Source organism: Thermobia domestica, chromosome 8 (assembly GCF_964235325.1).
Source record: "Thermobia domestica chromosome 8, izTheDome1.hap1.1, whole genome shotgun sequence".
Taxonomy (NCBI): Eukaryota; Metazoa; Arthropoda; class Insecta; order Zygentoma; family Lepismatidae; genus Thermobia; species Thermobia domestica.
In genome coordinates this window covers 283,359,607-284,451,119 of record NC_137461.1, presented here as the reverse complement: position 1 = coordinate 284,451,119, position 1,091,513 = coordinate 283,359,607, and the positions used below count along the sequence as shown (strand labels likewise).

The 1,091,513-nt window shown below is 35.9% G+C and overlaps 6 protein-coding genes, 7 non-coding genes and 1 pseudogene across 24 annotated transcripts; 9 read left to right on the top strand and 5 right to left on the bottom strand.

The window, feature by feature from the left end:
• Nucleotides 1-17,964: 17,964 nt before the first annotated feature.
• LOC145692029 (amine oxidase [flavin-containing] B-like) lies at nt 17,965-32,655 on the bottom strand. Its single transcript, XM_081767323.1, has 2 exons — nt 32,434-32,655; nt 17,965-18,254 (listed from the first exon to the last, which is right to left on the bottom strand). The coding sequence occupies exons 1-2, from the start codon at nt 32,440-32,442 to the stop codon at nt 17,994-17,996; spliced, it is 270 nt and encodes an 89-aa protein (XP_081623449.1). The 5' UTR covers nt 32,443-32,655; the 3' UTR covers nt 17,965-17,993.
• Nucleotides 32,656-66,071: 33,416 nt separating this feature from the next.
• LOC145693652 (protein O-mannosyl-transferase TMTC4-like) lies at nt 66,072-132,814 on the bottom strand. Of its 2 annotated transcripts, none has more exons than XM_081769866.1 (14): nt 132,659-132,814; nt 119,757-119,944; nt 117,977-118,208; nt 113,545-113,728; nt 109,440-109,616; nt 105,793-106,095; nt 102,615-102,817; nt 100,230-100,404; nt 97,539-97,747; nt 96,663-96,770; nt 92,784-92,925; nt 83,073-83,187; nt 79,057-79,239; nt 66,072-68,372 (listed from the first exon to the last, which is right to left on the bottom strand). In XM_081769866.1, the coding sequence occupies exons 2-14, from the start codon at nt 119,884-119,886 to the stop codon at nt 68,236-68,238; spliced, it is 2,298 nt and encodes a 765-aa protein (XP_081625992.1). In that variant the 5' UTR covers nt 119,887-119,944; nt 132,659-132,814; the 3' UTR covers nt 66,072-68,235. The 2 variants fall into 2 exon arrangements, with proteins under 2 accessions (XP_081625992.1, XP_081625993.1); XM_081769867.1 differs by lacking the exon at nt 132,659-132,814 and adding an exon at nt 132,363-132,642.
• On the bottom strand, nt 69,843-76,025 carry LOC145693653 (uncharacterized). Its single transcript, XM_081769868.1, has 2 exons — nt 75,166-76,025; nt 69,843-72,232 (listed from the first exon to the last, which is right to left on the bottom strand). Exons 1-2 carry the CDS (start codon nt 75,796-75,798, stop codon nt 70,682-70,684), a joined length of 2,184 nt encoding a protein of 727 aa, XP_081625994.1. The 5' UTR covers nt 75,799-76,025; the 3' UTR covers nt 69,843-70,681.
• A 33,342-nt stretch (nt 132,815-166,156) lies between the features above and the next one.
• On the top strand, nt 166,157-392,632 carry LOC145693651 (uncharacterized). Of its 2 annotated transcripts, none has more exons than XM_081769865.1 (4): nt 166,157-166,263; nt 181,885-182,038; nt 192,176-192,426; nt 392,461-392,632. In XM_081769865.1, exons 2-4 carry the CDS (start codon nt 181,927-181,929, stop codon nt 392,482-392,484), a joined length of 387 nt encoding a protein of 128 aa, XP_081625991.1. In that variant the 5' UTR covers nt 166,157-166,263; nt 181,885-181,926; the 3' UTR covers nt 392,485-392,632. The 2 variants fall into 2 exon arrangements, with proteins under 2 accessions (XP_081625991.1, XP_081625989.1); XM_081769863.1 differs by lacking the exon at nt 392,461-392,632 and adding an exon at nt 219,488-219,859.
• On the top strand, nt 282,303-282,384 carry TRNAL-AAG (transfer RNA leucine (anticodon AAG)). Its single transcript has one exon. It is a non-coding gene; the product is annotated as a tRNA-Leu (tRNA).
• LOC145693650 (uncharacterized) lies at nt 295,448-659,170 on the top strand. 8 transcript variants are annotated; one of them, XR_014132812.1, is made up of 14 exons: nt 295,455-295,835; nt 427,754-430,920; nt 568,706-568,803; nt 593,017-593,146; nt 603,860-603,963; nt 605,805-605,982; nt 609,485-609,728; nt 614,430-614,604; nt 618,868-618,994; nt 622,051-622,224; nt 628,002-628,084; nt 636,069-636,097; nt 636,570-636,603; nt 642,611-642,771. XR_014132812.1 is itself a non-coding variant. In XM_081769862.1 (13 exons), exons 2-12 carry the CDS (start codon nt 428,281-428,283, stop codon nt 636,070-636,072), a joined length of 3,957 nt encoding a protein of 1,318 aa, XP_081625988.1. In that variant the 5' UTR covers nt 295,455-295,835; nt 427,754-428,280; the 3' UTR covers nt 636,073-636,097; nt 651,746-651,884. The 8 variants fall into 8 exon arrangements, 7 of the variants coding, with proteins under 7 accessions (XP_081625983.1, XP_081625988.1, XP_081625987.1 ...); XM_081769862.1 differs by lacking the exons at nt 636,570-636,603; nt 642,611-642,771 and adding an exon at nt 651,746-651,884; XM_081769861.1 differs by lacking the exon at nt 636,069-636,097.
• On the top strand, nt 308,499-308,580 carry TRNAL-AAG (transfer RNA leucine (anticodon AAG)). The gene has a single exon. It is a non-coding gene; the product is annotated as a tRNA-Leu (tRNA).
• On the bottom strand, nt 312,202-312,273 carry TRNAD-GUC (transfer RNA aspartic acid (anticodon GUC)). Its single transcript has one exon. It is a non-coding gene; the product is annotated as a tRNA-Asp (tRNA).
• On the top strand, nt 403,010-403,091 carry TRNAL-AAG (transfer RNA leucine (anticodon AAG)). Its single transcript has one exon. It is a non-coding gene; the product is annotated as a tRNA-Leu (tRNA).
• Nucleotides 509,703-509,792, top strand: TRNAY-GUA (transfer RNA tyrosine (anticodon GUA)). The gene is given in 2 exon segments: nt 509,703-509,739; nt 509,757-509,792. It is a non-coding gene; the product is annotated as a tRNA-Tyr (tRNA).
• Nucleotides 517,102-517,191, top strand: TRNAY-GUA (transfer RNA tyrosine (anticodon GUA)). The gene is given in 2 exon segments: nt 517,102-517,138; nt 517,156-517,191. It is a non-coding gene; the product is annotated as a tRNA-Tyr (tRNA).
• On the top strand, nt 520,439-520,528 carry TRNAY-GUA (transfer RNA tyrosine (anticodon GUA)). The gene is given in 2 exon segments: nt 520,439-520,475; nt 520,493-520,528. It is a non-coding gene; the product is annotated as a tRNA-Tyr (tRNA).
• A 99,307-nt stretch (nt 659,171-758,477) lies between the features above and the next one.
• Cad96Cb (protocadherin Fat 4-like Cad96Ca) lies at nt 758,478-1,074,545 on the top strand. 2 transcript variants are annotated; one of them, XM_081769855.1, is made up of 19 exons: nt 758,478-758,772; nt 878,064-878,241; nt 962,806-962,892; nt 985,875-986,005; nt 989,483-989,548; nt 994,724-994,816; nt 1,005,560-1,005,667; nt 1,007,672-1,007,773; nt 1,012,785-1,012,910; nt 1,016,978-1,017,068; nt 1,023,007-1,023,113; nt 1,025,879-1,026,055; nt 1,031,241-1,031,378; nt 1,033,555-1,033,745; nt 1,035,217-1,035,331; nt 1,038,034-1,038,194; nt 1,044,323-1,044,531; nt 1,060,445-1,060,755; nt 1,065,699-1,074,545. In XM_081769855.1, exons 2-19 carry the CDS (start codon nt 878,118-878,120, stop codon nt 1,065,783-1,065,785), a joined length of 2,424 nt encoding a protein of 807 aa, XP_081625981.1. In that variant the 5' UTR covers nt 758,478-758,772; nt 878,064-878,117; the 3' UTR covers nt 1,065,786-1,074,545. The 2 variants fall into 2 exon arrangements, with proteins under 2 accessions (XP_081625981.1, XP_081625979.1); XM_081769853.1 differs by having other exon boundaries at nt 1,023,004-1,023,113.
• A 1,262-nt stretch (nt 1,074,546-1,075,807) lies between these two features.
• LOC145692028 (glucose dehydrogenase [FAD, quinone] pseudogene) lies at nt 1,075,808-1,090,867 on the bottom strand (annotated as a pseudogene). Its single transcript, XR_014132611.1, has 2 exons — nt 1,090,744-1,090,867; nt 1,075,808-1,078,627 (listed from the first exon to the last, which is right to left on the bottom strand). The product of XR_014132611.1 is annotated as a glucose dehydrogenase [FAD, quinone] pseudogene (transcript).
• Between the last annotated feature and the right edge of the window lie 646 nt (nt 1,090,868-1,091,513).

Sequence of the window (1,091,513 nt, the reverse complement as noted above, 5' to 3'; positions counted from 1 at the left end):
GTTGATTCGGTATGTTCGACAGGAATGGACAAAATTTGATTCCGCCATTTGTTGTAAATACATCAATTCAATGCAAAACGTCTTCAAGTAGTCGTCGCAGCTAAAGGGTATCAGAAAAAGTACTGAGAGGTCCTCTTGTTTTCATTTCATAGCTTTTTTACGTTCATTTTTCGTTTGTCCAAATACTTTTTTTGTTCTACTGTCAACTGTTCTTATCTTTCGTTCGATATTATAGTGTATAATTTTTAGATTTGTTAATAAGTATACATGCAAATAAAAGATTGTATTTGCCCCTTGTTTCCAACATACAATCCAATCTATTATCTTGTTATGTACGCTGTGAAGTAGCGGCTCTTTTGTTTTTGTGCGAGGTGTCCAAATACTATTTTTACCCACTGTATCTAAAATACTTGTAATGAAAGAACATTACAAATGACCATTAATATATTTCAAGCTAGGAAAATAGGTCTTATTAACACTTTATGTTTATATACAGTAAGTGTATTACTTATTTTGCCATTTTTTCTTTCACTATTCTACTAAATTTATTTGTAGTTTGCAATAAGAAACTGTAATATGAAAAGATTCCCCGAAACTTCCAATGCAACTCACAGAGCGATATGGACTTGTGACGTCACGCCAAAATGAATGTGTTGCCGTGACTAAGCAGCTCATTTTTCCATTGAAGGTTGTATCTTCGTAACGAAGAAATATTTTTCTGAGATTTTTGGTATGTGGTATATTGAAGACTAGTTCTATACAATGGTGTCATTAAATTACAGCCTTTGGTCAAAACGGAAATGTCCATTTCACCATGACATTTCACCATGCAAATTTTAAGTACAATTTTACGATTGCTACGATTTTAAGTATGCTACCTTATCATGAACAACGAAGGGGATGGAAACAGCACTCGCACTCAGAAAGCCCTGAACACTACAAATACAATCTAATTGTGTCTGATTTTTTTTTAAATAATAAACTATTATGCTAGCGAAAGATAAAACAAACACACATGCAGAGGAAAGACGGTCGTTCTTTTCATAGAATCCAATATCAAGCTTCAATCTAAATATATCAGTTAGCAATTCCATCGAAGCTAGCTCTTTTGTCTTTATTACTTGATTTTCCTTCTACGTCTGTTATTTTAAAAAAAAAATGTTTCCACCTTCAATCATAGGGAACTTATTTGTGACAAAGACAAGACTAGTTTCATATCAAAACTATGAAAACTAACTAAATGGAACAGGTGTTCATGCTGGGATTTTTTTGACCATTTGCTTTAAGACTGTCCATGTGACCTTAAACTAACACGACCTAAACATGATTTATGGATGTAGTATTCAAATAAGCCTGCTTAGTAAATTTAACTACTATCAACATGAAGTCTGTTTCGTACATATTTAATTGAGTTGAGTTGATTTTGAGTTTAACGTCCCGTTCAGCAGCGAGGCTATATGAGACGAGACGTGGACCTACTGATTAACGTGGAATCCGAACCACATGAGCTCCCGCCGGGAATCGAACCCGTGCCTCCCACGCCAAAGGCGCGTACATATTTAAGAAAATAATAACATTTTAAAATTGATTAACACTTTGTGGGGTTCCCTCTAGCAGCTATGATTGCCTGAAGCCTTTTCGAAATGGAATGAACCAAGTTCGCTGTACTTGCAGCTGAAATGTTACAAATTCTTCCAATAACGCATTTTTGAGAATTGCTTTTTAGAAATAATCATCCATTTTATTTTTTGGTCAAGCACTCCTTAAAAATGCTCTTTAGATTTGATATCTGGTGATTGTGGGCGTGTGAATTTGTTTGGATACACTCATTAGCGCTTGAATCATTATTGTGCATAAATATTAAATCTTTATTAAGACTCATTCTTAGAGCACTTTATAGCAGATTGTTCTTCAAAATTTGGTTCATTGTTCCATTTATGAAGCACAAACTCCCGATTCAAGCAGCACTTAATTCCCTAAACAAGCACACTGATGCTCTATCATGTTATTCTGGGTGTAGGATTCTTGAGGTCCATCTATGTATTATTCTTTCTCTACGTAGTTCTTCTCCCATCTGAAGGAAATAAGTTGTACTTACTCTCATCGCTGTAAAGCATATGTATGCTAATCACACTCGACCCTAGCGAATAGGAGCTAAATACACGATTCTGATTGGTTTGAGTTATCCGTTTCAAGCTACGTAACATGCGTATAGCACAAATCAAACGCCAGATGCTGTCACCCTCGTAGCGAGCGGGATAGTAATGAAAATCGCTTTTGGCGTGGGTTCAAACCCCGCCCAAGGAAATTTTTATTTTTTTAAATTTTCATAACACTTTTATCATTAAAACAAGATAAAAATAATACTCATTTCCGCTTGTACGTAATATATAATGCATAAATCATGCTTTTCCCACCATTTACCTAGAGATTCCTGATATCCCATATAAACAACGACGTTATAAACCTACAGAAGAGTAAGAAGTGGGGCCCCAGTTACAGAAGTAAACTATAGTGAGACAGGACCCAGGTATAATCGAAAAATAGCAGAAATTTAAAAGTTTAGATCAGAACCTAGTCAAAAATCAGATCAACAAAACCTAACAAAAAAAATGTTTTGGAAACCCTGGGTACCTGCTAAAATGTAGATACGAACTGAAAAATCTTAATAGAAACATCGTGGAAGCGTGGTAGTTTGGAGGCCATTTTGATAGACAACCGACTGAAACTTAAAAAGACTACTTACAATAATTAACAAATATTAACTTTGAAACAATGCTAGGCTTACGGAAAAGTATCAGTAGAAAATTTAGTTTTGTTATGTGTAGTTAAATTTCTTGTCGTCTTGTCACACACCTTCGGGTAAGGCTACGGAAGGGGTTTGGCATTAGCATGTATAAATCCGTGTTGATATCATTGAGCCTGTTTTAAATTGATTGGGTTGCTGGATAATCTGGTTACTGTAGAATGCTACCAATAATTAATAACAAAATTTCCTACAGTAAACCTTCTACTTGATGTTAACTCTGAACGGTTACTAGTATTTAATGGATCTGCATTAGTTACTGGATGGTAACGAGAATACTCAAATATCTTACCCTCAGGAATAGTGTTGCCATATTTTACAATTAGAAAAGAGGGAAATTCTAAACCGTAAGTACTGATAACTTGTATATTACGAATACTGACATGGGATTCTTCGGACCATTTTTTAAAGTGATTTCTTTGTTAGTGGACGCATCTAATGTACTTTTCTAACGAAACTAAAGTAAAGCAAATTTAGTTTTCCCTTTAATGTTTTATTAATTTCAACAAATGTGAGTCTCGAATTGTAAAGTAAGTAAGTATTACAGTGCAGTAAGATATCCGTAAGAAAAGTCCCCCCCCCCAAAAAAGCCATATATGACAGATATTGTTCATATGGTTTTCTCTCTAAGAAAGACAATAATTTCTAAATTTTTATCATAAGAAAGGTAAAATATATGAATTTAAGGGTCTTGGTCCATCTCTTACAAAATTTGTAATCATTTTTAAAGATTGCTACTTGAAATCGTACTAACATACAAAATTACCACGGTTTCACAATATATGAAACAGCATAAACATTTTAAAAGAAAAAAAATATTAATAATGAATCTAATCTAAACAAAATGCTAAGAATGCCGTAATTCATTTCTGAATATATAAAGGCTAAGCGAACACATCTAGGTTAGGTTAATTAATCTAGGTTAGGTTAGGTAGGTTAGATAGGCTGTTTTGTTACTTATTAATATGTGCCATGCAGTGGCGTATTTAAGGGGAGCTTCCGGGCTTAACCCCCCCGAAATTTTATTTTAAAGTAAAGTAAATTAAATATCTTGCACAATTTTCACATTTCCAGGAATAAAATCAGTAAAGCCCCTCCGAAACAAAATTGTAAATACGCCTGGTCATGTAATAACGGATTGAAACGAATGTTTTATGAATAATATCTATATAGAATGACCCAGTTCTTGTTTAAAGGAAAAGATTGGGAATATGTTGTTTCTTCTTTCGTGCATCTTGTATTTAATTTAAAATAAGCTTGAAGTAATGTTCTAAAGAAGTATGGCAACACGTTTCATGATGTAGTTGAGGACGTTGTTATGATATGGATTTTTTTTAATGAATGATTATAGTTCACATGCTGGATGGACTATTAAATGATCGAACATCATTGATGACTGCATACAATGATCATGATCATGCAATACCATAAGGATGAAAAATAAACATATGTTAGGCGTATGTACGAAGATAAATCAATAAATAAAATATATCCAGATTGAATCCTTATCTTCTATTGACTTCAAAACAAATAATTAAGCATCTTCTCATTAACTGATAATGAGTATTTTATTGTGCTCATCGATGTACAATGAAATAATTTCTGATATCATTACTGTTTGAAAGAATTACAATAGCTGTGATCTGTATATATTTGGTTATAAAACAAATAACAGCTTTCTTGTTGAAAATTACAGCTTTTCTTTTTAAGAATTTCTTCTTCGTTCGATATATATATATATTGCAATTTGAAACTTCTTGATTAGATTGACTTCACCGCAAGTTTCTGGATCATTTGTCATACATCTAAATTAAGAACCGTTGCCTTAGGAAAAATTCTACTTTAAAATTTACTCCATACGGATGTTTTTTTTTTTTCTTTCAAGTTAAGACAGTCGACTCTGAGCTATCTAAATTTACTCTCGTTTATTAATTTATTTAAGTATTTATGATAAATATTGTGTGTTTTTTTTTTAAAAGTAGTTTGACGATTTAGGATTTGTTTCCAGGAAAACAAATTTAAATTGCCCCTCACACGCTTCCTTGTCATGAACCTAAAGCAGTTGGCTAGAGTGTAGCGCGAAAAAAGATATGCCTCTGACCCGTTTCCTTGTCATGAACCTAAAGCAGTTGGCTAGAGTATAGCGTGAAAAAATGCCGCTGAAATTCAGTTGGTTCAAAAAGTCACTAGACTTATTTACGTGCTTAAGGGTGAATTGCAGGTGCTTCTTTCGATTCCTGTTGTGCACTGATTTTTTTTTCTTTCTTGAGATACGTTCGTCATTGCTGCTGTTTTCAACAAATCCACTAAATCCTTTACTCTTCGTCACTGCAGCTCATTTGTAATCTGAGGGGGACTTGTTTTAGAATATTTTTTGATAGTACGCATTATAATGTTCTTTTCTCTATTTGATAGTATATACCCTTGGGGGACCACTCCTAAATTCGTTTTTAACTGATTGGATAACACAGTATCTAATGTATCTTGTATCACTGAACTGTTGGACGAAATCATCATGTTATTTTTTTTAATATTTCAGACAATGATTTATCTTATTCTGAAGCTTTTTCCCTATCTTTTCTTTTTTTCTTTTTCTGTCCTCTGTCATTTGTTTTCCTTTGTACTCTATGCCATCTTTTGCAATACTTTTTTTTAAAAAACAAATGAAGTTCAAGAAATTAATTGATATCTCTTGTTTATGTATTGTACCACTGCAAGAGTAATAATACTAACAATCCTTATCATTTTTTAAAAAATATATACGGTGTACGAATACATTTACGACGCGAGGAAGGCATGATTAAATTCAGGAAATATTGTATACATGGAGCAACTAGTAAACTCTGGATGCAACATAGTGCAGATGTAATCCAAGGTTGTTATATATATAACTACTTTGCTCATAGAATGATCATACGTAAATATGACTTCATTCTTAAAAAATAATAACTGTGCGAATACTTTGTTAATTTACTGTATTCAAAAAACACAAGTGTCCTGAAAGGACATGAGATTAAGTATTTCAACACTCACTTGACGAAATTCTGCCACTGCTCAAAAGATTATAATTATCTTTACTATTAGGTTTATTTAGAAAATAGAAGCTGTAATAAACTAATTTAGGGGGCCAACAGGGAACATAATTACAACCTCATTTGATATATAGGATGTTTCAAACCAACACCGACAACGTTTGGAAGGTGATTTCTGAGACCAAGATAAGACAAAAAGTATAGACCAACCTTGGTGCGCAAATGCTTCCTTTCTGAGTTATAGGCTACCGAAAATATGAAAGAACTTTAAAGAGACATAGCTCCAAAACTATGGGACGTACCGTAGTTGGGTTGAGACTTCACTTAGGAACTAATATGTGCACTATCCAAAAATACATATTTCATAATCCTAAGGTACTCACGAAACAATTTTTATACAGGGAGTTTGGCTACGGGCATATAATTTGAAGTACTCACTAACTACCTCGATAAAAATTATTACGGAAGTACCGCAGGAGTCTGAAACTTGGATATTTGGATTGGGCACATATTACTTCCTAAGTGAAGTCTTGACCCGACCACGATAGTTCCCATAGTTTTGGAGCCATGGAGCTTTGAAGTTCATTTTTTAATGTTTTCGGCAGCCTATAACTCCGAAAGGAGGTATTTGTGCACCCAGGTTGGTCTATATTTTTTGTCTTATGTTGACACTGACATACTAAAAAAATACAAAATAAACCATTTTTTTTTTTTTTTTTTTTTGCTTGTTTTTCATAAGTGAAAGGAGATAATGAAATGCAACTTACCACAAAACGCATATCATAATGTTATTCTACAATAGAAAATATGAACCTGAAGAATTTTCAGTGTTGTCATCCATAGAAATTACAGTGTTGCCAGAATAGCATTTAACCCAAAATCTAAGTTAAGGCAGCAACTAGGAAAACGATCTCAACTGCATTTTATTATGTATCATGTTGTCTTAGAATCCTGTGAACTATTTTTTAAATAATAGTTGTATTTAGTTTGTAATAAACAAGATAGTTTTAGCATACAGTAATTAAAATTAAATAATAATGTTATTTAAAAAGTAGTTCACAGGATACCAAAACAACATGATACGTAATCAAATGCAATTGAGTTCGTTCTTCTAGCCTCTGCCTTAACTTAAATTTTGTGGGAAATGTTATTCTGGCAAGGCTGTAATTTCTGTGGATGGCAAAACTGAGAATTTTTCAGGTTCCCACATTATCTATGATTGTTATAAGTTGCATTTCATTATCCCCTTTCACTTATGAAAAAAAAGCAAAAGAAAAATGGTAGATTTTGTATTATTTTTAGTGTGTCAATCTCTTGAATTAGAAATTTCAATTCATTTTTCTAATGATACCGGTCAAGACTTTTTCCTCCTCTATTCCAACCAAAACCTGAAGTGACGCTAAAAATTTGAAATGACGTTGCTAAGGATCTTCGCTACACAGTGATGACACCAGAGGAGGGTCAACCTCCGGTGGAGAAAGGCCAAGTAATAAAAAAAAAAAAAACCTACCCTTTTCGATATACAAGGAAATAAGTGCCCGCTCCCAAAATATCTCTGCCCTTCTCTTTGCCCCGAAGAAACTAAATCTGTGTAAAGAAAATGAGACGAGAAGTACATTTTAAATTCGAGACGAGACAATACATTTCACGAGTCTCGTCGGCGACACTATTTCGTCTCGCTAAACACTTTTTAGTGTTACATGATTTATAGTATGAAAACTATAAGTTGATAAAGTGATACAAGCACAATGAAGAGTATTTATCAACGTTTAAAGGTATGCAAGTCATTATACAATATACTCCAATAATTAACATAGTTTGAATGTTGTTATATCACACATTTCGCTGACCTCTCGTGATGTCGAAGGATTCTGTAAACTTCTAGGCGAAATTAGGAAAATAAATCAGAGCATAAATTTTCCAGATGAATTTACGAAACGAGATAAAAGTTGAGAATCGAGACAAAACGGGAAAAAATATTCGACAATAGAAACGACACGAGACGAGACCTTTACAAAATTTATGAGACAAGACGAGACGAGAAAACCTTATTTCTCGTCTCGTAGGCAGTCTTCATCCTGGCGAAATTAAAATACCGCTAATTTTACAGTAATTATGTGATATCTTCAAACAGATAAAATATATTATCGAAATGTGGAACAAGAGCGCTCTAGACAATATTATTTTACATGAGATACCGTTATCACGACTCACTTATCTGCTTTCGATTTCGAGCCATTTTGATAATCGGCATTTATTTTCACATATCTAAACAGCTGAAAACGGAAAGCCATTAGGTGACTTGTGATAACGGTACCTCACGCAAAATAATGTTGTCCAGGGCGCTCTTGTTCCATAATTCAATTATCTTTTATCTATTTGAAGTTATCACATAATTACTGTAAAATTAGCGGTATTTTAATTTCGCCGGGATGAAGACTCTTAAGAAATGAAAGTGAGAAAGTTGAATGTTGTGGCCCTTGTCTTTTAGTTTATATTCTTCGTTGTCTTTATATGTTTCGATAAAAATCCAAATAATTACGGTCAGCTTCGTGAAGATCCTTTAACATGAGCTAAAATGGTTGTAATACGTGTACATGTGGAATATTCTCCGATCTGTAGCTTCAAGATGGGTCATACAGCTTTGAATTGAAACAACTTTTAGGTGGGCAGATAACGATCATTTTGAAGACAAATCATCCTTGATCCCTTAGTATTGGATGAAAACGTTTACTTAGGATAAACGTTACCTAATCATTCCAACTTTAACGCTTCGAAGATGATGTCAGGTGTGTAGAATGGACACGAAGAGTGCAAAATTGTCGAAGATTTTCAGAACTTGGACGCCGACTAAAAGTGGCAAGAGCACGCTGACGAATCAGGATAGTCTCACGAATTTCCGTGGACCACTAACGAACCTAGCGTCATGGCCCATCACCTCCGCATTCTAGTATGAAATCATGGGCAGCGCCCATCACAGTCTCCTCGAATAGGTCTACAGTAGCACATATAGACACTCTTTACGCGGATGTATAACGAGATTTTCGTTATATTTTATATTACCCACTTCTAAGATTAAAATAAATTAATACACCACCATTAGCACATTTAGTTTTTATATTTATTTTGCAAGAACCATCTATTATCACACATTAAAATTATATACAGCACAACTTACTTTTATTCTCAAATCTCCATGAAAAACTTTCTGTTGTCACAGCAACACGAAAACTGTAACTATCATTATATAAAAATCTATCTATCTTAACCAAGGACCTTATAATATAGAGGATCTTGAAGCCATACGTCACAGTTTCGCCACCCCTACTCTGCCCACTCCGCCCAATAGGATCGCAATGTTTTAAGCCAACAATTTTGGCGAAAACGAAAGTAGCCAATCGGATCGGACTATGGTGAAAACGAGAGTAGCCAATCGGTCGTGCCGATGCTCGGTTGTTTTTTGGCTTCATCGATTTAATACATATAGGCAGATCCTCTATTTATAACATCCTTGATCTCAACATATATTCTACATTTTTCTTCTTCTTCACAACAGATTGTGCACTTTTAAGCACCGCTGCCCAAAATAGCTACAATTAAAAATCGAAGTATTTCACAGATATCAGATATACAATATCGTTGTAGATGAAGCTCTCTAATCTTCCGAAAAACACCTACACGTTTCTTGGAGCCCGTGTGCTGATAGGGACACGATATTCTAATCCATCCATCTAACAATTGAGAATTTATTACACTGTAGTATTGCACGACAGTCTCTTAGTTTGATCCTGTTTTTTTTCTTTCCTTTTCTTTTTTGCCAGTTATACCCGTATAAACGCAAACTCAAACAAATGGGTCTTTATAAGTACCGTAATTTTTGTTTCGTTAGAAATAGTTTATTGGAGTTTATTGATACCAGAAATGCCCGTAGATTGTTCTTCAAGGGGGAAGGAAAAGATTGAAATTCAATAGAGGCACAAAAACGAGGCCTAATGTAGACCGAAGTGTGGCTGCTTTTGTGAAAATGCCAGGTTATCTTGAATAGGGTTAAAAAAGAATAAGTACAAGTGTTTCTTCAAAAAATACAGTACTGTACTTGTTTCTATTGGTTGCTTGAGAATACAATAGAGAATAAACTGCCCAATTATCTTTAAACAAAAGAAAAGTACGTACTTTATGAAGGCATAGAACCTTTACTATACATGAAAATGAAAATTCATGAATACTCACTGTACAGCAATTTACCTGATAAGAGAGACATCAGAAAAATACTTGAACGGGTCTACGTGTTTTTTTTTTTTTTTTTTTTTTTTCGCCCTGCCAGGGTGTGCCCAAGTTAACCAGACTGCCGGGTTATGGAATATCGGGTTTTTGGGAACACTAATGTAATACTGAAATCGCACATTTTGATGCATATAATGTCATTTCATATAAAACAATTATTATTGACGTTCATGGCATTACTTTATTAACTACAGTAAATATATTGCTTTCAATAGTATGTGAGTAAGCTTTTTTTTTTTTTTTTTTTTTTACACACACATTGAAGAACTGCACAGGTTTTGAAAATCTTCCTTGTCCTCGCTACGGGCACCCATGATTGGTACAGTGTCTACCTACAACTTTTCATTCTAATTTCACGTAGATATAACAAGGGGTTATGTCAATCTTGCAAGTAAGTAAGAAAGATTTTAAATGGCTGGTAGAGGGATTTGGAAAGTTCGGCTTTGATGCACTATGCGATATATATTATTTGAGGGCTTCCGAATCATTCCCTCTGGATTGTTATAAAATCAGTGGCGTGTATTAACATCCCGATATTTTAAAAGATTCCATGATAATTTTGTGAAAAAAAAAAACAACTTATTTTTGATAGAACATTATGTATATATTCTTTGGGGCTTTCCCACAGTCCTCAGTGCTTGGAATTAAAACCAATCAAAAATAAATGGCGAATTTACAGTAGCTCCCCAATATAGGATGAATTTTCAATAGCACGATTTAAAAAAATATTTCACAATAAATTTCGTTTTTTTTTTTAAAAATGCAATAAATCGTACATATTTTTGAGGCTTTATGATTCTCCCCACTCATTGGATTAAAATTAAAACTTTTTTTAAAGTGAAACATAAGGTATATTTTGTTCGAGATTAGAGACTTACTTGTGTAGTTTGGGTTGTAATTAGTGAGACAGAAATGGGAGGGTCACTCGCTTCTACAATGCACAATATCACTATTACATCACTAGTACAAGTATGCATTTTAAAGGTCAATATGTGATTTCAATGCTTAAATGAATACTGAAAATAATTTCTGTAAATATCTGTTGAGTTTAAATGTGTATTGTACGTATACATAGTGACAAAGGAGTTTGTTAATCCTAAAGGTGGAAACTGAAAGTAAATAGATACGAGCTAACTATTTATGACAACAAGCTTCGTCCTTGACTTTTTAATCATGCTTGTGTCTATATACAGGCAATAGCCCTACTAGTCCCAAACCTAGGGAAATTGAAAAGGAAAGTATATTTTAGTATCGACATATTTGTCATACATTATTTGCAGTCCTATATTGAATATGTTCATACAGTATATTGGTAGTGATATATGTTTACGTAGTTTACATGTGTGTTTATAGTAGTGATAGAAAGTCTTATTTCAGGTACTTCATATTCATCTTCAGTGGCGTAAGGAAGGGGGATTCAGGATTTACATCCCTCCTTGAGCAATGCATTATGGAAAATAAAAATGTGCTACGGTACATCCCCTAGCCTACGTACGCGTAGATCTAGGTGATATTCCAGTTTGTCAGGCACAATTCGATGCACTGTTTTCCGAGACACTTCTGCAAATTCTTTAGCGAGTTCAGTAATTGTGAACCGGCGATTGGATCGCTTTTTGTCGTGCATTCCACCAAATCGTCCGTCTGAAGATTAGTGTCAGAGCCGTACTGGCTAGGTGGGAAACCGGGAAATTTCTCGGTGGGCCCTGAACAGTGAATTTTTAGTGGGACCTCCGCCTTACGTCACCACTCCTCATATACGGGAGTAACGGAACGGAGGACGATGACATGTCGAGTACCGGCAATACAGTCAGCTAATTCCAGACCAGCATTACTAGTCCATGATCTTGCGAAAACAACCTTTCACATTTTTCGTAATTCAAACCTTGCAAGGTCCCTGATTTCCCACTCTGCTTTATGATTTTGCTAATATTGAAGTATTAAGCTAAATTGAAATCTCAACTGCAGCTCTATCCATCACTATTCTGGAACTCACTAAAGAAATAATAAACACTTCTGACCAGAGTATATACACTTGTTTATTAAAAACTAAATTCCAGTGTAACAGTTTCGACAACGTAATGTCGTCTTCATCAGACACTAACTGCAGTTAGCGTCTGATGAAGACGACGTTACGTTGTCGAAACTGTTACACTGGAATTTAGTTTTTAATAAACAAGTGTATATACTCTGGTCAGAAGTGTTTATTATTTCTGAAATCTCAAATGTTGCCATAACTTGAAACTAAATAATAACCTACATTTTACAGCACCGTTGTTTTCTATATGGAAAATATAGAGGGCCAGATTAAGACCATTGGGGCCCTGAAGTAGAAAAAATACAACGGGCTCATCAAAAACATTTATGATGGGCCCTCTCTCAAGATGTTCAAAAGCGTCCATGAATTATATAGGAGAGACTCATGTCATGTTTTTTAAAATTTTATGCTGAAAATGCTTTCAGTAATTTATTAAATTTTTGGGCCCTCTTGGTCACGGAGTACTGGAGCAAAAAATGAAAACAACTCAATTTTTTCTTCTTCTAAAAAAGAGGAAAATATTTATATCTTTAGAGAAAAATCACAGAAGCAATCAGTATGTTGCAGGTAAGTAGCTTTTTAAATGAATATTTTTAAATGCGTGTTAAGGACCATCATAAGGGGCCTTGTGCAAATGCAACTTTAAGTCAGTTTTCTTTCTGTTCCGTCAAAAATGCTTGAAGGAAATAAATAAAATTCATTCATTTGTACCTTACTTTAAAAGGATTTACCTACGTACGGTTTTCTTAAGAACTATGACTAAGTACTAGCGAGTATAATCTCACCTCTTGAATGAGATTGATCTACAAGTGAGTTCTTACTCGTAATTCGTATGCATAAAAAGAACGAATAGCGAATGAGATTGTTCTCACTATGACACGCAGTTCCGTCTCATGTGAACTTAGTTTTGATGACGTTTCATACAGAAATGACTTAATGAAAGCGATGTTTATTTCCTTGTTTTTTCTAAATCAGGAATTCAGAGATGTGCAGCAAGTAAGAACATGTCAGTAAAATTAAAATCAGTATCGTTATTTATCCAGCACAAAAGCACGACTTTTTCTTCTGTTGGATTGATTGAAGTACGGCTAGTTTCCAGCAATATAAAAGAGAATAGTTTGAATATTCCAGCAATATAAAACAGAATAGTTTGAATATTCCAGCAATATAAAACAGTGAAAACCAAGTTCTCAGCACTATACAGCCGCAACTGTGCTTCAAGTTTGAGGAGACAATATTGGACCAGCGTCAATTAGCCACTTCGCTGGGTTAAAATAAGAAAAAAATATGTTCCGTTAGTCAGTCGCTTTTTACTATTATTGAAGCACTGTCTGATATTGGTCATTTCCGATTATTTATACATACTGTATACAGGGTGAACGGTAACTACATGGACAAACTTGGACGGGTATATCTAAAAAGAAGCAAAAAAGTCCTAGTGAACATGGGAGAAATTCCACCCCATTTAGGAGTAACAGAGTGTCGAAAGCGTGGGAACATGAACTTCAAAGGCCAACAGCTTAAAAACAATACATCGTAGAGAGTGCGGTTGAAAACGTCACTTAGAAAGTCATACCTACTCTATTAACAAACGCATCTTTGAAAACGCAGCTATGCGTGCGCACGGGATTCCCCAAAGGAACGGAGTGATGCCCGGACATGCTGTAAAGGAAAGAAGTGTCACACGTAGTGCTCTCAACGGGTCGGGTTGAAGACCGACCCGATCCGATCCGATTGACCTGACCCGACAACCCGACCCAACCCGATCCGTAACCCGACCCGAGTCAGGTCGGGTCGGGTCGGGTCAATCTGACCCGTTTGAGAGCACTATGGTCACGACACTGGGTGAACGCCAAAATGCACTCCCATTGGAAATTAAACCCGGACCACGTGTACCGAAGTCTTACACGTTAATCACTAGCTAGATCAAGCGAGGGATTTGTATATGCATCTTAATGAATATTTAGCACTTTTGAGGTTTGGTTATTTCTTTTTATAACTGATACCAGTGTCCGAAGTGGAAGAAATTTATTTTTTTCTTGCTTTAGTTCTATGTGACGAAATTTTTATTCAAGGTCAGTGTTCTCACCTGCTCGGACGGCAGGGGGTCTTCTCGGAAGGCAGTAGCAAGAGTCTCTTGGCGGAGACAAAAGGAAATCGTTTAACTACAATGATAAGGGTTGAGGAAACGGGAGGACACCTATGATTTTTTCCAACCCTTCAACTTTCATTCCAAAATAGGTTCTTATGATTCCGGGACCCGCGCCACTTTGATTTTTCTTTCTCGGTAATTAAAACGTATTTTACAGTATATATAGTTGCAAGTAAGAAGATACATAATATGAATTTTGTAATTTAAAATTTAAAAATACAGTATGATAATTAATTATAAAGTATTAATTTTATTTCATCACTTCAGCCCAACAAATGAAATTCAAACAACTCGCACCCTGGGTCTTGGTCATCAATACTGCGTCTTATTCTTTGTCTTGTTCAGTCAAGTCTTTGTCCCGCATTTTGTAGTCTTGGTGGTCTTTCATGCTATACAAGAGCCAAGAATGCTCGCCTCATCGGTACAAATGAAGACAAAGTGTGATTTTGATTATGGTCTTTCATACTATACAGAGAGCAAGAAACTATGCTCATCGCTACTTGGTGATCACCAAAACAAGGCCAAGAGCAAGATTACTATGCACTTCGTCTTGCATATCCAATCTTTATCTTATTCTTGTATCGATGTTCTTGGGCTTGGTGAAATAAAATGAAATATTCAGTTTAAGATCCCTCGATTCTGCACCGAGGCTAAGGGATATGGTGACCATGAGAAATGAATGCAATGGTGGAATGAAGAAAGTGGGAGGAAACAGGAGAACCTCGAGAAAACCCACTACACGGCGTTTCTCCACCACAAAGCCCACTTAGCACAAGCTGGGATCGAACCATGGGCACCATGCACCAGAGATGAATTCTTTACCACTGAGCTACCGCGGCCCTGCTTGGGCTTGGTCGTCCATATCCAATCTTTCTTTTGGCCTTGCTTAAACAACTTCTAGTTTTGTTCTAAATCCAGACTCCATATTGGCGTAGATATTAATATTGCAGTCGATTGGTAAAATCAATCTTCCACATTTAAAAATTAAAGTACACACAAATACAAAAATAAGCATTTACCATTAAAACACTAGCTGCAAGTGTTAAAAATAGTTTTATGGTTTCTATAAAAATCAATTGAAAATTGCTATTTTTAATTAGGCAGCTAGTGAAAAACAGCAGCTTTCGACTCCAGCCGAGTTTAAGCTCAACCTAAACTCAGTTGACCAAAGTGAACTGACCCGACCCGACAACCCGACCCGATTGACCCAACCCGACCCAAATAACCCGATCCGACAACCCGACCCGAGCTGACCCGACTGAACCGACCCGTCAACCCGACCCAAGTTGACCCGACCCGACCCGTAACCCGACTCGAGCTGACCCGACCCGACAACCCGACCCGTTTGAGAGCACTAGTCACACGTTGTTAATCCCATGCGCACACGTAGCTGCATTTTCAAACATGCATTTTAGAATAGAGTAGGTATGACTTTCTAAGTGAAGTTTTTAACAGCACTCTCTAGGATGTTTTGTTTTTAAGTTGTTGGCCTCTGAACTTCATGTTCCCACGTTTTCGACACTCTGTCACTCCTAAACGGGACGGAATTTCCCCCGGCTTCTGTTTAGATGTACTATCACCCGTCCAAATTTGTTCATGTAGTTACCGTTCACCATATATATATATATATATATATATATATATATATATATATATATATATATATATATATACCCTCCCCCTTCCCCCAAGTTACAGGGCTGAATTTGGATTTAAACGGCATCGGAAGTGTCGCTGTTCATCTCAGTGACCCAGAATACTATGGATTCGGCACTAATATCAGTCATTTTTGATGATTTTATATCTCCCCTCCTCCTCTCCTATGTTATGAGGCATTGCATCGGAAGTGTCACTGTTCGTCCGAGCGACCCCAAAAACAATGGATTCGATATCAATATTAGTCATTTTCCATTATTTTTATACATCTCCTCCCTCTCCCTCCCCCAACCTGCGAGGCCACTGCTCATCTCAGTGACTCCGAAAACTATGGAATTTACACTAATATTGGTTATTTTTTAATCATTTTCATAGATCTACCTCTCCCCCAAGTTGCGGGGCTGAATTTGAATGTAAACGGAATCGGAAGTATCACTGTTGAACTCAGCAACGCCGAAAACTATAGAGTCGATACTAATATCGGTCATTTTTGATCATTTTTAAATATCTTCCCCTCCCGTCTCATAATGAAAATGATATAATAAAAACCATCCAAGGTCTGAAACTCATCTTTGTTGAAAATTTGATCGAAATCGGTCGGGGGTTCAAGAGATTAAGAGTACAAACAAAATGATTTTTAATTGTATATATTATAAACATAGAAAGGGAACTTTTTTTGCATTTGTGATGGGGAAACAAAACAGAAGTGCTAACTGATTCAACGAAAACATCTACAAAAGGTTAAAGAACAGGAGTCAACGTTTAAAATAAGCAGAAAAAATTTTGGGGTAGCCCCAATCTAAAATGTTGAAATGTTGAAATCGAAAGTGGACGGGGATCGGTGACTCTAAGATGGTGTCCAGTATGAATAGCTGAAGAAGAAGAGGTAGTTCCTCTCTTCATCATCATGTCTTCATTTATTATATTTATTTTTAATGTTTTTTATTTATTGTATTTATTTATAGTTAAGAGTGCAACGTGACAGATTTTGTCATTCTAGGCAGTGCGCTATTTCTCCAGCTATTCCAGCTTCAATTACACTGCAATAAACGTTGTACAGTACTGACAAGGAAACTCATGAAGATAACAAATCTCATACATAGATAAAATGAAAAAAGTAACAAGAACAGTAAGACAAGTTACTCTTCTGTTAATATATTCATCCCGATGTTCAGCTGGTTTCTTGTTAAGAATGTGTGTGAAGCACATTACCCCTATCGTATTACCCTATGTCGGGAAACATACTTTTTACGGCATACAGTTCTTGCTTGCATCCTGAAGCCTTCCAGCGGTTTAGGAGAATTTTAGCCATTGTTCAGCTTTTCATTTAATGTTTGCCACAACTTCCCATTTAGTTCTTGATACTGTGAACAGATGAACGCTAACATCTTCTGAAACACCAGTTTAAAAGCCAGGGTCCCCAACATAACGCAAGAAAATTCTTCTCATTATTCAGAGCCCTACCTCTGGTTTCCAGTAAATCCTCAAGCAAATACTGTGTCATCCATTGTATATACATTTTGGTTTTGAAATCTATGTAGATGTTTATAGTCATACAATCAGAGTCTCTCCGAACTTTGTACACTTTTCTTCTTGGCTCCACATCCATAAATTCAGCCATTTTGAGCCACTCTCTGAGACAATTGAAACAGGTACTGAGGTGGTTGAAAAAATTGTAGATTAATCTCAGCAAGTTGAAATTATACTCAACTTTATGCATACGAAAAGTAAGAAATCACAGTTTGATTCATCAGTTCCGAGCATTTACTCAGGTGTCTGAGATTAAACTCAAATGACGTCACGTTGTCTCTCTTTTTATGCATACAAACCTTTAGATTAATCTCAAAATCTTGACCAAAGAGTAAGATCTCACTTTTATGCGTATCACCCATTGTTTCTAGAGTACAACACAGGAATATGAAAATAATTGAATAAAAATGGAGCAATTTTTATTTCAAATGTAGTTTCACATTTTAACACAATAACATTAAAAGAATTCAAACGTGAGATCATTTTCTTAACAATTCGTCACCAATGCCACCACATATCGCTCATTACACTGTGAAATCCAAAAGCATATTTCACTGTATTCACCACAAATCGTAAGCTGTCATTATTGCTGTAAATCGAAAAGACTCCAATGACACCGCATATGATGAACACTGTCTGAAGAGATGGCTGATGTCGTTCAAGAATGGTCGGAGTCAATGGTTTGGCAGGAACCTCCACGAAATCAGGTTCATAAACATTGATATCTTTCTCCTTGATTAAGCCCAAGGCGTGCAGTACCTAAGTACAAAAGATATGTGAATATTTAGTCAGTTATATACAATATGCTATACATAGATCTAAAAAATTCCCGCTATAAAGGGAGGCAATGTTAGATCAAGTTTTTACTGAAACATTTAAGTTATCCTGTATCCTGAAAAAAAAAAGCTATAAAATTAAATAATATGTAAAGCAAGTTAAAATTTTCTCCAGCTCAAAAATACCCATTTTGGGGGGAGAGAGTAAAGCTCTAATAAAAATATAACAATAAAGAAAACAATAAAATTAGAGAAACTCCTCCAAAGATGTAACTCAAAACGTGGATTGAAATGTTAACATTAATGTGATTATAGTTGCATTATTCAATCGTATTTCTCAGTACACACCTAATTTCAGAATTTGCTTTGAATACGTATTTATCAATTGAGAACAGAATACCAAATTTTTCCCCAATTATTTCTAATGTCCCTTTCTGGTTATCATTTCAATTAGCTAAAAACTTTTGATTGAAATTTTTGATTTAAAATTTTTTCACTGATTTTTTTCTATTGTTCACCTCTTCTCTTTCAAAACTTTGAGTCCCAAAATTTAGAGGTTGGCTAAGGTACCCATGTCAAAATCAAGAAGAGGAGGAAATCAAAGAGGTGGAGAACAGAGTACAACGATAATCTGTAATTACGTTTATTTCTTTTAATATTTAGGGTAAAAATGCTTTAAACTATTTACTAGCTGTACAATAGAAGAAGAAGAAGAAAAAATGCTATAATGTCATGAATAATATTTTGAGGTGGAGTTGGTAGATATAAATGTTTGTTGATTCGTCGTTTCAACAGCAGTTCGGTTACTAAAGTAACAGTTATGTTGGCATGGACTTGTTTATATATGATTAATAAGGGGACGCGGCTAGTGTTGTAAATAGAAAAAAAAACGTTCGTATTTTTTCAGAAATTACGTTTTTTTAGAAAGAAAAACATTGCTTCTCGTTTTTTTTTTCAAATAGTCATTTGTAATGCATCCTACGTCTATTTAAGTATAAAATATTTTTATGTAGGTCTAATTACAGTAAAATGCAACATAAATTAAACGCTAGATATTGATACGCTACAAATATTTTACAATTTATATGAATATCAATTCAGTTTTCATCAATATCAACTTAGAAATAAAAGTAGAAATGAATTTTTTTTTTATGAAAACAGGTCTTTAATAAGTATACAAATAATGTCACGAACAACATAAAATTCAAATAACTTGTCTAAAGGCAAAAGCTAATTAATACTAATTTGCCTACTAGTATTTTTCTAAATATAATATATAAATAATTTGTCGACTAGATATATGATATGCAGAGCCGGCTCTACCATTATGTGCAACACGTACATTTGGATGGAGCGGCAAGTTTGGAGGGTCTGGCAAAAACTGTCATAAGTATATTTAAATGAAATATTTCTTGTTGGAAACAGACTTCATTATGATGGTAGTTACATTTACTAAGCTGACCTAATATTTGAATACTACATTCATAAATTATGTTTAGGTCGCATTAGTTTAAGGTCACATGGACAATGCTAAAGCAAATGGTCAAATAAATCCCAGCACAAATTGCTTGATTGTTGTCAAATGCAAGAATTCAATTCTCGAATAGTAGCGAATATCTGTTCCATTTAGTTAGTTATCACAGTTTTGATATGACACTAGTCTTGTTTTTGTCACAAACAATTTCCTTATCATTGACGATAGAAACAAGTTTTTTTTAAAAAAAAAAAAAAGTTAACAGATGTAGAAGAAAAATCAAGAAATAAAGATAAAAGAGCTAGTTGCACTGGAATTGCAAACTGATATTGAGATTGAAACTCGATATTGAATTCTGTAAAAAGGATTACCATCTTTCCTCTCCAGCTGTGTTTCCTTTATCTCTCACTAACATTACAGATTAATATTTAAAGAAAACAACAGACACAAGGAGATTGTACTTTTAGTAAGTATTTATGCCTTTCTGAGTGCGACAACACTTACCCTCCCCTTCGTTGTTCATGCTGAAGTAGCATACTTAAAATCGTGACTTTTAAGATTTGTTCTTTCTGGAGAAAGGGGGAGGCGGCAAATTATGCCATTGCATGGGGCGACAAATTGCCTAGGGTTGGCCCTGATGATATGTATATAAAAGACATGAATATAGGATGACACAATTTGAAGTAATGCAGGGTGTTTCAAAATTAATATTAGGGTTTTGAAACTTTGTAGTATCTATTGCAATTAACTTACAATTATAAATATTACCAAATAAAAGAAAACTCAGTTTTGTACGCACGCATGCACATGCATTGTTTCCTCTGTCTGCCGTTAGAAAGAGCTAGTAGCAAAGGTGGAGACTAGAGAGCAGAAAGCTGTTTGTGTTTTAATAAACACTGAATTTGTAGTTACAGTGCAACCGTCTGTGTGAAGAATATTAAGGAGACGCTTGCAACTACGTCCCTATCGTTTGCAGTTGCTAAAGGTCTAAAGCCTACAGACTACGGTTTACGTGCCAATTTCGCAAATGAAATATTGCTGCATAACAACGAAGATTTTCTAGATCGTGTCGTTTTCAGTGATAAATTGACATTTCACCTAAGAGCTAATGTGAACACTCATAATGTTCGCATCTGGCGGTCAGCAAATCCTCAGGAGATGGTACAGTTGAAACGAGACTCCCCAAAATTGAATGTGTTTTTTGCCATAGGGCGGAAAGTTTATGGGCCTTTTTCGCCTATCGACTAGATGTGTGCCGTGTGACGAATGAATCTCACATCGAACACTTGCACCAAATACTGTTTGAGGTGCTCTTTTACTTGATGCATTGCTTATAATTGTACGTAAAATGTAATAAGTACTACGAAGACTTAAAACCCCGATATTCATTTTGAAAAACCCTGCATTTCTCACCAACAGTGTTGGAACTAAGATGTAAAAAGGAGAGAAAATTTTCCTTATAAAGTTATTGTTTACAACAACGATATTAATATTAGTCAAGACTATAACTACAACAACACGGGTTAGTAGTCAAAAAAATGTAATCAAATGCACACTCGAAACCCTTTCGGACCCAGGTGGCCAAAGTGGTACACACGGGTGTGTCTTTTTTAATCCGCTCCTGTGTGGACACTAATTAAGATATCGAGATATTATTTTTGCCAAATATAGCTGAACCATAGTTTATCATATTAATTTCTTTTTCTTATCGGGGTCGAATTTCCTTCTCAAATTTCAGCCCAGTTAAAAATTCGAGAATTTTCGAATTTCCTTTACTTCATTTTTCCCTGTAGCTTCCTTCATTGTAGAGAGACCTCCTTAAAACTTACCAGGTAGATACCTAATTGTTCACATCAATTGGACGGGCCTGCGCGCAGTGTTGCCAATCAGGTAAATTAAAATTTCCCTAAATTTGGTCAAAAAATCGAAATTTTTATTTATAAATACGTAGGCTACACGTCCGAGTGCAAGTCAACTTACGCCAGTCGAACATTTGTCCTTACTGAACAAACTTGGGAACAGATCGTTACAATGGGGTAATTAGGGGCGCACGGAAAATTCGTATTTAAGTTCTAACCCTTGATTTTTCTAGTTTTTCCCTATTTTTCTGTTTACCGTAATATATTTTTGGTAATTAGAAGCTTTGTTCCTTAAATATCGGCATGATACTTGTAGGATATATTAGTAGTGTACCAATGTTTAATTTAAGATAGTTTGCGTCTGCCTGGTAGCAGTGTTCCCAGCTACAAAAAAAATGTAATTCCAGATTTTAGGGGGAAATTTTGGGAAAATTATTTGTTTTGTCTCTATTATTTTCCTCTTGTTCGCTACATCGGAACAAACGTATCAGTATATGAAGGTCTCGTCTTTGCCCTACACAACGCACTATAGAAAGTTTTAATAGGATAATTAGGGAAGTACAGGAAACCTTGTTCTCTAAGTTGAAAGATAACTGTGATTTTTTTTTTAGTTAGAATGAGATATTTTTTATTGACATGCTTACTTTATTAGATATCGTCCCAATACTTGCTACGGGATATACAGAAGGCTGTTTCATCCTTATGGTAGCAATTTGCAATATGCGCTAGTTTCGCGTCAGCAACGTGACGAACGCAGTACGGAGTAGTAAGACATTTGTGTACAAGCCATGCAGAGGAGAGACGTGTGTGAGCAGAATGCCGCTGGAAATCGGCCCTTTTTGGGAGGGCTACATCGTAGCACTTTCTGATATAGGCTACAGCTATAGCCGAATAAGAACAACGTGCGAGAAGAAAGGTTTCACAATGTCGGATAAGGGAATTAATCAGGGGCGTCGTTAAGGGGGGGTAAAGGGGGGGAGCCTCCCCCCCCCCCAAAAGTTACCAATCGCTTGACAAGTTGGCAAATTAAAATACATAGTTGGCAATTTGAAGAATGCCGTTTTGTTCAATTGACTTATTCGGTTTAACATTTTCTTAGGTAGCCAGTTGCTGTAAAACATTATCAGTTCTTTTATAGACTTGGCATAAATTTTGTGTAGTTACCTATCTTGAAATAAATTGATTTATTCGTTTATAGCTTCTTTACTTGTTGCAAATGATTACACTTCACTTTTCTTCATTTGATATTCGTAAACATTTTGAAGAATCTTTAATGAAAATCGGAAATTGTACCACTGACTAAAGCAGAATAGAGTTGGCATGCAAAGACAGACAGAAGAGGCGTTTCGGTGGCAAGTAGAGAATTGACGCAAAAGCATTTGATAAAAGAGCGTATACAAGGCAACAGGTAGTGACTGGAAGAATTGATATTAATAAAACAAGAACTAGGCAGTGACTGGTTAGTACTAAGCCTACCATTTGTCCCGTAAAAAACGGGACAGTCCCGAATTTGGTCCCGAGAATACCGCTTCTCAATAAATTTATTCGGGACAGACAAATGTCCCATATTTTAATTCAATCCCATTTCTCCTATCAATATAAGCTTATTCGAAAAGTAATGAAGTGGTTGGGATAATGTGAATGAACGATAAAGTGTAGCATGTAACAGTTTTGATCAAGTTATCACAATACCCTGTCCGACTTGATAGCGAGAGAAATTCGCAACAATGCTTTTTCCATTGTACCTGGTGGAAACTCGGACACTCTCCAACATAAAAAAAAAGGTAAGATGGCTTTGAGTGTTTCTACATGTACAAGCACAGGAAAGATGAGTGACTTTTTCTTCAGAGAGACATTAAATAAAGTAACAAGAATTATAATATCTTTGAGATGCTATGGGCACAGAATTATGCTTGGTCCAGGGCTTAGAAATATGTAAATCTGGTCCTGACAATTATACACACCACAAGGAGAAAAATCAGCTTTTCATCAGATTAAACTGACAAACGTAATTTTGGCAAATACTACCATGTAAATAAATATTGCTAAACGCGCGAAGAATATTGAATGTAGATTGTATCACTGATTTGAATCGTTTGCATATTGTTTTTCTGTAAAGCATTTTTATAAGACATTATCTTAAGTTTTTAAGGCATTTTTTTTATAGTAGTTGGATTGTAAACATCTTCAGTCCGTAAAGTTAATTGCAGGGAACGACGAGAGAAAAGTGGCTGCAGCTTAGGGAACTTCCGCCTATTATATTGTTGAAAAAAATAAATATCGGCTAGGCTAAAGGAGATGGTGATGATGAGAAATTAATGAAATGAAGACAGTGGGAGGAAACGGGAGGACCCCGAGACGCACACGGTGTTTTTCCACCAGGGGCGTCGTTAAGGGGGGGTAAAGGGGGGAGCCTCCCCCCCCCAAAGTTACCAATCGCTTGACAAGTTGGCAAATTAAAATACATAGTTGGCAATTTGAAGAATGCCGTTTTGTTCAATTGACTTATTCGGTTTAACATTTTCTTAGGTAGCCAGTTGCTGTAAAACATTATCAGTTCTTTTATAGACTTGGCATAAATTTTGTGTAGTTACCTATCTTGAAATAAATTGATTTATTCGTTTATAGCTTCTTTACTTGTTGCAAATGATTACACTTCACTTTTCTTCATTTGATATTCGTAAACATTTTGAAGAATCTTTAATGAAAATCGGAAATTGTACCACTGACTAAAGCAGAATAGAGTTGGCATGCAAAGACAGACAGAAGAGGCGTTTCGGTGGCAAGTAGAGAATTGACGCAAAAGCATTTGATAAAAGAGCGTATACAAGGCAACAGGTAGTGACTGGAAGAATTGATATTAATAAAACAAGAACTAGGCAGTGACTGGTTAGTACTAAGCCTACCATTTGTCCCGTAAAAAACGGGACAGTCCCGAATTTGGTCCCGAGAATACCGCTTCTCAATAAATTTATTCGGGACAGACAAATGTCCCATATTTTAATTCAATCCCATTTCTCCTATCAATATAAGCTTATTCGAAAAGTAATGAAGTGGTTGGGATAATGTGAATGAACGATAAAGTGTAGCATGTAACAGTTTTGATCAAGTTATCACAATACCCTGTCCGACTTGATAGCGAGAGAAATTCGCAACAATGCTTTTTCCATTGTACCTGGTGGAAACTCGGACACTCTCCAACATAAAAAAAAAAAAAAGGTAAGATGGCTTTGAGTGTTTCTACATGTACAAGCACAGGAAAGATGAGTGACTTTTTCTTCAGAGAGACATTAAATAAAGTAACAAGAATTATAATATCTTTGAGATGCTATGGGCACAGAATTATGCTTGGTCCAGGGCTTAGAAATATGTAAATCTGGTCCTGACAATTATACACACCACAAGGAGAAAAATCAGCTTTTCATCAGATTAAACTGACAAACGTAATTTTGGCAAATACTACCATGTAAATAAATATTGCTAAACGCGCGAAGAATATTGAATGTAGATTGTATCACTGATTTGAATCGTTTGCATATTGTTTTTCTGTAAAGCATTTTTATAAGACATTATCTTAAGTTTTTAAGGCATTTTTTTTATAGTAGTTGGATTGTAAACATCTTCAGTCCGTAAAGTTAATTGCAGGGAACGACGAGAGAAAAGTGGCTGCAGCTTAGGGAACTTCCGCCTATTATATTGTTGAAAAAAATAAATATCGGCTAGGCTAAAGGAGATGGTGATGATGAGAAATTAATGAAATGAAGACAGTGGGAGGAAACGGGAGGACCCCGAGACGCACACGGTGTTTTTCCACTACAAAGGTCACTGGAAGTGAGCTGGGATCGAACCAAGGACCCCATGCACCAGAAATGAACGCCATTCCACTGAGCCACCGCGGCCTATTATACTGTTATTCATAACCAGAGGTACAGTTTATTGGATTTTGTTGGAAAGTTTTTTGGGGGAAGGGGATCTAAGATGTCCCTTATTCCCATGAAGAAAACATGGCAGGTTTATTAGTATAAACCTTTTACTATGTATAGTATGTGAATTTGACAAATTTAAGAGTTTCTTTCTAATTGTAAAGTGTCAAAGGGAAGTATATTTTGATACGAGAGTGAATATATTTTGTATTGTGTAACCGTGTATGCTTTGTGTGTGAATAAACCTTTCGCTTTGAAACAAAAGGTGATCATAATAATATAGAGGACAAGAATAGCTTATTTCAGTTCTGTTTTGCAGTAAGACTTTCTATTTACAGGGCTTTTCGAGTAGGGAGAACTGAACAAAAGTGTGTTTTGGAAATGCTATCATCAGTGCCTTGCATAACGGGGGGCGATAGCTCCGGGCTCCGAAGAAAGGGGGCGCAAAATTGGGGAGTAAAATGAAAAAAGAGAATGAAAGAAAAAGAGAGACAGGAAAAATTATTTGGAATACAACTAGTATGTACTTAAATCCTCTTTCTGCTTTAGGAAATGGTCCTATAATGTTACTCATGTTAGGAAAATATATGTGCACATATATAAAATGGAAAAGGTGTTCAAAATCAAGGAAAAGCAGGGTTTATTTTGGAAAATTTTATTACGCTTCGCGCCAACCATGGTGGCGCTTTGCGGATGATCTGTCGCCCTAACTCATATGTACGAGGACGCCGTCGTATACTCTCGCCCCGGCTGCTGATTTTCCATCCCACGGCACAGGGGGGCATAGTAGGTTTCTGGAAATGTTCGATGGACGAAAGCTACAATGGATGAGTCAAGTCGTTCTGTCTCTTCCGCTATGAACCTAAGTGCATGATTCCAAAAGTCACATTTTGGGGGGCCAAACAATACGTCTGCTGGGTGAAAGCATAGACCGGTGTGTGTTTCACTTCATTTTCATATAAATGTGTTGGCTTTCCTACTTTATTTTTAATCACGTAGTTGGTTCTTTCGGAAAGTAAAACAAAAATTGCAATTCTTCCTTTCTTTGTAGTATTTATAAGTCAAAGCATTACGTAATCATTGTATGTTACTTATGTAGCTCATGGGGGAGCAAGCGAGGCACGTGCCCCAGGCTTGTGGTTGGAGGGGCGCCTAAAAGGGAGGTTATATATTAGTATTTTTCTTGCCGGTATTTAATAATTTTCATCAGAGTGCGAAATTATGAAATCGAAGTGGGAGGAGACTGGAGGACAGAAGAGAAAAAAACTCTCCGCATTTCTGGTGAGGACTGACTGGTGCAGACTATCAAAACTAGCCATAAGTTGTCAAACTAACAGTTGTGCATCGTGGGAGATGATAGTGATTCTGAGTTGAGGTGTGAAATTTTACTCGGAACAGGGGGCTGTTCGTATTCGTATCTCAGATGGGGCACGGAATGGGGCGAATATGAAAATAAGGTTGCTGTGAAGTTTTCCGCAGGGTTGGTAAAAGTGAGACTAAGATTTTCGAAACACTTGATATATATATATATATATATATATATATATATATATATATATATATATCAAAACTTGGCATTTTTAAAATCAAGACTTGGCAATTCAAGTTTCATCCCCCCCCAATCTTGTAATGCTCGCTACGCCGCTGGAATTAATGCAGCCATCCATCGCAATGCAAACCCAGAGCAAACCATTGCCATGCATAGTCAAAAGGGGCAAAAGAAGCAACCGGCTCCACAACGCAGCCAAGACGTCATTGCCAAGGTCCGCCGGTTTGTGACCCAGGAGAATCCACTCACCCAGCGTGATATAGCAAAGCGTGTTGGACGGTCAACTGCAACTGTACATCGAATCATACGCGACAAGTTGGGACTCAGAAATGCACACAAGCGGCGGGTCCATGTTCTGAAGCCAACACACATCGCAGAACGGCGAGTGGCATGCAAAAGGTTGTATGAAGGCTACCTGGCAGGTGACAAATGGCGTTATGTGATCACCATAGATGAAGCATGGGTCTATTTGACAGGATCCCAGCAGGTCCGTGTAATTTACTACCGCCACAATGATGGAACCGATCATGCAAAGTGGGTTCGCACCTGCAAGGAGAGTTTTCCAAAGGGATTTATGGTAGTGACGGGTTTCTGTGCAAAAGGAAAGCTTCCGATACACCGGGTGTCATCAAATGTCAAGGTGAATGCAGCGTATTATATCGTGAATGCAGCGAATGCGTGAATGTACTGGAACCCATCTATTGCCAACATGCCCCGGCTTGGTATGGCAATGACACTGACAGAGTGTTCATCCACCAGGACAAGGCCAGCAGCCATACTGCCAAACGAACGGTGGTCTACATGGCACGTATGGAACAGGAGACAGGTGTAAAGGCTATCCTATTTCGAGGCATCCCCGTCAAGTCATCAGATGCATCCCCTATGGACTTCTGTGCTTTCGGCCTCCTCAAACGGAACATCAATAAGCGTCGTCCGACCACACTTGGTGACCTTTGGAAAGTGTGCAAGGAGGAGTGGGCGAAATTGGATCAGGCAGTGCTCAATATAGGTTCCTTCAGTGGAAACTACGATGTCGTGCAATCGTTCACCAATGGGGCTCTCACATCCAACATGATCGCTGGTGGAAACGGGGTTTTACGCCCTAGGGCACGGGTCTGTACTTCACTACTATAAGGCTGAAACACCCTTTAGAAGAATACCGAAGCTTATTTTAAGATAGTTTGTGTCTGATAGCAGTGTTGCGAGCTACAGAAAATTTTAATTCCAGATTTTAGGTGGAAATTTTCAAAAAAAATCCTTTTTGTCTCCATTATTTCCCTCTTGTTGACTACATTCGAACAAACGTACCAGTGTCTAAAAGCCTCGTCCTTAGCCTACACAACGCACCATAAAAAGTTTCACTCGCGTAATTTGAAAAAAAGTACAGTTGAGGTTTACAATAAACCATGTTCTGTAAATGGCAAGATAATGGTGAATTTCTGAGGTAGAATGAGAGATTTTTTTTTAATTTCATGCTTACTTTGTTAGATATCGCCATGATACGTGTAGGATATATTTTTGGGGTACCAAGGTTTACCTACAGATAGTTTTCGTCTGTCTGATGGCAGTGTTTCCAGCTAAAACAATTAATTACCAATTTTAGATGAAAATTTCCCTTTCCCCTTTATTATTTCCCTCTTTCTGGCTACATTGAAACAAACGTACCACCACCTGAAAGCTTCCTCTTTGGCCTACAGAACGCAGCATAAAAAGTTTCAATAGGATAATTAGAGAAGCTGTAGCCCCGGCTTATCTGTTGATTTTTGCTTTTGAGGCGTAAAAAGTGTCAAAATTTTATGTGTATGATGAAAGAGAATTTTTTGTTTCCCTCTTTGAATGGAAGCCAGCGACTTCAGGATTTCACTGTACCTTGTCAACACACCAAAGATTTTTTTAGGTGACTTGAACCCTATGGCAGCAGTGGTGCTAGATACAAAAAATTTTGAAATTCGGTTAGGGAATTTTTTGTAAATTTTCAACCCTACATTTCCCTCAATAATTTCCCACCTGTTGGCAAGACTGCAATGTAACTTACACCAAAAAAATAGCCACATCCATTTTCTAAAAAAACAAGGCCTTAACCATACCAATCGAATAAATGTTTTTTGAGCAATAAGTCACTAACTGAAAATATAGGAAAACGCCAAAAATGACCTGGGTCCGAAAGGAATAATCACACAATTTTGCTCGTATAGGTACAAAGAAACAAATGATTTGTAAGTTACGAGGGCTCCGACACAAGTTCTGTTGATTATTTCAATAAACTGCACCATAAATCAATAAATAATAGTTGCCAGAAAAAAAACAGGCATTTGAAAAAAACATGAAAAAGAATGTTTTTTTATTGAAAAAAAACTTCACAGAAAAAAAAACAGTTTTTTTACAACACTAGACGCGGCACAAGTCCTAAACGGCACAACACCTAAAAATCATTTCCAGCACAAGTTCTAAGCGGCACAAGATCTAAAAACCCATTTCGTGGCACAAGACCTAAAAATCATTTCGCGGCGCAAGTCCTAAACGGCACTAGACCTAAAAATTTCTTGTGGCACTACCATCGCGTCCGTGCCTAGAATACTATCAATCTACTAATCAAAGTTTTAGATATACTGTTTTATATTACAGAACCAGATTCTAGCTTAGTTCATACGAGTAATTTGTATAAGTACATATTCTATCGTTCTGAAATAAATAAATAAATAAAGCCTATTGTCCTTTCTTGCTCTTTGCATGGTATGGTCACAAAATTTTAACTGCCTATCAAATATGATTCCCAGATCTTTTATAATGTCTGTTTTTTTTTTCTATTTCAACACCACTGATCTCGTATTTACAAACATAATCTAGTGTTTGAGTTATACGGTATACGTCATAAATTTTGCGTTCTATGTGCTGATTTGAAATAAATTATTCTTACACATATATTTATTGTATTGAACTATTTCTGTAGCAAATAGTTGTCTTACTCGTAATTAACTACTCTTTACTCGTTACCATTATTAATAATAGTTTCAGTATTACTAACATAGCTGTTACCGTTGGAATTAACTATTATTAGTGTTTGTAATAATAATAATAATAATAATAATAATAATAATAATAATAATAATAATAATAATAATAATAATAATAATATATTTCAGATATGCTACATTTTTGAGAATTGAGGCAAATGATGGCTTAACACCCAAAATAAACTCAAACGAACTCAAACCGAAAGGGAAGTTGTCTGTTTTATGTTTATTAAACGTGTTTAATAATTACAGAAAATTAAGAATGTTTATAATAGAATGTGAAAGAAGACATTTAAAAATAATTAAACTACGTCAACATGTTAAAACAATTAAAAGAACCTAATTAATCATCCACTTTGGACTGTCATTTGCTTAACCGGACGAACCAAGACCTAAAATATAAGTGTTTTCTGCCCAAATCTCATAAGCAGTGGGAAATTTTAATATTATAGAAATTTACTCTCCTTCCTTCTTAGAAGTGTAATTTTCAAAACGCTGAAACATATATTTTATTACTTTTAGTTAAAAGTTCAAATACTGAGTTTCACGCATCCAGCTGAAGCAAATCCTTCCTCACTCTATAAATATTTTCTGAATAAGTAATCGGGAACTCAAACATTAAAGAAAGTTTCCCCTTTGTTCTTTCCCTTTTATGTGTTGAATTTTCAGTTTTTTTTTTTTTTTTTTTTTTTTTTTTTTTTTTTTTTAGTGGAAAGTTTATATGCCAAGATTCATTTTACTAGCTTCAGAGATTTGCGAGATACACTGTTCTCTTTAAAAATCTTACCCCACCCTTTTTACGATACGTATTTCTAAAAATTCTTTCTTAGATCCTGCTTTCGTAAGAAAATGTTTTTTTTTTTTTTAATTAAAATTTAATGACTAGTTGTAGTAGTATGGCCAGAAACTCACTCATCGTTAACTCTTTTATATAAGACTACAGAAGATAAACAGTCAAACAGATGGACTTCCATGAACAGTTTTCGATTTCTTATGACTAACTTATTCGTATATTTCCCACAAGTTGTGGTTTTAAATTCACGCACTGTCAAGACTATGGTTTCAAAAAAGATAATAAACTGGAAATATAATAATAATACATGTATTTATGTACGCGTGTAATATGTATATATTTATTGTCTTATTGAAGCTTTCGTAATTTGGAAATATACTTTTGGTTTGCTTTTAATATGAAAAAAGCATGTTCTACGCATTGTGTTGCATATTACCTTAGTAATTTAGCGTTATTTGTTGACTTTTTTTGCTTATACATATCAACCCTATCAAAACACACCGTGAAATATAGTAACTGTATTGCATAATAAATGCTCTTTGTTCAGTTTTAAATTTACTATGTTTCTAATGTATGCAGTCGGTATTTAATGTTCACTTGTGAAACAGGTGTGAATTAAGTAAACTTTGATGGGTTTTTGTCCTACCTTTGGAAAGTTAGAGTGGACTTTTTGTCCTGCTCTTAATAAAATACGCTCCACAGGATATATTTTGCAATTCTGAATACTTGCTTGGTTTCAGAAAAGTCTGATAAAATATGGTTTCTAAACATTTTTATTTAATTCTCTTTTAGGAATTTGTCATGGGATTCTCGTATCTCCATTTGAAAGAAACGAATTTTTTAACCAATTATATAATTAATTCTTAGAATGAAATAGGTTATACGTATTATTATGTAATTCATATATAACTTTAGAACAGATAATGATAATAATTTTAGTAGTACAAATATAGCCGTTACCGTTGGAATTAGCTAAGTTCGTAACATAATTGCCAACTATGTCAACTAGTTATTGCATCGTCACTGTTTCGTGTGGTGGTGGCGAATTCAGTTAGTAGGAAACTGTTTTCTGCGGAAATCCCAGATACAGAAAATGTAGACAAAATAGGAAGAAACCTATTAAAAATTAAATTCAGATCTGGAGAAGAAGCTACCAATTTTCTCGATCACCCCATCCTTTCACAAATAAATGTGAGGCATTCACTCCTCATCACGTAATCTATACTACCGGTTTTGTACATGGAATGGAAACAGAAGTAGAAATTACTGACCTTTTAAATGACATAAAATGTGATTTTCCTGTCACCTCTGCTCGAAGAATACACCGAAAAAATGGGTAAAATGAAATCCAACCAACTTCTACAGTAACATTAACCTTCGATCCCCAACAACTCCCAATAGATGTTAAATTGTACTACATTAAACCTACCGTACATATGTAAATACTTGCCATACGACAATGCATCATGGGATGCAACGAATCTGAATCCGTACAAAATAATACTAAAAATCAAATCAGAGAAAACTTCAATTCAAAAAGAAAGACCTACTTGTCTCATCCAACTTCGCAAAACAGAAGTGAATCTTCAAATTCAAATATGAAGGGATCATCTAGTACGATGCCTTCAACTTCTGTAAATAACTCAGATTGGAAACATACAATGCAAAGTCAAGAATAAGATTTAAGGATGACAACCGATTCTTCTTCTAATTCGAACCTCAATACGAACAATCAACAAAAATCCTGTGAAGCAATCAGAAAAATTTTTCTTCATTTGTTACTACATATGAGGGAGGCTGTTCACAAACACAATTTGAAACAGTGTTAAATAACATGTACTCAGCAGAAAAATTATAAAGTATCTTTTATATGGCCAGTTGTACGAAGAAAAGACTTACCATCATACAATGGAATTCACAAAGCATATATGGAAAATTACAATATTTAAAAACATTAGTCTCTATTTTCTCGCCACATGTTATATTAATACAAGAAACTTGGTGCATTCTAAAAATTCCTTTGAAGCTTAAAGGGTATCAATGTGTAAATCAGATTCATCATGATACTCATGGATGAATCGTCATTTGTGTTAAAAATAATTTGAATTTTAAAACAATAAATATCAATTTACAATATCTACATCCACATATTAAACTACTCGGCATTATCAACTGGAATTTAAAAATATTTAATATTTATATCCCCCCTAAAATACGTGTGGACCATATTTTCTGGCGATATTTTTTCTCTAACAATGATTTTGATTATATAGGCGGAGATTTTAATATTCATTCAGGATTATGGAGATCAAATAGAACTGATTCTGCAGGGCGAAGTTTTCTTAAGGAACTATTAGATTCACCCTATCTCTATCATAATGATGGATCTCCTACACGCATGCAAAACAATACATTAAGTGCTCCAGATCTCACCCTAACGAAGAGCGCACACTACGTAGAAACAGAATGGCAAACATATTTTCATACTTGCTCAAGCGATCATTTCCCCATTGTTTTTAAAACACACTTCATACAACCTGGAATTAAATATAACTATCAAAAATACCACTTGAATCAAAATTATAACATGTATCATCAAAACTTTCATGGACAAAATATCGAAATACAATACAAAATCGAATTACTCAGTACAATAAACCTTCTGAAATTTTTAAACTGATTAAAACCAGTTTCAACTCTCAATAAAGAAATTTAAAATATGAAATCATATTTTAATCATTCATCTGTTCGACAATACCACAGACCTATATGGTGGAATGCACTTTGTCAAAAAAAAAAAAAAAAAAAATGTAAATAATACGATTCAAGCCTTAAAAATTTTTATATTGATGCGGACTCCAAAAGCTTTCTATAATTACCGACAACAACGAGCTCAAACAAAAAGAATTATTAATAACACTAAACGAATAAGATGGCAGGAGTTCTGCAATACTTTATCAGATCCCACTCCGACTTATAAAATCTGGAACTTTTGGAAAAAAAACTTCAACAATACCATACCATACAAGACACACAAATTCACTTCTATAATTTAGAATGGATACCTAACTTCCACCAAAAATTAACGCCTTGCACTGTCAATAATAATCGCCGATTACTATCACAATTCTTACTAAACAATCTGAATACAGAACTTGATAAGAATTTTACAATGCCCGAATTAGGAACAGTACTTAAAATATACATAAAAACGCTACACCTGGCATGGATGGAATCAGTTATATATATTACAAAAATCTACCAACCAAAGGTCTCCAGATGTTGCTGAACTATTATAATCATATTTGGAATACAGGCCAAATACCATTAAACTGGAAAAAGGTACTAATATTACCTATTCCAAAACATAATAAAGGATCAACTACGTCAAACAATTTTCGACCAATAGCATTATACATACGACCAGGATTATACATACGGGACCATAGCATTATACAATACATGACCAATTACATATGTCTTGTTCATAAAAAAAAATTCCGAAAATTTATTATTAAACAGATTAAATTGGTTTCTAGAAAATTCACAAATTTTCCATTTCATATCACTGGTTTTAGAGAAAAAACTCAACTTACGATGCATTAACGTTACTATTACTAGATATTTACAAAGCATTCATCACAAAAGAAGCCCTTATGGTCACTTCATTTGATATAAAAGTAGCCCATGATCATGTGATATTAGACATCCTAGTGGAAAAAAATGTTTAAACTTCAAATTCCTGGAAAGATGATTAGAATTATACACAACATTTTAATAAACAGACAGGTGAATATAGTGAAAAATACATATTTACACCACGAGTAACATCTTTAGGTTTATTGCAAGGAAGCAAATTAAGATTAAGCCCGATTCTTTTTAACATTTATATAGTTGATTTAATAACTACATCGTGAGAAAATAATACTATTACTTCCTTTGCTGATGACCTACTAGTAAGCCCTTATACAACTCACACTGAACGTATAATATCATGTATGGAAAATAACTTAAATATCATCAATACATGGATGAATAATAATGGATTAGAACTCAACTGGGATAAAACAAAATTTATTGTCTTTACTCGGAAAAGATGTTACAGAATTACCAATTGCAATATCACAACTATAAATTAAAATCTAAAAAATTCATAAAATATCTTGAATTAATATTAGATCAAAAATTAAATTGGAAAGCACAAATACAATTTCTTACTCAAGAAAATATAAAATATATTAATTTATTAAAATGTCTCTCTTCCAAAAGATGGAGCATTAATCCGTTTGCCCTACTACCAAGGATATATATCGAAAATATCATATGGCAGTATATTCTATAACAAATCTGGTCAATACTATAACTGTTTAGAACAAACAATTTATAGTTTATCTAAAATGTTTTTTTCTCAACCGTCTTTCTGTCCAAAAAAGGCTCTATTAAAGGAATCAGAATATATACCTTTATCAAGGGCGCCGATTTCTCTGTAAATTTGTTGGGCCCATTCAGATGCAGAAGGCATATATATGAAGATTATAAGACAAATTGCATTCAAATTATGCCAAATATTGTGTATTCATAAATACAATGCGGGGGCCCACATGAGCTTTGGGGTGTCCGGGCCCACTTGACCTTTATCAATACTATTCTCCAAATTGGCCTGCAAATTTGTAATTAAAACGTTCGGCAAATCTAATTCTCCAATTCTCCTGAAACTTCTCAAGGAAAAAATGATCCTTATACCTGCAACTATCCATGGTTAGCTGAGGCATACCTCAACTTTAAATCATTAAATTCTACGATTCATAAAGTTCCATCGCTTCCCTGTTTTGTTTGGAACTATAAGGTTAATTTGACACAAATAGAAATGAAGAAACCTTTATATATATACCAATTGCAAATGAAGACCTAAAACAAATAAATAAATAAATAAATAAATAAACATCTCTGGAAGGACTTTAAACAACAATTTGACGAAGATGCCACATTTATTTATACATATGCTTCAAAATTTAACAATATCACTGTAGAAGCAGCAGTATATATTCCATCCAGAACAACAACACTTAATTTTCAGTTTAGCGTAACAACACTTAAATACAAACTACTAAACACCACAATATTTGAAGGAGAAGCATTTGCCATCCGACAGGCGCTAATTTATATTAAAAAATTAAAATCTCTAAATTTGTTATATGCTCAGACTCATTAAGTGTGTTAACAGCTTTAAATTTTATCCATTGGAATGATTCTACAACCTGGGTTCTTCTAAATATTAAATACCTTTATCGAATATTAATGGAAAATAATTACAAAATATATTTCACTTTTATTAAAGCCCACGTCAATATTGAAACGAAGAGCAATATTATAGACGAAGCAGCAAAAACTTCATATCGTGAAGGAATACCAACGAATATCAAATTATCACCAAGGAGTTACTATAATCACATCAAAAAGCTTCATGAGGAACAGTAAACTATCTGGTATAATAAACAACAATCACTACCTCGAAAATTTTATTGGTCAATCTCTACTTCATTGCAAGACCATATGAAAAAAATCATTAAAATCTGGACTCGTCGAGAAATCAATTTATTACCGACTTATTTTTGGAACTGCGCTGCCTCTTATAAAATTATTCCAAATACGGAAAAAAAACCTACATATCACTGCTGATGCGATAAAGGAATAGGAACAGTTAATCATACATATTATTTTTAAATGTGAATTGTTTCAATCTCTACGCTCACAGTTATTAACACAATTATATAAATACCTTGGTTATGCACCATTTTCATATAAATATATATTGGCAACCAACAACTGGCCATCAATTAAAGCATTAATACATTTTCTCATAACTTCTGGAAAAAATATATATATATATATATATAAATCACCTATTGAACAATCGCTTTCACCTGGACATATGGAATACAGCAAAGTAATATGGATAATCAAGAATATTAAAACTGGTTTCTTTTTATTCATCTTTTAATAAAGTTGGAAACATGCAATAATGATAAAAGTTGTACACATAGTGAAGACCGGTTACCAGAAACATTACCAAAGAACGGAAACCATATTACTTTATTGGAACTTTATACAATCTGTGACTAACTATTTTCACTATCTGAAAGTAATTATTCTCCCTTTTTTTGCAATTCTAGCACATACTGGTGGTTACCTGATGAGCTATTGAACACTATTAATAGTGCAGAAGACAAAAACAAGACAAGAATTTGAGCTGAAATGGATATTACAATTTAAATAGAGAATAACTTGATGTTTGTATGCTATTAGTTGTATTTATGACTCGATAAAGTTATTTTCAAGAAACCAGTAATTAGTGGCCATTCAAAGGTAATATCAACTTTAATTTATGTGTTATTTGAAATTATGTTCTTGTGTGTTATGAAGATGTGTAACATATTGAGCTAAACGAGTTTGTGGGAAGCTCTGCTTTCCCTTTTCCTATGCTGTTGCACAACCATGCCACTAATTACATCTAAAATGAATAACTACTAAATTGAAATCTTTCTCAATAATCAAAATTACCAGTACTTATCTATAAAGGAATTCTTTAAAAAAATTTTAAAAAAAAGTATTATTCGTATTCTGATCACTTAATGTTGAAACAAATTCATGTTATTCTGTACATCATGGTAAAGCACGAGTCAGCGAAGATAGTAAGACTAACTGTAAATACTTTAATCGGTTATTGTAGCAGAAGAGCCTTTACAATTCCGTTGTATTAAATAAAATCATGTTCCACATAATCCTTTCTCGATCCTTCACTTCAAACATCTTTCTTACAGTAATAATAGCTTCTGTCCGTAACTGCAGGAAAAGAGTATGCGTGATTACTAAATAAAAGTAGAAACTGTATTGATAACTATACAGTTAATATGTTATGTATATTGAATACATATTTTGAATTAATGCGTATGGCAAATTGTTCAAATAATTAATTTATTATTATTTAAATGATTTTTATTTTAATTACGTACTCACCTGTTACGAAGATGTCAGAACTAATTGTATGGAGAGGGATATGTTATGTTTGGCTTCTCAAAGACATAATATGTGATTTATGTAATTATTTATAGATATTCTGGTTCTCCATTAAACTATGATAACTATAGCAAACTAACAGCTTTATCTTCGCACGCTATTTGCCCACAGTAGTCTTTTCAACATTGAACCTTACTTCATTACCAAAGAATATGAATACTAACTGTTCTAAAATTAAGCTAAATTATAAAATGTATACATAAACCAAATAATAATAAATTGCACTCTGCACTATCAAAATGAACTGAACCTAATTACAACTGCTTGAACAGAAAGAAAAAAAAAAATGAAATGAAATCTTTCAGTTTTACGTCCCACGGTTATGCCGGTTAGGCTAAAGGAGACGGTGATTATGAGAAATGAATGAAGTGGTGGAATGAAGAAAGTGGGAGGAAACGGGAGAACCCCGAGAAAATCCACGAGCACGGTGTTTGTCCACCACAAAGTCCACACGGCGCGAGCTGGGATCGAACCAGTGACCCCAAGCACCGGAGGCGAACGCTCTACCACCGAGCCTGTAGAAACAACGGGATTAGTACCTCCTAACCAGAAAATATTTTCATACAAATGGAATACTTTGATCACGCTATTCAAACTTAAAAAAAACTAAAGCATTACTTCCCCCGAAAGTGCCTTTGTGGCTAAATTATTTCATAATATAATTACTATATACCTTTATTATGTTTTTATTATTAACTAATTCTATGGTCTATGGAACCCGGACTTTCAATGCCGCCTCCACTGACTTCTATCCTTAGACAACTACATCCATCTTCTACTTTTTACTCCTAATTCTGCAAAATACATCTTAATATTATTCCCCATCTACGCCTAGGTTTTCTTAATGGATGTTTCCCAATTGGATTTCCAGTAAGAAAACTTTGAAAGCGTTTCTACTTTCTCCTATTCTGGCTACATGAGCTGTCCACCTAAGCCTCCTAGACTTGATGTCCCTAACAATTTTTATAAACGGTATGAATTTATGTAGTTCTTCGTTATGAAGTTTCCGTCATTCCCCATTCCCATTCTTCTTGGATCCAAATATTCGTCTCAGGAATTTGTGCTCAAATACTTTCAATCTGAGTTCTTCCCTCAAAGTAAGTGATCATGTTTCGCAACCATACAGCACAACGGGCATGATTATTGTTTTATATATTTTAAGTTTCAAATTCGTCGACAAAATTCGCGAAGACAAGAGATTTTGAACTGAATAATAACACGAATTCCCTGTTTTCAGTCGGCATTTAATTTTTTCATGGATACGGTTTTGGTCAGTTAATATCGATCCTAGTTATTTGAAAGTATCCACTTTGTTAAAAGTATTATTTGATATTTTGACGCATCGATAATTTGCAGTATTCCGATCCCGGCGAATTATCATATATTTAGTAATTATCATATATTTCCAAACCTATATTCCTCCAAGCGTTTAATAAGGTCTCTATTGTTCTCCTATCATCCCCTATTAAATTTACATCATCAGCATACGCCACAACCTAGTGAATAACATTCACCTCTTGGCCCTGATTGCCTTCTATGATTTTTCTTATAGCATACTCCAGAACAAAGTTGAATAATAATGACGACAACCAGTGGCGTATTTACGATTTTGTTCCGGGGAGCTTTCCTAGCTTTATTCCTGGAAATGTGAAAATTCTGCAAGATATTTCATTTTGTTTAAATAAAATTTCGGAGGTGACTTAAGCCCGGAAGGCCCCCTAAATACGCCACTGGCAACAACACATCTCCTTGTTTTAGGTCATTCTCGACATGAAAGCTCGTGGACAAGGATTTTCCTCCTGGGACTTGACTTTGTTTCGGGGAATTCATTTAAGCACACCTTAATCAATCTAACCAGCTCTTTCGGTATTCCAAATTCTGTAAGGATGTTGTATAATTTTCCCTTCTAACCGAGTCGTAGACCTTTCTAAAATCAATAATTAATTGATGTACAGGGTATTGTATTTCCATTTCTTTTCGAGTATTTATCGAATGGTAAATATCTGGTCGATAGTTGATCAATTTCGCCTCAATTTGATATTCTCCAATAATTTCATCTGCGAATGGGATTAATCTTGCTAATAGAATGTTTGAGAGGATTTTATAGGATGTAGGTAGAAGAGAAATCCTTCAATGATTATTACAATCAGTTTTGTCGCATTTCTTCTGAATTAGAACAATGATTGATTCTTTCTACTCTTGTGGTAATTCCTCCTTGTTCCAGATTAATTTTTATTATATACGTTGCAAAGAAATTGTTGCTTTTATGTTTTCACTCTTTATCTTTGAAGTGTAGTAAGCATAGTGTTTAATTGCTTAGTTCTAACAATGAGATGGTTTTTCTAGGGTATTTGCGGCAGACTGGTCGATCTTAAATAACAGTGGCTTGTTGAGTACACATTTATTATATAGATCGTGTTTTAGTCCCAGACTAATTAAATCACCACAACAGGATGTTTCAGGATACTGCTTTTATCTATTTGATGGAGGAAACAAAACTACCTTCGAAACGATTAATTGAATAATCATTTCTTTGCGATTTGGGATGCATGTGCCAGGAAATAAGCAATTAGTTAGGCATCTATATCTGTTTGGCTGTTAAAATGTCCATGTTTTAATGCTGTTTGCTTTTGCTTTTTGAATTCAGAACTCGTCGATTTCTTTTGAGCACTGAGGACATATAGTAATCTGAAAACCACTTCTCAAATATTGCAAAATTAAATATATTAATCCAAATTTTACAACACTTATATCAATATTGTCTGTTTTGAATTCCCTACTATACATTCCTCCATATCAGTATCCTATTCTCGTTTTCCCTATACTTGAACTGAAGAAAAAGATAATAACCCTGCTCTACTAGTTTGACCTCCGTAACTATGTTAGGTAAGTAGGCTGAAACTTTCCTTCCGGAAGAGCACTTAGACAAATGCAGTAGAATAAGAAGACTCAAAGTAAAAGTTCCATTACTAAGACCGGTTGTTAGGCAAAAAGCTTATTTCTTGACGTAAGAGATAGGATGAAAATGAAAGTACTGAAGTTCATTTAAGGAGTCTTTGCTTGAATTTTAGCAAAATTTATATTATCTATTTCGCTCTATATTGCCTATATAGCATTATTGTTTAAGTCAAATATTGTCTATTCTCTGGGATAACCACATAGATTTACTTTTTCACCAATGGTCTCTTTGTTTCCTAGAAATGTCAAATTAACGGAAACAAATTTTCTCGAAGTCAAGTATGTAATCCATCCCTATACATGAACAGGACATCCACAAGGAATGCCACTTACATAATATGGTTAATAAAAATCTGGAAAAATTGGAGAGATTTGGACGAGTGCTCAAACCAGAAAATGCACCAATGCACATGTTATTGCGTGATTTTCAATTATGCCTATGTACACTTATGTCCAAAATTATTGTCGCATGTCTATAAATATGTTGTTGTAGGAATATAATTTGATAACGAATTCGCCCGGTATTTCTTTTAATGTTAGTATGTGTATAATCAGCAGAGACATGTATGTGGAAAATTTCATGTCAAAAGAGCAGTAAATAAGAACAATACAACGAAAATAAAATGTTCTTGTTCACTTAACAATATTTTGTTTTACTCATTCTAATTTTCGTATTTATAATTCTTTTCCTATGAAATTTACCACAAATATACACTTCCCGATTGTATACATAGTAACAGTATTAAAAGTACCCTGCAGAATCATAATCAAATTATATTCTTACAAGAAGACAGTTATAGATATGCGACAATCATTTTGGACATGAGTGTACATCCGTGAATATAGATCGATTTATTTTATTTATTTATTTTTTTTTTAAAGTCCGACCAGACATAATTATACAGGGTTCACGCTGAAATTCTGGCATTGATTTGCTTGATTTTCAATGACTAAATAAGAAAAATTTTCCTGACTTGCGACACTACAAACGCCACCATTTATGGTTTGGTTTAAAATAAAAAAAAAAAATAAATAAACCTCCACACCATCCCCATAGCCGTCCAACGCTTTCCTTTTTATTTTTAAACACAGTGTACACATACATTCTTACCATAAATACATATTGTAATTCAAACTTCCTTTATTTGGAATACAACACACTAATATCAAACAATCATTATATACCAACAGTACAGTATATCTTTAAAATCTCGGTATTCTGAAGTATACTCATAAATATATCATAATTTGTCCTCTCTCTTTGCTTATCTACAATCACAAAACCTAACTTATTCTTTTCTTCTGTAGCATATTTGAATTCTTAATTTAATTACTACCCCCCCCCCCCCCACACACACAACTTGAAGTTTTCATATTTTTCGTACTCCTGAAACTTCTTTATTTCTAAACATAATTTTGTATTTTCACCCTTTCTTCTTATCGTCATATTTTTTAATTACTTATAGTGTTATAATTACATGGGCGCATGGGGGGATATTCAAAATTAACAAAAAATTGGCTACTTACCAATGAATCTTTCCTTGAAAAATTTAAAGATTTTGACGTTTCGGAACTCTCAGCTGGTTCCTTCCTCAGTGGTAAGGTAAAAAGGATTAAAACGGAAAGGAGATAAAATGAGTAAAACCAGGAATACATACCACTATATAAAAGTAACGTACAAAAAAGATCCTGAGATGAACAGAACAGAGTGAAAAAAAGAATGAACTGAATAAAAAAGAATGCGGTGTCTATGTTAGGTCACTATTGCCAGATCCAAAGTATGCATCAAAGGTAGGTACCCAAGTTCGATCAATGTTGCCAGTATCAAGGTTCAATGCAGGTTTGTATTTATGAATAAAGAACGATTCTTTAATTTCCTGTTTTTTTTATTATTTATTTATTTATTTATTTTATTTTATTTTATTTTATTTTATTTTTTTTTATTTTGCTGAACCTATTACCTTAACCTGTTTTATATTATGTGAATGTTGTTTTAAATGAAGCACTAAACCCGATATGCCTTCTTCTTTTGACTTTTTTGATTGTCTAACATGTTCCTTCACACGCGTGTTAATATTACGTTTATTTTGCCCAATGTATGAGGAATCACATTCGCAATGGACGCGGTAAATACCTGCCGTATTTAATGGATCGACAAAATAGCTTTTAAATCCGGTGAGATGTTTTTGTAAACTTTTGGGGGGAATACTTGAAGCAGATATGTTATGTTTTGCAAGAATACGTTGAATTTTTGTTGATAGTTGTGGAAAATAAGGAATTCCAATCCAAGTTTTTGCTCCTTTGGAAGTTACCGTTTTGGGGACTTGCAGCGATCTACGTGTTTGACTAAACCATTTTTGTAAAATACACAGCTTATAACCGTTTTCTTGTACTATTTTATATAAAAACTGTATTTCTTCATTGGGGTCTTTTTGACAGTCACAAATTAATAATGCTGTACGAAAGAAGTTCTTCCAAATATTGGCCTTGTACATTGGCGGATGAGCTGACTGTTGATGTATGTAAGTAGTGCCTGCATTGGATTTTCGGTATACTTTTGTAATAAATTTATTATGTGATCGGGTAATCAATAGGTCTAGAAATGGAAGGCCGTTATCAGATCCACGTTCAAGGGTGAACTTCAGCCTAGAATGCTGATTGTTGAATTGTTCAAATATTTGTGTAAGTGTATTTTCGTCACGAACAAGTAGTAAAATATCATCAGCATAACGGTAATACCTAACGTATTGAAATGTGTCCTGCCGTAAAATAGACGTTTCAATCTGATTTAAAACGATATTTGACAATATTGAGAATGTGATTCCTCATACATTGGCCAAACTAAACGTGATATTAACACGCGTGTGAAAGATCATGTTAGACAATCAAAAAAGTTACAAGAAGGCATGTCGGGTTTAGCGCTTCATCTAAAACAACATTCACATAATATAAAACAGGTTAAGGTAATAGGTTCAGCAAAATCAAAAAAACAACGGGAAATTAAAGAATCGTTCTTTATTCATAAATACAAACCTGCATTGAACCTTGATACTGGCAACATTGATCGAACTTGGGTACCTACCTTTGATGCATACTTTGGATCTGGCAATAGTGGCCTAACACAGACACCGCGTTCTTTTTTATTCAGTTCATTCTTTTTTTCACTCTGTTCTGTTCATCTCAGGATCTTTTTTGTACGTTACTTTTATATAGTGGTATGTATTCTGATTTTACTCCTTTTATCTCCTTTCCGTTTTAATCTTTTTTACCTTGCCACTGAGGAAGGAACCAGCTGAGAGTTCCGAAACGTCAAAATCCTTAAATTTTTCAAGGGAGGATTCATTGGTAAGTAGCCAATTTTTTGTTAATACTTAAGGTGTTATTCATATCTTCTGTGGGCAGCTAAAAAATATTCCTTCACTCCTCTCAGAAATATTGTCTATTTCCCTGATTTTCAAGGTCAGAGTGAACCTAATTATACATTGACAACTTGAAAACATACTTAGCTACTAAGGGAATAATACCTTGTAACGAACTATCAAAATGTACTAAATTAAAATATACAGCCACGTAGCCAAGGGGGTGGGGGTCCGGATCCCCTCCCCCTTCGAGACCAGAAATGAAAAAAATTAAGGAAGGATGAAACAAAATGAAATGAGAAAGAGGAAAATCAGCGTTAAAAATAAAAAATACACGAAGCTTTTGGTTACTCTTTCTTATCAGGAGATTTGTATTATTTGAAATACATGGTGGCGAGGTGAGCGATATATCCTGGAAGAGTCAGGGAATTTGAAATTTTATGAAAAGTTACGGAATTTTCAGAATTTTTGTTGCTAGTCAGGGAGATTTCAAGCGTCCGAAAGCATAGTGTCGTTGTGTAACAGCATGGACATTTTTTATCATAATTTTTCGTAATCGCACCCTTGCAGTATCAAACATTATTTCAAAAACAATTTTGTACTGCTCCTTTATTAACCTGTCATTTTGAACAGACAGTAGTTGACGGAATAATTAAAAAAAAAAAAAAATGTGGAAAGAAAGTTCTGTTAACATTTGATTCAACACAGAAAGGAACGCAGATATTGTAAAATATTTTAAAAGACATTATTGAGTATGTACTTTTCATAATAGTTGAGGTCATAATGAAAGGAAAATTGTTATATTTGAATGAACAGAGGAACAACTTAAATATTGTAAAATCTTTTTCAATACTTTTTTTTTTTTATTTCTTCATAGTTTATTAAAATATTTAGCAACATATCCTCATTTTATTGTCCGTACAAATCAATATATGTTGATAGTACAGTAGTTTAGATTGATCGAGCTCCTTGGCCTTCAGAATTGTATGTCACGCACCACCACCACCCCCCTTCCCCCGTTACGAAATCCTGGCTAAAAGAACTAATATATGTTCCAGTAAAATAGTTTAGAATGGTCGAGCCCCTCGTGTAGTGACCACAGTATTTCATGTTACAGACCCCTCTCCCTCACAAAATCCTGGCTACGTGCCTGAAATATACTTAATTTATCTACAAGAAAGTCTTTAGTAAGACTATTCATGGCTTTGGATTAATTGTTTTAACAAAACTTTTATTAGTTTTGTTACAATTATAGAAGTTTATTAGTTATAGAAGTTACAAATTATAATTTAAAATAAAGTAAAGTTTTAAGCTTTGGTCAGTGTCTCTTTTGTTAAAAGAAAGTCTTTTTTTTTTTCTTCGGATTTGCATTTCAAGTTCTGTAAAATTTTGGACTGGTGTATGACGTAATAAAATGCTGTAAATTATTTACTAAGATACACACGGAGAGGGTTCGACTCGTAGAAAGCATTCTCTACAAACAACTATCAAGTAGGAATATTGTAGATGGTATGTTTATAGATTATTTTCACACCACGCATGACTCTATTTCAATTTTTGTACATTGAATGTTTATTATTTCCAGTTAGATTACAGTGCTATCTGTATTCCATGCTTTCAATGCCAAAACGTCCGGTCTCTACTAATTGCTTACTTGTATATCTTTGTTTGTGTATTCTCACTGGGCTTAGAGAAATTATTATTTTCCCATATTCGTGCACGCAATCTCGTACAAGTCTTATGATGGTTGCTGCATTGATCCTTCGTTTCAGAACTTCCAAATTACGAACTCTTGTTTACTACACAACATCCGAAGAAAAAGCCTAGATGGATTACACCAGATGCAAGTGAGATTAGTAATTCTTGTACTGACTTTACTGACCGTTTGTATCACTGTAATTATTGAAAATCGGGTTTAAATGTGTTGATAGTTAAAAATATGAATTCGTTGATAAAGTTCTACGGATTAGTTCATATTACGAATATTTTACATTAGATTTTCCTTTGTTGTTTGTGACAGCTCTTGACAGCGAAGCTTAGACAACTGTATATATCCTTTTTTAGTGTTTTGCTTAGCTCTGTTTGAAAATGAGGTTTTTTTTCGTTCTTTGCTAGTAGAATTCAGGTAAGCAGTTGATTTAAATTTGAATTTTGTATTTGCCACAATTAGTTTTTAATTATTTGCATCAGCTGTGATGCAGGACATATGTTTAACAGATAGTATGACAGTTTTATTTTCACATATATTGAACATGCAAAGCACTTTTCTGCCGTGTCGTGACAAAACGCTGTAACTTTGGCGGAGCAGTTTTGCGAAAAAGAGCCGTAAAGTTTTCATCCGAAAATGTGATCTGTATCGTGTAGAACCAATGTAACTAGGCAATAATGGTCAACCAATCAATTTTCACCAAATTTAATCACATAACATGCATTTACGTAACATTACATGTAAAAACGTGTTTCCAAAGTCAAGATACACTGGTTCTACACGATACAGATCACATTTTCGAATGAAAACTTTACGGCTCTTTTTCGCAAAACTGCTCCGCCAAAGTTACAGCGTTTTGTCACGACACGGCAGTTTTAGTCTCACATAATCCATTGACTATATATAGATGGTACTTTATTTAAAAACATGAACATGCAAACCATTACTTTTTATATACAGTTAGCTTTGGTACTGTACTGAGAAGTGTATTTTATTTCAAGTATCAAAAGATAGTCGTTACATACACTATTTCCGGTTCCAATACTGATTTCCGTAGAGCAAAAACAGAGATATTGAAATGTTTTTTGCAGTCGATTCAGCTTCCAAATAGTAGGTTCTATTTCCTCCTGTAACCCTTTAGTCAATCCGGAAGTGTTTCAAGTTAACGATTTTCAGTTTCAGCATTTATCGCCAGAAGATAAAAACAGTAATGCATAGCGGGTAATGGCTTTTTGGTATAGATTCAGATCCGAGGAATAGTTTTTTTTTTTTTCTTTGATCTTATTAATCTATTGCAACAAGTGGCGCAGTGGTTCAGTGTAGAGCGTTCACTTCTGGGGCGTGGGGGCCTTGGTTCGATCCCAGTTCACACTAAGTGAGCTTTGTGATCGGCAAACAGTGTGCGTAGGTTTTCTCGGGGTTCTCCCCTTTCTTCATTCCACCATTTCATTCATTTCTCATCATTACCTTCTTCTTTAACCTTGCTGGCATGACAATGGGACGTAAAACTTTCACAAAGACTTTATTTAACTTCTATTGCGACTAGTAGTCAGGAGCGGATCCAGGACCGACTTCTGAAAGGGGGGGGGGCGGTGGGTTGTCATACTGCTACTTTTAAGTGCTCCAAACTTTGGGATGGGTTTTTATTTATATATATAAAATAAGAAAGTTTCCTCTTCTGGGGGGGGGGGCAATCGCCCCGATCCCTCCCTGGATCCGCCCCTGCTAGTAGCTATCGATATACTACTTGAAGTTTGAGTAATGAAATGTCATAGTATGGAAGTCTACTGTAGTTTAACACTGTGAAACTAAACTCACCTTTCTTAATTAGTCCTGGATTGATCTATTCTGTCATTTTCCGCATACGATTCAAGAAAACAGTTGAAAAACTTGGGGTGATTCCTTCCAAGAATGAAATCACGGAACTACGAAGGAGTAAGCATCCTATTGGCACTCCACTTCACCAAGTATCATAAATAAGCAATATAAATTTCACAACACATAGACATTAGACAAACAACATATACGATACATCAGAACATTTATTATTTCACATTTCGTACTACTTACACACACATTTTATTTCCATAAAACAAAAGGAAAAGCTACAAGTAAAACTGAAAGATGTTCGACAATAGCTTTGCTATATGGTAAGAAAATTTTAACAAAGTAATTAATATCACAGAATCTTTCAGATGTGTTACATAACTGATGAATACTTCAGCGTTAAGCAAATAATGCAATTAGGAGTATCATTGGTTTGTAATGGATCGATCTTCTACAGCCTCGGGTCACGTATCCACCACAATAAAATGACAGTAAGTTTAAGAAAGAATACATCATTTAAAAATTAGAAATAAAGTAATAGTAGCCAGAACTTAAATCTGAATTAACTTGCTTAAAATTTGAGATGGCTCTGGTTCCGTATGTACAAGCAACAAGTATTTATCTAATCTCTAGAAGGAAGGAAACTATTAGCCCAACAGTACAGAAAACCTTGACATATCGACAGTTTTTCTCTTACAATGTAACACACGATTACTTTCACATTTTCAAAACCAATTTCTAGATTAATATTCCGATTTTGATATTTTCTAAAGTATTAATTTAGTTTGTAATATTTAGATCGTAGCCTTTTTCACCCCTCCTCATTATTCCTGCCACTATACCTTCTATCATACCCCTAGGATATATATATTTCCTTCTTATTCTATGTCCCAACTAGTTTGTCTTCTTTTTAATTACATCTAAAATTGTTATTTCATCCTACTACTTCTTACAGTTCATCATTGTTTTCCGTTCAACTGAGTTATTCTCTCCATTCCACCATTTCATTAATTTCTCATCATTACCGTCTCCTTTAGCCTATCCGGCATAACAGTGGGACGTAAAATTAAAAAAAAAAATTTCTTCTCCACACCCGCGTTTCGAAAGCCTCCTGTCTTTTTCCATAAGCTTTTGCGTCGTGTCCATGTTTTACCTCCTCATAGAATACAATACCACACACAAAATTTTTTATCAACCTTATTCTTAACTCTTTACTCAAGAATCCAGAAAATATTTTTCTACTTCCTAATCCACATTTCGAAATTCTTATCCCTGCTTTTATTTCACGTTCATACTTCATTTGCTAATCGTAAACCTAATTTAACTGAAAAATAATCTGAAAGATTGAAAAATAATATTCCATCTTTTAACACCCTGTGGGAGAAAGTGAACTCGCCCGCACTACCTTAAATATAAAATAATATCTGAGAAGTTAATGGAAATCTAAAAAGTTACTTCTAGTATATGGCAAATAAACTTCCATCTTGCGTTTAATTCATATTTAAACTCTGGCTTCAGAAGATCCACGACCAACAATCAGTGTATCGATATAATAGCTGCCATATACCTGAGATCCATTGGTGCACAATATACCTTTGGCAGTGAAGAAATACATGGACATAGAATCTACAAACTACATACATATAAAAAACAAAAGAAAGAAGCCAAACCTAAGTGTCTTCCTACAGATGAAAAAGAACGAAATTAATGTTCAAAAATAATTTCACAACAGTTAACATATCCAATACACCACATTTTTACAAACATACATAGAGAAAAAAAAAAAAAACATTACAATAAAGTCTATGTTATAAAATATGCAACTTATATAATACAAATAAATGCAACATTATATATATATGTTTATAAAACATTACACAAACATTACGGTATCTAAATACATAGTAATGGGGCATGCTATTACTTTTTTCATTATTAACAATAAACACTAAGTAGAAGTAACGTGAAAACCATACAAAACTAAAAAGCATTTCGCTACAATGGTTACGTATACTAGCAATTTTCAACAACTATTATACGAGGGTGCTTCGGAAAGTAATGCCTCCAAGCCCACTACTACTTGGCCAATAGTACTGCAAACATTTCTGAAATGTTTATCATTAATGCACTGATGTTTAAGTTATAGAATGTCATTTGTTTCATCTTCCTATCTCTTCTCGTTTCAGAGTAATGGAATAATCCATGGAATGCAGTGATGACGTCCGGTTGAAACAGCGAGCTGTCATTTTATTTCTGACAGCGGAAGGCTGTGCGCCCAGGAATGTTCATCGCCGGCGACGAGTCGTGGATACACCATTACGACCTGGATACGAAGCGTCAGTCGATGCAGTACCAGTACTGCCACGCATCCTCTCCTCCGTCCCCCCCAAAAAATCAAAGTTGTCCATCTGCTGGCAAAATGTTGTTCACATTCTGCCGCATCCTGCCTATAGTCCGGATCTTGCGCCCTGCGGCGTTTGCCTCTTCCCCAAACTTAAGGATCACCTTAAGTGCCAACGTTACCGGAGGTGAAAGCAGTTCGGCAACGGTGTCGCCAGTAGCCACCACAATTCTTCGCCGACGGCATGAAAAACCTTGTTTCCCGTTGGCATAAATGTTGAAAAATAATGCCACCATTTGTAGCTGACATTGCAAGCTTTCCACTGATACGTGTATCGCTGCTATCTGTCAAACACAAATAAAGGTATCACCTTGGAGGGATTACTTTCTGAATCACCCTCGTATGATTAGCAGTAGCTGGCGACAAATGATTAACAATATAGGAGCGCTTCAACGTCTCTTTCTTCCAAAATTAATTTTGCATGTTGAAAAAAACAATTTTTTAAAAAATCCGTTACTCTCAACTGTGACAACCACAGTTTTTATGAATACATTCTAATAAATTAATTACATAGAACAAATAATAGGACCGTATTCTATTTCAAAAAGAAAATTTAGGTTTCTGATTTGACCTACAAAGTGGCTGGTTCATTTTACACGTTGGGAAGTCCTTAGTTTAGTAGTTAATTAATGTCATATTTTTAGATTTAAAATGTTTATGAATTTTGAGAAATGGTGCGTCAGGACATAATTTGACAAGAAACTGAGATTGATGTGATTATAAGGGGATAAAAAGACAAGGAGAAAATATTAGAATTGGTGGATAACATTTCAAGAGAATAATGGAGAGCTTCTGTATGTAGAAAGAAACCTATTACTGACTTCAAAAGCTTTATGACGATAACTTTTTTTTTTTTTTTTTTAATAGGGCTGTTTGATATTTTCAACTATCGAAATATCTTGAAATGAAATGAAATCTTTCAGTTTAACGTCCTACGATTATGCTCTTTAGGTTAAGGGAAGCAGATGATTAAGACAAATGAATGATGATGGAAAAAATACTGGAATGTGAATGTGGGAGCAAACAGGAGTATCCCGAGAAACCTATGGACAGGATGTTTGTTCACCACAAACGTACTTGGCCGGGGATCGAACCAGGGACGGATCCCACGCACCAGAGGTAAGCGCTCTACCACTGTGCCCCCTCATCGAAATATGGATATCCAAAAATTTTACTGATTGATATATAGGTTACTATAGCTTTCAGTATTTCGATATTTTCCATTTTCTTATAAAACTTTAGTTATGTTTGATAATGTCCTGTACAAGAACCAATATTGAGTCAACAATAGAACAGCACTTTGCTAGCTTGCTGGATCTTTTCCATTTTTGAACAGCGATAAGAGAGAAGCAAGTTACGTGATCGTAAAAAAATCTAATAATTCGAGATTTCAATGGATTCGCACTTTTAGCCCCTAACCCCCTCGCCTACGCGCAGACACATGCTGGAAAGGTTATTTTTGTTTGTCCGTCTGTTCGTTTCGAATGAGGGGGAAGGGGGGCACGATGGCTCACTGGTAGAGCGTTTACTTATGGTGCATGAAATCTTTAGTTCGATTCTCGGCCAAATAAGTTTGTTGTTGACAAGATCCAGACCCGTATCCACGGGGGTCTAGCGGGACCGGCCCCCCTAAAATTTTCACGCTAGTCTTGCAAATGAACTATATGGTTGAATCGGGCCCCCCTAACTTCTACCGCCCCCCCTACATTTTTTTGGCTGGCTACCGGTCTGACAACATCGCGTTCGAAGGTTTTCTCGGGGTATTCGTCTCCTCCCATATCCTCATTCCCTTGCCTTAAACATCCGTCTCCCTTAGCCTAAAGGGCGTAAACGTGGGACGTTAAGCTGAAAGATTTCATTCCAATTTTTGGTGGTTTCGATGCATGTACAGTCTTGTTAAAAAAATCGTCGCCAGCCACTTTAATTTAGAAGGCAATATTCTGGCAACTGTACATATCAAATTCGATTACATTGGTTTTAAAAAATACAGGTAAAATTGGCCAAAGCAAATTCATATTTGTATGATTTCATTCAAACTGTTGGTAATACTTCAGATACAAAAAAAGCTACACTAATACAGTTCGATATTTCAATATACCGAAAATTTTATTGATCAATATATCGATCAAGTTTCGATATTTTGTCGATACTGGTTCAAAATCGAATATCGAGCAGCCCTACTTCCTCTCGCGTGAATGAATCTGTTCTACTATATTTATATTTTTATTTATGTATTTAAATGAAGGAGAGTCTTATTTTTTGATAAATGGAAAGAATCAACACATTCTACCTTGGCCCTTAGCCCTTATAGATGCGAATTCAACGAAAATTCAAAAGGTACAAAATATGGGACTGAACCATAAATCGAACCGGGTCTTCGAAGGCTAACTGTCAGAAAGTAAAGGAGTATGTGTATTTAGAAATCACTGGGTGGCATAGTGACTAGCGCACCGACACGCTAACCTGAAGACCGAATGCTCCCTGCATTTAATTTATGACAAAAAAACCGATTTACACAATTTGAACAATTCATTCAAACGGTCAACTTCCTATAGGAAATACATATACATGATGCTAACAGAATATGCAAGCACTGATAAAACACATTAATATCAAATATCTAATAACCAGAAACGCTAATTATATTATTCGTACGGAAAATCTGAACGACATACAGTATTCTTATCAAAATAATGAAAAAAACTGTATGGCAGTGCAATAGATATGTATACGTTTACAGTAATTTGAATCACATATAACAAGTATGTTACAATCTGTTGAAGTATATAGAATAAAAATAGTATAATTTACACTACAGTAGAAAATCATGCGAAAAATTTGTAGATGCAATCCTAATGACAAAATTTAAAAAAAAAAAAAATAATTTTAATAATTTTCTTTCCTCTATTTCATTAACACAGTCACTTAAATTCACAATAAGCTCACTTAAATTACAATGCAATGACACATCGATTTAGTCAAGGTGCGAAATCATAACAATCGAAATGTGTCTATGGGGGAAAGTTAAAAAAAAAAAAAAAAAAAAAAAAACTTTGCACTGGAATGTTTCGACATAGAGAGTTCACATAATTGAACATTCATTACTATTAAACTAATAAGATTAGAGATACTGTTAACCACTAATCCAAACATTAATCACATATAAAATGCATTTTAATTACATATGAATTAATGTAATTAATTTGCAAATTAAGGGTACAATTATACTGAAATTTACCTATTTCATCCTCCTCTTTTCCTCCTTTCACGGGACGGAAAGAAGTAAACAAACATATTACTTTAAATGGAACCTGGTGATATCACTTGCTAAATCAAGTTTCATATCTCCTTTCCTTGTTTTTTCTTTTTCTTTTTCTTTTTTTTAAGAAAAAATAGCGTGTTGGCCTTTTGCAGTGGGTGATCAAGTGGATAGCGCGCTGATTGGCTACTCTCTCTCTCTCTCTCTCTCTCATACACACACACAGTAGTCATGTTTGCCCAATGACTTTTAAAACAGGTTGCAGGTGTTCTCTTTAATGCAAATATGCTCCAGAGAACGCTTTGAACATTTTTGCTGCTAACCATGATTTGCCTCTGAGTGAGGAAAATTGATCACTAAACTCTGCATAAATATGCTGTTTTATGAAGGATGAAATAGGAACATTTCGCTATAATCGTACCCTTATCACAGTAGAATCACTTGATTAACTCTTCAGTAAGTTACCAGTGGTTCTTCCAAAATTAAATTCCGAAATTTCCCATAACCCATCGGGGATTTTGCAACCTGATTACAGTACTTATACATGAATATCTGGAATTTTTAGTTACATTTAAGTACAGGTAGAAGGCAATGATGCTACATATTCATTGCTGCAATCTATGTGAAGTGAAACCAAAATCGTGTTTACAATTCTAACACGCAATAAAAAAAAAATATTAACCCTATATGTTGGATTGTCAGTAAATGTAAGTACTTAATATCCGCGAGTTTTCCAGAAAGACGATGCAAGTCTCGATTTACTATAGAGTTTATTAAATGCTAGTGTTGCATCAATTCCACTATGGAAATCGGAAAATACAGTATATTTTGTTTAGTGGGACCACGAGTTAATATGACCAAAATCCACAGTCTCAATATGGTCCTGTACAGCTGAATGCACTGTAGCTCTAATTAAAAATTACCAATGTGCTAAATACACATCACCGAACGAAACATATGCATGGTAGATCCTGGTGTTTCACAAGCCATTCAACAATAGTAGTTTAAGATATCAGCAGAGGTAAGAAGAAAAAAAAAAGTGTTACTCACGTCATAGATCTCTAGGACAAGAATTATTATGACTTTACACTATCATCTTATTGGCAGAATTACTCTACTTCTTTACTCTTAGAAATCATTCTAGAGTTGACTTCAGGAGTGCCTACAGGCGAGTTTTACAGCGAAGGTTGCGCCCATGAGATTATTTTGGGAGGGGGGAATTATTTTTCATTCTTAATGATATAATTGCACTTTAATTATACTACAATGATTTTTTAAGAACGCTAAAATGAATAAAATTCAGTCTAGAAATCAAATTATCGAGGTATTGTTACAATAAATTCCGGCTTCCTCTATTACATTTCTGGAAGAAAGGGGGGATTATACTTTGGGAAGATTGTGCCTAATCACTTGGGGACATGAGGAAAACTCCATTTGACTTGATTTATTTGTTACAGCTGTTGTCCATAGCTGTGAAGAAGCAGACTGCAGCGCCATTGCACTTCACACATTAGAGCTGCTGCTTTTAAAAGCACCTGCAGAATGAAACAAACAGCGCATAAGTATGTTGCAATCACGCACAGTAACACGATGTACAAACAGCAACAACCTTACAGTATTTTCCTCACACTAGGTTTGCTCAAACGAAGAATCAGACAAACATTCTTTGCTCAAGGGTTGACTGTATAACTTAAATGTAAATCTTTACGCTGCGATTATAACAAAAAAGGTTCAAAACATAGGGTACACGACAGAATATATGTTAATTAGTTATGAATCATACGTAAAACAATCTAAAAATGTGTTGGTGAAACAGGTGGACAGTAGTCTGAAATCTTACTTAGATCAGTAAACCACTTCTCAGTAATTGTATCGGCAGCAACATTTTTCGACTGCTTATTTTCATGTTGAATGGAACATTCTCCCACTGCATATTAGTAGAAATGAGGGAGTAAGGCAAGCATGTCCTGTCATTTTTTTGACCCTGAATTTTAGTAGTTTTGCAGCAATAGTTCATATAGAAGCATGCATTTTGGGTAGAGAAGTTCATTTAACACGTTCGCTGCTGAGAACGCCCATCGGCGTCCAGTACTGAATTTGGCATATGCGCCGGACGCCTCTCGGCGCTTGTCCCTGCAGCTGATTCACTTTCCCGCCAGCGCTAGTGCAGGTATTGGTGCAAGGTGCAGGTGCAAGTGAATCAGCTGCAGGGACAAGCGCTGAGAGGCGTCCGGCGCATATGCCAAATTCAGTACTGGACGCCGATGGGCGTTCTCAGCAGCGAACGTGTTAAGATTAAGGTCATCATATAAGTGCAGTGTGTGTGTCCAGAAGGGATTTGGTGATAAATATATCACCTCAGTTTACCCTGTTTAGTAGTGTTACGCTTATATAGTCTTCGACGAAACAACATAGTATGCATCACGTAAATTTTACATACAATATAATACTTTCTTTTTTCAAAGATTGTATACAGAAGAGCACGTTCTCACGTACGTATTACGATCTTATGCACGCTTCAACTGTTGAGGAAATTGTCTAAGCTCATCTTTACCCCACTTTTTTGAATTTATCTGAAAATACGCTGTGGGTTGAAACTTACTCTTAGTCAATGATCTCACTGTCGTATCCTATGTGCCCTGGCTTTCTGTATGCTCTCCTCAACGCACTGCATTGATACAATAGACTGAATTTGAAGCAAATTACTCTATACAAAATGCATGACTTAATGGATACTGAAGTATCTATATCCATACTCCATATCAGTACTTCTTACCTGAAGCACCTATCATGAGCGCAATTTTTGTAGATAGTTTCGAACTTCTGTTCACTCTTTCTTCAGTGCCGGTGGTGGAAGTTTCGCTGCTAAACAAGTTACATGATGAAAAAATCTTTAATCTGGCTAATCCTGACAACCACAATGAAAAAAAAAATATTTGAAGTTGATTTTATGTTCTTAATTCTCACAGGGCCGGATGCAATGATGTGAACAGATTTTGGGAATTCGGGCTAAAATTCAGCTCAACCATACAAGAGACCATGTAGATTCTATATTCAAAAAGCAAATTGTCCTAAAATGCATGGAGCATAGTTAAAAGGAAAAAAAAAAAAATAATGTCACTAGAAAATCAATGAAAAACAAATAATTCCTCCACTTATCTCAAAACCAAAAGAGTGAGATGACTGAAATTCAGCTCAAATGTCGAACAGACTATGTAGATTCTATATTTCAAGAGCAAATTGTCATAAAATGGATGGAAAATAGTCAAAAAATCACGAAACATGAACGTTAACGTCAATGGAAACTCAATGATAAAAATGAAGTCATCTGCATACCTCAAAAACTATAAGAAGATAGCTAATTGACAGCTTATTGCAAATATATAATGAAGAGAGAGAGAGAAAAAAAAGAGATGTATAGCACGCAAGGTAAATATGAATAGAACATTGTCAAAACTCAAGTTGTTTGAGTAAAATCAATAATAATGATGAAATATATGCATCTGCGAATTACTCAGGGAGCCCCACGCGGAGGTTACGTGCTTGATATATCTCACATCTGGATTTCGAATCTTCACACTCGATTTAGCACACAACATGACTTTTTGCCTGATCACGTGACAGTCTGGCCTTATGGCAAACCGAATAGGCCCTTTCGAGATAAAAGGCGTTCACATAAAGAGAACTGATCTTTTCAACTAGTCCATATGCATCTCGTCGTTTCTTTGTGTAATTATAACAGCAGAAACATTTTGCTTTTCCTCCCCTCCTACTGAGCAGTGGTGCCAATCGGAAGATGTCATAAATGTTCTATTATATTTTTTTGTATTTTCAACAACATATTCTCATACTGCACCACATCCTATGACCAAACGAAAATTCGAATACATATATACAAATATATATATATTTATACGTCAGTCTCATTTTGTTGAGCATCAGTTCGCAGAAACTTATTAACAAAGGAATCAAGAATTGAAAGGTAACCAACTGACAATATACAAGCATACACATAAGAAACACCAAGAATCAGATCAACATGTTCATTCAGTCTTATATAATGTTACTATAGGAAGTCCGAAATTAAGTTTCCACTCTCGTTTTCCCCAGGAAAGCGAACAGCAATGGGAGGGAATCAAAAAGACAGTGGTTACACGCGCAGCACACCCAGATACAAGTGGGATCGTTCGTCCGTGATTCTGCAGATGGCGCCATCGTAGCGCCTGTGTAAAGCTGAGACGAGTCTCTGAACCTGAGCCTCATACCTATGGAGAGAAGGCGAATTTCAACGTCGTGGTCAAAAGAAGAAATGTGAGCGGTTCTCCGCTATGAAAGAGGCGATTCGGAAAAAGGGTCTGGCCCTCTCACATCTGGTGTTCTGGTTTATGACAATGTGAGATCACACTCAGCGATGGCAACGCAAAACCATATTGCAACTCTTGGGTGGGAGCGTCTTCCCCATCCGTCATACAGTCCTGATCTCGCATCCAGTGACTTCCACCCGGTTTTGAAGTAGACTCCCAGCGGCAGCCTCTTTAGAAGCAACGCTGAAGTCACAGAGGCTGTTCGACGCTCCTTCCGTATGCAGAGCCATGAATTTTTCTTGGAAGGGTTTTTGAAGCTTATAGACCAGTATGACAAATGTCTGAATGTACGTAGCACTTATGTGGAAAAATAAAGGTACGTTTGATCTTTAATGTCACATGCTATTTTTAGTCTTGCATTCCCATCTCTGTCCATAGTCACTTGGGGAAACTTATTTTCAGACTTCCCTCGTAGTATTACTTTAGGTCAATATTTTTCTGTGTTGTTTTTAAAACATTAAAAAAAAAAGCAATAGAAAGCCCCATAGAATCGGTTAAGTAATACACTATTCGTATCTTTACTAGTCACTACTTACTACTTAAACTACTTGATAAAAAAAGAACAGATATTTTGTTTTACTTTCAATAGCTGATTCTTTTACCAATTTTCGGAGAAGGAATTAATCTTACTCTTAAAACAATTAATCTATTATAGCAACACCAAAACAAAATATCTAGTTCTCTACAAAAGTATCATTAACATTACATAGTTTGTTAGTAACAATTCATAGTCCAGCAGCGTGACATGAAACACTCCATAAATAGAAAAGTAGTAACTTGGTTCGTTTAATAAATAATTACCCAACAAAAACTTAATAGAACAAAGACGAAAATATAGTCACTCACCAAATATTTTGTTTTTACTAGCCTCATGGACGCCAGCAGACTTTTTTCCAGGAGGAAGGCAGTAACATTTTTACCCTTTCCAATCTAATTTCACTGCCAGCAGCTATTATTCATTTTTGAGTGAATAGATGTTACTTCTTTGTGAATTACTTGTAATTATCCTAGTTTTAAAATATAAAAGCATTGTTTTCGCACTTGATGAACTCGCTTCATAATTTTCTTGTCTATTTTTAGCTTACATAAAATAACACATCCTGTTCTGTGCACCGGAACCCCAGGATATAAATTCGATGTATTTTGTTACACAGAATCCAAATTTCGAAACCCCAGGATGATGGACCGTACCAATTTTTTATGGGCTAAAAACTTGAGTAATTTTAGATAGGAAGGATACAAGTAACAGCCATACAAAGAAAAAAAAAGCTCTGTGTAGGGGACCCCAGGATATGGATTCGATGTATTTTGTTACACAGAATCCAAATTTCGAAACCCCAGGATGATGGACCGTCCCAATTTTTTATGGGCTAAAAACTTGAGTAATTTTAGATAGGAAGGATACAAGTAACAGCCATACAAAGAAAAAAAGCTCTGTGTAGGGGACCCCAGGATATGGATTCGATGTATTTTGTTACACAGAATCCAAATTTCGAAACCCCAGGATGATGGACCGTCCCAATTTTTATGGGCTAAAAACTTGAGTAATTTTAGATAGGAAGGATACAAGTAACAGCCATACAAAGAAAAAAAAAGCTCTGTATAGGAGACCCCAGGATATGGATTCGATGTATTTTGTTACACAGAATCCAAATTTCGAAACCCCAGAATGATGAACCGTCCCAATTTTTATGGGCTAAAAAGTTGAGTAATTTTAGATAGGAAGGATACAAGTAACAGCCATACAAAGAAAAAAAAAGCTCTGTGTAGGGGACCCCAGGATATGGATTCGATGTATTTTGTTACACAGAATCCAAATTTCGAAACCCCAGGATGATGGACCGTACCAATTTTTTATGGGCTAAAAACTTGAGTAATTTTAGATAGGAAGGATACAAGTAACAGCCATACAAAGAAAAAAAAGCTCTGTGTAGGGGACCCCAGGATATGGATTCGATGTATTTTGTTACACAGAATCCAAATTTCGAAACCCCAGGATGATGGACCGTACCAATTTTTTATGGGCTAAAAACTTGAGTAATTTTAGATAGGAAGGATACAAGTAACAGCCATACAAAGAAAAAAAAGCTCTGTGTAGGGGACCCCAGGATATGGATTCGATGTATTTTGTTACACAGAATCCAAATTTCGAAACCCCAGGATAATGGACCGTCCCAATTTTTTATGGGCTAAAAACTTGAGTAATTTTAGATAGGAAGGATACATGTAACACAGCCATACAAAGAAAGAAAAAAAAGCTCTGTGTAGAGGACTCCAGGATATGGATTCGATGTACTTTGTTACTCAGAATCTAAATTTCGAAACCCCAGGATAATGGACCGTCCCAATTTTTTATGGGCTAAAAACGAGTAATTTTAGATAGGAAGGATACATGTAACACAGCCATACAAAGAAAGAAAAAAAAGCTCTGTGTAGAGGACTCCAGGATATGGATTCGATGTACTTTGTTACTCAGAATCTAAATTTCGAAACCCCAGGATGATGGACCGTCCCAATTTTTTATGGGCTAAAAACTTGAGTAATTTTAGATAGGAAGGATACAAGTAACAGCCATACAAAGAAAAAAAAAGCTCTGTGTAGGGGACCCCAGGATATGGATTCGATGTATTTTGTTACATAGAATCCAAATTTCGAAACCCCAGAATGATGGACCGTCCCAATTTTTTATGGGCTAAAAACTTGAGTAATTTTAGATAGGAAGGATACATGTAACACAGCCATACAAAGAAAGAAAAAAAAAGCTCTGTGTAGAGGACTCCAGGATATGGATTCGATGTACTTTGTTACTCAGAATCTAAATTTCGAAACCCCAGGATAATGGACCGTCCCAATTTTTTATGGGCTAAAAACTTGAGTAATTTTAGATAGGAAGGATACATGTAACACAGCCATACAAAGAAAGAAAAAAAAGCTCTGTGTAGAGGACTCCAGGATATGGATTCGATGTACTTTGTTACTCAGAATCTAAATTTCGAAACCCCAGGATAATGGACCGTCCCGATTTTTTATGGGCTAAAAACTTGAGTAATTTTAGATAGGAAGGATACATGTAACACAGCCATACAAAGAAAGAAAAAAAAAGCTCTGTGTAGAGGACTCCAGGATATGGATTCGATGTACTTTGTTACTCAGAATCTAAATTTCGAAACCCCAGGATAATGGACCGTCCCAATTTTTTATGGGCTAAAAACTTGAGTAATTTTAGATAGGAAGGATACATGTAACACAGCCATACAAAGAAAGAAAAAAAAAGCTCTGTGTAGAGGACTCCAGGATATGGATTCGATGTACTTTGTTACTCAGAATCTAAATTTCGAAACCCCAGGATAATGGACCGTCCCAATTTTTTATGGGCTAAAAACTTGAGTAATTTTAGATAGGAAGGATACATGTAACACAGCCATACAAAGAAAGAAAAAAAAAGCTCTGTGTAGAGGACTCCAGGATATGGATTCGATGTACTTTGTTACTCAGAATCTAAATTTCGAAACCCCAGGATAATGGACCGTCCCAATTTTTTATGGGCTAAAAACTTGAGTAATTTTAGATAGGAAGGATACATGTAACACAGCCATACAAAGAAAGAAAAAAAAAGCTCTGAGTAGAGGACTCCAGGATATGGATTCGATGTACTTTGTTACTCAGAATCTAAATTTCGAAACCCCAGGATAATGGACCGTCCCAATTTTTTATGGGCTAAAAACTTGAGTAATTTTAGATAGGAAGGATACATGTAACACAGCCATACAAAGAAAGAAAAAAAAGCTCTGTGTAGAGGACTCCAGGATATGGATTCGATGTACTTTGTTACTCAGAATCTAAATTTCGAAACCCCAGGATAATGGACCGTCCCAATTTTTTATGGGCTAAAAACTTGAATAATTTTAGATAGGAAGGATACATGTAACACAGCCATACAAAGAAAGAAAAAAAAGCTCTGTGTAGAGGACTCCAGGATATGGATTCGATGTACTTTGTTACTCAGAATCTAAATTTCGAAACCCCAGGATAATGAACCGTCCCAATTTTTTATGGGCTAAAAACTTGAGTAATTTTAGATAGGAAGGATACATGTAACACAGCCATACAAAGAAAGAAAAAAAAAGCTCTGTGTAGAGGACTCCAGGATATGGATTCGATGTACTTTGTTACTCAGAATCTAAATTTCGAAACCCCAGGATAATGGACCGTCCCAATTTTTTATGGGCTAAAAACTTGAGTAATTTTAGATAGGAAGGATACATGTAACACAGCCATACAAAGAAAGAAAAAAAAAGCTCTGTGTAGAGGACTCCAGGATATGGATTCGATGTACTTTGTTACTCAGAATCTAAATTTCGAAACCCCAGGATAATGGACCGTCCCAATTTTTTATGGGCTAAAAACTTGAGTAATTTTAGATAGGAAGGATACATGTAACACAGCCATACAAAGAAAGAAAAAAAAAGCTCTGTGTAGAGGACTCCAGGATATGGATTCGATGTACTTTGTTACTCAGAATCTAAATTTCGAAACCCCAGGATAATGGACCGTCCCAATTTTTTATGGGCTAAAAACTTGAGTAATTTTAGATAGGAAGGATACATGTAACACAGCCATACAAAGAAAGAAAAAAAAGCTCTGTGTAGAGGACTCCAGGATATGGATTCGATGTACTTTGTTACTCAGAATCTAAATTTCGAAACCCCAGGATAATGGACCGTCCCAATTTTTTATGGGCTAAAAACTTGAGTAATTTTAGATAGGAAGGATACATGTAACACAGCCATACAAAGAAAGAAAAAAAAAGCTCTGTGTAGAGGACTCCAGGATATGGATTCGATGTACTTTGTTACTCAGAATCTAAATTTCGAAACTCCAAGAAGGTCAATCGTGTCAATATTTTTGTTATGGCCGAAACACTTAAACGATTTGGGATAGGGGGGATACACATAACACAGTTATACCAAAAAAAAGTTTTGTATAGTGGACCACAGGGTATGGATTCGATGTATTTTGTTACACAGAATTGAAATTTAGAAACCGTAGTACGATTGACCGTGTCAAGTTTGTTTTGTGGGCGAAAAACGTGTATCCTCTCTATTCAAAATCGATCAAGTTTTTCGCCCATAACAGAATAAAAAAAAATTGACACGATTGATCTTGCTGGGATTTCGAAATTTGGATTCTGTGTAACAACATACATCGAATCCATACTCTGGGGATCGGTGCACAAAACTTCTATTTTTTGTGTGTGTGTGTGGCTGTGTAGTTAAATCACTTTCGTTTGGAAGTTAAGCAACTTCCATGATAAAATCTTGGCTTTCTCTTTATGTATCAGAATACAAACTACTTTCTCTTCTTCCACTCTTCAGATCAAAGCACTTGGCATGCCGAGGAACAGAAAGAATACATCCTATGCAGCCTGTTGTTTAGAATTTGGACTACGTAACGAATTTATCTGAATAGCTTCCGACAGCGAAATGGGAGAACAAACGTAATGATCAAACGTGTCGGACAAGGTCGACATAAGATCGGAAAGGGTTAACTTTCTGCCTCATACTTCGTGCTTAGTATACATTTCAAACATGACAATAATAAGTAAAGACACATAAATACATTTTAACGGAAAGTGAAGCTTACACTGACATACACATACACAAACACAAATACAAGAAAAATTTAATTAAAGATATATATTTACAGTATGAGACCATGAAAGGTGTCAGTAACTGTTTACAGTACACCAGAAACATAAAGCTTTACATAAAAACTTTTCGTTGTTATAAAATAATAACATTGGAGATTTGAGAAGACAGTGCGGCGTCCATGACTATACCTACAAATTTTCGTCATAAGAACACTTCGAAAATTATATCATGTTAAAATGTATTTATTACACACTAGTATTTATCACTGGAAAAAATAGAAGTAAATTCTCAGTGTATGTGTAGAATTCAACAGCAAATTATCTCACATCACGCCACTGTCATTTAACACAAATAATTCACTCTAATAATAAGTCAACAAATATCTAGGTGTTATGACTAGTAAAAATTTGACACGATTTAACTTGAATATTGCATTTTAAGAAAGAAACGAAAAGTGCGTTAGAAATAAAAAGCTCATGAAAATATATGAATTTCATGATTATAAAACTTTCTGGTGGTTAAAAGATAAAACACCTGAGTACAACAGCCTTACACATTCAAAGAGGTTCTGAAAACATTCAGTATGCTACACGTTAATGAAATTCCAAAGTATTTTTCCCCAATGGATTAGAAACGGAGAGAGGCCGCCAAAGAAATTAAAAGATGGGAAAGTCAGCTTCGAAGCTAATGGTGACTGTTTTTGAGACAGCGTAGATGTTTTGCTATTAATTATTTGCCACAAGAGACTACGTTGAATGAATAATATTACGAAAATTTATTGGCTCAGGTTTATGAGACAGTCTTATAGAAACAACGTGAGAAACTCAACAGCAGACTGTTGCTTTTAAAGAACAACGCATCGGTTTACACGGCCCAAGTTTCGAGGCAGACCTTAAGAGATACAAGTTTTACGAAGGTAAAACATCCACCCTACAGTCCAGATCTCGCCTCGAATGACTATTTTATTTTTCCCAATTTGAAAAAGGCGTTACAATGCTGTAGATTTGGAAATGTGATCAAAATGAAGGCGGCAATAGAAAGCTTTCTGAAGATAAAGAAAAAGCATATATTTTCTACAGTATTAAAGCACTGTGTGCCTGATGTGAGAGAGAAGACGATTCCACTTGAGGGAGATTACACTGGGAAATATATATTTTTAAAATTTTAATTTTTCATTTATTTAATGCCTTAGGCCGCTTCTAATATATATATGAGAAATATTATAACATATTTCTGGAGCAATTTCTTTATATAAATTCATAAAATTACATTTAGCAAGCACCATATGATTCTTAAAAAAAAAAGAAAAGAAAAAAGAAAGGAACTATAAATATTAAAAAGAGAACATGGAAGTTTTACTAACAGATTTCGAAAGGCCAAATTAAATTCATACTATGAATGCGAAGTAAAATAAATAAAATAATTCGATGACTTCGAAACAGAACCTACGTACATCAAAATAAAAGCAATAGTATTAAAAAAAAATGGAATAATCTGAGTACTAGGTGAAATCGGATCTTATTTCCTGCATTTCAAATGTTCCATTTGTTCATGGTCCCCAGTACGCAAGTCCTATGAGATTTGGATCTAATTGTGAGCTGAAGGGTTCTGATTTATATAACTACGCCTCTGAAAAGAAACACTGAATTCCAATCAATTATTTATAAGATCTGCACAATTTGCAATTAACAATGATTTCTTTATAAAAAAAAAAAGCCACAATTATGCCCTTTAGGCTAAGGATGACGATGATTATGACAAATAAATGATTATGAAAAAATTGGTGGAATGAAAACGTGAGAGGAAACGAGAATACCCCGACAAAACTCACGGACATGATGCTGTCCACCACAAACTTACTTGGTCGAAGGTCGAACCAGGAACCCCACGCATCAGAGGTAAGCGCCCTACCACTGAGCCACCAAAATAAAAAATGGATTAATTATGTAGTCATCTGCTCGATATGATTCTGTTGTAGGATTTTATAGAAAATGTCCTTTTTTCCATTATTAGTAACAAAAAAAAATAGTTCACTTTAATGGTAGAAAGTGATCTTATTCTCTTACTATTCTCTCCAAACTATATCCCCCTCCCACTTACAATAAATAAAACAGCTATACTTCTTCTTACACGGGTATAGTCTACGCCACCAGAAACGACAGCTGTCCAAGTTTGAGATACCCTATTGACAGCTCGCAGCTCTTTTCGCCCAATCCATTTTTACTCGAATATCCGAGTAGATCTGAATTGTGTTCTTACAAAATTATTGACATCCTGTACGATAGCCAGGTAACGACGACCACCATCTCCCGTGGAACCCCGGTTCGCCGAATTTGCAATAATTCGATTTGTTTCTCTGTGGTTTCGTTAAACACGCAGTTTACGTACTACTCTTACCCACGTCCTTAAACTGTTAACGCCCATTGAGGCAATTGCTGCGTCAAGGCTTTAAACCTCAATACCTTAGCCCCTAATTAAGCTAGAAAGATAATTTTGGTATCAATGTGTTGCTGAAGGATGAAGCTTTCCGCCGATATGCATTTTATATATGTGAGGTACCACGGCGGATGGAAGGAGGTTACAGTTCTTTTTTCTTTGCATCAGGTTTTTTTTAGGAGGACCATTCCCCCCTTGAAGGTACACTCATAAGAAATGGTACTTGAAGCAATATATAGAAAATAAGATATAAATACCTACCTATAAATACTCTTCTATGTAATATCCTGTATGTGTACTTGTTACTTATTTGCGGGGTGGAGAGGGAGGCAAAGTTGGCATTTTTTTTTTTTTTTTAGTCTCAGTTTCTTGACATAAATTATATTTATTTTCAGGACGATTCTATATAAGACAAGGTATCTATTCTCTGAATTGGTCTAGGAGCACAATTCTTGTTGCTCTACATGATGTATGCAGCAAAAATTATGCCATATAACGTCGTACTATGGTGGAAGTCGGCATATACAGGGTGTTTTAATAAGAATTTCGTTCTGAATTTTTATCTCGCTTTATATTGCAGCAATGGCTACCTTTTTTATATCATTGTCGCAAGTGTGTTGCTTATACATTAACATAATTTTGTCAGAGTAGGGTGACTGCAAGGGTTGCCACGCCCCCCCCCCTTAATTCTATTTTTTCCTTATGTTTAGGACTTTTCTTGTTTTTACGTCTTCTACGAATACGGCGGAAATAACACAAATGTTACCTCGTTGGATTCTGTATTCCGTAAGCTTTCCAACGATGTGTCAATCACGACTCTATGATAATTAGGGGCACCAGCCCCCCTCCCCACGTGAGAGTCTACGATTTCGTTCAAATCCCTGGCGGGTGTAGACAGGTTGAAGGATTGTCGTGGCCACTACAAACTTTAACATTTGGACACGTTTTGTAAGATACAGCAGGGATTTCAATAACTGTTTTAATGTTTGCCAGGTGACCAACGGTCACTTGACTAAACATGATTATTAACAGAACTCAAATTTTGACCGTTGCTCTCCTTAATGAGCAGGCTATTATTCTCTAAAGAACTGATTAACACAACTTAAATTTGGACCGCTATTTTCCTTAATAACGCAAGTTTCACTCTGAAGAACTACAGTTATCACATATCAAACTTTAATGGCACAGATTACATTCTGATGAACTGTATGTATATTATCACTGTATTGCGAACGGTGATAATATTTAGAAAAAATATAAGCAAAAGGCTAATAATGATTTTAAAAAAAAATCTCTTAAGAAGTACTTTCAGACAACGTTATCTCCACCTTCAGCCTAGATACAATTTGAAAAGGATTTAAAATATGCAAAGCATAAATCTTCTGGTCGGACATAAACAGACACAAAAGATGTTTTAAATACTTTTCGAAATGAAAACTTAAAATTTTACGTCCTATAGTTATGCCGACTAGGCTAAAGGAGACGGCGATGATGAGAAATGAATTGAATGGTGGAATGAATTCAGTGAGAGAAAAGGGGAGAACCCCGAGAAAACCCATGCACACGGTGTTTGTCCAAGACAAAGTCCACTTGGCGTGAGCTGGGATCGAACCAAGGACCCCACGCACCAGAGGTGAATGCTCTACCACAAGCCACTGCGGTCCCTGATTAACCCTGAAATACTGTGATTAATGGATTTCAAACTTGGACCGCTGATCTTTCTCATGGCGCAAATTACACTCGTATGAGATAGTAAACAGCTTCTTTACTTAATTACGAACCAACCCCATTTGTTAAAGAATATTATGAGAAGTTCTGTCATAATTCATCGTAAGCATAAAAAATACATAGAAAATCATATATAATTTACCAAAATAGACACATATTTACTGGCTCTCAAACTAAGAGAAAATAATTGTAACTAAGTACATACAGTTAAATAACACATATTAATCTAAATCTACATCTTTCCTTTCATCACATATAAAAAAATATACAATAAATATTACATTTTGAAACTAAATAAAAGCTACAAATGAGAATCAAAGAAAGAATAGAGTTATTCACCTAAATCTACGAAACCAATCAAAGCAATATTCAAGTTAAATGCATCCATACAAATGAGAGAGAGAGAAAGACAGATTCTTTTATATACACAAAATTAAAAAAGATCCCAACATAACATATACAGCTGTATCCATAGACAACAGTCTTACAAACATTGAGTTGAATGGAACCATCGCTTGAGTAGAATGGTTGGTCCCACCGAAAACTTCCGTTAACAACCATACAAAAGAATATACAAAAGGGGTTCATCCCACTCGTCCCAAAGTCTTATATAACAACTTCAAGTTGTCCTTGGCACTTTGAAGGTTAGGGTTTATTTCCAGCGACCGCTTGTACAGCTTTTCCGCCTTCTCGTACTTCTTCCAGCGATGATACAACACTCCTAGCAAAACAAAAGCAATTGTATAAGTCACAATTTTTAGGAAAACTTGCAATGTTGGCCACCATTATGCTATGGAATGTGATCAAAAACAATTACGAGGGGCATTCAAATTATAACACCTTCAACTTTTTTTCTCAGGACTTGTAACAGATAGAAATGTCCTGTTATTTTAAAATACGCGAGCACTCGTTGTCAATGCGTGACAGAGATGGCAACAACGTACGCCACATAAAATTCTACCGGCAGCCGTAGAGTGATGACTGTTTTTGATACTTACGATACTCATAAGATGGCGACGTTTTCATTACAAGAACAGCGTGTAATCATTCTTTTTCTCCATTTTCGTGGTATGACACCGCTTAAAATCCATTGCTAGGTGTATAAAACATGTGATGCTTGTGTTATGGGTCTATCTAATGTGTGTTCCTACGTGCAACAGTTCAAAGAAGGCAAAACGTCGTGCGACAACAAACCAAGGCAATCTTGGCCTCGCACAAGCCGGTATGACAACAGTATGCACAGATCCCACGGAAATGCCAACTTTGGAGGCGATGTGTTCCACACTCATTTGGAGTCCTTCCAAAATAACTTTCTCAACTCGTTCGATCATGTCGTCAGACCGGCTTGTGTGAGGCCGAGATTGTCTTGGTTAGTTGTAACACGACGTTCTGCCTTCTTTGAACTATCGCTAGGGCACGAGTTTTTCGCACTAAGAATTTGAAAATTTCGCGTTTCGTTTTTTCATATTTCGCGTTTTGTCTCATTTTCCAAATAAAGTTTCGCATTTTGTAGCTCTTGTGGAAAAGATATTTCCTGACATTTTTAAAATTGTTCCTATTATTCATAGATCATATTCATAGACAGAAATAAATCATTAATTACCTAAAAACAAAATACATATAGAAAATTATGACAAAACCAAACTGAACTTTTCCTTCCTAAAATCAAACTGAAGGAAAATCAGTAAGGAAACTTATTATGAGTAGAAAAGTTTTCCTGTCTTCTGGAAACACATAGGCGCAAGTTACATTTAAACATTAAACATAAGCATGTTACATGTTTCCACATTTTCCTCCTTCATTGTTATACGTTTGTCACTTATCACCAGTTCATGCCATTGGCTAGCTAATTTAAACGGCTCCTCCCCATCCAGCTGCGGTGGTCATAGCTAACGCGCAACATGTTCTTTATAGCCGTGTCCGAATCATCCAAAATGCACTGTTCATGCCACATTCTACCGTTCCGTCAGCGCAAAACTGGAGTTTTTAAGTTAATGAAAACGTTTTTTTTTAATCGCGTTATTTCGTGTATTGTTAGAAATTTCGCTCAAAACTGCCAATTTTGCGTTTTATCGCGCAATGGAAACCAATGAAAATACACATAGAATATCATAATACGTCAAGAAACTGAAAATTACTTAATTCTCAATCATTTCGTTTTATCGCGCATTGCGAAAAATTCGTGCCTCTAACTATCGCACCGAGGAACGTATATTAGACACATCCATGACACCATCATCGCATGTCTCACTCTACTGGCGATGAATTTCAAGCGGTGTCACACCACGCAAATGGAGAAAACGACTAATATCGTATCAAAAACAATCATCACTATCATCGCTCCCGCTAGAGTTCTGTGTGCTCTACGGTGTTGCCATCTCTGTCACGCATTAACAACGAGTTCTCGCGTATTTTAAAACAAACAACTCATTTCTATCTGCTACCAGTCCTGAGGAAAAAATTGAAGTATTATAAGTTGAATGCACCTCGTATTATACTTAATTACAATGTAACCTGTGTACGTTGGCCACTTTTCATTCCCAAGAAAATCAGCCAACTTACAGAAAATAATATATAAACATATATTGAAAAAGTATATAATTTATTTAATCGGAAAAATTCTAGGTACAGCCTGCGAGGCTAATTCCAGGGTTCCCACGCAACTGGCAAAAAAAAATTCAAGGATTTTCCAGGGGTTTTCCAGGATACTCAGGCAAATTTTCCAGGGATATCACATAAAAATTCCAAGGTATTTCTGACAAAATATACCTATTCTGAAGTTATAATATGCAGTTCAACAGAATATAATTACTTTACTGTTAATCTTTAGACCAATACATCGCTATGGCAGATCAACTGAGTTTCAACATCATCTCCTTTTCACTTAGCTCCTTCACCACACTTTTCACTTCCTCTTCTTTTTGTTTTGCAGATCTTCTCATGCTGTTTGATTTTGCAATGAAAGTCAAACCGCCGCACTGTTCCGCTTTTTCGGCGTATTTGTCAGCAGATTTCTGTAGTTCATCTATGTCATCTTGTAACCGTTTCTTTTTTTTTTTTCTTCAGCTCTTGAACAGCATCAGCAACTTCTTTTCTTTTTTGTGATGACTTTTTCTCTGTCTTCTTTTTCTTCTGTTCTTCTATGAATAACTGGTACTTACTACGAGCACTTGATGCAAACGCTAAGAGTTCCTTCGAAATATCTACTTTTGTTACACCACCAACATAACTGACGTGGTTACGTATTATTCTTTGCGCTTGGAATGACTTCAGCTGAAGATTTTCGATTTCAATTTCCTTATTAACAGAAAATCCTCTTTCAACTGTGGCTTGCCCATGTGATAACAGAAGAACTGGCTTCATCACCTGCAACCACAACTTATTGTATTTTCCTGACGAACCAACTTCTCTATACAGGAAAGCATCAACACTTTCTTTGCCTGAAATATGATCGAATTCCCTATATACACTGTTGTTTGGAAGGACAACAGCATCAAGAAAATCTCTGTACTCCTTCAGCACATCATCGCAAGAAGATATTCCACCCTCAATTCTATTTAAGTCTGTCAATGTCTTTAATAAGCTCGTCATCATTTTCTGACATCTCGCCTTATCTGTTCCCATTAATTTTGGATTCAGACATTGTATGGCACGTGCTAGTGGGTATTTGATAGGTGACTTTTCCAATATCTTTTTTGCAATGCAGACAAGAAAAGACCTACATTGAATCTTGAATTCTAGCACACGTTTTTCACTGATGGCCTTGCTAGTCAGTAACTGATCAAGCTCATGCTGAGCTGCAAATCCAACATCAATGTTTTTTGGATGAGCGTAATTTGCAGAATCTTGTATGTCTAATTTCAGTAGCTGTGGAATATTACCAATGCTTTCAACTTTATTACTCAGAATAAATCTTCTTATTATATTTCGCACTAAATTATAAAGATCATCACAGAGGAAAGGAATCATTGGCTTGTCCACCTGGTACACTGTCAAGAAATTGCCGATGTCCTTTGTGACTGATATGAAAAAATGGAGCTTTGCTGTTGTCAGTGGATCCTGAAAGTGGGACTTGATGGTTTTAAAAGAAACTGAGTTCGGGGTATTTGACGTTTTACTGCATTGATCAATAAATAGTTTTAACTCTTCCTGCATCTGTAGTACTCTCTCGGCAACGGGCAAATTTTCCACCCAACGATGCCCACAGTGTTTCAGTGGGAACACATGTGAACCAGTCATTTTCATGTAATCCTCCCTTCTAGCAAGGGAATCTTGAAAAAAACTGTGCAAACTACTGAAAAGTTCCAACAAATGCCACCCTGTTTTGTTCATTCCTTCGTTTACAGAATTATGTACAATGTGGAGTCCACAGCTTCCCACATTTAACAAATGCACTCCTGAAGTCTGTAGCAACTGTTCCTGCAACAAACGATGAAATTTCCAATTGACATTCGGCCCATCCATGGATACCTGAAGAACTTTGTTTAGGTTCAGTCTTTCAACACAGTTCTGGAAATCTTCCAGCATCACTTCAGCAGTAGAATGTCCCATGAATGCTGAACCATAATACCGGGTTACCACCTGTAAGTGAAAAAAGTAAGTTTAAGTGCATTTGTTGTACAGAAATTACACTATCTGACCAAAGCACTGTTTTTATTAAGTAAAAATAATACTACTACTGTATCACGTTCTAAAATTTTGACATTATTCGCGACTTTCTCATTTGCATCTTTCAAATCCCTATACTCCTTAATTTGTTGTTCCTTTACACAATCATAATTTACATTATACTTTTCTTAATTTTGTATTTCAAGCTTTAATTTGCCTAAGTCAATATTCACCTCATCAATTTTTGAATTAATTTCTTGGGATACTAATTCACGATTTTTCTCAACCTCTTTAGCTAATATTCCTAAGTCAGACGACTTTATTCACATCACTAACAGCAGAAGCTATTTCCCCCGAGAGTTCTAACTTAAACTGATTTAAGTTCTGCATTAATTGTGATTTTACAGAGTTAATTTCAGAACTTACGGTAGATTCAACGGAAGACATTTTTTTTTTTTTTTTTTTTTTTTTTTGTCTAATTTTGTTTCTAAGTTCCCAATTATTTCCTTCAAACTTTCCAGAAGCGGCCTCCCGCAATTTCAATCTGAGGGACCGATTTACATGGCACTAATGTGTGTTCCCGGCCAGTTTCACTAGAATTGCCACCAGTCTTGTTCAATGCTGAGCATTTTTGGCATACCCATTTACCTTCATTTTCTTTAATATTTATCACGTCAGTCTGGCTTAACTTAATACATGTTGTGTGGAATAATTGTCCACAACCATCACATCCTATAGATTCCACACAATCTAGAATTCGAGTTTTTTCATAACACGTATGAGTGTCTGGCTCACATCTCTCTTCATCAAAATTAATCAACATTATAATATCATATTTCACTTGTCACACAAACTTAAAGCAAAAAGGGGAAGAAAAGAAACTAACTTAACCTCATTTGCTTTCTGCTTACTTACCCTAAAAGTTTCGTGCCAGTAAATGTACACTCCCGCTTTTATTTTATTCTCATATATCCGTGGCTAAAGGGTCACCATTTTTGTAAACGCATTAATTTTATTATAAAAAATTTGATCTGACGTAAATGTTTTATTTATTTTATATATATATATATATATATATATATATATATATATATATATATATATATATATATATATATATATATATATATATATATATATATATATATATATATATATATAATAAAAAATTAAATAATTTTTGAAAGAAAAAAAATCCTGGTGTATTCATGATGTTTTCCTTTTAGGCCCTAACTCTTGGTTTATTTATACCCCAAGATCCAAGAGTAGTGTGACCCTCACCACCATTCGCGCGCCAACTCAATGCAGCATAAAAAACCATAATGGCTTAGAAGGACTAACTCAAATTGTGACCAGACGAAATTTATTTATGGATTATCGAACTTTTATTGCATTTGACTATTTGTAAAATGTTTAGGTTGTTAATTCCAAGATCTTGCTGAAGTGACACCCAGCATCGAAACCTTTGAGTTTTATTTAAGTGAAGAATATCATTAAGCTTATTTATGGCACATCAACATGACCGCAATATCAGTCTATCAACTGTACTGTTTTTCAATTTGACCAATAAAAATTTTAACTAAGTGCATATCTTTTATTTCAACTTCATATTCATTAAACAACAATACTCCTTCATCTCATAAGGAGTCATCTCCAAGAATAAAAAAAAAATCTTTTATGAAATTGTAAAGGAAAGAAAATTCTCATTGTTACTACTAACCATAGTATACCATGTACAGTTGAGGTTTAACTCCCTATTTCATTAAGCGTGCTCAAACTTACGTCTTTAATTCAATAAACAAACAACACCGAAAGGTTACTATTATTTTTCTATAATGCTCAATATATGGCTTCAGCATGCTTGAAGTACTGAACACATTCCCTTCACATGGACAGAAGCCTGATATCTCTACTTCGATTCACTCAGCAATGTTCATTCAGTTATCCGTAAAACGTACATGATATTAAAATCAAAACAATACGACACACAATAATATATATCTACCTAACTAATCTAGCCTAACCTAACCTATAACTAGTCTAATCCTACCTAACCTAATACAAATACTGAACTATAATAAATATTCTTATTTAATTTTCCGGCTCGTAAAATACAAAATCAGTTTTAACTAAAAAGAGAGAATTTATTTATTTTCACAGAACCCATTATACTTTTTTTTAAATACTACATATTTAATTAGGCTGTTCCAACCTTGGTACATACCAATATGGCGGAAGCCCGTCAAAACCACCATCCGCTTTATGATGTTGATTCATGTTAGGATTCATTTATATACAAATGTGTGTCAGTGATTATAAAACAGGCAAGGTAATCACCAACACATCGAGGTATTCACACGTTTATCAGAATAATAAATTTCATGAAAACAATTTAAATTTATAAATATAAACAATAAGTTCTCTTTTTTCTTCCATTTAAATATTAGGCCTAAAGTTACGTAGGCAGAAGTAATCTACAACATTTCTTCCTGAGTTACTGACAAATAAATTTTGAATTTAAAACAATTTTATTACTATTGACTGCAATCGCAATAATAAATAATTTATCTCGTTCGATCGTATTATAATTTCGTAGGCCTAACAATATAAGCATAGTAAGTGCAAAGCACATCGTCTGATTTGTCATGTTACTACATTATTTACGTTATGTAGCTTATCGGCACTGATTCACAATAGGTTGATCAAAAGTAATATGTATTATATTCAAAATAACCTCCGACAATATAATACTGATACAATGTACAAGGAATACTGTAATATAATTCAACGTTACCGGTAGTGGAAAAACATACCATCATTTTTTATCTAATGTTACCGGTAGTGAGAAACGTACCGTAACATCGTACTTAAAACTAACACTAAAATTTTCAGTAACATGCACTTACCCTGTTGTTAATATCCCAAATGCGAACGTGGATATCCATCTGTTTCATAGCTGTCGTTGAGTTCAAAGTTTCATCAAAAAGCAGAACGTAACTTGTCTGCGCAGACACGTAATCTTGAAGGAGATTTTTGAAATATGGCGCCAAACCAAACACACTTAAATACGAACACTTAGTTTCACCACATGAAAACTGTTTGGCCACATCACTGTCGGGGAACATAGAGGTAAAAAGACTCGAAATATTTTGACAAGAATTGTACGAGTAATGCGATGTAACAACTTTCATTGCCCAAAGTACTTCAGCTTGCAAACAATCGTTGCGTGTCACCTGAATGGTTGGTGATGCACTGGTGGATGGCAAATCGGCTTTACTAACTTCTTTCCGTTCATTACCTACAGTAGTTTTCGGCTGAAAAAAATTCTGCACTGTGCCGTTTCGGTTGTTCGTCAAAGCCAAATGTTTCTTTCCCGCTGCATGACTTCGAATGGCAGCCTCACCCATGTTGCAAACATCGAACACTTTTGAGCAAAGCACACATTTTGCACTGTACTTGTCCGGACCCACAGTCAGCCACTCTTTATATTCTTTTTTCTTCAGCCAAGTTTCACTGAACGTGGATTTACCTTTAGGCATATTTTTTTTTCTAATCGTTAAGTAAAATAACAAGAAAAGTATCGTTATTATTCAACCACATGAACAAAGCACAATCTATCAAACGAAGATCGCCAGTGAACTAACTGGACATTTCTCTTTCCTTCCTTCCTTCGTAATGGATATTGCTCTGAAGGTGGTAGCACGCGTTTGAGCAGTTTACACGAGCGGTTGAGGAACCGTAAACGCATAGTATACACAATGTTCAGTCTAATGTACTCTCGTTTTTATACAATGTCACTGCAGATTAAGATGTGACGTTGCTTAGTTGCTACTTCGACTACACAAAAAGGTCAAAAACATGATACGAGAAGCAAAACAGTAACGTTTTTAAATCAATACACTAAGCACAGGAATCTCTAATGAACACATCTCTCCACCGAGCGGAAATGTATTACACCGAACATGGTGTATACTGTGAGTTTCCGTTTACTTAGCCGCCTTAGAATGCGGCACTGAGAAGGAAATGTCCTAGGTCTCGCAATTTTTATTTCTCAGGACTGCTTTCGTTCGCATTCCATTGCATGTAATTGCAATTAGTTAGGAAATTGAAAAACTTCCACTTTTCCAGGATTTTTCGAGGACTGCAAAGAAATTCAAGGATATTCCAGGACATTCCAGGGTAATTTCAATTTCCAGGGTTTTCCAGGATTTTCCAGGGGCGTGGGAACCCTGTTAATTCACATTGGAATCATTAATAATAACAACAATAAAAAGGAGAAAAGAAAATAGAAAAAAAGATAACGTACCGAGTGGTCAACACATGGGTGAAACTGGAGTACGATAAGAAAACCCACGGGCACGATATTGGGGCCGCGGTGGCTAAGTGGTAGAGCGTTCGCCTCTGGTGCTTGGGGTCCTGGGTTCGATCCCAGCCCACGCCAAGTGAAGTTTGTGGTGAACAAACACCGTGTGCGTGGGTTTTCTCGGGGTTCTCCCATTTTCTTCATTCCACCATTTCATTCATTTCTCATAATCACCGTCTCCTTTAGCCTAACGGGCATAATCGTCGGACGTAAAACTTAAAGATTTCATTTTCCACGGGCACGATATTATCCACCACAAACTTACTCGTCCGGGGATCGAACTAGGTACCCCATGCACCAGAAATAAGCGCTCTATCACTAAGACACCGTTCATGTCTCCGAGTCCCTTACGGTTAGAGACATGAAATTTGGTGTTGGACCTTTGATTTAAAATAGTTAAATGCGTGTTTCAGCTTTCTTTTTCACATTTAGCCTAGAAGAAATGAGGTAGGAAGGAAAAGGGGGTAGGGTTGAAATTATTATAGTAAGATATTCAGATCTTGAATCCCTTAAGTTTATAGAAGAAAATTTGGTATTTAGATTTTTCATTTTAAATAACTGAACCGTCTTTAAGCTTTTTTTAAATTATTATTTGACCAACAAGGAAAGAAAATGGAGTGGGGTAGTTTATTAAGATACTCATATTTGAAATTCGTTGTGTTTCGAGAAATGAAATATGATACTAAGATTTTTCATTTAAAATAGCTGAACACGTGTTTCTGTGTTTCTTAATATTGATACTGTAATATCCAACACTTACCTATATTTGTAAACACCAATACCTGCTGTCTTACTACAACTACTACAAGTAGCAGACAACAGATATCCTCATCATCACGGCATGTGACAGAAGAAGAATACTAGCGCCACCGTTGTCCAGAATTGGGTATAAAACACAATGTAAGGTGCCCATCGACATCAGTTTCGGCTGATGAAACCCCTTCTCTTAGCTTTCTGGAGCTCTAAGAGATCTATCCTAATCCAAACCTCTTAGCTTGTCTGGAGCTCTGAGGTCTCCTGCCCACCTAGCTTGCTTGGAGTTCTGGGGGAACTCAACCTCTCTCTCTTTGTTTGGAGCTCTGAGAGATCTAACCTAATCCAAACCTCTTAGCTTGCCTGGAGCTCTAAGAGATCTAACCTAATCCAAACCTCTTAGCTTGTCTGGAGTTCTGTGGGAACTCAAGCTCTCTCTTGGCTTGCTTGGAGCTCTGTGATTTCCCTGCTCGCTTAGCTTGCCTGAAGCTCTGCGGGACACCAACCTCTGCTTGTCTGGAGCACTAAGAATTCCTAAACCACTTCCACTTAGCTTGCCTGGAGCTCTGTGAGTTCCTTCCATTGGCTGCCTGGGCCTTGGATCACCTATTTACCCAAACGACTTAATGGGCTTAGTATTGGTCTTAGAACCACTCTTATAATGACTTTGCTTATACTGTATATAAGAGGAATTTTATGATAAAAAGGTGAGAGAAAACCGAATCCCGTGTGTTATTGCTTTATCTACTACTGTATCAAAGTAATTTTACAATATAGATAGAAAAGGGTACTGGGCGAGCTGCCATCTTCAATCGCTCAGCCAGCAGAAGTTTGCTAGTACTGAAGTTAGTGTTCCATGAACAGTCATACACGTGAGTATTCATTAAACATTATACTATCCGTACGAAGAACGGGGAAACCTCTGCTAGTACAAGAATAAATGGACAAAGTAAAATTAATTAAATATCTAATAAATGGAAATACATGTATACGAATTGTACTTGTAACCCCGGATAGAGCTTATAAAGGATGAGATGAGACAGCCTTTGTACCTATGTCCGCTATGGTCCTGGAATGGTTAAAAGATAGAATTAGGTTAAACTCTGCGAAAAACATTGCATAAGGTGCATTTGAACTCCCTGCGTTCAGTAAAAAATCCTAGAGGAAGGTGTAGACTGTGTACTTGGAGATGATGCCTCTAGATAATAGTCGAAAAATATAAAGCTGAACAAGTGATGATCTGAATGGTTGTCCTTGTGTATTGATTGAGGGGGCCAAGTGGATTTACGAACATTTCTCTTGTAGCAATAGTAAGGTATAACGATACGTAGGTAGATCATGAATATATTCTGTGTATCAATATCCATGAACGTTTTCGGTAAGAACTTCATCAGGTTTTTTTTTTAATTTTTTATTTATTTTTGATATATATATAGTGATTTTTTATGGGCGTGAGAACTGAAAATGGTGAGACAAAAAGCACAGATGAAGTCAGCGTGTCGATATCCTTGCTAAATATGTCATCAAAGACCTGCCGTGTGTAGGAATTCCCGAACAAATTACTAAACATTGTTAAAACACATATTCGTATACTATTTGTTTGTAGTATTGTTAAGAAAAATTAACCAATTTTAAGTTAAGTAATATTTTGCATGTAAAAATACATAAATTAATTACTCACCTAAATTAGCATGATACATAGCGTTTCTTCGATCCAACCTCAGAGCTTCTAGGAAGTGCTTCTCAGCTTCTGCGAATCTTCCCCTTTTACCCAAAGTGTTAGCCAAATTGAAATGCAGTGAAGGTTCGTTGGGAAGTAAGGCAAGGGCTTCGTGAGCAACACTTTCAGCTTGAGCAAATTCACCTGTATCGAATTAATTACATACATGAAATAAAGAATAGAACAAATCAATTACACAACTTTTGTATATTACTATACTAAAACTGTGATAATAATAATAATAATAATAATAATAATAATAATAATAATAATAATAATAATAATAATAATAATAATAATAATAATAATAATAATAATGAAGAAGAAGAAGAAGAAGAAGCAGCAAGGGCGAGTCAAAAATTATCCGCACTTTCGCCATCTCTCTCTTTACATTATACTGTATTCTGTTCCCGTATGTTGTCAGGTTATACACTTAAGATAACACTATGAGAGTTTTAATACTAATTAGTCCATTAATCTCTCTTCTATTGCAAAAAGCACATGGCCGCTCCGCTGGTAGTATACACCAAAGATCAGTGAGGAAATGGGCCGATTTTTGTGATCTGAAAGTATCAGAGGCTGAAAATTATCGAAGACATTCAACACAACACAGGGTCAATGCTCTAAAGCGTAGAAGTGTAAAGGAACGGATAGAAAAGTTTAAAACTAGCCACACAAGCGTGACACACAAAGAACAAGCAGGATGTGCATTTACTTCCTCTACTTACTTGACCGCTACAACAACTGTGACAAATTTTTGAGCAGAATAGTCGCAAGAGACAAACGGTGTCAGTTATGAACCAGAACTTAAAGTAAGGAGTAGAAACACTCAGGTCATCAATGAAATAGAAATTCAAGGTTCAAACTTCTGCGAGAAAGATGACAACCGTATTTTGGGATTCAACAGTACCTATACTGGAAAAGGAGTGTACAGTTAACAGTGGAAGATTGGACGATTGATTGCAACTATCTGAAGCCAGCAATTCGCATCAAACGGCGAGGTCTATTATCAAAGAAAGAAATAAAAATCTTTAAGTTTTACGATGACGCCGGCTAGGCTAAAGGAAATGATGATGATGAGAAACGAAGGAAGTGGTGGAATGAAGAAAGTGGAAGGAAACGGGAGAACCCCAAGAAAACCCACGCACACAGTTTGTCCACTACAAAATTCACTTGGAGTGAGCTGGGATTGAACCAAGGCCCCATGCACCAGGCCCTACTGAGCCACCGCAGCGCCCGTCTATCAAAGACAGTATTATTGTTACATGATCATGCTCTCTCCTACCTTCATGCACACTACCAACGAAGCGGTATAAATTCTCTCTGCAATAAAAGAAAGAAACAAGAAGCAATAAGAACACACATTCATAGCGTTACTACAAGAGTACAATCTTATAAGATGCGAGGGAAGAAGAGAGCATATAATCTAGACTTAAGGCGAAAAGGGAAGACACTTTTTGACTTACCTAATTTTGAATATGACTTACTACATTCTTGGAAATCTAAATAATCAGCTATCTAGGCTGCACGTTTACCTGTACACATGAGCCTAGGTTACGGAAAATGTAATTTAGAAACCACGTTAAACTGAAGCTCCCGTCTCATTATCTTGGCAATAAAGACTCCTTTCTTTCTTTCTTTCTTTTCTGTAGCAGAGAAGGAAACAAATGATTTCACCCCTTAGTTTAGCTGATACATCCGTTCTTTACAAATGTTTGAATTCAATTTGTCTTCTTTTGCAAATAAAGTATGTGGTCTTGGGCATACCTGATGTCTAAGATAATATTACTTTTTTAACTTGACTGCGAGTTAGACATGAATTTGCCAAGAGCCTGACTATCAAACTGCTCGGAAATAAATGACTGAAATGCACAAATGGCTACATTTAACGCTGGTTCCCATTCTATTGGAGCAATGGAACTCTGAGTAATACCAATTGAAAGTCACTTCAGCAGGCAATTGTTATGCAGGAAGTGTAACTGTACGTGTCATAGGATTTGCTTCAGTGATCTGTAAAGCATATTGAGATAGAGTGTACTGCTGCGTAAGTTTAAACTGAGGCATAATAAGAAACATTGTAACATGATGAGGGGATCGGGCACAGACTCATCCTCATAATAGTCAATGCGTCACTGGTTCCAGGAACCAGTCTAGAAGAGAAAGACAGGACACACGTCAATAGTAGATAACGAGGCTTAAAGGCACGTGTGGAAACAAATTCACGCACCATCTTAACAGAGTTTACGCGACAGTCCAATGTCTCCATTTTAAGATTTCCAACCATGTAGAGCAAACAAATAAATAAACAAATAATAAAAAGTTCTGTAGACACTAACTGAGCATCACAAACACCAACGGATGCACATCTGTATAATCTATTGGATTGTTATAAAAATGAGCCCTACTTCATCCTAAGATAGTGTTTGATAAGAAGGGGATCTTGTAGATAACAAGGGAAATGGCAGTGATTAGATTTTATGAACCCCCCACTGCCGAAAATTTCCAAAACCAAAAAGTGAGATCATGAAAGTATTGTTTTAATGAGATGAACAACACTCAAGTACTCCAATGGTGGAACCATTAACGTTCGACACGTACTGTGCAGAAATTACGAAAATTCACCAACTGTTGTATAAAAAGAGCCGTCTTTGGTAAACAGAAAAGCAAGAAAAGGATTATTATTAAGTATTCTGTCTTTTGACAAGTCCTGAGACTAATGAGACTTTAAAATTTTATTTTATTTATTTATTTTTATTTTAGGTTTGGGCCTGTAAATGTTTCTTCTATGTTTCTCGATCTTCAGTTTCCTCTTTTAACTCCCAATATTTTCTTCTATGTTTCAAATCATCAATCACTTGTGTTCTTCTTCTTCCTATTCCTCGCTTTCCTTCCGTGACCGTTTGAAGAAGACAGTTTCTTTGCAAGATATCTCCAATCCAATTGACCTTCCTACGAAGGATGCTGGCTAAAAGTGTCCTCTTCTCTCCTATCCGTTTTAAAACATCTTTGTTTGTTACTGTCTCTGTCTATTTTATCTTCTCAATCTTCCTCCAACATCACATTTCGAAGCTCTCTAACTATTTCTTCTCTAACTTCCTTAATGTTCAAGTTTCTAAACCACGCAATAACCATTTGACTAGCTTCTTTCTTAGTTCAATAATAATCCTGTTTGTTAAAAGTGATCTTTTCTGACTGAATGCTTCTTTAGCTACAGAAATTCTTGACCCCATCTGTTTGGTACAGTAAGCGTCTCTTGTCAAAATACTTCCCAGGTACTTAAAGTCATCGACCTCTTCAAGTTGTTTTTGTTCTACTCTGACCCGTAAAGGCGCGTTTCCACGGGATATTCTTATGACTTTCGAATTTTCGATGTTGATTTGCATTCCATAAAGTTTCCCAGTGTCAACTATTTTGTCAATCATCTCCTGTAGTCCTTTTCGGTTCTAGCTATATACCATCCGCTAATCTGATCTTACAGAATTATGAATCTAAGTGTGAAGTATGATATACTCTCGCATTCCATATTCTCCTGACTAGGCACAATCAGACTACCACATGTTTATGCATTTAAGTCACTTCCAGAAAGACAGGATGTTGAAAAACAGGGATGGTGTGGGGGTACCTTTCGTGACTTCACTGATTCTCAAGAGCCACGTTTCTTCATGGATAAGACTGGGAACCTCGTCGGCAAACATGTGTTAATGCGGGTGAAGGCTATTGTAAATAAAGCTGATATGTTTTCTATATTGCGTACCTCTGCAGTAGTACACGTTACGAAAAGGGGCACCTACTTCCAAAGAGTCTGGTATCAGGAATTCAATATTCCCATATTACTCCTTTTTCTTAAAAGTCTTTTGAAAAATCTTGTTCTTCGATAGGTTGCTGAACAACAGAAATGAATTTTAGTTAAGAATTTCCTGTTACACATTACACAAGAAATCATGCACAGAGATTATGTAGCTCTATAGAATACTTACCAATGCTATCTAACATGATGATCATATTGCTCCACGCTACAGTATGTGTTGGTTTGAGTGCTGTAGCGTTTCTCCACGCCCTGTAGGCATCTTGGTATTGCTTTTGATCTAAATACTAAAAAGAAAAAATAATAACGTTAACAATATGTAGTACATTAGCATGTTCACAAATATTAATAATCATCTCACGTCTAATTCTGATTCTGAATAATCCTTGAAATTTCAGATTTTCGGGTCTACCCTGGAGCCTTGCTCGCCGAGAATGAAAATAGGAATTAATACTAGCTGCTCTTCTATTCCTGATTATTTTAATTCTTGAGGGAGCACAGTGGCTCAATTGTAGAGCGGGGTTCTTCGTTCACCAAATAAATTTGTGGTGAAAAACATTGTGTCCGATAGTTTTCGCAAGGAACACACGTTTCCTCCCACTTTTTTATTCCACCAATTCTTCCATCATCATTCATTTGCCTTAAACATCGTCTCCCTTAGCCTAAAGGACATAATCTCACGACGTTAAACTGAAAGTAGAAAGTATCTTTTAATTTATTATTATTATTATTATTATTATTATTGTTTGGGGACGGTTATTACTGTTTCCTTATTTTATCCTCTATGAACAAGGCTCCACGCAACGGTTGAAAATGCAACTATTGTTCGGGTATCACGATTTGAAGTGAGCTGAAGTCAATGGAAAGCTTTTGTGAATGCGGGAGTCAACTTTCGGGTTCCATAGACCACAAAAAAATGAAATGAAATGAAATCTTTCACTTTAACGTCCCACAATATGCTGTTAGTCTATGAGAGACGATGATTAAGGGAAGTGAATGCTGATAGAAGAAAATGAAATGAAATCTTTGAATTTTACGTCCCACGATTATGCCGGCAAGGCTAAAGGAGACGGGAATTATGAGAAATGAATGATATGGTGGAATGAAGAAAGTGGGAGAAAGTGGAAGAACCCTGCTGAGAAAATCCACGCACACAGTGTTTGTCCATCACAACGATGATGATAGAAGAATTTGTAGAATGAGCATTGGGAAGAAACGGGAATATTCTGAGAAAACCCACGAATACGATGATCTCTTACGCCTAATATTATGATCTCTTACGCCTAATATTGTCATACTCAATCCAGTTTTCATCACCTGTAACAGTCCGCTTTATAAATGGTTCGAACTCATTCCGTTTCAATAGAGAATCACAAGCTTAATTTCGGTCTATCAAATTTTTCTTCATTAAATCACGCGGTACCCATACATCAGCCTTGCTAACTATTCCAAGTTGACATAATCGCCTTGACTCTCCTGCCTGATTTGAAGAATTTCCCCAGTCTCTCGAGTTGTTTTATGCCGATCACTTTCAGTTACAGGCAATATTTTGTTACTATCAGCCTTGGCCGGTTGACACGAACGTGGTGTCACTAACATTAAAATTGCTTTCACGAAACTTTCTGAACCATTTACGGCACGCGGAATCGTCAATGGCACTCTAGCCTAAGGCCTTTTTCGGAAATAAAAAAGATATATGTCGGAAGTGCTCCTTATTTTCTGCCATTGATCACGTTGCACAAAATGTAAACAACATGTTTACTCATTTTGTTTTCCTGTGAACTCACGGAAGTTTCTTTTGTCATCGAATAGCAACATTTTACACATAATGTAGCAAACACTTTAGTTTTGCGTTTAAATGCTATCTAGCGCCAAAAAAGGGACAAACTTCTCCATCAAACCAATAATAAATAACAATGTAAGTTATATTCTTCACACATTTTTAACGACTCATGACCGAAAGCCCTTCTGGGATTTCTTTCCTTTTGTTCTTCCTATGCCACTCTGATGAGCATGAAAACTAGGTATTTGTATTTAATGACAACCATGTTAATTCTTTTTTTTTTTTTTTCTCATTATTTCTCACCCATTAAATAACAAACTCGTAGTCATCAAGTGACATGACGCCAACTTCATATTGAGATGCGAACTCTGAAGGAATATTTTGCCGAAAGTTATGTAAGAAAGAATCAGTGATATTATTCTAATTTTTTAACAACCGCTTCTGTATGTATATATATGTGAGTATGAGTATCGAGAGAGAGATAGTAGATAAATAGATATAACTCCCTTAGGAAACAAATCATACAAAGTAGACAAAAGCAAATTGTTTACTGGAAACTACAAGTGACAAATAGCGACATATACAGCATCTTAATACAATGTGGTGTGACGAAATTAGATAGCATTGTGAATATCTTGGAAACGAATTATCGAAGATAGATGGTTGTCAAAAAGTATTGGAAAGACAAATGTTGATAATGGTATTATGTGTTTCAAATATAAATAACCCTTACAATACACTCATGTGACTCAGTTCTCATTCTTGATATCTGAACATTTGAGATTACGAAATAAATGCTTATATCTTGTTGTGAGAGATCATGTGTTTAACTTTGTAACTGTAAGAATTACTAAAAATAAAGATAGTTAAATTAAAATGTACTGTTCCAAGGTATAAATGGGTAAAATTTACTGCTATGTCTGAGTATAAGAAACGATTCTGGTAACTCGAACTATTTTAACTGGAAAGAATGGTAAATAAGTTAATTAAAAATGATTTCATGACAAGAGCAGCCGTTGAGTAGACCTAAAGAGTGGAAGATTCAAGTTTATAAAAACGAAAATCAAAGCATTTAAAAGACAATATTAATAAAACATAAAACAAAATTAATGACGTGATCGTCTTACACAAATCGAATAATAACTTAGAAAGGTAAATTTTGAAAAATATACAGAATCAGAACGGGTAAATATATTTTATATATATTTGAATTCTGGTCACCAATTACATGAAAGATGGGATAATTTGATTGGTTACCTTAAGAGTTGGTTGAAGAAAAGGGAAGATGAAGACCTTCGAGACAGTTGACGGGAGCTCTCACATACCGTAATTGCGGGCTACTTGGACCCTTAAGGGGCTACTTGGACCCATACCAAAAACTCGTTTAAAATCCCATATGCAATGCAATAATGAGTGAGTTCAGAGTTAGATCCGTTAGATGGGATCAAAATACAGGTGTACACACATTGAAACTAGTTCTGTGGTGGGCTAGGATTGAGCAGCATTGGTGAGAAAGGTCATTGACGAAAACAGTGTATTTATTGACCGCCAAACTTTTATGTGTGGAAACTATTTGCAAGGAAGTGGAACCAATGCTAAATAAACACATAAGTAGTTACATATAGGTTAATGAAACTGACATGGTAAACTTTCTCATATACAATTAGATGTGTGCGTAATTAGATTATACAGTATATGAAGTGTGTACATATGACCTGGAAAACATGGATATTTTGTCCCACATCTTTTGTTATCTTTATCCCACCCCATCCTTTGTTATCTTTATCAATGAAAAATAAAGGTCTGTTGTCACGTGTCACACAAGTAAGGACTTTTCATTGTTTCCTTAAGGATACCGGTACAAAATGCTACATCAATATAAAAGATTGTCTGCAGGTCGAAAATATGCTGATTTTTCATAACAGCTTGAAGAATATTTAAAAGCAATTCAGTCGGGGAAAATGTCGCGAAAAGAAACAGAAGCTCACTTCAAGATAAGTCGTTCCACCATAGAAAGAAGATTAAAGAACAGGTCAAGGCAGAATCCGGGTCATCTGAAAGTGTTCACTGAAGAAGAAGAATTAGCCTTCGCTAGTCATCTTGATAAAGTTTGTGATTTCGGATTCCTCGTTAATTAACTTGATTTTAGATTTATTGTGAAGTCCTATTTTGCCATGCATGGGAGAACTGTCATTGCTTTCTAAGACAATCTTCCCAGTCGAGATTGAGTGAAGTTATTTTAGAAAATGCACCTCCAGTCAACGACTAGATTCGCTGCTAATATAAGTAGGGCTCGTGCAACTGCAGAAGAAAACGTAATCAGCTATTACAATCATTATATTTGATAGTACCTCTAAACATGTTCTCTTTGTGGTTTGCAGTAAATAAAAAGTGTTGTTCTTGGAACACCTACGTCCTACTTAGTCTCAGAGCAGATTTCAATGGTTTTCTGTAGGAAAATATGGGTGTGGGTTCAAGTAGCCCGAACGCGAGTCTTACTTGGACCCATTTTTTACAATACTCGCCTGTGCTTTGTTTTCAATATATGTAACTAAAACTGTCCTCGATATGTGCAATAAAGCCTGTAGTTCCACTTAATATGGGTTATGACAATAACTTTCGAGTTTTCGTGGATGAAAATAGGCCGAAAGAACGAATTTGTTGCAAAATTGGGTCCAAGTAGCCCGCATTTACGGTACTGTATTTCTCAACTCAAACGTGGTCGTCAAAGAAAGCTAAATATAAATAATTTTTAACACTTCCATGGCCGATCTGTGGTGCCTTTATTTATCTTAATTCTGTTTTCTCTCTCACTTTCTAATGTTTGTTGAAGGACTTCGCTAAAGATCGAAATATAAAAGGGGAAATAAAACTGGAGGAGGAAACACATTTACGAACCCACGTATGCATAATTCGATTCATACGAAGTTCACAACGCCGAAAGTGTCTGCACAGGGCATCTGATCTTAGTGTGATGGTCCCAGCACATCGCCCACTGTAGAGTTCATGCTGCAATGGTTTGAAGGATCTCGAATTTACTGCAACAAACAAAGTTACATGTAGATCATATTGTATGTCTCTAATGTCGGGACGATGCCAGCAAAAATCTATTGTGCAATTAACTGACATCGATGGTGGAACTGAGTGGTTGTGTCTCTAGCAGTACAGGTGATTTAGGATTTTAGGATTTAGGATTTAGATTTCTGGGCTTTCGGCATTTAAGGCCATTTAGCCCTTCACGATTTGAGGGATGGCGTCCCTCGGCGAGCACACAATCCGGGGAAAGGGAAGGAAGAAAGGATTGGGGAAGGAAGGAAGCGGCCTGGGACCTATAAGTTAGGTACCACCCGGTATTTGCCTGGTGTGAATGAGGAAAATCCAGGAAAACCTCATTCAGGGTGGCTGGCCTGAAAAAGCGTGTTGCACTTTTTTGATCGAGTGACCCCACCGGGAATCGAACCCGGGACCACTCAAAAGTACAGCTGAGTGGAAAAATCCAGTGTATACTAGGATTTTCCCTACAGGACTCACATCTAGCATTGTAGTATGAGGATACGCAACTGCTCACCTGCATCCTTCATTTCGAGTAGGATGACTGGAGATGTGTCAATTCTGTCATCCGATTTTATCTGGACATTTTGATGCACCGTACATTCCAAGTATAACGCGCGCCCTCATACTAGAAGGGCAACCCAGCGTGCTTTACTTGGTTAAGTCATCTACTCTGGGCTGTTAAGTCTCCGGATCTAAGACCTATCGAGGACGATGAGACACGGTAGGGTGGCGCCTGACTGCCAGCAGGAAACGACTATCGTATAGCTACGCCAGGATCTATAGCAAGCGTAGGAAACAATACCCAGACAGACAATCACCATCTGTACGAAAGTTTACCTCTCCTAACAGCTACTTTTGTGGGCATTCATGATGGTTACATATACAAAAGGCACTATTGTATGTTGTTAAATAGTCTGTATAACATGTTCTGGATATCTCATGGATGCCATGTTAAGAGTCTTCATCCCGGCGAAATTAAAATACCGCTAATTTTACAGTAATTATGTGATATCTTCAAATAGATAAAAGATAATCGAAATGTGAAACAAGAGCGCCCTAGACAATATTATTTTACAGGAGAAACCTTTATCACGACTCACTTATCTGCTTTCGATTTCGAGCCATTTTGAAAATCGGCATTTATTTTCGCGTTTCTAAACAGCTGAAAACGGAAAGCCGCTAGGTGACTTGTGATAACGGTACCTCATGCAAAATAATATTGTCTAGGGCACTCTTGCTCCATATTTCAATTATCTTTTATCTATTTGAAGATATCACATAATTACTGTAAAATTAGCGGTATTTCAATTTCGCCGGATGAAGACTCTTAAGATCATCAGTTTCTTCTTGTGAACCAGCTTTGGTCAGGGTCTGATTAATTCCTATTGAGTTCTTAAATGTGTTTCCACCAGCGCACATATTTTAAGACGGTACCCACACGGGTGCTTCCAAGCTACTTTTCAAATCCTTAATTTTGTTCTCCCTACTTCTTCCCCTTCCTATCTGAATAAGCGTTTAGGGAAATGACTTCTGCTTTTTAACACTGCGAACAACATGCATTCTTAAATGTCCACCCCAAGTGAAGGAGCTATACATCACTTTCGGTGGTTGCTGGAAAGTAATTTAAATGCACAGATATATCGCATGACCGAAGAAGATTGTAGCCTTTTCTTTACTTTTTTCTAGGTGGCGAGAGGTGTCAGTGGCAAAGACTGCTATACCAAGTGAAGAGTTTGGTTAGCATGGCTTGACAGTTTCCCAATTAATATTGAAATCGGAAGTGGTATTAGATTTCTACCACTTCCGGTGTTAGTAGAGAGATTAGAGGAGATGGAATATATTCTTGGAATACTTAATTAATCGAACAAAACTGATTCTCTCTATTACCGCTTTTACTCTATAGTTGTCAGTTAAAACCGGAAAAGGGTAATTTCTACCATTTCCGGTTTTAGCAGAGAGATTAGAGTGGAGATGGAACCTCTTTTTCGGATGCTTAATTGATTGCAGAAAACCGCTTCTCGCTATTTGTTACAGTTTTCGCTCTATAACAATCTACATTAAAACCGGAAGTGGTTGATTTCTGCCACTTTCGGTTTGAATATGGTGTTGATACCTATTCTTATAACGGTAAATAGATTCAAAAAACGCTACTCTATATTTCTCTTCGTTTTTTCTGTATGGAGATCAATACTGAAACCGAAAGTTATAGTAAATTTCTATCACTCCCGGAGTTATTAGAGAGTTAAGGATGGAGATGAAATATAGGGTGTTACAAAATTTTTGTCACAATATTTTGGGACACGATTTCTCATATCAAAATAAGGAAAAAAAAAAAGTTAATATGGACCTGTAGTCGGAAGTGCATAGTTTCTTAATGATAGGGTGCAGAAAACGTGAAGAAATGAACTTTAAAGATCCATAGTTCCACTACAACAGGACCGATCGTAGTCGGGTCAAGACATCACTGAGGAACTAGTATGTGAACTATCCAAATATCCAACTTTCAGAACCTCCGGTACTTGCACAATCGTTTTTAGAGAGGCTGTTTGGGAGTACCTGATCACTCCCCTAATAGCATGTTGTTTTGCAGCAAGTCTTTCACTATATTTGATTTTAACTTGCTAGACTTTCCGTGCACTGTACACCTGCTGCAGGCGTTTTGAAAGAGTTACCCGCAAATGTCGTAATTTGATTTTCACTTGCTAGATTTTACTTGCCTCGGAGGCTTGCTGCAACTTTGTAGCAAGTGTGTCAGTTCTAGTTTCTACCAACAGGTGGCACAAAAGCCTAATCTTAGAAATCTCCCCGCCAGGCCGCCATTTGTAGTAGATGCGAAGTGTGTGAAGCATTAAAATAAGTGGATATACAAGTGCAGTGTCATAATTACGTAAGTATCCAGTATGTAGAAATAATATATATTTTAAACTTGTATTCTTTGATAAAGTTCTTCAGAAAAATATACTGTGTGATTGTTCGTATACAGTAAATGTTCGTTTTGTAAAAGGCATGCAATACAATGCAAGTATATACCTGCAGAAGACTTACTACACTCACTTGCTGAAGACCTGCTGTAGACTTGCAATGCAAGTATATACTTGCAGAAGACTTACTACAAACTTGCTGTAGACTTGCAGTGCAAGTGGTATCCTTGCAGACTTGCGTCAAACCTGCACTAACCTTCTGCCGACTTGCTGTACACTATCAGTAGGCTTGTTGTGCAAGTAAACTCCTTGCAGAAACTTGCTTTGCAAACTTACCATACACTTGCACTGCAGGCGTGCTGCAAGTTCGAAGAGCGTCAACTAGGAAGTTTGCATTAAACTTGTATCAAACTTGCAGACTTGCATCACAAGTCTGCTGCAAGTTTGCCAGACTTGAATTGCAAATCTGCTGTAAGTTGTTGCAAGTCATTTTTGCTATCTGGGTCTCCACTCACCTCTCTCAAAATTGGTGTCAAAGTACTGGAGCATTCTTAAACATGGATATTTGGATAGTTTACATACTAGTTCCTCAGTGATATCTTGACCCGACTACGATAGGTCCCACAGTAGTGGACCTATGAACCTGTCTCACGTTTTCGGCACCCTATAACTCCGAAACTATCCACTTTTGAGCACAGGTACATACGAACTTTCTTTTTCTTATTTTGATGTGAGAAATTTCTTCTCAAAACATTGTGATACATTTTTGTAACACCCTGTATATTCTTTGCACTCTTAATCGATTACAGGAAAACGCTTCTCCTTATCTATTACCATTTTTACTCTACAGTGAACATAAAAACCAGAAATAATTTATCTTTACCATTTCCGGTTTGAACATACAGGGTGGCCCAAAAGTAGGTATACAGTCCCGTACTGTATTTTATATCATTTCTTATTGTTATTAAACAGATAGACCTAGTTTCTTTATTTGTTCTTAACGTCTTTTTACTTATAACTTAAGCCCGGAACAGTCGATGCAAATAAATCAATAAACTAGAATGTTATACTTGATCAATGCAGGGGTGTATAACTACTTTTGGGACACCCTGTAGTTTCCATCAACGAATGGGATTCTTAACTTTTGACCCTCTTCATTCTGGCCAAATTTGATGTTGATTCATGAAGTAGTTCTTGAAATTTTTTGTCTCCTGGACAGATGGACACGGACAGGATAAATATATAGAATAATAATAATAATTCATTAATAACTTAAAATGCAGCTTCATTTTTAGTGATAAGAGCTATACATCACTTTCCGTGGTCGGGTTTCCTGGCTACCGAAAATTCGCTAATTGCATTAATTAATTTTAAAAAACTGGCAAAAGTAACTTCGAAATTACTTATTGTTCATTTTCTATTATGCTGTGTAGTTTGTTTATATTTATATATATAACTATTTTCTGCTATTAAGTTGATTTTGAGTTTTAGTTCCTTTCAGCACCATTTTATGGAAAGTAATTTAAATACACAGATATAGCGCATGACCGAAAAAGATTGTACCCTTTTCTTTACTTTTTTCTAGGTGCCTAATATGTGTGGAGAGAGGTGTCACTGGCAAAGACTGCTATTAGATACTCCAAGTTTTGACAAAAGATCCCAAAACCACAAAAACACGATTTTTTTTTTCCAAGACGGCGCGCACACAACAACAGAAGACATTTTGTGTAGTGGAATGCGCAAAGACAACGTCCGTTATGGTAGTTCAACAGAATTTTCGGCGATCGCAGTTTGGGGTCAACCCACCTGACAAGAACTCTATTAAGTGTTGGCACATGCAACTCATGGAGACAGGTTGCCTATGCTAAGGAAAAGGCAAAAAGGATCATCATAGAAGCCTTTGCTGCTGCTACAAGAAACATGTTAATTCGACTAGATACCTGCCGCATCACGAGGGACGGACATACTGAATCCTTGTAAGGTATGGAAAAAAAAAAAACTTGATATATTACCTTGCTTTTGGTGTAATAAAGAATTCTAATATCACATCAGGGACATGAGAGTATTTTTTGAAAAGGGTACACTCTTTTTCGGACCTTATATACATATATGAAGTCATACATACAAGATTTCCGAGATTATAAAAGCAGTCTGGATATTTTTTCCTATGTTGTAAAGCAGTAAAGTAGCTTTTCTCTGCTTCTTGATGTTGCTTTTGGCCTGAAAGAACAATGCCTAAATTCATCCATGCAGCTGCGAAGTCTGGCCTGTAAAGAAGAATAATGAAAAATTAGGTCTCGCTTCTCATATAACTGAAAAAAAAAACTGTTCAGAAACAATATATATATATTAGACCGATATGGGTGCACGAATGAATTGTTTTGGAGCTACAGAACGCCGAAAATTGGCCAGAAAGGCAAAAACTTAAGTCATAAATCGATGAATAGCCTATTCTTCACTTATCATATGGCAACGTCCAAGTGAACAATGAAGTCGGCCACCCATCATTGAAACCAAATAAATGAAAAATGAAATCTTTGAGTTTTACGTCCAACGATTATGCCGGTTAGGCTAAAGGAGACGGTGATGATGATGATGAGTAATGAATGAAATGGTGGAATGAAGAAAGTGGGAGGAAACGGGAAAACCCCGAGAAAACCCACGCACACGGTGTTTGTCCACCACAAAGTTCAATCGGCGGGGGCTGGGATCGAACCCGGGACTCCAAGCACCAGTGGTGAACGCGCTACCACTGAGCCACTGCGGCCCATCATTGAAACCAGTTCGAGACCCAAATGACATGTGGCATGATCTTCTACAAATAAATTTAAGTTGAATCACCCAACGTAAATCCACAACTGACACCACAATCCGTGAGAGGAGTCGCCGTATAAAAATCTTTGCATCTGACAATATTTTTTCCAAGTTCAGTGAAAAAGCTGTTCTCGCCCTTGAATCAATAGTACAATAGGACCATGTCTCAATAAGCATTTACTAAACGCATTAAGATATTAAGACTTGGAATTTAAATATAAGAAACATTATAATTATAAGATAAGTAAGATTAAATAACAAAATAGACTACAGAAAACAACAGTAATAAGATTTTAAGATTTACATTCATTGCCTTTTTCTTCTTTTTCTTACAGGTACAGATACATTCCAAGATGTCTATAACGTTCTTAAGATGGTTCCCGTAAAATGCTTTAGCATATCACAAAGTATTCCCTTTCGTTCCAACGTAGCTTCACTTCAAACCATCACAACGGCCTCGCGTAGCGTAGTCGCTAATGCTCTCGTCAGTGATGAGAACAGTTTCGGATTCGATTCCCGGTAGGAACACTCGGTCGAAAAAGTGTAAAAGCTCTTTTAGACCAGTCACTTTGAGTGAGGCCTTTCTCATTCATAACAGGCAAATTCCGGGATAGTAACTACCATGCAGCTCCCAGGCCGCTTCCTTCCTTCCCCAGGGCCCAGAAGGAAGTCCATGATGTCTTTTAGCAACAAAAAATGAGATTAGCGACTGAAAACTAATAGAGATTCCACACCTATGGAACGGCGGTACAAAATAATCATTCTGTTTTTTTACCCGACATTTCGTTCTTGGATTATGACTAAAGCTCAAAAGACGTCCTGGTTTAACAAGGACAGTACAGAATTTATATTATCTGTTCCCTTCAAAGTTGATCAACGCTCAAAATGTTCCGGTTTTCCTCCAAAACGGAAGTTTATTATTTCTCGTGCCATATTAAAAAAAAAAAGTAACTGATACTCAATTAATAGAAATAATCTCTTCTGTGTCACTTTTGGTAACCGTTGAAGTATTATCTAATTAATTCTGATATTTCACGGAAAAGTAAATTCATAACTATAGATACGCAGTAAATTTTCACAAGGTGTCCCGGTTTTATAGTCTAAAAATCCGGAAGCACTGTTATGAAGCTTTTTATATACCTAGTCTTATCATCAATACCGTCCCAAGTTTTGAGGGTGGCTGCAGTTTCGCCTATACAAGCGAGCGACGTCAAGAGCAGTATCGCCAAGAGTGAGTTATTGCTGGATGAGCTGAAAATGTATAAATGTGTCAGTTGTAAGTATACAATACGGAATGGGGCAAGTATGAAAATCGTGTGGCCGTGACAGCGTTGCACAAGGTAGGTAAATCACCAAGGGAGATTTTTAAAACTCTCCAGAAGCTGCAAATTAGTTAAAAAAAAAAAAGTTTACCGTACTATACAGCGCTTTGTTGAGACTGTAACTGTGAAAAATCGCCCGCGGCAAGGAAGATCACGCACAGTATGAACACCGGAACTTGTGAAAGTAGTGGTGGCGCGTGTCCGACGAAATGCAGTTAGGAAACAATCAGTTATGGCTCGTGAGCCAAAGATATTGAAAATCTCTGTCTTGCACGTTAAGCAGTGACCTGGGACTCCATGTTTACAAACAACGCAAAGGACATCTTCTGACAGATGAAATGAAGCGCCCGAGGCTCTTAAAAGCAAAACGCTTACTTAAGCGTTACGCAGCAAATGGGCACAACCGAATCCTTTTCACTGATGAAAAGATTTCAGTATTGAGGAGACTTTCAATGCCCATAATGACAGGATATATGCCACACTTCTTTTCTGTAAAAAGGGGGTCAAAACGTCAGCCAAAGTGTATCAGAAGACAGTGATTGAGTGACTAGTCAAGAATCTCACCAACACTCTCTTCCATGAAAAGAAATGGAGCTTCCAGTAGGACTCAGCTTCAGCACACAGGGCACGGACAACCCAGCAATGGCTGGAGGCAAATGTTCTGGACTTCGTTTTCACTTCAAATTAGCCTTCTGCATGTCAAGACGTAACCTTTCAGACTGTAAATTCTGGTCTAAGCTTTAAGAGATGGCTTACAAGAAGAGACATCCCAATATTGAAAGTTTAAAGCTGTCTTTTCGGAAGGCAGCTCCAGGTTCTCCAGTTGATGTGTTGCGTAATGCAATTGACAAGTGGCGGCAAAGACCGTGGTGCAAGCTAATGAAGGTCATTTTGAATAATTATTTGTAATTTTCGTTTATAATTCATCCATGTAACTTATGTTATTAATATATTGAAATATATCTAACCATTTTGTATCAATGTGCTTAAAACTTTTTATATAGCGCCGACCAATTTTCCGGAACCTGTAACTCCGAAACGAGGCATTTGTGCTCCCATGGTTGGTCTATATAGTTTTCAAAGTTTTTTGATAATGTTTTAGAACATCCTGTATACCAAATGACATATTCAATTTAACATCCTTAGTTCTTTCCACTGTCCAGTGGCTAGCGTGTGTGCCATTGGTGCAAGTGGTCCCGGGTTCGATTCTCAGTGGATGGGCACTAACAACTTAACCCTTATCCGGGCAAGCGGGGCCTCCCAGGCCCAGTAGCTTCATATATTTTTTTCGAATTTCTCAATAACCATAAATATTTCGATGGCATAAAATTCTGAATTCTTCTATCTTTAGTCAAAGTTAAAGTCATGAACATATCGAGTTGGTCAGGTTAATAGAGTTGGTAAGGCCCCAGTTGCTCGTCTACGTTACAAAAATATCTTGCTCGGACAAGGGTTAATTTCACAGGCATTCACTTTCATTAAACATTCGTCTCCCTTACCCTAAGAGGCATAACTCTTGGAGTTAAACTTAACAAAAAAAAAAGTTCCAGATTACGCCCTTTACGCTAATGAAAATTAATGAAAGGAATGATCAAGAAAAAATGGTAGGATGAGGACGTGGGAGAAAACACATACACACACAAGATAAAACCCACCCATAAACTCACATGTCCTGGAATCGAACCAAGTACTGTTTATACCAGAGGTTAGTGCTATATCACTGAACCACTGTGCTCCCCTCATACAATTGGACTAACTTAATGTAACATAATAACTGAAATCCAGTGAAATTTTAATTATAACACATTTCTATATATCCACACTAAAAAATTTTTGAAACTTAGTTTCACTGAAAGATTAATCCTCACCTTAATGATACAGCCTTTCGTAGGAGTGCTTCGGCCTCTTTGAGATTTCCTTCGTCTTTTAATATATTTGCCAGATTATTCATAGCTTGATCATAATCTGGATTCAGTCTGCGGAAAGAAATATACACGAATATTACTTAAGAACACAATATTAACAAAACAGTTGAGATAGGATCATTTTCGACCGGGAATAACCACTATAATTATTTCTCTGGATTATAATATGATGAAAAGAATTCAAAGGTTGGTTGGTGATTGTAGTTTAGGTCTTTTCGAGAAGAAAAAAGCAAGTTAAAAAAAAAAGAAAGAAAGACAGAACTGACATCGACGTCTGCTGGATCTGTCACCTCCAATCCTCGTTTTTATTCCCACCCCGCAACTTGTTGTTGTTGTTGTTGTTGTTGTTGTTGTTGTTGTTGTTGTTGTGGTGGTGGTGGTGGTGGTTCCGCCTTGCAGAAGCGTTACAAAATTCACTTTTTTCACGTCAATATGGGAAGTTCAAGACTCTCTCGAGGTTGGTACACGTTTCCGAAAAACAATAATCAATTTATAAGTAAGAAAAGAATGCGAGTTCAAGCTCTGAGCACGTGATACGATTTGCCTCAATACGTTAAATGTTAAGTCTAGTTTCTTTACGTTTGCTATAGAGATACATTTGATAGGAGATACAACAAAATGAAATTTTCTTTTTTGTTCTACAGCTCATAATTCCAGCTTATTTTCCTAGATATATAGGGCTGACATACTTAAGCTTGCTCTAACTTTTCGCACAAACCGGAAAGAGGGCCAATATAATATTCTGTTTCATTCAATTTATTAAGATCCATCTTTACGTGATGCGATTAACAATCTGGAAAAATAAAGATGTATTCTTACCTTAAAGCCTCTCTATATTCTGCCACTGCTAAGGTACGATTCCCGCTGTCCCCTCCATTTTTGGCTATATTATAATGTACTTTTGCGTTCAGAGGGCAAACGTCTAGTCCCGTTTTAAACAACACTTTCTCTGTTCTCCATTCAGAACTTCTCAATATTGCTCGTACACTTAGTATCAACAGCAAATACATGTATCCCACTTGCAGCAGCTGAAAAACACATAAATGGCACATGTATTATGTACTATACATATTATTCGTATAATTTAAACAAACAAACAAAAAAGTAAAGGCTTTGTAAATTAATCATGGACAATACTTTTTCTTATGATGTTTGAGATTAGCATTATGCTACAAGTAACCACGAGTGCACATTTATCAGTAAACAATATTTTGCGTACAAAAACTACCAGCGTGATATACTGTAAGTTTTACGTTAGAAAGTACCATAAGGATATTTTATATACAATACCCAGGGGGGAAAGAGGAGTCAGTTTCCTCCCACTTTTTTTGAAGTGACCCTTTAATATATATATTTTCATTTGGAAATGTAAACATTTAGTACGTATTACTGGTTCACAGAAAAAATGGTGCCATATAATGTTTGCCATTGCGTGAGTACGTATTGGTTATTTGTCTTCTCGCAAAGTTAAGAAAGCTACAGAATTGCATTTTAATTGCAATTCAAAGCAATTAATATTGCAATTACGTATTTCTTTAAACGTCGTAGCATATGTTTGTAGTATTTACTGTCTTTCATTTTCTAAGAGTAATAACATACATTTAATGGGTGTGTGGATTTAAAAATTAAGTTGTTCATTAATCCCCAGTTTCAATATAACTTCTACAAAACAAATCTCATTATTCATTGGTATGATTAATATTATCCTTTCTATTTATTTGTTTTGCAAATTTATTATTACATAATTTCATCACACAATTTTCCAGACAGAATTTTAAGATGTTCATCAGCAAGGAATCAAATCTCTTCTTACACTTTCATTGTTTAAGAGTACAAAGGGTTAGAACCTACTTGCGTTGCTCTTGTTAATTTACTTAATAAAATATGAAATACGATATATGGTATTTTAACTGAAAAATATAGTAACCTATTAGTTATATAATCTTTTGTCAAACAAAGTGTTAGAAGCAACCAGGAAAACTAATACTGATATACAAATATTCCAATCATGTCTGGCCCATCTTTCCCCCCCTCCCCTCTTACTTTTCAACATCCAATCGCTGCCACTGATAATACCTTACGAAGAACCCTTTTCTAAAGCAACCTGCTGCGAAGAATTTATTACTAAATCTTAATAATCGATGTTTTATAGTATATTTAGTAATCAACATGTTAGTGTAATGCTTAGTCAAATGAAAACCAACAGACTTGTTGCTATACAAAGAGTGAAGAATGTACAACCTACCAGCGAATCAGCCCGAGTCTCCGACTTCTGCTGCGATGCAAAGCTGCTCTTTATGTATCCCACCTAATTTTCATGAAGATGTTTATAATTAATTAAATAAATTTTTTTATATTCCATCTGTGTTTTATTTTATTTGATCTGACGTTACAAAAGCGATTGCCTTTGTCATCAGAGTTCCACTAATTTAACAGTTTTAAAAGGACCCTTAATAAATAAATAAACATATATATATTGTAGATGGGGAACCTCCGAACTGGGAAAAATATAGTTGCTTTTTTACATTATACAGGTTGGAGCAGTCGAAATGCATGTTTCTTAAACCGCTAATACTCGATGACGAGTACGGGTATTGACTTTAAGCGACCGTTGACTGACAGTGCAGACAATGCAGTTTCAGTTGCTATGACGCGTTGAAGCGTAGAGCATCTTCGTTCGCGGTCGAGCAGTTCTTTAGAAACAATGATTCTGTGGTCACGGTTCATCGTCTTGTCAGTCGAAAGTTTAATGTCGGACGTCGAGGTACAGTCCCAGATCGATACACTATACTCCGATGGGTTGCAACGTTCAGAAGTATTGGATCTGTGATGAGAAAAAAACCACTTGGTCTTCCCCGTTCAATTGGAACTCCGGAAAACGTAGACACATTGAAAAGGGCAAGTTTTGCTAGTCCCGAACGATCCACTATGCTGGGTATGTCACGTCGTTCGCTTCATCGCATCTTACATGATGATCTCAAATTTCACCAGTACAAAATAATGATTGTCCAGCAACTACGTGAAACGGACTTTGTGTAGCGCAGATAATTTTGTGGCGTGATGGACGCTATTCTTAAGGAAGATGTAGATGTCCCAGAATTTATGAGTGATGAAGCCCATTTTCAACGGGATGGTTATGTTAATGTACAGAAATGCTCTACGCTAATAGCGATTGAAACTGCCTTGTCTGAGCTGTCTGCCAACGGTCGTTCAAAATCAATACCCCTACGCGTCGCCGAGTACTAACGATTTAAAAAAATAAGCGTTAAAGACCTGCTCCACCCTGTATAAAGACCTGAAAATTTGTAAATTGTGACCTGGGAAACCTGCAAATGTCAGGGAATTCGTGCTCGGGGAAATAAGTGGGAACCCTGTCATTGAACCGAAGTAATTAAATTAACGTACAAATTGGTGAGTAATTTTTACTCTTTATTTTAGGTGTATTTTACTTTATTGACAAAATTCAACACATTTCCCCCCCTCCCCCCCAAAAATACGAGGATAACTAACCAGTTTTGTTCTGGATAATGTTGCCAACTGCCTTACACCAAGTACTACGAGCATGCAGAATCCTGCAGACGGAAGATATAGAACTCTTTCTGCTATAACAAAACCAACTCGGAAGAAGATGTTCGTGGCTGGCAGAAATGGCACAAGAAGTAAAGCCAAAGCCATGGTAAGACTTCTGTAAAAAAAATAAACGGTGAACATAGATTAACAAAAGCATTAGACTGACAAATAAAAGTAAATTAATAAAATACTAGAACATGACGTATAGTATACAAAGAGTGAAAAAGTGGATGACTGAACCTGGACTCGAGACTGGGATCTTGTGCATGCCGTGCCGATGCGTTAACCACTATGCTATCCAGTCCGTTTCCCAGATAACCCATACTCCTTGTCACGCTTGAAGTCGGTGCTCTTTACTTACATCAGATGGCTTGTACCACAACCTACATATGGCTTGTGCTTGAGCAATTCAGTAACCAATTTCAGAACAACTTTGACGGTAATAATATGATTATATATTAATGAAGGAAGGAAACAACCGAATTTTTTCTACACACCAAATTCTCTGTAAGTGTGAATTCCACCACCTTTCTGTATTATCATTGCATTCACACCTACCGAGGATTTAGTGTTTAAAAAAAAATAATTCTTTCCTCCTTTCATTAATATACCATATAGTCTTCGAAGTTTCTGAAAATTCGATAAACTGTTTTCACAATGCTACAGCGACAATGTAACGGTAATTTCACGAGCGATTTTCCTGATTTCCCTAATTCTCTACATGAGCTACATTGAAAGTTCTCTTAATTCGAGTATTTTCTGCTGCTAAATACTTACATCGTTAGGGGTAGGATGATTATTCAAGACAAATGTGAAAGAAAGATGAATATCACAGGAATAACACGAAACCACGAATAAGAAGTCTAACACAAAAAATACAACTTCAGAAAATATATGTAGACCAATATTTATATTGTGGAATACAGTGTTGTTATAATTCATAACAGAGATTTCACATCTCGATAGCAAATACGAGGGAGGATCAGAAACTAAAGCTACAAGGCCGATATTTTTGGAGTTTCGTCTGTTATAGAGAAATGAGGAGTGTACGGTAATTTTAATACATGGAGTTGGCAACTATGTAAAGTTCCAGCCATCCGCCACCTGCGGCGCTATTTGTAGGTAAATAAAAATGGCAACCCATTTGGAAAACTGGTCTCGCGAAGTTCGCTCAGCTCAGTTATTCGATTTCTGTGGACCAAACATGTAACCGCGCCTGAAATTCAGCGGCGCTTGTACAAATTTACGGAGATACTGTAATGTCTCGTCAGCACGTCGCAAAATGGTATCGAGTTTGCAGCTGGTACAGAAAACGTTACTGCATGCAGCGCAGAAGACCACTGTTGAAACAGTTTCGCTGGAGCATCATTGGCCACCCTCCCTACAGCCCGGACCTCGCTCCAAGCGACTTTCACCTGTTTTCGCACTTGAAGGGAGCACCTAGAAGGTCGTCGCTTCGCTTCAGACGAGGAGGTGAAACACTTCATGACAACGTGGCCTAACGCAAGGACAGGATTTCTACCAGAAGGGAATCTTCAAACGCATTCCACGATGCTACAAGTGCGTCAACCGACATGGAGACTATGTCGAAAAATAACCTAATGCATATATGTACTATCTGTTGGCTGAATTGATTGTATGACATAATATATACGTGTTTCACTGGAGGCTATATATTGTATGTAGGCTCGTACTGAAGCAGAAAATACGGGAGGTCGGACCCAGGGCAGCAAATTTAAAAATCGAGATTGAAGTACGTATGCAGAGAAAAGGACGCTGTCAACGAAAGAAAGAAATTTAAGGGAAATCTATAATGAAAAGTGTTTAGTGTTTTCCTAGTGGTGGCAGAATTTTAAAATATAACAAGTGTTTTGAAAGAAGAGAGAAAATAATATGATTTTACCAAGCTGGTGAGAGAAATTCAGATAGACCAAAACAGTTCTGATGTTGATTTCCAGTACTAACAACTAACGAAAAATTGGAAATCTGGAAGTCCGATTTCCTTTCAAAGAACTTTCTTTTTTAGTGGGAAAGACAAGTATAAATAACATCAAGAAATAAATTCACACAGAGGAAATAACTATTTAAAGAAAAGAAAAAATAGATCCTGGTAATGCTTGTTTAAATTATTTACTAATTATTTCTTTTATCTTTTCAGCTTATACTTTTACAGGTTATGCAAGGTGTTTCTTGCTCATACGTATTTTTTTTTTCAGGTTAAACTTCTTCAAGCACTTTACCTCTACTTAAGCTCTTCCGGGTTTCGCACTAAGGAATGTAGTTTAATCTCTCTTCAAATAAAAGAGAAAAATAAATAAAACTCACCTTCTATTTCTATCGTTTTTCCACGTAAACCCTTTATACAGCAAGACTAGTACAGTGATCCAGAAAACTAGAACAGCAATTCCTCGGAGATCTGTTATTGAGTCGAGTAATGGCACACATCCCATGGACCAGTCAAAACACAGCCACACAGGACATACAAGGAGCCAGGCATTTATGGCATAGATGAAATTGTAACTCAGGACCTACGAAATATAATACAAATACGTGTCTTCAGCTAAAGTATTTTTTCCTTTCGAGTTTATTTATATATTTATATAGTGAATACAACATACTACGTAACTGCACTCATTCAGAGTGTAATACAACAATTATACATTAGCTAATCAACTCTATGTATCACGAAAATCGAAGGTTCACATTCACTCTCAATAGTTACACAAAGTATTTAAATGCCCAGGTCACTCTTTTAATAACTTATACAGGAGAGATAGGGACTTCAAGAAAATCGTAGACCTTTACTTTGGCGGCCCTAGTACCCCTTCTAATTGTCACATAGACATGAACTATACCTCGTTGTAAAGGTTATGGAACACAGATTTCAATGAGCTAACTTTGTGCCCTCCCCCCCCCCGTACCAAACCCGTACAAGAAGAAATTTTTTGTAAAAAAAAAAAATTGTGTTTGGAAATTTGTGAGCTGGCAACACTTTTACTCGTTTACGCGGGGAAAAAAATATTTTTACATGTACGCCAGACATTGGGTACAATCATATAAAAAAAGTGAAGGGTGAAAGTTCAATATCAAGTGAGAAAAAAATTCCGAACGTGTTACCTACGAGCATCAGCCTGTACATATTTTTCGAAATATTTTGGTCTACCCTAACGCCCCTAATTGGCACAGAGATATAAGCTATACCTAGTTGGAAAGTTTATGGAACACAGATTCCAACGAAGTAACCTCTGAGCGCAACCCGTGAAAGAAGAAAAAATTCAAAAAATTAAAGAAAAGAAAAAAAAATTTCGAAGCTTATGGGACTAAGACAACACTGTTACTTGTCGTACAATGAAAAAAAAAATATTTTCACGTGTATGCTACACATTGAGTACAATCACATAAAAAAATGAAGGGCGAAAGATCAATACAAAGTGAAAAAAAAGTCCAAACCTGTTTCCTGCGAGAATCACCCTGTACGTATTTCTCGAAATATTTTGTTCTACCCTGACCCCCCTAATCGTCACAGAGATATAAGCCATAATTCGTTGGAAAGCTTATGGGACGCAGATTCCAACGAGGCAACTTTTGTGCCCCTGTACCCAATCCGTAAATGAAGAAAAAAATGAAAAAATTGGAAAGCACACATTTTCTCGAAGTTGGCAACACTGTTATTTGTCGAGCACAAGAATGGCCATACACAGGGTATCATTAGTTAGGATATTTATTTATCTTTATTGATACTAGTTTTTATGCTTGTATCTCCTTTGGAGGGAGAGTTTCCTTCCTTCCTTCCTGCAAATGCAGAGGGAGAGGGGAACTAAAAGCATCCAACTTTCGCCCCCCTTCCCTTCCGCTGCTGGACACCCGATGTGGACGAAATGCATACCATTGGTAAGTTTCATCCTTCCTAAAGAGATAGACACCTAAATAATCTCGCTAAGTTAATTAGAAGCGGTGGATTAAACTGCCGGCTCAGCCCCTGAACAGTTTCTTTCTGTTTAAATTGCCTATGCCAGTCACTCGTAATTAAAACCTTCCTCAACTGAAATTAATTTTACTCCTACACTATAAATAAATAAATAAATAATAATAATAAATTACTTTCGGATGACGTCCAGTGTTTTACGATATAATACAATATTAACTTGGATGCGCTCTTTTGATGATCAATTTTCCTTCAATGCTCATCTATATTTCTGACAAAATTCTCAACTGTCTTTCATCAGGATGTTGTTAAGCTTAAATTGTGCAGATGTTTGGTTAAATCACATACTACTATATAGCACTTCAGTGGCAATGAATTTGATTATAATAATTTTTTTAAGTGCTATCCTTACGTGATCACATATATACTTCCATTATAGTATTGTGTTATATTTTGATATATGAGGTGTGTTCAAAAAATATCGAACCTTTGGTTGGCCAACATACATTTATTGATTTGGAAATCCGAAACACTAATCTCCTTCAAAGTAGTCTCCTTGGTAACACAAACACTTCTCCCAGCGCTCCCGCCTTTGTTGGAAACGCTTCTGGAACGCTTTTTTTTGGAATGGTGAACATCCATGCCGTCGCATTCCGCATGATGTCTTCTCTTGACTCAAATCGGGTTCCTTTTAGTGGCATTTTCAGTTTAGGAAATAACCAAGTCACACGGAGCCATGTCAGGTGAGTAGGGAGCCTAACAACACTCAGGAATGTTGTGTTTGGCGATGAAAGCTTGAATCAAATTTCACGAACACTCTCCTCATGCCCAAATTCTCGTTTAAAATTGAATGTACCGATCCGATTGAATGGTTTCCGCTTGGGTATCGCCAAACTTTTAATCTAGGCAAAATTTGAGAAAATATCGCTGCTCAAGTATTTCTATCATTTTACAAAAATCTGAAATCCGACGACCGTTCACTACATGTCTTCACTCGTTGGCCGACTGCGGGGGCTCAGTGGTAAAGCGTTCGCCTCCGGTGCTTGGGGTCCGTGGTTCGACCCCAGCTCGCGCCGTGTGGACTTTGTGGTGGACAAACACCGTGTGCGTGGGTTTTCTCGGGGTTCTCCCGTTTCTTCCCACTTTCTTCATTCCAACATTTCACTCATCTCTCATCATTACCGTCTCCTTTAGCCTAACCGGCATAATCGTGGGACGTAAAACTTAAAGATTTCATTTCGTTGGCCGACTGCCAGCGACTAACACTATCTGCGCGCGGAGAAAAAAAATCACGACTGCGCATGAGTGTCCCAGCTACACTGAAGAAAGTCTCCTGCGCTTCATTGGTTGCACGGTAAAAAAAAAAAAAAAAAAACATGGTTCGATTTTCTTGAATACACCTCGTATATTTTATCAGTTCAATCAGTGTTTCAAGCCCTGTGGAAATAAAGGAAGTGACAGGTAAGGCAAAAACATGGTTACATCCTCCGATGTTTAACAATTACTACACTTAAAATTCAGATAAATGATTTACATTCACAACAAAAATATTTTAATGTAAAAATATGCCAACCTTACCCTAGTAATAAAACTATCGGCAAAAGAGGCTGGGTTATCAACTTTCTGGAAAATAGGAGGTGAGGATCCCATGATTCTCCATCTAAGTAATAACAAACTAACACCAGTGGCAACCAAAAAAATATGTCGCACAACCAATGGCTGGAGCTCCTGTTTTACATCGTTGTCGTTCTCATCGGATTCTGATTGGAGAAGAAAAAATTTCCGGAAAAAGGCATCTGCTACTAACTTCTTTACCGTCTCATACAGTCGAAGTGGATGAACTTTGTTGCCGATGATTATATCATATGCACTACAAAGGCCCTGGAACGAAATTTAAATCCTATGAAACTATATATTAAATCTACACAGCAAAACATGAAGTGTTAAAATAACACAAAATGACTACCACTTTTAGCGTGTTACTTGTGTGTAAATTTAACATGAAGGGCATCACCTTCCGAGCATATCAAAAATAACTAGTAACTAGCATTGAGATTTGCATTGTATTTTATTGTTTGCTATGAGCAAAGCTTAACGCAGTATATTTGGCATTTATGCAAAGCAACGAATAACGTACTATGTTTTCTATAATCTGTCATGGAATAGTTTTGTACGCCTTTAAATTGTCTAACAAAAGTTACTGATTAGCAGTTCAGCTATCTGTTGTTCTTATGTCCTACCACATAAGAATAACAGATACGAACAGTAGATGGTAGCACAGCTATTTATGTAACTGTTGTTAAGACAATTCAAAGGCTTACGAAATTAACTTCGTGCCAGTTACAGAAAACATAGCACGTTATTCGTTGCTTTGCATAAATGCCAAATATGCTGCGTTAAGCTTCACTCATAGTAAACAATAAAATCCAATATAAATTCTCAATGCCAGTTACCAATTATTTCTTATATGTTCGGAAGGCGATGTCCTTTATGTTAAATTAACACGAAAGTGGTGGTCATTTTATTTTATTTTATTTTAACATTTCATTTTATGCTGTGTAAATAAATAAGAAGAGTAGGTTTTGCATTTAAAATTTAACGTTCGTTGAATGCACCAATGTATTTTCAGTGCTATGACATTTTGAAAAGACTGTGCGTATATGCAGGACTAGATTAACCCCGGGTTAGAAAAACTATGTGGCCTCTGCTGACTTCGCCTAATACGTATTTCTGTGAAAGTATAGTAGGAAAGTTAAGGGAATACACGAAGTTCTACGACATTAACCACGCGATCAATAACAGACAGTTGATGAAAGCAGCGAACAAAAGAAGGGGTGAGGATGAATGTATCTCACAGCGCACAAATGTGTTTGAAGTAAACCATCCATTATTGTAGTCAAAAATTCTACCCGATTCGACATATACAAAGTTTATAAAAAGACGGAACTCGCTGACAAAAAAGGAACATAACCTATTGTGCATCTTCGCAGTGACTTAATTTTTCTGCCGCATTGGGACTGGATATTCTATAATTACATGAGACTGCAGAAGACTTTTATTCGCCGAGAAAATATAAATCACGATTATGCACTATATTCGATCTTTTTATTTTTTTTTTTCAAAACTAATTTATGCAAATTTATTAATACGGTGGATGTAACAAACGAAGAAATTTGTTCCATATTTTTGGTCATATTATATCTTATGATGATGACTGATCAGAGTGGAGGCCCTCGTCCACTTGGAGGACTGGGTCTACAGTCCCCTAAGCCCCCTCCTTAATCCGGCCCCGCATATATGATATAATAAGCATGGGAGTTGTTGTACCTTGTAAAACGGATATCTTCGGCTACATCGAAAAGGTCATCATCTACAAAGATATAAATGTGGGTATGAAGAATATGAGGGAAAATCCCGGCAAAACGTGCTATACGTAAGGTTTAATTAGATTCTTCCAAACATCCTGCCGTAATTTTATAGATTCTAGAATTCACGGGTTTTCCAAATATAGACGTCAAGTTTCGAACAGCAAATACACATGAAAAATAACGTAGAAGGTTTGCACACATATGTAGTATTATCATGGAATAATGTACATCAGAATCAAAATCAGACAACTTATGTTTATCATAAATCTATTTCAATTGACCTACTTATGCGTACATACCTACTGGTTGATATAAAACACAAAACAAATTATTATCGCACTAAAGAAATAAAACTACACGACACAAACAAATTTACGAAACGAATTACAAACTTTAAGATAGTTATAGGACACGTAGATATATTCAGAAATTGAAAGAACACCTGATTTTCTCTTACAACATATTCTTCAGAGATACGAATTCCATGAAAATTCAGTGTGTTAAAGTGCGACTGAATATTGACCTCAAGAGTGAACGTGTGCAGCTGGTCTCGGAATAGACTAGATATTATTGACAAATTCGAGTCCTGGGTTAGATTTACAACCCAGTAACACCTTTTCATACTCTTAAGATGTTAATTGTTCACGTTAATTTGTTGTTGTTTGATTGGCATTTAACGTCCCACGTCAGCACCAAGGTTATATAAGAGAGAATGTACTGTTAAAATTGGGATGCGAACCACTAGTCGAGTTTATACTCGAACCACTAGTCGAGTTTGTACTTGAACCACTAGCCGGGTTTGAACTTGAACCAACAGTCGAGTTTGTACTTGAATCATTAATCGGGTTTGTACTTGAACCACTAGTTAGATTTGTACTCGAACCACTAGTTGGGTTTGTACTTGAATCTCTTGTCTGGTTTGTCTTTGAATCTCTAGTCAAGTTTGTAGTTGAACCACTGGTCGGGTTTGTACTTGAACCACTAGTTGGGTATGTACTTGAACTATTAGTCAGTTTTGAACTTGAACCAACAGTCGAGTCTGTACTTAAACCATTAGTCGGGTTTGTTCTTGAACCTAGTCAGGTTTGTACTCGAACCATTAGTCAGGTTTGTTCTTGAACCACTAGTCAGGTTTGTACTCGAACCATTAGTCAGATTTGCACTAGAACCATTAGATAGGTCTGTATCTGAACCACTGGTCGGGTTTGTACTTGAAACACTAGTAGAGTTTGTACTTAAATCATTAGTCGGGTTTGTACTTGAACCACTAGTGGGTTTGTACTTGAACTACTAGTCGAGTTTGTACTTCAGGCGAGTACTCGGTCCGGAATCAAATCTGAGACTACGTATACAAAAAGCATATGCGCCAGCCATACCGCCATAAAGAGGTCCTAATTTGTTGTTTGTTCAATGTGAGAATAATGCCTTTGAGCTCCTTTAAACCTTAATAAAATTATTATTCTATTAGCATGTAAATTTTATTATATGATAGAGGTAACTCCTTCGGATTTTCATCTATTTTCCAAAGAACACAAAGCCAAGTAACAAAAATTTTCTCCGTTCCACACGGCAGGGTACACACTGGTATAGGATGTGAAATTTCTAGTCGCCAGGTCGCCAGTGGCGACCAAATATTTTAGTTTGGGAATTTACATTTGGCTCTATTCATGCGAAACAGCTGAAAATTGGTGGTCAAACTCTGATCTGCAACTACCGTCGATTCAGACCCCCTGCACTAGTGTAAACGCAGTTTCCGAAAAGAAGAGAGAGAGAGAGAGAAAAAACAACTGTTAGATAGAAAGAAGATTACAGTTCAATACACGTGAAGGGTTATGATGATAGAAAAAGGATACTTACAATAACAGTAATTCCTTGTTCCTTGCAGAACATAGAGACAGCACACAGCAACATACTAAGAACAAGAAGGAAAATTCCACTAAGATCCTGTTGGTGAACAGCATGGCAGTAAACAAGGAACGATAAAAAGAAAAATAATGCACACAACAAGTCTGCTCGCCCTACAATTCCAGCAACCTGAAAATAAAATAATAATCACGTTAATATAGTGCGATGTAAAAGTACGTTTTGAATGACATAGTTCTTGGAATTACAAAGCAAAACAGATTAAAACACACAAACTTCGGAAAAAGTGGATATGAAGGCAGAAAAAATATCTGAATGTAACAGAAAAGAAACGACAAAAGAGGTACGAATATATAGGTAATTAAGATGGAAGAAGTAAATTAGTTACACGTTGTAATATTGTCAGAGGATACATTCTTCGTAAAATTAGCAAAACCTTACCTTTTCAACTGTCCTATTTATTTTGCAGAATTTACGATACGGGCTGCCACCTTTTTCCAAGTCTTTTCGCTAGAAATGAATTAGGGTTGTGTTAAGTTTATGAATGTGATGAGAAAGACAAATTCTAAACAAGCACCAAGACTTTGCAACAATCAATTTGATGTTAGAGAAGAAAAGGGAAAGGATGGAACAGCACAGTTGTTCAGTTAGGGATTTATTTATTATCATATTATTATAGGAAACGACTGAGACCAGGCAATGTACAATTTCATGATATTGAAGAGGAGAAAGAAGACAAAATGAACAGGAAAACTTTATTATTATTATTATTATTCTGCCTTTTGGCAGGTTCTGAAAATGAGTTTTTTTTTTCTTCTTTCTTTTCATTTAAGGCTTGGGCCTGGAAATGTGTCTGCCACGTTTCTCAATCTTCAACTTCCTCTTTTAACTCCCAATATCTTCTTCTATTTTTCAAACCATCGAGCGGTTGTGTTCTTTTTCCCATTCCTCGCTTTCCTTCTATGGCGGTATGAAGACCGTTTCTTTGCAAGATGTGTCCAATCCAATTGGCCTTCCTACGAAAAATGCTGGCTAAAAGCGTCATCTTCTCTCCTATACACCTTCGATTGTTACTCTCTCTGTCCATTTTATCTTCTCCATCTTCCTCCAACACCACATTTCGAAGCTCTCTAAATATTTTTTCTTTAACTTCCGTAACGCCCGTCTCTGAACTATATAATTCAATACTCCATATAGCACTTAACTAATTTCTTCTTTATTCAAATATTAAGCCTGCTAGTTAAGAGTGATATTTCTTTGTTGAATCTTCTTTGGCTATGGCAATTCTTGACCTGATCTCTTTAGTGCAGTAAGCGTCTCTTCTCAAAATACCTCCAAGATACTTGAAATTATCAATCTCTTCAAATTCTCTTTGTTCTACTGTGACCCATGAGGGCGCGTTTCCACGGGATACTCTCATGACTTTCGATTTTTCGATGTTGATTCCATATAGCTTCCCAATGTTAACTATTTTGTCAATCATCTTCTGTAGTCCTTCAGTTCTAGCTAGTTCATTTTTAATCTAATGGGTTAAAGATGGCAGCCTTAATCAGGAAAATTCAATGACTGCATGAATGAATAAATTAAAAAGAAAGCATATATATATATATATATGAAGACACTGGATAAATGGTTACACATTCTGAGGAACATTCTGAAGAATGATGGAAGAACAACGAAGGGTAAAAGAACAAAGAAGACTATAACTGATCGATAATACCAGGGTATCTCATAAAAAAATTATCCGATTTAAAATGCAAATAGTATTCATAGTACAGAACATAGACAGTTCAGATTAATATTATATTACACAACTAGTCATTAAGCCTCCTTACAAACCAAACTATAGGTGCTCAATGTGTTTCCCTTGGGATGCATGCATATGACCATACGGTAGTCAAATTCGTTACAAACTCTTGTAATCATTTCTGGATCTCATGCTCTGAGCGGTAAGAATTGCAACATTTGGGTATTGTCAATCAAATTGACCTTAAACAGTTGTTACGGACTCACAGTTCGCGAAACGCAGAACACAAAACGGTTTCTGCTGTCCAGCAACCATCCTGACAAACACTGAAGTGACCGGTGGAGGAAGAGTGCTACTGCAACCTACTGGCAACCGCGCGAAACTTGAGAATTCCTTCGTTTCGACGGTTTATTATTGGTTTAAACTGAACAAAAAGCTGTATATTTACGATTGTTTGAAATTGGATGATTCTTTTTGAAACACAGTGTATTAGAAATACCTATTCTTACGACAAAACCAATAGATTTGTAAGGAACCTTGGCGCATGGAGGAAACTCAACTTTAGCGAAAAGTTATCTGCAGCGATAGCAGAATATTTATGACGAAGATATTTTGCGTAATTAACAAAAAAATTGTTACTTGCCAATATATCCTTCCATGCGAAAACTAAATATTCTCTATAAACGTATCGAAACAATAAGCTAGTTCCGTGTTCAATGGTAAGGTAACATGGATAAAAATGGATTAGAGAAATATGGCATGGAAAAAGGAAAATATAATGTGAGAGATGGGTACTAAAAACCACAAACAGAGCAGTGAGCGAAAGGAAGAGCTAACTGGAAGAAAGCGCGGTGTCTACATTATGTCATTGTTGCCAGAGCCAAAATATACATCAAAGGTAAGTAACCAGATTTTATCAATGTTGCCAAAATCTAGATTTAAGGCTGGTTTATATTTATGAATAAAAATGATCCTTTAATCCCCCCTCTTTTTTTTTTTTTTTTTTTTAAATCTATCACATTAACCAGCTTTAATTGTGTGTATGTTGTTTTAGGTAAAGTGACAATCTCGAAATACCCTCTTGTTGTGACTTTTTTGATTGGCTAATGTGTTCTTTAATTCGCGTGTTAATACTGCGTTTGGTTTGACCTATATACGAAGACTCACGTTTAATTGAGCACGATAAATACCTGACCTATTTAGTGGATCGACAAAGTAACTTTTAAAGCCAGCAAGATGTTTTTCTAAACTTTTCGGGGAGATATTGCAAGCCGATATGTTATGCTTTGCAAGAATACGTTGAACTTTTGTCGATAATTGTGGAAAGTAAGGAATTCTTATTCAAGCTTTTGCTTCTTTGGGAATAACTCTTTTAGAGGCTTGCACCGATCTACGTGTCTCATCAAACCACTTTTGTAAGGCACGTAACTTATACCTTTTTTTTCCCTATTTGATATAAAAACTGTATTTCATTATTGAGATCATTTGTACGATCACAAATTAGTAATGCCCTACGTGAAAGAAATTCTTTCAAATATTGGCCTTGTATAGTGGTGGATGGGCTGACTGTTGATGTATGTAAGTAGTGCCTGCAGTGGGTTTTCGATATACCTTTATTCGATAGGGTAAAGTGCAATAGGGTAAATCTAAAAAAGGAAGACAGTTACCTGATTCACGCTCAAAGATAAAGTTCAGCCTACGATGCTGATTATTGAACTGTTCAAATATCTGTAAAAGCGAAGTTCCATCATAAATAGTAAAATGTCATCGGCATAACGGTAATATCTTCTATATTTAAATGCATCCTTTTGTAAAATAGACGTTTCTATCTGAATTAAAGCAGTGTTGGACAGTATTGGGAATAGTGTGTTGCCCATGGCGAGACCATCATTCTGGGAAAAGTAATGATTTTCCAATTGAAATACATTGGTTGTTAAACAGACCTTACGCAAATGTAATAAAAAATGAGTTTCATAGGCAGATGCACCATTTAGTAATATCCTAGGTTGTGTACTATTCGTGTAAGTTCCCACAGTATGGACGGGTACATATCAACAACGTCGATGGATACAAGTAAAACAGCAATAGCATTTACAGGCGGTATGGACAGTACTCTAACAATTATCATCACTTATCACACGTGTTGTTGTTGGTTGACACCACTTGGTATATTGACTTAGGAGAGGTTCTCACACAGTGCCCTATTATATATATATATATATATATCGATTTTATGATACTAAAATATGTAAAATCGCAACAGACGGAAATTCAAATAACGACTTACTGATGTACTTGATAACACAATCCTACTGTTTAAATGCTGAAAAAGAATTCTGAAGAATAACCTACCGCTTCTGAGTGGATCGGATGTATAGCAAACAAAAGCCCACTAAGAACGGCAGCCTGCGGACAGTTGCCACCGAATAAAAAATTGAACACAGGAACAGAGAGAACGGACACAAGCGCATGAAGGACAATATTCGTCAGATGAAATCCCCATGGCTTCAATCCACCACTTAACCAATAATTCCACCTGAAAAATAAATCATAAATAAATGAACACGAAATTTTCACTAGAAAATATGGAAAGATATTATTTTTTCAAATTAAAACGTGTTTATTTCACATGCACTTCTTAACCCACAGAAACAATATTAAGTATAGGTTGGACGTACAAAAAATTATAGCTCCAACCTATACTTAATATTGTTTTTGACTGTACAACTATATAGAATATGCACTAACACATTTAGGATAGTATTAAATTTTCGCATGTGTACTTAAAATGTTAAAGACTTCACATTATCATATCTCCTACTACCTCCAGGATTAAGATATTCATTACTGATTGTACGCATTTTAAGACAGTTTTTTAGTCTGTTTTATTTATTCTGTATAATATATTTGAGCCTCTAATGGTCCTGAGGTGTTCCTCTGGGCTGATTTTTTCTAGAAACAAAATTGGAACTGCTTTTGTGGATCATATATAGTAATGTTCTTTTTAGAGTGCGATTCTATACTGAATCTACAAAATGTAAGAGGTAGATTAAAGAGTAGAAGATTTCGTGGTTTGGTCTTGAATCTGTAGGATTTAAGAGGTGATTTCACGAACAAAAATAATATTTAAACTTAAAAGCACTATTTTCAGTTTTCAAGAAAGTCCCCCATTTTGATATCCCCAGACTGTCTTTGAAACAGGGTTTGAAAAAACCCGGGCTTTTTTGAAAAAGCCCAACCCACCTGGGCCCATATGGGTTTTTTCGGGTATTTTCGGGTTTAATCGGGTTTTTTCGAAATATTTCAATGTCTTTGGGGTAAAAATTATAAAATGTGATTTATATTTCAAGATTGTCATTGTCAAAACTTGCAACAATTTTCTACTTACTGCTGTTTTGAAATAAATGGCCGCCAATTTGAAATTTTACATTCGATCGCCGAGAAAATCTATACAGCAGATTTGGCAGATCTCGAGCTTTCACCGTCAAAACTTCAACTTAAAAAACTGAAAATTGCGCTTCGTAGCGTGGATACTCGCTGTTTTGAAAAAAAAAAAAAAAATCCGCCATTTTGAAATTTTCCGTTGGTATGCCGCCATAATCTCTACAGGAAATTTAGTGTCTCGTGCTTGTATTCTGAAAATTTTAACTTAAAGGCCAAAAGTTGTACTCAGTAGTGTATGTGGTAGAGGCAGACAAACGAGTTGAGTTGATTTTGTGTTTAACATCCCTTTCAGCAGCGAGGCTATATGAGACGGGATCTACTGATTAACGTGGAATCCAAACCATATGAGCTCCCTCCGGGAAGCAAACCCGGGTCCCACGCTGAAGACGCGTACACTAACCGCATAGCCATGAAGGAGCTCGGCAGACAACGAACAAATGTAGATCAAGTCATCCAGAAGCCTGACTGACGTTCGCCAAATATGAGTACCAAAAGGGGTCTATTAATTTAAAACAAAGATACAATTCATGTTGTATGAAATAAATACATGTTTTAAAATGTCTTATATAAAATTAACATCTTCCAGCGTAAATAAACCTGCCATATTTTCTCCATGAGAATACGGGACACCTCAGATCCCCCCCCCCCCCCGCTTCCTCAACTTTCCAACACAATGCAATGAACTGTAGTCTGGTTATGAACAAAAGTATAATAGGCCGCGGTGGCTCAGTGGTAGAGCGTTCACCTCTAGTGCATGGGGTTCCTAGTTCAATCCTAGCTCGCGCCAAGTGAGCTTTGTGGTGGACAAACACCTTTGCGTGGGTTTTCTCGAGATTCTCACGTTTCCTCCCACTTTCTTCATTCTGTCATTTCATTCACTTCTCATCATCACCATCACGTTGAGCATAGCAGGTATAACCGTGAGACTAAAAGTAAAAGATTTCATTTATTTAATTTTAATTTTTTTTTTTCAAGAATATAATTGGCGAAAGTTCACTAAGCAGCAGCTGCTTTTCTCATTTCGTATCCTGCAATGAATTGTATAGACTAAAGATGTGCTATAGAAATGCTTTACAGGAAAACAATATGCAAATTATTTAAATCAGTGGTACAATCTACTTTCAATATTTTTCGCGCGTTTAGCAATATTTATTTACATGGCTGTATCTGTCAAAATTACGTTCGTCAGTTTAATCTGATGAAAAGCTGATTTTTCTCCTTGTGTCGTGTGTAATTGTCAGGACCAGGTTTACATTTTTCTAGGACCTGGACCAAAGCACAATTCTGTGCCCCTAGCCTTACTTATCTAATGTGTTGCTGGAGAAAAGGTCAGTCATCTTCACTGTGTTTGTAAATGTAGAAACACTCAAAGCCATTTTTTTTTTTTTTTTTTTTAATTAATGTTCCGGAGAGTATCCGAGTTTCCATCAAGTGCAATGGAAAAAGTAGCATTGCAAATTTAGCCCGCTGTCAAGTCGAACAGGGTGGTGTTATAACTTCCTCGAAACCGTTACATGCAACAGCGTACTGTTCATACACTAATTAGAGGATTCCCAGCCAATGTCAGATTTTTTTGTTTTTCACTTTTCGAATAAGCTGATATTGATAGAACGGAGTTAAAATATGTGACATTTCCGTGTCCCGACTAAATTTACGGGGACACGGGACACGGGCCCAAAAACGGGACACACTCGTTTTTTACGGGACATATGGCAGGCTTAAGCGTAAAATAAATAGTTTTATTGTTGAAATACTCATTTCTGATCCTTCTGCGTTTAATTCGGGAATTTCCCGAGCACTTCTTTCACAGCGTGTACATCAAAACTTCCACTAGTACAGAAATTTGAACTCAGCACTTGAAATAGTAAGCGTTACGTAGTCTTCGAAGCCCCGAGCATTAAGCTTCTTAAATTTGACAAGAATTTTTACGCTATTGCTGGTGTTGATTCTACAGAATGCTTACTTGAGGAGTAGCAACAAATGACTGAACTAAACTGTTATTGTTGGAAAACCAAATTTTAGTTGAAGAACCTTGTGTTTTACATCAAAGGTAAGAAATAATACTAATAGTTTTACTAATGTATTTATATATGTACTATTAGTACCGGCACCTATGACCTTAAACCTGTCAAACGTATGAATGATAATGTCCCTCGGTGTCCCCAAGTCGACGAGCATACTATTCACGGAAAATATTTTCTAAAGTACAGAATTGCTTATTTTACTTCAAATAGGCTATAAGCATAATCCACACATTAATTTGTTCTATGACTATCTCAAGCTAAGGTAATTTTTTAAAAATTTATTTAGTGCATTCAGAACTTTATAAAGGTCTTATGTTGAATGTTGTTGTATACCTTAACGTGAAAGCCTCTAATTCGCCCAAGGAAAGTCTGAAATCTGATAAAAATCACTTACAATGTGATCACCTTAGTTGTATCAATAATATACTAACAAATAGGTCAAAAACCCAGGTGGGTTTTAAAGTGGGTTTTTTCAGATGGGTCCAACCCGAAAAAACCCATCGGGTTTTTTCGGGCTGGGCCCACTTCGGCAAACCCTACTTTGAAATGAAATCTTTCAGTTTTACGTCTTACGTTATGCTGGCTAGGCTACAGGACACGGTGATTATGAGAAATAAATGCAATTGTGAAATGATTTAAGTGGAAGGAAACGGGAGAAAACCAAGAAAACCCACGCACACGGTATTTGCCTACCACAAAGTCCACTTGGCGCAAGCTGGGATCGTACCAGGGACCCACACATCAGAGGTGAATGCTCTATCAGTGAGCCACCTCGAAGACTAGGTCTTTGTTGAAGACTGTAAATAGTGTTTTCACGTTTAAATATTTATCATTTTACTTATTAAACCAGTTCTTAAATCTGACAGATTCAAAACCAGACCAAGAAATCTTATGTTTCCTTAGTCTACATCTGATTGTCATTATGGAATTCTACAGATTTAAGACAGAACCGAATTCCAAGAACATCAAGGTATGTGGCCCACAACAGCAGTTCGAATTTTCGTCTGCTAGAGGAACATCTCAGGACCCTTAGAGCTAGAAATGTAGGATACAGAATAACTGAAACGAGTTAAAAAGTTAAATAAAAAATGTCCTAAATTCTTGTATTAATTTACTTTCACGTACTATGGAAAGGAATGGTAATTTTCAGTATACACTGAAGTGATGATCTTATTCCTCAGTTCACAGCTACACCAAATTAGCAACATCGTACGTGAAACCACAATTTTTACTTCTCATGAATATGAAAAGTATTCTCATATTTTTATTGAAAGCAAAATAACAGAATAATAATTCAGAATAGGAAACAATCTTACCTAAAAGAGAGCACTGTAAGAGGACGGTAGGATTTGTGACTGGCATTATGAACCAATCGGGTTCCCCAGAAATCATTTTGAAGTAAATTCCAGATGGGAGTCTCAGGTTTAAGATCATCGTTGTTCACAACTGCTTCCGAGTCATCAAACACAAAATCTCCATCGATTGAGTTGTAATAGCACAATGTTGCTGCACCACCAATCAGGAAAATTGATGCAAGCTCCGGAAATTCTGAAAATAACACACAATGTAATATATTACTTGTACGTATTTTTATACGTAATTCAGTAATATAAAAATTATAAATTGCTACTACCATAATGCGTAAATTGGACTGTCTTAGACGATCATCTCGGCTTCTAGTCCTGCGAGGCTCTTTAAAAACGTACGTTGACATTAAAACTCTTTGACATCCACATTAACTTCTATTCCTTGAACAGAGCAGAGAAACCTAAAAAGTACATGTTTATGTCATTGAAGAATAATTAAATTAGATTACTTAACACACTGACTGCCATATGAGTTGAATTTAACCCACACTAGTTTTAAGCTGGGGTCTCATGAGTCAAATATAACTCACATACATCTTTCCTTTATTCAGACTGCGATTCAATGTTATCCAACGACCTTCAAACTAATAGTAGTATCCTCTCTACAAACACTACGATCAATCTGCCCTCTATGCTGGCCAGTGTTTGGAAATTTAAATTACGATCAACACGCCCTCTACAGATGCGCATACTGTGAAGTGAATCTGGTTTTAATTGGACCATGTATAAAGGGTTTCATGTGTTACCACTTCTGTATTTGGTTACCTGATTTACCCGTTCTAATTTCATATATTTACTGCGTCTAATATTTAATGTGCACTAATAACTGTATTGTTTCGGTGTTCCCTGACACGTTACTCAGTAGAAATGGACAATTCCCGCAAACCCATCTCACTTGTTAGAATCTCTTCTTGCACTATTCTGTTAATATGATATTATAAATTCCTTCTACGACAATTTCTTTTTTTTTTTTTTTTTTTTTTTTTTTTCAGATAGATGTAAAATATGCTCTACGCAAAAAATAGGGCTATTACAAATGACGTCCCTGATTTCGTTTGCATCATGTGTTAAGTGTGTTACTGAAACATATAGCATGAAAAGAAAAACGCATCAAGTTTTAACTATAATTGTTACAAGTGCTAGATATGCCCTGCTTTAGTCACACGGTAGTCCGACATCCGCGCATCCATCCACACACACGTTTGAGCATATCTTGATCAACATTACATACAGATGTTTTGGTCCAGTTCTTCACATCGTCATGATTAGCTGCCAAGTGTGATATCCGCAGCACCTTCCATACTGTCCGATTTGCTGGGGCTTCGCACACGACCTCCTCTTTGGCGCTTAATGTTTACGAGCGCCTAGCGGTGAAACTAGTGTACTAACGCTTCTCACGATATCTGAAAGGAAACTTGGTGAATTTTTCCTTACATGTTGCATGTTTCAATACTCTATGGCTTACACTTTTAGTGTAAGACGAGGACGAAATCAGGGAGATCATTTGTAGTAGCCCTGTATCTTACATGACGTTGCATATACCTTTAATTTCCTATTTTAAACACAAAAAATCCATAAAACAGCCATAAAGAAAGCGATTAGATGCTCCGTTCATTTTATTTGTATTAACTGAAGCAACGAAAGTGTACTTTGATTTCAAAACGCATGCAATTGAATAGCCCCTAATCCTATTAGTAAAGTCTAATATCTTTATTAACAAGTGACTTACTTGGGAATGGAAGAACAGCATCCCATGGTTCCTTGCGTTTCTTCACTCTACAGGGATGACAACTATGGAGGTATGTACCATTAACACCATTTGTAGTACCGCTACTCGAATTCTTCAGCTTTATGTTCATATTTTACCAACATGAATCTGTAATCTTCCAGCACACGAAGTACCCATGATTCAACGTCCTATTCCAAAGAGAAGGCATCATCAATTTACTAACTGTCACTATTTTATTTTAATTATTTAACTCAATTATTAATTTTGGAAAACATACTCTTCTATTTACTCCGTCTAATTTAGAAATAGAGATAGCTATATTTGGTGGCCGAGTTCGACCAGGGGCAGCTCGGCTCTGCTCATATTGGTAGTCTAACTTTATTCCTCGGTAACTACTCACGGGATCTGAACGAAATTTGGCGAGCAAGTAGTCCATCGTCTAAGCAATTAAGATCACTAGATTTGGTGCCCGAGTTCGGCTAGTGACAGGCTCAGCTCGAGAACAGAGGCTGTGTTCCAAAGTTTTGCACGCCGGTAAGCTTTTGAGTTCGGTTCGCCCAGTGTGTTTCCCTTGTTATAATATATCAGCAAAAGAAGCATTATCAAGTTAAAAATAAAGAAAAAAATCCCAGAACCTCCATACTTCTTCTTACAAAAGATTTCAACGTATTACTCATATGCAGTTACAGTATTCTTCAGTTATTCAATCTTTTTGTGGCATATGTATTAAAATTCATTAGCTGCGGTTGCGAACAGAAAGCATTAAACAAGAAAATGGATGTTTTATATATTATTGAGCAGGGTTGGCTTGTTTAAACCAAGGTGATCTAAACCAAAAAACGAAAATTTGCGTAAAAGTGTAAGTGTTCGTAAAATCTTGATGAACACCACACATTTGTGGGTTATCACGTTTCACTCCTGTATAGTATTCGTATTATATTCAGATCTAAATTCCCCATTCATTACTCAGAGAGATTATACTACAAAAGCAACTTTTTTTTATTATAAAAGTTTATAAATGTTTCTTTTGTGATTTTTAATAGTTATTATTGTTATGCAATTCCAATCAAAGAAAAATTCTAAATATTGTTTCGTTTTCATAATGTTTACTATTGATAAAATACATCGAAATGCTGTACTTTTTTTTTTGGGGGGGGGTGTCTAAAAACCCCACGAGAGGCATTGAAATCAGGTAGATGAGATCTTTGGTATCTATTTATGTATAAATGGGTCAGAGCCAAAGTGGACTCAAATAATTTGTATCTTTATTCACTTTTCTTACTGATATGCAAATTAAGTTGTTGTATTTCTTTAACTTGGACTAATAAAAGTCGTAGTGAACTAACTTGGACTAAATTAGTTCTTCTGTACTCTGCAGTACTTTGAAATTGTTCATATATAATTCTGTGTAATGGTTTCAGTTGTGCAATTGTTTATCTTTTTGTCCTTCTGAAATGACTCTTGACAACTATATTAATAATTGAGTTGAGTTGATTTTGAGCTTAACGTCCCGTTCAGCAGCGAGGCTATCTGAGACGTGGACCTACTGATTAACGTGGAATCCGAACCACATGAGCTCCCGCCGGGAATCGAACCCGGGTCTCCCATGCCAAAGGCGCGTACGCTAACTGCTTAGCCACGAAGGAGCCCCTAACCATATTAATAAGTATGTAAAGATCAGTACAACCCATTTTTATCAGGAGTCCGTGAGTGAGTCAGCAGACGTATAGCATCTGTGGCCAACTAGCCCTGGCTTCAAATTCAAATGGAGGACAATTTCTCTTGGATGTAAGCCGAGAAGCGGTTTGGATTCAGCTTTAAGCTTATGTGACTCTTTCCAGTATAACCGGGTTGTTGCATAACAACACCAAGGCGAAACAACTTATTCTGTCCATATGTAATATGAATACATAGAGCAAATTATTTAAACAAAAAAAAAAGATTTAAATCACTTTTTTTTTTTTTTTTTTTTTTTTTTTTTTTTTTTTTTTTTTTAGCTCATGCTTACCCGAACTGTTAATGCGCACAACTTCGGCACGCAGAGTCTCTTACTACCGATGGGACCATTAAAGTTATTCGGTGTTTATTCAGCATGATGAGCCACCTGAATTACCATACCAAACTCTGAGCCAGAAAGTCAAACAAACTGGCGCCTGGGAGGTGATGGACTGACTACGTACCATCCAGTTAAACAAGTGCCATCTGATCGGCTATAGATCTGTATGGGCTGTAGCAACAGGGCATTTAATACATCTTTCTGTTAGCAAACTTCATCAATTTTTCAATACCGTGTAACTAAAGAAAACTGTTAAGAACATTACTCTGGCCAGATTTTTGATCTGATTTGAGTTTAACGTCCCTTTCAGCACTGAAACAACTGTATATGAGACATGGATCTACAGATTAACGTGGGATCCGAACTACTTGAGCTACCGCCGGGAATCGAATCTAGGTCTCCCAAGCCAAAGGTGTGTACGCTAACAGCTTAGGTACGAGGGATCTCTACTTCGGTTTGAATTAGCGCCTGCTCTCATATATTTGATTCTCTCATAGTTGACTGGCCTACATAGATATTACACAATAAATTGATTTATGTTGCTAGAAATTTCCTAAGTGAGCGTTTCTATATTAAATATTATAATACACTTTTATTTTTTCGAGAGACCCTGCCGTATAAACGTGCATTCAACAATGAGATTTTCTGTAATTGCGACTGAATACTGAACTTATTGTCGACAATTTGGTCATCGTAACTTAGAACCCATGAATTACATATTCTTTGAGGTGGGATAGTCATGAAACATGCCCTTGGGCTCCAGAATGTATTGCTTCAGTCCAGGGTTAGCCGGTTTAAACCAAAAAACGAAAAATGTTCGTAAAAGTGTAAGTGTTCGTCAACTCTTGATGAACACACATTTGTGGGTTATCACGTTTCACTCCCGTATTTTATTCGTATTATATTCAGACCTAAATTCCCCATTCATTCTTCAAAAAGATTATACTACAAAAGCAACTTTTGTTTTTTTATAAGTTTATGAATGTTTGTTTTGTAATTTTTTTATGGTTTGTTATTATTATTATGTAATTGCAATCAAAGAAAAATTCTAAATATTGTTTCGTTTTGTTTACTATTGATAAAACACATCGAAATACCGTACTTTGTGTGTGTGTGAGGGGGGGGTCATACAAACCCCACGAGAGGCATTTAGTGAAACGAGAAGTAACTTTGGTATCTATTTATGTAAATGAGTCTAAGCCAAAGTGGACTCAAATAATTCGTTATCTTTATTCACTTTTCTTACTGATATGCAAATTAAGTCGCTGTATTTCTTTAACTTGGACTAAATTAGTTCTTCTGTACTCTGTAGTACTTTGAAATTGTCCATATGTAATTCTGTATAATGGTTTCACTTGTGCAACTCTTTATCTTTTTGTCCTTCTGAAATGACTCTTGACAATTATATTAACAAGTATGTAAAGATCAGTACAATGTATTTTTAACAGAAGTCCTTCGTGAGTGAGTCGGCAAACGTATCGCATTTATGCCCAATTAGCCTCGTCGAGTTCAAATGGAGGACAATTCCTCTCGGACGTAAGTCGAGAAGCGGTTTGGATTCCGCTATAAACTTATGTGACACTTTCCAGTATAACGCGGTTGTTGCATAATAACAACAAGGCGAAACAAACTTATTTCTGTCCATATATGATATGAATACTTAGAGCAAATTATTAAAAAAAAAAAAGGTTTAAACCCAAAAAAACTGATTTTTTTTTCAATAAAAACCATGGTTTTTGCCAACCCTGCTTCAGTCCCATACGTGACCAGTCATTGGTATTGGATGCTATATTTCTGACCTTTCCTGGCTAGAATGACTTCCATATAATGTTCTGCTATATTATCATGGACAGAACATGAAATTTAAAGTCTGAATTCAGTAGCAGATCAAACAGTTTGGTCGTCATTATTTCTCACACAAATATGATTTATGCAAATGCTCGTCGTCAAACTAAAATAGCTAGTCACCAATGGTGACTTGGTGATCAAAATTTTTGATCTGGATACCAATTCGATGCATTGACGACAAGTTTTCGCCTTACATAAGCTAAGTGTCAGAGTATTATTTCCAGTCGTCATGGCGAACTGGTCCCCGGAATTTTCGAGCCTTATATACATATATGAGTTCCCGGCTACTCCACTACTTCAAGGAATTTATCTCTTATATAACACAATACTAACTTGGATGTATTCCTGAGGTGATCAAATTTATTATCTTCAAAAAATCTTTTGAAAAGTTTTATGTAAATCTGCTACAGATGTTACTTAGTTTTTCTTTTGTATGTTCAATTTGCATATTCAACTGTTGGAACAAAGTCCGTACGAAGTATTGTAGCTGAAAATTTGTAAATCTATTCTCTCATAATATGTATATTTACTTCCACAATATTGCTCTCATATGATGTTATTCGTCCGGATTCCATTTTGACGTACATTCTACGCCTGCATCTTAGTTCTATGTAATCCGGCTTTGCTCTAAGATTAGTCTCACAATTTCATATAATTCTATATTTGTAAACTTTACTAGGACTTTCAAGTTAACAGGCACCAAAATTACTAGAACGTTACTAATTCGATAAAATTTTAATCACCTGGTTCTAACTTCCACATTAATGAATAAAAACACTGTGAGACCTGCTTAAGTTTATCTATTAAATTTTAATCGAAATTTCTTTCTTCTAATCAGGAAATTTACAAAAACAAGCAAACTTTGTCTTTCACATTCCCTGAACAATAATACATTATTGATCTCTTTTAATCATAATTTCTTTCAAGATGTCTATTGCAAAATTCATAGCACTTTAACCCATTGCATTTTCCATACTTTTCGTTATTCGTTAAAAATTGTTATCCTTTCTATGAGTGAAACAGTAACAAATCCCCGATAAATCTAACAGGAAAGATAAAGGTTTAAAATTAGTGATAAATATTATTAAATGCATAACACACATTTCTTGACAAATGTTTCCATAGTATTTGAAGATAAGTTCTTTAATTATCTCTCATGAGAATAGGACAAGAAGAGAAGGATCTTAACAATGTGTCCAGCTTAGCAAGTTTTATCACTGAAGAAAACGTCGGACAACACTGAAATGATTTGAGTGTATCAAATATCCATAATCTAAATACATAAATAAAAATAAAAATAAAAGTGACTATGTTTGTGAATTTATATCTCTTGAACCACCCGACCAATCTCGACTAAATTTTCAACATAGATGAAACTTGGGTTTGGGATGTTTTGTTTATTTATTTATTTATTTTTTTTTTTTTAACATTTCACTTTGACGGTGCAACACAGGGGAGAGGGAGGGCGAATATATAAACGATCAAAAATGACCAATACTAGTGTCGAATCCATAGTTTTCAGCAGGGTGGATTGATTTAAATTACTTTTTAAATAAAAATCGTTGATTTAAATCAAATTCCGAAATAAATTAATTTAAAGTGAAAATAAGTAAAATCCAGCCTCTGTTGTGTTATTTCAATTATGGAAGATAATCATAATATAATAAGATGCAAATGTATGTACAGCACAGTATGAAAACGAGTGTTTCATGCAGAGGATGATTAGGGAAAATCCCGTTTTGAACGGGTAACGGACGAATTCTGCTTTCTTATCTTCGTAACATAAGGTTTTTAACTCGTTAACTATTCCAACGAGAAAATCACCATGGACATTTAAGACGAAAATTCTTTTGTGTGCGCGTCTGTTGGTTGGTTCCCAGATAATAGGAGCGTATTTATAAAGGAGGACTGATTCCCTCTCCGAAACTTAAATCTTTTTTTAAATTTTATAACTTTAGGCGAAATTTGCGTATTTTATATGTATTTCGTGCCGCAAGCTATTTTTTTTTTTTTTTTTAACGGTATGCCCCTGACAAATATGAGTAACTTTTGTGAAAAAAAATATCATGTTGATAAACGTCGCCGTACTTTTTTCTTAGTGCTTAAGAAACATTGTTTGGGATTAGAGATGCAAAATAGCCGGCTTTTTTGAATTGATGCTTTTTTCACATAAAAAGCCGGCTTTTTGGGTAAAAAACGGAAATTTTGGCTTTTTTCTTTTTCATGAATTTTCTATCTAAATAGCTTTCTTATAGTATACTCTATAGTTAAACAAGATTTCATGACCTAAATGCCATATTTCTCTCTAGAATTCACCATCATGATGGATGGAGCACATGTTTTATGAATTAAACATTAAGTACGTAGTATTTGAGAGCAATTTTAGAGGCTATATAACTTTATTTTAACTTCTGAGCTATCGACATTTTTTTCTTCTTTAGATCATTTCTTTTTTAGTTATTCGTGTTTCATTTCTTAGAGCTTAGCACTCTAGTTTCTAGCACATAGTTAAACTTATGGTTTTCAATATATCCGTCAGAGCATACTTCCACATCTCTGTTATACTGTAGCTGTGTAATCATGTAGCAATAATCTTCCGGATGCAACCTTGAATACCATTTCAGTACAGATTTAGAAAAGTATTTTGGGAGGGTTTTTTCTTATTTTTTTTTAATGCCTGATTTTCATTCGAGGGGACTTTGAAGTTTATGAATAAAGACATAATTAAATTTCGTTTGTTTAAGAAATTCCGTAACAGGCTTCAGTCCGAAAGACACCTCCACCCTTAACCCCTTTCGCAAATCCGTCTTTGCTGGTGATTAGTAATAACAACAATTTAAAACATAAGAAATGAAATCAGCCATGAATCACAGTACACGCACTATCTCTACATTCACAGATGGAATTAAGAGCTTTTGTCGGAATGGTCGAATGCGGGACTGAATTCCGGATTTCCCAATAGAAGCGGAAAAAGCCAACCACTCACTCATGTATTATTGTGCTTGACTTAAATGTATTTTGTAGGTTTTTTTTTTTTTTTAATATATATATATATATAAGGGAAAGTTTCGTAATGACATGTTGAATTCTTGTTCAAAATTCAGAAACCTTCAGGACCGGGTAAACCGTGATGGTGGTTATATATTCCAGGGCCTTGGAAACCAAACGCTCAGATGAACGGTATTATGCTTATGACCCATGAACAGAAAATTCAGTACTTTCCTGACTCTAAACAAGCTTAAGGAACAGCCAGTGCATTACAGAATTTGGGACTTTACCGACTTTGCAGGTCCGAAGCACCTGATAGGTGATAACAGATTATTTCGTATGTAATAAATTAATAGAAAATATATTTTCAACATTTCTGTTCAATTTCAAAGAAGTTTCGGTAGGGGTAGCGAAGGCGGAAGCAAGAGGTGCATTAACAAATAAGATGATTTTTGAGCGTCGCATACAAAGATTGCATTTTTTTCAGTCTTTTAAAGTAAGACGTTGAATTGTAATAAAACAATGATTATTTTTTATTGTTATTTTAATACGAATGTTTATGAAAGTCTCGGAAGTCAGACATAATAAACTTATAGGCTATAACAGATTGACAAGGGAATGATATTTATTTAACAATCACCAGATGCAGCTCAGAGGCTATTTTATACTAAATATCTAACAACATGGAAAGGGTTTGGGAAGGTATCGGCCAGGGCCTGTTTAAGTAGGGACTATCCCGGCATTTGCCTGGTAGGACTGAGGGAAACACTGGAAAACCCCAGTCAGGATGGTCGGCAGTGGAAATCGAACCCATGACCTCCCGAATGCGAAGCCAACGTTGTACCACTTGAGCCACCTGATATACGTAATGAACAAAGAGAAGAACATATTATTTTTGAGAAGGCTACGGCGTCGAAACTTAAATTTGTTTTGTGCGTTTGTTCAGTAAATATATTATTATCTTCGCGATGTGTTATTTGTTTGAACTCACACACACAGTACAATAAATTCTGTATGTCATGTAACAATTTTTCCTTGTTTTTGTATTTTTAATTCACAATAAGAAATATTCCTTATAATGCATATGAAAGTTAAAACTTAACTGCAACTTATTATATACATGGATTAATTTTTTGGGATTTATAATAAAAATGTGTTAAGAATTAAAATTGTTTGAAATATGTTTTCGAAATTCATGTTTATTTTCGAGGCTTTGTATTACTATCTGCATCTACTACTACTTAAATGAGCTTTTGAATTGTAGAGAAGCGAAACAAAACCTGCTTTATCAATTTAAAGCAGAATTTGGAAAAAAGCCCAAAATTTCCCAAGCAAAAAAGCAAAGCAGAAAAAACTGATCCCCCCCTCCAAAAAAAATTTTTTTTGAACCCTTGCATCTGTATTTGGGATTGAAATAATTTGACGACTGGCAATCAATTCAAAATTCAAGCCCAATACTTTCACTTAAATGGCAATAATTAACATTTAATATTAATTCCTAATGTTTTATCTTCAGTTTGTGACTTGTATTACGAGAGAAGAAAGGTTTGATTTAAATTTAAAAAATCGATTTAAATAAAAAAAATCAACAAAAATGATCTTTTTGTAAAAAAAAAAAACCATAATTTTTTTCCACCCTGGTTTTCAGGGTCGCTGAGACGAACAGTGACATTTCCGATGCCGTTTAAATCGTAATTCAGTCCCTAACTTGGGGGAAGGATATATATATATAAATGATCTAAAATGACCGATATCAAAGAGCGCTTCAGGAATAGTAAAAAGTGACTGACTAATGGAACATATTACTAATTTTGGCACATATAAAATCTCGAGTTATTATTGCACAAAATATAGCTGAGTGAGCGAAGGGGGTTAGAAGCGCTGCAGGGCCGTTTTTTTCTACCCTTATCACAATTTAGACAGAAACAAGGTACTCGGTTCTGAAGTCATGAAACGAGTTGGGGAAGATACTACATGTTATCCCTAACTTTTCTTATATTAACCCAGCGAATCGGGTTATTGATGCTAGTTAAAATACAAGGCAGTTTGTTCTTATAATTAACACACAAATAAAAGCAACTTTTGGCATGAAGGGGAAGACCTATATGGCGCTATTAAAGGGAAGAGAAAGTCAATTTACGCCTCCTCATACAATAGCAAGTGGCTAACCCTTTGTCACGATTGCAAGTTTTGGTCCATTGAGTCCGGACGTGACCTCATGCCCTTCTGATAATTTTACTTGGATTAGATTATAATTCTACTATATTAAGTTATTTATGATATAACATTTATACGCAAATACTTATCACCACAGAAGTTTCTGTTTATATGGATATAAAGACACATCCTTAAAAAAGCATTCTAAATTATTTAGAAATATTCTCTTTTAGTAGTACACTTCGCTACTCGTTTTCGTTTTTTTTTTTGGGGGGGGGGAGGGTGGATGTTTACCGGAAATGCGACAGTTTTCTCCTTGAAATAAAAACTACAGTAAACATTACGAATAAGAAGGGCAAGGTTCTAAACACTGGTGCACATCCATTGAGCTGTAATGAAGAAAGTAATCAACCTGGTTACTAACCTGCATTCACTCGCTATCGCTCGCTCGGCATTACTATGTGAATTAGTATTGACCTTTGATTTAAAAAAAAAAAATCAACCTGGCTCCTAACTAACCTTCCCAATAAGAAGTCAAATTGATACATTTAAGTTCACATTTCTTCATAAGAATGTTATTCTAATTCCTTCCACATTTTTTGCGTACGCCCACCCACTATAGTTATTTGACACATGTAAAGTTGAGAAGCGCGTAATCAGAAACAATTGTACAAGAATTCAATTTCCTTCACTAGTTGTATCCTAATGCATTTGACACACTCACTTCCTTACCGCCTACCCACTAACAAAGTACAGACTTATAATATGCCTAAAAACATATATACCACAAAAACGACAGAGAGAAACATGCACCAACCTGTGCTAAGTATCAACTATAAAATAGCTTTAAACCTATTCCGGTTCACGGCAGAGCAAAACTAGAGGTACTACGTGATAGCACGGGGATGCATGCATAGGAACAGGCGTCAGTATGCAGAAAGAAAAGTGTGAACAACACGCACCAACCGGCCCAGATGGTCAGTACGAGCTATCTTTGCATTACAATTTAAACGAAGTTTACTCAGCAACGGGCTTAACTGCTCTATCGAAGGACCAATTTTAGAAAATTTACCAGATGAATTGCAGAATTTGAAGAAGAAGAAAAAAACGAAACGAAATCTTTACGTTTTACGTCCTATGATTATGCCGGTTAGGCCAAAGGAGACGGTGATAATGAAAAATGAATGAAGTGATGGAATAATGAAACTGGGAGGAAACGGGAGAACCCGAGAAAACCAAGGAGCAGAGTGTTTGTCCACCACAAAGTGAACACGGCGCGAGGTGGGATCAAACCAGGGCACCGGAAGTGAACGCTCCACCACTGAGCCACCGCGTTCCTGAATTGGAGAATTTATTTTGGTTTGTGCGGAAGAGTGAGTGAAAGTCAGGTGAGGGGAATAGTTGAAGGTAAGAAAATACTTGTTGTTAGTTGTTTTTGATATTATAAGCGGCACTATATGTGGAGATGGAAGGGACTATTTGGCGGAAAGGTGCACTTATTATGATTTAAGGGAAATTCAGTGTGGAAACAGTGCGCACATGACAAAATGGTCACATATCGTGTTTAAGTTTTATCGAGTTATACAAAAATAAGGAGTGTCGGTTGTTGAAATTGTGCGAAAGGCAGGGATGCAATGGGGCATATAGGGAGTATACGGCGTATACCCACCTGAAATTTTTATAGTCCAGCGTATACTCACCTTAAATTTACGAAAGAATGAGCGTATATTGGGGTGCGTATACGCCAAGTAGTCTTGCGTATACGCTATACTTTTGAAAACGATCGAACGTATACCTACCAAAAATTCGAGCATTACACCACTGGTGAAAGGTATGGTCTACTTAACAGGCGAACAGTTTGTCGTAAGTGTAGAAACTAATTGAAACTACAGAAAAGAAAAGAAACATCGAACCAAAACTAATCTAATCTAACCTGCGTACATTTTGGATGGCATTTAGTACCTCCTCCAAAGCTGTGCAACATATAAGCCATGCATTTTATGACATATAGGTCTGAAAATTTTTTCCCACTATTCTCATTTATGGGTATACCCACTGCCGCTTACACATCTGGTCCCTACGGACGCACCCCCTCGCTGTTGTTCGGGCTCCCCGGCTGCGCCCTGCCATTATTCAGTTAGATAGCACTCGTACTTTATAGTGGCCACGTAGAACAACTTGGTTCGTGTTTTATGTCAAATGTACACACTGTATCAGTGCTTAAAGTGAGCCGGTTATGCATCCGAAAGTTTGAAAGTCGGCCGGTATGGCATACCGGTAAAAATAACTTATATAAATTGTAATTTGCGTGAAAAAAAAAAAAAAAACAGAAATAAGTACGACTTTAGCATAGACTCAACAAATATGTTTGTACTATGAAAGATTTCCTTGCTGCTGCTTTGAAAGTAAATAACAGTTCCCTATCACCCTATTCAATGACAGAATTTGTGCTCTTGATTATTTTCAACATTTGTGTGAGCAATTTTACCCCTCTCAAAAAAATTCTAACTGCCGTACCACCCGCCTACAATGTTTAACCTGGATCCGCCCACGGTGTTGACAGAACCATTTTAAATTCAAAATTATTCTTTTCACATTGTCTGCGCTTCTGTGTTTACAATGATAAGAAAATCAGTGTTGACCAGGAGACGAGACGAGACGAGACCAGAAGTTTTTGAAAATGGAAATTAGATTGGAAAGAATCATTAAATGTTAGTGGAATACAATACAATACAATGGAATACAACCAAAGACAATATTCACTGGATATTAAGCTGATAATAATGGGGAGTAAAATATTTACATATTAGTCCTCACTTACTCTTTCTCTCTTTCTATAGATTTTCACTTCAAAAATAGTGCAAACATGTCAGGAGTAGAGATAATCTTTAGGGTTCTATCAAAATTACTGCTCAAAGGGGTCATATTTGTTCCATATCGTCACCTCATCTAATCTCACTTTAAGCACTCCACTGTATCGCGAATAATAATTACTACCAAGTGAGCCAGGGTCACACCCTAGTATTTTGGGGGAGAAACCAAATAATATTCACTTGTTTTCGATTTTCTTGTGGTCCAGCGATACAGCAGTAATGCCCAGTAATGATTTTTTTTTTTTTTTTTTTTTTTTTTTTTTTGCTTACATACCTGAGTTCCTTAAACAGTAGTCTTCTATCGTTAAGTAACAAATTTTAATTGTAAATTAAAAAAAAAAAAAAAGAACTCGTATTCTCAATATGTAGGAAAACTATACGGTATATAACCTACACCACATGCTTCAACTTCCTACTGAAACAGTGTTAATTTAAATACATAAATATGACCAAAATTATATTTAAAAATTTATGGATGAAACCTAACTAGTTTCTCCAATGACCTAGGCAAATCAACCTTAAAATTTAACCGGTGTAAATAAACATCGGTATAAATTCACCTTAGCAGTTCTTTAGATGGCACAGTACTCTACCCCTAAACTTAAAAACAATCCACTCGACCAACTATCGATCACCAAATTACTGCAACAAAACTGCTTCCTTGTAAGCTATGCAATAACTTACCCAAAACAAAAACTTCCCACCCAATCTTGCACATTATTGCTTCAGCTCTACAGTCAGCACGCTCCTCAACTGTTAGATCCGCAGCACAGTATCTGTATCCGACAAGAAGACGCTAAAGAGGCACAATCTCTGCATTAACATATTTTGGCTGTTAGCGTGCAGAAAATATCCAGAATTATGTCGGCATGAAAGGTCATAGCCTTAGGCTTGAATAAATGCATGACTTATTATAATGGCAAAAGTTAACTACCTACACAAATCAACCATGCAAAAATGTTTCATTATTATCTACGAACCTTGTTTGGTTTAAATTACGTCTCTTTCTTAACATCTGAAATATTTTTAATTCATGATACACTATTCATAACTCAAAACACTTCTCATCTCCCACTCGGCATCCATCAAAACACAACAATAATCTCATCCCAACTTTCGACTAGCACTTGTTTCAGTCAGGATTGCCAACCACTGACAGAAAGGAAAAAATAATTTCCTCATCAGTGTCCAATATTGTTGATTGTCAAGGTTGCAATGTAAAATTTCTTAAATAACATGAGACAATATTTATTTATTTCTCTTCACTCACTGTAGTCATTTATCTTTACTATCATACCAGAATTTACAATTTTTTTGCGTAGGAATTTCTATTATGTCTGACAGAAACTGGGAAACTACAGAAGTGTACCATATCACATTATACTTTAACAATTGTGCTATATAGAGCAGTGGCGTACACAAAAAGGGTGGCAGAATTTTAACCTTCCCTAGAACAAGGTAGTATGCAAAAATAATCGTTTATCATATTAAGATATAAATATAAAAACCGGAAATTACATTAACTTGGGAGCTTAAATCTCTCCTTGACGAACTTCTGTATATGTCAGTGATGGCTCGAGTATTTAAAATTTCTCACATGATTTTGGAAATTTGCTGGCGGAGTGAGTTCTGCTCAGAAAAAATTTCCAAAAAACGAAGCCAAATATTAAATCTTTCATTAGCAACCATACCACTGGAAAGCTTCGTTTCTCTGGTATTATTTCAGATAGGTTTGTTTACTTGTAACATTCAACTCCTTTTAGACAATATTTTTTTGAAAAAAACGGCTACAATGATTTTATTTTATGTGTAAATCTATTTTTTTTATTATTATTATTTACAACCCTACATCAGCAGAAATATAGACCTAGAAAGGATATATCCTTCCTAGGGTATTGATTCGACTACTTTCTCGAAAATAGCTTCATTTGTTTTCCTTTTAATGCACAAATATTTCTTTAAGAATCCTGTATGTCATGAATAATTTCTCTTAAAAGAAATTTTAAAGGATAGTAACTAGGAATAAGTTCTGAACAAGATTTTGGTGAACGCCTACGACTTTCTTCCAAATTCATTAATATATCTAACTATATTTCATAATTAATGATACGGATTAAGTTATAGCTACCTTACATCAATATGTATTCCGAAATATATCATAATGCAAAATCAATTTTACTGAGACAGTAGTGGATAAGTTTTGTTCGGTCGGTTTCATCTTCAACGTCTTCAACATGATTTTATGAATATCCTACTTATAAAAGCCACACATCTCAACGTGTCACCCTATTTCCTGATAATAAACAGCCACCTCAATAGGTGTTACTATCTGCGCTATGACTTCCCTGCCTCACTGAGATAGATGTCGCTAGGTGCAGGTAATTTACGTGTACACAACTAAACTACTGTGACAATGATTGCAAATCAAAACTGTATTGTTTCAATTTAGTTACTTCAAAATAGGACAAGGGCTGTAACTGTATTTAGATTTGAGTTTTAATATTTGTATAGCCACATGTTGGTTGGTAAACAAGCTCAAATAATATCAATAAATTGGATAAATGTAAACAATTAATTAACTTACTCTATGGCCTATCGAACCCGGAGATTCAATACTGCGTTCACAATAGTTATTTATTGACTTTTATCCAGTTTCTACTTTGTATTCCTATTTCTGCTAGATCTACCCTAATACTCTTCTCTCATTTGTGTCTAGGTCTTCCTAATGGACAATTTCCGATTAGATTTCCAGTTAAAACTTTGAAAGCGTCCTACTTTCTTCCATTCTGGCTACATGATATGCCATCTGAGCCTCCTAGACTTGATGACCCTAACAATGTTTGGTAAACGGTATAAATTATGTACCTAGGTAGTTCCTCATTTCCGCCATTCCCTGTTCCCGTTCCTCTTGAGTCCGGATATTCGTCTCAGGATCTTGTTCTCAAATACTTTCAGTCTACGTTCTTCCCTCAAAGTAAGTGACCATGTTTTGCAACTATACAAACACAATTATCGTTTTATATATTTTAAGCTTCAAATTCCTCCACAGAGTTCGCGACGACAAAAGATTTTGAACTGCATAATAATACGAAGTCCCTGCTTTTAGTAGACATTTAATTTCTTCGTGAATATGGTTTCTCTGTGTTAATATTCCTCAGTAGCCACTTCGTCGAAAGTATTGTTTCATATTTTCACCACCCATAATTTGCAGTATTGCGATCCCAACAAACTTCGATGTATTTAGTTTTCTCTGCATTTATTTCTAAATCCAGGTTGCTACAGGCGTTTAATAAGTCCTCTATATTTCTTTCTATTATTCTATCACCCTCTATTATACTTACATAATCAACATACGCCATAATCTGGTGGCTAGGTCATGGTTGCTATCTTTGATTTTCCTTATATCATACTCCAGAACAAAGTTGAAAATTAATGGCGACAATACATCCCGTACTTCAAGACATTCTCGACGTAAAAGCTTGAGGACAAGAATTTTCCTCTACTAGGATTTTACTTTGGGATTCATTTAAATATATCTTATTAATCTAAATAGCTTTTTCGGTATCCTAAATTCTGTAAGAATGTTGTACAATGTTTCCCTCCTAACCGAATCGCAGGTCTTTCTATAAAATCAATAAATAATTGATTTGTCGAATGGTAAATTGTTGAACGGTAAATCGTAAAGCAAGAATTTACCGCCACTTATTCAACAGTTTCGACCTCCCCTCCCCAGCAATTTTACTTCTTTCTTAAGTATTACGTTGGCGTGAGATTTGATTGCCAAATGTATGCTGAAATGGAAATTGTAACGTCGGGCGCACGTTGATAGTTGGAAATTATAACATAGGGTTAACATTGGTAGTTGGAAATTATAACATAGGGTTAACATACGCAGTTCGAAATTGTAACAGGATTAAGTAGGGAATTGGAAATTATAACAAGGTCTAACGTTGGCAGTTGGAAATTATAACGTAGGGCTAACGTTGGCAGCTGGAAATTATAACGTAAGGCTAACGTTGGTAATTGGTAATTATAACGTCAGGCAAACGTTGGCAGTTGGAAAACGTAGGGCTAACATTGCAATTGGAAATATAACGTAGGGCTAATGTTAGTTAAAAATTATAACGTAGTGTTAACGTTGGCAGTTGGAGATTATAACGTATGGCTAATGTTGGCAGTTGTTTAGTTAACCGTTAGGTATTGTTGGGTCTGCTGGGGATAATAATTGTAAATAACTTCTTTGTAGTTTTGTGAATCTTATGATATATCAATCAGATCCAGCTTAAACATAATATCAATATTCGATTATAAGTTAATTACGTAAAATAAATTGCAATAAATTTATGCAAACAAAAGTTACGAAATTAATGGAAAATATAGCCTTTGTGCTTAATAAATATCCTCTCAAGTACAGATTTCTGGTGTTTGGAGACAAAGATATTATGAAAAAACGATTAAAATGTATATGCTAATCTGTTACAAGATTTTGGTGCTTAAGTGTGATTATTAGAAGAAAAAATCTTGAGACTGTAATCAATATAAACTATTAATATGTGTTCTTTTTAAAAATGACTTATCCTAAGAGACAAAGATGATATAACCTAATGAGACTTAATTACAAAAAATCATAGTTTAAGCACCTAATTTCAAATTAATGACTGATTATTTTGTAATATAATGAGAAACAGGGAACGGGAATCATCATTGGGGTCTTGGCAACTATCAACAGTGAACACGGAGGGAACAGAGGCATCGACAGAAAGCACATTAGCCATATGCAGCAGAACGAATTTTGGACTTGGGTTGAGAGGGTAGCCTATCATTTGCTCATGTATGTCTCAGTCGTTAACATATGTAAAATTTGGTTAAAAATACAGTCTAAGCTTTTAGTTTGGTCTCTAAGCGAAAATAGCTTGTGACATGTAACTCAGAGAATATGTACACTCATGTCCAAAATTATTGTCGCATGTCTATAAATATGTTGTTGTAGGAATATAATTTGATAACGAATTCGTCCGGTATTTCTTATAATGTTAGTATGTGTATAATCGGCAAAGACATGTATGTGGCAAATTTCATGTCAAAAGAACAGTAAATAAGAACAATAAAACGAAAAAAAAAATTCTTGTCCGTTTAGCAACATTTTGTTTTACTCATTCTAATTTTCGTATTTATAATTCTTTTCCTCTGAAATTTACTACAAATATATGTATCCCGATTATACACTTAGTATCAGTGTTAAAAGTACCCTGCACAATCATTATCAAATTATATTCTTACAAGGAGACAGTTATAGATATGCGACAATCATTTTGGACGTGAGTGTACATACTGTTATTAATATCCTCTTGTAAAAATTAGAATTTTCTTTATGATAATAAAATTGTAGTTAAGCATCAGAGGTGAAACGGTTCTTTTAATAGATTTCTACAGAGAAAAATATAAAACCTTCCTCGAATGCTCAATTCTGGCAGAACGGGATCCTGTTTCACAGTAAAATAATATTATTTGGATACAACTACCAAAATAACACACTAAACTTTCATTTTTAATAATAATTTTTACTAAACACTGGTAAGAAAATTGTGAAGTTCATTATACCGTATATATCAAATAACTTTAGAGCGAATCATCATATTTTAATCTCATTACCGGTAAGACATGAGAGTCTTGCTTTAGAAGGCAAAGCGAGAAATAGAGATGAAAGGTTCTGTAGAAACCATCTCATACCAACTCATATAAAATCACTTTTAAATACTAACTTATCTACTACAGAACTTTAATATATATATATATATATATATATATATATATATATATATATATATATATATACTCAAGCTAAACACAATTTTGTTCTATGGAATATTTGCCTCAAAATATCAGTCACATTTTAATAAAATATGGCGATAATTAATAATGTTTAGAACAATACTACTCACAAAAATTCTTGTTTTATTATGAATATTAAGGTGGGCAGGAAAAAAAATGCAAAATGTGTTCTTTTAAGTTGAACATCGCGGAAAAGTTCCGAATTGGAGAGTCTAAAAAGAGTAAAAAAGAAAAAGAAAGAAAATCGGCCTATATATTCGGAACGCGCATGTGCTCTAGGTGTGCTGAAATATTTGAGTCGATTTTAATTTAGCGTCCCTTTCAGCAGCGAGGCTATATGAGACGTGTACCTACTGATTAACGTGGAATCCGAATCACATGATATATATATATATATATATATATATATATATATATATATATATATATATATTAAAAATGCACATTTATACTGATATTTAACTAGCCTCTCCCCGAATGTAATAGCTCAAATTCTTATGTATTAGAACCATAGAAAATAACGTTTAAACATTATTTAAATTCATCAACATGTCCCAGTTGCAAATTGCCTTCAAAGTTAATGAAATTTTAATTTTAAAAATTACAAATAAAGGTAGATCACAGTTCAAGTAAAAAAAATACTAATACTTCACATGGTTAAGGTTAAATGTTTAAAAACAAATTATTTTAGACCATTAGTAATTTTTATAAACAGATTTTTTTTTATTGGCAGAACTTAATTTTGTTTCTTTTTTTTTAATTATTTATTTCTTTTGCTCCTTTTTAGCCTCCCATCGCAACTTTTGCGCGGTATTACAACTTTAAAAAAAAATGCATTTCTTCGGTCCACTCTAATGAATATCCACAATTTTACTTCCATTCACAAAGAAAATAGAAGTATATACACTTAAAGCTGTATTGGTCGTAGTATGACCGCATCCGGGCGGACCTCAAGTGCAAGGTTAAAAAGGGAGGGGGAAGACTATATTTGATGAACACTACATGGAAACTTATAGATGATATGTCAGGAATAAACGGTTAGGAAGGGTGGAATATAATCAAAGCTTCTCATTGTGCAGCAAATGATGTGTCAATAAAATCAGATTATTTTAATTATGACGCCGATCCTGAAATAAATTAATGGAATTAACAAAGAAATTTCTACAGGTCTCTCTATACTGAAAAATAATATACAATAAACTCTCGAAATGTTTGGCGACAGCCTTCCATCCGAAGAATAGCTGACCTTTATCTTTGACTTTTGTTTTCAAAATAAAGCTGATGTTGGTATTTATGATACGTAATAAAAGAGCAACAGCATAGTTTGCAAATTCATAAGCACTTGAGGAACAATTGAAACTGGTTGCGTGGCAATCAACATTAAGAAAGAAAATTACAAACTGAATGTTATTGAAGGTTAAATAAACATTCCAACATAGGCAGTGGGACAGACAGTGGCGTAAGCAAAGGGGGTTTTGAAGTTTAACTCTTCTTCAGCAAGCTTTATGGGAAAATAACAATTTATTACATTAATATATACATGTATATACAGAAATGCATGCCTGTCCTAAGAAAAAATGAAATTAAGTGCTTGAACCTCTCTTGACGAAATTCAGCGTATTGCCTCCCATCAGTGGCGTATTGAAAAACTAACAAAATCCGGTTTGGTCGATTTTTACACTATTTTCTTCGTTTTAGGTGAAAAGACTATAATAATAATAATAATAATAATAATAATAATAATAATAATAATAATAATAATAATAATAATAATAATAATAATAATAATAATAATAGTCACAACTTACAAGCTTTAATTATATCAATCTAACATAGTTTCATTCATTTCCATTAAGCTTATAGAGAAGAGAAAGGGAGCTGGATGAATTTGATTGTTCGAGAATATTCCATCTTATTACTTGATCTGACAATAGCTACTTCATAAAAGTTAGAGTTTGCATATATGTAGAAGCAAAATTTCGAGTGGGTATAGGCTGAGAAAATGATAACGTTCTTATTTTGCAATCTGAAGACTCCGTGTTTGAATCCAGGGTCAGATACACTGACTATAAAGTGCAGCCAGAACTTTTCTTCTGGTTTACAGAAAGAATGATAATATAGTCTCTTTAGAAACAGATCAGAATTGCCTACTATATAAAAGTAATGACTATTTCGTCCCTAAGGAGGTGCCCTGAAAGTGATGTCTTGTCTAATGTTGCATTGGATATATATATATATATATATATATATATATATATATATATATATATATATATATATATATATATATATATATATATATATATATATATAGGGGAAAGTGGGGGAATACCACGCACTTAAGGTACATTTTCCAATATCTCACTACAAATCAAACAAATTAACACGAGGAAAATGTATGTTGTAGCTTAATCATTCTAGTTTCATATTCGGTCATTGATGGTGCTCCTTGATTTTCATAGGTTCTGTAAAAATAAATTTTGTGGAAAACGAGAAACGCGTGGTATTCCCCACCACATCGGGTAATCACACGCATTTCATCGGGTATTGGCACGCATTAATTACTAGCGCAAATTCCTTAACGTGAAGCATCAGAATCACTTTCCAAAAACTTTAGTTTTTTGTTGACTGTACGTTTAGGTCTACTTCTAATTTGTTTCCTCAGGTTGTCTTCACGTTTTCCACCAACATCGAATTTTCGAGTTTTCTTCTTAACTTTGCTTTCTTCGCTTACTGCTCTTTCTGAATTCAGCATCTTCCAATATTCGTTTGATTGAAGTAGAAGTTAAGACTTCTGAACGCTTTTTGTTATTTCGAGGAGTTGACTTGGCAGGCCTGGGGATAGGAAAAAAATTATGAGACTTTCACAGCCTTATTTTGTAAAGAAGACGGTTGGACAAGCAATGGTAACTGATGTGATGATGTTCCGGGTAGTTGATGTTCTCGATTTAGCTCTATTTTCGTCGAAGATGTTTGTTCATTTTGGCGTAGACCTATATTAGTTTGAGCATTGGAAAGCAATTGGGAATTCACTTCTTCAGAGGTCTCTCTTTCATCTTCAAGTTCTACGGCCTGGAGTTCCTAAGTAGCTTCAAAATCTTCTTTTCTAAAAGTGTCCGGCTCCAAAGGGCAAATACCCGCTTGTTTAAAACCATTAACAACTTTCTCCATATTTGCTGCTTTCAGATAAGCTCTATTAAAGATCTCAGCTAAGTCATATGAAGAAATTTTTCATTAACGTAGCGCTTCGCAAACAGGGTGCATTCTTGGTTAAAATATGTTTTAAGGGGACCAAAACAAGGTGATATCTAGCGGTTGAAGTTTATGTGAAGTATACGGTGGTATTGTAACCATAACAATTCCTTTCTCCTTACAAAATTGTAAATTTCTAATGAAATATGATTCGTATGATCGTTCAAAATAAGTAGGACTGGATCACCTGTTATCGGTTTCGCAATAAGACCAAAATGTTGCAGCCACTAGATTCATTACTCCACCCACGAATATATAGATCCACTAGACTCTCCTTTCTGCAGCTGAGGTGACATGCGTTTTCTTGGGTAGATAAACATAGGGGGTATGTAGGACCTGGCAGCTTTGTAACGGTTTTACCCTTTTCCCATTAAATTAGTGTTCCGAGCTGTTTCACTCCCTTTGGATCCAAAATACGCTCTGTTGTCTATGCTGTGAATATACCTGTTTCGTCAATGTTAAAGACCGAATCTTCGTAAAAATATCTTTCGGTAACTTCTGTCAGGTTCTTAAATACCCGTTCACCTCTTCTTCATTGAATTCGTCGACCCTGTAAATACTAATTGCTTCAGGTTTCTTTAACCTTATCGTGGAATTTTTCTTTAAAAACAATTCCAACCAACTTTCCCAGCAAGTCGACTTTCTTTATTCAAATTGTGTTTGATATTATTAATTTCTGCGTATTCATAAGCTATTCTGCGTAGTTCAATTGGAGACATTCCGTAAAACAACTTGGCTAAATGTAAAGCGTGACCAGCAAGTTCCACTTTTTGTGTAGAGCTAAATACAGCTTTTATTCCCATTTTCTTAGAACAGACAGTCCCAACTTTCATTTCTGTTCTTAATGCACCCTCATGTATCCCAAATCATTTGCTGCCTCTCTAATTTTTCTTCCGTCATTTATTGCTCCTATGGCGTTTGGTAGCTGTTCCAATGTCCATTTGCATTTGTCTGTTTGCCTAATATAGTATCATGGCATCTGCAATATACATAAAAAAGGAAAAGAAACGCAATATAAACTTTTTTGATAACTGCTTCGTGAACGGGCAATCCCACGCACAATGGACGACATGCGTGCAATTACCCCATTTCAAGCCGAGAAAGAAAATTTGGACCTTCAGCCGTTTCACGTTGTTTCATATAAACAGATTTAGCACAAACTTATTACTAACACACAAAGATAAAACACTGTATACACAATATAAAAATCAACTAAGTGTTTCAATACATACTTCTAAATCTGCGAACGAAGTAAATTAGAAGAAATTACAGCAAAACAACATTTCGTCATGCCATGAACCACACCTAGCAGCAACTGGCGCCTCGCTGATGCAGTATGTTTTTCATAGTCTAAACTAGATAGTAGCACTAATCTGAATCAGTTTCGAAGCATTACAACTGAGAAAATAGGGTGCGTGATATTCCCTCGTAGCGTGGCATTCCCCCACTTTCCCCTATATATATATATATATATATATATATATATATATATATATATATATTATTGATTTGGAAAACTCTACGACCAAGGGCGCCGATTTCTATGTAAATTTGGGGGGGGGGCATTCAGAAGCAGAAAGCATGTATGAGTATTTTAAAACAAATTGCATTCCAATTATACCAAATATTGTAAATTTACAAATACAGTAAGGGGGCCCACATGAGCTTTGCGGGGGCCCGGGACCGGCGCCCTTGTCTACGACAGAATACCACATTGAAAAGAATGGTGAGATCTGAGAACGAAATGACTGCCAGAGAAATACGTAAGGATAATCCAACACACACACACACACACACACACACACATATATATATATATATATATATATATATATATATATATATATATATATATATATATATATACGAGGGTCATTCGGAAAGTAAAGAACGTTTTGCGCTAGAGCGTGCGCGTGTTCCCCCACCCCCGCTGCCGCTGGGTTATTGACTTGGGCATGCTTTAGCCTCAGTCTGGCACTAGCTGCGATCCGCTACGGTCCGTTATTGCTTCGCTGTGCGACTGTAAAATGTGCGATACAATTACTGATCCCGCCAAGTGTGAGGTTCGTAGTGTGATAAGATTTTTGAATGCAAGAAAAGTGCGTCCGATAGAAATTTATAGACAAATCACTGAGGTGTATGGAAATGTAATGAATGAAGCATCAGTTCGTAAGTGGTGCATTATGTTTAATGACGGACGGACGAATGTGCACGATGAGGAACGCTCGGGCCGGCCTTCTGTTGTGACTGACGAACTCAAAGGAAGAATTGAGCGGAAAATTCAAGAGGATAGGTGATTCACTATTGATGGGCTGCACGAATTGGGTGGAAGCCACTACGGCAGTGATGATGACTTTAAGGAAGCTGTTAGTGATTGGTTCAACAGTTTGGCGGCAACTGTGTATGCCAAAGGCATACAAAAACTTGTACATCGGTATGACAAGTGTTTAAATTTACACGGCGACTATGTCGAAAAGTAACTTAAGTATCACATAGTATGTAACACAAATTTCGCCTTTCTATATCAGTTATTAAAGTGTTTATACAAAAAAGTTCTTTACTTTCCGAATGACCCTCGTATATATATGAGCTACGACAGAAGTAGGAACTAGTCACACTAAAAATGATACAAAATTTATCATTTTTCTTTTGCTTGTTTTTCATAAGTGAAAGGACATAATTAAGTGCAACTTACCACAATCATAAATAATGTTATTCTACAACAGAAAATATAAAGTTAAAGAATTTTCAGTGTTACCATACATAGAAATTACAGTGTTGCTAGAATAACATTTCCCCCAAAATCTAAGTTAAGGCAGCGACTAAAAGAACGAACTCAACAGCATTTGATTACGTATCAAGTTGTTTTGGCACTCTGTGAACTACTTTTTAAATAACATTATTATTAAATTTTAATAACTGTATGTTAAAATTATTTTGTTTATTACAACCTAAATACAACTATTATTTAAGACTGAGAATGACCTTTCAGCTGAAGCCACAGCCACGGGTAAAGTCAGGAATAAAGCAAGAGTAGTGAAAACTTCAGGATAACTTGGGGCAATAGTATTAAACTTGACGTATAGTAATACAGTACAACCCCTCAAATCCGAACCCCGGAAATCCGAAAACCCAGCAAATCCGAACACGTTCTCAGGAGGAGAAAAAAAATAACTACAGCTGGAAAATAAAAAAAATAGATTTAATCACACAAATTTAGTTTTTATTTAAGGTTTTAACATTTTTAGACTTAATGCTTATTCTAAATCATTATCTAATTATATTCTTACAAGAAAACAGTTACAGATATGCGAGAATCATTTTGGACGTGAGTGTACACCCGCCAGTCAAGATCACTGCCCTTTCGACCATTGGGCCACCGTCTAACCTCAGTCGTTGTTTTACCGGCAATTCAGTGACGAAATAAGTACGTAATATTATTTCCCGGGTAATTCGAACCCCCCGAAATCGGAACAGGATTCAGCCCCAATTAGTTCGGATTTGAGGGGTTGTACTGTACTGCTAATTCAAGAAGAGTGTTGATCTTTGAAATATGGTTTTTAAGTCCAGTGCGAAGGTAAATTAATTCCAATGGTAGCGACGGACCAATGTCTTGCTGTTACTTCTTTTGTAGTTTTTCAGCCTTAACTAAAATTTCTTCGCCTGAAAGATTCACACTACTTTTCGGAAATATGATTGAAAATTCATCAAGAATTGTCTGTAACGATGTAAAATTGTTCTTTATTTTATTGTATGAGATATCTAGAAGTCTATTGTAAACATAAATCTTGAGGGGAGCCTCTGCATCTGAAATTCGTTCCATTTCGTAGCAACAGCGTTGTTTTATTTGATGGTATTCTCATTTTCTTCAATTCCCCTAACTTCAGCCGCCGCCCCCCCCCTACATTTTTGGGCTGGCTACGGGCCTGCTGTCGCTAGTTGTGATCAGTAGTCGCAACGCGCTCCTTGTGTCGGTTGACGCGCTATTTCAAAAGTTCGTTTTAAATGAAACTGCTCCAATTTCCAACTAAAATTATTCTACATTAGTAACCTTAGGGCTATGGATGTTTGTTACATGTCAATTCTGAATATCTCGCATCACCCTAGTTTTTCACCTCTAAATCGTAATCTCTGAAAAAATCTTGGCAACCTTGATGTAATTTACTTCCAACAGCTATGCACATTCTACTTCTAAATACGTATGCCCTGCACATAGTATGTCTGTTCGAGTCATATTGAAAGAAATTTGTTATTTCCAAACGTGCAGAAAAATTACGTGAACCTAATATATTCTGGACTGGCTATATATCTAGCAATAAGCATTTATTAATTGATTGCAAATACACTTCGTAATCGATTTTGAGCTTTCGCGAGATTTACTTTTATAAAGCAATTATCATGTCTGGGCTCTGGAAAATGCCTCTGGTTTTCTCCCTGTTTAGCGTGAAAGCTGCGTTTCGTCACCTGTTACAACGGTACTTACCTTGCTTAGTAATTTTATTTAACAACATCAGCGGATAAAACACGTTCTCCACAGTACGAAGTGGCCTTCCTGGTTCAATCACACAACAGAGTGACTAGAATTATAACGATTTAGCGGGAGAAAGAAAAGGAAGACTCGGTCAGCAACAGTGCAATGCAAAACTATGTAAGTGCAGTGGCGTACGTAGTATTTCGTCAAGACGCGGGTGATTCAAGTACTGAATTTCATTTCTATGTAGGACATACGCGACTTTTGTATAGTAATTGCTAATTTTGAAGGAACCTAGTTTACCAAAATCTCCTTTTAGACTTTCAAATTATGCTATATGCATAAGTGTCTGAAGTCTTATAGAACGACACTGCCCGTCCATCTGTCCATCTGTTGATAAATATCAGAGCAAAAACCGTAAAATACATCCATTTTCTTTTTGCAATCGATTCAGCGTCCCACGAATAGATTCCATCTCCTCTGTTAACTTTCTACTCAAACCCAAAGTGATTCAAGTTAGTTATTTTCAGTTTCAACATTTATCGCCATAGAACGAAGACAGTAACAGATAGCGAGAAGAGGTTTCTTGTAACGTATATACTCCAATCTAAGACACATTCCCATTTCTAAATTTCAAAAGTTGTGTCTGTTTCTTGTATTCAATTCTAAGATGCATCCCTCCCCCATTCTATATCTTTAATTTTGGCAGAAAGAGTGCGTCACACATTCTCGAGAAAACTGACACAAGTAGAAAAAAACCTAAAGGTCCAAGCTCGTATCCCTCGCGAGAAAAATGACAGAACTAGTAACTTGTTTTAAAGTTATTTTATGATCACAGTTTTTTTCTTACATGTGTAAAAGTGTTGTAAATGTAGTTTTAAAATTATCCCAAAATCAGAGTATATTAGAACAAAAATGGCAAATTTCGTGTTATGTCACTTTTCTCGCGAGGGATAAGATACGAACATGGACCCTAAGGTTTTTTTGACTTGTGTCACTTTTCTCGAGAAGGTGCGATATGGTGAATGATTCAATATCTCAAGGCAACTTACCTTGGCTGTCTCGAACACTTTACCAAAACCGGAAACGGTTCAAATTTAATCTTACTTCCGGTTTCAATATTAATTTTCACAAAGCAAAAACAGTAAAATGTATTGAGATTATTTTTTTTCAATCACTTATATAACCCCAAAGTAATTCTCTCTTCACCAACCCTCTATTCAAACTAGTGGTGGGCACCAAAACCGGTTTTCGGAAAACCGAACCGATTTTTGAGAATTTTCAAAAAACGGGTTTTCACCGAAACCGGTTTCGGTTTTCTCCAAAACCGATTCCGTATTTTTCAAAATTGGTTCTATTTCTGACCAGAATAGTGTTTAGTTGTTCACCAGAAACCGATTCCGTTTCCACAGAAATAGAGAAAGCCGAACCTGTTTTAAAGAAAACCGAAATGTCTGTTTTCCGGATTTCGGCTTTTCTAGAAACCGGTTTCTGATTTTTATAAAAAACATTTTTGCCCATCCCTAATTCAAACCAGAAGTGGTTCAAATTATCCATTTCCGGTTTCAACACTTATCGTCATAGAACAAAAGTGGTAATAAATAGCGGCAAGCAGTTTTCTGAAATCGAATCGGTGTCTCGAGAGCGTATACCAACCCAACAAGCAACATTCTACCAAAACTGGAAGTAGTTTAAATTTACTATTATCGATTTTAATAATGATTCTTAAAGAGCAAAAACAGTAGGAGATGCGCTGGGTCGAATTAAGGGGGACTTAGAGAGGCTATAGCTCCTGGCCTCTAGGTGAACAAGGGCCATAGAATAAAAACAATAAGGTGAGAGTGAATAATGGCTTTTTGACATGGATTCAGCGTCCGAGGAACAGGTTTCTCTAGGGATGGCCAAAAAGGTTCCGGTTCCGGCGGAACCGGTTCTTGGAGATCCGGTTTTAAGAACCGGTTCCAGACCTGGATCCGAAAAACTCGGTTGCAGAACCGGATGTTAGGAACCGGTTCCAGACTTGAATCAGAAAACCCTGTTCCGGAACCGGCTCTTAGGAACTGGTTTCAGACCTGGATCCGAAAATTAGGTTCCAGACCTGGATCCGAAAACCCGGTTCCGGAACCGGATCTTCTAGAACCGGACCCATTCAGAGCCGAAAACCGGTTCTGGCCATCCATAGTTTTCTCATTGATCTTATTAATCTATTGCTACCAGTAGTTATAGAAGTAATACTCCATATTTGAGAAGGCTATTGAATTTCAATAGTTTGCAAGTCTACTGTAATTTAACACCTATTTAGTTTGTCTGTCGGTGTGTTCGTCTAGGAGACAAAAAATCTCAAGCACCATTTGATGGATATACATGGATTTTGACAAGGGTCAAAAGATAAAGAGTCGAGTTCGTTAAGAAATAAACCATTTTAGGTTTTTAAGTTAATCATTATATACCAGAAATGACTAGAAATAACGAGAAATGGCTTTTTAAATCGATTTAGCGATCTATAAATAAGCGCCATCTTCTCTATTAGCCGTCAATTCAAACCGGAAATGCCAGAAATCAGCCAGCCACTTCCGATTTTAATGTTTATCACTATAAAATAAAAATGGTAATAGATAGCGAGCATCAATTTGCTGCAGTCAATCGTTCTTTTTAAACTCTCTACTAAAACCGGAAATAGTACAAATCTATTACTACTTCCGGTTTCAATATTAAGAAAATATCACGTCATACAAACCAACTTGTTTACATATGTATACCTCGGGTCTTTTTCTCAAAGCAACAAGTCTTGTAATATGTTTTTTACAAGTGGATAAAAAAGCATAAAGTAAAAGTTCTAGAATAATACTTGTAGTAAAAGTTAAGTCTAAATACAGATGCTGATATCTCTAACTTGGCATATTTTCATGAAATATGCAATTGTACAATATTTGATTTTGTAAAAATATTATACTAGTATCACAAGACTGGTAGGTTTCAGAAACAGGACGGTGATCGCAACTTGTTTTCTTTGAAGTAATGTTATTGCATCAAACGTTGTATGCAACCCTAAAAATACACAGAACTGTGCATCGAACACATTCAGACTTTAGTTGGATGAAAACTTTCATAAAAATGCATTATGAACATTGTGATCATATCGGCCTAAATCTCTCTTCTATATTGGGTAGTGATGAGCAAATGCAAGACCAAGACCAAGACCGGGGTGGTCTTGGTCTTGGTCTTGGTCTTGCACACCCAGTCTTGGTCTTGGTCTTGCACTGGAACCTTCGGTCTTGGTCTTGGTCTTGGTCTTGCATACCCAGTCTTGGTCTTGGTCTTGGTCTTGCACACCCAGTCTTGGTCTTGCTTGCAAGAGTCTTGCAAGTTTTGCTTTTAAGAAATCTTATGTTTTTCATAGGTAAATTTTACTCTGGATATAAGGGATAATAAATTCTACAATGCTCCAATAGTAACGGAAATACAATATATGTTTTTAAATGTAACATACTTTATCTTCGTGTAAGTATGATAATAGTGTACGAAATAAGTGATGACCTTTATTTTTTTATTGGGTGCCCACGCTTCGCTAATCTTTTTACATTTTTTAACAGATCCAACACTCCACAGGTTCCGAAACTGGGGAGGCTACCCCTGAGACGAATGAAAGAAAATCAAAACGGTACAGATAATTGAAATACCATGAAATGCAAAATTATTTTTACACTCTAAAGGCGTCAGATTTTTCTTTTCAACCACATTAACTAATTTTTGTGTTAAACAAACTTATAATTAAATATTGAGATTTTGTTTTACTGATTCCAATGGGGCAGAAACATGGACATTACGCAAAAGCGATGGAAAAAATTACAGACTTTCGAAACCTGGGCATGGAGAAAAATGGAGAGAATTAGCTGTGTTGAACGAAAAACGAATGAGAAGGTGTTAGAAATGTTAGCAGTAGGAGAAAAAAGAAGAATTTTAGATATTGATAAGAGGAGAAAGAGGAACTGGTTGGGATATTGGCTGTGGAGGACGTGCTAGAAGGTATGGTGAAAGGAAAGAGAGAGAGGGAGAAAAGGAAATTGTAGTTGAAGGAAGATATTAAGAAAATTGCTACATTAATACGAAGAGACTAGCTGAGGACCACCGTACATCGAGGTTTCTCAGGTGCAGCAAGCAACTAGCCGATAATGGCAGAATAGCTTTGATGATGGTTATGATGATATGTTTAGCATATCGACAAAAAAGAAAGAAAAAATAAAATAATTATTATAATCAAAACTTAATATTTTAGAATAATTTGAGTGAAAACTAAAAGCGACTCATCTGTCTGTCTGTCTATGTCTTTTCTATAAACTCAATTTGTATAAATACTTTTGACCTATACTAGAAATACAAAATAACGACATCAAACTACAAGTTATTTAAAATAACTGTATAAAATCAGTCTCACTTGTGAATATGGATTACTAGCATCAATTACAAACTTCGTTGGGTTAAATTTTAAATAATAATAATAATAATAATAATAATAATAATAATAATAATAATAATAATAATAATAATAATAATAATAATAATAATATGTTCGTTAATCAGTCACTTTTCATTATTACTAAGCGCTTTCTGATATCGGTCATTTTCGATTATTTTTATATTTCTCTCCCCCCTCCTCCCCAAGTTGCGGGGCTGAATTTGGGTTTAACGGCATCAGAAACATCACTCTTCATCTTAGAGACACCGAAAACTATGGATTCGGCACTAATGTCGGTCATTTTCAATAAATTTATATATCTCCTCCTCCCCCATGTTGCAAGGCACGGCATCGGAAGTGTCACTGTTCATCTCAATGACCTCGAAAACCATGAATTTGACATTGATAATAATGGTCATTTTCAATAATTTTTATATATCTCCTTTTCCCTTCCCCAAGTTGCGGTGCTGAATTTGCATTTAAACGGGATCGGAAGTATCACTGTTCACTTTCGTGACCCCAAAAACTATGAATTCGACACTAATATTAATTTTCGATCATTTTTAGATATCTCTCCTCCCACCGCCAAGCTAGGGGCTAAATTTGGATTTAAACAGCATCGGAAGTGTCATTGTTTATCTCAGCGACCCCGAAAACTATAGACTCCACTCTAATATCGGTCATTTTCGATCATTTTTAAATATCTCTCCTCTCCATCGTCAAAGTGATATGACAGAAACCATCTCAGGTCCGAACTTCATCTATGTTGAAAATGTGATCGAGATCGGTTGGGTGGTTCAAGAGTTATTAAGTTTTATTTATTTTTGTACACTTCTTCTCCCCTCCTCCTATCTTTAGTTCTACTATCAAAGTGATATGATACAAAACACCCCAAGTCCGAACTTCATCTATGTTGAAAATTTCATTAAGATCGATTGGCTGGTTCAAGAGTGATGAAGTCACAAAGACAGTCACTTATACTTTTATTTTTTACATATATCTCCCTCCTCCCCATCCCCTATGTTGCACCGTCAAAGTAAAATGATAAAAATCGTGAAAGGTCTGAGCTTCATCTATGTTGAAAATTTGATCGAGATCGGTCGGGTGTTTCAAGAGTTATTAAGTTTTGTTTATTTTTATATATACCTCCCCCTCCCCTCCTCCTCCTTTAGGTTCTACCATCAAAATGAAACTATAAAAAACTTTCCAGTTAGGCACCTCATACATGTTAAAAATTTGATTAAGGTCGGTCTGGTGGTTCAAGAATTATTAAGTCACAAACTTAGTCACTTTTATTTTTATTTATTTTGATTTTTGTATACCTCCCCCTCCTCCTCCTCCCATACGTTGCTCCTTCAAAGTGAACTGATAAATAACATTCCAGGCCTAAACCTGATCTATATTGAAAATTTGATCGATCTCGAGCTGGTGGTTCAAGAGTGTTCAAGAGATTGGGAGTCACAAGGATAGTCACTTTCAATTTTATAATATAGATTTACTGTTGTTGTGTAATGTTATATCGCTCAATCCCCGATGTGCCGTATACCTAAGGAGGCTAAAAATTATATGAATAAACAATTATTGAACGTATAAGCATCTGCCCATGAAATCAAACTTGCGGTCACATGCACTAAGTTTTTGTCAATGTCATGAAAATGTTATTTCGATATTAATTTTATGAGCACACATTAAAAATTTACAACGGATGCTTGAGTCTCATAGCCAAGGCCATACTCATGTAGTCAGCACCTATGGTGTACGGAATTACCGATGTTCAATACTACATTTCTCTTCAGTTTTGGAAGAAGAACACCACTAGTATGCTTTGAAATGAAATGAAGTATCTAGTTTAACGTCCCACAGTAATGCACCAACGCTAAGGGAGACGGTGGTGATGAAAAAAGACTGAAATGGTGGAATGAAGAAACTAGAAGGAAACGGAAAAAACCTAAGAAAACCCACGCAAACGATGTTTGTCCACCAAAATAGCTTACATGGCGCAAGATGACACCTGTGTGGCTTGAGAACGAGCAATATCTGCAGAAAACGCGAACAACCAATTCAGGAAACGATATACTGTAGCTATATGCTACAGGGGCAGATCGACTCACACGGATTGCATAACACTACTGGGAACACATTCACTCTAGTGTCACTTTTACTGAAGTCAAAATATTCAAGTAAAAGATGTAATGAATTTTCTCCTTTTTTATATTGTATAAAAAAAATTCAAGTAGTACCAGTACTTGTGCAAGACTCTTGCGCAAGAGTCTTGGTCTTGGTCTTGGTCTTGCAGGTATGGTCTTGGTCTTGGTCTTGTTCTTGCACACCTTGGTCTTGGTCTTGGTCTTGCACCGCTATTCGTGGTCTTGGTCTTGGTCTTGGTCTTGGTCTTGCATGCAAGACTCTTGCAAAAACTGCAAGACCAAGACTCTTGCGCTCATCACTAATATTGGGGAGGGCGACGGGTAAGACCATTCCCATGTATATATATATATATATATATATATATATATATATATTAAGCGATGTTCAAAATACTTATGAACTTGAAATGGAGGTTTAGGGAAGCAGAGTTGTCTTCAACATTGGGAAGTGGGTAGATTTGAGGCTTATTCTCTCCAATCGGGGGGGGGGGGGCACTAATTTCATCTCAGAGCTCCTCTGTGGCTAAGAGGTTAGAGTACGCGCCTTTGGCGTGGGAGACCCGGGTTCGATTCCCGGCGGGAGCTCATGTGGTTCGGATTCCACTTTAATCAGTAGGTCCACGTCTCATATAGCCTCGCTGCTGAACGTGACGTTAAACCCAAACTCAACTCAACTCAACTAATTTCATCTCACTTTCAATCGGACACAAATCACCACATTTCTCCCCAAAAACACATTTCAAATCGCATTATTGGGGGGACAGTCCCCCAGTTCCAAGATTGGAGGGGACATGTCCCCCTCATTCCCCCGGGATTTGCGCCAGTGATTTTATCTAAGATCCTACCACTATGTAAACATTATAAAGAATCTTTTTTCTTTACTGATAAGAAAGAAATATATTTTCAATGTTTTAGCATGATTTAAACTAAGTTACTTTTAAAAAGATAGTATTTACGATAATAGATGCAACTTCTTCCCTTGTCCTCAGTGACGTATCTACGTAAAAGTCAATAACAGAGTTACAGGAGCCAACATAGCGTTTCTCTTTCTTTCAATATTTCTAGCTTTGCAGTAACGATTCTGCAACAGCATGTTCTGCGAGGAACAGGAAGTTTCGGTTTCGGTGTAGTGGAAAGCAATTGCCACCCACAAAATACTCTCCAGCCAAGCCAAGCATAATCCACCCAGCGCTATTAAGTGCAGTTAGGTTGAATACAGCCAGCACTATGTAATTACCTACACAATGATGATTGCGTGGTGTAATATGATATTGCATGCATATTTTCCTTTCAGTTAGGTCAGCGTTATTCAGTGTGAGAGACAACTGTAATGCAAGGAATGCTATGATATATACACAGGGTGTTTCAGATAAAACGTCCAGTGCTTATAAATCCGAGACGGCTGAGAATAAAAAGATGAAGCAAAAACTGAGATAGAAAAATGTCATAGGGCACATCACATGGTGTTGTTGTGGTGACCCCCCCCCAGGGCCCTCCCTCAAGGGGGCTCAGGGGCCAACTCAAATTTTCAAATGGGAACATGTATTGAATCATACCTCCTTCGATAATACTTGAAAAACGAAACAACTTTTGTAGGAAACAATTTTCGATTTGGGTCACCGTTTTCAAAATGGCCGCAAAAGTGGGTCCGGTATCATATAAAACGTCCAGTGCTTATAGGTCTACATCAGAAACGGCTGAGAATAGAGAGATGAAACAAAAACTGAGATAAGGAACGATGATAAAGCATATAAAGTGGTGTTGTTGTGGTAACCCTCACGGAATTCCGTGAAGGGGGCCCAGGTGCCAACTTCAAACTGATACAGGACTTTTTGCGGCCATCTTGAAAACGGTGGCCCAAATCGAAAATTGTTTCCTACAAGAATTGTTTCGTTTTCCAAGGACTATTGAATGAGGTATGATTCAATACATGTTCCCTTTTGAAAATTTGAAGTTGGCCCCTGGGCCCCCTTGAAGGAGAGCCCTGGGGGTCACCACAACAACACCATGTGATGTGCCATATAACATTTTTCTATCTCAGTTTTTGTTTCATCTTTTTATTCTCAGCCGTTTCGGATTTATAAGCACTGGACATTTTATCTGAAACATCCTGTATATATATATTAAAGGTAGTATTTTTATTTACGTAATGACTGAAAACCATTGGAAAGCTTCTCTGTAGTTATGGGGAGGGGACATGGAGAAACTTTGAAAGCCCGCCAACAACTGTCTGAAAAAAGGTTTAAAAGATATCCCCGTATATTGTATTATAGAGACTTATACACGAAAATCCTCAAAAACTAAGTTTTTATATTAATAATTTCTTGCGGGCAATCTCCCCTCCCCACTCGACTGAGGAGTATTTCAAACTACCGAAAGATCCGCCCCCACAGCAGACAACCTCTAAATTCGCCCATGCTCAAAACACGGCATTTATATGCATTAAGACAAGAAGACATACACATACGTAAGAAAGAAACAATTCAATTTAGGACATCAAAATATAAACTAGATTAACTTCTTTGAAGACAACTCATTTTTAAAAAACGAAAGTTAGGAAAAAGATAACAAACATGTCGGTGTTGTCAACTTAGAAATCTTTTTACGTGCAAATCTATTCGCCAATTACTGTGCATATTAATGGGTTTATTAAAGGTATATTAGCATCTACTTTCCAGTAACGGTATGTCTTGATCACTGAAAAACCACAGGCGGTATGCCTTCATCACTGAAAAACCAGGGACAGTATGGCATACCACCGCATACCGCCTCACTTCGATCTATATATAGCATGAGATTCGTTTCAATATCGTGTTATCAGCCGGTTCTACCATGTGTGTAACACTGCAGCACGTGTATTTGTATAAGGGAGAATTTTTTGGGGGGGAGGGGGTAAGGGCCAAAAACATGCATAAAATATGTGAAAACTGTAGAGCTAGTAATTAAAATTCATATTTGTAGCTCGAAGTTAATTCCTGATGAATTTATTGTTATTTTGTGCGTTCTCACAGTAATGGCGGGTCCAGGGGGGGGGTGATCGGGGCGACGCCCCCTGGGAAGAGGAAAGTTTTATTTTTTAATTTTATATGTAAATAAAACCCATCCCAGAGTTTGGAGCTCTTAAAAGTAGCTCTAAGTAGCAGTATTACAACCCATCGCTCGCCCCAGAAGTCCGTCCTGGATCCGCCCCTGTCTCACAGATCTTTAGTATTTGCTGAATCTCGTGTTTCCATCAATACTACTATAAGTATGAAGGAATAATGTACTTAAAATCGTGGGTTTTAAAATGCATTCTTTTTGGGTATGAGGGCGGAAAATGTTACTGTTATAGAGTCCAACGTGTCCATGCATTTTTTCGTTGTTCCTTCTTTTCGTTCCATATTATTATTTCATTAATTATTTCGTATCCGTTGACAGACTTATTAACCCTAGGAATTCCAAGTTATTTTAGATAATATGTTATTCTAAGGAAGGAGGACTCCTCGAACATACTTTGTATTATATATATGCACATTCTTCTGAAATGCCCGTTCTTCGCACGGGGAGAATATGTTTATGAAAAATATTTCAATCCCTTTCCTTCTTATTCAATGAAAGTGTAATGATAAAAATACAGGAACTACCAAGGATGTTATAAAATAGAAGATCTGCCCTTACAACAAAATCGTGAAGCCATACGTCACAGTTTCGCTACCCCTACTCTGCCCACTCCACCTAATAAGATCGCAATGTTTTCAGCTAACAATCATGGCGGAAACGAAAGTAGCCAACCAGGAGATGGCAGAAACGAGAGTGGCCAATCAGACGTGCCGATGGTCGGTTGTTTTGTGGCTTCATTGATTTAATAAGATGAATATATATATATATATATATGGGCAGATCCTCTATTTTATAACATCCTTGGAAACTACTCCGTTGCTCCCAAAAATGTAACACAGAGTGTGGCTTCTTATTGTCCTTTATCATGAAATGGACGGTGCAGAGCTGATCCCTTGGATCATTAATGGTTTATATCCATAAGAATAGCAAATGCTCAAGAGATTTGGGTCCACCTTTAGAAGTAGGTAGGAAGGAAACACAAGTAACCAGTCTTCTGCACCTAGAGAGTACTATTATTAGTAGTAAAAATATGAAGTGAGGAAGTGAAATAAAAGAAAAGATTGAAATGGCAAAAGAAGCAGTTAGCAAGAAGGAAAGTATATTTTGTGGGTTCTTGAGTACAGAGAAAAATGATTCATAAAATATTTTTTGTGGAATATCGTTATCGTAACCTATGGGGATGAAATATGGACATTACCGAAAAGTGATTTTTAGAAAAGAAGACAGAAATGTGGATAACAAGAAGAATGAAGAGAATTAGCTGAGTCAAACGGAAAATGAAGGGGGAAATATTAGGAATAGTAGGAAGAAAAGAACAATATTAGATGTAATTGATCCTGAGGGTCGTGATAGAAGGTAAGTTGAGTTGGGTTGATTTTGAGTTTAACGTCCCTTTTGAGCAGCGAAGCTATATGAGACGGGATCTACTGATTAAAGTGGAATCCAAACCACATGAACTCCCACCGTGAATCGAACCCCGGGTCTCCCACACCAAAGGAACGTACGCTAACCGCTTAGCCACGAAGGAGCTCGTGATAGAACGTAAGATATAAGGAAACATGGAAGGGACAAAAGAGATTCAAGATTATGGACGCTATTAAAATAGAAAATTGATATGCCAAAACGAAGAAGTTAACTAAAAACAGTGGTGCATGAAAAATTTCTTCGTTAGCGACAAGTGACCTGCCATAGCAGAATATTTATGATGATGATGATAATGACGAGTTTGTAAAATGGATGAAAATCTAAACAGACATAGAAATCAAATTGAATGAAGTCAAGTAAAAATTCGCTAGTTACGAAAACATAGAAACGGTTAGCAACGCTGATCCCCACAAGTGTTAACTTACTCTTAAAGATTTTTTAAAGAGACTGAAGTAAGAACACACATGCTACCTTACAATGGAATGCAACTGTGGAATGTATTATTCCTTGCTATAGGCAATTCTGATCTCGTTCATTTTGCACGCAAACATAGGAGAGAATATTTTCTCAAGTACTTGAATGTATTTAGTTACTTTAGGTGCTTTAACAATTTAGACATTATATGTATTTATTTTGTTTTCAATATTATTATTATTATTATTATTATTATTATTATTATTATTATTATTATTATTATTATTATTATTATTATTATTATTATTATTATTATTAATAATAATAATAATAATAATTTAATATTTTTATTATTTATTTCTATAAGTTTCCTACCAGTGTCTAATTTATCTCTATCTTTCAATAAGCTAGAATTAAAACCTCATTTATCTACTCCCCAACTAAGCTGTGAAAGCCTATCTTATTTTAAGACATAAGTATAAGATAAATGTCTATTACATTACTTCTAATTTTTTAGAATAAACTTCGACTAAAGACTTCCATACTCTAATTCAAGTTCACAAGTTCATATAATTTCAGGTTTTTTGTGCATATATATTATAGGGTGTTAATGAACTCTACCGACAAGTGGTGAGATCACACACCAAAATAAGACAAAATGTTCACATAGATCTATAGGGAAAGGTGTCACGGCTGTCCAAATATGTGAAAAAGGTCAGTTTTAACATGCATTATTTCAAATTCGAGTTGCGGTCCATATCAGCTCTAAGGAAGTCATACATACGCAATCCAAAACTGTATATTTCAATAGTATGCAATGGGTGTTCGAGACATTCCCTACAGGGTATAATTGCTCTTTTATCAGAATTAGATTCTCTGAATTAGAGGAGGGTCCAAAGTAGGCAAAAGGTAAGCCTTGTTAATAGTGGATACAGAATGCTTCGGCGGGGAGTCGGAAACGTTAGGGACCGCCAGCTCCATAGTTCCTTGGGTTCGAAATAACACTTGGTGTCATAGTAGGGTAGAGTGGGGACAACTGGGACAATTTTCCGTTCAAGTTTTTTTTTGAACCTGCAATTTTGCTTCAATTGAGAAATCAAAGTTGGCATATGAAAGATTGATCCTTTAGGAACAGTCCACACTCTTTTGGAGGTCAATTGAAAAATATTTCATTAATAATTTGTTGAAGTTTCTTCGACAGTGCATTTTGTCCCATTTTTCCACATTGGCAACTCAAGTGGAACACCTATCAGCTGGGACAAAGTAATATATATGTAAATAATTGGGGGGGGGGTTACATTGAATGATCAAAATTACACGTCAAACCAGTATCATTTTGAAATATATGACTATATAAACAAGAAACAACACGCTTAGGACCTATTTTAATTGTTACTCTTAGTGATCAAAATTATACAAGTAACCTTTAGACCTGTCGGCAAAAATTATGAGAAAAATGTTGAGAATGCTTCTAACCTTTATTGTTATTAGTTCTAATTTGAAAACTTTGTGAACACGAAGCATCCAATAAGTAGTAGGAAATCTTTGAGTTTTACGTCCCACGGTTATGCCGGTTAGGCTAAAGGAGACGGTAAGGATAACAAATGAATGAAATGGTGGAATGAAGAAAGTGGGAGGAAACGGGAGAACCCCGAGAAAGCCCACGCACACGGTATTTGTCCACGACAAAGTTCACTTGGCGGGGGCTGGGATCGAACCCTTGACCCTAAGCACCAGAGGTGAACGCTCTATCATTGAGTCACCGCGGCCCCCATAACAAGTAGTAGGGAGGTTGATTAAGGGGATAAACATAAAGTATGCTAATGTGAAATGCATTAAATGGAAAATAATGCCTGTAATACAGTTCCCAAGATTAACTGTCATTAGGTTTACATAAACAGAATATGTTAATCTATTTACACTATTAGAAACACTACATACAAAAGCATATCCAGTGCGGACAACCGAAACACTGCCCCAGTTGTCTCCACGCGAAATCTCCCAGTTGACCACATGCCAGGGTTGGAAAAAAGATTTAAAAAACAAAAAAAAGAAAAAAAAGAAAAAGAAAAAAGTTTTTAAAACATAAATACTCAAAATGTTTTAAATATGTTTTAAAACACACACGAAAAAAACATGTTTTAAAAGACACACACACACACACACAAATATGTTTTAAACATTTTGAACAGTTTAAAACATATTTTAAACATATACATATTTCAAAATCGGTAATAAATTATTTAAGACTTTTGCTCTTTACTTGCAATCTACATCTTCATTTATTTTATCCTGGTTAAGACTACAAAGTGTTGGGTACAGAATGTTTCAGTATAGATTAGTAATTCTCAACTTATTTCATATCACGACCCCCTTTTATTACACTCTCTTGCCAGAGACTCTCATAAGTACTTTTTTTGGTTATAATAAGTTTTTTTTAGGTAGATTTTAAAATCTAGTACCTACTATGGAGATTTCACACAATCTATTAATACACATGGTGAAACAAAAGTCCTCCCCATCTTGTGTGTTAAGAAGGATTGAGGGGAAATTATGGAAGTGGTCTGACACATAAGATAGTCCTATTAAACATCCTGACGGCCATCTTTGATTGGTATTCGAAATTTCAAATTCAAAGGAGTCATGTTACATGTTTTAAGGCCACAATTTTACCAGAAATACGCTTGTGAGGTTATTTTAGCCCTAAAACAAGTCATTTCGGAGTTACTGCTTCTCAAAGTTTCCTAATTATGCTCTTAGGGGCTATACTCGCGTTTCGTGGAGGTAGGTGAGATTTTAGTTGCAAAATTTGATTACTATTTCAGAACACTGATGGTAATAAAAATTAGTTTAAAACAATACATTTTCGAAAAGTAATGTTTGAAGCACACTTCATATTGTGCTAACTTTAGAATACTTTCTGCAAACCGATGTAATTGGTTGTTTTTTGAGTCAATAATTTATTGAAGAAAAGTAATATTTGGGGCGTTCAGAGCACAATAGATCCAAGTCCATTTTCAATCAAGTTCAGTTTTGTTCAGCAAATGAATTCTGTTTCAAAACGTAATATCTTCGCATTCAAGAGTCTGAAATAAATGTGACTAAAACCACTTGAAAGGGCGTAGGATAGTTTCATATGACAGCTGCTAGACAGAGGCGTCAGTGGGGCAGGAGGGAGCCGTCCCCACCCCACCCTGAATTTCATATTTTTGGGGCAGTTTTAGAATATTTTGATAAGCAAAGTCCAACAGAACAAGCTTGAGGTTCTTACACCGAATAAATACGGAGGTAACACAGATGATCAAAACTGAAAAGTTGCTTAGACCCAAGTCACGTAGTTTTTCCTTCTCTCATTTCGGATTCGTGGTTGCTAAGATATGACGTTTTCCGTCGGTGTATTCTTTTCGACACACCCTGCATTTATTTAACCTAATTATGCGTCTTTCTGAGATTAATTTGTTAATCATTCCACGCTGCAGCGTACACAATATAATGTTAATATCTTAAGTTTATGAGCAAGGAGAGGGATGTTACCTCGTTCCACCAACGCCCTTGTCTAGCGGTTGTCCTATGAAACTCTGGCCCACACCTTTTCACGTGGTTTTTGTTTCATTTATTTCGGACTCTTGGCTACGAAGATACTATGTTTGCTGAGCAAAAGAGGACCTTTCTGAAAATGGACTTGGATCCTTTGTGCTCTGAACACCGCACCTCTAAAGATATATATATATATATATATTTAAAAAAAAAAACTAAGTTGGAGCCAAATTTGTCCTGCAACCTAAATTTGTTCGAAACGCATAAAATTTGTTTGTTTAGTTTGATTGATTACAATTTTGCATCAGTAGCAAGACTATGAGACAGGGTTTATTGTTTAAAGTGGTACCCGAACGACCAATTTTGAAATTTTAAGTCAGATCACAGTCAAAATCTATACAGCAAATTCCGGATGTCTAGTGCCTCTATCCTCAAAATTTAATGTTAAAAGACCGGAAATCGCGCCCTGTAGCATGGTACATACATACAGACGAACAAACGTAGATAAGTCGTCCCAGAGCCTCACTGACGTTCGGAAATGATGTGAATAAGCATCACGCTTTAATGGTTAGTTATGCGGGTGACTACCATACCTTTCGCTTTCTCGCCTTGTCCCTGCATACAAGCTATGCCAAGGTGTAAATTTTTTAAGAAACTTTAGAACGGGGGTGGGGGAGAAGGACGAAATAAAATTTTCATAATATAATGAAAAAGATATTGGTGATGCAAAATTAATTCTTACCTGAAGTTTCCAGTTGCATCTCAACCACTCACTGACGTTAGAATCATCAGAAGCAATTTTCAGATCACACTTCTACTATCTGTTCGGGTTTCCAGTTTTCTTCACAGCATTGCATGTTTCATAACGATTTTTAATTCTTTGAACTAAACCAACGATTTCTTTCTTACACGTTTTGCAACGAGCTCGTATGGTCGTTTTCTTATCTGATGGAGTTACTTTAAATTTGTTCCAAATGATGTCCTTTTTTCTTCCCGTAAAACTCATGTTAAACGATTCCAAGTTGTACGGAGACTGTGAACCAATATGTACTGTATGAACGAATGCCTGCGATATTTTAATTTCAAAACCACAATTTAGCAAAGTACCCTTGTTTGTTTTCTGAATACAACACAAAACTTGCTTCAATGATAATTCTTTATTTTTTTTATATATATATCAATTCTACAACTAATCCAACCTTTGACTACGCCACTTTCTCGCAAGTTAATTGATAAGCATTTAGTCAATATAATAAACGTTAAAAACAAGGGGGGAAAAGAGACAAAATAAATTGTAGATCACCACCTTGACCTACTGAAGACACGAGAAATCAAAACATTCACACAGGAAGAAAATAATCTTCTGAATGGGGAGCATTTTATGACAATTTTCTTACTCTAGCAGATTTTTTTACAAAAATAAAATAAAATAAAAATAAAAATATGTTTAAAACAAGCCTTAAAAATGTACATGTTTAAAACATATATAAAATATGTTTTAAACAAAATAAATTGTTTAAAATAAGTTTTAATCGTTTGTTTCAAACAAAACAACCCTGACACATAGGCCAGTTTTCACATTCCATCTCCTTACTTACTTAAACCCGCTTAACCTACCGCATGGAATCGACTTTTTGTGTTGGAGCCCTAAACGCACGTGTCGAATATAGATATTCGCCTTAAAAATACGTAAGTGTTTTAAGGGGAAAATTGCATTAATAATACCATACAAAGAATTTACTTTTAGCTGTCAAAAATGTTTGTCTTGCTTTCCTTTTCTTTGTGCTTGTTAGATTGTACGACTTACACGCCATATACAACAACCGTTTGACACTGCATCCACAGTACCAAGGTTCGTATATACACTACAAAAAGTTATCGTTACTCACACTAGATAGTACCAGCACTCAATGTCCCAGTTGATCTGCCGTCCCAGTCAAGCATCTTATAAAATAGAGGATATGCCCTTACAACAAAATCTTGAAGCCATACGTCACAGTTTCGCCACTCCTACTCTGCCCACTCCGCCCAATAGGATCGCAATATTTTGAGCCAACAATCATGGCGGAAACGAAAGTAGCCAATCAGACGATGGCGGAAACGAGAGTAGCCAACCAGACGTGCCGATGCTCGGTTGTTTTTTGGCTTCATTTATTTTATATTATGAAGATACATATGGGCAGATCCTCTATTTTATAAGATCCTTGGTCCCAGTTGTCCCCACTCTACCCTATATTTTAACTTCTTCTTTTTTTCACGCATAAGCGTGAACCCAAGGATGTTATAAAATAGAGGATCTGTCCATATAACAAAATCGTGAAGCCATACGTCACAGCTTCGCCACACCTACTCTGCCCACTCCGCGCCACTAAGATCGCAATGTTTCGAGCCAACAATCATGGCGGAAAAGAGAGTAGCCAATCAGACGTACCGGCTTAGACGATGCTCGGTTTTTTTTTTTTTTTTTTTTTGGTTTTATTGAGATGAAGATACGTATGGGCAGATCCTCTATTTTATTACATCCTTGCATGAACCAAAATAATGCAGTACGCTTGCCTCAATAGCCTATGCTTTCTTTTTCGCAATCCCATCACGCTTCCAGTTTTCTATGCACTGCACTTTCAAACCCTGATGCCCCTCCGAGCAGGCACGCAAACAGATTTTTTGTTGGGAGGCTTCCAAAGTTTTTAATGGAAGGTCCAATACATCTATGTAGTATTAAACATGTGTTATTCTGCACCAGAAAAAACGAAAAGTAATTGTTAATTACTGCCACCTATATTCAAGGTGCCGATCCTGAGAGTCTGGGCCAACAATGCTCATGCGAGTCCCCATGTATTTTTATAAATATGTATTTTTTTTATTGTTAAATGTATAGGCCATTGTCTACAACCAAACTCACATCTGAATGCCCCCTCCCCCCAAGATACAAGAAAATCGGCGCCCTTGCCTATATTCTCAGAAAATCTGATAGAAATACATTAATTTTATAAGGGAAGAAGGAGTACAGATAAGGTCTAAAATCAAATCTTCAGACTCAATCATTTCTTTGTTAAACTAATATAGTTATATTAAGAAAGTGTACAAATGAAGTCGAAATACGAAGTTTCGGGGAGTCCTGACCCGGTGGAGCCCCTGTGTTTGCGCTCCAGCCCCCTAGTCTGCAAATCCATTTGCACCAAATCAAGCGAATGAGGGAGAGAGAAAGAGAAAATTTATTATTTGAAAAAATTGGAACTCCTTGTTTAGGACTAGCTCAGGAGAGTAATGCTCCCGGAAGTAGGAACGAAAAACACAGTTCTGGTTGGTTGGCGTTATCCATTTCTTGCCACATTGCATTGAAATAGCAGAAATCAAACGATTGCTGCTGTCAGTCTTCCTGGCTGAGTGGGCTAGCGCTACATGCTAATAAGGAAAATTTCTTTCGGCGTGAGTTCAAACCCGGCTTGAGGAAAGTTTTCTTTTTTTTACATTTTTATAACACTTTTTAAATTAAAATATGAAAATAATACTCAAAAAATAATTTACTTACTTTTGTGAAGATAAGTAGTAGTAGTAGTAGTAGGAACGGGTTAGAAACCCCGCAGGTCTCGTTTTGTTCCCCTTGTACTCCATGATATAAATTTTGTAACCAACTTAAAACAACTGGCTAGGATAGCGCGTAAAACAGCTGGCTAGAGTAGCGTGCGTAGAAACGTACTTCCGGGAGCATTACTCTCCCGAGCGGGTCGTCCTTGTTTCTGGTGACCTAGGCACAGTCACCTTTATCCAGTGTTACCAACTTTCATGTAACTAAGGACACTCCGTTTCAAATATTGATACTATTAGAAACAAAACGTTAAAGAAAGGATTTATACAAAAGAAAAGTTCCTACGTTCCGGAATTTATCCCTCAACATAGTAACACTGAACTTAATGCAAATAATGGGGAACTAAAATATAAAACAAGCGAAGTGACGCGAAGTCATTAGTAGAACCAACCTCAAAACACAAGAAGACCCAACACACAAGAAGTCGTTTAAAGAAGCGACTGATTCTGTTCAGCACTTGCACAAGCTCATTTTGGAGATACACATGTAATACAATCATTTTAAAAAGCCGCTCAAAAGGATTTTCCAGAAAAAAAAACAGTACATTCATAAAAAATAACGACACTTCGTGCACAAAAAATAATTTCCATAAAACCATTACGCAGGAATTTATTTCAAGGGAGGGGGTACAAAGTTTTTAGGAGAGTTCAATACGAGAGTAAATTAAAATTTGTAAGATCACTCCTAAAATTAGACTGAATTTACAGAAAAGTCAGGATTTCGGGCCAGATCCCCAGGACTCACCGCCTGAACACGAACTGGCGTAAAGTAAGGCCAGCTATACACTAGAAGATAGATCCTAGGGTATCTCTTATAGAGATTTCTAAATGAAAATGTTATAAGAGATCTTATAGGAAATCTTATCTTTGCGTTCCATACACGTAGAGATTTTCCTTGTCATAACGATTAACATTGCCAGGTGTTAATCCATACCTAATGCATCGCGGTAAAATGACGACTCACGCCATTACTGCATTCAAAATAATATTATGCACTATATCGCGTTTTGGGCAAAATATACTTCCATGTAAAAATATTTCTGCATAATTTGACACAATTGCCTCAATAAAATATCTTTTGTTTTTAAATATGTTTTCATTTTCTCTCACCTAATGTCGCTTAAATCGAAACCTTACAAATGTTCTTTCCGAAATAGAGCGTGTTCTAAACCCGAGAGATCTCATAGGATCGTTCAGAATATAGGAAATGATATGCGAACTGATGCCATACACGTTGAGATTTTGACTCTAGGTTAACTCGTAAGAGATTTCCTAGGATCTATCCTACAGTGTATAGCTAGCCTAATGCGAGTTTGAGTAGTACTAGTCGTGCATGCCAAGTTCAGACACACCACTCTAAATAATTTTGAAAAATTATAATTCTTCCACTAATTTTCTTCTTACTGTCCTCCAAAACATTTGTGATGAGGAAGATGACAATACCCGACTTGGTATAGATAAAGTCAAGAGGCCACTGTAAATAATTGTTGAAAAATTACAATTCGTTTACGATTTGAATATAAATACAACGTTCAGACATGGGCCATAAAATTACAATACAAAGCAAAAAAAAACTGCGCTAGGTGGCCACTAAAAAGCACGAATGCTATCTAACCGAGTCAGATCAGGGTGAAGCTGGTGGGTCCGTGCGGAGTGTGCTGGTGCATTCTAAGGGATGGTGGGTATACGAGTAAGCGAGGATAGTGAAAGTACTTGGATTCTCACAATAATACAAGTTCCTATAGTATGTGTAATGGTTTCACACTAGTAACGCTACACTTGTAAACGTAAAATGCAAGTTTTGTGCACTGTGCTGAAATTTTCCGCCCGCGAAAAATAGTACAGTCATCTTAAATATGCGATAAATTATTTTAACCGTTGTATAGCACTTGTAATGATTTTACACTAATAACTCTACACTTGTAAACATAAAGCTATATTACTTACTATTTAACTCTTCCGACTGCAGAAATGTGTTCCTTAGATTCATTTCTTTCCATGCAGAGTATTATTAAATTTTACCTGTAAATTTCGCAAAATGTGCCTAAACTTGATGCATAAATAACGAAATCAATATCATATACACCATGTGCAATCTCTTATTTCAACCATAAATTTATTAGTTTGAAGAGATCTCGTGAAACTACAGTATACCGAAACTTTGTTTCTTTCGCTAGAGGCTGTAACGATAAGTAATTGATAGTATTTATTATTTTGATAATATTTGTTCATGTTCTGGTAGCATTGAGCAGAGTTACTGAGGTAAAATTTAGTGAAGTGTAGTTTGTTAAGTGTTGAGATGAGAAAATTATCGCGTATAACTTAAATAATAACTTTTTATACACGATTATTCTAAATGAATAGGTAAAATATTAGAACTTGATGTATATTGAGTCATAGCATGCATCAAGAAATAAACCCATCCTTGTTTCCACATCGTTGTTTTGTACCAGTAGTATTGTAGAAATAGTTTGTTATTTGTCTATTTACAAATAGAATTTTTCGTTCATATCTTCATGAAACTACTTTCGTTACCATGCATGAAATCAAACGATAATTTATAGCCTAAAGTAGATTTTAATGGGAAGTGAAATAGCATATTTGATGGACTATTTGACCAAATCATTGTTTACTAAAGAACTTAAAGTCATCATTCTGACATCTCTGCAAAATGTGGACTATTTTAATAATAGAGCAGTATATAAATTAGAAACTGAAATCGTAAACATTCAATAGGCAGCACTTGTTTTCCGTCTCCCTTATGGTAATAGAAATATTCTAAACTTGAAGAAACACTAGAGCACATAGACACAAAATGATACCAAACGTGGTCGCCTTGTTTCTAATGTAAGAAATGTGCGAAAGCTGGGGTGTTTGACGTTAATGCTTTTGATTAAAGTGTCTTTTCATCGTTATATATTTCTGATTATTAGCGAATGAATGTGCCGTGATAATTATGCCCCAAACAAGTTCCAAACTCGAGTTTCATGCGCACTCTCCACCAGGGTGCGAAATCATTTGAAAATGGTGGGGGGAAGAAGTTCAGTGATCCACACTAATGCTACGTGGACCCTCCAAAAAATTGAAATATTAATGGATTATTATTATTATTATTATTATTATTATTATTAATAATAATAATAATAATAAATGTTCAAATTAGTCGTAATTGTTATTTAAAAATGCTTTAATGTTATTTACTCATTTAACCAAAATTGGTAACTTATCTACTGCATTTAATATATACTTCGGTGCGTATGGTCCAGGGTTAAACTCTAGTGGGAGCACAGTACCTTGTGTTTACCATTATATTGAAGATTGCATTCGCGAAAATAGCAGTAGAGATATATAAGTCAGAAATAATAGTCCCTGAGAACCGATGTCCTAACCAAGCATTAGAACTACTAACTTGAAGCGCTCCACCTGGCAAGCCATACATCCTCATCAGCTGTAGAGTCAGAGTATAGTTTTTATTATTATTTATGAAATTCTCGTTCCTTCACTACGTACGTAGTGTTTTAGTTTGGTCGTTCAGGTATACGGTCACCTTTGTAAGTCTAAATAATACTATGTATCTATATTGTATTATTAGCAAAAATATATTATTATAAATAATGATTTCAATACAAATACTTGATAGACAACAAAAAGCCGTGTTGCCTCAGTGGTAGAGCGCTCACCTCAGGTGCGTGGAATCATCGGCTGGATCCTAGCTCGCGCCAACTTCTGCTTGTGGTATACAAACAATTGTGTGGGGGTTTTCTCGGGGTCCTCTCGCTTCCTTCCACTATCCTAATCAACCATTATAATTCATCTCATCATGACCGTCTTCCTTAGCCGTGGTAAATAATCATAGGACGTTAAACTTTAGAAAATAAAAGCACAAACACTATAATGCGATTGATTTGCTGATTTAAGTTTAATGACCCTTCTCAGCAGCGAGGCTATGAAATGTGGACTTACAGTTTAAGGTGAAATCCGAACCACTGTAATCGTTCAAATTTTTGTCCTGTGGATCTGTGACTGTCGCGATACTTTTAAGTGTTGCAGCTGTAGATGACTTACTGAACACCTGGTAAAGTTCGCCTAACAAGCATGCAAAGTTGTGAACAGCACTCACAACACCAAAAACTCTTTCAGAAACAAGATCAATTCGATGTGCCATGGAGTGTAGCTAATTTGGCACGGGTTGACATTTCTTCTAATTTGAGCAGCAACACCTTCGTTTCTCCCAGTAAGCACTGCATCCCCGTCCGAACTAAATCCAGCCAGTTTTTCCTTAAAATTAAAAATATCTATGCCATCTTCGGAAAATGCTTGAATAATTTTCTCTTTAAGGGATTTTGCATCGGCATTTTCTACAGGCACTAATTTATAAAAACGACAACAAGGTTTATTTTCTTCGTCCACATATGTTCATATAACAGCAAGTGCTTATCCGCAAACCTGTTTGTAGGTTCGTCCACTGAAATTGAAAAACAATCTGTTTGTTTGAGAAATTTTACCAATTTTGCATGCAACTGGTAAGCTAGAGAAGCTAAAGGTCCTCATCTCGTCAACAACCGAACAACCGAAAAAGTTAAACACTTGATCCTTTTACAAATAAACGTTTTTTAAAACCGCATGCATTTAAAATTATTGTTTGTCTGAAAATTTTCTTTATAGACCTAGTTATATTTTCCTATTAAGGTGTCCCCCCTTACAGATTTTGGTGAGGGGGAAAAGCAAGTGTAAAATTTTTGGTGGGGGGGAAATCCCTCCCGTCCCCCCCGGGATTTCGCACCCTGCTCTCCACTGGTCTAGTAACTTGCGCGTACGCCTTTGGTGAACGTAGCCCTGGGTCCAATCCTGATGGGAGAGCATTAACATTCGAAGACTATAATTTTTCGGATTTCACTTTTAACTGTAGGTTCGCGTTGCATATAGCATTGGTGTTCAAAAGTGATGCTAAGCGCCAACAATCAACCAAACGTGTTTCATGAGAATTCTTTTGAAAACCACATCAAACTTTCGATCTTAAATAGTAAATTGAATTGGACACAGTATCATATTTCAGCACGTTACTGAAAGTTTAATCACTTACTGCCAAATTTTATAACTAAAATAAAGGACTTTTCGTTTGCATGCATACAGTTAAAAACATCCTACGAGGTACGTTACATAGTAACGTGTTCGGAAGGTTTCGAGTAGGGATGGCCAATTTGAGAGGCCTCTGTATTTATATTTTAGTGTCTCTGTTTCCTAAACGACGAATTAGATTACAGTCATACGCAAGGGCGCCTTTTTCTCTGTAAACTTGGGGGTCCATTCAGTTGCAGAAGGTATCTATATGAGGATTTTGAAACAAATTGCATTCAAATTATGCCAAATATTGTATATTCATAAATACAATAGGGGGGCCCACATGAGCTTTGGGGGGGGGGGGGCCCCCACGATCGGCGGCCTTGGATATACGAATACAATGGGCATTATGCAGAGTCGTTCTGACTTGATTAGTGCCATATTAAAGAGTTCGACTAACATATATTTCCTGCAGCAGTCAGGAAAGTATGACGCTAATCATACGTCAAAACGACTCTGCATGAGGCGGAATGTAACGCTTAGAAACGCTTTGCAAACTCGTAAACTTTAAATTCTGTAATTAACTGATTGCTGAATCACAACAGTAGATAACAGCCGGCTCACTCTATACATGAAGCTGCAAACAAACATGTATATAGCCCAAACTATATAGTAAAACGTATTAACTTGGTCTCATTTCTGTCGAATCCGCATTTTCCCAAATTTATAGATAAGTGGAGAAAATAACCGATTTTATTTACCGCAATTCCTCTATTGATGCAAAATCAATTTTTACTCTATCTCGGCCACTCGTCTATCTTGGAAATTGGTCGTATTGGAGCCATACTATTCATTTGCTGTTAGTGATCAACCTACTTAACTATGTTTGATACCTACGTCATATTCATTTCCTAGAAATACTTTTAGAACATATTTTATTAGTGTGTTTTATCATTTATTATTAGTCTTCTTTGGGAACCGAATTTTTGAAAAGGTTAAAAAACGTTTACGATTAATTTCAATTAATAGTTAATTTATCACTTTCTACCTACAACTAAAATGAATACTCATGGAGATTTCCAGTATAAAGAATCGGAAACAATTATTATAGAAATTGTTCCCTTTCCCCATTAGAAGCGGAATTATCGAAACAAATATTCCCTTATTTTTAATTTGGAATTAAAATAACGAATTTCACACCTCTAACTTGAACGAATACTCACATTTGGCAGTTTCACAATAAAGAGTCGAAATTTGTAAGATAGAAATTGTCCCATTTTTCCCATTTAAGAGCAGAATTTAAGAAAAAATGCTTAAACATGTATATGTACAGTTATTTTTAATGGGAAGCTAATATGCCAAGATTTATCTTCTTAATATGAGACACATCATTCCTGGAAGAAAATGTTTGCATCTTCCTTTAACCTTCCTTAATATATATATATATATATATACAGGGACGGATCCAGGATATGATCAAGGGAGGGGCTAAACCATATTTTGCCGTTTTATCCAGTGTAAAACAGGATTGAAGCCCATTTTATCCAGTGTATATGTGAGCGTCAAGGGGGGGAGCTATATCCCCTATAGCTCCCCCTTGGATCCGCCACTATATATATATATATATATATATATATTAAATCCTTTCTTATTTTTTGTTTTCATGACAAAAGGAGTTTCTGTCCACATTTTATGTATCTACCATAGCAGGATTGTTGGAATTTTCCCCATTTCAAAGTCCGTAGTGCTTTTTGGAGCTAAAACCAACAATACCCCCCCCCCCAAAAAAAAAAAACACCTTCCAAAATATATTTCAAAATTTGTTTTGAAATAATAACCTTAATGTGATTATGATTACTTTTTTCGATCGTGTTTCTTAGTACATGCCTAGTTTCGGAATCGACTTAAAATATACAGTATATTTATGAAAAGGTCATTACCAGAACAGAACTATTGAAAAATGTTTGAGAATCATGCATAACGAATTTTCTTTACGCTCGATCAAATTCGTTGTAACAGTGTTCAACTGTAATCTAAATAAAAATCAAAAAGGATCTTGTTTGTGCTCGCATCACAGGGAAAATTCATTTGGCCATTTGAAATGAATTTTTCAATGTTATCAGATCACTTATCAAGTACCGTACTTCAAACTGAGTTTTTATCATGTTACTTGGATTAATGCATATTCTAAGGGAGGGGAGCGGAAGGTCAAAAATCTATACGAACAATTGAGTATCTCACAATTTCGTCAAGTTAGGAAGATGAAACTTCGTATATAAAATCCTCATTGAAAATAAGGGGACTCATGTTCCAGACATTTTGAGAATTCCCATTTTAAGTGGGAGGCTAGTCGAGCGAGCGTTACCCCCCAGAGCGAACGCGGTCTAGGTGGCTACACGGCAATTTTAGTTTCACCAGAGTTGTAAATCATACTATGAGCCAGTCAGGGTTTCCAGGTCTTTTCTTTTCACTTCCCGCGCCAGAAGTGTAGAATGAGAATGAACTGCTTCAGTTGGTTTCTTGTGACAAGATATGAAGGTTATCGAAGAAGTATTGGTGTTAGCTGCAGTTTCTTCTTATGTAAAGAAAATAGACGCAGAGGAAACTAAGTGCAGACAAAGTAAACGACCAAAACAGCTTACTTTATCTTAATCAAACTTGGAAAACAATTCAGTTGGTGTTAGATTCTTGCTTTTTCAATTTATTCCTACATCATATTAATCTGTGTATCTGTATAAAAAGGATGTGTATGTATGTTAGGAATGGTATAGAGACGAGATGAAACTCAATACACTCTCGGTCTCGTCTCAAGCCGAAAAACATCGTATTAATCTCGGTCTCGTTTCCATCAATATATGGAGCTCCTTCGTGACTAAGCGGTAAGCGTACGTGTCTTTGGCGTGGTAGACCTGGATTCGATTCTAGGCAGGAGGTTATGTGGTTAGGGTAGGGTGATCAAATCATCAACTAGAAAAAACGGGACAACTTTTTACTTTTAGATAGGTTGCTCCCCTAAATATATATTTTGGCTCTCCCTTCTCTATTTCTTTCTCTTTCTTTCTTTCTCTCTCTCTCTCTCTGTATCTCTCACAAAAAAGGCAAATTTACACTTTTTCGTTTTAAAACCTATTGAAAAGGTTGTGGAATTAATTAAATAACAAGTAACTATCAGCAACTAACAAAAAAACAAATTTTGAAAACATTCTCTCTTCCAAGCGAAAGAAAAGTTTTAAAATATCCATGTTGCCCACCAACCTATGGTTGAGGTGAACAAAAAGACTGAAAATATATGAAACACTCATCAATATGTCAACAACAAAATCTGTCACTGGCAGAATTTATAACGAACTACTTTCAACTTCCAACTAGCTTTATTTTCTTTTTCTTACTTTTAAACATTATTTCACTTAGAACTAGTTTTCTTTTTACTTTCAGTTTTATTGTTCTATACTTTGTTCCCCTTTCGTAAATGACAGTATATTACATCTTAGTTAAATCACGGAAAAACTGTACTGATCTGATGACAGCGCCTCAGTCTTCCACCCCCAAAACAGAGAGTAAAAACAGTTTGTTTTTCATAAGACTTTCAGCCCGTTGCACTGTCATCTGCGCAGTGGGAGTCTTGAGAGGGAGGCCTAGGAGGGAAAACAGTGCAACCACCACATCCAATATCGCAAACGTCGTAATGACGTTGCTCAGTAATTAGACATATTCCAATATAATTACATAGCTTAGAAAATAATAATATAAATTAGGAAATTTTAGACTGGAAAGTTTCTTGTACCCAGTGTACGTAAATACGGGACATTTTGGCGTCCCGGGAAAATTTTTCGGGACACCGGGAATGGTAGTGAACGGATGGTTACCCTAGGTTAGGGTCCCACGTTGAGCTGTAGTTCACGTCTGATGTAGCCTCGCTGATATAGTCGAAAGAGACGGAGCAAGAGGCATTTTTTTCTAAGATATTCTCTGTATCGAAAACAAATATTAGACCCCAATCAATAAATTCCAACATTTACACTACTTTATACTTTACTAGCTATGCACGTGCCTTTGGAGAATGGGGTTCCGGATTCGAATCCTGTGGGAGATCATTGAAAAGTTTCAGCGCATAAAGGTAGTTTAGATTCCACCTTAAACTGTAGGTTCACATCTTGTATAGCTTCGGTGCTGAAAGGACCGCTAAATTCCAAGCCACCAAGTATAAAATTTACATCATGACATTTTTAACCAATTCTCTGGTTTAATCTTTTAATTTTTTTCTTCTCATCATTTAGGCTAATTCTGAAATTCCTACTCTCTACCAATTTTAGCACCTTATTTTCAGTTTCAGAACAAAGTTGATAAAACACGAGCAGTTGCAGTTAAAATAAATAAATAAAATAAAATTACATATCTTTCCCAGGAATATTTCTAAGCTGCATGGAAAGAAATGTCTGGAAACTGAAACATTATGTGTTTGTTTTACAAAACTAAATTTCGAAATAATTTGGCAACGTAGTTTTTCGGTCATTTCAAAGACTGGAAAGAGAATAAGATGTATTGAATCCCAATTTAAAATTATGGTCTTTGCTGTTTAAAACATTTTCGATATACCTAAGTACCAAACTATTAGAGGTGGCATTTTCCGCCTTTCTCTTGTGAACACATCTATGGCTTAGACCATCTAAGGGCAATTGTTCCATCATCTAACATATCCACCCCATAAAATGCCGCATAGCCGGCCCTGACCCTTTCGGGCTGTTGCGCCTTAAGGTTTGGTATATATTAGGTATATTGGAAGTTGGCACAACTGTAACAAAGTATTTATTATTATTATTATTATTATTATTATTATTATTATTATTCATAGTGAACATACAATTTAGCTCGATGTAGCTCTACTTAACGTATTAAATGAAATCATAAAATAAGAATATTCTTCCTTCTTCATTCTGAGAATTCTGTTCCATTCCCTCCTAGTCTGGAACAAATATCGCAGCCACTTCTCTCCACATTTTTATTTTTAAGTCGCGATTCATGTAGTTCGGATCTCTTAAATTATATAGGCATGGCCTTTTTTTTATTATTTCGATTATAAACGCCTCTGTGTTAAATACACTAATCATGATTGGAGATGTACACAGGACACGTTTTCAAACACAACTGAAAATTTCTCTTTGTGATTACACTTGTGGTTATCTGTTTGGGGGTGGAGTTCGAGCTTCGGAGATAGGGGCTCAAATTCAAGTTATTTCGTTGTTTCATCTTTTGCCTAAAGCCAAATATTTTGCTTATAGATTACCATGGCACCAGCTAACTGTCAATCAAGTGTATCACAAGAAATCACCGTTTTACATAGATTTTTCTGTGATTAGCTAATTTTTCGGAATTTCCTTCTATTTTTGTGAATTTTCTTTTGTTATACACACACATACTTTATAATAGCAGAGTTCCATTCTCTGCACAAAGCGTCTTCCAAGCAGCTGTTTCTTGCTACAATCCCCCTTGCCTGGCAACACGTCTTTCCTTTCTGTCCTTCCTTTTGAAATCTTTTAAACAGCAGGCGGTCTATTGTTCCGACCTGCACCAAATACGCTGGAGCCGGCGTTTTCTTTGCGATTTTATTGCTTTCGCGTTCATGTTTAGCCGCTCAGATTTAAATACATGGTCAGCGTATTTCAAGCAAACGCATGAGCAATAAATGCGCTTTGCGATCGCTACAAATAGCCGGGGTGTAAAGAGAGGAAGGAGAGGGGGAATTATAATTTTTTTTTTTCTTTACATTGAAAGCGATTTTGCTTGTTGATTGTGGTCGCATCATGGGAAAACTGTTAAACAATTTGAAATGAATTTTTAAACATAGAACCTACCATGAGTTGTTTCTTTTATGTTACTTTCATTAAAGGGGGAGCATTCTAATGGAAGTAGAGGGGTTTCAAAATTTCAGCCAAATACAATAGATCATAAGCCTGTCAACTTAGGAAGATGAGACTTGGTATATACACTCCTCGTTAAAAATAATAGGACGTGTCTCTCCCTGTTTTTGAAAGTTTCAGTTTTAAGAGGAGAAGGAAGGCACTTTTAATAATTCCTTTCGTTACTCTTAAGCCGACGTTGTCTGTTGCTTGTGATAGCGTCACCGGGAAATGGTTGAACAGTTTGAAATGAGATTTTGAACATGGAATTTTTATTATTACACTTTCACTGATATGGGTATCCTAAGAATGAGAGGAGAGTCAAATATTTTCTATGAATCTTATTCTTCTCATGCAAATCTTCATGCTAATCTGGAAAAAGCAACTCGGTCTTCTCCCCATTCTTTTGTAAAACATAAATTACGCATAGTAGAAACAAATAATAAAATGTCTTTCTCCATGTGACAGTTAATTACAAATCGAAAACGCTTCACTTAAAAATAGGAAGTTACTTAAGATATACATCTGTCTTCTCAAGAATAACGGCTATCAAATCATAAAACCCGTTGATTGAATTCTTGTTGCGTATCTGGTGAAGTATGTGACGTCAGTACAATTATCGTACCGGTATGTTACAAAGGCCCTTTAATCATAAAATCTATTTAAGAAGTTCAATGGGCAACTGGAAATTAGAATTTAAAAAAATCAACTTCCAACATTTTAGTTCTTCCAAAAACTGACTTTTTATTTTTTAAAAAAAACATCCATTTGAGAAAACTTTTTTTCTCTGGCTCTTGACTAGAGGTGCTATCCCAGTATTTGCATGGCATATTTTGAGGGAAACTGAAAGTATCTTTAGTCAGAACGGTTCAAGAATTCGAATCCCGAGTCTAATAAGGAATTTTATTCCTATTCTGTACTATACGTTTTTGCTGCTCTACAAAATTGTCTACTTCGTTCTTTCTAGAAATCCAAATATAAACGAGTATCAGTTGTATAAACTGTGTCCTACGAAACACGGATGGAGCTTAACGGCTTTCCCTGTACGACCGTGTTCTTCATTTTTGTTATTTTTAAGATTAGTTCAATGTCTCATGCTTATGCATCGAGGCTAAGTGAGACGGTTATGATGATATGGAAGTGGGAGGAAACGGGAGAACCCCGAGAAAACTCATGCACACGGTGTTTATCCACCACAAAACCCACTTGGTCGGAGCTGGGATCGTACCCGAAACCCGCGTCAGAGGTGAGCCACCGCAATCTCACAAGGAAATTCCATAGTTTTATATGTACAATAGAACAGGAATGTTTAAGTGGTACTCAAACGTGTAAGTAGGAATATGGCCTTAAATATACGCGTAAAATTTAATAAATCCCATTTTGCCCAGTAAAACTCAATTTTACCCAACAAAACCCACTGGGCTGGGTTTTTAATAGAGACTCTCGGCTTTTTACAGCACTGAGCTGTACTAGCATGACTTTTTTGTTGATGAGTAAATTACTTTTTTTAATCATAGTACAAATCTGAAAGGAGAGAATTGTAAACCACATCAACACATAATAATTACGAAATTCCTTAATGCTAGTGCAGTACTGATCAGTGGCATAGCTAGACACATATCACGATGGGCACTAATAATTGTCATAACAAAGAAGTGTGCTTACACACATATATGCACCAAGCTTTATGGCAATTATTAGTGCCTATCGTGAAATGTGGGCCATATAGTCGGCCAGAATACTTCGTGGGCTCTTGCGACACAAAGTTTAGTATTTTCTTACAGTACAAAGAGGTTAGGCCCATTACAGAAGAAACATACGAAAGAAATTACATTTTTTTTTATTAGTTACACAGTGTTGAAATACTGATGAAATTTCCTAAGAAGTCCTAAATTAAACTTCCTACAGTAGGATGGCTCACATTTAGTTGAGTGATGAGTGGCCAGCGCATCGTTTTTAGATGCCATTATTTCTGGCTTTCTGAATTTGAGTTTATTATCTCTTAATTCAGGTAATTTTCCAATTGCTACTAGGTCAATATCAGAAAATTTTAATGTGCTCCGAGCGAGAATAGAACCAGGGACCATGAACACCAAGGTCATGCGTGCTAACAATGCCGCTAAACAGCAAAAGTGGGTTGGTATGGGTAATACTTTTTTTTCCAATATTTTCTAACTTGGTATTGAACATGTTTAAACTAATATTCTTCCAAAATTTCCCCGTATCAGGTATTTTCGGTGTGTCGACGATACCTTGATTCTGTACAAAGAATTTCAGGATTTAAAGAAATTATTTGAAGAACTTAATCAGATACATCCCAGAATCAAATTCACGATGAGGGGACGCGGAGGCTCAGTGGTAGAGCGTTCCCCCTCCGGTCCCAGGTTCGATCCCAGCTCGCGCCGTGTGGACTTTGTGGTGGACAAACACCGTGCTCATGGGTTTTCTCGGGGTTCTCCCGTTTCCTCCCACTTTCTTCATCTCACCATTTCATTCATTTCTCATAATCATCGTTTCCTTTAGCCTAACCGGCATAATCGTGGGACGTAAAACTTAAAGACTTCATTTTCAAATTCACGATGGAGCTTGAAGAAAATGAAGCTCTTAGCTTAGCAGAAGCTTATATTACCATCAAAAGATATACCAATAAGTTTGTTACTTCGGTATATATCGGAAAGCTTCTGCGGACACCCAGTACATTCATTTCAAATCATCACACTCATGGCTTCAGAAGTTAAATTTTTGGGAAAACTTCTTCAGTAGAGATCTTTTACTCTCAGACCTCTCGGGTAATCTCAATCAGGAAATTCAATATTTAATTAAAATTGGACAAGAAAACTTATTTCAAAAATCTTTATTACTGAAGTGGTACAGGTAGCTACAACAGAAGATCATCGGCAGCCACCATCAACCAACAATAAATGCCGAGACTGACAAATGGATTGGTGTCCCTCTGGTCCCGCGTATTTCGGCAAAAAATTAAGAAGATACAGCAAAAACATATATTTAAGATTTCAGATGTTCCTCCTAAATCCATAGAAAAATACATAACTTAACAAATTTGAAAGCGTTTTTGACTGATCCTCAACAAAATAGTGGCGTTTGTCGTGTTAAATGTCAAAGTGACAAAATATAAGGTCAAACAAAAAGGAGTATTGGTAACCGAATAGCTGAGCACATCCGATCATTTAAATCTCATAGTTTACAACCGTTATCTAGATTGGCAGCGCATCTTAAAGACAATAACAATAGCATTACGGATTCATGTTTGGTAGAAAAAGCAAAAACAACCGAACAAAAAAGTAGAAAAAAAAAATAAATAAATGCTATTTCATTCATAAAGAAAAACCTGCACTCAATTTAGACAAAGAAGACATAAATACGATTGAGAGGTCTTTTTTTTTTTTTTTTAACTTATTTCCAGCGTCTGCAAGATAATAAAAAAGAATGGAGAACAATGAACAATGTCAAGTGAGTGGCCATTAATATTAATTCATTTCCATCATTAATTCATATTTAAGAAATTGTGCTTCGCATATTTTTAAAATCCTTTAAACCACGTACTTATCTACATTTCCCCCTCATGTTTTAAAATCCTCCTTAAACTGTGTCTAGACTGAAAGTGAAATAGAGTTTTCCAAAAGCGCTTCCTAGAGCAATACTTTAGCTTTTGCGGTGAGTACTAGCCTTTTGCTTATATATTTCTTGTTAAATATTATCACCGCACGTAATAGACTGAAATAGTGTGACGTCACATCCGCCTCGTTGCTATGGTGATCGTAGTTTTATTTGCTAAACAACATGGCCTTAGAACCTAAGTACAAAGCGAAAACAGTGACGTCTTAACTTCCGGATTCCAAACATCAGAGTAAAAGAAACACTTATATATGTTTTAAAAAGATTTCTAGTGAATGAAACTACGAAAACATAGAAAAAGCAAGCAATTAGGTAAATAATATGTTAAAATATGTCAAGCGTTGAAAGTGCAATGTTTCCCCTGATTTATCAGATTTTGTGTTTTATACATTTAGAGATTACGTTAAGTGTCAAAACATACTTAGCTTATTTATTATCGGATATTAAATTTAAATAATTGTGGAAAATTTTTATTTAGTACCATCGGTATCACACATTACATTCCAATCGTGTAGGTCTACAAAAATAGTGTTTAAAACTTATGCTGAACCCCTCATAATTAGATGTTTCCTTGTTACTATATTTTTAAGGTAATTAGGAAATATAAGGAAAGATGCATGTTAACCGACCAGAAATTGGTCCAGATGGAAAATTCTCAGAACGCATATGGTTACAAGCTCCGTGTATTTTTTTTTTTTTTTTTTATCATTATTGATTGTTTCTTTATTTTGTAGCGACTGTAACTATGTACTCATAATTTAAAGGGTGGTCGTAAAATATCTGAATATGCCAATATAATTAACATCAAGGATTTCAACGTAGACAATTATTTTTTCTTGCAGATAAATCAAATATTTGTTCTATTTTCACTGTGCCGACAGCTCATCAGTCTGTACCTTACGAGTATTTGCATTGCGTGTAGTTGCTTTTGCTCATTATGCACTACCTGGTAATGGCGTTGGCATTACTTATGCAATTTCTATCTTATCAGATTATCTAGAGATTTGCCTCCTGTAGAAAAAGGTTTCTTATATGTTACTTCGTTAATTAATAGATTTCACTCGTAAATTTTCTAAATAGTAGACCCATATTCTTAATCTGTATCTTTTCATATCAACCTTACTTTGTCCTCAAAATATTCTAAAATTATTGTAAATGTGTGTTCTTATTAACACTTGATACTAGGAATACTTCATAGTATTCCTATCGTTTCATGCGTTTGTTTAGGAAACAACATGGCAATCACCATGGTAACGAAGAGGAAATGACGACATCACTATTTCAGTCTATACTGTGATATATGGTATCTCGTTTACTGGTGCTTGTGGTTGACCTTCGGAGAGAACTCTTATGTCGAATACTCGCAGCGGGTACATGATGTTCTCTTACATCGTTGTTCATAATGGAGACTAGAAAAGGATCCTTATGTAATTCGACAGTGCTCACAAGTCATGCGTAGTTCATCAGAATATTTGAGACTTCAAAGTACTAGAAATCTGAGCACCTGGCCTTTAACCCAAACATCACATCACTTGACTTTTACCAGCTTTATCAATAGCGCACTTCTTGAGGGATATACAATTCCAAAAGGCCTCTAAAACTATAAACTGACATTTTTTTCTTTTTGACTTTAAAGTTTGCCACGTGGTTCTCCATTGGATTATACGGTGAGTACACTTGGTCAAAAAGATGTAACAACTTTTTCAGGCCAATTATCCGGAGTGAGTTTTTTTCCTGGGTTCCCCTGATTCACACCAGACAAATGCCGGAATGATACCTAACATACAGGTCCCAGGTCGTTCTTTCCTTCCTCATTACTTTTTTCCTTCACCTTTCCCGGATAATATGCTCACTAAGGAACATGATACCCCATACGTGATTGGCTTAAGGCCATAAATGCCGGTAATGTCCAAAAATATAGCGTGGCGTTGAGGAAGTGTCATTTACTCCACAGGATTGTCTTGGATAAGTAGACATTTGCAGCATCGAAATACAACAATCTTCTAATTTACTCTGATATATTAATATGCTTGTGTTGAAATTATATAATATTAGCGTTAACGAAAAAAAAAAAAAAATGTCAAAAGACGAGCCATATACCAATCAATAGATATAATTAAACTGACCAAGTGAACGTAAAAACTCATGCGTAGTTTTCGAGAAAAGTCTTTCGTAAACTTAAAAATTGATGCTGTGCAACAGCCAAACCACCTATAAGGGTAAAACCGATGCTGTAGTATACCTTTATTAAAATCTTCATTATGATACTAGCAAGATTGCAGTACCAAGAATGGTTAATGAGAATTAATGAGATAAAGTCGAAAATTATAATTAACTCTTAACTTTAATTTCTGTTCAACTAAAGTATCGTCCAAAGATGATGTATAAACATATGCCAGTAGATAAATCTCAACGAGTTGAAAAAAATGGCATGCTTGACGAGAAATCCTTATCCATAGATTTCGAGAAAATAGAGGAAAACGAATTTTATAGCGCTAGAAAGTATGCCATTCGAGGAAAACGAACTGCTTGATGTTAGAAAGTATATCAATCAAGGAAAACAACCTTCATGGCGCTAGAAAATAAGTCATTCAAGGAAATCAAACTTTTATGACGCTAGAAAGTGTGTCATTCGAGGAAAACGAACTTTGTGGAACTAGAAAGTATGTCATTTGAGAAAAATAAACTTTATATCTCTAGAAAGTATGCCATTCGAAGAAAACGAACTTTGTGGAACTAGAAAATACGTAATTCGTAGCCAATCAAATGAAATTGAGAGTTTCTATTCTGTTTGAATAAATTATTTATTTATTCATCTGTTTACTGTGTGTGAAAAACGTACACTATTAACTAGTAGATTGTATCTGTTGTTATATGATTTCTCGCAATAGTAAGAAAAAGTTTAAAAAAATAAGAAAAAAGAAAGTGGCTTTCGTCTCATGTAATTTCAGTGTTGATAAAGAATATAAACCCATTTAACCAGTTACGTTCGCAGTTTTCGAATCATTGTAAAATATAGATTAATTTTTAATGCTCTAATTTGTTTAAACAGAAGGAAAAATATCTGTGGCTTGCGTCTAAAAGGGCAAATGTTATTTTTTGGCAAAAATGAGACACTCTTCAATTTTAGCGTCTGCAAATGGATGTTTTCTTGTGCAAGAAGAGCAAATGTCAACACGAAGTAGTTTGGAATATATACTATTCATATTAACATTTGCTTTTCTTGCACAACAAAATATCCATTTATAGGTGTTAAAATTTAACGAACATCTCGTTTTTTCCAAAAAGTGACATTGGCCCTTTTAGACCCAAGCCACAAATATTTATCTTCTGTACACAGTATTAATTAGTTAATGCAATACATTAATTTATATATTCTTATATATTGCAGTAAACTAGAAAGGGAAGGTATGACTTGAGTTTTAGATGCATCATGTCACTTATCCCAAATTTCAATGTCAAACTTGATGAATTATTCCTAACGTGGCTTAATAATAGTGAAGTGCAGAAAGTTCTCCGAGAGGATCTAGCTGCAATTACTAAAGGTAAGTACTTCTTATGTGGTTTTACAATTTTTTACTTTTACTTTTCTTCCCAAAAATCTATAAAGTAAGTATATATATTTATTCTTCCTGCATATGTAGATGATAGATGATACGGTTATTATAGCTAGAACCGAAGAAAGACTACAGGAGATGATTGACAAAATAGTTGACACTGGGAAACTATATGGAATGGAAATCAACATCGAAAAATCGAAAGTCATGAGAATATAGCGTGGAAATGCGCCTTTACGGGTAAAAGTAGAACGAAGAGTACTTGAAGAGGTCGATCATTTCTAATATGTGGGTAGTATTTTGACGAAAGACGCGTATTTCACCAAAGAAATCAGGTTGAGAATTGTCATAGCCAAAGAAGCATTCGACAAGAAAAGGTCACTCTTAACTAGCAGCCTTAGTATTGGACTAAGGAAGAGGTTGGTCAAGTGCTATATATGTAATATTGGACTGTATGGTTTAGAGACTTGGACATTACGAAAGTTAGAGAAGAAATATTTGGAGAGCTTCGAAACGTGGTGTTGGAGGAAGATGAATAAGATGAAATGGACAGAAAGAGTAACAAACGAAGATGTTTTAAAACGGATAGAAGAGAAGCGGACGCTTCTAGCCACCGTCCTCCGTAGAAAGAACAATTGGATTGGACACATTTTGCGAAGAAATTGTCTTCTTCACACCATAGAAGGAAAGATGGAAGGAAAGCGAGGAATAGGAAGAAGAAGAATACAAGTGATCGATGATTTGAAAAACAAATATATTGGGAGTTAAAAGAGGAAGCTGAAAATCGAGAAACATGAAAGAAACATTTCCAGGTTCAAACTGAAAATTGAAAATTAAGAGAAAAAAACGTTAGTCTCAAAAATTGAAAATTAAGAGAAAAAAACGTTAGTCTCAGGGCGGATAATGCCTGCCTGCTAATAATATGAACAGTCTAGAGAAAAACAGTTCTAGGGAACTGTCAGGGATAAACTGCAATGATCATAAAACTTATTACAAGCCGGAAATTATACTTAACGGGAGAATGTGATAAAACATGAAATAAGCTGAGAAAATCTGACTTAAGCTACTGTGTGCCTCTGAAGATGAGTGGCTGTGTGTCTCAGTCGAAATATTGGAGGAGACTTAAACAAGGAATATTGGAATATTACTAGGTAGTAATTTGAAGTATGACATAGCCTATTTGAATTCCTTTTATTCATAAAATAATTCTCGTCTCCTCAAACTCATTTTAATTAGTCCGCAACTATACTAATATTAATGGTAGATTACAATTTAATAAGGAAGCAGCATTTTTTAGTGTTTGGATCCCCAAATATTTTTCATGGAATAAACATGTGATAGAGCTAAAATGATAATTTTATTTCGTAAATTCAACCAAATACTATGAACTTTTACTTTCAGAATGTTTATTATGAAATTTCTCATTCGCTGTTACTATAGAATTATATTTCGATGAAATTGTACTGTAGTGAGAAATATTTTCATTCTGTACAAAAAAAGTGTCAACGACAATGTCATCTGTGTCTTACAAAGCCTAGTGGACCTTTATTTCAAAATCTAAACATATTACATCTTCTATACAGGTACAAATTGTAACGGTAATAATGGTCAATATAGAAAATAAAATAGACAGCTCCACACTCACCGCAGAAGTTCCAAATACTAAGTTGTACTTTGGAGGAACACGGTCCTCACCTTCAGCTTACTTAACGTCTGAAAAAGGTTATAAAGCTAAAAAAATGTTGGAAGGTGAGAAGGATAAAATGATTGGAAGTAGATATACACTTCACGTCAACAAATATACTATGGCACATGAACCATTGATAACCATAAATAATACATATATTTAAGATTAATCAATAATAATAGTCAACCATAATATACAAAATTAAGTAAGGATTAATATAATGGCCAAAACATATTAAACATTACGATAATAATAATAATTAAAATTGATTACAGCGGCATACTAGTCGCAGATCATTGAAAAATCCCTTATTGACCATAGGGCGTATTTGTCGCAGATCATTAAAAAATCTCTTATTGACCATAGAGCATATTTGTCCCAGATCATTAAAAAATCCCTTATTGACCATAGGGCGTATTTGTCCCAGATCATTAAAAAATCCCTTATTGACCATAGCTGCATATTTCTCCCAGATCATTAAAAAATCCCTTATTGACCATAGCTGCATATTTGACCCAGATCATTAAAAAATCCCTTATTGATCATAGCTGCATATTTGTCCCAGATAATTAAAAATCCCTTATTGACCATAGGGGCATATTTGTCCCAGATCATTAAAAATCCCTTATTGATATAATATTATTATCTTCCGTGGATAAAGCTCTAGGAAGATCCGAAAGCTTGAAAGTGTGAGATATTTTCAGGAATCAGAACTTCAAGTAAGTAAAATAATTGTTGAAATTCCTGAGATTGTTAGCATATAGTCTGAAATTAGACTCTTTTATTCGAAAAAGTACTATGAGTACTTTGGGGGAGAATATTTCTTTTTGTTTCCTGTAAGTATTCTTGCTTCTAGATTATCTAATTCAAATGTTCAAAATTTACACGAAGGGGGATTTGGTTTCTCCAGAAAGAAAATCTCTCCAGGGCTCCTAACTGAATTTATCCCTGGTTCAAGTTCCTAATTGTAAGACAGAAACTTTTTGTGTTCTATTTAGTTCTACAGGTCACAAAAATCACGAGTTGTTCCGAGCAGAACCGGATCCGAGTCTTTCAAGTTATTAAGCATAAGAATTGTGCATAGATAAACCTAAGTTTTAGTGCAGGAAGAACGTGACCCCGGCTCACACACTCAGAAAACACGTGCGATAATCACTGGACAAAAAGAAACACTGGTGACAAGTCTGATTTACTGCAGGAAGATACTGATTTTTCTTTTCTTGTATACTTTTGCAAATTTTCCGAAAGTGATTCAGATTCCTTTCTACAATAAACTGTTGATGTCTATTATTATTATTATTATTATTATTATTATTATTATTATTATTATTATTATTATTATTATTATTATTATTATTATTATTATTATTATTATTATTATTATTATTATTATTATTATTATTATTATTATTATTATTATTATTATTATTATTATTATTATTATTATTATTATTATTATTATTATTATTATTATTATTATTATTATTATTATTATTATTATTATTATTATTATTATTATTATTATTATTATTATTATTATTATTATTATTATTATTATTATTATTATTATTATTAAGTATTCTGCCGTTTGGCAGGTCCTGGTACGAATGATTTTTTTTTTTTTTTTCAATTTTAGATTTGGGCCTGGAAATGTTTCCTCCATGTTTCTCGACCTTCAGCTTTCTCTTTTAATTTCTAATATTTCCTTCTATTTTTCAAATCATTGATCAATTGTGTTCTTCTTCTTCCTATTCTTCGCTTTCTTTCCATCTTTCCTTCTATAGGGGTATGAAGAAGACAATTTCTTTGCAAGATGTGTCCAATCCAATTGGCCTTCCGGTGAAGGATGGTGTCTAGAAGCATTCTCTTGCCTATCCGTTTTAAAACATGTTCATTTGTTACTTTCTCTGTCCATTTTGTCTTCTCCATCTTCTCCCAATACCACATTTCGAAGCTTTCTAAATATTTCTTCTCTAACTTCCGTAACGTCCAAGTCTCTGAACCATACAGTTCAATACTCCATATATAGCAGTTGACCAGCTTCTTCCTTAGTCCAATAGTTAAGCCTGCTAGTTAAGAGTGATCTTTTCTTGTTAAATGTTTCTTTGGCTATGGCTGAGTCTATTATAAGATCTTAAATCATGTGTGGTAATGAAAATGCTGTATGAGTTCATTATATGCTATTATAGAAATACGTATCATTGTTATTGTGATCTGAGTGCTGATTATAATAAAGTTGTTGATATGGAAATTATCTTGTAATAAAACATGTATGATATCTGATAAGAGGAGGGAACAAGATGGCGACGGACATCTTTACATCTGGAGTATCATGTTCTTTCAATTGTGCAATTGTGAATTCGTACATAATTTTAAATTTTGACAATAATAATAATTTTCACATATTTTTTTTAGTTTCTTTACAATTTTTATGTATTATTGCATCTTTTTTATATGTCCTGAGCCTTTAACCCCCAAGTAATTTTACAAATTGTATGAAAACAAATCTACTTAGAACAGGCGAATTCGTCCATGTTGGAACGCGCCATTTTATACAAATCTACGTTTTCAAAAACAATTAAAACAAATTTAGTGAAGCAGTCCACTGGGGACTTTGTTTATAAATCTTCCGAAAGGGAGATAACTAGAACTAGAACTAGATATCTGATAAACAGTTATAATTTTAAACCCTTCTACAATGAGTTGTGCGTAAGTACTGAAATCATAAGTAATTTATATTATTATTTCATTCTAACAAAAAATATTGTAAAGTTTTAGACTTCTGTATTAGATGTTGATTCATTACAATTGTCAAGTGATAGTATGACATAAAATTCCAAACGTAACAACTGTTAAAATATTAGGATATAGGAAATGCGTTATTTGATGTTCGAATATGTCTGTGTATACGCAAAAAGGTGCTAGCTAACAAACAACTATTTTAATGGGATAGATAAAAAAAAATATTTTTCTCTTGCCATTTTGAAAATGACAATGTGTGGGTTGGTAGAAATTTTTGTTATCGCACAGTTATAACTTTGTGTGTTATGCGGAAAGAAATCATGGAAGGCAGATGAATTAATAATGTGTTTGAAAGAAAGGAAAAGCAAAAAGTAAGGAATCTAAATTTGTGTTAATTTGTATTTTTGGGTGAAAAGATCCAACATATTTCAATAAAAAATTTTCTTGTATGCCTTATATCTGGATAGCTACATATAGTGTAGCCAAACTCAAACTATGTGCTTAACTAAGTATGATGTGCTTATTCCGTAGAAAATACGAAAACTCGAATTAGGGGCCGTTCAAAACTTTTGTGGCCACTGATCCAAAACTAACTATTGGCTAAGATCGCAATCTTTGAATTCATTTCTTAAAATCGTTCCTAAAATTCTTGTTAAGGAGTGAACTATCAACTCAAGGACAAAGGAAGATGTTTAATTATCTTTCATTGTTTTAAAGTATGTTTTTCACTTGTTCTTGAGAACTGCTAGTAAATCGTTGATATCTGAAATACGAGACTTGAGCATTTTCAACCTACTGGCCGATAAAACGTGATAACTTAGAGTTATGCGACAAATGAGCAATCAGTTTTGATTTTATGCCATTTTAGCGATTTGGTTTACTTGTTTTATTAAAAGAATTGAATTGATTTCTTTTTTTTTTTTTAAAAAAAAAAAGGTTACTTTAATACAATAAATCTCAAATTTGTGTAAGGGAAGATGAACATAATGTACTTCGTGATTCGCTCATTAATTGATAAAATGACAATGCACGCAATTAAATCACTATATTATATGGATGTAGAATCTTATATAAGATACGGAATTGAGTAATATTATGGGATTTTCAAGTATCTTCAAAGTACAAAAGAAAATTATCAGAGCTATCACATGAAATGATCAAACAACAAGCCACTTATAACTTCATCCATCTTGATTCTGGAACTACTACTTAAATAAGTAGTACTTTTAAGGCGTAACAATTTCAATAACTTAATGTTATCTTCATCAGACGTTAACCGGAAGAGATATCTTCAGTAACATTAGATTCATTATTATTATTATTATTATGATATAATTTTAATTGTTACATTTTTAATTTTATATTTTAATAATGAAACAATCAGGTAGTTATAATTTTGATTCTAACAGTCAGTTAATTTTAAAGTTCCCTCTCAATTCAATTTTCTATCATATAATTTTATTTCTATTGCTTCTCTTATTAATTTCTCATATCCATGACTTTTATCCTTCAATTCGTTCTGTTATGTTTAATACAACTATAATATGATTTAGAATAATTATTTGTAATATTAATAAAAGATAATAACTAAAATATGTAAAGCTAAAAACAGACAGGAATATTAAAAGGTAACAACAGGTGACGTATAAAACTAAAAAGTAAAAGTGCGTAGCTTTGTTATATAAATACAAAGCTTAGAGCTAACATCTCTGATCTTGGCGGACTTCCTTTAAAACACACATCAACAATCACCACTACCATGGACTTTCCACCTGGAATAACGTAAGTTATCCTTAAAATATTCCTGGATGGATACTTTAGTTTAAACATGGCTAATTGTAATTAAAATGGTTTTCCCAATATTGAATAATTCATTTATACAATACAATCTATAAATTCAATACTCCACTATTACTACCCATTTGTATTAAGTTATTGTAAATTAGTTATAAATTAGTTAAATTTGTTTGAAAGCATTTTAAATTAAATTGCTTCAAAATCAATTAAATTGCTAAATTAAATTGTTACGGCTCCCATCAATAGTGTTATATTTATTATTTTAATAGTGTAATTGATTTTCTGCATAAGCTAATGGCACCAATCTTACCAATCTTACAATTTTACTAATGCCTTAAAATAGCTGTACGCAAAGTGTTAACTATGTTAATGTTTTACTGTAACGTAATAAATTTGTTAGCTAACGATCCATAATCCTTTCATTATAAATCCAAATATATTCTTAATATCCTAATATATATAAAAAACAGTATTCTTTATTTTTTAAATAGGAGACAGTTCTAACAATCTAACCCATAATTCATGTATTTCATTTGTCCAGTTCATTAATCTGCCACTTCTTTCTCTTTGAATCCTCTGCGCTTCTTTCCATTTCCTTATTATTGTTCTATTTTCTTTTTCTAGACTTTGTACCTCTTCTCAATCTGCATCATGTCCCGTTTCTTCAACATGTTTGTATATAGTGTTATTCTCTCTTTTAAGTCTCACATCGCCCCTATGTTGTTTACTCTTTGCTTAAGCTTTCCCCTTGTTTCTCCAATGCATAGTGTCCATAAAAATGCTATCATATTTTAAAGTGGTATTAATTAGCTTTGGATAACAGTATTTAAATGAAATTGGACACACTTGAAAGAAAACTCAAATATTTTTTACTATACCTCATAGACATTGAATGTAGACCCACGAGTGGCGATGAAGACATAAAGATATCCCCATACACGCCACATACGCTCCAACATATCTCATGAAACGGACTGGATGGCAGCACTGATACGAACTTGCAGTTCTTGCAGGTTGCAGATTTTGAGCCAATGGGGATACATAGACTCAATCCTTTACGTAATCTCATAGAAAGACACAATCCTTTACGTAATCTCATAGAAAGACACAATCCTTTAGGTAACCCCGTAACTTCAACAGCCACTTGTAGAAGACATTATCATCATTTCCGACACGTCCAATTCTATCTTCCTGAAAGCCGCTTATTCAGATGTTCCCGAACATGCAAATGCCAGTGAGGAGGTGTTCCATCTTGTTGCAAAATAAAGTCATTGCCTTCTTCTTCCAATTGTGGAAATAACCAATTAGTGAACATGTAAACAAGTGTGTGCTTACCAATTAGTGAGCACAAAGTAAACATGAGTGAATTTACTTTTTCTGTGTTTGTTTGATCCCATCCATTATTGACATTGTTGTCCACCATTGTTGCCCATTATTGATATGCCCAAAAACATTTGTTTCTTTTTCAAATGTGACCAATTTCATTTAAATACAATTATCAAAAACGACGTAATACCACTTTAAATATGATAGTATTTTTATGGACACACTGTATATCATATTACAATTCTTACACTTCACTTTATACACTGCTCCTTTATCTTTATTTATGTTTTACCTCCTATTTCTCATTATCTTAACCATTTTCAGAACTATCCGTCCTCCTTTTCTGTATGTATTCACACCTTCTTTTCTTAATAAGTTCTTCTCTGTCTGTCAGTGTCTCTGTCTTTTCTCCAATGCTCTCTAGCCCGTGCCAATTTCTCTCCTCATCCTTTTTCTCTTTTCTCCATCCTTTCCTTCTTTCCTCTTCTATTCTGTTTTTCTTTATCTTTTATTTTGTTGTACCCATTGTTCTATAGTAGATTATGAAACTTCTCTATGTCTTCTTTCTTTCTCTCTTCACTATCTATTTCTTCTATTCTCCTCTACATATTCCATATGAAGTTTCTTTTCGTACTATTATCCATATCACTTTTTTATGACAGTAGATCCCTGCCACTTCTTTGCTATACAATCTTGTAGTCAATCTTCTATCTTTTCTTTCTATTGTCATGTCTAGGTTATATTTCATATTGTTCTTTTCTATTTCTGTTTCAGGCTTATCCCTTTCTCTTCATCTTCCATGCTTCTTACGAACTTTTCTAGTTGTCTCCTTGTTCCTTTCCATACTCCTAATTAAACAGTCATCCATGTATCTACAATATATTATTTGGATGTTCCCATCTTCTGTTGCCATTGCCCAAGCCTTTATTTTTACCAGTTTGTTTCCTATTGAACACACACACACACACACACACACAAAAAAAAAAAGCTTTCACAATTTTCTTTCTTTCATTCTTTTATCTCTCACTTTTTACTTCTTCTTCTATGACTTTTACAACATATCCTCTCATAATACTACAAAACATTGCTTTAACATTCATACTAAACATAATTGTTTTCGGGGGCACGGTGGCTCAGTAGTAGAGCGTTCACCTCTGGTGCTTGGGGTTCCTGGTTCGATCCCAGCTCGCGCCATGTGGTCTTTATGGTGGACAAACATCGTGCTCGTGGATTTTCTCGGGGTTCTTCCGTTTCCTAACACTTTCTTCATTCCACCATTTCATTCATCTCTCATCACCACCGTCTCGTGGGACGTGAAACTTAAAAATTTCATTTAATTTTTCATAATTGTTTTCTTTCTCTTATTCCTTATTCGTTCTAACATGTTTCTTGTATTCTTCACTCTGTGGCTCCCTTGGTCCATCCGTATCTCTTCCTATAATCTCATGCTATAATAATTTAATGTTATGAAGATATCTCTTCCAGTTAGTGTCTGATGAAGATAACGTTAAGTTATTGAAACTGTTACTCCATATTTTAATTTTAACAAATAAGTATATACTCTAGTCAGAAAAGTATTAATTATTTATGCAAACCATTATTTGGAAATTTAGGAATTAGGTGTACTAACTCTACTATGGCTTTACATTCTAGACTGCTTAATGCATGTAAAAAAAAACATAAAAAATACAAAAATGTAAATGTAGATACGCATAATACAAGAGCTAAAGAATATATATATGTTTCTTCATGTAGACTGAAACCATATAAGAAAAGATTCTTCTGGGCTTTCAATAAATTATTCAGTCACTTACTATAAACCATTAAACTAGATAAATATGTCAATAAATACAGGGGCGGATCGAGGACTGACTTCTGGGGGGTTGTAATCAGCTCCTACTTAGAGGTACTTTTAATTGCTCCAAACTCTGAGGTGGGTTTTATTTATATATAAAATAAGAAAGTTTCCTCTTCGGGAGGGGGGCATCGACCCGATCTCCCCCCCTTCGGATCCGCCCCTGAATAAATATAAGTAATATATGTACTATTCATGTTAACGTTTTCTGATATGTTCTGTGTCCTTTTTCTCATTCACACTCCCATCTCGATCCATATTTGATTTGGCAATTGCTTTTACAACTAGTTTCAGCACTCCTATGGGAGGGAAGGGTAACATGTAAAGTAATCAAAAAGACCAATATTAGTATTGAATCAATAGTTTTCATAGGGTTGCTAACCCGATGCTATTAAAGTCAGAGTTCAATGTAAAAATAGTAAAAAAATGATCGATATTAGACTCGAATCCATAGTTTTCGTGGTCGTTGAGAAGAATAGTCACATTCATGGTACCGTTTAAATCCAAATTTAGCCCGCATCGGCATAAGAGTGAAACATAAAATGTCTTAAGATGACCAAGATTACTGTCGAATCGATCAGGGTAAGCCGACCCCAGCTAATTGAAAAAAAAAACACTTAGAAGACATGTTCTGTATCCAGATGCAATTTACACATGTATTTAGTACACCGAACGCAATAAATACACCACAATATACGATATTATCTATCTTTTTCAGGTGAGGAGTCCCAACAGTCTAAAGATTTGCGCAGTTTATCAGCGTTGGTGCCTTCTAAAACTGATAATACTACTTCTGTTCCTCCCCCTACTTCACCACGTACTCATGGATATCATATTATTAATCAAACGTGTGCTATTCCGACTATTACGTTAAAGCAGGCGGCGCTTAACAACATCGAGACATCTGCTGAAGCCTTGTTAGCTCTTAAAAATAGGAATACTACTCGCCGGCAGCGTAGCAGCGTACTGGTAAGTTATTTCTTTTACATGCATCCTTTCTGTTTTATTTACAATTGTTTTGTTTTCTTCTCGTTTTGCTATGTCAAAAATGTCACTTAAAAATAAATCAGAATGTGAAATCATATTTGACTTCAATATGGTAAATAGAAAAAAAAAATCAGAATGCGAGATCATATTTGACCTTCAATATAGTTAATAGAAAAAAAAAATCAGAATGTGAGATCATATTTGACCTTCAATATGGTTAATAGAAAAAAATCAGAATGTGAGATCATATTTGACCTTCAATATGGTTAATAGGGGGAAAAAATCAGAATGTGAGATCATATTTGACCTTCAATATGGTTAATAGGGGAAAAAATCAGAATGTGAGATCATATTTGAGCTTCAATATGGTTAATAGGAAAAAAATCAGAACGTGAGTTCATATTTGACCTTCAATATGGTTAATAGAAAAAAATCAGAATGTGAGTTCATATTTGACTTTTAATATGGTTAATAGAAAAAAATCAGAATGTGAGATAATATTTGGCCTTCAATATGGTTAATAGAACCCAAGGTGTTACGGACATGTAGTGAAAATAAACTTACAATTACAATTTAAATAATATATGGTTAATGATCTGGTGTTTTGTGTGACAGCTCTCCACTTGCCACACACTTGAGATGCTGTCACCTGCCGTTATTTGTTTTCCGTTACATATATTTGACAGTTGCTAATATTAACAAGTTTTCAGGATTGCTCTGCAAAGTTTCCGGAACGGCACATATAACTTGATTTTTCAGAAACAATAAAGGGTTATAAATTGAAATTTTAAAATAATAATAGTGTACCTACAGAAATTGCATATACTGTTTTTTTTTAATCGGGCTAATATAATTATAAAATGAAAACTGTTAGCACCAGAGATAGAGACAGTCTAGTGCAAGACTGGTTGTTCTCATTATACATACAAGGAACATTTTTAAAATACTTTTCGTTGTTTTTGTTACTTTCCTAGGTATTGATATAATATTCAAAATATGTAAGTCATTTAACTATTCTATCAGATCTTTTTCCACATTTTGAAACTAAACACAACATACTGAGCAAGGTTATGTGATAGAATTATATAAAAACGTAAACACGTAACAGTTTCAACACATTAACTGTGTCTTTATCAGAATGGAAGTCTATGAAGTCTGATAAAGACATTGAAACTGTTACGTGTTTGTGCTTTTATATATTTTTTATCACATAACCTTCCTCATTGAGTTGTTGTGTTTAGTATGTAAGTCGTTCTATACGGTCTTAACCTAATTTTCATACACTACACATTTAAAACCCACAAAAAAGTGTAACATTTTCTATTGTCTAGCGATCGTTGTTATCGAATTATAATAGATTTCTTTGATCTGCAAAAGGTTTCAATTTCTTGTTCTACCTTAATTTTTTAAGTTACATGTAAGTCTTCCATTGTTTGTCATGCCGATACTTTGTTAATGTGGTACATTTACTCCATCTATTATCAGACCTTCTATTTAATCTAGCTATAGTAAAGAATCAATATACATATTACACCCAAATTTTACACAGAAATATTAGTGCGTCTTGAAGTTTTTGCTTTTACTAAACATTAATCACAATTGAGAAGATACGAAGGCTCTTCGGTGGTGTTAAAGTTCAATGGTTCGAACCCAGATCATGTGAGTTTGTGATGGACAACATCGTGTCCGTGAATTTCCTCCAGCTTCTTTCGTTTACTCCCCCATTCTCATTCCACCAATCTCATATTCATTCATTTCCATTAACCATCCACCTCCTTTAACCTAAAAGACAAATCAATAGAACGCTAAATTAGTGATTTTTCCAAGTAGAGGTCATTAACTCAGTCCGAAGCTATTTTCTGGGTAGTTGCAGTAAGTCTTGTTTATTTCATTACGTGTGCCTGTGCATTTTTGTTTCTATTTAAGTGTCTTTAGATTCTGTTATAACTTCGGATGACAATTGGCTATTCTTCTTTATCTAGGTGTAAAGTGATGAAATCATGCTTTCTACTGATATTGGAGTATATATATCATTATCGTTACAGAGAACAGTTGAGTGAAATCGCAGGACCGCTCGTACGAATTACTACTCGTTTCTCCTGAACATTTATCTGAATCCCTTGCTGATATTTCAATGAATAACAGTTATAACTTTAATACAATGCTACTTAAACAGGATAAAGTAATTATATTCCAATGGTTAAAACTGAAATAATTGTTGATAACATTGAAATAGTACTTTGACAAAAGAGATCTTAAGATCCATTTGCTTGAGTACGCTTTTATAATTATGTATAAGGATGATTACCCAATGAAAAGAAAAAGAAAAAGAAATAATCTAGATTACGTCGAAATTGCAATGAGTCCTTTACCTGAAGTTATTAGGAAGGTAAACACATTAACAAAAGAATAAGGTTAACATTTGATATTCAAGGAAAATGTCTCCACATAGACGCATCTAGTTTATCAATTATGTATGGTTTGCCTAAATTGCACAAACTCAATATACCAATTAGACCACCACATCCCCTTGCAAAACTGTAATTTGGTTAATTAATTTTATTGCTACTAACACTACAAATTTCACATTTATGATCAATATTAGCTATGAACTAAAAAGAGACATTTGTCCTTTAGTAAATGCTAATAATTAAAATTAGCATCAATAGATGTTGTGGATATGTTTGATTTTATTTCAGTGAGCACATGCATTCAACATGGGATCAGTAAAAATAAATATAATTGTTTGAACATTCATAAAATTATAAAAATCTTAGAGCTATGTTTACAGACTAATTATTTCCAGTTCGAAAATAAATTTTACAAACAAGTAGAGGGCTTAGCGATAATTAGTTCTCTCTCGCTCTCTCTCTCTGTCCATTTATCACAAATATTATTACTTGTCATTACGAAACTAAAATACTAAATAGGGAATCATTTAAACACGTTAAATGTTATAGATTTACAGACGACACGTTTATCTACAGTGAAGAAAAATACTTAGATATCGTACTTGAGGAATTAAACAAGGTTCATTCTTATTAGATTTACTGTCAATAATAACCACATTAATTCCTTAGTTATCACAATTAACAGAATGGGAAATAAATTTCATAAAAATACCTACAAGAAACAATACTTCACGCGTTTAAAGTGAAGGTTAATATTTGGATCAACTTTATTCCTTAGAATGTAAGGAATTAATCCTTACATCCTTAGAGCGTAAGGATGTTAATTTCTCAAGAAGAAGAAATAGAGAAACAATTAGAGTGCGTTTATAATCTAGACTTCCTAAATGGATATTGAAAATCAACGTTGGATAAATGGAAATTACAAGATTTAAAAATTTATAAGAAAAACATTAAACACAGTAGATAACGCAAGTTCTGAAATATGAACATCTTTTCCATATAGCTGATATAATATAGACTTTAGAAAAGCACTGAAGGAATATAAATATTAGCAAGCTTTTGCAGGAATTTATCAAATAGCGTTTCAACTTCGGGATGGAGGAAAGAAATATAGCAACTAAAATTGAGGAACATACAAAAGATTCAGAAGACAATAATCCCGTGTTATCACCTTATCAAAATACTTATCTGTAATAAGCACATCATAAACGAGGTCCAAATACTTCATAAAACTACACTGCAAATGGAAAGATCTACCTACGAATCATACATTATACAAGTAAAAGTAAGGAGCCCTAATTAAATCAGGATAGTGGTGCATCTGCCAAGCAATCAGATTACATTATTAAGCTTAAAAATAAAAAAAATGAATATTTAATTTATTAATTCGGATTTTTACGCACTCTTGTATCAGTTTCCAAAACTACATAGGAATTACCCATATATATAGAGATTGATAACACTGAAACATAATGGTGAACAGATTAGAAGTTTAATAATAGTGTGCACTTGATTAAAAATTTACACAAAAATACTGCGAATTTTGGTATAGAGTAGAATTTTTTGTTATAAAGTAAAAATTAGGACATGTTAGTACTTTTTTCAGATGTTACGATTGTAGTCTACTTTAATAGAAGAAAGAAGGAATAGTAAATGCAAATCCACCTGGTGGCTCAGTGGTAGAGCGTTCGCCTCTGATGTGTGGGATCCCTGGTACGATCCCAGCTCGTGCCAAGTAAAATTTGTAGTGAACAAACACGGTTTGCGTGGGTTTTCTTGGTATCCTTCAATTTTCTACCATTATTGCTCTGATTTCTCATCATCATCGTCTCCTTTAGCCTAGCCAGCATAACTGTGGGACATAAAAATGAAAGATTTCATTTCATTGCGAATCCATTCGGTAACTTGGTAAGAAACTTCTAGATAAGTGTGTCCAGATTGAACCTGCCGAAATTATATTTATAAAAATGCTAATAATATGCATAAGCTAAGTTAAAATAAACTTTATTTAAATTATTTTATATTTCGGTAGAAAACTGTCAGTGTTTTAATTACAAACCTTTGGTTACAAATCTACGATGCTAATGGTTCATACTTCAACATGAAGTTCAAAGATTCGAAGTAGGTGACTGGGTTTTTTTTTTTTTTCCTTTATATACGAAAGAAAATAAAGAATTAAAAATATTAACTGAAACTTGGTATTTACCAATATATTCTCCCATGGGAAAACTAAATATTCTCCAGACGTACCGGAACGATAAGCTAGTTCCGTCTTCGCTGGTAAGGTAACAAGAATAAAAACGGATAAAATAAATATTCAGTGGGAACAGGAATATATACCACTAAATGAACGTAACGCAAAAAATGAATACTAAGAAGAACAAGCAGCACAGTGAAAGAAAGGAGTTGAGTTTGAAAGAAAAGTGGTGTCTATTCTAAGTCAGTGTTGCCAGAACCAAAGTATACATCAAGGGTAGGGAGCCAAATTTTATCATTGTTTCCAGAATCCAGATTTAAAACTGGTTTATATTTATGAATAATGAATAATTCTTTGATTTTTTTTTCTTTCTTCCTAAATCTGTTTTATATTATGTGTATGTTGCTTTAGATGAAGCGACAATTCCGACATACCCTCTTCTTGTGACTTTTTTTGATTATCTGATGTATTCTTTAACTCGGGTGTTAATATTATACTTGGTTTGACCTACATATGAAGAATCACATTCACACTGAGCCCAATAAATACCTGACTTATTTAGTGGATCAACAAAATAACTTTTAAAACCGGTGAAATGCTTTTCTACACTTTCTTTGTGGAAGGGGGGATACTGGAAGGAGATATATTATGCTTTGCAACAATACGCTGAAATTTTGTCGATAATTGTGGAAAATAAGGAATCACAAGAAGTTTTTTTTTTCTTTCTTAGGAATAGCTTTTCCTAGGAACTTGCACCGTTTATTAAATTATTTTTGTAAGGTACGCAACTTAAACCATTCTTCTATTGTACTTGATATAGAAACTGTATTTCATTATTGAGATTACTTGGACGATCACAAATTAGTAATGCCCTGCGGAGGAAGTTCTTCCAAATATTGGCTTTGTATAGGGGTGGATGGGGTGACTGTAATGTATGTAAGTAGTGCCTGCAATGGATTTTTGATATACTATTGTTATAAATTTATTGTGCTATCGGGTAACCAGTAAATCTAAGAAAGGAAGATAGTTATCAGATTCACGCTCGAGAGTGAACTTCAGTCTAGGATGCTGATTCGCATTCGGGAGGTCGTGGGTTCGAATCCCGCTGCCGACCATCTTGACAGGTTTTCCAGGGTTTCCCTCAGTCCTAGCAGGCAAATGCCGGGATGGTACCTACTAAACAGACCCTGGCCGATACCTTCCCAAATCCTTTCCATTGTTATTGTTGTTTTTGGATATCCAGTGTAAAATGGCCTCTGAGCTGTATATGGTGATGTTTAAATAAATAAATAAGTAAATAAATAAAATAAATAAATTATTATTACGGAATTATCTGATGTTCCGATACGTGTGGCGAATATTTACCTTTCCCACGGAAGGATATATTGGTAAGTAACCAATTTTTAGTTAATTTAAATCATCCTCTGATATGCCTAAATAACTATAATTAAGAATATTACTAATTATTTTCTTGCTTTCATACTTTCTATTGGAGCATGTTGATGTATCATTGAGTTCTATACTCCATCAATCTCAAATAGTGACTAGTTAAATTCGTAGGGGGAGGAGGAGGGGACTCTTAGGGATATATATATTAGTAGCTTAAGCGAAGCGGGATATTATCATATACCGCGTAACTGACAACTAAATTATCAAATAATAACAACCTACAATGCACCGTATGGCAAGATATAGTAAAATCATTGAGATGTTAATTATCAATATTCTAGTTTCTCTAGTCTCAGTATATCAAGGTTTCATGTATATCAATTGGTATATCAGTTTTTTGCATATCTATCTGTAACTTGTTTTTGAGAAATCCTTTTTTTAAACTATGGTCAGTGAAATAAGAAAATACTAATATGTATTCAAGAATGTTTCTTAAGAGCTTTCTTTAGGTCTCTATTGTGTTCTCTCTACATATGAATGATCTCTGGACTGATATTGATAATATCTACCTTATACTTTTGTATGCTAATAACTGTATAATTTCAAATCCACTCTCAATGGTAGAACTTTTATCTCTGGAGCGTGTGGATTCTCTCCCAGCTCGCGCCAAGTGGACTTTGTGATGGAAAAACAATGTGTATATAGTTTTCTCGGGGTTCTCCCGTTTTCTCCCCTTTCATTATTCTACCATTTCCTTCATTCTTATCATCACTATCTCCTTTAACGTACCCGACATAACTGTAATATGTAAAACTGAAAGATTTCATATGATTTCGGGTGATCAGTTGTTGCATGAGTAGATATATCTATCTACAGAGAACTTAACCATACTTTCCTTGAAGCTCTTGACTGACACATAAGATAGCAAATTCAGAGAACACTTTTGCATGTTTTGTTATCATATATAGGTAGTGCAGATTTTTCTGAACAAACTTTTCGATTGACTAATTAGTTTAGAAAATAATTGGAAACATAATATTGTATTGCATTTATTTCATCAACGCCGTTGAGTGGCATTGCTTTATTACATCATTAGGTAGAATTAAGATTTATCAAGTACATTCATTACATATCCACATGCAGAAAATAGAAATAATAAGATTTATTAAGTGCACTGATTATATATACAGATGCAGAAGATCACATCATATACTTCGTGATTAGATGCGTTTTACTATGCTATAAATATTAAAGATCCGAACGCTCTCAAAATATATTTTTCTGTATGTATTTTCTCAGTGGTTGAGTACTTCTCACCCATTTAGTTACCTTGGGACACTACTTCCAATTATTTGAACAAAATGACAAATTCCTTCTTTTATATTGTACATCATAGATGTCATTCATTTAGGAAGGGTCTTCTCACGTAAGAAATTCTTATTTATTAGACATTTGAACAACAATAACAGAAAAAAATTCTCAAGGCTTACAAAAAAAAAAAAAAAAAAAAAAAATGCAGGGCATGTTCATTATACAGTTCTCTGCCGAAATTAACTCTAATAAAACCCTCTCGTATATATATAATAATATATAATAATATAATATAATATAATATAATAATAATAATAATATATATATATATATATATATATATATATATATATATATATACAGGGTGACCGCGTGACTATGTTACAAAATTTAAGGGATGATTCCTGACACGGAAACAAGAAAAAAAGTTCAAATAAACTTTTCTCCAACGTACATAATTTCGGAGCTACAAGGTGCCGAAAGCGTTGGAAAATGACATTCAAAGCTCTATAGCTCGACTATGGTGAATGATAGAGCTAATGCGGCATGGTCACGTCAAAGACACCGAAGCTGCTGTATTCAAAAATGCTTAGGTCGAGATCGTGCAATTCGTGCACAAGGGATTCCCCAAAGGAGCGTAGGGATTCCCGGATAATCTCTCAAGAAAGATGGGTCGAAAAGGATACGGATGAATAGCTGTCCCTACTGCTAGCAATAATGCGTCTGTACTAAGTCGATATTTCGCACAAGCACAAAATGGCGAACAGTTTTATAAGTGCCATGTGTGGTTGCATAACGCGCACTAAATAAGAGTGGGAAATATGAAAGGAAAATGTGAATAAATTTGTGCAAATGATACATGATAGTACACTATCCTGTTTATTGTACGTATAGACGCGTTTAATAAAGGGAATAATCATGAAATGTACTAAAATGTTGTGCAAACATCACACTAAGATTGTTTTCTTCCATGTAGTTTCGTAATTAAAAGCAAGTAAAACTAAGGGGAAAAACTTGGGGATATGGGTGTTTTCTACCAGGCAGAAATCTTATATTATTTGATGATACGAGCCGAGGATACTTTTTACGCCATCCCATGTTAATTTGACCACTGCCAGAGAATAACAGTAAAATATCCGTTTTTTATCATTAGTCGTAATGTGCGTTAACGAACATTAAAAAAAAAAAAAAAAAGGAAAAACAATTTATCAGGACGTTTGTTTTAGTCGCTGCTTCCGATTTTTGCAGGACTGATTCCGAGATTTTGTCTAAAATACTTTACATGTCGTCATATTGTTATCGTTTAGAAGATATTTTAGAAGATATTTCGTAGCGTTTGCTTAGTGCAGTTTGTGCTTTGCTTGTTCGAATGTGAGATCAAATGGAGTATTCGATAGCAGAACTTGCGACATGACATTTGTATAGGTCAAGCAAATGGCAACAGTCGAGAAGTTAATAGGTTATATCGACTGAAATATAAACAAAGAAGACATCCAGCCCATACTATGTTTGCCAGACTTTTTCAACGCTTATGAAACACGAGGAATTTACAACCTCAGTACTACGACCAAGGAAGACGAAGAACCACAAGGATTCCAGACTTTGAAGAACAAGTGCTTGATCGTTTCGCCCAAGACCCAACAGTAAGTACCCGGAAAGTAGCACGTGAAAGCGGAGTAGCACACGATACTGTTTAGAAAGTAGTACACGAGCAACAGTTACACCATTATCACCCGCAGAGGGTTTAGGCCTTACGTCCAACTGACTTTCAACCTCGCGTTCGTTTTTGTGAGTGATTTCTCCAACGCTCTGTAATTGATCCGCAGTTTGCTTCCTGCGTGCTTTTCACCGACGAAGCTTGTTTTACGAAAGACGGGATATTTAATAGTCACAATAGTCATGTATGGGCAGACGAAAATCCTTATGCAATTGTGGAAAGGGGCCACCAATACCGATTCGCCATAAATATGTGGGCGGGTATTATCAGTGATCAGATAATAGGTCCATATTTACTACCACCACGATTAACTGCACCAGTGTATATGAAATTCCTGCGAGACATACTTCCATAGTTATTAGAGTATGTCCCTCTCGGTGTTCGTCAACGGATGTGGTTTCAACATGACGGTGTCCCAGCCCACTTTTCAGCTAGTGCTCGAGAGTATTTGAATCAAACGTTTCGTGACAGATGGATTGGAAGAGGCGGTACTGGTAATTGGCATGCACGTTCCCCAGATTTGTTCCACTTGATTTTTTCTTGTGGGGTCATGTCAAAACACTTGCCTATGAAACGCCTATAGACAACGCAGAAGAACTATTAGCACGAATACTCCTTGCCTGTGATACTATAAGAACACATCCTGAGTTGTTACAGCGGATGCGTCAGAACATACTGCGACGCTGTAACGCTTATGTTGAAGTAGAGGGACGCTATGTCCATCACCTATTGTAGGATAATTGGGAGATTTGTCTAGTTTACAGGTAATTGATGATGTTCTTGGCTGCATTCAATCCTGCTATAAAATGTTGATTGAAGACATTATTCCCATTCTTGTGACTTTTGTTTTTAGGAAACAACCTCTTTTGCATTATGGTTGTTTCGCTTAGGTTTGTTTATTTGTTTTCAATGACAACAATACATAGAAGAAAGACTTTAATCGTGTGATCCTTTTACAAGCGTTTAGTACGTTTCATGACTATTACCTTTTATTAACAGCGTCTGTTCAATGATAGGAAAGCGTAATATCATGTATTTATCATTTGTACCAAATTATTCACATTTCCCTTTCATGTTTTACCACTCTTATTTATGCAACCACACATGGCACGTATAAAACTGTTCGCCATTTTGTGCTTGTGCGAGATATCGACTTAGTACAGATGCATTATTGCTAGCAGTAGGGACAGCTATTCATTCGTATCCTTTTCGACCCATCTTTCTTGAGAGATTATCCGGGAATCCCTACGTTGCTTTGGGGAATCCCTTGTGCACGAAGTGCACGATCTCGACCTAAGCATTTTTGAATACAGCAGCTTCGGTGTCTTTGACGTGACCATGCCGCATTAGCTCTATCATTCACCATAGTCGAGCTATAGAGCTTTGAATGTCATTTTCCCACGCTTTCGGCACCTTATAGTTCCGAAATTATGTACGTTGGAGAAAAGTTTATTTGAACTTTTTTTCTTGTTTCCGTGTCAGGAATCATCCCTTAAATTTTGTAACATAGTCACGCGGTCACCCTGTATGTATACAGTATATATATATATATATATTTTTTTTTTTAAATTGTAAATTTTCTACTAACTATACTCGACCTTCCCCTCTCCAGAACAAAATTTGTGAAATACAGGGTGTCCGAGAAGTCCTTTCCTGATTACAGAAATTGATAACTCAGGCTAGAAATAAGATAGAAATATGAAACTGGTGTTGAATTGTTTACAAACTATAAAAGTTTTGGTCACATCAGTACACTTCCACATGAGCACCCTTGGTAGCACGTAGCACATCTAGGCGATATTCAATTTCCATCCACACATTAGCCAACATCACTGGAGGGATCGATGCAACGACTGGTTATTCGTTGCTGCAGGGTTTCAAGATCTGGTACACGTGTTCGGTAGACCTCATCCTTGACATAACCCCATTTTTGGAATCTGTAATTCACGTGAGGCCCTGCGCACCGATTTCTTAGGACTTCTCAGAAAAGACTGCCGCACAGCCTCCACCGTGTCTGCTGAGGTTCTTGGTCGACCAGACCTCGGAAGGTCAGCAACCAACCCTGTGTTCTTGAACTTCTCATACCAGGCTTTAATGCTCTTGACATCAGGTAGAGTCCTCCCAAATGTTGTCTGGAACTGTCTCTGCACCGTGGTTGGTGATCGTGTCTCATGGTACCACAGGACACACTGTGCCTTCTCCTGGTTGGTTGGCATGGCTTCTTGGGCTTCTTACTTACGTACTACAAACCTAAAACAAACAAAATTGAGACTTGGTAAAACAGAACAAACCTAACACAGACAAAAACTTTTATAGTTTGTAAACAATTCAATACCAGTTTCATATTTCTATCTTATTTCTAGCCTGAGTTATCAATTTCTGTAATCAGGGAAGGACTTCTCGGACACCCTGTACTGCATACACCAGCAACCAACTAATGAATACGTTTAATATAAAGTGTCTGATTACTACGTTGCAGATCTGTTTCATTGATAATTTATTCTATTAATTGTTTCAATTTATTCTTGTAATACATTGTAACCTTTGTTGAATTTCTTTTGCCTATATGGTGTTAAGGCTATATGGTGGTGAGAGTGATTAGGTGTATAAGGTTTGCAGATTTGATATGGCACTTGTTGCAGAATCTGAAGAGAAAATCAAAAAGATGTGAGAAAACTTGAAGAAGGGCTGTGAAGTGAAATGAAAATAAATGTTAGAAAGACAAAAGGTGTGGTATTGGAATGAAGGGTTCGTTGTCAAATATAGAAGTAGGAGAGGAGAAAATAGAACAGATGCCTATTTCCCCATACCTGGGTAGTATTATTACTGATGGTATGAAATGTGAACGTGAAATAAAAGCAATGTTAGCAATGGTAAAAGAAACCTTTAGGGGAAAGAAAAGACTATTTAGTGAGACCTTGAGTAAAGAGAAGAGAAAAAGATTTATAAAATGCTTCTTGTGGAATATTGTACTGTATGGGGCAGAAACATGGACATTACACAAAAAGGATGAAAAATGATCGGAAGCTTTCTAAATCTGGGTATGGAGAAAAAAATAGAAAGAATTAGCTGCGTCGAGCGGAAAACGAATAAGAGAGTATTAAAAATGGTGGGGAAGAAAAGAACAATTTTAGATATTATTAAGGGGAAAAGAAACTGGTTGGGACATTGGCTAAGAAGGAACTGTATCATGAGGGATGTGCTACAAAGTATGGTGGCAGGAAAGAGAGGGAGGGGGCGAAGGAGACTACAATTAATGTACGATAATAAAATAGAAATCGTACGTGAAGACGAAGAGGTTAGCGGAAGACCGCGGGGATGAAAGCTTCTCAGTTGCAGCAAATGACCTGCCAATTCTCGCAGAATGCCTATGATGATGATGACATGGTGTTAAAATGGTTTATGTTGTATACAGTCTTGTTATTAAATTAGAAGAGAATATTCTTCATAACTTGGTATATATTAATGATATAGTTGAAATAATTTCTGAATCCCTGTTGCTTCTTTCATCTACACTAGATTCTGTTTCCCATACAATTTTACAGCTATCTAGCTGCTTTCAGAAAAATCGAAATGTTCACCACAAACGCAGTTTATCACAAAAGTAAAGAGATTGAAGTACAAAGAGCTAAATTAGGTCCATGTGAGTATGTTGCACTTACACCCAATTCTTTTAATAGCCTGTAAAGTCTTCATCGAAGTGGGTGGATATGTACGTTAATATTATAGAACACTTACTAACAAACTAACTCTATGGCCTATGGAACCCGGACGTTCAATGCCGCGTTCACAAAAGCTCTCCATGAAATTCTGTCCTTAGCCAAGTGGATCCAGTTTCTACTTTGTATTCCTATTTTTGAGAGATTTATCTTAATATTGTCCTCCCATCTGCGCCTAGGTCTTCCTAATGGTCGTTTTCCGCTTGGTCTTTCAGTTAAGATTTTGAAAGCGTTTCTACTTTCTTCCATCCTGGCTACATGACCTGTCCACCTGAGCCTCCTAGACTTGATGACCTTAACAGTATTTGGTAAATGATATAAACCGTGCAGTTCCTAGTTATGAAGTTTCCGCCATTCCCCATTCCCGTTCCTCTTGGATCCGTATCTTAGTCTCAGAATCTTGTTCTCAAATACTTTCAGTCTACGTTCTTCCCTCAGGGTTAGCCTTCATGTTTCGCAACCGTAGAGAACAATAGGCATGATTATCGTTTTATATCTTTTAAGTTTCAAATTCTTCGACAGAATTTGTGACGACAAAACATTTTGGACTGAATAATAACATGAATTCCCTGCTTTCAGTCAACATTTAATTTCTTCGTGAATATAGTTTTGTTCTGTTAATATTGATCCTTAACATTTAAAAGTATTATTTGATAGCTTAACACATTCATTGAGGCGCCTAGGATCAAAATCTTCCATATCCATTTCGCTTAGTTTCGAGTAATCTCGCAAAACGTGTAATGAAGCTCCATATACACGCGTACGAAGTCCCATATTTGAAATAGTTTTTTAGTATGAAATATTAAGCTTTTAAATAAAATTCTGTTTCCACGGAATTCATTTAGATCAAACACATAACAAGCGATATATAATTCAATCTCGGTAAAAAAAAAAAAAAAAAAAAAAAAAAGGATTTGGCAGCTTTTGATACAAGGCGCCTCATTTGCAGTATTACAAATCCCGACGAACATAGAACACAATACCATTAAGTGAAAACGTTGGTCTTCTTTTTCGGATGGCTTCTTTGAATGTTTTACAAATTGTGGATGATCAAACGCAGTAGCGGCTCGATACCATAATCTGAGGTAGTTCTGCACAGTGTGTTTTTTGTATATTAAATTTCCCGTTTGCAGTAATTAATTATAAAATCTACACGAACCGCATATCTTTTAGCACTCTAATCGTTATACGTAAATGACAATTATAATTGAAATTAACCGCAACCAAAACACTATTGTTTTGCTTATTGGGTGTGAGTGGCGTATTTAGGATTTTGTTCCGGGAAGAGCTATGCACAGCATATGAATAAGCACTTAATTTTTCGTTTGGAATGCGTATAAGTTTAAATGAATTTCGGGGGATCTTGAGCCTTATAGCTCCTCTCTAAATACGCCACCGTTGCGTGTAACAAACTTTAAAAATACCATACCCATATCGTAAGAAACACTGTTTTCAGATACCATAACAATTTCGGATTCACGTAATGTCTACAGGTAGAAATTGTATTAATACTGCTGAATTATAAATATTTTATCGTTTGTAAATAGTCTATCCGACGTGTCTTCTGCTGTACAAAATGTCCTATTACTCTATCATTAAAGTTCGGCATGATGGATATGAAATCACGTTCGATTGATAAGGCAGCCAAAGCATTGATTCTTTCCTTACATATTGTGCTTCCCGAAAATGTTTTAACTGTTTTAAAATTAGAGAAGTAACGTTCTGCTTCAGCTATTGTCGTTGGGATAATTGAAGAATTTCCAAAAGGTTTACGGTTTCCTTAAAATTGTCACACAAATTGTGCTTGTTCAGAAAATTTGCACAAACTTGAACATGAACTTTCAAAACGCACAACAATTACACTGAACACCGTTATCAAAAACAAGAGAAGGGAGCTTCATGTACATCACGTCGTGTGTCTCCGGCTTCTTCGGAAGTATTCGTGAGTTCTGAGCTGCTGGGAGTGCAGCTCTAGTAAATCCTATCTAAGAGACAAGGAAAACGTAATACAGTGCGGCTGGTGAAGATTTTGGTTTCAATGCTAAAGCATAGGGCAATCCGTGCACAGCTCTTGCAATATTATTAAGCTTCAGAAGGTGTTTCCAGTAATACTACGATATGTAGCATATCCAGCAGTACAATTTCAGGACACCGTTATACCAAATATCATCATTACATGTTATTTACTTGATTAAATTAAACACAATTCAACTCAATTGAAAATACATTTGTGCACTAAAATAGCTGGTAGTTCTGCAGCTCTGCAGCACTTATAGGCAAGCCGCCCCTGATCAAACGCTATAATCATACTATATCTCTTGAACACTATTCAAATCAGTGCGATGAAGTAACACTAAGTCTGTCCCAAAAGCTGTTCATTATCTCTAGTAGTGAGGAGCATGATTTATTAAATATTTTTAGCCTACAATTAAGGAGTTTTTGTGATATCCTACTAACATACAGCAGTACGATAGTTTTCTTGGTCATAAAGCAAAATTTGTGTCTCATTTCCTGTCACCACCTTGAGTAGGAACATTCTTACTTTCTTCTCAAAAATTGCAACTTAAGGAACTAAATTGGCGTGTAATTACAAATATTCATATAAACTAATCTAGATGTACTTTTGTCATGTAGTAATTGCCCAAATTTTCAAGCCAACAAATTGTTTTGTGTGAAAAATGAAAGAATGGAGTATTACTTTGTGAATACTTATGAGAAGTTAGAAACAATAAAAGAAAAATCTATTGAATACATTACACTAGTCACCAATAGAAGATTAGCACTGGTTATGTAGTCTAAAAGTGAAAATTGTACAGTACATCTGCATAATGCAGGAAAGTTTCGAGTAAAATAAAGAAATGTTGACATGGTTCTGTGACAGTTCACGAAATTTTCAAAAGTACAACTTTTGTTACTGACATATCGAGATATTTCTGTATGTTATGAATGTCATGTGATGTGATGAGTTTGCAGTAGATGCTGTAAGAAAACACCACTGAGAAAGATGGCAGTTTCCATTGAAATTTTCGACATTTACCAAAGATAGACATATTCCAAGGCTCGTCCAACTGAATAACTTGTTCATATTGTTCAATCCACTTTGTACAGTTGTTTAAAATAGCCTGCATTTTTGATTATTGGTTCTATGTGATTATAACCATAATTAATTGAATCTTACAGCTTCTAGAAGATAAAAGTCATTCATCCATCTTCTAATTTTACTGATGTCGATAGTGACATTTCCATACATCGTTTGTAGTCTTCACTGTTTCTCTAGAGCCTGTCATCTTTCTTTATTGAGGAACTAAATTACTGCTTCCTCTATTTGTTTCAAATATTCATGTTGTAAATAACTATAAAGACTTTCGCTAAATCTTCATTAGATAGGATGGAAAGAAATATGAGGTATCCAAAAAAGTTTTTGCTGTTCGTGATCATCAGAAACAGATATACATACAGCGCATGGTACTCAGCGTGTGGTCTTGGAAATCCACGTTCAACTTTTTTGTATTTAGTGCATTTGAGTAAATGGCTATAAAGTGCCTAACTTCTACCAGTGTAATATTTAAAATAAAATTCCTGCAAATAGAGCGGCTGTCAGTTGCCCTCTTAGAATCAATCGTATGAATGCCCTTGTATGTTGGTCTCTCAGAACTAATAACAGTCTTCAATATAATATAAAGGCCACCTCAATTCAGCATGTGTAAGGTTTCAGAAGCAATACTAACTCTGATTTTTGAAAATTTACAATTGATGAGGAGCCCATAACGAAAACGTCTTCTTTAATTCTACTTTTTCATATATATAATTAAGTACACTAACTTGGATCAAATATTTAAGCTATCGCATAGGTACTTCATGGGTCCTTATTAATTATGGCTTCCATAGCAGCCGTGGCGTTGTTATCCATGTTTTCTTCACGGAGTTCATTTTCTAGAGACCATTCCGTTGAAATTTCTTCCATCATTCAAAAACTACGGTACCCGCGAAATGTGAAGGTAATCTTAACAGTTCCAGCTGACATAGAAATCGTAAAACCGAAGTGCTTCCTGTGACAACTTCATTCCCGCACCGAAAATGTCGTCATTTGGAAGACAAATGGCTGGCTGGTGCACAAATAATAGGATTGAAGCAGCAGCTCTTCTAGTGTTAAGTTTTATAGGACCCTTACCTGTAACAATAAAGAAAGAAAGAGAGAGACTTCATCTCATACATTTTACGTAGTTATGTAGTGACTTCCATACTTAAGACTCCGTAACAAAAAACTACGTTTTGTCGTGGAGTGAACTTCAACGCAGAAACTTCTGAATGTCTTACATCATCATATGTATCTTAAAAAGACGAAAGGACTCAGATTTGGAATGTCATATTTGAATTGGATTGAATTTTGTTGTACGTAATTACAGTATGCGGCAAAGCAAACAGTACTGAAATCATATCGTTGACATTTATTTCTTTATTTGTTGTACAACATAATGAAACATAACAAATGTTGTCAAATGGATGTCAACTAAATGTTACTCAACACATATTGTAAATTTAAAAGGAACCGCGCATGTACAGCATATGTTCACCATTTGATACATTCTTCCACCATTCGCCATTTTGTCGCACACATTCTTCATAGCGGTTCTGTAGATCCCTGATCATGTTGGTGAACACGGGTTTGCTGGAACGACAAAGCAAATGACAGAATCTTCTCTCTTATCTCCGGTATAGTGGTAGGGGGTTATCTGTTCGGAAAATTGCTTCCTCCCATATGTAGGCATCTGGAATAGTGAGGTCAGGAGAGTAAGAAGGATATGAAAAATCCGTTTCACAGGAAATGAAGCGAAGTCCAAACTTTCATGGGCAGAAGAAGTGGGTCACTTACAGTGTAAGCAGTAGCTTCGTCTTTCTACATACATGTTGATGTAACGACAGATTTTTGGTTCGGCAAAAATCGCGCAAATCATGCAACAATGGGTCAAAAAAAAAAAAAAAATCAATTATTGATTCATGTACTGATCAAGGTACACATGGCTTTCATCCCTGAATCATATTTTGCTGATGAAATCTTATCTTCATATGCCATATCTCCAGAGTAATACAGTAGACGTGCGCGTCATCTCCTGCAGTGAGATGCTGCCCACATCATCGGAAATAATGCTCGACAATAAACATCATCTTCTTAACTTTATCTTTGCGCCAACTACGCTAGGCCACACACGACTAAGTACGCATGTGCTATCCGCAGCTCATACTACATTGCACTATCCGTACGCGAATTTCAGTACTGTTTATTTTGCCGTATACTTTAATTACGCCACTATAATACTATTTTAGACCATGCGGTTTCAACGGGAGACCTCTGTCATCTTCAGTGATGGCGGAGGCATACTGTTGAAACTGTATGGCTTATTTAATCTTAATGGCGCTTAATTAGATAAGTACTTGATAAATTATGATACATACCTGAGAAAATGACGAAATATTATTGTCCTATCTGTTGAACCTTTTACAGCTCATGAATACTTTGATTTGACATGGAATTCTTATTGCATGTTTTCTAACTTCCTCTAATTTCAAACACCATACTCTCTCTCTGTCGCTCTTTCAACACATAAATCTTCCTTCTTCTATTGTACTATACGTATAGTTTGCCACTAAAATAGGATACTAGTCTATATGGCTCCTTTTCTCCTTAATTTCAAAATGAAGACTACTATTTGAATTCACGTATTTCTGTTCTTGGAAATAGTTTTCTTCAAGCTGTTGGAAACTGTATTGAAATCGACCCACTTCTTAAAGTTTTTGAGAAAATAAATTATGTAGGTGAGTATCCACTTTTAATAGTGACTTGTAAAAAAGATTTATACTACGAGAGAGAATACAGAAAGCGAAATACTAAGAACATTAAAGGAAGTTACAAATACACGAAAAATTTCATTGCTTAATGGAAGTATTTTTCTAGTATGAAAGCTTCCAAAGTAATGATGATAAAATATTTTGTTGTACTAGAATCGTATCGTTGGTAATAGCGTTTAGCCATCAAACAATAGAATAACCAATATATTGTTAATTGCTTGCATTCTTATTTGAATGTAAGCAATAATGAATGCAATAATGGAGTAGGAAACACAGTTAGATTTCTACTCATATAAGAGCTTATCCGGTTACAATGATATGAACAGACAAATGGCTGAAATTCACATGAGATATAGAACAGACCATGTAGATTCTACATTCCAAAAACAGATTGTCCCAAAATGGATGGAACGTAGTCAAAAATCACGAAACAAGAACATTAAAGTCAATGGAAAATAAATGAAAAAAAAAAAAAAAAAAAAAAAGAATTCGTCCACATATCTCAAAAATTATAATAGAGAGATTGCTAATTGAAAGCCTATTGCAAAGGCATAATGTGGAGTTTGGAAACGATGTATAGCACGTAAGATAAATATAGATGGAACATTGTCAAAAATCAATTTGTGTAAAATCAATAATAATGACAAAGTATATGCATCCTCTTTGAATTACCCAGGGGTGCCTCATTCGGAGGTTTGAGGCAAGTTTCCCATCCTTTGTGCCACTTAAGGGAAAGTACTGATACTTTATGTACAAATTATGCTTTATCGACAATATCAACAATAGGATGGATAAGTACAAATGACGTACTGATGAATATAGATGATTAATGGATCTTCAGTATCATCCTCCACTTGTTAAGATGAATCAAAATAATGAGCCATGAATTGTAATCGTGACTTGGTAAAAGGTTAATTGCGTTCATATCCTCGATACAATATTGCAGTTAAAACATGAGCACAGCAGTTAATGGTAGAAGATCCAGCAGGACATTGGCAGAAATCAGGGACGTACGCAGGAATTTGTTTCGGGAGGGATCTAAAGCGTTTCGGGGGAATCCAAATACAATTTGAGGCTAAATTATATGAAAATTTCTAAAATTGCCCTTAAAAGTAGACTACATTTACAAAAAAAAAAAAAAAAAAAAAAAAAGTCGGGATTTCGGGGGGATCCAGACCCCCAGGAGCCACTCCCTGCGTACGCCCCTGGCAGAAATGTTCGACTACTGTTTCATAGCCTTGGTTAGAAAGATCTGAATGTATATAAAAGAATCAATATTCATTGGATCTGGTTTAGAATCCCCAGACTTGATTTAGCACGCAACTTGACTTTTGTCATGATCACGTGACACAGTCTGGTCCTTATAGCAAACCAGATAGGTCCTTAGAATTGTTCTATTCGTTAATCACTGTAGGCCATATTCCATATATATTTGTAAAAAATGATACACTTCGATTGCTGCCGGTACCTCTGCACTGCTTTACCCGTGGATACATTTCTTTGTATTTCCTTGATATTTTTATTAGTTTTACTCCCGTGAACAAGGTTCTAGGGAACGGCCTAAAGCTTGAAAATGCAAGTAATTTTCAGGAATAAGAATTTTAAATGAGTTAAACGATTGTTAAAATTCCTGAGTGTGTTAGCGCATTGGCTGAGGTACAAAACTTGTCAGTGTTCAAAAGAAATGGTATTTAAAATAAATACAATACTTGCCTTTTAACAACTCATGAAAGATGCATAATTTGGAGAAAATTAAACAGTAAATAATTCTTTCAATTTGCATAGTAATAACAATAATAATATACATGAACTTTATCAGACACTATTTAATTGTAATATATCCTGACTAGCAGAATAACTTGGTTAGATATTCATCTACCGCATAGAACGTCTTATTTAATAGTAGTTTGCGCACGAAGCTGATGAAAGAGCTCTTTTTCTGATTATTCTTTGTATAGTCTAGTAGCAGTGGCATATTTAGGATTTTGTTTCGGGGGGTATGTGCAGGGGAAAATTGCTCACCTAAGTTTGAGAATTGAATATATTTTAATTTCTGCATAAATTGAAGTTTTAATGGTAAAAATTGCAGACTGGTGATTCTTCTGTGATATGATAGAAAAATTTAGCAGTGAATCTAAAGTTTATTCAAGGAACGTTCAGTACCTCATGTAAACAAATACACGTGGTGATTGTTTGATTTTATTGGTTAGAGAGCCTTAGAACACTCATGCGGCAGAAGAAAATAGTCCTTGCTTATAAGGCTCATTACCACAATTCCTTAGAATTAGACAACACTTTATCTAAGAACTAAATTGAATTAATGCAATAAAAGAGAATACGCATGCATTGAAAGTGGTTTTGACTCAACTTTAACGCGAATCACAGTTAACAATATGGCCACATGCGGGGAATAAGTAAAAATCGACAGGGTACAAGCACGTGCTTCTCGAAAGAAGCGCTGACCGATAGCCAATCATCCGATGACTGGCGGAGTAATACAATTCTGCAATGTTTACATCAGGATCAGAAGGTTCGTTGAATGAACTCTAGCCTTTTATTCTGTTCATAGAAGAAAAAGGAAGCATCCTCTTGGCTTACCTAATTTCCTCTGCTACTTATTCCTTCCTCTTGATTTTCTTTAATTCAAACATTTACCTTTCTTGATAACTAAATGATGTATTACATTATACACGTTTAATTATCTTTGTAAATTGCCGCTAAATTTTGTCCAAAACCGTGGCAACGTTTTCTGCGTCATTTTTGTGGCGCTCAACAGAAGAAGAAGTACCAGTAAAGAAGCAATCTATTTGTGGCAAATTTTATCTGTAAGTATTTTCTACTACTATTGCTATTTTATCTATCTAGTTATATATATATATATATATATATATATATATATATGTTACCGTCAGAACCCGAAATTAGATAAAACTAGAATTTCCTAGTTAAAACTAGTTTTCTCAAAGCCGCTTCGAAAGAAGTAGTATTAACTAGTCAATACTAGAATTTACGTTGTTAGTTAGGTAGTTGTAGTTTTTACTATTTTTCCTTCTAGTTAAAACGTGTTATTACTAGTCAAAACTAGTATTAACTGAAATGTGTTACCGTCAAAACCCGAAATCTGTTGAAACCAGAATACCCTAGTTAAAACTAGTTTTGTCAGCCTTTCGTATTAACTCAGTATTTACTAGTGAATTGTAAAATTGACAACGCTTATTAAGAATGCGCAGTTTACTATTTATTTTCATTAAAATACAATATTACTAGTGAAACCTGAAGAAATATATTTATTAAGACACTTAGAAATAACTTTTCTTTTGCACAAACATCATAAATGTATCTATATATTTCTAAAAAGTATTATGGCACTCACAATATCATAGAAATCCTTTGTTTTTGCAGTACCTTGCGAAATATAAGCCCTCTCGCATGCATAACATGTGAATCCTTGTCGTTCAAATACAATTCTATAGAAACATTTATTAAGAAATACACAGAAAAGACTTCCGTTTTGCAGAAATATCTGAAATGCTTTTGTATGTTAGCACAAGGTAAAATACACACTACTATTGCACTACTACTTATTCAATTCGGTGGTGCCAAAGCCAATCTACTGACGTAATATTGTATATTTATTATGAAATACAAAGAAAAACGTTTTTATTGCTAAAACATCTGAAATGTTTCTATTTGTTACCACAAGGTAAACTATCATGGCATTTTGAGTTGCAGAGAAAACCTTTCTTCTTGCACAAGCATCTTTTCGAAATACATGCTTTCTTGCACACACAACGTGTGAACCCTTGTGGGGTTAATGCTGCTTTCCTGGCTGCAGTTCTCAACGAAATTTCAGTATCTGGTACTTCGACTGGTGTCAGGAACTGCTCATGGCAAATGTCGAATTCAGACCTACAACAGACACATTTTGTTTAATCACGTGGTGTGGGAATCCTGAATCACTTATATAAAAAATAATAATGACTTTTCAAAACAAAATAATAATGTATTTTAACGCACAATTTCCACACTCGTCATAATTAGTATTTCAGAGAAACACCGGTAGTTAATCTGCGTATTTCCTACAAAAACGCCTATGCACTAAAGCACATTTCACGAGTACCGGTTTCACAAGCTAAACAACAGTCTTTTACCGGGATCAAGTTCGTGACATGTTATCAATCTACTGGTGAGTACACAGCAGACAACAACAGATGGATTACACATTATTAAATCGGTTCCGGAAAAACATAATGGACATTATAACAGAAAATTATTTTGACATAAAATGATGTGAAGAATCCATCATTATTTCGGTTAATAATAATAATATTACAGATACGTATAAAACACTAACATCTATGGTTAAGGGTGTTGACCAAGCTCCTCCCCATTAATTTTTCCGTTTTTTGAAGATTGTGAGAAGTTGTAGGTCACTATCACCATTTTGGAAAGCAAGCAAGACAGAATTTAAGTAATTCTATGATCTAAAAGGATCAGCGCTGTAAACAATTTACTTTCTGTATAGAAATTTGAATAGCTGTGAATAATGATGTCACACGCTGACTACTCAAAAATCTAAAAAAAAAAAAAAAAAAAAAAAAAAAAAAAAAGTTGTTTACAGGAATAATCCTTTCAGATCACAGACTTATTAAATTCTATCTTGCTTGCTATCCAAAATTGTGATAGTGACCTACAACTTCCCACAGTCTTAAGAAAAAGAAAGAAAGAAAGAAAAGAAAGTGGTGGGGAGCTTAGTCAACAGCGTTAACATATACAATATAGCTCTTAATTACTGAGCGGCCATAGATCAGTTGGTAAAGTGCTGGCTTCGCATTCGGAAGGTCGCAAGTTCGCGTCCAGCGGCCTACCATCCTGACTGAGGATTTCCGGCTTTTATCTCTCTCATACCAATCAAAGAATGTGATAGTACCTATAAAACTATACCTTAACCAACTTCCTTCCCATATGCTATCTCGTACCCCATCCCAGCGTGTACCAGAGATGCTTAAAGGCCTTAAGTGAAAATGCTTAAGGCCTTCTGCGGGCGTGGTCGCGGGTTCTAAATTCCGCTGGGAGCCCTTCGCCTTGGATACAAACCTGAGCAATGGTTCGGATCCCACTTTAACCTGTAGGTCCCGTCGTTAGAAGCTCCTTAGCTTGTTTAGGACGTTAATACAAATTCTATCAATAAGGAGCACATAAAAGACAGAAAACTTACCTGCAATACAATTTATCCAGCTTTCCATCCTTGGTTCCAATCTTCTGCAGATCTTCATTTTTTTCTAGAACAACTCCAATGACATTCCGAAAATCCGCCTTTGCTCTGTCCACATCCGGGATTGGTATTATGACATTATCTCCCACTTCAACAGGTGGATGGGTGGCATCAGAGATACGTTTCATTTTCTTGGCCTGCTTTGACAAATTTTCACGTGCTTCTTTCCTGGATGATGTGATATCAACCGCACTAGGACCAGCCTCATTTTCTCCTTCATCAAATGTTTCATGTTCACTAAGGCGCTCATTCATGTCCTCAATAATACTCATGAAGTAGTCCTCATCGTTTATGTTTTGTAGAACATCTGATGACAGTGCTGAAGTCGTAAGTCCTACTCTTGGCTCAATGCCGAACATCGCACGGTATGGAGACTGTTTTATTCCGGAATGATAAGCTCGATTTTTCATAAACTGAACAAAGCGGAAACCATTTGACCAGTTTGTTGTTTTATTATCATGCATCAACGAGGCAAGCATATTTTCTATATCTTGATTTGCCCGTTCTACTGACCCTTGGCTTTGGCTGTGCCTGGACTTTCCGTTGACTAACTTTAACTCAGGCCAGAGTGTCGTTAGTTCCTTGATGACAGAATTAACAAACTCTCTGCCATTATCAGAATGTAAAATGCAGGGGGCACCAAATGTCAAAAATTTGTCTGTCAGTTGGTAGGCTACTTTTTCAGCTCTTTTGGTTTGCAGCGCTCGCAGTAAGACAAACTTCGTCAGATGATCCTGGTATACCATGATAAACTTGAACTTACGACCAGGGTGTGCTTGCATGTCTATCAGGTCCACTTGACATCGGCTATTCATTTCTGTGCCCTTCTTTTTCATACTTTTCTTCCGTTGACATGTTTCACACATTGACAGAAAAATATTTATCATTTGAGTCGTAACATTGGCATATTTTCTAGAAGTTTCAGCTTTCATTCTATCTCGACCTCCGTGTCCCACAGCAACATGTGATGCTTCAATAACATCAAAGATCTCCTCGGCAGGTAAGTAGTACTTCACAGGCTCACTAGTCGACACCAGTTTTTTTTGTTTCACCAATTTCCAAAACATTAAACCGTTTCAAACGTCTGTACTGTAAAGGTGTTTTCTTTGCAGCAGATTTTGCCTCTTCAACTTCAGTTAAAAGTTTACTGTAAACGTCCTTGGTCATTGCATTATAGTGACTGTCTTTTTCATTTTCCAAACGAATAATTTCTTTGAAGAATCTTTCCTTCAAAATTGTTTCTTTATCGGACTGACTCATTACAACGAATAATCACCTCACACTTCCCGAAACACTAACACACACGTAGCCACGACAAGAAAGACGCACCTGCACACTTTACAAAGGCTCCGAACAGACTGAGAGAAAACAAAACAATACTTTCCCAGTAGGAGCAAGTCCGAACTTGCAGAAACACTGTTAACTGATCCATTTTGGTCAGAACTAGTTTTAACTAGTAAAAACTGTATATGATTCACATTATATAGTCTTTTTCGTTAATTCCAGAATTACCTAACTAACATAGTAAATTCTAGTATTGACTAGTTAATACTAGTTCTTTCGAAACGGCTTTGAGAAAACTAGTTTTAGCTAGGAAATTCTAGTTTTACCTAATTTCGGGTTCTGACGGTAACATATTATATATATATATATATATATATATATATATATATATATATATATATATATGAATGCCACTCATTCTAGCTTTGGAACTTCTTGTATAAAATAACAGACAAATTCTGACCAAAGCATATATTAACTAATAAATAATAGCGTTACAGTTTCGGCAAATTAACTTTGCCTTCATCAGACACATTATCAGATAATGTGTCTGATGAAGGCAAAGTTAATTTGCCGAAACTGTAACGCTATTATTTATTAGTTAATATATGCTTTGGTCAGAATTTGTCTGTTATTATATATATATATATATATATATATATATATATATATATATATATATATATATATATATATATATATATATATATATATATATATTCATAAACTGAACATAAAAGGTATTACAGAAATTTGTCACTATTTTGGGTATAGATTCCTCACATCTAAATAAGAAAAAGTTCATATGGACCTGTGGTCAAAGTGCATACTTTTGTAGTTATAGGGTGCCAAAAACATGAGAAAATGAACTTTCAAGGTCCTAGTTCCACTAGTATAGGACCGATCGTAGTCAGGTCAAGACATCACTGAGGAAGTAGTGTGTGAACTATCTAGATATCCATCTTTCAGAATCTCCGGTACTTGCACAATTATTTTTAGAGTGGCTGTTCAGGAGTACTTGATTACTCTCTACCTACCTCTCTAAAAATTGGTGTGCAAGTACTGGAGCATTCTTACGCAAAATAAGGAGTAATTTATTTCTAAATTTCAAAGATATTTGAATGCCCTTTCAAGCCTTCCAGTTATTGTTTATAACACAGTATATTGTCCTGTTAACTTAATCCAAAAAATATCACATACGAAAAAAAAAAAACTATAAACGGTTAAAACTTTGGCCGAAAACGTAAAAAAAAAAAAAAAATAGAAAAACAAATAGAAATGCTCTGATATTCAAACATAGGAGAAAGTAATAAGACTAACGCTAAATAACTATAAACTACTACAATAGAAAATGTGCTGGAACTTTGGATTGATAGACAAGTCCTAGTTACAGCATCAGAACTATTGGCATACGCAACGACCACTGGAGACCTAAGTTGAACAAAATAGCTTAACTCTCGCCTTCGGTGCGACGGTCCAGGGATGGATTCCCAGTACGCAGCAGTAAAAAATCTGGTTCAAAACATTAATAGATGAGCGATTTATTGTTACTCAAACTAAAACACACACACAAACCGGAAACTCGGTTTCAAATATGTCATTTCTCTTCTCAACCAAATCAGTTTTTGTGTGTTGTCATTATTACACCCTCTCAAAAAATCCATCTAAGTTTTTTTTCTGATCAGCATCTATCCACAGAAATTTTGTGTAATTAAATTACATAAAAATATACTGAAATGCAAAATACAAAATTTTTAAAAGTTTTCCTCCCAATTACCCCCAGCGCCCAATTTCCCCTTCTACCCTACTTGTATAGACTATCATCTACTTATACATACTTTTAACCAATAATTATAACATGTTTTGTTTATGTGAGTATTAGTGTATTTTCAGAAACAGATGCAATGTGATCAACATTTTTAGTGATCTTCGTACATACAGTTACTCTGAGTTTGATCAATATATATAATAAATTTACAAGTGAAGGGACTATAATAACAGCTAATAAGTTACATAATTGTGTGGTCTTCTACAACATAATGTGAACTCAAAAGTTTTAAGTGAATGTGTGCTGTCATGACAAGTGTTCGTTTGTTAATTTGATCTTGAAAACATAAAAAACGGGAGATGATTACGACAAGAAATAAAATGTTAAAAAACGATGAGTGGAAGAAACTTGTTTTCCTGCTCTGGTCACTTTCGCTAACGAATTGGAATAATATTATTGTGGTGTGCTTCTGGAAACGAAGATGTGTCAAGACATTTGGAAAAACAGAAGTATTCTGGATATTCTTCCACGAAATACTTCAACTCACCTACAACAAACAGGTAAGTGTGATGAATTCATTAATTTTTTCCAGTTGTTTCTTATATTTGTGCTTGTCTAGTTCTCGACAGAAATTCAATTCAAAAGATATTGTTGGCGAAAACATTATATCAAATTTAGGATTTATACATATGAAACATCTTAGCCCAAACAATTTAGTAATCTTCCTAATACTATGAATTAATACTTCGTAGACACTCATTTTGAATTTTATTATTATACCGAACAATTTACTTTACAAGACCATATTCGGGCCTTAGTTTTGGTTATCATAATCATAATCATAATTTATTGCATCCGTTCATCGTCATACAACGAAATTGGACATGTCATTTATATATATATATATATATATATATATATATATATATATATATATATATATATATATATATATACCAGTATACATAAACATACATACTATTATTACATATAGATTCTTATGGTTTCAGTAATTTATTTACTATACATTTAATTTCACGTATACGAATTATTTTCTACATATTCTTCAACCGAGTAAAAGCAATGTTCTATCAAGTACCTTTTCAGTTTGGATCTAAAGCTATTGACAGAGACCTGATTTTTTATACCTGATGGAAGTAGATTGTATAATAGAGTACCTTTGTGCGTAACTGATTTATTGTATATATTTGTCCTATGTGCATGCAAGTGAATGTCGTCTTTACTTCTTGTGTTATAACTGTGAATGTCTTTGTTAACAATAAATTCACTACTATGTTTTTTGAAATACATTAATATTTCGAACAAATACATTGAGGGAAGAGTCATTATTCCAAGTTCCTTAAAAATATTTCTGCAAGAAGAGTTCCATTTTACTCCTGCAAGTATTCTTACTACTTTCTTCTGTAACCTAAAGATAGCAATACTTTTAGGTGCATTTCCCCAGAACATCAAGCCATATTTTATTGTAGAATGAAAATTTGAGTAATATATACACTTAGCTGTTTTTACATCAATCTTATCTCTTACACATCTAATTGCATAGCATAGTTTGCTTAGCTTACTTCTTACATGTTCTATATGTGGTTCCCAGTTGAAATTATTAGATATTTTAACTCCGAGAAAGGTAGCAGTTTCTACATATTTAACTGTTTTATTATTTATTTTTATTATTGCATTTGCTTGATTACTTTTACCTTTGTTAAAATTTAAGGCACATGTTTTATTTACATTAATGATTAGGTCATTTTTATTCATCCAACTTGAAAGTTGGTTCATTGCCGTTTGGCAGTTTGAAGCTAATTCGCATTCATCTTTCCCACTAACTATTATGTTTGTATCATCTGCATATAAAGTCACACATGAACTATTAATACTTTCAGAAAGATCATTTATATAAAGAAGAAAGAGAAGTGGTCCTAGAATTGATCCTTGTGGTACTCCACGATTAATAATTTCTTCACTTGACACACATTTTTGAATTTTATTTTTAACTATTCCTGTGATTTCAGTTACTTGTTTCCGATCTTTGAGGTATGATTCAAACCATTTATTTGCTAAGCCTCTAATACCATAGCAACTAAGTTTTTCTAGCAATATATGATGATTTACTAAATCGAAGGCTTTTGTTAGATCTAAAAATATTCCTATAGATAATTTTTTCTCATCCAGTAACTTTCTGCAGTTTTCTAGAAAAAGAAAAATTGCTGTCTCTAGCAAGCAACTAGCATTATTATTAGGATTTTATGTATAGTACATTCCGTTTTATATGTCTGTGCTTGGACCTTGGTTTTGTTCCTAGTAAGTAACTAGTTTTACATCAGAATTTTATGCATAGTGCATTCCGCTTTATACGTCTTTGTTCATAGATCTTTGTTTGTGTTCATAGATGCCGGATCATAGATTTTGGTCCTAGTAAGCAACTAGTCTTATCATCAAAATTTTATGCATAGTGCATTGCGTTATATAGGTCTGTGTTAGGAGAACCATGGAATTTCATTCTAGTAAGCAACTAGTCTTATTACCAGGATTTTATGTATAGTACATTGCGCTTTATATGACTGTGTTCGAACCATGCATTTTGGTCCTAATAAGCAACTAATCTAACCATCAGAATTTTGTGTATAGTGCATTCCGCTTAGTCTAGGTTCATAGATTGTGTCTATGTTCATAGATATCGGATCATAGACTTTAGTCCTAGTAAGCAACTAGTCTTATCATTAAAATCTTATGCATAATGCATTCTGTTTTATATGTCTGTGTTCGGACCATGGATTTTGGTCTTATAAAGAAAAAGCGGTGGCATTCCTCTTCAATACTTGACAATTCTTGTCATTGAGGCATCTCCTGTGTTCACTATGAGTATTAGTCTTTACCGATGTTTTATTTTGAGTTCTATAGGCCATTATCACCTTATACACGGTTTCTCACAATTTGCCCTCCATGAAAGTTTGAGATATATTCCATTTTGTATCACTAAACGCTTTCTGAAGCACTACAGACGATAACCTAACACCTTACTTAGTAACGGCCATGCTCCGCATACATACTAATTTTTACTACACTTCTGCTGGTGATTATACATGAAATTATTTAAAAAAAACACTTATTTTCTTTCCTATTAGTATATAGAACTGTCTTAAATAAAGTATCTCTTCGAAGGATATCTTACAAGTGATGATACGTTTTAAAGTAAGCGTACATATAAGTTTGGGTCGTATTGTACTCGCGAAAGTTTTAATTAAGTTTGAATGGCTTACGAATATAGTTGTGGCATGAAACTTAAAATATCAGTTCGTTAAAACATATTTAAATTGAAATACAGTTTGCAATGTACATTTAAAGTTTAAATTTGAAGTTTATTGACTCATTTCCCATTTGTTTCCCTATTTCTAGTTGTTATAACGGCTTGATAGCACGGCTAACAAGAGATGGTCTCTGACGTTTCTTACCACAAACGGTGGGACATTGCAGCCCCTACTTTGATACCAGTCACGATCACTCTGTCTTATACCATTAATTAAATTGCCATTACAGTTGCACCGAAAAAAACCTTGACACGCGAGTAGTGGCAATGTCACTGCGAACTGTCAGAGAAGTTCTCTTACTGGACGCACTATATATATTTTTTATATAGAATATAAAGTGGTTTCATATGAACGATAAAAGATAGCTATGGGATTTATACCAATTTCAGACATCTGCAGAATCTGACGTAATTTCACTGGATTAGTCTTTTTTTTTTCGAGCTTGACACTAAAGAATTTAGTTAAATTGAATATTGGTGTTTTTTTTTTTAATTTTTCTATTATCAGTTTAAAATAAGGGAATAAAGACTAGTGGCTTTCTGCTTTTAACTTAGATTTTTAAAAAATATTTTAAAGAATAAAATAAAATGAATTATTTCAATTTAACGTCCCACGTTATACCATTCGAAAAGGGATGATTACGACAAACGAAAGATTATGGAAGAATTGGTGGAATGAGAAAGTGGAAGGAAAGAAAGTACGCTGAAAAAACACGGACACGATGTTGTCCACCAGAAACTTACTTAGCCCGGGATCTAACCAGGGACCTCACGCACCACAGGTAAGCGCTCTCTACCACTGAGCCACACCTTAAAAGTATAAATATAGTGTTTAAAGTGATTTAAAAAAAATAATAGGAAGTACGTTATGAAATTGTGGTTTTAAATGTAATGCTTTACTTGGCATCATTATTAAAGATAACTTTTGTTTATTCCTTCTTCACCCCCCTCCACCCTTCATTTTACTGGTTATGATTGAAATAAAATCTTTGTATCCTTCCTATGAGACATTGAGGTAGCTTCTACATGTAGAAGTAGAGAAATAACAGAAACAGGAGCAGATTTTGGTAGTGAAGCGTGGTTGCCAAAACGAGCCACATAAAAAAAGCAAATCCTTTGTTTCTATTCTCGGAAACAGAGTTTTATAACATTGACCAACGGTCAACAACATTTCCATGCTTGAGACGAAAAGGGAATGGAATGTATTGACCTTGTCCTTGGTAGTTTGGCTCTAAAATAAATTCCGCTCCTACAAGCCAATGTCTGATCGAAATTAAGTGTCAACCCTATCATGAACCGAGGTAGGCCCTATCTAAAATCTTGAATAATACGGATTTAAGTAAGTAATGAAATTGAATAATAATAATAATAATAATAATAATAATAATAATAATAATAATAATAATAATAATAATAATAATAATAATAATAATAAATACATATGAGGTTAATGTTCAGGATTGCCATTTTTAGAGATTAAGTTGGAATGGGGTGGGACACATAATAGTATGGGAGCACTGAGTGGTATTTTTTTAATTCAATCTAATCTACAACTTGATATGATGGTAGGAAAAAGAGGAAGGGGAGAAAGAGGCTAAAGTTGGTGGTAGGGTTGCCAACTCTGGAAAATAAAAAAATAGTATCTCCTGAAAATTCCCTATGATATAGATTTAAGTGTGAAGTATCTCTATTCCGGCCCATCCATGGGAAGGAAATGTACTATTGTGAACAAGAGAGCATTAGCACCTCTATTCTGCATATCCATAGTACATTCACTAATAAGCTTAATAGGTGCTGTACATTGTGCTATAAATGAGAAACTGAAATCGGCATTGATCATTTTATTATATTTACCAGTAACTGCTACTTCTTTAAAATTATCGAAACAGACGATCAAAAGTATATTAATCTTTACGTGACAACTTTGAATTTGCAAAATGACATACACCCTCCATTCCAAAAGAAACCGAACTTTTGAAAACAAATAGTACCACTAGTGCCATCTGTTGTAATATTTTACTGGTAGATGGCGTAGTCCCTCATTGACAACTGGTATAAATGTCATGACATTTGGATGCACGGCAACAAAGTTATTGCGTTTCAACTGTCAGTGTGTTGTGTACATCGGTCGGAAAATGAGTTTCAAACAACGAGCTGCAATTAAGTTTTGTGTTAAACTGTGTAAAAGTTTTAGTGAAACGCACCAAATGCTACAAAATGCATATGGTGATGAGTGTCTATCCCGTACGCAAGTTTACGAGTGGTTCAGGCGATTCAAATCGGGTAGAGAGACGCTGGATGATGACGAAAGATCAGGCCATCCCAGAACCGGATTATCGGAAGAAAACATCGAAAAAGTGCGTGAATTCATTAAACATAACAAAAAATCGTCGTTGAAAGTTATTGAAATGGAATTAGGCATTCCTCAAACAACCGCATACCGCATTTTGACCGAAGTTTTGGGCCTTAAGAAGGTTAATTCGCGGTTTGTACCACACAAACTCACTGAAGACCAAAAAGTTCATCGAATTTCGCATTGCAAAGACATCGTTAAAAGTGCTCGGCAGGATCGAAACTTCTTGAAATCGATTGTAACTGGTGACGAGACGTGGTGTTTTGAATATGAGCCCGAAACAAAGCGGCAAAGTACTGAATGGAGAGCGCCGGATGAAGGAACACCCAAAAAAAGTCGCTTGGTGAAGTCAAAAGTTAAGGTGATGCTGATTTGTTTTTACGATTCAAAAGGAATTATCCACAAAGAATTTGTTCAGCCCGGCCAGACAGTCACTGGAGAGTTTTACTTGGGCGTCATGAAGCGTTTGCTGGCAAGAATTCGTCGTATTCGGCCCGAATATCGCGAAATCGGCAGTTGGACTCTTTTGGACGATAATGCACCATCACATCGTTCGCGACTTGTAACTGAATTTTTGGTCAAAAATCACATTATTCGGTTGCATCATCCGCCCTATTCACCAGATCTCGCTCCGTGCGATTTCTATCTGTTCCCGAAACTGCATTTGGCGATGAAAGGAAAGTGGCACGCATCGATTGATGCCATTGAGAAGGCGACGACCGCCGTCCTAAAGACCATTCCAATAAAGAACATGGAGAAGTCGTTTGACAACTTGTTGGAGTGTGCAAATATGTGTATCGATGCAGAAGGGGAATACATTGATTAATAAAAATGATTTGTTCCAAAATGTACATTGCTTTTTTGTTTTTTTTTAAACGTTCGGTTTCTTTTGGAATGGAGGGTGTAAACTTACACTTCAACTACAGGAACTTGCTTTAAGAAGTCCTTTTTTTACTCTCAATATAGGTATAAAATTCCTTAAAGTAAATTTCAAATTTTCCCTAATACAGTCCCTATCATTTCTTTAAAAATTTTTAAACCGATGAACAAAATATATTAATCGTTGACAGATGGTGAAAGGTGACAGTTTTGGATTTTTTTCAGAATGAAAGTTACTTTTTAAATTTATACTTCGAATCAGATGAAATTGCTTCGAACTAGATACATTTTTTTTAATGGTCATAAAAGGGCTGGTAAGAAGTTTCTACCGGTCACCGGCTTTAATCAAATTAACAGCAATATTCCCGGCCAGACCGGTAAAAAACTGGCCAGTTGGCAAACCTAGTTAATGGTCGGTATTAAACGAAATATAAAGACTAAGAGCTGACTTTCAGTTTGCGGTAAGTGAGCTGCCAAGAATAGTAGAATATCTAAGATGATGATGATAATAAATTAATATACGTATAACAGAATATAAGAGATATGATAAAAGGAAACATCTCGGACCTCACTCTACCTATTTTATAGGCGCCTGTGACAATGGTAATTCTTCTCTTGGATATCCGGTCTATAAACTAGGAGATTTCGATTTTCATAATGGAGTAGGACAGTGTTTCCCAAACTCTGGTCCTTGAGGTGTGTGTGGTCCTCTTAGATTTAATATTAATTATAAATAAATAAATAATAAAAATTTGCGTGCCATATACTATAATCGAGAATCTCAAGCAGGTGTAGATTATAGAGTGTGATTCAAAACACCGACAACGTTTGGGAGGTGATTCCTGACAACAAGATAAGACAAAAAGTATAGATCAACCTGGGTGCAGAAATCTGTCATTTTGGAGTTATAGGATGCCCACCTAGCTACCTAATACTGTGTAACATCACCTTTCGCTCCGATAACGGCGGCTAACCGCCGCGGCATAGATTCCACAAATCGCCTGAAGTGTTGTTGTAGCATCTCAATCCATATCTGCTGCAAAGTCTCCCACAGAGCCTGCAGGTTTGTCGGAAGCGCGTTATCCTGCTGAAAGATGAGGTCACCATCCGGATGTTGCAGCCGAGCAAATAACAGAACATGGTCGTCCATAAGATCGTGGTAGAGTTCACCTGTGAGGGACCGTGCCACACGTGTTACGGGGCCCATTTCAGTCCACGTAAACATGTCCCAGATAGGAATACTACCACCATCGGCCTACACAGTCCCCAGTTGGCACGATGGATCCATTGCCTCGTGCGGTTGGCGACGCACTCGTACCCGTTGATCGGCATGTACCAATGTGAAACGTGACTCTTCTGTCCAGGCAAGCTTTTCCCACATTTCCACGGTCCAGTGGCGGTGTTCCTTTGCCCATGCTAGACATTGTTTCCTATGTTGCCCAGTTAGAAGGAGTATTCGCGCGGGCCAATGGCTTCTGTACCCCATGACAAGTAGGTGGTTGTGGATTGTATGGATGCTAACACGTTGTTATCGTGAATTGAACCCTTCCGCGATTTGACGCGCTGTGGCCCGTCTATCGACTGTTACGATGCGGGTCAGTCGGCGTCCACCTCTGTCTGCGGCAGTTGCCTGTGTGAGTGCGGTTTTATCGGAAGCAGGTTACTCCGGATATACCCTTGACCTTCGAAAATCTGAGTTCCACAGCCACTTCCGAAATCGAGCCACCCAGTAGATTGTTCCTTACGATTTGACCACGGTCAAATGCACTCAGGTTCTTCGTCTTGTCCATCACACACTGCACTGACACGGATACCGACAGAGGAAGCACACGGCAGCAGTACACGCGTGATGTGTTTCATTCAGATTCACTGGTGGAGCCTCTGCAGAGTGGGTGTGTTTCTGCAACTGTCCTGGTGTCTCTAATTCAACTGGTGATCAGTGCAGAAGTAAAGCCAGAGAGAGATACGATTATCAATTAATACTGTATGTAATTTCAGAAATTCCGTAAATGCGTGAATAAGTACGATACAATACGAATATTGTACGAGTAATGCTCATTACTGATGACGATTTGTTTCGTTAGTTATTTTTAGGGTTCTTTTCATACGAAGGGGGAGTACGGTAGCTGGGTGGTAAAGAGCTTACCTCTGGTGTGTGGGGTCCCTGGTTCGATCCCCGGCTAAGTAAGTGCGTGTGGCGGACAACATCGTGTCTAGATTTTCTTGGGCTTGCCTCCGACATTGTCATTCCACCAATTCTTCCATCTTCATTCATTTGCCTTAATCATCTCTCTCTCTCTTAGCCTAGCGGGCATAATCGTGGGACGCTAAAAAGAAAGATTTCATTTCACTTTTCATAAAGTTATATAAGACAGAATCTTGTTTAAAGTGGGATTCGAATTCCATTCGGAATATGCACCGTCACTAGAGACCTTCATGCGGGATAACAAATATACTCTAATCGAAAGACCGTGCTGATTACGGATCTTTTCACATGTAGAATCGTATTTGGAGCAAAACATCATTTCCATCGTAAATTACGCTCCGGCACCTATGTAAAATCATAGTCCAGCATCGCGGTCGAAACTCATCTTGTAGAAATTAACTCTTAAATATTAACACTATTATCTTATCATACTACCACTGTCACTTAGTATGGTCGATGGTGGCTTACTTTCCTCTGTTGCATGGGGTCCCTAGTTCGATCCCCGTTCCAAGTACGTTTGTGATGGATAACATTGTGACCATGGATTTCTTCGGGCTACTCCTGTTTTCTCCCACTTTTTCATTCTACCAATTCGTCCATCATCGTATATTTGCTTTAAGGATCGTCTCTTTTAGCCTAAAGGATGTAATCGCGGGACATTAAACTGTGAGGTTTACTTATCAAGGTTGAAAGTTTTCATCGCAACCGTTTCTCTTCTTCATTAACCTGTCTTTGCAACATTTTAATTCGTAAGCAATATGGTTACTTCACATTATTCTTCTCTCTTACTCTTATTTTACTCATTGGTATGGTCTGTTTTAATATCCTATCTTTCTTGTTACATTCTTCGTATTATATTCTCTTCAAACAGAATTCGGACTTAATCTATTTTAAATGTCGTATTAGATGAACTGTTATCGATTTTTTCTCTTTTGTATGGTTTCCAGAATCTACTTTCCTTCTCTTGTCTTTGGAAATTCCGTTGTTGGTCTCCTTTTCTGTTTACTTCCTGAATCAAGAGTCTGAATTCTCCACCAACATTACATTTAAAAACTTGTCTATTCATCATTCTCACTGTCCAGCAGGTTCTGATTGCATATGGTGTAGCATTAATAAAGTTCATACCTTACCATTTTTCTTTCCTTTCTCTTTTTATAGCTCATACCTTGCTATTTTTAAAATAAATTGTTCACCTTTTAATAACAACTACCAGCTGTAATATCCTTTCTGCATGAGGCAAAATTGTATCATGCCTCTTATAACGTTCTCAATAATACAATTTCTCAAACAGTGCACTAATGGTATTTTCGTTTTTTAAGGTGGATCACTAGGTGTTCTCCGTGCTATGCTAAACGCTCCTTGAATAGTGCGGCGTTGCCAGATAGTGTCGAGTGTTTACTGATGGCAGATAATAAAGAAAGTAATCATGGACTTCTTCTTGGATACTTACTGGAGAAATTAGTTTTCGACCTTATCTCAATTCACAGTTAAATTCCGAATTGCAACGCTAGAATCTAGGAATTTTCTTATTGTGACTACCACGGTAAACGTACAAGTTTGGCAACAACGCACTATGGCGTTCTGCGCAAGTTTCTTCTCAAAACCTATTTCCTTAAATGTAAATTATTATTTGAATAAAATGTGAAACACAACACGAAAAACGGTAAAACAATAAATCTAATTCGTAATAAGATTGTTACTTTAACGTACTTTAGATATACAAATAAACTTTTTATAAAAAATAAGCACTTCTAGGAAGATCTAACAGCAAGTGCCATCTTGTGTGCTCATTGTAAAACGAATCAAATATTTTCTTTTATTTGTTACCAAATGAATCGTGTCTTGTAACTGAAGCATAACTCTTTATAATATATAACATTTCATTACACAGTAGTTAAGGGAATGAACTAAAACATGTACTGATCTTTTCTGTTTGTCCCAACGCTTGTTCATTAATTTCCCTTTCTACACAGGTAATTTTTACCACGGAATTGAGTTCCAATACAACGTAGTGCAAAATTAACGTATATTGTTAAATTATCATAAACAGTTCTGTTCAGTTTTATATTTCAGATTCAGTTCTCTTCCTTTTAAAGGATTTTACTCTCATCCGTAAGTAAACCTGTGTTAGTATGTTCCCCTCTGGTCTAGTGACTAGTGCGCGCAACCGAAGGGAGAGCATTGAACGCATTAAGGGTCTTCACCACAGCGAAATTAAACTACCGCTAATTTTAAAATGTTTCTGTAATATCTTCAAAACAATTAAAAATATTCGAAAAGCAGAAATGTAGTGAACTAGACAAAACGATTTTGCATGTGTTACCGTTATCACAACTCGTCTATCTGCTTTCGATTTGCAACTGTAAATAGATTTAGCATTTAGCAGTAATGGCATACAAAAAACAGAGAGGTGAATTTTGGTAAAGGTGTCACATGCAAAATCGTATTGTCTAGTTCACTACGTTTCTGCTTTTCGAATATTTTTTATTTGTTTTGAAGATATTACAGAAAAACTTTAAAATTAACGGTAGTTTAATTTCGCTGTAGTGAAGACCCTTAAGCCTGATTCACACATAGGGTGACGTCCGTGTGACGGGCACGATCATTCACACATAACCATGCTGCGCCGTTACTGCTTTCACCACCGTTTCCCTTGGTTCTGGTCAACTTCGTGTCGCTTCGAGTACTCCGAGGAAAGCCGAAGCAAAAAGGCCGTCGAAGACAAAGGTGGTTTCTCTGCAGTGCGGCACTTAACGGGGCATGGCAAGGGAACGGCACAGCATGGGAAGGCACATTACATGTGAATTAACCTTTATATTAGTGCGGATTCTACCTTGAACTGTCTCACATAGCCTCGGTGTTGAAAACTGGACGCTAAACTTCAACAAATGAAATCATAAAAAGTTGTGAATCGGGGGAAGTTTCCTGTTGACTGATACGCACTTAGATTCCTTCCCAATTGTAAACTTCCTGGAAACCGTCGTTAGATAGCACAAATGGGAATAACCTGCTAATATTAAGACCCTCCAATTTGAATTAACTTGAATTAGTGGCAAACCTACTCCAATGAACCAATAGGTTGCAAAGTGCCTAACGTGCATAGTCCTTGCGTGTTTTGCATTGTCTCATGCATTCTGCTTTATCGAGAGGATATGACAATGTTTCAAATGTGACTCCACAAAAAAAATCTCTCTCTCTCTTTCTCTCTTCCGATTCTATGGCAAAAGCTTGCGGCAAAAGGTTGATATGTTAATGTAAGTCAATTAATATAGCCTAGAATATGTTTAATGGTTATATTTTGTTTTAATTACCTATGTGAGTTCAATAAGTAAGCTCATGACTGTTGAGCTCAATAAGTAAGCGCAAGCCTACGTGAGTGCAAATCCTAATAGTGGATAGCGAGCCAAATCATTGAGCGAATACAAGCCTTATGAGAATAGCGATTCCAAGTCTTTAATGAGTGCGATTCTCATTGAGCATAGTGAGTGTGAACTCCTTTGAGGATAGTGTACATGAACCCGCGCGAGTTCGAGTAATCCCAGGTTGCGAAATAGTCTTTGCTACAACATTCCACACGAAATATTTACTGAGTTGGTTCTCAAAATTGCTTTCATGTAAGAAATGGGCCAATATATTTACCCACGTGTGCGTTTTAAGTCATCTCAGAGTCTCCTTTATTTCCTCTGCAAATACAAGGACCAAACATTGAATACCAAAGTTAGCTCCAAGAGAAATCAGCGTGGTTTTTAGGAAACACATTCTTAACAAAGCCAAACACAGGAAAGTAATGTGTTTTTTGCTTGAGAAAAGGCACAACACACGCACAAAACACCGGCAATCTGCCAAATGGATCAGTTGAATCATCGGCATTAGCTAGGATTTATTTAGGGTGAGCGAGTTCGTTACGATACAGAAATAATCCTGTATCCATGTTCAATTAGCATTCTTTCCAGAGACTGAAAATTATCAATTATAGTAATGACTTAACATTGACTGATTATTTTCTACCTACAATTATCCTCAATACATTTGTTCCTGTCTATTTTAGATACCAAGAAGAAAGAAATTTTGTAGTCGGCGTTTCCTAGTGAATCCCATATAGTAATTAATTGTATACATAATGCGACAATAAAGTTGCTGGATTGATTTCATAAAATAAAAAAAATGTTGCTTACGTGGAGGTGATGTTCCTTCAGTTTTCCACGTAGGCCTAGTTAACTCGTTTCTCATTGCACAACTTTGCTCGTACAGCAACTGGAATTTGTTGGAGGAGTACGCTTGGGTGGTTTTCAGTACTCTTGACATGGACATTGTGATGACCTTCTGCCTTCACGTCTTCAAAATGTTGCCCTTGATGTGGCATTTGAGCTTCGGAAATAGGAAGTGGTTCGCTGGACCCAATTGACGAGTGTCGTGAATAATCCATGAGTGATCTGACCGTGTTACAATTATGTAACAGTTGATTGTCGACTTGAATTACCGGAGATTAATCGTGGCCTGACATAAGTCATTCGTTCGGAGAATCACTGCAGAGTATAAATTCTATATAAAGACAAAATTCAATGAGCGCACAGAGGCAACGCAAAAAGGTAAAAGTTGAACAGCTGAGACAGTAGTGTGTGATGTGTCTGCTGACAAACTAGTCATATTATGCGAAGTCTAATGGCGCTGAAAGTGAATAGATTCTGGAAAAGACACATTGTATTGCAGAGTTTCAGTTCCAGCATAGTTAAACAGTATTACGAACATGGATTTGCTATAGGACGCTCCACTGTGAATACTATAGTACGATGTGCAGCGCGACTTAGTCCGAACTGTGCATCACTAACAAGTACATCCGAAACGGTCTCCACTCTTCAGTGAAGCTGATACTAACGAGTTGCGCGGAATTGAGACATTGACGTCGTCGAAAAGTCACCGACACAGCATGCTAACGCCAGCCTGTTCCGTGTGTTTTGAACAACCATTCATCATGCCATTCACAAAAAGTTAAGTCTCGAGGTGGCCCATAAGGCTCCATTATTGTAGAACTTCAGTGATCTAGACTCTTACAATAATAGTCGCAAGTACGAAGGGTACTAGGAAAGTTTTGCAATACAGTTTTATTTATTTAATTTTTCAAAATAATTTCCGCCAAATTCAATACACCTCTCCATCCTCTGAAACCAATCGTCAAAGCAGATCTGCCAAGTTTCACTAGGAAGTAAGGCACATTCACTGTCCCAGGCCCTCAGAAGATCCTCATCACTGGAAAACCGCAACTCTTTCAGCTTTATTTTCACATTTTATTTATTTATTTATTTATTTATTTAGAAAACAACACAACAGGCTTAATGCCTAATTATAGTGTTGTATAATACATACATAGACATATATATATACATTTACCCGTACAATTAATCAATTCACTTCGAGTGTCAGATACTCGGTAATAATCCTGTTTCTCAATACATATTCTGACATACTGAATGTATCTAATACATCAGTTTTATGACTTAATTCATTGTAGGAGTCACACATTCTCCACAGCGGAGATTTACTGAGAATATTTGTTCGTGCCCTTTCACAGAAAAACATACCAGTATTCCCTGGTCTTGTTCTGCCTGTTGGAACGCTCAGATATATTTTCGTGAGTAGCTCTGGATAGTCAATTTTATTATTTAATACTTTATATAAAAATAGTGAATCAAACATCTTTCGTCGATTCGTCAACGTTAGGAAATTCAAACTCCTTACTAAGTCCACGTAGGGAACCTGTTTGGGATAGGTCGCAGGGGGCTTTTGCACGATGAGCTGAAGCATATTCATGATGGAGGAACCAAGTATCGGTTCTTGAATTTAGTCGTAGCTTCTTCATAGATTCGATGTCTTTAGGCAGGCACTGTTCAAGGTAACACTTAGCTGTGACTGCCTTTTGTGTGTCCAAAACGACACGCTCCACAATTCCACTCGATTTGAAAAATATACGTATTATTTTCTTCTTTACTGATTGGCATTTTCTGACAGCTATAGGTGTATCCTCATCATCATAGACCGAACTTTGTTCTGAGTCTTGGTCGATACATCATAATAGTAAAATCGTCTCGTCACCTGTCATGATATTGTTCAGATATCGAGATTATCTCTTATCAAGCATTTGCAACATCTCCCGGCACCATGTCACCAAGGGCGCCGATTTCTCTGTAAATTTGGGAGGGCCCATTCATACGAAGACGGCATATATATGAGGATTTTAAGACAAATTGCATTCAAATTATGCCAAATATTAAATATTCACAAATAGAATGAGGGGGCCATATGAGCTTTTGGGGGGCCCGGGCCCCCCAGGATCGGCGCCCTTGCATGGCACATGCCAGGTCATTTGCTCTTCAGTTAGACTATGCGGCACCCAGAGACAACAAAGTTTCATGTGCAAATGATCATACAGAATCGAATGAATTGCTAGTGCATTTAGGTCTAAGGTATCCTCAGTCTGCTGGTAGGTCACTTGCCTGTCTTCGTCAAGCATTTTGTAACAGCAGTAATGTTTTTCTCCGTAACTAACGTTCGTGGTCTTCCCGCCCTCGCAGCGTCCTCCAGAGTGAAATTTCTCCTTTGAAATTCTCTGTACTACCTGAATATAATCGTACGATGTGGACAGACATCACCCAGTGCAAAAGTCACTTCTTCTAAACACTGGTCTACATTTAAACCACGAGTGAATTTATACTGCAAAACTCCTCGTATCTCATTTCATGACCAAGATGTCATAGCAAGACCATTACTGCTAATTAATAGCTCAGCTGATCAACTTGGCGCAGTGGTTACTGTGCAAGCATGAATATGTATCAGCATGCAGACCAAGAAGCAGACTCCTACGACACATGGTTGCGTCGTATTACAAAATTTCCTAGTACCCTTTATATTGTATAATGATTTATCCCTTTAATTTTACCTGCTACCATTTCTCGTATCTGAGTTAATTCTTTGTAGAACATCAGGCTCTTTGGTTTATACTTACAGTGTATTTCTTGTGTGTATTCAACGTTTATGTGAAACCTTTTATTTTGTCATGGTGACACTTCGGTCTCTGAGCAAGTGGTAATTGAACACGCCAACTTTGTATTTGTGACACCTTGCATCATTTGATTCATTTTAACTTAATCTCTTTTACTTGCTGATGTTTTTGTGCCCTTGTCTCTTTGTTCACCTTTCCTTGCAATGCCTTCTCTCCATGCATATCTTTCCTCAACTTCTTAATATTACTGTATATGTTCTTTAAGGTCTGCCTGTTCTATATGGATGCGAAATATGGTCGCTTACACCGAGGGGAGAACAGACTGAAAGTATTTGAGAACAAAATCCTGAGACGAATATTCGGACCCAAGAGGAACGGGAGTGGGGAATGGCGGAAACTTCATAACAACGAACTACATAATTTATACGGTTTACCCAACATTGTTAGGATCGTTAAGTCTAGGAGACTAAGGTGGGCACGTCATGTAGCTGGAATGGAAGAAAGTAGAAACGCTTTCAAAGTCTTGAATGGAAAACCAATCGGAAAACGACCATTAGGAAGACCTAGGCGCAGATGGGAGGACAATATTAAGATGGATCTCGCAAAGATAGGAATACAAAGTAGAAACTGGATCCAGTTAGCTAAGGATAGAAGTCAGTGGAGAGTTTTTGTGAACGCGGCGTTGAACCTCCGGGTTCCATAGGCCATAGAGTTAGTTAGTTCTTTAAGGTCTTGAAATTACTGGTTTTTTTTCGTTAATCATTGTGATTTCCCATTGGAAATACATTATGATCTGAGTCAACATTCCTCCTGGATATATATACTGCTTACTTAAGTTATAATATAATTGGTTATCTACTATCGTCACCCTTCTTCCAGCAGCTATACTGTCATCTTTTACGTTACTGGGAATGATCATTAACACAAGGTATCGGGTTCTATGGAACTTAACTACTCACGCTTCCCTAAGTTTCGTTTCCAGTCCGAAATTTCCAATCATATTGCCCTTCTCTTCGTCGATGACTGGATTCTAATTTTCCACATGGTGTCCTGCTCAGATACTTTAAGAAAGTATTTTTTCTGTCTGTTTATGTAGATACAATTCTTCAATCTGGGTTAACTGCTGTATCGCCGGACCAATTTTAGAAAATTTACCAGATGAATTGGAGAATTTCTTTTGGTTTGTGAGGAAGAGAAAGTAAAATTAAGGTGAGGGGAATAGTTAAAGTTGAAGGCTTGTGCCTTCAAAATAACACTTTTGCCCGTAACTATGAACTACTCAGAAAGAATTTAAAGATAGACAATATCGTTGTATAATGGCTCCCGAACTATGGGACTCCTTTAAATTGATCACAATTAAAGAATCTTGGACCGTTAGACATTTCATATCAACGCGGTGGCTCAGTGATAGAGCGTTCACCTTTGGTGCTTGGGGCCTCGGGTTCAAACCCTGCTCCCGCCAAGTGAACTTTGTGGTGGACAAACCGTGTGCGTGGGTTTTCTCGGGGTTCTCCCGTTTCCTTCCACTTTCTTCATTCCACCATTTCATTCATCTCTCATCATCACCGTCTCCTTTAGCCTAACCGGCATAACCGTGGGACGCAAAACTCAGAAATTTCATTTCCATCTGGAGGCCCGGGAAAACGTATGTGGTCCCTGCTGATTTCGCCTAATATTTTTCTGTGAAAGCAGGTTTACAGGAAGAAGGTGAAAGGAATATGCTCATATTTTTGGTCATATTTTATTTTATGATGGTGATTGTATTTTATGATGCTTTTTAGATAACCAGTTGAGATTTTGACCAGAGTAGAGGCCCCTATCCAGCTGGAGACCCGAGCTACAGCTCCTTTAAGCCCGCCTTTAATCCGGCCCTCCCTAGTACTGATTGGAAAGAAAACATAAATATTTGATGCTAAAAATATGGAAATTCCTAAATGAGTTTTAAAATATTTGTGTATACTGAATAATTTTGATGAAAGTAAAGAGATTTTTTAAAAAATTGAATATTAGGAATAGTTTCAAAGTTTAATTTTGAGGATGACATTAAATTTTAAAATTGGCTAAATCTTCATCAGTAGGTACAGGTCATTAAAAATGTTTACTCCATATCATTATGCTTTTGGTGTGGGAGACCCGGTTCGATTCCGGGCGGGAGCTCATGTGGTTCGGATTCCACGTTAATCAGTAGGTCCACGTCTCATATAGTCTCGCTGCTGAACGGAAAGTTAAACTCAAAAATCAATCAATCAATCCATATCATCATGACTTTAATAGACAACTTCATTATGAATTGGTAGATCTGCTCTATGGTTCTCTATCTGCAATGTTGCCACATAGTGCAATTCTCATTCCCAGACGAGAACCCGAAAGACGTACAATTATACATATTTTTCGCTTTGACTTGTAGAATAGTGTTCTGTATTCGGTGGGCGACATTTTTTAGAACACCTGATATGTTTAAACATATGTTGTGACCAAATCAAAAACATGAAGCTTTCGTCCTGTTTTTTTAAGTAAAACTAGCGTAATTATAAAAAGTCAAATTTACTGATGAGAAGAGATATCTAAATTATAGTGCGAAATCATGAAATACTGCACAAATTTTTCAGCTTTTAAGCAACATGAGAAAAAAAAATAGGGTCATTTGTCGTTGCACGTAGCTTTTTTTTTTTTTTTTTTTTTTTTTTTTTTGCACGTAGCTGGACTGAGCGTCCCTTACCAAGTCTGATACAGCTTTGTTCATTGGCTTTTATTTTTTTTTAATTTTTACCCTCGCACTCCCTAGGTAATTTTGTAAAGCGGACTACCAAAGGGGAAGGGGTCATTTTGTGCCCACCTGTTTTAAGATTAAATATATCTCGCAAAGGAAAAAAAAATAGAAATTCTCAGATAAGACTAACAGTTGTTTATTATGCTGCCATCTAGGAGTGACACTTCTAAACGCCAGTCACATCTTCTACCAACGAGAGGGTACTTTGTGCCCACCAACTTAAGATAGCAAATTTTATGAGATACTAACATTCAGGTTGAACCACCGTAAGGTATTCACTTTAGCTAAACATGTTGAGCAATAAGATATTTTCTTACAATTTTAAAGAAACGATTAAAAGAGTTATTACAAAAAATATGCTGTGGTGGGCACAAAGTAACCCCCCCACCGTTGGTAGTCCGAGGGTTAATGTATACTGTTACTTATCATTCACCTATTAAATACGTGTATTTTTTTCAGAGATATTAGAGGTTATAGGTAAACTTCCTTTCTTTCTTGATGTAGTTGTTGTGCGTGCAGTGTCGTGACCGGTCACTGAGCTTCGTTGGAAATTCGCCCAGTCAGCAAGGGAAGAGCGTGTCTATAAATAGCAACGGGGATCCGACAAGGTGACGTTTGTGTCTCTCTACTGTCAGCAATGCATGCTACTCTGTCGCCCAACGACTACCATTTTTTCCCTCTCATTTCACCAGTTTTTGTGGGAGTTTTAAAATTGCCAAGAAAAAAAAGCCTCATCTTCCAATCCTTTGTGTTTTACCTACACCTAGTTAAGAGAATGAAGCGATGTTTGTTTGTCTTTCAGCATTCCTGTTTTGAATCTCTTTTTACACGGCTGTCTGCAACCATTTTCGTCGGAAGGAAGTCTTGGTGACAGTTCACTAGAAACAAAGCCTTTTATCCTTTTTTAAGCCTGAATGTGGCAATATTTACTAAAAAACAAAAGACTTACGAGGAGATGTGATTTCTTTGTTTAAGAGACCATTGTCTTGGAGTAGTTGGTAAAAGTCTCCTAGAATGGATCCATCTTTTGGTTCTTTTATTAACAAAAAAGGGTATTTAAACAGCAGTTGGAACTTCTTTTTTCCTTCCCACTTAAAGAAAATAAACAAGAGTAGTATGATTGGGATTGAAGTGTAATGAAATGTTAAGATACATAAACCATGACGCAATGAGAAGATGCCGTTACATAAGGTGACCAGACGTCCCGTTTTAGCCGGGACAGTCCCTTATTTTCAACCGTTGTCCCGTTTCTTTCTGATTCTCAAACGGGACGTCTAAATGTCCCGTTTCTAAGCAAACATGACCCAGGTGTCCCGTAATTATTATTCAAAATATAAATGGCTAATGTTAATTCTACACTCTTCCGTACTAACACTCATTGGGAAGGTTCAGCCGTGCCTAGAACTTCTGAACATTCAAATGAGAATTGAATGTTCTGTGGTTCAAGCGGGAATTGAGTGGGAATTCTGAGTGCTGAAGTAGTTAAAAGTATTGTTGGTTAGTACTTAAGTTAGAAACGCTGTGTTATCATTCTTACTTGTGTATTTTGTAAATTGAAAACAGTACTGAGTCCCATAATGCAATGTGGAAGTCACCCCCTTTCCCCGGCGCCGATTCGAATGCGTCCCGTTTTTAAAAGTAAAAGTTCTGGTCACCGTGCCGTTACATCGAATTAGTTTAGCTTCGTTTCCGGTTAACCACATTGTTAAACTTATTCAGTAGAATTACGAAGTATTTTTGGCCAGGATTCTGTCAAAATGTGATTAACTATTAAAATTATAAGAAATCACTGCAAATATTCCTCAAGCACTCAAGGTCCAAATCTTGGTTCATTCTTATTTCTGATAGCCATAAATGATCTACCGTCTTACATTTATTATTCTAACACACTTATATTTGCGGACGATCTTAAAATATTCTCCAAAATCAATTCGCTTGAGGACAAGGGCGCCGATTTCTCTCTAAATTTGGTGAGGGGGACCATTCAGATGCAGGTATATATATATATATATATATATATATATATATATATATATATATATATATATATGAAGATTTTAAGACAAATTGCACTCAAATAATGCAAAATATTCTATATTCATAAATACAATAGGGGCCCACATGAGCTTTTGAAGGGCCAGGCCCCCTCGGCCCCAGAATGGGCGCCCTTGCTTGAGGACTGTGTAAAACTGCAAATAGACTTGTACAGTACTAAAAACTGATGTGACAACAAGAATATTAATTTGAACGTGAATAAATACAAAATACGTTATCCGCAAAGAAAACAATATTAAACATGGCTACTTTATCGAAGAAACTATTTTAAAAACTTAATTAAAGATCTAGGAGTGCTATATGATTCTAAATTAACTTTTACTTATCATATTAAAAGAATTATTAATAATTCATATAGAAATCTTGGCTTCATTATGAGAATAGATAAAAGAGTTTCAAAACGATGTGACATTGACGAAACTCCATTTCTGTTTCGTGAGATTGCAATTAGAATATACAACTCTATCTTGGTCACCAAAAATACTGAAACACATTGATATGATTGAAAGGATACAATCAAAATTCTTGAAATTACTTAAAAGAAACAGTTGGCGTAACAGCCCATTTGAGGGCCTGAGCTGCTCAAACGCCATCTGTCAGCGACCGGATAACCTCTATTCAGCCTAGTGGTCACCCGTCACTAATCGGCGTATTGGGATCTTTCTACATCTAGATCTAGACCGTCACGTGACTCCCCAGTTTGCCCCACGACGCTGGGTGGATGCCGAAAATTGAAAAGCACAGGCCGGGAATCGAACCCGGAACCACGTGGACGTGAGTCTAACGCTCTAGCCACAAGACTACGGTGTTCCCCCTTGAGATTACTTATAGAAAAATTGGCATGTATCCGAAATACGAGTCATATTCAGAAATAGTACAAAACTTGAATACGCACAGGTAAAATTGACTTCCCCGGTCTTACTTCGAAGATTCAATTGCATGTCTCGACAGGTAAAACCCGGGTAGGAAATAACAGTACAATTTATTCCAAAAAGCCAAGATCAATTATCTACTCTAAGTCTCCTATATGGAGGATGAGTGCTTCCTACAATGCAATTGAAAGGATATCTGTATACATGTTTTTTGGAATATCGGAGACAGTATATAAAACACACTTAAAAACATATGTAATAAGGAAAATGTAGAACTTTGTTAAAAGATATAACTCTGGGTAAACATATTCATATTAGGTATAGCCCAGAATAAGGCTATAACTGGGCCTTGACCTTGTTGTGTTGAATAAATAATATAAATAAATATTCCACTGACATGGCCATTAGATTATAAGGAATCTCTGACAAACATAAGGAAATGCTGAGAACATTCTACCATGACGTAAAATTAACCATTTAAATTATGAGCAATTATTAGAAACATTCTATCATGATACAAAATAAATCATTAAAGATATATGGAAGTACTCAAAACATTCTATCATAACATAAAAGTAGATATTAAAAATTTTAAGAAATTACTGAGAACATTCTCTCATGATATAAAAGTAACCATTAATATTATAACAGATTGCTGATAATATTAAGCTATGACATAAAATTAACTAAGAAAAGTGTAAGAAATTACTGAGAACACTCTACCATGATATAAAATTAACTATTAAAATCATAAGGAATTACTGAGAACATTCTACCATGATATAAAATTAACCATTAAAATTAAAGGAATTGCTGAGAACATTCTACCATGATATAAAATTAACTATTAAAAGTGTAAGAAATTACTGAGAACATTCTGCCATTATCAGTGGCTTATTTAGGGATGGCTATCGGGCTCAAGCCTTCCCCTCAAAATATTTTTTTTAATGCACAACTTCATTAAAATTTGTCGGCATCCAAAAGAAAAAAATATAAGTGCTTATTCACGTGTTGTGCATAGTCCCCCAAAACAAATTCCTAAATACGCCACTGACCATGATATAAAATTAACCATTAAAATAAAGGAATTGCTGAGAACATTTTACCATGATTTAAAATTGACTATTAAAAGTTAAGAAATTATTGAGAACATTCTGCCATTATATAAAATTAACTATTAAAATTATAAAGAATTGCTGAAAATATTCTACCATGATATAAAATTAACTGCTAAAAGTGCAAGAAATTATTCACAACATTCTGTCATGATATAAAATTAACTATTAAAAGTTAAGAAATTATTGAAAACATTTTGCCGTGATATAAAATTAACCATTAAAATTATAAAGAATTGCTGAAAACATTCTGTCATGATATAAAATTAACTGTTAAAAGTGCAAGAAATTGTTGACAACATTCTGTCATGATATAAAAATAACTATTAAAAGTTAAGAACATTCTGCCATGATACAAAATTAACCATTAAAATTATAAAGAATTGCTGAAAACATTCTACCATGATATAAAATTAACTGTTAAAAGTGCAAGAAATTGTTGACAACATTCTGTCATGATATAAAAATAATTATTAAAAGTTAAGAACATTCTGCCATGATATAAAATTAAGCATTAAAATTATAAAGAATTACTGAAAACATTCTACCATGATATAAAATTAACTGTCAAAAGTGCAAGAAATCATTGACAACATTCTGTCATGATATAAAATTAACTATTAAAAGTTAAGAAATTATGGAAAACATTTTGCCGTGATATACAATTAACCATTAAAATTATAAAGAATTGCTGAAAACATTCTACCATGATATAAAATTAACTGTTAAAAGTGCAAGAAATTATTAACAATATTCTGTCATGATATAAAAATAACTATTAAAAGTAAAGAACATTCTGCCATGATATAAAATTAACCATTAAAATTATAAAGAATTGCTGAAAACATTCTACCATGATATAAAATTAACTGTTAAAAGTGCAAGAAATTGTTGACAACATTCTGTCATGATATAAAAATAACTATTAAAAATAAAGAACATTCTGCCATGATATAAAATTAACCACTAAAATTATAAAGAATTACTGAGAACATTGTGCCATGATATAAAATTAACTGTTAAAAGTGCAAGAAATTATTGACAACATTCTGTCATGATATAAAATTAACTATTAAAAGTTAAGAAATTATTGAGAACATTCTGCCATGATATAAAATTAACTGTTAAACGTGCAAGAAATTATTGACAACATTCTGTCATGATATAAAGTTAACTATTAAAATTTAAGAAATTATTGAGAACATTCTGCCATTATATAAAATTAACCATTAAAATTATAACGAATTCCTGAGAACATTCTGCCACGAAATAAAATTAAATATTAAAAGTGTAAGAAATTACTGAGAACATCCTGCCAAGATATAAAATTAACTATTAAAAGTGTAAGAAATTACTGAGAAAATTCTGCCATGATATAAAATTAACCATTAAAACTTTAAGGAATTGCTTCTATCATTCTGCCATGATATAAAATTAACTATTAATAGTTAAGAAATTATTGAGAACATTCTGCCATGATATAAAATTAACAGTTAAAATTATAAGGAATGTTGAGAACATTCTGCCATGATATAAAATTAACTATTAAAAGTTAAGAAATTACTGAGAACATTCTGCCATGATATAAAATTAACCACTAAAATTATAACGAATTGCTGAGAATATTCTTCCATGATATAAAATTAACCATTAAAATTATAAGGAATTGCTGAGAACATTTTTCCATAATATAAAATTAAGTGTTAAAAGTGCAAGAAATTGTTGACAACATTCTGTCATGATATAAAAATAACTACTAAAAGTTAAGAACATTCTGCCATGATATAAAATTAACCATTAAAATTATAAAGAATTGCTGAAAACATTCTACCATGATATAAAATTAACTGTTAAAAGTGCAAGAAATTATTGACAACATTCTGTCATGATATAAAATTAATTATTAAAAGTTAAGAAATTATTGAGAACATTTTGCCATAATATAAAATTAACTGTTAAACGTGCAAGAAATTATTGACAACATTCTGTCATGATGTAAAATTAACTATTAAAATTTAAGAAATTATTGAGAACATTCTGCCATTATATAAAACTAACCATTAAAATTATAACGAATTCCTGAGAACATTCTACCACGAAATAAAATTAAATATTAAAAGTGTAAGTAATTACTGAGAACATTATGCCAAGATATAAAATTAACTATTAAAAGTGTAAGAAATTACTGAGAAAATTCTGCCATGATATAAAATTAACCATTAAAAGTTAAGAAATTATTGAGAACATTCTGCCATGATATAAAATTAACCATTAAAAGTTAAGAAATTATTGAGAACATTCTGCCATGATATAAAATTAACTATTAAAATTATTAGGAATTGCTGATATTCTGCCATGATATAAAATTAACCATTAAAATTATAAGTAATTGATTATATCATTCTGCCATGATACCAAAATTAACTACTAAAAGTGTAAGAAATTACTGAGAACATTCTGCCATATGAAATTAATGAGAACGTTCTCCCATGATATAAAATTAACTACTGAAAATGTAAGAAATTACTGAGAACATTGTGCCATGATATAAAATTAACTATTAAAATTATAAGGAATTGCTGATATTCTGCCATGATATAAAATTAACTATTAAAAGTTAAGAAATTGCTGAGAACATTCTGCCATGATATAAAATTAACCACTAAAATTATAACGCCGTGTAACGTGGGTTCCTGTCACCACGGCATGGCGCGTCCTCAGGTTGCGGATCGAGGAGAAGGCCTCTAGATATAGAGGTTAGCTGCGAATATACTGAATAAGGTGTCGCGGACAGACGACTAGGAGTGGTCGTCCAGCTTTGGGGTTTGGGTAAGGCTAACACCCTCATCCTGTAAAAAAAGATACTTGTTCGGAAACATTCACAAAAGCCTCGGACAAGGACTGAGAACTTGGCACGACATCAGCAAAAGAAAATGGACATGAGATTTGGAACATGGAATATTAGAAGTCTTTATAGGGCAGGCGCGTTAAAATCTGTAACGAGTGAGTTAGAGAAATACAGGATGGACTTAGTAGGAGTTCAGGAAGTTAGGTGGGAAGGAAATTGATCTGAGAATTCCGGATATTTTACGTTCTTTTACGAGGAAGGAAATAAAAATCACCAGTTAGGAACAGGGTTTTTCGTTCATAAACGTATATTACCAGCAATTAAACGGGTTGAATTTGTTACTGACAGACTTTCTTTTATTACTCTTAAGGGACGGTGGTGTGATATTATTGTTTTAAATGTACATGCTTCAACTGCAGATAAGGGTGACGATATAAAAGATAGTTAAGTGGAACGGATATTTGACCAACTCCCGCGATACCATATGAAGATTCTATTAGGGGATTTCAATGCGAAGGTAGGACGAGAGGATATTTTCAAACCGATTATAGGGAACGAAAGTTTGCATAAGGAAAGTAATGACAACGGTGTTAGACTCGTGAACTTTGCAACATCCAAAAACCTAATCGTGAAGAGTACAAAATTCCCACATCGCGACGTTCATAAATACACTTGGACATAACCAGACGGAAAAACACATAATCAAATTGATCACGTTTTAGTAGATAGAAGAAGACAATCCAGCATAATTGACGTCCGGTCGTTTAGAGGGGCTGATTGTGACACTGATCACTACCTGGTAGCAGCGATAATACGGGAGAGATTATCGTTGAATAAAGGTAATATTCAATGTCCGAAAACGGAGAGATTTAATTTAAAGAAATTAGAAGAGAACCAGGTAAGAGAGGAATACCAGATTGAAGTTTCAATTAGATTCGCGGTTTTAGAAGACTCGGAGTGCACTAGTGTTGAGGATACTTGGATTGAAATTAGAGATAGCATTAAAAGTTCAGCAATAGAAAAATTGGGACACGCGGAAATACGTAGGAACAAACCATGGTTCGACCAAGAATGCATTGAACTAGCAGAGAAGAGAAAACAGGCAAAATTACGGTGGCTACAAAATCCGAATGAAACAACTACACAAAATTTCGCAGATATCAGGCGGGAAACTTCCAAAACTTTTAGAACAAAGAAACGGGATTTTTTGAAAGCTAAAATTAAGGAACTTGAAGATAATAGTAAAAATAAAAATATTCGGGACATGTATAAGGGGATCAGCGAATTTAAGAAAGGCTATCAACCTCGTGCTTATATATTAAAGAAATCTGACGGAACAGTTCTCACCGATACGGATAGCCTCTTAAATAGGTGGAAAGATTTCTTTGACGATTTGCTGAACACGCAGCCAAAAACTAATGTGCGTGGAGAAAAGGAGATACACACCGCAGAACCGTATATTCCAGAACCCAATCGAATAGAAGTGGAAGCCGCTATAAAAAAATTGAAGAAACACAAATCTCCGGGTGTAGATGAAATTCCGGCTGAGTTAATTTTAGCTGGAGGCGAAAAATTGTGGAACAAGATACACAAACTCATTCTCCTTATCTGGAACAAGGAAGAATTGCCACAAGAGTGGAAAGAATCAATCATTGTTCCAATTCACAAGAAAGGCGACAAAACTGATTGTAATAATTATCGAGGCATTTCTCTTCTGTCAACATCCTATAAAATCCTTTCAAATATTCTGTTAGCAAGATTGACCCCATACGCAGATGAAATTATTGGAGATTATCAGTGCGGATTTAGACAAATCGATCAACTATCGACCAAATATTTACCATTCGCCAAATACTCGAAAAGAAGTGGGAATACAATACCCCGGTACATAAACTATGTATTGATTTTAGAAAGGCTTACGACTCGGTTAGGAGAGAAACATTATACAACGTTCTTACAGAACTTGGAATACCGAGAAAGCTAATTAGATTAATTAAGATATGTTTAAGTGAATCCCAAAGTAAAGTCCGGGTAGGAAAATTTTTGTCCACGAGCTTCCACGTCGAAAATGGCCTGAAACAAGGAGATGCGTTGTCGCCATTATTATTTAACTTTGTGCTGGAATACGCCATAAGGAAAATCAAAGATAGCAACCAGGGCCTAGAGTTGAACGGCATTCACCAGGTTATGGCATATGCTGATGATGTAAATTTAATAGGGGATGATAGGAGAACAGTAGAAATAAATGCAGAGATCTTATTAAACGCTTGCAGGGACATGGGTTTAGAAGTAAATGCAGAGAAAACTAAATACATGGAAGTGCGTCGGGACCGTAATACGGCAAATTGTGGAGGCGTTAAAATATTAAATAATGCTTTTGATAAAGTGGATACTTTCAAATATTTAGGATCAATATTAACAGACGAAAATCATATTCACGAAGAAATTAAATGTCGACTAAAAGCAGGGAATTCGTGTTACTATTCGGTTCAAAATCTTTTGTCGCGAATTCTGTCGAGGAATTTGAAGCTTAAAATATATAAAACGATAACCATGCCTGTTGTTCTGTATAGTTGTGAAACATGGTCGCTTACTCTGAGGGAAGAACATAGACTGAAAGTATTTGAGAACAGGATCCTGAGAAGAATATTCGGACCCAAGAGGAACGAGAATGGGGAATGGCGGAAGCTTCATAACGAGGAACTACATAGTTTATACGGTTTACCCAACATTGTTAGGGTCGTCAAGTCTAGGAGGCTTAGGTGGGCGGGTCATGCAGCTAGAATGGAAGAAAGTAGAAGCGCTTTCAAAGTCTTGACTGGAAGACCAATTGGAAAACGACCATTAGGAAGACCTAGGCGCAGATGGGAGGACAATATTAAGATGGATCTCGCAGAGATAGGAATACAAAGTAGAAACTGGATGCAATTAGCTAAGGATAGAAGTCACTGGAGAGCTTTTGTGAACGCGGCACTGAACCTCCGGGTTCCATAGGCCATAGAGTAGTTAGTTAGTTAGTTAAAATTATAACGAATTGCTGAGAACTTTCTGCCATGATATAAAATTAACTATTAAAAGTGTAAGATATTACTGAGAGCGTTCTGCCATGGTATGAAATTAACTATTAAAATTATAAGGAATTGCTGATATCATTCTGCCATGATATAAAATTAACTATTAAAAGTTAAGAAATTGCTGAGAACATTCTGCCATGATATAAAATTAACCACTAAAATTATAACGAATTGCTGAGAACATTCTGCCATGATACAAAATTAACTATTAAAAGTATAACTAATTACTGAGAACATTCGGCCATGATATAAAATTAACCATTAAAATTATAAGGAATTGCTGAGATCATTCTGTCATGATATAAAGTTAACCATTAAAATTATAACGAATTGCTGAGAACATTCTGCCATGATATAAAATTAACCATTAAAATTATAACGAATTGCTGAGAACATTTTGCCATGATATAAAATTAACTACTAAAAGTGTAAGAAATTGCTGACAACGTTCTGCCATGATAAAATTAACTACTAGAAGTTTAAGAAATTGCTGATATCATTCTGCCATGATATAAAATTAACCATTAAAATTATAAGGAATTGATTATATCATTCTGCCATGATACCAAAATTAACTACTAAAAGTGTAAGAAATTACTGAGAACTTTCTCCCATCATATAAAATTAACTACTAAAAGTGTAAGAAATTACTGAGAACATTGTGCCATGATATAAAATTAACCGTTAAAATTATAACGAATTGCTGAGAACATTTTGCCATGATATAAAATTAACTACTAAAAGTGTAAGAAATTGCTGACAACGTTCTGCCATGATATAAAATTAACTATTAAAATTATAAGGAATTGCTGATATCATTCTGCCATGATATAAAATTAACCATTAAAATTATAAGGAATTGATTATATCATTCTGCCATGATACCAAAATTAACTGTTAAAAGTTAAGAAATTGCTGAGAACATTCTGCCATGATATAAAATTAACCACTAAAATTATAACGAATTGCTGAGAACATTCTGCCATGATACAAAATTAACTATTAAAAGTGTAAGAAATTACTGAGAACATTCCGCCATGATATAAAATTAACTATTAAAATTATAAGGAATTGCTGATATCATTCTGCCATGATATAAAATTAACTATTAAAAGTGTAAGAAATTACTGAGAACATTCCGCCATGATATAAAATTAACTATTAAAATTATAAGGAATTGCTGATATCATTCTGCCATGATATAAAATTAACTATTAAAAGTTAAGAAATTGCTGAGAACATTCTGCCATGATATAAAATTAACCACTAAAATTATAACGAATTGCTGAGAACATTCTTCCATGATATAAAATTAACTACTAAAAGTGTAAGGAATTGCTGAGAACATTCTACCATGACAAAATTAACTATTAAAATTATAACGAATTGCTGAGAACATTCTGCCATGATACAAAATTAACTATTAAAAGTGTAAGAAATTACTGAGAACATTCCGCCATGATATAAAATTAACTATTAAAATTATAAGGAATTGCTGATATCATTCTGCCATGATATAAAATTAACTATTAAAAGTTAAGAAATTGCTGAGAACATTCTGCCATGATATAAAATTAACCACTAAAATTATAACGAATTGCTGAGAACATTCTGCCATGATACAAAATTAACTATTAAAAGTGTAAGAAATTACTGAGAACATTCCGCCATGATATAAAATTAACTATTAAAATTATAAGGAATTGCTGATACATTCTGCCATGATATAAAATTAACTATTAAAAGTTAAGAAATTGCTGAGAACATTCTGCCATGATATAAAATTAACCACTAAAATTATAACGAATTGCTGAGAACATTCTTCCATGATATAAAATTAACTATTAAAAGTGTAAGAAATTGCTGAGAACATTCTACCATGACAAAATTAACTATTAAAATTATAACGAATTGCTGAGAACATGCTGTCATGACATAAAATTAATCATTAAAATTTAAGAAATCATTGGAAACATCTTGCTGTGACAGTATTAACCACCAAAATCACCAGAAATAATTGGAGAAAATCTAAAATTACAAATAATTGACCATTAAAATTATAAGTTATTGCTGGCAATCATTCTGCCATAACATACAATTAATTGAAATTAATAAATCACTGAAACATTCTGCTGGGATATACCGTAATTAACCACTAAAGTAATAATTATTGAATAACAATCTGACACGACCTAGTTTACAATTAATATTGTAAGGACTCTCTAAAACTTTTTTTTTTTTTTTTTTTTACAATTTTAATAAATGGAGAACGTTTTTAAGAAGTTGAAGTTCCTATGGCTAATAATTATAAATGCTTGGTGAATGAAAAAAATCAATTTTCCCTATCCCTCTTAGGACCAGGATTTTAATAAATGCTGATTTGCTATTGTCTATAGTGTAAGTGAATGAAGGACATCTATATCCCCTTGGTGGCCGCAATTCAAAAAATTACGTCTTGTCTACAACTTAGAGTATCAGAAGAACATTAACACTAAATTTCAAGATTCTATGCCTACCTATTAACATGGACACTACGGAAGTTAGAGAACTTTACTTTCAAATGTGGTTGGAAGAAGATGGAGAAGATAAAATGGACAGAGAGAGAAACAAAGATATCTTATAACGGATGGGAGAGAAGAGAACGCTTTTAGCCATCATCCTTCGTAGGCCAGTTGGATTGTACACATCTTGCCAAGAATTTGTCTTCTTCATACCACCGTAGAAGGAAAGATGGAAGGAAAACGAGGAATAGGAAGAATACAACTGATCGATGATTTGAAAAATAGAAGAAAATATTGGGAGCTAATAGAGGAAGTTGAAGCTCGAGAAACGTAGAAGAAATATTTCCAGGACTAAACCGAAAAAAACCCAGGCCCTGTCAAAAGGCAAAATACTTTAATGCCTAATAATTTCGAAGATCTGTTGATGAATTAATCAGTGAATTTACTCTTTTATATACTGGGTACTCAGAAAGTTACGTAATATTATGAGGAAACATTTATTATTATTATTTTGTACATTTTATACATTAAGTGCTGGAAGTGACTGCAGTTCTGTTTTTGACACAGGTGGACACGACGAATCATGTTGTTGAAAACCCTTTTCAGTATTATCCGTGAGATGTTACCAACACAACAAAGAATATTGTTTTTTTCAATTCCAGAATATGTCTACTGTCCGGATAGGTAATCTAGATGGAGAATTTAAGATAACCCCACAAGAAGAAGTCAGCAGGGAATACATCTAGAGATCGTGGTGGCCGTAGTGGTCTAACCGTTTTCAGAGTGGTCATCCTGGAAAACATTCTTCCAACTAACGCGTTGTGTTCGCAGCTGTGTGGGCTGTGGCATTGTAGTGCTGAAAGAATGTGCGTTAAAACTTCTCAGCTGACAACGATGTAATGAACTCTGTCAATTTTTACGTGCCGTTTAGAGATCACTCTGTATCTGTTCAAAAAATGTAATGAACACGCGACTACGTGATATCGCGTACCAGACACTAATTTTATGTGAATGTACCTCTTCTGTACTGTGAGTGGGTTGTCACTGGCCCATAGCCGAGCATTTTGGGCATTAATGTATCCATCCAAATAGAATCATGTCTCATTAGTCCAGTACCAAAGATAGAAATCCTTCCTTTCTAGTGTTACAGATTCCATGAACCACGATAGTCTTTCAAGGCATCAATGTTTTCAGGCAAAAGTTGCTGGACAACTCTAACTTTATAGAGGTACAGTTTAAAACATTTACACAAGGTCGTGTGTGCACTGCCAATGGAGAGCCCAAATTAGTTTGGAAGTCGTCCCACTTATCTTTATCTTTATTATTATTATTATTATTATTATTATTATTATTATTATTATTATTATTATTATTATTATTATTATTATTATTATTATTATTATTATTATTACATGCAGCTTGCAAATTGATCAACTGTTCTCTTTTTAACAATCTTAATCGACTGCTTTTCAGTGCGACCACTACACCACCTGTCCCCTGGAATATTGTCGTTCACCCTTTTGATTGAGGATTTGCTTGTATTATTTGTTCCGTACGTTTCTGTGTAAACCCTGTGAGTCAAAACACAATACTGGTGAGGATATACTCTGTCACGATGAATATACGCTGTTGCAACGTATAGACCATAGCTACTCAGTTATTCAGTACCTCCAACCAGTGGCAGCGATTGGACGTTAAAAGTGGGGGAGCAAGACATGATCTGAGTATTTGTATATCAATGTTAGTTTTCCTGGTTGTTTCTAACACTTCGTTTGACGAAAGGTTGTATAACTATTAGGATACTGTTTTTTCAGTTAAAATACCGTATATCTTGTTTCATATTTTATTAAGTAAATTGACAACAGCAATGCAAGTAGATACTAGCCCTTTGTACTCTTAAACAATGAAAGTGTAAGAAGAGATTTGATTCCTTGCTTATGAATATCTTAAAATTCTGTCTGGAAAATTGTGTGACCAGAATATTTATTTAAAAAATTGCAAAACAAATAAATAGAAAGGATAATATCAATCATAATAATGAAAAACGAGGCTTGTTTTGTTGCCATTAAATGTTTGTTATTATTCTTAAAAAATGAAAGACAGTAAATACTACAAGCATATGCTATGACATTTAAACAAATCCGCAATTGCAATATTAATTGCGATGAATTGCAATTAAAACGCAATTCCTGTAGCTTTTTTAACTCCACGGGAAGACAAATAACCAATACATACCGTTTTTTTCTATGAACCAGTAATACGTACAAAAACTTTACATTTCTAAATGTAACTATATACATTAAAGGGATCACTTCAAAAAGTAAGGAGAGCAACTGCCCCCTCTTACCCTCCTAATCGCCGCCTCTGCCTATAACGAAACAAAAACAACAATCCATGAGATTTTCCATAATTTTGCGTAACTTTTTGAGCACACTGTATTTTCAGATGAGATAAAGTCAGTTCCTGGCGCCTCATTCAGTTTAAGCTGAAGCAGTAGACCCTAGACGTCATTATGGTGCAAAAAAAAAAAAAAAAAAAAATGTATAAAAATTAGGCGATTTGATAATAAAGTTATCGCTAAACATGCTGTCTTAATCTCATCCTCACCACTGACGTGAGTACTGTTAGTCCCAAACAATAAAGGAACGCTTGCTATGTTTAGTAAAACAGAATAATTTTTTGCGAAATTTATCGCAGAATATACTATATTGTAAGATAGGATAAATTTATCCCATTTTTTAAAATCTAATTTCAATGTCTATTGATTATTAAGCCTCAAAGAAAATGTATCCCATATTGCCTCAAAACGAGTAACTTTTATAAAAGTGATCATAAAAAGTAATTTTGTTATCATATATGAATATCTATGTGAAAACTTCAAAGTTGAAGTTAAATTAACCCTGTTACCCTCTTGGGACATCAAGTATAGAAAACCCCTAAAGAAAATATAAACGATAATACACAAAAAATCAACTGATTTTGATGGAAGTTATAGTGGAAAACTGTTTTATTATATCGTACATGCTTAAAGTTTCAATATGGGGTGTGTTTTATGCCTCTCTTATACCTTACTCTTCCTGGATTTCAAACGCAAGCAATAGGTTTATTTCCTAATCCTTAGAGAAAGCATAGACCCCTACACCAAGTTTCATTGAAATGGATAAATGTTTGTAGAGTTATCATGTAACAGATAGAGAAACACCAAAACGCATGTAGGGTCCATTGATAGAAATTAGCTTATTTTCTCCTCAATAAAAATGTAGAAGCATTATAACTAACGAGATGAAATTTCGGCCTGTAGGAGTTCGTTGTGACCTTAATGAGAGCGAAGTGCCAAAGGGGAGGTGAAATGACATTAACACCCTTTGCTGGAATGTAATTTAGGTTGAGAAAGGAGTTTAAATGGCAGCTGTTAGCAACCTTTAGAGCTTATGAAGCGTTGAAAGTTAAGACTTCTCATTAACGAACACACAAGTTGTGAGACTAAATGAACGCTATAGGGTAAACAAAGACAAAGGTTGTGCAGCTCTTTGCTACAAATATAAAGGAAAAGAAACTATTTTTATAAAAAAGAACAGTCTGATTATCATTTATAGAAAAGTACACAATTACATGCGAAGTACTGAGAAAAAAATAGTGTAATTTCATGATAGTTATACTACAGCCACGTCCTACTGCAATGGAAAGCAAGGGAGTCAGTTGCTTCTCCTTGATTTTCAAAAGATGCTAAGTTCTTGAAAATACAGGCTGAGGCAAAAAGATGTTAACATTAAATAGGGGTTTACTCATGTGAAATTACAAGGCAGGCATTTGGTAACTGTTTCAATTTGGCACCCATCCCGCTCAATGATCGTAAAAGTCATTATAATATGGCTCGGACTTGTGTTTTCCTTAGGACTTCTATGGCCTTCTGATGATGACGTCATTTTGGAGCTGTAAGGCCTTGTATCCAGATGGCGTTGGCTCAATACACTTATGGAGTCTCTCTATTGTTGATTGTATGGCCATTTGGGCAGGGATAGCAGCGATGACCTGAGTGATCGGTACTTCAGGTCGTCCAAGTTGCTAGGTTTGCTCTCATACACACGATCCTTGACCATGCCCCACAACCAAAAATCATATGGCCAGATCGGGGGAACATGCTGGCCATGGGAAAGGACCATCCCCTAATCCAACGTTTACCGCACATGTCGTTCAGGTAATCCAGGACCATCTGACTGGAATGGGCAGGTGCGCCGTCTTGTTGAAAGTAGCCTCACTGGAGAATGACAAGTGGCGCATTCTTCTTCATGAAGGTGCTGACGATGGCAAGGTAATTCTCTCCCTTGACGGTCTCTTCTTTTTTGCAAATTTGTAAATGCTCACTGCACACCAAACGTTGATCTTGGGAAATCCCACATGTGCTCGAGAACTTTCTGAGGCTGCTCGGTCGTCCAGATAATGCAGTTGTGTTTGTTCGGGGCGAAGTAGAATTCGGCGCTCTCCAGACTCACGGCACCAAACTTTTCCTTCCTTTCTTGTTACTTATAAGAAAAGCAGTATGATTGTTATACTACACTGACATTTTATTAAGCTGTTTGGGCAGACAATTGCAACAGCCAAAAACGATCATTATATATTCTTTTACAAGAGCAGTTTTCAAGCGGCGTATTTTTCATTTTTTGTTAAACTTGACAAAATTACCTTTCGTTGTACACAAATCCACTTGCAGAACAGTTACGGAAATTTACAATACTATTATTTGTAACGCTTCATACTATCAATAAGAAATGGAATTTCAATACAATAGAAACTATGTTTTGGATGACAGCATTAATTTCTACTAATAATTGTAAACTTTAGTAATTTTATTCTGTATGTGACCACACAAATAGTATTTTAATTTCGATTCTTTTAATATCAGCAATTAAACGGGCTGAACTTGTTAATGATAGACTTCCTTTTATTACTCTTAGTGATACTGTTATTTTAAACGTATATGCTTCAACAGAAGATAAGGATGACGATGTAAAAGACACTTTTTAAGAAGTATCACGGGTATTCGACTAATTCTGCAATACCATATGAAAATTCTACTAGAGGATTTCAATGCGAAGGTAAGGTTTTTAAACCGGTTACAGGAAAAGAAAGTCTACATAAGGAAAGTAATGACAACGGGGTTAGTTTCATGAACTTTGGAACATCTAGAAACTTTATCGTGAAGAGTACAAAATTTCCACATCGCGACGTTCATAAATACACAGTAAAAAATGGTTGTGTTAATTCAACTCAATTTTAACACAGAGCAGTGGTTCCAGCGTTACTACCACTATGCGGTGTTAGTTCAACACAGAGCCCGCGGCGTTGGCGTTTAACACAGGGGGCGTTACGTCTTTAACACAAACCGGTGTTGAGCGGAGTTAAATTCGGATCTGCGTTAGTATTTTCAGTGTTGATTCGACACTATGTCAGGGTCGGTATTGTGAAGAAATGTGTTGAGTGTTACTTGTGGCGGTGTTACACCAACACGAAGAAAGTAACACACTGTGTAGTGTGTTAATTATTTGGTGTTAATATTACACCATGTCAAGTATCAATATAACACAGTTCCTATGTTACTTCAACATCATTTTCTTATTTCAACACACAATCTGTGCCATAATTCAAGGTCAAAACCGTGTAAGTAACACCGTTTTGGTGTTAATTCAACACTCCCTGTGTTAAAATTCAAGGTCAGACCACCACATTAACACAGTTCTTTGGTGTTAGTTCGCATCCACTTCTGTGTTACTACGACACCTATTTCGGTATCGAAATAACTCCGTGTGTAGTGTTGATGTAACCATTTTTCTGTGTTGGAAAACCACGTGCTTACGCTTACCGAAGATTCTAATTTTAAAAAAAGAATACTAAACTACAGAACACTTCATATAGAAAATCTTCATAAAAATTTTTCTCATCCTCCCCAACATTTGTCGTGAAGTATTTCTTGATGGTGCTTAGTTTGCGTGTTACTTGCCACGGTGTTACTTGCCACTATTGGAATTTCGTGTTACTTGCCACGGTTACCTTATCGCATATTTATCTGTCTATGACAGCGTGTCCGTTGCCACGCACCTACATCTAGATTTGACCTTGAGGGGTTGGGAGTAATTTCCCAAGCAATTTTCAAAGCAAAGCAATCATCCGAAACACAAGAAACAAAGCAAATTTCTGATTTAAGAAATAAGAACATTGTTACATTTATGCGTCTCACAAAACTCACAGAACTCGCACGAAATACAAGAAACAAAACAAGATTCTGATGAAAGGAGTATTCTTGCAAATCTACACAAACAATTGAAATTCTTCAGTAATTCGAGCGCTCATTTTGCCGTCTGAAAGCATGGAAGAAACGCAATGATTTATCTTTACATCACATTCGATCCATACTCCTAGGTGGTTCCAATAGGAACCTTGTCACTTGCGCGTCGCACGTCATAATGATTATGATTATAAACATTAATTATTTACAAAATCCAACAGCATGTCCCTTTTCTTCTTGATCAATTATTCCAACTTTTGTACGTGACTCAAACTTCTGATACATTTTTTTTTTTTTTAATCACAGCCTCTTCTCAGATTCTCGAGAATTCGTTGTATTCTGTCGTCAAGCTTTATAGAAGATACGTTCCTTCTCTTTTGCGGTATACCTTGCACTTGCTGTCTCATAAAGACATGGAAACTAAATTTAGCGTCTTCCTTCAGCACCTTTAACAAAAATAAACACAAACTTCAGGCCAGCTGTACCACCTGAAGAAAGGCTAATAGTGACATTAAGGTAAGCATGTACTATGTGTGCACTAGAATGATTTACCTGTAATATAAGCGTTAATAATAATTAGACGCCTAATGACATTAGTCCATTTAGTTGTCCTGTGATATCAGACTCAAAATCTAATAGGTTTCGGTGTAAAAGCGTTCACTTCTGGTGCATAGGATCCCTGGTTCGATCACAGCTCGCGCTAAGTGGATTTGTGGTGGACAAAAACCGTGTGGATGGGTTTTCCCATTTCCTCCCACTTTCTTCATCTTGCCATTTCATTCATTCTCATCATCGCCGTCTCCTTTAGCCTACCCGGTATAACCGTGGAACAAAACTCCAATGTTTCATTTCATTTTCATTTCAAAATGTAATAGACTCCTGTGTAAATACCTGTGTTATATTATTTTTTATTTATTTATTTTATTTTATTTTGTTTTGTTTTTGGCTGGGAAGTTCATTCCAGTTTCTTACAATAGTGAAACACACTTCCTCCTGCAATTTCTTCTTTCAATTTATATCTGAATATTCTTGCTAACTTTTTTTTAATATAACGCTGGGTGTTTCTCTATTTCATCAATTTTTCATTGTCTTTATCACTAATTAAAGACATACATGTATTAGCTTCCATTGCGAACATTTTTTTCATATTCTACACACGAAACGAACTGTTATGTGAAAAAAAAACTTGTAGAAAACATCTATTTTTTTATCTCTCTCTCTCTCTCTCTCTCTCTCTGCTTGGACGTACCTCGGCAACTTTTCTGTCGCCATCGCCGCAGTGAGCGGACTCCCATAAGACTCAATGCATTTTTAGATGTTGCCCAACTGTTCCGTCGCCAAGCTGTTGCCTTAGGTTTACCGCTCACTGGCAACATTTTGTCGGGCAACTATCTTGTTGCTCTGGCTAAATGCATTAAGTCTTTGGCGACGGAACAGTTGCGCAACATCTAAAAATGCATTGAATCTTATGGGAGTCCGCTCACTGAGGCGACGGCAACAGAAAAGTTGCCGAGATATCTCCAAGTAGAAAGGTAAAAAATAAATGTTTTCTACAAGTTTTTTCACGTAACAGTTCGTTCCGTGTGTAGCGCGTGAAAAGAAGTGTTCGCAATGGAAACTAATACATTCTTTGATTAGTGACTAGCATGTCTTTAATTAGTGATAAAAACTATGAAAAATTAATTCAGGAAATAGAGAAACGCTCAGCATTAAAGAAGATATATATATATAAAGAAGAATTTGTGGAAGGAAGTGTGTTTCGCTGTTATAAGAAACTAGAATGAGTTTTCCAGCCAAGAAAAAACAACGCAGGTAAATTATTTTCACCCCCTCAAGGTGAAATCTAGATACAGGTGCGTGGCAACGGACACGCTGTCATAGATAGATAAATATGCGATAAGGTAACCGTGGCAAGTAACACGAAATTCCAATAGTGGCAAGTAACACGCAACGTGCGAAACACCACCTTCACCAACATCTTGTTCAAGAATGATAGGAAACTCTTACCTGTATCATTATAATATGTTTGCCTCTTAATCGTAATTCTACTTGTTTTCCGCCATTTTTGAAACACAGACCCTGGTGTTGATTGGTGAGCTCTAGTGCAGTGTAGAAGTGACATAGTAATACGATGTTGTTTCTCGCTGTTGACATATTTCTTCAGAAACATCATGTAAAACAATTGAAAACACATCGCGCGGTTTGCATGTTGAAATTTTGCGTATACCTGGATTTGTTTAAGTATTTCTTTCTACTGTGTTTGTCTGTAGCTTCAATTCATAAGCCTCTATAAGTAGATGCCCAACATATTTGGCAAACACGCAAAAAACAACACCTAAAATTCTGCACTTGTGTTAATTTAACACACAGGCTGTGTGTCATTTCAACTACCGGCATTTGACACACAACTCCAAATGGAGAGTAAGTTGTTCTAACCACTTATTTGTGTTATATGTTAACACAATCGTGTTAACACATAGGCATGTCGTTGAAATAACACAATGATTTTTTACAGTGTGGACAAGGATGATATTCTCTTATGTTCGGACAGACCTCTTTCTACCACTGTTTCCCTTGCAATCGTGTTAGACGAACCCCGTCCTTAGAAACTTCTCGTAGATCCTACCAATTGTCAAGAGCAAAGGTGCATCCCGTCCGGTCCAGGATGGGAATTTTTCTTGTACAATGCCTGGGGACTGAAAAACTTCCATTCAGGCAGCTATTTTCCTTCGTTCCCTAATGAAATATCGGCACGCCATGATTTAATCTGCAAAACAAAAACAAAAAGAACACCCATTTAATATTAACATCTCTTTGCCTCAGCCTGTATATGTCAAGACATACTAATTGGCTTACTCAGATCTATAGCACTTAATATATTTATATTAAATATGTACGTAAATAGCTGTTGTTTATGATGTATTGTGTGTACGCATACATTAAAGTGTGTGTGTGTGTATTCGTGACTGCGCTTAGGTGTCGGTTTTAGCCCCCTCTGGAACCAGCTTCTCCTCCCTTGGAAAATACATGAGGAATGATTACAGTGATGTATAACACATGAAATCCTATTTTATAAAGGTAACCAAGAAAGTTCTGTCGCTTTTCCACCCACCACCTTCCAACATCGACATGTCACCTAAGACGCACCTAGAAGATCAAAAATAGTCCCCATAAGCATCAATGACTTTCTTCCAACGTTAAGAAATGCCACGGATTCCATCGTGGTAGAACTTGCTGGGCCGTGAAGCGAAGAAGGTATCAAGTGCATTTTGCACCTCTACTAGGGATTTGAACTGGCGTCCTCGAAGGTGATTGCCCGAGGAATGAAACAGGTGATAATTGGACGGTGCAATGTCCGGGAAGTATAGCAGATGCAATAGTGTTTTCCATGCAAGATGTAGAATGGTGTCTTGGGGCATCCAAGCCACGTGGAGCTTAGCTTTGTCGTGTAACAGGAGAACCACTTTGCGATTTCTTAAGTGCTAACTCCAAAGTGTTGAGTTTTTCTTGAACACGGCTCAACTGCTGACAGTACACAGTTGCATTGATGCTCTGACCAGCTGGTAGCAGTTCCCGATGTACGATGCCGCGAGCAGTCCACCAAACACACAGGAGGATCTTCTTCTGGTGCAGTGCTGGTTTCGGCTGTTTTGGAACCGGTTCCTGGGATCCTAACCAATGATGACGGCGCCGTGGAGCTCCGTACAGGACCCACTTCTTATCACGTGTCAACACCCTGTCCAGAAATGGCTCCTTCCTCAGACGAGACAGTAAAGAAACATAAGTGTCTGCTCGCGTTGCCTTCTGCCCCGGAGTCAAATCATGTGGGACCCATTGACCCAACTTGTAGTGCTTCCCAAGTTGATAGAGGTGCTGCCAAATGGTTTCTTCACTCACACTGAATTGTAGTCCCAGTACCTTACATGTCTGGCCACTGTTCGCCTCAATTTCTACCTAAAGATCTCCATTTTGCACATGTGTTGGTCTTCCTGCACGTGATGCGTCTTCGAGTGTTTCGTTACCGTCCTTAAACTTGTACAACCACCGTTGTACTGTCTGCGTAGTCACGACACCGTCACCAAAGGCCTGGCATATCTTCCGCCCCGCTACAGCGGGATTTGATCCCAGTTTGAACTGTGCAGCATACGTGCCCTTATGACGCTCAGTGGAGGTCCCATGTTCACACTGTCCTTACGCAAGTTCACAGTGTAACAAGTGCTACAACCAGGTGGTATGTTGGATATACCCACACCAAAACCTGACCGTCGCGTTATCTCCATTCGCATTCAACTTACGTGTGAGGGCCATTTAAACACAGACCTCCACAAAAAGCGATATAACTTTCTTGATTACCTTTATATAACCAATATTTTTCTTTATCTTTTTATTTTGTGCTCATACTTGTCACTTATCAAATTCTGTTGTGTTTTATTTATCTTTTTAACGGGCCCGTAGCCAGCTCGATATCTTAGAGGGGCAGAAATGAATACTGATCAGGAATTGACGAAATAATAATAATAATAATAATAATAATAATAATAATAATAATAATAATAATAATAATAATAATAATAATAATAATAATAATAAGGAAAACCTCAAAACTTTAGGTGTTTATTATTTATGGAATCGGTAACCAAGCTGTAGCTCCTTTGACGATTATCTATGAAATCTTTAACAAAGGTGTAGCTCGTTTGACTATTATTTATGAAATCTTTAACAAATCTGTAGACCTTTGACTACTATCTATGGAATCTAACAAAGTTGTACCTCATTTGACTATTTTCTATGGAATCTTTAATAAAGCTGTAGCTCCTTTGACAAAGGATATAATTATTATACTGACAAGTATTGCGGTAGAGGGGCACACCGACAGGGTTGGTCTACCAGTTCTATACCTACTCCAAACTTCGTTAGTCGACAGACATTTCTGCACATTCTTAAGCAAACTATGGTTGTTCTCGGAGAAAAGTGATTGCTGTACCTTAAAGATTCGATCTTACACTACATGTTTCCTCTTTCTTTTCTTACGTGTTTAAAAACAATTTAGTTTTATTAGATTTTCTGAGAATATAGATGACAGAGCTTTAAAAGTATTTATCGTTTTATCGGGTGTAGAATAATATTAATTCAATACTACATAGACGTAGTAACTACTAGTGGTGGACCCACATCAAACTTCGGACCCATTCAACGCAAATTTCTGGATGCGTGCCTGTTACGGTACACCAATTTAAGACTACAAAGGTGTGTAATTTACATATAAGTACTTTAAAAGTGGTTTAGCTATTACATTCACACTACATTTGTACTAAACAAAAGCTTCGTGACTTTTATTTTGTTCACTTTTGTCTTGCTTTACGTAAGATTCATTTCAAAAACGTAAAGAAATTATAGAAACAGGAATACCGAGCGCAAAGCATTTGTATAAGTACTAATGGAAAAAAATAGCATATAGATCTGTGTATAATCCAAATCGTAAATTTTTCCTTTGTTTCATTTTTCTTAAAATAATTAATAGAGGTTGTTTGCAATGTATTTGTTTCATATCAATCATTAAAATTGAAGTATTTTTCCCTATGAATTTGTACCTTATATCAATTCTATATCAACTTCAGGTGACAAGTACGAATACACACTAAAAGTTAACATTTTACACACTGCTTGCGTTCAACTTATCGCCTTCCAAAATAAATAAGACTGTACATGTTCACAGTTAACGAAGTGGAACTGGAATCAAGTATTCTTTGGAAGTACATCTGGTCCTTCGCTTTGAATGCTTGTCATAGTGCAACAATAGAGTACTTTGATTTGAAACCGTGAAATAGAAAAGACTAATATTAAATGTTTGGAACAAACATAGCTTTTTAAGTAAAAATGAATAAATTGAACTAAATTTAATTTAATTTCGTAAATAAAATTACAAGAATTTCAACTCTGGTTTTCAAAAAATAAATAAATAAATAAATAAATAAATAAATAAATAAATAAATAAATAAATAAATCTTCAACGTTCTATTTTAGAGGGACCAAAACAGATTTAAGGCGGGCACAGCCCGCTGTAGGCCCTACCTAGCTACAGACCTGCTTTCTGACTTGTGTTGTTCGTGTTATTGTCGGCAGTTCTTGAACAAGTGTTATTCCGGTCTCTGGTCTGATTATGACGGGAACAAATAGCCTCTGGTCTGGCCGTAATGGGCATAAATAGCCTCTGGTCTGATTATGACAGGGACAAGTAGCCCCTGGTCTGACCATGACAGGGACAAAGAGTCTCTGGCTTGACCGTGATGGGGACAAATAGCCCCTGGTCTAACCGTAATAGGGACAAATAGCTCCTAGTCTGACCTGACTGGAACAAATAGCCTCTGATCTAACTGTGAGTGGAACAAATGGTCTCTGGTCTGGTCGTAATGGGCACAAATAGCCTCTGGTCTGGTCGTAATGGGCACAAATAGACTCTGGTCTGATCATGACAGTGACAAATAGCCCCTGGTCTGACCATGACAGGGACAAAAAGTCTCTGATCTAACTGTGACTGGAACAAATAGCCTCTGATCTAACTGTGACTGGAACAAATAGCCTCCGATCTAACTGTGACGGGAACAAATAGCCTCTGGTCTGGCCGTAATGGGCACAAATAGCCTCTGGTCTGATCATGACAGGGACAAATAGCCCTGGTCTGACCATGACAGGGACAAAGAGTCTCTGGCTTGACCGTGATGGGGACAAATAGCCCCTGGTCTAACCGTAATAGGGACAAATAGCTAATAGTCTGACCTGACTGGAACAAATAGCCTCTGATCTAACTGTGACTGGAACAAATAGCCTCTGATCTAACTGTGACGGGAACAAATAGACTCTGGTCTGCCGTGACGGGGATAAATAGCCCTTGCTCTTACCGTAATGGGAACAAATAGATCCTAGTGCGACCGTGACAGGATCAAATAGCCCCTAGTCTGTCCCTGATGGGAACAAATAGCCCCTAGTCTGACCGTGATGGGGACATATAGTCTCGGCGCTTATGTCACCACTAAAGAGCGATTTTCTGGCAAGTGGTCCATTGTCAGTAAATTTTCAAAATAAATTTGAAACTATGATGTTTATGTTTTTCTATTAAGAAATAGTGTAACTATATACTGAGACATTTAATTTTTTTTTTTTTTTTTGTAAAATATATTTACTAGGTTTTGACCACATAAACTTTATCTGTTCTACACCATGCTCAATACTGTTCACATATCTCAATTTTCAAATAATTTTGAAACTAAATTTTAAATCTGTAATTATATGAACAATAGCAAAAAATATGACAATTTTATTTTAATTATTTTTTATTCTGGTAGGCAAAAATCGTAGTTTTTCTCATGTCATGTTTCGCTGTCCCGTGCGTAACGGAAAACGTGTATTTTTCGTCTTTCCTTTGTAATTGCAGATGATAAAGTATTGAAATTTTTGCTCCAAAGTAGAATTATTATTAGTCAGTTAGTGGTACTTATTAAATTTGTTTATTATCCTCTTTATGTATTTCATAAGGTATAAAATGTTGTTCCGTGCGTAACTACGCACGGGACATTTATAGATTTATCCAAGGAAGTGAATAAAATTAAGTTATTAAGATTTCAATACGTGTTTATTGTTATTGAGATTAAACAATGAAGAATAAACTTTTATATTAACTCAAAGAAACATGAATTTGCTGAGAGAAACTAAATCAAATATAACTAAACTTAACTACCAAAAACGTTTACGTTAAGTTACATAGAAACATTTACCACGAGGCTTAAAAACAAATTATCATGACAAATCACCCTTTTTTCTTTTCATTAGAAAGACAGGTATCTAAGTTGGTTTGATAGTCTTGTAGGGGGCAAATGGATTCGCAACTTGTTACTATATTCTTTCACCCTTTATCAGAAAATTAGATGCTTGAAGTATATTTAAAACTTGATCAAATGAGACATAAGATCTGTTCTCTTCATCAAAACAAAACTTTGTACAACTGTTGTCCATGCATTTCAGATTTATTACTCCAATGTCCCCATCTTCTTCTACATCACTTTCAGACTCACATACATACCGATATTTAATCCTATTTCTGGAAGAACCACAATCAAATTTCACTAGGAGAAATACACGTGCTCTAATATTGTCCATTCTGAGCCCGACAGTTGAAGGGTTGGAATATCATTATGAATATCGTCTTCAAAGTTGTATTCTGAATTAATGTCGCTCTCATCACTTGGTGAATATATCATTCTATACAGTGGCAGTCTTTTCGTTTTCCTTGAACCAATCCAACTTGAATTACCTTGTTCTTCTTCACATATTAGAGTGTTTTTCTCTTCTAAATGGCCAACAACGAAACAATGCGAAATGAGTTTCGCAAAAGGAACGTGAGAAGAAAAGAGTTAATCTTTTAACTTGCCTATAACACTGCATCCTCACTTCATCAGTTTCACCTTGTTCTTAAGTTTAACTCTATATTTTCTAGCCCTTTCAGCGCCACTCATTGCTTTTGTTGATCGATTCAGTTCATCACTGATAATATTACTTGGAACAGAATTACTTCCATGTGAATCCATATTACTTATTTAAAAAGCTCACACTAAAGCAAATCTTCACTGTGAAGTAATAAACAATCATACCAAATAACCAAAAAACAACTGTTCCCCTTCAATTCACTTTCCCGCATTCCACCTGACAATGGCAGCGTTCAAACGACTCAACGTTTGGTAGGTAGCACAGAGGATCGAGCAACTCAACAGTTGTACAACATTATGTGGTTTGAACGCCACCAATCAGCACTCAGACAAATACCCTAAAGACACGGTAATAACACTAAGCGAGTTGCCTAGCAAAGTTCGACTTTGATACTTTGGAATGCAATTTAATGCATTTAAATTAAATTATGGTTGCAAATTTTTTGTGCTTGTTAATGTCCAAATGTTAATCTTAAAATATCAATCTCTTCAGTAAGGATATTGCATAATAACAGTCTTAGAATAACCAAACAATTGCATGGTTACTTTTCTGTCCCGTGCGTAACTGTGAGTCAAAAAAGAAAACATAGTGTGAAGCTAATTAAATTCTATTTTCCAATTTAAAAATTATAATGCACAGTAAGGAGAACGAATGTAGAAAAGAAGTGATGGCATATACAATTAAAATGCTGCCATAAATCGCAGAGAATGTCCAATGAAATTGAGATTGTCAAATGAGCTTTTTGTCTGAGTCCCGTGCGTAACGTTTAATTTTGGCTTATAACTCAAATTTGCAATTGTTTTGTGTGTTTCATTTTATTTAACTATGCACTAATAATTTTCCCCCTAATTTTGACATACTTTTTATTTTATTTGAAAATACATTTTTGTTTTAAAAAAGCAGTTTTTATGTACGAATGTCCCGTGCGTAACGCTGAAAATCGCCCTAAATTCTCAATCAGTCTATCAAAGCCAGATTCTTCACAGATTTCGTCGTATAGACAAGCAAAATTTAGAGGATCAGACTATTTTCTTTAGCTTCTACTGGTTTTATGGTTGCTAACACTGGAAATTTAAAAGTAGTTGCAATTGTGTATCGGGTTGTCATCCATGCCAGCTCTACTTTCAGAGCTGTCCATTTTTTGGCTTACTCTAAAATATACATGTATACATGGTGTCAGAGAGGTATAATTTACATGAGAAGACACAAGGTCAAAATCACGAAACGTGAAGAAGGTGTGGCTTCAGAAAAAGAGAACTCTTGCCTTGTGACTCTCTTGGCAACCAGATTTGGTCACATTCAGTTACTAAGGTGCCAATTAAAGCCAAGACAAAACTTGAAATAATAGTAATTATTACTGTTGCTCTTGTTTCTGCATCATTGAACAGAAAGAAAAAAAAATGTCACTGCTTTCTGGTTTCATTCGCTCATTATTGGTGGACTATACACAGTTATGGAATGGTGCTCTTTAATTTTCACATTTATTTATGAGAAAGGATTGGTTAAGAATGTACTTCTGGCGAAAACAACTTGTTTTGTTTTGTGTGTTATTTCATAGGTTTGGTATTACTTTATGGTATATTATTGTTATTGTAAACAACTTCTACAGGTGCATGTTCGCTTGTACTCACTCAGTATTTCCTTTTCCTGCACAAAACCTTCTAATTGTTGAATAACTGGGTTTCTATTTTATAATTACTTTGTTTGATTTTACTATTACTATACAATTTTTATTGTGTTTATCGCCACATTACATTTATCAACTATAGTCTGTGCAAAATTCAATAATTATAGATTTTTTGTTTTTAGAACCGGGAAATTTTACATTTTTATTGGTGAATTTCTAAACAATTGCTAGTACTATTTTGGTGGAAGCATTTATCAGTTATCAAAATGGATTTGGTCACATCAGAAAAACTGAAAAATATTGAATAAGGATTGTCGGCCGTAGAATTCATGCAGGACCTCCTAGGTGCGAAGTGACAATGTTGTTGTTATTTAAAAATAATAATAATAATAAAAAAACTGGCTATTCCAAAAAAGAAGCAGATTTAAAATAAAGTAGCAAATCCGCACGTCCTGCTCAAGCGCAGGAATGAATTTTTATAGATTAATCTCCCCTTCGCCTCCCCCTCCCCTAGGTTCTACTGTAAAAGAGAAAATAAAAAGAAAACTTTCCAGGCTCAAACGTCATCTATCTTGAAAATTTGATCGAGATCGGTCAGGTGTTTCAGTAGTTATTAAGTTTTATTTATTTTTATATATCTCTCTCCCCTCCCCTCCTCCTGCCCTAAGTCTATCGTCAAACGGATATGATAAAAACCACCCCAGGTCCGAACCTCATCTATGTTGATAATTTGATTAAGATCATTCGGTGGTTTAAGCGTGATGAAGTCACAAGGACAAAAGACAGTCTTTTTTTTTTTTTTTTTTTTTTTTTACATATATGTTCCTTCTTCCCCTCCCATACATTGTGCCGTCAAAGTAAAATGATGAAAACATCCCAGGTCCGAACCATATCTGTGTTGAAAGTTTGATCAAGATCGGTCGGGTGATTCAAGAGTTATTAAGTTTTATTCATTTTCATATATTTACCCTCCTCCTCTTCCCTCCCCTAAGTTCTACCATCAAAATGAAATAATAAAAAACTTCCTAGGTTCGAACTTCATCTATGTTGAAAATTTGATTGAGATCGATCGATTGGTTCAAGAGTTATTAACTCACGAACATGGTCACTTTTGTTTTTATATTTATTGATTTTTGTATATCTCCCTCTCCTCTCCATTCCCTACGTTATTCCGTCAAAGTGAAATGGTAAAATCCATTTCAGGCACGAACGTCATCTATGTTGAAAATTTGATCGAGATTAGCCGTTTGGTTCAAGAATTGTTAAGTTTTATTTTTTTTTATAATTCCCCCTCCCCCCCCTCTCCTAAGTTCTACCGTCAAAGTGAATAGCTAAAAACACTACTAGACCAGAACTGCATCTAACGTCAAAAATATGATCGAGATCGGTAGAGTGGGTTTGGTTCAAGAGATTAAGAGTCACAAACATTGTCACTTTCAATTTGGATTTGAAGTTTTTTGTTCACAGACACCGCTATTAACCCTTTAACAGCCATGAGGCATCAACGTTATGCCTCACTGTTTTTATAAATTTGTGCCGCGTGACACTTATGGAGGCCTCACACTTTTTTTCTTTTCGAAGATTATACACGTGCAGTACGCAGAATCGGTCCAAATAAACTTAGAAAAATCAAAATTTCGTTTTTGCCCCAGGGATATAATTTTTGCTAATACATTGTGGCAGTTAAAGGGTTAATATATAGGTTTCTAATGAAAGTAACATATAGAAAACATATACGATACATTACTGGAAGTTTTAATCCCAGTGATGCCAACCTGAAACGTTATAAAAATCCCATTTCAGGAGGCAGAAATTCTCATTTTGCTCTTGACTTTCCCATGCTCTACAACATTTTCAACATTTATAAGTATGAAAAGTGAATCTACTATGTCACTAACTTTCTTCAATATATGAGTAAATTCAGAATCTTCTGTGTTAATCAAATAGTTTATGAATAGGTAATTAAAATAGAATTGAAACTATATATTTTGTTGTTCGAAATTATTATTTGCATTACACATTTCTTTTAACAAAAGAGACACTGACCAAAGCTTACAACTTTACTTTATTTTAAATTATAATTTGTAACTGTTTCGGATATCTAACATATCCTTCTTCAGACACGATCGAAATTAATGAAAATACAGACATATATATAAATGTTGTTATAACGGAGTTTAAATTCTTTAACCGTCATATATATATATTCATTGTTATAAAAAAATTTTAAATTCTTTTAACAGTCATATATAGAGTCATTGTTGTACTTTTTAATTTTTATTTATTTATTTATTTTTCTTTTTCTTATTTACCGAGGCCTTCAGCCCATCCTATAAGTCTTCGTGTTCACTTTCCAATTAATCACTTCCTTTATTTTTGGTTCTTATAAGGGCCTTTTATTTTTATTTTTTTTTAATTTTTATTTATTTATTTATTTTTTCTCTATGTTATTCAAACTTCCTTGCCATGATTCATTAATTGGTAAGCCCCCTGTCCAGTTCATCAGTTTATCTCTTCCTACCTTCTTTATCCAATCCGCTTCTTTCCACTTGCTTATTATCATTCTTTTCTCCATCTCCAATACTTCCGTCTTATCCCAATTAATTGCGTGATTCGTCTCCTTAACATGTTTGTATATGGCATTGGTATCTTTTTTCTTCCTAACATCATCTTCATGTTGTTTTATCCTTTCTTTCATTCTCTTTCCTGTCTCTCCTATATATGACATATCGCAGTCCTCACACCATACCCTGTAAATGACTCCTTCTTCCTCTCCATTAATCTTTTTAGTTCCTTTTCTATTCTTCTTCTTTATTGATCTTAATAAAGTTTCTCCACTCTTTCTATAAGTTCTGACCCCTCCTTTCTTCAATAAATTCTTCAGTTTCTCCGTTTCTTCTCCCATACTTTCTATGCCATGCCATTTTCCACTCTCATCCTCTTCATTCTTCTTTCTCCCTCTCTTCCTCTTCCTGTGTTCTTCTTCCTTCTCTAACTCTTTCTTACTGTAACCGTTCTTCTCTAACTGTCTGTCTGTATTTTCATTAATTTCGATCGTGTCTGAAGAAGGATATGTTAGATATCCGAAACAGTTACAAATTATAATTTAAAATAAAGTAAAGTTGTAAGCTTTGGTCAGTGTCTCTTTTGTTAAAACAATTAATCCAAAGCCATGAATAGTCTTACTACACATTTCTGTCGTAATTTTTGATGAATCATAACGAAACTAGATAAGAAAAGTTTCATTCTCCAGTAATTTTTGTGTGTAACGTTTTGTTTCTCGTTTGGTATTTTTTCTTTTAACTACAAGAGTTGTTAGTAAGTTCCATGGTGCATATTATTTTTAGATTCTCAAGTCACTATAAGTCACTACTATACTAGCATGCATTTTTCAGTAACAAAATTTGATAATTAGTACTGATTTTATGTCTGTTGAAGACCGATTAGTTTATTTCCTGTCAAAAGAGAAGTTTGTTGGTGTCGATGAAGTAAATGTATGAGAAATCTCATATATGCTCCAATTTCTACAAAAATTCCCTTTATCCCTGTTGGAGAAATTGTCAAAAAAAATCCTACAAAATGGGATTTTCCCCATGGGTTGGCATCACTGCTGAAATCCCTACCTATTAGTTCCATTCAATGCCTACAGCGGCGCTGTGGTTTGTTTACGAGAAAATGGCGATGCCTCAAGGAAGTCTTGTGTGCTACAGTATACAAAGAGAGAATCCATTGTTGTAGCGCATTTTTCATTGTGAATTCAACAAAGAGCCGCTCGTCATAAACAGACTTACAACTGGTACAATAAATTCATAGAAGATTGATTGCATATGCCAAAGGAAAACTACTGGACATCGTCGCACGTCAGATGAAAATGTTGAGCATATCCGAACTGCTTTCGAACGTAGACCTACGAAATCAACGAGCAGAGGAAGCAGAGAACTTGACATTCTGTAAGCAAGCAGTGATATAGGGTGTGCTTAAAAAAACGTCTATATCTGAAGTCGTGTAAGTTGTAGTTACTCCTGGCATTGCATTCTGCCGATCATGAAAAATAATTACAATTTTGCACTGTAATCTTCAAGATTCGGAAATGCATTTAATACTTGAGATTGCTTGGGGCACCATTTAATGTTATTCAATTGAGCTAATTTTTCTCATGTTTTATTTTGGTTTGATATAGAACTATTTTCGGGAATAAGACTAAAAAAAAAAAAACTCATCAGTGGAAAAATAAGGACCATCCTAATATACAGGGTGCATCATTTATAATGTCCAACCATGATAACGGAGAAACCAAAAGAGGAAGAAAGTTGAAACTAAGGAGGCAACTTCAGACCCGTATCCAGGGGGGTCTAAGCCCCCCTCCGTAAATTTTGGCTGCCTCCCCTAAAAGTTTCACGGTAGACTGGCAAATGAGCTATAATGTGGTGATGAACTATAATATGGTTGCAACGGGCCCCCCTAACTTCAGCCGGGCCCCCCTACATTTTTGGGCTGGCTACAGGCCTGGACATCTTTGCCCATATTAAACAGAAACACCCAACAAACAGTGTTGCGAACTCAATGTAAAGTTATGTTTTTTTCAAATGGCACTATGGCAAATTATTATGTATTTCAAATTAACATGTCAAACGAAAACTTAAAATACTAAATTTATTATTCAGTGTTGCAAACTAAGGATGTTATATAGTATCACAACATCCAAAATTTGGAAGCTTCTATCACACATAGCACAGCGGAAATGTACAGGATAATGCACATCGAAAGTACCTTAGTGTTGGATACCATGGTCGTGGTATGTTTTGTTTCGAATGAATAATAACAGTTGGCCTGAAAATTTTGATTTTTTTAAAGGCTCTATTTAAAAAAAAAAATGCTTAGGTAAGTATCAAATCTAGTTACTTGGATGGTTGTAATTACAGCTACTAAAAGCTATTGCTGTAATGCTATAAAAGAGAAGGAAAACAACAATCATTTTAAATATTTTCCACAAATACGCCATTTTCAGTAGTGTTACGAATTTAATAAATATATGTAATTTAATAAAATCATTGTAAAAGACGCGAAAACATCTTCGTTTTTCTTTTTCTTTAAAATAAAATAGTCTTCTCCGAGCTCTTGTATCTCTTTCTAAGAATAGGAGCCGGAATCCTGCTAGCAAAAACGCCTTTTCCTCTCGTAAGTTTCGTGTCACAAGAAAGTGAAATAAAGTATTTAGATGTTCCAAAAGTCCCATAGCTGTGCTCTATACGGATGATAAATGTCGGGAAATTATTATCATCAAAGAATTAATACAGGGTTATCAAAAAAAAAAAAAAAAAACTTTACAACTTTGACAACTCATATTGATTTAGCCATTTATTTTAGACGTGGATTTTGGTGTCATTTTGTAACAAAATGCATCAAGTTTTGATTCACGTAGTATACTAGTTGAGAAACAAGCCACAACAAGCGCTAGCGGCAGTTGGAGCAAAGATGGCTGCCGTTGCTGATTCCGAGCACGCTAGCTGTGTATTTTGGTTTGAAAAATCAAAGTCTGCGACAACTGTGCAACGTAATTTTCGTACAAAGTACGGTAAAGATCTACCTAGTAGGCCTACTATTTATAAATGTTATAAATGTTTATAGAAACTGGATGTTCGGTAAGACATCAAATCTTCAGATCGTCCTGTACGTCTGAAGATGTTGTAGAGCAAGGGAGACAAAGCTTTGTGAATAGTCTTTCAAAATCAACCCGGCGTGCTTCTCGATAGCTGGGCGTCCCATACATGACAGTTTAGCAAACGGTTGTATCTCAAATCATACAAAATTACAAATGGTGCAAGAATTAAAAGACACTTATAGAATTACTCGTAAGGAATTTTGTGTGGAAATGCTTCAGATGGAATTTGTACCGCATCACCAGTGGAAGCCACATTGAATCAATTATATATAAGATTAAAAAAAAAATGTATTATGCTACAAAATGACATCAAAACCATGTCTGTAAACTAAATAAATAAATCAATATGAGTTTTCAAACTTGAAATTTTTTTTTTTTTTTTTTTTGACAGCCTTTAGAGTAAAGACATTCGAAAAATTTCAAGAAAATCCAGAGGCACAATTAAACACGTGACCTAGAATCAAACCAGAGATTCTTCTCACCAGAGGTGATAATTGCACAACTGAGCAATCGCTAAGAAGAATTTAAACCCGTACTAGAGATACATGATTCAACGTTAGCACTGGACTGTAATTTAATTTATTGACATATAACACAACAGGCACAGGCCTAGTTACAGTGTTACATACTATATACATTATACAGATTACATGGCTTAATAGAACTATTGGTAATAATTACATTCCTCTTACAGAATTAATAGACCTCTTAAAAGTATTTATGTCCACTGCCAGTACGTCAAGGTTGAAATTTTCTTTAACTAACTTGTTGTGGGTTGCGCTAACTCTCCATATAGGAGATCTGCTTAAGAAGTTTGTTTTCGCTGTCGTACAAAAAAAAAAAAAAAAAAAAAAGTATTTTTCGAATCAGTGCGCAATTTAGTGGATGGTACTTGGATACATATTTTTCCGTTAAGATCAGGACAGTCTATTTTGCCATGAAAGAGGTTGTGTAAAAATAAATCAATATTTCTTCTTCTGAGTTCTAAAGTTTCAAATTTAAAATTTTCAACAAGATTAATGTAGCTTTCAAATTTAGCGTAGAATTTTGTTTTCTTAAGTGTAAGAAGTTTTAAAAACTTATTTTGAGTACGCTCAATCAAAGATGAGTATTTCTGTATACTACGGTTCATTAGGGTTCCATATGGTACTACAATATTCTAATTTTAGCCTGACGTATGCACAATACAGCACAATTAAAGTTTGGTCATTTTGGAAATCTTTACTGACTCAATAAATATATCCAAGATTTTTGTAGGCTTCTTTGCAAATACAGTGAAACCTCTCTAAAGCGGACAGCCGTGGGGAATCAAAAAATGTCCGCCATAGAGAGGTTTCAATATTTTCTTACGTAAATTAATAAACAAGGTAATATGCAATTAGATTTTTTTTTTGCATGAATCACGTATTTATGAATATTACCAAAATGTTACTGTACCTGCATTATCTTGTGCCATCCAATTCAAGGCACAACATGGGAATAAAATGTTATAGTTCTCTGCGCTTTACACTTATTGCTACTTACTACGTTTTCGGTGTGTTGCTCTAATTTCTGAGTTAATTGCAGTCCAGCAATTACTTAAAAAAAAAAAAAAAAAAAAGACAATATGCGTACCCGTGGTCAAAAATACCAAACTTGTCTTCTGTTTGGTTAGAGATTCCAGCGGGACAGTAGAATGATGTGTCATTCCGAACAGTGGACAACTGTCAATCACTTTTGTTTCTGAAGCAGGTTGGGTGGGGCTGGAATACAAGCAAAGGATGTAAGGGTGTTGTGAAACAGAGACCCTTCCTCTGGGTTGCTGAACAGACAGTTGAGGAGGCAAAATGTTGTCACACCCACACTTTCTTCCTTGGTGACATACGTATGGTTTACTAAAAGTGTATTTTTACTGCACGTTACAACTTGTTTCTAGAGAAAGTGTCCGTAATACGGAGGTAAATAATACCTATAAAAGACAAGAAAGACTGTCCGTGTCCGTACTAGAGAGTGTCCGCTTTAGAGAGGTTTGCCAATATGTTTTTTTTCCTATTACAGTGTTTGGGGATTACAAAATATGTCCGTTATGGGAGGTGTCCGCTTTATAGAGGTGTCTGTTAGTAGAGGTTTCACTGTAGTTTCATATTGAATAAAGGATAATTTTGAATCAAAAATAACTCCCAAATCCCTTATTGTAGACAATGCATTGTTAGTAAAAGCACGATAAATTGACCGAATGAACAAAGTCAGTTAATTATAATTTCTTTTGTTCTTCCATTGCTTGTGGGTACCCTCCCAGCGAAACGCCATATGATAGAAGATGGAATAAAGAAATGGTTAAAGGTGATGTCGTATAGAAACGCAAGACGTGACTCGCTGGTTCCTAATTCTTGACCTTGTTCGAATAGTGAAAAGATGGTCTCCAAAAAAATAAAAAAGAATGAAAGAGAAACGTGAAAGTTGTTTTTATGAATCTCACGAATATTTGCACCCGAGGGAAGATTCCTCACAAATCGTGTAATTCGTTTGCACTGAAGATGGAACAAATAACACGAATTCAAATGAAAATAAGAGTTTGCTTTCTTCTCCAACTACTCTTTACACATACAAAGAGAGAGTAGGTAGCAGCAATTAAAAACGTGAAAATCTGGATGAGAGAAAATTTAAATTAAGAAATTACGTTGTATCTTTAGTTTCATAGAAGACAAAGAGTAAATATTAAAGCTGACGAAGTTCAACAAAGCATCACGAGAAAAGGAATCTTACCCTTGATGTAATATTGTTACCCTTTAAACCCTGTTTGTTTCAGAACAAAGTTGTAAAGGTTCTGCTGTCATGTTCGTATGAGTTTTTTTTAACGTACTAGAGTCAATTCGCCGCTTCGCTGGGTTAAAATATTAAAAAAAATAGTAATATGTTCCATTAGTCAGCCACTTTTTACTAATACTAAAGAGCTCTTTGATATCGGGCATTTTCGATCATTTTTATATAACCCCCCTCCCCAAGTTGCGGGGATGAATTTGGATTTAAACGGTTTCGGAGGGGTCATTGTTCATCTCAGCGACCCCGAAAATTATGGATTTATGCGTTAACATCGGTCATTTTCGATCATTTACATTCCTATGGATTATGCGTAAATATCGATCATTTTAGACCATATATATTTATATAAACTATCCCAGGCCCGAACCTCATCTATGCTGTAAAGATCGAGATCGGTTGATGGTTCAAGAGTTATTAAGTCACGAACATAGTCACGTTAATTTTTATATACCTAGGTACAGTGGGGGATCCAAGGGGGCCTATAGGGGCTATAGCCTTCCCCCCTTGACGCTCAGATATACACTGGATAAAATGGGCTTCAATCCTGCTTTGCACTGGATAAAACGGCAAAATATGGTTTAGCCCCTCCCTTGATCATATCCTGGATCCGCCCCTGCCTAGGTATATAGATTATTTAATTGCCTACAAATCAAGTCTCATTCTTATTCCTATTTGGGAGGTGTTCATTCTCCAGGTTCATAACGCATTCTATATTCTGCTCTTGATATGTCTCTTCCTCCAGAAAAGCAGTATACTTTAAGCTTACCCAGAGCTATAACTTAGATTTTTTCTGGGGGAGGGTGGGCAAGCATTAATACACGTATTTGGGCCTCCTAGAAAAATTGTTTTTGTAATCCTTGGGCCCTTCTTTTTATCTGCCTCATACTCTTTATGAGCCCCCCCGGAGCCTGTGGACCCTCCCTCACGTCTAGGTCTGCGGGGCCATTAGTTACTCCCTTGAGCTCGTTCGATACATGTCAAATTAATTACGAGGACAATATTGATAAATCTCAAAGCCATACGAATAAATATTTTTTGAGGGCCCCTAATAATAGACATTTTTCACTGAAATGGGCTCACGACTCACTTTTGTTTTATTTACCTTTTGTGTGCTATTTTGTTTATGTAATGTAGTGAAGTTGTTTGATGCTGCATTTATAGCTTCATGTTCGTATCGTATATGGAGTAAGAAAATTTTGTCTTAAAGTAGACCCCCCCTCGAACTGTGGGGAGCTTCCCTGGGGGGCAATTGCCCCCTGTCCCCCCACAAGTTACAGCCCTGAGCTTACCTAATCACAGCCCTGTGCTTTTGATCACATCGTGTATGTCTCGTCGCCTTTGGAGATTTTTTCCGTTAAATGCTAAGAAATTTGTGAAATTATTATTATTATTATTATTATTATTATTATTATTATTATTATTATTATTATTATTATTATTATTATTATTATTATTATTATTACTGTGTCTATAATCCAATACCCGTACTAAATTCTTCGCTCTTAAAGAGAGACTCTTGATCTTGCCTGAATAGTATCTTCTCGGGCACCTTGACTTACAACAAACTTAGGACTATTTTCATCACTTGTCAGTGAACAATTATATAAATATATTTGAGCTCAAGAGAGAGCAGGGGCGGATCCAGGACCGACTTCTGGGGGGGCGGTGAGTTATGCTGCTGCTTAGAGCTACTTTTAAGAGCTTCAAGCTCTGGGATGGTTTTTATTTATATATATAAAAGAAAGTTTCCTCTTCTGGGGGAGGGCGATCGCCCCGATCGCCTCCCTGGAACCGCCACTGGGAGAGAGAAGCAGAAATTGACGTGGAATCGAGAAACTGGCAGAAAAGTAGCTGTCAATAGTATTAACCTACTTTCACTGTACTGTAATAAATACAGGTATGAAGTATACCAGAATATTGCAGGCCTTATGACTTGTCCTTGTATCATCGCTTTTAACCCTTTTATGATTTCCAGTTTTTGAGGTAAACTTTAGACTTTCACTCAAACAGCTACTGCTTCCTTACTATTTATGGTAGGATGGTAGGATCATGATTTATACCCCTGTTTTATATAGAATACAGCAACCTTTCTAACGGTATTTATCTGTATTATACAGCAGAAACGGGAAAATTGGGGAAAACCGGGAATGTTTTCGAAAAAAAATTCAATACTTTTGCGTCCTTCTGGCCCGGGCCTGGGTTCATGTAGGGATCTGAAAATCAGTTGAAAAATACATAATTATATACACAATGCGTGTGCAAAATATCAATCACATACCTTAAAACAAAGGGTGAGAAAATGTTTTGAAAATCTGAAGGTGATGCACTTCATATATATATTCTAAAAATTTCCTACAACATTGCTATTTACCATAGGATAATGGTTCATACCTCATTCTCTTCAGAATAAAGCAACCTTTCAAAGGATACCACTCGCATGCCCATATCATGCACCAAAAACGGGAACTTACTTAAAATCCGGGAAATTTTCCGAAAAATCCCCTTTTCGGAAAATTTGAGCCCCTCTAGCCCGGGTCAGGGTTGATGTAAACATCCGAATATCACCTGAGCAATACTTAGAGGTATTTTTACAATGCGTGTACAAAATTTTGATCTAATGTCTTGAAAAATAAGAACGGGAGAATTTTTCAAAATTTGGCCGAAGGTAAAAAATATATAGATACATAAATTTATATACATAGTGCATAATATAAAAATTTCCTCCAACATTATTATTTGGCCTAGAATCATAGTTCCAACAGTACCATTCACATGCCCGTATCATACACCTAAACCGGAAAATTTGGGAAAAACCGGAATTTTTTCTGAAAAAATCATACCCTCGAAACATTTGCACTACTCAGGCTCGGCCCGGATTCACGTACAAATAAAAAAAAAAAAAAAAAAATCCGTATGCAAGATTTCAATCTGACATCTTGAAACCTAAGGGTGTGAAAATTTTTGAAATTTGCCTTAAGAAAAAAATGTCACTCCCCTCCTCTCCCCCACTTGGCGCCGCCAAGTAGACCATCCGGTTCCAAAACGCATCTGGGGTGTTCTTTGGTCCATGCTTGGCTTGAGCAATAAAATAAAATAAAATAAAATAAAATGAAAACTTGTTCAATATGTGTTATATGAGTTTCATAAGCGTTTAGTACAACACTACGTTACGGTAACTTTTGTTACCATAAATCCTAAAAAAGTTAATTAAGTAATATGAAACTCTTAATATACTGTATATCTATATATCAATAATAGAAATGATACTTAGAACTTATCACATTATTTCGCTCTTTGACGAATTTAGTTTTTGCTGCGACTCTCCCCAACATATCTCTGGATTCTAAAAATGTTTTTCCCATCGTTCGATACATTGCAGCACCGGAGAGAGAGAGACTGGATGGACGAATTGGGAACACGTTGATTGTAAAACTTTTTGTGTGTACTCGAAATGAGAATGAGCCCACTGACAGCTACAATGAATTTGTTCTAAGCAGAGTTCAAAGACTGCCAATGTTTTCAATGTATGCATAACAGTTTATACAGGAAAGTATTTACATTTTCAACTGCATGGACACACCCTTCTTTATGTGCACATAAACACAATGTGCGAATGTTTGGTATTTAGGTCTGCCCAGCCATTTTACAATGGATGTGTTGTTTGCTGTAATATAAACTTACAACACTATTGTAGACATCCAGCAAGCAAACACAAATCTATGCAAGTGGCGGTGAAGTGGAACGTAACATTTCGTATAAATTTTGTTTTGGAAAACCTTACAAAATGATTTACGCTGAAATCCGTTTAAATGGTCACCTTTGGTTCCACGGAGAATGGTCATTTATACGAGTAGCCAAATATTTGCCAATACAAAATATCAAACAAATATATGCTAAAAGTTAGCCATTCTTGGTTCGCAATCGGAAGGTTTCGGCTTCAAATGTCCAATCGAATTTTTCCAGTGGTGTGGCCCCGCGTAGTGTAGTCGCTAACACCCTCGCCTTTGCTGTGAGTTGTCCCAGGGTCGATTCTAAATCGGAAATATATAAAAACTTGCTGAGGCCAGTTATTCTATGTGAGGTTTTCCTGAGGTTTACTTATTCACCAAGCAAATGCCGGGATAATACCTCGCATAATGGTCTCAGACTGCTTCCTCCCTCCCCAATTCCTCGAGCAGTGTAATCGCCGGGGGATTTCATTCCTCATACGTGATAGGCTAATATGACTATAACTGCCGTAAGCCCTGAACTCTTAACCCTTTAGCGCGCAGCTTTGCATATATATGCAAAGTTTACTTTGAAATTGTGTTGCACTATGTAGTTTCTAGTTCGGACATAGGAAAACAGCCTTGCGTATTAGCCAGTGGCGTATTTACGATTTTGTTTCGGAGGGGGCTTTGCTAACTTTCGGGGGGGGGGGCTTTGCCTGAAAATATGAACATTCTGCAAGATATTTCATATACTTTACTATAGTAAGTAAGATTTCGGGGGGGGATTAAGCCCGGAAGCCCCCCCTAAATACGCCACTGGTATTAGCTAAGATGTCCTTTCACTAATTGTTCTGAATTTCCCGCTAGATGTCATAGTAAGCCAGCGTTAGTCTCTTTGTATAACTTGCTGCACGCGGAGTTGTCATCTTGTCATCTTCGAGCTTTCTTTACTCGTTTAGGTAAACACGTTTTGAACTGTTGATTTTTTCTATGTTAGACAAAAGTGTAATGGATGCAGAAGTGCAAGTAAGCTGACATTCGTCGCGTTTTATTGGTTCTATCTAGTTTTAGTGGACTTTGCATATGTCAAACCTGATATACCGTGGTGGAGAACCTTATTCCCCAAAGCAAAACCTGAAATGATGGTGTCCTTAGTTCGATCCCTAGTCGTGTGAGTTTGTGTTAAACATCGTGTTCATGGGTTTTCTCCGAGTTAACCTATTTCCTCGCACATCCTTATTCTACCAATTAGTTCATAATCATCTGTCTGAGCTTACAGAGCTTAGCCGTAAACGTAAACTAGAATCGTTTATAATCAGGGCTGGGTTAACCCATCTGCAGACCCGAGGCTAGAAAGAAATATATATGGCTCCTGCTGACTTCAACTAACCCATTTCTGTGAAAGTACAGTAGGAAAGTCAAGAGTCTTCATCCCGGCGAAATTAAAATACCGCTAATTTTACAGTAATTATGTGGTATCTTCAAATAGATAAAAGATAATCGAAAAGTGGAACAAGAGCACCCTAGAGAATATTATTTTACATGAGAAACCGTTATCACGACTCACTTATCTGCTTTCGATTTCGAGCCATTTTGAAAATCGGCATTTATTTTCGCGTTTCTAAACGGCTGAAAATGGAAAGCCACTAGGTGACTTGTGATAACGGTACCTCACGCAAAATAATATTGTCTAGGGCGCTCGTGTTCCATATTTCAATTATCTTTTATCTATTTGAAGATATCACGTAATTACTGTTAAATTGACGGTATTTTAATTTCGCCGGGATGAAGACTCTTAAGGAATTATGTCTCATACTTTTGGTCATATTATATTTTATAATGATGATTATATCGTCATGATTATTTTTTAGATAGTCAGTTGAGATTTTGATCAGAGTAAAGGCCCCTGTCTACCGCCCTCCCAAGCCCTTCTTAAACCGGCCCTGTTTACAATTATCAATAGAAGCGTCATTTCGAATAAAATAAAATGAAATTTCTCGCTTTATTCCTTGTACTTTAAAGGAGACGGACAATTAACGAAAATGAACAATTATGAAAGGATAGGGGGAATGAGGATGCGGGAGAAAAGTGGTTGAACCTCGAGAGAATCCATGGACATGATGTTGTCAACCACTAACTCACATAGCCTGAGATCGAACCAGGGATTTTGACCACCAGAGGTGTGCACTCTACCACTGTGCCTTCCGATTGTAGTCTAAGCTTATTCCGAAAGCTGTATCTGAGAGTTCGTATAATATACATATGTCGTTCAATATAGTGGTTCTCAACGTGAGCCTTAACTCTTTTAAGAACTTGGGTTTTTGGGGTATGTTTTAGACTTTCAGTCAAGCAGCCAGTGCATCGTCACTATTTATCCTAGGATCATGGTTCATACCTCATTCTCTTCAGATAGAGCAGGCTTTCAAATGGTACTCCTTACATGCAAATACCATATACCAGGAGAGGGAAAAATTGAGGGGAAAGGGGAAATTTTTGGGAAATTTTGTTGTCACACTTTGGGCCCCTCTGGACCCCCTGTTTTAATGCAGAGGTCTGAAAAAAAAAATCTGATAAATACTACTCCGTGAACTGAATGTTTAGGCAAAATTTCTATCTTCTAGGTGCAAAAGTAAGCCCGCCAAAAAATAATGAAAATAATCCCAACAAAATAAAATATGGTTTAAAGTTATGACGTTATCACTTCCTATGTCTCGACGCATGAAGGCATGAAACCATACGTAACATGTACTACAATGCCTCTAGACTTGAAAAACGAACAAACAAGAAAAAAAAAAAAAAACGGACGAAAAAGCTCAAATAGGAGAGTTATAGCGCAAAGTACCATAGAACACCCGTATGGTACAAATTGTTCCAAAGATCTTAAAAAGGGCGATAGACTATTTAGGGAGCGTTAGATGGAAGGAATATAAGGGAAAAGATGGCTAATGTAAGACAAATCATAGAAACAAATTTTTCTTTTACTTCATATGTATAGTATATGTATATACTGTATATACAGTATATTCATTCTTCAAGGCTAATTTTAAGAATTTAAACCGTTTTCTGGTTCTCAGACTGGTGCTATACCCAAGTCTTATGACCAGCCTTGTTATAAATGAATTAGGTTAAGATGACGGAGGGCCTTCAAGACAATCGTATTCAATTTCCGAAAGTTCAATTTGCATCGCAGAAAATGCAAAAGTGTTTAGGGCTTTGTAGAACTTTTAATTTTACAAGAAGTAAAGGCTAATGGATACTAAACGTTGCAATCAGCATTAGAACAACGGAATGGCAAAGAGCCAGGAAAAAATACCTTGGCGTTTTTAGATTTAATTAGTGTCTCTCAGACTCTTACAGCTTTTCAGGGAGTGTGGGTACATGGTAGCGTGGCCGAGCGGTCTAAGGCGCTGGTTTAAGGCACCAGTCTCTTCGGGGACGTGGGTTCGAATCCCACCGCTGCCATAAACTTTTAAAGTAATTAATTTTTCCATGAAATAGTTTAACTATTACTTCTCTTACATTATAAATGGTTACTAATAAAAGATAGAGTGGATGGAAGAAGTTGGGGAATGAAAATTCTGGAAGAAAAAGTGAATGCCATATTGACCATTGCAGTATCATGTGGTCTAGCTCGAATTAGTGATGACTAGAGACCGGATTTTAAGGTACAAAAATATGGTAAGAAAAAGGTACGTAATAAAAAGGGGCTGAAAAATCATTAAAAGAAGGTGATAGTAGGATATTTTTTATTAAGCGCTATAGTATACAGTTAAATGAATATTCATTACACCAGCAAATATTTTTAAAATCTTGGCTCTAAAAATTTGACATAAATTGCAATATTGTTTTATTTAATCTCAAACTTGTACAACATTCAACATTCTCGTCTTAAAATTGTGGTTAAAACTAACTCGATTTTTTTTTCCTTTTTAAGGAATATTGTGGCTTGAAAAACCGTTAGATACTACTAGGTTTTCAGAAACTGGTCACATTTGATTATGCACAATATTTCTGTTTCCGAATGTTAGTTTCTGTCGCTTGGTGCTCAGGAAATACTTGTATGTGAATAAACTTCGCTCGACATGAATGGAAACCAGTGTGCATTTCTTGTAAGCACACGGACGGGAAATTTAGTTGGCGTTGCAAAGGTTTCTACGTCCGGATTGTTTCGCAAATTCAGTTCAAATTTGTCTGTAGAAAATCCGTCAAGATTACGTCTAAATTTAAAGAATATTATGTGTAAACCAGATTGAAAATAAAACATATTGTTCTGTCCATTGAAAAAAATAGGAAAAAGGAACAATAAAGGTGTTGAAGGTTGAAGGTTATTAATCTTGCAAAAAAGGTGCAACATTCACGAAAAAGGTGCAACAAAGTGCGTTCATTTCAGTTCGTTTTATGCCCAAAATACATATTTTGAACTTTAGTTATTATAACAACTACATTTTTAGAGGGGCCGCGGTGGTTCAGTGGTAAAGCGTTCACCTCTGGTGCTCGCGGTTCCGGGTTCGATCCCAGTCCCCTAAGTGAACTTTGTGGTGGACAAACACCGTGTGCGTGGGTCTTCTCGGGGTTCTCCCCTTTCCTCCCATTTTCTTCATTACACCATTTCATTCATCACTCATCATCATCGTCTCCTTTAGCCTAACCGGCATAACCGTGGGACGTGAAACTCAAAAATTTCATTTATACATTTTTAGAAAAGGTGCTGCACCTTAAAATCCGCTCTCTAGTGATCACAATAAAAACGAGCTTTCTACTACGGAGTTATCGCGATACTTTATTTATTTTAGACTTCCAAACTCTGCTATGTGTAGGTAACGGAAACCTTCTAGAACGGTTATCTGTCAACCTGTCAGCGGAACAGAGCAAAAAACGGTAAGAGATATAGGTGTTTTCTTTTAATTGATTCAATGTCACAAGAATAGATTACATTATCCCTCTATTCAAACCGGAAGTGGTAGAATTAACCATTTCCGGTTTCAGGTTTGATCACCATTGAACAGAAACGTTAAGAGTCTTCACTACAGGGAAATTAAACTACCGCTTATTTTAAAGTTTTTTTTTTCTGTAATATCTTCAAAACAAATAAAAATATTCGAAAAGCAGAAACGTAGTGAACTAGACAATTCGATTTTGCATGTGATACCGTTATCACAAGTCATCTATCTGCTTTCGATTTGTAACTCTAAATGGATTTAGCTTTTTTTTTTTTTTTTTTTTTTTTTTTTTTTTTTTTTTTTTTTTGCGGATTCTGTAAATAGCGGCATACGTGCCAAAAGCAGACAGGTGAGTTGTGGTAAAGGTATTACATGCAAAATCGTATTGTCTAGTTTACTACGATTTTGCTTTTCAAATATTTTTATTTGTTTTGAAGATATTACAGAAAAAACTCTAAAATTAGCGATAGTTTAATTTCGCTGTAGTGAAGACTCTTTAACAGATAGCGACAATCTGCTTTCTGGAATTGATTCAGTGTTCGATGAAAAGGTACCATCTTCACTCCCATATTTCTGCTAAAACCGGAAGCGGTGGGAATTAACCATTTCCGTTTTCAACACTGATCGCCATAGGGCAAAATCCTTAGGAGATAATGAGAAACACTTCACCGTTCTAGAGAATACGTTCTGTAAATGAAATGAAATCTTTGAGTTTTACGTCCCACAGTTATGCCGGTTAGGCTAAAGGAAACGGTGATAATGAGAAACGAATGAAATAGTGCAATGAAGAAAGTGGGAGGAACGGGAGAACCCCGTGAAAACCCACGTACACGGTGTTTGTCCACCTCAGAGTTCACTTGGCGGTAGCAGGGTTTGAACCCGGAACCCCAAGCATCAGAGGTGAACTCTCCACAACTGAGCCACCACGGCCCAGAATAAGTTCTGTGTTGTCCGTTGTGACGATGGTTCTTCAGAGACTTGGTATTTAGTCAATTAACGAACATATTTGTGTGGTTGTTGTTCACAGCTTCTAAATGTTGCGAATTGAAGTGAACCGAACTGTTTAAATATCGCTCGATATAATTTTTCTGTGGAATTTTCAGGAGGAATGTGAACATTTTCACAGACTGTTATGGACCTAGGCATCAGATGGTATTACTGCGCTAATGCTGTTCGAAGGCTCATGATTGTTGTTGAATACGAGTGCAAAAGTAATCATTATAATTTTTTACATTACATGTAAGTTTCCCGGGGTGAACCGAGGGTCGCAGAAAAATGACTTAAGAGTCCCTATCACTACGAAATTAAAATACCACTAATTTTACAGTAATTATGTGACATCTTCAAATAGATAAAAGATAATCGAAAAGTGGATCAAAACCTCCCTAGACGACGTTATTTTGCATGAGGTAGCGTTATCACGAGTCACCTAGTAGCTTTGCGTTTGCAGTTATTTAGAAACGCGAAAATAAATGCCGATTTTCTAAATGGCTGGAAATCGAAAACAGATAAGTGAGTCTTGATAACGGTATCTCACGAAAAATAATATTGTCTAGGGAGGTCTTTTTCCACTTTTCGATTATTTTTTTTCTATTTGAAGATATCGCATAATTACTGTAAAATTAGCGGTATTTTAATTTCGCAGTGATGAGGCCTCTTAATTGCCGCGAATTTGATATGACTGGACTAGAGACTTTCGAAATATGATTGTGCAGAAGAATGAAAAAATGGGTTGGGTCGAACTGCAAACGAATGAGGAAGCATAGGACAGGTCAAAGTGATTGACCTGGTTTCAGAAATCTATTCTGTGAAACCTAATAAACGTATGTTATTGTGAGAGATACGCTTCGAAAGATTAACTTTGAAAGTTTAATTTCCACGCAGTGTTTCCACTTTCTACCGAAAAGAACCAGCAACGAACATGACACGAATTGTTGATATTGAGCACAACATGCTACAGAAAGTTTGGCAGGAGATCAGTATTGCGAATTTAGGAATTTTGTCGCTAAATGTAACGATTTGATAATATATTCTAGAGACAAGATTTCTTTCGTTTACTATTGTTAAACTAAGGATTTAGCGATTTTTGAAATGTCGTACAGCGAATAAATTATCATTATTTCCATTACAAATAAGGTTTCTAGCGACTTTTCGCAGTACGTTTAGTGACATTATTGTTAACGTTGTTGGCAACCCTGCAGGAGATAAGACTATCGGCTTGATGTGTGCTGCATTATGAGAGATACTCACATAGAACACATTGTGGTGGACAAACACCGTGTGCGTGGGTTTTCTCGGGGTTCTCCCGTTTCCTCCCACTTTCTTCATTCCACCATTTCATTTATTACTCATCATCACCGTCTCCTTTAGTCTAACCTGCATAAACGTGGGACGTAAAACTCAAGGATTCCTTTTTTTTTCACATAGAACACATTTGTAAGTAAACTTTGACAGTTTGAAGTTTACCTTTCTTAGTGCATGTCTTACAATAATAACATATGATTATTAGATTTCACAATAAATTTGTCCATCATTTTGACATGAATTGTATTTGGAATAGTAAAGAAGGAAAGAACAATTTTATATGTGATTAAGGTGATCACTAGGTGTTCTCAGTGCTATGCTTGAATAGTGCGTCGTTGCCAGGTAGTGCCAATTAATAAAGGACGTAATCATGGAATTCTGCTTGAATACTTTCTGGAAAAATTAGTTTTCGACCCTTTCTGCAATTCACAGCTAAGTTCCGCTTCTCGAATTGCAACACTACAATCCAGGAATTAACCGTGCAAGTTGGCAACAACGCATTATGGCGTTCAGCGCAACTTTCTTCTCAAAATCTATTTCCTTAAATGTAAATTAATATTTAAATAAAATGTGAAACATAATACTAAAAACGGTCAAACAATATATCTATTTCGTAATAAGATCGTTATTTTTAATGTACTTCAAACATTCAAATAAACATTTCATAAAATTGAGCACTTCTAGTAAGATCTAACAGCAAGTGCCATCTTGTGAGCTCATTGTAAAACGAATCAAATATTTTCCTTTATTTATTACCTTTTTCAATATTAGAAGACACAACCAAATGAATTAGTGTCTTGTGTTGTAGCTGAAACATAACTTTATCTTATAGTACAATATTTATAATATGTAACTTTTCATTGCGCAGTAGTTAAGGGAATGAACTAAAATATGTACTGACTTCCGGGTGGTGATCCACTTTATAAAGAGGAAGAGAAACTAATTTGGACATTGGCTGAGAAGGAACTGCATAATGAGGGATGAGATGATGGTAGAAATGATGGACTCTCTTAAAACAGAAAATGGTTAGCCAAGGACCGTGGTGAATGAAAACTATTGATTTTATAGCAAGTGAAGTGCTATAACGGCAGAATACTATAATAGTCCTGATATTCATAATCAAACTTGGGACAACGCACATGAAAATCATGAGCAGTAGCCAATCCTTTGTATAAGAGCGCATACTTTCGTGAAAATATGTTGTACTCGTATCAACACATTCTAATGTTAGGGCGACCAGATTCTGACAAGCGAAAAGTAGGACACAAAGCTAATAATAGTATATAATAGCTGGCAATACACATGTCCATACTTCATTAATGTTAACCTTATATTAATCAATCATTTTTGTCAAAGAGAAAAATACTGAACAAAAGTATTGAACTAATTCAATACAACTCCAAATGCTTCGATGAATGACAACGTGGTCAAGGGCACCGATTTCTCTGTAAATTTGGGGGAGCCCATTCAGATGCAGAAGGTATATATGTGAGGATTTTAAGACAAATTGCATTCAAATTATGCCAATTATTGTATATTCATAAATACAATAGAGGGCCCACATGAGCTTTGGTAAGCCCGGGCCCCCGGCCCCCAGGATCGGCGCCCTTGAACGTGGTTTATTTTTGTGAACGTGCAGTAAAACTTCGTGTAGGGCTAAAGAGTTTTTTTTTTGGGGGGGGAGGTCGATTTTCTGAGCGTGGTATTATTTAGAGGAATGAGATAAAATTTAGATCGGCACGAGGGAACTTTAGCATCACTGTAATAACTAAGTTGAAAAAGAAACTTTTCCTACTTTATCGATATCTCAACAAACTCTTCTCAGTAAAAACAAGATATTGCGAAACAATGGTTTGTTGATTGTTCTCCTTCCCTAATCTTTCAACGAGTGAAGTGGTTCATCATTCAGGAAAAGAGTCTCTGTGATTCAAATGTTGTGAAGAAAGAATGAAACATTAAAATATTGCAAATAAGTTAACTCAGGACATTTCGCAGGATATTTTATAAAAGAAGGACATTTCTTGATTTTTTAGGCGTCTTTCTAAGACGCAGGACAGCTCTTTGAAAAGCAGCACTGTACTGCGACAGTCAGTACGTCTGGCACAGGTCTGCACGAGCTCGGGCCAAGCCCGCGGGCCGGACTCGAGCCTAGAAAGCAGATGTCACTTCGAAACCGTAAATTTTTAAATATACAACCATACTTCTCGGGCCCTTTCGGGCCTAACTTTGTAAATACACTGTACAAACGATGTTTATTAGACCGCTCTTTCTGGAAAACTTTTAAAGCACAACTACACAATTAAATCTCTAATTGTTGTAAATAGAAATACAATTTTGCGTTATTTATTAAGTTTCTGTAATTCAGGCTTATTTCAGGCTTATTTGATTATCAGGCGAGCTCGGGCCTAAATGCTAAGACATATTACGGACTCGGGACGAGCTTCACATTATAAATTCACGGGCCGGGCCGGGTCTGGACTACAAAATTCCGGCCCGTGCAGACCTCTAACGTCTGGCCACCCTGTGTAATGTACTCCCCCAAGTTTTCTACAATGTTTCTGCTGACTAAAAAAACTAATGCTCTTATTTCTGTCAACTGGCTAGTTACAAAAAATCTGTTGTTCCTCAAACAAAATTTAGATAAATTCTAATTAAATCTCTGAAGAAAAGTTAGAAAAAAATCCTAATGCTTTACACAAGTAAAAAATTACAAACATTGTAATGTTTTCCCTAAGATAAAGTTGCGAAAATTCTATTGTATCCCCAAGACAAATTTATGTATATATAAAAATATCTCCTCTAAATAAAAATAGTAAAAATTCTATAGTACATCCAAGTAAAAAGTCATAGCAATTATAATGCGTACTCAAAAGAAAAGTGATAATCTCTCTCAAGTGATACTAGATACTGTTCTTTCGAAATAATGAGAATTCTGATGCCTTCTGATAAACTTTGTTGTGTACAGAAGCTCTATGCTTTTAACTCTAATACTATTTTATTTATTTTTTTACTTTAGTGTCCCATAGTTATGCCTTTTAGGCTCAAGGGGGCGCATGATTAATGAAAATGAATTAAATGAGTCTGAAATTAAATTTTTGTGTTCTCCCGCCAGAAATCGAACCAGGGACCACATGCATCAAAGACACACGATCTAAACGATAGACCTACGGGAAGGGTGCTTTCAGCTGTGATTCCTAAAAGTTTATATAAAAAATGCTTCAAACTCCTACATTTCCAATTGTTATGAATCGTGTGATACGTTTTCAGTACATATTTTTCAAGGTTGTGTGCAATTGTTAAGAGTTTTTCGGTAAAACCAAGAATATGACTGCATATAGCCAGTGCTCTGCCTTTAGAACTGTTTGTACTAACATTTTTGGAATTTCGGGGGATTCGCAACGCTACTAGACTAGATTGGTTGGTTAGTTTGCAGTTTATCTAAGGATGAGGAGGTATAGTAACATAACGTAGTGTCCGAACCAAGGGCGCCGATCCTGGGGGGCCTGGGGCCCACAAAGCTCATGTGGGCCCCATGTATTTTTATGAATATATATTTTTGTATGTATTTTTTATTGTTATGGGCCCCCCCTCCAAAGTTACAGGGAAATCGGCACCCTCGGTCCGAACTATATGACTTTCTGTCGGGAATCAAATCCGCGTCTGTCGCACAAAACAGTAGCGTTGCTAAGAATCTTGAGCGGGCCAATGAGAAGATCGTTTGTGTTTAACATGCTTTGTTAAAAAAAAAAAAAAAAAAAAAAAACTTTATCGAAGTACCTTGGTCTCGTGTACTTCAGTTAGACAAAGTGACGATAATTTTCAGTACAAAGAAAGACTGATAATGTAATTTTATAAGGAACACTATCCTTTGTATGGTTGAGGTCCCCCCCCCCAGACCCCTGCGGTTGCTCGGCATACGGCCTTACAGTGACTTTTTTTTTGCTAACTACCATTTTTATTTTTTGTTACAACGCCTTTTCATTTTTCTCTACGATCAATAGTAAGAAAGTTACATACGTTTTCAATTTTGAAACGGCCGCCATTTTGAAAGAAGATTGGAATAATGGAGCAGACACACAAATGAAATGAAGTACTCTACCACCCAAATGCATATGTCATGTATTATCTTGGTACGGTCGAAAATTGCGAACGCTGTCACATCAACAATATCTGATACATATATAACTCTACCCTCTTTATATAAAACATTTCGGACTTTTCCTGTTGGTTACATCACAAACCCTAAAACATCACAAAATTTCAATATCCCGCAGCTCAGGGTTTGAAAAACACCCGGGCTTTTATGAAAAAGCCCAACCCACCTGGGCCCATATGGGTTTTTTCGGGTATTTTCGGGTTTAATTGGGTTTTTTCGGGTTTAATCGGGTTTTTTCGAAATATTTCAATGTCTTTGGGGTAAAAGTGTTAAAATGTGATTTATATTTCAAGATTGTCATTGTCACAACTTGCAACAATTTTCTACTCACTGCTGTTTTGAAAAAAATGGCCGCTATTTTGAAATTTTACATTCGATCGCCGAGAAAATCTATACAGCAAATTTACCATATCTCGTGCTTCCACCGTCAAAATTTCAACTTAAAAGACTGAAAATTGCGCTTCCTAGCGTGGATACTAGCTGTTTTGAAAAAATGGCCGCCATTTTGATATTTACGTTGGTATGCCGCCAAAATCTATACAGGTAATTTAGAGTGTCTCGTGCTTGTACTCTGAAAATTTTATAAGGAGAAATAAAATGTCCAAAGGTATTTCAGGCAAAGGCGGACGGACAGTAACTAGTGAATGGTGAACTTAAAAGACCGAAAGTTGTACCCTGTAGTGTGTGTGATAGAGGGAAACAAACGAGTTGAGTTGATTTTGTGTTTAACGTCCCTTTCAGTAGCGAGTCTATATGAGACGGGACCTACTGATTAACGTGGAATCCGAACCACATGAGCTCCCTCCGGGAAGCAAACCCGGGTCTCACGCCGAAGACGCGTACACTAACCGCATAGCCATGAAGGAGCTCGGCAGACAAACGAACAAATGTAGATCAAGTCATCCAGAAGCCTGACTGACGTTCGCCAAATATGAATACCAAAAGGGGTCTATTAATTTAAAACAAAGATACAATTCATGTTGTATGAAATAAACGTTACGTTTTAAAATGTCTTACATGAAATTAACATCTTCCAGCGTAAATAAACCTGCCATATTTTCTCCATGAGAATACGGGACACCTCAGATCCCCCCCCCCTTCCCTCAACTTTCCACACAATGCAATGAACTGTACAGTCTAGTTATGAACAAAAGCACAATAGGCCGCGGTGGCTCAGTGGTAGAGCGTTCACCTCTAGTGCATGGGGTTCCTAGTTCGATCCCAGATCGCGCCAAGTGAGCTTTGTGGTAGACAAACACCTTGTGCGTGGGTTTTCTCGGGATCCTCACGTTTCCTCCCACTTTCTTCATTCCGTCATTTCATTCATTTCTCATCATCACCATCACCTTGAGCATAGCAGGCATAACCGTGAGACTAAAACTAAACGATTTCATTTTATTTAATTTATTATTATTATTATTATTATTATTATTATTATTATTATTATTATTTTCAAGAATATAATAGGTGAAAGTTCACTAAGCAGCAGCTGCTTTTCTCTGTTCGTACCCTGCAATTAATTGTACAGTCTGAAGATGCCTAAAAACTTAAGATGTGCTATAAAAATGCTTTACAGGAAAACAATATGCAAATTATTTAAATCAGTGGTACAATATACCTTCAATATTCTTCGCGCGTGTAGCAATATTTATTTACATGGCTGTATTTGCCAAAATTACGTTCGTTCATCAGTTTAATCTGATGAAAAGCCGATTTTTCTCCCTCGTGTAATTGTCAGCACTTTACATTTTTCTAAGACCTGGACCTAAGCACAATTCTGTGCCCCTAGCCTCTGAAAAAGATTATAATTCTTGCTAACTTATCTAATGTGTTGCTGAAGAAAAGGTTAGTCATCTTCCCTGTGTTTGTAAATGTAGAAAAGTAGCTTTGCAAATTTCGCTCGCTATCAAGTCGAACAGGGTGATGTAATAACTTCCTCGAAACTGTTACTTGCAACAGCGTACTGTTCATTCACTAACTACAGGATTCCCAGCCAATGTCAGAATTTTTTGTTTTTCACTTTTCCAGGGCTCATAGTGGTCTGGTCTCTTGTAAATAGTTGAAAAGTGACCAAAAACACACGAAAAAGTGACCAAAATCTCATCATGCTCTTTTTTCATCTGTTAATTTCTCCATCACCTCTCTCTTTATTTGTTGTTTTGTTTCATCTTGTCTTCTTTACTTCTTCTTCTTCTTTACTTCCTTTCTTAGGTTTTCTAAGTATGCTTTGTAGTTACGGTAAGCAGACTTAGCAGATGTAAGAAGCTTCTGAGTAAGTGGAACCAGTTCTGGGCTACTTTGAATTTCTTCATCCTAGACATTATCTTTAACTTAGCAGAGTTCTCAAAGCCGTGAAATATTCAAATTCATACCTACTCTTAAGAACATACAAGAAGCATAATGACATTTCGTGACTTTTTCTTTACCAAATCATAAAATTTCGCAAAACTCTCAAGAGTGAATTTGGGTGCGAATTAGGTCGAATTTTCATCCATGCGATATAAGTGTGGTTTGCATGCAATTTGGTAGCGTCTAAAGCCGACCATAGACAATTTTGGTGGTAAATTTTGACGTTTCATAGAACAAAATTTTCCAATCTGTACTTACATTTGTACAGATAAAAAAAATCGTGACCCAAAAGCTAAATTTCGTGACTTTTTCGTGACTTCCGTGACCGATAGGCACCCTGATAACACAAGACGAACATGATGAACCACACAAATACACACACACACAACGTTGAGCGGAGCGTTAACTATTACGAGAAAAAAACGAAAGATTATTATGATAGAAGAAAGAATAGACACAGAAGGGTTCTCAACCCCACCTTGAGAGCTTAAGTATCCACCAACCATCCGCTGTGCTTTAGAAAGAATAAGCTGAAGTGAGAATAAAGCTGACTGTTTCACATGTGGCAGCAAGTACTGAAGCTTTCAAAAGAGTAATGAGTAACAAGTTTCTGTCTTTTTCCATTTATTTTTTAAATATTTTTCTTAGAAAACTGCCAATGCAAAACATAAATCACACGAAAAAGTCAATTTACCTCCCAAAAAAGTAACTTTTAGTTAAAAAAAAGTGACTCGCTATGAGCTCTGCTTTTCGAATAAGCTGATATTGATAGCAGAAATGGAACGGAGTTAAAATACGGGACATTTCCCTGTCCCAACTAAATTACGGAGACGTGGGACACTCAGGCCCAAAAGTACTAAAGTACTAAATTGCTTATTTTACTTCAAATAGGCTATAAGCTAATTCATACATTAATTTGTTCTATAACTATTTCAAGCTAAGGTAAGTTTAAAAAAAAAAAATCATTTAGTGCATTCAGAATTTTATAAAGGTATTATGTTGAATGTTGTTGTATACCTTAACGTGAAAGCCTCTAATTCGCCCAAGGAAAGTCTAAAATCTGATAAAAATCACTTACAATGTGATCACCTTAGTTGTACCAATAATATACTAACAAATAGGTCAAAAACCCAGGTGGGTTTTAAAGTGGGTTTTTTCAGGTGGGTCCAACCCGAAAAAACCCACCGGGTTTTTTCGGGCTGGGCCCATTTGGGCAAACCCTGCCGCAGCTGCTGGAAGTATCGGCACCTAAACAGTTTAGTAGGTGGAAGTAGTCCCATTTAAAATACAAGAGGTCTTTCCAGTTGCTCTGCCACTGTACTAAATGCGATATTGTTATTTGATTTGACTTGAGTTTAGAGGCTTTTTCAGGAGCAAAACTTTTGCTTAATGTGGGATCCGAAAAACATGAGGTCCCACTGAGAATCGAACCTTGGTACTTAGTGTTTCTTCCAGAAATGTTTTTATGGGGGGCACTACCTCCCCGGAGCTCTGAGAGTGCCACCTCCCGGAGAACACCAAAATAATACGTCTATAGTATAATAAATAGAATAGTACCAGGAGTCCCCCCCTGGAACATTTTTTTCTGAAAGAACGACTGTTCGTACTAAAGACGAAAATACTTACACTTAGCCAGAAGGGATCTGATCTCAATTACTGGATTTGTGGCCCCGCGTAGCTTAATCGCTAATGCTCTCGCGACTGGTCCTGGGTTCGCTTCACGAAGGGGACACTCGGTCCAAAAAGTGTAACAGCTTTTTTCATGCCATTTATCGTGAGTGAGGCTTTTCACATTCGCAGCATGCAAATGTCGGAATGATACGTAACATAATGGTCCCAAGTCGCTTCCTTCCTTTCCGAATTCTTTTTTCCTTCCCGATTCTCTGGATAGTGTGTTCGCTGAGGGACATCATCCCTCACACGTGACAAGCTTACATGGTCATAGCTGCCGAAAGATTAGAAATCGAATTCCTAATCCTAATCAACCATACTGAACTTGTCACGAAAGTTAAATATGATCTAAGTTTTACAGGGCCAGACTGGCTACTAGTTGGCCCCGGCGGCTGACTTATTGTGCTGGCTCCGAATTCTCAATCCCCCCAACCACGATTATTCCAAAGTTCACTGTTTTCCCGCAATAAGAGCACACTCTTATCTAAGATCATCCATGTGCAACAGCCGGCCCACGGGCCATATGCGGCCCGCCTAACCCTATCGTCCGACCCGTTGGTCAGTTATTGAAAACAATTTGAATTATAATTTTTCTTTTTCACAAAACCTATTAAGAGTGATCTGGAAATTGCCCATCGATTACACAGTGCGAAACGTGTTAATGCCCTTGAAGACAAGCACTTGGCAAACGCAGGTACTTGGGGGAAATTTCCCTCGGTATATGGATTGCTAGATGTATAACTTTGTTGGGCTTATACTGCAGTATATATTGCAAGTTTATCAGGATCACCTGCTTCAGAAATTGAACCCAGAACTTCAAGTCAAAGATCTATTATTTAATTTTTATATAATTTGAGAAAGAACATTAAACATTAATATATTGAAACTGTCCGATTTAGTGAGAATCTATCACACTTCTGGTTTGTTGTCTTCCCCCTCCCTCAGCCCAATTGTAAGAAAATACCTCGACGTTTCACGTTGTGTATTTTCCTTGTTATCGTATCCACTCGCTTAGTATGCATAACTCAGAGAGGATCTATAGCACACGCCGCGTCCCAGATCCTTCACACATTGCAGTATCGTTACGCCGAAGTTGGGCCGGGCTGTAACTCGTTGCTCCGGGCAACAAGACTCCAGCGGTTCCCGCGTTGTCCTCAAACAGACTTTGGAGCCGATACGAAACGAAACTCACGTGCTGTGTGGTGTGGTGTGGTGTCGGATCTCTCTCAATGACAGATCGGTGAGTTCAGTTCCTTTGCTGTGTGCAGCTGTTTCTGTTCATTGTGTATGTGTGTGTGGAATGAAATCGCATGGCAAAAAAGTCTTAGGATTTTGATTGTAGATCGTAGTGAAGAAATTTTCGTGTGTTTTTGGAGATGATGATGAAGATGAAGTGAAGCTTATTCTCACGTGATGACAACAGCACGGCCTCGAGTGTGTTTGACGCGAGATCACGTTTTCGAGATATAAACCACCCACTGCGTTACTCTGTGGTAAGTTGCATTCAAGTTCCATCCATCCGAGCACTAAAAAAACCCTGGAGATATGTAATTGAAGTTCGGGTGTTGTAAAATTTCTTTTGTATCAATTCTAATAGCTTAAATTAGCTATTGGGTTAGGTTAGTGAGCTTGAGCATGTGTTTTCTTAGCACACAGAATAGCATTGGCGAAAAGATTTTTGTTTTATCTGTGTGATAAGAATCTGCCTAATTTTATACGCATTCTTTTAAAAAACAATTACATATTTATTTTTGTATTTGGCTGATGTTAAATATTTGAATAATCTAAAGGAGAGAGGCTATTTTTGATGACCTTTAAAAGTTTTATGTGCCGCGCTTATGCCGGCTAAAGGAGACAGTGATGGTAAGAAGTGAATGAAATGGTAGAATGAAGAAAGTGGAAGGAAATGGGAGAAGCCCGAGAAAACCCACATGCACGGTGTTTGTTCACAACAAAGTTCACTTGGTGCGAGCTGGGATCAAACCAAGGACCTCGTGCACCATAGATGAACGTTCTACTACTGAGCCACCGCGACCCCTCGTTTGATGAACTTATGTAGTGGAATTGTGTGGGCTTTCTCAGGGTTCTCGTGCATCCTCCCACATTCTCATACTACCAATTATTTCAGAATCATTTACTTGGTTATTCGTCCAAGAGCATAAGAGTGAGACGTAAAACTCATTGGCAGGTCTAGAAAGTAAAAACGGGGGAACAGTCAGAACCCAAACTATGAAACGCGATGAGTTTACTAAAAATTTTTAAAAGTATATAAATAATAGCTTAAATTATTTTTGCCACTCAAAAAACTGGGGGGGGCTAGACTCCCCGGTCCCGGGCCAGATGCCCACTGGTACCGTAAAACTTGAAATTTTATTTCTTTTCATTTTGAGTGCAAGTGCGTAACAATCAAATTGTCTGAAACGATACACTTTGCTTTATCACAACAAAAATTCCTGTCAGAATTTCCCGGTACATTAGTTGTGAAAATTTAAAATAACACTTAATATTCTCTTTCGAAAGAATTGTGGACAACGCACCATTACGAACGTATTTTAAGGGAAATTCGTACCCTGTGAAGAGGTACCTCAGGGTACTAAGTGGTTAAATGGTGAACATTCGGACCTTGATTCCCAGCGGGAACTTAATGTGTTTCGGATGTTTCACAAAACAAACCATATTTGATTTCTGTGACATTATTGTGTGAATATTTAAGTCCTTCATTACATCATTTTCAATGAATACTTTCTGTAACGTTAATCCCTCTCTCCTTATTTTTTTTAAGACAAAAAAAAATCGACATGGTAGAGCGCTCATGCGGTGCAACAGGTCCCTGGTTTGATGTCAGGCCATGAGTTTGTGGTGGACAGTATTATTTCCATGGGTTTTCCCGTGGTTCTCCCCTTTCCCCACATTTTCATTCCACCAATCATCCGTATTCCTAAGCCTAAAGGAGACAATAGTGGGACGTTAAATGAAAGAATTCACTTCATTTTATACATTTCCCTCAGGAAGATTCCCAAACATCTAGGTAGCAAAAGGCTCACGCTTTTCATAGTATTCCTGGCAGTGGAGAATATTTGGTGATAAACCACTATCTAGACTTCCCAGATTTCTGAAGCTCCAAACCGGGACATTGTGAATGCCAATATTTTATCAAAAAATCTTGTGATAAATTTTCAACTCCATAGTGCATGTTCTTCAAAATTCTAATATAAGATGTACTCTTCACACCACTCAGAATTCAAACATTTACACTGCATACTATATTAGTATCTACAAATGTACTATTTTGATTTGTAGTAGGCCTATCAAATAATAATAATAATAATAATAATAATAATAATAATAATAATAATAATAATAATAATAATAATAATAATAATGCAGAAATCAGTATGAGGTAGGCCTAAAATTTTAGTCTTACTGTTCAATATTCAGATTTGGTGTTCTAATTTCTCAAGCAGTGAATATTTAGCTAGCCTACCCTGTTGTTTCTGCTTTAAATATATACATAAACACACACACACACACACACACACTCATATATATCCAGGATTCTCTGAGGGGGGTGCACCAATAACTACCAGTACATTCGAATTAAATTTGAGTTTTTTAAATGCCTTTAGGCATTTGTGATGTAAGTTTAAATGAGGAATTCCTTTGGAAATGCTAAGTGTCTGCTGCCGATGGATTCTTTTCCTTCAACCTTCAGAAAATTGACTTAAACTATTGATTTTGCAAAACTATTGATCACTATATATACTCTTCATTTTGGCACGGGAGACCTGGTTCGATTCCTGGCGGAAGCTCATGTGGTTCGGATTCCACGTTAATCAGTAGGTTCTGTCTCATATAGCTTCTCTGCTGAAAAGGCAATTATTTTTATCTAGGAATTCATTGCAAGTCATTGCAAAGTTCTTTTCGCAGAGTATTAATCCTCTCGCTATTGAATTTTCTATTAAACTTTTGTATGCGCTACGAAAAAGCGCTAGAAGTTGTTAAATGACTTCGCGACTAAAAATTAAAATTCACCGTCTGACCGGAACTAAACACAAAACCGCTCGGGACACTGGGACAACCCTTGAAAACAGAGACTGTCCCGATCAAACCGGGACGTCTGACAAGCCTAATTCTCTTGATATCAACGGAGGTACAGTGCCTCAGTCGTAAAGGGCTTACCACTAGTGCGTGAGGTCCCTGGTGCGATCCCGGCTAAGTAAATTTGTGGTGGACAACATCGTGTCCGTGGGTTTTTCTCGGGGTACTCCCGTTTTCTCCTATATTTTCATTTCACCATTTTTTCATTATGATTCTCTTGCCTTAAGAGTCTTCATCCCGGCGAAATTAAAATACCGCTAATTTTACAGTAATTATGTGATATCTTCAAATAGATCAAAGAGTATCGAAATGTGGAACAAGAGCGCCCTACTCACGACTCACTTATCTGCTTTCGATTTCGAGCCATTTTGAAAATCGGCATTTATTTTCGCGTTTTTAAACAGCTGAAAACGGAAAGCCACTAGGTGACTTGTGATAACGGTACCTCACGCAAAATAATGTCTAGGGCGCTCTTGTTCCATATTTCAATTATCTTTTATCTGTTTGAAGATATCACATAATTACTGTAAAATTAGCGGTATTTTAATTTTCGCCGGGATGAAAACTCTTAATCATCTCTCCCTTAGCCAAACCAACATAATCATGGGACGATAACCTAAAATATTTATTTATTTATTTATCATTATCATTATTATTATTATTATTATTATTATTATTATTATTATTATTATTATTATTATTATTTGTCATTACAATCAACGTATATTTTAACCTGACAGTCTCTTAAGAAAGAACAAGAAATAAATAGCTACGTTAAGAGGGGAGGTATAAAGCCTGCAACAGCCCAAATAAGCACTTACAATCGTTTTGCGATTTCTGGTTGTATTTGTGTTTTGCATTCAGTCCTCTTTGTTAAAGTTATGTAGGATTTCTTTTCGTTACTTCCTGTTGTGAATTCCGTGAGCGGAATACAAAATTCTTCGTGTGGTAGCCTATCTCTCGTGTTTGATAGCCCGTGCCTCGCCTCTCATATGCGTATGTGATATGTTTTCGTACCACAACAAAAGCAAAGGTCATTATCATAGCAAGCAAGAAAAAAAAGGAAACAGCCAAAAACTATGTTTTGAGGTCGCATAATTTTTCAAGGTTTCGCTTTTTCCATCTGCTACCGGTAATTTTTTTTTTTTTTTTTTTTTAATGTTGTTGCCCAATTCCTTTTTTGGACACCCATCTGCACTTTCTGATTTATTCCTGAGCAATTAAGAAGCTGTAGGTCCAGTGTTTCCCTTTTACTAAAGTCCGTCGTGTGTGCATAGATTTTCTTTAAATTTTCAATGTGGTGTTTTCGTCTTAAGGATCTTCACTACAGCGAAATTAAACTACCGCTAATTTTAGAGTTTTTCGGTAATATCTTGAAAACAAATAAAAATTTTTGAAAAGCAGAAATGTAGTGAACTAGACAATACGATTTTGCATGTGATACCGTTATCACAACTCATCTATCTGCTTTCGATTTGCAATTATAAATAATTTAGCAGTATTTTTTTTCTGCGGTTTCTGTAAATAGCGGCATACCAAAAACAGATATTTAAATTGTGATAAAGGTATCACATGCAAATTCGTATTGTATAGTTCACTACGTTTCTGCTTTTCGAATATTTTTATTTGTTTTGGAAATATTACCCAAAAATCTAAAATTAGCGGTAGTTCAATTTCCCTATAATGAATACCCTTAACTGTTATATCGGTTTGCGTCTTATAAGCTAAAGGTGACAATGGGAATCAAAAGTCTAATAAAATAATATACTGAAATGATGTGGGGCGTGGTGGGTCAGTGGTAGCCGGTGGGCGTAGCCGAGTGGTCTGAAACATTAGGCTGACAATCTTAATCGAATCCCTCTGAAATGCAAGGGTGGAAATTTTAACTGTCTTCGATGTTTCTGTATTCGTGTCTCTGTCGTGCCTGGATTACGTAGAATGTACGTGAAATGATCATGGAAACTAATATCCAGCTCCCGCCAAGTGGATTTTGTGGTGGACGAACACTGTGTGCGTAGGTTTTGTCGGGGTTCTCCCGTTTCCTTCCACTTTCTTCATTCCATCATTTTCATTCATTCCCCATCGCCACTGTCTCCTTTAGCCTAGCCAACATAAGCGTGAGACGTGATGTCGTATCAAAGCTTATCCACAAGGAAAAAGCGAGGAATGGGGTGTTAGGATGACCTAAAATGTTATTTTACCCAGTATAGATATGATAATTCCTTCGTGAAGAGTTCTTGAGTACTTCTGACATCAGAATTCGTCTTGTGGTTTACGAGAGCGTTTCCCAGTCTTTCTGATGTCGTTGATGTCTAGTAGCAACTGTTAATTGTCCGCGATCTTTCATGAAATGAAAGATTTAAAAAAAAAAAAAAAATACATTTTACATATCATTAAAATTAAATAATGAATTATATTTTTTCAACACTAAACGTATAATTTACTGCAATGCTGCTATAAATAGAAATATTCGAAAGAATAGACAATACCAGTTAGTACTAGTATTATGAATTCAACCTAATATGATGGGTGATGAATCTTGCACTTTAGGTTGGTAATTTTACGTCTTCTTTTATTTTTATAGCCTATTGTTTTCAATTGGTTGAAACTTAAGTAATGCACATTCCAAATGTACCAGATGTAAGCAAAATAAGATAAAGTTTAATCAAAATGCAGTGTTCCACGGACCCTCTTTCAATATTTCACGGGCCCCCGGACCACAGATTGGGAAACACTGGTTTATGATAATATGTAGTAGACGGTTGTTGATCTTGCAACGTACCACGACTAATATAATTACCAAGCTCACGCTGTATAGACTAGTCTGTTACGCCAATATGATTATTTTAATATCCCTACATCTACAGGGTGGCCCAAAAGTAGGTATACACCCCTGCATTGATCAAGTATAACATTCTAGTTTATGGGTTTGTTTGCTTCGGCTCTTGCGAGCTTAAGAAGTAAGTAAAAACACATTAAGAACAAATAATAAAGAAACTAAATCAACCTGACGGATAACAATAGGAAATGATACAAAATGCAATGCGGTACTGTATACCTACTTTTGGTCCACCCTGTATAACAATAATTGGAAGGCAGAGAAGCTAGTAACTGAAGAAATGTTAATTGTCATATGCAAAAAGACCCAATTAAGGAAATATTTATGTAATGAAGTAATAGATTGATCACTTCTTGTTTACGTGGTTCATTTAGTCTTAATGTTTGATCCTGCTGTGTGATTTCCAGTTTTACAAATTCCCTTTAGAACCACAGGTAGGGCCGGATTAAGGGAGGGACTTTAGGGGGGCTATAGCCCTGGGCCTCCGGGTGGAGAGGGGCCTACACTCTGATCAAAATCTCAACTGGCTATCTAAGAAGAATCATCAAAATACAATCATCATCATAAAATAGACCAAAAATATGAAACATAATTCCTTCACTTTCCTACTGTACTTTCACAAATATGTATTACGTGAAGTCAGCAGGGCCACATATTTTTTCTAGCCCCGGGACTCCAAATGGGTTAATCCAGCCCTGACCACAGGGCAAAAGAACTGGCCACCCTATCATGCTTTATAAACTTAATGGCACCAGTATCTACTTTGCATAAGTGACGGACTGGAATTGTCTTTCTGGAACAATGGTTCTGAACTACCTCTGAAACAATGGTTTTGTTTTGAAAACGTGTTTAATATTAAATTAAATCATTCTTTAATATTAAATTTTATCCATTATAAATTCCTTTGTAGAGATCAAGAGACGACGTGATAAATAGTGCAAAGTTCCAAACGTAAAAATTATGTTTATTTCCACATTATATATAGTGTTGAGTTCCTTCGTCACAGCACTTTGGATGTCTTGAATTCAGACAAAATTTTTGCCTTTCAACGTAGAAGAATGATTCACCACCAGTTATGATTTTCTTAAACCATTCTGGGTCATTTTCGGCCAGTTGGACTCACTCCTGACACGACGACAACCGGTCTTCTTTTTGCTCCGCTGTCAGACTGTGGAGCACAAATCTTCTTCTTTTGTAGATAATGTCCCACGATCTTCCTAACAGTATCCTTACTAATGTTCAAGTCTTCCGCAATCACCCTGAGAGACTGGCAAAGATTTTCAATAAGCTTTTCCCTCACTCTTTCAACATTTTCGTCACTTCAAACGGTCACCGTATGGCCAAGTCTAATACAGTGAAATCTCTGAATAACGGACACCAATGGGACATGAATTTTTGTCCGTTATGGAGAGGTGTCCGTTATAAAGATGTTATAGAAATTTAATCTCACAACGGTAATTGTGTGCTATAATATGCAGTAAATACATTGTGTATGAACGGCGCTGTGGAATGTACTGGTAGTTATTGGTTAGATTTTGATTCATCCGACCCTCCGCCCCCAGATTTAAAAACTAACGACTCCAGTGTAAGGAGATAAAGTGCCATAATCTCCTGGACAGGGAGGGAATTTTGAATCCGCGGATGCATAGGCGCCGACTTGAAGAAAATATTGGGGAGCCCAACCAATGAATAAATATACCGGTATAATCATATTCAGCCGTTTTCTATCAACCGATTGATGAAGCCACCCCCTCCCCCCCAGGATCTCGGTCCGCTGCATCCGCTCTGCTGCGAAATTCTCGACCTGAATCAAATTTGCCTAAAGGCATTAAAACAAATTGAAGTTCAAAATTTGGGAACTTCACTGCAAGTTTGCGCACCACATTGATCTTCCCTTGTCATATCATTGCTGCCATAGTGTTGGTTGAAGCCTCAGTGTCTATTAAACACAGCTTTGAAAGTGGCGTTTTCTATTGAATAAGAAGGCTGTTCCTAATATTGAATTAAAGGTACGACCAGGTTTACGACAGGAATTCTTACTCCTCTTTGTTAATTTTTCCTCAACTGGATTATATTGAGGGGCGAACACCCCACCTTTAAATATTAAGAGTCTTCATCCCGGCGAAATTAAAATACCGCTAATTTTACAGTAATTATGTGATATCTTCAAACAGATAAAAGATAATTAAAATATGGAACAAGAGCACCGTAGACAATATTATTTTGCATGAGGTACCGTTATCACATGTCACCTAGTGGCTTTCCGTTTTCAGCGGTTTAGAAACGCGAAAATAAATGCCGATTTTCAAAATGGCTCGAAATCGAAAGCAGATAAGTGAGTCGTGATAACAGTTTCTCATGTAAAATAATATTGTCTAGGGCGCTCTTGTTCCACATTTCGATTATCTTTTATCTATTTGAAGATATCACATAATTACTGTAGAATTAGCGGTATTTTAATTTCGCCGGGATGAAGACTCTTAAGGGGGGCAAAAGTGTCCTGCCTCCCCCCCCAAAGTCAGCGCCTATGCACGGATGGATTATTCCCACTGGGCCACACTCTTGAGTTCATAATGTCATGTCAGCCCGCCAGATTACTTAACATCACCTCGAAGATCTTGGCATTAACCCACATTTTTCCTACAGCCAAACAAAAGATAATTGAACGTTATCAATAAGCAAACTTGTCAGATATGTTATTATCAAAGTGTAAATTGACGAGAGTAACAGTATTTTAAAAATACAGAGGAGCATTCCCAGATAGTCTAGAGTCAACATTTTGGTCGTCTATTTTTGTTCATGGAAAATGTGCTAACTGGGAGGAGGGGGAGATAGGATTTTGGATCGCTCTGATTTGTTTCTTTGATCCTTAATTGTTTTTGCAGATGAAAGCACTCTCACACACGTTTTGTTTTTTTCTTCGATCCTAGGTCAAACATCTAAACACGCTGAAACACGCATTTAATTATTTTGAATGAAGGGTCCAAACAAGACGCGTACCTAGAATTTTTTGTTGAGAGGCGTCCAAAGTTTTTTTTTTTTTTTTTTCTGTGGGGGATCCAATACGTCTATGTAGTATCAAACGTGTTATTCTAAACCCGAAAATACGATAAGTAATTGTCAAGTACTGTCACCTATATTCTCAGAAAAATATATAAAACTAGATAATTTTTATAAGGAAAGAAAGAGTGCAAGTGAAGTGTAAGATCAAAAGACTACATCAATCATTCTTTGCTGAACAAATATAGTCTTATTAAGAGAGTGCACATACGTCGAATTACGAAATTTTGAGAGAAGGGCTCCGGACCCAGTGGGTTCACCTGTGAGTACATTGACAGTCCAGATAGTTTAATGGTTCATCCACTTCTACACTTCTCATTGCCTCACCATTTACAGACAGATGGTGATAATCCACTGCCCAAATTCCACCACTTCGTTTTATACCAAATGAAGGACAGAGATTCCTATGGACATTTTAATATAATAACTGCCACTCCTATTTTCCCCTTGTCGTGGCCCCGTGTAGCGTAGTCGCTAACGCTCTCGCCTTCGTCGCGAGCGGTCCCGGCTTCGATTCCCAGTGGGGGTCGAAAAAGTGTATTGTATTGTATTGTATTTATTTCTTTTGTATGAACTTACAAGTACGAGGAATGTCCTCAGGTAAGTGTAACATGCGTCATATTAGAAAAAAAAAATTACATGAGTAAAATAAAGTAATATTACCTTGTCATGACATTTACGTACTCCTCAATCGTATAACAAGAATTTTCTAATAGAAATAATTTTAACTTTTGTCTGAACCTTTTCATATTTGCTTCATACTTTATATCAATAGGCAACATGTTGTACAACTTAACACCACCATAACTTACACTTTTTTGATATATTGCTGACCGGTGATTACACAAATGAAAATCATTCTTATTTCGCGTATTATGATTATGTACATCCTTGTTTGTTACGAATGCCGATGAGTGTTCTTTCAAATACAAAAAGAGACGATACAAATATAAACTATCCAGAGGAAGTATATTGACCTCCTTAAACAAATGTCTACAAGAAAATTTCGGCTTCTTATCACAAATTATTCTTATGGCTTTCTTCTGAATTTTGAAAACATTAAATCTCTGACTTGAATTTCCCCAGAACATGATACCATATTGCAAGATAGAATTAAAACACGAATGGTACAAGGTTTTAGCTAATTTTAAATTTACCTTCTTTCTAATAATCCTTAGTGCATAACATATTCTATTTAATTTATTAATAACTGACTCTATATGAAATTCCCATGTCAGGTTATGATCTATAGTAAGACCTAAAAACGAACAGTGTGTTGTATAGTTAATTTTATTTTGGTTCAGATATAGGTTAGGGTATATTGGTTTACTGCACTTGTTATGAAAATTTATAGCAATGGATTTTTCAACATTAACAAAAAGATTATTGTTCTTCATCCAAAGAGATACTTCATTTAGTGTTTGCCTAGCATTCTGTTCCAATAATTTTTCATTTTTTCCACTCACTAGCAGAGTGGTATCGTCAGCGAAAAGGGTAACATCTGCCGAAGATATGCTTTTTTCAAAATCATTAATATATAAAAGGTAACTGTTTAATAATAGTGTAAAAACTCTTTTTCAGGCCAGCCACCCTGAATGAGGTTTTCCTGGGTTTTCCTCATTCCCACCAGGCGTGGTATTTATCTTATAGGTCCAGGTGGTTTTCTTCCTTCCCCAATCCTTTCTACATTCCATTTCCACGGATAGTGAGCTCGCCGAGGGATGTCATCTCTCATATGTGACGGGTTAAATGGCCATAAGATGCTGAGAGCCCAGATATATAAAGTCCTAAATCTTTTCCCTTCGTCGATTTTTTTTTCTTTCTTTTTATATAAGAATCCTTAGTGGTACCTTACGCACAGCGTTTTGGTCTGGACGTTGATCAGTCGATTCACTCAGGACCTATTCTTACACAGGTGTAACAAAAATGTGTCTCAATATTGTCACATCAAAATAAGAAAAAAGTGTGTTCAAAAGTGGATAGTTTTAAAGTTAAAGGGCGCCGAAAGCATGAAACAAGTGAATTTTAAAAGTTCATAGCTCCACTACTATGGGACCTATCGTAGTCGAGTCAAGACATCACTGAGGAACTGGTATGTAAACTATCCAAATATTCATGTTTTAAAATGCTCCAGTACTTGCACACCAATTTTGAGAGAAGTAGGTGGAGAGTGATCAAGTACTGCCAATCAGCCTCTAAAAATGATTGCGCATGTACCGGAGGTTCTAAAAGATGGATATTTGGATAATTCACATACTAGTTCCTCAGTGATGTCTTGACCCGACTACGATCGGTATTATAGTAGTGGAACTATGAACTTTTAAGTCCACTTGTTTCACCTTTTCGACACCCTATAACTCGGAAACTATCCACTTTTGAGCACAGGTTCATATGAACTTTTTTTCTTTATTTTCATGTGAGCTATCTATTCCCAAAAAATGTAACAAATTTTTGTAACACCCTGCAGGCTTGGGCTGGCCGGGGTAGGAGGGCAGGAATCCCTGCCGGGTCCCTTTCTTAATATTTATTTATTGAACAAATTTTCAGATACGGCATTACGTTGCCATTTTACACAGGTAATGTTAACAAGCAGGAAAAAAAGTGCAAAAGTAATATCTTTTCGCCAAAACTCACTATTTTGCTCTTTTACACACCGGGTAGCTAGAAAAAAATGTCCACATCACTTGTTAAATGATTATTTATAGCAGTTCGATATTCTGTATAAAAGAGATCTGTATTATAAAATCCTGTTTGGGGCCCTTTGTTTGTGGTCTAGTGAGAATATATTTCAACAATATGAAGAATCATATTCTCTAAATGTGTATTAGAATGCTGAAATGAGACTGACTTTTATAAAGTCCTGCTGGGGCCCTCTGTTAGTCATTTGACAAGTTATTGTAACACCATAAAGAAACAGAACAAGCCCCTAACTTTGGGTCTCATTACCACACGTAAATAAACCTGACAGCTTTATGAAGAAATGTCACCCCCCATCACAAAGGTTTTACAAGATTCTGTAACTTAGTATACTATGTGAGGCAGCTGCATGGAAAGAGAAGATGGGCCTTATATCCCCCAGTCCGAGACTGACACTCTGTATAAGGCATAGAGAGATCATGCACAATTAAGTATGAGCGCCTTGATCCATCAGTCGCAAGTGTTCGCTGATTCTTGTAAAAAGTCTTTTAATCATCAAATTTGTTGTAAAGCTGTTTAGTAGATTAATTGAAGTAGTATAGTGTTGCAATTTGGCCTTCCTTCTCCCCTTTTTCCCCCCTGGCTTTCTGAAGAAATACACTGCCGGATTAAACCGAACCAGGAGATGTGGTTTACATTGGAAATTGAGCACAATACGATATGGTTAGTAAGTGGAAGTGTGTGAAAGTACAAGGGAGTATCGAATGACGTACGACTGATGCATGCGTCTGTGAGGCTTTGGTCTTCTCTGCTCTTAGTCTTTTCAGCAGAAGAAGGGCGATGCAGATAAGTTGATGGCTTTGAAGGAGATTTGTTAAAATGTGGCAACATTGTTGGCTAGGGGAAGGAGAAGAAAGAGGAAAACGATATTACACATATATATACATGTGTGTGTGCGTGTGTGAACCACACATACGAATAGGCTCGAGCAGCTGTTTTTTTATTGAATGGAAACGGAATCCGTATCAAGGGAAAGTGGAGAAGACGTTATAGTCTGATGCAACAAATGGCAACCAGCGACTACCTACTTGCTTCGCTTGGATGAAAAGTGTCCGATATCTTTTTTTTTTCTTTTTCTTGGGCTCACTTTCTTCAAAAGATTTCCCACCTAGATGCAAAAATATGCTAATCAGCGGTGTTTTTGTGTAACTTTGTTCTCTCTGTATGCATATAGTGTTTAATAAGTGTAAATAAAAACATATTTGTGATAAAATTCATTTAACAAATTGGTAACTTCACACTTAACGTTTTAGCTCGAAAATGTTTATAAAACTCTCTTTGTAGAAACATATGGGAAAGTATTTACGCCATGTATATTTTCCTATATAGAAATCGTACTTTAAAAGTCCGGCGTTCAAGTGAAACAATGCTGTGGCAAAAAGCCAGGAGATAATTACGTGGTTTGTTGTTTATCGAAGGATGTGTTACGAATTCTACTTCTTTCCATAGTGCGTACATGTAAGGTAGCGTGGCCGAGCGGTCTAAGGCGCTGGTTTAAGGCACCAGTCTCTTCGGGGGCGTGGGTTCGAATCCCACCGCTGCCAAGTATTTTAAACTGATTTTTGATCTCATTAATGATTCCCTTCTTAACTTCCTTCACAAGAAAATTAACTGACTTTTAAGAAACCGATATATTATGAATAACTTTTAAAGCTACGTTTGATAAACATTTTCGAAATTGTGCTGGAGCACGTATACAGGCATTTTTAATTATGTGTTTATATACCGAAATATATTCGCTAACTTGAAGGTCTCTTGCGGTATTCCATTTTAGCATATGCATGTTAAAAATTGTAAGGTAGCGGCAAGGGTGCCGATCCTGGGGGGCCTGGGCCCCTATTGTATTTATGAATATACAATATTTGGCATAATTTGAATGCAATCTGTCTTAAAATCCTCATATATATACCTTCTGCATCTGAATTGGACCCTCCAAATTTACAGCGAAAACGGCACCCTTGGGTAGCAGTACGGTTTCTTTCCCACAGTTAATTAGAAATACGCCAAGGCAACAGTGTGGATTTGGAAAAGGTATCTCATAAAGAACGTAACGTTTCAAATGTCGGCCATTTCTATCTAATTTAGTAGCAGTGAACGTTACACGATTTTCATCTGTTGTCTTTTGGTTAGTAGTCACGGGGCGCGGTATAGCGCATAATCCTCCAAACCATCGGATCGTTTGAGTTGAGTTGAGTTGATTTTGAGTTTAACGTCCCGTTCAGCAGCGAGGCTATATGAGACGCGGATCTACTGATTAACGTGGAATCCGAACCACATGAGCTCCCGCCGGGAATCGGATCGTTTGAAGATTGCCTCAACGCTAATCTCTTGTCATCAGGTAGGAAGGAGCTCGGCTACCGACAACTGTTAGCCTCATTATGAATTATGGGAAATCAGCGTAAGCGACAGTCTCTTGTGTCTTGTATTTATAATAAGGAATTAAAATATTGAAATATTCTTTGCCTAGTTTTTATGCATCCCACAACTCTTAAATGAAGTTCACATATTAGCGTTACTCACAGACAGAGATGTTTTGCATTATTATAAATATAATTTTTAACACTATATAGTAATAAAGACCATTTTTGAGCTGTGTCACTTCTCTATTAAGAGTCTTCACTACAGCGAAATTAAACTACCGCTAATTTTAAAGTTTTTCTATATCGTCAAAACAAAAATATTTGAAAAGCAGAAACGTAGTGAACTAGATAATACGATTTTGCATGTGATACCTTTACCACAATTCACCTATCTGCTTTTGGTATGTCGCTATTTATAGAAACCGCAAAAAATGCTAAATCTATCTACAGTTGCAAATCGTAAGCAGATAGATGAGTTGTGATAATGGTATCACAAGCAAAATTGTATTGTCTAGTTCACTACGTTTCTGCTTTTCAAATATTTTTATTTGTTTTGAAGATATAGTTTAATTTCGCTGTAGTGAAGAGCCTTAAACAAATGTGACCCTTAAAGAATTGTGTTCACCATTGTCCTTTTCGATACGGAGACAAAAGACCGTTTTTATCCCAATTAAACCCCAATCAAGAATCAATGAGGATAGATCTAGTTTCATATATATTTCTTGATATGGTAAATTTTTGTTGAATTAGAGACTTTTGGGACAAATTAAAACCCGTAAACTTATCCCTTGCGTGTATCACTGGCCAGTGGCGTCGCTTTCTGTATAACGTAGGGAGGCGTTCAGGTATCTGTAAATATCGTCTCCTGCGACCTCCCTTCTCCAAGGTCGGCGTCCGTGCCACTGGCTACAGGTAATCGAAGTCGTACAGATAATAAAATCCACAGGCCTAAAATGGACGAAACATATCACTCGCATGGATAATACACACTCAAGGTTCACACAACAGTTGTTTACAATAACTGTTTTATAATAGTGTAAAAACGCTTTTCAGGCCAGCCACCCGGAATGAGGTTTTCCTGGGTTTTCCTCATTCACACCAGGCAAATGCCGGGGTTGTACCTGACTTATAGGTCCCAGGCCGCTTCCTTCCTTCCCCAATCCTTTCTTCCTTCCCTTTCCGCGGATTGTGTGCTCACCGAGGGACGTCATCCCTCAAAACGTGAAGGGCTAAATGGCCTTAGATGCCGAAAGCCCAGAAATCTAAATCCTAAACGCTAATCAAGGTTCATACAATCCTATCGGGATATTTAAAGGAAAATGGCATTTAAATCATCCAAGAAGGTGGAGGATAATACAAAATAGAATCGTAGGAAGCCGGGTATTAAGAATGATTTTCCTGCCTTTCTCAGCCGTACTTTCTCGGTACGAGTTTATTTCTCGTGCCTTGCACTTTGTATGTTTGTATGTATTTGTTTGAATGACAGTGAAAAACAGTAAATTACTTACTTTCAAGCAAATGATATATGGAAGTTATACTAAATATTTACTGTAGTCATCTTCATTTATGACATTCCGTATAATAGAACATATTATTTTTGTTGATATAGGTCATAACTCAGGGCATATCAAGTTCAAAGCGGCACGTTGTTTGGATGAAGGACAAGTTCTTTTATCAAACACTTGAGAGAGAGGAAGACATGGCAGCCTCAATTAAAAGGGAAAGAAAGAAAATAGATACGTCCGCTCTTTTATAGTCCACAGCAATGTATCATTCCCTACAAGAGAGAGAGACGTGAAGACAGTCTTTTTTTGCTTTCTATCGTTTAAGAGTTCATCCAGGTCGAAATTAAAATACCGCTAATTTTACAGTAATTATGTGATATCTTCAAATAGATAAAAGATAATCGAAATGTGGAACAAGAGCGCCCTAGACAATATTATTTTACATGAGAAACCGTTATCACGACTCACTTATCTGCTTTCGATTTCGAGCCATTTTGAGCTCGAGCATTTATTTTCGCGTTTCTGAACAGCTTAAAACGGAAAGCCACTAGGTGACTTGTGATGACGGTACCTCACGCAAAATAATATTGTCTAGGGCGCTCTTGTTCCATATTTCAATTATCTTTTATCTATTTGAAGATATCGCATAATTACTGTAAAATTAGCGGTATTTTAATTTCGCCGGGAAGAAGACTCTTAAGTACGTTGCGTCTGTTAAAAGATCTCTTGTGTATAAATATGTGATGCTAAAGAACTGAAATACACAAATGATGAAGGCCCCAAGTGCTTTTACGTTCTTTGTTGTACAGATAGGCGTAAGCTGCACGGAGGCGAAGTTTCTTTGGTCTTATAAACAACAAAATGTGGCGAATGAATGCAAAAAAAGATGCTTTATTATTCGTGTCTGCTTTTGGAGAAGCGTAGGTGTACTGCACATAGGCGGCAAAGTAAAGGGAAAACATGTTCTTGTAACAAGAAGAGTACTTCGTCGTAAAGTTTTGTATACCTTTTCAATTTTGATAAATTTCACTTTACTGAACTGTTGGAAGCATCCACATCCATATTTAGTGTATGGATGGATTGGATCAGGGACCAGAAAATTTTTGAACTTCCCTTAAATCGAGTTTTCGTATTTTCTACGGAATAAGCACATCATTTTGAGTTAACTGATAGTTTGGGTTCGGCTCACACCAACTATGCTTCTGTATGTAGTTCTCCAGATATAAGGCCTACAAGAAAATTTTGAAAATCGGAAGATGAGAGGAACTAATCTATACGCAATTAAAAAAAAAAGTAAATCCTCCCCGGCGGGGAATCGAACCCCGGTCTCCCGCGTGACAGGCGGGGATACTAACCACTATACTACCGAGGATTACTTAGTTAAATATTGTTTTTAGTTAGTAACTACGTGAACTGGGAGCTGTATTTGTAAGACAACGCCTGTGGGAGTTTCAACATTGATCTCAGCGACCGGGAAGACTGGATTTGATATAATATCGGTCATTCTGGATTATTTTTATATGTCTCGCCTCCCTAAGACCCCCTGGATAAAATTTAAAAAAAAAAAACGCTTCGTCTTGGTATGGAGCCTAGACCAAGGTACCCGTGACCCCATATTTGGTAACTCTCGGTCCACTCGTCTTGTCCCCAGGGCGCACACAGATAGACAGTCAAACACACAAACTCTTCATTTTGTTTATATTAGATTATGGAGCGCATGTGTTTCAAACACGCTCATAGCACACATTCATGTTTAGTACGTGGACTCGAACCGTCGGAAAATGTATTGTCCCACCGAGTATTTCGAACAATCTTATGGAATGTCCCGAATAGCCAGACCTCAGAATACATTTAGAAGTGTTTAATAATATTAGGTTTTTGAGGATAGTTCCTTTTTATAACTTTATTCTCGCATTTATTTACAGGGTAGAAATTATTAACGTTATCTGATGGATGGTTCCTTTTTAGCTTTTGCTTGTTTTCCTTTCCACCACTGACAACTGATGGATGGCATTAAAGCAGATGAAAACAAAGAGGTTAGCTGAAGACCGTGGAGGGTGGAAGATTGTCAATTGCTGCAAGTGACCTGCCAATAATGGCATAATACCTATGATGGCGATTATGATTTACTAGCAGAATACTTGCTCTTCGCACGGGAAGAATACGTTTCATTTTGGAGATAAACGGTTGAATTTGGATTTAAACGACATCGGAAGTGTCAGTGTTTATCTCAGCAAACCCGTGGACTGTGGATTCGACATTAATATCGGCCATTTTCGATCATTTTTATATATCTCTCCCTCCCCCAAGTTGCGGGACTGAATTTGGATTTAAACGACATGAGAAGTGTCACTGTTTATCTCCGCGACTTCGAAAACTTTGTATCTGAAACTAATATCGTCCATTTTCAATCATTTTTAAATGTCTCCTTCATCGTCCTCCCCTAAGTTGTAACATCAAAGGAAATGATATAAACCAGTCCAGGCCCGAACCTCATCTATGTTGAAAATTTGATCGAGATTGTCGGGTGGTTCAAGGGGTACGAAATCACAAACGTAGTGGCTTTCGTTTATATATATAGAAAGAGAGAGAGAGATTGATTAAAAACATGTCGATCATTCGCGACATGTCGTCCCCGTTAAATAATCCAATCAATCTAATAAAATTGAGCACACCAAGTTATTGACAGAAATAAAATGTGAAATTATGAATAAAGTATAATTTGTAATTACCATTCACAGGGTGTCTGTCGGTCACGAAAGTCACGAATGTCACGAAATCAGAGAACGGTCATAAAAGTCACGAAATTTAGCGTTCAGGTCACGATTTTTTTTAACTGTGCAAATGTAAGTACAGATTGAAAAATTTTGTTCTATAAAACGTCAAAATTCACTACCAAAAATGTCTATGGTCGGCTTGATAGACGCTACCAAATTGCAAGCAAAGTACGTTTCTATCGCATGGAGGAGAATTCGGCCTAATTCGCACCCGAATTCGCTATTGAAAATGTTAAAAAAAAATTATGATTTGGTAAAGAAAAGGTCACGAAAAAGTTACGAAATTTCATTTTGGAATTTTAATAGACACCCTGATCCACAATTTAAATTTAGGATAGGCTTCACAGACGGCACAATTCCGTGAAATATGCAGGATTTACAAAGGGAGCATCAGATGAACAAGGTTTGGAACCTCTGATATATATATATATATATATATATATATATATATATATATATATATATATATATATATACGAATTAACAAACAAAACAAAATAGAAACCCACTTCAACGAAAACTTGATAGTCGTTGAATATACGTATTAATCTGCTGTCTCTATAGAAATTGAACTGCACCTCCTCAACCCGTAGATGAGATGGTCAGGAAAATGGCGATACTTATAATTTATATGTAGACATCTATCAAATTTGGCCCGGCATCAACGGAGTCGCCACCCTCGCGCGTAACGGCTTGGGAACTTCAGAAGGTATCCAGATTCAATATGTATATACATATATATATATGATTTTTGATCAAAGATAGACATAGAAAAACAAATAAAACATAAGATACACATGCAGTTTTATCGTCTATTGCAAAAATATATTACATGAAATAATAACAATAACAGTCAACATGCAGAATTAAAATGACTATGTAGTCCATGCATTTGGTTTATCGATTGGATAACTTTCTTGATCGTATCTTGCTCCAATGTTACCATGACATCTCGATAGCTATACATTTCTGCTCATAAATACTGCTTATTATTATTATTATTATTTGCACAGAACAATTACTCATCTCCGCCATTTTATAAAAATATTCTTCCTCTCGTAGTAAAACATTCATCATCATCATAAATATTTATCGTATTTTTATTTTCTTACTCATATCTATCCATCTATCTATTATAATCATATTTCATTTATATTTTCTTATATATTTTTAATCATTTTTACATAATCAAATATCATAGATAACTTTTGGCGGATTTAAGTACTCTATTAAAATTAATAATAATAGTAGTTCTGTATTAAAATAAATATACTATCGTGATGTTATTTCAAGTGATAAACTCATTTGTTATCATATATGGAACATGGTAAGTATTACATTAGTGTGCACAATTAGATTATATTTTTCATCAATAGAATCCAACTAATGAAATTAGATACATGAAATTTAGAAAACTTATTTAACTTTGAATAATTTTGAATTTAATTAATCCAGTTATTGGCAGTGGTAGCACATTTATGGAGAATAGGGAGAGGGAAGTCTCTCCCGACCTGAACTTTAGATTAAAATTGCATTTTTATTTGCTTATACATTTGGAAACATTTAACTTTTCTTTATTTACTAAGATTACCTGGAATATTTTTTTTCTTTCCAGCACTTCTCAGCAGATTTTTCGATATGTATATCAACTTAATCACTCTTCACGTACAAATTCTTAATTCATTCCATAATGTTCTAGATTAGTACATTTAGTTTGTTTATTATTTTCGATTAGAAAAATTTAAATCAAGAATTATATCTTCTGATACGGACCGATGTCCACACTGTCACATAAAATTTAGAAAATCTGTAATGCGGTGCTGATGTACAATAGCGCTGTAATGCGGTGCTGATGCACAATAGCGGGGCATTACAAAATCTATAAGTATTATTTGTCTAAATAAAAATCGAAAGTCATGAGAATATCCCCTGGAAACGCACCCTTACGGACCAGAGTAGAACAGAGAGAACTTGAAAGAGGTCGATAGTTTAAAGTATCTGAGAAGTATTTTGACAAGAAACGCTTACTGCACCAAAAATAACCATAGTTAACACATTGATCGCCATGTGTATCACAGGTGATACACACGGTGTCTTCCGCCTACGCTTCGTGTATCGTTTCTGATACACGTCAACTTGGCGCTGGCAGTAAAATTTACAAAATATATACTGGCGATCAATGTGTTAAAGAAGCATTCAATAAGAAAAGATTACTCTTATCTAGCAGCCTTAATATTAGACTAAGGAAGAAATGAGTATTGGATTTTATGGTTCTGAGACTTCGATATTACGGAAATTAGAGAACTATTTAGAAACTTTTGAAATGTGATGTTGGAGGAAGGTGGAGAAAATAAAATGGAGAAAGTAACAAACGAAGATGTTCCAAAACGGATAGGAGAGAAGAGGACGCTTCTAGCAAGCATCCATCGTAGGAAAGAACAATTGGATTGGATACATCTTGCGAACAAATGGTCTTCATACTGCCATAGAAGGAACGATGGAAGGAAACCGAGGAAAGAAAAACAACTGATTTATGATTTTAAAAAAACGGAAGAAAATGTTGGAGGGTAAAAGAGAAAGTTGAAGATCGAAAAACGTGGAAGAATAGTTTCCAGGCCAAAACCTACAAAATAAATAAATAAAAATAATAACTTCATTATTTCCAGAACCTGCCAAAACGCGGATTACTTAAGAATAAGAAAAAATATTAACTATAAATTTGAATAACTACTGCGCCTATATTTTTCAGCAAAAAGTTTGACATTATAAATTTGGCGCTGTTCATGAATTCTCGCATTTAAAAGCATGTGATACTGTTTTCTCAAATGTTATCAGTTTGTCCTATTAACAAATCTCGTATATTAAAATTAGTATTATACATGTGTGTGTTGCAGACATTGGAATTTGTTATGATGATAGAGTAACACATGGTGAAGACTTGCTGAATAGAAATGACGTGGTCTATGATTTCTTCACTACAAGAGAACAATTTTGCACAACAGCATATGTTCTCTATCTGAAGCCAACACACACACGTGCATTAGAAAATTGTGGTGGTGTCCTTGTGGCATCAGATCGTGAATTAAAAGAAGTAAAGAGAATTTTTTTATTTGCTGCCTTTGAAGTGGAGTTATTTTTGACAAGAGACGTCGTGGTTGATACTTCCTGGCACCATGCCCCGTTCGTTTACGTTTCTCCACATTTGCTATTCCCATTTGGAGAACGTTAGTACATAGGACGAATGCTTTGTTGAAGGCTACGCATCGAAGACAGATTGAATTCGAGGAGAAGTAGGTTTTCCTGAACACAAAGAACCAAATGTGGGAGGTTAATGTTATTCTATGGACATACTTACAACTTAGAGAAGAAGTCGGGCGTATAGAACAGAGTAATTGAGACAGAAACGATAGTGGCATGAGCATGCTTTGTTTGTGAACATTATAACTACGCAATTTAATTGTATTTTATTGTGTTGTAGATGGCTTGCATTCAACGTACATAACGAAAGAGTAATTTGATCTCTTGGTTTTGGGAAGAATAGATTTATTTACAAACTAACAGATACAGCTTCAAAGATCATGATACACTGGAAATCATTAAAGCTTCAAGGATCATGGTACACTGGAAATCATTAAAGCTTCAAAGATCATGGTACACTGGAAATCATTAAAGCTTCAAAGATCATGGTACACTGGAAATCATTAAAGCTTCAAAGATCATGGTACACTGGAAATCATTAAAGCTTCAAAGATCATGATACACTGGAAATCATTAAAGCTTCAAAGATCATGGTATACTGGAAATCATTAAAGCTTCACAGATCATGGTACACTGGAAATCATTAAAGCTTCAAAGATCATGATACACTGGAAATCATTAAAGCTTCAAAGATCATGATACACTGGAAATCATGAAAGCTTCAAAGATCATGATACACTGGAAATCATGAAAGCTTCAAAGATCATGGTACACTGGAAATCATTAAAGCTTCAAAGATCATGATACACTGGAAATCATGAAAGCTTCAAAGATCATGATACACTGGAAATCATTAAAGCTTCAAAGATCATGGTACACTGGAAATCATTAAAGCTTCAAAGATCATGATACACTGGAAATCATTAAGCTTCAAAGATCATGGTACACTGGAAATCATTAACGCTGTTGATATCTCCTCATCTTTGTTTCTTAGCTCATTTATTTATACGGAGAAGTGTTTTTTTTTTAATTATAAATGAGAGGACTTAATTAATTTGAGATACTTCTTCAGATCTTAGTAAATATCACGTGCGTTCTAAAGCTTTCTAATTATATACAGAGTGTTTCAAAACAACACCGGCAACGTTTGGGAAGTGATTCCTGACACCAAGATAAGACAAAAAGTATAGACCAACCTGGGTGAACAAATGATTCCTTTCACAGTTATAGGCTGCCGAAAACATGGGGAAAAAATGATGTTTAAAAATCCGTAGCTCCTAAACTATAGGACCACCATAGTCGGGTTAAAACTTCACTTAGGAACTACTATGTGCCTCATCCAGACTCCTGCCGTACTTCCGCAACAATTTTTATAGAGCTAGTTGGTGAGCACTTCAAATTATATGCCCATAGCCAAACTCCCTCTAGAAAAAGTGTTGCGTGAAACATGAATTTTTGGATAGGGCACATATTATTTCCTACGTGAAGTCTTGACCCGACTATGATAGGTGCCTTAATTTGGAGCCATGGACTTTTAAAGTTAAGTTTTTCATGTTTTCGGCAGCCTATAACTCCGAAAGGAAACATTTTGTACACCCAGGTTGGTCTATACTTTTTGTCTTATCTTGGTGTCAGGATAGGAATTATGTCCCAAATGTTATCGGTGTTATTTTAAAACACCCTGTATATAAAGGAAAAAGTCTTGACCGACTGACTGATCAACACCCAGGCCAAACTGCTTAAGCTAGAAACTTGAAATGTAAACGATACATAGTATTTGCCACGTATGGCACTAGTAAGGAAGGATTTTTGGGAATTTGACGTGGATGAGGCGGAAATATGGGTTACAACTAGTGATGGACAGTGAGAATATTCCCGGTGGGAAGGAAAATAAAAATCAGAATATTCCCGGGTTTTTTCCCTAGCATATAAATTCCTTGGAAGGATTTATTTCCATTTCTGTATTTTATCTTCCAAATAATAAGAACCGTATGACTAATTACTTTATTTTTATTTATTATGATTTATTTCTGAGCTTTAAATAATTTGGAGATTAAGAAAATAAAATTCGTTGCCTGTCTTGATATAACTAATCATATAATTTATTAGTTCCATTTCCATTTGCACTAAAAAGTAGCAAAGTACTAATTTACAAATGATGTAAAGAACTAGTTTGTAAAGTAATGTAAAAATTATGTAGAAATAGAGGGGATGGACGTCGGTTTGTCTCCTGCCTCTGACTCAAATTTGTGAATAGGTACTCAGACTTCTCTTACATGTCAATTAACGCATGGAATTTCGACAAATACGTAGAAAGAAAGGTCGTACGTGGCAATGTTACGTGCTAAATTATAAAGATAAGTAAGTATCTTGCAAATATTGTGAAGAAAAATATGTATGCTCAAATGTTAATAAATTGCTGAGACATGTATTCTTCTGGCAGTTACCCAATCTAATTTGTTTATAAGATTTGGAAATTTAATGTGTTTATAATATCAGTAGTAGAGTGAAATTTAGAAAATCCACTTACTTACAAATTTAAAATGTTTAGCGGTATAAAAATATGTAGACTTACTATACCATTTTTTCCACATATTTACTTTCATAGAACATATTGTAAGTAAATATACATTTATGTGTACTCCCTAAATACGTATAATAAAGTAACATAGTACCGTTCAGAATATACATTTTAAAGAATTCTCTGGAGATAACTGTAATAATATAGGTACTGTGATTAAAAAAAAAATGAAATCATAATATAGTAATAGAATGCAATTTTCTTTGTGATTGTACAAAAATTCCCGGGAAAAATCCCATTTTGGGAATATTCCCGAAAAATATCTTCACGGGAATTTACCCATCACTAGTTACAAGCAAGAGCGCACCTACGGGGGACACTGGGTTCGGACCATCCCCAAATGCTTTCTAACTCAACATACTTTTGTACATTTTCTCAATAAATCTATATTTATTTAATAGGGAAATGATTCATCTAGGATGAAAATTTGATCTTCCACTTCATCTGTACTCTTTCTCTTATAAAAACAATATAGTTCTTTTTTTAAAATTTGAAATAGAGGTGGAAGTATTTTACAATTACTTGTTGTCTTTTTGGGTGCAGAAGAAGACCCGTTCAATACTACATAGACGTATGCCAAAGCTTGGATCTCTCCTAACAAACATTTCTGGGTTATACTATCCATAAGTCGGAGGACTTTTCAAACTCTTCAATATTATAAGCTGTTTAACGAAACAAGAAACGTCCAAAGATGAGTCATTTAAACATGACAATTCTTTGGACGTTTCCTTTGATTTATGCACGGTGGCTCAGTGGTAGAGCGTTTGATATCAATGTTATTTTATGCACTTTGTGTTTTGTATGTGAACTAATGGTCGTAGTACTAAATATATTCGTTTTTTTTTTTTCTACTGTCGAACATCAAATTGGATTAAGTTCTGAACTTCAGTATTAAAATTGGTTGAACGGCAGGTGTCTCTATGGTTGAAGAATCAACTTAAGCTTTGATTCTCAAAATTCGTTTTTGGTTACTTGTGTTCATCCATATTTAAATAAATAAAAATATAGATATTCCCTTCGTTTTTTTATAAATAAAAACAATGTGTATGCATTCTGCTATTATTTGGACTTTGCTTGTATTCATGTTTAAATAAAGTCTCATAAAGCAAACAAGAAGAAAAAAAGTTCCTGGAAACGGCTTCTCTTAACTCTTAACCTTTTACTGAACTTCAAAGTTATGACATCATAACCTCAATGTTGCCAATACGAGCCTCATGCCAGAGTCTCGTCGCAATATTTGGAGTCTTACATACAAAACTCATTTAAGCTCTCTAATGCTTACATAGTTACTGACCTCGTCTTAAGCCAAGGATACCCGGGTTCGATTTCTAGTAGTCGTACAAGTAGTTCTAATCGCCAATAAAATATACATAGTCGGGCAAAAAGACTTCCCGTATTTGAAGAGGGCGCTGTGTAAGTTGTGGTGGGGACACGGTGGCGGAGGGGAAATCGATTCATAGCGGTGTACGATGCCATTTTCAGTAGTCGCAATGGCGTGGCGCGGTGAGCTTGGTGCGTTTGCTGTGGAGTGTATTCGTAATATCGGTTCTGTGAATACTACTCAGCGAGCATATCGCACTCGATTCGTAGTTGGCCGATAAGACTCTGTTCCGGATAGAAAAACTATTCAAGTTTGGGTTCGAACTTTTGAGCAATAGATTCTGTAGGGAAAAAAAAAAAAAAAAAAAAACGCCTTCCAGGCAGCTGACTTACGACATCGGGGTAGAAAAGTTGATTCCATGATATGACCTTTGTCTGAATTCCAGTGGTGATTATGTTGAAAAGTAGTACCATCTGTGTTGTATCTATGGCAAAAATGTCTCAAGATCACTGTGCCTTTGTGTTTCCCACTTTAGAAAAACTTACATCCTAAACGCTCCTCGTAGCTTCGTAACTGTGTACAGGGTGGCCCATAATTATACAGTATATATGATGTTTCAAGACTGCGGTAAAGAAACTAGCAACATAACTTGAACATAAAATTGAACATTAACACATTACTCTCATATCTTTCCTTACAAGAATTTTAATCTCTGTTCTCCATGGCATGGTCTACCGATGCACCATCCGAATTGATACATACCTGGAGACGAAGAGGATGTTGTCACAAGCAGCTTGGTAGACCCGTACTGGAACCCTGTGGAACTCTTCTGTGATAGCTTCTCATAGTTTGGCCAAATTGCGTAGTGATGTTAATTCACTTTGTCCTTTAAAAGACCCCATAAGAAAAAGTTAGGTAGTTTTAAATCGGGAGATCAAGCTGGCCACTCCACAGACCCACGTCAACCAATAGAATGTTTCGTTCAGCCACTCTCGCACTGGTATGGCATAGTGTGAGGGTGCTTCATCTCCACCGTTATTCCCAGTTTCAGGCTACACAGTGTTGCCATATCGAAACTTTTTGTCCAGAATTACAAATTCTGCAGTCAGTCAAACATATGCATAATTATGAGCCACCCTATATAATTTAAATAAAAATAAAATCTGACCAAACCAAACATTTAAATAATGTTAATAAACTATGTTATAGTTTTAGCAATAATATCATTACCTTCATTAACATACATTATCTTAAGATATCTTAAGATGAAGGCAATGAAATTTTGCGAAACTGTAAAACAGTGTAATATTAAGTGTTTGATTTCGCCAGATTTTATATTTATTTAAAATATAACTAAATAAAATTTCTCATTGTGAACGTCACTGCCTTCTGTATTATAAAGTAGTACAGACAACTTTATTTGCTATTTTGCCCTTAAAGTAACAAAATAGAGTAAAAAGTAGATATCTCGAGATCTTTTCGTGAAATATCGCGTCATATCTAAAATAAGATGCTAATAACGTTGTTTCGAATTTCTTTTCGTTTTTTGTATTTTGTTTGGTAGCTGTGGCAGAGCCTTAACATTGTGTTCGTAGATGAAGGTTGTGAAAATGTCAAGCCCAGGACGTCCTCTTACTCAGCCATTGATTAGGGTAGGGACATTTAACTCCATTGACCTTTTCACTGAACAATGTTGTGTGGTACGCCCGGAATAAAAGGAGAGGCAGGGAATAAGTAGCATCCTCCACCATAGAACAATAGAGATGGTCTTTTTCTCCGTTATTTCTTATGATCCGTACAAATGTAATTTCCTCTTCAGTTATTATGGACTCAATGATGCTTGATGAAGCTTTCAGCTCACAGCTAAATGGCTTAGGAAGTTATATTTCTTTATGTGGTTCCTAATACGAGACTTACAGGTTCCTAATTCTGACAAAATAATTCATTCTATTTAAAAAAAATACTGATATACATAACAATAAATATCGTCTAATAAACAAATAATAATAATAATAGTAACCAATAGCAAGTAAATATCGCCAAGCTCTCCACTGACTTCTATCTTTAGCTAACTGCATCCAGTTTCTACTTTGTATTCCAATCTCGGCGAGATCCATCTTAATATTGTCCTCCCATCTGCGTCTAGATCTTCCTAATGGTCGTTTTCCGATTGGTCTTCCTGTCAAGACTTTGAAAGCGTTTCTACTTTCTTCCATCCTAGCTACATGACCTGCCCACCTATCCTTCCAGACTTGATGACCCTAACAATGTTGGGTAAACCATATAAATTATGTAGTTCCTCGTTATGAAGTTTCCGCCATTCCCCATTCCCGTTCCTCTTGGGTCCGAATATTCGTCTCAGGATCTTGTTCTCAAATACTTTCAGTCTGTTCTTCCCTCAGAGTAAGTGACCATGTTTTGCAGTCATACAAAACAACAGGCATGATTATCGTTTTGTATATTTTAAGCTTCAAATTCCTCGACAGAATTCGCGACGACAAGAGATTTTGAACCCGAATCCAAATTTTCGAAACCCTAGGACGATTGTCTGTCAAATTTGTTTTATGGCCAAAACACATGTGTATCCTCCCTAGCCAAAATCACTCGGTTTTCTCCCATTAAAAAAAAAAAAAATAAAATAAAATAAAATAAAATAAAAATAAAAAAAATGCCACGGTCAAGCACTCTGGGGTTTCGAAATTTGGATTCAGCGTAACACAATATATCGAATCAATACCTGGGGTCTGCTGCACAGAACTTTTTTTTTTTTTTTTTTTTTTAATATATGATTTGTTACGTGTATCTTTCCTGTCCAAAATCGCCCAAGTTTTTCGCCCACGGTTAATTGTCCTAGGGTTTCGAAATTTACATTCGGCCTAACAAAATACACCGAATCAGTACCCTGGGGTCTCCTGAACAGAACATTTTTTTTTTTTTGTATGGCTGTTTGTATCCCCTTATCCAAAATCGCTCAAGTTTTTCGTCCATTAAAAAAAACAAAAAAACATTCAATCGTCTTGGGACTTTCAATTTTGGATCTTGATTAACAAAATACATTGAACTCATACCTTGGGGTGCGCTGCACAGAACTTTTTTTTTTGTGTGTGTGTGTGTGTGTGTGTGTGTGTGTGGCGGTATTCCTTTCTTTTAGCCTAAACGGCATATCCGTAGGACGTTCAATTAAAATATTTAAATAAATAAATACAGTATGGCGCTAAATTCGTTGTACAAAAGGAGAGGAGTGATTCCTAAGAGTAAAACAAAGTTACAATAAACATAGGGCGAAAACCTCATCGTTTACGTGTTATAGGCTGCCGAAAACATGAAAAAAATGAATTCGAAAGGTCCATAGCTCCAAAACTATGGGATCTACCGTAGTCGGGTCATGACTTCACTTAGGATCTAGTATGTGCCCTATCCAAAAATGTGTGTTTCAGAATCCTGAGATGCTTCCACAACAATTTCTTTAGAGGGAGTTTGACTACGGGCCTATGATATAAAGTACTCTCCAACTACCTCCATAAAAATTGTTGCGTGAGTACCTTGGATTCTAAAACATGTAATTTTGGATAGAGCACATACTAGTTCCTAAGTGAAGTCTTGACCCGACTTTGGTAGGTCCCAGTTTTGGAGCTATGGACCTTTAGAATTAATTTTTTCACGTTTTCGGCAGCCTATAACACGTAAACGATGGGGTTTTGCCCTATGTTTATTGGAACTTTTTTGTTTGTTTTACTCTCAGGAATCACTCCTCTATTTTTGCACAACGAATTTAGCGCCATACTGTATACTGAGAAATATAGAATTTATATTTTTTTAAGTGTAAAACTGAAAAATGTAATGCGCACGCGTTACGTGACCTAGAAAGGGACACTTTACCACGGATCCACTGTATCTCCTACCTTAATAAATGTCATTGAGTAGTAATCATTGCAAGTTCTTTGTAGTCCGTGTAAGAACAGACGTGACATATTTTTTGCTTGTATTTGCGCTTTATTTGCCAAAGTCCGGTTATTCTGATGTCTCTACGCTATTATGTCATCGCAGAAGCATGAAGTTCTTAAGTAAACGCAATATCATCATCGTCAAAACACTTCATACAGTCAATAAGCTTGTCCAAGTTAATCAACCGTGTCATAAGCTAATAAAAATGACGATGGAATTATTCTTTGCTGTTGATACTCTTTGTCCATTTCTTATACATAAAGACGCCTTTGTGTTTGCAGTTGAAGGAATTCAGATAAAATTTGAAGAGGTAAAAACTTCAAATTCGATGCGTAGAAGCTATGAAAAGAAGAACGAAGGAAAAACCTATAAACAGCATATTACTTGATGCAAAACATGTTTCACATGGCCACCACTGTCAGTAGTTTTTTTTTTTTTTTTTTTTTCCTGTTCAAGATGCAAGGATCTAGAGCAGACGGTTATTGCAAGGTTATCCTTTCCTGTGGTAATCCATATGAATTTTCACGCCTGAAGACCTTAGATTTCAGAAGGTTGACCCGGTGGATACCCGGTGGGTGTGCCCCTGCCCAGGCCGGTAGCCAACCCCAAAATGTAGGCTGGACCGGATGAAGGTAGGGGGGCCCGATCCAACCATATTATAGTTCATTTGCAAGCCTATCATGAAAATTTTAGAAGGGGCCAGGAAAAATTTAGGGGGGCCCGGCCCCCTAGACCCCCCTGGATACGGGCCTACTCCTGCCTCCACCCGTAATCAAACGTGAAACCACTCGCCTCTAGAGTACGTGGAATAACCATTTGTCCAAATGAGAACATAAGTAGAGCATTATAATACTTGTATTTCATCTGTATAAGATCCAACGAAGCGAGAAATTACAGGAAGGTGAATAATCTTTTGTTTGGTTCATCCTGAGTTTGTTGGTGCGCAAAAAGTTTCTCTCTCATTATTCCGTGATTATTATATAGTAGGCATTTTCTCTGAGTAGCCTCTTATTATATTAATAAGAACTTTCACTTGTTTACTTGTCATCATTAGTGTCTTTGCACCCAAGTGTAGAAGACTAGCCTTAAGGGAAAATGATCCTTTTTATATGCTTTGCTTGCCCTCTTTAGTAGTGGAAAGCTTAATGCATGTTTCAAAATTTAATTATCATATAAAACAGTAAATATGTAGCTAACTCTTTTTATAGTTAATTTCAGTTTTAGAGCGTTTACGTGTAGTACGTGGAGTCCTTGGTTCGAAGCCCGGTCAAGTGAGTTTGTGGTGGACAGCATCCTGTCCGTGGGTTACTCCCGTTTACTTCTACATTCTCATTCCGCCCATTCTATTCATTATCAACTTTCTTTAATCATCCGTTTCCCTTAGCCTACATCAATGGTAGAGTGCTTACCTGTGATGTGTGGGGTCCCTTGGTTCAATCCCCGGCCAAGTAAGTTTGTGGTGAGCAACATCGTGTCTGTGAGTTTTCCCGGAGTACTCGTGTTTCCTCCCACATTCTCACCTTCCACTATTTCTTCCATTATTATCCACTTGCTCTAATTATCGTATCTCTTATTCTTAGTCTAAACGGTATGATTAGTGCGGTGTTGAACTGAAAAACTTCATTTCATTTGTTTCAATTAATCTAAATAATAAATAATTTATTATTAGTATTATTAAATTATTATTGTTATTAAATAATAATTTATTATTAATTTTAATTTATTTAATTGTAAATAATTAATTAAGATTTGAATCTTTACCGCGAAAAAGGAAATGAAATGTAATCTTTAGTTTTACGTCCCGTGATTATGGCAGTTAGGCTAAAGGAGACGGCGATTATGAGAAATGAATGAAATGGTGGAATGAAGAAAGTGGGAGGAAACAGGAAAACGCCGAGAAAACCCACGAGCACGGTGATTGTCCACTACAACGTCCACACGGCGCGAACTGGGATCGAACCAGGGACCCCAAGCACCGGAGATGAACGCTCTACCACTGAGTTACCGCGCCCCCTTTCACCGCGACAAAGGACTTAGAGGGCGTTTGATTCCTCACTTAGTTTCCGACTGAATAGGCCTATAGGCGTAATGCCACCTCCTATGTATGTTGTTGCAATTATATTAAAAAAAAAACATTGTCCTCTACCCCTGTGTGTATTTAAAAAAATATACAGTATTTGTACAGTAAAGCCACAATTATCCACGAAATTGGGTAGCAAGAACACCACAGATACCGAAAATCGCGATTAACCAAAAAAAAAAAAAAAACTAAAAATAAGGTGCAAACAAACAAACAAAAAATTTTTTTCGTAATTAAATTATTATGAAATATTCATAATTAACCCTCCAGTGATCGCATGCAAACTCTCACTGAACAATGAATGTAATTTACTATCACTCAATCACTCTCCCCAATTTCCGTTTTTTCATACCTCACAACAATCGGCTTCTGTTTATCAGAGTACGTGCTTCGAAACGTGCACTATTGTTGGAAATATTGACTTTAACCGTGCAATTTATTTTTGTGTTGTAGAACATAGAATACTTATTTGCCTAGAAAGTATCAGTCCACAGCGACAAGTTACTTTAAAAAATAATAGCACGACTGCAGCAGGGGTATTTTATTTTATTTTATTTTTTGGTGGCACTCACGGGTAATCCGGGCTTTACTGTACTTACATTTCTGTAGATTACAGATATGGTAAGCACATAATTTACTTATTATTTTAAAAAACGTTACAACCCTCTTTACTTTTAAATTTTGCTAGTGTAGGCTAATGCAGTAATACAGCGAATTTTCTCTAAGTACCCACGATAATATTGAGGAAAATACCTAATTGCTTTGCTTATGCTTCAACTCCTGTTAAGTTGAAATATTCCCGTGTCACTAGGTGTACACACTACCCACAAGACCAGCGAGGAGGCCAGTTAAAGGAGGAAGCTTCTTTTGGTAATTTAACAAAGGACAAAATACTCTTGAGTTCATTCGCGGCTAAGCGGTTAGTGTTCACGCCTTTGGCGTGGGAGACTCGGGTTCGAGGTTTGAGCTACTCTTTAGGCAGCTGCGTATTGTGCCTAGTCAGTAGTTCGGTGCTGAATGTTACCGATATCAGTCCAGCAAAATAACAAACGATTTTGCAGATAGTTTAGGATAAGGTATCAAAAAAAAAGTATTTATTCTAACCACTGTTGTCTACGAGTCCAGAAGTGCATTCCAAATTTGAGACGGGCCACGGTGGCTCAGTGGTAGAGTGTTCATCTCTGGTGCCTAGAGTCCTTGGCTCAGTTCCAGCTTGCATGAAGTGAGCTTTGTGGTGGACAAACACAGTGTGCATGTGTTTTCTCGGGGTTCCCCCGTTTCCTCCCACTTTCGTCATTCCACAATTCCATTCATTTCTCATCATCATCGTCTCCTTTAGCCTAGCCGGCATAACCATGGGACGTAAAACTTAAAGATTTTATTTATATTTTTTTTCAAATTTGAGACATCCTCGAGAAGTTTGTTAAGAGTCTTCATCCCGGCGAAATTAAAATACCGCTAATTTTACAGTAAGTATGTGATATCTTCAAATAGATAAAACATAATTGAAATACGGAACAAGAGCGCCTTAGACAATATTATTTTGTGTGAGGTACCGTTATCACAAGTCGTCTAGTGACTTTATGTTTTCAACTGTTTAGAAACGCGAAAATAAATGCCGATTTTCAAAATGGCTCGAAATCGAAAGCAGGTAAGTGAGTCGTGATAACGGTATCTTATATAAAATGATATTGTCTAGGGCGCTCTTATTCCACATTTCGATTATCGTTTATCTATTTGAAGATATCATATAATTACTTTAAAATTAGCGTTATTTTAATTTCGCCGGGATGAAGACTCTTAAGTCTGGTGAGCATAGAACACCCGAATATGAGATCTCAAACGCTATTTAGTGTTACATGATTCATTACATACAAAAGTTATAAATTTATAATGTTTACGAACACAATGAAAAGTATTTATCAGCGTTTAAAAATATGCAAGCTAGTACACAATACACTCCAATATGTGTAAATATTGTCATACCACTCCGTTCATGAAGTTTTCGTCATACAAAATGATTCTAATAACTTCTAAATAAAATTAAGAAAAAATCAAGGCATAAATTTTGTACATACACGTAAATTTACAAAACGACATGAAAAAGAATTGTTCGATAATTGAGACAAAATGAGACGTGTCATGAGTACCATTAATCAGGGGCGTCATTTAGGGGCAAGGGGGCAATTGCCCCCCTGAATTTGAAATTTATATAGATTTCATCAATAGAATAATATTAAATCAGTGAAAAACGCAAAATTTTACTTACAACAATTGTTCCCCCCTCCCAAGCAGAATTGAAATGACACTGTTGGCATTAATCGTAAACACGAGGCTTTGCATCTCCAAGATATCATCAAATATTAAAGCATATAGGAAAATAGGGTGTTTTCTTGTAGTCCATCCGACACGTTATTGTAAATCATGTGTTGGATCCACCCTGATTTTCTTGAATCCAATTTTGTGACGCTACATAGTTTGCTGCTTAGATTTACATAAATGACTACAAAAGCAGATGAAACGAAAAAAAGATTTGGAAGAATCGAAAAGACAAAGATTCCTTCAAGAATTGAAACGAGACAAGATTTGTACCAAATTTAACAATACGATACGAAAAAAAAGAAGAAAATAAACATTTCCTGTTTCGTAACACTATAAAATATTGTATTCGTTAAGGGAAGTTATACTTTATTACTCTTCGTTTTTTTTTTTCAGTATAAATGGTAATAAGTGAAATAACGATGGATGAACTAATGAATATCTTTGAACTAGATGAACATTTTGAGCTCGAACTCAGTCTTAGGTGGCCAAATACACTTTCTCTCTCTCTCTCTTTTTTTATTTGTCAGTTTAACGTCCCAGGATTATGCCCGTTAGGCCAAGAGAAACAATGATTAAGGCAAGTGAATGACGATGAAGAAATTGGTGGAATGAGACTGTGGGAGGAAACGGGAGTACCCAGAGAAACTCACTGACACAATGCTTTTCATCACAACTTACTTTGCCCGGGATCGAACTGAGGATATACCAAATATAACTAATAAACTAATTGGAAATCTTCCATTAGCATTTTAATAGTGATTTCTGTAAGGAAAGTGTAGTAATGCACACTCGCGCAAATCCCTGAAGTTTGAGGGGGTTATGTCCCCCAATCTTGGAACTGGAAGGGACTGTCCCCCCGAATAATCCGATTTGAAATTGTTTTCGGAGGAGAAATGTGATTATTTGTGTCCGACTGCCATTTCATCAACATCACCTGATATATAATACACAACAGGTTCACCTCAAAAATCAGATTCTTCTAGCGTAATATGAGTCTCATTTCCCCGCCAGAATAAGCCTCAGATCAGCCCGCCTTCCAATGTTGACAAAACTCTTCTCTCCCTGATCCTCCACAGTATTGGTTTTCAACTTCATAAATATTTTGAACTTCATAAATATTATATATATGGGAACGGTCTTACCCTTCCCCCCAATGTTTAATACAGGTCTGCCACGATGATAGTGTATAAAATACGACAGGTACCATATGTTTTCTTTTGTTTAAAATGGGTTGTTGACATTGCCCATAACAAACAAACAAACAAACAAAAAATACATTTGAATGTATGGTGAAGGAGGGATACACGCTTCGCCCTTTCTTTCATGAGAGAAATCCAAATCACGGCGAGGACTGGCCACTCCGAAGAACCGAAACAAATGACCGGATCGGCGCATCTCCTGGCGGAAACCATCTCAAGGCCACATAGCCTACAATTGCCTGTCAGATGAGCCTCGCCCTTCGATCATTACGTAACACCAAGATGGGCCTCTCCGTCTCTCCTACGTGGATGACGCAGCGATTGTTGATAAATGCTAGCATTAGATAATTTAAATCTTCTTCACAACATTTATGTCTTCATTACTTATTATTTAAAACGCCAGACTCGTTTAAATCTTCTTATCTAAAATGGTTTTAAATGTATGTATCTTAAAACGTCATAAGAAAAAGAAACAGCGTATTTATTGCGTAAGTTCTTTTTTTAAAATTTATTTTACTTTCGAATTAAGAAAAAAGCTTTTTCCCTATAAAACTATAACCAGTTATTTAGTCCTTCCCTCTGGTCTTGTTGTCAGTGCGCAGACATTTGGTGCACGGGTGTCGGGTTCGATTACCTTTAGAAGAGTATTGAAATTTGAACACACTACAGAGGTCTGGATTCTACCTTAAACTGTATGTCCAAACTGCGCTCGAAAGTCCGGTTCCGGAAACCAGGTGCGGATTTCACCTTTAAACTATAGGTCCACGCTGGGATTCAAAGTAACCTATTCGCCAGTTCTGGAAAGACTAGGATTCTCCTCTTAAACTGTAAGTCCTCTCGAAAGTAACATATTTGCCAGTTCTGGAAACTAGGCGCGGATTCCCCTTAAACTGTACGTCCACACTGGGCCCAAAAGTAGATATGGACACGAGCGAGTTTTCTTTGAAACTCGACTCGACTCGAGATATCTTTGAGCTCGACTCGAGAACTGGGCTAGAAAAATTTCCTCCAAATCGACTCGAGAACTTGGCTCGAAAAATTTCTTCCAACTCGACTCCAATTCGGGTCGAGTTTCGAGTCGAGTTGAGTCAAAACGAACCAAATCGATTTAAATTCTGGGTGTAGTTTCAAGTACTCTCTTTAAGTATCCTACATAGACAATATAATTATCAATGGTACTACTATTAGTAGTATATAAACAATAATTAATAATAATAATAATAATAATAATAATAATAATAATAATAATAATAATAATAATAATAAATAATAATAATAATAATAATAATAATAATAATAATAATAATAATAATAATAATAATAATAATTATTATTATTATTATTATTATTATTATTATTATTATTATTATTATTATTATTATTATTATTATTACAACCATTTGTGTATAACTTTCAAAGATAGGTGGTTGTATCTGAATGCTGAAAGCTAGTTGACTGCAGATCTCGGTCGTCGAAAAGTCTTCAGGAGCCAAGAACATCGTTCACGAGGTTCTGGGTTTGAATTCCGGAGGAGCACGTATTCGGACTCGAGCCAAAGGTTGTTAAAAGTTATAGGGCGTCGGGTAAACATGTTCGAAACTTCTCGAGCATGGTTTAGGGTTGTCAAAGGACCGAGCGGCTCGGCTCACTACTCATTCACTATCGAGCCGAACCGAGTCTAATCAGGCCATGATTTGAAACGAGTTAAAACAAGCTGAACGAGCGAGCCATTTATCAAATTCGACTCGACTCGAAACTCGACCTCAAAAACAGTGACTCAGTTCGGCACTCGACTCGAGAAAATTACCTTTGACTCTAATCGTGTCCATCCATACTCGAAATTAACCTATTCGCCAATTCTGAAAACTAGGCGTGGATCCCACTTCAAACTGTAGATCCACACTGGGCTCGAAAGTAACGTATTCGCCAGTTCTGGAAACCTAGCACAACGACGATAGAACTCCATCTTGATATGTGAACCTACACTATGTGATCAAAAGTATCCAGACACCCTCCAAAACATACGTTTTTCATAGTAGGTGCATTGTGCTGCCACCTACTGCCAGGTACTCATTATCAGCGACCTCAGTAGTCATTAGAGATCGTGAGAAAGCAAAATGGGACGCTCCGCGGAACTCACGAACTTCGAACGTGGTCAGGTAATTGGGTGTCACTTGTGTCAGAAGTTTGTATGCGAGATTTCCACACTCCTAAACATCCCTAGATCCACTGTGTCTGATGTGATAGTGAAGTAGAAACGTGAAGGGACATGTACAGCACAAAAGCGTACAGGCCGACCTCGTCTGTTGACTGACAGAGACCACCGATAGTTGAAGGGTCATAAAATGTAATAGGCAGACATCTATCCAGACCATCACACAGGAATTCCAAACTGTATCAGGATTCACTCCAACTACTGTGACAGTTAGGCGTGAGGTGAGAAAACTTGGATTTCATGGTCGAACGGCTGCTCATAAGCCACACATCACGCAGTAAATGCCAAATGACGCCTCGCTTGGTGTAAGGAGCGTAAACATTGGATGATTGAACAGTTGAAAAACGTTGTATGGAGTGACGAATCATGGTATACAATGTGGCGATCCGATGGCAGGGTATGGGTATGGCGAATGCCCGTTGAACGTCATCTGTCAGCGTATGTAGTGCCAACAGTAAAATTCGGAAGTAGTGGTGTTATGGTGTGGTCTGTTTTTCTTGGAGGGGGCTTACATCCTTTGTATTGCGTGGCACTCTCACAGCGTAGGCCTACACTGATGTTTTAAGCATCTGCGTGCTTCCCACTGTTGAAGAGCAATTCGGGAATGGCGATTGCATCTTTTAATACGATCGAGCACCTGTTCATACTGCACGGCCTGTGGCGGAGTGGTTACACGACTGTAACTTCCCTATAATGGACTGGCCTGCACAGAATCCTGACTTGAATCCTATAGAACACCTTTGGGATGTTTTAGAACGCCGGCTTCGTGCCAGGCCTCACCACCTACATCGATACCTCTCCTCAATTCAGCACTCCGTGAAGAATGGGTTGCCATTCCCTAAGAAACCTTCCAGCACCTGATTCAAAGTATGGCTGCGAGAGTGGAAGCTGTCATCAAGGCTAAGGGTGGGCTAACACCACATTTAATTCCATCAGTACCGATGGAGGGTGCCACGAACTTGTAAGTCATTTTCAGCAGGTGTACGGATACTTTTGACCACATAGTGTACATCTTTCGACCTTAAATTGTAGTTACTGGTACAAAAAGTACAAGCTTGTCTCGGTGTAGAGGCTAGCAATATAAATAAAGGTTTATAAAGTAGTAGTAGTGTATTTTATGTCCATGTACAGATCTTGTAGTATGAGCACTGAAATAGCAATTGCCCATTGTTTTGGATAAATCTAAATTCTCTAATGACGATCATTGTGTTAAGGTTCAAGGCAAATTGTAAACTTCTAACTTTATAACGAATTATTGTTTTCAACGTATCCAATTCATCAATACCAGAACAACTGGCAGGTAAAAAGTGGGAATGCTAACGTTAAAAAAAAAAAAAAGAGAGAAAAGAAAGAGTCCAAACTTGTATTTCCTGTCTGCATGGTGATATAGCGTCCGTGATATTTTTTTTTCTAGCCATGGGTTTACGTCTCATATACCCTCAGTACTAAACAGGGGCGCCGCAATGTAGACATCATTTCTATCTGACAAAGAAACAGTCTGTTACAGTAAGTGAAATGGCACTGAGAAACATGTAGAGCAAAGAGGGGAGAAGTTGAAACATGTAGAGCGAAACTAAATTATTTTCTACGAGATAGATCTTAAGACTTAAATATTTTCTGTTTTCAGATATTCATCTTAAAGTATATTTAATTTAATTTCAGGTAAAATGATATTTTAAAACCTAGACTTAGTAAAATTTCTTTTGTTACAGAGTTTAGTTTGCTACAAACAAAGCAAGGTAAAATTTTGCTTGTTAAGGAGTTACCCCAAAACAAGCTTCTTCACGTTGGATACACTATAACACTGGTGCTTTTTTTTTTTTTTTTTTTTTTTTTTTTTTTTTTTTTTTTTTAATAATCGATGGCGAATGATCTAACGTAGATTTTGCATGGCTGTTTAAACGTTTCGGAAAATGGACTACAACTCCTGTTTTATAATGTGAAACTCGAGTTGTATTTATCTCATGAAAACCCTATAAACGTACGTTTCACAAATTCTTTATGCATGCCTGAAGACAAACTTGCCTCCATTTGTCTCTGCAATGAAGTGTCCAGTGTGTAGCATCCATCCCCAGTCGATTGCAGAATAGGTACAGAGACTAGATTCAGCTGATAGACTTTCGTAAATAGCCTATTAGGTGTGGCTATTACCTTGAGAGCAACACTGTTATTCAAACAGGTCACTGATTCCAAAGGATAGTTTATGTACACGTTATGTAAATAGAGCCAAGGTCTTCATTCATTAGCACCCAATCTGTCAATGAAACAGGTTAGGGAGACTTTGTAATAGATACGTGAAGCAACACTGAGACTGAAAAATAAATATGGACCAGAGTGTTTAGATATTTTTTTTCTGCTAAACCACTAAAAAGAAAACATTCTGTTGGGGCAACAACAACAAAAAATAATAATTGTTTCTTCTTTTGATTGTATTGAGCATGTTAAAGTAAGTGTTAGTTCAAATTTTCACAATTCAGTTATTTATTCTCTTGATTGTATTCAGCGTGTCAAAGTAAGTGTTCGTGCAATTTTTTGCCATTGTTTTTTCTTTTGATTGTATTCAGCATATCAAAGTAAGTGTTCGTGCAAATTTTTACAACTCAACTGTTTCTTCTTTTGATTGTATTCAGCATGTGCAAATTTTCACAACTTGACCGCCATTGGTTTGGCACAAAAATGTATTTAAAACTTCCATCTTTTGTGTATTTAAAACTCTCCTGGCAAAAGCATAGTCTTTCTCTCTCTCTCTTTTCTTTAAAAAAAAAAACCTTCGAATTAAAGTAGAAAGTCTGCAATTTATACTTCATTTGCATTGGAACTAAGTGGTACTTCCTTTGGTGTAAATTTAGTTTGAAAATTCTCAAAATGGGGGAAATAACGGAGGAAAGTTTCGATAAAATTCCGACAAAAATGTCTCGTTTTCTAATTTTGTTCGCTGTAGTCGACAACATCATGTCCATGGGTTTTCTCGCGGTATTTCCGTTTCCTCCCACTTTGTCATTCCATCAATTCTTCCATCATCGTTCACTTGCCGTAATCGTCTCTCTCAGCCTGAAAAAGGGTACAGTGTGGGACATTAAATAAAATATTTCATTTCATTTTTAATTTTATTCGCTTGGTAACATGGCAGCACTGATTCAGAGATGTGTTGGGCATACCCCATCGCATTTTAAAGAGAGTGTGTGAACTTTGTTTCAATGCTCCAGTAGTACTTCAGAAAGAATACAATAGGCCTATGTAATGAAAGAGAAAATTGTGTTTAACAAAGTGTTAAAAATAATACACCAATACTATACTGCATCAAAAATTCTAGAAACAATTTTAATCAGAACATGTTTTTTTAAATTTGTGTTAAAAAAATAAACAGGTCAGGAACATTTCAAGTATCTACTGTTCCTTTCATCATAATGGGAGACAATCAAATGAGATTGCTGATCAATTATTAATTATGACGTCAGGAGTTTGTAATGCTGAAATAGGTAGTCTAATTGGAATGAAATGACTTTTTTTTTTTTTTTTTAGTTTAATGTCCCATGTTATGCCCATGAGACTAAGAGAGACGGAACAGTCTAATGACCCCAAAAAATTGTGCAGAACTGAGAACTCAAAGACATTCATATTTCGAAAGCTTTCCCTCAGATTTAGGGGAATATTGAAAGATTGATAATACTTAATCTCAAAACTCATCACCCTCATCAGTCAACGTTTGTAAATTCACTGTTGGGAGGGGGCCACGGTGGCTCTGTGGTAGAGCGTTTATCTCTGGTGCGTGGGGTGCCTAGTTCGATCCCAAACAAAGTAAGTTTGTGGCGGACGACATCGTGTCCATGGGTTTTTTCGGGGTACTCCAGCTTCCTCCCACTTTATCATTCCACCATTTATTTCATCATCACCCACTTGCCTTAATCATGGTCTCCCTTAGCGGTGACGTTAAACTGAAATTTCAGTTCAATGTACTGGTTGACAGTGGCGTATTTACGATTTTGTTTCGGGGAGGGCTTTGCTAATTTTCGGGGGGAGCTTTGCCTGAAAATGTGAAAATTCTGCGAGATATTTCATATACTTTACTATAGTAAGTAAGATTTCGGGGGGGTTAAGCCCGGAACCCCCCCTAAATACGCCACTGCTGGTTGATGAAGATCTCTTCTACTTGTTCTTCACAAGTACATATCTGGAACATTTGTCTTCCACGCTACTCCCCCAGTGGTTCTTGGTTCCGTGACATCACCGTGTATCACACACCTCCGTCGTAGGTTTCTTCTTCTTGTCTTTCTGTTCCTAGTTGATAAATGTTCTTGTGTAGCTGTCACTATTTTTACTTGCAATATACGCAACCCACCGCCACTTCAATGCATTTTACGTGGTGATTAAACACAATAACAAAATGTAGTTTACCTGATCTTTATCGTGTGTGATTTGTATTCGTCACAGAATCGAGACGTACAAGTACTACTTGTGAATTATTTGCAGAGGAATAGTTGACCATTTTCATGCAAGTGGCGTACGCAGAAATTCGTCAAGGGGGAGGGATTCAAGCTCGCAAGTTCATATAATTTCAGAACTTTGTGTATCTTAATGTGGTAAATGTTTATTTGTTCATAATATATTGCTCAAAGTGAGGTATTATCGCCCCGAACTACCCTCGCTTACGCCATTGCTTCTGCAGTACAGTACGCAGCTGCTCAAAAACTCGGCAGAGGTATTCAACGATGTTCATAGTTGACATTGAAATCATATCTTTCCAAACACAAAAACTAGAATTGTTCAATCATTAGCGATAAATTTTATTATTTGAACCAACAAAGAAATGACGTTGGAAGGCCCAAATGAAGGATAAATATAGATAAAAGAATTACTAATCCCTACATTCAACTTCGAAAATAAGAATAGTTTTTATTCTTTCCAGTCAGAATTTATTAAAGTTTAGGATTATGTGTTTGTTGTGAAGAAAAGTTCATGTTTGTAGCCAATCCTTTCGACAATGAGATCTCGGAAACCACAAGTGATACAAACGTGCTGTTTTCGCCGGTCGATTCCAAATTTTGTGTAGATTTGTCAGTTCTCATCGAAATTTTCAAAAAAAAAAGTCTTTTATTTTTCTATTCCACATTTTAGGCATCGTTTTGACCCTATTGTTTAATATTGCCACTAGGACGTTAAGGTTGATATCCTAGTGAAAGGCAACCAGTAGAGGAGCTTCGTATTACGGGTTGATAGACATTTCAGGTGCTTTGCTTTAATTTGAATGACAAAACCTAATTGCAAGCTGGCAACTTCCAAGGCTTGAGGACTCACAGTGAGGCCTACTGAGATATGGAATTATAAGGGGAAAAATCATATGTGGTATCATCTATTAGTTATCCAATTTTGCAGAAACTCACCCCAATTCTATATATTAATATTCTATGAATTTATATGTTTATCTATATCAATTCACTCCCTTTGAGAGTCTTCCTGGCCTTTACTTGTGTTCTTAAAGAGACTTGCACAGATATAGTGAGAAGTGAGAAGGAGATTCATGCTCATATTAGAACTATGCGCTGTGCAAATAGCACAGGATCAGCTAGTATCTTCGTAATTTTGACATTTTGTTGTGTGAGGCAGACGTGCACACATAAATTTTTGTTGGAAGGGATCCAATATTGCAAGCCTCTACGTCTGTGTAGTATTGAACGGGTATTATTCTAAACCTGAAAAGATGATAATAATTGTAAAATACTTCCACCTATATTTTCAGGGAAAAAAATGATAGGACTAGATTCTTTTTATAAGAGGAAAAGTACAGACCGAATGTATTTCCATTCTATATTAATAATTTCCTTGTTAAACAACTTAGTTTTATTGAGAAAGTATATAAATGTATGTTGAGTTAGAAAGTTTTATTTGAGGGGGGTTTGGACCCGGTGGTCCCCCTCCGTGAATGCACATTTGATATGTGGTAACAGTATATAAAAGTGAACTTAATACACATCTATAAGTAATTGTTTTCATTTAGTAGTTCATATGTCACTACAAATACATGAATGTTTATTCCAACTTGATTCTGAAGCAATTTTGAATTCTCATTTTTGTTTACATAGTAAAAGCGAAAGTTGTTGAGTCATGACATAGTGATTTATCAAGTATCATTACGCTGGCTTCAATGAAGTTCATTAACAAAGAGAACGACGTCTTCAGAACACTTGGTCCTCGGTTTCTCGCCTATTTATGGCTGCTTAAGTTACAGCTTTCTTTTTCTTTCTTTTGTTTCTTTCTTTCTTTTTTCTTTTTTTGTACACTTGCACGAAGAAATGTACACTCATGATATCGTTTAAAAAAAATTCATTTAGAACCTGCAAAGATGTAACGGAATGGTTGTAAAGTTAAACTCCTCTAAGTAACGAATACTAATGGAGCGTCCGTAAATGGAAGATGTTCATTACAAAGGTTTACATAAATTTAGAGTACTCATAGCTCATTGTACACAATATGCGTAAATACATTTGTTATAAATTTAGGCTAATATTGAGATACTATAACCAGCGTTTTGAATTACTGGAAGGATAAAGGAAATATCTACCTCTGTAAAGAAATAAAAGTATAGGGTTATTACAAATAATTGACCCGATTTCACAACTTCACTGTAGCTTTATTATTTCACATATTGTTACAAAACTTGACAGATATATTTTTTTTTTTTTTTTTTTTTGAGTGACGCTCACAAGAACTGTTGCTTCATTACTGAAGATGAGTTTCTCACAAAACCGATCTTCTTCCATTAGCTGTTGCAATTGTGCGAAAATTCAAAGCGTCTCACTCTGTTATCAAGCGGAAGGCTTCTGCTTCAATCCTTTCTGTAAGATCTTCCAAACGATAGGTTGTAGCAGAGGCGGATCTAGCCCGGAGTCGATGGGGCCTAGGCCCCCCAGTTTTTTTTTTCAGTGACAAAAATAATTAAAGCTATTATCTATATGTTTTTGAAACTTTATAGTGAATTCATAGTGTACCTATCGTAGCCTGGGTTCTGCCTGGCCCCGCCAGTTTTTACCTTCTAAGCCCGCCACTGGGTTGTAGAATGTTCAGCTCTCTACTTGTTCCTGTGGGCTTCGTCCAAAACTCGCTCGCACGCGCTCAAAATTTTCTCACCATAGGGAGGCCGACCAGTTCACTTCCCCTTTCAGAGGCATCCTGAAGCTGTATACTGTGCACAAGGGCGCCCATCAGGGGGGCAAGGTGGGGTGCTCGCCCCCGTAAGAGGAAATTGTACTTGGGAATATCGAAAACCCAATAGAATTTTACATTAGTTACAGCAAAATTTGAAATTGTATTTGAAACGTCGCTTATACTTACCCCCCCTTCCTTGGAAACCACAACATGGGCGCCCTTGACTATTCATACCATCGCCGAATGGACTTGGTAGTTGGTAAATTTTTGTCGAACATGGTTCGGAAGTCTACTTACGCTGTTCAGACAGAATGATGTGAATGAAACTCGAGCTACAACACACACACACAAAACTTCTTGAGCTTTTCAGTATGTCTCAAAATTTTGTGATAAAATGTCCAATAATAAATCTAAGTGAATTTATGAAATCAGTGTCGATCATTCGTAATAACTCTGTATGGTTGGGAGGGGCCGCGGTGGCTGAGTGGTAGAGCGTTCACCTCTGGTGCTTGAGGTCGCGGGTTCGACCCCAGCCCCCGCCAAGTGAACTTTGTGGTGGACAAACACCGCGTGCGTGGGTTTTCTCCCGTTTCCTCACACTTTCTTCATTCCACCATTTCATTCATTACTCATCATCACCGTCTCCTTTAGCCTAACCGGTATAACCGTATTTCATTTCTGTATGGTTGGGGGATGTCATGCTTCTGTAAAAATCCAATAATTCTCACGCTGGCTATACTAAAGGTAAAAATAATAACAATATGAACATTCAACATTATTATTAGGACTGAAGCCCACTTGTTACCCCCTAGGTATGGGTTTGAATAGAATGTCGTGTCAGAAATGACAGATAAACATTGGCACCTTACCAACACTGCTGGCAAATTTATTATTCAATCGGTAAAATATTGGTTTTGCCTTTAAATAGTTCTTGAAATTCATTCTTCGTTTTCTGACAACATAAATTACCTCACTGTTTGCTTGGCGGTGTTGTAGTATGTATTGATGAGTGTATTGGGTGAAGTGATAGGCTGGGCTTGTTTCATTCTGTCACGTCGTACAAGTTGACACTCCTTTTACAGAGGACGTGCTAGTTTGTTGATGTTTAGTCCGTTACATCTATTGTATGTTAGGTCATTCAGATGTAATTGCGACATCTAACTATTCACTGGAGGTCGACAAGTACAAGCAACGAAGATCCTCTATAGATACGCTTTCATACAACAATCTATAGAACGTTTCACATATGCAAAAGTAATGCTAAATACCATAAAGCCCTCGATTTCAGAGCGATAAACCTGCCGTACGTTGGCAATTTGTATGTTTTGATTAGGGATGGTCACAAAGTTCCGGTTCCGGCGGAACCGGTTCTTGCAGATCCGCTTTCCGGAACCGGTTCCAGACATGGATCCGAAAACCCGGTTCCAGACCTGAATCTGAAAAACCGGTTCCGCATCTGGATCCGAAAAACCGGTTCCGGATCCGTTCAGAGCCGAAAACCGGTTCCAGTAGGAACCGGTTCTGGCCATCCCTAGTTTTGATGTAGTATGATTTTGTACTGCATGCTGAGTGACAAGATCATTGAATTTGTTGGCGGCAACGGCATATTTTCCTTTCAGCAAACCTTTTTTACTCTACGGAGATCAATATTGAAACTGAAAGTTGTAGTAAATTTATACCATTTCCGGGTTGAGTAGAGAGGGACGAGCGTAAATATATGATATTCTTGGATCCAGGAATCCGTATCAGAAAATCATTTCTCCAACGGCATTTTAATAGGAGGTAGAATGATTTGATGAATACGGTTTGCAGATGATTTGGCGCTTGTTGCAGAATATGAAAAGAAAATCAATAAGATGTTAGAAAACCTGGGGAAGAGCTGTGAAGAATATGGGTTGAAAATAAATGTGAGAAAGACAAAAGCCATGGGGATTGGAACAAAGCGGTTCGTGTGAAATGTAAAAATAGGAAGGAAGAAAATAGAACGGGTTACTAGTTTCCAATACTTAGGTGATGATATGAAGTGTGAACAAGAAATAAGAGAAGGACAGGAATGGGGAAAGAAGCCTTTAAGAAGAAGAAAAGTCTGTCTTGTGGGACCTTGAATAAAGAGTTGAGAAAAAGACTCAGAAAATCCTTGCTTTGAAAATGTGGGTATGAAAAAGAATGGAGAGAAACAGTTGCGTTGATAGAAAACGAATAAAAGAGTGTTAGAAATGATGGAGGAGAGAAGAAGAATAGTTTTGGACGTTATTAAGAATAGCAAGAGAAATTGGTTGGGACATTGGCTAAGAAGGAATTGATGAAGGGTATGGTGGAAGGAAAGAGACGGAGAAGGCGAAGAAGACTACAGTTAATGAACAATATCCAAACAGAAAAATCATACATAAAGACAAAGAGATTAGCAAAAGATGGTGGAGCATGGAAACTTCTCAGTTGCAGCAAGTGACCTGCCAATAATGGCAGAATACCTATGATGATGATGTCTTACTTTTTTTTCTCTCTCTCTCTCTCTCATATCTGTCGGCAGACGAATGGGCATAACTATTCGATAACACTTCCCATAAAACCGCACTTGCACCAGCAACTATACTTTATGGATTTTTCCGAGAAAAACTAATTAGGCCTATGTGAGATTGCAGGATTCTTAATGAAATAATTATTTACAGGACATGCACAATTTCTTTATAGTTGTTCTCGAGAAATTCCTCCGAATAAACATCCACACACTAAATTCTATCCTTTGTAGATTTTTCGAATAAAAATATATTTGCCATATTTTACGGTTATTAAAATATTTATGAAGTACGAAGAAAATCATTCAAGAGTATGGCAGTTTTGAATTTTCAATCTCCAGCAAATTATATTTACTACAGAGCGCTTACTTCGGGCACATAGGGTCCGTGGTTCGATTTCCGGCCAAGTAAGTTTATGGGGGTTTTCTCTGGCTACACCCGGTTCCTCCCACATTTTCATTCCATCCATTTTTCCATCATCCTTCTCCCTTAGCCTCTGAAAGATTAATTTTCATTTCATTTCATTTCTTGATTGCTTGATTTTAAAGCTCGATATCAGCTTTTCGTTTGCAGCCGGGGGGCGCGGTGGCTCAGTGGTAGAGCGTTCACATCCGTTGCTTGGGGTCCCAGCTTCGATCCCAGCTCGCGGCGTGTGGACTTTGTGGTGGACAAAAACCGTGCTCGTGGGGTTTTTCGGGTTCTCCCGTTTCCTTCCACTTTTTCATTCCACCATTTCATCATCGCCGTCTTCTTTAGCCTAACCGGCATATCTGTGGGACGAAAAACAAAGATTTTTCATTTGCTGCCAGTTTCATTCCTTAGTAAAGCGGGATTATCTTGTACACAGGAGAACGTTCACAAGTTAGATCAAAATTTTATATTTCCACGATTTTTCGTAACACATTTGAAAAAAAAACAACTTAAAATCTATTTTAACAATATACTGTTTTAAAAAAAATAAAACAAATATTAAAAAGTAAAATATAAAATATATAAAAAATTCTAAATACATGCTTTTTTCTTTCAAAACAATACAAAACAAAACAAAAAGATCATACTAAAAAGTAATTATATACTCAAGAAAAATTACGTTTTTTTTACATGACTAAATTTTTTAAAACTTTAATTTGAGGGTAGGGTACGGAAGGGAGATGATTAAGAAAAGCTCTCTAAAATATTTCTTAAACCTTAAAATTTATTCTAATAGTTAAACGATATAAGATTGTACTTCTGTGCAGAAAAACGGACTTTCAAGTTCCACGTTTTCACCATGTGGAAAAGTCTTGCAACATACAGATTCGCTGAAATTCGCTGAAAGATCAAATTCGATAGTTTCCCGCTCTCTTCCTTCTCAATTAGCAGAGGTCGCTTGGGACTCAAAAGTAGAAATATGAGCAATAGTATATATTATTTGAAAAATATGTAACCTATTCAAGGTTGTTGTTTTGTTTAAAGTTTAATAGCCTAATTTATTATGACGAATTCACGAAACATGTGTCACTGACATGGATAACTTTCGATGTCAATACTTAAAAAACTATATATGTAGTTGTCAGTTGTCAGACATGTCTTCTGCACATGAAGTGAACATCAGAATGGCGCCAGACAGAGTGATTCAATCCTTCTAGGGGTGCGATTAATCTTGTCAGAATATTGTTCCTTATTTGGGTGCGAAATCATTATAGATGCAAATACTGTGTATTGATGTTGCGTTTGAACAGATGCAAGGGACTTGGTGTAGTGTGGGTCAGTACATCTACAGGTTGTAATTTTTTTTTTTCGCTCAATGCAAAAGTTATCTTATTTCATACACGTGCTAGAATGAATCATCTACATCATCATCATAGGTATTCTGCCATTATTTGCAGGTCACTTGCCGCAACTGAGAAGCTTCTATGCTCTATGGTCTTCCTCTAATCTCTTCGTCTTCACGTACGATTTTTCTGTTTTAATATCGTTCATCAATTGTAGCCTTCTTCGCCCCCCTCCTTCTAATTTCTACCATCATACTCTCTAGCATGTGCCTTATGATATAGTTCCTTCTTAGCCAATGTTCAACAGGTTGCGACAAGGGTAAGATGTTAATTGTTCAGCTCCGGATTTTCGGAAGTGGTTCAGTTCTTTGAAATATATATACAGAGTGAGGCAAAAAGATGTTAACATTTAATGGGGGTTCACTCACGTGAATTTACAAGGCAAGGATTTGGTTTCAATTTGGCACCCGTCCCGCTCAATGCACTTATAGAGTCTGTCCATTGTTGTTTGTATGGCCCTCTGGGTCATTTAGGCAGGGATAGCAGCGATGACCTAAGTGATGAGGTATTTCAGATCGTCCAAATTGCTAGGTTTGCTCTCATACACACGATCCTTAACCATGCCCCACAACCAAAAATCACATGATGCAGATAAGTGGAACATGCTGGCCATGGGAAAGGACTACCTCTACCAATCCAACGTTTACCGAACATGTCGTTCAGGTAATCCCGAACCATCTGACTGAAATGGGCAGGGCCGCCGTCTTGCTGAAAGTAGCCTCGCATGAGAATGGCAAGTGACGCATTCTCCTCCATAAACGTGGTATGCATGGCAAGGTCCCCTGACGGTCTCTTCTTCGAAAACAGAAGGGTCCAATCACTCCAAATATGATCACTCCACACCAAACGTTCACCTTGGCGGAATCCCGCATGTGCTTGCAAAGGTGCATTCTGTTCTGCTTGTACGATGCTTGAGGAATGAAAAACTTCCATCCAGGCAGCTATTTGTCTCCGTTCGTCAACGGAATATCGGCACGCCATGGTTTGATCTGCTATACAGAAACAAAAAGAACACCCATTTAATATCTTTCTGCCTCTCCCTGTATTTATATTAAATGCTATAATGTTATATGATGTCTCTTAAGTAAGATATGCAGTGTGCGTAAGTAAGTCGTTGTTGTACGTGGTGTAGGCATGCATAAAGATGTGTGTGTATTCGGGACTACGCTTATGTCAATCTGTTGCCTCCCTTGAAAAAAAAAAAATGTGTGTGGAGTATATAGTAGGAATGACCAGATCCGGATCGTGTTCCGAAGATCCAAGAAATGCGAATATGTGGTTTTACTTCATTCAATGGTTGGATTGTAGTTTAGCGTCCCTTTCAGTAGAGAGGCTATATGAGAGATGAACCTACAACTTAACAGCCTGACATACTAAAAATAATATAAAAGTTACCTTTTTTCTTTTGCTTGTTTTTCATTAGTGAAAGGAGATAATGAAATGAAACTTACCACAATCAGAGATTATGTTATTCTACAACAGAAAATATGAACCCAAAGAATGTCCAGTGTGGCCAGAATAATATTTCTTCCAAAATCTAAGTTAAGGCAGCGACTAAAGGAACGAACTCAACTGCATTTTATTACGTATCATGTTGTTTTGGTATCCTGTGAACTACTTTTTAAATAACATTATTATTTAATTTTAGTAACTGTATGTTAAAACTATTTTGCTTATTACAAACTAAATACAACTATTATTTAAAAAGTAGTTCTCAGGATATCAAAACAACGTGATATGTAATCAAATGCAGTTCAGTTCGTTCCTCAAGTTGCTGTCTTAGCTTAGATTTTGGGGAATTGTTATTCTGACAACACTGAAAATTCTTCATTTTCATATTTTCTGTTGTAGAATAACATTATCTATGATTGTGGTAAGTTGCATTTCATTATCTCTTTTCATTTATGAATAAACAAGCAAAAGAAAAATGGTAAATTTTGTATTATTTTTTTAGTATGTTAGGCTCTTAACATGGTATTCGAATCACCTAAGCTCCTACCGGAAATCGAACCTGGGTCTTCAACGCCAAAGTGTGTGTTTACTTCTTTGAGCATGCGGTCGTAATACCTGGCACCTTGCACTTTATTTGTTCAATTCCGTAACGTATTTATTGCGTGAATAAATTTCAATATGCATTTGCAAGGTAAAAGGAGTACTGTATGATACGTAACATACGAGCGTAGTAAAGACGATCATGGAACTATTTTTATTGAGTGGAATAAATTGAGTGATGTAATTGTATTTGTCGCAATCTGTTCTCTCATGTAATAACTGCAGCGAATTGAGCGTTTACAGTCCTCAGCAGAGACCGCGTTTGTTGATGTTGAAACAATACAAGGATATGGCAACTCATAAACCTCACTGGCTGTGATTATGACATAAACAGGTAATAACGAAGCAATTAAAAAATACGATAATGTCAATGATGAAAAGCCGTATAGTGTGTGTAAGAAAGGGTATATTTAACGGAGAATTTCAACTTGTCTTATCAAAGGAAATTTTCTCACACGATATGGATCATGATCAGAGGGGCCGACTAAATAGGTGCTCCGCGGCTCAAGTACCCATTGGAAATTTTTATTGGGTGCTCAGCACCTCTTGGATTTTTGGGGTGAAATTAATTCCGAAATGACACTTTCATGTCGTGAAGGAAAATTGAGTCATATGATATAATGAATACAATTTACAGTTTAATTACATGATAAAATGGTAAAACTGTGATAATCAATCGCAAGGCCCTCTCAGCTGTGTATGCTATTATTATTTTATTTTTGGATCAAAAGATCCAATATATTTCAGGCCAAAAAATTTCTTATAGGCCTTATATCTGGAAAACTACATATAGTGTAGCTAAACCCAAACTATCACTTAACTCAGTATGATGTGCTTATTCCGTAAAAAAAAAAAAAAAAAACAAAAAAAAAAAACAATTACTGAATTCAGGTGCCGTTCAGAAATTTCGAGTCCCCTGATCCAAAAAAATCCAACATATTGCATTCAATCAAAAAAAAAAAAAAATCTTGTACGCCTTATATCTGGAGAACTACATATAGTGTAGCCAAACCAAAACTATCAGTTAACTCAGTGTGACGTGCTTACTTCGAAAAAAAAAAAAAAAAAAAAAAAACGAATCAGAGGCAGTTCAAAAATTTTGTGGCCCCTGATGCAAAAACAAATTATTTTCCAAGATCGCAATCTTTTGATACATTTTGGGATCATTCCTAAAATTTTTACAAATATTTTACATGGAGATCATTAAATATGCGTTATTATTTTAATATTGTTTGTCATGACTGTGATAATTAAGAGGGTCACTAGGACCCTCAAAGTGACAGTCTACGATTTCGATCAAATCTCTGGCGGGCGTACAAAGATTAAACTGTGTCTATTATTGGAAATATTGTGTAATGACTTGCGTATCTTTAAGCCAGTGGCGGATCCAGGGGGGTGTTATTTTATATATATATAAATTAAACCCATCCCGAAGTTTGGATCTCTTGAAAGTAGCTCTAAGTAGCAGTATTACACCCCCACCCCCCCAGAAGTCCGTCCTGGATCCGCCGCTGCTTTAAACGTTGATAAATGCTGTTCATTGTGCTAGTAGAACGCTGTAAACTTGTACTTTTTATATATGAATCATGAAACAATAAAACAGTGATTGAGATCTGAGACTTGGCTGAAGTATTGTTACTCCTGAGACGCGTGCAGTTACTTTTCTAGTATCGAAAATAAAACAAAAAATGTAATTAAAAAAAAAAAAAAAAACTCCTCTTCTTGTGAGGAACGCTAGCTTCATGGCATTTGACTTGCCTGGAAAGTTTTATTAACGATTTCTCAACGCATGCAGTTGGGAAATGTGTGGTCTTATTTTTTTTGGCTGGATCAAAAAGATGAAAAAAGAGAAAAGAACACGTATTGAGTTGTTTGAACCCAGGTGTGTATTGATCCGGACAACCCCAAATAGTCATTAATCTCCGTCTAACTTCATTTAAACATCGTGTCCTCCGCACAAACACCTCCGCTGAAAGAAGCTTTTACCAAACCTTCTTTGCCGCACTAGAAGTACAAGCATTAACGAACGGAAAGTAATAATTCAAAATAAAAATTATTGAGCTGAGTTGATTTTCGTCCCCTCCCTTTCAGGAGATAATGATAATTGCAGACTTTCAGTCTTGATTCAGTGTAACTCATGACAGGTGTGTTGTGTTTATAAAATAGAGTATAAGGACTTTACAATTCTTCTTCAAACTGTAGGTTGACAATTAAATAACTGTTAGGGTACCGGTACTTGTTTTGTTGGCAATGAAAATTGTGTTTATTTTCGATAATTGCATTTTTTGTCAATTCCACTATTCTTTAATGCATTGACATAATATATAGGATAATATAGAGTGACCCAATAAACCGTTCAAATTTTAAAGTATTTCAAATTAATAAAACAAAAAGTATTGCAGTTAAATACTCGTTTATTCAAAAAATATAAAATAGTATAAAAACAATTTTAAGTACTTTATTGTAATTTGAGATGCACAATTGACAATGTAATTTGAAGATGATCTCTGAAGGTTACAGTTTGTAATTATTTTGTTTTGAGAATTACGTATGCTAAATGTTACCTATTGTTAACAGTACGAGCAGTTCTTGCTCGGATAGATGAATTGTTTTTTTTTTTTTTTTTTTTTTTTTTTTTTTTTTTTTTTTTTAACACTGAACCCATTGTTCGGAAATTCTCAATCCACTGCAAGAAAGTCTTCCGATCAGGAATATTTTCATTACGTGGAATAGCAAACTTCAAGCTAAAAACTCTTTGCAGTGTAATTACAGAACTCCTGCTTTTGTAAACAAATTTCGACTGCGTACGCGCGGGGAGCTCTTCAGCAAACCATAATGACGACCAGTGGTGTATTTAGGGGGCTTCAGGGCTTAAGCCCCCCTTGAAATTGTGTAAATGAAAAATCTTGCAGAATTTTCACATTCTCAGGAATAAAGTTAGCAAAGCCCCCTCCCGCGGTGGTTTAGTGGTAGAGCGTTTATCTCTGGTGCTTGGGGTTCCGGGTTTAAACCCTGCTCCCGCCAAGTGAACTTTGTGATGGACAAACACCGTGTGCGTGGGTTTTCTCGGGGTTCTCCCGTTTCCTCCCACTTTGTTCATTCCACCATTTCATTCATCTCTCATCATCACCCTCCTTTAGCCTAACCGGTATAACCGTGGGACGTAAAACTCAAAAATTTCATTTCATTTTTTCCTACTACTACTAGTTATCTGCACAAAAGTAAGTAAATAATTTTTTGAGTACTATTTTTATCTTATTTTAATGAAAAAAGTAGGATGAAAATTTGTAAAAAAATTTAAAAAACTCCTTGGGCCGGGTTTGAACCCACGCCAAAAGCGATTTCCGTTATTTGCACGTTGCGCTAGCACGTTCGGCCACAAGGGCGGACAGTAGGAAATGTTTGATTTCTGCTATATAAAGGCTACCTGGCAAGAAATGGATAACGCCAACCAATCAGCACCGTATATTTCGTTCCTACTTCCGGGAGCATTCTCTCCCAAGCTAGTCCTAGCTCGATTAAATCTATCAATGTCTTATCGTTGGTCTTTTTTTTTTTTTTTTTTTTTTTTTTTTTTTTTAGTTAACTGCTAGTAATATTCTAAAATATTATTCTTCGCCTTCTGCAACTTGAAACAATAGGAGTAATAATAAAAACTGAAGGGACGCACTAGGCACATGCACAGGAATTTATTAAGGGAGGGGTCCAATTTCAATACGAGGATAAATTATATTAAAATTTGTAAAATGTCATCTAAAATTAGACTACATTTACAGAAAAGTCTAAATTTCGTGTTGTCTAAACCCTCACAGCCCATCTCATGCGTACATCTGTGGGAAGCATGTTTAATTGTGAAAGTAGGAAGATATCCCAGAAAAACTTAAGTTGAACTTCGTTTCGTTACTCTATTATTCTGTGATAGCAACGTCATTCAAAGTATCCTTCAGATTTCTTTATAAAACTATATTACACAACTATAGAAACGTCAGGAGCACGGTTACTTCAAGTAATAGATGTTTCTTGAGCATTCACGTGTAAATGAAACATTTCGTCATTTCCGAGAAAATCGTAGATTTGAAACATTCTGCGTTTTACTGTTGAAACTATTTGCTTGGGAGAATTATCTTGTTTCATTTTATCTCAGCTGTGCATAGCAAACAGTTACAAAATGTATGAAAACGAAAGAAAGGCTCTTAGTGTTTATGTACGATTTATAGTTGCTATCTTTATATGTGTTTGTACAGATTACTTCAAGACATTACTGATATGACTTGTTGATTCAGTGAACTTAACTACAGACCTACAATATCAGCTGTTCGTCTTTGGGAAGTGAAATCTTAAGCGAAAAGCTTAGTCAAAATGCGCTGTAACGTCATTCATTTTTTAAAATTTTCTTCTTTTTTAAGTTTTATAGTTGTTGGAAGTTCTAAAGAAGGTTGAGTTGGAATGGAAAGTTCGAAGACTCATAAGAAACTTATATATGAACCAATAACAGGGTGTCTATCGGTTACGAAAGTCACGAATGTCACGAAAAAGTCACGAAATCAGAAAACGGTCATGAAAGTCACGAAATTTAGCTTTTCGGTCACGGATTTTTTTTTAACTGTACAAATGTAAGTACAGATTGGAAAATTTCGCTCTATAAAACATCAAAATTCACCACCAAAAATGTCTATGGTCGGCTTTAGACGCTACCAAATCGCAAGCAAAATACGTTTCTATCGCATAGATGAAAATTCGGCCTAATTCGCACCCAAATTTGCTTTTGAAAATGTTAGGAAATTTTATGATTTGGTGAAGAAAAGGTCACGAAAAAGTCACGAAATTTCATTTTGGAATTTTAGTAGACACCCTGAATAAGTAAGTGATAGAATAGGAGAGGAAATGACAGAAGGGAGTGCAGTTGGAAGGGGAGTTAGATAGAAATTCTGTATCTCGCCTATATTATTCAATATCTATCTAGAAGAGATAGTGAAAAAGAATTTACAAATGAACCACCGCAGCTGTCTGTATTTTGCCAGAGCCTTTAACAGTACTGCCTCCAAAACACCAAATATCTCATATAGCCTTGCTGCTGAAAGGGACGTTAAACTCAAAATCAACTCAACTCCAAAACACCATGTGTTCTCTCCAGCTGTCAAATCAACTTGTCAGGTCGAAAAGTAAATCTGCCGTAAAACGTCTGTAAAAATATATTTTTTCTTAAAACATCTGGAGAATATATACGTAATGATTGTATTTACATCAGCTTTCGGCTAATTCTTCAACACAGTAGGCTTATTTAATGAATAATATCGAAACAGAGCAAATGAAATGACTTCTTTCCCACCATTCAGAGGCATCACAAATCTCATTAAGACACGAAAAGGTCCATGTTTTTATCTATCTGAGAACATAAGTGTACATGACTGTTTGTTTATACAATAATACAAAACTAGAAAATACAGAAAAAAATCTTTCGATTGCATCAAGAAGTCTTGTTTTCCGTATTGTTTTGAAAAATCTGTAATCTACAGATAAATCTGTAGACCTGGCAACTCTTGTGTCAAGCATCAGCTTTTCTTAACCGCACAGTAGAAGTATTGAATACTCGAATTCGATGACAGCGGGAGTATCTGGGCTCTGCTTCCACGCATTATGTACCAATGCTGAAAAGGAACGGTAAACTTAAGTCAATTAGTTCAATAAACAGAAAGGTAGCTTTATAGATTTTGTGTAGAATTAAGTACCACTGCGTATGATGTCGTCCACGAGACGAGAAATAAAGGTTTCTTGTCTCATAGGTTTTGTGTCTTGTCTCGTCTCTCGATCTCAAAAAAAAAAAAAAAAAAAAAGTTTATGGTCTGTCTCAATTCTCGCAAAACATTTCTCATCTCGTCTCGTTTTCTAAATTTATGTACAACATTTATGCCGTATTTTTTCTGAGTTTCATCTAGATATTACCAAAATCCTTTCCCGTCAACGGAAGTTCACGAATGATGTAATATAACACCATTTAACCCTTTTGGGATTTTGGGATTATTAAGGTAAACTTTAGACACTTCATTCAAGCAGCTCTTGCATCATCACCATTTATTCTAGGATTTTGGTTTGTATTCCGTTCTCTTCAGAATAAAGCAATCTACCATTCGCATGTTCGTATCATGAAAAATAGGAAAGAAGCCTTAAGACATGTACTCTACCTGATAGTCATGTCACCGGCATGTACACTATGTGACCAAAAGTATCCGGACACCCCCCAAAACATACGTTTTTCATATTAGGTGCATTGTTCTGCCACCTACGGCCAGGTACTCATTATCAGCGACCTTAGTAGTCATTAGACATCGTGAGAAAGCAGAATGGGGCGCTCCGCGGAACTCACGGACTTCAAACGTGGTCAGGTGCTTGGGTGTCACTTGTGTCAGAAGTCTGTACGTGAGATTTCCACACTCCTAAACATCCCTAGGTCCACTGTGTCTGATGTGATAGTGAAGTGGAAACGTGAAGGAACACGTACAACACAAAAGCATACAGGCCGACCTCGTCTGTTGACTGACAGACCGCCGACAGTTGAAGAGGGTCGTAAAGTGTAATAGGCAGACATTTATCCAGACCATCACACAGGAATTCCAAACTGCATCAGGATCCACTCCAAGTACTATAATAGTTAGGCGTGAGGTGAGAAAAATTGGATTTCGTGATCGAGCGGCTGCTCATAAGCCACACATCACGCAGGTAAATGCCAAACGACGACTCGCTTGGTGTAAGGAGCATAAACATTGGATGATTGAACAGTGGAAAAACGTTGTATGAAGTGACGAATCACGGAACACAATGTAGCGATCCGATGGCAGGGTGTGGGTATGGCGAATGCCCGTTGAACGTCATCTATCAGCGTGTGTAGTGCCAACAGTAAAATTCGGAGATGGTGGTGTTATGCTGTGATCGTGTTTTTCTTGGAGGGGGCTTGCATCCTTTGTTGTTTTGCGTGGCACTCTCACAGCACAGAGCTACATTGATGTTTTCAGCACCTTCTTGCTTCCCACTGTTGAAGAGCAATTCGGGGATGGCGATTGCATCTTTCAACACGATCGAGCACCTGTTCGTACTGCACGGCATGTGGCGGAGTGGTTACACGGCCATAACATCCCTGTAATGAACTAGCCTGCACAGAGTCCTGACTTGAATCCTATAGAACACCTTTGTAATGTTTTGGAACGCCGACTTCGTGCCAGGCCTCACCGACCTACATCGATACCTCTCCTCAGTTCAGCACTTCGTGAAGAATGAGCTGCCATTCCCCAAAAAACCTTCCAGCACCTGATTGAAAGTATGCCTGCGAGAGTGGAAGCTGTCATCAAGGGTAAGGGTGTGCCAACACCATATTGAATTCCAGCAATACCGATGGAGGTCGCCACGAACTTGTAGGTCATTTTCAGCCAGGTGTCCGGATACTTTTGATCACATAGTGTATGTGTTCGTGGATCCCATAAAAACCTTTGGGACAGCATTTACGAGAGAACAAAATAAGCCTTATGTATTGTACTTTTGAAAACTAAACAGATGACGCCATGGCCCCCACCAACTTGACGAGCTCCTTCTCAAAACATACATGACCTGTTTCTCAATGCATGTACGAAGAACAGTTAAAAAAAGCCGTAATAGATGTTAAATGAGCATTTTAAAGCAGGACAAAGGATTAAATTATATTTATTACAAGAGTATATTCTATAATGACTTACGTATCTTTAAACGTTAGAAATACTCTTCATAATGTTCTACAACCACTTTATAGTTTTTATACTATAAATCATTTAACACTGAAATAGTGTTTGAAGTTTAAAACTTAACTTTGTTGACAAGACTTGAAAAATTTCTTGTCTCGTCTCGAAAAGAAGAGCGTTTATCGACTTGTCTTGAATTTAAAAAGACAATTCTCGTCGTGTCACGGACAACAGTGTGTAGAACCACAAGCTAGAATGTTATACTTGATCAATGCAGGAATGCATACTTACTTTTGGGCCACCCTATATATATATATATATATATATATATATATATATATATATATATATATATATGTGTGTGTGTGTGTGTGTGTGTGTGTGTGTGTAGGCGCGGATCTAAGGGGAGGGCTATAGGGGCTGTAACCCTCCTCCCCTTGACGCTCAGGTATACACTGGATAAAATGGGCTTCAACCCTACTTTCTATACGCTAGATAAAACAGGAAACTATGGTTTAGCCCCTTCCTTGATCATATCCTGGATCCGGGACTATAATATATATTCGTACATATAAACTAAATTACTTCCATACATTTGCTTCGCAACTCTTTTTGTCCAAAATGAAAACATTCTTGTTTTCCCTTTAACCTTACGCTGTTTCTTTTTCCTCTCATTTGCAACAATTAACCGCTGCGTGCTGATATACGTACCCTTGGAATACTAGAAACTGCCATACAATACTATTGATGCTATATTAGGCAATATGTATTCATTCATTCTAAAGTCATGGATAATTACAAAGGATACGAAACAGGAACTAGAAACATTTCTATTGTGCGCTATTTTGTTAACACTATGTGTTTATTCAATTAGAAATGGAAGTAAACAACAACCCAGATGAAATAAATATTTTAGGCAAGCGTATTCTCAATTTCTCATGACTGAGATTCTAGCTTGGTATTTCTTTATTGTAACACATTGCACCGAAGTCTTTTGCATTACAGCATCAGAGGGCTATGGGCGACCAGATTGCTTTTTAGTTGAATGTGGTCAGCTTAGAGAGCATCTGCTTTTATCACTGTTACATTCAGTTTTCTAAATCGCTGCTCGCTCTTTTCCTTTTAGTTCATAACTAGAGATCTGCGGGAATATGAAAATCTGTTATAGTATACATCAGTACCACATCCGCAACATGTTCATGTCTACAGATACTGAGTTAACATATACGAGGGTTGTTACAAAAGTTATAAGCCTGCTTATGAATAGAACAGCAGAGATTTTATGGATGCTGTTATTTTTCAACATAGTCTCCTCATAGGTCAACTCATTTTGCCCATTTATATTCAAGTGCGTTAATGCCGCTTATAAAAATTTGTCAAAGGCGTGTAAAATTTCATCTATGCATGCATGACGTCATCATCAATGTCAAAATGAGAACCTTCCAACCTCTTTTTGAGCTTTGGAAAGAGATGAAAATCAGAAGGTGTCAAATTAGGTGAATAAGGTGGGTGGGGAAATAATCAGTAGTCACAATCGTGAATTACTACCATTGCGATGATTAAAGCACACGTGCTGTCAGTTTCCCGCGACTCTTCTGCCGAATATTATCACACATCTGTCGTAGATCTGAATAGTACTCCCCGGTCACTGTTCTTCTTTTTGGAAGATAATCCACCATCACTATCCCTTTCGAATCCCAGAAAGCTGTAATTATCACTTTTCCAGCTGAGGGCACTGACGTGGCCTTCTTCGAAGGGTGTCTCCACTGTTTGGAACTTTGTTTGGACTCTGGTTGGTAATGGGGGACCCAGGTCTCATCTACCGTTATGATCCAAGTGCGAAATGTATCTGGATTTGTCCGAAAGAGATGAAGATTTTCCCCTGAAATGTTGCGTCTGGTGAGCTTTTCATCAAGTGTCAAAAGTTTTGGCACCCATCTCGCGGAAACCTTGCTCATTCCCAGATCTGGGTGATAATTCGGTCTACGCTTGCAGTAGATAAGTCCAGTGTCTCAGCAATCTGCCTAATGGTCATTCGCTGATCATTCATGATGATTTAATGCACTTTGCCAACGTTTTTCTGAGGTAGTGCGTTCACGGGCCTTCCTGATCGAGTGTGATTTTCAATGGAGATTCTCCCCCTCTTAAATTTGGCTGCTTTTTTTTTTTTTTTTTTCACTATAGCATATAAAGGGTGACTATCACCTAAAGTAGCAATCGTGTCGGTGTGGATCTTCTGCAGCTTTAAACTTTTCTTGTGGAAATATTCACTAGCATCTCTCGCCTTCAGTTTCTCCGTTTGGTCATACTTTGCTCATTCTTATGTCTTTCTGGATCTGTAACAACAGAATAAACTTGATGTTAATACCAAATTTGGTTTGACATCATAGGAAGATTCAGTAAATACGGTGTAGAAGTATTACATGTCGAGTTCTAATATGTATTGGTTAGGGCTACAGTTTGTGTAATAACTCTCGTAATTACTTATTTTCAAATATAATTATTGTAAATACCTCTGTGGTTTATTAATCTTATAGTAGATTGTCAATCAAATTCAACATAAACATTTAAAAAATAAATCCTTTCCGATTCCAAGCCAATTACGCTATTAAAATGCCATAAAATCATGCAGACTCAAATTATAAAAATAATGAAAACAAAGTAGGTTCTTACATAAAGTTCTCTCGGATGCAGATTTCTGGTAAGGGAAATTGCCAAGTTAATAATACTACTTCAGTCAAAATATTTTAGAGTATATAGTTATTTATTCATTTTAAAATCTCTTTTTTGTTAAAATATCAGTATCTTTGTTCAGAACGCAAAGGTAAATGAAGTTCCTTGAGACTAAAGAATATACACCATCTAACAAACTCGCATAAGTCACCTTAGCAATTCATGTTTATGGTAGAATTTTTAAAAACTAAGATAGAAAAGAGGACAAATCCGACGAAACACGTGTTGCTCTGGCTGTTATTTTAAAAAGAGAGATAAAAAAGAAGATAAATCCGACGAAATACACGTTGCTGTGGCGGTTATTTTAAAAACAGAGATAAAAAAGAAGACAAATCCGACGAAACACGTGTTGCTTTGGTGCATATTTTAGAAACAGGAATAGAAAAGAAGATAAATCGGACGAAACACACTTTGCTGTGGCGGTTATTTTAAAAACAGAGATAAGAAAAGAAGATAGATCCGACAAAACACATGTTGCTTTGGTGGGTATTTTAGAAACAGAGATAGAAAAGAAGATAAATCCGACGAAACACATGTTGCTTTGGTGGGTATTTTAGAAACAGGGATAGAAAAGAAGATAAATTCAACGAAACGGATGTTGCTTTAGCGAATATTTTAAAAAACAGAGATAAAAAAGATAAATCCGACGAAACATATGTTACTCTGGCGGGTATTTTAAAAATAGATAGAAAATAATATAAATCTAACGAAGCACATGTTGCTCTTGACAGGTATTTTAAAAATCGAGATAAATAGAAGATAAATCAGACGAAGCACATGTTGTTCTGGCGGTTATTTTGAAAACAGAGAGAAGAGAGAAGACAAATCCGATGAAACATATGTTACTCTGGCGGTTATTTTAAAATCAGAGATAAGAAAGAAGACAAACTCTGGCGGTTATATGTCCCAAAATGTAATCTAACTTTATTACAAGTGAATTTTCATTTTAAATTGTGGAACTACGGTAGACTTCCAAACTAGACAAATGCAATATTAAGACAGTAATTAATAATTGCCGGTTACAATAGAGAAGTTATTAATAGATCAGACACGGAACCAGTTTCCACGGTACTGAATTAGTGGTGTTTGATTCCTTAAGAAAGCACATGCTCCAGATCCCCACGCAAAGCTGTAAGTCCGCCTAGCATACAATTTCGATGCGGAAAAACAACGTTAAACATTATTTATTCAATTAATCAACCTAGAAACATATTTAGAATATTTCTTGAAACATTGTCATATTTATGAATTGTTCTAGCTTAATATTTGCATGTAACGCAACCCAGACATCGTCACTGCCAAAGAGGTTGCGAACCTTGAGAGTAAAAATTCTGTTCTATTCCAGGAACTTATAGAACACTAACTGTAAACCTCGTCGTTGCTAGGTTTTAATTCAGAATCTGGATAAAAAAGGAAGAAGAATGTACTTATTTCGTTCCCTGGATATTTATCCTGCACTGTTATACAATATTCATATCCAGTATGCAATGTTGGTTGCATATATGTTAAATGGTCTTAGAAAAGTCAATACGTCCGTATATTTTGACCCCTCCGCAAACCCTCCGTGGAGTCGAAAATCGAGAAAAACGGCTCTATTCGCAGTTAGATCTGGTAAAATTCTGTGTGTACAAAATTTGGTGAAACTAGGCGACTTCTTTCTATGAAAAGCTGTTGACACACACACACACAGTATTTTATTACTAAAAAAGAAAAGCTGTATGCACCGGTCGTTGCTGGATCTTAATTCAGAATTAGGATAAAAAGAGAGCAAGATGAATGTCCATAAAGAATTTCTCTGCATCAATTGCATTGCCCGGGCATTTATCCTTAATGTTATGCAACCCCATGCAAGGCAGAAGTAATGTGGGTTCTATATAAGCAAGGCGTTATTATAAATAACCAGAGGAGAAATGTGCAAAACATATTTCACCTTCCTCAATCCTCCCTAACAAGTAAACCTTACGTTTGGCTGAATCGAGTTGCTGACTGAGACACATATGAGAAAGTAGTACTAAATGTGGTCAGTATTTCAGTGAAGTTGTAGGTGCGAAGCTCCAGGGGTTTAGGAGATACAGCTACCAGAACATCACATGGAAGTACAGAATAGTCTTCATATAGTTGGAGGTAAAAGCTCTGTAAGACCTCTTGTAACGACAAAAGGTGAATAACAAATATATGGGTATATATTAGGACTAGGGGGAAGTCATATAGTAAGGGTATACCTGACGGCGGCTATCTTGAAATCCGCCATTTTGAATTAAGGTTAAGTTTTTAAAATAGGAATAGGGTCATGTGATACATGATTTAAGGCGCAAATTTAATCAGAAGAACAATGGTCACGTTAATTTTGAGTTACGCACAATTGGTAAAAAGTTACAGGGAAATTAAATATTGTTGAAGCATATGTATTAGTCCTATACCCCACCTTGTAAATTTTGTTTTAATGATAATAATTAAATAAAAAGCAGGTGGATAAATATTAGGTCTATGGTAAGAGTTGCCTTGATGGCGGCCATGTTCAAATCCGCCATTTTGAATCAGACAAAAGTTTTAAACAAAACGCATAACAGTGACACCTTATTAATAGCAAATTTTACCATAAATCCAACGGTATAACCATTTTTGCTTTATCATTAACCAGCATTTGTTATCACATAAACAAGTTGCTAATTCAGGGAAAAATGACCAAAGTGGAATTGAGTCATAATTAAACTTGGGTCTTTCTTCCAGAAAAGTCCTCAATTAGTACAATCAATATGTAGTTCAGAAAAGAGTGCATGACTTGCACAAATGCTCTGCTCACAGTGAACACACCTGACAAAGACAATCGAGTTACACTTGACACATTTGTCGTTAACAATTCCGTCATAGTAGTAGTCGTAAGGAGCAATCCATTTAATTTTGTGCTGGTTAATGATAAAGCAACAATTGTTATACCGTTGGAGTTATGGTAAAATTTGCTATTAATAAGGTGTCACTGTTATGCGTTTTGTTTAAAACTTTTGTCTGATTCAAAATGGCGGATTTTAACATGACCGCCATCAAGGCAACTCTTACCATAGAACCTAATATTTATCCATCTGCTTTTTATTTAATTTTTATCATTAACACAAAATTTACAAGGTGGGGTAAAGGACTAATACATATGTTGCAACAATATTTAATTTCCCTGTAACTTTTTACCAATTGTGCGTAACTCAAAATTAACGTGACCATTGTTCTTCTGATTAAATTTGCGCCTTAAATCATGTATCACATGACCCTATTCCTATTTTAAAAACTTAACCTTAATTCAAAATGGCGGATTTCAAGATGGCCGCCGTCAGGTATACCCTTACTATATGACTTCCCCCTAGTCCTAATGTGTGCCCATATATTTGTTATTCACCTTTTGTCGTTACAAGAGGTCTTACAGAGCTTTTACCTCCAACTATATGAAGACTATTCTGTACTTCCATGTGATGTTCTGGTAGCTGTATCTCCTAAACCCCTGGAGCTTCGCACCTACAACTTCACTGAAATACTGACCACATTTAGTACTACTTTCTCATATGTGTCTCAGTCAGCAACTCGATTCACCCAAACGTAAGGTTTACTTGTAAGCCGAACATCGAAACTGCGGGTTCGCACACGATAAGGTTCGGTGAAGATGTATCTGTCTACAAAATTAGTAGCTCTAGCTGAGCTTTCAATCGAATAGCTGATGACAGACACATAGACACGCACTCACGTTATTTTGTTTATTAATATATATGTATGATACAGAACAGCTTACTGGTAGAGATGCAGATGGGCGTGAGACTCAAAAATGATATGATAGTGATATCTAGTCTCAAAAAATGTCTTTCTATTGGGAGAGTTGTGTCTCGTCTCGAAATTAGTCATGAAAATATTGTCTGGTGTCGTTTCGTGCGCATTCCTACTTACTGCATAACCAAAAGCTACAAATAATATGCTTCGCTGCCTTGCAATCAAAGAAACTCGATTTAAATATTCTGTTCTTGGCTAGAGAAACTGGCAAGCCAATAAAATGAAGTCTTAATTTAAAGATTTGTAGGAGCAAAGAAATCACAGTTTTCTCCTTGCAGTCTAATTTTATGCATTGCCACCAGTCAGTGCACCTGTATTTATTTGGAAGATGGTGTTACTTAAACGTAAGAAATAGTGAGTAGTTAGGCTTGGAAGCACTAATGTACCATTGTTTGTGTACATCAGTGTGCCAATAGCTTATATTTGTTTCCGAGGATCCCAAACACTGTGACAATGGTAAACAGGAAGTGTTCTAAAGAGATGTTCACGAAATAGAAACAAGAGTCGTTAATAAGAGGGAGATCGAATGGTGGTGCACAAGAATCTTGGCACCAACTGTGTGAAGTGCACAGGAATGCAATGTTGACTCAATGTGTGCGTGTGTGCATTTTTTTTTACATAGTAGCTTAGTCAATAAAGGGTTTTTATCTATATTAGCAATTTTAACGTTAGATCAATTTACTATTAAAATGTCTTAAGAAGTGCTGTAAGAATGATGTTATGTGGTTGGTTTGTTAGGTATGATCGTTAGAATGAGTTACAGATATACAAATAAGTGTGAAATATAGGTCCGCAAATAAATGTGATATACTGGAGAGTAAAATTATAAAAAATGGGAATTAGTCGAAAATTGCTGTAATGACGTTTAGAATTCGTCATTCTCTAGCTCATATGCACCCTATACATCAGAGAAGCATTGTTGGTTGCCTGTCATAAAAGGATATTTAACTCCGTTAACATCTTCACAGGTAATGGTGACTTCAATCGTGCCATATCGTTTAAAATTCATGTCATTCTCTAGCTCCTATGCACCCTATACATCAGAGAAGCATTGTTGTTTGCCTGCCATAAAAGGATATTTAGCTCCGTTAACATCTTCACGGGTAATGGTGACTTTAATCGTGCCATATCGTTTAGAATCTGTCATTCTCTAGCTCCTATGCAACCTAAACATCAGAGAAGCATTGTTGTTTGCCTGCCATAAAAGGATATTTTGCTCCGTTAATATCTTCACGGGTAATGGTGACTTTAATCGTGCCATATCGTTTAGAATCCATGTCATTCTCTAGCTCCTATGCACCCTATACATCAGAGAAGCATTGTTGTTTGCCTGCCATATAAGGATATTTAGCTCCGTTAACATCTTCACGGGTAATGGTGACTTTAATCATGCCATATCGTTTAGAATCCATGTCATTTTCTAACTCCTATGCAACCTAAACATCAGAGAAGCATTGTTGTTTGCCTGTCAGAAAAGGATATTTAGCTCCGTTAATATCTTCACGGGTAATGGTGACTTTAATCGTGCCATATAGTTTAAAATTCGTCATTCTCTAGCTCCTATGCAATCTAAACATCAGAGAAGCATTGTTGGTTGCCTGTCATAAAAGGATATTTCTTCACGTAATATCTTCACGGGTAATGGTGATTTTAATCGTGCCATATCGTTTGGAATTCATGTCATTCTCTAGCTCCTATGCAACCTAAACATCAGAGAAGCATTGTTGGTTGCCTGCTATAAAGGATATTTAACTTTTTTCTTGCATAAAGTTAGTCTTTAGTTTTGAGTGATTATCTCTACTCTCTTTACCAGAATTTATTTTATGTCGAACTTTGCTGAAGTAGCCGCCTGGAAATACGACACCTACATGTAGGAAATAATCGGGTACTTTGAGAACGTCAGGAATGTTGCATTGAGCAGGATGTGTTACGCTAAAATATTTAATAGGGTATTGCGATTCTGGCTAAATGGTATCAAAAGCCCTAGAGATCCGAGTTCGATCCTCTCTAGAAGTATTCATACCCTGTTAGCTTGTAGTTCACGTCTCACATAACGCCCTGGACGATAAACTTCAAGTGAAGTGACAGACAAAGATGTGGAATTTTAAGTGCAGGGTCTATCCTAATTTCCATATTTTGCCTGTTTATAGTGAAGCGAAGGGGGAATTTAGACGAGGGAAGAAAACTCAGTAGAGTATGGATATGAATTGTCTCCCAGTGCGTTCTTGTGGCTATTTAAACTCGTGCTGTGACAGAAATAAATTACTGTGATAACACAGAAATAAAAGGGTGAACTTTTTCCCCTTCCTTATAGCATTTGGGTGGGTAACAAATCATATCTAGCTTGTGGTGAGACGATGTATGGGTTGCTTTCTTTAATGGGTGCGGGTGTGGAGCGCATCGTTTTGTACGGTGCCATTTGTTTTTGCTTTATTTCGGATCCGTCACCGCACACAACGGGAATTTCCATTTAAAACGAACTAAGCGACGATGGAAGAGCAACAGGTCGCAACGTACGGGATACAAGAGGGAATAATTTCTTGTACGTTTAGCTCTACATTTATTTTGGTAAGAAACTAACGAACTTCGTTTCTTTCTTTCTTTCTTTCTTTTCTTTTCTTTTTTTTTTTTTTAGTATATGCTAGTTCTTTATTGCATTCTTGACAGATTTCAACATACAGGGTGGTCCATAATTACGTATGTGATGTTTCAAACACTGCAGTAAAGAACTAGCAACATAACGTGAACATAAAATTGAACATAAACACATTACTCTCATACAATGTTTGTCCGGAAAGTAGTAGAACTGAATTGTTTAAAATATGTATTCACAATTTTGGCACATCGACTTAAAGGTTTTCAAAATATGCCCCCTTCTGCATCAGTACAGCGTTTCCAGCGATTCTGCCGATCATTGAAAGCTCTCTGGAACGCAGAAACTGGAATGCTCTTCAGATGCCTCGTTATGGCCTCTTAAATGGTCTGGACCGAGCCGTGGTGCCGTCCTTTCATGACCCTTTTCAGTCGGGGAAAGAGGAAGAAGTCTGCAGGAGCGAAATCTGGGTTGTAGATTGCATGGAGAAGGTGTGTGATGCCATGTTTGGTTAGGAAGTTCATGTCAGCAAAGGCAGTGTAGCTCGGCGAATTGTCGTGATGAAGCTTCCATGATCCAGATCCAGCGATTGCTGGACGGACGCAGACGATTCGTTTTCGGAGTCTTTTAACTACTTACTCTAAGAATGCAGCCGCGTTGACGCAAAACTTCACCACGTAATGCTGCTCTAACAAACGATTCATTATGGAGAAGACAAAACACCTTAAACTCACTCTACACCCCGTGAAGTCTTGGAGACGACTGTCGACTGGTGCGCTGGTAGCTAAGACCCACAACACCCAACCAGCTCAGTAACATCCCCTTCAACCACGTTTTGGCGGAAAATCAATCTACTTTCCGGACAAACTCTGTACCTTTCCTTACAAGAATTGTAATATCTGTGTTCTCCATGCCATGATCCACCAATGCACCATCTAAATCGAAACATGCATGGAGACGAAGAGCAACGTTGTCACAAGTAGCTTAACAGACCCGTACTGGCATCTTGTGGAACTCTTCTGTGATTGCTTCCCGTAGTTTGGCGAAATTTCGTATGTAATGTTGATATACTTTTCCTTTAAAATACTCCATAAGAAAAAGTCAGGTGGTGACGGGAGATCGAGCTGGCCATTCCACAAACCCACATCGACCAATTCAGCGGTTCTTGAACGTTTCGTTGAATCATTTTCGCACTGGTATATAGTATACCGGTGCTTCATCTTGCGTCTTCCCCACTTTCAGGTTACACAGTGTTGCCATATCGAAACTTTTTGTCCAGAATTACAAATACTACAGTCAGTCAAACACCATTTATATAATTATGGGCCACACTATAGAAAATTCCAACATTATTGTGCTTTTTTATTTGATAAATATCGAAGTTAAAAATATTTGAATAATTTATTTTCTTTCGTTCTTTTCTCAGTTTTCTTTATTATTCATTCTAATATTCATTATTCTTTATAATATTCATAATTCATTCTATTTCCTTAGTGTTATACCCCGCGTTTTGTACTGTTAAAGTCATGGTGGCAATGCCTCATTGCGAGTAGAATCGAAAATGGAAATGCACCAGTTACATTGAAACCTGAATAACGGACACTCATAGGACATAAATTATTTATTTATATTTAAATGAGAGGCGTCGTTGTGGAAAAAAATGAAATGAAATCTTTCACTATAACGTCCCACGATTATACAATGCTGGAAATTGGTATAAAGGCAGAGAAACATTTGAAAATAGAAGAAGACAAGAATGCCGAGGATGGATAAAGATGATATATTTACTAAGTAACATTGAATACTGTACAAAATTAAAGGCATATCGTTTACTAATACGTCACTGGCCCGCGTAGTTTACATAAAAAGAGAACTGAGACATTTTTGGGTGGAAATTAGTATAAAGACATCCAGTGTCTTTGACACAAAATAAATGTATAGTATACAGTACAGAATGGAAAATAAATGTTCAGTGATTGACTGACCCTCTTCTGAATGAGCTGGAATATACTCTTCGGCGTTGTGTTTATGGGATGTGTTAGTTGTAGTGGAATCGCTGACCACTCTTCTCGTATCGCGTTTTTCAACTCAGCAATCGTTCCAAATTGCCGTCCATTGCGTTAAATATTACGCCCAAGTATTCCCCATAGGTTTTCTATCGGGTTAAGATCCGGGCTTTTCGCTGGCCACTCCATAACCTTGATGCTTTTATCTTGAAACCACTGTCAGGTTGCTGCTCCTCTATGGATACCAGCATTATCCTGCTGGAAAATCAGGTTTTGATGTTCAACTCCTCATACATCCTCAGCAATTTTAGTTCTAACATCTCTGTGTACGTCGATGAATTCATTTTGGTGTTGAGCCATGTAATGTTGGATGTACTTTTAACACAAAACGCTGCCCAAATCACAACACTTCATCCACCAAAATTTCTGCTCATTTGCACTTGATCATCTTCTCTAAAGTCATGCCAATAATAGGCCCCCTATTAAAAACCATCCGGACCATCTAAATTGAACTTCTTCTCATCACTAAGCACCACGTAATTCCATTCGGATATCCACGGCATATGCGTTTCCGCAAACTGTATTTGTGCCTGCTTGTGCGTCGCGCTAAGGGGTGGTTTACACTTTCGTTTCTTGAATGTAAGATGTAGATCTTGATTCAAAAGTTGACACACTCTTTTGGATGTGACAGGTAACTTGCAACCAGCAACAATTTGGGAAGATGACATATTTCCGGCCTTTTCCTTGCGCCCAATTGATCGTTTCGCAGCCTCCGAGAATTTTCTCATTCTACCATACTTCCCGTTCTTTGCATATGGTGCACCCAACCGAACGTAATTATCAACTACACAACTTGAACGATTTATCAGTTTTACAATTTGCCGATTTGACAGGCTCATGCCTTTGTACGCACAGACATGTGCTTGTTCCTCACTCGACAGCAATTTTCGACGAGGTATGGCCCGTGCAACAGGTCACAGACCTTCACATCTGCGTTCCTCTTATCGCACTGTCAACTGATTCTCAGAGGCTCATCAGGAGTAGCGTTGAACCTGGAGAGGGCGCCAAACAGCAAGTAACAAGCGCCTTTATACCAATATCAAGCAAGTGCTTTTATACCAATTTCCACCCGACAATTGTCTCATTACTCTTTTTATGTAAGCTACCCGTTCCATTGATGTATTAGCAAACGATATGCCTTTGATTTTGTACGGTATACAAAGTTACTTTGTAAATAATCACCTTTATCCATTCTCGGCATTCTTGCCTTCTTCTATTTTTAAATATTCCTTTGCCTTTATACCAATTTCCAGCACTGTATTCTTTAGGCTAAAGGAGACGGAGGATTAAAGAAAGAGAATGATTATAGAATTAGTAGAATGATAATGTGGGAGGAAATGGGAGTAACCAAAGAAACACGCGGACACGATGTTGTCCACCACAAACTCACTTGGCCGGGGATCGAATTAGTGACCCCATTCACCAGAGGCAAAGCGCTCTACCATTTTTTAAAAAAAACTTCCTAACTTATTTTCTGTTTCTTCCACTTTTCAGGATTACGAGATATGACAGGGACATGAACACAGAAACATCGAGGACAGTTAAAATTCCACTCTTGTTACTACAGAGGGGCTTGAACCTTCCCAATAAGTTTCACGTCAGTCACTATCCTAACACCTCAGGCCGCTCGAGTACACACACTCGCGGCCACCATGCCCCTTGTGTTAGTTGTAGAGAGGTTACATAAATTTAGAGTACTCACAGCTCATGAGATAATTGTATGCACTATACAGTAATTAATTATAAATTTAATGGAGGCTAATATCGAAAAGATTGTACTCAGTATTCGAACCACTACAAGTGGTGAGGGCAATAAATACACAAAAAAACATCGCTTGGGAATGTGTTTATATGGATTCCAAAATAATCTGTAGTAATTTTCTTGTCAAGCGCATGCCTTCCTCTTGTTTTAGAAAAGAAAAAAATAATTTCCATACTGACTGTACTAAAAGTAAGAAAGTTAGAACATTCAACAATAAGTTAGTAACATTCAGGAAGATAGTTAGAAAGATTAAGGAACACAGATTCCAACGAGATTCTAGACCAATTGAGTGAAAAGACGTCATATGGAACCATTCTGCAAATAAATGTAATTTACGTAAAACACTGAGACTCAGAAAATTAGTCAAGTTTGCCCTCTCCCCTCCTCCCATGTAAACAACAAGTATACATACAAAAACACATTGATATCAACAATCCTAGCTTGATTAGAGGCTGAGCAGTTGCGTCAGTGGCCGTTTAAAGGTGAAACCATATTCGAGGGAGGACCCAAAAGAAACCGGACTTTCGTTCTAAAAAAAATAATTTATCACATTTTTTTACAAAATTCTTTCAGTCTCCTTCAAAGTACTCTCCATTAAATGCAATTCATTTCTGCTATCTTCTTTCCCATTGTTTGAAGCACCTCTGGAACTCTGGAACTTCTATATCGTCCAATGCGCTCTCCGAAGTTCTTTTTACAACCTCTACACCATCAAAATATTTTCCTTTTAGATTTTGTTTAATTCTCGGAAAATGTCGTCATTTTGGTCAAACAGTTTGGATCACTTTCAATCTGATTTTTCCAGTCCTGGCTCAAATTCAGACGAATGATCTGATCCTGTGTGAGCAGGCGAGAAACAAACTTAGCGGCAACATGCCTCGTTTGCAAAACCTCACGCTGGCACAAGCTCCAACTTACTCCTGCCTGTTCTGAAATATCATCGATCATGAAACGACGATCCTCGCTGATTTTGGGGTAGATTTGTTCGATGTTTTCGTCGTTTTGAAATGATGAAGAGCACCCAGAACGAGCATGATCTTCAACACCCATCTCACCACACTTAAAGCGCTCAAACCACTCAAAAAATTGTGTGCGGTTCATAGTATCCTTCTTGAAAGCCTGTTGAAGCATTTGTTAAGTTTTCGTTTCCGATTTTCCAAGTAGGAAGTAAACACACTCCTTGCTCCTTTGAATCTGCCATAACGATTTCGCAGGCGGCAAACGAGAACAGTTGAGAAAAACAATAATACGATCAAACGTTAACCTCCTATGTAGACGCCGCTTGGCCAACTGATCTGGGAAGGTCTCTACTAGACCCACCTAGCAGAACTCTCTACTACGCCTAGGAACGGCAGCGTTCTTTCGATCCGGTTTCTTCCCCCCCCCCTCGTATTTCATTTCTCTTGAATCCTAAGGATATGCTCTAACTCAACTTCCGTAAAATTGCAAATTTAAGCCCACACTTTAACTTTCCCAGTTGATATTTGTATAACAAGTGTAGCTGGTATCGGGTGAATATGCATTATATAAATGAAAATGAAATGAAATGAAATGTTTAAGTTTTACGTCCCACGGTTATGCCGGTTAGGCTAAAGGAGACGATGATGATGAGAAATGAGTGAAATGGTGGAATGATGAAAGTGGGAAGAAACGGGAGAACCCCGAGAAAACCCACGAACACGATGTTTATCCACCACAAAGTGCACCACAGATGACTAATTTGGAATCTGAGGACACTGGGACTCATGCCTACTCAGGCTTATCATCCTCAATGTGCACTACGTTATCTCAGACTCGTTGAAGTTCGGGTTCGCAATCCTAGATGAGGCTCTAATTCGCGCTCGTTCGGACTCGACCGCTCTACCATCATAGTTACCCTTCTCTTAAAAAGCCGTTGTATATGTGGTAGGATTATGTATGTAGTATGTATCGATAAACAAACTTTCTAATAGAAAAGTGCTCTTTCTTTCTGCATGGCATAGTGGTTCATGGTAGAGCGCTTACCTCTGGTGCGTGGGGTCTCTGGTTCGGTCCCCGGCCAATTAGAGTACTCGCATTTCCTCTCACATTTTCATTCCACTGGACCGATCATCATTCACTTTCCTTAGTCATCCGTTTCCCTTAGCCTAAAGAGCGTAGTCGCGGGACGTTAAACTGAAAGATTTCATTTCTTTTTCTTTCTGCACGCTTCATGTCATCGTCTCAAACTTTCCTCTGTGGACGTCATATTGTAAAGAAAAGTTAAAAGTTAGTGTCTCAGTATTTCCTTGCTATGATGTCATTTCGTCGGCTTTGTTTGAAGACAAGTAAGCAAACACAAGACTAGAATAAGACAATCAGACAGGTACTTGTGGCGCCACGATTGGTCAGCAAAGAATGCGGATAATTTCTGTATTATGTACTTTTTTCTTCGACCATGTGGCAATGTATTGTAGGTTTTGTCCAATACTCTTACGACCATATCCCGGATGGACAATAAATATTTCTTAATTAGTGTCATCCGGGTCGCAATCGTTAAATCACACACACATCCTGAGCATGACCGATGATGTTACAGTGAGAGTAAACCAAAATTTCCTTGCGGAAAAATATTGTGAAAGTTATTTATTTTTTTAAAATTTTTTATTTATTTTTCTCTTAACGGTCATTTCCCTTTTCTAACTGGCCATTCAAGACGACCTTTTAATTTTTTTGTATCATTTCTCTGAAGAACAACTAATTACAGGTTAAATTTACGTCACCAACTGAAAGAAAGTAGAACCGCATACTTGTTGTAAATATAATTGTAGTTGGCAGTCCGTTGTATTTCGATAGAGCTGTTTCAAAGTGGTTCAGTTTAGTTTCCGTACCATTATACCAGTGGTTCCCAGCCTGGGAGGAAGGGCGCAAACTATGACAAATAAAAGTGAAATAATGAATAAAACAACTTGTAATAAGTAATCAATTATTTATTTATTTATCTATTTATTTATTCACAGTTTCAGACAGCAGTAAGCCAATTGACTGAAACTGAACAATAACAAAAAATATTTGAAACGTAATCAACATACGAACGCCTCTAAATTTGCAATATTTTCTTTAGCTGCATTCTAAAGTTCCTTTCAGAAATGAAAAGAAAAAAAAAACTGTTAGCAGTATATTATAATCCTGCGCTAATCTGTAAAACATGGAGCGTTTTACAGTTGATAGCCTAGGTGCCTCGTAACTTACCAAATTAAGAGAGCGAGTTCACCGGGGAGGAACTCGAAAGTTAATCTGTGATTCAGAATCAATTTTACTATTGATAATCTTATATAGATAAAGTATAAATAGGTCTGCATCTCGGCGTCGTTTGTCTGGGGTGCTTAAGTTCATTAAAGATATTATTTCTTGTCTAGTGTGGTCACGTAACTCGGGGGAATTCTAAATCTAACTATGGCTATAAAGAAGTTTAAGACTGAGTCAATACGTGATAGATTACTAGGTACTGCCATATTCCATACAGGTGAACAATATTCAATGGTCGGGGAAATAAAAGCGTTATAAAACGTTGTAAGAGCAAGGAGACTTTGTATTTCAGGACATGTATAAAGTAAACCAAGTAATTTCATAGCTCTAGATGAGATCGAAGAGATGTAATACGTAAAGGAGAATTTTTCATCAAACGCAACACCTAGATCTTTTAAAGATAAGACCAGCGCCGGATTAGGGGAGGGGCTTAGGGGGAATAAAACCTCGGGCCTCCATGTGGACAGGGGCCTCCACTGTGATCAAAATCTCAACTGGCTATCTAGAAAGAATCATGAAGATACAATCATCATCATAAAGTAAAATATGAAACCCCTTTCCTACTGTACTTTCACAGAAATGTGTTAGGTTAAGTCAGCAGGGGCCATATACTTTTTTTTTTTTTTTTTTTTTTGCCCCGGGCCTCCAGATGAGATAATCCAGCCCTGAATAAAAGGCGTTTAATAGGTATATTGCTGACCTTCTCATTGTAAGGCTGAAGAACTATATTCTTTTTTAAAGAGATAGAAAGAGTAGAACGTTTGTTGGGTTTTAAAGCTAAACTCCAGTTCGTACAGCAGTTACTTTAGTTTAAGCAAACTTCAAAACGCTACATATTTGACACTTTGTCTTTCCAATTCCTCTTCAAGATTTCAACTTTATTAAAACCCTTTCTGACCTGAATTATGTTTTGGAAATAAATATTTTTTTTATTTGAATGGATTATATGTTTAAGTCTAAGGAAGTAAGAAAATCATTTTTTTAGTTATATATTGCCAGGGCGCTATAACTACAACGTATAAGACAACTTGGAATCATTCGGCACGATATATGCGCTATGAAAACGTATGAGACAACTTGAAATCATTCGGCACAATATATGCGTTATGAAAACGTATGAGAACTTGGAATCATTCGGCACGTTATATGCGATATAACTACAACGTATGAGACAACTTGGAATCATTCGGCACGATATATGCGCTATGAAAGCCAAGGAAGCTTGTGATTCCAAATGGAATCTCACGGTCATAAGGGTTAAAAATTATGTAGTTATGAAATTATTGTTATTATTATTATTATTGTTTACAAAATTATCAAAAATTAGTACAAAATACTATTTCAGTGTATAAGATGGAGTTCAAAAACTTATCAAGTAAGGCAAAGGAATATCTCAGGGTGATGGTTGACATTACTTTTCCTTCATATGTTTCTTAATATTTGGTGCTAAGTACGACAAAACACATCTGAGATCACTTTTCACTTGAATTTGGGTGAATTAATCTGAATATTGTCTTTCTCCAAAATATATACTAAAAAGAAAATAGGAGCACCTATTAGTGATTGATTTGGTTCGTATTTACATTCAAACCAAGTTTAAATACATAGGTACAATATTCATCGTGGGGCTGCAATAGCTCAGTGTAGATCATTCACCTCTAGTACATGGGGTCCTTGGTTCGATCGCAGCTCGTGCCAAGTGAGCTTTGTGGTGAATAAACAACTTGTGCGTGGGTTTTTTCTGGGTTCTCCCGTTTCCTCCCACTTTCTTCATTGCACCATCTCATTCATTTCTCATCATCACCATCTAGTTTAGCCTAGTCGGCATGCACGTGGGACGTAAAATTTAATTTTTTCATTTCATTTTGATTGTTTTATGTCGCTCCGAACATAAATGCTCGATGAACTTTTCGATGAAAAAGCTCGAAGTGTATGTAACCCGCTTTGTATATACTTTTTGTGGGTTCCAAAATTGCTTGGACAAACACTTACGAGTGTTTCTCATCAATTGTATCGTCGATGTCTTTGGCTAGCCTGTTAATGCGTACTGAAAAGTTATATATATATATATATATATATATATATATATATATATATATATATATATATATATATATATATATATATATATATATATATATAATCTCTGACACTAGAAAGAAATGTATGCCAGAAATGGGAGACCCAGCTTCTGTTCCCGACGGAAACTTATGCTAGGTCCACGTCTCATATAACATTGCTGTTGAACAACACGCTAAACTCCAATTCAATCAACCAACTAAAAGAAAATGATACTTTTTAATAATACATGAGTAGGGATATCGAAGTTTGTCCACATACTTTCGCAGCATGGTTTCTTTGTTCAATGAATAGCAACGAATTAAATGTATACCAGATGGTCTTATGTAGCTGTCAATTAAGGAAGTAAGAAAATTGTCAATTTAATGTGACATATGGATGTCTGAAAATACTTGAACCGTAGGAGGTGAGACAGACACGTCAAATAAATTTTAGAAACATGAGAAACATGAAAGAAAAGGATACAATTTGAAATTGAGAAGGTTCTTGTAAGTGTCACGTAATTCCATCATTCTGTCAATTAAGGAAGTAAGAAAGTACGAGTTGAAAGTGAGATATGGGTGTTTGAAAATAGTCTAGCCGTAGGAGGTGAGAGAGAGATCTGAAATGACTTTTAGAAAGTTTGGAAACATGAAAGAAAAGGATACAATTTGAACATTGTGTTATTAAAAGAAAGAATATATTGTCACTGAAACGTGACATATGGATGTCTGAAAATAGTGTAACAGCAGGACGTGAGAAAGTCATGTAACCTAAGAATGGCATGGGTAGGGAGAGAATTCTTTGATGTGTACTAAAGAAAGAAAGAAACATATACACAGGTGTACTGTAATTTTGGGTGGTCTAGTTTTTTTTTTTTTTTTTTTGGAGTTGGAGGGGGATGTACTGTGCTCTGGACATTGGTTAATTGAGGGACTGTGATTTCTAATGCATGGAAACTGAAAAAGAAAGAAATAGGAGACACCTGCTTGTATGTGTGTGTTCCAGGGTTTTTGGAGGTGGGGAGCGAACTGTACTGTGCTCTGGACATTGCTTAATTGACAGTGTAACATGCACCCTATGGAGAAAGAGCAATGAGTATACTGAAGGAAAGAGAATGTAAGAAATACCTTGAAAATGTTACATTGCCTCATAGTGAGAGACAGGGCATACAAGATTGCATAGGGAAAGTGTAGTGTCCTTTTGACCAAAGGACCAGTTTAAATTAACGTGGGAATAGTTAAAATTACTACAATAGAAAGCGAAACTTTTTTTTGTGTGTGGATGAGAAAATGTCATGTTGGTTGCGACACACGTGTATGTCTAACTCTTTTTAGAAAAGAAAGAAAGAAAAAAAGATCTTTTAAGTTGTTAGGATATAGAAAGTTATTTGAGAAAATGTATGTGACATTTATTGTTGACGGATGGGACCCCCAGTAATTTCGACTTGAACGTAGCTCTTTTTAGAAAAGAAAAAAAAGATTTTTCTGACTTAGACAGAAAAATGTTCCATTTAGCATGCCCTGTTAGAATGAAAAAAGAAAGAAAGAAAAAAGTCCTTTTTCTGGAAAAGATTCTTGTTAACTTTAAAGAATAGCTTTGTACTTGTTTTTGTGAAAAAACGGAAGTGTGTGTGTGTGTGTGTGTGTGTGTGTGTGAACGCTGGAACCACCCAGGTTAACGAATATATATAACGAAGTTTGAAATGAGAGCAGATTATATAGTGTGCTTTTGGCGTTGTGGAAACTTGCCTTGTGTATTTTTTCTGTGAGTGTGTTGTTTGGAGAATAATTTTGGAATTACCGGAAGGAAAAAAAAGTAAGTTAAAATTTACCATTTATATAAATAAATATTGAACTTTGATTTTAAATGTATTTACATGCATTAAAATGACTTGTGTTGGCTTTTATTTATTGAACAAATGTGAGATAGAACCGTTGTTATGAGACTTATTTGTGAAGATTGAAATACGGAAACCAGAAATGTTGTGTATTTTGTGGATATTTAAAACACCAAGAAGCCCAATAGTGAACGGATAGGTTACCTATCATAAGACAGCGAGAGAGAGAGAAATAATATGGGAAGCATGCATATACGCTGAATGCATGCTATGAAGCGAGGGCGGGAGGGGGTGTTTCTAGTTTGAAGGAAACAGCAATAGAGACGCGAAGGGTGTTTTACGGAAAGAGTGTATGCGATAAAGAGAGAGAGAAAGAGAATGTTTGCAAGGTTGGATAATTGAGTTTGGTGCGTAAGAGGAGAGGAGAGGGTGGGAGGATTTTGGTGCTTGTACTTTGACGAAAAGAGTGCGTGCGACAAAGAGAGAGAGAGAGAGAATGTTTGCAAGGATGCGTAAACACGTTGGGTGCGTAAGAGGAGAGGAGACGTGCGGGGGAACAGTTTCACGAAAAGAGCAAGAGAGGTAGAGCGAAGCATGCATACGTGCGCTGCTGAGCGGAAGACAGGGGGAAGACGCGGGGTTAACCTGCTTCAGGCCTTTTTTTTATTCCTAGTTGAATGCAATGGAATTTACGGTCTTTTAAAAGGAGGGGAAAAAGCGTGATCTTGAACACAGAAACTGCAAGTTTGTGTAAGCCAAGAGAAAACAAATACATGAACGAAAACGAATAATTTATCTGTTGATATCAGTGGCGTATATGCACGCGTTTATTGAAATTCTAAGTGACTATTTTTTTTAAAAAAATATGTATGGGAAACTGTATAGTGTATGGGAAACTACATGTAAAGTATAGAAATGTTAAAATGTTAATACTTACCTAGGATAAACTGTTTTGTTTGATGTTTGAAGCACATACGAAGCACTAATATATGCCGGGAAAAAAAAAGACGGGAAACGAGAAAAAGATTTTTTCGGTAAACGTATAAGGCATTCCCGGTTGTTTAAATAAGACGAGACCCATACGATGTGATGCTAACCGCACAAAAGCATGAATGGTACTGACACGTGCTGGTATATAGGTGGCGTTGATGTATAAAGACTAAGATTTTTTTCCGTATAATAACTTTAAATGGGCATAGCTCCTAAACGATTGATTGTACGATAAAATGGACTACAGAAATCGATTTGTCAGGTCGAAATTTATATAGCAAGACACCTTACATGATAAAATTGAACAATTTTTTGTGGGGGGCCAACAGTGGTGGCTGGGTATGTAGGGCTCTAACATTACATTTTTTGCTTTTGACGGCCAACTATTGGTTGTAGAAACAAAAGAAAGGTATTTTTTTGAATGTTAGGACCTAACGAACACTAGTATACAGATTAGAACAATGTAACTTGAAAATAATTTTAAATGTGCGTGGCTCCTAAACGGTTGATCGTATGACAAAATGGACACCAGAAATCGATTTATCAGGTCAAAATCTATATAGAAAGACACCCTACATGATACATTTGAACAATTTTATTTTTTTTCGATTTATATACAGGGTGTTTCAAAAGTACAGTTTTTATTTTTTCGCTTTTGACGGCCAACTATTGGTTGTAGAAACAAAAGAAAGGTATTTTTTTGAATGTTAGGACCTAACGAACACTAGTATACAGATTAGAACAATGTAACTTGAAAATAATTTTAAATGTGCGTGGCTCCTAAACGGTTGATCGTATGACAAAATGGACACCAGAAATCGATTTATCAGGTCAAAATCTATATAGAAAGACACCCTACATGATACATTTGAACAATTTTTATTTTTTTTGAAATTTATATACAGGGTGTTTCAAAAGTACAGTTTTTATTTTTTTGCTTTTGACGGCCAACTATTGGTTGTAGAAACAAAAGAAAAGTATTTTCTTAATTGTTAGGACCTAAGGAACAAGACTATACAGATTAGAACATTGTAAATTGAAAATAATTTTAAATGGTCATAAATCCTAAACGGTTCATCGTAGGTGAAAATGGACAACAGAAATCGATTTATCAGGTCAAAATCTATATAGAAAGACACCCTACATGATACATTTGAACAATTTTTATTTTTTTGAAATTTATATACAGTGTGTTCCAAAAGTATAGTTTTTATTTTTTTCGCTTTTTTGGCCAAACTATTGGTCGTAGAAAAAAAAGAAAGATATTTTCTTAATCGTTAGGACCTAAGGAACACGACTATACAGATTAGAACAATGTAACTTGAAAATAAAAATTTAATGAATTTGCATAAACAATATGGCGTCGATTTTTTTCAAACTTTGGAAATATGTTTATTAAAAGATATATTTTTATATGAATAGGTAAAATGAATAATATTACTAAAATAAATACCATTTTTGCGCGTTTTTTACCGCAACCGGTACGCGCCGCACGTTTTTTTACCGCGACCGGTACGCGCCGCGCGTTTTTTACCGCGACCGGTACGCGCCGCGCGGTATTTGCGCCCGGAAAAAGGTTTTTGCGACGCGGGACGCGTAAAATATTGCCGCCCGGAAACTGCGCTGGGTATTGCCGGTTATAAAAACAAACAACACTCGGTAACTTGGTATGGCACATGTACACACACGCACAGTCTTATACACACTAATGTGAATGTTATGTGTACAGGTGTCGTTCTTTCAAGAAAGAAACAAACATGGCGGATGGATTTTAATGTGCATTAATTTAGTATACATTATTTTTAAAAACAGTAATAATTAAAAAATTTAAACAAGTTAACACGAACTTAACCGAACTTTTCCGAACATTGACGAACATAAACCTAAGAGTTTATTTACAATTTCTGTACATATTGGTTAATGTACAACACGAATGGTTCCGAACTTAACCGAAGTTTCCCGAACATTCCCGAACATAAACCTAAGAGTTTATTTACAATTCCTGTACATGTTTATACATGTATTACACGAATGGTTCCAAACATAAACATAAAAATGTATTATCATTTACCGTACATGTGTAGTATACGTATACTATGCATGAAATATAATTTAATTACCGTTAAAAATAATTATAATATTAACACAGAATATAACACTATTATCTGTATAGGCTACAATACAGTTTGTAGTCTCGTACGCAAAGGCATTTCGTTTTGTAGTCTCGTACCCAAAAGCATTTGGTTTTGTAATCTCGTACGCAGGTGCTTTAACATATTTTAAATTAGTAATACAGATATTACACAATATGATGTAATTTGTACCTTATGTTACTGGGTCTAAAAAATTCCTTTGTTAGTAATGCTAGGAATTTCTTTTGTTTGCTTTGCTGCAGGTGTTTAAACAGGTTTAAACTGGTTTTATTGTTTTTTTGTTAGGCATTGTGTATATATACCCCCGTTGCAAAGGAAATATTATCATATGTATGCTGGTAACCGTACCTTCAACACAATATTTACTTACTGAATAAATTCATAGAAACATATAATAAAAGAAATATTAAAATATTATATTTACAAAAGAGTAGTAATATTAACTGTATTGTTACAGTTGTTGAAATTCAAAACAAGATAAGAAAAAACAAAAGAAGAAGAAAGGAAGTAAGGAAGAAATCCTGATTTTATCTCAAGTTTAGAATACATACCAGATTTACATAGAAGATCATCGTAAGTATATTTATATATTATGCAAATTTTATACTTTGATTAAATATTTGTATATAAAGTATTATTTTTAAAAATTGTAAACTGTTAAATATTTACAATAATATTTTATTTAAAACAAACGAAATTTGTTTTACCATTGTGCAAAACATGTTTTTAATACGATTACATTGTATTTTAAGAACAAAGTTCTTGCAGAATTTTAAAAATGTTTACACTGCATTTTAAGAACGAACTTTTTGCTGAATTTTAAAATGATCACACTCCATTTTAACATTGAAGTTCTTGCAGAATTTTAATGATGATCACACTCTATTTTAACAATGAAGTTCTTGCAGAATTTTATTGATGATCAACAGAAAAAATAAGTAGAGCTGCTTAGAAGAAAACTAAATAATATTGTTAACTGAATAACACTATATTTTTATATATTGTTGTATTTATTTTAATGTAAACTAATTTTTGTTTTAATATTTTACAGATGGAATTTCTCGGTGCATCATACGTAAACGAGTTTAACGAAATTGACGAAATTTACCTGGCTGGTGTCATAGAAGGTCTGAATACAAAGGAGCGCGTGTTGGAGACCTGGTGGCGTATTATGGATAAGCAACGTCAAGGATTTCGTGGCAGTGAAAGGTATGATACCTTGTTATCAGCTCTTTTTAATTTTTATCATGATAATCAAGCACTTATATTGCAATATGCAATGTCTAGTGCAGACATTGTTGAGTTATTTGCACACGGATTTTTCCGTGAGCAAATCATGTACCAGTGGGCATATGATAAATTCATTCATTTTAATTATTTTAATTGCTCACAAGGTGATAGGATGAATGCAGCAGAGGTAGCCGAATTTTGTAATTATGGATCGCGTTTTATTTCGCTTTATAATAATGTGTCGCCATCTGTTGAAAATTCCGTAACCTCGGTCCACCAAGAAAGTCAACCCTTGGAAAACATACTTCAAGAAGATTTTAATTTAATTGATGAAATTATTAATGAACAAATACAAAATGAAGCAGCAGATGGTACACAATCAAATCAAAATTCCGCAGTTTTAGTAAATTCCGATGAGTTTGGAACATCTGATTATGTGGAGGCTTTATTAAACGAGTTATGTGAAAACGGACAAAATCCTGTGGATGTTGTAAATAATGAAGTACAGGTATCAAGTGTACAATGTTCACGGGATACTCGTGGTTACGGAATGGGTTCTCCACAGCCAAGCACCTCCGGTTACGTTCCTCCAAGTGAACGTAGCGGACATACAGATGTTCAAAATACAGGGGAAGGTAATTTCGAAGTAGTACATGAAAGCAGAAAAAGTTTCACTAAGTTTAACTTGGTGGGACATGAAATTGCGGTAAGGCCAATGGGAAATGAAGAAATTAGAAATCCTGCGGCCTATATTGAAAACCTAATGAACTTCGCATTGGATAATGTACTAAACAATGCGAGACCTAACGATTTTGTTGGAATGTACATTGATTCGTCCAATAGTAAGGATAAAAAAGCAATGTATGTTCCATGGAGACGCCGCAAAGATATTTCTGCTAAGACCGTTTTAGCTTCCATTACTAGAGTGTTAAATAGTAATGAAGACTTCCTTTTAGGTAATCATGTCCTCTTTCGATTTCATATAGTAAATTCCATGTTTGGTGCTGGAAGAACACGTGATAATAATTCCACACTAAACAAATATTTACCGTTAAATGAATTTTTAGTACAACATTTGGTTGAGCTTCCGGGAACCGATAATGACAAACTTTGTTTACCTAAAAGTATTGCTTGGGGTATAGCAAAGCATACCGAAACACGTCAAAATTTGAGTAATTTAACAGATCCAACTAGAGATACATTAAAAGGTAGAGCAATTAAGCTTTGTACTGAGGCAGGTGTTAGCGTTAAAGATGGTTGCGATTTTAATGACGTAGAATTATTTCAGAAACATTTAAGTCCAAACTATGAAATTATTATTTATGAAAAAGTACCCGAAAGCAAACGTGAATTTAGAGTACGTTATCCGGAAACACAAGTACAAAGACCAGAGTTACAAAATGCAAAACCCATCTATATTTATTACGATGAAAGGGGAAGTATTGGGCATTTTCGCCCTATTCGTACAATAACGTCATTTCTAAGAAAAGAAAAGTATTGCTTGCATTGTTTAAAAGGTTTTAATGGTGGTAAACGATTTCATAAGTGTGAGTTAATGTGTTCATCTTGCGAACATATGCACAAAGTAGATGTTACGATGGATAAAATGAAATGCAATGCATGCAATAGATATTTTACTAGGGGTGAATGTTTCGACAATCACTTAAAAGGTAATAAAATTGGCAAGAATGTGTGTGAATATGTGAAAGTTTGCATCAACTGTAATGCACTCTATGATTTAAGAAGACGTAAATCTGATCATACATGTGGTGAATACTTTTGTAGTACGTGTCGTGAACATGTACAGGAAGGTCACTCATGTTATGTGAAGAAAGTAAAACCTACTCATATCAAGAGGTTTCTTTATATTGTCTTTGACGTAGAAACCATGCTCAAACCGGAAAATGAGCGTGGGGAGCGGGAACACGTTGTTTGCTTGGTATGCGTTAGACATGTATGTCATAAATGTATGAATAACGGCATTGATGAAGCCTGCAGTACATGTGGTGATGAAAACGGTAACCGTTCGTTTTCTTTTAAAACCATTGATGAATTTATTACACATATTTTATTAGATAGACCCCAATTTAGTAAAGTCTGTGTCATAAGTCATAATGGTAGTCGTTTTGATAGCATTTTCTGTTTGAGATCTCTCATTGAGTCCCAGCATATCATTCCAAAAACTTTAATTCAGGGTCAAAAGATTTTTAGTATTTCTATTCATAATAAAATCATTTTTAGAGATAGTTATTTGTTTGTTGGTGTAAAATTATCAAAATTACCTAAGACGTTAGGCCTTTCAGAAAATTTAAAGAAGGGAGATTTCCCATACTTGTTTAACACAGTAGAGAACCAAAATTATGTAGGACCATATCCGGGAATAGAGTACTATGATCCTGAATCGCGATCTGCTGAAGAAAGAAAGCGGTTGGAGGGATGGCACCAAGAACGGGTGCAATTGGGAGAGCAATTTAATTTGCAAAAGGAAATGCTGGAGTACTGTGAAAATGATGTGAGAATTCTCACAGAAGCTGTTATTAAATTTAGTAATATCATAGAAGAGAAAACGGGTGGATTACAATGTTTTCTAGTATCGTCTACGATTGCAAGTTTAGCCATGCAAACATATCGTACATCATATCTTCCAGAAGAAAGTATTTCTGTTATACCACCTTTGGGGTACCATTATAAAACAAAAACCAGCGAAAAAGCAATGAAATGGCTAAAGTATATGGAACACCAAATGGGTATAGAAATCCAGCATGCTGGACGAAACGGAGAACAATCTTTTGGAAGGTATAATGTTGACGGATACAATGCAGAGCTTAATGCCGTGTTCGAATTTATGGGGTGTTACTGGCATGCCTGTAAAACGTGTTTTCCAAATAACCGTAATGCCATAATAGATAATGCACATGGTCCGTACAGCACATTTGAAAAAAGGTATGAACATACGGAAATCCGGCGAAAATATTTCACAGAAATTCTAAAAATGAATTTGTATGAAATATGGGAGTGCTCTTGGGATAATAAAGTACGCACAGATGTAGATTTACAAAAGTTCCTTAAAGAACATTGTGATACTACTGCTGACTTTCTTATTCCTAAGAGTTGCTACAACGGAGGCCGTACTGAAGTATTTCGTTCTTATGTGAATTGTGCGGACGATGAATCCATTCTTTATTATGATATTACATCGTTATACCCCTACGTCATGGCAAGGAAACCTCTTCCGGTGGGGGCACCTAAGGTGCATAAGGGGCCGGTTTTCCCAGATGTGGGAAAAATTCATGGGATTGTAAAATGTACTGTATTGGCTCCTAAACAACTCTTTTTTCCCATATTACCGTATGTAGCACAAAGCCGATTAATATTTGGACTTTGTAGGCTATGTATGGAAGGAGAAACTATTGATAATTGCACACATAGTGATACTGAACGTGCATTAACTGGAACTTTTTGTACACCAGAGCTTCACCGTGCTCTTGAAAACGGATATAAAATCGTCAAAATTTATGAAATATGGGAATTCGAACTCATGGGTTCTGAAGATCGGAATTCACCTAGTTTATTCCGGGACTATGTGAATACGTTTCTTCAGATGAAGCAGGAAGCTTCTGGCTATCCTGCTTGGTGTAAAACTGAAGAAGACAAAGATAAGTATATTGACGATTACTATGCTCACGAAGGCATAAAATTAAATAAAGATAATATTAGGACGAACCCTGGACTTAGACAATGCGCGAAGTTGTACCTCAATTCCTTATACGGAAAATGGGGACAGCGCACAGATATGACACTGTGTAATTATTGATAGTGGGGCAGAGTTCCATAGGTACCTTGCTACACCGAGATATGAGGTTCATAGTGTTATTCCAGTTGGTGATGAACATCTTATTCTAACATATAAAGACTTGGAAACCGAAAATGTACCTCTGCAATTTTCCAATGTTGTCCTTGCCGGTTTTATTACTTCATGGGCCAGGCTACAATTATATGATTTACTTGTGACTGTAGGACCTGAAGACGTAATTTATTGTGACACAGACAGTATTATGTTTACGTGTAAAAAAGATAGGGAACCTCCGTTGAAGCTTGGCAGCTATTTGGGTGATCTTACTGATGAAATTGAAGAAGGGTGGGAGTTTGTAACATTTATAGGATTAGGGCCAAAAAATTATAGTATGCGGCTTAAAAATACCGCAGGGGAATTTCGAAATATTTTCAAAATTCGGGGAATTACACTAAATGATAGGACCTCTCAAAGAATAAACTTTGAGAGTTTCTATGGATTAGTGACAGGAAATATTAATTGTACAATTATAGAAAATCCAAATAGCATTGTGCGGAAACAGGGCTTCACTATCTTTTCACGTAAAGAGACAAAAACACACCAAGAGGTAAACAAAAAACGTAAACGTATTGACGATATACAAAGTGACGAACCAATACCAAAAACAAAAAGTTTACCTCATGGATATGTACAATAATAATTTTAGCTTGGCTTATAAGTGATTGTTTTTATTTATTTATTTATTTATTTATTATTTTTAAAAGATCATTAGTAGAGTATGACTATTTATTTATTTATTTATTCCATCGTTTGCTGTGCAAACTTATAAATTGTAAACCAAAGTATACATTTCATTCTAGTCATTCATTTATTCTAGTCATTCATTCATATTTTAGTCATTTCAAGCTTTAATATTTATTGTTTAACTTATTTTTAATTTATTTTTAATTTATGTTGTTAATTGTGTGAGTGAGTGTGTGAATGAGTGTATATAAAGTAAAGTATCTATTGTGTGCATTCAGTTTAATACAAGATGTTAAAGTTTCAACATCCATCAACCATTTTAATTGCTGGTCCTTCACGTGCAGGCAAAACATGTTTTGTAAATCGATTATTAAATGAACGTGATCAAATGTTTACTATGAAATTTAATGAAATTGTTTGGTGTTATGGTGCAGTCATACCAAATTTAGATGTAAGTTCAGAAATTCGATTTATAGAAGGAATTCCAGATATGAATAATTTTGAAATACAAGAAAATTCATTATTAATATTAGATGACTTAATGTCTGAAACCAATGGTGATGTTGCAAACTTATTTACAAAATATGCACATCATAAAAAATTAACAGTAATATTTATTGTTCAAAATTTATTTCCAAAAGGAAAACATGCTCGTGATATAAGTTTAAATGCACATTATATTATAGTATTTAAAAATCCTCGTGATAAATTACAAATACAATATTTAGCAAGACAAATTATGCCACGATATAGTAAACAAGTTGTGAATGTGTTCGAAGATGTAACACGTGAACCTCACACTTATTTGTTATTTGACTTAACTCAAAAAACAAATGATGCATTACGATTACGTACAAATATTTTTCCTAATGAAACACTGCATGTATATGCAAATGTAAAAGACAGTAATTCAGTCATTTACGTTTAGTTTAGTTCAAGATGTTGAAGGTGAAACAACACTTTGATACTCTCCGTGCTTTGTGCAAATGCAAAAGCGCAAAGCGAAAACAAATTATACGACATGCATCTGGTGATTTAATACGTACTATTTCACAAGTTGCTAAAAACACAATAAAAGGAAACATTCCGTTGAATTCGCGTCAGAAGCAACGTTTACGTAGACATAAAAAGATCTTGCGTGCTTTATCTGCACAACGTACAGCACTTAATAAGAAAAAGAAAATTTTATTGCAAAAAGGTGGGGCATTTTTACCATTAATTTTAGGACCATTACTTGGTGCAGTAGCAAGTAGTTTGTTTGGAAGATAAGTATGTCGGAATTTCGTAAAATGATATTAGTGCCTGAAAATGCAATGCAACAAATGCATGCAAATATAAAATCAATAGATTCACATCAATCGCGTTTAGATGAAGAAATGAATAGTATTTTACAACGTCGTAATCTTAGTATTGAAGAAAAATGGAAATTGTATCAGCAAGCATTACAACAATATTTAAATTATACTTCATCAGTTTCACAAAATCCAATTACATTACCTATTATTGAAAAAGATGTTCCTCAAACATCATCATTATTATCTCAAGAAGAAGAAAAAAATAATTCTATTTTACCCTTTGTATCAGACATTTTACAATCAGTACCAAAAACACAACGAAGGAAAACAGATCTATTATTAAAACAGTTAACAAGTTCTGATAAAATTCATTGGGATCAAACAGGAACAGTACGTATTCAAGGAAAAATAATACCAGGTTCTAATATTATTGATTTAATAAATGATGTTGTTCGTACACGAAAATATTCAAGAAATCCTATAGGCATTCACGAGTTTAAAAATTTATTGGATGATCTTAATGTACCACGTGAATTTATTTCTACTCCTATAGTGAAATCACATAGCAAAGTTAAAAAATCACAAAGTCCAACACTACTAACAAATATTTTTAAAAACTGGAAAGAATATAAAATGTAAATAAAAAATGGGAAAATTGTCAAAATTATATTATGATTATACGAATCCTGCTTCTTTATCGAGTATTAAAACATTACAAACAAAAACAAAATTATCAAAAAAGAAAATTAAAAATTGGTTAGCATCTCAAGATGCATATACATTACATGCAACAGCACGTAAAGTTTTTGAACGTAAACAATATTATGTTAGTGCACCAAATGAAACATTACAAATGGATTTAGCAGATATGCAAAATATTGCAAAGTATAACAAAAATTATAAATATATATTATGTTGTATTGATATTTTTTCACGGTATGCGTATTGTGTTCCCTTAAAAACAAAAACAGGTCCTGAAATGGCAAAAGCAATCAAAAAAATTTTAAAAAATTTTAAACTACCCGTGTTTAATGTACAAACGGATTTAGGTACAGAATTTTATAATCGGCATGTAAAACGTTTATTTAAAGAATACGAAATTAATCATTATAGTGTACATTCAGAAATTAAATGTGCATTAGCTGAACGGTTTATAAGAACATTAAAAGAAAAATTGTATCGTTATTTTACGGCTAAAAATACATACCGTTATATAGATGTCTTAGATCAATTTGTAAAAAATTATAATCATTCGTATCATAGTAGTATTAAAATGGCACCGGCCAATGTAAATTACTCTAATATTGATCAAGTTTTGAATACGTTGTACGGTGATAAAGTGAATAAAAAGAAATTAACATGTAAATTTCAACCTGGTGATTATGTGCGTGTTAGTAAATATAAACATAAATTAGAAAAGGGATATTTACCAAAATGGTCACAAGAAATTTTTATTGTTGATAAATGTATTCCGACAAATCCTATTACATATAAATTAAAAGATTGGAATGATGAGGAAATTAAAGGAATATTTTACACAGAAGAATTACAAAAAGTAAATGTAAATTCAAACAAAACATTTTTAATTGAAAAAGTACTAAAACGAAAAAAAGATATGATGTATGTAAAGTGGTTGGGATATCCATCAAGTATGAATTCATGGATTAAAACAAATTCTGTTCAGTCTTCAAAATGAGTTCAATGATAGAACATGATTTCTATGTTACTCTTCCTTCAAATGCTAGTAGTGAAATTTTTACTAATAATACAACTTCTTCATTTATAGTAAAGTTAGCACAACCTATTCACTTAAGTGAAGGAGAATGGTATGTTGCCTTAACACAACTTAATGTTCCTTTTAGTTTTTATAATGTAGGTAAAAATGAAAAAATTGTAATTGAAACCATCGTTAATGATGAACTTGAAATTGCTCATGTTGATATTACACCAGGATACTATACTTCTATTTCATCCATTTTAGAAATGATTCCTGAAGAATTACGAATGTTAAAATATTATAAAAATAAAAATCAAGTTGGAATTAGACATTCTTTAAAATTGAAAGATTTTTGTGTTATTGGAATGACACGCGGATTGCAACATTTACTTGGATTTATAAATGAAAATACAACAGAGTTTACAGATGCTGTTTTTGTAAAACCAGTTAATGAAGATGTTCCAACCGTAACACGTGCAAAATTTCCATGCAATTTAGAATATAATATACCAAACGTTTTTAATGTTTGTGTTGATATTGTAAAACAACAAGAAAATATTGGACCAGTACTTCGTAAAGTTAGTGCCTATAATATTGAGCACGGAGATGTAAAATGTTTTCTATTTCACACACCACAATATGTTAAAGTTGTAAAATCTTATTTTAATACGATTGAAGTAAACTTAAAAGATGAGCACGGTTTAAAATTGCCATTTGAATTTGGAACTTCAAACTTAACACTTCACTTTAAACGAAAATGATTTCTGAAAGTATTGATGATAGTTTTTACATTACACTTGTATCAAACGCAAGTACTGATGTATATCCTAGAAATAGTCCAACACATTTTATTAATCAACTAAAAAATAATATTCAATTATCAGAAACCGATTGGCATGTAGGATTAAGTGAATTACATGTTCCTTTAACATGTTATAATGTTAACGATGGAGAAAATGTTATGTGGTATAAAATAAAAAATGAAGAAGCACAAAAAGGTAAAATTGTAACTGGATATTATCACTCTGCACATCATATCATTGATGAATTAAATAAAATATCAAAAGATATAAAATTTTCTATATCAAATGTTGTACAAGTAGATTGTAGTGATCGTGTTGAATATGCCTTATTATCACCAACATTAGCAATGCAATTAGGACTTCGTCAACATAAAGATCTTGTTTTGTATAAACGTGGATTTAAACAACCATATGTTGATATTGGATATCCTCATCAAATTTTTATTTATACTGATATCATACAATATCAGTTTCTAGGTGATACAAAAGCACCTTTATTACGTATTGCAACAATATCAAATGTAAAATACGGTAAAGTAAAAACATTAACATTTCAAGATATTCATTATCTTCCACTTGCAAAGTTTTCATTTAACAGTATTGAAATACTATTAAAAGACCATGCAGGACGAAATTTGCCATTTCGTTCTGGGACACTAAGTGTTACACTTCATTTTAAGCGCTCTCCTAATAAAAAGTAATTAATCAATTAATTATATTTTAAAAATGAAATTTAGACGACAATACGGACATGGTATCCCATACTTTTCAGGACCTGTATATCAACGTGGACATGGTATAGGTAGTTTCTTCCAAGGATTATTTCGTTTTGCATTACCATTTCTTAAACAGGGTGCAAAAACTTTAGGTCGACAAGCATTACAAACGGGAATACAAGTAGCGGGTGATGTATTAGAAGATAAACCATTTAAAGAATCTGTTCGTGCACGTGTAAAACAAGCTGGTGAAACATTAAAGACAAAAGCTGTTAACAAAGTTGGTCAGTTATTAACTGGAAGTGGTAAGAGACGGCCACGCAAGCGTAAAGCTCCGGCAATTGTTCGTTTTGGACCTCCAACTAAACGTAAGCGTACAAACAAAAGCAAAAGAAAAGTAAAAAGAAAAATAAGTCGTGTTACAGATATATTTTCATAATGGCACTACTTAATTCAAACAGTGTTGAATGCTGTACCAATGATTTCGATTTATTTAGTACTCCAATGACACAAACTGCAATTGAATCTTGCTTTAATGCTGAATATCGTCCAATTTCAACATTAAGTTCTGATGGACCTATTGAATTTTTTATTCCCGGTGAAACAGGAGAATTTATTCATACTGCATATCTTTATCTTTACGTACGTTGTAAAATTACAAAACCTGATGACACACTATTAGCTGACACTGATGTTGTAGCACCAACAAATAATTTCCTACATTCATTATTTAGTCAAATTGACATTTCATTAAATGATAAATTAATTACTTCTTCATCAGGATTTTATCCTTATCGTGCGTACCTTGAAACATTATTAAATTATTCCCGTGATGCTTCTGATACACATTTAAAATTAGGTATGTGGTATAAAGATACTGCTAAACAATTTGATACCATAGGTAATGCTAATGTAGGTTTTCAACAACGTGCTAATTATATTAAAAATAGTAAATCATTTGAAATGTATGGTCGTCTGTATACAGATATTGCTGGATTACCAAGAGCACTTGTAAATAAAGTAGGTCTTCGTATAAAATTACATCGTAGTAAAGATGCTTTTTGTTTATTATCTCCTGTAAATACTTCTTATAAAGTAAAACTTGAAGATGTTACTCTACATATACGTCGCATTGATGTTGCACCTCATTTGGCAATGGAAATCAATACTAATATGAATCACGAAACAACAAAATATCCCCTTACAAGAGTACAAACAAGATCGTATACTATTCCTGCAAACGTTAATTCATACAATCTTGATAATATTTTTCTGGGTAACGTACCTAAAGGTGTTGTTATCGGGTTTGTTTCCAATTCGGCATTTAATGGAAAATCTGAACTAAATCCATTTCATTTTCAACACTTTAACGTTAACAAACTGCAGCTACAAGTTGGATCAAAATCTTTTCCTCCCAGTCCCCTCACCCCCGATTTTAAAAACAATTTGTATCTTCTAAGTTACCATTCTCTGTTTTCCGGTACTGGTTTATATTATAAAGATGATGCACATACTATTACTCCTGAAGAATATCCACACGGCTATACTCTTTATGCATTTATTCTATCACCTACAGCAACATTAGATGACTGCACTTGGGACCTTGTGCGTGATGCGCCTGTAAATATTAAAGTTTCCTTTTCTGAAAATTTAACTGAGCCTATAACATGTATTGTTTACGCTCAGTTTGATTCTTTAATTCAAATTGATAAAGATAGAAATATATATACTGATAATACTTTTTAAAAGTATCATTTTAATAAAAGAAGTATAACTGTTCACTTCTAAGCATATGAATTACATGTGTCCTACTGGTACAACGTGCGTTAAACATTGTATATTGTAATATTTGTGCTTGATTATTCAAAGAGTTGCAAGGTATCATACTATGAAGTTTCTCAAAAGTATTTTTTATGCGTTAGCACCATTCATCGTTATTGGAAAAGTTATAAAAAAATCTGTCATGAATATTTTAAACATGTTATTTCGTTTTATGAAAATATTCCATATACTCCACTAGGTCTTCCAACATATACGCGTATAAAGTGAAGTGAAGTGATGTGAATTTAAAAAACAAAAGTTATGTACACGGATGATTTAATAAAAGTGTTACTTCGTGATAAACTTACTGGTGCAAATGTGCATGGCATTTATCCTATTGATAGAATACCAAAAACTGTACAACCACCAGCTGGACTTATTATAAATTTAAGCAATTCATCTTCAAGTGGTACACATTGGGTGTGTGTATTCATTGATGAAAATCAAAGAGGATACTATTTCGATAGCCTAGCATTACCATTTCCAAAAGAAATAAAAACTTTTTTAAATAAAAATTGTAAAATATATTTTACAAATAGTTCCGCATATCAAGATGATAATTCAATCTTGTGTGGACAATTTGTGTTGTACTTTCTGCATCATATTGTACGAAAGAAAAGCTTTAACGAATGTTTAAATTTGTTCAAAACAAATAATCTTAAACAAAATGATAAAATTGTATTCAATCATGTAACCAATATATTGAAAAAGAAAAAACAAGTAGATTAGTTTAATAAAATTTTTTTTATTTACAATTTAAAATCTTGTATTTTTATTTACAAGAACATATCATATATCCTTTTTACAACTTTGCAAATGCATTAGTTAATGTTATAGTACGTTGAAACTTCCACCAATAACATAACTGTTGTGCATTACGAAATGCACATCCTGATTTTTTATCAAGTTTAATATTTTGTTCATGAAAAGTACAATAATCATTAAATACGTTTGCTTGCATTGTGTTTAATGGTGGACACTGTTTACTTTCCAAATCAATAACATTAGCTAGTGCAAAAATATTTTTAATCCAAAGTGTTTTTTCTGCACCTTTACAATAAAAGGTTGCATCTTGTTTACAAAGTTGATATATAAGGTTACGTATGTGTGATACAGTATAACCGCATTTATCATTCCAAGTTAATCCATGTAAGTTTAATGTTAACCATTCAATTTGTTTTTGACAACCTAATGGAAGTATATTGTATTCTACTGGTGATTTTATTAAACAATGCAAATTTACTGTATCATCACACGCAGTTAAACAAAATTCACGTATAATAAATTCATGATTTGAAATCTTAAAACCTTGTATGTCAATAATATATTCATTAACACCTGGTGAAATTTTATGTTTACGTTCTAAGAAAAATGGTATAATTTGTCCAATAAATTCAGTGTTCTTTAAACAATCACGCACTTTGCGTGTAAAGTTTATACTTGAAATTTCACTATGGTGTTCTTCAAACACTTCAAATAAATCAATAAGAGTTATATCGTTGGATAAATATCCTACAGCAAAAGTTCCAATATCATGATGAAATAAACATTAATGTTCAAGATGCAGCAAACATTGTTCACAAGAAATATTATTATTAAAGCGTAAGTATGCACTTATAGTTTTTAAAACACAAACTTCACTAATATGTTCTTCACTACATGATACACAAAAATTATTTTCGAAATACATTATGTACAGTACGTTTTCTTAACACACTTCACTATAGTCGTTCGATCTGTCTTTTTCAAGAAAAATACTTAAAAGTTCTTTTCGTACATTCACATCCACTGATAGTTCACCAAATGTAATATTAAAATAATCTCTTGTTAATGGGGTAATAACTGTATGTGTTTCTGCATAAATGTCAAATAATTCCTCTTGTACACGAGGATTCACTAACACAGACCAAACACGAATGTCTAAAACGTCGTCATTACAGTAAAAACATTCATGAGACCATTCACATGTATCATGCCAATAACATGCATAGCATATTAAATAATCATTTGGTTTCCATTTCAGTATACAATCTCTTACACAGTTCACATCCACATAATTAACACCACATTCACAGTTCCAACTTAATTCTGATAAATCAGGTGAACATGGCGGCGTATCCACATTTGATACCGCTTCGTCATTTAATTCCGCCTCAAAATCTGAGTTATCTTGCGAAAATTCATACACTTCATTATCTATTCCCGCCTCACTATCACTTGCATAAACTTTTATATTATCGTTTTCATATCTTTCTAATTCATGTTCATCAAATGTACAATCTGGAGAATCTGGATATTCATTCTCACCGTCTAACTTATGCTTCACATCAACGTCTTCTACAAACTGACGGTTCTCCATCGCTAACAAAACTATACATGCCTATTTTTTAAAACCAATATTTAAATAAAAATTTCAAATGACGTCACGCGCTCGCGCCCGCGCACGCGGGTATTTTCCGTTCGCGCCTTCCCGCCCCGCGTCCGCGTTTCCGCCGCCGCCGGGTTAAAAATTCTTTTTATAACAATCCACTATTGTTCGTCACCTAAATTATTATTCTTTAACGCATACAGCTGCAAGGTTTCTCTTTTATTATTTTTTACATACACCTGCAAGGTTTCTCTTTTATTATTCTTTATAACAATTTACCCTTGTTCAACAAGTTTCCAAGGTTTTTTAAAAATCATTTATCTTTTCAACTTTGACATCTTTTATTATTCTCTTTTATGTCACTACTATACATACAATAGTACAACAACCATTACCTGTCATCATATGTCATTTAAACAATACTGTATTTCTATACAACTATACTCTCTTCCCATTGTCTGCGGTGCCACCCACTGGTGCTTCATTATTACGAATACAATAGGTTCCTATTGTTATAACAAAGGACCCCTGGGTCGAAGGTATGTGGACATATCCCGATATCCCTACTTACATGCCATCTTGATAATATTAAGCCATAAAAAGAAACATGTGAAATAAAAATCATATACCGTATGTAGATTTATGTTTCTTGTAGCCTTCACACTGGAAAGCAGAGTTTGCAGATGAACCAACAAACAATAAACTAAAAATAATTTAGAAGCGTTTTGAACCTTGTATTCGGTCAATAACAATCCAAATATTCTATCAATAGCTTCACCGTATCCCTACAAATAGGTGCTGCTGTTAACTAGTGTAGGCATTCATGTAGTTTCATTTGTGTTCTCTCTGAAATTGGTAAATCACTTAAGAAAATCAACAGCTTTAGTCCAGTTAAAGTTACAGCTTCATCAAAGTTTTCGTTTCTTCGCAGGGAATGCAGGAAACTCCAGCTTGACTAAAACAGCCTAAAAATAATCCTTTCATCTTTGTTTACCTATAAAGCGTTAATAACCATGCATCCCATTGAATCTTGGATCTTCTATGGCGTGTATGAATCATCTTCCTGCTTTTTCTGCTAACGAAGTGAGATATCTAAGATAGACTGTTTACTAAATAGAGAAACTTAAATATCTTGATCAAATGTTACTCTTTGAGTTTTTTTGTTCAGCACTATTTTGCTGATTGCTATTTTTAGTAAAATAAATTCTTGTTTCATCTTTAATATCTAATAACTGTTAAGCTGTAAATTTTTCAAACGTAATAAATTAACATGAATTCTGCTTTCTGATCTTTTTCTTTTTTCTGGAAGATGGGCAGCCGTTATGACTTACTGGTAGATCGGTTACGTTCGATATGCTGGGCCGCTGTACACAACTTGTTCATTGTTCATGGTAAATTCATTTTGCACTATCATCATCTCCCGTAGCAGGTGGATGGGACAGAACCTTGAAACGTCAAGCTAAATACGTAATTTTACTTTTGAGATATCAGATTTGTTTATTTATTTAAGCGTTCGGAAACTGCTTAAGGCTTCTTCCTGTGCTAGACATCTAAATCTAAAACATGGCATTTGATTGTTTATTTAATATGTCTTTTGTACACCGAGGTTATATAAAGCGGAGCATACTGTTTAAGTCTTCAGGGCCCTTCCCAGTATTTTTTTTTTTCGCATAATGACTCACAATAATAAACAATTCGTAATTTTGAAAAGTGGGTGATTTAATACTTATAAAATGTTGCAAAAATTTGAAAGTCCGATAATTATGACATCATTAACTACGCGCCCAAATTTATGGCCAAAAATCAAACTCCTGAACACAATTATTAATCGATTTAATACGAGGGTGATTCAGAAAGTAATCCCTCCAAGATTATACCTTTATTTGTGTTTGACAGATAGCACCGATACAGATATCAGTGGAAAGCTTGCATTGTCAGCTATAAATTGTGGTGTCATTTTTCAATGTAGTCCCCATTAGGGTAACATACTTGCACCAACGCGAAACAAGATTTTTCATGCCGTCGGCGAAGAATTGCGGTGCCTGCTGGCGACACCAATGCCTAACTGCAGCTTCCATTTCCGTATCATAACTGTAGCGTTGGCCGTGAAGGTGATCCTTAAGTTTGAGGAGGAAGAGCTAAAAGTCTCATGGGGCAAGATGCGGAGTATAGGCAGGATGAGATAGAATGTCAACAAACACTTTGCTAGCAGATGGGACAACTTTGAATTATTTTGGCTGAGGAAAGGACATGTGGCGGTACTCCATCGACTGATGCTTTATTTGCGGGTCGTAATGATGTATCCACGATTCGTTGCCGGCGACGAATGTACCTGGGTGCACAATGTTCCTCAGTCAGAAATTCAATGACGGCCCCCTGCTTCAAGCTGGAACGAGAAGTGGTAGGAACGTGAAACAAATTACATTCTTTAGCTTAAACATCAGTCCATTAATAATAAACAGTTTAGAATGTTTGCAGTACTATTGGCCAAGTAGTGGGCTTGGAGGCATTACTTGCTGAAGCACCCTCATAACATGTTAGAAATACTATCTTGGTAACTCTCTTAAGATTTGATATCCTTAATTGTCGTTAACACTTTGACTCCTGGTCTTATACTATGGCAAATTCCAGCTTCTTATCTGTGTAGTGCATTTTTAAAAGTGCAGGTCTGTCAGATTGTAGAAAAAGATTCTTCTCGTCTCATTTATTAGACGAGACGAGACGATAAATTTCCCATATTGTAAGTTGGGGAAGTAAAACGAGTGCTAATAACTGTATTACCCTCATGAGTACTGAAGTCAACCAAGTGTGGAGAGTCTTTACTCTATCCCCACACTTAAATACTTTGTGCCTTCCTGGCCTGTCCCGGAAAGGAGACAACCTTTACTTTAATTACACAGTCACACACAAAAAATAAGAGTTCTGTGCACCGGACCTCGGGCGTGGATTCCATGTACTTTGTTACACAGAATCTAAATTTCGAAACCCTAGAACAATTAACTGTGTCAGTTTTGTTTCATGGATAAAAAACGTGCGTCCTCTCTATCCAAAATCACGGCGAGCTGACACGGCGAAAGAACTGACACGGCGAATCGTCACAGGATTTCGAAATTTTGATTCGGCGTAACAAAATACATCGAATTCATAATGTGGTATCCACTGCACAACTTTTGTTTTTGTCTGGTTGTGTTACGTGGTATCCTCCGTATTCAAAATCGCTCGAGTTTTTCGCCCATAAAAATTGACTCGGTCAATCTCGTAGGGTTTCAAAATATGGATTCTGGCTAACAAAATATATCGAATTCATACTCTGAGTTCCGCTGCACAGAACTTTATATATGTGTGTGTGGTTATCTTATATGTGTATCCTCCTTATTCAAAACCACTCAGGTTTTTCGCCCATAAAAAATGACCCGGTCAATCGTCCTGAGATTTTGAAATTTGGATTCTGTGTAGCAAGATACATCGAATCCATACAGTGGGGTACCCTCCACATAACTTTTATTTTTTGTGTATCGAATCCATAGAGTGGGGTACCCTCCACAGAACTTTTATTCTTATGTGTATCAAATCCATACCGTGGGGTACCCTCCACAGAACTTTTATTTTTGTGTATCGAATCCATACCGTGGAGTACCCTCTACAGAACTTTTATTTTTTTTTGTGTATCGAATCCATACAGTGGGGTACCCTCCACAGAACTTTTATTTTTTGTGTATCGAATCCATACCGTGGAGCACCCTCCACAGAAATTTTATTTTTTTGTGTATCGAATCCATACAGTGGAGTACCCTCCACATAACTTTTATTTTTTTGTGTATCGAATCCATACAGTGGGGTACCCTCTACAGAACTTTTATTTTTTTGTGTATCGAATCCATACAGTGGGGTACCCTCCACAGAACTTTTATTTTTTGTGTATCGAATCCATACCGTGGAGCACCCTCCACAGAAATTTTATTTTTTTGTGTATCGAATCCATACAGTGGAGTACCCTCCACATAACTTTTATTTTTTTGTGTATCGAATCCATACAGTGGAGTACCCTCCACATAACTTTTATTTTTTTGTGTATCGAATCCATACCGTGGGGTACCCTCCACATAACTTTTATTTTTTTGTGTATCGAATCCATACAGTGGAGTACTCTCCACATAACTTTTATTTTTTTGTGTATCGAATCCATACAGTGGGGTACCCTCCACATAACTTTTATTTTTTTTGTGTATCGAATCCATACAGTGGAGTACCCTCCACATAACTTTTATTTTTTTTTGTGTGTGTATCGAATCCATACAGTGGGGTACCCTCTACAAAATTTTTATTTTTTTTTGTGTATCGAATCCATACAGTGGGGTACCCTCCACAGAACTTTTATTTTTTGTGTATCGAATCCATACCGTGGAGCACCCTCCACAGAAATTTTATTTTTTTGTGTATCGAATCCATACCGTGGAGTACCCTCCACATAACTTTTATTTTTTTTGTGTATCGAATCCATACCGTGGAGTACCCTCCACATAACTTTTATTTTTTTGTGTATCGAATCCATACCGTGGGGTACCCACCACAGAACTTTTATTTTTTGTGTATCGAATCCATACAGTGGGGTACCCTCTACAGAACTTTTATTTTTTTGTGTATCAAATTCATACCATGTGGGTATCCTCCGAACTTTGTGTGTGTGTGTGTGTGGCTGTTATTTGAATCACTAATTTTAAGGTTCGTAAAGATGGTTATTTCGTGAAACTTTTTTTCTAGAAAGAATTAAACCTTACATTATGCAAACACTTTATAATATTCCTCGTATAACTTTTTAACGCAGTAGAAAGGACTCTGTAATATTCTTGATATGACCGATATGACCAGACCTATTATTGTGTTTGTTATGAACAGAGCATAGGCCTATTATATTCTTGAGGAATTGATGTGAAGGCACTTGAAATACGCAGCTTATGTAGTTTGAGGTTGAATGACTGATGAAAGCTGTTTGAACGTGATATTCACCGGAAGTTGGAGTACGTGTTGTTAATGGAATCCCGCAGACAGTTTCTTTGCAGCCTTAACGGTTTGAATAGGCACACAAAGTACCTGTTCTCTTTTTTTGCCATTCGAGAGCTTCCTGTGTGCATTTTGGGTCGACGCCAAGGTTGATCCAAAAAAAGGAAGAGGGAGCATCTCTAAATTACACAGCCAGCGTGTTCCACTAAGTACAGCAGAAAGGCAAATGTAATTTTATCAACAGCGTAATTGCACAAGTACTTCTGCCATGTGGATCGAAGTTCTATTTGAATTTAACTGCTCGCAGCTTGGATAATGATTTTGGCTGATGAACCATCTCAACAGCTGGATTGATCATAAAATGTCTACTTTTGGGTACAGAAAGATTATATTTAGGAAATTCGATCTATTTGCGTTAAGGTTTTTCTTCGTTCCTCATTTCTTTTTGCGCGAAAATAATAATGGGAGAATTATACTACAGGAGGCCTATATGGCACGTACGGTTCACAACTAGTGTCCCAACCGTTCCCCTTTTGTCCTAAAATGTCCATGTTCAGCGGTAGGTTATTTTTGTCCTGATTGTTGATGCGGTTAACCTAATATTGACACTAAATAATAATAATAATAATAATAATAATAATAATAATAATAATAATAATAATAATAATAAAGACGAAGTCTTTAATATAACATGTGAGTGCGATGGCTCAGTGGCAGAGGGTTTATCTCTGATGCGTAAGGTCCATGGTTTGATCCCAATAAGTTTATTATGGACAACATCGCCAAGAAGACCATAGTGAAATAGCATTGTTAATGTGTAGAATAGTTCGATAATTGTACTGGAGAATTTCCAGAAAACTTCATAGACGAAACATGAAGTTTGAGCGTGCTACTATTGAATTCAGTAGGGAGTTTATATTGTTTTTCTCTAGGGAAATACCCCATGCCGTAAGCGTCGGTGCACCACCGATAGCCAACTAGAGATATCTCGCCAAAAATTGGCGGCCCCGCAGCGACGATCCACGGTGGCCCCACTTCCGTTTTGAAAATTATACCACCAGCGGCCGAGACGAGACGAAACGCCAATGAGCAACAAAATTACTCCCCCAAGGGCCAAAATATGTTAAATCGCCTATATGCATAATTTGTTTACATTAAGGAGAGTCTGAAAAACACTTTTAAAAAGTTTTTAAAAAGGATGAAGAGAAAGTCGCTTGTAGAGGCATAAATCCTTGAGGTATTTTTAATTTGGCTAATCAGAGAGCTTCTGTAACCACGTATATTCGACGAAAACTGTTTGAGATGAGTTAAAGTCCGTTCGTCATGTAATTTTATAACAAACCGATGCGCGTCTATTTACTTTATTTCATGGTTCTCCCATATTCACTTTCAAATGATCGGCTATAGTTGTCATCTATATTCATACAATTATACGCACTCATTTCAAGATTTTTCACTTCATGATGTAGAGCCAGGGGTTACTCTTGACCCTCGTAGCTCACTTTAAAAACAATTCGTCTGAAAAAATAATATATAATAATAACCGTATGCACATGACTGGCGATAGTTCATGTTGGTCCCTTCGCGATTCTCCACGACAAATCGAAGAAGTGCGGACCAAAATGAAGTCCTCGTTGCTATGCGGTGGTAACTTCAATACCCCAACTCTAGATATCTCTTTCGACTCGACGAAACCCTGCCGCCAGTGGCACACTAGCGGCAGTCCTTCGACGCGTCGCTATAGCGACGATCGACATTTACCGGCAAGTGGCCCACAAGGTGTTGGCGACGTTTACGGCATGGGGTACTTTCTCCAGTGTAAATTTCCTCGGACTCTTCAGTGAATTCTTTATCGAATCCAGGACAAACTTGCATACCAGAAATTAGTTTAGTATTCTATCAAATCACCGTGTCTTTATCTCGTTGATTGTTTTTCTTAAATATGAATACAGTTAAGATTCGCTTTGTAAAATTGGTTGATGACCCAAACATGAAGACATTAATTAGTGTATTAGCTCAGGGTTCAAACAATGCCCATCTACGTAAAGGTACTAAATAAAATTACTATCACAACAGTCTTGATGTGCTTAGCCAATAAGAAGAAGTAATATTATTATTCAAAACTAAAAATAGACAAAAGTAACTAAACACAACTTATATATTTCTTGGGGAAAAGTTTACGGTAGTAGTCTGCTATGTTTGTCCTGTGGATACTAGTTTCTGATGAAATTTGCTTGCAACTCGTGATCAGTTGAACGGATCGATTGAAGATTTATTTTCAAACTGCAGAAAGTATTTTCAGTGCTGAGGATTAGGATTTAGGATTTAGATTTCTGGCCTTTCGGCATCTAAGACCATTTAGCCCTTCACGTTTTGAGGGATGACGTCCCTGGGCGAGCACACAATCCGGGAAAGGGAAGGAAGGAAGCGGCCTGGGACTTACAAGTTAGGTACCACTTCGATATTTGCCTGGTGCAAATGAGGAAAACCTCATTCAGGATGGCTGTCCTGAAACAGCATTTTTACACTTTTTTGACTGAGTGCCCCCACCGCGAATCGAACCCGGGACCTTTAGCACTGAAGGCGAGTGCGTTTTCAGTGCTGTATACGAATGAGCTGAGAATAATTCCTTTCCGTTATGAAAGGTTACTAATCGTCAGAGGTAAAGGAAGTGTGTCCGTGTTTGTATCTGAGAGTCTCCGTAAAAATTGTTGGAGGCACAGGAAATGTGTTCGTATTTGAGCGTGTCCGTAAAATCGTTGGAGATAATGAAAATGTGTCCGTGTCCGTATATGAGAGTCTATGTAAAAAATCGGAGGTAAAGGAAGTATATTCGTGTCCGTTCCGAGAGGGTCCATAAAAATCGTTGGAGGTAAAGGAAATGTATCCGTATCTGAGATTTTCTGTAAGATTATTGGAGATAAAGGAAGTGTGTCCGTGCCCGTATCTGAGAGTATCCGTAAAAGGAAGCATTTTCTCCATAATAATACTAATATTTTTGCCGGGACAAAAAAATGTGTTCCTAATATGGAAATGGCTGCGTTAAAAAGTGTTCAAAGTGTTTAAAAAGTAAGAAACATTTCACTATGAGTTCAGGACAGCGAGGCCGAGCTACATCGTGTGTGAGTCTTAGTTAACGTGAGCGTCATTCAGATTACTGGGCGGGAGCGTCAATGTGGACAATAAGCCCAGATTACAAAATGACAATCTCTTCCCACTGGGGAAGGGGGCCACAGTGATTCAGTGGTACAGATCCTACCTCTACTGCTTGGGTCTCTGGTTCGATCCACAGGCAAGCAAGCTTGTGGTGAACAACATCGTGTCCGATGCTTTTCTTGGGGTACTCCCTTTTCCTTCCACATTCTCATTCCACCAATTCTTTCATCATTCACTTGCCTTAAGAGTCTTCATTCTGGCGAAATTAAAATACCTCTAATTTTACAGTAATTATGTGATAACTTCAAATAGATAAAAGATAATTGAAATGTGGAACAAGAGCGCCCTAGACAATATTATTTTACATGAGAAACCGTTATCATGACTCACTTATCTGCTTTCAATTTCGAGCCATTTTGAAAATCGGCATTTATTTTCGCGTTTCTAAACAGCTGAAAACGGAAAGCCACTAGGTGACTTGTGATAACGGTACCTCACGCAAAATAAAATTGTCTATGGCGCTCTTGTTCCATATTTCCATTATCTTTCATCTATTTGAAGTTATCACATAATTACTGTAAAATTAGCGGTATTTTAATTTCGCCGGGATGAAGACTCTTAATCATCGTTTCTCTTAGTCTAAAGGGCATTAGGCTAAAGGGCTAGGCTTTAGGTCTAAAGGGCTAAACTGAAAGATTTCATATCATTTTTCTTCCACTAGAACACGAATCATGTGTAATACTGCCATTATGAGTATCGACTTCGGGTGCCCTGCACTAATAGTCAAGATACTAAAAGTGTTATAGAAGTGTATATACACATAATTTCTAAAATAAGGCCATTTAAAGCAGGCTTAACAGTTTAATTGCAAAATATTCAACTCAATGTAGTGTCCTACCGTGTATTTTATATGTTCTTGTACGCTTTTCTTTCTGAAAATCATCTACAGCTTAACCAAACGTCAAAATTATAGGAATGTATGAAACATTCCCTTTACATGAAAAAGTAATTTTCTTATGTAAATATGAACGTGTTGAAAACAAAAGCACTCTCACACTATGTAATTGTGTTCAGCTGTGTCCTAGTTACCGGACTTTTCAGCGTTATGTGATACTGTGTTGTGGAGGCGGTCGTTGGAAAGAATGCCATAAATAGCATTTCTTCACCAGAGAAAGGCCACTGACACATGTGTGATGCACAGTTAGCTACAAACGTTTGCTCCGTTGAATACCACTTGTATCTCTGATAATGTTTTCAAATATCATTCGCACACAGGACATCAGTTGCATCCTACACCTCCCAGGATACGCTGTGCTATGAAAAGTGCTGTAATTTATGCTTTTTTTAGTCATGGACGGCGATTAGGGGGGCAAAGGGGGTAATTGGCCCCCACTTTTTTGAAGTGATACATTAATATAGCTATATATAGATTAGATATATTAGATATATAGATAGATTAGATATATAAATTAGATTGGCATTTGAAACTTAACAGTAAGAAATGTGACGGTATTACAATTACTCTGAAAAAGTCTCCTGTTCCCTCCAAATACCATATTAACGATTCCCCTATAACACATTCTGCCAGTCATAATGATCTTGGTGTCATCTTTGATTCCAAACTCTCGTTCTCTGACCACATCTCCTCAATAGTTAAGAAGTCAATGCATATGCTGGGGCTTCTTTACCGATTCACTGAACTACATACTGTGGCATCATTAACAACATTCTATAAAACTCTTATAGCACCCAAGATCGAATACTGTTCTCCCATATGGGCCATGGCCGCACCTACACATCTCTCTAGACTTGAGTCTGTTCTCAATTTCTTTATTGCAATAGTACGTTTTCGTGTTCCCGCAGTTCGAATATTACCTAAGGAGGAAATTTTGCGATATCTTAATATCCAGACGCCGGAAATACGCAGAAATAACTCTGATTTGAAGTTTCTTCATAAGATTGTAAATGGGAACCTAAGATCAGAAACCCTAATTCAACAACTATCCTTACATGTCCCTTCCCGCAAAACCCGGAATACCCACCTATTCCATCTTGCACGCCCTAGGTTGACAATTATACAGAGGTCTCTTTTTCACCGAGTACCCAACTATTATAATAATCTAACCAGTGAGGTGGACATTTTTTCGAGTTACCCGGTGTTTGAAAGAGCAATAAAACGCGTGCTGGCTAAATAATATTACTTGTGCACTCTTTGTTAATACTATTGATGTTACTGTTGTTGTTTATTTTTAAATTGTTTTTCTTTTTTTCCTGCTTGTTGATATTTCCCTGTGTAAAATGGCACAATTATGCTGTATCTGGGAATTTGTTCAATAAATAAATATAGAAGTGGGAAAAAAGCAGAGGCGGTATGTTTTACTATGATTTTGATTCTACATACCGGCTTTTTAAATATTGTATTGATCACTGAAAAATCAGAGACGGTATGTCCTCACTGAAAAACCGGAGGCGGTATGGCATACCACCGCATACCGTATCACTTCGAGCACTGTCTTTAATTGTTCTGTATTAGTTTTCCTTGTAGGGCATTTAATCACGCTCCTAGCTTTCAAAGAGATAGTCATTCAGAAAAGTAAATGAAACACTAGGAGCTAATAACATTGAACACTAATTAAACATTTATTCCCTTAATGAGTTATAATACACTACTAATTCAAGTTTTGGTGCAGTAGTTACAAGGAAAGTACGTGCTCTGCGTGAGCATGAGCATAAGACCATGCAGATATCACTCCATTGTTTCTTCTTTTGTCGCAATTAGAGGCACACCCACGCGGGAGGTCTGCCGGGTCCGAACTTCCCCAAACTTCCTAACTTGACATATATTTCTACTTTTTTTAAATGAAACTAATTTTGTTTAGGAGAGATTTTATTTTACTCGTTATCTGTACTATTTCTTTACTGATAAAAACAATCTAGTTTCATCATTCCTGAGAATATATGTGGCAGTACTTAAAAATTATCTATCGTTCGTTTCGGCTGTAGAATTAACACTCGTTCGATACTACGTAAACATAATGTATTGTATTATTGAACCCCTCCCCCGAAAAAGACCTTAGACCCCTCTCAACAAAACTTGTTTGGTGCGCACCTGATCGCAATTCTATCAACTATACGCTAATAAATCGGATGCGTATCTTGGTCACGTGAAAACCAGAAAAGCATTTGAGCGAGATGCTCAACATTCCGTTTTATTTTCACTTTTGTTTTTGTATGAAACGCTTGCGCAAGTAACTACTATATTCAGTAGTTACATACTGTATGTTTACCACTTAATCAGCTTCAATAAGCGATTAAATATATGTGGTAGCGTGGCCGAGCGGTCTAAGGCGCTGGTTTAAGGCACCAGTCTCTTCGGAGGCGTGGGTTCGAATCCCACCGCTGCCAGCTGTTATTTTATTCAAATGTATTTACGCTTACGTATCATTAACAAGTGGAGAGATTTATCAATTTCAAGTTAGCTGCTCTTTTTGTTTTGTTTATGAGCAAACATAATATAAATGCAAAACTGTGGTAAGTGTGCGAGTTCTACGTTCTATGAAGAAATGCAAAGGTTGTTGCAAAATCTGATATAGTTTAGAGAAAACCCACTGTTACGATGCTGTATACCACAATTTCATATTATGTGGAATTAAACGGGAAACCTTTCATACTAAATATGAACACCCTATCACTGAGCCACTACAGCACTGACAACGAAAGTTTGAATTTAAAATAATTAAACTTATTTGATAACTTTTTTCTGTTATGAATTTAACTGGAATCACATTTTAATAGGTGAGCACCGTCTTGGCTATATGGTTAGCGGACGCGGCAGACCCGGGTTTGATTCCAGGTGGAGTTCATGTGCTCCGGAAATAAAATTAAATGAAATATTTCACTTTAACCTCCCGCAATTATGCCCTTTGAGCTAAGGGAACAATGATTAAGACAAGTGAATGATGATGGAAGAATTGGTGGAACGAGAATGTGGAAGGAAATTGGAGTACCCGAGAAAAGCCATGAACGCGATGCAATCCACCATAAAACTAACTTGGCTGGGAATCGAACCAAAAACCCCACACACCAAAGGAAAGAGCTCTACCACTCCTCAGAGCAGCTTAACACCGTACTTCCCTTCATATGGTTCGGACCCCATGGGAAATTGTAGGTCCACGTCCCATATAGTCTTGCTGCTAAAGGGAACCGTGAACTTTTTATCACCCTTACATATTAAAATAGTTCTATTATAATGTCAAGTTTCTGACATTAATATCCTTTACTAAACAGCGTGACAAACATCTTGGCATTTGAAGGCGGCGTTCCAAGTTCCCTTTAAACGCTGCTAGCAAATGTTAGGCCAGCGCACAGTGGTTCAGGACGAGCAAAAAGCTGGCCAAAACCCAATTTTTGAAAATTGCGTTAGAAGGATACTGGTTTAGTGTATGGATTACGAAATATCCATAGTTTATTATATACAAATAATGAACACGAGTAACATGTAAGGTGTGAGTTAGAAAGGGTGAAAGCTAACCATTGTGGACATATCTGTGAAATAGCTGCCAAATAGAGTATTTGTCATTCAAGTTCATGGCTTGGTATCTGAGAATATGTGGTTACAAGAAACATTTGTTGTATATGGTACCAACATACCTCTCAAGCACTGCAACTATCCAAAGTGGCTATGCAGTATATTCCATATCTACGTTTCCTCGAACAAAATATGTTAATGTGACAAAATCTAATTTGCTTTAGCAAAAAGTCCACAAAACTACAGATATTTAGTATAGTGCCCAGCGTTCTCCAGCAGAGTTATTGAAATGGCCTGAAAGAATAATCCATGATGAAATGTTTTTCAGAAAGTTTAGGTGCGAATATGTGCGAATTCGTGAAATACGTGTTCCTTTGTGATTGAGTGTGGTGACAGGACACTGAAATTAATTATTCCTACTTTTTACGTGCAGGACACCTATAGTTCATAATGATGCTGAGACGCATCCAGGTCAATGCGAAAATGAGAGAAATGTAAGGACGTTGTCAAAGGGAACAAACACAGCATGTCCAGACCTGGGTTTTGACTTAATTGGACCTTGGTGAAAACCCAGCCCACGTTAGTGAAGACATTCGAATAATTGTTTCCAGGTTTTGCAGCCAAGTGTACCAAAAACTGTATAAGAGTGGCAGAAATCATGACATTTCCTAAAGACACATGGAGAATGGCTTGATGAAGAACTGACATTTAAATTCTGGAGACAGATGGAACGTCGCTCAAATCCTGGCGGTTGTCCATCGAAAGATTTCAGAGAACCTATTGACATAACTAAACGGAGGAAAGTGGAAGATTTACGTACATCTGCAAGTACGTCGGAACTGGCTTTTGCTGCCAAAATGAGGCTTCGGGTATCAGAACAACAAGATGCAGAAAAAGTACTTCGTGAGGTGACAGAAACAACTTCGACTAGAGTTCGTAAGATGAGACAAGCGTTTATGAGCGCAAAGGGCACCAAAGAAGAGGCGCGTGCATTACTTCTCGGTCGTAAGTTATCCAAAAACCAATACAACTGTCTACGTCTTGGTGCCAAAACACGCAGGGCAGACATTTGTCCAAGTTATCACCAATTACTCGAGGCTAAGAAAGTTGTTACCCGTCAGATGAGAGTATTACTGTTTCAGATGTCAGTGCAGAAATTAAATCTCAAGCTTTATTGCAAAAAAAAAAAAAAAAAAAAAAAAAAAAAAAAAAAAAGTTGAACGAGTCCAGTGCATCGAACAGCAGATTCAAGATCACCTATCAACTGTGAATGTCATTGGTTTCCAATTTACTGTGCATCACGAGCTCATTCTCACTATGGTAGATGGAAAAGTTGTAATGCACTCCTGAACAACAAATCTCTTCGAAAGTGTTATATTTGCAAAGCATCTCCCAATGAAATGAAAGATTTAGAGAGGGTTTCTTTGAAAGACATAGACGCATCCTCATTTCTCTTTGGATTGTCAGTGTTACATGCGTACATACGGTTTTTTGAGTGCCTCCTTTATATTGCATATAGACTCGATTTCAAGATATGGCAAGTTCGAAAGAAGCACAAGGAACTATTGAAATCACGAAAACATGAGATTCGGAAGCAGTTTAGAGCAAAAATAGGCCTTAATGCGATAGGCCCAAAGTAGAAGACAGTGGAACAAACAAGGATGTGAACACTACTAGATGTTTGGCGGACTCACACCGATCTTTGCAAAGAATGGGGATTTCTGAACAACTGATTACACGTTTTTCGGTGATATTATACGTAATCAATTCTGGACTTGATATTGATCCCAACGTTTTTGACAGTTATGCACTGGAGACAGACTGACTCTTCGTTCATCTTTACAGTTGGTTCTATGTGTCTGCTAGTGTCTATAAAATTCTTGTTCATGGATCGGGTACAGAATGCCATTTTACCAATAGGTCAGCTTTCTGAAGAGGCACAAGAGGGACTTACGAACATTTCGGAAAGATCACTCATGCAAATTCTCTCGCACTATTACGAATCAAGATATGCTGCATATGCTCCTTATTACTTTTGATCCCTTTCTTTCGAGTATTAGGCACATGGCTACCGGGAAGAGAAGACGTTGCTTGTGACACGAAGGACGACTGCTGTTAAAGACGTCGGAGCGTGGAGCATAAGGAGCTAACGCGGCGTCCAGCAAACAAAAGAATGAAGGCATTCCATTTTTATTCAGCGATATTGATAGTGACAGTAATGATTGACTTACAAATGTGATTTACAAAATGAATTCTCGTTTGTCATTTATGTGTGTGAGTGTAATGAAGACTTGTATGCATGAATGTAGTGCAGATTTTTATGTGTGTGTGTACTGACGTAATGCATACCAATACGTAGTACTTAATCAGTATTTACAAACATTTCCTACAAACTCTCTCCAGCACACAGGCTAGCGCCACCGAACGATGAACGTGTTCGTTAATTCTTAGTACTATAAATATACAATTTTCACATATTTGAGGCATTAAAAGCATTTTGTACATTGTTATAAACGGTTATAGGTTTTGACCAGGTTTTTGCTCGTTCTGAACCACTGTGCAGCGGTATTGCCATGTTCATTTTGCACACATCCACGTCTATCCCCTGTCACCTGATCGCGCTGTAGTTTGTCTGCTTAGCCATAGCCACACCCCTTTACCACTTGGCAACGTCACGCCAGAGTTTGCGTTTTATTCGTTTAGCTGAAATGCCAAGATGTTTGTCACAGACTTTAATTATCGAGAAATATAAGTAGAAAAATGAGTTACTTTAAGAACTTAATATAGAAGTAGAAGGGAAGAAGTAGGACAGATGAATAGTTTTTAGAACCTAGCCATTAGTTTTAATGAAGATACGTGCGAACGTGAAATAAAACAAGAAAAGAAATGGTGAAAGAAGCATTTAGAAACAAGAAAAGCATATTTTGTGCCTCTTTAATAAAATTGTAAATATTTCATAAGAACTACTGTACTCTACAAGAAAGAAACATGGACGTACGCTGAAGCGACGGAAACAATCACAGATATCAAAATGTTGATGTCGAGAAGAATGGAGAATGTCGAGCGAAACCCAATGAGAAACTTGTGATGGAAGGTAAGAACAGAATTGAATATTATTAAGAAAACTGGTTCGGGGATTGATTGGGAAAGAACTGTATCGTGAGAACAATAATAGAAGGTTCGGTGAGCTCCCTAAGGGCTGTATACAGTAGTTAGGTTGCGTGCCTTTGGTATTAGAAACCTGGGTTCAATTCATGGTGTGATTCGAATCCCACGTCAAACTATAGATTCACGTCTCACATAGCCTCGCCGCTGAATAAGATGTCAAATCTCAATCCAGTTTAACAGAAGGCTCAGTAGAAGGATAAAGAGGGAGAGGCGAAAGAGGCTACAGTTGATGGAAGATATTAAAACTGAAAACTACGAAATCAAGAGGAAGATATTAACTGAAGATGGTTGTACATGAATATCTATTATTATTATTATTATTATTATTATTATTATTATTATTATTATTATTATTATTATTATTATTATTATTATTATTATTATTATTATTATTATTATTATTATTATTATTATTACTATTATTCAAGAAGAAATGGTAACTCTTTAACTAGCAGCCTTAATATTGGACTAAGGTAGAAGCTGGCCAAGTGCCATATATGGAGCATATATGGTTCAGAAACTTGGACATTACAAAGTTAGAGAAGAAATATTTAGAGAGCTTTGAAATGTGGTGTTTGAGGAAGATGGGGAAGATAAGATGGACAGAGAGAGAGAAACAAACGAAGATGTTTTAAAACAGATAGGAGAGAAGAGGACTGTTCTAGCCATCATTCTTCGTAGAAAGGCCAATTGGATTGGACACATCTTGCGAAGAAATTTTCTTCATACTGCAGTAGAGGGAAAGATGGAAGGAAAGCGAGGAATAGGAAGAAGAATAACACAAGTGATCAATTATTGGAAAAATTGAAGAAAATATTGGGATTTAAAAGAGGAAGCTGAAAATCGAGAAACACGAAAGAAACATTTCCAGGCCGAAAGTGAAAATTAAAAAGCAAGCAAACATAAACTACTTTTATTAGTTCAGGACTTGCCGAAAAGCAAAATAATTTATAATAATTAATTATTATCACAGAGAATAAAATTTATTTAAATTTTATTACATGAAGTATGTTGATTTTACTGTGGTAGGTTGTAGCTATTGGTTACGTCTATGCTCCCTCGAAGTTGAGAGCCACTGCACTAAAGCCTAGAGACTTTAAAGTAGATCCATAAATGTGGGCATGAAACTGCAAATGTCGATGCCGTAACTGTTGGGCATTTGCATTCTCTTGCCTTGTGATAGTTCACAGCTGGCTGCAGGTCTTTTCTTTCTTGGCTAAAAAGTGTTTGGTTGTGGATCGCTGTCACCTGACTGTTGGAGAGAAGACAAGACGGGCAAACGACTGTCTCATTGAAATGCTAATGCCAAGGGAACAAGTTCTATATAGCTTTTTGTTACGTGATTCTGGGTTTCGTTTCTTGTGACTCCTTCCCATCGGCAGATGGGAGAGAAGACAATACACTTTCCTAGACAAAAAAGGTTTTTCAGGTTATACACAAGTTTCAGTCTTTCAGATGGTTGAAATATTTGAAAAGTGTTCTCGGCATCTGCCTTCTCCTCGAGTTCTTGTTCCGTTAGGGATTGGGTTGTTGCTTCGCTACAACAACGTCAAGATGTATGAAATAATTTCTCACGGTGTTCTTTTTAAAGCGAGGTCCATTTCTTGGTAATGTACAGTAGTAAGCAAAACTGCCTTCTCACCTAGTCCTAGATTTTCTTTGCTAATTGTTTTGCATCGAATTGAGTTAGCTGCGGTATTTAGTGTAATGAACATACATGGAGTAAATAAACAATTATATTTATTATCAAACGAACTTAAAAAGTTCATTACTGAGTGTGTGTAGTGTCTGTTATTTGCGATTTTTTTTCAGTTTTGAGCCCTTCATTCGATAGAGCATCAAAAACTATCTAAATGAAATTATGGAATTTTTCGCATCACTAGCACCATTCCTGGGATATTGGCCAAAAAAAAAAAAAAAAAAAAAGTTCCGATTTCCGGATATTTAAGGAGCCATATCTCGGGAACTGTAAGTCATAGAGAGATTATATTGGTGTTAATCAGTACCTAAGAGGATGGTAAACATTTTGGCACCAAATAGTAATCGGAGGGCGCTGGAAAATTGGCCACCGTTCTCCAGATATTGGCCAAAAAATGTTCGGATTTCGGGAGGTTTAAGGAACCATATCTCGGAAACCATGTCATAGAGAGATGATATTTTGAGATTTTTTTCAATTTTGAGCCCTCCATTTTGAGCTTGTGTCTTCGTAAAATAACATATCATAGAACGTTTTAACAACTCTTAAAACAAAACATGTGGGGAAAAAATTAGTACTCAAGGAAATTATAAATTAATAGATATATTATAAGAATTGTTTAATGAATAAAGTACATAGGACAATTGGTATAATACTTGTAGAAGTTAATAAGAAAAATTAATTCTTTTTTAAAATTTCTCTCTGGCAATGCTCTTGGAGCATTCTCAGTTGGTTTTTGATCCTAAAATTTAGCTACAATTAACTTTATTTCTACAGGAAACAAAACTTAAACTAGCAAGTTTCTGATTTTCGAAGAAAATCGTTTTCCATTGATTTTTAAAATCAAATTTTTATTATGGGAATTACATAGTATTTACAACGTAGTCAATCAGCAGTCTCATAATTTACCTTCTTATGCTTCAGATAAACGCTTAATAGGTTTGTTCCTTACGAGTCTTCATCCCGGCGAAATTAAAATACCGCTAATTTTACAGTAATTATATGATATCTTCAAATAGATAAAATATAATCGAAATGTGGAAAAAGAGCGCCCTAGACAATATTATTTTACATGAGATACCGTTATCACGACTCACTTAACTGCTTTCGATTTCGAGCCATTTTGAAAATCGGCATTTATTTTCGCGTTTCTAAACAGCTGAAAACGGAAAGCCACTAGGTGACTTGTGATAACGGTACCTCACGCAAAATAATATTGTCTAGGGCGCTCTTGTTCCATATTTCAATTATCTTTTATGTATTTGAAGATATCACATAATTACTGTAAAATTAGCGGTATTTTAATTTCGCCGGGATAAAGACTCTTAAAGAGCGTATCATCTGACCAAAGCAAACATTCATTGCTCAGCCACACAAAAATAAAGAAATATCTAAGACAGGGATGCAAATAAGCAACAGAATTTTACTAGCCCAAGAAAAAAGCCACTAGCCCACATCCAACAATAAAAATCATGTGCTTACCTTCCTATGATATGAAATACTCGCCCGCACGGATAAACCACTCGCCCCGGGCGAGTGGTTATTTGCATCCCTGATTTAAGAGTTTTGTGCAGCGGACCCCACGGTATGAATTCGATGTATTTTGTTACCCAGAATTCAAATTTCGAAATCCCAGCACGACGGACCGTGCAATTTTTTTTTAATGGTCGAAAAACTTGAGCAATTTTGAATAGGAGGGTACACGGAACACAGCTCGTACAAAAAGAAAGAAAAAAAAGTTCTGTGCAGCGAATCTCAGAACGGATTCAATGTTTTTTTTTTTTTTTTTTTTTTGTTTTACACTGAATCTAAATTTCGAAACTCAAAGAAGATTGATCATGTCAATTTCTTTTGAGGGGGGGGGGAACCAGTGATTTTGGATAAGAAGGATGCACATTGTGTTTCACTTGGCCATTTGGCATCCAAGCGGTGTGTATGAATCTGAAATGAAATGCGTATGTCTGTAGTGAATTGATCTCGTTTTTGTTTATTTGTTTGTTTGTTTGATTATTGAAGTTCAACGTCTCTTTTCAGTACCGAGGCTCTATGAGACTTGGACCTACAGTTCCGAATGGACTCCAAATCACCGTAATACGCTCAAATTTCAGTGCTCTTCTACTGGGAATTGCACCTAGTCCCATGCTCACCAAAGTTCCGCACACTATGAAGTCTTTTAGTTCGCAATTATGGCAGGATGAGTAAGGTAAGTGAATGATGATGGAAGAATTGGTGGAGTGAGATTGTGGAAGGAAACGAGAGTACGTCGAGAAAACCCAAGGACACGATGTTGTCCACCACAGATTTATTTGCCCGGGAATTGTACGAGAGGTGACTGAGCCGCCGTGCCCCCGTTTCGCACGCTAGCTACGAGATCAGCGGGAAGTGCTCCCAGTTATTACTACTATTATTATGACTTTTACGCGACCCGAAATCATTAAAACCATTGGTTTCCATTGATGCCACGTAACTTTAAAAGAATATAAAAAAAAAAAAAAAAAAAAAAAAAAAGAGAGAGAGAGAGAGAGAGAGAGGGAAAAGGAATGAAAACAAAACGAAAACGCCTAAGGAACCAACAGTTATTCTTCACGGAGTGGAACTGTTCAGTTTGTAAAATGAACAAGAGAAAAGGGGAATAATGGTGATACAATATACATAATTTAACGTAAATAGTAACGAATACGTAACGATTGGGTGAACTTGGGAGCATCCCATGCGTGAAACAAGACGCAGAAGCTCCCCATGTGCTACATATTAATAGGTTGTGTATAAGCACAGTCAGTTAGGGAAGTAGGTTTTGGTTAGGCATGACGAAATGAGAACTCTTTTTAAAGATCTATAAACATTTAAGTAACTAACTGTATGGCTTATAGAACTCTGAGGTTCAATGCCGCGTTCGAAAAGGCTCTCCAGTGATTTCTCTTCTTAGCCAATTGGATCCAGTTTCTACTTTTTATTTTTATTTCTGGGAGATCCATCTTAATATTGTCCTCTCATTTGCACCTAGATCTTCCTAATGGACATTTTTCAATTGGACTTCTCGTTAATACTTTGAAAGCGTTAACTTTCTTCCATTCTGGCTGTATGACCTGCTCACCCAAGCCTCTTACACTTGATGATCCTAACAATATTTGATGAAGGGCATAAATTATACTGTCCCTCGTTATGAAGTTTCCGCCATTTCCCATTCCCGTTAATCTTGAGTCCGAATATTCGCCTCAGTATTTTATTCTCAAACACTTTCAATCTGCGGTCTTCCCGTAAAGTAAGCGACCATGTTTCGCAACCAAGCAGCACAACAGGTATAAACATTTACGTAATAAAAGTATATAGGAGAGTGTGTGCGTTTTTAAGTATGCTTGTTTGGGTATTGACATAAGTTGCTTCATTGCCATGTACCAAAATAATAATAATAATAATAATAATAATAATAATAATAATAATAATAATAATAATAATAATAATAATAATAATAATAATAATAATAATAATAATAATAAATTATCACCGGTTTCTCCTTTAGTCTATAAGGAAAAATGAAATCTTTTAGTTCAACGTCCCATGATTATACCATTTAGGCTAAGGGATATGATGATTAAAGCAAGTGAATGATGATGGAATGAAAAAATGGGAGCCACCACAACTCCGCGTACCCTAGGTTAACACTCTACCACAGAACTACCATGGCCCCTAGCCGATAAAGATACCTAGGTATGATATAAACATAAAAAGGACTAAATAATAGAACAATCTAGCATCCGAAAAGAACCCATGTGTGTTGTGTGTTACGCTAAACATATATTTATATCAAGTAACAGTGGCATAGGCGTACGTAAAGGAGTTTGGTTAAGCTAAATTTTGCGGAGCCTTAAACATAACATTTTGCCTCAAATTAAATGACATACTTTGAAATGAATGAATACTTTTTTTTTTATTTTATTTTATTTTTTTTTAATGTGCATTTTGCATTGTGACCATTATACTAACTCCGTAATCTCAACAGCACTGCGGGTAGTCATGCATGGGGAACTCATTTTTGATTATTCATATATATATATATATATATATATATATATATATATATATATATATATATATATATATATATATATATATATATATGTACATTGATTATTCATATATATAGGGTGGCCCAAAAGTAGATATACAGTCCCGTACTGATCAGCTCATTGTATTTTATATAATTTCTTATTGTTATCCATCAGGTAGACTTTGTTTCTTTATTATTTGTTCTTAAAGTATTTTTACTTATATCTTAAGCACGGTGCAGCCGAAGCAAATAAACCATAAGCTAGAATGTTATACTTGATCAATGCAGGAATGTATACTTACTTTGGGGCCACCCTGTATATATATATATATATATATATATATATATATATATATATATATATATATTGGGGTCAACTGAATGGATCATCACCTTGAACGAACTGGACTCCTAACTCTTTACCCTCTACGGGTTCGATTCCCAGTGGGGACACTCGGTCGAAAAAAAAAGTGCAAAAGCTTTTTCAGGTTAGCCATTCTGAGTGAGGCTTTCCTTATTCACACCAGGCAAATGTCGGGATGGTATCTAACATAATGGCCCCAGACCGCTTCCTCCCCCCAGAAATCCTTTCTTCCATCCCTTTCCCAAGATACTGTGCTCGCCGAAGGACGTCATTCCTCAAACGTGACGGGCTAACATGGTCATGGATGCCGATAGCTCAGAAATCTAAATCCTAAATCCTAAAATCGAGTTATCGAGGTTTTAAAATGTGATTATGAATAGATTTGCTTAATTTCTGAAGCTTCAAACCGCGACATTGTTAATGCCAGTATTTTATCAGAAATTCTCAACTTAACAAGACACATATAGCCTACATTGAACATTCATAGTGTACGTTTTTAAAAATTCTAATATAAGATTTATTCTTAACACACCACTTTGAATTCAAAGAAATTTACACTGCATAAATATTAACACGCACAAAGACAGTATTTTGATTTGTAATACAAATAATAATAATAATAATAATAATAATAATAATAATAATAATAATAATAATAATAATAATAATAATAATAATAATAATGCAGAAATCAGTATGAGGTATTTTAGACTCAAAATCTGCTGTTGAGTAGTCAAATTTGGTGTTCTAATTTCTCAAGTAGTTCAATTTATCTCAAGACTTGTCTCTGTTTTTTTTAGGGGGGGGGCAGACAAAATTTAGCAACTAATTTAACATCCACAAACATAGGGCTACTGCACATTATTCAGGTTTATACTTTTCACTTGAATTAAACTTCACAAAACGAAAATTTCATTATCAAAGAATTCACTGCAAGTCATATTTTGCAGAGTATTAGTTCTCTCATTGTTGACTTTTCCATTAAATTTCAGTATGAAAAAGCACTAGAAGTTGTTAAATAACTTTGCGACCAGAAACTAAATTTCTCCGTCTGACCGGTACTAAACACGAAACTGGTCGGGACAACCTCTCAAATTCGGGACTGTCCCGATCAAACTGGGACGTATGCAAGCCTAATTATGAAACCCTTATAATTCCACTTACCGAAGTTGTAGCTAATAGTTCAAGCTTGAAGAGAAGTGAAAAATCGAGTTATCAAAGAATTGGAGTTATCGATCTTCAACTGTATATAAAATCATTAACCACTTTTTCAACTGACTTCAGAAATGATGTTAGTAGTAAATCTTTTGAAAGAAAATATTTATTACCAAACTTTGTTTGCTAGCAAAGCGATTAGTTTGTTAAGAATACATACCACGTTCGTGTGCTTTAGAGCACAAATATTAGTACGAACTCATTAATATTTAATAGTTTTCCTCGAGCAAACTACGTAAAGTAGCGCCAGAGAAAAGTAAGCGATTCTACCTACAGAAGCACTGTTTTGTTCTGTCGCTGCGAGCAAAAAGAGAAAAGAAGTGCGTAAGTTTCAAGGTGAATACAACAAAATTCCTTCAAATTGAATAATTCGTGCAAAACCATAAAATGTGACAAGTTTTCGTAGTAATCGTCGCGACGCTGAATTGTCTCCTGTAGTAGAGGCGTGTGGCCTCGACGCCAGAAACGTCGGCATTGCCAAATATGGGCGGGTGCCTCTATATTCTTAGCACGGGGCGGACCGAGCAAATCTGTTCCACTGTTTACCAGGATCTAGGTTCATCCACTCTTCCCAAACCTTATGCAGCCGCGCTGTTCTGTCGCCGCTGGCTCCAAGAGAATGGGAATAGGTAATTTTTGCGAAACTGGTACTGACTCTCCGAGATTTGCTTGGCAACACCACTCAAGTGCTAATGAACTAATAAAGGCATCTTGCTTTACGAGGCCAGTTTTAAAAAGCTATTTTTCCTCCTACATCGCTAAATGAGTAGTTATTTTATTCATAATGTAGCTATACTTAGTTTTCGATCTTTGACAGTTATTATTATGATTTATTATTAACAACGTGATAGAAATAACCTAATCCACTTTATAGTAAGCTCAGTTACGTAACATCATAAACAATGGCATACGCAAGGGGAAATTGGAGCTTTAACCCCCTTTCTTCAAGATATTATGGAAATATAAACAATTACCATACTAAGGTCTATTACACAAACATTTGAAATTGTCAATTTGGGAGCTTGAACCTCCCTTGATTATAGGTATTCTGCCATTTCTGATACGTCACTTGATGCAAACTTAAAAAATACCGTGCACCTCGGTTCTCAATTAACCTCTTCGTCTTCGCGTTGGAATTTTCAGTTTTAACGACGTCCATAAGCTCTTTTCCTCTTTTCCCTCCTATCTTATTCTTCAGGATACAGTTCCAATATCCCAGCCAGTTTCTCTTTCTCCTCTTAATCAGATCTAATGTTATTCTTTTTCCCTCCTTCCGTTAGACAAATACGTCTTTTCATTCTTCTCCACACCCACATTTCGACAGTGTTTAATAAGATCAGATCTAATACAGGGTGTTCGGGATAAATTTGACAGTTGGTTTTATTGCATGTAGATATGAATTGTCAGAAGGTATTGCAAGCGTTCTCACATATTACTTCTCTTTGATGTCAGATATAGCTGTGAAGTCAAACAGAAGTGCAATGGACGAGTGGAAGCCACCAGAATATTGGAAAAGAGTTGCCTGCATCACTGTGATTCGTGCTGACCAACCAAATTCTGCAATCCAGATATCTGCTCAGTGCTCCTTGAACACTTTGAAAGCGTTACGAAGTGAAATGCAGAAGTGCAACGGTGACTCCGTTTCTTGCCATACTGCTGGAAAGACCCTGAAGTACTTGTGTGACAATTAGTACGACTTCACCAGTCCCGACATCTGCCCCCTAACTCCCCTGACTGCAATCCTATGGATTATTATGTGTGGGGTGTGGTGGAACAACATACCAACCGCACTGTCTGCAATACAAAGACCCAGCTCATCGACAGAATTCAGGCAGCATTTGGCGCTCTCTCTAGTGATACCGTGAAGGCTGCATGCTCCAAATTAAGGAGACACTTTGAGGCAGTTGCGGCCGCAAAGGCTTTTTTTTTTTTTTTTTTTTTAATAGTGATTTTGCTTTCTCTTGTTCTTCTACTGTACGATTTCCATGAGCTCAGTAAATTTGTTTTGAGGAAAATATTTCCTGTTGTTTCCTACCACCCAAAAGTGTCAAATTTATCCCGAACACTTGTATTATTATTCCCCTCTTTCCGTTAGACACACATTTCTTCCATTCTTCTTCACATCCACATTTCGAAAGTATTTAACCCTTTTCTTGTTCCTGCCCCGTAGGATACAGCAAATACTCTACACAAGGCATTTTGACCTCGCCACTCGTCTAGTGGCTAGTTAGTATACGCACCTTTGGTGCATGGGATCCCGTGTTTAATTTTTGGAGGGAGAACTTCAACAATTTGAATGCATTACGGTGGCTCGGATTTTCCCTAAGGTGTAGGTCCACGTCTTATTTTGCCGCGGTGCTGAAAGGGACGTAGAACTCCAAGTCAACAACAACGAAATATTTTATGAATCTTTTTCTTGACTGTATTCAAAAACTCACAAAATAGACTTTTCTTCTTTTTTTAATGAAAAGATCCAATGTATTTCAATCAATAATTTTCTTGTAGGCTTTATATCTCGAGAATTACATACAGTGTACCCAAACCCAAACCATCACTTAACTCAGAATGATGTGCTTGTTCCGTAGAAAATACGAAAACTAGATTTAGGCCCCTAATCCAAAAACTAATTATTAACCAAGATCGCAATCCTTTGATCCAGTTTTGGTTTTCGTAAGATGCTTGTTAAAAGGTTCTTTCCCCATTCTTATCATTGCTTTTATTTCATGTTTGTACTTCATGCTTTTTGTACTTCATGCCTTCACTAACAATGCAATTACCAGAAATTAATCACCTGTTCGACTTTCTCCCCTACTATTTGTGCTAAAGCGGTTCATGCAAATAACGCAAAATACTGTATTCTCTCTCTCTCTTTTTTTTTTTTTTGTTACAAAGTTAAGATAAGAAGTGGAAACATTTAAACAGTTATTAAAATTATATATACAGGGTGTATCAAAAGTCCCTCCATCCTTTTTAAAATCTACATGAATGTATTTTTCGCTGTATTTGGATTAGTAGGGTAGGGTAGTCCGTGGGCGCCATTTTTAGAATACCTGATACGCAAAACCCTATACATCACTATTAGCTAAGGGAAAATCTCATGTTCTATTTCGAGAATAGGTGAAACCCTTAAAACAGTTTGCGCCTAACAATTTGTATAAAATTTGTAATGTATACAAAACATGAATTATTATTATTATTATTATTATTATTATTATTATTATTATTATTATTATTATTATTATTATTATTATTATTATTATTATTATTATTATTATTATTATTATTTAGATTAGCATGTCACGAAAACTTACGCGGGGAGTCAAAAATCATGCGAGATGGGCACCTCTAATTAGAGAGAATCCAATCATAGCCTATGGTATTAAAAGTGTCACTGTAGCATTTATTTGGTGATGCCGAGAAAATGATTGGATGGTTGATTTGGAGCTAGCGCGTCAATCATAGACCTACATCGTCAAGTGGGATCCGAGCCACATGAGCTCCCACCGGAAATTGAAGCCAAGTCTGGGTGCCACGGTGGCTCAGTGGTAGAATACTTAGCTCTGATGCTTGAGGTCCCTGGTTCGATCCATGGCAAAGTAAGCTTATGGTGGAGAGTATCGTGTCCGTAGGTTTTCTCGGGTACTCCTGTTTCCTCCGTCATTTTACCAGTTCTTCCAACATCATTCGGTTGTCTTAATCATTGTTTCCATTGGCCTAATGGGCATAATCGTGGGACGTTAAACCGAAAGATTTCGAAGCCAGGTCTCCCGAGCTGCACTCTAACCATATGACCACGAGGTGATTGAGACCGAGAAGAAAACCTGGAAAAACCTAATATAGGATATCCAGTTGTAGGATTTGAAACCGGGACGTTATCATTATGAGCCAGGAGGCTTTTGTCTGCGTCTCCATTTGTTCATCTATACCGGAATCTCCGTACAAGATATAATATTGAATTTTGTGGATCTGAAAGTTTCAATTGCGTTAAGGTACGAAGGCGAGTAGAAATTATCTACGTTTTTACAATAACATATATTCAAGGTTGTCATACTGCCTTTGGCGCATGCGTTCTTAGGATTACTAGGACTGCGGTCACGTGTGTGAAATTTGATCCCATCGTCTCATGTGTCTTCCAGCTGTTACAGTGTAAACATGACAACTCCGAAGTTTGTGCGAGTGAAAAAAACGAGCGGTAATCCCATTCTCCGTGTCGGAAGGTGTGAAAGGGGATTAAATTCATTGCAGATATTTATCACTATATGGGGACAACACTTATATCATGTAAAAATGTTCAATAGTGAATCGAGAAGTTTGTGGTCGGACGAGTGCACTAGCGGATCCAGAGGAATCGTTTGGAAGGAGCAGAACGCCCCCTGGACGATTACTGTAGGCTTGAAATAGAGAGTTGTACATCAAATCATAATAAGGTATTGTAATATTTTCTATGTAGGCCTAGTCTTTGGGGAGGGGGAGTGACCTCTATCACCCTCCCCATGAAAAGCACGTAGAGGGACCAAGAAATCGATTTCTTTGAATTTCAAGGTTTGTTGGTGTAACATCGAGGATTTATGCAAGACACATTATTTACGATTGGCTTCGTGAACCAATTCTGCCAAACGCGTCATTTTCTTATTCTTTATCTAAGCACACCACGTACTGTGTGCCACATATTGCATATAAATTATGGATTAATACAATAGTATATTTTAAAATGCGTAAATCAAACTTTCTGTTTCTATTCGCGTATCATATTTGTTTCGTCGCTGGTTTTTAAATCAAAACGTGTTTTTGTCACACCTTCCATTGAATTATGTTTACGGAATTTATTTGGTTGTCCGCCTCAAGAAGCGACCTTGTGATGTGAAAGAAAGAAAAAAAAAAATACAGGCGTATCGCTTGTTTCTCCATCAGCCAATAGCTTTCCGTCAAGCACTGTGTTTACATGGACTATTAACTGCGTAAGATAGCGTCTTATTGTTACTGAGCTTCTCTATATGACCACAAAATAGTCACGGGAGGCATATGATTACATGTGATACTCTTTACGATAACACCTACACGCGTATTGACCCCTTCTTCTTCTTTTGTAATTCTTTACAGCTCCTCGACCAGAATTTTCAAGGTCAGCTGTGTGATTGGGTGGAGGAGTGACGTCAGCTATCATAAACGGGTCTCCTGACATATTTTATGGAAAGAGCTTCACAATGTCATCTTTCACAACTGGCATAAAGTTGAAAAAAGTTATGAAAGGGTATGGTATGACAAATAGTTTGCCATTACTTTCAACAATTCGTTATGGTCTATGTTCTACAACCTTCATTAGTGTATAAAGGAGAGGAACCTTTGGGGCCGGAAGCCAGGGGAGGGGGTGCGCATAGGTGGGTTTTAGAGCGTAGGTTGCGTGTATTGAGATTATTTGAGAGGACATTGAAATTGCTGGAGAATGATAAATTTCTGTGGAAGAAAGATATATTTGGGGAGGGGGGTTGCGCCCAAGTTTTGGGGGAATCGACACCCTTTCCCCAAAAATCTATATATTAAAATGCTATGTTTATATGTTTCTCAAAAAAAAAAAGTTGTATGTTGTCTCCAATTCTTTCGACAACGAGATCTCGAAAACACAGGTGCTAGAAACATGCAGTTTTCGCTGGTCGATTCGAAATTTTGTGTAGATTATCCACTTCTAATTGAATATTTAAAAAACGTGGCCGTAATTTGTTTATAATATTTTTAGGGATACACAGGACGTGTTGAAATTTAAAAAAAAAAAATCATATCCTACGCGTTATACATTCCAACACAACATAGTTGTATACAGGGGTTTTCTCTGTCAGGCGTTTGTTTCGTGGGCAAACGATAATGAAAAGCGAAGGATAACCATTTCTCCAAGCTAAGATGAATTTTTATTGTTTGGAGTGTTTTCTCCAATGAACATCATTTACCACTGACATTATAATTAATTGTGTATGTAATGTATTTGCTTATTACATACTGCATGCAAGAAGAAAGAAAACACTGATCATACATGAATTAGAAACTCCAACCGGAAGTAGGCTCAATCTTGAAAACAGTGCTAGATATTAAAAAAAATAATCGAAAAAATCCCCCCTTTCTGATATCCCTTGCAGATTTTTTTTTTTTAAATCAAGACGTCTTTTGCTTGTGTTTGTAAAGGGACATGTACAGATGTTGTGAGGAATTACAAGGAGATTCATGCTCATATGTGAATGATGCGCTGAGTAGAGAGCGCAGGTTCAGCTGGTAATTATAAATATTTTAACTTATGTTGATGAAATTAAAGTATAATTAAAATCAAAATTGCTTATTTATATGATACTTCTAAATATCTGTAAAAGTTATCCAAAATCGGAGCTAAATAAGAATGTATGTCGGGTTCGAACCTGCAGAGACGTTGCAGTACCTCTTTACAATATTGTAGCGAATGCTGAAAGCCTCCGAGTCCAGATCTCCAAAACTGAATGTCATGTCTGAGTGTTCTGCCCAAAGGCAGGTTCTAATCCAATTATCATAATATAACTATTGAGAGGCCACTAAGGCAGTAAGTAGGCAATGGGTAGAGTGGCCAGTTCCAATGATTCCGCTACGGTTACTTCGTCCACCATATCACCATTGTGCAGGATGTCTCAGAATTCTTTCCCTGATTACAAACATTCATAAAGTATAAAATATGACACATAGACAAATACTTGTTATCGTGAATTTCATGTAACAAATTCAAGTTTTTGTGTACATAGTTAATACATTTTTACGTGTGATCCTTTCGTTCCCCGAAAGATATCCAGGCAATACTTCAATTCCACCTATGTGTTGGTCAACATTACGTGAGAGATGGATGTTATGACTTCAGTAATTCTGCACTGTAATGTCATAATGTCGTTCACTGGTGTTCGGTAAACCTGGTCCTTGACGTAACCCCGAAGCAAGAAATCCAGTGGTGTTTTGTCTGATGACCGCAGAGGCCGGTTTATAGGACCATCACGCCCGGTCCATTTTCGCGGAAATGTTATATTCAAATAGGCACGGACGTCTAACCTTCTAAGAGGTGGCGCACCATCTTGTTGGAAAATAAGTGCGGAATGTACTGAATCTGTGGCACAACAAATAACTGCAACATATTAAGATAGGTATTAGCTGTGATCGTCTTTTCACTGAAGAAAGAAGGTCCTATGATTTTATTGTGCATGAAACCGCACCACACATTCAGTTTAGGACGGTCTCTGACGGTCTCAAACACAGCATGGGGATTCTCAGACCCCCAGACCCTAGCATAGTCGGTTGATAACACCCTTCAAATGAAACGTGGCCTCATTAGAGAAAAGGACACGTTCCAAATAGTCGCCATCTTCCTGAATCTCAGACAACATGGCAACAGTAAAGTCATAACGAGCACTGTAATCCGTTGATTGTAGGTACTACACAATGTGAACTTTGTATGCACGGAAAAGAAAATGTTTATATAAGATCTTAGGAATTTGCAACTCACGTGAGGCTCTGCGGACTGACTTGTTGGGACTTCTCATGAAGGCATCTCTCACTGTCTGAATTGTCCGCGCAATAGGTCCAGGCCTGCTTGTTCTAGAGAGATCACTGACGATGCCTGTTTCCTTAAACTTGGCATGCCTCATCTTGATGTTTTTAACATCTGGTGGCTGTCTATGGTATGCCGTCTGGAATTGTCTCTGGACTGTTTTGGGTGACTGTGTCTTGTGATACCAGAGGACACATTGGGCTTTCTCCGTGTTTGAGTACATGTTTCTGCTAATGGTGTCTGATTCCGCTGTTGTTACGTCACTGGGCCCTGTAACAAGTAAAATAACCCTAAGTATGTACACAAAAACTTGAATATCGACGGCGAAAATGCAAAACCTCGTATTTCACCTTTTTATGGAATTTTATATTTTGGTTGCATTCAATTCTCCACATCTGAATCTACATATGTGCAAAAGTTCGTAAACGAAATCCAATAAAAACGTGAAAAACTAACTTCTTAAAAACTTAAAACCTCGTATCTCATTTCTTGTGCTAAAAGCGGAACGTTTTTTCTGCTCCTGAAAAGTTTCGTTTTGATGAGTTACGTGATTTTGCACTTTCGCCGTCGATATGTTACATGCAATTTAAGATAAAAAGTCATATGTGTCGTATTTTATGCCTTATGAGTGTTTGTAACTAGAGAAAGAATTATGGGATACTTCCGCTCATTTATGAACTTTAAGAATAAGATCCTTACGCTCGTCCTCCTTTGGACCATCTTCTAGCAATATAATATTATGAGGAAGATAAAAACAGAAGAGAGAACTATAATCCTCGTCATCGTGTACGCTGTATGAGACAAGAGGTGCATCTTGACGTGTTGCCGTATTTGAGTTTCGGGCTCATTTGGAAGCTTTTGCCTCCAATATGAAATTAACAAAATGTAAAGTTTCGGAGCATTTAGTGAAGAGCGAAAACTGCAACTACGAGGTATCACAATTTCTGGTTAAATGTGGCTGATAAAGGCTATCTTCGGCGATGAGCGCTGTAGATGGTACGTCTCGTGGAGTTGGCGGTTGGTTGCTTGACTTATGTATACACACATGATGTTGACACAATAATAATAATAATAATAATAATAATAATAATAATAATAATAATAATAATAATAATAATAATAATAATAATAATAATAATAATAATAATAATAATAACACACTTCGAGTCAGATAAAATTCTGACTGAGTTTACATGTTATCCAGCCTTTTAATTTATTTAATATGAATTAAGCTGTTCTTAATTTACATTTACAAAAAGTTTCGGCGCGCAAATTAAAACGGTTGCTTAGTGATAGAACACATAACCTCTGGTTCAGTCCCAGACCATGTTACTTTGTGGTGTGGACACTATTGTGTCCGTGCGCGAGTTTTCTCGAGGTTCTTGCACATCATAAATTCCACTATTTTCCCCATAATTACTCATTTTTACTAATCATCCGTCACTGTTTTAAATATTTTTTTTTAAAAAAAATCGTCCGAATAATAATTGGACTCAGCGCTACCTAACGGTGATTTAGCTGCAGCGATATAGGTATATCAGCGCAGCTAGTGTGTTGCTATTATTGCTACTAACTGTAAATAATAATAATAATTCTTTTTTAAGTTTGATAATTTCTCCTATCTATACAATACCTATTTACCTTTCTGTTTTTAGAATGAGGGCTTTCCCTGCTGGTCTAGCTGGGGCACACTGGCTCAGTTGTAGAGCGCTTACCTCTGGTGTGTTGGGTCCCTAGTTGAATTCCCGGCCAAGTAAGTTTGTGGTGAATAACATCGTGTTTATGGGTTTTCTAGGAGTACTCCCGCTTCCTTCCACATTCTCATTTCACTAATTCTTCATTCACACGTTAATCATCCGTATCTCCTTTAGCCTAAAGAATATACTCATGGAGCGTTAAACTAAAAGATTAACAGATTTGTTGGTCTAGTGCATTTGGTGCACGGGGTCCCGGCTTTGATTCGAATCTAACTCGAATCTAACAAATCAAAAATCAAGCCAAATAAGAAAAATTAAAACGGAATATTTAACGTAATTTTCAACTGTTTAAAATATTCGTTACTGAATTCTCTGTGTTTGCGCGTGTGTGTGTATGTGGTGTTATTTGCGATTTTTTATGTTCAGCCGTCCATTCGATAGAGCATCAAAAACTATCTCAGGAATTTTTCGCTCCACTTGTACCTTTCCCGAGATATTGCCCCCCCCCCCCCAAAAAAAAATAGTTCCGATTTCAAGAGTTAAGGCGTCATATCTCGGGATCCGTTTGTCATAGAGAGATCATATTGGTGTTTATCAATACCTAAGAGGATAATGAACATTTTGATAACAAATAGTAACTGGTGGTCACTGGCCAACTAGCCACAGTTCCCCAGACATTGGCCAAAAAAGTTCGAATTTCGGGAGATTTAAGGAGCGATATCTCAGTAACCGTAAGTCATAGAGAGATGATATTTTGCGAATTTTTCAACTTTGAGCCCTTTATTTTGAGCATGTGTCTTGGTAAAACAACATATCGTAGAACGTTTTAACATAACTCTTACACAAAACACGTGGAAAAAATTTAATGCTCAAGGAAATTATAAATGGATAGATATATTACAAGAATTGATTAATGAGTATAATAATAAAGTACATAGAACAATTATTAATGGCCTGTAGAAATTAATAAGAAAAATTCTTTTTTAAGTTTGTTCTGGCAATGCTTTTGGAGCATTGTCAACTAATATTCATTATGGTTTACTACTGGTTACAGGACTTGTCTAATTATAATTGTGTTGTTTGAAAAATTTCCTAAATGCTTTCTAAAACTCAACAAAAACTCATAGGAAGTCACACAATGTCCAAAGTTTTTTCCAATAATAATTGTCTATTTTTAAAAAAAATAGCTGTATAGAGAGAAAAAAGTCAGATAGTCAGAAACGTCAATAGCGTCATTATAGTCAATTCTCTCTGTATAGTAAAGTAAGGGTGTTCGATAAGGCTGAGGACCTATCGAACTTCGGGAGTGAAAATTTATCGAGTTGTCATCGGTTACTCGAAACCGTTCGAGTATTTGAAATTATCGAAGTTTCGGATATTATAGAAATTTCGAGTATTATCGAAGTTTCGGGTATTATCGAACTTTCGAGTATTATCGAAGTTTCGGGTATTATCTAAAGTTCGAGTACTATCGAAGTTTCGGGTATTGTCGACATTTCGGGTATTATCGACATTTCGAGTATTATTGAAGTTTCGGTATTATCAAAAGTAGTGATGAACAGTTCGGTTCCTTCACCTCTCCAATGATTTCTTCTTGCAGCCAAACTAGTCCAACAATTTTTTTCATCTGATAAGTTATCGCAAAGTTTTATTTGTCGAAATCATATGTGGAATTATTTTTCTGCCTGCCCCGTTATTGGCGCAATCGGCAAAGTGACTATTAGTAGACTAATGTTGTCTTGGATACCAATTCCATTTGGGAGATGCATGTTTTCTCTTCCTCTTTCTCTCTTCTGACAGACTGCTTAAACCTTGTACAGATCTGTGGGGAAAAAACTTTTCCTTCACTACATTGCTAAGGAGAGGAGTTTTAAAATGAACGCTCTGCATATATGTAATACATATTATATACAACTATGATAACCTCGAATACATCTTTCTTTCGAATACTCCGATAATCCCGAACTTTTCTAAATATTCAAGCGACTCGACAAATGTGATCATATTGATATATTTCTATATTTACTGCTTTCAAACAATTCGAGACTCTCGAACAGATCGAGTGTCTCGAAGTTGTCTAATGTTTCTTACATTTCGAGTGCCTCGAACACTACGAGAGTCCCGAACATTTTGGGAGTCTCGAACATTTCGGAAGGCTCGAACATTTTGGGAGTCTCAAACATTTCGGGAGTCTCGAAAGTTCGATAATTCGATAAAATTAAAATTCTTTATCGATGAAACGGTTTTGAAATTTTATCGAATTGTTATCGATTACTCGATTATCGGAACATCCCTATAGTAAAGTTGACCACGAGACTTGAAATCTTTGTCAGAATGGACTGCAGCTTGTCAAACCTTCAACTATCCTGTAATTATGATAATTATCCGGTAACTGATTCAATTATGCTAAGAAGAGATAGTTGTTGGATGAATCAAATGAGTGAAGGATATTGCTTATTTATGTTTATATTATTATGTTAATATTTTGAGGTTAATTGTTTTTGTGTGAGTACAGTTGTTCTTGACAGGGAGAATATTTAATGATACGCATAGTTTTTCAGAATAACTGAATAATTAAAAAAATATTATAGAATTCTCGGTAGAAACAAAATATCACGTTAGATGCATCTTATTATTAATAATATAAGGTTACATTGAATTAATTAAGTATTGAAAGGTAGGTATAAAATTAATAAAATACTGAATTGATGAATTGAGACACATTAAAGTCTGTCTTGAAGGAAGACCTCCATGGACCGAACTTCTTGTATATTGCTCCTTAGCATAATTGAATTAAAGGTTTACTTACAGGATAGTTGAAGGTTTACTTACAGGAACAAGCTGAAGCCCATTCTGACAAAGATTTAAAACCTCGTGGTCAATCAACTTAACTATACTATTTAAAAAAAAAAAAAACTATAACAACGCTATTAATATTTCTAACAATCTTACTATTCTAACCCTTTATTTATTTATTTATTTATTTATATAACTTTTGTTTTGACGTTTCACCTTTGACCTGTTTTGACCTGTATAAATTCCTTGTTTGTGATTGTATTTTAAACATTGTCACTTTCATGTTTTTAATTTTGCTTCCTTTAAAATGAATTTATTTGTTTATAAAAACTTAGCCTGTTTCTTTTATTTTTAATTACAAAGTTTTTAATATACATAGATGTGTGTGTGTGTTTTTTTTTTTAAGAATTACATGACAGTAGTATGGTATTTAGTCCTAACCAATATTTTTTAACAGCCACCAACATATCTTTAAGTCAATTTATTTAATATTCTTATAAAATTCAATCAAAATTTAAAAATAGGATTTTTTAAAAATTAGTTTTGTGCATTTCTTAATCTAGAATTCTTTTAATTTCGAGGTTGTAGATTTTGCATGTTGACGACGAAACTATTTGGATTAAGGGGTATCGAGTTTAGATCTTGATAACTTTTTTTTTTTTTTACTTAGATTTTTCACAATTCTGATGTATCACAGTTTCAATTGTCAAATGGAAATTTAATGAAATGGTAATTGAATTGTGTTCAGTTTTGATCCAAGAACTCCGAAAATAGTATTGAATTATTTTAAAACTATATTCATGGTAATATTAGGACCTTGCTTTTTTTAAACAAAAAAAGAAAAGAAAAAAAGGTGATGGGTAAAATATTTTGAGGTTTAGATAGTATGGGAAATTGCTCTGAGTTCTCGGATGAAAACTGATATATTGATTTTAAATAAAGTGCAATTTGTGAAATTGTAAATATGTGTTTTTATAGAGTCAATACTAGATCCTTCGCCTTACAGGAATGATTGGAGTCAGCATGGTCACTGGCAGATATAGGAGCAGCTATGAATCCTAGGTGAAGCAAGGCCAAGGGACGAAACGAGGTCAGGATAGGGTTGTGATTCTTTCATAAAGAAAATGACAAGATGACGCAGTAGTTGGAGAGACACGACGGCGAATGTATAACTTCTTTACCCAGCTGAACATCTTTGGTTCGTCCTTTCCGTGGGCTATTTCTGGTGCACCAATTCGCGCTGTATTCTAAGCATGGGAATCTCAGTGCGTGGCAAGTCGTGCAAGCGCGAGGAAGAACTCGAAATTTTGTGCTTCATCTGTGTGTAGTGGTGCTTATTTTTCTTCAAGAAAGATAAAAAAGTAGTGTTCTAAATTAATGCAAAACTGGTGCTTTTTGAAAAGTTATCAGTGTTTCGTGTGATTAGTGTGTGCAGATTATATACCTATTTTGTGTTCCTATAGTGCTTGTTAATATATTGATAATGGCTGTATCACCTTGGACCACTGTGTGGATTCTGTTTTGCTCGAGAGTATGAACCCTAGCCAGCAGCAACAGTCACAGCCGTCCGTGCAGGTGGCCGCTTCAGTGACGCGCTATCAATCGTGCACTGTTGACCTCCGACCTGGGCGGGTCGTGCATTGCCCTGATCTCAACGCTTGTCTTGTGAACGAAGGTCGGTCAGTACCTGTCGACTGTAGAGCGGTGCACTTTGGGTACGCTATTCCAGTTACAGTTGTTCCCTTAGAGCGAAAACCAGATTTAGCCGAATTGGTATTAGATTCAGGAGCCGAATTAACACCGGAAGCTGTGAACTACTTGTTACAACACCACCCTCAACTCCGAGAGAGCAACAATAACAATCTGGGCGGTAAGCCCAGTCACTCAACAACTCCCCAATCCTCGACCCACCCTTCGCCATTAAACTCACCCAGCCCCAAACTGGCTACCAAATCAGAAGTATTACAGTCTCCCCCAGGACCTGGGATACGAAATAAGTATCCCACTGGGGGACGACCTGCGAAACCACCTGAACCAGACACCAGTGCTCAAGAAGACATTGCAGCCATAGCCAAACAGATTTCAGATCATGCAGAAGCTATTTACCAAACATGGAAGTCCCGTGGATTAAGTCCGACCGAAATTCTTAACTGTCATGCAAGTTCCAATGCAGCAGACAAGTTGGGGTCAGCCCTTACACCGCAACCAAAAAATGTTTCTCCTCAAGGAAAATCAGTATTAGCTCAGGATCCCTCTCGTTCACCTCTTGTACCTGAGAAGCAATCCGCAACACCACAACAGAAAGGAAATCCCCTTTCAACAGTTGATTTGCTGACTGCTCCAGTGTTAGATGCCAATTTGGAAGAACTAGTTAACAACTTTGTCGTGGAGGATAAAGCTCGGTTGGCCGCTCGCCAAAAAGGGGTTGGGACAGTTTCCAAGACTTCTCCAAGATCAACAATCCATACTACATCTCCTGTGCAACAGCCATCTACAGTAATCCCAACAGTCAAACAAAATCATAGTGGTCAAAATAAAAATCTCCCGTCTTCCATACAATTTGCATTGCAGAAATTCGAAAAGAAAGGACTCATAACAGAAACTAATAAATCAAACAACTCGCCGAAGTCTACGTCAGCAAAATCTGTTACTGCAGATCCTGCGACCCAGTACAATAACATAGCTCAAGCTCACACATCATCTCCTGCCAAAACACAAACAACGGTTAGTACTATTAATTCCACTTCGCTCAATTCTCTTTCTAGCCCTACCTCTAAATTTACAACAGCCGATTCTTCTGCAATCCGAAATACACCCAAATCCCATGCGCCGACATCCACAGTATTGTCTTCCTCTGACAGGACTGGTACGTTTGTGCCAGGATCTGGAACAACGCAAAATATACAGACATCTTTAACACCTCAAGGAACTGTGGAAACTACTTTCGCCGTACAGAGTCCAGATCGAAACAAAAAGAAGAGTAATACAATACATCAGTCAGAAGTTGATGAAAATGTTGCCGGAATGACCACATGGCCATTGAAAGCTAAATCTGGTGAAAAGCGTACAAATCAGTTAGGCCTTCAGTCTGATTCGGCAACAACACAAACAAATTTCACTCCTGATGCTAATCAAAAAAGAAACGGAACAACAGAATTAAATACTAAATATGCAACAATGCCGGCGAAAACAAAAGATAAAACGGCAGCTTATTTGGCTGAAGTTGATCGCGAAGAAGAGAAATTAATCAATGCTCTGAAAACAGGTATGATCATTGCAGAAGATACCAGTACGGACAAAAGTAGTTTATATCTAAAGAAGTCAAAAGATAAAGAGAAGACTAAAAAGGTAAAGTCTACAAAGACTGCAGCTACTTCTCCTACATCTGTGGAAAATAAATCTTCGGGTGTTACCAATGGAGTTGTCACAAATCATATCACGGGACAACCTGAAGCAAAAACGAAGACAGCAAAAATAAGGAAAGAAGAAAAGGTAGTCGAAAACGAAGTTTCAATTGCGGCTAAAGATGAGTATCAAAAGCTTGTAGAAGATTTAAACAATTTGGAGGCAGGTATGTCAAATTCGGGTGCGAACAATAGAGAGAGTTCTCCTGGATCCAGGAGCCCAAAGTATTCCGAAAACCTTAATATGTCCTTGGTGGACTATGCAAAAGTTCGATATCAAGCTGCCCAACAATTTCCTCTTACATTGCAACGTCTTGAAGATGCTAAGCTTTTGGACAGAACAAAAGGCGGACCGCATTCGGTATCTGAAACAAGGACTCGATTTGAAGCGGGTCAAGCAAATGATGCTGGTTTTAGGTCGGAGTGGGTGCCTGGACGTTTCGTCGTAGATGAATCGGGTGCGCTGAATCCAGCGGACTTTTACCGACGAAAGGCTAACGCGAGAAAAGTGCGAAAAGCTCTTTCCCCCGAACCTGTCCCTCATCCCGAACTTACCACCCAACAAAAGCAACATATTCGCGAAAGGTCGCAAACTCCAACGACAACAGGAATCCCTGTCAGACCATTTCTTACGCGAGGCTCAGTGGCGGAAAGGGTTCTCATCTTCGAGAAGTGTCCAACGGAACTTCCACCGTCGGTCCTTGAGAAGAGGAAGGCTCCAGCAATCAGCACGTGGAGATGCGGAAATGATGTGCAGAGCAAAGCTCAGGTCTGTACCTCTCTCATTATTATTTTACTAACAACTATGCATGCGAATAACAAATTGTATTTTTATATTGTCAACATGTGGAGTTGTGTTGTGGCTTGTGGTATTGATTGCTTTGAGAGACAGACCTATACATTTCGTAATATAAAATTTAGGTTATCAGTGGAAATGAACAAATTTATTACTTACATTTTTGGTGTATTTAAAATATTGAAATCACAGTTGTAATTGAAAGAGGATTGAAAAAGGTTTTTTTTTTCGTCATTTTCCATTGTTCGACAACATTAGTTTGTCTGATTAGAAGGGGAGTATACAGCAAATTTTTCTTGGGGAGCTCATGATTTTTTCCAAGAGACTGGACTTCATATACTAAAAGTGAACCGAAAGCCTTGGGGGCCGCGGTGACTCAGAAGAAGAGCGTTCACCTCTAGTGCATGGGGTTCTTGGTTCGATCCTTGCTCTCGCCAAGTGAGCTTTGTGGAGGACAAACACCGTATGCGTGCATTTTCTCGGGTTCTTCCGTTTCCTCCCACTTCTTCATTCCACCATTTCATTCATTCTCATTATTACCATCTTTAGCCTAGCCGGCATAACAGTGGGACGTAAAACTTAAAGATTTAATTTCATTTCCGAAAATCTTGTTTCAAAATGTGAAAGCATTAATAGCTCACTATGAATAGACTATATATGTATTTCCCATACTATTATAATTATTATTATTATTATTATTATTATTATTATTATTATTATTATTATTATTATGCAAATAGAATCACAGGTTGTAAAATCACACTAATCACAGGTTGTGCCATTAACCTATTCATAAAAGAAAAAATATAAAAAAAGTCAATTTCTGTGACTCCCTATTAAATATGTAGGCTAATAAAATATAAATAGTATGCATGTAATTAAGTAAATGAGAGGACAAGGTTAATAATTAATCAATATCAATGGCGTAGTCAGGGCGCTGAGTGCTCCAGCCTTTCTCACTTTAGTACAGTGATACCGAAATGGATTCTGCTTTCGTGCGGTATGTCCCATTTGTGATCCCGGTACTACGAGTCTTTTACAGATAATAATTTGTCACGAAAAACGATCATTACGCAAGATATGTTTAAAGAAAAGCTTACTTCCCATAAACTCTGTCTTTAACTTTACACAAGATTTCAGCAGATTAGTCATAAAGGGTTATTCACAAAGCGCGACGGATTTGGATCGTCTGGCAATTTTTTGTTTCTTTGTTTGCTGACATTGTTTTGTATTTTTGCTCTACCCACAAACATTCCGATTGTGGCCTTAGTTCGAATTTTTCGCGTTTGTTTAGTCTGTGTTTAGCCATGGAGCAATTTACAATAGTGCAACTTGTGCTAATTGTGAAAACTTGTTATCAGAACGGAGAAAGTCATGTTGCAACTGTCAGGCGACTTCGCGCGGTTCTATAGTCTTTCCAGGCTTAGAACAAAGTAGACGTAAACAAAGAGAAATGTATTACTTCGCGTCTCACACGTGCTTCGGCAGCGAGAGACGTGAACAACAAGATAGTCTGCTAGCTTACTGTCGTCGCGTAATTTCCAAAGTGTAAGGCTGCAATTGCTTGGTAAATAATTAACGCACTGACACTGGCTACTGCTATGTTGGAAAACGAGATTGCCTGTGTTCCTGTTGTTTCTTTTGTGTTTTATAACACAAGACGACGATGGATTATTGTAAATCATCGTCAATTTCAAATATGTGGGATCGGCGCGCGAACGCATACGCATGCGCAGTAAATACTAAATGTCAAGTACGGACGAGGTTGAAATAAAGCTACATCTGTTGTTAAATATATATATATTGCGTTTATCACAGAATGCAGGATAAATTCAGGTATCTTCATTTGAAATTATTTTAGTACGGATTATATTGTAGTAGGATACTAGTGCAGTGAGACCAACAACCAATCACTGGTTATCGATCCACGGGTAGTCAGGTGGGTATGTTTACATCTACTTTTTTGTAAGGCTGGAAAGAGATTAGGGCGAAATGAGGCACCGAATGAATCAACAATTCCCAGGCTTATGGAAAAGTTCATTGAAATGAGTTCAACATTAAAAGACAATGTAACGTCCAACAGTGAACATTAAAAGTTCTGGGCGTCGTCGTAGCGGTCGTTCTGAGCAAAACATTGCGGTGGTTCGTGACAGTGTGGCTGTTAGTTCAAATGAAATCGGTTTTTCGCCGTTCCCAATAATTGGGCATAGGATGTTCTTCAGTACAGAGAATTCTCCAGTCATTCACCATACCTGAAATCGGAATGTGTGATGAACATGCTTATGAATTTTGTTAGTGTGTTTTGAAAAAAATAAAGTTCATAATTTGATGTAACAAAACCAGCGTGCTTTTGAATAACCCTATACAATGCATTCTTCATCTTTAAAAAGAGAAAGTAAACTCTTGTTCGTTATTATTATATGCCTTAGAACAGGGTACAAAATTTTACTAGCCCAAGAAAAAAAGCTAATAGCACACATTCCAATAAACCCACAATAAGAAATTATTTACTTACGTTCGGTATGATATTAAATACTCGTCCACACCGATGAACCACTCGCCCCGGGCTTATTTTCATCCCTGCTTTGTTATCATCTGGGGGTGCGAATAGGGAATACGAAAAATGAAAATGGATGTTCAAATTTTATTGTTATTTAGCTCCTATTTAGCCGCATTGTTAGATTGCGGGACCTCAGTATGCACGCTTCTATTCCTACTGGGAACATTAAAATTTTCTGATATTTACCCACAATCATGAAGCAATTGGGAAGCCACGTAAATTAAGAGGTAGCGAACTCTCATCCAGAAAACCAGAAATAATGGCTCCAGGGAACTGATGCGCTGGCCATTCAAAGGAATGGATCGCTTCATGACGAAACAGTGTTGCCATAATGAAAATGTGATTGTTGTGAATTCCTACCCGTACACAAAAACTGATGACGGTAGCTCTGTGACTAATAACCACAAAGACAACAAATGAAAATCGTGTAACGTTCAATTTTGCCAATTTATTATAACAGAAATGACGTATATTTCAAACGTTACGTTCTTTGTGGGATACTCTTTAGATGATAACAAATTAGTTTTTTTTTTTTTTTTTTTTTTTTTTTTTTTTTTTTTTTACAAGCCTCATTGGGACACTTCGATATGTTTTAAGTCTTGTGATGAAGTATAGGTAGACAGATAATAAATGGTGGCGTTAAGAAACAAATTGTTGAGTAGCGCAGCTAGAATTCTTGTTCTGGAGAGGAAGTAACCCGCAGTCCCGCACTTTTCTCTTCCGGGTTTCTGCTATGCTTACCCCGTCAGGGTTGAATTATAATAAGTAGCTCAAACACAATGAAAAAAAAAAAAGTTCAGAAAATATGGCAGATAATATCTGCAAAATGTCATACAATAAACTGTCATTGTTGTTTTGAATACATTTCATATAGTGCAGAAATTTGTGAGACCTACAGTTATGACGTCACAAACTGCGTATCCAATATTCTTTTGTATAAGAAAAGGTCTAGAGTCAGTTTTAAGTTTGTTTTTTTTTTTTAACAGCATTTTGCAGATGTTGTCCAGTCCACTTTGTATTTTTCATGTTCCTCATTGTTTGTCGAGTTACTCATCAAAATACAGAAAAAAGATATGAGTGTATCGAAGACTCATAAAATTCATGATTTTTTTTTCTAAACTAATATCATAGTAACTTGTCCTGTCCTGAGGAGGAAAGATCCTTTGCTTCCCTTTCTTTGCGCCACTGCTATTATATGGTTGGTGATAACTGAATCTAAATTTTAAATATAGTTTTTATTTGTATGTGTGTGTATCAAAGAATGTATTGATGCACACATGGTTTCAGGATTGATTCACGGTAGGATAGTAGTTTTCTTTGTTTAGTATCATGAAGCAATAGGGGATCGATTTAAATAAAATAAAAAGGCAGCCAATTTCGGCGTAGAAAGCTAGATGTAATGGCAGTTCGAAACCATTTGCTGTTCATGCATCATCCAATTAAAAATTGGCTGCTCGTAACCTACAACTCCAGGGATTCTTTAAATTTTAGTTTTGTTGTGAGATCCTTCATCGTCCTTTGTGTGGGCCGCGCTGACTTAATGGTGAAGTGTTGAGTTGAGTTGAATTTGAGTTTAACGTTTCTTTCAGCAGCGAAGCTATCTGAGACGTGGATCTGCTGATTAACGTGGAAGCCAATCCACATGAGCTCGTGCCGAAAATCGAATCCGGGTCTCCCACGCCAAAGGCGCCTACGCTAACCGCTTAGCCACGAACGAGCTGTGGTCTTCATCCATGGTGTGTGGGGTCCGTAATTCGATTTCAGCCAGCGTCAAGTGGACTTCGTGATAAACAAACACCGTGTGCATGAGTTTTCTCGGCGTTCCTCCAATTTTCATCATTCCATCACTTTGTTTATTATTATGGAGGGGGGGGGCACGGTAGCTCAGTGCTAGATCACTTACCTCTGGTGCGTGAGGTCCCTGGTTTGATATCCAGCCAAGTAAATTTGTGGTGGACAACTTTGTGTCCGTAAGTTTTCCTGGGGGTACTTCAGTTTCCTCCCACAATTTCATTCCACCAATTCTTTCATCATCATTCACTTGCCTCAATCATTGGTCTTTCTTAGGCTAAAGGTCATAATTGTGCACCGTTAAACCGAAATATTTCATTCGTTATTGTAATCACCGTCTCCCTTAACCTGGACACATCATCGTGAGACGTTAGGAGGCCTCATCCCGGCGAAATTAAAATACCGCTAATTTTACAGTGATTATGTGATATCTTCAAATAGGTAAAAGATAATTGAAATGTGGAACAAGAGCGCCCTAGACAATATCATTTTACATGAGATATCGTTATCACGACTCACTTATCTGCTTTCGATTTCGAGCCATTTTGAAAATCGGCATTTATTTTCGCTTTTCTAAACGGCTGGAAACGGAAAGCCACTAGGTGACTTGTGATAACGGTACCTCACGCAAAATAATATTGTCTAGGTCGCTCTTGTTCCACATTTCAATTAGCTTTTATCTATTTGAAGATATCACATAATTACTGTAAAATTAGCGGTATTTTAATTTTGCCGGGATGAGACCTCTTAAAGTAAAAAATATCGTTGTTTTTGGCAACCATTCAGAGCTTCAGCTATTTAGCAACTTTATTTACTTAAGTATTGGCATTCCCTTTTATGTAATGCCTCTGAGTAAGTACATTTTTACTCATATCATTGTCTGTATGTTCTAAACGACGATTTGTTTTTGCATGAACTCTCTTCACTTGTCAGAGGAAGTTGAATCCCAGCTGCCAGACAATATTTTGAAAATAAAATTTTTTGGCTCATCTCCCGTTATTCAACTTAAACGGTAACAACTTTGTGAGCGGAGGACTGTGAGTTTGCATAATATGAATAAATTACTAAAATCATTAATATGCAAAAATGCAAATGTGGGAGGAATCTTAATATTTAAACTGATATTTACTTTAAATTACTACAACCTCCTGCCACAAAGTTAATTTATTAAAATAAGTTCAGTCGGTAGAGTCTAAATGAAATGAAATTAAAATTTCGAAAAGTAAAACAAGATTATTGTCTGCATGAAACTCTAATTTTCAAGCGCTTTGTGGTTTTAACACCCATCCTGTATGCGAAAGATACCCACAATATGCTCATCGCAATTACGATCCATTGATAGACCCAGCTTCCAGCCTGAAAAGCAAACAAGAAAGACAAAAGGGTAACACGTTACCTTTCGGCCAACTGCAACAATAAAAGAAGTCAACATTCCAGTGGTAATCCTGATTTAATGCACCACTTCCGTAATTCCAGAGCACACCGAAATTATATTTACAAAAGCACTCGCGCGCGCGGTCTCGCTAAGAGACCTGAGCAAAAGAAAAAAAAAATATATTTCTTTCTCACACTTTGAGCTCGCAATTATTACTGTTTGTGCACTTTTGTATTTATCACGCCGCGCTCTTCTTTCTTGAAGTGTCTCTAGTTTCACGATTGAATGCACTTCCAGGTCGAGTTTCTTCCAAAGTTGTGGACCATCCTGTTCCTAGGTTCTGCTAACCGTCAGGTTTCCTCTGTCATGGAATTTCAGTAAACACCAGAGGCGGTTCAACTGGGTAGTCCTTGGTGTGATACAGCTATGAAATACATTTGTTATTTGACGAAAGTTCTCATGACGTTCTCTTGCACAAAACCCGCCTACTTAATACAAGCAAAAATGGCTCAGTTCTTGTATTTAATGGATTTTAATTAAACTATACTATACGATAGCATTGGAGATTTCCTATAGAACACGGCAATGCGTTTTCTTCACTAAGAATGTTACTCGCTTTCGATTTCACTGTTAGTAGCGTGAACAAGTGATATAGCGTGTGACGTAAACATGGCACAAAATTGATACTGGTGCGAAGCACTTTACGAAATATGATGTAAAGCTTTGTCTCTTCCCACTAGTAAATGGTAAACACACTTTTATATATATATATAATCGGTATCTCCTACTCTCCCATTCCACCACGAGAATGTTAGTCCGGAGAACACGAGGAAATACTGAAAGTAAACTAGCTATGATTGCCCATTCTACAGCACACACGCACAGAATATCAGTGTGTAGCTAACGCACTATTCTTGTACACACATCTCTGAATGGTAAGAGTTCCAAATAGCTGACGGTCAACACGATTACGACTTGTAGGGCTTGATATGCACTGTCTCGCGATTTAGGAATAACTAACTCTCTGGTTGTCCCGAGTACTGTTATATTCCTTTGCAGTTTCATTGTTTCTTTCAACTGCTGGGTTGGGCCGAACCAAAGTAGCCCGCTCCACTGGAATAGGGGTGAAGGTGCATCCCTCACCTGCGAATTTCCAGTGACCTAAATAACTTAAAAAAAACACACTTGTTCATGTTCTTTTCCACTTTGTCGATCACTTCAATGGCATCGTTGTCTGTCACTATGTTTGTTAACTTGCTTAATAATCAAGCTTCAATTTAGTATCTGTTACGCGCACACACTGTGCCGTAATTACGAGAAATATTAACACAAACACCAACATTATTTAAACTCTGTCACTTGACATGTTTACTTAAACACCTTTGTCAGGTGACACCACCTATCGGCGACACCAGGAACTGCTTGAACAAGTGACATTGAATATGATGAATTACAGAAACGGATGCATTGAAGGATTTGGTTTCTGAACAAATTAATGATGGTAATTAAACAAATTAAATGAACTATGCAAAATGCAAACAAATTAAAATGACTCTAGATAAGGCTGAAGTAGCCTGACACATGATAAACGACATAATATTACTGATTGGAAGGTCGCTTTTCTTTTGCAACAGTATTGCCTTCTCGGTTATATATATATATATAAAAAAAAAAAAGGTATGTGTTAGTCTCCCTGCATACCTTCCACAGCCACAAACTAGGCCTAAATTGGTATTAGTACAAGCCAATTTGACAAAACAAAAAATATGTATCGAACTACATATGTCTAATACTACGGGAACACCCAGAAAGTTTATTTACATAACGTAACACATATTATCATTCAAATCATATCAGCGGTGCAGACGATAACTATATATTTACAGAGACATCTAGCGGATGTCATGGAACCTTTACAAACAACGTTCTAGCCAGCTTCCCCTCTAGTTCAAGTAGACTCGTCAATAATTTTAAAATAGTCAACTTCTCTTTCTCTGAGAATGTTCCGTTGGCAAAACGACGCTTTAAAAGTCGAACACGCTAAAAATGGGCGTGTTTAAAAAAAATAACACCTCTTTGTATTCGGATTTCTCTCATAGACATGCTAAAAATTTTATGATTTTTAAGGGATTGTCTTCGTAGGAAGTGTGTCTGGGTAGTGATAGTGTATGCAACTTCCTATAACTACACTAGGAAATTCAACTAGCAATACATCTAAGCAAAATCTGAATCACATAGGTTTTCTATCCTTATTCAGATGGTTATATTGATTTCAAAATCTTCTACAACGTGGGAGGCCAACGCTACGTTAAGCACGCATGCTTTCTTAAAGTTTTTTTTCTCTCTCTCTGGGAAGCTTTCTCTGCCTCTATCCATGCAAACTAGCATATCAAAATACAAAATTCGCTATCTTCTTAGACGTTAATATTAATTAATATCAAATTCTCATTGCTTCTCGCTTAAGTCCTGCCCTGTTGTTCATTACTATTCATTTACATAACACCATAAACCATAAATATACATAGAAATATTAATAAAAGTTATATGCTCCCGCTGGTAATTATTTAAATCTCAAAATTCTTTATATGCAAATTCCTAATTAAATTGAAATATTATTCATAATTTCACGAAAAATTTAAATATGCAAATCATCTTACAACACAGATCATGTGACGTTCACATTTATTCCCCTCCTAAGGAAATGCAACCGTTAATCGCTTAATCGTTGCATTTTCTCAGAAGAGTTACTAATATACTTTACATAAATCACATACATATCCCGTATATCTTAACTTTACACAAGAAATTCCCCAAAATACATCAATATATCATAGTAATAATGAAATGGTAAACTATGCACTAATAACAAACAAATAATAATTCCTAACATGTCATAATCACTTTATACTCATCATTCTATACTAAATTCATCTCTTTTGTAATATCCTGATTCAGCTGTTGTATTACACTCCGCGCAACTACTCTCTTGAGGGCCAGACGTAAAGAGGTGCGTCTGGGAGTGTTTCTTTCTTCTTCAGCTCTCCATCCTGTATGACGTGCTGTGTTTATTTCCTGCCTTTCCTACGTCATCAGGTCAGCTGTGTCCTGAGGAGGCGTGGCTTCACGCTGAACGTATTTTTCCAGGTGGAACACGTTTCTCTTCATCAATGCTTCTCGAGTCTCAGGATCATTCTTTGTTTTGCGGCAATGCTATTTCGAATACTGCGTACTGAACTTTGCTCATAACCGACGAAAATGCGTTCTTGATATTCCTTCGTGAGAGGCTACAATGATTTAATTTCCCAATATACGTTATTGACACTTTCTTTACTCATCAACCCTAGTGGTTGAGAGGCACCTACACTACCGAAGCACACCACGGCTTCAAGCTTTTAAATGATTTCTTCATCTTTTCTACGTTATACTATCGTGTAGGAAACTTAATTATTACTGGCTAATTGTTTCTAATAAGTTTGCGCAATGATCCGTGCTTCTCTTGCACTCAACAAGCGGACTCTTAAACGAAGTGGTATTCTTCTGTACGAATCCCCACGTCATCCATCGACTAAAGGTATTCTCCAAAGCAGTTCTGGCTCGAGGAGCGTAAAGATACATCCTTGTCTTTATGGGTCGATCATCAGTCACTTCAATGGAATGCTGGTAATCCCTAATGGTACCGGGCTTCTCGTCAAATATGCTTCGATGTTTGTAGAGCACGTCGTACAACTTTTGCTTTTCCTCCCCACTCAAATCAGTATACTTTTCGACATGATCTCTAATTTCTTCTGGGGTAGCCTGGGTTCGAACCTTCGCCCATTCCTGTGGCGAGTAAACGACGTTTGCAAGTTCGGCTGCAGTTGGGAACTTCCCATCGTCCAACTGGCTGCGCAGGGTAGCCAACTCTCCCTGGTGGCCTCCGCCTGCTGACGCTCGCTCGAACTGCTCTGTAGTCAGCGGTCCTCTCCTCGACACGCTCATACTACTAAGTGTGGGATTCTCACAATCGACCACATCCTCTTCGAACTCCCAGGATAATTTTCTTATGAAAAGGTCTTCTTCCTCTATTTCGATGTCTCGAAAAGAAACTTCTATATGGTGGGGATGGTTAAGCGAAAGGACGTTTCTCTCATAATCTAGGATCGCTCTACTTTCTACAAAGAACTGTGAACCCAAAATGAGTTCACGGTTCAGCCCTTTCACTACTATTGCCGAAGTATAGTACTCCTTTTCTGCAATCACAAGTTCTAACAATATTTGGCCGATGATCGAAGCGACGGCGCGACCGAACGCTGAACTGACTCTAATGTTCGCTGACTTAATGAACGCTGGTGGGGGGTCTCGCTTACGTATTTCTTCCCAACATTGCAGTGAGATAGCCGAGATGCTCGCGCCACTGTCCAATAATGCCAGAATTTTGCTATTAAATAGACCTACTTCTACCTCCGGAAGTGTTACTAAATTGTTATTGGGTAGCTTTTCGGTCGAACTATCTAAAAGGTCTCTAAACATCGCATTCGTCTCGTCAAACAACTTTTTGTTTATTTTAATTTTGTCCCCATTTCTCTGTAAAAGCATAATTTCGGGATGACGAATGTCGTTATTTCCTTCACGATCGAAATGTGTCGTGCCAATTATACGTCTACAGGTTTCACAATCCCCATTCTCAAGTGTCTCTAAAGTCTTTACAAATGTCTCACTACTTTCTTCTTTTTCTTCTTCTAAAACATTGTTACATGCAATAACACAATTACGCATATCCTCAGAAATACATTTCGCCGGTTTATCCTGAATATTCAGTACTCCAGTATTCAAGTCACCGCTCTGAGAACATGCGGACAGTTCTCAGTGGCGTTGACTAGTTCCAGGGCTATTCGCACGTGAATTCCCACGAGACGAGACTTGTCTCGGGGACTGTTCAGTCCTATCGTTATGAACTCGGAGCTCATTAACCTCCGCAGCATAGTCACTATTTCTATTATTATTACGTGTTTGTGCCTGGCCACGACCCCTGTTTCTTCCACGCCGTTGTCCTCGATTGCCCTGATTTCTCGTTCGAGAATCTCCAGTGTCACGCTCCTGACCACTGGAATTTCTCGAACGCCAATTGCCATTATTATTGCCATTTCTATTTACATTGCCTCTTCGTGAACCCCTATTGTAATAAGGCCCATTGTCCCTGTGGAACCTCCTGTCTCTGGTGGGGTTACTCGGCCTACTGTTTCGTGGGGGGGGGGGAGGATCGTCCTACATCTTCTTCTTCTTCTTCTACCGTAAGTGTATTTATTCCCCTCCTACTGTTGTTATTACTTGGTGGCTGATAGGTGGACTGCAGCTCACCAAGAATATTCAATAATTCATCTATAGATCGAGGTTTAGATGACACAATACATCTATAGATTGAGAATGGCAATTGCCGTGGAAGAACTCGCAACAGTACCTGGGGCGGTAACGGGGGGTCGAGAATACTGTTGGTATGCAGTAATTCCAACAAGTATTCTGTCGGCTTCTTGCTTCCCCGTGTCTCGAAGCGTGACGTCAAAATAGAGGCACGGAGATTAGCAAGTTTCTCCTCGCTAACATAGGCGTTCTTGAAATGTCTAACGAGATCTTGGTAATTAGCGCATTTCTTCAAAGTCACCTGCATCCACTGGCGTGAGATGCCACGGAAGCAGTGGGAGGAAAAGGCCAACCGTCTCTCTTCTGGTACTCCCGTTAAATCGAAATAGTTATCTAGCTCTACTAGAAAATTATGGGCCTGTATTTCTGATTCAACTCCTGTAAAAACAGGAAGTGACAGATCTCGATGTAATAGCCCTAAGGCTGACGCTACCTGGCAATTCGCAACACTACTATTGCTACTGGTGACGTTGTTTATGTTTTGAGGGGGAGGGGCAGCCTGCTCGTCTGAGTTCTCACGCCTGGGAAGCTCAGGGAACTGTCCCGCATGGCTCGGTCCAGCGACCGGCGTTTCGATTCTCTCATGCGAGACAGAGGCTGTGTTTTGACAACTGGAACTGTTTTCTCGCACCGTCTCCTTTAACAGTTCCAGCTGTTCCTCCCATCTCAGTTCCGCTCTACGCAACTTAGATTGTAAGTGGCCCACTGAACTATCTACTGTAGCTTTTACTCTATCTATTTCAGTAGAAACGGCGGCTACATTTTCCCCCACTCTCTCCATGTCACCACGTAGATGGTTGACATCACGAGATACCTGAGCGAGATCCGAACCAAGGACCTCAGATATCTCGCCTATCCTGCTTTCAGTGTGAGCCTCTAATTCACAAATTTTATTCTCTGTTGCCTCAACTGATGATTTTAGTTCCTGACAGGATGCTGTTATCTTGGAATCCAGAGCTTCCGCTGAGGAATCGATCCTTGCTTCTAGCTCTGTCACGTTTTGGAGCATCTCATGCCGGAAACTGGCAGTGATCTGCTCTTTAACAGCTTCTAATTTATCTAGCATGGTTCTGCTAACGTTCTCCTGCCTACTTGCTAATTCCGACAAGGTTCTCTGATGCGTCTTTTCTTGGGTTTCAAGCTTATTCGCAATCTCTAGAAGTGATTTTTCCTGCTTCTTTTCTTGATTTTCTAGTTTCTTTTCTTGATTCTCTAACTTCTTTGAAATCTCCGAAAGCGATTTCTCCTGTTTCCCTGAAATTTCTAATAACGTTCTTTCTTGCTTCTTTTCCTGCTTTTCTAGTTTCTTTTCTTGATTATCTAACTTGCCTGCTATTTCTCTCAACATGCTAAATAATGACGCGAGACACGGGTCAGAAACAGCTGTGACTTGCGCTGAGGTGCCAGGAACCGGTTCCTTAACCTGCTCCGATTCATTAGCCCTCTCATTACTACCGGTACCTTCTCCAGGTGGAACTACTTCCTGGAGAGAGGTGTTTACATTTCCAACCGCATCGCTTCCGGTGTCCTGAGACTCCGATGGAAATTCTATTACTTGCGCAAATTGATCGTCAATAATGTTGTCGCCTACAAAGCCTTCCATCGCTCTAGCTTGACTTCGCGTTACTACCATCAAGTGATTATGAGCTCTAAATAAGTGACTAGGTTCTCTAAATTGCCTAAACTTGATTCACTAAATGTTATTCCCCTCCAAAACAAGGTTTAAAATTTGGCAATACACTTCAACAAAATAAATGCATATAACACCACAATAATACACACAGAAATAATAAACTTTCTGGATGGCAGCGCGACAACCTGAAAGAAAAACACATCTACTGCTACCCGCGTCTGGCTTGCACTAAATATCGTAAAAACGTTGGGTATCTTTCATTTCTTGTGGCAACATTCTTTACTGACCAGAAAATGAAAAAGAAAACAAGACTTTACTTTATTTCTCTTGCCACAAGATTTACTAGCAAAAGCAAATTTTAGCAAAGGACATTTCTAAAACAAAACATACATCCAGGATGGTGTGTGTGTCGTGCCCCACGCTGGGCGCCAAGTTCTTTGTGAGCGGAGGACTGTGAGTTTGCATAATATGAATAAATTACTAAAATCATTAATATGCAAAAATGCAAATGTGGGAGGAATCTTAATATTTAAACTGATATTTACTTTAAATTACTACAACCTCCTGCCACAAAGTTAATTTATTAAAATAAGTTCAGTCGGTAGAGTCTAAATGAAATGAAATTAAAATTTCGAAAAGTAAAACAAGATTATTGTCTGCATGAAACTCTAATTTTCAAGCGCTTTGTGGTTTTAACACCCATCCTGTATGCGAAAGATACCCACAATATGCTCATCGCAATTACGATCCATTGATAGACCCAGCTTCCAGCCTGAAAAGCAAACAAGAAAGACAAAAGGGTAACACGTTACCTTTCGGCCAACTGCAACAATAAAAGAAGTCAACATTCCAGTGGTAATCCTGATTTAATGCACCACTTCCGTAATTCCAGAGCACACCGAAATTATATTTACAAAAGCACTCGCGCGCGCGGTCTCGCTAAGAGACCTGAGCAAAAGAAAAAAAAAATATATATTTCTTTCTCACACTTTGAGCTCGCAATTATTACTGTTTGTGCACTTTTGTATTTATCACGCCGCGCTCTTCTTTCTTGAAGTGTCTCTAGTTTCACGATTGAATGCACTTCCAGGTCGAGTTTCTTCCAAAGTTGTGGACCATCCTGTTCCTAGGTTCTGCTAACCGTCAGGTTTCCTCTGTCATGGAATTTCAGTAAACACCAGAGGCGGTTCAACTGGGTAGTCCTTGGTGTGATACAGCTATGAAATACATTTGTTATTTGACGAAAGTTCTCATGACGTTCTCTTGCACAAAACCCGCCTACTTAATACAAGCAAAAATGGCTCAGTTCTTGTATTTAATGGATTTTAATTAAACTATACTATACGATAGCATTGGAGATTTCCTATAGAACACGGCAATGCGTTTTCTTCACTAAGAATGTTACTCGCTTTCGATTTCACTGTTAGTAGCGTGAACAAGTGATATAGCGTGTGACGTAAACATGGCACAAAATTGATACTGGTGCGAAGCACTTTACGAAATATGATGTAAAGCTTTGTCTCTTCCCACTAGTAAATGGTAAACACACTTTTATATATATATATAATCGGTATCTCCTACTCTCCCATTCCACCACGAGAATGTTAGTCCGGAGAACACGAGGAAATACTGAAAGTAAACTAGCTATGATTGCCCATTCTACAGCACACACGCACAGAATATCAGTGTGTAGCTAACGCACTATTCTTGTACACACATCTCTGAATGGTAAGAGTTCCAAATAGCTGACGGTCAACACGATTACGACTTGTAGGGCTTGATATGCACTGTCTCGCGATTTAGGAATAACTAACTCTCTGGTTGTCCCGAGTACTGTTATATTCCTTTGCAGTTTCATTGTTTCTTTCAACTGCTGGGTTGGGCCGAACCAAAGTAGCCCGCTCCACTGGAATAGGGGTGAAGGTGCATCCCTCACCTGCGAATTTCCAGTGACCTAAATAACTTAAAAAAAACACACTTGTTCATGTTCTTTTCCACTTTGTCGATCACTTCAATGGCATCGTTGTCTGTCACTATGTTTGTTAACTTGCTTAATAATCAAGCTTCAATTTAGTATCTGTTACGCGCACACACTGTGCCGTAATTACGAGAAATATTAACACAAACACCAACATTATTTAAACTCTGTCACTTGACATGTTTACTTAAACACCTTTGTCAGGTGACACCACCTATCGGCGACACCAGGAACTGCTTGAACAAGTGACATTGAATATGATGAATTACAGAAACGGATGCATTGAAGGATTTGGTTTCTGAACAAATTAATGATGGTAATTAAACAAATTAAATGAACTATGCAAAATGCAAACAAATTAAAATGACTCTAGATAAGGCTGAAGTAGCCTGACACATGATAAACGACATAATATTACTGATTGGAAGGTCGCTTTTCTTTTGCAACAGTATTGCCTTCTCGGTTATATATATATAAAAAAAAAAAAAACAAAGGTATGTGTTAGTCTCCCTGCATACCTTCCACAGCCACAAACTAGGCCTAAATTGGTATTAGTACAAGCCAATTTGACAAAACAAAAAATATATATCGAACTACATATGTCTAATACTACGGGAACACCCAGAAAGTTTATTTACATAACGTAACACATATTATCATTCAAATCATATCAGCGGTGCAGACGATAACTATATATTTACAGAGACATCTAGCGGATGTCATGGAACCTTTACAAACAACGTTCTAGCCAGCTTCCCCTCTAGTTCAAGTAGACTCGTCAATAATTTTAAAATAGTCAACTTCTCTTTCTCTGAGAATGTTCCGTTGGCAAAACGACGCTTTAAAAGTCGAACACGCTAAAAATGGGCGTGTTTAAAAAAAATAACACCTCTTTGTATTCGGATTTCTCTCATAGACATGCTAAAAATTTTATGATTTTTAAGGGATTGTCTTCGTAGGAAGTGTGTCTGGGTAGTGATAGTGTATGCAACTTCCTATAACTACACTAGGAAATTCAACTAGCAATACATCTAAGCAAAATCTGAATCACATAGGTTTTCTATCCTTATTCAGATGGTTATATTGATTTCAAAATCTTCTACAACGTGGGAGGCCAACGCTACGTTAAGCACGCATGCTTTCTTAAAGTTTTTTTTTTCTCTCTCTCTGGGAAGCTTTCTCTGCCTCTATCCATGCAAACTAGCATATCAAAATACAAAATTCGCTATCTTCTTAGACGTTAATATTAATTAATATCAAATTCTCATTGCTTCTCGCTTAAGTCCTGCCCTGTTGTTCATTACTATTCATTTACATAACACCATAAACCATAAATATACATAGAAATATTAATAAAAGTTATATGCTCCCGCTGGTAATTATTTAAATCTCAAAATTCTTTATATGCAAATTCCTAATTAAATTGAAATATTATTCATAATTTCACGAAAAATTTAAATATGCAAATCATCTTACAACACAGATCATGTGACGTTCACAACTTGCTTTCCTCCGAAAACCAAAAATAGAAGTAGCAGCTGCGTGTGTTTTAATGGTCGTATTTGTTTTATGCGTCACTGGAACTGAAGTAAGAAGACACTTATCTTAATTATAAACTTCAATTCGAAAAGGGAGTGATGCACACTATTTTGTGTTAATTTTTAAGTGGTATAAGAAATTATCTTTTGCCTTCAAAAAGTAACGGAAATGCCTCAACAGTTGTTTCGTATGAGACAGAAACGTACACCTTAAGAAAGGGGCTATGCTATTATCTATTTAGCCTTACCTCCAAACGGAGATAAACAACAATATCCGTACCCTTCCGCTGTTGAAAAATATGATTGGCTAGTGATCCATCACTTTCATTCTCGCACGGAGAGAGGCAGCGAGGCTATCTGAGACGTGGGCCTACAGCTTAATTTGGGATCTGAAACACATGTGCTCCCGCCGGAAATCAAACCTGGCTCCACCACGCCAAAGGCGCATACGCTAGTCACTTAGCTACGAAGAAGCTCTATGTTTTTATAAGTAGCATTTATAAGATTTGTATTTTGTAATAGGGATACTTGTTTTGTTCCGAATAGCGAAAATTTGAGTAAGTTCAAACCCTAGTTTGGACAACTCACTTGGTAGTCAATGGCCAGCACATCATAATACGTATTTGATATGATTACTAAACCTCCTCGAGATCTACCACTAGGCCAAGTTTCATCAAAATTGGACAGGTTTCGTTGGTCGTGTCCCATTTACTTATTTTATTAACAAAAAAAAAAAAGAAAGAAAAAAAGAAAGACAATAAAAAGGACTAACACGTATGGAAGTAAATCTTGCAAAGAATTGAGAAAATTACCTGTGTTATTGAAATTTGGAGAAGGCTGGGCGGTGGTTCAATGGTAGCGTGGTCAGCCCTGGCGAGTGTGCCCCAGGTTTGATCCCAACTCCCACCAGGTGGGATTTATGGCAAACAAACATTGTGTCCATGTGATTTCTCTGAATATTTCCATTTCCTCCCACTTTCGTCACTACGCTATTATCATCTGTCTCATCGTTATCGTCTTCCTTTACCTCGGAGCACATTGAAAAGTTAAAAATAGTAGGGAAATGAACTGGGTAGGATATGATTTGAGGAGAGAAGAAATTATTCTGCTAGGCATATGATAAATGATAGAAGGCAAAAGAGAAAGGGGAAGAAGACCACAACTACTAGATGGTATTAAAGTAAACAATTCAAATCTAAGATTAGCGGATGATCTTGGTTTGCGGAAATTCCTAACTTGTGTAGCCCTTTAATAATAATAATAATAATAATAATAATAATAATAATAATAATAATAATAATAATAATAATAAAATTGTCTGTGATTGTTACAAGAAATGGCTCATAATCATCATCATCAGTATGATATTCTGCCATTGTTGGCAGATCATTTGCCACAGTTGAGAAGCTTCCATGCTCTACGGTCTTCCGCTAACCTCTTCGTCTTCACGTATGATTTTTCTGTTTTGATATCGTCCATTAATTACTTCCTTCGCCCCCTCCCTCTCTTTCCTGCCACCGTACCCTCTAGCACGTTCCTCATGATACAGTTCCTCCTTAACCAACGTCCCAAACAGTTTCCCTTCCTCTTCTTAATAATATCTAAAATTGTTCTCTTCTCTCCCACTATTTCTAACACCCTCTCATTCGTTTTCCGCTCGACCTAGGTAATTTTCTCCATTCTTGTTCACACCCGCATTTCGACAGCTGCAATCGTTTTTCATGGCTAGAGCTGCCACATTTTGTATACAGGTGTATTTTTGCCAGATGTGATTGCGTATTAAGCCATTTCGATTTTCAGCTCTGGGAGGATCTGTGGGGGGTCAATGTATGCGAAAATGTATGCACTTTTTAAGTTTCTAATTAACCCCTTGCATGTATACAACCAGTATTACATATTGGTTATGCGGGCTTACATATCAACAAAAGATATATCTAGCCAGTGCAACGAAGACAATCTTGTTTTTATATCCATGTATTGTTTTTAAATAAGTAGAAGTGCTCTCTCACAAAAAATAACGTGATCTATCATTTTTGTATCAATTTCATACTTAATAAGAAAGCATATAAAATCGATATAACAAATCGTGTTGTTGGTCATCCTTTTTGGATCTTGTTTTGGCTAGTGACCTGAAAATAGGTCATAGCCGCACCCTTCTTCCTGTTGTGGTCGACCTAATCGTAACAGATAAGGAGGAAGAGATCTTAACGTCCTTGGTAGGACGTTTCCTTGGCACGACGTGAATGTTTGTCGTTTATATCGTGTGTGTGAAACAGATCGATGAGTATCCAGATTGGGGAATGAGTGATGGTCTTTCGGAAGTTTATCCGATTACAAAGCGGAGGATACGCTATTCTTCTTTGAACAACCTCGAAAGTAGGTTTTAGTTATCAGGAAGAGCTGTCACCTCTTCACTTAGCGTTAAAGATAGGGACATGGTCTCTCCTGTTGAGTGCTATTTAATATTGACTCCTATCACAGATGTACTACGTTTCTTTAACAGAAATGTGCAGTTGTCTTGTATTTCGTAGAATTAAATATAGGGTACCAACTAACAATTCATCTGCAATACGAGGGTAGGTCGGAAAATAAGGTTCTCCTGACGTCTGTGAACAGAGATGTTTATGCAGTACGCAAAAATAAAGAACAGGTGTTACTTAATTTTTCCCCATAAAAACGAAGGACGTTGATGCATTTGTCGCGCCGCTTTGCATGGTTTAAACAGCTCTCAATGACCTGCATACTAGGGACCTGTATGGACCGAATTTTTTGGGCCGAGCACAATCCAGCCCGAATGTATCTAGGCCCGGCCCAGCCCGGGCCCGAAAAATTTTGGAGATTTTCGGCCCGAGCTCGGCCCGGCCCGATATGTTTTTTTTTTTTAAATGTCTGCCCAAGCCCGGCACGGGCCCGATAAATTTTTAAAAGTTTCATTTTGTAACATTTTTCACGGGCACACTTCTTCAACGTTTCCCTTTATTCTAATTATCGTTTAACGAAAGTCAATAATTATTAAAGAATTGCAATTAATCGGCCCCAGCCCGTCCCGACCTGAAGACAAATCAGTGTCGGCCCGGCCCAAAGAAATAACAGAGTCGGCCTGTGCAGGTCTCTACTGCATAAAATCCCTTCACTTTGTCGTTGGTTTCAAAATATCAACTGTTGACAAGAGCAATATACGGGCGTCGTTAACGGGGGGCCGGAGGGGATGCGTCCCCCAGATTTTAGTCAAATATATTTTTAAAAAAACTATACTACTTTGTATATATAACTTTTGTCGGAAGGAGGATTTTGATTTTGATTCATCCGATCCACCAGATTTAAAAAGCTAAGGACGCCAATGAGCAATAAGTGAGCTCGCCACGAAGGTGACTTAAATTAAATCGTGCAATCGATGGAGCTAATTGAGCTGTATAACTTATAATAATAATAATAATAATAATAATAATAATAATAATAATAATAATAATAATAATAATAATAATAATAATAATAATAGTAGTAGTAGTAGTAGTTTTTAAGTAAATGATTCTCAAATATTTTCTCTAAATGTCCAAAATTAAATTTCGTAGAGACATTTCCAACACTACATAATAAACCACTTCTAGCTTTGCAAATCACAGTAAATTTCATTGTTATGTGCTTTAGGGCTAATGAAATGAATGAACTTAGATATGGAAACAAATGATTTATTAACAGATGTTCAAAAGTTAAAAGGTGGACATAACCTAAATGATTCTGGTATTTGTTAGAAAATGTTCATTATCAATTAGAGGTACAGACTTTCCACAGTGTTGTTTCAGTTTTGTTTCCCACAGTGCATTAGATTCTGGCAGCATACATTCGTTAAAACTGGTTAACGGCAACCAAGCATTCATTAAATAGAACACATGGCTGTATTGCGTTCGAACCACCTGTTAAATTCGGATTTGATTTTAGCTTTGAAAATTGTATTAATTGCAATACCATTGAATTCATCCAATGTTCTTAGTGCAAAGACATTTAAAAAAAAAAAAGACTAAAACATGGTTTTCATTACTGGAATAACTATATTGAATGAGATATTCCAAACATAGTCTACATAAATTTTGGGTTCATTTATTTTGTTAACCGTTAGGCGATAGCAATGAAATTTGTGATTTCCAACAGCCAACAGGTAAAAGTGCTTCATTCTGTAGTGTTGAACATTTTTCTATAACATCTGGTTTTCAAGGTTTATGGAAAATGGATTTTCTCAAAAACTCAGTTGAGATGAATATTTCTTGCACAGTAGAGCTCAATTAGCTCTGCCGATTGCACAATTTAGTTTGACTTATCTTCGTGGCGAACTCACCTACTGCTCTTGTAACTGCCTTCTTCATAAAAAGAAGAGATAAAAGTTGCTGGGCGCGAGGTCAGGAGTGTAGGGTGGATGCGCAAGCTGCTCCCAGCTGTAAGTTGGAATACGATTCTGCCGAGTATGTCTCTTAGTGTCGCCCAACAGAACATCAGGTATCAGAAGTCCAGACGACTTCCTGCGGATAACACACTTTAGTCTTCTTAGTATCTGACACTCCTGCCTTTGACCACGAGCTCAAAACACATCTTTGCGCACTATCCAGATTTTCTGCTAGCACTGCAATAGCACCAGGTGCAGGGAAGTACATAACCAATGGTGTATAGATCGCTCTCTCCAGATACAGAGAGATATATAATTAGGGGTGTCATTTTAGCCTTCTGGGAGATGGAAGGAATAATCGCGGGGACACTCGGTTAAAAAAAGAATAAAATCTTTGACAGGTCAGCATGCTGAATTGAGAGGATTTCCTGGTCTTTCCTCATTCACACCAGGCAAATATTGGGATGGTACCTCACAGTGATCACAGGTCGCTTCCTTCACCAATTCCTTGGGCAGTATTGATCACTGTGGGACATCATCCCTCATACGTCACAGGCTAACATGGCCGTAGCTGCCGAAAGCCCAGAAATCTGATTCCTATTTCTAATCCTAGTATCATAATGTACAGCTTGGTTAAGGTACACTTGAGTTTCACGGTAATAGATGGCGTAGTTTTTGTGCGGCATGAATTTTTTTTTTAAGTTTACAAAGAAATCGGTTTTTCTCGAGAAATTTGCATGAGCTTTTATACTGACATTTTGTTTATCTCAGTGATAAATGATAACCTATCGACCTTTTTAAAAAATTAACGTCGCATTATCATGCATGGAGGCTAAAGGAAGATAATGGTGGATTCCACCTATACTGTATGTCTCGTCGTCTTTGGAGATTTTTTCAGTTAAATGTTAAGAATGTTGTGGAATTATTATTATTATTATTATTATTATTATTATTATTATTATTATTATTATTATTATTATTATTATTATTATTATTATTATTATTTTAGTGGAACAACATGTAATGGGTGGTCGTTTTGTGAAGACCGGTTTTTAGCTATTCAGTTGAGCCACTAGTTCTTATAAATACAACATGCTAGTTAATTAAAAACCAGGCCAGAGTCAATCAGTGCGGTTCCGCCAAATTAGATCTATATAGAAAAAAAAAAAGGTAGGAAGAAAAAGAAAGTAAATGCTATCAGTGCTACATGAATATGATAAGATTATTGCAAAACATTATTCAGAAACTTTTGATAGATAGGAACCTGATCATTGTCCATATAAGACATTGATTTTTATGCAGAGAGCTATCTGTTATTCTCGTTTCCATGATTCGACTCGCCGTCCTTGTATTATAAGAGGTGAATGTTTCGTAATTACAAAAAAAAGTTTAACCAAAACATCTCCACTTCATTAACGCTAGTCACGATCTTCATTTATCAGGTGCTGATGATTATGATTTCAAAATATCTACATAGAAGTCGATTCATGTGAATCTAATGTGGTAGGTAAAATTTTAAAACCCTAGTATAAATACTAAATGTACGTCAAAAGGCTCGATTCTCGGTTAAGTATATATATATATATATATATATATATATATATATATATATATATATATATATATATATATATATATATATATATATTCGTATTAACCTAGGACACTGAGACGTTAGGAGATATCAAAAATCAGATCTCGAAAGCCAGTAATAGCTGTCTGGTCTTAACACAACTTTTCATGCGTCTAACTCCACTCAGTTTAGCATAGGATCTTTCCATTTCGGTCTCGTTATATCTTGGAGGTGACGAAAATTTAGGAGAAACAATCTACTGTCAGGGTGTCTATTGGTCACGAATGTCACGAAAAAGTCACGAAATCAGAAAACGGTCATGAAAGTCACGAAAAAGTCACGAAATTTAGCGTTTGGATCACGATTTTTTTAACTGTGCAAATGTAAGTACAGATTAGAAACTTTTGTTCTATAAAACGCCAAAATTCACCATCAAAAATGATTATGGTCGGCTTTAGACGCTATCAAATCGCAAGCAAAGTACGTTTCTATCCCATGGATGAAAATTCAGCCTAATTTGCACCCAAATTTGCTCTTCAAAATGTTAGGAAATTTTATGATTTGGTGAAGAAAAGGTCATGAAAAAGTCACGAAATTTCATTTTGGAATTTTAGTAGACACCCTGACAGTTCTTCTCGGGCTTAATTTTCTATTCTGTCCAGCAGAGTATATTTTGTTGAACCCAAGAGAGAGAGAAATATGTGGCGTATGTAGGTTACATGCGTAAATCCTGCAGTTTTTTTGGACTTAACGTACTACTATATGTAACATGGTGTAGCAAACGTATAACTGAAAACGTATGTTTATGATACTTTACGTATAAGTGTTCCATGCGTATACGTACTTTCGGTGCGAAAGAAAGAACTGTATATAGGCGGTCAGGTTCTCAGATACAGATGGACATATATAACATATAGGCTGACGTATGTAACATACTTATACCTAGGCCAATGTATTTATAGACTTTTAGGTGTCAGACATTCTGCATTCTCATGATGTAACATCTAAGCGGGAAAAAGACAGTAGGGGTAAACGGGATAATGGCACGCTGTGTATAATTGCACGCATCTCTGTTTACAAAAAAGTAAAAGAAGGGGAAGGCTCAAACCCCACCAATAACGTGCCCAACGAACCTCACTTGAGTAGGAGAGCGCTGCAGAGAACGTATTGCGGAGTATGACCATATATTGAAAATCTTTGTTTTTATTTTTTTCTCTCAAAAATTCCACCAGTTTTCTTTAGTGGTTAAGTTCAAACTTACTTCTCGGGTACGGTATTTTTGTAGGCAATATGTATGAATAGTCAATTTAGAATAAATATAGGATTAGTATTTTTTAAAAATAATATTTACGCATGCCAGTCAAGAACAAAAAAAAAAAAACTCAAGATAGCCTGATTTGGGGTAATAGCACGTATGAACACAAGGGTGTGTGTGTGTGATTAAAAATGCCTCATCAGGCTTTGAAAAGTGTGATACGTTCCCCATGAATCCAGAAGTTCTTATAGATCCTGATTTTGCTGCAAGTGATCAGTGCTGTAGTCAGACTGAGGAGAATATGGAAGCAGACCTTTCTCATGATACAATGGACACGACAAAACAAAAATTTAGTGACGTTTCTGAACTGTCAGTCGCTGGACTATCAAGGGAAGTCACCAATTCTGAAAAATTCTCCGCAATAGTCCCGTTAACAGCAATTTCTACAATTTCTAGGCAAAAGACATCGTCATTGAAGCAGAAGGGAAAGTACCAAAGCTTAGAAATTCTAACAGCAATGCGTCGTAAGGCTTTTCTGAAAAAAAAAAAAAAAAAAAACCGAAGAGAGCAAATACGTTTAGGGAATATCATCATATGGAAGTTTTAAAAAAAATTTAACTAGGGATTCAATTGTTGCGTGCTATTACCCTCAATTATAGGGTAACTGCATGCAGTGTAAGGTTTCAAATTTTCGTCTGCTATCTTATAACGGAGAATAATTATGCAATAGTTCCGAGTTATTTCATAGTAAACATATATAGGTATGTACAGCACTATTCATTAGATTCCATGGTCCTGTCTCATTGCTGTTCTGAGCAATTAAAAAAAAACACGTGTCATTAACCCCTTTTCCCCTACGTATGTAGCATATGATAACATATGCTCCGTACAGATTTCCGTAGTAAACATATGGATTCCGTATATTTGTACAATGTACCGTTGACCGAATAACGAATTTTTCTCATTGTAGTAGCTTCTATACATTCAATAAAGAAAAATGCACTTTATTTACTTACTTTCTTAGTGCATTTCCAGTTGTTTTAAATATATCTGTTCGACTTCATGTTTTCAACAGTTAAACGAAATGTACGTACACAATATTATCAGATTATCTTAAAAGTATTGAACCTCTGGGGGTCAAAATTGAGAGTACGTTTATTATGATTTGAAAACAGCTACTGGGGGAGGGGGGTTCGATCCGGGCCGTGGCCCCAGCCAATGATAGTAAAAGGGCGTCGAAACGACAACATTATAAAACCACACATGAACAATTTTGTCCGATGATCTGTCATTTTTTCGGTAACGCCATAGTGTCGTCACTGTAGAACTTCCGTGATTTTTTTTTTTAAGTGGCATATTGTTTTCTCAGACCTCTTTTAAAACTACCTTAACACCATTCAGGTAGTTGTGCAGAGATCGTTACAAATCATAGTATAATGGTGCCAGGTTCGGGATATGGGGTGGATGCACTAGAACCTCTCACTCAAGCTCTGTCAATTTCTGACGCGTCGTTGAATATGTATGCTGGCTGGCGTTGTCAGCGTTGTATTCAACACCCTTTCTGTTGACAAGTTCCGGCCGTTTCTTTTGAATTACTAGGTGCACTTGCGCGAATTATCGACAATGCATGTTCAACTCTGTCGTTCAGACTGACGATATAGCATCTTGTGGTGCACGATTCCCTTCGAATTCCACCAAACACACAACATAACCTTCCTGGGCGTCAGGTTGAACTTCGTCTTAGACTGTGAATCATCTTCTCACATTGTTTTCGTAGGTTATCCACTTTGCATCTGTCGTGATCGACCGCTTTAGAAATGACTCGAATTCGTTACGTTTCAGTAGAGATAGAAATTCGTTCGAGTATACGTCTTTGAGTCATATCATGTGGTTTCCAAACGTCGAACTTCTTTTTGTAGCCAAATGGTTTAACACTGTTTGGTGATGGGTGTTTTGGTCATTTGGGCCGTCATGATTACTTACATACCGCTCTTGGTCGACTTTTGCTAGAATATCATCCATTTGGCTGTGATTGTTCGCCCACTGCGAGGAGTCTTGGGCATCAACATTTCCAACACGAATGCAACTGTACTGTCTTTTCTTTTATGCTTTGACAACGTATCTTGTCCTAAACAGCACAAATTTCTTCACGGACCTACACAGCGTTTGCGTCTTTATCGAAATAATTGTAAAATGTAGCGCAGTTTCGGGAAAACTCATTCATCTTCAGAGTGCAGTACCAAACTTGTGATTATAAGAATTTCCACACTGTTTGCACATCATGAGCCAGGTACCGAATGACATTATGCCTGATCCGCTGCGAGTCATGCAACCAGCAATTTGGGATACTAACTCCATCTCTTGAGCAAAAGGCTCAATACTTTTCCGACTACCTGATAGATTTGAGCTAAAAAAAAAAAAATAATAATGAAAATATACCAATAAATACAAAGCGTAGAACATGCTTTCACGAGTAAAAGTTTTACTTGTATAACTTTGAAGGAAATAATTATCAATATTTTATTAGTTAATATGGTGTTTAATGGTTAAGTAATCTGTAGACCTGACGACACTATTTCATGGTTTTAGACTAACCTTAAGTGAAAAATTCCTCAGACAGAATTCCATTTCGGGGCAATATAAAGAAATTACTAAACAAACAAGATGATAATGGTTTCACATGTAAAATATTGTTCTGATTAAGAGTCTTCATCCCGGCAAAATTAAAATACCGCTAATTTTACAGTAATTATGTGATATCTTCAAATAGATAAAAGATAATCCAAATGTGAACCAAGAGCGCCCTAAACAACATCATTTTACATGAGATACCGTTATCATAACTCACTTATCTGCTTTCGATTTCGAGCCATTTTGAAAATCGGCATTTATTTTCGCGTTTCTAGACGACTGAAAACGGAAAGCCACTAGGTGAAAACGGAAAGCCAAACTGAAAAATTCCTCAGACAGAATTCCATTTCGGGGCAATACAAAGAAATTAACTGGACAAACAAGATGATAGTGGTTTCGCATTTAAAATATTGTTCTGATTATTAAACGTACATATCGCAAACGCAATGTACGGATGGATAATCATGGATCGTGTAATGGAAAAGAAATAACAACAAGATGGTTTTAGAAGAGATGGCGTTGAATGTCCAAAAGAAGGGAAAAAAGCACGTTTTAATTTAGGGTCAAAGCAGGTCAGAAGCTAAAAATGTAATGACACCCATAAACTAGCCAGTTAACAAGGCGATTTTTGTTTTCGTCATAAAACTGGCTGGTGTTATACGAAATGCGACTTCGTGGTACCAATTAAAGCTTGTTTGAGCAAGGGAAAAAGCAATGTCATTTTTTTATGGTGTCATTACGTGGTTTTATTGAATACACGTAATTAAAATTAGCAGTTGATATTGCTTTTGTTTCGAAAACTAGTAAATAACTTTAAAATATTTAGTAAGTAGATCACGTGAACACAATTAGATATAGCTTACTATAAATATTGCTTACGAGACGAAAAGTGCCTTTTTAAATTCGTGATGAGACGAGTCGAATACTTTGTCTAAAATTTGAGACGAGACTAGAAGTATCTTATTAAATTTGAGAGACGACAAGAAGTACTTTTTAAAATTCGAAATGAAATCGGAAAACTACCCTTTTAAATTCGAAACGACACGAGATATACCTTTTTTAATTCGAAGCGAAGCGAGAAGTACCTTTTTTAATTCAAGATGAGACGAGAAGTACCTTTTTTAATTCAAGATGAGACGAGAAGTACCTTTTTTAATTCAAGATGAGACGAGAAGTACCTTTTTTAATTCAAGATGAGACGAGAAGTACCTTTTTAATTCAAGATGAGACGAGAAGTACCTTTTTTAATTCAAGATGAGACGAGAAGTACCTTTTTAAATCAAGATGAGACGAGAAGTACCTTTTTTAATTCAAGATGAGACGAGAAGTACCTTTTTAATTCAAGATGAGACGAGAAGTACCTTTTTAATTCAAGATGAGACGAGAAGTATCTTCTTTAATTCAAGATGAGACGAGAAGTACCTTTTTAATTCAAGATGAGACGAGAAGTACCTTTTTAATTCAAGCTGAGACGAGAAGTACCTTTTTTAATTCGAGACGAGGCGAGAAGTACTTTTTAAGATTCGAGACAAGGCAAGAGATACTTCTTTAATTCGAGATGAAGCGAGTTAGTACCTTTTAATTCGAGATGAGAGGGGAAGTATCTTTTTAAATCCGAGACGAGACGAGTAGTACTTTTTAAATTCGAAACGAGACAAGTATCTTCTAATTTGAGACGAGACGAGAAGTACCTTTTAAATTCGAGACAAGAAAGGAAATTTCACGAGCCCTGGACAATATTAGTTAACCAAGTCTTATATCTCAAGCTTCGTTTTAGTATTACATGATCCATAATGAAAGAAGCTATAAACTGATAAATTGATTATAGGAATATGTTAACTTTTATTAATCATCCGTTTCTCTAGCCTACATAAAAAACTTGGCGTAACAGCCCTTTGTGGGCCTGAGCTGCACCAACACCATCTGTCAGCGAGCGTTTGAACTACTTCCACCAGGCATATCAGGACCTTTCTAGACATAGTGATCCTGACTCCCCTGTTTGCTCACGGCCCTGTTTACTGGGTGGAAGCCGAAAATTGAGAAGTACCAGCCGGGAATCGAACCTAGGCCCACGCGAAAGTGAGTCCGACCAGTAAGACTACGGTGTCCCTCCTACAGGAAAAAGCTGGAATGTTTTCTGCAATATTTTAAAAAGTGATTAAGTGGGATATTGTAGATTACGAGCCACGAATAACATAGAACTTATGAAGAACAGATCTTAACTACTAGTTGGGTTTGAATTGTAAGGTGTTGCATTTCTATTAGATATTTCACCTACGATTATAGCTATACTGGAAACAATCATTCTAGCCATAAGGCTACAAGAACGCTTAGTCTAGAATTTAGGTAGCTATAAATTAGATAGTGTAGGATTTCTTGGAAGTGATGCGCGTGGGTTAGGAAGGAGAGTTCACCTACCTGTCACGTAGTTGTTACTAGTCCTAGAATCATTGTTCAGAATGCCTTGTGTGGAAAGATCATATGCTAATTATGCGTTAAAACATGTTTGGCTCTTTAAGCTGTTTTATTGAAAGCAAATATCACTGAAACATTTAAATTCTATGTCATCAATCTTGTGTTTCAGCGTATTACAACCAAGGTCAAAGCGAGTGTTTTCTTTACAAAATTGCGTATTTAATGTAGCTTAATATTATTAACAAATAGGCTATAATGTCAATTGTTAGCGTGTAATGAAAAAATGTTCAAAGCAGGATGGGAAAAAAACATTTTGGTTGATGTTTTTTATTTAAATCGATTTTTTTTTTATTTAAATCAAATCTTTCTCCTCGTATAATACGAGTCGCGAACTGAAGAAAAAACATTAGGAATTAGTATTAAATGTTAATTATGCCATTTAAGTCAAAGTATTGGGGTTTAATTTAATTTTCAATTAATCCGTCATTAACCTATTTCAGTCTCAATGTTTCTTAAGCATTAAGGAAAAAAAAATAGAGCAACGTTTATCATGACACACATGGCGTTTTCACAAACGCTATGATACTTGGCAGAGTAATATTTTTAAAATATGGGAAATAGCTTGCGGCACGAAATACATATAAAATATGTAAATTTTGCCTAAAGTTATAAAAAAAATGTTTCGGAGACGGGATCGGACCCCTATTATCTGGAAACAAATAAACAGATGACAACTCACAAAAGAACTTTTGACAAATGTCGATGGTAATTTCTCCGGTGGAATAGTTAACATAAGGTTTTTAAATTGTTAGGAAGAGAAGAAAACAGGATTCCTCCGTTACCCCATTAAAACGGGATTTTCCCTAATCATTCTCTGCATGAAACACTCGTTTTCATACTGTTTTGTACTTACATTTGAGTTTCATTGTATTATTATTATTATCTTCCACAATCGAAGCAACAGAACAGAAACGAGAATTTACTTATTTTCACTTTAAATTAATTTATTTCGGAATTTGATTTGAATCAAGGATTTTTATTTAAAAAAATCAAGTAATTTAAATCTTGTCTTAAATGGTGATTTAAATTAGACTGATTTAAATCAATCCACCCTGGCAAAGAAGATATGATAATCAATAAATCCAATTCAGCTGAATAAAATGATATGGATCAGTAATTCTACATCTTTCCGAGCCTAACACTCCCTTTGGTGAATGCGATCATTCTCATCACCCTCCATCTTCTTAACACTTTAACCAAAACATGGATCTCTGAGACCCAGTGGTAAATTTTAGAACACAATGGTGGCAACCTGGTTGTTCGTGAAAGCATAAGTTTATTTGGCTCTTTTATTTTATACTTTCATATGCCATGCACATAAAAACCTTAAGTACATTTCAAAGTAAATATAATACACAATTGACTTATACAGGGTGTTTCAAAAGAACACCGACAACGTTTGGGAGGTGATTCCTGACACCAAGATAAGACCAAAAATATAGACCAACCTGAGTGCACAAATGCTTCCTTTCTGACTGCCGAAAACATGAAAAAATGAACTTTAAAGGTCCCTTGCGCCAATACTATGGGACCTTCCGTAGTCGGGTCAAGACTTCACTTAAGAACTAGTATGTGCCCTATCCAAATATCCATGTTTCAGAATTCTGCGGTATTTCTGCAACAGTTTTTACAGAGGTAGTTGGTGAGTACTTCAAATCATATGCCCTCCGCCAAACTGCCTCTATAAAAATTGTTGCGTAAGTACCGCAGGATTCTGAAACATGGATATTTGGATAGGGCACGTATTAGTTCGTAAGTGAAGTCTTGACCTGACTACGGTAGGTCTCATAGTTTGGGAGCTATGGACTTCTAAAGTTCATATTTTCATGTTTTCGGCAGCCTATAACTCCGAAAGGAAGCATTTGTGCACTCAGGTTGGTCTATACTTTTTTGTCTTATCTTGATGTCAGGTATCACCTCCCAAACGTTGTCGCTGTTCTTTTCAAACATCCTGTAGGTGTGACCTTGCGTTTCTTATAACGTTTCTGAAACTCACATTTTGGTTAAAGTGTTAACCCAACGCAGCCATGCCCAAGGCTGAACGTAAGACAAAAGACATTAGCAGTCTAAGAAGCAGAAAAAGGCTTTAATTCTAGAAATCAGCAATTTTATACCGAAAAATACAATTGTATCCGTTTTGTTCAACATATGCTTGATTCTTCACTTCCCAAAAGAAATGGCGTGTCATGCAGCGAATTTTAAGAAGAAATATAAATCCGTATTATAATCAATCCATTATTATTATTATTATTATTATTATTATTATTATTATTATTATTATTATTATTATTATTATTATTATTATTATTATTATTATTATTATATAGAAAGTACCCCCTTTGGAAAGAGACCACATTCTGAGAAGCGGAGAACTACTGCTATAGATGATAGAGAAACGTAAATCCTCACGCATAATTTTCGAAAAAATCGAATCTTTTGTGAACCTAAAAGTGACTATGTACGATAACTGCACCAAGATATTAAGATGAAATTGATATTCCAAAATTATTATCGAATTATTATTATTATTATTATTTTGATTATGATATCTACTAATGGAACACCGATACATAACGTTAAGCTGAACAAAACGACATGGTTGAGGTTAAATTCTCATAGTCCCAAGTAGCAAGAGACCAGTTGGCGCGTGCTTGGCTCACAGACAAAGGATTTGACTTTTAGCTTTCTACGTTTGCCCTTTCAACGCGTGCTTTCATACAGTCGGCCTTTTGTTGTACTTGCAAGCGATACTTTAGATCCTTCGGAGAGCGTTATCATCACTGGTCGTTCATTGGCTATTTACTTACCGCCAGCGTAAGACGCTTGTGTCAAGCGTGAAACATTGAATAAAAGATTGTCTTACGTAACTTCGTTACTGGAATCCGGCTTGCGGTTTGCTTGCATGCTTTCCAATCAAGCCAGATGCAAATGTGCCGACTTCCAATGCAAGCTTACAGTAAGCTGTTTGCAAGTTGTCTTTGCTACTAGGGGTAGTTTGAGAGATAAATGAGACGAATGTTTTTTTTTTCATGACGCTGGAAAGTATGTTTGTTCTCACTAATAATAGATAATTTTTATTGTGTTTGAATACATTATTTATATATTCACTTTAATGTGAAGTAGAAAATTATTTGTATCGTTTGTTTGTTCCTAATAGCGACACATAAACTTCTTGTAAATATTACCATCTACAAATTTATGAGTCTGCCATTTTACATTTTGATAAAACGTGGGACAAAACTCACGGATTATGGGCTAAGCCAATGAAACGAAGGCTGTGTTGCGACGTTGCCACATGGTCAGAGATGGCGTGGATTAATGAAAACTTGGTCCATGACCCACGACCCACTATGACCCACCATTCATCCTGACCACACTGATCCACTGTAACCCATTCCGACTCATCACCCACCACCAGGACCTGCCTGCTCCTTATTCTCTCCGTACGGTTTTCTGAGAAGAGGAGCAACAAACTTGCATCACAGATTATTCAGATGAAACTGTTCGAACCATAGCTTCAGATTTACGAGACGTGATCCGTAATTCCAATTTATGAGACACGTAGCAGAATATTTGTTGCAAAGATTGACGTAAATAGAGAGCTAGCTGTGTCATAAAAGAGTGTTTCCATTTACTTCTCGGTTGTGAACTCTCTCGCGCGTTGTTTAAAAATAGGAAGGAAGGTCATTTCCAAAGGCCACACAATACTAAGAATATAAAGCGAAACAAATGTGTATTGCGACATTTTCGACGAATTGACCTTTTAAACCAGCCCACGTGTGGATTTGCTCCACAAGACACTAGCTACTGGATGACTGCTCTTGTTAAAAATGCGAGTACGTGCTGATCGGTAGAATATAACCCTAGTCTACTACATAAATTAACAGAAGTTTTTTTTCTGTAATGTTCTTTTGTATTAAATAATCTTATGAAATCAAAGAACTGTCACGTATCGTTGTAACAGCGGAAGTACGGGAGTGGTGGCACATTAGAAGCGCAGTTGAATGTGATCTTCGTACATCCAGTGTCTTACATGCGTGGGATTATAGTCACATTGCGTGTAAAACATAACACTCTTTGTTTAGCGTGTATAATCCGCAATTCTTGATAAGAGATTACACAAGTTTTTATTGTAATGGATATTTTTATTGCATCTAACCAGTGGCGTAGCGGAAACTTCGTGAGCTCTCCGTAGAATCCGAATATTGGGCTCCATTCCGAACATAAGGTCTTTTGGCAAGTTAAATATACGTGAAAAGGAACACACTGATTACCATAATATCGGCTTAACTTAAAATTATGACATTATTACCAAACAAGCCAATTTTAGGTTACTCAAATTTAAAAGGAAAATAAACAAATAAGAGGTTAGAATTCTTGCCTTGCTGTTGTAAAAGTTGCCTTACAAACAATCGCAAAAAACAGTTTATCTCACTACTGCAACATCAGAAATGTTATTTTCAGTCTTTGCTTCCATGACTATAAGATAAGATGCCTACACCAACACGGTTTAACCCTATGAACACCAAGGTATTTTGACCGAGATTAAAAACTAATGAGTCTTGGCGGGGTGGGCCTTAGACCCCCCTCCCTTGGTGTTCCTAGGGTTAAGGTAAACATCGATTGTTGGTCAGCAAATCTGATCATTTCAAACGTAGCCAAAGATTAGGTGAGGCGCCTGTGGTTTATGGACACTCAGTCTAGATGACATAAGACCGACTTTTTTTTTTTTTTTTTACTTGTCTTTGCAAGAGCATCATTGTTTCAAAATTTAGTGAGAGAAAGATTCTGCTGAAACATCTTAATGCTCCCATATATTATTATTTATTACATGATTTGCAGAATTAATTTTATTTTTGTACTTCCCGTGTAAATAGTGAGTGAATCGTAAAATTTGCGTTGGGGGCCCCCCAGCGCTGCGGGAGCTATCACTACGTCTCTGCATCTAACGTCTTGTCTACTCCCCACCGCTTGTTCATGTTATCTCAACGAAGTAAATAAAGGAATTTGAAGAAAACTCTTTACGAGGTTTACAACTTTTCACTTTAATACTAATAATTACTGTTTAAAAAAGAGTAAGCTTTTTCCCTTCTTTTTTATGGTTCACTATTTGCAAAGATTGCGCCATGTGTAAATATTGCAGCACTGGTAGTCCTTCAGATGATAGACTTGCTACATCAAAGTGTTTTTTATCTAGAGAACTGCGTGTATCGTTCCGGCTCAGCGAGAATCTATACTTAACTCGTTTGTAATGGAAACCCTTGTGACTATCTTTACACTTTCTCCCGTGGTGTGGATAACGTGTGAATGCTCAATCGGGTGGTTATATAGAACGACTTCAAAGTTGCATTATTTTGTCGTGATTTGTTACATATAGTCATAATCAAGCATTGTCAATCCACTGTTGAATGAAGGTCTCTCTCTTACCACTAACTATCTTGTTCAGTTCTTTTGATAATATTTCCCACTGTTTGTTGATTTCATCACCATTTTGTATGAAGACGTTCTCAAAAGTCTCTTCTTCTTTCTTGATATCCAGTCAAGGATTAGTTTTGTCCACGAAATGTTTCTTCCTCCAATGTGATCGCCTGGTTCTATTTCAGTGCCTTTATTTTGATGCTAATTTCCGTCACTCATGCCATCTTCGTCATCCATGTGATTTCTTTTCCTATACGTGCAGTTGATTCGTAGCATACAAAGGATGATTCAAAAGTAATGATAATCGGACATTTGAAACACACTCACACATCTAAATAAATTAAAGGGGCAAGGTGGCTCAGTGGTAGAGCGCTTACCTCTGGTGCATGCGGTCCCTGGTTCGATTCCCTTGGTGAGTCGATCCCTGCTTCGTGGTGGGAATGCTACCCTAGAAAACTAATGCCAGTAGAGGGTCGAATCCCATTTTAAGCAATAGGCTTTGTCTCAAGATTCTGTTCCATTATACAGGGTTAGCCGAAATTGTCATTGGGTTTCAAAGCACTGTTTATTTACAAGTATACGTCGTACAAAGACGGGTAATACTTGAAAAGATAGATACACTCATCAAGTTTCTGGAACATTCTACAAATGTCTAATGTGTGCGTCATTACTCACCCGGCATTAGTAGCCGGCTGGTGGATAATCCATACGTTCACTAGCATGTTTCCTCCGATGCCTGCCACAGCACCATTGATCCGTTCCTGCAGTTCTTGCAGCGTTGTTGGTATTGGAGGTACATAAACTTTGTCCGCATTACTCCGCAGGAAAAAATCACATGGCGTGATATCTGGCGACTTGGGGGCACAAAGCTCTGTCTCACGCCCTCCACAATTTCCTCTGAGACACGCAGTCGGCTTGTGCAGTGGCCAAGTACATCTTTTCCGTATTCGCGTACGAATGCACGCTGAATGCTTGTAGCCAACGAACACCTCGCATATTCGAACACATAAAAACTCTTCTTCTGCGTTGCCGCCATCTGGTGGAGTGCCGGCACAGGCCTGCCATCTAGTGCGCACGTGAATCATGAGGCGGGCTTTTTAAACTTCATGAGTGTATCTATCTCTTCATTGCATGTTGTATACTTCTAAATAAACAGTAATTTGAAACCCAATAAATCTTTTAGACTAACCCTGTACAGCAGTTTTGATGTTAAGAAAGGGAAATTCAACTGAAATCAATCACCCTAAACCCCTTTCGTTTGACATTGCATTGAAACGTGTTATCCTGTCTTATTAATCTAATAGATAACTCGAATGTCTTTGGTGCACAGGGTTCTAAGTTCGCTTCCCGATAGGAGAGCATCGGACGATCTGTAGTGGTCCAAGTCCTATTTAACTTTAGGTCTTTCCTATATAACCTTTTTGTTGACAATAGACGCAAACACAAATAACCTAGCAAAACGGGGCTCAGAGGTAGAGTGTTCAATCTGAGAGCAAATGAATGTGTAGTGGATAACATTGTCCCTGAGTTCTCCCGTTTCCTCGTAGATTGTCATTCCACCAATTCTTTCATGATTATTACTTTCATTAAACGTTTATCTTGAGTCCTAAACACATAAACGTTGAACGTTAAATTAAAGTCTTTTTTCTTACGCTTTATAGTTGTATAAAACATAGCATTCACGTAAATATTTTGTTAATAAAACAATGGCAAAAAGATAAGAGCAGCTCATTAGATGTCTCCGTGAAACTTAGTGGAAAGGGCATCGCGTTGTGAGACCAAAGAGTAACGGTTAATTAGAACGTCCCCGTTTCCAAATTATGAATCGCTTCCCTTGGCACAGCTGGGGTAAGAACTTATTAAAAGGACAGAGCATGAAGTGTTGAGTGAACCCTGTTTAGCAGATGCTTCACGTTCATGGCTCGCATTTAAAATTGAAATCGCTTGCATAGTTGGCCAATGCAGAATATAATTATAGGAGGCGTAGGCTGGGAGCGTGGGCTGGACCTTGCCTATACTGGTGCATGTGGGAGGAGAGAGACGAGGAAATGTCCAGCTGGATGGATCACGTGTGTTGCAATGTCTAGGGCGTGAGTAGATAGATGCCCTTTTTCATAATAATCTTCATCAGCAGGTTTCTGATCAAGCGAACGTTGCACTTCGGAGAATGTGGAACACCGGAAGTTGTATTTCACGTGCATTCATTTTATACGTGAGTGTCAAATAGAGAAATCAAGTCACAAGGGTTTGTTAACTGCTGTGTTGTGGAGTGTAATATATCCACTGCTCTACTACTTCGAACATCTCTGAATAAACATGTTCATAAATCCAAAATATGGTGGCTTCATTTTATCATTATTTATTTCCACTTGTAATTCGCTGTTCAAACCTGACTTTAACAGCTGCGGAAAGTTACAGTAGATATAGTGATTTCATTTTTCCTATTATCTCTCCCTGCTTACCTCGAAACTATAATAAACAAAGCCACTTGTAATTAAAGCTCGTTGATTGGCTCTTTGGCCTACCAACGCTTGTACGCCTCCGCAAAGTAAATGAAAATGAAATGAAATCTTTCAGTTTTACATCCCACGATTATGCCGGTTAGGCGAAAGAAGACGGTGATGATGAGAAATGAATGAAATGGTGGAATGAAAAGAGTGGGAGGTAACGGAGGAACCCCGAAAAAACCCACGAGCACGGTGTTTGTCTACCACAATGTCCACACAATGGCCATATAAATGGCCAAAACAGATCATATAAAGCATTATTATAAGAGACAAAATAAAATACAGATAATCTAATAACGCTGCAATCGAGTATGCTTACTGTCATAATACAAATATGCCTACAAGCATACGTAGTAATTATGGCACCAATGCAAGTAAGTAGGATGTGTTTTGCTTTTAAGTTTGAAAGATGACTGACACGAACAGGGAATCATTTCCCCGTTAAACAAGTATAGTTTTATGGCGAAAATGTATAAATATGTTGAGTTAGAAAGTTTGGGGGAAGGGTTGGACCCAGTGGACCCTCTCCTTTCCCCGTGGGTGTGTCCGTGGCACGAATTCTGGTTCTGCGAATACTGTGGTAGGACACCAACAAGGGAGTCTTTACATAGTAGTAAAAAACTGCTTCCGCCAAATGTATTTTATAAATTTAACTAAAAATATTCTGAATTACCTATAGAAAAATTTTGTAAAATTTACTGAACGCTGAACGTACGGGTATTTTTTTTTTTTTTTGAGAATGATAAGATCCATGTTTTTTCCTTTACACTCAACATACGGATGGATATTTTTTGAGAATAATAAGACTTATGTTTTTTCCTTTACACTCGACATACGGAACATATGTCGAGTGTAAAGAACTTGACAGAACATATTATGAAAGGAGGGATATATTTTCCTCCCTTTCCCAAAATTTGTATCAAATGTCTTATAAAACACAGTGACATTGCTCACAATCACTTCACACACTTTCAGCACAAACAATTAGTCAATACATTATTTTTCCTATTTCAATTATCCACTTCCACATACCTATCTGTAACAGCAACCCCGATACAAAGAAATGAAAATAACATGTATCAATGTAGCCAATATACGTAAATTTAGAAATATCCATACTGACTAACAAGAATAATGACTTGTATTGAGTAGTGTTCGGAGATTCCATGTCAGAAGGGCCCGGACAAAAGGGCGAGGACAGAAAGGCCCGAGTCAAAACGGCCCTGCGTCAAAAGGGCCCGGGTCAAAAGGGTCCCGCGTCAAAAGGGCCCGGGTCAAAAGGGCCCCGCGTCAAAAGGGCCCGGGTCAAAAGGGCCCAGGTCAAAAGGGCCCCGCGTCAAAAGGGCCTTGCGTCAAAAGGGCCCGGGTCAAAAGGGCACCGCAACAAAAGGACCTGAGTCTAAAGGGCCTCTCCCTCAAAACGGCCCCGCGAGAAAGGGCCCGAGTCAAAAGGGTCCCGCGAAAAAGGGCTTGAGTGGAAAGAGCCCGGGTAGAAAAAGTCCCACTGCCAGAAAGCCTGAAATCAAAACAGAAGTGGAAATCGAAGATGCACGAGTGGATAGTGCCACCTTAGTAAGTAGAAGTGATTGTCTAATAGAAGGAAGAATATCAGTTTTTATTAGAGACAAAAAGGAAAGTTGAATGGTGATCTTAATTTTGTTTGGTTGCTGTTTGTTCTGCAACAATCCCTATCGCTTAAGTCGTTTCACGATGAAAGTTTGCTTTCAACCGTGTCTCTGAATTTGTAGACGTGGAAGACCCGGGTTCGATTCCCGGCGGGATCTCATGTGGTTCGAGTTCCACGTTAATCAGTAGGTCCACATCTCATACAGCCTCGCTGCTGAAATGGATGCTAAAGTGAAAATCATATCATATCATATCTCTAAGTTTGTATTCTCGAGACCTAGCCTAATCAGACTATCTATTAATGACTGTTCCCTTAGTTCTAAAGTTCAATTTCTGCCCCTGAATCAAAGTAGAAAAATACGTATTATATGAATAATATTATCTTGAAAAAGTTTCTTTAATTTTGGTGTAAGAACATACATGTGGATCTCCATACAGGGTTAGTCAAAAGTATTGGGACAGAACAATAATAACGACACGCGTGGACGGGGGAAAATCAAATGTTGCAATTGCTGTTATTGCAAAAACTGCATTGGCTTGGAGTGTGGTCACCGTGGAAGCCATTTTGAATTACACTATATTGCGGATCGTACATTTTTAAATGGAAATGGCTATGATCTTACACTTCAGTTTAGGCTTTATATTTCCACAAATGTGAAGGTAAACTCATTTTTGACACATTACCATTTGTTTATGAGACAGGGTGTTTGACATATGTATCTAATAGAAAAAAATATCATGACAGGGCAGTAACAAAGAGACAAATGGACAAAGGAAAAGTAAATGTTACAGGTTGGTATTGGTGTTAAAACTGCGTTAAATGATCATGGCACCCAACTTGAATTCCGCATATTATATACCATAAAATATTTTCAAATAGACAAAGGACTTGTATCACATAAATTTAGGCTAGAATCTTGCTACAAACGATAATCTGAATTAGGGATGCGCACAAGACAAGATTTGAGGCTGTCTCGTCTCAAAAATGTACTGTAAATGTGATGTCTCGACTCGAAAAATGTGCATTTTTCTATTGGAAGAGCTGTCTCGACTCGGATATTCTCAGGAAAATTCTGTGTCGACTCGTCTCGTGCGCATCCCTTACCGAGTCGACTTTTGACCGATCTCTATTCATTTACGCGATAGTGTGCTAAGTTTGACATTTGTTTCTAGTAGAAGAAAGTATTTAGACAGGTAACTAATAAATATTACTTCATTGTGTTCTTAACGTTTCTGTTCGTTTGCTTACGTTTGTAAAATATTGAGAAGTTACCACGTATGTATAACATATTTTAATAGTAAGTATATTTGTGATTAATTATTACTTTACGACTATAAAGCAATAGAATGCTTTTAATGTGCAGTTTCGAATATTTGTAGAGCCCAACAACGTCGTTCAAATAGTAGTGGGTGATAACGATGTTTCTTCTGGTCAGTGTATTGTACCATGCAGAGTTAATACGGGAAGGATATAATGGTAGAATTGCTAGAAAGAAACCATGTATTACCCAAATTAAGAAATATAAGATACTTAAATTTTCTACAGCTTTTGAAAATAAACCCAAAAACTGGTGCGAATGTTTTTATCGGCGAATTTAAGTTAAACCTGCATGAATATGATGGTAGAATAATAGTGTTTCGACAAGTAAATACAGAAATAAATGTCAAGAACTTCCAGCCTGCTTTAAAATACAGAAGAAAGATATCTTAACGTTCTTAGAAGGACTTCTAATTTTATCAAGATATTGATCCCAAACAAAGTATATGTTGTAAAGAAAAGATTGCTTTAAAACTGCCCAAAAGTTCGCTAAACCCCACCACACAGTACCGGCTCTAATCCCATTGAGAATCTTTGGAGCGAATTGCAACGTAAGGTCAATATATACGAGTTACGGTGAAAGAAGGTTTGAGAAAAGCATTACATACAGATTGGAACAATATTTCCCCACACTTCACCAGGAAAATTGTAACAACGATGCAGAAATGCTTAAAGAAAGTTATAAATCATTGTGTGTTTGCTATTAAATACTAACTGTATTAACTTGGAGGAATAAAATAATTTTAGAGGACATTTTATAGTAGTTTTTTAATAATATCTGAATATTTATGTGATCAACAGTGTCCACATCCCCATTCAATGTAGTTTTTGCAACAATACACACTTGCAACATTTCTTTTCCTCCGCCACATTATTATTTTATTGTCCTCATACTTTTGTCTACTACACACTAATGTCAAACATAGCACACTTTCCTCGCAAAAGAATGAGGATTGGTAAAGAATGAATCATATTCTCGTTTGTAGGAAAATTCAATCCTAAATTGATGTGCTAAACATACTCCTTTCCATTTAAAAATATTATGTGATATCCAATATGGCGAATCTAGGATGGCTGTCATTATGTCCACGCCCTCACTCAGTGTAGTTTTCGCATCAACCTGCAACCTTTTACTTTTCTACGTCTACGTGTCTCTTTGCCTGTCCAGATACTTTGGTCTACTAGATACAAATGTCAAACGTAGCACCCTATCTCGCAAATGAATAAAGATAGATTTTAAAAAATTAGTTTTTCTCATCCGTGGGAACATTCTAGCCTAAATTGATGTGTCAAACCCACCTCTTTCCATTCAAAAGATATTGTGTGATATCAAATATCGCAGAATCCACCATCTGCAATATTTACTTTACCTCCGTCCACGCGTATCCTTATTACTGGTCTGTCGTAACATTTTTACTAACCCTATATTTTTTCCACATGTATGTTCTTTCAACACAAATAAACAGGTATGTCCACGTAATATTTTTCATCTAATAAGTATTTTTATACTTCTGAAGTTTTGCAGGCTATATCTCAGATTTCTTGACATGGGGCCTTTTTGTTAGGGGGCCCTTTTGACCAGGGTCCTTTTGACTCAGGCCCTTATGACTGGAGCCCTTTTGACTAAGGCCTTTCTGTCCTCGCCCTTTTGTTCGGGCCCTTCTGACGTGACACCGGTTATAGAATAGGAAGATATCATATACAGAGGTACAACAGTTATTTAATGCTACATTTTCCGACCATAACCCAATTTCGAAGTCAACTGCCTAAGAGACCATTAAATGTTTTGCAGAAAGGTACCGCATGCGATCAGGAAGGCCGAAACAATGTAGCAATTTGGCAGTTTCTTTTAATTTACAATCTTTTGTGGAAATTCCGCATTCATTGATAACCAGAGTTGCTAACAAGCTAGGTGTTTCCCAGAGTTCAGCGCAATGAATTTTTGTACACTATGCTCTTTATGTAAAGTCATTCTGAAGTATGATTAGTACCATACTAAAGAGTTCGATTAACATGTTAATTGCAGTAGTCAAACCTTTAGTATGATGCTAATCATACGTCAAAACGACTCTGCATAAGGCGGTATAAATTGAAACCCTAGGAGAATGCGTTTAGTGCATGAAATAACGGAAGACGACTTTGATCACCGCATTGAGTATTGCGAAGTAATGATATGAAATATCGATGACAGCAATATTGTCGTAAATGACATGGTATTCTCTGGTAACTTTCAGACTGTCAGTTTAACGTCCCACATTATGCCCTTTAGGATGACGATGATTAAAGCAAGTGAATGATGATAAAAGAACGGGTGAAATCAAAAGGAAACGAGGGTACCGCGGGAAAACTCACCTATACAATATTGTCCACCACAATCTTACTTGGCCGGGAATCGAACCAGTAGTCCTACACACCAGAGCTAAGCGTTCTACCACTGAACCGCCGTGCCCCTCCCTCCGGTATTCTTTGATGAAGTGATATTTACCTTATATGGTCTGGTGAACCGAAAAAAATATCACTATTGGAGCGATGAAAACCCACATTGATGGGATGTTATTTCGAAGAACAGAAGTGCAGAAGCTACTGACAGAAATAAACTACATTCTTAATTAGAAATATTACGAATGATATAAGAGATATGTAAATTAAAAGTAGGAATGCAAAATATTTTTTGAATACGAACTGTGGTTTAATTAGGAATACAGCTGGTAAATAATAATATTGGACTACAAAGGTATTCAGAAGTCTTGCTAGAGGAAATATAAATATATTGAGATTATTATTATTATTATTATTATTATTATTATTATTATTATTATTATTATTATTATCGAATTGAAAATTCAATGGTGTATCTAAAATCAGGTAAAAGATCAGAAAAAGTATGTGTAGCCAACAAGCGGTAAGAAATGTGTGAAGTATTAAGGGCTTGCATTGAGGGTGCCAGGTAAACATGATTGGGAGCCACTGATATACGATATTGCATTGAGGACTACCCCTTCTGTACACGCCGTTCTTTGTCTAGGCCTTACTGACATGGAATAAAATAAAAAAAATAATGAAACAAGAAGTATATTATAAACAAAAAATCCTTACTAAAACTATTATATATATTTTCTCCACTAAATCTCATCAAATTATATATATAGATACATATAATATTAACAACTTGACTTCGGTGAACATTACATTATTCTTATTATATATTAACGGTGCTAACCTAACACGAAGCATTATAATAAGGATTTAAAAACAGCTGAAAGACAAATGACAAACATTACAAACAAATAGCATTTGTTTGTATTTTCTGTTGCAACTGATCAGATTTTATACGTATATAATTATTTTACATTACAGTATATTTTTTGATTAACTTGACTTTGATTAACATTACACTATGATCATTATATTTTAGAAGTACCAATCTTGCATAACGTCTTACAGTAAGATAAAAAGAGTGAAAAAAGACATTACTAACAAAAAGTATTTTTGAGATAAACATATTACATTTATTATATTTGAAAAGTACTTACTTAACATGAATCCTTAGAAAAAATATTTTCATATCTTGTCGATTAAATTGGATCTAAAAGGGCCAGTGTCACTTTTTGGCAAAAAAATGAGATGTTCGTCAAATTTTAACGCCTATAAATGGATATTTTCTTTTGCAAGAAAAGCAAATATTAATATGAATAGTATATATAATCCAAACTACTTCGTGTTGACATTAGTCCTTTTAGTCCCAAGTCGCAGATATATAAAGTATGTGAACTTACATTGAAAAAATCTGGCTACTTTAATCTGTTTTGAAATTCTTCCAACTTATATTGGACATAAGTTTATTATAATTTTTGCTTAACTTTCCAAATGACAAATACGATTGACATTTGTCTCAAACTGCTTGCGTGGATTGCAAATTAAAATTGTGAACCAAGCCACGAAGATAGTTGTCTAAAGGTCTTTGAATATACTCCTGTACAATAGTACGTACTCGACTTGCAGTTACTCTGTATTTTTTTTCCTGTCGGTGGTCAATACTTGTCTAGCAACTTCTATTAATTTGATCAACAGAGTGCTCCTTTAACCGTGTATATTCGACGATAACCGTTTACGATAAGATAAAATTCGTTGCGCCATATAATTTTATGATAAAATTACGCGCATCTCTTTACTTTATTTCATAGTTCTACCATATTCCCTTTTTAATATTCAGCGACAGTTGCCATCGAAATTCATACAGTTATACGCAAAATAATAATAATAATAATAATTAATAATAATAATAATAATAATAATAATAATAAAAATAACAGAATTACAATATCAATTACATAAACAATACCTTCGAATAAAGAAAAAATAACTGTCACGCTGGGATTCGAACCCGAGTCACTGAAATCGCAGTTCTCTGCTTTCACACTTGATACAAAGATAAGAAAATAAATTAGTAGCTATGTTACATAAACATAGCACACACTATTTCTACACGTGTTGATGCAATTCAAAGAATGCAAAAATAATGTCTGCCAGCTTTTCTTCTTTAAAAATTAGAAGTCACAGTGAGGAAGAATTGCAGTAATATAAATCGGGACCAGTTAAAAACAATGAGGTAGCCTCATCTTGAAGAACGCTTCGCGATATTTTCCTCATTGACTAAGGTCTATATCACTTGTTTTTGAGTTAAAGAAGGAAACCTCGAGTAAGTCATTGTGACACTCATAAGGAACACCTTATACGAGTATTAGTACGGGTATTTTGTGTATAGTCTTACATGCAATGCTTTTAACTAGCTAATAGTTTAGGCGGAAGATGAAGTGACGAGGTGGGTAAGTGTTTAGCGCATTGAACTTATATTCGGCGGACCCGCGTTCAAATCCCGGTCATTTTCTAACTTTTTCAAATGTTTCAATTTCAATTTCAATACATACTTAGTGTGACAACCAAGATTTTCTCTCCTCCAGAAAGAAAAAAATGTTGGAATGAGGAGAATTGAAGGTCTCTCAATGAAGTCAATCATTTACTAACTTATTTCCAGCAGTTGTTCTAGATTTGATATTTTCGTCTACTTTCAAGCATTTTTTGATTTATGTGTGATCAGTGTTTTTATTTCTTTGAATATACAGTATATAGTGAAATAATACATTACATGCACAACAATATTGAGATTAACATATGATGTTCATTGGACAACACGCTCTAAACCAGAGAGGTTCATCTCAGAATGGAGAAATGTTTCGTGCGTCATCTACTCACAATTTTACTTGCATAAAGACTGGATTCAGTGCTACCAACTGTTGTCAGTGCCGAGAAAAGTTACGTGTAAATTGGGTTGCATCTGTCCAGGCGTTCTATCAACTGCAAATTACCTGGACCCCAAGTTATGGAATAGAGCACTTAGGGTGGAGAGACTTTTGTTGTTGGATGTACATAGATTTTCCTAACACGAGTAACACTATCTGCTATTGATCTAAAATATTCCAAGTAATTTTTCTTCTTTCTCTTTCTTTCCTTCTTTCCTTTTATTTCTTACTCCCGAATTTTGCGCCACCTTACTTCGGCAGCCAGGGTTGTTGCCCCGATCACCCATACCATGACACGGCACTGATCAATACCTACCTGCAACACTTTTCTCTGTTCACATGAATCGTAACTGGGCTGTTGTAATAACTTTGACCAACACTGTATAGAGATCCATATGTACGTTCTTTCAACACAAAGCAGGTGGTGTCCACTGAATACTTTTAATCTAATAAGCATTTTTATATTTCTCATGCCTTTCACGCTATATCTCAGGCTTTTTTGATGTGAGGCCCTTTGATCGCGGGCTCCTTTTGACCCGGGGCTCCTTTTGGCTCAGGGCGTTTTTGACTCGCGCCCTTTTGCCGGGGACCCTTTTGACCCGGCATCTTTGGACGCAGGGCCCTTTTGACGTGGGGCCCTTATGACCGGGGCCCTTTCGACGCGGGGCCTTTTTGACTCGGGCCCTTTTGTCGCGGGGCCCTTATGACCCGGGTCTTTTTGACGCGGGGCCCTTTTGACGCGGGGCCCTTTTGACCCGGGCCCTTATGACCGGGGCCCTTTTGACTCGGGCCCTTTTGTCGCGGGGCCCTTTTGACCCGGGCCCTTTTGACGTGGGGCCCTTATGACCCGGGCCCTTTTGACCCGGGCCCTTTTGACGCGGGGCCCTTTTGTCGTGGGCCGTTTTGACTCGGGCCTTTTTGTCCTCGCCCTTTTGTCCGGGCCCTTCTGACGTGACACCGTGTTCGGATACGTAATACCTCTCTAAATAACTCGAAAGGTGAATAATTGTGTAAATTCAAATGAATACATCAAGAAACAAATGAAATTGAATATAAATTCCTTTGATGTTGCAGGTAAATAACTCCAAGCAAATGGTTATCGATCTGAACCCAGATGTTCACATGGTCAATATTGTGCAATGCTTGGTTTATGTTGAATTTTGAATCGGATCCCATTGCGTGCCCAAAATGCAACTTTGTGGTGTTTTAGTACACGTATGAGACTACAATCTGAACAATTTTGAACAAATTCAGAGGGACATTCGTATGCCAAATTCAAAATTCAAATCTTAATTTAAATTTTTGAAGTGTTATTTTTTATTTTACAGGTTTTTCCAATATAGTGCAACTCAGTGGCGTCTCGTGAGATGGATGTTAGGGCGTTGGCAAGAAAGGAAAAATATATTAATCCTCACAACCATAGGCGAAACTAGAGGGGACCCCTCTCCCCAGGAGCAAAGTTGGGCCGACCCACATTTTTTTTTTTACTGATCGAAAATAATGTGATAAGTTATCCTCAATTTACGCATAACTATTTTATTAGCGTTTGCATTCGACATACGGTGACTATACTTTGCCCACCCATCGATTTCTTGAATATAGTCTGTACCTGTAAGTTCTCGCAATTTTCGAAAGTAAAGGAAAATGGCCATCCCCAGCAAAATGTCCTAGTTACACCAATGCCTACAACCTATAAATAGCAATTTTCTTTTAACAATTTAGTCTGGAAATTATAAAGATGAATCAAGGAGGATGTTATTACATAAGCAATACATTTAATGAGAATAATTATATAGGGGAAATATACCTTCAAAATATGAAGCTAAAGATAAAAAACAAACAAAATATGAAACTGAAAATCAAAATCAAAATCAATTTACTTACAATTACTTGAATTCCAGCTCGAGTCGTCTTTCTTTACGTAGAAACCTCTGGATCACTGCATCATAGAATTTGGATTTATTTCCCTCTCGTAACTTGGATAACAGTTCTCTTTCAATGGAAAAGAGGCTTTTAAATTCGTCATTCGGTGCTCGGTCTGAGTAGCGCGTCAGAACGTGTGGATCCTTTTCAGTGACGAAAACGATCTCTCCACAGATGATGTTGTGGAAGGTACTGTTGCAATCAGCATAGCTAACTTATAAATCTCCGTGAATCCACTCACCAGATTCATATCCATCAAATATTGAATGATTTCAATGGGGGTTTTATTTGATTCCTCATTGGAAGTGTACCACACATGTAGTTCATTTTGTAGTTTGGACAAATTAAAAACATCACCATAAACTACCTGCAGCTTTTTTAACAAATCGTGAGGAAAGTTTTCTCGTTTGTTGAAGAACTTCAGTTTAGATGGGTTTAGGAGATCAAAATACTGCAATTTTTCGAAAGACGCAAATCTAATTGTAATCTGATTACTGATGTTGTCAATGATTTCAAAGTACAGTCTCCGACAATGATCCTTCTGTGATTCATCATTTAATCTCCTTCTTTTTATCTGAATCACTTCTTCGTCCCCTACATCTCTATCAACAGAAGACCAGACTATTTCAAAATTATCTCTTTCCTTTTGCAGTTGGTTTTGAAATTCAGTAATTTTATTACTGCAGTATAAAATATCAACATCCCTAGACTGGAGAAGCTAGCAAATCCTCTGCCTTTCATTGCAGTTAAATTGTCGAAGTCTCCACTTTCACTAACATGATCAAAAAACATAATCAATGATTTTCTGTTTTCACTGACCGTATGAATAAGTCTAGAGGTAAAATTCCATCGAGTACAAGATAATGATGGTAGCTTTTTTGACATGAAAGCAGAAAGTTCGTGCAACCTCTTTGGGGAATGAGAAAAAAAGGCAGGCAGTGATTTAAGACCGCAAAAAAATGTTTTAAGCTCTTTGTTGCATTCCAATGACTGTTGCAAAACTAAATTCATTACATGAGCATAGCAATGCGTAAAGAGAGCTTTAGGATACTTTTCCAACACTTTGCTTTGAAGGCCATTGAGATGGCCGCTCATCACCGAAGACCCATCGTATGTCTGGGCAATTAATTTGTCCGCGCATTTATAGGTATTCATTATTTCATTAACATGATTGAAAAGCGCCGCTGCAGTTTTATCAGCACTCATGTCATGAAATCCAAGAAATCGTTCTATGATTTTTTTTCTCCGTTGCCGAAAAATATCGTAAAACAGTTGACAATTGCGATTTATTGCTTACATCTGAAGTTTCGTCAAGCATAATAGCTACGAACTCTGTGTTCTGAATTTCGCGGTAAATTTCGTCTCTCAGTACATCGGCAACAGAATTTATCAAATCATTCTGAATGCTTGCTGAAGTTCCACGGAAAACTGAAGAAGTCTGTAAGTGTTCTTTTAATGTTGAATCAAACTCTGCACTTGCAATAAGAAATTCCACATAATTTCCCTTGTTTAGAGACGCTGCTTGCTCATTATGAGATCTGAATGGTAGCTCCTGCTTTGCTAAATAGCAGACGGCATTAATCAACCTCTTTAATATTTCCCTATTTTTCTTTACTTTTTCGTTGTGCAACTCAATGTCAGCCTTTCGTTGGGAATCCAAAAGAACGTCTATTCTTGTTGGAGTTGCAATGAAGGTATTAAATTTAAAAAAGCTAGAAAGATGCATTTCAGACTCACCATGCTTCTTCACTGCAGTATTAAGATGGTTCAAATCCTCGTACCCTTGATTCCACACATTTTTCTTAGTTGAAAATAGCAAACATGTCCAACAGTAAAATCTATTCACTACACTACACCCACAAAGCCAGTCTGACATGTCGTACAACTCCATTCGAAAATGTCTCTCAAAACCAGCACCACTTTTGCCCTTCACAAGAGTTGACATCGTGAGATTAGGACACGGTCGACCACGGTCAATTATTTGTTTTTTCTCATTATAAGAAACTAATGGAAAAAGGACTTTTTAATAGTTTTTGAATTACACTTTCACTAGTCATCTTAAAAAGCTGAAACCACTACACACGTAAACGCGAAAGACAAGGGGACACCCAGCATTGCCAAATCAGAAAGCCAAAATATCTACAATCTACCCTACAATATAAGTATAGCTTTGTAGTAAAAAAAAAAAAAAAAAAAAAAAAAAAGTAATTCTCCTGAATCGAACTTTTCTCGGCTACCTACCAATTTCAACATAATAGGCCTTTTAATAAATAATCTCAAAATGTAGCAAGTGAAACAAATCCTTTTTGCGACATTCAGAGACAACAGAAAAAACTATGTTTTAAAGAAAGGCAAAAAAAAAAAAAAAAAAAACTTTTACCAAGCATTCAAAGACAGTAATAGGGGGCCCGAAATCCTAAGTCTTGCGGATGAGTCACTAACCTAAGTGAATGAAAATTAGGGGAAGGAAAAGGCAGAATGGAAAACCGTTCTGTAGCTCAGCGTCGTTTTTTTTTTTTTTTTCCCATCAATTGACCCTTCGAACACAATTTTATTGGATCGAGAAAATAATGATGTTTCTTTTCACCGTGTTCCTTACACGTATTTTAGTAAGAAGTCGATTGCACCTTTAACTTATGAATTGATGATGTTTAACAATAATAATAATAAAAAAAAATAGTCCGTAGATCACACACACACAAAATTGCATTCTGCATTGTTATAAAAAAAAATCTGTACATCCACCGATAAATCTACAGATTTGGCAACTCTTTGAGAGAAGCAGAAAACCCAAGGCGTTGAGTTCTTTTTCAACGCCTTGGATCATAGAAGCATGAGGTGGGAAACACGAAGCTCATGCGCAGTATGAGTCTTCTAAAGCGGCGAAAATATAGCCAAAGCGTGGCCAACGACTTACTCGCAGAGGTGCCTCCTCAAAACAGAACGGAGATCGTGTAGCTTTTCTCAGTTCTTTCGCACTTCAACAGTTAATTTTGTCCCGTTTACAAGTGAAAAAAGTCCCTATTTCTCACGATCGTTTAATTAAATTAAAATACTCTTCTCTTAATTTTTCGTTGGGCGTTAACACACGACTTGCACACCCAGAGAAGACGCTACTGGTGCAACTTTAGATCAATCTTTAAGGTTTCCAATGGTGTTTGTTTCATGTCTCTAGTGCACATATTATCCATTTTATAACAATTTTTAATAATCACTGTAACTGAAAAAATGAAATTTTTGACATTTTTGAACACCCTGTATGGAGACACTTTCAAGGGGGGGAGGTAATATTTGGGATTTTTTTCATCTCCCACTGTAATAAAGCTGTACACCAATTTTTACACAAATCTGAGATGGTCAAGTCTGATGACTTGGTGATTTGACATGGAATGTTCCTACTATATGATGTAGAAAGAATATATATATGGAGACATTTTTCCCCACTCTTACAGCCCAAAAAATACTTTTGTTTTTATGTTATATTTTCTATCATATTTTCCCATTCTTTAATGATGAAGTACCTGTCCTGTTATTTTTAATAAGAAGTTTATATATCGAGTTTCATCTTCCTAACTTGACAGCATCGGGAGACGCTAACTTTTCGCGTAAATTTTAAGATGCTTTCCTCTTAGGAAATACATTTTAATCGTGATAAAAGGAGACACCCAAGTGTAGTGGATAGAGCGTTGGACTCATGTTCTCGTGGTCCCGGGTTCGATTTCCGGCCGGTGCTTTCGTTTTCGGTGTCCACCGAGCGTTGTGAGGCAAACTGCGGAATCACTTGAACAAAAGACGTGATAGCTCCTGTTGAAGACAGAGCGACGCGGCCCGCTCGACGTAGTTCAGCCGGTCGCTAACAGATGGCGTTAGAGCGGCTCAAGCCCATAAAGGCTGTCATACCAGTGGTTAGTTTTAACATGTTAAAATAACCAGTTTGAGGTAGATGATAACTATATCCAAAAATTTATTTCAAGCAATTCAGCCGTTTTCCCGTGATTCGATCACAAACAAAATTTTTCCCGTGATTCGATCACAAACAAAATCAATTCCATTTTTATATAACCATTATTATTATTATTATTATTATTATTATTATTATTATTATTATTATTATTATTATTATTATTATTATTATAAAAATAAAATAGTTTGTGTGTTTGTTTGTCTGTCTGTCTGTGTCTGTATGGTGACCAGACGACTGGACTGAGAGTTACCAAATTTTGGTCAGGGGTACCTTGGCCCAGGCCCCAGATCAAGACGAAGCCTTTTTTTCTTAATTTCGAACTAGGGGGCCTAAGGGGGGGCGTTTACCGGAACCGGCTTGGGAACCAGACAAATTGACCGAGAGTTACCAAATTTTCGTCACGAATACCTTGGTGCAGTCTCCAGGCCAGAGTTAAACTTCTTTGTCAAAATTCGAACCAGGGGGCTTTTACCGGGACATGTAAAATAGTAGAAAATGAACAGTATTAGTGTCGAATTGATAGTTTTCGGTAGCTGAAATCAATGGTGAAAATCCGATCGCATTAACTTCCAAATTAACGCTATGCGGCTCCCGGCCGGGGGTCACCGTTGAGGGGGGTGAGATACCGAGACATATAAAAGTAATCCCAAATAACCGATATTAGTGTCAAATCCATAGTTTTCGCAGTCCCTGAAATCAATGGTGACACTTCCATTAGCGATGACTTGCAAGTTTAGTTACAATTGTATGCGGGCCGAGAGACAACGGGGGGGGGGGGGGACCGAGTCGTATAAAAATAGCCCAAAAAGACCGATATTAGTATCAAATCCATAGTTTTCGCGGTCGCTGAGATCAATGGTGATACTCCCACAGTCGTTGGCTTCCAAATACAGCCCCCGTGCGAAGCATGGGCATATTCAACTAGTAACCAATAAGGCTTCTCCTAGCTAGCCTTCAGTTCTCTCCAAGCGATATTTTACGTATAATTTATTTCCTTTCAATATGATAGCTGTACATTCAATGTAGCAATAAAATGAATGAACGTGATCATAACAACTACAAATACACGCGCGCAAATTAGGTGTTCAGAACCCACGTGAACACTGTCGAATAGACGAAACAAGGGTATGTGACGTAGATGTAAACGCATCTTTCATCCTTAAAATTTGTTTATGCTTGTACAAATTTATAATTTGTTTATATAGAGAGAGATTGAAAATTTGTTTATGCATGTAGATATTGAGAATTCAAGGCTATTTGGACTTACATTACATTTGACAAAGCAAATACAGAGAATCTTATATTCTCAGCTTGACTTAGTTTTCACCTACAACATGACTTGCATTTGACAAAGGAAATACAGAGAATCTTACATTCTCGACATGTCTTACACTTGATCTACAGCATGATTTACATTTGACAAAGCAAATACAAAGAATATTGTATTCTCAGCGTGACTTACATTTGATCTACAGCATAATTTACATTTGACAAAGCAAATACAGAGAATGTTATATTCTCAGCATGACTTACATTTGATCTACATTATGAGTTACATTTGACAAAATATATACAGAGAATCTTATATTTTCAGCATGACTTACATTTGACCTACTGTATATCATGACCTATACACTTCACATATAACAAAACATACAGAGAACCTTATATAATTGTCACAAGGAACGGACATGAACGAGTCATCCGGACATCCGAAGCAATCCTAGTCCATTCGATAAATATAACAAAGATATGTCCATGCACAAGAAAATAGGTGCCATGGACAACGGAGTAAGCCCCTAGGGCCCGTTAACCCTGTTAGTATAAAGAAAATCTTTGACTTACAATGAAATAGCTATTGCATCATCACTGTTCATTGGAAAGTCACGGTTTATAGTTCATTCTCTTCAGCATGAAACAAGCTTTCCAGGGGTGCTGTGTATTGGGGCCCATAACATATTTGAAGAGGGAAAATTGGGAGCATGTCGGAAAAAGTCCCACCAGAAATCTCTCCCATGGGAGTGGCCCCGAGTAAAAGCACACAATCCAAATATATTTCGAAAAATACTATAAAGGATAAGAAATATGTGTACCTGATAGAGATAGATAGACATAGAATAGATATAAGGAAAAATCTTGTATACCCACATGCTTTCCTCTCATATCTATTCCGTCTATCAATACAAAACTTGGTACACATATTTCTTATACCTTATAGTATTTTTCGAAAATACATTTAAATTGTGTGTTTTTACACGGGGACTCTCCAGAGGGGTCCAAAGTTGAGGAGGGATTTTCGGAGGGAATTATTACTAATAATGTATATTTATTTCTTTATTATTGGCATATCTTACTGTTTCTTTTTGGTTTTCCTGTATACAATATACACACATTATGTGCATGAACTCTATGTGTATTGTTCTTCTTTGAAGTCGTTTTCCTTAACTTTATGATTGCCAATATGGACAGAGGTAAGAGCCACTAACATTCCAAAGGAACGTAAACGTCTCGCAGAAAACTCATTAGTGGTAGCAACCATAGTTAATTGTTCGGAACATGAATTTCCAGTTTTATATGCACGTAGTTATTTTAGTGAAGAAATACGCTCGTATATATATTATATGAATGAGTTTCCATTTATTTATTTTCTTGAGTGGCAAGAGGGCTTAATGGAACGACATAATTTTGTTTCCAACGATGTCCTTTCTCAAGTACGGCCTTCATTTCTCTCTATTTTAGTTTTTATTCTTTGTGACCCTGTCTGTGTTTTTGCTGTTTTGTTTATGTTTAAATTCTCTTTTGTTCCATTTTTGTTCGTTTGATCTTTCTTCCCCTGTAACATTATCCTTGATTTTTTAAAAATCTATAAGATTACCTTATAAATGGTAGAAGGAAAAAAATCATATTTTTCTTTCCTTATTCATATTCGAGGAGTGATCGGAAAGTAATGTTACAAAGGCTGCAGTGAAACGTGTATGTATTATTTCGTATAACCAATACAGCCAACAGATAGTACATACATTAGGTTATTTTCGATATAGTCTCCATATCGATTGAGGCACTTTTTGCATCGTGGGATCCGTTTGAAGATTCCGTCCTGGTAAAAATCCTGCTTTCGCATGTTCAACCACATTACTACGAAGTGTTCCGTATCTTCGTCTGAAGGGAAGCCACGGCCTCCTAGGTGCTTCTTCAAGTGCGGAAACAAGTGAAAATCCATCAGATAGTGTAACGTGATCCTCTGTGTCCTGAATCAGTTCATCCACGCGAGCTGTTTCAAATCTGTTGATGTCGTGCTGGGTCGACCATTGCTTTCTTCATCGGTGACGTTTTCTCTACCAGCCGCAAAGTTTGGTCACCATTCTGCGACATGCTGACGAGACATTACAGTCTCTCCGTAAACCTCTACCAGCTGCTGATGAATTTCAGCTGCGGTTGCTTGTTTCGCCCAACGAAATCGAATAACTGAGTGTACTTTGTCGCAAGAGTAGTTTTCCAAACTAGTCGCCATTTGTGTTTACTTACAACTAGTGCGATAGGTGGCGGGTGACTGAAACTCTCATAGTTGCCAACTTCATGTATTAAAACTACCGCACACTTTTCATTTCTCTATAACAGACGAAACTCCAGAAATGTCGGCCTTGTAACATCAGTTTCTGATCCTTCCTCCTAGAAACATTATTTTCATATGTAGAAAATATACATTTAATTCGTAAGCGCCTGGGATATTTCAAAATATATAAAATATATAAATACCAAGTAAGTTCTGTCGCTTTTTCACCAGCCACCTTCGAACATCGATATGTCACCTATACCCAGAAGATCAAAAATAGTCCTCATGACCATTGACGATCGTCTGCCAACATTCTGGAAGGCCGTGAATTCCATCGCGGTATAACTAGATGGGCCGTGAAGCGAAGAAAGTATCAAGTGTATTTTGCACCTCTGCTAGGGATTTCAACTGGCGTCCTTTAAGGTGATTGTTCAAGGAATGGAAAAGGTGATAATCGGACGGTGCAATGTCCGGGTAGAATGGCGGATGCAATAATGTTTTCCATCCAAGGCGTAGAATGATGTCCGGGTCATTCTAGCCACGTAGGGCTTAGCATTGTCCTGTAACGTTAAATGCTGGCTCCAGAGTTTTGAGTTTTTGTTGAACACGGCTCAACTGCTGACAGTACACAGTTCATTGATGCTCTGACCAGCTGGTAGCAGTTCCTGATGCAAGATGCCGTGAGCAGTCCACCAAACACACAGGAGGACGTTCTTCTGGTGCAGTACTGGTTTCGGCTGTTTTGGAACCGGTTCATGGGATGCTAACCAATGTTGACTGCGCCGTAGAGCTTCGTACAGGACCCACTTCTCATCACATGTCAACACCCTGTCCAGAAATGGCTGCTTCCTCAAATGAGTCACCAAAGAAACACAGGTGTCTGCTCGCATTGCCATCTGGTCCGTAGTCAAATCATGTGGGGCCCATCGACCCAACTTGTAGTGCTTCGCAAGTTGATGGAGGTGCTGCCGAATGGCCATGTTGGCTCTACCATGTTGGTTTGTTAAGCCTTCCCCATTTAATCTGTCTCCGTATATAAGCCGCATCCTAAAACGGTGATGCCCGAATATTAGCCGAGGGAAGAAAAGAATAATCATTCATTCGTAAATGCGTGACAATGTAACTATTCTGTCACGGCTTGATTACATATTGTTAAGCAAACACAAGAACACTTTGAACAAGACTATGTGATAAGAATATATAAAAACACAAACACGTAACAGTTGCAGTACCCTAAGTGTGTCTTCGTCAGACTTCCACTCCATCTGTTTTATAACTTACTTGTACATAAAACCAGAAGGATTGGAAGTCTGAAGAAGATACAGTTCGTGTGTTGAAATTGTTACGCGTTTGTGTTTTTATATATTTTTATTACATAGCCTTGCTCAGTGTGTTTCTGTTATCATAATAGAATACTTACAAAATACAGTATTATTATTGAAAAATTAACGTTACAATTATGTGTTGTACGTACTGTTAACGTAATATTTGTTACAGTACGAAATTTTCCTATTTAAAGATATTACTATTATCACTATTGACTTCACTTCCGGTATCGCAAATTTTTAACAGTATAGGTATCACTATGTGTCATAAATATGGTACAATCAGGAATATAAGACGCATTTTTCATAATTTAAATTTGGATAAAATGTGCGGCTTATATTCGAGCCAATATGGTATATAGGAAATGAAATTAAATATTTCAGCAGTTTAACATCTCACGATTATGTCGGTTAGGTTGAGGGAGACGATGATTAAGTCAAGCGAGTGATGATGGGAAAATTGGTGGAATGAGCAAGTGGAAGGAAACAGGAGCGTCCTGAGAAAACCCACGAACACAATGTTTCTACCACAAATTTGCTTGACTGGGGTCGAACTAGGGACCCCACGCACCACAGGTAATCGCTCTACCATTGAGCCACCGTGCCACCTTATACGGTGTATAAACTAGGGATGGCCACATTTTCCGGAAAAACGGAAAATACTTTTCCGGAAACCGGAAAATTGAAAACGAAAGATGGTATTTTTTCCGGAAAAACGAAGACGGAAAATTTTGCGGAAAACGGAAGACGAAAAATTTTCCGGAAAAACGGGACGGAAAATTTCCCGGAAAAACGGAAGACGGAAAATTTTCCGGAAAAACGAAAGACGGAAAATTTTCCGGAAAACGGAAGACGGAAAATTTTCCGGAAAAACGGAAGACGGAAAATTTTCCGGAAAACGGAAAATGTTATTTTCGGAAAACTCTTTTTTCCGGAAATGGCCATCCCTAGTATAAACGTATTCGTTATCCCTAACTTTTTTTAAACCTAGATGCATCTCATGAGACAGACGAACGTCTAGAGTCATTCTACAAGATTTTCCATGTTTATACATAGCATACATATTTTGGTTTTATAATAAATAAGTACTGAATGCTTTTGTTCTTGAGATCATTTTCTTTGGTGTTGACAACTGCGTCGACTAATTCTTATTGTTTCCGCACTATTTCTTTGCTTTTAGTTCATAAAACATTTTGTAAGTGCGTATACAACATATAAAAATAAACAACAGAGTTCTTATTTCATTAGTTCATTGAAAGCATTTTGATTCTTTCATTCTGAAGCATTAAGAAACAAAACCGCCAAAGTAAGCTCAGATGTAGCGTTGGAGTCTATGAACTTAATTAACTCCTGCATCAGAAAGGTTGAAATGGATACGAAAGGTTAGCGACCTTCTGTGCTTTAATTTGGTTCACATCTGTGACTCAAGCACCCTTGAAGACGAGTCCTGTGGAGCGACGCCAACTCTATATAGGGTGCCACTGCCTCGTGTGTCCATCAATTTTTCAAAAATATCTCGGAGGATCGCGTTCTCTCTGTCAAACAACGGTGCTTCGTTACTGTACAAATCTGTCGTAGTAGTGTTTAGTGTTTTCACAAAATAACTAAAAGAGCCATACACGAGTTAGTATTCTATGTTAGAAACCGGTTTTATGATTAGTATTTAAAAAACAGTTCTAATTAGTATTTAACAATCGGTTCTGTGAATAACAACCAGTTTTATGATTAGTATTTGAAAACCAGTTCTAAGATTAGTATTTAGAAACCGGTTTTATGAATAGTATTTAAAAACCAGTTCTATGATTAGTATTCACTTAAAAACCAGTTCTATCATATGATTAGTATAGTAAGTTGCCTTAGTATTAATATGATTACTATATAATTATTATTTTATCCCTTTGAAACTGCGATACTAGTAATTATGACTAGAGTTAAGTCATAATGGGTCTTATGCAGATTCGTTTTCGCGTATGATTATCGTCATATTAATGGCCTGACTACTGCAAAAAACATGTTAGTCGAACTCTTTAGTATGGCACTAATCACGCGTCAGAACGACTCTGTATAAGGCCCAATGTTTTTATCTGCTATATTGATTTTCAAAAATAGTACTACAGATTTATTTCAGTAAGAGTTGGATCTAGAGGTGAAGATATCTTTTAACAACCGGTTCCAGGAACATGAGAAATTTTAACAACCGGTTCGGAGGAACCCATGAGAACTGACTGAATGATATCACTGTTTGTACTTGAATTAAAATAATGTTGAGAAAAGCACTGGTTGTTGGTAACAACATCTACCATCGGCAGTGAGGTTAAATTTTCACATGGAACTTAAAACTGCATGTACTCTCGGAGGGAACGGTGGCTCATGGTGCGGTCCTCGTTCAACCCTCGGTTAAGTAAGTTTGTGGTGGGTTTTCTCCGTGAGTTTTCTGGGGGGTGCTCCCGTTTCCTTCTACATTCTGATTTCATTGATTCTTCCATTATTATTCACTTGCCTTAATCATTTCCGTCTTCCTTAGTCAAAAGGTATGATTGTGGAATGTTAAACAGATATATCATTTTTTATTTCATTTTTGCATGTCCTCTGACTGGGATTGAATCCAGGTCTTTCACACAAATGGGAAAATACTAACCATTACATTCCAAGGCAACTTATTTAAACCTATCTTGCTTGGCTTGAAATTTAACACCCGTTTGTAGGTTAAATGTGACGAGAACTTACAGCTTAACATTGGACTCAAACGAACTGTATGCGCTGACTTACCGGGAATCAAACGGGTTCTTCTGCACTGAAGCTGCTCATGCTAATCATTTAACCAAGAGGGGCAGTGCTGGTCACGAGACGAGAGGGGAGACCGTCTCGTCTCGTATTGTTTAGAAATTTCGTCTCGTCTCAATTCTCGAATAATAATTTCTCGTCTTGTCTTGATTTTCGAAAAGCTTGTCTCATCTCATTTAAAAAAAAAAAATATGTGCAAAATTTATACTCTGAATTTTTCTTAATTTCATTAAAGGTTATCAGAATTCTTCCGCATTACGAGAGGTACACGAAGGACGTAATATAACAACATACAGTATGAACCATATTTATTGTTAGAGAATATTATACAGGGTGGCCCAAAAGTAGGTATATGCCCCTGCATGTATCAAGTATAACATTCTAGTTTATTGGTTTATTTGCTTCGGCTGTACAACGTCCTTACAGAACTTGGAATACCGAGAAAGCTAATTAGATTAATTAAGATATGTTTAAATGAATCCCAAAGTAAAGTCCGGGTAGGAAAATTTTTGTCCATGAGCTTTCACGTCGAAAAGGGCCTGAAACAAGGAGATGCGTTGTCGCCATTATTATTTAACTTCGTTCTGGAATACGCTATAAGGAAAATCAAAGATAGCAACCAGGGCCTAGAATTGAACGGTGTTCACCAGGTTATGGCATATGCTGATGACGTAAATTTAATAGGTGATAATAGGAGAACAGTAGAAAGAAATGCAGAGATCTTATTAAACGCTTGCAGGGACATGGGTTTAGAAGTAAATGCAGAGAAAACTAAATACATGGAAGTGCGTCGGGACCGGAATACAGCAAATTATGGATGCGTTAAAATATTAAATAATACTTTTGATAAAGTAGATAGTTTCAAATACCTAGGATCAATATTAACAGAGGAAAATCATATTCACGGAGAAATTAAATGTCGACTAAAAGCAGGGAATTCGTGTTACTATTCGGTTCAAAATCTCTTGTCGTCGCGGATTCTGTCGAGAAATTTGAAGCTTAAAATATACAAAACGGTAATCATGCCTGTTGTTTTGTATGGCTGCGAAACATGGTCACTTACTCTGAGGGAAGAGCATAGACTGAAAGTGTTTGAGAACAAGATCCTGAGACGAATATTCGGACCTAAGAGGAACGGGAATGAGGAATGGCGGAAACTTTATAACGAGGAACTACATAATTTATATGGTTTACCCAACATTGTTAGGGTCGTGAAGTCTAGGAGGCTTAGGTGGGCGGGTCATGTAGCTAGAATGGAAGAAAGTAGAAACGCTTTCAAAGTCTTGACAGGAAGACCAATCGGAAAACGACCATTAGGAAGACCTAGGCGCAGATGGGAGGACAATATTAAGATGGATCTCGCAGAGATAGGAATACAAAGTAGAAACTGGATGCAGTTAGCTAAGGATAGAAGTCAGTGGAGAGCTTTTGTGAACGCGGCATTGAACCTCCGGGTTCCATAGGCCATAGAGTTAGTTAGTTAGTTAGTTAATTTGCTTCGGCTGTTCCGGGCTTAAGGCATAAGTAAAAACACATTAAGAACAAATAACAAAGAATCTGTTTGATAACAATAATAAATGGTATAAAATAGAGTGAGCAGATCAGTACGGGACCATATAACTACTTTTGTGCCATCCTGTATAATGACTAGCGTATCTTGAAACGTTAATAAATGCTGTTCATTGTGTACGTACAATCACTTTATCAATTTATAATTGTTATAGTGTGAATTGTGCAACAGTAAAACAATGTCTGAGATCTAAGGCTTGAGTGAACTTGTGTTCTCCACAACGTTTGAGAAATTTCTCGTCTCGTCTCGTCTCGAGATAAGAATTGTCTTGTTTATCGTCACGAATTAAAAATGTATTTCTTAGGCGACTCTAATATTGAGATTTCATTTAAACTTTTTGAAATTTAGCGTCGCTTTTCGGCACTGAGGCTGTATTACACGTGGACCTACAGTTTTAGGTGGAATTCCGACCGACGTAATACTGGCAATATTTTTGATTGTGTTCAACCGGGAATCGAACTCCGGACCCGTACACAAAGGGCGCACGTAATAATAACCTTTGTTTCACTTGCTTGAGTGCTGTTCTAACGGGTCTTAGTCGAAATTCGACTTAATCCAATATGATAGTGACAGGTATAGAGAAACTTGGAAGAACAGGGAAACAAAAATGCGTAATGCACTTCAGAGGGACTCGAACCCACTATCCCACTTGACTTGCCAACATCAACAGTAATGCTTTCCACGATACAAGACGAGATGAGACTAAAGTTTCGTGATGAAATAGAGCTTATCCAATAGAAATAGATGTACGTTTTCATATGAGACATCATTTTCACATTTTTTTAAACGATACAGACCTCAATCTAGTTTTGTGGGCCATACAAACTCGGCACCTACTACAGTGTTTATTATTGTTATTCTTTACCATTTCGCAACTAAAAAAAACGTATATTATACTAGATATACAAATTGCAAATTTGGAGCGAACTGATCTGTCTTTATTGATTATTGCCGTTTTTTGGTGATTATTCCTCTATGTTATGTCCGGTCAGAACATGTCACACTTAGCGCGCGCTCTCGGACCACCATATCAAATTTGGTTGAACGATTCAGGCACCTCGGAGGAGTATCCAGTCAAACGAATGTCTGAGTTGATTAAACACAAGCTTCACTTTGAAAAATTGTGTTCGCAGAGCAAAATGAAAAAGGCTTCGCCCTATTTCTAATACTGAAAATTTTATTTGCCAGTATTTACAATGAGAATTCGCGCTCCCAAATAGTTTTTCAATGCTAATTCTATGGGCATCCCGTTTTCCGGTGATTATTCCTCAAATGCTATGTCCAATCAGGACATGCCACACGTTACGATACTCAGCGCACGCTCTCGCATCACTATGTCACATTTGTTTAAGGCTCTTCACAGCGAAATTAAACTACCGCTAATTTTAGAGTTTTTCTACAATATCTGCAAAACAAATAAAAATATTCGAAAAGCAGAAACATAGTGAACTAGACAATAAGATTTTGCATGTGATACCTTACCACAATTGCCCTATCTGCTTTTGGTATGCTGCTATTTACAAAACCCGCAGAAAAATTGCTAAATCTACCTACAGTTGCAAATCAAAAGCAGATAGCTGAATTGTGATAAGGTATCACATGCAAAATCGTATTTTCTAGTTCACTACGTTTCTGCTTTTCGAATACTTTTATTTGTTTTGAAGATATTACAGAAAAACTAAAATTAGCGATAGTTTAATTTCGCTGTAGTGAAGACCCTTAAGAACTGCTCAGGCATTTCGGAGGAGTATCTGGATAAACGAGCGCCCAAGTTAAGTAAACAAGAGCTTTGCTTCAATTATATTGGGTTAGAGCAGATTGTTTAGTGAATCGTTTAATATTTCTTCTTGAAATGCATGAGAATTATAATTAATATGGAATAGGATTGGTGCAACTATACTTAGTTCGCGTACGTAAACCTAGTTCAGTCAGGTCACTTCCTGCGATTATTAAAAAACTGAATAGAAGTAGTGAGTTCATAAACTGACAGATGAGAAAACCACGTTGTAAACTTTTGTTAAGTTTTCCATCAATGATGTGCTACTAACCAAAAATATTTATATTTTTGTTGTAAATAATTTTTGTGTTGCATGTAGATTGGTTAGATTGCTTACATTTTTTGCAATAAAATAACTTTTTTTTGTTAGTAGTGGACATTTTGCTTAATAATTCGCTTCTCGCCTCTTTTCTTTAGTTGTGGAACCTTCTGAGTGCTCAGGAAGATTCAGGAGTTGTTCCGGTAAACGGCTATTTTCTTCTACCGTAATACTTTTACAGTTTGACTTTTTCTTTTTTTTTAAGAGAGAAAAAAGCTCCAAGATAAAGTATTTACGTTTGTTTAAGATGTTAGCGAGGAAGCAAGAAGTTCTACAGTATTGTTAGTTCTTTATCGAAAACAAAAGTAAAAATAAAAATAAAATAGACTTCTATCAATCGATATGTGTTACTGAATAAAACGAAATGCGTTAGTATTAAAACTCATGCGTAGTTTCCGAAAAAATAAAACTCACGCGTAGTTTCCGAAAAAAATAAAACATGCATAGTTTCCGAAAAAAATAAAACGCGTAGTTTCCGAGAAAAATTGAGAAAAAAGTTATTTTGAAAACCTAAAAGTTGATGCTGAACGACAACCTATTAAGATGAGAAACATTTAAGTATAACTAACTAAATATATACCTCATTAACTTGATCCTTAGTCTTCCGTTGCAAGCGTTGCTATCGGCTGAATGAATTCCACTTGCTTTCTCTTGCTTAGCAACAGCTGAACCCTTATTGGCTCAACGCGTAGGTGTGTGAGGGTGTCAGCTTTAGTTTGCATTTTTGCCACGGCTGAAGACATTTTGGCAGCACAATACCTAACCCTATGTCCTCTGGAACGTAGAGGTTCAATGCCATGTTCACAAAAGCTCTCCATTGGCTTCTATCCTTAGCTAACTGGATCCAGTTTCTATTTTGTATTTCTATTTCTGGGAGATCCATCTTAATATTATTCTCCTATCTGAGCCTAGGTCTTCCTAATGGTCGTTTTCTGACTGGACTTCTGGTTAAAACTTTGAAAGTGTTCCTACTTTTTTTTCCATTCTGGCCACATGACCTGCCCACCTGAGCTTTTTAGACTTGACAATGTTTGTGTAAACGGTTGTAAATGATGTGTTTTATATAAACGGTATAAATTGTGCAGTTCCTCGTTATGAAGTTTCCGCCATTTCTCATTCCCGTTCCTCTTGGGTCCGAATTCTTCCCTCAGAGTAAGGGACCATAGTTCGCAACCATACGGAACAACAGACATCATTATTGTTTTATCTATGTTAAGCTTCAAATTTATCGACATAATTCAGGACGACAAGAGATTTTGAACTGAATAATAATACGAATTCCTTCCTTTTAGTCGACATTTAATTTCTTCCTGGAGATGATATTACACTTGTCGTTTAGATATTAAAGTATTTTTAAAAAAATGTATAAGCAAAACTGAAAAAATATGTTTTTTAATGTTAGTGTTTCATTGTAATGTGTTCGTGGCAGTATCTTCCTGTCTTTCTTGAATGACATGCTTTTGCTGCTGAATTCCAATGTAAATGTTTTACAACTCTATTGAACATATATGCGTTAGTACTTCGCAGTTCTCGTTGTATTACTCCCAAAAGACATTTCTTGTAACGGTTTTCATCTAATGAATAACGCACTACTGTAATTATTTATTTCTTGGCACACAAGACCTCTCACTTTTTTTTAAATTCTTATTTTTCTATTTCCAATTCAGGTTTCAGGTTAATTGCGTGTTTTTAGAAGTTGGTTTTGTGATCTGTCCTTGGAGAATCAGGTAAGAGAACGAATATGGCGGTGCAGAAATTGTAATTACGCATTTTGTCATCTTTCTTTGTTAGATTTCCTCAAACATTATTAACGTAAGATATTTTGTATTTCATATAAAGGTGAACTTGACTTCGTGTTGCTGGGTTTCAAATGGTGCGTATGATTATTTTAATAATTGATTTGATACTGATAACAGATTGCGTCTACGCATGGAAAGGTGCGTAAAATTAATAGTTTACGTATCAATATGCATCATTTGACACGATTTACGTATAATGAGTGTGCAGTAAACACATCACATAACAGCTTAATTATCTTTCTTTCCTTTCAGTTTAACGTCCCATCATTATGCCCTTTAGGCTAATAGAGACGGATAATTAGGCAATACTAGTTCACCCAAATTTTAGATCTCAAACAATGCTTTAGCGTTATGTGATTCACAATGTACAAACTATAAATAAAGTGAGTATACGATCACAATAAAGATCATTTGTGAGCAAGTTATTACAGAGTATTCTTCAACAATAAATTTGTTCAGGAGTTTTTATATCACACCCATTTTTGGATCTGCCGTGAGGCAGAAGGATTCTGATCAGTGTCCGAAGTGAAAAAAAAAAAAGCAGTGCTGGTATGTTTTATTATGATTTTGAGTCAACATACTGGCTATTTAAATATTGTCTTGATCACTGAAAAAACAGAGACGATATGTCCTCATTACTGAAAAACCAGAGGCGGTATGGCCTACCACCGCATACCGTCTCACTTCGACCACTGATTCTGATAACTTGTAGATGAAATTAAGAAAAAAATGAGGGCATAAAATTTTTACATAATTTTACAAAATTAGACGAGATTTTTTCTTTTTCTTTTCTTTTCTTTTCTTTTTTTTCTTTTTCTTTCTTTTTTTTTTTTTGAGAATCGAGACTAGTCTCGTCTCAAATCGTGAACAGCATTACTTGTCAGTAATAGTTGATAGTGAAGAATTGCTGGCGTTAGATCTAGAAATTATTGTCTAAAATTTTCATTTCGGCTAATCCTGCAGAATGTTAACAATTGCGACATCTATAGACAGGTCATTCTTTGGTGCGAGCGGTCTCGGGTTCGATTCCCGGTGGAAAAAGTGTAAAATCTTTTTTCAGACCAGCTATCCTGAGTGATATTTTTTTCTTGTTTTTTTCCTCATTCATACTAAAATGGTTGGTCCCAGGCCGCTCCCCTCCTTCCATTTCCTTGAATAGTGTGATCGCCGAGGGACGTAATCCCTCACACATGACGGGCTAACATGATCATAGATGCCGAAACCCGAGAAATCTTCATTCCTAATTCTAATTCCTATAGGCAGAATGTCCCGTTTGGATCATTCATAACACTGTTTAGTGAAAACTATTTTTCTTTTTGTTGAACATAAAAGAAGCTGTGTATGAGTGGGAGCAGGTGGCTATTATATGAACTCATGCCCACAAAAGGCAATGAGTGCAACATGTCGAAATTGATGCATGAGCACAAGTCTGGTCTTTTATATTTAAACAGGAACTTCCACTTCATTTCTAGTCTCAATCTAACCATTCCTGATTCACCATTACACGAGTTTGCCCTCGAGATCGTACGTACAGTTCATTAACATTTTGCTGGCGAAATCTTTCAGAAGTGTGTAATAGTTATTGTGGAGCAAATTATATATATATATATATATATATATATATATATATATATATATATATATATATATATATATATATATATATATATAATATTCCTGGAGCAATTTTAAGAAATGGGACAGTTTCTATACACAAAAAAGATGAGCACCTTTTGAGTTTTGTTGCTGTTTAAATAAGGAATAACGGCGAAAAGTATGCCCCTCTTCAAAATACTTCCCAAGTGTCTGAAATTTTATGATCGAAAAATAAAAGGAAATCTTTAAGTTTTACGTCCCACGGTTATTTCGGCTAAGATAAAGGAGACGGTGATGATCAGAAATGAATGAAATGGTGGACTGAAGAAAGTGGAATGAAACGCGATAACCCCGAGAAAACCCACGAACACGGTGTTTATCCACTACAAAGTTCACTCGGCGCGAGCTAGAATCGAACCAAGGACCTCATGTACCAGAGGTGAACGCTCTACCACTGAGCCACCGCGCCCAGGAAAATATACCAACTGATACTTGTTCAGTATTATATGCCAATATGTCTTTAAGAAAAAAAATGATTTGGTTAGAGTGTTGACATTAATTCTGTGCTAGTTTAGGATAAACGCATTGTTTGAGAAAACTGTTATATCCAGAGGTATTGGTTAATCAATCACATGTTAATATCTCTTAGAAAAATAAAATAATTAGATGGCCGAAAATTATTATTGTTACTCAGCCATAACGGCATCTTTCCTGTGCACAGAGAATATCAGGCAAGTTCCAGGCAAACAAACCGTTGTACATTTTTTCTCCCTAATATTTGTCAAACGTCCGGTTTTGTTTTCCTTATTTCTATCCTCTAGATACATAGATAATAAGAAATACCAAATTTGTTACGTTTTGTGTTTACAATAATATCAGAGTTACCAACCGTCCGGTATTTTACCGGACAGTTCGATTTTTGACCTCCTTGTCCGGTGTCCGGTACGACCTCAAAACTGGACGTTAAATATCCGGTAATATTCCTATTGCTAATTCTATTCTATGTTCTATTCAGATTAGGTATATTTTGGAGTGACGAAAAGAATCGTTTATCGATGAACATGGTTAAAGTAGGGCTTATAATTCGCTTTGATATCGACATGTCGTACGTGGAATTTGCTTAAGAGTTGAAGGTAGGAAATTTTACTGAACTTATCAAAACTGCTAAAGGGTCAACAAAAGTACATTTTCAAGAGCGCATCTAGCACTGCTTCATCCTCAGCTACATCTTCGAATTAAATAATGCATCCAGTTCTAGTAAAAATATGTAGGTATTATGAGACATTACTAGCCCCGGCGAAACTGGTAAGGCTTATTTTTCAAGTATATTTTAGGCATGCCATAAATACAATGTATTATTGATAGTAGACTACAAAAATTACATGTACCGATTCAACCAAAACGGAAATAACTAAGTTTAATAAATGCTTCAAAAGTAACTAAAGTTATTAAATTCGAACTCCGAATCGCTCAATTTTATTTGAAATAACCATTTTTGATGAGCGATGATGTCACAATCTTAAGAGTCTTCATCCCGGCGAAATTAAAATACCGCTAATTTTACAGTAATTATCTGATATCTTCAAATAGATAAAAGATAATCGAAATGTGGAACAAGAGCGCCCTAGACAATATTATTTTACATGAGATACCGTTATCACGACTCACTTATCTGCTTTCGATTTCGAGCCATTTTGAAAATCGACATTTATTTTCGCGTTTCTAAACAGCTGAAAACGGAAAGCCGCTAGGTGACTTGTGATAATGGTACCTCTCGCAAAATAATATTGTCTAGGGCGCTCTTGTTCCATATCTCAATTATCTTTTATCTATTTGAAAATATCACATAATTACTGTAGAATTAGCTGTATTTTAATTTCGCCGGGATGAAGACTCTTAAGAGTATACGTACTCCAGAAAGGTGTCCGGTATTTCAATTTTCAAAAGTTGGCAATCCTAATAATATACACCAAACTTCCAATTGTTCTTGGACGGATTATGCGCTTTCTTGGAATGAAATTTTTCGTTTAACATTTTGCGATTATGTCATGTAGGATGGATGAATAATAAAGGTGAATAATAGTGGGACAACTTGTGGAAAGGAGGAAATCTTAGGGAAATCCACGGACATGTCCATCGCAAGTTCATATGCCTTGGGTTCAAACAAAAGACTCCTTACACCATAAGCTATTTTAGTGCTGTTTATTTAAGTGCTTTCATTACAAAAAAAAAATTAAAAAAATGTAAATAACTTGTCATGAGTTAATTGATATATTTGTTATCAATTTTCCGCATGTAAATGTTTCTTTTTTCTTTCTTAACACGTACATTCGTTATTGCAAAAATAAACAAATGAAGTTTAAAAAGCAAGAAAAATATATTCGTGCGGTGGTGGGTTGAGATACTTGGAAATTTACTGTAGTAATTTTGTTGAAGTCCAGTAACTGCAGAAACAATTGTCTTGCATTTTTTTCAATTAGTTGTGTACACTATAACTAAATTTAATATAAAGTTTTAATACAGTACAACCCCTGAAATCCGAACCCCGGAAATCCGAAAACCCGGAAAATCCGAACACGTTCTCAGGAGAAAAAAAATAACTACAGCTGGAAAATGAAAAAAAAAATAGATTTAATCACACAAATTTAGTTTTTTTAAGGTTTTAACATTTTTAGACAATGCTTATTCTAAATCATTATCTAATTATATTCTTACAAGAAGACAGTTATAAATATGCGACAATCATTTTGGACATGAGTGTACACCCGCCAGTCAAGGTCACTGCCCTTTCGACCACTGGGCCACCCTGTCTAACTTCAGTCGTTGTTTTACCGCCAATTCAGTGACTAAATAAGTAAGTAATATTATTTCCCGGGTAATCCGAACCCCAAGAAATCCGAACAGGCTTCAGCCCCAATTAGTTTGGTTTTGAGGGATTGTACTGTAATCCTAATTTCAGAAAGGAAAATGTTTTCCGAATTAGCTTCTTTCTCTGCGGATAATTCGGTTCAATCCTCGGTAAGTATAAATCCTTATTACGCTGTAGGTCCAGTTTTTGCATTTCGTGAACGTTAAAAATGGATTTAAAGTCTAAAACAATAAGCAAAAATTATTTTTCAAAAAAAAAAAAAACACACATTGACTGTTTGTTCGAACAATAAAAGAAAAATTATTCCAAAATGAAAATTTGAGTAATTAGATCGACTCTTCTCACTGAAATTTGGTTAGGTTCAGCTTTGGTGTCTTGTTTTTTCTTTTTTTTTTAAAAAAAAAGAAAGAAAATAGCTTATGCACATGCTAAAATAATTCACATAGAACCTCTGACAACATTGTCATGTTTCTGACGTCAGTTGTAAACAATGATTTTTAAGCTTTGCTGTCTGCACAAATTTATCAAATGCATAATACACATTAAGTTCAGAACAACTAAATCAGAGTCTTTATCTTGGAGTTTCTGCTTTGTCTTTTAGTATTTGCTTTCATTAGTTTCCATTATTTTTCTTTCTTTTCTTTGTTCGTTTTTGAGCGAGTGGATTTTTCTTAAAAGAGTATGCTCGTAATGCATTTTGTCTTTTTTGGTATGTCTTATATTGCATTGTTCTTGTATGTAAATTCAACATTACTATTTTAAAAGTTTTTATTTTTTGAATTCGTTACAGTTGATACGGTTATCGGGATCACTACTTGATTTAAATCAGAAATCAAAGTCACACATTGTTATTTTAACAAACTTCAGTTAAATAGGAATCTGCCCAGGCGAGGAATGAACACGCCAGTTGGAATAAATTTCGAATTAGAAAAAGCATGAAAGAGTTAGAACCTAAAAAAGATTTGTTTTATTCGTGGCTATTGGAAACTGTTGTGCTTTTCTCTATCTGATACGAGATACATGGCATGAGTAAAATACATGTGCACTTCTCGACTAAATTATGGTTTGTGATGTCACTGGTATGTTTAAATTCTTTTTAACCCCATGTAAGTGTTAATCCTAAGTATTTTATTTAATCAATTAGGAGTTTTGCGTTGTTAATAGTATATTTTCAGTATTATGATATGGCTGGTTTAACATATGATACCTAGTATACACGGTTGCCACAGGGGCGTCATTATGGGGAAGGGGTAGAGAATATTCCTTGAGTTTGAAATATTTATACAGAACAACACCGACAACGTTTGGAAGATGATTCCTGACTTCAAGATAAAACAAAACGTATAGACCAACCTGGGTGCACAGATGCTTCCTTTCGGAGTTATAAGCTGCCGAAAACATGAAAAAATGAAATTTAAAGGTCTATAGCTCCAATGGGACCTACCGTAGTCGGGTCAAGACTTCACTTAGGAACTAATATCTGCGGTATCCTAATATGTGCCTATCCAAATTTCAAAATCCTGCGGTAGTTTCACAACAAATTTTTATAGGAGTAGTTGGTGAAGACATCAAATATGCGCGTAGCCAATCTCCCTCTATAAAAATTGTTTCGTGAGTACCGCAGGAGTCTGAAACATGTATTTTTGAATACCGCAGATATTAGTTCCCAAATGAAGTATTGGCCCGACTACAGTAGGTCCCACAGTATTGGATCTATGGATTTTTAAAGTTCATTTTTTCATGTTTTCGGCAGCCTATAACCCCGAAATGAATATCTACACCCAGGTCAATATATACTTTTTGTCTTATCTTGGTGTCAGGAATCCCTCCCAAACGTTGTCGGTGTTGTTTTGATGCACCCTGTATGAACATCTTAATAAACAGTATAGTAATTTACTAATGAAAAACGTGAATTTCTGCTTATGTGGTGGTGATTCTTACCTCCTCCTCCTTTGTCAGTACAAACTACACATGTAATCTGTACTTCATCTGTCATGGAGAGGATTTCGAGCTAGACACTTGTTTTTTCCAAGGTAAAATATTAAATTTGTGTGGTATAGAAGGTCCATTACTCAGAACAGGAACGGGAAGATGACACTATATGTTCTTTTAGTTGTCTTGCCGAACTGGAACTGCGATCACACTGAGTCGTGATCAGTGATGTAAATTTTCCGGAATATTTTCCAGAAAATTTTCTGGAAAATTTTTCAATTCATAAAAACATACTCCACTGATTCCGACATCGATGATTAGCCGTAAATTTATTTGTTATAAATATTGTCTGAAAAAGTTTCATGAAGTGAAAATCTAAAAATTCTTCATTTCTGCAAAAATGTTTCAAAAACTGAAATGTATTCTTCCCTCAAAATTCACCTTTGATCTCACAAAATCATATTTCGTTAATTTAAGACAATGTTTTCTCATAGCTTTAAACACAATAAACTCAAAGTATTTCTTCTTATTTCTGTTACAAAAATAATCTTCATAAGCAACTGAAAGTTTTATTTTTTACATAGGCAGGCGTATATGTGAGGAAATAGTGGAATTTTCTGTTTTTGAAATAATCGATAAATTCACAAAGGTTTCTTTTCGCTTTCTCCTTACATTTTAAACAATAGGATGGGATATTTGTACTCTATGAACTCGATTTATGTTCCCTGCACTTTACACACACACACACACACACACACACATATATATATATATATATATATATATATATATATATATATATATATATATATATATAGAGAGAGAGAGAGAGAGAGAGAGAGAGAGAGAGAGAGAGAAAAAGAAAGAGAAACATTATGTAAGTTTTTACTTGATAACTTGAAATATTAGAATTTCCGGTTCCCGAAAGCTAACTGAAAAATTATAGTTTGATGCTGTCTAATCTTCCTTTACAGGAATCCAGTTTTATAGCGCAATGTGCAGTTAAATATATTGGAAAATTTTCCACCTAACATTACTATAGATAATATTCAAAATTGTCCGGGTTATGAAAAGTTTTCTGACTTGTTTCTACGTCATTATGAAAATTTTCCGATCCATGAAAATTCCTTTCACTTGTTTCTACAGAAAAATGAAACTTTCCGATTCATAAAAAGTTTTTTTTTTTAACTTTTTGCTTCAAAATGATGAAAATTATAAAAAGGTTTTCAATTTTTCCATACACGACTGAAAATTTTTCGATTCATGATAAAATGTTTTACTTGTTCCTATATACTACCGGAAATTTTCTGACCCATGAACATTTTCAGATTCTTTAAACGATTTTCCACCTTTTAACGTTTCTATACATGAAATCAATCAATTTTATGGTTAATGAGGAATTGTTACTTGATCACTGATATTTGTTTAGAAAGGAAAATTTTCCGGAAAAATATAGGGGAAAATTTTCTGAAATGGAAAATTTTCCACCTCACATCACTAGTCGTGATAGACTAGAGGGAATTCTGTTTGGCATTTAACACAGGATAGGGTTTATGGCTTCTGCGGTGATCAACCTTTGGTTTCCTCAAGCAAAACATTTACTTACTTACCATCAGCATATACTAACAAGGTAGCATTCCGATTTGATGAATTCAATTGCTGAAATTGATTGCTAGCACACACAATGTATGTGTGACCTTTTCGAGATATATTTTCCAACAATTTTACGATATTACTTTAAAATAACGAAATCAGTTAAATTTTTAGTTTATAGACTATCATTGCTGGTTGCAATGTTTTGTTCCAATTTTTTCGGAGATTTGTCCAGTATTTCTTCGCAATATTGCAATATTTGACCTAAATGCACTCCGTGATACTTTTCACAACAAATCGCTGATAAATTGCACACCGGTTAGTTTCCAGTTTAAAAGGCTTCAGAGGGCTATTAAGGAAATGTGTGTTATTGCAATATACCTAATGGTACGTAAATTGTAGAGAACCAAAGCGATCCTTTTAAAGTAATCCACTCATGAGAATTAGTTCCTTCTACTTATAGAAATCGTACTTTTTTCTCTCTTACTTATACGTTTTAGTATGATGTAAAAAAAAAATGGAAATAACTTTCAGAGTGAACATTTTGTTGTGCTATTCCATTAGATTCGAATATAGTGTTAAATCTTTGTTGTATTTTTATGAACCATTTGACCTCAGAGAGCCAGAAGCCAACCACGAAATGTTAACAGATTTTCTTTGGGAAATTCTACAATATTACAAATAGTAATGGCGTAAAGAGTATGTGTGTCACCGTTACGAATGTGCTGTCGTAGGATATACAGCGCATAAACATCAATTCCTTCAAACAAAATTAAAGCATCAGTTAATATTGTGATCGAATGACATACTTCTTAAGCAACTAAAACTAACTCGGAACCCAATGCCGAGTTCACAAAACGTATCCATTGACTTCTATCCTTAGCCAACTGGATTCAGTTTCTACTTTGTATTCCTATTTTTGTGATATTTATCCTAATATTGTCCTCCCATCTGTGCCTGAATCTTCCTAATGGTCGTTTTTCGATTGGTCATCCAGTTAAGACTTTGAAAGCATTCCTGCTTTCTTTCATTCTGGCTACATAAGCTGCCCACCTGAGCCTCCTAGAATTGATGACTCTAACAATGGTTGGTAAACGGTATAAATTATGCAACTCCTCGTTATGAAGTTTCCATCATTCCCCATTCCCGTTCTTCTTGGGTCCGAATATCCGTCTCAGTATTTTATTCTCAAATACTTTCAGTCTGCATTCTTTTCCTCAGTGACCAAGTTTCACAACCATACAGCATAACAGGCATGATTATCGTTTTATAGTCTATATTTTAAGCTTCCAACTCCTCGACAAAATTAGCGACGATAAAAGATTCACAAAAGCCTGGACGTACTTCTTACTCCCTCATTTTTTCCCCTTGAAAAATACACATGTGAGTTTACCCTGAAGTATGTTAGTGTGTTCAGCTATGGACAGGCGCATATCCAGAAAGTTTCAATGGGGACGGGGGCTGAAAATTTTGGGGCAAAACTGAATACATCATAGGCTTATTTTGTGTCGAACATGAATCCAGATCTGCAAGTATGGCTATTACACACAAAGACAGACACACATACACATATGCATATATATACTGTAGTTATACATTAACAAACATGCGCAGAAGTAAAGTGTCAAGAACAGAGAGAGCCGAATTGGAGTGGAGCTTTTAAACGTTTCTCTACAATAAAATATTCGCTTGTTAAAAGTGTTGATTGGTGTGTGGTAGGATGGAGGTGAAGAGGGATGGGTCATTCTGTTTCAGATATGCTGTCTTTTGTTCTGCATTGCGACAAGAGACGTTAGGCGACAATTTCGTGAGTTTTTATCTTCTTGCTGCAAGCACATTAAAAGAAAAAAAACCCTTGCACTCAATGAGGGCTCGAGCGGGATGACCCCTCTAAATACGCCACTGGCTATGGACTGATATATATATATATATATATATATATATATATATATATATATATATATTGTATGTGGATAATATTTTAATTAAACAGAAATTAGAACATAAGAGGGCTCATTAACGATACTACCTACTGTCCTCTTGGTAGTATCATAATGAAGAGCTTGCTGAGGGTCATCAGTTTCACCTCAAAAAGTGGCATCGTTCCCCAACAACATCAATTTTTAGGTTCACAATTTTATTTTCTGAATTTTGAGCAGTCTGCACAGCAAAAGATGCGATGTTAAAGCAAGCGTTAAAACAACTTCCTGCGTTGTTACATGAATACGAAAATAGTGTTCATAGTATAAAAATTATAAATTGTGAAAGTGACTGTACGAACAAAATGAGGAGCGTTTATGAACGTTTAAAGATACGCAAGTCATTACACAATATGCTACAATAATACATATTCTTACATTACACACTTTGTAGACCTCTCGTGGCGTAAAGGGATTCTAGTAACTTATAGGTGAAATTAAGAGAAAAATCAGGGCATAAATATTATACATAAATTTACAAATTAGGAGCAAAATCAGGGCACAAATTTTGTATACAAATTTACAAAATTAGGAGAAAATCAGGACATAAATTTACAAAATTAGGAGAAAAATGAGGGCATAAATTTTGTACATAAATGTACAAAATTAGAAGAAAAATCAAGGCATAAATTTTGTACATAAATTTACAAAATTAGAAGAAAAATCAGAGCATAAATATTATCCATAAAATTACAAAATTAGGATTAAAATCTGGGCATAAATATTATACATAAATTTACACAATTTAGATAAAAATTAGGGCATAAATTTTGTACACAAATTTACAAAACGAAACAAAACGAAAACTTTTTCGAGAATCCAGGCGAAGGGAGAAAAAATCTTCGAGACAAGATTTATAGAAAATTCACGGGACGAGACGGCAAAAACCTTATTTCTAATCTCGTGGAGAATATCGGTCTCCTTTAGCGTAAAAGTTCTAAACGTGGGACGTAGTAGAGCTAGCAATATTTCACTTGTGCTAACCATTAGGTTACACGGAAGCGAGAAAGCAGTTAAGAATCGCTTACTTTCAAAAGAGGTTTATCACTATATATATATATATATATATATATATATATATATATATATATATATATATATATATATATATATATATATATATATATACACCTTAGTTTTATAGGTTTTTCGAAGTTCTGTAGACCAACTATGGAGACTCCGGCTCTAGAGAGACTACATACAGGCTGAAAAATAAAGCAGAGAGTATATACTAATAACTCATATGGCTGAACGTAGGAGTTGATGTCAGTTGTGTTTTATGTCATCCGCTCTAGCAACATTGAACGTTAACTCCTATCTCTCTGACAACAAGCTATTAGTCGTACGACCATTTTCGGTAGTTAAGCAGCCAAAGTGGTCATTTATATTGCAAGCCCATTGCAATTATCATATTAGCACACACACACACATAACTACCGTATACCATAAGGATTTTTAGATGTTGTTATGAAACGCCTTCTATAATATTCGAGCATCAATTCACAGAACATTAATATAACACTTCTTTATGTTGTTGATTTATAACAATTGTGCTTGTTTTAATAGTAAAGTATAATTTATCTGAATTTTTGCATAATTTATTTCTTTTTTAAAGGACTTTGTAAGTGATGTGTTTGTATTATTGGAGATTCAAAGGACTTCGCAATCACATCCTACATTCTGATTTAAAAAAAAAAAAAAAAAAAGTACGTGCACATGCTTGAAAAACACTGTATGTTTTGTATGTTCAGTCCTTAATATACATTATTGATCTGCAAATAAACCACACTTTTTGTATAAATTTCAACTTTGAAAAAGGGGCACGATGGCCCAGTAGAGCCCACCCTGCTAGTCTAGTGGCTAGTGTGTGGGTGCCATTGGTGTATATGGTCCCGGGTTCTATTCCTGGTGGGCAGAGGTGGCGTGGGTCATTGAAAACTTGACCCATGGCCCACTGATCCACCACCTACCGTGACCCACGACACACTGTAACTAACTCTAACGCACGACCCACCATAACCCACTATCCACCTTGATCTACTCTGATCCACCACTCACCAAAACCCATCGTCATCAACTCTGACTCATGACCCACACTCGTCTCTGTACTGACTAAAGATTTTACACTTGGAATAAATAAATAAATAAAAAACTGGCTGTGAAATTATCACTAATCGTAATTTAAATTTCTACCGTGAATCGCTCAAGTACCGCTGTTACAATACCGGTGGATCTCCTTTATCAGATAAAATGGTAAGGTATTTGTCATGTGCCATATTATGATGGATTTCAATTTTATTATCGTATATAATTATTTCCTTGTTGAATTGCAGATACGTAATTTGATAGTCTCAAATCAAAGTAAAGTAGGCCAGAATTAATTAATTAAACAAAAAAGTGCAAAATTTGACTGTCTCGAAAGCCAAGTTGTAAGTCCTATTGCTGTTATTACAGTTACAAATATCAATATCTAAAAGTGTCCGAAGTTCTTTTTTTACTTAGATATACTCATCTCAGGTAAGTAAATACGAGAATAAATAAAAAAGGAAGAAAATGGAGGCGTTGAAAGTAAAACGTAGACAAATTCACCACTGTTCAAAAGATGCTGTCTTCAATGCACTGAGATAGTGAGTCAGTGGATCGTAGTGGGTGGTAGGTCATAGTGGGTCAGAGTTGGTGTTGGGTCGCCGTGGGTCACGTCCTGTTGACCCACAACCCCTGACTCATTCACAAATCTTGACCTACGACCCACTGACCCATTTCATCTCTGCCGTTAGGAGAGTCTTTGGAATTGACCTGGTAGTGTCCTCTTTTCTCTGTTTGTGCTTCTGTTCTCAAAGGTTAATGTAAAAAAGTAAAATGAAGTAAAAATAGTGATAATTAGGGATATTAAAGTATTGAGAACGTTCAATAAATCAGCTACTTTTTTTTTTTAAGTATGGTATAGCATGAGGTTCCTAGTTCGATCTGCGGCTATGTAAGTTTGTGGTGTATAAAATTGTGTTCGTGAGTTTTCTCGGGGTTCTCTAATTTCTTCCCACATTCTCATTCCACTAATTCTTCAATCGCCATTCACTTGCCTTAATCATTCGTCTCTCTTAGCCTAACGGGCATAATCATGATTATTTTCTCTCTTGAATTTTAAGGAAAGGATTACTTTAGGATATTTTTCTCCCTTGCATTTTAAGGGAACGGCATACATTCGGGTATTTTTCTCATTTAAATTTTAATGGAGCGCCTTACTTTCGGATATTCTTTTCTATTTTGAATTGTGAGGAAACGGATTACTTTAGGATATTTTCCTCCTTTGTACTTTAAGGGAATGGCTTACTTTGGACTTGAATTTTAAGGAAACGGCTTACATTCGATTTTTTTCGGCTTACTTCCGGGTATTCTTTTCTCTTGAATTTTAAGGGAAGGATTACTTTAGGATATTTTTCTCCCTTGAATTTTAAGAGAACGACTTACTTTAGTATATTTCCTCCCTTGAATTTTAAGGGAGCGGCTTATATTCGATTTTTTTCTCTCTTAAATTTTAAGGGAGCGGCTTACTTTCGGGGTATTTCCTCCCTTGAATTTTAAGGGAACGACTTACATTCGATTATTTTTCTCTCTTAAATTTTAAGGGAGCGGCTTACTTTCGGGTATTCTTTTCTCTCTTGAATTTTAAGGAAAGGATTACTTTAGGATATATTTCTCCCTTGAATTTTAAGGGAACGGCTTACTTTGGGCTATTTCCTCCCTTGAATTTTAAGGGAATGGCTTATATTCGGGTATTTTTCTCTCTTAAATTTTAAGGGAATGGCTTATATTCAGGCATTTTTCTCTCTTAAATTTTAAGGAAGCGGCTTACTTTCGGGGTATTCTTTTCTCTCTTGAATTTTAAGCAAAGGATTACTTTAGAATATTTTTCTCCCTTGAATTTTAAGGGAACGGCTTACTTTGGGGTATTTCCTCCGTTGAATTTTAAGGAAACGGCTTACATTCGATTATTTTTCTCACGTAAATTTTAAGGAAGCGGCTTACTTTCGGGTAGTATTTTCTCTCTTGAATTTTAAGGAAATGGATTATTTTTTAGTATTTTTGATCCCTTGTGTTTTAAGGAAGTGGTTTATTTCCGTCCTTGAACTTCAAGGAAACGATTTACATTCAGGTATTTTTTTTTCTTTCTTGAAGTTTAAGAAAATGGGTTATTTTGCCGTTTCTCCCTTGAATTTTAAGGGAACAGCTTACTTTCGGGTATTCTTTTTACGTGAATTCTAAAGACTCGGCTTTGAGTTGAGGTACTGGTTGAATTACTTCACGATGTGTAATTTATACAGGAGACTCTATGTCCTTACTAGGAATCAAACCCAGGATCACATGCACAAAGATTATTTGATTATAATGTAATATTGCTTGAATTTCAACCCCGGAGCGATTGAGTTATCACAGCACATGCGTTAGCTTTAGCCTCGAAGAATCTTAAAAAATCTAGGAAGATATGGTGAACACCTGCTCTCGCTATAGTAGCAATTTAATGTAAATAGTACAGGGAGTTCGGAAAATCACATACAGACTTTGCCTAATACCACTGAAATATATTGGCATGCTTAAATTGTTGGTGTATAAAAGTATTTGTCACCTTGATCTTGATCTTGAATCCTTACATGGGTTTTAAAATTATTATTATTAAGAGACAACCTTATTGAGTCTTCTATTGCCCTTTATTTGTTATAAGTCGGAATTGAAGTCAATCTCTGTTAAAAAGTATTACATTCATTGTATTTGTGCTTTTGTCATCCTGACAAGATGATGAATTACATGTTGCCAGTAATTGCCAAAAGACTTGCTGGACACAGAAGGTAAATTACACTTTTGTGATGAGAAAAGTGCATGAAACATGGAGAATCTTATTTCTTAATTAATTACAGTTGTCTCGCATAGATGGCTCTGGTAAACACTTTGGTGAAAGTGAATTACAAAATTGCAAAATACAGTCGTAGATAACTTTCTCGTAAAGAAGCTTATAGCATGTATCCTCTGGTAGCTCAGTTGGTAGAGCGGTGGACTGTAGTTAGCTTAAGTAGAGATATCCATAGGTCGCTGGTTCAAATCCGGCCCGGAGGATTTTATTTTTTTTACATTTGTATTATTTAGAATTGCTATTGTGACATTATTCTGACATGACTGACGTTAATGAATTAAGAAAGTTAATAACAGCGTTTATCCATAGCTTTCGAATAAAGTTTGCTGTTCCTGTTACAGTACTCCAGTTATTTTAGGGGGAAAAATGGCGATTCATAGCATAGCCATTTTACGTGACACCACTTCTCTAATAAATCTAAAAACACAATTACATATTTCTATTATGTAGTAGCAAATTTAGATGTATTGAATATTATGAGAATGGAATTGTAGATGAAATTTAGAGTGTTTGTCTTATTAAACATAGTTCGTTAATTACAAACATTTTTGCTGAAGATAGCAGGTGTATTGGAGTTTTAAATACGCATCCTTGGAAATAGAAAAGAAAGAAACAACAACCTACACTGAGCTACAATAGATTGTGTGTGTCTAATCTTACGTCATGAGCCACAGAGAATGTAAATAAGTTCCCTGACGATCTACCGCTTTGTAGTTTTACCAGGCCTGACTGAGTGCCAGTTACTGACACACTCTACGGGGAGGGAGAAAAAAACTAACTTGCATGCGCATGAATATGCCCACTGTAGAATATATTCTACTCTTGATATGATTCCGCATGGAAAATAAGATTTTGTTCTTTTCGAAATGACAACATACTTGTATTATTATTATTTTAAAGAAGCAAAGAAATCGGGAGCATAAGATGTTCACAAAAGACGAGAACAGTGTTGCCAGATTGGGCTACGAGTAGCGGGTTGCGCGATTTTTAAAATGCCCTCGCTAGCAAAATTTCAAACTGGGCGACACGCTACCTTTTTGGGCTGCTTTTAATTATTTACATGCAGGGTCAGATTTAGAGGGGGGTGCAAAGGTACACGTGCACCTCCCCTAGATTGTAAATATACACTACCTAAAGTGAGAAGCTAGCAGTGAAAATAGCAACACTTTCTGAAAATTTCTGCTGTCATGCTTCCGTTTGGGCTTAAAAGAAAGGGAAGTTGTGCAAAATCAAGAGTTTAAGTCAATATTCTGCAGATTGAAGGAAAAGAATTCGCCAAGAGTAGGTATTTAGCATTTCCAGGGCAATTCCTCATGCACACCACAGTTGCCTAAAGCCATTTAAAAAAATCAAATTTAGTTCAAATGTACTGGTAGTTATTGGTGCACCTCCCGTCAGAAAATTCTGGATCCGGCCCTGTATAATTTTTAAGACTGCGCTACTTTTTTATATTTATTTATGGAATCACGAGTTATTAGTATTATATAATACAATAAAAGGTATGTTCTATTCACAATGAACAATAGTTTTACGAAAATTAACATCGGTACGAGTTCAATTCTGGTTTCAGTACTTTTTAACCTCCAGATCTTACAACTGTACTTTCCTTAAGTTTCCATTGTTCCAGTATCCAGATTTAATTGTGTTACTGTGTTGTCCATCTTAACATAATGCATAAGTGAAGCTACAATAAATATTTGAAAATTCATGCCCCCCAAATATAGAATTTAGCAAATGAATTTAAAAAGTTAAAAATAACAATGAATAGACATACTATAACGTTGTAAAGTGTATTTCAGAGCCCACAAAACTGCAAATATGTCTCCTTAAAAATAAGAAAAATCGCCCATTGTATACTATCACCGCCTGCCCAGTTCATATTGCAATTGACGTAGTATGGAATTTACCCTAATGTATCACCGTCAACAGTGAGAAATTGCGATCGTCACCTGACCATTGCCAACTCAGACATCTGATGTTTGGGCTACAAATAGTTCAAATCCACTTTTGAAGCACAGCCTCGCTTGTAGCAACACTGGACAAAAGCAGCTCGAAAAGTTACTCGCGTTCATACCAATGAGAAATCAGTGCAGTATGCTACTTTTATCCATTTTCACAATTGGGTGTAAAAATAAATATTCAAGTTCTAATGGTCAATTGTTTTGAATAAAACATAACTGAGTGTAAATCTTTATTTGTAGTTTTGGAGAAATTACAAAGATTATTATTATTATTTTATTTATTTATTGTATTCACGATTTCAGTTGATAGACTGGTCGACGATTTCTGGGGTCATAAAAAAAAATATTTGGTGTATTTTTGGGTTTGTGGTGTAAAGGAGTCATTCTTTAATGTAAGCATTAAGCTTCTGATGCAGTTTTCCGAAGCAATATCTCAACATGAACACGAGTCCTGCTTTAGACAGGAAAGTTTTTCTGTACCGAAATGCGCGGGCGGGCGCGGCGATACAATTCGAGAAATTCTCAGAAACCGATTCACATTTTCTTGTAACTAGAACCAAATGGGTTGACCATCTTTTTCTCAAGAAACGCTTCTACTTTATTTTGCATATTGTTCTAATTGTTACAGAATTTGTGAATTATAGTTTGTCAAAAATTTAATACACACACTCACACAAAAGTCTATTCTTTTTCAAATACCTTTTCTTCTCTTCTTATAAGTCGATATTTGTACAGCAGTTTTAAGAACTTACATTAATAAACTGAGTGCTAAAGCGTGGGACATAATTGATGGAATGTGAGCTAGGCGAATGAAAACGAAGATTTGACATGACGTTGCCGTGTGATAAAAGAGAGTTAGCTGTTCAAACGGACTACAGTGCTTGGCAACACCGCAGCCCTCTCATTTGCTAACAGCATTTAAAGAAGACTCAAAGCGCCGCCTTCGAACCCATAAAAGGTGTCCCTTAGCATAGTTGTGCTAAAGCGTGGGTCATAATTGATGGAGTGTGAGCTAGGCGAATAAAAACAAAGACAGTGAAACGACATTACCGTGTGATAAAGGAGTGTTAGCTATTCGGACGCACTACGGCACTTGCTACATCACAGCCCTCTCATTTCCTAATAGCTTTTAAAGAAGACTCAAAGCGCCGCCTTCGAACACATAAAAGTTGTCCCTTAGCATAGTTGTAATTGAAATAGTTTTTAAAACATATTTTTAATATATTGTATGGCGAATATACAGAAGTGGAGTTTATGTATAAATGGAAGCATCAGAACGCACAATGGACAATTCTATTGCAGCTGCCCTGATTCGAGTTTTAGTTTCTAACTTTAAAATTCTTGGGAAATCGTTGATTGCTCGATAAGAACAGACCGATTTTAACGAAAAATTTTATGCAGTACCGAAGATTCTTTAAAAAATTATCTGACTTTAGTTTTTAAAGAAATCATTTGGTGTGTGGGGTCATTGATTAAATACTAGGCCATGCCAAGTGGGCTTTCTGATGTGGTGAACAAACACCGTGCGTAGCAGTTTTCTCGAAATTCTCCCGTTTCCTCCCATTTCTTCATTCCACCATTCTCATCCATTTCAACACAGTCATCTTTAGTCTCGTTGTAATAATCGTAGGACGTTAAAAAGAAGCAGAACTTTTTAAAAATCCATGATTTTGGAAACAGTTTACCGTATAATAATTGTGTTGACCAATTTAAAGATGTATTGGTTAAAGGAGCTGAATGACACTTGTTTGCAGCTCTCATTATTAACAGGAGAGATGCATTATATTTTTAGAACAAGTATTTTTAGAATTCTTTATAAGTCATCTCTTTGACATTATATTTTACTGCAGTGATCCCCTTACCTGAGCGTATTAATAAGCAGTGATGAATTTAGAAGGTGGCCCGAGAAAATTTCCGTCCGATTTCCTTTGTACTGAAAACCAAACCCATAACCAGCCCAAAAATGTGGGGGGCGGTAGAAATTAGGGGGGCCTGATCCAACCATAATAATATAATTCATTTGCAAATTTAGGGGGGACAGCAAAATTTAAGGGTTGCCGGCCCCATGCCTCCGTGGATGCGGGCTTGTTGAAAACCCTCTCGGGGAAAGTATTCTGAAATAATTAGTGTTAATAGGTGTTACTTTTGTTTGTCCACTAAGCGTGTCTTGAGAGAAAACACTCTTTCAGTCAGTTCACTGTTATCCCGGCAAAATTAAAATACCGCTAATTTTACAGTAATTATGTGATATCTTCAAATAGATAAAAGATAAATGTGGAACAAGAGCGCCCTAGACAATATTATTTTACATGAGAAACCGTTATCACGACTCACTTATCTGCTTTCGATTTCGAGCCATTTTGAAAATCGGCATTTATTTTCGCGTTTCTAAACAGCTGAAAACGGAAAGCCACTAGGTGACTTGTGATAACGGTACCTCATGCAAAATAATATTGTCTAGGGCGCTCTTGTTCCATATTTCAATTATCTTTTATCTATTTGAAGATACCACATAATTACTGTAAAATTAGCGGTATTTTAATTTCGCCGGCATGAAGACTCTTAACAGATTTTAAGAAGTGTTCTTTCTGAAAAATTAACACCTCAGCTCGTCAAGGGTTAAATTTTGATGCAGACGAGAAATACACACCAGACCAGCACAATAGAATGAGTCTAGTCATTAACGTAGAGTCCATATGGTATGCTCAGTACTCACATAATACTGTACAAAGTGTTCAAAAATCTCTGTCATTTCTTAAAGACAACATTAAGGCTAGCAAACTTCCGATTTAGTCCTTTGGTTTTGGCTCTAATCCCGTTTTTTTTTTTTTTTTAATTTTTATTTTTATAACTGAAGTCAGGATGCGAAAATGTCCCTGTTCTTTCTTAAGGCGGATCACTAGGTACTCTCGGTGCTATGCTAATAGTGCAGCGTTGCCAGATAGTGTCGTGTGTTTACTGATGTCAGATAATAAAGGAAATAATCATGGAATTCTGCTTGGATACTTACTGGAGAAATTAGTTTTCGACCCTTACCGCAATTCACAGCAAAGTACCGCTTCTCGAACTGCAACGCTAGAATGCAGGAATTTTCTTATTGTGACTACCACAGTAAACGTACAAATTTGACAACAACGCATTATGGCGTTCTGCGCTAGTTTCTTCTCAAAATCTGTTTCCTTAAATGTAAATTAACATTTAAATAAAATATGAAACACAACACAAAAAACGGTCAAACAATATATCTATTTTATAATGTGATCGCAACTTTAAAACACTTTACACATACAAATAAACATTTCATAAAACTGAGCACTTCTAGTAAGATCTGACAGCAAGTGCCATCTTGTGTGCTCATTGTAAAACGAATCAAATATTTTCTTCTATTTGTTACCTTTTTCGATACCAGGAGACACAATCAAATAAATCAGTGTCTTGTGTTGTAGCTGAAACATAACTCTATCTTATAGTACAATAATTATAATATGTAACGTTTCATTGCGCAATAGTTAAGGGAATGGGCTAAAATATGTACTGACTTCCGGGTGGTGATCCACCTTAAACAGTTAGGTATTTTATACTACACACAAATTGTTATTTGTTGTTCAAAAACCTAAAAGATTCGTTGCTGACACGTGTAATTTAAATCATCATATACACATATTCTGTCCAAAAACATTAATATTTTTCAAATAAAAATAGATAACTACAGTACCTGCCGTAGGAGGGGGGACGAACGGGGCGACGGTCCCGGGAGCCGAAGTAAGGGGGCGAAAAATTGGAGGGGAAAATTCTTGTGCACATATGTAAAATGGAAGGGAAAAGTAATAAAAAGTTCTCAAAATCAAAGAAAAACAGGGTTTATTTTTGAAAATGTTCTCACCCTTAGCGTCATCCATCGTGGCGCTTCGCGGCTCGGTTGGTCTGTCGACCTCACTCATACGTATGAGGGCGCCGTTGTATACTCTCGCCTCGGGCGCTGATTTTTCACGGTACGGCACTGGATGACTATTCTGTGGTGATGGTGGTAAAGGAAATAAAAGAAAAATAGAAAAATGAAATATTTTAGTTTAACGTCCCACGATTATGCCCCTTAAGGCTAAGGGAGGCAAGGAAAGAAGTACCCTGAGAAAACCCATGAACACGATGCTGTCTACAGAAACTTAATTGGCCTTCCAGGGATCGAAACATGGATCCCCTACACACCAGAGATAGCCTACGTAAGTGACTGAACCACCATGTTCCCCACAAGGAAAGTAGATTAGATTAGATGTGATTTTCAGTTTAGCGTCCCTTTCAGCAGCGGGGCTACATGAGACGTAGACCTACAGATTATCGTGGAATCCGAATCACATGAATTCCCGCTGGGAATCGAACCCAGATCTCCCACGCCAAAGGCATGTGGAAAGTAAAGAGCAAGTTATTGTTTATTAGTATTAATATAATAATAATAATAATAATAATAATAATAATAATAATAATAATAATAATAATAATAATAATAATAATATAATTGAAATGTCCAAGTGTTGCTTAGAGACAAATATCACATAGGAATATCACATGTGAATCCTGGAGTTCACATTCTGAAAATATGGTAACCTTAGACAAAATAGACCAATATGAATCTGATTAAATGCCAGACAATTGAAAAATAGTTCTAATGCGTGCTAGACATGGTGAAAAGATAATAAAAGGCAGGACATATCCAACGGGTTTACCGAAACTTGCAAAAACAGATGGATTTATCCAGCAAAAGATAATATTGAGGGAGATTCCATGCAATAGTTGCATACAAATGAGATGAAAATTGAAATGAAATCTTTAAGTTTAACGTCCCACGGTTATGCCGGTTAGGCTAAAGGATACGGTGATGATGAGAAATATAGTTGCATACAGTGGCGGATCTAATCTGGGGCAGGGGGGCTAGGCCCCCAGTTTTTTGTGTGATGAAAATAATTTAAGCTATTATGTATATATTTTTGAAAATTTATAATAAACTCATGATATACCTATCATAGTGGGGTTCTGGTCGGCTTTCCCAGTTTTCACCCTCTAGATCCGTCACTGGTTGCATAGCATATAAAAGAGTTAAGAAGATAACCATCCTGAATGCAATAGCTTTATATGGAAGAATCAAGTAATGGATGGGATTTCACAGAAGCTATGCAGTCGATTGCTTAATACCATTGTGCAAGGAAATATATAATACTTGACACACTCAAGTTGTTGGTGTCTAAAAGTATTTGTCACCTCGTGAAACTACAAGGTGGCAAATTACGTCCAAGGTTACTTGTTGACAGTAATTGCCAAAGGAATTGTCGAACACAAGAGGTAAATGGCAGTGTTGTACTAAAGTAAATGCGAAGAACAAGAAGTAGCTTTGCTTCTTAATCAGTTTTAGATGTCTCACATAGATGGCTCTGTTGTGTACCTTTGCAAAAGTAGGTTACAAAGCAAGAGTTTCAAATAAAATTATATACAACTTTCTTGTGAAAGAGCCTGTGGTATGTATCCGTTATATATTCTTTATATTGGCTCTGATCCGTATCCTCTGGTAGCTCAGTTGGTAGAGCGGTGGACTGTAGTTGGCTCAAGTAGAGACATCCATAGGTCGCTGGTTCAAATCCGGCCCGGAGGATAACTTTTTAAAAAATTGTTTTATGATGTTTTTATGTTTATTCTTACATGATTCACATTGCTAAATTTAGGAAATGCGTAAATAAGAGCTTAATATTAATATTATATTCATATTCATAATATATTCATATTCATATATTATATTCATATTCATATATTATATTCATATTATATTAATTAATATTCAATTACATGTTTCTAATTAAGTTCCCGTCTTATAAATGGTAGCAGCGATTTGATGTGAAATGTGGGTGACCACCAATTAACTAACTAACTCTGTGGCCTGTGAAACCCGGAGGTTCAATGCCGCGTTCACAAAAGCTCTCCACTGACTTCTATCCTTAGCCAACTGGATCCAGTTTTTACTTTGGATTCCTAATTTTGCGAGATCCATCTTAATATTGTCTTCCCATCTGCGCCTAGGTCTTCCTAATGGTCGTTTTCCGATTGGTCTTACCGCTAACACTTTTAAAGCGTTCTTACTTTCTTCCATCCTGGTTATATGTCCTGCCTAACTAAGCCTGCTAGACTTGATGAACCTAACAATGTTTGGTAAGCGACATAAATTATGTAATTCCTCGTTATAAAGTTGCTGCCATTCCCCATTCCCCTTCCTATTGGGTCCGAATATTCGTCTGAGCATCTTGTTCTCAAATACTTTCAGTGTACGTTCTTCCCTCAGAGTAAGCGACCATATTTCGCAACCATACAGAACAACAGGCATGATTATCGTTTTTTTATATTTTAAGCTTCAAATTCCTCGACAGAATTCGCGACGACAAGAGATTTTGAACTGAATAATAAAACGAATTCCCTGCTTTTAGTTGAGATGTAATTTCTTCGTAAATGTTTTTTGTCTGTTAATATTGATCTGAGATATTTCAAAATAATGCCGAAAGTATTATTTGATATTTAACGCATCCATAATTTGGCGTATTACGATCCCGACGAACTTCCATGTATTTAGTTTTCTCTGCATTTATTTCGAAACCCTTGCAAGCGTTTAATAAATTCTTTGAATTTCTTTCTATTGTTCTCCTATCATCCTGTATTATATTTACATAATCAGCATACGCCATAACCTGGTAAATACCATTCAATTGTAGGCCCTGCTTGCTATCTTTGATTTTTCTTATAGCGTACTCCAGAATAAAATTGAATAATGGTGGCGACAATTCATCTTGTTTCGAGCCATTCTCGACATCAAAGTTCGTGGACAAGAATTTTCCTACTCGGGAAACATCATCAGATTTATTTATTTATTTATTTATTGCTTTTCAACAAACGGCTTACTAGGATTCGAACATTGAAAACATTACGAAATGAAGGATGAATTTTTGAAAATTATGTTGGAAATCATATATTAAAAACGTACAAGATTGGCCTAGTGACATCTCTCTAATTAAGCCGAACAAAAGCCTGGTTTGGATGGTCGTCCGCAGTCTTCTGATACTCAAACTGCAAAGAAACAACATTAAATATTCCCAAATATCTGACTGCTAATTTAGGGATCGGATTTCAGTTATTCCAATCTAATGTAATTTCGATAGATTCCGTCTTCTCTTGCGTTACGGGAAGTCTAAACTTGGTGTTGAACTCGGTTATAACGATAGCAAAGGAACCTTGGAAAATGAAATGAAACCTTATAGTTGAACGTCCCAAGATTATGCCCGTTAGGCTGAGATACACGGATGATTTAGGTAAGTAAATAATGTTGGAAAAATTGGTGGAATGATAATATAGGAGGAAATGGGAGTATCCCAAGAAAACCCATGGACACGGTGTTGTCCACCACAAATTTATTTGACCGGAGATCGAACTAGGGACCCCATACACCAGAGGTAAACGGTCTAGCACTGAGACATCGTGCCCCACTTTGAAAAAAAAAAAGCGTTGACACAAACTAAGGTGGTTGTGATAGAGAGGTATCAGGCGTCGAAGATTGGAAATGATTCAGTATTTGACTATTGGATCAAGTCTATACAGATACAAGCTTAAGATATGTTACATAAGAGTTTGATACATTTGGAAATGTCGTGCTAAGTAATGTTTTCTGCGAGACGAGACATGCTATTTTAAATTCGAGACGAGACTCGTGGGCAACACTAGTTTCAGGGGCGGATCCAGGACGGACTTCTGGGGAGGGAGCGGTGGGTTGTAATACTGCTACTTAGAGCTACTTTTAAGAGCTCCAAACTCTAGGATGGGTTTTATTTATATATAAAATAAAAAAGTTTCCTCTTCTGGGGGGCGATCGCCCCCCCCCCTGTATCTGCCACTGACTAGTTTGCCCAGTTCTTAAGGGCCTTCACTACGGCGAAATCAAACTACCGCTAATTTTAGAGTTTTTCTGTAATATCTACAAAACAAATAAAAATATTCGAAAAGCTGAAACGTAGTGAACTAGACAATACCATTTTGCATGTGATACCGATATCACAACTCATCTATCTCCTTTCGATTTGCAACTGTACATCGATTTAGCTTTTTTTTTTTTTTTCCTTCTGTTTCTGTATATAGCGGCATACCAAAAGCAGATGGGTAAATTGTGATAAAGGTATCACATACAAAATCGTGTTGGCTAGTTCACTAAATTTCTGCTTTTCGAATATTTTTATTTGTTTTGAAGATATTACAGAAAAAAACTCTAAAATTAGCGGTAGTTTAATTTCGCTGTAGTGAAGACCCTTAAGATCTCAAATACTTTTAGTATTACATGATTTACGGGATAAAGTTAGAGAGAGAAATAAAATAATTTTCCCTTCTACAGCTGTGTATTTCATCACATCTCTCTATATATATCTGATAAATTGTATTCTGCTTTCGATGCCCAACGAATGTTTCTTCTGTGACGGTCAAATACACTTACTCGCTTATGATGTAGCGTAGCTTTCCAACTCTATCAGAATGCATATCGGATAGAGTGATGTAAGGCGGTCATTAGGGAGTGGATATCAAAGTACTTGGATCATTTAGCACCTGAGAGAAATTATCTTTAGCACGTGACGTGTCTAGAGATTAAATCAAAGTCCAGAACTGAAGAACCGACGCGCGGTGTCTTTTTCTGTTTCAACGTTATTATATATCTATGCGAGCTCTTCTTGGAAGCGACATGGCTGATAACCACAGAAGCACGTGATGTCGAATGCTCTTGTGTGGATCACGTGCCGAGCATTGGAAACAAGGTCAGGAGAAACCGACAGGATATCAACAAGAAAACTGAACGCATAGGCACCTAACCGCTATCTCCTCTGGTAGCTCAGTTGGTAGAGCGGTGGACTGTAGATGGAATGTTAACAGGTATCCATAGGTCGCTGGTTCAAATCCGGCCCGGAGGAGTACTTTTTTTTCTCTTGACTATTTGTTCCCGAATAAATTCATAATGAAAATCTTAATATGAAATTAAGTTTGTAGTTGTGAATAAGTCATATTGCTTTGTTTTCCTATTAACCAGACAGTACTGGTTTACCGGTTATCATAAGATCACTGAAGCCAAGCAGTGTCAGGTTTGGTTAGTACTAGGGATGGCCAAAATTATACGGAAAATTTGTTTTCCGGAATTTGAAATTTCACTTTCCGGATTTCGAAAAAATCCGGAATTTTCCGATTTTACTTTCCGGATTTCGAAAAGTAAAAATTCCGGAATTGGCCATCCCTTGTTAGTACCTAGAGTAGTAACTACTGAAGAAAAAAACAGATGGCATTGTGAGTGCGGTATTCATTCAGTGTCATGAGGAAAACTGGAGAGTTACGCAAAAGTAAAGATGCAAGGCCTCGAAAAATAAAAGCTTTTTTTGAAACAAAAAATCCATTTTTTCTTCTTTGCTTGGGAAATTTCAAGCGTTTTTGAACTAGTGCGTTTCACCTTTCTTTTTACATAAAAAGAGATTTAATTACTACATTCTGAAGAAAAAATATATAAATAATTCAGTAATAATTAATAGTATAATCGATCACTTGACAGAAAAAAAATGGAAAATTGATGGATGCAAAATACTTTCAGAAACTTGATATGGTAGTTAGGTAATCAACAATGCCCGTGTGAAATGTTGAATTGTATAACACATTTGCTGACAGCAATGAAATGCCAGTTTGAAAACCGATAGTCAGCCTTAGACTGAACATGGGACTCATGTTATAAAGACAGTTTTAATTGTAGAACGCTCTACAGGAACATAAAGATGTTACTTGAATAAGAAATTTAAAAAGTGAAAAATCGAAAATTTCCCTTTTATTTCGGAAAAACAGGCTTTATACAGTGAAACCTGTTTTTAGCGGAATCGAGCGGGACTTGCAAAAATTTCTGTTAAAGTCAGGTTTCCGCTTAGTGGAGGTAGACCTTTCCTCTTTTTTTTTTTTTTTTTTTTTTAAATACATGCTTATAAAGGGGCATACTTTGAAAATATATTGCTGTACGTACATTGTTCGATTACAGTACTTCTTTCTTCTACGAATAAATACACAAAAAAGTTTAAATGAATACAAAATATACTATGCACACGTTTTCTTTACTTTTCTAATAGCCAAGCAGGGTTTTCTGTGTACATTGTTGCTTGGCTGCTTGACTTTCCGCATACGCTTTAGCCTGAGAAATTATACTAAGTGAATAAGAATCATTTTTCCGTAAGACAAATCTTTCAGCTCCTTTAAACTTCTGAGAGCATCTTGATATGTATTTATTCTACACTCTATCTTCGAACTCGGTATCGTATTCCTCTTCTTCCTCTATCTCGTTTTCTTCTTTCCGACATTCCGTATGGTTTTTGATTAAGTTGCGGGGATTAAGGACAATTTGTGGGGTGAATATGAGTAATGTAGTGGTTGGGGAAGGTAAACACTGTCCAGAAATATTTAACAAAAGAACTAACATTTTATCGCAGACAGTGTAATGTATATGTCTCACAAAATGTCTAAACATCTTCTAAACGCTGTAGTCCGGAACTCAGAATTTTCCGTTAAATGTTTATTTTTCTTTCCGTTGTCCGCGTAACACAGTTTCCGCTTAATGAAGGGACTTTTTACACGTTTTGTTCTCCAAAATTCATGGGACCGTGAAATATTTCCGTTCAAGACAGTTTTCCGTTTAATAAAGGGTCCGTTGAAGACAGGTTTTACTGTATATGAAAAGCTCCATGAAGAAAACTTTTTTTTTTTTTTTTTGCATCTCTTCCTGAAAGAAAGACGTATCCGGTCAAAAAAGCTAGCAACACTGGCGCTGGGACCACACACCCACAGAAGGAAATCTTTACATAGGCCTATACAATGTGGTTATTTTACACTAAGAACATTCACAAAGAATGGAACTTTTCGCAAGATGTCTCCTAGGCCTATAAAGGCACCATCATAAGGTTACACCTCTGCCTTATTCAACTTCCACGTCAATGAGTGAGATAGCTTCCTCGTGCCTGGTTAGCGTAAAGCGCGGGTTCGATTCTCAACTGATGCTCATGGGGTTCGGATTCCATGTTAAGCTCTAGGCCCACACGATATAATCTCACTGCTGAAAGGGACGCTAAAGCAGACCAATGCGTGAGGTTGGCAGGGTTGAACTGACATTAACCCTACAATGTATAGTAAGATATAGATGTGGGTCATACTAGGGATGGCCATTTCCGGAAAAATGATTTTCCGGTTTCCGGAAATCACATTTTCCGTTTTTCTGGAAAATTTTCCGTCTTCTGTTTTCAATTTTCCGGTCTCACGAAAATATATGGTAAATAATCTTTTCTTTCCTACATAACGGTGTGTAGTTGCTAATGCACGATGAACCAGATTGAAGATGTTCGAAGCTAGTTGTAATTCCACAATTTCCGCATAGGTGGCACTGTTAAGCGTACCGGTACTTCCGTTACTCATTTATGTTTTGTCTTGCAGAACTATTTTTTCACAGAAAATTTTAAAAAAATCATGCATTGTAGGGTTAAGGTTAAGGAGTACTGATGAACTGTGTTGAAAAAATAGATGTGGCCACGGGCGTCTCTGGCAGGGGGACGAGTGGGACACGTTCCCCAATATTTTGAAGTACAATATATTAAGTATTCTTTTCCATTTAGTAATTCAATTTATTTACTAACGACAGAATAACATATAAATAATAATTATTATATTTATTTGGAATGTAATATTCAGACTGTGAAACGATTATAGCAGAATTCTTGATATGTCTCACGGGTCCGTGAAGGTAAGCAAAAAGTAACGAATGGAATCGAAGATACTTAACAGGTTGTGCTAGGTAGTACCATTTAAATCACTTTCTTTGATATCCCCCCCCTAGTGATGGGTAAATTCCCGGGAAGATATTTTTCGGGAATATTCCCTGGGTATATTCCCGGGAAGATTCCCAAAATGGGAATTTATCCGGGAATTTATGTACAATCAGAAAGAAAATTGCATTCTATTACTATATTATGATTTCAAAGTTGAATTAATTATTATATCACAGCATATTATTACTGTTGTCCCTAGAGGATTCTTTAAAATGTATATTTTGAACGGTACTATGTTACTTTATTAACACTTTATTATATTTAGAGAGTACGCATGAATGAATATTTATCTACAATATGTTCTATCAATTAAATATGTGTGAAAAAATTATATAGTTAATTATATAGTAACAGTTTAAATTTATATGTAATTGGATTTGCTCAACTTGACTCCATTACTGATATTATAAACACATTAAATTTATAAATGTTATAAACCAATTAGATTGGGTAAATGCTAGAATATACATGTCTCACCAATTTATCAACATTTGCGCATACATGTTTATGTTCACAAAATTTGCAAGATACTTACTTATTTTTACTTACTTATTTTTATATTTTAGCACCTGACATTGCCATACACGACCTTTCATTCTACTTATTTCTCGAAATTCCATACGTTAATTCGCATGTAAAAGAAGTCTGAGTACTTCTTCAGAAATTCGAGTCAGAGAGAGAGGAGACAGACCGACGTCTATTACTAACGGTGGTTCAGGTTTATTAAAAGCACTTCATCTCTATTTCTACATAATTCTAAATTAATTTACAAAATGGTTCCTTTCCATCATTTGTAAAATAGTACTTTGCTAATTTTGGCTGTTCTTTAGCATTGGGGGAGAGCTTATGCACCTACTTTTTGCGATATTCTATTCCGATGCGGTTGTTTCATGGTTTCATACGTTAAATTATGTTACCAACATTAAATTAAAACAGCATTGCAGAGCGAGCGTTAGCGAATGAAGGCGGGTTAGAGTCCCCATGTCACGTTGGTTTTTATCTTCGTTACCAAAAATTCACTTTCTTTTCTCACATAAATCACTTCCACTTACCTTTTCCGTTTTGTATAAATCCCCTACTGCCCTAAAAAAATGTGTTCGATACTTTCTTGACTACTTGAACATCATTATCAACTCATTTCTTCCGTAAATCATCCTACTTTTTGCTAGTTTTGGCCCCCCAATACTGAACAATTACCTTACTTTTTAGTGCAAATGGACATGGAACTTAAAAAATCATATTATTAGTTATATAAAGCACCGTCAAATAATTTTAAATTTTTTAACCTCCAAATTCTTTAAAACCTAGAAGTAAACCAAAATGTATTAAAATAAAGTAATTAGTCATATGGTTCTAATAATTTGGAAGATAAAGTAAAGAAATGGAAATAAATTCCTTCCCGGGAATTTATAGCCCAGGGAAAAAACCCGGGAATATTCCCATTTTTAAATTCCTTCCCACCGGGAATATTCCCACTGCCCATCACTATCCCCCCCAATTTTACATGCCAGAGACACCAGTGGATGTGGCGCCCAGATGAGGTGACAGCACCTAGTATAGCCATTTTATACCGCGAGCATACACTTTCCGCAACCTTCAGATTTTGAAAACAAACTCTTTAATATTGATAGGTTACAAATTACCTGGCTCTTCTACAGAGAACTAAAATTCAGATATCATCAATCATACCACAAGAACATCAAAACTGAGATTTTAATTGATAGCTAGAAATTTCATAACTGTATTTAATTTGAGCTAGTTTTTAGTTTCCTGTACCCTGTATTGTCGAGAGCACGCCCTACTAAGCTGTATTTCTGTTTTTAAAAAACAGAATAAAAAATGCAAGCGAATGGTAATTCCAGCTGGAGTTTCACGATTATCTGTACTGTAGGTAGTGAAAAGCACGTTCTTGTCGTTTCCGTAAGCGTTTGCCATCTGACGGAAGGGACTAGAACTAAGAGAACAAGTGTCGCTGGTCTTGAGCGCTTAGAATTTTCGTTCTCGTATGATTGAATTACAGGGTAATGTTCATTGTTAATTGGTACTTACAGTTAGTAACTGAGAACTGAAATTAGGCATTTTTTAATAAATTCATTTAATTTATGTATTTTGAGTAATGTGTCTGTAAGGAAATCGTAATGTAGATGTTTCCAACGTACTGTTAGGGGCTTATTAAAGACACCGATTACATCCTTTAAGTTGCTTAGAGATTGATTAATTGGATTAGCAACAAGGGTAACCACAATGCGGAGGTTCGTGACGCAAAGGGCGTCACTGTATTTTAGGGAGGATTGATAGGAACTTAAGTGACTGATAAGTTTGTGTTAATAGGAATGTGAAGATTAGGTTAAAGAAAACAATATTGTAAAATGTTTTTATTGATATTTTAAAACTGGAATAGTTTCTGTATGCCCTGCTTTGATGAAATGCAATATTAGTTTTGGGTATACTCGTATGCACATTGCTAGTTTGTGATTTTTTTTTTTTTTTTTTTACATTATCTTTGAGACCAGTGAATTTAAGGAGTCGTTTTAGAAATTATTTTAAATGAGATTTTTCACTGTTTTGTGGGTAATTGTGATTATGTGTTTAGGCCACCTAGTTTATACTGATGCATACTAGGAATGAACGTTCCCTCAGTGGTGGCAACCTCAAACATTATAAAATCCCATTTCGAGAGGTAGAAATTCCCATTTTACTCTTGAATTTCCTTATACTAATTACAAAATTAAAACTTAAAACAAAACGTGGAAAATGAGACTATTGTATATCAAACATTTTCTTCCATATATGAGTAAGCTACCCGTAAATTGCGATATTCTACGTTTATCAAATAATCAGAGGCGTAGCCAAGGGATTTGTCCTGGAGGATCCGTGTCTCCTTCGAAATCTTGACTTTTCTTTAAATTTAGCATAATTTTAGGGTTGATTTTTATAAATCTTAATATAATTTATCCTCATATTGAATTTAGACCCCTCCTGAAACAAATTTCTGCCTACGTACGTTTCTGTCTACTATTTTGCTTAAATGAAAGAGACAGTTAAAAAAGTTGTAAAAACAAGTAGATTTAGTCCTCAGGATTTAGCATTTACATATTTTTTTTGTGTTATCCTATTTAAATGAACGTAAGGATACTAGAAGAACTTTATCCTCCTGTCGTTCTGTATAGAACGGTTTCGAAATTGGTTGTTTCCCATTTTGCATTTTACTTTTTCCCCGTTAATTATATTATTTGTATTTTTAAAAATGCCGGAGCACAATTTACACTTCATGGAGGTTGCATTTAGAGAATCTTAAGTTACTTCTGCACTAGCATGCACTTTCCGGTAACAAAATTTGACAATTAACATTCATTTCAAGATTCTTGACGAGATATTGGTCTACTTTGCGCTTATAGAGAATTTTGTTACTGTCGATGAAATATCCCAGATTTGTTGCCAATTGTAAAGAAAAATCCCTTTATCTTTCCCCGAGAAATTAATGCCTAAAAATCGCACAAAACGGGATTTCCCCCACGAGTTGGCATCACTGCGATCCCTTGTGGAAGTTTGTCTTTTCGTCTAGAACGGAAATGGGAGAAAATTGATAGAATGTAATTTATACGGTTTCTTTCTTGTTTCGGCGAATCCTTTAAGCTGCAAAATTATCGCATACATAGGCAGTCGGCCATGTTTATAAATATAATTGTAATAGAGAAGTACGCCTTATATTCAAAAATAAGATGACGTCGGAAAACAAAAAGTGTGAAAAAGCCGTGAATTTTCCATTTGTCCCATTTTCAATTCAGTTATAATTTCATTGGTTTAGATGCGGTTAATTAATACTTTATTTTGGTCTTTAATTACCATACACCAACGTAACCTTTAAAGGAAAATTTTGATTTTCAGTTAAGTAGTTTCAAATAAGTAACTATGAAATATCAATAATACACGTTAATTCCTAGTAGTAAACAGTCACGTTAATTCCTAATAGTAAACACTCAATTTCTAACAGTAAACAGTCACTTTAATTGCTGATAGTACACATACACTTTAATTCCTAATCGTAGGCAGTCACTTTAATTTTTAGGCCTAATAGTAAGCTGTCAAATAATAAAGTCACATTCCTAATAATAAGCAGTCACGTTAATTCCTGATAGTAAATGGTCATGTTAGTTCCTAATATAGTCACGTTAATTCCTAATCATATCACGTTAATTCCTAAAAGTAAATAGTTACATTAATTTCTAATAATAAACAGCCACGTTAATTTCTAATAGCAGGCGGTCACGTTAATTCCTAATAAGAAACAGTCACGTTGATTCCTAATAGTAAGCAGTCACGGCAATCTTAATAGTAAACGGTCACGTTAATTCCTCATAGTAAACATTCACGTTTAATTCCTGATAGTAAACAGTCATGTTAGTAGATTTCGCTATTAAGTTGAATAACTATTAAAATATGGTATAGAGTTTGGAGCGAATGGTTGCCGAAATTAAGTAAATAAATAAATAATTTAAAGATAAAACAATTAGAGCTTTTAATGAAGCATAATTTTAACGTATATAGTATACAGCAAGTTGAAGGCATGAGCGCAACTACTAATACGTGGTAAAACAAAATGACTTTTTTTTCTGAAACTGATTGTTTTTGCTGATTTCCTCAGTCGAATTGTGATGCAGTAACTTCTATTCGGGCATTATCCTTTTCGTTTTTCTTCTTGAATTTTAAAGATGCTTTCGGACCGATAAGATAAGATACGAAAACATAAAATTGTACGTAGAACCAGAAGCACAATTACTTGTGACCTTAGAGACGAGGTATTGCTTTAGAATAGGTTACGTGATCATCAGGAAATGAGTGTTCCATTTTATGTTTGTTGATTACAACGCATTTACCAGATAAGCTCTTTTACTACCTTGGACTTCGCTTCTCTCCATTGACTTTCACCCAAAGCAAGTTGTTCACTTGCATTTTCTAATGGTGTGACCTTCGTGATCTGACTTTTCGCAGACAATTACATGACAAAAGTGAATAAAACAGAAAACAGGGCTAATTACTTGGTTTAGCATTTCTTCTAGATCGTTGTTGTGTTGCTAAACGCACTCATAGCTATCTTCAAGGCCAAACAGGAACAGATGCTTGGGAGAAGTCCGGTTACGTAATAACCCCCACGAAATAATAATGAAAGGTAGGTAGGGGCTGTGCTTCTAACCTTCAGTACTTGGCTTTTGCTCTTGCAGCATCACCAGCAAAAACAATTGAGGCAGGTCTTTTCGTCTTCTCTCCTAGTTCATCGAAAATTGGATGTGGAATGCTAATATATGTGGGACACACCCTGTGGTTTCTTTCGTATTTTCTCTCCTGTCAGCTTTTTCTTATATCTTTAAAAAATATATGGGGGAAGTATTCATTACAGTTGAGTTGAGCATGAACTCCTTTGGTTGTTTAAAGGTTCTCGTGCTACCTTCTTTGAACCTCGACACTATCCTGTGCGTACATAATGGGAAGTCCTTGTAGTACGACTATCTCCGTCCGTCTTGTCTGTCGACAGATATCAAGAGCAAAAACGGACAGGAGCGAGATGCGGTTTCCTAGAATCGATTCATCGTCCCAACAACAGGTTTCTCTCTCATCCCTTAACCTTCTATTCAAAGCAGAAGTGGTAGAAAGGAACCACTTCCAATTTCCATATTGATCCCCATAGAGAAAAACAGTAAGAGAAAGCGAGATATGGCAGGAGGAACGGAAAAAGATAGCGAGATATGACAGAAAAACGGCAAGAGATAGCGAGATATGGCAGGAGGAACGGAAAAAGATAACGAGATATGACAGAAAAAACGGAAAGAGTTAATGAGAGAAAAAACGGAGAGATAATGAGATATGACAGAAAAACGGTAAGGGATGGTGAGATATAGCAGAAAAACGGCAAGAGATAGTGAGATATGGCAAAAACGGTAAGACAGTGAGACATGGCAGAAAACGATAAAAGATAACGAGATACGGAAGAGAAACGGTAAGAGATAGCGATATATGGCGAGATGTTAACGGACTGACTTCATGAAGGAACTCGGTGAAGACAACGGGAATGAGTAAAGCTACTTATCCTTGTATTATAGGCAACCAGCATTTCTTTGTTACTGTGCAGGTTACATAGAAGCAAGGGAATGTAACGGATTTTCAACGAAATATGAATAGAGACCGTTACCCGTGTAAATGTTAACGAATTGACTCCATTAAGGAACTCAGTCGAGATACATCGATCTATCTTCTATTCCAGAAAAACAAAATTCAAAAATTCGCCTTCGTTCAAGGGTTATCGTGTGAAGTAATGGATGGGTGGTTTAACAGTACAATCTTATAGTCCCAGTAGTGTGATTGTAATAATTTCGTGCTGGAAAAAAAGACGCGAAAATAGAAGTCCCCATATTTTGAAAGTGAGAATAATCATGTATATTGAATGGTTTCTTTGACAGTCCTGAGACACATATTTTGCTACTTAACAAACTTATCCTCTGTTTCTACGTAAATATATAAAACAAAGCCTTTCATCTGTTACTAATAGCTTGTCTATATACCAGCATTAAATAGTCAATGATGTAGCGTCATACTCAGACGACCTTAAAAGTTTATGATCTTTCGTGAATGATTTATAGTCTATTGAAGCATACTTTCTATCATATGCAGAAGTGACGCACATGTTGATACTAAAGCGATATAATGTTCATTGACAATCTTTTATATGAGAAAGCAATTACACACTTGAGTTACTCGTATATAGGCCAACGTAGGATATACTCATGTATTGACTTAAGTTCTCATTATATTCCAATACTCTTGTGAGAACAGCATTCCTCACAGATACTTACTTTCGAATATCTTGAGAAGAAAAAATGAAATAAAGTTGTCTTAACTGTATTGTATCATAGGACATAAATCTGGAAATGTATAGGAGAAATACTGTAGGTTGATCAGTCAGTAACATGAAATGATCGACCACCACAATGGAGCGCTTCATAACTAGTAATGGCCAGAACCGGTTCCTGTTGGAACCGGTTTACGGGTCTGAACGGATCCGGTTCTTCAGATCCAGGTCTAGAACCGGTTTTTCGGATCCAGGTCTGGAACCGGTTCTTCAGATCCAGGTCTAGAACCGGTTCTTCGGATCCAGGTCTGGAACCGGTTCTTCCGATCCAGGTCCAGGTCTAGAACCGGTTCTTTGGATCCAGATCTAGAACCGGTTCTCAAGATCCGGTTCTGGAACCGAAACTTTGTGACGATTCCTACGCTAAACCCGAGCTGCTAGAAGGCTGTGAACAGTGTGCTAGATAAAGTGGTGGAAGTGACAGGCAGGCGTCCAGGCGGCGGCCGCTTGTCTCATTTGGCTAAATAAACTGGGTAACTCAATGGTTAAACAGGCAAACTGGCCAACTCATTTGGCTAAACACCCACTGGTGGACCAAAATAAAAACAAAAAAGAACACTGGTGGCCCAAAAATTTTTTCTGGGGGCACAAGAGAGTCTGGGCAGGGAGGGCACAAGCGCATCGTCCTCTTTGCAGTGTTTTGAAGGTGAAATTTCTGCCTCCTTTACGGGTCTTTGGGGGCTTTCGGATCCAGGTCTGGAACCGGTTTCTAAGATCCGGTTCTGGAACTGGGTTTTCAGATCCAGATCTGGAACCGGTTCCTAAGAACCGGTTACAGAACCGGGTTTTCGGATCCAGGTCTGGAACCGGTTCTGGAACCGGGTTTTCGGATCCTGGTCTGGAACCGGTTCTGAAAACCGAATCTCCGAGAACCGGTTCCGCCGGAACCGGAACTTTGTGGCCATCCGTATTCATAACGGGCAACTACATCGGTCTCTATAACAACAGGCTGTTCTGTCATGAAGCGCTCCATTTCTATCCGTACAGAGATAGCGATCATGCGCTTTTCGGTACTCCGTGATTGCCACAAAGACAATAGATAAAAATCCAGTAACGTTCAATGCTGCTAAATTACTAGAACAGAAATGGCGGGCATTTCAAAAGTTGCGTTCTTTATGGGACACCGAGGTTTTTTAACCTCACTAATATTTTCTGAGGTTTACCCAAAAGATGTGTTAACTTTAACAACACTTTTCAGCTCAAAAATATTTTTTCCTTTTAACCTTATAGAAAACCTCAGCACACACTTCCATGGAATATAGAATACATGAATAGCCACCGTTACAGTTTCCGTTATCCGTTGAGATGTTAACGGATTGAGTCCATTAACGAACTAGGCCGAGATAATTGCAATAAGAAGTTATTTATCCTTGTATTATAGGCAACCATCAATTCTTTGCTTCTGTGCAGGTTGCATAGAAGCTAGTCAATATTATGGATTTTAAATGAGCTATGAATAGTCACCGTTACCTGTGAAGATGCTAACGGATTGATTCCATTAACGAATTCCGCCGAGATAATTCCAGTAAGGTGTATATCCTTTTATTATAGGCAACCAACATTTCGTTCCTACTGGGCAGGTTGCATGGAAGCTAAAGTGTGTTTAGATGTTAAACGGGATAATGGATAGTGACCATTAGCCATGAAAATGTTAACGGATTACCTCCGTTAAACTCGACCCAGATAATCGCTATAGCTATATGTTATAAAAGTAATTTAAAACTTCGCTTTTGTCCAGGAGTTTTGTTGTGGAGTAACGGACGTATGCAGTAACATTAGGCCTACAATTTTATAATGATCATTAGCGTGATAGTAATAATTTATCCATAAGAGAATTACACGAACATATCAGGATGTGACTCATCGTGATTAAATTTATTTGTTCACCGTCTCTCAAAACACGTGCTGAGGAACTTACAGGATAGAGATCTTGAGTTATTAATACAAATTATAATGTCATGTTGCTCTCAGTCAGCACTTGAAATATCACAGAGTATCTTGTCTTAATCGCAATGACCTCGGCTGTTTTTCCTTGTAATAGAACATCCAGAGTGAAAAAATGTGTGTGCGTGTCTTAAAAGAGTTTTGCTGTATGTGTATGTGTGTGTGTGTATATATAATATATGTGAAAGAGGTAGGAGGTGTATCTATTCATTAAACGAATTTATCTCCATAAAATATAGAGTATGTATCTAGTAATTTGCTGAAGTTCTTTTTAACTGTTGCTAATGTAATAAAAAGGGAAATGAGAGCTGAGAAAGGCCATTCAGTTGGTGACTTACAATACAACAAATGGAGAATCATTACGCTGACCTTGACCGAACATCTTTCCGATTAGCCACTCCATCTGGACAAACAAACATTTCTAATATTATTGCCGTTCCGCGTAAAGTAGAATTGAGTATATGGGAGCTTAATTAGTTAAGTAAATGTTCCAATACTTAATTATTTAAACGTTTCCTGTATTTGTTGTTATTTTATGACGTGTTTTTGTGAGCGCATTTCCTCAAGGAAACATTCTTATGTCCTTCGCTGTGTGGAATATGTGAGGCAAGGTAACAACGTGATTCAAGACAACTTAAATACGACACCGCATTGTGTCCGTCATGGATCCCATTTGCTTTTTTTTTTTTTTTTTAACGTATATCAATTATACAGTGCGTACCGTGCGTAGGTATCCGATTACGCTGCTTTAAACGTTTGGGCGGAGGAATGACGTTGAATCTGCGAAAGAATATGTGTGACATCATTGATGTGTATGTTGATATTCACGAATAACTATACAGCATTCTGCGATAAAGAACTAATTAGCAGTGACTTATACTATACAAGCGAACGAAATATAAATTTTAAATTGGGAGATTTTGCTATCTTACCTATCACTGATTTAAAATAGGAAATTTTGTTACCTTACCTATCACTGATTTAAAATGAGAGATTTTATTGTCTTATCCGCCTGTGATTTCAATGGTAACCAATCGGAATAATTTCTTAGCGTTCAATGAAACGCGTGCCAGGTTCAATAGAAATCCGATTTTATTTTTACGAAAAAATGTTCTAAAATGTTTTCTTACAAAGTGTAAGGGTGAATTCAACTCGTTAACTGTAACTACTTTCAGTTCCAGGCGATATGGTCATTCTAAACAGAAAAAGATAGAACTATAATTTTCTTTTTTAAATCACATTGTGTATATACAGAGACTTCTATCTGGGGTTGAACTAACCCGTTTTAGTTTCGACCAATTTCAACCGCATGAAATGGAGATGATTTGGAGAACCTTGAAGAATATATTTGTCATGGTTCAACAAAACTTATTAATATTTATCGAAAGTTATGATGATGAATTTAGTTAACACATTACATATTTATACGTCCAAACCACAGAAATGAAATGAAATTTTTTAGTTTAACGTCCCACTATTATGTCCGTTGAGTTAAAGGAAGTGAATGATAAGGAAAGAATTGGTGGAATGAGCAGGTGGGAGGAAATGGGAGTACCCCACGAAAACTCACGGATACGACGTTGTCCACTACAAAGACATGACCGGGGATCGAACCAGGGACCGCACACACCAGATAAATTTTATAGAAGTGTTCGAAGAAAACACAAACAAACAGAAATTTAGAGTGACTCAAGGTACGACTTGTATAGGCAAGAATACGGGTTATGAAAGTCCTATATTTCGTTGTTCGAATAACTAGTCGAACTATTGTTCTTTTATTCGAGTAATTAATAGAGAAACAATCGATTTTTTTGTTCTATTATTCGATTATATAGTTTGAAAATACAGTTGTATCAGTATTGACAGCATTATTATATACTGTATATTTACATCGTCAGCAACCTTATTGAAATTTTGTAATTACTCATTTGATTTTAGAAAATTATGTCGTAGGTCACTTACTTTGTGGAGTAAGAAATCCGAAGAACTGTGTTGAACTCTGAAAGAATTAGACAATTTTCTTTTTTACTCACACATCTAATGCTTATTTTAGTAAAACGGGCAGCAGCTCTAGAAATATAAACGGAATTTGTGGAAGAAAATAGTGTAACTTAAAACAAGATTTAAATATCAACTTCTGATCTCCAGATGGATGCAAAGAGAAATGCCAGTAATATCACAATAAATGTTGTTATGAGTTTGTCAGTTTATGTTTAACCTCGTTGTGCTCTGAGCGGCTAGAATTGTAAACTGAATAAGATTTTTAAAAAAAGTATATATTAAAGATAAAATATTTTTCTCTTATACATCGAAAACCGGATCATTTCTGCGTTCCGAAATTTATTTTAGGGTGCCGGGACGCAAATGTCGATTCCAGTACGATCCCAGAAATTCCGGGCCGTATATCTACCCTAGCCGTGCTGTTAATCTCTGATATACGGGATTTACCACGCAACAAGAATGCTAGAGAAGATTTTGTAGAAGGCACTGTGGTGTATCTCAAAATTTTCTAAACTCGAATTCATACAGTTACCAAGTTTGTTTTGCACAAGTAGAGAAACGCGTGTTGTGAGTGTAAGAGGAAACAGTATTATCATTTCACACTGTGCCAGAGAAGGGGTCGAAGGGAAATTCTCCATGACATGAGTGTCACGTGTTTTTATTAATATACTAATGTATAATTGGTTAAATAGTGTGGGTGTCTCAAACTCAGGAGGAATTCATTACCCTCTGTCCTTCCCAAATGACACACCTGGGACATGAGAAATCTTAAAACTGATTTATAATAGATACTAGAACTTAAGGAAAACTAAAAATGGATCAAAAGATTGCGATCTTGGACAATAATTAGTTTTTGGATCAGGGGCCGCACAATTTTTGAATGGCCTCTAAATCCAGTTTTCGTATTTTCTACGGAATAAGCACATCATGCTGAGTTAAGTGATAGCTTGGGTTTGGCTACACTGTATGTAGTTCTCCAGATATAAGGCCTATAAGAATTTTTTTGTTGAAATATATTGGATCTTTTGGGCCAATTGTATCAGGGGCCACACAATTTTTGAATGGCCCCTAAATCGAGTTTTCGTATTTTCTACGGAATAAGCACATCATACTAAGTTAAGTGGTAGTTTGAGTTTGGCTACACTATTTGTAGTTCTCCAGATATAAGGCCTACAAGAACATTTTTGATTGAAATATATTGGTTCTTTTGATCCAATAAAACTGATGCAGTTATAATATTTATAGAGCACTATATATTGCAAAATACATGACAGTCGTCATCATATATATTACACACGGTGTAAATGAAATTAGTAGTTAAGAATTTATCTTTACATGTTAGTAAAGATATGCCTCAGTTATATGTTGAGATCCGTTTCGATTGCTTGTTTTCTAAATGCGTAGATAGTTAGTTCCCTTGAGTTGAAGACGTGCAGGCATTTAGAAAATGCATTAAATTGTTTTCCCTGTCAACATAATAGCGACTACCATAAATGTAGTAACATTACTATTCATTGCGCTTTAGTGCTTACGTCAGAAGCCAAAAAATGTCCAGAAATAAAACTGCCTTTTTTAATCTTTTTCGTGAAGCGGATTCAATTGTAAATACAAATAGAGTAGTTGTTTTTTTCTTTTTTGAGAGGCGGTACTTTGTATTTTCCTAATACAAGATTTCAATTGTCACAAAACTAATTGTTTACAGGAAGATTAATTTTCGGTAGAACATTTAATATTCAAAATAAAATCCACTGCCTTGTTTTGTGCGTGCGTAAGGGTATATCCATGCTGTTTATCGAATATTAAAGCTGTATTAATATTTTCAAATGGCCAGAGTTTATTCAAAAGAGCATAAAATAAATAAATATATACGGTAAACGGTAACTACATGGACAAACTTAGACGGATGATAGTACATCTAAAAACAAGCAAAGAAGTCCTAGTGAACATGGGGGGAATTCCGTCCCGTTTAAGAGTGACAGAGTGTCGAAAGCGTGGGAACATAAACTTCAAAGGCCAACAGCTTAAAAACAATACAGAGAGTGTGGTTAAAAACGTCACTTAGAAAGTCATACCTACTCTATTAACAAATGCATGTTTGAAAACGCAGCTATGCGTGCGCACGGGATTCCCCAAAGGAACGGAGTGATTCCCGGACATGCTGTAAAGGAAAGAAGTGTCACACGTTGTTAATCCCGTGCGCACACGTAGCTGCGTTTCCAAACATGCATTTTTGAATGAGTTAATGAATAAACGCCTTAAATATATGTAACCCAATAAACATGTGGGCTGTTTGGGTCGCCTAACTTACAGGTATTACAGTTACCGTGAATAATTTTGATATCTTTTTTTAGAGGTTTTGTTTTACATATGTATATTTCGGAAGTTTTCCACTTACTCCATAAATAATGTTACCTATGAGATAAGACGAGACGACATTAAAAATAAGATTTTCGTCTCGCCTCGTAATTTTTTGTAAAAATCCTGTCTCGTCTCGATTCTCGAAGAATTCTTTCTCGTCTCGTCTCAATTATTAAAAAAAAAGACTTTTTTCATCATCTCTTTTTGTAAATGTATACAGAAAATTTATGCTTATTTCTTTTTTCTTAGTTTCATTGAGAAGTTACCAGAATTCTCGACGTTACGGAAATTTCACGAAGACTATAATATAAGAACAATTTAAACCATATTTATTATTGGAGTGTATTGTGTAATGCAGCGTTTCCCAACCGGTGTGCCGTGAATGGGTCGCTGGTGTGCCGCAAGGAAATCGAAACAAAATTATTAATTCTATAGCAATCAAATTACAAAACGTAGGGGAAAATGTACATTTATATTTCACACTACTATGAACCTCTACTATGAATCTACAATTTTAAGTTTCATACCGTGTTACTTTTTGGACATTTTTAATGTTGAAAAAAGTATTTAGCATTGTTATGACCATTATTGTTCCTTTATTGTTGCAGACTATTTCGTAACTAATCTCTTCGACAAAGCAAACATGCACACAAATTACGTACATTTGTGTTTTAAAAGTAAAAGAGATTTGTTTTTCGTTCGTTATTTAGTGATCTTCCTTCTTAGTGAAAGGTTGGATACAGTTTTCGAAAAAGAAAGCGTATTTTTAAAAACCTGAGTCCAATATTTCATTACAATTGTTTTCTATCTTTAGAAGAATAAGCATAATGATTTACCACTGGGGAAAACTAGTGATCGAGCTTTCTTCTCTGTGAGAAGAAGATCAGTAAAATAATAATAATAATAATAAAACATTGTGTTTTATGTTTACAAATAATATCTGTAAGTGTGCCGCGAGAATTCAAGTTATACCCGTAGTGTGCCGCAAGTTGAAGAAGGCTGGGAAACGCTGGTGTAATGGCTTGGTGCATCTTTAAATGTTGATAAACTATCTTCATGGTGTTCGTATAATCACTTAGCTTTTATTATATCACATATAATCACATAAGAATAAAACATGGTTTGAAATCTGAAACTCAGGTGATCTAGCATAGCTTAAGAAGCTCGAAAAATTTCTCATCTCGTGAGCAGCACAATTCCAGATTAAGGTTGGTTTAAAGGGACACGTTTTGCCGATAGGTGTCACTACAGTCTTTGTATCTCTCTTATGTACTTTTTACCTTTCACGAAAATTCACGATTTCTCTTACATATTTCAATCTAAAGACTGCAAATTTTTAGAGAAGGAACTTGATAACCTAGCGAAGGCAATAATCCGTGCCGATTTTTTATTTAGAATTTTCTTTATTGTTGGAATGGTTTGATTGTTGAAATGGATATTTAAACCTTTAACAATATAACTGTTTCAACAATGCAGAAAATTCTAAACAAAAAATGGGCACGGATTGTTGTCTTCAATAGGTTATGAAGTTCCTTCGGCTGAAATTTGTAAGAGAAATCGTAAATTTTCTTGAAAGGCAAAAAACACATGAGAGATACGAAGACTGTAGTGACATCTACCGGCAAAGCTTGTCCCTTTACATCAACCTTAAGTTGACTTTCTTAGTAAAACTTAATTTGGAATAATCTTGTACTCTAAAAGAAAATTTGTGCAAATTCCTGATTTGGACGCTAATGGACTCTTTATTTACATCGAGATTTACGCAACGGACATATAAAGGAAAACATGTAAAGGAAAATAAGCGTAAACGGATTAGAGCACAGGTTGTTTCTTTCGCAAAGAAGATTTTTTGACGTAATATATTAAGTGTGATGTAATACACTGATCTTCCTTTTCCTTCCTTTTGTTTTTAAAAAATAATATTATTTATTACGTGATTATCGTTGTATTGAGAAGAACATGTAAACCGCTCTCCAGCAGATGTTTGTTCAGAGCATCTGATCTTCCGCTTCACAGTTTACAAGGATATGTTTGTAGCAGATAAAAAGGCCGTATCAGTAATAAATATGCAAATGAGATTAATTTCATTTGGACAGATCTATTTTTATTGCAATCAAAGATCATGGTCTATTTCATCCGATTAAATTGATCAGATAACGAAGCAGATGGTTTGTTGTAGGTGAGTGAAGCTTTCTTCTTAGAAAGCGTTCTTGAAAAAAAAAATCAGGTCTTGGTCACCATTGTTTATGGAGCTACATATCTTTTTGAGTGTTGTGTGTGTGTGTGTGTGTGTGTGTGTGTGTGTGTGTGTGTGTGTGTGTGTGTGTGTAGTAGGGGTCATATTAGCTTAATCGTATTTTATTTGACAGGGCTGTTATGTGACTGTCCGGTCCATTCGTTGGCGGGACTGACCTTGTAGCATTCTTACAACTTTCTTTTCCTTTTTTTAAATCCAATATAAGATACTAATGTTATTAATTTTACTTTATTTCTTTCATTATTATTTTCCCATTGATGACTTAGTGCAGAACACTTATAATGAATTTAATCATGGGTGATTATGCGTGATCGATTATACCAACCGCATGTTTGGCATTGAGTATTGTCGTACTGCCGACAGGAAGCGAGATTCAATTCAATGACAACATTTTTTTTTTTTAAACGAAATTAAGGAAGAAAGATATTTGCAATTCAATGAAGTGTCGTTACGAAAAAGCCTTCACACAAAACGGGACACAAATTGATTTCCTTAGCCGTCTTTGCTGGCCAAGTGGGTAGCGCACCTTCTTTTAATGTAGGAGATCCCAGGCTTGTGGAGGAGCACCAAAAGTACTACAGTAGTTCAGGCCCTACTTTATACTTGTACGTAGTGTTGCTCAGGAAACGAAAAAGGTTTCCTTGTCTCGTTTTCTGAATTCATATACGATACCCTTTCTGTTGACTAGTTTCGGCTTTAACTACAATCTTTTTCGCCCATTGTTCTCGTAGGTTATCCACTTTTCATCACTCATGATCAACCGCTTCAGAAATGCCCCGACTTCGTTTCTTTCAGTAGAAATTTGGTCAAGCAAATGTTTTGTCAGATCGTGTGACACCCAAACACTAAAGTTGCTTTAGTAGCCAGTTTTCTCCGCAGGTTTAACACAGTTTGATAATGCAGGTTAGATCATTGGCGATGTCTGCTTCTTACGCATTGCTTCTTATTTCTTCCAGAATATTATCCACTTGTTCTTTGATTGGTCGCCTACTGCGAGGAGCATCTTAGACATCGAAATTTCCAGGAAAAAAAAAAAAGCGGTTGAACCATATTTTGACTGTTGCTTTTGATAACTAACTTGCCCATAAACAGTACGAATTTCTTCATGGAGTTGCACAGCATTTGCATCTTTATCTACGTAAATAATTTTGTTGTAAAAAAAAAAAAAAAAGTTTTATCATCTTCACAGCGCAAGACTTTACGTTTGATTATAAGAATTCCAACACGTTTTTTTGGCATTTCTGCTAGCTTCGACTGTCAAATGACATTGAGTCTGAGCCGCTGCTACTCATATACCCTGAGTTTTGGGATAATAAGATCATCTCGTGCGCAAAGACTCCGTAGTTTTTAGACTACCTGAAACCTTGAAAGTTGTCTACAAGAAATAGAAACGTTCGGCATTCGCGAAATCCCCGAATGTTATGACCAAACATGTCTGCATTATAAGAACGTCTTCATTACACATATTGTGAACTATAGTTGAAATTGATACGGAGTGAAGTTACGATTTTCTTGGCTTTAAAATTTCATTTTATTTCTTCAAGTTCGGAACAACGCACTAGAATTGTATAAACATATTTCCTAACCAAAATATAGTTTGGTAATACATTTCTTCAAATTTTCTAATTTTTATTTATCAGATTAATAAATAAGAAAACTAAAATGTGAAGTCTCAGACATTCTTTGCGAGCAATATATTTATTTAATTCCTAATTATGTTAATTTCGAGTTTTAAAATTATTTTAAATATTTTAGCTTTACAATTGTGCCTATTTGAATGTCTTTTTTTCTTTTTTTCTTTTTTTAAAGAAATGTTACCATTTTCAGCTGCTTATTTTGCCACGTATTTCGGCTTTTAATCGTTATGCAGCAAACGGAAGTTATAACCTTAAAGATAACATACGTTATCTTCATTATGATACACATCACACGGCAGAAGTACCCAGCCAGTCACATGAGTCTTCACCGCACTGGCATGTTATTTATAGATATAGTAACCATACGCTGTTAGAAATATGTTCACTTATTTATCCTCCTACACATGTTCTGCAGATTGTTTCTATTAAAATTTAAGAACGGTAGTGTTATAGAGAAAACTTAGACTAAAACGTGTAACTAAACTTCCTGTCGGTATTGTTGAAGAGGGAGTGTGTCTGAGAAGGTCAGCGCATCGACTCTCAACACAATAAATTCTGCGTTTCCGGAGTTTGCTGCCATACATTTTAGTAGCTACGAAGTGTAAAGGGATCTGTGTTTTGGTACTGGCGCCCACATTAAAGACTAATAGTGATTAAACAATAATTCATTAATTGGTATTTAATACAATATATTTTTCAGCAAACAATAATGTGGTGCATGTATTTTTGTCTATGCTGTTTGTGTTTTTGTAAAATTTAGTATTTTTTAAGCAAAAACAAAAACCTTTGCCTTATTATCGTATGTTACAACGTAAAAAAATAAGCAAAATATAAACTGTTGCCCCCCCCCAAAAAAACAACAACCGACTGTCCTATGTTTTACTATCATAATTCAGCATCTTATAATTATTATAACTTAATTAATATAATTGTTTTATCTTTTAAAATACATGTTTAAAAAACTTTCTCTAACTGCTCCCACGTTCCTATACCACACCCCTTGTAACATCTAAAACTCACTATTTGGCTCACTGGTAATCCCGTCGTTAAATAAAACCAGAGAGCTCCCTCGTGGCTAAGCTATCAGCGTACGCTCCTTTGGCGTGGGAGACCCGGGTTCGATTCCCGGCGGGAGCTCATGTGGTTTGGATTCTGCGTTAATCAGTAGGTCCACGTCTCATACAGCCTCGCTGCTGAAAGGGACGCTAAACTAAAATCAACTCAATAAAACCGTATTCTTCCGCCTGGGGAAGTTAACAAGTAAATGTAATTCAAAACCACAATAATAATAATAATAATAATAATAATAATAATAATAATAATAATAATAATAATAATAATAATAATAATAATAATAATAATTCAAAAACAGCAAACGGCAAGATCTCTTAAGAGTAAAAAGAGCCAAAATTCAAAATACGAAAACTTATCTTCAAAAAGTAAACAACCCGACACCCAGACGTCGCAATAAAGATATCCTTTCTCACAACTACTTTCCTCCCCCCCCCCAAAAAAAAATCTCTAAATTCATTTCCACATATCCTTGCTTTCACCCCAATAAACATCCGTCCAATCCCAATAACTCATCATTTCAAACTAAATCCTATACTATTTCGTACTAAGAGCTAGTGATATATATAAAATAAAGTTATAACCAATACGCCTAAATCTTTCATCCCTCTCACACACCCTCTTCATGGTGGAGATGTGCTTTTGTAGCTTTGCTAGTTCTTTTACACACCCTCTTCACAAGTTAATTCAGGGCGCGGGAACAGCATCGAACATTTTCTGCGCACTGGAGAAATCGAATTCGGAATCATACACGTCAGTTAAGTGTGTTTTTCGTGTTGTAGAGGTTAAACAAATAAAACTTCCGAGTTATAGAGATAATGTAGTCACTTTTAATGAGGGACACGGAACCTCGGCATCTCGAATTTTTGTTGTGCCCACCTTGTTAACTCGAACCTTTATTACTTGAAAAACTCTATAACTCTCATTTTGGTCTATTTCCTTCCGCTTCGGCTCCCGGATTCGATTCCCGGCGGGCACACTCGATCGAAACAGTGTAAAACGCTTTTTCAAGCCAGCCACCCTGAATCTGAATGAGGTTTTCCTAATTCCCACCAGGCAAAGGCCGAGGTGGTACCGAACTTATAGGTCCTAAGTCGCTTCCTTCCTTCCCTTTCCTCGAATAGTGTGCTCGCCGAGGGACGCCATCCCTCAAACGTGACGGGCTAAATGGCCTTAGATGCCAAAAGCCCAGAAGTCTAAATCCTAAATCCCCTACCCTTCATCTTCGAGTTATGGTCTCACTGTATATAGCGACGCCCCTATGCGGTATACAACCTGCAACACTCCAAAAACTGTTGGGTTGCCTACCTGACATGTACTGTTGTTCACTATATTTTTGCGTAAATTTTGACCCCCTCCCGTACAGTAAGAAAAAAAAAAACGTATGCTATTAGATCTGGTGAAGGTCAGTGTACAAAATTTGATGGTTCTAGGTGACTCCTTTTTATGGGAAAATATAATGACACCCACACACAATATGTTATGTATTAAGTCCATTACTGTTGATTTTTCAATGAATGGGTTTAGTAAGGGTGATCGAATGTCTAAATGCATCTTCGTGTCGTGTGGTAGTAAATAAACTCCTCGCGGAAGAGACATCCGGTTCTTTGGCCTCGAGGAGGGCGAGGACATCTGGAAAATCATCCGTCTCATTCAGTTAATCACGAAGGGACATGGGAAACACACCACAAGCACATTTGGAAACTTTAAGTTGATTAAAACTTTCTTTCTTTTTCTCTGAGGGTGAGGATGCTGCTTTACAGAGGGAAGTAGCTTCCACTGTTGCCAGATCAGTTACAGTTTTATTTCCTTAAAAATACTCTTCTTTGCCCTAAACTTTGGTAACAATTCATGTGTTATATAAACTTTTTTTTATTTGGGTATGGATGTCGTTACGTTAGAAACGCCCTTATTATAAGAGATATTAGTTAATCGAATTATGTTGGTTAATCTAATCATATGCCTCAGACGTAGTTTAATACAAATGAAATCTTGTTTGACGTCTCAAAATTATGTCCTTTAGGTTAATCGAGAGCTGTGCCATGGAAAATCAGCGCCCGAAGGCCCCGTACATATGAGCGAGATCGACGGACCAGCCGCAAAGCGCCACCGTGGTTGACGCGAATCGTAAAAAAAATTCCGAAAATAAACCCTGTTTTTCCTTGATTCAAGCACTTCTTATTACCTTTTTTCCTTCCACTTTATATATGTGCACATGCATTTTCCTAACATGAGTAACATTATAGGACCACTTCCTAAAGCAGAAAGAGGATTTAAGTACATACTAGTAATATTTCAAGTAATTTTTCTTTTGAATTTTTTCTTTCCTTTTATTTTATTTTTTCCTCCCGAATTTTGCGGCCCCTTCGGCGCCCTGGGCCATCACCCAACTCACTCCCCTTCCCACGGCACGGCACTGTAAATGAGGGAGAATGGGCATGAAAGACTAGCATAGTGTGAATTAGATTGCAAATTTATCTGCTTCTTTTTGATTCACCTCTTGAAGAGAAGTCGGAGCTACATTTCTTGTTTTGCAAAGTTGAGAAATGCCTTTCAAAATTATCAGACGAATACAAGCGTTACACAACAAACATTCTAATTTATCCTGTGACATTACAAAGGAGAAGTATCGTTTCTATTCTTCATTGTTTTCGTCCTTTTATTCGAAGTTAGTTTAGCTCTCAATTCAGACCTTTTATTTAATGCAATTGGTGTGTAAGATTTTTCAGATAATATCACTGTTTCTAAAATATTCCGGAAACTACAGATATTCATCGACGTTAAGAGAAATGAAATGAAATGAAATCTTTAAGTTTTACGTCCCACGGTTACCGGGTAGGCTAAAGGAGACAGACGGTGATGATGAGAGATGAGTGAAACGGTGGAATAAAGAAAGTGGGAGGAAACGGGAGAATCCCGAGAAAACCCACGAGCACGGTGTTTGTCTATCACGAAGTCCATACGGCGCGAGCTGGGATCGAACCAGGGATCCCCAAGCACCGGAGATAAACGCTCTACCACTGAACCACCGCTTTCCCCTACGACGTTTAGAGAGTTCTGTAATGTGTTTTCACGTACAAGGAAAATGACTTGATGCTTATCAAGCCTATAGGTTAACTATATTTTAGAGCATTTGATCCATACGCAGTAATCTCACATAACCTTTGTAACATTTCGTTGGAAAATACCATTGAAGCGTTTTCTCAGGGTTATCAATGTCAAAACATGAAGGCGTATTTGTTCATTGCTCAGCAGATTACATTGAATAGGGTTTCACAGTTGTTTCTGTAGCAACTATTATCATGTTTGTGGTATTTGATAGAGGTTCTTTTATTTAATACTTTTTTTTATTGTTTTCATTTAAAATACATGTTTCATAGTCTTTATGGTAAAGTTAAAACAATGTTTTTTTTTTTTAAATTAGCTGTTCCTTATGAATCAAGTAAGTAAAATATAATTTTGACATACCATAAATTAGAATATTGAAGAATGGTACGCCCAAAATGCGACAGAAAGCATCGAACTTTTATATAACAGACTGTAAATTATCTTATAGTTCAATTAAAAAAAGATTATAATTAATAATAATAATAATAATAATAATAATAATAATAATAATAATAATAATAATAATAATAATAATAATAATAACTCTTTTTGCTTTTCTAGTGACTAACGCGCTTGTCTTTGATGGACGTAGTCGCGGGTTCGATTCCCGGTTGGAGAATGCTGAATGTATTATAGTCGTTCTTATCCCAGCTTAAACTTCAGGATCACGTCTCATATAATCAGGGTGTGCAGTGTTGCCAAATTGGGCTACAAGTAGCAAATTGAACAATTTTTAAGTGCTCTCGCTACTAAAATTTCAAATTGGGTGACACGCTACTTTTTGGGCTACTTTTAGGTTATCTGCAGGCTATAACTCTTGAGAATGCCCTACTTTCTTATTTTCGTATATAAAATCACAAATTATTAGTTTTACATCATAGAATAAAAGTTTTGTTTCTTTAGAATTTTGTTCGCAATGAACAATAGTTTTACTGAAACTGACATGTTGCATATTAGTTCAATTCGTGTTTCAGTACTTCTCCAGATCTGACAACGATACTTCTGTTAAGAGGCCTCATCCCAGCGAAATTAAAATACCGCTAATTTTACAGTAATTATGTGATATCTTCTAATAGATAAAAGATAACCGAAATGTGGAAGAAGAGCGCCCTAGACAATATCACTTTATATAAGATACTGTTATCACGACTCGCTTATCTGCTTTCGATTTCGAGCCATTGTGAAAATCGGCATTTATTTTCGCGTTTCTAAACGGTTGAAAACCGGAAGGCACTAGGTGACTTGTGATAACGGTACCTCACGCAAAATAATATTGTCTAGGTCGCTCTTGTTCCACATTCCGATAATCTTTTATCTATCGGAAGATATCACATAATTACTGTAAAATTAGCTGTATTTTAATTTCGCCGGGATGAGGCCTCTTAAGTTTGCGCTGTTGGAATATCACTGATTGTATTGCTGTCTCAGTTAATGCAGAATAGTTGTACGGAGCTGTGTGAACATCGCAAGTTTAATTGTGTTGCTGTATTGCCTATGCGTAAGCGGAGTTGCAATAAATCTTCGAAAATTTATGTCTCGCATATAAAGAATTTTGCAAATGAATTAAAGAAGTGAGGAATAGCAGTGAATAAACACACTTGTAAAAGTTGGAAAGTGTATCACACGTGCCCAGTTCATTGGACACTGCAATTCTACTGCAGCTGACGTAGTATTGAGTTTGTCACAACACACCACTGCCAAGTCAGAAACTGCTATCGCCGCCTGGCCATTGCCAACGCAAACATCTGACATTTTTATGTTTGGGCTACAGATTGTTCAAATCCGCTAGTTTGGAGCTAGAGGTCTGCACGGGCTTGGGCCTAGCCCGCGGGCCGGATTCGGGCCTACAAAGCATATATCACTTCGGGCCCGGGCCGGGCTGGGGCCGTAAATTTTTAAATATAAAACCATATTTCTGGGACCCTTCGGGCCTAACTTTGTAAACGTACTTTACAACGATATTTATTGGACGTTTGGACTATTCTTTCTGAAGAACTTTTAAAGCACAACTGCAAAATTAAACTTCTAATTGCTGTAAATAAAAAGTACAATTTTGCGTAAATTATAAAATTTCTATAATTCGGGCTTATTTCTGATCCTTTGGTTAAGCTCTTATTAATTGGAAATGTTTGGGGTCAAATTCTTTACGAATGAACTTCATTAACTGATGGAAATATTTCAAGTAAGCTGTTAATAATTTATATTTTGAGTGAACTTTTATTACTGTGAAATCTTTTGAATTAAGTTTTTTATTACGTGGAATTTCTTGAATGATCTCTTTATGATTTGATATTTTAAAATAAATTTCCATTAGTTTGTTATTTTTTGAAAATTATTATTAAATTGGAAAACTTGAGTAAAGTATTAAGTTGGAATTTTTAAAACTAAAATTTTATTAATTCGATATCTTGAGCGAATACTGATTGATTGGAAATCTTTTGAGTAAACTGTGTTTATATAAAATTTCCTATCATTGACCTCTTAAAAATTGTAAATTCCTGAAAAACTCTTATTAAATGGAAATCTTCTGTGTAAATTGTTAATTAGAAAATTTTTCAAGTTAAATCCTATAATGCGGAAAGGTTTTGAAAAAGCTCTTATTAATAAGAAATCTTTAGAGTATATATATATATATATATATATATATATATATATATATATATATATATATATATATATATATATATATATATATACAATCTAAAGATTTCTATATATTATTTGGAATTTTCTAACGATAATAATTATGCTTTCTAGAAAACTCTTATGAAATGAGTATGTTTTTAAATTTGATTTCAGCTACACGCTGAGCAAAACAATACATTTTGAATAAACATTTCTTAATTGGCAATCTCTTTAGTAAACGCTTATGGAAATTAAATGTGATTTCCACCAATATTTGAAGATAAATTCTGATCAATGGATTACATCAACGTCTAATAGGTACTTCAATTGAATATGTTTTACGCTACCATAACATTTTGTAGAAAATTACCTTTGTGCTGTAGTTATTAACATTGTTTTTAAAATTGTTGAAGTCCGCATTGTATATTGACATATCTGTTGCAATTCTCCACGGTATTGGACGACTCTTGAGGAAAGAGAACAAAACACGCACGGAGCGTGTGTGTGCATGGATCTTGCTTTACTTATAATTACATCATACTGTTTGGAAGTAGCGAGGCGTATCCAACAATAAATAAGAAAACAAATTTGTTTCACGCGACTTAATAAATGCAATAACACTCACATTCTTCACTCTGGCTTTTTGTTGTATTAATTTTCTCACAGTATTTTTGAATGTGCTTATTAAAGCGTTCTAAGTACATCCTGCAAACGTTTCACTCAAATATTAGCATTTTCAAATGAGAGAGTTTGTTTTCCAAATAAATTCGTATTTCGTAAGATAAACATTATTTTTAAGTTGGAATTGTAGTAACTTGGATACTTTTTACGAATCTGAAGTTCGTTCACACATTACAAATGTATAACTATATGCAGCTAGCAGGAACAGCAACTAATGTTGACAGTACGTCACGGAGTGAGAAACATTATTATTGTCGTTATATCCTTTTGATATATTTATATTTTCCAGTGACTTGTTTCGTAATCTACGAATATTTTAATCTTATTCATACCCAAAGAGAGAGGTGCGTTTAAGAACAAGAAACTTCCTGGACTTAATTGTTAGTTTGGTTGCCTTACCAGAATTGAAAAGCGAGATTTTGGAAAGTAAAGTTCACGGTTGGCTAGTAACAAAGTAAATTACTACTAGTAGCACTAGTAATACTTCTCTCTGTATGGTCTATGGAATCTGGAGATTCAATACCGGACGACTAGCAAAAGATCTTAATTGACTTTTGTCCTTAACAAACTGAATCCAGATTGTACTTTGCATCCCTATTTGTGCGAGATCCGTCTTAATATTGTCCTCTCATCTCCGCCTAGGTCTTCCTAATGGTCATTTTCCGATTGGATTTCCAATTACAAATCTTGAGAGCACTTCTACGTTCTTCAATTCTGGCTACATGACCTGCCCACGTGGGCCTCCAAGACTTAATCACCTTAACGGTGTTTGGAAAAATGGTATAAGTTATACTGTTCTTCATTATAAAGTTTTCTGCATTGCCTGTTTCTCCGTCCCTCTTGGGTCCGAATATTCACCTCAGATACTTTCAGGTTTTCTTGATTTTAGTTTAGCGTCCCTTTCAGCAGCGAGGCTATATGAGACGTGGACCTACTGATTAACGTGGAATCCGAACCACATGAGCTCCCGCCGGGAATCGAACCCGGGTCTCCCACGCCAAGGGCGCGTACGCTAACCGCTTAGCCACGGAGGAGCTCACTTTCAGGTTTTATTTTCAAACACTTTCAGTCTGCGTTCTTCCCTCAAAGCGACCATGTTTCTCAAGCATACAGCACAACAGGCATAATTTACCATTTAAAACATTTTGAGCTTCATATTCTTCGACAGATTTCCCAAAGAAAAATATTTTGGACTGAATAATAATAATACGAATTTCCTGCTCCAGATATTTAATTTGTTCGTGGATATGATTTTGTTCTGTTGATGTTGATCCTAGATATTTGAAAATGTCCACTTTATCGAGAGTATTATTTGATATTTTAATGTATCCATAATTTGCAGTATTGTGATCACGGCGAACTTTCATATATTTAGTTTTCTCTGTATTTACTTCTAAACCCATATTCCAGCAAACAGAAACGTAAGTAAGGGTATTTGCCCCTTCTTCCCGTGAAAATGTCAAAATGACTCCCTGTTTCCACGTTATTGAAGGAACATAAAATTTTTACAGCAGTAGAAAAGTTTTTCTTTTTTTTAAATTTGTATATTTCATCTAGTCAGTCACTATTTGGACATATAATCAAAAAATGCACATTATTACTTATTATTATTCCCGGTTTGATTTTTCTCTTTGTTATCAAACAAGAAAGTAAAATTTAATTCACGCTCAGCTGAAAATGATTGAATATTGTCAAATCCTTTCTGTTTATTATTTCAGCCTGTGTACAGAGTGTTCACGCTAAATTAAATGGATTTTTTAAGCACTAACCCGAAAATATCCAAAGATGCGGAATAATATCGAGGAAAAGTGTGAAATAATATTAAAAATTGAATAAGTGGATTTTAACATTTTAACAACTTAAAGTCAATCTTCTAAACTGAAATGGGCTCTCGTATTGCCGTAGACCTATCCGCATTGTGGGCCCGTTAGTTACGCCACTGTCTGCAGGTATTTAGTAATAGCTCTGCGTTTCTTATATTGTCCTCATATCATCCCCTATTAGATTGACATTACTAACGTAAGCCATAACCTGGTGAATACCATTCAGCTCTAGGCCCAGGTTATTTTTTATTTTCCTTATAGCGAATTCCAGAACAAAATCGAATAATAAACACAACAACTTAAATATTGCATTTTATTATTCATTATTATTATTTATAATAAAAATATCAAAATTGTATAGCCTAATTAGTTTTTGATAATGACTCTATGTAGCACTAAGCATTACTGCAACCGCTGGAGGTGTTGACTGGTACAGTCTGTCTCGATTTTATCTAGTTATTATTAAATTCTTTATTACTTTTAAATTCTAAAATTTCTCGACACACCTTAGGGGACTGCGTGATACACCAGTGTGTCGCGGCACCGGTTGAGAACCACTGCTCTAGGTAGGCGATGCTGTTGATGTTGAAATAACGCCTTAACAGTGATAGACACATTGAGGCGTTGTAACTTTTTTTTTTTTTTTTTTTTTTGCTGTGTATTGGCACCCCTGGGGCTCCGTTAAGAGCGTTCAAGAAATTGTTTTCGGAAAAATTCCAAAATTTTTCCTAACTTTTGCATGTGTATGGTCCCCTTCGAAAGCCTATTACATTATGAAGACAACAACATACAAACCATATTTCAGTTAATTAGGGTACAAGTAGAACCCTCCTAAGTAAAACCCTACGAGTTCCTTTAAATGCCCTTGTTTTTGAAGAGTTAAACACGAAGATTTTTGTTTCATATAATATTGGTGCTTTAAGGATTAAACTCTAATAAATCAATTGAAAATGAATTTTATTGTCTGTCATTTCTTTTATGATGGGAGTTCTTTACCATAGTGCAGCTTTAATTACCCTAAATGAGTTTTTTTTTTTTTTTTTTTAAGTATATAGTGAGTAACTATGCCCTCAGAGTTCACGTGCCTTGGTGTATTTACGCTTCTGTGCACAGGTATTTGAAATATTCAGAAAATGCAAGTCAACAACCCTTTCAAAGGGTGTATCGGAAGGTGTCGACAGCTGTGATGGATGCATAAACAGCCGAGTGCATTGCATTACGTTACTCCACGCACTTTTAGGAGCGGGTATAACGCACAGAGAAGTGAAATTAATCCGAGCATTGGGACACCGCTCATGGCGACTTGTGTGTATCTCGGTTCAAGGTCCCATGAAGTACGCGTGCGCGGCTGGCAAGGGCGCTCAGTGAACAGCGATGCTTACACGCCATCAGTCAGAAGAATCTCGTCGCTCGCGAGTGGGTGTCAATGTTTGTGTGTGAACATGTGAGAGCGGTGACATGGTTAACGTTCGTTGCTTGGCGTGCCAAGTGAAGGTGCTGCAAGATACGAATGGCTGTGTGAAGCCTGGCCCAAGATTTCCATACAGGCCCCCCGCTCACCGCTTGCCAAGGTCTTACAATCAGGTATGTCACACGCCCATCTTCAGCTGATCGTTGCTAATTCATTTTTGTTTTGGAAACACCATGTGACCGTCGAGGGTTACACCCCATTTGGGAAACAATGAACCAAGTGATAGAAGATTTCTGAGTGAATTGAAATTTCATTAGGGTTTCTAATTACTTCAAACTTATATAAACACGTTTTCAATCATTGTTCATTAATTAAAATGTATCTAAACTAGGAAGTGTATATTTATGATTAATCTGCGTGCAGGGGTGCACCAACTGAGGAGTCCACCGAGCCTGGATTCTTTCTCTTATGAAAACAAAATCTATTATTTTTTTCTGAAAATATAGGTGGAAGTATTTTACAATTACTTATCGTCTTTTCTGGTGCAGAATAATATCCATCTAATTCAACAACCCGCCAATAAAATTTTCTAGGTACGTGCCCGTCTCCATGTGTGGGTGCGGGGGAAGAGCAGGCCGGTAGCCAGCCAAAACTTTAGGGAGGGGCCGGTAGAAGTTAGGGGGGCTCGATCCAACCATACTATAGTTCATCACCATATTAAAGTTCATTTGCAAGCCTACCGTGAAAATTTTTGGGGGGCGGCCCCCTAAACCCCCTTGGATATGGGCCTGGGAAAGAGCGTACTGTTTCATGCAAGTTTAATCATTTATTTAGCTGAATTTAGATCGTAAAGATATATTTAGTTTTTACTACAAAAATATACGGATTCATAAAAAAAATAAAGCAGTAAATGAATTACAGATCTTTAAAAACAAATACAGTGAAATCTGTTAATGTAGTCACTCACCGTTTTAACTTGGTTATTTGCTTAATTCGGCCTCTTATACATGGAAGTATTACAGGTAAGTCCAGAGTACCAAAACTTAGATGTTTTATTCTATAATGGTAATGAAAAAAAGTATTGGCAGAAAGGAGTTTCGGGAGTTTTCCAATAATGTAATATGGGCTGTAGAAAATATATGAGAATTAATAGTTACGTCAGAAAGATATTGATTTCATTTTTAAAAAGTAAATTATATACTATTTAAGATAAATGTTACAAGGGTAACTAATAACTCATGTCTGTTAAATGTAATTCATTACCAGTCTTACGCATAAGCATGTGTCTTAACAAATAGAACGTTCTGGATGTGGCACTTCTGGAGTATTGTGTGAAGCTATTTTTCCTAGTACTGTAGATGAAAGTAAGCAGGAAGGCGGGAAGGTTCTAGAACACAGGTCCCCCTATATAGATTAGTAGCTATATTGGTTCATTTCTGTACCAAAGTTTAACATTTAATTCACATTGTATTGCCGAGCGAGCGAAGGCGGGTTAGAGCCCCGCAGGACACGTTGTTTTCTGTCTTTATTACAGCTAAATGAGAAGGGGGACCTGTGTTCTTGAACCTTGCCCAGGAGCGCACTCATATTTTTTGGTGGGGGAGGAATTGAGTTGTTGGGTTGATTTTGAGTTTGTCCCGTTCAGCAGTGAGGCAATATGAGACGTAGACCTACTGATTAACGTGGAATTCGAACCACATGGGCTCCCACCGGGAATCGAACCCGGGTCTTCCACGTCATAGGCGCGTACGCTAACCGCTTAACCACGAAGGAGCTCTTCGTTGGGGGAGTATAAGCTTTGGAGGAGGGCCCAACGGGGATTATTCTGCACCCGACAAGTAATTGTAAGATACTTCCACCTATATTTTCAGAAAAAAAAATGATAGAACTATACCCTGGCCAGTGAACGATGATTTCTGACAGCTTTGCACTAGGCCACGGCGAGCGAGCAGAAGACAGCAGGCCAACCAACCTTAGGCTCAGAACCTGTCGCTTCTCCATGGCAACCACCACACATTGCTAAACTTTCACTCAACCCCTCTCATCCTCAACAAGGAAGCAGATAATTCTCCCCCTACGCGAGAAGTACACGGCAACACCGCATTCCTCAGTCATCCTCGCGAGCTGAGCTGTCAGAAATCATCCTTCGCCGGCCTGGGTATAGAATGTTTTTATAAGAGAAAGAGTACAAAGTAAGTGTAAGATCAAACTTTCATGCTATATCAATCATTTCCCTGTTAAACTAGCATAGTGTTATTGAGAAAGTGCACAAATGTATGTCGAATTAGGAAGTTTTGGGGAGGGTTTGGACCCCTGTTAGTGCGCCCCTGAAAGTAAGTGTTACATAATATTAAGGATTAACACAAATTGTAAGCATTCCAGTGGTGTCATTTGAGGTTTTGCTTTGGGAGAGGCGGGAATATAAGTAGAAATTAATGTTTTATTAGTATATTACAGTGAAACCTCTCTAAAGCGGACAGCCGTGGGGAATAAAAAATTGTCCGCTATAGAGAGGTGTCCGCCTTAGGGAGGGCTCAATATTTTCTTACGTAAATGAATAAACAAGTTAATGTGCAATTTGAAACAAATATTTTTTGCATGAGTCATATATTTACGAATGTTGCCAAAATGTTACTGCACCCGCATTATCCTCCGCCATCCAATACTCTACGTTCGAGGGATAACATGGAAATAAGATGTTAGAGTTCTCTGCACTTTACACTTATCACTTTACTACGTTTTCAGTATGTCGTTTTAATTTGTGGTTAATTACAGTCCAGTATTGTCTTTTTTGGGACAATATGCGTGTCCATGGGCAAAAAATACCAAACTTGTCTTTTGCTTGGTTAGAGATTCCAGCGGGACAGTAGAATAACATGTCATTCCAAACGGCGGACAATTATCAATCACTTTTGGGTCTAAAACAGTTTGGGTGGGAGTGGGATGCAAGCGAATAATATGACATTGTTGTTAAATATAGGCGCCTCGTCTGGATTGCAAGCAGACAGTAGAGAAGGCAAAATGCTGTCATAATGCTTCCTTAGTGACACATGTATGAATTACTAAAAATGTATTTTTACTGTACTTTCCAGCTTGTTTCTAGAGAAAGTGTCCGTAACACAGAGGTAAATAATAACTATAAAAGACAGAAAAGACTGTCCGTGTCCGTACTAGAGAGTGTCCGCTTTAGAGAGGTTTGCCAATATGTTTTTTCGTACTACAGTGTTTGGGGATTATAAAATATGTCCGTTACGGGAGGTGTCCGCTTTAGAGAGGTGTCCGTTAGTAGAGGTTTCACTGTATTACATTATTGATTAGAATACATTATTAATCGCATTTTTAAAATACAAAGTAAATTGCACACTATTTAAGATAAGTGTTATAACGATAACTAACACTTCATGACTTTTAAGTGTGATTTATTCACTGCTAGCCGCCCCAAATGACGCCCCTCAAACATTCATAAAAATCATTTTTGTCTTATATATTTATAGCAAAATATAAAAGTAATGGAACGATTCCTTTAGACCCAAGATAGCCCAATAAAATTGGCTCAGAAATTTATTAGTTGAAAAACGAGTAGACCTAATTCAAAGAATTTCTTCCTAACTTTCAAGTTACCACACAATGTATGTGTAATACGATGGAAACGGTTTTACATTTTGTAAAAATATCATTGTCATCACCGTAAGTATTCTGCCGTTAAAGACAGGGGAGTTAGCGCAAATTAGGAAGGTAAATCTTAGTTAACCCTCTTCGTCTTGGTAACAGCGTTGTTCTGCCCCCTTCTTTTTACCTTCTTCGGTATCTATAACTTCTTTCAGAATACAACTTTCGTTACTTCTGGGATTTCCTTATTGCTGCTACCTATTAAATTTATGTTATTCTCTACACTAACATTTTTGAAATTGTTTTCCATTATTTTGCGTTCTGTTCATGTTTCTTTCCCAAGAAGTACAATTTTGCACATGCAGCAGTTGATTCATCTTGTACTTAATTCTTTATTTCAAGACACAATAAATTCTTCTCTGCTAAAGAGGGCAATGAACTGTCATAAAAATTATACTGTCAAATATGGAACCAACGAGGACGCCGGGGCCGTAGCTTAGTGGTTAGAACGTTGGACTCACGTCCGCGTAATTCCGGGTTCGATTCTCGACAGATGCTTCCTAATTTTCGGCGTCCACCCAGCTTTTTGAGGCAAACTGGGAAGTAATGTGAATAAAAGATGTGACGGTCACTTGATCTAGAAAGCTTATGATAGCCCTGTTAGAGATAAGGCGACGCGGTGTTTGCCACTAGACTGGACGTAGTTCAACCAGTCGCTAACAGATGGCGTTGGAGCTGCACAGACCCACAAAAAGGGATGTTGTTCCAAATATTTTGGTTTTATATGCAGCCTACATGACAAACAGTAAATATGGGTTGCATAAGTTACTGGATTCTTCAGTGATCATTGATACGACCGTGCGGACCAACGAAGTTCAAATGAGTATTCATTTAAACGAGTTGAAAATTGAAGCCAGTCGTTAACAGATGGCGTCGGAGCGGATCAGACCCATAAAAAGGGATATTGTTCCAAATAGTTTGGTTTTATATGCAACCTACGTGACAAACAGGAAATATGGGTTGCATAAGTTACGGGATTCTTCAATGATCATTCATACGACCATGCGAACCAATGAAGTTCGAATGAGTATTCATTTAAACGAGTTGAAAATTGAACTTTCTGACTTGGATATAGTTCAAGGAATTTTGTTGCACAATTGAAAATCTCAGGTCAATACATTTAGGTCAGTTCAGTAACTTCAACGAAGTTAAACCTCGAAAATTGGCCGTTCAGGGACAAACCTAGTTCAGTGCACCACTTGATTGAGATTTAACGTTGAATGTTGTACTTTTTCACAGAAATTGATTATGAACCTCGTTGAACAGTTGAACTACGTTGGTGCACATGGCCGATAATCCTTTACTAGAAATCTCTTAGTACGTATTATGACGGAGATACAATAAAACATTTTTTCCAAATTTTAGTTGGGGAAGCTGCTGTGGAAATAATCATAGAGTATGAAAGTATAAAACAGGGCCTGAGAAATCTGGATACAACAATCCTTATTTCTGCATCTATGAAACTTTATGTTTATTAAGTTACGAAAATGTCCATGCAAGCTTTTGGCGAATAGGGTATAATTTGTAATATAAGTATTGTGTCATCACAGACATGTTGTTTTCCTTAAATTGAAAGTCTTTACGCACTGCAGTTTTTTTTTTTTTTATATTATCTATTAACTGGAATTTTCTCCTTTTCCTTACACATAACTTTTATCACGTTCCCTCAGAATACAGTTTATTCTTAAGCAACGTTCTAAGCAGTTTCTTTTACTCGTTTGTATTACTCTAGTATTACTCTCTTGAGTTCTTGATCTTTTTGTGTGTGTCTTTTGGTAACACTGAAGTTGTTAAGAACCGAACCTACTTTTAATATAAGCTACAGGGCTGGGTTAACCCATTTGGAGGCCCGGGGCTATAAAAAAAATGTGGCCCCTGCTGACTTCACATAATACATTTCTGTGAAAGTACGATAGGAAAGTTAAGGGAATATTCGTATTTGTATGTTTCGTATTTTTGTCATTTTATTTTATGATGATGATTGTATGTCTTTGATTTTTTTTAAAGATAATTAATTAAGATTTTGATCAGAGTAGAGGCCCCTGTCCAAGCCCTTCCCTTAATCCGGCCCTAGTAGGCTGGACACTACAACGGGGGCTTAAATACAGTGCAAATGGCGGGTGCAGAGATCATCATGTAGGATCAACTGGTCATTTCCCACCTCACTATTTCGCCTTTGAGAGAGCCCACGTTACTCATCCCTGTTATATTGTTCTATTATTAGTATTCACAGTATTATTCATTGGTTTTCCTGTCTGTCAATTCAACGTCTTCTCTCCATTCTTTGTTCTAGATATTTCGAAGGCTGTTGATATAGCTACAGCTTTTGTCGCTTTTCTTGCTAATGTTTACATTTGTACTTCGCAATGAAAATATTCCACCAAAAACCTTTTATTACTTTTTTTTATTAACTTTTATTTTTCGTCTGATTCAATGAAATAATCTTCATTAAATAAGGAAATTAATCTGAAATCAAACATAGCACAGTTGAAGAATACTTTTCCGGATTTCCTCGTAATCTTCTGTTATAAAATACACGATTATTGCGAAGAAATTACTTAACACCTACGTACGAAGTTTCGTCATGATTTTGTAGTTAGATTGTTATTCCTGTGCTTTCTGATTGAAGAGGATAAAAAGAAGAGTATTTGCAACATCTTCCGTAATATCTCTCTGTTGTTCGTGAGAAGTTTCGATATTCATTGTTGAGAACACTTTATTTGTTAAAGAAGAGATGAATAGTTGCGCTGTTATTTATTCTGTATGTAAGAAAGCTCCTTAAGAGTCTTCATCCCGGCGAAATTAAAATACCGCTAATTTTACATTAATTATGTGATATCTTCAAATAGATAAAATATAATCGAAATGTGGAACAAGAGCGACCTAGACAATATCATTTTACATGAGATACCGTTATCACGAGTCACTTATCTGCTTCGATTTCTAGCCATTTTGAAAATCGACATTTATTTTCGCGTTTCTAAACAGCTGAAAACATAAAGCCACTAGGTGACTTGTGATAACGGTACCTCACGCAAAATGATATTGTCTAGGGCGTTCTTGTTCCATATTTTAATAATCTTTTATCTATTTGAAGATATCACATAATTACTGTAAAATTAGCAGTATTTTAATTTCGCCGGGATGAAGACTCGTAAGAGCCGTGGAAATTCCACATTGATTTCACTTGAATAACACATTGCCTCCTAAAGTAGTTATTTATGGTATTCGAAACCGGGGTTTTCTATTTTATAATTAAATTATCTCCCAATGGCTCATGATAATAAATAAGTGTCCAATTCTTTGTATTCACATAAGAATCTATCATAGAGCGTTGTGGCTTAGTGGTAGAGCGTTGATGTCTGGAATGAGGGGTCCCTGGTTTGATTCTAGGTCATGTAACTGGAAGCGGGCTAACATTATTCCAATCTATAAATCTGGCAGTAAAACTGATGTATGTTCCTATAGACCTATTTCTCTTCTTTCTCCGTTGTCAATTTTTTGCGAGAAAATCATTAAGGACAGACTTTACAACTTCACAGCTCCTTATTTGAACATTACACAGCATGGCTTCCTGCAACAGAAGTTATGCCTCACCAACTTATCAGAATTTCTTATTCATGCTATAAACTGTATTTCAGAAACCTCTCAACTGGATGTAATATACTTAGATTTCTCCAAAGCTTTCGACAACATTGACACCCATATGCTTCTTTGCAAGCTATCCAACAGATTTAATCTTCATGACAAATTCCTGTCTTTACTAGGGTTATTTTACTAATCGTATGCAGCGTGTTGTTATGAAAGATGCTTCGTCCAAATTTGTCCCCGTTCTTTCTGGAGTTCCCCAGGGTAGTATTGTAGGACCACTGCCATTTCTTTTTTACATGGATGATCTCCTTTCCTACCTGTCTTTACCATGTACGAACATTCTTCTCATGTCATGTACCATCCACTTTACTATTTGCTCGTCTGATAGAGTCATTGCAGTTATAATCGAAAAATCATTATGAGATGATCTTATAATAATGTTAAATTCAACATGTTAATATTTAAGTCGTTTACGTCATTTAAATCCGCAATGACAACAGTAAAGAGATGCTAGTAATTTTCATTGTAGTATTCACTGCGTTCCTAGACTTTGGGCAAGGAAATATTTAAGATCAAAGTTAATTCTAATGTATACCTGTGCCATTTAGATTTTGCAGTCCGTTGATTTCTCCGAATGCTTTTCATTATATTTGAAATGAATGGGAACTTAGACAGTTTCTTGTTCATAAGTATTTAAACATCTCAAAAGCTGCAAAATGAAAATTTGTGATACATAGTTATATCACGTGAACGACAGGAACGGCTAAAGAATCCTTTAGAACAAAGAAAAATATATTTTGTCTATGGGGCCTTAAATAAAGAGTTGAGAAAAAGACTCATAGAGCACTTCGTGTGGCGTATTGTACTGTATGAAGCAAAAACATGGACGTTACGTAAAAATTATGGGAAATACTGGAAGTTTTCGAAATGTGGATATGGAGAAGAATGAAGAGAATTAGCTGGGTCAAGCAGAAAAGGAATGACAGGGTGTTAGAAATGTTGGAGGAGAACAGAACAATTTTTCTACGTAGATATTATTAAGAAGAGGAAGAGAAGCTGGTTAGGACATTGGCTAAGAAAGAAGTGTATCATGAGAGACGTGCTAGAGGGTATGGTGGCAGGAAAGATGAAGAGGGAGCGAAGGAGACTACAATTAATGGACGATATCAAAAGAGAAAAATCGTACATGAAGACGAATAGGTTAGTTAAGACCGTGGAGCATAGAAGCTTTTCATGACTTGCCAATAATGGCATAATACGATAATGATGATACTTGGGGCTAGAAGAAAGCGCCAGTAATTCGATCGTAATGTGTAAGATTACATGCGAGGACTTTAAATGAAGATATATCTCTCTCTTATAAGACTATCGTGAATAAGGATTCTATGTGACTTGTAATCAATATAAGGCAATCTAATTAATTGCAAAGACCAGTGGTACCCATTTTGACCTAACCTCACGCTCACGCCATCAATCCGTCATCACGTTCACTTGATCTCATACTCACATCTTTTTGACACTACACTCACTCAATCTCACGCTCACGTCAGTTGTTTGACCTCACGCTTACATGATTTTGATATAACACTTACTTAACCTCGACCTCACTCACTTATAACACAAACCGAACATCAGTTTGATATCACGCTCATATCACCAATCGGACTCCACACTCGTTCAACCTCACGTTAACATCAAACTCACTCGACTTTACACTCTAAGAGCCGTCTCATGGGTAGCGTACGCGCCTGTGGCATGGAGAGACCCGGATACGATTCCCTGCGGGAGTTCATGGTTCGGACCCTACGTTATTTTGTAAATTCACGTCTCATACTCTTGCTGCTGAAAGAGACGCTAAAATGAAATGAAGTCCAAGTCGAGTTTACATTCATATAATCAATGGAACATCACACGCACTCAACCTCACCGTCACAACATCGTTTAACATCACATTTACTCAACCTCACACACATCTTTTTGAGACCACACACTTATTTCATGAGATTCAGTCGAGTAAGCGTGATTTTCGAGCTCGTAAGCTCTTGACCTCATGAATTCAAGTATGTTTCGCCAGGATCTAAATCTTTAGCAGAGTTATCGGCCGTAATATAAGATTGTAAAACAATGGTGCGCTGTGTTGCGATAGAACAAATCCAGTGCCCAATTAATCTCGGAAACTTAGTTAATGTTTTCTGATAGGTACACTCATGTCCAAAATTATTTCACGCATGTCTATAAATATGTTGTTGTAGGAATATAATTTAATAAGGTATTCGCCCCGTCTTTCTTACAATGTTAGTATGTGTATAATCGGCAAAGACATGTATGTGGTAAATTTCATGACAAAAGAGCAGTAAATAAGAACAATGAAACGATAATAAAACTTTCTTGTCCATTTAGCAACATTTTGTTTTAAACTTTCTAATTTTCCTACTTATAATTTTTTTCCTATGAAATTTACCACAAATATACATTTCTCGATTATAAACATAGTATCAGTATTAAAAGTACCCTACAAAATCATTATCAAATTATATTCTTACAAGAAGACATTTATAGATATGCGACAATCATGTTGGACATTAGTGTACATTGTAAAATGTAAAGAGCGCTTAAATTTTAGACAAATATTTTGATTTATTATCCTTTTTATGTCTAATTTTCAATTTCTGACTTACTCGTATCAAAATCTTACTGAAGCATGTTGTTTTGTGGGACATACCAATTTCGAAATTGCTGAGAATTTTCAGTTTGTAAACTAAACTGGCCAGTTTTTTTTTCTTTCATAAGAATATCTCGTTGCTTAACAGTTACACTTGCTTCTAGTTACCCTATCTCGTCATTAGTGCATGAAGCGAGATGCTTATTTTCCTTTTACTCACTAGCGTCTTATCAGTAATCAACATTCCTATTCAGTTTACAAGAAAAAAGAATAGATCGTATGCAGATAATTTTTTCTTTCCTTTTCAATACAAAACTCAATCTAAGACCCGACGCTGCTAAGGTGTTATAATGGAGCGAAGAATGGATTGTTGTATCGTGGACCCACGAAAACCAGGCGGCCGGAACGGATCACAGTATGTTGCACTTGACTGTGAGGTTTCTTTTGTTTCTATGCGTGTGTGAATGTGTAGCCTGTGGGAATATGCCCTGAAGACCTTCTTCAACAATATGTGCTTTACTGTTTTAAAGATTTCTTATTTTGTTTGCTCTGATTGAAGTAACATTTACATAAGATCAGACTTATACGTAGATGTATTTTTCGTTGGCTTATACAAACAATTTTGGATTAGGTCGATCTCAGACCGAAAACGGAAATAGGAGAAGTTTTCGTTCTCGTTTAGTAATCGGGAGATGGGGCTGAAATTTTACTGTCAGTCAGTCTAATTGGAATGTTGTTTATCTTTTATGGTTACGGGCGAATGATAAAGTGGTCTGTTTTATATTTATAGGCTCTAACCTAATTATATTCTAAGAATTCTTATGTCTTTGTGTTTGGCCTATTCCTGTTATGACTACAGCATTTATCGTTATCTCATCTTACATATAGGCGAAACAGAAATTCATGTTTGGCCTACTCCTGATCACTATCTTATCTTAGATGTTTGGCCTATTCCTATTTTATCTGCAACACTTATCACTATCTTATCTTAGATATAGCGAAACAGGAATTCATGTTTGGCCTATTCCTGTTTTGTCTGCAACGCTTATCACTATCTTATCTTAGATCTAGCGAAACAGGAATTCATGTTTGGCCTATTCCTGTTTTGTCTGCAACACTTATCACTATCTTATCTTAGATATAGCGAAACAGGAATTCATGTTTGGCCTATTCCTGTTTTGTCTGCAACGCTTATCACTATCTTATCTTAGATATAGCGAAACACGAATTCATGTTTGGCCTATTCCTGTTTTGTCTGCAACACTTATCACTATCTTATCTTAGATATAGCGAAACAGGAATTCATGTTTGGCCTATTCCTGTTTTGTCTGCAACGCTTATCACTATCTTATCTTAGATATAGCGAAACACGAATTCATGTTTGGCCTATTCCTGTTTTGTCTGCAACACTTATCGCCATCTTATCTTAGATATAGCGAAACAGGAATTCATGTTTGGCCTATTCCTGTTTTGTCTGCAACGCTTATTAGCTTTTGAAAAATATTTAGTAGTCTGTCCCCTTAAATGTAGACCATACTTGTGGGACGTTAAACTCAATAAGATTTAATTTCGTTTGATTGTTTTATTATTAAACTGTAAAGGAAATCGACGTTAAAAACAGTGCTGATACTGATATTCGAGGTCAGAAATTTATACAGTAGATTGTAAACTCAATATAATCGAGTTGTTCCATATGCTACGAAATCTTATTTTGTGAGTTCAAAGAACCGTGATGGTGGATGGTGAAAACCCACACGGAAACTAACATCCATTGCTTTGTAGGTTGGCGGCTGAGAAGTTTATTGCCTAAGATGATGTCATTTTATCAAAGATAATTACAGCTTCCTGTACGCTTATATGTATGCCAGACAGCTTTGCGTAGACTGTCGCATCTGGGAAGACACTACAATTCACTCGTCCTGTAATTGCAACCTGTTAGCATTACTGAAAACATAGCTTGTCTTTGAAGGGGAGTTTGTAAAGGATTGAGCTTTCATTGAATTTCAGTAGATGTCTACTCTTGTAAGGTCTATATTTACACTCCGTACGTCTTCAGATTAGTGAGTATACGCGCCGTAAGTCAGACTGTCATATATTTCTGAGGAATATTGATGTGTAGCGGTGAACATCTGTAAAAGGGATCCATAATTACTCAGTTTTGTAGGAGTATTCCTTCTTCGTAACTCTCAATCTTTACTTCAACTCCCTATTTCCCATTTTTTTCCTGCATGTAGACGTAGAGCTGCCCATGTGATCACTGGCGCAAATCCCGGGGGGATGAGGGGACATGTCCCCTCCAATCTTGGAACTGAGGGGGACTGTCCCCCCAATAATCCTATTTGAAATGTGTTTTTGGCGGAAAAAATATTATTTTTGTCCAATTCTCACAAAGGAACGTGAGATAAAATTGATCCCAACGTTGAAGACAACTCTTGATCCTACACAACATTGTTTTTCAACTGCATAAATATTTTGGACATCGCCAAAAAAAAAAAAGGGGGGCGTTCTTAAACGTTCCCCCCAATGTTGAAGACAGATTTGCGCCGCTGCACGTGGTGAGACATCACTCATGACATATTTTCGAGACGACTTCTCTCGTAGACAGTGGCTCAGTGGTAGGGTACTCACCTCTAGTTCAGTTCCATGTAAGATGAGTTTGTTGGACACCGTGGTCAGAGCGTTGGACTCGTGTCCGCATGGTTCCAGGTTCGATTCCCTGCCGTTGCTTCCCAATTTTCGCCGTTCACCCAGAGTCGTGAGGCAAACTGGGGAGTCACGTGAATAAAAGACGTGACAGGGCGACGCAGCGCGTTGACCACATGTTCGTTACTAGCCTGGATGAAGTTCAGGTGGTCGCTAACAGATGGCGTTGGAGCAGCTCAGGCCCACTTAAAGCGCTGTTACGTCAAGTGGTTCAGTTTTTAAGATGGATTTGTGGTGGACAGCTTCATGTCTGTGTTTTCTCACGGTTCTCACGTTTCCTCCAACATTCACATTCCACGACTTCTTTCATAATAATTTACTTGTATTGATCATTCGTATTTTTAACCTAAGCGTGGTACGTTAAACTAAAGATGTCATTTTTTCAGTTTATATATATATATCTGTGTACCACTTAAAGGGAGAAAAAAACTGGTCACCGTACCTCTGTTGTATTGCCTTAGTGGTCCCACTAGTTATAATAGGTGATATATATATATATATATATATATATATATATATATATATATATATATATATATATTAGAACTCATCTTCAGACAGAAAGAAAGATCTATCACATCATTTAAATTGGAATAATGAGCTCCGTGGTGGCTTTGTGGATAGCTTTGCGCGCCTTTGGGTTTGATTCTCGGCGGAATCTTATGCGGTTCGGATTATACGTTAAGTTATAGGTCCACGTCTTATATAGCCTTGGTGCTGAAAGGGAACGCTAAACTCGAATCAAATCAAAAGACAAATCATTCTTAGATTGATTTTCTTCACTTTTTTTTCTGGAGCTCTTCAGATTCACAGAGTGAAAAGAGCAATATGATTTAATTTGTGTGCCAGCCATACTGGAACATTTCATAAAATGTTTTATTATTATTATTTAACACCTTGCTAATATGATGTTTAAATAGGTGGAATCGCGTACTGGGAGGAAGCAAGAGAATCTCGTGAAAATTTTGGGGTACCATGTTGTTCACCAGAAAAAAGCCTGGATTTTGATTTCATTTCATTTCATTTTCAGTCTAGCGTCCCTTTCAACAGCGAGGCTATATGAGACTTGGACCTACAGTTTAATGTGGGATCCGAACCACTTGAGCTCCCGCCAGGAAAAAAGCTTGGGGGTCGACCCACGGTTCTTTTGGGTCAGGCTTGAGCGCTTTTACCGTTGAGGTACTAATACTGTATGTTACCCTCAGACTTCTTTTAGTATTTTCCCAGGAATGAAAATTCTGTTTCTGGAAAGGGAACTGTATACCGCATCGTCTTTTTTAACATTATTATTTCTATTTTACTAGACTAAAAATCGCGATCTCCTAATTTAAGCAGCCTTTCAATTGCCTTAACCTTTACCTAGGTAGATACCCAAGGGAGGTACAAATGTACCCGATGCATATGTTTTACTGTGTATTTTATGTCACAGACACCAGAGGTTGACTAACGTTCTTTACATTGTGGGCCAGACTGTAAGGAAATTTATTTCCTCAATAACAATTATGTTGTAAGGTCATCTGCGGACGTATGTGGCTAAAACTACATCAGCGGTGGATCCAGGACGGACTTCTGTGGAGGGGGGCGGTGAGTTGGAATACTGCTACTTTTAAGAGGTCCAAACTCTGGGATTGGTTTTATTTACATATATAAAATGAGAAAGTTTCCTCTTCTGGGGGGGGCGATCGGGGCAATTGCCCCCTGGATCCGCCACTGAACTACACTGGTGGTACATTTCTACCCCTTGGGTATTTATGTTACCATATTTATTTCAAGTACTTTGTTGTTGTATTTTATTATTGTAAAGAGCAAAATAAAGAACAGATAATATCGCTATTACAATATTGCAACCTTTTCTGCCACAAAAAAACATTACGAAAGTAATACAGTTCTATACCGTATAAACAAATTCCCGTTTCTCTAACCTAACCTACCTAAACCTACCCTAAACCTAAACTTACACTACTCTGACAACACCAACATAACCTAACAAAGCATAACCCAACATAAAGTAACATAACTAATATTATAAATGCCACAAATAACAATGTTTCTAATTACAGAAATTTGTATTGGGGTATACCTGTACCCCTGCTGGGAATCCAGAGTTTTAAAATGTCATGGATATCCGAGGATTAAAGAGCGCCGATTTCTCTGTAACTTGGGGGGAAGGGAGTCCATTCAGATGTGTGTTTGGTTGCAGACAAAGGTCTAAGAAGGCAGATATGAATGTTTTTTAAGACAAATTGAATTCAAATTGTGCCAAATACTGTGTATTAATAAATAAAAAAACATATGCATTAAAATAGATGGGGTGTCGGGCCTCCAGGATCGGCGCTCCTGCTTAAGATGCTGGGCCATGAACATTATAAACTTGTCTCTCGCCAAAATTTAAAAGAAGACCACATGTCCCGCAAGTACACTCTACGCTGAGAGCATTTGCAAAGCCACCTTTGGGGCCGTGCTTTTAAGATGAAGGTGACTGCAACATATACTGTCGTTTACAGAAAACATTATACAGCTCCTCACATTTTTAAATGTGGAATTCTTGCACATGCTCCTAATGCAAATATTTACCAACTGTACTGACCAAGACGTTCAAAGAGTGAGAAAAAGTTGAAAAATCAGCAAAACACATAGATATTTATGAGCTATTGAATATTTTGGATTCTTGGCGTCAATTAACAACAGCCTTGACTTTGCTATGCTGGTTGAATGTCTGGCATCATGTCAAGGTTATCATGTTAATATTCAAGATGTTTGGGTGGAAAAGAGCATCATAATTATTCTATTATTTTTCTTCTTTAAGCGTGATGCGTAATTTAACATCCGTTTATGAAGAAACATGTTATACTTTTTCTTAATGCACACTAAAAGAAAAGATGTTATTAGAGTCAATTTTTGTGTCTGTTCTAGTATTTTGATAATTTAAAAAGCATCGTTTTGTAAAAAAATGTGGAACAGAGTCAATTTAGTGGTAATGGTTATTCCGCTGGAGATGACTGGTGCAAGGTCATTCTCTGCATATCATAGTTTTGATGAATTTTGATGTGCTTAGTAAGTGAAAATGTTTTACTTGAAGGTCTTAATGAACGATATAATTATTTCTGTTTATTGAGTTTCCCCGTAAGACAAGAGGAGATCGAATTTCCATTACGAGATACGAGACAAGAGATAATCTCTTCCAATAGAAGGAGGTAATACTTTTCCGAGACAATAGATAAGCGTTCCCAATAGAAGCAGATAATTATTTCTGAGACAAAAGATAAGCTTTTCCAATAGAAGCAGATAATACTTTCCGAGACAAGAGATAAGCGTTCCCAATAGAAGCAGATAATACTTTCCCGAGACAAAAGATAAGCTTTTCCAATAGAAGCAGATAATACTTTTTCGAGACAAGAGATAAGCTTTTCCAATAGAAGCAGATAATACTTTTCCGAGACAAAAGATAAGCTTTTCCAATAGAAGCAGATAATACTTTTCCGAGACAAGAGATAAGCTTTTCCAATAGAAGCAGATAATACTTTTCCGAGACAAGAGATAAGCTTTTCCAATAGAAGCAGATAATACTTTTCCGAGACAAGAGATAAGCTTTTCCAATAGAAGCAGATAATACTTTCTGAGACAAGAGATAAGCTTTTCAAATAAAAGCAGATAATACTTTTCCGAGACAAGAGATAAGCTTTTCCAATAGAAACAGATAACACTTTCCGAGACAAGAGATAAGCTTTCCCAATAGGAGCAGATAATACTTTCCGAGACAAGAGATAAGCTTTTCCAATAGAAACAGATAACACTTTCCGAGATAAGGCGCAAGCTTTTCCAATAGAAACAGATACATACTTTCCGAAACAAGAGATAAGCCTCACCCAGGAAAACCTCACTCAGGATGGCTGGCCTCAAAAAGCTTTTACACTCTTTTGACGTAGTGTCCCCACCGGGAATCGAACCGGCGGATCCAGGACCAACTTCTGGGGGGCGGGGCGGTGGGTTGTCATAGAGCTACTTTTAACAGCTTCAAACTCTGGGATGTTTTTTATTTATATATATAAAATAAGATAGTTTCCTCTTTTGGGGGGGGGCAATCGCCCCTATCTCCCCCTGGATCCGCCACTGCCCATGAGACTCGAGAAATGTCCCGAAAAGGAGACAACGAAATGTCCATGTTTCTCGTGGCCGTACTACAGAATACACATGATAACAACATAATGTAGCAGTAAATCACAGAAGACTTCGTATTTCCTTCTTATGTGAATGGGTTTTATTCACAGGAGCTGATACTCTGAAAGGTAAAAGTCAACCCCACTTTCATCCATGAGCAGTTATATTAATGTCTGTGAGCTCTTGTTATGATAAATTAATGTGTGTGTGTGTACTAACAACAAACTACTATATACGTTGCTTCATCTCTAATAATATGATGCAGAAAATAAAAGTTCACCGTACTTGATTCCTCTATGGTAAATTCAAACTTTCTTTTATTCCCCGTCCTGGGAAACGCTTTATATGGAAAACATAAGTTTACAGTCTCGGATAACATATTTACTGTATTTAATTGCGAACTGCAACGAATATGCGTGAAAACACATACCTACTTGTCTGGAAGCATGGGAGAAAATAATATCTTATTTAGAGAGTGCTTGGGTTACTCAGCTTTTTTTTATATTAACGGTATAAGCCTTGATCCACTGTATGTTAAGTGAATTAGTATTATAACTAACATGTTTAATGGTAGTTTGCTTTCAAACATGTTTCTATTGCTTATTGTGTCATTGTATTGATGTGAATTGTTTTGTTTCACTTCCAGACTTATGCGAGAGACAAGGAGAATAGAGGTAGCCCTTTATCCCCAAACTCTACGCTACAAAGGCAAACAAAAGTCAGCCGGAATGTCCATATACCAAGGTAAGAATTATTATATACGTACGCTATATTGTGCATTTTCATTTTTCCTCTTTTTTTTTTTAATTGCAGGTCAAGAAAGTTCAGGTCACTTTTTAATACCGTCGTTCACATCGCAACTGAGCTGAACTTACTTCTTTTTTCTCATATAATTTATGAGCTCTTTAATTAAAAATACAAAAGTTAGTACCTTGTTTCATTCAGTTTTATGAGTTAATTATGGTCTAAATAATCTGACAGCTTGTACGTTGGTTTCAAATGGTATTGAACGATATGAGCGGCTCGAGCGAACATAATGGTAAGCGCCATTTCCGGCGGAATTGAATTAATAGGTGGAGTGGGTTGAAATTGAAATTTAGAACAATATGTAGATATTTTAATCCTTCTGAGATTTTGGGATTTTGAAGGTAAATTTTAAGCTTTCAGTCAATCAGCTACCCCATCATCACTGTTTCTCCTAGGATTATAGTTCGTACCTCATTCTCTTCAGAATAAGACAACCTTCCAAACAGTACCATTCGTATGTTCGTATCATATACCTGAAAAGGAGAATTGGAGGCAAATGGGTATTTTTCTTTTTAAAAAAATCCATTTTTCAAAAGTTTAGGTCTCTCTGGACCGGCTGTATGTTAACTTACAGACCTCAAAATCACTTGAAAAGTACTAAGTAATGTTCGTGTATACTGTCTGATAGTCATGCCTGCGATATGTATATGTGTTTTTGGACCCTATAAAATCATTTAGATAATTTGCGAGGGAATAAAATAAACCTTTGCGTTGTACTCCTAAAGGTCAAACAATGACGTCATGACCCCCACTAACTTGACGAGCTCCTTCTCAAAACACATGTGTCCTGTTTTGCAATGTATGTACGACTGAACAATAAAAAAAACAGCAGTAATAGATGCTATATGAGCATTTTAATACACTCTATGGTGTATGTGTATGGTAATATATATCCTATATACACCATATAGGATATATATACACCATAAGGGTTGATTTCGAAAATGCACCTGCAGATTATAGGGGAAGCATGTTTGGTATGTGTCATTGCTTTGAATAGCAAAACACTGTTGAACCTTTTTTTTTTTTCAGTTTAGTCGAAACGTGGAAAATGTGATATCCCATTGTGTTTCCCCGAGCTGCTCATATCATAAAAATCGAAATGTGAAGAGGAAACAAAAACTAGAATAGAAAGAATTAAAACATGTTTTGTAGGATATTGAATTAAGAATTACGCAACAACTCATCAAATGTTCCTCACGGATAGTACAGATATTGATGATGATAAATTTGTGGGTAATAAAATTTAGGCAGAGAAAGTTTAAAATTAATATGTGTGTTTTCCTATTTTTCAAATAAACAACAAAGGACATCTTAGTATATATACGTACTTTTTTATGCTAAAAAGAATGAATGTTTAGAAACTACTTTAGTAACACTTCATATTATGGATGGCTTTAGATGTAGACCATATTGTGTGTTGTCCCATATGATATCAGTCTAGTGCAGAGCATCTTAAATGAATCCAGGTCTTCATATGTCAAATGTGTTCCGCTTCTCAAGCAGATAACGTGACAGCCTTCATTCCCATAATAGTAAAGTCGTCTGACGTTTGGAACAGTGGCTGAATATAAAGTTTCCTGGTCTTTCCTTCCGAAGCAATAAATCGTCTTCCTTCTTAGGGAAAGCAGCATCATAACAGAAATTATAATTGAACGTATTTGGGACTAAGGATACTAGTATAAAAAAGTACTGTGACGTTAAGACATCAATCGTCCTGTAGAAGGAAATAAACTGTTTGGTACTTCGTAGAATGTTGTCCTTCATAAGTGAACTTGATCAGGAAAAGTTAGAGCATTTTTCCATCTGTCGTAACTTTTTAAATACTATTATTAAAATATAGAATACATGGGAATCGTATATTGTTGGAAAATGAAACTGGGCGCAAAATGCCACAGAATGTTTACACATACTCTTATTTGCTTATTTGGTTGTTTATTGGTTGGTGCGAATCTGTGCAAACAAAAAATATGAGATAATATTATTGTCTTGGCTCTTAAGGATGTACTTGTTTATGGATGAATCTCTAATTCAGGTAATGCGAATGCTTGTTTTTGTAGTTTAATCACTTTGAGAAATTATGCTAGTATCTCTAGGATGTACAGAGTGTTACAGAAATTGGTCATAATATTTTGGGAATAGATTAATCACATCAAAATAAGAAAAAAAAAGTTTTTTACGAACCTGTTGTCGGGAGTGCAGAGTTTCGTACCTATAGGGTGCCGAAAATGTGAAAAGAAAAAGAACTTTAAAGGTCCATAGTTCCACTACTATAGGACCAATCGTAGTCGGGTCAAGACATCAGTGAGGAACTGGTATTTGAACTATCCAAATATCCATCTTTTAGAACCTCCGGTACTTGCACAATCATTTTTAGAGAGGCTGTTTGGGAGTACTTGATCACTCTCCACCTACCTCTCTAAAAATTAGTGGGGGGCGCGGTGGCTCAGTGGTAGAGCGTTCACCTCTGGTGTTTGGGGTCCCGGGTTCGATCCCAGCCCCCGCCAAGTGAACTTTGTGGTGGACAAACACCGTGTGCGTGGGTTTTCTCGGGGTTCTCCCGTTTCCTCCCACTTTCTTCATTCCACCATTTCATTCATCTCTCATAATCACCGTCTCCTTTAGCCTAACCGGCATAACCGTGGGACGTAAAACTTAAAGATTTCATTTCATTTTTTCTAAAAATTAGTGTGCGTGCAAATACTGAAGCATTCTTAAACATGGATACAGTAGAGCGTCGATTATCCGAAGTAATTGGGGGACATGGGTGTTCGGAAAACTGGTTTGTTCGGATAATCGAACTGTACACGTTTATTTGCCATGCGCGGAGCGGCACGCCTCAACTCTAAGCTGGCGCAGCTGTTGCTGTGAACAGCTTTGATACTGCCGCTACTTCTACAGCCAGTGCCAAACCGACAGAAGTGTGCTGATTGTTGAAACACAGCGACTGGCAGCTTGGCCGGTCAGCAGCGCCTTATGAAGGCCCCATTAGAAGCAATGTTCCGCCAGCGGTGGCTCAGTGCGGCGACTACTGTGGGAAACTTGGTTTGGGAGTGAGGGGGATGATCGATGGACGGTAGGGTGGGAGAGTAACAGGTGCGAGCGAGTACACAGTTCGGTTAAGCGGTCGTTCTTTTGACCGACGTTCGGATAATCGACGCTCTACTGTATTTGGATAGTTCACATACCATTTTCTCAGTGATGTCTTGACCCAACTACGACAGATGTCATAGTAGTGGAGCTATAAACTTTTAAATTTCACTTGTTTAACATTTTCGGCAGCCTATAACTCGGAAACTATCCACTTTTGAGCACAGGTCCATATTGACTTTCTGCTTATTTATTTTGATGTAAGGAATCTGTTTCCAAAATACTGTGACACATTTTTGAAACACCCTGTGTTGATATCCTAGAATATAAGAATCCATATTTATGATTGTTATAGTGTGGTTTACACACACTACGATTACGGAGCTTAATTAATAGAATAATAATAATAATAATAATAAATTTCACACGATTATCAGATGAAGTGCGTGGGTTTTCTCGGGGTACTCCCGTTTGCTCCCACTTTCTTCATTCCACCATTTCATTCATTCCTCATCATCACCGTCTTCTTTAGCCTAACCGGCATAACCGTGGGACGTAAACCTCAAAGATTTCATTTCATTTTTTTTTTATCAGATTAACAATATATGCTTTGTTATCGATTCGAAGGAGAAAAATGAATTGCAATCTTTAAGTTTTACGTCCCACGGTTATGCTAAAGGAGACGTTGATTATGAGAAATGAATGAAATGGAGAAAGTGAGAGGAAACGGGAGAACCCCGAGAAAACCCACGAGTACGGTGTTTGTCCACCACAAAGTCCACACGGCGCATGCTGGGATCGAACCAGGGACCCCAAGCAGCGGAGGTGAACGCTCTACCACTGAGCCAATTATTTACTTTGTTAGGCACCAGTTATTGTAATGATTAATTGTCGGATATCTATGACGTCATATTTTTTATTGTGGTATCGTTTTACGTGCCTAATTAAATATAATCATTTTTCTTACTTGTGAACACGAAAATACAGTTTTACTGGTAATATAAATGCATATTTGAAATGTATTCATATTTAGACCAAAAGTGATTTTTTAAAAAAACATATTTTTGGTCATATTTGAGGTGAGTTTCATTTATTACTCCGAAATATATTTTCCAGTACTGCCTTGGAAGTTATTTGGAACTTGCTTTCGTAGAGAAATATCTTGTGTAACAGGATTTGAATGATACTATATACTGTGAGGGGTAAGAGTTCTTGACGAGGCGTATCATCATCAACCACTTTGAAGAGAAATCGCCGTCAGCCTGTCGGTCTCTTTCTACTTCTCTGCAGTCATACCTGAAGTTCAGTTTATTTATTGTAGATTGGTGGATATTATTTTTTCTATCCACATCCGAGGGGGACTTTAAATACACGGATGACGAAAGTAGCATTGCAAAAATACGAGTAATCCACATTGTAAAAGACTGGAGATATGGCCTCGGTAGAATTTTCTCCTGGCCAAGCCCTGAAATAACCACTGGTACTTATGATATTTTTTAAACTCTGAGCGTAGGAATATTCTCGAATATGCGGAATGCTTGACATAATTACGTTGTACTTTTTTTTTCTAACAAAGCCTATCACTAAAGTATAGTTTTAGAGTAAGAGATCAGGTTAAGAATCCCCGTAGCCAGAGAAGCATTCAACAAGAAAAGATCACTCTTAATTACCAGGCTTAATATTTGATTGAAGAATTGACTGAAGAAGAACTTGGTCAACTGCTACATATGGAGTATAGTTCAGAAACTTAGACATTAGAGGCAATTAGAGAAGGAATATTTTGAGAGCTTTGAAATGTGGTGTTGAGGAAGATGGAGAAGATAAAATAAGCAGAGAGAGTAACAAAAGATGTTTTAAAACGGATTGGAAAGAAGAGGACACTTTTTGCCATCATCCTTTGTAGGATGGCCGATTGGATTGGAGATATCTTGCAAAGAAATTGTCTTCATATCGTCATGGAAGGAAAGCGAGGAATAGGAAGAAGAAGAACACAACAAATCGATGATTTGAAAAATATTGGGAGTTAAAAGAGGAAGCTGAAAATTGAGAAACGTGGAAGAAATATTTTGTCAAAAAAAGAAAAAAAGAAAAATCAATCTCAGGACCTGTTCAAAAGGCACAATACTTTTTATTATTATTATTATTATTATTATTATTATTATTATTATTATTATTATTATTAATAATAATAATAATAATAATAATAATAATAATAATAATAATAATAATAATAATAATTTTAGGATGACTAAAGTAGAGCGCTCTAGTAGTGTTAAGTTGTATAGATTCTATAGTTGTATTTTAGGTCATAGATTGCCATTTTTTAGGAAGTAAATGCATGCATATAATCAAAGTTTTTACACCATAGAAATCCGACCCATAGAAATGATTATCGTGGTATATCAGAACAGAATTTCTTAGTTATGTGCCACAGCTCATCTTGAACTTTATCATAATTACGAATGAATTATTGCTTGAGTAGAGGGAAGTTTCCGACATTGCTTCTACATCGGGACAAGATGAGGGGAGATTAGCCGAATATGTAAATGGCTGTCAATGGAATTTATTTAAAAGCGTTGAGAAAATACCCTCTCTTTGAAGTGCGTGTGATGATCTACTTGATGTCATCGTATGATGTAATTCAGGCCACCGTTGCTCAATGTATATTTTGCAATTCCGATGGAAGCACCCAGATTAGCAAGTGCTTGAGAATATATGTATTCTTTGACAGTAACCAGAAGATGTGAGAAAATTTCTCAGCCTTTTATTATGCTCAGCAGTGGATGGATGATGATGTTTCGTACTTATTACATCTCAGTTGAGAAAAGCATCAGAAAGGAGATGCTTCATCTACCAATTGTACTCACTTCCTCCATTGATATATATTTATTATTTTTATTATTAAAGAAATTCTTCTTTTACGTCATCATTGCGTCATGCTACAGATACGAGATATTAATACTGATTAGTGAAGATTATTTTTCGAGCAGTCTTAACATATATTTGTATCTTATCTCCTGTTGTTTTAAAGAAATGTGTACAAAACATAATCACCCACTCATGTCATCACCCATAAAACTACTTCCTCACGTGAATTCCCATATAGGTAGGCAGAGTGGGCGGAAGTTTCCCTTACTGATTATTTAGATGCAGTATATGACACATTCGTTTGGCTTTACAATTTCATTCATTTTTCCTTTATTAATTTTGAAATAAATAAAGAAAACTAAAAAGATGTTCGAAAACTTGAACAAAACCTGCGAAGAACATGGAATGAAAATAAACGTTAGAGAGACGAATGCAATGGTGATTGTAACGAAACGGTCGGAGAGACGAAAGCAATGGTGATTGGAACAAACCGGTCGGAGAAACGAAAGCAATGGCGATTGGAACAAAACGGCCAGACAGACGAAAACAGTAGTGGTTGAAACAAAACAATGGGAGAGAGGAAAGCAAAGGTGATTGGAACGAAACTGTCGAAGAGACGAAAGCAATGGTGATTGGAACGAAACGGTCAGAAACGAAACCAATGGTGATTGGGATGAAATGGTCGGAGAGACGAAACCAATGTTGACAGACGAAACGGTCGAAGAGACGAAACCAATAGTAATTGGAACAAAACGGTCGGAGAGACGAAACCAGTGGTGATGGGAACGAAGCGGTCGGAATCAAGTACAGAAGTTGGAGAGAAGAAAGTAAACAAATCACTAGTTTTCGATACCCTACTAGATACTAGGTGGGTAGTATTATTTGTGAAGACAAAGTGCGAAGATTGGAATGGCGAAAAAGCATTTAGGAGGAAGGAACGTGGATCTTCGAATAAACATTTTAAAATAAGAATCATGGAATTTTTTGGTGTATTACATAATATTATATGGTGCAGAAAAATGACATTACGTTACCGGGACGAAAAAGAGTGGAGGCTTTAGAATCGTGGATATGAAGAAGAATTGAGAAAGTAACAAGTAAGAGTGTCACGTGTACACCAAATGAAGGAGTTTGGGTTGTATGGTGTGGTAGTAGATTTTTATCACTTCAGTTTTTAGGAGAGAGAATATATTTGTGCAACGCTTAATCGATTGCAGAAAACAGCTTCTCGCTATCTATTACCGTTTTTACTCTAGCGATCAACGTTAAAACCGGAAGTAGTTGATTTCTGTCACTTCCTGTTTGAATAGAGGGTTCGGAGAGAAGGAGGTACCTACATCATTCTTGGTCTGGTGAATGTACATCATTCTTTTGCTTTCTTTCTCCTACAAGTGATACAAAATACAAAATTTTATATATTGTATTTGCCTACTATAAAGTAAATTATGTTTGCAAACAGAATAGAATACTGTGATCTCGTACATTGCACTAATATATTAACTGAAAATAACAGACATAAAATATTTGTAGAAAACATAAGAGTTTAGCTGCGAAAAACTTATCAGACACTCTATTGTCATTTTGCTCTAATTCAGTGCTATTCAACCGCAGGTACGCGTACCCCTGGTGGTACGCGAAGATGTTTCTGAGGGTACGTAATCTTGAAATAAGCATATTTCTAATATTTATTGAATAATCGTAGTTGGAGAAAATTTCCCATCGTAATGTTTTTGGATGTGCACTTTTGACCCTATCCTTCTGTAAATAGTCTCTTAATTGGCACAATGATTGTCCTTTTCTTGGGACTCTGTTTGTCTCCCTTTTTAATCAACAGAACATGTGTATTACCTTGAATAAGTTCATTTCGATTTAATTTATTTTAAACAGCTTGAGGGTACACAGTTGGATGGAGAACTGTGTCTAGGGGTACGGAGAAAAAAAGATTAAATAGCACTGCTCTAATTTACTTGATTTTACCAAAGGATAGATTGTAACTATCTCTGAAGCAAAGCGCAGAACTTACAGTGGTGGCAAAAAGTCCTGAACACACTCATTTTTTGCCTAATTTTTGTGTTTGACTTCATTTTTCGTTATGAAATTATCGCACTATCTTAAATACTGTTATTGATTTTAATGTATTTTTTCATGCTGATTTCAAATCTATCTGTAGATTGCATCTAAAGTAAATAGTTTCATTGATACGGTTAAAAAAAAAAAAAAAAAAACCTTGACAAGAAAGCACAAGGTTACTGTAAGAATAAGTGTGTGTGTTTTCAACCAATGAAATGCTCCGTTATTTCAACCAATCAGAGAGCAGTAGCGATAAAGGGTTGAAAGGAGAAGGTGAAACATGGTTTAGTAGTGTATTGAAAGCAATTTGAAGTGCATTTGTGAAAAATATTGGAATTATGGCTAAGTTTTCATATCTGCCTGAGAATAAAAGAGACAAAATAATACATTTGAAGGAAGAAGGTTATTCTATGCGCCAAATTGCTGCTAAAGTACCATGTGGCCTTTCTACTGTCGTGAGAACTTTGAAAAGCTTTTCTGAAACAAATTCTATTGCAGACAGGGGGCGATCAGGACGACCAAGAAAAACATCTTTACGTGAAGACAGGTTATTGCACAGGATTTCACTTTCAAACAGAAAGCTTAATTCAACGCAAATTTTGAAACAATGGACTTTGACATCGAATGTGAGTGTGTGTCCAAGAACTGTTAGAGGAAGACTGGAAATTGGGTTACGAGGCTGTAAAGCGCGCCCAAAACCATTACTGACTGAATTTCAACGCAAGAGGCGATTGACGTAGGCAAGGGAACATTCATTATGGACTATTAAAGACTGGGAAAAGGTCATATTTAGTGACGAGAGTCAGTTTTGTATTTCTGGTAACCAAAGTAGTGCCTATGTAAGACGACGCACTCATGAGGAATTCAGCCCTCAGTGTCTGAAGCCCACAGTAAAGTACCCGACAAAAGTGATGGTATGGGGTTGCATGTCTTCTCGTGGTGTTGGAAGACTTCACATCGTTAGCGGAACAGTGAAAGCCATGGATTACATTGAAATACTACAAAATAAATTGCTACCAACTGCAAGAGATCTTTTTGGGAATCAGTCATGGATTTTTCAGAACGATAACGCCCCTTGTCACCGTGCAAAGGGAGTCCAGAAATGGTTCAAAGACCATACTGTGAATAGAATGAACTGGCCAGGACAGTCTCCCGACCTTAATCCGATAGAGAACTTATGGTTTAAAATTGATTATGAAATTTCAAAGAAAAAACCTTCAAACAAACGTGAGTTAATTGAAGCTTTAATATTTTCCTTCAACCATATTGTCACGAAAGAATTTCTTTTGAAATTAGTGCATTCCATGCCAAAAAGATGTAGAGCCGTAATTAAAGCAAACGGCTGGCCCATAAAATATTGATGTTTAACATGTGACAACAATGTAATTTTCAAAATGCGTATTAAATGTACCGTATTTGTCAATTTTCGTGTTATTCTTCAATTCATATTATGTTATTGTATATTGTTTTATTCTGCACATATTTCACATTATTGTGTTCAGGCAGCTTTACTACAAAAAATATTTTAGGCATTAAAAAACTAGTAGTAGATTTGGAATCAGCATGAAAAAATAAATTAAAATCAATAACAATATATAAGATAGTGCGATAATTTCATAACACAAAAATTAGGCAAAAAAATGAGTGTGTTCAGGACTTTTTGCCACCACTGTAAGAACTGACGAATTCCGGTTCAAACGCCACATAGAACGACTATCAGGGTTGGCAAAAACCATGGGTTTTTTTTATTGAAAAAACAATAAAAAAAACTTTTGGTTTAAACCAGGTTATTTTGGTTTAAATAATTTGCTCTATGTATTCATATCATATATGGACAGAAGTAAGTTTTTCGCCTTCGTGTTATTATGCAACAACCGGGTCATGCTGGAAGGGGTCACATAAGCTTAAAGCAGAGTCCAAACCGTTTCTCGACTTACATCCGAGAGAAATTGTCCTCCATTTCAACTCGGAATTGGCCACAAATGCGATACGTCTGCTGACTCACTCACGAAGGACTCCTGATAAACATACGTTGTACTGATCTTTACGTAGGCCTACTTGTTAATATAATTGTCGAGAGTCATTTCAGAAGGACAAAAAGATAAACAGTTCCACAAGTGAAACCATTATACGGAATTACATATGGACAATTTCAAAGTACTACAGAGTACAGAAGAACTAATTTAGTCCAAATTAGTTGACTACGACTTTTATTAGTCCAAGTTAAAGAAATACAACGACTTAATTTGCATATCAGTAAGAAAAGTGAATAAAGATACGAATTATTTGAGTCCACTTTGGCTCAGACCCATTTATACACAAATAGATACCAAAGATGCTTCTCATTTCACTAAATGCCTCTCGTGGGGTTTGTATGACCCCCCCCCCCCAACACACACACAAAAAAAGTCCGGCATCTCGATGTATTTTATCAATAGTAAACATTATGAAAACGAAACAATATTTAGAATGTTTCTTTGATTGCAGTTACATAACAATATCAAACTATAAAAAAAATCACAAAATAAACATTCATAAATTTATATTTCTTTTAAAAAAGCTGCTTTTGTAGTATAATCATTTTGAGTAATGAATGGGGGATTTAAGTCTGAATATAATACGAATAATATACGGGAGTGAAACGTGTTACGCACAAAAATGTCATCAAGATTTTACAAACACTTACACTTTTAAGAACATTTTTCTTTTGTAGTTTAAACCAGCCAACCCTGACGACTATGGAAATCGATGTATTGTTATAGCACCAATTAAAAGGTGTCTGGACGGCCATAGACTCAGGTGGGCGATAATACCAGGAAGTTATAGAACACTATATTTTCGTAGGTATTGCGTAACGAGTATGTGTATTCAAATGGTTTGTTTTTCATGCAAACTACATCATAAACAAATAACCATACGCACGCATGTACGCAGTGACTCTCTACTTTCTCTTCGACATTTTTGCTTATTCAAAGCAGTTGCAACGAGGTCGGAAACTGATTAGCAATATTATTTTCCGTGACAACCAGGTGGAGCGACATCAACAATCTTTGCAGCTTCTTCTACTCAACTACGCAAGATTCTCTATTGTCTCGAAGGTCAACCACTTTGCATCCTCAGAGACCACCACCCCACGAATGGCCAAGCCTTCTCTCTCAAGTGTTAACGGAGTTCGATACAACGTAGTACAACTTTTAAGTGTTGTCATTATAAACATTGTTGACACACTGAACACTTTCAAAACAACTATCGCTGAGAATTAATACTGAATGGAGAAAAGTATGCAGAAGTTTGGTGTCTCACAGGCGGTAGTTTGTAGTTAAATGAAGTGAATGAACTATTTGGATTTAGTTCAGAATAATTGTTAAATGTCATTTTAATAATCTATGCTACCTTTCTTTAAGGTTAGTGTAAAGGGACAAGTTTTTCCGATAGATATCACTACAGCCTTTGTATCTCTCCCATATATTTTTTACCTTTCACGAAAATTTACTTTTTTTTATTTTTTTTTTTTTTTTTACAAATTTCAACGTAGAGACTTCAAATTTTTAGAGAAGGGAACAATCCGTGCCATTTTTTTATTTAGAATTTTCTTCATTGTTAAAACAATTCCATTGTTAAAGGCTTGGATATCCATTTCAACAATCAAGTCATTTCAACAATGAAGAAAATTCTTTTTAAAAAATCGACACGGTTTGTTCCCTTTAATAGGTTATGAAGTTCCTTCTCTAAAAATTTGAAGTCTCTACGTTGAAATTTGTAAAAGAAATTGTAAATTTTCGTGAAAGGTAAAAAATACATGGAAGAGATACGAAAATTGTACTGGCATCTATCGACAAAACTTGTCCCTTTAAACCAACCTTTAAGATTTAGTTCAGGTTTAAATTTTTGGCTGCAACAATTTTGGTTTGATTTAAATAATAAAAGAATCGCTGTTTCTGACATTGGATTACATATTTTGATCGTAAAGGAATTCTTGCCATCGAATTCATAGTTTTGCTGGGAATTCCCATATTCTACTATGATTTTCCGTTTTGAATTCCCGAATTCTGCTGCGATTGTCTGATAAATAGAGTCCAAATTTCGATATTCTGTTCTGATTTTTGCTGGTGAAAGGAGTTCGAATTCTGACATTGGTTGATGCTTTTGTTGATAAGGGTACTCCAAATTTCTACTTTGTTTACTGCTTGTGTTGACAAATAGTAGTCTGAATTTCGACTTGGTTTTTGGTTTTGGTGATGAATGGAGTGGAAATTTTAACTTAGTTGCTGGTTTTGATGATAAGTGTAGTTCGAATTCCAACTCGTTTGGTTTTACTGAGAAATTGTGTCTGAATATCAACATTGGTTGCTGCTTTTTGCTGGTAAATGAAGTCCAAATTCCCACATTGGTTGATGTTTTTGCGGGTGAATGGAGTCTAAATTTCGACATTTGAGTTGGTAAAAGGAGTGTGATTTCGAACAATGAGTTATTGGCAAAATGGAATCCGAATTTTGTCATTGAGTTGCTGGTAAATTAAGTGTAAATTCCGACATTGGTTGCGGTAGTTTTGCTGGTAAATATCTGAATTTTGATCTGGAGTTACTAGTAACGGAGTCTTAATTCCGACATTCATGGGCGTCTCTGGCGGTGGAACGAGGGAGACGCTTCCCCTATATTTTGGAGTACAAAACATTCGATATTCTAATTTAATTTATTTACTAACGACAGAATATGATACAAATAATTATAATTATATTTATTTAGAATATAATATACAGGGTGTGAAACGATTACAACAGAGTTCTTGATATGTCTCAGGGGGTCTGTGAAAGTAAGCAGAAAGGTAATAAATGGAATAGAAGATAAACAAGTTGGGCTAGGTACTACCATTTAAATCATTTTCTTTGATGTCCCCTCCAAATTTTATATTACAGAGGCGCCAGTGGTGACATTGTTTCCTGTTTTTCGTAGAAAACCTTGCTTCCTTTTTTGTTTGGATAGAAATTTTACTAGATTATTCTAGAGTTTCTACTTCATGATATTTGACTACTTGTAAATAATAATAATAATAATAATAATAATAATAATAATAATAATAATAATAATAATAATAATAATAATAATAATAGTAATAAAAATAATAATAATAATAATAAAAACATTACAAGAGTTGTTGCTGTGAGAAATAGACTCCTGGATGGCTTAAAATTTATTTTTTAGTTCTAAAACTTCGCGACACACTCCATGAAGCTGGGAGCTGTGCGACACAGTTGTTGTGATTGCCTGCCTTAAGCTATGAAATTAGCTTAATATTCAATTCAATATTTGATTGACAAATAAGTACTACCGTGAGAATAAAGATCCTATATTGTTAATATTTATGAATTGTCTGTGGTGCTTTCTTCATTGTAACTTACTGTTTAATTGGAGTACTTTTAATGAGAGAATTAATATAAAATGAAAACTTTGATTAATGCCCCTATTAATCTTGTGTTGAGCTGTTTCCTTTCTAGTCTGGTTCTTCTTAGAAGAGTGTCACAGTTGAGTTCCGGAGAACTGTCAACATAATGTGTTGCATTGAGATACGGTACAAAGATTTCCCGTTAGTTTCCCATGTTCAAGAATGGTAGCAGTCGTAACACAAGAGACTTAACCTCCGCCACAATTCGTAGTAGAGAGTTCTACATTAATTCAAAATGCAAAAAGCCACGTGTTTTCTTTTAACATTAACATTTTTATTTTGAAACTAAACTGGGTACTCACTTGTCTTTATATTTGTATCTTGTAGTTTTGGGAAAGTGGATAGCAGGTTATCTACTTGTCATATTTATTTATTAACTAGCAAATACAGGCTGTATGACTTAAAAGCAGCCCCCAATGAAAATGGATATAGAAGTAACGATGACTCAGTGATAGAGCAGTTACTTCTGATGCGTCAGTCCCTGGTTCGATTTCCGACGAAGTAAGTTTGTGGTAGGACAACATCATGTTCGTGGGTTTTCTCGGGGTACTCCCGTTTCCTCCCACTTTCTCATTCCACCAATCCTATATATAGGGGTTGGACAATAAAATCTAAAACGTTTGCAAAAGTGTAAAATCATACCTAGTATGGTGTGGGGCCTCCTTTTGCGTTTAAAACAGCATGGATCCGACGTGGAATGGACGTATACAGCTTCTGAATCGTGGTGTGTGGAATGTTGTACCATTGTTCCCCCAAAACATGCTCCAGTTCCTTAAGGGATGCTGGTGGAGGGTAATGAGACCGAACACACCTTTCTAACTCAGACCACAATGACTCAATGATGTTCAGATCTGGTGATTGTGGGACCCAGGGGAGGTGTGATAGCTCCTGGTCATGATCCTCAAACCATGATTTCACCGTATTTGCAGCGTGACAGGGTGCCAAATCATCTTGGTAGATGGCATCACCATCAGGGAACAATATTTGGGCCATGGGTAGAACCTGGTCCCCCAAAATGGCCTCATACGCCTTAGCATTCATCATTCCATGTAGGGTTTGATGGGACCTGCGGAAAACCACGATATCACTGCCCATACTGTAACAGAACCACCCCCATGCTTTACAGTTGGGAGCAAACAGTCTGTATCATAGGCCTGCGACGATGTTCTCCATACGTAAACACGACCGGTTGTTGGAAACAAGGCGAAGGTCGATTCATGGGACCACTTTACGTGTTTCCACTGCTCATGAGTCTACGCCTTGTGGTCCTTGCACCACTGGATACGCCTCTTCGCATTTACTGCTGTGACCAGGGGTTTCGTTGATAGCGACCCTGCCATGAATTTTCATTTTATAAAGTTCCCGTCGCACTGTTTTTGATGAAACCGGGTTCTGTAGGCCAGAATTGAGTTCAGACGTAATTTTCATTGCAGTGGTCTTCTTTTCAGCTGCTACAATCCGTTTTAATGCCCTCTGGTCCCTATCTGACAGGATTGTCTTTCGACCACTGTTGTGCTTTGCAGATGTCGTTTGCTCATGAATTGTGTATGCCCTCGTGACATTGGACACAGTGCCTTTCGATACTTCCACAATGTTTGCCACTGTTGCCACTGAAGCTCCAACTAGACGGGCACCAACGATCATGCCTCTTTGGAAGTCTGTCAGGTCGCCCATTTTACCGCACCACTTTCACACCACGACACACACAGGTGAACTGGTTACTGGTGACAGAAAAGGAAGGTCCACATGACACATTGAAAACAAAAAAAGATCGGTAACCGCCGCAACATGTGTTGTACAGTGGAGGGCCAAACTTACGTGTCCTGTATGAAGTGTTTTTAGATTGTTTTGTATACCCCTGTATATATATATATATATATATAACTTCTAAATTTGATTAAAAAAACAAAACAAGAAAAGCTTTTCCCGCGAAATGAGAAATAAAGTTTTCTCGACTCGACTCATTTTGTAAGTTTCTGTGCAAAATTTATGTTCTGATTTTCATCTTAATTTCATCTAGAAGTTATCAGAATTTTCAACCTCACGAGAGGTCCACCATGAGTGTGGCTAGTGATGTGAGGTGGAAAATTTTCCGCTATATTTTTCCGGAAAATTTTCCGTTCTAAAAAAATATCAGTAATCAAGTAACAATTCCCCAGCAATCATAAAATTGTTTGAATTCGTGTACAGAAATGTAAAAATGTGAAAGATCGTTTAAAGAATCTCAAAAATTTTCATGGCTCACACAATTTTCACTACTATGTAGGAACAAGTTAAACCATTTTTCATGAATCGAAATATTTTCTGTCTTATATGAAAAAATTGAAGAACTTTTTATGAGTCGGAAAATTTTCATTTTGAAGCAAACAGTAAAACAACTTTTTGTGCACCGGAAAGTTTTATTGCTCTGTAGAAACAAGTGAAAGGAATTTACATAGATCGGAAAATTTTCATCTCGATGTAGAAACAAGTGGAAAAAAACTTTTCATAAGCCGGAAAATTTTGGATATTATGTATAGTGATATTAGGTGGAAAATTTTTCACTATATTTAACTGTACATTCAGCCACAAAATTGAATTTCTGTAGAGGAAAGTTAGTCAACAACAAATTATAATTTTCCTATTAGCTTTCGGGAACCGGAAAATTTTCTAATATTTCAAGTTGGGAAGTAAATTTTACACAAGCGTTTCTCTCTCTCTCTTCATCTGCGAGCTCCTTCGTTGCTAAGCAGTTAGCATACGCGCCTTTGGCATGGAAGACCTGGATTCTCAGCGGGAGCTAATGTAGTTCGGATTTCACGCTAATCAGTTGGTCCCGTCTTATATAGTCTCGCTCCTGAAAGGGACGTTAAACTCAAAATCAACTAAATTCAACTCCTCTCTCTCTCTCTCTCTCTCTCTCTCTCTCTCTCTGTGTGTGTGTGTGTGTATGCAAAGTGCAGAGAACATGAGTTCGTAGAGTACAAATATCCCATTCTATTATTTAAAATTTCAATTTATCAAAAGTCATGAATGTTTTTCGATTCATAAAAACATACTCCACTTATTCCTACATCGTTGTTTAGTCGTAAAATTTATTGGTAATAAATATTATCTTAAAAAGTTTCATGAAGTGAAAATCTAACAATTCTTCATTTGAAGAATGTTTCAAAAACTTCAATGCGTTCTTCCCTCAGAATCCACCTTTGATCTTACAATATAAGATTTCGTCAGTTTAATACACCTAAGACGGTTTTCTCATAGCTTTACTACTTCTATAGACTTACATTCTGCAACATTTATAAATAAGTAGATATAATTGAGAGAGAAAAAAACAATATGTAAATTTTTACTTCCCAACTTGAAATATTAGAAAATTTTCTGGTTCCCGAAATCTAAATGGAAAATTATAATTTGTTGCTGTCTAATTTTCCTCTACAGGAATTGTATATCTCAATGTGCAGTTAAATATAGTGGAAAATTTTCCACCTAATATCACTATACATAATATCCAAAACCGTCCGGATTATGAAAAGCGTTTTCACTTGTTTCTACATCGTGATGAAAATTTTCCGATTCATGAAAATTCCTTACATTTGTTTTTACAGAGCAATAAAACTTTCCGACTCATAAAAAAATCTTCTATTTTTCCATACAAGACAGAAAATATTTGGATTTATGAAACATTGTTTTACTTGTTCCTACATTGTACTGAAAATTGTGAGCCATGAAAATTTTCAGATTCTTTAAACGATCTTTCACTTTTTTTACATTTTTATACATGATTTCAATCAATTTTATGAACACTGAGGAATTGTTACTTGATCACTGATATTTGTTAACGGAAAATTTTCCGGAAAATATAGAAGAAAATTTTCCACCTCACATCACGGCTATACAACGATGTAGGAATAAGTGGAGTATGTTTTTATGAATCGAAAAATTTTCCGTTTCAAAATTTTCCGGAAAATTTTCATCGCTATACAAGACAAAAAATTCTTCGATTCATGAAAAATTGTTTCACTTGTTCCTACATCGTACTGAAAATTGTCTAAGCCATGAAAATTTTCAGATTCTTTAAACAATCTTTCACTTTTTAATATTTCTACACACGATTTCAATCAATTTTATGAATACCGAGGAATTGTTACTTGATCACTGATATTTATTAAGAACGGAAAATTTTACGGAAAAATATAGAAGAAAATTTTTCACCTCACATCACGGCTAAACAATGATGTAGGAATAAGTGGAGTATGTTTTTATGAATCAGAAAATTTTCTGTTTCAAAATTTTCCGGAAAATTTTCATCACTGTACAGGACACAATTCTTCGATTCATAAAAAAATGTTCCACTTGTTCCTACATAGTACTGAAAATTGTCTGAGCCATGAAAATTTTCAGATTCTTTAAACAATCTTTCATTTTTTAACATTTCTATACATGAATTTATTCAATTTATGAATACTGAGGAATTGTTACTTGATCACTGATATTTGTTAACGGAAAATTTTCCGGAAAATATAGAAAAAAATTTTCATCACTGAGTGTGGCACAACAACATTTAAACCCATTAATTAGTGAACATGTGTAATAACTTGCTTATCTGTAAACATTGATAAATTCTCTTCATTGTGTTCGTGCAATCGCTTTATCAGTTTTGTACATTTTCTACTGCGAATTATATAACAAGAAAACAGTGTTTGAGATGTAAGACTTGGGTGAACTATTGTTGCCCACGATACACACAAAAAAAATCTCGTCATATCTTGAAAACGAGACGCAAATTGTCACGTTTCTAGTCTGGTCTTGAATTTGAAAATACGTGGTGTGTTCAAAAAGAAACCGAACATTTGAAATTGCGCACCAACCGGCAGAGGGAGCGCGCTGCGACTTTTGAGTGCACCTAGCAGCAGATTTAGACAACAAATTGCCATTTGCCGCGTTTCGCTATGACCGATAGTTGGTTAGCTATAGCCGCTGAACTAAGCACGGGCACAAGCTGTTCGTCAGATTAATGATACAGTGACAATCAAAGGGCTTGTAGAACAAGGCGTGTGTGTGAAATTTTGCTACAAACTTGGGAAAACATTTACAGATACATTTCAATTGTTTTTCAGTTCATTCAAGGTCTTCTTGTCGAAACAAAGTACGCATCAGTAGGTCAAAGTTCAAGGCGAAGTTGGTTGTGTTTTTTGATTGGAAAGGCTTTGTGCATCATAAATTTGAATCACGTGGTCAGATGGTAAACAAACGTTGTGCCAGGACATTTTAGCGCGTTTGAGGGATGTTGTGCGCAGTAAGAGACCTGAATTGTGAAAAAAAAAACAGATTCGAATGGTGCATTGTGCCAATGCACCTACTTACACTTCGCTCTTCATCCGCAGTTATCTGGCAAAACACCAGAGTCCCGTTGTGCTCCATCCACTCTATTTTCCGTACCTAACCCCAACATGCTTTTTTCTTTTCCTCAAAATCACTTTGAAAGGACGTCGTTTCCAAACCATAGAGGAGATTCTGGTTTTCCTTCTGGGGAAAATGGAACAAGAGACGTGCGCACCTCCCAGAAAATTTGTTCCAGAAGGCTTTCCAAAAATGACAGAAACGTTGGAAACGGTGTATTGATAGAAGAGGAGACTACTTTGAGGGGGGCAGTACGTAAAATGTTGTACAATGAGCAACAAAGAAGTTACAGCAGAAGTTTTGTTTCTTTTTGAACACACCTCGTATATTTATCTCTTTTTCGAGACGAGATAAGACGAGAAATTCTTCGTCTCGTGGGAAACACTTATCATAAGGATAATGTATGAGCGATTTAGGGATAAACAGTGACCACCGTCCATTCCGGCGAGATTGATTTATTAGGTAGAGTGGGTTGGGATCTGACCACAGAACAGTATGTAGTTTAATTTTGGATATGTACCTGTAGGTGGGAGGGGAAGCCTGTTTAGTGTGTGGCACTGCATTGCATTGTATGAGAATATTGAACTTCCTTTAAGAGTTCCTCGAAAGTTACCGCTCATATATACGAGGGGAGTCCCGACACGTACTCCTGCGCATCGTGTGCTTTTGGTACGAGGTTGCGCCGCTAGGGAGGATCTCTTGAGTCAAAAAAATGAAATTAAATCTTTGAGTTTTATGTCCCACGATTATGTCGGCCAGGCTAATGGAGACGGTGATTATGAGAAATGAGTGAAATGGTGGAATGAAGAAAGTAGGAGGAAAGAAGAGAACCAGAGGAAGCCCACGCACACGGTGTTTGTCAACCACAAAATTCACTTGGCGCGAGCAGAGTTTGAACCCGGGACCCCATGCACCAGAGCGCTCTACCAGTGAGCCACCGCGGCCTCTGCAATATACCAATTGGCATCAACCGACAATGACGTGGGGTTTCTAATGCTGTTCTGTGTGTGTGTGTGTGTGTGTGTGTGTGTCTGTAGTGCACTCGTCACACAAATAACAGATTTTCATGACCAACGTGTGACTGATTTTTTTGTTGTTTACTTGGCAAGAACGCAGCAGAAACTGTTGTGATATTGCAATAACTTATAAAGAACATGCTCTCAGTAAGACGAAAGAGTAAGAATGTTTTGCTCGGTTTAAAAGAGGAGAAATGACCATTCAAGATCAGCCTCGTTTCGGTCGTTTCTTCGACAACTGCGGAGAATACTTTGAGGGTGATTAAAGTTGTACTTAAAACAAAGTTGTATTTCAAAAAAAAAAAATCAATGCTTTACTCAGGAAATTACTGTTATTTTTGGGACCCTCCTCACACACACACACACACACAAATATATATTACACAAGTATATATATATATATATATATATATATATATATATATATATATATATATATATATATATATATATATATATATATATATATATATATATATATATATATATATATATATATATATCTTGAACGTTCCACAAAACTTGTTCGATCCTGACCAAGCTTGGCATGAAAGTAGAATTTAGCTTACTTAGTACGTAGGGGAAATATTTTTCCTATGCGCAGTGTTGGTTTCCAATTTGGTAGGCATCAAATTCGGGGTTTGACTGTGGACTTACTCTATAATTTTCGGTTGAAATCTCTGTAATTGTTATTTAGAACAAGCAAGTTTGTGCGGGGGGAAGAAAAATACATAGAACGAATCTGTCTAACATTAAGTAGATATAGGGACATTCCATGTGAAATCAACCAATGAAATGGCAAAATCTGACCTAACGATCTTAGATTTTTGTAAAAATTGGTGCACAGCTTTATTACAATAGAAGATGAAAAAATCCCAAATATTACCTCTCTCCTTCTGAAAGTGTCTCCATACAGGGTGTTAAAAAATGCCAAAAAACGGCATTTTTTCAGTTACAGTGATTATTAAAAATTGTCATAAAATGGTTAATATGTGTACTAGAAACGTGAAACAAACACCATTGGAAAGCTTAAAGATTGCTCTACAAGTTGTACTATATTTAAAAAGCCTGTAAAATAAAAAATAACACTTCAAAAATTCAAATTAAGATTTGCATTTTGAATTTCGCATAGAAATGTCCCTCTGAATTTTTTTTCAAAACTGTCCAGATTGTAGCCTCATATATGTATTAAAACAGCACAAAGTTGCATTTTGGGCACTCAATGGGATCCGATTCAAAATTCAACATAAACCAAGCATTGCACGATATTGACCATGTCAATATTTGGGTTCAGATCGATACCATTTGCCTGTACCTACAGCATCAAAGGAATTTATATTCAATTTCATTTGTTTCTTGATATATTCATTTGAATTTACACAATCATTCACATTTCGAGTTATTTAGAGAGGTATTACGTTTTCATACAGTATTTAATACAGGTCATTATTCTCGTTAGTCAGTATGGTTGTTTCTGGATTTATATTGGCTACATTTACACAAGTTATTTTTATTCCTTTGTTTCAGGATTGCTGTTACAGCACATATTATGAAAGGGATGGATATATTTTCCTCCCTTTCCCAATATTTGTATCAAATGTTATGAAACACAGTGACACTGCTCACAATCACTTCACACACTCAGCACAAACAATTAGTCAATACATTATTTTTCCTATTTCAATTATCCACATATCTGTGACAGCAATCCTGAAACAAAGAAATGAAAATAACATGTATCAATGTAGCCAATAAAAATTTAGAAACATCCATACTGACTAACAAGAATAATGACCTGTATTGAGTACTGTTCGGAAACGTAATACCTCTCTAAATAACTCGAAATGTGAATAATTGTGTAAATTCAAATGAATATATCAAGAAACAAATGAAATTGAATATAAATTCCTTTGATGCTGTAGGTACAGGCAAATGGTTATCGATCTGAACCCAGATATTGACATGGTCAATATCGTGCAATGCTTGGTTTAAGTTGAATTTTGAATCGGATCCCATTGAGTGCCCAAAATGCAACTTTGTGCTGTTTTAGTACACATATGAGGCTACAATCTGGACAGTTTTGAAAAAAAAAATCAGAGGGACGTTTCTGTGCGAAATTCAAAATGCAAATCTTAATTTGAATTTTTGAAGTGTTATTTTTTTATTTTACAGGTTTTTTTCAATATAGTACAACCTACAGAGCAATCTTTAAACTTTCCAAGGTGTTTGTTTCACGTCTCTAGTGCACATATTAACCATTTTATTACAATTTTTAATAATCACTGTAACTGAAAAATAAAGCATTTTTTGACATTTTTGAACACCCTGTATGGAGACACTTTCAAGGGGGGAGAGGTAATATTTGGGATTTTTTAATCTTCCACTGTAATAAAGCTGTACACCAATTTTTACACAAATCTGATATGGTCAAGTCTGATCTCGCAGAAATAAGAATACAAAGTAGAAACTGGGTCCAGTTGCTAAGGATAGAAGTCAGTGGAGAACTTTCGTGAACTCAGCATTGAACCTCCGGGTTCCATAGGCCATTGAGTTATTTATTATTATTATTATTATTATTATTATTATTATTATTATTATTATTATTTAATATTACATTTTTCAAAGAGAGCATGAGGACACGGTATTGTACATAGAAGTCATTGTCACACCATTATTTGCTGAAGATACGCTTTATTGGGAGATACATGTACACTCTGTTCGGGCTGTTCATTTGTGATGAAAAATTTACACACACACACAAAAAAAAAAAAAAAAAACTTTGAAGTAAATTTTACTTTTCCAGTGCTAAGCACTCTTCTCTCCCACATCCAAAAACTTCAAATGAAAAGAGTAGAAAATATTTCTATGCATATGTAAACTCTTCACTCCAATTCGTTATTACTTCATTTAAGCTGTTTGGTTCTCTTGTCCTTGCGAAACCCATAAAGCGTGTTGACGTTCTTAAAAGTGGCTTCAAGCGGAATGCTGTTCCCAATACTCTCAGTCGCAGTCATTGGTGTTTGGAATTAACTTTCGGTTAATTATTTCTATTAAGTATAACTTGACCCTGGATAAAGAAGAGGTTCCTTTTCACATTTGAAATCAAGTCACTTAGTTACGTGTTAAAGATTCAGACATTCACTTTCCATTGTTTAAATTGCATTCGAATTGAATTAATATACAATGTTGTAGCGTTTAGTTTTCAACAGGGAATCTTACAAAGAAAATGTTATGTTTCAACATTCCCCACATTAAGAACTCAGCAATCATGCTTCCTAGCGTATAGTGTTCGCCGTCAACGCCACTGTGAAAAGGTTGACACTTTCGATCCCCCAGCCCAAGTAGGTCTCGGGACAACTTACTGTTGTAGATGGACGAAGCCACATTATATTGTAACAGTTCTACCCTACAGTACGAATATTTTTTCCTCTTAAAATAAAGCTTTATTTGACATGTATTTCGGATGCCTACATTTTTCTACTACTTAATGCACATATTCTAAAAATATATAACTGACAGGGAGCTGGAATATGCTATTAAAAAAAAAAAAAACTCGGAAGTGAATCTGTTGACTTATAAATACATAGGACAAGTTCTACAGTTTATTTTCTATTGTATTCGTTGTAGAGACAAGAAATCTATTAGATCACACAGACTGTATGTGTATTTGTACATAAGTATACTCTTCAGTAACATGTTTACATCATTTAAAACAACAAAAATACTATATGATTTTTTCTTTTATAAAATAATATAATCTATGAGAATTAGAAACGTGTGAAAAGATCCTTTTCACTGTATCTTAGCGGATATTATCATATAAAAGTATTTCACGGGAGTACGAGAAACTACCCCAAAGTATACTTGTAGTACATTATCCTAGCTTCAACGCATGGATTTTCCTCTTCTCTACATCTAAATTTTGATGTTGGCTACAGGCGTAGTGATTACACTCAGTTGGGTGGCTTATTTCTTTGTTGTACCCAGAGAGTCTAAATAAGTAAATTGCCTAGTTTTACGCACGATATATACTGTACAATAAATATTGTGTATTTGATGAAATATTATTGCATTAAAATTTTGTGGTGTATCATCTGTTCATATTCACGCTCTGTTAAATATGCATTTCTCAAAACAAAACACATTGACTCATTCAATAATAATACTAATAATGATGAATATTTAATATTTATTTCACTTACAAATGCTTTTATAGATACTTAATTTGAATGTAGATGCATATTTATGATTGTTACATTTAGTGCGTAATTTCTCTTTCAGGTTTCACTTTCCAAAGGGTAGACCAATTAATCAGCAACAAATTGAGATGTTGTTACAGAAGGTGTCAGCAGGTTTCAAGCAGTTTCCGAATCAACAGGTTTCAAGGGAGAAATTCTCCGTCATCACTAAGGTACACACACATCCAATCATTCTCCTAACTTTTTTCATTTAAGGTGGATCACCACCCGGAAGTCAGTACATATTTTAGCTCATTCCCTTAACTACTGCGCAATGAAACGTTATATATTATAAATATTGTACTATAAGATACAGTTATGTTTCAGCTACAACACAAGACACTCATTCATTTGGTTGTGTCTTCTAATATCGAAAAAGGTAATAAATAAAGGAAAATATTTGATTCGTTTTACAATGAGCTCACAAGATGGCACTTGCTGTTAGATCTTACTAGAAGTGCTCAATTTTATGAAATGTTTATTTGAATGTTTGAAGTACATTAAAAGTAGCGATCTTATTACGAAATAGATATATTTTTTGACCGTTTTTAGTGTTATGTTTCACATTTTATCTAAATATTAATTTCCATTTAAGGAAATAGATTTTGAGAAGAAAGTTGCGCTGAACGCCATAATGCGTTGTTGCCAACTTGCACGTTTAATTCCTGGATTGTAGCGTTGCAATTCGAAAAGCGGAACTTAGCTGTGAATTGCAGAGAGGATCGAAAACTAATTTCTCCAGAAAGTATTCAAGCAGAATTCCATGATTAGACCTACGTCCTTTATTATCTGGCACAATTACACACTCGACACTACCCGGCAAAGCCGCACTATTCAAGCATAGCACCGAGAATACTTAGTGATCCACCTTAAACTCCAAAATAACGCTTCTACTTTGGATTTGGATTCATAAGCATAAGTTGCATAGCCGAGTAGGTGGTGTGTGAAGCTAATGGACTGGAACAGTATGATATCATAATCCTGTTTGTTGCTATGGTGATCGCCATTTTGTGTATGATACAAGTAAGAATACAGAAGTAAAGTATGTACATTCCGGATTGTAAGTAATACAGTGATGAGGATAGTGATGAGTAGGTTCTGGATTTTTTTTTTTACCAAAAAACTTTTAAAGTATGCATGCACTTTTACCCTAAAATTGACAAAATATGACCTACGAAAAATAAGTACAGTAGAGCGTCGATTATCCGAACGTCGGTCAACCGAGCGACCGCTTAACCGAACTGTGTACTCGCTCGCATTTACCCTACCGTCCATCATCCCCCTCACTCCCAAACCAAGTTTCCCACAGTAGTCGCCACACTGAGCCACCGCTGGCGGAACATTGCTTCTAAAGGGGCCTTCATAAAGCGCTGCTGACCGGCCAAGCCGCCAGTCGCTGTGTTTCAACAATCAGCACACTTCTGTCGGTTTGGCACTGGCTGTAGAAGTACAGTACAGTACAGTACAGTTCGATTATCCGAACAAACCAGTTTTCCGAACACCCATGTCCCCCAATTACTTCGGATAATCGACGCTCTACTGTATGTTTAAGAAAAATTTCTAAGAATAACAATTTATTAAAAAATCTACTAAGTTATTTGTCCTGTGAATAAATATCTTTAAGCTCTGAAGCATCGATCACAGCATATTACCTCATAAAGAGGAAACTCGAGTAGCCCTCTCCTTGTCAATACTGCCAAACAGTGGCGTATTTACGATTTTGTTTCGGGAGGGGCTTTGCTAATTTTCGGGGGGGAGCTTTGCCTGAAAATGTGAAAATTCTGCAAGATATTTCATATAATTTACTATAGTAAGATTTCGGGGGGGCGTAAGCCCGGAAGCCCCCCCTAAATACGCCACTGCTGCCAAATATACAAGGTATGGTCAAAAAAAAGTACGGTGAATGATTTTTTTTTTTTTTTTTTTTTTTTTTTGCAGCAACTACTAACACTACAACCATCTGATGTAATTTGTCCGATAGCCTGATCTCTTGAAGACAGGCAACGTCAAGTTGGAACACGTTCCGATTTGTCAGTCAGCGTCCAGAGCTGCTAGAATGAGGTTGTGTTTACCGTGTTTGTCGTGCAACATGAATTTTAAACAGCGTGTGAACATGAAATTCTGATTAAAGTTGCAAAAAGTGCCAAAGAAACTCATGAAATGTTGAAATTTGTGTATGGCGATAATATTGTGACTCTGAAGACTGTTTAAAAGTGGTATGAGCGATTCAAAAGATAATCAGTAACTTTGAAGACTGTTTACAAGTATTATGAGCGATTCAAAAGAGAAAAGGAGTCGGTTGAAAACGAACAACGATCGAGACGTCCTTCGACGTCAAAAATAGATGAAAACGTGAAAAAAGTGGCACAAATGATTTGTTCAAACAGGGAGATGACTATTAGAGAGTTTTCTGAAGAACTAAACATCTCGTATGGATCCGTGGAAAGTATTTTAACCGCCGATTAAATGTGCAAATGGTTTCCTTCACCACGAAAACGCGCCGTGACACACCTTGCTTTTGATCCGCGAGTTTTTCGCCGAAAAAATATTCCTATTTGTCCACATTCACTGTGTTCTCCAGAGCCAGCATGTGACTTGTGGCTCTTCCCAAAAATTAAAACCGTGCTTAAAGGAAGACGTTTTGACACCACTTCCGACATTAAGAGGGCCACGACAGAGCATTTTCCATTTTAGTCTTTAGAAAAGCATGGTGATAATCATGATAACGATCAGGAAATTACTGTCACCATTCTGGTCTATAGAAAAAGAATTTAATTATCATGATAACGGATAGGTAATGATATCCTTATTCTAGTCTATAGAAAAAGAACATTCAATCATGATGATAAGAGGTAGATAATTATGTCACCATTCTAGACTTTAGAAAAGTATGGTTATCATCATGATAACGATCAGGAAATTACTGGCACCATTTTGGTATATAGAAAAAGAATTTAATTATGATGATAACGGATAGGTAATGATATCCTCATTCTAATCTATAGAATCATCATGATAACGATCAGGAAATTACTGTCACCATTCTGGTCTATAGAAAAAGAATTTAATTATCATGATAACGGATAGGTAATGATATCCTCATTCTAGTCTATAGAAAAAGAACATTCAATCATGATGATAAGAGGTAGATAATTATGTCACCATTCTAGACTTTAGAAAAGTATGGTTATCATCATGATAACGATCAGGAAATTACTGGCACCATTTTGGTATATAGAAAAAGAATTTAATTATGATGATAACGGATAGGTAATGATATCCTCATTCTAATCTATATACCAAATCTATATACCAAATGATAACGATCAGGAAATTACTGTCACCATTCTGGTCTATAGAAAAAGAATTTAATTATCATGATAACGGATAGGTAATGATATCCTCATTCTAGTCTATAGAAAAAGAACATTCAATCATGATGATAAGAGGTAGATAATTATGTCACCATTCTAGACTTTAGAAAAGTATGGTTATCATCATGATAACGATCAGGAAATTACTGGCACCATTTTGGTATATAGAAAAAGAATTTAATTATGATGATAACGGATAGGTAATGATATCCTCATTCTAGTCTATAGAAAAAGAACATTCAATCACCATGATAACAGATAGATAATAATGTTTCCATTCTAGTCTTTAGAAAAGCATGGAGATCATCATGCTAACGATCAGGAAATTACGGTCACCATTCCAGATATAGAGAAAAATTATGGCGATCGCTATTATGACGGGTTGGAAATGACATCACTATTCCAGTCAATAGAAAAGAAAACGTCAATCGACAAGCGTCAGGAAATGATGCTATCTCTAGTGTAGTCTGTGAGCGTAAGATTTTGATGTATGTTATCATAATTAATTATTTATATTCTTCGGAATATGTAACATTCTGTGCATACTGTAGAAATGCAAGACATAAAATTCCCTTATAATTAAATAAAAACATTTTTCTATACCATACTGTGTACTTCGATCGAGAATTGAACCCTGGGTTTTTCGGTTTAGTTTCTTTAACCAAGAAGAGAGAGATTCGCAGTATGAATTCGTACTTTTTTGGTAATGAATAACTACACAAAAGAGATTTGCTATACGAATAAATTTTAGGTATTTGACAAATTTGGAAATAAAACTCTTTTAAATTATTATTATTTAAAGCAGGGGGTTTCAAACTTTGTGTGGTTGAGGCTTTCTTCAACCACCAAAATCGGAACGCGCCTCCCCTGCCAAAAATTAAATGTGTCACAACATAAATACATGTTTCCTAAAAGAAAGACTATCAGTAGGATAAACTATGTTTCATTTATTAATCACTAATGGAAATATCTCATTAATACAGGTAATCTACATTGTACACACTGACTACACCTTTTAATGTTATTAACTGGTGTTAATAATTATAAATTGTGATAAGTTAGATATTTGTGTGATAATTGATAAATAAGAGCAGAGGGGGAATTTAAATAATAAAACCCGGCACATTTAAATATTCAGCAAAGTCCATGGGATAGTCCACTATGTATTATTAAAGAAGAAGGGTGCAGACTTTAGTATGCGTATTGCATTATAAATATGTTCTTTTGTGAGATCCTTTTTTTTAGAAGTCTTCATGCCTCCCCAGGGAGGCGCGCCGCACAGTTTGAAAACCCCTTATTTAAACAATGGTTAAAATGAGACATTTCAAAGTAGCATGTTCATTTTCAGTTGTTATGTGTAGAGTTTCAGAAAGCACATTTTCCTTTCTTTTCTGATTTGTTTCCTTCCGTGTTGGATTTCCGTTTTGAGGTTTGTTTGAATTTGTCCGTAAGACCACTGGTAGAAAGTAACAACCACTTACACGCGTGTCTGCAACAGCAAATTCCTGTTTCTCGTCATGCGAAATTTGCACAATTCATTTCCAGCAATGAAGAAGAAGAATAGGCTATGTTGTCAAAGCAGACAGTGTGTACGTTATTGTTTAGTAGTGGGCGTCCAAGATGCTCAGCGCATCCTGCAAGCAACAACTTTTTCCTTGATTCCATCCTCATGTGTCGACGATCAGGCGCTGGATTGTCATTGGCCTACTTCGGTGTCGTATATACAACCTACATTCGGTTGGCGAAGAATAAAAGCGAAAGACTTTAATTTCGGAAAATATTTAAGTGGCTGTAACACTGAAGATCTGCACATGTGAAAGGACAGAGAAAATTATATGGATGATTATGAATATGTTTGACTGAAGAAAATAACTATTTGTCCTTTTGGGAAACTGCAAAAAACTAGTTAACACTGTCCATAACATTCGTAAATATACTTTAATGGGTTTATGTCGCACCACCCGTTCTTCGCACGGGAGAAGAGGTTTTTGGAAAATACTGGAAGATACATATTAAACTTGTTCTCCTCGTAGTAGGGGCAAACCCACCGGGGGTTCACGGTTCCGGACCTCCCAAAATTTTCTAATGCAAGAAACTTTATACAGTTTGTCGATAAAACTATGCTTGTTTAACGGGAAAGTTATTGATGTAGCATGAAAATTTCATCTTACAATTCATCTGTCCTCTTTCTTTTTTAATACTCCCCAGGCTTTTTTTTAAAAAAAAAGTTTCTTTTCCTATCCACTGAAACAAGGGTACTACGAGGGATGATCGGAAAGTAAGGTTATAAAAGCCTGCAGTGAAACGTGTATATATATATATATATATATATAATTTCGTACAACCAATACAGCCAACAGATAGTACATACATTAGGTTATTTTTCGACGTAGTCTTCATATAGGTTGAGGCACTTGTTGCATCTTGGGGATGAGTGTGAAGATTCCCTCCTTTTAAAAATTCTGTCCTTGCGTGCTCAGCTATGTTGTCACGAAGTGGCGACGGCCTCCTAGATGTTCCTTCAAGTGCGGGAACAGGTGGAAGTCACTTAGAGCGAGGTTCGGGTTATAGGGAGGTTGGTCGATGATATCCCAGTGAAACTGCTTCAACAGTGTGGTGATCTTCTGAGTTGTATGCGGACTCGCGTTGTCGTGAAGGAAGATGACATTACAGTATCTCCGTAAACCTCTATTCTCTGCCAGTGAATTTCAGCCGGGATATATTTCGCCCACAGAAATCGAATAACTGGCGGACTTTTTGCGAGACCAGTTTTCTAAACTACCAGGCCCATATCGGGGGGTCTAGGGGGTCGGCTCCCGTAAATTTTTACTGGACCCCTAAAATGTTCACAGTGGCTTGCAAATGAACTATAATACCGGTATGTTTGGATCGGGACCCCTAACTTCTACCGCCCCCCCCCCTACATTTTTGGGCTGGCTACGAGCCTGCAAACGACTCATCATTTGTGTTTACCTACAACTAGTGTTAGGTGGCAGGTGGCTAAAACTCTGCACCGTTGCCAACGCCATGTATTGAAATTGCCACACACTCCTTATTTTTCTATAACACATGAAAGTCCGGAAAAATCGTCCTTGTAGCTTTAGTTTCTGATTCTCGCTCGTAGAAGATCAAAATAAAACAATACGATTTTCTCAATATCGTCTCCGATGATTTTGTTTACTTTTGATAAATCAGTATTTCATTGACAAGTCTATATGGTTGGTAAAAGTCTTATTTCTGGAGAACACTTAGGTTCTCTCAGTTTTTTTTTTGAGGAAAACAATACTTGATAGCGGCGGTTCTAGAAGGCAAAAACTGTTTTTACTCTTGGAAATAAGTTATTTCCGGATGATTTTCTCACAAACAACACAAAAGATTTTCTTCATATTTAATAAATTAATATTTCTTTAATAACCTTATAATATGGCATACTTAAACAATCATGGAACAAATTCGCTTAAGATGTACCCTGGAAGGTGAGTTTTCTTCGTATATGATGTTTCCCGAAATAATGTATTATAATATTGTTCGTGTTTCATAAATAAATGTTTTCGTAATAACAATGGCGGATGTAGAAGGTTAAACTTAGTAGTGGGTACAAAAACCGGTTTTTCGGTTTTTAGAAAAAACCGAAACAGATTTTTGGGAATTTTCGGACCATCTCTAGTAAAAATAGGGGAGCAGCCAGAACCCAGACCATTATAGGTATATCATGAGTTGACAGTTTTTCATGGGTCCTGCAGTAGTTTCTAACCTAACTCTATCCCGATGGATATTACGGCTAGGTTGGACGTTGACATTGTGGATCTCAAGTACCAGTGGCGGATCTAAGCCAGGGCCAGGGGGCGTAGGCCCTCCAGTTTTATGAGTGACAAACATAATTGAAGCTGTTATTTATATATTTTTGAAAGTTTATAGTACACTCATGATATGCCTATCATAATCTGATTTCGGCTGCCCCCCAGTTTTTGCCTTCTAGAACCATCACTATCAAGTATAGTTTTCCTCCAAAAACTGAGAGGATCTAGGTGTTCCGGACCACGAGCTAAATCCATCATTGCGTAACAACTGCAGAATGATGTATTTTAACATAAGACATTGGAGCAACAAAGTTTAGTCTAGTTTGCCGTATGTGTTATTTATGTATTAGCTTGTTCGGAATATTTTCAAAAGAAAAGCATTTGCGAATGCTCCGAGAGCATTACCAGAACGAACTTAAAAAGAATTAATTTTTCTTATTAACTTCTACAGGCTTTATAGCAATTGTTCTATGTACTTTATTATTATACTCATCAAACAATTCATGTAATATAGCTATCCATTTATAATTTCCTTGAGTACTAATTTTTTCCCACATGTTTTGTTTAAAGGCTCTATTAAAATGTTCTACTGTTGTTTTATGAAGATACATGCTCAAAATGGAGGGCTCAAAATTGAAGAAAGAAAAAAAAATGCAAAATATCATCTCTCTATGACTTACGGATCCCGACATATGACTCCTTAAATCTCCCGAAATTCGAACTTTTTTCCAATATCTGGGAAACGGTGGCTACCAGTTACTGTTTGGTACCAAAATGCTCACCCTCCTCTGTACAGGGTATCTACTAATACTGGAAATAAAAATACTGGAAATACTTGAATTATACTGGAATTTAATTTTGATACTGGAAATACTAGAAATATACTGGAATTTTGATCCATATACTGGAATAATCATGAAACTGGTAATTTGTGAACAATATTTTTTTGTAATTATTTTAATAGTCTTAGAAACAATGTTGTTTTCATCGAGATTGTAAATTTTTCCAAAGCAAGAGCTGTATATATATATATATATATATATATATATATATATATTTAAGGTGAGTAGGTGCAAGTAATACTTTATTTCTTTATTCAGAAATTGAGGGGCATCAATTTGTGGAAGAGCATTCTTTGTAATATACCAAACTAGTATCAAGGAGGTTATTACAATCTGCCACTAGAGGGTTTCTCCCTCTCTCTTGGCTGTTGTATACATTTTGTAATTAGACATTTAAAGGAATGAATGAAGTAGAGGACTGTGAGGGGAGTTGGGAGGCTCTTTAAAAAATGTTAAAAAGTCATTTGTATTTCAAAAAAATCAAGGCTAACTAAATTTATTTAAAATAAAATAATCTCTTGATGGTAATAGAATTACAAACCTGAAATCATCAAGAGTATGATTATTCCTAAAGAAGTATTAAAAAATTATTGTATTAGGTAGTACTGAAATTTTGCTGATAGTTACACTGAATATACTGGAAATATACTGGAATTTCGAAAATGAAAGTCAGTAGACACCCTGTTCTATGACTTAACGGTTCCCGAGATATAGCTCCTTAAATCTCCCGAAATCAGAACTATTTTTGGGCAATATTTCGGAAACGGTAAGTCATAGAGAGATGATATTGTTATTGATCAATATCTAAGATGATGATAAACATTTTGGTACCAAAACTAACCGGTGGCCACTGGCCAAATCATTTGGCCAGTTGGACAGTGGCCACCGATTACTGTTTGTTACTAAAATGTTCATCATTCTCTTAGGCAGTGATCGAAGTGAAACGGTATGCGGTGGTATGCCATACCGCCTCTGGTTTCTCAGTGATGAAGACATACCGCTTCTGGTTTTTCAATTATCAAGACATACCGTCACTGGAAAGTGGATGCTTATACTTTTAATAACTCCATTTTTATACACAGTAATTGACGAATAACTTTGACTTTATTTCTTATATAGAAATAATTTCTAATTTGGCAATACCAACATTTTTGTTATACTTTTCTTATCTTTTGTTTTTAAAAACTGTTGTCTAAAAAGAAGTTCACCCCTTGCTTCCACGCAAGAACGCATGTTGGTTGGGTTGGTTGCAGATAAGGGTCACATGACAGAAAGAAATCTTTGATAGGCCAATTCAGACATAAGGCTGTGTTTGAGGCGCCTCGTTTAAACTGAAATCGGAAAGTATTATTATGAGTTCGCCAGGACTTCTTTTGTCTATAATGGTAAAGAAATACCTAACTGAGTTCTGTATTTATGAAAAAAAAAAATATATAGTTTATGCAATCAAAAATCTATTATTTGCATAAGTATTCGGCTATTGTTTGGTGTGTCAAGAATATTAAATTGATGGTGTTTATATATATGTTTATTAAAACGTAATTTTGCGTCTTTTTAATAGTTGGATAACAACCTTCCAGGGCTTTGGAATATCTCAGTCGAGTGGGGAGTCTGGGAGTTTACCCGCAGGAAATTATTTAAAATTGTTAACATATATTTAAAAAATCCGTTTTAGAGGATTTTCGCGTATGAGTCTCTATAAGGTAACATATGGAGATATTTATTATTATTATTCGCAGAAAGTTGCAGGGGGGTCAAAGCTTCTCCATACCCCACCCATAACTACGAAAACTTCTCGCAATGGTTTTGATTCATTATGGAAACAAAAATGCAATCTTTTACGCAACATACCATCACTGTATTTCAACATTTAGATAGCCGGTATGTCGAGTCAAAATAGTAATAAAACATACCGTCTCTGCTTTTTTTTTTTTTTTTTTTCCACTTCGAACACTGCTCTTAGGTATTGATCAACACCAATGTCATTTCTCTGTAACTTATGATTCCCGAGATATGGCTCCTTAAAATTTCCGAAATTCGAACTCTTGTGGTCAATATCTCGGGAACGGTGAGAATGACGCGAAAAATTCGATCACTTTCTCAGATAGTTTTTGATGCTCTATCGAATGGAGGACTCAACATAGACAAATTCGCAAATAACAAACACATACACACATTGAGATTAGAGAATTCAGTAACGAGCTTTTTAAGTTCGTTGAAAATACAAAATAAGCTTCACATTTCAACGAAGAGCGTGAACAAAATAAGCCCATTTATAATAGGCTATTCCGTTCCTACCATTAGCAGATTCATAAGATGGGATCATAACTTTCTGTTTCTCGTAGAACATGTTCCTGAAAAAAAAAAAAAAAAAAAAAAAAAAAAAAAAAAAAAAAAAAAAGCTCCGTGTGAAAAATTAGTAACAAAGAATTGTTTAGAAGATGACCTAAGTTTATTAGTGACGTCATGTGATGTCTGTGAGAAAATAAATTACAGGTTCTCTATCTCAAATCCTTACTTGAATGCGTCATCGCTGTACATAACTCCCTGGTTGACTGGTTATGTTTATAATCACGCGTTAAATATAGTAATGTTGAACCCTGAATTAGAAAGCGCGTGTACGCTAATAAATTCAGTAGTCTGTGCTTGACACAATTTTCTTTAAGTATTCAGAGCGGATGTACTTTTCCTGTTACGATTTCAAAGAAGATACGTACCAACCCACGATAGCAACAGGTAAACCACTCGAAGCTTTGTTACAATTGTGTCCTTTGAATTACGTGTTGTTTTAAAATTATCTCCTACTTTGTCATTTGGTATCGTTTATTTATTTATTTATTTATTTATTTATTTATTTATTTATTTTACAGGCATGTGATTGTCCACTTTATTGGAAGGTTCCACTCTTCATTGCTGCAGGGGGTGAGAAAGTTGGCTATGTATCATCGGATACCTTTGTGGACTTCTGGAAGAAGTAAGAATATCGTTACTTTACTCGGTAATCGGTTTTCACATAAACAAGTGAGATTCGTTTCACAGAGTGAAACAAATGGTATACTTCCGAACTATGAGAATCCAATACTCAAACTTGAAGAAGTACCAGAGATGGCGTGGATCAATGAAAACTTGACATGACCCACGACTCACCTCGACCCACTCCCATAACGCGCCAACCACCATTACCTACTGTGATTCACCACCCACCAAAACTCATCGTCATCAACTCTTAAAGTTATGATCCACGTCCTTCTCTCCATTGACTAAAGAGTTTACACTTGTAATAGAACAAAACTGTAAAATTACCAGTAATCGGAGTTTGAATTTCGATGGTCAGTCATGTAAGCACCGCTCTGTTACAATACCGGGGATCTGACATTTACGATATAAAATAGTAACGTGTTTGCCGTGGTCCATATTACGATGAATTTCAATTTAGTTACCATATACAGTATAATTATTTCCTTGTTGAATTACATATACTTTTCAGTGAAAAAAAGGATGAAATACGGGTAAAGTAGACCAAAGCAAAGAAAAAAAGTAGTGTAAAATTCGACTATATCTCGAAAGCTATTGTAAGTAGTAAGTCCAGTTGCTATTATTACAATTACAAATATCAATATCCAAAAGTACCTGAAGTTCTTTTTTCACTTAGACATACTCATCGCAGGTAAATAAATAGAAACAAATGAAAAAGGAATAAAAATGGAGGCCTTGAAAGTAAAACGTAGACAAATTCACCAGTGTTTAGAAGATGCTGTGTACAATGTACTGAGAAAAATGGGTCGGTGAGTCTGTGGAGTGGGTCACGGTGGTGATGGGTCGAAGTATGTCATGTTCTGTTGACCCACGACCTACTGACCCACTCACAAATCTTGACCCACAATCCACCCCATCTCTGAATAGTACGTCTATAACTACTGCTTGCAATAGTTAATTAGATCAAAGATAAAAACTTGTTCTTCGGACATTAAATCCATATCAAAAAGCTTTTACTCGCTATACCTTACTGTTTTTTCCTATGGCCATAAACGTGGAAACCGGAAATCGTTAATTTGAACCAATTCCGGGTTGAATAGATGGTTAAGAGAGGAAATAAGAATCTACTCGTGGGAAGCTGAATCGATTGAAGAAAAAGTTGCATCTCGATATCTCTTACTGTTTTTGCTTTACGGAAATCAGTATTAAAACCGGAAGTAGTAGTATTTTCAACTTTTAGTTTTGGTGGCCAGGTTGTCATGGTGTGCACTTTCAGACTTTGACTCGATTGTAGAAAACCGCTTGCCGCTGTTTATTACCATTTTTGTTGTATGACAATAAGTGATGTGAAGTAATATTAAATTTGAACCATTTCCGGTTTTGGTAGACTGTTCTCGATAGTCATAGTACATTGCCTTGAAAGGCAGAATCGATTGCAAAAAAAAACGCTTTTCGCTATGTTACCGTTTCCATTGTATGACTACAAAAGTTGAAACCGGAAACAAAATTTGAACCATTTTGTATTTATAAAATTATGGTTGATTAGATTACCCATAATATCAGGCCACTGCTGAAAATTAGTGTAAATATCTGGTGTGAGAAAATTTGTCGCCCCACTATGTTACCAACCTGGATTATTGCACAAAATACGTGCCTCCCCGTGGGATACATTGACTTGTCGCGAACAGAAGCCATATCTATCTGTCTTACTCTGTTCATGAGCCGTTCGGGTTAAATGGTACATAAGACTCATTTATTCTAACTAACTGTATATAATATAATATACTAAGCGTAGATACTTAAAAAGCATCATTAATTTTTTTGGGCAATTTCTTTCAGAGTTTTGTCAACATATCACGATGCCGAATCCCGTTTTGTGTATATCTTGACCCGAGGCCAAAGACAATACTTGCTTCCAGATGACTTCATTCCTATGATACAGGATGTTGTAGACACTCACCCTGGTCTTACGTTCCTCAAAGAAGCCACGGAATTTCACTCCAGATATGTACATACAGTATGTATGCTATTCATATGTCTATTAAAATATATATATTTGTGTATCAATTACAACCTTTAAACTTATGTTAAGTGATCAGTAAATAGAGAAAAAATTATTGTAATAAATTTCATACAGTGGTCTAGTGTGTGAGATAGTGTTCTCAGTGTTTGTAGAATAATGAAACCGTCATCATACCTTAACTTATAATACCATTTTAGCATACGTAGACCTGACTTCATTGTACACAAATGTACTCAGGGGAGGATCCAGGACGGACTTCTGGGGGAGGCGGTGGGTTGTAATACTGCTACTTAAAGCTATTTTTAAGAGCTCCGAACTCTGGGATGGGTTTTATTTATATATAAAATAAGAAAGTTTCCTCTTCTGGGGAGGGGCGATTACCCCCCCCCCTGGATCTGCCACTGAATGTACTACTTACCCACAGTGTCAGCGCCCATGAAGAATTCCTAAATATGCACCCTAGGCAATTTTCCGCCCCCTTCTTCAGAAAGAACAAATCTTAAAAGCCTCGATTTTAAGTATGCTACTCCATCATGAACAACGAAGATGAGGGAAAGTGCACTCGCACTCAGAAAGGCCTAAACACTGCAATACAATCTCATTTTGTCTTTTTTTCTTTAAATAATAATCTATTACATTAGTGGAAGATAAAACATACACATTTGAAGAGGTAAAATGATAATTCTTTCTATAGAATTCAGTATCGAGCTTCAATCTCAATATATCAGCTTGTAATTCCAGAGCAACTAGCTCTTTCATTTTTATTTCTTGATTTTACTTCTACATCTGTTAAAAAAAATTTTTAAAACTTGTTTCCACCTTCAATGATAAAGAAATTGTTTGTGACAAACACAAGAGTAGTTTTCATATCAAAACTGTGATAACTAACTAAATGGAAGAGGTGTTCGGTACTGTTCGAGAATTGAGTTCTTGTATTTGACAACGTACAAGCAATTCACGCTGGGCTTTGTTTGATCATTTGATTTATCACTGTCCATGTGACCTTAAACTAATACGACATAAATATGATCTATGAATGTAATATTCAAATAGGTCAGCTTAGTAAATTTAACTATCATCATCATGAAGTCTTGTTTCCAATAAGAAATATTTATTTTAAATAATATAGTTATCACCGATGTTGCTACGTCTCGAAACTTACCGCCCCGCGCAAATGCAGATGTTGCACATATAGTTTTGAGTTTTACGTCCCAGTTGCACATATAGTAGAGCTGGCCCTGACATACCGTGAAGTCCAAAAATCAAGCACGCACTTTCTAATCCAACTTCCCCAGTTTGTCCTAACCATGAACAGTTTCACATTTGAAAGTAATCTTCAAATCAACGGTACTACCGTGGGAGTCTCATAATTCCCTCATACGCCAATGTTTTGAAGAGGCGATTGGAAGAATCGCCACTTCAACTCCTCTTCTACAGTCCATTCACACATGTCATTTTCCAAATATGGACCCACACCCAGGCACCAAAGGAGCTAGCTATTCCTACAGTTCCTAAGCAAGTTTCCTTCCTCCTGTGGTGGCGGCACTAGTCGCTTTTTCTGTTTACATCAGCTATTCCTGCAGCGCTCAAATTCTCTATTTATCTGTCCTAGAACACAAAACCTATTATAACAGTACCTTTGACCACATCTTTCTCATAAGTATCTACAAAAGCCTTTCCCCAAACTTCTATTTGACCCTCAAGGAAACGGAGCTTTATTATCCGATTTTTGAAAATTCCTCTGCTCTTAACTGTCTATAATCTTTCTTCGTCATACTAATTCAGTGTTACCATACTTTTTTTTTTTTTTTTTTACCTTTCTCCAATTTCTTTCATATTTTTGCTACATATTTTTTCATTCTAAATGATCTCTCATTATTTTTTAATTATTTTTTGATATTTCTTATTTATTATTAATGTTAATTTCTTCTACATTAAGTCTGATAATAAAAGTCAAAACACAGTCAAATAAGGCGTCCACTACGTTGGAATACGTGTGAGTTCTTTTTCATGAATGTTATGTGTATAATATTGAATTTATTGCATTCATCTGTCAATTACAAAGAGTACGTATTTTAGGGACTATAAGACACATTTTGCCTCCAAAATTCAGGTGCGTCATGATTGATTGATTGATTTTTGAGTTTAACGTCTCTTTCAGCAGCGAGGCTATATGAGACGTTTACCTACTGATTAACGTGAAATCCGAACCACATGAGCTCCCGCCGGGCAGGTGTGTCTTATACTCGAAATGAATATAAAAATGTCCAGTGTTCGATTTAAAATTACCGATAGCCTTAAAAATGGCTATATATTCAATACCGTGGGAAACCTATCTCTATCTGGCAACATTGGGAGAAGAAGAAAGCTCAAATGATGATTTCAGGGATTTTAAAGGTCATTTCGGTTTTATAAACTAAGATTTTTTTAAAGTCTGGCTTTGCAATCTAATAAAAATGGTAAAAATGTTACGGTATTTTTAAAAAATGCTTAAAAATGAATTTGCGTCTTATATATATATATATATATATATATATATATGTGTGTGTGTGTGTGTGTGTGTACTCTTTGTAATTGACAGATGAATATATACCGGGTGTTCTAAGAATGGCGCCTACGGAGAACAGGGCGCTATTTTAAAGTAAAGAGAAAATGTTATATAACAAAATGCCATCCAGAGCCTCCATCAGCCGTAAAAGGGAATAAAAATTTCATTATGTAGCAACGTTGCAGATTAATTGGAACCATCAGCATTGCTCTAAGAATCCATCATGCGATTGCATCCATTGTTACACTAATAAGTGGTGTTATTGTCAACGTCTATCGACTTAACTGTTATCTGGAAAGAAAGAATTGATGTAACTATTTGATGGATTCGTATATCTTCTCTGTGGTTCTTTATCTGCGACGTTGCAACATAGTGCAATTTGCGTCTCAGGTCCCAAAAAGTATACAATTACGTATATTTTTCGTTTTATTTTGACTTGTAAAATAATGCTCTGTAGTCCGTGAGCGCCATTTTTAGAACACCCGATATATATATATGATTTTTTTTTTATTGTAGTATCCCTGTTTACTTTTCAGTACTATCTTTTTAAAACTTATTAACACTTTAAGCACCATGTACCTAGGTACATATATTTTGTGCATACTTAGTTTATTACTGAGAGTTATGTGCATATATGAATATTTCATATATTATTCAATAGACCAGTGAACGCTGCTGGCCCCAGAGTAAAATATTTGATTTTGGGGCTTAAACTATGTAAGGAAAATGTTTTATTACACTTCCAGTCTTACTAAGACTCCCACATATTTCAGTGAACAAAAAAGTTTCACGCAAATTTCGAAATAAAACCATATATGATTTATATATATGTAAGCATATTCAGTACTAACTTGCTAGCTGATGTTAAAAGTGCATGGAGAGGTATAAAAATATATAATGCAGCTATAGGTTTTGAGGTTTGATATTATTGAATTATTGTATTTTTAGGTTATAGCTCGTATATATTATTGTGTGAACCGTTCGTGGAGTGGACGAATAACGATCCCAGAACTTCGAAGATCGAATCTGTTGCGTGTGATTCAGCTATTGGAGGATGAAGAAGATATCAACCAAGTGACGGACTATTTTAGCTATGAACATTTTTATGTCATCTATTGTAAGTTTTGGGAGCTCGACAAGGATCACGACTTATATATTGACAAACATGATCTCACGAGGCATAACGATCATGGTATGTAATAACTTAGCGATTTTAAATGTCTACTGTTAACTTAAAATATTGTACAGGGTGGCCCAAAAGTAGGTATACGCCCCTGCATTGATCAAGTATATCATTCTAGTTTATTTGTTTATTTGCTTCGGCTGTTCCGGAGCTTAATATATAAGTAAAAAGACATTAAGAACAAATAATAAAGAAACTAAGTCTAACAATAAGAAATTATACAAAAAGCAACGAGTTGATCAGTACGGGACTGTATACCTACTTTTGGGCCACCCTGTACATTATATATGTTTCTGTTTTTTTCTTTTCTTATTTGTTTTCTGTATACTGAGGATCGAAAAGCAAGTTTATTTTGCAAATATTTTATACGTCTATAGGATATGTACAAACAAAGCTACGTATTTGCGTAAAAAGTGTAGAGCTTTACAATGTCTTGAAGATTTTTTTCATAACATGAGAAGGAAGAAAGATATAAGAAACAATATAACCGAAATATCGTAGTGTATCCTTCATGTGCTTTGAAAGCACATTTTTTCGCTTTTGTACATTAAAAAATATATGATCAGTATAAGTATACTGTTGAAATGTAACTTCATAATAATTTTGATTACTTCATATTTATTCAACAGTATGTGGTAAAGTAGAACTACCAGGTAACCAAAAAAAGTTCTTGCCGTTCTAGAGCATGATAAGCAAAGAGCAATACAGTGGATGGGACATACGTTTAGGTTTCGAAGTAATCTCCATCAGCATCCCACCTTTCGCCAATGTTCCTGCAGCTCAATACCCTGGTAATAAACCTCGGCGGTCATGGATGCAAAGATGTCCGTGAGTGCGTTCCGCAGGTCTTCCTCATTTGCGAAGGCTCTCCCACGGAGATGGTTGTCAATGGAATGAAACAAGTGGTAATATATTGGCACAAGGTCCGGTGATTATGGTGCATGACATAGTGTCTCCAAGTCAAGTTGCTGAAGGGTTTCCCGGATTCTCTTTGTCACTTCTGGCTTGGCAATGTCTTGCAGGATCGGCACACCCTTGCGATTCACCAGTGCCAACTCTTTCTCCCGCAATGCACCCTTTGCAACTATTGAGAGTAGAGTCAGCGGTGATGGTCTGACCAGGTGGAAGAAGCTCGTAATACACCGCTTGATGACAATTTTACAATACAGAGAGTATAGCTTTTCATGGGTACACAGGTGGTCTTGTGGTGAGAGGAACAGGGTCATGCGTCTACAATCAATGTCTGGAAGTGTCATAGAGGACCCACTTTTCGTCACCACTAAGCAAGCGATCAAAGATCGATGTGTTCAGATGTGGGGTGAGCAAGGAGAAACAAGCTGTTATTTGTTGTCCCTTGTTGGGTGCCGACAATATGTAGAGTACGCACTTGCTTAACTCGTATGGCTTCCCTATTCCATGCATGTGCTGTCTGATTGTTTCAGCGGAAACATGCAATCTTTCTGCAAATTCATCACCGTCCTCCTTGATGGCTACTTTTAGAGCCTCGTCATCGAACACAAGTGGTCGTCCACTTCGAGGTTCATCCGATAGGTTCACATCTTCTGAACGGAATTTCTGGAACCAATACCTAGCGGTGCGTTCGTTCACGACATTCTCCTCGATTGCCTGGCATATGCGGGAACTTGATGGGGCAGCTGACAGGCCCATTTTAAAGTCATACAACAAATTCACGCGAATAAGCTGCTTCGATACCTCTACACTGGACAAGCTCTGACTGCTGTATGTGCACAACGTGCCTGTGTTATTGGAAGTAAATGATCAGACTAACTCCCTATCACTTGAAAGACACGTGCATCATTTCATTTCCTCTCTGTGAGTGCATGAATAATGAGACGTCAAAAACGGCACGAACTTTTTTGGTTAGTCGGTATGTGACAGTGCTCTAAGACAGTGCTGTAGTCCTAAAATTTTCAGAGAGTGTACGCTGATTTGAGATCATCTATCATTGTCATAAGAGACATTAAAGGCATTTTTTAATAAGCAATGTAAACCGTATGTATTAATTAATTTAGTATAAAGAATACGTTACTGTTTAATAGTCTAAAACCATTTCATGCTATTTCCTTGATGACACTCCTTACATAAATAACATAAATGGATGTAGGTATGGAGAAGGAACCAACTCACTCCGAGAAGGAACAGAAAAAATCTCGCCGGATTTTTTTCATGACTCATATATTTGAACACATGCTAAGAATATAAGGGGAAAAGGGTGATATAGTCACTTTATCTTTGGAGTCGTGCCCCGATTAAATAAATAAATAAATATAAACGAAACAAAAGTAGAAAGTACTATACGCTTTGAAGCAGAAGGTACACTCTAATGACTAAGATTAAGCAGAGAGTATACGGCATGTCCCGCCGTGTACCCTCGACTACAGCCCGCTCTAAGATCATGTAGTATTTATTTACACAGTTATTTTGCTTGTGTTGGAATTCATATTGTTCAGGTATTTTTGATTATTTACACTGGATCAAGTTGTACGTAATCTTGTAATGATAAAGAGAGGAATTACAATGAATCTATATAAAGACGTAATCTTGTAATTATAAAATGAGAAATTAGAATAAAGCAATCATTCTATATAAACGAATAAAGCAATCACTAACATTTTGACACTCAAACAAATGATTTTAGACGTTATATTAGAAACATGTGGTTTAGAACAAAAATTAGATACTTATATATTTTTTCACTATTTTTTTATATATATGATTTTTCACTAGAATATCTCTTATCCATTTTTAGCTATTCACCAAGATAAAGCTATTTCTTTCAGTGTAAATAATCAGTTGCGTTCAGTATTAAGGCTGGATTCTGTGGTTCATCATATTTGTGTTTTCGCATCTCGTAATAATTGAATGCTTTTTCCCCTTCTCTTAATAATTAGATAAGTCATGAATCTGTACACAGTGAAATAAAATCAGCCTTAATAGTTTTATTTAAAGGCTTAAGGTAATACATTTAATGACTTATTGTTTATCAATAGTTGCAGAATTTAGCAATATTCTCAACAGTCATTTGTTTCTAGCATATTGATTGTGATTTTATTCTTTACAACACGTTCCATAAAAAAATCAATTTCTTTCTACATTTCTGTATAAATTTTCACTTAAATTCATTATGCACAAAAGTTTCGAAACAAAAGATCACTGTTGTAGACTCTAATGCAAAATATATTATTTATTTTCGTGAAAGAGATAAGTTAACAGCATTTTAAAATATCCATTTTCTCAGCATTTTTAAAATATCCATTTTCTCATTATTCTAATAGCACTCAGATGTTCATTTATAGTGTACACGTAGTCAACCAACTTTCTTCTAAAACAGGGAAGATGCAAAATTGAATCCTTTTGCTTTCCTTCATCGTAATGAGTGGCGGTTCTAGGCCGGCGCCGGGGGCCTTCCCCCTCCCCAAATTTATTTACGGTAAAGATAAGCTAATATTTTCAATTGTCGTGAAATATTTAGTATCATTAATATTTATTTTGCAAGAAGTTTAATTTTACCGATTCTTGAATATGAAATGGTCTACCATGATCAGCTCCTTCTATAAAAATTGGGTGGGGGAAGGAGTCACAGTGTATGTTAAAAACTGCGTTTTGTCAAGTTTTAAATGATTTCTTTAATTTCTTAGAAATTTCAAGTAGTCATTTTATTGATTTTTGGTTATGTAACACAGTATTTTTTTAAAAATCTTTTAGAAGTCTTCACTATCAGCAACGTTGTAACGAAGGGAAGACCACATCATCTAAAAATTATATTAATTGCTTATAGACAATGCAATGTTATTTCGAAATTACACCACCAGTACCTTACACCGAAAACGACAGAACGCTAATTGTTGTCCGACTTACTTCGTACTATAAAAATAATATAGGAAATTGTAGTCCGACGTACAAATAAAAAATGGAAATCTTTTTTGCTGTTTTTTTAATCATCTTATTTAGGTCTAAATTGTTGTTGAATTATACCAATATATTCAATGTGGTATTTACAGATTTTTAAGTTTATATATATAGAGAGGGAGATAGAGATAGAGAGAGAGAGAGAGAGAGAAACTCTTAATTCTGTTTTATGTAGTGTAAAATCCAATGAAGTCATTTCATCCAGTGTAAATTAAGTATAAGTTTCCCTCTGGAAATTCCATGCACTGATGAGCTGCTCTATAGCGTGATGGTTAGGGCGCTAGACCTCGGTACAAAAATAATAGATGTAAAATAGATTTTCATTATGAAACAATGTTTCCTCCCTTATACTATCCCCCTCCCAGGGATAAAAATCTAATAATGAGGAGGATAAAAAAAGTGAGGGGGAATTTCCCCCTTCCCCTGATGGGAAGGCAAAAGAGAGAAGAAAGAGAATGTAGATTTTGGATAGCAGGACAACATATAATATACAACGTTAAGAGCTGCCCTCTCCCCAGTTTTCCCTCTACAACCGCCACTGATCTTAAATATGATTTGATTCTTAAATTTTTACAGAGCTTTATAATGGATGTCAAAAAATGGAAGAATATTTGGATGTGGGTTCTCTTACTAGTCTAAATAATTCCATTATTTCTAAGCGTATTTCTTGCGTGTGTTTAGAAAATATGAAGAAATAAAGTAACGTAAAGTGAATTTACAGAATTGTGATAGTTTCCTTTTCTAATTTCCATGAATACGTAAAATACACTAATAGTTTAGGATTCTTTGTTCCTGTTACAGCTCTGTCATCTCGTATGATAGACCGCATTTTCTCTGGAGCAGTAACTCGTGGCAAAGCACAAAGAGAAGATAAGATGAGTTACACGGAGTTTGTATGGTTCTTGATTTCCGAAGAAGATAAACAACATCCCACAGCGATCGAATATTGGTTTAGGTATGTAGTGTTTCATTTTCTTTATATTATTACGTAAAGTAGTTATTAGTTTGTTCGACAAATGAGGAACGAGTGAGTAAAACTATTACTATATCCAGTGGCGAGAGGTGTAGTCTCTGATTGATTTGTCAGTTGTTATCAAAGAAGCTCAGTGCCAAAGCTGGGAATAATCTTCATAAACAATCATGTCTTACTCATAAGTACATTTCAAAAGGTCTTCGACTTCTTAGCCGATAATTAGATTCTACTGATTCATGTCAAATACAGCTGTGATTCAGAAAGTAATACCTTTATTTCTGTTTGACAGATAGCACCGATATCAATGGAAAGCTTGCAATTTCAGTTTCAAATGATGTCATCATTTTTCAACATAATCTCCATTATGGGCAACACACTTGCGCCTTCGCGAAACAAAATTTTTTATACCGTCGGCGAAGAATTGTGGTGGCTGCTGGCAACACTATTACGAACTACTGCTTCCACCTTCGCGTCACAACTGTAGCGTTGCCCTCAAGGTGATCCTTAAGTTTGGGGAGGAATCCAAAGTCGAAGGGCACAAGATCCGGACTATAGGCAGGATGAGGCAGAATGTCAACCATACTTTGCCAGCAGATTGGAACAACTTCGAATTTTTTTGGTGAAGGAGAGGACACGTAGTGGAATTCATCAACTGACGCTTCGTTTCCGGATCGTAATGGTGTATCCATGACTCGTTGCCGGCGATGAATGTTCCTGGGCGCACAACCCTCCGCAGTCAGTAATTCAATGACAGACCGCTGTTTCAACCGAACATAACCACTGAATGCCATGGATTGCTCCATTACTCTAAAATAATAAGAGTTAGGAAGATGAAAGAAGTGACGTTTTATAGCTTAAACATCAATGCATTAATGGTAAACTGTTCAGGATGTTTGCAGTATTATTGGCCAAGTAGTGGGCTTGGAGGCATTACTTTCTGAATCACCCTCGTATTTGTACATTTAATGTGAACTAAATTGTGTTTTCCTTTTAATTCCTGCAGATTAGTCTTTGCTTTAGATCACTGTCCGTTAATTTTCATATATTAACGTGTATAGTGTTGAAAGAATAATCCGGCATACTCAATATGATTTAGGTGAACAGTTTATTTACACATTCAGCAGGTTAGTGTCTCTAATATACAGGGTGAACGTGAAAGATGTGCACAAACTCCGGGAGATGATTCGTGACATCAAAAGAAAACAAAAAGTTCTGTTGTATGTTGTCGAATTCCGCGTCATGTAAGAGTGACAGTGTTGCCAACTTGGAATCGATAATCGAATCGTTACAATTGAATCGGAACAGAAAGATGTGCTTATACTTCGGGAGGTGATTCGTGACATCAAAGGAGTCCTCTTGCATGGTGCATTGACGTGGACATCTTTCTGTCTCGTACCAATTGTCAGAATTCGAATTTCGATTCCAAGTTGGTACTCCTGGCACTCGTACACGACGCGGAGCTCAACAGCATCGAAGAGGACTTTTTGTCTCCTTTGAATGTCACGAATCACCTCCCAAAGTAGGTGCACGTTGCAATTGTTACGATTGGAGTTTCGATTCCAAGTTGCGTCCTTTCACTCGTACACGACGCGAAATTCGACAAAATACAAGCGAACATTGTGTCTTCTTTTGATGTCACTAATCACCTCCCGGAGTTTGTGCACATCTTTCAGGTTCATCCTATATAATAGATCATTTATTGAAGCTTGGCAGTATAAATGGATATCCAATTCAATTATTAAAATATTGGTATAATCAGGTTAGAAGGAATTTACGTTTTGATAGACCTGAAACCAACATCAATGACACAAAATGGGTGGAATTATCTATTTTTTTCCAGATTGACAATAGGATTGAAGAAGATTTTTACACAGCACGGTTTCCATACTGCTTTGAAAGACCCTGAAAGAATAGGAAAGAACATCGCTCAATTAGATTACACAGATCCCAATGAGAAGTCGGGTATCTATGAAATAAAATACAGTTTACACGAGATTACGTAGGCAAGACTAAGAGAAACCTCAAAGTGCATGTTAAGGATGTTAAAGCGAAAAGCTCAGTGTCAGATCTTTCGAAACTTTTAAAAGAAACTACACAGGATAGAAGATCCAAAAATTTTATTGGGGGTTTAAAATAAAATAGAAAGACTTCTGTTTGAAAATGTATTTATTCATTTGAAAATAGAAAAGAAAAGAAAGAAAAAAAAAGAAATTAAATTTAGATAGGGGACGGTGAAGTGATGAATGGGAAGCAGTAATTGCAGAATTTACACAGCATTGGAATAACAATAAAAATACCAACATAAGTTGGCAACCTTCCAGCAATAAACAAAAGAATACGCAAATTAACTCCGCCATATTGTAATGCACATCTTTTAGTTTTGACAGTGTGTTTCCAGCACTTTTTTACCCTGATAAGTTTTTTTTTTTTTCTCCTAGTTTTATTCTCCGTGACCAATACTTTAAAAGTGAGTCGAAAACTCCAAAGTGCAAGTAGTATTGAGGAATTGCATAAACCTGTAAGTAGATTGATAATTAGAATTCCTAAGCGTGTCATTAGAATGAAATGAAGATGTTAACATGAGAATTTTTGGTTATGAGAAACATTTGACATAAAGTTTAGTCAAGTGAAGAAGGCAAAAGTTTTCACTGAAACCACATTAGACATCAATAAATTAATACACCTTTATGGCAAACATCCATTTATTAATCCTTGAGATAAATTATAGCTACATAGTGATCTGGAGGCTCACTTCTCAGGCTGGAACTCTGTGCTAGTTAAATGTCGTGCAGAACTAATAAAATCATTAAATTGTGTGCTAGGTGTCAGAAAAAAAATAATGCTGTAGTATAATAAATTTATCTATAGTGTGCATCAATCTAGGGACACCGTAGTCTAATGGTTAAAGCGTTGAACTCACGTGCGCATGGTCCCGGGTTCGTTGCTTCCCAATTTTCCAGCGTCGTGAGGCAAACTGGGGAGTCACATGAATAGAAGACGCCATGGCCATTCACGCGTGTTTAAGACAGAGCGACGCAACGCGCTGATCACATGTTTGTCTTTAAGCTGGACTTAGTTCAGCCGGACACTAACAGATGGCAATGGAACGGCTCAAGCCTATAAGGGCTGTCATGCCAGTGGTTAGTCAATCTCTAAAATTTTGTAGATTCTGTTAGAAGGTATCGAAAACTACCGAATGATTAGTATAGTCTGCACTGTATGATTTGCTGTGCAATCCGTTCCAAATATAGTCAATTTTTAATACCATCGGACTTACAGCTGAAGGCAAACGTTACGAAGCTTAAGGAGTAAAGTCGATTTCTTCTACACAAGGGCTGTTCGGTAAATTCTTTGAACTTCCCCTGCTGGGTTTTACAACAGTATCTCTTCCTCCCCCATCGCTCTTAAGACCGCATTTGCGGGGTTGCAATGTTGTAGCACCCACGGTGTCTCTGTCTCTCACTCTCTCTTACAATACTATCGCTAATATGAAACAGATGTCAAGCCTCCACATTTTGATACAATCGAGTATTATATATGTAAGAAAACTATATATGTTGAACAACAATCTTCTAATCACTGACTGAAAGGACAGCGTTTGGAACTGTGGCAACTAAGTACTCCACGTAGACTTGACGAGCGGTTGTCAAATGCTAGAAATGAGGGTTCTGGTTGGCCATTTAGTTATTGGGGGTGTTTTCCACAAGTTCCCGCAGACGATGACTTATTTATGGCACTAGTCACCACACATACAAGGCGGCATCCTTTATATACAAACTGCACATGTATATGCTGAATTGACTATATACCATTTGTTTTGGACTATTACTCGGCACCATTTACAGGTTCAGGAAAAATCCAAAGTAGGCTGTGACCGTCTTCCTACTGGCCTGAGTAACATTTAGACATTTACTAATAATTCACAAAAGTGCACGTATCCTGAATAAACAGGAACTATATTATAAGTGATTTTAGGTCTTCAGTGTGTGAACAACTAACCGTAAGTTCATTACTAAATTATTATAATAAAAAATTAGTAAGGTATAGGTGTGTATATACTTCCGGGACATACTGTAGTATTTTTCGATGTGCAACATCGTCAGTGACCAGATTTAATTAACTCCTTTTCTAGATAAGGACACGAAATCCTACGATAAGATCGGATGGCTATTGATAGTAGAAAACTTTATTATTTGTTTATTTCCTATATATGCTCAAAATAACTTTTTTAATTTTTTTTTTAAGGTGTATGGATTTAGATGGAGATGGCTATCTTTCTATGTACGAATTAGAATATTTCTATGAAGAACAACTACAGAGGATGGAAGCTTTAGGAATTGAAACTTTACCTTTTGAAGACTGCCTTTGTCAGGTATTTTCAAACAACGTTTTAAGATGATAACGAAATTAGAACTTAATTAATTTCGAAATACTACATTATGAATAAAAATAATAATGACTATAATGATATAATGATATTTAGAAAATATTTAGTTTGTAATATTTCTGCTGTACAGTATAAACATAATGAATTTCTCATTTTACTAAACATATTTCAAAATAATACTTTAAGAGCCTGTACATTCTAAAAATAATACAAAATTTACCATTTCTCTTTTGCTTGCTTATTCATAAGTGAGAGGAGATAATAAAATGCAACTTACCACAATCATAGATAATGTTATTCTACAACAGAAAATAAGAACCTGAAGAATTTTTATTGTTGCCATCCATAGAAATTACAGTGTAGCCAGAATAACATTTCCCCCAAAATTAAAGTTAAGACAGCGACTAAAGGAACGAACTCAACTGCATTTGATTGTGTATCATGTCTTGGAATCCTGTGAATTACTTTTTAAATAATAGTTTTATTTAGTTTATAATAAACAAAATAGTTTTAACATACAATTATTAAAATTAAATTATAGTGTTATTTAAAAAGTAGTTCACAGAATACCAGAACAACATGTTACGTAATCAAATGCAGTTGAGTTCCTTCCTCTAGTTGCTGCCTTAACTTAGATTTTGGGGGAAATGTTATCCTGGCAACACTGTAGTTTCTATGGATGGCACACTGAAAATTCTTCAGGTTCATATTTCCTGTTGCAGAATAACATTATCTATGATTGTGGTAAGTTGCATTTCATTATCTCCTTTCATTTATGAAAAACTAGCAAAAGAAAAATGGTAAATTTTGTATTATTTTTAGTAAGTGTGGCTCTTAGCTTGTAATAATTAAGTAAAATCAATCAAAATATAATCTACAAACTTAGTGTAAACTTTGTAAGAAAAGATATGACACAATTATATATAAACAAGTTTTCTTATGATTACTCTTATTGTATTTTAGTATTATATATATTAGAAAGCTCAAAAGCCTTTCTTAGACAATTTCGATATTATATTACGGTATTTAAAGAAGATTCATGTAACACCCACCGTAATCTAACACCAGCAAGAGAACTTCTATTAATAACAATGTAATTCTTTGGACAGATACAATTACCATGACGGACTCTTACCTGTTGTACAAACGGTTCAACCAAATAGTTTTCTTAAATTGGTAAATGAAATAAAAGTGTCCACATAAACGCGACTTGTCATTTAAATTCCATTCTTGAGTAAATACGATGAAAGACAATAGAGTGACAAAAGTCGTGATTAAAGGTAATGAAATGTGTATATTCTGGTCTTCGACCAGATTGGCAAACATTTTTATGCGTTCAATCAAAAATAATGCATTTCCTGCCACATATGTTTAGTGCAGAGTTATAGGATTTTACTTCTCTTGCGAGACAGTTGTAATTGTGTCTTTCCTAGTTTGTTTTGTGCACAACACACTCAGAATATTTCTGGAAGAATAAAGTGAAGAAAACTGCTAAGCAGTTACTATATTCCTTAAATCAGTTTTATAAGAGCTGAAATCAGTATTAAGATCAGAATTATTGAAAACATTCGATTTAAACTTGATAGACCTCAGAATGAAAATAATACCGCTTAACGTTACATAGAAATATTCGCAAGTGCGTTTTGTTTGTTTGTTTGTTTGGATTGGAGCTTGCGTCCTTCTCAGCACCGAGGCTACCTCTCTGGGAGAGAACAATCCGTTACTCTTTCTGGGTCCCTATCTCCGTTTAGTACTGTCTCATCCGGAGTCCCTCAGGGCAGCATGCTGGGTCCAGTTCTGTTCTTACTGTATATGGACGATTTACCTAGCATCTTTTCGTTCTCTTCGTCAAATATACTGCATTTTGCTGATGACTGTAAACTCTTTAGAGTCATTAACTCGGTAGATGATGCTTCTTTACTGCAAGATGACATAGGTATGCTAAGTAACTGGTGTACTAGCTTTAAACCCGAAGAATGTTGTACCCTTTCTATCTCTTTAAAAAAGAATACACTTCTTCAGATTTACAATGTCAACAATATACCTATTATACCTGTTTCATCTCAAAAAGATCTAGGTGTTGTCTTTGATGAAAAATTCTCCTTTACAGATCACATCTCTTCGATCTCATCCAGAACTATGAAATTACTTGGTCTGTTGTATAAATTTCCTGAAATACAAAGTCTCCCTGCCGTTACAACGTTTTATAAGGTTTTTGTTTTTCGATCATTGAATATTGGCAGTACCTAATAGTCTATCACGTATTGACTCGTTTTTAAGCTTCTATATAGCCATAGTTAGATTTAGACTTCCTGAGTTACGTGAACACTCGCGACAAGAAATAATGTCTTCAATGAACTTATGTACCCCAGAGAAACGCCACCGAGATGCACACCTACTTTGCGTATATAAGATAATCAAAGGTAAAAATTGATTCTGAACTTTTACTGTCACAGAGTAACTTTCGTGTTCCTCCGCGGCGATCTCGCTCTCTTAATTTGCTAACTTACGAGACACTTAGGTTATCATTTATAAAACGCTCCTTGTTTTTCAGAGTAGCACATGATTACAATACGTTACGAACAGGATGTATTTTTTTATTATTATTATTACTTCTGAACGAAACTTTAGAACGCAGCTAAAGAGAATGTAAATTTAGAGGTGAACCTTTTGTGTTCGTATTTTATTTTAGTATTATTTTGTTTGTTTATTATTTTGTTTGTGTATTATTATTGTTCAGTTTCAATCAATTGGCTTAGTGCTGTATGAAACTCTGTCAATAAATAAATAAATATGAGAGTCTAGTTTAAGGTAGAATTCGAACCACCGTAATGTGTTCAAATTTCAATTCCTTTTCACCGGGAATCGAACCCGGCACCGAAATCGAGAAGTGAGAAGGGCGGGGTACTTTCTGGTTCCGTTACATACACTTCACTTTACTTGTTTTCGAATTTGTATTTTCATATTTTTCCCTTCTTCTTAACATTTTATTTTTGAAATCTTTTACTAAACTAAATTTATCTTTGTAAATATTGTTCCAGATGCTGGATATGATCCGGCCTACTGTACCTGGTAAGATTTCTCTTAGTGACCTCAAGAGGTGTAAGATGACCTCCATTTTCTTTGACACATTCTTTAACCTTGAGAAGTTCTTGGACCACGAACAGCGAGATCCATTTGCCTCTCAAAGGGAGCATGATGGAGACGGGCAAGAGGTATAGTATTTATTACATCTTTTACTAAAGAAAGGTCTTCTTTAAATTACATACTTGTTTTTTGCTCCAGCCGAAACTTTCAGGAGTTGCCTACGTAGAATAGGATTATGTTTTGCTTTTATACTGAAGTTCCCATGTTTTATTTCTTACTAAATAAGTGTGAGAGCGGTACAAAGGTAGAAAAAGATTTACTTTAAATAAATCTTATTCATAACCAATCACATTGTTTCATGTACTTCAGGTGCTTTTTCTTGTTAGAGGCTCGAAAATTTCATTGATTACTTGTTTCTTTATAGATAGCTATAGGGGAGAGGGGGGGACATTGGTACACGGGGCACATAGGTACGAGGTAGATATTTTTCTACTGTGAAGAGGTAAATGGACAACACTTTGATATTGGCAACATTGGTGAAAAACGAACATCGTGAGGCACAGTTGATGGATGGACGCAGCGTTCTTTTCTCTGTACGGAAAAAAAAAAACTTGATTTCTTAGAGCAAAAGTAAGTTTTTACTTACGTCTTTGTAAGCTTATATTTGTAATAAGCACTGGATTTTTGAAAACTTGTGTATGTTGCATGAAAGTGTAATTCTTTACAAATAATTTCATTTATGTTCAATTGCCATGCGTGGAGTAATTTTTCAGTTATAGGAATTAATGATCCTGAAGTTTGGTTGGGGCACATTAGTACACATGGATGTGGGGTGGATTGGTACAGACCAATGTGCCCCCACTGCTCTGTACCAATCTACCCTTTCCATTTGTAACCATAAGGGTAGTCTACTCTTTGTGCATTTCCCATATATCACAGTTTTCGTTGTGATTAACATCAAGTAGAAAAAGTTACTAATAATATAGGTTATCTCATGTGTGATCGCTTGATTTCCGTAATCAAAGCATAAAAATAAATTAACCAAAACAATATGGAAAACATTCCTACTATTATATTTCTAACTTTCGGAACTATAGGTATAGCCGATAGGTACACGAACTTTCGAATGGAAAATTGTTTAATCATTTAGGAGCCTTGATAGCAAAAATGTGAAGATTCTTTCCCCCAGGTTATAACATGCGAGTGATTTTAATAGGCACACGTCTAACAAAATCAACATCAAATATATATTTGTACATGGATGCTAAAAGCCAGCGTGTAGTAGGCGTCATATTTATTCGATTTTCAACAACCTATTTGAAAGTTATTCGGTGAAGTTCTTGAAACTTTAATATTATAAAGGTAACCAAGAAAGTTCTGTCACTTTTTTGTGGAGGTCTGTGTTCAATTGGCCCTCACACCGTGAGTTGAATGCGAATGGAGATAAGGCGAAGGTCAGTTGTTGGTGTGGATATATCCAACATACTACCTGATTGTGGCAGTTCAGTCACACAGTGAACTTACGTAAGGACAGAGTAAACATGGGACTTCCACAGAGAGCCCTTAGAGCGAGTATGGTGTACGAGTTCAAACTGGGGTCAAATGCCTCTGTAGCAAGGGAGAAGATATGCCAGACCTTTTGTGAGAGTGTCTTGACTACGCGGACAGTGCAACGGCGGTTTAACAAGTTTAAAAACGGTGACGAAACACTGGAAGACGCACCACGTGTCGGAAGAACAACACATGTACAAAATGAAGGTCTTCAGGCAGCAATTAAGGCGAACAGTGACCAGACATGTGAGAAACTGAGACCACAATTCAGTGTGAGTGAAGAAACCGTTCGACAGCACCTCCATCAACTTGGAAAGCACTACAAGTGGGTCGATGGGTTCCACATGATTGGATCCGATCCAGAATGAAACGCGAGCAGATACCTGTGTTTCTTTGCTGTCTTGTCTGAGGAAGGAGAAATTTCTGGAAGGGTCTTGACATATAATGAGAAGTGGGTCCTGTACGAAGCTCCACGGCGCCTTCATCATTGGTTAACATCCCATGAATCGGTTCAAAAACAGCCAAAACTAGCACTACACCAAAATAAGGTCCTCCTGTGTGTTTGGTGGAATCCTCGTGGCAACGTGCATCGGGAACTGCTAAAAGCATCAATCCAACTGTGTACTGTAAGCAGTTGGTTTATATTCAAGAACAACTTAAAACTCTAGAGCCAGAACATCTGAATCGCAAAGGGGTCCTCCTGTTACAGGACAACGCTAAGCCCCACATGGCTAGGATGACCCGAGATACCATTCTGTAACTTTTATGGGAAACATTACTGCATCCGTCATACTCCCCGGACATTGCACCATCCGATTACCACCTGTTTTACCACGATGGAATCCATGGCCTTCCAGAGCGTTGGCAGATGGTCGTCGATGCTGGTGGGACTATTTTTGATCTTCCAGGTACGTCTTAGGTGACATATCGATGTTCGAAGATTGTGGGTGAAAAAGCGACAGAACTTTCTTGGTTACCTTTATAATAACGAAGCTCAGCCTTGCTTGGAGACAAAGGGACGCTCGTATCAAAATTATAACATATTTTCCACTTAGTAGTTGAGGTATGAAAGATTTCAAAATTTTGTAAACTATAGGCAGCCCGTGGAATATTTACTTCTATTTTTCCTTATAGAGACAGAACCTCATTTATAGTACGTTTTTTATCTTTGTGAATACCTTGCGGAACTTTTAAATGTTGATGAGAACACAAGCAAGCATTGGACTTTTCATTTTATTTTATTTTATTTTTTTGTAACAAGTTGAACTAGATCTACTGAATTACTAAAGATCTGACAAACCTTCACATTCTTTTTATGAAACATGTTTTTATTTGGCATTTTTGCTGCTGTAGGTCCTTAAATCTATTGTTAAAATACTTGAGTTTGTGGAAGTTTAATAGAATATTATATTTCAAAATATTTCATGGAAAAATAAAACAAAAATTCACGTTATCTCTATTATCAAAAAGTATATGTGATATTTCAGTTTGCTCGTACCAATCTGTCCCTAGCCAGTACCAATCTGCCCCACATGGGAAAGATTGGTACACAGGGTGTCTATCGATCACGAAAGTCACGAAAAAGTCACGAAATCAGAAAACGGTCATGAAAGTCACGAAATTTAGCTTTTGGGTCACGATTTTTTTTAACTGTGCAAATGTAAGTACAGATTGGAAGATTTTGTTCTATAAAACGTCAAAATTCACCATCAAAAATGTCTATGGCCGGCTTTAGACGCTACCAAATCGCAAGCAAAGTACGTTTCTATAGCATGGATGAAAATTCGGCCTAATTCGCGCCCAAATTCGCTCTTGAAAATGTTAGGAAATCTTATGATTTGGTAAAGAAAAGGTCACGAAAAAGTCACGAAATTTCATTTTGGAATTTTAGTAGACACCCTGGTACATTTTGCAGATCTTTCGTAAAATGTAATTTAGCCCAGGTAGGACATTAGTAGAAACAATATTGTACATTGTAAATGTAGCTAAACAATCATTGTTTAAGTAGGAAAAAAAATCATGTTTCTCAAGCTGACGGTATGTTCTAAAATCTCGGGTAAGTAAAAATCGTACCAATGTCCCTCTTCTCTCCCCTAAAAGTATTCATGAAATAAACTTGACATGCACCATGTACGAATTTTAAGAGAGAACGCATTCCTTGAAATTGTTGACTTTGAAGCAGCTAGATTTAGTTATTTACTTTTGATTAAACCCAGTAGGAATTTTGTTCGTTGTTTAAAAACCAATTAAACCCAGTAGGAATTTTGTTCGTTGTTTAAAAATCAATTAAACCCAGTAAAAATTGATTAAACCCAGTAGGAATTTTGTTCCTTGTTTAAAGAAATGTAAACAAAAAGATTTCGTTTCTATTGTAGTTACTTAATGAATAAATATAAATTTATGTCTAAACATTTGCAAGATTAAAACTTATGTATAATCTATGTAGTTTTCTGTGGAAAAAAGAAACAAAAGAGTTTTGTATAGCAATGGTAATGTTTCAATAATCACAAATAGATTCTTTAAAAGGACTTTAAAAAATTACAATAAATTATTGCGAAATGAACAAAAGACGAGGAACGGCAGGCTTTTCTGTCTTGGTTTCGTTGTCAGGAAAGGAACGGTGATTCGAACATATTCCTCTTAAGAGTCTTCATCCCGGCGAAATTAAAATACCGCTAATTTTACAGTAATTATGTGATATCTTGCGATAGATAAAAGATAATTGAAATATGGAACAAGAGCGCCCTAGACAATATTATTTTGCGTGAGGTACCGTTATCACAAGTCACCTAGTGGCTTTCCGTTTTCAGTTGTTTAGAAACGCGAAAATAAATGCCGATTTTCAAAATGGCTCGAAATGGAAAGCAGATACGTGAGTCGTGATAACGGTTTCTCATGTAAAGTAATATTGTCTAGGGCGCTCTTGTTCCACATTTCGATTATCTTTTATCTATTTGAAGATATCACATAATTACTGTAAAATTAGCGGTATTTAAATTTCGCCGGGATGAAGACTCTTAATGAAACAAAGCCGAAAATATTTCCTTACCTGTAAGTAATAGAATGATCCGATATTGTCGAATATATAGATTAGAACTCTCATAATCATAGTGAAGACTGATTCTTTCCGTAATCGTACCATCTTGTTTGTTTTTCTATGTGATTTACCCAGTACAGAGTCATTATTGTGTTATAAATCTACGAGGGTCGTCGAGAAAGTAAAGAAGTTTCAGCATAGTTAAATAAAAACAAAAGATAACAGCACAAAACTTTATTTACAAACCCAGATGACCTTACTCTACTTTTCTATGTAATCACCATAGTTGTTAAAACACTTGTTATAACATAGGACAAGTTTTTGAATGCCAATGTTATAATATACTCATCTGCCGCCAAAGATTTGAGCCACACTGCCACTGCTTGCTTGAGTTCCTCATCGTTTGCGAACTGTTTTCCATCCAAAAATCGAGAATAAATGAAAATCATTTAGTGCCAAGTCAGGGCTGTTTTTCTGAATTTTTCTTCGACTTTTTCCTTCAGTTTTTCCGTAACAAGTGATCGCCTCAAACTCCGATCTTCATCATGTACGCTGATCCTTCCTTGATTCAACACCATGCACCATTTTCTCACTGATGACTCGTTCATTGCACTATCACCATAAACATTTTTTATTTACCCATAAATTTCAGTAGGTTTAATTGTTTGCGCATTCAGAAAACGAATGACACTTCGTACTTCACATTTGGCGGAATTTTCGATTGGCGCTGCCATTTTGAATCGCTGTAAAAACTCGGCTGACACTGAGGAGAAGAAAGGAGCTAACTACCACTCAAACGACCGGAGTAGTGGACGGTTGGCGCCGCACGCGATGCGCAGTCGTTCTTTACTTTCTGGTCGGCCCTCGTAATACTCACTTAGAGAACTTTATTTAACCTCGAAATAGAAATTGGAGGAGCAGAGGTTTTAGTTTATTAATAAGACTGTTCTTCAAATGGTACATACTATTACAACAGTGGTGCCCACCCCCCCTTATGTCCATGACGCACCCCGCCGCAACTGTCTATCGATAGGTATTCTTCCATGAAAAAAAATATTTTCGATTAATTTTACCCCCCCCCCTCGCCAAACATATTTATATAGATTTTTAACCCCCCCCAAATATTTCAATGACGCAGTTTGCGTCATAGCTCCCCCTTCTGGGCACCCCTGATTACAATAAGATTGTTAAATTGATGACTTACCTAGAAACGTAGCCTATCCAATGGAAACCGATTTAGTGTTAAAAAATATTCTATGCTATATATAAGATAATAAGAGTTTTGAACCAATTGTATTTTTTGTCCTTTCTTTGTAGCTTTCTGACTGGGATAGATATGCTGCAGAGGAATATGAATTGCTGGTAGCTGAAGAGGGTGGAAGTGAACAGCAAGATGAACTGTAAGTAATAGTTTTTTTATATATTGTATAAAAAAACGGAAACTCTTAATGAAAACAAAGTGAAACAATGAAAGAAAATGGATATTCACGATATTTTTTTTATTTATATTAGTAATTCTATTAACTGTAGAGAAAATGTATTGCATACGATAGTGCATTAAGCATAGAGTTGATAATACTGTACTTGTCTTTTCATTTATTGTGAACGAGTATCACTCATATTTTATGCATTACCTGGGTACTCTTCTCGAGCTAGTTTGTGTCCCTCAGAATAGATAAATTTTACACGTCATATTTCATCCATTGTTTATAGACTAATCAAAAGAATAAAAATAATATTCAAGATTTTGAAGCTTATTTTGTACTAATGTCTGTAAAAAATTAATTAGATGTAAAATTATAAAATAGACCAGTTCTGAGGACAACGTGCTAACTGCCCTTCTAGCTGCTTTTACTTTTGAGGTACAAATCGTGGTTTGGCGTTAGTTGTACGAGGAGGAGTCCAAAAATAATTTTCTCCAGGCGACTGTGCACAGAGATGGGGATGCAAGACCAAAAGTAGCATGTGACATTAAAGATCAGACGTACCTTTATGTTTCCACATATTTACCACGTACATTGAGACATTTGTCTTACCGGTCTATAAGCTTCAAAAATCCTTCCAGGGCTCTGCATACGGAAGAAGCGTCGAACTGTTTCTGTGACTTCAGCAGTGCTTCCAAAGCGCTTGCCGCTGAGTCTTCTTCAAAGCCGGAGACAGATGGAAGTCACTGGGTGCGATATCAGGACTGTATGATGGATGGGCAAAGCGGTCCCACCAAGAGTTGCAATACGGTTTTGCGTTGCCGTCGCTGAGTGTGGTCCCGCATTGTCATCCAAGAACAGAACACCAGATGTGAGAATTCCGGGTCCCGTGTTCCGAATCGCCTCCTTCAATTTCGACAGGGACAACCGCTCGTACTTCCTCCTTTGACCACGACGTCAAAACGTGCCTTCTCTCCGTAGCTACCAGGCTCAGACTGAGAGACTCGTCTCCGCTTTGCGCACGCGCTCCGACGGCGTCATGTGCAGAATCGTGGGCGAACGATACCCATTTGTGTCTGGGTGTGTTTGAAAGTGCTGTCTTCTTTTACCCCATTGCTGTTCGCTTTCTGAGGAAAACGAGAGGGGAAACATTTTTGGACTCTCCTCGTATATGAACATTTGAAACTGGTTGCTTTTTCTCCAGCTTACTCGTATAAATGTTGATCTCATATATTTTTTGAAGCCTTATTCTTTTCCATCATATATTTAGATTAAATTATAAGTAAATTCTTTTATACTTTCATTATGACGATATGGTTCTTCCAGTGATATTATTGAATAAACAAGTTTCGAGTTCCTTATTCACATAATGATGCATTGGTTCGAAATTAAGAGTAATAAAGACAATTAATAGATTTTAAACCTTAATTTCTTTTTCGTTACATTTTACATTAAAACAAAAAGTGACGTATAGAATTTTAGTCTATTGTCTTAATAAAAAATAATGTGTCAACTTGCTTTCTATTTCGTCATGTTCGGTCTCTGCCATAATTTTAAGCAAGATGTTACATTTGAATATACTGAAATAGATTACTTACCATATGCACCATAATGTATCAACGACATCTGAAAATTACCCCTGTCCTTTTAGTACGTATTATGAAGGTTTGGTATTTGAATTAGATTCAATTTAAAAATACTGAAGGAAACCAAATTAACATTAAATTCATGATTATTAGTAGTATTATTATTGCTACAATCGGTAAATATGATATATTATATCCAATGTCTGCGATCTCATCTTGAGACTTTTCTAATATTAGAATTCACTCAAACGATATTAATGGTCTTCAAGTCATTTCTTCCAGTTAGCTGAGGTTGGCTTTCTGGATCGCTGTCCTCCGATCACTGTCCAGTGATAGTAATGTTCACTGTTGAAAAATATCCTAAGTCGGTAACTTGGGCTTAATTTTTTTCTATAGCAAAATTAACCCTGCATTTTCTTTAATTGTCTTTGTTAAGATAATTGTAGAAAATGACGATTAACATTTTACAGCCCATATTGTGCGTATAATTGCAGTTTCTGCACACACACACGCATACATGAAATCTATCTTAATTGGACACGATAATTTATTCGAAAACTGTTCAGTCTGTGAGTAAGACAAGATAGATTGGAAATGAAACGCAATAAAAAAACATGTGACTAGATTACTTACTTTCTGCGCAGCACCGAATTTTCAGACACCTTCTAACACAAATCATTGACATCACTATATAATATAGTAATGCTCTTATTTACAACGTAGCAACTTTTACTTTTCAATTCATGCATAACAGATATGATATATTAAAGAGTTTGAAGAGAAAAAACATGTTAATTTAGATTTTTTTCAAAGAACAGTTGTTTTATCCTGTCATTCCTGTCCTAAAAATCAATACAACCGTAACAGTTTCTTTTTACTAAACTCATCCAGTCGAAGGCCATAGCATTTAATGTCAGTGATGGAATCAAAATTGAAGAAATTTGTCAGTAATTCAGTAAAGAGATTGAGTTTAGAGGCTATCATAATGATTCATATAGTTTTAGTAGGGTTGCCAACTGGCTGGTATTTCAGCGGCCTGACCGGAAATATTGCTGCTATTTTGATTAAGCCCAAACTTCTTACCAACCCCTTTATGATCGGTATTTTGAAATTTGTAATCCAGAATAAAAACATCGAACGTCGAAATTCTTCAACAGTGCTTTTACAAATATAAATTTTTGTTGTATTATACATTAAGCGATATTTTTTTAATCTATTGCAGTTGTTTTCATTTAACATAAGGGATTTGATAACAATTATATTTTATTGTGAAACATTGTTTTCAACAATAGAGACAGAAACGTATAATTGATCATAACTGTCCGGCATAATAAGCGATAAAATTCAATTGTTCATCGATTGTTGGCAAATAACTTGTAGGCATTTCGTTAGTCACAGTGTTTGTTGCATTATTTAGTTTCACGTCCCTAGCTGCTGCATTACTGCATATAACAACTTTCTTTAAACCTCCAACTTCCTTCCTTAGGACTTCTTAAAGCGATTTCCTGCAGTTGAAATATAAGTTTATAGAGTAAATTTCATTTTGTAAATCCAAAATTGTCACGTAAGGATTAATATACTTTTGTTCATTTGTTTCGATATTTTAAAAAAGTGGCAATTACTGGTAAATACAATAAAATGATCAATACCGACTTCAGTTTCTCATTTTTAGCACAATGTATCTATTAAGCTTATTAGTGAATATACTAAGGATATGCAGAATAAAGGTGCTAATGCACTTTTGTTCACGATAGTATATTTCCTTCCCATGGTTTGGTCCGAACAGATATACGTCACATTTAGACCCAATATCATGGAAATTTTAAGGAGGTGCCGGTAATTTTATTTTCCATAGTTGTGAACCCTAAAAGTTAGTGAATACATTTAGAAATGAAGGGACCAACATGATAGATTAGATTTCATTATGTGTGTTATCAGTTACTCCATTTTAATACCTGAAACATGTAAACTTTTGTTTAAAGAGTTTCTAAGACTGATATGAGAATGTTACCCTATGCCAGATCCAATAAAAGTTAGAATTTCATTTTACATAAAGTAGATTATGATTCACTTATATCAAACAATCAAAGAGAACCACAAAAAATAGGGGGGAAAAAACTGTCATGATAGTTGCTGCATAAAAATATAACCCTTGTACTCATATGTAACGGTCTTCTAAAAGTACAATTCTTCTATTTTAATCACGAACGTCAGTCTCACCGGGTATGTGCCCCCCTAATATTTCTAAAACGGTTTTCGTTCCCCTCCCCCCCAATATTTCAAGTATCGTAGGTCAACTATGAGCCGAAAAAGAGGTTCAAATATAGAGGAAAGTGTGGGAATACCGCGCACTTAAGGTTTAATCGCGAATTACGCAGACAATTCGGGATGGAAGTGACTAAGAACTCAGGAACATATAATCACATCCTTTAACTTTAAACGTATGTATAAGCTATTATGTTATGTCAACTGTCAACTGCATTACGTCATGAAAAAACAAGCGAGAAAGTGAGTGAGGCAAATGCGCGGTATTTACCACCCCTGTAGGGTAATAGCGCGCAGATAATTTTCTAATATTAAATAATCCAATGTAACATAGAAACCAAACATATGTTTATGTATTTAGTAATCTACTACGTACTATAAACTTGAAATATTGAAAACAGAGAAAATATACTTGAAATGAAATAGGGTCTACTGCTAACATTAACACAAACTATTGTCAAGTCTACTTGCACAATGCTTCCTCTGTCCAGCTTTTGCGTTTTTTTTTTTTTTTTAAGTACTTTCTCGGCATCTGCGAAAATAAGAGGGGGAAGGAAATTTTGAGTATATTTTGTCCCCTGAAAACAATGAGGGGGAAAACCGCGCACTAATGGGATACATTGCGCGTCATTACCCCATATGCACCTTCACAAAGAAAGAAAAAAAAATGAAAATAGAACAAGCTAATATTGTCTAGTTGTTTTATATTTTAAAAGGACATAGTATCCTACATACGATAGCAACATAATTTCGTTCTTCTTTAAAACATATCCAACATACAACGTTTCAATGTCTCGGCTCAAATTATAAGCACCTTCCCACTTTGTCTTTCAACATGTACTAAGCAGTTATTATGGCGCGCACAGCCAGCTGTTACATGTTGGATTGTTTCACTCTTTGTTCGCTACCTATCACTTGCCGTTACAAATATTATGCTCTGCGATATCATAGAGAAACTTTGATGCGCAGTACTCACCCACTTTCCTCTATAGCAGTTTGCTACGTTCACAAAACAATGTTAGCGAAAGTGGATATGAAAAAAGTAGCACAAAAGTTTGTTTCCAGTTGTGAAAAATGGCAGCCTGTTTTTGGCCCTATGAAAGTGAACGTGGATTAAATTGTAAAGTAACAAATTGTTTCTGTTTAGATAGAAAGCAGCAAAACAAATTTAGTTTAGCTAAAATAAATAAATAAATAATAATAATACAGGGTGGCCCAAAAGTAAGTATACAGTCCTGTACTCACTGTATTAAATGTCATTTCTTATTGTTATCAAACAGATATACCTAGTTTCTTTATTATTTGTTTTTAATGTCTTTTTACTTATATCTTAAGCTCGGAATAGCAAAAGCAAATAAACCCATCAACTAGAACGTTGTACTTGATCAATGCAGGGGTGTATACCTACTTTTGGGCCATCCTATATAATAATAATTTTGAACTAATTATTTAACTATACATTGTTGAGCTTCAAACATTAGTTGTAGACTTGTAGACCTAAAACCTGTTTTCAAAACTTAATTGTTTCTGAGTATTCACTTCACACTAGCTTTTATCATTATCTTGTTTTTGACATACAATTGATATCATTTAACTAAAATTGTAAAACAAGGTTGAAATTTACTGTTTGGATAAACAAAGTGTAAAGTGTGTGTGTGTTTCAACACCACATTTTTCCAAAAACTAGAGTGTCAAAGGTTAAAATAAAACACAATAATTGTTAGGTTTTTGTTTGTTATTTAAGTTTAAAAAAGCTTTAAAATGCAATGTACGAAAATTACTTTTTGTGGAGGAGGGCCCCTGGGTTCCTCGCTTTCCTTGAGTATTCCATACACCCTAGTCCCCCCGGTAGTCTGCCCCTCCCCCAAAAGTTTATGTACTACGCACGCCAATGATTTTAATCATTGACCATCATATCAATTGTGGTCATGTCATACAAATGTGTGTTGTATTGAAAAAAAAAAAAAAAAACATAATTAAATTGTATTAATAACGTCAAAATTTCATTTCTATTGTATTAATAATAGTATTGTTTCCAGAAGACATAAAATGACTCAACTGATAATAGGAGCAAAGTTACATCTAGTGTGAAAAGTAAGCAAATCCAACATAGTGCTTGTTAATATCTCCTGAATGAATTGACTTGTTACATTAACGTAATTCTCCCTGTTAAGCAAAGGAAACTACACTTAAAGCAACTTATCTATTCTAAAGATACTGGCCTTAGAAATAGGCTAAGACATTGTTGTTTATAAATCATAAACTGTAGGGAATATAGTATCTATTTAGCTTTGTTTAAGCAACTTGTTGTTTAATAGTTTAGTTTAAGCTATATTGTTGTTTAACACTATCATAATTTTTGCTTAAGTGGTATATCCTCTTAATTTTGAAAAGGATATATAGTACTATCATGAAACATTTCTTTGAATCTTTCTAATCCCTTCAGTAGGGTGTACGGGGACCACCCTAGTCCTTTTGAATCTTGGGTCTTTTTGTCCTTGGATAATGCTAAGTGCTTTCCTTCGACAATTTGGAACTAGCTTAGTGAAAATCCTACTAAATGTTCGGTGTTATATCAGATAAAGAAACACTAGTATAATTCAATTACTATCTTGTAAAATTTTAACCTGAATATGTTAGAATTAAGTTAACGCTAACTATAGGAATATAGCTACTAATACTAAAAAAATTAACTTTTAAAATTCCCGATTCTTTTCTTTAACTGCTTGTATTTGAGATTCATGTTGCTGAGTCAATATCAGTTTTTAAGTGGCAAGATATTAAAGGAAAGGCAGGAAAGAGTGTTTTTTAAAAGGTAGACGTTATTAGATATGAAAAACACTAAAAATAAACTAAAATTGAGAAAATACTTCGGTAGATTGTCTCTCATTAGTTTGTTTTTTTCTTCCTTTACCGAATAACTGTTAAATTTAGAAACCACACTTTATACTTTTCGTTTGAGCTCTGACGAAAGACTTAGCTCCACGAGTCCGAAACATAAGCATTGTGCAAAATCTAGAGATTTTACAAGTACTTTTCACAAGTTAGAGTTAGTTCATCTGATGGGTATACGAGGCGCATCCAGGAAGTAAGTTTTCCACGCGTCCCATAGCTAGGAAAACGTATGCTGCGCAAAGTGCCTGTATTCGCATGAGAGAGTAAGGTCCTAGCATAGCGCATGCGCCAGCGGAACTTCCCTGGTGCTCTCAATAATGTCATGGCAGTGGCTGAAGTTGACGTTCCTGTTCCAACTCCTGCCATGCACAAAGCATAGTGCCGATTGAAATCAATCGTCAGCTTCATCGTTGCAATAATGTCAATGCTGACCCCATGCACCTTGTTTTGTGTTCTGGAGTCGGTTGCCTTGGCACCCACCTGGCACACAACTTTTTGAATCATAGGCGTTCTTTGATAATGATGTGGAATAAAGAGGGGGAAATCTGCGTGAACTGACCGCTGAGCGACGATTCTACATGATGCTTTCCCGACAAGGTCCGCAAGGTCTGTGATGACTGTTGGCCTTCCACTGCGCTCCTCATCACCCACATTTTCGTGTCCTGCTGTAAATTGTCTGCACCAGCAACGCACCATCTGCTTGCTCATGACGTTAGGTTCATAGAACTGGCACAGCTGACGATGGATTTCAATCGGCGCTATGCCCTCTGTATTCAAAAACTTTATCACTACTCGCACTTCACACGCGGCGGGAGCTGGAATAGGAACGTCCATCTTCAACCACTGCCACGACGCTACTGAGAGCACTAGGGAAGTTCCGCTGGCGCATGCGCCATGCTAGGACCTTACTCTCTCACGTACACGCGATCACTTCGCTATGGAACGCGCGGGAAAGTTACTTTCTGCATGCGCCTCGTACAATGTAATAGTTTAGTTATAGCTCAAATTGATTTTTTTTTACAAATAACTATGTTATACTCTGATACATTTATTCTACTTTATTTTAATAAATATAAATATATTAAATGCTCTCGTTGTTAGATTTTATGACATTCCAATTGGATCTTACGAAATGAGAAAGCATGCAGTATATAAATAGAAATTATAACAAAACCTGTAGCCAGTTATAATTTAGTGGTTGTCGTTGTTTTCAGGTGACAAGGAAACATTTAACAGTGACTGTGTAAGTTTCATATACGTTCCTCATTTCCATAAGAAAAACAATTTTGCTCTTTTGTGAGTTGCAAACGTGGCCATTTTTTTATAATTAATTATTTTCTGAAATACAGTTTTGGTATCCATTTTTATGATTTCAAGATTGCACTGAAATTTCAGTTGCTTTTACTGTTAATAGTCAAGAGCATTTACTAATCTCCAGCAATTAGAATCTTTAATTTTTAACAACTATTATGCTTAATTAGGTGCAGCATCGAAATCTTTGCATTATATCTATCATGTCCACGTTTCATATTAGTTTTAGAAAAGTTAAGTGTCTGTCTAAAAATAACAAACTTTTTAAAGGAAAATCAGTCTTTGTAGAGATTTTAAGAAAAACATATATGCTAAAGCTAGAAATTAGATTGTGCCTGTTTTTCTCTCTTTGAATGTATAACTCCAACGATGGAGGCATTGAAATATGTCATTGGTATTTGCAGGCTGTTGGATGATGAATTATAGCTATATGAGTCAGTAAGTATTGCATTTGCACGATCAAGCATCTTGAGGTTATCGTTTGATTGTTGTATACTGCTTGCGTTTTGTTATAAATGGAAAGTAACAGTATTGGAGAGTGTTGCTACTCTTAACGGTAGTTTAGTTTGAGGCGTGTCTGTTGCGCATTGTTTTCACTGTAGATTTAGAGACGTACTGCATGTGTTTTTCAGTTCGCTTCAGTTATTTTCTGATTTGGTATTTTGTGTCTAGGTATAGTAGAACGTGTGTGGTATCTGTATTTTAAGAGTTTGACATGCTAAAAGTAATACAAAATTTACCATCTTTCTTTTGCTTGTGTTTCATGAGTGAAAGGGATAATGAAATGTAACTTACCACTACAACAGAAAATATGAAGCTGAAGAATTTTCAGTGTTGCCATCCACAGGAGTTACATACAGTGTTGCGGAATAACATTTCCCCCAAAATCTAAGTTAAGGAAGCGACTAGAGGAACGAACTCAACTGCATTTGATTACGTATCGTGTTGTTTTGTAATCATGTAAAATTAAATAATGATATTCTTGAAAAAGTAGTTCACAGGATACCAAAACAACATGATACGTAATCAAATGCAGTTGAGTTAATTCCTCTAGTCGCTGCCTTAACTTAGATTTTGGGGGAAATGTTATTCTGGCCACACTTTAATTTCTATGGATGGCAATACTGAAAATTCTTCAGATTGATATTTTCTGTTGTAGAATAAATAACATTATCTATGATTGTGGTAAGTTACATCCATTATCTCCTTTTACTTATGAAAAGCAAGCAAAAGAAAAATGGTATTTTCTTATTTTTTTATTTATTTATTCATTTATTTATTTATTTTTAGTATGTCAGGCTCTTAAGTAAATGTCACGTTAGTTTCTTGAGATATAATCCAGGTTCAAGTACACTAGATTTGAAGATGTCATTGAGTTTTCTTTACATTAGACCAGCGTTATGCAATCTTTCTGATGTTGCGGACTTCTTGTAGTGACTTTTCATTCTTGCGACCTTCCATACTAAAAACGATTTTAAAAAAAATATATTTTACATATCATAAAAATGAAGTGGTATATCACATTCTTAGAACCTAAATATATTGTGACAATGCAATACTGCTATAAACGGGAATAATAAACAAGAATTTTACGAAAACTAAAACTGGATCAAAATATTGCGATCTTAGCCAATAATTAGTTTTTGAATCAGGGTCCACAAAATTTTTGAACGGCCCCTAAATCGAGTTTTCGTATTTTCTATGAAAGAAGTATGTCATACTGAGTTAACTGATAGTTTGGGTTTAGCTACACTATGTGTAGTTCTCCAGATATAAGAAATACAAGAAAAATTTTGATTGAAATCTTGATTGGATCTTTTGATCCATAAAATAAAAATACAATAATACAGTTAGGCCTAATATTGTGAATTGAACATTCATCTAAAGTGTTGGAAGAGCTTCCTCATTGCTATGTGGATAGAGTACGCGCCTTTGGTATGGGAGGCCCGGATTCATTTCCCGATGGGAACTCACGTGGTTCGGATAGGCCCATGCCTCATAGCCTTACTGTGAACGGGACTCTAAACTCAAAATCCAGTCCAATCCAGTGTGATGAGTGATCCATCTTTTAGCCCAGGCTAGTAATTTTATTTCTTCATTTATCTTCCGGTATTCTGTTCTTCTCAAATTGGTTAAAATCTAGGTGATGTATATTACAAACTAGCAGCGTTCACCCCGCTTCGCTGCGGTCACCCCGGAACGCAATAAACTTTGTTACTTAGATAATTTTTACTTTTTCGCTTTCAAGTGATATGATAAAAACCATAGAAGATTGCAGTAAATCTTAACATTATATCGCCTGTCATTTATGTTAACCCGCCCCGCTTCGCTGCGGTCATCCCGGTGCTGGCATATTGTAAAAGTGTCTGTAAAAATAAGCAAATCAATTAAAAAATTTTAAACAGAAGATTCAAGCTATTTTCCTCTGTATATCGCCTGTCATTTATGTTAACCCGCCGAGTGACACGGTCATGCGGGTTGCATATAAATACGTTTATTTTTACCTATGATGAAGTAATAACAAAGGATTTGTACGTTATGGACACTTGAATGGTCAATTATCTCAAGACACTGGTAATTAAAAATTAAAGTGATATGATAAAAACCATCTAGGGTCCAAATCCTAATAACCCCCCAAAAATGAAAGAAATTGGTTCAGCCGTATTAGCGTGATGAGCGGACAAAGGATTTTGTACGTTCTCTTTTATATATATAGATATCACAGGTGTGAGCAACATGATAAGATAAATCGTAATAAAAAAAAAAATGTCACACAGACTTGGTTTCAATCTCTCGTGGCTCCCAGGTATGAGATCCTTTAAGTAGTACGTTCCATAGTTATGCCGGCTAGGCTCAAAGAGACGGTGATGATGAGAAATGGATGAAATGGTGGAATGAAGAAAGTGGAAAGCAATAGGAGAACCCCAAGAAAAATCACACACATGATGTCTGTCCAGCCCAAAGCTCACTTGTCCCGATCTGAGGTCGAACCAAGGACCCCATAAACCAGAGGTGAACGCTCTATCACAGCGTTCGCGGCCTTTCGTGTCTCCCAGTGTCCGCGCATTACAGATTGGAAAACACTGCACTAGAATATCCACATAAATATCGTAGAAAAAGTATGCCTCATTACTTGCAGAGCTGGGAAAATACAGAAATTAATGAATGAAACTGACCGTTGGTATATAGGTAAACCGGCAAGAAACGGGGACCAGATTCTTCATTTTATTCTTAAAACATATAAACTTCATAGTTCAAACAATGAGAAGTTAAATTCTTAACATTGATATATTTTTCTCAAAGTACAGCCTAGTTCAAAGTACTAATGAAAAGTCAAACTTCTGCATTTTCCTTGTAAGATAGAATCTATGATTAGTAAATAATTGGGAGTCGAATTTCTGTTGCATCTATTTAAATATTTCCTAGAATGAGCAGCCGAAATTTATCTTTTGTTTCAATATAGTGAAAAATGTGTTCTTCAATGATGCCTAGTGATAACGAATATCAGTAAAGTAATGTTGGTGTGTGTTTGTTTTATGAGATTGACGTACTTGGTATTTTCTTTCATCTTTATTTTATTATTCCTCTATAAACTAAAACAAACATGTTTTCTTAATACTATTTTGCTCTGTTGTTGCGTAGTGTAGTTGTATTTTATTTTTCTTAAGAATTGACGGTGTTAAGTTCACTGTTTGCTTATTAATGCTTGAATTGATATTGTATACTAAAATTAGCAAATTTTAAACAGAAAAGAAGATTCTTCAAAAAGATCCATTTGATCAATCCTTCTTTGTGATGAATTGGGAACTAAGTTTTAATGATAATAACTTTCATTTATTTATTTATTAGGCATTTACATCCACAGGTGTGCCTGGTAGTAGGTATATGATACATGCAGACATATTCAGTACGTGTAATCAAATTAATTCAATGACGTAGATTATATCTGGTAATAGGTTAATAATAAATGCAATAATACATAAGCTGCACATGCAGTTGAAATCATAAAATTTTAACATAACAATAAACTTAATAAATGATTTTATAGAAGGATAAATAAAAAAAAGATTTACAGGAAAAGCAGTTCATGCAATTAAAAAAAAAAATCATATAACAATCATATAAGATGAAAGTGATACTGTAATATGATCAACCTTTTCATTAGGCGTTAATGGTCTTCACTACAGCGAAATTAAACTACCGCTAATTTTAGAGTTTTTCTGCAATATCTTCAAAACAAATAAAAATATTGGTAAAACAGAAACGTAGTGAACTAGACAATACGATTTTGCATGTGATACCGTTACCACAATTCACCTATCTGTTTTAGTATACCGCTATTTACAGAACCCGCAAAAAATGCTAAATCTATCTTCACTTCCAAATCGAAAACAGATACGTGAGTTGTGATAACGGTATCACATGCAAAATCGTATTGTCTAGTTCACTACGTTTCTGTTTTTCCAATATTTTTATTTGTTTTGAAGATATTGCAGAAAAACTCTAAAATTAGCGGAAGTTTAATTTCGCTGTAGTGAAGACCCTTAATGAGTTGAAGCCCAAAATAATCGTTATATTTTAAACTTTAATTGAAGGGTTGGATGTAAGAACCAGGTAAGTCTTTTTTTTTTTTTTTAAGCGAATTTTAGATTTTTACATGTTCCAGTAGAAAAACGTCACTCTGCATTGTGTGCAAAAATCATGTGGATCCGATGAATATACAGCGTTCATCGTGAAGTCAAGAGTACAAAGCAGCCAGCTCCGGAAAAAGTTCTAAAAGTGGACATACTTGGTTCTTGCATCTAACCCTTCCATTTCTGTTGAAACAAGATATTATCCAAAGATGAAATATTCAGTTGATAGTTCACATCGATCTGAATGAAATGGTTTGCCTGAGAATAAACTCTCGTGCATAGTTTCGAGAAAATTGAGAGAAACTAACTTTTTACGGCGCTCAAAACTACACGAGATGGACATTGAAACTGAAATACCTGGTAGAAAGCCATAATTTGTATTTAATAAGATGTTGAGGCACCTTTGGCAGTCAGTACAGCAGCAATACGACTTGGGAAGGATTGATTGAGGTCCTGTACCGTTTGCAGGGGGATTTTCAGCCATTCTTCTTGAAGTGCAATGACAAGGTCAGCACGTGCACGTGGTGGAGGGAAACGTTTCCTCACTCGATCCTCTAATAAACCCCATACAGGCTCAACAATGTTGAGATCTGGCGATTGAGCGGGCCGTGGCAGAAGTTGAACCTCACTGTCATGCTCATCGAACCACGCTGTGACAAGTTTAGCAGTGTGAATGAGACAGTTATTATCCTGGAACGTTGTACCACCGTCCGGGAGAGTATTCGAACCATAGGGTGTATCACTGCGTTTATAATCCTTGGCAGTGATACGACCCTCTAGAACAATTATGGGGCTCAAAGTCAGCCACGATATTGCACTCTAAACCATGAGGATCCGCCTGCATGTTTGACTGTAGACACCAAGTAGTCTGGGTTATATTCATCAGAGGGGCTTCTCCAGACGAACACTCTTCCTGTTTGGAAAACAGTGTAGCTGGACTCATCCGAGAATATGACTCATTTTAGGTCTTCCAACGTTCAGGTTTTATGCTTCTGGCAACACTGAACTTGCTGTGGGGCATTTATGTTACTGATGAAAGGCTTAGATATCGCAACCCTGCCATGGATGTTGGTCTTACGCAGATATCGACGAACTGTTTTCGTGCACATAGGTTCTTTGAGGTGTGTATTAACTTTTTCGGACATTTTCCGTTTCCGTGCAACAATCGTAGTCAGTGTCCTGACGTCCCTTTCAGACAACTTTAGTTTTCTCCTACAGTTGCTCCTTCAGGATGTGGTTTGTCCTTCCTCTTCATATGCACACATCACTCTGGATACTGTAGCTCATGAGACGTCACAAAGTGTTCCAGTTTCATACACAGATGCACCTGCTAAACGCGCCCCTACAATTTGCCCTTTTTTGAAGTCTAATATGTTCCCATTGCACCGCTCTACACATACGATTTGACGTGCAGTGACTACTGGAGTGACTTCTATTTGAGTGACTACCAAGGACCCGCACACGTGACTCATTGCTAAAAGTACGATATAAAGTACTAGATGTCTCGTGAGCCCCGCGAACATCCTGTCTATGTGCGCAAGTGTTTCAGTTTCAGTGTCCACTACCTGTATGTCGTTTCGCTGCAAATCTGATGCAGTTGATAGCGTTTATCCTACTGAAATAAATTATTTATTTATTTATTTATATTTGTACAGTATGTGAAAAATATACACTATTAACTAGTAGATTGTATCTATTGTTATGTGATCTCTCCTAACAATGAGGACGGGCTACGTATTTGTAAAATATAGACAAAACGTGAGAATAAATCAAGAGCAGTTTCTGACTTTTTTTTCTTTTACTTCTTTCAGAAAGAACTGTAGGAATGGCTATGTCGTCAAAGATCTTTTCTAGTTTTTTTTTCCTAATTAGCTTCTACAAAAGAAAATAAAGAAAAAAAATAATGTTATTGTTTGTGAATTTCTGTAATTTGTCCATTGTGAGTGTTGCAAATATAAAACATTATTTACGATGTGGAAAGTGTTTCTCTCTTGTTAAAAATACATTTGAATCCAGGGAAAGGGTGTTGTTCTTACGATAATGGACAGTTTATTGTTGAATTTCTGCTTTACTTTGGCTTCAATATTGTAGCATATATTGTATTAAATTATAGAATCTCTAGTATCAGCTCAAAACGGCAACGGATAATGAGAATCGAAAAGAATTTTTTTCTATATTAAGTAAGAATTATGAAGATATTCCCCATTTCAGCAGAACTTAAAAATTTAATCTGGAAGTTAATGTAAACTTTGACCCCACCTACATAAGAATATAAATTGACAGCGAAAAATCTATTTATATGTGGAGTACTATATAACAGAACTATAGGTACAGTCTCTATTTTTAATTGCTTTTTCTGGAGCTGTTTTCATTTATGAAAGTGTATTGGTTCATGTGCCATATCTTGATTGTGTTAAAGATGTAAAAATATCCCACATGGACCAATACATTCCATGAATGAAAACTTCCAGAATCATCATCATCATACGTATTCTGCCTTTATTGGCAGGTCACTTGCAGCAGCTGAGAAGCTTCCATGCTCCACGGTCCTCCGTTAACCTCTTCATCTTCGCGTATGATCTTTCTGTTTTAATATAATCCAATAATTGTAATCTCCTTCGCCCCCTCCCTCTCTTTCCCGCTACCATACCCTCTAGGACGTGTACCTCATGATGCAGTCTCTTCTTAGGCAATGTCCCAACCAGTTTCTCTTCCTCTTCCTAATAATATCTAAAAGTGTTCTTTTCTCCCGTACCATTTCTAACACCCTCTCATTCGTTTTCCGCTTGATCCAGCTAATTCTATTCATTATTCTCCACACCCACATTTCGAAGGCTTCCAGTTGATTTTCGTCACCTTTACGTAATGTCCACGTTTCTGCCCCACACAGTACAACACTCCACACGAAGCATTTTATGAGTCTTTTTCTCAACTCTTTATTCAAGGTCCCACAAAACAGACTTTTCTTCCTCCTAAAGGCTTCTTTCGCCATTCCTATCCTTGCTTTTATTTCACGTTCGCACTTCATGTTATTACTATCACCATGGCTTTTGTCTTTCTAACATTTATTTTCATAACAGTTCCAGAAGAGTTATTAAAAATAGAGAATATAGTTGTGTTATACAAGGGACAGTCGAGAAGTTCCTGGAATTGTTTTAGCTCCTTATTACCACAATATAAGTACATATTTACTTAACCGCCTTCAAAGTTGGCACCTTCGGGACACACACACACACACTTATTCCACCGCTCGTGTGATTAGTGGAAACACCAACAAAAGAGCTCTTTTGGTTCATTCGTCGCATTAGTTTTGATCTCTTCTACATTTATGAAACGGAAAAGGCCTTTTTGAGCTTTGGAGAGAGCCAAACATCCGATGGTGCTAAATTGTTTTTAAGGCTATCAAACTCTCCCGATCAGATATTTCCCAATTTGATCTTTGCGCATTGATCGATCTGTAAAATGTACCCGTACACTACCTGCTATGACGTGTTCACGATTGTTAAATTGAGAATTAGGAATTTAGGAACTGTATTGCACAAGATTTATTGTGGTTGCTACCAGAACTACAACATTCCGGGAACTTTTTGACTGGCCCTAGCATAATAACCCAAATAAGAACCCAGATCTTATATAATAATACCTTAAAGATATAAAGATAATTCGTAAAGATCTAGATTTTGAAAATATATATGGAATATCTTTAAATTGTTCTCTTGCATTAAAAAGAAAGAAAAAAAAAGAAACATACCCTAATGGTTAATGGTCTTGTTTCGCAATAAAGAGATTCATATTTGAATATGATGACCGGCCATTTTAATTGATTTCCTTAGTTCTACCTGGCAAATGCTGACATTGTGTCTTTAAATATAGGCCCTGGTTGTCTTCCTTTGTAATTCGTGTTCTTTAAGTTTTACGTCCCACGGTTATGCCGGTTAGGCTAAAGGAGACGGTGATGATGAGAAATGAATGAAGCAAGTGAGTGGTATCGGGAGAACCCCGAGTAAACCCACGAGCACGGTCGTTGTCCACCACAAAGTCCTTACGGCGCGAGCTGGGATCGAACCAGGAACCTCAAGCACCGGAGGTGAACGCTCTACAACTGAGCCACCGCGCCCCCTAATTCTTGTTCTTGTTGGTGCTATTGATTAGTAATGAATCTAGTGTAAATTTGCTCCGTAGACTGTATTTGGAAGTTATTAAATAATCAAAGCAGCAATTTGTAGCATATGATTCTTTGCCATATAAGTGAGAACATACTTCGGGTTTAAAAATACATTCCTCTAAATATTGGATTTACTCATTGATTAACCACACTTATTATGTGGTTAGAAACACTTGAAAACAAGCACTTAATATCAGGGATACACACCTTCCTAAATTACTGTGTCCCTGTAAATTACGGCGAATAATGTTCGAAATGATACATGCTGTTCTTAATATTTATATTGTCCGTCGTAAAGTTTACTCCTTACTACAAGCCTGGTAAGGAACGTAAAAATGAAAGATAGACGAATAGTCCAAATTAAGTGCATATTATATCTTTATTAGTACAGTATTTAACATGTTATTTTTAGTAACGCTAGAATGGGAGTCCTAACATTCACTCAAATGTTTCATTGGTTCATAAGTTTTTTTAATCATCGCTAACCATGTCCATATTTATTTATTTATTTATTTATTTATTTATTTATTTTATATACAATAGTCGTATTAAGCATGTAATGTTTAAAAATATTTTGAAAAAGATTAAAATTTCGTTTGGATTATTTCCAGAAATATAGTGTGTCAAATAAAAACGAATAAAAGTTTTAATATTGAAATAAACCTCAGTTTACTTTATAGAGTGACACAGTGAGACTAGCTCACTTTCAATTCTCTATTGATCTTTACAGTGACATACAACTTGTGTTTCAAAAATAGAAATGTCTTCCCGCTCTATTAACTTGACTTCCTTTAAATTGTGGTGCCCATTATCATTTTTAAATCGGAAATTATGAATTTTTAAAAATGAATGATATAATTTCACTTTTAGAAGCGAAATTATTAACTTAATGATAATGTCGTTACTTATTTTGCTTAATTTATTATCATACAACTATAATTTTAAATACTCTTTCATCAGTTTCTCAGTATAAGTATTTGACTGATAAAATGTGGATTGTTTATTGATTATAATAAATATTACTACTATAGGAAATGTAGTTTCAGTATTTTGTATCGACTCGTTGCTTATCCTTTCTGTATTTCATAACAAGACGAAAGTCTTTATATGTGTACAATATACACTCACCTCTTGCTTTTACAGACCTCGCTTTAACAGATTTCGGAAGCAACAGACAAAATATGAAGCAGTAGTTTCCGTTTGAAAGTTTATTTTTTTTTAACGTAAAATATGAAATTATTATGTAGTAGTGTATTTACAATGTATCAGGTGTTTCACACTGTCAGATTAGATATTTTCTTATACCCTGCCGAATATTTTCTTATACCGTTGACTGATATATGCAATTCCTCTCTTGAAACGGGAACATTTCCAGAAGATCTTAAACTTGCTAAAATAAGACCTATACACAAAAAAGGATCAACTGCTGACCCAGGAAATTATCGTCCTATCTCTATTCTATCTGTTTTCTCCAAAATTTTAGAAAAAGTTATGTATAACAGATTGGTGCCCTTTTTGGAAAAGAATAATATCTTCACGAAGAGCCAATTCGGGTTTAGGAAGTGCAAATCAATTAACAATGCTATAGTTGCTTTTCTAAGTGATATATATAAAGCGAGAGAAAGAAGAAATAAAATATATGGAATTTTTCTGGATCTCACAAAAGCCTTTGACCTTGTTAATCACAAAATTTTATTGAATAAATTGCGTAGTTATGGTATTAGAGGTCATGCTAATTTATGGTTCCAGTCCTATTTGACTAACCGCATGCAATATGTAGAAATAGGTGCAACCAAGTCAGAGGTAAGACACATTAGGCACGGAGTTCCACAAGGATCAATATTAGGTCCTATACTTTTCCTTATATACATTAACGATCTTCCCGATTATATAGTTCCAAACAAAAGCGTACTTTTTGCGGATGATACAAACATTTTAGTTGAAATTCCAAATAACATTTGCACAGAGGATTTCATATTTAAGAACACGACAGATAAAATTACAGAATGGATAAAAGCAAACCAACTTAACTTAAATACAGCGAAAACAACTATAATGAGTTTCAATGAAGGAAAACTGAACTCTCTAAATATACATCAAATACGTATAGACGGGGAACTCATACAGGTATCTGACACTTGTAAATTTTTAGGGTTAAAATTAGACTCTAAGTTAACATGGGATGATCACGTGAATGATTTGTTGAGGAAACTAAGCGCGAAAATATATCTTATACGTAAAGTCAGTAAGATTCTAAGTACAGAAACCTTGAAAACAATTTATTTCGGATTGATCCAGTCAGTTCTATCTTATGGAATCATTTTCTGGGGTAATACCTGTTATGCGAAGAAAGTATTTACAATGCAGAAGAAAATGTTACGAATAATGTTATCAGTTCCGTTTCATACACCAAGTAGACCACTGTTTCAGAAACTTAAAATATTACCATTGCCGTGTATATACATTCTCGAAACAACATCATTCATACATATGAATAAAAGAAACTTCCAACTCAATTCGGACCTACACCAATACAACACAAGAACAACCAATCATATTCATATACAAAATTTCCGTCTAACAAGAACTCAAAATTCGTTACACCACATAGGAATAAAACTTTATAATAAATTACCAAATCGTGTCAAACGAATGCCAAACTTGCAATTTAAAAGGCACCTCAAGTTACTGTTACTTAAACATCTTTTCTATGGTTTAGATGAATATCTTCAGTGTGATCTTTCTTTGTAATGTAAATATTAAGATTTATTTGAATTTTGAAATATATAAAACAACATACAATTTATATTTTCTCTAAAAATACACTTTTACTTTTATTGTTACGTATATATTTTGTATTATTATTATTATATATATATTTTAAATAATTGCATTATTAATTGTAACGTTTCTCTTGTAATTATGATTATTATTAATTGTAATAGTAACTGTATCTATTGACGAAGCCATGAACGCTAAGTTCTTACGGCGGAAAATGAAATAAATAAATAAAATAAATATTTTACTTCATTAGCCCTTTTAGGATTTTTAAGATAAATTTTAGACTTTCATTCAAGCAGCTACTGCATCATTACTGTTTATCCTAGGATCATGGTTCGTACCTTGTTCTCTTCAAAATAACCTTCCAAACGGTACCATTTGCATGTCTGTATGATATACCTGAAAAGGAGAATTCGAGGAAAATGGGGATTTTTGTAAAAAGTTTAGGTCCCTATGGACCGGTCTTGTGTTAACTAGGAAATTGTGGAGCGGGAGGGGAGAGAAGGAGGAGGAAACAAGCCATAACATGTGTACGCTGTCTGATGGTCATGTCGACGACATATATATATGTGTTCTTGGATCCCATAAAACCTTTTAGACAGCACTTGGGAGAGAACAAAATAAGCCTTTTACATTGTATTCTTGAATGCCAAACAGATGACGTCATGACCCCGCTCCAACTTGATGAGCTTCTCAAAACACATGTGACCTGTTTCGCAATGCATGTACGACTGAACAATAAAAAAGTCCAATAGTAATACATGTTAAATGAGCGTTTTAAAACAATACATAGGTATAGTGCATATATATATATATATATATATATATATATATATATATATATATTCTTCCTTAATACAATTTTGGATATAAGCCACTGCAACCGGCAACACCGAACCGTTATTATCCTCTTTTAGTCCGTTGAAACGAGGGACAAGTGTTTCAACTTTTTGATTTGATACTAAGTTATTTTCACAATACCATTTTATGTTTGTGTTCTGTAACTAGTTCTTTGGTTTTGCTCGTTGGTCTAACAAGCTTGTAATGATTTTTACCAAGATATAGTGCAAGTGTGATTGCAATAATAAGTTACTAAGTTTATAACATTAATATATTTCTGTGATGACTTAATCCAATAGTGTATTTACATTGGCAAAAAGTTCGTAAGTGGTGGAAGTTTGAGTTCGTGACACAGGTCTAACTTGTTATTCATTGAGATTGCTTCTTGATGCAAGAGAAGAAAGGGCTTCGTATACTAAAAGAGAAATTAAGATAAATAAAATCACCATATTAGTTTTGGGATATTCTTTGGTTTAACATATGAGTAATATGTTGGAAATGAACCGAGCAAATTACCTATCCGGTTGCAATGATGTGAACAGACTTTGGGGGAGTAGGCTGAAATTCAGCTCAAATGTAGAAGAGACGTTGGCTAACTAAATATGGGAACTAAATATAGCTTAAATATAGATTCTACATTCAAATTGTCGTAAAATGGATGGAACATAATCCATAAAAACACGAAACATTAACATTAAAGTCAATGGAAAATCAGTGAAAAAATGAAGTCATCCACATATCTCAAAAACTATAATAAGGTGATGGCTAATTGAAAGCTTATAGCAAAAACACAATGAAAAGCTTAAAAACGATGTGTAGCACGTAAGGTAAATATGGGTAGAACATTATCAAAAGTCAAGTTGTTTCAGCAAAATCAATAATAATGACAAAGTATATACATCTTCTTCGAATTACCCAGGGCGGAGGTTACGTGCTTGAAATATATCACATTTTGGTTTGAAATCTCCAGACTCGATTTAGCACGCAACGTGACTTTTGACCTAATCATATGACACAGTCTGGTGCTTATGGCACACCGGATAGATCCTTTCGTATAACGTCATTTGCGCTCAGACAAAACGTATTACATAGAGAACAGTTGCCCATACTTAGATAGTGAAATAGTTGGTACGAAAGTAAAAACAATTTGAATTGTCTCCATTAGCTGCGTTCATTGACGATAGACAGCTATTCTGTTCAGTGATGACTTCAGCTGCTGTCAATGCTATTACATCTGACGGAAGTACCTACAGCAATGATGTTGAAACAGGGTGTCTATCGGTCACGAAAGACACGAAAGTCATTAAAAGTCACGAAATCAGAGAACGGTCATGAAAATCAAGAAAAAGTCACGAAATCAGAGAACGGTCATGAAAGCCAAGAAAAAAAGTCACGAAATTTACCTTTTGGGTGACATTTTTCTTAATCTGTACAAATAAAAGTACAGACTGAAAAATTTTCCGGTGTAAAACGTCAAAATTCACCACCAAAAATGTCTGGTCGGCTTTTGACGCTACCAAATTGCAAACAAAGCACGCTTCTATCGCATGCATGAAAATTGGGCCAAATTCGCTCTTGAGAATGTTACGAAATTTTATGACGTGGTAAAGAAAAGGTCACGAAAAAAGTCACGAAATTTCATTTTGGAATTTTAGTAGACACCCTGTGAAAGCATTGTATCTACGACTGTAGAAGATTGTCAGAATGGGAAATCGTTATGTTTTCAAACATCAGAGAACCGCATTATATGATGAAAGAACTTAATTTGAAACACAAGGAATTCAAGTTGAAAATAAATATAGAAAAAATGAAAATGATGTTCAACAAACAGGCAAGGATAAAAGTTGAAAGTATGGACTACCTACATCTACCTTTCGACAGAAGATTTCAGTGATCGACAGCATTAAAGAAGGAAGTAACAGATTGGATTAAATTAGATTGGAGTGAATTCGGAAGGAACAGTTCGTATTAAAAATTAAAGTGCCATTGTGTCTAAAGTAAAACGTTATTACTGAGTGCATTCTACTTGTTTTGATATATATCCCGAAGTTATAAACACTAATAAATCAGACATATGTCACCTGCAACTTATACAACGAAGTATGGAGTAGTATATGCTAGAAATTATCCCGAAAAATAGCAAAAGGATTACATGGATAAAGAAGATGAAGTGGCGGATATTGTCGTTAGAAACTGGACAGTTTTTTGTTTTTAGTTTAACGTCCCAAGTGTATTCGCCGAGGTAAGAGAGACTGTGATGATTGAATGGCAGAATGATTGAAGTGGAAGAAAATGGAAGAACGCCGAACTTCCCCCCCCCCCCACACACACACACATACGGTGTACTTCCACCACAAACTCCACTTGACGGGAGTTCGGATTGAACCAGGAACCCCACGCGCTAGATATGAATGCTCTACCACTGAGCCACCGCGGTCCAGAACTGAAGTGGCAGTAGACGAGACATAAAGCAAGAACTGACGACGTGTGGACAAAAAGGGCATTATGTCTGGGCGAATGGAGTGACCTAGAAAACGCTACAAAGTGGATAACGGATAGACGCACTGCACAATAACGAGAAAAAGAATCATTGAAAAAAAAAGAGAGAGAGACATGTTTAACTAAAGTGGGCTAACAACAATTGATTGATTGCATTGTTCATGATGATCTATACTTATGCTTAAATTATGTGTACTATATTTATATATTTACAGTATATTATGTTGAATACAAAAGGAGAAGAATTACAGACGAAAGTCTAATCGGAATATCTAGGAATGACATTTGAAATAAGGAATATCATTATTGAAGAAAACTGGAGACAGGAAACAACGTGGGTGAAGTAGGCGAAAGAGGACCGTATAGACCAAATATGAGCAGGCATCATTATATGACTACAGGACGAGGTCGTAAGAGAACATAGCTGTGAAAATATCACGGTGAAAATAGTGCGAAGAGTTGACTAGTAAACATCATATCAATATTATAAATCTTTATTTCTCGTTACTTAGACCTTCTCGTTTATTTTAACCTGTCAAGATAACATATGTACCTTCAAAGAACATCAGGTACGTATTTTTTTTACCCTGTAATCAAGAAATCGTTGATTTCAGCCATTGTTTATGCATTTGTTGCTGATAGCTGTTTTTATTTGTTGCAGTGGGTATGAGGAGGAAATGGAGACAGAGGATGCATTTTCTCCAAACCTAGACAACATTGTTACAACTCATGAAATAGGCCTAACTGGTCAGTGGGTGAAGCCTAAGAGGATAGATTTTGATATGGACTCTGATTCAGCTGATTATGCAGACAGTGATGAGTGTTCAGTGTGACTTGAGTGCAAATAATCAGTTGTTGACGAAGTAAAAGTGTTAAGTATATTTATATGTGTGTGAAAAGTTTCGTTTACCCACAATTCCAGTGATATCGAAGAGGAAGAATATTATTCACATACAAGGGAATGTGGTAGGGAAATAAATGACAGACTTGGTTGTTTTAACCATAAACTCTTTGTGTAAATATATTGAAATTGTATGTCGTATTAAATAAAAGTTATAATTTACTATTTTGGACATTACTGTTCTAAATATTTTGAAACTTTTAGTTAGAGTTTAGTTATCTCGTAAGTATGAGTATGGTAACTTGATGTTTTAATATTATATATATATACATGTGCGTGAGAACAAAAATGCCTCTTTTTCACTATGACTGACTGTGAATTTATAAGACTAAGACTTAAAACAAAATAGCCTTTTTCAGGGTAGTAATAAAGAAATAAGTTCTTTAGATTTTTTAAAAGGTGTCTTTCACATATGTTGTTGTATTTCATGTTACTTTTTATATATGTATATACAGGGTGTTAACAAAAAAGTGTCACAATATTTTGGGAACAGACTTCTCACATCAAAATAAGAAAAAAAGTTCATATGAACCTGTGCTCAAAAGTGGATAATTTCGGAGTTATAGGGTGTCGAAAACGTGAAACAAGTGAACTTTAAAAGTTCATAGCTCCACTACTATGGGACCTATCGTAGTCGGGTCAAGACATCACTGAGGAACTGGTATGTGAACTATCCAAATATCCGTGTTTAAGAGTGCTCCAGTACGTGCATACCAATTTTTAGAGAGGTAATTGAAGAGTGATCAAGTACTCCCAAACAGCCTCTCTAAAAGTGATTGTGGAAGCACCGAAGGTTCTGAAAGATGGATATTTAGATAGTTAAGATACTAGTTCCTCAGTGATTTCTTGATCCTACTACGATCAGTCCTATATCAGTGAAACTATGAACCTTTAAAGTTCATTTTTTCACGTTTTCGGCACCCTTTTGCCCACAGGTCTACATGAACTGTTTTCTTATTTTGATGTCAGGAATCTATTCCCAAAACATTGTAACAAATTTTTGTAACACCCTGTATAATTTTCAAGATTTTTTTTTCTGTTTACAGAAGAAATCGTTGTTTGAATTTACTACAAGTTTTAGTAACTTTATTTGACAGAAAATAAAAAGAGTTGAATATAGTTACTATAGTAACAGTGTTTGCCTTGAATAGATGTGCCTAAAATAAGTTTATCCAAAGAAGTTTAGAGTCAAGAAAATAATTTCGTCCTGAAGGCACTAAGTATTCTGTTAGTATCTAGTTGATGGACTTCCAATACAGTTATATAAGCTTTATGTACTATCTAAGTGCTAATTGTAATACAAGTAATCTAAAGTGAACGTTAATCGAGAAGGTTTCTGGAAAGAAAAATAAACCTTATTTTTATAGGACGTTTACAAAAATCAAGACTTTTTTGCGTTAAGTATTATATAATGCATCGTATTAAACTGAAATAATATCTCACATTCTTTCAGAATTTCTTTTAAAAAAAACCTTAACGTACGTTCAATGAATTTTTCCAATGAGAAAATTGCAGCTAACAGTTTGCGATAAACATTGTGAATTTAGTGTTGTTCAGTTGTTGCGATTTTTTTTCTTAATTTCAAAGAAAAATCAACTAAAATACATAAAACTGAAAAAAAATCATGTTAGTTTCCATGTTCGTTTTTCTAGTCCATTAAACATTTTTTTAATTATAAATGTGTTAACTAGCATAATATGTTGTTTTTTCGACTAAAAGTGGTCGTTATAATTAACAAGCTAATTCTTGTGCAAGTAAATATTTTTACACATTAATTGGCTGTATAAGTTGAATATAATGAATATAATTGTTAAAATTTCAACAAATGATTGAAACGATGTAATTTTGAAACGGAATTTATGTAGATGTCTCTCGCTAAATGAGTAAGTAACGTAAATACTAATACTGTGTTTCAGTTATGTAATGAACTTGGACTTTCTAATGGTCAAAACAAAGCTTTTTTTACTATTATGTCATTGAAAAGTAAATTAATTGAAGGTAGGTTGAATTGTCAATCGTAACACCACTTCTTTATGGATGTATTAGCCATTCTAAGAAGAATTACTCAGAGATGTTGCTGTTTGTTGTATATGTAAATGTAACACCTACAAATGATCAGAGCAATAACAGCTATTACAAAAGATACTCGATATCTTTGCCGGATTCTTGTTTCTTGAGGAAAACATTGAGACTCAAAAATGCATTTTTGAGTGGACTATATTTTCAGATGTGCCTTAGAAAAACAATTATCGTGTGATAAATTTGTAGTATTGAGGGAGTGATTGTGCTTTGTTTGTGTGCGTATAAGAGACAGGGTGAAAGCGTCTACATAAGAAAATTGTTATTTTGAGTGTATTATTTGTGGCTATTTTAAACTCCAAACTCATCATCGCCTGTGCAGTTAATCCAGTTGTTGTATGTTTCAACGAAAGAAAATATATTAAATAGAAGCATTTTTAAATGATTGAAAAATAATAAAAAAAAAAAGTTATATTTTAAAATATAATAACCATAAAATTTCGTGGAAGATTAGACTACTCACGTGTAGGAAGTTAATAAACATGTGAAGGATTGATTTGGGTAAGAACTCATATAACAAATTTGAAATTTTACAGATGTTGTCTTTTTGTTTTTTAGTTTCCGTAACATGTTTCACACATTATGTTAGTAGTTTAGATAAGTATATGGGAACTGCAGACAACCTAAATTATAGAACATATGTGTAATACGTGATATGAAACTCAGGGTGTAGCCAGCAGGTTTATCTAGAAGGGGCTCGTCGTTTGTGGGGGAACAAGTTACAATGTACAAGCCAAAAAATATTGTGTTACAGCTAGTGATTTTGAGGCTTGAAAATTCCGGAAAAAGTTTGGTTTCCGTCCGGAAACTAAAAACACTGTTTCTTTTAGTTTTTTTTTCTTTTCCTCCATAAATATTATATACTAGGTAGTTTTTATTATGCTTTATTATAATAACTACTTCAATTTAAGCCCTTGTACACAGAACCTATCTACATAAGACTGATTTTCTTTGAAATTTCACTTAATTTCTTTTAACATTTCTTGAAAAAAATATTTATTTATTATTCGTGACTAAAAAAAAACACCATAATTATTTTATTAATACCTATATCTCACTTTTTGTTTTACACTAAGTACAAAAGAAAAAAAGAAATCCAAACTGAAAAACTGAATAAAAATGTTTTTCACCAAATTGTCCATCTCAAAAATATTTAAAAAAAAAAAAAAACACTAGTTACAGCATATAAAAAATATGATGTACTTACAAATCAGTTTAGTAAAATTGTTTTATTATATGTAAACCGTAAATTATTAATTATACGTAAACTTTGTTATTTTTAAATGACTGAAGCAAGCTAATCTTACGATGTTTTAAAAGCTGGTCATTTGAGAAGTCCAAAATCCTTTGGAGTGGTCTGGCCCCGATGGGTCCACCGTGACTACATCCCTGTGAAAACTAAAAAAGAAAAACCTATGTTATAAAATTTCAAATTTGTTACGTGAGCTCTTATCGAAATCAAACCTTTATATGTAATAATATTGCTAAAATTCGAGTAATTTCATATTTGAATAAAAATTTGCAAAATATTGCAAACGCCACGACGCACAACTCAGGTAAATATTTTTTTTTTTTTTTTTTTTTAATGATAATATTGCGTTGAAATGCATATCTTAACGTATTGATAAATGTATTTGATTGAAGAAATAATGACCAGGACAATAAAAAAATATTCAAAGCGATTTGAATAATTTTGTGAATAATTCTACTAATCTTAGTAACTTCTTATGACTTTTAAATGTTGACCAGATATTTTCCATAACAATTTTTATTATTTTCCATAACTTTTCAGAATAATTTTTAAAAGATGCATGGCGACTTTATCAGTCGTTTACAGCATTAGATTTTATGTTCGAATTTTCTATGTGTATGGCTTCGTTCGAAGGAACACTGAAAAACTATCTACTTTTAATAAACGTAGCGCAGTCTGTCATTCATGGGCTTACTATTTTGAAAATAAGATTCCAGAGATCAACACATCTTTTTAAAGAAACGAACTCGCCGGAATCTACATGCATATCAAAACTGGACTTTTCAGAGCGGATGCATAACCTGTAAAGTGAAGTAATGATTAAAAACATACATTTTTTCTTTTAAAAAATAAAAATTTCGGGGTTTTTTATGTACAATTTAATTCATACTTAATTTATTGATAAGTTTAATATTACATGGCTATGTTAAAAGTGGATTTCACTTGGGAAATAATGATTGCAGACTACAGTAAATACTAACACTGCAGACTTGTTGATACCGATTAGTGCAAAAGTTTTCATGTCGAATTTTCAGTTTACTTCTGAAAGTATTATCAAAGCGGTAATAAGGTAAAAGAGTAAATGGTAACGAATAGGATAGACCTTCGTTCTGTAAATACGTTCAGATTCTGTTACCTTGTATTCCTTCCCTCACACTTGATGTTCCTCTTTTCTTTGAAGTAATATGAACTTACGAATGAGAACAATATAATTGGTTTCAACACTATCGACGTTTTTATTGTCACTTCGAAGAAAAGAAGAAATGCATCATGTTCGTAACACAAAAGAATGACTAGAGGTTCAGATTACTGGACATTTACAGTAGACATATTCGTATTTATTTCTTGTTCCTCATCTTTCCATTGTCTTTACAATTATTTTAGAATTGAAGCGAAAATGGGACGTGAAAACTAATGCTAAGCTGCTAAGGGAGCATCAACAAATTTTCAAAGTTAGTATTGGTTCCGACTGTTCATTTTTTTTTTTTTTTTTCAGTAACATTCGTATGAATGAGCTAATTTGAATGTAGTTAGCATAACTTAAAGAAAATGTGATGTTATTTGATTATGTAAATTGATGTCCAGGAAATTATAGTATGACTGGTGAATTCGCTCAGACGTTACATCAAATTAAATGTTATTAAAGGAATCCAGTTATAAACTCGGCTCTAGAATCTCTTGCGGAACTAGATATTCCCTATACATGTTATTTTGTCAATGATGTCGCTGTAGAAAAATATCTCTACTATATATATAATTGTATCTGCAAGTCACAAAACTCTGTACTTAAGAGGAAGTGCAAGTATGGATTCCATTTAACATGGACCATAAACACTTCTCATGATAGAACTCTGGTCTACTTACTTTTCTTTCAATACGTTGTTTACGCAATAATTCAAATGTAAACTAAATAGCAATGCAACTATAACGATGGAAGCTTCATGAGCATTTCGAAGTTGTATAAAAGTACTAATTGCGATAAAGAGTGATAGTCTCAATAGTAAATGAAAAAAAGTTCTTCAAACTTATCTCAGTAACTGCTAAAAACGACAACGAAATTTTTTTGAGGATCAGAATCCTCATCATCAGCTTCAAAATGTCTGTAGAAGGTTAAAAATTAAACGGTAAAAGCATATGAAAAGGTGATACGAAGTAAATGCACAACTTCACGTCACAAAATACTATAGAAATGAATCATCATTTGATCACTGTTCGTTGTTATCCTTCTTTCTTTCCAAACAGCGGCATTATGTAGTAAAAAGGTTGCTCCAATCAAACTAAATTTAATTTTGATAAAGATGAATTACTCCAATATGTAGCGATCTTGTTATTACATACTCCCACCATTTGGAATGAAAGAAGAATAACAAAAACAAACAGTAACTAGCCATATAGTGATCAATGATGATTCGTTTCCATAGTATTCTGTGACATGAAGTAATACAGTTACTTTGAATCATTTTTTATTCCTTCATCTTTGCACTTGTTTTTCTATGTACAAACTTTGCTTTAGTAGACTTTAATCGGATTGTTTTTCCGTTTAATTTTTAATCTTCTACAGACTTTTTGAAGCTGATAAGGTCCTTGATCCTCGATTTTTTATTTTATTTTCTTTTTTTATTTTTTATTTATTTATTTATTTTTTTTATTTTTTTTTTTTTACAATTACTGCGGTAAGTATGAAGCATTTTCTTTCCCTTACTATATTAAACTTTTAATTTATTATATAATATTCGATTTCTGTATAATTTTCATATACATATGAAGCGTCTGTCTTTATAACTGCATTAACGGATATGCCATTTGTGTTCAACTAATTGGACATTAAAAAAGAATCATATATCCTAAATATATGGAATTAAAAGTGTTTATGACGTATTTTAAACCGTACTTATTAATTCTTAATCCCAGGGAGTATCTACTCTTGTACCCTCGTAAGACATCCTGTTTACTGGGAAGATTCTGTCGAAAGAAATTTTGTTGTTGATAACTGAATTTTGCAGGCCATTGATCAGATTGCTGCCGTGTGTGGTTGGTTTCTATATAATTCCAAATAGTATAGATACTATTAAAATCAGGCTCGAAGTTGTGTTTTAAATTAGAGTAATTGAAAATTAATAAATATTTGAATAGTATTGGAACAAAATAATTAAATCAGCACTTAAAAAAAAAAAAAGAAAAAGAAAAAAAGAAAGAAATTTCAAACGACAAGTTGGAAAATCGTGGTTTGTTATGGATTTATTTCCTTTGTCTACCCGAAGAACATTTCCAAACTCTAGTACTTCAGGTACAGAAATTTTCTTAGAGTGGAAGATGTAAATAAATCGAAGGTAAAACTCGATTTTCAATTTGGCATTACCTTCCAACTACCTGTATCCGTAGAATTCTCAGTGCATTACTTCAAACGAATATTGATTGCGAAATAACGAACCCGTGAGAATATTCTTTCATAGAAAATGCTTCTATTTTTAACTATGTTTATACAATGATCAAATTTCGTCTAGTACGGTAAGTGGTTTTTACACGTTGTTAACTTTGGATCGTGTCATAAGTTGAAATGTGTGTATATAGATATTATGTTATTATTCCAGAAATTCCTCATCTCAGTGAAGTTTTTTTTTATTACTATTGTTAGTAATTATATTACCATTATTTTGTAACTTCTTTTGGTTGCAATTTCAGTCAGTTACATTTGTGTAAAATAAATTTACAAAATAAAAAAATTAAACTGTTTTCATCTTATACGAGTGGAGAATTTACACTACCAGAGATACCTGTACATTTCTAGAAACTAACCTGTATAATCTGCGCATTTTTGTAGTGTTTCTATTTTGAAGAAAAGAAATATAGTTGGACGAGCGTTGTCTTTTTCTTTCTATTCCTTTGATCCTTTTCGTGATTCTTCAAATTGATAATGAAACTGTTTTATTTATTAATGTTATTCAACAACTAACTTTATTACAATGCCACAACATTAGCAATATGATGTCATTTCAAGAGTCGTTCCTGCTCCGTTCGTCAGTCACTGCAAAGAAGATTAACACAGTCAAGGAATTTATGTTAGTATTTGTCCTTTCCTTTCTGCTGACACCAAACGTTGACATAGGGGAGTGCAGTTGGAAGAGGAGTTCGACAGGGATGCTCTCTCTCTCTCTCTCTCTCTCTCTCTCTCTCTCTCTCTCGTCTACATTATTTAATATCTATCTACAAGTGATATTGAAGAAGAGTCTAAGAGTCTACAAACTGAAGATTGAATTTCAGTAGGAGGTAGAATAATTAGGTGTACAGGGTGTGCGAGAAGTCCTTCCCTGATTACAGAAATTGATAACTCAGGCTAGAAATAAGATAGAAATATGAAACTGGTGTTGAATTGTTTACAAACTATAAAAGTTTTTGTCTGTGTTAGGTTTGTTCTGTTTTACCAAGTCTCATTTTTTTTTTTTTTTTTTTGTTTTGTTTTAGGTTTGTAGTACGTAAGTAAGATGGGCGATGGATTGGTCGTGATGGACCAACAGCTTGGCCTCCACGCTCTCCTGACATAACCCCATTAACTTCTTTTTATGGGGTTATGTCAAGGATGAGGTCTACTGAACACGTGTACCAGATCTTGAAACCCTGCAGCAACGAATAACCACAGTCGTTGCATCGATCCCTCCAGTGATGTTGGCTAATGTGTGGATGGAAATTGAATATCGCCTAGATGTGCTACGTGCTACCAAGGGTGCTCATGTGGAAGTGTACTGATGTGACCAAAACTTTTATAGTTTGTAAACAATTCAACACCAGTTTCATATTTCTATCTTATTTCTAGCCTGAGTTATCAATTTCTGTAATCAGGGAAGGACTTCTCGGACACTCTGTATATGGTTTGCAGATGATATGGGATGCAGAATCTTGTTGTAGAATCTAAAGATAAAATCAATAAGATGATAGAAAACTTGCGGAAGGGCTGTGAAGAATATGGGGTGAAGATAAATGTTAGAAAGACAGAAGCCATGGCGATTGGAACAAAGGGGTCGGTGTCAAATATAGAACTTGGAGTGTAGAAAATAGAACAGGTGACTACTTTTCGATACCTAGGTAGTATTATTAGTAATGATATGAAATGTGAACGTGAAATAAAAGCAATGATAGGAAAGGCGATAGAAGCCTTTAGGAGTGGAAGAAAAATACTATTTTGAGGAAGCTTGGATAAAGAGCTGAGAAAAAGAGTCATAAAGTGCTTCGTGTGGAGTATTGTTCTGTATGGGTCAGAAACCCGGATATTACGTAATAATGATGAAAAAGGACAGGAAGCTTTCGAAATGTGGGTGTAGAGAAGAATGGAGAGAATTAGCTGGGTCGAGCGAAAAACGAATGAGAAGGTCTTAGATATAGTGGGGGAGAAAAAAAAATATAGATATTAAGAAGAGGGAGAAAAACTTGTTGGGACATTGGCTAAGAAGGAACTTTATCATGAAGCATTTGGTAGAAGGTATGGTGACAGGGAGGGGGTGAAGGAGACTACAATTAATAGACGATATCAAAACAGAGAAATCGTGCGTGAAGACGAAGCAGTTAGCGGAAGACCGTGGAGCTCGGAAGTTTCTGACTTGCAGCAAGTGACCTGTTAATAATGGCAGAATACCTATGATGATGATGATGATGATGATTGTCCTTTTTTAACAATGCACTGTGACTTGTTCTATTTAAAAGAAGTAATAGTGTCACGTGTACGCCTCGTAAATGATTTGGTTTATATGGCGTGATATTGATATTAAACCTGAAGTTGATTTCTGCTACCAGTTCCATTGTCAGTAGAGAGAGATCAGAGTTAAGATGAAATATATTCTTGGGATTCTTAATTGATTGCAGATAGAGTTTACTCTATGATGCTGAAGGTTAAGAATTAGAAGTAATTGATTTTGCCACTTCAGGTTAGATTAGAGAGAAATGGTACTTATTTTTAGAACGCTAAATCGATTTTGAAAAACATCTTCTCGATATCTCTTCTATTTCACACTATGCTGCAGATCAATATTGAAATCAGAAGTTATACTGGATTTCTATCACTTCCAATTTTAGCAAAGAGTTAAGTCTTCATCCCGGCGAAATTAAAATACCGCTAATTTTACATTAATTATGTGATATCTTCAAATAGATAGAAAGATAATCGAAATGTGGAACAAGAGCGCCCTAGACAATATCATTTTACATGAGAAACCGTTATCACGACTCACTTATCTGCTTTCGATTTCGAGCCATTTTGAAAATCGGCATTTATTTTCGCGTTTCTACACAGCTGAAAACATAAAGCCACTACGTGACTTGTGATAACGGTACCTCACGCAAAATAATATTGTCTAGGGCGCTCTTGTTCCATATTTTAATTATCTTTTATCTATTTGAAGATATCACATAATTACTGTAAAATTAACGGTATTTTAATTTCGCCGGGATGAAGAGACTTAAGGGTGGAGGTGAAATATTTTTTTGGCACGCTTAATCGATTGCAGGAAACAGCTTTTCGCTATCCATTACCACTTTTGCTCAATAATGATCAACGTAGAAACCGGAAATTGTTGGTTTCTACCACTTCTGGGGGATGGATCACCTCCATTAACGAATTCGAGTCTCAATTTTTGACCCTATTCATTCTAAACAAAATTATTGGTGATCCATTAAGTAATTCTTCAGTTCTGTCTCCCGGACAGACGATACACGGACAGGCAAATATATAAAAAGGATTTGGTAAAGCGTACTCTTTAAAACTAGTGAACCAACTAACGTAAGTATATTGTAATATTCCACACATGGCTCAAACAACCTACACATGCTGATGTTCACAAGCATTAACCATGTCCGTGCTATTACGATTTACTACGGACATCAGCGACATCATTGGTCATGTGACAACGAACGAGCGCCACCGCCACACTGGAGTATCTATATAACCAGAAGTATCACAGCGATCGTTATCAGTCTATGGCTGGTCAGCTCCACTCTCAGCTCGCCTGGAGCTTTGAGAGGATTCTAATCCAAAGCCTTAAGTTTGCTCGGAACACTACGCTTCTTTTCCTGTCCACTTAGTTTGCTCAGAACTCTCTGCGACTCTTAACCTCAGCCATCCAGCTTGCTTGGAGCTTTGTGGCTTTTAACCCCCTTTGCTTGCATGGCGCATTGGGAATCTTAAATCCACTCCACATAGTTTTCTTGGGAGTTCTGTGGAGATCCATAGGATGCTCGGCCTTGGGGTACCATATTTTATCCAAGTATTACAGTATAGTAATTTTTGTAATGCACTGCTTATAGAAGAGAGGATTTTGTAATAAAACTTGGTAGTGGAAGAAAACGATTCCGGACTATAATTTCCTGTACCCATTCTCTACGTATACCTGCATAAGCAAAACTTTACAATGATCTTCCTACACATTCATACAAACAATTTATGAAAACGTAAAGTGAAACAAAAAATACATGAACTATTTAATTGAAAGACAGCTCTTGTATCTTAATCCACCATCAATATCAGATTGTCTGGAAAGTATTGAGTTTTTGGAGGTTAAAATCGAGAATATATTTTTTGTGATTTGGAAACACTGTGAAATCATATATACACCATTTTGATCGATGACCTTCTGCCACTTTTCCGGCAACATTAAAACTTTTTTTTTTTTTTAATGCAACACATGGTTTTCATAGGTCTCTTTCGAAACTAATTTAATACTATTCAGAGAAATCTGCAAACACCAAATCAAATAGTAATCTGACGGTGCGAACTCCGGTCTATGTGATGGATTCATTAAAACCTTCCACTCCAGTTCTCAATTTCTGACAAGTCGTTAAAGATGTATACAGTTTGGCGTGGTCAGAGTCATAGGACACCGTTTCTGTTGACCAATTCTGGCCGTTTCTTTTCAATTGCTAGATGCACTGCGCTACTTATCAACACTACAGGTCCGAATCTAACGTTCTGCTCGGTACGATGTCCTTCCAGTCCCACCAAGCGCACACCATAATCTTCTTGGGCGTTAGTGTGAGCCTTACCACAGATTGTGGAACTTATCGTTTCCACCACGATCTTTTGCGCACATTGTTTTCATAGGTTGTCCACTTTTCATCGCTCGTGATCAAACGTTTCAGAAATTGCTGGAGTTCATTACGTTTCAGTAAAGATTCGCAGATAAAATTCGAATACAGAATAAAGGAGAACACTACACCTAAAGGATTGACAGTGAGGAAGAAAGGAGTGAAATGTGACACGGTGAAATATAAGAAGTTGATTAGAAAAGTGAAAAGAGATTTAGTGTGGGATGTGCTCAGAGAAGGATATAAGGAAATAAAAGAGAGTGAAAAACTGACAAAGAGAATATTTCCTGAGATAGTAGACAGAATGACAGTGTTTGTAAGGGAAATGTCAGTGAAGAAGATGAAGGAATGGGAAAATAATTTTAGGAAAAAGTAAATTATAAGATTAGAGAAGAAAGGAGAAATATTAGGATGGAAGAAAGAAAATAAAATGGAAAGAGAAGAGAAATGAGTAGTAATGATAGGAAAAGTGAAGTTGGCAGAAGAGGAAATAAAGTTTCTGAGCTTAGGACACAAATTTAAAGTGAAAGAAGAAAAAGTAAATGTTGAAGAATTAATTTTTTCAGTAGAAGAAGCAATTCTGGACGTGGAAGATGAAGAGGAGGTTTCAATAGTTAAACAAAAAAAGCTAATGGAAGAAAAGGGAACTTTAAGAAAGAAGAAAAAGAAGGATTGAAGAAACTGAAGAAAAGAAAATATAGTTGAACAAGCGCACAAAGGAGTTGCAATAGTAGTAATGGAGAAAGAGTGGTATGAAAGAAAACTAGATGACATATATGATGAGACTTATGAAATCATAGGAGAAAAAGGATTAAGTACAAAAGAAATTGGTGAATGAAGAAATTAGACAAGGATTTAAGAAGTGGGTGAAACAAGAAGAGAGAGTACCGAAGATGAAAGGTTTTCCGAAAATACATAAAGAAAACATTAAATTAAGACCAGTATTAGATTGCAAAGGAAACTACCTGGAACCATTAGAAGAAGAATTAAGAGAAATGGCAGAAGAGATAAAGATAGGCCAAGAGAGTCACAGAGTGAAGAATACTAAAGAAGAAAAATGTTAGAAAGATTAAGGAGCATAAGAGAGAAAACGATTATGTTTAGTATGGATGTTAAAGCAATGTTTAACAGTATTAAGAGAGATTATGTGATAAAAGTGATAGAAGAAAAAGTAAATGAGAGCAAATTAGAGAATGGAAGAAAGAAACAATAGTGAAAGCCTTTAAAATGCTGTGGGATAGTAGCATTTGCACAGTAAATAATACACTGGTAAAAATAAAAGAGGGCTTAAGTATAGGTTCGAAATTAAGTCTGTCCAGTTTTATCTGAAATAGTAATGAATAGATGGGAACAGATTGTTACATAATATAAATTTAAAAATTTTATTTTACAAAAATTTCATTTAATTTTTTTATATTTCATACTCAATTTAAACTCCATTTTTATTATTTACATATTACAGTAAAATTACTCTAAAATACTGCCTTCAAAGTCATAGGATCAATGGTACAATCAGAACATTCGTCGTGATGGTGCACAGCTGTTTGGGATAATAGCTTGAAGTTATTCCCACATGGAGAAAACGCTTGACATAAAATGATATTATAAAGCAGCTTGTCCACCATTTTGACACCAACAGTTGTTTCACTTATATAATATAATTATGTAATAAGCAACAATGAATATCAACAATTTAATAGTATGATATCTCTATTACCTACATTAATATGAACATACATATTAACGTCTGAGGAAGATAATGTTACGTTATGGAAACTGTTACGAAATAATTTATTTTTAATAAAGAAATGCATACTCTAGTCATAAAAATAATAATTATTTAAGAAATTCGATTGAGTAAATGTTTTTGAGTAGCACCCAAACATCGAATTTCTTTCTATAGCCCATCTTTCTTTAAGAGATTTAACACTGGTCATGGATGTCATGTCTCTTCATGCCGGCTTTGTTTGACTTTTATCAGCGTATCTTCTACTTCTGCTGTAAATGGTCACCCACTGCGAGGAAAATCTTGGACATCCACATTTCTGGAACGACACTGAGTGAACCATCTTTGGGTTGTTGCTTTTAAAAACTATCTTTCCTATAAACAGCAGAAATTTCTTTATGGGCCTCCACAGAATTTGCAACTTTATCTAAATAAAATTGTAAAATGTAGTACAGTTTTGCGGAAAGTTCATTCGTTTTCATGGCGCAATACCTTACGTCTGACTTATGAGAATGCTTACAGTTTTTACACACATCTTAGCTTCAACTGTTAGCTGTCAAATGACACGAGTCTTGACCCGCTGTAACACTTGTATCCATATTGGACACTAAAGCCATTGGACACTAAAGACTCACTACTTTTAAGACTACCTGACATATTCCAGCGAAGTATTTCGGAACAACATAACTGCTATATAAATAACTTGGTTTATGGAATTCTCTCCTTATCATTCTATAAAGCGGATGTTGTGGAATAATTTTTAAAAAATTATTTGTAAGTTACTACCGTCAATTGTCTGCTTCGCTGGGTTAAAATAAGAATTGAAATCGTTAGAAACTAAGAAAATATAATGAAAAACAGAAAATAATAAGTAATGCATACAAATAAAAATTAAATATTACTATTGTGGGCTGAATTTGAATTTAAACGGCATCGGAAGTGTCACAGTTCATCTCAGCAACCCCGAAAACTATGGTTTCTACACTAATATCGGTCATTTTCGATCATTTTTTATGTATCTATTTCCCTCTTCCTCATCTAAATTGCACCGTCAAAGTGAAATTATAAAAAATCACCCTAGGCCCGAACCTCATCTATTTTGAAAATTTAATCGAGATCGGTCGAGTGGTTCCAGACTTATTAAGTCAGAAACATAGGCATTTTCATTTTCATTTACATGGATTTTTTCTCTTTTCATTGGTTTTCGTGAAACGAAACCTGCTGATATTTACTGCTTCTGTTAACTGACAAATACCGAACACTTAAATAAGTTACCAATAACTTTTAAAGTTTAATTTTTCGTAGTCGGTCTATAAAACTATCAAGAAGAGAATTCCATACATCTATCACTTTTTTACCTGGAGACATCTTTTGATTCACCAACGAAGGAGTGAGGAGTGCTTCGAAACAGTCCGTAGGAATATATTTTGTCAGATGCATGAGGTAAAAAGGCTGTCTTTTAATTGATTAATATATATCCCATCGTACTTTTAAGTAATCACATGAACTGTCGTTTATTTAGAAAGCATTTCACAGAATAGAACTGAATCATACCCTTGCTAACTCTCAAACTTCGCGACAATTTCATCGCGAATAACTAACACTTTTCTGACCAGAGTACATACAATTATTCATTAAAAAAAAGTAAGGTGTTGCAGTTTCGACAACTTAGCGTTATCTTCATCAGATACTAACCCTATATACTGTATTTTAGTTTTAATAAATTAAGTGTATATACTTACGTGTTAGTCAGAAAAGCGTTAGTTATTCCTTTAGTAAGTTCCAAAGTCGTGATAGAGCTACAAATGTTTTCTGTGTAGTGTCTTGAACATATAGATGGAAGGAAATAGCAGGTGAAATTGACTCAATGAAACCCATATTTTTAAATGGAACTATTGATGGCATAATCTCAATTTTTGTCAAGATTCTCATCCAAATTTAACTTAAGATTTTTGGTTCTAATAAGACTCAAACATATCCCTTTTGATTTGTGATATTTTTGCGGATGATTATGACTCCCTTAATACTATGATTGGTCATACCTAATGTTTAGACACACAAGAAACCGTAGAATCTGTGTCATCTGTTACGTACTTTTTCATTCTCATATCAATATTCCTCTTAATCATACCAATGTATAGCATATCACATTCACAGGTAACTTCGTAGATTCCCGTATTAACAGACTTTTTAAATATAATATTTCTTTAGATCCGTAAATTGTTTCTCGATATTTATTAAAGATTAGCAGCTAACCTATAAAATATATTTCTTGGCTACTTTATTGGAATAAAATGACACTTTTGGCCAAAATGAAAAGGAAATCGAAGAGTAATTAGATCTCTTGAGATCATCTTATTTAAAGAAAGAAAGAAAAAAATGTAAGTAGTCTGTTTTCTTACCCAGGATTGTCCTAGATCGAAAATAATTCATAGTCGATTCGTAACATCATCCTCAGTAGATACCAATTTGTACACTCTTAGGAAGAAATTAACCATAGATTAAGGCTAAGTTTGTATGAATTATTGATTTGCTACGTATGTAAAATAAATTTGTTGACGTCAACCTAGACAAGAACTGAGACTATAACATTAATACTCTTCACTCAAAATTCGGGGTTCCATTGACGTTAATCGTACGAAGCATTTCTTTTCCCGTATATGCACAAGAACACTACGTAGAAGCAATTTTGATCTTGGAGCATTGGAATTGGCAAGAGTGAAGTGCTTTCTAAATAGTTCATGTTCTTTTTTCAGTTTGTATTTTTTAAAAATTGTTTGTATATTTGAGTAGCGAGGACATATTTAGTTAGAGTGTAGTGTTAGCAGGTCCCAAGTAATTTGCCGCCCCTTTCCTCCAGAAAGAACAAATCTTTAAAAAAACAAAAAAACACGATTTTAAGTATGCTACCCCATCATGAACACCGAAGGGGAGGGAAAAAGCACTTGCACTTAGAAAGGCCTAGCACTACAAATACAATTTCGTTGTGGCTGTTGTTTTCTTTAAATAATAATCTATTTTGTTAGTGAAAGATAAAGCAAACATACTGTACCGGTACTTGCAGAGGAAAGATGGTAATCCTTTTTATAAAATTCAATATTGAACTTCAATCGAAATATATCAGTTTGCAATTTCAATGCAACTAGATCTTTTTATTTCTTGATTTGCCTTTGATTCTTTAGTTTCTGATTTTATTTCTTGATTTGCCTTTGATTCTTTAATTTTTGATTTTATATTTCTTAATTTGCCTTTGATTCTTTAACTTTTGATTTTATTTTTTGATTTGCCCTAGATTCTTTAATTTTTGATTTTATTTCTTAATTTGCCTTTGATTCTTTAATTTTTGATTTTATTTCTTGATTTGCCTTTGATTCTTTAAGTTTTGATTTTATTTCTTAATTTGCCTTTGATTCTTTAAGTTTTGATTTTATTTCTTGATTTGCCTTTGATTCTTTAAGTTTTGATTTTCTTTCTTGATTTGCCTTTGATTCTTTAATTTTTGATTTTATTTCTTGATTTGCCTTTGATTCTTTAAGTTTTGATTTTATTTCTTGATTTGCCTTTGATTCTTTAATTTTTGATTTTATTTCTTGATTTGCCTTTGATTCTTTAATTTTTATTTTATTTCTTGATTTGCCTTTGATTCTTTAATTTTTGTTTTTATTTCTTGATTTGCCTTTGATTCTTTAGTTTTTGATTTTATTTCTTAATTTGCCTTTGATTCTTTAGTTTTTGATTTTATTTCTTAATTTGCCTTTGATTCTTTAATTCTTGATTTTATATCTTGGTTTGCTTTTGATTCTTTAATTTTTGATTTTATTTCTTGATTTGCCTTTGATTCTTTAATTTTTGATTTTATTTCTTGATTTGCTTTTGATTCTTTAATTTTTTATTTTATTTCTTGATTTGCTTTTGATACTTTAAATTTTGATTTTATTTCTTGATTTGCCTTTGATTCTTTAATTTTTGATTTTATTTCTTGATTTGCCTTTGATTCTTTAAGTTTTGATTTTATTTCTTGATTTGCCTTTGATTCTTTAATTTTTGATTTTATTTCTTGATTTGCCTTTGATTCTTTAATTTTTGATTTTATTTCTTGATTTGCCTTTGATTCTTTAGTTTTTGATTTTATTTCTTGATTTGCCTTTGATTCTTTAATATTTGATTTTATTTCTTAATTTGCCTTTGATTCTTTAATTTTTGATTCTATATCTTGGTTTGCCTTTGATTCTTTAATTTTTGATTTTATTTCTTGATTTGCCTTTGATTCTTTAAGTTTTGATTTTATTTCTTGATTTGCCTTTGATTCTTTAATTTTTGATTTTATTTCTTGATTTGCCTTTGATTCTTTAATTTTTGATTTTATTTCTTGATTTGCCTTTGATTCTTTAATTTTTGATTTTATTTCTTGATTTGCCTTTGATTCTTTAATTTTTGATTTTATTTCTTGATTTGCCTTTGATTCTTTAATTTTTGATTTTATTTCTTGATTTGCCTTTGATTCTTTAGTTTTTGATTTTATTTCTTGATTTGGCTTTGACTTTAATTCTTGATTTTCTTTTTTAATTTGCCTTTGATTCTTTAATTTTTGATTTTATTTCTTAATTTGCCTTTGATTCTTTAATTTTTGATTTTATTTCTTAATTTGCCTTTGATTCTTTAATTTTTGATTTTATTTCTTTAGTTGCCTTTGATTCTTTAATTCTTGATTTTCTTTCTTAATTTGCCTTTGATTCTTTAATTTTTGATTTTATTTCTTGATTTGCCTTTGATTCTTTAATTTTTGATTTTATTTCTTGATTTGCCTTTGATACTTTAATTTTTTATTTTATTTCTTGATTTGCCTTTGATTCTTTAATTTTTGATTTTATTTCTTGATTTGCCTTTGATTCTTTAGTTTTTGATTTTATTTCTTAATTTGCCTTTGATTCTTTAATTTTTGATTTTATTTCTTGATTTGCCTTTGATTCTTTAGTTTTTGATTTTATTTCTTGATTTGCCTTTGATTCTTTAATATTTGATTTTATTTCTTAATTTGCCTTTGATTCTTTAATTTTTGATTCTATATCTTGGTTTGCCTTTGATTCTTTAATTTTTGATTTTATTTCTTGATTTGCCTTTGATTCTTTAAGTTTTGATTTTATTTCTTGATTTGCCTTTGATTCTTTAATTTTTGATTTTATTTCTTGATTTGCCTTTGATTCTTTAATTTTTGATTTTATTTCTTGATTTGCCTTTGATTCTTTAATTTTTGATTTTATTTCTTGATTTGCCTTTGATTCTTTAATTTTTGATTTTATTTCTTGATTTGCCTTTGATTCTTTAATTTTTGATTTTATTTCTTGATTTGCCTTTGATTCTTTAGTTTTTGATTTTATTTCTTGATTTGGCTTTGACTTTAATTCTTGATTTTCTTTTTTAATTTGCCTTTGATTCTTTAATTTTTGATTTTATTTCTTAATTTGCCTTTGATTCTTTAATTTTTGATTTTATTTCTTAATTTGCCTTTGATTCTTTAATTTTTGATTTTATTTCTTTAGTTGCCTTTGATTCTTTAATTCTTGATTTTCTTTCTTAATTTGCCTTTGATTCTTTAATTTTTGATTTTATTTCTTGATTTGCCTTTGATTCTTTAATTTTTGATTTTATTTCTTGATTTGCCTTTGATACTTTAATTTTTTATTTTATTTCTTGATTTGCCTTTGATTCTTTAATTTTTGATTTTATTTCTTGATTTGCCTTTGATTCTTTAGTTTTTGATTTTATTTCTTAATTTGCCTTTGATTCTTTAATTTTTGATTTTATTTCTTAATTTGCCTTTGATTCTTTAATTTTTGATTTTATTTCTTGATTTGCCTTTGATTCTTTAATTTTTTATTTTATTTCTTGATTTGCCTTTGATTCTTTAATTTTTGATTTTATTTCTTGATTTGCCCTTGATTCTTTAATTTTTGATTTTATTTCTTAATTTGCCTTTGATTCTTTAATTTTTGATTTTATTTCTTAATTTGCCTTTGATTCTTTAATTTTTGATTTTATTTCTTGATATGCCTTTGATTCTTTAATTTTTGATTTTATTTCTTAATTTGCCTTTGATTCTTTAATTTTTGATTTTATTTGTTGATTTGCCTTTGATTCTTTAATTTTTGATCTAGTCTAAGGGAGACGACGATTTAAGCAAATGAATGATGGTGGAAGAATTGGTGAAAACCCACGAACAAGGTGTTGTCCATCACAAACTTACTTGGTCGGGGATCGAACCAAGGACCCCACACTTCGAAGATAAGCGAACTACCACTGAACCATCATGCCACCCAACAAGCAAATGGACACCTTTAATTGAGCTTCCCCACCCCTTATTGTTGTCCAAGAGACGAGACGAGAAGGTTATCTCCTCTCTATTCTTGAAAAGCTCTTTCTCATCTCGTCTCGAAATACTTGTCTAATCTCGAAAATTTCTTTCTCGTTTCGTAAATTTATGTACACAAATTTTATATAAGATTTTCTTTTAATTTCATCTGAAATTATTAGAATCCTTCCACTTCACGAGAGTCCACGAAGGGTGTGATATAACAAGATTGAAACCATACCTATAATTGGAGTATGTTGTGTATTATCTTGCTTATATTTAAATCGTCTTGTCTCGAATTTGCAAGTATAATTCTCGTCTCGTTTGTAAGATGACCCGTTTCGTAGGCAACACTATTGCTGCTCAGGAATGTCTGAAGTTAAGATGATCAAACTTGGCTTATAAACTCATCCTTTAAAAAAAAATGAACACGTGTTTTAGCGTTTACGAAAATTCCTTTCTAAATGGGGAATGAGGGGCATTTTCTACAACATTCAAATTTCTGACTTTTTATTCGGGACATGGTCAATTTGAGGATGGAATTTTGTAAAATCTGCTCTTAATTAAAAAAAAAAGATGTGTGTTTCAGCATTTCAAATTTCCTATTTTACATTCATAAAACATTATTTTTCCCGTGTGAGGAACGCGTACTACTTCTAGTACGTCTACAACAAAATTCATGATTGAATTTTAAAATGAAATGGAATGATATTTTTCAGTTTAACGTCACACGTTTATGCCTGTAGGCTAACGAAAGACGGAATGCAAGATGATGCAATGGATGCTCGCCGATCGTGTAATAAGAATGTAAAGGAGGAAACGGGAGTACCCACGGACACGATGTTCTCAACCACAAACTTACTTCGCCAGGAATCGAACCGGGACCACATGCACAAAAGATAAGCCCTCTACCAGTGAGCCACCGTGCCCTCCCCCCCCTTGAATTTTAAAATGGGTTCAAGAAAGTTTAGTCAACTAACCCGTACCTTTAATTCAATTTGAGGATACCGTAATATAAACTTAGGCTAGCAAACTGGAGATGAATGCACCGTGTGATTTTCCTTTTTTAATCGCAACTTGACACTTGTTTGACATTTGAAAATAATGTGATTTTTTTCTTCTCTCCACAGACAACACATACGTTCATTGTTGGATGTCCTTTTATTACATAAAACAGAGAGCAATTGAGCTGCAGTAATTGGGGTCACATGACAAAGACAAAAGAGTCATCGGCGAGCATCCACTTGCCTCCGCTGCACACATAACGGCTGGGAATTTGAAGCTAATATCCAACACAGTTACACATTGTTTGCATTGTTCTCCTCAATTTTTACTCCATCGACAACAATTTGACTTCTTCAAGTCACTCGTATGAGTTCTAGGCCACGGGGTAACAGAAAAAAATAACTTTTTTATCCATTTTTTCCCCTTTGTTCAGTTCTTCTTCGCTTTTATACAATACGGAAACCTCTGCGTACACGTGCATAACATATCTAATCTTTGAGTGCACAATGACGTGGGAGACATCCGGAATTATAGTGCAAGAAAATTATTCATAATGATGATATTCTCAACTTTAAAATGTCAAATGTCTTTATTTAAAGTATATTTTTTGCTAACAGATGTTCCCTTTCTTCCCGTGTCGCCACGTTTTGCCTAATCCTCGTTTCGCCTAACCAATTATCTGACACTTTTATGACAGACAAATGATAAGATGTCAGTCCGCCATTTTAGGCGAAAAAAGGATCCTCGTTTGGCCTAATCCTCGTTACGCCTAAAATGGCGGACAATAAAAAAAATCACGGAAATTCAGGTAGAGGGAAATTACAAAAGAAAATTCCCTAGAAAGAAATGCAATTTTTTAAATGAATGTTGATATTATATTAAACCTGTGGTCAATATTTTCTAGCAGTTAGGATTAGCAAAACTCCTTTATGTATTTACCATGTCCGTATATATAATGTGTGTGTGTGTATCTGTATGAGAGAGAGAGTGAGTCCGCCCGGGAGACAAAAAGATCACTACTATGCAATAAGGATGTTAGATTCACTATTTTGCACACCAGTTAAATTTGATTGTATCATGCGTGTCTTCAACTCCGGATTATCCTTAACTAGTATAATTAAAATTTGTTCAATTTTTACACCATCTCCGAGACGTAGCAATCTTAATCAGAGACTTATGCTATGGACGTTCCGGTAGTATGTCAAACGAGTGAAGTTTGAATTCAAAAGTTATTATTTCACCAATGCAAATAATAATAATAATAAAAAAACTAGTTGACTAAACTATGGCTTTCAGAAAATTCAAGTTGTAATGTATTGGGACGACAAAACTCTAAATGAAGCAGAGACGTATAAAAAACTGCTAGAGTTTAAAGATTACTTGTTTATCTTGAGCTTCTTTCAGATGTGTTCTTGCACATCTGATTTTAATGTATTTCAGAACATTTTGCAATAAAAAATACAAATGTTGAAAGTAGTGGAAAAGCTTTGTAGCCATTTCCTGCATTCGAATTTCTAAGATTTGAGCAAATACTGTACTGGGAAATATTCTAGTATCATGTGAAATTCACCTGCTACAAAAAAATCTATAACGGAACATCATATAACTAAATAATTACACAAATAGCAGATATGTTTGAATCGAATGAAATACCACGTTCAAGTGCACGTTACAAATTTTGTGTAAGGATGATCTTGGGCTTTATGCGTTTCCTTCCACTTTCTTCACCCCACCAGTTTCGTTCCTTCTCATCATCACCGCCTCTCTTAGCCTTGGAGCATAAAAATGAGATTTAAACCAAAAGGAAAAATAAAATATTACGCTTATTTTCAATAGTGAATTCTCAGAAATGTTAAAAGGAAGATGAGAAACCTATTATTCTTTTCAGAATGAACGTTACTTTTATTTCCCAAAATTTTATGTAAAATGAGTAACTAAAAAATAAAGTTTGCATTAAAAGTAAACAAGTAAAACACAACTTAGCATTTCAGTCATCTAACATTCTAAATGAATGCACTACGACGTATAGCATCCAAGTAAGCAACTAACTCTATGGCTTATGGAACTCGGAGGTTCAATGCCGCGTTCACAAAAGCTCTCCACCAACCTCTATCCTTAGCTAACTGCATCCAGTTTCTACGTTGTATTCCTATCTCTGCGAGATCCATTTTAATATTATCCTTCCATCTGCCCCTAGGTCTTCCTAATGGTCGTTTTCCGCTTGGTCTTCCAGTCAAGACTTTGAAAGCATTTCTATTTTCTTCCATCCTAGCTACATGACCTGCCCACCTAAGCCTCCTAGACTTGATGACCCTAGCAATGTTTGGTAAACCATATAAATTATGTAGTTCCTCATCATGAAGTTTCCGCCATTCCCCATTTCCGTTCCTTTTTTGTCCGAATATTCTTCTCAGGATCCTGTTCTCAAATACTTTCAGTCTATGTTCTTCTCTCAGAGTAAGCGACCATGTTTTGCAACCATATAGAACAACAGATATGATTGTCGTTTTATATATTTTAAGCTTCAAATTCCTCGACAGAATTCGCGACGACAAGAGATTTTGAACTGAATAATAACACGAATTCCCTACTTTTAATCGACATTTAATTTCTTCGTGAATATGATTTTCGTCTGTTAAAATTGATCCTAGATATTTGAAATTATCCACTTTATCAAAAGCATTATTTAATATTTTAAGACATCCATAATTTGCCGTATTACGGTCCCGACTCACTTCCATATATTTAGTTTTCTCTGCACTCACTTCTAAAGCCATGTTGCTGCAAGCTTTTAATAAGATTTCTGCATTTCTTTCTATTGTTCTCTTATTATCTCCTCTTAATTTTACATCATCAGCATATGCCATAACCTGGTGAATACCGTTCAACTCTAGGCCCTAGTTGCTATCTTTAATTTTCCTTATAGCGTATTCCAGAACAAAGTTGAATAATAACGGCGACAACGCATCTCCTTGTTTCAGGCCATTTTCGACGTGAAAGCTCGTGGATAAAAATTTCCTGCCCGGACTTCACTTTGGGATTCATTTAAACATGCATCCAAATAAGAAAATAAATAATAGTATCATCAGTAATTGATAACATTGCTTTTAAAACTTAATATTATTTTAAATAACAATTTATACAATAAATACTGTATATATAACAAATCTTTTTCATAGATCCTAAGAACAGTAATTAAGATTTAAACACAACTTATAAGGGTTATTTATAGAAAAGCAAAAGGACAGTTACTTGAATACATGATAGTCACGCCGGAAAAATGTAAACAAATACTTGCTTCTGATTGGCCAAAGCTGGAAATTGTAAACAAATCCTTATCTGTGATTGTGCAAATGCATATCCACGATATTTGAAGGTAATGTCTAGGAATACTTACATATATTTTTTGTTTATACAATTTTATTTCCTTAACAGATTTTCAATAGCTTTTTGCTAATGGTTACTTAGAATTCAAATGTATTTTTTATTTTTTCTTTGTTAGTAACACATTGAGATATTTGCATTGTGGAATTATGCAATGATCAACTTGCCAGTAGAGCGATTTGTTCAAATCACTCATTTCAATCACAGTTGTCCATTTTTATGAGTTAATTTATATATCTCTTGTCAGATCTAGCTCAAAATGTTTACAAATTTAATATTAATTAGAACAATATAGAATCACAATAGGATCTCTTATAAGGGATTGACAGTTTTAAAAAAGCATTGAAATTGGAATGAAATCATCTGAAAAATCAGGAAAACCTACAATAATATAACTTCTCATCCACATTAGTAGGAAACAAATATAAAATCCATATTTTCGTAATACTCATGCAAACTATATTTCCTTTAAGATGCCTATTAGCAGTACCATTTGACAATATCAGATATTTGGAAACAAACTGCAAACTAAAACACACACCTTTAAACGAAATTAATAATAGGGAATAAAGTATGTGTAACTTGTTTTTCTCTCATCTGAAATATAGCCACTGCAAATGCACGTAGTACAAATTAGTTTTGTGGAAATAAAATATTTCTCAGTTCTTCATATAGTAGGGAATAATCTTTCGAAATTTACCTCCAGTCATACTTCCGCGAATTTTTTTATAGTCCGCCATTTTAGGCAAAACGAGGATTAGGCCAAACGAGGATACTTATTTCGCCTAAAATGGCAGACACAAATCTTATCATTCATCTGCCATAAAAATGTCAGATAATTGGTTAGGCGAAACAAGGATTAGGCCAAACGATGCAAGATCCTTTCTTCCAATGGGGGTATGGAAACTATTGAAACATTATGCAGGAATACATTGCATAACACATTAATTGGTTGTTTAAAAAAAAAAAATGTTGACGCTATGTAGGTGCGTACCCAGATTTTTTTGTTGGGAGAAGTCCAAAGTTTTGGGGGGAGGGAGACCGATACAACAAGCCACTACGTTTATGCTATTTTGAACAGGTGTTATTCTGCACCCGTAAAGACCAGTGGCGTATTTAGGGGCGGGGGGCTTCCGGGCTTAAGCCCCCCCCAGAAATCTTACTATAGTAAAGTATATTAAATATCTTGCAGAATTTTCACATTTTCAGGCAAAGCCCCCTCCCCCGAAAGTTAGCAAAGCCCCCGCCGAAACAAAATCGTAAATACACCACTGGTAAAGACAGTAAGTAATTGTAAAATACTTCCACCTATATTTTCAGGAAAAGAAAAAAGAACTAGATTGTTTTTTATAAAAGACAGAGTGCAGATAAAGTTTCAAATTAAATGTTCATTTTACATCAATCATTTCCCTGTTAAACAAACATAGTTTTATTGATAAAGTATGCTTAGATGTATGTTGAGTTGACTTTCTTTGGGGGGGGGGTTATGAACGTGACGGATCTCCCCGGTGACTGCGCCCCTGGCGCTATGCAAATAATGTTGCCCATGAGATGACACGAGAAATAAGTCTTTTTTTTTTTTTTTTTGTCAAGTCTCGGTTTGTATATTTTTGTACAAAATGTATGTCCTAAAGCACTGGCATATTTAGGGAGGGTATCGGCCTCAAGCCCTCTGAAATAAATTTCTTAGTTTTTTGCATTCCACGTACAACAATAATCCTTCTTACCATTTCTGAGAATTTCATTGACTTTCCATTTTCTTATGCTCTTTGTTCATAAATAATAATGTGTTTGTCAAATTTTATTCCATGTAAGAACTGCGTCTTTCGTCCATTCTACTCTCCTGTTTCTTTTTCTTAGTTGTTACTTTCTTTCGTTTCTTCTATCATACTTTCGACCTTGTCAGTAGTGATTTAAGTCGGCCGTCGTCAGAAGAGGAGCTGATAAGCGAAACTAGTGTTCCACACTAACTTGCACGGACATCAACATAACGGGACTTTAGTTATTATAGCCAGTAGCGTACCCAGGAATTTATTTCGGGGGGGGTTCAAACTAAATATGAAGCTATTTTATATTAAAATTGCTAAAATTGCCCCTAAAATTAGGCTAAATTTTTAAAAAGTCGAAATTTCGGGGGGGGGTCCGGACCCCCGTGTCTTCCCCCCTTCCGTACGTCCCTGATTATAGCAAAGAAATATTTACACCATTTAGTTATAAAGAAAATTAAATGGTTGAATAAAAGAAAATCAAGAGGGGGGAATAAATATCCCGGGTAATTAGGTTGGCCAAGAGGATGCTTCTTTCTTTTTCTATGAATAGAATAAAAGGTTAGATTCGCTGCTAAATTTTTGTATCATATCACATAAGATTCACCAAGTCTGTAATTCTTGCCATTAAAAACTGCAATCAATGTATTTCAGCTTCAACTTGTTTCAACAGTTTCTTTTCAGGTAAAAACGTACACAGATAAAACTCAATATTTCCATTTTTTCTAAAATGAAATCAGTTAAGTTAAAATGAGTACAAATATTCAACGTGTGTTTGCAGGAGTGTCATTTCAGATTTGCCTGGGGGTAAAATTCTCCATCGACATTCGAGTTTCACGTTTTTTTCCCCCTAGTATATTAGTTAGAGATGCAAAAAAGCCGGCTTTTTTGAATCGATGGTTTTTTTCACATAAAAAGCCGGCTTTTTTGGGAAAAAAACGAGAATTTTGGAAATTTTGGCTTTTTTCATTTTCATGATTTTTCTATCCAAATAGCTTTCTTATAATATATTCTATAGTTAGATAAGAATTATATGACCTAAATGCCATATTTAGCTCTGTAATTCACCATCAAGATGCATGGAGCACATGTTTTACGAATTAAAGCTAACATGAAGAATGTAGTATTTGAGGGCAATTTTACAGGCTATTTAACTTTATTTTAACTTTTGAGTTATAGACATTTTTTTCTTCTCTAGATCATTTTAGTTTGTCATCCGTGTTTCATTTCTAAGAGCTTATTATTCTAGCTTCTAGCACAAAAGTTAAACTTACGTTTTTCTATATATATCCGTCAAAGCATACGTTTTTCAATATGTCCGTCAAACCGTACTTCCACATTTCTGTTATACTGTAGTTGTGCAATGATTTAGCAATTATTTTCCGGATACAACCTTGAATACCAATTTATACAAATAATCAGTAGCGGATTTAGAAAAGTACTTTGGGATGGGTTTCTCTGATTGTTTCGTTTTCTAAAAAGTTCTAATTTTATTTGGGAGGTGCTTGAAATTTATGAGTATAGGCATGACTAATATTTCGTTTCGTTTATATGTTTAGCAATAATCTTCCGGATACAACCTTGAAAATAATTTTATACTGAGAATCAGTGGCGAATTTAGAAAAGTATTTTGGGAGGGGTTTTCTTACTACTAATGTTTAGTTTTTCTAAACATTCGTGATTTTTATTTGACGGGAGCTTAAAGTTTATGAGTAAAGGCATAACTAATAGATATATCGTTCGTTTTAGACATTCCGCAACTTTGGGGAACAGGCTTCAGTCCGGAAGACCGACCCCCTAACCTTCGCAAAACCGTCACTGCTGGTAATTAGTAATAATAACGATTTAAAAACAATAAGAAAGGAAGTCGGGCAACTTCTACACTCCTAGTCAGCCAGTACATGCACAATTTCTACATTTACACATGGAATGAAGGAAAGCTTTGTCAGAGTGGTCGAATGCTGAGTTGAATCCCGGACTTCCCGATAGAAGCGCAAAAGCCAACCACTCAGTCATGTTTGTTGTGCAGTTGTATTTAGCTTAACTTAAATATATTCCGTAGCCCTTGTTTGGGGAAGGGGGCAGTTCCGTAATATGTTGAATCCCTCTTGTTAAAAATTCAGAAAACTTGAGTACTGGGTAAACCGTGATGGTGGTCAAGGGCGCCCATGTTGTGGTTTCCAAGGGGGGGCAAGTATAAGCGACGTTTCAAAAATAGTTTCAAATTTTGCTGTAACTAATGTAAAAATTCTATTGGATTTTCGATATTCTGAAGTACATTTTCCTCTAGGGGGGCGAGCGCCCCCCTTGCCCCCCTAATGGGCGCCTTTGATGGTGGTTATAAAAAAACTTAACTGTAGAATTTCAAGAATATACAGAACCAAAAGTTCCAGATGTGCAGCCTTTAATTGTATCATATAAATCTAAGTATTTCTCTTATGTTTTATTTTAATTTTATTTTGTTTCAAAAAGAGGATATGGAATATTTTGAAGTAAAAATACTACATACAATTTTGCTAGTTATTTGTATATTTTTTTAAAAAGAAGTTTTTACTTTTAGGGTTGGCTTGTTTACATTAGCTGTTTTTTTAATAACTGGTTTTAAAAAAAAAGAACAAAAATACGAATTGTGTGAACTTCATGGTGACGTTTCCACATGTCAAACCATCTGCATTAGTCTTATTTCCTTTTCACCTTTTAATTAAGGTGTCCTATGTTCAATTCTCGGTCGAACCACAACCCTAATTTCATGTGTAAACCAAGTAGCGGTTCGGATGTCACTTTAAGCGAAAGTCTTCTCCTTGATAACCTCGGTATTACGTAAGGATGTTAAGCCTAAACATACGAAACGAAACCAAATTATATATTTCTGCATGCCTGTTGTTTTATAAAGAAGCCAAGATTGCTTAAATATATTGATTGAAATTGGTAAAATTTATCGATTGCCTACGTAGCTTCCAACACTAGCTTGGATTGGACTTTCAATGATATCTACATACTAAATTTGTAATTTAATACCTCAATTTAGCGTGAGCAATAACAGGATTTTCCCGTTATTGTTTTACATTTAAAATAATGACGGGATTTTCCCGATGGTTAGGGCGGGAGTTTCTCAATTTAAGAAATTTGCTGACCGGACTTCTTTAAACTTATGGGACCTCTTCCAGCATAACCCCGTTGTTGCATAATAACACCAAGGCGAAACAAACTTATTTCTGTGAATATGTAATATAAATACATAAAGCAAAATATCTAAATTAAAAAACCTGGTTTAAACCCCAAAAAAGCCTGGTTTAAACTGCCCCCAAAAAACAGGTTTTTGGCATTTTCAGAAACAACCATGGTTCTTGCCAACTCTACTTACTTTTGTATATAGGAGGTTATTTTTTTCTATTATATACATTGGTTAATTCTTTGGAATTCATAATGCAAAAGTGTTGAAGTAAAATTGTTTAAAATTTCTTTTCGAAATTCATGGCTTATTTTCGAGTTTTTATATTATTATCGGCATCAACCACTAATTAAATGACTTTTTGTGTTATAGAGAAGCGAAACAAAGCCTGCTTTATCGATTTAAAGTAGAAGTTTAAAAAAAGCCCAAAATTTCCCAAGCAAAAAAGCGAAGCAGAAAAAACCGAGTTTTTTCCCAAAAAAGCCGGTTTTTTTCCGAGCCCTTGCATCTCTAATATTAGTAGACAATCGATTAAAATATATTTAATTCTCAAACTTAGGTGGGCAATTGTTCCCTGCTTCCTGTGTTGTGCATAGCCCCCCCTCCCGAAACAAAATTCTAAATACGCCACTGCCCTGAAGAATGTGATATAACAACATTCAATCCATATTTATTATGGGAGTATATTTAGTGTTATCAATTGAGCGATATTTTGACGTCTGGCCATATTTTTGTGAAATCCAACTATACCGTATATTTCAAAGTTTAAAATACAGTTATTATTAACATGTTTTGAGGATTATGAGCGGGTACCGGAAATTTTATTTTTCTGTGTTGGTAACCCTAAATACAGGGTGAGCATAAAGCCTTGCCCTGATTACAAAAATTTATTACAGAAGAACCGTTTGACATACTAATGTAAATACTGGTCAGTTACATAGGTTAGTGTTACAAGTTCTTTTTAAGATCATTTACGTTAGACCATTTCAACGTGTGCCCACTTGGTAGCTCGAAGAATGTCTTAAGCATTGCGCTTTCTCCTGCTTCGATGCCATTTCGTCAACTAACCCGCGCGCGCCAAGTAACGTACTGCGTCACTCTTGGGTAGCACTAGTGCCATCTATTGGTCTTTTAAAAAACTTGTAATACTGACCTATGTAACGGACCAAAATTTACATTATTCTGTCCAACGGTTATTCGGTAATAAATTTTTATAATCAGGGCAGGACTTTATGCTCACGGTGTATATTGTGTAATGACTTGCGTGTCTGTAAATGTTGAATAGTGTTCTTTATTATGTTAGAAAAATCACTTTATCAATTCTTAGTTTTATATTATGAATCATGCAACACTGAAACTGTTTGAGAGCGCAGGTGAACTATTGTTGTTCACGAGATTCGAGAAATATCTCGTCTCGAAAACGGGGCAACAAAGTTGTCGTGTTTCTCGACTCACCTCGAATGTGAAACTACTTTTCGTCTCGTCTTCTGAGCTACACAATATAATCAACACTGCGTTGTTTAATTTCTTCGTCTATGTGTCTATTGAGTTGAAAGTTAATCTTCATTCCTATCTATGTCGTAATATTACATACACATACACAAGGAGTAAAGTTAATGTTCCAATCTTTTTTTTCCACAATAACAAGTACGTACATCCATTGCAGAGCGACGTTTAGAACGTACTATGTATATATGCACTGTGAAACTCACCCTTGGTGTATGCAACTGTAACTATTTATTTAGGCCATTAATGATGATATGAACTGGGAATATGAAATAAAATATGTTCATTCCTATTTTATTCGAATTATTTTCTAAACAATTCTTTACTAATTTATTAATCAGTTTAATATCCTTTGTTGTATTTGATATTAAGTGTAAAAATTGTCAGATAATATGTATGCATTTCTAATGAAATTTTAAGATTTGATATAGAGAAAAGTATATAAAGTAAATAATAAAATTGTGAAAAAAGTTTATAAAAATTGAAAATTAAACTGTGATTAATTTAGGTGTAGAAGTAACTTTCATCTATATATTTATTTTGTTTTTATAATCTCTTTTTCGCGGAATCTGAAAAGGAAATCAATCAGGTGTTAGAAAACTTGAGGAAGGACTGTGAAGAATATGGGATGAAAATAAATGTTAGAAAGATAAAAGCCATGGTGATTGGAACGAAGCGGTCGGTGTCAAATATAGAAGTAGGAGGGAAGAAAATAGAACAGGTGACTAGTTTTCAATACCTGCACAGTATTATTAATGATGATATGAACTGGGAATATGGAATAAAAGCAATGATATGAATGGTGAGCAAGTCTTTAGGAGCAAGAAAAGTCTATTTTGTTGGACCTTGAATAAAGAGTTGAGAAAAAGACTCATAAAGTGCTTCTTGTGGAGTATTATATTGTATGGGTCAGAAACATGGACATTACGCAGAAGGGGAGAAAAACGACTAGAAATTTCAAAATGTGGGTGTGGAGAAGAATGAAGAGAATTAGCTGAGTCGAGCAGAAAACGAGTAACAGGGTGTTAGAAATGTTGGAGGAGAACAGAACAATTTTTCTACGTAGATATTATTAAGAAGAGGAAGAGAAGCTGGTTAGGACATTGGCTAAGAAAGAACTCTATCATGTGGGACGCGCTAGAGGGTATGGTGGCAGGAAAGAGGAGGAGGGGGCGAAGGAGACTACAATTGATGGACGATATCAATACAGAACAATCATAAGTGTAGACCTAGATGAAGAGGTCAGTAGAAGACCGTGGAGCATGGAAGCTTTTCATCTGCGGCAAGTGATCTGCCAATAATGGCAGAATACTTATGGCCATGATGATGACAGTGGTAGAGCGTTCACCTCTTGTACATAAGGTCCCTGGTTCGACCTCAGCTCGCGTCAAGTGAACTTTGTGGCGATGGACAAACACCGTGTGCGCGGGTTTCCGCGAGGTTGTCCCGTTTCCACCCACTTTCTTCATTCCACCATTTCATTCATTTTTCATCATCATTGTCTCCTTTAGCCTAGCCGGCATAAGCATGTTACGTAAAACTCCCACGATTTCATTTCATTATGTTGTCGACATTTAGAGAGGCAGACGGACAGACAGACAAAATCATACTATACTAGCTGTAACACCCGTCGTTGCCGAGTTCTAATTCATAACCTGGATAATAAAAGGAAAATCTCGTTAAAGGAATATCCCCGTAACCAATCAATTGCCAGGGTATTTATAATCTAATGTTTTGTAAGCCTGCTTAACAAATATGTAATGTTGGTTGCAGGGTTCTTAGAAACACCAGCAACGTTAATAAATTTTGACCCGCTGCCGATCTCCCCGAACCGAAAATCGAAGAAAAAAAAGCTGCATATGGGATTGTATCTAGAGAAGATCCATGTATTTGATTCCTTCCAATGTGAAAAGCCGATGACAGAAACATAAGAAGATATAATATTATTTTTATTATTGAAAAAAAAATTCTGATATTTACGCATTACATAGTTTGGAATTCTACTACTACTACTACTACTACTACTACTACTGCTACTACTACTACTACTACTACTACTACTACTACTACTACTACTACTACTACTACTACTACTACTAATAATAATAATAATAATAATAATAATAATAATAATAATAATAATAATAATAATACAGGAGGCGAAGCATGCGAGTATAAAAAAGAAAACAAAAACATATTATTTCGTGTTGCAAGTGCACCACCCACTTAAAACACGACGAAATAATCCAACAAAAAAAAGTTCTACCTGCGGCTTTTGCATTGAGATACGGTTATCATAAGGTTATTAACAAAGCTAGGATCAAACGACTGGGCTCCCTCGTGACTACCTGCAGGGATCACGTCTCTGTGCTTTCCAACAGAAAACAGACAACGAACGATTGTCTCCCTCGAACACTGGAGAAAGTGTAAAGCTGTTTTACAAGATCGTGATGACTGCCACACGCTTCGAAAACCGCGGGAAATAATCTCCATTAATGTCCATTAGGCAAATGTGTTCAGAAAAATGTCTGAATAGAAGGTATTATTTGTCAGAAACGGGCGAGTAGCAGGTGTGATAATACCTATTTTCATATCAGTTTCTTGATATTTCGTCACGGAGCTTGGAAAGTTTATATAGACACTTTGTCAGCGTCCCTCGTCAATCAGCTGGCAGAAGTTCCAAATTATAGTATGTAAATAGACATTATCTTATTTTGAAAAAAAAAATCGATATATACCAGTGAATGTATAATAAGAGTTTTAGTGTAATTCAGTTTGGTGTTTGCTTCCGCGTTCAAACACCAGTCTGAAAGATTGTTCACAAATCTTACAGCCGTTTTCTCTGACATACTACAAGATCAATTTTATAATCTACCATTTTCCTAAGTAACGACAAAACACAAAGTACATTACATTACATTATATCAGCAGTGCACCCTGAAATTTTTATTTGGAGGGATTCAAAGTTTTTTTTTTCTGGGGAGGTCCAATACGTCTATGTACGAGGAGCGTCCAATAAATTATTTATCTAGAAAGGAAGGAATGCACATTAGCTCACCTGGTTATTATTGTTTTTCGATGTAGTGCCCATGCAGGTTTATGCCACTTTGTGGGCAGCGAAGAAATCCCAGAAAAAAAATAGTCTTTTTCATGGCCTGCAAAGCACTGGGAAACAGTCTGTTGGACCTTGTTGGTGGACCTGGATGGACTCCTGCTTGCTCTCCGGATCCTAATGGTGGATCCAGGTTGCGTACCCTGTCACCAGTTGAGTCAGGAATTTGCCCTGGTCCTCCTCAAAGAAGTCCCACAAGTCTTGGGACAGCTGCATCTGGCAAATATTCGCTGTTCGGCGTAACACAAATGCTCTGGAAACGCTCGGGTCACTGTGTTGCTCCGACTCAGTGTGAGCACCGAGCAAAAATATTTCGTACTAACCTATGCACAAAGAAAGTACTAGATCTGGGGGAAAAGTACTAAAATTTTATCTGTTCTCGTTTCAACCTATTTTATAACATTTTACGATATTAATATATTATTACAAGGTTTCCGGCAGCTTCCCCTCCCCTGTGGGTGGGGAAGTGACCCCTACATTCTTGAAAGAACCCCCCAACTTTAAATTTTTTTACAGTTCTTACACTGTGATACAAACTGTGCAAACCACTTACACCGTCCCAAGTTTGACTTCACACCCCGAAACTAAAACTCCTAGCGGAATCCCTGCTCATTTATCGTATTAGAATTCTCTGTAAAAATACTAAAGCAATTCAAGTATGAGAAATATAGAGGGTGTCGAGAGAAAACAATAAATATAAAATTGGCTTTTTGAGAAAATCAAGTTCTAATTCCTTACTAGCCTACTGTTTAAACGGAAAATGAAATGAAATGAAATCTTTGAGTTTTACGTCCCACGGTTATGCCGGTTAGGCTAAAGGAGACGGTGATGATGAGTAATGAATGAAATGGTGGAATGAAGAAAGTGGGAGGAAACGGGAGAACTTCGAGAAAACCCACGCACACGGTGTTTGTCCACCACAAAGTTCACTTGGCGGAGGCTGGGACCGAACCCGGGACCCCAAGCACCAGAGGTGAAAGGTCTACCACTGAGCCACCGCGGCCCCCGTGTTCAAACGGATCACCAAATATGTAATATTGTTTATTGTTTACTGTGGTCATTTATTAGTTGGAAGAGGCGATCGAACGATACCTATGCCCTACTTCCGCTCTTGTAAATACAAGTTTTGAAAAAAAAAAAAAAAAGCAGAAAACAGTTACCAGAAATAGTGAAATTTTCGTATATTGCCAAATTTTCACGAGATTCTTTTTTTCTCAAATGTGTTTATGAGAAAAGAAAAGGAGGAGAAAAGTACGAGATTTGTTGATGAACGTACTAGAACACTAAAATATATAAACTACTAGATCTAGTAGAAAAGTACTAGCGGTGGTCACACTGCTCCGACTGACAAATGACGCAGTGGGGTTCCCCACAGTGGCCTTGGCGTGGATGTCAGTCGTTATTACGCTCCGCCCTTGATTTCCTGTCCAGAGGTAGATAACTTATTGGATGACCCTCGTAGTTTTGAACCTGTGTTATTCTGCACCCGAAAAGACGGTAAATAATTGTTGAGCTCTGTTTAAAGGGACAAGTTTTGCCGATAGATGTCACTACAGTCTTCGTATATATATCTTGTATTTTTTACCTTTCACAAACATTCAGGATTTCTCTTACAAATTTCAACTTAGAGACTACAAATTTTTAAAGAAGCAACTTCATGACATACAAAAGGCAACAATCCGTGCCGATTTTTATTTAGAATTTTCTTCATTGTTGAAATAACTTGATTGTTGAAATGAATATCTAAATCTTTAACAATATAACTGTTTCAACGGTGAAGAAAATTGTAAATAAAAAATCGGCACGGATTGTTGTCTTCGTTAGATTATGGAGTTTCTTCTGTAAATATTTGAAGTCTCTAGGCTGAAATTTGTAAGAGAAATCGTGAATTTTCGTGAAAGGTAAAAAAAATGCATGAGATATACACGAAGACTGTAGTGACATCTACCGGCAAAGCTTGTCCCTTTACACCAACCTTAATTATTGGGCCACCTTATTATCAGCAAATTTTCCTTATTTTTCTTAAGGAAAGAAGTAAATGTAGCGAAATTTTTCAGTTTAACGACCCACGATTATGCCCTTTTAGACTAAGGGAGACGATGATTAATTCAAGTGAACGATGATGGAAGAATTGGTGGAATGAGAAAGTGGGAGGAAACGACAGGGGATCGAATCAGGGACCCCATGCAGCAGAGTTCAGCGCTCTTTCTCTCCGAGCCATCGTGCCCCCAAGGAAAGAAAATGTACAGATGAGGTGTAAAATCAAATATTTAGGCTGTATCAATCATTTCTCTGTTCACAAGTATAGTTATATTAAAAAGTGAATAAATGTTAGTAGAGTTAGGAAGTTTTGGGGGTTCGCACTCTGTGGGCCGCGTTGTTGCCCCTCTGCATTATATGTATAAATGAGTCGAATTGATAACTTTCTCCTTTCTTTGAAAGTCGGTGAAAAATGTGGTTGACCTGTGTTCTTCTTGATACTAATACGACAATGAATAATTCTACAAAATACTTTAACACATTTATTAGATGATGATGTAATAAAGTATCTCAGGAGACCCTCTAGTTAGGATGATGAAACTCGGTATATAATAAGTTTCTCATTAAAAATAGATTAGACATGTGAAAATTCCGCTTCTAATGGAGGCAAAGGGAAACATTTCTATAGAGTATTTTTCTCCACATCCAAATTGACGTTTCCTGTCTCATTATTACGGAAAAACGGTTGAACTAGTTTTTATCATATTCATCATGATCATAGTTGGGGGGGCGCGGTGGCTCAGTGGTAGAGCGTTCACCTCCGGTGTTTGGGGTCCCTGGTTCGATCCCAGCTCGCGCCGTGTGGACTTTGTGGTGGACAAACACCGTGCTCGTGGGTTTTCTCGGGGTTCTCCCGTTTCCTCCCACTTTCTTCATTTCACCATTTCACTCATTTCTCATTATCACCGTCTCCTTTAGCCTAACCGGCATAACCGTGGGACGTTAAACTTAAAGATTTCATTTCATTTCATGATCGTAGTTATTCTACCATTATTAGCAGACCACTTGCAGAAACTGAAAACCTTCCATGTTTCACGGTATTCTGCTAACCTTTTCTTCTTCAAGGTACGACTTTTCTATTTTGATATCGTTAAATGATTGTAATATCCATTGTCCCTTCCATCTCCTTCCTTCTACCATACCTTGTAGCAGTCCCTCATGATACAGTTCCTTCTTGGCCAATGTCCCAACCAAAATCTCTTCCTCATTTTAATAATACCTAAAACTGTTCTTTTCTCCCCCACCGTTTCTAACACCATCTCTTGACTAAACTAAAGTAGCATTTTGAATGTTACTTTAATAAAAATGCGTCCCTAATCCTAAGGGGAGGGAATGGGACTTTAAATGTAGACCAAGAATAGACAGTGTATTTCACGAACCGTCCATGTTAGAAAAATGAAACTTAGTATATAAACTCTGTATTAAAATTTAGGGAACATGTGCTCCAGTCTTTTAGAAAATTTCGCTTCTATAGCTAGGGATGGTACCGAGACCGAGACCGAGACGGACTTTTATATACCGAGACGAGACCGAGACGGACTTCTAAATACCGAGACGAGACCGAGACCAAGACAGACCTCTATAAATCGAGACGAGACCGAGACAAGACTTAGGTCAGTCTCGAAAGTCTCGGTCTCGTCTCGAATATTGATATTGATAGATACTAAAGTTGCCTTCACTCAAAATTTGTTTCGTTGCTGTGTTAGATAATATGATAATGGTTGACTGATGTACAGTGGCGTATTTAGGGGGTGGTTATCGGGCTCAAACCCCTCCCGAAATAAATTTGTGATAATTTTTTGCATTGCACGTACAACGCAAATGTTTCTTACTCGTTCCTCAAGCCTCTCCCGAAAAAAAATCCACTGCTGATGCAAATAGAATTCACTCTCTGTCTATATATATATAGACAGGGTGGGCCATTTTAATCAATCCACGGAAATATCTGAAAAATGATAAAAAATAGAAGAAATGTTTGAAGTACGCGTTATATATTGCTAAGGGGGAAAACCAATTCCGCCAAAGGTACCCCTCCCCGCCCCCCGTAAATGGGGGTAACGGGGGGTAACTATAAAATATCAAATGGGAACATGGGTCGAGTAATACCTGTTTCGAAAGGTCTTGGAAAGCTAAGTAACGCTGTACCAAATGATGTTTCATATGGAGCACCAGTTTCAAAATAGCCGCCATGATATAGTTCGAAAACTCCAGTACCTGTAGTATGAAAACCATGGAAGGTAAATGAATGGAACAAAATTGAAATACGTAAATATCATAGGGCATATCGAATGATGTGATCCCTATGATCCCAGCGGCTTCCCTGAAGGGGTCTTGTGGGCTAACTTCAAAATTTCAATGTCCGACCGGACAACGGTTCGGGCGTACGCTTGACCTACCCAATGCTGTTTGGAAGGCAGACTTAATTGATAGAGAATTGGTGCACTGAGTTAATGCGGATGGCCACAGTTACATTTTGATTAACTATTAGCACTCATGTCATATTGTGAGCTTGAGGGACGAAACAGTGTGTACGTATATCCCCGAAATGCTTTCCGAATAACCAGCACGCATTGCATAAAAGCTTCTGTGGCGACGGAGATTAGCAAATTCACACGTTTGTAAGTTCCAGCAACTGCATTATTCGACAACTTCTTTCGTATAACGTTCCTTCTGTTTTCGCATCAAATCGTACTTAGCCATACAGAGATGCGTTACCATTCAAATAAAATTTCACCTTTTTTTAGTCACTACAGCGTCATCCTTACAAACAAATGTTTCAACCATACCATACCTATTTGTAGCGTAGCCTTAATTTGCGAATTAAAATATAGTTCTCATTTAAACTTTCACAGTTACTTTCCACCCCACTCACATACAGAGCGCAGAAAGAGATTATTTGGCAGGACTTGGATTTCTCTCTATGCATTATGGCAATTTTAGTCTAACATTTTTATCTCTGTTGTATCATTCTCGACCCTTGGAACGCCTCCGTGGTTTTCCTATTTAATTTTTGTTATTTTCATTTATCTCTAACCTTATTCATATTATGGGCACTAGACGTTTTTTTAGTCACATTCACCATGTTTTGGCGATCATTTTGAAAACGTTGTCTCATGTCGAAAATATTCTTACAGAAGCTGTTTGATATTCATTTGTCTATGTAACGTGATGTTACTCGCTTCAAGTTGCTATTTGAAATTTTCAAGTTGGCCCCGGATACCTTTCAGTGGAGTCACCTCGACAAAACTTCTCGATGTGCCTTACGTCAGTTACCTACTCCAGTTTTTCTTCTGTTGCTTTCATACTACGGGTACTAAACCTTTCCTCTGATACGGATACTATGTTTCGGCGGCCTTTTGAGAACACTGCCATTTCACCTCAATCGTTTTCTCCTGCAAGATGTTTGATTTTGCAAGATTTATCGAACGAGATTCCACTCGACTCATGTTACTATTTGAAATCTTGAAAGTAGCCCCCAAGACCCCTTCAGGGAGGCCACTGGGATCACAGGAACTACTCCATTCGATATGCCCTATGATATTTACGTATATCAATTTTGTTCCATTCATTTACCTTCCATGGTTTTCATATTACGGGTATTGGAGTTTCCGAACCATATCATGGCGGCCATTTTGAAACTGGTGCTCCATATGAAACATCATTTGGTACAGCGTTACTTAGCTTTCCAAGACCTTTCGAAACAGGTATTACTCGACCCATGTTCCCATTTGACATTTCAAAGTTACTCCCCGTTACCCCCATTTACGGGGGGCGGGGAGGGGTACTTTTGGCGGAATTGGTTTCCCCCCTTAGCAAAATATAACGTGTACTTCAAACATTTCTTCTATGTTTTATCATTTTTCAGATATTTCCGTGGATTGATTAAAATGGCCCACCCTGTATATATGGTCGCGGTGCCACCCAGGTCCGCTCTGCATAGGTTCCCGGGGCCCAACTTTAATTGTAAATGGAAGCAAGGGGTAAGTGATATCTCGTTCGATAGACCTTGAAAAACTAAAAAGCGTTGTAGCAAAAGATCTTTCATATCGGGCACTGTATTCAAAATGACTGACAAGACATATTGCCTCTATCAGATACAGTAAAACGTGCAGTACCACGAATATGAAAACGGTTGAACATAAATGAACCGAACAAAAACTCAAATAGAAAATGTCATGTGGTACATCGATTGATATTGTCGCGGAGGCTCCCAGGGCCACCCTTCATGGGGGCCCAGGGCGTAATCTCAAAATTGTAAATGGAAACATGGGGTGAGTGATACCTCGTTCGACATATCTTTAAAAACTAAATAGTGCCGTTGCAAAAGATTGTTCATATGGGTCACCGTTTTCAAAATGACAACCAAGACATGGTACCTGCATCAGGTAAAACGTCCAGTATCACTAATATGAAAACACCAGAACAAATATTCGAATAGAAAATCACAGAGGGTATTTATCATTCTATATCTCGGGAATGTTGCAAGAGTCGAAAAGATGATTAGAATGAAAGTGCCATAATGGAAAGGAAGAAATCTAACTTCCAGAAAATTATCACTCCAGCCTCACTCCGTAAGTGAGTGAAGCGAGAAGGATCGGTGAAATTGCAAATGAGAGCCTTAGTTTTTGCAAATTGTATCTACGAAACAAAGTTATTTGAAAGGTGTTTTTATAAGAGATAAATGTCTCTGTAATGGGATAAAGTATGTAAAATTCTTGTTAAATGGTATCTTCCATTTTGATTGCAGCCAATGGTTTGATGCAAAAATGAATTAACTGAAATGCGAAACCAATTTGTCGAACAATGCAATTTTAGAACAATGTTTACAAACGTTGGTTTTGTTCAACAGTCGTCTGCATGATGGTTCGCTTCTTTTCCTTCTATGTCTTCTTGCATGTGATAGAATATGAGTTTCACTGAGATGTCCACAGTTACATTCCGAATAACTTTCAACGGTAATTTCAGTTGTGATCCTTAGTAATGAAACGGTACATACTGATGCAGATATGTCCCAAAAAATCTTGCACGCATTGCGTTAAATTATCAGGGGCGAAGGGGCGGACAAAATGTTGTTAAACTTGAATTTCGCCTTATTTTTCTCACCTTATTTCACTTTATTTTTATTCATTATAGTACCAGTCATTTGTACACACAAGTGTTTCAGACAAACCATATCTATTGCAAATAAAAGTGAGATTCTCATTTGAGATTTTACCATTCATTCCCGCTTCACCCACTTACGGACAGAGATCGGAAAGATAATTTTCTATCATTTCCTCTTTTGCATCATGTTAATTATACTTTAATAACCTTTTTCTCCGTTGCATTATGCTCGAGCCGTGGAATGATAAATACCCTCTGTGCTTTCCTATACGAGTTTTATTCTGTTCATTTATCTCCAACTATTTTCATATTAGGGGTCTAGTGGTACTGGACGTTTTATCTGATACAGGCACCACGTCTTGGCGGCCATTTTGAAAACAGTGACCGATATGAAAAATATTTTGCCACAACGCTTTTTACTTTTTAAAGATCTATGGAACGAGGTATTACTCGCACCATGTTTCCATTTAAAATTTTAAAGTTTGGCCCTGGTATCCCATGAACGGCGGCCCCGGGAGGCGCCGCGACAACACCATTCGGTTTGCCAAATGGCATTTCCTATTTGAATTTTTGTTCGGTTCATTTATGTTCAACCGTTTTCGAGATATCTCCGTGGAAAGATTAAAATGGGCCATCCTGTATATATATATATATATATATATATATATATATATATATATATATATAGCCGCGGACTCAGTATATGATTAAAGGAGGGGCAAAACCATGGTTTGTCACTTTATCCAGTGTATAGGATTGAAGCCCATTTTATCCAGTGTATACCTGAGCGTTAAGGGGGTATAGTCCCTATAGCCCTCCCCTAGGATCTGCGATAAATAAATAAATAAATAAATAAATAAATAAATATATATATATATATTTAAAATGCTGAAATTTTGTACCAAGTTGGGAAATTCTTCTAGATACTCTGCAATATCACTAAATAAACAATGTTGCTAAAGCAAAATAAAGTTGTATTTTCTAAAATTGCGCTACGTAAAGTATTACATATTTCTAATTTAGTTATTTAATAAAACCACAATAGCCCATACATTATTTAGTGCAACAAAGGACAACACAGTATCATTAACATCAACATTTTGGAAATCTCTAATAACTCAAATGGCATGGACGGTGCAATGCGCATCAACTGTATCTTAGCGTCAATTACTGTGATCATGGTATAATATAGCTATTTCGAATGAATGAAGGAACAAAGTTACAAGAAACGGAAAATTTAAATGTTTCTAAAGACTTTACTTCGAAAACGCGCTGACATATCACGTCTCATCATGCAGATGCTTCCAAATCGTTTCAAATCGTTTCAGAGATACCAAACACATTGGTAGTGATTGTTATACTGCTTAAAATGACGTATTTGTATTAAATTTTTATAATGATTATTGCTTTCCTTTGCTTCTATAACATTACAACAATAGTTTTTGGTGGTTTTAATTACAAGTGGCAGTTACATTATTTTAAGCAGTGTTTCCCCACTTAAATAAATTGCTAAATATTATTCTAAATATGTGCAAATAACGTAGATAAACTGCAAAATATTTTAAAATTACTCGTAATTTGTTTCATGGTGCAAGAATGCTTTCAAGAGAAGACGTTTTTCATAGTCTTTTGGCTACTTATAATGTTAATGTTTAAGTCTTCGTTCCAGCAATACATATAAATGCAAATTGTAACTGAAATTAAATGTAACTGATACATTTTCAGTAACACTAGTTGTTCCCCCTAAGCCTTAGGCCTGGTGTACACTTTAAATTAAGACCGTGCTTAATTAAAAGTTCTAATTACACACTAATTACATTTCACTTGCTTTAGTTTGATCACCGATCACCTCAAACTCGTTTGCATACCATATGCTATACGCAATTATTCAAGGACTTACAGTTAGTAATACACAGTGTTCACTTTTGTTTTGTTTTGTTTTAGTTTAACGTCCCACAGTTATGTTAGGGCGGCTAAAGGAGACGTGGAGCTAATGATTATAGTGGAATCCGAACCACTTCGGTCGTTCAACTTTACCCCTACCGGAAATCGAACTCGAGACCACGCGAACCGAAATCAAGAGTGCTAGCCGCTCGACCAAATAGGTGTCCTCACATTATGTTGATTTAAGTCATTCAGTCAGTGTTGCCAGATCCGAAGATTAAAAAGTAGCGTGTCTGTACTCCGAAAGTAGAGAATTCGAGCTATTTGTAGCCCAAATATATAGAAATGAATATTGATGGTGCTAATGAAATAATTTAATATGAGCTGGAAAGTGTGGTGCACGTATTGCAAGAAGAAATTATGATCGACGGACGAAAACAATTCTAGATTGGATACCACAAGACAAAAACAGCCTAGGAAACCTCCGCATACAAGAAGGTGTGACGAAATCAAGAGCCACTGAGGAGTAACCTGGAAAAGAACTGCCCAAGTTAGATAGTTGTGAAGACTTGGAAAGACCTTCATCCAGCAATGGATTGATAATGGTTAATTATGATGGTGATTATTTTATTATATCTAAACCTCGAAGGTAAACTAAACCAAGTCATAATTTCGTAATTTTACAGAAGCGAAAAACCGGTTCCTCAACTAAGACTATATATGTAACTTTTACTAGGTAAGGTAGGGTAAAAATGGATCCAAAATTTAATGAAAATCATAGAGCGAAAAAAAAATTTTTTTTTGATTATTCAATCCATCATGTTGCAGCAAAACTACGAAAATTAATACAAAAGAAAACTAGAAAGTTAAGAATCACTTGTTTTGGCGAGTGAGAAAAAATAGATACAGATAACTCGAATTACCTATATACTTATATAATATGTATGTCCATGTTTCGCAACTAATTTTTAATCAATATAAAATTTCAACGTAATGAACGCAAGATTAGTTTTCTCGAATAAAGATTGCATGCACCGTTGAGAACTCAGGAATAACATTAATCTATGTTACGGCACTGGATATGTGCTTACGTAATGCATTACGATCTTATGAACTTGTATAAGAAACAGAATGCACTTAAAATGAGACGCGAACTATGCGAAACATCGGACTTTGAATCTAACTTGTTTTGTGATCCAACTCGAGACCTCACATAGCAAAGATGAGTGTAGTAGCTCCCACCACAAGGTTCAGGACGTTCGTGTTATAAAATGTCAATTAAACACGGAGATGTGAAACGGTAATAAAGTATTTCATCAATTTCAAACAAAATACGTATATTGTAGTAATAATTTACCCTATTTGTTAAGATAATGAACTTTATATTCTGTTTTTAAAATGACAGTCAAAGCAGAATGTATTGAATAATAAATGAGATATTGTAATGTTTCAATTTCGGTACGATTAAATACATTCGTGCTGCTATGTGTTGCGTTATCCGTTACGAGGTATTGAACAATTCTGATTCAAAGGAAGGAAATAAACTACTGTATAGTACTGGAGTTAATTTAATAGAGTTTAATTGTATACGCAGTTCTGAGGTTATATGAGACAAAGTCTATTGCTGAAAGTGAAATATGGGTTCTATTAGGGTTTTAGGGTGTTATACCCACTGATCATTGAACCTGGAATACGCGCATGGAAAGCATTAGCACTAGCAAATTGGCTATGAAGAGGTACATCATAGCATACATAGCATATTTCTAAGTCAAAATGAAAGGAAAAAATAAGCGGAAACGACAGACTGTACGAGAATAATACTTTCACTATTTTAATTTCACACTATGTATTTCGAGACTTTCGAGACTTTCGAGACGAGACCGAGACTTGGTACTTGAGATCGAGACCGAGATCGACTGAAGCATCTGTTGACCGAGACCGAGACGGTATTTTTTTACTCGAGACGAGACCGAGACCGAGACCGTTATTTATCAACCGAGACGAGACCGAGACTGTACAAAGTCTCGTCTCGTCTCGTCTCGATACCATCCCTATCTATAGCAGGAAGGAGGTCGTTTCCACTATATATGCTGTATTTCTATAAGAGAAATGTGAGCTCCTTCGTGGCTACGCGCCTTTGGGGTGGAAGACCCGGGTTCGATTCCCGGTGGGAGCCAATGTGGTTCGGATTCCACGTTAATCAGTAGATCCTGTCTCACATAGCCTCGCTGCTGAAAGGAACGCTAAACTCAAAATCAACTCAACTCTATAAGGGAAATGCTTTCGTGGACACCGCGGTGTTTGGAACTGAAGAAAACTGGAGCGAATAGAGGCAGCCAGATGGTTAGGCTGCCCAAAGAGCATCATGAACAAGAGAAGTGTTCGATAATTTTTCTTTGTAGACGAATGAAGATCCATGATAAATGAAAACGAATAGTTATAAAATAATTAGTGGAATGAAAATGTGGGAAGATAAAGAGTACCGTGAGGGAATCCACAAACACAATGTTGTCCACTGCAAACTCATAGAATCCGGGATAGAACCAGGGACCCCTTACATCAGCACTTTATCATTGAGCGACCCTAATCTTCTCCTAATCTTGTCTTGTCCACTTTCACATCTGGTGGAAACCCTTCGAGATAAACTCCTTTTAAAAGTAAAATAAGGTAACCGTCTAATGTAAGTTCTTTCTTCTTCAGTGAGTTCATATCCAGATAATGTACGTAATATGAAATGGGTGTGGCAACCAACTTTAATTTACCTTTAAATGAAGCACAAATATGATTTATTTTCCAGGAGAGAAATCGCTGAATACAATTTCCGCCTTGGTCATCGCACAACCATGATTTCCAGTGAGCCTTGCAGCCAAGCAACCATTCTAGATCAAAAACTTTCACTGCGTTTACTTTTCTTCACATTTCCAGTTAATTTTGCTGGATGACGTTTTACGCTAGGATAAGGTCAAGTGGCCACCATGAAATGGCTGCTTTTTCCTTTATTGGAAGACCACACTCTGTGGCCAGCTCAATCTAACGCACAAATTGCTTCATTGCTTCTCCGGAACCGGATAATGATCTGCATCAACATTTTCTGTCTGATTCGTACGAGAGAGTGACCGGTACATCCACTCGATGCATTTAAATATATACAAGTTGCACTGCTTCATGGCCATGTTTTAGAAAGAGAAAGAAGGAAATGGTGGTTGACAGATTGCAGTGACATCTGTTGATTGAGAGCTTTACTTGACTAATTAATGATCTGTGAAAATTCTCGATAGGTGAGAAACACACTGATAGAAGATTTATATGAAGTGAACAGTCGCAACACAGGAATTGTCAAAACCTCATAAATCTTCTACGGATACTGAATTAACAGCGTCAGGAAACCCATCTACCTACATAGCGTGTGAAAAAGACTTTTCTTTCTCGGATTTATATAAAATGTTGTTTGCAATTTAACGCCAATTAAGGAAGATCATTGAGCATATTAATTTCTCTTTTGTTTCTGAGAGGCAGGGATTCACCCACGCGGGATCCACTCTAGCTCCCAAACTTCGTAACAGCATATATTTATACATTTTCTTAATAAAACTATAGGCTCTACCTGTTAAACAAATGATTATTGTAGCGATTGTACATTTCATTTGTACTCTTTCTCTTCTTAGAAAACAATCTAGTTCTTATGTTTTCTTCTGAGAATATAGAGAGCAGTACTTAATAATTAGACCGACTTATTGTCTTTTCGCCAGACTCTGCCAGATGCAAGCTTAAATCTAATGTAATAGATTTATATAAAGCATAATTACCTCAATCTTTAAAAAATCATAGTTATAGCTTGTTTTATAAACAGGATACATTTTAAGGTTGGACATTTCGAAATTTCAGGAGGCAGAGGAACAGGCCCGTATCCAGGGGGGATTAGGGGGCCGCCGCCCGTAAATTTTTACCGTCCCTCTAAAATCTTCATGGTAGGCTTGCGAATTAACTATAATATGGTTGGATCGGGCCCCCTAACTTCTACCGGCCCCCTACAGTTTTGGGCTGGCTACCGGCCTGCAGGGGAAAGCTCCCTCCTCGAGGGAGAAACTTATAGCTTTTTATTCTTTAAGGTTGAAGACGTGTTTATCCAAAATTTTAAAACTTTATAAATTTTTTAACCTATTTTATCCAATGCAGAAAACTATAATGCAGCGCCGTAACTTAGATTTTCTGCTGGGGGCGGGCAAGCATTAATACGCGTATTTGGGCTCCCTAGAAAAAGTTTTTCCTAATTCTTGGGTCCCCTCTTTCCATCTTTCTCTTACTCTTTATGGGTCCCTCGGAGCCTGTGGACCCTTCCGCACGGCAAGGTCTGATGGACCGTTAGTTACTCCCCTGGGACCGTTCCATTCAAGACAAATTAATTAAGGGGACGATATTCTCAAATCTCAAAGCCATACGAATGTTTCTAGGGCCCCTATGTATATCGAAATGGGCGCATGATTCATTTTTGTTTTAGTTACCTTTTGTGTGCTGCTTTGTTTATGTAATGTAATGAACCGGTTTGATGCTTCATTTATGATTTCGTGTTCGTATCGTATATTGAGTAAGAAAATTTTGTCTTAAAATGTGCCCCCCTCGAACGGCAGGAAGCTTCGCTGGGGGACAGTTGCCCCCTGCCCTCCACAAGTTACGGCCCTGCTATAATGAATCAGAAAAAATGTATTTCGAAATATCACTTTATACATAGTAGAACTAGGCTGTATATTAAGAATCAATTTTATTTAAATTGAAAATTAGAAGCATTAGAGTGAACATTTTCATTATTCAAACATTTGTGTACTGTTTAAGATCATTGTTACTTCATAGTTAACTTGAAACAATCAACAAGCGAACTGTTTCTAATAGTTTATCTTATTCGTGTGGTCACGTAGTGTACTCAGGTAAGTCATATCCCCATTTTTTTTTCTAGTGAGGCTGAGGCTAAAAACGTTACTAGGAACAAGAACAAACCATCTTATACAATAACTAGTATGAATGTTTATCTATGAATATACTAGTTTGTAACTTGGTTGTTGGAGATTACTTAGGGGCAACAGAGGGAAGGGAAACAGCGCCCTGGAAGAAATCCCTCTATGAAAAGGAAGCTTCAACGGTTGTTTACCTCAGATTCCTTTCCTCTTTGTAATTTGAAGGCCATGGGCGCTGAGGGCCTAGGCCCTATATGCAATCAATTGGCATCTTCTCAGGCCCGATAAATTCCGTAAATATGCCTAGATAATTAATAAATGTAAGAAATTTAACTGTGAGCTCTGTTTCGTAAACTAAATAATTATCTTCACACTTTAAAATACTAATTTATATTATTATATATACAGTATCTCTTTTCGTGGACCTGATTTTAATCTGTTAATATTAAAATAAATGTACCACGAAGAAATTAAATATCGACTAATAACAGGGAATTCGTGATCGCCAATTCTGTCGAGAAATTTGAAGCTTAAAATATATAAAACGATAATCATGACTGTTGTTCTGTATGGTTGCGAAACATGGTCTCTTACTCCGAGGGAAGAACGCAGACTGAATGTTCTTGAGAACAAGATCCTTAGACGAATATTCGTACCCAAGAGGAATGGGAATGGGGAATGGCGGAAAGTTCATAACGAGGAACTACATAATTTATATGAACAAACTCCATAATTTATATCGTTTACCGAACATCAAATCTAGGAGGTTCAGATCGGCAGGTCATGTAAGCAGAATGGAAGAAAGTAGAAACGCTTTCAAAGTTTTAACTGAAAATACAATGAGAGAACGTCCATTAGAGTGACGTAGGTATAGATGGGAGGACAATATTAGGATGGATCTCTCAGAAATAGAAATAGAATATAGAAACTGGATCCAGTTGGTTAAGAACAGAAATCAAGGGAAAGCTTTATGATCATGCAATTGAACTTCTGGGTTACATAGGCCCAGGGGCGTAAATAAGGCCCCCGCAGATCCCGCATTGCGGGGCGCTCTCAAGCCATCAGGGGGCCCTAAATCGTGAAGTGGGCTGTAGAGAAGGGGCCCCACTCTACGCTGTCTGCGGGGAGGCCCTCTAAACCTTTAGTTACGCCACTGCTTAGGCCATATACGTTGTAGTTAGTTAACGTATAGTATCTTTGGACTACCATTGGACAGTAAATTAAACATGCCAGTTTATATACTCATTTTGATTCCGGTTGATACTAGATGCCTAAATACAGATATGTAATAATCGTTTTAGTGTTTGTCTTGGAATCGGAGTAGTACTGGATTCGATTTCTAATAATTCTAATTCACGAATAAACATTGCTACAATCTCAGTTTCCCAATCACAATCTTAACTTCTATGACGCTATTCATACCTGGGGACACGGCGACTCAGTGGCAAAGCGGTCACTTTTGGTGCTTTAGGTCCCAGGTCCCTGGTTCGACCCTAGACCATGTGAATTTGTGCTGAACAACTTCATACTTGTGGTTTTCGTGAACTTTTTCCGCTTCCGTTTCCTCCTGTGTTCTCACTTGGCGAAAAAAAAAAGATCAATTCCCTTTTTCCTCTTAGGAATCGCACTACGCAAAATCTCGTCTTATCTATAGCCTAGGGTGCGAGGATAATATGCCTACAAAATTTTAACTTTATACGCCTAAAAGATCTGACATTTCAATAAAAAAATTTTCTTGTAGACCTTTTTCTGGAGAACTAGGCCTACATATAGTGTAGCCAAACCCAAATTATCACTTAACTCACAAGGGACATGTTTCGGTTCGAACGCGAGGATCAGCATAAAACTTGGTAGACATATACAGAACTAAGTACTGACCACTGTAGGGGAGTCATTCCCATGTAAAATTCGTTTTCCTCCGATAGCGCCACCTATCCTTCGAACCACTAGCAGTTAGATTCCGCGTTGTAGGCGCTGAGTGAAGATCAGATAGGTACGTCAGTGTGTGGTAGTAAGCTCCAATTAGTATTAGGTGTGGTAGTCAGTGTTGAAAAATGGTGCGGGCTGTTGGCATTAACTCCTTTCCTGTAGTTGAACTGTTAAAAAAGGCAAACTAAGGCGCAAAATTATGGATCAAACGTCAGTTGGAGCGGAAAATGAGTCATTTGAGACATTTTGTGCACTTTAAGTATCAGTGAGTACGAAAATGAATTAGAAATGATATACAATTCGACACTCTACGGATATTATGAAGAAAATAGCAGGACACAGGAAGACATCTATGATAGCAGTTCAGAACGGGAATAAGACAGTATTCTATGGCGGGAACAAGACAGTAGTCAAAGCGAATACGACGTCTCTCCAGCACGAAAATTGAAAGTACAGATTTTTTTTTTTTGTAGTTTACGGAAGAAAAAATCCGGAGTATCTACAAAGATTATCATGAAGGAGGATACAACTCGTATAGGAAGCTTCTGGAACGACATAAGAAACTTATTTCGTTAAATAACTACAAAAATATTTGGATTATGGATACGCGCTGTCTACGGATTTTGCTTCGTTCAAAGAGGATCAGGAAATGAAACTCCTAACACTAAAATGTGAAGTCATCAGAGAGAATAGTGTATCAGTACATTACTGGCATTTCCAGTGCTGTCTTTCCAAGCGGCAAAAGAAGTTGGTTTATCGGAGTTCAAAATGTCGTCGACTTTCATTGAAAATCTTTAGAAACAAGCAAGAATTATATCACGAACAATTCATAATATCTGTAGTGTGTCGATGTGTGTATCATTTCTAATTCATTTTCGTACTCATTGATAATTACATTGCACAAGAATGTTGCAAATGACTCATCTTTCACTCCAACTGACGTCTGATCCTTAAATTTGCGAGTTAGTTTGCCTTCCAACAGTTCAACTACATGAAGGCGGTTAATGCCAACAGCCCGTCCCATTTTTGCACACAGCCTACTACACCTAACACTAATTGGAGCTTACTACCACTCACTAAAGCACATGACTGATCTTCACTCAGCGCCTACAACGCGGAATCTAACTGCTAGTGGTTCGAAGGATAGGTGGCGCTTTCGGCGGAAAACGAATTTTACACGGGAATGACTCCCCCTACAGTGGTCAGTACTTAGTACTGTATATGTCTACCAAGTTTTATATTGATCCTCGCGTTCGAACCGAAACATGTCCCCTGTCAGTATGATGTACCTACTTATTCCGTAGAAAATACGAAAACTCGATTTAGGGGCCTTTCAAAAAATTTGTGGACCCTGATCTATAAACTCATTATTGGCCAAGATCTCAATTTTTTAAATCTATTTTTTGATCATTCCTAAAATTCTTCTATATATTTATATTTAATTTATAGACACAAATCTTTAGTTCCAATTTTGTAAATCTTTGACTAAATTCTTACGAAGTCTAAAAAAATTAAGGAAAGAAGATGAAATATTACTCGTAATTTGATAAATATGGTGAATATATTTTCACGTTATAACCCGCATCATTCATTGTACAAACTTCATATAATGTTAATGTATACAAGACACATTCCTTAGGTTTTACTTGTAAATTCCGGAGAAAAAATGGTCTGGTGTTTAACCCGTATCTTTTTAATTTGTGCCATATAATTTCAGAATAAATTTCGCTCGTATAAACAGCATCTTTAATTATTTTCCAATTAAAAAAGAAATTAACACGTACATGAATATGTACAAAAATTTGGAGTTCTAGTTTTTATGGAAGTGAGTGAAATTTACGTAGAAGGATTTGGTTCTAACAAACAAACGAACTGAAAAGTAAACTAGTAAATGCATTGTAATAGTTCAGCTTTCTCTGTTGCAATTATCTGCGAAATATGGTTGGTTATTATCTCTGAAGAACTCAGACGAAATCTTACGTAAATTTCTCAAAAGAGAAAACATTAACAAGGAAGCTTCTTCGTCTACCATGCCCACCTGATCCACTTATGTTATAAACTCAGTACTCAAAGACATAATGGAAAAGTTATGGCAAAAGCACATAATGTCCCAAAATAAATAGGCATCTTCCTGTTCTTTCGCTGAGTTTCCTCTGGTTGATACTATTTCATCAACAAGGAATTCACCAAATTCCTGTCACCGGACTTCCTGCAAATACGGAATTCCTCCGCTGGAAGAAATAAGGATGTCGTCTTGCCACAAATCCTTCTTTTTTCTCTCTCTGTGCTCAGTTGAAGAGAAAGCTTTTGACTGCCAAAGTTCAACTCCGCTGTTTCTATGCTCTGCTGAACATTCTACGGCTCTTCAATACAAGGAAAAAAAAAAAAAAAACATTACAGGAAACTATTCATTAGGATAACCACCACCATCATTAGACATAAAAAATGAAAACAACATAATTTGTGCATTACGGGAACATATTCTTTTATTTAAAAGTGTTTCGTACACAAAGGATACAAATTATCTACAAGAAAATTTGAAGCACCAATCTGCGTCAAATGAGATACAGAGTGGCCTTTTATTCCGTTGTGTGGCTTTTGCCCCGCGCTATTTCATCTTCATGTGTTCTCTTATTGCTTTTTAACTCGTGGTTTTTATTCTCAATCCATAAGACAATCGACAAGCAAAGAAATGAAGAAGAATGACATCTTTTGCTTTTACATCTCATCCTCTTGTCCTGTAAGTGAAAGGGCATGGATAATTAGTGAAAATGAATGATTGTGTCGGAACTTTTGATTTTATGTAATGAAGCAACTTGTGGCCGAAACTTTTGATTTCGGTGTCACTAGAACAGCTTGTGGTCGAAACTTTTGATTTCAGTGTCACTGGAGCACCTTATGGTCAAAACTTTTGATTTCGGTGTCACTGGAGCACCTTGTGGTCAAAACGTTTGATTTCGGTGTCACTAGAGCAGCTTGTGGTTGAAAATTTAATTTTGGTGTCACTGAATAAGTTTGTTGTTGACACCTTTTTTTCTGTGTCACTGGAGCAGCTTGTGGTCGAAATTTTTGATTTCGGTGTCACTGGTGCAGCTTATATTCGAAACTTTATATTTCGGTGTCACTGGAGGAGCTTGTTTTCAAAACTTTTGATTTCGGTGTTACTAGGGCAGTTTGTCGTCAAAACTTTTGATTTCGGTGTCACTGGAACCGCCTGTGGTCAAAACATTTATTTTGGTGTCACTGGAGGAGCTTGTGGTTGAAACTTTTATTTTGGTATCACTGAAGAAGTTTGTTGTTGAAACTTTTGATTTCGGTGTCACTGGACTAGCTTGTGGTTGAAACTTTTATTTTGGTGTCACTGAAGAAGTTTGTTGTTGAAACTTTTGATTTCGGTGTCACTGAAGCACCTTATGGTCAAAACTTTTAATTCGGTGTCACTGGAGCAGCTTGTGGTTGAAACTTTTATTTGGGTGTCACTGAAGAAGTTTGCTGTTGAAACTTTTGATTTCGGTGTCACTGGAGCAGCTTGTGGTAAACTGCTTGTCACTAGGGCAGCTTCTGGTCGAAACTTTTATTTTTGTGTCACTGGTGCAGCTTGTCGAAACTTTAGATTTTGGTGTCACTTGATGAGTTTGTGGTCAAAACTTTTGATTTCGGTGTCACTGGAGCAGCTTATGGTTTAAAGTTTTGATTTCGGTGTTATTGGAGCAGCTTGTGATCAAAACTTTTGATTTCGGTGTCAGTGGAGGAGCTTGTGGTCAAAACTTTTGATTTCGGTGTCACTGGAACAGCTTGTGGTCGAAATTTTTATTTTGGTGTCACTGGTGCGGCTTGTATTCGAAACTTTAGCTTTCGGTGTCACTGGAGGAACTTGTGGTGAAAACTTTTGATTTCGGTGTTACTAGGGCAGCTTGTGGTCAAAACCTTTGATTTCGGTGTCACTGGAGCAGCCTGTGGTCAAAACATTTATTTTGGTGTTACTGGAGGAGCTTGTGATCGAAACTATAGATTTCAGTGTCACTGAATGAGCTTGTTGTTAAAATGTTTGATTTTGGTGTCACTGGAGGAGTTTGTGGTCGAAACTTTTGATTTTGATGTCACTGGAGTAGCTTGTGGAGATTAGAAAATTGCAAGAAAACGGGAAAACCTTGACGAAACTCATGGGTACGACGTTATCCATCACTAACTCATATGGCCAGGAATCGAATCTGAAACTCTACGCATCGAAAAGTAAGCAACTCTTTGGCTACACCTCAGTTGGGGACAAGTGATGAACGAACTCGAAAATGTTTTCGAAACTGGTTTTCCGTTCCAGTAGAATAGCACTGATTTGTTGATTCTTTTAGTGTAGTAACGTAACTTCTAAAGTACTTCTATTCATACTACGAGGGTGGATCAGAAACTAAGGTTACAAAGCCGATATTTCTGGAGTTTTCGTTTGCTATAGAGGAATGGGAAGAATGCGGTAATTTTACTACATGGAGTTGGCAACTGTGCAGAGTTTCAGTCACCTGTCACCTACGGCGCTAGTTGTAGGTAAACACAAATGGCGACTCGTTTGGAAAACTGGTCTCGCGAAGAAGTCCGCTCAGTTATTTGATTTTTGTGAGCGAAACATGTAACCGCGGCTGAATTACACCGGCAGCTGGTAGAGGTTTAAGAAGAGATTATGCTGTCGCAGAATGGTGTCGAAAGTTTGCGGCTGGTAGAGAAAACGTAACCGCCGATGAGCACAGTGACTGACCCAGAACCTGGGACATCATTGACCACCCTCTCTACAACCCGGATCTCGCTGCAAACGACTTTCACTTGTTCCCGCACTTGAAGGAGCACCTAGGATGCCGTAGTTCCGCTTCGGACGAAAAGGTGAAACATTTAGTGACAACATGGCAGAACACGCAAGACAAGAATTTTACCAGGAAGGAATCTTCAAATTCATCCCACGGTGTGACAACTGCCTGAACCGATATTGAGACTAAGTCGAAAATTAACCTAATGTGTGTACTACCTGTTGGCTTCATTGATTGGATGACATAATACATGGGATGACTTTGGGATTCATTTAATAATATGCATGACTTTGGGATTCATTTAAACATATCTTAATTAAAGATATGCCACATTGACTTGACACCTAGTCTTACGTTTTAGGTGCTGCTATCGGCTGAAGGAATTCCACTCCCCTTTGCTACTCACCCCTCGCTTAGCAACAGCTGAACCCTTATTGGGTCAACGCGTAGGTGTGTCGAGCTTTCGTTCGCATTTTTTGCCACGGCTCAAGACATTTTGACAGCACTATAGTCGAATTTGCTTTTCAGGTATTCCAAATTTTGTAAGAATGTTGTACAATGTTTGTTTCCTGACCGAGTTGTAAGCCTTTCTAGAATCAATAAATAGTTGATGTACTGTGGTATTGTATTCGCACTTCTTTTCGATTATTTGGCGAATGGTAAATATTTGGTCGATAGTTGATCGATTTCGTCTAAATCCACAGTGATAATCTCCAATAATTTCATCTGTGTATGGTGTCAATCTTGCTAATGGAAAGTTTGAAAGGATTTCAGAGGATGTTGACAAAAGAGAAATGTCTCGATAATTATTACAGTCAGTTTTGTCGCCTTTCTTGGGAATTGGAACGCTCTATGATCTCTCCATTAATGTAACCAAATAAATGAAATTAGGCTTTCCAAAATTGATAGTCCCATAATAACTTCCTAATTGGATCATGGGGGGGAAAAGTTGAGCATTTTAGTATTACAGGTTAAGGTAGCTTTCAGTAGATAATGATCGGATTAGTGGTTAGTTCAAGTGCTAGAAAGATCTACAAAATCTACTAGTAGTAAATCTTGTAATATAAGTGCTAGTAAATCTTTGTAAATCTTCTGCTGCTCAGCAGGGTGCGAAATCATCTCATTCAAAGTGAGGGGGAAGTTCTTTTAAACATAATACATGTACACAAAACCATAACCTATCAGAAAGAAAAGAAGCTAACCTAAGCTTACCAGCCTGTCGTAAAACACAGTCATTTCCAATTATGCTATTCCGTATTGGATAAAACTTGAACAATACGACGAAAGTGTACTCTGAACTAAAACGTTGTGCTTTATTTGATTGACCTTCAATGTGTTCTACAAGTTTGCATTAATAAGCCGTCAAAAATAGAAATAAGGGTGTTGTTTTAACTGGTGACCTACCAGGCTAGGCTATTATCTAGTGTTACACATAAAAATGATTGGCCATTTAAGTATTTAATTTTACTTTTGTTCAAATATAAATCCGTGTCTATTTGCTCATGTCCTTTATTAATATAACCACAAGTTAAAGAATACTGGTTAGGTTAGAGCTCGGTAGGTTAAAAGAACAATTCCGAAATGAGAAACTATTAAAAAATAAGAATTACAGCTATCTGTAAAATCTCTAAAACACGAGACTACCGGTAACCTGCTAGTACTCTTTATAGAAACGAATTATGTTCATACTCATCTTAATGTTCTGTATAGTGGTATATTTACTGTCTGCCATATGGTGTCCCTCCGTAACCCAAGACTGTGCCACACTTAATGCATTCCACAAATTCAAGGGTGGTCCACACAATTTAACTGTCATTAAGGCTTCTAATGTATCTATTGTTAATCGATTTCTTTCATACCTTTTCAAGTCATGTGCAACACTGAAACCACGCTCACACTCTGCAGTCGATAGTGGAACTGATTTTATTTTCCGCAACAGCAGTATAAATACGGAAAGATCATCAATAGATTTGAGACCGGATTTCAAATGTCTGCATTCCATTACAGCTACAGATGGATCTTACTTAATAATTCAGCAGCCTTATAGACATCAGAATTGTCCTACAATGGGCAAAGTTTTTTTTTTTTTTTTTTTTAACTTGAAGTTTCATCGAATACTTTGAAGCAGGAAATCAGTTCATCTGCTGGAAATCTTCGTAGTTACTCTAAAATCCCTTGTAAGATTTGACATCTTACTCGCTCGAATTGAAATGATGTCGAGTCAGTCAACACAATAACACAGATACTTCTCTTTGCAATTCGTGAGATAAACGTCATCATTTTTTTTTTTTTCACTTCAGTAAGAGTTCTGCACGCAGTATGTAGCTGAGTTTCTATTTCTCGATATAATACAGATTTGATTTTGCATTGTTGTACTGACCGTAGTTAAATACATGAGGAATGTCTAAAAGCAACTCTAACATATGTATGGTTTGTCTTGAAGTTAGCTTACGATACAAACCTTCAAATTTTACCATCGTTTGTTCACTTGACTCTTTTCTCACTTCGGCAGAAAATAAATAATCAATTATGGATGGATAGTCTCTATATACGGCTAAGAGCACATCTTTTTTACTGGAAATCCAACGGATTCGAAACAGTTTCTTTACTTTCAAAACACCTTCTTCGCCAATGACTTTGGCAATGTTTTTGAGGCGAGCAAATGCAGAAGGCTTACTGAAGACTTTATAAAGTTCGTCAAGCAGATTTTCGAAGTGATGTACTGCGTTCACGACTCAAAAAACTTTTCCTGTTACTAAATCAAACCTTTGAGCCATGCAATGAATACTAAGTGGGGAGCAAAATTTCTTCTAATGCGAGCAGCAGCTCAGCTCCGTCGTGCTTGCCTATGGAAACCGATGCGGCATTTGATCCAAGACCCACAAGTTTATCTTTAATAATATCAGAATCAATTACATCCTTTACGAAAGCTTCAATGATCTTCATTTCTATTGTTTTTGCGTTTGCTTTCTCGATGCGTACTAGTTTATGAAAACAGCTTCGAGCAATATCCCTCTCATCCACGTACGTAATATACAGAATCAAATGCTTTACAGAGAATCGATCTGTAGACTCATCAACAGATATAGAGAAGCAATCAGTAGAATTCAAAAATGTTACCAATTTCTTGTGTAGCTGATCTGTATTGAAATGTGTTATCAAAGCAGCACTTTTGTCTGTATGGAGGTGAGTTCCCATGTCTAAACCATTTGCACGTTGTAATTTAATCAGTTCTGGGTGATCCCTGAAACTCCAACCTCGCCTTGCATTATTATATACAGTACGGTACGAAATAGTTTTATCGTTACATCCAATTGCTGTTCTTGCTTTCTCAGACACGTTTCCCGTGCTGTTTCTGTGCTTTTTCCAGTGCCTTTTTCTGACTTCTGCTTCTAAGCAGAACCGATGAACTGAACTTAGTTCATGTCTGTATACGGCATCCAAATTTTTCTTTTTGTTTTTCCGAGAAACATCTTTCGATGATCACGGCAAGTCATTATTGGCAGTTTTAATCTTATTGCTTTTACACACGAAAGAAGCATGCAGTTTACAAACATTACACATCATCACCTCCTGTCCTGGTTTCATTTCGAAAATAAACCATGATCTATCATCTTTCCACGAATTCTGAAATCTTTTCCATTCCATGGACGGTTGACTTTCTTCTAACAATGTCATATTTTAGTTCATTTTACTTGACATTGTTTTATTGCTTCGGGTTAAATTCCAAAGTTGGGCGTCCGTTTCCAGCAAAGTTTTTAAAATTTACAGGAAAGATATGGATAATTTGATCATTTCTGTGCTTGATAATATATGAGAGTCTCGAAAAATCTGTTTATTTGTTATATATAAGCGGTTACAAAACATGGGACTATACGGCGAGCGGAGGGAACTACTTGGCGCAAGGTAACCGAACAGTTGCATTGTGGGAAGGAAACGAGCATTTATGTTATCAACATGGCGAATGTACAAGGGCAATGAACTAACAGATTTAACATTTGTGAAGCAATACGTTGATAACGAGCAAAATCTTTTAAAAGTTTGTGAAGAGCACGGATTAATGAACCTAATAACAAATTGCAGAAAGTGTGGAAAGGAGATAACAGCGAAAAAACGTGGCGAAAGCGGACGCCCAACTTCGGAATAAATGCCATTGCTTCCATCACCCGAACTCTCTGACAAATGTACTTTAGAAGCTTCCATCACATTTGCATTAAAGCACTTCTTTTCACCTTCACTCGTTTCACCACTACTGCATTCGTCACTGCTTTTGTTCGTGAATAGGACCCATTATTAGTAACATGTCACTATTTAGTTTGCGAACTTTATTGCCTGACTCAGAATTAACGTTGAAGTATTTTGTAATTACGTTATTCGTAGCACTCTTCCTACGTTTCATTTTTGTTGCATTCAAGAAGTCAATAGCACCGCATTCAAGTATGATCACCTTAGTAGTAGGACATAAAAGAATAGTTACTTCCACAGATCACATAGCCTAACGGCAAGATTGGTAACTACGTGGAAAAACAAGCGTAGTAAGTTCGTCGCGCTTGCAGTGACATCTACTCTCGCTGGCAGGATAACGTAACTACTTACCAGCAGTGTAACTATCCACCTAAAGAATTCACCAATATAAGCAGTACACCCATAGGCATAGACTAGTTACCAACATTAGCAGTGTATCCATACAGCACCTTGACGTAGTTTATAAATAATATTTGCCATTAAATTCAAAATGCAAATATGATGTCCTAGTAGTCCTAATTTCCTATCTTTATTCATCCGACTATTTTAATCGAAGGTCATATTAATAAGAGTTGAAATGTGCTTATTGTGTACCATATTCGTATAATTTAGAAATTGGAGACACTCTTTTTTCACTCTATGCTTAAAGTACGAATTCAATAAAATTCAAAGAGAAAAAAATGCTAGACTTGTCTGGCAATCGAATCTTTCCTCTACTCTTATAATGCCGGTGAGCTATCATACAATTCCAGTTCCTCCCCCATTGGCTCTTCGCTGTCCTGAACATTGAATTAGGGTTAGTCTGGACAGTATACCGATACAGTAAGCTATAGAAAGGAATACGACCTCTTGTACTCTCACATTTTCACTGTTCTAAATTCATTGATTTCGTACCTACAAAAGATACAGTGAAAGAAAAATCAAACCTTTTCCCCCAATTTCTTAATAAATAAAGTTATATATATACACAATAACACAATTAAAATATAATACTAACACGCTTTCGATCGGAATCATATGAGGGGCTCGGGCGTAAAACATGGTAACCCACCGACCGAGCGAAATTGAGTTCTGAACTGTAATTACCTTGTCTTGGGTGAACGCGTAAGACTGTCATTTCAAATTGTTGAAAATTTCGTCGGTAGATGTTGTAGATGACTACATAAAGCATGGGAAACCACAACGTGTTTCAAGTAAAACATGGTAAGCCACAATCAATATGGTGGAAATAGAGGACAATATGCCGTCATCCACATAATATGGAAGTCGATTTGGTGATGTCTAGTGTTGTTGACGATAGCGATGAAGACCCTGACTATATTTCCGAAATTTCTACAAGTTGTAGCAGGAAGAACAAGGAATATCATGATCATAAGGTACGGAAACGCTACCCTATCTGCAAGCAATTACACATTGATGGGATATCAAGTTTTACATCAAAATGGGCTTTGTTTCTGTTAAATAATTAAATTATCCTTGTTATCAGCAGCCTGATTTCCGTGTTGATATATTTTAAGTATATAGAATGTTTCTAGTGAAAGGAACATACATTATTTTTTTTATCGAGCTGTATTTCTCTTGTAGTGGGATTGTGCTTTACCATGTTTTACATGCAATGAATATGTAATGACTTATAATGCACTTTGTAGTCTTGTACATACAGTGATAGATTTCAGTCGGTGTCGCAAATTTTCCCAGTCATCGGCCACAAAATATGGCTAGCAATACAGATTTTGCATGTCAAACGTCACTATCAAAATGTGTATAGCCTAACCAATGGTTGAGTTGAGTTGATTTTGAGTTTAACTTCCCTTTCAGCAGCGAGGCTATATGAGATGGGACCTATTAACATGGAATCCGGGCCACATGATCTCACGAAGCCAGGTCTCTTCCCAAGCATTGGATTGAAGTGATAAAGAAACTCACTGAAATGACAACGAAAAACTTCTTTCAAACATCTCACCTAAAACAAGCCATATAAAAGAAGAGGCACACGGACAGAGTTAAATGTCTCCAAAGATTCACGTTTTGTCATTCGGAACCGTACGTACTCTTCGTTAGTTACTCGCGCAATCCCGATGTTGTGGAAAAACTAAATCTACGGATGAAAGAAAGAAACTGGTGGATTTACAGGAACTTCGACGCAACAAAAATATACCACACGGAGACTTATCGGTAACACAAAGTTACATGCAATAAAGGATTACCTCCAGTGTACAGTGATTTCTAAAAGCTAAAATTATCACAAATAATTAATATTTGTTGTATTGATGCCTCGAAGTGATTTTGTACCTTAACGGACTTCCTCAATGTAAGTAGTAATATTATTCAAGTAGTATACTTGTGTGGTACACTTTTGTTCATTTCTGTAAAACCTGATAAGCCACATTTTACACTCACATTAAAGGCAAGAAGGGGTTTAAATTTTTTTCATTGCAAATAATATTAAGTTTAAATGTCATAACTTGAAAGGAGATATACTCAATGTTATTTCATGTTTGTATTATTTTATTTTTATGTTTACTTTTCAATACAGATTTTCACAAAAAATTAAAATGCGATTTTCTCGAAATCTCACTTTTGTGGGTTATCAAGTTTTACGCCCGAACCCCTCATATAGTAAAGCTAAAAATTTCCAAATTAAGGCTGCTAGAAGGTAAATATAGCTATTTAACTTTAATTAATGTTAGGTAACTATTAACACTTTAGTTCTAACTAATTATATACATTTATTAAAATTTCATTTAAAATTCTCTTATATCTTGTTTGAGTGCATTGTATTGCCCTTCTTGCGGATAATACAGGTGTCTTTACCAGCGGCGCAAATCGGTCTTCAATATTGGGAGGGTGGGGCGAGAAAGACCGTTCCCATATTTTTTTCTAAGCGATGTTCAAAATATTTATGAAGTTGAAAAACAATGCTGTGGAGGATCAGAGTTGTCTTCAACATTGGGAGGCGGGCAGATTTGAAGCTTATTCTGGGGGTACATCAATTTCATTGCACTTTCCTTTGTGGCAATCGGACACAAATCATCACATTTCTCACCGAAAAACACATTTCAAATCAGATTATTGGGGAACAGTTCCCCTCAGTTTTAAGATTGGAGGGGACATGTCCCCCTCATTTCCCCGGGATTTGCGCCAGTGGTCTTTACATTCCCAGCTCGCAGGACTGTTTATTTACTTTAAATTTCTCTGTTTTCTTAAAAAGTAATCGTTGTAGATTTTTTTCTTATCCTCTCTCCCTAAGTAAGAAATTAATAAATTTCCTAACAAAGCTTGCTTAAACATGTTAATTGTGTTGAAAACCTTACCGGGAAGCGCGATGGTAAAGCGTTCACGTCTAGTGCATGGGTCTCTGGTTCGAATCCAGTTCGCGCCGAGTTAACTTTGTAGTAGACAAACACCGCGTGCATGAATGTTCTCAAGGTTCTCCCGTTTCCTCACCATTATCACCCATCTCATCATGATTGCATGCCTTGGCGAGCATTAAAAAAAAAAAAAAAAAAAAAACCTGAATTTCAGTCTCACCTAAAACAGTCACTCCTTCCTTGCTGTTCCATAACTAAAAGGTTGACATTTCTGCCAGAATAAATTAAGATAACATTCAACTTGGGAAAATCTACATAGATGTATTAATTACTTTTGCGTTGCTTTGGAATCCTCAAATTCTGTGAACATTATAATGCAATGAAGCTCCTGAGCCCGTAGTGATGTGCTCTAGTATTTGTATAACGGAAGTAAATCATGCTTAGGAGAAATTGACGATTGTAAATAAGAATCATAATTACTGCAGTTCCTTTTATTTAACATTAGTACTATGCACTTATTACACAATAACAATGCAACTTAAAAGAGCAGTCTTAATTTTACTATCTCCGTCTTATTCTTTCTTTTATTTTTCATTCTTCAATTTACAGACACAAAAACTTTATAAAATTGTCCACGTTTTCCACAACATCCATTTAAGCACTGATAATTTCAAAGTGGAAATAAGATTGCAATACAAATACAAATCCCATTAAATAGGATACAAATCTGTACATTTCACAAACAAATGTGTATACTCAAATATTTATAAGATGTATAGCGTACAAAATACTACACACTTTTTAACTCAGTAAAGGATAGAAAAATCATGGAAATAAACACGAAAGAAAGCAAACCATCAATTTCCATTAGAGGCAACGGTAACAAAAATGTATAAACCAATAATTACTTTTTGTTCTCAATTTTTTGATGAGTCATAAGTCTAGCAATATTCTGGTACACAGTCAGATTAACATTCAAAGTAGACCTATAGCTCTTCGAGTTAATTATCTGGAGCTACCTTCTTTCTAGTTCCTGGTTTCCACGTCGATAGCTAAATAAGAATATCATTCATATGGGGTAAAGCCCATTACGCTTAGTTTTGTAAGCAGTACCAAAGAGAATACATGCACCTACTGTATCTACAAACTTGTATAATGGTAGAAATAGGCTTGCAATCTAACGATAAATGATTAATACTGGTTACAGATTTCATACATAAAATAAAGAATATTATTTTTTTGTCAATAATGACTGCTTCTGTCGTACAGACTGTACAGATACTCGCGTCTTCTATTCATGATTAAGGGACTGTGAAGTAGGTGGAGACAACCGATTTCCTTCTATTTCACACATAGCGTAGTTGAATCGGAAACACTGGTTCAAATCCTGAAGCGTGTAGTGACTGCGAGCATTAATACTGACATTCACATTGTTGTCACTATGTGATACAAGGACGTGAAGACTTAAAAGTTTCTAGGAGTAATGGTTCTTGTTATGGTTCTTGTTCCCTTCACGTGAGCGAGAACCAAAAAATAAGGTATTTGTGACTCATCGCATTCTCTCAAATGCAGAAATAAGAGCTATGACGTTTATTCCACCCAATTAATGTTCAGGTTTCTGTATAAGCTTAATGCTTCTGTTCACTTCTGATACCTGTCAAAATAAAGAGCTAATAAAAATAAATGAGATAACAAAGAGATAAAAAAGAGAATGAGATATATATGTATTTAAATTACTTCGTGGAATTCGATTATGGTAGCCTGTCTCATTTCTAAAATCATTATAATCTTAAAATATAAGATTAGCCAATATTCGCTATTTTTTTATTTTAACACATCACACAAAGTAACTCTATTCGAGATTATGAGGGTGTTTAACCACTTTTGACTCATTCTATTGAACTTAGTATTGGCAGAAAGTAATTAAGGACATTCATATCTACTTATGTATGCTATGAGGCGCGTCTCTTAATTATCCATATAGCCCAAACACATCTGTTATAGAATTTAATAAGTAGTTCAAAGTGAACATACATCTGGTGTTGGAAGGTTCAAGTAGCAGCAATTCTCTCATTATTTCATTCGAATTATCGGAACGATTAATCAGCCGTCGACATATAGTAGCCAAAACGTTGTAAGATATTAGAATACGTTTGTTTTATCTTTTCACACTTCCCGCCAGTGCACTTGGTTTTCCTTTAAAGTATTTTCTTCTAGCACTCAAGTGAACGTTTTAATCCAATAGACCTACATATTGCTTTTGTCGTGTACGTGACGTTAGTGGTCAGTCAGCTCATCAAATGAGGTCATTGCTGTTGGCGGGTATTTGAAGTGCTCAGTTGCCACAGGCGAATAGGTGTGTTACTGTGATTTGTAAGTGCTGTCGCGTTTTGCTGTGTTTCCTAGCGTATTGTAACTGTCAACTTAACCGTAGCGTGGCAACAATGCGTTTGCAAACAGATCCATCCTATAGGCGGGAAGCGTCCCAAGGTGAAACAAACGCACTCTAAAGCAATTCCATAGGAGATGGTCACTACAGACTTAACTTGTCTTCGCCTAACTTCTACATATTTGATCCAATGAAGGAAATCTTATTGGACAGAAGAACCCTCTACCAACAGGAATAACGGGTAAAAGTCTCGGCTCATCTCGATAATAAGCGTATTTCATTACAATTCTTCGGAAGAGTTTAACTTGAAGATCTAGAATTATAACGAAATTTCAGGGATTGGTAAAGAAAAATCATGTGCTTCCAGAATAAAGAAGCTTATAGTCAGGTGGCAAATATCTGCTGCCGTAGCAGAAAACTAAATAGAAAATAGAACATTAAACTTCAGTCCATACTCTACAGTTATCAACATTCAATCAGTCACATCAGAACTGAAATAGTGATATATGGGTGTATGGTAATTATATTCTGTACTTACAACCAGTAGTGTGTAGTTTGGTATATGTTGGAATTATTCATCCTTTTCAGCACCGAAGCTATATGAGGCGTAGACCTACATTGGAAGGTGAAAACCGAACCAACATAATGTGTTCAAGTTTCAAATCTTTTCCATGGGAATAGAACACAGTACTCATCACGTTATCGAATAGACCAACAGGCAAGCCAATTTCAACTCTAGATTTCAATACTTGTTGAAAGAAATGAATTGCGAGTAAGTGAACGAAATCTAACGACGAAGATAACAGCGTTTATCGAAATCGTTTTAAATACTAAAATTTAATTCCAGACGCAATAAAAACAGTAATTGGTAACTTCCCATTGCAAATAATCCAGCTTTCAATATTTAGTTTTGTTGGATAATTATGTGCCAACAAAATAAAACAAAAGGAACATATAGGACTAGGATAGGAATTGAAAATAGTATCCATCTTATCGTGCCGGTGCGATAACTAATTCACTACTCAACTAGTCCTGGATTATAAACACAGAAACTTTTAAATATCACTTTCACCGTAACAGTAAACCGTAAATAGATTAGGTGATTAGCAAGAGTGGAATACTACATCATTCTGCGTGTAGTTCTCTCTACGTCGGACGGTATTAGTCCATTACTCGGCGGGCCAGGGGTATTGTTCAATTTCATCTACATGTTCCTCAAATCACGACACAACAGCTTCAGCTGTATGAATGGGCGCATTATCATCCTGGAATATAGCATAATTCACCGGAAACACCATCCCGCGCATAGGATACAAGCGGTCCCCCAAAATCGGATCATAATCACAGCAAGGGCGAGACCGGTAAGCGTCAACATAGAACCCCAGGAAAGCCAAGATATTGCCTCCCACATGGTCACAAAGTGTCCACCATGTTTCATGGTTGGGTGGAGACACTGCATATTATACGCTTCTCTGGTGTCTGACCACATAAACACGGTCGTGATTTGAAATATAATGAACGAAGACTCATCCAACCATATCACACGTTTCCAGACATCAGCAGTCAATGCTGCATATTCGCGTCAACATAGGCGTGTGCTAAAGCTTTATGGTCCCTTATCAACAGTTTCAGTTGTGCAACAAACACATTATGTCCCTATCATGCAATTCGGGGCGGAATGATTTCGACATAGGCTGTGAGAACTGGTGCTCACAGCCTTGGGTCACTTTCATCACAGTCGAACGACAGTTCTAAGTGACAATCAGCTTTAATGTTCGGCAGTGCCTGTAAAGCGCGCCATAGACGCACGCACTTGCATTACCAACATGTATGAAAGGTTTCTTTCATCATGCATCTTGAAAGAATTTTTTGTCCACACACGTACCAACATGCTGTCCAACTTATTGAAAGTAGTTTGAGAAATGTGGAGGACGAGGAAACGCGTGCTTTTTCTTTCTGCAACTGCACGACCTTGGCATGCGACGGAGAGTCACGTGATTTCTTCCGCTGTCGTGATTGGCGGACATAAATATAAAACAGCCACCTTGCATGAACGAGCCCATACACGGTAAACATGCATGCAGAACGGCAAAAACATCAAGCATGTTTTCAGAAGATTTTGAAAACTTTCAACATGAATGAACGAGGCCATACACGATCAACTTGCCTGTGGTTTTATCATTTTTCATGCAAGTCGGGCTGTTTCTTCAGGCATGTGTTTACGTGTATGGGCCCCATAACAGGGGGCTTCATTCCAACCTCTGTTCTTTTTCGCTAACGTGTTTTTGCCGTGAGTTTTGTTGGCAGTAATAATCTTAGGCACTGATCCTCACAATACACTCAACACATATAACACTTTCGTTACACCAACAATTTGGCCTCATTGGAAATAAGAGGCTAACTATTTTACACTATCACTGTCTGTTCAGATCGCTGCACACTGCTATTCTATTGCTCTTCATATAAGTTTAACCTAACACATCACCAGCATCTTGAAGCCTCTTCTATCAGTAAACAGAAAACAGTCTTGAATTTATTTGTTGAAGTTTCAGTTCTTTTTCTAGCACTAAAATTATATCAGACGTGAACTGATAGTTCTTGAATCCGAACAACCAGGAATCTGACCAAGAACTCCTAGCGGTGCAACAAAAGTGCGTTCGCTACCTACTACTCCAGCTCGTGAGCTGAAGATCTTTTTCAATTTAATGTTGCATAATTATCCATCAAGGCTAAAAGAGACGGTGGATGATAATAGAATGACAAAACGGGAGATTACCGAGAAAAGCCATAAGCATGATGTTTGTCCACTGCAAAGTCCATTTGGCTGGGCTGGATCGAGCCAAATACCCCATGCGCCACAGGTGAGAGATCTACTACTGAACCACTCATTCCCCGAAACAAGTTATTGTATATGATATTACAGAATCACATTTTAACATTACCGTCGCAAAGAAACTTTCACAAAATCAATTTAAACCAAAATTACCCACACGGACTCATGTGGATTTTGTTTTTCAAAGCCTAATGAATACTATGTTTTTTAAAAACAAAATCTGTTTCAAATTAATTAAGTAGTAGTTATATTTCTTCATTAAGTTGCTTGAACGAGTGGATTGTTTCCGTGAACTAGCTGGAAACATGCAAAGCCCGATCCCTAACAAATAACACGAAGACTTAGGACTCCTGTCAGACAACATGCGTTATTTACACTAAATTTTGTTTAAAATACATAAGTTTATCTAACCTAATTTGTAAGCATTAGTTCTATCTGTACTTGTTTTTGCACACTTTTTTCTTTAATCAACGTTTTGCAGGGGGCGTGGTGGTTCAGTGGTAGAGCGTTTACCTCCGGTGCTTGGGGTCCCTGGTCCGATCCCAGCTCGCGCCGTGTGACTTTGTGGTGGACAAACACCGTGCTCGTGGGTTTTCTCGGGGTTCTCCCGTTTCCTCCCACTTTCTTCATTCCACCATTTCATTCATCTCTCATCATCACCGTCTCCTTTAGCCTAACCGGCATAATCGTGGGACGTAAAACTTAAAGATTTCATTTCATTTCAACTTTTTGCATTTCACGTAACCTCCATTAGTACCAAGCTAAAGCAACAATTCTCTCACTTCTTGACAGTACTGTCATATAACCATTATAGGTACCGGTATTATGTTCCATGTGCTCTTTCAGTACTAGGTCATACTTGAAGATAAATAACGCTCAGAGAGAAACAGAACGTCTTCTGTCTTAGGGAATGACTTTTGATTGCTGAAATTCTTCGGTTCCCCTTACCTTACAGGTATGACATATGCGTAAATTATATGTAAGGAGTGTTCAAAAAGAAATGAGCTGAAGGCTGTAATGTTCACACCGGTGATAGAATGATAATATTATTGTGCGTGTAACAAATAGGTGTTCCGACAAGAGAGCGGAAGTTCACAACCCGCGGCTAGAATCACGTGTACAAGCGACGCAGCGACGGAAATACGCTAGTTGACGCTCGGGGCAAGAACTCGCCTTAGATCCTCCCTGACCAATCAAACCAAAACACTGTCCCAAATATTTGCCCAATTTTGCGACTTTCCAATCCGGCGCCCGGGGCATATAAATAGTATATTACCTCTAATTTCCATATGCTAATTTGCAACACTCCAGCAGTACGATTGCTTCTAGACTAGGGATGACCAGAGCCGGTTCCTGGAGGAACCGGTTTTCGGGTCTGAACGGATCCGGAACCGGTTTTTCGGTTCCAAGTCCGGAACCGGTTTTTCGGATCCAGGTCTGGAACCGGTTCTTCGGATCCAGGTCGAAAACGGATCTGAAAATCAGATCTTCAAAAACCGGTTCTTCGCAGAACCGGTTCCGCTGGAACCGAAAATTTGTGACCGTCCCTACGCTAAACCCGAGCTGCTGGCAGGCTGTGAACAGTGTGCTATACATTATTCGGCGTAAGCTCTAAACTGCGATAAACAAAGACACGTGAAACTAAATCTCGCTGATTTGCTGTTGTCCTACCGACGCTTGTACTCCTTCGCAAAATAGTTCATGTGATTGCATTATTACTTTTACTATGAAGCTTCATATAAAACTGCTATATTATTATAAGTGACAAAAATATAATACGGATTATCTAATAATACTACAATCGAGTGTGGCTAACGAAACAATAGAAATAAACACTAAGCATGCTCAGTAATTATGGCGCCAACTCAACTGTGGACGGATGTTCTGCTTTTAAAGTATGAAAGATGACTGGCATCAATCCCGGTTCCGCGAGTGTTGTGATGAAACACCAACAAGGCAAACCTTTACTCACTAAGCAACAATTGTTTACGAGCGAAATTCAAATACCGTACTTTTTTTATTTTTAAAAAATCTTTCGAGTTTCTTTTCTTTGTTTTCTGCTGCTGCTATAAGTATCTGGACAACACGAGACAGTATTGTCAAAATGCTCATGCATAATTTGTTCCTCCCCGTGGGGAGTGGGAGTGATACATCACTAGCCAATCGTATTTGTGACAAGAGGAAGGATACAAATATTTTTGTTTATCGGAGTTTAGAGCTTACGCTGAACAATGTTTAGATGAAATGATGGAATCGACAGGCAGGCGCCTTTGTGGTGTACAAACAACGTATGCGTGGTTTCCTTGGGGTTCTCCCGTTTCCTCCCACTTTCTTCATTCCACCATTACATTCATAACTCATAATCACCGTCTCCTTTAGCCTAACCGCCATAACCGTGGGACGTAAAACTCAAAGATTTCATTTCATTTTTTCGACAGGCAGGCGCCCAGGCGGCGGCCGCTTGTTTTATTTGGCTAAATAAACTGGGTAACTGGCAAACTCATTGGCTAAATAGGCAAACTAGCCAACTCATTTGGCTAAACACCCACTGGTGGACCAAAATTTTTTTGTGGGGGCACAAGCGGGTCTGGGCGAGGAGGGCACAAGCGCATGGTCCTCTTTCCAGTGTTTTGAAGGTGAACCCTGTGCCTCCTTTACGGGTCTTTGGAGGCTTTCGGATCAAGATCTGGAACCGGTTCCTAAGATCCGGTTCTGGAACCGGGTTTTCAGATTCAGATCTGGAACCGGTTCCTAAGATCCGGTTCTGGAACCGGGTTTTCAGATCCAGATCTGGAACCGGTTCCCAAGCTCCGGTTCTGGAACCAGGTTTTTGGATCCAGGTCTGGAACCGGTTCCTAAGATCCGGTTCTGGAACCGGGTTTTCGGATCCAGGTCTGGAACCGGGTTTTCGGACCCAGGTCTGGAACCGGTTCCTAAGATCCGGTTCTGGAACCGGGTTTTCGGATCTAGGTCCGGAACCGGTCCCAGAACCAGATCTCCGAGAACCGGTTCCGCCGGAACCGGAACTTTGTGTCCATCCCTATTCTAGACAATATTAGTTATTTTGCCCAGAAAATGCATTTGCAGCAATAATAATTGTGCTCCCAATTCAAACTTGCCGTTATAAAATGCAACTTCTCAAGGTACTAACAATACAGTTTAATCAAACGCAGGGTATATATGTAATTACTTTTTATATGCCTTCTTCACTGGTCAAATGGCTCACATGCACACCTTTAGTGCACATGTTCCTCGGTTCGACTTGCGATAGAAGTACATTCAATGAGTTGAGTTGATTTTCTGCTTAACTCCCGTGCAGCACCGAGGCTACATGAGACGTTGACATATTGATTAACGTGGAATCCAAACCACATGAGCTCCCGCCTGAAATCGAATCCTAGTCTTCCTGGAAGTACATTGAAATATAAACGCATTACGATGGTTCAAATTCCACCTTAAATTGAAGGTCTGAATCTCATATAGTTTCAGTACTGGGCTTGTGTATAGCCCGTTCCCCCCAGTTCTTTGTCACCGGAACTGGTAGAGTCACTACTACTACACTACTACTACTACTACTACTACTACTATTATCACTACTACTACTATTACTACTACTACTACTACTACTACCAGTACTACTAGTACTACTTCTACTACTTCTATTGTACTTATATAGAGAACAGAACCCAACCAACCCCTGCGGAACTTCTAACCCGTTCCTACTACTAATACTACTACTACTATTGCTATTAAATACTACTACTACTACTACTACCGCTACTACTACTATTACTACTACCGCTACTACTACTACTTATACTAAAGCTTCCTTATCACAAGATTTACATCTTACATCTTTATAACATGCGATTCCGATTCATTATGAACTAATATGAATCGTTAGAATCACTATGATTCGTTAAAAATCACTGGGGGTAGCGGGCTATACTCAATCACAGTACTGAAAGGGACACTAAAGTATAATTCAACTAAACGAAGATTTTAGATTGGTTCATCTATTCTTAATTTGCACATGAAAGTGTAACAGGACTCATTTTGTAGTTCCACAGCTTTTTTTGGTTAAATTTACACAGAGTGAATTTGGTTAAATTCACTCTGCTCTTATACAAACATGTTAAGTATTGCTAAATTTATGTATATATAACGAAAAAAGTTCAGTCAGCCATATATAGGCCTACGTGTATCTTTGCTACTCTATTACTTCGTTAAACACACAGAACCTAAATCCAACAAAATTTTAATTTTAGATAAAAGTAAAACTATTATTTGTGAATATTGATATTCGAACACTGAAACTTTTAACTATTTACCCTATAATGTTATAATGTAACAAACCTATTTTCTGGAAAATACTAAAACATGTAGCAGCACTTCTTTCCAATCGGTAATGACACAGCCGCAATGAAGTCATCCATACTGCTTTAAAGAATGTCATATAGCCTACATAATACAACAAGCAACACATTATAAAATAAGCGGATATTTAATTATAAATATGAAATCAATTGTAAACACATTGAAACAAGACGGCTCAAGATATACAAATATTACTTCTCACCAAAAGATCTATCTTGGAATCGGTTCTTATCAGAAAAAGATGGACACATTCTTAAACAAGTGAGTATTAGCATGCGAGACGGAGCGACACTATCGACATCGCTCTCGCTCTCGCAGTGAAAGTTATGAACTAAAACAGTGTACTTCCGGATTCCCTTTGACTGTCATGGGCCTGGTTACTTCGGATCTGATCTCTATTTTGTTTTCAGAGTTGCCAGATCAAATCACAGTTTAATTATTCACTGCATTTTTATTTTCGCGTAACGCTAACTGCACTTCGATGACTTTCATTATACTTTTCCTACTGAAATATTTGCAAATATATTGATAAGTGTGTTAAACTTGTATTAATGGGGTACGTGTACCTTTGAAAGTATTTTGTAGGGAAACTAACGTTACATTTTCAAGAAATATGTTTGATTCTGACAAATATCTGCGTATTATCTTCCCCCCAGTAACTCTGCGGTGGAGGGGATTATTTTCCAAAAAACAGTAAGTGAGGGGGAATTCCCCCTCATCCCCCCCAGGATTTCGCACCCTGTGCTGCTGTTCACATTCAAATGTATATTTCTGGTTGTTCCTTGCTTTGAGAAGTTAATCTTTACCGATTACAAACTGAGCTTAGACTTCCTGTTGCCAGGCGCATTGCTACCTAGATGCTACTGTTAATGAGGTTTCCTTCTATACTGAAGATTCTGTATAATACTGAGGAAGCCAAGTTCTAGTAATATTCTTATGTAATAATGGTTATCAACTTCATCAATGAATATGGAAATCGAGACTTAAGACAGTCATGCAGTGATGCCATAGGGAAAATCCCGTATTATGGGAATTTTCGACAATGATTTCTTGAAATGAGATAAAGGGAATTTTAGTAAGAATTGGCCTGATTTATGGGATTCTTCATATATCTATCTCATACACACCAACAAAATTATCTATGGGCGAGTAGACAAATGAGTCTTCAATAACGTGAAAATAATGCTAATTGTCAAGCTTTGATACTAAAAAATGCACGTTAGCCTAACGTTAATTGTACTTTGGTATTTTTTTTAAAAAATGAATGAAAGAACAGAATTAACAAAAGAAGGTAAAACGAGAAACGCCAAACTTCCAAATCCATAAGAAATGACTGAAGAATGTTACTAGTTTTATTACGTTTAGTGGAAGATCATGGTACAAAAACGTGATGGAAAATACTATACTAGTAACCAGGCACGTAGCTAGGACTTCGTGAAGGGGGGGGGGGGTCCGTGATATGAAATACTGTAGTCATCACACCAGGGGCTAGATCATTCTAAACTATTTTACTGGAACATATATTGGTTCGTTTAGCCAGGATTTCGTAACGGAGGGGGGGGGGAGACGTGAAATTCTGAAGGCCCAAAAGCTCGATCAATCTAAACTACTTCACTATTAACAAATATTGGTTAGTTAGGGCAATAAAATGAGGATATGTTGGTAAGTATTTTAATAAACTATGAAGAAATCTCGAGTGAAAGAATAAAAAATCGTATTGAAAAACATTTTACAATATTTACGTCCTTCCTCTCTTTATTCAAATATAACAATTTTCCTTTCATTATGACCTCAACTATAATAAAAAGTACATACTCAATAGAATAATATCTTTAAAATATTTTACAATATCTGCGATCCTTTCTCTGTTGAATCAACTGTTAACAACTTTTTTCCACATAAATTTTTGTTTTTATTATTCTGTCACCTACTGTCTGTTCGAAATAACAGGTTAAAGGAGCAGTAGAAAATTGTTTTTGAAATAACATGTTTGATACTGCAAGGATGCGATGACGAAAAATTATGATTAAAAAATGTCCACGCTGTTACACAACGGCATTATGCTTTCGGAGACTTGAAATCTCCCTGACTAGTAGCAGGCAATTCTGAGAATTCCGTAACTTTTCTAGAAATTTCAAATTCCCTGACCCTTCCAGGTTATCTCGCTCACCTCGCCACCATGTATTTCAAATAATACAAATCTCTTCAAAAGAAAGAGTAACCAAAAGCTTGCTCCTGCTTTGTATTTTTAACGCTGATCCTTCTTTTTCTCATTTCATTTTGTTTCATCCTTCCTTAATTTTTTCATTTCTAGTCTCGAAGGGGGGGGGAAGGGCCCCCACTTGGCTACGTGCCTGCTAGTAACAAATTGTACATTTTATCATCAGCATTTTCAAATAAGGAAAATATTTGAAATGAAATGAAATCTTTCAGTTTTACGTCCCACAGTTATGCCGGCTAGACTAAAGGAGACGGTGATGATGAGAAATGAATGGAAAGGTGGAATAAATAAAGTGGGAGGAAACGGAAGAACCTCGAGAAAACCTATGCACCCGGTGTTTTTCCACCACAAAGTTTGCTTGGCGCAAGCTGTGTTCGAACCAGGGACTCCATACAACAGAGATGAACGCTCTACCACTGATCCACCGCGGTCTCAAGAAAAATATGTGTTTATAAGGTGTTTGATAAACATAAAAGATCGGAATTTTAGGTAATTAACTCATATATTGAAGAAAATGACTGACATGCACTAATTTCATTGTTCTTGTATTCGAAGTTTAGAAAATTTTGATATTAGTATAGCGTGGGAAATTCTAAAGCAAAATGGGTATTTCTGCCTCGCGAGATGGAATTTTATTAGTTTCAGGTTGGCATCACTGAAACCACGTCGAAACGCGGGACATTTTCTACAAAAATCGGAACTGTTCTGAAAAAATCGGGATGGGTGGCAACCCTATCCATTGGCCTTGCCTGATGTGAAAGAAAACGGGTTTCCAGAGCCATCCCACAAATGACTTAATTATCATCAATACGATATTGCCATCATTATGACAATAACTAATTACAGAAAATCTGGCTTTAATATTGTGTATTGTAGGCAGACAGAGAAATGCTAAAAGTATTTTTCATTGAAGTAGATAATAAAAATAAATTCATAAAATGTTTTCCATTGTTGAAGAAACGGAAGTTTTCAACAATTGTTCTCACATCTCTTCCGTTTACAGAAATGTAGAACAAGCACTACTTCTTTTACAGTTCATAATTATTCCACTTTTAAATATGGAGAAGAAAGAAATACAAGAAAGTGAGACAATTGAATGTCTCTTTAAGTTTCGTTGTGTCACTGACTCTAGTTGTTGTCTCCGAAGACAATACCTGTTTATTCCACGGATAGTTAAAAGTACAACATTGAAATGTGGATATGAAAATTGCACCGGAAGAAACCTTGGAAGAGGAAAAAAAAGTGGTGAAAAGATTATTTAGAGAGTGTAACAGAGAAACCTTTACAAAAAACAAAAGAAAACCGAGTTTATTATTTTTCAGTGTCACTTCTCTATAAGGCTTAGGCAGTAAATTGCTTAAAGCATATATTTTTTTTAAATTTTTTTTTTCAGTTGTACGGTTTCTGTTTTTTTTTTATGTAATACCTCTTTTTTGTCATATTATTAATTGAGAAGTTAGGTGTACAAAAAATGCTTTGCGTGCTGTTAATTTTATGCTAAGGAAGAATGAAGGCTACGGAAACACTGCTTAAAATACGCAATTTGTTCGTTCCCGTCTCTCTCTTCTGAAACTGATAGTTTGAAAACGGAACGTAAGCAGTGACATTTCCATTATATATATATATATATATATATATATATATATATATATATATATATATATATATATATATCATAAAAGACGTTTCAAAAAAAACAATAATAAAAAATGCAGCTAAACTTCATTGGACCATTTTAATTTTATAGTTCTCCATTCGGTCCCAACCTTAGTCAGAGTAGTATAGACCTGACTGAATCAACGAATAATTTAGGGCTGCCTTGGCCCAGGGACAATGAACCAGCAGTACAATCGTTCTCTCTAAATTTTGGATGGGTACGTTGATCAATCCCCTTAATTTTTGAATGAGATGCATAGGATCACCTCTTTAATTATGAAAATTGTCAAACTAAAAATTTTTATATTATAGGACCGGAGTATGTATCTTTTAAAGTTTAGGTGGTCCATTTAGTTCTCTTCTGTGGGTAAAAAAAAAATTGCCAAAAGTTAAAATTTCGTTTTTTTAAATGTAGTTTATTCTCTTTTTAGGAGGAAGAAAAGTCTGTTTTGTGGGACCTTGAAGAAAGAGTTGAGAAAAAAATTCATAAAATGCTTCGTGTGGAGTGTTGTACTGTATGGGGCGGAAACGTGGACATTACGTAAAGGTGATGAAAATCGACTGGAAGCCTTCGAAATGTGGGTGTGGAGAAGAATGGAAAGAATTAGTTGGGTAGAGCGCAAAACGAATGAGAGTGTTAGAAATGGTGGGTGAGAAAAGAACGCTTTTAGATATTATTAGGAAGAGGAAGAGAAACTGGTTGGGGCATTGCCTAAGAAGAGATTGTATCATGAGGGACGTTCTAGAGGGTATGGTTTCAGGAAAGAGAGGGAGGGGGCGAAGGAGACTACAATTAATGGATGATATAAAAACAGAAAGATCATACGTGAAGACGAAGAGGTTAGCGGAGGACCGTGGAGCATGGAAGCTTCTCAGCTGCGGCAAGTGACCTGTCAATAAAGGCAGAATACCTATGATGATGATTATTATTATTCTCTTTGATGCTTTATTGCACTATGTGAATGTATGAAGTGAGTTCTCGAATTTGTGAATCATATATAGGGGTCTGATCTCTTTCATGTGACTGGGTACTTTGACACATTCCAATTGAATTTCCGGAGGAGTACATAGGACTACTCCGTAAAGTTGGGAAGTCAAAAAATAAATAAATTAAATAAAAAGTCAAATTTTCTCCAAGACGTACATACCTCCATAAATTTGGTTGGTTTACCATATTGTACTTTTTCATAGGTAAAAAAAAAAAAAAAGAAAATGTCAAAAATAAATATATGTATGCAACACTTGGTAGATTATTTTTGCGGGAAATTTGAATTAAGCATACTACCTTCTATGTTCTATCATGATATGAGGCGGGAATTTTGAATCTTGTGCCCCAAGGTCTTGGTTTCTTTGAACTCTTTTTCTAAAACGGCCAAAATTCAAATTTGAAAGATTTTTGATCTAATTTATCTTGTACCATATTATAATATTATGTCATGTCTCATGAAAGGATGTATGGATTCATTTTCCCTCATAACAGTGGTACTATAGTGCACCCTGTCAAATTTTGGGAGGACCCACTCAACCAAGTTTTTTTCAGTAAGTGGAATTGTTTTTCAAACAAAAATAGTGAGCGCAAACATTTACAGGCTAAATTTTTCAAACTTAAAAAATCAGTGAGTGCAAAAAAATTAAAATCTTTCAATCCAACATTTTAAAATTTAAAAAAATAAACTAAATTTTAAATTGAAAGGTTTTAAAAATCTTAAACCGACATTTACGAACTAAATATTTGGAAACAAGTTTTTTCAGACAAAATTTCGGTGAGTGACGTTAGATGATTATTATTATTATTATTATTATTATTATTATTATTATTATTATTATTATTATTATTATTATTATTATTATTATTAATAATAATAATAATAATAATAATAATAATAATAATAATAATAATAATAATAATAATAATAATAATAATAAAACGTTACCGAGAAAAAATTACCTTTACCAGATATTGAACACCAGAGGAAACTTCTGCAGTTTTTTTTATTCTTCAGGGGAGAGTAAGACAGCCATACAGGCAAACTCGCGAATGGACAGGCGTTGATGCACGTAACACTTCAGATAAACAATTATTATTTACTCATAATGCTTAATTTTATTAACTACAGGAAATATATTAAATACAGCAGTGGGTGAGTAAGCAAATCTGTTTTGAGACGTATTTCGAAAAACCGAACCTTTTTCAAAAATCCTGGGGAGGGCAATTCCTTCCTCTTGCTCCCACTATGAGCACCCATGAACACGTTTCTTTTGGTTAGACTTCTTACTGTTTATAAGAGAAAGAAAATGTCACGTGTAAGAGTTTCTTATATAGGTTATTCTAAAACAAAAGGAGCAAAATATCTGGGTTAATCAAAGAAGGAGGTGTCTGTAACGATGTGAAAATGCAGATGGTAATTAAAATGTTTTAACTTCTCCTTTTTCGTTCTGTCTCGTGTTTAAAGGTTTTTATTCTTGTTTATAAAAAAGCCCAGTTTCAGCTGAAAGTGTAAAACCGTTTCCTGCTCAGGGACAAACACTTTTTCCTTCTTCTTACTCTTCTGTTACAACAATTAAAATCTGATCAGATGCGACACGCAATGGAAAGTAATTGTATTGTTAGCCTAAAGCAATTGTTGTATCAATCAAACTCTGAATTGTATTCATAGGAAAAATTGAAAACGAACGGCACCAATTGATTTTCCAGCGATGTTTTGGACACAGCCAATAATAATCCAGTTCACTACTTGCTTGCAGCCACAACTCACTTTTTGTATGACCACTAGGTATAGGATTTTGGAGCATTGTTGTTAATTTTGTACTGTAATAATAACGGCTATACAGAAATGAATTCCTACACATCGATTCCGGAACTTATATCTGTGTTAACTTTAGTGATAAATTGACTTTTACTGCAATTTGGAGGTTCCTGGTTTTAACCTATATTATAAAATTGAAAGTCACTATGTTTGTGACTCTTAATCTCTTGAACCAACCGGCCGATTTCGATCAAATTTTCAACGAAGATGAGGTACGGGCCTGGGAGTATTTTATCTATTCACTTTGACGGTAGAACTTAGGGGAAAGAAGAGGGAGATATTTAAAATGATAGAAAATGATCGATATTCGTGTCAAATCTATAATTCTGGGGTCGCTGAGATGAACAGTGACACTTCCGATGCCGTTTAAATCCAAATTCAGCTACGAAGCTTTGGAGCAGGGGCGTCATTTAGGGAGGGCAGGAGGGGGCAATTGCCCCCCCAACAGTTTGAGTAATACATATACTTTAATGGATTGACTACTAATATACTAGTACAAACGTGAAAGTCTTCTTATGTCGGTGGTGCTCTTTTTCCTCTCAAGCGAAGTCTGAAATGACGCCCCTGCTTTGGAGATGGGGAAAATGATCGAAAATGACCAAAAATTGTGTGAAATCCATAGTTTTCTGGGTCGTTGAGATGAACAGTGACACTTCCGATGCCGTTTAAATCCAACTTCAGCTACGAAGCTTTGAAGATAGGGAAAATGATCGAAAATGACCAATATTAGTGTGGAATCCATAGTTTTCTGGGTCGTAAGAGATGAACAGTGACACTTCCGATGCCGTTTAAATCCAAATTCAGCTACGAAGCTTTGGAGATGGAGAAAAATGATCGAAAATGACCAATATTAATGTCGAATCCATAGTTTTCTGGGTCGCTGAGAAGAACAGTGAGACTTCCGGTGCCGTTTAAATCCATGCCACTAAAAAGAAAAACAGCATATTTTACGGGTACCAAATACATGAGATAAGGAGTTATGCATTTTAAAATTTTTATTTTAACCCAGCGAACCGGGTAATGGATGCTAGTTTGTAAGATATAAAGGAACGTTCTTTGAGAATGTTTTTTTTTTTTTAAATTGTCCTTCTCATATTTTACCACAAAATCCAAGCCTTTTTTTTTGTTATCCTATTACGTGTATGTCTATCTCAAAAGAGGCTTTATTTTATAAGCCAGTGTTCTATTTTGAGTGGATAAACATTTTCACATTTACTCCAAAAATAAGATTATCATTTTTTAATTAGGATAATTACCCTGATACACCATTCCCCATATACCCAATTGAAATTCAAATCGTTCCCCACAATGTAACAAAAGTGATGTCAGCGACCCTGCTGGCTGCACTCGTAACTAATCGCATCGTCTGCAACTGGCGGTAGCTAACTTTATCAGTGGCTAATTGTATTAAACCCGCGCGTTCTGAATGATTTGATTCGTTCTTATATCAGTAGTTCCTGCTATTAAAACTGCTTTGAGTGGTGGCGCCTCAGTCTAGTTACGTGATCTAGTTTCAGCGGGAAGATAAGCTGAAACCTTTTATCTTACATCCTTGCTCTATGAAATTAACGATTTCACAGTAAAACGGCAGTAAAAATAAACGTGTGAACCAAACCATGTTTATTGGCAGTTGGAAACATAATAAACCAGTGTTCGATACGAACATATACTTATTACAATGAAGGTTAACTATAATGTTTTTGTAGTGTCAAACGATGTGTGTCAAAATACTGACTAATTAATTACTATTGAAAGTGATTTATTGTTGTTGATTACTTCAATCATACTTACTTGAAGCCTCTATTGCACTCAATAAGTGGAGTTTAATAGGTACAGAATTATTGCACGGATCCATATACAAATTAATTGCATATATCCTTTTTCAGTGAATCGACTCTCTGTATCTTAAACAATCACTTTTGAGGGTGTGGAGTTGCATTCCTTTGTGCAGATTTAGTTTAGAAAGTCTTCAGTGTGTGTACACGATAAATACACTATTGTGCAAAAGACACTAACCAACTTGTGGTAGATGGTAAGTAAAAGACACGAATGCTATCTAACCGAGTCTGAGCAGGGGCGCAGCAGAGAGGTCCGCACAGCAGCGCGAGGATGTTCATATGGAGCAGTCGCGTCAGCGACGGTGGGTATACACATAAACGAGGATAGCGAAAAACGTTGTATATGACATAAAAACCACTTACCTTTCTTGTTGGATTATGTATTTAAACTTTACTAATGACGTTATAGGTAGTATCTCGAATATATTTTCATTGCTTGTACATTTGTGTTCCAAGATAATATAACACATTACAAACCTAAATTTCACCTATATGTGGATCCCTTAACTATTGAACACTTCTTTGATTGCGCGTCATAAGTGAGCATACTGACCTCAGATATTTCACTTTACTTTACTTTGTATACTATGGTTACTAGCTACCTTATGGATGAATCTGTATGTATGAATCTAACAGGTTAGATTTTCATTCATATATTTTTTTCGAATTATAATATTATTAAAAATTTGTTCAGTAAATATTACAAATATGAGAATCCATATAGTAAATCTGCACTGTTGAATAAGCAAATTTGAAAGGTGTTACATCTAAAAATGTGTACTTCCTAAAATGGAAACAGGTGAGGAAAACTCCCTTAATGCTCCTAGGACTGAAGCTGTTCTTCTCATCTTCCACTGTGAAGACATAAACTGAAAACTCTCTATATATTGGCATTATGTGCTTGCAGTGAGGAAGTAATGTGCTATACAGTATATTGAAGGATTCTCTAAATTCTTTCACTTTATTAAAGTTAATTATAAATATTTTCGGTAGCAAAGATATTGTACTGTATGGGTCAGAAAGATGGACCTTACGCGAAAATGAAACACGAATGGAAGCTTTCAAGATGTGGGTGTGGAGAAGAATGGAAAGAATTAGCTGGGTCGAGCGGAAAACCAATGAAAGGGTGTTAGAAATGGTGAGAGAGAAAAGAGAACAATTTTAAATATTATCAAGAAGAAGAAGAAAAACTGGCTGGGACATTGGCTAAGAAGGAACGTGCAAGAGGGTATGGTGGCAGGAAAGAGAGGGTGGGGTGAAGGAGACTGCAATTAATGAAAGATATCAAAATGAAAAATCGTACGTGAAGACGAAGAGGTTAGCGGAAGACCGTGGAACATGGAAGCTTCTCAGTTGTGACAAGTGACGTGCCAATAAGGGCAGAATACCTATGATGATAAGTCTTCTTGAGTGTTTCTTTGGATGTTTGCGTTTTATGGAAAAATCCCTTTTCACTAAATTTACCTACAAAATTTCCCTAGATTAGGGACATTTCCCCCTAAATCAGGAACACAACTCCTTGGAGTGTGGTACAGCAAATCATTGTTTATTTATTTATTTATTTATTATTAAGATTTGTGTGAGGCATTTATTTGTGCTGACATTCCTTTGAGTAAAGTGAACAATGTGAAATTTCGGGTACTTTTAGAAAAATACATTTCCGAATCTCTCCCTGATTTTTTCACATTAATGAAGAACTACTTGAAAAAAAAAATACGAAAATATAAAAATATACTGGATAGAGTATTAGGCATCAAATGAAAGAAAAGGGGCACAATGTAAATGTTATTGGTATGATACAACGTAGTAATACAAAAGAGGAATGAATCGATCTTAATTAAAAATATTTATTATTCCTGAAAAGAAATGGGTGTGTATTTGTTTTTCTTAGAGATGCAAAAAAGCCGGCTTTTTTGAGTCGATGGTTTTTTTTTGCACATAAAAAGCCGGCTTTTTAAGGAAAAAACGAGAATTTTGGAAATTTTGGCTTTTTTCATTTTTATGATTTTTCTGCTTAAATAGCTTTCTTATAGTATACTCTCAAGTTAAATAAGATTAAATGATGTGAATGTCATATTTCGCTCTGGAAGTCACCATCATGATGAATGGAGCACATGGTTTATGAATTAAAGTAAATATAAAGTACGTAGTATTTGAGAGGAATCGTAGAAGCTATTTAACTTTATTTTAACTTCTGAATTATCGACATTTTTTCTCCTCTAAATCATTTCTTTTTATTCACCCGTGTTTCACTTCTTAGAGCTTAGTACTCTAGCTTCTAGAACATAATTAAACCTACGTTTTTCAATATATTCATCAGAGCCTACGTTTTTCAATATGTCTGTCATAGCGTACTTCCACATTTCCGTTATACTGTAGCTGTGCAATGATTTAACAATACTTTTCTGGACACAACCTTGAATACCATTTGATAGAAATAATCAGTATCGGATTTAGAAAAACACTTGCGAGTGTTTTTTTCTGAATAATGTTTGTTTTTTTTTTTCTAAAAAATTCTAACTTTTATTTAAGAGGAGCTTAAGTTTATGAATACGGGCATAACAAATATTTCATTTCGTTTGTATATTCAGCTATAATCTTCCAGATACAATCTTGAAGACCATTTTATACTGATAATCAGTGGCAGATTTAGATAAGTATTTTGGGAGGGGCTTTTCTTATTAATGCTGAATTTTTCTAAAAATTCCTAATTTTTTATTTGAGGACAGCTTGAAGTTTATGAGTAAAGGCAAAACTAATATTTAGTTTGTTTTAGAAATTCTGTAATTTCGAGGTAGAGGTTTCAATCCGAAAGATATCCCCACCCTAACCCTCTTCGCAAACCCATCACTGCTGGTAATTAATAATAACAAAGATTTAAAAACGATTAGAAAGTAAGTCGGCCAGAACTCACAGTACACGCACTATCTCTACATTCACAGATGGAATTAAGAAAAACTTTTGTCAAAATGGTCGAATGCGGGATTGAATCCCGGACTTCACGATAGAAGCGCGAAAGCTAACCACTCACTCATGCTTGTTGTGCAGTTGTGCTTAACTTAAATGTATTCTCTCTCTCTCTGTCTCTTTCTCTGTGGCCACAAAAGCTCTCCATTGACTTCTGTCCTTATCCAATTCAATCCAGTTTCTGCTCTGTATTCCTATTTCTGCTAGATCCATATTAATATTGTCCTCCCATCTGGGTCTAGGTTTTCCTAATGGACGTTTCCGGATTGGATTTCCAGTTAAAACTTTGAAAGCGTTCCTACTTTCTTCCATTCTGGCTACATCACCTGCTCACCTGAGCCTCCTAGATTTAACGACTCTAACGATGTTTGGTAAACCATATAAATTATGTAGTTCCTCCTTATGAAGTTTCCGCCATTCCCGTTCCTCTTGGGTCCAAATATTCGTCTCAGAATTTTATTCTCAAATAATTTCAGTCTGAGTTCTTCCTTCAGCGTAAGCGACCATGTTGCACAACCATAAAGCATAACAGGCATGATTATCATTTTATATATTTTAAGCTTTAAATTCCTTGACAGAATTCGCGACGACAAAATATTTTGAACTGGATAATAACAAGAATTTCCTGATTTCAGTCGACATTATATTTCTTTGTGGGTATGATTTTGGTCTGGTAATACTGATCCAAGATATTTGAAAGTATCCACTGTGTCGAAAGTATTAATTGATATTTTAACGCATTCATTATTTGCCGTAACTTCCTTGTATCTAGATTTCTCTGCATTTACTCATGTCCCTGCAAGCGTTTAATAAGGCCTCTGCATTTCTTTCGATCGTTCTATCAGATTTACATCATCAGCATACACCATAACCTGGTGAATACCATTCAACTCTAGGCCCTGGTTCCTATCTTTTATTTTTCTTATAGCATACTCCGGAACAAAGCTGAATAATAACGGTAATAACGCATATCCTTGTTTCAGGCCAATCTCGACGTGGAAGCTCGCATTTTTCGGACTTTACTCTGGAATTCATTTAAACACTTAATAAATCTAGCTTTTTCGGCATTCCAAATTCTGTAAGAATGCTGTACAATGTTTCCCTCCTTACCGAGTTGTAAGCCTTTCTAAAATCAATAAACAGTTGATGTACTGGGTAATAGATGCCCATTTCTTTTCGAGTATTTGTCGAATGGTAAATATCTGGTCGATTTAGACTAAATTCACACTGATAATCTCCAATAATTTCATCTGCGTATGGGGTCAATCTTATTAATAGAATGTTAAGAGAAATGCCTCGATAATTATTACAATCAATTTTGTCGTCTTTCTTGTGAATTGGAACAGTGATAGATCTTCCTCCACTTTTTAAAAATGTATCCCATAGTTTTTCTTTTTTATTAAAAAAAAAAGTTTCGTAACTATATGTTGAATTTTCTTGTTAAAAATTCAGAAACCTTCAGCATTGGGTAAACCGTGATGGTGGTTATATATTCTACAGCCTAGGAAACCATACGCTCAGATGAACCGTCTATTACGTATATGATCCATGAACAGAAAATTCGATACTTTCCCGATTCTTAACAAGCTTAAGGAGCAGTCAGTGCATTACAGAATTCGGAGCTTTACCGATTTTGCAGATCCGAAGCACCTGATACTTGGTAACATATTATTACGTATGTGATCAATCAGTGAAAAATTTGTTCGAAATATTCATACAATGTATATGAAAGTTAAAACATAACTGAAAAATTTCAAAAATGTACAGAACCACCCGAAACGAAGCTCTTGATGTGCAGATTTCTCTCATGTTTTTCTTTATTTTGCTTCAAAAAGAGGGTGTGTTATATTTTGAAGTAAAAATACTACATACAATTTTGCTAGTTATTTGTGTATCATTTTTTAAAATACTTATTGTATATAAGAGGTTAAAATATTATTACATATATTGGTTAATCCTTTGGCATTCATAATGTAAATATGTTAAGAATTTATAAAAAATCTTTTTGAAATTCATGGTTTATTTTCGCGGTTTCATATTATTATCTGCATCAACCACTATTTAAATGAGTTTTTTGTTGTAGAGAAGCGAAACAAAGTCTGCTTTATCAGTTTAAAGCAAATTTTTCAAAAAAGCCCAAAATTTTCCAAGCAAAAAAGCGAAGCAGAAAAAAAACGAGTTTTTTTTCAAAATAGCCGTTTTTTTTCGAGCCCGTGCATCTCTAGTTTTTCTACACTTTAAATTACACTTTTTAGAGCATTTTTATACATGTGTAAAGACATTTTTAAAAAGTTTTTTGTGCATAAATGCATTTTTATTCTGCAAATTTATATAGTGCAATAAAATCCTAACTCTAGTAATAAACTTTTCTATTATTGCTACCTATCCCTTATATTTGTACAGTCTGCGACAAAAGTTTCTCCCGTTTGATGAAATTAGTTTCGTAAATAACTTCAAAATGGAAGGACAATTTGAGTACAGTTTTCAGTAAATTAAAAGGAATGTAATTTTCTCTACGTTACAGCCAAACCACTGCTTTTTCTAAAATAAATTTTACCATCAGAAAAGACTTTTGTTACTGACTGTACTCGTGTATAAGTCTTATTTGAGAATAGAAATAACAGTTTGACAATAGGTATGGAAATAAAAGTATCTGTTACAATGTAAAATAGAAAACCATCTTTAAAAATGTATTTTATACTACATAATGATAGTAAAATGATAATTACATTTATTTTTCACCTACTTTCTCAATTTCCATAGCGGTCACGAGCCTCAGGTTGAAAAATTCCTGTATAATCTACATATAGACCCCTACAGTACCTTTATGAGATTCTCAACTGTATGTATAGCGTGTGATGCAAATGTCTTTTTGTACTAATGTCCAATTTAAGAGTACAACAAGGACATGCCTCAAGGACCATGGGCGCCCGAAGAGGGCAGGGTGGGGCCCAGGCTCCCCTGGCTCACAAAAACGTATATTAAACACCAGACGTAACATAGTATCCAAGGAGATGCCCCCCTAGAAAATTTTCTTCGGGCTTCCCTGTCAAGGGCCCCTTGCGATTCGCTTAATACAGTTTGAGAATCATACCTTCACATAGTTGTTGGCTTTACTAGAGCATAAATACCTAAAAACAAAGTCTTAAAATCGAGAGAGAATTGCCAAAAGAAATTTGCCCCTTATTTGATTGAAGTCGAGAAGGATTCACACAGAAAAAAAATAATAAAATAATTAAGTGACTCTTTTTTGTTTGAATGGTAAATGATAATATGAATAACACTTGATTATGATGATGGTATTAACTTAAAAAGTGTTTTCTTTTCATACGTTTGGTGAGAGAAAGAGAGCTTGATTTACAACACTGACTCGGCAACTTTGCTTAAGTCGTATAAGAATGAACAATAAAAAGCGATTCAGAGGCTCTAAGTGCGTCGTGGTAAAGTCAATGCTAATTTCTCCCAAGAGAGTTGAGACTAAAATGTCTTTTTCTCCAGCGGCAGTTGTAGACACATAGAAAGGTCAGGTTGTGAAGGCAAATAATGTAATTTTGTGTTTTAACTGTGAAAAGAATGAGCTTGTTTATTGCATGCCAATATAATACTTTCCGCCATTTCCTTCCATTGTGTGGGTGTTGAATTACGGTGATTTGGAGCTATTAAAACAAGATGAAAACATTCCTTGAACTTGTAACCGCTAAATTACACTGCGACCCTGAAACAAAGATAGAAACATTGTATATTCAGCAAGTATTGCTTTCATAGTTATTAGCTTACCTATGTCAGTGGTGCCCACCCCTCTCATGTCCATGACGCACCCCCCTCGATTGTCTATCCGTAGGTGTTCTTCCATGAAAAAAAAATCTTTTCGATTATTTTTACACCCCCTCAAACATATTTATATAGATTTTTAACCCCCCCCCAAATATTTCAATGACACAGTTTGCGTCATAGCCCCCCCCCTTGTGGGCACCCCTGCCTATGTGTAAATTTCTACTTTATGAAATGATTCAGTGCTTAACATGCATATTTCTTTCACGCTTGAACCTAGCCATAGGAACTAAAACACGTTTCTGATTGGTTGCAGTTTGTGATTGTTCAAACCTTTCTGATGCATGTATTGTGTATTATAGAAATAGAAGAAAATTATCACTCTGTGTGTTGATAAAAATAAAAATATGTTTGGGTTAAATTTCGTAAGAACATGAAGCATTTTTTTTTCCACGCGCTACCCTAGTATAAAAAAAGTATGCATTTTGGTCACAAGGAAGCAGGTGAGGTTCGAAGTTGGACTATCCGAGTGTGAGGTCACGTGGTATTATCATGGGGTAAAAGTGGAACAAAACGAGCCCTGTGGGGTTTCTAACCTACTTCGCTGACGCTCGGTCAGCTATTTTTCGTAACGTAAATAAGTAACTTTTTATGCATCATTAATTACGTACAAGTGCAAATGAGTAGGGATGCGCACGAGACAAGATTTATGGTTGTCTCGTCTCAAAAATGTGCTGTAAAAGTGATGTCTCGACTCGAAAAATGTATATTTTTCTATTGGAAGAGCCGTGTCTCAACTTGAATTTTGTCAGGAAAACCCTGTTTCGACTCCTCTCGTGCGCATCCCTATAAATGAGTATTTTTTATAGTGGTGGGCACAAAAACCGGTTTTTCGGTTTTTAGAAAAACCGGTTCGGTTTTTCACCGAAGCCGATTATCGGTTTTCTCCAAAACCGGTTCGGTTTTTTACCTGGTCCGGTTTCGGTTTTCTTCAAAACCGATTCCGTTTTTTTTTCAAAATTCGTTCTATTTCTGACAAGAATGGTGTTTCGTTGTTCTCCGGAAACCGAATCCATTTCCACAGAAATAGTTTTGTGTGTTTTCGAAAAGTTTTCACCGAAACTGGTTTCGGTGAAAAACCGAACCGGTTTTAGAGAAAACCGAACCGGTTCTGGAGAAAACTGAAACCGGTTTAGGTGAAAAACCGAACCGGTTTTGAAGAAAACCGAAATGTCGGTTTTTCGGGTTTCGGTTTTTATAAAAACCGGTTTTCGGTTTTTATAAAAACCGGTTTTGCCCATCCCTAATTTTTTATCTTGTTTTAATGATAAAAGTGTTATGAAATTAAAAAAAATCATTGAACCCACGCAAAAAGCTACTTTCATTAATAGCCCGTTCGCTCCTAGCACTCTCGACCACAACTATGTATTTAACTCCTATGCCTAGGGTCGTGCGCAATTAAAATATATGCGCTTGTCATAGGGTTGGAAGTCTTCTTTCCCTTTCACTTCTCCAACATTGTCCTTGAGGGGGTTGAACCCTCCAGTGTTGTCATTTTCATGTTATTTCCTCAAAACAATTTTCCTAAAGTTTAGAAACTGGTTACTCATATGGGTTTTTGGTTTGAGAACACAGTATTCACTTTCCACAATTATATCTCGCTGGCTGGGACATCGATAACTCGAAACTGAAGAAAATAGATAAAAAAATCGAGTTATCGAGTTTTTGGAGCAATCAAGATTCGGGTTATTAAGGCAGTCACAACAAATATTCGAAATACATAGATTCCGTATTCCTCATGAAAAGTGACAATATAAACTCTATAACTCGAAGTTGTATTCATTCACACTCTATATCTCGAAGTTTTATTCATTCAACCTCTATAACTCGAAGTTTTATTCATTAAACTTCTATAACTCGAAGTTTTTTTCATTCAACCTCTATAGCTCGAATTTTTATTCATTAGACCTCTATAACTCGAAGTTTTATTCATCCAACCTCTATAACTCGAAGTTTTATTCATTCAACCTCTATAATTCGAAGTTTTATTCATTCAACCTCTATAACTCGAAGTTTTATTCATCCAACCTCTATAACTCGAAGTTTTATTCATTCAACCTCTATAACTCAAAGTTTTATTCATTCAACCTCTATAACTTGAAGTTTTAGTCATTCAACCTCTATAACTCAAAGTTTTATTCATTCAACCTCTATAACTCGAAGTTTTATTCATTCAACCTCTATAACTCGAAGTTTTATTCATTCAACCTCCATAACTCGAAGTTTTATTCATTCAACCTCTATAACTCGAAGTTTTATTCCTTCAACCTCTATAACTCGAAGTTTTATTCATTCAACCTCTATAACTCGAAGTTTTATTCATTCAACCTCTATAACTCGAAGTTTTATTCATTCAACCTCTATAACTCAAAGTTTTATTTATTCAACTTCTATAACTCGAAGTTTTATTCATTCAACCTTTATAACTCAAAGTTTTATTCATTCAACCTCTATAACTCAAAGTTTTATTTATTCAACTTCTATAACTCGAAGTTTTATTCATTCAACCTTTATAACTCAAAGTTTTATTCATTCAACCTCTATAACTTGAAGTTTTAGTCATTCAACCTCTATAACTGGAAGTTTTATTCATTCAACCTCTATAACTCGAAGTTTTATTCATTCAACCTCTATAACTCGAAGTTTTAGTCATTCAACCTCTATAGCTCGAAGTTTTATTCATCCAACCTCTATAACTCGAAATAGTGGAAATTTCTTAAATTAAATAAGATGACTAATAATACTACGCATGAGTAAAACAAACTTACAGTACATGTTAACAACAATGATAGTTACAATGACAAAGACAACTACGTAATACCATAGTACTATAGCTTCGAGTTATCGAGGTCATATAAAAAGAAATTCGACTTATAGAGGTAAATTTCGACTCGTAGATATTCGCAGATACGAAAGTTCAAGTTATCAAGGTTTCTAACGCTATGACTATGAGACCCTGAAAATTCGACTTATATCGAGGCTAAATTTTCGACTTACAGAGGTTGTTTTAACATTGCGCGTTAAGAACAGTTCAAGGGAATGTAAAAAAAATCGAGTTACCGAGGAATTCAATGGCACTGTATTAGTGCTCCTAAATCACTTTTTTTCTTTCTTCTAGAAATTTAATTGTCATTCGCAAGTAGGGAAGACAGTGCTTTGATTTTTCCTAGTCTCAGCATGAACTGTTTAGGGGTGACTGGTGAATATTGTTGCAGATTTATTCATACAAATTATGATGACTCCCTTGTTTCTAGTTTCGATAAGCAGTCGTTCCGGTGATTAAGCTCTCACTAGTTTGGACAGAGAAATACTATTCTATCATACTGACCACGGACATACACTGGAATTTATTTCAGGGGTGTCCAAATTCAATATGAAGATAAACTATATTAAAATTTGTAAAAGTACAGATTAATTTTACAGAAAAACAGGAATTTCATGGGATCTGAACCCCCCGGCCCTACTCCCTGTGTACGACCCTGATACCAGCCATCTCTACATTTAAAAGTTCTCTTACACATTTCGATTTACAGTAACAGAGCCTCGTAGCGTTTTCTACAAGATAAGAGTTGACGCTGTATCGTCTCGAAATGTGCCATTAAAGTGGTCTCGTCTCGAAAAGTGATCTTTTTTAGATTAGCTGTGTCAAGAAAATATTATTTTGTCTCGTCTTCTCTTGTCTCATGGGCAATCGAAGACAATCTCAAAATGTTTTCTTTATGTTGGTGTTTATGATCCTATGGCTATATCAGAAGCAATATATGCTATGTAAAGTTGATTTCAAAACATACATTACAAAATTGTAATTATTAATAGGATCAAAGCACTCCAAAAGATACAGTTCTCATTTAATATTTTCGGAAGGCATTAATCCTTCGTTAGGAAGATAATATTGCCAAATCTACATCTAAGGGCTTACCCATCGTGTTCTTGCCCTGGAATTGCTCAGGAAATGTTACGCAGTGAGTGCATTTAGGTATGTCTCTTTTTCCTGGTACTGACAACATTATGTTTTGAAATCCGCTATAGGTAAAGTTTTACACTATCGGACTTAAAGGAAAACATATTTAGTTTGATTCGTTTTTACGATCCATGTTAACTTCCCATTGGCTAAAGGTGACGGATGATTAATGAAAGTGAATAATTGTAAAATAATTAGTGGAATGATTATGTAGGAGGAAGCGGAAGAACTCCGAAAAATCCCTGCACACAATGTTATCAATAATAAGCTCGCGTGGGGTAACCACAGGTGAGCGTAGTAGAGAATCTTCCTTACCTCGAGATGCAAAGAAGCCAACTTTCTTGAGGCGGTGTTTTTTTCTGCTAAAAAGCCAGATTTTTAGCTTTCTTTTTTTTTTTTTTTTACTTTTTGTTACCTTCTTGTTCAAGTACCACTTTTGTTTTCCTGTAAACAGGCTGTAGTGGATTCTACAATTAAGAAAGTGCGTTTACAACTTTCAGTACTTGTGAGTCCTATGTTCAATCTAGGACTGGTATCTCGATTGCTTTTCAAAAGGGCATTGCAGTTGTTGCCAGCAAGTGTACATTATGCAACCACCATATCCCAAATGTCGGTTTGGTTGCCGAGCCATCTTATCTAGTACCTGAAAGTTATATACTCATTGTCAATGACCAAATTATTGATTTTTCAAAATTTTCCAAATAAAATAAACTGTGTCCACACAAAACCATGTTTATTGGACATTGGACTAGCCTTTTTTTGAAAATAAACAAACTGATCCATATAAGAATAGGAAAATGTATACCGGTACTTTTGTTGACATCAAAACACTTATTGAGGAAAGCTACTTGGTAATAAATAGAGAAAACTCACGTCACGCTTTATTTGATGATGCATCGTTTCAACGACATCTAGTGGAGTGTGTACGAACCTTTGTCAGTAGTTGTCCCTCTACTTCAACGAACAATTGTGTATGCGCCATCCAATCGTATGGCGCAAAAATTGGCAAAAATTGATGCAAATTTGTGACAAGCAATCTTATTGGTTTCATTCGCGTGAACCAGCTGAATAGTGTGAAAAATATGCCAATACTATAAGAAATATACTATATCGTTCTAACTGTGTATTTTAAAACTTGGAACTTGAACGTAGGAGATAAAGCTTTTACAATGCTAAATTTGACTGTCCCCTGTTGACGAAGATTAGAAGTATCTAAAGAAGTGACCCGCAAATCATGTATATGAATATTGTATGAAAGCAATAATACCAATTAAATAATCACTGGAGTTATAATTCGTGCGGATAAGACAATCGAATGCGATTTTGCTTGAGAGCAACACTATAAATGTGCATTTGTTACGGAGAACGTACTTTTACATAATGAATCGTCTTAAATAATGGTTTTACTTGTATGACGTACTCTTTGGCATTTGCTGTCAGAACTTACTATTTGATGCTTACATCTAAATTCTGACAGGTGAAGAAAGTCTGTAGTGTTTGAACAACAAAATCTAAGAAGAAGAGGAGAAGTAGATTCCCTCCCCCTGATGTCAGAGACTGTGGCAGCTCCTTATTGTTGTAGCGGAAGTGTTGCTAACACAGTGTTCTCCTTTTTCCCTTCTCCAACACAAAAGATTGTGTCGTGACCAGCTTCTGGCATGCATCAGTGAGCAGCATTATTTACCTCCTTTGAGGGCCCCGCCTCATGAAAATTCGTTCAACAACAGAACACGTCAGACGCTTGGAGAACTTAACCCTCAACCTTCAGCGATGGAGATTGGATCACACCATTAACACACCCAGCGAATTTTTAATCTCGCGTTTCATTCACTTTTACATCAACAATCTCTATTGTAAGTGAAAAAAAGGAATTAAAAAGGTTTCAATATATTACATACGATCTGGTGTGGAATATTGCTTAATGCTTTTGAATAGAGTTAGGATTTTTAGGGAAATACTTTTTTCTATTAGAGCAAGAACGTGTTCTCATAAAGTAGCCATTGTACCAAATGTTGCCTCTGGATGGGAATAAGAGTGATTTTGCAGCATCTTTTTCTTCTTTTTGAACCTTTTATCTCTTTTTGGATTATTTTTCTCCTAATCTACTGCAGATCCTCTTCTCTCTACTTTTTTACTTCTAAATTCTAAAATCTTCAACGGAAAAATGTCTGACTACTTCCATTATGAATTGTATTTTGGCAAACCAATCTTTTGAAGCCAAAATTTACAAGAATGTAGCACTGATATGTAGGGTTAGGATTTCGATGAGTTTGCAGGCATGGTTGCTCAGTGGTAGAGCTCTCACCTAAAGTGTGTGGGATTCCTGGTTCGATTCTCGGACAAGTAAATTTATGGTAGACAGCATCGATCCGTGAGTTTTCTCGGGGTTCTCCCGTTTCTTTCCACATTCTCATTCCACCAATTCATCCATCATCATTCATTTGCCTTAATCAACCGTCTCCTTTAGCCTAATGGGCATAATCGTGAGATGTTAAACTCAAATATTTAATTTTACTTCATTTTCACTTCGATGATTTTGCATTACTGTGATAAGACCTGGTTTAAAGTTTCTCGCTTCAAACTTAAAAAGCTCGTAAGTAATCTGTCCTTTGTCGTGAGGGACTTTTAAGTTGATCGACGTTCAATCTGGAGTTCCTCAAGGATCGAATTTTGGAACCTAACCTTTTAAACTCTTCATTAATGACGTAAACAATGCTGTTAAAACATTAAAACAATTATTACTTGCGGATGATCTTAAAATGCTCGTACACGCAGAAATTAAATCAATTAATGACTCTTGAGAGATTGCAAGTTAATTTGCTAAATACTCAGCTGCTGTATAAAAGATAATCTAAATTTAGGGATAAAAGTGGATCTGAAAAGGTAAGGAGGCGCAGGTCATCACACCGTCCCCCATGTTTATCTATGCCCTTTGTAATTTTTTAGGAAGTGGAGGGACGTCATGTATATTTTTAGAAGTGGGGGAACGGGCTTTTAAATCTAAATATTAACAAATGCAAGTCTGTTTTCTTTAGGCGTAGTAGGAATAGATCCGATTACTCCTGGTTGTTAGCGCTCTATTAATTAGAGATGTAAAAGATCTTGGTGATATAGCGATATTTGCAAGCCATACTTCTTTCATAGTAATTGAAGCATTTAGAAACCTGGATTGCATTATAAGAGTAGGTAAGGATTTTCGAAAAATTGAATCTCTCAAAGTACTTTACTCTCTTTCTTCCTCGTCCATTCTTTCGAAATTGGAATTACTAAACACGTGAATTACGTGGTTTTCGTTATTTTTGTCTGAACGACAAAAACGCTACTTCAAGTTATTATTTAGCATATTCTATCTTCGTGACATATTTTAGTTTATGAATTTAATTTTATGTTTCTCGGAAGCTATTACTATTTTTTTTTTATTAAAAACTATTTCTCTTTACTCGAGGACATTGTACTATGCTGGTGATTATAACGAAAACTACTTTGAAAAACCTTTCATATTTTAAATTCTAAAATTATTGTACTAGAACGTACGCTAGTTCATGGCAACTAATACACTATTTTGCATTCGTAGCATAATAACAACGCCCACAACGTTATTAGTAAGCGAATAATGTGGCCACATTTATTCTATGATTTAAGTGTCTAACAGATCCTTTGCCTTTCCCTCGTTAATGTTCTTCGTTTGTTGAAATTTAATGATTCTTTAGTGCAGGGCGCAAAATTTCAAAGTCAGACGCACTCACCAATCCAAAAATGATAGTATTTCTCACGTACAAATTATGAGAGGTCTCCTCTCCCTCCACACACATGGCCTTTAGTTTGACAAAGAAAGATTAGATCAGTGCTTAAAATTTCAAAACCAGACAATTAGATTCAGAATAATCAATTTTGAATTGGACAATTCATACATATGTAAAAAAAAAATCTTGCCTTAAGTCTTCACGTTTGTATAACGCTCTGTCTCTGCACAGAAGTACCAGTTGTCTATTTCAGTTTTCGGATCAAAATTCTTAAGTGAAGAGCCATCGATGGAAATTGTGGCAAATGTCAGCAAATCATCTAGTGTATCAGTCTTCAGTGAATTTCTGTAGGAAGTCTTAACTTGGTTAGCCTCTCTCATATAAAACAGTATTCACAGGTAAAACAGCACAAAACATGACAATTGGAAGCAAATTTTGGAATCTCGTGACGCAGGAATCCAGGAGGCAAACTATTTCGATTGAGGGTGGGAGCTCCTTCGTAGCTAAGCGGTTAGCGTACGCGCCTTTGGCGTGGGGAGACCTGAGTTCGATTCCCAGCGGGAGCTAATGTGGTTCGGATTCCACGTTAATCAGTAGGTCCAAGTCTCATATAGCCTTGAGCTAAAAGGGACGTTAAACTCAAAATCATCTCAACTGGATTGAGGGTAGGAAAGGAGGGACAAATTACAACTTTATGAAGACTTCACTTTCCATGTTATTCACAGTTATAACACGTAAAAAGAAAACATACATTATACTTTAGAATACGTTTGCTGCAAGGTGTTATATACGGTTGCACATTAAGTTAAAGAAACCTACGGAATTTACGCATGTAACCTACTTTTTGCGTACACCGCACACGTTTTTTTTAATGTAATTTTTTAAAAATGGGTCTAATAAGTTTGTTTGTAGTTCGTAATACAATATTATATTAACAATCCTATGCTATAGAAGCCATTTCTCTAGAAAAGACCCAGAAGAGGTCATTTACTCTATTGCAGGTGTCTTTTCGGGCAATTTTCTCAAAAATGATTAAGGCGATTTTATTTATATTTAACCCCTGAATACTCTATAATACCTTCTTTAATAACCTTATAATACATAAATTACTTCTTGGGGCCACGGTGGCTCAGTGGCGTTCACATCTGGTGCATGGGATCTCTGGTACAATACCAGATCGCGCCAAGTGAACTTTGTGGCGGACAAATACCATGTACGTGGGCTTTCTCGGAGCTCTCCCGTTTCATCCTACTTTCTTCATTCCATCATTTCATTCATTTCTCATCATCACTGTCTCATTTAGCATAATCGTGGAACGTAAAACTCAAAAAGTTCATTTCATTTCATAAATTACTTTAAATTACTTCTCATGAAAATATCCACGAAGCATAGTTTGTTCTTGAGATTTTTTCTCAAATGCGACTCATGATAATTCATAAATATTTTATTAAGAACTATCATATTCGTGATATACGTCATTTCTAATATGAATATCCTGAAAGGGTAGTTTATATTTTTTGGATGAGTTTTCTCCGGCTGAAGTTTTTCAGATTTTTATTCGTGTTTTACATATAAATGTTTCGGTAATAATTACAGCCTGTTATTTAGTTTAAGAAATTGGAGCGAGAAAGTTTAGTTCAATGGCCCATACCTTTTATTTTTATTCTTGCTTTCACTATTTATTGTTTACTGTTTCTTTCTTTCTTTCTCTCATCTCATTTTCTTTCTTTTTCCAATCTTTTCTTCTTTTTTTCAGTGATTCCTTTCCCTCTCTCCACAACGTTGACAATGAGATGGATGATAATGACGCAATGGAAAAAGTAGGAGGAAGCGGGAGAACCCTAAGAAAACTCACGCACGCAGAGTTCGTCCACCACAAAGGTTGCTTGGTGAGAACTGGAATAGAGCTAGGGACCCCTCACACCAAAGGTGAGCTATCTTGCGCTGAGCCACTGGGAGACAAGTTTTATTTTTCTTACTGGAAATAACCCGTCTATTATTCTATATCAGTGTGACGTACATTATGAGAGTGGATATTTTAATTCAAAAGTGATACTAAATATACGAGGGTCATTTCATAAATAATGCGCACTATGGCAACACTACGGAGTGGATGCAATCGAGGCACACATTCCGTCAGTTGAAGCTGAGATTTTGAGTCAGCAAAACATGTGCTCATGCGCTCTCTAGTGAACACAGTGTGGCTGTGAGAAGTGTTGGAAATAGAGGCAACACGTGTCTCGAGTAACGTGTCTATTGAAGATCAAAGGTCGTACATAAAGATTAAAACTTTATTTGGCAAAACCCTACAGAAATTCACAGAGCCTTACGTGTAGTTCGTGGTGAGACTGAGAACAGTGGACCGTAGTGCAGTTTCTCGTTGGACTACTCGATATGTTTCAGCAGCGAACATAAAGGATGATGCAAGATCAGGAAGGTCGAAATTATCAACCGATGAAAGAAGTGTACAACTTGTGGATGCACTTGAACAAGATCGCCGAGTGACATGTGACTAACTTTCTGACATCACAGGGATTCCATCTGCTTGAAAATATCGAATTCTGACAAGCGATTTACAGAATAGAAATATTTCTGCCAGATGGATCCCCTTCATCTTGACTGCCGAACAGAAGCAGAAATGTCTGGACGATGCAACAGTGCTGAAACAAAGATTCAACTTTGAAGGTGAGGACTTTCTGCGTCGTATTATTTCTATTGATGAAACGTGGGTCTGTGACTGAGCCGGAATTTGAATCACAATCCAACGAAAGCTTATTCTTCTCCAAGACCAAAATAGTGTCGCTAATTTTAATCAAAGGTTAAGCAAATGATTATTTTTGTTTAAGATCACGAAAGCATAATCCTAACGGACAGCGTTCCATGTGGAAGAAATGTCACACAGAAGAAGTATTATTCTTAATTCCTGCTGAAACTGCACAAAACTCGACCGCAGTTGCTCAGGCCGGGTCCACTAATTCTCCACAACAACGCCCACTCGCACAGCGCTAATGCTGTGGCTCAAACACTTCGCAAACACGGTTGAGAAATGTTACCTCATCCTCCCTACAATCCGGATATGAGTTCACCAGACTACAACCTGTTCCCAAAGTTGACATCGGTTTCTGTCTGGAAGAGGTTTTTACAGTTGTCACCTGAACCATTCGACAGCTTAATGATGAAGTATAGAAGCTACCCGGATGTTAGAATTCCGTTATTGCCAAGCAGGAAAATTATATTGAAGGCCTGTAAAGATATTCTCTCCAAACGATAAACGTCACAAAAAATTGTGCATTATTTATGAAATAACCCTCGTATTAGTTATATTACATATTATTTTTTGCTTGTTTACTTTGAAGCAATGTTGAACGGAAATAGGACATTGCATCAAATGTCATATGCACCCAGAAAATTGCGTACAAGACAGTATCGTATACGTTCAATCCTTAGCTTGTGTGACGAACAATAAAGGATGGCCCAAAAGTAGGTATACAGTCCCACACTGTATTTTATATCATTTCTTATTGTTATCAAACAGGTAGACCTAGTTTCTTTATTATTTGTTCTTAACGTTTTTCTACTTATAACTTAAGCCCGGAACAGTCGAAGCAAATAAATTCATAAACTAGAATGTTATACTTGATCAATGCAGTGGTGTATACCTACTTTTGGGCCACCCTGTATTATCATGTCTCTATAAATTTAGTGTGAGAGATGGTGCTACTTTAGATATTTGTTTTTAAAGAAATAAAATATTATTCAGTATTTTATGAGATAGAATTGATCCTATAAACGTATTCAGTATCATAAATACTAATTCTTTATTTTTTTTTATGCGTTTAAGATTGTCAGTTTCAGATTGCAAGTATATATATATATATATATATATATATATATATATATATATATATATATATACAGGGTGGTCGTGCATGAATGTCGGAAAATTCGTGAGATGAATCTACAGGTAAAAACAAGCAAAAAATGTCATATGAACGTTGGCTGAATGCGGTTTCGTTTGGACGCTAGAGGCGTCTGAAATGTCACCTTCCGAGGCGGCAATTTGCAATATCTCAAGAACGGAGAGAAATACGAATGTCGGGTCAAAACATATCAAAGGAAACCCCATCCGAAGAATCCAATTATGCATAACTGGTGGCGAAACAGTGGCGGCGCTAGAGGGGGGCACAAAGAAAGTGAATGAAACATGGAGAAAAGTGAACAATTTACACTGAAAAATTGTAGGAGGGGATGTTACTTGGAATATACAACAACAAATGTTAATGAACAAAGGCAACAACGGTTAGTCTGTAGGTACTTTATGAGAGGCGGATTGTAGGAATACAGTATCTTTGTAATGGTGAGAAATAGGAATGTCGGGTCAAAAGATATCAAAGGAAATGCCATCCGAAGAATCCAATTATGTATAAGTGATGGCGAAACAGTGGCGGCGCCAGGGGAAGCATAAAGAAAGTGAATGAAATGCGGAGAAAGGTAAACAATTTACACTGACAAACTGTAGGAGCGGACGTTATATGGAACATGCAGCACATGAAGAAAGGCAACAATGGCTACGCTGTAGGGACACTATGAGAGGTGGAATGTTGAAATACAGTATCATTTTAACGGAGAGAAATAGAAATGTCGGGTGAAAAGATATCAAAGGAAATCCCATCCGAAGAATCCAATTATGCACACGTACTGCGGAACAGTGGCGGCGCATGGGAGCTGCAAAGAAACTGTTAAACACTCTTATTGATGAAACGTGCAGATCGTAAAAAACACGTATGGAAGATGAGACCCAGTGTACTGTAAAAACAAGAGGTATTGTACTTACCATGGTCAACATAATGCCATTCTATAGCAGCTGTTCAATATGTCCTCCTTGTTCTTCGAGACAGACAGTTACACGATGGCGTAAGGATTCTCTGACTGGTTCCAATATCGCTGTCGTTTGCCGTAATGTGGCAAATGAAGCACATACATGCTGGCGAAGATCTTCAACATCATGCAGGGGCCGTGTATACACGAGACTCTTCACGTAACCCCACAGGAAAAAATCTAGGGGATTCAGGTCGGGTGAACGTGGGGGCCATGCTTGTCTTCCACCACGACCTATCCACCTGCGTGGAAATGTTTTGTTCAGATATGCACGAATGGTGTGACATCAGTGGGCAGGAGCGCCATCATGCATAAACCACATACACTGTCGTGTCCTCAGTGGCACATCTTCAAGCAGAATAGGTAGGTTCTGAGTCAGAAACTGCAGATACGATATTGCGTTCAATCGCTGTGGTAAGAAATGTGGTCCCACAACGTTGTCGCCAATAATACCAGCCCACACATGCAATTGGAAACGCTGTTGATGCTTCGTCTCTACAATTGCATGCGGGTTGTTGAGTGCCCATCGATGGTCATTGTGGAAATTTGTGATGCCATCCCGTGTGAATAATGCCTCATCCGAGAACAATACCTGTGTTAGAAAGGCTGGTGAAACACGGCAGTGGCGGTATAACCAACGACAGAAGCGTCGTCGGGTTTCATAGTCACCATCGTATAACGCATGCGTTCGTTGTACGTGGTATGGTCTGAGATTATTACTATGCAAGATGCTTAGCACGACTTGATGCGAAACGTGTTCCTGCTTGCTATTCGTCGGGTACTAATACTCGGGTTCCGGGTCACATGTCGGAGTACCCTCTCTTCGAGGGGAGGTGTTCGAACGCGTCGTTGTCTCGGAATGTCTGTGTTGGGAAGGAATGACCCAGTGTCCCGCAATCGCTGATGAATACGAATAAATATCCCCGGTGCTGGAATTTGTCGATCTGGGTAGCGTTCCGCATATAACCTACGTGCTTCTTCTGCATTACCTTCCGCTAAGCCGTACATCAAATGCATATCTGCCATTTCGGCGTTAGTGTATACTACCCTATTCATTGTGGTGCATTACACATAGCGCTTGTCAACATTAACACTGTTTCACACGACATAAAGTAAACCACATTCACATACACATGGATTACTGCCCTGCCTGTAGAGTGTAGCACTAAAACGCTTGTGCTGTTACTGTCATTGCCCCATTCAGTACGAATGAACTGTGCGCTGTCCTCTGCACCTTCGATGCGAACGCTCTCGTTACCCACGCTTTCACTACTCCTATAACTAACTCTACTACGCGATGCTCTGCACGCCCCCTTGTTCCACCTACTGTAGCTCTGCGTCCTCTGTCATCGGACATGTATCATACAGTACGCCTAGAGTTGTATTCCTTGTTTCCTGATTGCTTTCAAATAGTTGTGTTTTCACCAATTTCAACTTTTCTCCATGTTTCATTCATTTTCTTTGTGCTTCCCCTGGCGCCGCCACTGTTTCGCCATCATTTATACATAATTGGATTCTTCGGATGGCATTTCCTTTGATATCTTTTGACCCGACATTCCTATTTCTCACCATTACAAAGATACTGTATTCCTACAATCCGCCTCCCATAAAGTCCCTACAGACTAGCCGTTGTTGCCTTTGTTCATTAACATTTATTGTTGCATATTCCAAGTAACATCCATCCTACAATTTTTCAGTGTAAATTGTTCACTTTTCTCCATGTTTCATTCACTTTCTTTGTGCCCCCCTCTAGCGCCGCCACTGTTTCGCCACCACTTATGCATAATTGGATTCTTCGGATGGGGTTTCCTTTGATATGTTTTGACCCGACATTCTTATTTCCCTCTGTTCTTCAGATATTGCAAATTGCCGCCTCGGAAGGTGACATTTCAGACGCCTCTAGCGTCCAAACAAAGCCGCATTCACCCAATGTTCATATGACATTTTTTGCTTGTTTTTACCTGTAGATTCATCTCACGAATTTTCCGACATTCATGCACGACCACCCTGTATATATATATATATAATTGGAGTAAAATTTTCACAAAGCATGTGATTATTATTAATTAAAAAAACGCAATTAGATTCCAATTTACGTCCATTTCACTTCAAATAAAATTTCCAGTAATTATATTTATTGTTTATAATAAGATTTTGTTTCTCCTATACGTGTCTCGTAGTTTTGACTCTATTGCCACTATTATTAAATTTATTTCACATTTCTAAATATGTCTCTTGAATTGATCTTGTTCAGAAGGGGAACATTTAATTATGTTGAATGGAAAAATATATTTTCTTCTGACAATCTTTTATTCATATTTAACGAAAACTTTATTTTTTTTTCATATAATTCCTAACTCTCCATTGAAGTACATGTGGGGAAGGAGTCGCGGTGGCTAAGATGTAGAAGAACTCACCTCTGGTACAAAAGATCTCTGATTCGATCCCGGCCACGGTAGTTTGGGGTGTTCAATTTCTTGCTCATGGGTTTTTTCTTGGTTCCCTCTTCTCTCCTACATTCTCATTCTATTAATTCTTACACCATCGATCAGTTTTCTTAATCATCATTCCCCATGTGAAGTAAAACTAAAGAATGACTTCATTCATTTCCATTGATATATATATATATATATATATATATATATATATATATATATATATATATATATATATATATATATATATATAAACAGTGATTATCTCACAAGGGACATCATCCAATTGTCCAGGTCCGATTTCAATGATTTTTTCCCTGATAGAGGACATGTATGCATTATTTGTGATGACAGAAATTTTTGCCATGGTACATGTTTTCTATTTTTTTAAAAATAATTTTTAAGAGTTGTGATGTGGTCATCAGAGATTACTGCAGAAGTCCCTTACTATCCTTTGTAAACAGAGTGTTAATGAAAGAACAACCATGTAGATACATATAAGGCATAGGGGGAAGTCGTATGGTAGATATGACCTTGACGGCAGCCATCTTGAAATCCGCCATTTTGAATTAAAGTGAAGTTTTGAAAAATGAAAACCATAGCATGTAACACCTCATTTTAATAGCAAATTTTCCCCAAAAGAAAAATGGTAGACCTATGCTTATTTTTGTTCTATAACCAGTATGAATTTAGGACTGCTTCTAATGTGCATCAAGCGTCCATTATTCGATCTTTCAAATTAGCAACACTCCTAATTTTCACCGCATGTTTTAAAATTCCAACTGGCACTTTGCAATTGTTGCCATGGCTCATGTTTTCTAAATTTATTACATTTTTTAAGAGTTGCGATTTGTCAGTTCATGAATAGTGTTGGGATAAACATCCAGCAATCTTTCTGAATTTTGAAGACTTGCAATGTAATTATTTATTTCCTATACCTGCCCTTCAAAAACTTGTTAACTGACATGAAAAATCGCACAACGAAACAACTCCAATTTTGCATTCAGGTAATTAGCTTATAATGGATAGTAGATGAGATGAGAAATCAAATGAAAATTCATTGCAATAAGGAAAACGAAATATGATTGTTGTGTAAATCAAAGGTCTTTTGTTTTGTTTTCTATTTATTTCTTAATTGTTTATTTATTTATTTATTTATTTTCTAGGGCATTTTTTAGCTACTCAGACAAAAAAGTAATTAGTTTTCTAGCGATTGTTGTTCGAAGGTTTATACCTAGGTATTTGTAAGATTTATAATCAGTTTTGATCAAGAAGTCGATTAAGTTACACATCTTTATATAAAAAAGTTATTTTTATTAAAAATATTTTATTGTTTGTAGTTTGCGCAACATGTAGGCTACATTTGCTGATAATTTTGTGTTCATATAACAACAATTTCATTTGTATTTCTTTACGTCACATAGGTCCATAGGCTTCTCATGTATTCTGGTTTGAAATAAATAATTCTTCAAAATTCAGAAAGATTGCTGGATGCTTATCCCAACACTATTCATGAACAGACAAATCGCAACTCTTAAAAAATGTAATAAATTTAGAAAACATGAGCCATGGCAACAATTGCAAAGTGCCAGTTGGAATTTTAAAACATGCGATGAAAATTAGGAGTGTTGCTAATTTAAAAGATCGAATAATGGACATTTGGTGCACATTAGAAGCAGTCCTAAATTCATACTGGTTAACTATAGAACAAAAATAAGCATAGGTCTACCATTTTTCTTTTTGGGAAAATTTGTTATTAAAATGAGGCGTTACATGCAATGGTTTTCATTTTTCAAAACTTCACTTTAATTCAAAATGGCGGATTTCAAGATGGCTATCGTCAAGGTTACCCTCACTGTACCACTTTCCTCTAGGCATAATATGTATTACCGAAGCTTTTATTACTTATTATTATTATTAATACGCGGGTTAGAAGCGAGGGTAAGGGACTTAAGCACATAGTAAGTATAAACAATTAATATGCCTGTAACTTTTCCTCAAATAGGCGTATCTTAAAACTAACCTCACCATTATCTTCCTGACTAAATTCTAGCCTGAAATTATGTATCATATTACCCTATTCGCATGAAAATAATTTGACCTTAGTTTAAAATGGTGGATTTCAAGATGGCTGCCGTCAAGGTCATACCTACCATACGACTTCCTCCTATGCCTTATATCTATCTACATGGTTGTTCTTTCATTAACACTCCGTTTACAAAGGATAGTAAAGGACTTCTGCAGTAATCTGTCATGACCACATCACAACTCTTAAAAATTATTTAAAAAAAAAAATAGAAAACATGCACCATGGTAAAAATTTCTGTCATCACAAATAATGCATACATGTCCTCTATCAGGAAAAAAATCATTGAAATCGGAGCCGGACAACTGAGTGATGTCCCTTGTCAGAAGATTTTCACCGCGGAGGACTTTCAATACACACGGATATGAAAATACGTAGTACTGTAAAAATACTGGTAACTCATATTGGGCACGATTGGAGACACAGGTATACTCCGGAGGAATTTCGTAGCTCCGGGAGGAATTCCCCTCGCATATCCCCTTGAAATCATCACTGTGTGTAAAACTTTACACCCCCAGAATAGGGGAACTTTTATTTTATATACACCCTCCATTCCAAAAGAAACCGAACTTTTGAAAACAAATAGTACCACTAGTGCCCTCTGTTGTAATATTTTACCGGTAGATGGCGTAGTCCCTCATTGACAACTGGTATAAATGTCATGACATTTGGATGCACGGCAACAAAGTTATTGCGTTTCAACTGTCAGTGTGTTGTGTACATCGGTCGGAAAATGAGTTTCAAACAACGAGCTGCAATTGAGTTTTGTGTTAAACTGGGTAAAACTTTTAGTGAAACGCACCAAATGCTACATAATGCATATGGTGATGAGTGTCTATCCCGTACGCAAGTTTACGAGTGGTTCAGGCGATTCAAATCGGGTAGAGAGACGCTGGATGATGACGAAAGATCAGGCCGTCCCAGAACCGGATTATCGGAAGAAAACATCGAAAAAGTGCGTGAATTCATCAAACATAACAAAAAATCGTCGGTGAAAGTTATTGAAATGGAATTAGGCATTCCTCAAACAGCCACATACCGCATTTTGACCGAAGTTTTGGGCCTTAAGAAGGTTAATTCGCGGTTTGTACCACACAAACTCACCGAAGACCAAAAAGTTGATCGAATTGCGCATTGCAAAGACATCGTTAAAAGTGCTTGGCAGGATCGAAACTTCTTGAAATCGATTGTAACTGGTGACGAGACGTGGTGTTTTGAATATGAGCCCGAAACAAAGCGGCAAAGTGCTGAATGGAGAGCGCCGGATGAAGGAACACCCAAAAAATGTCGCTTGGTGAAGTCAAAAGTTAAGGTGATGCTGATTTGTTTTTACGATTCAAAAGGAATTATCCACAAAGAATTTGTTCAGCCCGGCCATACAGTCACTGGAGAGTTTTACTTGGGCGTCATGAAGCGTTTGCTGGCAAGAATTCGTCGTATTCGGCCCGAACATCGCGAAATCGGCCGTTGGACTCTTTTGGATGATAATGCACCATCACATCGTTCGCGACTTGTAACTGAATTTTTTTTACAAAAATCACATTATTCGGTTGCATCATCCGCCCTATTCACCAGATCTCGCTCCGTGCGATTTCTATCTGTTCCCGAAACTGCATTCGGCGATGAAAGGAAAGTGGCACGAATCGATTGATGCCATTGAGAAGGCGACGACCGCCGTCCTAAAGACCATTCCAATAAAGGACATGGAGAAGTCGTTTGACAACTTGTTGGAGCGTGCAAATATGTGTATCGATTCAGAAGGGGAATACATTGATTAATAAAAATGATTTGTTCCAAAATGTACATTGCTTTTTTGTTTTTTTAAAACGTTCGGTTTCTTTTGGAATGGAGGGTGTATAAATAAAACCCATCCCAGAGTTTGGAGCTCTTAAAAGTGGCTCTATGTAGCAGTATTACAACTAGTGATGGGCACAAAAACCGGTTTTTCGGTTTTCTCCAAAACCGGTTCGGTTTTTTGCCTGGTCCGGTTTCGGTTTTCTTCAAAACCGATTCCGGTTTTTTCCAAAAAAAATTCTATTTCTGACCAGAATGGTGTTTCGTTGTTCTTCGGAAACCGAATCCATTTCCACAGAAATAGTTTTGTGTTTTTGAAAAGTTTTCACCGTAACGAGTTTCGGTGAAAACCGAACCGGTTTTGGAGAAAACCGAAATGTAGTTTTTTCGGGTTTCGGTTTTTATAGAAACCGGTTTCGGTTTTTATAAAAACCGGTTTTGCCCATCCCTAATTACAACCCACCCCAGAAGTCGGTCCTGGATCCGCTCCTGACTTTACATGGGTAATATTCGTCCGATCTTTTAGTTTTGTGTAACTTGGTAAACTGCAATTTTCAAAATATCGGAATCAAAAGAAACTTCTTCTTTACTACGGAAGTTCCGCTGCAAAATACTTAAATATTAATAGTTTTGGTCCCTAATGCTTGTTTCAATGGAAAATCCCTGATCTAAGATTGCAATGTCAGCTGTGCGACTTTTGTTACGTGAAGAGCAAAGTCTTTTAAACATGAAAGTTAAACAGCCGAAAGACAACAAACGTGGGAGGAAATACATTGTTGAAGCGATGTTTTCGTTGTCTTGCGCGGAGTTCTTTTCAATAAGAAAAAGATTCTTGAAACGCAGGAAGTGTGCCATTCTTGCGTCCACCAATCAGAACGCAGTAACTATAGCAACCGCACTGCAGCGTAAACAAAACATGTGACGTTCGGGCGGGAGAACAGCCAGACAGGTGGTGAGTCCGTTTGAGCTCTTCAGGTGTTTTTCAGTTCAGTGTTGGTGGAACGGTTGGCAGGTGCGTGTGACGAAGTGCTTGTGAGCGTTACAATTAACGAGATTTCCGTTTCTATTAAGTGCAACAGAGAACGCGTTTCTTCATGACGAGAAGTGATCGTTGACTCGTCTTTGTGACAGAGATAAATTTCAAAATCTATGACATCATCAACATAAACTGTGATTATTATTTATTATTGTTGTGGTGAACCCTTTGTTTTGTTTACATTGTTTACCATTGTTTTTTGTGTGCAATTTCGTAAATAAATGACGTTGATGAACAATCATTGTGGACTCACATAGATTTTGGTAAGTAATTCTTAATTATGTATCAGTGTATAGTTATTATAAGTCGAGTTAAAGCGGGCGTCGCTTTGCAATTAGTTCAAATCTAATGGAAATCCATCTCCTTGTTTCTCCTCAGTACCAGTAGGGCAGCGTTTGTCAAACATTCTTCAAGTGTGAGGACTAATTTGAGTTCGAATGTTCTACGGACCACACTAATTTGGTCCCCTTCGGAACAAATTGATCATATTTTACTAAATGTTTTAAATGTATATCAATATACATCCGTGCAAATCTCTCTTGAACGTTGAGGGGAGGAGTAAAATTTCCCGTATATATATAAAAGCGATATTCAAAATATTTATGAACGTGAAAAACAATGCTGTCAATGATCTGGGGAGCAGAGTTGTCTTCAACATTGGGAGGTGGGCAGATTTGAGGCTTATTGTGGGGGGAAGACAGGCCTGTAGCCAGTCCAAAAATTTAGGGGGGGGGAATCATATTATACTTCATCACCATATTCATTTGCAAGCCTATCGTGAAACTTTTATTGGGGCGGCCCCCCGTGGATACGAACCTGGGGGGAGATGAGAATCATATTACGGTAGATGAATCTCATATCTGAGGTGAACCTGTTGTATATTATACAGCAAGGGACACCAATTTCATCTCACTTTCCTTTGAGACAGTCGGACACAAATCAGCACATTTCTTCCCCCAAAACATATTTCAAATCGGATAATTAGGGGGATAGTCCCCCAGTTACGAGATTGGAGGGGACATGTCCTCCTTATCCCCCGGGGATTTGCGCCAGTGCTAGTATACCATTATATTTATATTTTTAAAATAGTGTTAAAATTACCTTAATTTTGTTATATTAATAAAATAAAATTAGCATTTTTTAAAAATAATTAAAGGTTATCAAGAAAGTTTTTATAAGAATACATCAACCTAGGCAGGCACAGCAAGAAATTTTTGTTGGGAGAGCTCCAAGATTTGGGGAAAATTCAATATTACAAGCTACTATATCTATGTAACATTGAATGGGTATTATTCTGCATCCAAAAGACGAGAAGTAATTGTAAAGTATTTCCACTTATATTTTTAGTAAAATGATAGAAGTACATTCATGTCCAAAATGATTGTCGCATATCTATAGCGGTCTTCTTGTAAGAATATAATTTGATAATGAGTTTGCAGGGTACTTTTAATACTGATACTATGTGTATAATCTGGAAATGCATATTTGTGGTAAATTTCATAGGAAAAGAATTATAAATACGAAAATTCTAACAAGTAAAACAAAACGTTGCTAAATGGACAATATATATATATATATATATATATATATATATATATATATATATATATATATATATATATATATATATATATATATATATATATTAATTTTCATTTTATTGTTCTTATTTACTGCTCTTTTGACATGAAATTTGCCACATACACGTCTTTGCCGATTATACAGATATTTACATTATAAGAAATACCGGGTGAATTCATTATCAAATTATATTCCTACAGCAACATATTTATAGACATGCGACAATAATTTTGGACATGAGTGTACATTGCTTTTATAAAAGAAAGACACAGATGAAATGTAACATCAAATTTTCATGCTACATCAATTATTGTCATGTTAAACAAATATAGTTTTATCGAGAAAGTATGTTGAGTTAGGAAGCATTAAGGGAGGGAGGATCCGGACCCGGTAGACCACCCTCTGGGTGCGCCTCTGTACCTGGGTATATAAGGTATTAGAGTTATATAATCTTTATCGTAATTAATTGTGTAATGACCGTGCTTTAGATTTTCAATTATAATGTAACCTGTAAGCTGTAACCTGTTATTCGGAAATCACTTGAATTTTATTTTTTTAATGCTTCTTGTGGGAGTTTTACAAATGTTAAATCGAAGAGGGCCACAAGGGCAGACTTCGAGGACCACAGTTTGGGAAACGTGAACTTGGTGAATGGCGGAATGGCTCTTTTAAATATGTTCTATTGTGAATTGCTTCCGCTAAATTCCTCATTTGGAAGTTTAAAATAATATGTGTGCATCTTTGTATGTGTGTGGTTGTGCCAGCAGATTTTTGCATAGAAAGGCCACCTACAGTTAGCAAATTTGATACACGGATAAATGCTCACCAGATCTAATTCTGTACGAAACCCTTTTTCGATTTTCGGTGCTGTTGAAAATGTATGCGAAAACATATGTATGTTTCCTAGCAGTTTTTAAGAATGCCTTTCATGTATGCAACCCCCAATACATCGTGGTTGTGCGGGTTTACATAACAGAGAATAGGGATTGCGTATGGAGTTAAAACTTGTTTTTTTTTTTTCTCTTTTAATCGATGCTCTGAATTAAGACCCGATAATGACGGAAGCTTGCTACAAGTAATATATAAAATAATAAATGCTTAGAATTAATAATGACCAGTCGATGAAACTTATTCGAATTAACACTATACTATTTAGAGAAACATTTCACATTAGCTTACTTATATAATTATTTTTACAAATAGTGTAGTCTCCACCTGAACAAGCTCCAACGACTAAAACCAAATATTCTCGAATGTATGTAATATGCTCTTTTGAGTTCACCTTAAGAGCAAAATTAACTTATGATTTGTAACAATCAAGTATATCATTTTTTAAAAACATATTTCGAAAATACTTCCATAACTTTTTTCGGGCTTAGGAGACAGAATACCATTACAGAAATACACTATTTTTTAGATACTTTAGAAATCTAAATTAAAGTATAAATACAGTATTTTATTTGCTATAATGTAGGCCTATAGGAACAAATTGCAAAAATGAGAGACAAATCATGTTGAAGCAACCTTGCCACATGTACTCGCAATGGAGATGTAGAAAATATGATTGTTACATCAACATTTTCTTTTACTATAGTTCTACAAATATCTTTAAATTTTGTAGCGTGTTTTTCTTCCGACACATTGTGTTTCCATGTATTTGAATCGCATGTCGTTCCGGGTTCGATTTCCGGTGGATATGCATAGACCCACCATAGTGAACAAACAGGGTAGCCACTTGAATTAAAAACTAATGACACCTGTCTGAAGCATAGATATAAAGGCGATACAAGCCATGTGCTGTCCACACATCATTCAACTAAAATTTATTTGACCATGTCTGCTGCGTAGTAGTCTGTATTAGGTATGACCAGAACCGTATTTCTGAAATACCTCGTTCCTGATAATAATAGAACCAGGTATTTGATTCTCGGTGCTGAAACGGATGGATACCTTATTCTCCTGGATCCGGAACTGCGTATCTTTGGAACCGGGTAACCCGGATCCAAAATTTTCTGTCCATTCCTAATCTATACTATAACACCTGGGAGTTTATTGTGGCATCGCTAATATTTTCTTTATTCAGGTTGTAGAGTCTTCTGTTGTGCCTTTCCAGAATTGCAGATACTTACAATAATAATAATACTAATTTTAATATCTATTGGGCCTATAGATTTTTTTTAAAAAAAAAGATTTTTTTGCTGACTGGGAAATAATTATAGAAGAAAAATATTAAAATTTACTAAATTGAGAAATGGAAGCCGGGAACACAATAGGTTACAAAAAAAAAAAAAAAAAACAGCTATCCTTTCTTCTTACATATCTAATTTCTGAACCCACGGGGGGCGGGAACAAAATAGCAACGCCACTGATCAGTCAATTAATCACTCAGATATATTGGAATTTAATCTCTTTCAATTACTAAGTGAATAATTATTACTTTTTAGTGTTGTTATTCGAAGAAAGTATTCCATGTTTTAATAGCAATATACGAATCGATTTAGTTTTCTTTTAGGAAATATTTGGTTCCTATGTTCAAATATGAATTTATTCGAATTTTTAACAAAATTAGTTAGAAAGTTGGAGACTTTATTCCGGTAAACATATTTGACACATTCTTTCGTATATCCAAATTGTGACTGCTTCTTTAACAATAAACAAATCCCGTTATCGTTATATATATAGTTACTGATAAAAAAAAAAAAAAAAACTACTAGAATATCAGGTAACAATTGCTCGTTTAAATCAAGATTCCCTCATTCTTTAATTACGATACTGATTTGATTGGTTTTGAATATTCAACCATTCCCTCCTTCCCGTATTTTTTGGTACCTGCAATGGTGCTCAAGCGACGAGAAAACCCTTGAAATGAAATCTTTGAGTTTTACGTCCCACGTTTATGCTGGCTAGGCTAAAGGAGATAGTGATGATGAGAAATAAATGAAATGATGGAATGAAGAAAGGGGGAACGGGAGAATCCCGAGAAAACTCACGCACATGGTGTTTGTCCACCCAAGGCTCACTCGTCGCGAGCTGAGATCGAACCAAGGACCCCATGCACCAGAGGTGAACGCTCTATCGCTGAGCCACCGCGAGCGACCCCAACACCAATTCGTTACAAATTCAGTGGAATGATTGTCAAAGTATGATTTTAAAAGAGAAGTGTTTGGCCATAAAACCGAATACTGAACATGCAATCCGTAAGAGCAGTTCTGAATGCAGGTTTAGCGTTTCTGTTAGCCAATCAGTAGATCTCGTATTCGAATCTCGCTGCTGTTGGGTAAAGTTTTGCCAGCTATTCCCTCGGCACATCACGCAAATCCTAGGATGATACCTTTATCCTTTGGCTCGTCAGTGGGATATTTGTTTTGTCATAGGTCTTTCATCTCACATTGTTGTACACAAAGGTGTAAGTTTGGTGTCAACTTATACTGAAAGTTGAGGGAAAAGTAATAATATCCATAGTATAACAATTATGGGAGTCGAACTTGGAACTTCCTGATTGACTACAGACTAACTGTTCATTTACACTCAGTTCAGAACAACCTGTTTGAACAGATTATTATTAGTTATTACTAATTACAAAAATTACCCATCTTGAAATTGATCATGCCGTCCCTAACTCCATGTTTCTAATCCTTTCTCAAAGCTAGGCATTTCTAGCTTACATTTCCCCCAACATTTCTTTAAATATTAGAACCTATAGATGAAGAATCATGAAAAGAAAGGAAAATAAATAAAAGGAAAGAAAGCACCGAGTTTCAATACGAGTGAAAGCAAACATAAAGAGAATCTGTGCTAATTTACCAGAACAAACTATGAACGATACAACTCTCTTTGAAAGGAGAAAGATTTTTGAAAATGAATAATCAGAAATTGAAATTGCCCTTTTACAATCTCAAGATTCAATCATCATCATTCTAGAATGCAACAATAATGTTATTGTGCTGCCAAAATGTCTTGAGCCGTGGCAAAAATGCGAACTAAAGCTCACACCCCGACACACCCATGCGTTGAGCCAATAAGGGTTCAACAGCTGGTAAGCGAGAGAGCCTTAGCGAAAGAGAGTGGAATTCCTTCAGCCGATAGCAGCGCCTGAAACGGAAGACTAGGTGTCAAGTCAATGTGGTATATTTATAGTTACAAATCTATATTATTATTATGATACTGGGGGGCATAATGGTCCAGTGGTAGAGCGCTTACGTCTGGTGCGTGGGGTCCAAAGTTCGATCTCCGGCCAAGTAATTTTCTGAGGACAAATCCATGTTCGTGGTTTTCCTCGGGATACTCTCGTTTCCTTCTACATTCTCATTCCACCAATTCTTTCATCATCATTCACTTGCTTCAATCATCAACTTCTTTCAGCCTAAAAGACATAATCGTGGGACGTTAAATTGAAGATATCATTTTGTTATCATGATATTATGTTTCGCTGCTTAAAGCGCATGGTTCCAGATGCAACTTCAGGTGAGGCACAACTTCTAATGTTGATGTAGCATCATGAAAGAACCGGCAAGCTCTTTGATTTATGAGGTAAAGTATGTAAACTTTAGATAATACTGTATTATTATTATTAGGGCTAATTTCTGATTTACATAACAATTTACGGTGGGGCTATCAAATGATTTGGCAACTGTTTTATTGTCAAATGGGCAAACTATGAAGCCTGAAAATTTAGACTAAGATTAAATTTCAGGAGACAATAATAACACGAGGTTAAGACACCAACAAGTACCGTTTGAGGTTGAATGACTTTAACAGGTTACCATGTGACTTCAAGTTGCACTATATCACGGAGTGCAGCACAAAACTCATTTCGTGCGAGCTGGGATCGAACCAAGGACCCCATGCACCAGAGGTGAATGCTTTACCATTGGCCACCGCAGCTCCAACACCAATTCGTTTACAGTCAATCAATTCCATTAATTGTCCGTCTCGTTTAGTGTAAAGGGCATAATCATGAGCTGTACAACGACAAATTTTATTTCATTGGGCTATAAGGCAATTCGTATTTAGTGAAAAAAAAAAAAAAATCAACAATATATGTATTGCAATTTCTTACTTGAGGCAAGGAAGGTCCAGTTGTAAATGAAAACGAACTGATTCCCCATAATTGCTCGTGAGACTTCCCTTGTTTTCTCATTTTTATTTATTTCCGGTTCTTTAGAATTACTTCAAATACCTGTGTAACTAAGCAGAAAGTAATACTTGGAAGCCATTGGGTTTTTCTTTGATTACTATATTCTAGTTTCACTGCCTCCAGTTATGCTGGTTCAATTGTAGCATTTATATTCAGTGGCGTTGCAAGGGGTATTATTTTGGGAGAAGAAAAGTTTTGTACAGATCACTTTCATTACAGATTTTGTTCATAATAATTAGTAAGATCTACAACGTACCCTAAATATTATGCACCTTTTCTGCAACTTCTACTTTCCAACTATTGCATCTTTCAGAACACACTTAACGTAGTACATATTATATATCTTTGCAACTTCTAAAACTCATTCTATATATCATTACAAATATTTGCAACTTCTGGAACACACTCTAAATTGTGTTACAATCTTTGGAAATTCTAGAACACATTCTAGATAATATTGCACATCTTTGCAATTTCTGGAACACACTCTGTATAGTTAACAACTTTGCAACTCCTAAAACACATTTCAAATAATATATGCTTTTCCTAAAACACATCTTTGAAATTTCCAGAGCACACTATAAATTGTGTTACAATCTTTGCATATTTTAGAGCACATTCTAGAAAATATTATACATCTTTGCAATTTCTGGAACACTGTATAATATTTAACAACTTTGCTACTCCTAAAACACATTTCAAACAATATAACACATCTTTGAAACTTCAAGAACACACTATAAGTTAAGTTGTTATAATCTTCGCAAATTTTAGAGCACATTCTAAATAATATTATACATTTTTGCAACTTCCAAATAATGTTACACATCTTTACGTCTTTTTCTAGAACACACTGTAAATTGTGTTACAATCTTTACAAATTATAGAACACATTCTAGACAATATTACACATCTTTGGAACTTCTAAATAATATTACACACCTTTGCAACTTCTTAAACACACTTTAAATAATGTAACACATCTTTGAAACTTGCAGAACACATTATAAATTATTAGAATCTTTGCAAATTCTAGAACACATTCTAGATAATTTACACATCTTTGGAACTTCTAGATAATATTACGCACCTTTGCAACTTCTGAAACACACTCTAAATAATGTAACACATCTTTGAAACTTGCAGAACACATTATAAATTATTAGAATCTTTGCAAATTCTAGAACACATTCTAGATAATTTACACATCTTTGGAACTTCTAAATAATATTACGCACCTTTGCAATTTCTGAAACACACTCTAAATAATGTAACACATCTTTGAAACTTGCAGAACACATTATAAATTATTAGAATCTTTGCAAATTCTAGAACACATTCTAGATAATTTACACATCTTTGGAACTTCTAAATAATATTACGCACCTTTGCAACTTCTGAAACACACTCTAAATAATGTAACATTTTTGAAACTTGCAGAACACATTATAAATTATTAGAATCTTTGCAAATTCTAGAACACATTCTAGATAGTATTACACATCTTTGCAACTTCTAAATAATATTACACATCTTCTCTGGAACACACACCAAATTATATTACACCTCTTTGAAACTTCTAGAATAGATTCTATATAATATTACATTTCATTGACTACCTATCCTAACTTAAATTTGTATTTTTTCTTCTTAGTTATATTATGCTAATACTGGAATGCCACCTTAAATATAGGTTCTGTTCAACTTCTTTTTCTACTGCTGCTGCTGTTATTATTCTTTACAATTGTTATTTGTTCATACGCTTTTTGTCGACAATGAAATTGTATAGGACGAGAACTGCACTTTAAAGTGTGATCTGGACCACAATAGTGAGTTCGATCCTCTTCTGTCGGGCACTGAACCCTGCACCTCTTGAACTAAAGACTTGCACTCAATCCGCCAGGCTATCGAGGAAGAAATTGACCTTTCAAGACATATATATATTGATACTTGACAAATAAATAACTTTATTTTGTGTTTTATAGGAAGAACCTTTAAATTGGCGCATTACTTGGGTAAACACTTCAGCTTTCCTTATTACAATATAACACTAAAACCTTTTCCTTCCACACAAATGCGTGGAATCTGGATAAACATATTCGTTAAAAAAAAAAAAAAAAAAAAAAACTCAATTTGTGATTGTATTTGTCTATGAGAACCTACGGCTGGGTTTGAGGTACTTTTATTCTTTGCACAAACTGCTCTTCATATTCACATGTAATAATTTCTTTGGTAGGTTATGGCGATGTTCTCTTTACATATTATGAATACATATTATGTGCTTAATTAGTTTCATTATTGCCATTTCGTGTTTCTCAGCAAACTGAAATAACGTTACTACTTGCATTAAATAACAATATACGTTCAGTGCATCCTCATATAACAGTTTGTTGTGTAAATAACTTAACAAAACATGGAAAATACACAGGTGCTTGGTTCTTTCTTGTTTAACATTTTCCAAGAGATCTTACCATATTTTCAATGATAAAATTGTTCATTAACAGCAATAACTATTAGCATTCACCAGGGGCGGATCCAGGACCGACTTCTGAGGGGGCAGTGTGTTGTCATACTGCTACTTTTAAGGGTTCCAAACTTTGAGATGGGTTTTATTTATATATATAAAATAAGAAAGTTTCCTCTTCTGGGGGGCGATAGTCCCGATCGGCCCCCTGGATCCGCCCCTGGCATTCACCACTTTGGAGCTGGCAGTATTTGAATGTTGTTAGTGTTCCTTTTTTGCTGCAGGCTTGAGTGCAATGTTATTAGGGTTATTTGTAGATGCAGGTCCGACTTCAACGTTCTTAGCGTTCCTTTCTTTCTTTGTTGCAAACCTAACTCCAATATTGTGTTCCTTCTTTCAGTGCGGGCCCTATTCCAACATTAGGGTTGTTTTCTTGGCCAGACTTGAGTCCAACATTGTAAATGTTCTTTGATGCAGATTTGAATCCAACTTATTAGCATTTCCTTTGATGCAGAACTGACTCCAGTGTCGTTAGCGTTTCTTCCTTTGGTGTAGACCCGAGTCCAACGATATTAGTGATCATTCATGAGATGTAGACCCGAGTTATGTTTCCTTTCTTCCTTGCAGACCTGGCTCTAACTGTCTTTCCTTTCTTTGATGTAAGCTTTAGTTCAACGTTCCAAGCGCTCCTTCTTTTGTGCAGACCCGCTTCCAGCGTTTGTTGATGTTTCTTTCTTTGGCCCAGGCCCGAGTCTAACGTGGTAAGTGTTCCTTTTTCCATTTGATGCCGACCTGAGTATAGCGCTAAATAGTTTTACTTTTCATGTAGTAGCAAAGATAAAAGGAACGGTAAATTTAAACAAAAATGTGTGTCATTTCAAAACTCAGTATGTGAAAAAGTTTCCTTCTTTAAAACAAAGATCTAGAAGATATTTAAACTCTCTTTGTTTTAAGTTATACTTTTATTTGATATTCTTTGAAATCTCTAAACTGAATTTTAAAATATTATTAATAACAATAAATATTATTATTATGAATATTTAATATTAATATTATTATTAATAATTAATATTTAAAATATAAGTAATTTCCTGTGAGTATGATCTGAACTAGAATGAAGATTACTGAGAGCGAACCTGTTTGAAGTGGCCCGCTTATGCCTGAGTTATCCGTGATTGCTAAACATCTGTGGGATATATTATTTATTTGGGCAAGAATCTACTTCTATTTATTTTCCAACAGTATTTATTAAGTAGATGAAATATCAGTTCTTTGCATAGGGAAAATAAATTTGTAGAAAACATTGAATTCCTCTTTAACTACTCCTGTTAAAATTCAAATAATCTATTATTTGAATATTCAAATAATGAATTCTTCAAATATTATCTTAATAGAGACAAACACAAAATGGCATTTGTCTTTTTTTTTTAACATTACTTTCTGCTCGAACTCGTCTCCTAAAGCTCCCAACCATTATTACTTTTTTCAATAATCTTGTAGTTGCATATTATGAGAATTTAATTGTATCGGTTATAATATTATCAATGATGTTAAAATCCTAGAAACGAAGTTTATCATCATTATAGGTATTCTGCCATTATTAGCATGTCACTTGCCGGAACTAAGAAGCTTCCATGCTCCACTGTCTTTCGCTAGCCTCTTCGTCTTCACGTACGATTTTTGTTTTGATATCGTCCTTTAATTGCTGCCTCCTTCGCTCCCTCCCTTGTTTTCTAGCCACCACACTTTCCACAGTTCCTTCTTAGTCAATGTTCGAACGAACGACTTTCTCTTCCTCTCTTAATAATATCTAAAATTTTCTTTTCTTCCCCACCATTTCATTCGTATTCCTCTCGACCCCAGTTAATTTTCTCAATTCTTCTCTACATTCACATTCTGAAAACCAGTCGTTTCTATCCCATACAGTATAATACTCGACACGAAGCATTTTATGAGTCTTTTTTCTCAACTCTTTATTCAAGGTCCCACAAAACAGACTTTTCTTCCTCCTAAAGGCTTCTTTCACCATTCCTATCCTTGCTTTTGTTTCACGTTAGAACTGCATATCGTCACTAAATAATACTACCCAGGTATCGAAAAGCAGTCCAGTCATTTGTTTTCTTTTGTTTAAAAAGAAAAAAAAGAAAACTGGTTGCTATGCAATTCAAATAAATAAAATGAACACATTATAATTCAAATTTACCTTCTACATGTTAACACTGGAATGCCTTTGCAGTCGCTTTTTCTCCTTCTGGAGAAACCTCTTGAGAAAATTAATGTAATTAGGAACGTAAGTTAGGACATGCTGGAAGCAGTCTAGGAAAACTTGAGCGCCAAAGTTAATTACATTCATTTTTATTTATCCAAATATTTCTTTTTTCCTTAACTGATTTAAAACAAAACAGGATTTGTTCTAAATAACTGAAAATCTGTCATGTAGAGGATATGTTGTTTATCAGCAACTTCTCGCTCTTTCTTTCTCCATGGTCTTTGGTGGAAATCCTGGGAAAATGCTACCTGGTTTGTCGTTTTCTCTTGTAATTCCCTGATAACATACAACTCTTATCTTTGATGTAGACGTGTATAGTGGGAAATGCTTTCCTTTTTTGATATTAATTCGTAGCGGGTTCCTTCCTTAGTTTCTACAGGTCTTGCTCGTCCCTTTCTGATCAGACCACTTCCTGTTTCGCCGTCAGCCACCTGTTCAAACGCACCCTCGCTGAGAAGGGACACTAGTTTTCCCTTCAATCTACGTCATCTTACGGTTTTTAACCCATTTAATTTTTAGAGTTATATAATAGAGTATTTCATATTACTTTAATCTTTCAATTCTTCATAAGCTATGGGTTTCCCGAATGCATTATATTTCTGCTTCACTTATTTTACCAAGTCTTTATTATTTGATCAATTTTCTTAATGTTTAACAGACTATAGCAGTGTCCAGGCACGCATCTAGAAATGTTTGCTGGAAGGGGTCCAAAGTATTTTTTGGAGGGAAGGAGTCCAATACGTCTATGTAATATTGAACCTGTGTTATTCTGTACCTGAAAAGACATGAGTAATTGTTAATTACTGACAATTTTTTTTAAGAAAAAATAATAGAACAAGATTATTTTTATAAGAAAAGAAAGAGTATACAGATGAGGCGTAAAATAAAGTCTTTAGCCTACATCAAATTTTCTCTGATAAACAAGTGTAGTTCTGTTAAGAAAATCTACAAATGTCAGTCAAATTGTGACATTTAAGAGGCCTTATCACTGCGAAATTAAAATACCGCTAATTTTACAGTAATTCTGTGATATCTTCAAATAGATAAAAGATAATCAGAAAGTGAAACAAGACCTCCCTAGACAATATTATTTTACATGAGATATCGTTATCACCACTCACTTATCTACTTTCGATTTCAAGCCATTTAGAAACCCGGCATTTATTTTCGCGTTTCTAAATGGCTTTAAACAGAAAGCTACTAGGTGACTCGTGATAACGGTACCTCATGCAAAATAATATTGTCTAGGGCGCTCTTGTTCCACATTTCGATTATCTTTTATCTATTTGAAGATATCACATAATTACTGTAAAATTAGCGGTATTTTAATTTCGCAGTGATAAAGCCTCTTAAGGCAGGCCCGTATCCAAGGGGATCTAGGCCCCCCTAAATTTTAGCTGCTCCCTAAAATTTTCACGGTAGGCTTGGAAATGAACTATAATATGGTAATGAACTATAATATGGTTGGATCGGGCCCCCCTAACTTCAGCCACCCCCCAACATTTTTGGGCTGGCTACCGGCCTGATTTAAGGGTAGGGATTCCGGAGCCGGTGTACCTTTCTCGGTGCGCCCCTAGCAATGTCACAGTGCACAAAACGTGAAAATTGAAGTTTCAATTGTTCATCGACACAACAATGGAAGTTCAATTGGTGCTGTCTGTCCGTCAACAACATTCCCTACCCAGCATTCTCCACGTAAAAATTATGATGCATTGAAGGAGATTGGGGGTAGTTCTTCTCAACAAAGCATTTCCCCCCCTCATTCTCCTTTCCCATTCAAAAATTTAGTGTTTCCATGGCAACCGGTTTTTTAAAATTATGTTTAAGATTAAAAATGGCGAGATAATTTTTCAATTATACTGAAACTGGAAGTGGTAATACATTTTTGGTAGTAGGGCATTTCCAGGGCCTTTCGAGTAATATGAATACGGTATTTCCCCGTTTGGGGTATTTCCGTTTCGTCTATAGGGGAAACAGGAACTTCTGTTTCGCGTATTGGTATTCCATCTAATCTTTCAGGAGATGTATATATTCAATGATCCAGGGATTATTCTTCTACGATTTTCCGCATCTTCTACAATCAATGGTTTGACGACAACCCAAAAAACAGGGTTGATTCTTAAGAATTTTCTTCATCGACATTATTTTTGCACTGAAAAAATAAATAAATTAGCGTTTGAACATGATATGGACAGTTTAGAAGCAACTTCTTTTAAGCTATTGTTTAACATGCCCAATAAGCGAACAAAAAATGTGTAAATGTTTTCTAACAATAAGGTGTTCAAAATATACCTGAACTTCTGGTGTGCCCAATAAGTATATGAACGACTTGTAAATGTGTAAAGTATTGTAAGACCGTTTAAAAGTCATTTCTGTGCCCGTATACTCATTGGGCACATAAGAAGTTCAGATACATTTTGAGCACTCTAAGGGCAGTTAGTATTAACCACTATTAGGAGGCATTCTACACATTTTTTTTTTCACTGGTGGAACACTTCATTACAGTTTTGAACATGTTAAACGATAACGAAAAACTCGTTTCCAAAATATGTTCAAATACTCGTTACCCGTTTTACTAATAAATTGTGTTCGCTTGTTAAAATTAAGCGTTTATGTGCAAATGGAAGCAGATACTTGAAGCTTATGAAAATTTAAGCTTTTTTCATATTTCGGTTCCATGTTTTATCTTCTTATCTATAGTCCTCTTCATTTATCATTTTCTGTAAAACAAATTACATTGACAGTAATGTATATACGCTTTATTGGCCACCATTGATAATCGTTTGTACTGTTGGTTTGTCCAGAATTCTGTAAATTAGTGTGCAGCAGCTGCGTAGCATGAGGGAACGCCAGTATGCCCGGCATCCCCTGTTAATAAGGAAAAGTATGTATTTCATTATGTATATAAATTGTTTACTTGTAATTATCACAATTGTTTCCAATCTTCTGGATGCGGTCCCTCACGCTCGCCTTGCTTAAGCGGAACCTACGAATGCATGTCACATTTTGTGTCTTTCCTCTTGTCGTACGCTACGTTCCTTGGGCTTCCAGGCCTACTGCAAGCATCGGGGTTTTCGTCTGCTTTCTGTCGAATGCGCATGCCCAATTACTTATTTTCTACCCTACATTTGCTGTAGATATAAGCTGGCATATTCAAGTACAGTAGAGCGTCGATTATCCGAAGTAATTGGGGGACATGGGTGTTCGGAAAACTGGTTTGTTCGGATAATCGAACTGTACTGTACTGCACTGTACTGGACTGTACTTCTACAGCCAGTGCCAAACCGACAGAAGTGTGCTGATTGTTGAAACACAGCGACTGGCGGCTTGGCCGGTCAGCAGCGCCTTATGAAGGCCCCATTAGAAGCAATGTTCCACCAGCGGTGGCTCAGTGCGGCGACTACTGTGGGAAACTTGGTTTGGGAGTGAGGGGGATGATGGACGGTAGGGTGGGAGAGTAACAGGTGCGAGCGAGTACACAGTTCGGTTAAGCGGTCGTTCGGTTGACCGACGTTCGGATAATCGACGCTCTACTGTATTACCAACGATAGCTATTTTGAACCAAGCTATAGTTCCTGTACAAAACGTATGAGCGCTAACGGCAAGGAAATAGAATAAAACAGAAATGGTTAGTTCAACGCCTTTTTGAAGCATGTCGCTTATGTAAATGATAGTATAAAAATAGTTATGCTTTAATCGTAATTAAATGCATTGTAATCGTAATCGTGATTAAAGCCAAACTATTAATCTTCATCATCAATACATAGTATGTTCCAGTGGCGTAGCCAGAAACTCATTTAGGGTCACACACAAGCATAAATATAAAGCATTCTGTAGAGTCATGGTCACCGATCTGGTAGGCCAAGAGCAAACAACATTTGCTGCATAGTGAATCTTTTCACTTGTTAGAGGGAACACGCATGGAACATTTATTGTATTGTATTGTATCGCACAAGTGACTAACTTTGGCATCCCCATTCCGGAATACCACGCTACGCTGCTGGTGTGCAGTAACATTGGTCTTTGTTTGTTTTATCCATTTGTTTGCTGATGTTTGCACGTTTTTCCATCAAGAATGAAATTGTAAGCATATTTATGTATATTATTCTTTGTAAGAGCGTGTTTAATTACTTTTCACTCTGTACAAAAAAGAGATTTGTAGAGGAGCGGATTTACGTGTAGGTATTTGGAGGGACCGTTTCACCAAAATTCCTTCTTGCTGCCAAATTCTCTTAGTCAAACCTTAGGAAGTAGGATTGAAAATGAATTATGGAAAAGACGAGAGTGTTGTTCAATAACTTCGCAAGGAAGTGAAGAATTGAAGTGAAAATACGGAATTAGAAGAACATGTACGTACGTCTTCCCGACACAGAAGTTAAACATATAAAGAAGGTATTAACATCCACATATTAAGCTAAGTTGAAGTGTACTTGGAAGGAACAATTTCATATTGAAAAGTGAAATATCAATTAAAAAAGTGCAATTTTAATGAAATCTTTGAGTTTTATGTCCAGCGTTTATGCCATGTGGGCTAAGGAGATGGTGATGAAACATGAATGAAATGATTGAATGAAGAAAGTGGGAGGAAGTGGTATTTGTCCACCACAAAGTCCACTTGGTGCGAGCTGGGATTGGATCGGAGACCTCACGCATCAGAGGTGAACGCTCTACCATCAGCCACTAGAGTGCAATTTTAAGTAAATGTATAGTAGAGTTGGAGAACTACGCCCACCTAAGGAAAAAATGATAATATCTCAGAAACTACTTCAATGAGAATCTACTGATTAGTTGTACGGTATACCTTGATCTTTCAATTAATCGATTACAAAGTTTCATATTTTTAAGTGTCATATTGCATAACATTTAAAAAGAAACAAAGGACGCAATTCCCTCCTGTGTGGGGAAAATACGCCCATTAGGAAAATGCATTGCAAATAAATACCCCTTGATGTATGTTTACATACGAGGGTCATTGCGAAGGTCATGGCAACTATTTTTTTCTCGAAAATGGTAACGAATAAAAAAAAATCTGAAATATGCAAATTAAAGGTTAGTTCATAATCAGTGGCGTATTTAGAAGGGTTTCCGGGCTTAAGCCCCCCCCCCGAAATCTTACTTACTATAGTAAGTAAAGTATATGAAATATCTTGCAGAATTTTCATATTTTCAGGCAAAGCCCCCCGAAAGTTAGCAAAGCCCCTCCCGAAACAAAATCGTAAATACGCCACTGGTTCATATGTATACATTACATGGAGAGAGATGGATGAACATACACACCACCATAAAGATAGAGCACGAGAAAAAAGACGAACAAAATTTTGTCGTTTCAAACGTGTTTTATTGTCAATTGCAACAGCACACAATAGTACAGGGCAGAAACACATACCTGTGACATCTTAAGAGTCCCTCGAAGTAGTCTGCCACAGAATCCATCACATACTGCCAACGCTGTGGAAGACGCCGAATAGGCCTACCCATGGCCTCACCTTGAGCAAATCTTCGGATCTTACGCGTGACTGCTTTGGCAGTCTTCACGAGTTCCAAAGCGTGTTCCACGCAATGGCTCTTTCAGCTTTTGTATCAGATCATAATCGCAAGGTGATAAGTCTGGCAAATATGGTGGATACTCTAAGATGTCACAGGTACGTGTTTCTTCCCTGTACTATTATGTACTGTTGCAATTAACAGTAAAACACATTTGAAACGACATTTTTTCGTCTTTTTTCGTTTTTCGTCTTTATGGTGGTGGTGTATGTTCATCCATCTCCCTACATGTAATGTTTACATATGAACTAACCTTCCATTTGCATATTTCAGATTTTTTTTATTCGTTACCAATTTTGAGAAAAAAAATAGTTGCTATGACTTTTGCAAAGACCCTCGTATTTCCTATTTATTTATTGCACGAATTACAAGAAAATATGGGTATTTTTAAAATAACAGTAAACTGTAGACCCCTATATCGTCGGTAAAGAAACAGCACCGCCTATCTGACGATTTTGAAGCTTCACAGGACGTGAAGTAAAAACTTTTTTCAAGTGTTTCTTACCAACATCCATTGTGTTGAATATAATACAATGATACATTATTATATTCTATCATTGTCAACTTCTAGTTGTCTGGATGTTGGTACGAAAGGAGAAATGGCGCGCTACAGCAGAACAAAAGCAAGCACTAGTATCTATATCTACATATTGTTTTTAAGATCCAATATTCTCAATACGTTTAACACACAAACCAAAGGCTCAAAATATTACATTGTGCAATAGTCACATACATATCATGTAGCTTTTTCTGCTCCACTACAAGCAGAATGAACCCATTTGTAGCACACGCCACATCTGTACCTGGCCGAACGCAGTTACTCCAGAGTATAACACTTAAATATTGCAGTTGTACCACAACAGGCCCTGGACACACGTGATCCTCAAACTCTGATAGAAGCATGTAACTAGAAGAAACTCAAATATATTACAATCATAAGAATTCTGATACATTAAGTGATTTACCTTGCATCTTAATCTTCTAAAAAAGTACTAAGGAAATCTAGTGAAACTATATTTTTTGACAACACAACAAAGACGATTTGCTCTGCCCTTTTTTCTTCTCTGTCACTAAACTTCCCTGTTCTTCCGTAGTTGGGAGTGCTATCCACGTGTTTCTCTCGTTTACCGTTTAATCACTAGAATGGTGTGCGGGATTGTCCGGCTGGGCGGGAATCCCCCACTCTACTCTATTTTGCCTGCGGAATATCGTGGAAGAGTTGGAGACAGATTATTGCGGTGAAGAGCTTGGGGAGACTTTCATTCAGCAGTAGATTGACATTGGTTAAGTATGATGATAATGATAATATAAGAAGCTAGAATATTGAACATGGCGGATCTAGCCCGGGGTCGAGGGGGCCTAGGCTTCCCCAATTTTATCAGTGACAACAATATTTGTGCTTTTATTTATATATTTTTGAAAGTTTACTACAAACTCATGATATACCTATTAAAGTCTTGGTTCTGACTGTCCCTCCCGCAGTTTTTACCTTATGGATCCGCCACTGACACAAAACCCTAAAAATAAATAAATAAATAAATAAATAAATAAATAAGAAAACACGAATATACCTTTCCTAGATCATCAGGAATTCCTTTTTTACCCACATCTGAGATTAGATAAAATAATACGTACTCAACAGCGTTGTAGGCGAAAGAAGAATACGCCAACAGAAATGAACCAGTGAATGAATACCATATTTTTATTTGCAAATTAATCATATGTGTCTCCTTTTAATGAAATTATTCTAGTCAGACAAGTGTATTCGATGCTAATACAACATGTAAGCATGGTAAATTATTACCTAGGTACAGTGGTTTAGTGCGAGAATGGAAAAAATCTGTGCCCTGTACATTCAAGGAATAAGGTTGAAAAGAAAGTGATCCTGATGCTATAAGAAGATACAATTGCTTTGTGCTTCCACAAAGATCTTTAATGAAGATAGGTCTTCGCCCAGCCCAGTTGCTTCTTCTGAAGAGAAAACAGTGAGTTATTATAGGAAAAAAAAAAAGACAAAACAGTGCATAATATAGTAGAAACTAGGAACTCGTTCATAACTTTAGATATGATCAGCTTTTACTTGAGTAATGCATATTAATTTCATAGAACGAGAAGGAAGTTGGAAAACAAACGTCATGCTACGCTGTATTACTCGCAGAATCTGATAAACTGAATTAAGGATAATTTGAACGTACAGCTACGTGATTAACCACAGTTGCAATTACACATCCGGGGATATCACTTTTCCTCTAAGCATAAGCTACTTCAGTTATTTTAGAATCATCATATAATTACCTATTAAATATCCGTTTTTAAAGGGGTTATGTGCATGTTTTGACATGAAATATTCAGTAACATTTGTCCCGGGTTCGATTCCCGCTGGAAAAACATCGAATGCATTGTGATGGTTCAGACTCCACTTTAAAACGGTACACCTTGTCCGTTTTTTTGAGAAAATACGTAAATACAATCAATCTGTTAGAATTTCCTAAAAGAATTGCAGGTGTTATTGTCGAGTCTGTCATTACCTGAATACGAGGTGTGTTCAAATAGAAATCAACTTTCGCTATAACATCTTTATTGCTCATTGTAGAAAATTTTAAGCACTGTCCTCCTTAAACTAGGGGGCGCGGTGGCTCAGTGGTAGAGCGTTCACCTCCGGTGCTTGGGGTCCTTGGTTCGATCCCAGCTCGCGCCGTGTGGACTTTGTGGTGGACAAACACCGTGCTCGTGGGTTTTCTCGGGGTTCTCCCGTTTCCTCCTACTTTCTTCTTTCCACCATTTCACTCATCCCTCATCATCACCGTCTCCTTTAGCCTAATCGGCGTAACCCTGGAACGTAAAACTTAAAGATTTCATTTCATTTCATTTTTGCCCCTTAAACTAGTCCGTTCTACTGGCATTACATCGTTCCCAACATTTTTGGAAAGCCTTTTGGAATACATTCTGGGATGGTGCGTAAGTCTCTTGTCATATTGTTCTAAATCTCCCCTATGGTTTAGAAACAACATCCTTTCAAAGTGATTTTAAGTTTGGGAAACAGGAAAAAGTTGGCTGGGGCTAAATCCAGAGAATAGAGTGGATGGGACTCAACGGGAATCTGATTTTTTGCCAAATAACTGCGGATAAGGAGGAGCGAAGCGAAGTAGGCACATTGCAGGATATACCATCCAAGTCTGGTTTTATCACAATTCAGGCCTCTTCCTGCGCACATCTCTCAACCGCGCTAAAATGTCCTGGTACAATTGTTTGTTTACCATCCGATCACATGATACAAATTCATGATGGATAATATGTTTCCAATAAAAAAAACACACAACAAAATTATCTTGAACCAAATCATGCGTGCTTTTTTTTTTTTTTTTTTTTTGGACGAGGAAACCCTTAATTAATTGAAAAACAATTGAAATGCCTCTGTAAATGTTTTGCGAAGTGCTCAAAAACGATTCATTTGGGGTCATTGTAGGTCAGAAAATGGTCGATTTTCTTACCTTTTTCGGCGTTTCTCTGTTTGTTGGTCTTTTTTAAGCTCTTAATAAGTCTTAATGTCTTTTTTTTTTCACTTCATCTTTCGACAATAAATTTACTGGCCGTTAACTCGAATCACCACCGCCTCTTAAACATCTTTTCTTTAGGAAAGAAAATTCAAAACATAAGACATTTTTCAAGGACTGGACTGATAAGACCAGATCTGCAACAATCACAAGTCAGATAAGGAGGCGTAATAATGTTTTCCAGCAAGAAGGGGTGAGGGTTGGGAAGTTTTTGTTATTTTAGTTTGTACTTGAGTTTGTGGAAGAACAGACCGTTAACCTACCAGAAGCTTGCATTTCTTGAGCATTATATTCATTAAATATATAATTCTAATTAAATTGGGTCTTATTTTTATGTCCTTTTTTCCATTTTTTTAAGTCTTTTTTTAAAGATATTTTTATATCTTTTTATTGGTCTTTATTAAAGGCAATTTTTAGGTCTTCAACTTCCAAGCCCTATTAATCACATAAAGTGTGTAATTTGTGTCTTTTAGTGAATGTATAAAGAATATACGTATAAAGAAAATTCGTGTAAGTTCAATAACAACAGAATACACTCACGATTACACTTTAAACACTTGATTTTATTCTGAATAACAGTATCGTCAACAAAAATATTGCATTGTTTGAGTAGTTTTATTATTGCTATTAGGCAGTGACTGAAATTCCCACACCACGTCCATAATATTGCTTTATTTGTAAACTTTTTTTTATTTCCCAATGCGAATCTCTTTTAATGTATTATAATGCGTTAAGTACTTTATCAAAATCTGGGAAAAACATGAAGATATATGCAAGTAAACTGCGTGAACTTAGTGCGTGTGACATATGATGAACAACTTAACAATAGTTCAAGTGTAAAAGAAAAGAGAAAGCTGTGATGAGAGAATCGTAAATAATTTATGAGAATCCAATTTATAATATTTTTTCCTTTTGTTTATTTTATTATTTTTCTTCCCAAAAATAAAAAGAACAAAATCAAAAGAGAAAAAATAAGGTGTGAACAAAGTTGTGTCTTTTCGAAAGTCCAAATTTGTTTATTGTGCGTTAGAAAGTTCTTTAGATGTTTCTTGATGACAAAACACAATAAATTTGAAACTTTTCCGCCACTGGTACTGCAATGCTATGGTTTTCGACAGGATACAGCGTTTATCATAGGAAATACCACGATTTGTATTGCTAATATTTTTTCTTTTTCTTTTACATTTTTTTGAAAGAAAAAAAATCAACGTAAGCGACAGGTACATTAACGCAATTGTACCGATCGGGCGCTCACTCTGAATTTTTTGTTGGGAGGATTTCACAGACTTGCTTTAGTCAATGGAGAGGAGAGAGCGGATCATAGGTCAAAGTTATTGTTGACGGTGGGTTTTGGTGGATGATGGATCAGAGTGGGTCACGGAGGGTCTTGAGTGAGTGAATCATAGGATCAGGTTTTCATTGAACTACAGCATTTCTGCTAAGAATACATTTAATCAGTATGTTTAACTCTCTACTAAATCCGGAAGTGTTAGAAATCTAGTACCACTTCTGGTTTCAATATTAATTGATAAGATATCACGTCATACAAAACCAAGCTCCTTCACACTTAGTGTACGCGCGAAACTGATACTTTATGATATTAATAGTCAAACAATTCATAAGGAAATAGATTATATTAATTACAAATTGATTACAAATACACTACACGTTGGATATACCCAGGAAGTTTCTATCCACACAGCTTTATAAGGTATCCTATCATCCACCTTGAACTATTTCGTTATTTCGTGCTATAAGTTCGTACATTTGTTATTTGTAGTGAAAATTGTTTCTGACCCATGCTGAATCCAATCTCTTATGCCATAACAACTTTAATCACTTCTGTTTGCTTTTAAGAAAGTGTTGCCCAACCTTTTGTGACTGACGATACACTTGCTGAACGTTCATTATATTTATGCTAGGCAGACACATATCCAGGACGATTTCCTGGGGTTGCGGCAAAATATTTTCAGTTTTCTTTCTCTCTTACCAGGCTTTTGCAGCACACAGGAATCTACGCCTCTGGGAAGGGGCAAACGACCCTTCGCTCCCTCTCTGAATCCGCATATGACGTTAGGTTATGTTAGAATTAAGCATTGTAGCTGCCGCCAGGCGTTGACAACTGTTGTCTGTCTCAAAATTGGATTTAATTTATCATTAAAAGTTTCATGGTAGAAATAAAATGTATTGTATAAAGCCTACACTTGTAGACTTTCTGGATGAAGGTTGCTTACGAGACGAGACGAGACAGAATTTTCGTGACGAGATGCGAGACGAGACAGAAGTGTTCCAACGAAACTGGATACAGTTTCAGAGGAGACATCACCTTCAAGACGAATCAATGAGAGTCTTGTCGTTTGTTGTTTGGATTTCCTTTTCAATAGTGAGGCGATATGAGGACAGATGCAGCGGTGGGCACATAAACAAGTTTTCCGATTTTCAATTTTTAAAAAAAGAAAGAAAACTGTTTTTCGAAAATTTTCAGAAAACAGGTTTCTCAAAAGTGGTTTGGTTTTCTATAAAGAAAGAAAATAAAACGGTTTCGGTTTTCTATTTGTCTCTTGCTTCTGTAACTTTCGTTTGGAAATGAATGCTATAAGAACAGATACCGGCAACGCTATAAATCTCACTAGTTTCACTGAAAAGTCCAAAGTTCCTTTTTTGGTGAACCGTTTTTTTTTTTTTTTTTGAAGAAACTGAATTAAGTTTTGGTGAAAAACTGATTTTTTTTTGTTTTTTGCTAAAACCGGTCCCGGTAAAAAAATAATGAAGTTTTGATTTTTCTAGAAAACGGTTTTGATCATCCGTAATGAGAAATGGTCCTGTAGTTTCATTTGAAGGAACAACAATTCTTTTTTATTATTTTTATGTAATTCATCTTCCTGTTTCTAAATACTTATTTAACCTTATTTTATATTTCTTGGATGGCCAGGGAGCACGATGAGTGAGTGTTAGAATGCTTACCTCTGGTACGTGGGTTTCCTGGTTCGATCTCCGATCAAGTAAGTTTGTGCTGGACAACATCGTGTCTGTGGGATTTTCTCGGGGTACTTCCGTTTTACTCGCACATTCTCATTCTACTGTTTCTTCCATTATCGTTTACTTGTCTTGATTATCAGTCTCCTTTAGCCTAATTGGCATAATCATGGGACTTAAGAGTCTTCATCCCGGCGAAATTAAAATACCGCTAATTTTACAGTAATTATGTGATATCTTCAAATAGATAAAGGATAATCGAAATGTGGAACAAGAGCGCCCTAGACAATAATATTTTACATGAGAAACCGTTATCACGACTCACTTATCTGCTTTCGATTTCCAGCCATTTTGAAAATCGGCATTTATTTTCGCGATTCTAAACAGCTGAAAACGGAAAGCCACTAGGTGACTTGTGATAACGGTACCTCACGCAAAATAATATTGTCTAGGGCGGTCTTGTTCCATATTTCAATTATCTTTTATCTATTTGAAGATATCACATAATTACTGTAAAATTAGCAGTATTTTAATTTCGCCGGGATGAAGACTCTTAAACAGAAATGTTTCATTTCCTTTTTTCCTTGTGTGGCTTCTATTGGAAGGCGAGACTTGTTTTCCTTTGTTCCTCTTGTGTCTCCATAGTGTCTGAGTAAATTCTTTTTCAAAGTTGCCTGAACATTATCTGGTATCTAGCAATCATTTACAAGACGAATAATGACCCCTAAGGAAACATTAAGGCGGAAAAAGCCTCACTTTACAAGCAAATAGCTAACACCCCCTATAAGTAAATACAGAACATCAATGATACATTTACCACTTTGATATTTCTTTATGTTCTGGATCGATTCCCCGTTGACAATGACCATTCTTCTTAAGTAAACTTTGCTTTTCAGGAAGAAAAAAAGAACATCGACAAAGATAAGTTGATCGTAATTACATGAGTGCATTTCAAGAACAGTGTTGCCAGACAGACAAATACAACTTTTCTCTCTTTCTCTCTAGTTTGTCCGGAACAAATAACACTAGATTGTCAATCAGTGAAGAAAAAAAAGGGGTTGGGAAATGCATTTGGCTTCTGCGTGACGAGATGAGATAAGAATATTGCGGTTAACTAACATTAAACGTGGAATTGACATGCAAAAAAGAAGACCGTGTGAATTATACTCGAAAAGTATTCCCTTTTCTGTTTTATGCATTATAATTAGATTTTTACCAAAGAATATCATATTAGATAGTGCAACACGCATCTGCCCCTGAAGTGTGTACAGAACATTGAAAAAAAATTAAAAAGAAAAGTAAAAAACGAAGCTGTTTTCGCTCAAAGCGCTTTGCCCTTTCGTATCCAAGGCAAAAGCGTTCGTGTAACATAGTTTGTTTTTCGACGAGTACAAACAAGGGCAAAGAACCAAAAGGCATTATCCCCTGAGACCATTTTGACGTATTTTTACCCTCGTTTTTCTTCATATTTATTTAGTATTGTTTGTTTCACGAATTGTTTATCTGACTTCTTACAGACACTGTTCGTATTATTTTCCCCCCCTCCTTCAAGTTCATTAATAATATCCTTTTAACATCTGTGAAAGTAGTTTTAAGAAAAGATGTAGGGGCGAAGTGTTTGCTTTGAGAACTGTACTTTCCATGCGATGCACCAATTTCTTTTTCAGGAGTTTTTTTTTTTTTTCATCACGTCTCCTCAAATTAATGCAATATGGATTATAATAATAGATAATCGCATATCCAAGAGAAGTAAAGTATTTTTTTTAAGTGTTATAGTTAGCGTCATGACAATGCAAGTGAATAAGAATACTGTATCTTGAAGAAAATCACGGACGATTTTTAAACATGATAATGCAATTATTTTTACTGTATATATTGTATTGTACTATACGAAACTACAATTATTACTTCTCGTGACTATCCGGCTTCCGTATTATGCGCCCTAGTTCCTAAAAAGAAAGAAAAAAAACCTCCGTAATAAAATGAGGAATATTTTTAAAGGATATCCCGACTTATAATGCCTTTATAAAAACGCGACATTGCGCAGGAAAACAGCCATCTAGGAAAACTTTTCAAAAAATAAGTTTTGACTCTTGTAGACGTACCTTTTCATTTGTGTAATAATTTAGGTCTAGCAATGAACAGTAAAACAGGTTTAAATCGTTTATTTAAAAATTAGGTCTACCGTTTACGTTGATTTGTTTATTTTAAAATTGCATATCCTCTTCAGTGTCACTAGTAGAACAAAATAGTTTTGTCTTGTAAATTGTATATTTTCATAATGCTTTCGTCCCATACATGCAAAGAGTAAAAGAAATTACAAATTTGTTTTGCACAGAGGGTTAATAATCATATGTGTCATATAGGACACATTTGAATTCTAATGATGAAAAGTGAGAAACGATGTTCTGCTAGTGGTCTGTCTCCATTGCGTCCTCCTATGTACGCCTGTGTGTATTACACACTTAATACAAAACGCAATACTACAACTATATCCAATGCCTAAAACGCGGTTACATGCTCATAAAACCCAAGTGAAGAGATTGAAAACATGACATATCTCTAGATTATGAATAATCATCTTTTGTAACGGTTGGTTTCATAGTGTCGCATAAGACATAAATGATAAAATGAAAGGTCTCCATCTTAGAAGAGCAAAATAAACAACTGCGTATTTATACCCAAGATTTTAAAAGATCAAACAATATGCATTTCAGAAAATAACGCGTTAAAGAAAGAGAAGTAGAATACTCACGTAATCGTATTATGTTTCTGTTTCTGCGATATTTTCTTCCCTCCAAAAACACTACCTAGGACCAACGGAAAATGTTCTTCAGTTGTCAATATTGTGTCAAATGCAGCGCCTACTTTGGCGACAAGGAACAGACGCAAAATACGCGTGTCGTATGTGCCATATTGTTGCTCTATCAGGACAAATAATGCTAATTTTATGTGTCGTTACGACACTCGGCGTCCGAAAAGGATATAATGTTCAGTGTACTTCATTTTATATATCTTACAATTAACTCTTTTAAAACGAACAGTGGAGTAGGGTACACAACAAATAAATATCTATAAAGCTCTGACCTATACTAAGAAGACGGAAAACATGAACCAGAACAAGTTTTGGTATAAAAAAGGTGTAGACGTGAATTCTAACAAAATTACACATTCACCATCTACATACAACACAACGAAGGACAGAAAATGAAATGAAATATCTCAGTTTAACGTCCCGCGATTATGTCCTTTAGGCTAAGGGAAACGGATGATTAAGACAAGTGAATGATGATGTAAGAATCGGTGGAATGAGAGTGTGGGAGGAAACGGGAGAACCGCGACAAAAATCCCGGACGCGATATTTTCCACTATAAATTTACTTAATCCGAAATCGAACCAGGGTCCCCACGCAACAGAGGTGGGTACTCTACCACTGAGCCACTGTCTTTCCAGTTCGAAAGTAGAATCTGAATCACTTTAGTGAGGCTAAAGCGGAGGGACAAACCAATATTCTATTAAAAAAACAAAAAAACAAAAAAAAAAAAAAAACGGAAATTGGTTTCTAGAAAAACCGATATATTGATTTTCCTCCAAAACCTGGTTTGGGTTTTTGTCGAAACCAGTTTTTCCTAAAACCAGTTCGATTTGTCGCCGAAGCCTTTTTTACCGTTTTCTCCAAAAGAGTTTTTTTCTTTCCTGAAACCGGTCTCTGTCCTTGTTGTAACACTCATTTTCATACAGTACTAGCTAACGAACAAGTGAAAAGAGATAGAAAACCGGACCGAACCGGTTTTGAAAGCCCATTTGTTCTGAAAGTTTTCAAATAGCGCTTTCAGTTTTATTTTAAAAAAACGAAAAAAACGGTTTTTGCACCCGCCATTGGTCGATCCTCTTCAACAAGGGCGCCGATCCTGGGGGCCCCGAGCCCCCGAAGCTCATGTGGGTCCCTCGATTGTATTTATGAATATACAATATTTGTCATAATTTGAATGCAATTTGTCTTAATATCCTCATATATATATATCTTCTGCATCTGAATGCTCTCCCCCCCAAATTTACAGAGAAAACGGCGCCCTTGCCTTCAACCTAAAATCTAACGCATAACGTCGGTCCAAAGGCACCGGTGTTAAACACGAGACTTTCTGGGGAGCGGCTAGAATTTAATTTGAGAATTTCATTTTAGATATGGTACATGTACCGATTATGGCCCGGGTCCCTAATGTGGCCCACCCACCATATCTCTGCAGATTTACGTTGGTGCCACTAGATGAAAAGCGTATACATATTTGCTCGGCTCAGAGGACATAGTTTATATTGTCATCTAGTAGCACCAACGTAAATCTGCAGAGATATGGTGGGTGGGCCATATTAGGGACCCGGATCATAATCGGTACAAGTACCATATTTCAGTTTAACCTCTCAATTTAAGGCTAAGAAAGGCTAATGATTAAGGTACGCGAAATAAGATGAAAGAATTAGTAGAATGAGAATTTGGGAGGAGAGGAAGTGCCCCGATAAAACTTACGGACACAGTATTGTCCACCACAAACTTACTTGGCCGGAGATCGAACCAAGGACCCTACACATCAGATCTAAGCGCTCTACCACTGTGCCACCACCGTGCCTCTCCATTTTACTACTGATCAAATTTACACGAGTAAATGTCAATTTGGAGCCTTGTCAGAAGAATATCTTTGAAGTGAAAGCAACAAGTAATATCTTGATATTGCTTATCCTTATTTTGAAAAAAAAAAAAAAAAGGAAGCCAACAACATAATAGGATTCGTATGTGATAAATAAAGCCAGCGGCGAATCTGTCTTCAACATTGGGAAGGGGGCGGGTAAGACCATTTCCATAAGGTTTTTTAAATGATGTTCAAAATAATTATGAAGTTGAAAAACAATGCTGTGGAGGATCAGAGTTGTCTTCAACATTGGGAGGAGGGCAGATTTGAGGCTTATTCTGGGGGGAGGTCAATTTCATCTCACTTTCCTTTGTGGCAATCGGACACAAATCATCACATTTCTGCCCCCCCAAAAAACACATTTCAAATCGGATTATTGGGGAGGACAGTCCCCCAAGTTCGAAGATTGGAGGGGACATGTCCCCCTCGTCGCCCTGGGATCTGCGCCGGTGAATAAAGCAAACATGCATGAGACATTTCTAGGAAAGTAAAAACGAAATAATAATAATAATAATAATAATAATAATAATAATAATAATAATAATAACAATAGAAAGATCGGACGTGGTATACAGAATTTCGTGACAAGCATCCTTGCGTTCTGCTCTGAACTATATTTCTCGCACGCCATGTGTTTTGTATGAGGATTCCACAAAAGAACATCCTGTGTTTTTTAACGATTGTCTTCCAGCACCCAAAACAAGACAAACGGTTTTGCATTTCACAGGCGAAGGGCTCCATATTTATAATTGTAGCATGCAGCTTATCTCATTAACACCAGTACAGTGTCAGAAGTTTTGGTAATGAGTTAAAAATAGCGGTCGAAGAAGAGACAGTTGAATTTTTGAGATAGTGACAACAGAAAAAAAATCAGTTCCGTTTATTTTTCCCGTTCGCTTTTATTTTTTTCCTGTAGCAGCTGCCGGTTTTATGCCAGTTTTATAATACCTGGTTTTATCTTCTTTTACGTTTGTTATTTTTTGAAAGTCTAACTTCCTTAATTCGCTCATCAGACCTTCCTTGACACAAATTCCTTTTTCCTGTGATGATGCTACGCCAGGTTTTGTTAAAAGTTGTTTTCCAGTTTCAGAGAAATAAAACGCAATTCTTCTGCATCGAAATGATTTAATTACAGCAGTTTCATTCACGATGCAGTGGTTTTGCTATTTATTTATTTATTTATTTATTTATTGATACACGTGGGTATCACCTTCGAGATACATTATAGTCAAGGGCGTGTCGTTCATGGAGACTATGGAAGTGCTGTTTCCACTAAGTAAACAGAATACTTAATTCGTATCAGGGTCAGCTTTAGTAGTTGCGGAGCCCATTTGGGGAGAATTTTGATCGGCCATAGCTTCTTAGTTACCAAGGTCTATACGATTTTTAAAATATTAGTAAAAAAGTCTATTATAGGAGCAGTATACATACAGAAAGTAGACAAGGTTAATAGACCAAACAGATGTAGGTCTGTAATCTACACTTAAATATAAAATTGCATACATGTAAACCTACAACTAACTAAATAGTTGTATGTCACATCTGAAAAGTACTTAGTTACAGTAGTACTTATTTCAGTGTTTGTGGATTTATTTATTTTTTGAAACGAAATTAAATCTTACGTTCCACAGTTATACTGGATAGGCTAAAGGAGGTGATGAATATGAGAAATGAAGGAAATGGTGGAATGAAGAAAGTGGGACAACCCTGAGGAAACCCACGCACACGGTATTTGTCCACCACAAAGTTTACTTTGCGCGAACTGGGATCGAACCAAGGACCCCATGCACCAGAGGTGAACACTCTACCACTGAGCCACCGCGGTCCCTTATTTATTTCTTGTTCAGGAAAAAATGAAGATTTTTTAGTGTATTGTGTAAACTACTCTTCTGTGTATAATAGAGCTTCTTCGTGGCTAAGCGGTTAGCGTACGCGCCTTTTGCGTGGAAGACCCGGGTTCGATTCCCGGCGGGAGCTCATGTGGTAGTCCCCGTCATCAGTAGCTCCGTCTCATATAGCCTCGCTGCTGAAAGTGACGTGAAACTCAAAATCAACTCAACTCTTTTGTGTATAACACTAAAAATAAGTAAAAGAATCACAATTCAAGGCGGAAGAAGAGGTGGAGAATCACAATTGATTTTCAAGAACCTCGCGGGATTGCTTTTACCACCGACTAGATGAATTCAAGATTTAGGCACAGAGTATATCTCAAATGATGCATCAAAGGAAAAAGCAGCAACAAAAATTACTAACTACAAGTGCATCTATCTAAAACAGTACAAGACGGTACACTAGTGAAAAATACAAGTAGACACCTGTACAGATTACTTCTAATTATCAGATTTTGTTTCATTTATTAATTATTTTTTCACTCATTTTTATCGAATCCATCTGCTTCCAATTTTCTTTCAAATCTGTACAAAATAATTACCTTACAACTGTGGCAAATAATTTTTTTTTTTGAACTTCTACAAATCGGTTAACATTTATAAATGAGTCATTATACAAGGTGGTATCAAAAAGTTTGGAGACTAGTTCTGTAACACGTCCACAGATGGCAGCACAAAGTTACACACACAAGCATAAGCACGCACACGCACACACGTGTAAACACATTGCAATCCTCTAATTTCCTGTTACGTGATCCTGTTCCTGATAACATTACGATCTAAGAATGTCCCTCTAGCATAATCTAAATAACATTACAATCCTTTAAGTTCCTGTTGCATGGTCCTAATAACTACAACGATAGAATCATAACAGTTGAGCAGTGATTCCTTGATAAGTTTGTTGAATAGAAATCTTTACACTATGTCAAATACATACCCAGAAAAAATGCATTAGCTAATTAAAAACACCATCGAACTTATTTAAAATAATTTAAAACTTTGTTTCTTCAGAAAACTTGACCTCATACAACTGAGTAACTCTTGGCTTAGCGATATGGAGCCGCAATGGTTCAATAATAGACTTCACCTCTGGTCCGTTGGATCCTTGGTCCAATCCCGACTCGCGCCGAGTAAGCTTTGAGGTAGACCAACACCATATATGTAGGTTTTCTTAAGGTTATGCTATTTCCTCCCACTTTTTCATTCCACCATTTCATTCATTATCACCATCACCTTTTCCTCGAAACATAAACACGGGACGTTAAACATTAAAGAAAAGTTATATTTATGATTCCCTCTCGCAATTTATCAACTACAGTGTTGCCCTAACAGTACAAGATGTGCTAGGCATGTACCATTTTGGTGTCCAGCTATAGCAGTTTCCACCACAATGAGTATGAGGGTAATTAATGACTTGCCGATTTTTTTTAAGCATGTGTGAGTAAATTTAGGAAGGAACGTTGGATGAATGGTTTCGTTTAGCAACGAAGCTATCGAGATGTGAATCTTCAGATTCACGTGGGATCCAAACTACATGGACTTTCTTCGGAGAGTCGAACCCTGATCCCCGCGCCGAAAATGTGTACTCTAACTGTATAGCTAAGAGAGGAACTCTGGGAAGGGATGTTTTCAACATGATCCTAGACACAATTTATGTTACTTTTAGGTAGCGTGCGAAAAAATGGATGCTACTTCACCAAGTGAATATGCTAGAAGGAAACGTTGTGGTCTTGTAATCTAGTATTTGAAAGCGAAATGGTTTGGTGGGGGACGTCTTACGCACTGAGAATCGATTTTGTGTAGGGATGCGCACGAGACGAGTCGAGACAGGATTTCCTGAGAAAATTCGAGTCGAGACACTTGTCTTTCAATATAGAAATATACATTTTTCGAGTCGAGACACCACTTTTACAGTACATTTTCGAGACGAGACAGCCACAAATCTTGTCTCGTGCGCATCCCTAATTTTGCGTGATGGTCTATGAATCTACCAACTGAACCTAATTAAAGCATTGATCATGCTTCAAATACCGGTTAACCGGTTTCGATTCGGTTTGTAGTTTTACTGAATAAGTCGATTCGGACTTCAAACCGGTTCGGTTTGGGAAATTTTCGGTTTGGGAAATTTTCGGTTCGGTTCGATATGTGAACGGTTCTGTTCGGTTTCAGTTAACTGTTCCAAACCGGTTTAAGTGGCAAACCGAAACCACGGTTTACATTTTCAGGAACCGTCCACCCCTACTGCCCTTTATAACATCGATGTGTCGTGGATCTCCAATAAAATTTACAAAAAAAGAAAAGAAAGAAAGAAAAAAAGAAAGAAAAAGCTCCCTGATGTGGACAGCGTGCAAGACCTAAATTAACTTTATATCAAGTTCATATACGTTTTCTCATTACAATAATAAAGAAATAAACTTATTAATAGGGAGGAACGGATATATGCATTTATGATAAGTGTATTACAACACGACTGCCCTACAGGGTTTCGCAATCAAAATGCAGTGAAGGAGATATATATGTAAAACTGTTATCAAATATAAACAGTGATATGATGAGTGCATGAACACGAAACATTGCGTTAGAAAGAGGAAAAGCATACTGGGAAGGGAACTCCCAGTTGGCATCCATTTCTGTTTCATTCTGTGTTCTCGAAACACAGTTTCCAGGCGACGGAGGAGAGAATCTTTTCGTTTGAGGAAATGAGAAGAAAATCTTGGCCATTGTTAGGAAGGAAGCAACGAGAATTCCTTTTTCCGTGCAAACAATAAAAAGAGAGAAATCTTCCACATCTCTCGTTTTAAATTCATGCGTTGTCTGTCTCAGTACGGAGAGGGAAGTGTCAAACCATGTGCTGCGTTCAACATGCAAACATCTTCTTAATAGAATCCAATGGGGTCGGACAATGCTTGCTACATTGCAAGGGTAATCAATGAAATTACAGCGAACCGCTGTCAAAACGTTCTGTCAATTAATAGTTATTAAATCTCAGCGTTTCGTAGCACAGAATATCAACATCATCATAAGTATTTTGTCATTATACAGTGATTTAGATCGCACTTTGAACTGTCACGGAGACATGATGGCTTAGTGGTAGATAGGGTTGCCAGATTTGTAAAATGAGAAAGGAAGGCACTTTGACTTAAAAAAAAAATCATTTAAAAAACTGCTTTTACTGAAACTTAAGTTTGCTTCCAGATTATATCAAACATTACATTAAAAAAAATATAGAAATTAATACATTATTAAAGTAAACCATTACAAAAAGTACAATTACAAAATGATGAGGAATCAGGGGCGGATCTAGGACCGACTTCTGGGGGGGTCGGTGGGTTATCATACTGCTACTTTTAAGAACTCCAAACTTTGGGGTGGGATTTATTTATATATATATATAATAAGAAAGTTTCCTCTTCTGGGGGGAAGAGCGATCGCCCCCTCCTGGATCCGCCCCTGTGAGGAATGTTAATGATACTTTTTGTCCGTTTGAGCTGCTCCTATCAACGATTTGTCACATTGTAGAACCTATTATATATTGTGGCGCACAAACATGTTTCAGAATCACCATCACTGCTATAATTCATACAGATTTGAAGTTCAACCTGCACAGTATCAACACTAACTCTATTTCTAACATGCGTCCAAAGCAATTGCATTGTTGACAATATTCCTTCACATTCTGCATTACAATTCGATATGTAGAAAATGTGAGATGCTACGACGAACACTCCTTAAAAATTCGTGCATACTTTTCTTCATCAGATACAAGTTCCTGAAGATTTCCAGACGAAATTATTCCCTTTAGTAAACAATATTCATCACAGAATTCATCCATGTTAAGATCATCAATTTTTAGCTTTCTAACAGCAGACAGCAAGGAGTCAAATGAAGGAATTTGGTTCGTTAAGTCATGGTACTAATAACTTAATTATTATCTCCCTGGCAGTCTTGAAACTTTTGTTGACTTGTTTTATTAATTAGTCTCCAAACTCGAAAAGGAGGACAAAAGCGCGTCCGACTTGGGTACAAAGCCGGACATCAATTTTTATGTGCAAAAACCGGACGTCTGGCAACCCTAGTGGTAGAGTGCTTCCGTCTGGTGAGTGAAGTGTTTGGTTCGATCCCCAGACAAATTAAGTCATGGGCGGATCCAGGGGGGGCGATCGGGGCGATTGTCCCCCCCAGAAGAGGAAACTTTCTTATTTTATATATAAAAATAAAACACATCCCCGAGTTTGGAGCCCTGAAAAGTTGCTCTAAGTAGCAGTATTACAAACCACCGTCCCCCCAGAAGTCCGTCCTGGATCCGCCCCTGAGTTAAGTTTGTGTCTTGTCTGCAAGTTCTCTCAGGGTACTTCATTTCTTCCCACATTCTCATTCCACCATTTTTTTCATTATCATCGGTCTCCCTTAGTGTGCAGGGTATAATCGTGGGGTATACTTAAAGATTCTATTTTTTAAATTTTTTGAACTGTCACTTTCATTCTATATAGCCTCGTGTTCATAAAGGGCGTAATTACAAACCAATCAACTGAAGTCATTCTTTTCTTTTTCTATTGAATAATTCTTTGTTTTCGTTATACAGGGTGTTTCAAAACAACACCGACAACGTTTGGGAGGTGATGCCTGCAAGATAAGACAGAGTATATACCAACCTGAGTGTAAAAGTCCGTCATTTCGGAGTTATAGGCTGCCGATTTTTAAAAAAATGAACTTTAAAAGTACATAGCTCCAATGTTAAGGGAAAATGAATGAAATCTTTGAGTTTTATGTTTTACAGTTGTGCTAGCTGGGCTAAAGGAGACGATGATGAAATAATGAATGAAATGAAGAAAGTGGGAAGAAACGGGGGAACCCCAAGAAAACCCACTTACATGATGTTTGTCCACCACAAGGTTCACTTAGCGCGAACTGGAATTGAACCAGGGACCCCAAGCACCACAGGCGAACGCTCTACCACTGAGCCACCGCGGAACCTTTTCAATATTAGGCTTATTGGAACATACGGTAGTTGGGTCAAGACTTCACTGAGGAACTAGTATGTGTGCTATCCGAAAATAATACATGTTTTAGAATTCTCAATACTTACACTACAATTATTATGGAGGGAGTTTGACTACAGGCATATAATTCGAAGTACTCACCAATTACCTCTATAAAAATTTTTTACGGAAGTACCGCAGGATTCTGAAACATGGATATTACCAGTTTCTAAGTGAAGTGTTCACCCGGCTAAGGTAGGACCCATAGTATTAGAACTATGGACCTTTCAAGTCCATTTTTTCATGTTTTCGGCAGCCTATAACTGAAATGAAGGATTTCTGCACCCAGGTTGGTCTATACTTTTTGTTTTGTTTTGGTATCAGGAATTACCTCCCAAACGTTGTCGGTGTTGTTTTGAAACGCCCTTATATTTATCCTTTAGAAGCCGATTCTGAATTGAAGGATGTAAGAGCCGCATTCTGGATGAATCCTCAGTATATTTCTAGAGAAGCCCGCATGACTAACGCTAACTTCAGTTTACTCACCTTTGAAGCATGTGAGGCGTTTTATGAGTGTATATTCAGGGGGTGGGGGAGGACTTGTAGTGTTTTCCCAAGCAAGAAGCAAGGACGCAGACGCCCGTCGCTTCCCTTGTGTTCAGTCGGTGGAGCAGAACGCGACATACACGCGACTCACTCCGTGACGTCATTTCAAACATTAGCCATTCGTTCGTTTTTTAAATTGTCTTTCTGAACAAAATTTCATCTCACCTGCTGTTTGTGGTGTTCCGGTTCTACTCGACTTCCTATGATCTTCGTGATTTTCTTTCTTTTACTTCTTGCCCATTTGTTAACGTCCCATCGTGGTCTCTTTAGACTATAAGAGTCGGTAGGAAATGATGATAATGAAATTCAGTGGAGGCTCGTTAATTCGAACTTGGATAATTCGAAATATTGGATAATTCGAACAGAAGTCCATTCCCCTTGAAAACTGTATTGAAAACAATAGTAAAAAATTGTGGATAAATCAAACTTTCGAACCTATGTTTTGGATAATTCGAAGTAAATACAGATGAAATTTTTTTATGTTGAACAGATGTAAACAGAGAAGTACAGTTTTAACGTGTTTTCAGTTATCCAGATGCAGCCATAGGGAAGAGTAATAAAAAAGATAAATAGAAAATCTATGTAATGATGAAGATGAGTTGGGAAAGAAGTAAAGATGGAGAACGTGTGCCAATTTCATCTTGTTTCAGAATTGGTTGAAAATTTAAGATGAATTATTGATAAAGTCAACCAAATGTTATTAATATCGTATTCCACGCAATACATGAAATTCAAGATTTATTGACCGTACAAAAACAATCAAATTTAAGCAAATGAGATTTACGACTTCTTAAAAGTGAGAACAGAATATTCAAATTGTTACTGGTGTTTAATTGTTTGGGCTATTCAATGTATGTTGTAGTGTTATACGTAAATATATTTTTTATTGTACACGTAGTTTGAATTATGTGGAGTCAATGTCGTTTGTTAGTTTGCGGTATTCGATCACGCAAATAATAAGCTACTTTAAAGGTAAAGTCTACACCATATGAATATGTTTTTGATGCACAGTACTTTGGTTTGTTTGTTGTTATATATGTGAAAATGAATGTTGTTGGATAATTCGTATTTTGGATAATTCGAAGTTTTTTTCGTGTCCCCTTGGACTTCGAATTAAAAAGAGTGCACTGTAAATGGTCAATACGAAACGCTCATGCTCTGACCAGAATACGAACTCGCGATAGGTCTTATGACCGTCGCTCTAATGCGTTAAATCGGTGGTGTCACTTAGTGTCACCAGGTTTGTCCCGAACTATTTGAAATAAAAAAAATATTGAAGCATTTAATTTAGTTAAAATCAATTTTGAGGCAGTATTGTCAGATTGGGCTACAAGTAGTAAATTGGGCTATTTTTATGTGCCCTCGCTAGCAAAATTTCAAATTTGGTCTCACGCTACTTTTTGGGCTACTTTTAATTGTCTGCAGGCTATAAATCTTAAGAATGTGCTACTTTCTTATTTTCACATATAAAAATAAGAGAATATAAGTTTTGTTTATTGAGAATTCTGTTCACAATGGACCAGTGGTTGAAGAGAGATGGTATGCGGTGGTACGCCATACCGTCTCTGTTTTTTACTGATCAATACAATATTTCAATAGTCGGTATGTTGAGTCAAAATCATAATAAAACATACCGCCTCTGATTTTTTTTCCCACTTCGAACACTGCAATGAACAATAGTTTTACTAAAACTAATACATTCAATAGGCCTACTAATTCAATTCTTCTGTACAACTTTTTAATCTCCAGATCTATAACAGGAGACTTTTGTTGATTTGGCACTGATGCAGTATCAATGACCGTCTTTCTGTCTCAGTTAAGAGTCTGACACTAAAATTAATACGAAATCGACCATTTCTATCCAGTTCTTCCATTTTGGCTATATGATCTGCCCACCTGAGCCTCCGAGACTTGATGGCCCTAAGGATGTTTGGTAAACAGTATAAATTATACAGTTTGCTGTTATGAAGTTTCCGCCATTCCCTATTCCCGTTCTTCTTGGGTCCGAATATTCGTCTCAAGATTTTATTCTCAAATACTTTCAGTCTATGGTCTTCTCTCAGATTAAGCGGCCATGTTTCACAACCATACAGAACAAGAGGCACAGTTATCGTTTTATATATACTAAGCTTCAAATTCCTCAACAGAATTCGCGACGACAAAAGATTTTGAACTGAATAATAACATGAATTCCCTTCTTTCAGTCGACACTTAATTTCTTAGTGGGTCTGTTAATATTGATCCTAGACTGTATTATTCTTACACTTAACTATTTCTCGATACTTAGCAAATTTTAGTTTTCATCTGATCGTTTATTACTGGAAAAAAAAAACGGAGGGGGTAATTATATTTTCTAACACCTTATCGGGGGTAATAATACTTTGAAACATTTGGGTAATAGAAAATTATATGACATCGGATAATTGACACAAAGAAATGTCAAATATCGACATCAGCTGTAATGAGGTTGTGTATTTCACTCGAGTAGTAGCAGGTCCACTTCTCTTGTTTCAACAAAGGAATTCTTTGAGTAGCTGTGTAAAGAACATCCAATCGATAGCATTGTTGTTTACTCTTTTTGTTGGAACAACGTAATGGGTGTCGTGTGCCACTCAGAATACACGAAAGAGTTTGAGAAAGATTTCACCCTGAAATCTTTGTAAATAAAGAAACAGAACATTTTTATTATGCGTGTAATACATTTTGAGATGCTTCAGAAAGTTCCTAGGAGCTGTGTGATGGAATGTTTGCTTGCCCCACTTTCGATTGAAGGTAGCATTCACACAGACTTCTGTAGTTATTGAGTTAATATTGGCTAGAGAACTTTTTTCATTATTATTCCAGTAAATTCCCGAACATTTATTATTCAAATACATTTCTTGTTTAGTTGTACGTTAGAACAAGTGAACCAGTAAGTGGAGAAAGGAGAAAATTCCAAAAATAAATAAATAAAGATCATTCCGTGATAGCAATTTCTGTCAATGCCTTTATGTTAGTGGCAGGCCCGTAGCCAGCCCAAAAATGTAAGGGGGGGGGAGGCGATCCAGCCGTATGATAGCTCATCACCATATTATAGTTCATTTGCAAGCCTCCCGTGAAAACTTTAGCGGGGGCCAGCGAAACTTTAGGAGGGCCCGGATTCTTCTTAATAAATCCTTGAAATTTTGTGTTATCATAACCTATGTTATTATCTAGACAGGGCCGAATTTAGAATTTTGGCGCCCCTAGGCCCAATAATTTTTTCCGCCCCCTAGTCTGGTTAAAGTTACTTTCCTAAAAACCTTTATTAAAAAATTACAGCCAGTTCTCCCCTGTTTGAGATCAATGGTTGTAACGAAGTTGATGCATAATGTTGAAAAATAGTTTAACTTTACCAACAATTATTTGTTCCAATGAACTTCAAAATCAGAATGCTTTATTAGCCTGATTTTTAAAAATCAATTCAAAAAATATGTTAAGTTATGGGTATTTATTTTTATTTCTAAATACTTTCTAATTTTTTTTCTCTCGGCCGTGCGCCCCCTGGGAGCTTGCGCCCATAGGCCCGGGCCTATTGGGAAATCCGGCCCTGTATCTAGAGATCATGAAGTATAACATTAGCATTTATGTTGACCTTAATGATATCATAATGTGGATGTTTCATTTCGTTAACTCGTATGTGTTCTGACTAATATTTCCACGGAGAAAAATGGCTAGCCTTTCTTTTGCGTTTTTCGTTACGGTCCTGTATCTTCAGATGACTATCTCCAGTTAAGGTCACATGTTGGTTGTAACTGTGGAAATGTCCAGTTTCTTAATTGTGTCTCAAGGTTAGAATCTATAATAACTCAAGCTATCTGTGGATTTTAGGAATGTTGTAACCACGAAATTAGCTGAACCAATTTTGGTGCGGGAGACACTATATAATACACTTTCCCCCTCCACCCAAAATAAAGGAGATAGAAAATTTTTTGTTGTATCCGTAATGAATAAACAGAAAAGAAAGAGCCTAAATGAGTCGTTAGTTCTGTTATTGTGTCATTGCAAAACTCCGGGTTCGTGTCCCGCTGGAGGATTTCATGATAAGTTTCCTCAGGTTTTACGGTCAATCACATCAACATGAATGCTGGAAATATACTGTAAGTTTTAGATTACTATCTATATTTCAACGAACTTAAAAAGTTCATTACTGAATTGTCTATCTCTGTGTGTGTGGGTCTGTTATTTGCGAATTTTTCAATTTTGAGCCCCTCATTCGATATAGCATCAAAAATGATCTAAGTTATTTAATTTTTCGCGTCACTCTTACCTTTCCCGAGATATTGGCCAAGAAAGTAGGGATGCGCACGAGACAAGATTTGTGGCTGTCTCGTCTCGAGTGATGTCTCGACTCGAGTGATGTCTCGACTCGAAAAATGTATATTTCTCTATTGGAAGATCCGTGTCTCGACTCGAATTTTGTCAGAAAAATCCTGTCTCGACTCGTCTCGTGCGCATCTCTACAAGAAAGTTCCAATTTCGAGAGATTTAAGGAGCCATATCTCAGGAACCGTAAGTCATATAGAGATCATGTTAGTGTTGATCAATACCTAAGAGGAAGGTGAACACTTTGGTACCAAACAGTAATCGATGACCACTGGCCAACTGGCCATCGCTCCTCAGACATTGGCCAAAAGAGTTCGGATTTTGGGAGATTTGAGGAGTCATATCTCGGAAACCGTTAAGTCATAGAGAGATGATATTGTGCAAATTTTTCAATTTTGAGTCCTCCATTTTGAGAATATGTCTTCGTAAAACAATATATCGTAGAGCGTTTTAACAGAACTCTTAAACATAATGGGCCTTATGCAGAGTCGTTTTGATGCGTGATTAGTACCATAGAACCCTACTAAGAGTTTGCTTAACGTATGTTGCCTGCAGTAGGCAGGCCTTTAGTATGACGCTAATCATACGTCAAAACGACTCTGCATAATGGCCAACATGTGGAAAAAATTTAGTACTCAAGGAAATTATAAATGTACAGATAAAGTACATAGAACAATTGGTATAAAGCCTGTAGAAGTTGATAAGAAAAATTAATTCTTTTTAGGTTTGTTGTGGTAATGCTCTTGGAGCATTCTCAACTCTATTTATTTATTTATTATTTTTTGAGTTTAACGTTTTAGGATTATGCACTGAGGCTAACGGAGGCAGTCATGATGATATGGGTTATAATCATAGCCGTGCAAACGTGGGGGCGCTTGCCCCACCCAATGTTTTGGCATTGCGTTTTTTTCGATTTTTTTTAAAATTTCTCAGCTAATATGAATTATATTTCACGAAGACGGACCCTGAAAGACGTCTGTAATCATCGCTATACAAAATAACACTTCAAACTTTGCAATACTCGACCAAAATTTCCCGATTTAATTATATTTCAGTGTTTCTTCCGTTTGTTTCCTCCCAGCAGTATATTATCACACACACACACACACCTAATATACTATCTGTAGGCGCCGACTCTAAAAGGGAGTTAGGACGAAGCTTTTCTGTTCTCTCTCTCCCATCTAAAAGCAGAGGGGTTTTGCTCTTATATAATTATAAAGATAGTAATGATCACAAGGTGGTTGCATATCTTCAGGAGTACCGCTATTGATTTGCCCCCCTTCCAATCCAAGGGTCTGCGCACGTCTGTGGTTATAATGGTGGAATGACGAAAGTGGGAGGAAACGGAAAAATCCGAGAAAAAAGACACGCATACCTTTTAATAAATAAAATACAATTTGGATGCAGATCTTCCTATGTTACTTCATATCTCTGTCTATACCTGGAACTTTAGTAGACTTGGTGAGTGATTGGTTGGACCTTAGTTTCTGTTTAAGAACAGAAAATAAAAGAAAGAACCAAAGAAAAGTGAAATGTTTGGCAATCCAAAGTAGTCTTGTCTAGGATTGTACACCACAATAGCTTTTATTACCCTCTTAATTGGTTTTATTGCTTTTATGACTGTGTAGATTTGATGTCAATATGGCCGTGTCGTCCTTGGAGAGACCGGCCCCGGGCTTGGGGGAGGTTTCTGGGGGAAGTGGTTTTATTAGTTGTGCAATAGAGGTTGTTTGGAAAAGTGGAATGACCTCCTTTCTTGTTGAAACACGCTCCTATACGATTCTTGAATCGAAATTATAATCAAATTAGAATTAAAACTATGATTTAGATAATTAGAGCATTGGTATACGTCATTGAACGCAATCCCTAGCTTCAAACATGAAACAACACGATATTTGATTGAGGATACGGCTTTGAACGGTGTTCCTACCTTCAAACATGATTTAATACGTTTATTGAATTGAAATTATAATCAAATTAGAATTAAAACTATGATTTAGATAATTAGAGCAATGGTATACATCATTGAACGCGATCCAACACGATTTTGATTGAGGATACGGCTTTGAATGCTGTTCCTAGCTTTAAACATGATTTAATACGTTTATTGAATTGAAATTATAATCAAATTAGAATTAAAACTATGATTTAGATAATTAGAGCAATGGTATACGTTATTGAACGCGTTCCTTAGCTCCCACAAGGTTTTTCCCCATTAATTTAATTATGATCTGACTTGTAAAGCTCGTAACTAATTGAACACTCTTATTTGAACTAGAAAATTATGAATAATGAATATGATTACACCCTTTAAGCTCCAATGTTTAGCAACGATTTTTAATGGTGCGTTGTTTTACGGAGTAAAGTATTAAGATGGGAGGGAAAAAGGAAGGAAAGGAAGAAATATTTATTTATTTTCATTTATTTTTCTTGTTGCGAACTGCACTTCTTTCGTTTAGCTTGCGTGGTTCTTAAATGACAGACTTAACTCTACTATTTTTCAGCGTTGTTCAGTACGAAATTTGCAGACTGATGTGTTCTTTCTTCAACTGCCATTGCAATACTGAGGGTGAAGAATGAAGTTCAGTTTCTCACACCCTATGCAAACAACCTTGCGATATGATTGGCCAGGAAAAACCAGTTTGCTCCGCCTGCAATGTTTAACAATGGGGACCAATCATTCCCTTTAGTTTGACTGAACGGTAGAACCCACCCGTCCCCGCTTCTCTTTCCATCATCAATGTCTTGTGTGAACAAGTTTCTACCCGCTCCCCACCCTTCCCCGCATCTCTTGACCGCATTCTGTGTGATCAGGTTTCTACCCTGCGACAAGTGACACACATTTTTTCCCCACCCCGCACTGCCACTCTTTGGTTGCATCCTGTGTGAACATGCTTATACCTTCTCTCCCCCCAACGGCGATAACTGACACATTTTTCCTCACAAAGGGTGTTTTTCAAACCAGTTCTGGTGGATGGTTTGCGGACAACAACCTTTTCCCCGCCCATTTAGACAAACAAACAAGTAGGATGTCCTTGTACTCATTGCCAATAACCTGATGAATAAATGGTTGTCCTTCATTTTGACTACTGCAAAACAACACACACACAAAAAAGAACCTGTAGAATTACAACATACAATAATTGTCCTGCTCTTTTCGGCAAGATACAGGTTATTGAAACAGTTGTTGAAATGATAGCTATCTAGCTTACTGAATAAAGCCGGAATTTTAAAATTTAGGAACATTGTCGGCTGAACCCAACTAACGAATTTTATTGCTTGGTAAACAACTATTTGCTGTGAAAAATACGACAATTTGGCGTCTTTAAGGTATGAATTCAGACATGCTGGCGATGTTTTTCAAACTTTAGGCATTGTGTGAAAATTCCATGGTATTACCTCTATAGAAAAGAAATATTTCCTTCGATTCGGCAAGAGACCGACAAAGGAATTCTTTTCTGATTCTTTGCAGAGCGAGGCAATGCTGTATTACAAGGCAAATTCATTTACTTTATTTTTTTCTTCCCCTATTCCATTCCCCTTATGTTAATGAATAAATAAAAAATATATTATATAAGTGCAGTATACATTCATGTATTGACAATTTTGCTCGTGAAGTCTTCTGCCTTGCTTCTGCCTTGCTTCTTTAAAGTGTTTTTCTGGATTTTTTTCTGTGTTTGTTCAAAGAAGAAGATAATATATTCAAGTAAGTTTTATATCATTATAATTGATTAGATATATTTGCATAAGTATCGAATGGTGGGACTCCTCCTAGAAAATTAACACATATTGTTTTTCTTATGAAAATAATTAACACGGTGTAGAAACGAGCTATGAGTTTGCCAATATGTTTCAACTTGTGGGGAGCATAGCCCCCCCAAACCTGAGGGAACCGCATTTGACTTATAACAGCTTCTGTGTTTGCCAAACAGGGGAAACCATACATGGGGGCATAGCCCCCCAAACCTGAGGGAACCGCGTGTGACTTATAACAGCTTCTGTGTTTGCCAAACAGGGGAAACCATACATGGGGGCATAGCCCCCAAACCTGAGGGAACCGCGTTTGACTTATATTGTTTTATGTGTTTACCGAAAACCGAGGGGAAGCATACATGGGGGCATAGCCCCCAAACCTGAGGGAACCGCGTTTGACTTATAACGCCTTATGTGTTTACCGAAAACCGAGGGGAAGCATACATGGGGGCATAGCCCCCCCAAACCTGAGGGAATCGCGTCCGACTTATATTGCCTTTTGTGTTTGCCAAACAGTGGGTTTACCAACACCGGAAAAGCTAGCTTCCTGAACGGTCAGCACGAAGGAACGAAATATATATATATATTTTTTTTAAATTGTTTGAAGACTATGTTTGAGTTTTGATTCCGTTTTGGTTGCGTTTTTTTTTTGGACAAGTTAACCACAGGAAAGAGTGAAGAATGGAATTAGCATTATTATTATAGTTAAGAATATGTGGGGGACACGAAAAATATCTTGGCAGTGTTAATCTTTTTAGAGAAAAAATGCGTGGTGACATCCCTTAAGAAAACGCCAATGACGGATGGACTTATAGTTTTAGAAATGCGTGGTGACGTCCCTTAAGAACCGTCAATGAGATACTTTATAGTTTTAGAAATGCGTGGTGACATCCCTTAAGAACCGCCAATGAGATACTTTACATATTAGTTGGTATTTTAGAAATGCGTGGTGACATCCCTTAAGAAAACGCCAATGACGGTTGGACTTATAGTTTTAGAAATGCATGGTGACGTCCCTTAAGAACTGTCAATGAGATACTTTACATAATAGCTGGTATTTTAGAAATGTTTGACAATCTACCTTAAGACCCGCCACTGATGGACTTTACGGCAAAATCAAGTGTGCAATTTCTTTGAATCTTTATAACTGAAATTGTGATTAAACTGAACTGCGTACTGTCCAATATTTTTGATGGTAGATTTTATATAAATACATTGTGTCTGAATGATTTGTCATGAATCTGTATTCATATTGGATTGTCTATTCGGAAAATAAGCAATTTACACATAAAGAACACTTTTAGAACACATACATATTCAATATTTACTACAGATAATGTTCAAAATATATTGTTTAGTGTAAAATAATTAAGTTCAACAGAAAAGATAGACATTTGTCTTGCTTGTATCCCTAATATTTAGAAAATCAGTCAGTATTAAGTGTACAGATGTATTCACAAAGTGTTCAGAAGTGAACAAAAAGTGTTTAGATCCGCGAAAAAGTGTTTTAATGTGTTTTCACACTGAAAAATGTACTTATATAAAGAGTTCTTAGTTGTAGTGGATGCAATTTCCAAGATACATGTGAATATTGCAATTTTTACGTAAATGTGTAGACTTTTCTTTCCCACAGTTAGACTCGAAAGAAAAGAACTACGTTCATTGATTCAATTTTGGATCATAGCAACGGCCTTTTCCCTTTGAATTCGTGTTAGAATAGCTTGACTATCACGAAACGTAGTGAATACTCAAATGGATCTTTTTCCAAGACATGACGAATAAACGAATGTAATTAAGTGAGAGAAATTTAAGGTTCTTTATTTCTGAATAAGTGTTGGGAATATGAACCTGCGTATTTTTAACATGTGTTGCAGTATTCAGAATCTTAATCATATGGTACTCACATGGTTTTTGTACATACTAACTTTATATTAAGCAAGGTAATGAGTGAGAAAAATAAATATTGGTTTTGTAAAATGAAATGAAATACGAAATATCTTGTTAGGGATGCAGAAAGAGAATCCAATGCAGTGTGAACGCGCTCTTTTTGCGTGGAGGAAGAGGGACTATACCCGGAGTGAATTCCCCCTCACAACTTTTCAATTACTGAATGCCGTCTTTTGCAGTGAGAGATTTCGGTTTTATCCCGTCTTTTTTTTTTTTTGGCACTAGGATTTCAATGTAAACGTATGCAGCAGTACTAGTAGAGGGGGTCCCTCACTGAAAGACTGGGGTTCATCCCCCTGAAATGATGTGGTACCGCACCACTTAAGTAAATATTTGCTCTGTCACTGAAAGACTAGGCTTTATATTCCTTATTTAACCCAATAGTTTTACTTATACTTTGATAGAATATTAAGACCAACAGAATATACAAGCATGTGCTATGGTTTATTACACATTGAAAACATATATACTATACTCACCTAAGAAATATACGGAACTTTGTCACACACGCGTCAGCACTGCGGGACTTTCAACGCGCAACTAATTTTTAATTATGACTTTTGCCGCTAGATGTCACTAGTAGTAGTAGTGATTGTGCAATACATGATAGGACATGATATAACTTGAATTTGGCGTGTGGGGGTATCATTTCCTTTCACGGCAGCGTACGTGTAAGATCAAGGACAAGCTTTAGCACATCTTAATTAATTAACTATATAGTTTTAATACTATTAAATAAAGTATAAAGAAATTGATTCAAGCCTATTGTATTCCAGACATTGAAGCTTTGCCGAACCTTGAGTGGTGGTAGCAGCACAAATAGAACACCCAAACATTTTTGTTTAGCCTTACAGCGACACAGAGTCGACATTTTTTCTTCTTTTTCTGGTGTTGTGAACAAACAACTGAGGCTTGAAAGGTGTGTATTTCTTCACTTATTGTTTTTTAAAAAAAGAAAGAAATTATACATATTTGAGCTCTATTTAACCAATATTAATGAACAGAGAGAGACTTATTGTGTCTGGATATTTTAAAAGAATAGATTACAACTCAATATTTTTTTATTGATTTTTTTTTTCATAAATTGAACAAATTGTTTTCTATTTACATATCATTATTTGACTATAGATTGAAAATAAGTGAATGCTTTTTATTTACATATCATTATTTGACTATAGATTGAAAATAAGTGAATGCTTTTTATTTACATATCATTATTTGACTATAGATTGAAAATAAGTGAATGCTTTTTTTTATTTACATATCATTAAAATATAACTATAGGTTGAAAGTAATTGAATGTGCTCTCTCTCTTTTATATTCAACTGATATATTAACGTCAACTTGATAACTCAAAATAGTTTTTTTTGTCTTATTTCTTTCAGATGGATTTCTTCTGCCCGTCCGAAGAATTGAATATGGTTGATGAAATTTATCTCCAGGAATTGGTGCGCGGTTTCAACGAGTACCCGAGGGTCTTTAGTACCTGGAAAGCCATCATGGAATTGAACAGGCTGGGATATCGGGGCTCGGGGAGATGCGATGCACTCCTACGCGCCCTTCGTGCCTTCGAAGGTAATGATACATTACTTCTCCAGCACTGCGTAAGCAGTGCTGATATATTAGATTTATTTTTGTATGGATTTTTCCGTACATGTGATACTTACGAATCGGCGCAGTCAAAACTCTTTTATTTATTATCATGTGGGGAAGGTCAGGTGGATAGGATAAAAGATACAGAGTTATCGGACTTTTTTGATTTTGGCACGCGCTTTGTTTCGGAACCGTGCTTAATCCCATCCACAAATAATGCCATAGTCATGCCCCCTCAAGAAAATCATAACTTGAGTCCTAATAATCTATATCAATTAACAAATGAAGATTTAGCTTTCTTGGATGAAGTAAATGGGATTGGCACTCAAAATTCCGATGAAATACCAGCTGAAGAAATGAGGAGTTTGGTTCAAAACGAGGACAATGCTGTGGTTATACCCACGCAACAAGTCCAGGGAGAAAATCCTGTATACAATCCGCCTGAATACTGTGTACAGGATAATCATGACTATGGGGACCAAATGATTTTTACTCCTCAGCCTAACCCGTCATATGCCAATGTTCCAGCAATGGTTGGACATGGCAACATAAACAACAACAATAGTACAACTGGTACTATTAGTAGTCCTAATAGTGGTAGTACAGGTGGTAGTGGTAGTGATAATAATAATGGCGGGGATAATCAAAGAAATAGTAATTTCGAAGTTATAAGAGAAAGCAGACAAAGGTTTCGTAAGTTTCATCTTACGGGACATGAAATTGCCGTCAGACCTGTGGGTGATGAAAGGAATATTAATAACCCAGAGGCTTATATCGAAAGCTTAGTTAATTTTGCGTTGGAACATGTGATCTCCAATGCACGCCCCTCGGACTACATTGGCTTATACATAGAGAGTAGTAATAGTACCAACAACAAACCAGTGTACGTTCCATTTAGAAGAAAGGGCAATTTCTCTGCTAGGACAGTCCTCACTTCAATCGAACGTGTATTAAATTCGAATGAAGTGTTCCTTTTGGGGCAAGAACTATTGTTTCGATTCCATATCGCTGAGAGTATGCACGGCCAGGGAAGAAATGCAACGAGTGCCGTTGACAAATATGCAAAATATCAAGATTACTTAGAAAAACGATTAATTCGTATTGAAAATAGAAATATTTACTGCCTCCCTATGGCCATTGTATACTGGATAACCAAGCATACATCAAGCAGGCAGAGTTTGTGTAATTTAAGAACAAAAGACTATGATACATGGCTTCTTAAAGCAGAAGTTCTCTGCGAGATGGCAGGTGTTAACGTTGAAAGTAAACAAGGTTGTGACTTTTCCGATCTGGACCTCTTTCAAACATATTTGAAAGGGGAATATCAAATCGTAGTTTATGAGGAGCATGAAAAGAATAACCGGGAATATATAGTACGTTACCCGGGAGAACCGGCAGAAAATAAGATTTTTATCCTTTATCGAAGAGGTAACACTATTGGTCATTTCGAACCTATTCGTAACATTAGAACTTTCCTCAAGGCACGAAAGTATTGTTATTATTGTTTGGAAGCTTATGATGAAAGGTCACGTGCACACAAGTGTAAAACTCGTTGTACTTATTGCGAACATACTCACGAACGGGACTATACTGCAAACAAAATTAAATGCAATGCATGCAATAGAGAGTTTGCTGAAGGTGAATGCTTTAATAATCATCTGACACCTAATAAAGCGGCTAGGTCTGTATGTGATAATGTAAAGCTCTGCATCAATTGTGGCGTCATCTTTGATAAGAGAAGTCGAAAATCTGATCACATGTGTGGTGAACATTTTTGTTCAACGTGCCGAGCCTATGTTGATACAAACCATACATGTTTTGTTCAGAGACAGCGACCTGTTCATACGAAAAGGTTTATGTACATCACCTATGATGTAGAGACGATGTTGAAGGCACCGAATGATCGCGGTGAAAGGGAACACGAAGTTGTACTGGTGTGCTGTCGTCATGTTTGTCACGTCTGTATAAGAAAAGGTATCGATGAGCCCTGTAAAACGTGCGGTGACAATGTTGGAAATCGTTCGTTTTCTTTTAAGACAATGACGGCTTTTATTAACCATGTGTTAGTAGAGCGTCCTGTCTTTCAGAAGATCGTGGCAATCGCGCATAATGGTAGTCGCTACGATGGTCTCTTCTGTCTTAGAACTCTAATAGAAGACCAGCATATTGTACCCAGTGTCCTTATTCAGGGTCAAAAGATTTTTAATATCAGCATAGGTAATCGTATCTTTTTCCGCGACTCTTTCCTTTATATTGGCGTCAAATTATCCAAATTACCAAAAACGTTAGGCCTTAGTCAAAATTTAAAGAAGGGAGATTTCCCATATTTATTCAATACTGAAGAAAATCAAAATTATGTTGGTCCCTACCCTCCGATTGAGTACTATGACCCTGAAGGACGAAGCACAGAAGAAAGAAAACAACTGGAAGCCTGGCACCAAGAACGTGCGGAAAGTGGCGAGGAGTTTAACCTGCAGAGGGATATGCTGGCTTATTGTGAGAATGATGTTAGAATTCTAACAGAAGCGGTCATTAAGTTTAGCGCTATCATCGAAGAGAAAACGGAGGGTTTGCAATGTTTCATAACATCATCTACCATTGCAAGTCTTGCAATGCGGACATATCGTACCTTGCACTTACCGGAGAATACTATTCCTATCATTCCCGCGTTGGGATTTCATCATAAGACCAAGTATAGTACAAAAGCTATGCAATGGCTTATGTATATGGAAGACCAATTAGGGATAGAAATCCAGCATGCTAGGAGAGGTGGGGAAAAGTATATTGGTAGGTACAAGGTCGATGGATGGCACGAAGGACTCAACGCTGCCTTCGACTTTTATGGATGTTATTTCCATGCCTGCCGCCTTTGCTTCCCCTTTAACCGTGACGCGGTTTTGCACGATGCCCAGGACTCGTACAATACGATGGAGAAACGATATGAGCAAACCATGCGCCGCCGTAGGTACCTGAAAAGTATAGGTGTAAACCTATACGAAATATGGGAATGTTCTTGGGACAATAAGGTAAAGACGGATAAGGAAGTGCAAAAGTTTGTTCAAGAACGTTGTACTAATCTACCTGATTTTCTTATTCCTAAGAACTGTTACAACGGTGGTCGCACGGAGGTCTTTCGTTCCTACGTCAATTGTGTGAGTGATGAGCGAATTTCCTACGCCGATGTAACATCGTTATACCCTTGGGTGATGGCACGTAAACCTATGCCGGTTAAATCACCTAAGATTCACACGGGACCGGACTTTCCAGATGTGGAAAGTATTCACGGTGTAGTCAAATGCACAATCGTCCCTCCAAAGGACCTCTACTTTCCGATCTTACCATACGTTGCGGGAGGTCGATTACTTTTCGGCCTTTGCCGCACATGCATGGAAGAAGAAAACACTAACGAATGTACCCATAGCGATGCTGAGTGTGCTCTCACAGGAACATTTTGTACACCAGAGTTACACCTTGCTCTTAAAAAAGGTTACAAAATAATCGATATACATGAGATATGGGAATTTGAACTTTTAGATCCTGAAGAGGGGAATTCAGGAGGGCTGTTCGGGACCTACGTGAATTCCTTCCTTCAGATGAAGCAGGAAGCCTCTGGTTTTCCTGCTTACTGTACCACTGAAGAAGACAAACAAAAATATATCGATGAATATTATGCCCATGAAGGCATACGATTAAATTATGACAATATTAGGATGAACCCGGGATTGAGGCAATGTGCAAAGCTATACCTCAATTCATTGTATGGTAAGTGGGGGCAACGCACAGACATGTCGCAGAGTATAATCGTTAGTGATGAGGTTACCTTTCTTAGGTATTTAACTACGGCAAGGTATGAAATTCAAAGTGTGGTGCCAATTGATGATGACCATCTCATTCTCACGTACAGAGACATTGAAAATGAAAACGTTCCGTTGGAGTTTTCCAATGTGATACTAGCCGCATTTATTACTTCGTGGGCTAGACTTAGACTTTACGAACTACTGACGACTGTAGGACCTGACAGAGTAATCTACTGTGACACTGACAGTATCATGTACTTACAGAAAAAAGATGAGGAACCCTTGTTACCGCTCGGAAACTATTTGGGTGATCTGACGAATGAAATTCCTGAAGGTTGGGAGTTTACAACCTTTATTGGTCTTGGCTGTAAAAATTATGCTATGCGGCTAACAAATGCCCAAGGGGATGTTCGGCATATATACAAAATTAGGGGGATAACACTAAATGATAGGACCTCTCAGAAAATTAACTTTGAGAGTTTCTATAAATTAGTGTCTGGACAATTAGAGTCCACAGTAATAGAAAACCCAAATAGCATCGTTCGTAGACCGGGGTTCCGTATCTTTAGCTGTAGAGAGACAAAGACACACCGTGAGGTCAACAAAAAACGAAAACGGATTGACGAACCTGACATAACCGACGATGAACCAATACGAAAACGTGCAAGTGTACCTTACGGTTATAGGCCCACGAATGAGTGAATGTGACTTGTATGCGTGTCTCTTTCGTGTAATGAAACCCCGAACCATCATCGATTGTAATAATATTTATTTTTTAATTTATTCCTAATTTATTTAATTTATTCCTAATTTATTTAATTTATTCCTAATTTATTTAATTTATTCTTAATTTATTTTATTCTTTTTATATTTTCGTTTGCTGTGCAAACAATGTATAAACTAGTCACTTCAGCTTTAATCTTATATCCCAGTGATTTTTTTATCCATTTCATTACTATGTATACTCCGAACAATCAATGATTGTGAAAATATTAAAATTCAATGTGTGAGTGTGAGTGTGTATATAAAGCAGAGTCTCTATTGTATGCATTCATTTGATTACAAGATGTTAAAGTTTCAACATCCCTCTACTATTTTAATCGCTGGTCCTTCAAGGGCTGGTAAAACTTGTTTTGTAAATCGTTTACTTAATGAACATGATCAAATGTTTAGTATAAAGTTTAATGATATTGTTTGGTGTTATGGTGCAGTAATACCAAAATTAGATGCAAATGCAAAAATACGTTTTGTAGAGGGAATACCTGACATGAATAATTTTGAAATCAAAGAAAATTCATTATTAATACTTGATGATTTAATGTCAGAAACTAATGGTGATGTTGCTAATTTATTTACAAAGTATGCACATCACAAAAAGTTAACTGTAATATTTATTATTCAAAATTTATTTCCAAAAGGAAAACATGCACGTGATATTAGTTTAAATGCACATTATATTATAGTATTTAAAAATCCACGTGATAAATTACAAATACAATATTTAGCAAGGCAAATTATGCCTCGGTATAGTAAAGAAGTCGTGAGTGTGTTCGAAGAAGTAACACGAGAGCCTCACACTTATTTATTATTTGACTTGACACAAAAAACAAACGATGCATTGCGAATACGTACAAATATTTTTCCGAATGAAATCATGTATGTGTACGCTAACGTAAAAGACATGCATACAGAAATTTTTGTTTAGTCTGCATCAAGATGTTGAAGGTGAAACAACACTACAGCACGCTCCGTGCGCTGTGCAAATGCAAGAATACCAAACGAAAACAAATTTTACAAAATGCTTCAGGGGATTTAATAAGAACAATATCTCAAGTAGCTAAGAACACAATAAAAGGAAACATCCCTTTAAATTCTCGTCAGAAGCAACGTTTACGTAGACATAAAAAGATCTTACGTGCTCTATCTCAGCAACGTACTGCATTGAATAAAAAGAAAAAGTTGTTACTACAGAAAGGTGGTGCTCTTTTACCGTTAATCTTGGGACCACTTCTTGCAGCAGTGGGAAGCAGTATTTTTAGTCGTTAAATATGTCAGAATTACGTAAAATGATTTTAGTTCCTGAAAATGCTGTACATGAAATTCAATCGAATCTTAAATCCATAGATTCACATCAGTCACGTTTAGATGAAGAAATGAATAACATCTTAAAACGTCGTGATCTTAGTGTACAACAAAAGTGGAAATTATATCAACAAGCTTTGCATCGTTATTTACAGTATACATCTTCTTCACATAAACCTATTACTTTACCTATCATTCAAGAAGAAGAAGAAAAATCATCATCATCAACAACTTCCAAACAAGATAGCAATACTTCTATTTTACCATTTGTATCAGACATTTTACAATCAGTACCGAAAACACTTCGTAGGAAAACAGATCTATTATTAAAACAGTTGACAAGTTGTAATAAAATTCAGTGGGATAAGTCTGGTACAGTACGTATTCATGAAAAAACAATACCAGGTTCAAATATTATAGATTTAGTAAATGATGTTGTTCGTACAAGAAAATATTCAAGAAATCCTATAGGTATTCATGAATTTAAAAATTTATTAGAAGATCTTAATGTTCCTAAAGAATTTATTGGTACACCTATTAGCACGCCAGCATCAAAAGTGAAAAGTAGTAGTAGTAGTAGTAGACAACGTATTCGTAAAGTAAGAAAATCTCCTAGTCCTGCAGTAGTAGCTAATTTATTTAAACATTGGAAAGAATATAGTATGTAAAATGACAAAATTATCAAAAATATATTATGATTATTCAAATCCTGATTCTTTATCAAGTATACAAACATTACAACGCAAAACAAAGTTATCTAAAAAGAAAATTAAAAAATGGTTAGCTTCTCAAGATGCTTATACATTACATGCACCAGCTCGTAAAGTTTTTGAACGTAAAAAGTATTATGTTAGTGCACCAAATGAAACATTACAAATGGATTTAGCAGATATGCAAAATATTGCAAAGTATAATAATAATTATAAATATATATTATGTTGTATTGACATTTTTTCACGTTATGCATATTGTGTTCCGTTAAAAACAAAGAAAGGTCCTGAAATGGTAAAAGCAATAACAAAAATTTTTAAAAATTTCAAGTTACCTGTGTTTAACGTACAAACAGATTTAGGTGGTGAATTTTATAATCGACATGTAAAACAATTGTTTAAAGAATATGAAATTAATCATTATAGTGTTCATTCCGAAATTAAGTGTGCGTTAGCAGAACGCTTTATACGTACATTAAAAGAAAGATTGTATCGTTATTTTACTGCAAAGAATACTTATCGTTATATTAATATATTAGATCAAATTGTAAAAAATTATAATCATTCATACCATTCAAGTATTAAAATGGCACCTGCACAAGTAAATGATTCCAATGTGAATCAAGTGTGGGAAACATTATACGGAAATAAAAAGAATAAGAAAAATATAACTTGTAAATTTAGTTCGGGTGATTATGTTCGTGTTAGTAAGTATAAACATAAATTAGAAAAAGGATATTTACCTAAATGGTCACAAGAAATATTTATTGTTGACAAATGTATAAAGTCAGATCCTGTCACTTACAAATTAAAAGATTGGAACGGTGAAGAAATTAAAGGAATATTTTATGCAGAAGAATTACAAAAAGTAATTATAAATTCAAAGAAAACATATCTTATTGAAAAAGTATTGAAACGTAAAAATGGGTGGATGTATGTAAAATGGTTAGGATATCCATCAAGTATGAATTCGTGGATTAGATCAGATTCTATTCAGTCTGCAAAATGAATTCGAACTTTACACACGACTTTTACGTTACTCTTCCTTCAAATGCAAGTAGCAATCTTTTTGATAATAATACAACATCATCATTTCGAGTTAAATTGGCACAACCTATTGATTTACGTGATGGGGAATGGGGTGTTGCATTAACACAAATTAATATTCCGTGGAGTTTTTACAATGTTGGTGAAAATGAAGAAATTATAATTACTAGTGTTATCGATGGTAAAGTTGAACGCCACCATGTTCCAATTACACCTGGATATTATTCATCAATTGAATCTATTCTACAATTAATTCCTGAAAATGCTCGTATGTTACACTATTTAAAAAATAAAAATCAAATTGTTATTAAACATTCTTTGAAATTAGAAGATCAATGTATGATTGGTGTTACACCAGGATTACAACACATTTTCGGATTTATTAATGAAAATACGCATGATGTTAAAAAAGTTGTATACACAAAAGTTAGAAATGTTGATTTAATATTAGCACGCGGAAAATTTCCATGTGATTTAGATTATAATATTCCCAATACAATTAATGTTTGCATTGATATTGTAAAACAACAACAAAATATAGGACCATTAGTTCGAAAACTTAGTGTATATAATGTACAACACGGTCATGTAAAATCTTTTGTGTTTCACTCACCACATTATGTTAAAGTTGAAAAGAAATATTTTGATACGATAGAAGTAAACTTAAAAGATGAACACGGGTTAAAATTACCATTTCGTTTTGGAACTTCAAACCTAACACTTCACTTTAAACGAAAATGATTTCTGAAAGTATTGAAGATAGTTTTTACATTACACTAGTTTCAAATGCTAGTACAGATGTATATCCTACAAATAGTCCAACACATTTTATTAATCAATTAAAAAATAATATTCGTTTATCAGAATCCGATTGGTATGTAGGATTAAGTGAAGTACATATTCCATTAACATGTTATAATGTTACTGAAGGTGAAAATGTTATATGGTACAAATTTAAAAATGCAGAACCTATGAAAAGTAAAATTCTTGTTGGATATTATCCATCCATTCATCATTTACTAGAGGAATTAAACGCAATATCAAGTTTTATAAAATTTAGTTTTTCAAATGTTGTGCATGTTGAATGTGATGAACGTGTAGAATCAGTTACATTGTCGCCTACATTAGCTTTACAATTAGGTTTTTCTGAAAAATCAGATCTTGTTAAAGAATCTCGTGGATTCAAACAACCATATGTAGATATCGGATATCCACATCAAATTTTTATATATACAGATATTATACAATATCAATTTTTAGGTGATACAAAAGCACCATTATTACGTATAGCAACAATCTCTGATATTAAATACGGAAAAGTTCAAACAATTACCTTTGAAGATATTCATTATATGCCACTTGCAAAATTTTGTTTTAACACAATTGAAATACTATTAAAAGATCATGCAGGGCGAAATTTGCCATTTCGTTCTGGGACACTGACCGTAACACTACATTTTAAACGCTCTCCTGCATCTGCTAAATAATAATTATAGAAAAAAAGATGAGAGCAAGACGTGTTACTTATCACCGTGGGCGCGGAATACCATATTTTTCAGGACCTGTATATCAAAGGGGACATGGTATAGGTAGTTTCTTTAAAGGATTATTTCGTTTTGCTTTACCATTTCTTAAACAAGGTGCAAAAACTGTAGGGCGTCAAGCATTACAAACCGGTACGCAAGTTGCGGGTGATGTATTAGAAAATCGACCATTTAAAGAATCTGTTCGTGCGCGTGTAAAAGAAGCTGGTAATAGTTTAAAGACAAAAGCAATTAATAAAGTTGGGCAGTTGCTAACTGGTAACGGCAAGAGACGGTCACGCAAGAGGAAAGCTCCTGCAATTGTAAAGTTTGGACCACCAACAAAACGTAAACATATACACGACATCTTTTCATAATGGCGCTCCTAAATTCAAGTAGTTTTGAATGTTGTACCAATGAATTTGATTTCTTTTCTATACCAATGACACAAACAGCTATTGAAGCAACTACAAATGCTGAATATCGTCCTATTTCCACATTAACCTCAGAAGGACCTATTGAATTTGTTATTCCAGGAGAAACAGGGGAATTTATTCATCCTGCATATCTATATCTTTATGTACGTTGTAAAATTACTAAAGCTGATGGTACAACTTTAGCTAATGATGATACTGTTGCACCAGTAAATAATTTCTTACATTCTTTATTTAGTCAAATTGATATTTCGTTAAATGATAAATTAATTAGTTCCTCATCAGGATCTTATCCTTATCGTGCATACATTGAAACATTATTAAATTATTCTTATGATGCTTCTCAAACACATTTAGCATGTGGGTTGTGGCATAAAGATACTGCAAAAAATTTTAATAAATTAGATAATACAAATGCTGGTTTTCAAAAACGTGCTAATAAGGTGAAAAATAGTAAATCTTTTGAAATGTATGGACGTCTTCATACTGATATTGTAAGTTTAGATCGTATGCTTCCTAACAAAGTAAGTTTACGTGTAAAACTACATCGTAGTAAAGATAATTTTTGCTTAATGTCTCCTGAAAATACAAGTTATAAAGTTGCACTTGAGGAAGTTATTCTTCATGTACGACGTATTGATGTAGCTGCAGATTTAGCTATGCAATTAAATACACGAATGGGTTCGGAAACAGCCAAGTTACCTCTGACGAGAGTGGAGACAAGATCTTATACTATACCTGCACAAGTAAAGTCTTACAACATTGATAATCTTTTCCTGGGTAATGTTCCTAAAGGCCTGGTTATTGGTTTCATCTCCAACACAGCCTTCAATGGGAAATCACATCTTAATCCCTTTGAATTTCGAAACTTTAACGTTAACAAACTGCAATTACAAGTCGGCTCAAAATCATTTCCTCCCAACCCCCTCACTCCTGATTTTAATAACAATTTATACCTTCTAAGTTACTATACTTTGATTTCAGGTACTGGTATATATTATCAAAATTATTCACATACTGTTACTCTTGATGAGTATCCAAACGGATATGCTCTGTATGCTTTTATTCTATCTCCAACAGGAACTTTAGACGATAACACGTGGGATGTGGTACGCGATTCCCCTGTAAATTTAAAAGTATCATTTTCAGAAACTTTAACTGAACCTGTTACATGCATTGTGTATGCACAATTCGATTCTTTAGCACAAGTAGACAAAGATAGAAATATTTATACTGATAACACCTTCTAATTTATTCAGTTGAGTAGGATGAGGGTTGTTGTACACTTCTCGGCGTATCATGATAACGAAGATGACTTTATTGTAAAAGAATTAGCCATTGTAAATCCTGACGTTCCCTTTTTCCAAAATTGGATTTTTAAACCACCATTTCCTTTAAATAAGTTAGCTGAGCCGATCGTAAGTACAAACAAATATCTAGGTGAGAATGTGTATGGCATTACCTGGCACGAAGGCGATGTAGAATATTCCCATCTTAAAGAAATACTTCAATCATATTGTTCAAATACTACAACAATATACACCTACGGAATAAATAGAAAGTGTTTTCTTCAAGAAATTCTTCAAAGAGAAGTTACAAATTTAGAAGAAATAAACTGTCCAAAGTATACTGCATTAAGTTTTCACGTTCATCGGTGTGCACATAATAAGCATCGTTTCGGACAATATAGGTGCAGTGTTCATGAAGCATTACTGTATAGTGAATATGTAAAAGTGTATGACTATGTCTTACATGTGAATAACAGTGATAGTTACATACCTACTACAATTAAAAATAATAATCTTCATCATGTATAGTGACGAATTGTTAAAAGTGTTACTAAGTGATAAAGTGACTGGTGCAAGTGTTACTGGAATTTACCCTATTGACAGACTTCCTGTAACGGTAGAACCTCCTGCTGCACTTGTGATTAATCTTGATACATCTGATTCGGCTGGTTCACACTGGGTCGCAGTGTACATCAATAAGAAAAAACATGGGTACTACTTTGACAGTCTTGCTATGGACATTCCCAAAGAAATAAAAAACTTTTTGTCAAAAAATACTAAAATGTACTTTACGAATAATCATCAATATCAACATGATAATTCTGTGTTGTGCGGTTATTTTGTGTTGTTCTTTTTGCATCATATTATCCGCACTCAATCATTTCAAAAGTGTTTAAAAATGTTTAACAAGAAAAATTTGAAAAAGAATGATGATATCGTTTATAAACATGTGAACAAATTTTTTTAAAAAAAGAAAACAGAAATAATTTTTTAATTTTTTTATTTTTTTTTCTTATTATATGTTTACAATTTTTTTTTATTTTTTTTATCATATATACAATTTTTTTTAAATTTTCAATAAATTTTTTTTAAACTTACATCCCTGCATTTTATTTACAATTCCTAAGAAAAACATTACAATCTTGATAATGCATTAGTTAATGCTGTTGATCTTTCATATTTCCACCAATAATTCAACTGTTGTGCATTACGATATGCACATCCTGATTTCTTTACAATATTTGTATGAAAATTACAATAATCATTAAATGTGTTTCCACATAATTCACTTAATGGTGGACAATGTTTTGTTTCTAAATCAATGACATTATCTAATGCAAATATTCTTTTAATCCAAAGAGATTTCTCTAAACCTTTACAATAAAAGGATGAATTCTTTGAACATAATTGATATACAAGGTTTCGTATGCATGATACAGTATATCCAGTTTTGCTATTCCATTTCAAACCATGTAAATTTAAAGTTAACCAATCAATTTGTTTTTGACATCCTAATGATAATAAATTATAATCTATTGGTGATTTTACCAAGCAATGGAAATTTACTGTATCATCGCATGCAGTTAAACAAAACTCACGAATGATAAATTCATTATCAGACATTTTAAAACCTTGAATATCGATAATATATTGATTTACACATGGTGAAATTTCATTTGTGTGATAAATGAAAAACGGAATAATCTGTCCAACAAATTCTGTATTTTTTAAAAGATCACAAATTTTACGCATAAACCATATAAATGAGATTTCACTATGTTCTTGTTCAAAAACTTCAAAAAGTTCACTAAGAGTTTTATCAAGAGATAAGTACTTCGTTGCAAATGTTCCAGTATTATGAAGATGAGTACAATCATGAGGAAGATTTAACTTGCATTCCATGCATTCAATTGGATTGGTGTTACGTAAGTATAGTTTTATAGTTTTTAATACACAGTTCACATTAATGTTTTCATCACTGCATAACACACATGAAACACTAACTCTATTCGAATACATTTTCTCAATCTGAAATATTCGCTTTCCGTTTGTCTTTTCTTATGAAAATGTCCAGTAATTCCGGAAGATAGTCTGTATCACTTAATAATTCCACATACGTTTCATAGAATTTTTCTCTTGTTAATATTCCAATAATATGGGTGTTTGCATACAAGTAAAACACATCTTCTTCAACACTAGGACTTGCAATAATACTCCATGCACGGGTTTCCAATGACTCTGGGTGTACATTCATACAATCATGCGCAAAATCATGAGAGGATCCTTCTCTACATCCATCGCATATTAATGTATCGTTGAAATCCCATTTTTCAATAGCCTTCTTTATACATTCACGGTCCACCTTTTGACTATTACAACAGCAATCTAAACCCCAAAATCGTGATGTTCTTGATAATACTGCAGGAGATGACGGTGGCGTTGGTGAAACTGTTGTTAGCACTGGTGAATCTATTGCATCAAAATCATATTCATCATCTGACGATGATTCGTATATTTCTGTTTCAGCATCGGATATTGCTTCAGTGTTAACCTCGTAACGTTCTTCTTTCTCAAAGAGATGCATGGTGTCTCTATATATATTTTCCGCTATAGCCCGTATTTAAAGTATTTTCATAGCCACAAGGTAATCACGTGTTCATCATTCGCCGCGCAAAACTTCTTTTCTATTACCAATTAGCATAGGGGCATGATTCAACATGTTTACCTGCCACAACCTCAATCCTCTTTGTATTCTTCGCCGACAATGTTTTTATTGTCATTTCACATGCTATTAAATTGTTTTTTTATTACTCTGCCGGTATTCTGTGATGTTTATCTACCGCAACCTTAATCTTCTTTGTATTCTTCGCCGACAATGTCTTGTGTTCACATACCCTGGCGCCAAACTTGTTTTTATTACTTTGTCGGCACTCTGTGATGTGTACTAAACGTGTCGTCGGTTTTCCTTTGTATTTGTCTTCATGTTTTAACACGCACCTGTTACCCAACAACGCCATCTTTCCCTCTTGCCCAACCAGTTTCCAAAAAGCGCGCGAAAAGTTCAGTTCATGTCTTAAGTTCACCAGCGAAAGACGTACGAAAACCACGCTCTGTATATGTACCAGCATTGCATATCGTACCGAAGTATACATACATATTCTATACACGAAATTTCTAGTATGCTCACACAGTGTTCGAGAAAATAAAAATACGATCCGTCAAATTAAGAAGTCCCGCATGAATAAAGATTATTCCCTCCAATTTATAACAACGAGTATTATTATAAATAATACGAAAGAACAAAAAAATACAAGTTGCTATGCAAATGGTCAAATTAATTAATATAATCAAATTTAACAACGTGTATGCTTTAGCATACGATTTGGGAAAAATAATAAGGAGCTTCCTTAGCAAGCAATCCGTAAAATAAGATGTTCCGATTAATTTATTAAGAGAATGCAAATAAGAATGAGCTTCTAATGAAGCGAATTAATTAATATAATCACAATCAGAGATTGTTCTATGGAGTATGCTTTAGCATACGATTTGGGAAAAACATAATATTTTTATAATGAGCTTCTAATGAAGCGATCCAATAAATAAACAGAGTATGCTTTAGCATACGTTCCAATAAATAAGGAGCTTGCTTAGCAAGCGAACCAGTACAATTGTTCCGACTAATTTATTAAGAAAATACAAATAAAAGAATAATTAATTTGATCATAGCATAGCTGTTAGAAACAACCCTATCAAATCACGTGATACATGTCCTTCAACCTCTTTTCTAGAAACTACTCCATCCCTGCTAACACTCAACCTTTTCCAGGAACCCGTCTAACCACCTAACAAACAGGGTAATAAAACCACCTCCCCCTAAAACCTTCCCAAGGCCGACACGGCCATATTGACATCAAATGTACACAGTCATAAAAGCAATAAAACCAATTAAGAGGGTAATAAAAGCTATTGTGGTGTACAATCCTAGACAAGACTACTATCCAAAACGCCAACTTTTCACAAAAAAATTTGCGTAGTATTCTCTGAAACAATATATATACACATAACTCATATGTGAAGTTGACACTATCTTTTTGTTATGTCGTAAGGGTTTAGTTATTAATACAAGTTTATGCTTACGGCTTTTAGCAAATATGCACAAGGCCGGACCTAGGAAATTTGAAGACCCCTTTCTCCAGAAATAACAAATCTTAAAAACCACAATTTTGAGTATCCTACCCCACCATGAACAACGAAGGAGAGGGAAAATGCACTTGCACTCAGAAAGACCTAAATACTACAAATACAATATTCTTTTCCTTTAAATAATAATCTATTATGTTAGTGAAAGATAAAGCAAATGCACCTGCACAGGAAAGATGGTATATATATAATTCAATATCGAGCTCCAATCTCAATATATCAGTTTGCAATTTCAGTGCAAGTAGCTCTTTTATCTTTATTTCGCGATTTTTCTTCTACATCTGTTAAAAAAAAATGTTTCCACCTTCAATGATAAGGAACTTGTTTGTGACAAAGATCAGAATAGTTTTCATATCAAAACTCTGATAACTAACTAAATGGAACAGATGCTCGCTATTGTTCGATAATTGAATCCTCGCATTTGACAACAATCAAGCAATTCGTGCTGAGATTTGTTTGACCATTTAATTTAGCACTGTCCATATGACCTTAAACTAATGTGACCTAAACATGATTTATGAATGTAATATTCAAATAGAGGATCAACTTAGAAAATTTAACTACCATCACCATAAAGTTTGTTTCCAACAAGAAATGTTTATTTTAAATAATATAGTTATAATAGATTTTGCTGCTCCTTGAAATTTGCCACTCCGTGCAAATGCACGTGTGTTGCACATATGGTAGAGCCGGCCCTGCGTACATACATACTCTCCTCTCTTATTTGAGGGTAAATCCTTTTTCTTGTTTCGTATTTCAAAAACATATTAATCTTATAAACTATGAGAGTAAGCTTTAATTGCTCCCTTTCTCAATCATATTTCCATCTGTTGTTTCAAAGTGATACCACAAAACGTTCCCAAGTTCGTTGAAATAAACAACTTTCATCAGAATTTTTGTTTGCTGTTTCCATATCTAAATAACAAGTATGAATGGCATATTTCTTTTCTTTTTCATTTGTAAATCATGTGAGAGCTTACAGGATTGGTTGAAGATGCTTTTTAATAACTGTAATTACTGTGTTAATAATAATAATAAAAAAACAGAAAATGAGAAGGAAAGACGGTGACATGTTGTAGGTGTGAAACATATTGTGTATGAAAGTTTAGAAACAGTAAAAAAAATCCATCCATATTTATTCCCGTAGTAACATTATTATTGTTGTTTAGAAAGTCTTGTGTATTGCAGTAAATTCTCCGTGCGCTACTTGCTGACCTATAATACATGGAAGTGTAAATGATGTCTTCTTGTTTTGTTTTATATATTCATATAAATCTCTTCAGTTATAATGTTTATAGCCCATAATAACACATTATAAGCAATATTCTTTCTTGGTTTGGAACAAGTTCCTGTCTTAGTAACTTTCAGCATTATAATCGTTATTTTTATTGGTTGTTAAATGTATTTAAATAGAATCTATCACTACTTGTAGACAAAATAAGAACTTCTTCACATGTTTTTCTTTACTAAGTACTATATACGAAATGCGTGAGGTAGTTGAAGGACTTCTGTCCATGCTATGCTTAAAAACTTAAAAATAAAACTATCTTTTTAAACATGAAAGACGAAATTTGTTTATAAAACTGGAGTCGTTATAATTTAGTTTCGGTGAAAGCATGGCGAAGGTCAATAACGAATATGACCTTTGATCTATCGTTAATGTTGCACTACTAAACAGAATAAAGCTTAAAGTTCCGATTTTTGAAAAAAAAAAAAAAATGCTGTTGAGAAAAAAGTCATACACGAAATTTAGTTCTTTGTATTTTTCCTAACGTACACGAAAAATAGTACTTCCATATTGTTGAATAATCAGTCCGCGATCCATACGCAACTTAATGAATGAATTTCTACTGAAACAGTGCTTAACTTTGTAAATATGTCTTTGTTTCGCAGTTTTAATATTTTGTATCTTTCTAGTGTCGTATATACACTATAAAAAAATAAAGCAGCATTTAAACATTTTTAGTACAAATGTTCAGGGGGAAATATATCGTGTGTGTGTTTATAAAGTATGCTTCGCGTGTCCAAGATCGTTCATTCTCTGAAAACAGTATCTAGTATGACATATTTAAAACACTTCTTCTCGGCAAACAATTGGAAAACAAAGTGATGACATAAATTTTGCATGTTTTGTACATACATCTGGGACATACTTGGACAACACAGTATCTATAAGGGATGAATATGTGTCATCTGGAGGGTTCAAAGAGTGTCAATAATGTGTACAATGTCCTACTCTGTCTAAAAGTAGTTTATGTATTTTTTGCAGTGTATTGCTCAACAGCCAGCCACCGGTTTAACTCGAGTTAATGAATTTCTATTGAAATAGTGTTCGACTTTATAAATATATCTTTCGTGATCCTTTTAGTATTCTAAATAAGGGTTTGTTTTAGGGTTTTAATGTTTTGGATTCTTTTAGTGTGGTAAATAAGTCTCTGATTTGGAGTTTTAATGTTTTGAATCCTTTGTGTTGTAAATAAGTCTTTGCTTCGGAGTTTTGATGTTTTGGAGTTTTTTTTTTTTTTTTTTTTAGTGTGGTAAATATGTCTTTCTTTTGGATAAGTGTCCAAAATAAGTCTGTTTTGGAGTTTTAATCTTTTGAGATCCTTTCAGTGTCGTAAATATCTCTTTGTTTTGGAGTTTTAAATGTTTTGCATCCTTTTGATGTCTTAAATAGGTCTTTCTTTGGGAGTTTTAACGTTTTGGATCTTTTTAGCGTCGTAAATATATGCTCGTTTTGGAGTTTTAATGCCTTGGATTATTTTAGTGGCTTAAATAAGTGCTTTCGAGCTCTAATGTTTTGGATCCTTTTAGTGTCATACATAAGTCTTTGTTTTGGAGTTTTAAATTTTTTTGATCCTTTTTGGTGTCGAAAATATGTCTTTGTTTTGGAGTTTTAATATTTTGGAATCCTTTTAATGTTGTCAATAAGTTTTTGTTTTGGAGTTCTAATGTATTGGATCCTTTTTAGTGTTGTAAATAAGTCTTTGTTTTCGAGTTTTAATGTATTAGATTTTTTTAGTGCCGTAAATATGTCTTTGTTGTGTCGTAAATATGTCGTATAGACGCAAATACACTATATTGCAACGTTGCAGGTAAAGAAGCATATGGTAGAACTACCAATCTATCGAATAGTTACAACGATTTTTTCCAGATAATAGTTAAGTCGATAGACGTTGACACTAAGACCATCGATGTAAGTACTCGATGAATTCGTAAAGCAATGCTAATGGTTCCAAGTTAATCTGCGACGTTGCCACAGGGTTGTCATGTGGATTGTAAGCGCCCGGGGCGAGAATTCCCAGGCGCCCCTCTCCAAGTATGTTATGAAAAACAACCATAGTTTATTATGTATTCCTAGATTTAAATATAGAATGTAAGATAAAAAAAGTTGGTATTATGTCCGGCAATACCCCTCGAAACTTTTTGAAGAAATTAAGCTTTAACATTGCATTGTAATGCCTTTTTAAAAACTATTTTAAAATTTATTAAAATTTCTTTTTCCATTTTAGTGTGGATAGACCCTTGAGTCCCTTCAATGGCTACTTCCCTGATAATTAATAAATACAGTTGTTGTATGAGGTTCGTACAGAATCGAGGGACTGAAAAATATTTATTCTGTTATTAATTGGAAAGTACTTGCGAAGTTCTATTTGTGATGCTAACCGGTTATTGTCACGTGGTGTCAAAATAAGCAGATAATTGCAGTCTAGCAGTTATTGTGGTATTACTTGAGCATTTCTTGAACGGAATATGAATAAAGAAATGTTATTGAATTCTACTAAAGTTTCTTCAGTTTGTACCAAACTGTCTTAAGGATAAGAAGTAAATAGTAGCAAATCTCGGTCAGTTTTCCAAGATAAAAACTCTTCTCACAAAGGGTTGGAGAGAATTCCAGTTGAATAATCCTATACAATGTTTTACATTACCGGTAATTTTACTTAACCGTAGCCTGATCATTATTAAAATATCTGAGTTAACATTAATTTTTTAAAAAATCATTTACGAACACAATCTGAATTCCTTGAATTTTGTTGATTTGTCATCCCGGCGGCCCTCTGGTCGCGGCGCCCAGGGCGATTGCCCCGGTCGCTTCACCCATGCGACGGTCCTGCGTTGCCACATACAAGGGCGCCGATTTCTCTGTACATTTGCGGGGGGCCCATTCAGATGCAGAAGGCATATATATGAAGATTTTAAGACAAATTGTACTCAAATTATACCAAATATTGTATATTCATAAATACAATAAGGGCCCACATGAGCTTTGGGGAAGCCCTCGGTTCCCCCAGGATCGGCGCCCTTGGCCACATAGCGAAATTTTGATTTTCCATAGCGGCAGAAGAAGGCCCCGGAAGGTATATAATTTTCGCTTTATTTTGACCTGAATAATGGAGCTCTGTTGTCCGTAGGCACCATTTCTAGAACACCCATCTCATGTTGTTATACTGAAATAGAAATTAAAGTAAACAAATTGTTAATGCTAATATTAGGATCTATATCATTAACTATACAGTACTGCCATCTAGTGTCATAATTTTTTCAGTTTAACATCCCACGATTATGCCCTGTAGGCTAAGGGATGATTAATGATGGAATAATTGGTGAAATGAGAATATATAAGGAACCGAGAGTGCCCCGAGAAAAAAACGCGGACACGATATTTTCCGCCTTAAACTTATGTATCCGGGAATCGAACCAGGGACCTCACGCATCAGAGGTAAGCCTCGTGCCAAGTGAACTTTGTGGTGGACAAACACTATGTGTACTCGGGGTTCTCCCTTTCCTCACACTTTTTCATTCCACCATTTCATTCATTTTTCATCATCACAGTCTGCTTTAGCCTAGCCGACATAACCGTGGGACGTAAAACTCAAAAGATTTCATTTCATTGCATTGCATCAGATAGGGATGAGCACGAGACGAGTCGAGACAGGATTTTCCTGGCAAAATTCGAGTCGAGAAACGACTCTTCCACTAGAGAAATATACATTTTTCGAGTCGAGACATCACTTTTACAGCACATTTTCGAGACGAGACAGCCACAAATCTTGTCTCGTGCGTATATGTAGCACCAGAGGTAAGCAGTCTACTCCTGACCGACCGTGTATTAATGCCATAATTAAATTATCAATTTTTAGCTTTACAAAAAAAAAGTTTTTTTTTCTTTCTTTATTTCTTCGTAAACTACACATCAAGATTTACAATCACCCACTTCATTCAATACAGCTCAATCAATTCTACCGATTTGTATATATTTCATCTTAAGGCATATTTCTTAATTATACACAAGTAAAATTCTAGAAATGAATATGTTAATTTAAAATAGCTAAATAAACAATTGAAGAAATATTACATTTTCCTCTTTGCTGCAAGAAACGTGCTGAGAAAAATTAAGAACATAAGAAATCCATTACACGTATTGCTATCTCGATTTTTGCCTTCAAAACAATTTTGCTTTCTCCAGACGCTAATTTCGCTCAAACAAGGACATTAGCCCTCAAATAGATGAGTACTTGTTAATTGTCAAATCATGAGCAGCATTATCTGGGACTATTTTTCTTGTTTTACAAGTATTCGTCCTTAAAAGCAGAAAAGAAAAATTAAATGTGTGTGTGTGTGTTTTTGTTGTGGCACTTATTAGCGAAAAAAATATCTTCATCAGCAACTTCACATTTTTTTTTTTTTTTTAGTTTTCCTGTTCTCTTGTTGATAATGACTTACAATATTGATTTATTTGGTACAATCGTGTTGAGAAAATTTACACTTTTCAGAAATGTTCTTTTTTTATGTACACCCGCCATCAAAATTGCATACTTCCTACAATTCTTGTTAATATTCTGCGAGTTAGGTCATGTAGTCACGTTTTGTTTCGTTTACAGGGAAAATGAAATGAAATCTTTGAGTTTAACGTCCTACGATTATGCCCTGTAGGCTAAGAGAGACGGATGATTAAGGCAAGTGAATGATGATGAATTGTTGGAATGATAATGTAGGAGGAAACAGGAGAAACCCGAGAAAAACCTTTCACACGGCATTTGTCCACCACAAAGTTCATTTGGCGCGAGCTGCGATCGAACCAAGGACCCTATGCACCCAAGGTGAACGCAATATCGCTGAGTCATCGCGGAATCAACGTACAGTCTATAACTACAAAGCCGAAGCATATTATAAACTCTCTACCTCCAAGAAGTTTAAATAGTTTTAAATTATCAATTAAAAATTTCTTTATAGTACAAGTAGAGAACGAAGTTTAATTTAAAAAAAAAAATGTATTATAAAATTGTAAAAGTTAAAAGATTGAAGAAATAATGACTTGCTTGCTTAAAAGGTAATACACAACAACCTAAAGATGCCTGTCATAAAACTAATGTTCTTTGTGTATTCCATTCATGCGTCCTTGAGGACTTAATAGAAGCGTAATAATCTGAGGGCGAGGGGATAATGATTGATCCTCGAAAGCAGCCTTCACGGCGTTTAATGACTGTAATAACAGTTAGCCGAGTCTTTCATTTGACGAGCTAATTTCTGACATCATCATTTCCAATGAGAATGAAATTGTTTTCTGTCTGAACAGCAAAATAGCCTTATAATCAGAGTCATTAGTGCTTCAGCGGTCATCCTCTCGTACCACCCACTTTTATGGAGGAGAGACTTGGACATTTACATAGTATTACAGTTGTACCTCGATTTACGATTATCTCTTTTGTTGGTAATCCAAATTTCGAGTGATAATGATAAAAATGCTCCAGCTTGTAACCATAAAAGATATGACAAAAGCTTGTAATAAGTTGATTTTGAGTTTAACGTCCCGTTCAGCAGCGAAGCTATATGAAATGTGGACCTACTGATTAACGTGGAATCCGAACTACATGAGCTCCCGCCGGGAATCGAACCCGGGTCTCCAACGCCATAGGCGCGTATGCTAACCGCTTAGCCACGAATGAGTTCCACAGAAACTTGTAATTAGTGGTAATGTCTCTGGTAGAAGTAAGCGAATTTCTTTAAAAATTATAATTATTATTTTATTCTAATAATTGGAGATTATCATCGCCTAACTTTTCACCAATTTTACTGTTTCATGAAAATCGGAGAAATTTTACAAAATTTCTGTGGAACTGTTTTCCTTTTTAAATTCAGGATAGGGTAAATTAGGGTTCCCGAATCTTGCTCTGCCTTCATATTCAGCCACTGCAGTGTCGCAACTCGGTGGCGCAACTGCTTGTGAAGCATTGCTTTAAATTTCTGCGTTCGTACGAGGTAACTGCAGTTGCTTCCACTAAAACGGTTGCCGCCACCGACCGCTCTCGCGCAACTGTCTCGAGCAACTCTCAGTGTCCGTCACTCGAGCCCGGCACGTTTTACGCTTTTGTTTTCCTCGTAAAAGGATTTCTGTCAAAAAAAAAAATCAATTAAATAATAGTCCTCTATACTTTTAACTAATAAAACCATCCTCTCCGATGATCTATTAGCCATCGCGTACGTCTGTACTATACCTGATCCGGGGTTCAATTTCCTGTGTGAAGGCATTAAAATTTAAACGTATGACAGTGAATCAAGTTCCACCTTAAAAATTGCTGGTTCACGTCTCATATAGCCCCAGTGCTGAAAAGGATCTAAACTTAAATAGACAAACATACTAATGAAAACAGAACTCTTCAGTATTTATGAATTTCGGTGTGTTCAAGGACTTTTTTTCTTAAAAGTATGAAAAAGGATGTGAGACTGTTACGAGCATAAAAGTCTTCAGTAAAGTTCAATCAAAAAGTAACAGCGATTTGTGCAATGTGTGTCTTTTATGTATTGCAATTTTTAATATGAAAATACTTCAGTTTCCAATTAAAATTATTCGATTTCGCTATGTGAAACCATATATTTGTTATATGTTTATTTTGAGTATCTCATATCGCATGAAATCTTCCATTATTTGCTCAGGAGAACTTGGCAACCTGAGAGTAAATTCAGTCCTTCACTATTAACCGATTTCAACCCCAATCAGTGGGAATTATAAGAAAAGCTCAGAAAATATATGCACTATATTGTATCAAATTCTAATAACTTGTATGAAAGTCATCATGGAATTTGTTTTGAAATTTTCGAAGGTTCAGGTAGTTCTACCTCTCTTTCTAAGCTGATTTTGAATTGAGTTGACTTTTAATTTAGGTCCCTTTCAGCAGCGAGGCTATATAAGACGTGGGCCTACTGATTTACGTGAATCCGAACCACATGAGCTTCCGCCTGGAATCTTGACTGATTTTTAACTCCTTGAAGTGGAGATAAGATAATTGGGAATACTCAAAGCGTATACATATATATATCATATTGCATCGAAATTCAATCATTTTTCGTGAAGACTATGGAAGAAAATTATTTTCTTATATTTATTATAAATAAGGCAACTTTAAAGCGCGCATGAATTTACCTCCCTTTGCCCGAACCTCTCTATGCTTGACCAATTTCAACTGCAACATATGGAAATGACCGGATACCTTAAAGAAAATATACACAATGTCATTACATTGAGCAGCAAGTGTTCATTATACTTGTAAGCCAATAGTAACTTATTGTTATAGTAATAATACCAAATGTAAACTTCAATCAAGAAATAGGAAGTACGGACAGGAGAATAACATTCGCGAGCAGACAGAGAGCCCACGTCATGTCACATGTCCATTGGAACCTCTGCTTTTACAGACCAATAATCGCTACTGACAAATTGTAAAGAATGTCGAAGGCGTTCCTTTGAACTCTTTCCCTCCACTATCTTTCTGCACTAGAACAATAAATCGTAGTTGACAAATCTCTTTTATTTCTGGTTGGATTAAACAAAGGCACTGGCGGATCCGGGGGGGGGGGGCGATCTGAGCAATCGCCGACCCAGAAGAAACTTTTCTTTTATTTTATATATAAATAAAACCCATCCTAGAGTTTGGAGCTTTTAAAAGTAACTCTAAGTAGCAATATTACAACCCACCGCCCCCCCCCAGAAGTCTGTCCTGGATCCGCCCCTGAAGAAAGGGTATCATCATTAACATCTAGCAACTTAAAAAAGAAAAGAAAGAAAACTTGTTAGTAAAATGTTAACGTACAAAAAATAGTGTCCTGTGTCATATTACATTGCCTACATTGATGTGTAATATGATAGCGACGGACGCTATAACATGTCGCTGCAAGATAACATTCTTTCTTTTAACTTCCTCGCATTGTTCTTGAACGGTACTTTTCTTCTGGTTCTTGTGTGTCGCGAAATAAAAAAAAAAAACTTTTCTCAACAAGTAACAACAGCAGGACATCGTAACCAAAGGCTTTCACGAAGCTGTTTCTCTGTTGAGGCAACGGTTTGGTGAGCGCATCGCTTTGGTAGTGCTCAGAGGGCGTGATGGTCGAAAACCTGTGACCCGCTCCACAATGCGTATCCAATAGAAGTGCAAGTAGACGCTTCAAAAGTACTTTCCAACATATAACACGCTTCTCTACACATTTTTCTTCTTATCTTTAAGAGATAAAAAAAAAAAAAAAAAAAACTACAATCTATATACAGGGCTGTATTAACTTGTAAGTGAAATAAGCACGTGCTTGGGGCCAAAGGCGCCGATTTCTCTCTAACTTTTGGGGGAGGCATTCAGGTGTGTGTTTGGTTGCAGACAAGAGTCTAAGAAGGCATATATGATTATTTTAAGACAAATTGAATTCAAATTATACAAAATATTGTATATTCATAAAATATATATTCATAACTGTACATGGGGCCTACGTGAGTATTAGGGGGCGGACCCCCGGATCCCCAGGATCAGCATCGTTGCTTGGGACACCACATAATTTTTCCATAATCGAATTTACTATGCTCAAGGGTCGTGTGGTGTAATACTGCAAAAGGTGCACCTGACTAGAATTTGCAAAAGGAACTTTAACATTAAATTAAAAAAAAAAAAAAAGAAAAACAGATATATATACACTTTTTTAACAAGAACACTCAGAGAATGCAGACCTCTGCCAAGGATCACGAAATCGAAGGGGGAAAACCACCGTTCTTTCGTAGCCTAAATAAAAGCAGAAAAATCCCCCCAAGAGTCACAAAATTGAAGGGAAAAATCTCCCCCTACATAGTCTAAATAAAAGCAGTGAGACTCCACTAAGGATCACGAAATCGAAGGGGAAAATCTCCCACCACATAGCATAAATAAAAGCAGGGGAATTTTGACAAGGGTCAAAATTTCGACAATTTTAAATGGTTCTTTCACATGGAAAATTCAGTTTTAAAAACACAAGTTTATTATTTTTGGAAGTAATAAAGAGACAGTAAAATCTACACTGTTAGTCCCACAAAATTAAATAATTAAGCGTAACACTGATTACTTGAGCAATCCAAAAGCACAAAAATAAACGAAATAAAATATGAAAACAATAAATAGCATAGGTTGTTGCGATGAACTTATTTTTGGCTATCTAAAGGTCCACATTAAACTAAATTTAAAAGCATAATAAAGTATAATTAATTAAAAAAAAACAACTAATGTACCTGACGAACGTACATTTGCATTTCTTTGCATGTAGATATCTACCGCTTCAAACTTACTGTTAGCACGCTTTGGGTCTTCGCAAACTGTCAATATGTCCAACATGTTATATGTTCAATGAACATTATTCATAGGAGCGTTTTTGCTTGTTTCATTGTCAGGAATCATCTCTCGACGTTTGTTACGTTAATTAAGTTATACTCTGCCTATGTTATGGATATGTTCGCACTTAATTTCGACATGGCTTCAATGATTTTGATCGTTTTATTTATTTTTTTGTTTGTTTCTTGAAAAAAAAAAGTATATTTCCCCGATAGCCCGTATAAATTTAATCAAGAGGTGGTTAGAGTGTTCGGAACTAGAACATAACACGTTTCAACGACTGCAGTAAATATTTTATTTTTTTTTTATAAAAAAAGCTATTATTTCTGGTTTCAATCAAAAACAAGCGTTTCAACATTGAATATTTTAATGAGTGAAAAGAGTTGTTTTCTTACATATCTGTACTGAAGAATTTAAAAGTACTGTATTAATTGCTGTTCTGTGAGAAACAGGACATCAATTAAATTAACATTTCATTATGTAACGTTTAATAGTCTCGTGGTGAGTGCTCACTTTGAACCAGAACAATTCATCATCAGCTTTAAACGAGAGAATCTTTTCTACGCTCATTGGATTTTCTGTTCTGAAAGGTCATGTTTGACAACAAAATCGTGAGGCTTACCTGAAACTTGCAATTCACCGACCCCTTCAGGACAGTGCAAATAGAGACTTTAAAGTGTAAAAATTAGTTTCTAGATAGCTATTCTTGAGCACAGGTGTTTATTACAATTTGTACTTGAATAACTTTATAGACATCTTACAAACTTACTTTTCTGCCCCCCTCCCCCCAAAAAAAGGCACTGATAAACAACATTTGATTTCAATTTATAGGTATGGAAGAAACTGTTTTGCATGAAATATTAATAAATGGACAGAAAATAGTCTGAAATGTTGACAATAATATTTGCAATCCATTATTTGTGTTAAAAACAAATTTGAAGTAAAGCATAATTCACAAAAATATAAAACAGTAATCAAAAAAATAAAGTGTAATGTGAATTGCTCTACTGATTAACATAGATGAAGTTGGCGTTCACCTGCTTCTACAGTCTGACAGCAACAGTGTTGCCAACAACTAAGTAATTAAAAAATACGAATGTGTCATTATTATCCCTATAAATTGTTAATATTGCTTGTAACTTCACTGCGTTCTCGCTAATTTAATACGTAGCGATGCGTATCATTAATTAAGATTGGGAATTATCACAGACAGTTCCATATCTGTTCCTCACGAATTATTTTGCTGGCTTTGTGATATTGTAAATCCACGTTCCAACCGAATTTATTTGATATTGAGTGTTAAGATCAAACACTTCTTGCATGACCAACACCTAAATAATATTTACGTGGACAACGTTAAAAATGCGTTAAAAGGTTGATGTCTGTATATTTTTATGGTTAAAAAAATAGATGTGATCAAAGTCTGAATTGTATATGTCTACAACACACTGTAGAAACCGAAAGTTTGGTTACAATTAATAAATTTCCTGCCAATTAAGGTTATACTTGATTCTAATATATAAAGTATAAGTTAATTAAATACTACTTGTTTTATATGAAGTAAAGTGCCAATCAATTAAATATTACTTGTTTGCAATTAATAAAAACTAAGTAATTAAATACTATTCGTTTCCAATGAATTAAAGTATTAATCAATCTCTGCAATAAATAAAAGTTTGCCTTAAATAAATCAACTTGTTTGCAATAAATATCAGTATTAAAAAATTAAAATATCATTTACCTTCGGTTAATAGAAGTTCCAATCAAATAAATATTACTTGTTTCCAAAAACAATTTGGATAGGGCACATACTGGTTCCTAACTGAAATCTTGACCCGACTACGGCATGTCTCATAGTTTTGGAGTTATGGATCTTTAAAGTTCATTTTTACCTGTTTTCGGCAGGCCATAACTCCGAAAGGAAGCATTTGTGCACCCAGGTTGGTCTATACTTTTTGTCTTATCTTGGTGTCAGGAATCACCTCCCAAACGTTATCGGTGTTGTTTTGAAATACTCTGTATAATTGTTATCATGATAAATGTATTAACAAATGGGTAATACTTGGTTCTAATAATGAATTTACGCATTAATCATTTTTTAAAAATTTTTATTACAACGAATAAAAGAATTAAACATTTGCAGGTGTCAATGAATAAAAACAGCCTTTGAATCATTGAAGTCATGCATGATTCAAGTAAATGAAAGTACTTGTCAATTATGTTATAGATTTGCAATGAATCATATTTAATGTATCCCGTGTGCGTTTTTCATGTGATTCTTTCTTTAAAAAAAAAAAGTGTTGGTAATGGGGTAAATTGGAAGTCATGCGGCTCTGATTGACAATTGCTTCCTGGATTAACTGATAAAAGTCTTCCGTCTTGAAGCAGAGATGAATGACTTCGGAACCATCCATCAAATTTCTACCACTCAAAGAAATAAAACAAAAGCCATAAAGTAGTCGCTATTCACACCAGAGTATGAAATATGTTTTTTGAGGGAAATATTTCCGCAATGACGACTGCTTATCATAGAGTGTGAGAACCAGTGGTCTCTGTTCCCGTTTGATATTTCCCACAGTTTCTTTCTCCATCTTCCATTTCCCATGGATACAGTTAGATGATTGTTTTTTTTTTCTGTATCTTTCATTACTGTTCTTCATCAGTCTTATTACCTTCCCACATATTACCACAATATCAGCTCTCGAGGCATTAACAACTATCTGGATGGCAAGGTCACATTTCTAGGATGTGTGATTTTAGATCCTATTTTGCTCAACAGCACGTGATTCAGATCAGATTACTCAACAATGATGTCATTTTGTGTGTAGCAGCTTCTATGTTCAACATCAGGCTTCGAGTACCACAACTCTAACCAACAGTAATGCCCGCTTCACTAGCTACATCATTTGGAAGAACTACAGATCGCACAATACGTATCTTCAAATGGATGGGTAAAACTGGATTTTATAAAAGCCGGAATCCGATTAAAAGAAAAAAAAAAAAAAAGCATGAAAACCAACATTTCAGTTTTCCCTAAAACTGAATCGAATTTTCTTATAGACTATTTTTTTAAATGGTGGTACTGATTTCGATTTTCTTCAAAAACAACTTCGGTTTTTCAGCGAAACCGTTTTGAATTTTCTCTAATACACTGCAAAAAAATAAAGAAACTACTTTTAGACACAGTGAGACACTTTGAACATTAATGACACTCTTTAAACACCTCCAGATTACATATATTCACACCTTTTAGACACTGTGTTGTCCAAGTATGTCCCAAATGTATGTACAAAATGTACAAAATGTGTGTCATCACCTTGTTTTCGAACTGTTTGTCGAGAAGAAGTGTTTTAAGTATGTCATACCAAATACTTTATATATATATATATATATATATATATATATATATATATATATATATATATATATATATATATAGAGAGAGAGAGAGAGAGAGAGAAAGAAATAGGCCTAACGCTTTTGGACACGGGAAGCACTCTTCATAGACACTATTTCATCAATTTTTTCCCCTCAACATTTGTACTAAAAGTGTTTAAATTGTGTTTTATTTTTTACAGTGTAGTTTTGGGTTTTTACTGAAAGCAGTGTGATTTTCGCCGAAGCCGGTATCCTTTCTTGTTTCTATAGTACTCACTTCCAAATAAGTTAACAAAAAAGCAAAATGTTTCTGTTAGATAACTGAACCCGATTTTTGATACAAAATCAAACCAGTTTTCATAGAAAATCGAACCAGTTTCGGAAAACCGAAACTAGTTGTTCATCGAAAAACAAACCGGCTTTGAAAATAATTTTTAAAAAGTTTTCGAAAATTATTTTTTTCTAAGAACCGAAAACCCTGGTTCTGAAACCACAACTAATCCCTAAGGCAGAGATGGCTAACCTTTTTAGGTTTGAAGACTGCTTTTCATTTCAGAAATCACTTCCGGTCTACTTATCTTAATATAGTTTTACCATACAAAGAGCCAATAGAATTACCTTACGAAGATAATTTTGAATGTCATAAAATCTAATTTTATGCCAAAAACTGCGTCATATCTTTCGGCTCATCTTGTATTAACTTTCTTCAGAGTTATATTTTGGTCACTTGCGCTCGACGGAAAACTGCTCAGTATATTCCACAGCTTGATTATTGAGCCCAAAATGTACGCACAGTCGTTGAACTATATTAATAAAATATTTTATTTCTTGCACTGTGTAATTCACTATAGATATAAATTATGTACACTGATGTCCAAAATTATTGTCGCATGTCTATAAATATGTTGTTGTAGGAATATATTTTGATAACGAATTCACCCGGTATTTCTTATAATGTTAGTATGTGTATAATCGGCAAAGATATGTATGTGGAAAATTTCATGTCAAAAGAGCAGTAAATAAAAACAATAAAACGAAAATAAAATTTTCTTGTCCATTTAGCAACATTTTGTTTTACTTATTCTAATTTTCGTATTTATAATTCTTTTCGTACGAAATTTACCACAAATATACATTTCCCGATTATACACATAGTATCAGTATTGAAAGTACCCTGCAAAATCATTATCAAATTATATTCTTACAAGAAGACAGTTATAGTTATGCGACAAGAATTTTGGACATGAGTGTATATTGATTATTTTCGTGTACTTCATAAAATTATTACTTGCATAAATAACAATATACACTCAACTGTGTTTTTTATGATATAACTGTTTGTTGTGTAAACAACTAAATAAAATGGAAAATACACAAGTGGTTTAACATGTATCCAAGAGATCTCAACATATTTTCAATAAAATAACGGCATAATGGTAAAATTGTCCATTAACAGCAACTCTGATCTAATTATTAACATTTACTCCTTTGGTGTTGTCCCTATTTCAACGTTGTCAGTGTTCCTTAATTTGGTGCAGGCGTAAGTGCAATGTTGTTAGTATTCTTCCATGATGCTGGCCCAACTCTAGCGTCCTTTGCATTCCTTCCTTTCTTTGATGCAAACCAAGTCCATTTAGATATCTAAAAAGAATTGTCAATGGATAGGTAGTAGTTGGTGATTCATTTAGATGACTAGAAAGTATTGTTAATGGATAGGTAGTAGTTAGTGATTCATTTAGATGGCTTGAACAAACTGTTAATGAATAGGTTGTAATTGGTAATTCATCTAGATGACTAGGAAGTATTGTTAACGAATAGATAGTAGTTGGTGATTCATTTAGATGGCTAGAAAGTATAGTTACTGAATAGGTAGTAGTAGTAGGTAATCCATTTAGATGGGTAGAAAGTATTGTTAATAGATAGGTAGTATTTGGCGATTCATTGGTGATTCATTTAAATGGCTAGAAATCTTGTTAATGGATAGGTAATAGTCATTTAGATAGCTAGAAAGTATTGTTAATGGACAGATAGTATTTGGCGATTCATTTAAATGACCAAAAGGAGTTAATGAATATGTAATAGTTGGTGATTCATTTATATAGTTAGATAGTATTGTTAATGGATAGGTAGTAGTTGGTGATTTATTTAGATAACTAGAAAAGAACGTATTGTTAATGGCTAAGTAGCAGTTGGTGATCCATTTAAATGGCTAGAAAGTATTGTTAATGAATAGATAGTAGTTGGTGGTTCATTTACATGGCTAGAAAGTATTGTTAATGGATAAGTAATTATAGAGTTCTATATTGCTTTTCAGGAGAAAATTATGAAGCACATCGTATGGTTTCTATGGTTTTTATTTCTTTCAAATGGAACGAATTTCAATTTTCAAAGAATAAATTGCTTACAATTACTTATTCCTTGACCCTGTAATACGTATTTATTTTTTTTATACACAAGATACATACGGTACTGATATCTGACAGACTCTCGAGTATTCGGATGAGTTTACATAAAATTTTGAAAGTAATTAATTAAATACATTCTGGGGTTGGAATATCTTTTAATGGCGGAGTATAATAAGTAGATATTCTTTTCGAGAACAGTCAAGTGAACCGCTACCGTAAAAGATCGCAAAAAAAGGCCTATCATTGGTGCTTGGTTCCAAATAAATCCAATTATACTGCAGAAGACATGTGTAAGCAGACACTTCACACGCAACAGTATAGCATATCTTTGAAAAATTTAAGACATACAGAAAGTATGGAAAATGTTCGGTTTCCTACCTACTCTAGTGTGTACGTCCAAGGTAAAGATTGTTACTGACAAATTTGAGGGTTGTGAAGTTACTACTCGTAATACAATAAGAAAGGAAAAACTATCTATTTATAGAATCGTGAAAATTAGCAGTCACATTTTCGGAAGGAAACGCTGAATTATGCAATAATTTTCTACTCGTTTGACCATCAGGGAAATCAGAAAAATTTGAAATTTTAGAGACAAAACGGGCTTCTTGGTTTCATCCTGTTTGCATTTCCACCATGTCAGAAATATATACTGTGTAAGATAGAACGCATTGTTCTGTTATTTCCTTTCGTATGTGAGTTCTTTGTACCGGCAACTGCTTCTCTTCTCCATTGTCTTTTCCAGTTTTCTGCACTGCAAGAGTGACCATGCGAGTCTCTGAACCTGGTTTTCAACTTGACTCTTGCCTCCGCTGCAGAGAGATGGAGAAAACGCCATTTTTATATAGTTCCATGTGTCTCTCGTTTTTTTTTCTTTTTCCTTTTCTTGTCGTTAAGGGCTTTTGGTCTCCTGTCAACAGCATTGTCTTGTGGCTCAGAAGAAAGCTAGTTATGCAGAAAACATACTTCTCAAAGAAGATAAGAACAGACAGTAACAATAATATACGCAAAAGCGTAACATGTGGGTTGAAAAAAACAACACTTGTGGTCAAAGAAAAAGTCCAACGCTGTGCTTCGCTGATTGTCCACTGAAAAAGCTTAACCCGAAAAAGATTTGGAAGTCATATTTCTGTCCCCTTTTCTTTGACTTAAGTTGGACTACAAACATATTTTCTGTACTATTGCCAAGTGAATATAAGACCAAATTATTATCAGTGTATAATACTACAAGATCAAATAATAAAATGAACAAGGATACTCCACAACATAAATGCATTGTAGAGGCGGTTAACAGCATTTGTTTAAAATAACATTTCCAGAATGGGGTGGTTGTTGCTCTCAGTGTTGATGATTTTAAACCTTAAACCAGGCGTGTGTAAGTTGGAACAGGAGATGGGCCAATAACAGAGAACTTACTGGCGTCGAGGATCGTACTAGACAATGTTTAACGTTTTCCTAAGAGTTGCATAGGCATATTAAATTTAGGAAATCGTTCGTCGTTCACTAACATCACAGAAACACAAAAAATGTTATAACGGTAGTCAAAATATTTACTTACTAAAGAAAAGCAGGAATAATCAGTTTACTTAACCATTTTAATTGGAACACTTGACCAGTCTGCCAATGTTTGATGATACCTCTACACTGGATGTTTTAACGCGGAGGATCTTCAAGACGGACTACAATTATCCAAAGAAAAGATTCAGCTCAGACAGGTCAGGCGGGCCGGATTAAAGGGCCCAGTGGGCCAGGGGAAGCCCGAGGGCTGGCTGTTGGACATATCTGCACTAAACAATAAGTTATTTTTGAATATAGAAGGAAGTTACAATATGTAAGAAATCGAATAAATTTTACTAGTTATTGTAGAACAGACAGACAGATTCCCAAATGTCAGGTGATTCGAATAGTAGAAGCTCGTAGTATTTGCTTCGAAGAGCACAATTGCTCAACATCTGCCAGGAAGGGCTACAAGTCTACAACTCAATATTTAGACTATTTCTAAATTATTTTTCATCTCAGGCTACCTATTTTCCAGCACTTTAAACTTTTTTTTTAAAAAATTTGAACAACATTTTTAAAGCGATGTTGCCAGGGGCGTCATTTCAAACTTTGCTTGAGGGGGGCAAGAGCACCACCGATATAAGACTTTTACGTTTTGTACTATTATATTAGTAGACATCAGATTAAAGTATATGTAATCCTCAAACTCTTGGGGGGGCAATTGCCCCCTCCTGCCCCCCTAAATGACGCCTCTGGATGTTGCATCACAGTTTGCTACACAAGAAATGCAACATACTTATAATGGAAAAGTGGATATCAAAATACGATGCTTCTGTGGTTATATGTATTTTTAAAGAAGTGAACTACTTTCGTCACATAAACAACATAGCACTGTCTTCCGTCCATGTAAGAACCGTTCTCTTTTGGTCTCAAACATAGTTCAAGTTCAGTCAGAAACGTTCCTTCGAAAGCCTGGTGTTGAGCTTTTAGACACTTCTTAACAACAGAGATCAATCCAATCGGACTGCACAACACATTACTGAAGACTAGCCGGAGAATTGATAATAAAAATACCATATGAGCTTGATATTTTACTGTATCTGGGAGAGAAATGTATTAATGGGCTTCCCTTATCCTGAGTTTCGAGCAGTAGCGTAACTAAAGACTTGGGGGCCCTCCCGCAGACAGTGTAGAGTCGGGGCCCTTCTCTACGTCCCACTTCACGATTTGGGTCCCCTGATGGCTTGGGCCCTCCCGCAATGCGGAGCGCTTATTTACGCCCCTGGTTTCGAGATATATAAGAACTAAGGTTTATTTGCGGAAGTTTGATGATCAGCAAAAAAAAACGTTTTGTGTCCTTACGATATATATCTTAATCATTGGAAGCTATTAGGCACAGACAGCGAATTAAAGTCGAACTCAAGGTAGTAGGTTTGATGACTAAAAAAGATAGAGTCACATAAGTCAGTTTCAGTTACACAATATTGGATGTTACTAGTGTTGCCCACGAGATGAGATGAGACGAGATATAAGGTGTTCTAGCCATGTCTCGTAAATTTTGTATAAATCTTGACTCGAATCTCGAAAAGGTTTTCTCTTCAGGTTTTGTTTTGTAAATTTATGTCCTAAATTTTTCTTAATTTAATGTAGAAGTTATTAGAAACCACAAGAGGTCCAGAAAACGTGTGATATCACCATATTTATTATTGAGTAATGACCGGGTTTGATTTCCGATAGAAGCTCATGTGGATTGGACCTAATTTTAAGCTGTAGGCCCTTGTCTCATATAGCTTCGTTGCTGAAAGGAATACAAAATTCCAAATTAATCAACCTACTTCAAACTACAGGTCTCGTCCTTAATATAGCCTTTGTAGCTGACGAAGGACGTTAATTCAAAACAACCAACGAATTATGTTTAGGGACACTTAACCTTTAAATCTCAACTTTATTTCACCTCTGTTCAGGCGGAAAGGAATTTATCTTCTGTTTAATGTTTCCGGAAGAGCATCTTTGACAAATGTACCGTTAGTGTTAAAAAGTCTTATTCTAAATGTCCCGGACGACTTTTTTTTTCCTAACGTTTGTCGCGTGCTTCTTTTGTTTATCTCTCACGCACATAGTGACCTCTGGTAAATCTATAAATGTTCATTTGGTTTGCTTTCTGTCCTTCATTTGAGTTTTCTTTTTAAAAGGATTCTTCATAAGGACAGTATATATTTCATATGTAGTTTACGAGAGCTCATTCGATCTTCACCAAACTTGGAAATGAAATGAAATCTTTCAGTTTAACGTCCCACGATTATATCCTTTAGGCTAAGGGAGACAGATGATTAAGGTAAGTTAATGATAATTAAATAATTGGTGGAATGAGAAAGTGGGAGGAAACGGGAGCACTCCGAGAAAACCCACGGACATGTATGTTGTTGTCCACCACAAACTTACTTGGTTGAGGAACGAACCAGGGACCTCACGCACAAGATGTAAGTGCTCTATTACTGAGCCACCGTGCCTTGCATTGACCAAACTTGGCATGAAGACCTTTGGTTTCTGAGTAGTTGGGTTTTATCTTAGTCAAATTTCGAAAAAAAAAAAAAAACTAATTACTGATAAAAACAAGAATATGGAGAAAACGGATTGATTATTATTTTTTTAAAAAAATAACGTTCCTCAATTGTGCACTGTGGCTAAAGAAGACGGTCATATAAGATTGATGATAATATTGGAATGTAGGAAGTCGTAGGAAACGGAGGAATTCCGAGAAAACCAATGCATACGGTGTTTGTCCACCACAAAGACAATTTGACGCGAGCTGCGATCGAACCAGGAACCTCACGCAAAAGAGTTTGAAAAATACATGAAACAAACCTGTTAACGTTAAGAAAATGGAATACATATTTACAATGTATATTTTCTAATCAATGAATGACGATTTTTTTTTTTTTTTTTTTTTTGCAAATGCGAAAATATTACTTGTCAAAATTAACCAAATTTAATTTAAGTGGTTTTAAAGTTTCCCAAATTCACTTTAAGTACTTTAAAGTTATCGAAATTTACTTTAAGTACTTTGGAATTTTCAAAAATTACACTTTAAGTACTTTAAAATTACCGAAATTCATTTTAAGTATTTTAAAGTTATCCAAATTCACTTTAAGTACTTAAAAGTTGCCGAAATTTACTTTAAGTACTTTAAATTTACCCAAATTCACTTTAGGGGCCGCAATGACTCAGTTAGAACGTTCATCTCTGGTGCACGGAGTCCTTGGTTCGATCCCAGCTCGCGCCAAGTGAGCTTTGTAGTGAAGAAACACCGTGTACGTGGGTTTTCTCAGGACTCTCCCGTTTCCTCCCACTTTCTTCATTTTACCATTTCATTTATTTCTCATCATCACCGTCTCCTTTAGTCTAGCCGGAATGATTGTGGGACGTAAAATTTCAAGATTTCCTTTCATTTTTGAAAATGGTTGCTGCCGCTCTAGGCATTGACAAGTATAGAATGTCTCAAAATTGATTTTAACTAAAGTTTAAATGGATCATGATTTTTTGAATTCTAAACTTTTGGTGAAGACTCTATGGAACTGCGTAATACACAAATGTATCGCGGAACATCGACTGGGAATCACTACTCTATACAAGCTAGAAGATAATCAGATCGTTTAAAAAGGAATCAGATATGCTTATAAGAAGATTGTATTTCTGATCAAAAAGTTTAAAAAAGGGAGATATTTCAATCAATTTTCACAAAAAGTTGACCACGATACTTGAAAAAAAAAAAAAAAAACGCAGAGAATATGCATTTCTTTTAGTACAAAAGTTTAAATTGGATTGTTTCTACTTGACTGATAATAAATTATATTTTTTATTTAATTTTTCATTGGAAAACCACAATAAAATAAAACCAGCGGAAACGTTCTTTTTATGTACGCAAAAAATCTAATAGAAAGTCTGTAATGTCAAGTAATAGTCTGAATATACCATACCATAAAGCAAGCGAAGGTGGGGCATATATTTTTTTTCTGATGAACTGCACTCTTGTATTAATAATAAAAGCAACAATAGTAATCACAAAGAAGAATCATCTCGTCCTCAATTCATTCCGTGTGTCAGAGAAGATGCTGTCTTCTTCTGGGATTTCATCATTCAGTCCATGCTTTTACATCAGGCAATGATGTTTTGTATCTTCCCCTGCTGACTCTCTAAGCACTGAGAATCCGTTGCAACTGAAGCGTATCTTGTTAAAGAAAGATTGTAAATCATTTTCCGATGCAAATGTCGATCAAACTGATAAGATTAGCTTTAGTTAGAACAAAGTTGAAATTAACAAGACGCTTGTGAGAAGTTTTATTTTTTTCATTTTTCTTTTTTGTAATGTAGAAATGCAATAATGATCGTTTCTCGCTTTAGTGAGCACAACCAAGTGAATTACGGTTCTCTACTCTTTTAAAGCTGTTTTCTTCTTGTGGTCTTATCAACGACACGCCTTTATCAAACGTTGTTTTAAGATCTCTTCTCGCGTCTGCTTCATTTCAGACTTCTAAATCATGCTATGTATAGGGACAGGAAATCTTATATTTTACAATTCGTCTGTCGACGCTAGTTGTAACGTAAGCGGTAAGGGTAGCAAGAAATGGTTTCTTGATATGAAGGTCGTTCAAGAAGTCCTTAGAAAAAAATACAAAATCAAATCATTTTGGGTAGATTTTAAAAAAATTAACGTATTCTCCTTTTAGTTCGACAATTTACCCCCATCATTTCTCCAACTTTTTTAAGCCGTCCAAAATGTAGGATTTCGAAAGGTCCTCAAAATAGACATCTGATTGGACGATGACCTCGTTCGACGTGAATAATTTTCCACCGATCTATTTTTTCAAGTGTGAAAATGTAAAAGGTCACTGGGAACCAAATCTGGTGAATACGATGGATGTTGTAGTAATTCGAATTTAATTCCATAACTATCGCCATCAAAACTTGTCTTGATGGAAGAGACATTTTATCTTTGCCAAATGAGGATATTTTTTTTTTCTTGATTTCTTCTCTTGACCTGCGCGATAACGAGTCATAATACTCTCCACTTATCGTTTGTCCTTTTTTCAATATAATCGATGTAGATGACTCGGCGTGCACCCTCAAAAAATGTGGCCATCACCTTGTCGGTCAATTTCACCGCGTTCGCCTTCCTCGGAAATGGATCGCCTTTAAAACCCCACTGTTTCGACTGTAGTGTATCCATGTGTACTCCATTTTTATGTACCGACGCAGAAATTCGTCGGAATTGTGACGATAAACGCGAAACCAGCCTCTGAATCGATCACACGATTGCGTTTATTCTCCACAGAGTGTAAACGCCGCACACAACTTGTCGAGATTGTTTTCAAACCCAATTTCTTTGTGCAAATTTGAAAACAATGTGTCTTGTGATATATCTGTGGCCTCAACTATTTCGCACACTCGATTCGTTGATCACTTAAAACCATATCATGGATTTTGTCAATCATTTCGGAGGAAGTCACTTCCACTGAAGGTCCTAAACTATGTTCATCATTTGTGGACGTACGGCTACGTTTAAACTTATTTACCCAACTGTAAACAGTCGCAAACACAGGAACAGATATACCATGAACTCTATTCAACTTGACTTGGATCAGTTCCGGAGAAGTGTTTAATAACCTCACAAAACTCACTTCTTTCCATTTTTCAAAATAAACACACGTTTATTACTTCAATCGACTATGAACCATGTGACGGATATAGATGAAACTTTAACAACACTCTAGTGAGTTATGGCTAGGGATCGGAAGTTGAAGACCTAAAAATGGCCTAAAAAGGACCTATAAAAAGACCTAAAAACTGGATAAAAAGGACGTAAAAATAAGACCCAATTTACTTAGAATTACATATTTAATGAACATAATGCTCAAGATAATACAAGCTTCTGGTAGTATACAATATATAGTTGAAAGAAACTTTATCAATAAAATGCTTTGCTTTGTCATTCAATTTGCATTTTTGTTATATTTTTTCTGTTGTCCAAGTTTAATCCTACATTTTGAACACTTTTGGAGAACAACTAGAAGCCGGACACTTTTGGAGAATTCCAGGATACCACATTGGCTGTAACACTCTGATGTGTGTATCAGTTGGCACGTAATGAAAAAACATATTTAAATATTTTATGCTTTAAGTTGTAGGTAAAGAATAAAATTACTTCCCCACCGGACGTGAATCCGGCAACCTTGAGCAGCAAGACGTACGAAACTAAATTTTTCTATTTGGCCTTTTACAGGAGCAGCTCAAGGCAAAATTTTTACCTGAGCACAGAGATTTGTTGCTCTTTCCTAGTCCTAACCTATGGTTTACATTTTATTACAGTGATTTTAATAGTTTAGAAGCCATTTTTCAGAAAGAGGTAGGTCGGGTTCTAATGCAATTCTAATGGAAGTTAATGGCTAGTAAATTTATTGTCGAAAGATGAAGTGCAAAAAAGGACGTTAAGACCTATAAAAAGCTTTAAAAAGATAAATAAATAAAGAAAAAAAACGCCAAAAAGGCAAAAAAGGACAAACACAATCCACCATTTTCTATCACCCAAAATAAACATATATTATGTTAAGCCTCGTCTTTGGGCACTCGTAAAAAAGAGGATTTTTCCTCAACTTCCGGGTCCCAATCATGACGCTTACTAAAAGCAAACCTTTTCCGATACTACAAATTCTAAAATGTACTTCTCGTTTCCGAGACGAGACGAGAGAATGCCTATATTAATTTGAACTAAGCGTATCCCTAATTTCGGGGTACGCTTGAATGGAAAAGCAACGTTAACGGTACGCGTAACGAGAAACAAGGCTCAATACCACTAATCTAGATCGGATGTAGACAAATTCGACTTGATTTAGAAATATGTAAGATATATATTTTATATGGGATCCAGTCAGGAACGTACGCACGAATTTATTTCGGGAGTGGTCTAAAGCGTTTCGGGGGGTCCAAATACAATTTGAAGTTAAATTATATGAACATTTCTAAAATTTCCCCTAAAAGTAGACTACATTTACAAAAAAAGTTGGGATTTTGGGGGGTGGGGGGTCCGGACCCCCAGGACCCACCCCCTGCGTACACCCTTGATCTAGTCTTCAGTTCAATTGTCTGTGAAATGCTGAGTTCAAGAAACGCTGTTCGTAAATCTCTGAAATGGTTAGCTTCGTCCTTTACAGGTCAGAAATGTTAATTAAATAAAATATGTAAAACAGCCAAGAAAAACGTGTGATCCGTTAGGTATCGTGACAAATTAAAAAAAAAAATCATGCTTATTGTCAGGTATTGTTCAAGTGTTACGTTGACTGCAAGCGAATTCTTTAAGTTAAATAAAATGCAAACTAGAAGAATCCTTGAGTTTCGTTATAAATGTTTTTCTGGGACGCAAATAAATAAAAGATGACTTTTTTTGTTGTTGTTGAAAAACGTAAAGCAACAAAGTGAAACAACAAAATAGTTAAAGAATCTGGAGAACATACATCTCTGAAGCTGAAGGTGAACAAAAATAATTACAAGCGTTCAGCGCAATCTGCGTTTATTTCCAACCTGATTCTTGTGACAAGAAAACCACAGCAAGATTCTTGTGACACTGAGAGAGCTGAAACAGGACAATATCATTTTATAAATGAAATGAAATCTTTAAGTTTTACGTCCCACGGTTATGCTAAAGGAGACGACGATGATGAGAGATAAGTGAAATGGTGGAATGAAGAAAGTGGGAGGAAACGGGAGAACCCCGAGAAAATCCACGAGCACGGTGTTTGTCCACCACAAAGCCCACACGGCGCGAGCTGGGATCGAACCAGGGACCCCAGGCACCGGAGGTGAACACTCTACCACTGAGTCACCGGGCCTCCACATTACAATTTTAATACGTACCTTTCTGATATCTATGTATATCTTAATCTATATCTGTATATCTTTATCTAGATATTTATCAATATCTATGTTTTATATCTTTGTCTACTATCTATCTATCTATGTTTATCTATATCTACATATTTATCTATATCTATATTTTTGTCTTTATCTAGATCTTTACCTATATCCATATATTTACCTATATCTTTATCAATATCTATCTATATCTTTATCAATATATCTATATCTATATATTTATCTATAACTATATGTATATTCTTACCTATATCTATATTTATATACCTTTATCTGCATTTCAGTTTACCATACCACGATTATGCTGATTAGGTTAAGGGAGACGGATGATTAAGGCAAGTGAATGATGATGGGGGAATCGGTGGAATGAGAATGAGGGAGGAAACCAAAGTACCGCGAGGAAATTCACGGACACGATTTTATCCACCACAAAGTTGCTTGGCTGGGGTTCGAACCAGGGACCCCGTACACCAGACGTAAACACTCTACCACAGAGCCATATATAGTCATATTTTTACAACAGCAGTACAAGAATTTAGTAGCATTTTCACTTCAAATAAAAATCTTAAATATTCCTTCACCACAAAATATACAGGGCAAGTCAAAATAATGGACCCGATTTCAGAAATTTATTCTGGGAAATATAATAAACAGAATTATATTGTTGTGAGGCATGTGCTCAGAAAAGTAAACTGTCAAAGTTTTCTTCAAACACATCGCAAGTATTCTTTGAGAACATCTCACGTAACGCAGCACACATCAAAGCCGATAATATATCTCGTGCTGATAATATATATGGTGCCGATAATATATCTCGCGCCAAACCTTTTCTAGCACGTTATGGTCAATATCAGGAATGGCTGCTGTGATGCGGGCACGCAGGTCATTCAATCCTGTTGGAAATACTGGTACGTAAATGAAGTGGTGGCAATTCGGGAGAGCGAGGTGGCCAACGAAGGAGAGGTCGATCCTCCTATCAATGCCAGATTCCTTAACTGCTTGGTGTTTACTCTTAGCGGTAAAAAGTGGAAACACTGCATGGAAACTAAACTTCGAAAATCAGCCTTTAGAAGCGCATGTCTCATAATAACACATGGTTCTTAGATTTCACAGAATACATTTCTGAAATCGGTTCCATCATTTTGATGTACCCTGTATATTTATGATTGTTTTCTTTTCGCTTCTCAGTGGTTTAGTATCACATGAGTGAATGAAATAGCATTAAAAGTTGTTAGCTTACAATTATTAGATACCTGGAACAAGGATGTTATAAAATAGAGGATCTGCCCATACAACAAAATCGTGAAGCCATACGTCACACCTTCGCCACACCTACTCTGCCCACTCCGCGCCATTAAGATCGCAATGTTTCGAGCCAACAATCATGGCGCAAACGAGAGTAGCCAATTAGACGTGTCGGTTCAGACGATGCTCGGTTGTTTCTTGGCTTCATTGAGTTCATATGATGAAGATAAGTATGAGCAGATCCTCTATTTTATAGCATCCTTGATCTGGAATATAGTGTACTAGCATATAACCCTCGTATTATCGCGGACGATAGTTTTTATCTCTTCCTTTTCTTGCGTTCCATTCCTCTTCGTCTTCGATATTGAATGCAAGGGAATAACTCAAGCGCATTTTCATGGCTCTGCGACCAATAGTTTCGGTGTTTTTTAAAACTTCTTTTAGAACTTTCATTTGCTTAATTCTGTGAAATGCACATAATACGATGCAAGAAGAATATTTACACAAATTTTCAACGTTCTACGTCAGACACTATTGGATCTGATGAATTGAAAAAAAAAAAAAAAAAAAATCAAGCCCTCTGTTCTCCCTTGTGCAATTCCCGAAACTTCGTCTTATTTGCAGTCTAAGAGTTTAGAACATTTATACAAAAGTAGCTGGCCCGTATCCAGGGGGGTCTAGGGGGGCCGGCCCCCCTAAAGATTTGCTGTCCCCCTAAAATTTTTACGGTAGGCTTGCAAATGAACTATAATTAAATGATGAACTATAATATTATTGGATCGCCCCCCCCCTAAGTTCAGCCGGCCCCCCCTACATTTTTGGGCTGGCTACCGGCCTGAAAAGTAGCATCAATTATCCACTTCGCTGGGCTAAAATAATAATAATAATAATAATAATAATAATAATAATAATAATAATAATAATAATAATAATAATAAAATAGTAATAGTCAGTCAGTCAGTCACTTTTAATTATGACTAAAGCACTCTCTGATATCGATTGTTTTCTATATATTTCTTCCCTCTCCTTCTCCCCCACGTTGCGTAGCTGAATTTAGATTTAAACCGCATCGGAAATGTCACTGTTCATCACAGTGATCTCGAAAACTATAGATTCGGTACTAATATCGGTCATTTTCGATTATTTTTATATCTCCCCAGGGGCGTACTAAGGCTTTTGGGGTCCTGGAGCCGATTATTTCAAGGGGACCCTGTGTTACGAATAATTTCAGCGCATAAATTCCCTTTGCTGCCTTCAGAGCTCCTCCGTGGCTAAGCGGTTAGCGTACGCGCCTTTGGCGTGGGAGACCCGGGTTCGATTCCCGGCGGGAGCTCATGTGGTTCGGATTCCACGTTAATCAGTAGGTCCACGTCTCATATAGCCTCGCTGCTGAACGGGACGTAAAACTCAAAATCAATCAACCTTTGCTGCCTTCCACAGCCTCATAGGCTTATCGAAACACCGAGAATTAAGCTGTAATATTTTAATGTGCTCCAAGTTTACAATAACTAGTTTAACTACATTTATTATTAACAGTTAAATGCTTGTACTGCAGTGTAACTGCTCGTATACTTGCTGGAAGAGAACCCCCTCCCAAATAAGTATCGTGAAGACGCTGGTGGAAGAAGACTTAACTCTAGCAATACCGGGAGCGTAGCGAGCGAGAAAAGAAATTAACACGGGTCTGAAGCATTGCTATATTTTAGTATTAAAGAGAAGGATTTTTGGAGGCCCCGGAGCCTGGGCTCCATTGGGTTCGCCCTTAATCCGCTCCTGCCCCTCGTCCATGTGAGAGGCACGCCATCGGAAGTGTCACTGTTCATCTCAGCGACCCCGAAAACTATAGATTCGACAATAATATCGGTCATTTTCGATCATTCTTAAATGTCTGTTCCCCTTCCCCTTCCCTAAGTTCCACCGTCAAGGTGATATGATAAAAGCCATCCCACGTCTGAACCTCATCTATATTGAAAATTTGATCGAGATCGGTAGGTGGTTCAAGAGTGATGAAGTCACAAAAACAGTCACTTTCATTTATATATGTATCCCTCCCCCTCTCCTACATTGCAACGTCAAAGTAAAACGATGAAAACCATTCCAGTCCCGAACTCCATCTATGTTGAAAATTTGAGGTCGGTCGGGAGATTCAGGAGTTATTAACTTGTAAGTCACAAGCATAGTCACTTTTATTTTTATATAATTGGTTTTTATACATCTGTCCCTCGTCCCTTCCCCCTAAGTTCTATCGCCAAAGTGAATAGACAAAAATCTTCCCAGGTCCGAACCTCATCTATGTTGAAAATTTGATTGAAATCGGTCAGAATTCAAGAGTCATCAAGTTTTATTAATGTTTTATATCTCCCCCTTTTCTCCCGCCACTAAGTTCTGCTCTCAAAGTGAATAGATAAAAAGAAAATGAAATGAAATCTTTGAGTTTTACGTCCCACGGTTATGCCGGTTAGGCTAAAGGAGACGGTGATTATGAGAAATGAATGAAGAAAGTGGGAGGAAACAGGAGAACCCCGAGAAAACCCACGCACACGGTATTTGTCAACCACAAAGTTCACTTGGCGGGAGCAGGGTTTGAACCCGGAACCCCATGCACCAGAGGTGAACGCTCTACCACTGAGCCACCGCGGCCCCATATAGATAAAAAGAATCCCAGGCCAGAACCCATCTACGTTAACAATTTGATCAGGTGGTTCAAGAAATTAAGAGTCACTTTCATTGCCTCCCCTTCCCCCCGAAAAAATAATTAAAAGTCCATCGTTCTTTCTTAGGATAAGAAATTTCCAAAATCTCGCCATATTTGCAGCCTAGGGTACAAGGAGAACATTTATACAAATATAAAGTTCCACGTCTAATAATTCTGGCAAACGTCAAAACGAAGGGTAATAGCCTCATGCTCTCCCCAAATGACGCCCCTGCAACACTGATTATACACAGCGAGTATATTAGAGTTTCTACCTTTTCACTATGACGCAAGCGCGACAAGGAACACGTGTGCAGAGGAAAGAAGTATTTTAAAAGATGTCTCCCATGAATTAAAAGAAAAGGAAGAAGAAAGTATGATAGATATATCCTGTGCATTTTATTTCAAGGTTTTTTGTTTGTAATAAAATTGAGGACACTGCCTTTTATTTCGTTATTTTGCAAGAAAAAAAAATTGTTTATGTTGTACTTTCTTGTTCTGAAGAGTTTGTAAACATTAGTTTTCTGAAGATTTCGTAAAATAGAATGACTTTTCTTAAGGTATGTTCTACACGTTGCATCACGTAATCTTCAGTTTAGTATTTGTCTTTTACTTCATCAAGGAAGTTTTTTGTTTCCTCAAAATTACGTATTTCATACTTTTTGTATGTGGGAAGTGTTTTTTATGTATATAATTCCCACGGTTGGTTGACTCCCGCTTGTTTTTGTCGGTGGATTACTGAATTGCTCAAGAACAATATAAGAAGTGTGGCTTATGAAGAAAAACTCGTCTGGAGAATGAGATGCTTCGATCAATTACTTTTTTTTCTTATATATCAATGTATATATTAACAGAGCATGGTAAAAGTGAGATAGACAAAAACCAGGAATTCTTTATACTATACTAAGAACTGAAAAAGACTGCTCTATATGCAAGGTCTTATGGAAAATCAAGCAAGAATTTTGCACATATTTTCCTCACACCAAAACAAGAGGAAATTTCATCGAACTGTTTGCGAAGATTTGCACGGGGCAGGGAAATCCGCCATAAGTACAGGGTGGCCTAAAAGTAGTCCTGTACTAATCAACTCACTATATTTCATATCATTTCTTATGAAGCTATCCATCGGGTAGGCTTAGTTTCTTTATTATTTGTTCTTAATATCTTTTTATTTATACTTTAAGCCCGGAAGAGCCGAAGCAAATAAACCTATAAGCTAGAATGTTATACTTGATCAATGCAGGGGTGTATACCTACTTTTGGTCCATCCTGTATATTATTTAAAAGGGACCTCATGATGGTGGTTCTTAAATTTACTAAGCAGACCTTCTATTTGAAAAGTACATTCGTATATCATGTTTAGGTCGTACTAGTTTAAGGTCACATAGACAGTGCTAAAGCAAATGGTCAAACAAATCCCAGCATGAATTGTTTGATTATTACCAAATACAATAACTCAATTCTCGAACAGTAGCGAACACCTATTCCATTTAGTTAGTTATCACAGTTTTGATATGAAAACTAGTCCTGCCTTTGTCACAATAAGTTCCCATCGTTGGAGGTGGAAAGAAGTTTTTTTTTTTAAAGTTTTTAACAGATGTAGAAAGGAAATCAAGAAATAAAGATAAAAGAGCTAGTTGCATTGGAATTGCAAACTGATATATTGAGATTGAAGCTCGATATTGAATTCTATAAAAAGGATTACAATCTTTCCTCTACTGGTGCATTTGCTTTATCTTTCACTAACATATTATTATAATCCAAGAAATACACAGATACAATGAGATTTTATTTGTAGTGTTTAGATCTTTCTGAGTGCGATTGCACTTTCCCTCCCCTATGGGGTAGCATACTTAAAATCGTGACTTTTAAGATTAATTGTTTCTGGAGAAAGGGGGCCGGCAAGATGCCATTGCCCAGGGCGACAAATTGCCTAGGGCCGGCTCGTGCTAAGATAGACAGTTATGAAGCTATGGTCGTTCATAAATTGTGCCGGCCAGTTTCATAGATAACGGACAACAGTTTTATGAGAAGAAGACTGTTAAACTGTGTTCACTGTTAGAGTTAACTTAATGTAAACGAGTGAGGTTAGATTTACATTGTAGTTGCACCAACAGAGTGTGACGTAGTGTCACGTGGTATTATCAGGGGAAAAAAAGATGGAAACAAATGAGTCCTACGGGGCTTCTAACTCCCTTCGCTCGCTAACACTCGCTCAGCTATGTTTCGTAACGCACATAAATCACTTTTAAAAAAATCAATACAGTTGTGTGTGCAAAGGGGACTAATTACCACGTGATCTTGCGTCACGAGCGGATGGTGTAACTTTGATGTAAATTTAACTACATCCAATGTGATCAAAGTGCAGTTGTACCCCTCCACCACTGGTGAAGTGAAGACCAGCGATTGGTGCCGACAGCAAATAATAACGTAACATACGACTGTTGAGGTATCTCGTTAATTTACCTCCTCCTAATGATGCAGCATTTTATTATTTCCATGTTTGGATCTTCATATTTTTGAAGTAGACTATATAAATAGTGTATTTAGTTGATTCTCAAACTGAATCTATTTTCTGAAGATGTTACATTACATTTCGATTGCTGTAGGCAAACAATACCAACCAACTACGTAATTGTTGGATTCTGGTTACTCTAATAGTATAGGGTAGTGGTTCTCAAAGTGGGATCCGCGACGCATAAAAATTGAAAAGTGTTGAAAATGAATAATGAAATTTTTGTTTTACGTCCCACGTTTATGCCGGTTAGGCTAAAGGAGACGGAGATGATGATAAATGAATGAAATAGTGGAATGAAGAAAGTGGGAGGAAACGGGAGAACTCCGAGGAAACCCACGTACACGCTGTTTGTCCATCATAAAGTTCAAACCAGAGATGTGCGTCTACGCGTAAAAAACGATAGTTTACGTTTACGTGTCAACTATGCGTAGACAATGTAAACAACGTAGACTATGTAGAATATGTCAACAACGTGTAATTTAATATGGCGTCGTGGACAATAGAGGAGCTTTCTTTTGTCGTTACCTTGCGAAATTGCGTACAAAATAAAATGCCTAGACCAGCGAATAGTAATACTTAGTATCGTCTTGATGAAAGAAAATAAAAAATATGCATTTTGTAAAATATGCAAGAAAAAAATTGGCAAATACAGCATATTCAAGACTGAAATCTCACAGGTGAGAATTAGTTTTGTAAATTTCATTATAAAAGCAGTGCTCGAAGTGGAAAATCTAAGGAAGTGGTATGTGCAGAGCAGAGTAAACATATAGATTAGATAATTCCCTCTACTTTTTATATGTTACTCGTTTCCCTAATATTTCGCTGCACGCATATTTACGGATCTCAAACGTTTCAGATATCCTCTGATCTGATTGGTCGATACAGATACGATATCACAAGACATGATCTACATATAGCACAAAGTAAACACGAAATGGTTTCGGCTCTGGTAGCCGAGTGGGCTAGCGCAACATGCTAGTAAAGAAAATGTTTTTGGCGTGGGTTCAAATCCTGCCTACGGACAGTTTTTTTTACTACTTTGAAAAATTTTTATAACGCTTCTTTCGTTAAAATAAGATTAAAAATAATATTCAAAAAGTGATTTAACGATCATTTTTTTTAAAAATTTTCATTAAACTTCTTTCATTAAAATAAGTTTGCCCTTGTACTATATAGATCAACAGCTAATGAAGTAGTAGTTGTAGTAGTAGTAGAAACGGGTTAGAAGCCCCGCAGGGGTTGTTTGGGTTCTGTTCTCGACATAAAATTGGCAAGAATGCTGAAACGTTTGGGATCGGCAAAAATGCTCGCTGCACCGAGGCGAAACAACTGAATGAGGAAATATGAACAAACGAGCAACAAAATTATTCCTTACATTTGATAGTGGTTGTCTACATAGTCTACACGGGAAAAGGTGTAATGTAGATTACGTATAGATTACAGTAGACAATCGCGTAGACGTAAAATTATAGTTTACGGCACATCACTGGTTCAAACACCGTGTGCGTGTAATAAAATGGAAAAATGAAATGGAATGAAATCTTTAAGTTTTACGTCCCACGGTTACGCCGGTTAGGCTAAAGGAGACGGTGATGATGAGAGATGAGTGAAATGGTGGAGTGATGAAAGTGGGAGGAAAAGGGGGAACCCCGACAAACTCACGAGCACGGTGTTTGTTCACCACAAAGTCCACGCAGGGACCCCCAAGCAGCGGAGGTGAACGCTCTACCACTGAGCCACCGCGCCCCCAGGTAATAAAATGGAACTCGCAGCTGTTATGCAAGAGTAATTTTTAAGATTAAGAAACTGCAGCTGTGAGCAGTACGAGGACAAAACAATATCTATTCATCATTTCAAGTGCTCAAGATCTTCCTCGTGGGTAAGCGGTTAGCGTACGCGCCTTTGGCGTGAGAGACCCGGGTTCCGTTCCCGGCGGGAGCCCATGTGGTTCGGATTCCACGTTAATTGTCTCATATAGCCTCGCTGCTGAAAGGAACGCTAAACTGAAATCAAACACATTTCCAGTGCTGAAGGATTTCATTGATTCTTCAGTTGAAAAACTCTCGTCTGAAATGCACAAAACACTTGTAAGACTCTTGAGAGAAATAGCTGCAAGTGTTCGAGAATATTTCCCTGTTCCACGGCGTGGTAATTGTTGGATTGAAAATCCTTTCGCTAATGTAGAAATCCATTATATACAAGGTACGAATCTCTCTAACACACAACAAGTACAACTATTGAAACTATTCTGTGATATTTCATGGAAAAATGTTTTTAAAGAAAATGAACTTTGTAGGTTTTGGTTGCGTGTGGGTTCTAAGTATGAAGAGTTGTTTAAAAAGGCATTGCAACATTTGATGCCTTTCCGTAACACTTACTTATGTGAGCAGACCTTTTCTGCTCTTCGCAGTATTAAAACCTTAAAGCGAAATCTCTTAATGTGGAATCGGACCTAGGATTGATGGTGGCAAAACTTATTCCAGATTTCAATGCAATTGTGGAAAAACACAAAGAATTTCATTCCTCACATTAGTGACCCCACATTTCAGAACATTGTTTATCAAGTGGTTTACTTTAAAAAAAAAAAAATCTGTTTTCTATCCTGAAAGTTACTGCATTTTTGATTGAAATTTCGTTCACTAGGAAACAATCATGTATCTTTAGAATAAATTAGTTATTGTACTATTTTTCTTGGTATCGTTTTCTTCTCAGTGGCAACTCTAATTAGTATATTTTTTTTTTATACCATGTGAAATTTCAGTTAGCATTACAAGGAGGTCCGTAGATCACTTTCCGGGAGTCCGCGTTATCGGAAAGTTTGAGAACCACTTGTGTAGGAAACATGGTTTTGTAGAAATGTGATCACGTGCTGTAGGTAGGTGCAGGATTTATCAGCACAACAACTACAACGACTCTTTGGTTAAGAATGGACTGAGTGCAAAAGTTTTGAAAATAAACTATTCTCTTGTCTCGCCCTCGCAATATCTCAATCTACTTCACAAATGCCAACTCATTGTAAGACCAAATTACTATTTGATTAAAGCAATTTTTGTGCACCCGTATTTCCATAACTATGCATCCCTCACAGTAGCGTAAGGCCTACCGCTCACTGGCGACAAAACAGTTGCGCAACTATCTCGTCGCTGTCGCCTGCAGTCAGCAACTTCACGGAGACAAAACAGTTTTGTTGCCATATCCTCGCTCACTGGCGACGGCAACAGAAAAGTTGCCGAGCATTTGATATCACAATTTACATAATCGGCAACCGGAACAGTTCACATAATCGCTGGTTTCGGACATAAAAAAAACTACCGCCCATTTCAATGGTTAAATAAATAAATTTAAATAAACTTTCGAAGATAGCCTCAACAGGGGCGTTATTTCAGTCTTCACTTTAGGGGGGCAAGAGCACCACCGACATAAGATTTTCACGTTTTGTACTAGTATATTAGTAGATAATTGATTAAACTATATGTATTCCTCAAACTCTCGGGGAGCAATTGCACCTCCTGCCCCCCCCCCCCTAAATGACGTCCCTGAACGTCAATGAGTGACAAAAATAACGGCATTGTGTAAGCTAATACGAACGGGAACAATTATTTGAATCAAAAGATAACAAGAATAACGAAAATATAAAACGACTGGAAATAACTAACAGAACAAAACTAACAAAAGCGGCAATCCGACAACACTGTACAGTAACTGTACTCTCAATCTTCTATGTATAGCCATAAAATAAAAATTGGCTATCTTCGTTCTTCCCGCGTATTCTTCACGTTTTAAAATCGGCCATTTTTATACAGTACAGTTTTTTCTTTTTTATATTAGAACTGGAAAGAAACTTGAAAATGATAATTTTATCTGTATTTTTTTTTCTAGTTGTGGGAAATTAATGAAAGTAGTAGTGTGTAGTATGACAGCGATATGTCATTATCGAAAAATGTACCTACCTCTTTTTTTTTCTTGGCTGGAAAGCTCATTCTAGTTTCCTATTACAGCGAAACACACTTCCTTCCATATTTTTTTTCTTTAACGCTGAGCGTTTCTTTATAATGTCTATATCCTCAATTAATTTTTCATAGTCTTTATCACTAAAGACATGCTAGTCACTAATCAAAGAATGTATGTTTCCATTGCGAACACTTCTTTTCACGCGCTACACATGGAACGAACTGTTACGTGAAAAAAAAAAAAAAACTTGTAGAAAACATTTATTTTTTACCCTTCTATTTGGAGGTACCTCGGCAACTTTTCTGTCGCCGTCGCCTCAGTGAGCGGACTCCCATAAGACTCAATGCATTTTTAGATGTTGCGCAACTGTTCCGTCGCCGAGATGTTGCCCTGCTGTCGCCCTGCTTGGCGACACCTCGGCAACTTTTCTGTCGCTGTCGCCTCAGTGAGCGAACTCCCATAAGACTCAATGCATTTAGCCAGAGCAACAAGATAGTTGCCCGACAAAATGTTGCCAGTGAGCGGTAGGCCTAACTCAAAAATGTCAGGCCTCCCCGCAGAATTATTTTTGGGCCCCGCTTCCTATGCCCATTAATTTCCCACTATATTATGTCCCTGTAAAAGACAGTGGTTAATAAATCCATGGAATATAATAAAATTACAATTGAAATTAATACTCACCGAAAAAGGCAAAAATTATTTTCCCTTGACCTTCGAGCGCTAAGATAATTTTTTAAACTGATTTTGCTAGAATGGATGAATTTTCACCCAGAGCATGGTGGAAAGACTACAGGATGGTGGAAAGACTACAGACATGGTGGATTTTTGTATGCAGAATCAACACAAGCTACTGTAGTCTTATATACTATTATTACATACTACTAATACTAAAAAGAAACTATATAATGAAATCGCTTGTTTATAATTTCATTTAACATTGCATTTATTTATTACTTTTATGTAAAACTAACCATATTTTAGGTTTATTTTGTCCTGTCACCTGCAAGCTAAAATCAATTTCTGGAGACATTCCCCCTCTTTTTGAGGAAATCTAAAGTATTTTATATTAGTTCCTATAGTTTTTCTGTAATAATTACTACAGCCATACACTGCACAGTTAGGCATTCTCGATATGATTTAAAAGAACAGTAACAAAGAATTTCCACTTGTGGTCACTTAAAGCCGCGCCGCTTCGTTGTCTCTTGCAAACCAGATGACGTCACAGCCACGACTGCGCTCAGGCGACATACGCATGCAACCACCTTGTAGTCTTTCCACCATGACCTAGAGCATATTTTTCTTTTCTAAAGTAAATAATGTTGTTCAGAGAAATGGATATTCCGTATTCAGCTCACTTTTTGTAGCCTATAGTTTTTGACATTTGCTTCGCGGTGGGCACCCAAACTCTGCGGCCCTCCCCGCACTACAGGACCTGCGGGGACCTCAGTTACGCCACTGGTCCCTCAGCTAAGTACAAGATACATTCCTCATCGTTTTTATTAGAGAATTGCGTGTGCAAATTTGTCACTTTCCTCCTAAAACACCCTGGATATCAAACGCAGATTTCTTAGTTTTACATCCCACGCTTATGCTCCAAGACTAAGGGAATCAGTGGATGAAATGGTGAGAAAAAAAGAAGTGAGTAGAGATGGAAGAACTCCTCTCGGAGTTCTATGCACTTGGTGTTTTTTTTTTATACCACAAAGCCCGTTTGGCACTAGGGAACGGGAGTAGACTGAGAAAATCCACGGGTACGATGTTGTCCACTAGAAACTTATTTGTCCGGGGGTCGAACCATGGGCTCACGCACTAGAGGTAAGCGCTATAAGACTGAGCGACTGTGCACCCCCAACGAACATCCAATCCCAACAATATATTCCTTGCATGCTTGATTATACAAAACAGCTTTTTGCTGTGTATTACTTTTTTTTTTTTTTTAACTCTATAGCGATCAACTTAAAACTAGAAGTGGTTAATTCTAGCTATTTCCGGTTTTGGATAGAAGTTTAAGAGATAATATGATTTCTATTTTTAGAACGCAAAAATACCTTTTACCACTTCCGGTTTTAGTTAAGAATTAAAAATAAAGATAAAATACATCCTTGGGACTTTTAATCGACTGGAGGAAACCGTTTCTGTATTTGAATTACTGTTTTTACTCTATAGCGATCAACGTTAAAACCGGAAATGGATTATTTCTACCACTTCCGGTTTGGGTATCACCTCCAAGAACGAACTCAATTGCAAACTTTTGACCATCCTGGCCAAAATTGGTGGTGGTTCATCAAGTAGTTCAGACTTTTTGTCCTTCTGACGGACGGACGGACGGACAAAGAGGATTAATATATAAAGGAGAGTTGGTTGTAAACCTTAGAAATAATTAAGAAAGGAGGTGTAGTTAATCAAAGGAAGAGAAGACAGCTGTTGTAAAATATTCTCATATGTTGAAAGAACTCCAAGTAACTTGGAACTTTTGAAAAGGTGTGTTCTGAAGTGGTGTATAAACTTTGTACTCACCCTGTACTCGAAGAAAATACCATTTGACTGTAAAGTGTTTAAAAGAAGTTCGTCACACTCTTGAAAAGAAATCCTTGTCTCATTCATCAATTTAGATTGCCATTTTATTCGCGGAGTGTGAACCAAATATAAGCGAGGGGTGTATCCTTATTTCCTGTAATTTAACGAGACATTTTCCTTAGTATTTAAAAATAGAAAAATTAAATAAACAGTCCCTGGATCTTTAATCCGTAGAAGAAAAAAGAAAAAGAAAACACGTGTAACGCTTGATACTTTCTTCCGTTGTAACAAGTTTTGAAAATTATCTTCACTCTAGTAGCAATTATACGTAAGATTCTGTAGTAATAAACCATATTTCCCATTTTAAGCAAGAATCTTTCCTTTTAAAACTATTTGCAGATTTTATAATCATTATTTTGTAAGAAATATAGCATTTGACAGACATCGTTTCCTGTTCTTTTCAAACAAAACAAATGTGTTTCAAGGTAATAGTTCACCGCTAGCAGGCATCCAGGTCACCCGATGTGTAAGTGAATGGGACAGAGCGCCCGATAAAGAACTACGTAAATCCAAAGCTCCATTGGAACTGCTGTTAAAAACGCAAAAGTTACAAAATATCGTTCAAAAACCGGACATTTTTGTTACGACACATCCGGATTCTGCTGGAAGCCCTTAGAAACAATTGAATGTCATCAGCAACACGCATCAAAAACTTCTCGCTCAACTGCGTTTTTGATACGGATATGCAAGAGCGCAGGTGTACAATGTAGCATTTTGCACTTTTAAAAAAAATAGGGGTCAAACAAAAAAGTGGCCTGCTGTGAAAGATTGAATAACCATAGAAGTGAATAAAATGTTACCACTTTGTAATACAATTCGCTCAAAAACTTACAAAAAAAAAAAATCCCATTTACTTTTTTTTTTTTTGAAAAACAGAGAATTCAATCCCATTAATTTAAAAACAAACAAAGAATTCAATCCCATTTACTTTAAAAAACAAAGAATTCAATCCCATTTACTTAAAAAAAAACAAAGAATTCAATCCCATTTACTTTGTTCCAGGGGCACACCCACGGGAGGTCCACCAGGTCCTGCCCCCTCAGTCGGTAACTATACTTGTTTAACAGAGAAATGATTGATGTAGTATAAAGATTTGATTTTACACCTTCCTTTCCTTGCTTTTATGGGTACACAATAACACAGGATTAATACTACATAGACGTATTGGACCTACTTCCCGAAAAAGAATTGGATCTTCGGATGCTTTGTTTCCATGTGCTGATTACTGAGCTTGCATGACTTAGATCTATGTGCATATGCTTCCCAGTTTGTTTAATTAATTATTATGACGCAATTGAATTAGGAAATAGAGATCTCCATCTTTGAAAAAAAAAAGAAACAAACAACGATAATTGAAATCGATGTGCTGACCACACATCAACAACTGTGTCTAGGCCGGCCATAGCTCTATCATCGAGAAACCAATGACCTACCAGTCCTTAACACTTCCGTCTTCCCGCTGACCCATTCTGTGTTCTGTTAAGGCTTACGTTTTGCCTAATTTGGATCCACCTCTAGGTCCAAGGATGTCTCAGAATTCCTAATGCCGTATGAAAAATCCCTTGTGCACCTATTGCACCTTGCTGAAATTTGCATTTCTGGATAGCATGTGTATCTAATGTAATTTACCTTGCCATGGGCCATGAAGTCCATGGTTCCTCGTGTTCGTAATAACACGATGCACGATTTTGAATGAAGAAAAGAAAAGTCCCTATGGAATTGTGTGGGAAAATGCATAGTTTTGGGGCTAGGGACGTCCAAAAACTTAGACAAATGCATCACAAAACTGTATTGTGTTATTTTAGCTGTCAACGTGCTGCGTTGCCTGCATTATAATCTATGGGCCCATTAAGAGGTGATTCCTCATTTTGAATGATGAATCACTTCTTAATGGGCCCATAAAGTATAATATACTATATTATATTATACTTTCATTGTTGCTGCAGTGCCGCGGTAGCTCAGTGGTAGAGCGTTCACCTCTGCTGCTTGGGGTTCCGGGTTCAAACCCTGCTCCCACCAAGTGAACTTTGTGGTGGACAAACACCGTGTGCGTGGGTTTTCTCGGGGTTCTCCCGTTTCCTCCCACTTTCTTCACTTCACCATTTGATTCATCTCTCATCATCACCGTCTCCTTTAGCCTAACCGGCATAACCGTGGGACGTAAAACTTAAAGATTTCACTTCATTTTTTTGCCATTGTTGCTGCGTAATCCAAGTGTGCTAAAAACGGGATTAAAAAACTAAACCGTGAAACGAACTGATAGAGTATGGGAAGTAAGATAAGATTATCGATAGTTATCACTTCAGATTACGTTTACTGTCCGTTTATCTCACTTTACTGCCCAGTTTATCGTTGCAAAAACAATCCTGTTGCTTAGTCCAAATAACTGCATGAAAACCTGCTTAACCTGCGCAGTTTGTACAATTTATTGTTCAGTTCTGACGTCACACAATAAACTGCGCAGCAAAACTCAAAGTGTTTGTCGAAAATGAAATGAAATGAAATCTTTGAATTTTACGTCCCATGGTTATGCCGAGTAGGTTAAAGGAGACGGTGATGATGAGATATGAAGGAAATGGTGGGAGTAAACGGGGGAACCCCGAAGAAACCCACGCCATGGTGTTCATCCACCACAAAGTTCAATCGGCACGAGCTAGGATCGAACCAAGGAGTATAGTTTGTCGGCGAAGTTCATTAACACCCTATATATATATTTTCCCTCCCTATTCAAATATTTCGAGCCTATCTGTTCCTACATTGTATGTATCAATGTGTGAAAGATGATGCTACCTCTCAATAGGACCATTGAAATCTCTCCGTGAAATGAAAGAAATAATGCAAAAATAACCGAGAGAAAGATAGTGTTTACCAAATTATATTTACTGTTTCTTCCTGACCCAGTTGCTGTGGTTTCAATCGCTGGTCATGATTGAGAAACTGATTCTTTCTGTATCCACCATATAACAATTTAATCTCTTTTCCTCCAACGGTTAGTTATTGTTGTTACTGTGCATCGTGATTTGGCTCGAGAGTCTGGAGGAGATTCAGGGTCACGCTCCTGGGTCTAAGGATGGTGGTCACTCGTACACGCCATTTGCTACGAAACAACAAAATAAAGAAGATAGAAAGAAAATAATGCTGTAAAATAATCAAATGAAGAAGTGACCCAAAAAACAAATGTAAAGAAAATGGAGCGCGGTTAGGTCGATTCAAAGAATATTACGGAAAGACTGAATGTTAAAAAAAAAAAAAGCAAGAAATAAGCTACACTCTACAGGATAAGTTGATTTCGACATTCGCACTTTTCGATAACTTACATGCATTTCTTTTAGAGAAAAAAAGAAAAAAAATACAAAAGAATCAAATTATTATTATTGGGAAGTGGGGTGTTGGTTTAACTACATCAGAGGACATTTCTCCTACTTTCTGTCCACCCAGTTCTCATGTGCACCTTTTAAAAAGGAAATGAAAATTTTCAGTTCAAATTCCCATGATTATACGTTTGGCCAGTGGCGTATTTAAGGGGGGCTTCCGGGCTTAAGACCCCCATGGAAATTTCATTTACTATCTTAAAGTAAATTAAATATCTTGCAGAACTTTCACATATCCAGAAATAAAGTTAGCAAAGATCCCCCGAAACAAAATCTTAAATACGCCACTGACTTTGGCCTAAGGGAGACGATGATTAAAGCAAGTGAATAATGATGGAGTAACTGATGGAATGAGAATGTGGAAGGAAACGGAAGTACCCAGAGAAAACCCACGGACACGACTTTTTAACGTGGCTTCCAATGTCTTAATGACCATAATTTCGTAGGATTAGGATTTAGGAATTAGATTTCTGGGCTTTCGGCATCTATGACCACTTAGCACGTCACGTATGACGTCACGTATGAGGGATGACGTCCCTCGGCGAGCACACTATCCGGGGAAAGGGAAGGAAGAAAGGATTGGGGTAGGAAGGAAGCTCCTAGAACCTATAAGTTAGGTACCACACAAGGTCCGTCGACCCTACTGTTCCTTTCCTCTTTTAAGGTCGCGTCATAACTACCCTTCTTTGAAAACCGAAGATGCAGTAAAATTGTGACGTCACGGCGGGAGCAGAAACAGCTTTCGCCCAAGGTCCTTGTCATTCACCCTTGCTTGTTTCTTTGATTTTTGCAGGAAAGTGAGTGATTCTTGCTTTCCTGTATTAAGAAAACATTAATTACTGTAGTGCTCGTGTTAGCCTATAAGCATGTCGAATTGTACACTAAGTACTTGTCACAATTATAGTAGAAATACTACGGGTTCCAAAGTTATTTATCATGTATTTCCCTCGGATCCTTTGCGGAAAGTTTGGCAAAAGAAATGCTGTCGGAAAAACATCTTTAAAGTTAAAACGCCAGCGTCTATTCCGATAATTGTATTCCCGAAGCTTATGGACATAATTTAAAATGTGAGCTTCTAAATATTCTACCCAAGAAAAAGTTTAAACAAGATGTGCCTTCACTAAACTTACCATTACCATACGGAACCGTGTTGATGTAAATAATGAAATAATTAAATGTACGGAAGTTAGGTGTTTAAAGGAAAAACAAATCAGACATTGGGGTGCAACCAGATGAAATAACTATTGTGACTGAAACAAAAAATAACTCTTTGTTTATGTTATTTTCCGTTTGTTCTGTGGAGAGTGAGGGGCATAAACCAAAAGAAGAGCTCTCCTTTTTGCGTAAAGTGAACGAAAAACTGAAGTCTAACAGTGTGTATAAAGCCAAAATAATATGTTTACAAACGAAGTTAAAAGAATTGGAAAGCAAATATAATAAACAATTAATTTCAAAGGCCAGTTTTAAAATATAATATTGTGATCGTTTCAATAAAGTGGTTAATAACCGGGTGATGATATATTACGAAAAAGTTTTACACTAGGCCAAGTATATATGCTAATAAATGTCAAGAAAAAACTAAGATGGATTGATTAAGATATCATTCGTGCATTAACGCAACACGCCTCATTGATAAATTATACAATCATCTGCGGTTACAAATTCGAATCCCCGTACCCAATGTGTCAACATTTCGATGTCGTATGCAAAAATTAGTTTTTTTCTGGTATTCTTACCCTAGTTTTGAAAATTTTGACTTAGCAAGGGCGCTACTTAAAGAGTGTGGAAACATTTTCGGTGCTTATATTTGATGAATTGAATGTTAATAGGCGCGTATGCTATGACCAAGAGGTTTATTTATTTTTAGGACCACACAGAAATGTTCAGGTGGCAATGATTCGAGGCTTAATAGATGTGTGGAAACAGCCAGTGCATTATGATTTCGATAAGACTATGAAAAGTAAAAAAAAAATACTCTTCGAAATCATATCGAAAGTTGAAGTCTCAGGATTCAAGATAGTTGCGATTCTTTCGAAGTTCAATGGTGGCAATATGAGGCTATGTGGTAGTCTCGTTTCACCTTCTTCCAGGTGGATGGAAGCAATAAGATAGTATAAAGTTATATTTCGAACATTTCACAAAAAACTGTGAATCGAAGAAAAGAAAAAGAATGTGATTGGCCGACCGTTTTATGTCCTAAGAAAGACAATTCGCTCTTGAAACTATTCGACAAGACTAAGACATACTTCAGAATTAGGTTTTTGAATAGAAAAACACAGGAACTCCGCGTGGGGGCGCGGTGGCTCAGTGGTAGAGCGTTCACCTCTGGTGCTTGGGGTCCCGGGTTCGATCCCAGCCCCCGCCAAGTGAACTTTGTGGTGGACAAACACCGTGCTCGTGGGTTTTCTCGGGGTTCTCCCGTTTCCTCCCACTTTCTTCATTCCACCATTTCACTCATCTCTCATAATCACCGTCTCCTTTAGTCTAACCGGCATAACCGTGGGACGTAAAACTCAAAGATTTCATTTTACAGGAACTCCGCAGGAGGAATGTTCTTTAAGATAGTAGATGCAAAGCTATTCTTCAAGTGCTATTCAATGCTATAGTGAGTACATATTGTATCTGTATGTAGTCTATTTTTATTGCATTTAAAAATGTGTTTTCCTTTGCAAATCGCTACGGCGGAACATAGGATTAGCATACGATATTTGTCCCTGCTTCACCGCGGTGACGTCACACTACAGCTGGAGAAAGTGGCTACGCAGAAACAGGGAGTTATGAAGGGACCTGTAAAAGCGCGGAACAGTAGGGTCGACGGACCTTGGGTACCACATACAGGTACCACCTAAGTCATAAGGAATTCTCATACATCCTGTAACTGCATTTGCATTCTGTGAATGTGGAGAACCCTTGGGAAAATCACATTCGGGATTGTCGGCCTGAAAAAGCTTTTGACACTGTTTCAACCGAGTGTTCCCACCGAGAAACGAACCCGAGACCGCTCACACCGAAGGCGAGAACCCGTAATTTCGTTTTGATAATAATTTTCAAATGAAGCATGGTGGCTTAGTGGTATAGGCCTTCCGGCTGGTCTAGTGGCTAGTGCGTGCGCCTTTGGTGTACGTAGTCGAGGATTCGATTCCCGGTGGGAAAGCCTTTGGAATTTTAACTATCCTCGATGTTTGTGTGTGTTCGTGTCCTTGTTGCTATAGGTTAATGGAAGAACAAGTCAAAATGAAGTAAAATATAGTGATAATTAGGTAATAAAGTTACTGAGAAACGCTCGGTAAATAAAAATGTGGCAGAGCACTTACTTCTGGTGCGTGGGGTTCCTGATACGATTCCCACCCAAGCAAATTTGTGGTGGACAACATCATGTCTGTGAGTTTTCTCGGGGTAGTCGCGTTTCCACTCACATTCCCATTCCACTGGTTATTTCATCGTTATTCACTTGCCTTAATCATCCGTTTCCCTTAGCCTAAAGAACGTAGTCGTGGGACGTTAAACTGAAAGATTTCATTTCATTTTTTAAATAATTTCCCTTATGCATGGTTGGCAGAAACTGTTTTTTTCTCGAAAAAACAAAAAACCGGTTTTTTGTTTAAACCCGGTTTTTTTGGTTTAAGCCAGGTTTATTTTTCGTTTAAATGATTTGTTCTATGTGTTTATATTACATATGGACAGAAATAAGTTTGTTTTCCCTTGATGTTATTATGCAACAACGGGGTTATGCTGGAAGGAGTCACATAAGCTTCATCCCGGTGAAATTAAAATACCGCTAATTTTACAGTAATTATGTGATATCTTCAAATAGATAAAAGATAATCGAAATGTGGAACAAGAGCGCCCTAGACAATATTATTTTACATGAGAAATCGTTATCACGACTCACTTATCTGCTTTCGATTTCGAGCCATTTTGAAAATCGGCATTTATTTTCGCTTTTCTAAACAGCTGAAAAGGGAAAGCCGCTAGGTGACTTGTGATAACGATACCTCACGCAAAATAATATTGTCTAGGGCGCTCTTGTTCCATATTTCAATTATCTTTTATCTATTTGAAAATATCACATAATTACTGTAAAATTAGCGTTATTTTAATTTCGCCGGGATGAAGACTCTTAAAGCGGAATCGAAACCGCTTCTCGGCTTACATCCGAGAGAAATCGCCCTCTATTTAAACTCGACACCGGGACTAGTTTGCCTCAAATAATAATTATTTATAGTGGTATATAATAATTCAAATGGATCAGTATTGTGTTATAATAATTAAATTTAGAAATATTATATGTTAATAATAATTAAAGCTTGAAAAGGGATGAAATTACAAATTTAATATGTTGATATCATTCAATAAGATTAAAACTGAAAGTCCAATTTAAGCTAAAGTTGGAAGCTACGTAGACAGTCGATAAATTTTTACCAATTTCTATCAATATATTTAAGCAACCTTGGTTTCTTTATAAAACAACAGACATTCAGGCAGGTGGAAATATACAATTTGGTGTCGTTTCGTTTAGGTTTAATACCCTGATGTAATACAGAGGTTATCAAGGCTTTCGCTTAAAGTGACACCCGAACCGCTACTTGGTTTACACTTGAAAGAAAGGATGTGGTTCGACAGAGAATTGGAAATGGGACGCCTTAATTATAAGGTGAAAAGGAGATAAAACTAATGCAGATGGTTGGATATGTGGAAACGTCACCATGAAGTTTACAAGATTTAAAGCATTTTTTTTCTTTTGGTTTAAACCAGCTAACCTTGCTATAATGTTTTTTATATTATAGTAATCAAGGTAAAAGGACACCGTAGTGTAGTGGTTAGAGTGTTCAATTTCCGGTGTCCACCAGCGGGCTGATGAGTCAAGTGGGTAAAAGACGTGACGACCACTGGATCTAGAAAACTCTTAATACACCTGTTACAGACAAGGCAACACAGCACGCTGACGACTCGTCTCTCGCCGCTAGAGTAGACGTAGTTCATCCAGTCTATGACAGATGGCGTTGGAGATGCTCAGGCCCACAAAAAGATGTGTTACACCAAGTGATATTGGTTTAATAATGCAAAAAGTTAACAAATAATAAATTAAGTAAGAGTAAGTTTAAATTATAATTCAAAACGACTGTAAATTAAAATATAGCAAGTTTTTCTAAAATGCCTTCTTATTTGTCTTGAACCTGAAGGGAAATTATCCCTATATTTAATCGAAAAAAATCCTTTTTCGTAACTTTACGTAAGATTGAGGATGTGATGCAGAGGGGACCGCTCACCGCTGGCCTAGTGGCTAGCTTATGTGCTTTGGAACAAGTAATCCTGGGTTTAATTCTCGGGAGGAGAACATAAAGAATTGAACTCATAACTGTTAAACTGTAGGTCTACGACTCATGTTGAGTCAGTGCTGCAGAAAGACGCTAAACATCGATAATAATAATAATAATAATAATAATAATAATAATAATAATAATAATAATAATAATAATAATAATAATAATAATAATAATAATAATAATAATAATAAAACACGATACAGAGTGAGCATATCGATAAAGAGGAAGATTTAATCCTTCTTCCCCCCCCCCCCCGACACCTCGTAGCTATGATTCTGATTGAAAACACAAACTCTGATATATCTCTTGTAGCATGACTGCGTCTGTGAGTAATATTAGAGTTAGAATCTCGCAATCCAAAAATCCTAAAGTTCACACGGGCTAATCTGGACAATAAGAACTGTTGGCATGGATAAAAAAATATTTTTGAAGCTATTTTGGTCAAAGCTGACATGTAGATTCCAAATATTGTTATCGCAAGTTGATCACTTCAATGGTCACCTAATTTGTCTGGGACAAATATGTCCTTATGGTCAATAAAGGAGTCCTTAAAAATATATAAGCATAAACAATTCTATCTACGATAAGTTTTTTTCACACTTTTTATTCCTGTGATAATATTAGTGTTTCCTATATACTTAATAAATCCATGAGTACCTGGTAAAAAAATTAAAAAATACAAAACCAGAGGCTGCTTTTCAAACTATTGTAGAGCGATTTGTATTTACAGGCTGGCCATAATTATCTATATGATGTGTGACTGATTTGTAGTATTTGTAATTCTGGATAAAAAGTTTCGATATGGCAACACTGTGTAGCCTGGGAGCAAGGATCTTATAAAATAGAGGATCTGTCCTTACAACAAAATCTTGAAGCCATACGTCACAGTTTCGCCACCCCTACTCTGCCCACTCTACCCAATAGGATCGCAATGTTTTGAGCCAACAATCATGGTGGAAACGAAAGTAGCCAATCAGACGATAGCAGAAACGAGAGTAGCCAATCAGACGTGCCGATGCTCGGTTGTTTTATTGGCTTCATCGATTTAATAGGATGAAGATACATATGGGCAGATCCTCTATTTATAACACCCTTGCCTGGGAGTGAGAATAACGGCCACTAGACTTAGAACTGTTAGTGTATGCCAGTCAGGGTGTTGAGGTTGAACGAAACATTCCCGAACCGATGGATCGGTCGACGTGGGTTTGTGGAGTGGCCAGCCCGATCTCCCGATTTTAACACAACCTGACTTCTTGTTATGGGGTGTTTTAAAGGACAAAGTGTATCAACATTACATACGCAATTTCTTCAAACTACGGGAAGCTTTCACAGAAGAGTTTCAGAGGATACCAGTACGGGTCTGTTAAGCTACTTGTGACAATGTTGCTCTTTGTCTCCATGCATGTATCGATTTAGATGGTGTATTGGTGGACCATGCCACGGAGAACAGAGATTAAAGTTCTTGTAATTAATTAGAATGAGAACCGGATGAGATTAATGTATTTATGTTCAAGTTATGTTGCTAGTTTCTTTACCGCAGTCTTTGAAACATTATATAGATAAATACGGCCCATCCTGTACTCGATTTCATGTTGGTAACCCATCAAGTTTAAACCTCTAACGAAAAATTGAAACATTTTAAAATATTCAGTACGAATTAGGGACAGTTTAATAAATGGGACAAAAATATTGCTTGGCTGTGAAGAGTTTGAAATGGCATTTTAGATCATTTTCAAGTATCTGCAAGTTTTTTTTTTTTTTTTTTTTTTTTAAATGACAATGCTCCGTTTTTCACTCTGAGTACAGCCTTAATATAAATAATACTCTACATGTGTACTTCAGGTTTGGTCTTGTCAAGCTTTTACTGTGTTAATTATTGGTTTGATGAAACAAAACTGTCACTTCCTTGCTGTTGGTTCTTCCTTAACAAAGCCCAATTGTAAGGCATGTATGAAATAGCAATTTGTTTTAGTAACAAGTCGCTAATACGGCGAACTAGTAACTATTATATATGAGGCCTTACGTTTCTTTCATCTTCAGTAACATGGTATGTGGAGAATTCATTTGTTAGAACCATCCCCGTTTGTTTAAATTTATGGCTGACACATTGCAATATCTATGGTATGTGACGTTGCATAGCCAACACACTGGGTCAACTTGTTTCATAAAGTAAACACAATTAATTGTTCTGAGCCCCTAGGCAAGAAGAGCATTGGTGTCCATACGCGTAATGAGCATTGAGGTGTAATTTTTCTGACGAATCTTGGTAGCACTAAATCTCTCTGCTGAACGTCACTCGAAATGAAATCCTTTCCAATTAACGCCACAGGAAATCTTGTTCTTCTTTTGTTTTTGTGTTCAAATATCTCCTCACTTATTGTGACTCGTGTAAGTTTCTAATTTATGACATACTCGAAGGATGTTCGCAATAATGTTTACAAAGCTGTTGAAATTATCTAGGTTTTTGGAACATTTTTCTTTTTTAAAAAATGATTACAAACTTGCTCTTTTTCACGAAGTTAAAAAAATAGCACCAACTCTTTTGTTTGAAATACTGTACTTATAGGTACCATAGAGAGTACAAAAGAAGAAATGGAATACGAAAGAACCCTCAGAAAATTACAATCTTGATATTCAAATTTCAAGATTAACAAACAAAAATTAACCCTTTGTAAACAGTACTTTTTTGCGGCAGCGTAACGTGGTTTTCTAGATGGAGATGCTAGGAGATGCTACTACTTCTAATGCACTATTCTGTTCCACAGCTTTCATGGACGATACGCCTCTGTTATTTTGTGTCAACAAATAATACAGTTGCCGAATGGTTCCGATATATTCGGGTATTGTGCTCGTTGAAAGCCATCCTGACCTCTCATCGTCTTTCAGTGATATTCGTCCTATTTTAAAGCGCGCTAACTAACTCTATGGCCTGTGTTAAGCTGAAGGTTCAATGAAGATTTCCATTGACTTCTGTCCTTAGCCAACTGAATCCAGTTTCTAATTTGTATTCCTATTTCTCCATACTAATATTGTCCTCACATCTACGCCTAGGTCTTCCTAATGGTCGTTTTCCGATTGACATTCCAGTTAAAACTTTGAAAGCGTTCCGAATTTCTTCCGCTCTGGCTACATGGCCTGCCCACCTGAGCCTCCTAGACTTGATGATCCTAACAATGTTTGGTAAACGATGTAAATTATGTAGTTCTTCGTTATGAAGTTTCCACAATTCCCCATTCCCGTTCCTCTTGAGTCCGAATATTTATTTCAGGATTTTATTCTCAAATATTTTCAGTCTTCGTCCTTCCCTCAGAGTAAGTGGGCATGTTTTGCAGCCATACAGAGCAGTAAGCACGATCGTTTTATATATTTTAAGCTTCAAATTCCTTGACGGAATTTAAGCAAAACTTAAAGTTAACTACTTATTCGTAATGTTGTGTTATATTTCATTAACTGCCATCTAGCTAGTATCATAACGAAAAGGTAGTTTAGTATGAGTTCCTTCTCAATAGATGGCGTGACTATCGTACAGGATCTATTTCTAAGTTTACAAGAACACTCGAGTTTCTCGGAAACTGAAAACTGCACAAAAAAAAAAAAAAAAATCTCCTGGCACCACAACTCTTAGGAAGCCAGAACCTACCACCCGGCTTCTGGCACTCACGACTTTGGGGGTGATGTGTGGTGAGCACATAGGTTCCGTTCACCTCTAATGGTGGTATTTTGGTCGGAGTTCGCAATTCTTTTCTTCCAAGCAGCTTCCCAGCGGTTCTCACGACTCTGGGGAGATGCCGCAATGCCATCGTTTGATGAGTACAAATGGTCAGCCAGCCATCTTTCGTCCGAACAGACTTGGGACTGCTTGACCCAAGGATGTTATAAGTAGAGGATCTGCCCATATGTATCTTCATCCTATTAAATCGATGAAGCCAAAAAACAACCGAGCATCGGCACGTCTGATTGGCTACTCTCGTTTCTGCCATTGTCTGAGTGGCTACTTTCATTTCCGCCATGATTGTTGGCTCAAAACATTGCGATCCTATTGGGCGGAGTGGGCAGAGTAGGGGTGGCGAAACTGTGACGTATGGCTTCAGGATTTTGTTGTAAGGGCAGATCCTCTATTTTATAAGATCCTTGGCTTGACCTCACTGATGTCACGAGAAGCGGTATTCCTGTGGAGCTAAAGGGTTGTCTTTCTCTAAAACTACACACAAATATATTCTTTCCACTGTTCTTTTCCGTTAAATGCTAATAATGCAGGATTTTAGTTCAAATATGACCGAAAACATAGTACAATTAAATTCTTTTTGTACTCAGAAGCGCTAATGAGGAAATTAGGCAACGCTGCCAATTATGAATTAATTACCGGTGACTGACCATTTAATTGTCGAGATGGACTTGTCCTTGTCCTTTTTTCCTTGCCGAGGTTGCGATGGGAATATTCTAACCTTCATCACCTCATCTTTTAAGGACCAGATCAAAACAGAGATAGACATGAGTGAAAACTATCTTCCATTGTCCAGCAGACAGTAGGCTATCTCGTTTCATCTTATTGTGAGTGGCGATAAAGACTTTCTCCCTAACGCCAATGTTTTCCCTCTAAATTCTCTCTCAGGATATCTCTTTCCGAAAGGAGTATAAAATTATGTCTTGGACAGAGCCCTTTACTTAAGATGTATAGATAACATTCTCTGCTCACATTTCCACTGTTTGATTCTACACCAGCTTCTGAGTGGGAGAGTTTCTGTTTCCTTTTATGACCTGTTAATGACTAACATATTTTATGTTTTCATTTTAATATTAAGATACACAGAAAGTAGATAATATTCATATACATATATTACACTTGAGAGCATTATATGCAGCTTTCTTCAAACAAAGTAAAATCTTGTCTAACGGATTTTCTTTTATTCACATAATTCCTTCAACCAAAAATGAAATGAAATCTTTAAGTTTTACGACCCACGGTTATGCCGGTTAGGCTAAAGGAGACGGTGATTATGAGAGATGAGTGAAATGGTGGAATGAAGAAAGTGGGAGGAAACGGGAGAACCCCGAGAAAACCCACGAGCACGGTGTTTGTCCACCACAAAGTTCACTTGGCGGGGGCTGGGATCGAACCCGGGACCTCAAGCACCAGAGGTGAACGCTCTACCACTGAGCCACCGCGCCCCCATTCCTTCCTTCAACCAAATTGCACAGAACAACAGTATATTTTCGTTGTATTTGTTGAACAGTTTTCAAGCCTAATATGACTCCAAGTAGCTTTGTTTTTAAGGTGGATCACTAGGTGTTCTCGCCGCTAAGCTAAACGCTGCTTGAATAATGCGGCGTTGCCAGATAGTAGCGAGTGTTTACTGATACCAGATAATAAAGAAATTAATGCTGGAATTCTGCTTGGATACTTAATGGTGAAATTAGTTTTCGACCCTTACCACAATTCACAGGTAAGTTTCGCTTCTCGAACTGCAACGCTAGAATCCAGGAATTTTCTTATTCTGGCTATCACAGTAAAAGTAAAAATGTGGCAACAACGCATTATGGCGTTCTGCGCAAATTTCTTCTCAAAATCTATTTCCTTAAATGTAAATTAATATTTAAATAAAATGTGAAACATAACACGAATAGTGGTCAAAAAAATTATCTATTTCGTAATAAGATCGTTACTCTGAAATACTTCACACATACAAATCAACATTTCATAAAACTGAGCAGTTCTAATAAGATCTAACAGTAACTGCCATCTTCTATGCTCATTTTAAAACGAATCAAATATTTTCTTTTATTTGTTACCTTTCCCGGTATCAGAAGACAGAACCAAATGAATCAATGTCTTGTGTTGTAGCTGGAACATAACTCTATCTTATAGTACAATGTTTATAATATGTAACGTTTCATTGCGCAATAGTTAAGGGAACGAGCTAAAATATGTACTGACTTCCTGGTGGTGATCTGCCGTGATCTCTAAGTTCGAAGCATGTCGATGTATGATGTTCAACCCGTTACCACATGTCTGAAACTTACTTTTTGAAACGTAAATTACTGAGGTTTGTCCTCTAACGTTATTCTGTCAGTAATGCAGTTCATTGGCAATCCGAGACGGCAGGCTTTGAGACAAAAGTATTTCAAATAATTTTCTCCACCGAATAATTCTGCTCGGCATGAAATGTGCATGGAGCTGAAAATGTGATAATCAGATAGCACAGGATTTGGGATTAGAATCGATATGGTAGGATTTCTAAAAAACTCAAACTGTGAATTTTCTTGTGCACCACACACATGACCACTTGCTAAATGTAGCTTCGTCCAATTGCGTACAACCTGCTTTCGTTTCAACTTCAAGTGTGATTAGAAACGTGTGTACCGGTGGGTCGAGTCGCTTCAGAGACTTGCAACTACAGTACGGCCATGTAACAGAGTTTCTTGTGAACAAAATGCTCGTAATTCAACTACGCAAACAGCTTTGTATTCTTTCCAAATGATTTCTTTTAAGTATCATTTTAGTCTCACTAAGTATCATTTTAAAATAAGTATCATTTTAGTATGGAACCCAAATCTCTTGTCGTCGCGAATTCTGTCGAAGAATTTGAAGCTTAAAATATATAAAACGATAATCATGCCTGTTGTTCTGTATGGTTGCGAAACATGGTCACTTACTCTGAGGGAAGAACATAGACTGAAAGTATTTGAGAACAAGATCCTGAGAAGAATATTCGGACCCAAGAGGAACGAGAATGGGAAATGGCGGAAACTTCATAACGAGGAACTACATAGTTTATACGGTTTACCCAACATTGTTAGGGTCGTCAAGTCTAGGAGGCTTAGGTGGGCAGGCCATGTAGCTAGAATGGAAGAAAGTAGAAACGCTTTCAAAGTCTTGACTGGAAGACCCATAGGAAAACGACCATTAGGAAGACCTAGGCGCAGATGGGAGGATAATATTAAGATGGATCTCGCAGAGATAGGAATACAAAGTAGAAACTGGATGCAGTTAGCTAAGGATAGAAGTCAGTGGAGAGCTTTTGTGAACGCGGCATTGAACCTCCGGGTTCCATAGGCCATAGAGTTAGTTAGTTAGTTAGTTTAGTCTCACTAGCTAATCAAAGTTACTCATTCCCGAACTAGTATCACTAAGAAAATTTCCCTATCATAGTTTGCGACCATTTTCAACTTAAACTTGTCTTTATGTGGAATTTGCATAAATTCTCGGATGCCAATGCTTGATAGGAGGGAACCCGGAATGAAAAGCAAGCAGGTGAAAGTGATAAACGATCATATGTACAACATACAGATCTCTTCACTAACTGTCAAATGATACATTGTAGGGCTTTCTTCAGCTGTATAGAGGACATTATTGCCATTTTTAGCTTGTTGATGAGACTTTTGCATATCCCCTACACCGAAAGTTTGGAGCTATTTGTTGGCTATTGCAAGGTGTGGTGTTCCTCAGTGTTCTACAGCTAAAAATTTCCTGTTTTGCCTATGCTTCGTTTAATGGCCCTAGTGTTTTTCTCCGACAATGTCCTTTTTCTGAGTTCGCCACCTGTAGGAATACTAGTGTGATAAAACGGACATGTGATAAGATTATGACCAGTATCCAATGAATTCGATAATATCAATGTGACTGTGCTCTTTCATGTGCTCTCATACTACTGTACCAGAAACGGGAGAGGACGAATCACATATTCAGAAATGGGTCGTTCAGACCACAATGGATTCAAGTCCAATTACCAGGGTTTGTATGTCCCATTTAAATACATGGAAAAGTGAACATTGTTTTTTGATATTATAAGAATTATTTACAATCTCTTAATCGTTGAAAGAAGGATGAAATAGGAATTATAAATACAGAATATGTACAAAATGATCAAAAGTGGTCTTGAATCTTTTGCACACTTAGCGCCTCAAATGGCAACTCTCCGGCAACGAATGAAGTAGTTGCGTAAATTAGTGAATGATGCTTTTGAAAATATTCTTGTTCGAGTTATTTGCCGGTGAGTTAACATTTTTTTAAAGTGATCAGTTTATTGTTGAATCAAGTATGAACAATGGCGTCGAACCTGCCTCCCCACCAAAGCTCATGTGGACCCCCGTATAGTATTTATGAATATACAATATTTGGCATAATGTGAATGCAATTTGTCTTAAAATTCTCATTTGCTTCTCAATGGGCCTCTGCAAATTTACAGAGAAATCGGCGCCCTTGCGTATGAACAATCCTTACTCCAGGCTTTCGCAACTGGTGTATCACGAATAGCTAGCGCATGAGACGAGACGAGACGAGTCACAACTTTCGTGAAGAAATATGAGATGAGATATCTTCGAAAAGAAACAAGTACGCTTTCCAGGACGAGGCGTCACTCTTACAAGTTTTCCTGTCTCGTAGGTAGCCCTCATGACAGGCAACTCTTTTATTATTATTATTATTATTATTATTATTATTATTATTATTATTATTATTATTATTATTATTATTATTATTATTGACTTGTAGAGGCAGTCTCAATATGGCAAGGACAGTCAATTCTGACCTAACTAAAGTGTATTGTGATATCATAGGTGTTCAGAAAGTACCCCGTCAATCAAAAAAAGTTCATGCATCTCTTCTTTTTTTTATTTGATACAAAAGTATAACTTCTGAATGTGCTCAGGAAGGGGTATAATCAACCAGACTGCACATATTCTCATGGGCGATGCGTTGTCAGCCCATGGTCTCTGAACGTCTTATTTCTGGATTTCTAGACAGGAATTCGGTCTCTTAATTTAAAATCTTCCCGTTTAACGTCCCACGATTATGCCCATTAGGCTAAAGGAGAGAGATGATTAAGCAGGGTGTCTATCGGTCACGAAAGTCATGAAATCAGAAAACGGTCATGAAAGTCAAGAAAAAGTCACGAAATTTAGCCTTTGGGTCATGAATTTTCTTTTTTATCTCTATAAATATTAAAATTTTGTTCTGTAAAACGTCAAAATCACGACAAAAACGTCTATGGTCGACTTTAGGGCTACCAAATCGCAAGCACACGCTTCTATCGCATGCATGGAAATTCGGCCCAATTCGGTCCGAAATTCGCTCTTGAGCATTACTAAATTTTATTGTTTTAGGAAAGAAAAGGTCACAAAAAAGTCACGAATTTTCATTTTTCAATTTTAGTAGACACCCTGTTAAGTTAAGTGGGTGATGATGGAATAAATGGTGGAATGAAAATTTGGGAGGAAACGGGAATACTCCGCATGGACACTATGTCGCTCACCACAAACTCACTTGGTTCGGGAATCGAACCAGGGACCCCACGCACAAGAGGTAAAGTCTATACCACTGAGCCACCATGCTCCCTCCCTTAATTCAAATACCTCCATAATTACTTTACAGTTCTGCGTGAAAATCAAATGCTTCTTCGTGGTCTACCAAGAATCAAACTCGACACCACGCTAACTATTCGAGAAAGGTGTCTAAATATAAGTATTTTAATTTTATATGTTTGATTCATCTCACTTGACTCACAAATTAACAACTATTAATAATAATTTCAGTTGTTTGAGATTTGTACAATACAAAATATTTTATTTATACTGTTATTTTATTCTGGTGTATTATTTCATTGGTGGTATTATTTCATTTTTTGTTTGATATATATTTTTTTTCAGAAAACAATGGATTTTTGGATTGCCAGCTGAGCCCTCAACACAAGCAGCTTTGCAATGAAGCGAACGAGGCTGTGGAGTCGAGGATGCTCGACCCTCAGTCTTCGGTTTGATTCTTGGACACAGCAAGCAACCACCTTATGGGTCTTCATTCTAATTCTTCACTACGCTTACTCTCAAAGTAAGTAAACTTACTATTTTTTTCTCTCTAATTATGGTCTGCGGCGGAAGTGTTTCTCAAAATGTCTGGAACAGCGGCACAGAATTCACGACGATTCCTCTGTATGTGCAGTGTTAGTCGTAACAGAAGCTTCAGTATGCAAATAGGGAGATAAATAAGGATATTCTGTTAACGTTTACTCACCAACAGGCGTGATTTGCAAATCACTTCAAACACTTTTTTCTATAAGTCATCTTGCTGTTTCGGTACATTCTTTTTCTTTTTCTTTCTTTCTTTTTTTTAAAGTAGGCAGCAACACATTTCCTTGCCAGAATGAGGTATCACCAAGGGTGCCGATTTCTCTGTAAATTTGGGAGGCCCATTCAGATGCAGAAGGTATATATATGAAGATTTTGAGACAAATTGCACTCAAATTATGCCAAATATTGTATATTCACAAATACAATAGTGGGGCCCACATGAGCCTTGGGTTGCTTGGGCCCCCTGGGCCCCCAGGATCGGCGCCCTTGGGTATCACATTTAAAAACTAGACCTGATTGCTTTAACTTTCTTGTAGTTACTATATGAACTATTTCAAAATAGCTTAGTAAGTATAAAGTCAATATAATTGTTAACCGTTTGTCGTGTCTACCATTCGTGCAAGAAGGAGTGAAGATATGGATTCTCAAATAATGACAGAAGTGGCATACCTTTCTGTGCAGTGAACGCCTCAATCGTGAGGTTGAAGATTAGGAAGTGCTACAACAGCATTAATTACCACGTAGAGAGAGCACAGTGTCATCATAGAGCGGACAAAGCTACAGGGGCGGACGAACAGCAGCGCAAATCTATCTTCAACATGGGGGGGGGGAGGCAAGTAGGACAGTTTTCTTTCTTTCTTTCTTTCTTTCTTTTATTTTCTTTTTCTTTTCTTTTCTTCTTCTTCTCTCTCTCTCTTTTTTTTTTTTTTTTTTTTGTTAAGCGATGCACAAAATATTTATGAAGTTGAAAAACAATCCTGTGAAGGATCAGGGAGAAGCGTTGTCTTCAACATTGGGAGGCGGGCAGACGTGAAGCTTATTCTGGGGGGACATTAATTTCCTATCACTTTCCTTTGTGGGAATCGGACACAAATAATCACATTTTTGCCAAAAAAACACATTTCAAATCGGATTATTGTGGGGGGACAGTTTCCCCAGTTCCAAGATTGGAGGGCACATGTCCCCCTCATACCCCCGAAATTTGCGCCAGTGGAAGAATGTAGGTGGGAATAGGGTTTTCTAAACTTAGGGCCGACTTTTGTGCATTCTTGAAACATGCAATTTCTTATTTTTGACTTAACCAATATTGTCGTAAGACGGGTTTTGCATATCAGCATTTAAATTCTTCCCACAAACTCCATTACTTTCTTCATGTACACTCATGTACAAAATTATTGTCGTATATCTATAAATATATTGTTAGAGGAATATAATTTGATAACGAATTCGCACGGTATTTTTTATAATGTTAGTATGTGTATAATCGGCAAAGACATGTATGTGATAAATTTCATGTCAAAAGTGCAGTAAATAAGAACAATAAAACGAAAATAAAACTTTCTTGTCAATTTACCAACATTTTGTTTTACTCATTCTAATTTTCGTATTTATAATTCTTTTCCTATGAAATTTACCACAAATATACATTTCCCGATTATACACATAGTATCAGTATTAAAAGTACCCTGCAAAATCATTATCAAATTCTATTCTTAAAAGAAGACAATTATAGATATGCGACAATCATTTTGGACATGAATGTACATTTGTTGCATCGACCATTCTCAAAGAAGAAAGTCAGGTCTTGGCTACTGACAAGACATACGTGTCGCACACGTCTTTCACTCCATTGATCGTAAAAAAAAAAAAAAAAAAAAAAAAAAAAAAAAAAAAAAAAAAAAAAAAAAAAAATCATGCCAATAATGTCAGTACTCATGAACATCATGGGCGTAATGCGGAGAAACACCATCGTGCATAAACGGAAGTTATGCAACGTTATTTCACTACTGAGAAGTTACTGGCTACATGGATCTTCCAACTTTTGTAGGTATCTTTAGGTATTCGTTGTCATGCGGAAGAAATGAGCGTAGGGCAATATGGCACCATATCACAGCGTTATTCTGGCGTATTTGCTCCTTTTTAACACAGAAATGTGCACAGTTACTTTCTTTAGTATCCCTTCCCTCAACATAAAAAATAAATTGAAAAAAAAAAAAAAAAAAAAGAAAAACTCATCTGACTACATAAAGTCAAACAGCTCTGTGCGGACATCATGTCATGCCAAAATTATCTCAGGAAATACCATTCTTCTGCACAGACTCCAGTACAATTATTGGATGTAATGTAACTTCTATGGTTTAAGGGGAGATCAATCTATTTTGTGAAAATGTTGATAAAATAAATGCCTTCATTCGAAAGCTTGATCCGTCAGAGACTGAGTCTGTGAACAATACTCATAAACTTATTACTAAAGAAGACATTATTAAGGGATTGCATCACGTTCGTGACTACAAAATGCTTGTCGACTGCATAACGAAGTTGGAGGCACACTGCGTTTCCAAGCAGGGACAATGGAACATACGTCAAGCTGCAAAGGATTGAGTGCAGGGATCAATCAGTAACACTCCAACTTCAAAGTAGTTTGGCAAAGTTGAAGATCCCACGGATTGAAGATCGATGGATTTGGAATTCTCTGTGAAGACAACGTCTGCTAACTCGGTGTCTGAAAACACTGAATGCTTCTCGCAACATTGAGACGATGAATGTCGTCAAATTCAACTCATTCAATATTTCACTCTTCCGCACATTGAGATTGTCAATAATAAGTTAAAGGTCAAATTGTGATATTCATTCACATTTCTCGATACTCAATTAACATTAAAGGTACGTTTTTGGAGTGATCAAATATTTAGACGTGTTGGTACAAACATATTAAAATTGTGCTTGCGATGTAGTATAATTAAGAAAGTTGTCATTCCACCAAATTACCACCTAAAACAGTGCTTTTTAACCATCCCACCCACCAATGTTAGTCCTTTTCTCCAGCCCTAACTAGTGGTGGGCACAAAAACAGGTTTTTCGGTTTTTCCACCGGAACTGGTTTCGGTTTTCTCCAAAACCGGTTCGGTTTTTCACCGGACCTGGTTTCGGTTTTCTTCAAAACCGGTTCCGTTTTTTTCCAAAACTTATTCTATTTCTGACCAGAATAGTTTCGTTGTTCTCCGGAAATCGATTTCGTTTCCACGCAAATAGTTTTATGTGTTTTCCAAAAGTTTTCATCGAATCCAGTTTCGGAGAAAACTGAACTGGTTTTGAAGAAAACCGAAACCGGTTTCGATGAAAAACCCGAACCGGTTTTTGGAGAAAACCGAAATGTCGGTTTTTCGGGTTTCGGTATTTCTAGGAACCGGTTTTGCCCATCCCTAGTCCTAACATCACTTCCCCTCACGTTAAATTTTCCGCCCAGCGCGCAGAATGGATAAGTGCTGATTGCCACGGGTGCTGACTGCCACAGCCAATTATTGGTGCTGACTGCCACGACTGTCGCTAATTGCAAATATCAAGGTGCTGACTGCCACGATGGCGTGCTGACTGCCTGGGAGAAACTGTATTTGGAAAGAGAGGAATTAATCCCTCATACTAAATTTATGATTATTAATTAATTTAGTAGGGATTAATTTAGTAATCATCACAGCAAATCTATGTGGCATTCTACAAGTTACAAAGTTGCTCACTAAGTGGAACGACATACACTTGGATGTTTATAAAGGGATTGTATTCTGTTATATGTACAATTTGCACATGTCATTGTTTATATTAATTATTTTATTGTATTATTTAATGGATATGATGGTCTGAAGCCAGCTGACAAGGGAAGTTTGGGAGAAGCACTCGCCTGCAGAGAAATAAGATGTCATTTGAAGGACCAATTCATGCTGATTACAACAGGTAATAAAACTCCTGTACGTTGAGAACTGTTCGAGATATTCAGCTTGGAAGTTTATATGAGAAAATGAGTGAATGCACGTTTCAACGCGCTAAGTATTCTCTCCCATGCCGAAGCCTGATGGTTTGAACTTCCTTGATCACTAGGATCCATTCACAGGCAAACTGTCCATTACAAGTTGCATGACGGATGGCAAAGACGTAATGGTTGAGAAGATACCAAAGAATTGCACACGATTTGTGCAACCATTTGACGTGTTTTGATTCCGATCAATCAAAGATTATGGCAGGAGATTTGTACATAGTATGAATCTTCTTCATCTGAACGTTATAATGTACCAACGAAACAATCAAATAAAGTTTGAGTCTATACGAATCTCTTCCGATCATCGCGATACATTGGATTGTTTCAGTTTGCGTTCTGCAAGGCAGGTTACGAACAAATTATAGGCCTATAACTTTTGAATCACTTGTCGAATTTGCATTTTGCTTTGGTCCTGCGAACTGTTCTCTTGACGGATGCAACACAATTGCACATATAAAATGTTCATGGTGCAAGGGAGTATTTTGCCTGCGTCATTTCTTCATAAAACAGAAGAACAACAGTGATCAATTTTCATCTCTAACCTATGATTATTGTGAACAATGTAATGACTAATTGTATCTAACAAACCCGTTAGTTATTGCGAAACACTTTTTTTCTGTTACTTCCGATAGCTTTCAATTCGTATGTCAATATTCGTTACTAATTATGTTGTACTTAACGCGTATAAATGTGTATATCCTCATTTTCTCATATAAACTTCCAAGTTGAATATCTCGAACCGTTCTCAACCGTACAGGGATTTTACTAGCTTGTTATGATCAGCATGAATTGGGACTTCAAATAGCATGTTAGTTTCTTTGTAGGCAAGTGCTTTCTCCTGAACTTCCCTTGTGAGGTACAGCCAGCAGTGCTTTTTTGATGGAACTTTCAGGAGCTGCTCGAAACAATTTGCACAGCTGTACACAGTTCATGTTGACACAGGGAGTTCAAGTGAGAATACATAAATCGTACCAATTTTGTACGCACCGCTCCCTGACAAAACTGAAAGTACACTCATGTCCAAAATTATTGTCGCATATCTATAACTGTCTTCTTGTAAGAATATAATTTGATAATTTTGCAGAGTACTTTTAATACTTATATTATGTGTATAATCAGGAAATTTATATTTGTGATACATTTCATAGGAAAAGAATTATAAATACGAAAATCATAATGAGTAAAACAAAATGTTACTAAATGGACAAGAAAATTTTATTTTCGTTTTATTGTTCTTATTTACTGCTCTTTTGACATGAAATTTACCACATACTTTTCTTTGCCGATTATACACATACTAACATTATAGGAAATACCGGGCGACTTCGTTATCACATTATATTACTACAACAACATATTTATAATCATGTGACAATAATTTTGGACATGAGTGTACATACAGAGACCTGTTTACCTTTGTTAGGTGTTGGTCTGAACAACACGATCCTAAGGATCATCTAGTTTCTTTCATGCTTCTTGGCATCCGGTAATGTTACGTCTAGCAACTTTCTCTCAGGCTCGTGGCAGTCAGCACGCCATCGTGGCAGTCAGCACCTTGATATTGGCAATCAGCACCAATAATTGGCTGTGGCAGTCAGCACCCGTGGCAGTCAGCACCCCACCCGCAGAATACCGAGTGTGCGAGCTGCGCGTAACGTCACAGAAGAAAAATAAGAAGGCTTGCTGACTAGCAACATCCAAGTATGCTGAAATAACGTCATTAGTTGAGGTTCTAACCTAAGTAAATAGCCTACACCTAATATTATTTCCTACTAAATATGAACTAATCTACAACGTAAATAAATATAAATACACAAATGCACGTGGTTTGCTGTACAGAATGTCCCAATTTAAATTCGCAATAAAAAAATCGAAATTTTGTGTTCTCCATGGTGCAATGTTCAATGTACGTCTTCCTGACTGTGTGGATGCACCAACCTGTTTGCTGGACGTGTACAGATTTGCGACGTCAGAAGCGTGACAGCCCATCCCTGTGTTGTGTGGTTGAAGTGAGTTTCCACTACACGTCAAAGAGGATATTTCATTCACTCGAATCTAATACTTACATTATAAAAATATAATCAGTCACAATAATAGGACGGAAGTAATGTAACCATACGAAGGAACATCAATTTATTTGTGAAAGTTCGTACGACTAAACTTTGTACACATTACAGTCCAGTGTAGTCCAGACTAAATCGTCGGTCGACAATTGATCAAAACGTAGTGCTGTGTAATAGGCTACCAACTGCTCATTTACGACCGGGCAGTCGTAACCGAAGTCGATCCCAAGTCGACGACTAACTTTACAAGAAACGGCAACTAATACGCTGACCTCAAATTATTTACTTAAAAAGTCGACCTGATTTGATTTAATTTTTAGTTTGATGTCACTTTCAACAGCAAGGCTATATGAGACATGGAGCTACAGCTTAACATGGAATCCGAGCCACATGAGCTCCCGCTGGGAATCGAACCCATGTCTCCCACGCCAAACGCGAGTATGTTAACCGCTTAGGCACGAGGGAGCTCTTTCTTCTCCTTGCATCTATGCCTTATTAACAGAAGTGCCTGGCTTTGCACGGGAAGAAACGTTTTTATGCAAAATGTTTCAAAGAAAGGCATGAAATACATAACACGACTAGCAATGTCATTGGCCCCTATTGCTCTCGGGATACCTGAAATCCCGGTCTTCGCATGTAGAAAATAAGGTTAATCCAAAAGAATTCAAAGATCTCTACTGTATGCAACCTGCAGAACAAGTTAAATTGTTGGGTTGCCTACATCACAGGCACTGTAGTTTGCTGTACATATACATGCTTTAAATTTTGACTTCCCTAATTCATCCCCCACCCCCGAATCGAAAACCAAAAAAAGGGACTCCGTATGCAATTAAATTAGGTGAAGATCTATCTAAAAAAGGGTCTCCCACTCCAAAGGCGCTTACGCTAACTGCTTAGCCACGAGGGGGCTAAAAAAGTCGTTCTGACCAGCCATAATCTTTCTTGAGGATACCGCTAGAGAGTGTAATTTTGGAATTTTAGTAACATCCTGTTTATAGAGACTTCTTTTGCCGTAGTGAGAAATTAACTTTCAGATTCACGCTGAGAGGACATAAAGGAAAACATAAAATACTTTATTAGTTATGTCTTTATATAATTAATGTCTAATTATTTTTCTATGTCCCGATACGATTGTTAAAATAAATATATATGAATCAAATTCAAAATAAAACTGAAACACTAAGAAGAAAAAAATACCAATATATATTTTCTGTATAGCGTAAAAAAGTGGGACTTTCACTTTTCCGGTAGCAGTGATTCTCCACTTCCATCGCAGTGTAACACCCAAGGCGAGAGCAAAAGAAAATACGAAAAAAAAGTAGTACTCATAATTACATAGAGGTTGAAAAGCGTGCATGATTTATAACACGTAATACATGCTTTGAAGTGTCGTATGCTAAAGAGGTAAGCTTTTGGGTCTTTTATTTAAAGCACGAGGCAATGTAACGCAATGCTTATTGGCATGTTCACGTTATTTATTAGATCGAACTGCTGCTAATAATTCAATTGGATTGAAAAGAAATCAGGATTACGGTTTAGCCCATCTCATGTGGTCCATATTTGACATGCAGTTTTTTTTCGACTCTTGTGACCGAGTAACCTGGGAAGTGTTAGTGGGAGTTACAAGGAAAGTTGGGTTAGAGTAGAATTGATGAGTCAGAAACTGCTGCAGGAACCAACAAATGCTAGAGAACTTAGAAGAGGGTAAATAATCACAAACGGAAGAGGAATTAATAGGAAAGTTTGACAAGAACATTGTCCCTCAGTAATGGTACGTTGTCACTTTACATGAATCTTGTAGCTGTCATAAAAAAAAAAAAAAAAATCTTGAAACCCTATAATATTTCTCCAATATAATATTTCTGTAAACAATCTTGAAAGGAACATACAATATATTTTTTTTTCATCTTGCAAGGAGTCGAACCGTGTGCAACTTTCTGAATTGTCTTGCTTGCTACCTGCTATCGCCCACTCGCTGACACACACAAAAAAAGTTTCATCGCTTCCGAAACAACGGATTGTTCTGGACAATAGGGATGCATTCGAGTCGAGTCGAGACAGGATTTTCCTGACAAAATTCGAGTCGAGACACAGCTCGTCCAATAGAAAAATATATACTTTTCGAGTCGAGACATCACTTTTACAGCACATTTTCGAGACGAGACAGTCTCAAATCTTGTCTCGTGCGCATCCCTATTGGACAGGGAGGGGGAGTGCGCCAAATACACGTTTTTAATGAGGAAGTTCACTATTTGTCCACTAGAGTGCAGTGCTGTATGAGTGGAAGTAGCTTTCTTGCTTTCAGAATGTTGTAATGTATAAATAGTAAATACTGTAGAAGGTACGGGCTGCAAGATATTTTAATGACAGCTACGTACAAGATTCATGTAAAGTGACAACGTACCTTAAAGTTCAAGGGCATACCCACGGGGGCGGGATCCACCGGGGTCACTCCCCACGAAAAAACTTCGTAAATCGATATACATTTTGTATACTTTCTTAATAAAACTGCATTTATTTAGCAGAAAAATACTTAATATAAACTAAAGATTTGACCTTACTAGTCATCTGTATTATTTCATTTATAGTAAAAGCAATGTAATTTTATCATTTTTCGTGACAATATAGGTGTCAGTACTTAAAAATTACTTATAGTTTTGTTTTCTATTCGATACTACATAAACATAGGCCTAGTATCTTATATTATTGGACCCTCAACTAGACCTTGGACCTTTTCCAACAAAAATTTTTGGCTGGGTGCCTGCAAAGTTAAAGTGGTACGCACGTAATTCTTAATAGTATGCATATTGCTGTTAGGGGTGTCAATATCACTATGAGGCCGAACGTATATTGAAATGAAATTAAATCTTTAAGCTTTACGTCCCACGTTATTATGCCAGCTAGGCTAAAGGAGGCGAACATGATAAGAAATGAGTGCAATGGTGGAATGAATAAAGTGGGGGAACCCTGAGAAAACCCACGCACATGGTGTTTGTCCACAACAAAGCTCAGTTGGCGCGAGCTGGGATCGAACCAAGGACCCCATGCACAAGAGATGAACGCTCTACCACTGAGCAACCGAGGCCGTGGAAGCAAAAAACGTTGGGAAAAGAGTGAAGGGTTGCAGTTGTTAAAATAAGTTGATCATATCTCGAAATCTCTTAAGATTAGAGATACACGTACAGGGATATGAAAGTTTGCTTTTTCAAAACATGACATATCGTTTCTATTCAAGGTCGTAGGCAGAGCAAATGCGGGGAAGCTGGGGACTTTGTCCCTAGCTACCCGAAGTGTAGCAATGATACAAGACTTCAATTTTTTTTAGTCACAGTAATCGATGAAAGTTAAGACATTAAAAATAAAATTAAATCAGAAACCGAATAACAATCTAAATAGAAACCAAACCACAGAAGTGAAAGTTGTTAACTATAAATCCATAACAAACCGTAAAGAAGTCAATGCCTTTTGAACCTTATATCTTACAACTGCTTTAGTGGTTTTCTTTTCCTAACCGAAATGTATTCCTTATAAAACGTTTCACCAAAGACTAATATTACCACGAGCTGATCTCCTTTTTGTCTTTCTTCGAGTCCTTCCTCTTTCTTCCCAGAGACTGATAAGATGGTCAAATTGCGTAGGAAGAGGAGAAAATGATATCTCATGCTGTTCAGTTTAACCATAGAAGCTGGATTAAAAAAAAAAAAAAAAAAAAAAAAAAAGATTGACAAGATACAACAGAACTAAAAATTAGCAGTTTGATTCACAGTAGAGCCCTACTTTCACAGAGTATGATTTCCAGGTGCGGTCTTATATTTGTGCCGTCGGATGAAATAGTATCACTGTGATCTGTTAACTGAACACCAATCTTAAACGCTGACTGAAAACAGTAATATTTACGTTCCTGAACACATATTAAAGCTCTTGTTGCATTTCCGCATTTCACAGATTATCAGAGATTTATGTGGCTGAAGTATGCGGATATAGTTTGAATCTGTAATCAAGTACACCAATTTTTTGTTGGTTAATTTCTAGAAATTTTAAAATTCAGTGCCCCTGCAAGCAACTGCTGCAAAAATCAGCATACAATGTCTTTCCTAGATTCTTCAACATATGTATTTTATTTACTAAGCCAGAAACATTTGTTTGAATCATATATAGTATGCAAGGCCGTATGTGCAACACATGCACTTGCACGGGGCGACAAGTTTGGAGGGGCGGCTAAATCTGTAATAACTATATTATTTAAAATAAATATTTCTTATTGGAAACAGACTTCATGTAGATGGTAGTTAAATTTACTAAGCTGACTCTCTATTGGAATACTACACTACATTATAAATCATGTTTAGATCCCATTAATTTAAAGTCATATGGACAGTGCTAAAGTAAATAGTCAAACAAATCGCAGCGTAAATTGCTCGTTTCTTGTCAAATACAAGAACTCAGCTCTCGAACCAGTAGCGAACACCTGATTCATTTAGTTCGTTATCATAGTTTTGATATGAAAACTATTCTTGATTTTGTCACAAACAGGTTCCTTATCATTGAAGGGTGAAACATTTTTTTTTTTTTTAAATATAGATGTAGAAGGAAACTCAAGAAATACAGATAAAAGATCTTGTTGCATTGGAATTGTAAACTGATATATTGAGATTGAAGCTCGATATCCTATCCTAATCTTAACTATATACCCAAAACTACATGAGCTGACATAAATTATTGAACACTTCCTGTAGGGCTACAATGATTACATTTGGCATGATTGTAGCTTTTCGGGACAAATCCACAGGAAAATTGCCAAATGTGAATATTTTTAATTTTTAGGCGGTCTAAAGAGGGGATGAAGAATTTCCACATGTTATTTAAATCGGTCTTTTTTGATCTATAATCTCATGTTTTAGGTACTTAGAATTGGAATAAAAACTTGAAATTCAGTATGCTTGTACGTTTTCGTTAACGTTACGTAAGTGAATCATCAGAAATAAAAATTTCCAGCCGTAGAGTTGTTTTATGGGGAACTGAAAAATCTCTCCCTTGCTATTTCTATGGGACGTCTTCTACGCCCCAAAATGTTTAGACACCCGGCAGGATTAGAATGATGAAATTTGGCATGATTGTAGCCTTCTTGTAGTACAGTAAAATTGCCAAAAGTAAATATTTTTAGTTTGTAAGGGGTCTAAAGGGAGGATGGAGAAATTCCCATGTTATTTAAATGGGCGGTTTCTTGGGATACAAAATCTTATCTTTTAGATAGTTGAAATAGGAAAAGAAACGATAGAATTGTGTGTTCAAGAGGTGCGAGGCCGTAAGCCGAGCAAAAACAGTGTGTGGGCGAAGCCCCCGGATGAGCAGATTCAGGAAATATAAAGAGCAAGTTTACGAAATTCACTTTGATACAAAGGCCAATAGATAAGAAATGTGACGCTGTAAGCCGAGCAGACCCGGGGTCTGGAGGCGGAGTCCCCAGCTAGCCAAAGGCTAGTTGAATTCTATAAAAAGGATTTCCATCTTTCCTCTGCAGGTGTGTTTGTTTTATCTTTCACTAACATAATAGATTATTATTTAAAGAAAAATAACAGGTTCCACGAGATTGTATTTTGTATTGTTTAGTAATTTCTGAGTGTGAGTGCTTTTTCCTCCTCTTCGCTGCTCATGGTGAGGTAGCATACTTAAGATCGTGGCTTTTAAGATTTGTTGTTTCTGGAGAAAGGGGGCGGCAAAATGATGCCATTACACAGGGTAGCAAATTGCATAGGGCCGATTCTGATAGTATGATCCTATGCGGATGTAACAGAATACAAAGTGGATCGAAAGAATCTGGTTTCCCATATCGAACGCGAGGGATCTCAGTTTCTAAATCAGCGTTTCCCAACCTTTTTCAACTTGCGGCACACTACGGGTGTTACGTGGATTCTCGCGGCACAGTTATAGATATTATTATTTGTAAATATAAAACACGGTGGTATTTTTTCTGTGATTATTGATCTTCCCAGAGAGGTTTTTCCCCGTGGTAAATCATTATGCTTATTTTTAATTCTATTTTAAAAATAGAAAACAATTGCAATGAAATATTGCACTCAGGTTTTTAAAAATACGCTTTCTTATTAAAAATTATATCCAACCTTTTACTAAGAAGGAAGATCACTAAATAACGAACGAACAAACAAATCTCTTTCACTTTTAAAACACAAATTTAGGTAGTTTGTCGAAAGGATTGAATGATATTTTAAACTTTCAAGTTGCGAAATAGTCTGCAACAATAAAAAAGCAATAATGGTCATAACAATGACAACAAATACTTTTTTCAACATTAGAAATGTACAGAACAGTAACACGGTATGAAACTTAAAATAGTAGATTCATAGTAGAGATTCATAGTCATGTGAAATACAAATATACTTTTTTCCCTACGTTTGGTAATTTGATTGCTATAAAATTAATAATTTTGCTTCGATTCCTCGCGGCACACCAGCGGCCCATTCACGGCACACTGCTGTTCTAAATCATAATGATAATTGCTGCTGATGGATTTGTTATTTATTTATTTTGTTTATTGTAACTTTAGGGCATTGATAGAGAACAGAAAGTATGAAAAAATCGAGATTTTAACCAATTTAAGCCCCCCGGATCGAAAACTACCCACTTATGTATTTTGTTATTGCTAAAGCTTATATATTTTCCCCGCACCAGATCGTTATCGATCCAGTATCATAATTAACCAATGGGAGATCAGCAAAAAGAAATGACACTAAATTTACCAAGAATAGGTCGGAAACTATCTATTTTCTATAATAAATCAAAAGACAAAAGAAAAAAGATAAAGGCGTATATGGATTAACAGATTCACACGTTTGTTTCTTGGCCTTTGTATACCAAAACATTCATTTTTGTATGTCTCCGTCTGTTCGTCCCGATGTACAGTTAGCGACAAAAGTTCTTTTCTTTTGCTGAAATGAGTTTCGTAAATAAGTTCAGAATGAAAGGAAAATTTGCCCATACTTCCAGCCAGACCATTGTTGTACGTTCCAGCCATACTACTATTATTCCCAAAATAAATTTTACCAAACGAAAAAAAAAAAAAAAACTTTTGTCACTGACTGTACACTGTTCTGAAGTCTATACCGTTCAACGTATCCGCACCAAATCTTAAGGTTTTTGTAAGATTCTTCAGGGACAGAGTCTCAGTTCTCTTCCTACCACCAAAAATAAGGGCAATTTACTGAAGGTTGGAAAAATGCGAGTTCCTCAAAAAAGGGTTCCAATAATTTTGGTTGTTTTTCATAAAATCAATATTTTATTAACAATTTTTAAAGAGGTCACGGTAGCTCAGTGGTAGATCGCTTATCTCTGGTGTATGGTACCTCTTGTTCGATCTCCGCCCAAGTAAATGTTTAGTAAGCAACTTCGAACCTAGGACTCCACACCAGAAAAAATGAATTGAAATCTTTAAGTTTTACTTCCCACGGTTATGCCGGTTAGGCTAAAGGAGACGGTGATGATGAGAGGTGAGTGAAATGGTGGAAAGAAGAAAGTGGGAGGAAACGGGAGAACCCCGAAAAAACCCACGAGCACGGTGTTTGTACACCACAAAGTCCACACGGCGCGAGTTGGGATCGAACCAGATACCCCAAGCATCGGAGACTCCACACCAGAGGCCCATATGTTAACCAGTTAGCCAAGAATAAGCTCTCTGTTATTGCTATTATTAGTATTTTGCTCTCTGTAGATCAATAGTGAAAGCGGAAGTTGTGGTGGATTTGTAGCACTTTTGGTTTTCGTAGAGAATTAAGGCTCGAGATGAAATGTAATCTTGAAAAGCTTAATCGATTGCAGAAAACAGCTTCTCTCTATCTGTTACCGTTTTTGCTTCATAGCGAGCAACGTTAAAACCGGAAATAGTTTAATTTTTCCACTTCCGGCGAATGAATCGCCTTCATCAACAAATCCTATTGACCTAGCCAAAATCGGTGTTGCTCTATCAAATTGTTCTTGAGATTTTGACTCTCAGACGGTGACATGGAGACGGTCATATGTAATATAATACATAATAACATAATTCTTTGTTCTAGAACAGTGGTTCTCAACCTAATTTCTATCACAACACCCATTTTATTACATCATCTTGCCAGTGATTCACTTGTAATTTCTAGTTTGTAATAGCCTTGTGTGGGACTTTTAATATACTTGTTGCGGAGATCTCAAGACATCCTTTTATTTCTATAATAGTAGAATCCATTTATTATATATAGTGGATACATTAACTTACCTAAAAGCGAATGGATTAAAACCAAATTTGGTCAGTTCATTCGTATTACAAATATCGAATCCGATCCGTCATATTGTTTCAAAATGGAGGCCGTTTGAAAATTTTATAACTTCATAACTCCCTTAATTTTGGGTCATATGATAAAAAAAAAAATAAAGTGATTTCTAATTTTGGTTTTAAAAAATTTGGAAAGTTGTTTTAAAAAGTTTTTGAGTATTTTAATTTTCGAGAGGCCGCCACTTTGAGTTGCCCTATATTGTTGTGAACTTGATACATTGTTGTGTGTGTGTTCAGTATCACCAAAAACTGTTAAAAGCAACTTGGTTATATTTTAAAATCTAGGAAACAAATAAAATTGCACACCAAAAATCTACCTTAATTGTGGCCAGCTTATTAGAGAAAAGACTATTGGCTGACACACATACGTATCTCACACTAGCTTTCAATTTTAATTGTATTTCAATATACATGTTTTGTTACGTATGTATTTTTCTGGTATTTCAATATGCAGTTCTGATTAGCTTCATATGGCACTTCTTTCATTTAAATTGATATTTAAACAACTCTGCACCTGTTGAAAATGTTAGATAGACTTAATTTTTGTTGCTTTTAACAGTATGTATAAAAATAAAAACATGCCTTTCAAAAAATTCAAAATAATATCTAAAAATATTTTCCGGTATTAGATTCTAATTATATTGATCTCTTCCACTTATCTTCGTGACCTCCATGAAACCCTCTGGCGACCCCCCAGGGAGCCGCTACCTTCAGGTTGAGAAACCTTGGTTTCTTATTTCTGAAGAAATAACTAACTAATTTAACCTACTCTATGGTCTATGGAACCCGGAGGTTCAATGCCGCGTTCACAAAAGCTCTCCACTGACTTCTATCCTTAGCTAACTGCATCCACTTTCTACTTTGTAGTCCTATCTCTGCGAGATCCATCTTAATATTGTCCTCCCATCTGCGCCTAGGTCTTCCTAATGGTCGTTTTCCGATTGGTCTTCCAGTCAAGACTTTGAAAGCGTTTCTACTTTCTTCCATTCTAGCTACATGACCCGCCCACCTAAGCCTCCTAGATTTGACGACCCTAACAATATTGGGTAAACCGTATAAATTACATAGTTCCTCGTTATGAAGTTTCCGCCATTCCCCATTCCCGTTCCTCTTGGGTCCGAATATTCGTCTCAGGATCTTGTTCTCAAATACTTTCAGTCTATGTTCTTCCCTCAGAGTAAGCGACCATGTTTAGCAACCATACAGAACAACAGGCATGGTTATCGTTTTATATATTTTAAGCTGCAAATTCTTCGACAAAATTCGCGACAACAAGAGATTTTGAACCGAATAGTAACACGAATTCTCTGTTTTTAGTCGACATTTAATTTCTTCGTAAATATGATTTTCGTCTGTTAATATTGATCCTAAATATTTGAAAGTATCCACTTTATCAAAAGTATTATTTAATATTTTAACGCATCCATAATTTGCCGTATTACGGTCCCGACGCACTTCCATGTATTTAGTTTTCTCTGAATTTACTTCTACACCCATGTCCCTGCAAGCGTACTAATAACAATTGTTTGTTAGTGAATTCATAAATGGACGGATTTTTGGCAAATTTATGATTCACGAAATCACTCCGAGTGACGCAGGTTGCACAATTCCTTATTTTTTTCTTTCTTAGAGAAGTACTCAATTCCATCGACCAGTACTGCATGTAACAGGGCCATAATAGTTTCTGATTGTGTAATGGCGGATATTGAAAACGAATAAATACATCACGAATAAGACAAGATTTTCTCACATATAAAAGAACTAAAAAAAAAAAAAAAAAATACAATCGTGAATTTCGTTGGACTTTCCAATTGTTGGAAATCGTTCTAACGTGTTTCTGTTTCTCCCCTGAGAAATGTCCTCAAGAAATCACGGCAGAGGTTTTTTTATTTCGATGCATTTACATGGGCCACCTATACAGTCTGTACTCCGATTGAGTTTTCTTTCGTTATTTTTTCTTTTATTGCAGATTGTTTCTGGGTGATTGAAGAAAAAGAGCGTTTATTCCATAATAATACTCTTACTTTTATTATTAAGAGGAATGTTAATTCGTACACTTAAATAGCTAATGCATAAATAATGTACATAACTCCCATGTTGATTTATATAAATTGTGGTTCACTTCAGCGGTCACTGCGACCCCGCTTCGACCGCGACCATTGATAATTATAATTATAAGAATTCTGTATGTAAGATATTTTATATAATTATTAAGTTAAGAAAACAAATCCAATTATACATGTACCAATATTTCTTATCGTAGGTACAGAAGTATTTGTGCTAATCTTATCACGTACTATATGGAAAATTCATTCTAAATTTGCCAATCTATTTCATGAGCAAGGAAATTATCGCGATAATAGATTTGAGATATACTGAAAAATACATTATTTCTACCTCTATTTTCCTATTATTAGTAATTATGTCCACCTACTTCGCTGAAAAAAAAAAGTTTATTAGACGGTTCATGTTTGTTCTTGTGTCTTGTTAATTATTATTGGAAACGAAAACCGAATAGTAGATTGTAGTCACGTAGAAGAGATTGCTGGAATAAGCACTATTATTGACACATAAATCCCTTCGCTCTGAAAATATCCTCAGAGAATGGTCCCTTCAGTTTGATATTTGTGAAGTATTCAAAACCATAGATACAGAGTGACCCAAAAGTAGGTATACACCCCTACATTGATCAAATATAACATTCTAGCTTATAGGTTTATTTGCTTCGGCTCTTCCGAGCTTAAGATGTAACTAAAAACGCACTAAGAACAAATAATAAATTGACCAAGTCTACCTGATGGATAACAATAAGAAATTATGTAAAAAATAATGAGTTAATTAGTACAGGACTGTATACCTACTTTTGGGCCACCCTGTAGTTTAATAATTATGGATGTTCAAATATGTGAACTCTGTCTCATGGTGGAAAGACTACAAGGTGGTTGCATGCGCATGTCACCTGGAGCGCTGTCGTGGCTGTGACGTCATCTGGTTTGCAAGAGACAACGGGAAACGGTGCGGCTTTAAGTGACAAGTGAAAATTCTTTGTTACTTTGTTTTTTTAAATGATATCGAGAATGCCTAACTGTGCAGTGTATGGCTGTAGTAATTATTACAGAAAAACTAAGGGAACTAATATAAAATACTTTAGATTTCCTCAAAAAGAGGGGGAATGTCTCCACAAATGGATTTTAGCTTGCAGGCGACACTACAAAATAAACCTAAAGTATGGTAAGTTTTACATAAAAGTAATAAATAAATGCAATGTTAAATGAAATTATAAAAAAGCGATTTCATTATGTAGTTTCGTTTTAGTATTAATAGTATGTACACTAGCTTGTGTTGATTCTGCATACAAAAATCCAATAGTACGATTTAAAAAGACGAACTTTGAGGCAAGACCCGGATTCGAAATCATGAGGGAGGGGAACCGACAGAGGTGATCGTTTCTATCATCATTTCCTTCTACATAAGATATTGAGATAAAATTTTCCCCACAGAAGCAGGCATGTAACTCGAGAAGGGATGCACGATGATCTAGGAGGCTTACCTCCCTCGAGTTACGCAAATGGAGAGCATTGAACGCGTTAAAGTAGTTCAGGTCCCATTTCATTCTGGAGGTCTGCATTCCCTGTAGCCTCGGTGCTAAAACGGGACGTTGCACTTCAAATTAACTAACGAATGGAAGGTTCGTAATAACGATTAACGGTTACAAAGATATATAACAATGTATTAGATTAAAAGAATAAAGTATCCACCTACCATGTCAGGGCGACATTGTCGGGACACTTTTACACTCAGATTTTGAAAGTTTTGTTCATTTTAATCATAACTTTGGATAATTTACTTTGGATACATATTTAGGGCTTTCCTCCAGAATTACAAAATTAAGAATGACTGCAGTAAATTTAAAAATATGGTAGATTCTCAACTAATCAAGGAAGCACGGTGGCTCAGTGGCAGAAGGCTCACCTCTGGTGCAAGGGGTACTGGTCCGCTTCTCGGTCAAGTGAGTTTCTGATGGACAACATCGTGTCCGTGAGTTTCTCGGGGCACTCCTGCATTCTCATTCCACCAAATTCCACATAATAATTCACTTGCATTTATCTTTTGTCTTCTTTAGTCCACGGGACAGAAAAGAGAAAACTTATCAAGAAAATTAAGAAAATTATGTAATTTTATGGTTTATATGTTTTCTAGTCTAGTTGTAACACCTCTACATCGTCTTCACCTACGCCTAGTAGTTTGTTTCCTGCTTGAAATAGTCATGTTGCAATTTCTTTGTTTGAGGTGCTTTGTATATACATATTTATTTCTATATATTTTTAGAAAACAATAGTATATGTTACGTTTTATTTCGTACAAATGTTTAATAATACAGTTTGTTATGGCGTAAATTTTGACACTAATATTCAGAGAACTGTCAGTTTCACCAAACCTTTGGTTCAGATACAAATTCTATAAATAAACGATCAACGATTTCAAATAAGATGATTTTTTTATAAATCAAAAATAAAAACGATGTTTAAAATATTAAATGCGTGCGTCCCTGCTCAATAAAGTTTTTCACCTCCCCTGAGATTCTGACGAAACTTACATGGGAGCAACCTCTTAAAAAAAATGTCCAAGCATAAGGAAAATATACGTACGTGCATTTCTGTTTACGAAAACCATGAATTCTCCCTTGAGATATTCTCAAAATTTCTGTGGGGTCATCAGTAAAGAATTCTCTTTCAAGCAAAATAATGATAATAGTAAATCAAAACCGATCAATGTGTTACGGAAATATACTTGAGCATACATAAATATATAATAATGAAATGCATTAACGACACATTGTGTTATAGATTATTCAGACTTATACATACTCGAGTGTATTACTTCAGATGTTTAAAAAAGAAAAGAAAGAAAGAAAGAAAAGAAAAGAAAGTAAAGGCAGAAATGTAGTGAGTAATATTGGCTTGTTCAAGCTTCAAAGTTGTTTAATATGAACTGATATTGCTGTTTCTTTTGCTATTGTAAATATCTTCCTTTGAATTCACTTAGCTTAAGCATTGATTACATTACGTTTATAAAATTATTGTTTGTACTAAAAATTTTTACTTCGTTGAAGATCACTATAAATAGAAGAGAAGTTTGCGTGTAAGATACCAGCGAGCAAGAGCTTGTTAAAAGTCTCTGACTCTCGCTGGCCACGTTTGAGACCAAGATGACGTCATGCGCCAGAGCGACAAGAATGTAGCACTACATTGCATCCACCTTGTAGTCTTTCCACCATGCTCTCTCTGTCTATGTCGAAGCATTCGAGTGCAAATATGTTTTTTAACACTCCAGTCTCCCCTTCTCGTACTTGTACTGTGATGATTTCGCACTCTGAGTATACCGTTATTTTATTTTGAAGTATAGGCCCTGGAATACTTTTTATCTTAAAGAAATATCCTCCGTATGTTCTTTCTAATAAAGAATGGTCTAGTGAAACAATGCTAATAAAAACCTAAAAAGTTTCTGTGTAAATATACTGAAACCTTACTCCTCGCCCGGGACCATTAGTTTCTGAAATAGGTGTATTAACTATGCGCATAGTTCCCGTAAAAAAAAAAAAAAAAAAAAAAGTAGGTCCAAGTTAATAGTTGAGAGGTTAGTAGTTAATATAGGTCTCCTCTTCTCCCATGGAAGCCTATATTAAAATAGTTATTGTTATATTAAAGGGGCAGATTACTAAAAATTATACAAAAGCTAACCATTTTTCTTTTGCGCGTTTTTCGTACGTGAAAAAGATAATGAGAGGTAACTTACCACAATAATAGATAATGTTATTCTACACCTGAAAATATGAATCGGAAGAATTTTTAATTTTGCCATCCATATAAATTCCAGTGTGGCCAGAATGGGAATTACCCAATAATCTACATTGTAAACAATTACGGTCACATTTACTGACCGATTACCGTCAATTTTGGTTGCTAACCGATTACTCTAAAATTTACAGTATCCTGTAAAATTAGTATGGTTATAGGCCATGAAGAGGCCGTATTACCATAACTTTAAAGCTAATACGGTAAATTTTAGGGTAATAGGTTAGCAGCCAGAATTGTCTGTAATCGGTCAGTAAATGTGACCGTAATTGTTTACAGTGTAGGTTAAGACAGCGACTAGAAAAATGAACTCAACGCTTCTTGGTTTGGTTTGGCTTCTTGATAACTACGCAGTTTTTAATAATATTTGTATTTATTTTGTAGTAAACAGAAAGTCATTAAAATTACAATTTCTGTTTATTACAAAATAATACAAATATTATTTAAAAAGTAGTTAACAAGGAACCAAAATAACATGATAAGTCATCAATTACCGTTGAGTTCATTTTTCTAGTCGCTACCTTAATTACCTAGATTTCTGGGTAATTCATATTCTGGCCACACTGTAATTTCTATGGATGGCAACACTGAAAACTCCTCCGAGTCATATTTTCGAATGTAGAATAACATTATTATCTATTATTGTGGTAAGTTACATTCCATTATTTCTTTTCACTTACGAAAAACGGGCAAAATGGTTAGTTTATGTATCATTTTTAATAGTCTGTCCTCTTAATAGGGAAAGTAAATTCGAAACAAAAATTGTGAGAGCTTTTCCTGGACTTACTCCACTTTGAAATTCATCGTCCAATTAAAAGGAGATGATATCTTGATTGTCTATTTCGGTGCACTATACTGTTTGTTCTAGTGACACTCGCAGAGTTCTGGGAACAGAGGAAAGTTACGGATGTGAAACAGCTGAAAGTGGAGCCAAGGTACGATTCGATCGTCTTCTGTTGCCGAGAGAGAGAGAGAGAGAGAGAGAGAGAGAGAGAGAGAGAAGGGTTGGCTGCGTCTTCTTTGGCTGCACCGGAAGTACGCATTGTTGGCGATCGTCCCCTCCCACAGGAAGTGACAAAACTACCACCTTACTTCTCATTCTGCACCACCTGACTCATTCACTAATATTTCACTCGATCACTGACTCAGGTGCCTTACAAGACTACGCTTTTTAGACCAATGGTGACTAACTGGTGGCCCGCGGACAAAAATTGAAAAACTATACATCTATCTTTCTTTAGCGTTGCATGCAAGGGAAAGAAAGCATGATTGTTATTTTGTCTTGGCCAGTAGTGCATTATAAATTTGTAATCTCTGTTTTAGACGATAATAATAATAATAATAATAATAATAATAATAATAATAATAATAATAATAATAATAATAATAATAATAATAATAATAATAATAATAAACTCTCATAGGAGTAGCAGTATCATTGACTCATATCATAACATGTTTTAATATTGGACTGAAGTTGCAAAGGAGTGTTCAGCGAATTTTATAGTGATTAAGTAGTTAGGGTTCTCGTCTTTGGCGCGGGAGTCCAGAACCCGATCCAGATGAAGATCATGACTTCCACGTTAAAGTGAAGTAGCTCCATACCAAATTTAAATCGACGGAGCACGGTGGCTCAATGGTTGAGCGCTTATTTCCGGGTCTCTGGTTCGATACTCGGCCAAGTGAGTTTGTGGTGGACAACATCGAGTCCGTGTTTTTTGGTGTACTCCCGTTTCCTCCCACTTTCTCATTCCACCAATTCTTCCACCATCATTCATTTGCTTTAATCATCGTTTTCCTTGTTAAGTGTGGGACGTTAAACTGAAAGAAGAAAAAAAAAACAAATTTAAGTCTTACTTTGACTCATAAAGTTTTCCGTTAACTCCAAATAATCGTTATAACTTTCCAAATAAACGTTATAACTTCGCAAATAATATAATTTTGAGCTTCCTCATAACTACACGGTTAGCGCATGCACATTGGATCTCTGTTGGGGAAGAACTGGATTTGATCCTCGGTGGGATCTAATGTAATTCGTCTCGTCCCCCACTTCAGGCGGTAGATCCACGACTCACGTAACGTCGGTGCTGAAAGAGACGTTAAGTTTGAATCCAATTATCCATCCAAGGATGTTTCGTCTTTTTAGGAAAGTAATCACTTTATGTTAATAAAAAAATACCATATCATTTTGTGTATAACTGTCTAAAATACATGCGATTGCGGATAGTGTTCCATGAAGTTTAATTCCGTGTTCCGTGCTCATGGCATTCCCCTGGCTTGCTCCGTCCTTGCCACGACTATTTACACATACCATACCGTGCGGTGCCGTGCCGATACTGTTTTCTACAACATTGCCCTTGGTTCTGGTAAACTTCGTGTCGCTTCGTGTGGTCCGAAGAAAGCCGAAGGATTCCGTGCGACAAGCCACGAACGGGCTGGTTTATCTTGAAGAAGACAGTCTGTCCGGGCACGGTATAGGAACGGCAGGAGTACGGCACGTCTTGTGTGTATATAAAAGACAAACCAATGAAATTTCAATGACAAAGCCTGAAATGAAACTTGGTGTACCACGGCACGAATACGGAATGAGTGAGTTAACCTTAAGTCCTACCATAAATGAAGAATTATAAATCATAATACTCAGAAAGTACTTTTCCTCCTTGTTCTGAATGAATTCGCTCATTAGATTCGCGTTAATGCTGATACCAGTGGGGAAAAGTGTGTTTGTCACGCATTGCCAACGGAAGAATATAAGGTTCGTTGAGCAAAATGGATCTTTTTATTTCATACTTAAGGCTAACAATGAATTTCCAGCTTCTGAAGTCTAGGGTATAACAAATAAACAAACAAAGAAAATAAAGTTCAAAGATGAGAAATATACCAATCTTAGGTCTCATTGAGCTTTAGGGTATAACAAATAAACAAACAAAGAAAATAAAGTTCAAAGATGAGAAATATACCAATCTTAGGTCTCATTGAGCTTATCAGAATTATATGGATGGTTGTCAACCTTCGAGAAAATTACGAAAAACAAGTTCTTTGGTAATCCTAAAAAATGAGGAGAGACTGTGAACAAAATGATATGATGTCATCTTTTATTTTAATCGTTAGGTAATGGGAAATTGAAAGGAAGTTCTGTAAGAGATATAATATAGAATCTGTTCATCTTTGGGAGATTTAGCGGGTACTCTGTTCTACCACTTTAATCTGGCTTGTAATTTGTAAATAGGACAAAAAAAAAAAAAAAAAAAGTTTTACGTTCCATGGCTATGCCGGCCAGGCTGAAGGTGATGATGAGTATGGATGAAGTAATGAAATGAAGAAAGTAGGAGAAAACAGGAAAGGCCCGAGAAAACCCACATATACGGTATTGTCCATCACAAAGCTCACTTGGCGGGAGCTGAAATCGAACCAAGGACCCCATACACTAGAGGCGAACGCTGTACAACTGAGTCACCGTGGTTCCTAAACTGGACAATTATTATCGAAATTCCAGAAGTGATATAACTAATCCGTTCAGAAGAAGGGTAAGGGGATATATAGACACCAATCTACCAGTTTTGGTGCTGGAGCAGTAAAGCAAGTTCACAACCTCGTCTTAGTGTCTGGATACATCCTAATACCGCAAGGTCCTGAATTCTACAGTATGACCATAGCTTATGATCTGGGTGCCCTCTAAAGGGACCTAAAATCCCAGCTCTGCCTACCTGAGATTAGGACTGAGATACCACTTATCCTACCGGAATCAATTACTCGTGCAATACATCCATTCGGGAGTGGAACGAACCTCTCATCAGGGGATTATAGCTAAAAAGTACCTCCCATTATTCGTCTGGTGAAACCTCTAAAACCATAGTAAAAATCCTCTGCGTATCGGGAACTGTTGCTCGCTAGACAAAATTACTAACTGTCCTCATGTTTCAATCATGCTAGTTACCTATTACCTTTGCATAAACTAAACTCTCTGGCACCAAAAAGAGACAAATCAGCTTTTGCTTGGGTGAAGTATGGTCAGCTCATTTCCTATCACCATTATATCGGGATTCAAGACCGGAGTTCACTACCTCTTATGCCCTCACAGTGTTGGTTCCCCAATTTCTTCACGAAGCTAGTCATCCCGGAAAATTCTGTTGCTCTACCGTGATCGAGTTCCGAACTACAACACATTGAAAACACACTCGGTGACCATCCAGTTAAGGCGCAGCGTGAAAAAAGAACCAATCTTGAAGAATATAACGAATATTGCCAGTGATAATTTCCTAATACATAAAGATGTTTTTGTAATAATAGACTAGAATTGTGATGTCATTTCCTACCCGTTATCACATTAATCACCATGTATTTTTTTTTTGTAGACTAGAATAGTGATATCATTTCTTTCCCGTTACCACAATTATCATCATGTATTTTTTCTATAGACTAAATAGTGATATTTCCTGCCTGTACCATGGTGATCGCCATGTTTTTTCCTATAGACTAGAGTAGTGATATCGTTTCCTACCCGTTACCATGGTGATCATCATGCTTTTTTTTCTATAGACTGGAGTAGTGATATCATTTCCTACCTGCTACCATGGTGATCACTATGCTTTTTCTATAAACAGAATAGCGATATCGTTTCCTACCCGTTACCATGGTGATCACCATTTTTTTTCTATAGACTGGAATAGCGATATCATTTCCTACCCGTTACCATGGTGATCATCATGCTTTTTTTCTATAGACTGGAGTAGTGATATCATTTCCTACCTGCTACCATGGTGATCACTATGCTTTTTTTCTATAGACTGTAATAGTGATATCATTTTCCATCCATTATCATGGTGATCGCCATTTTTTGTTTGTCTATAGATTGGAATAATGAAGTTTACTGCCGTTGACAAAGTGATTGGATTGTTCTTTTGTTTTTCTATGACTGGAATAGCAGGGCTATATACAAATATTAATTCCCAGGAACTTTAATTTTGTTACTTAATACCTATCACTCGGAAAATTCCAGTCAGTGGGATGAACGTCATGAAAGTGGATATTTTAATTCAAAAATGATTTCCAAGGTGTTAGTGCTACCACATTTTCTTTGAACCAATTTTGGATGGAAATAGATCATTGCATCATATGTTGTATACAGTCTCAAAATTACATAAAACTGATCTTGGTACTGTACATGTTCAGTCTTTAATTGGGTATATTTTTTGATACAATGTATGATTAGAAAAAATCATGTTCCTGACTAAAGACTTGACCCTTACTTTTTAGGACTAGGAACCAGAGTAAATAGAGGTTATACTAGTAATGACACAGCAAGCTTTTTGGAGATATTTCGAAATTGTTTTGGACATCTTAATTGGCCAATTGTCTATTTCAGCGTTCTTAGTCGGCAATTCCATTCTTGCTTGGTGAATGGGTTGGTTGTGCACGTGGAATTTCATTTACTCAGCTAAGAAGAAACAAATGATGCCACCCGGACTCCACTCAAACTTTTCTTATATCCTTTTCTTGCTCAGAAAAAAATAAATAAATAAAAGACTTAAATCTTGTAGAATTCCCTTCTCAGATAGTAGAACAGGCAGGGTTAGCACAGATGATTTAATCACTCCATCTTTGTATTTTTAAGATCAAGAACTAGCAACTGACGCCATATTCCGGTTGCATTCAAATATTTCTTGTAACAAATGAAACACGTTCTTTTTATGTTTTCACATTTAAGATGAAAAACAAGTTGATAGTTATTGCGATGAATGCATTTACGGATGATTACTGACTCCATGAAGCTAAGTTATAAGCCTGCTGGAAGGGATAACAGGATTTAATACACAAGACTGAATTATGTGAGTAACCAAATACATATTTAATGTATGTGTGTGTGTGTTCTAATATATATACATATACGACTGCACCTACATGCGAATAATAACGGTGAGGCAGGTAAGATCAGCTTTCATTTTAATCTGCTCTCCGAGTGACTTTTTGGTGTTAATGTGGACACTTCTCGCCTCTCATTAGAAAGGCGCAAAAACTTGCCTCGTCCACTTACGAAGGGAATTCTCCAGGAATTAACTCCACTTTTTAAAGTTGAAAATAAGAGCCTATGTTTGTGGAGGTCATTAGAAAGAGCTCACTGGGACACACAGAGAGAGACTGCTGAATGTCCACATGTGAAAGGCGGATGAATTTTTAATACACATGCAACTAACTGACGAGACATCGCTCGCATGTTTTTATATACTAAATACTACTCCTGTCACTGACAGAGGAAAAAAGGGAAGCAGGTTAAACTGACACGGTGAGGTGACAAGTGGTAATTTGTAGTTGAAGACAGGTTACATTCATGTCTTTCTTTCGCTAGCTTACTTCGCTTTTAAGACGACATTCAAAGTTATACTTTTCTGTTGCGAACTGGACGGCGACAATTAATTCTTTTTTGCTACAACTTTAATCTTCTTGTGTACTGTGTATAGAGCTGAATGTTTCTTTGCTTATTTCTCGGCTATACAAATCTCCACCATGAATAGCTTGAAATTAATTTGGTAACTTAGCTATTTTGAAACGAATTTTAAAATCATTTTGATTAAAATGCGTCTTCTATGAGGGAAAAGGGTTCAAAATTTACATGCCAAAAATACAGTGCCTTACGAGCCGAGATGCAAAAAAGCTGCCCCTTCCGGATTGATGTCCTTTCACATAAAAAGCCAGCAGTTCTTTTCAAAAAAAAAAAAAAAAAAAAAAAAAAAAAAAAAAAAAAAGTAATATATATTTTCTTTTTCTTCTTTTTCGCGTTCTTATGATTTTCTTCTTCAAATTCCACCTTCATTTTCCTGTAGTATAGTGGTTCCTTCTTATTTACCTCGCGCACCAACCCCATTTTATGACTTGAGCATACTCCATGGCCTCTTTCGTGTACCTTGCATATTTCACGCCCTCTTCCACGCCTGCTGCACGTTGGTGTGACTCCTTTTGCGATTTCAGATGCTGCATTGAATTCTGAAATCTTCAATAATAATAATAATAATAATAATAATAATAATAATAATAATAATAATAATAATAACTAACTAACTAACTCTATGGCCTATGGAACCCAGAGGTTCAGTGCCGCGTTCACAAAAGCTCTCCACTGACTTCTATCCTTAGCTAATTGGATCCAGTTTCTACTTTGTATTCCTATCTCTGCGAGGTTCGTCTTAATATTATCCTCCCATCTGCGCCTAGGTCTTCCTAATGGTCGTTTTCCTATGGGTCTACCAGTCAAGACTGAAAGCGTTTCTACTTTCTTCCATTCTAGCTACATGACCTGCCCATCTAAGCCTCCTAGACTTGACGACCCTAACAATGTTGGGTAAACCGTATAAACTATGTAGTTCCTCGTTATGAAGCTTTCGCCATTCCCCATTCTCGTTCCTCTTGGGTCCGAATATTCTTCTCAGGATCCTGTTCTCAAATACTTTCAGTCTATGTTCTTCCCTCAGAGTAAGCGACCATGTTTCGCAACCATACAGAACAACAGGCATGATTATCGTTTTATATATTTTAAGCTTCAAATTCCTCGACAGAATTCGCAACGACAAGAGATTTTGAACCGAATAGTAACACGAATTCCCTGCTTTTAGTCGACATTTAATTTCTTCGTGAATATGATTTTCATCTGTTAATATTGATCCTAAATATTTGAAAGTATCCACTTTATCAAAAGTATTACTTAATATTTTAACGCCTCCACAATTTGCCGTATTACGGTCCCGACGCACTTCCATGTATTTAGTTTTCTCTGCATTTACTTCTAAACCCATGTCCCTGCAAGCATTTAATAAGATCTCTGCATTTATTTCTACTGTTCTATCATCCCCTATTAAATTTACATCATCAGCATATGCCATAACCTGGTGAATGCCGTTCAACTCTAGGCCCTGGTTGCTATCTTTGATTTTCCTTATGGCGTATTCCAGCACAAAGTTAAATAATAATGGCGACAACGCATCTCCTTGTTTAATAATAATAATAATAATAATAATAATAATAATAATAATAATAATAATAATAATAATAATAATAATAATAATAATAATAATAATAATAATAATAATAATAGTAGTAATAATGTAACTGTAGGGCTATGCAACCCAGAGATTCAATGCTGCGCTCACAAAAGCTCTGCATTGATTTCTGTCCTTAGCCAGCTAGATCCAGTTTCAACTTTGCATTCCTATTTCTTCAAGATCCATCTTTATATTGTCTCCCTATCTGTGCGTAGGTCTTCCTAATGGCCATTTTCCGATTGGATTTCCAGTTAAAACTTTGAAAGCGTTCCTGGTTTCTTTCATTCTGGCTATATGATCTGCCCTCCCAATGTCTGGTAAAAGGTATAAATTATGCAGTTCGTCGTTATGAAGTTTCTGCCATTCCCTATTCCCGTTCCTTTTGGGACGAAATATTCGTCTCAGAGTTTTATTCAGAAATACTTTCAGTCTGCGACCTTCCTTCAGAGTAAGCGACCATGTTTCGCAACCATACAGGACAACAGTCATAATTACCGTTTCATATTTTGATCTTCAAATTCCTCGACAGAATTCGCGACGACAAAGGGTTTTGAACTGAATAATAACATGAATTCATGCTTTCAGTCGACATTTAATTTATTTGTGGATATGATTTTGGTCCCTTAACATTGATCTTGGATATTTGAAAGTTTGGAAGTATCTACTTTATCGAAAGTATTATTTTGACGCACCCACAATCTGTAGTAAATAATAATAGTAATAATATTGTGCACTATTATTATTTATATTATTTTCAGCTTTGATCTTAATAAACAACAGTTGTTACTCAATAGTTCTTTTTCGTGTTTGTTACAACATTTCGTATTATTTATTATTACAAATGTGATTTATTTCTATCAATAGCTTGCGCCTCGTTGCTCGTTCCTCACGCCCACAAGGGGAACGCGTCCCCAGATTGGAAACAGCTTCTGTGCTGAATTCTACAATTTAACATACATTACTTCTGAATCCTATGGTTAGTTCGGGACTGGCTATCTTCAAAGGTTTCCGCACTGGCATGTGATTGATACCCAGCAAGTAGCCTATAAGTTATGCAACCCAACATATCATGAGAGCTATATTGGTTGCCTAAGCACATTATCAAATAGGTGAAAGTTATAATCCTGTCAAGGAGGTACGCCGGCGGTGGGTCCTGGAGGTCCAGGCCCCCGCGAAATCGCTATACTTTTGTAATTTTAGTCTAATTTTCTGGGATGATTTTTACAAAGTTTAGTATCATTTATTCTCATGTTGAATTTTGACCCCTCTCGAAATAAATTCCCGTGTACCTCCCTGCATCCAGTCATGTATATTATTATTATTATTATTATTTGTAGGTCCTGGAACTAACGATTTTTTTTAAAGGTTTGCTCTTGAAATTTTTCCCCACGTTTGTCGATCTTGAGCTTCGTCTTTTAAGTTCCAATATTTTCTTTTATTTTCAAATCATTAATCAGTTGTGTTCTTCTTCCTATTCCGCGCATTATTCCATCTTTCTTCCTATGGCGGCATGAAGGAGACAATTTCTTCGCAAGATGTGTCGAATCCAATTGGCCTTTCTACGAAGGATGGTGGCTAGAAGTGTCCTCTTCTCTCCTATCTGCTTTAAAACATCTTCGTTTGTTGTTCTCTTTATCTATTTTATCTTCTCCATCTTCCTCCAACACCGCAGCTCTCTAAATATTTCTTCTCTAAGTTACATAATGTCCAAGTCTCTGGACCATAGAGTCCAATGCTCCATATATAGCACTTGACCAATTTCTTCCTTAGTCCAATATTAAGGGTGCTAGTTAAGAATGATTTTCTCGTTGAATGCTTCTTTGGCTATGGCAATTCTCAACCTGATCTCTTTGGTGCGATAAGCGTCTCTGGTCAAAATACCTCCCAGAAATACTTCAATTTTGTTGACTTCTTCAAGTTCTGTTTCTTGTACTCTGAACCGTAAGGACGCGTTTCCATGGGATATTCTCATGAACTTCGACTTTTTGATGTTGATTTCCATTCCACATAGTTTCGCAGTGTGAACATTTTGTCAATCATCTTCTGTAGTTCATCTCCGGTTCTATCTATAATAACCTTATATGTATTATACAAGTTGCCTTAATTCAAACTGACATATTCAAGAGTAAAAGAATCATAAACCGAGAAACAGATATAATCGAATTATTGTTTTGATACATAATATTCGTTATTGTTTTGATACGTAGTTTTCCGTTCGAATTCTGAGTTTCAGATATTCTATTAGAATTAGTAAGTACAGTTTATAAAATTGAAACCATAAACATACATTTTTGTACGATATTAGTTAACCGCAGTAAAAGCTTATTATGTACATAATTTATTCTTTCTTTAGTGTTATATCGTGTCAATACATTTGAATCAGAAAACTTGGGTCTATCGTTTTTATCCTTTTTCCCCTTGAATTTTAGTGGTTTCAATAAATGTTATGTGCGAGGGTTACCACAAAAGTGATTGCAACTATTTTTTTTAATTTATGAAAATGGGAACGAAGCAGGAAACTCTGAAATATGTAAATGTAATAATAATAATAATAATAATAATAATAATAATAATAATAATAATAATAATAATAATAATAATAATAATAATAATAATAATAATAATAATAATATTAATAATAATAATAAACGTTATATGTAGGGAATTGGATGAAGACACACATCCCCATCAGGATATAGCAACAGAAAAAATGTGTACAATGAACTGTTCGTTTTATACATGTTTTATCTCGAATTACAACACTACAAACCATTACAAGTAGAATTATGCCCAGAAACACCATAAGCACAAGGTCCATTCAATAAATAACCGGAAACGGTGTATAAAAAGTACAAAACTTCGACAGAGTTTGTGCTTCTTTATTATTATTATTATTATTATTATTATTATTATTATTATTATTATTATTATTATTATTATTATTATTATTATTATTATTGGTGTCCTGGAACTATTATCAGATGGGCCTGGCACCCTTGCTTCGCAAACGGGATGCTGGGAATCAGTGAAACAAGATGGCGGCACCCTTGCAGGTTTGCACCAACGTGGAGCAGTGGAGTGTCATTAGATTTCAGTTATATGAAAGGTTGAAACGAATCGAAATTCACCATCGGATGGCACTGGAATATGGCGGGAATTATTTGAGTCGAACATAAGTCTACGAGTGGGCAGATAAATTCAAAAATGGGTATTACAAACGTAGAAGATTCGCCTGGCCCAGGACGCTCTGTCTGTGCTGTCACGGTGAGCAACATTGCGACAGTTGATGAGTTGATACGGGAAAACAGGCGTATTACAGTGAGTGATATTGCAGCAAAGATAAACATTGGTCCCGGATCTGCCCACCATATTGTTAATGACGTACTGATGTTGAAGAAAGTGTTTGCGACACTCCGCGTGTGCAAACCTTCAAAGGTGTCGCCATCTTGTTTCACTGATTCCCAGCATCCAGTTCGCGAGGCAGGCGTGCTTGGCCCATCTGGTAATAGCTCTAGGACTAACTAACTAACTAACTCTATGGCCTATGGAACCCGGAGCCGCGTTCACAAAAGCTCTCCACTGACTTCTATCCTTAGCTAATTGGATCCAGTTTCTACTTTGTATTCCTATATCTGCAAGATCCATCTTAATATTGTCCTCCCATCTGCGCCTAGGTCTTCCTAATGGTCGTTTTCCGATTTGTCTTCCAGTCAAGACTTTCAAAGCGTTTCTACTTTCTTCCATCCTAGCTACATGACCTGCCCACCTAAGCCTACTAGACTTGACGACCCTAACAATGTTGGGTAAACCGTATAAATTATGTAGTTCCTCGTTATGAAGTTTCCGCCATTCCCCATTCCCCATTCCCGTTCCTCTTGGGTCCACGAAGAAGCACAAATTTTGTCGAAGTATTGTATTTTTTGTACAACTTCTTCGGTTAATTATTGAATGAACCTTTTACGTATTCCTACTTCGTGCATCAGGCAATTTTAAAGGATTGCTTTTTAGAGTGTATAGAGTGTTAGCGAGTTTAGGAACGAGTTCGCTTTTTTCTTAACATTCCCTCTCATTGTTGCTTGACGTGTGACCCTTGACATGCATGTTAATGCATATACCTTGTTTTCTTTTCTTTTTTTTTTTTTTGGTCCATGATTTCTACTTAATAATAACAAATGAAGTTTTTAAACGTTGTTTAAAATTTTTAATTAGTCATCATCTGACCGAATCGTGACGGCGCTGATAAGATCGTGGGCGGATAAATGAAGAAAAGAAGTCATCGTTCGAAAACAAATGTGGAAGCGCTAACCAGGTTGGAGGAGAAGTCCAACCAGATTAAGTAGCAACAGAAACCACTTCAGAGCTGTGGGCAGATGTTTTGATGAGTTGAAACAAAAGCTTCCTCTGGAAAGAAAAATATTTAATTATTTTTCCTTTACATAATGGCCGTTGATACATGTTTAACCTCTATTTTCTATGTTAACATTTTCCTTTTAAAGAAATCAATTTACTTAAACAAATGGAAGAGAACTTTCTCGAAAGAAGCAAAAAATGAACGTGTTATAGATTACAACTTCTAAATTGCGTTGTCTTAACTTTCAGTGGAGTTTTCGTTGAAGAAGTTTCTGTGGAAATCTTTTGTACATATTTTTCCAGCTCTCTATTTTTTCCTATTTTATTTCAATTCTTTACATTACTGGACTACTTACATCTTTTGTTTAAACCATACAGCAAAAACAGTTCCAGATTTTGAGTATCCAATCGGCTTTGAATTTAACTTGTTTCGTGTTTGTAAATTTCTTTAAGTTTAGTAAGAGTTAATATATACAACTGAAAGTCACTATGTTTGATATTTCGTATCTCTTGAATCACCTGACCTTTCGCGACCAAATTTTCAGCATAGATGAGGTTCGAACCTAGGAAGGTTTTTATTATTTCACTTTGACGGTGCAACATAGGGGAGTAGGAGAGGGAGATATATAAATATAAATATAAAAAACTCTGGAAACACGACGTCCATCTTGATCAAATTTGCCAAATAGATGATTTTTGAACCTGGAATGGATTTTAACATTTCACTTTGACGGTGAAATTTAGGGGAGGAAAGAGAGAGAGATATTTAAAAATGATGGAAAATAACCGATATTAATGTTGAATCCATAGTTTTTGTGGCCGCTAAGATAAACAGTGACATTTCCGATGCTGTTTAAATCTACATTCAACCCTACAACTTGAAGGAGGGGGATATATATAACAAAAACATATTTGATATATATAAACGATCAAAAATGACCGATATAAGTGTCGAATCCACAGTTTTCGGGGTCGCTGAAATAAACAATGACACTTCCGATGCCGTTTAAATCCAAATTCTGTCCTTTGTTTCTAAAATGAAACGTATTCTCCCCGTATGAAGAACGAATATTCTGCTTGTTATTCTATAATAAGATTAACGTGCCACACGATAAATAAATAAATAAATAATAAAATAAAAATATCCGAAGATGAGATATGATTGAGCTAAACAGAATAATATGTTTATATATAAAACTACATGAACTGACATAAATTACTGAGCACTTCCTGTAGGGCTACAATGATTAAATTTGAAATGATTGTAGCTTTCCCTAATTAACTACAGAAAAGTTACCAAAAGTGAATATTTTTAATTTTTAGAGGGTCTAAAGAGGAGATGAAGAATTTCCCTATGTTATTTAAATGGGCCATTTTTTTAAATCTATAATATCATATTTTAGGTACTTAGAATTGGAATAAAAACTTGAAATTCAGTATGCTTGTACGTTTCCGTTAGCGTTACCTAAGTAAACCATCAGAAATACAAATTTCCAACCGTAGAGTGGTTTTATGGAGAACTGAAAAATCTTTCCCATGTTATTTATATGGGACTTCTACACGCCAAAATGTTTAGGCACTTCCGGCAGATTAGAATAATGAAATTTAGCATGATTGTAGCATTCCAAGACTAACCGACAGGAAAATTGCCAAAAGTGAATATTTTTTTTTTTTTTTTTTTTTTTTTTAGGGGTTTGAAGGGGGATGAAGAAATTCCCATGCTATTTAAATGGGCGTTCTCTTGGGATACAAAAGCTTATCTTTCAGACAATTGACATAGGAAAGGAACAATAGAATTGTGGGTTCACGAGATGCGAGGTCGTAGGCCGAGCAAAGACAGTGTGTGTGTGTGGGGGGGGGGGTGAGAAACCCCCAGATGGGCAAATGAAGGAAATATGAAAAGCAAGTTCAAGAAACGCACTGTTTATTCAAAGGCCAATAGATAAGAAATGCGAGGCCGTAGGCCTAGCAAAATCGGTGGTCTGGGGGCGGAGCCCTCAGCTAGCCAAAAGCTAGTCTGTGAGTATAAATCTTGATGTGTAGGTTTTGAGAAAATCTTTTTTTTTTTTTTTTTTAATCTAATATATAACTATTCAAAAAATATAGAAGTTGTTTTCGGATATCGCGTTTCCTGGTTCGCTCTGGATTGGAACCCCTGAAGGCAATTATGGCGGTTTAACATATACAGCGTTTTTTTAAAGGAATTGTCAATGACGTAAACTATATAGGAGTAGACTTGCAAAGACGAGTACATTCATCTTTAAAAACTATCTGTATATATATATGTAGTGGCGATCATTAAGATTAGGTCAACATTGTGATTACTATTATTCGGGATTCTAACACCAACTTCCATCTGATTCAGGTCGGCATACATTTGGCTCGAACTCAAAATAATCTTTATAGGTGGAATCCATATATACAATCACTCGTCGACTCTATATTCATATCAGCCATCTCATACATATCACACAATATACAAATATACGGTACACTACTTCAAGCCTCAACCAACAAAATAAAATACAGTTTTGACGTCATCACAAATAGATCATATTATATGCATTTTATTAACTTAATTGCATTTGTTGTTTAATTTACAAACGAACGCATGCATATATATAAGTGCGTATTAGATGATCACTTAGCACATCGTAAGGTGAGATGAAGTAGTTGAGGTGACCCGAAACTTATTTATTCAGACATAGCTTCCATCTCATTCATATCACAATAAATACACAAGACACTGATCAATAATAACCATTAACAGGAATATATAAACTTTCTCAAGATTTATCAATCAGTGAACTACATAAATTTAACGTTTTCACTATCTTCAGTTCGTCGTTATATATTTAGATGTCATAGATCATACACTTTCAATCAACAACAGTATATATATTCTTTTCTTCTCTTCTAATATGTTGGATTATAAACCTAACATCATAAATATATTTACAACAGTCGAAAAAGGACATAATTATATTGTAGAATATTACAATAATCAGATTTATATAGATATTCATAATTTTAAGGAAATAGATTAAATAATAAGTCTAATTTTAAATGTTAAAATAAACGAAATCTCTTCTAGAATGATATAGATTTATGGCCTTTCTGCACATAAAACATCTTTGGAAATAAACAATAATTCTCCAAGTTAAATTTTTCTTCTTATGTAAATAACTATTACGGGAGATGAAATGACACTATTTATTGAAGCGCTAAAATGTCTGTAACGGAGCGAGGCCAAAATTTGGTCCGTTACAAATTGATATTGTACGCTATAGCCACACACACCTAATGAAAATAATACTGAAGGATACCCTTATCCAGCTTTTCATGATAAAACTAGCAACACAGTATGTGCAGTGATTAATGACATTTTCCTTAGATTGCTGATTAACTGTTAAACCTCAATTTTTATTTGTGCGAATATGAGGCACACATCAATCGATAGGTCGCAAAAGTGAATCGAGATGAATAAAAGTATATTTTTGAGGGTCAATCGATAGATCGCACAAGTGAATCGAGCTTAATGAAAATATATTTTTGAGGGTCAATCGATAGATTGCACAAGTGAATCGAGCTTAATGAAACAATATTTTTGAGGGACAATCGATAGATCGCGCAAGTGAATGGAGCTGAACAAAATTATATTCTTGAGGGCCAATCGATAGATCGCACAAATGAATCGAGCTTAATGAAAATATATTTTTGAGGGTCAATCGATAGATTGCACAAGTGAATCGAGCTTAATGAAAAAAATATTTTTGAGGGACAATCGATAGATCGCACAAGTGACTCGAACTGAAGAAAATTATATTGAGGGTCAATCGATAGATCGCACAAGTGAATCGAGCTGAACAAAATTATATTGAGGGTCAATCGATAGATCGCACAAGTGAATCGAACTGAATAAAATTATATTGAGGGTCAATCGATAGATCGCACAAGTGAATCGAGCTGAACAAAATTATATTCTTGAGGGTCAATCGATAGAACGCAAAGTGAATACAAAATCGCAGAAGTGAAAGCCAATCGAGAACCAAAATTGTTTAGTGCCAGAACAATCGACAACGGATGCAATATTTACACTTAGGATGCTAATGGAAAAGTACAGAGAATACCGCAAGTTCATTCATATGGTTTCCATCGACCTAGAGAAGGCGTCTGATAGAGTGACACGAGATTTTATTTGGTGGGTACTGAAGAAGAAGTGTGTTCCGAACACATACGGCTGTATAGTTCAAGATATTTATAATGGATGTAGGACAGGAGTAGGAATATCAATGCGCGTGCGGAATAACAGAAGAGTTCGTAGTTAAAGTGGGACTCCATTAGGAATCTAATCTTAGCCCATACCATTTTGCAATTGTGATGGACGAATTTACAAAAGATATCCAAGAGTTTCCAGCGGATGACTTGATGCAGGTGAATAAGTCCAAGGTAGCTCTACAATAGAAATTATTATATACTGCAGAAGAGCATTGGAGAGCAAAGAGAATATTTACATTGTTCTTTCAGGAATAATGTAATCGAGAATATAAGAATATGACTGGACAAAGAAGAAGTGCTAATGACGAGGAAATTCAAATACGGGGGATCAATAGTGCAGGAAAATGCAACAGTAGCAGATGTAAACATCAGAATTAGCAGCGGTTGGACAAAATGGTGAGAAACGGCAGGAATATTGTGTGACCGCAAGGTAGAGGCCTGCACGGGCCAGAATTTTAAGCCCGGGCCCGACTCAGCCCGTGAATTTATAACGCGAGCCCCGAACCGAGTCCGAAATATGTTTTAGCATTTAGCCGGCCCGAGCTCGTGTGATAATCAAATAATCCCGAAATAAGCCCCAATTACAGAAATAAATTGTTAACGCAAATTTGTATTTTTTATTTACAGGAATTACATGTTTAATTTTTTTAGTTGTGCTTTACAAGTTTTCCAGAAAGAACAGTCCAATAAACATCGTTGTACAGTATCTTTACAAAGTTAGGACCGAAAAGGCCCGAGAAATATGGTTGTATACTTAAACATTACGGCCCGAGTTCGGCCCGGGCCCGAAGTGATATGTGCTTTGTAGGCCCGAGTCCGGCACGCGAGCCGTGTCGGGCTTAAGCCCGCGAGCTTGGCCCGAGCCTGTGCAGACCTCTACTGCAAGGTACTAATACGCCTTAAAGGGAAAAATTAGAAAACATTAGTGAGATCTGCCATATTATACGAAGCGGAACGTTGGACGATAAAGAACAGAGAGGAACAGAAACTGCATATTGTGGAGATGAAAAAAAAAAAAAAAAATGAAGTGATCCGGAGAACAGTCAAGGTGAGACCAGTAGTAGAAAAATTGCAACAAAGTAGACTGAGATGGTTTGTATGATGGCATGTATGTAGGCATGTAAGAACAAGGACTTTGGAATACGTAGCTCGCCGAGAGGACGCTATAGACCTAAATGGGAAAGGAGCCCGAGATCGGTCACAGAAAAAGTCAGAAGATTGTATTAAGAACAATATAGTGGCGTGTGATGTCACAACGGATATGACACGACATAGAAACAGGTGGAGGACAACGATCCGAAAAGCCGACTCCAGGGCTAGGAGGGGCCGCGGTGGCTCAGTAGTAGAGCGTTCACCTTTGATGCTTGGGGTCCCGCGTTCGATCCCAGCTCCCGCCAAGTGAACTTTGTGGTGGACGAACACCGTGTGCGTGGGGTTCCTCAGGGTTCTCCCGTTTCCTCCCACTTTCTTCATTCCACCATTTTCATTCATTACTCACCATCACCGTCTCCTTTAGCCTAACCGGCATAACCGTGGGACGTAAAACTCAAAGATTTCATTTCATTTTTTCACCTGACTAGAAAAAAGATGAATAAGAAGATGAAGGGTTGCATAAACCTCTAGGATAAAATATTTACATAACCTTAATCCTTATTACAAACGCAAGATGTTTCAGTCTGTCAGTAACGGTAATTCCCAACAGTACAACTGTTGGACTAATAATTGTCGTTAGTTGTACTACCTCCTGATGACGCTAAGAGATTTCGCTAACGTGCATATAAATCAAAGGCTTTGAGAGAACAGTTAATAAAAATAATAATATTTGATCAAAAAGGCAGTTTCTAACTTGAAGCGTTTCTATTTAATAGTGCGGAACAGGATATTAATACATAGAATACATCAGTAAAATGTTGCATTAAAATAAAAAAACAAAGTTTTTCTCACTTTGTGTTAGGAGTTAAATAAACGAAAAGAACCAACCAGTATCAACAGAATTAAAAGGAAGTAAGTTATATCCATACAAGTCATTTACTTGCTAAGTCTAAAGTGTATCACATAATACTCCATAACTGTTGTTTTCTATTTGCTGTATCTTCTTTTCCGAAACCCATAAACAACTCAGAAGTAGTACTTTTCTTCTCAAGTACCTGTGTCAAGTACAATGCTATTCTCCTTCTGCAAACACAATTTCTTTTCCATGCACTCGTTCTAGTATAGCCATAGCCTGAAAGCACTTACTTATAAGTGTGTTTGTAAACTATTGTCTCAATCATCGCTTTGAAATGTAGCTTCTTTCTTATGTTGTATTCGTATACCAGTGATTGGCACTTTTCAGGCTGCCCTCATCAAGGCCACTTTATCTTAATTTCAATACCCTACCACTGCACTTGGAAGACAAAACTAAAAACTTGGATAAATTGGTTGGGAATTACTAATTTAGCACATTCAGCAGGTTCCATATAATAAGGGACTTTGGGTTTCGCATCCTTAGTCTACGGCTACTCCATGCGTTCGCAACGCGTTTTTATGGCTTATGCAACGATTAGAATACGCTGACCATGTATTTAAATGTGGATGGCTAATCACAATGCATTTCAAACGGGAAAGCAATAAAAACACGCAGAATACGTCGGCTTGAGTGTATTTGGTGCGTTTCGGAACAATAGATCGCCTACTGTTTCGGAATCAGTAAAAGAAGTCTAAAGGAAGGGAAAAAAGGAAAGACGTGTTGCCAGGCAAGGAGATTTTAGCAAGAAACAGCTGCTTGGAAGATGCTTTGTGTAGAGTATTGGAATTCTGCTATTATAAAGTATATGCGTGTATAACAAAAGAAAAATCACAAAAATACAAGGAAATTCCGAAAAACTACCTAATCACAGAAAAATCTATGTAACACAATAGGGTTACATAAAAAAGACCTGGAAACACCCACTGGCTCACAGTATGCTTTATAACTGGCCAACGGCGTCGACTTTCCAAAATTTATGTGGGTGCATATAATGGCTGAACGTGTTAGTCTATATGTTTTCATGGAAGTCTATATTTGATAGATTTTTTTTTTTTGGTTAAGATCTTTTATGAACACTTTTGTAAAGGGCTCTGTGATAAAGTAAAATATGCAAGTACTATAAAGATAAGTTGGGCCACCCTAGCTCAGGCGGTAGCATAGCTGATTTAACGCAAGATAAACGGGTTCAACTCAAACCCGGATCCAAATTAAAATCTTGTGGGTGCCGGAGCCCTGGAGAACCCACGTAGTCGGCGCGTATTACTGGCGAAAGTAAGATCCCGTGTAGCTATCTAGGTCGCGTTTGTTGCGGTGCGTAACGCATCCTCTTGTAGCCATAGCCTTAGTCCTAGTTTTAGCTGATTGCATTGCCAAGCTATTTCCAACCAACTCAATTGCTAACGCAGACAATACTAAACAAATTAAGTGACACTTGGTAGTGTAGGTTCGGAAATTGCTGGATAAATGACGGCAAATTGTTGCTTGGTCAACGCACACTTTAAACGGGTGCAAGCCACTACCCCACAGAAAATGAAAGTATGCTCTCAGGGTATGTACAATGTACCACAACATTCGATACTGCGTTGTCACGTTTTGACCTTTGAGCAATATAGATAAAACCTTGTTTTCGTCCGTAAGAAGATAAGTACCAAGAATTACGATTGACTTAATTTTATTTTACAGTAATTTTATATCCACGATCTCTCTTCAGTTAAAATTAGCTATCTAGCATGCTTCTATGGAAAAAAAAAATGTGTGGACTATCGGGTATCACATCTATATAAACACTGCTAAAAATCTGTTTTGTCAAGGGAAAGATGTTTAAATTCATTTATATACAAGATTTCTCCAAGTTTGAAACAGATTTATTGAATTTCGTTTATGCACACTTATCCTTACTGCCAAGTGAACTTTGTGGTGGACAAACACTGTGTGCGTGGGTTTTCTCGGCGTTCTCCCGTTTCCTCCCACTTTCTTCATTCCACCATTTCATTCATTACTCATCATCACCGTCTCCTTTAGCCTAACCGGCATAACTGTCGGACGTAAAACTTAGAGATTTCATTCCCTTTCATTTCATTTATCCTTGCTGCTTAATTTGACAATGATTATTGCGTGTATTAGTGGAGCAGAGCATTAATGTTAATAATAATACAAACAAATGTACCACCGTCATAAACCTAAGGTATAAAATATAATATGTTAACTTCGCTGTAAGTACTTTTTTAAATTATTTTTTTCTTCAGAGGACGGGATTTGCGCCTAGCGTGCACAATGCACGGAACATACTTCACCGAATACGTTTGTCTTGGTTCGATTGTGTTCTCTTTTGTTTCACAAAATATATTTTCATCTCTGATGTACGTTATTTATTCTATTTGTAATTTACGAGATATTTTGCATATGCTATAATTCAACATTTTAAAGATGGCGGATGTTGCTTTTATACTAAAAAAAGATTAGTTTGATAGTGCCAAAAATGATTGAAAGAATGGCATTAGCGTAATTGATTTTGTGTATATTTTTGTATGTCACGATAGCACACAGACGCTATCGGGCTACAGCATTTTAGACAATGTTCCACCAACATAGTTTTCAACTTTATTTTTGTAATTTCCGATGCCGTCCCTAGGCAATTTGCTGTCCCGTGCAATTGCATGATTTGCCGCCTCCCTTTCTCCAGAAAGAACAAATCTTAAAAAGCCACGATTTTAACTATGATACCCATCATGAAGAACGAAGGGGAGGGAAAGTGCACTCGTACTCAGAAAGGCCTAACACTACAAATACAATCTCGTTGTGTATGTTTTTTTCTTTAAATAATAATCTCTTATGTTAGTACAAGATAAAGCAAATACATCTGCAGAGGAAAAATGATAATATTTTTATAGAATTCAATATCGTGTTTCAATCTCAACATATCAGTTTGCAATTCCAGTGCAACTAGCTCTTTTATCTTTATTTCTTAATTTTCCTTCTACATCTTTTAAAAAAATAAAAAATAGAAAACTTGTTTCCACCTTCAATGATAAGGAACTTGTTTGTTAGAAGGACAAGGTTAGTTTCCATATAAAACGTGAAACTAACTAAATGGAACAGGTGTTCGCTACTGTTCGAGAATTGAGTTCTTGTATTTGAAAACAATCAAGCAATTCATTCTGGAATTTGTTTGACCATTTGCTTTAGCACTGCGGACAAAATCCAAGCGGACAAAATCCAAGAGGACAAAATCCAAGCGGACAAAATCCAAGAGGACAAAATCCAAGCGGACAAAATCCAAGAGGACAAAATCCAAGCTAAATTCTGGCAAGGCGGACAAAATCCAAGCGGATAAATCCAAGTAACAGTATCATGTGCGTAGCTGTGGTATCTGCCTGCGAACACCCTAATTAAATTGTGTGTTTGTTTCTTTCTTCAATTGTCAATTGCATTCTAAAGTTTTATCTGTAATTCTTCAATTTATTTAAATAACATCTCATTTACTATTAAAGAACTGAAAATCCAATAGAACATGTAAGATTGTCACAGTAAGAGTGCAGATGAGCTTTAATTACTTATCACATCCATATAAAAGTATGTAAAAGTATTAGGTATGTACTAATACATTGTAAAAGTATGTATTTTCATCTCAATTTTATTATACACAGTATTTTGAAACAAATAATTCTGATATACTGATCAAATTTTCGTCAGAAATGATCAAAATGTGAAATATGTACGGTAGTTGTAGAATGCTGTTTTAATTTATTTTTATTTATTTATTTATTTATTTATTTATTTATTTGTTTATTTTGTATTCTCGTGTTTTGCTTATACTTTAAATAAGTGAAATATAGATATATCTATCAAGATCAAAATGTGAATATGGTAATGGTAGAATGCTGAATGTTTTTTTTTTTTTTTTTACTCGTTGCTATCCACCATTTATTATGTTTGAATGCTATTGAAGTGTGTATTTTTAATAATGTAATAATGTGTGTGAATTAAATAATGTAAAAATGTTATCTAGAAAATCGAAATGTGAAAATGTGTCTAGACAAACTAAATGAAAATATATATATTATTGGTTATTTTCAAAAGTGTAACTGATGTAAATACTTTGAGGGTAGAGAAGTATTTTTTTAATCTAAATTATATCTTTTTAATTTTATTTCTACTTTAATTCTCAATGAATAGAACAGAATTACGTAAGTAGACTGGGCTGCTTTGCTGTTATTTGTTATCTCTGATTTAGCAAGTCATTGCTTTCATTTTCTGGTTATTTATGTGAATATACTCTTTTTAGTTAAAATATTTCTGATCACCCTAAATTGGATCCACCTGGGCATGTCCTAGCAGTAGCCAGAATATTTTATGAGTAATTAAAGCTCATCTGCACTCTTACTGTGACACTCTTTCATATTTTATTGGATTTTCAGTTCTTTAATAGTAAATGAGATGTTATTTAAATAAATTGAAGAATTACAGATAAAACTTTAGAATGCAATTGACAATTGAAGAAGGAAACAAACACACAATTTAATTAGGATGTTCACAGGCACATACCACAGCTACGCACATGATACTGTTGCTTGGATTTTATCCGCTTGGATTTTGTCCGCCTTGCCAGAATTTAGCTTGGATTTTGTCCTCTTGGATTTTGTCCGCTTGGATTTTGTCCTCTTGGATTTTGTCCGCTTGGATTTTGTCCTACACTCGTCCATACGACCTAAACATGATTTATGAATGTAGTATTCAAATAGAAAGCTTAAAATATAAAATCGATAATCATGCCTGTTGTTCTATATGCATGCGAAACGTGGTCGCTTACACTGAGGGAAGAACATAGACTGAAAATATTTGAGAACAAGATCCTGAGACGAATATTCGGACCCAAGAGGAACGGGAATGGGGAATGGTGGAAACTTCATAACGAGGAACTACATAATTTATACGGTTTACCCAACATTGTTAGGGTCGTCAAGTCTAGGAGGCTTAGGTGGGGCAGGTCATGTAGCTAGAATGGAAGAAAGAAGAAACGCTTTCAAAGTCTTGAATGGAAGACCAATCGGAAAACGATCATTAGGAAGACCTAGGCGAAGATGGGAGGACAATATTAAGATGGATCTCGCAGAGATTGGAATACAAAGTAGAAACTGGATGCAGTTAGCTAAGGATAGAAGTCAGTGGAGAGTTTTTGTGAACGCGGCGTTGAACCTCCGAGTTCCATAGGCCATATAGTTAGTTAGTATTCAAATAGAAGGTTAGCCTCGTAAATTTAACTTATCATCATCATGAAGTCTGTTTCCAACAACAAATATTTATGACAGCTTACATAGGATGAAGCTGCATCTATGGATTTTGAATGAAATTCTTCATCATTGACAGGAAAGAAATTTTTAAGGAAGTGACTAATGTAAAGAATGAATGTTAGCGGGATTTTCTTCTTTACATAAAGCGTATCCTGCGTATTACCGTATTTGTCTTGTTATCTATATACTAATAAACATTACATTAAGCTTTTTGTAGACAGCAGAAATAGAAGGTTCCATTACCATGATAAATACCACGTGAGAACAGAATTTTTCGTTTCGCATGTTCAATGGAAAACTGAGATAATAATCTCCTTCCTGAACAATACCTTCAACAAGTTACTTGTCTTTTGAATGTGATTTCGACTGGAACAGCTGAATTATCGGAACAAATAATTAACGTAAAACAATGCGGAAGTAGGAACTCCTTTCATTATATATCTCTCTCTTGAACAAGATGAACAAAATAAAAAAAAAAGTGTTACTTCGAAAGAAAATCTACATTTTTTATGGTGTATATTTTTTTCTTTAGTGAACTATCCCACCAAACGACAACGCCTTTCAGTAGTATTATTACTACTAATTGCGGATGTGTTTTCCGCATACTCCTCCCCAGCCTACGTTTCATATGTGTGTTAAACGTACACTACTTAACAGGTGCTACTGTTCTCTGTGTCTGTGTAAGACAATCGCTATTAAATCTCAAGAGAAGATACATTTTACACTCCCACTATCTTGTTTGTAATAGTATTTGAGAATTGTGACAGAAAAATGTACATAAAACACTACTGAGGAACACTACAATGTTTGGTTTAGTAACAATATGTGAATTACAAAAAACATTTCACCTTGGAACTAATTCAAATATGAAGAACACAATATTCTTGTACTAAAACGGATTCAGAAAACACAGCCAATATGTTAGAACTGATTTACATTTGGAGATTACAGTGTGCTAGAATTAATTTATTTTAAAAAAAATATATTCTAGTCTAAATTTTAGTTTGGAGAACATTGCATCATAGAACTAATTTAAATTTGAAAAACATTTCACTTTTCAACTAATTTATAATTTACATTTAGAGAACGTAGTATCCTAGAACCAATTTTGATTTGAAGTACACACCCTAGAACTAGTTTGAATTTGGAGACTTCATCCTACAACTAGTTTGAATTTGGAAAACATCATTATCTTAGAAAGTATTTAAACTTGGAGAACACATCATATAACTAATTAACATTTGAAGAACACAGTATCATAGAACCAATTTTGATTTACAGAACACATCCTAGAAATAATTAAATTTGAAGAACATATTATCCTAGAATTTATTTAAATTTTGAGAACATATAGAGCTAACTATAATTTTGATTTACATAACACATCCTAAAACTAGTTTGAATTTGGAAAACATATTATCCTAGAAAGTATTTAAATTTGGAAAACACATCGTGTAGCTAATTGACATTTGAAGAACATAGAACATTTGAAGAACTAATTGACATTTTTGTATTGTAGAGCCAATTTTGATTTACAGAACAATTCTAGCACTAATTTACATTTGGAGAACACATCATTCTTTATTTAGAAGACTTAGTATATTAGTAGTTTTTCTGTCTGTCTGGGTAAAAAATATCAATTACTCTTAAGAGGGATTGTTTACTCTCCCACCAACCGATTTGCATTGATATATAAACATTCAAGTTTAGGAGGCCTCTATAACAGTGATAACGGAAGTGAGAAGGGCAGAGCAATGCCCATTTCGAAGACTGTGATCGTGATATTATGTGTATCAAATAAACAACAAGAAAGTTACAAAGGATTAAAAATTTAACTTTTGTTGTTTTCGGAAGACTTTATTTCGAAAAAGTTATTTGATAAGTATCACAAGCAATCAAGTAAAGGTTTTGAAAAGAAAGGTTTTGAAGGGATCCAGACTAGCTGGGCCCTCCGTGAGTCCGCCCCTGTTTCGGCAAATACAGTATTTGAATAACAATTCTTTTCTAATAGAATTTAAAAAAAATGATCAACCACATCAGATTAGCAACGAACTAAATTTCTTTTTAAATCCTTAAAAATGTATTTTCTTGATTCTCTCGAAAACTAGGCATGAGAATCAGTTTCATAGGTGGCGTTGATGTTCAACGTCAATTTTTAGATTTAGAACGAAAAGTTTCTTTTTGAAGATTTTTTCGAAAACTACACTTGGAGTTTTACATTCACCCATTTTATTCAGCTTAATGAACATATAGCCTATCTATTGGTATGTTTCATCTTCGGATAATTTCTTTTTGCTAAATGCTAATAAAATGGTATATTTCATTACTAATGCTGGTGCTTAAAATAACGTATCAGATATTTTAGAGGCACGTTCTGTACCTTTCTGGATAAATTGGATAACACACCTTAAAGAATCCAAAAGCAGACGTTTTCTCTGCGCTAAAAGCTAGCACACTCTGTCATGGTGAATTCTTTTCCTTTATTTTTTCCACGTGTTTCCCATTGTTTCGTTGAACAATTAAGTGGAATTCTATCGCTTCCATTGATTTCACATGCTGTTGTTTCTGTTTCTGTGAAACATCTTTTTAAGAGAACTTTGTTGGCAACGAGCGTTGTCAGTTGCTGTAATTCTCACGCTGTCTTGTCTTCTTTCGAGACTAAAAAGATCTCTTCTCAGAGGCAACAAAGAACTCTTCAGAGACGGTCAACAATGCACTGACAGTCAAGTAAAGAAATAGTGTTATCTTCCTTTAAGTGTCTTTTTTTTCGTTTCTTTACGAGACATAATAAGAAGAATGAATTGAGTTTACTCCACAAAATTCTTTTGATCAGTTTAAGAAACAAATATTTTTAACTCTAGTTTTTATACCTATTACAATTATTAAGTATCCTGTTTTTTTTTTTTTTTTTTTTTTTTTTTTTTTTTTTTGGAAGGTCATTGAATAATGAGCTTGTTTTTACATACTTATACTAGCAGAAAGGCCGTTCTTCGCACGGGGAGAATACGTTTCATTTTGGACATAAATGGCACCACAATTGCCACCAAGCAACTTAGGGGCCCCAAAAAGTATGAATTCAACACTAATATTGGTCACTTTCAATTATTTTTACATGTCACCATCTCCTCGTAAAGGGATCTAATGGGGGATTTAAGCGGCATCGGAAGTGTCACTCTTCATCTCAGTGACCCCAAAAACCATGGATTCCACACTAATATCGTTTTTTTTTATTATTTTTAGATACTTCCCCCTTCCCTTCTCAAGTTACGGGGCTGAATTTGGATTTAAACGGCATCGGAAGTGTCACTATTCATCTCAGCAATCTCGAAAACTATGGATTCGACACTAATATCGGTCATTTTCAATCATTTTTAAATATCACCCTCTTTCCCCTTCCTCAAGTTCCACCTTCAAATTGAAATGATAAAAAGCACCTCAGGCCCGAACCTATGTTGAAAATTTGATTGAGACTAGTCGGGTAGTTCAAGAATGATTAAGTCACAAACTTATTCATTTTCATTTATATATATGTTTTTACATTTGAGCCTGGAACTGTTTGTTTCACGTTCCACAGTGTTCAGCTTCCTCTTTTAACTTCCAATATTTTCTGCTATTTTTTCAAATCATCGATCAGTTGTGTTCTTCCTATTCCTTCGCAACATGTGTCCAATCGAATTGGGTCTTCCTATCCAAGGAAGCTGGCTTGAAGTGTCCTCTTCTTTCCTGTCTGTTTTAAAACATGTTCGTTTGTTACTCTCTTTGTTCATTTTATCTGCTCCATCTTCCTCCAACACTACATTTCGAAGCTGTATAAATATTTTATGTATAACTTTCGGAATATCTAAATCTAATGCTCCATTTCGTTTTCATTGGATTATCGGTTTAGGTAATGCCCAATAAACGTTTATCCCCCAAAAACGGGATCGGTTTTGGGACCAGAATCAGTTTTCTCAGAAACTCAGTCTTGCTTCCTGAACCGAGACTAAGCTTAATTTCAGTACCGGGACCGCAACCACTTGTTTTACAAACTAACTTCTGGTTCCGCACCAGAACCATCGGTTGCGGACGCGAAATCTAGTAGAACCTATTTAAACCTACGAGTCCTGTTACTGTTAAGAAACCTTTTAATATATTTGTACAGATAACTTAATTCTCTTTCACCAATTGAGGAAGGCTGCATTTGATTAATGCATCAGCCATATTTTATTTAATAAAATAAAAACTTAAGAAGTAATCAATTAACTAATTCTATGGACTACGGACTAATATTGGTCTCCTATCTGCACCTAGGTCTTCCTAATGGTCTTTTCTCGATTAGATTTCCAATTAAGACTTTGAAAGCGTTCCTTCTTTCTTCCATCCTAGCTTCATGACCTGCCCATCTGAGCCTCCTAGATTTGATGTACCTAACAATGTTTGGTGAACGATATAAATTATGCAGTTCCTCGTTATGAAGTTTCCATCATTCCTCATTCCTGTTCGTTTTGGGTCCGAAAATTCGTGTTAGGACCTTGTTCTCACACTCAAAGTAAGCGACCATTTTTCGCAGCCATACAGACAACAGGCATGATAATCGTTATATATATATACATTTTAGGCTTCAAATTCCTCGACAGAATTCGCGACGACAAAAGATTTTGAACTGAATAATAACACGAATTTCCTGGTTTCAGTAGGCATTTAATTTCTTCGTGAGTATGATTTGGGTCTGCTAACATTGATCCGATATTTGAAAGTATCCACTTTGTGGAAAGTATTATTTAATATTTTAACGCATCCATAATTTGCATTATTACAATCCCGGGGAACTTCCATGTATTTAGTTTTCTCTGCATATACTTCTAAACCCATGTCCCTACAAGCGTTTAAAAAAGACCTCTGCATTTCTTTCTATTGTTCTCCTATCATTCCCTGTATTTACGTAATCAGCACACGCCATAACTTGCCCTGGTTACTGTCTTTCATTTCCCACATAGTGTACTCCAGAACAAAGTTGAATAATAATGGGGACAAGCATCTCCAGTGGCGAAGCGTAATCCCACAAGTAGGGTAGGCCCGATAAACTAATATTCCCGTTTAGGTCCACCACAAATATTTGAAGTGCAGTTCATATTTTCTTCTGTCTGGGATTTGTAGGGGGATGAAGGATATTTCCTCTTCACGTGCTGTTTTCATTTCCTGCATATTTGAAAATGGAAAGACAGGAAAAGAAAGTATTCTTACTGTCAAATTTCTTGGATAAATGTTTGTTACTTGTATCTCTCACTTTAAAGTAAGAACAATGCTGCATTTAATTAATGCATCACGTGATAATGACTTCACTGGAAATGTTAATGCTCAGAAGGAACTTCATTTGAATCCACGCAAGATATTTAAAATTGTTCTAAGCAGTGGCATATTTCAGGGGTTGGCTTCCGGGCTTAACACTCACCGAAATTTTATTGCAACTTTTAATTGTTTTACATATATTACAAAATTTTCACATGTCCAGGAATAAAGTTAGCAAAGCATCTCCCAAAACAAGCAAAGTCCCGCGCAACAAAATCGTAAATACTCCACTGATTCTATGAAATGGAGAACAACTAAAATTACACAGAAATATTTTATCCTGTACGGTAGTGTTTGGCAAATTTATACATAGGCTATGTTAGTGTATCAGGTTTATATTCTACAAGCTATTATGGACCAGGCCCTATGTAGGAAAAAAAGAACTACTCTAAATAACTCCTGAAAGTATATACCTAAACTAAACAAGTTATCAGTAATAGAAATACATAATTCTACACAGAAACTTCTTACTCTACCTAAGGAAATCATTTAATAACATATTAGTATTGAAAGATACCTTCAACTCTAAAACTAAACTCCCAGAGGGGAGCATTCGCACCTTCCCGAGAATGTGCGCAATCCCAAGCGATAATAGCTTCGCTCCTTAAGCAGCATAACCCGTAAGCCTGTCTAGCGAGCTAGTGAGGCTCAGACGAAAGGATCTCGAAGTGTTTCCAACCTACTATTTTTTTTTACTGAAAAAACGAAATGTTGAAGTATTGACTTTATTTTATAAGAAATCAAAGATAAAGAAAATATACGGTAGATAACAGGATAGGCCCGGCCTCAGAGCCTCATAGTACGCTTCGCCACTGTGAATCTTGTTTCAGACCATTCTCGACTTGAAAACTCGTGGACAAGAATTCTGTTACTCGGACTTTACTTTGCGGTAACTAAATAATAATAATAATAATAATAATAATAATAATAATAATAATAATAATAATAATAATAATAATAATAATAATAATAATAATAATAATAATAATAATAAACGCATTGAAAGCTTAGGGTAAGAAATGGCTGCTTTTCCTCCTTTTAAGCTCTAAATGTTTGGTTCCAGTTCGTTTAGAATCAGAAGGCAAACAGCGAGCGGCGCGAGTTCTGTTCCTCTCAAGCGAGCATCAAAGAAAAATGAATGCAACGACCAACGCTAGAAAACCATCTGTCAACTGACAAAACAAGAGAAACATGCATCTCACTTGCTAAGATTTTATTTTTTGGTTCAATAATTTGATATGCTACATTTCTTTTTCATTTCTCTCCTTTTATTTATTTCCTTTTTTTTTTTAAAGCTGCTTCCTGCTTTCTTTATTTTTTCTGTACCATCTGGTTGCTTAAGAAAATATATTTGTATGAGATTATTTCTTGTCGTTCGAATCAGAGCAAAAATATGTCTGGAAGTCAGAGAAAATTCATAACAAATTTCTCAGTTGTAAACGTCATCTGCCTTTTTTTAATGTTCGTCCTGCAGTCATATACAGTATATTATAAGCTTTTAATAACAAATGCAAATGAATTTGGAAAAAAATTAGGATTTCAGAAAAATCAAGAATTCGGAAAACCAAACATTTAGAGCTTAAAAGAAGAAAAAAACTGAAGTAAGCTTTCCATACGTTTATTATTATTATTATTATTATTATTATTATTATTATTATTATTATTATTATTATTATTATTATTATTATTATTATTATTAATGTTTACTTATCCCAAAGAAAAGTCAAAGTAACAAAATTCGACGACGAGAATGGCCTGAAACAAGGAGATGAATTGTCTCCATTATTATTCAACATTGTCTTGGAGTGCGCTATAAGGAAAATCAAAGATAGCAATCAAAGCCTAGAGCTGAATGGTATTCACCAGCTTATAATATGCTGATGATGTAAATACAGGGTGTTTCAAAACAACACCGACAACGTTTGGGAGGTGATTCCTGACACCAAGATAAGACAAAAAGTATAGACCAATCTGGGTGCACAAATGCTTCCTTTCAGAGTTATAATCTGCCGAAAACATGAAAAATGAATTTTAATGACCCATAGCTCCAAAATTAAGGGACTTACCAGTCAAGTCAAGACTTCACTTAGGAACTATTATGTGCCGTATCCAAATATCGAAGTTTCAGAACCCTGTGGTACTTCCGCAACAATTTTTGTAGAGGTAGTTGTTGAGTACTTCAAATTATATGCCCGTAGCCAAATTCATTCTATGAAAATTGTTGCGTGAGTACCTTAGGATAGTGAAACATGTACTTTTGGATAGCGCATGTATTAGTTCCTAAGTGAAGTCTTAACCCGACTACGGTAGGCCCCATTGTTTTGGAGGTATGGCCATTTAAAGTTCAGTTTTTCCTTTTTTTCGGAAGCCTATAATTCCGAAAGGAAGCATTTGTGCATCCAAATTGGTCTAAACTTTTTGTCTTATCTTGGTGTCAGGAGTCACCTCCCAAACGTTGTCGGTGTTGTTTTTTGAAATACCCTGTATAATAGGGGATGACAGGAGAACAATAGAAAGCAATGCAGAGATCTTATTAAACGCTTGCAGGGACATGGGTTTAGAAGTAAATGCAGAGAAAACTAAACACATAGAAGTTCCTCGGGATCGTAATACGGCAAATTATGGATGCGTTAAAGTATCAAATAACACTTTCCATAAAATAGTTCAAAATCTTTTGTCGTCGCGAATTCTGTTGAGGAATTTGGTGCTTAAAATATTTAAAACGATAATAATACCTGTTGTTCTGTATGGTTGCGAAAAATTGATGCTTACTCTGAGGGAAGAACGCAGAGTGAAAGTATTTGAGAATATAATCCTGAGAGGAATATTTGGATCCAAAAGGAACGGGAATGGGAAATGGCGGAAAGTTCATGAAGAGAAACTGCATAATTTATACCGTTTACCAAACGTTATTAGGGTCATCAAGTCTAGGAGGCTCAGGTGGGTAGATCATGTAACTAAAATGGAAAATAATAGCAACACTTTCAAAGTTTTAAGTGGAAATTCAATGGGAAAATGACCATTAGGAAGACCTAGGCGTAGATGGGAAAACAATATTATTGGTTGAGAGTTCATAGAATTAGTTATTTTTTAGTTGGTGTTCCCAGAAACTTTTGGTCATTCCTAATATTAACAAGCGCTTTTTTCTTAAAATATAAATTTTGCTTTTTGCATAGAAAACTGCTAAATAAATTTACATTTATATAGTTAGAATTCTTATCTATAGTTCTCACTTTAATATTTGACAGTAAAAAAAAAGTGTAAGATAAATTTGAAAATAAATTAGAAGTCAAAAAATTTGAAGAAAGAACAAGTAAAAAGAAGATAGTGTTTGTAACAAAGATTTATGTGTTTTAACATCCGTCCCTCTAGCGGCGATAAGGGTAACACTTCTTCTTGTGTATCCTGTAGAAAACTTGTCACTGATACATCCCACATAATTAATAGTTGAACGTATAAGAAATAACAAGGAAAAAAGAAAGAAAGTTTTTCTTATTTATAAATATTTTAAATTAAATAAATAAATGATGTATCCTTTGTTGAAGTTTTCCTTTTTTTATTATCTTGTAATTTTGTGACAAGGTGAAAGCTAATATAGATACAAACAAGCAAAAAAGTATTTTTTTCTTTCTTCGAAAGCAAACTTATTGCTTATATGTAAAAAACTAAAAACAAGTAACATGTCGCCGGGAAATAATAGAGGTTTGTAACTAAATGGTTTTAATGAACAAAATTTACTTTCGTTTTTCGTATATTCAACGAAACAAGAATATGAACCATAATTAAACAAAAATGACAGTGTGCTAATCGTAGTTTTTAGAAAAAGCGAAAGCATGTTCCATTTTATATAAATATTTCTTTCAAAAATAATTACACAAGGAGTATTACTATAGTGTGTATAAGTCATACAACATCCGTGTAGCTAATTTATACATCTTCTTTAATTTAAAATGGTAGATGGCTACAGCGTTTGTTGCTGTGTATGACGAAGAAATCCTTCACTTATTTTTAACATTACTGATCAAACTTGTAGACTCACTTTTAGAATGCTTGGTTTCAAGAAAATGGATTTTTATTTTTATGAAAATATCATGATTCAAAATGGATTTATCTTTTGAGAACAGTGGCTCAGTGGTAGAGCGTTCACCTCTGGTGCTTGGAGTCCCGGGTTCGATCCCAGCCCCCGCCAAGTGAACTTTGTGGTAGACAAGCACCGTGTGCATGGGTTTTCTCGGGGTTCTCCCGTTTCCTCCCACTTTCTTCATTCCACAATTTCATTCATTACTCATCATCACCGTCTCCTTTAGCCTAACCGGCATAACCGTGGGACGTAAAACTCAAAGATTTCATTTTCTTTTGAAAACAATAATTTTAGCAATGATAAAAATCAAAATATTGCGATTTTGGCCAAGAATTTTAGGAATGGTCCAAACAAACGCATCACAAGATTGCGATCTTGACCTATAATTATTAGTTTTTGAATCAGAGGCCAGAAAATTTTTGAAGGGACCCTAAATAGAGTTTTCCTAATTTTTTACGGAATAAGGACATACTGAGTTAACTGATAGTTTTGGCTTGGCTACACTATATGTAGTTCTCTAGATATAAGGCGTACAATTAAAATTTTTGATTGAAATATATTGGATCTTTTGATCCAATAATGAGTAATTTTGAAGTAAATGCAGCAGAATGATGTCTAATTTAAACATGGATTATTTATTTACCAAACTTTGGGAAAAAATCTTGAACTCCCGTATGGGTAATGATCTAAACTTTTAATGGCAACATGTCAAGAGTACATAATTCTTCCACTTAATCCAAAATTTTATACAATCATGAACGATAAGTCTTGTAATATTTTGGTACACAACATACCCGTATTTATTACAGTTGTATATACAATGATGGCAAGTTAACATTCAAAATATGGCTACTGGTGTCGTACTGTCTACTACCACCTTCTTACCAGTTGTTCCATTCCACGTCGATACGATATCTTCTCCTTAGAGAGAAAGAAGTCAGTCATTGCTCTATCTACCTCCTGGTTGATGAAATATCATAATTTCAGAAGTGTAACATGGACCGAGACAAGTAGTAATCCAAAGGGGTGAGGTCAGGATAATATGCCGAGCGTAGCATCAATGCCATTAGGTTCAAACATTTTTTGTTGTGTTTTTCGAGCCAAGTGTGGTTTTGCGTTATCCTGTTGCAACTAAGAGCACTTTCGGTTCACCAGTGCAGTATATTTTTTGGCGTAGTGCAGCATACATCCCCTCCAACTGTTTGGAATAACGATCAGCATTGATGGTACAACCGTTAGGAGCGAACGCAGAGTAAATTACCCTCTCGTAGTTCCACCACACACAGACCAGAACTTTATGCTCGAAACGGTCCTCTTTTACGTTGGAAGTTGGCTCTTGCTCAACTACTGGTTTTGGACATTCGAAGTTCGGGAAAACATCCACTTTTCGTCGCATGACAATCCATTTTACGAAACGCACATCAGACTGATTTTGTAGCAATTGTTGGCACACATCTACTCTCTTCTGGGTGTGAGCTGGGTCATCTCATGTGGCACAATGTGGCAGCGACTGATGGTTTTCACGAGTATGTGATGGATATTTCTCAGTGATCTCAGAATCTGACCCTGGGGTTGCCGAATTTTGGCTGATCTTCGACATCTTTACAACGTGCATGAAATTTCTGGAACCAATGAGTTGATGTGTTGTGCTTCACGGACTTTTCTCTATCGAATAAGAAATGTTTCGGGTTGCTGCACATCGTTATGTCCGACTTCGAGCTCATATTTTAACAGCTTACGTATTAGACGTTGTTGAATACTCCTCGTTACTGCCATTACAAACTGACTGAAGGTACTGACGAAGTGGCAACCTCCTGTTGCGACACTACTTCTTGGAGTAGTTTGACCTGGTTTTATCATTTAAGTAATCTGAAATCTTGTATAACCGAACTAATTGACGGAGAAATGCAGTTCACTTTACAGAAAATTTTGGCCAAATAAATTTACACTACTTTAACTAATGACACCAGTTCCAATTTTTTTAATGTCTCGTATCATGTAAGGGTTCTCAAATGACAATCAGTGAAAGGCCTCCCATATGAAAGTCATCTAGTGCAACAATTTCAAAGTAACAATCAGCTAAATCAAGAATTAGTAAGTAAGAATCGCTTAGAACAAGAAGCCTCAAGTAACAATCAGCTAGTACAAGAATTTCCAAGTAACAACCAGTTAATACAAGAATTCTAATGTAACAATCAGCTAATAGAAGAATTTCCAAGTAACAATCAGCTAGTATAAGAATTCCCAAGTAACAATCAGCCAGTATAAGAATTCTCAGGTAACAATCAGCTAGTATAAGAATTCTCAGGTAACAATAAGCTATTACAAGAATTTCCAAGTAAGAATCAGCTACTACGAGAATTCCCAAGTAAGAATCAGCTAGTATAAGAATTTCCAAGTAAGAATCAGCTAGTATAAGAATTTCCAAGTAAGAATCAGCTAGTATAAGAATTCCCAAGTAACAATAAGCTAGTATAAGAATTCTCAGGTAACAATCAGCTAGTATAAGAATTCTCAGGTAACAACCAGCTAGTATAAGAATTCTCAGGTAACAATCAGCTAGTATAAGAATTCTCAGGTAACAATCAGCTAGTATAAGAATTCTCAGGTGACAATCAGCTAGTACAAGAATTTCCAAGTAAGAATCAGCTAGTATAAGAATTCCCAAGTAACAATCAGCTAGTATAAGAATTCTCAGGTAACAATCAGCTAGTATAAGAATTCTCAGGTAAAAATCAGCTAGTATAAGAATTCTCAGGTAACAATCAGCTAGTATAAGAATTCTCAGGTAACAATCAGCCAGTATAAGAATTCTAATGTAACAATCAGCTAGTATAAGAATTCTCAGGTAACAATCAGCTAGTATAAGAATTCTCAGGTAACAATCAGCTAGTATAAGAATTCTCAGGTAACAATCAGCTAGTATAAGAATTCTCAGATAACAATAAGCTATTACAAGAATTTCCAAGTAAGAATCAGCTAGTACGAGAATTCCTAAGTTGCAGTTAGCTAGTGCAAGAATTTCCAAGTAACAATCAGCTAGTGTAAGAATTTCCAAGTAAGAATCAGCTAGTATAAGAATTCTCAGGTAACAATCAGCTAGTACAAGAATTTCCAAGTAAGAATCAGCTAGTACGAGAATTCCTAAGTTGCAGTTAGCTAGTGCAAGAATTTCTAAGTAACAATCAGCTAGTGCAAGAATTCTTAAGTAACAATCAGATAGTGCAAGAATTTGAAGTAACGAAAAGCTAGTAAAAGAATTCTTAAGTAACAATGAGCTAGTAGAAGAATTCCCAAGTGATAATCGGCTAGCACAAGAATTTCAGAGTGACAATCAGCTAGTACAAGAATTTCCAAATGACATATCGTAACTTACATTTGCAAGTTCAAGATTACTGCATGTTTGGGTGTTCTACGCTTTAGATGGTTTAAAATAATCTCTCTATATCAAAGAAGAAGTCACTTGATGATTGACTCACTGATCAACGTCCATGCTAAACCTCTTAAGCAAGAAATTTGAAATTTTAACAAGGCATAGGATTTGTGATGTAAGGTCCCACTAAGGAAGGATTTTTGGAAACTCGACGGGAAAGAGCGAAAGAAGGGTGGCAATTATCTTAATATATCTTCGAATCTCTTAAGGTTAGAAACATGAAAGTTGGTATTTGGACCTCTAATTTAAAATATTTAGACACATGTTTAACTATCTTTTGATATTTGTTCCAGAAGGGAAGAGAAAAGCGGGAAGAAAAAAGGGTTAGGTTACAATTGTTAGAACAAAGGCCCATATCTCGAAATTGGTTAAGATTAGGTACATGAAATTTGGTATTTAGACTTTTCATTTAAATTAATTAAAGATATGTTTTTAGAGTTTTCTTTTTTAAATATTTTCCATACAAGAGAAGAAAAAAGAAGAGAAGGAGAAAAGAGCTGAGGTTGAAATTATTAAAATATGAAAGCCATATTTCGAAATCGCTTAAGGTTAGAGTCATGAAAATCGGTGTTCAGGCTTTTAACCTCTCTATATAAAAGAAGAAGTCCTGAATGACTGACTGATTGACCATGCTTAGGCCAAACCGCTTAAGCTAGAAACTTGAAATTTGGACAGAACCTAGTATTGTCTCGGTATCGTCTCGAGTTACAAGTATTTGTCTCTGTGTTATCTCTAAATTTCGAGACGGGACGAGACCGAGACTGAGCTCTGCTACTGTTTTTCTTATTAAAATATCTTATTTACGCTTGTGTTTCCTTCCTTGGATGATACTTTTTATGACTATTAGGCGACATGGACATGAACACAGAAAGATCGAACACAGTTCAATACGCCCATGCTCTTCAGAGGGTGTTGTCCTATTTGCGACAGTCTTATGTGCGACAGGAACTGTTAACTGTCCTATAAGCGACAGATTCGATCTGTTAACTGGCCTATGAGTGACCGATTCGTTCATACTAAGATAATGGAAGAAGATATGGTTCCCTCTTCTTTAACCTGTTTCACGCTAGTGTGATTTAGAAGTTAACAAAATGTACTATGAAAAATTTACGTTCCTACAGATCTCAATTCTTCCAGCCGTTTCACAACTACAAAGAACATACAACCTTAACAATTAAGAATTAAAAAAATTAAACCTTATACCTATAGGAAAAGCAACAGTTCGTCTACCTATAAGGTATTATATCAGATTGCTATACGACAAGCTTTTATGTATAAGTCAAAACAAGGGGAGAGGCGAATTAAGTAAATTATTTTACGTTTTGAGTAATTTAAATAGTTTGTTTACCTTTTGGATTATTTACAGTGCACTGAATTGTAATTGGTAGGATTACTTGGGAATAATCAATCAGATGTAAGGGGTCTCAAAAGCTGTCTTTTATTGTTGAAATGTTTTCTTTATTTTATTCAGAGTCTCAGGAAGTCTAAAAAGTAAATAGTTGGCGAAACTGTTACATGTTTAAGGTTTCCAATATAAAATATATTGCTTTCCTTAGTGAGTAATTAGCTTCGGATTAAATTAGGTACAGAAAGCAGAGCTTTTGAAGAAAGAGGATATTACAATTGGATTTTCAATAATTAATTACATAGGAATATACTTTTGATGGAACTATCCCTGTTGTTTCGTTAAATTATTTGATATGTTTTATGTCAGGTCTAACACAAAATAGGATAAGTTTTGTTTTCATTCACAGTAGAGGGAAAATATATTTGACGAACAGTATCACAGATAAATACATTTTTCATAGCAAGGTTGTTTGGACGCTAACAACGCCAGAGGCAAACATATTTTATGGAGAGAATCATATAATCTTCCAACAGCTCAATGTAAATGAATCGGTGGCTCATAGGACAGACAACAGTTCCTGTCGCCAATATTACTATCGCTTCTAGGACTAATTCCTTCACAGAGTTGAGTTGATTTTGAGTTTAACGTCCCGTTTAGCAGCGAGGCTATATGAGACGTTGACCTACTGATTAACGTGGAATCCGAACCAGATGAGCTCCCGCCGGGAATAGAACCCGGCCCTCCCACGCCACAGGCGCGCACGCTAACCGCTTAGGCACGGAAATTCCTTCACAGAGACTCGAACCCCTGATGACTTTCACTTCATGTTCTTCAGCGTAACGCCTTAGGCAATGCTTTACTTCACACAGCAACCATTAAGCCACCATGCTTCCCATTCAGAGCTTAAGAATTGCCATTATTAGTGTAAGATGGTGGAATTCTCCTCACTTAAAAAGAAAATCTTTCCCTCCGTTCTACTGTGCCTGCCATCACAAGCTTTAATATTAGCCAGTGATTACTCATGGTATTTAAATTGATATTGTTGAGAGGCGCAACCCACGGGACAGGGTAAACAGGGTCCTAACCAAGGATCTTATAAAATATAGGATCTGCCCTTACAACAAAATCTTGAAGCCATACGTCACAGTTTCGCTATCCCTACTCTGCCCACTCCGCCCAATAGAATAGCAATGTTTTGAGCCAACAATCATGGCGGAAACTAAAGTAGCCAATTAGACGATGGTAGAAACGAGAGTAGCCAATCAGATGTGCCGATGCTCGGTTGTTTTTTGGCTTCATCGATTTAATAGGATGAAGATACATATGGGCAGATCCTCTATTTATAACATTCTTGGTCCTGACCCCCATAAAACTTCTTAACTCAACATACATCTGTACACTTTCTCTATAAAACCATACTTATTTAACAGGGAAATGATTGACGTAGCATGAACATTTTGATGTTACACTTCGTCTGGACTCTTTCTCTTTATAAAAACAATGTAGTTTTATCATTTGTTTCTGAAAATATAAAGTGGGAGTACTTTACAATTACTTACCGTCTTTTCAGGTGCAGAATAATGTCCGTTAAATGCTGCATAGACGAAGTGGCTTGTAAGATTGGATCCCCTTTCCAAAGCGTATACTCCTGGAAACAAAACTTTATGGCTGGGCACCTGATGTTGTTGCAAAAGTTTGACAGCGATTTATCGTTATTTTTCAGAAACACTTTCCAGCATATATACATTTGATTTTGAGTTTAGCGCCCCTTTCAGCAGCATGGCTATATCAGACATGGACCTACAGTTTAACTTGGAATCCGAACTACATGGGATCCCGTCTTGTCTCTCACATCCAGTGTTTCTTCCAGACATGTTTTATTCTTTTTGGGGGGGGGGGGCACTGCCCCCCCGAAGCTCTGAGAGTGCTCCCCGGACGAGACCAAAATAATACGTCAATAATATAATAATAAGTAAAATAGTACCAGAAGTGCCCCCGGAATATTACGTGTGCCCCCCGGAACATTTTTTTCTGAAAGAACGACTGCTCACACCATAGGTTGGGCACCATACAGTAACCGCTTAGCGGGGAGGAAGCTCTCCATGTTATATAAGTAGGGTATAGCATTAGTGTCCATATGACATTAATATAATACTTACTCATCTGACAGAACAAAACAGTACATATTTCATAATATTTATTAGAACTGAACTGATTAGTTGCTTGTTTTACGTAACGAATCCAACTTCCACGAACCAAAAAAAGGATTATTTTGATCTGAAATTGAACAACTACAATAAACAAGGTATGTTTTGCGCTAGTTAACAATGTTTGCATTGTCAGAGAGAAGAATTCGCCATAAAATTAATGCTCTACAAAATTGCTGAACGGTATCCCCCAGTTGAAGGCAAAACCCGCCGGTTGCGAAGAAATTGTTGGTTCACTGGGTAGAGTTTTGTTGGGAAATTTCTCTTCAAGTGATGTCGTGGATAATGAACAGAGCATGATGGGTAGTTTTCAATGATTTTGTGCGAATTACATGTTTGCGAAGAAAGATATTTCCGTTTTCTTTTAACTGAAATACAACTACAAGAAAATCAAGTGCTGTGATGTGGAACAAAACAGCGTAAGGGCACTTACAATTTTTAACCTTAACAAAATCGGCGACCCTGACCGTAGGAAAAGAAGATGAAGCTAAGAAAGAAAGAGAAAGAAAGAAAAAAATAACTGAAGAATTTTGCCAGTCGATAGAGCCATTTGACATGGGATTCTGGACGTTGGAAGCTGAACCTGAAATACAGTTCTGCATTGGTCGTGTTTGTAGCCATTACTCCAGCGTTTTGTCTTCGCTATCCGAAGCACAACAAACACTTAAGACTCATTTAAGTTGTTCATTATTAAGAGATGATTCTAAAGATAATAAGTTACTTCATAATGACAGAAATATATGGTTTAATAGTATATCTTACAGTACACTGTACACTATAACACTTAAAACTAAGATGCAAAGAAAAATTATAAAACGTGCAGCCAATCATATTATTAAATATCATTCAGTATACTGAAAGGTGTCTACCTCCTCAAGGGCTTGGGCGGAACCCAACAAATTTATAATTCCTTTCCGCAAATTTACAGTTCCTTCGCCCAAATTTACCTTTCTCATCCCAAAATGTCCATCCTATCCCTCTCAAATATGTTTTTTCCCTCCAACTTTACCGATCTCTAGTTTGAGTTGAGTTGATTTTGAGTTTACCGTCCCTTTCAGCAGTGAGACTATATAAGACAGGACCTACATATTAACGTAGAATCCAAACCACATGAGCTCTCGCCTGGAATCGAACCCGGGTCTGCCTCGGCAAAGGCACGTACGCTAACCGCTTAGCCATGAAGGAACTCCGATTTCTAGTAATCATTTTCAGTGAAAAATTATATTCCCCAAACATTTTCATGAGTGCAGCTTGCGCCTTAAAACGTGCATATGAACACCCCTGATTACATTTAACATATGGATATTCACCGTGTGTGTGGGTTTCCTCGGGGTTCTTCCATTTCCTCCCGCTTTTCATTCCACCATTTCCTTCATTTCTCTTCATCATCATGTGCTTTTGCCTACACGACCTAATCGTGGGACGTAAAACTGAAATATTTCATTAATACAAAATAGTTGTAAGTTATTCTATAGTTCATCGTACATTGGTTTATTTTTGCAAGTTTGTTGACATTTGAAAGTCAGAATTGTCGGCAATATGGAAATATTTCTTGGTTTGTTCGAGATGACCCCTTGACACCACGGATGATACAATCGGTATGCAGAGGTCATCAGCTGTATTTCAGTAGGACTTCTCAGAAGGAAAGAACATGATACCCGCTAAGAAGTAATAAGCCAAAGAACTCTAGTATCTGCTCATGTGATATACAATATTTACACACTTCACTTCTGGTATGCGTACGGATTAGATATTTGAATAAGGTGTTCAATATATGACTGAAACAAAATCTTGAAAATATATACCAATCGGAGTACTTCCGTCAAGATGAGGGTGAGAAACCACAAGTTTCTGAAATGCATTGGAAATGGGTTTGAGGCAAGTTTTTGCAACATTTTTTTCCATTTAGGTACACACGATTTCCCTTTCTTGTTAAGCGATGATGTTGGCAGTTTGTTTGCAACGCACTTGTATCATCCCTACCGCTTTTCACTCCTAGTATGGGGATTAGGAATTAGACTTTTAAGCTTTTGGCGTCCTAAGTCATGTATAAGGGAGGGAATAAAGGATTGGGAAAGGAAGGAAGCAGTCTGGGACCTATATGTTAGGTACCATTCCGGGTGTAAATAGAAAAAAAACAGGAAAAACTTACTCAGGATAATTGTCCTGAAAACGCTTTTACACTTTCCCCCCGACTATTAGCACCAAGAATCGAACCTGGAATAGCTAACTCCAAAAATGAGAGCGTTAGCGATTAAGCTACACGGGGCCACACTCCTAGTAACTCACCACACTCCTAGCTTTAAGTCACCACACTCCTAGTTTTAACTCACCACTCCTAGCTTTAAGTCACCACACTCCTAGTTTTAACTCACCACTCCTAGTTTTAACTCACCACACTCCTAGTTTTAACTCACCACTCCTAGCTTTAAGTCACCACACTCCTAGTTTTAACTCACCACTCCTAGTTTTAACTCACCACACTCCTAGTTTTAACTCACCACTTCTAGTTTTAACGCACCACACTCCTAGTTTTAACTCACCACTCCTAGTTTTAACTCACCACACTCCTAGTTTTAACTCACCACACTCCAAGTTTTGACTCGGCCACACATGCGTCGTTAGGAATAGCAGTTACTAGTTCGACTTCATTCATTTGCTTCTCGTCCGATATGTCAACTGTTCCATCTAGAAAAAGAACACAAATAACTGGTTCCGAATTATCAGAAACACAAAATGTTCAATGTATGTACTATTTCGTCCAAATTAAGAATTTTCTTTCTCATTTCGATATTTAAGTACAGAGCGGTTCGAACGAAAGCACTCGCTATGCACCAATGTTCCCAATGGGAACATTAAAATGTTTCAGTTGCGTAGTAAGAACTAATGGTAACAAACGTGCATTCCCTCATATCACACAAAAGCACACACTTTCAGCTCTCAATGTCCACAAATGGTCTGCTAGCCCATATATTATGACGAAACCAGTGACGCCATCTACCTGTAAACAAACACGAAATCTTAAATTTTAAAAATTCAAAAATAAAATAAAATAAAATAAAATAAAATAAATAAAATAAATAAATAAATAAATAAATAAATAAAATTCACTGATCTGAAATTAAGGAAAATAAAACAATTGGAATTAATTTATTTATAGTACTACTTAGTACCAAGCAGAAGTGTAAAAAAATATTCGATCCTGGAAAAAAATGGAAAAGTTACTGTTTAGTGGTGCCTAAACGGTTAAGAGCCTGACTTACTAAAATTAATACAAAATCCACCATTTTTCTTTTGCTTCTTTTTCATAAGTGAAAGGAGATAATGAAATGCAACTTACCACAATCAGAGATAATGTTATTCTACAACAGAAAATATGAACTTGAAAAATTTTCAGTGTTGCCATCCATAGAAATTACAGTGTTGCCAGAATAACATTGTCCCCAAGTAAGTGTAAGTTTAGGCAGCGAACTCAACTGCATTTGATTACGTATCATGTTGTCTTGGAATCCTGTAAACTACTTTTTAAATAACATAATTATTTAATTTTAATTACTGTATATTAAAACTATTTTATTTGTTACAAAGTAAATACAGCTATTACTAAAAAAAAAGTAGTCCATGAGATACCAAAACAAGATGATACGTAATCAAATGCAGTTGAGTTCGTTTCTCTAGTCGCTGCCTTAACTTAGATTTTGGGGGAGTTGTTATTCTGGCAACACTGAAAATTCTTCAGGTTCATATTTTCTGTTGTAGAATCTATGATTGTGGTAAGTTTGCATTTCATTATCTCATTTCACTCATGAAAATCAAGCAAAAGAAAAAATTGTAAATTTTGTATGACAGACTCTAACGAGTTAAGTAGCTATAATAAATTTGTCCGTTTGTTCAACTCTTTTTGCGTCAAATATTTCTCTGTACTTTTTTCTTTTTCTTTTTCTTTTTCCTTTTCCTTTTTTTTTTTTTTTTTTTTTTTTTAGCATAGAGTTGCAAAAGCATATCAGCTATCCCAATGATTAAATACTATGTTTGTACTACGCCTATTAAATTGCATTAGGCAACATTGAAAAAATATATTTGTGAAAGAAACAAATTATCAATCTTTAATTGTAGATCGATCTAGAACCCAATACTTGTGCTGACCGTGACGGAACGATAAATTTCCGGATTTACAAAGCCTAAGAAAGTGAAGTTGGAAGTTAAGATTTCTTTTGCACGAAGGGAAGAAGCGAAAGCTATCGACAAAGAAAACAAAACAAACAAAAAAACTTTTATTAGTGCTTCTTTTTATAAGTAAAGCCGCGAGGCGTGAGTTCCCACGATATTAGGTTGGCCTCTGATAATTAACAGCAAATGATTGGTCCGTTAAAAGGTTCCTCCCATTTACTATAAGGAAAGGAGATGTTAAAGTGTATCTCCTCCTGAAAATGTCTTTCATTTCTCTTTTCGGAAAAAAATAAGTTCGTTTCTCCTTTAATTCTTAATTTAACTCAATATGTGTTCCCGTTGGATAATAATTACTACCCAATGTAATATACACAGAGTACTTATTGAAATTTGATATAATTATTACTTTCTTACTTTTATTTTTTAAAAAATATGGTTTGAAATATTTACTAGTTTTCTTAATTATTTTCTTCTTCTTTGTGTCAACCACTGGCGCAAATACCGGGGGGATGAGTGGGACATGTTCCCTCCAATCTTGGAACTGGGGAGAACTGTCCTCCTCCAATAATCCGGTTTGAAATGTGTTTTTTGGGGAGAAATGTAATGATTTGTGTCCGATTGCCACAAAGTGACATGAAATTGGACGGCATTATGCATCAATTTACCAAGCGCCATTTTGCGATTTTCGAAATTTGTACATCAGTGAATAGGAGACAGTTTAAATGATGTAAAAAAAAAAAAAAAAAGGTTGAAATCCTACTATTTGCTTAAACGTTCAGAAAAAGCTATTCGACCAAGCGCCAAGCAATGGATCGTAATGGTAACTTGTTTCTGTTTCCTTCAATATCTCAGAACCGTGTTTCGGCGCTTATTCAATTGATGCATGACACCGTCCAATGATGGAATTAGTCCCAGAAGCGACAGTCCTATTAGCGACAGGAAGATATGTTTGCTTCTGGCGTTATTAGCGCCCAAATAACCTTGATATGAAATATGTACGTGCCAGTGATACTGTTCGTCAAATATATTTTTCCTCTACTGTGAGTGCAAATAAAACTTATTTTAATTCTAAGTTAGATTTGACATAAAACATATCAAATAACTTAACGAGACAACAGGGATATTTCCATGAAAAGTATATTCCCATGTAATTATTGAAAATCCAGTTGTAATATCCCCTTTCTTCAAAAGCTCTGTTTTCTGTACTTAATTTGATTCAAATCTAATTACTCACTAACGTAAGCCCAGTAATATATTTTATTTTGAAAAACTTAAGCGTGTAACAGTCTTGCCAACTATCTACTTTTTAGACCTTCTAAGACACTGTGAATAAAATGAAAAAAAAATGTTAATGATAAAAGACAGCTTTTGAGATCCCTTACATCTGATTGGCTATTCTCAACCAATCCCACCAATTACAATGCAGTTCACTCTAAACAATCCAAAAGGTAAACAAACTCTTTAAACTACCTTCCCCCCTATTGTAAGCTACTAAAACGTAAACTAATTGCTTAATTTGCCTTCCTCCCTTGTTTTGACTTATACATAAAAGCTTGTCGTATAGCAATCTGAAATAATCCCTTATAACTAGACGAACTGTTAAGTCCTGCGAGAGATTTGTAACTTGTGTAATAATTTCTTCGAATACACCGTGTTTTCAGATTTCCTCAAGTGGTGAAGACCCTCTTTTTATGGGCGCCCGATGGGAAGGCAAGGATCGCCTCCCTGGCTCACGAAAATGTATACGTACTACATATGGCAAACCAAGTATATTAAATACCAGATATACTAGACGTGATACAGCAACCATGGAGATGCCCCTCCCTAGCAAATTTTCTTCGGGCGCCCCTACCTCTTTCTGATTTCTTTCTTATGCCATAAACATACCCAATCTAAACTTACGCTCCGCATCATTTTAACATGAAATTTTTAATTATATTAGAATCATAGACAAAGGCGGAGCTAATCTAAATATTTAGTTAGTTTTCCACTTGATATAGTCAGTGTATTCATAGAAATTAATTCAAAATATTAGGAAAAACGTATAAAATATTGTTAATGTAATGTGAGGAGTCTCACGTATTAAATTCAGGTAGAACGAAATTTTTCATAGTACATTTTGTTAGGTTCTAAATCACATTAACATGAAACAAGTTAAAGAAGAGAGAACCTTATCTTCTTTCATTATCTTAGTATGAACGATTCGGTGACTCATAGCGCAGTTAACAGATCGAATCGGTCGCTCATAGGACAGTTAACAGTTCCTGTCGCTAATAGGACTGTCGCAAGTGGGACGACACCCAATTGATGCCCCCCAAGAATGAGCCTCAAATCTGCTCGCCTCCCAATGTTGAAGACAACTCTGCTTCCCCGATCCTCTACAGCACTGTTTACAACTTCATAAATATTTTGAACATCGTTAAAAGAAAAAAAAAATCGTGGGAACTGTTTTACTCGTCCACCCCAATGTTGTTGAAGGCGGATTTGCACCGCTGGTGTTAACTTCTTATATTTTGTATTCATTTCTTTCTTTCCATATTGCTTTTTATTATTTTCGTTTAGTTTAGATATATTCGTATTTTCTATTTCCTGAATTTTCGTCCTTCATTTCATTAAAATGAATCGCAAAAATAGTACTCCATCAGTGAAACTCAACCGATTCTGACTCAGTTTAACATAGTAGTAGACAGTGACAAGCTTAATACACATATTGAATATTATGGCACGCAGACCTTTGGTTTCCGAGTTGGGGACCATGAAAGGTGAGGTTTCACTTAGTCTATTAAAAAGAAAAGAAAAGAAAAAAAACTTCTCTTTTCTATCGAGAAACTGACACGACCTTAACTGAATTCCATATTGTGCTACATTTTCCTTGACAAGGTTAATATACAGGGTATTCCTAGTGGAACTGGCAATACTTTGGGAGATTGTATTATGGGACATTCTAAGCAGAAATGTTCATATAAACATAAATCCTACTCTCAACGGTTTTGAGAGCTACAGGTTGTGAACCATTTTTGATCTTAATGCTCACTCTCTAATTATTGGATGTACTCTACAACAAAATTAGTTTTTCTCGAGCAGGGGCGCACCTACGGGGGTCCACCGTGTTCTGATACCCCCCAAAAAACTCGCTAACTGAACATACATTTGTACACTTTCTCAATAAAATCTATATTTGTTTAACAGGAGCTGTGTCATCAAATTTGACCTTACACTTCATCTGTACTCTTTCTCTTATAAAAACAATTCAGTTCTATCAGTTTTTCCCTGAAAATATAGGTGGAAGTATTTTACAATTACTTATCGTTTCTTCGGGTGTAGAATAATACCCGCTCAATACTACGTAGACATACTGGCTTATAGTATTAGACATTCCCCTTAAAGCTTGAACCGCTCGAACAAAAACTTCTAGGTGCGCGCCTAGGCACGAGTGATTAAAAAAAAGAGGAAAACCTCTATAATTACACTCCCTGTCTCATCCATACCACTAAAAATACACTTTTTATGCCAAAAGTTTCTCTAAGTCATATTTTCTGACCGCTTAGCACAGACCAGTATTTTCTAAATGTTTATTATATACTGTGCTGTGGAAGCTTAATAAACCGGCAGCAAAAGACTGTATAACATGGGAATTCCGAACCTCGTGAACAGATACGACAAATGTTTAACTGAAGGTGGTGATTATATAGGAAAGTGAAAGAAGCTCAGATATGTAACAGAAGTGTTTTTTCCCAATAAATATTGTTTTTCATTTTGTATAACTAAACGGTCTTTATTTTCTGGATGACCCTCGTAATATACTGATTAATTTGTATTTATATCTTTTTTCAGCAGAGAGGCTATACAAGGTGTTTCAAAACGATACCGACAATGTTTGGCAGGTAATTCCTGACACCAAGATAATACAAAAAGTATAGACCAACCTGGGTGCACAAATGCTTCCTTTCGGAGTTATATGCTGCCGGAAACATGAGAAAATGAACTTTAAAGGCCCATAGCTCCAAAATTATGGTACCTACCGTAGTCAGGTCAAGACTTCACTTAGGATCTATTATGTGCCGTATCCAAATATCCAAGTTTCAGAACCCTGCGGTACATCCGCAACAATTTTTACAGAGATAGTTGGTGAGTACTTCTAATTATATGCCCGTAGCCAAATTCCCTCTTTGAAAATTGTTGCGTGAGTACCTTAGGATTCTGAAACATCTATTTTTGGATAGCGCACATATTAATTCCTAAGTGAAGTCTTGACCCGTCTACGGTAGGTCCCATAGTTTTGAAATTATGTACCTTTAAACTTCATTTCCTCATGTTTTAGTCTATCTATAACCCCGAAAGGAAGCATTTGTGCACCCAGGTTAGTCTATACATTTTGTCTTACCTTGGTGTCAGGAATCACCTCCCATACGTTGTCAGTGTTGTTTTGAAACATCCTGTATAAAGTGAGACCTACAATTTAGAGTGGGATCAGAATCAGTAAAATGGTCTCCATATTTTCGACTGCGGGGCCTAGTGAACTAAAGGCAACCGCGCTAGCCAGTGGAGCAATGGGAAGGGCTTTTAACTCATAGAATGATTGTAGTAAAATTCGATTTTGAAGCTCCCCAGTTTAGCCTCACTTTCAACAGCTGCCAACTATACTGTATATGTGTGTATGTTTTAATTAACAACAAGTGAGCATATAAACACTCCTCCGTTGTTTCACGCAGGATTTTGTCACGCTATATCCAGCGCTGCAGTGTCAGTATTTCACTTTTACTCTCGTTATCATTATCCATGCAACAAATTGGACGACGCCGTTTTTACTTTTGTTTAGTCCGTCTAGTGTGAAGAAACACGAAAAGTTTTACATTACATTTTAATTTCACTTTTTTTTTTTTACTACTTTTGTATATTGCCCAAAATTCAGATACTCCAAGAAAGACCAAATATTTGGTCTTTGTTCACCTTAGTAACCAACCTGGGTTAACTTTTCAACTGTCATCGTTGTTTTATTTGTGTTCTGCTTCAAAGCTCTGAATTATTGTTAATAATCTATTAATTATGATCAATTACCGGTAGTATTTTTAAATCCGCAAATGCCTTCACTGTTTAACACTAAAGACCCAAATAAATTTAAACAATGCAGGCGTACAGATACTTTTCAAAAAGAAAAACTAACCTTTTAAAAGAAATTAAAACGTTATAATTAAAACTGGCCTTTGGCTAATTCGGGACTTTGCCCCCAGACCCCCGAATTTGCTCGATCTACTGCCTCGCACTTCTTATATTGTAACATTACTCTAATTTTAAGGGATTTCGAGATATGCCCATCTTAATTATAACAATTGCTACCCTCACCCTTTTTGGTCCCTTCTAAGGGAAATATTTTTTTTTTAAAAAATACTGAAGATGTCCCATATAACTAACATGGAAAGATTTTCCAGTTCCTTATAAAACCACTCTAAAGTTGGAAATTTTAATTTTTGGTGACTTTGGTAAATAATCCTGTACAAAACGTACAAGCATACCGAAATGAAATGAAATGAAATCTGAGTTTTACGTCCCACGATTATGCCGGTTAGGCTAAAGGAGACGGTGATGATGAGTAATTAATGAAATGGTAAAATGAAGAAAGTGGGAGGAAACGGGAGAACCCCGAGAAAACCCACGCACACGGTGTTTGTCCACCACAAAGTTCACTTGGCGGGGGATGGGATCGAACCCGGGACCCCAAGCACCAGAGGTGAACGCTCTACCACTGAGCCACCACGGCCCCCCACAAGCATACGGAATTTCAAGTTTTTATTCTAATTCCAAATACCTAAAACATGAGATTATAGATTTAAAAAAGGCCGTTTAAATAACATGGAGAATTTCTTAATCCCCCTTTAGGCCCCTAAAGATTAAAAATTTTCACTTTTGGCAATTTTCCTGTGGGTTAGTCCTTGAAGGATACAATGAGGGCCGGATTTAGGGGAGGTACAAACGTGCACGTGCACTCCCCCCTTCGTTGTAAATATACACTACCTAAAGTGAGAAGCTAGCAGTGAAAATAGCTACAATTTCCGAAAATTTCTGCTGTTTCCGTTTGGGCTTAAAACAAAGGGAAGTTTTGCAAAATCGATAGTTTAAGTCAATTTTCTAAAAGTTGAAGGGAAAGGATTCAACGAACAGACACATAGCATTTTCAGGGCATTTTCTAATTCACACCACAGATGCCTAAAGGGATTTTAAAAAATTCCAACTCAATTCAAATGTACTGGTAGTTATTGGTGCAACCCCTCAGAAAATCTTGGATCTGGCTACAATAATGCCAAATCTTATCATTCTAATCCTGCCGGAAGTGCCTAAGCATTTTGGGGTGTAAATGTCCCATATAAATAACATGGGAAAGATTTGTTAGTTCCCCATAAAACCACTCTCTAAAATTGTTTTTTTTTTTTTAATTTTAGTGATTGTGTTAAATAATCCTATAGAAAACGTACAAGCATACCGAATTTCAAGTTTTTATTCCAATTCCAGGTACCAAAACATGAGATTATTGGTCCGAAAAAAGGCCCATTTAACTAACATGGGGATTTTTTCATCCCCCTTTAGACATGCTAAAAATTGAAAGTATTCACTTTTGGCAATTTTCTTGTGGATTAGTCACAAAAAGCTACAATCATGCCAAATTTCAACTTTACACGTCAACCGGAAGTACCCGTTATTTTATGTCAGTAAGCGAGTGAGTTCATGTAGTTTTATATATAGTTAGAATAGGATATTCATAAACTCAAAACAATAAGCATGAAGTAAAATGGTTAAGGAAGCAAATGACATTTATAACAATAATATGTGTATGTTACTATGGTCCGCAATGTATGATATCATTTTCTTCTATGGCCAAATCTGCCTATTTATGTTATTTAGTTTGGGTCAGACATGAATATCTATGCTTTTTACAGTTAGTTGAGAACATTTAAAAGCATAAAGTAATAATATAGTATAAGAGGTTTCATTTGCTCTTCCCGCTGAAACTGTGAAGACTGTGGTGCCGCCACTCAAGGAAGTTGGGCACTACGAACTACTAAAAGTAAGAACGAATCAAATCATTCAGAGTGCGTGAGTCTGATTGAATTAGCTAATGATACACTTAGCTACTGCCAGTAGCAGACGATGCACTTAGTTACAACTCTAGCCGATAATGTCGCCGAGTCACTATTGTTGCATTGTGGGAACGATTTGAATTTCTGTTAGGAATATAGGGAGTGGTTCATCACTGTAATCAGTGATAAAAAGTACGCCATTGTGAATGAGTATATATTCGTTTAAAAATAAGATATTTTGTAAAAATTGAAAAGGTAAACAACGTTAAAGTATCTTCGAAAAATACATAAATTTAAATATCTCGTGTTCAGAGTTATATAATTTTGAACAGTTCGTTAGTGAATTAAGTAATTCTTTATGACATCAAAAACGAACTTAGAGCAAATATATAACAAAGTGTGAATTGAACTGAATGAATGAAAAACTAACGTTGTACATTGCACTGAAATTTGGAAACCGCGCGATTCCCATATTGAAATTGAAAATATAACAATATCCAAATATCAAAATATATATTGAATTGTAAAAAAAAATCACAATATTAAAAAATATCTATATTGATTTGTTTATATATATATATATATATATATATATATATATATATATATATATATATATATATATATATAGACCCTATATATATATATATATATATATATATATATATATATATATATTTCAAAATATTGCAAACCTTATTCGTCTTATTGCCGAAAAAGTAAAGTTCTTTCTCTGTGCATGAATATGATTTTTTCCCCGGTGAGAATAATTATAATTAATAAATAAGAATAAAAACTAAATGAACGGAAGTAAGATTAGAATCATTAATCAACTGACAACCTATAAAACATGCGGAAAGAGGATAAAAAAAAAGATGGTTACGAAAGCACACTCACAAGAAATAACAGATGACTAAACATTGTATTTGGTTCATCTCAGCCGACGAATTAATACAAAAAGCAGGGAAAGAAGAAGTTGTCAATATTTTTGCATCCATAATTTATAAGTTAACAAATACACACACGAAAAGGTCATCTTGAAAAGTTGTTAATAGTAATAATAAACTGTAAGCAATTTAATTATCTACTTTTGAAAAAATGGACAAAAACAGTTGAAAGAAACGAGCCAATGAAATTCGAGAACACAGCTTGTTATCCTGTCGAATAAGATTAATTGTTTTTTCTTTTGCTTTCTGTTCGCCGATGAACTGATAATAATCTAAGTGACAATTCGTTGAACTTTGCGATAGGAGAAATCCAGATCTGGTAAGGAAGTGAAGACGATAGAAAGTTTATATAAATAAAAAAAAGTAGGAAAAAAAAGCAGTGTTATGTATAACGGACTTGTAAACATCTCCATAAATTTTCATTTAAAGTGCTTATTTAATGGAAGTACTGTTTTGAAATTCCTTATCTCGATTGAGATTTATCTATTGTTACTGCTACAATCTATGATAATGGAAAATACTAACCAGAAGTTCCAGAAAGAATAAGTTAAAAATGCTCCAAGAGCATTGCCAGAACGAACTTAAAAAGAATGGAGAGATGGAGCGGGAAGGATAACTGTAATTGTTCCTACATGTAAAAGTAAATCTGCGCGCCCTGTTCCGTTTCTCGCAAAAAATTCGCAAAATATCATCTCTCTATGACTTACAGTTCCCGAGATATGGCTCCCTAAATCTCCCGAAATTCGAACTTTTTTGGGCCAATATCTGGGGAACGGTGGCCAGTTAACCAGTAGCTAGTTGACCACTGGCCACCGGTTACTGTTTGATACCAAAATGTTCACTATCTTCTTAGATATTGATCAACACCAATATGATCTTTCTATAACTACAGTTCCCGAGACATGGCTCCTTATATCTCCCGAAATCGGAACAATTTTTTGGCCAATATCACGGAAACGGTAAGTAGTAGAGAGATTATATTGGTGTTAATCAATACCTAGGAGGGTAGTAAAGAGTTTGATACCGATATTAACTGGTGGACACTGGCCAAACCAGTGGCCAGTTGAACATTTCCACCGGTTACTATTTGGTACCAAAATATTTATCATCCTCTTAAGTATTGATCAACACCAATATCATTTCTCTATAACTCATGATTCCCGAGATATGGCCATTTTTTGGCCAATATCTCGGGAACGGTAAGAATGACGCGAAATACCATCACTTTCTCAGATAGCTTTTGATTCTCTATCGAATGGAGGGCTCAAAATTGAAAAAACGCAAATAATAGACAAATACACACAAAATTCAGTAACAAATTTTTAAGTTTGTTGACAAAGAATGGGAGGAAAAGTCACTCGCACTCAGAAAGGCCTAAACACTACAAATGTAATTTCGATGTGTTTGATTTTTTTCTTTAAATAATAGTCTACTATGTTCGTGAAAGATGTAGTAAACACCTTCAGAGGAAAGATGGTAATCCTTTTGACAGAATTCAATATCGAGCTTCAATCTCAATACATCAGTTTGCAATTCCAGTGCAACTAGCTCTTTTATCTTTATTTCTTGATTTTCCTTCTACATGTTATTTTATTTTATTTTTTTTTAAGCTGTTTTTACCTTCAATGATAAGGAACTTGTTTGTGGCAAGCACAAGAGTAGTTTTCATATCAGAACTGTGATAACTAACTAAAAGAAACAGGTGTTCGCTACTGTTCGAGAATTCAGTTCTTGTATTTGACAGCAACTCCTTGTGTACTAACAATTCCTTTGTAGGATACCGTATAGGCCCAAATATAACGGGTCACTTTTTATCCAAATTTCAACTGTGAATAACGGTTTAAATTTACGACCTTCCAAAAAATTTACGTTTGCACTTCGTGTTATTGTATGCTGTTTAAAAAATTGTGATTTAAAAATTGAAATTTCTAAATTTGAACCCTCATTTGTCATGGTTACGTACTAGGGTTGCCAGCTTTTGAAAATTGAAATATTGGACACCCTGTTGGAGTACGTATTCTCTTAAGATTGTGATATCATCGCTCTTGAAAATGGTTACTTCACATCAAATTGAGCGATTCGGAGTTTGAATTCGGTAGCTTTTATTAAACTTATTAAATAATTTATTAAACTTATTAAACTTATTAGAGAATTTATTAAACTTATTTATTAAACTTATTAAACTTATTAAAGAATCTATTAAACTTATTAAAGAATTTATTAAACTTATTAAATTTATTAGAGAATTTATTAAACTTATTTATTGAACTTATTAAAGAATTTATTAAAGTTATTAAACTTATTAAATAATTTATTAAACTTATTAAACTTATTAAAGAATTTATTAAACTTATTAAACGTATTAAAGAATTTATTAAACTTATTAAAGTTATTAAATAATTTATTAAACTTATTAAAGAATTTATTAAACTTATTAGAGAATTTATTAAATTTACATATTCCAGTTTTGGTTGAGTCGGTAAATGTAATTTTTTTTTTGTAGTATACCATCAATAAATATACCGTATTTAAAACAGAAAAGCAAATATAAATATTGGATGCATAAAAAACTTGAAAAATGTGTTATCAGCTTCGCTGGGGCTGGTAATGTCTCACAACACCTACATACTTTTACTGGATCTGAATGCATTATTTAATTGGAGTAATGAATAATGAGTAATGAGTAGGAGGATTAATGGGGACCTCAGCATCGAGGCTATAGGTCCCGTCACGATATTATTTAGATATAGCTGAGGATGAAGCTGTGCTAACTGTGCTCTTGAAAATGTACTTTTGTTGACCTTTAGCAGGTTTGATACGTTCGTAGTACGACAGGTCGATATCAAAGCGTATTATAAGCTCTGCTTTATCCATGTTCATCGACAAACGGTTCCTTTCGTCACTCAAATATAATCTCAATAGAACAGAGAATAGAACTAGTAAGAGGAAAAATTAACATATATAAGATATATATATATATATATATATATATATATATATATATATATATATATATATATATATATATATATATATATATTCTCCCCAGGACTAATAGGTAGATATCAAAGTGAAGTATAAGCTCTGCTTTAACCATATTCATCGACAAACGATTCCTTTCGTCACTCAAATATAATCTCAATAGAACAGAGAATAGGACTAGTAAGAAGAAAAATTATCGGACATTTAACGTCCGGTTTTGAGGTCGTACCGGAGAAGAAAGTGAAAAACCGAACTGTCTGGTAAAATACTGGACAGTTGGCAACTCTTTTACGTACTTATCCCACCTTACACTGATACCTTGTTGAACGTAAAGTAAGGACGCTGTGCATTTTAGGCACGGGCGATTTTTTCGAATTGATTATCTAAAGTGTTTTCAAAACTACAAACAAATTGACGTTTGGAGAAGCACGTGGTACGCTGTTGCCATTTCGTGCGCATCGTGATTCATCAGCTGGAACTGTCCTGTGAGTCTTAACGAAAAGGAAAATCTCTAAATATTGGTTTGTTTGGTTGAATGAAAGCATATGTTTGTCGTCCCAGTTTGTGCATGTTGGGAGGGAGGGGATGCTTTTTTTTTAATCACTTCCGCGTACAAAGAAACGAAAGACAACTTCTTTCATTCTGAAAACACGTGTTTTCTATTTAGCGGCAACATTGGAATGTTGAGGTCTGTTGCCAAGGAAACCCTCCACCCACTCTTGCTAAAATGGCGTTTATGATTCGACCCTCGCTGAGTGACCGCAATAACTATGTGACGTAGATTACCTTTTTCAAAACAAATCTTCACGTGTTTTTGAGCTGTCAATTTGTTTCTAGTTTTGAAAGCACTTTACGTATTTTCATCCCCTTACCCCTCATAAATTTAAATTCAAAGTAACGTAAGTAATGTTTAGTCTTAAAAATTATATATTAAAAAAGAAATCAAGTTGTCCTGGTATCGGTGTTTGTGTTTGGGGGGGGGGGGAGAGGCGTAATGGAGTAAATTCATGTCTAAACTGTTTACTGGTCTAAACCCTAAGCATTAAGGATTGTGTAAAAATTAGCATATGCACTACAAGGCGACAAACTTTGCGATAGTTATTATGGAATAAACACACAAAGTACCAAACGAATCAAGTGGCAGAATCTTTGCTAACGCTCGCTTCAATTACTTTCCAAATACTAGATACAATATGTAGTATATGGCCCAAAACCTGATTGACTTTTTCTTATTCTCCTTTCATTTTTCGAGGAGCAAGGTGGCTCAGTGGTGCGTGGGGTATCAGGTTCAATCGCCGGTCATATAAGTTTGTGGTACACTGAGAAAAAAAAATGTATGTAGCGTACGGTAAAATCTTATGTTTTTGGACTGTAGTTTTTGGACTTAACGTACAGCAAACGTATAACTGAAAACGAATGTTTTACAATACTTTCTCTATAAATGTTGCATCTGTACGTACTTTCCAATATAGGCGATCAGGATCTCGCATACAAATGGACGTATATAACATATAGCTGACGAAGTTAACATACATATATGTATGTAATATAAGGAAGACTGTTAGATATCAGATATCCTGCAAGGGCATGATGTAACATGTAAGGGCAGTGCGTATGTAAGCATATGGATAACTTATGCTCCGTACAGATTTCTGTAGTAAGCAAGAGGATTCCGTATATTTGTACAATATACTGCTGTCCGGAGAACGGATTTTTCTCAGAGTGGACAAGATCGTATCCATGGGTCTTTTCGGGGTACTCTAGTTTTCTTCCACATTCTCATTTCACGAATTCTTCCATCATCATTCATTTGTGTTAATTATCGTCCGTCTTAGCCTAAAAAGCATAATTGTGGGACGACAAACTGAAAAATTTTCTTTAGCTTTAAAGGACGTGATTTATATTCAGTATTGTCTTTTTTCTTTTTTTCTCTTGAATTGTAAAGATATGCTTATTTCCGACAGTAGTGTATTTAGTATTAACAAAGAAAGTTAAAAAAAAAAAAAAAAACTAACATGGTAATAAATTTTCAGGCACCATTAAGTATTTTATTCCGAGGTAGTGTGGGAACTTAATACATGAACTGTGAGTGTATTTTAGCAAGACGACAGTACGCAGCATAATTAATGATATTCGAGGTGGTATCAAAAAAGATTCGAGATTAGTTTTGTAGAACGCCAACAAATGGCAGTGCACGGCAGCACGCACAAGTACAGAGAGCACCAACCTTCGTAAGTCAGTGTGCCATCAGACATCGTCTGGGCAAGTCTATCTTCTCCAGTTTTACGCAGAATTTCACGTTCGCTCGTTGTTCAAACTTGGTGTCCATAATGAATTCGCAGACGTGGTAATCCACGTGGTCAGAATAGCACCAGCTGCACAGCTCTTGATTTATACAGGATGATGTCTGTTGGCACACTGACTTACGAAGGTTGTTGCTGAATGTGCCTATGCGTGCAGCCTTGCTATGGCATTTGTTGGCGTGTTACAGAACTAGTCTCGAAACTTTTCGATATCACCTCGTATTAGCCATTTTTGTTTATTAACCACAATATTGTCAAAAAAACGAGACAGACATCAATCAATACAGCAAATTGAACTGAATAAAAATATATGCTTAAGATCAATTTCTGATGCGTAGTTTTTCAGAAAATAAATTAGAAAACAATATTTGTTGTGTTAGAAAGCATGTCGTTCGTTTCCAATAATAATTTGTAGCTGTTGCTCTGCTGGGACAGATCTTTTTACTTATTTTTTACGTTATGTTTAAGAAAACACTCAACATATCATTCACATACTACTTGTAATAATAATAATAATAATAATAATAATAATAATAATAATAATAATAATAATAATAATAATAATAGTCTTGGATTCAATTCTCGGTGGGAACACTAAGTCGAAAAGGTGTAATAGTTTTTTAAGCCCGGCCATCCTGAGTTAGGTTTTTCATCTATTTTCTTTATTCATACCAGACAAATGTCCGGAAAGTACCTAACATACAGATCTCAAAATGTTTCCTTTCTTCCTTCCTTCTCCCCTTCCCCGGATAATTTGCTCACAGAGGGACGTCATCCCAACATCCGTGACAGGTTTAAGACCGTAGATGCCGGTAATGCTAAAAAATAAATAAATAAATAAATAAAATGTGTATAAATAAATAAATTATTATACTTTGGAAACTTCAGACTTTGTAGATGGAGTTAAATGGACCAGTAATAAATGGAGTTTTATCAAATTGAATTTGAAGTCTTCAGCTGAATCATTTTGGAGTTTATAATTTAATTAAAGCTTGCGATATAAATGGACAACACATATTGCTTCTAGTAAGATCAAAGGAACAAGTCTCCTTTTCAAATCTTGTAATCTACTTTAAAACCATTATGAGTTTAATTTGTTAATGTTAGCGTTATATATTTAGATCCCTAGCCAATTCAGGTGCAAGAATAATTTCTATTAATGCATGCAAACGGAAGCGAGATTTCGTGATTTAATTACAAACGACCGGATTTTATATTCATATTTAGATCAAGGCCGTATTTATTCATAATGCTAATTAGAGTTCTTGTTTACAAAACAACAAAAAACAACCTATATCATTAAATCGTTTTGAGTCTTATGTTACAAGAACATATAGATAATTAAATTGACAGTATAACTGAAAGAACCATTTTAAATTTAAAGGCACTTAGAGCGACGTTAAGAATTAACATATTGAATAGATTTTTTGAATGTGATCTGAATTTGAATCCATTCAAATCGAATTACTGTAATTTTTTATTTTATTAATTTGCTAGCTTTTGTGATTATACATTTTAAATGGTAGGCTGTATTTATCATGTTTGTGTAGCAGGAGTACAGTAAAACTACATGAACTGACATAAAATAACGGGTACTTCTGGTTGACGTGGAAAGTTGAAATTTGGCATGATTGTAGCTTTCCAGGACTATGAATACTTTTAAATTTTACGGAGTCTAAAGGGGGGATGAAGAAATTTCCACCGTTATTTAAATGGGCTTTTTTTTTGACATAATTTCATGTTTTTAGGTACCTTAAATTGAAATAAAAACTTGAAATGCTTGCTATGCCTGTATATACATTTTCGTTAGTGTTACCTAAGTAAATTACACACACACACACACACACACACACACACACACACACACACACACACACACACACACACACACACACACACACACACACACACACACACACACACACACACACAAAATCCAACTGTGGAATGGTTTTATGAGGAACTGGAAAATCTTTCCCGTGTTATTTATATGGGATATTTTCTATTCTCCAAAATGTTTAGGCACTTCCGACAGGATTAGAATGGTGAAATTTGGTATGATTATATCCTTTTGGTACTAACCCACAGGAAAATTGCCAAAAGTATATATTTTTAGTTTTTAAGGGGTCTAAGAAATGGATGAAGAAATTCCTATGTTATTTAAATGGGTGTTTTCTTGGAATACAAAATTTGTACTTCTTTCGATGTTTGTATGGGGAATTGATCCAGGAACCTTGTGTACCAAAGACACACATTGCTGCGTTTAGATAATTCGATGTTCCTGCAACTTATTACAATACACCAGGAAATATTTCACTAATTTGGCAAAACAGTAGACCATAAACAATAGACCACTGTTACCAACGGCGCCCATCAGGGGGGCAAGATGGGGCACGGGGAAATTGTAGTTGGGAATATTGAAAACTCAATAGAACTTTTACATTAGTTACAGCAAAATTTGAAACTATATTTGAAACGTCGCTTATACTTGCCCCCTCTTGGAAACCACAACATGGGCGCCCTTGACTGTTACTAGTTGTGACTATTTATGAACAAAACTATAGTCAAATGACCTTTCATTTATGATTGCTCTCATAATTTTGACCTGAACACGATTTCCTGCATATTTTTTCAATTGTATACGTAGTATAAATTTGTGATATCATCAAAAATGTGTCCTGTGTTAATTATTGTTAACGTAAACGGTCTGTGAAACATTCATTGTTCTTGTGCATTCATATTGAGATATTTTCTTCAAGCTTGTTTTCAAGGCTTGTAAAGTCAACATGTTTTTGTGAAAAAAACAATTTGACATAACGTTTACTGTTGTGATATACAATAACAAAGCATAACAGTTCACAGATTATTCACGGCCTCTCTCTTTCTTCTTTTCAAAGGAAGAATTTTTGAAGCTCAGTTCTGGAACATTAATTCTAAATAACCTCCTTTTACCTAAATCTCTTAACGTACTTGTCTTCTGAACCTCAAGAACATGGCGGAGCACAACTGGGAATTGGATGAGTGAATTTAATTCTGCAAAGCAACAACATCGCACGTGAAGTGGAACTGATTTAGATTATACCCGGAAAATAATCACTTATTCTTTCTTTAATTTCTGGAACGAACTGCCCCAAATAACGAAAGATATATCCCTTTCTTCTCTTCTTCCCATGTGCAAAATGCTTTGTCCAGCGTTACGTTGCTGCGAAGATCACGATGAGGCGTGGTCCATTCCCAATAACTGTATAATTGAAGGATTTATAAACGGTTTCCCAAGAGAAATAAGCTTTTCTGTGTTAAATGTCTTTTATCCACAAGCTCTTTCATGATAAATCAACTTCCCTGATGGATAATTTTCGATATGAGCTTGAGAAATTAGAATTTTATAAAAGTAATTAGTTCTACGTCTTTTCATTAGCTTCCATAAATTACTTAATTTATATGAGTAACTTTCTAATTCTTTCAAGAGTTCCGTTATTTCTACATAATTATTTAGTTAAAAAAAACTAGTATTAACTAACTAACTAAATAACTCTATGGCCTATAGAACCTGGAGGTTCAATTCCCCGTACACAAAAGCTCTCTACTCATTTTTGTCCTTAGCCAACTAGATCCAGTTTCTACTTTGTATTCCTATTTCTGCGAGATCCATCGTAATATTGTCCTCCCTTCTCTGCGTAGATCATCCTAATGGACGTTCTTCCATTGGAAATCCAATTAAAACTTTGAAAGCTTTCCTATTTTCTTCCATTTTGGCTCTATGGTCTTTCCGCCTGGCCTCCTAGACTTGATAATCCTAACAATGTTCGGTAGGGATGCGCACGAGACGAGTCCAGACAGGATTTTCCTGACAAAATTCGAGTGGAGACACGGCTCTTCCAATATTGAAATATATATTTTTCGAGTCGAGACATCACTTTTACAGCACATTTTTGAGACGAGACAGCCACAAACCTTGTCTCGTGCGCATCCCTAATGTTCGGTAAACAGTAATAAATTAATTATGCAGTTCTTCGTTATGAAGTTTCCGCCATTCCCTATTCCCATTCCTTTTGAGACTGAATATTCGTCTCAAATAATTTCAGTCTGCGTTCTTCCCTCAGAGTAAGCGATCATGTTTCGCAACCATACAGCACAGCAGTCCGAATCAGCAAATTGCTTGCTCAGATACCAATTAATGTTACTTTATTATTAGAATTAGCGTCACGATTAGTTTGAGACGTGTTTGTTTTGTGTTTATTATTAGAATTTGGAATTTCTACGCAAGAATTAAAAACATTCTAAATTCTAATGAAACAGCAGCGTCATTTGCTTGGAAGAGGCAAGATGGCCTCCATGTAAGTAGGTTTTCAAATTGTTATTGGTACTATCATCATCGTCATCATCGTAGTTATTGCATTACTATTGGCAGATCACTTGCCACAACTGAGAAACTTTTATGTTCCAGTCTTCCGTTAACCTTCTAGTCTTCACGTACGATTTTACCATTCCATTAACTGTAGACTCCTTCGCCCCCTCTCCATCTTTCCTGCCATCATACCCCCTCAGCACGTCCTTTATGATACAGTTCCTTCTTAGCTAATGTCCCCATCAGTTTCTCTTCCTCTTCTTTATAATATCTAAAATTGTTCTTTTCTCCTCCACCATTTCTAACACCCTCTCATTCGCTTTTCGCTCGACCCAGATAGTTTTCTTAATTCTTCTCCACATTCACATTTCGAAAGCTTCCATTCGTTTCTCATCATTTTTGCGTAATGTCCATGTTTCTGACCCCATACAGTGCAATATTCGACACGAAGCATTTTATGAATCTTTTTCTCAACTCTTTATTCAAAGTCCTACAAAATAGTGTTTTCTTCCTCCTAAAAGTTTCTTGGTATTGATTAAAATGTATGTAAATCTCAAAATTAGCGAATTTCCCCTCCTCCCGGACTAAAACTTAGGACGACTGTTTTTTTTTAAAAAAAAAAAAAAACTTTCAACACGAAAGATAATAGGGATTATTTTAATGTTTAAGAGATGGCATGCTATTGTCAACGTAGTTGCGAAGTTTTTCTCGTAATCATGTCTATGCGTCAGTTTTATCTTACTGAAAATTATTTGAAAATATTATTTTATCCTTCAACTATTGTAATTTAGGAGTTGTTAATTATAGTCCTTTTCTATATGTTTAAAGATCATGTCACATGTTAATGGAACTTAAATGAATCAAATAAATGTTAATTACACAATAATAGTTTTGAGTGAATGGATTAAATTGCTCAATAGACTCTGCGTTTATCGTATTAATTAACTTAAATATAATCTAGTTCCGAAACTTGAATATTCTTCTAATGCACGTAATTTGGTTCTTAAACAACAACAACAACAACAACAAAATGTTCTCTGATATCTCGTGGAGTTACTCAATCATAAAATATTTTGAGATTAAATCGTGTTATTCAGGAAGACCGATATGTTGCTTGTCTACAATGTGAATAAAATACGTGAAACGAGTAAATATTTGCCTATTTTCTTTACGATTACCCATCTTTCCAAACCTACCATTCGAGCTTAAACGTAAAAACATTGCACCATCACTTTCAGTATGAAGATTAGTGTCTTAAAAATAGAAATTAAAATGGTGACACACATGTGTATGCAGATAGTAAAGTTTCAACTTCCATTCTAAAAGATTGTAGATTGTTTTAAATTTTATATTTTTTTAAGAATCGAATCAACATAATTTTAGATAGCTTCTACTCTAGTCAATAAAAAGTAAGGGAACAATATTAGTGTTCCCGTTGAGTAGCTACTACATTAGTCAATGAGAAGTGAGGAAACTACTAATGTTTTCGTTGGACGGTTACTACGTTAGTCACAGAAAAGTTAAAAAAAAAACAGTGCTTCCGTTAGGTAGCTACTACTATAGTCAGGGATGAGTTAGGAAACAGCTAGCGTTTTTGTTAGATACCTACTGCATTAGTCAATGAAGAATAACCAAATATTATAATTAAATACTTATGGGCTACTTGGGAGGACTCTCTTCTTGTTATGTATGTCCCATTTTGTGGTCCTTGGGAAATTTTTGTCATCGTAATTATAGTGATACATTTGAAAAGAAAAAGATAAATTATAACAACCTGTAATATATGTACAAATTTCCTGTCCAGGCAGTTTCTATGGTTCCCTGCTTATCTGTGAAAGAAGTTCTTCTAAGTACTGTAATATATATCTTAAAATGGTTCTTTTTGAAAGCAGAATTTATTTTGTAAGAATACAAAGGTGATGAAACAGAACTACTTCATAGCAGTAAGAAAGAATGTGGGTCAGAAAATAATGTGGAATAATAAATTTTAAACCTTGATTATTTTTTTCTGTTATGCATAAAAGTTAATTTAATTTGCTTTTGGAAAGTTTTACATTTATTTAATTACTATTGTTTTTTGTTTTTAATTCCAGTTCCGGACAACAGGTGTTACCTGGAGAATGGAGGGTCAGCGGAAAGTTTCTTCGTTAGCGAAGATGTTCCTATCGGCACAGTCATCGGTGAGTTTCAACTTGTTTTATTTTAAAGTTTTGTTCATGATTTTTTTTACCAGTTTTACCACAATTTTTAATGTCTTGTAAGAAAATAGAAACAAAAGAGAAAGCAGGTTCTCTGGTCAACTTTATTAACTTCGCGTTGTTGCAAATTATCCATAATATGTTTTGATACTAGTATAAGGTTCTACTTTGCTGTGAAATACCAGGGATGTCCAGAAAGTACTAGACGTTTCGGACTATCGTATGGAAAGTACTAGACGTTTCGGTGTTGAAACAACACAAAATGACTACCACTTTTGCGTGTTACTTGTGTGTTAATTCAGCACCAAGCACATCGCCTTCTGAGGATATCAAAACTCGTTACTACCTGAGAGAATTTGCATTGGTATTTATCGTTTAATATGAGCAAAGCTTTGCGAAATATATTTGGCACTTGTGCCAAGTAACGAATAATGTTCTATGTTTCCTGTTATCGATCACAATAATATTGTTGTAAGCCTGTGAATCGTCTGACAACAGTTACATAGGCAACAGCTCTGAGATCTTCTGTTCATACGTGCTAAGACACGAGAATAACAAATGAAGAAAATAGATTGAAGCACTGCTTCTGTGTAACAGTTGTTAGATGATTCACAGGTTTACAACAATATTATTGTAGCCGATTACAGAAAACATAGAATGTTATTAGTCACTTACCATAAATGCGAAATGAACTTCGCAAAGCTTTACTCATACCAAACAGTAAAAAACGATGCAAATATTCACAACCAATAACGAGGTATTTTTGATATGCTCTGAAGGCGATGTGCTTGGTGTTGAATTAACACACAAGTAACACGCAAAAGTGGTAGTCATTTTGTGTTGTTTCAACACCTCGCCAGGAAAGAGCGTTCAACGATATGCAAGTAAAGGGACAAAATTCAATAAGACCTGTATTTAAGGAAATCCAATGATTGACAATTGACAAAATGGCTAGAAAGGCTAAATTTATATGTAATGTATAAACGACAGTTTCACTGGCAATTGTCTTATGATAATGTTGAGGACTAAACTGGCAACACTTTTCTATGCAGGAACAAAAGTAATTGTATCCAAATCCATAATCGTCAAACCTAGGTGAGCTACGACTCACATTGTTGTCGTTATCATGACAAGCAAATTCTAAACGTTCCACTACCGAGCCGTGCGCAACATCTGAAATGAATCGCTTATCGTAATGCTTGGAAAGATCGAGTCGTCATTTAGTATTAAAGCAGTGGAAGAATCAGCGGTGTCAGTAGTCAAGATTTTAACCTGGAAATGGTTGATTCAACAAAATTAATACCATATTTTGAAATCCAAAATTTTTCATAATTTAAAAATCATATGTAAACAATTTCATTATTTTTAGAAATTGTGTGACTCGCCGAATCAATCGCGTCAATACGAGGGTCACTACAAAAGTTTTGAGATGTGAAATAACTTACATGCTTAAAATCAATTTAACACTTACATTTTTTCAAAGTATTCACCATTACGCTGTACACACTTTTGCATCCTCGGAAACCACTTTTGGAAATAGTGTTGCCAGTCTTTTTCTTCAAGTGTTGAAAGTTCATTCTCATAAGCCACTACAGCTTCTTCAGGGCTGCAAAATCTCTTCCCACACATGCGATCTTTGATCCTGGGGAACAGAAAAAATCACTCGGGGCCAGGTCAGGGCTATACGGCGGATGAGTCATAAGTTTGACCTCCGTAGATTCTAAAAACTAAATTGTGATGTTGGCCGTCTGTGAGGACGCGTTGTTATGATGAAGCAGGATCCCACGCAATACAGTTCTTGGACGCCGTTCCCGAAGCTTCTGGAACACTTTTGTTAGGTAAACAGTGGTGTACCACTGAGCAGTAACATTCCTTTGTTCTTCAAGTGAACAGTTGCAACATGGCCAGATTTGGAGAAGAAAGTTGCAACCATCTTCTTCCCCATACTTCGCGGTCGCTTCACTTTCGTGGGTTGATTTTCGTCTGGAAAGATCCAAACTGTAGACTGGCTTTTATTTTCAGGGTCAAATTGATAGATCCAAGTCTCATCACCAGTAACAATGTCAGAGAAGCGTAGAGAATTGCTTCCATCAAATCTTGCAATCATTTCTTCACACCATTCCACACGCATGTGCTTCTGCTGTTCAGTCAAAGTGTGAGGCACCCAACGAGATGAAACCTTCCTGAACCGAAGATGATCATGAAGAATTTTGTTACTGCTGGCGATCCAATGTTCACTGTAGATTCAATGTCCTTGAAAGTTGTTCGAGGATTTTCTCGAATCATTTGTTCCACAGAGGCAACGTTTTCATTTGACACAGCTGTTGCCGGACGTCCAGCTCTCTCTTCATTTTTAAGCGATGTCCGGCCTCTTCTGAATTCACCAAACCACCAAAAAATTGTAGCACGGGAAGGAGCAAGGTCCCCAAATGCCCCCTGCAAACGGTCAAGGCTTTGTGTCTCGCTCAAACCACTTTTATAATCGTAAAGGATCATTGCCTGAAAATGTTCCCTTTCAAGCTCCATTCTAGACAGCCGAATACTGCTCACATCAACAAACAAATGAAGGCGATACGGTCACGCCGATAAGCGAGGCGAGTTGAAACTTGCTTCGCTTCTTCTTTCTGGATAGCACTACCGAACGCAATTGTTGGAATTCAAATACTGTGCCACAACAATGCGTATCTCAAAACTTTCGTAGTGACCCTCGTATAAGATCGCCACTGATATTTCCCGAAGAGTGGACAAAACAAGGTGGGAAGGAAAAATAATTTGAGTTGCCATGTCTCGAAATCCCTTAACAATAGATACATCAAAATTGGTATTTAGGCTTTTAAGTTAAAATAATTAAATACGTGTTTTAATGTTTTTGATACAGTTCCTTAGAAGGAAAGAAAAATGATAATAAGAATAAGGATGGGAGTTGCAATTAAATTATTATAATAAAATTGCCTTATCTCGAAATCCCTTAATATTAGAGACATGTTTGAAATGTGAGATTTGGTACCATATATGTAAACTTTTTATTCAAAACAAGTGGGTATATGCCAGAACGTTTGCGGAAATTCCGCTTTTAATGAGAGAATGGGCAGTATTTTATTTTTTTCTCAATATATGAAAATGACTTCGAGGTTGTCCATGAATTGAACCATTTGAAATGAATTTTTGAACACAGCACTTGAGCCGATACGGATTTCTATCATTTCACTTTAATTGGAATGCTATTCTAAGGCGCAAAAAAAATTTCCACAAATAATTCTATAAACATATCCTTGCCGTGCCAAGAACGGAAACAAAGGCTGAAATGTGAAATATGAAATGCGAGGTCGTAGATTCAAAGGATACTGTGAAGTAATCAGCAGTAGCCGGCGATGCCTCAGCTAGCCGAAAGCTAGTAAATAAATAAATTTTCAATTTTCGTGAAATATTACATAAACTTTCTTTGAGGCTTATGATTCGTTCTCGGCTCGACCGATTTTCAAATTGTAAAATCTGGACACTTTATATAATAAGGTGAGAACTGAATTTTAGTGTGCCATTTGTTATGCTCCCTAAACATAAACTAAAAAAATATATGACTACTAAAATATATGAATAAGCGAAGTTAACATGATGCTATGTAAGTACTTTTATTTAATTATTTTCCATACGTTTCAATATATTTTTGTAATATTTTAAATTCAAACATTAATGTAATAGATCAATATTTCATTCTTGTGTCAAGAGTTACCGTGACCAAAGAATGCCAAGTTCTGAACGAGTACGAAAAATAAAGTTATGTATATAGCTAAGTTCTTTAGCCAAGGTAAGTTATGATATCGATTCTGCCAAGTTTTTGAAATAAATTTATTTGTTTTGAAAGCATTTAGAGAATTTGACCGACTGGTAACGTTATTAATACAGGCAAATTCTTCAGCCAAGGTAAGTTATGATATTGATTCTGCTAAATTCTTGAAATAAATTTCCATATTCAGAAATTATTTAAAGAACTTGACTAACTACTTACAATATACCATAATTTAAATTTGATGAAGAATTTGGCTGTGTTGATAATGTAACCAGTTGGCTAAATTTTGCAAATACTTCAAAATGAGGAAATTTATTTCAAGAACTTGGCTCAATCGATGCCATAATTTACCTTGACACAAGAATTTGACTATTGATAACATGACCAGTTAGCCAAGCTTTCCAAATACTTAAAACATAAGGACATGTACTTCAAGAACTTGGCATAATCAATATCATAATTTACCTTTACTGAATAATTTGGCTATATTAACAACTTTATTTTTTGTATTTGTTCGAAATTTGGCTTCTTTTTTACACGGAGTGTTTTGGATGGGGAAATCAGAACTTTTTGCTAGTTTAATTTTACTGATTGCTGCACTCCATATTTCTTCATCTGAAGGGGTTTGCTGAACCACCACGGACTTCCTTTGCTTGACATGGACTTTTGTTGGCTAGGTAATTTTGAGTTTCACACCCTTTTCAGCACAGAGCCCATATAACATGTAAACTGAAGATGGGTTGCCACGTTAGAAGAACTTGTAGCTGTCATAAAAAAAAAAAATCCCTACCATATTTCACCGTGTACACATAGTCTTGAAAGGGTCAGAAAACATTTTTGCTATCTAGCAAGGAGTCGAACAGTATCCAACTTTCTGGGACGTCTTGCTTGCTACCTGCTATCGCCCTCCCGCTGACATAAAGGAAAAAACAGTTTCGCTGCTTCCGAAACAACGGATTCTTTTGGACAGGGAGGGGGAGTGCGCCAAAATACACGTTTTTAATGAGGATGTTAATTGTTTGTCCACTAGACTGCAGTGCTGCATGGATGGTGATACCTTTCTTGCTTACAAGAAGTTATAAAATCTAAAGAGTAGATAGAAAGAGCGGGTAGCAAGGTCTTTTTTTTGTGACAGCTACAAGATTCATGTAAAGTGGAAACGTGGTCTTACAGATTAATGTAGAGTCCAAACCAACCAGGTTAACTTCTACTGGGAATCGAGCCCATGGCTCCCACACCGACGACACCTAGCAAACCATATAACCACAAGGGAGCTATGAACTCCTATCATTGAAGATCTTACAATTGTTTTTAAACAATAAATGAACAATTCTGCTATTTGTAGAAAAATCATTACTAAAATTACTTTGACGTGAGTGGTAGGAGCAAGATATATTTAGTTTGTGTTGAAAAGGGAAGAAACAAATGAAGAAAGAAAAAAAATCATACAAATAAAATCCATTAAAGTGTGTGTTTATAACGCCATACAAGAAATTGTGATTAAGCTGGCAATAAAATATGACTGAGAAAAAAAAAGTAAGTAGAAACGTGTTGTAAATGCATATAATATTCCAATTGAGTTAGGAGAGAGGGGGAAAAGGGTGGGTGATAACTAAAGTAGTTTCCCGAGCTGATAACAGGATGGTATTGTATTGATTAGGAAATACTCTGACTGAGATAACCATCTTCAGAAACGCTATACAGATTGTGAATGAGGTAAGACTGCAAATGTTATTACTATATTGCCCATGAAGGCATATAACAAAACGCATCACCATTGCGTGTATATTTTCTCTGATTCCGAAAGTAATTAAGAGTTCTGTTTTTTTATCTTTACTGAAGGAAAGAAGAAAGAACATCATTATTATGATGTTGAAAGTACAGGGAAATATAATATACTAAAGCAATGGAGGCCAGGAAAAAAGTGACCTGGTTTCCAAATTGTTGCAACGTTTACTATAGGGCTACACGCATGCTGATTGTCTTTTATTTTTTCTTTGTAAGTGTCTTTAAATTGTCCAACCATAAAAAAAAAAAACTTTTGTTTCAAACGTGAAAATTAAATAAATAGAATAGAATAGTTCAAAAGGGAAAAAGAAAAGGTTTCTTCTTTACATCTATTAGGCACAGGAGCACACACAGAATTTTGTTGGGAGGGGTCCGAAGATTTTTAGAGGGGGGGATCCAATACTGCAAAGCACTAAATCTATGTAAGTTTTCAACTGATTTTATTTTACATCCGAAAGAAGGTTACCAATTGATATGTACTACCACTGATATATATGTATTAAAATGCTAGCGTTATATCGTCGCATGAGAATCAGAGGAACCTACCTTCAAAAATGCGGTTTTCGTTTTCTTCATGTGTGGACATAATTTTGAAATCCCCACTTGGTGTAAATAGAACGTAACGCCATCTGTTCTCCTTGTCGATCATCTGTTGTAATGTAGCTCAATTACTATCTCATTAAAAACACATCTTTCTAAGGAAATAATATTTTTGTCCTCTCGCCTGTAAACCTACGAAAATGGAGTTACGTTCCTCTAGTTCTCATGCGACGAAATGTTTCTTGTCAAGAAAAGTTTATATGCTTGTGGACGTTTATATATTTGTGGCCAATCCGCACGATACTGAGTTCTCGGGAACCATAGGCTGATCGATTGCAAATTTTGTGTACATTGTTCAGTTCTAATTGGATATTTTTTTTAAAAAAAACACGGCCGTTATGTCTTTATCACATTTTTTAAGGGACACGCTGGAAGTGTTGAAATTTATAAAGTAAAACATCATATCCTACGAGTTATACATTCCAACACCACACAGTTGTATGCAGGGGTTGCATATCGATCAGGCGCTTTCCATGAGCAAATTATAATGAAAAACGAAAGATAACAATTTCTTCAGTTAAGATGAATTCTTGTTGTTTGGAGTGTTTTGCCCAATGAACAACATATATCACTGACATTATAATTAATTGTGTGTGTAATATATTTGCTTATTACATGCTACATTCAAGAAGAAAGAAAACACTGATCACACATGAATTAGAAACTCCAACCGGAAGTAGGCTCGAATCTTGCAAACGGTGCGAGATATTAAGGAAATGATCGAAAAAAACTCCGTTTTATGATACTCTTTTGCCGATTTTTATCAAGACATTGTTCACTTTTATCTGTAAAGGGACACGTTCAGTTGTGAGGAATTACAAGGAGATTCATGCTCATCTGTGAATGATGCGCTGTGTAGAGAGCGCAGGTTCAGCTAGTACTCAGAAAAATTATAGAACTAGATTATTTTTACAAGGAAAAGTACATATGAAATATAAAGTAAAATCTTTATGCTACATTAATCAATTTTCTGAACAAGCATGTATAGTTTTATTAAGAAAGCGCGCAGGCGTATTTCGAATTATGAAGTTCTTTTGTGTATGTGTGTGTGTGGGGAGGTTCTGGATCCGGTGGACACCCCGTGGGTGCGCCACTGATTAGGCGTACTATATTAAAATACTTAGATGTTATTTTGTATGAAAATTTATGATCAGGGAGCATATCGGCTAAAACGAAATGAAGTTTCTTTTCTTGCCAAATTTAACTAGGGTGGAAAGGTTTTTCATGTTGATTCAGTGTCCTAAGAATAGTTAATATCTCCTCCCGTAATCCTTTAAATCAACAATTTCTGGTTTCAGCGTTAATAACTGTAAGATAATAAGTAGGAAGATTTCATTTTTTAGGTGAGGAAATGAAAAAGGAGAGTGCAATTGGAAGCTGTCTCTCGCAAACAATATTTAAATTTTAAATTAAATTTTGGCTTTTTTTTTTTTTTTAAAAAAGATAAATCATAGACCTTCAGTCAAGCCGCTACAACATCATCCCTATTTATCCTAGAATCATAGTTCGAACCTCATTCTCTTGAAAGTAGAACAGTCTTTCAAATGGTGCCATTCGCATTTCCCTATCATGTCCCTGAGGCAGGAAATTTTGAGAAAAATTGTAATTTTTCCTGAATTGTTTTTCAAATTTTGAGCCCCTCTGTGTTTTTCAAATTTTAACGCACAGGTCTCAAAATCAACTGAAAAATATTAAGAGATGTACGAAATGTGTGTACAAAATTGCAAGCTTCTATCTTGAATTGTAAGGGCGGGAAAAATATTTACTAATGAGCAAAGAACATCCTCACAATGCCTTAGATGACCCTAAAAGACCCGGATGTAATATAAAAATTTCCTAAGACATGCCTATTTATTCTAGGGTCATGTTTTGATCTCATTCTCTTCAGAATAGAATAATCTTTCAAACGGTACTACTCACATGAGCCTATCGTGTCTCCAAGGGAGAAATTTTGAGGAAAATAGGAATTTTTGGTGGAAAAATTCATATTTTCTAAGATTGGGCCACGACCTCTCTGTTAACGCAGAGATCTGAAACAAAACTGAAAAATACTAAGGGGTGCACGGAATGTGTGTACAAAATTTTAATTTTCTAGGTGCAAAAGTAAGCTTGCTAAAAATAATAAAAATAGACCTAACAAAAATTACTTTTTAAAAGTTATAACGTCATCACCCCCTATCTTTTGATGCAGAAAGGCGTGAAACCATATGTAACGTGTCCTACAATGCCTCTAGACTTGAAAGAAAAAAACCGAATAAAACCTTTATTAGCACTTTTTTAATCGAATAATGAATAATACTATCCTGTCGTATCAGAATACGATAAAAATTTTTAAAAAATTAATGTCTATTTGGAAGAGATAGTGAAAAAGACTGAATTTCAGCAGGAAGTAGAACGATTAGGTATATGTAGTTCGCAGATGATATGGCACTTGTTGCGGAATCTGAAAATAATATAAATAAGATATTAGAAAACTTGAGAAAGGGCTGTGAAGAATATGAGATGAAAATAAATGTTAGAAAGACAAAAGCCATGGTGATTGAAACGAAGCGGCCGGTGTCAAATATAGAAGTAGGATGTGACTAGTTTCCGATACTTGCGAAGTTATCAGTGATGATATAAAGTGTGAAGGTGAAATAAAAGTAAGGATAGGATTGGAGAAAGAAGCCTTTTGGAGGAAGAAAAGTTTATTTTGTGGGCTTATGGGAGTTGAGAAAAAGTCTCATAAAATGCTTTGTGTGGAGTATTATACTGTACGGGTCAGATACATGGTCATTACGGAAAAAATAATGAAAAACAACTGGAAGCTTTCGAAATGTTGGTATGGAGAAGTATGGAGAGAATCAGCTGGCTTGAGCAAAAGACGAATGAAGAGGTGTTAGATATGATGGGGTAGAAAAGAATAATTTTAGATGTTATAAAGAAGAGGAAAAGAAACTGGTTGGCGTATTGGCTAAAAAGGAATTGTATCATGAGGAACGTGCTAAAGGGTATGGTGGCAGGAAAGAGAGGGAGGGGCGAAGGAGACTACAATTAATAGATGATATCAAACCAGAAAAATCATACGTGAAAACGAAGAGGTCAGCGGAAGACCGTGGAGCATGGAAGCTTTTCAGTTACGGCAAATGACCTGTCAATAATGGCAAAATACCTATGTCGATGATCAGTGGCGGCGATTGGACGTTAAAAGTGGGGGGGGGGGCAAAACATAATCTGAATATTTATTTATCAATGTTAGTTTTTCTGGTTGTTTCTAACACTTTGTTGTACGAAAGGTTGTATAACTAATAGGATACTATCTTTTTTCACTTAAAATGCCGTATATCGTATTTCTATTTTATTAGGTAAATTCATAAGAGGAATACAGTTAAGTACTAGCCCTTTATACTCTTAAATAACGGAAGTGTAAGAAGAGATTTGACTCCTTGCTCGTGAACATCTTAAAATTCTGTCTGGAAAATTGTGTGATCAGATTATTTAATAATAAATTTGCAAAACAAGTAAATAAAAAGGATAATATTAATCATAGTAATCAATAATGAGACTTGTTTTATAGAAGTTATATTGAAACTGGTGATTAATGAACAACTTATGTTTTTAATTCCACACATGCCATTAAATGTGTTATTACTCTTAGAAAATGAAAGACAGTAAATACTACAATCATATGCTACGACATTTTTTTTTTTTTTTTTTTTTAATAAAATACGTATTTGCAATTAAAACGCAATTCCTGTAGCTTTCTTAACTCCACGGGAAGACAAATAACCAATACATACTCACGCAACGGCAGATATTATATGGCACCATTTTATTCCTATGAACCAGTAATACATACAAAAATTTTACATGTCCAAATGAATCTATGTATATTAAGGAGTCACTTCAAAAGAGTGAAATGGCAGCTACCCCCTCTTGCGCCCTCGATCGCCGCCCCTGGTGATGATGATAGTCTTCTGAAAAATTATTTTTATATTATTGATCAGTTTTGTGATTTTGACTGTAGTATCCTTAGAATTTGAGAAATCCAATATCATCTGTATACGATCTAAGAGTGCAATAAATTATATATAAGGACTCTTGGAGCTTCCTGATCGAACGTTTATTATAAAGAATCCTGAGATTGTTTTATTATTCTTTTCCTTATCACCCTGTAGTTTACAATATTGGTGTCATCTTTACTCATGACTATTCTTGCAAGAAAGGCAAAATGTTCTTATATTATAAATATTACACAGAAATGTGTTTGTCTAAAAACTTCCCTGAGAATAGAACCCACAATGTTCTCACGGACTATAAAAATGGGATGGTCACATCTGGTGTTATTTTTCACCTTTTTGTTTTTGTATATATTGCATTTTGATATTGTTTTTTTTTTTTTTTTTTTTTTGGTTCGTGTACGTGCCAACAAGTATCATCTAGTAGGATTTTACTGCTTTCGCTCGTGTTTTAGTATTATTTAGAATTAGCCTTTTTCTTGCGAAAACATATAGAATACTTTCACTGGGAAATTTTACGTATTTCCTACGCGGCTTTATTTTTTATTTTTGCCTTCACGAGAAACCTTTATCCCTTCTTAAGAAAATATTCACTTTTTTTTTACGTCGTTCTAGATGCATCTTCTGTCTGTAGTTGTCACGGCAAGCTAGCATCACTAGGTCATGAGAGAATGTCAGAAGCATATGTATGTATGTGTGTTTTATCTCATTACGCATAAGATAATTGCGGGGGAAAATGTTGCGACATGAATGGCTATCGTCTTCAGACATTGCGTGTACCACGTTCCAACGAATGCTGAAGAGCACGTTTGAATGAATGTGTCCTGTATGTACACCTATATACAAACACATACCGTTAGAGGATTCCTTCTCTCTCTATCAACGTTCACATACTAGTGACGTCACATATGTGTGTGTGTTTGTGTTCCTGCAATCAAACAAAGGTACCTGTATGTGTGTTGAAGTTTCACACGCATGATTATGGATGCCATGTTGTTTATTCTTTTTTTACTTTTACAAAGATAAAGAATAAGATGATCAACTTTTTATGAACCATATTTTAAAGACGGTACGAAATGGACCCAAATGCAAACAAGAGTGACTGCTTCTCCTTGACAAGAAAACGTTGTTTTAACGGGATCCCGTGTTTTTGCATTCTGTGCAAAAAATATTCCCAACACTAATGTATTCTCCGTATCTTTTCTTCAGACACAAACACTCACAGCACAAATCACTGCTTTTATGAGTGACTCAAAATAAGATATAGAAGGCTGAACAGTTTTATTGTGGGGGTCATTTGCTCTATAGTACTTCTATAAAAGAGATGACGTGGGTCAATGAAAACTTGACCCATAACCCACTGACCCACCACCTACTATGACCCACTCTGACTCACGACCCACCATGACCCACCATCCACTGCGGCCCACTCTGATCCACTCTCACCACCGACCAAAATCCATCGTCATGAACTCTGACCTATGATCCAAGCCCTGCTCTCCATTGACTAGAGCAGCGTTTCCCAACTTTTTTTCAACTTGCGGCACACTACGGGTGTTACTTGGATTCTCGCGGCACACTTATAGGCATTATTATTTGTAAATAGAAAACACAGTGGTATTTTTTTCTGTGATTATTGATCTCCTCACAGAGAAGAAAGCTCTTTCACTGGTTTTCCCCCCTTGGTAAATCATTATGCTTATTTTTCATTCTAATTAGAAAAAGAAAACAATTGCAATGAAATATTGGACTCAGGTTTTTAAAAATACTCTTTCTTTTTAAAAACGGTATCCAACCTTTTACTAAGAAGGAAGATCACGAAATAACGAACAAACAAATAAATCTCTTTTACTTTTAAAACACAAATATAGGTAATTTGTCGAAAGGATTCAATGATATTTTAAATTTTCAAGTTACTAAATAGTCTGCAACAATAAAGAAGCAATAATGGTCACAATACTTTTTTCAACATTAGAAATGTACAGAACAGTAACCCGATATCAAACTTAAAATTGTAGATTCATAGTAGAGGTTCATAGTAATGTGAAATACAAATATACATTTTCCCTACGTTTTCCAATTTGATTGCTATAAAATTAATAATTGTCTTTCAATTCCTCGCGGCACACCGGTTGGGAAACGCTGGACTAGAGTGTGCATTTGTAATAAAACAAGGCTTTAAAATTATCACTAATTGAAGTTTGAATTTCTACGATAAATCGTTTAAGCACTACGTTGTTATTATACCGGTGGGTATGACTTTTACGATATAAAAGATAGTGTTTATCATGGGTCATATTACGATGAATTTTAATTTAATTATCATATATAATTATTTCCTTGTTGAATTACACATATTTTTAAGTGGGAAATAGGAGGATCTCTTATGACGTAGAATGATTTGATAATTTCTACATGAAATTAAGAAACAAAATTAAGATACAAATTTTATATCTAAATTTGGAAAACGAGACGACACTAGGAGACTTATTTCGAGAACTGAGACGAGACGAGATACAATATGAAATCTTTTGAGTTTAACGTCCCACGCTTATGCCCTTTATGCTAACGGACATGATGATTAAGGGAAATGAAGAATGATGGAAGAATTGGTGGAATGAAAGTGTGGGAAGAAATGGGAGTACCCCGAAGAAACTCGCGGACACGATGTTGTCCACCACAAACTTACTTGACCGGGATCAAACCAAGTATCCTATACACCAGAGGTAAGCGCTCTACAACTGAGCTACCGTGACCCACTAGAATTCTTGAATCGGAACGAGACTTTTACAAAATTCACGTAGCAAGACTTGAAAACCTTATTTCTCATCTTGTCTACTTTCATCGGCAACAACGTTCATAATGATGATCATCAAAGTTTGTTGACTGTAAACCTTATAAGCACATCTACTACACACGATGTTACATCAAGACACCAAGAAGGTGGGAGTTGAGTTGACTTTGAGTTTAACGTCCCGTTCAGCAGCGAGACTATATGAGACGTGGACCTACTGGTTAACGTGGAATCCGAACCACATCAGCTCCCGCCGGGAATAGAACCGAAGAAGCTGGGAAACGTTATAGAATTAGCATTGCCGACTCTGGAAAATAAAATTACCGGAACCTGCTCATCAAATGAAAAATGGGACGAAATCTTTCGGTTTAACGTCCCACGATAGGCTAAGAGAAAGGAATGATGAAGACAAGTGAATGATTATGGAGGAATTGATAGAATGAGAATGTGGAAGGAAACGGGAAAACCTCGAGAAAATCCACCGAAACACAACCCACTCATAATTCTCAAAACAAATGAAAAGATTAATTGTATTTTAAACATTGAAATACACCTATAGGACCTATAGTTTAGCCTGATAAAAATGCTGGTCTGCCTGTAAAATACTATCCAGTTGGCCATCCCATATACCTAGGTAAAATAAAGTTCTAATTGGGAAGTATTTGGGTAAGAGACCCCTGGGCACGCCTAGAGGATAGTATAAAATAGAGCCTTAGGGAAGTAGAATATGCGAATTCCTGCTGAATTAGTTCGGCACATGCAGGGCCGGATTAACCTATGTAGAAGCCCGGGGCTAGAAAAAATATATGGTCCCTGCTGACTTCCTCTAATACATTTCTATGAAGTACAGTAGGAAAGTTAAGGAATTATGTTTCATATTTTTGGTCATATTTTATATTATGATGATGATTCTATCTTTATGATTCTTTTTAGATAGCCAGTTGAGATTAGAGTTGAGGCTCCTGTGCACCTGGAGGTCCGGGGCTATAGCCCCCTAAGCACACTTAATCCGGCCCTAGACACATGATATAATCCAATTATAGTCTTCCACGTGTCCAATTATATTTCATGTTTCTGCTACGAAAAACCCCAAGTTAGGAGGTTAGTTAATTAAAGGTGCATAACAGTGAAAACATGACATCAGTATCATCTTCAGGAAAGATGTTACATAAGTACTGCAAGGTTAGTTTGAATTCTCATTGATTAAAGAGGGTTTATAAAAATACGGTAGAAAGTTTAAAAAAGTAAGAATGCCGACGGACATGTGATATGTATGGAGGCAAGAATGGGATATAACTTTCTTGGTGAATGGCAGCCAACGCAATGTCATGCGTTTTACTAATCCATACTGCAGCACATGTCGTCTAACCGTTGATGCACATAAGTCCTAGCAGACCAAAAGATGGTCACCCCGTTGTGTGGTCGCATTGATACACGCTTTACGCTTCGTTCAGCCCTCTTCTACCCACGGTTTCTACACATGCATCACTTTCGTAACAGTGTATGTCCTTTACGAGCCAAAATGACACAAATAACTTACTTGTTTCTCGGAGACCGATTATTCTGACCCGTCCGAACGCACTCATCACCAGTGGCGTAAATACTATGACGCAAAACCCCTCAATGCGGGGTGGCCCGAAACTTCTAAAGGGGCTCTTCACTCTAGCCTCCTAATAGGTCGAATCAACATGCTTTTCGGTTTTGTATTAGTCGGCAATGTTCCTCCCTCCCGAGTCCATGGCTATTTGAGAATGCGTTTTCGAAGCGTTACCCCCTAGAGCGAACGCGACCAAGGTGGCTATTTGGTAACTTTACTTTTGCCAGAGTTATAAATCATACTGTGAGCCAGTCAGGGTTTCCAGGTCTTTCTTGCCAAATCCAGGTCTACAATAGCAGAGTTCCAGTAGTCTGCACAAAGCATCTTCAAAGCAGCTGTTTCTTGCTAAAATCCCCTTGCCTAGCAACACGTCTTTCCTTTTTGTCCTTCCTTTAGACATCTTTTAAACAGTAGGCGGTCTATTGTTCCGAAACGCACCAAATACGCGCGAGCTGACGTTTTCTCCGCGTTTTTATTGCTTTCGCGTTTGTGATTAGCCACCCACATTTAAATACATGGTCAGCGTATTCCAAGCGTAAGCATGAGCAATAAAATCGCTTTGCAAACGTTACAAATAGCCGGGAACGTGTAGGTAAAGCACCGCAAACAAAAAGGAGAGAAATTCGGTTCGGTCGGCTTTTATAGGCTTTTATGTTTTTCTTCGGCGGGAAATATTTAATCAAACTTTAGAATTAATATCGACATTAAACGATCTCATATACTAAATACACAGTTCCAATGTCGTTTTACATCTTTGCGTAATACAGTACCTAAATTTTCATTTTTGTTTCCTGCCAATATACAAGTAATTCATTTCACTGATGATGAAATTCTAAGAAGGTTACAGATACTTCAAACAACTTACAGTGGTGATATTGGTTTTCCGTTTCCGATGGAAGTAATTTGCTTTGTGAAACAGCTGAAATCTGAAATAAGTGTTTTGAATTCTATTTGACCTACAAGGCTTTTAATTGTGAAATATAAGTCATTGGCATCTAGCTTTTATTTAAAAGCATCTATTTTTTATTTAAAATGTACCTATTAAAATGCAACAACAGCAATTAAAAGCGCCTGAGCTTCATCCTATAACTTAAGCTTTCAAATCTTTCATTTACAGTTATATGTGATTTCACGTTTAACAGAGACAAACATTTTAAGTATTTGTACTTTAAATAGTCTAAATTAGTTAACTATATCTTTTTCATAAAGTTTATGATATAAAGTTATTGTTCAAAGAATTTGTATTTTAATAAGCCTTCTCTAAAATCAATGCATGTGAATTATGCTTCCATCTTCCGAGTTCTTTTAAACTATATGTTGAGGACGTTTATATGTTTGTGGCCAATCCTTTCAACAATGAGATCTCGGAAACTACAGGCTGTAGAAAGATGACGTTTTCATTGATCTATTGGAAATTTTGTGTAATTGTCCAGTTCTAATTGAATATTTTTTTAAAAAACATGGCCCTTATTTCTTTATTACATTTTTTTTAGGGGACACTGAAGCGTTGAAATTTAAAAAGAACTAAAGCATCACATTTCCTATGTGGGGGGCGCGGTGGCTCAGTGGTAGAGCGTTCACCTCTGGTGCTTGGGGTCCCGGGTTCGATCCCAGCCCCCGCCAAGTGAACTTTGTGGTGGACAAACACCGTGCTCGTGGGTTTTCTCGGGGTTCTCCCGTTTCCTCCCACTTTCTTCATTCCACCATTTCACTCATCTCTCATAATCACCGTCTCCTTTAGCCTAACCGGCATAACCGTGGGACGTAAAACTTAAAGATTTCATTTTTCATTTCACATTTCCTATGCGTTATACATTCCAACACCACATTGTTGTATAGGGGCTATAGGGGTTGTATATGTCTCAGGCGTTTGTTTCATGGCCAAATAATAATGGAAAAGGAAGCATAACCATTTCTCGAGTCTAAGATAAATCTTTATTTATTTTTTTTTTTGAGTATTTTGCCGAATGAACACTATATATAACTAACATTATAAAATATTGTATATGTAGTGTATTTGCTTATTACATACTGCATGCAAGAAGAAACAAAACTCTGGTCATACATGAATTAGAAACTCCAACCGGAAGTAGGCTCAAATCTTGGAAACGGTGCGAGATATTGAGAAAAAATAATCGAAAAAATCTCCCCTTTATGATACCCCTTGCCGATTTTTTGTTTAAATCAATACGTCTTTCACTTGTGTCTGTAAAGGGACATGTACATATGTTGTGAGGAATGAGGAGATTTTTGCTCATATGCAAATGATGCGCTGTGTAGAAAGCGCAGGTTCAGCTAGTTATTAAAAAAAAAAAAAAAAAAAAACCTTTGTATTTTGGGTTTTTATTAAAAATAATTAAAGAATTATTTCTGCATTTCTTAATATTTCCCATACAATGAAAGAAAAAAGGCGGGAAGATAAAATATTGTGGGGCTACAATTCTTAAAATAAGATGACCATATTCCTTTAAAATTACAAATACAGGGTGTCTCAAAAGTCCCTGACACATGGTAACTCTGTTATTATCAGAGTTACAACAAAAATGTAAGAGGGGAAACTGTCTCCAAATATGATGTTTTCCATCTAAAGTGAAGGAATTTTTATTTAAAAAAATCGAACGAGCCGTTTGGGCTGTATATTCTTTATATGCTCAATGTTAAATGAAAATGTAAAGTTGCCATTTACCTGGACCCACAACATAAGTGAATGAAGTTACTGTCTTTCACGCCAACATGATAACGGCAATTAAAGTTATTAAACTGACCATTTATCTGAATACTGCATTCATAAACCATGTTTAGGCCACGTTAGTTTGTTACATGGACAGTGCTAAAGCAAATGATCAAACAAATCACAGCATGAATTGCTTGATTGTTACCAAATACAATAATCAGTCGAACAGTAGCGAACACCTGTTTCATTTAGTTATTAATTACAGTTTTGATATGAAAACTAGTTTTGTCTTTGTTACAAATAAGTTCCTTATCCTTGAAGGCAGGAAAAAGTTTATTTAAAAAAAATAAGGGATGTAGAAGATAACATCAACAAATAAAGATGAAAGAACTAGTTGCACTGGAATTGCAAGCTGAATACAAAGATTGAAGATCCATATTGAATTCTATAAAAAAGATTACTATTTTCCCCCCTGCAGGTGTGTTCGCTTTATCTTTCACTAATATAATAGATTAATATTTAAAGAAGAAATCAGACACAATGATATTGTATTTGTAGTGTTTAGGATTTTCTGAGTGCGAGTGCAGTTTCCTTCCCCTGCGTTGGTCATAATGGGGTAGCACCAGTGGCGTATTTACGATTTTGTTTCGGGGGGGGGGGGAGTTTGTCTGAAAATGTGAAAATTCTGAAAGATATTTCATGTACTTTACTATAGTAAGTAAGATTTCGGGAGGGATTAAGTCCGGAAGCTTCCTCCCCTAAGTACGCCACTGGGTAGCACACTTAAAATCGTGGCTTTTAAGATTTGTTCTTTCTGGAGAAAGGGTGTGCTGACAAATAATACCATTACACGGGGCGACAAATTGCCTAGGGTCGGCCCTGCTACTGTCGTTTCTCTCTTTGCTTTGTTGTTTTCCGGAAATCAAACCCAAGCCTTCTAGGTACTAAAGCAACAGAAGGAAAAGAAAGAGCAGCAACAGGTAGCAGCTATTGTAATAATGATTTATAAATAAATTCACTTCAGCTGAGTTGATTAAGATGCTTGTAGCCACCGGAAAAACGATATTACTCGCTGCGGCAATGGAAAACGGAAATTTAAAAGTTACCTTTTACGATCCAAACACTGGCGTGACCACATACGATACTGTGGAAAACGACTTCATTTGCGGAGAAAGTGTTTCTCCAATTTATGGATTTGCGTGCGATTTCGTTTTCCCATGCCTCCGCCTTGATTTTGACTCCGCTTCCCCCCTCTTCTCTGCATGGCCGGAAAGACGTAGGCGAGGCAAAGGAGGGAGGAGACAATTAGAAGACCATTAAAATTGGATACCAGAATGTAAAACAACTTGCTATTTCGCAAGACACTGTTCATACATCATTCATGTGAAGGATAATAGCTAACTTAATACCATGTTATATGTATGTATAATGCCTCTTTGTATGATGGAGGGATTCTTTTCATATTCATCTAGGTCAAGAGCCATCTAACTGTAAATTCAAAGGATCATCGCAACAGAAACAAAAGTTTGAAATTGATTGTTAACTTGTCCAATTTAGAATTCGACTATTGTCAATCTGTTACGGAATCATCTATCTACATATTAAACTGTGTTTGCTCTGTTGCTCTTTCAGTAATAGTTCACAGATTGACAATTCCTGTAATCCACTTGATTGCTTTTAGTTTTAAGAAATTATGTCTTCTTATGTTCTTCATGTTGAACTGGATCACAAAATTCACTTCCTCGCTGACAAGACTGTCCCAGGGCTGTAGTGACTCATTGGTATAGTCTCTGGTTAAACAAACAAACAAACAAAAAAGTGGCAAAGCGCTCATCTCTATTTCAATTACTATCCATGCTAAGTGGGCTCTGTGGTGGACAAATACCGTGTGCGTGGGTTTTCTCATAGTTATCCCCTCAGTAAGGATGGATAAGGATATCTCCTTTGATGTTTGAGCTCTAGAACTGACCACAAATGTTAAATAATGTTGAGGTCTGGGAATTTAGCTGGCCAGAGGAGTTTTTGTGTTTTTATTCCGATATTCTTGAAACTACTCATTGCTATCTTCGAAAGTTGCGTCATAAATCTGAAACAACATTTGAATGATAGGATACACGTGGTTACCTAAAATTCCCACATTTGGAGCACGGGCTTCTGGGTTCGCTTTCCGCTGGGAGAACATAAAAATTTGAATCCATTGCAGTGGTTCAAATCCCAGTTTAAACTGTAGGTCCACATTCCATAAATAGCCTCGGCGTTGGAGGGACTGCTAAACTTCATTCCAATCAACTAAAATGTCCACATAACTACTGGTATTAATGCTTTCTGTAACTGCAAGATCCATCGAATAATAGGAACTTGCAGTTCACAGTATCATTCAGTGGCTGCCATGTTTCACGGTAGGAAGGAGATAGTGCGAACAAAACATAAGCTACTTTGGGTATCTGCTACTCATACATACGATTTGTGTACAGGATAACAGTGAGGGAGAACGCGGGTGGACATCGTTCCCCCACTTTAAAAAAATATATATGGCGTCCCTCCAGTTCCTAAAAAATGACAATGAGCAAAGATAGGCACGGCGGACGGCGTAACGTCATGCATTCCCATACTTTTCAGATCCACTTTTAGCCCTGACTCTATCTCTTTACGGCAACTTTCAACGTGGAGTTGCTAAAAGCGCCTTTTACACTACATTTTTCTTCAAGGATTTTAACCCCAAAGGAAGAAGCTTATTTCCTAAGCCTCAATGCTCTCCTTGCTAATCTACTGGCTAGAGCAGGCTTTCATACAGAACGTCCTGGGCTTGATTCTCGGTTGATAAGATCGAGATCTCATATTACACTGATCCACACTATAATTATCCCATATTACACTGTACCTTGAATAAAGAGTTGAGAAAAAGACTCATAAAAAAGTGCTTCGTGTGGAGTATTGTACTGTAAGGGTCAGAAACATGAATATTACGCAAATATAATGAAAAACGACTGGAAGATTTCGAAATATGGGTGTGAAGAAGAATGGAGAGAATCAGCTGGGTCGAGTGGAAAAAGAATTAAAGGATGTTAGAAATGATGGGGTAGAAAATAACAATTTTAGATATTATTAAGAAGAGGAAGAGAAACTGGTTGGGACATTGGCTAAGAAGGAACGTGCTAGAGGGTATGGTGGCAGGAAAGAGAGGGAGGGGTGAAGGAGACTACAATTAATGAAAGATATCAAAATGAAAAAATGTACTTGAAGACGAAGAGGTTAGCGGAAGGCCGTGGAGCATGGAAGCTTCTCAGTTGCGACAAGTGACTTACCAATAATGGCAAAATACATATGATGATGATCATCATCATTAAACTATACATATTAGGGATGGCCAATTCCGGAAATTTTACTTTTCGGAATAAGGAAACTAAAATCGGAATAATTCCGGATTTCGGAAAATATTTCCCAATCCCGGAATTTTTCCGAAACCCAGAATTTTTCTGATTGTGCCGGAATCCGGAAAATTTTGGCCAACCCTAGTAAATATGTACACTCATGTCCAAAATGATTGTCGCATATCTATAACTGTCTTCTTGTAAGAATATAATTTGATGATGATTTTGAAAGGTACTTTTAATACTGATACTGTGTGTGTGTTCGGAAACTGTATATTTATGGTAAATTTCATAGGAAAAGAATTATAAATAGGAAAATTAGAATGAGTAAAACAAAATGTTGCTAAATGGACAAGAAAGTTTTATTTTCGTTTTATTGTTCTTATTTACTGCTCTTTTGACATGAAATTTGCCACATACATGTCTTTGCCGGTTATACACATACTAACATTATAAGAAATGCCGGGCGAATTTGTTATCGAATTATATTCCTACAACAACATATTTATTGACATGCGATAACAATGTTGGACATGAGTGTACCTCTTTATATATTGTTGCTGTGGACAAAGAACGCAAATACGAATACAAATTAGTGAAATTAAAAGATAATGCCTACCAAGTTTCATTAAAAATCGGATAAATTTTTACGAACGTTATCATAGTGCAGACAAACAGATATTCAAACGCTTTCATTGTTAAAAGCTTGTTAGCGTCACTTCAGCAATGACATTTATGAAATTATATTTTGTAATGCGACCAGGTCTTCCTGGCTGCAAGTATCAGTTTTTGTTCCCTGTTCTTACATTTGCTAATGACGAATCCTCACGATTAAGAACATTGTTAGTTGATGGTTACGATACGGACGTGATTCGTGAGACAATTGTATGCTGGTAGGTCATCCATAATTTCTTCTTCATTTGCACCTTAGATCATTTCACACACATTCACATACGTATATAGCTAAGTGATGAGCAAGCATGTGAACACTCGTAATAATGAAGTCGCCGTGTGAAAAGTCAGGTGGACCGTTATAAGTATCACTTACATTTCCAACGAAAAATAACCTCTTTTCTCAGTAATATTATTGTTGATAGCGGGATCCTTTTTGTCGTGTACTACTTAATACAGAAAGTTTTTTTTAAAGGCTGTTTCTATTTTCACAATAACAACATAAATCTTGTAGTTTGAAGGAACAAGACAAACTCAGCTTCTGGCATTATTTTTTTCCATTTACATATTAGTTCTTACTAACAGAGTGCCCATTCTTCGCACGGGGATAATAGTTTCATTTTGGACATAAAGGGATGAATTTGGATTTTAAAAGCATCGGAAGTATCACTGATCATCTGCGTAATCCTAAAAACTATGGATTCGACTCTAATGTTGATCATTTATGATCATTTTTAAGTGTCCCCCCCGTTTCCTAAGTTGTACCGTCAAAGGTGAAAGTGAAATGATGATAACAATCCCAGACCCGAACCTCATCTACCTCATCTATATTGAAAATTTGATCGAGATCGGTCGAGCGATTTAAGAGTTATTAAGTCACAAACTGACTTTGATTTATATATATATATATTAGTTGATACCTGGAATCAAATATGAGGACATTTCGATTTTGATGCTGAGCTCTCTCATGACCAAGGGCGCCCATGTTTTGATTTCCAAGGGGGGGAAGGAGTATAAGCGACGTTTCAAATATAGTTTCAAATTTTGCTGTAACTAATGTAAAAATTCTATTGGATTTTCGATATTTCCAAGTACAATTTCCTCTAGGAGGGGCGATCGCCCCACCTTGCCCCCTTGATGGGCGCCCTTGCTCATGATTGTGAGTGCGGAAGAATCTGGTTCGACTCTTTACAGAAGCTCATGTAGTTCTTACAATACGTTAAACGGTAGTCCCGTACAGTAATCTCGGTGTTGAACAGAGACCCTCAACTCATAATCTATACGAGCTCCCTTATGTTCGAAAGCTAAAATTCTATTTTGATAGGTAATCATTAGATGTAAAATTCATAATAGCTCAAACGAAGAAGGTTCTCGAAGGAAAATTCAATCTTCTAGCTGGAAACATCAACGTACAAGTAAAGAAAAGTAAAGTGCAAGCATCATGAATTACGTTTGATAATTTGCAACCGCACGCCGCAGACCACTCGGTGCTATTAGACCAGCGAGCACAGTTTATTATATTTTAAGCATGGCACAAGACTGTATTTTAAGTTGTGTTGATCCTTGTAATTTGATAATAATTTGTATTTTTTTCCTGTGTTTAAATTAAAATTACGTTATTCATTAACACTATACTAGAAGATTTACTTCAATGTAATGATTTTTTCATTTATTTCATTTTAGGTACATTAAGGATACATGGAGATCCGAGTGACCGAGGCAATATATTATTAAGACTGAAAGAGACGGATAGTCCAGTTCAAATCCCTCCTGGGTCCAAAAATCTTACACTCACACGTCGATTGGACAAGGAGGTAAGTAATTACAAGTCTGGTATTATCGATCTTTGTGTCTATACACATAGTGATGGATTTAATTCCGGTGTGGTGCATGGCTTAGATTCCACGTAAAGTTTTACATTCCATCCTATATTGATTTGGTATACTTAAATAGACAGTAAATTTTAAACGAGAAACTAAAAATACGCGTACTTTCATTTTTCACGATTTTACTGATGATTCATAAGTTGGTTTGTACAGAAGTTTGTTCAAGATAACATGAAACAAATTCATCGTGGTTTGATGATGAGTCAAATGTACGCAGGGCTGAGTCAGTTTGACGGTTTGCAAGGCGAGACCTTGATGAAGAGTGAACAGGAGAAGTAATCGGTAGAGGTAGACCTGTGCAGTTCATAGAGCATCCCCATCACCACTATCCACAACATCATTCACTGTAACCTGGAACTGAACACGCGACATAAAGTGCGCGGACATATTCTGACAGATCGGCACATCCAGGAAAGGTTCATCACCGCTAAGAAACTGTATGAACAGTACCTCGCAGGTGGCAAGTGGTAAGTGGGTCGTTAGCATGGTGGTTGTACCTGGACGACAGCAATAAGGCACGGGGGAAGGAAGTGCAATGTGTCCGCCAATGCAAGAACTTTCCACGCTGTTACATTGTAGTGGGTCGTCACCCTGGATGAAGAGTATCTATACCTGGTCGACACCAATAAAGTATGGGTCTTTTTCTACTCCACCAAGGGTAGTGGGTCCACTAATGCAAGAACTTTCCACGCTGTTTCATGGTGGTGGCTGGGCACTGTAGTCGGAGTGGCATTTTATCTTGGTGGTTGCCATCCTATTTGAAGATCAATGCGACTTACTTCAGGAAGCATGTTATGGACTTCCTCTATGAAATCCACATTCCTCTACTATACGCTAGTAGAGCAGGAACATCTCCACCCATATGAATAAGGTTTCTAGCCACACTGCCTGGTCTGCTCTGCCTACTACACATAGAAAGAGGCCAAATTGGGCAAATTGGCAGATGCCGTTTTCGTGTGTTCCTGTCAAGTCCTCGGATGCATTGCCAATGGCTTCCTGTGGCTTTGGGATTTTGAAACAGGACCTCGCTTGGCGCCGCTCACATACAATTGAAGGTCTTTGCATTCTTTGGAAAGTTTTCAACGTGACCTGGGAGGATATTCCTCTCCATGCCCTCTACTGAAGCCTCCTTCAGTGGAAACTCTAGTGTAAAGACATCATTCGAGTCCGTGTGTGGCACATCGAGTACAATCAGTGGGGGAGGAAGGGCATCTGCTAGCCAGGGATCTACTTTATATCCTTTAATCTTATCTTGAACAACCTTCTGTAGTCATTTTTGTATCAAATACTACCTAGGTATAAGTACTTGACAATTAATTTCCAATTTGGCATGTGATCGAACAGCAATCCTCTGCACCAGAGGCGATCGTTTTAGCACTAAACTACTGTAAACTCCCTCCAATAGTGGAAAGATGTCAAGAAATTCGTTTGATAATCGTGTAGCAGAAGTCATTTGTCAATGACAATTTAGTTCATTGGAATGAAATGAAACGAAATTTCTAGTTCATTACTGAGGCTTAGAGAGACGGGGATGATGATACTGAATGAAATTATAGAATGAGAAAGTGGGTAAATGCCGGGAAAACCCCAGTGCATGATGTTTGCACTAAAACAAGGTCCACTTGGCGCCATTGGCGACCAAACCAGAAACTCCAAGCATCACGGATGAACATTCTACCACTGAGACACCACGGCTTAGGTGAAGATAATTAAAACTCGAAACCTGCCTTTGTATACGCCCCTGCTGGTAGGCAATATATATGATTAGAATATATTTCAATCAAAAATGTTCTTGTACGCGTTATATCTGGAGAACTACATATAGTGTAGCCAAATCCAAACTATCACTTAACTCAGTACGATGTGCTTATTCCGCAGAAAATTACGAAAATTCGATTTAGGGGCCGTTCAAAAATTTTGTGGCCTCTGATCCAAAACTAATTATTGACCACGTTCTCAATCTTTTGATCCATTTTTGGTTTTCCTAAAATTTTTGTTACTCGATAATCAGGCAGCGAAGTGTTTAGTCGGCAAAGAACTATTTCATTTGTACATATTGAAAAGGGTGTGAAAGGAGGAGGAAAATGACAAAGAAAACTTTACCTTCACACAAGCCGTCAGAAAGAGAATTGGTGATTTTAGCTTAGGATAGGTCCTAGGTTTGGACGGTTGTTTTTTTGAAGAAAATGCACAATCATAAGGGATGAATATAAAAGTTTTTTTTTTTTTTTTTTTTTAAAGAGACAGGGTGTGGAAGAAGGTTTGGAAATTGAAAGGAATACCTCCATGTTGACGTTTGGGCTTAAATGCTGGTGTTTACAGGTTCGGCTCCTCTGGCTCTTTTGATGGGTCCGGACTCACGGCAACGGCAAGGTCCTTTTTTTTCAAGCGAAGTTTTAGTTTTTAGATAGGAGTTTAACAGCAATTTGTTTACGTTTTCGACCGCGACTTCCCAAAGCGGAAGTATTTGGTTATATTTAAGCATGGGTGCAAGGCTCGGCGACTATTAGAAGTGAGCTTAGATACAAGTACCAGACGTTACCAGAGGTATGGTTGGAGGTTGTGGGAGGAGTTAGGATGGTGTTTTTTATGATTTATTACAATACAATAACAACAATTATATAAATTACATTACAGTTATATAATGCTGAATTAGCGATAAATAGTTTAGTCAGTTAGCGACTCTTCAGAATATTAGTTTACAATGCGTTTATATTTAATAGCGTAATATAAACATATAATGTTAGGTTTCTGTCTTTTTTTTTAAATGCACTAGGACACACAAAACACAAATAACACAAACAAGAATAGGTAATCCACATTATTATTTGCTGGTAAAACAAATATGCATGAAATAAATAAATCGATAATAAATTAATTACCGCAATCTTGGATGTGGGCCCCAACACAAACACACATATTCCTGTACAATATCAATTAATATTTCCCACGTATAAGTAACTTCGTACAAAATTAAATAAAACCGTATCCTTTACACAACACACCTGTATTACTATTAACCTTTAGGAAACTATAATTAATTATTGTTTCAAAAATAAAAACGTTCGTTGCAGAAAACATAATACTTAAAATGTAGTACTTGTCGTGTGGATGGTAATACAGACTACAGATAATTGCGAATTACAAGAAGAGCAAGTTATGAGAAGAAAACAACTGAAATTAATAACTAGTGCAGAAAAAACAAACATTAAAAATCTATTATGTATTCATAAAAAAGCTGATTTACTCTTGGAGACAATTAATAAAATCTTTTTAAGTGGATTCTTAAGCTTACAAATTATGTTTATGAACAAAGGATTAACTGTACCTTTGAAAAACAACACTTGTTAAAACGGTTTTTTTAAAAAAAACATTAATTCTAATGTTCTTCCCCCTTTCTTCCAGGGAGTTGACGGCCCATCGTCTGTATATGTGAACGTTGTTTGTGACAGGAAACGGACTTCAGACCCGGTGAGTGAATTATTATTTTGTTTTAGTTTTTAAAAGAGGAAAAACAGTACAGCCATTTTGTTATGCTACTTATTCCCGTTACTAAAGATTTTGCTATTTCTGCTTTTTCTCGCACATATTTTAAACGTTCTTTCTAGTTACAGTGCGGTGATTGTCAAATGGTAAAAACATATAAATATGAAATTACTTGTCGTTACTACGTAAGTTGTATATAAAGAGTTTAACATTGTCAAAAATATTGTAATCATTTCATTTTTTTATGGACATTGTGTCTGCTTTTTGGTACCGCATTGAAAAGTTATTACAAGGAAGTATAATACCGTAAATGTATATGGTTTTGCAATCATATTGAAAGTTACCACAAACAAAAATTATATATGGTTTTGGTATAATGTTATCACATCCATATATGATATATGATCTATATATGTATAGTAATACCAAGTACCGTGTGAAATTTCAGATAGCATTGCAAGAGGTCCGCAGATCACTTTCCGAATGAACAGGTAGTTCACGTTATCGGAAAGTTTGAGAACCAATGCGATAGATCATATATCATCATATGTCATCATCATAATGCAATAAGTAATTTATTCTAAAGATGCATGATTGTTTCCCAGTGAACAAAATTTCAATTGAAAATACAGTAACTTTCAAGACTGAGAATCAATGTCTTTTTATTTTTTTAAAACTAAATCCACTTGATAAACAATGTTCTCAAATGTGGGGTTACTAATGTGAGGAATGAACCTTTATATATATATATATATATATATATATATATATATATATATATATATATATATATATAATTGTATTGAAATTTGAAATAAGTTTTGCCACCATCAATCTTACATCCGATTCCACATTAAGACGATTTCGCTTTAAGGTTTTAGTACTGCAAAGAGCAGAAAAGGTCTGCTCACATAAATAAGTGGTAGGGAAAGGCATCAAATGTTGCAATGCATTTTTAGACAACTCATCATACTCACAGCGCACACGCAACCAAAAGCTACAAAGTTCATTTTCTTTGAAAACGTTTTTGTATGAAATATCGCAGGATAGTTCCAATAGCTGTTCTTGTTCTGTGTTAGAGAGATTCATACCTTGTATATCATGGATTTCTACATTAGCGAAAGGATATTCAATCCAAGTATTACCAGGTCGTGGAACAGGGAAATATTCTCGAAAACTTGCAGCTAATGCTCTCAAGTGTCCTACAAGTGTTTTCTGTGTTTTAGCAGAGTTTTTACCTGAAGAATCAATTAAATCCTTGACCACAGGAAATGATGAATATAGTTTTGTACTCGTACTACCCACAGCTACAGTTTCTTAATTTTAAAAATACTTCTTGCATAACAGCTGTGAGTTCCATTTTATTACAAGACATTTCAATTTTTGTCCTCGCGAACCCCCTGGCTCGGTCCCATGGATCCCCAAGGGTCTGCGGACTCCACTTTGAGAAACACTGATCTATCGTATTGAAAGTTATCACAAACAAAAATGACATAAAGTTTTGGTATCATATTGAAAGTTATCACAAGCATAAATGATACATGATCTTTCTATCGTATTGAAAGTTATTACAAGAAAAATGATATGTACTCTTGATATCAGATTGAAAGTTATTACAAAGAAGAAATATCGTATTGAAAGTTATTACAAGGAAAAATGGTAATATTGGAAGTTACCACAAGCAAAAATAATAAGCCTATATAGTTTTGGTATCTTATTGAAAGTTACCACAAACAAAAATAACATATAGTTTGGTGTAATATTGAAAATTATCACAAGCATAAGTGATACATGATCTTTTTCTCGTATTGAAATTATTACAAGAAAAATGATATGTACTCTTGATATCAGATTGAAAGTTACCAACAAAAATGAGTTGAGTTGATTTTGGGTTTAACGTTCCGTTCAGCAGCAAGGCTATATGAGACGTGAACCTACCTATTAACGTGGAATCCGAACCACATGAGCTCCCGCCGGGAATCGAACCCGGCTCTCTCACGCCAAAGGTGCGTACACTAACCGCTTAGCCACTTGGTTTTGGTGTAGTATTGAAAGTTATCACAAGCATAAATGATACATGGACTATCATATTGAAAGTTGCGACAAGCAAAAATGATATATTTTTTTGGTGTAATATTCAAAGTTACCGCAAGTATATAATACATTGTTCTTCATATTGTCGTGAAAGTTACCACAAACAAAAGGTATCTATTGAAAGTTATTACAAGGAAAAATGATATATGGTATTGGTATCGTATTGAAAGTTACCGCAAACAAAAATTACACATGGTTTTGGTGTGATGTTATCAATACATAAATGATACATGGTCTTTCTATCGTATTAAAAGTTACCACAAGCAAAAATGATACGTAGTCTTGATACCACATTGAATGTTATCACAAACAAAAATCACACATGGTTTTTGTGTAATATTGAAATTATGACAAGTATAAATGATACATGGTCTTTCTATCGTATTGAAAGTTACGACAAGCAAAAATGATACGTAGTTTTGATATCGTATTGAAAGTTATCACAAACAAAAATGACATATGGTTTTGGTGTAATATTAAAAAGAAAAGTTACCATAAGCTTAAATGATACATGGTCTTTCTATCGTATTGAAAATTACCACAAGCAAAATATGATACGTTCGGTATCGTATTGAAAGTTACCACAAATAAAAGGTGTCGTATTGAAAGTTGATACATGGTTTTGGTATCGTATTGAAAGTTGCCACATAAGACAACATGTCGAAGGGACGTCTCACAATCAGGTTTTCTTCCAGAAAATTTTGTCTGAGTAAAGTAGGAATCAAAATGTGAGGGGACTGCACTGGGACACTATTTGTTACGGACGTGTCCTTCACAAGAAAATAACATGTAATCACAGATTAATTTATCTTAGCTCCAAGTTCTGGGAAGGAGGCAGTCGGTCAACTCCGAAGTACTTGCTTGTGTAAAACAAATAAAAAAAAATCCTTAAGTTTTACGTCCCACAGTTATGTCGGTTAGGCTAAAGGAGACGGCGAAGATGAGAAATGAATGAAAATTGTGGAATGTAGAAAGTGAAAGAACCCCGAGAAAACCTACGAGCACGAAGTTTGTCCACCACAAAGTCCACACGGCGCGAGCTGGAGTCGAACCAGGGACCCCAAGCACCGGAGGTGAACGCTCTACTACTGAGCCACTGAGACACCGTGCCCCCTTGTGTAAAAAAGTCATCCTGTCTTGCAGGAGTCCCAAAGAAAGTCCCGTTTTCGGAACACAAACAGACATGTGGATTTTCAGAGGATTCCACAGGGAAAAATTGGGTATCCCATTAACATCCCGATATCCCAGGTGTGACATCTAGTGTGTACTATGAGGGAAAATGATACATTCAAACAAAATATTTTCGTGCTATTCTATTGCAGGTAAACATACATGTTTTCACTATTTATGAAGTTCTTTCATCAGGAAATGCACTTCTAGTACAGTGAAACCTGTCTATGTTGGCCACCATCGGTTCCATCGAAAAGTGGCCAACTTAGACGGGTGGCCAACTTACAGAAAATAAGTGTGATTTGTGTAGTTTTAGAATAGGATTTCTAGTATTACTTGATTGTAAAATTTTAATAATCAGTGGCACGACAGCTACTTATAAATAATGCATATAGAGTAATCATAAAAATATATAGTACTAGAAAATATTACTATAGTATGTTTAATATACGTGCATACCTTTCTCTTCCTGAAAACTAGTCTGGTACACTGGGTTATTCGGATTGAAAACACAATAACACAAACAACCATGAAATAGAAGCGTATGTACGCAGTTTATTGAAATTGATATTATAACACACTGAATTATTCAGATTAAAAACAAGAAAAGCTAAGTTATAAATTGAGAAATTCATATGCAATTTATATGACTTCTTTTTAGTTGTTACTGAATGGTGGTTCATTCTAGACCTATTTGTTTTATTCTTTTTGGCAGATATGCACATTCTAATATTGTAGTTAACTACCTCTTGTTAATGAGCTAAAAGTGTTTTCCTCGGAGCAAAAGATGTTTTGAGAAAATCTTCAGGGAATTCATACCTCAAAAACTCCGCTATCTTTTCACAAGCCGACAGGTGCCAATAGTTGACAATTGAGATGGTTAGTTTTAACCTTGAGAATTTTCCGGAATTACTAAAGCTCCCCACTGATGAGAGGAGTTGATCCATATGATTTTACCAAAACAGACAGGGTAAACAAATACGTACAATTATTTCCTGAATTCCTGTACGTGCTTTTTCTTATTTACACCTTCCTTCACTACCCCTTTATGAGGGCAGTGTTCTGGCCATTGACCTCCAAGAACAAATCGTGCGAATCTATGCCTCTGTGTCCAGTCACAAATACAGAACATCTGCCTCTCATATGGGAATTCGAAAGAGTTAAGAAAAATAACAAAACTGTATTTTGCGTGGCCAAGATACGCAGGTAAATTTATCATCATCATCATAGGGTAAACATTGCTTCAGTGTGGCCAACTTCCAAGATAGACAGATGGCCAACTTAGAGAGTAGTAAGTAACGAATGTCTTTTGGGAAAATCCAGGTTCAAGACGAACTAGGCCAAGATAAGCAGGTGGCCAACTTAGAGAGGTGGCCAAGTTGACAGGTTTCACTGTATATGCATATGGTTATAGATGAGGGATTAGGGATTAGATTTCTGGGCTTTCTGCATCTGCGGCTATTTAGCCCGTCAGGTATGAGGGATAACGTCCCTCGGCGAACACACTATTCGATGAAAGGGAAGGAAGGAAGCGACATGGGACCATTATGTTAGGTACCATACCGGCATTTGCCTGGTGTAAATGAGGGAAACTCTGGGAAAACATCACTCAAGATGGCTGGCCTGAAAAAGATGTTGCACTTTTTCGACCGTTTCCCCACCGGGAATCGAACCTGGGATCGCTCGCACTACGCCACGCGGGGCCACACGAGGGATTCCAACAACTGCTGTGACCATTCCACAGGTGTATGAAAATTTGAAGATTTGTCGTCCATATCTATAGCTATTTGGATTGTTTATGCTCGAAATGTATGTCTCGGTTGAGGCAGTGTTGTTTAAATACGCTTTTATTTGAATTTTTTTAGTAAAGATCTTTTTTTGTTTTAATTGTTTCAGGGGTTCGTGATTCCAGTGAACATCAGGGTTACAGATGCCAATGACAATGCACCTGTCTTCATAAACTCGCCTTACGTGCTCAACATTTCGGAGGTGAGTTTTCCGCACATTTATTTATTAACTATTGGTAAATTCCAAACTCGTTAGTTCCAGATTTATTTATTAACTATTGGATCTATTTATTTATTACTCGCAAATTCCATTTTTAAAATTATCTATTCGTAAATCCCCCAGATCTATTTATTTTCTACTTGTAGATCTATTTACTTCTTTACTATTCGTAAGTTAAAATTTATTTACTACCTATTCGTAACTCAGATCTATTTGTTTACTACTCTTAACTTCTATATTTATTTATTAACTATTGGTAAATTCTAGACCTATGTATTTACTACTCTTAAGTTTTAGATTTATTTACCTATTGGAAGTCCTAGATCTGTTTATTTGCTACACGTAAGTTCCAGATCTATTTATTAACTATTGAATTTATTTATTTACTACTTGTAACTTTTAGAGTTATTTATTAGCCGTTGAGTCTATTTTCTACTAGTAAGTTTCAGATTTATTTTACAACATTGCTAAATTTCAGATCTATGTATTTACTACTCGTACTATTTATTTATTTATTTATTACTATGTGCAAGGTGTGATCCAAACATACGGTGAATGTAGTTTCACAGCGTCATCTATTGACGTTTTATTCATTTGAACAAGTAAGTCCAATAGCCTGAATCTTTGAGATAGTCAGTTGCGAGTTTGAACGAATTGTGAAGTGTCAGTTGCTTTTAGAAGCAGAGCAGTGAGGACACGTTAAGAGTGTGTGTCGCACGTCAACATTAAGTTTTGTTTAAAGTTGCAAAAAATGTGCCAAAGAAGCTCGCAAAATGTTAAAATCAATGTATGGCGATGAAGCAGTGACGTTGAATACTCACTGTTTACAAGTGGTATGTATGATTCAAAAACGGCAAGGAGTCGGTTGAAACGATCAAGGATCGGTACATCTTCCGACGTCAAAAACAGATGGAAACGTGCAAAAAGTGGCACAAATGATTCGTTCAAACAGGCGAATGACTATACAAGAGCTTTTCGAAGAACTAAACATCTCGTACGGGTCCATGAAAAGCGTGCCGTGCCACAAACTGCTTTTGATCCGCGAGTTTTTGAAAAAAAAAAAAAAGATTCTCTGTCTGTCCACATCCGCCTTATTTACCAGATTTAGTATCTTACGACTTCTGGCTGTTCCCAAATTAAAACCGTGCTTAAAGGAAAACGATTTTGACACCATTCCTGAGATTGAGAGGGCCATGACAGAGCAACTGAACGCCCTTTCAGAAATGCTTCCAGCAGGGGCGTAATTATGGAGGGGGGCTTCCGGGCTTAAGCCCCCCCCGAAATCTTACTTACTATAGTAAAGTATATGAAATATCTAACTGAATTTTCACATTTTCAGGCAAAGCCCAAAGCTCTCCGAAAGTTAGCAAAGCCCCCCAAAACAAAATCGTAAATACGCCACTGGCTTTCAGTCATAGATTCAACATTGAAATAAGTGCACTGCTAGCCAAAGACAGTACTTTAAAGGGGATTAAATCAAATTCCATGTAAACTTATTACTTTGTTTGATAAAATTATTCACTATTTTTTGATCACACCTCGTATTTACCAATCGTTCTACTATTAAGTTCCAGACTTATTTATTAACTATTGGTAAATCATGTATCTATTTTTTACTGCTTGTAAATTCCAGATTTATTTAATAATTATTGAATGTATTTATTTTCTAATTGTAAGTTCCAGATTCACTTATTAATTACTGGAATCATTTATTTCCTACTTGTAAGTTCCAGATTTATATATTACGTGTTGTATTTACTACTCGTGGTTCCAGAATTATTTAACAACAATTGGGAAATCCCAGTTCTATTTATTTACTACTTCTAAGTTGTGATTTATTTATTATCTATTCATAAATCTCAGATCTATTTATCACTACTCTCGTTTCAGATTTATTTCTTAACTGTTGGTAGGTCTATTTATTCATTACTCTTAAATTCTAGAATTCTAGGTTTGTGTATAGTATTTACTTGTAAATTCCAGCTATTTTTTTCAACTACAGTAGTAAGTTCCAGATTAATTAATTAGTTATTATTGTATCTCTTTATTTACTACTCGTAAGTTCGAGATTTTGTTATTGGCTGTTGGTAAATCCCAGACGTACTCCTTTATTACTCGTAAGTTCAGACTTACTTACAAAGTATTATCTATTTGTAAATCTCACTCTATTTATTTCCTACTCGTAAGTTCCGGATGTATTGGTAAATCCCAAATCTATAAATTTGCCATTTGTATGGTATGCATATGTTTGCTATCAAAGTTCCAGACTTAGTTTACTTCAAAAGTCTTTGCGAAAAACAATGACTCATCCTGTAACTCCATAAATTGAAATATACATAATTAAGAGTTACGGCATATTTCACGTATTTGATTTGATTTATTTACTCCATGAAACCATAATACATGGTATTTAGAGGGTTCAGTGCAGTACACAAGATGATACATATAAAAAGGAATACATAATACATACATAATACTTAATGCGAAGAAAATCATCAAAACCTTTACATTACAAAAAAAATATTTAAAAGTTCACATTAACAAAAATAGTATTAAATGAAGGAAAAGCAAAAGAAAAACAAATAGGAGATTAAAAATTTACATAATTTACCAGGATTTGCCCCCCCCCCAAAAAAATAAATAAATAATAATATGTCAGTTTCTGACATTTTTTAGTCTTGCAGAAACTCATTTATGGAATAGTACGCTTTTGGTATTAAGTAATTTTTTCTAGCTTTTTCTTAAGCAACTTGTAATTGTTTTCAAGTTTCATTTCGTTTGGCAATTTATTGTAGATAGTGTTACCCATATGTCTGGGTACATGCTGGACTAAGCTTAATCTACTAAAATAGGACTTCTTGCAAATGTTGGAAAATCCTAGTTTATGTTTTTGATAAAACTAGCTGATTCATATATATACAATGACGTAAGAGTTAGTATTTTAAATTTCATAAAAAAAAAATTGTTTACAGTTGTTTCTACGCTTTAAACCTGCTATAATTCGTATTGCTTGTTTTCGATTTAAAAATAGTGCAGAGCTTTCCCCGGAGTTACCGCAGAAAATAATTCCAAAACTGACAAGTGGATGGATAAGCCCGTAGTAGACTTGTATGAGAGTATTTGTGTTTAAACTGTCTTTTAATGTTCTCAAAGCATACAGTTTTGAGTTAAGTTTATGTGATACTGCCTAAATATGTTGTGTCCATTTAAGATTTTCATTAATAATAGCCCCTAAGAATTTAGTAGAATTTAGGATTTAAATTTCTGGGCTTTCGGCATCTAAGGCCATTTAGCCCGTCACGATTTGAGGGATGACGTCCCTCGGCGAGCACACAATCCGAGGAAAGGGAAGGAAGGCAGCGGCCTGGGACCTATAAGTTAGGTACCACCCCGGCATTTGCCTGGTGTGAATGAGGAAAACCCAGGAAAACCTCCTTCAAGGTGGCTCGCCTGAAAAAGCGTGTTACACTTTTTCGACCGAGTGACCCCACCGGGAATCTAACGCGGGGCGGGGCCACTAAGAATTTAGTAATACTTGCTAGTTGCATAGATGTGTTTATTGTTGTTATCATGTCATCTTTTCTTCTTTTATTTTGAATAGTGTGAACATATATATATATTGAGTTTTAATGTTATTCAAAACTAATTTGTTACTGCTAAACCATTTTTTTAATGTTTCAGTAACCTCTTCAAATTTAAGAGACAATGAATTTATATTTTTAGCTTTTATTATTATACTGGTGTCATCCGCATACAGTATTATATTTGTATCTGGTATGTTCGTTTGTAAATCATTTATATAAATTAGAAAAAGAAGCGGATCTAGGATGGATCCTTGAAGAAGGACTCCATGTCGGATTTCTCTGAGAGTTGATTGGAAACTCTGTGAATGTCCAGTTGAAGTATTAGTGATTTCTACTGTTTCCTTTCTATCTTTTAAGTAGTCAAACACTTGCCTCTTATGTCGTAGTGTTCCAGCTTCTGTAGGAGAATTTCATGATTTACAAGATCAAAAGCTTTGGTTAAATCGTAGAATATACCTAGTACTAGAAGTTTTTCGTTTAGTCCTTGCAGTATACTATCAATAAGACTGAAAGCAGCTGAAGAAGTACTTTTGCCTGGCAGAAAACCGTGTTGGTGTTTTAATACCTATATAATATCGTGTTTCATGAGAAAATTTAGGAGCCTGGTTTTGATTACGTTTTCAAGGACTTTGCTAAAAGCAGGTAATAGTGAGATTGGTCTATAATTTTCAGCTAAATGTCTGTTACCTTTTTAAAAAATTGGTTTAATTTTAGCTACTTTTAGTTTAGTAGGGAAGATTCCTTGTACAATGCATTTATTAAATAAATAAGAAAGGTGTGGTGCTAGTAGCTTGGCACATTGTTTAGTGATTTTTATCGGGATTTCGTCATATGTGGTTTTATTATCATGCAATTTGTTTAATTAGGATAAAATTTCGTATTCGGTTATGGGCCTGAAAAACATAGTTTCAGATACTCGTGATGTAGCCGCTTTTGATAGTGTGATAAGATCTGTGGTATTTGAGGTCCAACTGACTCAACTGTCTGAGCAACTTCACTGAAATGTTTATTTAGTGCCTTACAAATGAGTATTGGGTTGCTAGTCAGTGTTCCATTGATATTTAGTTTGATATGATTTGAGAATGTTTTTATTAATTTCAATATTAGATCTTACTACTTCCCATAAAGCTTTAGATTTACTTTGTGCAGTTGCAATTTTGTGTGGGAAAAAGCCTTGTTTGGCATTGCGGATCATTTTCTTGTATTGGCTTACAAATAACTTAATATTAGATTTCTGTCCTACCGAACTTTGTATATGTCTAAGAAGTTGGCGTTTTAGTTTACTATATTGTTTGATTTCTGGCATTATCCACTCTTTATAACTGCTGTTTGACCTTTCGCGCTTTACTTTCGGAAGGCTTTTTTCGAAAACATTTAGAAAGATATTGGAAAACATTTAGAAGGATATATATCTTCCCATTTTTCTGTTTCAAGTAAGTTTAGAAATTTACTAATATTTTTTGCGCTATAAGACCTACAGGTAATTGTTTTATTGTTGTGATTAAATTTATCTCCTAGTCTAATTTTCAGTAATTGACACATATGGTCAAAGAGACCATCATGTATTTGGTATTGAAAGGTTTCGTACTCTATATTCGTAAAGGCATTATCAATAGCTGTTTGTGAGTGTGAAGTTATTCTTCTTGGTCTTTAAATCATATAATTGATGTTATAAGAATTGATAAGCGACAATACATGATGCTTTTCCGAAGTTTCTTTCAAAAATTCGTATTGTAAATGCTATTCTGCAAGTAGGACGTTTAGCAGTTGTCTGGAATAATGAATATGAAGCAAAATTGTAAAACAAACTGAATTTGTAATTATTTACAGATTAGTGTTGTAATTTATTAGTTTTAGTTTTGTTTCCAGAAGAAAATCTGTGCATAATAATTGTTTCGATTTCGTGAAGATGAAGACAATCATTTCCTGTCTTCAATTTTAGCAAAGCGTCGACGTGACTGTAACTAATTCTTAAATCCACTCCACTCCTTTTTTTTTTCTCCCTGAGATTACTTGACTTCTCGCCTTAACAGAACTTGTACCTTCATTCAGGGAGAAAGTACTTTATTCAGTGGATACTTTTTGCAGTGGAAAGGGATGATTTTTTTTTTTTTTTTTGTTAAATGCTGATTGGTTAAGTAACTCAAGATGCATTGAAGGGAGTTTCTCACGTCTTGTTCCCGTGACAGTGACCTTTCCCTTTAAAAGGAAGTCCACCTGCTAAGTGATCCATGTTCTTTACTCGAGACAGGAATGTCTTCAAAACGTTTGCAATATATACGTTAACTCACAGACACTTAACAATTACCCGTTCACACATGCCACACACACACACACACGTAAGTATAAAAAGGCTTCATGCTGGCGTAAACACAAGCACAATAGGAACATTGACCTGTTCACTTGCATATGTAACAACAGACATTTACATCGTTTACCATTTAAGAATCTTCAACATCAAATCACCGAACAACTCCAATACAGCGGATGTGGCTCAGTAGTTAGTATTTTTGGTTTGCAATCGGGAGGTTTTAGGTTTAATCTTATGCGCGGCAATTTTGACTGAGACTTCTTCAGTTTATTTTCATCAGGGGGAACGCTTGCATGGCACTTTAAGATATAGTGTCTATCAAAATTTATTCAATTTTCTTCTTGATTCTTCTTCTTTGTCTCATCAACCTTAGGTTGGTGGGCAACATGGAAATATTAAAACTTTTTCTATCTTTTGGTAGAGCTATTTTATAATTTTATAGGGTCTCTTCGTAACTGCATCTAGATATTCTATCCTTGGTCTTCCTGTTTTTCCTTCTGCCTTTCCCTCTATCAGCACAGTGATCCAATCGGAGTGCAGAACAAAATGGCCAAGCATGCCGTTTCCTTTTTTTTTCTTCTATAGTCATGATCTATCTTCCTTCATTAGCTACCTTTAGTAGATCTTCATCCATTTTCCTTTCGGTCCATGATATGCGCAGCATTCTTCGCCAACACCACATTTCAAATGCTTCCAGCTTGGATATTTTATCTTTTCTCAATATCCACTTCTCGGATCCGTAAAGCGCCACGCTCGATACCAGGGTCTTATTAAATCGCTTACGAACGTCCAACGACACATTTCTTGATGTTAGTAGTCCTCTTGTCCTATTGAATGCTTGTTTAGCCTGCGCTATTCTGAAACTTACGTCTTTTTCACTTATTCCGTCCGAGGATATTAGACTTCCCAAATAGAGGAACGTCTTAACGTCTTCGATTTTCTCTCCATCTAGCCATACGTTTGCCTCTTCTTGTGCACTTTATCACTTTGATTTTCTTCTTATTTATCTTCATTTTGCATTATTTTTTCAATTAGTTGGTCAGGTTTGAAAGTGTTTCCTGCAAATCCTTTTCGTTGTCCGCAATCAGTGCTGTGTCATAAGCAAACCTTATTGTGCTGAAAACCTGTCCGTTTACATTTACACCTTTACAGTAAATTCTTTTTGATTAATGTTACTTAAAAAATACTGGGTAAATGACATCGCAGGTTCCATCATTTCTTTTTATTCATTCCCGGGGGGGGGGGGATAGGGGAAGAAATGTGATATTAGTTCACTTAAAAAGGTATTGATTGTATTATACTAATAGAAATTTTGTGACATATATAATACTTGCGTAATTTGTTAAATTAATAATCGAAAATAACATAAGGAAATTACTGCAATAGCTACAAGAAAGATGCTGAACCACTTTAAGACGCTTAAAAAGCAGATAAAACATTGGTTCTTTGGGATTTGAATTATGTACTCGTACATGGAATCGAAACCGAAGTCTCGAACAGTAATTATTTAAGCACGTTGGAGACTTATCTTACAATTTAACGATCAATGACACCAAACGCTTTCTTGATTTTTCGATAGCCTCCAGTACAAGAAAATAAAGCAGTAATTTTACATCTTTTTGAAATAACTTTAGGTTATTATTTAACATACCTTGAAGTGTTGTGTGAGTGAACAACAAAGTCTTGGATGTTCCAGCAGTCAGTTAGTACCCATATTTATAACTACCATCCTGGCATTACCAAAGTGATTGTGATTGAAATTGAGTGATAGAGAATAAATATATCCTGGCAACAATGGTTAATAGGATCTGTCCTAAGACTGTTGAAATTGTAACCGAACTTCGGATATGTCTAATGAGCATACGGGCACAGAAATAACTTTTAAATAGTGTTAGGGCACTTTACACATGACCATTTATACATTTACAAGACGTTTTTGTCCGTGTTTTCATTGGACACATCAGAAGTTCAGGTACATTTTGAACACTTGAGGACAGTTCCTATTAACCACTGTTAGAAGGCATTCTAGACGGTATGCAATGTATAAAATGTCCTAACACTGTTTAAAAGTAGTTTCTGTGACTGTATACTCATTGAGCACATCGGAAGTTCAGGTGCATTTTGAACACTCTGTGGGCAATTGCTATTAATCATTGTTAGAAGGTATTCTAGACATTAGATAATATATAAAGTGTCCTAACACTGTTTAAATTAGTTTCTGTGATCGTATGCTCATTGGACGCAGAAGCTCAGGTAAATTTTGAACACTGTGAGGGCAATTCCTATTAACCACTGTTGGGAGATATTCTAGACAGTAGGTAATGTGTAAAGTGTCGTAATACTGTTTAAATTAGTTTCTGTGACCGTATACTCATTGGACGCAGAAGTTCAGATATATTTTGAACACCCTGAGGGCAGTTCCTGTTACCCACTGTTAGGAGCCATCTAGACACTAAATAATGTGTAAATAGTCGTAACACTGTTTAAAATTCGCTTCTATAACCTATACTTATTGGACACATCAAAAGTTCAGGCGTATTTTAAACACTCTGAGGGCAGTTCCTATTAACCACTGTTAGGAGGTATTCTACATTGTAAAAAAATAAAACAGCATTTAAATACTTTTAATACAGATGTTGAGGGGAAAATATATCAAGTGTGTGTGTTTATAAAGTGTGCTGCGCATGTCCCAAAGCGTTACTTCTCTAGAAACATTACCTAGTATGACATATTTAAAACCTTCTTCTCGGCGAACAGTTGGAAAACAAAGTCATGACATACATTTTCGATATTTTGTAAATATATCTGGGACATACTTTGACAATACAGTATTTGCAGTGGGTGAATATGTGTCATCTGGAGGTATTGAAAGAGTGTCGGTAGTGTGTACAGTGTCCTACTGTGTCTAAAAGTTCTTTATTATTTTTGCAGTGTAGGCAATGTATAGAATTAGTGTTCTAACACTGTTTAAAAGTAGTTCGTTTTCGAACTGTTTGCCGAGAAGAAATATATCATACCAGATGCTGTTTTTAGAGAAGTAACACTTCTGGACACACGAAACACACTTTACAAACACTATTTCATCAATTTTCCCTTCAACATCTGTACTAAAAGTGTTTCAATGGTGTTTAATTTTTTTTACAGTGTGTTACCGTATACTCATTGGACATATCAGTTCAGGTACACTTTGACCACTGTTAGAGCAGTTCGTATTAACCACTGTTAGGAGACATCTAGACACTAGATAATGTGTAGGTGTATTTTAAACACTCTGAGGGCAGTTTCTATCAACCACTGTTAGGGGGCATTCTACACTGTAAAAAAATAATACATCATTTAAATACTTTTAGTACGGATGTTGAGGGGAGAAATGTATCAAATGTGTGTTTGTAAAGTGTGCTTCGCATGTCCCAAAGCGTTACTTCTCTAAAAATTTAAAAAAAAAAATATCTAGTATGGCATATTTAAAACCTTCTTCTCGGCAAACAGTTGGGAAACAAAGTAATGACATAAATTTTTGATATTTTGTAAATATATCTGGGACATACTTGGACAACACAGTATTTACAATGGGTGAATATGTGTCATCTGGGGGTGTTCAAAGAGTGTCCGTAATGTGTACAGTGCCTGTATTATTTTTGCAGTGTAGGTAATGTATAAAGTGCCCTAACACTGTTTGAAAGTAATTTCTGCACTGCAAAAAATAAAGGAACTACTTTTAGACACAGTAGGACACTGTACGCATTACGGACACTCTTTGAACATCTCCAGATGACACATATTCACCCCTTGTACATACTATGTTGTCCAAGTATGCCCCAGATATTTGTACAAAATGTGCAAAATGTACATAATCACTTTGTTTTCGAACTGTTTGCCGAGAAGAAGCGTTTAAAATATGTCATACTAAATAATGTTCTCAGAGAATGAACGCTTTTCGACACGCAAAGCACACTTTATAAACGCTTTTTGATCAATTTTCCCCTCAACATCTGTACTAAAAGTGTTTTAATGCTGTTTTAGTTTTTACAGTGTGTGATCATATTCTTATTGGACACATCAGAAGTTCAGGTATATTTTGAACGCTCTGAGGAAGTTGCTATTAACCACTGATAGGAGGCATCTCTAAACATTTCTTGTTCACTGGTAGAACACTTCATGATATATTTTGGATAATTAAACCAATGAGCAAAAGCCTTTTTTAAAAAACGTCTAGATTAAATTTGAGCACTGATCTATTTTTTGCAGTGTATATATTAAATACTTCATTGAAATGATTTCCTAATGAAAATCATTATCGAAAACAGTAGTGCTCTTCTAAAATACACTCTTAGTGTAGTTACCTGGATTTGGACTGTTTATCCAACATTTTAGTCTGCAAACGTATTTAGATAATCAACGGTCTTCAAATATAGCGTAGTACTTCTTCATGGGCTAATGGCTGACGCGTATGCTTTCAGTGCGTCTAACCCTGGATTTAATTCCGAATGAGAGTATCGAATGGCAGTACAATACAAACTCGGGTACTGGTTTCGATTCTTACTTTTAACATCAGCTCTTGTCTTATATAGTGTCGGCACTGAAAAAAAAAAACAACAACACGTAACTTCTATGAACCAAAAACCAAACACTGAACCTTCGATAACTACCCGCCAGAAAGTGACCCAAGTGCTTTTGACTACAACTGACTATGTTGTGAAGTATATCTGAAAGTTTCTGTGCCTCGAATTTTCTTAGGCTAAATAAATAAATCTGTCTGTTTAAAACTAAAAATATATAGTATAATGCCCGAATGTGCCATTTAATTGTTTTTCTTTATTCCTTCTACAGGTTACCGTTGTGGGAACAACAGCTCTGCAAGGGGTGAAGGCCGTGGACGCTGATCAACAGGGGCCTTATTCCACTGTACAATACTCTGTTCTTCCAGGACCTAATTCTGTAAGTTTAGATTCATTATAATAAAGGCATTTACTTTATTATAAACTTAAGGAAAGTGAAAATAAAAATTTAAAACAATCATTAGTATGAACATAATCTAAATATTGAGACACAGTAAAACCTCGTTAATCCGGACTAATTGGAGGATAAGTTGACCAGATTAATAAACGTCCAAATTAACAGAAATAACTTAAAAGAGAAGTAATTCGTTTCGGTACTGTTTGTATGAAAATGTTTCCACAATTTTGCGCCATTTTAAACGATAATTTTACATCATTTTGCCACCACTTTAACGAACATTTTGCACCTAATATTCCTACCGCAGTCATTGTTACTTCTGCACTAATGTCATTGTTTAGTCATTATTTCTTTTACACTAATGCCATTGTCTAGTCATTGTTACTTCTACACTAATGCCATTGTCTAGTCATTGTTACTTCTACACTAATGTCATTGCCTAGTCGTTGTTACTTCTACACTAATGTCGTTGTCTAGTCATTGTTACATCTACACTAATATTGTCTAGTCATTGTTACTTCTGCACTAATACCATTGTCTAGTCATTGTTACATCTACACTAATGTCATTGTGTAGTCATTATTACTTCTACACTAATGTCATTGTCTATTCATTGTTACATCTGCACTAATATCATTGTTTAGTCATTATTACTTCTACACTAATGTCATTGTCTAGTCATTGTTACTTCTACACTAATGTCATTGTCTAGTCATTGTTACTTATGCACTAATGTCAGTCTAGTCATTGTTACTTATGCACTAATGTCATTGTCTAGTCATTGTTACTTCTGCATTAATGTCATTGTCTAGTCATTGTTACATCTACACTAATGTCATTGTTTAGTCATTATTACTTCTACACTAATGTTAGTGTCTAGTCATTATTACTTCTACACCAACGACACCTCGAAAATTTTATTAAGCGCTTCAAGCCTGCACATCATTGTCCAAATATCCTTTGTGTATATAGATAAAAAACTGTCCAAGAATCTCATAGATTTTGCAGTAGATCTACGGGGAATTTTTAAATTTGAGATTTAGTTATCAAAAAATATGAAGGTGAATCGTTTTTAGAAGGGGCTAACCAATACAAAGGCTGCTTATCCTTATACAGTATATTGAAGTGCATTTAAAGAAACATGGTGCAGAATTTCGGAAAGTGAATTGAGGATAATGACAGATAGGTGGAAAGCTTTTGCATTAAGTCAGTCATTTGCAACGTATGACGTAAGAACACACCTGAACAACTACGTAGATCCAGTAGTGGGGATAGCGGCTCAGTGGTAGAGCGCTTATGTCTGAGGCAAGGAGTCCCTGGTAGTGTTGCCAGATCTGAAGATTAAAAAGTAGCGTAGTTTGAACGTATAAATGTTATGAAGAACATGTGAAATGAAAACACGTCACGTTAATTCGTAACTTAACATTACGTAACTTACCTAAAAGAAACTGACATTTTGTAAACGACGTTCCTAATTTATTTTATATTAATTAAACATAATCAGTACACACCTCACGATGAACTACTGCCTTCTTTCAAACCCACCTTTTTCCTTGACTAACTGTGTTTGCATAGACAAATGAGTGTCGTCATGCGAAGCAACGTAAGCGCGACCGGTCCGTGGTACATGAGGTGTGTGCTATTCACGTTCCTCACATAATAGTAAAGCATGTAAAATACCTTTCAAGTGTCAGAAATTTCTCGAAGAGTACTTACCTAGCGACACATGCTGGGAACATGAAATGTACATTCCTCAAGTACCAGGTACGTAAACGATTGGTATGGAAGTTAAATGCTACATGCCTAGCATGTATCTACTGTAGTTAGGTGGGTGTTTGTCGGGCCTACTGAAAACGGAAGAACAAAACAATGACGTCACAGTACATTGAGTGTGAAGTAACCGATTTAAGACTTTTATAACCACACTGATTCTAAAATATAACAACGATGTTCCAAAATCTAATTGTACATTTCTCTTTTTTGCAGGACTATTTTGTATTTATAAACGGTTTAGAAGGAACGTTAGTACTCAGGAAAGCCTTAGATTATGAGACTCTGACAAATTTCACAGTTGGACTGAGAGCACAAGTAAGTATGTGCAGAAGCTAGATTGACACAAACATTCATTAGTTATGCTTATTTATTTATTTATTTATTTATTTATTTATTTATTTATTTATTTATTTATTTATTTATTGTAATAGGTTATATGGGATAGTTAATCTTACTTTATCAGTAAGCAGTCAGGTTTCCTTCGAATCTTTGCGTTCTTTTTAGAAGACATTATTAAATAGTACACAATATACTTAATTTTCTGTTTATTATTGTTTTAATATGTATTTATTTTCTTTTGCATTACCTTTATTTTATAACAATTACGGGGGGTAATCAGAAAGTAAGGTTTCAAAGCCTGCAGTGAAACATGTTATAACTAACACAGCCAAAAGATAGTAGATACATTAGCTTATTTTTGACATACTCGTAGTATCTATATTGGTTGAGGCTCTTATCGCATTGTGGGATAAGTTTGAAGATTCCCTCATGGTAAAAATCCTCTCCTTGCGTGTTCAGCCACGTTGTCACCAAGTGTTTCATTTCCTCATCTGAAGTGAAGCGACGGCCTCCTAGGTGCTTCTTCAAGTGCAGGAACAGGTGAAAGTCGCTTGGAACGAGGTCCAGACTGTAGGGAGAATGACCAATGAAGTCCCAGCTGCGTTGAAATCTGTTGATGTCGTGCTGAATCGGCCATTGCGCTTCCCATCGGTGACGTTTTCCTTACCAGCCGCAAACTTTCGACATGATTCTGCGATATGCTGACGAGACATTAACTCTCTGTAAGCCTCTGCCATCTGCCAGTAAATTTCAGCCCATGTTTCAATTAGGGATGCGCACGAGACGAGTCGAGACAGAATTTTCCTGACAAAATTTGAGTCGAAACACGGCTCTTCCAATAGAAAAACATACATTTTTCGAGTCGAGACATCACTTTTACAGGACATTTTCGAGACGAGACAGCCACAAATCTTGTCCCGTGCGCATCCCTAGTTTCAGTTACATGTTTCGCTCCCAGAAATCGAATAACGGAGCGGACTTATTTGCGGGACCAGTTTTCCAAGCGGCTCGTCACTTGTGTTTGCATGCAGAGCGCCGTAGGTGGACTAGCTGAAACTCTGCAAAGTTGCCAACTCCATGTATTAAAATTACCGCACACTCTTCAGTCCTCTATAACAGACGCAGCCTTCTAACGTTAGTTTGTCGTCCTTCCTCGTATATATTTGTATTGATTTATATTCGTTAAAATTAAAGATTTCATTTCATTTATGAATAAATTTTCTCCTTTCCGATAGGGATTGAAGTCCCGAAAAGGTTAACCAATATTCACAGTCATGCAGGGCCGGAGCCAGGATTTTCTGAGCGGGGATGCACCAACAACTACCAAAATAACCAATCATATTGAAACTCTTCCATGTGAAGTTACATGTGAAAATTCTCTAACCCTGTCAACGCTGATGCATACTTCTAGAACGGAGGGGGTATTTTAAAAAGGGATGCTAGCGGCATACAGTAAAAAAAAAAAAAAAAAAAATGTTATTCTCTCTTCTTGGTTTCTAGTTTCTTCCCTACTTGAGAAATGTTATATTGGTTTGTTTGATGAATTGTTTTTCCTTCAACCTACAGAAAATCGACTTAAACTATTGCTTTTACAACACCTGACTTTCTTTTAAAACATGAAGGCAAAAAGTTTCAGAAAGTTTCAGTATTTTCAGTGCTTGCTTCTCATTTTAGATAGTGTTAATTTACAACAAAGAGGCGGTGCATGTGCACCGGAGCACCTCCCCTAAATCCGGCCCCGCAGTCATGTAAATAATAACCCTTTTTCATTTTATAACATCATTAGCCTTATGAAACAATTCTGTACAGCTTTGATTTTGTTAACAAGTGTGTTAGATAAACTGTTCTAGACAACAGGGCGGCGGTGGGAGAGCGTTCACCTCTGGTGCATGAAGTCCTGGGTTCGATCCCAGCTCGCTCCAAGTGAACTTCGTAGTGGAGAAATACCATGTGCGTGGGTTTTCTCGGGGTTCTCCCGTTTCCTCCCACTTTTCCCCACCATTTCATTCCTTTCTCATAATCACCGTTTCCTTTACCCTAGCCGGCATAATCCTGGGACGTAAAATTTAAGATTTCATTTGTTCCAAACAACTGAACCAAATTAAAGTTTGGATCTGGCAAGAGTCTTATATAGATACACGTAAAAACAAATTATAAAATCAGGTCATTGATTAAACATCCAATATATAATCCATTGTTTTTCTTGGTGTCTTTCGTAGCACATGTTCCTGATTTAAATATAATTCAATTTTAGAATATAAATGATAGTTGTAGTATATGAATCAACAACATGATCAATTTAACGTAATTTAGTCAGTAAGATTGTGAAATATGAGGGAAAAATATTCAGTGATTGATTGAATGTTATTAATGTTCTTTTACAGCAATCAGGTGGAACGCATTCCAGAAAATGGAGTCCCAATGATTATTGGTTCCACATATTCAGGCTTATATTCTTAAACTTTATATCACATAATCCTGATAATACAATTTGTTTTTGAGCTCATTTGTGGCTAAGCGGTTAGCGTATGCGCCTTTAGCGTGAGAGACCTGGGTTCGATCCCGGTAGGAGCTCATGTCGTTCGGATCTCACGTTAAACTGTAGATCCGCGTCTCATATAACCTTGCTGCTGAAAGGGTCGTTAATGTGAAAATAACATCACATCATATCACTCTGGTAACGGGGCCGCGGTGGCTCAGTGGTAGAGCGTTCACCTCTGGTGCTTGGGGTCCCGGGTTCAAAACCTGCTTCCGCCAAGTGAATTTTGTGGTGGACAAACACTGTGTGCGTGGGTTTTCTCGGGTTCTCCCGTTTCCTCCCACTTTCTTCATTCCACCATTTCATTCATTTCTCATAATCACCGTCTCCTTTAGCCTAACCGGCATAAGCGTGGGACGTAAAACTCAAAGATTTCATTTTCATGTCTTCACTCTGATAACATAATTTGTTCTCAAATAATGTTTTGACCAATTTCTTTCCTTGTTTTCAAGTGTCCCGATAGTGCTATTATTTCTTCAAGTTTCGCTGACGCTTTCTTATTGGGTTTTTGTCCTATGGAGCTAATTTTCTCCATTTTTTTTCAGAGCGCCACATTTCCGACAATCTCAGTAGTTTTTCATCACTCTTCCGTAAAGTCAACATTCTTGTGTACAGTAAAATACTCAACATGAAACATTTAATAAGTCTTTCACGTAATTCTATTAAGCGACCGTCAAAATGCCTTAATTTCTTTCTGAATGTTTCTTTCTCCTTCCTATCATTCTGTTTGCTTCTCGTTCAGATTTCGAGTCTTTACTTCCAGTGCCTTTCTTATTCCTAAAGATTTATTTTGCCTTCCTACCCTTCTTTTCACTTCTTGTTCACTTTCGTCTTTACTATTCGTTTCACTTTGTCTTCTTCCTAAATTTTATCATTCTACCGTTCTCTTTATTTCTCGTTCCATTTCAAGTCTTCACTGTTAGCGATTTTCTTGTTTCTGAAGATTTCTTTCGCTTTCCCACTCTTCTTTTCACTTCTCGTTCATTTTCGTCATTGCTATTAATGTTTCATATTCTTCCTAAAATTATATTTTATCCTACCGTTCTCTTCACTTCAAGTTCACATTTCAATCTATTACTATTAGTGCTTTTCGTATTCCTAAAGATTTCTCTCGCTTTCCTACCCTTGTTTTCGTTTCTCGTTCATTTTCGTCTTTGCTGGTAATGTTTCATCTTCTTCCTAATATTATATTTTATCATCCTACCGTTCTCTTTACTTCTCTTTCATATTTCAAGTCTTGAGTATCAGTGCTTTTCTTATTCTTAGAGATTTGGTTATCCTGCCTAACATTCTTTTCACTTCCCTAACAGCACAATTACATAGCAGGCATATCCCTATTATGTTCCCTCAGGTACATGAGAATGTGTCCAGTATGTGCTTTATGTACCTCTGAGAGAGAAATCACATGGATGGCAAGTGATAGTGACAGTCTATGTCCGCCCTTAGGCACATGCCTGACACGTACCTGGGGAATGTGCTTAGTATTTTCTAGGTATGTTCCCCATGCCGTAAGCGTCAATGAACCACAAAATTACTCCCCCAAAATATGTTAAATCGCTTATATGCGTAATGTGTTGACATTAAGATGAGTCTAAAAAACACTTTAAACAAGGAAAAAAAAATGTAGCTCAGGGTGGGCGCAAACCACCAACCTTTGGATTACTAGCAGCGTATTCTTTCGACTTGGCTACGGAGGCGATGAAGAGAACGTCACTTGTAGAGGGATAAATTGTTGAGGTCTTTTGAATTTGGCTAATCAGTACTCCTTTAACCGCGTGTATTCGGCGATAAGCGTTTGGGATCAGATAAAATCTGCTCGCCATGTAATTTTATAACAAAATGACGAGTGTCTATTTACTTTATTTCATGGTTCTTCCATATTCACTTTCAAATGATCAGCGACAGTTCTCATCTAATAAAGTTGATGCGTTTGTTGCTTCTAGTACACAGTTGTTTACTACTTTTTAAATAATATTTGTATTTTGTTTATAAAACTTACATAAATTATTACAAAACAATTAAGTTATTACAAAATAAATACAAATATTATTTAAAAAGTAGTAAACAACGAACATAGACAGCATGATAAGTCATCAATTACCATTGAGTTCATTTTTCTAGTGGCTTTCATAACCTAGATTTTTGAGTAATTCAAATTCTGGTCACACTCTAATTTCTATGGATTGCAACATTGAAAATTCTTCCGATTCGTATTTTCGGCTGTAGAATAACATTATCTATTATTGTGGTTAGGTACATTTTATTACCTCTTTCCACTTACGAAAAACGGACAAAAGAAAAAAATATTAGTTTTTCAAAAATATTTAGTAGTCTGCCCCCTTAAGGAATTGTAGGTACACGTTGAAGGAGCTTTTTATAGAACCACCATCTAGACAGGTCTCACAATATAATATTTAAAAAATATTCGTTGTATAATTTGTGTTCTAGGACCAAGGCTCTCCTCCAAGGTTTTCTGATACCATTCTTTACGTGAACGTGATAGACGCTGACGACCAAAATCCAAAGTTTATAGATGAGCGGTATCGTGCCTTGCTTCCGGATGAACCAATCAAGGTAAGAGTTTTTTTATTTTTTTATTTTTTATTTTTTTTTATGGGTAAGAGATCAATATACTTTCTTTTCTAATGTCATTACAACTATCTTCAGCCACTGGTCAAATCAGTTTTTTCTCCTCAATTGTTTTATTAGAACTACTGTATAACGATAGACTAACTTTCATTTCTTAACAACTTAACACTTAACAATATAAATTCTATTTATTACATGGCTATTACGTTCTCCATACAATCTAAATACATCCAAGTTCTTTCAGCATGCCTCTCCTCTTTGATGCGAGTGGTCCCAGGTTCGATTCCCGATGGGGACACTGATGGCTATAATGGATCAACAGTTCTAGATACGAGAAGCAGTTTTTTTTATATGGAATCAGTCTTCAAAAATAGATTCCATCTCAGACGTCATTCTTCTATTGTAGCCAGAAATGTAATAAATCCACGACCATTTCCGGTTTCAATATTATTTGCTATAGAGCGCAAACGGAATCAGGAGATGACAAACTATATTATTGATATGAATCCAAGACCCCAAGGTTTTAATCTCAACTATTATTCTTCTATTGAAACCGGAAGTAGTAAAATATAATACAACTTCCGGTTTTAATGTTGGTTCCTATATGGTAATAATTGTATGAGGTATCAATAAACCGCTTTTGATATGAATTCAAAGTCCCAAGAACAGGTTCTATCTCTAATCTTGTTACTTTATGGCAACCGGATGTTATAGATCTGTTGCAGCTGAAAGCTGTAGATCTGCTACTTCCGGTTTTAGAATTACCGGTCGTAAGAAAATCTACCGCAATTTCACAATTTGAATTGAATTATATTTCTATCCTATATTTAATATATTTTAGAGGACATCTTATTTTATCTTTTGCTCTATACATGGACACATTCCACAAGGTGGACATAAAGTCTCTTCCTGATAACAAACATTAATAATAGTGTTGCAATGTCACGGACAGATGTTGCGTAAACCATGTCTTTATCATAACCCCACAGGAAGAAGTCAAGGGGGGTTATGTCTGGGGATCGTCGAAGCCATGGTATTGGGCCATCTGTTTTCCATCCATAGGTCAGGAAAAGTTTCATCGAGAAATGAACGAACATCAGTACTCCAGTGTGGAGGAGCACTGGCAGTGTCCTTACATCTGATGGCTGCTGTCCATACTCTCTCTCCTGAATGTTCGTTGAACTGTAACGGGAGATTTTTGTTTCATGATACCACAACACACACTTCGCTTTTTGCTGTACTGACGCCATTTTTAATCCTTCGTAAGTAAGGCACGGTCTCAGATTCCGGGTGGTGTTCATTTTTTTTTTTTTTTAAATTTTAAATGCGGGAATTGAACCTCTTAGTATTTTTAAGGTCAATAATTGAAATTATCATAGTTGTATATTGATAAAGGGATGGAAATATAATAGAACCATATGTAGCTTTAATAACGAGAAGAATTCATAGGAGAACGAAAGAAAAAAACAGTCTCTGAGACCAACCACACTAAAGATGTTCGAGAAATTCACCACACTTACTAATTGTAAGGGCTAAACAAATGACAGTTGCACTGCGGTCAGCTGTAGTACAGGTTGTGGCAAAATCTTGAAGTATCATATAAGTGATGTTCTTAGACCGAATGCATCATACATTGTTTTCTTGTTATTAATGTTTGTTATCAGGGAGAGACTTTATGCCCACCCTGTGTACCATTTTGCAATTGTAATTTTGTAACTGTATAGAATATTACAAAATATGGTATAATCTATTTCTTAAAAAAATAAATAAAAATAAAAAAACAAAAGAAACATCTATTTAGGACAATCTTTTGAAAATAAATGTTTTGAAGTACGTAAAAGAATGTGTTTCCTTTTTAATTCACTAAAGATTTTAAGTAGGATAGTAATATTCCGTGTGTGTGTGTGTGTGTGTGGTAACGAACATTACAGAATAATTTCTGATTTTTTTCGTCTTTTTAGTAGAAACGAAGTTTAAAGTTGTATGCAACATGCAACGGTGATCAATATCTGTCACACAACACAACACATAATATATTATAGAATATCATTTGAAAATCTAGTTTCGTGAGCTTACCTTCCGCATTCAGTTAGACTGTGTTTATAGGACAAACTTTCACACTAGATGTACATTTATGGGACAGTAGTTCCTTTTGATTTTGTTTTGATTTTTTTTCTTAAATCGCGACAACATTGTTATTACTTTATGTTGTGTAGTAAGTTTCGGAAGAATCTGAAAATCTTTATTCGTGACTCCTTCGTTTTCCCTATACTTGTTTTAGATTCTGGTTCAGTTTATTGCGTTCCAATTTACAAACCTGAAAAGCAAAACTTTGTATAATGTATTACAGACATGTGATAAAAGTAGTAAACATGAAACAACATTTTCAGAGATAGATAGATAGATAGATAGACAGGAACAATAAAGCCCAAGTCCTGCTATATACTATTGTAGAAACTAAACGGGTTCAAACTGGAAGTTTGGTAGAACTACTTGAAATGAAATGAAATAAACTTTCTAGCTCTATGTACCATGATTATGGCCATTTTGGCTAAATGATACATACCCAAGGGCACCCATCAGGGGGGGGCAAGGTGGGGCACTCGCCCCCTAGAGGAAATTGTACTTCAGAATGTTGAAAATCCAATAGAATTTTTACATTAGTTACAGCAAAATTTGAAACTATTTTTGAAACGTCGCTTATACTTGCCCCCCCCCTTGGAAACCACAACATGGGAGCCCTTGGACATATCATTAATGAAAGTGGAATGAGGATGAAAGAATTGGTGGAATGAAAATGGTGGAAGGAAACAGAAGAAGTCCGAGAACGTACACGGACACAATGTTGTGCATTACAAACTCACGTGGGCAGGGATCGAATCAAGGATTCCTAGCACCCAGGCGTGAACACTATGCCACTAAGTCACTGTACCTCTATGCAATTTATTTATTTATTACTGTGAGGTATAAAATTTCGCGGATATTAATTTTTGCAACAATTAATCAACTGATTCCATTAATTAAAAATTTCTTTGTGTAAAAAAATAGACCATCAGAGATGTCTTTAATGTTATCTAAATTATAACAAAGAAAAATCCAAGAATAGAAATGCACTTTTCGAGGTCTTTTAAATAAAGATTTAAGAAAAGGACTCACAAAATGTGTTTGTGTAAAGCATTCTGAAGTCTTGAACTCTATGAGAATTATCAAAGTCCAGTTCATACGTAGACACTACGAAAAATTAGGAAAATAGGCTGGAGGCTTTCGAAATGTGGGTGTGGAGAAGAATGAAAAAAATTGTATTATAAAAGATTATCGTCATGATTATAGGTATTCTGCGATTACTTATAGGCCATTTGCTACAAATTGAGAAGCTTTCATTTGCCATGATCTTTAAGCAATCTTTTGGTCTTGAAGTAGGAATTTTCTATTTCTGTGATTTTAATTTAGTATGTTCTACCAGTCAAGTAACTGTCAAAAGAATTTAGGTACAAAGGAGATACTCCCATATTAAAGCTCGTAGTATCTGATCTACTGAATCAACGACTTTTCACTCCTTTCAGCATTTATAGAACATCGGTTTGTGAACTTTGTTTCAATGCATAGTACATATAATCTGATATTTCACAGAGGTTAATATTACAATGGATTTCCCTTTATAAAAGATATCCTGTGATTCATGCAAAACACTCTTTACATTAAAAATTAAATGTTTGTGAATAATTTGAAAGATTTTTAGAAAATAAATTCAAGAAAATTATTGGTTTGTAATTGTTCGAATTCAATTTAATCCGAATAATAATAATAATGATAATAATATGTTAATGATTAAAAATGGAATTATGGATTCATGAATTGAGTTGTACTTGCACTTTCTTTTAATGAGTTTACTAAAGTAACTATTTTCCTAAGCTGCTGAAAACACGAAAAAACTTGCAAATGGCTACGTGAATTGAAATTTCGTTGGCAGTTCGTTACATAAAAATAAAAAAAGAAAAAAAGGTGGTATGTTAGTGTAAAAATAAATTCAAAATTTATGATTTCTATTACAGGGTACCAAGCTGCTCATCTTGCCAAGACGAATAGAAGCCTACGACCAAGATATTGGTATTAACGCTCCCGTATATTTTACTTTCAATTCAGGTGAGATAACCTCTGTTTTGATTATTTTGTATTGCAGTGTAATTTTAAAAATTCATTTACTAAGTAAGAGTATGTTTGTTTCAATAGTGGTATTCTGGTATGTTTAACAACAACAGATTTTTTTTTTCAAAATTACGATATTCAGCATGGTATGGCTGTTGGTATAATACGATAGGACAGACAGTAATGGCCAAGGAAGTAAGAGTTCGGTGGTAATGGTGTTGCGAAGAGGAAGACGATAAGTGGAAATTTTACACTTTACAGTACATACAGGAGTTGAAAAAAAAAAAAACTAAATCGTTTGCAAAAGTGTAAAAAATCATACCTAGTATGGTGTGGGGCCTCCTTTTGCGTCCAAAACAGCTTGGATCCGACATGGAGTGGACGTATACAACTCTTCAATCGTGGTGAGAGGAATTTTCTACCATTGGTCCTCCAAAACATGCTCCAGTTCCTTCAAGGATGCTGGTGGAGGGTAATGAGACCGAACACGCTTTTCTAACTCAGACCACAATGGCTCAATGATGTTCAGATCTGGTAGATCTGGTGATTGTGGGACCCAGGGGAGGTGTGATAGCTCCTGGTCATGCTCCTCAAACCATGATTTCACCGTTTTTGCAGCGCGACAGGGTGCTAAATCATCTTGGTAAATGCCATCACCATCAGGGAACAATATTTGGGCCATGGGTAGAACCTGGTCCCCCAAAATGGCCTCACACGCCTTAGCATTCATCATTCCATGCAGGGCTATGATGGGCCCTGCAGAAAACCACGATATCACTGCCCATACTGTAACAGAACCATCCCCATGTTTTACAGTTGGGAGCAGACAGTCTGTATCATAGGCCTGCCACGGTGTTCTCCATACGTAAACACGACCGGTTGTTGAAAACAAGGTGAAGGTCGATTCATCGGACCACATTACGTGTTTTCACTGCTCATGAGTCCACGCCTTGGGGTTCTTGCACCACTGTATACGCCTCTTCGCATTTACTGTTATGACCAGGGGTTGGCGATAGCTGCCTTGCCATAAAGTTTCGTTTTATGAAGTTCTCGTCGCTCTGTTTTCGATGAAACCGGGTTTTGTAGACCAGAATTGAGTTCAGACGTAATTTTCATTGCAGTGGTCTTCCTTTTAGCTGCTACAATCCGTTTTAATGCCCTCCGGTCCCTATTTGACAAGATTGTCTTTCGCCCACTGTTGTGCCTTGCACACGTTGTTGGTCCATGAATTGTGTATGCCCTCGTGACATTGGACACAGTGCCTTTCGATACCCCCACAATATTCGCCACTGTTGCTACTGAAGCTCCAACCAGACGGGCAGCAACGATCATGCCTCTTTGGAAGTCTGTCAGGTCGCCCATTTTACTTCACCACTTTCACACCACGACACTCACAGGTGAACTGGTTACTACTGATGGAAGAGGAAGGTCCACATGTCACGTTGAAAGCAAAAAACGATCGGCAACTGCAACACGTGTTGTACAGTGGAGGGCCAAACTTACGTGTCCTGCATGAAGTGTTTTTTAGATTTTTTTGTCAATCAATGTCTACACAATTCTTTACAAATACACATATACACATCCAAATATACCCAATACTTTTATTTTATCAATTTCGTCCAATTTTACTTCTCTCCAATTTTACTGCGCTGACTATCTTGACATGTGGCACTCTTTCACCGCCTGAACTTCCTGATTTTGAGACTTACACTTTTCTAATTTTTACGACGAAACGGCGTGTTGTTATAGTGAAAAATTATTGCAAATGTGGTGAATGTTTGGCGATGACGATCATGCGCTTTTCGGCGCTCCGTGACTACTAATCACAAAGACAACAGATGAAAATCATGCAATGTTCAATGCTGCCAACTTAATAGAACAAAAATGGCGGTATATATATATACTAGAAGGTGATTATCTGGCAACCGTATAGATATTTGATAGTATCTACCTAGGTAGGTAATGGACAACAAGAAACGAAATAAGAATAAGAAATATTAGTATCCGAATAATAGAAACACCTAGTATCCGAACAAAGGATATAAAATTCTGAACAAAATCGGCATAACGGGTAAAAATTAATATCCAAATATTGTCCGTCAATTGTTTTTCATCCGTTATCAAGATATTGTTAATTTGAATAATTTCAAATATTCAACAAAAAGTATCCACATATAGTGTACAACGACTTATCAAAAAGATAGTCGTAAACCTGGTTCGTTTGCTGAGATAAAAATTCGAAGTGGTAGTATTTCTTTGGCATGAAAATATTAGCTTCGATATTTAAATACCATTAATCTCACCTTTTTAATAAAAATGACAACGTCTATAAACGGTGCTAAACTGGTTTATTATTTGATATAACTTATAATATCCTTTTCTTAAAACTGTTAAGTACACAAACTCACTGACTAGGTAACCATAAAACATGTCCATAGCAACAACTATCCCATAATAATCACTTACATATATTAAAAACATTCTTCTTTTGTTAATATGAAATGAACATTCTACTAAGTATAGTGCACATGTAAGAGTACTTTCTGCCCAAGGTACAGGTAAATATTACTCAAACCAAAGTATTTTGTTATATAAAAATGTCGCTCGACAAAGGGACTGAATATAAAAGTCATGAGTTGGCTTGGCTTTTATCTTCAAGAACCACTGGTCCGTTTACATTGGTGTTATCACATTACATAGGTCCATCATATTTTGATCGCACCTTGTATATCTATTCATTACATTTCACATATACATTAATATATAAATACATTCATAACAAATCTTTCATTTCATCAATATTTATCTTTAATTACATTAATTATATGTATTTCATTATTATCCATTATATTATTAATATATTTTCTTATTAAAAATATCGTCGCTTATTTAATTAGTCGTCGACGGGTGCGATTTCAAAAATCGTAAAGGACAAACGTGGGTTATAAATAGTCAGAGCGCATTATATAATAAATAAGTTAGATGTTACATTTAAAGATATACATCGTAGCACAAAGATGTTATAATAAAGAAGAATTTCATTCAAGGTAGTCGTTGAATAATTAGTTTTATAGAATGGATCTTATTCTTAACATAATTTTTGACAATTAAGTTTTCAACACAAATCAATCTAATATAAATAATCTTTGCTTTTAATCATTTATGAATCGAATTATGATTCTTCACATTAACAAGAAAGAATAAAAATCATTTGAAAATCAATTTTCCAGTCTACTTAAAACTCTATTTAAGCATTTCAAGTATTTTTAAGAATCGTTTTCATTATTGATATTAACACATAAACTTTAAAATGAAAATTCACAAGAATCTATAACTAATATGGGTTTAACCTAATTTCATTGACGGTAATCATGTTACATTCGTACTTGCATATGAATCTAATAAAGTGCATTGTACCGCACAATCATGATTAGGTTCTACATTATTGTTCTGTACATGTCTTTCATTGTGATTTTGATTTTGATATGAAGTCCCATCTCTTGATCTCCAATTACGTCTATCCACGTAGTTCGCTGTATTTCTAGAATTTCGCCATACGTTACGTCTATTTTTAAACCTATTTTGACTATATGGTCTAACATATGAATTGCTACGATTAATTAGGTTAGGCGGATTCCCTACATAACCTTGTCTATTTTGCTCATTTTGATTGCTAGAGTATACTCGGCTTAGGTTAGGTTTCATATCATTCACACTTCGGATATCTAAATTCCGAACTGGCACCAAATGATCTGAATTATTCTTATTTTTACCCATTCCTGATTGTGGATTCATGGCATGGTATTGAGTTTCGTAGCATTGGACAAGCATCAATAAATGGCTGAAACTCATACACTGTGTGGAAAATAAGATCTGTTGCAATTTAAATGGAAGCAAATTTCGAATCGATGCTATTATTCTCGATTCCGATTGCAAAGGATTAACGACCTTTAATTCGTTGTAGACATTTACAACAAACTCTACAACAGATTTATGCAATCGAGGATTGAAGTGTTGATTTCTAAGGGTGGCATCTCTATTTGCCAGCAAAAAGTCATTTTCATAATTCGCGATCAATGCCGCTTTGAATTCCTCATATGTACTAATGTGATCACGTATTGCTTTAAACCATAAGGAACAAGGTGGGAGTAATACATGGGGTATTAATTTCATATATTGTGATCGATCGATACACATTATATTGCATTCGTCTTGGAATTTCTCTAAGAAAGAAGTAGCATTCTCATTACACTTACCACTGAATTTGCTCATAGCTCGAATTTCACTCATTTTAACACTTAATTTTACCTTCTTTTTCTCATTCCTTGTTCTTGTTGAGTGATAGTTCCTATCCATGACGTGCTGTGTCGTCGCACCATCTACGTTTCGCTCATCAGTACTCTTCGGACAACTTTCTTCTAGTATAATATCCTCATCAGACCCCGGCGAAGGCGAGTTCATCTCTGGTGAGTGGGGCAATTCAAAGCGATCACTACCCAAGTTATTACGGTAGATGTTGTCTTTAGCCTGTAACGTTCTAATCTCTTCCTGAATAGTAGCTAACAACTGTGTATTTACACGTATGTTATTAGAATTGTTGCTGACCTGGATCTTTTGCTGTTTAATGGAAGATTCTATTACTTCTAAATCTTTTTTTACAGCACTAATTTCTTGGTTTTGGTGATTGTGCTTTTCTTGACAATCATCAGATATCCTTTTTAACTTTTCCTCGAACTGTGAGGATATGTCGTTCACCACCTGGACAATTGTCTGTTTCGTTTCATCTGATTTCTGTTCTATCCGTTCTATCCGTCTACTTAATTCTTCATATTGCTTGTTAGCTTCGTCAAACCTCAGTTCTATCTTCTGTTCCATGGTCTTGTTAGATTCGTTGAACTTCTGTTCCATGGTCTTGTTAGATTCGTTGAACTTCTGTTCCATGATCGTGTTAGATTCGTTGAACTTCTGTTCCATTCGTCTACTTAATTCTTCATTTTGTTTGTTAGCTTCGTTGAACTTCTGTTCCATGGTCGTGTTAGATTCGTTGAACTTCTGTTCCATGGTCTGCTTTAATTCTTCATTTTGTTTGTTAGCTTCGTTGAACTTCTGTTCCATGGTCTGCTTTATCTCGGTAGACATCTGCATCATTTGTCGCTGTAAAGCTAACAAGATTCGATCCTCAGATGTCAATCCTGGTGTTACACTAGTTTCACCTTTGTCACTAGTATTTGATTCCTGCTGCATTGTTTCGTTGTCCATTTTTCTAATGATTACTTTACCACTTCGCAATATGGTTAAGTTCGTATTCATTAACTGTAGTATAAAAGTAAATTCAACCTTACTCTTCTTCGGGAATTGAATTTACAAAGTCCCGGGTGAGGTAAACCAAAATTTTTATAACGACTTATCAAAATGATAGTCGTAAACCTGGTTCGTTTGCTGAGATAAAAATTCGAAGTGGTAGTATTTCTTTGGCATGAAAATATTAGCTTCGATATTTAAATACCATTAATCTCACCTTTTTAATAAAAATGACAACGTCTATAAACGGTGCTAAACTGGTTTATTATTTGATATAACTTATAATATCCTTTTCTTAAAACTGTTAAGTACACAAACTCACTGACTAGGTAACCATAAAACATGTCCATAGCAACAACTATCCCATAATAATCACTTACATATATTAAAAACATTCTTCTTTTGTTAATATGAAATGAACATTCTACTAAGTATAGTGCACATGTAAGAGTACTTTCTGCCCAAGGTACAGGTAAATATTACTCAAACCAAAGTATTTTGTTATAAGTGATCTATGTTAACAACATTTTACGACACGTGTAATAACTTTAAAGATCATTCTAATCCTTTTAACTGCTAATTATTGGTTAGTTTTGTAAAAGTTTAGTAATGGTTGTGTGTTTTCTCTCAGCAGGCTCCGATTACCGCTTCTTCGACATAGATCGACGATCAGGAGAGGTGTTCATTAAGAGAACAGTTCCAGATGAAGAGTTGCTGCAACCTGCAACCTTAGTTGTACGAGTGAGTAGTCTCCAACAGCTGGTAAAATATAAATATTTATCCCAATTTACTTTTTCATTCATATTTAGAGTTTTCAACTATGATTTTCGGTAAGCCTTTACTTTAGGCAAGGCAGTAACAATAATCGATTCATCTGAACGGTTACAGCTACAGTTCCCAAGAACGAAACACCGAAAACAACGTGCCCTGCGGGGCTCTAACCCGCCTTCACTCGCTAACGCTCGCTCTACAATACTATGTGAACAGTAACGTGAGAAAATATCTATGTGAATAAGGAACAGCAAAGAATCAGTGACAACCTGTCAATAATACTAACAGTGACAGGATATCACTGCCTTGTCTAAAGTAAAGAGTTACCTGATTTTCTTGTGAAAGTTTCCAACACACTAACTAATAATGAATAACCAATCGTTTTTTATTGATTTCTCGGAAGCATTCGACAATATTACAAATTATTACGGACGAAAACTGATGATTTTGGCATAATGGATATGGCCTAAGATTTGGTTGTTTTTAGGGTTGATAAATAGAGATTATTGAATCAGTGACATCAAAGGTGTCTGTCACCTGCTGGTATTGTTTACAAAAGTATTCCCCAAGGGTCTATCCTAGTTCCCATTGTCTTCACATAAATCATCTCACTAGTTTATTTATCATTTATCATTATGTGGAACACAGTAACATCCGTGTCGTTTGCATACCTCAGCAATTTCAATATTTTACTTGCGTCTGGAAAATAATTTTAAAGTACCGGTAACTATTTATAGACTGACAATGTGAATACTGAGTAATAATACCATTTTCTTTCTTAAATATATTAATATAACCGTAGCTGCACAGTTAAAAGGCTTTTAGAAATGCTTAAAGAAATTGAAATCAACTGGACAGATTGACTCATTCGTAACCTGTTTACAGGACAGAGAGTGAAGTTGCGTCTAAACCAAGGAGAAAGCAACACAATGTGGAGATTGTGAGAGAAGTGAGACAAGGATCCCCGATTTATTCAACGTTTTCAGTGAATGCTTAATGAAGGAAACATTAACAGAAGTTTTGGATTTCAAAATTAGGGAATAAATCATCAGCAAGGTGAGGTATGCAAACGACACGGTTATTATAGCTAGAGCCGAGGAAGGACTACGGGAGATTATGAACATAAAAGTTGATACTGAGAAATCATATGGAGTGGAAATAAACATCGAAAAGTCGAAAGTCATGAGAATATCCCGTGGAAACACACCCTTAAGGATCAGAGTAGAACAAGAAGAGCTTGAAGAGATCGATCACTTCAAATATCCGGGAAAATGCTTCCGAGAGACTTACTGCACCAAAGAGATTAGATTGAGAACTGCTATAGCAAAAGATGCATTCAAGAAGAAAAGATCACTCCTAACTAACAGGTTTAACATTGGACTAGGGAAGATGTTAGTCAAGTGCTGTAATTACATGGAGTATTCTATTGTATGATTCAGACTTGGGCATTATGTAAGGTAGAGAAGAAATGCTTGAGAGAGCTTTTAAATGTGGCATTTGAGGAAGATGAAACGAACAGAGTAGTAACAAACGAAGATGTTTTGAGATGAGTAGGAGAGAAGAGGACGCTCTTATCCAGTATCCTTCGTAGATTGCTGGATTAGACATATCTTGCCTTCTGTATTCCGCTATAGACAGTAAGATGGAAGGAAAGCGAGGAATAGGAAGAAGAAGAACACAACTTATCGATAATTCGAAAAATATGAGAAAATATTGGGAGTTAAAAGAGCAAGCCGAAGATCGAGAAACATGGACGAAACATTTCTCCTAACCTAAGGAATGGGAGATACCCTATTAGTCCTAGAACCTAGCAACAGGCAGAATACGTAATAATAATAGAAATATATTTTGGGGACAAATACGATATTTATTTCACAGTTAATCAACTAAAGGAGAGTTACAAGTTAATTTTTCATAATTAAGATATTAGGGTTATTGTATTCTTCACAAAAATAATCATGCAGTGATTAATATTACTTGTCCTATTTTTACCTAATAGTAGTTGTAATACTATTACCTAATAGTAGTTGTATTATAGCACTAGAGCCTGTCTATCTCAGGTGTACCCACGGAAAATATGCGAAACATACTTCGGCCCCACCCCCGTCATCCTCTGACGGAGGAAACTCTCCCTTTGGTTTGGGAAAAGAAGTGAATGACCTCACCTGTGTTGCCAATTTGTCATTCAATCCTTTGGTCTTGACAAGTGAAGATCATAGGCTACTTAGAATGCCTAAGAAGACAGAGCACAGTAAAGTCCGTGAAATAATTCATTGTGGCGACGCTTCCGCATCCAACAATTGAAAGATCTCAGCTTCAACAACTTGTCCCCTTCTCTTTCGAGGGAGGTACGGGAAAGCACACATCGACAGTAGCGCCAGAAGTGGCACAGTTGAAATAGAAGCTAGCTGTAACGTTGAATGTGTTCCACTACTAACTTATAAAGATGAGTTTTCTAAATTATTGTTTTCTTACAATTTCTGAATTGCTCTAGCGATAGAACTAGATAGGAGTTTTATTTCCTTTATCTCGAATTCTGTAACTCGAAGCATTCTGAATTTCCTAAAACACTTCGAGACTTATGGTAAACCTCAGCTGGGCGTGTTTTAGTGTTGATCTTGTTTTGATTTTGAAATTTTATTGAAAGTTCAGCCGTAAGTTTTATATAAATAGGTTCGACTTAATAACTAAAATAATTTAATTCCAACATTTTGTAACTTTTTTTTCTATTCCAGGCAACTCAATATGACAATCCCGATAGATATGCTTTGGCCACATTGACTGTAAGTCGCCCGGGTACATATATGCAAGACCTTCAGTTCCTACAGAGAAGCTACTTGGCCGCGGTGCTGGAGAATGTTCATCTAAATAGTGTATTGCTAACTGTAGTAACGAATAAACCGCGTGATAAAGTAAGTACAATATAACTTTAGAATCGATAGTTACTGCATTTCTTTTCGAAACATAAAAATGTGTGTGGTTCAAAAGATCCAATATATTTTAATCAAAAATTTTCTTGTACGCCGTGTATCTGAAGAACTACATATAGTATATCCAAACCCAAACTATCACTTAACTCAGTATGATGTACTTATACTACGGACTTACTCAGTATGTCCGTAGAAAATACGAAAACTTGATTTAGGCGCCGTTCAAAAATTTTGTTGTCTCTGATCCAAAAATGGATCAAAAGATCCAATATATTCCAATCAATAATTTTCTTGTAGGCTTTATATCTGGAGAACTACATATAGTGTAGCCAAACTATCACTTAACTCAGTATGATGTGATTATTCCGTAGAATGTATGAAAACGTGATTTAGGGCCGTTCAAAAATTCTGTAGCCCATTATTCAAAAACTAATTATTGACCAAGATCGCAATCTTTTGATCCATTTTTTTGATCATTCCTAAAAGTTTTGTTTATACAATATATGTATTTATATACAATATATGTATTTTTATACAATATATGCATAATCTTGTTATAAATTGACTTAAATTTATGTGTACTTGAATAAAAGAGCAAAAATTGATTTTCTTACTATTGACTAACAATAAGCTGTCTTTAGTATTTAATTTGCTTCTTGATGTGGGAATCAATTTGCACATTTTGTCAGTGTAAGTTATAAAGTTGTGCAATTGAGGAGCTTCGTTGCAAAATGGTAATTTACATGTCCACCGAAAACAGTTTTTTTAAAGCAATATGGAAAAATTCCTCAACAGCCATCATATGATTACATGTAAACTACAATTTTTCAGGTGGTAAAATGTAGGGACGATTATTTTTCAGGCTGGAACAGTACATTGTATTCGATAAGAGATGCAAGCAAAAAATAATATGAAATTGAAATCTTAATTTGGAAAATTTTTGGTGGCATGTACCCTTTTGCATGGCACTTTCTTAAATGTGCAATTGATAACTACTTACATATGTACTATATAATTCCATCCGGCGGCAATTTTTCAAAAATTACAACTTCTTCAAATTGTAGAAATATTATGAACCACAATCAAGATTATTTATAAATCATGAAAATTAGTAATAAACACTGTTTTGTTACTTATTATCTGTGGTGTATGGTTATAATTTTATGATAGATATAATTAATGGGTCTAGTGAGAGAAAGAGAGAGAGAGAGAGAGAGAGCTATACCACAAATCTTGATTATTTTAGTTTTTGCCATATCTAGTCTTCTACTGTCATAATATCGCCTATCACGTGAACTATAATCAGTGACATAGCTCCCGCGTTTTTTTTTTTTTTTTTGTTGCAGTAGATATTCTGAATTCATGATTACGTCCTCAGCAGCATTTTGAGTGAGAGAAGGAGCTATGCCACTTGCTGATGGTGTCTGGTATGACAGTAGAGGAGGTCCCAACAGTTCAACAGTAAAATAGTACAGAGTGGTGTTGCAATATCCGGTGTTAGCTTTCATATCACGAAAATAACTACTGTACAACACTACCAGGCATATTCTTCTTCAAATACATTTATTTTGACATGGAACTTTGCAAGAAAATGCCATTTCATGGCTTACGTGACTACACTTCTTGAAGAAATACCCACTACTCTATTCACATGGACGACCCATATCAGCCCTGAAATTAAAAGATGTCGTGACAATAATGCCTAACATTCATCCAGTTTTTCATGGTGCTTACCAAAAACTAACATCCACAAACACTGGACAGTGAAGAACCCCAGAAGACATGTTGTCTTTCTGTAGTTCATATGCAAACCTGTGAACATGACTTACACTCAGGCAAAAGCCATGTTAAAACCATGTTTAAGCCATGTTAAAACTGTTTGATGTGCTATATTGATTTTTCCACATGGTATACTACAAACATTATACCATTCATTTCGTAATAAATGCTATTTACATTGCAATTCATATTTTTCCTTTTGCATAATTTACCTAACAATAAGTTAAGAAGTAAAAAGTTGACCCTTTGTTATAGAAATTATGACGCAACACGATGCTTTAGAAAACTCAATTTATTTCCATTTCTTGTCGAAGTGGCATAGCTCTCTTTCTCGCTGGACCCCTCAATTGAAAAAAGTTATATTTATCAGATCGACACTAGTATTACAAGACTAGTACTCTTGTGAAACGGGCCCATTGGGGTCTTTTTCTTAAAGGAACAACCAACTCTTGTAATTTTAATTTTTTTATTTTACAAATCGCAAAGCATCATGAAGTAGAAGTGTTAGAATGATAGTAAAGATCATTTCTACATTTCTAAATATTAATCTTGATACTTATAATTACCATGGTTTGATAGTTTATGCAACTGTGCAGTATTTGATTTTGAAAAATTTTAAATTAGCATTACAGGACTAGTAGTTTTGAGAATCAGGTCCCTGGTGATACTTCCTCCATATGCAATAAAGATGCAGTTTTCTATCCGGTCTGCATATTTAAGATGAATCATTGTGTGGTGCACATTGTTTATACATTGGTGTGTCATACTTGCAGAAAGCAATTTAATGTTACTTATTGTTACAAATAATACTTTGTCAGTAATAATCACTACTTAATCTAGACGAAAAAGGGAAAATTTGCTGACGTCTGCGGAACACAAGTAAATATTAGTGGATACAAGAAGACAATAAATTCCGTGTTTGAACTCTCAGTTAAGAGAGAACAAAAATGTTTACATTGCACGAAAAATAATTCTTTTGACGAGTTTTGACACGCATAGCACTTTATATAATAATAATAATAATAATAATAATAATAATAATAATAATAATAATAATAATAATAATAATAATAATAATAATAACAATGTTTATTTCTGTACCATGAACAGCCTAACCTCAAAAATATAGCACGTTATCAAACAAAAATAAACACATTGCATACAATATAATCTACCAACTGAAACAACAAAATATAATGATAAAATAAAATAGTATTGGATTAAGTAAAATGTATCGAATTAATAAATTACTTGTCAAATTTTTAGTCTCACAATAGATACATCGTCAAAAATACTACAAATAATATTTGTCAAACTCTAAAATCCATGCTTCTATACTGATAACAATAAATTAAATTAAATTAAAAGAATTACTCATTCTTCTTAAAATTTCAGATTTTGGATTCAAAGGAACTAATGTTGATCCATATTTTTCGTATTATACATTGGTATCCTTATACCTATATTATGCAAGCAATAATCACTATGATATCTATTGTCTAGTATTTTCTGAATAAAATCTCTTTCAATAAATTTTCTCATGTCACTTAATGCCTGTAATCCCCAAAATTGTTTCCGCATTCGTAACTACGTGACTAGTAATCTCTATTCGTTTTATGGCATAGTAGCCTAATAAAACATTTTTGGACTGACTCAATTTTATTTGCCAAGGTTATACCTCTACTATTCCAAATAACTACACCTATCTCTAGACAATAATAATAACAACAACAACAATAATAACGTGAGAGTCGAATTACGGTTATAAATTATGTATAGCGTGACAAATAAAACTGAAAATTATAGACCGATGTGTGTATCATCTATTTTTTTCTAAAATAATTGAAAGAGTAATGATAGATTGTTTTTCTTCAGGAACATAACATAGTTTTATTTACTGCCAAGCGTAATTCTTTAAAGATAAATCTACGGTTATTGCAATAATTCATTTCTTATATAAAACATTATTTATGGATAGTAATCATTTTCAATCTTTACGACTAAAATAAGGTGTTTAATTTTGTAGATTATTCGCTAGTACTATACTAAGTAAACTCTTATAGCACAAGAAGCATTCCATGATTTCCATGGCAGGTGAAAGATGGACATCAGTATACTGAATTAGAGTTGTCAATAAAAAAGAAAAGATATATATCAATTCGCTTTAAACGAACCATAATAAATACAGGTGTTCTACAAGGATCTGTTTTGGGACCTGTTCTTTGATCATTTGTCAAATATTGAACTAATATATATATATATATATCTATATCTATATCTATCTATCTATCTATTTATCTATCTATCTATCTATCTATCTATCTATCTATCTATCTATCTATATATATATATATATATATATATATATGTGTGTGTGTGTAAACGATACCAATATCAGTATAAAAGGAAATAATCACAAAGAATTTCTAGTTACATACAAATAAACATGCATATATATACACACACATCAAACCACAAAATCCACGGAATTTTGGAAATTGATTTCATTACAATAACTACGTAACGTACTAACTCTACGGCCTATGAAATCCGGATGTTCAATGTCACATTCACAAAAGCTTTCCATTGAGTTCTGTCCTTAACCAACTGGATCCAGTTTCTACTTTGTGTTCCTATTTCTCCTAGATCCATCTTAATATTTTCCTCCCATCTGCGGCTAGCTCTTCCTAGTGGTCGTTTTCTGATTGGATTTCCATTTAAAACTTTGAAAGTGTTCCTCCTTTCTTCCATTTTGGCTACATGACCTGCTCACCTGAGCCTCCTAGATTTGATACCCATAATAATGTTTGATGAATGGTATACATTATGCATTTTCCTTATTATTACGTTTCTGGCATTTTCCATTCCCGTTCCTCTTCGGTCCTAATATTCGTCTTAAGATCTTGTTCTGAAATATTTTCAGTCTACGTTCTTGTCTCTCAGAGTAAACGACCATCTTTCTCAGCCATACAGAACAACAGGCATGATTATCGTTTTATATATTTTTAGCTTCAAATTCCCCGACAGAATTCGCGACGACAAGAGATTTTGATCTGAATAATAACATCAATTCTGTGCTTTTAGTCGATATTTAATATTTTCGTGACTCATTACAATAATCTGGTCTTAAATAAGTGTGAAACAGAATATTTACAACGCAACTAATCACAGAACGTGTAATGAATATAAGGTTCTTTAGAATTCACCAATGACCTTAGACGCTAAAACTAACTGTAAAACAGGTATCAAGCAAAATAAATACTACTGAAGAGGAATGTCAAATGCTACTTTGGAATTTTGAATAAGTGTATTAAGTACTGCAGTAATGATGACATAGTTGAAGATTTTAAGGTTTCGTATATTATTTGTGGTTTTTTTTTTTCCATAGAGAGTACGCTTCTTTTTGGACGATACAGGAGGAAGATTCAGTATTACCACCGGAGGCGATATTCTATTGAAGAAACCTCTTGACTATGAAACTGAACAGCTGTATTCTTTCTTAGTTCACGTCACGGATGGTCGATTGGTAAGTTAAATATGATTTTCTTAACTGAAATTTTCACTGAATAATGTAACTGCAGGAAGTGTCGCCACACAATTGACTTAGTAAAGATGTATAAAATACACAAAAGAACAACATTAAAATGCTATTAACGAAACTATGGTCATAATTCACAGAATAACATCTTTTATGAGCGCTCCTTTCTGACTACATAGTTGACGTATCCGTCTGTTGTGTGGTGAATACAAGCTTGATTTCTCATCGAACCTCGTGTATTTTGGTGACTTCTGTAGATCCACTAAACTAGATATCGTATAAACCTAGTGTCGTTCAGAATCTGCAACTGCAAGAGCAAGTTTACGTATTTATGTTAAGAAGAATAGAAGCAGCGAAAAAATTTTGTTAGGAGGAAACATTGTGAGTTTGGCAAAACAAAGTTTTGTGAGAAAGAGGCTGTTGCAAAGAAAAGGACTATATCTTACAAACCATACAGCAACGGTTCAAGTTTCACTGGCGATTCGCGATTATACTTTACAAAGAAGTAGTATTTGCATTCATAAGTATTGTTCACCTTTAGAAAGGGAACAACAAACCTGCACGGCTTAATGGATGGATTCAGTAACCACTTTCTTACAAATGGTCTCGTTGTCAGAAAATCCTTGATCTTGAATTTCTATAAAAATGTAAGATTTACACCCGTGCAGATTACGTAGACTTTTCACCTAATTTCATAATTGTTTATCTGCAGCGTTCAGGAAAGAGTTGAGGTTTACGGAGTAAGCACTATTTATTGCGGAGAAATCGAAAGGAATTTTTACTTTCCACTGAGCATATTGTTTGTTCCATAAAGCTTTTTATTCATCTGATGAGGTCAAATGAAATTAAGCAAAAGCTCTGTAACTTTTCTCAATATATATTTGATCATTTTATACAGTAGTGATAGTAGTAGTATTATATGATCAAGCTTGATTTATTTGTTAGGATTAGGATTAGGAATTAGATTTTTGGGCTTTCGGCATCTATGACCATGTTAACCCGTCACTAGGATTAGAATTAGGAATTAGATTTTTAGGCTTTCGGCATCTATGGTCATATTAGCCCGTCACTAGGATTAGAATTAGGAATTAGATTTCTAGGCTTTCGGCATGTATGGTCATATTAGCCCGTCACTAGGATTAGGATTAAGAATTAGATTTCTGGGCTTTCGGCATCTATGACCAGGTTAGCCTGTCACCTATGAGGGATGACGTCCCTCGACGAGCACAAAATCCGATGAAAGGGAAGGAAAAAAAGCTTGGGGAGGAAAGAAAGCAGCATGGGACTTGTATGTTAAGTACCATCCCGGCATTTGCCTGATGTGAATGAGAAATACTCAAGAAAACCTCACTCAAGATGGCTAGCCTGAAATAACTTTTATACTTTTTCGACCGAGTGTCTCCACCGGGAATTGAACCCGGGACACGGATTTATTTATTGTTGGGATATTTACCCCCCAAATTTTTTTCCTATCTCTGGTTTAAAAAGCTCAGTCTCAGGCTAGGATAAAATGCTGTCTTATTTCCTATTTGTAAGAAGACATAGTAGGAAATTACTATCTACCTTACTTGTTCGTTGTCAAAATATCTTAAATTCCTTTGAACAGTGACTTTATTTCTTTATTACTTGTTTCTACGACTGCTAGAGGTTATCAACAGTTTACCAGGTTGTTCATAAAGTTTATTCATTAATTGATTATTTCTGCAGTCACATGAAGCTCCTTTGACGGAAAGCATGGTATAATTTCATATTGTATGATCTACTGATCTGTAGATCAGTGACGTACACAGAATTTAATCAAAGCAGTTAGCAGTTAGGTTAAAGCATTTTATCTCATATCTTTTCAGGACAAGCGTGACTTATATATATATAGCAAATATTTAATTTTTCATATCTTGCTGAAAGGGGAGAAGAAGGAGCAAACATCCCCTGCTGTACGCCTCTGCGATAAATCATCTGTGAGCTATGACCAATTCGTAAACGCACAATTAGAATTTTCTTGTTTTAGAAATTTTCTTTTAACACCTATTTTCAAAGCATTTGAATTGGTAATTTTTGTTGACATTCTCCTCTCCAAATATTTCGTTCATCAAACTGTGTGTAAAGTTTGGAAATAGAATTGTAAAAATAATGTCTTATTTTTTTTTTTTTTTTTTTTCTGTAGAACGATTCAGCTCGTGTTAATATCTCTGTTTTAAACGTCAACGATTGGGATCCACGCTTCCGCTACCCACAGTATGAGTTTTATGTATCGGATCTTAGTATCAGTGCTGGAGATATCGTTGGAAAAGTAGAGGCAGCTGATGGAGACAGAGGAGATAAGATTAGTCTGGAACTAAGAGGACCATTTGCAAGGTAAGTAAAGTGGTACAATATTTCTATGTAACATTAATTGAAAAAAGTCCTAAAACGAGCCTTCTATCAAGTGCTGCTTTTGGAAGCGTATGCACATTATCACAAAACACTTTCTAAGGCAAAGGAATCACAAAATGAAATCTTTCAGTTTAACGTCCCACGATTATTCCTTTCGGCTAAGAGAGACAATGATTAAAGGAAGTTAATGATGATGGAAGAATTGGCGGAGTGAGAAAGCGGGAGGAAACGGAAGTACTTTGAGAAAACGCACGGACACGATGTTGTCCACCACAAACTTACTTGGTCGGGGATCGAACCAAGTACTCCAGGCACCAGAGATAAGCGCTATACCACTGAGACACCGTGCCCCCGAATCACAAAATGAATTAAACTAAAAAGTTCTATGGAAACATTATGACATTGTCTGATAAAGCATTACCGAAAGTCCTTATTGTTTACTTTCGTTTATAGCCGTGTTCTAATCTTTCTATCTAATTCCTGGTAGTTCGCTCTCTGTACCTACTTCGGAATTCCTTTGTTCCAGCTATTTTAAATAGTTTCTTTGTCTAAGTTGCCAAGAGCAGTATTTGATATTAGATTCAGTTTGCTACACTTTGTTTTGAATTAACGTTTTATTTAGAACATTTGTGTCCGTGCTATAATGTCTTTTCCTGAGTTGTGATATACTATATGCAGCAAGAAAACTATAAAATATTATGAATATATATAACTTGAAGTTTTTGTTACAAACACACTGTAAAAGGCAAGGAAGAAAGAAGTAGAGTATGCGGCAAAATAAACAGTACTGAAATTCGCGTGCAAATGGCGCGCGGGCGCAATGTAGTATGAGCTGTGAGCGCCACATTGTATGCTTAGCTGTGTGTGGACTAGCGGAGTATGCACTTGGAGTGACGATAATGTTACTCACAACAGATGAGAAAGTGTTTATTTTAGAGCACTATTTCCGCTCATACGGTGTAGACCAGCATATCAGTGCAGGAGATGAGTGGAGATGCCTCCATGTGGGGTATACTAAAGGAAGCAATTTTTCGAAGAGATAATACCCTACCACTGTACTGGAGTTACGAGAGAGATGCGATAATTTGTTTTGTTGTTCCAGCAAGCCATGTTCACACGTTCATCGATCTACAGAATGGCTATGAAGAATGTTAGACGTAATGGTGAACATTTTGAACACATGATGATAGGCTCGATTCCTCTTAAATTTACAATTTGTGTTGAGTAACAATTAGTTGACATCCTTTTGACATTTCTTATGTTTCATTATGTTATACAATAAATAAATGTCAACGATATGATTTCGGTATTGTTTGGTTTGCCGCATACTGTACATACTAGAAATATAATAAACAGTCTCTTATTTTTATTGTGTATAAAAACAATTATACAGATGGGTGATATATATCAGTCATTTTTCTAATTTTTCTCTTTCTTTCATTAAAAATTTTAGGGTTTTTGGTATCCGAGAAACTGGAGAAATTTTTGTAAAAGACTTAAGTCTTTTAAATAGTAGCACAGCTCATATGGTGGCTGTGGCTCGAGATAGTGGAGTACCACCGAGGCAGGTAAGCTTTCGTTGTTAAGGAACCATTTCAAAGTATTGAATATTTCTGTTATCAAATACAATTAATCATTAATTCCATTTTAATCTAATTCACATCTTTTGATTGCACGGATTAGAACAAAAGAACACTTTTTATGACTCAATTATGTAATGAGAGGCCTGTTTCTCAAAATTACTAGGCTTGTAATACTCTTTTTTTTTTTTCAAAATCAAGTATTTCACAATTATATATATCGTAAAACTATTGCAAATTAGAGGTATGGTCATGTTTATTTAGAAAAAAAAATCTAATATTTTAGTAGTTCTACTTCACGATGTTTTATGATTTGTAAAATATATCGGGTGTACTAAAAAAATAACGCCCATGGACAACAAAGCGCTATTCTTCAAGTCAAAATAAAGCGAAAATCCTATATAGTGCTATATCCTCCGAACCTCCTTCAGTGGCAATAAAGAATCAAAAGTTTCACTATTATATGTGGCAACATCGCAAATTAACTTGGAATCATTAATATTGCTCTACAAAACCATCTATTTATTTATTTATTTATTTATTTATTTATTTGCCTGTTTTGCATACAAATGAGAGTATTCTCGAGCACGCATACAGTTGTCAAAATTACAAAATAATTACATATATGGTATAGAAAAAAACTTAGATAAAATAATACATACATAACTATGACTTTTATAAGCTTATACAATCATAATATAATTAACAAAGGAAAAAAACATTTATACATTATCTTCAAAAAACTCATTTACCGAGTAGTAACATTTATCTACTAAGAACTCGTGAAGATCCGATTTAAACATAGAATATGATTTGTTTTGTTTTAGAAAGTCAGGTAACTTATTGAAAATTTTTGTACAGTTAATATATACACTTTTTTGAAAAAACAAGAAATTTTGGGGAATAACATGCAAATTATTAACGAATCGAGTATTGTATTTATGGACGTTACTGTTTTCAATAAATAAGTGTTTGTTACTTACGGTAAACAAGATAACTTTATATAGATACGCACAAGGTAATGGTAATATTTTTTGTCCTCGAAAGATGGGCTTGCAAGAAGATTTTGGTGACAATCCAAACACAACCCTTAGTGCTTTCTTTTGTAAGCGAAACGTGCTAATACATTCAGTAGAATAACCCCAAAAAATAATACCGTAAGTTATTAAAGAATGGAATTTTGCATCAAACAGTTACATCGATTGTTAAGGTAGTAAGGGGTGCTAGTGTCAACATCTATTGACTTAAACTGTCATCTGGCAAGAATCGATGTAATTATTTGGTAGAGCTAATCTATGGTTCTTTTTTTGCGACAAGGACCGGAAAAATGTACGATTATATGTATTTTTCGCTTTATTTTAACTTGTAGAATAGTGATCTGTAGTCTGTGGGTACCATTTTTAAAACATCCATTATATTGCAAGACTGGTAGTTTTGAGAAATGGCCCCAGGGCGTGTCCATTCTTATAATCGAAAATCATAATTAATACATTGTATCAAATTCAGTGCGATAGAAAATTGTTTAAACGGTCATGTCCTGTGGTAACAGCGAACATATTCTGTACATTACAAACTTTAAGCGAAATCATCTTTCTCAGAGCATATTCATACTTTCATTCTAGTAATTGATAAATAAAAGTAAAATCTGACGAAAGCAACACTTATTATTACTATCAGATAATGTATCTGATCAAGATAATGATATATTTCCGAACCAGTTACTCAGATAAGAAATGATAAAGATAATGTGTCTGATGAAGATTATATATTTCCGACACTGCGACACAGATAAGTAATAATAAAGATAATGTGTCGTAGAAGATATTGATATATTTCCAAAACTTTCACACAGATTAGTAATAATACTGTCTCTGATGAAGATAACATTATATTTCCAAATTGCCACTCAGATTAGTAATAATGAAGATAATGTGTTTGATGAAGATAATGATATGTTCCCGAAACTGTCACACAAATTAGTAATAAAGATAATGTGTTTGATGAAGATAATGATATGTTTCCGAAATTGTCACTCAGATTAGTAATAATAAAGATAATAGTCTGATGAAGATAATGATATATTTCCGAAACTGTCACACAAATTAGTAATAAAGATAATGTGTCTGATGAAGATAATGATATATTTTTGGAACTGTTGCACAGATTAGTAATAATCAGTGGCGTATTTAAGGGGGTTTCCGGGCTTAAGCCCCCCTCCGAAATCTTACTTACTATAGTAAAATAAGTGAAATATCTTGGAGAATTTTCACATTTCCATTCAAAACCCTCCCCGAAAGTTAGCAAAATTTCCCCGAAACAAAATCGTAAATACGCCAATGATAATGTGCCTAATGTAAGTAATCATATATTTCCGAAACTGTCACTCAGATTAGTAATAATAAGTTCCTAGTTTGGTCAGATAGTATTTTTATTTAAGTTTTACCTAGTTCCGAAGCTAGGATGATGAATATTTCACTAATGCTATGTAGAAACTGTCATATGAATTAACAATCTTGTGTAAAATTAAAGAAATATTTCAAATCTACTCTAATCTAATCCCTAAGAGTTAGTTAATGTTTCTTCAATAAAAGCAAATGATAAATATAAATTTGTGTTAAAACTATAGAAATTCCGTAAAATACTAAATAAATAAAATTATGTACTGTACGCAAAAGTTATCTGTTTTGCAGGCTTCTGTACCAGTGATCATTCATTTCCCGGAAGCCGTTGTAAGGTCAGCGAGTAGCTGGGCGCCCGGAGGGAGCAGTTTTCTGTTGATGGTCATCTTTGGTGCTCTTCTTGGTGTACTAGGACTTGTTATAGTGCTTCTTATTGTTTACATCTATAAACAGTAAGTAATCATTTATAACGTACTTTTTCATATTATATTTTTACTTGAGGAACGTTATTTCTAAGACAATAAACATGGATTGAAGTTAATTCTAAAACTCCCACACGCTCATTTTCTGTGTTCATTATTCTGATGTGATATATATGATATGATATCTTATATGATAAAATGCTCAGTATGCAAACATACGTATAAGATAATAATAATAATAATAATAATAATAATAATAATAATAATAATAATAATAATAATAATAATAATAATAATAATAATAATAATAATAATAAACAATTCTTTTTACAGTACTACAGAATACTATACTGTGCCAAATAATAAAGGGTTCTGTCGTTATGGGACGACTGTCTTCAGTGAGCCGTAGCCAGATGCGAAATTATAGTGTAAACTCACATAATTTCAACAATACTAATTAACATAATGTTAATGCTATTATTGGAATCTATATAAAACATAATTTGCTGATAAAAATTATAAACAAATAACAAATTTTAAGATGATGAAAAATTTGACCTTAGGTCAATCCTTCTAACTGCATTTCAGTCCTAGTAAATAATTTAGACGTCTAGTAACTCGATTCTTCTAATAGTGAGTCAAGACGTGAGAAAAAGTATTACCGACACCATTCTGTAAATATCTACTCAATCGTAGACGTGAAGTACCTATCTCTTGAATACTTTTCATTCTTTCTTCTGATTACACTGATGAACCACTCCCTATATTCCTAATGGAAATTCAAATCGTTCCCACAATGCAACAAAAGTGACTCGGCGACATTATCGGCTAGAGTTGTAACTAAGTGCATCGTCTGCTACTGGCAGCAGCTAAGTGTATCATTAGCTAATTCAATCAGACTCACGCACTCTGAATGATCTGATGCGTTCTTGCTTTTAGTAGTTCGTAGTACCCAACTTCCTTGAGTACCGGCGCCACAGTCTTCACAGTTTCGGCGGGAAGAGCAGCTGAAACCTCTTATATTATATTATTACTTTATTACTAATTACTTCAACAGAACAAAAACAAAAGATTAGAAAAAAATACGTATTTGAGGTATTGAAAATGAAATAAAATCTTTTAGTTTAACGTCCCACAATTATACCCTTTAGCATAAGGAAGACAGAAGAATAAAGCAACTAAATGATAATGGAAGAATTGAAAAAATCTCAGGGCTCATAGCGAGTCACTTTTCTTTAACTAAAAGTTACTTTTTTTTTTCAAATTTGTCACTAAAAGTTACTTTTTTTTTTCAAATTTGTCACTAAAAGTTACTTTTTTTGGGGGAGGTAGAGTGACTTTTTCGTGTAATTTATGTTTTGCATTGGCAGTTGTCTAAGAAAAATATAAAAATAAATGGAGAAAAGCAGAAACTTGTTAGTCACTACTCTTCTGAAAACTTCAGTACTTGCTGCCACATGTGAAACAATCAGCTTTATTCTCACTTCAGCTTTTATTCTTTCTAAAGCACAGTGGATGGTTGGTGGATGCTTAAGCTCTCAAGGTGAGGTTGAGAACCCTTCTGTGTCTATTCTTTCTTTTATCATAATAGTCTTTTAGTTTTCTCTCGTAATAGTTAACGCTCCGCTCAATGTTGTGTGTGTGTGTGTGCGTGTGTATGTGTGTGTGTGTGTATGTGTGTGTTTGTGTGGTTCATCATGTTCGATTTGTGTTTATGCTTCTTGTATGTTCTTCTTAAGAGTAGGTGATGAATTGGAATATTTCATGGCTTTGAGAACTCTCAATGCTAAGTTAAATATGATGTCTGGGATGAAGAAATTCGGAAATAGGCCAGAACTGGTTCCACTTACTCAGAAGCTTCTTACATCTGCTAAGTCTGCTTACCGTAACTACAAAGCATACTTAGAAAACCTAAGAAAGGAGGAAGCTCAAAAAGAAGAAGTAAAGAAGAAAATATAAAGCAAAACAACAAACAAAGAGAGAGGTGATGGAGAAATTGACAAAGGAAAAAAGGGGCACGATGAGATTTTGGTCAATTTTTGGTCACTTTTTCGTGTGCTTTTGGTTACTTTTCAATTATTTACAAGAGACCAGACCACTATGAGCTCTGTAATAGTTATCTTGTGAAGTAACGGACATACTAATATTACAATCTTCTAAGTCCTACTTGCGGGATTCTAATAAAAAGAATTATTAAAAAATTAAGTTAATGTACTAACATTAGGGCTACGCACATATATTGTTATGTACTAAAATAATAAGAGCAATTTGTAACTATGGGAAAGGTAGGCAACCATAAGTATCAGTAACATTTACACAGTATTCATAAATTACCACTGTAGGAGAAAATGAAGGCCGTGTTGTGAAAAATTACTTGCTTTAGCTGGGTCGAGCGAGAAACGAATGATACGGTCTTAGAAATGGTGGGACAGAAAAGAACAACCTTAGATATCATTAAGAATACGAAGGGAAACTGGATATTGTGTAAGAAGGATCATATCGTATCATAAGGGTCATGCTAGAGAGTATGGTGACAGGAAAGATAGGGAGGGGGCGAAGGAGACTATAATAAATGGACGATATCAAAAAAGAAAAATCATACGTGAAGGCGAAGAGGTTGGCGGAAGGCAGTGGAACATGGAAGCTTCTCAGCTGTGGCAAGTGACCTATCACTAATGGCAGAATTCTATGATAATGATGAGGTATGCACCTGAGAATGCCATTGTGTGACTCTGAGGATGAATGTCTGAGTGTCACACTCGAAATATTGGAGGAAAGATTAACATTAAACACTACTAGGTAATTGACTTGAGATATTTTAGCGTAGCAGCTCTGGAAAGATCGTCTGCTTAGTGACTAAACAATGGAACAGTAATAGTATCACGAAAACGAAGTGAGTGTCTGATCCACTAATACCATTAGATAACCCATAATATTGGATGATTAAAATATTAATACTATATTTGCAAAAAGTGAGGTTACAAAAAAATAATGCAAGACGCCAGAGAAGCTTTCTTATAAGCTCGAAATGTACTCCAATTACTCTTTTCTACTGTGTTATGGATTTATTGTTAAGTTATGAATTATTGAACTTTCACTGCCTTTCTGGAAGCACTGTCAAAACACATTTAACAAATAGGGATCAGTGGGAATAGGATGATTGACGAATTATTTATACTGGTAAGGCATACATATCTCATCTAACATCACTTTAAAAGTACAATGTGGCTGCCAATTACTGGAATAATTAATAGAACCAGAGATGTATTAATTATACCCTTGCTCAAAATACATAAATTTATTTTCTTGACCTTCGAAGGATTCCAAAAGTGAGCCTTACATTTTGTACAGTAAAACCTGTCCTTAGCGAAATCGAACGGGACTCGCAAAAATTTCCGTTAAAGATAGGTTTGCAGTTAATGAAGGTAGATAAAGAAAAAGCATGCATATAATGGACATACTGAGGTAAAACAAGATTCTTTGCGTACCTTAGTCAATTTACAGTTTTTATTTCTACTACGAATTAATACACGCAAAACCTACAATGAACAGAAAACACACTATACAGACGTTAATTTAACTTTTCCAATAGTCAAGGAGGGTTGTTTGCACACACCGCTGCTTGTCTCCTCAGCTTTCCACAGACTTTAGTCTAAGAAACCATACTAACCAACCATATCAGTGTTATTTCGACGGAAGGCAAATCTTGCAGTTCCTTTGAACATTTAGCAGAATCTTGATAAGTCTTTAGCCTACACTCTTCTTCTAATTCAATGTCATATTTCTCTCCTTCCTCCACTTCCTCTTGTCCTTCTAGACTTTTCGAAAAATTCTTAATAATATTTGTATATTCGTCATGTCTACTTCTGTTTACACATCACTGTATGTTTTGCAAAAAAATATATCTAACCCTTAATGGGATGTCTAAAACCTTTCTAAATGCTGCACTCCGGAACTTGAAATTTTCCTTTGAGATACTTTTGATTTCCGTTGTCAGCGTAATACAGTCTCCGTTTTATGAAGGGAATTTAACACGATTTTTGTCAGTAAATTCATGGGACCGTGAAATGTTTCCGTTTAACATATCTTTTCGTTTAATAAAGGGTCCGTTGACGACAGGTTTCACTGTATTTACTGTATTTAGTTTACTGTACTGTATTTAGTTTAGTTTTATACTGCACTGTGTTGAAGACAGGTGGTAAGGTAAGGGGATGCAATCGCAATCGTTTGACCGACTTCCATCACTCCACGATTACTGCGTCGCCTTTAGGCTTAGAATATAATGAATGTCTCGTGTATTTGTGTGTATGTATATGTAATTAGGGGCAAAGAATACTATTGTCTTACTTTAAATTACATCACCTTCAAACTCTTTGCCCTGTTGGGCTTCATTTTATCTCCCCATTATGACTAACATACTTCGCACGTAGCAGAACACAATAGTAATAAATTAAACTTATCGTAAAATGTTTTATTCTTCACGGAAAGACAGAAATATGATACCTTTCTCATTTGGATTAGGAATTTCGTCATGAATACTTTGGGTAGAAGTTAAGACAATATTTTTAACGCTTTCACCGTCATCACCAGTGGCGTAACTAAAGGCTTAGGGCCCCTGATGGCTTGAGGCTCCCCCCGCAATGCGTGGTCTGTGGGGACCTTATTTATGCCCCTGGTCATCACTAATCACAAAAGATGAATCACAACATCGTAAGAATTTTATATCGAGAAGAAATCGTACCAAAAGCTTTTAAGACGTGCGTCTTTAGTATTTGTTAGAAGTTACTAGATGTATACTTAATTTCCATCCATCTTATCTCCATTAGGTCTTTTTTTTCTCGTTTATATGTGTCTTGAAACTACTGCAATGAAGGCAGTTTAAATTAGTCGATTAATAATTGTTAAATATATTTATAATGCAGTTTATTTATAACGTTTTATTTATTTTAGTTTAAGCAGCCAAGAAAAAAATATTTTAAGCAAACGTTGAAGTTCATTTTTAATATAAAAACTGGAAAAGTAAACGAAACAACATTATAATAAATGCACGATCACAGAAGCATTTAGAACAGCCATGTGCAACAGCCGTCCCGCGGGCCAGAATCGGCCCACTGAACGCTTTCTTCTGGCCCGCCTAATCCCTAACTGGAAACATACTTCTTAATATTTCCTGAATAACTGATGTCCACTTTGGAAAATATCATCTCCATTGGAGAATCCAGTCTACTAGGGAGCATTGATAGAAAAGTTTAGAACATGATGAATCAAATTTCCCACTAAAATGATAAATAAATAGATTTTTTTTCTGCTTTTCTTTAGTAAATAAATATTTTGGTTACCGTTATAGAAGTTTTTGTGTTCTTGTGATGTTAGTGTACGATGAATGAGTTCCTCCATTAAATATGGCCATTTGATTGTTATTAAAATGTTATACGGTGTCTCATACGGCCCTCAACGTAGATAAATCCTCTGTGATTGGCCCATCCCCTGTTCCAACTTGCACATACCTGATTTAGAATAATCTTCAAAAAGTGTCATAGATATGAAACGGTAGTTTTCTGCAGGGTATCTTTATTAATTCAGACCAATTTCAATAGGGCATAGTATTAGAAAACCTCATTTTTTTTAACTTGTTTATTCTTTGAGAGAAGTGTTTTATGAGTTTCTGTGGTCATACCTTTGTGATTAACCCTTATCCGGGCAAGCTATTTTTGTAACGTAGACTGCAACTGGGGCCTTACCAACTCTATTAGCCTTACCAACTCGATATGTTCATAACTTTAACTTCGACTAAAGATAGAAGAATTCAGAATTTTATGGCATCGAAATATTTATGGTTATTAAGAAATTCGAAGAAAAATATGAAGCTACTGGGCCTGGGAGGCCCCGGTTGCCCGGATAAGGGTTAATGATTATGCTCTGTTGATGAACCCGACGCATGCTCAAAATTCAAAGATTTATTTTTTGACCTTTGAAAGATTGCAAAAGTAAGGTTGCAGTTTCACGCAACACTTTGTATTTATTTCTTTTACCTGTACTCAGTTGTACGATTTGTGTTGTTTATGTGTTTATTTGTATTGAAAGCAAATTAAATCATATCAATTGATATTTGATGATATATTATAAACAATAAACATATTTTTGTATTTATTTTTCAGTAAAAAACCGAAATCTAATCGTACAGACAATGACAGTCCACCAATTACGACAAAGATGGCAAACTACATGACAAATGGTATTTCACATGAGAAACTTACTCCAGGAGTTACTCAGAATGGAAATTCACCAACGAAAATAGAGAATCCAATTTTTGGAAGTACGCAAGATCTTACGTCGACTGTGCCTCAATATACAGCAACAGTGAAGAGTAAGTGACCTTAAAGTACATTCATTCAGCCATAGAAATTTTAACTTTACTCTTTATGTTTACAGGAAAGGAGAAGCCATATCATAGTTACTGATTAGCATGGAACTGTTGTTTTGTTGAAAAGTTTCTTTTATTCTTCTGTAATTTGTGAGAGGAAAAAAGAAAGAAAAAGAAGAAAATATACTTAAATTATGCTGTGATTGGCTGTAAGACAGATCATTACAGCTAAGTGTTTTTCAACATAATTAGATATTCATTGCAAAATTTGAACGACTTTGGATAGGGAGGACACAGGTTTTTCGTCCATAAAACAAATTTGACACGGTCAGTATTCCTAGGGTTTCGAAATTTGGAATCTGTGTAACAAAATACATCGAATCCATATCCTGGGGTCCCCTATACAGAGCTTTTTTTCCCCTTTGTATGGCTGTGTTATATGTATTCTTCCTATCTAATATTACTCAAGTTTTTAGCCCATAAAAATTGGGAGGTCCATCATCCTGGAGTTTCTTAATTTGGATTCTGTGTAACAAAATACATCGAATCCATATCCTGGGGTCCCCTACACAGAGCTTTTTTCCCCCTTTGTATGGCTGTGTTACATGTATTCTTCCTATCTAATATTACTCAAGTTTTTAGCCCATAAAAATTGGGAGGTCCATCATCCTGGAGTTTCTTAATTTGGATTCTGTGTAACAAAATACATCGAATCCATATCCTGGGCTCCCCTACACAGAGCTTTTTTCCCCCTTTGTATGGCTGTGTTATATGTATTCTTCCTATCTAATATTACTCAAGTTTTTAGCCCATAAAAATTGGGAGGTCCATCATCCTGGAGTTTCTTAATTTGGATTCTGTGTAACAAAATACATCGAATCCATATCCTGGGGTCCCCTACACAGAGCTTTTTTTCCCCTTTGTATGGCTGTGTTACATGTATTCTTCCTATCTAATATTACTCAAGTTTTTAGCCCATAAAAATTGGGAGGTCCATCATCCTGGAGTTTCTTAATTTGGATTCTGTGTAACAAAATACATCGAATCCATATCCTGGGGTCCCCTACACAGATCTTTTTTCCCCCTTTGTATGGCTGTGTTACATGTATCCTTCCTATCTAATATTATTCAAGTTTTTAGCCCATAAAAATTGGGAGGTCCATCATCCTGGAGTTTCTTAATTTGGATTCTGTGTAACAAAATACATCGAATCCATATCCTGGGGTCCCCTACACAGAGCTTTTTTCCCCCTTTGTATGGCTGTGTTACATGTATCCTTCCTATCTAATATTACTCAAGTTTTTAGCCCATAAAAATTGGGAGGTCCATCATCCTGGAGTTTCTTAATTTGGATTCTGTGTAACAAAATACATCGAATCCATATCCTGGGGTCCCCTACACAGAGCTTTTTTCCCCCTTTGTATGGCTGTGTTATATGTATTCTTCCTATCTAATATTACTCAAGTTTTTAGCCCATAAAAATTGGGAGGTCCATCATCCTGGAGTTTCTTAATTTGGATTCTGTGTAACAAAATACATCGAATCCATATCCTGGGGTCCCCTACACAGAGCTTTTTTCCCCCTTTGTATGGCTGTGTTACATGTATTCTTCCTATCTAATATTACTCAAGTTTTTAGCCCATAAAAATTGGGAGGTCCATCATCCTGGGGTTTCTTAATTTGGATTCTGTGTAACAAAATACATCGAATCCATATCCTGGGGTCCCCTACACAGAGCTTTTTTCCCCCTTTGTATGGCTGTGTTACATATATTCTTCCTATCTAATATTACTCAAGTTTTTAGCCCATAAAAATTGGGAGGTCCATCATCCTGGAGTTTCTTAATTTGGATTCTGTGTAACAAAATACATCGAATCCATATCCTGGGGTCCCCTACACAGAGCTTTTTTCCCCCTTTGTATGGCTGTGTTACATGTATTCTTCCTATCTAATATTACTCAAGTTTTTAGCCCATAAAAATTGGGAGGTCCATCATCCTGGAGTTTCTTAATTTGGATTCTGTGTAACAAAATACATCGAATCCATATCCTGGGGTCCCCTACACAGAGCTTTTTTCCCCCTTTGTATGGCTGTGTTACATGTATTCTTCCTATCTAATATTACTCAAGTTTTTAGCCCATAAAAATTGGGAGGTCCATCATCCTGGAGTTTCTTAATTTGGATTCTGTGTAACAAAATACATCGAATCCATATCCTGGGGTCCCCTATACAGAGCTTTTTTCCCCCTTTGTATGGCTGTGTTACATGTATTCTTCCTATCTAATATTACTCAAGTTTTTAGCCCATAAAAATTGGGAGGTCCATCATCCTGGAGTTTCTTAATTTGGATTCTGTGTAACAAAATACATCGAATCCATATCCTGGGGTCCCCTACACAGAGTTTTTTTCCCCCTTTGTATGGCTGTGTTACATGTATTCTTCCTACCTAATATTACTCAAGTTTTTAGCCCATAAAAATTGGGAGGTCCATCATCCTGGAGTTTCTTAATTTGGATTCTGTGTAACAAAATACATCGAATCCATATCCTGGGGTCCCCTACACAGAGCTTTTTTCCCCCTTTGTATGGCTGTGTTATATGTATCCTTCCTATCTAATATTACTCAAGTTTTTAGCCCATAAAAATTGGGAGGTCCATCATCCTGGAGTTTCTTAATTTGGATTCTGTGTAACAAAATACATCGAATCCATATCCTGGGGTCCCCTACACAGAGCTTTTTTTGTATGGCTGTGTTATATGTATCCTTCCTATCTAATATTACTCAAGTTTTTAGCCCATAAAAATTGGGAGGTCCATCATCCTGGAGTTTCTTAATTTGGATTCTGTGTAACAAAATACATCGAATCCATATCCTGGGGTCCCCTACACAGAGCTTTTTTCCCCCTTTGTATGGCTGTGTTATATGTATCCTTCCTATCTAATATTACTCAAGTTTTTAGCCCATAAAAATTGGGAGGTCCATCATCCTGGAGTTTCTTAATTTGGATTCTGTGTAACAAAATACATCGAATCCATATCCTGGGGTCCCCTACACAGAGCTTTTTTTGTATGGCTGTGTTACATGTATTCTTCCTATCTAAAATTACTCAAGCCTTTAGCCCATAGACAATTGGTACGGTCCATCATCCTGGGGTTTCGAAATTTGGATTCTGTGTAACAAAATACATCGAATCCATATCCTGGGGTCCCCTACACAGAGCTTTTTTCCCCCTTTGTATGGCTGTGTTATATGTATCCTTCCTATCTAATATTACTCAAGTTTTTAGCCCATAAAAATTGGGAGGTCCATCATCCTGGAGTTTCTTAATTTGGATTCTGTGTAACAAAATACATCGAATCCATATCCTGGGGTCCCCTACACAGAGCTTTTTTCCCCCTTTGTATGGCTGTGTTACATGTATTCTTCCTATCTAATATTACTCAAGTTTTTAGCCCATAAAAATTGGGAGGTCCATCATCCTGGAGTTTCTTAATTTGGATTCTGTGTAACAAAATACATCGAATCCATATCCTGGGGTCCCCTACACAGAGCTTTTTTCCCCCTTTGTATGGCTGTGTTATATGTATTCTTCCTATCTAATATTACTCAAGTTTTTAGCCCATAAAAATTGGGAGGTCCATCATCCTGGAGTTTCTTAATTTGGATTCTGTGTAACAAAATACATCGAATCCATATCCTGGGGTCCCCTACACAGAGCTTTTTTCCCCTTTGTATGGCTGTGTTATATGTATTCTTCCTATCTAATATTACTCAAGTTTTTAGCCCATAAAAATTGGGAGGTCCATCATCCTGGAGTTTCTTAATTTGGATTCTGTGTAACAAAATACATCGAATCCATATCCTGGGGTCCCCTATACAGAGCTTTTTTCCCCTTTGTATGGCTGTGTTATATGTATTCTTCCTATCTAATATTACTCAAGTTTTTAGCCCATAAAAATTGGGAGGTCCATCATCCTGGAGTTTCTTAATTTGGATTCTGTGTAACAAAATACATCGAATCCATATCCTGGGGTCCCCTACACAGAGCTTTTTTTGTATGGCTGTGTTACATGTATTCTTCCTATCTAATATTACTCAAGTTTTTAGCCCATAAAAATTGGGAGGTCCATCATCCTGGAGTTTCTTAATTTGGATTCTGTGTAACAAAATACATCGAATCCATATCCTGGGGTCCCCTACACAGAGCTTTTTCCCCCTTTGTATGGCTGTGTTACATGTATTCTTCCTATCTAATATTACTCAAGTTTTTAGCCCATAAAAATTGGGAGGTCCATCATCCTGGAGTTTCTTAATTTGGATTCTGTGTAACAAAATACATCGAATCCATATAATGGGGTCCCCTACACAGAGATTTTTCCCCCTTTGTATGGCTGTGTTATATGTATCCTTCCTATCTAATATTACTCAAGTTTTTAGCCCATAAAAATTGGGAGGTCCATCATCCTGGAGTTTCTTAATTTGGATTCTGTGTAACAAAATACATCGAATCCATATCCTGGGGTCCCCTACACAGAGCTTTTTTTGTATGGCTGTGTTATATGTATCCTTCCTATCTAATATTACTCAAGTTTTTAGCCCATAAAAATTGGGAGGTCCATCATCCTGGAGTTTCTTAATTTGGATTCTGTGTAACAAAATACATCGAATCCATATCCTGGGGTCCCCTACACAGAGCTTTTTTCCCCCTTTGTATGGCTGTGTTATATGTATCCTTCCTATCTAATATTACTCAAGTTTTTAGCCCATAAAAATTGGGAGGTCCATCATCCTGGAGTTTCTTAATTTGGATTCTGTGTAACAAAATACATCGAATCCATATCCTGGGGTCCCCTACACAGAGCTTTTTTTGTATGGCTGTGTTACATGTATTCTTCCTATCTAAAATTACTCAAGCCTTTAGCCCATAGACAATTGGTACGGTCCATCATCCTGGGGTTTCGAAATTTGGATTCTGTGTAACAAAATACATCGAATCCATATCCTGGGGTCCCCTACACAGAGCTTTTTTCCCCCTTTGTATGGCTGTGTTATATGTATCCTTCCTATCTAATATTACTCAAGTTTTTAGCCCATAAAAATTGGGAGGTCCATCATCCTGGAGTTTCTTAATTTGGATTCTGTGTAACAAAATACATCGAATCCATATCCTGGGGTCCCCTACACAGAGCTTTTTTCCCCCTTTGTATGGCTGTGTTACATGTATTCTTCCTATCTAATATTACTCAAGTTTTTAGCCCATAAAAATTGGGAGGTCCATCATCCTGGAGTTTCTTAATTTGGATTATGTGTAACAAAATACATCGAATCCATATCGTGGGGTCCCCTACACAGAGCTTTTTTCCCCCTTTGTATGGCTGTGTTATATGTATTCTTCCTATCTAATATTACTCAAGTTTTTAGCCCATAAAAATTGGGAGGTCCGTCAGCCTGGAGTTTCTTAATTTGGATTCTGTGTAACAAAATACATCGAATCCATATCCTGGGGTCCCCTACACAGAGCTTTTTTCCCCTTTGTATGGCTGTGTTATATGTATTCTTCCTATCTAATATTACTCAAGTTTTTAGCCCATAAAAATTGGGAGGTCCATCATCCTGGAGTTTCTTAATTTGGATTCTGTGTAACAAAATACATCGAATCCATATCCTGGGGTCCCCTATACAGAGCTTTTTTCCCCTTTGTATGGCTGTGTTATATGTATTCTTCCTATCTAATATTACTCAAGTTTTTAGCCCATAAAAATTGGGAGGTCCATCATCCTGGAGTTTCTTAATTTGGATTCTGTGTAACAAAATACATCGAATCCATATCCTGGGGTCCCCTACACAGAGCTTTTTTCCCCTTTGTATGGCTGTGTTATATGTATTCTTCCTATCTAATATTACTCAAGTTTTTAGCCCATAAAAATTGGGAGGTCCATCATCCTGGAGTTTCTTAATTTGGATTCTGTGTAATAAAAATACATCGAATCCATATCCTGGGGTCCCCTATACAGAGCTTTTTTCCCCTTTGTATGGCTGTGTTATATGTATTCTTCCTATCTAATATTACTCAAGTTTTTAGCCCATAAAAATTGGGAGGTCCATCATCCTGGAGTTTCTTAATTTGGATTCTGTGTAACAAAATACATCGAATCCATATCCTGGGGTCCCCTACACAGAGCTTTTTTCCCCTTTGTATGGCTGTGTTATATGTATTCTTCCTATCTAATATTACTCAAGTTTTTAGCCCATAAAAATTGGGAGGTCCATCATCCTGGAGTTTCTTAATTTGGATTCTGTGTAACAAAATACATCGAATCCATATCCTGGGGTCCCCTATACAGAGCTTTTTTCCCCTTTGTATGGCTGTGTTATATGTATTCTTCCTATCTAATATTACTCAAGTTTTTAGCCCATAAAAATTGGGAGGTCCATCATCCTGGAGTTTCTTAATTTGGATTCTGTGTAACAAAATACATCGAATCCATATCCTGGGGTCCCCTACACAGAGCTTTTTTCCCCCTTTGTATGGCTGTGTTATATGTATTCTTCCTATCTAATATTACTCAAGTTTTTAGCCCATAAAAATTGGGAGGTCCATCATCCTGGGGTTTCTTAATTTGGATTCTGTGTAACAAAATACATCGAATCCATATCCTGGGGTCCCCTACACAGAGCTTTTTTCCCCTTTGTATGGCTGTGTTATATGTATTCTTCCTATCTAATATTACTCAAGTTTTTAGCCCATAAAAATTGGGAGGTCCATCATCCTGGAGTTTCTTAATTAGGATTCTGTGTAACAAAATACATCGAATCCATATCCTGGGGTCCCCTATACAGAGCTTTTTTCCCCTTTGTATGGCTGTGTTATATGTATTCTTCCTATCTAATATTACTCAAGTTTTTAGCCCATAAAAATTGGGAGGTCCATCATCCTGGAGTTTCTTAATTTGGATTCTGTGTAACAAAATACATCGAATCCATATCCTGGGGTCCCCTACACAGAGCTTTTTTCCCCTTTGTATGGCTGTGTTATATGTATTCTTCCTATCTAATATTACTCAAGTTTTTAGCCCATAAAAATTGGGAGGTCCATCATCCTGGGGTTTCTTAATTTGGATTCTGTGTAACAAAATACATCGAATCCATATCCTGGGGTCCCCTATACAGAGCTTTTTTCCCCTTTGTATGGCTGTGTTATATGTATTCTTCCTATCTAATATTACTCAAGTTTTTAGCCCATAAAAATTGGGAGGTCCATCATCCTGGAGTTTCTTAATTTGGATTCTGTGTAACAAAATACATCGAATCCATATCCTGGGCTCCCCTACACAGAGCTTTTTTCCCCTTTGTATGGCTGTGTTATATGTATTCTTCCTATCTAATATTACTCAAGTTTTTAGCCCATAAAAATTGGGAGGTCCATCATCCTGGAGTTTCTTAATTTGGATTCTGTGTAACAAAATACATCGAATCCATATCCTGGGGTCCCCTATACAGAGCTTTTTTCCCCTTTGTATGGCTGTGTTATATTTATTCTTCCTATCTAATATTACTCAAGTTTTTAGCCCATAAATATTGGGAGGTCCATCATCCTGGAGTTTCTTAATTTGGATTCTTTGTAACAAAATACATCGAATCCATATCCTGGGGTCCCCTACACAGAGCTTTTTTCCCCCTTTGTATGGCTGTGTTATATGTATTCTTCCTATCTAATATTACTCAAGTTTTTAGCCCATAAAAATTGGGAGGTCCATCATCCTGGAGTTTCTTAATTTGGATTCTGTGTAACAAAATACATCGAATCCATATCCTGGAGTCTTCTACACAGAGCTTTTTACCCCTTTGTCTGGCTGTGTTACATGTATTCTTCCTATCTAATATTACTCAAGTTTTTAGCCCATAAAAATTGGGAGGTCCATCATCCTGGAGTTTCTTAATTTGGATTCTGTGTAACAAAATACATCGAATCCATATCCTGGGGTCCCCTACACAGAGCTTTTTTCCCCCTCTGTATGGCTGTGTTACATGTATCCTTCCTATCTAATATTACTCAAGTTTTTAGCCCATAAAAATTGGGAGGTCCATCATCCTGGAGTTTCTTAATTTGGATTCTGTGTAACAAAATACATCGAATCCATATCCTGGGCTCCCCTACACAGAGCTTTTTTCCCCCTTTGTATGGCTGTGTTACATGTATCCTTCCTATCTAATATTACTCAAGTTTTTAGCCCATAAAAATTGGGAGGTCCATCATCCTGGAGTTTCTTAATTTGGATTCTGTGTAACAAAATACATCGAATCCATATCCTGGGGTCCCCTATACAGAGCTTTTTCCCCTTTGTATGGCTGTGTTATATGTATTCTTCCTATCTAATATTACTCAAGTTTTTAGCCCATAAAAATTGGGAGGTCCATCATCCTGGGGTTTCTTAATTTGGATTCTGTGTAACAAAATACATCGAATCCATATCCTGGGGTCCCCTACACAGAGCTTTTTTCCCCTTTGTATGGCTGTGTTATATGTATTCTTCCTATCTAATATTACTCAAGTTTTTAGCCCATAAAAATTGGGAGGTCCATCATCCTGGAGTTTCTTAATTTGGATTCTGTGTAACAAAATACATCGAATCCATATCCTGGGGTCCCCTATACAGAGCTTTTTTCCCCTTTGTATGGCTGTGTTATATGTATTCTTCCTATCTAATATTACTCAAGTTTTTAGCCCATAAAAATTGGGAGGTCCATCATCCTGGAGTTTCTTAATTTGGATTCTGTGTAACAAAATACATCGAATCCATATCCTGGGGTCCCCTACACAGAGCTTTTTTCCCCTTTGTATGGCTGTGTTATATGTATTCTTCCTATCTAATATTACTCAAGTTTTTAGCCCATAAAAATTGGGAGGTCCATAATCCTGGAGTTTCTTAATTTGGATTCTGTGTAACAAAATACATCGAATCCATATCCTGGGGTCCCCTATACAGAGCTTTTTTCCCCCTTTGTATGGCTGTGTTATATGTATTCTTCCTATCTAATATTACTCAAGTTTTTAGCCCATAAAAATTGGGAGGTCCATCATCCTGGAGTTTCTTAATTTGGATTCTGTGTAACAAAATACATCGAATCCATATCCTGGGCTCCCCTACACAGAGCTTTTTTCCCCCTTTGTATGGCTGTGTTACATGTATTCTTCCTATCTAATATTACTCAAGTTTTTAGCCCATAAAAATTGGGAGGTCCATCATCCTGGAGTTTCTTAATTTGGATTCTGTGTAACAAAATACATCGAATCCATATCCTGGGGTCCCCTACACAGAGCTTTTTTCCCCCTTTGTATGGCTGTGTTACATGTATTCTTCCTATCTAATATTACTCAAGTTTTTAGCCCATAAAAATTGGGAGGTCCATCATCCTGGAGTTTCTTAATTTGGATTCTGTGTAACAAAATACATAGAATCCATATCCTGGGGTCCCCTACACAGAGCTTTTTTCCCCCTTTGTATGGCTGTGTTACATGTATCCTTCCTATCTAATATTACTCAAGTTTTTAGCCCATAAAAATTGGGAGGTCCATCATCCTGGAGTTTCTTAATTTGGATTCTGTGTAACAAAATACATCGAATCCATATCCTGGGCTCCCCTACACAGAGCTTTTTTCCCCTTTGTATGGCTGTGTTATATGTATTCTTCCTATCTAATATTACTCAAGTTTTTAGCCCATAAAAATTGGGAGGTCCATCATCCTGGAGTTTCTTAATTTGGATTCTGTGTAACAAAATACATCGAATCCATATCCTGGGGTCCCCTATACAGAGCTTTTTTCCCCTTTGTATGGCTGTGTTATATGTATTCTTCCTATCTAATATTACTCAAGTTTTTAGCCCATAAAAATTGGGAGGTCCATCATCCTGGAGTTTCTTAATTTGGATTCTGTGTAACAAAATACATCGAATCCATATCCTGGGGTCCCCTACACAGAGCTTTTTTCCCCTTTGTATGGCTGTGTTATATGTATTCTTCCTATCTAATATTACTCAAGTTTTTAGCCCATAAAAATTGGGAGGTCCATCATCCTGGAGTTTCTTAATTTGGATTCTGTGTAACAAAATACATCGAATCCATATCCTGGGGTCCCCTATACAGAGCTTTTTTCCCCTTTGTATGGCTGTGTTATATTTATTCTTCCTATCTAATATTACTCAAGTTTTTAGCCCATAAAAATTGGGAGGTCCATCATCCTGGAGTTTCTTAATTTGGATTCTGTGTAACAAAATACATCGAATCCATATCCTGGGCTCCCCTACACAGAGCTTTTTTCCCCCTTTGTATGGCTGTGTTATATGTATTCTTCCTATCTAATATTACTCAAGTTTTTAGCCCATAAAAATTGGGAGGTCCATCATCCTGGAGTTTCTTAATTTGGATTCTGTGTAACAAAATACATCGAATCCATATCCTGGGGTCCCCTACACAGAGCTTTTTTCCCCCTTTGTATGGCTGTGTTACATATATTCTTCCTATCTAATATTACTCAAGTTTTTAGCCCATAAAAATTGGGAGGTCCATCATCCTGGAGTTTCTTAATTTGGATTCTGCGTAACAAAATACATCGAATCCATATCCTGGGGTCCCCTACACAGAGCTTTTTTCCCCCTTTGTATGGCTGTGTTACATGTATCCTTCCTATCTAATATTACTCAAGTTTTTAGCCCATAAAAATTGGGAGGTCCATCATCCTGGAGTTTCTTAATTTGGATTCTGTGTAACAAAATACATCGAGTCCATATCCTGGGGTCCCCTACACAGAGCTTTTTCCCCCTTTGTATGGCTGTGTTACATTTATCCTTCCTATCTAATATTACTCAAATTTTTAGCCCATAAAAATTGGGAGGTCCATCATCCTGGAGTTTCTTAATTTGGATTCTGTGTAACAAAATACATCGAATCCATATCCTGGGGTCCCCTACACAGAGCTTTTTTCCCCCTTTGTATGGCTGTGTTATATGTATTCTTCCTATCTAATATTACTCAAGTTTTTAGCCCATTAAAATTGGGAGGTCCATCATCCTGGAGTTTCTTAATTTGGATTCTGTGTAACAAAATACAGCGAATCCATATCCTGGGGTCCCCTACACAGAGCTTTTTTCCCCCTTTGTATGGCTGTGTTACATGTATTCTTCCTATCTAATATTACTCAAGTTTTTAGCCCATAAAAATTGGGAGGTCCATCATCCTGGAGTTTCTTAATTTGGATTCTGTGTAACAAAATACATCGAATCCATATCCTGGGGTCCCCTACACAGAGCTTTTTTCCCCCTTTGTATGGCTGTGTTACATGTATTCTTCCTATCTAATATTACTCAAGTTTTTAGCCCATAAAAATTGGGAGGTCCATCATCCTGGAGTTTCTTAATTTGGATTCTGTGTAACAAAATACATCGAATCCATATCCTGGGGTCCCCTACACAGAGCATTTTCCCCCTTTGTATGGCTGTGTTACATGTATTCTTCCTATCTAATATTACTCAAGTTTTTAGCCCATAAAAATTGGGAGGTCCATCATCCTGGAGTTTCTTAATTTGGATTCTGTGTAACAAAATACATCGAATCCATATCCTGGGGTCCCCTACACAGAGCTTTTTCCCCCTTTGTATGGCTGTGTTACATGTATCCTTCCTATCTAATATTACTCAAATTTTTAGCCCATAAAAATTGGGAGGTCCATCATCCTGGAGTTTCTTAATTTGGATTCTGTGTAACAAAATACATCGAATCCATATCCTGGGGTCCCCTACACAGAGCTTTTTCCCCCTTTGTATGGCTGTGTTACATGTATTCTTCCTATCTAATATTACTCAAGTTTTTAGCCCATAAAAATTGGGAGGTCCATCATCCTGGAGTTTCTTAATTTGGATTCTGTGTAACAAAATACATCGAATCCATATCCTGGGGTCCCCTACACAGAGCTTTTTTCCCCCTTTGTATGTCTGTGTTACATGTATTCTTCCTATCTAATATTACTCAAGTTTTTAGCCCATAAAAATTGGGAGGTCCATCATCCTGGAGTTTCTTAATTTGGATTCTGTGTAACAAAATACATCGAATCCATATCCTGGGGTCCCCTACACAGAGATTTTTTCCCCCTTTGTATGGCTGTGTTATATGTATCCTTCCTATCTAATATTACTCAAGTTTTTAGCCCATAAAAATTGGGAGGTCCATCATCCTGGAGTTTCTTAATTTGGATTCTGTGTAACAAAATACATCGAATCCATATCCTGGGGTCCCCTACACAGAGATTTTTTCCCCCTTTGTATGGCTGTGTTATATGTATCCTTCCTATCTAATATTACTCAAGTTTTTAGCCCATAAAAATTGGGAGGTCCATCATCCTGGAGTTTCTTAATTTGGATTCTGTGTAACAAAATACATCGAATCCATATCCTGGGGTCCCCTACACAGAGCTTTTTTCCCCCTTTGTATGGCTGTGTTATATGTATCCTTCCTATCTAATATTACTCAAGTTTTTAGCCCATAAAAATTGGGAGGTCCATCATCCTGGAGTTTCTTAATTTGGATTCTGTGTAACAAAATACATCGAATCCATATCCTGGGGTCCCCTACACAGAGCTTTTTTCCCCCTTTGTATGGCTGTGTTATATGTATCCTTCCTATCTAATATTACTCAAGTTTTTAGCCCATAAAAATTGGGAGGTCCATCATCCTGGGGTTTCTAAATTTGGATTCTGTGTAACAAAATACATCGAATCCATATCCTGGGGTCCCCTACACAGAGCTTTTTTTGTATGGCTGTGTTACATGTATTCTTCCTATCTAAAATTACTCAAGCCTTTAGCCCATAGACAATTGGTACGGTCCATCATCCTGGGGTTTCTAAATTTGGATTCTGTGTAACAAAATACATCGAATCCATATCCTGGGGTCCCCTACACAGAGCTTTTTTCCCCCTTTGTATGGCTGTGTTACATGTATTCTTCCTATCTAATATTACTCAAGTTTTTAGCCCATAAAAATATGGAGGTCCATCATCCTGGGGTTTCTTAATTTGGATTCTGTGTAACAAAATACATCGAATCCATATCGTGGGGTCCCCTACACAGAGCTTTTTTCCCCCTTTGTATGGCTGTGTTATATGTATTCTTCCTATCTAATATTACTCAAGTGTTTATCCCATAAAAATTGGGAGGTCCATCATCCTGGGGTTTCTTAATTTGGATTCTGTGTAACAAAATACATCGAATCCATATCCTGGGGTCCCCTACACAGAGCTTTTTTCCCCCTTTGTATGGCTGTGTTACATGTATTCTTCCTATCTAATATTACTCAAGTTTTTAGCCCATAAAAATTGGGAAGTCCATCATCCTGGGGTTTCTTAATTTGGATTCTTTGTAACAAAATACATCGAATCCATATCCTGGGGTCCCCTACACAGAGCTTTTTCCCCCTTTGTATGGCTGTGTTACATGTATTCTTCCTATCTAATATTACTCAAGTTTTTAGCCCATAAAAATTGGGAGGTCCATCATCTTGGGGTTTCTTAATTTGGATTCTGTGTAACAAAATACATCGAATCCATATCCTGGGGTCCCCTACACAGAGCTTTTTTCCCCCTTTGTATGGCTGTGTTATATGTATCCTTCCTATCTAATATTACTCAAGTTTTTAGCCCATAAAAATTGGGAGGTCCATCATCCTGGGGTTTCTAAATTTGGATTCTGTGTAACAAAATACATCGAATCCATATCCTGGGGTCCCCTACACAGAGCTTTTTTTGTATGGCTGTGTTACATGTATTCTTCCTATCTAAAATTACTCAAGCCTTTAGCCCATAGACAATTGGTACGTTCCATCATCCTGGGGTTTCTAAATTTGGATTCTGTGTAACAAAATACATCGAATCCATATCCTGGGGTCCCCTACACAGAGCTTTTTTCCCCCTTTGTATGGCTGTGTTATATGTATCCTTCCTATCTAATATTACTCAAGTTTTTAGCCCATAAAAATTGGGAGGTCCATCATCCTGGAGTTTCTTAATTTGGATTCTGTGTAACAAAATACATCGAATCCATATCCTGGGGTCCCCTACACAGAGTTTTTTCTCCCCTTTGTATGGTTGTGTTACATGTATCCTTCCTATCTAAAATTACTCAAGTTTTTAGCCCCTTAAAATATTGGGACGGTCCATCATCCTGGAGTTTCTTAATTTGGATTCTGTGTAACAAAATACATCGAATCCATATCCTGGGGTCCCCTACATAGAGCTTTTTTTTGTATGGCTGTGTTACATGCATCCTTCCTATCTAAAATTACTATCTAAAATTACTCAAGTTTTTAGCCCATAAAATATTGGAACGGTCCATCATCCTGGGGTTTCTAAATTTGGATTCTGTGTAACATCGAATCTAATCCATCGAATCCATACCCTGAGGTCATGGTCACAGAACTTTTATTTGTGTGTGTGTGACTGAGTTATCAAATGTCTGGAAATTGTAGAATATGGCGAGAAAACTTGAATTGAGCCAATATGTTCATATATTTGACGATCGTGTATGTAAAAAGTAAGAGCAATCTCCTGTTGTACATTTAGATCTTGAATAATGGACAAGTATTCTCTTTCTTTGGATTTACTCACTTCCTTGATATAACAATATGGATGACCCATAATTATGTATATATGATATTTCAAAGACTGCGGTAAAGAAACTAGCAACGTAACTTGAACTTATAATTGAACATAAACACATTACTCTCATATCTTTGCTTACAAGAATTTTAATCCCTATTCTCTGTGGCATGGTCTACCAATGCAACATCCAAATCGATACATGCCTGGAGACGAAGAGTAACCATCCAAATCGATACATGCCTGGAGACGAAGAGTAACCATCCAAATCGATACATGCCTGGAGACGAAGAGCAACCATCCAAATCGATATATTCCTGGAGACGAAGAGCAACCATCCAAATCGATACATGCCTGGAGACGAAGAGCAACCATCCAAATCGATACATGCCTGGAGACGAAGAGCAACCATCCAAATGATACATGCCTGGAGACGAAGAGTAACCATCCAAATCGATACATGCCTGGAGACGAAGAGTAACCATCCAAATCGATACATGCCTGGAGACGAAGAGCAACCATCCAAATCGATACATGCCTGGAGACGAAGAGTAACCATCCAAATCGATACATGCCTGGAGACGAAGAGTAACCATCCAAATCGATACATGCCTGGAGACGAAGAGCAACCATCCAAATCGATACATGCCTGGAGACGAAGAGCAGTGATGTCACAAACAGCTTGAGAGACCTGTACTGGTATCCTGTGGAACTCTTCTGTGACAGCATGCAAAACAATACATTTATTATGTATTCTTGCGATTGTTAACACAGAGGGGACATTTCCTCCAAACTCGACTCCCATCTCATCTCCGCGTAATTGTTTGTTGCAGAGTACAAGAGCTCACAACACACACGCTGTTCTAGAGACAAACGCTCCGCCATTCTGTCAGGCATAGAATAACGGTTCTAAGTCCAGTGACCGTTATTCTCATTCTCAGACTATTAGGTGTTTTCATATCGAAACTTTTTGTCCACAATTACAAATACTACTGTCAATCAAACATCGGGCTACGTAGTAAAGCAAGAGTTTCTAAGATATGAAAATAATTGTCACACAAGCCAATCTTTAATGCAGCAGTTTCTGTGTCCAACATACTTGCTAGATGAATTTAGCATTTACACAATTGAAGTGAAATAATTTTAGTGTGTAGAGCTTCAAGAGGTACAAGTAGCCACTTTATAAAGAAATAAACAATGCACGTCTTTAGAGAAAATAAAGTTTTCGAAAACATGAGAGTAATTGAGAGATGTTATTGTTATTTTCAGGTATAATGGCAGGTAGCAGCAGAGGCTCGTATTTACGAAATGGTACAGAAAGGCAACCTGCTCCTGCACGCCCAAGTCGTCTGAACAATCCTTTAGCACAAACACGACAAGTGGGACCAGCACCACCTATCCCTCCAGGATCACAGCTGGAACAAAGAACGCCTACGCCGGTGGAAAGTACATCGACCCCTGTTCCATCAAGCAGTACAAATGATGGGCCAAACAAGAACATGTCGAAAGTTTCATGGCCAAAAGGATCCATTCCGAGACGAGTTAAAAAATTAAGTTGGGATGACGATCCCCAGAAAAAGGTAAATTTTAATTCTTATATATCACTTGTAAATCTTTATGGACTTTACAAAGACAGTGAAATAGATTTAAAGAAATCTGACACGAGTGGTAAATATGTATTCTTTGTACTTTAATCATTAACATAACATTGGTTTATTTTAAATTTATGTGATTGCGAACTTCGTAAATTTGCATTTGTCACTGTTTATTATAAAATGTTTATTTCGTCAGGGTTCACTAGTTACTCCTCCATTAGTACTTGTTTTTCTCTCTCGTTTCTTTAAGTGAATGCTTTAGTAATACAATAATTAGTAATCCCAATAAAGTTAATTTAAATAATTTATATATTTCTTAAAATTTACATTAAATTGCTTACAGATACATTTTTGAAGATTCCTCTGAACTATGTGTTCATATCCTGTAAAATGTTTATTAGTTTACTTTCAGCTAAATCTTGTTTAGGACCTCTAATGTATTATGCTCTTTCGTACCGTCTACCAATTTAGTGGTCCTAGGCAGTCCCTCGTATTCGTAATTTCTTTAGCGACTATGGCTTTTTATTGTATAATGAATTATTGGAACTGCCACTTTTTTCTTTCTTTTCGAATTCTATTATTTATTCAATTTTGGCAACAAGATATCTGAAGGTAATGCCGCAGTTTTGACCATTACATTGGTGAAGTTAGAGCTAAAATGAACAGAATTGAAATAAAATTATTTTAGTACGGAAAGTTGCAAGATATACTGATAGGCAACATAGGCCTATAAAGTAATAAATAATGGCTATTCTTTGGGAAAATGCAGTTTCCACAAAAATGGAATCAGTTTTCCGCTAGGTCCTTTAACCAGGATACTCTAGTTATCACAGGACTCCTTGTTAGCTTAATGGTTGCTTGTTATGAATATATTCTTTTACCAAGATATAGTAGTAATCATAGGACTCCCTGTTAGCTTAACTCTGCATAGCATGCTGGTCAATTGTAACATCAAGGTACGCGCGCGGAGTCTCACTCCGCAATATTTATTTATAGGCCTATATCTTAATTTTAATGTGTATTTTGTTTTGAAGCGATATTAAACTGTTTCACATTTTCTTTGCAACATTTTTGACAACTGCTCATTGTATATTTTACAACACAAACTCTTTTAACAGTTTTAAGAAAACTAAAATTTCTCTATTCGCGTGTGACTCCGCGGCGCGTGCGACGGCGGGTTAATGGTTGCTAGTTATTGTATATCCTTTAACCAGGATATACTAGTAATCATAGAACTCCCTGTTAGCTTAATGGATGCTAGTTATTACATTCTCCTTTAACCAGGATGTACTAGTAAACATAGAATTCTCTGTTAGTTTAATGGTTGCTAGGTATTACTATATTCTTGAACCAGTAAATATACTGGTTGTTATAGGACTCCCTGTTAGCTTAATTGTTTCTAGTTATTACTACATCCTTTAACCAGAATATGCTAGTAATCATAGGATTCCCTGTTAGTTTAATGATTACTTTATCCTTTAACCTAGATATACTAGTAATCATAGGACTCTGTTAGCTTAATGGTTGCTAGTTATTACTATATCCTTTAACCAGGATATACTAGTTATCATAGGACTCCCTGTTAGCTTAATGGTTGCTAGTTATTATTATATTCTTTAACCCTTAAAAGGGAAGATCTTTTTTACATACGCCAAAGGAAACATTATTATATTCCTTCGCAATATAATATATAATATAATGTCGCAATAATATAATATCGCAAATTTGTCTTCAACATTGGGGGGGGGGGGCAGGTAAGACAGCCCCTTTTTTTTGCGATATTCAAAATATTTATGAAGTTGAAAAACAATGCTTTGGAGGATCAGGAGAGCAGAGTTGTCTTCAACATTGGGAAGTGGACAGATTTGAGTCTTATTCTGGCGGGACATCAATTTCATCTCACTTTCCTTTGTGGCAGTCGGACACAAATCATCACATTTTCCCCCAAAAGACACATTTCAAATCGGATTATTGGGGGGGGGACAGTTCCCCCAGTTCGAAGATTGGAGCGACATGTCCCCTCATCCTTCCGGGATTTGCGCCAGTGGTTATTACTATATCCTTTAACCAGGATATATAAGTTAGCTTAATGGTTGCTAGTTATTATTATATTCTTTAACCCTTAAAAGGGAACATCTTTTTTACATACGCCAAAGGAAACATTATTATATTCCTTAACCCATGACTCATAAATGTTACAATATTACTGTATATATTGATGTATTTGCTTGACAACTTATGAAGTATTAAATTATTAATTATTAAATTAATCTGAGCTATTAATTTTTACAGCTGTATAAAAGTTGAAAAAAATAGTTTGTAGAAAAATGCTAATGCTTATCAACAGAGAACTTTATTTATTATTCACCTTTAAGCTGCTGAGAAAACATCTACAAGTCTTGATCATAGGGTGCTTTTGCAAATAACATCTCGATGTCCTCCACAAATAACTCACTGGCAAAAGTCACGCGAAAAGAAACATGGCTGAAAATTCACCCAACAATTACGTATACAGCGTAAACAGAAAGCAATATAAACAGGTTTGCACCATGATCATAAAGCCACTACCACGGGAGAAACATAGCATGGAGAACAAAGATCAACACAGTGTTCCCAGTCTGCAGCAAAACAAATAACTTTCATCCATTTTTCCCTTTAGGGGATAACCAGGATATACTAGTAATCATAGGAGTCCCTGTTAGCATAATGATTGCTAGTTATTACTATATCATTTAACCAGGATATACTATTAATCATTGGACACCCTGTTAGTTTAATGGTTGTTAGTTATTACTATATCATTTAACCAGGATATACTGGTTATCGTAGGACTTTCTATTAGCTTAATTGTTTCTAGTTATTATTACATCCTTTAACCAGGATATGCTAGTAGTCATAGGGCTCTCTGTTAGCTTAATGGTTGCTAGTTATTACTAAATCCTTTAATCTGGATATACTAGTTATCATAGGACGCCCTGTTAGCTTATGGTTATTCCTATATTCTATATTCTTATTTCTATATTCTTTAACCAGAATATACTAGTAATTATAGGACTCCTTGATAGCTTAATGGTTTCTAGTTATTATTATATCCTTTATCCAGGATATACTAGTAATCATAGGACTCCCTGTTAGCTTAATAGCACTAAATATTACTATATTCTTTGACCAGGATAAAGTAGTAATCATAGGCTAATTATCATCTCATATCATAATGCAAAATCCACCTTGTTGACGATCGTTTCAGTTAATTCCGAGCTAACTTTTGGCTCGGTTTACATGTGATCTCTATATGAAAATTAAATTGCAATTCATCTGAGATGACACAAATAAAAATATTCAAAGATTTGTCAATTGTTTGGCTTCAGTAAGAAGTTTCCGTTTGACAAATCTCCCATAGCAAATATCATAGCTAGTAAAAATATTGCTACTTATATGAAAGCATTTTGCCTCTCCTATTTGATCCTGCGTATCTTTCTTTCTTTCCTTTTTTTCAGTTTTCATGTGTACTGATGTTAATTCAGGTCGGCTTGAAATTATACCTTCTAGTTTTTCTTTTCAAATTTATTTTTTAAAGTTGAATTGTCACCCAATTGACAGAGGACAGCAACATATTCAGCTTTAAGGCAGTTTCCCTCTGATTTATACCATCTTTATATTGTCCAACAGGAGGTTATAATGTGAAATTACTCAAGTTTGGTGCACCAGAGGTTCGAGGCATACCTCTTGACTTCAAAAATGAGTTAACTTTCATTAACAAGAAACATAGTACTTTTCTGAAATGCAAGATGTTTATTTATTTATTTATTTATTTGATATCTGTTTTTTTATAGTGATATGAGTATATCAACTCCTTTTAACGGTCTTAACGGGAAAATCTTTCACTCACGGACTTCTAGAAGATAAACTAAGCTCCAAAATCGTTCTTTCTAAAACAAATAGCAGTTCAACTGTTTATTCTTAAAACTAAACCTTTGTCAACCTATGAAGAAGCAAATTCACGCAAGTTTGTCTTCCGAAGGATGCTGCCACTTGTTTTTGTAGATTAACTCCATTCATCATAAGCGATTTCCCTTTATAGAATTACAAACTGCAAACAATGATAATAGTCAATACAGCAAATAAGAAAAAAAAATTCATACCGCAAAAAATCACAAGATCTAAGTAATAATTTCGAGGAACATCGCCCTCATGTTCAGCTTACTTAAATTTGGAAAAAGGCTAAAGAGGTAAAAAAAACATGTGAGAAGTTTAAAAGGAAAAGGTATTTTTAGATCTGAAGTGTGGTTTTATTTCGAATTATTTTTAGCCTTTTTAGCTTCTCACTTGTTTTTATCTTCTTTTTCAAACTTGAGAAAGCTGAAAATGGGGATGTTTCCTTCAAAAGTACTACTTAGTTCCTGCGGTTTTTGGGGTAAACAAGCTGCTTGTTTACACCATTATGCTCACTAACCTTTTCACATTCTGCTTAAATGTCGCGTCATGTCAATTTGTCATTTCTAGAGAAGCTATTCAACAAAGAGAGTAAGTCTTCTTGGTAAACAGTCTACTTAAATGCATAGTCTTGATAGAACGGTGTCGTGAGTCTGAGAGCTTTAAGAATGTGTTACACTGTTAATATGAGTGAAACCAGAATATCTAACTTAGAACCACAAAGAAAAATATATTTCTAACGTTTTCCGTTCAGATTAAATGAAAGGACGGTACAAACAGGAAAATACAACAACAGCTTTCCCTAAATATACATGTAGGTTGATATTCTAAGATTTCCAGGTTTACTGTTTGGCTTTATTACTGTACGGAACGATAAAATCAATTATCAAAGGTATCAATGTCTTGCCTTGACCCGAATGCTAGTACCAAATATCGGGATAAGAAACGTGAAAATATTATTCCAAATATTAACATTATTTCCTCTTTATTTTCAGACGGAACTTGATCCTGAAGTAAGTGTGACACCGTTACCTGGTCAAGATGAACAATCTGACCAAATGAATTTGACAGTATACTTCTAGCAGTTGCTTTATCAGCAGTCCAGTCTACTGCTGTCTTCCCTAGTCGCATGCAACCGAGTTCGTCTCCCGAATACAACAACGAATCATTTCTTTTTCGAAAGAACTAGCTCAGTATTCTGTATTTCATATCACTGACGAAGAAAAAGAAACTTTTCTAAATCAGAATTGGGGGAGCTGAAAGCAAATGCCTGCAACAGAAAAAAAGACCAAAGATTTTATTTTGTGTGTGATGTTGAATTGTGAATAAATCAGTGAATTTGTGATATTTACCACAAAACTAATTCCTATGTGAAGTTGTAATTATTACTATTACGTGTTGTTACTACCTGTATGAAAACAGTGAATAGTATATTGCGCCATGAATCGTGGTGACTCCTGCTACAATACTTTCCTAAATTGTGTGATTCGAGTGTGATTTTTTTGTACGGGAAAGAGTGAATGTGATTTACTTTTACATGAGACTTTGTCATTTGTACAGAAATATGTTTTGTATGTTAAATTGTTAAAAAGATAATAAGGTAAAAAGACTATATTTTTCTAATGTGACTAATACAAAAAAATATGAACATCGATAGAGAAATGGTGCAATATGTATGTATAGATTAGTCTATTCTGTTGTATAGAACTATGGAAGCTAATAATATCGGTTTAGCGATATTGTAGAATGCAGATAAGGTGCAGAAGGTATCTATATATATATCCGAAATCATCATTATTTTGTTAGAATAAATGTGAGATAACAGTGTAAAAATAATATTTGGAATCTAAATGAACATGAAGTGAAATATTTTGTTTTTACCTGAAAGTTCAGTTTTTCAAAAATAATAAGAAACAAAGCGTAAAATAAAATATTTCCACTTTTTAAAGGTTTTCGTACATTTTATTGGAATATGGCTGAAAGTAAGCATAAAATAACTTTGCTGAAAATGAATCCTGTTGAATTACCTGTCTTCCTAATTTTACTATCTGTTTGACATATCACTGCGAAACATATGTCTATAGCCAAAACTATGTTTTAAGCTCTCTCATGACTAAGCGGTTAGCATACATGCCTTTTGGTGTGGGAGATCTGGGTTCAATTCCCGGCGGGAGCTCATGTGATTCGGATCCTGCGTTAAGTTGTAGGTCCATGTCTCATGTAGCCTCGCTGCTGAAAGAGATGCTAAAACTCAAAATCAAACCAAATCAAACTATCAGTGTCGTGTAACTCGTCCGTTCGTATAAACCACTCGTTTTTGAATCAAAAATCCAATATTTCAATCAAAATTTTTCTTGCAGTCCTTATATCTGGAGAACTACATGTAGTGTAGCCAAACCCAAACTATCACTTAAATCAGTATGATCTTATTCCGTAAAAAATACGGAAACTCAATTTAGGGGCTGTTCAAAAATTTTGTAGTTCCTAATCCAAAAACTAATTATTGGCTAAGATCTCAATCTTTTGATGCATTTTTTTGAATCAGTCCTAAAATTCTTGGCCAAGATCGCAATCTTTTGATCCATTTTCTTAGCATTCCCAAAATTCTTGTTTGTGGAATAAGATTGTTAAAACAAACTTTAGGGCAAGTTACTTTTAAAATTTGTTACGTCATACAAAAAGTAACTAATTACAGTTAATTAAAATGATATCCCTTTAAAAATGCAGTGGCTTCTTGAAATTAAACGAGAGACTTATTCAAATGTTTTCTTAAGCGTGCTGAAGATTTCTTTTACAATTGAGAAAGTTGTACATGTCACAATTTTAGTTTTTGAGTGATGATGCCTCTTCTAGTATTTTACGTTTTCTAATTAATGAAAATAATGATGAAACAAAATACGTGTTTTTTAATTCATACTTTTAACTGATTTAATTTTGTCATAGATTCTAATTGTCACATGTTCCAGTTCGTGTTTATACAATGATGTATGTAAGCTGGGAAGTTCTATGGTCCAAATTTAGATTTCAAATTTTTGATTATTATTTGAAGAGTTAACAAGTATAGGGTATTACGTACCGATACATGTTTAGTTCATTTTACTCTGAAGATACTTTATTGTTTATATATAATGGTATTATTGAGCAAATTATGGAGGTCTTACCAATCAACTAATGTTAAAATACACAGAACAGAAATTAACAACCAATTTCGTCCATGGTATTCAGGACAAATATAACTTAAACAACTCATGTCTTTTTCATCTTTATATACTTTTTTGTTTTATTTCCATGTATATATCATCAGCTGTGAGGCTGCCTAGAACTAGACCTATTGTTTAAAATTGGATCTGAACTACTGTAGACGGGAATCGAGTCCAGGAACTCGACTATCAAAGGCATGTACTCTGGCCATTAGACTATGATTGAGAACTTATTTGAACACTAAATACAACGAAGAAAACACATATTTCCAGATTTCTTTCTAAACATCTTTCCTGTAAAAGGATGGAAATTCGTAAGAAAATAAATAAATAAATAAATAAATAAATAAGTAAACGTGAAACTAGACATAACATGTGAGTGATCAATCAAGACGTCAGATACAAAAACGCTGAAACGGATAGTAAGGTCGTCTAAGGTAGAAGGACAAAACATACTGAAGACTAAGATGGTCTCTGGTTGTAAAGCATCAAAACTGTTATGGTAACATACAGAGAGTGAAAAAGTAATTGACTGGACCACGATTCGAACCCAGGATCTCCTGCATACCATGATGATGCGTTAACCACTACACAATCCAGTGGCCTTCCCAGAATAGCCAAACACGCTCTCACTCCTGTAGTTGGTGCTCTCCTCGCACACTACATGGCTTGTACCACATGGTAACGCGTAGTGGTTAACGCATCGGCACGGTATGCTGGAGATCCCTGGTTCGAGTCTTGGTCCAGTCAATCATTTTCTCATTCTTTGTACGTTATTGAATTCTTACCTACAGAGGATTTGGTGTAAAATCGATTGTTTCCTCCTTTTATGAACATAGTATTTATGGAGTTTCTTTTTAAGAAATCAAGTTCAGCGGTTATTTTGATGTTTACTTCCATATTCGTGTTTGAAATATTCATTTAAAAAATAAAAAATAAAAGGTGCAGAAAACTTATTTAAGTTAACACACAATTTCAATCAGACTTCTACATATTTCTGACGATTCTAATGTAAGCCATGGACTACATACTCTACTTCAAGCAGACTTTTTTCTTTTTTTCATTTCAATACCTCTAATTAATAACAAAATTAAAATTTTGTTCTGAATAAAAGAAACTTTAATTTATTTTTAAAAGTATGTATGTTGTTAGGTACATATTTTAAAAGTTTGTGAGGAAAGCTTTAATGTTATCAAAGTAAACTGTAAATAATTATTGTGGTAAAAACTGAAACGTTTTATTGGCATATTGAACGAAATGAGAAAGAAACACATGACATATGAAAATTTGAGTTTTCACAGAGTAATTACTAAAGAATTAATTGGAATAAAAAATTAGTGATAAAAGTTTCAGGTAAAGTCGAAGATTGTATTTTATTACGATATTCCATCTTAATACAAGTAACTGCGTTTTAGACAAAACATTTACAGTCTTCTAAAATGGGTCTGAAACTTAATACATAGAGCTACATTTTACAAAATTTTTGTTTAGAAATAGTTGGTACGAGGGCTATTCAGAAAGTAACAGACGTTTTGAAATTTTAAAAAAGAAAACATTGTACAAATCAAATTGTATTATATAGAATTGAAAGGTACAGTCTTAAGCTATTTTTCCACATAACCGCCAGGCACTTATACTGTGGCACAAGTTTGTCAATACCGTCGCAGTAGAAACCTGACGCCTGCGATTTCAAGCACTGCCTTACACCGGCATGCAATTTGGCGTCAGTATAAAACCATTGTGTAGAGAACCATGTTTTCATCACTGGGAAGAGGTGGTAGTCGCTTGGCGCCAAATCCAGGCTCTATGATGGGTGATTGAATACCTCCCATCTAAAACCATTCAAGAGCTCGGGTACGCTTGGCCGTGTATGGACATGCTCACTCGGCCTTCACTCATTATTCCATGCCCGCACACTTCACACGGTTGGCGATGGATTTTAATTGGCTTGTGGTTTTTTGCCAACAAAAACCTAATCACAGAACGTATCTCACAAGAGGCATGATTTTCTATTGCAGCGCACATTGTAACAGATCACAGAAAGCATAGTAATAGGGTCACAGTCCTGACGCTATACAACTGGATGCGTGCTGAGTAGGGCAACGTTCTGACAGCAAGATGGCGACTCTAGGCCCATCCACTACCACGATAGGCTAAAACTTCTCCCACTTTCTGGATAGCCCTCGTATAAACTAGATAAGAATCTTTTCTTCTTTCTTAAACTTGTGAAGTAATGCACTTGGCTTGTAATGTGCAAATATGGTTTATCAGCTATGTTGTCTTCATGACATTGAGCTTTCAACCTTAATATCTTTCACTTTTAATTCAGAGATTTTTTCTTCCTTTTCATATGACCTATTCTTCAGTTCTAAAAACCATTCAACAAATCAAGGTACAGTAGACTCCCGAGTATCCGGTCTAATGTGATGGAAGGGCAGGCCAGATAACAAAAAAGCCGGATAGGCCGGAGTTCTATGAACTCATTTCTTTGCCCCACTAATACCAGAAGACAAAGTTTTTATACCAAAACTCACTGTTATAATACAGTATGTATTTTCTAATTTCTTATTTGGCTCTGTGCTGGATGTTTGTAAAAGTTTATGTACTGCACTGCACGTTTCAAGTATTTACTAGATAAAACGTAAGTTAAAGAATATGTACAGTATATGTAAACTGTTTACAGTTTAATATAAATTCTGTAATGCCTAACTTAAATGCAGGAAACATAAACAGAAAATTAACGTAAATCGTAGGCCTAATTTTTAAGAAAATTGACTCAAACTGATTTTACAGTACACAGATATGAATAGGTAGCTCTAAGATAAGAATCGAAACTTACAGTTTTTAGTTTTTGAAAAAGTCCTTAATAGATGACTGCTTCTGCATTTTAGCTCTCTTCCGCGACACAATGTCCCTCCACTTACACAAATAGATAATATCAGCTGGCGTCACTTTGTCCTGCTGATTGATATACTGCAACGGTGCCTCAATCGTCTTGAGCCCTTCCGGATGTGAGATGGAGTTTTTCCTGTCATTTAATTACTATAAAAGTAAACTAGACCGGATAGTACGGAGCCCGGATACTTGGGAGTCTTCTATAGTTTTGACATGACATGGTAGTTTTGTTGTTAGAGAAATTGTTTTGATGTATTAGAGAAATGAAAATACCAGACAAATTATCCAATTCTAATTACAAAAAATATCCAATTCTAATTTTAGGCCTGAAACACTTTTGAATATTATTCAAAGCTTGAGTGTTACCTAAGTATATATTTTAGCAGTACCTCTTCTTTAAAAAGGGCTAATGTTTTCCTTTTATTTCTTTGGTGAAAATTTTTCAGTAGATTTTGCTTGGGTTCGAACCTTGTACCATTGAGTCAAAATACCACGTGACCAATAGAAACTAAATGTTTTACTGCTTTTAAGGACATACTTAAACAAAGAGAGTTGTTTAAGTCTTATTGCGGCATTTGCAGCTTTTCACGAGTATCATTTGGAACATATTTATCTATATGTTCTGACGAACAAGAAGAGAATATACAGTATATAGAGCTTTTTCTCTACACAGAAAATTATAGATATATTTTTAAAAGTACCGAAGACGAAATAAGTGTTTCAAACATTATGTATTTGCATCAATTTGTATTCTACTAAGATTTTTGAAGTAAAGTAATGTTTGAAATTGTGGTAAGAAATTATAATACATCTGTATTTGTTTCTTTTCTTTTTTTAGTGGATAGGTAGCGGAGAAGAAACTGCCATAACATCAGTGCTTTTTTGTAACCAGTTTTTTGTTTTAGTTTGGTTGAAGATATTATGGTGGTCCACATGAAATATATATGGTCATATACCAGTACTTAAGTTGTTATACTACATTACTTACATTTACAGGAGGACATGATTTAGTCAGTTCTTCGACGCGCTGCTAATGTTATATTAATTTTAATGTGGTATATGGATATGGCGATGATCTTCAAATCTCTAACATCTATTCCTTACTCATTTCTCAACCTCAACTTAACATCGCCTTCTCACATCTTAATCTCTATCCCTTCGTCTCTCGTAACCTGAGCTTAATTACGTGGAGATAGCGTATTTGTTTCTGTCATTATCGAACTGAGTGCACCAACCTCACATCTATTTCTATGACATAATATTTGCACTATATATATATAGGGTGATACAAATAATTGTCAGAATATTTTGGGAATAGTTTCCTCATATCAAAATCAGTAAAAAAGTTCATATGGCACTGTGGTGAGAAGTGCATAGTTTCTTTGCTTCTTTGCTATAGGGTACCAAAAACATGAAAAAGTGAAGTTTAAAAGTCCATAGTTCCACTACTATAGGACCGATCGTAGTCGAGTCAAGACATCACTGAGGAACTAGTATGTGAACTATCCAAATATCCATTTTTCAGAACCTCCGGTATTTTCAAGATCATTTTTAGAGAGGCTTTTAGGAGTACTTGTTCACTCTCCACCTATTTCTCTAAAAATTGGCGTGCAAGTATTAGAGCATTCTTAAACATGGATATTTGAATAGTTCACATACCATTTCCTCAGTGATATCTTGACCCGATTACGATAGGTCTCACAGTAGTGCAACTATGAACCTGTCTCCCGTTTTCGACATCCTATAACTCCGAAACTATCCAGTTTTGAGCACAGGTCCATATGAATTTTTTTCTTATTTTGGTGTGAGGAATCTGGGCTCAAAATATTGTGAAACATTTTTGTAACACCCTGTATATTTATCCAAAAATTTCAGTTGGTGATGTGTGCCCTCTATAATCCCTCATTACACTACGCACTTCAGCAATTGATGTCTTCACAAGCGCCATCATCTTAACTCTTCTGTTTGGAGAGTATGACAAATGTATGCATTCAAAGAAATACTATCTAAAGAACATAAATTGTAAGGCAAAAATCAACTATTTTATACTTGGCTGGAAATTATAAGAAAATAGGAATTATCATAGTTGTTTGAAATGTTATCTTACGTATTGAACCTCCAACAGAGATTGGGAACTGAAAAAATTTAGAAAATGTGCAAAATCAACTTCATTTTTCATCATACTCTACTTCACATCATCCCATGAATTGTAAACTATAACATTGAAGGTAAATAATATTGAGCTTGAATCCGTTTTTATTTATACACAATGTGTCGGTTAAATACAAAATTACATTTGATTGTAACAACTTATCTATATTTATCTCAGTTACTTTAAATTTTGCTTCCTAAAAATTCCTGGCACTGAAGATTTCGCTTCTCTACTCATGCCTTATTCACGGAGGACAAAAATAGGAGAAAGATCAGTAAAAATGTCAATGAAATATGCAAGAAGAGACTCGCTGCGAACTCAGTGAAGATATGCATTGTCAATTGTGTTTGTTACTTGTCAATTGCTGTTATGGAATTCTTGGAAGTGTATTGAATTTTTAGGAAACTGAACTAAAAAAAAAAATTCTGAGCGTGTTTGCACATTATGTGAAGTCATCTATGTTTAATTTGGACTTACTGTATATACTTATATATATACAGTATATATATTATATTGGGAGCTTCAAAACAACTCCGACAACGTTTCGGAGGTGATTCCTGACACCAAGATTAGACAAAAAGTGTAGACCAACCTGGGTGCACAAATGCTTCCTTTTTCGGAGTTGTAGGCTGCCGAAAACATGAAAAAAAATGAATTTTAAAGGTCTATAGCTCCTACTAACTATGGGGCCTACCGTAGTCGGGTCAAGACCTCAAAAATACATGTTTCTGAATCCTAAGGTACTCACGCAACAATTTTTATAGAGGAAGTTTGGCTACGAGCATTTAATTTGCAGTACTCACCAACTACCTTTACAAAAATGGTTGCGGAAGTACCGCAAGATTGTAAAACTTGGATATTTGGATAGGGCACATACTAGTTCCTAAGTGATGTCTTGACCCGACTACGGTAGGTTCCATAGTTTTGGAGCTATGGACCTTTAAAGTTCACTTTTTCATGTTTTCTGACAGCCCATAACTCCGAAAGGAACATTTGTGCGCCAAGATTGGTCTATACTTTTTTTTTGTCTAATCTTGGTGTCAGGAATCCCACCCCAACCATTGTCGGTGTTCTTTTGAAACACCCTGTGTATAATTCTGTTAAATATTCATGAACTCTTTTCTCTTCGACATATTTCGATTATGTTTATGAGAAATTAGTGCAATTCTAATTGTTTCTGTTTACTGTTCTAACTTTGTTTGGAATTTCAAAAATTGTGTGGCTTCTTTATAAGTTACCATTGTATGATAGAAAAAAGGTCACACAACCTGGATTGAATTTAAAGAAATAGATATTCTTACACAAATTGTTTGTGGAACTGTTTTAAAGTATTGTAAATAATCTGCTTTGATATGAAGGCATTTCTTGTTTCCTACGTATTTTCTGAATGCTGTTGTAGGTAGCAATCAGAAAAAGGCATCAGAGTAAAACAAAAGCATATAAGTTGCTGTAAATAAATGAAAAATTTAAATATATATTACTGAAAAACATATTGCTTAAAGAATAATTGTGATTAAAATGCTTAAAAAAGAGAATACATTTTTAATGTATTTATGTTTAAATTGTATAGACAATAAGTTTGTATATTTGTACAAATGGATGATTTATTCGAATAAAAATCGAATATATTTCAAATTTGAGTAATTTTTTAATTCTCTTCTAGTAATATTACATAGTTCATACAAATATATATTATATTCTTTTTGAGTGAATTAAATCTATACATAGCTTATATGTACGCAGTAATCTGTCATATGGTGGAGAACTTTAAACTCATTGAAAGCTGGTTGTAACTAAAGGCAACATTCTATCCAGAGAAATAATTCCTGAGAGGATATATTTTGACGAAATACAGGGTGGCTCGTAATTATATATATGGTGTTTCAAAGACTGCGGTAAAAAAACTAGTAACATAAGTTGAACATAGGCACATTAGTCTCATACCTTTCCTTACAAGAATTTTAGCTTCTGTTCTCCATGGTATGGTCTACCGATACACCATACAAATCGATACATGCATGGAGACGAAGAGTAACGTGTCACAAGCAGTTTGAGAGACCCATACTGGTATCTTGTGGAACTCTTCTGTGATAGCTTCCTGTAATTCGACCAAATTGCGCATGTGATGTTGATACATTCCATAAGGGAAAGTCACGTGGTGTCAAATCGGGAGACTAGGCACTCCCCATACCCACTTCGACCGATCCAGCGTGGTTCGGGAATGGTTTCGTTAAGCCCCACCGGTTCTAAGTCCAGCGACCGTTGTTTCCACTCTCATGATATACAGTTGCCATATCGAAACTTTTTGTCCAGAATTACAAATACTACAGTCAGTCAAATATCATATACATAATTACGGGCCACCCTGTACAAGTTTTGATTATAACTCAGGAAATAGTTTCATTCACAACAAGGCCAGTGCATTTTTCGCCTTTATTTTGTGTTAGATGATCTTTAACACAAGAAACACAAAATCTCTCGTCCTGTAAGCCACTTTACACTACGAGTAATATGCCGCCATTACACTCACCAACAACAACTGAACTAAACTAATTTTACATAGAGGTGCTAGGGGTAGAAATATTTATTTCTTACATCTATCAGCTTTACACTGCAAGATATGACATGAAACCCAACAATGAGAACAAAAGAAAGTATAAACTCATAATCAACAGACTTACAATTAACTAAAATGAATTCTGTGAATTGTAGACTTGATAATTTAGGGAGGCTTTCTTACCTAATTTTTGTCTAAAGATAAAACTAGTTTTGAAACAAATAATTAAATATGGATATGAAGTGTTAATGTAGAACTTAAGAAATTTAAGTTATAAGGCATTCTATAGTTCTATTTTAAAATTATGTAAATTATTAATTCTTCTAAGCCGAAATGAATTTCAGTTATAGTTCTTTCGTGTAGATGTCTGATTTATACACCGTGTTTCAAAAAGAATGACCTGATTTTGGACTGTAATAATTATGGGATATAGGACATACCGCCAAGGAAGTGAGTGTTGTTTGAATGGGCGTGAACTAGAGTTTCAGAAAATCACCGTTACATGTCAGTCAATGCGTTTTTCTCAGTTTGCAGTTAGTCAGAAGTAAGATGGCTTCTGCTCAACAGAAGGCGTTTTGTGTGCTGCAATTTACAAAGACTGAGTCAGTGATTTCGGTCCAGCTTGCTTTTCGTCGGTGTTCTGGCATTGACCCGCCTGTATCCCAAAAACATTCGTCGTTGGTATTGCCAATTTGAAGAGACAGGATGTTTGTGCAAAGATAAGAGTCCAAATTGGCCTTGCACTTCCGATGAAATGGTGGAATTCAGATATCGTCTTGATGTTGTTCGTGCTGCTGCTGGTAGACACATAGAGCATTTGTATTAGAATAACTAAAACTTGAAGATTTTGTGAGCATTTTGCAATGTATCCCATTTTTGTAGTATGTTTTTATCAATACATATGGACTTTTGAAATCAGGTCATTCTTTTTGAAACACCCTGCATTTTAAAACCACGAAGAGGAAACGATTATTATGACAAAAAATATGTGGAAATTTTAAAAAAAATGACTTAAAACTAACAAGTGATGACAGGCTTGAATTTCTTTCTGTAAGTTATTATGAAAGAATAAAAATTACGAACTGTCTCAATGAATAAACGTACATAATTTAACTACTAGAGGAAGATGCATTAGTCCAGAATAAATATCTCACTTAAAAGTTATTCTTTGTAGCATTCGTTGTTTCTCCTGTAGCTTTCGCTTCTAAATATTTTGCGATAGAGTCACTTCAAGGCTGAGATTAAATTATGCTTTACTGTTGCTTGTTGAATTCACTAATTCTTCCTGCCATGTCTGTTTTATCATGTCTGATCCCTTCTCACCAATCATGACGATCACAGCAAAAGGGTTACCACTTGTCACATGAGGAAATATGGAAGCATCTATCACTCTTAGATTGGGTATTCCATACACTTGCAGTTGAGAATTTACAACAGCATCAGGATCTGATCTTGGGCCCATTTTACAACTTCCACTTGGGTGATCATCTGGGGATGCACCTATTTTCACTGCGCATGCCCAATATTCGTCGCTTCCAAATTCAAAGTCCGCACATGCAGGAACATTCAAATTCATTTGCATATCCAAAGCTTTCATGGCATTTGTTTCACTAAACTTTATAATAAATTTCACTCCTTCGACTAAAGCATCAACATCTCTAGAATCCGAAAGATATTTGGGATCAATAACTGGATGGTCAAGGGGGTCTGAACTTCGAAGTCGGAGGGTTCCTTTACTTTTGGTATGCAAAGCCGCGGCACCAAAACCAACATACCTCCGTCCGCATTGTGATAATGATCCATCGGAGCACTCCTCAGAGGAACCTGTTCTAGAACAACTAGCCACATAACCACTGAACTTAATTTGCAAATCGGGATAATCAGGATCTGAGTACTTGGAAGCAATAAGAGCAGATACTGGAGATATTCCGGTACAAGCTAACGGCCCAGATTGATTTTGAATATATTCATTCAGAGTTTCATTAGTTAATGTTGTATAATCTGTTTCATTTATCGTACCGCCCATATAATAAGCAATACTATCGTGCAAGTTATTTCCAACTGGAAGATTTTGTATAACTTCAATACCAATTTCTTCTAAATGTTCCTGAGGGCCAATTCCTGAAAGAAGAAGAAGTTTTGGAGAATTTATTGACCCACCTGACACTATGACTTCTTTCCTGGCGTTCACAGTGAATGTTTCACCATCTTTAAGGTATTGAACTCCAGTTGCTTGTTTAGTGGAAGGGTCTATTATGATTTTAGTGGCTAAAGCGTTGATTACTACATTTAAATTATTTCTATTCCGAACAGGCCTAAGGAAAGCTTTAGCCATTGAATATCTTTGACCATTTCTGGTAGCTGCTTGGGTTACTCCGAAGCCCACTCCCTTTTTTCCATTCAAATCGAGGTCTGTTTCATATCCTAGCTCTTCACCAGCTTTGAAGAATGAATTTAGATGCGGTAGCTCATAATGGAAGCGTTCTATTGGAAGATAACCTCCAACACCATGATATTCTGGATCAACGATATCCATATTACCATTGTCTTCAGATTTCAGAAAATATGGAAGAACCTCCTCATAGGACCAGCCTTCAACCCCAGCTTCTGTCCATGATTCATAATCTTTTTGATTTCCTCGAAGGTAAACCATGTAATTAAATACCCCAGAACCACCGAGAACTTTACCCCGAGCCCATGAACATCTTCCTCCACTATTTTGACACATAGTTTCTTGCGGTTCAGTTGTATAATTCCAGTCATATAATGTATGGAAAACCTTTCCTACCATAGATGGAACTTGTGCCACTGTTGGCTCATGACCACCAGCTTCCAAAAGTAAAACACTCCATTCTGGCACTTCACTTAATCTATTGGCTACAACTGATCCTGCGACGCCAGCGCCAACGACGATAAAATCGTATTCCGTAGCAGGTTGTTCGACAGTTGCTACTCTGTTACAAGGGTCCACAAGTGCACATTGTGATAGCAATAACATCTCAAAGAATAGCATAAAAGATGACGAACCAGATCCGCAGGAACTTCCCAAAATAGATGGTTCTTGAAAGGAACATGTACAGTCTGCCATTTTGGGTGATGGCTGCACTTCTTGAAAAAGCTCTGTAAGAAAAAAAATTTTAAGTTACTTTGATTTTTAAATGAAACTCCTGCGTTTTTATGTTCCTGTTCAAAAGAATCTGGACCATAATAAATAAGAAAATAGTAGAAAGATATTCTTTCGGGAAATGTTTAAAGTACTAAACGATACCTGTTGGTTGTGTGAATTATATTCGAACATGGTACATGGATAGATTATTTGTCAGATTGTGAACTCAATTTCGAATTCTCATTTTCCAAAGGGGTATTTGTGTTGTTCTTGCTTATGTTTAAAGAGGCGAAACCAGAGTGTACCACACTTATTTTCTTCATCTCTTTCAATCACAATTAATAACTGATTTATCTATGACAGCACCAAAACTATAGTCTTTTAAATTGCAACTTTAAAGAAATCAATGATAGTATTTGTAGATATAGAAAAGCTTTTGACAACGTAGATTGGAATACCATGTTCAGAGCGTTGAAGAATCTGAAAGTGGATTACAGAGGCAGAAGATAATATACCAACTTTATAGGAACCAGACAACTGTTATAGGAAGGGATCAGAAGGAAGCAAGAATAAGTAAAGGAGTAAGGCAAGGAAGTGTACTTTCACCTCTCCTGTTCAAGGTCTATATAGAAGAGGCTATGAAAGAATTCTTTGACAAAAAAGAGAAAGGCGTAAAAGTAAATGGCCAGGTTTTCAGCACAATAAGGTTTGCTGATCACATGACACTGATAATGGAGAACGAAAAAACTTCCAGGAAGCCAAGGGCGCCCATGTTGTGGTTTCCAAGGGGGGCAAGTATAAGCGACGTTTCAAAAATAGTTTCAAATTTTGCTGTAACTAATGTAAAAATTCTATTGGATTTTCGATATTCTGAAGTACAATTTCCTCTAGGGGGCGAGCGCCCCATCTTGCCCCCCTGATGGGCGACCTTGCAGGAAGCACTTTCAAACTGGAACGACCAACTGGAAAAAGCATGAAAAATAAAGATAAATAAGAAGAAAACCAAAGTGCACAAAAGCAGGACATGAAGGGGCAAACGTATGGCTAGAAGAAGAGAAAATCGAAGACGCTAAGACGTTCCTCTATTTGGGAAGTCTAATATCCTCGGACGGAAGAAATGAAAAAGACGTAAGTTTCAGAATATCGCAGGCTAAACAAGCATTCAATAGGAAAAGAGAACTGCTAACATCAAGAAATGTGTCGTTAGATCTTCAAAACCTATTTATTAAGACCCTGGTATGGAGCGTGACGATTTACGGATCAGAGACCGTGGACATTGAGAAAAGCTGAAATATCCAAGCTGGAAGCATTTGAAATATGGTGTTGGCGTAGAATGCTGCACGTATCATAGACCGAAAGGGAAAGGAATGAAGACGTACTAAAGAAAGCTAATGAAGGACTATAGATCATGAAGATAATAGGATAAATTAAAAACAGCATGCTTGGTCATCTTATTCGATACTCCGATGGGATCAACGTGTTGATAGAGGGAAAGGCAGAAGGAAAACCAGGAAGACCAAGGATAGAATATCTAGATGCAGTTACGAAGAGACCCTATCAAATTATAAAATAGCTCTACCAAGAGAGAGAAAAGTTTTAATATTTCCATGTTGCCCATCAATCTAAGGTTGAGGAGAGAAAGAAGAAGACATATTTTAAAAATTTGTTAATGCAGAAAGTGAAAATATACAATTTGTAAATTCGAAACTGATAAAACGTTTCCCACAAAACATTCCGGAAAAAAATTGAAAGATTGGGTATCAAGAACAAATAGTTCAAATGCAATAGAATGAAACATCTCAATTACCGATACCAAAGGGAACTAGATATTTGTCTGTAAATGAGAAATGTCCTTTACAGAGAGATTACACAAATCTAGATTACTTGCAGCTCAAGTGGTAGTTATACAGGGTGGATATAAAGTTTCTCCCTGATAACAAACATTAATAACAACCATCACTGGAAACATCGCTCCTATGATACTTCAAGATTTTGCCACAGCATTTACTGCCATCTACTGCAGCTGACCGCAGCGCGACTGTCATTTGTTTAAAAATGGCGTCAGCACAAGAGAAATCCAAGCGTATGTTGTGATATAATGAAACAAAATCTCCTGTCACAGTTCAACGAACATCCAGGAGAGAGTATGGACAGCAGCCACCAGATGTTAAGAGCATAAAAGAATGGTATAGTAAGTTTATTGCAACAGGAAGTGTGTTAGATCGGAATAGAAGCGGTAGACCGAGTGTTACCGAGGAACATGTGGAAGCTGTTCGTGTTGCTTTAACCCGAAGCCCACGGAAGTCCTTGCGTTGCGCATCACATGAACTGGACACCTCGAAGTCAACTGTGTTAAAAATTTTTCAGAAACGCTTGAAGTTATACACATATAAGGTGCAGATTGTTCATGTGTTAACACAAGAAGACCGTCCCCATCGCGCAAGTTCCGCATGTGACATCGCATAGATGTCTTGAGGGCAACTAATGGAGCACGTGGAAATTCTCTAAATCAGGTACAAAACGTTTTGAGTTTTCCTATTATTTGGTGTAAACCACATTCATCTATCATTCTCAGTTTTCTTGTTATTAATGTTTGTTATCAGGGAGAGACTTTACGTCCACCCTGTATACAGTATATAGTATTCTTAAATTTAAATAAAAATTTGTTATTTGATAAAAATAAATTTGTTATAAAAATAAATATGGACTAATATCAAAATGCTGCATTTAGTGTTTGAACTACTGGTGGAGTGAGTGGAAATCCCCATCGGTAAATAGATGAAAGTATAACCGGAGAATGTATTAGAAGGCAGTGTTTCTTCCAGACATGAATTTTTGGGGGGCACTCGCCCCCAGGAGAAGACCAAAATAATACGTATATAATGTAATAATAAATAGTACTAACAGTACTCCTCGGAATACTAAGTGAGCCCTCCGGAACATTTTTTTCTGAAAGAACGACTGTTTGAAGGGGAATGTATTATAAGTGATGATGTTGATAATTTTATTTTTGTAAGCACATGGCATATTTCTATGTTTACTGACTTATTAGAAGAATCAATAAAAACATGCAAGATTATAATTAAATACCAAAAATGTAAAGACTAAATAATCATGACGTCGTATGAATTTATTGGGGAAAATTTGGAAGAGTTGACTGTCGTGTAATGCTGCTAACACTAGTTTTTGATCGAATTTTGCTTATAAGTACTGGATCAATTGAAGCGATCAATTGAAGACTCATTTTCAAACTGCAGAATCTTTTTTCCTTTGCTATATGAGCTGAGCATAACTTCTGTCCCTTATGAAGATGTTACTACGAAAAGGAAGTGTGCCCGTGTTCGTATCTGAAAGTTCCCGTAAAATTGTTGAAGGGAAAGGTAGTATGACCATATCTGAGAGTTCCCGTAAAATTATAGGTAAAGAAAGTGTACCCGTGTCTATAAAAGTTATTGGAAGTAAAGCAAGTGTGCCCGTGTCCGTAAAATTGTTGCAGTTAAAGGAAATGTGTCCGTGTCCGTAAAAATTATTGGAGGTACTCGTGTTTGTAAAGTTGTTTGAGTTAAAGAAAGTATGTCCATGTCCGTAAAATTGTTGGAGTTGAAGGAAGTATGTCCGTGTCCGTAAACATATTGGAGGTAGTGTACCCGTGTCCGTAAAATTGTTGGAGTTAAAGAAAGTATATCCGTGTCTGTAAAATTGTTGGAGGTTAAGGAAATGTGTCCGTATCCGTAAAAATCATGGAGGTAAAGAAAATGTATAATAGAAAATATCTGAGAGTGTCCATAAAAGTTGTTTAGATAAAGGAAGTGTGTCCGTGTCTGTATCTGAGAGTGTCCGTAAAAGGGAAGGTTCTCTTCCATTATAATACACATATTTTTGCCGGGACAAAATATTTTGTCTGTACTCTGGAGGTGTCCGATAAAGAGAGTTTCACTATATTTGTGCTGCAAATAGTCCTGCTTCAGCTACAATTCATCATCATAATTTATCGTCATGGTATGCTTTATATTGTCTCTATATGTAGGATATAAAGTTCAAAAATATGATGCAAGGTAACTGAAAGTTTGTCGTCACAGGAACCAATTCTATTCTACCAACGAATCACTGTATACTTCACTTCAATCCAACTTTATATTATCTTGGCCCACTGAACCCAGTAAGGAAGCAGGTCTAAGGTAAGTCTAACTAGTAAGATTGCCGTTCGTTTTACTTGATAGACTTAACCTTAGAGATTCTCTCTATGTATGACTTTGGCATGTATAAATTTTAAGTTATGCTTCAAGTCTAGGTAACCTTCAATAACTTTATACGCTTAGACCCAGTGGTCGAAGTGAGACGGTATGTGGTGGTGAATGACGGAGTCTATTGGTCTGAGTGATGATCATTTGGTTTAATGGATAGGGTTCTCAAGTGAAAGAGTTCCGTATTTTTTTTTAATTTTGCCTTAAAGAATTTCGTCGAATCACTTCGATTTATTTTATTATCTAAATAAATATTTATCTACCCTGATAAGACTAGTAGTTTTCATTTGAGAATATAACAATCCATATACGTATTTGATGGAAGTTTTAATAATTTGATTGTGGTTTAAATTGTGAGTTGGTACCCTAGAGAGCCGAAACAGACTGGAAGGAAGAAACCACAACAAATTTTATAAGTCCAATGCTATAATTTCAGCAAAGGTTATATACAGGGCCGGCTCTAGCATATGTGCAACACGTGCATTTGTACAGGGCGACAAGTTTCGAGGGGCGGAAAAATCATAACTATGTTATTAAAATAACTATTTTTTATTGGTAAAGGGGTAGTTAAGTTTACTAAGCTGACTTATTTGAATACTGCATTTATAAATCATGTTTAGGTCGTATTAGTTTCAGGTCACATGCATATTACTAAAGCAAATGATCAAACAAATCCCAGCATGAATTGCTTGATTGTTGTCATATACAAGAACTCAATTCTTTAACAATAACGAACATCTGTTCCATTTAGTTAATTATCACAGTTTTAATACGCAAACTACTTTTGTCTTTGTCACAAACAAGTTTTTCTTTATCATTGAAGGTAATAAGTTTTTTCTTTTGAAATTAAAAGATGTAGAAAGAAAATCAAGAAATAAAAATGGAAGAATTAGTTGCACTGGAATTACAAACTGATATATTGAAATGAAAGTTTTGAGTTTTACGTCCCATGATTAGGCTAAAGGAGACGGTGATGATGAGAGATGAATGAAATTGTGCAATGAAGAAAGTGGGAGGAAACGGGAGAACCCCGAGAAATCCCACACACACTATAAAGTTTGTCCACTATAAAGTTCACTTGGTGGGAGCAGGGATTGAACCCGGGACCCCAAGCACCAGAGGTGAACGCTCTACCACTGAGCCACCGCGGCCCCATATTGAGATTGAATCTCGATATTGAATTCCATAAAAAGGATTACCATCTTTCCTCTGCAGGTATATTTGCTTTATATTTCAGTAAAATACTAGATTATTATTTTGAAAGAAACAGACACAATGTGATTGTATTTGTAGTGTTTAGACCTTTCTGAGTGCAAGTGCACTTTCTCTCCTTTTCATTGTTCATGATGGGGTAGCATAATTAAAATCGTAGCTTTTAAGATTTGTTCTTTCTGGAGAAAGGAGGAGTTGGAGGGCAAATGATACCATTGCGCAGGCCAGCAAATTGCCTAGTGACGGCCCTGCTCCTGCGACCATTCTCAGACCCCGAAAACTTTGTTTTTTCTTTACTTAAATATACGTATGTCCATAAAATAACAAATCGAGAAGTTATTATTGATTGTTTTCTTCCGAACAAATATAAAATAAATAATTAAATAAAGGGTTTAGTTATGGGGCAGAATAGAGAACCCAATTTAATTTTTACTTTTTTACTTGCAGTCCATTATCTCACCAAGAAGAGATGATAGCATTTTTTCTTCTTATCTGTTATTTTGGGAGATTTCTGTCCTTCTTGGCTAGGCAAGAATTTCTTGCATTGCTGAAGGAAGGATGGATTTAGTCATTTCATGTTTCTTGACTTGAAATTTTAAATATTTTGCCGGAAGCAGTAGTCAATTTATTGTGCAAATTTGGTATTTTCTTCTCTTTTACTGAAAGTTCCAGCCGAGTTTGTCATCCACAACTACATATACCTTATATTTACTTGATATAACTATGTATTTATTTTGAAATTTTCAAATTTTCAGAAGCTATTAAAATAACATTAAACTGTGTCAATTATTCAATGCGTTTCAAATGTTTTTGTCTTATGCTACTCATTAGGTAAAATCTTATATCATAATAATAAAGTGTGTTTGGAAAAAGCAACTCAGTTTTGTACGCACGCATGCATGCACATGCACTGTTTCTTTTGTCTGCCGTTAGAAAGCGCTAGTATCAAAGATGGGGACCAGTGAGCAGAAAGCTTTTTGTGTTTTTCATTTTGCAAAGACTGAATCTGTAGTTACAGTGCAATATACTTTCCGTATTAAGCTCAATTGCAATCTACCAGGTGATAATAACATCCGTAGATGGTATCATCAGTTTGGAAACACCGAAAGAGTACGGGACGACCAAGGATGACTGCAGAACGAGTGAGAGACAATTCAGAAGGCTAATTGTGAATTAGCAATTCCAGTGACGTCTTGTGTAAACAATTTTAAGGTAATTGAGGAATTTAGGAAAGAGAATTGAAGCTGTTATTGCATCAATTACTCCAAACACACATATCAAGGTTTGGGAAGAAGCCGCCTATCGAATCGATGTGTACTATGTCACGGTTAGTGCTGACATTGGACATTTGTAGCAAAAACACTTTGAGTTGCAGTTTCATTTAATGTATTAAAATAAAATCTTAAGTTTTACGTCCCGCGATTATGCCGGTTAGGCTAAAGGAGACGATGATGATGAGTGAAATGGTCAAGTGAGAAAGTGGGAGAACCCCGAGAAAACCCATGAGCACGGTGTTTGTCCACCACAAAGTCCACACGGCGCGAGCTGGGATCGAACCAGGGACCCCAAGCACCGGAGGTGAACACTCTACCACTGAGCCACCGCGCCCCCATCTAATGTATTAGTTATAATTGTACATTACATGTAATTAATACTACAGAGCCTTTCAATCCCGTTATTCGTTTTGAAACACCTAAGATGAGCTTATCTTAGGTCTCCCCCGAATTATCTCAGTCCCCCGTTTCAATGCTCTGACTACAGCTTAAGTCTTCCTCTTCCTTTCAAGTAGCTCTCCAATTGTCATCACCACGCTGAGTGAACATTGCACTACGATGTCATCTGACTTTCCCCAGTCGTCACCTACTTAAGAACTGGCTAGATACTATATTGCTTAGATTTGTTAACCCAACGGACACCGATGGATCAAATCGTCTAAACTTGATGAAAATAGTAATACAAGTAGTGTGGTGTATACATTAAAATACTGATTAATTAGTTTAAAAAAACTATATTAATTGAATCAGTTAATGCAAAAAGGACTTCAGTCAAACTTAGTTTTGAGAAAAATAAGAAAAACCATTACAGTTTTGAAACTATAAAATCAAAATAATCTATTTTTTTTATCGTGAACCATTGTTATGCTCGTTGCCGTGGTAAAAAAAAAAAAAAGTTTCCATTGTGGACTGAAGCCTTTCTTGCATGCAAATTATAGACGAAGCCCTGTATGCATGTAATTTTATTTAGTTATTTTTTGCTCTTTATTAAAACACAAAGCAGCGGTGTTTTTTTTTTTTTTTTTACCAGGTTCTAGGCGTTGCAGGTCTACCAACTGAATGGGACGCAATCAGTAGCTATTGCTACAAATATATAAAACAAATTTAATTCTCCATGCAGAAAGGGCTTCAGTCACTGACTAAAACTCATTCTGCCTACAATAATCGAAATTGACATCTTATCTTATTAATTTTATTATTTTAACTATAAATTTTATTATTTTAACTATATATAAAACTAAATGCCGTGTAACGTGGGTTCCTGTCACCACGGCATGGCGCGTCCTCAGGTTGCGGATCGAGGAGAAGGCCTTTAGATATAGAGGTTAGCTGCGAATATACTGAATAAGCAGTCGCGCACAGCCGACTAGAAGTGGTTTTCCAGCTTGGGGGTTTGGGTAGGGCTAACAACCTCATCCTGTATAAAAAAAAAAAAAAAGCACTTGTTCAGAAATATTCATAAAAGCCTCGGACAAGGACTGATAACTTGGCACGACATCAGCAAAAGAAAATTGACGAGATTTGGAACATGGAATATTAGGAGTCTTTATAGGGCAGGCACGTTAAAATCCGTAACGAGAGAGTTAGAGAAATATAGGATGGACGTAGTAGGAGTTCAGGAAGTTAGGTGAGAAGGAAATGGATTTGTGAATTCCGGAAATTTTACGTTCTTTTACGGGGAAGGAAATAAAAATCACCAGTTAGGAACAGGGTTTTTCTGTCATAAACGTATATTACCAGCAATTAAACGGGCTGAATTTGGTACTGACAGACTTTCTTTTATTACTCTTAAGGGACGGTGGTGTGATATTATTGTTTTAAATGTACATGCCCCAACTGAAGATAAAGATGACAATATAAAAGACAATTTTTACGAAGAAGTGGAACGGATATTTGACCAACTCCGCGATACCATATGAAAATTCTATTAGGGGATTTCAATGCGAAGGTAGGACGAGAGGATATTATAGGGAACGAAAGTCTGCATAAGGAAAGTAATGACAACGGTGTTAGACTCGTGAACTTTGCAACATCCAAAAACCTAACCATGAAGAGTACAAAATTCCCACATCACGACATTCATAAATACACTTGGACATCATCAGACGGGAAAACACATAATCAAATTGATCACGTTTTAGTAGATAGAAGAAGGCAATCTAGTATAATTGATGTCGTTGAATAAAGGTAATATTCATTGTTCGAAAACGGAGAGATTTAATTTAAAGAAATTAGAAGAGAGCCAGGTAAGAGAGAAATACCAGATTGAAGTTTAGAATAGATTCTCGGCTTTAGAAGATTCGGAGTGCACTAGTGTTGAGGATACCTGGATTGAAATTAGAGATAGCATTAAAATTTCAGCAAAAGAAAAATTGGGACACGCGGAAATACGTAGGAACAAACCATGGTTCGACCAGGAATGCATAAAACTAGCAGAGAAGAGAAAACAGACAAAATTACGCTGGCTACAAAATCTGAATGAAATAACTACACAAAATTTCGCAGATATCAGGCGGGAAACTTCCAAAACTTTTAGAACAAAGAATCGCGATTTTCTGGAAGCTAAAATTAAGGAACTTGAAGATAATAGTAAAAATAAAAACACCCGGGACACGTATAAGGGAATCAACGAATATAAGAAAGGCTATCAACCTCGTGCTTATATATTAAAGAAATCTCACGGTACAGTTCTCACTGACACGGATAGCATCTTAAATAGATGGAAAGATTTCTTTGACGATTTGCTTAACACGCAACCAAAAACTAGTGTGCGTGGAGAAAAGGAGATACACACCGCAGAACCGTATATTCCAGAACCCAACCGAATAGAAGTAGAAACCGCTATAAAGAAATTAGAAAAACACAAATCTCCGGGTGTAGATGAAATTCCGGCTGAGTTAAGTTTAGCTGGAGGCGAAAAATTGTGGAACAAGATAAACAAACTCATTCTCCTTATCTGGAGCAAGGAAGAATTGCCACAAGAGTGGAAAGAATCAACCATTGTTCCAATTCACAAAAAAGGCGACAAAACTGACTGTAATAATTATCGAGGCATTTCTCTTCTGTCAACATCCTATAAAATCCTTTCAAATATTCTATTAACAAGACTGACCCCATACGCAGATGAAATTATTGGAGATTATCAGTGCGGATTTAGACGAAATCGATCAACTATCGACCAAATATTTACCATTCGCCAAATACTCGAAAAAAAGTGGGAATACAATACCCCGGTACATCAATTATTTATTGATTTTAGAAAGGCGTACGACTCGGTTAGGAGAGAAACATTATACAACGTTCTTACAGAATTTGGAATACCGAGAAAGCTAATTAGATTAATTAAGATATGTTTAAATTAATCCCAAAGTAAAGTCCGGATAGGAAAATTTTTGTCCACGAGCTTTCACGACGAAAATGGCATGAAACAAGGAGATGCGTTGTCGCCATTATTATTTAACTTCGTTCTGGAATACGCCATAAGGAAAATCAAAGATAGCAACCAGGGCCTAGAGTTGAACGGTATTCACCAGATTATGGCATATGCTGATGATGTAAATTTAATAGGTGATGATAGGAGAACAATAGGAATAAATGCAGAGATCTTATTAAACGCTTGCAGAGACATGGGTCTAGAAGTAAATGCAGAGAATACTAAATACATGGAAGTGCGTCGGGACCGGAATACAGCAAATTATGGACGCGTTAAAATATTAAATAATAGTTTTGATAAAGTGGATACTTTCAAATATCTAGGATCAATATTAACAGAGGAAAATCATATTCAGGAAGAAATTAAATATCGACTAAAATCAGGGAATTCGTGTTACTATTCGGTTCAAAATCTCTTGTCGTCGCAAATTCTGTCGAGGAATTTGAAGCTTAAAATATACAAAACGATAATAATGCCTGTTGTTTTGTATGGATGCGAAACATGGTCACTTACTCTGAGGGAAGAACATAGACTGAAAGTATTTGAGAACAAGATCCTGAGACGAATATTCGGACCCAAGAGGAACGGGAATGGGGAATGGCGGAAACTTCATAACGAGGAACTACATAATTTATGCGGTTTACCCAACATTGTTAGGGTCGTGAAGTCTAGGAGGCTTAGGTGGGCGGGTCATGTAACTAGAATGGGAGAAAGTAGAAAAGCTTTCAAAGTCTTGACTGGAAGACCAATCGGAAAACGACCATTAGGAAGACTTAGGCGCAGATGGGAGGACAATATTAAGATGGATCTCGCAGAGATTGGAATACAAAGTAGAAACTGGATGCAGTTAGCTAAGGATAGAAGTCAGTGGAGAGCTTTTGTGAACGCAGCATTGAATCTCCGGGTTCCATAGGCCATCGAGTTAGTTAGTTATAAAACTACATGAGCTGACATAAATTATTGAGCACTTCCTGTAGGGCTACAATAATTAAATTTGGCATGATTGTAGCTTTCCGAGACTAACCGACAGGAGAATTGCCAAAAGTGTATATTTTTAACTTTTAGGGGTCTAAAGAGGGGATGAAGAATTTCCCCATGTTATTTAAATGGGCCTTTTTTTGGGGGTTATAATCTCATATTTTAGGTACTTGAAATTAGAATAGAAACTTGAAATTCGGTATGCTTATACGTTTTCGTTAGCATTAACTAAGTAAATTGCTAAAATTAAAAATTTCCAACTGTAGAGTGGTTTTATAGGGAACTGAAAATCTGTCCCATGTTATTTATATGGAACATCTACACCCCAAAATGTTTAGGCACTTCCGGCAGGATTATAATGATGAAATTTGGCATGATTGTAGCCTTCCGGGACTAACCTACAGGAAAATTGCCAAACGTGAATACTTTTAGTTTTTAAGGGGTCTAAAGGGGAGATGAAGAAATTCCCATGTTATTTAAATGAACGTTTTCTTGGGTTACAAAATCTTATCTTTTAGATAGTTGAAATAGGAAAAAAACTTGAAATTTTGTACAATTGTTGATTTAAGAGGTGTGAGGCCGTAAGCCGAGTAAACGTGAGGGTTAGGGGGCTAGGCCCCCAGCTGTGCCAAATTCAGGAAATGTAATTAAAGAGCAAATGCAGAAAATTTATTATTGATGCAAAGGCTGATACCTAAGAGATGCGAGGTCGTAGGCCGAGCAAACGTGGGAGTCTGGGGGCGGATCCCCCAGTCGCCAAAGGCTAGTCTGTTTATAAAATGTTAGACCAACGAAACTCAACCTGTTTATGCATAGAAACATAGGTGTACCCAATAGGAACAAAAATCCAATGTTAACTCAATTTGGCCACTTTGGTGACTAAAGCCCTTTTTGCATGAACTAATTCGATTAAATGGTTTACTGAAGAAATTCACTATATTTAAAAACAAACAACAAGATGTTTTGGTAGAAACGCTTAAAATTCTTACCTAGTTTTCGTTCCAAATAATAGTTGCTGCAGAATAGTGCAAGAAGACTTCAAGAAATCAATGTTGCTCGAAGAAAAGAACCAACAACTACTAAAAAATAATACGCAGTACTATAATATATGACTTCATTGGGAAATCTTAAATCATTTAATTATCTGAGACAAAGATGTACTAATATCTCAAAGTACAATTGTTTATTTACGTTTTTAAAACCGTATTGTTTTGTTATTTTTATAAGCTGACAGTTAGTTGCAAAATAATCTACTAATACGTACTTCCTTTGAATCTGTTTTTCTTTCCACAATTGCTGCTTGAGGTGTCAATGAACCACTCGTTTAATAGTAACAATTAAACATCCCGTGTAAACTAATTGTGCTTTCATTGCTATATTTCGTAATTTCGCAATAATTAATGTAATACAATAAATAAGGTACTCTTTAGATATGAATTATCGCTGGATATCAATGCAGTGTGGGATTATACTAAGAAGAGGATTTTGCAATATATTTTTTTGTTTAATTTTACAAGGAAAATTCGTTGAAAAAGTCTTTGTTTAATCTTTTTTTTTAATGTTTATTAGGTACACAGCTTGATAACAGCTAGATAACAAAGGTGAAATTGATTCTTTACACAATCCATTCATTCATGTATTCCAAAATTCAGTAGACGAATGTTCAATTGTAGTAATGATTTGCCGGACTACCCGAAGAGAGTTACGTCCTCTGTAGGGTAAGAGATTCAGAAATACTGTTGCATTCAAGAGCAAACAA

Bases quoted from the DNA above. Each gene is read 5' to 3' on its own strand.
- LOC145693653 (XM_081769868.1), bottom strand. From the start codon at position 75,798: ATGCCTAAAGGTAAATCCACGTTCAGTGAAACTTGGCTGAAGAAAAAA. The intron at 72,233-75,165 runs GTAAGTGCATGT...TTTCACTTACAG, and splicing joins TTTGGGATATTAACAACAGG to GTGGTAACCCGGTATTATGG.
- LOC145693652 (XM_081769866.1), bottom strand. From the start codon at position 119,886: ATGAACATAAAGCTGAAGAATTCGAGTAGCGGTACTACAAATGGTGTT. The intron at 106,096-109,439 runs GTAAGTATCCTT...ATTTCGTTCCAG, and splicing joins AACAAGGAATTACTGTTATT to GGCCTTTGTAGTGCATATGA. The intron at 97,748-100,229 runs GTTAGTTATCCT...TGTGTTTTTCAG, and splicing joins CATTATCCAGAACAAAACTG to CTGCTGCAAGTGGGATACAT.
- LOC145693651 (XM_081769863.1), top strand. From the start codon at position 181,927: ATGTCACTTATCCCAAATTTCAATGTCAAACTTGATGAATTATTCCTA. The intron at 182,039-192,175 runs GTAAGTACTTCT...TATCTTTTTCAG, and splicing joins TCTAGCTGCAATTACTAAAG to GTGAGGAGTCCCAACAGTCT. The intron at 192,427-219,487 runs GTAAGTTATTTC...GTGTATTTTCAG, and splicing joins GGCAGCGTAGCAGCGTACTG to AAACAGATGCAATGTGATCA.
- LOC145693650 (XM_081769857.1), top strand. From the start codon at position 428,281: ATGAACCCTAGCCAGCAGCAACAGTCACAGCCGTCCGTGCAGGTGGCC. The intron at 609,729-614,429 runs GTATGTAATAAC...CTAATAGTTTAG, and splicing joins CACGAGGCATAACGATCATG to GATTCTTTGTTCCTGTTACA. The intron at 628,085-651,745 runs GTAAGTAATAGT...TATTTGTTGCAG, and splicing joins AGTGAACAGCAAGATGAACT to TGGGTATGAGGAGGAAATGG.
- Cad96Cb (XM_081769853.1), top strand. From the start codon at position 878,118: ATGAAGCGAACGAGGCTGTGGAGTCGAGGATGCTCGACCCTCAGTCTT. The intron at 986,006-989,482 runs GTAAGTAATTAC...CCTTTCTTCCAG, and splicing joins CACGTCGATTGGACAAGGAG to GGAGTTGACGGCCCATCGTC. The intron at 1,017,069-1,023,003 runs GTGAGATAACCT...GTTTTCTCTCAG, and splicing joins ATATTTTACTTTCAATTCAG to CAGGCTCCGATTACCGCTTC.